The sequence below is a fragment of the Zosterops lateralis genome, assembly GCF_965231275.1.
Source record: "Zosterops lateralis genome assembly, chromosome: 2".
NCBI classification, from domain to species: domain Eukaryota; kingdom Metazoa; phylum Chordata; class Aves; order Passeriformes; family Zosteropidae; genus Zosterops; species Zosterops lateralis.
Genome location: NC_139763.1, coordinates 42,260,106 through 43,171,983, shown reverse-complemented (window position 1 = coordinate 43,171,983; position 911,878 = coordinate 42,260,106). Strand labels below are relative to the sequence as shown.

At 37.6% G+C, this 911,878-nt stretch overlaps 2 protein-coding genes and 1 long non-coding RNA gene across 3 annotated transcripts; 2 read left to right on the top strand and 1 right to left on the bottom strand.

The window, feature by feature from the left end:
- The first annotated feature begins 42,508 nt into the window (after nucleotides 1-42,508).
- Nucleotides 42,509-43,719, top strand: LOC310906018. Its single transcript, XR_014589328.1, has 3 exons — nucleotides 42,509-42,554; nucleotides 42,794-42,887; nucleotides 43,637-43,719. It is a non-coding gene; the product is annotated as an uncharacterized lncRNA (long non-coding RNA).
- Nucleotides 43,720-131,224: 87,505 nt separating this feature from the next.
- Nucleotides 131,225-859,635, top strand: GPC6 (glypican 6). The gene is made up of 10 exons (XM_083855634.1): nucleotides 131,225-132,160; nucleotides 355,114-355,272; nucleotides 535,123-535,514; nucleotides 667,009-667,174; nucleotides 793,448-793,578; nucleotides 801,273-801,416; nucleotides 805,693-805,722; nucleotides 849,835-849,971; nucleotides 858,810-858,985; nucleotides 859,421-859,635. The coding sequence occupies exons 1-10, from the start codon at nucleotides 131,776-131,778 to the stop codon at nucleotides 859,621-859,623; spliced, it is 1,923 nt and encodes a 640-aa protein (XP_083711760.1). The 5' UTR covers nucleotides 131,225-131,775; the 3' UTR covers nucleotides 859,624-859,635.
- Nucleotides 859,636-883,764: 24,129 nt separating this feature from the next.
- On the bottom strand, nucleotides 883,765-902,160 carry DCT (dopachrome tautomerase). Its single transcript, XM_083854494.1, has 8 exons — nucleotides 901,653-902,160; nucleotides 893,305-893,604; nucleotides 891,807-891,907; nucleotides 890,571-890,737; nucleotides 888,766-888,945; nucleotides 888,525-888,660; nucleotides 886,864-887,065; nucleotides 883,765-884,969 (listed from the first exon to the last, which is right to left on the bottom strand). Exons 1-8 carry the CDS (start codon nucleotides 901,951-901,953, stop codon nucleotides 884,788-884,790), a joined length of 1,569 nt encoding a protein of 522 aa, XP_083710620.1. The 5' UTR covers nucleotides 901,954-902,160; the 3' UTR covers nucleotides 883,765-884,787.
- Nucleotides 902,161-911,878: the final 9,718 nt, after the last annotated feature.

Below are 911,878 nucleotides of genomic sequence, written 5' to 3'. Positions count from 1 at the left end.
ATATGTAACTTGGTGAAAAATTTCAGCATTTCAATAATCTTAATATCATGGGAAAGAGGAAATTACATGTTTTTTATCTTTTTTTTTTTTATAATTTTATATTCAGCCTTCCACTCTTTATATGGGTCCTAAAACTGTTAATTTCAGACTGCAGAAGAGGGGTTATGTTGGGTCATCAGCATCTGGGGTCCTTCAAAGGGCGGAATGTGACATTGATGGTTTATTCTTTCTCACTTTAGGATTGACTTTGACATTACATTTGGTAACATGCTTTTATACCTTTGGTCTTCATTCATCTGTTGCACCAGGTTACATCTAAGTCTAATATATATGGTGCCATTTACATACGTTAGATGTTACCTCTTGGTTCTCTCTGTTGCCCTTACAACCAGTTTTTAGTGCTGCAGAGCTGCATTTCTTCAAAGACCATGGGTTGGTTGTTTATAGCTATGGGGTCTCCAGTACCATCCCTGTTCCCTGTTCTTTGGCATCCCATGTCTGTGCATCCTCTACACCACAACCTGTGTCTGCAGTTCCCTGCTCTTGCCTAAGCCTCTATTACTCTATGTTACATCATTGTCTTAGAGTCATAAATATCTCATTCTACATGGAATAACTGTTGTTACTGCTATCTATATAAAACTATTGTTGTCTCATGGAAAGATAAATGAAAGTAAACCAAATTTGGTATAGTCATTAGGTCAGTCAGGAAAAAACCTTGTCACAGCTAAAGTGAGCAAAACAGTGCTGCAGGCAAATAAAGATGCATTCGGACAGCCAGTCTGAGGAGTGCCACTCTGAAGGGCTTGCAAACTCCATCCAAAGCCAGTAATGGCCACTTTAGCCACGGCAAAGCCATGTTCCAAGGCTACATACTTACACCAGGATGGTCTGAGACACCTACTGCAGCATGGCCAGATCAACGGAGTCACCAGGGTCAAAGCGTCACCTTGGAAGTGAGAAAGATTCCTGAGAAAGGAATCTAGGATCATATAGGTCTCTTATGGTAAAGAAGAAATTAGTTCAAGGATCTCTAATAACTAATATGTGGATTTACAAGGCAGAAAAAAAAAATTATCATGGGATTCAATCCAGTTAAGTCCTTCAACCTTTTCCTTCCAGAACAAAAGTTGAATACTTATCCTAGAAGGACTGGTCCACTACATCCCCTGACACTCAGGCACCATCTGGATCCACAGTATAGACTTCTACAGTAGAATGGGCCTAAAACTCTTTAAAACTTGGAACTAAGTAGCCTTGAAACTAACTTTTTAAAAAAATAGAAGTGTTCATTTCTTTTTAATGTAAGAAAACCAGGGAAAGGCACTCTCTGTGCATTTCTGGAAAACTACTAGAATTTTAAATCATATGTGAGAGTTTATAAACCCATGAACATACTTGCTTATCTAAGCTATGATCAGTTCTTTTTCAAATGTAGATATATAATAACAAAGAAAATAAATCATTCCATAGGCAAGTGAAAATAAATCATACCATAGGCAAGAGAAATTTGCTTGTGTTCTAATAAGATTTTATCTTTGGTTTTATCTTAATGTAATGCAAAAGCTTGAAGTCATATTTCCTGATTGATGATAAATTTACTGATCAATCAATAAAATCATAGCCAAAACCAGAACCAAACCAAACCCAAACCCAGAATCAAAACAACAACAACAACAAAAATCCACCAACATGACATTATTCCAATAGTTAGAAACCTGTGATGGACCTCCTGACAAATCTCATTCCTGTTCCCAAAGTGGTTTCTGCATTTTGGGTGTAATTGTTCCCAGAGAAAATCCTGACACAGTCCAGAGAGAGGATAGTGAGATTTCATGCTCTCTGTGAACAAATTCACTGTCTCTGAGCTCTGATGGTGGAGAAGCTTTTTTATTATTGCCTCTAAAAGCTATTGTTGTCCCTCTAGAATGTATCATGTCTGCTCCTGAGTTGCTACAGCTTACAGCCTAGCAATTTTCAGAAACACATTAGTGTCTAAATTGCTGTGGCAAGGACAAACACTCATATCACTGCTGAAAAGACAGAAATCTCCAGGACAGAAGAACCAATAATTTCTCTGGAGCTAGTGGAAGATCTCTTTTAATGGGAATCAGAGTTCTGAGCATTGAAATTCTAGCCAAGCACTGCTTTCACTTGAAATTAGAGAAGTAAAATTGTGTGATATTCACTTGCCTCTATAAGTAAACAAGCAGATAATGATCAGTAGCACTATATTTTTAGGGTTTTGGGTGGTTTTTTTAACAAATGGTTTCTTTCTTTTGAGTCGTAAGATGATTTTGGAAATGAATCTTTCTGCTTTAGAAACAAAAGGCAACATTTAACTGATTAAACACTCAGGAAAGAAAGATAATAAAAATATTTACTTTTGTATTTTCATGTCTAAAGCAACAGCATACTTCATAGCTATTTTAATCAGGAGCCCATGTACCAATCTTTAACAACAAACATTTCTTATAAGTGCATGAAAACATCTGGTTTCAAAGGCCATCATTTGACTCTGAAAAAGATACAATGTTGTCAATACCCATTGTTCTTATTTTTTCCAGTAAAACTTAAACAACAGTGGATGAAAGTAGTAATTAACATGCAAAACAATGTTACCCTAAATGTTTTTTAAATCCCTGCACAAGTATGAACTCTATCTGTTCTCTGGCAATACAGATGAAAGCACAGATGTATAACCACTAACTGGTATGCTTATAGTTCATCCCAAAACTGCATAAGCATTTTGTTTTCTCTCTCACATTATACCTTATTGTTCTTTTTGCATGCTAATTTTTATTTACTATCCTATATAATTGTCAATTTTAGCACTTTTTTCTAATCTAATTTTAGAATTGCAGAGCAGATCTGTTTCTTTGTAAGTTTGTTCATGGCCTACTAAAGGGGTATTCCAATGTTATTAGGCTTGAAGAGTCTACTTAAAAAATTAATGCTTAAAAATTACTATAATGAGGGAAAGCCAGTCATGACATCAGGTGTGGGATGCTATTGCTAGTATGCAAAATCCAGCATTTGCTTCCATGCAGATATTTTATTTACCATCAACTGGTAATTTTAATTGACTTGAGATGAGAAATTAATCATCTTAATTCAGAGAACTGAGCTTATTCATTGGATTTCCTGATGAGGCAAATGGGAGAACATTAAAACCCCAAATCTAAACATTGAGTTTTTCATATAGACCTGGAATTGTTTAGGAAAGTGATTATATGATTTGGATTGACTCAGCTACTGGGGTACTACATGTCATGGATCAGAGGTCCTTCCCAGTCACAGCTGTTCACAGCTGCTTTCCAACTCCATGATCCAGTACCCAACTTGCAATTCTCCTACAGTGACTGTCAGAGGATATTTTGTTGCTCAAAATGTTTAGAAAATCTGTTATTACATAGGTATCAAACCCTTGAGGATAAGTCAAGTAATGTTATGGAATTTCAAATAGTTCAGAAACTATTCAGTCTCAGAAGGAAAATAACATTTTTTTTCATCCGTTGATAAGTGCTAGATAGGTTACACTCTCCATATAACCATCATATATATTTTTGCAGGCAGTAATGTTTGGCATTTCTGTTTCCATACCCTATCTTCTTCATCACAGTGATCTTTTCCACTTTCACTCTACTTTCATTTATTAATGTGATACCAAGTATTTTATCAGAGACCCTAGCCTCTATCCTATCAGAGACCCTAGAAAAGAAGGACAAATTTAATTCTGTGATATGCCCATCTTTTTCAGGGAATGCTGTCACAGGAGCCAAGGAACTGATAAGGTGATTGAGATTTATTTCAGCTTTAGCATATTTAGACAAATAAGGAGCACCACCATTTGCTTTCTTTGACAGCTTTTTGCTTGACTGCGTTGAAGAACACTGCAGGTTTAGGCACTCTGTGACTAGTACACTGACTGGCAGTTTCAGCAAAGAGGCTGAGGTTTGAACAAACAGCAGCTGAACTGCACCAGCCTCACTCACTGATGCTTTCAGAATGGAGCTGAAGAAAAGTCTTTGACAGGGTAATGTCAGGAAGTCTGCAGTGCTGCGGTAGGTGTTTGTTCAGTATCTAGATAAAAGCCATTAATTCCTGCATTGTTGTTACGGTCCAAATAGAAGAGAAGCCTCTGCACAAGTTAAGGTGCAAACAAGACCATATGCCATAGTCACCAGTACAGATTGTATTTAACAGTAAATGTGAGATGGAGACATAGAAAGAAATAGGAAGGGGGTGAGGAAGAGGGATAGAGAGAGATTAAGTAAATATATCACCACCACAAGCAGCATTCTGCTGGTCCCTGAGTCATTCTTCTGGAGGTACCGTGTTTAGACAGTCCAGATCCTGGGTATCGGTGGGGTGAAGTTGCCATTCCCATAACTAGAGATGGTGTGTGCATAAGCACATTCTTCCTTTCCCAACAGCTTGCCACAGTGGGAATTTTTCGTCTGGATGCTAACCAAACCTTTAAGTGCATTAGGCCTGGAATTAACTCTTTCCTGCTGTGCATTATGTGTTTATTTCAAGTTCCATTGTAGTGGCTCGTATTATGGGGACAGTGTTTTCAGACATGCAATTGCATTCTTTAGTCTCCACAACTGTCAGTCTGACACATTCAGAAAAATGGCTTGTAGAAAAGACCCATAAAGCTATCAAATGGTAAGGGAAAATTAAATTTACATTTCATGAAGGTTAGTAATTATAATTTCTCAAACATTGCTAGATGGTTTAAACAAAATGCTCTTGAGGATTTGTGATCTATAGCACATTGTATTGAAATGGTTTTGCATCAAATCCTGACACTGGCTTTTCACCAAATTATATCTTTGCTATATGATATATGTGCATGAGGACTCTCTCAGATTGTGAGGTTAAAAACAAACTTAGCTCTGCCCTTTATTTCTCTGCCCTTCAGGCTGTATCTCATCTTTTCAAAAAGCTTCAAAACAGTGAGTCTCTGAATGGAATTGAATTTGTCAAATTCAAATATCCCTTTTAATGTCACCCTACCTTTTATGACACAGTAAGTACATTGTGAGATCTTATATTCCCTTTTTTATAAAAAGACTCAACTTGAAATAGAAATTTCACAGTGTAAGCAATAGGTGGTTTCTTGTACTGACAACCTCGAGTAGATAAAAATTCCTGTAAGACTCCCTCTTATCACCTCTAAGAGAAGAAGCTATCTTCTCGCCCTGTTGCCATACAGGCACATGGACCAGGTTTAGATGATGAAAAGGGTAATTTATGAATTGACTCAAATCCAGCATCCAGGAGACTGCAAAGAATGTTATAGCAAATTTTTTTCCACAGGTTGGAAATTATTGTACCCATAACTTACAGTGTGTTCTATGAAGTCTATTAATTTCAAGATGTATGAAGTTACTAAAATGTTATATGTGGGGTCTGTGATTTTACTGATCTGATTAGGTCTTTAAACATACATATGTAGCACTTGGTGGGTCCTCCCATGAAAAGACTGAAGTTATTTAGTATGTGTCTGTGGTGGACATTATATTTAATCCTTAACACAGTGTGCATTTATTTAGTACTCAGGATTTGTACCATACCTCCTGATTTTTTTTATATTTCATGTTTTAATTAAAACTTTGACAACATGCTAAGGTTTCTCTCTACCTCTGAATATCAATTTACATTTATGTTAGGGCATTGTGAATGAGTGAACATTTTAGAGTATCAGAATATTCCCCAACTATACCTAAAACTATACCTACTCCCAACTATACTTAAAAGATTTTTGAGAAATAAAAGTAAGTTTTAAGAAACTTTATCTTCTACTTCCTTTGAAAATAACTTATATTAACAGGATCAGTGTGAAATTCTGGCTCCCAAGCCTATGCACACTAGATCATACACACTAAGTCTTTCTGGTTACCAATCAACTCGGCTTCCCCCAATGCATGAGGTGCAGCCCAACTCACACAGTCTGTTCTAACACCAGTGTATACAAACCTTCAAAGGCATATGACTTTTCATTGCCATATCTAAAAAATGAATGAGTGAGAAGGTCCATAGTTAAAAAACAGAAATGTCATCTTAAATTTTAGTGGCTGTTTCTGCCTTCTTTTTCCCAGAGTGGGAGTAATAGCTTAGCTAACAGTGAAGTTAAGAAGACTTAATTTTGAGTTATTCAATGGATAAAAAATTTGAATTATTGAGCAAGAACTTTGAGAAATCAATTCTAAAAGGAAAATTCATATTTCTTTTCCACCACATATCAAAATATCGGGTATTTGGACTGGTTTTTGTCTTATTCAAAGGAAGCACGCCATTCACAGAAAACTACAATAATAAAATTTGTATTTTTAAATTTTTGAATTAATATCTTGTCAAAGACCTTGCTGGGAATGTAAAATAAATTCAGCTTGTTGGAGAAGATACAGGAGTCATCTCACCTAGGTTCATTCTTCCAAAAAAAAGTATTTGGTCCAAGCTTATCCAAACATTCTCTTAGTTGTCTGTGAAACATTTACAATACATGTCATTTTAATACCACCTTTTATGACAGGAAAAATGAACTGCCTCCTGGAGATGCACATCTTCTTCAACTTTCTCTAAAAAGAACTTAGATGATTAAATTATATAAGGCACTGAAGTTTTTGGATAGTAAATAACAAGACTCTTCCCTACCTCAGGTGTCCAGCAGGAGTGAGAGAAGTAACACTGTCTTAATGACCACAGGGAATTCCAAATATAATTTCAATTATTAAAATTGTTTTTAGAAAGGTGATGATGATGATGTTGATGATGATGATGATTATTATTATGAAAGGAAATTAAGTTAATTATAAATGTTAAAGTTAAAATTTTCCTGCCTTTCCAAAGCCTAGAGGTTAAATAAAAAGCTTTGACCTAACTTCATCTATTAACACAGTTTTCTTCCAATCTGTTGATTAGAGACAACCAACTCTGCAGCTGTATCAGCCCCACAGCAGTAATGACGTAGGAATAGGAGTTTGGATTGGTTATATTCATGAGGCCATGATTGGAACAGGAAAAGAAAAAAAGTTCAGAAACCTGGCCTTCCACCTTCCAACAATTATCTTTGCTACAAACCCAATTTGACAGGAGCACATATAAATTCCACTTTTTGCTACTAACTGTAAACTTAAGAAAAACCCAGACATTTCCAAGAGATATTAATGGAGATGGTCTGGATCTAAAATTAAAGGTTGATGCATTTGCTAATGAAATTAATGAACAAAGCCATAATGTGTAATGGCTTAAATATTACATTAGCAGCCCATTTCCAAAGGATTGATGAGCTTCTTGCTTGTTTCAGACATTATTTACAACTGACAAGTAAGACTGGCTAGCAATCTGAAGATCTGAACATGTCTCATTTTGTTTTCAAAAACATAATATAAAAAGCACCAAATCTACCACAACCAACAAAAACAAAACAGAAATAATAAAAGGTTTTTGCTTGTAAAGTTCTGCTTGAAGCAAGACTACAAAGTAATGCTGCCCCAGGACATGATTCAGTATCATAGATGCTTTATACAAAGGCTAATGAGCCTGTTGCCGGTACTGAAAACACTATTTGCCAGTGGCAAAACTAACAGTAATTCTATATTACTGCTAATTTGCTGGCTATTTTTCTTCATTCAATAGCTCATAAATTCCAACAGTGTTGCTTCTAGGGAAATATCAATTGCTATGAAAACAGCATGTAAAAGTGTCATAACTCTAAGTGCTTTTGTGACAGGATTATTAATATTTGCAATTCATATTTATCATTGAAGATACAAAAGTTAAACTTTTCCAAAATACTGAGTCAAGGAATTCTGTTTGCTTGGATATAAAAATGAAGAATAAAGAAGCTATATGACGATCCAAAACTGTTGCAATATCTTAAAGTGATTTTTAGTTTACTTCTTTGAGAGAAGGAACAAGAGCTAATGGCTTGTCAACTTTAAACACATAAGTGTTCCTGAAAACACCACTATTACAAATATCTTCTCAAAGGGTAAATAAAACATTTATTTCTGTAAGACATATTTTTGTCAGCTATTAATACCCTTATTGAATGAGAATCCCCCTAAAAAAGAATATAAAAGTTGGTGGCAGGAAGGATTTTTTTTTATATCAAGTAACTGCTTTACTAGCACAGAGTGGAAATGAGCAAAGAGAGTTATTTACATTATCCTGTGTTGTATCTCCAAAAAGCTCACTCTGTTAAACAGTCAAAATCAGCTTGTATAACAAACATAATGTGAATTTAATGATACCTACTAAACAATAGATTTTTTATTGGAACAGCTTGTTTTAAGTCTAAATTTAGATACCCATCCTGTCAAAAAGTACAGTTACAATGTGTTTTCTTCCTTACCGTAAAAGTTACCATATCTCCAGGGATTATTTTTTGTGGCATGTATTAATGGCTGTAGACAAATGAGAGAAGTGCAGGAGCAGGAAAAAGAAGGGTGGGAAGGAGAAGATAGAAGGGAATGAGAGAAAGAGAGAGAGAAAAATTGAGAAAATGGATGGGGCAGAGAACAAAATATGTAAAGACAGAAATGGGTGAAATGAAGGAAGGAGGTGAGGTTAGGCAAGGAAAGAAAGGAGGGGAGAGGGGAGGGGAGGGGAGGGGAGGGGAGGGGAGGGGAGGGGAGGGGAGGGGAGAGGAGAGGAGAGGAGAGGAGAGGAGAGGAGAGGAGAGGAGAGGAGAGGAGAGGAGAGGAGAGGAGAGGAGAGGAGAGGAGAGGAGAGGAGAGGAGAGGAGAGGAGAGGAGAGGAGAGGAGAGGAGAGGAGAGGAGAGGAGAGGAGAGGAGAGGAGAGGAGAGGAGAGGAGAGGAGAGGAGAGGAGAGGAGAGGAGAGGAGAGGAGGAGAGGAGAGGGAGGAGAGAGGAGAGGAGGCTCCATGTATCCATATCCAACTGTGGTATGAGAACGATTTAGTTAAGATTTTGCCTTGTTTATTTTGAACAATAAATTCTTGGTTGATAGTGCATTTCAGAGAATTGTAGGCATCAAGTTTCAAAGAGACCTTCAAGATCATCTAGTCCAATCACCTACTTAACTCCACTATTCACCCTAAACCTGATGCCCAAGTGCCACATCCAGACATCTCTTGGACATTTCCAGAAGCAGTGACTCAGTCATGTCCTCAGGCAATTTATTACAATGCCTTACACTCTTTCAGTGATTTTTTTTTCTAATATCTATTCTGAACCTCCCTTAGTGTGACATATGCCATTTCCTCTTGTCCTTTTACTTGAGACATCATAAAGTGGACCAATGCGTACTTTATCAAAATTTTTCCTTGATTTTAAAGCTAAAGACATTTTATAGGCAACAGTAACTTATATTTTCTCTACATATTTACACTGGCAGAGAAGGGAATAAACCTCCATTTTCCTTCCTCTGCTGCCTTTGAAGGCAAGAGAAGCCTATTAATAAGAATTCACTGGCACCTTTTACATTTTTCCCTTTAGGATCTACAGTGGATGGCTAATGTTGCAAGATGTCAGGTAACATGGCACTAAAAGAACATATTGCAATAAAAAAGACATTTAAATAATACAAAATAGAGTCTAACAGCTTTTACAGAGCCGGTAACACTATATTTAATACTTTGAGGATAAATTTAGCATATGTATTATGGTTCATAATCCAAACTCCTATAAAAAGCAACCACAAAATCCTATAGCTCCCCAATGAAAGGGAAGCACAAAATTTTGACAGAAAATGCTGCAATAAAAACATTTATTCTTGGATAATAGGTTAAAAGCCACTTATATTATCTTTTTTTCAAGTAAAATGAAAATTTCTGTTGAGTTCCTCAACACATTAAGCAGTATGTGTTTTGCCTATTTTCTGTTGACTTCATTAAAGGCTTTCAAAATGTTTGTGAATCCTTTTGTTTGTATTTCCTGCATAGAATATATTGAGACAAGCAAGCTGTGTTAGATTGATACCTTAAGATTTAGCTTTCATATTTTCCAGATTCTGTACTCTATCGGTATATAACTCTGAACTTCATATAAAGTGTTAGCAAGTTCTATTCATGGATTGTTAGACAAAACAATCCTTTTCCAGCTTGAGAACCAAGGACATCATTGCAACTTCAGGCCCAAGAAGTATAAACAACAACGAATTGAGGAGAACGGTCTGGAAGGATGGAACTTCACAACCTGAAGCTGTAATTGGACAATTAACCTGAAAATGTAAATGGACCAAAACTTGTAAAAGTGCAGAAACTCATGACAGGTCATCCATTTTGTGTCCACCTTGGGTAGAGCCACAGCCAGGCTCTTGTACTGCCCAAGGTGTATCCTTTGAAGGCCTTTTAATAAAGACCTACATTATTCCTTTAACTCTGTCTAGCCTCTGTTCTAGGTAGACTCCTTAGGCATCAAGATAGCATGGTGAACCCTGTAAGTGCTCTCCATTCTGTGTAACCAAGATGTCTGGAAATTCCTCTAAGCAGCAAGCTAAATGGAGATCACTGATTTGATTGAAAGCATACTTGGCCAAAATGGACTACCTGGAAGTGCATTGCATGTGACACTGGTGAAGAATACTGGAAGCATTTCTTTCTCCAGGGTGGCATCAATTCTTTCACTGCTCAGCACACTTCAGCGCATTCATCCATTGATCTGTGCTCCTTGGAAGATCCAAGTGAGTATATGGCATATTAAAGATCTTGCTAATAAATCTTAGATAAATCTATCTAAGGATATCTTTCTGTCAAGTTATTTGTTTGTTTTCTAATACAGCTTCCTGATTCTGAAAACACCTGGGTCTAACAATGAGGACAGTGTACCTTTTGCAGAGAGAATATTAATCTCTATTATCTGCATAATTTACTTTCAGTCTTACTCTATTTTTCTGCCTATTCTATTTTTCTGCTGATAAATATCTGTCTTTATGAGATCCTGAAAAAATGAAATTTAAAACAAAACGTGGTGTTTGCTAATAATGAAGGTATGTAGCATTTGTGGGCTTTTTTTCCTTTTTGTGTTTGAAATATTTTCTCTTTCAAGTGTCATTTAGAAGGAAAATTTGCATTCTGGTTGTAAAGACAGAAGTTAGAAGCAAGTGGAAAAATACAAAGAAATGTATTATAACACAGGATGTACATTGCCTTCCATCAGAACTAAACAGCTACCACATTTAGGACTTCAAGGACAGCTCCCCTTCCACATAACATATGAAAAATATGACTAAAATATTAAAAATATATATTTTTAATATGACTTCCAATGTGTCAGATATTCAAATTACGTACATTCATCTGCTTCCTAAAAAACTACATGGCATCAAGGCTATTATATATTGTCCATTTTATGTTTAAAAACTATGGATTAACAGCTCTGTCACATAAGTGTTGCTTTAGTAGAAAGCAAATGTTATCAATACAATATGCAAAATTAATATAAAATAGATGTTATCAGTACAATATGCAAAATTAACATAATGCGATTTTATTCTTTAATAGAAGACACAAATCAAGCAAAGCCAATCAAATACAATTGATTTTCAAATAGTAATAAGACATGAGGAAATCAGGTAGTAACAGTTCATGGATCTGGTACAAACACTGGCCTATCTTCATATTCATGAATTCCCCTACATTGCTTCTGGATGCCCCAGTTGCATTGTAAAACAAAATGTCTATTCTCTGCTTTTCCTTTTGTTCACTTATCAGAATATAGCAAGATATGTATTACTGCAGATATGTCTTGACTTCTGATGTACAAACATAAAGAAAATAGATTTTTTTCCTTTTGTTCCTTTTCCTCCGTAAGGTTTCCTCACCAAAAGATTTCAAGTTGTGTCACATTATCTTTTTGCTTTCCTCTATTTGCAGCCATAACAGTTGTTCCTGGTAACTATCCACCCATCATACATGTGCTTCCTTATGTAGTTACTCTTCAATAAAGCATAACACAATTTATTTCTAAATATGTTGTTCAAATACACCAACTTCTGGCATTTGCTTTGCTGTTTTATTTCAGTTGTACTATTTACCTCATTTGCCCTTTTTTTTCTTCTGTACTTGTTCAATGTGATAGAGTGTGATCTGTTCTCTTCCTGTCCCCACTGGCAGTGAGGCTCCCTGAGTGCCTCAAGCCCATGTGGGACAGTGTCCTGTTGAAAGTGCCGACCTCCTCCATATCTCCAACAGCACATTCCCTCTGCCTCCTGCATTTTGGCTAGGCAAGCAGGGAGGCAGGCCAATTTATTGATCCCCTGGAAACTCAACCAGCTAAAAATCAACACTTCATTTTGCTCTCTGTGTAACTTCCTCTGGCACCAACTGCTTGCAGGAACAGCATTTCAGACCTAGAAATGCACAGTACCCCCATCTTAGAATAGGGTAGGTTGGAGCTTGAAAATTTAGGTTAATGAGGACACTCACAGATCTTAAAAGACATGAAATTGGACCCTCATGGTTTGTAGATGTAGGAGTACTTCAGAGATCATTCTAACTGCTTAATTGTCAAGTAAGAGTGAACACATCTGCTGTCACCACAGCCTGTTTAGTCAACTGGTACCCACAGTACTCTTACCATCTCTGGCACTCAAAGAGATAAAAATGTACACACATAAACATGTACACCGACAGCCCTACAGGACACTGGGTGTTCTGATATAGCTCTACGTTCACCTAAAAGGCAGTTTCTTGCACAATGTGTGGAATTTGAGATCTTCATTCATAATAAATAGGGAAATCAGCTACACAACAAAATCTGCAATCTTAAATTTCAGGCCTTATAGAAAACTTTTAAATCCCTATTTGAATATTTTACTCCAAGAATCAAGAACTTGATGTTACCTATAATTTGTTTCATTTGTCATTAATCATATCAGTCCCTTAGTAGAATGTAATACAAATATCTTTTAGAACTCATTCAAAACCAGAGGGAGGAAAATGCGTCACACCTAAAGCTCTGAATGGTGCACCTATTTTCTGTCTTAGAACTGTAATCTTTCCACAAGCATCCATCTTTGGAAGTCTGACATTCTGACAGTAAAATTATCTTCTGTTTTGTCATTCAGAACTTGTTTTTTATATTTTTGGAATATGGTCACTGACTACCCTAATTTAATTTCACATTCACCCTTTTTGAAGCACTCTGTAGAACTCCACATTCTCTGCCATGTCTCATTTTTATTTCTTTCTGTTAAAATCAGAGAATCTTGGTCCTGACACAATCCACCATGCATGTTCTATTAAATAACATTCTGTGTTGCAAGAGCAAGCTGATAATAATCTGCTACGCGACCTTCTCCTTTGTCAAATTGCTCCCTCAACCCCACTTACTCTGTGAGATCTGTTCTTCCTGCTAAGTGTATTGTTATAGGCTTCCATTGTGCATCACTTGCATTCATTGCAATGAATGTACCTTAATGTTCTATACAGCATACTAAAATGACTACATTTTTTGCATGTCTTGGTGCAGAATGTTCACAGAAATCAGGGTGGTGGGTTTTTTTTGTTTGTTTTTTGTTTTTGTTTTTTTCCCCAAGGGATTTCAGTGCTTCAGTGAGAATTAGGACTTTATGTTTACTTTCCATGAACAGCAACTTTGTCTTTTGGATATGACATTTGCATTCAATGTACTATTAGACACTGGGCATGTCACCAGTGTGGTAGGATAGGTCATCTCAGTAGAGAAGAAGGAAAAAGAAGGGAACTGTTCTCTCCATATTTTAGTGAAACCCTGTTAAAGAAATGGATGTACTTACAGGACATTTACAAAGGTCTTAAAGAATAAAAAAAGGGCTGCATGCTTAGTAAACATGGTCACTGAAAAACTTTAACACTACAGCACTTTAGGGCACTGTAGGAGAAAACCATTCTGTAAAAGGTAAGCATCTTATTGATATACCAGTCTGGTACCACTGGGTCTCTTCAGCTGTTCATTAAGTAATGCTGTTAAGTGTTGGTAATGACAGTGTTGCTCTAAGTGCTTCTGTTTGTAATGCTTCCCTCTTAAAATAGAGGTTTTTCATCAGGAAAAACCTGAAAGGAGAAAGAAACAGGAACATTTAATAAAAATGTTAATAAATAATAACCAAATAATTACTTAAATTAGTAATTGCATCATCATCATGATTTTAGCTGTAACAATTCCCACTTACATCATTGAGAATTGTCTAAAAAGTGTAGGGTTGTGCCAGGTATCAATTCCTAACCTATTTCATCCATTTTTAATATTTATTAATGTTTTAAAGTGCATTTTGGGGAAAGGTAAATTTTATATTATGAGTTTACTTGTTTTTCTTACACATATTTTAATAAGGCTTGAGCTGGCATTTGGTAGACCTTCCTTCCTTGAAACTTTTCTTACTAGAATATGTGATTTTGTTTGATGTTTTGTCAGAATGCTGTTTAAAGTAAGCCTCAAAGTGAACTCTATTTAAATTCAGAAATTTAAATTTAAGATCAGGCTTATGCATTAGGTCAATATTTTAGGACAATTTCTTCCTCCTTTACAACAGCTATAATTTATTTAAATTGAGTGTAAAGTAAAATTTATTGTACCCTGTGTGCCTATAAGCAATCTCTAGTGAATATGATTGTTTATTCAAATCACTGTGTTTTCCTTGTCCATTTTATTTTGCACTCTTTTGGAACATTATAGTGGAAAAATTTTCCTGGAGAGAGACCTAGTTAATGTTTTATGAGACGGACAACTTCCAGAATTCCTTCTGAGCTTTGCAAAATTGAACACAGGAAAATAAAGTTGTCAGGTGTAAGAGCAGTGGAGCGTTTTTTCCAGTCTGGTTTGGAGGATGAAACCACATGGTGCTGTTCTGGGAAAACTGATTTTAGTCACTGCAAAGTGCATCATTATTATTCAGTCTGATTGATCAAGGTAAGTATATTCGCTTCATTTAGATCAAATAAAGTCACAACCAAATTATTCTGTACACAGTCAGGTGCATGCCATCTATCTAATCTAAACCAGTCTAATACACTTTTCCATTTTGTTACAGCAAAAAGATAGATGGGTTCCCACAACATAGACGTAGTAAGTGAATGATAAATAACTCAGTGACTTTCAGGCTGTATAAGCAGGAAAAATTAAATAATATGAGAATAAAAAATTGACAACTTGGAAGTCACATGGAAGAAAGGAGGCATTTAATTTGATTTTATTTGAAATATTGCTAGTATCAGGTAAATCAGACTTTTGCCAAAACTTCTGCCAAACTTCCGCCAAACTGTTCACCAAGTTTTGAAAGCAGATGGAATATTTTGGTATTATCAGGATGACTAGCTGTACAATTGGGCTATTTGGAAACAATCCTAATTCATTGCATTATTTTATTAGACAACCTTCAAAGAGACGTTGTATGATTTGGCTCTGGATATGAAGAGAAAATTTCTGGGCTTCTGAGGTGCTGAATTGAGAGACAAGCCTGACAGAGTTCAAGGACTGTCTGGGCAATGGCCTCAGGCACGTGGTTCTTTGGGACTTGCAGGTGTGGTTCTTTGGGACGGTGCTGTGCAGGGTAAGAGTTGGACTCGATGATCCTAGAGGGTCCCTTCTGACTCAGCACATTTTTTGTGGTTCTTTAATTCTGTGATTATGACTCAAACAGTTGAGAGGAAGTGCCAAGTATGATGAAATGCAGGAGTGTGGTGCTTCTCTCGGCCTGTCACCCACGCTTCCTGGCTAGTTCTGGCACCAGCGCCGCAAAAAGGTATGGTCCTGTATTCTGGAACACAGTTCCAATCCTGTAGGTCCTTGCCTCGGCAGAAGCGTGAACAATGCGAGAAATAACGGGATTGAACTCCGGTAGAAATCTTCAACTGGGTTTTTATTAAATGCACACGACTTCCTTTCAGCCAGGAGTCAGCCTGCCAAAGCCCACTGAACTCCCAGGGTTTCACTTTAAACATCGGGGTGGGGGAGCAGCGAGGATAGAACTTGGGACCAATCCAGAATGGGAAAGGAATGACCCTGAACGTAAATGATAATCCAAAGAACGAATCAGGGAACAAAGGGGGAAGGAGAACCAAGTCCTGCAAAATCACTCAACAGCCTCACTAGAACTTTCCAGGCTTCAGGATGGGCTACAGAGTGATGGACAGGACCCAGTGTCACATACATGATGATTGATTAATAACAATAACTGAGGTTAACCATAATGGGGTAAAACATGGGGTATATGGGAAAAACCATTGAGAAACAGTATAAAACAAAGAGACGGATATAGAAAACAGGTCAAACCCCAAAACACACCACTACAGTGACACTCCTGTAGTTGTTTACCCACAATGATGAAATTACTAACATTGCTAACATTGTTTCATGCATTTATGGATGCATGTAGGAGTAAACATACATTTTCTTATGGATATTTAGGGCAAGTAGGGCTTATTTATGCTTCCCAGTTTGGTCTGGTATATTCAATAAATTGTTTTCCTGTTTCCACTGTGAGAAAGATGGTGTGAGTTTGACAGGGAATGGATACAAAGGGGCCAGGAACCAACCTTATAAATGCTAGAGGGTGTAGCTGGTACACTTATTAAAGAAAGTTAAGCAGTTCAGAAAAGTACAACCTCATTTATTCTTACCCAAACCACGGGAAAACAGGGAAGAACAGTCCTTGATACTTTATACCAGCTAGAGAGTAAAGGTAAAAAATATAAATAAAAACTCTACTTGAACAATTAGTTTATGAATCTAGACAAGTGAAGAATAACTGGATGCCAGATTTTATTTAGCTATGTGTCCTGGTGTCAGTATGGATAGAGTTAATTTTCCTCCCAGTAACTTGTAACAGTGCTGCCATGAGAATAATAACACACTGATATTTTAGTTGTTACTACGTATGCTTACTCTAAGCTCTTCATCTTATTATGTTACCCTGCTGGTGAGGAGACTGCTGGCCACAAGAAGATGGGAGGATCCATAGCCAGGACAGCCTCAATGGACAAAAGCAATATTCCCTAGGAATATTTTCCCTAGGAAATGACAGCATATAAACTAGGGGGAAAGTTGGCCTCAAGCTGCTGCTCAGGGTCAGGATGGGCACTGGTCAGCAGGTGGTGAGCAATAGTGTTGTTCATCACTTCTTTGGTATATTATAATTCCTTTGTTGTTGTTTGTTGTCAGGTGGTGGTAGTAGTAGTAGTAGTTATTTTCAGTCCTATTAAACTGTCTATCTCAACCCACAAATCTTACTCTTTTTTTCTGATTCTCTCCCTATATCTCCTTGAGGTCAGAATGTTAGAAAATTAATGTGTGGTGTTTAGCTGCCTGCCATGTGAAAGCATGACATTGGGATATTGATGCTTCCTTCTCCCAATATGGACAACTGGTTGTGATCCTTACACATAATTTTTTTAATCTATGGACATCCTTCAGTATATCTCATCCCTCATTCCATGCAACCTATGTTAAAAGAAAAGAAAAAATAAATAACAAACAAACAATCACAACCAAAAAAAAAAGCCCCCCACAAAAAACTTACAAAAGTAAGTTTGTATAGCCTAAACAACAATATCCAAAATAAGTTTACAAAAGATGATCAATGATACACATGGCTTATGACAGATATTGTTTAAAGATTGACAGTATTTTATATTTAATATTTCACTTAAGCAAGATGAATCCATAAAAGATTTTTTTGAATTATTTAAATTTTCTTGATTTTTTTAGCATGACATGATGATTGTTAGATGTAGAGCTCCTATTAACAGACTTTTTCATCAGGTTTATCATTCTGAACTTGCTGCAGCAACTGCTAGCACTACTAGTGAACAGCGAAATTGAGAAGGATACAGCTGATAGGTTTTCCCTTTATCAGACTCATGCTAATTTAATGCAACACAGAATATTTGCATTACTTCAAAAGTAAAAAGATGTTCCCCATGGGATTACATCATTATTAGACATTTCTTAACTCTATTATGCGGGAGTCAACACAGCATTCAAAACAGGGATTGTACAAACTTCATTTGCGATAATAAACTTAATGAGCAGCACTAAGAAATGTCTGAAGAACTGAATTATGATGACATAGTATTTGCAAAATGGAGCTTAGTGGTTTTTCGTATGTTGTTTTGTTAGAGATGCACCAGCTTTTTTGGCATGAAATGGAAAATAAGAATACCAATGTGCATTTTAAACATCTGTCATGGTAGGCACTGGAAGGGAAACAACCTCTAAAACACATGTAAGATGCAAAATTAGAACACTCAAACTTGTTTCTTGTGAAATAAGATGGTTATAGTGTTTTGTGATGTTTTCTGTTGTCATCAATAAAATTCCTTTGTTCTGCTGTGCATCAATAACAGGGAAAGGGAGGAATAAAATAAATATAGATTTATTTCATTAAGAGATGTAATCATAATAACCCAGTTTATTTAGTACCAAATAGAATGGCTGAAAATGCTGATGCACCAACCAAAGTGAATGGCACCTAACTTGGCGATTATAGAAACAGTCACAGAAAAGCAAAAGAAAATAAAATCTTTTAAAGCTTTATATGTACAGGCTGGATTTTGCCTGGTGCCCCATAATCCTGATGGATCCAGGCCTAACAGGAACCCTATCACATTGAAACTATTTAAAGTTGAAAATTTTAAAATAGTTTTGGTTTTATTTTTCATAAACTGTAACATACTTATTAAAAACAAACAAACAAACAAACAAAAAAACAAACAAAAACAAAAACAAAAACAAAAACAAAAACAAAAACAAAAACAAACAACAACAACAAAAAAAACAACAAAAAAATTAATGTTTGGTTTACAGCATACTTCTGTTTTTGCTTATTGTGTCTGACTGACATTTCATTTTATATTTCGATATTTATAACCACGCTCTCACTGTCCTCATCTTTTTGTTCCCATTTCTGTCAGTCTGCTCCCTACACACATAAGCACATCATCACCTGTTTACTCTGAATGAAAAAACCAGCATGGTGGTCCTTGGGCCTGTCAATAATTCATATTGCACAGCAAAAAGGTTTTGATAAATACTTGTGATCTCTGTAAATCACCTTGGAAACTGATTATATCTAGGATGATAGAGATCGGAATGACCTGTGAAACTGCATTTGGGGACAGAAAGGTGAGAAGAGAGTTTTCCTAGTGTGAAGGACAAACTTCTATTTTTTATTTCTTTTGTAGTAATGCTTGTGCAACTTCACCTGGTATGGTTTTTTCCAATCACTTTCCCCAAACAATATTCTATTACTTCTAAGATAAGTAATTCAGTAAAAAAATCTCAAAACTAATTTTAAAAACCAACCAAACAAGTAACCAGCAGACAAAACCCAAAAAAGCCATAAAATGGAGAACAATTTCAGACTGCATTGTTAGCCTGTGATTTTGTTCCTGGATGTGTACATTGTAATTTTTTTCTAGTTGTGTTAGCTTTGTTTCACAGAATTTTGACAAGGGCGTACGTAAAGGATCAGTGTCTCCGTTCAATATCGAATGCTTCTGAAAATTACTTATTTGTTTTCTGTAATTTTTTTTGATTTGTTGAATCCATTAGTTGATTTGCTTAACACAGATTGGTCAGTGTCGTGTAGAATGAGCTGAAGACAAAGAATTCTTAAGTGGAATGCACGCAAGGTAGTTCTTTTCTACTGAAAGAGCAGAAGATTATAGCAGACACTCAATGGGGAAAATTCCAAAGAAGCAGTTGTGAATTAAGGGAGCTGTGATCTGTGTGATCTATAATGATTGTCTAAAAAAACCAAAAAAATTATGTGTTATAAAGTAACAAACACAGTTGACACTATTGATGGTAATCACAAAAGAAAAGCTAAAAAGATAAACTGTATCAGGGGATCTTTTAAAAATTGTCATCTCTGATTCAAGGCTGAGATCATCCGGCACATGACCCTTGTTATTTGTAACTTAATTACCTCTGCCCACGTTACAGTGGTAAAAGCTTTGATCTACAAATTTTTTATTTAGTTCATCACCAAATTCTGTATCTCTCAAGTAAATAAAAGTTCATACAAAAATATACACTACTGCAAAAGTCAGCTTTTCTCTGGTTCCCATGTCTTGGTGAATGCCCAAGCCATACCCCATCCACATATTAGGACAAGTTATTAGTATGTAAAAGCCTTCTCCTGCACTCCCAGTCACACCAAAGTGGACCTTTGGAGCACAGGAGCCATCACCTGCTAAAGGAGTACAGGCCTGCTTGTCTAGGAGACAAAACTCAACTATGCAACAGTAAAACTGGTGACAGCCACAGAGAGATAAAGACATCGACCAGTGCTGGAAAAAAAGCCAAAGCTTTCTCATTCCTCTGCATACACACTTTGAGTCTACTGTAAGATAAAGTGAGAGCAGGAGCACTTCAGAACTACAGTTTTTATTACTTTCAGCCTGAAAACAAACAAGTAATGGATATAGGGTGGCAAAGAGCAGAAGTCAATCTGTGCTACAACACAGTCAAGAACTGTAGTCCAAGGGCTGTCTCCTATTAATAAACTAATGATTTAGTTTGCTTCAAAAATTTCTGTTATTTCTGCAGTGCAGACTTCCCCAGGGAAGGTCTCCCATATGCATAAAAGTGGAGAAAATTCAGATGCTTTTTATTAAGTAAGAAAACATTTAAAGGAGGACATGCTGTATCAAGGTCATACCTATATCCCTAATTTTGCTATAATGAGATTAGTTGAAAAATAATTGTGTCCAGTCCCAAATTTGTCCTATTCAATGAGGCACAGTTATCATAATTTTTATCCTAATATTTATCTGCTGTTTAATATCAGATGCCAAAACAGTTCTGTTACTTTTTTTGTACTAATATTCCTTTGTTAATAACATGACATTAGATGGTATGGATTATCCCTTGGGTCAGTTGGGGTCAGCTGTCCCAGTTGTTTTCTCTCCCATCTTCTTGTGAACCCCCAGCCTTCTCACTGGCATGGCTGCATGGGAAACAGAAGAGGCCATGACTCTGTATAAGCACTGCTCAGCAATAGCTAGAGCAGAATTGACTTATCAACATTTTTTTTCAGCACAACTCCAAAACAAAGCCCCATACAAGCTACTGTGAAGAAAACTAACTCTAGCCAAACTAGAGTTTGGTGGCCAGCACACCACTGCATAGTATGGACAAATATAACGCTGGAGTAGCAGAATAAATTTTTTTGAGTGTACACCATGCATGGGGATGGTTATCATAGTCTGCCAGTAGCTAAGTATTTCAGACTGATTAAATTCTTTGTTCATCTTCAAACTTGGTTAGGAAAATATAACAAGAGCATCCTTTTTTCTGCTATACAACTGATAATCTCGGGGAGTTTTTCTATATGTCATTAGCATATGTAGAACTATTTAGATAATCCTGACATGAATTTTAAAGTCAAAAATAATGAAACTAATTGCTTCATTCTTGGCTTTTTTGAAATAATAAAAATTATACTGAACAATCTTAATACCTCAATTCATAGGGTTTTGCTTTCCAACACACCAGCCCATATTTTGAAACATGTAAGTATATGAAAACTGAGCTTACACTGCCTCAGTATAATGCAATTCTGGGAAGTCATCCAAATTTGGGAATGCTGTTTTACAACCAGCACACCAAAAATGAACAGATAACTCATCTCATAGTCAACTAGGAAAAGAATATAACCAAGGAGTTTGAAGCTGAGATTTTGTGTTTTATAAAAATGATGCAAGAGACTTTCCTGTTTCCTTAATAATAGTGCCAAAGTTTGTATACTTTGAAAGACCCTTTTCCATTTACAGTTGATTTATTAATAGGCAATACAGTTCAAACAACCTTTTATGCAGCCAAGATTTCTTCTAAGCAAATATTAAAGATTTGTGGACAGAAGCAGCACAAGACAGAGTGGTGTTGTCTACAGTTTCAAATTTACCATAGCAAAACTGCAATTAAACAATGTCTCATTACTTGCAAAATCTTTCCAGTCTAACAGTCTTTCTGCTTCGGTGGTTTACTGATTTCCTCTTCCTGGAATCCAAAGATTATTTGAAAAGAAGCAGACAGACAATTTGTCTTTGCAGGAGGAGTAGATTAGGGAAAGAGTTTAGACTGGATGAACTCTGGAAGTGGCAGATTTGAGTGTCTAAAATAATATTGAAAATTGCTTTCCAGTGATGTTTATGTTCTCTGGCTTCAAGAACATGCAGGGCAAGATGATGAGTGTCAGCAAATAAACATGACAGCTCCAAGAGGGAGTCATGAAATGGCAGTAAAAACACCTGGTAAGTGCAGCAGTACCCTGAAATCCCAGAACTTCCAAATCATAGATTTTTAACAGCTGAGGAAGTAGCAAGATATTGAATGCACAGACATTCTATCACATATTTGTAGCAGGTTACTTATGGGAAATAAGCTGCAAGCCAGTTATTGTTGTATATTCTGCCTTTCTGATATTTGTGCTTGTACGATACCCAAACACAGCCCCACATTTCAGGTTACATTACCATTTCTGGAGCTTTTATCAATGAATCACCTTAAATAATAGACAGCTTTAGGTACAATACACACTGATTGCCAATGGTGATCTTAAAATCTTCTGTTTAACCCTTAAGCTATTTCTTGCAACTGAAAGGGTCATTTCAAGAGTAAGGTTAAGTATTATACAGGTGGAAGAAAATATTTTAATCTTCTCAAGTACAATTTGTTTTGTGCAGATCACCCCTGTCAGGAGATGAAATCTACTACATGGTTTTTATTATTTTTGCTGGCAATTGAATGTTAAAATACAGGTTTTAATCCAGAGAATAAAGTCCTCCAAAAATGTAAAGGGACAAAAGTCACAAGCCCTCTATACCTAAACATTTTGGAACAATATACCGAACATAATACACACTAAATTCAAAACTCAGTAACCTCCAATAAAGATAAAATCTAAAGTTTTTTTTTTGTTTTGTTTTTTTTTTTTTTTTTTTTTTTGAGATGTTTAATAGAATGGAAAAGAAAAAAAACCAGTTGGATGAACTTGATTCAAAACATCATTCATTTCTTGTCACGGAGTTTAAATTAAATTCAAATAAATTTCTGATCTCATCTTCCCATCACATTCTGTGAGGGCATTTTGAACCTGAGGCGAAAATTGATGGAACCAACAATTTGTAGAACAACTTGCGTTACCTTTAAGAAGGCTCATGCATATCAAAACAATCAAAAGATAAAGGGCTAGGGACAGAAACAGACAGGAGAAAAATGTAATAGGACAAAAAGCTGTGTATTGTCTCTTCTTTGGTAAAGCAGTTTTTAAGTTACATTTCACCTTCCAAAAATAGATGTCTTTTAAAATATTGAAATGATGGACAAGTAATGAGAACCTGTGCCCTGGGAATATGACTAAAGCAAGAAGCAAGATGGGGCAAGACAAAGAGAGGAAAAGAAGAGAGGGAGATGGGAGAGGGAGTGTGAGAAGGGAGGTGGAGGGGAGGGAAGAAGGAGGGGAAAAAGAGGAAAGGGAAGGATTCTTTCTAATTCTGCTTTCTAATTCAGTTTCTAATTCTACAATTTATTAGCATACATGTAACAATGTTTTTTCATGTACTGTTTGTGACCATAGAAGACATTGACCTCATTACAGAGGAAGATCAGGAATAAAATATCTGTATGGTGCATTTCAAGGTTAAGAAAACTGTAACAGATGCTATACAGCAAAACATGGATGGAATATCATTTTAGCAATATAATTCAAATTGCAGGCATTATAGTCAAATGGGAAGTGTATGCCAGTTACAGTTTGAAAGGGACAGAAAGAAGCTGAACTTGAAGACTTTATTTCCACATTAATTTCTGAGGAGTTATCTATACACTGCAGCAACTGTATATGAATACAGGATTCTGAATCCAACGTTATGAATCATTGAATGTTCTGATAAGCAAGGTAGAGGTGGTGACTAATTATATACAGATGCATATGCCTTTTTATTAATTAAAAACTTAGAAAATGCATTTGTCAATGAAAATAGATGTCATGTGGAAGATATTTACACCACTAAAGACAATTTATAGTGAAAGTTACAGTGCAGAAGGAAAACATGACAAGGTATGTGTATCTCAGAAATGCACTGTAGAATGAAATAAGGAAGATAGCAAGTAAACTGTATTTCTTAATGGTATAGAATATAAGTGACATCCCAGGTGCTATTTTACATCAGGACTCTTCTTTCTCTCTCACAAAGTTTTCTTTAAAACCATTCATATGTACAGTTTAAGACGATGAAAGAGGAGTTGCAAACTTTTCTTCTGGAAAGGACTTCAAGATGCAATTACAGTAGTCAAGATTATTAATTTGTGTAGACTACTCATTTTTCCTGAAAACAAAACATTTTTTTGTGTACTGTGTTCTTTGCCCTTCTTCAGAAATGTTGTTTTTATGTTAAATTTTATCTCCCAGAAATGCCATTCACACTATTAATGTAGTAAACAAGCAAAGAGAAACTCTTCCATTTAAATGGGCAATATGGCAAATGCAAAAGAGTTAAGGTCTCTTTTGGAAATTTGGTTGATTTACTGTGCCTGAGTATCTGATCCAATACAGATTCTTTTGTTTCTTTGATTTTGCATTTACTTTTGCCATGAAGAAGAAAACATATGGGGGAAAAAAAATCAGAAGTCACTCAGAATCTCGTTTTATTCAGATGTTGCTCAGGAATGCAGAATAAAAAGAGAAAGAAATGGCTTCTTAGCAATAGGGAAATAATTTACAGAAAAAAAAAAGCCAAACCCACTATTCCCATGAAACCCTGCTGCAGAAGTTTGGCCTGGATACAAACTTCTGGGTAATTTGAGATTGAACAGTAACTTCAGAAACACATAAATAAACATCAAAGTATACTTTAGGCCATGGTGTTAATCACACTACCAATCTCATTTATTTTTTTTTTCTGTTGAAAAAGTTGAATGGGAGTGAAGTTGCTATATTCTAGGAGACACATTTTAGGCAGTAGATTCAAAGGCAGCTGAGCTTACTCAAAATCAGAAAAATGTTTTTTTGCTTTTTTTCTGAAAGAAGATGGATTCAAAGGGTGTACTGTTCCCATGTCTTGCAAAGTTTTGCAATAACTACTGCTAGAAGACAGGAGGAAATGTGGCTATGGGCAGAAAAATCTTACACAGGAAAAATTCATAGTAGAAGCAATGTCCCAGTCAGTACAACCTGTAAAACCAAACTCTAAAACTAGTAGAAAGAACTATCTTAAGAAAGTTCTTAAAATTACCTAATAACTATGAATGAAACTTACCTCATTCAGCTTTTACACAGGATTACCTGAGCTAAATTTAGGATTCAACCTCAAAATCAAGACTTAAAGACATGATTTGCAACTGAGTTCTGTATTTACTCTTTCTGTCCAGTAGAATCTGTAGATTTCTGTGCAGGCCATAGGTAAAAATGTCCCTCATTGAATCATTCTTTTTCTGCTTATAAGAATGGGGCAAGATGATGAAAACTTCATGCAGTCCATTTTATGTTCCTAAATTAGCATATTTATTAGCATATTTGAAAATCTCATGTTAATGTGAGCCATGGCAATTCTGCTAAGCTGACTCTTCTGCTTAGGTTTTTCATAAAGTCAAATGGAGAAAAAATAGCTTTGATGTTTGAATGTTTTGGAGTTAAGAACCTAAATTAGATTACTCAAATGGAAAAATCTGGGCAAACACCTCTACGAAATTAAAATTCAGAAATCCCAGAAATTATTAGATCTCAAACTGAAATAATATATTTGGGGGAAAAAGGTTTGTTTGCTTCTTTATGGTTGTAAAAGAGATTCTTTCGTATTGCTTAGGAGTTAAGGCATCAGCAAGGGATATGTTAGTCCTTCATCAAGGTCTGCATCTTGGTCTCTTCTTGATACTGCAAGTTCTGTGTTGTGGGAGGTACAGGTGTGCTGCTTCAGTGCATGGCATGTAAGGGATACTCTGTTAATTCCATTGTTTACAGACTGTTAGTGATGTCATCACCTCAAAAAAATCTATGCTTCACTTTACTTGAGCACTTCTTAAAATACTTGCAGCAATGAGAGAATTTTAAAGGCTCAAGGGTAGACAGTCTGCTGTTACTAGGGCTGAACCTTCTGCATGTGACCTCAGTGCAGTCAGAACTATTTTGTCTCGATCTAGCCTACTGGAATTAATCCATTTGTTAGCAAAGCAATTGAGAGTTCAGAATTCTTCTGCTAATCTGGAGTTGCTCTGAACCTTTTTTAAGATCCTCAGCAATTTATATGGAATCTGATTTGTATTGTTTACATTTTGAGAGACTGGAAGCATATACAAAAGAGTAGTCAGTCTCATTTTTGGCCTGATGCTTCTATGGTTGTTTTCCTTATCTGAGGCAACAGGAAAGGGAATAAAATTAAAATCTCCCATGTTTCTCAAAGATTCTTCTTACATGGAAGAGGAAATCACACTCATACAGGTGAGAAAAGATCTCAGAGGTCATGTAGTCCAATCTCTTACTCAGAGTACATCCAGCAGACCATGTTCGGTTGATTTTTAAATATCTCTGAAGATGCAGGTTCCACAGTCTCTCTGGGAAGCCTGTTACAGTTTTTGACCACTTTCACAGCATTTTTTTCTTATATAGAAAGATTTTATTTCACTTGCTTATGCTATATTCCAGGTTGTGTCCATTTTCTCCCACTTTCCATCCGCACAGCTGAAAAGTTTGAGTCTGTCTTCCCTAGTTTCTTGCCTGAGGTGCCTCTAGATCCCCTCCCTAGTCTCTCTTCTCCAGGATCAACACTCTCCATTCTTTCAGCATTTTCCCTCATGGTGCATGGATCAACCTCCTCAACAATCTTGGTATCTCCTCCCTGATCTTGCTCCAAAATGTCTCCACTTTATGTCTTGGTCTATTCTGTGTAGGTATGAATGCATCTGCAGTTCTTAATTCAAATAAAAAAAAATCAGTCTTTCATCTAAGTCTTAGATTATTTACCAAAAAGATATTCTGCTCACCACTCCCTCTAATGAACAAGGGTTAAGCATGCTTGATTATTGCACAATGAACATATGTCACAGAAACTCTTGGAGAAATTGTTTCACAAAGTATTTTGAACAAATTATGCTGAGTTAGCAACTCCTTGGAATATTGTATACTTTTATTCTTCTGATTGCTATGTAGATAGAGCAGAATTAAAGATTCCCTACAAACATACATATATGAACAACTTTAAGTTGAATTTTCCTTTAATTTCACTGCAAGTAAGCTAGAATAGCTCAGACTCCTTGGAGCCAAAGTCTAATGAAGTGCTATAGCTTAGGCTAGTTTCATTATTTCTAAATTTAGCTCTAGTATTAAACACTGAAGCAATGGGGTTTTTTAAATAGCATTATATCTTAACTATTACTAAATAAATTATTTGAACTAGTCCAAACAGAATGCAAAACAGAAAACAACTGAAAAAGGCTCCCTGTTACAAATCAGAATTAATTTTAATAATCACATTTCTTTAAATCAAGAGTACTCCCATCTTGTAAGATTTCTGGATAGTGAATGTTTGGTGTATTTTATGAGGTATGAAACTTCATAAATTTTAGAATGGAATCATATAATCACAGAATGATTTGTGTTGGAGAAGACCTTAAATATTGTCTGTTTCAAGCCCCCTGCTATGAACAGGGACACCTTTTAGCAACGTGGTTTGGCGGAAGGTGTCCCTGTCCATGGAAGAGGAGTGGTAAAAAGATTGGTCTGTAAGGCTGCCTCTAATCCAGGACATTCTATGATCTCTTGTTCTTGCGACAACCTAAGTGAGCCATATACTTATACAGTTAAAAAATCAGTCTGGTCATCTAGTATTCCTGTAGGATTTGTATAACTTTCCTGTGAACAGTATCACAGTTACTCCATTACACCAGAGAAATGCAGCAAGAAATCAAGGGGTTTATAAAATAATTTACTGTTATTTTATAAAATCATATCTAGACTGCAGATCTTCATAATCATAGTAATCTACAGTACAGTTTCTGTTGTCTTAGTTAACCGACTCCTTCTGTAATTATTACCTCCATTAAAGTAAAATTTTAAAATATAAACCCCCCAATATTTTGGCAAAAACTGCTAGCAGTTCTATATCCCAGAGGATACTCCAGTTTGAACCGTGGTTACAATGCAAACCACTAAGTGTTGACTCTGAACTAAGTGTTATATTGATAATATTAAATATATAATCTATCACATCAGAAGACCTGCAAAGAGCTCAGAAAACTGCAGAAAATTAAAAAGTTTGATTTAGATCCTAATATTACTTGAGGGTACGAGATTTTACTCTTCAGTAATAGGTAAAAAAATGTCTCATCAACAAAACAAAATATTACAAAATTTAACAATGCTGACAACATTGTTTACTACATCTGATTCCTACCAAAAATATTTGTATATTTGATCAAGATTTGTATAATCTCTAATTGCAAAATTTCTTTTTTCCTATGTTACATTCTTTACTGGACAGAAACTCAAGGCATTGCCAGGTGATAACTTGGTCATTTTGAGCAAATGAAATTCTATCCAGTCATTTCAGATGGCTAGGCAGAGAATTTTGGGCAGATGCTCAAGGTGTTCCTTCTTTAGCTGATGATGATTCTTTCCAAGACTATGCCTGAAGGGAACACCAACCTCATGCTAAGAGAAAATATTGCCTTTCGCTCTTTCTCAGGTGTCTGTACAGAAATGGGAAGCCTAGAACACTAAATGGCATGATCTATAGGCAAGGTTTGGCCGAGAGAGCTCAAGAGAGCTCAATTTCTAGGAGATTTGGGAAACCAATATGAAGTGAAAAAATAAATAAAATCTAAGTTTCCTGGTGCAAGAGCTTGATGAACTTGAATATTAAAGGACAACTCAACTTTTCTTCAAACAATTGTTTCAAGAGTGTAGTTCATATAGGAAAATCATGCATCTTCAAATGTTCTGCTGGCTGTTAAGGTTAAAATAAAAAGCTCTAACTCAAAGACAAACCAGTATTTCATAAGACCAAGAAATTAAAGAAGGCGTAATAAATAATGGAAACATTTGGTTACACAGCAGTTTCAAAACAGTAATTCTCAGACATGAGTCAGAAATCCTTGGAGAGAAACTTCATTTTTTAAATCACCTGTTTCTTCATCTCAGGTTTTGAAAGGACAGGTCATTCAGTACAGAAGGAAGACATTGCATTGCAGCTATTCCATAGGGATTACATTGCTGCCACTCCCACCAAGAAACAGCTAAAGCTAGTTGCACTGTAAAGCTCAATATCTAATCTTTGAAGACCTCAGTTATTTGAAGTCAATGAAGAAGGTGAATGCTAAATAATGAGTTAATGATTTATGGTTGAATATATATATTTAATTAAATAAATGTTATGCTCTATACATCATACCTATTAAAACTGTGATAACTGTTGCTATGAAGGTGCTTAAATAATTTTCATACTGAAATTATAATTTATATATCTAATTACTAATGAAAGATAGCCAAAAACCATTCAAATAATCAAACTGCTTTATTTATGAAAAAACCCTGTGCTCTTTTCTCTGCCACTCTGTTTCAGACGTTTCATAGCATTTCAATGTTTTTTCTTTTATTGACAGGTGTATTTTGAGATATAATAGTAAAAAGTAAAGTAAAGCATTTAAAATTACTAGTGTTCTATGGAATATTTAATTGAGTTTACGATAATTATGTCAATTTTATTTAATGCAACATTAGACTACTTTTCTTTTTATTCTGCAGAAACTGACATATTATTTTTTTCAGGGAAAACATAAGTCAAGAGAGATTAGTACTAAGAAGGAAATTTGTAAAAAGTAATTAGACAAACGAAGTAGTTGTTTGGATTTTATTCCTGTTTCTGTTTCTATAAATATCTGTGTTTTTCAGAGCATTCTATCTCACTACACTACCTGTTTGCTCTTGCTTTTCTCAGTCTTAGACTGAAGCAGACAAAAAGGACTGAAATCTTTTATTTGAGCTGCTGCCATGTCATAGTCTACTGCAGACTGCAAATAGCACTGGTTAAAATCCCAGGGTTTTGGGAGGAACGAGAAGGCAGCTTCCAGAATTATCATATTATCTTCCCTTTCTCAGGGTTTGCATGAGGGTCTCTAAGCAAGTGTCTCTTATTGGAATATTGAAAGCTTGCAAAATAAATCTCTCTGCAACTGAACATAGTATAAACTCAAAGATCATGATTTCAAATTAAATTAATTCAATTTAATTCTAGGTTAATTAGTTCAAATCAGTATTAGTCTATAGTTTCCAACTGAACAGACCCTTTCAAAAAATTGAGCCTCAGTGGCCAGGTTTTGGCAGAAATGTCACTAATAGAATTTTTTTTCCCTTTAAAAATAATGCAAGTAGTTCAGATAACACTGCATCCTTTTATCCATTTGAATACACATACTAATCTCAGTTTTATGATTATGTACAACTGTATGTGCTGAGACAAGTCCTGTTGATTACAACTTGTTCTATTTAAAGCATGTGACTTAGGTGCGAATGAATATATGCAGCAGCAATTTATTTTACAAATGAATTCAGTTTCAAGTGGAATTCAGAAGTTTTCTTCCTACAGCTGTTTTCAGAAAACACATATGAAGTTTTGTGAGAAATGGCTGATAAGGAAACCAGAGGCCAATACAGAACTATCAATTGCATTGAAGTATTAAAAATCATTAAAAATAATATATGCATTATGTGTTCTTCATATATTTTCCCATCTTCAATATTGTAAGCATCCAAAGAAACCTATCATTCAATCAAATATTTGGAGACAATGTTATAGTTACCTTTCCTCTCCTTCTCTTCAAATATTGGCAGTTCTTCAGTTACTGCAGTGCTCACGGCAATGAGCATTCTGAACTTTTATTCATAACCCTATGCTGGTGCCCTGAGCTGCTTTACCAGCCAGCTTGCCCTCTGACCAGCATATAAGGAAGGTTTGGTGGGTCTGAACCTCAGGCTGGAGCGTGGTCGACATTGTGGAAGAAAAGAGTGGACTCCTCACGTGGGTTTCAGCAGGCTTTATTCCACCCAGGAGCTGCCCAGGTGCAGAAATGAGCTCTGGGCCTCGGTTCTCACCTTAAGTACCTGGGGGGTCCCCGAGGAGGGGAGAACCCAGAACCAATGGAAGAGGGGGAGGGTGTGACCCAGAACAGGAAAACTTAACAGAACAATGAAGAAAGGTGGTACCTGAGTACCTTGCTGAATCACAGGGCATTTTCACTAGAATCTTCCAGATCTTTACAAGGTGATTGACAAGGTCTATCACCAGGGAAAGACCATCAAGGGGTTTGGGGATGGGGGTGTCAGAACAAACCATGATAAACCAATAACAAAAACATACACAATTATTGAAAACCCAAAATGTACACTGCAACATAACCCTGATTGCCCTTCTTACAAGTTATCATTGTGATATCTACAGAAAAAAACTTGCAGTTTCATGCAAGATGAGTCTAAGACACAGATTTATCTTTTAAAAGCAAAACTCTAACAATCTAAGGCATTCAAAAGCAGAAACATCAGTGATGTCTGCCTTTCCTGTCTGGAAAAAAAAAAAAAAGGCAGACATCACTCACACTACTTTTTAAGGCAGAGAAAAAGGCTGACTCACTTCAAGACCAGGAAAGGTTATGGGCTAAATTCTCTAGGAAACCTTGGCAAGCCATACGAAGAGCAAGGTATCAGGAACAACAACTCATGTGGCTTTGCCATGGGCAAACCGTGCCAAGTGTCTGTTTGACAGGGGTGTGACCAGGAAAAACTCTGTACCTCCTACCACGCCCCTTCAAACAAGGTGAAAATGGCTGTGTGAGAACCTTCTGAGGGGCTAAGGTGAAAGCCAATTGCCTTTTATTATAGGCAAAATAATTTAACTTTCAGCGTAATATCGTATGTTACCATGAGAGAAAGAAAACAGAAACTTGATTTGCAAGTTTATATTTCTGGTTTACAAGACCCAGCAACCACAGAGGTCATATTTAAGCTATTTGAGAATGTATACGGGAAGACCCCAGTCCCTTAAATTGATCTCTGCACTGATACAATGAAGTTCTCCTTTATTAAAACCTGCTAAAATTCAGGAGTTATTTCAGATTCAGGAACAAAGTCCTATCAAAAACTTTTTCAAGCTAAAAAATGATGAAATATAAAAGCTTGATTTCCCTCTCTTTTTTACTGAAGTAGATAGTAAAGCTGAAAGAAAAGCCTATCTTTTTCTGCTTCTTGTTACAAAGCCTCCTAAAATATGCTAGTCTTGATGAAAACCTCTTATGCAGAAACGTTTTGTGGAAAAGTGCAAAAGAAACTTTTTTTCATCTTTCAGGATTAAGCATGGGTTTGAACTAGAATTAAAATGGAGAAAATTCTTATCAGTGGGCATCCTTAACTTCTTGATTTCATCATTAGTCCCTGTAGTTTATAGGTTTCAATACAGCAGGAATTCCTGACACATTTTGTCTGATCTTCAGAGCCACTGCAAAAACGAAACCAGGATTTCAAAAACTTCCACTTTTTTCTGTGAATGAGCCTTTTCAGATAACTTTGGAACACATGATTAGAGCATAAGACAATTAAATTCTGTTCATTGTATGCTGTGAGTAACTAAAAAAAATTGAAATATTGGTAAGAAAAGATAGCCTTATCTGAGAAGGTTTTTTTCTAATGGACTTTTGGAATACAATCATCAGTAGAAGATATATCAATACGTCAGCTCTTTCAAGAACCTCCTTACCTCCAGAATAAAGCAATCTAGGAGAAATCTCTTTCATATTTTTACTTTCTAAGGAGCTTCACTAAAATGTTTATACTTATGTAATAATTTACCAAGTTTTATATAGAATCTGCATAATGCATTAAAGAAAAACAATTTTTTTAACCGTATATAACTCAGCAATGCACTCATGTATAGACTTAACTTTCAAGAACGTGGCATTAAATATAGACTTTGTCTTCTGTCAATATATTTGACTTTTTTGCACTTTATTCATCTAAGTGCCAAAAAAATATTTACTTTGATTATACATCTCAGTGTATTTCAGATGTCAAAAATGTTGTGTCTTGTAGCAACTCCACTGCTAGGTTTTCCCTTCTGCACATTTTTTAGGTTGGAAAATAAAGTTGACTTACTTCATGCAGACAGAACATCTCAAGTTAGAAACTGGAGGCAAAGTTATACCTAAAGGTTTCCACCGTATTTTAGCCCCTCTAGATGCACCTGTGACCAATGGCAAAGGCCGACATTCCCCCAAAGTGTCACAAAGTTCCTGGGGCCCTTTTCCCACGGCTGATTTATGCAGTTTTTCATCCCTTTTTTGCACCTGCACAGCTCGGCCAGCCTTCACCTTGCAAAAGAACTGTGATTATAAAAAATTATAAACTGAAAGTGACCACGGCCAAGTTAAAAAATAAAAGAAACACGGTGATATTGTTTATTTGGGCAAATTGATGTCCCCTCTGCAGCTCCGGCAATGGGCAGCGTGTGGGTGGGTGAGAGGCTGGACACGAGCCCAAAGGTGCCCCGGGCTGACCCCGGCGTGGGCAGCAGCTCCAGGGGGACTGTGCCCCTGGGCCCCGCTCAGGTCAGACCCCACCTGCAGAGCTGGGACCCCACCTGCAGGGGGGGAGCTGCTGGGGCAGCCCAGAGGAACTGGAGCCGCTCTGGAGCCATGCTGGGAGAGCTGGGAATGTTCGCCTGGAGAAGGGAAGGGTCCAGGGAGAGCTCAGAGCCCCTGGAAGGGCCTGAAGGGGCTCCAGGAGAGCTGGAGAGGGACCGGGAGCCCCTGGAGCTGCTGCCAAAGTCCCGGTGTGACCCCGGCCCCTCCCCCATCCCCAGCCCTCACAGCTACCCCCCCCAGCCCGGGCCTAAGCCCCGCCCCTTTTTGACACACACCACCCCCCCACCTCCTGACCAATCAGATCGCTCAGTCACGTTCTGGTCACACCCCCTCTGTGTGCTCACAATGTGGAACGTTCTGTGCTCTGCCCCTCAGGCTGTTTCTCGATGCCCATTGGCTGTTGCCAAGGGCAGCGGGGCCCAGTCAACGTTTGCAAAGCGCCGTGAGCAGCAGCTCAACGCAGCGGGCAGAAACCCATGGAGCTCTGAGCAGCTCCGAGCAGCTCCAGAGAGCTCTGCTGAGCTCCTCTGCATCCAGCTCCTCTCCTCTCCCCTCTACCCTGCGCAGATCCACTCCTGTCCTCTTGTACCCCGTCCCCTCCCCTCTCCTCTCTCCTACCCTACCCTACCCTGCCCACCTCCCCTCCTCTCCTCTCTTGTACCCTACCCTACCCTACCCTACCCTACCCTACCCTAACCTAACCTACCCTACCCTACCCACCTCCACTCCTCTCCTCTCTCCTATTCTACCCTACCCTACCCTGCCCTACCCTACCATACCCTACCCTACCCTACCCTACCCTACCCTACCCTACCCTGCCCTGCCCTGCCCTACCCTACTCTACCTACCCTACCCTACCCTACCCTACCCTACCCTACCCTACTCTACCCTACCCCTACCCTACCCTACCCTACCCTACCCTACCCTACTCTACCCTACCCTACCCTACCCTACCCTACCCTACTCTACCTACCCTACCCTACCCTAACCCTACCCTACCCACCTCCACTCCTCTCCCCTCCCCTCCCTTCCCCTCCCCTTCCCTCCCCTCCCCTCCCCTCCCCTTCCCTTCCCTTCCCTTCCCTTCCCTTCCCTTCCCTTCCCTTCCCTTCCCTTCCTCCCTTCCCTTCCCTTCCCTTCCCTTCCCTTCCCTTCCCTTCCCTTCCCTTCCCTTCCCTTCCCTTCCCTTCCCTTCCCTTCCTTCCCTTCCCTTCCCTTCCCTTCCCTTCCCTTCCCTTCCCTTCCCTTCCCTTCCCTTCCCTTCCCTTCCTTCCCTTCCTTCCCTTCCCTTCCCTTCCCTTCCCTTCCCTTCCCCTTCCCCTTCCCCTTCCTCCCTTCCCTTCCCTTCCTTCCCTTCCCTTCCCTTCCCTTCCCTTCCTTCCCTTCCCTTCCCTTCCCTTCCCTTCCCTTCCCTCCCCTCCCCTCCCCCTTCCCCTTCCCCTTCCCCTTCCCCTTCCCCTTCCCCTTCCCTTTCCCCCTTTCCCCCTTTCCCCCTTTCCCCCTTTCCCCCTTTCCCCCTTTCCCCCTTTCCCCCTTTCCCCCTTTCCCCTCCCCTCCCCTTCCCTTCCCTTCCCTTCCCTTCCCTTCCCTTCCCTTCCCTTCCCTTCCCTTCCCTTCCCTTCCCTTCCCTTCCCTTCCCTTCCCTTCCCTTCCTTCCCTTCCCTTCCCTTCCCTTCCCTTCCCTTCCCTTCCCTTCCCTTCCCTTCCCTTCCCTTCCCTTCCCTTCCCTTCCCTTCCCTTCCTTCCCTTCCTTCCCTTCCCTTCCCTCCCCTCCCCTCCCCTCCCCTCCCCTCCCCCTCCCCCTCCCCCTTCCCCTTCCCCTTCCCCTTCCCCTTCCCCTTCCCTTTCCCCCTTTCCCCTTTCCCCCTTTCCCCCTTTCCCCCTTTCCCCTCCCCTTCCCTTCCCTTCCCTTCCCTTCCCTTCCCTTCCCTTCCCTTCCCTTCCCTTCCCTTCCCTTCCCCTTCCCCTTCCCCTTCCCCTTCCCCTTCCCCTCCCCTTCCCCCTTACCCCTTCCCTTTCCCCTTCCCCCTTCCCCTTCCCCTTCCCCTTCCCCTTCCCCTTCCCCTTCCCCTTTCCCCTTCCCCTTCCCCTTCCCCTTCCCCTTCCCCTTCCCCTTCCCTTTCCCCCTTTCCCCCTTTCCCCCTTTCCCCTCCCCTCCCCTTCCCCTCCCCTTCCCTTCCCTTCCCTTCCCTTCCCTTCCCTTCCCTTCCCTTCCCTTCCCTTCCCTTCCCTTCCCTTCCCTTCCCTTCCCTTCCCTTCCCTTCCCTTCCCTTCCCTTCCCTTCCCTTCCCTTCCCTTCCCTTTCCCCTTCCCCTCCCCTTTCCCCTTCCCCCTTCCCCCTTCCCCTTCCCCTTCCCCTTCCCCTTCCCCTTCCCCTTCCCCTTCCCCTTCCCCCTTCCCCCTTCCCCCTTCCCCTTCCCCTTCCCTTCCCCTTCCCCTTCCCCTTCCCCTTCCCCTTTCCCCTTCCCCTTCCCATTCCCCTTCCCCTTCCCCTTCCCCTTCCCTCTTCCCTTCTCCCTCCCCCTCCTCTCCCCTCTCTGCTCCACTCTGCTCTGTGCAGCTGCACTCCTGTCCTGTCCTGTCCTGTCCTGTCCTGTCCTGTCCTGTCCTGTCCTCTCCTCTCCTCTCCTCTCCTCTCCTCTCCTCTCCCCTTTGCTCCTCTCCACTCTGTGCAGCTCCACTCCTCCAGTGTCCTCGCCTCACCTCACAGCTTCACTCCACTCTTGTCCTCTTGTGTCCTCTCCTCTCCACTCTGCTCTGTGCAGCTGTGCTCCTGTCCTGTTCTGTCCTGTCCTCTCCTGTGCTGTCCTGTCCTTTCCTGTCCTGTCCTCACCTCTCTGCTCCTCTTCTGTCCTCTCCTCTCGTCTCCATTCTGCACAGCTCCGCTCCTCTCCAATCCTCTCTGCTTCGCTCCTCTCCTCTTCGCTCCTGTCCCCTCCTGTCACGTCCTCTCCTCTTCACTGAGTTTCTCTCCACTCTGTGCAGCTCTGGACAGCTGCACTCTGCTCCTGTCCTCTTATGTCCTCTCCTGTTCTCTCCTCTCCTCTTCTCTCCTCTCTGCGCAGCTGCGCTCCTGTCCTGTCCTGTCCTGTCCTGTCCTGTCCTGTCCTGTCCTGTCCTGTCCTGTCCTGTCCTTTCCTCTCTGCTTCGCTCCCCTTTGCTTTGCTTCTCTCCGCTCTGTGCAGCTCTTTGCCTCCCCTGGCCTCTCCTCTCCTCTCTTCCCCTCCCCTCCCTTTCCCCTCCCTTCCTATCCTTCCCCCCTGTCCCTCTCCCCTCCCCTCTTCCCCTCCCATCTCTGTCCACTTCTCTCCTCTCCTGCCCTTCCCTCCCTGATTCCTCCTCTCATCCCCTCCCCTCAACTCTTACCCCCCCTGCACTGTCCCCTCCCCCCCTCCCCCTCCCCCTCCCCCTGCCCCTCCCCTCCCCTCCGCTCCCCTCCCCTCCCCTCCTGTTATTTCCTCTCCGCGCAGCTGCGTTCCTGTCCTGTCCTGTCCTCTCCGCTCTGCTTTGCTTTGCTTCTCTCAGCTCTGCACAGCTTCTCCCCTCCCCTCCCCTCCCCTCCCGTCCCCTCCCCTCCCCTCCCCTCCCCTCCCCTCCCCTCCCCTCCCCTCCCCTCCCCCCCTTCCCCTCCCCTCCCCTCCCCTCCCCACTTACTCTCCCTTCCCCTCTCCTCCCCTCCCTTTCCCCTCCCCTCCCCTTCCCCTCCCCCCCCTCCCCTGCCCTCCCCTCCCCACTTACTCTCCCCTCCCCTCCCCTCCCCCTCTCCCCTTCCCCTCCCTTTCCCCTCCCCCCCTCCTCTTCCCCTCCCCTCCCCTCCCCTCCCCTCCTCTACCCTCCCCTCCCCTCTTACTCTCCCCTCCCCTCCCCTTCCCTCCCCACTTACTCTCCCTTCCCCTCCCCTCTTACTCTCCCCTCCCCTCCCCTTCCTGTCCCCTCTTACCCTCCCCTTGCTATCTCCTCCCCTTCCATCCCCTCCCTGTACCCTCTTACCCTCCCCTCCCTGTCCCCTCTCCTCTCCTCCTACCCTTCCCTCCCTGACCCCTCTCACCCCCCTCCCATTCCTGTCTTCCACGTCCAATCCCCCTCCCCTTCTACCCACCCCTTCCCTCCCCAACTTCTCTCCCCTCTCTGTCCTCTCCACTCTACTCCTACCCTTCCCTCCCATCCCCTCCCCTCCCCTCCCTGCCTACCCTCCCCTCCTTTCCTTTCCCTTCCCTTCCCTTCCCCACCCCTCCCCTCCCAAACTCTGTCCCCTCCTCTCCCCTCCTCTCCTCTCCTCTCCTCTCTTCCTATCCCCTCCCCTCCCCTCCTTGTCCCCTCACCTCCACTTCTACTCTTCCCTCCCCAACCCTGCTCACCCCACCTCTCCTCCCTCCTCTCTTTCCCTCACATCCCCACTCCTCCCCTCCTCTCTTCCCCTCCTCTCCCTTCATCTCTCCTCCTCTTTTACCTTCCCCTCCCCACTTTTCTCCTCTCCTCATACATTCCCTCCCTGTCCCCTCCTCTTTTACACTTCTATTCCCTTCCCCTTCCCTGCTACCCTCTGCTCCTTCATTCCTCCTAAACCCCATCCTCGCCTCATCCTCGCCTCATCCTCTCCTCCCAGCTTTGCCCTGCTCCCTCTTGCTCCATGTTTTCTAAAGGGCAACAGGGAATGCAGAGACCCCACCAGAGACTCCGCTCCACAAAGACCACCTCCAGCCCACCATGAGGGTGGGCACCCCCAGCAAGGGGAGGAGGATGGACATGACCTGCCCCCCCTGCCTGCACCCCCCCCTCCCTTTTTTTCCCACAGAAAACCCTGATCCTAGCCGAAGACCTGCAGCAAGGGATGCGGAGACCCCACCAGAAACTCCGCTCCACAGAGACCACCTCCAGCCCCACCACCAAGGTGAGCATGAATGGAGATGATCGGGGTCCCATCGTAAGGGGAGGAGGATGGACATGACCTGCCGCCTTTTGTCCCACAGAAAACCTTGATCCTAGCCGAAAAGCAACATCAAAGGGTGCGGAGCCCTCAAAAAGAAACTCCGCTCCACAAAGTCCTCTATCCTCAAAACTAAGGTAAGCAGCAAAAGAAACCACCCAGTCCTCATACATTGTGGAGGAAGAGGATGGACATGACCTGACTCCCCTAATTCCCACAGAAATACATGTTCCTAGCTAAAGAGGAACAATGAGGAGCACGGAGACCCCAACAAAATCTCCACTCCTCAGAGTCCACCCCTACCCCACGCAAAGGTAAGCACCAACAGAACAACCCAGCTCCATCCATTGCACAGAAGGAGAATGGATACAAGCTGACCCCACCCACCAATTCTCACAGAATACCTTGCTCCTAGTTGAAAAGCAAAAACTAGGGATGCAGAGGCCCCACAGAGGACTCTGTTCCACAAAGACCACCTCCAGCCCACCATAAGGGTGAGCATCCCCAGTAAGGGGAGGAGGATGGACATGACCTGTCCCCACTTTTTTCCCACAGAAAACCTTGATCCTTGCCAAACAGCACAATGAAAGGATGCGGAGGCCCCAAACAAAAATTCCGCTCCATAATGTCCCCAGTCTCTGAAATTAAGGTAAGCAGCAACAGAAACCACCCAGTTCCCTTCCATTGCAGAGGAGGAGGATGGACATGACCTGACTCCCCTAATTCCCACAGAAACACATATTCCTAGCTAAAAAGGAATAATGAGGACTGCAGAGACCCCAAAAATAACTCTGCTCCTCAGAGTCCACCCCTAACCCACACTAAGGTAAGCACTAACAGAACAACCCAGCTCCATCCATTGGAAGAAGGAGAACGGATACAAGCTGACCTCACCAACAAATTCTCACAGAACACTTTGATCCCAGTTGAAAAGCAAAAACTAGGGATGCAGAGGCCTCACAGAGGACTCTGCTCCACCAAGACCACCTCCAGCCCACCATAGGGGTGAGCACCCCCAGTAAGGGGAGGAGGATGGACATGACCTGACTCCTCTAATTCCCACAGAAAAACATCTTCCTAGCCAAAGAGGAACAATGAGAGGTGCAGAGACCCCAACAAAATCTGCACTCCTCAGAGTCCACCCTTAATCCACACTAAGGTAAGCACCAACAGAACAACCCAGCTCCATCCATTGCAGGGAAGGAGAATGGATACAAGCTGACCCTCCCCTAATTGCACAGAACACTTTGATCCTAGTTGAAAAGCAAAAACGAGGGATGCAGAGGCCCCACAGAGGACTCTGCTCCACCAAGACCACCTCCAGCCCACCATAGGGGTGAGCACCCCCAGTAAGGGGAGGAGGATGGACATGACCTGACTCCTCTAATTCCCACAGAAAAACATGTTCCAAGCCAAAGAGGAACATCAAAGGGTGCGGAGGCCCCAACCAGAAACTCCGCTCCACAAAGTCCCCCGTCCCCAAAACTAAAGTAAGCAGCAAAAGAAACCACCCAGTACCCTTCCATTGCGGAGGAGGAGGATGGACATGACCTGACTTCCCTAATTCCCACAGAAAAACATCTTCCTAGCCAAAGAGGAACAATGAGAGGTGCAGAGACCCCAACAAAATCTGCACTCCTCAGAGTCCACCCCTAATCCACACTAAGGTAAGCACCAAAAGAACAACCCGGCTTCATCCATTGTGGAGAAGGAGAACGGATACAAGCTGACGTCCCCCACAATTCCCACAGAATACCTTGCTCCTAGTTGATAAGCAAAAACTCTGGTTGCAGAGACCCCACAGAGGACTCTGCTCCACAAAGACCTCCTCCAGCCCACCATAAGGGTGGGCACCCTCAGTAAGGGGAAGAGGATGGACATTACCTTACTACCCTAATTCCCACAGAAAAACATGTTCCTAGCCAAAGTGGTACAATGAGAGGTGCAGAGACTCCATCAACATCTCCACTCCTCAGAGTCCACCCCTAACCCACACTAAGGTAAGCACCAACAGAACAACCCAGCTCCATCCATTGCCCAGAAGGAGAACGGATACAAGCTTACCCTCCCCTAATTCCCACAGAACACTTTGCTCCTAGTTGAAAAGCAAAAACTAGGGATGCAGCGACCCCATAGAGGACTCTGCCCCACCAAGACCACCTCCAGCCCACCATAAGAGTGAGCACCCCCAGTAAGGGGAGGAGGATGGACATGACGTGTCCCCCCATTTTTCCCACAGAAAACCTTGATCCTTGCCAAAGAGCAACATCAAAGGGTGCGGAGACCCCAGCCAGAAACTCCGCTCCACAAAGTCCCCCGTCCCCAAAATTAAGGTAAGCAGAAAGAGAAACCACCCAATCCCCAACCATTGCGGAGGAGGAGGATGGACATGACCTGACTCCCCTAATTCCCACAGAAAAACATCTTCCTAGCTAAAGAGGAACAATGAGGAGTGCGGAGACCCCAACAATAACTCTGCTCCTCAGAGTCCACCCCTAATCCACACTAAGGTAAGCACCCGTAGAAAAACCCAGCTCCCTCCATTGCAGAGGAGAATGGATACAAGCTTACCCTCCCCTAATTCCCAAAGAACACTTTGATCCTAGTTGAAAAGCAAAAACTAGGGATGCAGAGGCCCCACAGAGGACTCTGCTCCACCAAGACCACCTCCAGCCCACCATAGGGGTGAGCATCCCCAGTAAGGGGAGGAGGATGGACATGACCTGACTCCTCTAATTCCCACAGAAAAACATGTTCCAAGCCAAAGAGGAACATCAAAGGGTGCGGAGACCCCAGCCAGAAACTCCGCTCCACAAAGTCCCCCGTCCCCAAAACTAAAGTAAGCAGCAAAAGAAACCACCCAGTTCCCTTCCATTGCGGAGGAGGAGTATGAACATGACCTGACTCCCCTAATTCCTACAGAAAAACATGTTCCTAGCCAAAGAGAAACAATGAGAGGTGCAGAGACGCCAACAAAAACTCTGCTCCTCAGAGTCCACCCCTAACCCACACTAAGGTAAGCACCAACAGAATAACCCAGCTCCATCCATTGCAGAGAAGGAGAATGGATACAAGCTGACCCCACCCACCAATTCTCACAGAATACCTTGCTCCTAGTTGAAAAGCAAAAACTAGGGATGCAGAGACCCCACAGAGGACTCTGCTCCACCAAGACCACCTCCAGCCCACCATAAGAGTGAGCACCCCCAGTAAGGGGAGGAGAATGGACATGACCTGTCACCTCTTTTTTCCTACAGAAAATCTTGATCCTTGCCAAAGAGCAAGATCAAAGGGTGCGGAGGCCCCAGCCAGAAACTCCGCTCCACAAAGTCCCCCGTCCCCAAAACTAAGGTAAGTAGCAACAGAAACCACCCAGTCCCCATCCATTGTGGAGGAGGAGGATGGACATGACCTGACTCCCCTAATTCCCACAGAAAAACATCTTCCTAGCCAAAGAGGAACAATGAGAGGTGCAGAGACCCCAACAAAATCTGCACTCCTCAGAGTCCACCTCTAACCCAGACTAAGGTAAGCACCAACAGAATAACCCAGCTCCATCCATTGCAGAGAAGAAGAACGGATACAAGCTGACCCCCCCCTAATTCCCACAGAATTCTTTGATCCTAGTTGAAAAGCAAAAACGAGGGATGAAGAGACCCCACCAGAGACTCCGCTCCACAAAGACCACCTCCAGCCCACCATGAAGGTGAGCACCCCCAGTAAGGGGAGGAGAATGGACATGACGTGCCCCCCGCCCCTCCCCCCTCTTTTTTCCTACAGGAAACCCTGATCCTAGCCGAAGACCTGCAGAAAGGGATACGGAGACCCCGCCAGAAACTCCACTCCACAGAGACCACCTCCAGCCCAACACCAAGGTGAGCATGAATGGAGACAATCTGGGTCCCATCGTAAGGGGAGGAGGATGGACATGACCTGCTCCCCTTATCCCCGCAGAATTCCTTGATCCTAGCCAAAGAGCAACACCAAAGGGTGCGGAGGCCCCAGCCAGAAACTCCGCTCCACAAAGTCCTCCATCCCCAAAACTAAGGTAAGCACCAACAGAACAACCCAGCTCCATGCATTGCAGAGAAGGAGAACGGATACAAGCTGACCATCCCCCAATTCCCACAGAACACTTTCATCCTAGTTGAAAAGCAAAAACTCTGGATGCAGAAGCCCCACAGAGGACTCTGCTCCAGAGAGACCACCTCCAGCCCACCATAAGGGTGAGCATCCCCAGTAAGGGGAGGAGGATGGACATGACCTGTGTCTGCTTTTTTCCCACAGAAAACCTTGATCCTTGCCAAAGAGCAACATCAAAGGGTGCGGAGACCCCAGCCAGAAACTCCGCTCCACAAAGTCCCCCATCCCCAAAACTAAAGTAAGCAGCAAAAGAAACCACCCAGTACCCTTCCATTGTGGAGGAGGAGGATGGACATGACCTGACTCCTCTAATTCCCACAGAAAAACATCTTCCTAGCCAAAGAGGAACAATGAGAGGTGCAGAGACCCCAACAAAATCTGCACTCCTCAGAGTCCACCCCTAATCCACACTAAGGTAAGCACCAACAGAACAACCCGGCTTCATCCATTGTGGAGAAGGAGAACGGATACAAGCTGACGTCCCCCACAATTCCCACAGAATACCTTGATCCTAGTTGATAAGCAAAAACTCTGGTTGCAGAGACCCCACAGAGGACTCTGCTCCACAAAGACCTCCTCCAGCCCACCATAAGGGTGGGCACCCTCAGTAAGGGGAAGAGGATGGACATTACCTTACTACCCTAATTCCCACAGAAAAACATGTTCCTAGCCAAAGTGGAACAATGAGAGGTGCAGAGACTCCATCAACATCTCCACTCCTCAGAGTCCACCCCTAATCCACACTAAGGTAAGCACCAACAGAACAACCCAGCTCCATCCATTGCACAGAAGGAGAACGGATACAAGCTTACCCTCCCCTAATTCCCACAGAACACTTTGCTCCTAGTTGAAAAGCAAAAACGAGGGATGCAGCGGCCCCATAGAGGACTCTGCCCCACCAAGACCACCTCCAGCCCACCATAAGAGTGAGCACCCCCAGTAAGGGGAGGAGGATGGACATGACGTGTCCCCCCATTTTTCCCACAGAAAACCTTGATCCTTGCCAAAGAGCAACATCAAAGGGTGCGGAGACCCCAGCCAGAAACTCCGCTCCACAAAGTCCCCCGTCCCCAAAATTAAGGTAAGCAGAAAGAGAAACCACCCAATCCCCAACCATTGCGGAGGAGGAGGATGGACATGACCTGACTCCCCTAATTCCCACAGAAAAACATCTTCCTAGCTAAAGAGGAACAATGAGGAGTGCGGAGACCCCAACAATAACTCTGCTCCTCAGAGTCCACCCCTAATCCACACTAAGGTAAGCACCCGTAGAAAAACCCAGCTCCCTCCATTGCAGAGGAGAATGGATACAAGCTTACCCTCCCCTAATTCCCAAAGAACACTTTGATCCTAGTTGAAAAGCAAAAACTAGGGATGCAGAGGCCCCACAGAGGACTCTGCTCCACCAAGACCACCTCCAGCCCACCATAGGGGTGAGCACCCCCAGTAAGGGGAGGAGGATGGACATGACCTGACTCCTCTAATTCCCACAGAAAAACATGTTCCAAGCCAAAGAGGAACATCAAAGGGTGCGGAGACCCCAACCAGAAACTCCGCTCCACAAAGTCCCCCGTCCCCAAAACTAAAGTAAGCAGCAAAAGAAACCACCCAGTTCCCTTCCATTGCGGAGGAGGAGTATGAACATGACCTGACTCCCCTAATTCCTACAGAAAAACATGTTCCTAGCCAAAGAGAAACAATGAGAGGTGCAGAGACGCCAACAAAAACTCTGCTCCTCAGAGTCCACCCCTAACCCAGACTAAGGTAAGCACTAACAGAACAACCCAGCTCCATCCATTGCAGAGAAGGAGAATGGATACAAGCTGACCCCACCCACCAATTCTCACAGAATACCTTGCTCCTAGTTGAAAAGCAAAAACTAGGGATGCAGAGACCCCACAGAGGACTCTGCTCCACCAAGACCACCTCCAGCCCACCATAAGAGTGAGCACCCCCAGTAAGGGGAGGAGAATGGACATGACCTTTCACCTCTTTTTTCCCACAGAAAATCTTGATCCTTGCCAAAGAGCAAGATCAAAGGGTGCGGAGGCCCCAACCAGAAACTCCGCTCCACAAAGTCCCCCATCCCCAAAACTAAGGTAAGTAGCAACAGAAACCACCCAGTCCCCATCCATTGCGGAGGAGGAGGATGGACATGACCTGACTCCCCTAATTCCCACAGAAAAACATCTTCCTAGCCAAAGAGGAACAATGAGAGGTGCAGAGACCCCAACAAAATCTGCACTCCTCAGAGTCCACCTCTAACCCAGACTAAGGTAAGCACCAACAGAATAACCCAGCTCCATCCATTGCAGAGAAGAAGAACGGATACAAGCTGACCCCCCCCTAATTCCCACAGAATTCTTTGATCCTAGTTGAAAAGCAAAAACGAGGGATGAAGAGACCTCACCAGAGACTCCGTTCCACAAAGACCACCTCCAGCCCACCATGAAGGTGAGCACCCCCAGTAAGGGGAGGAGAATGGACATGACGTGCCCCCCGCCCCTCCCCCCCTTTTTATCCTACAGGAAACCCTGATCCTAGCCGAAGACCTGCAGCAAGGGATACGGAGACCCCGCCAGAAACTCCACTCCACAGAGACCACCTCCAGCCCAACACCAAGGTGAGCATGAATGGAGACAATCTGGGTCCCATTGTAAGGGGAGGAGGATGGACATGACCTGCCCCCTTTATCCCCGCAGAATTCCTTGATCCTAGCCAAAGAGCAACACCAAAGGGTGCGGAGGCCCCAGCCAGAAACTCCGCTCCACAAAGTCCTCCATCCCCAAAACTAAGGTAAGCACCAACAGAACAACCCAGCTCCATGCATTGCAGAGAAGGAGAACGGATACAAGCTGACCATCCCCCAGTTCCCACAGAACACTTTCATCCTAGTTGAAAAGCAAAAACTCTGGATGCAGAAGCCCCACAGAGGACTCTGCTCCAGAGAGACCACCTCCAGCCCACCATAAGGGTGAGCACCCCCAGTAAGGGGAGGAGGATGGACATGACCTGTCACCTCTTTTTTCCCACAGAAAACCTTGATCCTTGCCAAAGAGCAACATCAAAGGGTGCGGAGACCCCAGCCAGAAACTCCGCTCCACAAAGTCCCCCGTCCTCAAAACTAAGGTAAGCACCAACAGAACAACCCAGCTCCATCCATTGCACAGAAGGAGAACGGATACTAGCAGACACCCTCTCTAATTCCCAGAGAATACCTTGCTCCTAGTTGAAAAGCAAAAACTAGGGATGCAGAGACCCCACAGAGGACTCTGCTCCACAAAGACCATCTCCGGCCCACCATAAGAGTGAGCACCCATAGTAAGGGGAGGAGGATGGACATGACCTCTCCCCCCTTTTTGCTCACAGAAAAACATGTTCCTAGCCAAAGAGCAACATCAAAGGGTGCGGAGGCCCCAGCCAGAAACTCCGCTCCAGAAAGTCCCCCGTCCCCAAAACTAAGGTAAGCAGAAAGAGAAACCACCCAGTCCCCATCCATTGTAGAGGAGGAGTATGGACATGATCTGACTCCCCTAATTCCCACAGAAAAACTTGTTCCTAGCCAAAGAGGAACAATGAGGAGTGTGGAGACCCCTGCGGAGACTGCACTCTGAGGAGAGCACTCCCAGCCCCCAATAAGGTAAGCAGGAGCAGAGATGGTCCAGCTTCCTCCAGTGTCCCCAGGAAAGGGAGCAGGGCAGGGATGACCTGATCCTGTCATCCCCACGGGGATTGAGGATAGAGACGCTCTGGCCCCTCCATCACAGAGGAGGAGCGAGGCAGCCCAGCCACCATCCTATAGGGGTGGAGGCTTGGAGTAGAGGCAGCACCTCCTTAGTGGGAGGATGGGGAGGAGCCCAGAGCCCCCCCCCGATGACAGGGCTGAGGATGGCATGGCCCGGCCTACACCAGATAGGGGTGCCAGGTGGGAGTAAAGACCGAGCCCTCCGTAGCTGGAGCAGGGAAAAGAAAAGGATCACCCAGCATGGTGAAGAGGATGAAGAAGACCCACTCCCTCCAGAGCAGAGGATGGAGATGAACCCGGCCCCCCTGAGTAAGTTGAGGAGGACAGAGACCATCTGGTGCCCCAAATAGAAAGATGGAGACCCCAGAAGAGGAGACAGACAGAGACCCCCATCCCCTGTATATGGCACGAGGACCCAGACGCCCCAACAGTCTTCCAGGGCGAGAAGGACGGAGACTTCCCCGATCCTTTCCCAGGATGAGAGGGACAGGGAAACTTCCTCAGAGCCCCTCCAGGCATCCCCTGGGCCGAGAGGGACAGAGACCTGTTGAGCTTCCCCCACACTCCGGGCAAGGTAAATTTGGCAGAAATCCAATTTTACAACACATGAAATGCAATGGCTGATATTGACTTTCCCAAGGAGTCACCTGAGACAAAAACGCAAACAAATAACAACCCCGCTGTGGACCCAATAATTTCTGAGCCTGAGAATTGCTAGCTCTTCCCAAAGGAAACTTTTCAACAGTTTTCTTTTTCCTATAACAACCTTGCGCAGACAATATTCTTTTCCCATAATAACAGGTGTTGTTTGCTATTTCTGTTACTTAACCGCTTGGGGAGGTGTCAGTCCTATGGACCAATGACGTGTCTTCTTAGTGTAGCATACTATAAAAGAGCTAAATGAATTGTAAATAAAGCCTTCTGATTTTTACTGCCTTCTGACCAGAATCAAGCATCTTTATTTTGTGTCCTACTGCGACATCCCCCAGCCCTCCCTTGGGGTGAGGAGCAGGGACAGCCTGGGGTTGTTTTCAATTGTTGAATCATTCCATGGGTTTAGAGGCACAGGGACACTCCCCGAGGGTTTAGGGGCACAGGGACACCCACCACCCCACCCCCCCACCCCGAGTCCTTCTCAAATGTCCCCCACTGTGAGACGGATAGAGACCCCTTGAGCGTTCCCCGGGCTCCAGATGAAATAAAGCTGACCATAATCTGCCAAGGCATAACAGGCTTGGACTGATTATTTTTTCAAGAGTGAACAAAGTCAAATCTACCATCAGTGGTCTGGGTGTTGTTGAATGGTAAATATCATGTAGAGGGAGACAGAAAGAAAAAGGGGCGGGGGGGGGGGGGGGGGGGGAAGCAAGAGAGTGGCAGAGAGATGAAGTAGAAAAATCCAGGGATGATTCTCAGCACAGCTCTGGCCTTGGCTTTTTGGATTCATTCTTCTCCCTCAGCCTTGTTTCCTTGTCCCTAGACCTGGGATCACTGGATGTAGAGAATAAATTATTGCAAAGTTGATACAAAGTTATATTCTAAGTTAATGAGGATGGTGGGTTGTTGATTGGGTGAGTTGTTGTGTAAATTCCCGTACTGTCGAGTATGGCCCCGCTGCTCCCATCCCCTCCCAGACAGTGAATCACCCGAGACCATGAGGAGGAGGATGACATCACCGAGGATTCAAATGTCAGATTCCCATGGGACTTAGGGGAGACTGAATTTGTCCAGTGGGGACCCCTAAAAACAATGAGCCACGACCCCATGCAGGTAAAGAGCTGAAGTAACACTCCTAACCAGAAGTGACATTGGATGACATCAAGGCTCTAGTCAGGACTCCTCACCTTTGTCACCCTTGCCAAAGTGAACCAGGAGTGACACGGGGACCCTGAACCTGAAACCAGCAGGCGTCTTCTTGGGGACTCCCGTGAGGAAGGAAGATCCAGATCTGCCAGATGACAGAGCTGACATCCTCCTCCTCCTCCACGTATCGGGAGCAGTGGTGGTGTGCACACACCCCACGGGCCCCCCTTCCCAGAGTGTTGCCAATAAAGCTGAAATCACTAAGGAGCTGGTCTCCTAGCATTCATAACACTGGACAGTGGTGTCACCTGAGCCTCATCTCAAGGTTCCTTAGCTCAACTCACAGCCCAAATTCCCCTCAGGAGCCACACTGATGCAACGGGCCGGGGGGCCTTGGGTGGTCTCACCTTTCTGCACTTGTGCCAGATTGGGCAAAAGGTCCTTCCTGGCAATGGCCCAGGATTTGGGAAGGGGCTGGAACTGGGGCTGGCGTGGAGCTTAGAGTTGGAACTGGGGATGGGTGTAAGGTCAGGGTTAAAGGTGGGATTGGGTTTAGGGCTGCGGGTTTAGGAAGGGGCTGGAATTGGGGCTGGATTTGAGGTCAGGGTTAACCCTAAGCCAGCCCCATTTCTGGGCTGCCCAGGCCCATGGGGAGGCCTCTGTCAGTTGGGAAGAGGGATCCTCGGGAATTCTGGGCCTCTCTCAGTGCCATGGGGTGCTGAGCTCTGGCAATTTGATACTGTCCTGGTTTAGGGCAAATTTGGGGGGAAATCCCTGAAATAGGGTTCCTCTGGAGAGCAAACCCCAATGGCCCCTCCCCATAGCCGGTCCATGAAAAGAACTTCCTCAGAGAAAAGTGGAAAAAACGATTTATTCAACAAACAAAGTGTCCACAAGCATAAAGAATGACTAGTATGAAACAATAAAACCTGTTCTTCTAGAGTGAGATGGCAAATTGAAGAGTCCCTGCTGTGGGTGTAGCCCAACTCAGTCAGTCCCTTCTCTGTCCCTCTGGACGTCCAGGCCCTGGTGGGTGGCAGGTGCCAGCTGCCTGGGGCTCCTCTGGGTTTTTCTGTTCAGAGCAGGTATAAACAGTCCCAAGAAAAAGGATAAAAACAGCCCAGGAAGCATCTCTGCCTCAGCTAGCTAAACTAACTAAAAGCAAAAACAGACTTCTGTCCTGCTGCTGTCCGCGCCTCAGACGAACAACACCGTCCTGAGAAAGAAAAAATGCAGAGGAGTGAATACTGTTTTCCAAACAAACTGCTTGCCTCTTCTTTCTCTGGTTCGCTCTTAGGACCAGTCTGTTATTGTATCGGAGTGTAGTTAAGACCTCTCTAGATCCCAGTCAGCCTCTCCAGTAGAGAAAGTGCTTGAGAAGAATTCAGGCAGCAATTCAAGCTCACACATCCACATACATTACAAGGCTGGCCCAGCAGAGAGGCAGAAGGCTCCCAGCCCCAGATCAATTTCCAGCAAGTGTTTATTCCGTGTGCCAAAGGTGAATCTGGAGCCCAAGAGAGAACAGGTGTTTTTTCTCCATTATACAGGGTCTCAGGTTCATGGGTGGTACAAGGGGCAGGGCAGGGAGCAAGTGACCATAGGGAAGAGAGGAACAGGACAGCCAGCCCCATAGCCAATGGGGAAATAGGGAAAGGGGGTGGGGGCGGAGGGGTCTCCACCTCTTTTTCCTTCTGGGCTCCAAGGTGTAGGTTCTATATTAAAACTGTAGGACTGTGTCCCATGAGGATTAAGAGTACCTTTTTGTCTTTTATCTTGGTCCTAGTCCACATCTCCCCCCCGAGGTCTGTTGCTAGCCAGGGCTGGACCGCAGGGGTGAGGGAATTTGTTCAGATCAGTGCCCAAGAGTGAGGGCCTCCCAAAAAGGTCTGAGAGCCCATGTAATTAGCTGGATTTCCACTCCAAACCTGTGAATTTCACAAGCTTTGGGCTGTCAATTACCTAAACTGGAAGTGCTGTTTTTTGCACAGTGCTCTGGCTCGGGACACACAACAGGTTTCCAATGTTTCCTGCCTTCAGACTCTGCTTGGTATGTGGTACTCTGAACATCTGGCACATCCCAATCTGACATTTCATAAGGTAGCTGGACATCAGCAGCAAACTCTTATGCTGCCAATTCTCATCAACTTCAGGGCCACGCAGAGCCTTCTGGTGCACGTGGAGTTACTGAGGTCCTTGGCCTGTCATTGTTCCCTCACTCCTCACCAGGCCTTGGTGACTGTGCTGATACCACAACCAAACATAGTCCAAGCAGAATCCAAATTCTAAAACTTGGAAGATTACTTGGTCACGTTGGAGGCACAGGGCACTCAGGATACTGAGGAATATTCTTAGGAGGCTTGGGAGCAGGAAAGGCCAGTGCTTCACCTGTGAGGTAGGAGCAATTCCCATGAAGAAATGCTTATCTCATTTTAGAAAGGACCTAAAAGGAAAAGAATTGAAGCAAAGTGCTCTGAACCAAGGCACTCAGGGAATGAGGATGGTTTCCTGAGGTACGTGATTAAGGTGACAGATTGCCACAGCTGGTACAACTCTCTGGAAGGAGCCATCTACTCATTTTTTACCCTAGACCTCAGTCTAAAAACTGGAAACAAAAATATTGCAGTATAAAGACTCGAAAAGTGCACAATATCTGATAGATACTTGGAAATTGGGCCACTATTGTAACAAAAGAAGAAAGTGTTTCTAATGGTGAACATTAGAAACAATGTTTCCTTAACTGGGTTGTCACAGCTATTTAAGTCTCAGGTACACTGAGTCCTGTGTCTCCTTCTCTGTCTGCATGTTTGGTTTCCATGTGAAAAACAGCAGGAGACAGTGGAGTTTTGGTAAATATATATGTCCACTCAGAAGGTCAATGGTTTTCCATTTTCTCCACAGAGAACTTGCAATGCTCTATTCAGGAGCTTAGACCACTCTTGTACAAGTAATCATATAGCTCAGCTTTGAGATATTTTGAGGAGAAAGTCATAGCCATAGTAAGGCTGGGCTCCACAATTTACTTTTTTCCCCCCCAGCTAGTACAAAAGAAAGGATAGAAAGCAAAATAATCTTTAACACAAATCTTGAAACACCAAGACTTTCAAAGGAACTATGACAAATTTGTGTTCTGAAATTGATGTGTTCTGAGAACACACAGATTTATTTCAATGACTCACTTCCTAGCACTCTGAAAGAAAATATTTCCTGTCAGGAAAGATCAAACAACTTTTTATAGAGAACTACAGAAGGCAAATACAAAAAAAAAAAAAATTGCCTTAACAAAATAGTGTGTCAGGGTGTTCCTCTCCCCATAGTAGTTAGAAAAGCACTGCAGGAGCCAGGAAGCAAGCACCTTCTGTAGGAAAAAAAAAAAATCCAAACAAACAAACTTTTTTTTTTTTTTTTTTAATATAATTACATAATTAAGACATAATTATTTCATTTAAAATATCATGTTACCAGTGGATATTTCCCACATACTACACTAGATTTATGAGAAGCAGCTGATGTCTGGGTTAATATAGCAAATATCAACTCAATGACATAGAAGTTCCTTCTTTGTGTCTTATAGAAGTACTGTACATTGTAACATCTGAAAGAAATATCAAACATGGAATTAGTAACAAACTCTCACATGAAATTTTTCAATTTAGAAAGTCATGATTTATGGAAACAAACTCTTAGTAAAATTAACACTAAATTTTCTGGGTAAAAATAAATTTATGACTGTTAAAATTTTATAGCTTTTCAAAATCGGTTTTCTGGTCTTCAGAAGAAAAATACTTTTAATATCAAAACATAGATGAATTTATAACAGGAGAAATAAATGCCAAAATTGAGAAGAAATGTTTTAGAAATGACTGAAGCAGAATGTTTTTATTAATTGTTACAGATGTTTTTCTTTTTTGCACTTCCTTTATGACATTTTTCTCATATATTCAGTGTTTATTTCCAGCTTAGAAAAAAAAAATGGTTTTTTTATGAGTAGGCGACTAATGTCGTTATAGATTCTCTAATATTTTTCCAGATAGTTGCGTGTAGATAGAATCATTTAAGGAAAGAAGCAGCAGATGGGTATTTGAAAGAGCTCTGTAAGTCTACATTTAGGAAATTGAATCCAGCTTTTTGAGATCCTGTACAACAACATTACTTTATGAACATATGTAAACACATTTTTACATTCAACTATGCCACTTCTGACTTTTGTTTTCTTCTTCTCAGAAACCAAGTGTAAAGCTCCACTCTCCTTAAGTGTAATGCTAAATAAACAAGGGAATTTGCATAAAGAGTACCTATTTCTATTCTGATGAAGCTACAAGAATGTTTCAGCTGTTTAATTGTTTTTAAATACTTCATTATATTGATCTCAGGTTTTGATGGGTAGGACATGCAAATGGAAACTTTAACATCATGCAAATGGAAACTTTAACATCATAAAGTATTATTCTTTACAAAGTAAGAGGAAAAGAATGAACAGGAATTAAGGAGAAAAGCTAAATGCTTTGGAAGAGAGTTGATCTGAATTTAGATGTCATATCTATCCATAATTTGATATTATTAAATAAAAAATTTGAATACGCAAGGAAATCAGCTATTGGACTCTTCTTTTATATTTATAGGAAGAAAAAGAAGGAAAAATATTTGCACTAAATCAAGTAAAAAAACCCCAAAACCAAACAACTAGCATTTTTGTGCTTAGTGGTTTGTGTTCTGATTCTCAATTCATAATGTTTTCCTCATGACTGTTATGAGTCCTGATCCCGGGGTCGAGGCTGTCCTTTTATCGTGGCTTTCCAAATTTATTGTTATGTGAAAATAAACTTTGGGGTTTTTATTTTATTTTTCAAATCTGGCTGTTTCATTTATAACATGAGTATCCAAAATTAAAATTGGAAGAGTTTTAAAAAATATTTTATGCTTACATCAGTGCTTGATACAAATCAAGACTGCCTGAGAGAAATATTCATATTTCAGCCATAGCAAAGTAGAACGAAATACAAATAAAACATTAACTATAGAAACTTGTTTTCATTTTATCCTTAAAGCTATTTTGTTTCTAGTAGCTTTTCTTTTTAAGGATTTGTCTAACCTCAATTTTAAACAGACTCTTTCTTGGCTATATATGTTAAAAATGGGCGGAGATAATATTTTTCTCCTTAAAATGCCTTTATTAATCAGCTCTTAAAAGGGTGGCTTGAGGGATGGGCAGCCCTTCTGGGTTCACCCTGAGGAGGAGGGTCTTGTTCAGCTTTGCAGTCTTAAGTTCCTGCAGAGCTGGGAACTCTTCCTTGTCGGGGGTCCGAGGAGTTCTAGTTTTCTTTGGGTTGGTCTGGAGTCCTGCTTCTTCTTGGGTACTTTTTAGGTTACAGCGAGTTACAAAAAATTGTTCATTAATACTTGAGGGTATACACGGTTTAGTACTGTCTTTTGTGGGTTCAAATTTTACATTGATTAATTTTGGTAGGGTTTTTTTTTTTGTTTTAAACAGGTCCCAGGATACACTAGGGATTTTTAATTTGCATGTTGGTGGCTGGGGTCATTTAGGGGGGTTGTGTAATCGCCGAGGTGTGGCAGCCTCATGGCGGGAATTTTATGGCAGCGGCTGTGCGCGGGGGAATAGGGACGGTTGTGCCGCGGTAACAGGGATGGCCACACCGCTTTCACTTTTGTTTTTTTTCCAGCAGCTGGGGCACCTGCGGCAGGAGCCGGGAGCTGTTCCGCAGCGGGGGAACAGGGATGGCCACGCCAGGCCGCCCCGAAGCGAGCGAGCCACCTGGGGAGGGGAGGGGGAAGCGGCAGCCATGACGGCCGGGAGCAGGCTCCGCGAGTGGGCTGGCGGCGATTCGCGGCTTTGGGAGCGGCAGTGCCCCGGCGCTGGCAGCTGTTCTGCGGTGGGGGAGCGGGGACCGCAGGGGTTTGGGCCGGCTTTCGAGCCGGCATCTCGGGGAGGGAGGGGCGGCACCAGTGGCGGTTGCTGCGTGGGCTCCCCCGTGGGCTCGGTGGTGGGGACACAGGTCCGGCGGCGGTGGTGGGCAGCCCCCTGCCCCCCTTGGCCCTGACGGCGGGCGAGCCCACTCCAGCATCGGCGGGGGGGAGGCTGTGGGCGGCCTCTAGCAACCAAACTGCGCTCCCCCCCCCAGCTTTCCAGGGGGACTACGGAGGTGGGTCTTCACTGTTACATTACAATTTAAAATTATAAACATTTAAAATATTAATACACTTATTATACAATAACCAAGGGTTTTAACACTCTAAATTTTAGGAGTTCTATCATTTTCATTCTTCTCAATATATGCCTCAAATGCAGGTATGGACACACATATACTGAATCAGCAAAGCATCTACTGCCAGTGCAATCAGAAAGAGTTAGAAGAGTATCCTCACAACAACTGGATCACTCAAGAGAATAATGTAATTGCAGAAATCAGCATTATAGTTCCACAGAGCTTGAGAAAATATGAAAACCATGAGCAAAATATGAAGAATTCATTAATTTTTTTTGTCCTCATTCCTTGGGAAGAAAAATTTTGCACCTTTAAATTTTTTTCTTGAACAGTTTGAGAAGATCCAGTGAATTATCCACTAAAAAATTAAGTACATCCTCCGCATTTGTTTCATTCAAATTAATGTCTGCTCTGAATCAAAATCCCAGCTATTAATATATATTTATCTTCACTTTACATATAATTGCAACTTGACAATGTAGTTTCTAATCTCTATCACAGGCCAACCCACAATTCTGTGTCTCAGCTTTTAGCAGCTTTGGACAACTGAGAACACAGCATGACTTTTTGGGGCTAACTTCTTTTGCAAACTGCAAAACTGATACATTCAGATACCTTCACTAGTTTAGAACTTATAACAAAATGAGACATGTATTTCCAAACAAACAATTTTATTTTGTAAATACAGCGCCTTTTCAGTCAGAAAAGCAAAGTTCCAAGCCTACTAGTATTTATGACAGGTTTGACAGAAATAAAAATAACAAAAATTCTTGACTGTGTTTAATAAAAGGATAAATGCTTGACAGTATGCACCATTATATCTATAATGACAAACAAATGCTTCTAAAAATGTACTGGAACTGAAACAACATTGAAGAATTTGAAGGTCAGTTTGAGACAAGGGACTTGGTAAATGAAAGCAGTCACATCGCCCACAGAGTTGCCCTGTCATAAGAAGTACGACATTCCAGCACTCAAACACTTCTTTTCCAACAGAATGCATCCTTGATTTGTCAGGAATGTGACACAAGCTGTTAGAAGAGGGTACTGGTAAGTGTCTTCACAGAGCAAGTTCTGCTGAGCAGCCTGCAGAAGTGTCACATTTTGTTAGAATTACTACCCTGTCCTCACGTCTCATTATGCATGGAACACTATACTGGAGGGTATCACTTAATGCAATTAATGCTGAAAATGAAACAAAACCCGAGATGATTGCATGACAATGACACAATACATCTGCCCACTTGAGAACATGCTACAAAGGAAAGGTACAACTCTCACTTCAGCTGGCTTCATTGTATTATAATTGTTTTTGATGCACTTGCAAATCACTACGGAAGAAACATTTTACTTTTGTTGTTGAATTTACACAAATGTGTCTGAATTTACTATTTTCCTTTCCCTCTCCTTTATATTTCTCTGTCTTTTTAACCTCCTATTGTGACTTGTTGGACAAAGGCTTCTTCCAGTATTTGCATTCCTTAACTTGTCTATGCTGGCTTGAATAATGAGTCTAAAATGCTTCCAAACTCCCTGCTACTACTCACAATATATTAAAAGGTAACAACTGAAAACAAATATTCGACCTGAATATTCTATGTGGCTGTTTCTGAGTTTTTAATTCTTGAAAGAAGGATCTGTCAGAGAGGTGTCTGTTAGATCACATCTAAAACAACATTCAGGCTGGCTTTAATAAAGTCAGGGTGTTACTAGAGCTCCTGAACAAAGTGGCCTCCATCGATAACAGCTACTCTTTGCAGCAATTAGGCATGGAAATGTTCTCCAGCACCTTTAAGGCAACAGAAGGATCCTGGGGGAGTACAAGAGAATCACTAGTTGCACAAAATGGGCTGATTTGTACAGTCTTTCTGAATGACAACTCTACTGCCCTTGCATTAAAACACATGGCAGAATGAACCATTGGTTTGACTTGAGAGAGGATTTCTTGTGTTCTTGTGGAACCCAAATTCACCCAAGTGATGTCCTCTTTCCTCTACCCCACACTCAAATTGAAAGATGTAAAGGAAGGGCAAGCATAGAGAAGACTTCCTATTGAAAAAGCAGCATTCAAATGCTAATCAGAAGAGATTTGCAAGATAAGAGGAATCTCCTGTTCACAGGGTAGTGCTTAAAACACTTTGCCAGGTGTGGAGTCCTGGATTATGCTCCCTGTTTTGTGTTCTACATTTAAAAGTCATTGATTTTAAAACACCCATAGTAGTTTAAAGGAGTGTCTCCCATCTGGATTTCGAAGCCACTAGGATAGTTAATAATGCGTTGGGGCCTTTAGTTATGAAAAGGGGCAACGAAGTATTCTGGGACTGTTGTTAAATAACAATATAAATTCTTTAGGTTTTAAACTTGGATCCTATGTGGCTCAGTCCTACTGAGATTATAATTCATGACAGTCATAATCTTTGTTATCATCATGCAATTCATTTTGTTTTCCCCTTAGCTCAGCACTCATGATTATAACTTTTGTAAAGTAATTTTAGTCAGGATTCTGCAGGACCTTGATTCACAAGGGCATACAGAATGGGGAAGAGGATGTAATATAATACATAAAAATTCCAGCTATATTTTCCTTGGTTGTTTAGCTCACTTCCTTTTCTACTCAGTCAAGATATGTAGTCTGCTGGATGTTTTTTCTCTCTTTATCTTGGGTAACATGGGAGGAAAGTAATTTCACAGTGTACAGCATATTTTCATCTGTTGTTTCTCAGTAATGAATGAAGTTATGCACACTTGGCATTTATTCAGCCTGCTTATATGTGTTAGATTGTACTCTTTGAATAATTCAGTATCCTTACACTCCTGTAGACAAATCAGAGTAGGTAAGGAAGTCTGCAGAAAGACATGCAACTGTCGATGAGTCGCTATCATCCGAGCAGAAGTTATGAACAAAACGGAACCTCTAGTAAACTAAACATGCAAAAATGGTGCAGAAGTGCAAGATCTTTCCTATAAAAGCTTTACATCAGGGATTCATGATATGAAAATTTCATGATGCAATTCTCTCAACAGAAAGGTCATATGAGATTAGAAGATGGTACTACAGAAACACTACACTACAATTGTTAGACCAGTGCCTCTCTAGCACAGATGTTTTTAATCAGAAAGCTAACTACTGTTCTAAAAATACAGAAATTATCTTGTGCAATGTTGGAAAAATGTTTTTATCTACATCATATGAAAAAAAAAAACAATTTAATATGGGATGCTCAAATTTTATTTTTGAATTTTTCATTTCAATTGTTTCATTACTTGTTTCATGATCCTAAAATCACTGATAATAGAGAGACCATGAGTTGAGAAATAGCCTTAGATTGGCTACTCCTCATTTTATTAGTCCTACTCAGATGAAGTGTCACAAGTAACATTGACTGCTATAAACCTATAGGACTTATTCTGTGTGGAGGACTGTACTCCCAAACAGGACACTGACAGAGTGGTGCACCCAGCCCTCCCTTGGAGGGATACAAAGGTTTGAAAGAGTTTATGTTAATTTCTGTTCTGTGATTGGTTGTTATGGTTCTGCAGTTCTCCCTTTCTATTGGTTCAGTTTCGATCCCCTAATTTGTTTATCAGCCTCCCCCCTGATTGGCCAAAAGTTTTGATTCTCAACCCTATTTGTTAAAAAGTTTCCCAACTGTACCCGATTGGTTGTCATGTAAAACCCCGCCCCCTCCCTGGGAGCATAAAATCCCTGCAGTTGGCCCCATTCGGGGTCTTCGAGTCTTCAAGCCCTCGAATAAAGAAGATCTTTGGAGATCATCCCTGGCTCCTGTCTTTCTTCGGTGCTGCCTGAGACCTGCCTAAAGGAGCTGCATCAGCAGCAAAGCCTGGAAAGAGCTGCCAGGCTTTTTCCTCACAAAAGAGCAATCACTCTCCAAGGTGCCTGTGCCACCTGGGCTGAGGCTGCCCTGCTAAGGGCGGCTCGCCGGGGAAGGTCGCGGCCCTTGAAGACCCAGCGAGGGACTGGTGCGGGTAGTGACAATTCTGGTTTTTTGCTAGAAGCTATCTGATGAAGCAAGGGACCAAGATCAGTGTTCTGCTAAATTGTTATTGTATACTGCTCATACAGATACACAAATACACATGCAGACATTTCACAATATTTTCTCTGGAGGTTTGACGGAAGATGATCAGTTAAATAGGTGCTCTTGTGACTTGGTCCTAAGATATTAATGGTCTCGTTGAGGGTGCTAAAGCTTTAAAAAATGCATTCATATTGTATCGCAGCTGATCCCATGTTTAGAAGTGTATTTCTGCAACCATGAAATCTGTGATTTTTCTTACAGACTTCATGGAAACTGAGCTGTATTCTTATATCAAAGTAAGGAAGGTTAGCAGAAAGATTGACATTCATGTGAATTCATAGATGACTGGAAACTAATAATTATTTTATTCTATACTCAATATATTATGAGATAGACTTTTGTACAGTTTTAACCATTGTTCAAGAAATAGAATGACATGAGGGAAATATTCCCTGTTAAAATCCCCATAGAGCTCATTATAAAGATGAAGTGATTACAATACTGAAAAAAGAATGAAAAATTAGTCTGAAAACAAAAATTAATATCACATAGGGTTTGGCCTTATGTTCTAGGACTTCTTTTCAGTATGCTTTTGTTCATTGTATTTTGAAATTTTTGTTACTTGATCATCACTAAAAATTTATATGTGGTGTCAGAGAACATTTAGAAACCACTAGAAAGGCTGAGAGAAATGTTATAGAACTCAAAGAGTTGAACAGATGTTTTGGAGGAAACTGGATTTTCATGTTGTTCTTCTTCTTGAAACTTTTATTTGGTAATTCTATAAAACATGATCCTTACTGCAGTCACACTGTCAAAATATGAGAAACAAAATAAGAAAAATAAAATAAAAGTCCTACAGAATTTTCCAAGCACTGCTGAGGTGTCTTTCTCTGCCTTGGCTAGCCCTGACACCTCAACAGTAAAGGGTACAGCTTGGTAGCTGGATGAACCTCACCGACCCCATGAGTTCTTGTCTTGCTTGAAGGAGTGAAGCAACGATGGCAGGAAAAAAGAGGAGGCTGTTCTGGGTTAACTGCTGGCTTTATTCATCAGGGTATCTGCCCCAGCAGACACCCCTCAGCAGAAGCAGCGGGGGAAAAACGAGGGAAAAGAATCTCCTTGAACCCCCCCAATGCAGCACCTTTTATTGGGGGGAGGAACTCAGGGATGGGTCTAACTGGGGACAAATCAGGGGCCAAAGGGGCAAGGCTCTCTGGATAAATGACATACATAGTAACAAATTAATAACTCAGGTGGGGAGACAGCTGAAGTCTTGTCCAATCACTTGGGGTTTTTCCTGGAACTTCCCAGACTTTTGGGAGAGACCCCAAAGTGACAGACAAGGCCCAGGGGCTGGATAACTTCTGATTGACATATAACTGGGGTTGAGATGAAACCAATGAGGGTGGAACATGGGTGCATGAGGCAAACCATTATAACTTATAAAAATGAACTTAATACAAGGAACAAATACATACATAAAACTGATAAAACCAAAACCACACCACTACAAAGCACAAAATTAGATCTCAGGTGGTAAGGGCAAAGTATTTATAAGATTTTTATTTCTGTTTGTGAGTTTGGTTATGAAGTCTTGGACAATTGGCTCTAAGTGACCCTGATTGAGCAGGGCGGTTACACAAGGTCACATTCAGAGGCCCCTTGCAACCTCAATATTTCTGTGATTCTGTGGTTAAGAACATTAACCACATTTGTGTTTGACACAAGTCAATGAACTATAGATTTTATTATTATTATTATTATTATTATTTCTCTTTAGCTAACTGTACGGGCAATTCAGAGGGAAGTCAAATTTGTGTCATTCACTCTGTTTATTCAGAAAAATGTGAGTTGCTGGGGAGTGTAGCTGGACTCACTGTGAAGATGCCTTTCAATTCCATAAGAAATAGAGTTTGATATGATATAAAAAAAAATTTCACCTCAGCAAAATAGTGAAGTAATGTTCAGTGAAGTGAAACGGTTATGAAGTCCAGAATTTTCCTGTCAGGTTCCCTTACTCCAAACCCTTATAATGACTTTTACATAAAGTGATTCCTGAATTGCTGCAATGTAGGGGAGAGGAAAAACAGGCTTACAATCCATTCATAAGATCTTTGGAAGGCAACCATGACACTCATCTGCCTTCATCTATATTAATAGACTAGTAGGCCAAATGAATTCACATACTGTTATCATAATGATTTTTTAAGATATTTTCATAATGAATATATTTATATAAATATGGGGAAAAGTTAAAAACATTTTGACATAAATTGTCAACTGTGAGAATATATTGCTCATTTTCAAATGCTTTTATTAATTTCATTTGAAATTCTGTGTATTACATTGCACTACACTCAGCTATGAATGAAGATTTTATTATGCTTAGTCATATCTATATCAAAGGCGTTTTAAAATTTCCCATCAAAATTAATTCCATTTAATCAGTATGGAAAACTATCATAAATAAGGTCAATTTGTATTAACATATTAAGAATATATTCTGTGTAATGCAGTAGCATATTCAGGTACAGCATCGCCAGCCTGTTGAAGGAGGTGATTGTCCCAGTCTGCTCTGCCCTGGTATAGCCTCACCTTGAATATTGTTTTGGGCACCACAATGTAAAAAAGACATTAAGCTCTTGGATAGTGTCCAAAGGAGGGCAACAAAGATGGTGAAGGGCCTGGAGAGGAAGCTGTATGAGGAGTGGCGGAGGTCACCTGGTCTGTTCAGCCTGGAGGAGACTGAGGGGAGACATTGCAGTCACAACTTCCTTGGGTGGGGAAGAGGAGGGACAGACACTGATCTCTTCTCTGTGGTGACCAGTGACAGGGCTGAGGAAATGGCCTGAAGCTGAGTCAGGGGAGGTTTAGGTTGGATATTAGAAAACGTTTTCCACCCAGAGGTAGGTTTGTTGGGCACTGGCACAGCTCCCCACAGCTGTGGTCACAGCACCAGCCTGACAGAGTCCAAGCAGTCTTTAGATAATGTTCTCAGGCACATGGTGTGACTCTTGGGGATGGTGATGTGCAGGGCCTGGAGTTCGAGTCGATAATCCTTGTATGTCCCTTTGAATTCAGCAGATTCTGTGATATTAACTCCAAAATACAAGTATTGAAAGATTTTATGTAAATGTAAACCATATATTTTTAGGGTAGGATTCAGCTGATCAACCAGACTTCAAGTGCCATTTGAGCTTCTTCAGGATAGTTCTCCTGGTCTACAGATACTTCTTTGAAAGTGCATGAGCTATCCATAGATCTCATATCAGCTAGCCCTGTGTAGATAGCTGAAAGGCCCATGAATATTCAAAATGGTACTTGGTGTCTGTGCACAGCACTCAAATCTTAAGCTAAAGTTATTATTCACTTAAGCACCTACCTTTCCAGTACAGAAGGAGCTGGTATCATTTCATCAGTTGGATCTGTAGACTATTGGCTGTAAAGTAGTTGAAAAGTCAGTGACGACTGACACCATTTGAAATACCATACTCTTTCTATTCATCCTTTACTCCTACAGAGGACATGGGACTTCTGCAGACCTTGTAGATTTGTCAGTGTGTGTGACATCTCAAAAGGCACTGAGAGCCTTTGAGTGGGCATCTGAATCAAAACTAAAATCTTCTAAAAATACAGCGGTGTCTTGGATACTAGCTTGCAAATAGACACTTAAATGTAGGTGTCTAAATCTTTGCAGCATGTCCACATTGGGAGTTGTCTTATTTTCTTTATAAAGGTGAACACAAAACAGCTGTTTTAAAATTGAAGACATTACATTTAATGTCCCTACAGTGCACAGTGTTTGTGCTACTGTTGTGCAGTCATTGGCTAGCAAGTCCCTATGAATTGAAAACAGAAGATCAGCTCACACTACACAAAAATATCCTTAAGACAAAAATTATAGTAGAATGAAAAATAGAACATAAGCAAAACTGTTATTAAAACTATCTCTTATGCAGAAAAAAGCTTCCTTGAAATGCAATCTAAATTGAGATACTCTTAATTACAGATCCAAGATTACAAGACACATTAAACATGGAGACCTTCTCAATTACTTTACATTAAACTTCTCAATCACTTTGCCTAGAACTCTTTACTTGTATCTTCTAGCATTTGTGCTTAACAGCATCTTGTATCTGTTGGATTAAAAGAAAAAATAGTTATTTCCTTTTTTATTTTAAATAATCAAAATATGAACTTTAATTTATTAATTCATATTTTGAATTTTGTGTGCAATTTGAAGTAGATAGGAAAGTGAATCTTTTATTCATCATGCTAGATAGTCATCACTTTATATGCACCACAACTAAAGTATAGTAAGTACCTGCAGCTGTTTTGTAGCAGATGGTTATAGTCAGCATCTGATTATTTTACTGCTAGCAAGTGCACAGCACTTGGTTCAATGGCCCAATTTAAAAAACAAAAAAACAAAAAACAAAAACAACAACAACAACAACAAAAAAACCGCTCACCACAGACGGTTTTAGAAGATACAGTTTGTTTTTTCTCTTCTTTCTCCTTATAGTTTCCCTATAGCTTCATTGTATTATTTCCTCATCTGAGTTAAGATTTTTTGGCACTGGTATTTTTCAAGACTCCCACTTGATAGTTTTTAAATAAGCATTGTATGTGCCTCCTGAAGACATTCTCTCCTCTGAAGGGAATTTATGCTGATATTCTTAAGACTTCATTTCACAGCTTGAAAAAGCTTACAGACTTTTCAATCTTGTTTGGAGAAGAGCTGGAATCAGAAGGTAATAATCATGTTAGATTTTTTTCCAAGCATACTATAAACCTAAAAATGATCCCTTTTCTCTGAAACACTGGAAAATTAGTCCAAGCTACCTCACGCAACTTCAACCCCATTCCACTTGCAAGGAAGGTGGGCCTCAGATTTTGAGAGGTTGCTCTACAGCCTTCTTAAAAATAGTCTGTAGTCAGCAGTAGATTGGTAATGAGAATTAAAGTTGATCAAAATTATTTTGCTGTCCTCATAACAGCTTTTTTAAAAAAAGGTTTTATACACAACTGCCTATAAATTTGTATATCATAATTGTATCTCTCTAGTTTCAACAGCATTTTTAATAATGGTTTTAAAGTTATTTGAGAATACAGTTATTCATCCCCTTCCCACAGCAGATGAACTAACCTAACACAGAAAGAAATCAAAATCAGAATTCCATTATGGAAGCTGCCATAATAAATTTGGGAAGAGCTACTTTAAAAAACAGTTATCTTACTATCATTTGGGAAAATGTGGTCCATCTTTGAGCTGGATTTTTGAGAAAATGACCTCCAGAGGTCCTTTCCAAGTAAGTAATCTTGTGAATCTGTGACTCTAAACCCTGTTTTATCTTTCAAGGAGTTTGTGGCTTAATTGAACACAAATCACAAGGGCCCACCCTGGAAATAAAGTAAGGATCAGAGCAAAACAAGACAAATTACATTGTGCAATGGTCCTCACATGCAAATCAGGGAGAATGATTGCAAGGAAAGTGAGCTATAAGACTAATTTGTTCAACTGGAAAATTATATCAATAACTGTTCCCTGCTTAGTTCAGGGCTTATGCACAATTGAAAGAAGGGCAGACTCAAGTGCAAAGTCATGTGACAGGACTACTGAGAGCTTCCAGACTTGCAATTTCACTGACAGACCCACTGAAACTCAAGACTACTACTTCCAAGTATGTAAGTACCCTGGCAGGCACTACTGCACTGGCTGGATTTAATACAGGCTTTGAGTACCTCCTTTAATGTTGTGTGAGTTAGAAACTGGACATAATAAAGGGAGATTATTTTCCCTACTCTTCATAGCATTCTTTTGTTTTCTTTAATGAAAAGTGGACAGTTCAAAAATCCTTCAGACTCAGAAAGTAAGACCTAGGTTTAAATTTAATCTGCCCTTGGAATTTCAAAACATTATTAATGTGATAAAAATATTTTTTCCTTTAAAGCACCTATCATTTTTATGCTATTCTGATGTACAGGACATAGTTTACTATCTTGGACAACAATACTAAACCCCATTGATCTGCTTGCATTGTATCTTCCCATCACTATCTAGTTAAGAGTAAACCAAATAATTTCATTCAGTAGGAGCAGACTTACTTGAACATGCTTCTCTGAAATTGTTATGGGTGCTTGAGTGATAACGATTGGATGATCTACCTACACTCTAATAATGAACAGACTATAGGAAGTAATACAGCATATTAAATTGAGGATATAAATCTCTTTCTACTACTACTGTCTTCCTCAACACTAATGGAAAGTTCAGGTTTTTATGGCAGCTTAAATAAGAACTGGAAAATGATGGAGCAGGCAGGATTAATTGAATGCCCAGGACATATGGCTGTTGCTGGTCTACCTCCTCCTGTTGGTCTCCTGGGCTCACCTTACAGTACATCTGTGCATTCACCCTTTATTTAAGTTGCATATTTGTGGAGATTTGGATTAAGGCTTTTATGCCTTTTTTGACAAGAATAATCTACAAACTTCAGGGCCCATTCTTTTGCTAACATTGCATACTTATGTGTAAAACTCAGAATTTCCATTTAGAATACTTCCTCACTCTGTAACTATGAAAATCAGCAATGTCAGACCAAAGGTTTTGCTTCTGAAAAAAAGGTTGTGGCAGTTCTGAGTCCACTACAAAATTGTGCCTCAAACTTTTTCTTTAACCTCAGATGCATAAACTCTCATCAAAACCTAATGTTCTCACATTTACACTGAATAATATTCAATCTGATGTACATATAAATTAACTCTTCAAAAATATCAATTTGTGAAGTTTAAAAGAAACTATATTCAATGCTGTCAGTTTACTGTTTTATAGAAGTCTTTCTGATCTTTTTCCCCCCCTGCATTTATTTGGCATTGGTAATAAAAAAGAAAGTTTTTTGTTGCTGTATTAAGCTCTTTTGTTGTAGTATATTGACTTAAGGTTTCACATCAACAGTCAAGGTAAAAGTTAATTACTATTCAGTACCTTTAATTGCAAGCTACAGTTCAAATACTTCAGGACAAGGTAAAGCAAATAACACTTGTCACCAGTAATTACAGGCAGTGTTCACCACCCTGCCTTAAAGGCACCAAGCTGCTGCTTTCCTAAGAGGTCACAAAAAATAAATGACTGAAAAGATAAATGACCGAAAAGATCACGCTTCTCAAACATCCAAATAATACTTCACTTTGATAATCTTTTCTTTATCTGCAATTTTGCTTGTGTTCACCATTAAAATTAAGACCAGAAATAAATGCCTTTCTATTCTTCTGTTGCTGTGCATTCCAGGAAGTCTCCAAATAATTCAGTTTTGCTTACTGTGTAATAATCACATACCTCACCAAAGTCTGAGTTTAGGAAGAAGTTGGTGGTTGTGATTTTTTTCTTTTTAACAAACTACCATAAAGTCCTAGTAGGTAAAGTACACCCTTATAAGAAAAATACACAAGAGAAAAATAAACAGAAAGCTGTATAAAATTAAATAGTCAAAGCCAGACGCATAGTTTCTAAAATTCACAGATACCTCTTTTTTTCCTATACAGCATATGTGAAAAACATAAGCAAGTAAATGGAAGAAGAAAATTTACATCAAGCTGTTTCTTAATTGAGCTCTAATGAATCCCCTTTGAGACTCATCATAACAGAGAAATTCATATGTAGTCTGATTTGCATCTGTGCATTGAACCCGCTCACAGGTGTTTACCTTTGCTGTCTAGCAAAAACAGACAGTTTTTAGGACTGGCTTGCAATCTAAATCTTCCTCTCATCTCATCTAAGCAACACAGCCCAAAGCTTCAAAAATAAGTTTGTTGATTGCTCTCTGTGAAACATATTTCCCTTTATTATCTGCACCTAAGAAGTACAGTTTTTAACCTTTCCTCACAGAGTATCTGTGATGTATAGCTGAGTTGGATACTTAAGAGTAGAAAACAGAAAACAACAACAACAAAAAAAATCTGTAAAAGAGTCCCATCAACAACAGCCTTATCTGCTTACTAGTGATTATAAATTGTCACTGATGGAATTGAGTGTGTGGTTTCAAGGCCAGTGTCCAGTGAAATAGAGAACATTGTAAATTCATGTTTGCAATGTATTTGTCATTTTGTTGCATGTGCAGATGTTTCCATTGCACATACAGCAATGTAAGTGGTTCTTGAAATAGACTGATCTGAAAAATGTTCATCCTGTTGAGAGATGAAATACTGCAAAAGGCAGAGCTGGTATTGTCATTGAAATCACTCTGTGTCTAAGGAGAATACTTCTGTGTGCTGAACTTCCCTCACCAAATGACCACAAACTGCATGAACTGTCTGGAATTATCGAACCTTCCCATGAGGTTCTTAGTTGACTTTGTTCCAATTTAAGTAAGCTATGGTCCACTAGGACAAACTCTTAAATGCTGCTGTGTGTAAAAGGAAACCTACCTAGCTTTTGCACTGGTAAGTGCTCATTCTCCTGGGTCATTTCTTTCCCTTGAACTTTCACTGGCCCCTACTGCTCAGCTGTACTGAGAGAGGAGTTAGTAGCAAGCCGGTTTAAAAGGAGTAGCAGAACACACTGGCAGCTTTAGAAACAAAATGTCCTCTTCTTATATGAGGTCTTTTGAGGGCTTTTCTTCAAGCTTCATCATCTAACTTCATTTTGAGATGATTTAGGTACCTGAGAGGTTCAAATCTACAGTTAATATTTTATTTGAAAGGAACTAATTTCAGACAATTAAATAATCCCTATGGAAGTCTTTTCAATGCAAACATAAATTGAATGTTCAGAAGAATTGCTACACTTAAATTTATTTCATATATGTAGGACTAACAGTGCTTTGAAGTTGTGAAGTTCATCAAATATGTATATATATATATATATATATATATATATAATCTTATAACATGTCATATCTGTATATTCCTTTGATTTTCTCAAGGTTTTCCATCAAAAAAAGAAAAATTATGCAGAATTGTCTGGAGTCAGATTCCTGGGGAAGAACATACGTGAAAGTGTGGAGAGAAAGGGAATGCCTGTTTGTCTAGGCATTTCAACTGTATCTTTGTTAAAGATGCAGAAGATGCTTTTATGTCAAGCCAGAAGTATTTTAGTTAATCAGTTTATTGAAAGAGTTTTCTTCTAATGAATTGTCAAAAGCAAAAATAATATATTTTAACTGCAGTGGACAACTAGCAGTCATAGTTTCCTGAGAGGTCTGGGAGGGAAGCCCAAGTATTAAATCCCATGAATAATTTTCATTTAAGTAAAAAGTCAATCACAGAAATGGAGATGGAAGCCAGAAGTTTGAAACTAAATTACATGACTGCAAGAATTTTGAGAACTTGTTTTCAGAACAAATAAATTAAGGTTCTGAAGGTGCTAGCCCCAAGTCCTGGCAGTAATCAAAGTAGAATGTGTTTCAGGTACTACTAAGGATGTATTATAATGCCTGTGCCAATTCAATCCTTAGATAAAAGATACCACGTTCATTGTTTTTTTAGTGACTAAAGTACATAAAAAAAGACAACTTTCACTTTCAATAATCTGTACCATGAACATGTTTTTGGAGACCTAAATTAATCTTGTTTCTCTTTCATCTTCCTCGCTTTTTATATAGTGACAATCATGCATTAATTGTCCAAAGACTAGAAGAATAGAGATCCTTGGAAAACACCAGGATTTAGGATGGCAAGCTACTCTCAGACTATGTCTTAATTTTTATATACTGTGAGTTTCTATGCTTCACCTTTGCTGTGTGAGTCTCTTCAGCACCTACAGCAGGTTAAAACTTACATGCTGCTTGTTGGGTGTTAGGTTTGCTCCTTTTTTAAGTCAAAGAATTTTTTCCCCATGAGTTACCAAGGAGACTAAATGATGGATATTTAAGGGTACTTGACCAAAACAAAGGGCTAGCCAAAGGTTTTGTTTTTCTTATCTGTTGTAACTCCAGAAGGGAGGGGGTAACTGCCTTCCCCATAACAAGCCAGCTGTTAAAAACCGGGTGGGGTATTGTTCTTTATCGCTGCTCAGTCTTTCACTATTCCCATGGGAATATCTTTTGTTAACGCACATCAAAGCTTACCAATGGCATGACACATTTCATCATCCTATTGTGAGATGCTCTACTAGAAAGCAGAAGAGCAATCATTTCCACCTAGATAAAAAAGAGCCACAGGTATCACCAGGCACTCCAGTGTTTCCCACAGGACTCCCAAAGGAAGACTGGACCCATTTCAGGACCCCTGGCTCCACAGGACCATTATCTCTGCTTCCAATAGGACAACATCTGCCACTCCAGGAGGGCTGACTTTGGACTGTTTCCAACGCCCTGACTAACAGGGCATCAGGTTGTATTTTTCTGACTCTGTCAGAGGTTTTGTTTGTTTTTGTTTGGTTGGGTTTTTGTTTTGTTTTGGTTTTTTTTCTGGAATTCCTTGTTTGTTTGTGTGCTTATTATTTTGTACTATAACATTTGTATTTTTAATATCTCTAGTAAAGAACTGCTATACGTATTCCCAAAATCTTTGCCTGACAGCCTTTTAATTGCAAATTTATAATAATTTGAAAAAGGGAGGGGAGGTCTTGCATTCCAAGGGAGGCTCCAGTCTTCCTTGGCAGATACCTGTCCATTCAAACCAAGACACTGCTGACTGTACATCAAATGTGAGCAGAGGAGAGATACTGACAAATCTGAGCTGATGCCTTCAATCACTGTTTTGGTGACACCAAGTGCTTTGTCAGCAGAGCCCCCAGAGTACACGCAGAGCATAGCAGCAGAAAGTGCTCTTCTGCCATCACAGTCTCACTAATCCTCTCAATGACACAAACTAAGTATGACAAAGACTCTGTCAGCATAGATATCTCTGCATAAGGTATTTTTTTAATATAACAGTGTCAGTGAGGAGTGAGATTTTTTTCACAACCTCAGCTATGAAAGCTCTACTGATTAAAATTTTGAGTGTAATTTTGGCTGAGACTCAAGACTAAGAAATCAACCTTAAAATGCCTAAGAGCCCTTTCTCCCTTCCATCTGCCTGAAAAAAAAAGCTCAGATGGCAGGAGCAGGATTTGTGAGCCACAGAAGGATCAAGTTGAATTTCTTGTGAGGCTGTAAAAATTACATGATCAAGTCACCCTCATTCAAAGATGATGTCATAGAGTTTGGGGAGAATTAAGTAGTATTTGGTTACTGTAGTAGTGTTAATCTGTGATGTGGTTGTCAAGATGCCCCTTTCTGTACCTTGATATATTGGAAACTTGTTTTTAGGAAATTGTCTGTATAATGTAAGCACTTTTCCATTGCTTTCTATAGGAAACCGCCAGGCCTGTTGCCATTGCTCTAAGTACACTGTCAGTAACAGTGCTCTGTAGTATAAACTGAATTTATTATGAGGAGTAATAAATTATTATAATGAATGATATAAGAAATTATAATATTTCATATCTTTCCATTCTCAGTTACCAGAGTGTGTACTTTATTGGGTACATGACAATAGAGGCAAATAATGTGCATGATATAACATGCATGCTGGTACATAGAGACCTACACACACTACATACTTCTATATTATATATAGTATATGTAAAGATGTATATATGTATATATATATATACCATGCCTTGACATGCTAAGATTTAGATGAATTTTTAGACTAATTCAGGTAAGCATAAAATGCAATTTTGCTGGAAAATCGCTCATATTCTACTCCATTAAGTGACAGATTCTGATGCCATTAGAGATATTCTAAGGTCTGATCCACAAAATTTGCATGTCAGTTAGTGAAGTGTTTGCTTATAACTACTATTTTATATATATATATATATTCTATATATTATATATACAGCCAAGAGAGTACAATTTCTTCACAAACAGCTTTTTCCCATATGCTACATTTAATTTTAAGCCTGTGAAGTATCTTGCTAAGGTGCAGTTGAGAGATACCTCTGCCCAAATTAAGGGATAAACAAGGCCATATGCTGAAGCTAATAGCGTGGATTTTATTTAACAGTAAATATGAGGTAGAGAGAAAGAAAAATAAAGTAGAGGGGGTGGGTGGGGAGAAAGACAGAGAGAGGGGGAGAGAGAGAGATATCAAGGAGAAGATGGTTGGCTATTCTTAACCCTGGGCTTCCTGGTGGCAGTGGTCCTAAGGTTGTCCAAAACTTTTCACTATTTATGCATTTTTGAAAAAAAAGGAATTAGTGGCCAAAATTTTCTCTTATTCTGTTGACTGAATGATTCCCTCACTTCTATTGCTAATTAATTCCCATGCTCAATTTTTCTCTTCTTGTGAGTCAGTGAGTTTCTGAGTCAGTGGGTCTGTGCTCTGTGGTAGCTGGTGAATTACCTTTTACCCAGTCTAAGCTCATTTCAGCACTCAGTTGCTGAGTCCGCTTTCCTTGTGGCCCATAAATTCTGCATTCTTTATGTCCATTGTCAGTGATACAATCTTCTCTCCTAGATCTGGCAATCTTCCCCTAGATCTGAGATAAAACTTGGACAATAGTACCACCTTTTTCTTATCTTAAGTTCCTGTCATGGTGTCTGAACTGACAGCCCAAGTTCCAGGCATCCATGAAGGCATATTCATGGTGGGGAGGCTTCAGTGGCTGCAGATGCCATCTGTCCCATAACTTGGTGTAATCTTTGTTTAGCTGGTGATATGCGTGTGAGCAGTTGCTGCTTTACACGTTTTTTTATAGTAGAAATTTTTGCCAGGATGCACTTACCCAGGATGTGCCAGCCAGACCTTGCCTCAACCAGGCCCGGAGTTAGTGCCATCCAGTCACTCCACTCTGTCCTTGTCTCATGGCAAGGTCCTCCTCTGGTAATAGTTTGAGACAGGAAACTGTGGTCTTTAAGTCTTTACTTATCCCTGGAATAATTCTAGCAAAGTTCAAGCATTTTGCCCTCATTGTCTACAATTACAGTTCACGTTCAATGGTTCTATTAAAAGGGATTGCTTCATTCCTTCCGATTCATTGCTTTATTCACTCCAATTTTCAATTTTCTGCCTGTTTGCCTTTGACTCCAGGTGTTTTGTGTTAACTATTTGAATTTATTTAGCTTGGCATGGCTGTTTTATCTGCAATTCATATACACTTAATTACTGCAATTAGGTGATTGAACTTACAAACTTGAATATATGGCATGGATAGCAAGTAACAGATTTTCTATCTTGAATGTTTTTTTTATTTGAGTATTTTCTTCTAGACCGTATATTTATTGCCTGAGTAGTTGTTATATTTGTTGCTATTTTATTGAGTGTTTTCTGACACTACTGCCACAGATTCACTCACATGCAGATCTGGCTTCTGATGCCTGTTCACTAAGGACTCTGTTTCAGACAGTGTCAAGTAGTATAGAAGTTGTTTTTACACTCAGCCTCTACAACCAGTTATTCTCTCCTTGCTGCTCATCTCTGGCTCAATGTCTCTTGTATCGGAGGTTACAGAGGCAAAGAGGTTTTCAAAAGTAGAACGGGAAAGTTCAGTCTTCAAAATACTCTGTTACTTAGGGTACTGCCTTAGGAGGGAAAAAAAGACTGAGACTTCTCCAGGGAAAGCTGATATACCAAGTGTGGAAACTTAGAACGTTTGTGAATTATTTCAGACACTTACTCATTCTCTAGAGCATAAATAGTAGAGACTAGACTAGACTAGACTAGACTAGACTAGACAAAGCTAGAATGGAAATAGAACAGGTTGGTCAGAAGAAACCTTAAGATCATTTAACTTAACACTCCCACCATCAGCAGGGACACCTTTCTCTAGACTAAATTGCTCAAAGCTCCATCCAGCCTGGCCGTGATCACTGCCAGGGGTGGGACATCCACACCTTCTCTGGGCAATCTGTTCCAGGGCTTCACCACTCTCATACTTGATCTGGGATCAGTCAGTCCTTTCTGTCGAGTGTGGAAGGTCCTTCCTCAGCTGGAGGATTTGCAGCATTCTCCAGAGGAAGCTACCTGATCTCTCCTTGGTCTAAACCAAACCTCTGAGGTCTAAATCATCACCTAGTGACATATATCTCATGAATGTGTCTAGTTAGATGAATGAATCTCACCTTTGGCTGATAGAATATACAATAGACTGTCATTTTATGAGGCACTTAACTGTAGTATTAATCTAGTTAAATTAATATATGTTGTCAAGAAATTATTGCCTTTAAGGAGAAATGTATGGTCTTGAATACAATACATAGAAGTCTTTGGTAAAAAATTTATTTTACTGTTGCAAATATTCAATCCATAACTTCTCTTACATTTTTTTCATGTTGTCTTTCTAGATTGAAAAATGGGGCTTTTTTAGTTCTCCTCTATACTTAACTAGTATAGTAGTTCAGATAATACTGCTTTTATTGTTAATATATAATTATGGAATGCTTATCAGCACTCTTTAAATCCGCAAAGGCTTAGAACTTACAAAGTTCAAATCTTTCTTCAGGGATGCCTAGGTGCTTTCTTTTCATTAAGTTTTTCAATGATTTTAACATCAATGAAATCTCAAGTGCACCAAGATTTACACACAGCTTCTGCGCCCTGTATTTCAGGTCCAGATTTGAAATTACAGAAAAGACAAGGGCTGAGTTAGTTTAGAACCTAGGGACAAAAGGAAAAGGGAAGGGCTGTCCTTAGATTAGCCACTCTTGGTGTTTGAAGCCTGTGTAAACTCCTGCTACAGCTTTAAAGCACATGAGCACAAAGAGCACAAAAAGCACATACTATACATTATTCATGCTCTGAAACAGAGCTGACCAGAAGTGTCCTCCTGAAGAGCTCCTCACATGAGAATGCTGTATTTGCACAGCACAGCATAGTACAATGCCAGGCAGAGGCAATGTCCCAGCTAGTTCTGAAACTGGAGACACCTTTGTGCTGTGCCTGTGCCTGCCAGGGGTTACCTTAGTGTACTTATGTTCCTTCCAAGGCCGAACGTAGCATAAATCTGCATTCAGAGTGTGGCACTGCACTGTGCAGTCACATTGCATCATTTAGAGCTAGCTGAGGTGTTCACACCACTGTGGTATTACTTCTTGTAAGCTTGTCTTTAAAGCCCTGGAAGCTTGGACTGAAGTCAATTCATCTGAGATACTTGACACCTCTATTGGCTACAATGACCATGTTATGCCATAGAGTGATAGTATTCCTGAATGCAATTTCTTCCTAGAAAGTAGAAATGTCAATTCTGTGGATGGACATTGCTCTTGGATCCCTAATGTGCCCCATTAAGGAAAATCTTGAGAATCAAGGACTGTTACTGCAAGTTTGGTTTCCAGACTGTGCAATAAGAATTTGAAAAGAAAAACTCTTCTAATAGCTTTCCTATGAATACAATCAAGCATATTTTTTATTATGCTTCAGTAATTTCTCAATAATATGTAGATTGTTTCTTTTTCATGTGCCTATATCTGTAAGATCACCATTCCATCAGCATGTTTTATATTTTATTTATTAGCATGTTTTATATTTTATTTATTTGACCTTATTAGACTCCATTATCTGTCTGTTTTGACCAGATACAATGCCAGCCTTGCATGAGTGTTTTGATTTGTATCTTCTAATCACAGTTTTCTGGATAGTGTCCTTGTTACAACCTCTGTATGTGAGATAGCCAGTATTTTCTTGAATTGCAACAGTAAAATTTCACAATTCACTTTCAACACTTTGTCTCTCATTTCTTAAAACAATTAGTTAACTAAATAGTCTATTTCTAGACTCAGCTGTGGCTTTTTGATTTATTTTCATCCTGACAGAATATTTTCCTCATTCCACTGGTGTTGGAATCATAGGTCTTAGCTTTTTACTCCAGACACTGGAATTCTTACAGATAATATAAAAATGTGATACTCATGATCATGTAATAGATTTTTTGCATGCATAATTTCAGGCAACAAATAGCTTAGCAGCTACTGAAACCTTTATAAAAATTTTCCAATTGTTTCTTGCAGTATCCCTTTTAAGATAGTATTTTTCAGGAACCTGAATCTCTATCAGTATGTCTAAATATCAACAACTGCTATCACTTGAGACTACATGGAACATTTGTTTAGCGCTGGTAGAAAAATATGAAGGTAGAGGATGTGTGCAGGACTGTGCTCTTGGAGTGGCAACAACAAGCTGGACATCTGATTATAAAAATGATTATAAAAATGACATACCTTCAAGCATCTGAAGCAATCCCTAGCTGCTGTTTTACCATGCACTTAAAATAGTTGAATAACTGTAGCTCCAAAAAAAGATTTAATAGTTTAAATCCTTTACAATTTCATATATTGAAAAGTATTACCATAAAAGAATTTTTAGGGGCATTTTAAATTAAACTTTTTTTTTTCCCCTGCAGATTTCATTCAAATATCCAGGGCAATGTGTAGCAGCGTCTTGTGTAAGTATATGCATTAGCAACTTCATGGAAAAACATGCACAGATTATTCCTGCAGTAAAAAAATTTACACATCTGAAAAATATAATGTATTCACCTTCGAAAATTAGAGACAAAATTATGTATCAAGCAGTAACCATTTAAGCCTGTGCAATTCCACTTGTACAGGGACAACTGAGAACAAAGTATTTCTTGTGAATATTTTTCGGAAGGTGATGAGATGCGTTATGGATTAAATAATTATAATTAACTTCTCCCAGCAATTTAAGATATCCTCAGAACAACAACAAAAAATTCTTTACTATAATAAATTCAGTATTTGATCTTGATGTCCCAATTCTGCACTGAATTAAATTTATCCTTCACTTATCACTTCTGAAATGATCCATTTATACCAGCAACAATGGTCTGTAATTAAACTATTCCATGATCTCTACTATCTGCCTTACAGAAAGGTTCAGGAGAGTAATTAACGTTCTTCACAACAGCAAAAAGAGTTATTAATCAACACTAAAATAAACACACAGAAACAATTGTAAATTAATAACTTTATAAATTAATAGGTTTGTAACATGAAGACCAGTAAAATTTAGAAGCTGTTAGAGACTTTACTGTAAAAACAATGCAGTATTTTTACATTCCTAATAGCAAAAATAGACTTAATTAGTAAAGGCAATCCTAATAGCAAAATCATACCTAATAGACAAGGGTGTTGTCTTAGGTAGCTAAAGAAACATTTCTGACTTAAAATGTAAACATAAAGCTGAATATCTGGTTTGATAGCATTATCTCAGCCGTTTTATTCATTAATACAAATTATAATTTTGAATGGGTTATATACCCCTCAGTAGTTATGTGGGATTTAGAATATTTTTCAATCAGCCTGTAGATACAACTGTAGGCAAAATTAACATATCTGAGAGCCCAAATTTGTACTTGACATGTCTAATTTATATTATAAAATTTAATTTTTCTAGGTTTTTGTGTAAGGTCATGGTATTTTTAATCTAAATTTTGAGTGGATTTTTTTTCTGAGCTCTTTGCTTGGATTTTCTTAGCGATTTCATAGAATGAGAGCAGAAGGTATGTACTGCCTACTTACTGTAGCTAAGTGCCCTTCCTGTGCTTTAATTCTACCCTGAGTTCATTGCCCCTGCCAAGAACATGAGCTATTGTTTCATTAATGGCCTTATTGGGAAAAGGCCAAGGTCAGCATCAAGGGGCTGGATTTGCACAGGGCCTCCACAACCCCTTTCCTTTCTAGAGGTCAGGCTGGCTGTCCTCACAGCCAGTCTTGACGTGGGGCAGCTGCCTAATCTTTCGACAACTCATGGGGAGAGGACTTTGGGTGGCAGAAGGACCTCACAGAGCCTTGCAGGAGGCCTCTACCCTATGGCAGTGGAGCTGCAGCCCTGCTCACACCCACAGTCCCGGCCTCTGCCTGAGCAGCCCTTAGCTATGGCCATGCAAACTTCATGGATCCACTTCAGACTGCACTCCTGCAGACATCACCGTGACTGACGTCGTTGTCTGACTGTGGGGACAATCAGTGGTCCTGCTCTGCTCTTTTTGCTCACATACAGCTAGGCACTTTCCTCCCTGGCAGCAGCCCATTGCTCTGTCCACCTCTTTTTGGATTTGGCACTAATGCAGGGGGCAGAGGCAATAACATTCAGAGGAGCCATTGCTTCTGCTCTCACCACTCCTCTCCTGGACGGGGAGGTTTTCCTTGCACAAGTGAAGAAGGGCAAGGGTTTAAATGCAGCTCCTGAACAATGAAATGAGGAGTGCTCACTGGACTACCTGGTAGGCAGGGAAATCACTTGTCCAAAACTGCAGACCACCTTTCTCTCCCTGATGATTTACCAGAACTACTACTTTTTCCTTTCACCCTTTATTCAAGATCTGTGCTTGTTTTCTCAGCTCAGGATAAAACAACTTGTTACTGTTGTTGGTATGATGTCATTCTCTGGCATTTAAAAATCACTCTGAATCAAAAGGTAAAAGCAACTCTGTAGGCTGCTTCTGCCTTCAGTCTTCTTGATTTGTGTAAAAGCTTTTCTATCCAGTAATTTTTTAATTTCATGGGGTTTTGCCTGTTTTTGATTAGAAGATCACATTCTTAGGTAATAATACAAAAGTGAGAACATAGGAAATGAAAATAATTGATTATATGAAATCTGGTGAGTCTGAGTAATGGACTTTGTTGGTGTAGCAAGTTTGGAAAAATGCTTTACCAAGAATTATACAATGCTCCCCCATCTCCTCTATGTCATATTAACATTAATTTTAATTTCTATGGAAAAAAATCTTTCATTGAAGTACCTGTCTCTCCTATGCCCTGGCATTCAGCTCACACAAGAGTTGATACAGTAAATGATTCTATATTTCTCTGAAATTATTTGAAGACCAAATCAGCTGAGTAGACAATGTTTATGTAGACCAGCTGATGATGTTGGTACAAGGGAGCCTAATTTTGCCTTCAACCTCACCTCACATGTGAGTTAGCAGCAGCTTTGCCAGTCAAGGCAAATGTCTTGGAAAAAGGTGTAAAATTGGCAGTTTGTACAACAAAAGTTGCATTTTAAATGTCTGTCTGTAAGTAAGAGAAGATATACACAGAAATTAGATGTTAAATAGGTTCCATTACATTTTTTAAGCATGCAATGTATCAGTTTTATCTCCCTGGAGCAGTATAAAATGAAAACATTAAATGGTTTTAAAACTTGGATAAACATTCTAGATATAATTACTCAAATTTGTGAACAATTATTATCCATTATGAACATGGTATCCTGAGCAAAGCTTTCAACCTTTTTTTGTTGGTTTGGGTTTTCTTTTACAATAAAGGGATATATTTAACACATAGGTTCATGTTCTAATTGTGCTTTTATGAACAAATAAATAGTTAAACATTTACCTAATCACAAACAACTAGGAAAATTAATAGGATGTCTCCCACAATGTCTAGAAACATCTTCCTTCCTCATATTTTATTTTTAGCAGTAACTTTACTCCAGTGTCCTGGGATGCTTTGAGAGATCTTGGTCTGAATGTTCAGGGCACACGGGGGACTCACCAAGTGCACATGTAGCAGGGACAGGACTGAGAACAGAGGAACTTCCCATCATGAATCACTGGTGCAACCATTTTTGCCATGCCCTTGTCACCTATGGGGTGTTTCTTTGTTACATAATCCAAAGTAGCTGAATATCAGAGTTATTTATAAAATGCTATCTTTTGTTTTAATTTATAGAATTTTACTTTTTTTTTCTATACTGTATTTTAAACCTCATTTGGTTTTCTAGGAATTACCTAAAAGCAAGATAATACTAATGTAGAAGTACAATTGGGAAATTACGGGAATATTTATTTCATTTGATTAATTCTTGAACTCTTTTTTTCCTAATACAAGTACAGCCAATGATTAGGCTGTAATGAGTGCAATCTGATTTAAATATGAATGAGAAAGATTTTGGCACTGTAACTTTTAAAAATATAATCTGTGTGACGAATATTTCTAATTTTTGTTGATCTCTTTAATTTATTTCTATTACCAGAGAAGATACTCTGTTACAATTAAAAAAAAAAAAAAAAAGTTTAGAGATAATTTAATCTCTTCTTTTACTTGGATATCTTTAATGATTTACGTCCTTGAAAAACAATGGATGACAGTAGATACAAATAATTAAAATCATTAATCTCTGTATAATACATGTTGAGTTTGGAATGTAACAGGAAATGCCTTACTTAAATATACTGGTCAAGAAAAAAATCTTTGAGAATTACTCTTACTGAGGTTTGAATACAATAAAATAAGAAGCAAATGTCCTCTTTCTACAAGTTACCAGAGAAGATACATCTTTCCAAAATCTTCATGTCTAAATTCAGGTTTAAGATATATTGATATCTTCCCACTTTCCCCTATTTATCCTACTTTCCATAAAAAAATGGATAGCTAAACAGTTAACGTTAGAAGCAACCAAGATCAAAACATTTACAGCAGATGCAATAATGCTCATTGTTGCAAAAAGTCATCATCTGGATGATTTTATTGAGATTTCTCTATTTCCTGCATGCTACATAAGTCCATTGAATAGGCCTACACTTGAATACACTGTTTGTGGGGATTTTGGGATTAGGTTTTTTGATTTGTTTTCTAGGTTGTTTTGTTTGTTAGCTTTTTGTTTGGGATTGGTAATTTTTTTCCTAATTTTTAAATTTTTTCTACTTATTTATCTCCTAACTCTGTAGATCAATGTGTTTCCAAATATGTCACATATTTATCTTATAGATACTTGATTTTCAGGCTCCCATGACAAAAATGATCAAGTGTTTCTGACTTACATCTTTGGCTTTGACTTTGTGCATGGACATTCATATTTCCATCTGCCGTTTTATGCTGTCTTCCTGAGGGAAAATGCAGGGGGCAAGTATACGGGCTTTGGTGCAGTGCTAATGCAGTTGGACTGTTTGTGGTGTATGAGGTAGGTCTTTCAAGTTTTTCTTTTCTTTTCTTTTCTTTTCTTTTCTTTTCTTTTCTTTTCTTTTCTTTTCTTTTCATTCATGGATGTTCATAAAACTAAAATGGCCTTGGGATTTTGTTCTTATTCCATTTGCAGAAGTCTAACTTGGACTTACAGCAGAAAATTTATACCTACACGTACCACTTTTCTTTCCTAGCTAGTGCTTTTTTCATTTCTCCTTCCAAGTGTCCTCCTGACAGCCTTACAGTCGATCTTTCAGTGAGGAAAGGCCATAATGCCTTGCCACAACATTTTTCAAAGATTCTGATCATTTTTGAATGTGAAGGAGTCCCAGAGTTTCTGTGAATCGATGCGCTTTGCTCCTCTATTATCATCACTAATTCCCTAAAGTCACTGAAATCTGACCACTTCAAACCAAAACCTTTGGTAACATTTATAGAACTCCTTTTTTATTTGTATAATTAATTTAAAAATATTTTTTAAAGGTTATTCTCTATTAAATTTTTACACGGATATCCAGATCAGTATAAATGTAGCACTGTTGATTTTTAATGACTTAGCAATGAAATCTGCCAGCTGTCAGAAATCTGAATAGCCAAGGCTATTCAATACTAATACCATTATCAGTTGCATTTGTTCTCCAACACTGTATTTAGAAAGTTAAATACTTCTGTAATCATACTGTTCCCAATTCACCATCTGTTGAATGATGATAGGTCTTTATAGAACACTTAGAGCAAAATTAATATTGAAGTCTTCTATGGTGATTAAAAAATTGCTGTTTCTTGAATCATCAGCTATAGAGTTTCACAAACATGTCTTTAGAAAGATAAGAGCAAGAAAACAGCCTAAAACATTTGAGAAGATTTTAAACAAATCAGACACTACTGTAGAAAATGTAAATCAGGAAATGCTGGTGGAAAAAGCTAGAAGACACAGCCTGAAAAATAAAGAAACTTACTAGGGTTGTCCAAAAGCCCAGTAACAGAGAAGTAGGAATCGAATTCTTGTAACAGCAAGTAGGATACTTCAGGATATGTTAGAATATGTTCAGCAATATGTTAGAAAGAAAATGAGAGACAGCACACATTCCTAAATTAGCTAAAAGACACTGGGGAACTTCAGGAAGTACTTCAAGAATTATCTGCTTTTTTGCTTTTTTTTTTCACTTTATTGCCTTAAAATTTCTTCTGTAACATTTTCTTTAACATAATGGTATTTTTTATTTTTAATCTCTGTCAGGCACAGAGTCATTTTTTTGAGATCTCACAACATCATATGGCTAAAAGAACAGTGGCGGGGTAAGCAGTGAACTCATTCTCCAGCTGAGGACTGATACACTGCTCAAGAGTCTTAGCCTAAATAATTTCTTTGTATCTTCTCAGGCTTGTATGAGAAAGGAATGTTCTAGAGACCCAGCACATCTGCATCCAGTTAAAAAGGATCATTTTGGTGTGGGACTTCCCAAATGTCTAAGCTGTCGAAGGCTTTTAAATTTTGTTTTGACAGAGTGTCTCAAAATGACTGTAATGTATCCAGATCAATGGACAAGAGCAGACTCACACCACAATACAAAACACTAAAATCTCCTTCAGTATTTTTTATTCTTTTGTCCTCAAGATTGCCCAATATTCTCATATTCTGTGTGCTGATGCTTCTAGGGCAAGTAGGATTCTTGCAAGAGAGTTTCTGATAGAAGGAAATGTTTAACAGAAGCATCAATTGGAATGTGTGATAAAGGAACAACCATATTTTCAAGAGCTAAATCTTTTGAGATCAAAATTCCTGAAACAAGCTAATTTGTCTTCAAAATATGCATAAAACATAAGCCTGTACTATTTTCAGGACTCAACCTCTGTGTCAGACATAGATTTCCTAACCTGCTGTGATAAAGCAATTACCTCAGGCTTTGAAGTCAGCTATGAGAAATTTTTTAAGGATTCCATAGTCTGGTGGAGACATCTGGCTGGAAAAAAGAAATTAGTGTGAATTTATTTCACTAACCTAAGAAATATTTGAACCAACAGCCTCAACAAAACAACTGATATTTTTAAGGCTAAAAACACATTTTAGAAAATAGAATGTCCATAAATACAGGAGATGTTTAGACTCTAAATATAAATGAAGTTATTCACTTCTTTTGAATTGTCTAAACCACCTTCCGTTAGGCAACAAAGCCACCAAGAATAACACTTCAGTAAAATGTAAATATTATTTTTTCAATTTATCTTTTACCTGTTGTATGGGGTCTGACAGATGGAGTTAATTTTCCCATAGCAGCCCATACCCTGCTGTGCTTTGGAGAGGTAGTTGGAAAGGTGTTGGTAACACACACCAGAGTTTTGATTTTGGTTGAGCAGTGCTTGCATAGACAGCATCAAGGCTGTATCTCCAACCTTACTCTCTCTCCATGAGGCTGGGACTGGGCAAGATCTTAGAAGAGGACACAGACAGGACATCTGATCCCAACTAGACAAAGAATATTTTATACCATATGGTGTCTGCTCAGCAATAAAAACTAGAAGGAGAAAAACTGGTAGGCAGGAGTGTTGGGAAGGATGGGACAGGAAGGACTTATAGATATGATTGTCTGGTAAGAAATACTGCAGATGTAAAACCTGTGAATGAAATAGAAATGAAGGCCAGCTTTGAGATATAGGCACGGGAGGCAGGAAAATGGTGATTAGCTGGAGATGGGTTGAAGGACAGGAAAACAAAAGGACTCAGGAATATAGCCTTTCCACTCTGCCAAGGCATCAGGGAGAAAGCAGATAAGAAAGTAGTCTCTAGAGTTTAGAATATAAAATGACATGGTAATATAGTAGTTCTTATAGGCTGCATGCAAAGTTTGTAGGTTTTGTGTCTTGCACCGGTTGGTCACTGTAAATTAGAATATTCAACACAAAAAGAGATATAATATATTGTAACAAAATGCTCTCTCTCTTGCCCTCTCTTGCTCTTGCCTCCATGCTCTTGCTTTTTCCTCTTGCTCTTTCCGCCCTGCTCTTTCTGCCCTCTTTTCCCTGCTCTCTTACTCTCTTACCCCACTTCTACCCCTTAGATCTACCCTATCTCCCGCCTCACTTTCTGTCTTTTGGGGCTTTGCTTCAGCTGTGGCTGGTGGCAGAAAGCAGGCCCTCTTTACCCACGACCCTTGTAATAAAACCACGTGTTTCTAGAATATCTCAGGTCTGTAGAGTTCCTTGTCCCTGCCATCCACGGATGCTACTACAAGGAGGAGTGTCATTTGCTATTACGACAATTGACTTCCAGGAGAAATGTCATGTACACTGAAGCGTTGCTTCCAGACACGTGGCTGGACATTACCTGCTGTTGGGAAGTAGAGAATAAATCATTTAAGCGTTGGGGTTTTTTTGCTTCTACACACAGTCTTTCATTTTTCTTTATTAATTTGCCTTTTTCTTGAACTATGAGATATTTCCCATGTTTTCTCCTCTGCCCTGCCCTGATGAGGAAGGCAATGATAGTGACTATTAGGGGTCCAGCCAAAATCAACATAGCACTGTCCTTTTTGGCTCACAAACAGGGACATGAGGAATTTGAGATAAGGAAGTGGCAAAGGGTGGAATGTATCTGGGTTTTGTGGCAGAGTTTTGGTATCTTCTGCGAGAAGCTGCTTGAAGCTTCCCCTACGTTTGACAGAACCAATGTCATCTAGCTCCAAGACAGACCCACTGCTGGCCAAGGCTGAGCCCATCAGCTGTGCAGGGATGACATATCTAAGAAGGGGAAAAGCCCAGTGCAATTCAGCCAGAGGAGTGAGAACATGTGAGAGCAACAGCCCTGCAGCCACCAAGGTCAGAGAAAGAGGTGGGGCAGGAGGTGCTCCAGGTGCTGGAGCTGATTCCCCCACAGCCCCTGGTGCAGACCATGATGAAGTGGCTGTGCCCCAGCAGCCCATTTCATTCTCATACTCTGATTTAATTGACAGTAAATTAAGATATTTTCTCCAACTCTTCTTTGTCTGTGACAGTAACTGGTAAGTGATCTCTCCTTGTTCTTTTCTCAGTCCGTGAGCTTTGTGTTATGTTTTCTTTACCATTTCCAGTTGAGATGGGGAGTGATAGAGCCACTTTGGTGAGCACCTGGCATCCAGACACCTGAAATCATTCTTTCTTTATATTTATTAAAAGCAGACCCAATATATTCATAACAGCATGAAAATCATCCTGATTCAATGATTTTCAAATACACTAGGTGGGATACATAAATATGGATGATCTCTCTGTGTCTCGCTTATGAAGTTAAGCCTTCATATACAGTTTAAAATAAATAAACCCCCATTTTCAGGGGATTAAAACTTAGTGAGACAGATTTCACCTTTACTAATTAATTTGATATTTGTAAATTTTTCCAATTTTTCTTTTACATTTCTGTCAACATTTTGTCATTGTGCTTAAAACAATGCATCATGATTTCTTTCTTTCAAAAAAAAACAAGGGTCAGATGATGCCATCTGTAGAAGGCAATTTTCATAATCTGTAACCCCCTTACTACTAAAATATATTCAAAACTATGCAAAGGCACCAGAAAAAAAAACCCACCAAACAAAAAAAAAAAAAAAAAAAAAAAAAAAAAAAAAAAAAAAAAAAAAAAAAAAACCACGAACACAATACAAAACTCTACATAAACCCAAAGCAAAACAAAAATAAAAGCCTGTAACTATTTTTTTAATCTGCAAATTCACTTGTATGGAAAACAGAAAGGTTTTCCTCTCTTCACTAACATAGAAATCAACCATTTTATCTGAGCAAATGTATGGGAAAGATGAGATCACAGATGTAATCTAAAAGATTTCCTCTTTACCTTCAGATTTTAAACCTTCTTCAATTCCTGGCTTAATCCTAAAACTATATCCTTTTAACATTCATTTTCCATATATTTTTAACTTGACCCAATTTTTTTGCACCATGAATGAATCATAAAATAAATGTTACTATTTTTCTTTTACATTATCTAACCCATTTCCCTTCTTAAAAGTTCTACTGACACTCAGTAATTGTGATAGGACTATACTAGAGCCATCAAAGAGATTATTTTCTTTGGGTGGCTACCTCTTCAGAAGCAGAATAGCTTAATCTTTACTTTTTAATTTAGTGATTATCTAAATAAGAGAGAAGTTGTTTTAAAGGTTGATTCGAAGTCTTGGAGCAGGTTCTGTTTCCAGCAAAAAAATTGTTTCATTGAACAATAAATTACCAAATCACACAGTTTTCAGTTTTGATGGAAAGTATATTTTTCTTAGGGAAAAAAACCCTAGTAATTTAATTAAACAATAATATTCGTAAGATGCTTGTTTAAAATCTATATTTGGTGTGATATGCCAGTTACGTGAGACTGGCATATCACACTAAATGTTATGTGTGCTTCTTTCTTTCAGATAAAAACTGTTCAATGAACTTCTCTAGTGGAACTTTAAATCATCTATTTTTCCTTTAATCTCTGTTTACACAGTCTCTGCTGGCAGAGAGAGTTGATATGCAATTAGCTGTTCACTTAGAGCACCTTTGAACTTATCACCTTGTTATCTTAAGAAAAACAACATGATAATAAAAAATTGTCATTTTTTTCATGCTGTGCATAACTGTAGTTACAAGAAAGGTGCACAGGCTAACAACTCTGAAAGAATCTGTATTTTTGAAGTGACTCTGTTGACCTTGGAACATGGCGAACTATTTCTAAAAAGAAGCATTATGGACACTTAAAATAAATGTTAATCACTTCTGAAAAAATCTTTGCCTTATTTTGAAGTGACTAATGTGTTTCCTTGAAATTAAAACTTTTAACTCTCTGTGTCTTTAATTTCTAACTGTGTATGTATACTATGTCGGCTTTTAGTCTAAGTGATTCAAATGCTACTACCAGGCTGAAAAATACAAATAATCTAATATAATTTGATCTTTTAAAAGCACCATTCGTTTTTAGATTAAAAAAAGAGTTAGGCATTATTATCAGTTGTAGAGACAGAATGTTAGAATCTTCTGACATTTGTAAAAAAATTGTATTCCTCTGATTATTGGGAAGATCAGAAATAATAAAAAAATGTGGCTAAGTACTTTGGGGCTAAGGAATTGACATCTGGTTTTAACTAAACCATATGTTTTGACTGTAGTAATTTTTAAGGAGAAATTGTATCGAAGTACTCTGCTTTTAGACTTGCCAAAAAAAAAAAAAAAAAAAAAAAAAAAAAGAAGAGAAGGAAGATAAACAACATGGACAAGGAGATGAACCCAAGATGGTTTAGTAATACAAGCTTGCTTACATGGTTAGCTGGTCCTACTGTATGAAAATCCTTTTGCCACTACAAGAGAGGAGTGAGATAAGATAGTTGATAATTTTCAAGTAATCACTGATTCTTTTGCTCCCTTAAGTGATGTTTTTTTCCCTTAACTGCCCTAAATTTCAATAATTCTCTCCAGTAAAAAGTTGACACCTATTTGTACTAAAAGACTGAATATGTACAGTGATGATACAAACAACTTTTATTTTGTTATTGGAGGTAATATCTCACAGAATAAGAGGTGAAGAGAGAAAAGCTTAAAGTGTACATAAAGACTGGAATCAGGGGAAGGTTTTTGACAAGTCCCTTACATATTTTATTGTGTGTTCACTTTTGTTAAAAGGCAAATCTTCAGGGAATATCTCAGTAGTGCTAACGAAGTCCAGTCCCTTGTATAATTGATTGAGAGAAGGACAGGATCCTGCTTTGAACCATCCTCTGGAAGAACCCAACTTTATAGAGTAAATTAGCAGCTGAGAAGCCTTTGTCTTTCTTCATTGACTATTAAAGAAGAAATGAAGATCAGAGTCTCTAAGCACAAATTAATCCTTAAGAAGACCTTTCACTTAATTGAATCATGCCTCTAGATGATGTCACATTGCAGGATGGTTCTTCAGTGGTTTCTTAATGCAGACAGCCCTGTGTGACAGCTGGTTCTAGGGACAGAGCTGCAAAGGGAGGAGTAAAGAGAAAGGTAGCAGGCTACATCATGGACTGAAAGGAAAGGATAAACCCAGGGTATTTCAAAATTATGAGAACAGAGTGCTTTGGAACACAGGACTCATTCAGAATCATGGAATTTTCTTGCTTCAGATTGTCAAGCCTTTCTGCAATTTTATTCCAGTCATGTAGAGAGAAACAGGGCTGTGAACATATTTTTTCCAAATAACCAATATTGTACTGAAAAAATACACAGCTTCCATTTCCAGAAGATCCAATCAAGTGTAAATTAATTGCATATGCTTATGGCAAATATTTTCAAGACAGCTGATAATCTAAAATTTCTGTTCAACATGATTTTATGAACTTGGAGCTGCATTGAATGTTTTCCTTTATGATTGGAAATATTGAAAAGATCTGCTTTGGATGTTGTTTTCTTCTGAGACAGTGGGAATAAGATGCATTTCTAGTCAGTGATACAGGTATTTGGGACTGCACTGAATATGCATTCCATTGCACATAGAGAGGTGAAGGCTGCTTTCAGATGGAAGTGATTTTTCTCCAGTAGCACTCAATTCTGCATTTATATGAAAATACAGGGGTGAACGTATGATTTGTAGAAGCAGTCTTAATAATCCATGTCTCTGATACAGATATAAAGCTTTTTATACATATTTTTCCTTGCTAGTATATCCTATCAAGACACTCACTAATTACTTTCAGAAAATAAGCATTTCACTAACAGCAAGGTCACTTTCATAGAATTTTTCACTTTTGGTTATATCTGTGCTCCTGCAGGCAAGCTATAATACATGACAAATTCACCAGGTCACTGTATCCATGATTCACCAACCGAAATACCTGTTCTATGGAACTGTATCATTACTGGGAAAATTTGGGACGTTTCGCTTGCCAGAAAGGCACCCTAACCAGACAGGTTATAATCATGTGTCCCACCACATCAAGCTATGGCTTCCAGCCACCTGCTGTGGGAAGCATAAGCAAAATGTCAAACCTGCAGCAGTCAAGGACTTAGCTTTAAGCTCTTGGTTCTGCATCAACTAGGACTCCCTGCTGCCCAGAAGTGAGCTTCTCTTTCTGACTGGAAACAGGATTTCATTCTGACATCCTGAAGTGTTCCTACTGCACATTTTTGCTCAGCTCTATTTAGCAAGGTCATTTTGTGCCAACAGAATAAACTTACAATATAAATTATATTCTATTTAGAATATTTAAACTTCATTGCACAGGAAATAATATACATTACAAAATTATGATCCTTTTGATATCATCTAATAAAATATCAAGTAAATTACACTTCAGTCTTAAGAGATGTAAAGGATATAATTAATGGTGCTAAAAGTTAATTACAACTATTTCATTGGTGCAGGACTTCTTATATTAACCAGCTCTTTATGCTCCTCAATTTGTTTGTAATAGGATGTTTGCACCTCTACCAGTAGGGGAACATTTTAGTAGGCAACAAAACCATGTTTTTAAAATGAATTTTTTTTGTCAGGAATACTAAGACGGACATCATTCTGTTCTAACACAGTTCTTTAAATGATGTGTGTATGTGTGTGTGTATGTGTGTGTGTGAGCGTGTGTCTGTGTGTCTGTGTTACTTAGTCCAACAGTAAACATGTTCTTATAAAGAATCTCAAGTGAAAATTTCAGTTATTAGAAATGCTTATATTTTATGGCAGTATTTTTAACTTTATTAATGCCTCAATTTGACTGGAGTTGATCTGTTAATCTGAGTGTGTAACAATGGATAATACTGGGAAGCCTTGCATGTCAAAAAATAGTCTTTCTCTAAAGAGATAATGCGCATGAGTAACTAAGGTCAATTAATTGAAATGTAGCACAATGACATTTTCTCTGTTTATTAATGAACATTGATTTGTTTAGTGGCTTCAAACATCTAATGCCCAGGGATTTTCTAAGTAATTAAACAGCATTTGAATAAAGGAAGGAATTTTTAGACTATGTAAAGAAACAATGGACTAAATTCTCTGCATATGTTTGTATGACTAATTGGGAAAAAATAAGACAATGAAGTTAGGAATAATGTATATTAAAGGAGAAATATAATATGAAATATGATTCTTATCTGTTTTATCAGCTATATCCCCTAAGTCAAAATATGAGCTGTGAAAATGAACATATTATAAGTAGCAATCTGTCCCATTTGTAAATTCCTATGTTACCATTTATATTAGAGACAATCGCTTTACTTCTAAATATTAAATTTTAACAAACTTTAAAAAGACTATATATCAAAGCTCTTTCTGGACTACCTTTGCTTTTCACTGCAGCCAAAAGGCACACTTTTTAAGAATATATCAGCAGAATAGAAAATAAATATAATAAAACCTGAGTATGTCTCAGTGGAGATGAGTAAAAGTTAAGTTAATACAACAAACATTACATTGAAGTCAGTCCAAATTCAAGTCATTGCATGCTGGAAACACTTAAAAATATGCATGAGAAGCACTGAATTACCTCCATGTTTCTGCCTCTTTGAACTGCCTGTGACAAATGGTGGAGACAATGTCTCAAATGTGGGCAGCACCATTTCACCCGCCAAGGAGAGGTATTTCTATTTTTCATTCTAGTTGGCACAAAGCTGGGTGGTAACCAACAAATGGCTAACTCACCTATCACCAAAATCTTACACTATTTATACACTTTAATAGACAAATGCATTGGCATTTATTGGTTGCAGGGTGCATAGCTGTTGTTAGTGAGTACTCAAACCTCTATTTGCCAGCCTTATCTTTCACTTCTCATGCCAATTAGTTGTCATGTGCAGTTCTTTCTTCTATTTGAGTCTGGGGTCCATTTTGAGTTGTCAGTCAGTAAGTCAGTGGCTGCAAACTCACCCTTCCAAGCTTACCTTTCCCCCAGCTACTGATCAGTTCTGCTCCACACTGCACCACACATTTCTGGTGGCTCTCATCCAGACAGCCCATTCATCTTGGGATTGTCTTCACTCTTCCTTAAATCAAAAGATTAGCTGAGCATACAGTGTTCTCAGTGCAATTGCTTTATCATAGCTGTTCATCTATTGCTACTGATTAACAACTAAAATAAAACCTGCAAAGTTTGATCCAAATCTTTAGGGGCTCAAATCTTGGGGAGCTCAATATCAAAAATACTCCCTTTGGTACTGCTGCTGGGTATCAATTCTCAAACAATTGAAGTCAAAATAATCAGAACTGTTGCTACCCTGAAGATAAACACCTTGCAAGCAACCATTGCAGTGCACATCAAATAAGGTTCTTATAAGGGAAGACAATAAATTGGCACATATCTCTCTGTTCTCATCTCTATGCTCTGATTCAATTCATCGTATATAAGTGTCAAAACCAGATTAATTCTTCCTAAAAGTGTTCAGATTGAATTTAGACATCTAAAATTAAGAATTATATATCTCATCCTGAGTGAGTTTGAAAGAAGTTCTGTTTAGGCTGTTCCTCTTGCTGAGTATCTACCAACAAGGAAGCTTTTTTCAGTAGTGGAACATTTTGTCCAATGGTGGGTAGGATACGTCTCACTTAAGTTTAGACAACTAAAATTGAAGTAGTTTGCAATGCTTACTTAAGAGTTAATAGAGATAAATAGGCATCTTGAATCAGACTCATTGCCTATGAAGACAGTCTGGACAAATAATCAAATCTAGACATCCTAATTCACTTATTTGGATTTGAAATACGTTCCTGATTGCAGATACAATGTTTGCAGTGACAAATAAAGGCGTCTCTCTTTTCTTTTTCTCTCTCTTCACAAATTCTTATTCCTCACTATATTATGAAGATACTTTGCAGTCCTATTAAGAGTGATTAAATACTAGTTTAAGTAGATAATCAATGTCTGCTGAGACAGATTACCTTATTAAAAAGAAATTTAATTTTAGCCGTCTCCAAAAACTGGGACATGGTATAGAATAATAACCCAGGGCAGTCATCAAGGTCACAGTCAGAATGAAATGCATCAGTTCAAGCATAAGCAGAAATAACTACACACAAACAGCCCAAGTAAAAGTAAAAAGCACAGACATAGGGGTAATTTATGTCTCAACACAGGCAGAGCAGGACTATGTTTTATGAATCTCTTGCTTAACTTTAAGTGACCTCTTCGCTCTGCAATTAAATTATGCAGAAAGGAAGAACATTTAATTCATTTTTTCGTTATGCTAATGACAAGGCTTGTACTGAGACATAATCAGTTACTTCAGCTGACTACTTAAATTCCAAGTATTTTCTTACTCTCTGACTAATGGAAGTTACGTTTTTCTTTTTGATTTTTTTTTTAATGTCCTCAGACATCATCTGATACATTTCTTTAATTATGCCAAATTTGTATGAAATTTTTCTCCCTCTGACATACAGGTGGCTCCCAAAGAAAACTTTTTAATGAACCCTATTTTGTGCTTAAAGAGCAAACACCAAATTATGGGTAAGAATTAGTGCACCACGAAACTGGACAAAACCTGTTACTTTCTTTTTTCATAATCCTTTTGTGGATCCAGTATCAACAATACCTTGATAAGGGCTGAAGGTGGGAGCTAACATGAAAGTCATAGCTGCCCAGACAGAATCCTCCTTGATTCTAATGGTCCAAAGGAAAGGATTGGATCACAGAGGATGCACCAGAAATTCAAATCCCAGCTGATCAGCTGGGGGTCATTGGCAGGTCTTTGCCTCTTAGCCTGTCTGAGCCCCCCTCAAGGGATGAGAACTTCTGCAGAGAGAAGATACAAAATCATAGAATCACAGAATCATAGATTTATACAATCATGGAATCATTTATATTGAAAAGGACCAGCAAGATCAAGTCCAGCTGTTAACATAACTGCCAAGTTTACCATGAAACCATGTCTCTAAGTGCCACATCTCCATGTCTTTTAAATACCTCCAGGAATGGTGGCCTCCCTGAGCAGCCTGTTCCAACGCTTGTCAAACCTTTCAGAGAAGAAGTTTTTCCTAATATACAGTCTAAATCTCCCCTGGTGCAACCTGGGGCTGTTTCCTCTCATTCTATCACTTGAGGCTTGGGAGAAGAGACTGACATCCATATCACTATATAACTTCCTTTCAGGTTGTTGTAAAGATCAGTAAGGTCTCCCCTGAGCCTTTTTCTCCAGGGAATTTTTGGAATTCCTCATGACTCTGCATTCAGTATCTCAAAATTTCACTTCCCCAAATTCAGATCTCCTGCATACCTCACAGCCTTGTAACTTCTACATCTGCAAATGGGTGTGGCAGCAAAGAAAGAAACAAAAATCAGGAAAAGTATCTGTACATTCCACCCGTACACCACCTGAGATTCTCATGTCTTTAAAGCTTTCCAAAGAGAGTGTTCAAGGGTAGTTGGAGAAGGGAACACATCTCACGGGACAGGATGATATCATTGCTAAACAACTGGCTTCTATAGGCTACCTGCAAACTGATACTGCTTTAAATTTAGAAATAAGATGGATGTTTTTCTTAAGACAAGGGATGACATATGTGACCAAAACTTTTAGTCCACAGCTTCCCCATATATTTTGGCATAGATCACCACAGCCTCTGACACTTTTCAATGAACTAAGGCAACATTACAAAAAAACACCTTTTGTCTCTGATCTTTGTACAATCAGTGTCAATCTAGAACACGGGTAAAGACTTTTAAAGGCTGACATATAGAAGAGATGCAATGTTTTGTACCTGTCTTCTACTCCTATCACTTATTTCTATAGTGAGATGTATGCTATAGAATTTTGGGAACATGCCTCCTTCCACGGAACTACCACTTTTACACTGATTTCTGTGATAGAGAACTCTGATAATTGGCAGATCCATTTCCCTTCAATTATGTGTACAGATGGGACAGAAACTCTTTATTTGTAGGTTTAATACTTGGAATAATAATATATTATTTGAATCATAGCAGTTCAACAGAATAATATGGCTACATCTGCACTAGAGTACTGATATCTCCTTCTACTCCTTCTCCCTTATACCCAGTATCTCCTAATTTATCCTTTTTTTTTTTTTTTTTAATATACTTTAGTTATGTTGTTAAGAAGATGTAGACTGTGTCTGCTTTTATTAGGCAGAGGATGGGAGAGGAGGAAAAGACTATTTCTACAACAAACACGCACGCAGAATGATTTTTCATTAAGTTATCGAAAGGAAATATTTGAACAGATTTTGGTATCATCTATGAGTAAAAGCATGTTGAGCAATAGACAACTGGGATCTGTTGTCCAACAAGTGAATAAAATAGAGGCAGATGGCAATGCATTAACTCTAACGTGTTTGTTCCAAGGCGCCCAGTGCCAGCTGCGCTCACCAGAACTTCCCACTATTATCTTCCTTCTCCCTCCCTCATTTCCACGTGCCACCTAGTGACTCAACACTGAACCACAGCGCCAAAACCACCAGCGCTGAGAACCGCAGCGAGCCACGGGACAGGTGCTTGCTTCTGAGTGCTTTAGGATGGAATACTGGCCGTGGAAACAGCTAAATGCAGAGCATGAAACACAGCTTTACTCAGAGGGCAATTTCTCTCCCAGATCCGCAAAGACAAAGAAGCAGAACAGAAATATTCGGTGTACCTGAATGATGCAGATTTTTGTCTTCCAAAAGGACAAAATCTGAGGCAGATTTTTGTCTGCCTGTGGAGCCCTAAAACAGAGATCAAGCCATTCAGACATTAAAATAACAACAACAAAAAAAGCAAGACAGCATATCTAAAACAACAAGGAATAAATTCAGTCAGTGTCTAAAAATAACAAACATTCCTTTCTGACTTGGACTTCCTAAACATTTTACCTCCTTATTTATCTCCATATATTTTAAACTTTTAAAAGTCATGGTTTTGATCATATCAGTTCTGGGCATGTTTATTTTTTTTTATTTTTACATCCCCAGAGAACACAAAAAATGGTGAAGAGCACCTCTTCCTGATTATAATCTAAGGCCACGTTACAAATATGCTTTGCTTTTCGAACACATCATCACATTTCTTGCAATAAATAGTGAGAGTATGTTTTCAGTTGGATAAAATTAGAAATGTTTAAATAGTTATTTTAACAGCTTTACCAGTAATTGTAGCCCTAGAAACTCACTTAATAATTTCATTGTAATAGCTTTAAAATCAAAACTCTCGTGCTTGAGCAGGTAGTTCTAGGAAGAGATATGGTGATCTCTGGATTCTTCCTGCTTAGCAAAGAAAAACCCCAAACAAAATAACACTATAGGGTATTTGTGATGCTTATCAAAATACTGTGTCTGCTTTCTCTTGAGTGTATTTTGATTGAACACTGTCTGAGAGGTTCTTCATTACACAGGCAGTCCAGACATTAGAGATTCAGCATGACTTTATGTAATGTAGATCAGAAAGCATTTGATGGCAACTTAATATTTGAAATGCAATGAATAATTCACTATGTGGATCCAGAACACCATTTTCTAACTTGCTACGTTAATAAAATTAAACTGCAAAGAATTATCATCTCAAGACAAAACAGTATACCAGACCAAATCAAAATGACATTTATCATACATGACTGTGAAAAGATCTTGTAAATGAATACTGCAATATATTCTCCTTGGAGGGCGTGTTACTCTGTGACTGGTAACATAATAATTATGCCATGTTTGTGTATAATATTTTTTTCATCTGACAACTCCTCGCCTGCTACCCTAGAAGAAACTTCCCTAATCAGCATCAGGGAAGCTGAGGTCGAAAGAAACAAAGAACCTGTTAATTATTTCCCTCTTGCCTGATTCACCTGCAACTGCATAATATTCAAACCAGCCTGTATTACAAGAAGATTTAGAAATTCAAATCTGAAATATTTTTCCCTGCTCTGTGGATTTTCTTTGAAGTTTCATACATACCATGACTCCACAGATTTAATGACATGAGATATTTCCTTGCCAAGCAGTTGAATGCTCACAGATGTGCCAGGCAGTGCTCTGTGAGCAGCAGTAACCATAATCTTATGTCCTGTCAAGATCTAGTGTAACTGCATTCTAGAATTTGATCACTTGGTCTTATATTTGCACAGGGTAAGACCGACCAAAATTCCTTTCATTACAATATTTAAGCTCAAGTCTTGCTCATCTATGAAGTCTAAGGTTTACAAAAGTACCAAAAACATGTAATTCTGAGAGTAAATAAAAAATTCTGAAATATCTAAACAGAAAGCAATTTTGTAACACTGAAAACAAACCTGGACTGGTGCTACAGACCTAGGCTGGTGCTTTATCAGTATTGACAAAAGAAAGAGTGGGGGAAAGTCAGTTTTCTGAAGCTTAAGCACGGGTAGAAAACTTTCAAAATGCTTGTTTAATTCCTGGGCTAAACATTCTCTCACAACTGTTGTTCTCCTTCAGCCTGTCATGGGTATCAGTCTTGATAAATGGGAGGATAGGAGTGATTCATCCTTCCTAATGCTGTGCTCTACAGCTGACCTCAGCCTCTCCTGAGAGTTCCCAGAGTCTGCTGAATTTACTGGTATTACCTATGCTTCATAACTAAAATTTCAAAATCATTTTCACTGCAACTTAAATATATTATATACATGTATCTCAGTAAAGCGATATCAGAGAGGGTAATGAGGGCAACGAACACTGTGCTGTGAAAGGAATCTGCCTTTGAAAGGTTATTTGTTCATTTGGTGTTCAAAAACCATCTGTTTTACAGGAGAAGGCAGCAGCACACAGTGTAATACACCACAGCCTGTCAGGTCTGTATTTACTAGACAAGGACAATGCCAGTCTAATTTTAATGATAAGCTATTCTGGTTGGAGCTAGGCAGAACAGCTTCCTTCAGTTTCTTCCCAGGTGTGGCAGTTTGGAGAAAATCTCCCAGTGTTTGACAAAGTAACAGAGTTGTTAATAACGTGTTCCAGAAACCTCACAGAGATAAAGAAGAAGAAAGAGATGAAGGAGAAAGAGGAAGAGAGAGGCTTTGTGATTTCATTACCAGCTCTGGCAGGAAAATAGGATCCTTGAATTGAGATCCTTGAGCTCCTTGAATTCTATTTATTAAATATTGGAGAGTTTTACCAAATGGTAAACAAACTGTGGCAACCCATTCTTGGGATCTGTTAATTTTTAGTTCATGGCAGCAGCATTGTGTCTCACTTATGCCCTCTGAGGGATGACGGTAATAATCTCTGTAACAGTGTGAAAGGGAATGTCAAAGCTACCAAAGAATAATTATATTTGCCTAAAAAGGCAAAGTTCAGGCCTTTTTACAAATAGGTAGTAGGTTAATTCAGGCTACGCATTTTTTCCTGAATCCTAAAAAATAACTACATGTTGTCTACATTGGAAAGTACAAGAGACTGGGGAACAAACTCAGGCACCCACTCTTGATTATCCCACCATATAATCAAAACACCCCACTAGCTCACTAATGAACTGTACAGCCAGTTTTTTTCCATGATTAAACCTGAGCTGGAGGAGGGATATAGTCAATTCCCAAAAACACAAGGACAAACCTATTCTAGGATTGCTTTCCTCCCCTCTTCACATCCTCCAACACAATCCAAGGACACCTTGCAGTCTCAAACATACATGAAAGCCCTTATCCCTTCCCCAAGGCATGCAACCAACACCTTTAGTTTCTCACTAAAACATCACTCTGATGAGCTTTATCACAGCCCTATATTAATTCAGACACTCCTGGTGGAAACAGAGGTGTGGGCAGTGCAGACTATGTAAACTCTGTAGGACCATATCTTGTAGGTCTGTCCAGTCCTCCCTTTCATAATACTACTCATGTCCAGGACATTTAAAACAAACTAATCATGCTGCACTTAAAGAAAATGATCTTGCTTGAGCTATGTTACAGTCCAGTGATGGAAGTTGTGGAGCCTAGATTGCTTTTTAGCCTCTGATACTTAGGGTAAAACTGGCAGGCTCAAAAGAAGTTCACACAAAGTCTAACAGCCAGGCAGCAGAAAATACACAAGTGACACCAAGTAAACAGCATCAGAGCAGTGTAAAGAAGGCATGTCTTAAAGATCTAAACTTTGTTCAGGCAGCAAGCTTGGAGTTAAGAAATAATGCACCCTACCACTGGTGACTAGTTATATAAAACTTATTTGTGAAACTTTACCAGGCTGTGTGCTAAAAAAAGTATAAAATGAAAATGTGGGTCATCTACAATGTAAAGAGTGTTAAATTAACTACTTGTAGGCTGACTCATTATTAATAGTCAAAGTTATATCAACACAATGTGTAACTGTACATACACATTAATAATCTAACACTGAACAAAATAATAATAATCAGTTAAGAATTTTAAATGAAATCAGCATAACTCAGCCATGACTATGAGTGGGGTTTATTTTAAATGCAGTAGTTTAATGCAGTTCAGGCAGAGAAAATTGAACAGTAAAACATAGCAGGGAAACAGTGTATTAATTATGCATTTACTACCTATAATGTTTACTATATCAAAACTGCAGATTTCAAGGCACAGTAAAGGCCTTATATAAATGAACAAGTTGTGGTGCAAGAGTTTCACTCATCTCACCTGATTTGTGGTAGCTGCTTGTATAGAGGCTCTTAGCTTATGCTGAAGTAACTCCAGATAGCTTAGCCTTGTTTCATTAACTTTGTACACAGTGGGAACTTTTTTCATGTACTTCAATATTTCCCTGACATCTAACTTTCAGATTAATGCATAGCACTGAAACATCACAGCCAGAGAGTTAAAAAAGCCTACCCAGATCTTAAAACATGAACATTATTTTAACCTATACTGATGGAAGAAAACTCATGGGATCACACAATTTTCTGTTTATCTGCGGAACATAACCAAACTCTATGACAAAGAAAGTGAAAAAAAAATCCAAAGTGAAAATATTCTGCACATATTTTACTAAACCAAGGGATATCTATCTATCTATCTATCTATCTATCTATCTATCTATCTATCTATCTATCTAATCATCTCTATATATATATCTAATAATGCTCTTTTACACTATTAAAACTCCTTCACCTTATGAAGCTGTCCTCAAGGACACAACAGAAGGACAGGATGCCATCTAGAGGGACAAACTTGAGAGGTGAACCCACTAGAATTTCATGAAGCTCAATGTATCTAAATACAAGATGCTGCACCTGGATTGGCATAGTCCCAGATAGGAGTACAGATTGGGAAAATAAGTGATTGAGAGTAGCCTGGAAAAATAAGTGATTGAGAGCAGCCCTGTGGAGAAGGTTTTGGGGCTTGTCATGGACAAAAAGCTGAACATGAGCCGACAGTGTTCACAGCCCAGAAGACAAATCACAACCTGGGCTGCATTAAAAGAAGTGTGGGCATTGGGTTGAGCAAGGGGATTTTCCCCCTGCTTTGCTCTTGTGACAACATACTGTGTACAGTTCTGGGGTCAGCAGCAAAGGAAAGATGTGGACCCATTATTGCAGGTTCAGGGAAGGGCCATGAACTTGATCAGAGGGATGAAGCACCTCTTATTAACACAGATTGAGAAAGTTATGGTTGTTCAACCTGAAGAAAAGGAAGGAGATACCTCATTGCTGCCTCCCGGTACCTTAAGGGGTCTTCAGGGGTAAGTACTCTGTGATGTATATGGTTTCTATACTTTAAATAGCCATTGTTTTTATAATTTTTTTATATAATTTATTTAGACAAGTCAGCCAGTTACCTTTTATACTGACCTCTATAGCTTCTCTTTCTTCTCCCATAAATGCAGTCACTTTTACTTTTTTCTGCCAAATTACTGCATCTGAAAATTTCCAATGTATGGCACCTTCCTCTTAGTATAGCTCAATCAAGATGCAAACTATCTTCAGATCATATTCAGGGCATTCTCTCTGCAATAATCCTTAACTGGCATCTATTAACTACTCAGAGAAGTTTTGAGTTTTCCCAACAAAGCTAAACTATTAAAAGATGTGATTTAAGACTAAGCTAACTATAGTTTAAATATGTATTATTTAAACTACTACCTGTTATGATATCAAAAATAATTTTAGGAGACAACTGCACTTCAGTGTTACCTCTGTAGAAATTTCTATAGCTGTTCCTTTAAGTAAAATGGACATGGACCAAATTAAAATATTTATGTCTAAGCAGAACCTTGCAAAAATATGTTATATATGGCTAGGAAAGGAAAAATGAGCAGGGCTTGGAAGAATAACAGCAACAAGAGATATCACTATCAGAAATAAAATTAAATGTAGACAGGAACATCAAACAAGAATGTTGTATTATAAATAACCATGTCCCTAACTGAATTCATAAATCAGACTTTACTTATCTTTAATCTCTCTCTTGAGCATTGTAGATGTAGCTTCAGCTGCCTAACTACAGCCCTGACTGGCATTTGATCCCTGGGACAGTCCGGTCGGCCTTGAAGCAATGCATTCTTCCTCACATTAATCCACGCCCTGGACCAGATTTAGGCTTCATTTCTACTCTAAGCCATATCTCTTCCCAGGCTGCTTTTAAATGACTTTCCTGGTTCACCTCGAGGAAAATTCTGAGGCTGTGCATTCTGCACGGTTCCTCGGCAATTGTCATGCGGCCGGCGCAGTCCACCCTGGCACCGGCCCATTAAGGCTCCAGTCGTGCCTCCAAGGTCTGCCCCTGTCGGCATTTCATCTCCAGCTCCCACTTCAGCCCAACTGCCTCTGCCAGTTCCATGAGCCTTGAAGGTCACTTGGTCAATAAAAAGATCAGAAGTGAATAATGAAACCTAAGTGTACAAAAAGGCAGCGGAAGAAAGCAATACAATTGTATGACAGGAAGTAACTGACACAACTTTTGCCAGAGAAGTGGATATAATGTCAGATATAGCTAATAAATAGACAGCTGACTTTATTACTTACAGATTTCTTATACATAATGTTTCTTAGCTGATGCCTTTCTTATTTATCTGCAAAAGAAAACAAGTAAACAACTTGATATCTTTTTTTTTTTATCTCTCACTTCCATTAATGATTTTTTTGCCTTGAAAATGGCAGGATTGGCCAAAAATGTTCATTCTAAATGCTCTTGCAAATTCTCTACTTCTCTGAGTTCCTTATCAGACTGCCCATTCTTAGCTCAAATAGAAGCTATTTGTCTTTAAGAGGAATTATATATGTACATTGAACTGCATTTTGTGCTATCTTGAATACCTACCCATCAATGCATTCAGGCAACCCCCACTAAACTATTCAAAACATTTCTGTTTCTTAGCATTGCTAGGAATGTTTGTTTCAAATTGCCAGTACTGTTAATTATTGTTGAAATAAAGTTAATTCAAAATGAATGATAGAAATAAAAGAAAGCTGGTGCACAACAGAGCGGAAGAAAAATCAAACTCAGAGATTTGTCTCCTGTTGTGCATTATCTATTTTAAAAACGAACAACTCTGACATGCCAGCTTTACATTGAAAATAGCCTTTAGTGTAAAATTATTTGTACTAATTGCACTACAACTTTAATAATACTACACCTATAAAAACCGACATTAAAATTACATTATATTAAATATGAAAAATAATCTAATTTATTAAGTCTCTAATTAGTGAACTGCTATAAAGTCATAGAATAGAAGCAATGATCAAGCTAATAAGTAAAAATGAAGTGTGGAAAAGAAAGAAATATAAGATGAAAAAAAAGATTAAATATACTACATCTAGGTTCATTAGTTCTTAATTTAAATTGATAAATGCAAAATGTGAAGATCTAAAACAATAATTTCCCCCAGTATAACAAAAAACCTGAGTGCAAAAGCTCTACACCTCTATCCTTTTTTAAAGACTCCTCTCTACAGTCGTGCCTAATCTGCAAACTCATTGGAATGGAACTTCAAATAATACAAGGAACTCCTGGAGCAGGAGGCCACAAAGATGCTGAGAGGTCTAGAGCATGTTTCTTACGAGGAGACACTGCTGAATGTGGGGCTGTTTAGTCTAGAGAAGACTGACAGGGGATCTCATCAATGCACGTAAATATCTCAAAAGTGTGTGCCAAAAGGATGGTGCTAGACTGTTTTCAGTGGTGCCTGGTGACAGGAGGAGGAGCAATGGCCATAAACTAAAACACAAGAAGTTTCACCTCAAATGAGGAAGAACTTCTTTACACTGAGGGTGGCAGAGCACTGGAATAACCTGCCAAAGGGGGCTGGGGTGTCACAGAGACCCTCTCTGAAGACATTCAAAACCCATCTGGACATGTTCCTGTGCAACCTGTTCTAGGTGACCCTGCCTTGGCAGAGGGATTGGTCTAGATGATCTCCAGAAGTCCTTTTCAACACTAAAAATTCTGTGCTTTTGTGATTCTGTGAATGAGGCAACAAAAGGTAATAAATATTAAATTGAGGTATTAGGTTTTGAGGAATGTTTTCAGCAGCAGTCATATGAAGAGTATGACATGTCAATGGAAGAATTTCAGAAACAAATGTAAAGAAGAGTAGCAGCTCTGTCATCAAATCTTAAAATGTTGCGGATTGAAGAAAAAAGGGATATATATACAACAACACTTAAAATCTCTTAGTTTTTTCAAATCAAGTGCAAATGAGAAAAACACAAACCATAATAGATGCATACTTCAGCTACATGTATCAAGAAAGAAATCCAGCATCAGGATTCCCCTGTGGATTAGCACATTCTATGACTTTTGGGTATTCCATGAATTTTTGGGATTCTATTTAATTTTATTCCAAAGTTAACTTTGCCATTTGCTTTCCTAAATGAAGTTGTACCTGAGTTTTGTGTATCTTCCACATAAGAGAAGACAAAGATGCATGTTCCCAGTGTGTTTCATTATTATTGACAAACATATTTGTGATCAGTTTGTTATTAACAAATATATTCAGTGATTAGTTTTCTGCATTTTTCCTAAAGCAATGTAATGAGAAAGGCTGCCAGCAATTAAAGTACTTCATCATTAATAGCTGGTTTTAAATAAATGAACACACAAATACGAATAAGCTCTTGATGCTATTGAATACTTAGGGCTGGACACAATCTCAAAGTGAAGTGGAAGAATTATTTCAGGAAGTTAAGTGTCCATTAGGGACATTTTGACAGCAAGAATGTAGATATTTGCTAAATATGTAAAATTAATCTTCACTTGTCTCACATCCTATGCAACAGATGACTTTGTTCTGAAAGACTGTATATTATGTCAGTGAAAATAAAACAGACTGCAGCTATATTCCTATCTTTTGCAAAATATTTTTCTGCCTAAACACAAATAGAAAAATTGAATATTTTTTTAAAACTTTACCTTATTATTGGAAAGTCTTGAATTGCTAATTGAGACAACAAACATCAAGAATGTGTGAACCAAACAAACTGCCATATCAGAGAACTGCAAGAGTTAATCCCATAACGAAAATATGTATGTGCACCAAGTTATTTGACAAATGAACAAGAGTCAACTCCTGAACTTTGAACTGGAGTATTATATTTTCTGTCTGGGCCTTAACATCCATGACCGCTGAGTTCTCATTCAGTTAATTTCAGAAAATTCATGACAAAAGACTAATTCAGTTCTCTTACAATTCCTTCTAATGGATGAATAGGTTTTATTCTGACATAGCCATTAAAAACAACTTGTCAAATTTTAAAAAAGTGCTTTTGACTGTCATATAGACAGTTGTTCCCTGATAACTCCAATTCCAATATGCAAACATCTTTATTGCAGACCTTCACATTCCTTGCCATTTTATATTGAAGATTAATTAACAAACACACATAATAAGTGCATAATTAACAAATGCTTTTGCTTTTATGTTACTGTAGATATGAAACTTGAGGATAAAACCATAAGCTTATTGTAAATGTTACGGAACAAAAGGGTAAGCGCATTCTTAAATGTCAAAAATTATTCTCAGTATGTCTCAAGGCAGTTTTAAATGCCTGGCTTTGTTAATGTGATTAAATGTGCTACATTTGAAAAGATATTCACAGATAAAAAGTGTGGCAATAAATTTGGTTACAAGTATCTAGAAATATTTCTGGGTTTGTTCTTGATTTCCATTAAAATAAGAAGTTTCCATAAACCCTACCTAAAATCCCTGACCAATATGTCCTTTAAAAGTTCCAGAATGCAGATTCTGTAGTTTCCTCAGTGTTTAAATTGGGACATTTTCATATTGTAAAGTAAATCCCCGAAATTAAAATTAAACCCCACGCAGTGTGTGTACAAAACAGATGGAAAATGTTTTTCTTCACATCCAGGACTCACAATTCTACCTTAGCATGCTTGCGCTGCATTACGGGAGCATTTCATTAAAGGTGTAATACAACTGCAGCCTTCTGGACTCTCTGGAGAGCATTTCTGCCACAACCACATAGAAAAGAGCTCTACCAAAAAAGCAAAAAGGAGTACATCTTGTTCCATTGAGACAGTTTTCCTGTTTATATTTCCTGATAATAACCATAATTACACTTTTTGCAATTGCATTAAGTTAGTCACTATTGTTTAGCTTCAACCCTAATATATTTTTGCATAATACTACCAAAGCTATCATTCTTATTTTTGTGAAGTAGTGCAGAATTTGGAGAACAATGCCCTATTTGAATTCAGGATCAGTTTCCAGGTTATTATGCAGTTTATCAAGAAAATTATGAATTTAAATCTTATCCAACAGTGTGCTTTGAGAAACTCCTAGGTGATGAAGATATATTCTCTTCCATCATGAAGTGTTTCAAGACATTCAAATTTAAATACTTAAACAAGAATTTATTTTTCCAAAATTAAATATTTAGACAATATTCAAAATAACAGAGATAGAAAAGAACTTCCCTGAAATATTGAATGAATATGTTGGTAAATGATCAATGTCAGTGCTCAATACTTAATTGGGCAAGAAGTGACATTTTGGAGTAGTCAAAATAATTTGCTAATTTAGACCAATTTAAATAAAAACATTGAAAGATACATTTTCAGAATGACTTATTCTGTCTTCAAACCAAATAATAATTTATATGTCATATTTTAAATTAAGAATTTCAACATATTGTTTCTTTTAAATATTTATCTCTATTAAAATCAGAAAGAGCTCAGTAACTTGAAAATTAAACTAATATATTCATATGACAAAAAGAAAGTGTAGATTAGTCAGATTAGCAGAGTTATCATGTTTCAAAAAGAAAAGAGAGGAGGCACAGCAGTTTGACCCATGAGAAACATATTTCCCACAGCTATTTGGAGAAACATTTAGTATTAAACAAACATTTTAAAAATTATATCCTATTTATTTTAGCTATTATATTTTCATTGTCACATCATAGTGTCAAAATCAGAAATTTTCCATTCACATTTTTAAAATACTGTTAACTGTAAAGTTAGTGTTTTAAGAGTTTTATACTTGGTCAGAAACCATGTCAGATATTTTAAATAGTATTTTTAATAATATAGATCAATTCTAGGAGCAAAGATTAAGGCAGACATAATTAAGATAATCCTTCATTTTCTTATTCTTTGTTCTCCCAATAAATATTCTGCTACTGCTACCTCAGGATAAATGTCATAGTTAATCAAATAAATGTATAAGTGATTTTATTGCAATAAATTGTAAAACAATACAATAAAATCAGCCCAGTATGCAAACACTGCTGCCCCTTTTGTGACAAGTCTTATTTAATTATGGACTGACTCTTCAATTTGGGATAGCAATAAACAACAACCAATTCACCACAGCAGTACCTAATTCCTCATCACCTGTTCCTTCCATTTGCTTCGGTCTGAGAACTCACCTGGACCCCCAAGCGAATATCTCTCCTTCCACTCTCACCACTAGAGCAGCAAAGGCTCTTTGGCAAATGGCAACAGAACTTCTCCCTCCCACAAGGCCAGTCAGGGAATGCAGGTGGCAGTCCTCCTGTGAGACTCAGGAGTCCAGCGTCTCCCAGCTCCATGTCTGGGAAAGCGTTAGGCATGGCCCTCATGGCCCTTACCATTGCCATTGGGCAATACCATTGTCATTGGGCAACCATCTTTTGCTATCACAGGTGCAAAAAAGGAGATTTTGGTGTGTTCTAGCAGTCCTTTTGATGAGAGACTAGGACTGCAAAATGACCCAGGGAGCTACACATAGTTCAAAAGCAGTCACAGACAAGGCAGTCAATGCATTAATTTATGCATTTTAGTTTTATAATTTCAAGATAGCATTGTGAACTGGCAGCAAATTTTTTCTGCATTTAATAGACTCAGATGTTTGCAAGATGACTGCAGTCATCTTGTTACAGTGAAGAGAAGAGGACAGCAGGAGCACTAGCCAGTCGTATAACAATTATCTAGAACTGAAATATTTGCCACAATTAGCAGTGTGGTAAGAGCAGATATTTATCAATATTTTAAGGGACAAATGTTAACATAAAAAACCCCAAAACTTGAGTACAGGTTTTCACCATAACAACAAAGGCTTAGTCATGACCTGGAACTGTACATTTACTGTATAATAGACAGTTAATACGTAGGTATTCTTGAGAGGAGCAATCTGGGAACTTAGAAACACACTGCACCTCTGTGTGGCAATAACTGGCTAGAGTCTTGTTGAATTGATGTGTTGTTCTTTCCTGAGTATTGCTGATACTGACTGCTTTGAGTTGTTCTAAGGAAAAGACAAAGGATCATTTAGAGTTAACCACCTATGGAAATGAACACAGTGAAATCATGAATTTAACTGCTGAATTTCTACATTTCATTTCTTAGATTTCAACAGCACCTTCTCTTGAAGATACCATGAGCTAGTAAGAATTTGTGGCTATCATCAACAGATCTTATTCCCATATAAAAGCAGAGCTATTTCCCATTATGATTTCCTCCTGGAAATGCTCCCTGCAGGAGGATAAACATATGGTAAATGTGAAAAAGTTAATTGCCTATATATTGGCTGTAAAAGTTAATTAGCTGCATAGTCTTCCATATATTGGTATTTTAACAATTTACCTTCAGATGTCAAAACTGAATGCTTTCATTTTCCTAGGTCTGTTACCTCAAAATTAGCTTTCAAGAAAGTTCGAGGCAATAAACAGATCTTTCTGTCCAGAGACTACATGCACCTTACTGAGCAGTTATACTCTTTTTGTCAGTCATCCCAGTGAAAAGAAGTTCATCTCTGAGATTCCTGCCATCTGATTACGAATGGTCAGTCAAAAGCTAACCTGGAAAAAAATATTTTTTAAGCCAAGTCTGTTGCCTGAAGAAATTGCTTGTCTGGCCATATAACCATAAAAGCTCAAGAAAAAAAGGGACAAAAATACAAACATGATTTGTGTGGCCTTCATCTGCCAAGAAGCCACAACTTAGTTCTTATATTCTGTTGTTATGACTACCTGACCTCAATTTTAAATTAGTCTCATATCCAGGCTTTGAGCGAGCACCAAAACATGGTGTGTGGGAGAGAGGAGAATTTCAGCTCCAAAGACACTTTAGGACAGTGCATCAAAGACTAAAAAGAGACATGCAGACACCTGGTAAGGGTCACAGCCACACTCATTTTCTCCAATTCTCATGCTGTCTACAAATACAACACATGGATAAAAAGTATGACTCTTCTTTATTACAGGCCAAGTAGGAAAAATAAGAATTTTGAAATTCTGGATAACTAAACAGAAACTATCTGTAGCCCCATGCCCTTTGAGAATCCTTTAGTTATGCTTCTGGGAAGGGTTGCTTATGTGGATCCCACTGAAATGCCAGATACTTGAAAATATAGTGCTAAATTATTTAACACTTCTTTTGATACAAGGTTGATGATTTAAGTTTGGCACCATTCTGAATGTCACATGAGTTAAAATTCTGGGCAATGCCAACAAACACTGCCAGGACAGAACTTATAACTTAACCCTTGATCATATGTGGCACTTATGTTTTAAACCATTCCTCCATGTCTTTTATGGACTGCTCCAGCTAGCTGTTTCCAAGAAAAAACTGCTGTAGAGACAGCTAGATTCGAGCAGTCTGGAGGCAAGACAGTCTGCATCACTTGGCTCTGATGTTCTCTTTAAATTTTATAACTTATAACAGTTATATATAACAGTTATATAACTTATATATATATATATATATATATAAGTGTTATAACACTTATAATAGTATAATAATCAATTGTTTCTCTCTTACTTACTGGAGCCTCTGGACTTGTCAGTGAGACCCATGAGATCTTTAATTAGCAAGAAATGCACAGCCTAGACAAAGCCTGGTAAAATTTGGTCTATGGGAAAGTTCTTCACTTCTCTCTCTTTTGGGAAAAGGAAAGGTGGAAAGGGGACTATACTTTGAAAAAAGGAAATTAGTTTTGCATTTACAGTGTTTATTATGTGAGCACCTTACAGTAGTAAGGTTTATGAATTTCATGTACACATTCAACTTACAAGTGGAGGTTCACACTTCCTTTGTGGCTGTGGGCTTAGAAGACGTTCGTTGTCAATGGCAGAACATGTATTAGATCACCACACACTCTCCCTGATGCCAGTCAAGTAATTATTTCAGATGGAATAAAAAACACTGGAAGATACAAGTTCTTGATTTGGACTTGATCTCAACTTTCATCAAAGATGGAACTTCATTTTTGATAAAACTTGTAAGTTAGTAGGAATTACCCTCAAGATTTCTTCAACTTTATGTGTATGATTTTTTATATTATTGATAAATGCTTCTGAAGTCAGTTTTCAAATAAAAGCTTTTTTCCCATCAGAATCTGAAAACTCAAAGACTAAGCATCTTTTCCATTCCATTTGATGCCTTACTTATCATGAAACTGGGAAAAACAAATGACTATCAGTAAATGACTGTCACTGACTACCCATTTCTTAACACCACTGCCTCTAGTCTGACTTAACTGGCTAGCAATTGTTGAGCACTTTCTGCAGATTTTAATTCCTTCTTTCTATGCAGATTATTCCCAAAGAAACAGTAAAATATTCTAAAGAACGTTAACTCTGTTATTTCTGCATATTTGAAACAATTCTCATTGGATCTTATATGCAATTCCAGTAAGCTTTTAAGGAATTTACATACCTGAGAAAATCTTCCTTTTTTACTGCTCCTTTGGCAAATCTGGAGTAGTGTAAAATGATCTTGTGATAGTCAAATAAAGCACTGACCTATTTGTTCCATATGTGTTTGTCTTTGACAAAGACGTGCTGGACAAGAAACAGTTGAGTAAGAAAAAAAATCTGAACCAGCATCAAGAAAGGTTTATTCTTCTTCGATAAGGCAAATTTAAATGCCCAGGTGCAAAATTAAGAGTTGTCCACCTCTACAAGCATTTACAGCTGGGCACTACTCTACTTTGTCTACAAAGAGCAGCAGCAGCACTTCAGATCCCTGCAAGCCTGATAAAGAAGTTGTGCTTTAAACATGTCTTGTACACAGATCTCACCAAAGGCAAATTATTTTCTTCTAAAAATTCTAAGGATGAATACACCTACTAGCTTACCAAACAGATGTAGGTGATCTAGTTTCGTGTTCCTCCTTCAAAATAAGAAGTGATAAATCCACATCTTAAAGCTACTATTAAAGCATCAAGACAGAAACTAGTTTCCATTCTATACAATGAGGCTGAGGCAGTATGGAATATAAAGTTGAAGGGGCTGTGGCAGTTGAAGAACATAAAGTTTCAGGGGCCAGAAAACAAGTTAATCAATGTATTCACTGTGAGATGATGCTCTGATTTCATTTAATCTGAGCAGGGAATAGAATCCAGTTTTTTTTTTATTTTGTGATTGAATGGTTTAATTATTTTGTGAATAAAAGTCCTGAAAAGTGGAAAATGTGTCACTGCCATGTTCTCCTCATCCTTCATCAGCTCACTGGAGTCTTTCAGTCTGACAAGAAGAAGTCTAGTTAGGATGTTTACAAAAAACAGTAAAAAATTAAACCGAAACAAAAAAATCCAACCAACAATGAAAAATGCAAGTCCCTATACCCTGAGATGCTGTATGTAAATACGAAGCCCTTAACTTTCAGTAAAAGCTACCTGTCCTGCAGATAGACTGAGAGAACCTGTACGTCATTCTCTTATGAGTTGCTCCTCACAAACGCACTTGGAGGAGCCTCCAAAACACTAAAACCACAATGCTTAGGTTATCTTGCATTTTTTTTTGTGTTAATGCTTTTTTAAAGAAACAGGGTCTGATTCTATTTTTCCCATGAATGATGTAAAAGATCTTGCAGGTTTGTCAAGTCAATCTGGCCTTCCAGCAGAAGGAAGGTTCTCCTTCTACTGCTCGGATGAAGTCCTCAGGTACTATCAGTTGTAGAGATTTGTGACAAATGTCAGGGTCTCAATAGAAGCTTTTTAGCACCTCACATGAGAAGATCAGTTTTATCAATCTCTTCTCAGCTGGTACACATTTAGAGAGGGCTACTGGGCCTCTTTACCAAATCAGGCAGGCAGACAGGGCTGGCAGCCTCATGACTATCTAAAAGCCCACTATCAAAAATCATAGAGGATACTAGACTGGGCAGAGTGGGAGAGAGATGCAGATCAGAAATGTTGCCTGAAGAAACCAGAAGCTGCATCATAAGGGAGTTATTAGTAAGCATTTCTACTTTTTTGATTTCCTGGACCATAACTGAAGTTAGCAATATTGGATACAGCTGATCTAGGGCTTGGACACTTTGACACTGTGAACTTCAGAAAGCTGCCAGTGGACTCTAAGTCTGGTATTTATTTCCATGCCTCTGAATCTAAGTACAATGGAGCTATTGATTCTTGCTAGTTTCACATATTATGGATAAATATGATTTTATTATAAACTGTGGTTCATTTGGTTTAGCTGTCTTTCCAGAGTGGGGGCTGATCTTTGCTTTTGATAGGCTTTCCCTCTTTATACTTTGACATGCTATGTGAATTGGACAGTATGACTGTAGAGTACTTGAGTTATGGAAAGGCAGTCAAATACTCTCATCCTAAGTCACCCACCTGTAAATCTGAAAATATAATGTGTATTTATGTTGAGAAAAACTTGCATATTCTTACATCTGAGAGCTTTAATTGCTGTAGTATTATTACTTGCCATGTTGTCTTTTTAACTCTTATTTGTTGTTTTAATGGTAGAGAGTAGTGAAATGGTTAGCATCATTGAACAGAAGTTTCTAATGCTTGCATCCCATAATCACCAAAGGAAACCTATTTAAATCTCTCGTCTTTATTCTCTTTTTGCCTATTGTATCTTTCAAAGCAGCTATGTTTTCCAAAGACATATGTAAATATAATGGCAGTAATATTGATCCTCTCTTCCAAAATCTTAAGTACCATAATCATTCTAGGAAACATGTTTAGATAGGAAAAGATCTCTGCCACCCCCAGTTTGTTTTGGGGCAGGTAGTCTGGGATTGTTTCGCAGTTCAAGATGAAAAAAACTGATATCTGAAATAGCAACATTTCATGGATGTCTAAATAAAACACTCTTGTTCTAAAAATAGAATGCGCATATGCAGACTGCACCAAAAAAAATTAAAGAAAAACATGATTTCAATTCTTGTTAGGTTGACAAACTGAAAATAAGTCACTCTCCAGCTAAAATTTTTAAAGTATTAGTTAGGGGTAAAATCAATACTGGACTGTGAGTAGCAAACCCCAGAAACTCAGAACTAATTTGTTTTCCAGAGCTGAGGAAACTGAAATAAGGTGTAGCTTATCATAGGTACAAATCTGCTTTTAATTTTTTTTATTATTTTCCTTTTACTGAGATGCACAACTTTTCCACTCTAAACCCGCTAACCTTAGAAGCTTGCAGAATTATTACAGCAAACTACATTTTTTAAAAAAACTTTTTGAAGTAACTTTTTAAACAAGAAAGTGGTATCCATTGATACCACTAGGGTTCTATTTGGTAATACAAAACTGTCAGATATAGGAACAACCTTCTTGTTGGTGTACTAGTTTATCATTCCTTCTATTTATAGCTTTGTGAAAAACTCATTATATTTTCTCTTAGAAAAATCAAAATAAAATTCCTAGGTTGCATCTATGAGATTACCCATTTGACATGAAGGGGATCAAGCTGTGCTTCGCACTTTTGCTGTTGAAGAGTTTTGGCAGTTCTCACAGTTAGAATCAATAACTTTTCCAAAACTAACTACTGGCGCTCAGATTGGATTTCACAATTCATTGTGGTACACTGCTGATACAAGTTTGCATGGCTCTTTGATTGTTCCCTTTGTAAACATACTTGGTCATGCTCATTTTTTCCCAGCTCCTTCAAATCAGGACGTGATATTTATTCTTTTTTATTTTATGAATTATGAGGAATAAGGAATTTATAAAACTAAAATAATAGGCATAGGAAAACAGAAAAGTAAGTTTGACTTTGAAGGTCAATAGTATAGTCATTTCAGTTTTCAATAATGTTGAAGGAACCTCTTGATTTTGAGGTTTTGATTCAAATCTTGAAAGGAATGAAGATTTTGTACTGATTTCTGAAGGGCAGTCAAGTGTATACGAAGTTCAAGGTTCAGCAGCAAGACCATTACTCTTTACACAATTTAACACATACACACAAAAATTCATGGTTGAGTAAAAATGTAATATCCCTGTTTTTCTGCACTTCTGCCTAAAGGCAATGAATGAGTAAATAAGGTGACACTTCTGTAAATAATTCCTGATGAGTTTGTTCTGTTAAACCATAGAATTATTCCAATACAGATATTTTTTTCATGTTTTTCTTCAGAAAGGAGGATATTACTACATACTGAACTCAGAATTCAGATGACTTCTAGCTGCTGTAAAGATTTGTTTTGTTTTATTTTATTTAAAGAGTAAACTGTGCTTGTCCTTTGGAAGACAGGTTTTGTCAAAGAATTTCCAAGGATCCAAAATCAATTCCAAACGGGAGAAAAACAAAGATTTAGAATTATGTTAAGATTAATTTTCTGTCCCCAAATATTACAAGAAAAAAAGATTATATATTTTTAATATAGAGTGAATGTTTTAATGATGTTTTCTGCTTTCTAAAGATAGAATCAGGCTAATCAGCTTGCTGAAGTTTGATTTATAATCTGGTGATGTCCATTTTGCATATTTGGATCCTATTTGCATAAACAATGTAGCTCCTATTACCAGCTTTCCCCAAAAGATTACAAAAATACTAATTAATCTAATTTCTATGAGGATAAAGATAGTTACCTGACCGTATTTTCTGGTTTTTTTTCCATTTTTTAACCATAGTAAAATGCCTTTTTTGTTTTTAAGATTCACACTGTACCCTTACAGAATTGTGTTCTAATAAGCGTTGTTGTTTGAAGTTTTCAAAGATAAGGCTCAATTCCCTTGAAATGGATTATTCTGTGCTTATATTCCCTGGATATTGACTGATATGAGGCACCCATTCAAATGAAAATGAAATCTTGGAGTCCCGAGCACTCTCGGCACTATAAATAGCCTCCTTTTGGTCTTATATTCTCACATGCTCATAAATGAGAAATCTGTGGAACAGGTTAACCCCACTGCTGCCTTTGAAATCTGAATTTCTCCTTTTTTCCCCCCTACTTTTGTGCTTCTGGATATCTCTATATTCATGTTTTTCAAAAAGGAAGTGCAAGGCTATATTAAAATTTACGTGAGTGAAAAAGTGGGGTTTGATAGATTTAAATCCTTGGGTGATTGACAGGTACCTTCTTCACATTCGGTATCACTGCAGTCAATGAGCTAGAGGGTTTCAGAGAGAGTGAAAACAAAGATCATACCCAAAGGATTGCTTCTCCCAGTACTAGCAATAATAACCCTGAGTTTTGTCTTCAGGCAACACACATGAAAACAAAAACAAAAATAAAAATAAAAAGGAGTACATAAATTATTTACAACTATTAAACATTAAAACAGCAAAGAGTTTTTTTCAGGGGATTTGATGTGTCAATAAAATAACAAAAAAGGAGTAACAGCCTACTTTGCTGTGTTCTCCTATTGACATCCAAACTGAAAGAAAAATGGCAAGGACAAAATTTCTATAGATTGCCTATGTGTAGTTACTTGAGTTAAAAATGGGGATGCAAGTTAATATAACTCAATTCCTCTGTTACATGTGGTGCAACCTTTTTCCATTGGTACACAGGTCACATTGTCTTGTGGGTTTATGGGATCTCTCACTGCTTTCCCAGGAATAATAGAATCACTCTGTCTGAATAAGTAACTTTTTCTGATTTTTGGCTATTGCTGCATCTCACAGATGCAAAGCAACTAGCAATTTTATCCTGCTGGACAGATGGAACAGTTAGTTGCACAGGGCTAAGATGTATCCAGTACTGTTTGCAGTGGCACCAGGTATACATCCCTTAGTGTAAAGTTTCCTGGTTTTGTCTACCCAGACAAGATCTCACAGCTCTGTTATTTTTGTGTCAGGCCTTCTCGACTGTCTCTTGTAGATGTACTGTACATTCTCGAGGTTACCTTGATGGTCTGAGTCTGGCCCCTGAGATTCTACAAGGATGCTGGAGGAGACTGATGAGACCACTTTCCTAATGGCAGCAGAAACAAGGTTTTCTAAGGATGTGAAAAGAAGGCAAACGTGCATGCCTACCTTATTTTTCCTTATAGTAAACTTATTCTTTAGACAATGTACATTTTTTTGCCCAGTCTAATTCATATGGCATTCTGGACATTTAAACATGAATCATCTCAGTCTTCGACTTTCTTCTTGCCTTTAAAAACACCAAAAGTGCTTTTCTGTACACCTTTTTTCAACCTGCAGTTTATAATTCCTGTTGCTTTCCTGAAAATTCCATAGGTTCCCTCCAATACAACATACAGTACCATGGCATTTTAGTCTTGGTCCTTCAGAGGAGCTGAGCTCTTCTGCCTATTTTTACTTCCCTTGCCCCAAATTTTCCCAGACTGCTTCCTTGTGCTGGCTGTTTTTTCAGACAAGTTTTCAGCAGGAATAGGTCCCTGAATTAATAGGTATGCTGCATTGTTTCTGATGGACTAATACTCAGAGGGGTAGAACGTGATGGAAGAATGATCAAGTTTTGGCAATTATGTTGCAAATAAACTAGTTTTCTAGTTAATAATTTTTCCACGTGGAATTGTGGAATAGCTCCATGTTTATAAAGAAGCTATTATCTTGTCTTATCGGTATAATTTACTAATGATTTTTCATTTAGTTTAATGTTGAATGAAAAAAGCTAAAATTGCTTTGGTTTAAAATAAATGGAGATTGTTTTATTGGAATAAAATTGCAGCAAGGATTTTAAGATGTCCTAAGACTGGCTTTATTAATAAGCAATGCCTTCCCATGAAGCAGATATATTTTACATTCATCTGTTGTGTAAAGACTTATCTCCACAAAATTGTCTCAGCTTGCTTATTGGTCTGCCACTTGTCTCATGTCTTAAGTAATGTCCTGATTTCAGCCAAGGACATAGTGAATTTTTTGCAGTAGCTGTGAGGGGGTCATGTGGGAATGGCCTAGACCCTACCATTATTTGGTATCACCTTGTGCCATTGCCAGGGGCTGGGGGATGGCACTCTCTCTCCCTTCCAAGAAGAAAAGCATTTCTTCCTGGTGAAGCAAGTAGGCTGAACAGGCTGATGGTGTAACACTGGTCCTGCCTGGAGAGAGTGGTTTGGGTGGTGTGGCAGTGGTAGGGTCAAGCTACACAATTTTTGTTTTGTACACTGTTGCTGTTACTATTTGTTTTCCTATCTTATGGCCATTTCCAGTAAACTCTTCTTATTTCAACCTGTGATCTTTTCCTTTTTGCTTCCAACTGGAGCAGGAGATGAAGCAAGTAGTGGCATGAGGGTGTTTTTTCCAGCAGGACTACTAAGTAGGAGAATGCCATTCCTAACCCACAAGTACCTCTGTGAAGCTTCATCCTGGACTACAAGGAAAAAAACCAAAACATTTGAAGTCACAACAAGAAGATGAATAGTATATTGTCAAATACCAACAGGGCAGAATAAAATTCATCTCCAGTAAGATTAATCTTTTCCTGTTACTTTTAACTGTAGCTTTAGTCATGACTTAGTTTATTAGAAATTTAAGTTTCTGGTCCTTTTCTACATTAGATGCTAAAATAAAGCACCAAAAGGAAGAATCCTACATTTGTCATGATTTTTAAACAATATTACTTGAAAAAAGAAAAAAACAACCAACAAAAAAAACCCCCAATGACAATATCCAACCAAATCACAGTCCCATGACTCCTTGGAGGAACTACAAATGTCTTAGTCATGTAGTTTTTGGGCTTTTTTTAATGCTAAATTATAATGCTTTCTGAGTTTTGCCCTGTTTCCATCCTTAAGGTTGCTGCAGGATAATACATAGCAGCACAGTAACCAAGGCAGGTTAGGCCTTCAGTCAGTTCTATAAAACTCTCCCTGACAATCCTGACGATGCCAGACATTTCTGGAACTCGTCATTACTTGTGTAAACAGCCCTCTTGTTATAGGGTAGAAATGAGCTGAGACACAGACTTCTTGTTTATCACAGCATGAAAATGGCCCTGGTTTATTCCTCCTTACAGCTCAGCCATCCTGACTCCAACTGTTCACTGACTCTGGCTGCAGCAAGCTCCTACTGCAGGTTTCCCTTGCAGGCTCTGACTGCTGGGTATTTCCTGCTAAACTATGACTGGAGGTATTAGTTTGCAGACTGACTGCAGGCTTTTACCTGGCTAGACTGTGACTGCAGGTTCCAACAACACTGCAGACCCAGACTGACCTCACAGCAGTGATCGCTCACCTCGGGATCCTTCTTCTTCATGATTCCCATATTCCCTCTTCCTCAAAGTTCCTCCTCCTTCATACATTCCTCACTAGCTAACCCACTCCCTTTTATCACACTTATCTTTATTGGATGTAGCTGTGACTCATCAGGGAAAGGGTGTGTTGGGTAATTAACACAGCTATTACTTATCAGGGCAAGGGGTCACCTGTATTCCCTTCTCCTACAATTACAGATGCCGGTTGGACTGCAAATGCTCTCAAGAACCAAATCCATTATGCCAGCAAATAATGCTCTGCATTTGAGTGTGGACAGTAGAGTCATGAGCCTTCTTGAGCACTAGCTGCAAGGAAAATTTCTAGAAGGCTTTGAGATACTGAAATTTCTAGGGATGAAACAGGAACTATGTGTTTGAAAGCCAGAAAAAGTGCTTTGGTCCTTGAATGAGAAGCATGAGTCAAAAATAATAAAGCAGGAACAAGAGTGTTAATTTCCCATTTTATACTGCTTTAGTTTTCATTTGCTCAGAAGAAAAAAACAAACAAACAAACAAGTGAGAAAATTCAAATGAATTATATGTAACTTGAAGACCATGAGAAATAATGTACATGTAAGCTTTTCAAACACATGTTAAGTATTCTCTCAAGAGAAAAAGATAAAATAAATGCAAAATTATTTTTTTGAATAGTCTTCTAATCTTAAAAGCATGAGACACCCATTAGTGACTAATTTCCTTATTTCGGTGTGATAATTTCATGCATGCACTGTGTGGCTTGTACACATGAACTTATTTGGAATTTAGGCAGAAATGATGTTGTCAACTTGTTGATAAGTTATTTCCTATGACTTGGTATATATATATTGGGGAGGCTGCAAGTATGGCAGCCAGAGTGAACCTTTTTTAGAATTTTAGAAAAATCATCAGTATGTTTGATTTACAAAGTTTGAGAGGCTTTCCTTTGTGTAATGAGATTATTTAATAATGTATGTTTGCAATTACAAGCATGAAAAACATAACTTGGTGTTTCCAGGTTTCCTACCTCTACCAATGAAAAATCAAGTCCTTGGTTTTACTCATTACAGATCCTGTGTATTTTTACAGAATTTGCATTATGCAAGTAGGTCACCAATAACTGCAAAGTTTCTGTGCTGTTTGAGTCCTGTTGTGTGAATGGAAAATGGAAATTCATTTGAAGATATGTGATTTGCTAAAGGAGTTTGGAAAAATCATGAAATTATGCTAAAGTTTTGTGCTGTACTGCATCCTTTTTAATTTTTTTCTCTCCTTTACTGAAATAAGCTTGAATGGTCAGCATGGTAAATTACCTGAATCAGCTAATATTAAATTTCTGTTAATTAACCTACTTCATAACTTCACCTACAGATTTTTATTAAGGTCAGCTCATAGTTTTTGTTGTTGCTTGATTAACATTCTATCTCCCCATTTACTACATCAACTCTGAACTGTTAGTAAAAGGAAGTATTTCAAAGTATCCTGGTTATAGCTCTTAAATCCCTCCAGTCTATTTAACTGAATCCACAACGTATTTTATGTCAATAAGTGACAGTCTTTACAACCTCACAATACAGTCAAGGATAAAAAGTTACATGGATATGAAATAAATTGATTTGAAATATTGTTCTGTTATGGCAAGAATGAGTTACTGATGTTTCTCTCAAGGGTTTACTGCTGTGTGTTGTCTTATGCTACCAATGTATTTTTACATTATGTACTGCCCAGTGAGTTGACCCTTTTCTGTTATCTTCTTTTTAATGACTGAAACATAGCAAGTACTGAGTCAAAATTTTGTCATGTCATGTTCCAGATAAGTGAATAGTCTCTTTGTTGTTTTTGTTGTACTGACCACAAATTTGAATCCCAAATTGTAAGTACAGGATAAAGAAATCCCACTCCCAAAAAGTATTGAATATTGTGTGGGAAAAGTATTGTCTCAAAAAGCAGAGAACCTGAGGCTGACCAGGTGGTTCAAGTCTGTATCCTCTCAACAGACAAAAAGGACATGTTACTGTTTGGGATAATAAGCAGTAGGTGTAGAAAGACATATAACAAGTTCTCTTTTTGGGATCACTGATCTCTCTAAAAATCTTTCCTATAAATTTTTAATGCCCTGATTATCACACTTCAGCTACTGGAATGCTTTGTAAAACCATATTTCATAAACTGATTAATCTGATATAATCTGTTTTGTAAAGCGTTAGTACTCTATCTTTTAGCCTATTTTAACTATTATCTTTAACTCCGAAAAGGTTAGTACGTTAGTTAGTATGTGACACATTAATACAATCTGCAAGCTGCAGCCACTGAGGTTACAGCAGATCCTGCCTTGTGGGGAAAAGGTTAGGGAGGGAGTGTCAAGAAGATGCTCCCCTTGCCAGACTACCCAGGGCAGGAGAAGAAAACATGGTACAGAGCTGGGTGGGAAGAGGAATTGTTCCCTCTCCCATTATAATGGCTACTGGCTGTCACATTTTGCTACTGCTTGGTACTTGTTGACAAAAGAGGAGCTTGGAATTGCTGCTGAGTGTGGAAATCCAGTTTACCTTAATTAAGATACATTCCCTCCGGTGGGGTGTATGCGTGAGTGTATTTTCACCCATGTTTTCCTGGGTAGAAAAATGGGATACAGGCCCACCACCTGCTGTCTTAGTAGCCCTTTTCCTTGTCTTTACATTGCTGGGTTGCCACCACTTCTTTTTTTCCAAAGCATGATCAAAATTTATTCTGTGACATTATGGAACTGGAGAGGGACATCAGCTGAGAGAGCAACATATGCTGGTGATCCACAGAGTGGAAAGAGCATGAAAGTAAAGGGAGTGGAAGTAATGACAACACCTTTGATTAATCTTCACCTTGAGGTAGAGTGAGATATATGATTACATCCTCAGGAAGGATGAAAAAGAGATGTTCAGAAAGATTTAAATATCTAAAAAGCCATACCTAACAGAATTTGTCCAAGTTCTCTAAAGTGTACGCAGTATGAAGAAAATAAAAACCACCTCTTGTAAAAGACATTAAAAAGTGGGACACGTTCCAGAATAAACCATAGTATGTCTGCCAGGCATACTGGACATTGAACTCGTTTTTTGCATGACAATCATTTGGATTGAACAGGCACAAAAAAAAATGCCAGGGGTGTTCTGCTGCTGGGGTAATGTTTCAGTCACTGATGCTCTCACCTGCTCGCTGCTCGCATGTCAGAAGACGTCACTGCATCGGAGACAGAGAAGGGGTTTACATCCACCCTGATAAATCACATGTATATGAGAAATTCTGTTTTCTGTCTGTAAAGAGGATTACTACCACTGGCGGTTTCTGCCACAGCTCAGTTATATGCAAATAAAGGCTTAAAAAAGTGAAAGCAGGAAGAGTGTTGCCAGTGTAAAATTTACATTCTGTATCTCCTGTATCAGAGATGGGATGTAATCATTGACACTTGTTCCTGTGTTGGAACTGTGAATGATTTGTAAGTTGGGATTTGGTGTACTAAACCACCTCAGATGAGTAATAAAATTGAGATGATTTAATACTATGTACTTTTGTTGGCTGCTTTAAATAGGTAAATATTTGTCAGTAAAACTGTCCTTTTCCAGCATCTGCAGAAATATGCTGTGACTCAAATGGCATTATTCTACCACCCACAGAATGTTTTTTCTCAGAGATCACAGAGATTAAGATGATAAAAACATATTCTAGTAATAAATATGATAGAGGAACACTTCTATTGCCAGGATGCTAAAAGTTGAATCAAAAGAACATCTAGCTTAAGAACTTTTTTCCCATATAAAATAATCTCCTTTTTTTTTTTTTTTTTTTTTTTTTTTTTTTTTTTTTTTTTTTTAATGAAAGTCTAGTAAACAAAAGAATTTATTCATCCTGTATAATATAACTTCTGAGGAATAAATATTTTTTCTCCATTTCCCTCCTATTATCCAAGGTTTTGGTCTCTTGCTGTGAATATTCATTTTTATATAGTTTCAACTGTAATATTAAATGAATTTTTTTATTACTCTGTCAACATTTCATTTCATCAGCATACTCCTTAGTGAGAAGTAGCATCTTGAGTGAATTTAAGACAGTTAGTTTTAAAAGGATTTTTTCTTCCTGAAAAGAAAAGCTATTTTTTTTTAAGCTGATGTTGATGAAACAGGTGTGCTCTGTACCTTATGCTTTGTGGCATTCACAGAATACCAAATATAAGAAATCCAGAAAAGGAGATAACTCTGATATGATGAAGGGTGGCCCCCATGAGGAATATTTGTTCCACATACATTACATGCAGTCTTTTCCTTCACAAAGCACAACAGATACAATGGATAACAGATACTGGGAGCTTTATACAATCAAAGACTTACCAGTTTTATATTTTGTGGGATGATTTAGGTGAAAATGTCTGGCCTCACTCATCAGCTAAAATCACTAACATTCTGGATTTGATCATTTGGAGATTAAGATGTATTCTGTGACTTAACAGGTATGGTTAAGTGGAAATATATAGGGTCACAGTGTGGGGTTGTAGAATATGTCACTAAAGTTTCACTAGCAATCACTTGAACTGAGGTCCCTGTCTTCCTATTTAGATACTTTGTAAACATCATCCTCCCCTATTGAGCCTAGATATCCTAGTTCCTTTGGAAAGTAACTATCCTGTAAAATTCCCAAATGCTAATTCTTCAGCCAAGATTTGCTAGCTGCAGAACATCTCACCTAGTGCTAAACTAATACCTTCATAAATATTTCCTGGTACAGGGCTGATAGTTATTTTACACTGAGAATATTTTTGCAGTGATCACTGTCAGGAGAGATAGGGTCTGATTAACACTGGTCACCTTTGCCAGCTGGATCTTTAATCACAGACTCTGCAATAAACAGAGAAATGTAATCAATAAAATTGCAGATACTATGAAGAAATATAGGTGGAGACTAAAAGTCTATTGATAAAATCTGGCGATTATTTCTCATCAAGACTTTAGGCTGTTATCTTCTTTACCTGCAGCACTACCCAGCAGAACTGACTGGCCAATTATTAATAAACATTGCCAAGGAAAAAATCTAATGAAATAGATCCTCTAAGCTATGTGTCTTAAAACTGACTTTTATTTACTTGATGTATCTTTTTTCTGTATGTATTCCTTCTACTTCTTACCATGGGATCATTTGGCAGACAAATGACTTACACACACTAATTTGAAGTTTGCACCATTCCTCACTATAAATTTATTGTAATTTAACATTTCAGATAACCACATAACTTAAAGCCTTTCTAGAAAGTGACCAATTACTTTCATTTAACAAAGTTATTGCATATTTGTTTTGTTTTTCAATTAATAAGATTTTTTTTATCCTGTTACAGTACATAAACTTTATATAAAACCATAATTACCCACAATTTTTTAAACCATCTAATTTCCTTACGTATTCTTAACCTTAAGATTTCTTTTTCCTCCCTCATGGTTTTGTAAATCTAAGAGAAAAGAAACCTCAGCCCCAAACAACAAGAACAAAATCATATAAAACTCCCATGTATTAAATGTGGTAAATGATGTTTTGACTCACAACTCTTGTTTCTTTTCATAAAAGTTGCATGAAACTGTCAAGGATTTTCAGAGAAAGAAAAATGGATATATGTCTTAAGTTTGACTTCTTTATTAGCCAAAAATTTAGTAATAAATCTCTCTATGCAACAAATGCCCAAACTCAGATCATAATACAAAGTATACATGCATCATGCATAAAATACATGTTTGAAAACTCTAAACCTAAAGCATCATTTTAAAGAGGTGAGTTTATAATTCGAATCACCTTTGAAACCAAGGCAACATTTCTCTTGATGATTTGGATCATAATTTCTTAAATTTTTTTAATCAAATAGAATAAAAATGATAAATAAGTCTATAGCTTCATAAATTCATGGTAAACTGTCATTCTTTCCTGAAAACAATTTATCATCAATAATCTAAGCTAGCAATTTGAGCATAAAATTCTTAGGGATGAGCGTAGTTTCTATAAAGAGAGTTACAGGCATATTTGCAGTATTCAAGGCAGTATTCAATATTTTGTCATTAATTATCTTTGAAACAATATCTTATATATTTTAATATTCAGAAACCTTACACTATCTCTGTAGGTGCAAAGCAGAATACTTTCTTATGTTTTCTGTGCTTACTTCCACATATACTTAAAAAAAAAGAAGCAAGTTGTGGTTTTCAAATTCAGATGATCTGCCACTTTTATGAGAGCACATAAACATATTTCTAGAAGCTCTGCAAAGGTATTTCAGGGATGAATTCAGGATGACAATGGAGTTAGTGACTGAAATCTTTCTTACCCACCACAGCAGAAAATGTACACTGCATGGTATTCATCATGCTCATTTTCACTCCAGTAATCACCTTGTATTTCAAAATGCCAGTGTAACTTTATTACCAACTGACAAAAAAATGAGAAGATCATGTGGTGGACAGATAGCATAAGAGGTATGGAAATGTGCTCTTCAGCTAAATATTTGCATGTGCCTTACACATCCCAGGTGTTATTAAGTCTCTTGCTTAATCCCTGCATTTTTGCAAGATGTGTGTGGTTTGGTATTCAAGTGATGTTCAGACTTGTAGATTACAGATATAATGCAGCGAGGCTCTGCTCTAAGCTTCTCTGACAAGATGGTATGAAGTTTTTAGGTTGCATGCAGATTTAGTCCTTGAGTTGATGCACAGAGGGGAATTACTAGAACTCAAACAGGACACAACTTTAGGGGCTCCTCAAAGCTCTTGGCTGTAGCCCTGGGGATTAGGGGCATGACACTTCTTCCCTACCAGAAACAAAGGCAGGACTGGTTTGGAACACTGGTTTCAAATAATCTGAAAGAGTGCACTGACTCATAAGAAAGAGGAATATGCAAATTCTAGCAATAACAAGGAATCTTTTTGCATTTTCGTTCATTTTTATTCTCCACATATTTTGTTCTATTGTCTGGTTAGATATTGAAGGTGCATTAGTCCATTCTATATGGGTCAATTGTTCTAGTTGTTACTATCCATTGTTTGGCAATATGTTTTTGCCTGTTATTACTTATCTGAGTTTTTTTCTCTGGCTATTGATCTGGAATTTTTCAGCAGCCAGAGTCATAAGACTTCAGTAAATCTGAAATCCAGACCAAAGGACTCTGCATGTGTATGGTTTATGTACGCCCAAATAGGATCTACTGCACATGGACAGACTAACTATGCAACATTTAACATATTCATTTAAACATATGCAATTTGCACACATCTAGTAAATTACAAGCAGGGACAGTATCTGAGAGGAAATCAATTGCCTTAGTTCTACTGAGATTAGAGTATTTTGATTTTTTTTTTTTAACTCATGGTTTCTGGAAGAGCTTTGCTTGGTTTTTCAAGCTTTGCTTGTTTTTGGGGTTATTTTTTGAACTTTGCATTTAAGAAAAAGGTACACGATGTAGGAAAAGCATAATAAGATTATTCCATAACTCTTCTCTGGAAATAACAAATTTACAAAAGGATCTGCATATTGTATGTGCCAAGATACCAAGGCTCACTTAAACTGACATTAAGATACCTGTGGTTTCTAAGGAGGTCTCCAAAGGCACTCTTAAGAATTGTGAGTTTTGTCAGCTGTATATTTTGCAAATATTTATTGTGGTAGGATTTATACTCATTTTAACTTGAAAGCAATCAGCATGAAGCCTTTTTAAGTAGACAGAAGAACATTCTTATCAAGCAAGCATAAGAAGGATATGAGCTAATGCTTTTTCTTGAATTGAGAAGAGTCCAGTCACTACATGTGCACTGAAAGACAACAGGATCCAATAAAAAAGTCCAAAAATAAAATTAAAAAATAAAAAAAAAACAACACCAACAAAAAAAACCCTCAAAACCCAGAAGACTGGGTTCTAGGTGTAGAAACCACTACACTGCTCTTCTGCTCAACCTGAAGAAAGATATACACTAGATTCAGCCATCCCAAGCCAATTTCATTGTCCCAGTTTCACAAGCCACAAGAAAGGAGCCATTGCTGTAACACTCATAACTCCTACGGCCAAGACCTGTCCTATGGAAGAACAAAGAAATATGGAGCTGGGTGCCAAGTTCCTTTTGGAAATTTTCAGAATTTTTTTATTATTATTATTATTTCTTACTCAAGAATTAGAATATCACATTGAAGACTTGGAGTTATGGAATAATATATATTACAAGGGACCTCAGAAAGTCGTCTGACCCCAACCCCACTGAAAACAGCAATAATAAAGTGTAAGAATTCCAAATATTTTTCCAACAATCATGGAAAACAATACAAATAGGCTTAATGACTTTCTGCATATTCATCAATCTTCATACACAAAACTCCCACTGGAATTGCAGATAACACAGAAAAATCTCTTTTACATTTTTTTCTGATTCTTCTTAAAGGAATTGATACCTGACTTTCTAACTGCAGAGAACCTTATCTTCAAAGATTTGAGGCTGCAAGTGACTCCACAGACATGAGTTTCCAGGCTCTCTCTCCAGCACCCTATCTTTACTAGGGAAGGAAGGCTGGAAAACTCTCTTGCCTTCACAAAGACAGAACCCTTAGACTTTGTCAGATAACTGGAGTGTGTTAGTCAATTATCTGTGCCTTGTCAGGTTAGGCAAATGGTCTTTCAAAGGCTGCCTAGAGGCAACTAGCCACCTGTCATGCTGCCTTACATGCTCACGGGGTCTTCTGCTCCTTTAGGTGTCACTGGGGAACAAACCATCCATAAGAATCTTTGATGAAGATTGATGGCTCTTATACAAATATTCATGCCTTTATCTACTGGGTTCCCACAATCTCTCTACTGTGTTTCATCTGCTTTGGAACTGATGTATTTTTAAGCGTCACAATTTTGTACCTGCTGCAGAGGAAACTGCAGTGGGAAATCAAAGTGTCCCTTTTTTTTTTTTTTTTTTTTTTTTTTTTTAAGTCTTAACATTAAGAGTCTAAACTCTGGGAAAGAAAAATAATATTGTGATATGGTTATACTAATGATAATTTTGCTGACAGAAGTAAAAATTATCAAAGGAAGATAAGATGTAACATTTTGATGAAGAGTTCATGTGAGGATAATGGAAATAATCTCCAGAGAAAAAGGCATTCTCCTAAAACCTGTGAGCCTGGCAATAAGAATAAAGCATCTGAGTTGTTTAAGAAATACACATTTTATAATTAAAGCCAGCTACTATCTGAAGATTGGAGGGAGGCTGAATACAATATCTAAGTTTCACAGAAGAGCTAAAAGTAATGCTGGGAACTACAAAGCAACACTGTAGCAGTACAGGAAAACCTAGCTGCCACTAAATTAACCAACAAAGAATTGAATCAGGACAGATCAATACCAATAACTGATTTTTCTGTATCAGAATTGTAAATCAGCAGAACTCCCTGAACATGAGCATTGTTAAGAGAATACACTCCTTTTCTTTGCAATATCTGCAAAAAGTTTTCTGAAGGAAGTGGGGTAAACTTTGCATTAATTTTTTCCCCTCCCTAAGACTGGATTTGTACCTTGCAGAACAGGAACATAAGGTTATTTATCTGAACAGTGTGCAGGTAAATATAAAAGAGAGGTTTTGTGAGCTTTCCTTAGGAGAAGCAATTTTTTTATTTAATAGCATATGTGAGATTTAGTGTCCTGAGGACAGAAAACCCACAAAACTACAACTTTTACACTGATATTAATAAAACCTTCTGAGTTTTGCCATTTAAAGGTCAAATAGAACTGTGAACTGTGTTGAACCAAACTACAAAATACTTTTGGGACTTAGGAAAGTTTCCTTTTGATGGAATACTACTCAGTAACAAGTCAGAGGGACTTGAAAAGAGGGTTGAGATGTGCTTTCCCATGATGCAAACATACTTTAAGAAGGAAGTGACTGTATTTTTTGAGCCAGTGATCTTGTAGAATATGGTAATTCCTGTGAACTGCCCTGACTGTGGGAAGTGGAAAAAAAGGTTTTGACAATTTCTGTAACACTTGCAGGGTGTAGTTGGTAAACTGGAGGTTTATGAGGGATTTACAAGGCATGCGCATTCATTGGAGCTCTGCACTGCTTCCTGCTGGAGGTCTGAATTCATTGAAGGCACTTTATAAGCTGATACATTTTTCCAGATCAAAATATATAAGCAGTTACTTTCTATTTAGGTTGTCTTCTGTTGTAGGCTCCTGAGATCAAAATCAAATTAAAAATTTAACATCTGAATGGTTGTATTTGCTCTGACCAGAGGGTAGACCTAACAGGCTGTTTTCTCCAACAGTGGCCCAAAGCACATGCCAATGGAAAGTACAGGAAAGGACAAATTTCTATAGATAATCTCTCATTTTGACTATTTGGTTGCTCAAGTTATTCCTGAGCCAGAAGTTGGCTGTGTATTTAGCAATTCTTAGATAATTTCATTTCCACTGCTTTGTCTAATCTCCCCATGAACCCATGTAAATCTGCATTAAACATGCACAGGACAGATATTATGGTAGCAACTAATTTACATACTTTACAATACTCTATTTTGATTATGGCTTGTCACACCCACCGCGTGACAACAAGGTGATGACATAATTCCATTTAGAGTACCAAGGAAAGTGATATTATATTACCGTGTCTGAGGTGTATCTTCCTTTAATCCTCAGGTTTCTTGCCTGTCTTTACCTAAGAATGTGTCTTTTCTTCTCTTACAGCCTTCCAGAATGTGTGTGTGTACAGGAATGAATGTGCCATTGCAACCTCCTCCCACCTTTCACTTGCTGATATTCCTAAAATATATTTTGGTTTAGAAAACTAAAAAACCCAAGAAGACTGACAAGGTAAGCATGCCAAGAAATAAGGGAAAATTTACTCTCCAGTGAAACTGCAGCTATTATCATAATGCATATTCCAAGTCAAGTCTAAGATGTCCCGTATTTTTGCTGAATGTATCAGCTTGTGTGACTCGTTAGGCTCCCATTCATTATGGAAATAGACCAGTAAATTACAGCTTTTGCAAATGCAATCATTATAGCTGTAACTTACAAAATATATTGAGCCCTTTGATCTTTGTCGGAGAACATATCATATACTTTTAAACACATTGCTCGGAAATGGTAATTTAAAAACTATAAACCTTACATTCACAGCTTTAATGCATATATTATGCTGTACATTTATATCAGAAATAATGTCCATATTCTGTCTATTGCAAATCATTGCCTTAAATTTCAGCTGAACAGAAAAAAAAAAAAAAAAAAAGATACTGCAAATTGATAAAAAATGAATGAAAATTGTCACCATTGAATACCTGTGGGTTTTTGCATTACTCAGGACTATGATTTAAATAAAGCTAGTTTTTTTTCTAGTAATAAGGTATTGCAAATTAAATGTTGTTAACTCAGTGATTTTGCTTCAGTGTACTTTGTGTTTCAGTACTTTATATATCCAGGTTTAGGCAGATTAAATGGCACTACCTTAAATAAATAGATAGAAAAAAAAATTTAAAAAAATATTATTATGAATGACAGCCCTGGATTGTTTGCTGTAATCCCCACCTGAAAGGTACTATGGTTCTGCCCAGATATTTTGATTTCCCCATTCAGTTGCTGTGCATAAACTTCTAGTATTTGTTCACAAAAGGTTTCATAAAATGAACAGCTAATATAAAAAGCTGCTATTTGCCCAAAATAGCATAGCCTGCAGATTTCAAGAGCAACCACTACTCTTATTGCTTGTAATTAATATGACATCACTGATTACCACTTATAAACCTTTTTTATGGGAGCTTAAACCTCCTATATTATGCATAACTGAACATATGGAATCTTAGATCATTTTTTTGCCTTCTGTCTCTGAAAATATTCAGAAGAAAGAAAGCTAGTCATATTTCATTATTCTTTATATTTAGCAGGTCTGTTTTCTTGGCCAGGAATCTGAAAACCTTTTCTAAGAGGACTTACCTAGCAGCTGTGTTGACAATTCTATTTTTGAGTGCAACTTCTAGAGCAAGATGAGTTTTTCACACCTGTGCCTCTGGAGCTCACTTTTTGGAAAGAACTGGGCTTTGCATTAATTTTGCAGAAAATACCATTCAGTACAAAGAAAAAAACCCAAAGTTTTCCCTTCTAGCAAGGACTGATAAGGAAGGGCATTCTGTGCTATGTGGAGAAAGTTCTTCTATGAAGGTTCTGGACAGAACATGAAAAATCATTTAAAAGGCACCTTTTGATGCTGCAATATATGCCTTCATTGAACTGCTCTTTGGAAAGTTCCATTGGGACAAACTCATAGCTCAGTTTCAGTCAAAGTGTTACCTCATTACCACACAGTTAACTATTTCTGGACTTTTCAAGAACAACATCTGCCTGGAGTATGCACTGTAGACCTAAAAAAAGAACAAGTGTCTCCTTTCTACAGTAAAAGGAGCGTCTTTGGATTTCCCCTGTGGTGTGCAGGGCCTGGAGTGTGAGTGACTTGGTCCTCAATATCAAGGACATGTACTGTACTCTAAATACTTTGACAACCTGTGTGTGGATGGATCTTTCCCTAAAATTAAGGCAAGATCCTAGAAGCCCTCCAACCCCCAGAGCTTCTGCAGTGGTGCAGGGGCTGGTGGTGTGTTCAGAGGCAGTTATCTGCCTGCAGAAATAGCTGGAACATCAGAGCCACTTCACCAACAGAAATTCTATCGGACAGGTGAGAACCTTAGTGATTATTTCCTCAACCAGTGAAACATTCTTGCTAGAAATCCATCATACGAAAGCTGCAAATCTATGGAGTGCATAGGTTTAATGGAGAATCGAGAAGTCAGCTTCTCTTTTTTGTGAAGCTGAGTTATGGAGCATTTTGACATTTGCCAAATCTTTATTGTCAAGTCAGGTGAAAGATGCTTTTGTCTATGCAGTCCCCTTAATACCCATGACAACAAGGAGAGTTTTTTGATAACACCTGAAAATAAATCAGTGTATCTTTCAAAGTAACACCATTTATCCTGTTTCTAAAGGGAAATAACTCATAAACATGAAAAAAGGAGCAAAAATTCCTTGTACAATCTCAATCTCATGCCTATGTACCACACACTATAAGTTTAAGATCTATAATCATGTTTTTCCACCATGGCCTTAAATCAATCAGAGCTCAAGATCATGGTTGTTTTGCAAATGATGCAGCTATTCAATACTTATTTTTTTCCTTATTGTTTAGAGATTCCATAAGTCCTTTACTGCACACCATAAAACTCTCTCAGCCATATGAAGCAGAGTATTCCAGTGGATGAAGGAATAATGCTGGCCACAGCTCCACTTTCTATTGATGTTTTTTATTATGATTAATTTTAATTCATTTTTTAATAGAAGTATTTTGGAAACAAATGTTAAAAATCACGTTTTCTACATTTTTTGCAGATCTTTAGGAAAAAAAAATTGCAAAAAATTTCGGTAGAACTTGAAAAGAATGAACACCTATTTGGCATAACTTGAGGGAAAAAAGCCCACTTTTTTGGTAAACCCAGCCAGCAGATGCATTGTAAAGTCTTCATTCTGAGCAATCATCTATGTAACCACATTGAATGTGTTTGATGAAGGGAGCTCTCTAAGAGGCTAAAAGATTGATTTTCAATCTGACTGCCAAGTGTGAAAACCATTTAAAAATATTTTTAAGTGCTATTATATCTTTCCAGAGAAATACAAAAGACAGAAAAGCTTTCCAAGGTGATCAAAATATTCCATGTAACTAAAATAAAATGTTTCATTTTCATGCTTATGCAAATGAATTGAGTTGTTGAAAAGTGTTCCTACTTGAAATTAATGAAAGAAAAGCCAGCGTTTTACCCAACAACTTAGTGGTCTAAGCTCCCTCACCAGTGCACACCAACTCAAAATCAAGTCCATCTCTGCCAGAGAATGCTTTAAGTTGGAAGACAGTTATCACCATGTCAAGGAGAAGGAAGGAAGACTAAAACAAAATTAGAAGTCTTGTCATGAGTTGTGAAACATACCAGTTTTATGGTTTTATTTACAAGGTTCAGCTGGAAAAGGATGGGTACGATGTGACCACCTCAAACAGCCTCATAGTGTGAGCCCTGAAATAGGAGAGCTTTTAGCCTATTATGTGCCTGGCAGAAGGTGTTATGTTTCCAAGGGATTGCTAAACCCACTGGCTTAGAGTGCATTCCGACCTGGGCTTTCTTTGGAGCTCTTCCACTTTGTAGAAAATTAATTACATGCATACTGAGAACACACAATGATTCTCCCATGTGATGAGTAGGAGACGTGTTGAAGCCATAGAAATACCTGTGTTTAAATGTGAGCTCCTGGGAGATTCCTTCAGGCATTTCAGGATTCCTTCCACATTCAGGACCACAACACAACTGGCTGCCTAGTCCACTTGCATCTGAGGCAGGATTCAAAGGTGGAATCTGACTTTCAAAGGAGCCTGACTTTCCCATAGCAAATTTCCCATGTTATATAAAGGTTATATCATGCTGTCATTGTCTTATGTAAAAGTGCTAATTATACTAACAATACTATGAATTCAAGTGGTATTTGCAAAAAAATGCAGGGGTGAACATGCTCCATTTTTTTTTCCTCTGGCAAATTTACATTTTTCTTAAAATATAATTACCTAGAGGCACCCCTGAATTAATCACAGGATCTCTTTTGCTCTTTTACGATGATTTGTGCACTTCAAAACAGTTTGCTGATTTTCTTATTTGCATATTTGAATCTGTGTCAACTGACTTTCCTATGGGTTGGAGAAATGATGAACATTGGATTGTGGGGGAGTGTGTCATGCTCAGTATGTGGTAAACTAATGCCCGGCTTTGACCACAGCATAGAAGACAGTTGGAGCAATCCAGAAGAAATGAGATATATGTAACATTTGTAACACTCTGATCCTCTCTAGGGGTGAACTGAGTGTATCTTTCATGTATCTCACACACCCTGAGATCTTACATACAGATCTGTCAAAACTTTTCCTCACAGTAAAAATACAAACCTTGTCTAACTTTTCACAAATACAGAGCACTAACACATACTAACAGCTTGTTATTTGTAGTGGGTTGGTAAGACACTGAGTTCTTTATTTGTAGGTTGTTATAGAGGCGTCTGTAGCAACCCATCCTCAGGCGGAGGGGCTGGGTGATAGCACTTGACACTGTTACAGTGCACACAAACACTGCTCACCTGCTGTGTGCACAAGCAGTGTCAGAGCATCATCACTCGGTCAGGGGTCGGGGGGGGAAAGGAGAGGGAAGAAGGAGGATTGACAATGATGACAATGTGGAAGAAGTAAAACAGGAAAGGGGGCTAGAGGAACACAGGGAGCCTGGTTCGACCAGGCTGTGTATACTGGTCCAGAACCAGAACTAACACAGCAGCTAATGTGACACCACAGCAGTATTAGCACTTAATAATTTCTGTCTAAATTTGAAAGTATCTTGAATTATGATAGTGTCATGATACTGCTCCGTGTCTCCTCACTGATAAGTCAGTCTTCAAGTTCATGATCTTTTATTTTATCAGTTGAGCTTTCTTCACTTCATCCTGTGTCTGACATCTCTCCTGCTATACTTTGGACAAGCTATCACACTTCTCTACAGGACTCATAAAAAGCACTCATAAAAATCTTTAAAACTGTAAGTTTGGATTTTGCTATCAAATACTTTACAGAATATTTTTCTCTCTCCCTAACTCAAGACCAATTCACCTTGCAGGAATTTTCTTCACTTCCTCCATTCAGTTTTTTTGCAGTTGCTCATTTGCAGAGAAGAAATTTATGGTTTTGTTCCCCTGCTCTCCTCTCCTAGGTTGCCAGAAATTACCCAGGTCAAGGACTATCTTTCTTGTTTTCTCATTCTTTGTGTGATGCACAGAAACATTTTTCCTTTTCTCTTTCCTTCAGATGATGGACTAATCCTCATTCTAGCTTGTCAGCTCAGGTATTTATGTGTGCAACAAATAATAATTATTGGGGGAAAAGTATTTAAGGGGCCCAGTCCAACCCTGGTACTAGACAGCAATACTGCCAAGGAGTAGTACCCTCTTGACGCCTCGCTAGCAGGCAATTTGTAATTTTGGGTCTAGGAGCAGCTGCATTTGTGGTGAGGAAGTTTTTGGGGCTGAGGGTGCTTTTCCTTCCTTCTGCCAGCAAACAGCGATCCACGCCAGGATTTGCTTTCTGCTCCTGTATTCAGTATTTCGGCGATGCAATGTGTAGCACGTTTCTGTGTGTGTATGTGTGTGTGTGTGTGTGTGTGTGTGCCTGTGTGCATGTGCGGCTCTCCCCGGCTGTGTCTTGTCTCCAGGATTTCTCCCTGCCTGGCTCCGGAGGCTGCTCCAGCGCCGCGCGGAGCAGAGCTTTCCCCGGCTCCCGTAAATCCAGACAGGCACACGCATCCAGTGCAGCACCCGCACGCACAGCACAGCACACACACACACACACACACACACAGAGGCACACAGGCACGCTCCGAGCCGCTGGCCAGTCCATCCCCACGCCGGCTGCTTTCCCCACCGCCTCCCTTCAGGCCGGCAGAGGCGGCGGGCGCAGCTCCGCGGCGGATCGCGCTGCCGCTGCCCCGGGACTCCGCTCGCAGCAACGCGCCCGCGCCTCCAAATCTTCACAAGCTACAGACAGATTTTTACCCTCTTTTTTCCTTTGCCTTTTTTATTTTTTCTTTTGGTTGCGGGGTCTCTACTTGTGGTTTTGGGTTTTTTTAATTTTATTTTTTTTTTTTTCTTTTGGCGTGGAGCGAGCGCTCTGCGTTTGGAGAAGGAGCCGGAGGGACGAGGCTACGGCTGTGCTGCCCCCGCCGTGCGCGCATGTGTGTGTGTGCGCGCCCATCTCCCCCCCGCCCCGCAAAAGTTTGCCTGGGCGGCCGGGGGGCTCCCGGCCCGCCGCCCCCGCACTCGAGGGGCGCGGCGGGGGCGCGGCGGGGCGGCGGAGGCGGCGGCGCGGGACTTGCGCGCCGCGCGGGAGTTGCGCTCCGCGCCATGCGGGGGGCTGCGCGGCGCTGCGCCCTGCCGGGGCCGCTGCCGCTGCCGGGGCCGCCGCCGCCGCTGCTGCCGCTGCTGGTGCTGCTGCTGGTGCCGGTGCTGCCGCCGGCCGCGGGGAGCGAGGGCAAGGCGCGGAGCTGCGGCGAGGTGCGGCAGGCGTACAGCGCCAAGGGCTTCAGCCTGGCCAGCGTGCCCTACCAGGAGATCGCAGGTAAGGACGGGGCTGGGCACGGAGCGGGGCGGGCAGGGGCCGCCGAGCGGGGCCGGAGCTGCTGCCGCCGCCGGGCTGCGCGCTCGCCCCACCGGAGCGGGGCCGGCATCGCCGCACTGTGTGCGCTGTGCGCGCTGTGTGCGCTGTGTGCGCTGTGTGCGCTGTATGCGCTGTGCGCGCTGTATGCGCTGTGCGCGCTGTATGCGCTGTGTGCGCTGTGTGCGCTGTGTGCGCTGTGTGCGCTGTGTGCGCCGTGGGGACTGTGGGCACTGTGTGCGCCGTGTGCGCGGAGCTGTGCCGGCCCCGGTGGCACCCGGGGGCTTCCCCGAGGAGCGTGTGTGTGCGTGTAGATAAAGATTAAATAAATACAGAAACTAAGGGGGCGGGGGGTGCCAAAAAAAAAAAAAAAAAAAAAAAAAAAAAAAAAAAAAAAAGGGGTGAGCATGACGGGGACGCAGGCAGGCTCAGGGCTCAGCAGCGTTTCTGTTCGCTGCCTGAAACTTCTTGAGAGTTGCAGCCGAGCGGCGAGAGGCGCGGGCAGGTCCGCAGTGGCGCCTGTCCTCGCTGCCGCTCTCTGCGAGGGAAAAACTTTGCCTTCTGCTCACGGGCACAGGGCGGGAAGGAGGGCGAGGAGGGCGAAGAGGGCGAGGAGGGCGAGGAGGGCGAGGAGGGCGAGGAGGGCGAGGAGGGCAGTCCTGCTCCCCTCCGCGGCCCCGGCCGGGCCGGTCGCCCCTTGGAGGCCGCAGCAGGGAGCGAGCAGAGGCACCGGCTGCCGGGGAGAGGCACCCACTCACATCCCTCCACACACATCCCTCCACACACATCCCTCCACAGCCCGCCCGGCAGCCTGGTACTCGGCTCTGCCGTCTGCTCAAACATGCCCACAACAGGTTATATCGCAAGCCGCCTACGAAGGTGCTGGGAACGGTTTTTTGTTGTAATTCTGTTTCCCTGCTTTTCCATACAACATTATCAGTATTGCATCTTTAAGACTGAATGAATAAAAATAACGTTTGAAGCTGAAACTCACTCAGCGATCAGAGAGCACCACATAAAGAGAGCTGTGTTACGTGAAGATATGAGCCGGGGCTGCTTAAATCGGACTCTGCTTGAGCCCTCAGAAAAGGTTTCTGCTTGGCCACTGGCACTTTGCTGTTAGCTCCTGCTATTTCTAGAGTGAATTAGGTGCTCCTCGGTTTGCTCGCTTCCTCTTGAAAGTTGGAAGCAGTAGATTTATCTTCCTTGAGGTGAAATAATGCCACAGTTATTCACTGTGCAACATTTAGCACTTTACATGAGGAATGATAAATGTGGAAAATCTCAGGACAGCGAGGCTGTAGTTCACAAAGATATGGGGAAGGTTGTTCCATGTTGCACCTTCATCCCTCAGGCTTCCTGATCCTCTGGTCTTTCTGTGCTTTTCCCTGTAATTTATATTCAGGTTGCTCATCAGTTATATGAAATCATGAAATCTCTCCTGTGAGCCACAGGAGATCCTTTGAATATGCAGTTATGCTTTCCCTTTGCTCACTGTTACACCAGCTGCTTTCAGACAGAATGGTAGGATATCCTCTGCTCCATTAAAAAAAGAAATTCCAGTAAATTTCAGACTTCTAATAACTTTGGGCAAACACTTGTTGCTTTCAGCTCGCAGAGGAGTTTTATTGTTTCATGTATTTTGTCAACGTACATTGCAAAGTCAACATGCAATTTTCAAGTCAGCACAGTATTTACGAGTTTCTGTTGACATGTATCAGTACAGAAAGACTCAGAGTAATTAAATATTTAATAGTAGCTCAATCCAAAATTACTCCACAGTTTCATAAGTAAATCTGCTTTTATGATTAAGCACATGATTTATGGGGTTATGGGTTATTTCCTCTGGGCTTCCTGTTGAAGTAGTTTGGGTTTTTTGTGGTTTATCTTCCTTTTTGCTAGCTGGTGTATCAACTTTTGAGAAGTTCTGTTTGTAGCTGTTCAAGTGAGTTGTTGAAAGACTAGAATGGCTTTAAAGCATGTTTCTGAGTGTGCTGTTCTTGTAAAGTGCTGCAAGGTGGGGTAATAGCTGTTCATGCAGCATGGGCTTTTGTTAATGTTCAAGCTCTGTGTTTGCTACCTGGTGCGATGTTGGAAGTGTAGTTAAAGCAATCAATGTACAGGTTTGAGAAGCGATTTTTTTATTTTTAAATTCTGTTTTTTTCCATCATTCTGACTTGCTTAAGGGAGCGATTTGTTAGTGTTTCAGAAGTGTGGTCTGTCAAACGGCTTATGTTTTAAGGAGTTCAAAGAACTTTGTTACAGTCACATTTCTGAACAAACATGTTTTTAAAAGATTTTGCATCAAAGTCTTAATAATATGGTGATAAATAGTAATGCACAGTGTGGTTTATGTGTTTTGATTTAACAGTAGTCATGTTTTTTGTTGTCATTTGTTTAAAAGCTGTTTTCTAGCTATGACTGTTGAAATGGATAAACTGAAGACTGTATGTACTGAGGCAAAGTGTGTATGTACTGATGTAAAGAGCTGTGAAGAATCTGTTTAAATTATAGAAGCTATGGACATAGAGGCATCTCTCTGTTGAGTGGAACTGCAATGCGAGACTTTTTAGATAACTTCTGTAACGTTATTTATGCTGTCACTTTTGCACAGAGAAGGTAGAAGTTACAGATTTAAAAAGTTGACAGTTTTTGCTCTGTCAGGGAGAGTTTTCCTACAGTATGTTGTTGCACATGAAATACGTTGAAGTTGGCAGTAATGTGACTACAGTTGTTCACCGTACTTTTACAACAATGCTAAATTATTCTATGTGATTGTATAGAACATATTTGTAATCCCCCTTCTGTGTCTGACATCTTGTCTGATCACCACATTCTGGTGCTGTGACCTTCACTGAATTACAACACAAAAGTAGTTTTCTTACATAGTTTAGCAAAGTAAGTCCTCAATAAAGGAACTTTACCTGGGAATGGGGGACAGAAAAAGAAAATTTGATGTATACTTGATATGCTGCTGCAAGCTTAATTCTGTGCATCAGTCACATGCAGGTTGGGGGAAGCAGGAGCTTGCAGTGTGTGCTGGGATGTCCTTGTAAAGGGCTCCTCCCTGAGAGCTGCTGTGGAGTATCCTGTATGTTAAAAAAGAGTTCTGCTGTGAGACTCTGGTTGCCGTGACCCAGCATTCATGAGTGTTAGTGGAGCTTTGAGGACTTTGCAGGAAGTGTTTTGCTGTAGGAAAATCTGTCATTTGAAAGTCAACACACAAGAGAAAAATCATAGAATATATCTTTTGGCAATACTTATTTAACTCCAAACATGCCTTCAGTAGCTTACATTGTCTAGAGAAAGCCATGAAAATGAAATGTCAAAGTTAAAGTTGGATTATGCCTTTGCCTCAGAGTTTTCTGAATGAAAGTGAATGTCTGGCGGTTTAAAGTAGTGGATGTGTCTGCTTTGTGCCTTTCCACTTCCAAGATGAAGGGTGTGGAGGTTTTTTGCGTTGTGGTTTTGCTTGGGATTTGTTTTTTTTTGTTCTGTTTGGGGGTGTTTTACTATTTGCCGAATAATAGTTTATTTAGATAAAGACTAGAACTGTTCTGGTAAAACATCCAACAGTAACAATGTTGAATTCTAAATGCTGCACAAGAAGTATGTGAACTTTGTTCTCCTGCACAGATGATGGACGAGGTGAGAATCTGGCAGCAGAGTCACCATAGTCAAAGTAACTGAAATGAAAGCAGAAGTGAACCCCTAATTTTGAAGGTCAGGAGTCACTTAAAATTGTGCTTTAATGAATAGGCTTTCTACTGGCATAGTACAGAGGCGCTGACTGAAGCGAGCAAGTGTAGAGCTGCTTGTAGCTCTTAAGTGGTAATAATAACAATGATAATGATAATAATAATAATAGCAATAATAATAATACCTCAGTAGTCACCCATGCAGTTGAGCTATTAGTCCATATCAGATGTTCCCAAGATACTCTTTCTGCATATTATGCTTTTGTACTCCAGAATGCAGTAGTGGATTGACAGAATAGGGAAAATCCTCCTGACCGAGTCTGTATCCAAGTACTTGTTCGTTTATAACTTCTTTTACTGTTTCTCTGCTGCTGTCACTGAGAGCTGTGTGAAGTGCTTGTAGACCAGGAGGTAGATGGGGATTCACATACACCTTACGTGGTTGCCTCAGCAGTTAAAAGAGAAATAGCCTTACTAAAATAAATACTACATTCAATGTGAATTTATGAAATCTGTTTTGGGCCATTAGACATTAGTTCACTCCTGATCTCCATGATGGCAGTGAAGATGGACATGGAATTTCATGTAAACTTTATACTTCCTTTTTATTTTAGTTCTGTTGTATCCTCCACATCCTCTCTCACCTGTGTTTGCAGTTTTAGTAATTGCAGCATCAAGAGTCTCTCTGGTCACCTCTCCTTATGGCCTCCCTTATTTTCCAGTTGTGGGTGCATGGTGCATGCTGATAAATTGGCATGTGAGTGTAGGTAGAAGGAAGTTCAGCATTCCTAAGACCTGTCTTTGCTGTCACTTCTGTACGTATTTATTGATTTATATGTGACTGATGCCATAAAGGGAATACAACTTCCATATGTACATCTAAAACCTAAAGGTGATGTTTGTAAGATCAGGGCCTTTGAGAAGAAATAGCATGTTTTTAATGCCTATAAATAATTGATTTTTGAATGAGAATTTTAAATCTCAGCATCTGGAGTTTCCCAGTGTGACTTTATGTGGGAGTGTCTTGGAAAGAAGAACTTTAAAATAGAAAAGGCAATGCTTTAATAATTAATGCAATGATGAACTTCAGTGTACTGTCTCTAATAATCTCTTTTCTTTCTGTTGTCAGTCTGATTTATAATCAAAATCATACCTAAAGCTATAATATTTTCTACACTTCTAAGTGCTAATGTGATAAACTGTTCTAAAGCTGTATTAGTACTTTTTTCATCAGATGCTGTTGTGAAATCCTCCTGAGATTAGGTGGTGTTCAGACACCAGAGGTCAAGCACTATGTTAAAAGCCCAGGCCATTCTTTTTTATATTACTGCAATAAAGAATATATTCATTTCATTTATATTACCACTTGGCTCTCATAAAAGGTCAGTTTCAGCTGAATGTACAATTACTCGCAAATGGCAAATCTTATAACAAGCGATCAACAATAAAAGCTTTTCTGGGTAATTTGTCTTTAAAACTACTACCTGCCATTTCTTTTGAATGACTTGAGCATCTTGCAGTATCACTTGGAGATCTCTGTCTTATTCCCCATGATACATGTAAGAAAACTGTGCATACTAATCTTCCTTTCTGCTTAGTAAAGTAAAAATGCATAATTACATTAAAATTCCTAGTTGAAATAACAGGCTTGGTGCTTAAAACTCCATTATAGTATCAAAGTATCAGCACACCCATTACTACCAAAATGAAATTACTTTTCTAGTGAACTATGACTATATGCCCTGTTTTGTACCTGGTTAATGGGTGCTATCTCTCTGTGAAGGGAACCCACATTTTGTGGTTTTGACTGTTCATGCTACCAGGCATAATTATTTTAGCAGCTTAAATATGTGTAAAAGAATTAACACTTCTTCAGAAATTCCTAAGAAGAGCATATAAAGGTTGGTGTTTAAAGGCAAAATTGTTATTATGCTAAAGAGAGAGAATACATTATAAGATAAAAAAGGAATTTAAAATATGTTGCAGATGGCAAGAAAACATATGCTGGTAAAATTCATAGCACTTTATTCCTCTGTATGTAAAAAAGGCCTAAAAACCTACTGAAATCAAGATTGGTTTTCTTCACTACTTATTTCTCTAGAGCTCCAGCACTCATCCAAAAAAAATGTGCTTCCCTAATAAGAACATTTCTAGCTCTTGCTATAGGAGGCTGTCACAAAGACCACCAGCTCTCTCCGACGAGTTTCTTTCGGCTAACATGACCTTTTCCTTCCAGCAAAGTGGAACAGCAGCACTTTATTCTGTTGAGTGATTGTGGAACACAGAAGACACGTGGCATTTGGAGGCAGATGCTGCCAAAGATGTGCTGGAAGAGGTTCCTTCTGACTGCACAGGTGACAGCAATTTGGGTCCTACTGTGACACCTGCCTGGCAGAGCCAGTCTCTGTGGGCAAAGTCCAGGGTTGCGGGTAGTGCTGGGGGGGCTGCTGTCCCCTCCACCCACTGTGAAACCTGAATGTGCAGAGAGAGGCTCTGCAGCACAACCCCAGCCCTGAGATGGGATGGAGACCTGCTGGCCATCCGTCCTGATCCTGATTTTCAGGGTTGGGTACAGGAGCTGCTTTTGGTGCATCAGAAGAAGCAGCCAGGGCTGATACTCCTAATGCAAACAGCAAATTGCTCTCCAGCTCATCTGACCTGTGAGGTCTGTCACCTTGTGCTTCTAATGGCCTTTTAACTGTGTCTCCAGCTGAGCAGCAGATGTAAAGGCTACCGAGCATCTCGAGCTGGTTTTTTTTTTTTTTTTTTCCCTTCTGAAAGAAGCATTTCTACTGATGCTCGACAAACAGTGGAGCTTTGAACCTGCTCACTGACCTGTTGGGTTTAAAATAGCAGGGCAAATCTCCCCAGAATAAGTGGAAGTGTCGACTATTTTCAACAGGTGCTGTGTAGTGGCATTAAATAAGTTTGCTAACAGAGTAACACATAGTATCTGTGTATCTGCTTCTGTGTGCATGCAGTGGTAAAGTTAAGGCTTTTACCTGGAGTGGCTTCAAAGTCACATTTCAGGACTGAAGGAACTAGAGAAGTTGCAAATCACCAGAGCAAGTGCTTGCAAACCAGGCTGAAACTTTGTTTTATGGGCCCATCTGACCAACACATGAATGCAAACATGTGTGCTATAAAAAACTACACAGGACTCACTTCATATATGTCAGAAAGATCAAAGGTTAAGTCAGCCATGCTAATCCTACTGTTTGGGAAGTCCATTTAGTTCAAGCTTGATGCTTGACTAAGCAGTAGGCCCTGTAACCTGCCCTGTAACTCAAAAGCTAGCCTTCTTTGTTGCCAGGAACAGTTTCTTTGCCAGTCTGTGCAGCTCTTGATGTGTTTATAATGATAGCAACATATTTATCTGATGTTTTTAGCCATGTCCGTCTGGCTCATGTGTTGAGTTTCTGACATGCTAGAGACTGCAGGAGCATCTTTCTAGAATTTGGATGAGTTGGCCTTGGAGGGAAGTCAATGCATGGGGTGAGGCTTTTGTACTTCTCAGTGTTAGATTGTCATGTGCTCTAGTGGGAGGATGCATGTGGGTACTGCTGTGGCTGGAGAGCTGTGGAGGCATGTGGAAGTACTCCACAGCTGGCAAAATACAGTCTGTAAATGCCTCACCATGGTTTTCATATCAAATGTTTGTGGATGGCTTTTGAGTTATTGTTGGTATCCCTTATGACCTTGGAGTTTATCTTTGAGAGCATTAATTACTACAGGAAACTAAAATGACTTTCTTAAACAGAATTTATGTTTTAAGAAGTGAAGCATAACAGTGGGGAACAGATCTTTATGTGCAGTTATCCTACCAAAAGTATGACAGTGGTGACTGATGGTCACATGGCCAAGGAGGCTCTTGTCAGATCCTGTGTACATTTCCTGTAAGTTCTTTTAAGTTCAGGAGTCAAGTTTCCTATCTTCAGGAAATGTTTCCTTGAGAAGCTGACCTGAACTAGAAAACTGATCTGATAGCAACTCCACCAAAAACGATCTTGAAGCTGCTCAAGATGATATGTGGGCATGTGTACCTGAAGTCGTGGTGAGAACATGGGGCTCTGATGGTGTCTTTCAGGTAGATGTCTTACAATTCTGTTGAAAGTGCTAGAGAAAGATTGTCCATCTTTTCTTGTGTGTCACTGTGTAAGAGCATCCGTGGACGGCAGGGAGAAGGAACTCTGCAGACCTGTGATATTCTAGAAACACGTGGTTTTATTGCAAGGGTCGTGGGTAAAAAGGGCTTTGCCTTCATCCACCAGCCTCGGCTGAAGGGATGCCCCAAAGAAGGAGGTGGAGAGAGAGAAGGTGTTAGGTAAGAGAGGTAAAAGAGCTAAGACAGCTAAGAGGGGTAAGAGAGGTACGAGTAAGAGAGAGCAAGGACCTTATTACAATACATTATATCTCCTTTTGTGTTGAATATTCTAATTTACAGTGACAAACTGGTGCAAGATACAAAAGCTACAGACTTTGCATGCAGCCTATGAGAACTACTGTATTACCATATCATCCTATATTCTAAACTCTAAAGACTACTTTTTCTTATCTAACTTTTCCCTGATACCTTGGCAGGGTGGAGAGGGGCTACATTCTTGGGTCCTTTTGTTTTCTGTCCTTCAACCTATCTCCAGCTGATCACTGTCTTCATGCCTGCCATAATCACAACTCAAAGCTGGCCTTCATTTCTATTTCACTCACAAGTTTTACATCTCCAGTATTTCTTACGAGGCAATTATATCCGCAAGCCCTTCCTGTCCCATCTTTCCCAACATCACTGAAATGCAGCATGGTAGTAGTATAGTGTTATTAGCAGTATAGTTCAGGAGAAACTATTAGCAGCTGAACGTTCTGGGCTATTATCCCCTCTTCTGTGCTTGGCTTTCTAACTGCATCACCGTCAACTTTACAAGCCATACTAGCAAAGTCATCTGTTCTCCAAAACTGATGGAGCCGAACACTTGTCTGGGATGAGGAAAAGTACTGAGAGGACTTTACTACCTTAGGGAAACTCTTTGTTTGTTACCGTGTCAGTGTGTGATAGCTAATGTGGTCAGTTTAGTGGATGTCTGCTGATTTTATGGCATGTTCTATTTGGGGATTAGGAGGCAAATGGATGAGGTTGTTAAACCTCATGTTTGTATACTGTTATTTATTGCTGTTTTCATGTTTCAAATCTTTTCTATACCTGAGGGTGCTCATTCCCAACTCTGTGCACCTTTGACCTTAGAGCTGTGCTCACAGTAGCACCAAGATAGAGATTATTAAAAGCAGTGGCAAAATGCTTCCTTGTATGTCCTAAGAATCCAGTTGTCAGCTGTCAGACTTCAGATGTTAAACAATTTCTAAATGTTTCTAAGTACCCTTGTTTTCAAATGAGTGCTTGTCCTTAAGAAGCTTAAACAATGCAGTGACAAATCAAAGGCAAGGGCTGATGAACAGCAGCATCCAGTGGCTCAACCTGATCTGTTTTCTATCTTTTCTCTTAAACTGATGCAGTGTTTCAGAGAGAAAGGAGCTGTAAATGCAAATAGCAACTTCATCTTCTTTAGTTACACAAAATTGATTCACAGCATAAACACAAAATATGCATATTTTGATATTAGCTTTTGGCTTTACAACTTTAACATATAAGTTAATACGGCATATGAGCAATTTAGGCTCCTTGGATGAGAATAGCTATATATCATTTAATCTGTCAGCACTATCTTTGTTGTAGAGAAATGGTAAATACCTCTTGAACAGTTTGTCACTCAGGCCATTTTCCCTTTAACCAGTTTTTATTTTGTGAAGTAGTCTATCCTTGGCTAGCAGTCCTGTTGCAGAATAAAGCAGGGAAGGCAGATAATGCAAATCAAAATTGCAAAGTAAGTCATGTTGGCTCAACAGAGGTTCAAGTGGTTTTGAGAAGAAAGTCAAAATCTAATTTAAAAATGAAGGTATTTAAAGAATAGCATGTTCATTTATTGAATCAGTGACAACCAGGAGCAATATTACTTGACCATTGCTATTCCAAGAGATGGTCTTTGTGCTGACCATGGCCTGGCAATAAGCACTGTTAATAGAATACCTGGAACATAACTAATATTCACTGATTAAAGACAAACACCTGTCTTTGCCATATAGCATGGCTGATGAAGTGGAAAGACTCCCAGAAAGGACTTCCTGAAACTGAATGCTGAAACAGTGATTAGCTTGTTCTTAAAGCTGATCTTCAGAAGTCTTGTACTGTTCTTTGAATGAGAACTCCAAAGCCTCTTTCTTCTTTAACTACAGAGACAGCATACTAAAAGCCATGTGTGAATTGATTGTAGTCAGATTGGCTCTGAGGCACGTGCACACTTCTGTTATTAGTTTTTTGAGTTTAGGACCCCCTCACCCCCAACCTGATTTTTTGCCTTTCTCCAGTGAATGTAGCCAGTGGAGGAATTAGATTGAGAATTAATTGCAGGATTTTTTATTTTTTTTTTTTTTACAAAAATAAATAGAGCAATAAATGATCAAGATTCAAAATTGCAATTTAATTGTGAGAAGCATTGAAGAAATGCAAGAAAGGAATAGTCCTATCTGCAGAGAGGTTCCATTTTACATTTATGTCAGTATTTCTTCATGAGATTTACAAAATCATAATGCCATAGTTATGAACGTACTCTTTAAAGCTTTCTTGTTACATAGACATCAAACATAACACAAAAAAATCTGCTGCTTAATTTTTTAGTTGCCCTTCTAAAAGATGCCAGCTTCATATCCTGGTGAGGGTCAACAGTAATTGATGGATCATTTGTGGATCCATTTTTGTACCTTGTTAATTAGTAATTTAGAGTTTGAGTTTGCTTTTTAAAGCAGCTCCAGCTGGACACTGTAAATCATTGTCTAGAGCACAGTCTATGCTCACTACAGAAACTGGCCAAACCACAAAATCCTCGTATACCAAAATCTGGTTGCTGGCAAATACTTAAACACATAAATACAGATCACTGCTGAAGTAAAGCTTTTCCATATCTGAATAGAGTATTTAAATTGCTCCTCTTGCAGTCTGCCCAATAGACAATTGTCTCTCTTCAGCCTAGAGGAATACATGGAAGTATTGATTCCCCAGTGTATGGACATATGTATATATATATTCATAAACCTCTACTTAAAGAGCTCCGTACATTCAAAAAGCCCGCTGAGATTGTATCATATTCCAAGGTATACGTAACACTGTGGATAATGAGTGGATTACATATTTGGATTATAATTGTCTTTTTAATAGCTGCATAGTTTTCCTGTCATTGTTAGTTTTTTTCTTCTCTGAGTATTCTAGAATAATTTCCATTTTTCAGTGACAGGATGGTCACAGCCATTACTGCCATGCCTAATGGACTGCCAGCTATACCTGGTTTTGACCAAAGAGGAAACCCTACAGAAGTTCTTGTCCTTTTCAACTGCAAGAAGAGCAGAAAGCCAATCGAGATGAAGCAAATTCTACACTTAAGAATGGATTCATCCAGATTTTATTCTGTAATGCCAAACAAATCTGATGTCAGTCTATAAACTTCAGTTGGGTAAAAGAATCAGGTGTGTCACTTTGCTATTGATTTATAAACTTTTAGGTTATTTTTATAGTCCTTTCACCATCATTATTACATTTATTGTACAACACAGACAATAAACCTTTCTAGAAAGAGTAATGGCATTGGAAAATTAGGATCATCATCATTTTAATGGCTATAACCTAAGTGCTCATCTTTTTGTTCCATTCTGTGGCTTGCCTGATGTTTGGAGCCAACCAACCTGTTGCACCGAGTGACTCTCCAAAAGAGTAATAGGAAAAGGACTGATGTAGCAAAATAAAACTTCTCAAAATGGATCTTAAGGTTTCTATACCTTTACGTTAATCCAATATAGAGATATGAAGGCAAAATCTTAATTAATTAAAATGGGCAAATACGACATGAGCTGTTTAAAATTTTTGACAATAAGCATTTTGGGAAGTTGATACTAGCTGCTAGCAGACACATTTTCTGATTAATACATATTTGTATTTTTGACATACTCATATGAAAGGCAAATTTGTAAACATTACCAATATTTATTCCACAAATATTTGTCTCATTTTTATTTCACCCTGCTGAGAACTGCAAGTGCTAATCATTGGAACCCTTTGGAGCAAAGGTACTTACTGAGTTGCATTAGATATGAAAGGAACAAAATATTCAAACAATTTTTTGTTGAAAAAGTGTCTTGGTTGATCTAATTTTACAAGTGAGCTGCAGGCATGTCTTTCAACAGTGCGGAGTTAATTTGCAAAGGCAGTTATAGAATATATTCTGAACATTTTCTCAGTTCCTTAAGGGGAACTTTTCTAACTCATTCTTTTCCATTCCATCCAGAACACTTGTTTATGCTACACAGATACATACATACATGCCCATTTCAAAATAAGAAAAAATAACAGATAGTTCAGTTTTTAAAGTTACTGAAATAGATTGCTGAAATAGTTACTGCTTCCACAGAAAGTTAGGCCATCACTGTTATACCAATACAGTCCCTTATTTTCGGCAGCTTCCTGCCTTGCAGGGTAGTTTTTCATACAGGTGCTTAAGGCTACAGGATACAATGCATGATGGAAGTTAGTCAGAACAACTGAGTGATCAGCCAGTGAATGTGATGTAGGAGAAAAACCCTGTCTGTGATGCTTGCTGATGAGTGAAGGAGTTGAGTTCTCCTTCCATCTTTTGAGACAACATCTTCAAGGCCCTTTTTTGATGAGATGCATGTGATCTCTCCTTTTGAAGCAATTCCACTGTGCCATAAATAGTACCACATAATAACAAGAAATAAAGGGGGAGTGGAGAGGGACCACGTTTTACAATATGCATGCAGTGATAGGACAAGGGGCAATGGCTTTAAGGTGGAAGAGGATAGGTTTAGATTAGATATTAGAAAGAAATTCCTTACTGTGAGGGTGGTGAGGCACTGAAAAATGTAGTCCAGGAGAGTTGCCTGTGCTCCATCCCTGTGAGTGCTCATGGCCTGGCTGTATGGGACTTTGAGTAACCTGGTTTAGTGAAGTGTCCCCTACCCATGGCAGGGGGCTCGGAATGAAATAATTTTCAAGGTCCCTTCCAACCCAAATAATCCCATGATTCTGTGTTCATTGAGACAGAGAGGATGTTTTGTGCCTGTTTTTTAGCGCATCAGTGATAACTATTGGAAGTGCACGTGATTATTGTTGAAGTTGAGTTTTGGGTAGTCTGTAGTTTCAAAAATGCTTTGCTCAATCCTCAAACACATGCATGAAACAGAAAACATTCTTGGAAGATGTTTTTATTTTCTAGTTAGTGGGAGTGGGTAGTGGTGCAGAATGGTTCCTTATATATCCTGATAAGGGATTCAACATTTTGTGTTCTATAAATATATATATTTTTAATAATAATAATATTTGAAGAGTAATACTGTAAAAACAAACAAAAATATTCCATGGAGAGTCAGGAACAGAAATCTTGGTGTTATCTGCTGAAGATGAAGCTGTTCTCCTAAGGTTTTCCACTGAGGTTAAGGTACAAGAGATAGGTCTTGAACATCCCATGGGTTCTGTCTGTTTCCACTACAAGTTTTATTTTCTTTATGAGCCTAGATATAAACTTGGTACTGGGAAAAGTAGCAACTTTAAAACTTTCTCCTGAGGAAATTGTTTGACTTTTGAAGCACCTTAGAAGGTTGCAAAGGTATTGCTGGCCAACAGGCACAAAATAATTTGATATAAAGCTGAGCTCTAGGTTGCTGTTGGAAACCACTGAGATAATGAGTCAATTTTAGAAAAAAACAGGTTCATTATTTTTTAATTGGGCTGCTCATCAAAAATGCAAGAGGTGTTCCAAATATCATGAAGTTTAAAGAAATTAAGTTCTGATGAATTCTATATACATAACATGATGAATCTATTGATTATACACTACTGACCCTCACAAGTGAGTTCTTCCTCCTTTTTAAATGTCTTCTCAGGTGAAAAACAACACAAGCATTAATTTAAGTGGCATATAAATACGAACTGAAGTAAGTATGTAAGTGCTTAAAATGAAACTTTAACAAGACCAAAAGCATTTTGGCAAGATTATTTCAGGGAACAGTTAAAATAAATGAGAACAGCTTTCCTTTGTGATTAACACCATTATATTCTCATTCATTTATGACATTATATTAATTCAGGATATTATATTCATTCAAGACTTACACAGCAATTTTCAGAGGAGCTGTGTAACAACAAAATGAGAAAAGCAATAAAAGACATAAAACTAATAATATATTTGATATTGAGAGAAAGGAGGATGCAGAGTGGGCTGGGAAAATTAGGGCATATCTACATTCAGCTTGCTGCAGAACTCTGATGTAGGAAGATGTAGGAACTAAAGAAGCATTTTTTGTGCCGTTACATAGACATAACCGTGACAGAGGAGGTGGATATTTGGTAGAATGCTGATGAGTGGACTTACATGGCTTTCTGAGATTAGTTTTTCGCTTTCACTTTCAGTATAAATTCTCTCCTTGTTGCCATCAATCCCAAAAATAAAACCAGGATCAAAACTCTCTTTCTAAGAATTTTGTAGTCATTTTTAGAGGCTTAGTTAGCACTGAACTCAAAAGTGAGACACTTCTAACACTTATCTGACTGTGTGTTCCTGAGTGACTAACAACTGCACCAGTCTTGTGTGATGTCTTTCTGAAAGTCCCTCCCCTCAGTCTCTTGCCTTTCTCTTCCTTTGGTGCTTCTCTGAACATCCCCTAGGTTTTCAGCATCTCTGCAGCCCCCCTTTAGCACATCTCAAAAAGCTTTAGCACAGTCTCAAATTCTCTTTCCTCTGCATCCATCCTGCCTGCAGTCCTTTGCCTCTGTACACAATTACCCTGTTCCATGTGCACAGCATGCTGGGGGAGAGTTTCTTTCTTTGACATCCTTTTTGTTTCATACCAGATACAACAATCTCATCAAGAAATCATTCTCCTTGGGCACTCATGAGCTAACTCAATTGTCCTCTAGTTTTCACGGACTAGATTACTAGAATTCTTCCACTTTTATTGTTTCTTTGGTCCTTGCCAGGACTTAGTATTTAGTTTCTGTTGCCTTTATTATAAAGATAACCTGACAGTAAATTTCCAACAAGCTTCACTCCATGTTACTTTTTTTTCCAGTAGCCAGTTGCCTAAAAGAAGATATCATTTAGTGTGGTCTTCTTATATTTATGATTTAGCCTCTTTTCAGTGAATTTTCTGTCAGCCTTTTCTTGGAGCACTTTCTGACTAAAGCCTGTCAAAACTGTTGGATTTTAGAAGGGCCAGGACTTTTTTCTTTGCCCAGAATCTTATTTCCTGAATTATTTATTTTGGAAGATCATTTTCTTGAAAGTTAAACCATATGTAAGAAACTCATGGGGCTATGGAGAGGAGTCCAGTCAGTTCAATCTTTGAGAAGGAAAAAAGCAGTGGGGAACAAAAGCATGAGGCACACAAGTCTGCTTCTGCAGAGCTATGTAGAAGTAAAGAAACACAGGCTGAGTTTAGCAATATCTGCTGCAACAAAAGACTAAATAACTAAAGTAATCTTTGTAATTTTTGTGTATATTAATGCAGCAATTTTTCTTAAATTTGGACAGTATCAGAATCTTGTTTACAAACTCTAATTTTACAGCCCATCTGTAATTAGTATTTTATTCTTAGACTGTGGAAGTTAAACCCAGGAGTTTCTTTTTAAAAAGGGAAAGCCACTAGCTGTCCATCCATATTCCTGCCACAGTGGAGGCCCCAGGAGTTTTCTACTAAAATTCCCATATACTCACGAGAGCTGCAGAGGCATCCTTTGTGAGCCAGCAGATGGGGCATCTCTGGGAGGGCTTCAGGTGGGAGGTGGCAGCAGCTTCACAGTGGTCCCCCTCGCTCTGCCGTGAGGTGAGCAATTAAAAAAATCATGGAATGTTTTGTGTTTGAAGGCAGCATAAAAATCATTTAGTTCCAGCCTGCCTTTCTTGGGCTGGGGCACCTTCCAGTAGACCAGGTTGCTCAGAGCCCAAACTAAACTGGCCTTGAACAGTTTGAGGGATGGGGCAGTCACAGTTTCTCTGGGTGACCTGTTCCAGTGTCTCACCACCCTCACAATGAAGAATGTCTTCTTAATACCTAATCTAATGATAGATTTGATTAGATATTTTGGTTTAAAGCCCTATTGCTACACGTCACTAGGCCCTCTCTAGCTCTTCTATAGGCCCTCTTTAGGTACCAGAAGGCTGCTATATGTTTTCATGAGGCCTTCTCTTCTTCAGACTGAACAACCCCAAGTCTCTCAGCCTGTCTTCACAGGCTCCAGCCCTGTGATTATTTTCATGGTTGTCTTCTGGACGTGCTCCAGCAAATCCATGTCCTTCTTATGAGTCATTACTGTAGTGACCTTCCCTGGCATCTTGAGTCTAGGTGGCTGCACTGCAGGCACTAGTGCCTTGCAGCCCACCTACAAATGATGGGGTGTGGTCCAGGTGGGTCAGGATGTCCTGCCTGACCTGACTTACATCGAGTAGTAGTACCTGTTGAGTTATGGAGTAATTTGGTACTGTGTGGAGTGGAAGAAAGTATTAGATTGGTTTGGATTTGGGTGTAGGACATGACCTCAAATAAAGATGTTAGGAGTGAGAGGCTTATTGCATTTTTTCTTCCTCACTTTTGGGGGAGGGAGAAATATTAATAGCAAACAGCAGTATAGATGTATTTTTGCTTCTCAATCATCAGCACTTTGGGAAGAATAGAGGCAAAGGACAAAACAAGAAAAAAGAAGCCACAAGATAGAAGTGGTGGGATGTGCTGAGAAGCACTGCCTTTGCCATTCTGCTACAGTCAGAAAAGTCAAAATCCACATCAGAATACAGGAATGAAAAATGACAGTCTTCTAGACTGAAGCCTGACAGAATTGCAGTGCATATAAGCTGGCTCCAAGCAAAGTACTGCTTATCTACCATTTACCATGATGTTGACTCTTACAATGAAAAGTGTGATACTGTATTTGGGGAGTGGAAAATTAATTTTTTTCATTAGCATGGCAATTTTTAATGTCATCATTTCATAATTACTCCACAAAGTTTAGAGACATTTAGCATTGCCAGCAGCTTTTTCATCTTATTGAACAGCACTGAAAAGGAATCAACATAATTAAACCCAAATGCAAAATTAATATGAAATTGCCAAAGATTTGGCTTTTTTTGTTTGTTTTGTTTTGATTCAAACAGATACACAGGCTTTGAGAAAAAAAGGGATTTTAATTAAAAAAAAAAGTTTAAAAAAGGTTACAGTTTCAACGTAATACATGGAATAAGTTGCTGCTACCTGAAAGTCTGGAACACCAGAGGTAAATGCAACTTCAGTGTAAACCAGGACTGAGGAAGCACATAGTGTGTGGCACCACAGGGTAACTAATATATTTACTGCTGCTTTAATCTCCTTTACCAGCCTGCACATGGCCAACAGGCACAAACCTTGTTTGTTGACATTTTTATGTTAACTGTGCTTTTAGTAGCAGCGAATAAATCCAAAATTAGGAAAGAAGCACCAAAACAGGTTTTTTTGGCAGTGTAAATAAAATGTAATTTAACATGGTAGTATATTGTGACTATAACCTGATGTGAAAAGTAATTATATCAGCAAAATTATTCTTATGTTATATTCTGGGGTTAACATTATATAGTGGTAAGGATTCAAGGACTAAAATTGTGAAATATAAATTGTTCATGATCCCATATGTAGATAATGATGGTACTCCCTGCTACTGTTTTTATCCATGACTACTTTGCCTGTATAATCATGATATAAAAACTCCACATGGTCAAGCTATTTTAGTAACTCAGGTAGGCAGAACAGGCTGGAGTTTTTTTCTTTGGCATCGTGCTGTAGAGCAAGGAAATAGGTTTATTAGAAATGAAGAAAATCCAGTCATTCTTTACAGAAAGTTGGTAGTTACCAGTGATGCAGATTCTGGACATAAATGAAACAAATACACTTAACAAACAAGGTATTGGATGGCTGTTGCTTAAAACTTATTTCTTACACTATAATTCATGAGCAGATACTGGTAGAAAAAAGCTTTACTTTGAACAGAACCAGAGGTGGATAAAAACCCAGGAGAGAGAAGTCTGTGAATATGGGCTGAGATGTTGGTTTGATAAAACCAGAGATTACTTTGTAGTTTTGTATAATGCTAGGGACAAGTAAAAGGGATGGATCCAGAAAGAAATGTACTTGAAAGCCCATTGGTGATAAGATCAAAAGGAAAGCAAATGGGAAATAAAGAGGAGAGTGAGGGAATAAAGAGGTGCTCCATAACAATGTGTGGCAGCCTGTGGAGGGAAGTGGAGGTGGAGAAAATGTCATGTGGTAGCTTCCCTTCAGATGTGAGTCTTTAATCTTTTTTTGCATGTTTTGCACATGAATTCTGTAGAATTTTATTTGCTTTCAAAATTTCATCAGGCACAAGTACTTGTTGGAGTATTTCTGACAGGATTCCTAGTGTTTGAACTTCATAGTTGTCATTAGTTCCTTCAATAAATATTCCCTGCTGTTGCTTTGATTTTCATAATTAGTCACTCTCAATCAAGTATATTTCTCAAGGACTGAAATTATGAAATTTAAATTCTTCATGATCCCATAATGAAAAGACAATTCTAAAGGCTTTGATTCACAATCTATGTTCTAGCTAAGAAAAGAATGTGACTACGTGAGAAAGAACAAAGAGCCAGGATCCAAGATACTTCCATTTTAGGATAGTTTAGGGAATATTTTTATACCTTCTTAAGGTATTAAGATACCAAATCCTTGAAAAACTTGGAATTGATTAATGAAAGATACAAGTCTGTAACTTATTTGTGAGGTGCATATCTATCTATATCTATCTATCTATCTATCTATCTATCTATCTATATCTATCTATCTATCTATCTATCTATCTATCTATCTATCTATCCCTCAATCTATCTATCCATTTATCTATCTAGAGGTGATTAAAGCAAAGCTGTTAATTTGCTGTCATTTGTGAAACAATTTTTTTTACTATATATGTGACTTCAGAGGTCTCAGCATAGGAAGGGATGTGTGATTCTAGCAAACAGAGAAGCAAGTGAAGTGAAAGGTGTTGTTCTACTCAGAAGTGAAGGCTATATTGCAACTATTTTATTGCATGCAAATCCAGAAATTATGAATATGCCGATCTCCAAAAGGTCCTAGAAGGATTTTATGAAGGATTCAAATACTAAAATCTTAGGGAGAAGTTTGAGGCAGTGTCTTCTTAAAAACCCCAAGAGCTCTGTAAAAAACCCATAAAAAACAGCTTCCCTGCCCCAAGCAGTTGTATTGGCTTATTGGCTGTTTTGGGGCAGAAACTTAAACTTGCTAGCTATGAGAGAGAAGTACTATTCTCCTGTATATGTTCATCACCCAAAAAGAAGTCTTTGGAAGTTTGAATCCAGCTGGATTTAGGTGTCTGCTTAATCAGGTTTATGAGCCTGGTATTCTGGTGTATGGATACCCCACAGTTTCCCTTGGAAATATATAGATCTCTATGGTCTTTGTGTTTTCTTTTTTCTTGTTTAGTACATGACAAGAAAATAGATGGTGGTGTGGTGTGGTGTTTTTTTTTTTTTTTTTTTTTTTTTTTTTTTTTTTTTTCTCCTTCTGTTGTAGTTACTTGTAGTAAATGGAGAAGGGAAGACTTCTAATTAAGATGTTCTACATCCTTCCCTGGAAGCATTCAGGGAACATACCTGCATTAGCATTTTGGTATGCATTAGGAACGTGCTTTTGAAGTAAAGCTCCTCATTGTCTCTACTTGCTGTGCTTGGATTCACATAATAAAGTGGTCTTGGAAAACACAAGATGGACTTTTCTGAGAGTAACCAGACAATATGCTCCAACCACTTCCAGATAATCAAATTCCTAGTCCCGGATCAAAATAAATCCAAACCCTTTAATAAGTATAGTGTGGTTGTCAGTTTCACATCAGCCATGCATTACCCTAAGGAGTTGCTTCTATTGAACTCCTCTGCTTGCTTCTGTAGGTGCAAGCATGAATTTCTTCAAAGCTTTCTCTCTTTTAGCTACAGGGTGAGTCTGGGTCCTCAGCAGAGGCAGTCAGAATCACTCTGCTGCAGGAAAGTGCCTAAATTTGAGGCACTGAAAGCTCATATTAGGTGTCTAAAAGTAGGTGATATAAATACTCTTCATAGTGTTTATATCATAAAATAGTGCAGGCAGCAGCTGTGCATCACTTCTTACTTCAGTCCCCTCCGGTGAGTTATTGTCCCTTGGGTAGGATGTGATGAGGATTGCACCCCATCTATGCTAATCCAGCTCTTCACTGTTTGTTGTTTTAGTGAGACAGGATAATATTACAAAAAATGAAACAATAGAAAATAGGCAAAACACTCCTTTTTTTTTTATTTTTAATTTGAAACACACTTCTCCACACTTGCATTCAGCTGTTTGTAATTACTAGGCTAGTGCAAGATCTTGTACTAGGATTACTAAGTAAACCAGCTAAATTGTAGCTGGCATTAACTCTCATTTTCTAGCATGTTCTCTCAAAAACTGTTTTTTAAATCTTGTTTCACTGTCATTGTAGATATTGTTTCTCCCTCCCAGAAAACACAGACCTCTCAGTTCATTCAAATAATACTTTATTGTCAAGGTCATAATAAATCAAGTATGGACTGGTGCAGACTTTAGTCATGTACTTTTCTATAACTTTCTGATTCTCACATAATTTGTAGCATATATTTCTACTCAAAACACCAAAAAATACTAGCTCATAGCTAAGATCAAGAAAAAAACCAAAAAGACCATATGCTAGTGTAGTATTAGAAATTTAGAATTGCAACATCAAACATTAAAAATCCAGGTAGTTATGATTGTTGCAGGAGCTTTGTTTGGCTCCCTCATATCTATGAGTAAAGATAGTCCTAGAAATATACTCATGCACAAGTCGTGATTCATGATCACTTATTGTACTTAGATAATTAATTATTTTCTCTGTCTTATACTAGATCTTATTCAAATTCTGTTCTGCAAATAAACTATAAATATTCTTATAGCCTCTTCTCTTACAACTACTATATCTAGAAACTTAATTAAATCATTCTATTATCATAATTTGTTCTGAGCTATTATTTTTCCTTTTACATGTGAGAAATAAATACATTTTTAAAGATTCAGAAGCACAGTTTGTATTGTAAAAGTTCACTGTGTAAAAGCACTTTGTATTTTTTGAGTGTCATTAACTGGCTTTAGCTGTGGTCTCCAAGCAGATCTGCATAACAGGCTCTCTTGTGTCTGTTTTTTGGACACCAGAAAGTGATTAATGTAAATGGAGAATCATTTGAGAAAGTCTGGCTGAGATACAGGAACCTATAGGAGGAAGAAAGCTGCTAAGCAGCTCTCCATGGAAATGCTCTTGCCATGATACTCGTGAGATTATTCTTTCTCTAGATGCTACTCTCATCTCCATTCACAAAACACTTTCCCAGTTTGGCAAAAAGAAAAAAACTTTTATTCTACAGACTGAACACTACCCATTCTTGCTCTTACTAAACCTATGCCATCCACCATTGTGATGCAAATGCATGCAAGACAGTAGGTATGATTTTATTGTATGAATGTTTCCTTTTCTTTCTTCATGATCTTTAAACAAGACTCTTTAGATGTGTATATAAAAGTTACAGTGCAGGCACCTGAATTTACTTTCTTATTGCCATGTCAGCTTTTTGTATAAAATTCACTCTGCATCTGTTTCCCTGTGGTCTTTGTTCTGCTCAAACCACATCTTGTTTTCTTTCAAAAAAAGTCCTTTATGGACCTTTCGTAATGTGATGAATTTTCCTGGTATTCATATAGTAGCAGCTTAATGAAACTGTATTAAAATGGACAGGAGATATGATGGCATTAATTGAAAAATGTGAGATCAGATGCACACTTAAATGTTCTGTGACTTTGACTGGTTGATAGGATTGGAGGATGTGCTTCAAATGATACCCAGGACAGCACTACTGGATACACTAAGGCACTCTTGCCCTAGCAAGGTTAGGAGGAGCCCTAGAAGGACATTTACAGGAAAAAAAAAACCCAAACACCTGGTGTAGAGTTTGATTGTCTTGAGCATATGACTTGGATTCAGGTCCATAAATGCACAAAGAGGATGGTTAGGGATTTGACTCACATGTCCTCTTCTTCATGAATCCTACTCTGCTGCAAGTGTTTGTCACTGAGGGCCCAAGAGACAACTAATGTGAACACAGAGTTTGCATGTGGAGTGGACTTGTCAGCAGAAAGACTAGGCAAGGCACGGTTGAAAAGCGAATGTTTGGTTTATATCTGAGCTCTTCCAAAGAGGGGAAAACCACAGTTTGCTCAGATCAAGTGGCAGCTGCCGAAGTACTGCTGTAAGTGTATTCAAGTGCCAGGTTCATATGGGACACAGACTAATTTTAAACACTTCATGAAAATGAGAACAGTTCTTCAAAGTTGAAAGCTAAAGCGTTCATTTATTTCAAATGTTTCTCTTGGAATGATTTAGTAGACTAGACTCTTGGTTTACTATTGAGTAGTTTATTATTGTTTCTGTTTCCTTCTGAGGGTTGCTTTGGATATTGTACTGCAAAGTTCAGAACTTCCTTGAAAATTTCAAGAGAGAGAAGCCTGGCTTATCTCCTCCTTGCTGTTCAGTGAGGTTGCAACTATGACAATTACATGAGATGAGCAATTGGCAAGGTTTAGGAGACATACCATATTGTGATCCCCCTCACCTAATACCTTTGACTTAGTACAAAACTCTTCTGTATTACTGATTACTACTTTTCCTATTTCACATATCTGCTTAAGAAGATTTTTTTTCCTATTATTTTTTCAGCCTTGTTAAGTTTTTGTTTTCAATGTTCTCGGGAACATTTTTTCATTACAGTGAAGTTTGCAGCATGTAATTCTGCTTCTATCTGTAGTACCATGACCTTGCACCAGCCAACGTGCTGCCAGTAACAGGTGTCACTCATTGACAACAGATGCTCCTCCCTCATAATTTACCTGTCTCCACAGAAACTGATAGCTCAGATGGATTTCCCAGAAGCAGAGCTTTCGTGTTGAAGGCTTAATTTCAAATTATAATTCAAAAATGTGCACACTGCCCACATCTAATTCCATTTGTGCCTTCCCTGCGTGCTGAAAAAATTTCATCTTCTGTCTTCTCCCTCCCCTGTCTTGTGACATAATTGTAGTAGCTGCTGCCCCAGCAGATTTCAAGGAGCATACTAGAGGCAATAAAGCAAACAAAGAAACAGAGCAAAACAAAATAAAAAAACATCCTAATATATTTTTCCCCCTTTAGCTTCCATCCTAATCCCTATAATCACATACAACTGAATATAGGCAGAGATATTCTGAAAAGGCAGAACTAAATCAGAGCTAGATGGTTTACCCTAAGACATGCATGCAACAGACAGTATTCCTAAAATAAAATATAAAGCTATCTGTTTTTTTTTTCTTTTAATTCAAGTTTCTTAACCTATTTAATCTTTTCAAAGTTGAAGTTAATTCATTGTGATCTTTTCTATACCTTTGCTAAGTATACTATCCTGTTGAAATTGTGCAGAAGTTTTGTATTGTAAGGTTACCTAGGAAGCTGTAAGGTTACCTGGTCTTGTATCTGTTTGCTTAATAATTCCTAAAATTATATTTTGTTTTTAACAGCTACTGGGCATGAAGAGCAGTAATCAAAGGGTTTAAATTGACTATTAATACTAATCAAAGTTACAGCAGTCCATGACTGTCTGTGGTTAGGACTGTCCTTTCTTCCCCTACATATGCAGTACTTCACAAGTAACTACTTTGAATTTCATCTGTAATTTCTTTGCCAAGTGATTGAGTATTATAAGATCCTCATACAGCTCTTCAAAGGTAGTTTTATTTACTCTCGTTCTGGTCGATTCTTTACTGTCAGACTTTCTCTTTGCTTACCATTCTCATTTCTCAAATGCAAAAAAAAATCAAGTTCAGTGTTATGAGACCTGAGAGAAGTTGATGGAAATGCTTCCTTCTGTGTTGTGAATACTGACCACTTTATTCCTATCATGCTTCCTTGTCTGCTAGCCAGTTGCCAGGCCAGAAGACACCTGCCTCTCCTCCCTCGATAGTCAGGTCTAAGGCTCTTTTAAGTATGCTGTCTGAAAGAAGGCTTTTGGAAATTCAGCTGCTTTTTGCAAATCATTTGCATCTTATACAAACTTTATTTACTCTTCCAGAGAAGTAGTAACTTGTGAGATAGGACTTACTATCATTTATTCAATCATTTTCTGTTCATTTGGTTCATTAGGCAGACTTCTGTTGGTATATCTGCTACAGAGGTTGGATCCTCTTTTAGTGTTTCTTACTGAGGGAGATGAAAAAGCCACCTCTCCAACATCTGCAGTGTAGCTCTGACACAGAGCTTTATTTTACTGACAAATCCAGTTGTATTACGTGCTTTCACATGTTCTAGACTAGTTTGGAGTGCAGTCCAAGTTATAGGAGAGAGAATCAGAGATGTCTGAAGAATTAGGAAATCACTGTTTTGTGGACTAACTGAGGTTTCATTCTTCATTCAGAGGAAAGTTATGTCAAACAGGAAGCTGAACTCATCCTAATCATGATTAGGCATAAGCAATGCACCTCTTTTTAGAAAAGCCAGAACCGTGCACTAATCACCATGAAAAATAAACAGAAACATAGTTTTTAGAAGACCAGTGGGAAGGGCTTGTTGTAGCTGTATGAGTTAGCATAGGAGTTGTAAGTGAAATTGCCACCCTGTCTCCCAAGCGTATTCAGAAAGGTTTTTTTTCTTAGAACTACCAATATTAAGTTTAATCTTAGGGTTGCTTCTTTCTTTTCCAACTAAAAGAGTTAAAAACTTGAAACATTATTCTTATAGACCCATGAAGAGCAGAGTAAACTTTCCAGAGAAGCCACTGTAAGGAGGTCCCTTTGTGTAGAAAAGTATGGGCACGGTCTTCAAAGAAACATATTTTTAAAAGATAGAAGATAGAAGCATTTACAAAAAAAAAAAAAAAAAAAAAAAAAAAAAAAAAAAAAAAAAAAAAAATCATGTTTTTAATTCAGATGAATACTTGCTATAATTAATTTGACATTTCTTTTCAAAGTACATCCAAATAGCTTTCTTTTCAGGTAAGCATCAGAGCTTTTGTAACAGCACCATCAATCTGAGGCAGAGGAGTCATGACTTCTATTTGGAGATCAATGGGAGTGAATACATGGCTGCCAGTACAGCAATTTTCTGTTCTGCTATTGGTCATACCGGGCAGAGGAAAATAGAAATTGTGTATTATATAGAAAGTTTGTTTCAAATTTTCATACTAGAGTAGGAACTTGCTTTCCAAGCAAGATAAATCTTTCCAAGCTCATAACTGTGAAAAATTGCTCCACAGTTGATTTATGGACCATAGTGTGATGGAAGGTAGAAGCGTATAACTGTGCTTACTTGGAGATTTCCTTTCTTCAGCAACAAATGTCCTCAGATCAGAATATTCTAGAATTGCTGTGTAGAAATACAGAGATTTGTGTTCTGAAGTATTAGAAATATTTTCCTTTTTCCTCAGTTCTTTTGTTACTTAGTAGCATTGAATTAACTTAGCTGTGAAAGTGCTGATACTGGGCAAAACTTCAGGGAGCGAGACATGGTATCACTTGTTTGATTTTAGCCTCTAGTTGTAGGGACCAATCTGTGTCAGTCTTTAGAGGCTTGTGAATTTCTAAGAAAGGGAAATTTCACTGGTTTTCTGTGACTTAAGGTTTCCATACTTTAACCTGTTAATTAAAAAACCCCCGCAGGTATGTGAGGCCCATTGAATAGCCCTACATCACTCTGATTCTTTTAAAGTGTCTGAAATGTTGGCATATGTTAGAAGACATATGTAACTTTCAAATGTATGAAACTTATGTATCTGCTTTCTCAGTTTCTGGGGGAATTGTATGACAATATCCAACTGTGGTATGTTTGCTCTGGTGAAGTTTTTATTACATGTTTTGCATGTATGGCATTTTTTCCCCTGGACTTCCACCTTCCATCCTTTCTCAATAATGTTAAGATGGGAATTGCGTTAGCCAGCATTAATGGTAATCTGCTTTCAGTGTGTTTTTATGTGGCCACATCTGAAGTGCTGATAAAAAGTTACGAGTTCCACAAGGTGAGGACATAAAAGATGCAAAATTCAATCCTCTACTTCCTAGTCTTTTAACCACAATATTATCTGAACCAAGTGTGCCATAAGACCCAGTATTTTTAAAGAGTATTTCCCAAAGTAATTCTGACATATTTGATAGATGTAATTTTTTTACCTGGTCATCACCTACCAGAGGTTTTTAAATACTTATGTATGTGATAAGACATAGTAAAGGAGTAAAAGGGACACCCAGCTCTGTAGGTACTACAACAACTATTGTGGTGATCTGGGCTCTAGGTGAGACTTTCTCAGGATTACTGCAGCAGAAACCGGTTAAAAAGCTACCATTTCTACCAGAGATTACTGAAAAGCAGTTGCTGTGCCCTGCCTGTATCCTAGTGCAACAGTCAGGATGTGTCTTAGCCTAACCCAGAAAGGTTTGTCATGAAGAAGTCTAGTTAAGGCAGTTTAAAATAGTCTTGGAGCAAAATGCTATTTAAGCACTGTATAATTGGTGCTTTGCTTCATTACATAGCCCTCTATTTTATTTTTTAAATTATTTCATTTTATTTTGCTATAAATACTAAATCTCAAATAAATAGAGAACACTGCTAGGTGATTTAGTGGCCCTAAATCTTTTCCCCTAGCACCAGCACTGAAATTTATCCTCCTTCCTCAACATTGTGATAGTGCTCCCTCTCTCCCCCTTTGCTTTGACATCAGCTGAATGTTCCTTCCCTCTCAGGAGGAAATACCTCTCCTTGGTGTCATTTTTTTTTCTATTTTTTTTTTCTGTTGTTTTTTTCTTTTTTTTTTTTTTTTTTTTTTTTTTTTTTTTTTGTTTTGTTTTGTTTTGTTTTGTTTTGTTTTGTTTTTAATTTATTTTTCTGTCACTAGTAACACTCCTCCTGCAGTCTCTCCTTTCTTGGGTGTCTTTTCTGCTTTTCTGCCCTCCAGTAAATATAACCTTGATCAACATCCAATCAGTTCATTTCCAAAGAGACTTCCTTAATACCAGCTCATGAAAACAGCTCATCGTCCTTGTTCATAGTTTAAAATAGTTTTAAAATCATTCTTCAGGCACTGTGGAACAGTTAACCTCATTTTCCCCATATTTATGAGCGTAAAAGGGGCCATAGAGTGGGACCAGATATCCTTAGTGGGTGGAATCTTCACACTCATCCCCAATTTGTAGGGTCTTGGGACCACTAGACAGCCCTTGTATAAACACTTGTCCTGAACTAAAATATGCTAGCCCTAGTCCTGGCCAGCAGGACCACACAAGTCTCCGGTTCAAATACTTTGACCTGGTCACTGAAACTTAGGAATAGATACCTATAGGTTTGCATATGAATATATACATACATACATACATATATGTATGTATTCATATGTGTGTGTATATATATGTATCTACATATACCCATATCTCTAAGTGTGTATAGAATCATAGAATCATACCTCTTCTATAAAGACAGTCTGAGCAAATTGGGGTTCAGCCTGAAGAAGAAAAGGCTCTGGGAAGACCCTAAAGCAGTGTTCCATTACCTAAAGGGGGGGGCACAGGAAAGCTGGAAAGGGACTTCTTACCAGGGCATGTAGTGATAGGGCAAGGGGAGTGGCTTTAAGCTGAAAATGGGTATATTCAGTTCATCTATCAGGAAGAAATTCATTGCTCTGAGGCTAGTGAGACAGTGGAAATGGTTGCCCAGAGAAACTGTGGATGTCCTGTTGTCACCGAAAACTGGAAAATAGACTCTCCAACGAGACTGTTAGGTTAAAGAGCTGACATTACTTTATTCAGAACTGAGGTACATGGGGATTGCTCCACCCAGTTTTCAAAAGTTTTAATTATTTATACATTTTAGCAAACAAAGGAATTAGTGTTCACTGGAATTAATATTTGCTGCATACAAGTTACGAGTTCTCTTGCTACTTAGTATCCTATCTTCTATTGCTTAATAATTCTCTTACTTCTCATGCTAATTAGTTTGCATGCTCAATTTCTCTTTTCTTTTGGGTTGGTGGGCTTCCTGGCTCAGTGGTCTGTTGATTGGTGGTTGCAAATCCCCCCTGCCAGAATTACCTTTTACCCACTTGGAGCTGATTTCAGATGAGTTTCTTCCTTATTTTGGGAGTCCTGCCAAATGTCCTTGTTGCCTGTAAATTCACCATTCTTTGTGTCCATTGCATCCTTCTTCCTAAGTTGCATCCAACTCCTAAGAAGGAGTTGCATCCTTCTTCCTAAACTATGTTAACCTCCTCCCCCAAGTCTCAGATCACTGGAGCATGTCAAGTCCTAAAATTTAATTTGTTTTTGTAAGACATGGACATAACTTCAAGGTTGCTTTGTTAGCTGCTGTTAGTTTCATGGACTAAATCTGCCTCCTTGTTGGTTAGGTCCCAGCATTTTACCCAAGTGCTGCATGGGCTCTTTTTTAAAAGAAATACAACTTGTTCAGCAACACCATCCCTGGGAGTGTTGAAGACCATGCTGGATGGACCTTTGAACAGTCTGGTCTTGTGGAAGATGTCTCAGTCCATGGCAGGAGGGATTGGAACTAAATGGTCTTTAAGGTTCCTTCCAACCCAAACCATTCCTATATTTCTGTGATGTATACATCATCAAAGGATAGTGTTTTCACCTGGGATGCCTCTGGCCACATATCGGGCACATTAGGAAGGGCTTCACTCACCAGGCTGAAAAAGTAAATGGCTAAAGCCCCTTTTCTTGAGGTGGAAAATATATCTGAGAAACTCCTCATTCTTTCCTTCTTTCTCCTAACAAAACTTTTTTTACAAAGAAATCTTCTCTGCCTCTTTCTCTGATGCTGGTCCCTTGCAGTTTTCTTAGCAGGTAGTCAGAGTTCCTTGCTGATTCCTGAAACCAGCAAAGGGTTTGCTGTAGGATCAAAGCTGGCTCTTTTCCAAGCTTCTTTGAGGGACACAGGTGCAGTGCTTCACTGACCATTACTGAAAGCAAGTTAACTGTGGAGGATGGATCTTTTTTAGTAATGAAATTACCAATTTTCAAGTACATAAATTCTTTGAGAAGAAATGGTTTTTAGCTGCAATGAAGTTGTGAGCAGCAAAATGCATATCTGTGATAGGGGGACTGTGCAGGCAGAGTACAGTGATGTGTTGTGTTCTCAGTGTGATAGTGTTTCATACACTGGAGCAGCAGGATGGATGCTATGGCTGGTGACTGCAGAAGAGTGTGAGGTTAAAAACTGAGTGAAATGTTTGGGGTCAGGTAATGGGACTGAGATCAGAAAAAATTAATCTAGTTAGACCAGTTTCTTGCTAAAAGGCTGGACAGGATTTGAATTCTTGGGAAGTAGGGGGGCAGTGGAAGTTTCAGAATTTTATTAGCTTATTTTGAATTTTCTGTCATATGCCAGCTCAGCTTTTAAGTATGTTCTCTATTTCTGTGCAATGTACTGGAGAAATTTTTCTCCCTGATGACAGGAAACTATTGGAAAATGTTTCTTCTTTCTTTCCTGTTTGAGTTTCTTTTGTGCTGATTCTTAAAATATCCTATTCTAAAAAAATATTTTTTTTTAATTCCCCGGGTGCTCTTGAAATAGTCCATTGTGGGGCTGGACTCTCTTAAGTGTTTCAGTATACGTGTACCATGTTCTTTCATCAGCAGTTTCTTGTTTGTCAGGTCACCCAGACAGTGTTTCTGCTTCAAGGACTAAATAGAATGTCTTTAAAATATAAATTTGCAGAAATTGGATCTAAATACAGAATGATACATTAATTATATTCAGAATTAAGACTACGCCTAATGAGAGCAATCTTTCTTGCCTGTTACAGCCTCTCTGAAGATTCTATTGCTCTTGCTTTTTGTCAATACAGACTCTCCCTCTATGAATTGAAGCTTACCTGCAGGCCCTTTATAGTTTGCTTACATGGAAGAAATTGTCTCCAAGTAAAAGCTACTTTCCTCCTCTGCTGTCTGCTTACTTCAGGGTTGTGAACAGATCAGTGCCTGATGGAGAAATGTGTGCTTAATTCATAACAGAACCATTGCTAAGACAATTTATAGGGATTTTCCTGGGGTTAGTGGACTTAATAGTGTGCCTCTCATTCACAGAAAAGTGAATTTTGTGCCTTTTGTATGAAGAATATAATGACTCAACAGAGGTTTTAAGCATTGGCATAATACGTGGGTTTGGTGTTTCTTTAGGTCTTTAAGACTGTATAGCATTAGCGTTTATGCACTGTAGAAAACAAAATGTTAAAGCAAGTGCAAAATCTCAGACTGGAAAAATTTAAAAAAAATGTAACAGCAAAACCAAGAAAGTTTGAAGGTGTAAAGATTTGTGATATGTACATAAATGTGGAAAGAAAAAATTATTCTTGATTAACTATCAGTGTTGTATCTTTCTATATTTTATATCTGAGTATTGATAAATCATTTTAACAATTGGGAACCCTCACCTTCAGCCACTGTTTTGCTTCTGTATATTTCTTGGGAGTGGTTCCATAAATTAGGTCATAAAAATTCATCCATTTTTGTCTGGTAACTCTTCAAAACCAGATAGTCCAGGAATAGATGAGGAAGACAGACCCTTATCACTGAGTCCATCAAGTCAGTGCATGTCATAATAAAGCATTGGGAAACACACCTTGCATCCCCTTTGTATTTATTTAAGTTAGGCAGATGCTGGTACAGTTCAGCTGATTGCAGTAGATGGAGAATAATTGCATGACTGTTGTAAAGGCTTTGATTTCACCCAGTGGGTCTTTCAAAATGGCAACATCAACGGACAAGCAATATTAAAACAGGGCAAAGCAAAGCAAACTTCCTTCTCGACCAGCAGGAACCATCTAGGAACAAAGGTTTCTCACAAAATTGAAGTGATGATCTAATGGCAGTTTTTGCAGCAAGACAGGGGATAAAACATACCCTAGATCTACCTTTAGATCCCTTTCAAAACCACTAGAGAATATATGTAATTTCAACAGCATTTTCTGCGATTGCTCGCTGTGAGTAGACTGCACTGCTTTTAAATGGGAAAAAACTCTGTCCCTTCATATACATGTGTAGTTCTCAAAAAAAGCAATGTCTCTATATAAAGTAGTTTCTTGAAAAGGTTTTCAGGTGCTGAGAGGCTTTGAAAGAAATGGCTGATGAACCATTACTGGTGACCTAAAAGCTGTGCTGTCAGGATGGAGTTTTCAAAAGCTCTTATTGGGCACCTCCATAAAACTTGTGGGAAAAAAAATAATTCTCTTTTGTAAATCTGCCCTAAACATGTGAGCTTTCCAGGTGCTATGGAAGAAGGTGCTTGGGCTGTCTTTTGCCCAAGAAAAGCCTGTGTGAGCTCTACTGATATACCCTTACTCTGTTGTGGAGCATATCTGCATTCTGCAAGCAGTGCAGAAATGGAAGTTGCCACAGCATTCAAGGACCATCATAAAATTAAAAATTAGCAATTGAACTCATGTGGAATCAACTCAGTTTTGAGTTGTCTGCTTCTGTCTAACAAGCAAAGCGTGTTATTCCTTCGTGAAAATGAATTTCTAATGTAATTGCTTTAATTAACTGGTACTAGATTACTAGCCATATAGAATAAAGCTACTGCCATATTAGACATTCAGTAGCAAACAGACATTCAAAAGAGCCCTGGGCGGAAGTTGAAATTGTGGTCTTTTCTGAATTTGTGTTTATTATTAGCATTATTGCACAAAGCTCACTGTGCCTCCTCAAAATATTGCAAACTGTCATTTCTTCTTCCTGAGCCTCATCTCTTGGGTAGCCCTGGCCTATATTTATGATTTCTTTTAAAATTCTGGTTTGATTGTTTTTATTTGCTTTTGTTTGTTCATTTGTGATACTTTTTTTTTTTTTTCCTATTTAAAATTCTAAGTATCCTTTTACTAACTTGAAATGTGGTCATTGCTGTAGAGGCAGGGGAGTGCATAGTGGAATTGCCACTTGTGGTTGGGTTTAATAATATCTGGGAGGACAGTGTGAGGTCCATTTATAAATTATAGCAGCTTGAGAATCTTTGTGTGTGATAGCTTAGGAAATACAGCAGATGCATTGCCCAAGTTCAAGAGCACTTGATTAAAATACTATCAAGAGAAACATACTTACCAGAGTGCAGTAACTCTTGAGTCAGTGCTTAAATTCCATTTTCCTGGCTGCTGGATCCAACTGTTGTCTCTTATTTTCTATATGCATCATAAAAGCTGCATGAATGTGTTGCTGTTTCTCCCAGCCTGATAAAAGCTGGAGCCTTGATCACTAAGTTTCATCAAGTTCTAGATAATAAATGCATCACACAATGAAAGGAGCAGTCAGTACCTGTTACATAGAGTTTGTAGTGATGGCATCTTTCATCACTACACTCTGCTTTCTATTTATCTTTTAATTCCTTCTCACACTATCTGAAGTATTTTATCTCCTACATTATATATTTGGTTTAAAACACTATATTAAGAAGTTTTTAAATATTTCATAAACATACAAGCTTTCTAGTTAATATTTCTAATGTTGTTCATGCTCTTTCTGCTTATTTGCTCTTTCTAGACTGGAGAACACTCTAACTCTGAGGATTAGACACATGGGCTCCAGTGGGATCCACAAAGTGCAGAGGGGGTTCTGTGGATCTCAGTAAACCTGTTGTTTAATCATGGGGGAATGATGCTGACTGTGGACTGCACATCAGCACCCATCTCTCACCTAACCTTCCTTTCTAAGTGTAAGGTCAACTCAAGTACGCAGAAAGTTGATCACAGTATCCTACAGGCCCCAGTGTCTGTGAAAACCCTGCCTACAGATCTCTCTTTCAAGTGCCACTGGCAATGCCACTGCTTTTATTCCCAGCAAATATGTATTTTATTCCAAGCCTTCTGTACTTCTCATGAGTGCTAATTTTGTCTCTTTATAATGTTGTTATGTCATCTATTTCTTTGGATGGCTTTTTTAAGGAGGCTGGAAATAAAGTTGCCTTTGCCGTCATGAGAAGAATTAAAAAAAACTAAGAAACCAAAACACCCACAAATGAAAGGAGGATTTGGCTACTGGATGCTGAGCATAGCCACTGACTAATATTTAAATGTCAAGATTAGAAATTTTGTTAGCAGCTCTCTTTATCTTATACTTGAGAAAGTATAGGCTGCAAGGGTGAGAACTGAGTGCAAGACTGCTGAGGGGCAAACACAGAGCTGAGGACTTTAAAGCTTCCTCTAGGATCTGTCTAGTTCCTTATGCTAACCAATTACTGAATACATTTCATCAACAGTTATTGCAGCAGAAGGATCTGCAGCATACTTCTCTCTCACACAGCTGCTCTACCCTCAAAGCTACAGAATCATGCTCTTTTTTCTTTCTCTTCTTGACTAAGGAAAGGCTGGAGGGGGCTCTTTCCCAGCCAGAATAATGTACAACCCATTTGTGAGGACACTTTCCAGGGAAATTAGATGTTGCAGATAAAGCTTCAGCTCTCCCACCTAAAAGAAGCAGTGAATCCATTAGACAAGTATATGTAGGGGACCTGAAAACATCAGTTGGATTTTTACCAGTGCTGCCTGAAGGAAAAGAATGATCCCAAGCACATTTTTAAAAAAAGGAGTTTCTTCATTTTAGGAAAGTTGCTTTTATATCTCTGTAGAGATCTAGAGAGAGATAACACTTAAGATCTATATGGGTGTCCTTTGCTAATTGCTGGCTACTTTTAGGCTACTTCAGCACAATTCTGTGAGGTTGATTGGATCCTTCATCAGCCTGGACTGAGTATATACTTCTGTCATAATACAGCATACAGTGTAAGCAGCTGTGTGTCCCATACCTGATTTCTCTCTCAGGTCACATAGCCTGATGCTTTGCATAACCTGCAGAGTAGTAGGAGGCAGAGGCTTGAATTTCAGTAGCCAAAGAAAGGAGCTGAACTGTTATGTCTGAAAATATCCTGAATATATCCTTGAATCAGAGTATATCCACTGAATAAAAATTCAGAATTTTTAAAAAATGCTTTTCTGGCTGAGATGTATATCCATCCATAGCAAACTTAAGTCTTATTGATGATTGGGATGCTCTTAGTTATTCTTTATGGATTACACCAAGACAGTCTGTTCTTGTATAATGCCTACAGACTACAAATTGAAAATAGGCTCAGCTACATTGAGCTACTAAAAAAAAAGGGAACCAGCACTTTGTGTTACATTTTAAAAGTGTTGGTTAACAGTGTACTTCAGATGTGCTTCATCATGATCCAGTGTGTCGTAAAAATATCTAATGAATTCAGTTTTTCATGGAAGGTAGGCAGGAGATTATGAACTTGATTTTTATGTTTCATTATAGCTAAATGCTGGCTTCTCAGCATTCCCAAACCTGGAAGATATTTGTGGATGTATTAAAGGGACATTTCAGGCACCCAGGAACTTTCAAATAGTAAAAGTAGATTGCTTGAGTAAACTTTCATCTGAGTTCAGATCTTCTTCTGGATTACTTTCTTGACTAATGGCAACTCTGTGTTTTTACTGAGGCTAATTTAAGTGCTTGATATCCTTCTTCACTTCTTTTAGTTTTTTTTCCATTTGGAGTGACATGAATTAACCTTAGAGCGTGCCTACAAATGAGTGATTTAATACCTAGACTATGCTGCTAATGGTGTTGCATTTACTGCTGAACTAGGAAGGAGAATTAGGTACCTTAGTGTCTGGCTGTCTGTGATCTAGCAGCCAGCTTAATTGGACAGCAGCAGCTCCTTGAATTAACAAGTCCTGCTGGCAGCAAGCACCTGATTCCCAGCATGAGCAGAGGGGATGCAAGGGAAAAGAGATCTGACAAAAAAAAAAAAAAAAAAAAAAAAAAAAAAAAAAAAAAAAAAAAAAGTGGCTGCAAAAATGAAGGTCATTTTTTTCCATTCTTTAATTTTTTCCCCATGATAATTATTAGAGAGTGATCAAACATTAGCTATATTTCAGGAGCTGCTAGCTGAGAAATACTTTCTAGATTTCGAAAATTTTTGGCAGAAAGCTCAGAATTTGTATTTTTCTTGTGAAATCTTGGAACAGAACAGCCTTATTTATAGTAAATACTGACAGAACATGGGATATATAATGAAAAATTATGCTACTTTGTGTAACAAATAACTTTTCATACCACTTTCTCTAGTCAATACATGGATTTTGACAGTGAATCAGTGAGTATTTGTGGTGGCTTTTGAAGTATTTCTGACACAGGCAAAGAGAAATTATGGCATAGATAATTATGCTAGACCATCTTAAACTAATTACTCAAGAGCTGCAAAAATGGTTTTGGTGGGGGAGTCCCAGTTCTTTAACCATTATGTGTTTCCTTGGCTGTGGAATATAGAAAATGAAAAGGATTTTCAGCCTTATGTCATTTTTATCTGCATGAAAAAGCTGAATCATTCAATATGTTAGTTAATTGCAGCTAAATGTGATGCTCATAATCTCCTTCCTGTATCTGTGTTTGTCTCTGTGTGTGTGTGTATGTGTAGAATTTCTGAACCTGGTAAAATTTTAAGTGTAGTTAAATGTAGGACATAACCTTAAAAGCTGTCCATCCTTATAATATAGTAACTGCAACTATTCCACCTATTCACTCTTCTCTTATGCTACAGTATGGATTTTGTATGCTTTTGGTTTTCATTTAAATTCTTCCTCCTTTTTGTTTAATTTTTCCCCCTCATCAGCCTGGTATCTTGGCTGTCTACTTAAAAAAAGGCCTAAAAAACCCAAAACTGAAGAGGACCAGTTTCTTGTGGATTTATGTCCCTTGGTTAATAATTGAATTATAGAGGTCTTCTTTTATCTCTGAATATGCATATATTCTGGTGATGGTATGCTGGCTGCCACACTTGACAGCAGAAGTGGGCTGATAAGATTGTTAGCACCCTGCATGTTAATACAAGGATCCTGGTCTCTCTTCTCTCCAGCAGCTGCTGCTTTCAAAATTTATAAGAATGTAACTATCTTTGAGATTTCTATCTCCTCAGTCACTTTCATTTAGTTGAATTCAGACTACTTAGTTCAGAAATTACAAGGAGAGGACACACAGACTGTGTTATATTGTTGCTCAGTCTTGTTTCCATAGGAAACCAGGGTAAAAACAGCCTAAAAAGTCAGCTTTATCTTTTGCTAAAAAAAAAAAAAAATCCCCTCCCAATTTTAATGCTGTAGATAGATCATAAGATAGTTGAAGATACCCAGGAGAAATTACTTTAAGGTAAATCACTTTTATTGTATGCCTAATCACACATCACCTTCTGTTGGAAAGAAGCTTTTCACCTGACCAGGGTAGGTAGGAGTAATCCAGCTATGGGAGAGCCTTTACTGCCTAAACCTTTCCATGCTGTCTCCTATGGATGAAGGCTGACATCTTGTTATATGCATCTATGAGGAGGAAAAGTAGATGAAGGAAGGGGGAAGAGGACTACAGAAAGGTAAAATATAGTTTCTTCCCTACCTGCTGTTGAAGATACAGAAAAGGCTTTTCTTCTGCCTGTACTCTGCCTCTTTTCAAAGCTCAATTTCTCTACAGGTGTGCAGGGAACATTATTAAACTAATTGGAAGTACACGAGGAAAGAAATGGAAGGTACAACCTTCCAGTTTTATACTGCAGCAAGAAGAACCCTTGGTTGTAGAATTTAATATGATACACATGTCAAAATGAAAGAAGGAATATTAGCCTAATCATAAAAGACCTTTCAAAACTCAGCGTCCCATAGAGATGCATGATTCGGGAAACAGAACTTCTAAGAATAGTTTCACCTCAAAATAGTATTTCATACAAAACAGTGTTGAATTGTTTAATAACATGACTTTGGACATCTCACATCATATTTTCAGGAAAAAAATTAGCACTGTTTTAATGGTAAAAAGGAAACTGAATTAAAAAACAGCCGAAGTCCATTTGCCAAGTACAAATAAATCAATAAATGAAAAAATAACTTGAATACTGCAAAATTTGAAGACTTTTGGCTTGGCAGGCTGATGGAAACTTGTCTAAGTACTAATTGGTTCTGTATTTCTTTCTGGGTAAAACATCTTTTTTCTGGTCTGGTAATGAATTATTGAGTCTTTGGGGTAAGTATTGGCCATTCGGGTCTCACAAAAATAACACACATTTTATGTCCAGTACATGTAACAGGCAAGCTGTACGTAGACGAGCTTACTACCCACAGATACGTGCAAACTAAAGGCTTAGTAAACTGAAATGATCCCTTTATTTTCAGAAATTCAAATAATGATTGTTTATATAGTAATATATTCAGAAGTATAAAGTTCTGAAAATGACTTAGTACATGTAAGTGAAAACTCTGTTAAATTGAATGCAGCCATAGATAATCCACCTAATTGGTATTGAATGTTTGTTTAAGGGTTGTATAAGGGTTAAGCATCAAGCTTTAAGTGAGTTACAATTACCTCAGTTCCTTCTGTAGGCAGTGGAAAGAAAGGGGCATCTCCAGAGTGTGGCTCATCCTGTGCCAAGTGTGTGACAGGCATGAATGTGGAGAAAAGTGAAAAAGAGAGATAATCTCATTCAGAAGATAAGGAGTATTTTAAACATTTGTCACTGATCTTAAAGCACATGTTTCACCTTCAGAGCTGGACTTCAGACACATGTTGAGTATCCTTGAGACATTTGCAGCATGTCACATAAAAGCACATTAAGATATGTTTAGGCAGTGGCATAGGAACTGTGTCAGGTAAGGGGTTTTTTTTCTACAGCATTTTGCAAATGGACCAAGGTTATGACAAGATGCGGGTAGGATATAGCTTTCTCCCCAGTTTGCTCAGAGATAGTTTGATTGGCTTATTGAGTTCTAAAAAGCCTTTTTCTCTATTATTATTTAATCAAGCTTAGTACTAGCAAATATATTCAATAGCAGTTTTACCATCTGAGGAGCAGACTCTGATTGCTGATTCCCACAGTAATGTATCCAAGAGATGATGTTATGACATACGCCATTTTTATTTCATTGATTGAGGACAGTAATGAGGTCAAAATCATATATCTAAAACTGGTTCATTTAAGCCTCTAATGAGCTGTGTGATATGAAAGCTTTTTCCATGTCTTACAGTATAGACACTGTGCAGTAGGAAAAATACAGATAAGCAAAACATCTGAAAGAACTACATAATTTTTATAGGCTACAGAAGTAGTAATGTTTTGAATTTTTTAACCGTTCTAGTAAATCTGTGGTAGATCGAGGACTCGTGCAGTAATATGAGACTGCAATGCCACGCTGGCTTGCATCCAGAAATTATTTGCCATTCTCATCCGAGGAAGGTATGTGTTTATGGAGTTTGTTGGTGCCTACTGGTTGCACTCTGTATGGTCAGGAGTCCACAGTTTGGAGAGCTGGGAGATGCTGATCAGAAAGCAATGCTGTTTACATCGCAGTCTAATTTAAGATGTGATTAAAGAGGTAGGAAATGCTCCTAGGAGGAAAACAGAGGGCAGGAGGCTTCCAGTACCAGGGAAACAAAGCCATGAAAACCAGTGCTGTGCGGAAGTATCACATGCATCTTTTTATTCATTTACTTATCTGTGTGCCATTTTTAATTATTTTTCAAATTTTACCATAAGATTACAGGCCCTTGCTTATTTGTATCCATTAAGAGACAAGTGTGTTCATCTGCCAAATCAATATGTATGTAATTTTTCAGGTTTATCACTCAGCTCTTATGGGATTGCATTCCCTTGGTGTGCAGTTTCAAACTTGCTGGCATGCCATTTATTGATACTGAACCAAAATACATAAACTTTAGTATATTGCAGTAGAACTGCAGATGTGTATTACTGTCCTAAGAGCTTGTCCTGAAACAACCCTTCCCTTGGTTTCTTGCTTCTTGAATTTATGGGGTGTAAAACAGTTGGTGGAATTAATCACAGCTAAAAGAATTGCAGTTCAGCTGTATTGTGTAGGCTAAAACTGCATTTATTCATGCAATATAGCAGCTACCCAGGAAGTCTGCTCTGCTAGTCCCAACATACTGATGGGTTCATTCAAATGTTCCAAATCCCATGAAGAAAAAGACCAGAAATTAGTTTTAGTTAGTTAACGGTATTTTATCTTAAAAGTAAGAACATACGGAAAGATCAGTATCTTTCCAGTCTTAATAGTTATAATAAGAATAATTTAAAAAGCCCCAAACCAAAGCAAAACCAACCACCAAACCCACAGGCTTGAAATTTCTTCAAGTAGTGACACTGTCAATATCACGTCTGCCCTGTTTGTCTATAAAATTATTTCATGTATTTTTAACCACGGTATTTTATTCTTTATTCTCTTTCCTTCCTGTCACTGTTTTTCCCTGTCTTCTAAGGAGATCTCAATCTTCTTATCCAGACTTTTTTTCTATCAGTTCAACCTGACATTTTTCTTTTTCTCAATAATTCATCTTTATTTTTTTAAAATGAGTTTCAGATAGATATTCTTGACACATGTTGTTTTCCTCTCAAATGCCAGTTGTAGTGTGGAGAACAAATTAAAAACCATTTAAATTCATGTTGATAAATGAAGGTCAACAACTGTTTCCCTCACCTATTTTCTTTGGATGATAGACTGTAATGCAGAATATATTAACTGTTTCAGCACTGGGTTTCAAAACAATTGCATTATGTTCCAATCTCGAAACCTGCTTTTTGCATTTTAAAAAAATCCCATTGAATCAGTGCCGAGTTGACTGTATTTAAATCTTTGAAGAGGTCTTCTGAAAGACTGCCTTGCAGTGTAGAGTCAGGCTGCCCCTGCTGTTTGTGTTATACATGCCTCACTGATCTTTGTGGGACCACAAGGCACTAGAAGATTTCTGTCCTTAGGCAGAATACCAACTATTATTACAAGACCATTCTGTTTATTTCAACCTCTTCCAGTGCTTTCTGTGTTCCTGTTACCAGCCTGCCCTGCCACAGAGGCCAAGCAGAACTCATCCCCTCTCCTCAGCAGGGCCTGGATATGGGGCAGAAGAAAAGGAAGTAGCCAGTACCATTGTGACAGAAAGCTGCAAGACCAGAAAAAGCCTTGCATTTCTGTGGTGACACTCTTTCCCCATCCCCAATTTTTCTTTTTGAAAATTCATTAATATTTTAAATTCATTTGCATCTTCATCCTTGGCTCTTCACACCTGGAAGAGGTGTAGGAAAATTATGACCATTTTGAGCCAAGCTCTCTCCAGGCCTGAGGAGAGGTCCAGAATGATTATGGATGAAGGTGGATGTGTTGGCTATGGATGTAGATAGCCTGACTGTTCCCAGGTGTGGGCGATCCACCATTTCTCTGGGTAGCCTGTTTGAGTCTTCACTGCCTCATTATCATTTATTTTTTTTCTTCTGTCTAGTTTGAATCAACTCCCTTTTAATTTAAAACTTTTGCTCCTTGTTCTATTGTTACAGGTCTACTAATGTCCTGATTAACCACAGTGGCTTTGAACGAGGGCACATTCAGGCACTGAGGGACTTCTTGGAGCATCTAGTTGTCAAATCCATCTCCACAGTGTGTGTCAGGAGAGAAATCTTCCAGAAGAGTTTGTGTTTTGTTCAGAGGCAGTAGGTTTTTTTTCCTAGAGACCACAAAAAGCAGCTTTGTTGACACATTTCAGTTTGCTGCTGCTCCAGAGTTTGAAGTGACATATTATCTGATGAGACCAGAGAAGAAATTCGTAAAGCTATTGCATTGCAAATCTTTTCTGCCTTTTCTTATCTGATTTCAGTCTGGAGTGGAATATCTGAAAAATTGTTGCATATTTAAACAACAGACCTCAACCAGATATTAGGTTAAAGATTTTTTTGTTGAAAATTTATTGCCAAAATTTGAAATTCCTGAAAATAAAGAATGCCATAGAAAATTTTGAGCACTACAAAGGCTGAAACTTCCATCGCCATTAAATAGCTCTATGAATTTGCTTTTAGCAGTGTCTCTAGAAATAATGAGAAATAGCACAGAAGATTAATGACGGTGCCATTATCATAGTGCTGATTATAATTGGATACACATTAGAATAGCTTCACATTGTGGTTAGCTGTTCAGATTAGGATTATTATAGGTTTAAAGTTTTTGAATTTTAAAAAGGTTTACCATGGTAATTAGTTGCTTTCTGTGACATATTTATCATAGGTTTACCAAGATTTAACAGAGAGAAGTGAAAAAAAAAATGTTCTTCCTTTATGTAGACTGCTGTAATTTAATTTTCTGTTTATAAAAGTGTCAGAGTAGTACCCCAATAAAAAATGGTTTTGTATCTTACACGTTAAAGACATTTGTAAAATTACTGCATGCCAAATCACTCTTAGTAACCAGCTGTAACAAGATTATTACAAGGCTTCTGTTAATGATTAGTCCACTTTCCAGCTCCTTTGAACTTGCTTTTAACATGTGGATATGCACATATAAATTGGTATTAGTAAAATCTTTCCTGGTTTCTAAGATTTGCTGGAGAGAGAAAGTAAAAGAAACAGGTGGCTCTAATATTGCACAGTTTGTATTTGATAGTCGCATGTCCTCCAGCACTGATCTAGGATATAATTTTTTAATGTATTCAGCATAAGACAGGGTAGATGTTTTTAATAAACATGGAAATGCTTTTCTCAGATGTTTCCTTGCAGAATTTTAATTTAGTTGTTAGTAATTCCCCGAATCCTTTAGAAACCAGTATTTTTTAGCTACCATTAATCTCTACTACTCTGTCTTCAAACTCCTCTTTTCCAGGGGGAGTTCAGAAACCCAGCAGAAAGTTTTAACAGCCTTATTGAAAACCTAGTACTGAGTAATACAATAATTTTTACCTATCCCCACCAAAGTGATACTTCATATGAAAAGGTATAATAAACTGGTAATTCTTTAGTGAAAAGACACTATTTTTCTCAGGCAAACCTGCTTTTAAATGGCAATGTAGTCCTTCAAAGCATTTTTGTTAATAGTTTATTGCTATTTAGAGAAATATAGGGAATGCATATGAGGAACAAATTTTAGGCATTTATTAAAACACTCATTAAGCATGTCCAGTATCTATCACAGTAGAAAGACTTTGCATTCCCTTTTGTAAATATTCCATCATATTTTCAGAATAATGAGCATATTTTGTCCATTTGCATTTTTTTATCCTTCATGCTTACTCCATTATCATGGTTTAAGAATGACACTCCAAGACACAAGCTGCTCCTCCTCCTCCCTCCTGTAGGAGACAAAAGGCAGAGATTATGGGTTGAGATAAGACAAATTTACTGGAAGCAGCAATGAGATAAGAAAAAGAACAGTAATAGCAGCAATATTACAACAAAAGTATACAAGGAGAGGGTGATTTACATGCAAAAAATGCTCACCAAGCCTGGGACAATGAAAAACAGGGGTTGGACAGGCTCTCTACATGATCAGTTGTAAGCCATGCAGCTTCTTCTTGGAAGTGGGAGAGTCCCTTTCTCCCGCCCATGACACAAGATGCACCCAGATAACACAGTATCTTGGCCCACAGGGCTCCATTATGGCCCCTCACCCTGTCCATGGCTGAAATGAAGACATTAATTCAACCCATGTGGCTCTCAGGCAGAAGTATTCCAAATAGGATGCATTACTGAAAAGTCCAGACTCTTCAATTTGATTTCTGATCCAGGTACTCCTAAGGTACTTCTAGCTTTTGTTTGACCACCTGTTTTTCTTTTGCTTCACGATCATGTTGCCATTTCCTAATCTTCTGGGCTGGATTTCCTTATGAGTCACCCAAAAGGTGAACATCCTCTCTGAAACAGTAGTTGAAGTGGAGAAGAAAAGACGGACATCTAGTATGCGTGATTCATCCCACCTCAGATTTCAGTTTTAGTTCAGTATGAATCATGAGCTAAAGATACTCTCCACTAAATGCAGAGAAATCCTTCATGACTGGCTGAGGCTAGACATCTTTTAGATGTCTGAACTGGATCAGTTATATGTGATGGTCTGTGATCACTTCAACACAAAGGTTTCTTCTTGCTTCCCTTGGTCACAAAGAGAGCTTGCTTGTGCAAGGCAATAAAGACACCTGTGCAAAGTATTCTGCCAAGAAAAAAAGTTATGCAAGAGCCAGAGCATCATTGCCTTTATTCTTGCATCTTTATTCCCTCTTCTCAAGGCCATGCAGCACCAGCAATGCTGGAATTAAGTGTCAGTCTACTGAAAACATGATTACTGTCAGATTTTGAAATAGCACACCACTCTTCTAATAAAATAAATTTTTCTGTATATAGAGTTTCCCTCCAAGATTAGTCTTGGGATAAAGTGGTGGATTTAACTTAACATGACAGTCTGCAAAGGGATACATGGGAAGATAGAATACTGCTATCATACTGAATAACTGAATTTAATACAAAGAATCTGCATCCAGAACTCTCTGATGGTTTTCACAGTTTTCAAAATTTCAGTCTTAGTGTTGCAGAAACATTTATGAGTTTTCCCTAATGCTTAATATATTATTACCAACCTAAAATATACTCTTTTAAACTTAAATAATTGTTAGGCTGTGTAAAATAAAATTTTAACATCGGCAAATATTGAATAAGTTACTGAATTTTATTTTTTTTTTAACTCTTGGAGAGCTCATTCTTGTCTTTATGACCCTGGAAGCTTGTTTAAACACTGCCAGATGATTAACTAACTTCCCAATTAAAATCATCACTTGATAGTTGAATGCTGATTTAAAATTGATAACCAGTTATGATGTGAAATGACCTTGCAGGTTCTATACATAGAACAGTCTTCTTTGTACTTGATGATGACATTATAAAGTATTGCTGTTTTAGAATTTGCTATTAGAAGCAAGAATTTTTATCTCAATATTGAAGTGTTCATTAGATATAGGAAAAATTTCCTATAGAAATATAATATTGCATATAAAAACTGTAAGTACTTTAGAATTTGAATAGAGAATTAGATTCTTTTAGGAATATTATGTCTAGGTTGTCTGAAAGTTGTACATATACAAACAAGTACATCTTAAATATAAATTAGTCTTATAGAAGCTCATGACAAGGTAACTTTAGAAATCAGCTCTTACAAGAATAAACTTATTTCTTATATAGCATCCAAAAATAAGCCCTATCTTCCAGTAACAAGAAATAATGTTGTGCTGGTGTTTCCCTTTAATCTGGTAAATGCTGTTATTCCCACATTAAGATGGTCTCTTATCTATACTATTCTAATTTTGTACTTGTTCGCAAATACTTGAAGACAAGCACATTGTTAAAAAATCTGTAGCTGTGTTTCTTGAAGCTTTTGTGCCCAGATGATGGCAGAGGATTAAGACACCAAAGCTTTGTGACTCCTGCCTGTCAAGTGAGCTGTGGGAAATCATGATGTCTCTGTAACCACAGTCATCTGCACTTGTGAAGTAAAAGACAAAACTTTAAACCAGGGGTACTCGACCTTTCTAACTAGGCAGACAATGCTTATTATTGGGCCCTCATGACTCCTGTCAAGAAATGCCCATTAGGTGAACAACATTAGTAGAAACTAGGACAGAAGAAGAAGGCTGAAGAGCTGGAGATGTTCCAATGGCCATAAAATACGGTAAATTTTTCATTATTCAGGTGTTTGCTTAAACCCTTTTGGAATAAGTGATGTCAATTTTAGCTTTTAAGTTTGACACCTGAGTAAAGTTGGGTTTTTTTCTGACTCTCCATCACTTTGCACGTGCCAGCATCTGGTGCCAGGCATTTTTGTGTGGTGTCTTGTGCAGTTCACTCATAGAATATCCTGAGTTGGAAAGGACCCACAAGGATCATCAAAGTCCAACTCCTGGCTTTACACAAGACCACCCACAAATAAACAGCAAAAAAATTCACACAAACCTTAGTCTTTTTATTATATGTTAAATGTGTTGGCATGAGATTTAATGTGAGCTTTGTGAGGTCAGTGGGATCTCTGCCTTCTGGGCTTTCCTGGCAGTGCTGATCTCGTGGTTATAATTTCTTCACTACTGTTGCTACAGGGTCACCTGGATTAAAGGTAATGTGAGCATTCCTATCCCAATTGTAAGGAGAGCAGTGTACACTGTGTACGAATGCTCTGTTCCCAGTCATGGGTTGTCAGCTTGTCTTTCATAGTGGTGGGGAGTATTGTTTTTGTTGGTGGATAGTTGGTATTCATAGGAGGTGATCAAAAACAGTTCTGCAGTTTCTGTATGAGAAATTATTTTTTTAAGTTTTACACAAGTTTAGAATTTTTCTGTTGTAACTGACCTTTGTTATGTGCAATTAAAAAGCTGTGCCTATACCAGGGTATGGTTTTTAAAATTTCTTTTGAAAGTCCTAATTCTTTTCATGCTTTGAAAAGAGAACTGGTATGTTCTATGTACTAACTCTCTTTTTCATAATTTTCATAATCTTTAAAATTTTCATTTTAGATCATGTGCATAACATATATTCTGTACTGCTGCTTCATGGAAATATGAGAGTACTTGTTCTTGTTTTAATCAGCTATTCAGTCATCACTTATAATTATGCACAGTAAAATAACTTCATGCATTTGCCTCTGCTTTTTTTTTTTTTTTTTTTTTTTTTATTTTTTTTTTTTTTTTTATTTTTTTTTTTTTTTTTTAATCCATTTGAGCCCCAGGGTGAAGCTGGAGTCTCCATAAAGATATGTTGCATGTCTTTTTAGGAAGAATATTTAAGTTATGTTTAGTTTTGGGGTTTTTTTAGAGAGAAAAGTGTAAATATAGCCATGCAGATAGAACCACTTTTTTTTTTTTCTTTTCTTAAAAAAGTTGAAGTATTGCATGTTTTGGGTAATCCAGAGTGTGTGTCCAGGTGACTAAGAGTATTCTCAAGAGACCTGTTAGAAACAGTTTAAAAGCCTAACGAAGATGAATACTGTATTGACACAGAAAGGTATAGAAACCATGGACCTCACCACAAGCTTTTCCAGAGCAAAGTAATTGAGTGATGTAAATTAGGCACATATGCTTAATTTACTGAGGTGCTTTAAAAAAAAGCAGATACGTCTTTCACTACTCTGGGCAGAGATAAACTGATACAGGACTGTTAATGTATTGAGGTTTGCATCAGCAATGACAGAGAGGAATGCAGGAGTAGAATGCTAATAGTTTAGCTGTCTACACGAGAAAAGTATTTGGAAATAGTTTTTGTTTCAATTTTTGCAGTTACTTCTGGTAATATAATTCTCATGATTTGGGATGTAAAATGTATGTAAAAGTTGGTGGAGATAAGAGTTGAAGGAGTGTTCTCTTCTGTCTTCATAGGTAGTTTACTGGCCATCCATGGTTTCAGATTATAGTGAGATTCAAATATAGCAGATATTTTTGGTCCTGTAGTCAAAACAGCAGTGGCTTCAGTGTTGTTGAAGAAGAGATTGATGAAGGAGGTCACAGTTCCTGCAGTACAAAGGTCTGTGTGCAGGGCTCTTCTACCCTTCCTGTAATTGCATATGGGTGTCATGGAGAATGTTGCTGAGATGCCTTCTTCATTCAATTCATGGCAGAAAAGCTTGTTGAAACAAATCCTACCTAGGAGGTCACAAAAATTATGTTTCTCAGTCTTATACCCTATGTTATTCACAAGGTTGGACTTGAAATTCTGTGAGGGTTTTCCCAGCCTTAATATTTCTGTAATTATATGATTCTGTGATTAGGTTTGTGATGGTTTAAAAAAAACAAATGGTAATTAAATCCACATAAGCTGTTTCCCTTCCCCGCATCTCTCTCTGGTGAGAGAGGGACAAAGGCAGAGGCTACAGGTTGAGATAACCATTTACTGAAAACAAACAGCAATGGGTTGAGAAACACACAGTATCAGCAATAATATTAATAACAGTATACAAAAGAGAAGGTGCTTTATGAACAAAAGGTGTTCACCATCTCAACTTAGTTCACGACCAAGACAAAGACATGATGGTGGATGCCCTCCATGGCTCGTGTTCCCTGTCCCTGAGCCTGAGACAATGAAAAACAATGATGAACAAACTTCCCAAAAGGCATTTGTCCGTGCTGCACCACCTGCTCCTGGTCTCCTGGGCTTGGCTGTGGTTGGCAGTATTTGTCCTGGCTCCTCTCCACTCACCTTGGGCTCGGCTGGTCTTGGGTTTGTCTCCCCTGGCTGTTTGCTGCATTGATACCCCAGCGCTCCCCTGTGCTCAGCTGTGTTTGCCACTTAGAGTTGTGTTCTTCCCGAGGGAAGGGAAAGGATGGGCAGCAGTGGGAAAAGGAGGGAGGGTGCAGGGCTGGTCCTGGCAACTTCCCCTCTGAAGAAAATGGAATAAAATGGTGCCCCTTCCAGGTGTGCTCACCTTTACTTCCCCCTGAAGCTATGCCCCAGGGATGAGTGGGTGGTACTGAATTGCAATATAGCTGCACCCACGCAGTTCTAGGTTGTGCCCCTTTTCAGGGCCTGCAAGCAAAAGTAGGACAGGTTTTTATCACACCTGATCTGGGATTAATCTTGGCAAACCCTAATGATTGTTCTTGTATTTCCAGTACTCATCTGTACTGTTAGCTGTATTAACCTTTATTCAAATGCAGTATTCTCTTCTTGTGTGTTTGTTCCTCCAGAACAGTATCTATCAGGAAAAAAAAAATCTTTAAACCATCCTTTGCACTTCAAATTATTGTCTTTAAATTAATTACAAGATTTGTAAAATCTTTCATTCAACATTAATCATTTCATGGTTTCTTCTTTCTGATCTATTCTTTTTACATTTTTTGTATTTTCTTTGATTGTATTTTTTTGGGGGATGAAATAATACAAATGAAAGTTAAAAATCAGAATGTCCTAGTAATGAAATTGTACTAAAACTTCTATTGCATATGAGGCATAGTAAAAGAAAGACCATGTTTTTGTCTGTTAAGGAGAGGACTGTTGATCTGTTGGCACCAAAGGCCAGTATTTTCTTAAATGCTCCTTTGTTTCCTATGTCTACTTTTATAGTAATGAATAAATAAATACATTCACTTTTGATAATAGAAAAGGGAGAAGCCAAGGTAAAATTTTAAATTGGTTATTTTACGGTATACCATCATGAATTTAGTTTCAACAAATTACTATGAGTGGTTTTACGTAGGCATAGATTTCATAGCTGCTAAAATGTACTCTAGTTATATGCTGGTCTAGATTTTGCTGGGATTTTGGGTTTTTTTAAATAAATACTGCTATTTATAGAATTGTATTACTCTGTTGCTTTATTTTCATTTACATTTGATTTATTGCGTTTACTCAAACTGACGAGGTACTTTAAACATGTAATTAAACAGAATCCTCTGCTGTGTGCAATTTAAGCAAAAAAGAAATTGAATTATTTCCAATCTTCTTTGGTAAATGTGTGTGAGTATTATTTTTCAAAGTGTTAAGTACCAACCCTGAAAAAATATTTTTTAAAAATATTTAAAACTTGATATTATGTAGATGTTACTGCTTTAAATGATATCTCTGAAAGGTGAACAAGTAAAATGCAGCAAATCTAGTTTCAAGACTGATGCCTTATATTTATATTTTTGTGATTCTTTCTGTTCAATTATATCAAACCCAGACTTTTCTTGTAGATTCTACTGATTTTCCAGGAATTTAGATTACATTGTTTAAGAACCAATTACTCTGAAAGTATTGACCCATTGCACTGACCCATCCCTTGCTGCCCCTTCTACTTATTTTTACCTCAGACTCAATTTGACCTGTACAACACAAAACAGATTTTATAACATGATTAAGAGGAAATGACATTGGGGAAGGGGGAGGATTGTATTACCTGAAGTGGTAGCAGAGTAAATAAATACACTGCTGATATCTCCTGCTAGCTTTCAGTTCTTCATGATTTGTGTCTTATGGCTTCAAAGAAAAAAAGCAACAACAAAAGGCACAAAAAATGCCCCCTAGCAAGGCAAATTAAAAAAGCCTATAACTGCAAGTTCAGTTTAGTTACTTTCATTGTGTAGTACAATAGCAGTAGTTGTTGGTTGCAGTTAATGCTCTTAGGCAGGAAACACTGATCTGCCAGCATCTCTGTTGGTTTGATGTAAGGCTGAGAGCACAACTGTTACTTCCAGTAACTGGAGGGAAGTTAAAATTCATAATTTCAATTCCTATGAACTTACAGAAGGAATTTAACCTCTCAAATCCCCCTTGTTGGGTTTCGCTGTATAAAAATAAAACAAACACTGGTTTTCTTGAATTGATTAGAGTTGTTGCAGGTTTTTCTTTTTCCCCACCTGCAATGAAACACACTTGTTGAAATGGACATTTGACGTGTGTGTGGGATTTAAAGCCATCATGCTTAGCCAAATGGTGCACCAAAATGCAGGACTAGGATGATGTTTTGATGGCTGTTCCCTGAAGCTGGTATGGCTGTGCCTTATAAAAGATAGTAAAGCCCACTAGAGGACTCAGTATGTGAAGACACTCAACTTTCCTATCAAGTCAACAGCTTTCCTGTACTTCCTTGCAGAATCTGACTGAGCTGGGAAAGAACCCACTAGCACCTGGAATATAGGCATAGTGAGTACAAGTAGAGAGCTCTAAAATTGTTTTAAGGAGTACTATCGACTACAAATCCCCACTACTTTGGTGTGTGTACCAGGCCTCTGCAGTACCCTTGTACATTCTGCATGCACTGGGGCATATGGCATTTTCCCTTGCCAGGAGCAGTTCAGTTTTCTGCTCTGCCTCTTAGGATTGAAAATTCAATAAAGACTTTATTCAGCTTCAGAACAGAAATCTGAGTGTGAACCAGCGGTCCAGGCTTCTTGTATAGAAAGCACAGTTTTAGGCAAACCAGTCAGCATGGCTGGGAGCACTAATTGGGCCACAGGTAATACACTGAATATGATTCACTTGGCTGCAGTGGTCCCATTTGAGATGCCCAGATGGTTTACAGATGCTAGGTTAGCAGGTTATGTGTGTCCTACCTGCATCAGCTGCATTAGGGTGGTTTGGATTGCTATAAAACCTTAGAACAAAACTCCAGAGGAGGCAGGTAAAGCAATTGGCTTTGGTCACCTGAGTAACTCCTAGGGTTGGGTTACAAATTTCTGAACATTCTGAGTAGTAGAGTATCTATCTCAGCATGCATCCAGTTTTTAAGTAAAACTAAAGCAGTATCTTATAATTTGTTTCTACTCCTCTGCTGCTGTCCACCAAGAATAAATAAATTATGCACATGCTTAGTTTATAAGTATGTTTGGTATAATTCAGTCTTTGTTTATTATCAAAGCAAAAATTGCTGCTGGTACAGTGAGAAGACTGGAGCTCCTTATCCCAGCTATTCTGGGCTATCTTCCCTGCAACCAGGATGAAGAAAAGCAGTTCTTTGGAGAAGACATCCTGTTTCATTCAGGATGGCTATATGCCAAACAGGTGCAGTGGGCTCATCAGGACTGATATACAATACAAATACCGTTGTATTGTATATCAACGTAGTTTGGCTCACTTGACAAAGAAAGAGCATCTTTTGTAGCCGTAAAAGCCCTGCATATCCTTTGAATAACATTATTTTGAAGCCAGTATTACCAGAATAATTCCAAGCCCCTCTGCTTCTATCTGAAAATTGAAGTATGAGTGTGCGGAAAAATCTATAGACGTCGATAAGTATCTAAACATACATATATATATATATATGCATAATCTCATATGGAAAAACACTTCAAATATCAAAGTAAGACACAAAGAGCCATGGTTAGTTTGTTCCAATTTATACTAATGATACTATTTTCATTGTTAATGCTTTTTCTTTATAAGTGGCTACTGTGTACTTAAAAAGGAACAAAACTTATCTTAAATATCTTCTAAACAATTTCCACTTGAAGAAGAAAAGGATTTCTAAGCTCTGAAAAAAGCATTTGGAAGCACATGAATGAAGAACCAGAATAAAGTCAGGATAATCCTCTGTCCTTTATTATGCAGCAGGTCAGATTAGAGGATCACTGAGATCTTTGTGGTTTTATAATCTATGATTAACATTAATTTTTAACTGTGTGCTTTGGATCAGTTCTTTGCAACAATGCATATAAGCATGTCTTTATTTGGAGCAGGTGGAGCCAAAGAAAGGGGTTAAAATTAGGCAGATGTTGAAGTGCTTTGCCACTGGAACTTGACTCCTGGCATCCTGAACTCTCTTAGTCTTAGTTTGCACTGAAGTATATTTTCATTTGAGTGGTGTATTCTTGCCTTTCACTTTATTTAGAAAAGTAGGCTTTAAGGTTTTAGTACTTTTCCTTTGTTTAAAGAAACACTTTTATGAATTAAGAAATATATTAAATAAGTTTTATTTAGGTGGAATAATTTTTTTCCCTAAGTTCAGGGTTTTTTAAAGTTTTTTATGTTTTCATAGAATTGTAGAATAACAGAATACAGGTTGGAAGGAACTTCATGGATCATCTGGTCCAAGCTTTCTTGGCAAAAGCACAGTCTAGACCAGATGGCCCAGCACCCTGCTCAGCTGGAACTTGGAAGTGCTCAGTGTTGGGGAATCCCCCAGTTCCCTGGAGAAATTATTCCAATGTCTGACTATTCTAAGTGTAAAACTGTTGGGCAGTATTGTCAGGGCCCTTCAATTTGTAGGGGACAAGCTTCCACAGCAGTTCACAAATGAACTCTTCATTCACAATGGTGAGTCTGTGTTTGTTTGTGTCATCCTGGATTTTTGGTCCCAAGGTCTGGGGCCCAACAGAGACAGAAGCGAAGAAAGTGTTGAGAATCTCTACCTTTTCAGCATTGTTGGTGATTAATTCACCTCTCTTGTTTAACAGTGGGTCAATATTTCCCTTCCATTTTCCATTTTCCTTCATTTTCAGAAAAAGAAAATAGATATATCACTAGTAGAAATATTCTAAAAGTTCCATTTTTCTTGTGGGGATACACTAAGGGAATGTGAATGATGGAAAAATAATATCAATCTGAATTCTGTATTTCAGGATCTAAATTAAATGTATAAACAGTAACAGCACAACTAAATAATAGATCTTCATGTTTTTAATAACTTGTTAAGGTTTTAAAAAGTAGTAAACCTCAGGATGTTATCTTACTGTAATTCTTAATTAATTAATTAAAAAGTAATATTTAACTGAAATACACTGACCCCTGAAAAATACACCTTTGACAGCTGCAGCATGTGAGTTTTAAATACCTCCCTGAAGGTATTAAAAGACATGTAGATGTGGCACATAGGGGTAGTTTAGTGATAGACTTGGCAGTACTGGGTTAACATTTCGATTCAGTGATCTTAAAGGTCTTTTCCAACCTAAATGATTCTATGACTGTATGACTAATTCTCCAGATGTGTGTTGGGGTTATTGCTTCCATTGCAAAGTCCCCATACAGTTAAAATCAGTAAATTCATAGCAGCATGATGCACCTTGAAAAGGATCAAGAAGAAATAATAAATACATAGGCCAATAATTAAAAGGACCTACATCTTTCTATAAGAAGGATTCGTCTCTATATCTTTCATCCCTGCTCGCTTTGGTTCTGTAGTTTACTTTTCTCAGAATGTTTCTATTACAAGTAGAGTTATAAATGTAATTCATAGGCAGTGATATGATCAACAAATTGCTTTGCATTTGCTAAGTTTCTGTCAAGATTTCTGGCACTATCTTGTTATTCGTACACCCAGTACTTCCACGTAACTTTTTATGTGCTGTTGTCATCTGTCTACAAGAATCTTGGATGAACTTGGATTACTCTCAGCCATTTTTTGGCTGCCATTCTAGCCATTGCCAGTGTTTTCAGTTACCCAGATGCTATGAGTAGGATAGCTGCATCTATTCTGGTGAAATACACACTTTCTGACAAACTTTGTCATTTGTGCCATCACAGAGTTCTCTCACAGTTTTGTTTCATTTCCATTGGTCTCCTTTCCTGCCATGTCTCATCTTTCTCCCAGTTCTCACTGTACTTTATCCCTTGTGTCTGCACTTCCACTTGCCACAGCCTTTTTCCTGAAACTTTGTTTTCCTGCCTGCTTCTTAGATAGTTTTGCATCTGTGTACCATTTTGCTCTCTGCATAGCTAGCTCTAACTGTTGACCAAAAACATGCTGACTAAAAACTAAACCACCAGATAATGAGCAAGAGAATGAGCAGAATTTATATAAAAATGTAGGTGATTCCAGATGGTTGGCTCATTTGTAAAATCATCCTGTGAGTGTCTTAAGACGTTATGGTAATGAATAGTTTTTGAGGTCTTGTTTCTCCCTGTGTGAACATGTTCTGGGTTTTGAGCTGGTGAGCTGTATGGTTGTCAACTGAGATGTTATTTAGGACTGTGCACAGACAGCAGTGAGAAAAAAGAAAAAACAAACATAGAAGCAGCAAGAGAGTTTGTCCTGCATGCCTCTACCTTTTGGCAAAATTGCACTTTTACAGTGCTGGTGTTGATTTGTGATTCTTAGCAAGTCTACATTAGCAGTCCAAAAGTCTGCTCTGGAGTTAAGGTTGCCAAGGGCACTTTCAGCTTTTGTGTTCAATTACTTTAAACTCTCATACAATATAGTAGTGTATTTTATAACACCAGAAAATGATGAATTAAAGTAATGTTGACTTCAGCTTATGAAAAGCACTTGCAGGTATGCCCCAAAATAGTCCAAAGCTGCCCTCCTGAAAAGACAGGTAGTTACTGGAAAAAGCAGTAGTTGTACAATGGTACACCTTAACAGCAATGGAATTACATGTGTTGTATGTCAGGTTTTTCAGTTCAGCATATGCCTTGTTTGTTATCCAACTTCCATCACAGCATTGAGTTCAAATGTACTGAAGAGTGCGGGATGGGTTGAAGGAGCTTTGTCAGTGTTGTGAATGAATGTGGAAGCCTGAGGCTTCAAGTTATTGTCACCTAGATATGAGTGTCTGCAAGTGAGCTTTGCAAGCAAGGGTAGAATTGGATCAGCTGCCTCAGTTTAGGTGTTCAATATTATTTGAACTGTCCTGCCATATTTGAGGCAGGAATGTAGGGCTAGTGAATGTGACAAGGCCCAGATGGAGACTGGAGTAGTGGAACCGTGCTTTCCTCTGTGTCTTCAAGAACATTTAGAGCAGAATTTTTATTGTGAGTCGTAGTCGAGGTAGCCCAGTTTATACCAATGTAGGAATCTAATAAATACTAATGAAGCATACGTGTCTTTGCAGAGCATGTGTTTTGTCATCTCTGTGCATGTGTTAAGGGTGCCACACAGCTTCTCAAATTATTTAAGGTGCCTGCATTGAAGTATTCAATTCTATTCATAACTGTTTATAATGGTGGGAACTTGTCCATATTTAGACACTTAAATGTACATCAGTGAAGAACTGCGTATGTCTCACTTTCAGTACTAAGATTCTGTGTCGCTGATATAAGTAGAGTGGCATGTATAAACTGGGATGGAAAACAAAGTAGTAATATGAATGATTCCGATCTCTGCAATAACATAGAGGCAGTTAAGGAAAATATTCTTGAGCAAAGGAGAGGTGATGAAGTTTGCAAGGGCTGTTTGATAAAGTATTAGATTCAGAGTGGAAATCATATGTAAGGGAGTGGCTTTCTTTTCGAAATGCACTCCTCTTGGTTTCACGTAATGATTTATTTTCCCATGATTTTTCTAAACCATTCTTCAGCATCTGTAGTGGGAATGTTCTGACCTCATTATTAAAGAGGGCAGAATTGAGGTTAACATTGTGTAAATATTCTTTCTTTGATTTTTCTAGAGGCTTCAGGATATTTTAGTTCAGATTGTGACATTATCAGGTGACCCTGACTATGCATGAGCTGGTGGGTTAACTTTAGCCGGCAGTCAGATGCCCACCCTGTTCTCTTGCCACAGAGTTCAATCCCCTGCAGCCTCTCAGATCTACACAAGCCTTGGGACCTACACCAGTACAGTCAGAAATAGCATATTCGTTTTTGTGCTGATGCAGGAAATACCTGTTCTTCCCTCTGTTTGCTGTAGTTATTTGAAAGTTGTTCTGATGACCAGAATTAACCCTTTCTCTGCTTACTCTTTTATCTCTTTTGACCTTCCTCTTTTGAGGTGGGGAAGTAGTGTGAATATGTAGTGTTTGCTGAACTAAAGAAAAGAGACAATGAAATTACTGAGTGAGATGAGGGGTGACATAGTATGTTCAAGAGTGGAAGGGAAAGGGAAATTGTCATGACAGGTACATCCTACATGTCCAGACTTACTCTCCTCTTCTTACTGTCCTGTGTTGTGCTGGGCATAACCATATTCCATGAAGCAATTAGAAGAAAAAGGGAAATTTGGGAAAATTGGGGATGTTTCCTCTAATCACAGAGCAACAAGTGACTCTCACAAGAGATGCCGAAACCGATGCTGAAATTTAAAAAAAGAAAAAAATACAGACAAATAGTATTTCTAAACTTTTATCCATTAACAGTCTTTTCTGTTTCTCAATATTTGTAGATTTTCTCTGGTAGAATTACCAGAAAGCAAAGGCTAGTTTTGATGGGCCTTAGATACAGAGTATTTTTGAAAATCTACTTCATCATGACAGTAACCATATTGGATTTTGAGCCCTGCCTTGCAGTGTTGTGAGGAGTCCTAAGTCAGGTTCACATTGATAGAAGAGTATGATGGTGCTTTGTCAGTATGGCAGTGGAAAATTATTATTAATGATCTCTTTTGGAGGTGCTTGTGTATAATTTAGGTGTATTTCTTCAAAGCATGTTGCTATATTTATGTAGTTTCTGTGTGGAGGATTTTGTATTTACATACAAAATATCTTTTGAGAAAAAAAGAATCATAAGACAAAGCTGGATTTTTTAAATCCTCTGTTTAAAACTTTAAATTTCAGATTCTTGAATATATGTGCAGTACTGAGTACTAGAATAGTTTGCATGTTTAATCATCTTCTTTATTGCATTAAGTTGGCTTGCTGAGAACGATAGTTTGTTTATGTACATGTGGGAAAAGGTATAAAACTCTTCAATTTTAATCTAGAGGGGGAAAAAACTCCAAAGCAACCATCTGAATAGAGCTATAACATATTTTCTCGTTGTGCTTCAAAATACATATTTTCATCTTGCACTAGGGTATTTCAGCATCAATAATATAGTTGTTCATATCAGGATACAGCTCATGGTCTCAAATGATAGCTGGCATTTTCTCTATTCTCTCAAGAGGTAATAGAGAGAACTTTGGTCATTTACTTTCCACACAAACAAGATTTTCCCATCAGTAGCTTTACAAGGTTATCTGTTTATAATCCCTCCTCACTTCTTGAACATAATTTTGCTCTTAATGATAATGCTGAATCTTCTTCTAAGGATTGTTTTCAGCTTTTGTTACAGGGGCTTTAAGTAGGGTAATAAAATCTAGTGATGTGGTCATTGTCCTATACTAAAAGCCTAGAGTACGACAACTTCTGACAGAAGTAAAATTGGAAGCATTATCAATGATGATGTTTTGTAAGATAAGATGGGTTTAATTATGTTTTATAAGCACAGATGAGGAAAAAGTGTACTTGTTAACTACCATTTCATTCCATTTATTCACTACACTTCCTCCAGTGTATTGTATATGTTTCACAGGAAGCTCTCCACAGACAATATTTTGAAATTAATTATTGTTATGGCTTAGGCTTTTTGCTTTTTAAGAAATAACACTTCAGAGAATCCTTGGATTTTCCAAGGGCACTGCACTGTGAGGCCCTATGATGCAAGGAAGTTTGCAGGACAGTAAGAATGCAGATTGTGCTTTTTCCTGTTTACAGACCCTTTAGAAAGTGAAACTATTGCTTAGCATCTGTTTGCTGACCTGTCTAAATTGTGCCCCATGGGGGTAATTCCTATTACTCCTTGTCAGTAAAGAACTACTTTGTTGAATTTGATTTTTCTGAGTTGGTGATGCACTTTTTGGTTTACCTATTTTCCTTTTCCGCCCTGAAAATACTAGATCTATTAACTGTTTTTCAGTGAATACCTTTGTTACCTGTTATATGTTCTACATTGTAAAGCTTGCAACAAAAGTTCTAAAATTCTCAGAAAATATAAACATTTTTAGGAGGGATGAAAGTCTACTAGGAACTGACAGTCAGTTGAAGCCGTGATTTTTCTTCTTATAGTTCGATAAGTGGGTAAAATTTTCAATTCTATCTTCACAAAGTATTTCCAGTTTATTAGTTTATGCAGTGCTCTTCAGATGAACACTGCCTTTGCCAGAAGTTCAGTTTCTGTTGGCTGAGCAGTAATGGTGACAAAGTAGAAGGAACCCAAAAAGAACTCTTTTCACTTTACTTTAGGTGGTTGCATCAGAGATTAACTGTAAATGACAAGGAATGGAAAGAAATAAACACCTCTCATTTTTAGAAGCATTCCAGATTGCTCCCGTTGATTTCTGCTGATCTGGTCAGCATTAGGATGCCTTTTTCTCTTCTGTGGCTGGAAAAAGTGCCTATGGTGAATTCCTTAGAGGCAGATGTGTATGGCATAAATGTTGGGGCAAATACATTCCTATTCCAAACTTCATGACACTTCATTAATGCTAAATTATATTTTGCATAAATAGAGGCAAATAGACATACATAACCTATATTTTTGTGTAATTTAGGAGATATTTTTCTTCTTACTAAAAATTCTATTTAAAGATGAGTGCTTCTGAAAATCAGTTTTCAGCTTGTTTATGGGAGGATTGATTGAGTTGAGCAGATTCTGCATTTAATGACAGAATAACGTAAAGTTGTAATATTTTAATTCCAACCTAAGCCTACTTCATAAAATACTTTAAATATGATTGGAATGGAAAAGGAAGTTATTATTAAATGAAATGGAAGTGTTTTAGTGACACAGAAGCACTAGAGAGTAAGTGACAGAGTATGGATAGGAAACTAAATCAAGATCCAAACTGTTTTCCAGAATACGTAAAAGATTACAAGCTCCTGATTTTCAAAAATGTATGCATCAAGTTAAATGCAGTATGAATGTAAACAAATTAACAAAGTTTATATTACTTGCATCTTCTGAAAACTTATGGCCATGTGTCAAAATATATGTGGAGAAAATGACATGTTTAGCTTTGAATTTGAAAATTTTAATTTTTATTTTAAATTACTTTTCTTTTTCCATACTTTTTTGAGATAAAGAAGTAGTTTTTATATGGAATATTTTAGATTAGAATGTTTGACTCAAATGCAACAAAATGAATTCTGTGATACTATCTCATATTACAGGAGGTAGTAATCATACTCTTCAATCAGGGACTGTGAACCAAAACATGTTTTAGGAAAGCTCTTAAGCTTATTGGCAAAGCCATTCATGTAGATACAAGAAAGACCATGTTTTTAAAGTAAATTTAGTTTAGTAGATATGTCTAACAATTTGAAATTTCTTCAACAAGTTGTTGAGTTTAATTTTGTTTTCCCAGTTGACAAATTCCAGGAGCAGCAATTTTCAAAATGTCTTCTTGCTAAGTGTGAAGCTATGGTAAAGCCTCATATATCAATGATTAAGAGTTCTTTATAGAATATTTCTCATCTATCAGGAATCATATGAACCCCTTTTGCAGGGAAAAAAAAACCACATAGCTTCTTCCTGGTCTTCCTGGATGTCCAGGATAAACAAGGTATGAGCTAAAACCCATGGAAGTTATCAGAAGGATTCTCTTGTACCTCATCACCTTGGATTTGGCTTGCTGCCTCTTGACTCATCAGAACTAGCTGCATGTTTATAATAAGGTTTATTCAATGGCATGAGGCCTTTCTGTGCAATGAAGAAGAGAAAGTAGCAGCATTACTTCTTCAGCATGGCCTGCTTTTCTGTCCAAATCATGCTGTGCTTTTCATCTTCCAGGAGCTATTTCCATGCCAAGCAAAATGGTCGTAATGCTGATGGAGGCATTGCTTTTCTCATCAGACTGGGATGTGACAACTTTTGGAAAAAGGAATAGATGAATGTGGAGTCTTACTTCTCTACTTCATTTGGACATTCCTTCTGGTTGCCATATGAAAAGCTTCTGGGTTGGGAAGGAGCTTAAGTATCTAAATCAAACCTGACATTAATGGTTCATGTTTGATTTTGTCTCTTAAATCACAGAATAATACAACAGCATAGGTTGAAAGGGGCCTCAAAAGACCATTTGGTCCAATTTTTAGCAGAATCACAGATTGCTCCACTTGATATCTGTAGACCTGTAATATTGATCCTTATCGTGAACACTTCTATTGACTGATTTTTAACTACCACTTGTTGAAAAGACTGAGTCTGCTCTCTGGGGCAGCATTGAGGATCTTTTACAGTCACAGAATCCCAGAATGGTGATTTTCCACAAGAACCTGACCCAGCAGGAGTTGGTAGCATTGTACAAGATTGTATAGCAGCACATAGCCATGCTACCATCAATCTGAAGCCTTCATTGGGTCAGTTTTGTGCCCCAGGTGATAAGCTTTAGTTCTCCATTGCTGGTCTCCCCAGGCAGATTGTTGCAGTTGCAGCACTGTGGTGGTAAAGCCATTCTACTTCTGGCACTGTACCTTGTGTGACTCATGTAGCACCTGGCTTGAGCCAGTCATTGCATCTTCCCTGATACTGGTACCTTTAGCTCGTATCTTTCTAGAGCTCCTAAGAGATTTGCTCATTTGAGGTGTGCTCAAGCATCTGTCTCTATCTGTCCATCTGTCTATTTGCGTGTTGCTTTTACTGCTGATGGATGTATCATCTTCTAAGCCACTATTACTTTCATTAGCAATTATGTACTGTAAACTGACAATTTTACATAAATTGTAACATATATAAATGATATACATAAATTTATTCCATGAATTATGACACTGTGGCTATTTGACTGTTCTATATCTAGGATCCAGTTAACATAGGAAACATTTATAATGCATCTCAGAGAAGTTTTTGGTTGAAGTAAAAGACCAGATAAAAACTAACAAATCTGAAATCCCTTACAGTATATATATTTGAAAATAGATATAAAACCAGTTTGTGGCTAACTATTCCTTTACAACAAATGAATGTTGAAATAGGAAATAACACACTAGTAACAAAGAAAGCTGTATAAGAGAAAGCCAATTATTAAGTTTATGTTTACCATAAAATACAGGATTTTGATCCAGCAAGGCAAACTCTAAAGAGTAAACAATGGTATCTAATAATGTGGTTTCTTGTGATTAGTGTGACACTTTGGTGGCTGTAATATGCTCCATACCTAGTTTTGGGGAATACTTGCATAGAATATGTAAAATACAAAACAATATTGTATGGAAGTAGCTTTCAGAGGTTATTCAGATCCTCTTTCTTGCATGCCATTTATTTTTGTGTGCTTTTATTCATTGTGTAACCATAAATTTGATCAATATTTCTTTAAATGAATTACAGAATAATGACAATTTTTTAATGGTAGCTAATCTATGAATAAGAAAGATTGATTTATTGAATTGGGTTGCAAATTGAACAATTATTTTAGATTATGAAAAATACTATGTTTTATCAGTGTTGTTTACTGAGAAATCATTGTGGAACACTTATGCCTGCTAAATAGAACATTCTCCAAATCCCTAATACAAACAAAAATATTCAGCACAAAACTCTTTGGGAACTGAAATGAGAAGACTGGTTCTCTCTGATGGAGAAAAAAAAATTATAGCATATTAAATATATGTTTACTTGTGATTTTATTTCTTGATTATGTCATTAATGAGCAGGATACAAATAAATTTTTCTTCATGCAGTCTGGGCTACTGAATGGAAAATGTACCTGCTGAGAGATCATTCTCATCCCCTCTCCCAACATCAATCAAAGGCGAAACATTTTTTATAGAATCAGATGTGCTTCCTAATAACCGTTAGCATGTAACTGTGCACTTCTTCACTTGATTTGTGTGAAGGTTCAAGCATGGATCTTGTTCATATGTGCCCTGATGATAAATTGGGTTAAAGATTGAAAGGAGCATCTGATCTCATTGATAAAAGCTTGTTGGTTTTATTAACAGCTGAATATTTCCGCTGCTTCGGATGAACGCTGCCTTAATTCTCAGGCCATTTTACTGAAATGAATAGGCTTTCCTCCTGAAAGAAGATGACAAATATGGTAGAAACCAGACCTTAATTTTGCATGATAAGATGAAAATATATAATTTATTTTATACTTATTACTCTAATTCTCCAAATGGTTTGGGAAATAGCAATAAACCATACATCCTTTAACAGATTTTACTGGTGTGTATATATGCTTTGCATGTATATTTGTGCAATTAGCTGCTGGCAGTGGGCAGTAAAATGGCTATTACGTACTCTCCTTTCCATATGGGTATGAATTTCAGAATTAAATTTTGGTTATTGCAGAGGAAATGTGCTGATCCACTGGCAGAAGAATGTCATCTATACCAATGACTGTTGGCTCCTCAGCAGAGCAGGAGCAGTGGTAGTGCCTGGACAGCAGCAACACCTGAGAAGCACAGGAGCACTGGCAGGAGAAAAAGAGAGGTGACTCAGAAACAGTACTTATTCCCAGAGAGAAAGATAAGAGATTTTAACATGGCTTTTTTCGTTATTGTTATTTCTCTTCTGAGATCATGCATGAGAAGAGTTAAAACATACTCAGCCCTGAAGCAGAAGACAAAGAGAGTCTACTTAGATGGCACCGTCTACAACAGGATTAGAAGATGTCCTAGGACAGAGAGGAGAACCTGATGATGGCATGTACACATCCAGCCTCTGGTACAATGCAGGTCTCTAGTTCAGTGAAATGAAAACCAATTCTTATCCTTTATATTGATTTAGCCTATACTGTGTAGGTCTTGGCCTTCAAAAGCTTTTTATGCTTTTTTTTAATCTGAACCTACTCTGCTCTCTTTTGTGGAAAAAACATGCCAGTCAACACTACACCTCATTTATGCAAGTAACTCCTGAAAAACTCTCCTTCTTTAGGAGTTCTCAAGATGCTAACCTCAGCTGCTGTGCCCACTAAATTAAGGAAACTGCAGTACTCTAAATCCCCCATCATCTCTCTCTCAGAGGAATAGGAAAATGTATGAGTTTTATTTGATACTGCTCTAATATTTAAGATACTTCTGTGGAAATTCCACCTTGGACAAAAACTTACCACAATAATAAACAAACGAAAGAAAGCACATCGGAAATTACATGCAGCTCCAATGAAGGGGATGATTGTTTATCCCCATCCACACACATTGTTAGACTTCCATAATAAACTTCATAGTGATGTTACTTTTAAAATTGTGAGTTGAACATTTGTGATGAAAGTACTTAGAGTATTTGTCAACAGGAATCCTGCTTTGATGCCTCCAGACTGGCAGGAGGTGGAAGGGCTCACAGGAGTAGAAATGGGATAAAGAGCAGTAAGCTTTGCATTCATAATTCAGAAATGTTGTGTTATTAGTAGCTCTTGTGGTATCATATAATTTGGGGTTTTGGCTAATTTGCTGTAGAAGCTATTGTTTGTAAGCAAATATTCTTAAATTGCAACTCATACATTTCTCATGCAGCTGAGATCATTAAATCACAGGAATCTAAAGCTCAAACTGTCTTGAAGAAATCATCTAATTCATCACCTCTACTGAAAGCAGGATCAAGTACATCCATATGTGACAGGTGCTGGTGTATATTCTGTTCTTAAAGTGAGAAAGCTTTTCTTGAGATCAAACATAAATCTTCTTTGCTGCAAATTAAGATATTCTCTTGTTATCTGCCATGGTCACAAGGAACAATTGATCACTGTGTTTTTTACTCCAGCTTCTGCCTGCTTTACTCAAACCCTTCTCCCCTTGCTCCTTCCTGCTGCCACTTTCTTTCAGCTGCACCTTGTGGGCTTCATTTGGTATTCCTTCATTAAAATTGCAGGTTTTGGTCTTTTAGTATCTTCTTTTGGGCTCTTCATTTGGGCTCTTCAATTTATCTAGGCTAACTTGCCCCAAAACACTGACAGTTCTCTGGAAAAAAATCCACCAGTGATAAGTAAAAGAAAGTAAGTATTTCCAGTGTGTCATATGAAATACTTGTTACTTAACAAAGCCAAAGTGACCCTGCTTTTGTTCAGCAGCAGTGGCATGTACAAGTAGTGATATCTCATATATTTAGGGAGCCGTTTTAAATCTCCCTACCCTTCCTATCATACTGCTGAGTGTTCGGGCTGTTGTCATTTAATCATTTGGTATTATACTTGACACCTTGCCCCTAACCCTCTTTTCTTTAGTCACACCTGGGGCTATGGCAGTAGATTTACTAGGTTCACCAGGTTCATGTGGCATACTGGTTGTCCGCACAATTTTGTAGAACCTTCCCCAGAGTCATGTGAGCACTGTAAGCCCAGCCTCCTCTGCACCACTACTGACTGAAGTTGGGTCTGGGGCAGACTTGGGTAGTTATGTTTGCCCATTGACCACAGCTCAATAAAGGAACATGAGAGACATTTCGTGTGTCGTTTTTCAATGTGTTTTGAAACATATTGTGATCTGGGGCTACACTCACTTGTACCATTTAGATATTTCATCTGTTTGAGATGTCCTGTGTTTTCTGCCTGGCTTCCAAATGCTAGATCTTGTGGCTGAGCAGGATAGGCTGCTCCTAGTAGTTCTGCATCATATTTGCAAGCCTTGTCTTGTGTCTGGAAACTTAACATGTGGCAGGATACCTGACCTTATTTAAAAACAATTAATATTTGCCATGAACGGACTTTGTTTTCTCACAGTGTCAAAATGTAAATATGTATAATTAGAGAGATCTGGCATGTTTTCTTATTTTCCTCAAAAGCAGATAAAAAAGCCTTCACTCCAGATTTCTTTTCTTACATGTTTTGCTAAGATCAAGTGGTAAATATTTTCTATTATTCTGTTAATTTCTTAGAGTCGCATTACTTAAAAATAAAAATTATTTGGCCTAGATATTTGAAATACCCTTTGTATTTTATCTCCTCATCTGTATAGGGAAATCGTTGTGTACAAAACATGTAAGTAACTTAACTGAATTATTGTTTGACTTCCGTGTTTTATGTGCAGGGTTGTCACACAGAAGTAAAAGATTGAAATAATTAATACAAGATAAATTTGTATTTTTCTGACTTTAATTATTCTTTACCCTTACAAAGGATTAAGTGCTTTCAGAAGAGATCCTTTCAAACTATGTATAATCCCTGTGTTGTAAAGACAGTCAGCAAAGTTGATAAGGATAATTTTAGAAGTGAAGCTGAGTGGCTCAGTTTTTGCTGTGAAAGAGATGTAACTTCAATAAATGAGAAAATTTATATGTGTCTTGTAGGAAGAACCTTTTGATTTAGTTGAGGCAGTTGTTGCTGATCTTACAGTTTAATTTCTTAATATAAATTGAAATATTTCCAGTAATTATGTGTATGTCGATATTAAACCTTTCACAGAAGATAGTAATCATTCAGATATAAATACATTGCACAGGGATAGTAATACTTGAAGTAGCTTATTTTATTTTAATCCAAAATGAATAGCTAGAAATAAGTTGAAAAACACTCATTTTTAATGTTATTTGAAATAATAGAGATTGTTTGAACCTTTTTTATCAGTATGGCTCCAGAATACATGCATTAAAATCCTTTTGGCAATGATTGCTACAGGAAATTAGCCTTTATTATTGCATTGGCCTTAAGCAGCTGAATAAAGCTTGAAGAAACAAAGATCAAAAAAGAAAAAAAGTACTTTTCCTACTACACTTTCATTTTCTTCTCGTTTTTTTTTTTAATGGAAATAATTGGTTTAGTTCTGGTGAAATTGCTTCCTTCTGACTGAGCAGTGTTGTTAAAGTATATTTAGGATTAAATGAGTTACCTATAGATTGGGTAGATACTGCTGAGCGTTAGAAGTTGGCTTCTTTTAAACATTTGAATGAGCTCCTATTATTGAACCTGAGAAAGCTGTGTCAAAATCAGGAGTTACCATCTGTGTAAAGAAATTTTTACCTCCTCAAACCACTTTTGGTTTCAAGAGTTAAACCTCCATGTAAACTAAGAAAGAAAATAGCAGAGGGACATCTGAAGGTAAAGTCACACTGTGCTACTTGGTATGTTTTAAAGTATGGCTGAATTTTTATTTGCATTGTCTTTATTGTTTCTCCTGAGAAATTAATGTTAACAGACATTTTAAAGCACCTGTACAGCAGACACAAACCAAAACAAACTGTTGTCCTTTAGCAAATTCTGAGGACCTTTCTGGAATGTGCTGGGGAAGCATTCATGAAAAAAAGAGAGAGATCAAATGTAGTTCAAAGGATATTTTCTGGCTGCCTTGGTGTGCTCCAGTCCAGATTTGTATTCTGTGGACTGTAGTGGAAAAGTGTGACTTAGGGCTGATAAAGTGGATTAATGTTGCCGTGTTCAGAGGTTTTAAAAATCATTTTGTCTGTGGAGTCGGGCAGTTGGTGGTGGTGGTAGGGTAGCGAGCCCTCTGGGATGCACCATATCCAGACAAAATAAAAAAACATGAAAAGCTGTCTTTGGGTTGCTGGGTCCAGCCTCACCCCATCATTTGTTTTGACTTCCATTATTTACTCATTTCCAGTGGTTGGAAAAATCTTTGCAAAGTACTTGAAGTTGTACATGGATGAGGAAAAAATAACCTTCATGTGATGCTTCCTAAAAAATCCCGAGTTATATCATGGCCTTACAGACCCTTACTATTGGTTCTAGTGCAGAAGTAAATATTTGGTTTTACAAAGAAACAAAACTCCATCTTTTTATTGCAAAGAAAATAAAGTATCTTTTTATTGCAGAGGTAGTTACGTATTTTAGATTCGTATGCCTCAGTTTTACATCCTTCATGTAGGATTATGCCATAAGAGGTTATGTTCTAACAAAGATATTTCAGTAATGAAGTTTTCTTTCTTTCTTTCTTACTTTTCTGTTGGTTTAGGTAGAAAGTTAAGTTTCTCTTTGCCATAACAGGAATATTTTAATTATGGATCCTAAACATGTTAGCCCCTGGCAGGTATTGCAATTGCCTGGAGGAAATTTTTAAAGTGTTTCAAAGTTTTAAAGCTGGGGGTAGATGGTTTGCAGTATCTCCGTTTCTCTTTTAAGCTTGCCTCCAAAATGTACAACATTCAATGTTTGTGCACAACAATAAATGTTAGTTTACCTGCCAAGCAACTGATGGAAGCCAGTTAAGCAAGTGAAGGAAAGGCAGGTTACAGGCTGGGGGGCATGGCCACATTGAGGAGGGCTTTCACTAGACTGGGTTGCTCAAGTGTCCCTGCCCATTGACAGGGGGCTGGAACTAGATGATCTTTAAGGTGCCTTCCAACACAAACCATTCTGATATCTATGATTCTGGGATGCAACTGCAGTTTGCTGCTACCTGTAGGAGTACATTACAGAGAAAACAGACTTTCAGCAGTGTGTAATGGAAGGACAAAAAGCAGCTGTCACAAACTGCAATGCAAGAGATTTCAGCTGAGTATTAGGAATAACAATAATTTAGAGCAGAAGTGGTTTACAGTGAGAAATAAAACTATACAGGGAGGTGGTGAAATCAACTTCAGTCTATTCCTTGGAGAATTTCAAGTCTGCTGACTTGAGGCACTGAGCAATCTCATCCAGTTTTTCCATTAAGTGCTGTTTTGAGCAGAGGCTTGGGACTAATCCCTTCCAGAGGTCCCTACCAGCCTCCATCTCTCTATGGTTCTTTGAAGGCAGCTAGCAGGAAGCCTCTAGAAAATGTAGCTGAAAATATGAAGGGGGTTTGCTCTCACTTTCCTTAACCTGCTTAGGGAGGACATAACATGATTTATTACATCAAGAAACAGAAAGTGCAGATCATAATAAAACCAATAAATTATAACAGAACAAACTAGTAGGGCTGATGAGTCAGATCTCATTGCAAATAAATCTAAGAGAAAAACATTTATAAGCACTGGCAGTTCCCCCTAGAAATTATATTTAAGGGAGAAGCACAAACAATCTCAATACTTGTGAAGCCTAAGAAGTAGCTCCCATAAGTAAGCCTTGACTGCAGTGGCCTAAGGCCCAGGAAAAAAAGAAGCCTTCAGAAAATGGAAAGTAGGTCAAATTACCAAATTAGTGTAGATAAAATAGCACTAATAGGAAGGGTGACAAAACTGGAAAGGCCAAGACACAGAATTATGCATAAGAAATAGGACATAAAAGGCAACTAAGTAATTTTATAAACATATGAACAATCACAGCAAAGTAAATAAAAACATTGATATGATATCAAACAGGGAAGGAAATAAATTGAAAAATGGTATTAAACCTAAACAAATGTTTAATATCTTTTTCACTTTTCCTTAATTGGGACTACTGTGCATTAATACGACTATTAAGCCTATAAAAGGGCTAAGATGTGAGATTGGAATGATAAAAGAGCTTCCTTGAAGGATATATAGAACAATTACATATTTGAAAATAATCCAGGTTTAATAAAGTTTATCGTACAATATTTAAGTAACTAGATGAAGCTTTCTCAAGATCCATTTGCAATTCTCTGTTGTGAAGAATGGAGAAAGTTTCAGATAATTCAAGAAGAGCTGACTCAGTGCCTGCCTTTTTAAAGGAGAGGAAGGAAGAGCTGTGGAATTACAGACCCATCAGCATAATTTAAATATCATTAAAAAAAAAAAACAACAAACAACTGGAACAAATAAATCAAATGAACTGTAAGCACCTGCAGAGTAGTGGAGAGATAAGTTATAGCCAAAATGAATTTATCAAGGAGAAATTGTGTAATACCAGTCCCATATCCTTTTGTGATAGAATAACAGTTCTTAAGAAAGTGATGAACCAGGAGATGTCATCTGTCTTGACAAGTAAATCTTCTGACATTATTTCACATGACATTTTCATAAGAAAGCATTAAAAAAAAAAAAAGAAATTACATTCTAGTATGTGATCACATAATTAGTAAGGAAGCTGTGCAGAGTGTATTGTTCCCTGTCAAGCTGATGTGTGTCCTCTAGGAATATGCCCTCAATCTTGTACTATTGCACATTTTTAGTAATGGTAGGGACAGTGAAATAAAGACTACTCTAGTGAAATTTCTGCCAAAATCAGTGGGAGAGAAGGATCAACTGAATCAGCAACCCGGATGAGAATTCATAAATTTATAAATTTTAAAAAACACCAAACCACTAAACCACCACAATTTTGTGATGGCAAAGGCAAGTTCTTATTTTAAGTGAAAAAAATCCTGATGGAAATACAAACACACACGTGTTTAGAGTTGAACTTTAGATGACCTGGGTTTCTCTCTTAGAGTCATTAACTTTATCTCCATGATTGTAATGATAACTGTTCATTTCATTTTTTAAGAAAAGTTACAAGTAATGTAAATGAATACTTTTACAGTACATAATTCATTATGAAGGTAAATAGGGGAAAATTACATATAGATCTTCCAATTTCCTTAATTTTGATAGTATTACAAGTTGTTGGTATAAGAGAGGTAGAGCTTAAGCACTTGAATTTTGGCAAAACATGCTTTGACTTTTTTCCAAAACTTATAATCCAGTACATTTTCATCCTACCCTCATAACATTTTGATTTCTGTATTATAATAATATTTCCCATGCTCCTCTTGAACAATTATGCCTGGTTTATAGTTGTTGAGTTCAGACTACAGCATCATAATATTTTTAGTTACGAACAACAACAAAAAAAGTTCAACTTTCATAATGTTTTTAGTGAAGAGTTTTCTAAAATATATTCCTGAGGAACATTAAGGGCCCAGAATTTTCATCAAATCTTAGATAGCCTAAAAATTCTCTCTGGTGAATGCAAACCCAAATTTTTGAGCATGAATTTTCACCATCAGTAAAAGACTGTAATGACCTTCTATAGCATTACAGTCTTTTACTAATTGAATCAGTAATTCTGTTAAAATGATATTTCTATATGTGTGGTTATTATAGACTATTGTTTACATTTTTCCACTTCTATACATATAATATAGTTGCATTTTTTGTCATATTTTCATACTACAGCCAGCTTCAACAAAGTGAATTTCCAAGAGATGTCAGATATACAATACAAAAGTGAAAGTAAAAAAATGCATATTAAGCTCACCTAGACTAAAAAAGATGCATCAAATGAAGTGATACAATTTGTTGGTGCTCTTAAATTTCATTGAGGCTTAAGTAACTGTACTATAACAGCAGTTAACTAAGAAAATTGTCAACTGAAGAATTCTGCAGTCTCTGTTCAAAATAAACAATAAATTTAGAAAAGACGCATTATCTCTGATTCATATTTATTGGTTAAATATCACCATGTTCTCTAAGAGGAGACATAGCATTCAGTCCTAATTCCTCCATATTTGAAGCCAGGAGAGGGGAAAAAAAGGTGAGTCAAGGCACTTCCCTTTTACTTCCTATTCTGGAATGTATGCACATGCAGACAGGTGAACATTTAAAAAAAAAAAAAATATTTGAGCAGGATATGCAGAGAACCAGAAAGGGAAGCAAAAAGCTCACTGGTACAGTCAAGAAGAATTTTGTCAGGTTAGTGACATTCGGGTTGGACTCTGGGGCCTGGATTTACATCACTGAATTTTTGACATCAAGGTATCACACCTCATTTAAGTCAGGCTGGCCACTGTCTCTAAAAAAATTTTTCAAAGGTGCAGTATAGAGACCAGGCGCCCCCACAAAAATACATAAAAATAACAGTGTTGCTCTACAATAAAAAATTAATCATTGACAATTCCTTTGGAATTTGTTTTAATAAAATTAATCGTGAAGTACTCAGTTGGGATTAATATGGATGAAGTACTTAAAGGATTTCAGTGTTAATTGACCATTATATTGAAATGTCCCTACATAAATTTTGAGCTTGGGAGCATCACAGTAATGATGACTTGGTTGTAAGTTAGCTCTAGAACCACAGAGGTATGAGCATGCAATTTAGATCTGGGCATGGTTCTACATCCTTACTGCACAAATTGAAATCCACATGTAACGTCCTTTTTGGTTTGCTTTGGAACTTAATTGAAGTTGCTGGATCAATTAATGTAGATCTGTTTAAGTCAGTGAGTGCCTGTGCATAAAGAGATGGTAAGTTTAACCAGCAGGAGTGAGGCATTTACAGTTAAAATGACCACATTTTGCAGAAGTTATCAACCATGGGCTTTTGAATGTTGCTTTGCTTTGAATACCTTTGTCTCAAAACTCAGCCACATAGGGTCAATATGGATGTTTAAACTGTGAAAATTGTCCTTTTGATTCAGGGTCAGCTTCTTTCAAACTGAGCACCTGTCAATGGGCAGTAGAGTCAGATCATCTGAAATCAAAAGGAACAGTGTTGGTAGTAGATGCAAGTGGTTATCTTTATGGTTGCAGGTTGGTTTTATATCTGCTTCCTTCTTTTGATTATCTCATTCTCACATCTTACTGAAAAGACCATCTCTTGGATTGTGAAAATTAAGCCTTTGTGAATATACGTTTTCAATTTCTGTTTTGGAAAATCTTCAGTGAAGTTTGAGATCTTCCTGTGTATTGACACCTTTTACTCTAAGATCATCATCTTCTGTCTTTTACAATTTCTAGAGAATTGGGAAGTGTATGCATTTGTCTGAATTCTATTCATTTTTATAGACTAGCTAAAGGTAGATGTACTCTGTGCAACAGAATACAGAAGAAAGATTACTAACCTTAATCTGACTTGCATCAACCACATGTCACAGTGCAGTACTCTACAGAGACACCAGCTGGTAATCCCAAAATGCATAATATTAACTGCAATTGCTAAAATAGCCACCATTTCTAACAGAGGTATTGAAAGAGAAATGTGTTTTCCAGAACTGAGGGTGAGAAGGGGAGGAAAAATATAAAAATAATCAACTCAAAATTCATGTTTGGCAAGTCATTAAGGGGATTTTTGGAGGTACTAGAGAAGCAAAAAGAAGTTGTCAGCCGTTTTGCCCAGAAAACAGAAAGATTATAATTTTTTTCTCTACAGTATTTGAAAGGAAGTCTACAGTTTGTGTGTGCACAAGAATATTCATGGTGATCTGTGCTTTGGGGCTGAAATAGTGGAATCTGGCTTTTGCAATTGAAAAAGTTGGAAAGCAGACTAAACCCATAAAGCATTAGCATTGCTTTGTTTTAAAACCTTTTGCTTTTAATTGTGCAATTGTCAATCTTATGTGATCGACAGCTGAGAAGAAACATGAGCAAAATTCAGTGCTTGCAATGTTGTAATAAAAAAAAAAAAAAGCGGAAGGTTAAGATTATACTTTTTAAAATTTTTCTCAGTTATTGAAGTCCATGGGCTGAGCAGACTGAGCTGTCCATTTCATCAATAGATTCAAAAATCAGTACAAGTCTAGTCCAGAGTGACTAACTGGAGTTTAGAAATTTTAGACAATTAATTCTGGTCACATCTGGTATAGTGTGAGATATAATTTAGGAAAGCAGAGAGCACTATTTATAGTTTTCCAGGTTCCCTACTTTACTCATTTTGCCAAACTCCTTCTCTACTGTAACATGGAGCAATAAATGTTTCAGGGTAGACTTTATGAAGAAATGAAGCGGTAAATTGCATTATGTTTTGTATTATCTCTGTCTGCCACTAAACAATGCAGCATCAAATTGAGCTCATGTGTACAACAGCATTTACTAGAAAAAAACATCAGTTCTGATAAACTCATTCAGGAAATGGCAAGTTTTCTGCCTCATGCAATCTCAAGCTGTTTTTTGCTAAACTTTGTGAGCGTGTTGCACAGGATTGTCAGCCCAGGTTCATTAGTTTTTGAGGTCTGTGAAGACATTTCATTTTGGGCATCTAACCAGTCAGTCCTCCAGTTCCTGGGAGCTGCTTGAGATGAGGAGGGAGGATGCTGTGGCCCAGGTGAATCATGCTTGCTGTAGCATTCCATTGAATGCCCTCCTATATTATGTGCCCTCACTGCTCATATGTGCTCTGGGCAGCATACATACACATATATATATATATATGTACACTCAGTACCAGTATCACTGCTAACAGCTACAATGCTGGATGTCTGCTGGATCCTCCATCATGTGTCAGGAAAGGGGCTGCAACCCACCATCCTCAGGTGCTGCTAAGGAACCATGTGACTGTGAAAGTCAAAGCAGCTGAACCAAGAGTAAGAATTTAAAATGCATTAGTTGGGCGATGCTAAGTTCCTGTTTGTTAAATTAAGTAGTCTTTCTTCTGAAGAAACTGGTCTATATCTGTCTGGTTGCATGCACATATGTATTCAATATATGTTAATGTTAATTTTTCTAGATCAGCTTCATGTCTGATCTAGAAAAAGAATATTTGCTGTGGAAAAAAAATAAATGGTATTAAGACCAGGCTGCTCAGTGCTTTGACTAAGCCCCCACAAATGTCAGAGCAATCATACAGCTGTTGTCTGGAGTTACTCCTTTATCTGCCTTTAAGCAGGTCAGTCTCCCCAAGCTGCAAGAAGAACAGGACGTACTCTAGGCAAATAAATAAGAGGAGCTGGAATAAAACCCCTGACTGTGATGAACTGTTTAATATACACTCTGTCCATGATGACTCACAGGCTAGAGATGACCAATTCCAGTCATCACAGAGTACATTATTCTTCATTACCACCCATTTAAAGATCATTACAGTGTAAGTAAAAAGGACTTCTGGAAAGAAAGAGAGATGGCTGAAACTTAAAACTGCAAGCACCCAGAGGTTTTTATGTTTCCTTGATCTGTGACACTTTTTTGTGGCCCTTAGGACACTTTTTCTTTCATTAAGCAAATCACTTGCAAAAATTTGCTACATCTTTCACCTCTGAAAATGAAGATGCAATGCTCTGTATCTCAGCTCACAAAAAAAGGACCTTGAAAGCTTTTGCTTGACCAAATCCTTTCAACCTGTGGGAGAGGAAGAGATGAAAATAAATTAAATTGGTCTTCTATCTTTTCTTGTTTTCAGTTATTTCACTGGTAAAGAAACCTATTAAGAGCAAAAATATAAGCCAGTCATTCCACAGATATTATTAGAAACTAAAAATTTGGGTTTTATAAGTAAAAAGCCCTCTAGCAAAATCATGCTCCAGAACCTGTGGTACTTGAGCAAAAAACCTCTACTGATGGAAACAATTTAACTATGAAACAGCTGTGTGCACTGATGGCTGAAGAAATTCCCATTTTAGTGTAATGGCTCATATTGTTGAAAAACTCCACTAAAGATGATGAAAAAAAGAACAGTAAATGGTTTTTTTTTATTATAATATATGATTAACTTTTCACATGATTGGGCCATATGAAAGAGATGGAAGAGGAAAAGGTAATTTAGAAAATAATTAAAATTGATATTTGCAAAAGGTTTATTACCTTGATTTTTAATAAGGTTTTGTACTAGCTGCTCTGCTGCCTGCTGTTCCAGATTTTTCTGCTAGAAATCAGTCATAGATTTTAACAGTAATTCACCTGTCACCAGGAATTTTAATCGTCAGTATGATCATTTATTTAAAACCAGAGGTTGATCTGCCTTCTGCTATGCAGGGTGCATGTCCATAGATTCAAATTGTGCAAGCATGTCTTACACAATAGAAATAACCCTGCAGGAAGAGAAACTGCTGCATATAGATAATTCTCTAGTGCCAGTCATGCTGAAGGTGGAGATACCAGTGAGGTACTATACACTGCCTTGGAGGAACTTCTTTTGTGCCCCTAGGGATATTTGAAAAGGCTTTTCACTGGAGGAGACTATGCACTAAGGAAAAAAGGGACTTTTAAGGAAACTGCCCTTTACCCCAGCTCTGGTCAAGGCAGCAATGGGGCAGGATTTGGATGGAGACATTCCCCATAAGTAGTAAATATTTGGGTTTGGGGTTTGAAATCTACAATCTGGTCAAAGAGACCACATGGTTAAATGTATATGGATTATCACTGATAAAGGCTGGAACTAAGTTATTTTTTATAGCAATGGAAAAAAAAAAGACATATAGTGCATAGTAAATCAAGAAAATATGTTCCTATAAATAGTAAATAAGAATTACTATTTAATAGTAAATAGTAATAGTAGATTACTATTTAGTAATTTATGAATTAGTAAATTGAGTAGTTAATAGTGATTGAAGAGTAAATCAAGATCCTTCATTTTCTGGTCTTCTTTAATCATGAAAAAATACTATTTCACCTTTTACTATATAAATTAATATTTAAAATATAATTTTAGTACCAAACATGCATGTATGAAGAAACAGACTCTTAACTCTTGCCAACACAGGCCATTCTCATCCTTAACTTCACTTAAGGCATCTGCTTGAGTCACTATCTCTGGAAGGGTACTTTGCTGTGAGCTCTCTACCATTAGATGAGAGAATTACAGCCTGAGATGCTCTGAGGAAGATGTGTATATCCATCTTCACTGGCCCTAGAAAGAGCTTCAGGTCATTAAGATTCAAACTTAGATGGCTCAGGTTTTTTAAATGTTGGTCATTGTAGCCACGTTTGAGGCAGGCACTGGACTCTGTGGCTCTGTATTGAAACTTTTATTCTCTGCATTTTCCACCTCTTTCCTATAAGTTCTCCTCTGTGATGACAGGAACAAGAAAGAGAGAATATGCAATTATATAGGTGAAATATTTTTTACCAGTCCCAAGACTATATACCTTTATACACAGTGATGACTAAACGAAAATTGTGCAAGTAGTCTTGAATGCAGAGTATCTCTTTGCTCCCTAATGAATGGAGAAACCAGCATGCACATCCAGCCATGCAAAGACTAGGATTGGCCCTGAAGCTTGTTAATTTATGGAGATTGCTGATCTCTCTTTCACATTCTCATTACAGCACCCTTACACTGATTTGATTCTGCTAAATCAAGTGGAATCACTGAAGTTAAACTGCATCAGCCCAGGTGGAATCCAACACAGTCCTTGGAAATCACACAAAGATATTAATTAAAACAGATAACTTCATATTAAACATGAAAATGATCAGGCACTATTATTTAGTGACCAAGAGTGGCATAATTCCCTGTACCTGCAGATGTTGTAACTTTCTGTAGAAAAGGCTTCCTTTCATTGTGGACTTGTTGGAGTCCTTTCTAGAACGAGAAATCTGCACTATAATAGAAAGAGGATATTGAATGCAAAGGATTAAAGCACTCCTGACAAGTTCTCATGAAATGTGTGTGCAAAGGACAAATAATAGCCAAGCCAACATCTAGGAGAGCTGGTTATTCAATGTCTTTTACCAGGAACTTCTTTTTTGAGGTTTCCTTTCACCAGAGATCCCTCACCTGTAGCAGAGGGGATTATTTAGACACTAAAATACAACTGCCCTATGAAAGAGAGTAAAACTCATCTCATGTCCTGAATTTACCAGGTTTTGTCTAGTAGGATATTTAAACTGCAGAGTTTAAAACATCCCTCCAGCAGAGTTTTATGTTAGACTGGCAATGTCGAAACCCAAATAAAAAATACTACTCTGATGTATCGAGCCTGCAGAATACAGAATGAGTTCAAAAAGCCACTTCTCTCTTCACCTTTGGACACTAACCAGGTTTATGTTTCCCTCTCTGTTAGTGGACACTCCTTTTTGTTGTTCTTTTTTATTCTTCTATGCTTCAGTAGGTTTTTCTTGCAATATACACTGAAGCCAGGTTCACACACACTTGAGTGACTTCCAGAAATTCAGAATTTCACTTAAGCACCAAAACTTAATCTTGTTCTGATCAGGAAAATATTTTATTCATGGAAGTGTTAGTGTGGTAAATTCTAAGAGGTAGTATTTATTAAACCCTCTCCCTTTCAAAGTCTTGGTTTAAATTAAAACCAAAGGATTATGTACTCTATTTTATTATTTGTATGGAACATCGCTTCAGTTAAAATTAAAAGGAAATGCCATTAAATTAAGCAGCAGTCTAAGTCATTTTTATATGACTCCTAGCTCTTAATAAAAACATAGCTGTTCGTGTAATTCACTGTGATGTTGGATAGCAATAAAATGCCTTCCTCATTACAATCAATATCTATGAATAGCAAAGACCTGCAGCGTGCCATGGCCTTTCTCAACAGGCAGCCTCACTTGGTGGTAAGGAAAATTGCTATTGTCTTATATGAAACCATTTTAACATCACCCTGAGCTTAATAGAGCAGTCTTTCATTGCCTGTTAACAAGCTGAGCTATTGCCAGGAAGTGTTTAAACTGACAAATGTTGTCAACGCTCTTTCCTTGCAAAGATTAATCTTTTTGGGGTGTGTAGTGTGTTAACATTAGTTTGATTTCTATCAAAACATATTATTTTGTTGATTATTTTATTTGACAAACCAGTCTGTTAGTTCAGGAGGACACAGGTCTCTCAGTATCAACAGACAGGTGTGAGCACACTGATGATAAGTGGAAGTCCCTGTGTTTGTGCTTACATTCATCATAATTTCAAGTGCATTAAAATACGGCGCAGATGCAAACATTAAGGGCTGCATTGTGCAGCCAAGCCCTGTGCTCAGTAGTCACAAGTTGTTCTGTGCAATATACAAGACTTTGCTGGTACAGTGACAAGCCACATATATCAAATGTGATGGAGTGACAAACGTCTCGTAAAGGCCAGACGTGCTGACATTATACAGGCATTTATAGTCCTATATGTACTTGCAGCTGCACAAAATGCATACTGATAATAGCAGACATAAAACGGGACAAATGAAGGTACACGATATTTATAGAGGTTTGGTGTAAGGTGAATGGTCACATAAAGAAATTCAAGAGAAGGATCCTTGCATTATTCTGTATTCTGGAAAGGAAAAGATCAATCCTAAAAGAATTGTTAACAGGAGAAAAACGAAACGTAGGCTTTTTGGGAACATACATCAATTTTATGAATTCAGCAGTAGGGGTTGTAATACGGATGTGTTTCAAAATCTTCCAAATTCCACAAAGGGTCAAGCAGACTTTGCCCATCTGCCTTCCATTTTTGTAAAGCTTTCACAGGCAGTTAGAGACAGTAAGAGGCAAAAAGAAATACTGAAGAATAATATGGGCTGGTGTGTGCTGCTGTAGGCACCTTTCTTCCTGTTTTATTTTATTGCAACCATAATTTATCACAAGGTAACCCCTTTCAACCCTCATGGCACAAAGCTGTGCTGTACTTATTCTGCTACCTCTTTTGCTGAGTGTTCTTCAGGTAAACCCAGTGGATGATACTTACTATTTTTTGAGTGTCATAGAACTAGTAGTGATTTGGCTTCTAAATCTTACAGTTAGGATTTTAGTTTTCAGTAAAATCAAATGGAGTTGGATGTGAAGGGGAAGGATGGTACAATTAGTTGTCTGGACATTTTAATTTCAACTGGTTTTCATGAAATAATTAGCAATTTCACAATGTCTCGATTTGAGCTGGAACAGTTATCAGGCTCTTCAAATAGAATCTTCTATTTTCTTGAAAACCAGAAGCAACAAAACCCCCCCTTGAAATAAAGTAAGAATCTGTCCTTGAGTGTTACTTTTCCATTCTGTTTTCCAATATAAACTTAAGCTGTAGCTTTTCTGCAACATGTAGTTAGTGTGCGGGGAAAAACTACTTTTAAAATATAATTGTTTTTCTTTATGCTCTCAGGAATGGTTAGAATACTACAGTGACTAAAAAGCAAGAAAAAGAATTAATAATTTTCTTATGCCAGCTGTGTGTTCGAATCCATATTTCTTGCTACTTTTCTCAAGATATCCAGGCCTAGAAATAAGGTTTCAGAGTAAGAAAAAGAGCAAAAATATAAAGAAATACAGAACCTCACAAAGGAGGGGATTGTCTTCTTTTTTACTTGAAAAATCTCATGGAATCAAAAGGAGGACAGAGCAGTGCTCTACAGTGCGCTGAAAAACAGTCCCCCTCTATATCCTGGAGAGGGAGGATTTTGCATCAAAATCAGGCTCATGCTACAGTAAGTCTCAATACAAGCACTGTATTAGTTGAGACATGGGGAAAATGAGAGGAGGGAGCAATCAGAAGAGAAACATACAGGAAACTCCCACTTAATTTAAAACACTTCCAAATCACTTGGTTCCTGAAATAACATTTGAGACACTCTGAAATTTCATGCATTTTAATTACATACTGCAAAATAAAATAAAGATTTTTTCAAGAATCTGTTCTTGATTTTCCCTTTCCCTGTCTGTGAAATGCCAGTAATCATTGAATGTACTGCCCTCTAGATCAGGAGACCAAGTTAAATTGAGTGCTGTCACTGCATAATAACAATGTTCTTCCTCATAAAGTGCTTGTGATTTTGTGGGCCAAAGGTTTCCTGTTTCCCCAAGCTGTGGGATTTAGCACAGTTGTGTTAGTTCTGAGAATTTTATGCAAGAGCTGGTGGTCATGCTCCTGATATCACAGAGATATCAGAAGGTTTAACTAGCTATGCTTTGGGCAGCTTGTAAGACAAATTTGGGCACACGTAATTTGATTTCTAGTTCTTTATAGGCAGGATTTGAAAGATGCTTTTCAAAATGCCAAGCTGATTTGTTTATTGGATATGAAACATATTTTTGCTAGTTTATAACTTTTTACATGAGATACCTTATTTTGAATGTGTAAATGAGAAATAGCCCAAACCAAATGATAAAAAAATAGTGCCTTGGGTACACCATGCAGATAGAACGTACAAGGGTAGTATATTCTAAAATGTTTGCATATCACTGGGGATGAGACCAGTGTTTTTGTCATCTGGTCCTCATGACTGTTTAAAAAAATTCAGAAGGCGTTTCTATGCAATGTACCATAAACTAGTTTGGAAGCAGAAATCTTTTTTGTTCATAATCACATAATTGTACTTCTGTTCCAAAATATGTTTATCCATGCACTGAAGTTTTGGAGTTTAGCTTATTATAAGTTCTGGACTTCTAAACATTTAAACTTACTTTAAACAGATTTTAATTTCTGTTCAAGATTCTAAATGCTGAACAGAAGCATTTTCACTGAAGATTTGCATTTGCTATAAAGGAACAGCAAATGGGTGTTAATATCAGTGAAGATATTTACACATGGAGACTTTTCTTGGATTTTTTGTTAAGTTTGCAAAATGTCTCTGGAACATTTTTCTCCTTATCTTCCTGCACCAATATATTAAAGCCTTCCAGAACAGCAGGGATGCTGTATTAGCATTTGCATTGTGTTCAGAAAATTATCATCAGGTTCCTTTTGTTCAAGTAGATATCATATGATCTTTCTGAATAGCTGAAGAAATAAAATCAGCTTGCTGGCTGCAAAAGGGAAAGATTTGCTGGGAATCAGAGGGTGGCCCTAGCAAAAGAGTAGTGCTAGGGAGTTTGAGTCCAGATCAAATAACAATCTCAGAAGTGTGGGGAACATGGACAAACACAGGAACTCTGTCTTCTGAGAACTGGACTGAATCCCTTTATTGAAATCTGCTGTGCTAATTGCTTAAGAAATCTCTTTTAGATTGCTTTTGACTGCATGCACGTGAAGCTTCATTAATAAAAAAAAAAAAGAAAAAAAAATCCCATTGTAGTTTCAAGTACTTTGTGGTCAGTCTGTGGTTTAGCTTTATGCATTAATCTGTAAGCAATGTAGCTGGCTAAACAAAGGGATATGCAAAAAATCCTATGGCTTGGAAGCAGATAGCTGAAACAATATACATTTATTTTCCCGCTTCAGTCATTTAGTATTGTTTGGAGAAATAATTTAACAGGGCAATCAAAAGAAAATATATGCATATTTTAATGTGTGTAACCAAGGTAATGCTGAGGTCTGCTAGGAAGGAAGAGGATTTATTTTGGAGCTTGTTTATAAAAATGTGTATTAATTGGTATCTCAGGATTGTGACTGAAATTCAGTTTCCAGTTTTGACTTCCAGTTTCACAGAATCTGCCTGTGTGAGAGCTGAATCTCTCAAAAATGCTGACATTAATTTTTAGGCTTTGAATCCAATTTTGAAGGAAGCTTTTACTTCAGGGAGTTGAATTAGGGCCTATAAACTGTACAGTCTGTTTGACACACAGAAATAGTGTGGTAGCTTTTTATAATAAGAGCTTGTGTTTTCAAATACTTGACACTTTCTGAAACTTAATAAATGTAGTTTCTCTTTCAATTGTCCTCTGAATTCTTGCTGCCCGGTGCAAACTTTGCCTGGATTTTAAAAAAAAAAAAAAAAAAAAAATAAAAAAAAAAAAAAAAAAAAAAAAAAAAAAAAAAAAAAAAAATTCTGATCCTCTCTTTCCATCTGGAAATATTGAGTGGAAACTTAAGACTGTTTTACTTGTAGATAAGTGTCCAGGCTTTCAGAACAGGTTTCAGGGAGAAGTTTAAGGCCCAGCCTTGCCATGACAGGTTGAATTTAGTGTTGTCAAAAAACATGCTATCCTTTTGCAGTGCATTTAGGGATGGGGGTTGCACTGATAAGTTCCAAAATGCCTGCTAGTTTTCTGCTCATTTTCATTTAAGGAGTGTTTATCATGGCTGACTCAAAATCCAAAGCTTGTGGGTCTCAAGCGGACTTTTGCCTTTCCTATAGTCTTCTGTTTAATTCTGATAGTATATGTATCAGTTTAGTAGTAAGAATACAACAGTGGCAGTGGTCATGCTGGAAGTCCTTGGTGGAAGTGTGCAACTGCATGGCATCCGAAATTGCTGTCTAAAATCAGGAATTCACGTCTAATGTTTTCAAGGTCAACCATCTGAAGCAATTACATCATTTTGCATTGATGAAATATTGCATTAGTAGTATATAAATGTTGATGAAGTGTTATTGACAGTCATTGATAGCTTGCTTTTGCTGCTACTGCTAAAAACCGTATATTTCTACAGACTTCTTACAGCACAAGTAAACAGTTTTACTTGTGCTTTGAATAAAATTCAGTGATCACATAGAAGGCTGCTTACAAATATGTTAACTAATGATTCAATTTTGTCTCATTTATAAAATATGAGAAGCAGGGTTGTTGTTTTTTTTTTTTTGTTTCTTTTTTTTTTTTTTTTGTGTTGTGAGATTAATTCTCTTTTTTTAGGGATTTGTGGAAATGAATTCACAATACTCAGTTCACTAAACATACTGAGACATCAATATAATTTTATTTCAAGCACAAAATGAGTTGTCCACTTGGATGGGACTTTGAATGACCAGGTCTGGTGGGAGGTGACTGTGCCTCCATCAGGGCAGTTGGAACTGGATGATCTTTAAGGTCCTTTCCAACCCATTCTATGACTCTGTGATTATTAAACCCATGATTATAGAAATGCAGTGAGCAGATCTTAATTCATCTATTAAGAAAGAGGTCCAAGACCAGCTCCTTGGACTGCTTTGTGTTCCCCAGTGTAAATCTCTGTTTTATAATCACTGAAAGACACATCGTCATCCCTCAACTCGACTGCTGGAAGCTCTGAAGCTGGTCTAGGTATTTGGTATGGAGAGACTTTTTTGTTGTACTTTAGATATTATGAAATTGTGTGGAAGAGATAAAGCATTTGTTAGCATGTCACAATATCCACTTATAAATCTGCTAAGCAGTCCTGGATGAAAAATCCTGGCAAGCATGCCTAGCTCAAATCTGTGTAAATTAAAAATGTTTTTTTTAAAAAAAAAAAGTTGGTTTCCATGCTGTCTATTTTGCATGTTGTAAATGTTTCTAAAAACTGATCAGTAACTGAAAGAAAAGAAAAAAGCTTTGTTTTTTGATAACCAACATTGAAACTGAGAGATGTCTCTACGTCTGTATGCTTTATACATGCCATTCAGGTTCCTTTTGGGAGACAACTGCTTCCTAGCAGTTTTATAGCTAATCTTTCTTGAATGTCAGTAAGCATCTGGATAGATTAACTTGTTCTCCTTCAGTTCATTCTGCCTTATTAACTTCTACTTTTGTTAGGACCTAGTTTTACTCTTCCTCCAACTGAAACAGACATTTCCTCAAGGGAGCAAAAATTACCTTGATGAGTCAGGTATCAATTCCTGTGTTTGATGGTCACCTCTGAGTGAATGAAGTGGGCTCTTGCACTGCCCTCCTGTCTGGTGACCTGCTGAAAGGTGTCTCCAGCCAACAGACTTAATGTCTTCTATGTCCACTTATGTCATCTGTGAGTCTGTGTACTAGGAAGGCAATTGTTGCAAACATGTATGAGAAATAGTATGTGTAATCATTACTGAGTCATGATGGTTCCTAGACTATCTCCACCCTATTTTTTCTAAATAAAACATTTTGAATCCCATAACCCAGTAATGAATCTAAAATCTAGAGATAGCTCTAAGGGTCGTAATACTGGAATGTGTGGTAAGACAACATGTTGCAGTTTTCATACTCTGATGTGAATAACCATAATTCAATCATAAGGTGTCGCAAATGTTTAGACATGAAATAAAGCCGTAGTTTAACTTAAGTAGTAAGAGAGTGAAGGAGAGGGCTAGGTTGTCTCGACAAGACAAATGAGGGAGAGTATTGCTGAATGACAGCACTACAGTAAGATTCAGCTGGAAAGTGAAAGAGATTACAGCACTTTTATTTTTTTTCTACTGTGCCTGCTTGCCTTTTTGCCTTTTCCTCAGCCAGACAAGTAAAACGTGAGGATCATGTAGTGCACTGTGCAGCCCTGGGGCCCACCTCATGAAGCTGATTAAGGGATCCCATTGGTGCCCGTTTGTCACATTGTCCCATCACTCAGTGCTGGCGAGCCTGGTTTTGTCCCTTTCCCTCTTCCAAGCTAGTTTGAAGCTCTGTCAGTGAGCCACACCTAGCTCCTGTGCTAGAGCTCTTTTACCCCACTGAGACATGTGCATCAGCTGTCCATAGACCAAGTGTTGAGTAGGTCATGCCATGGATATTTATCCTATTTGAAAAGTTAGATTATAAATTTAACTACATTTTTTTCAAAGAATGCTCTCCTGTACCCCTTTTTAAGTAGCATATGAGATTTTAATTTAGGTTTGCTGAGGACAATTTGGTTATTAGCTATGGGGATTGCAGTCAAAGATCATGCCTGACTACAAGTGTGGGAAGATACTTTTTGGTTTTGCTATACCAAGAAAGCTGGGAAATGAATGAGCTACCCTAGAACTAGTTGGAAATATGATTGCTTCATATTTATACATGAAGAGAGCAAGAAAGGAGTACTTCTGGTGATCTGAGGGGGAAAAAGTTCACTAAATTCTTAAACTTACTTTGAATTCTCATGAATGCCATCAGGTACCCAAGTTTTTAAATTGCATACTTTGGAAATCCAGTCAATCATATTCTAGTAGTACTTTCTATCTGTACTTTTCACTTTATGCTCTTAGTAGAGGAATGAATTTGTACTTAAAGGAAGACTATAAACATTCTGATTGCCTGTAATGGGAGTGATAGATTTTATGTTGTATATTTTTTCAGACAGTTTTCACGGGGACACTTCCCCTCTGGAGTATTTTAGGATTTTATGGATTGATTACTAAAGCTAAAAAAAAAAAAAATAAAATAAAATAAATCTGTTTCAAGACCATTTCCGCTACATCTTGCCCTTCTGTCAAACTGATATATGGGCTTTAGGACTTTAGTGGAACGGACTTTGAGATACACGAAAATGGACTGTTCAAACTCTTCCATCCTAGTGTAAAGTGAATGTAATTATTTTAATGAATTTCTGATTTTTACAGTGAAAAGAGTTATATTTTAGAGAGGTGAATAAGCAGGTGAAACAGCACTTACAGAAGATGAAGAAAAAGAAGTTGCACCAGTGAAGGCACAGGGTCAGAATCTGAGGAATTCACGTGTTGTGTATTTGGATGGGAAGGGCCACATCTCTTAAAGATTCTGATGAAATAGCCTGCAAGGTGAAGATATATCCTGAGTGTAAGGAACTAGACACACTGTGTAAGATAAGTCATAGGCTTTATATCTGAGGACGATGGTGTTATTCACAGATACAAAGAAAAGAAAGTAAAGATCTCTCAGGCCAGAAATAGTTCACTTTTGAGCCATTATTATCTTAAGCCAATAGTTAAGACCTTCTTGAAATATATTGGTGTTTTGTTAAAGCAAAATTAAAAAAGTAGGAATAAAACCTGAAAGGAGTGATCCCAAAAGCTGCAACATGACTGTATTTCAAGAAAAAAAATTACACCAGAAGAATTTGAAGATTAGGAACATGAAAATTAGGCTTTGATGTTGCTTTTGGCTAAGAAAAACCATGAAGAATCTTCCTGAGAAAGTTGTGTCCGTGGAATATAAGGACAGAACTTATGCTGAAGTAGAGAAGCTACAGACACTAAGTGTAATTAGAGAAAAATAGGAACTCAGAGATAACTGTAAGAAAATATTTAAGGTGCTGGCATCAGCAAATGTAGGTGGTTGATTAGGATTTGTTTCTGTTGTGTTTTTTATCAAACTGAAATGACTGAGCATTTGGACACATAGGCTCTGCCTAAAGAGGTTACCATATTGGTCTTTTGTCTTCAAATGCTATGAGGAGGACTGGAAAATAGCTTAAGCAAGCCTTAGTTTTCTTCATGTAACTACTGCAGCTCTAGGATCCAGAGCAGTAGTAAGTACACTACTACTACTACTATTATTAATAATAATGATGATAATAATAACAATAATAGCAACAACTATCAGCAGTGAGAACATATGATAGCACTGGATCAGTCTGAAGAGACATTTTATGATAATACTGTACATCTGAGAGCCATCACTATGGAATACTGAAGGAAAAGTAGTTGTTCTAGGGAGCATACAATGATGTTTGCATAGTTGCTCAGCCTCCAGCCACTTGTAAGTCTTGGGGTTTTATTTTTGGTATTTTATTAATATTTCTTAAATTAATTTCTTCTGTGTTTTAGGCAGTTTTACATTTCACATTTCAGTAAATTTGATGATGAGCATTGCCTGACATAGCCAGTAATTTTTCTGTGGAAATTATAGCTACAGGTAGAATCTGACATTGACTTCACTTGTGGTCTTCCCTAACTTCTCCTTGCAGCAGAGAACTTACTTTTAATGGTGTTGACTCAGTCCATTTATCTTTGCCTGATTTCTTTGTATAAAGTATCGTTCTTTTTCACTTACTATGATTTGCCATGTTCAGAAGAGGCAGGAGAGACAACAAGATTTCAAAGGGTGACAAAAGATAAGGGTATTGTGACTTTCTTCTGTGAAAGACGAGAAAGTAAGAGATAGTTCATATGGAAAAGATTGTGTCACTGCATGTTTTTCATATCTTTGTAGATTTGGACTTTAATAACTGTGGTTACACAGCTAAATTCCTGTCAGATTTCAAGGATTTGGTCTGAGAATCAATATTTTAGTGTCGGGCTTTAAATCTATTCCTCAAATCTCAGATCTTAGAATAAATCCTCTGAACAGTTCAATGATGTAAGACACATCATACTGCTTCGGTCTGAAAATAGAATGAATCTCCTTTTTTTTTTTTTTTTTTTTTTTAAAGAGAGATTCTGAATGTGTTATTTTAAGTAGCTTTAGTTTTACTTAGATAGTTTTATTTTTTAAAAATCTGGTAGAACTTAAGCTGAGTCATTTCTCAGGAGTAACTTTCTGAGTGCTTTTTTTCAAAAGCAAGCTTATTGCTTTTTCTTAAACCAACTGGCTTTCAAGTCTATTCTACTGCCTAATATTCTACAGTGAAAAGCATCTAATGTGCTTTCTGAGCACATGGTACTTGAATATCATGTAATAGCAAATTTTTCCTTCTATCTTATTTTGGTGGAGTTGATTTTTTTTTTTTTTTTTGACAGGGAAGCTTGAGGTATTCCATTAAAAGTTTTAAAGTATTACATGAAAACTTTGAGAGGTGAAGAGTGATGTGTGCTTTTGGAACTCTGCTGTGCCATCTTTGTTTAAACATAACAAATACCTATCCAATGCTCCCAAAGTCAGGATATACTCACAGTCCGACATAATATCTTAAGAATTGCTTAGGATCTTCTGCATTTTTTCAGTGAATGTTGTAGTGAGCTAAATTTAAAGAAGCTAAGTCCATAAGACCAATCCCTTTTGAGCAAGATGTGACAGAAAGAGCACTAATCTGCATTGATAGCAGATAGGTCTGTAATTGAGTGAAGTTACCAAAATCATTCAGTACTGATCACATTGATTATGAAATGTTTTTGAAACCATACACTCCCAACTTTGTTCCCACCTCTTCAAAGAACTAATATGGCTAATGCAGTCAGAAGTCTGGTTTGGTTTGGGTTTGGTTTGATGATTTGATTGATATGAATATATACCATAAATACTAATTCAGTCATGAAATAAGAGGGCTGACTTTAGCTGAGTTATATCCACATATATAACATTAGGCCTAAGTAAGCTGATACAGGGAAATACCATTTTGAACAGTAAATGGGTTTGAAAAATACCTCTCCCACCAATGGCCAGACTGCCAACTTTAATGTGTTACTGGGAATCAGAATGAGAGACACAAATATAGTAGGACACAAAAAGCTTGAAAGGCTATGGGATTAATTAATTCTTATAGAAATTCAAACCTTCTTTTTGTAATTTCACTGTAAGAATCTTTTTTTTTTATGAACAGTAACAGTAGGAGTAAGGAGAAAAAGCAGATATAGTGGGACTAAGCACATATATAGGGACAAAAGATTATTATATGAATAACATGACCTTCTTTGATCATGAAAAATACAACTGCCAAATTTTTTATTCATTTGAATGCAAAGCAAGTTATGTAGCTGGAAAAGTACATTGCCAGTAGCAGAAACAAAAATCGGTGCTGAAATGTAGCAGGCATTGCAAAGTAATTCCTGAAGCTGTCACAAACAAAGGATGGATAATTTCAACCTCGTGTATAAGTTACTTGAAGAGCCTCTAGTAGATGTTTGTACATTCAAGAAAATTGGTATTTGGATCCATTTATTTCCATGTGTCTTAAGGTCATTCTTTGGAGATACTGAATCATTTTCATTGTATTCAGCCTGGTTTAGGGTATTTTTATGTTAGCTGCCAGACAACACTTAAAATTAGTTTAAGCAAGTTGATAAAATTTGATTGTATTTTATTCACAGAATATGCTTGATTTATAACTAGCTGTTTTATTGACACCATGGCAGTTATAGCCTGTTTGCTTGGAGAGCTTTGGAGTTGTGTAAAGCAATTATTTTACTTTGCTATATACAGAATCTGTAAAACTGCTAACCTACAATTTGAGGAAATCCTGAAATCACTTGGAAATTCCTTATAGGCAGCAAAGAACCTGCCAAAGCCTGTGAAGATTCTTACCACACATGTAAGTTGTTTCCTCAAGGCAGGCAGCTTTCCAGTTTTGTGGAATAATCTGAAACTGTAATTCTGGGGGATTTTGTGTTTGCTTATGCCCTTTTTGCATTATTTTATAACCTGCGGTGGTCTGTAGGAGGATATTAAGGCCCCTGGCTGATGTTCACAGATAGTTTTCAGGATGACTAAAAGTGTTTATTTCTTCCTTTGTTGCCATACCTAACACTCAGCTTTAGTAATGTAAAGTGTTATTGCTATTAACTTAGAAGATAGTCCTGTGAACTTAGTTCACAGGACTGTGAACACTGGTGGAGTAGGAAGGTTCCCTTTCTGCTCTTCCCTGTGTAACTTCCAGCTGTGAGAGGAGTGTACAGGCAGGACAGTCCCTGCTTCAGCCTTTTCAGCACATCTCATTTGCAAACATTCCCCATGCAAGCCTGAGTCCTCGTGTTTAACCCCCTGAAGCACTGCTTTGGTTTTGAAGGGTGCTGAATTCTCAGGCTCTGTCTACTCTATGACACCGTAATCATGGCTATCATAAGCAATTCTCTGTTTCTTTCATTAATGAAACTTAGCTTTTCAATACAAAAAAGTCTTCTAAGTGGTGAGTTTAGTTGCTTCTGCAGATTTTCTGAAAAGCATAAAATCACATTATGAAAGAGTCATCCAGGGGTGGAAGTACTTGATATTGCTTATATTTTTATGTCTCCATCTTAAAACAAAAGATAAGCTTTGAGAATATTGTCTGCCACCTTATTGTTCCTTTTTGAAATTGTAGGATGTGGCTTAAATATATAGGCGTATATGGATGAAGCACTTAAAACACTGCAAATGGATCTAGACAAGCCAAATTAATTTGTCTTGCAGTTGCAAAAACTATCAAGTGCTATTAAAACCAATGACCTGAAAAAAAACCCCAACCAAAACCAGATATAGGTCATGAGACAAGGCAGTAAAATTTTCTTCTGAGGTAACTTAGTTGTGTTGCAATTTCCATCAAGAAAACTGAATGATTTTTTGATTTCTGCATATTCAGGAGTCAGTAAATACTAACTTATTCTTTTTTTCCCTAGTGCCATGAAAGAATACCCTTTTAAAAATATTTTATGCGTACCCTCTTGTATGATTTTTTTGATTTTTTTTTTCTGGACTGATGCTTTTAAGTAGAATAAATCAGAACTTATAATGAAAAGTAAAATAGTACTGCAATGGATTGCATGATAAAATAGTTCTGCAGTTGTTTAATAACAAGAATAGAAAAAGAAGTTATTCTACTCTGAATGTGCTGAAAAAAGAGTCTACTTTTACAATACTGCATATATTTTTCCAATATCTGCATATATTCAGATTATATGAATATTTAAAACACATATATTTCTGGGAATTGCTTTATAGTTCAGTACAATTAGATGTTTCAAAATGAAATGTACTGGTGTAAAATATTTACATCAGACATGAGGATAAACCAACCTCTAAAATTGCCTCAAAACGTTATGGTGCCTACAGTTTATATTTATGGTGCTGTGAGAATCACTGCAGGTTCATTGTTGGCCATGGGCTTAAATGTTGTTTCCAGTATTGCTGTTTTCTGATCTGACATATATAACACAACCTTAAGATCACATTTCTACATGAGAGCACATTTAACATTTTTGTACATACCTTGTGAAGGAGATGATATTTTCAGTAAGTTGTTCTAGAAGGACATGCTTTGCATTGTCACTTAAAGTAATCAAGTGTCTTGTTTTCTAGTCATATCCTGTTGGAATTTTTTTTCACCCTTTTGTTCTTGGGATCTCAACTATATGTTTTGCAGCTCAGAGATCATAATACAGTTTTTTGTTTCCTTAAGTAACTTTGATATTTTTTATTTATATACTCATGTTTTAGTGAGCACTTGATGGTTGAATTCCTACAACTTTTCTTTTTGAGTAATTTTGAGTAATTTTTTATTCCATCCTTTTTATAATCAAAAATATGAGAGATTATGAGAGATACTTGAAAATAATTTATTCCTTAGCAGAATTTTGAAGAAATACTATGAATTAATTTCACATCTTTTAAACATATTGTTCAAGTGAGTAGCATGATAAAATCAGCTTTATTGCTGACCTCAAAATGTGACTTTTAGGTGAAAGAGCAGCAACCTGTCTCATGTGGAAAGGTTAAGCAGTTAAGGCTATACAATAGGGTGATTGAGAAAGGGACACTATCTGGGTGCTTTAGCAGAATATGAATTTATTTCTGTACTTGAAAAAAAAAAATCTGAAAAAATATAAGTTAGTGTCCTGGCCTGGTTGTGCTCTGGTTGTGAAGTCCATTTACTTGCCTCCCACTACATGGAATGAACCCATGGACCAAATGGATCTCAACCTTCAGGATCTATTACCAGCAGCAATAGCCTAGCACGCTTGTTACTGCTTCCAACCAGACGTTACGTGCCCTTTCCAGCTGCTTTATTCAGAATTGCAGGTTTCAAGCTCAGTGCCATCCTCCCTAATAAGGAGGCCCTGAAGATCTTAGCCTGAGGGTTGTTCAAGCAAAAGCTATTCTCCAGCACAAACATATTTTTATCTCCAATACAAGTCTGCTTTCAGGGTCTAACTGCAGTTAGTTATTACAGTCATACACATTTAGCTTTGGGCAAACACTGTGAGCAGCATTTGTATTCAAGACAATAGCCACTCATCAGTGTAAATTCCTGTCTCCTATGCAAGGTGCATCTTTTGATCTTTTAGAAAGAGCTGGAAAATTGGATGGTATTTGCAAAAGTCTTTCAGCAGAGCAATGTCAATAAAATAATCATGTTGAGACCAGAACGTGGAATCGACTTCTTGGAGGGGCCACAAGGATGGTTATAGGTGCAGGAATGAGTTGTGTAGCTTTTGATTACCTGGTCCGAAGTTCATAGATGAGAAATTGTGCAAAGGCTCAGCATCTCCAGGCTGTATCAGTCACTCATTTGACATGGGAAATTGAAGGTTTTCCCACTTTTTTTTTTTTTTTTTTTTTTTTTTTTTTTTTTTTTTTTAAATACAATGCATTTGGAAACACTTCGTAAATACTTTGCCTTTAGCACAATAATAAATACATAAAGTCAACAATGAAATGCAATTGCACTGCTATGGATGGTGCATGTTAACAAATGGGAGTAAATGTGAAGCTTAATTTCTTACTGAAACGTTCTTTTACAGCCTGGCTACCCACGAACACTTCCTATGCAGAGTTTTGCAAATCTGCAGTGTTTAATATATCTCTCTACAGGTCACTTGTCCCTAACCACACTACTCCCATAAATAAATAGAATTATTATTATTATTAATCTATTTCAGGTGTTTGTTGTTAATCCATTAGCTTGGACCTATTGCAGTTGTGGTTTTTGATTTTTTTTAAAATATATCTGGAAGGAGCACTCTAATGAGTATATGTAAATCTTTTCTTCCTCCTAAGCATCACTACTTTGAATGTAGCCTTATTCAAAGTTTATTTTTTTAAGAACCCTATAAAGATGTCAGGATGTTTGTGAAGTAGAAATGCAAGTGCTGTACTAAGAGTGATATTGCAGGGTTGCCAGGTTGCAACTCTGATGGTTCATTAAAAAGCTGGTTTTAATATGGGAGAGAAGTAATGAAGAAGCAGAAATGAGAAAGTAATCCAAATGAAAAAAACAGGGCAAGGAAAAAAAGAAAAATACTTGGAACATATAATATCATTGCTTTCTTTTTGGAAGGTGAGCATATTAAATATAGGAAGAAGAAAGCTGTAAATTAGTGATTTCACTGCTAGAAATACAAAATGCTGGGTTTTCTGATATCAAATTAGGATATTCAGTTTTACTGATATGAGTCTTCTTTGTTGTACCTTGTGTAGGAATTTAACAATCAATACTTAAGCTGCAGAGAAGTTCTTAAAAATAAACCCTCTTTTGTTTGCATGGTATTATGTTTCTGTAATTTTCAGTATTTTTCAGGAAAAGGCTTCTTGTTTAGTGACTGTAGAGGAGAGAAGCTGCTGCTGCTGCAACAGCTACTGGAAATACAGGTTTAAAAATATGACATCTGATGCTTGAGACTGCTTTGGTTTGGATTTCAGGGTGTTTTTTGTGAGTTTTGTTTGTTTGTTTGCTTGGTTTTTGTTTCAGTGTATCTGTTTAGTTTTAGGATGTATCCATTATCCCTTTGAGATTTTCACATGTGAGTCCCAGAGAAATAGTTCATATTTTTATTTTGTTTCTGTGTGTATTAGGCAAAGATAATGATTCAAAAATAGCAAAACCCAGGAGACAGATAGTTTTAAAATGCTTGGAGATTTTAAAGCACAGGACAGTATCATAAAAACATATTCAGGTGCATATCAGATTAGACCTAATATTCAGTCAATTCTGACCGTGAATAAACGGATTAGTAATAGGATATTGACAAACCGAGGAAGAGTCTACAGAAAATTTTCCAGAGCTTCCTGAGCCATAATGGTAGGTTTGTATTTAATGATTTCCAACCGAACATTTTTGTCCATTAATTTTTCCTGCCAATTTTGAAATGTTGAAAAAATTTACAAGTACTTTCTCAACTTAATTTGTTGTGTGATACAAGTTATGTTTGTTTTCCTTCCTTGCTTTTTCTGGGGTTGTGTTTTTTGGTGGTTGGTTGTTTTGGTAGTAAGTCATTCCCTTACACCCTATATGAGAAAAAAAGAATGAACAGTCTGTATGCCCCTTCTTCAAACTGCTGAGAATTTAAGAGAGCTCTATTATATCTCTCTCCTCTATTTATCTCTCATCCAGACTGAAGCATCATTGACTGTTTGATAATTCCAGGTACAAAAAGGCATAAAGAAGACTGATATGTTAGGTGAAATATAATAATCCAAAGAGGCAAAGTTGCATATTTTAAGCAGCTGATTTAAAGAAATCTGTTGGTTTCTAGAGTTCTCCCAATCGTTATCTGGTATTGCTTGTTGGAAATTTACTCAATACTGCAGTGCTCATTTAGGAAGTGCCAACATCTGTAAGTCTGTTCTTTATATTTCTTCCTAAGAAGTATAGATTTGATAGTAAGACATAGCAGATCTCTATGATTCAAACGTGGTCTCTGTGATAATTCAAAATTAAAAAGATATCAGAGAGTCCCTTAACTTTTGCCTTTGACATGCATGTACCTAAATAGGGCAAGATTACCTTACATACACCAGAATTTATTAACTGACATGGTGTATTAACAGTGACACTTCCAAACTTGATGTGACTGACGGGCTTTGTTACTTAATTCAATTGTTCAGATTTCATATTTTGGCAACATTTGCCTGATGATTCCTGTGAAATGTAGTTGGAAATTAACAATGAGAGTAGAAGGACTAAAAAAAGAAAAGAACTTTATTGGATTTTAAGGTTTGGGGGTTTTTAACAATACAGAGTAAAGCAGAATTAGGGAGATTATGTTTGTTGGCAGATGTCATGCAGGATTTGCAATTTCCCTATTCCTAGCTTTGTGCTGAATCTTGTTTAACAAATACTACTAAGCTCTTAGTTTCCAAATTTGAGCTGGATTTCAAATACAATGTTGCCTACTCTTTCTGTATATAATCTTACAGTTTCATGAATTCTGTGGAAACACAAACTATGGGAAGGTGAGAAACAGGGTTAGTCATTCCACAGTTCCCATCTTGCTGTGACTCCTTACTACAACACATCCTTCTTGGGTGTGCAGTGAGAGAAATAATGTTAACACTCTCCCCCAGCTCTTTGGAGAGTTTAGCAAGATCCACACCTTCTCTGAATGACTGTGCTTTGATGCTAAGTATTGTGACATGTATAATGGACAGAATAATTATTTAAAAAACCTCAAAACAACAAAACCCAACACCAAATATTAACTGTGGCATTCTGTAATACTTGCATTAAGAATTAAATCACCCAAAAGAACTGGTCTGGGTGGAAATGGGAGTCTGATATGGTCAGCTTGGACAAACCACTCTTCTGCTGGCTTGTGGTGCTACTTGGCAACCCCAGTGCATGCATGGTACATTTTCAGGAGCTATCTCAAATGACATAGAAAACATCTTCCAACTGCTGCAAAAGTATGTGCAAAAGACTGTCCTCCATGGACATTTCTGTGTCTGCAGCAAATTTCTACAGGCTGTTTTCACATGGCTTACCTACAGATGATTGGGTTAATTCCCCAGTAGGATCTGACTGGGACACTATACTCAGGATGTTAATCAAGATATTTAAGCTCACAAATTGAATGAAGCACTGAAGGAATTGCCTGGGGGAATCTCTACATCCCTTTAAAATTCCCCTATGGACAGCTTAGGTATCTGCAGTTCTTCAGTCAAATAATTAATTGTGACAGAAGGTGGCTTGAAGATCAGTCATTTGCTTAGCTGGAAGTCAGTCCCTTGTCTCCAGCCAGTCCATTACCTCATCCGTGTAGGAGACTGGTCTTGGAAGTCCTGGGCTTCTCAGGGAATTCATTGCTGAGTGTGAATGAAGGCACAGCTGTGACATCCAGCTGCACCAATGTTGCAGCGGTGGACAAACTTGAACTTCATACTGGGAGTTAAAATTCCATAGCTTGTGCCCCAGAAGAACAACAGGGGAGATGGCTCAACAGGAAGGGACATGGAAATGTAACAGTCAGGGCTTTCTACTCCTTCAAATCTCCTGCAGAGTGTTACCTAATATCTGCAATCAAATGTCTGGTCCTTCTGCAAACCTAAAATACTTCAGCTTCTTCCATTCTATTCACTAATATGACAGTGTTTCTATTTTCAGTGGCTGTAGAAAGAGTCAATATCCCATCAAATTCTTTCCTCAGGACTGTCTGGTTTAAGGGAAAATTCTGGATTTCTCTTAATCATAAAATGGCTGGGCTTGAAAGGAGCATTAAAGCTCATCTCGTTCCAATCTCCCAGCCATGAGAAGGAACACCTTTCCTAATAGTTGTGTGGCGTTATTGGAGGTCTATCTTCAGCTTTAAGGGATTAATTAGATAATGGCTGGAAGTTCTTTTTTCTAAATTAAGTGAGTTTTGCCAGTTATCAGCCTAGTGGGTGCAAGAAACTGTGAGTATGAGAAACAGCAGTGAAGTCTTTTAGGGCTGTTACATCACTGAGAGCATGTCTCCTTGTTTTTCTTGAATATCAACTTTGGAATAAAATATCTACTCTTTATGCTGGTTTTGGCTGGGGTAGAATTACATTTTTTCACTCTAACACAGGTATGGGTCTGTGTTTTGGATTTGTGACCAAAATAGTGTTGTGATCACAAAAAACAGAGGTGTACTTTAGCTGTTGCTGAGCAGCACTTACACAGAGCCAAAGCCTTTTCTGCCTGTCACCACACCCCCACCAGTGAGCAGGCTAGGGCTGTGCAAGGAGCTGGGAGGAGACACAGCTGGGACAGCTGACCCCAGCTGACACAGGGGATATTCCCTACCATATGGCATCCTGCTCAGCATGTGAGTCTGAGGGAAGAGAGAGGAAATTGGGGACATTTGGAGAGATGGCCTTTTCTCATTCTAATAATCTGTTACATGTGATGGAGCCTGGCTTTCCTGGAGATGGCCAAACACCTGGCTGCCCATGGGAAGTGGTGAATGAGTTCCTTGGTTTGCTTTGTTTCTCTGCATGGCTTTTGCTTTACCTATTAAACTGCCTTTTATCTTAATGCATGAGTTTTCTCAAATTTACACTTCCAGTTCTCTCTCCCATCCTGACATAATGGCTGCATGGGATTTAGTTGCTAGCTGGGGTTAAACCACAAGATTATTTCAGGCAATTGCCTTCCTACTGAAATTGGACCCACGTTTTATACAGGATTTTATGAAAACCTAAAAACTCCCATTTGCTTGAGGTTGCTGCTTAAAATTATGGTTCTTTAACTGTTAGATTGGTGACAAGATGCCACATATAGAATATTTGTTATCTCAAAAAGTATCTTGAAAGCCTTGTATTCCTCTGGGAATGTGAGCTCCTATTTACTACACTGAGCTTCAGAAACAGGCTTGTAACATGCCACAGCTGAATTATCCTCAGACAGGAATGTTGGTTAAGTGCATGCCTTCCTGTCAACAATTTTAGTTGACACAGTAGCATTTTTTTTAATCTGAACAAAATTTAAGTTTAACATAACCTGGAAAGTTGACCTCTTCCTAATTGGCTGATATGCCTGGGAAATGCAGTAGCTTGTATGCCAGAGAAAGAACACAAAGTCTGCCAATGAATATAAGTTGATAGGAATTACCACACGTTTGCTTATATTAAGAGTGTGTCTGTGATATATTTAAGCAATTAGCTGTGTCTGTATTTCTGGTCCAATGGCCTCTATAACTTCATAATTTTTTTTGTTTGTTTTTCTTTGTGTTGTTTTGGGTGACCAATCTCCTAGTAATTTTTTTATTTTTATTTTTATTTTTATTTTTAAATAGATGATTCCAGTCTTGCTGCTGTGTCACCAATTAGTTTTGTTGCTGAAGTAGCATGATCTAAGATAAAACATTCTGTACTTGAAACAAGGACCTCTCACATATGCTTCACTATTACTAGGGACATACTGCTGTACATTTTTAATACCTGTACAAACCCTTCCTTTAATTGCCAAAATCTTTTGAATTAAGGGAGAACATATTTACTGGTCTGTGAGGCTTTTTTCATGATTGATTTTTTGTATAGGTACTTCTAATGATTGGTGGTGTAGTAATAGTAAATCTTGGTGGCCTAGTTATGCAACATTTTATACAAAATGTTTCCAGAGCGTCCCACATTTCCTCTTGGATAATAACTTCTCATAAGCAGTTTCAAATTCGCAGCTTGCAGCCAGAACTCCTTGCATTCATTTTTTCCCCTCCTCCTTCCCTCTTTCATATGGTTGGGGTCCTCATGTGCCACCCCTCCAACTCACCACCATGTTTTATCCTGCTGAAGTCCAGCATCTCCTGATTTCCTCCCTCTTCCTCCTCCATTCCCACCTGTCTCTCCCTTGGTGGTCCCACCACCAAGGCAAGGAGCTCCTTGTATGAATCCTTCTTCCCAATGCTGTTTAAACCCCTCCCCTTCTATTTTCAACCTTTCCATCTCTTTTCAGGGGTCCTTTTTTTCCCCCTGTTGGGATGTCCAAACCCTCAGCTGTACCCCCATACAACAACTTTCCCTGACACAGATTCCTGAGTCTCCCTCCCTTGGGTCATGTGGAAATCTATTCCCCACCTCCTTAGTGAAGGAGTCCACACAGAGTATTCTCTAAAGTTTCATTCAACTAATTTTGTGTGATAAAATGTTTTCTTTGGACAACTTCTTTTCTGACACAGTTTCTCCCCCTTTTTACTACTGGGAAGGGGAGACCAAAGTCTGTGTTTGTTCCTTCTAGTTTTACCTAAGACAGTTTTCCTTATTGAACAGAACTTTTTTCTCTAAACAAAGATCATCAAAAATATTCACATTATAGGCATTAAATTTGAATTATAACTGCTGAATCTGTATAGTAAGTTCTTAAAAGTCATGAAAATTTTGGAAATAGGAGCAAAAATGAGGTTTTTTTTATTTTCTGTCTGTGTATATTTTGGTAAAGCTGTTTTCACTGAATAACATCATGAGAGTAATAATATTTGAATGAAATTGCAGGGCTTTTTTTATAAAGAAACAGAGGAAATATGGTCTGGATTGAACAGCCAGAAGAAGACACTGAGTAGATTAAAACTGCATAAAGCAGAAATCCATGTAAGGTGATAGGAATTGATCTGACACTTATTGCCGGAAACATAAACATGAAAATGCCTCCCACAAACACATCCATACTTGCAAATACACCAAAGCAAACATGTCAGCATATAAAACAGAAGAAACTGGGTTTTTTAATTGATGGTAGGGCAGTTGCTCAGAATACAGATTATCGTAAGTGCAATAAAGACATTTTTCCAAGCCTACTCTAATCTTGCATTGACAGCACTGTGCAACTACACTGCATAATGGTAGCCACTGCAGAAATGCTGAAGCTGGCAACATCTAACACCAGCTCTGGAGTCGTGGGATATAACATACAAGTGAGTAATTTAAAAGCTATGCTACTGAACTTGTATGATGCCACATCAAACCTGTTTTCCTGCTGAGAAATCTTCTATCTTAGGGGTAATGTTACATTTTTGTTAAGATGTGCACCATGCTGAGCTGCCTCGTGCAGATACAGGAGCTTGGTCAGCATTAGCTTCAGGACCTCAATGATTTGCAGTGTGGTGGAAGGATGCCCTGTGGAGTCCCTTGCTTATGCATTACAGTGCTTTCTCTGACTCTTCAAAAAAAGATGTGTTTATTGAGTGTGCCACTGAGAAGTCAGCATGATAATACTTCCCTTTACTTTCATGTTTATGATAAATTATAAGTTATCAATATTCTCAACAGTTAATTGCTGTTAAGAGTCTCTGAGTCATATAAATCTAAAAAGAAACTTATTTTCTGTTCTCCAGCAGAGCATTCATCTTTGCTCAACTGCATTTTGACAAGACCTCTGCAGTATTTTTCACTTTCACAGGACAGTGTCCCACTGGGAGACATCAGCAACATAAATACTGTACTGAGAAAAAAATAAAGCTAAATTGTTTCTCCTTATGTTGATATCATGCTTTGCATTTATCTTCTCCCCTCTAATCCTCTAATTCAGATTTCTGTGTCTGTCATCAAGCATACAATATACAGAATCTTGCAACACAGTGAACTGGTATGTGACTTGAGTTGTGCAGAGAGCCAGGCTTTTGTGATGGGAGAGTGGTTCCTGAAGGACATAGTGATCTGTGCATTGTGTTTGTATGTAATTCTGCTGTGACTAGACAGATGGGTGGCTATAAATGAAGTATCTTCCTATTCCCTCTGAGATGTGTGTGGTAATGTCCTTCTTTAGATGTTCTGTCATGGCAGTGCACACAATTAGCTACAGAATATTAGTTACTCTGCAGGATGCAAATCAACATCTTTCTGTAAGTGTGGTAAAGGCACAAACCTATCAAATGGTATCAAGCTTGTATTAGTGATTTGGTTGCTCATCAGCTGAGTCAGGGGAAGAGAGTATAACAAATGGACAGTCTTATGTTTGTTTGTAATGAACCTCAATTTAATGTTTTCATCTCCTTGCCCATTTAAATGCAAAAGAGAACATTTCCTTTGCAATATTCCACATACACTGATGTACAGCTTCAGTGAAATATCAGTTGTTCCAAAGCTTCTCATTGAGATGTAATAGCATCATGCAGAGAATGACATTGTGGTTAAACATCAGTGAGGATCTAAGTCAGAAATAAGCTCTTCTTTAATGTTCTTTATATAAAGAGAAATACATTTTCCTGTTAACTTTAATATTTTTTCAACTGGGAGGATTTCCCTGAAATTCTTTGTGATATGAGCTACACCAATAGGTGTTTGACTGTTAGGAGGTACCTGGGCAGATTTTTGTTATTGAAAAATAGATGAGTTTGAATAAACACCTTAATATGATATATGCATATGATGATCTGATCTCTGCCAAAGATCATCAACAGACTGTGGATCTGTCACTTTGTTCTTAGACAAGAAGTCTTAACTCATTTATGTTGTTAAATCTGAATCTGAATTTCAATTTAAATGCCCAGTGGCATTGCATTCCTGAGAATTAAACTCAACTGGGACTTGAAACCCAGGATATTGTCTAATTTTTGAAAGCACAGAAGGCCTTTGATGGCCTCTGTAAAGTTCCTGTTTTCTCAGTCATTGTGAAAATTTAGCAATTCTGTTCACACTTCATTTATTGTGAGCCATGTTGTAGAAAGATCTAAATCACTCTTCTTCCATCAGTTCTGTCTTAAATTGTTAAGTCATCTCACATTTCTCAGACAAAATAAAATTAATAACCCTCTGGAGGAGCTAATTTATCTCTATTGATTATAAGGTAGCATAGGGATGACAGGCTAGACGAAAGTGTCTGAAAGCTTGTTGTATGAATTAGTGTTTAATAACATTGAATGCAGCAAAATCTTTAGTGATAACAGTCTGTGTCTTCATAATCAACTTTCTGTTAGCATTTCACGCAGCAGAAAAATGTGTTTATCTTAAAGCCTGAGTATGTCTTTTGGAAGGACTAAGTCACAAACAATTCTTAAATCATAATACAAGTTCGTAACTTTCTTTGTTCAAAACCATTTTTTCATTGCATATGGCAGTACCCATAGCCCTAAACAAAGCCTCCTCTCACCTGCTCCTAGATAAGACTTCTGAATATTTACTTCTGCTTTAAGCTTTCTCCTGATGTGTCAGGAATCGTGAAAACTTTGCATCCAAATATTACAATTTATCTCATATTAAGCCCTTGCCCTTAAAAAACATGGACAATATTATGTTGTTAACAACCCACTTTTTTATTATTTCTGCAAGAACTTGCTGATGAGTCTTGATAACATTGTAAAAGTCAGAGAGAGAAAATACTTTCATAGCATTTAAAATTAAAAGGACTTTGAGAAATTGAATCTTCAGCATGTTATACCAAGAAGGATCTTGAGCATTTACTCAGTACTTCTGGAAAGCCAGAAAACTGCTCTCCATGTGAAAGTTAGATAGAGACTTTTTACAGCAATGCAAGACAAATTTTAAGACACTTTGGGGAGTCTAAGAGTGGATTAAGCAGTTCATTTAAAGTTCCCTAGTACACTTCCCTTTCCCTGTTTGAAATTTTGATTGTCTTATTCCTGGTAGATTAGAGTCACTGTATTTCCTAAGCATTTCTCTCTTTTTTTTTTTTTTTTTTTTTTTTTTTTTTAATATTTACTAACATCTATCAAAGTTCTGAGGTTTTGGTTGGTTGGTTTGGTCTATTTGTCTCTTGCATGCTTCTTTTGCAGTATACTTGCATTTGTTTTGGAAGAAAATTCTGTTCTGTGATAGTTGAGACAAGTATCCAAGTATACGTGTTTACAGAGGCAAAAAGTGTTCCTTCCAATGATGAATTATTTTTTATTCTACTTATAGTAATATTTGTGATTGTCCAGTGGGTAAAGAATGCTTTAGCATTACTTTACTTAGTTACATTAATGCAGAACTGGAAAAATTCTGCTAAGTTTCTTCTAAGATTCTTCAGTCAAGAGAGTTCTTGAAAAGTAATAGAGCTCACCATGGCCCCAAGATTCTCCCACTGAAAGCAGTGAAGCAGTGTATTAACTTAAGCATTATTAACTTCAGCATTACCATCATCTTCTGTTGGATTTTCCTCTCAAAAAAAGAAAAACTCCCCAAAAAAATCCCCAAAACAATAATAAAAATTCTCCACACAAAACAAAAAAAATCTACACTCAAATCTAATCACTGCTTTCCTGTGCTCTTTTTCATTTTCTAGAGCATTTGTTCAGCTCTAGAAAGGTCTCAAAAGCAGGAATGCTGAAACAGAAGCACCTGCAAGAGTTGTCTTCAGGAATTATTTTTTTCTGCTCGTAACAGTAGTGGTTTCTCATGCAGTCTGTGCTGAAATTGATGCAAGTATGGCAAACTCAAATCTATGCTAGTAAGACTAGAATATGTAAAGCTCTTCATTTCTGCATGGATACACTGAATCTAGTAATTTTGTACCACCTCAATGTTCTTTTTTTGTAAGGGTGAAGTCAGTGTGAATCACTACTTCGAAACAAACTGAGTCTATTTCCATTCACTTTGAAGATGGGTAAATAGCCTCACATAATTTTTAAATATGCTTCTAGTATAGATAGTGTACATAAGCTTTGTCTAGGCATTACTAACCAGGCTAAAAGTAGCAAGTCATCCAGTGAGTCTTCATTGAATTCTTTGAGTGCACATAGTCTGAGTATGCCATGCTGAATTTGTCAGTACAGCCTTCGCATTCATTTCTCTTGCCTGACAGCAGCTTCATTCTCTTGCTTGGTCTTTGGCCAATTCAAATTAACTACTTAGACTGAGGCATCTATTACAAGGATTGTGCCAGATCTGCATAGTATTGGCAAAATTTTGGAGACCGCCTTGTGCCCTAGAGGTCTAACATGTTTAGCTGATTAAGAGTGACTGTTAGGAACCCCATTCCTGATCCTTACAACCATTTGTTCTGGCTGTAATTCAAAGAAAGCTCTTCCTCTGGCAAAAGAAAAAAATGAAAAGAAAAAAAAAATGTTTCAGTTGGAACAGCCTCATGTCTCTTCCTTTGAGTGTCAGTATATTATGAATAGATGTCTTTTATAAATATAAAAATCTGTTAAAGAACTATGGCAAGCTCAATTTTGTATCCAGATGACTGACTTACACTGTATTCATGAAACATGATTTCTGAGCTTTGAAGTTCAAGTTATAGGTCGCTTCCATTAGCAAATTCAGAACAAAAGTTTGACTGGCATTGGTTACTTCACAGAAAACTTTTTAAGTTCTGACAGGCAGTCTGTTGGTCACTTCATCAGTTCTTCTGAAGCTTTTCTACTGATGCCTTTGATAACAGCTAATCCAACAAAGGTTTAACGCTGTTTTTAAAGTCAGCTTCTCTTTTTCTCAGAAATCACCAGATGCTGCTTTGATCCCCTTTTGCACCTCTTGTCTTTTAGTCTTATTTAAAATTACTGTGTCTGTTTTGGAGTTTTTTAAACATGCTGGCATCTGCTCTTTTGTGGTTCATCAGAAAAACCTGCTCACAATTTTATCTTCTTAAAAATAAATTCTATGTCTCCTACCAGCATTTCCCTTTCTTGATGTGAGAAGTTAGCTACTAATTAGAGTCCCGAGGATCCTTTGTGTTAGAGGAGAAAATGACAATGAGGTTGAATCTCTCTTTGTACTTCCTTTGTGAAATAAATAGGGTTGTGTCAAAGTACTGTTCCTGAAGCACAGTGTGTAAGGAGATGTGCTTTTATTCGTGGATTCCATTCTTCCACCTGGCTGCTTTGTTGCCTGCTGCGTCTGCTTCAGTCTGCATTTTTTTAATCACCCCACCTCAGAGATGGGAAGGCCTTCATACCATCCAGCAGAGCTGTTGAAGCACAGTGTCCATCTCTGCCTGGCACCTGCCTTTGGGCAAGGAAGTGGCCTGGGTTTGTTCTGCCCTGAATCTCCTGTTTCAGCACTCTCCTTCTCAGAAACTGCTCAGGACCTGTCCCAGCTGTCAGGGAAACAGAGCTTTGAGAACAGCTCTCCATTCCCAAGTCATTTCACCAAAGCATAACCTACCTGAGAACCTATTTTGGGCAAGATGACCTGCAAAGGTCCCTTCCAACCTCAACCAATCTCTAACTAATTCTGGAATTGGGATCAAACACTGTAGAGAAGTGGGAAATGTGGCTCTCAGTTACCCCCATAGAAAGTGGAATCAGGTACACATCTCCAGACGATGACCTACTGAAGATTTAATTGCTCTTAGCAAAACACTGCCTTCCTCCTTGTTGACAGCAGTGGAAATGTCCCAACTCTCTGTCAGCACTTTGTTTAGGTTGTATGACTCTCCCTTGATCTCCAGGTATAAATGAAGGTTTTGGAGTAGTATATCTTCATGAATTTGAGGGGGCATTTGATTTTAAGAGACATGTTTGAATGGTTCCAATTACATTATGAAACAGTGGACCTAGGAGGTTTCTATATTAATTTATCTTCTCATCTGGTCTGATGACTAAATAAATATGTCTTCATCCCCTCCTTCATACCTGAACTTACACCTTTTCTGCTAGAGTATTTGTTTTCTTTTTTGGTATTCTGCACGTCATTTGGTATTAAGACATTGTCTTGGTTTGAGTACAAAATAAAAAGCAAATACTAAATAATCTAATAGCTAATACTAAATACTAATAATCTAATAACCTAATTAGCAAATACTAAATAATGTTAGAATAAAGATATGCTTTATCTTTAATAGGCAATTTAGAGCATAAACTTACATATTTTAGAATAATATTCATAGCATGAATTTCTTTTTCATAATACCTTATCTTGGTAATTTGAGAACAAAAAGCAGATTGTAAGTTATATAAATTTTTCTGTATCTGTAAATCATTTTTAAGTCTTGAAAGCAAAGCAAGGAAGAAAGGAAGTTTGGACTCCTAAGACACTTTGGTATTTCAAAGCTTTTCCCAGTACCACACTGTAGTAAAACTAATATCTTCGGAATGAAAACAAGAGTATGAAGGTGAAGTTATAGGTCTGAATCAGGGAGAGCAGCAGTATCAGCCTGTCTCAAACATCATGTATGAGCTCAGTGACCAGTTGCTTACTGGCTGTAGGTCTGTGTGTGCTCCCTTTCACAGGCCATTGTAACTTCACTAAAAGCAGCACCTCATCTCTCTGGAAAGTTTTGGTTCTGCAAGCCAAATGAGAACTGAATTTTGATTGAAAATTCCAACTCCTTTCATCCGCAGTATCTTCCTTTGAAATGCCAGCCTAATTTATCATAGAAAAATGGACATCCATGCTTTTATCTTTTGCCGCTTTTAAATACATTTTAAGTATCAGTTTCACATGCTACTACCTGAAAGAAAGACAAAACCATAAGCTGCTCCTTCAAATTCCCTTTTGTAGCTTCTCTCTAGTCTTTAACTGGTTTTAGTCAGTTGTTCTGTTTCCATGGAGCTGTATGTATTAGTAGACATCTGGGTAGGGAAACAAGAAAAGAGGTACAAAACCAGAGCACATATCTTATCTGACATTTTCAGACGAAAAACACTGTGTTTCCTTTCACTATCAGGAGTGTAAAAATGGGCACATCTTGAGTGTTTTGAAAGTTTCAGTTACTCTTCAGGCAGAAGGATCATTACAGGAGCACTTCAGCACAGCTCTTTTCTCCCTGTTGAATCGTAAGCGCTCAGCAGATTATGGCAGCTGCAAACAGGGTCTAGATTTCATCCCTTTTGTTGAGAGCAAAATAGTTCCCTTTCAGCAAAAATAGCATTAACAATACTTCTCTATGTTTGTGATACTTCTATAATCTCTTTGTTGTTGAGGACACTTTGTCACACAAGAGTTTCCTTGTCATTCAGGTATGCTGTGGCATGATCACAGTAGAAGGATTCATCAGTCAATCAATCAATCAATCAATCAATCCATCTCTGTATGCCTAATGCAGTGACTCATCAGTTAATCAGTGTGCTTATTTAATTGCTACTTGCCCTTTATCAGGTTAGTAAAAATGCCATTGTGGGCCCCATAAATTAAAGATAGTATTGTACTAATGTAACAGCAGTTGCGATTAACTATTCATAAATTCTTATTTATGTGATTATTCTTTTGACTGTGATGTAAATGATATTTAAACCCTAGGATCTATTTTTGGGAAACTTAATGACAAAGAAAGAACTTCAGTTTAATCTGAGGTGAATTGAATCTCCAAAGAATAAAGAGAGAAAAATAAAAGGAACCTTGATCCACATGCTATTCTTTTCTTCAACTCCATGGACCATTACATAGTGAAAAGGTTAACAACTTACCTCTAGAATAACAAGCTTCAGATTTTTCTGCTTTAAAAATGCATTTGTTCTCTTCTCGAGTACTTGAAACTACACAGATGACTTTTATGTCCTTATAGCCCTCAAATAATGCAGACACCTACACAGAAAGCAAAAGGGTGGGAGTTGTACCCATTAAAAATAATTCAGGACAGAAATACCTAAGTAGAGGTGACAAAGTAAGACTCTCTGTCTGTATATATTTGTGCTTTTCAGTGATTTTTCTGCTGATTCTAGTAGGAATTATCTCTTCTAGCAATGTTGGGCTCTCCCTGCTACCCTGACACTTCCACCCATGGAAGATGTAAAGAAACCTGGAGTATTTTGTTGCTGATAGATATATGAAGGTAGTGTACACAATCTCTCTGTATTTTTGGAATTTGGAATAATACCATCTGGAGCACTAGAAGGTACTAGATTTTATTCAGGATGAAAACTGACCCAGGTCCTTTATTCATGTGGACAGTGTGAATAATTTCTTCAGCAGCATTAAGGTGCCTTTCAGGCCAGGGCACCTTGACCTTGAATCCAGAGCCGTGGCGTAACTTTGCCTTCCAATTCCATTCTCCTTTTTCTTTATATTCCTCAAAGAAAAACAACCAAAGTTTTGCTGAAAAATGTGTCAGCTGCTCAAAGTGGCATATTTTAATTGCACTCACTTCTTAGCTCTCGGTAGTTCCTGGAGAATTGTATCAGAACTCAAGGTTGGTGGAAAGCACAAAGTGCCTTGGAAGAAGTGTTGAGAAATGCCACACACAGTAAAGAAAAGTAGCCTTAAACAATAGCCCTAAAAGGAGCTGAACAAAGGAAGATTTCCATCTGCTACTCAAATTTAGTTTTGCCAGCTCTTTTAGGGTGACTATCCACAGTATTTTCACTACATTAAAAGCAGTGAAGACCTGAACCCCAGGAATTTACTTCTTCTAAGAGCTGGCAAATACTTTAACTATACAGTAAAATTAAATCTTTTCTGCAGGAATTATCAGACCTGTTTTTGGGGTACATGATTTTTATGAAGAGTCTGCAAAATCTTAGCTGCTTCTTCTGCTTTGGGTTGCTATGATAAATGCATGATGCTTTTCTAAAATAAATGAATAATATAGCTATATTATAGGACAAAAAAAATAGATTTTCTCTTCTCGATTAAAAGCAGCACCTCGCACTTGTCCTGCACTGCCCAAAGTGCAATTGTAGGTCCTTCATAAACTCTTCTTTTGAATTAGAAGCACTACATCCTTTCCAATTAGCAGCATGAGAACAGTGGGGTTTGGCTTTTTCTCCCTATCAGCATTAGAAAGAACATGGACTCTTTTTCTCCAGCTGCAATTTAAGGGAAAAAAAATGGAGATATAATGTAATTACCAGTGCTGGAATCTTGCCAGGATTCCTGGCCTTTATTTCCTTGAATTCCTCAAAAAAAGTGTTCTAGGACCGTCTAATTATAAGCAACCATGACCACAGTTCCATATCTGACATGAAGGATTCTGCCTCTAGCAACAGAGAACATCAGTTTGGGCATTTCCTCAGAACTGACTCAAAAATGCCGCCTAATGACTCATATTCTCTGTTGGTTTTGTTTGTTTGAAGGTTTTTTAAATAAATTTTGTGATGTATCTAGAGCTTGTCAAAATATCTTAATAACCAACATATGTACATTTTACAACACCCTGTTTTCCAGTCAGTAAAACAAGATCAGCCAGTACATATAATCCAGCCTGTACTCCTTAACACCATTAAGGAGTGTACTTACTCCTAGAGTGTGGAAAATTTAGGACAATATTCTTTTATTTGTTCATGCAAGTTCATGTGATTGAAAGTAGAATGAAAATGGTAGTTTTAATTGCAAGGAGTTTTAAAGACATTCATGTTTGATGAACAGCTACGGAAAAGAACTGTAAATTAGAAACAAATGTTCCATCATATTATCCTGGCTATAAAATGTGTCAGAGACTCTGTTTTAAAAAATATGGAGAAAAGCTATATCCATGCTCCAATGACAAAGCTGATCAGCATCTACCAATAAAAAATATTCTCCTGTGAAATTTGAATCTCCTTACAAGCTTGGTATAGCAAGCCCTGTTACTCTTGTGCAGAAAAGACTCTGGTATTTCAGAGAGGAGGACAACAAAAACAAACAACCAGCCAAACAAAAAAATCCAACAAAAATCTTAAACAAAACGAAACAACGAAAGGAAGTGAAAAAGGAAATTGAGTGGTCTTGCTCTCAGAATTATTTTTACAGCATATGTCAAATAGTTGACAAAACAGAATAAATAAAACATGGTTCATATGTCAGTTCAATGAAATACCTTTGTAAATCTGTGAGTTGAGGTGTCTGTGTGGAAGGAAGCATATATACATGAAAATCTTCCCATCCTGAACTATAAACAGGTCTAGTTTTTAGCCACAAAAGGGATCACTGGTAATAGAATATTAATTGCAGAAAGCCTAAAAAATTACTTTATTCAGGTATTAACTAATTGGAGGAAAACACAAAAGTTATTAGCTAGAACAAGTACTTATAATTGATCGCATTGCCATTAATATGCAGAGGATGTGGTGAAATCAATGATCTATGTGGGTAAATGAAATCAACATCATCATGCTGACTTCATCAACATGAGAACAAAATCAGTATCAGCAAGGGCTTAGTGAAATTTGATTTCTCAGGTTCTTTGCCATTTTAGAAATCATGCAACGTTGGTTCTCCTTCTCTAAATGTCCTATCGAGCTGTTAACTACATAAAATAGAAAAATCCCAGTTAGTGGATGCCTGGAGAGAAGGAGGTGGATGTCTCCATTATGTTCCTGTGTCAAGGAGTGTGCATAAGGAGATTCCTTTCTTCATATGAGGAGTCTGTAATGATTTTAACTCTCTATTTATTCTACTTCCCTGACTATTGACTTCAGCCTAATTTTGGGTTGGTTTTGGCTTACAGTAAGTCACCTTCTATATATGTAAGGCAATAACAATATACAATTGTGCAATAACCATTTTAAACAGGAGTTTCATCGCTTTTGTAAAACTGATTTAAGACAGCTGTGGCAAGAATATTGTGTTCAGTGAGATTAGAGGCTGTGTGGTTGCCTTCAATGTCTCTTGAGTTTTCGGCTGGTGCTCAGTGCATTGAGAGCCTTTTTTGAAGTGATGTTAAAGTACAGTGGACATCAGTACCCTTAAAAACTGGTCACTTCATCTTTGACTTCAGAATTTAGAAGGATCAGATCCCCAGCTTATACTCAAAGTCCTTTAAAGAAGCTTGCATATATGAAAATAGAACAAAATAAGATAGTATTTAATCTAAATTTAATAGTTATTTTTGGCAGAAATTCGCTGTAGCAGTGTAGTTATCCAGGCAAATTCTTGTTTGTTTGTATCAAATAAATTTAGATTATATTCCTCTTAGTGGGGATGTCAAGCTGAAAGCAGGTCAGAACATGTATTCACAGATGTAATTCTCAAATTTTAAGGATGTATGTAGGTGGCCTCCTATGAGGGGGACCAAAATTTAACAAACTAATAACAGATGAATAAGGAAAGTGGCATTCAGCAGAAATGCAATTATATGTTGTGTAAAAATTTTAATAATCTGGAAAAAGAAGCCTGACAGCATGATGTTATAGGGATAATAATACCAAGTGCCTCCATATGTTTAGTTGAAGTAAGGGTTGTTATTACTACTTTGCTGACTTTTAATCAAATTATAACCTAGATTTGGAGCATTACCACAGCGATGCTCCACAGAGGGATTTAACTGGAATAAAGATATATTAGGCCATTAATTGTTACTGATTTAGTTGTACTTATGAAATACTACTTCACTGGATGAATGAAAGAAAAGGGCAAGTTATGAAAGATGGGCTTTGATGAGAGGACCCACCTCCCCATTTAGTCAGCCAAGGGTTGTTATCCCTTTATTACCCTGTAACTTGAGGGTAAGTTCAGTGAACAACTGTGGAGACCATTAGGAGCTGTCATGGAGAATTTATTTACCTTTGAATAGAAGGTGGGCGCAGTGTGGTAGAGGCTGTGTGCTTCAAAGTGGGTAATTCTCCTTTTGCAAGCTTTTTAATACTATGTTTATTGTTTCCTAGTACATCTCCCTAGACTGTTTTTTGTTGCGTTTGCTCCTCTTGTCAGGAATAAAATTTATAGAAGTGTGGCCCAGGAGAACCAAGCTTATTTTGTGTAGTGACTATGCTAGCAGCCCACAGAGTCTTACTGGAGACTTGCAGAAAACAGTAAAATCTACACCTCTTCAAAAGCTAAAGGTCTGGTGACATTTTTTCCTTCATTACTGTAAAATACAGATTGTTGTGGTAAAATAGACTCTATCTTCCAGTGTTTTAACTCCAAAGCAAACCTCGTAAAATTTTGTAGAAGCCAATTAGTCAGCTATGTTGTTGTATCCCAGTTTGACACTGCAAGCTTCTGACTTTGTAGGAAGCAGTTGTTGCTCATACATTTCCTGAAGTGTAATAGACATATTGAACACAAAAGAAAAGCTTTGGTCCTTGCTTTGAATAATGCATTATGTGAATTTAAAAAGCAGGAGAAGATATGATAAGTTAGAAATGAGACTGACAGCAATACATTCATCCAGTTGCGAATGTAGGGGACATTTATCCTGAAAGAACCAGTGCTGCTCAAAAAGTGGAAACAAGAGTTTTACTCAGTGTTTTGAAGGCAGGCATGGGAGAGAGGGAGATCCTTTTTTAGGAGATATTTATATTGAATGTGAAAGATGCCTCTAAGTAAAGACACAATTTCTAAAGCTCATGTCACCAGTATTCTTATGTAATTCACATATCCTGTGGATGTGTTGTGATACAGGAGTGTTTGAGGAATGTATTTTATTTATTCTAAGTGAAATTAATCCTTGAATTTTGATCCGCTTTATAGGCATGCAATTTCCTTACCAGGAAATGCAAATGTCTCAGAGAAAGAAAATTAAAATGCACAGATGAATATGAAAGTATCTGAAAAAAACAAAATGGTTTTCAGATACAAGCTTCAGATGCAAAGCTACTGGTTTCAAATGGTCATCTAGAGCTAGGCCTGAGTTGTGTATTTCTCTTGATATTACTGTGGTTATCACTCAGTAGTCTAAATATATGGGATTTTATTGTGACATTGATACTATTTACACAAGTAAATATAAATTGGCAGTTGCAGTACAATTGTGTGCACTTATACCTTCTAATCCATTCCTCCTAATATTTATCAAAAGAGGGAATTTTTTAAATAAATGGCTGTTTATTCACTATAAGGTTTACTCTCAGAATTCAAATACTGCTTTCCTTCCTGAAAAGTGTAGCATTGTTGAAATATTGCTAAATGAATCTGAATTCTAAAAAATTCTAGTTAAGTAAGTCTCCGCTGGCATTCACCTGGGAAAAAAAAAAGTTTCCAGATACACAAAATATCATAGATATTTTTCATAGATATATTTCCTGCTCAGCAATGCTCCATAGTTATAACATGAACTCTTAATGAGGTTGATATACCAAATCTTCTAGTCCAGACAGAAGTACACAGTACCAAGCATTTTATTGAATGGTCAGCTGCATCCAGTTGATTACAAAGATTATGACACAATTTTTTTTCTCTTAGTTGGTTTATAAAGAAGAAAGAAATAATATCAACATTTCAATTGGATATTTCCACAAGGCCTGCACTTATTTCTTTTATAAATGCCTAGACATTGTTTAAAACATTTCTTTCACCCACTAGTTTTAAGGCATTGTTCTGGTTTGGGTTGAATTAGGGGAAAACCTTCAAGGAATCCCCTAATAACAAAACCTCTACCACCCCTCCCCCCAACCCTGGGTTTGGGAAGGAATCTCTTGAACACAAAGTGGAAAAAACCGGTTTATTAACAAATGAATAAACACCCCCCGACACAAGGGAAAAAAAAAAAAAGAACAGAAAAAAAGCTCAGGTTACTGTGAGGGGAGGGGCGCGCAGCGTCTTTTACAAGCCCCGGCGATCCTCCTCGGACTCCTCCAGCCAGATCAGCTCCGGGTGCCGGTCCTAAATCTTAAAGGGGGGGGGGGGGGGGGGGGGGGAAAGAGGAAAAGGGAAAAAAACAAACAGAGCACAGAGGCGGCAGAAAGAAAGGAAGAAAAAACAAAAGAACGAAAGGGCGAGAAACTAGCAGAAAAATTTGCGATACAGCGAGCGACTAGAAGCGACTAGAAGCAGGGAAGCCAAAAGCCAAAGTGGAGCCAGCCAGCAGGCCAGTGCCCGCCCCCCCCTAAAGGGGACGGAACACCTCTCTTAGACATAACAAGGGTGTCCACGATATGGGATTATGGGATAGAGAGCACTGTCAACCCAGGACAGGCATACATTTCCATTCTGCTTTTCTTCTAGTTTTCCTTTCTTCTTTCATCTGCAGGGTTTTAAACAATTTCTAGCAGCGGTAGCAGAGGTTTCTTGTGATGTTACAGATAGCCTAGAGGGCAGTTTATGGAACACCAATAAGGGTATAGTCAAAGGTAGAATGATACCTATTTTAAAATTTAAATTACTTGATCTTCCAAAGGACAAGCAACTCATTTGCTAACCATGAATTATCAGTGGAAAGGTTATTCTGGTGGTTTTTAAGTCTATCCCAAACTCTCTTTGGCAAACAGTTGCCAAAAGGTATCTATGAAGCTGTTATCCTCTGTGTTCAGTTCTGGTGAAGAAGAGCAATTCCTCAGCGAGCAATGTGCTCACCTAGTGGCAAATGATCAAATCAGTAAGGCAGAAGAAAAGAGAAACCCCTGAACATATGATCAGGCATTATCTGACACTCCCAAGTCATCATGAGTCTGAGCTTACCTTTCACTTATTCATTTGTTCAGCTGTTTGGGCTACATCTGCAAGGGTAACATGTTCCTGAAGCATTCCCAGTTCCTCAGAGGAGGAATGCAGGGTGGTCTGGCCCATGCCAGTCATGGCTGGGGTCCATGGAAGGAGAGTGGTGATATCGTGTGAAACAGTGCTTAGCTGTGGGGGCTGTCTGAGCCCTGCATGGTGCCCCATGATCCTGCTAACATTACACTTATTTGCATGTGTATAAGCATGTGTGTATGTGGGAGGCAAAAACTCTTTTCAGTTTCAAGTATTGTTTTGCATTGCTGTGTTTTTATAGCAACATGTAGAAGGTACCACGCTAAAAGCCTGGAAATCCTCTTGTCCCCTATCTTCAAAGTAGAATCCAGTTGCTCATGTGCTACTGTGCATAACCCCTGCTAGAGGCACTAAGTTGCTATCCTGGTACTTATGTTTTAAAGTAAACAGCAGTGGACTGCTGGTATTCATGCTCGTATTTCCCAGGTAGGCTGCTCCTTTACATACTTTACATATATTCACTCCCACAGGGTGTGATTAAGGGCAACTTGAGATGGCATTTCCCCAGTAAGAGTTTGAGCAGTGTTGTAGCCGTTGGGTAAAGCTCATTGCCATCATTACCAGCAAACACAATTTTCCTACCACAGCACCATTCCCCTGCTGCTGTCGCTGACCTTGGTTGTGAAACCCTCTGCTGCTACCCTCACGTTTTACAGAGGTGCTGGCAGAACAGATGCATTACTTGCACATCTGGTTCCTGCTTCAGTGGAAAAGGATGCCTTGTATGTGTTGGCATTGTCAAATAAATCAAATGCTTCTTTGTGAAGTGGTGATGTGTTACTTGATTCTTAGGCTCTCTGGTGAAGCAAATCAAAGTCTTTCCTCCCTCCAAGGTGAGCCCAGGTGCAGTTCAGGAGATGTTTCTTCCTGAGGACATATCATTCCTCATCTAGGACCATGCCAGGTTTAGTTTCTTCTGCCCTACACAGCCCTCTGTGCCATCCCAATGGGCCATGTACTTTGAAACACACCATATGTTCTGATGCCATATCCTTCATTCCCTTAGCAGCATGCTGTGTACACACCATTCTGTGCTGACAGATTGCACGACAAGCCTTCCTGTTATTTCAGGTATTCCAACTGAAACATCTTAAAACACAAACAATTATTTCTGAGACACAGAAAGACGGCATGAGCAAGTAGAACTGGAGTGTGGGCTGTCGTACTTCCAGCCCAACCAAGAAGTTTATTCACTGCATGGCCTGGGGCACAGGGATGTTTAGCAGAATAGATGTAGTTTTGTCCCTAACTGGCAGATGCAATTAATCTATCTGCTGCAGGATATTTACTTGCACAGTGTTGCTCTGTTAGCAGAATGATGTGAAAAATTGTATCATGTATCAGAGGAGGAATAATAGCCTTACAGTGGCTCCTTTTTTTCAGCTGTCCACATTCCAGTGTAGGTGGCCAGTATTAGAAAGATCTTCTTAGACCTCCTCACCTCCCTTATATCAGTGGGAAGAAGTAGGGCTTGCAATCAAGACCTGAAAGAATAGCTGCTTTGAAGTCATGCTCACACATTATGCCTTTTAATTGCCTGATTTTCACAGAATGGGTTGCTCTTGCATGTCCACAGGGCATACCAGTGTCACTTTATGGTGCATCATAGCCCCATAGTGCACTCAGAGGGAAAACCACTCATTAAAAAGATGAACACTGCCTGCTTTTCAGCACCTATTACTATCAAGATGTCTGAAATATGCAATGCACATTCTTAATGGGTACTGACAAAGTACTTTAAAGCACATTGATGTTTTAAATGTATATTTAGACTAATGAACAAGATGTAGCTGAAGATTAACCTTTTGAGTCTATCAAATCAGTGGTATAGCCCCCCTTGCTCCTGAATCCCACTGTTTTTTTTTTTTCTTAATGATTTATCCAAACAGTGATACGTTAAGGAGATAGTAAGGGTACAGCTCTCTATGAAACATCCCAGATTATAGAGAGAAAAAAATGTTAATTTACTGGGATAAAAGAGAAGCTGCATAATAATAACATAAAGGACAGATTATTGAAATTATGATTTTGACCTTGGCAGTGACTTTGCAAGAATGTCATTGTAGACCTCCATATTTCATGTGTCTCCCAGATTTTTCAGCTAAAACTTGCTTAGCTGGAGTGGAAGAAATCTTACTCTTCTAGACCTGCCAGTCCTACTAATGCTGCCCCAGCTCTGGTGTCCCAGAGGGGCTCTCTATGGCAGAAGCCTCCTTAGCAGTAAGAGCACTTAACCACCTACTGCTTACCACCCCTATTTACCACCACCCAGCTGTGTGTAACCTTCACCCAAGGGTTTGTTTTCTGCAGTTCCTGTAAAAGCCCACTGCAGGGTTACTCAGGTTCTCACTGCACTTGATGGATGGGCATAAGAACAATAGGCTTTAGTCATGCCTTCAGTAGGACTAGCAGGCTCCGAGAAGGTACAGTTAGAAGGGCAGGTGATATTGATGGCAAGGCATGATGTAAGCAATCTGTCTGGGATTTTTCTGTCTTTGTGGGAGAGACTGAGGGCACAGTTTGTCCTGGCATGCAACCCACATCACCTATTTAGATAGAACAGAGAAAAGAACTTCAATTGCTTGACACTAAAAATGGAAAGAGAGACTGTTCAGTCTGAAGTACTGTTGGATGTATCAGTCCAAAGTAAGAGTTCCATGTTAGAGTCATTTTGTCTAAATATGAGTCTGGGGGAAGAATCCTCTAGCTTCCCTAATTTCTTGAATGTTCAATTGTTCTCTCAAATTTCTAGACCCTGCTTTCTGATACAGTTCACATTTTCTTGTGCTACTGTGTGTTTGCAACATGCCATGTTGGGACTTCTGGGCAACAGGTTCTGAGTCCTTGGATCACCTGTCATAAATGCATGATCACCCACCAAGATAACCATGATGTGGAAGACTACCTAGATAATCAGTGATATTAGAGTTCAGACTACTTGGAGATAAGCTTTGAAAATATGTGACTTGGTTTACTTAGCTTTCTCCTCTATTTGTTATCTTACTAGAACTTTTCATCACACCTGGCTTGAAGAACATTTTTGATATTCTCAAATGAGGAGCTTATCTGCCCTAGGCCTGCTAAGTAATAGCTGACAGAGACAGTCATTTTTAACAGACAAGACATTTCGTGCTTAAATGTAAACATTAAATTTTGTATTTTCTTTATCACTGCAGAGGAAAAATAGAAGTGTTTTTAGAATAGGCGTTATTAAAACATGTGCCCCAGGGACTCTCATGCTAAGGCTCGCTGTGGTGGATCATCTGTATGTTTGAATTCTCAAAGATAAAGAAGTAGGAGTCTTGTGATCTAGATGGATGACTCTGAATATTAGTAAAATAACTCACAATATATTAATAACTCCTTTAACAATATGGGAATTTTATATTTGTTGTGATAATAAAGCATGAACATTCTAATTAAGTATCTAAACTCTTATATAAGTGTATATGTAATGTTATTGTCCATTTTTTTTTTAAAGCAGGGAACAGGAGAGACTTCAGTAGTATTGCATTCACTGGTTATTTGAGAGCTACATTTACAATATTGGTGTTTATTTCCAGGCTCTCACATCCTTAATGAATAGTTTTCCTTTATGCAAATTTTTCTCCTAACCATTTTCTTAATAAAATGAAGAAAATATATGGGATTTTTTTTCAATCCCATTTGTGTTATCTTGCGTCTTTATATGTATAAGAACTAAAGCTACAGATAAAAGGGCCTCAGACCATGCAAATTTCATTGCAAAAAAATCCTATTGCAAGCAATCCAATTGCAAGCAATATCAGTGAAAGACTATAACTCATTAAAAATTGAAACAAAAATAAATATGAAATTTGGGTCTTTCAAAGTCATCTATACATTTTTTTAAAAATGTTGGAAATCTGAAATTGCACTGGAGTTTTGTAAAATAGTCATACTGATACAGTTTAATTCCACAAAATATACTTTTTTTAAACTTAGACATGTTGTTTACTGATAAGTTTAATGTAATTTCTAGATAAATGTCATATCTCAAGCTAGAAGTATTAAACATTTTTTCCTGATAGAAATGATCATTTACTTTACGAGAAATTGGTGTTTCTCATTTAGTCTCCCATCTTGTGCAAATCTGTGTGAAGTTATTTATGATCTTCCATACTTCATTAACTGAAATGATTACCTGCAGGCTTCAACTATTTAGTCAACTTTCTCTCGCACTACACTAATGAATAGATCTACTTAGCATATTGACATTAACTGTCTTTTTCAGAAGAACTGTCTTTATTAAATACCACTGGTTTTAATTTTTTTTTATTTACTTGATAAGTTACTTTCTCACAAGATTATGATTTTTAATACTCTTTTGCATACTAGGCCATATTTTGTTTGCATCTTTTTCTAAAAAGAAGCAGGCACTTAATTGTTGACTCTGTAATCTACTGTACAGTATATACTCATTGCAAAGGAAAAATAATTTTTCCTTGTGCTGAATAGATAGACAAAAATGACTTTTAATGAAATAGGGCCCTTAATCCATGATAGTTTTATGACTCAAGAAATATGGTTTTGGTTTGGTTTGATTTTGGGTTTTTTGCAACTGTAAATGCAAGGACTGCTCTAATTTGTTCCTGTGTCCTGTCTTAGGAACCATGAGTACTTCTCCTTTTTAATGATGTTGCCCTTATATTCCTCCCATGATTTGTGGCTTCATGGCATAACCAAATCTGTAGTGAATAATCTTTTAACAGAGCTATCCAAGTATCTGATCTGTACTCAGTGATTTGCTGCACTTAAGATTCTCCCTAGGGATTTCAGCTTCTAAGGATCAGTTCCTGAAAAATATCTTTGAGAGGGCATACAACTCCTCTCCCATTGTTGAAGACTGACAGGGAAAAAAAAGCCACTGTTCTTGTTAACCATCTCTTTTAGATAAGTATTTCTTTATTTGAATGTCACTTACTGTATTTTCCCACTTGTATTTAAACGACTCTAAAACTTACTTTGCCACTAGTTTTGTCTTATTGTTTGTCTTAGTAAATACAGTAGTCTGTGACATCCATTTTCTGTGATCTTCATTGCTCTTGATGAATCCATGTGTCGGCACAGTTTTGCTTTCTCCTTTCCACTCCAGGGCTCATTAAGGATTTCAGCCTGCACAATGATTTTAAGGTGAAGGAAATAGGAAGAGAGGCCAGTTGTTTCAGTGCTCGGCAGCAAACTCCTTACTAAGGGAGGAACAGAGTAAGAGTTGCTGTCATCATACTTCCATCTTTCACTTTTTAAGTTATCAGTTCATTTCAGATATAATTTCCTCTCATTGGAACAGTACCTTCTCTTACAGTGGGAGCAACTCTGGATGTGCAGTTTGTTAACATTAACTTCCTAATGGTCACTCAAAACCAGGCATCATCAGAAATGTTCAGAAGGAAATTGCAAGCCACTTGCCTAAATGATATGAAACTAATGTGAGAATTATTCTACTCAGAGCTCCATTTTTTTTTTTTTTTGGTTTACATTTTCTACTTAAAGGTGTCCTAATTGGGATGCATAAAGGGGGGAAACTGTATGAAAAATAACTGGACAGTTTAATACCTTAACCAGTTTTTTATTTCCTTACCTCATGCCAGTGTATGGCTGATCTGATCTGAGTCGTGACATTTACACGTATTGAATCGATGAGAGTAGTGTAGGTTGCACTAATATTTCTAAGGCACACACACAGTTGGATTTCATGATCTTGGAGGCCTTTTCCAACCTAAAATGGTTATGTATTTCTGTGATTCTATAACATAGATGTGGTGATTATATCCTGCAAGCAGATAAAGGAAAATTTGCAGAGTGTGCCTTAGAATATTAGTGCAACCTACACTACTCCCATCAATTCAATACAGGAGAGGAACCTTAAAACCCACCTGGGATCCCACAGGGATGTATCATATATATGGAAGAGGCAGGAGGTTGAACCTTTCCTACTAACTCTGGTTCAGACTGTTTTTGGGCCTGAATTAGTCAGTAATGGGGCTCCTGTGCCTACACCTTGCACTTGCTCACTCTGTAAGAGAACTTTCGGCAGAGCTCCTGCTGACAGGGGCCTTTGTTCTGATGTCACTGAGATTGAAACCTGCCTATAAACGTGACAAATGTCTCCCAGGCGTCATTCCCCTGGCTTCAATAGAGTTACAGAAGGGATGATTTTGGACATTTTCAGCAGTACTTTGTGATTTTAGTACCTGTATGCATACTGTTTGGAGCACATATTTAATCTGCACAATCAATTTGATAGGTGTCCCAGAAAGATGTCACCTTTCCTCAGAATTATTGCTCTGTATATTCCACAGTCAAGAGACTATTAAATCATTTTCTCTAAAAGCTTAACATTCTCCAACTTTGAGACTTTGCTTCTTTCAAGGAAATATAATGCCTAGTCCAGTATATTGTAATTTTTTTCCTCCTGTTTTTAATAAATTCTTGAGGAACTAAATAATGCTGTAGTTGGTTTAGGACCTAAGGCAAATACAGTTTATTAGGCCAAAGACCAGAAATGCAAAAGTTCTTTTTTTCTTGGAGTGCTGTATTTCAGGGTATTCGTTGGACTCTTGTCTGATATCCACTGGTTTTGTGACTAAACCCGGTTGCTGTATCAAGTGCTCTGTATGCGACCAGAGCCAGGAGTGAACTAACAATTAAGTGGGGATTGAGAGTTCCTGTGGCTGAGCTTTCTCCTTGCCCTCTCATAGTTTGCAATATGAATGTACTCAATTATTCAATCACAAAAGCTTTTAAGCTAACTGTGTCTGGATACAGTATGCATTTTTAAGTCTATCAAGCCAAGTCTCAGGTTCAGAAATCATTACAGTGTCCCCTTCTATCACTGAATAGCACTGCCTCAGCTCTGAAAAATAATTTCTGATACTTCTTGGTCCTCCTGGGGATTGCAGCCAGGTTCATGAAACTATGGAAATTCAGCCTGATTTTTATTAACATAAAGATGACAGGCAGCAAAATACGGCTCAGCAAAGGCTTGTTTACTGGTACTTTGCCCTTAAAAAATTAAGGCATCCCATATCCTTCTGTTGCTGGCCCTTCAGTGAGTTTGGACATAGGAGACACCAACCAGTCCTTGCTTCCATTGACAGCTGTTGGGCAGCCAAGAATGCTTGGACATGCCTTTAGAGAAGATATCTTTCTTTATTACCAGCACCTTTAAATTTGGGAATGTGCCAAGCAGTCCTATTCATAATATTCCACACACAGCCATCTATATAGCAGATGCTTTTTTGTTGTGTTTTGTATTGTTTTGTTTTTATTTTTTCCTTTTTCCTGGGAAATTTAGTAGGGAAAGAGCAGCAGTAGCTTTTAGGCTATTTTGTAGCCTTTTCATCAAGGACCAGTGTGATTTCCAGGGTAGAAAAGGTGCTTAATGTGTTTTCAAGGTTGTATAGGCCTGTAGAGTCACAGTGTGCCAACACTCCCACACTCAGACTCACAAGATGCAACACATATGAGGGCGATCTGTGCTGTAACACTTGTTTCCCTTCCTATCAGTGTTACAGCCTCTAAATCACTCTGAGCTGGCTGAAAAGTGGATGTACTTCATCCAGGTTCAGGTTGTGACAAGGCAAAAAATATATTGCTTTTAGTGTTTTTTTTGTTGGAAAACTGCAAAGGAACAGTGCTAGAAATGTGATAAAGCACTTAATGTGCCGTATGCATAAGAAGGCAAAGCTGCTGGAGCAGAAGTAAAGGTTTTGTGACCATTAGCAGCAGCAATGCTGACTATTCATTAGGATTCTCCAGCTCACTGGTACACTGCATGGGAACAGTTTATTTTGTATTCTGGGTTTAATTACCGCATTAGACCTTAGACCTCTCAGCAAATGAAAGCTTCCTGCCATTCTGACAGCTTATTTGATAGCAACGATTGTTAACCTTGAAGGCACCTTAAATGACATTTGAATAGTGTTTATGGATTTGTGCTGCTCATCGTGCTGTTTTGCTCACTCTCCATTAAACCAAATGAGACACCTCCAGAAGCCTCTATTGATTCTTGACCACAGATCCTGGCTCTGCAGGATACCAGTCTATTCTTCAGAAAGGTCATGCTCTCTCAGAAGTCTTTTTTTGCAGAAAACACACATTGCACTGCAGCCAACAGCTATGCAGATGACCACATAACCCAGTTTTAATGAAGGTTACTGTCCTTCTGCTCCTACTACATCAATAGTGCAACACCTCTTAAAAAATGTATGCATACAGGATTTTTTCAAATTCAGCTTTATTAGTCTAACAAGTAGCAGACATATTAAACTGCTTGTCATTTTGTACATGCTTCAGTGATTTCTACCTGAATTTTAGGAATAGAAACGTCTCACTTGAAGCTTTTTTTTCTGTTGCCCTTTAGCTCTGCCAGGCAACACTTCCTCCTATGTCTGTAATCTTTTCCTGTTTATGTTCTATTTCTTTTCCCTTGAAAGAAAATACTGAGAGAAGCCACTACTCTGATAACTTTTGACTCAACTTACAAAGGAGAAGTGTACCTTTTTAAATCTTCTGTACTTTGGAGAGGTTTGAAGATTTTTCTGCATTAAATGTGCCCTATAGACATTTGCATCTAGACTTTCTTTACAATTAGGAGCTCCATGTTCAAATAATTGGTTTGTGGAACATATGTCACCATACAGCAACACATAAAAGCAAACAAAATAGAAGAAAACAGACAATCATATTAATGATAAATACTTTCCTGGATATATAGATATAGATATATTATTTCTCTGTTTCAAACTACAGGCATTTCAGTTTTGTATCCTCAGCTTTTTCTTCCTGTTAGAGGCGCTGCATCACCCATTCAGACAGCTCCTAATATATCCCATCCAGTATAAATTTAACCTCTCATTTTCACAAAAAAGACGTGATTTAAATTCCACTGTAAACTATCCAGACACTTCTGATGGACATTTCAAAACACAGGTACATTTTTGGCTTTCTAGGCTATACATACCAGTCATGAAAATGAACCCTTCACTTGTAAGGCACAGATGTCTTGATAATTGTCAAATTATGTGTCCAGTTCTTCAAATCAGGAAGGACATTGGAAGTGCTGGAGTGAGTCCAGAGAAGGGAAACAAAGCTGGTGAAGGGTCTGGAGAGTAAGTCCTGTGAGGAGTGACTGAGGGAGTGGGGTTGTTTATCCTGGAGAAAAGGAGGGTCAGGGGAGACCTTACCACATTCTACAACTACCTGGTTGTAGCCAGATGAGGGTCAGCCTCTTCTCCCAGGCAATCAATGACAAGAGGAGAGGACATAGACTCAAGCTGTGCTAGGGGAGGGTTATGCTGGATATCAGGAAAAATTTCTTCACAGAAAGGGTGATTGGAATGGGCTGCCCAGAGAAGTGGCAGAGTCATTGTCCTTGAAGGTATTCAAGAAATGACTGGACATGGCATTTAATGCCACGGTCTAGTTGACAAGATGGTGTTTGATTGTAGGTTGGACTCGACAATCTCAAACTTCTTTTCCAACCTAATTAATTCTGTAAATCTGTGATGCTACCATTTGCTAAATTATTTTATAATCCCATTCCACTACACTAACACAACCTTGCAATATTCTGTCAAAACCAAATTTAGTTTTCAAAAGAACATGCTAGTCTTTAAATGACTTGTCCCAATTGACTATTCAAGTTGGTGATGCCAGTTTAACTATTTGCAGTTAATGGAATATTATCTAAGAGACTGGAATTAGATGTTGTTACAGGAACAACATAATCTACAGAGACTCATAATCTCCAAAGATTAATGAGAAATGGACTGATTTTTGGTTGCAACTGCAAGAAGAAAAAAAGCCACTGACTCTTAAAGCAGCAGTCACTGCTGCTTAAAATAGTATCAGAGAATGAGTAGCAGTATTCAGAATTCTGAAGTTTGATCTTCAGAATGACTGCCATCTCTTTACTTCTGCCAATGCTTTTTACCATGCATTATCAGTATTTTTAATTATTATATTATAATACTAAACTACTTTTGAAACACTTTATTTTCTTACAGATGTACTAGCAGGTTTTCAACTACTGTGCAGCAGTGGGCTATGAGTTGGTCTGCTAAAATTTTCTTAAATCTGCTTAAAATTGTTACTAAAGCAGTATCTTGGAAAAGATCTTCTATGGATGGTGAGACGTGTTTAATGTAGCATTTTAGAGCCACCATGGGCATATTGCAGTTCCCTCTAGCAATCAGGGACCTCTGTGACCTTTTAGTAGTGTTTATCAAGCTTAGTCCTGGAGTTTTGGTGTAAAGCAGGTATCAAGAATGAAGGCAATGAGCAGAAGTGTGTGGGTGTTGATGTGTAAAAAGAAAAAAATTGTCTCCTAGGCAAAAAGGAAACAGAAAAGCATTTTCTAGAACGTGTTCAGGTTAGTTTTCTTATTTTGATGTTGTAGTCAAACAAAGGAACTTAAAAAAAAGAGCTGCTTCAACTCTGAATACACAAGTTCATGCAGTTTGATGGAACACAAAGCAAGAAACTAGAAGGTTTCTAAAGTTCTTTCTTCTTTAAAAAGTTATTCCAAAGAAAATTATTTTTGAACTGCAGACTATATTTTGCATCTGCTATCTATATAAATATGTATTCATTTGCCTTGATCCTAATGACATCATTTCCCTATTTATAATAATCTAATGTGATATGTGAATCATGAATTTTATTTCCCCAAGCTCTGGAGTCCTTTGTATGTAAACTGAAGCAGTTGCTGATATAAACAGAATTATCAAAGCTACTAAGCTAAACATCAGGTCTGAATTAAGGCTATTAAGTAAAACAATGACATTAGAGAGCTAAACTATAATTTACTTTAAATTAAATTAAATTGAAAATGTTAGCATTATTATGCTGTGAGAAAATAAATACTTCTACCTTCTAGATATGTACAAATGCTAGTGAATTTTCATAATTGTTTTTTATTGTTATTGTTCTTGGAAAAAATGCAGTGCAAGACAGGTTTCAAAAAGCAGACATTATAAGTGATTCCTGCCCATTGAATCATACTATTATAAAAAGATGTAAAAAATGGGGAGTAGTTATAGATTGCAAATTGCTTAAATCATATATTCTTAGAGGAAAAATATAGTTGTTTTCTGTTTCTACATAGTGGTACTTATTATGGCCTAAAGTTAACCAGATATGGTTTAAAAATTCCCAATTTTATTTTTATAAATAAAATTAGTTCATTAGAAAATGCTGCATTTACCTATGAAAGATAATTGAGAAAAAAAAGTTGGTAATTCTTGCTTGATTTGGTAAATGAAAATCTTCTCTTTCACTTTTAAATAATAAAAATATAAATTAATAAATAATTATTAAGTATAGGGACATATTTCTCTTTTCTTTAACAGTTATTTGTCTAACCAAGAATCCCAAGCATTTTTCAACCACGCTTCTCAGAATTTTCAAGAAAATTTATGAAAATTTTAAAATTTCTCAAATATTTGTTTGGGTTCTTTTATACTTCTGGGTACAGGTAACTATCTAATTTTAACAGTAGTGACTGGCTATTTGGAAAAAGAATGGAGGAAGGGAGGGAGGGAGGGAGGGAGGGAGGGAGGGAGGGAGGAAGGAAGGAAGGAAGGAAGGAAGGAAGGAAGGAAGGAAGGAAGGAAGGAAGGAAGGAAGGAAGGAAGGAAGGAAGGAAGGAAGGAAGGAAGGAAGGAAGGAAGGGAGGGAGGGAGGGAGGGAGGGAGGGAGGGAGGGAGGGAAGGGAGGGAGGGAGGGAGGGAGGGAGGGAGGGAGGGAGGGAAGGAAGGAAGGAAGGAAGGAAGGAAGGAAGGAAGGAAGGAAGGAAGGAAGGAAGGAAGGAAGGAAGGAAGGAAGGAAGGAAGGAAGGAAGAAAGAAAGAAAGAAAGAAAGAAAGAAAGAAAGAAAGAAAGAAAGAAAGAAAGAAAGAAAGAAAGAAAGAAAGAAAGAAAGAAAGAAAGAAAGAAAGAAAGAAAGAAAGAAAGAAAGAAAGATTATTTATATGTAGAATTCAGAAACAGCTGCTTTGCTACTAATCCTTCCCAGGTTGTCCCTAGGGATAATGCCGGTGTAAACAACCTTCTCCACCATCACCTCGGTGCTTAGAAAAAACAGTGAAACCTCTTTGAGGAGGATTGATCCTTCTGCTCAGTATTTGGCCATGGTGCAGACAAAATGTTTATGTGAATTGGGGACAAAAATCTGTGGAGATCACAGGTTGAGACAAAGGGACTCTTCAACTGCTATCACAGCCTCCTTCTGCTTTTCCTTATGACATAGTTGTTTGTTTGAGGCATCCAGCGCTTTATAAAATTCCTCTGGTGTCTCCTTGACTCTTCACAATCCTTTCCAAAAACATGTGCAGGCTCACTTACACACTGGAGACATGTCTGAGAATTACAAAAATAAATATCCTTATTCAATGAAAGCCACCTCTGTTCATGGCACCTGTGATAACACATAGAGGCTTGCACGTGGCTTGGTTAAATGGCAAATTACATGGACAACAAAGACACAGATTTTTCTTATGTTGCTACCCCTACTGCAGTTTACATTGTGAATCTGCTTCCAGTGCTGCAAATAAAACTAACATCACCAGATTAAAAGTAGAGGTAATATTTAACTGGAAACACTGCACAAATATTCCTGAAAGTGCTGAGTTAACAGTTGGACTTCATGATCTTGGAGGCCTTTTCCAACCTAAAATGATTATGTATTTCTGTGATTCTATAATATAGATGTGGTGATTATATCCTGCAAGCAGATAAAGGCAAATTTGCAGAGTTGAGACAATAGCTCACTATTAATAAATGCTTTACTCAGTTCAATCTCAGTAAGCGTGTTTGCTCCTTTGTATGAGGAAGGCAATTATAATCAGTTAAGAAGGCATTGACTTTTAATATTGAAACTACCATGCATTGTATGCAATTAGTAATAAACATAATAGATAGAAATATATACATAAGAAGTAAAAAAGAAGAAGAAAAAATTGAATAAATGATGAGAATAATTAATAGAAGTATCCTCTTCTAATAATTATTTACTTACGGATTATTATGGTACGAGTTTCTCAGAAGAAACAATTTGTCTGGCCAAATAGAAATTAGTCTTCTCATGAAAAAAAAAAAAAAAAACCAACAAAAGAAAACAAAAAACACCTTATCTCCTTATCTCAAAGAACATTTCATCTGTGTATTTATTCATTGCACTTTTTATTAGTCTTTCAGATGAGAGAGGCACACAGGGTCATGATGCTCTCTGCCTGCTGTTTCTACACACACCTTGCACATAAAGCAACCCAGACGCACTAGAGTCTGTGTGCAGCACTTTGTAGTCCTGTCGGTTCAACTTTGACATTTAGGAGAGCTGCTGGTGACATTTAGGAGACACAGTTTTCTGGGGTCAGCAGCAGGAGGCCATGAGGGTTTGGTTCCCTGGGACATGCACCAGACACATATATGCAAGGAAGTGAATTGAACTCTTGATTAATACCGAGGAAAAAGAGCAACCCTTGAGGTCCAGGAGTGTTCAGTTTGCAGCTAACGCTGCTTTGGGCAGGTGGTTGGACAGATCTTTAATGTTCCCTTCCAAACTGAATTATCATGGGATCCTATGTAAAGGAGTTAAATTCTGCTTTTGCACTGGTTTCTGATTACAGAATATCTAGGGTGTAGAGATGTTCCTGAGATTTGGGTATTAACGTAGAGTTTAATTTCCTAGAGGAGACTGTCCTTCAAGTCTGCCTGTCCTATTTTAGTACTCATGTTTATGCATAAGTGAAATTAGTGACTCTGAGATTATGCACGGATTCTACATCACTCTTGTCCCCTCTGCTGGGATACTGAAATGAATGGTTTGTGCTTTTCCACTGAGACCAGAATTATGTGTTAGAGTCCTTCCAGTCTCTGTTGGCAAGTCCACCCAGGCACTGCAGAAAACACAAGCAAGGCCTGCCACTGGTCAGCAGTAATGGTTTCCTCTCACTGCTGCAGAAAGTTATCTCAGATAAACAGCTTGCTAACTCTATTTCTTTTAAGTGCTTAGAGGAGGATTGCTGTCATACAGCTGAAAAACTTCTTGGAAGGAAACAACAATAAACTAAATTGAACTGTGCTCCTATCATGAAAATACAGCCAATATGAGCAGTCAGATATGCTTAGTTAATTAATCACTGCTTGATGAATGACATCCTTCTGTTAATTTCTTTTTAGCTGAGCAATAACTTGGTCAAGAGTGGATTGATATTTTCAAAGACACACACCTGAATTTTCTAATGTCTGTAATTGACTTGCGACTAAAGTGTAAACTTATTTCTGTAAAAAAAAAATAAATCACCTCATATCTTTGCAAATAATTGAGCCAATAAAAGCAACAAGAATACTGCAACTGTAAAAGGTTGAAACGCAGGGTAGTTCATTGTGCAAGAAGGGAGTAAAATGTCAGCAGAAACAAATAGTGCATACTTAAGTATTTACAAAATAGAGGTGTCTCACACTCCTGGTCATTTCTGATGTCAGCAATTCTGCCAAGATGTGCACAGAGGGGCTATGTAGGGATTGCCATGCAGAGGTCTTGGGAGGCCAAGAAGATAAGCTAGGTCATTTTAATGCCATGCCTACTGTCTTCAGAGATTCTTTCTCATCATTAGAGAATGGTGGCTTATGAAAGATGTAGTTGTCATCACCATTAAAAAAGCAAATTTCAAAATGGTGCTATGGAAATCTGTGTTTAGTAGTTAATTAATCATATAGGGGAATATCAAGGGAAAAAAGCCCCTCTAAACTACTAGTTGTTATATATGAGATTATAGACCTTGCTGAAATCTTCATCATAACTCAAGAGAAAAGCTTAAAATAGTTATTTATTTAAATAGACTCAGTTTTCAAATATTTTAGAGATTAATATTCCTTTTTACTGATAATTTTTAAGGGAAATGTTATAAGAATTTTTATTTTCACAATGATGCCAGAACTCTCTGTCCGGGATCATATGGTTTTACTGCTGTGGGGTAGAAATTTAAGATACGAGTGCGATATGATTCTTGAATAATTTTATTTGCTGTTCTAGGAAAATTTATAAAGTGATTTAAACCAGATATATTTATGAATAACATTGCTGTTTGAACACTCTTACAAAAGTACAGAGGTAACATGCCCATTCGAGCAAATAACGACAATTATTATTGACACTTTTTTATTTATCAGACAATTTTGAGTTGGTTTTTTTTTAACAAGTAAGCATTCTCATAACATTAGCGATAAAGTTATATCTTTTATTAATTTGAAATAAATATTTTTTAATATAAGTATGTTCTGGTGTGCTTCTGGGTTTTGCTATAACATGAAAATATATGGAAAGAGAAAACTATTTAATCACTATTTAATCAGATATTTAATAATATCTGTAACTAAACCAAACTTAATGGGATGTTAATTTTTATTTTTTTTAAATAGGCATTTTGAGCTCAGTGAAAGAATTCATGAATATGGGTCAAAACTGGTGAGCATTTTCCCCAAGACATAAAAAAATTAAAATCCCCTCATTTTTTAAACGCATCTTGAAGTTCCATATCAAAGTATTTTTAGCCACTAACTAATGAACTAACTAGTTTACTTCATTAAAAATTTGTACACAAAAGTTTTTAGGGAAATCAGTTATACCAGATGTTGATTGGAAATGAAGAATGTGGAAAAGGATTTTAGTCATGAAACTATCATCATACTGCAATGAAAATTAAGCAGTGCTTGTTTTTTTCCTAGTTTTAGATTCACAATACTTAATACATGGAGCTCTTACCCAGAATGTTCAATTAGCAGATCTCAATGCATCTGGTGAGGATTTAATTTCAATTACATTAATTCCACCAAAGACCTCTTAAAATAACCAAGTATTAAAAATCTAAAAACACAAAAGAAATCAAGGAAATCTCTAGTGAGACATTATGTCTACCTCCTGAGGGCAGTTTCTGCCTGGGACAATTTCTGTGCAGAGGTTTTTTCCAAACTCTCAGAAGCAGGGGAAAAAACCTCATGTTTTGTCTTTTGAAAACCTACTTTGTCAGTGTGTTCAGGCAAAGGCATGCACATTAAAAAAAAAAAAAAAAAAAAAAAAAAAAAAAAAAAAAAAAAAAAAATCTGTGACCAGACATTTGGTCTTTAAGGCACTAATCAGAAGTTACATATGTAAAAAAGTAACTGACTGCCCGCATTGCACTGTTGAACATTCTCTCTTCTCTCTATTATTTTCTATACTCATTATTCATCTTATTTACCAATTATGCTTGATGCTTGCAAATAAAAGCTGTAATTTATCTTACCAGTAATACAGGTATTATGCTTGACTGTGTGATCTCTTAGCACACAATGTTGGCAAAGGCAGGAGAGAAAAGTGGGTCCAAGAGTACAAGAGTACAACACATACAAAATATAGCTGCAGAGTTATAGAACTTGTAAATTATGTTCTACTGTGAGAATTAAGGAAATTAATTAATTACTGTGTTTAATTAAGGAAACCTTATTTTTGTGTGTGAATGTTGTTTGTAAAGATATTCCATCCAGCTGCCGTATGAGGGACAAAACAACTAAATCATGTCCTCTGCTGTCATATTCTGGACTTTGGTAGTGTGTGAAGACTAAGGCAAATAAGGTAATGGGAAAATTCAGTTTATGCCTAACATTTATTTTTCTTTTAGGCTACTGAAAGGCTAATTTGTCTTTGTTCTTAAAGCTTTTTCAGAGCCATATCTTTAAGTAAGATCCACACTGCACTATTTAGCTGTTCAGAATAACTCTCTGATGCAATTACATCTCAGCTTTTGCTTCACTACAAATAACAAAAAACCCCATTGCAAAACAATATCTAGGCAGAGAGTCTTCCACAATATTCTTGGGATATTAGTAGCAACAGTATTTTTTGTGTCTGTTAGAAGCTTCAGGCACCTTCAAAAATCTGACTTGATAATGCATTTGTTGCTTCATTGCAAGAAAATCTTGGGTTTCAGATGATAACCCTGATTTTAGAGATCTCTGGAAGGAGGTTTATGCAGTCACAGAGTTTTCACACTTGTATCAGAAGTGTACTTGCTAATTTCCATGAGTTTAAAGTATAGCAGAACTCTCAATCAAATTCACAAATTTGGGGGGAAATTCAGTGGTAGACAATAAGGGATAATGGAAAATTTATTACATTGGTGCAATATGGAAGATAATTCAGCCTGGCACTGTCTGGCTGTGCAGTTTTGCCAATCTCCACAGCACACCAGTGGACATAGAGAAGGAGGTAAAGCTTGCTGTGCTGAAGGAGAAAAAGACAAATATTCTGTAGTTCCTACTGCATGCAAACAACATGTTACTTTTCTGTACTGTTTTTCCAGAGGTGCCACAGAGGTGCACCTGGCTCTAGTATTTATACGGAGTCTATCCATTGGAGTGTTAACTAATATGGGCATAAGAGCACTCCCATTGAAGAGTGAAGAGGCAGAAGTTTATTAATTCAGGTGTGGGCAATTCAGGGAGATCAATAGGTTCCTGACCACATAATTGATTGTGGGAGCACCAAAACACTCTGCTCAAATACTATTTTTGTTACCTCTACCAATTTTAACAGATTCTCTGGGTAATCAGCTGAAAGCCTCTTTAAAAATAATGTATAGGTTACATTCTGTAGGTCTTCCACAGGTGACCACTATTTGAAATCCAGAGTGAGACCAGAAATAAATTTCCTACAAGTAAAAAAAAAAATAAGACTAATAAAGAAATAAGCAAGAAAAGAAAGGTCTTTTTTTCACACTGATATTTTATACACAATAAAAACTGTGGCATGGTTAGGGGTGAAACAACCTTTATACACTATTTGTATGTATATTTCATACAATATTTCCCCAATTGTTCTGATAGCTAGTTCATGCCATTTAACAGAAGTAAGAAGCCAATGAAAAAATGCCTATGCTTCTGTCATTTATTGGAGATCTACCTATTGTGCTATTCATAAAGCAAGCTTTATGGGTGAAAGAGGTACTTACATATTAGGGAGCTCATAGCCCAAAGACCTGGTGTAGAACTGTAATTAAAGTGAATACTAAATGGAGTTCGTTCAGCTTACTTCATACACTATGGCAATGATTGATTTTCACACTCGGCCTAATAGAACAGTTTTCATCAGTCCTGCTATTACATTATTGTTAGAGCATTCTTAGACTTTTTTTTCTCTTCTGATACTATGGATTTAATAGACTTTCTGAGTCTCTTTTGTTGCTTGTAAATTTCAATTTAATTGGATCATGAGATGTCAATATTGAAAATTTAACCTTTATTCTTTGGAAGTAGAACTGTTTTTTTGTATTCCCACCTCCTCAACTGACTGACCTCGAAATGCTTTCATGATGGGAGATATTTCAAAAATTAAAAATGACTTAAATGCAGTAATATAATTCACTTGTGCTTTATGAAGATTAAAAAAAACATGCTCTCTGTCTTGAACTAAATTAAAAGTTTACATGTTTGTGACTCAGTTTATAATGAGAAGATATTTTGTCATGTTATTTAAGTGAACCTCAGACATTGAACAAGTTGTATTTATTTTTAACAGTTCTCTTGAAAATATGCCTTTTTTTTTTCCCTAATATCACAGATGAAACTGGTCCATAACAGAAAGATTTCAGTCCGAAGAAAAATTATTTATTTCAGACTGATTAAAAAATTAGCAATGGTACATGAGATGTTGTTGGCTCTGAAAAATCAACAGAGCTGACTGATCAATCATGTTGCATTGTCAGGTATATATGGATGGACAGCCTGCATATTTATTTACTGAAAAAGTATCAGGAAAAAATCCTGTTGTTGCATTGCCATGTTATAGATTGTATTCTTGTTAAGTGTCACTCAGTGCTGATATGTTTTAATACAAAGCATTAAAAGCAAGAGTTCTCATAGAGTTGCATAGTAATTAATTCACTGAAATAATGTTGAAATAGTATTTTGATTTTTTTTTTGAAGCATAGGCATCATGAAGCAAAGACAGATTTAGAAGTGCTACCTGCAATGTCATCACAATCCAAAGCAGAGTTGGAACACCCTGCATGGTGACAAAACAGTGTCTCCTTTGGAGTCACTTGATCTCAGTGGTTTATAAACCATGAAAGCTGAGAAAGTGCTGAATGAGAGGGGAATGTGAGTAGGCATTGAAGATAAATTCTTCAAAGGGAATACAGATTATGGACTAGCTTGTCTAAAAAGTACAAATGATCACTGACAAAAAGATTTTCATATACTAAAGGAAAAGACTTTTGTGCTTCAGTCTAATGACTCTGGCACAAATAAAAAGTTTAAAAAAACCCTTAAAAATATAATGGCTCGCATGGTAATTTTTACAAGACCTGGGAGTAGGTTCTGTTTTCTTTTCAGATAGGTGGAGAGAAATGGGTCTCAATATAATTTTAAGATGAAGCCATGTAAATACACTGGGGATAGTTTGTATCATGTGCCTGGTGCAATAAACCAATAATCAGCTGTACATTTGCCAGAGGAAGTAGCATGACCTTTTCAAAAAAGTATTTGGGTCTTCTCCCCAGCTGCTGAATCTCTCAAGACTATCTTTGTGTGTGTGTTCAGACTATTAGAAGGTGTTCAAAATTACAAAGAAATCATTGCTTTGAAAAATAAGGCAAAGGAATTTAATCTTATTATGTAGAAAGTTGCATCTACATGATGCAATTCCAGAAGTTGTAATGTAAATGGAAATACTGAAAGCAAAAAAGCCAACTTTTTTAGTGATCGTGTGTCAAAACTGGAAATTATTTGGGTTCCTGGTCCAAGAAATAGCTGTAAAATCATACAAGAAAGCACAGCAGTTCAAGGTGATCAGTAAAAGAGAGAACCTTTATTAGCCTGTTTTTTACTTTCTCTGAGTTCTCCCGTAGCCATCTCTCAATTTCCACAGCTCTCTGCATCTTTGTTCTTTAGCCAAGGGATAGAGGGAGCCTTTGTGTGCCCACTGAGTTTGACCAGGAGGACTGTGTTAGTGCTGCAGAAGTGCCATCTTTGCCCTGGGACCTGTGTACTTGGGTGCAATGACTGTTTCATGGACATTTCTTGAAGTCCCTGAAATAAAGTGAAGGCCTAATTGCAGCTCAGCAAAGTGCTGTTTTCTTAGTGGAATGGTCAGTGCTGCCTCGCCTGTTTTGGGATGTGTTCTGAGAAGGGCATTGGCTCAAGGTCTGGTGGTAAAATGTCGTGCAGTGGATAGAGCGAGGGAGACACATCTACAATCCCAGTCGTCTGTCCTCCAGGACTGGAGAAGGGGAGATCCCATTGACTTCACTGATAAAAAGGAAGTTAAAGATTCAAAAAAACCCCAAAAACCCCCCAAAAAACCAAAACAAAACACCCCCCCCCCCAAAAAAAAAAAAAAAAAAAAAGAAAAAAACCAACAAAACAAAACAAAACAAAAAAACACCCCAAAACAAAATAAAACAAACCACAAAACCCGACAAAACCACAAACAAACAAACAAAAACATCACCATAAACCCACAAAACTCTGTTACCTTACAGACTGTAAAACTGTTTGCCATGGGCCATTATGGATACCAAGACTGTGCAAGAGTGCAAGGGACAGTTTCATTAAAAAGTTGATGAAATGTATTTCATCAAGAGTTTCTAAATACAGAGGTGTCATCCCAGAATAGGGAAACTTGTGTGCTGCAGAAACAGGACTGACTGAGTGTTACGAGTGTCCCCCTGTGTGCTTACCTGAGCCATCCAATTTGATTTTGGACATTGCTGGATACAGCTTTTAGGGCTAAATAGAATGGCTTATGTTGCTATGCTCAACTGTGTCAAGGTTTCCTCCTGTGTCTTTTGGTTCTTCAGGCTGAAGTGACCTTTGTTACCTGTGTTTGTTTTTTGCTGAATTTAGAAGGGAATTCCTTATCTGCATGATCCAGAGGAAGATACCACAGTAATTATTTAGGAAGAAGGGCAAACCTGAGGGCTGTAGTGAAAAGGCTACAGAATTTTGAAACTGTATTTCTCAGTTTTCTCTGGGAACAGAGGGGTGTTTAAATTAGTCAAAAAAAGACGTCCCTGTGGGGACTTAAATGAGGAGCAGACACTGGGAAAGCAACAATTGGTCAGTAACAACTCTAGTATGCCCTTGGGCAACAAAAGTGAAAATCTGGTTTCCAGAAGATATAAAATGTGTTTAAGAAGAGGAAAGGTAAAGGGATTTTATGGAACATGGAAGAGCTAATAATCTTATTCTTGGGATTGAATTTCAGGAAAAGATTTCTCTGTATGTCTTTTGCTTTAAATCAAGTATCTCAGTTATAATGTGGAAAATACAGAGCATCCTTTAACTCAAAATATTTGTTAACAAACTTTTAAATACATTCATTGTGGTAGCAGTTGTAGATTTAAATAATACTTAAAGTTTTATGTAATGTTCATTATTGATTAAAATATAAAAGTGAAATTAGTTTACAGCAAAGGCCAGCTTGCAGACCTTTCCATCCCAAAAGATGAAAAAAGAATAAAGCAAAGTTCCTTATATTCATGAATTCTGAAATATCCTGAATGATTATTTGTCATAACATTATGGGAATAATATGTATGTACTGCACATATGAAAATCAAGTGTCTTACTGACGACATAATTGCTTTGTATTTTTTCAGTAGAGGACATGTGCACTAACTTCAGAAAGACTGGTAAAAAAATCTTGTTCAATGTTTTCCTCAGTAGTTAGGCATCTAGATGTGTTTTTATAGTTGCCACTTCAGGACCAACAAAATAATCATAAGCCTTCTAAGGCTCTTAAGTATTAGAGTACTTAATCATAAGTACTCTAAAGTACTCTTGAGAGTTAAAGAAGGCGTGATGTACATGTAAACTAATCCATAAAGCCATGGTACAAGCATTTTCAACAAATTGTGGTAACAATTGACATTTTATGTGTCCACCACTAATATATCTGGACTTGCTTTCAGAAGACCTGAACTAATGTGGTAGTCATGGGAGCTGTGAAAAAAAAAAATGGAAAAAAAAAGAGAGAAAGAAACTTTCAGATTAGAATTCTAAAAACTTATTTCATGCAATGAAGGTTTCTGAGAAAGTTTGTTCACTAGAAACTGGAAGATGATTGCAGCAGACAAGAAGATGGATAGATACAATTAGCCATGGATCGAGGAGATGGTAAATGAAGGTATATCTGTAGTTTCCAGAGCACAACACTAAACATGGAGTATGCTGTCAGGGAGACTACCTGCTCTAAAAAACACCAACTGAGAAGGGCTGGAGCTAACTTTAATTTGCTGCCTCATAAGATGAGCTGCTGCTCTGCTTTTAATATTAGAGGATGTAGCTGTAGCTTGCTTTAGTTTATGCAGATGTTCAGATAAGTTAATATAAGTACAGTGAAGACTTACTGAAATAAAAAAATCCATGTGCTTTTGAAGTAGCCATTTATTTGTGTATTTAAAAAGAAAACATGGATGCATAAGGAGCAATAGATTGTCATGTAATTTTAATATAATTATACATGTGTATTTGCAAGAAACCATTACAAAAAAAAGGAGGGGGGTGGGGAGAAAAACAGGTTTTTGAGAATACAAATGTGAGTATGAGGCAGGAAGGCTCTTTGGAAGTAACTGTGCCAATCCAGGCAAAGCTGTGTTTTTAATTTTTAATGTTTTATTTTTCCTGTAAAAGTCAAAAAATATACATTTGAAATTTAGAAAATAAAGAAAAAGAAAGATGCTCTCAGGCAGTGGGTCAGAGAACCAAATCTGGCTGTAAAGTATTTGCTATGCTGTCAAGTTTAACTGGTCATTGAAGCAATTTATCTAAGGTTGTTTTCATGTTTCCATATTACTTTATTTTGAGTAATACAATTTAAAATCCATCCAGATAGTTTTTCTCTGACATCAGAGGAAGAAAGGCTAGGTAAACATTTCATATCCTAGAGGCTGGTATCATAAATTACAAGTTGTAGCAAGGTCCAATAAAACCATTCATATTCAGACCCTGGTTCTGCATCTTCTTTCCAACACTGCAATGTTGATGAGTTTGGAAAGTGCCTGCCTGAAAAATGCACAGAAGTTAGTTTACGTGAAACGTCCATTTGTTTTCATATCACGTTAAATCCTCTCTTGGTGTCTCCCCAGTCCGTGATCTTCAAACTCTGTTTTATGAGGGCTCAGAAGGAGAAGGGTATTTGCTGGGATGCCAAAGATCTCACAGTGTCAATGCCTTAAAGTGTAGGTATCGTCTACCTTTGCTTTGGAATTCTCATCTCTCTTATATCCTGGCAGATTAAATATTTTAAGTCAAAATGCATTTAGTGTTTCAAGGTAGTTAAGGAGGTTTCTTTCCTTGTTCAGCAAATATTTGTTCAAATGCTTATTCAAAAATATTGTTTTGTGGAAATTATTACCCCCTTTTAAAACCACTTTTTTCCTTTTTTAAAACCCGTTTGGAACCTAACCTCATTCTCTACGACTATTTAGTATACTAAATTTGTTTCTTATTTTTGGAGTGTTTAATAGCATGAGCTGAGCATCACGATCCAATTTTATTTGGTGCTGTAAAAACACAGATGGAAAAAGCAGGTCCCCAAAATATGCAGAAGACAACTACCAGATGGACAAATTTCAGTTGAGGAATACAAGGACAGAATTAGCCAATGCAAGTGCATATTGCTGTCAGAGGTTTCAGTGCAGGCTTGGGTTAGACACTGACTTCAAATGAAAGGTTGATTCTAATCTCAAAGTGCAGTTGTAGGGTATTTGGTGAATCTGAGGGTTAGGACAGTGAATCTGGGTGCAATTTCACTGCTCAAATATTATACCTCTGTGCAGTTTTAAAATTTCTTCTTTCTAGGTTTCTGTGGTCTTTCTGAATGTTTTTAATGGTTTCCTTGCTCAAGTTTTGTATTCAGATTACGACGTGTCAAGAATTAGTAGCAAAAAGAAGAAACGTGCAGGTTGCCTGAGTATTCTGAAGGCAAAATGAAGTAGAAAATTAAAGATATTTATCTCCATTATTCTGTTTTAAACATATTATTAACAAATCTGAAAGTACAAAGAAATTGATAAGTTATTATTCAGACTGTGAGAGCAATATATATTTTAATGGGAAGAAAAAAATACCCTACTGCTTGCATATTGTGATCCTTTCTGCTTTTTTTTCTGGGATAAATGAGACTGCAGCTGTTCTGTGCACATCCCTGCCTATTCCAAGCAGTTGCTAGATGCTGTGATGTGTTTTCATAGCAGACGGTACCAGCTGATTCCAGGAGAGAGGTCAGTAATAACCAAAGAAGATTTCCAGTGACAAGGAAACATGAATAGTCTCACAAGCTCAAACCATTAATGGCATTAAGCCATGAATTTTTCAAATATCTGTAAATATTTGAAAATATTTACAAATAATTTTTACAGGTAAATTCACAGGTAAATTTTAAAGGAAAAAAAACAGAGATACTGTAAAAATTATATTTCTGAATATGTGGTGTGTGGGATGGCATTCTTGTATTCAGTGCTGCTTCCCTTGCAAGCTTGACTCGGTGAAGAGCTTTTTATAAGTTGGCAGCTTTTTCCCTGCCTCAGAAGGGAAGCTGTAGACTGTTTCCTTGCTACTGGAATCTCTAAATCACGCTTACTGGGTAGGTTTACAAACACAGTTCAGCAGCCAGCACACCAGACTATCTCCAAGTGCTGGTTCCTCTGCTGTTCTGGTGGGACCCCCAGAGCCCTGGGAATGCCTCAGGTCCTGCAGGCAGCTCAGAGGGAGCTGGGTATTTACCAAGTCTCCGGGACATGAAACCAAGGTCTCTCAAATCTGCTCTTTTGCTTGCTGATTCCCTGTTTTCCTCAGTGAGTATTTGGTTCCTCAGTAAAGGGAGGATACTAGTCATGTGGATTAGAAATGCTTTGAGCTCCCTGGGCTCACAACCACCCAAAACTTTCCTGTCTCTCTAGGCTCCACACTGCTCCAAAGGCAGAAACATAGACCATTGTCATAAATAACTGGCAAGTCGTTCCATGTTTTACTAGAGCATTAGTACTCATTTCTCTTCTTTCAGAGAATTAATTAGTAGCAGTTGTGCTTAAAATAAACCTGCTTGTTGTCAATTCGGCCATCTCAGCTGGTGTCTTCTTATCAGTGATCAGTGTACGTCAACTGCCCAGCTGCAAACAAGCTTTTTTTGGTCAAAACAGCTATAAGAGTAATCCCTGAAAATTGTTCCAGCTCATATTGTACTGATTCAATTGCTGCATATTGTACTTCTAAATGTAATTTGTAAACCTCAGCTGTAATGTTCCATATTAATACTTTAAAAATACTCTAGACAAATTGGTTGGTTGTCGAGGAACATTGGACTATCAGGTAATCCTGATGGATTAATGTGTTTGTTATAAGCGTAATGAAGCATATTTTACCTGAAAAGGTTTTAATTAGGAAAGCATCAGAGGTTTGTATAATGCAAACCCATTAATCTGAAATGAAATATAACAGAACCATATGAACACACCTCAGCAACTAAAACCGAATTTGCTGTAATTATAGAAAATTACATAGTCTGTTTAATACATAAATAACAAGATAATTAAATTAGGGGTCATATCTTTGAATAACAGTGATTGTTTTTGGAGAAAAGGGCACTAGCACACATAATGGAGTGGAAAGGGGGTTATGATAAAAGCTTATCAAAGAGTTTGTGCTGATCCTTGTAAGCTGAAAAAGACAAATGTGATCTTGAAGAATATTTCTAGAAAGACATTAAATCAGAATAATTGTAGAACATACTGCTGTGCTTGCAGCATGTTAGATTTAAGAAATTTTGGTAACTCTAAGAGAAAGATGTTTTATAAAAGGTCTCAAAGCTCATATTTTGAAAATGGTTTTGCTTTATTCTAATGTTTTTCATTCATAAAATGTACAATAGAAGGACAAAAATTTTGCTAATGGAAGGACTGACTTAGTGACAAAAGTAGCTCTATAAGTAACTGACTTTCAAAGAGAAAGGCTAAATGTGTTAATGATAACAGTTAAAAGTGTGTTTGTTCTGTAAACTCATTACTGTTTACTTACTTAATGAAAATCCTGTCTTTGAATATCCAATTAGGTCGCAAAATAATTACTGTTATGTATAACCAAGAGAGTTCAAAAGACCTAACATAATTTGTAGTTTTGGTTTGTTTTTAATTATCAGGGCTTGACTATTCACAGAATTTTTTCTGTAGCTTCCATACATCTTGTCTAGGGTTTGGAAATGCTGGTGTGTTTTTCTCTGAAGCATAGATCTTTGAAAAGTAATAAAACATTTTGTCACTTTTGCCCAGGTACAGTGACCTAGGTAAGACAAGTGATACTGTACGTGTCCTCATACAAGGTTTTGGGACTTACTGTGATTCTGATGCAGAGCCAGATTCTGAGTTACTATTTCCTTTCTGCATTAGCCCAATGGTCAGTGCCCGAGTCCAGATGTTCTACAGCTTTATCTCTACTGCTAACATAAGTAGGTTTGTATTTTATTTTGGAGGAGAATTGTAAAATATAGTATCTATCCCAGTGGACTAGCTATTATCAACATTGTCTAAACTTGGCAGTTTATTAAAAACCTTGGCATAAACAAAGATATTTGATAAGTTTTGACCACATTCATGACAAATTGGCACTGAAGCTGTGTCAGTAGCTGTAATTCAGCTACACAGTAAAGAAATGTGCTACGTATTTAAAATAATCAAATGTGTAATAGCGATTATCAGATTCCTTTTCTAAGTTGTAAAGTGATAGCATAACTAGAGGCACAACAAGCAAATCCTTGAAAAGAATGAAAATGTCTTAAAAGGCCTGGGTTTGCTTTCATGTTATAGCACATTGGTGGATCACCTTCTCAAAGTACACATTGTTCATCAGAAAGAAAAAGAAGCAATATGATATCAGAATTCAATCTTTATACATAATTTTCCCTACTTTTAAAATGTGTGTGTATATATATACACACACATTTATAATGTATATTATAGACCCATTTCTTGCCCACTACAAATATGTATATACTTCAACATACTTTACTAAATCAAGAAGTAAAACCCATAAAATGGAAGGTGACATGTTTTGAGATTACAACTTACTGATCAGAAGAAATACAAGCATGAAATCAAGAGACATTAAGAAGTATTCTAAACTATATAGTCTGATTCTAAAGACATCACAGCAGTTACACAAACATAATTGTATTAAAATGCCTTGAGACAAAAATGCTATCTCAGCATATTACTTTCTGAAGGCCTCTTGCCTTGTAATATTGTTACAGAACTGCCAATGCAGTAAGTTCTTTGAAAAATCATCCTTCAATATTTTGTATGCCTCAGTGGTTCATATGCCAAATGAAATTACCATACATGCTGTAACAGAGCAGCAAATATTTTATTCATTGAAATTTTTATGACAGTACTGAATGGTATTTATTTTCAGCTGCTAATTTTTTTTACTTTCCCTTATTCCATTAAAACAAATCATTCAAGCTTATTTAACTTAGATAAAATGACTAATGGAAATGAAAGGTAAAATACTTAGGTATATTAATAAAATGTGTACATTCTGTAATATGTTTAAAATGTATGCATAGACACATGTATAAAATATGTATAAAATTACACACATATACAATGTATGTGTGTAAGATGTCTCCTCTGAATATGCTGGTCAGCCAGTCAAATATGCTGTCTAATGCCATTTCAGTGTCCTGGAACATCCTAGCTGGTCTCCAGCTGCCAGTCTAGAAAGTCTTGGTGCTCACCTTATACCTCTGTGGTATCTGTGCCTGGCTCGGGTATTCCAGGACCTCTCAAGCAGGGCTACGTGCCTGATTAATCCAGTGCTGGAGTTTGTAAGCTGGAGTTGAATTGCACCCGAAGTGACATTATTTTTGATACATATTGCATTACTCTTTACCAGGAGCAGATCTGTGGTCAGGCTTTCTGATCACAGATGCATCTAGTTGATTTTGGGGTGCTCTGTATTGTTTGAATTGGTTTTATACAGCACACTTTTTCTCACAGTGATAGGCATGATGGAAGAACTTAAGCAGATAAGGAAAAGGAATACAGTTACGTCATGCTTGGGAAAACTAAGAAAATTGTCAGGCACCTAAATTACAGAAATATTGGATAGACACAACTGCTTTGAAAAGGACTGAGGTTTCTTGTACATTTGTTCAGGTTGCCTGCTTTAGGCCTATAGCATTTATAACTGGTTTAGATTATTTCATCCTGATGAGCTTAGATTTTATATATAAGCAGTAATATTTTTTCCCTTTTTGTACAGCACCTGAGAGATAGAGATGTTCAGCCTCAAAATCATGATTTGGGAAGAATTTTGGTTCTTCCTGTCATTAATGGAAATATCAAAGAACCCCAAACAATGCTGATAAATGATCCAGAATATCCAGTTGCTGCCTTTTTTTTTTTTTTTTTTTTCTTTTGTCTGTTCAGGGAAATCAGGTACCTTTTTATAGTGATTCATTTCTCTTGAGTACCAAAAAAATGGGTCAGCTAAGGTCATACAGAAAAAGTTCAAACACGTATTAGTAAGGAAGAGAGATGGAAGTGATATTTAAATTATGCGAGTTACCATGTGAATGTAAATTATTAGATTTGCTACTAGTATTTTTCCTTCCTTATAAGAAATTGCCTCAGTTTAGAGAAAAGTTTAGAAGCAAAACACTCTGGAATGAGTATTTCCTCTAAAAAATGTTTCTAACAATCCCTTTCCACCAATAAGGAATGAATACTAGTGGATGAAAGTGAAAAAAATCGCAACTGTTTATTGACAAATAGAGTGCCCACACGGCATGGGAAATAAGTAAATAAAAGCTAGTTAGTGAACTGTCAGAACCTTCACACACACACACACCAGAAAAAAACCCCCAAATGCCAGGGATAAATGGCTGCTGAAGACCCCCAAGACTCCCCCTGCACCCACCCTAAAGATACAGCAACCATTTTTGGGCATAAAGCAGACAATCAGGGAATACACTATCGTTAAATCACCCCAAGACAGAAATGTCATAAATATTATAATAAATCTTAAGTGCAGAGAGCTGCTTTAGAACTTCATCACGTGCATATTTGTCCCTGATGCCTTCAGGACAAAGTGTTAATCAAATGTATTAATGTTTATTGCTGCTTTAGTTGTTTTTTTCTTCTCTCATTTGCGTAAGGAGATGTCTGCTGCACACTTATTTAGTCTAGTTCCTCTAGGCTAGTGACATGTTAGAGTTGCTACAGAAGGGTAATAAAACATATGGGTTTACTCTGCATAGTATTAAATTGATTTTTTTTTCTTTCAAATCAACCAGGGGATATTTATTTCATTATCTTCCCTTGAAAGTTACATAAACAGATATTCTCAGTCTCAGGTCTACAAGATGGTCTGTTCTTTTTTTCCCTAACTTACTTTAATTCAGTCTAGACTGTAATAAAAAAAGTTTATTTGGAAAAAATTCTGTCTTGCTAGATGGTAGCTCTACGTGCCACATCTTTAAATTAAAAATTTATTTTCTCTTTAGATTAAAAATTTATTTTCTATTCCAGTGTATTTCTAATGTTAACTTTTCCATTAGAAGTAGGATTTTAGGTTAATGTTAAAGAAGACAATATATCATGAATAATTTTAAAGCTGTTGGGTCATCTTAATCTTGTCCTTAGCAATAAAGAGCTTAGCACAGGTTGTAAAACATGGCTAAGAAGCAGATGGACTCTTCATAATGCACTGTGCGTCATCTTGTGTCATCATGGCCTGAGCTGAATGCAATTGTAAAACTACATCTTGGGCTGCAAACCATACAGTTATATTTTTATTTTTACTCTTCCTTTAAATTCTGTTTTCAGCCATCTGGAACTGTGTATAAATTCATATCCATTCTGAGTTAAAATTTCACAGAAAACATTGACTCTCTTGAATGTTTTGTGTACTAGGATCTGTTCCTCAATTAGCCTTCTGTACACCAGTTTCCTCCGCTAATTCATTAAGGGTTTGCATATGCAAATGTCAGGTTCCTGTAACGTCTACAAAAAAGCTGTGCACAGGTCAACCAGGGATGCATGCTTAGCCTTCCCTGTCAATCAAACATGGATAACTGGAACCTCCAAGTGCCTCATGGACACCAGTATTGGTTCATACCCTTTCTACGATGATGTAAGCTTGCCTTCACAACAGTAATGGAAAACATGTCCCACGAACAGGAGCTAAAAAGAGCTGCATATAAAAATAGCAACACTTTAGAGTTTCCTCTCAAACCAAAATACTCTCATGTCTTTAATCTTCCCCAAATGACCTTCTCCCTTTCCCTCTTCATGACAGTTTAAGAAAGAGAGTCAGACAAAAAAAACAAAAAAACCCCCAAAAAAACCAACAACAACAACAACTGTGTTCAAGGTCTTCAAATTTAAACCATTTGTGAATCTACATACAGAAAACTTCATAGCAAATATAAAGAGTCTAAAACACAGAACTGTATTATAATTAATCTAACTGTGGTAGATATTGGAGAAAGTCAGGAATTTATGGTCCATTTGAGGTAATATTAGAATACACCTCAATTGCAGTGAAGCAGTCAGTCAACTGTAATTAAAGTGTGTTCTAAACAGCACAGTTCTTTGAGCACTCCAGAATTTCACAGTACACACCAAAATGTGATACCCATCATCATTCAGATTGTTGTGTTTGTTTGTTTGTATTGTTGTATTGATTGACATGGTTAAAAAACAGAAAGAAAGAGATAATATTGACAAACAAAATTATTTCTGGTTATTTCAGTGAGTAAAATATAAATAACATGTCCAGCAATCCTTCTAAACTGAAGTCTATTCATATATGAAAAAACTTTACATAATGATGTAAAAGTCTTTTGCATAATGATTAAAACATTTTATTTTATAGAAACTTTATACTAAATACACTAAGATACTACCATTAGAGGAATGTAATGTTTGGAAGAAATGTCACAGAATGGTTCTGTATATTATTAGTTGTAGGAGAAGGGAATACAGGAGACCTTACCCCTGATAAGTAACAGCTGTGTTAATTACCCAATACAGCCTTGCCCCTGGTGAGTCACAGCTACAGCCAATAAAGATAAGTGTGATAAAACGAACTGGGTTTGCTGGTGAGGGGAAAATCAGGGAGAAGGAAGGTCCTGGGGAGAGGGAATCACTGCTGTGAGGTCAGTCTGGGTCTGCAGTCAGAGCCTGTTGTTGGAACCTGCAGTCACAGTCTAGCCAGGTAAAAACCTGCAGTCAGAGTCTGCAAACCAATACCAGCAGTCATAGCTTAGCCAGAAATACCCAGCAGTCAGAGGCTGCAAGGGAAACCTACAGCAGGAGCTTGCTGCAGCCAGAGTCAGTGAATAGTTGGGGTCAGGATAGATGAGCTGTAAAGAGGAATAAACCAGGACCCTTTTCATGCTGTGATAAATGTAAGTCTGTGTCTTGGCTCATTTCTACCCTCTAACAAGAGGGCTGCTGCAACAACTAGTAGTGAAATAAAAAATATTCAGAATGAGAAGACAAGGCTGAAAGAGGAAAACTTGTGTGCAGTGTAGTAGGCAAAAAATGTGAGTTGTCATAATTTTTTTTTTTTCCCTGATATTTTTTATTGAAGAACAGTTCTAAGATGCCTGAAATCTTGTCAAATGTAACTCACAAGGTCTGAAAGCTTCACCACATGCTATATTTTTATGTTATTTCTTGTAGCTTCAGAAAACACTATGGATGCCTGTAGACAACCATCATTTAGTTCTCCTGGGAGAGTAGCAAGAGTAGATCACATGTAGTCATAATGATGCTTTGTTGCCAAAGGAAAGCATGTAGACAGACTTTACAGTCTCCTGGATCTCAGCAGTAAAAATATCTTTCATGATCTGTGTCAGGCCTCTCACACTATCCTGATTGTTCCAGATGAACTGAGAAGATACTTGGATTTCATGCTTTAACTGGGAGAGGCATTTTTAACTTTTTTTTTCCTAGCACATTACTGAGGTTATTTGTGTACTCACCTGGGGAAGTTCTCAAACCTGTCACTCATGAGACTCTACTTGGAAGACATGATTAGATAGCCCCTAGAAATGAAAGATGTAAACAGTGTCATGAATAATTACTATCTCTTCAGACATCCTCATTTTGCCAGAGGAGTAGAATGTTGCAGCTGGACAAGTGCAGCCTCATTCTTGATTTCAACTGTGATGACTTGCAAATAGAGGAAATAGGTAAACATGCTGTGGCCAGAGGGCACATAAATATGACCTAGTCATAATAAGCAGCAAATCTCATTCACTATACCTCAGAAATAGTTTTTCTTTATAAAAATTCAAGGTGAAATAACAAGTGGCAAAATGCCTGTAGCATGCTTTAGGATGGTACAGTGTTTTCCATATTTTCATTTGCTGGGTGTCTATCAGACACCCAGCAAATGAAAATTTACAGATTTGCTGTGTCTTCAGTCAAAATTACGGATTATGGCCTGTTAACTCTGATAGCTATTAATAGATTTAATAGTTTTCTTTTTTCCCTTCATTTCTCAACATTGTCATTTAAGTGGTATATCTTTAGTTTTCTAAAATAAATGTAATTGCTAAAGATAAAGGATAAAATCCTGGCCAACAGAGTTATCTGTGACTGTAGTGAACCTAGGATGTACATTGAGTTGCTGAGTCTTCCTTTAAGGACAAAATTACTGATTCTGAAGCAGTTCAGAGAGCAACACTAGGTATTTAAAAAGATGTTTTTTATTATTAGCAGCAAAATTCAATGTAGAGTTGTGGAATGCACCAAATGCATCAAAGAGAAAAATCACTCAAACTTTTAGACTTCCTCAGCCTTATCACTCTAGGTGATTTGGAGCATGGAGTTCTTTTCATCTTAGATTAATTTTTGGTTTAATTTCAGCCTTTTATCTGAGTGTGTTCAGCAGGTTTTCAAGATTCCAGAGTGTACAGTCAGTCCAAAGATCATAAGTGCAGCTGTTGTATTCAGCACCTGAAAGGAAGATTTTTTTCATAGACTCATAGAATGCATTGGAAAGGACCTTGAAGATCATCCAATACCAGCCTCTCTGCTGTGTGGGAAGTGACATCTTTTACTAGAGAAGATTGCTCAAGACCCCATCCAAACTGGGGTTGACCACTTCCAGAGATTAGGCATCCACAGCTTCTCTGGGAAACCTGCTTCAGTGCCTCACCACCCTTACAGTAAAGAATTTCTGCCTAATATCAAGTCTAAACCTACTCTCAGCTTAAAGCCATTCTCCCTTGTCCTTGTAAGAACCTCTCCAGCTTTCCTGTAGGGGTCCTTTAGGAAGTGTAAGGCCACTGAAAAGTCTCTGGGGAAGCTTGTCTTCTCCTTGATGATCAACCCCAACTCTCCCAACCTGCCTGGCCAGGTTATCCAGCCCTATGATCATCTTAGTGGCCTTCTCTTGGACTCATTCCAAGAATTCCACATCTTTCTTTTGTTGGGCAAATTTTAATGCCATCCAGATAAAATGGAAATGCAAGCAAATTTATAGTTTTCTAGTAATATTCCTAGAAAATCTGACATCAAAAAAGCTGACTAGGAAAAAGAAAGATTAACAGATAGAGAAAATGTCTTGACAAAACATGAGTAAGAATCAACACAGCCTTAAGCATAATTAATTAGTTTAAATCTGTAGGAAAAAAAGGGGGTTCTGGAATTTATTTTGCACTTTCATGATTCATTAAAAAAAACTCAACTTGGTTTCCTGTAGAAATATATGTGAAAAGATGAACAGCAGAATTATAGCGCTGTTCAGATTTTTATAATTTTGGCTTCATAATGTGAGGGCAGTGTGTGTGTGAGTCAGCACATACAGGTAGCCAAGGCAACCACCAAGCCAGAGCTAAAATGTGAGGAGTAGATTTATTTCATTACCCTGCTAACAACTCTGGGCAGCAGAGACACATGGGGACACAGGCTCCTTTTGTCTTAGTTCATCCTAGCAGCAAGCAGTGGTGAGAGGGAGGCCTTGATGACTGCCCCAAGATAAGAAAAGGCTTCCACATGTCTGTGAGAATCTGTTATCTCTCCTCAAGAATTCTGCTTCTCAAAACAGGCAGAGGAGAAACCACATTAGGCATAAAAAATGAAGTTTTCCCATGTCGGCATTTTTATTTATAGCAATTTTTAGCATTCCCAGCTGCAAGGTCAGTTTGAGTGAAACTACTCCCTTCTCACCAAATCATCCGGTTTTAACCCTTTTCTCCCAACAATGGGGTTGAACATCACAAAGTTTTTGGATTTTCTGGTTTTATGTTTGCTATTGTCATTGCATTTAATTTTTCTGAATTTGATAGATTAATAAATGACACAGTCTTTAGGTGATCTTTTCAAATCTACCCACCAGCGTTAAGAGTGTTCCCACTGTTCTGATCTGTTTTGGGCAAAGATTGGCTGCTGGAGTGCTAATTTGTGGTCTGTGAAACTTGAAGCAACCAGAGCAACATCAAATTCTCCTTTACCCTTTTCCTTAGGGCTTAAACTTCACATCCAGAAGTGGTATTGTCACTCTGCAAGTCTCAGTTATAATGTCACAAGGCCAAAGGTGGAGACTGCATTTCCTAATATCTGGATCCTCCTATGGAAGTTTAAGCTTTATACTGGTTTTCACTCATCCAAAGAAATAAATGGCCAAAATGTTTTTTTGAGTTAATGGTGGGTAGAAAGAGATCTAAGAAGATCTACACATTTATACTGTACATGTAAGTGTTCTCATGATAGTTACAGATATCAAAAGGTTCTTAGAGTTTTAGTGTGGGGGTGGGAAATCACTGTAATTCCCTTACAGTTGTGTACAGATAAAGAAATGTCAAAAAATACAACATTATATGCAGGAGAAAAATTATTCAGGACACTATCAGCACACAAAAATGAGCAAGACAAGGCTATTTACTCTCTGAAATCAAGCGTAAGGTTTTTATTCAGTAGCTTCCAACCCTTCTCTTGAACTGAATTACTCAACAATATTGTGGGTTCCCATTTATTCTGTCCTCCTTTCTGTTTTTGTTCACTACTGAGAACAGAAAAGAACTATGGAGCAGTTATTTTCATGACACTGAACAGTTGATTTTTGTTTCTTTTTTCTACTATATTGACCACTATAGTGATATATAAATAAAAATACTCTTCTCTAGAAAAACCAGAATTTAAGAAAACAGTAGAGCCCCTTTGTTCAAATGAATGATGAAAATGTCCTTTTTGTCTGGAGATTTTAATGGTAAATCTTCTTTCTCTTCTTCTTTCTCTGTTCTTTGACATTTAGCTGCTAAATTCAATAGCTTTCATTAGGAAGAAGGTACTATTTCAGAAGAAGAATGTGACTCTTACTTTCCTTTTGCCTTAAGATTTGGCACTGGTATTATTTATACTTTTATCCAATAAAGAGAAGCTTTCTGGAAAGTGATTCATATTCTGTCTGTTTAAAGAATGCAGTGGCATATACTCCCCTCTAAGGGAAAAAAAAGAAGGATTTTCAGGCTTTTTTATATCATGTCTCTCCTCTTTATATCATTTTAATGGTTCCTTCAGTTTTTATGAAATGGAGGCTTTATTGACTAGTCAGCCTAAAAGACAGTGCTAAATATTATATATGAGCTAAATAAGTTGATTGTTATTTTGCCAACTATATGTCTGAAAAATATGAAACTCCCCATTGCGTTCATCTAAGGAGAATACTTATTTAGTCTCTGAACAATCTATAGCAATGCTACATTTTGGTTTTGTTTCCATTTATTGCCAGAAGTGAACTGAAATACGAAAAAATTAGGGGAGAAAAAGCAATATTTTAGGAAAATAATTTTTTCTTTAATTGAAATAATAGTTAATTTCTTCAATTTTGGGGTTTTTTTTTTAGATGGACCTTCCTTCTCCAGAATAAACAGTGGGTTGCAGAGGAAAAATCCATTCTTCCTTCATACATATGCTCATAGTATAGCAAGAATTAATGTTGGCTATTTGCCTGCTGTTTTTCTTTTCCAAAAGCACCCCTTAAACTTGCTAGTTCCTTGCAAATAGTAAGGAAATAACAGAAGCCTCCAGACACACAACATGCTGAGCTGATTCTAATGCTTGAGCTACCATATTTTTAGTGTAACAACTATAGTAGTCCTTAGGACAGTAAAGAAAGGGAAAAAATTTCCAGCCAAGGAGAGAAAACTCATGCTAAAAGGCTAAAGGCTACTCCTCTAAATGAACTTATTTGCAGATGGAACTTAGATGTTCCTTGTTGCAGAGAGGTTTTTTAAGGTCTCAGTGGAAGAGTTAACAGCTACAGGGTTCCAGTGTTGGTGAAGCTGAGTATTTAGTTTGTGTCTCCAGAATCAGGCTACCAGTCAACTGGAACAACTTTAAAAAAGTTATACTGTTAAGAGAAATATTTCCTTTTTAGGGAATTAAAATGCAAAATATCAAGTTTTGTATACAACTGAGTTGATAGATCTTTTCTTCAAAGAAAACCACAGGGATTATGTAATCGTGTGACTGCAGATGCCAGTGGCTCTAAGAAAAACATTCAGTACTATAAACTCCTGATAAACACACAGGAATGGCTGCCCTACAGCAGAGACTGTGAGGCCTCCGTTGCATCAACTGAAAACAGGAATTATCAATCAAAATCATTTCCTGAGCACAAACATGCCTTATTCTGCTGAAGAATGAAAATTCACACCTTTTTGCATGAGAACAGGAATGGAGGAAAAGAGAAAAGGCCAAAGTTCACATGAATCCTAGAAGGTTCTTCAGGAAATCACAGAATATTTGAAGTTCAAAGGTGCTGCTGGAGATCAGTTACACCAACTCTACTTCTCAAACCAAGGTCATCTACAGCACATAGCTCATGTTGAATTCTGAGGAACTCTGAAAACAGAGACTCCACAAAATCACTGGGCAACGTGTGCCAGTGCTCTGTCACCCTCACAGTGACAAAGTCATTCCTAATGTCCAGAGAGAACCTCCTATGCTTCAGGGTTTGCCCATTGCCTCTGGTTCCATCATTGGCCACCACTGAGCAGAGCCTGGCTCTGTCCTCTACATTCTCCCTTCTAGTATTTCCATACATTGATGATATCCTCCTGAGCCTTCTCTTCTTCAACAGTCTAATCTCTCACAGCCTTTACTTACATGAGACATGCTCCAAAACCTTGGCCATTTTTGGGCCTCATAGCTTTCAAACTGGTAGGTTTTTTTTCAAGAATGTACGTACAGATAATAGTCAAAGCCACTCTATAAAGCTTCCCATAAGAGAAGTAAGGCAAATTACAAATGCTTGCTTTTTCAAGAATCAAATTATATCTTCATTAAGTTTTAAAGTACAGAAAGACTTTGGGTGCTGTTAACCAGTCTTGTCACTTGGAAAGCCAAAAGAATTGCAGGGTGAAATTGGTGAGAGAATCTTTTTGTGTCTGGGAGGAAGCAAAGGAAAAAAATTAATTCATAAAGAAGGTTTGAGCCCAGATATAGCACCTTTGAAGCTCTTTCAAACTATTTCTTAATTCCTTTTCAAGCAGTACTAAGTTTCAGAATGAACTGCGAAGGGTTCGTGTGTGGAGATGTGCAAGACTCATATCAAGAGAAATGTTCATAGCTTCTTGCATCTTTAACAGGTTCTTGCTTAGAGTGTTTATTTAAAAGGGGCTTAAGGTACTACTTTCCCCCTAGGTGAATACACAGGAAAAACACAACAATGTTCTTAGAAGACTAAAAAGCAACCTTTAGTGGCAAACTTTAGAAGGTCAGGAAGTCGGTGAAATTTAAAGCAAACATTCAATCAAAACAAAGCATTTCACAAAGCATTGACTTAGCAAACTCTAACCCATCCAGCCTTAAGAATAAATAAGAGCAGAAAAGTACAGAAGTGGAGAAAGAGAGAAAAGCGAGATACAGCTACTGCCTCTTGGATCCTAGCATGGACCATGGAAACAGTGCTGGATTGTAGAAAGTGAAGGATTTTTGGATGCAGCTTATCCAGATGTTTCTTTGCAAATCCAATGTGTGCCACAAGAATGAACTAGAATGAATGTGTAGTAAAAGCTTCCAAAAGCTCAACAGAAAGTGCTTTGCTCTTTGGAACACCTTGTTGCAGTGCACTGAATTGCTAATAGAAAAGACAGCCCACAATGTGCTCACACATGCCCAGGAACTAATTTTCTTTGTCATTCATGGACAGACCATTTAAAGGTGGAAAGCCCCATCTTTTTAAGAGAGAAAGTGGTAAGGTGATGGATCATTAGTAGTAGCAAATGCTTTGTAGCTAAAACTATACAAAGTGTTCAGAAGAAGCTTGCAGGTTACAATTCAGTTAGTGCAGAAGTTGACTTCACAACATTTGGGCCACTGGTTGATTTCCTTCAATACTGGTGGTCTACATCTGGGGATATGTTTTGTTTTCTTTGCAAATGTTGACACTGTTAAACGAATGATCTGAGCAAACTTAACATATTTGTGTGAATGAGTAAATATTCGCACACATACAATAGGCACGTGCATACCAAACATGCTGTGGTGTTCATAAAGCCCTCTACTCCACCTTTCTTCAAGTGTTTTGTTCTCGGGTTGGTTTTCTCACCCGAGATTCAAGTTGTTTAAAGTCCTTGGCCCTCTAAAAGCCCCGAGTCATGTTGGTACAAAGAAGCGGAGTCTTCAAGCCCTTGCTTTCTGGTTTCTCGAGTTGTTTATTATTTGATATCACAGAGTTTTTCTCTGCTCCCAGCCGAGGTCCGGACAGCGGCTGGGACACGAGGCGACTGCCCCCCAATGGGACGTCACCCTACATTTGTAGAGATAATTACGTGTAGGTTATTTACTATTTCACACCAATGCCTAGTGCTTACACCAAAAGGGTCACTTCTGCTTTGACCCAATCCACTCTAACTACCTTATTTCATCACCACCCCAGAAGATGGAGGACAAGGAAGAAGAAGAAGAGGGACACGAGGTACCACCCAAATTCCATCATCTTGTCCCCCATTTACCTCTATTCTAAGAATCCTAAAGCTACTGAATTTTGTATGTTCTACTGTGCTAAACTACTATTTTCACTTCCTGGTGATTTGCAATTCCTCTCCTAATGCTGGAAGTTTCTACCATGGGCTAATATCAAACTCAATGTCTTCCTGGGCTCTGTGCCAAGGTTTCCAACCCCCCTGGACCGGTTCCACACCCCCCTGTCCAGAGCTCAAATTCTCTTTCCCAGGTCCCAGGTCATCCAAAGGGATGTCCTGGACTTCACCATTTTGTCTCAGAAATCTTGCTGAAGGAACTTTTGCTAGCACATGTGAAAAAAATCAATATGTCCTCAACAGGTGTTTCTATGTAAAATACATTAATGTAGTTAATTAGTATTGACCTTTTAGAATATTCATCATGCCATTGCTTCATTATCCTGAAAGTTCACTTTAAAGGAGGTTTAGCTGGTCCTGCAGGGAGAGACTGAAAGAAAACACAGTTGGGTTTTAATTTTATGCTAAAGTAACCGGTTTCTGCTGGATAGCATTAATTTGCATCATCATTATACATACCATATTTATTTTGTGCTGCTGTAAACTTTCTTGGATTATATTATTCTTTAGATGGTTACTTTGGTAGAACATGAAAATTGCTTTTACTGAAATTGCTTAATAGTCATACTTTAGCATATTTCCATGCAAAACCAAATGTTTTCATCCAAGTAAGCAAAGCAATAAAGACTCCTCAAATACCATCACCTGTCCATTGAAGAATAAACATTGGGATTACTATTAAGGGTCTATTTAATATCCTATGTGAATAATATTTTATGAGTGTTCTGTCACTTTGTGTAAAGATGCGTAATGTTATCCTTGTTGCTTACTTAAGTTTCCGTTTTCTGTTAATATTTTTCTGGGGCTCTGCTGCGCAGGCTTCAGCTGCTGTTTTAGAAAGAAACTCAATCATGATTATGTAATAGTAAGCCTATCAAAATAAGAGCTGATGTAGCTTCATGGATATTTTTGTATCCCCCTATTTAGACTTTCCACATGAAAATATAAAATCTTTGATAAACTCTTTCTATATCCAAGTTAGAAACAAGAGGTCCAGACAAATGACTGAAAATCTACATGGATTCTTATATACATAGTGTTCTTTTTCAGGGTTTTCAGAATGCTTCCCACTATATTGGAGGCTTGCACCTTGCAATATGCTAGTTTGGATTTCTGCAGTTTTCAAATTATTACTGCTGTATTTGAGTTATTCCAGTGCGTCTTGCCTAACTAGCTGGTAGCATTACTAAACTTTCCAGTTTATAAGTTACTAACTACCAAAGACAGGTTTAAGGGACAGTCAGTCCAAAACAACAGCCATCTCAGCAGGATGCATTTGAGTTTGATTTTTATCTATAAGATCATGTAGTGAAATAAACACATTTGTCTTGTTTTCATATTTGTATGAAGTGTGTTTGATAGTCTTCAGGTTACCATTAAAAAAATAATCTGATTTTATAAATGTAAACAGAGTCAATGAAATTTCTACTCTGGCATTTTTACACAGGCTGGAAAAGGAATTATTCATAAGTCAAAAGGCTTGTAGTGGGTCATGTAAGTGCAGGAAGCGACAGTGTTCTGCCACACCATTGTTTCCCTCTCTATGGCAACAGCAGGACAAAATTCCTTTGGATGGGAGGGCTGTCTTAATCATCTTTCCAATAAGACAAGGAGGTAAATGAGTTTGGGAATTGGGAAGAAGTGGATGTGTATATAACTCCAAGAGAGCACACAGAGAAATAGTCTATAAACCCAGTGTGTTTAAGTAGGAACAGATGCTCATTAAGGACATGCAGTGGGAATGGAGGACAGCAGGATTCCTGAGACTCTATCTGGGAGCAGGATATACAGAGAAATCTGTTAGATTGGGTGTTCACTCATATTGCTTAAATATAGATTACTGTAAATGTTTGCAACTGTTTTCTATTTTACATTTGCTTTAAAGTTTGTATTTTTACTTTTTTTTTTTAAATTCTACCCTAACTTGAGTTAAAGAAAATGTTGAGATGCGTCAAAATGCTTCTCAATCATCTGGGGGAGAAGGAAGGCTTGAACACAAAACCTGGACTGCTGGAGACACTTTTTATGATAACCTACTTTTGCAACAAGTTATTTTCAGGCTTGACACATAGGCATAACTTGTCCCAGTCTGAAAATTAGCCAGGAAGCCAGGAAAGGGACTTTCTCACTCAGAGATGGGTGTCAGTTGGGAAGGTTCTTTTAATGTGAAAGTAAAACAGAGTTCACATGAATGTCCCAAATCGCAAAGGTCCTATCAGTTGTTCATACTTGAAAATAGAAATACAGCCCTTTACTAAGTGTATTTTCAAAACTTTCCACAGACAGGCCACACTTTTCCCTGAATCTCTGTGTGCTGCAGTTCTACTGTACAAAACCATTTTGACTGAGTCATATTAGAGTAGAATTTGGGCAGAGTTAGGCTGATGAATTCTCAAGGATGCATGGAGATACCCGTATTCTCCTGAAAACTAGAACAAAACTAGTTTGTTCTTCAATGTGTGGTTTAGGTTCCAGCATCAGGCATCAAATAAAACATAATTAAAACTCCTAAACTGATTTTACCACTGCTGTTGTTTCTGCTGCTGCCATTCATATTGTCAATGGATAATTAATCTCATTGACCAAATGAAAGTACTTTTTAGGGGGATGGAAAGTCAATGCATCTTACTCAGCACTTGGTCTGTCATAAAAGTAAGCAATCTCTGACTGTATGTGAAGACTTTACACTTCCCATGGGCAGTAAAGAAGTGAATTTTTAACCAGTGTCATGCTTCTTTCTATACCTGATGATTAATGTGCTGGTAAAAACTTCATGCACACTTAATCATTCATAACCAAATATAACTGATTCTGTGCTGCTAAAAGCTTCAGCATTTATAATTAAATGACAACAGTGGAAAGAAACCTGCAAAATCTGGAACTAGACAGTTTGAAAGCTTAATAATAATGTTTAAATCTTCCTTTATATTGCACAGTGGTATTTAAGGGAAATCTTGGTGGGTTTTTTAATGAGGGAGGGGCAGCCCCATCACAGTATTTTCTTGGGTACACTATGCTTCCTTGACTAGGGATTGAAAAAAATGGGGCAGTGCAAGAGCTGCCTAAACATCTTTACAGAAATACATATTTCAAAGTGTGTTTGAAGACATGAGCATTAATTTTCAGTATGTAAGTTTGAAGAAAATGCTCAAGAAGACAACTTGTTGGCTGTGAAGATTGTAAAGGGGAGGGGAGGGGCAGTCTTGAGATTTTGCTTTCTCATCTAGGAACTCTCTTTTACTAAATTAGGGTCTTTGTTAATCAGAAATAAATTATTGCCAACATTACAAGATAGTCCTATCAGTTCTTCCTTCACTTGCCTCACCTTAAAAGAGAAGGAAATTTAACTTTCATCTCCCAGCATGTAAGAGATGCTTCAGATAATGAAGGACTGGATAGAAACACGTGCATGTTCTCAGGTCACAGCCTGAGTACAAGTTTGGATTAAAAAAAAGGCAGTTCATGAATTTTGGCTAAATTTAGATTGACCTGCTATTTCTCATAAATTCAAGAATATGGACTCATTATTTTTCAAAATGTTCCTTCCTGTAACTTTTATGATTTAGCATAAGTCATCAAAAGTTATCTTAGATAAATACTGAGCATTACCTAAAACATATATATGTATTTAAGACAATTTGCCTATGGATATAAACAGTTTTCTGAGAATATTTGGCATTTTACTTTTAGTATTTTCATGTAATCCAATAAAAGAAATAATTAAACTTTTAAATTCATGTCTTTAAACAGACTTTTTACTGTTTCACTCAGCTGGGAAGATGTCAAGCAGCAGTAGAAGGGAATAAATTACAAGATGTTTCCACCCTCTGGGTTTTTTTTTTTTTTTTCCTTTTTTTTGTGTTCCCCCAAAGCAGGTGTAATAGATGGATCAGTGGTCTAATTTATTAATTCCCTGAAGCTTGAAAGTGATATCTTAGGGCAAAAAAAGTGGAAGCTATCCAAAGCAATGCAGTATTCAATTATTTATTTGCCTGTCCTTAAAAACTGCTCCAGTTCCAGATCTTCCCATTTCTCTTGTATAATTGATGGGGGTATAAAATACAGCTCAGAGAAACTTGGCTAGATTTGAAAGCATGTGTGCTTTTTGTTCACCATAGAAAGTATATAGGCATATGGACACCAGCTTCTGCTTGTTTGGTCAGCAAATACTTGACGTATGTCGTGTGTTTCACTGTGTCCTGAAAGCGAAGACACTTGTTTCACCAAACACATTAATTGTAAGTGCAATTCACAGGAACGTGTCTGCAGAGATGTATAAAATATATGCATAAATTTGGAACTGGGTATATTTGTAACATCCTTTTTAGGCCTAAAGTGTTATTTTAACTTAGTCATACTGACATAGACCTGAGAAGGTGACGTATTCCTATCAGTTTAGTCACCATAGGCAATGTTTTGCAAAGGGAACAGAAATCTTCCCTCCAAAATAGAGAATGGATGATGACATGTTCTTGGAAAGTAAAAGAATTAGGTATATTCTTCTGGCTGAAGAGAGTGTTAAACCCAGATCTTCCATTTAAGGGGTAGACTAGAAGGTGAGAACCACCACTGCATTCATCAGGTGCTTCTTTGCTTATCTTTCTTGAAAAAAGATTAATAAATCAACTGATTGCCTCAAATAAAATATGTAAAATCATTGCAGAAATTCCAGGTTGTTCATCCCACCACTTCATACATCCCCAAATAGATTCCAGATCCCATTTCTCTTCTGCTTTTGTTTTTTCTTTTTAGCTTGCCATAATCAACAATCAGTAGATGCCTTATTCCTTGACACTCTCTTTTCCTCACCAATGGGAAGGCCCAGTTTGGAAAAGGTAGCTACAAACTCACACAACCCATGCTCTGAAACAACTTGGCATCAGACTTGTGAAATGAAAACTCAAAATTCAGTGGCTAGACTTTTGAAAGCATGTATGTGCCAAAGATTATTTTAAATATCAGGCTTTGTACAGGGGAGGATACAAATATCACAAATTTCAGCTGAGGATAGCACTGTTTGATACCTGTAGAACTTTGGCTCCTAAAGACATTGGGGACTTTGAAAGATATTGACTTGTGCATCTATTCACAACAGTAAATTGTGGATATTTGTTGTATTATAATAAAAATAAGCCTGATGTCAAGTAAGATTTAAAAAATATAGCAAATGCTTGTGGGCTTTGGTGTTTGGTTTTGGGTCTTTTGTTGTTGTTGTTGTTGCTTTAAAACTGATGTTGGAGACAGATAAATGTGATAAAGAATATTGAGAATATTGTTATTAGATTAGTCATGGGTGTCACATATGTTATTACACATATTGAGAAAAGTGTGTGCTTATGAAATTAATTAACTGATTTCTAGACTAAGAGTTTTCTAAGAAATATAAAAAACTAAGTTAATATGGTTGAACAGAGAATGCCTTTTGTATTTGGATTCTCAGTGTAGTTTAAAGATAATTAAAATAAAATAGATATAACATTTCACTACTGATTAAGTTTTCAGTTTCTAGAAATCGCCCATCTCCAGTAACTGAAGACTGACCAGTCCAGCTGAGGACACTTGTATACACTGTTTGCCACTAAAAATATTTTAAGATGCAGTGCATGCTTTTTTGTTCTATCTAGAAACCTCTGATATAAGAAAATGTGCCCATGGATAAATGCATTCTGTTTCAGAGCATCCCTCTCCCAGGTTTGCTAAACTGATCTGCATAACTCACAAGATTCTCTGTAAGGATACAAATGTTCTATTGAGGTCACAAGGACTACTGTTTCCTTTAAATTCAGGTCCTGTTTCACACTGTGATTTACTAATCTGAGTCTTTCAGCAGGAGAAAATGGATGCAAAAATCATCCTTTTAAGTATGGTAAATATAGTAATTTATAGGATTCAGCCCTGGTAAGTTTCCCATACAGAGGTTAACAAAATTATTTATTTCTCTGTGTCGGGGGCTGTTTTAGTACTAGAAACACCAATGTAAATACAGTTTGCCCTTGAAAAGCGCTATGGTTTTGGAATGTGAGGCAGTATCTTTATTTTGAAAACTGCGTGAACACTGTGGATAACAGGTTTCTCAATTTGCACACATTAAGTAGAACTTTCATTTTATTTTTAATGTTTAGTTTACAGTACCCCAGGTCATGATGTGTGACTCTGGAAGCAGAGTAAATGAAAGCACAACTTTTCCTTCCCTTTTGTGAGAAACGAAAGAGCAGGGAGGAGGGTAAGTGTCTTAGCAGCTGTCATTGCCAAAGATTATTTAAAAGCTGTAAAAGCCTTCATTTGCCTTCAGGAGTTGTGACATATGGTCAGAAATGGTTTGAAGATTTATTGTCATCTTTGTTGGATGAGATTCAAAGTGTTCTTTAACAAGGATCTTGTCCCTCATCATCCTTGGAAAAATCCTTCAGAAATTGTAAAGCATACAGAAAACAGACAGAGCATCAGAGTTTTTAATGATTTTTTTTTTCTTTTTTTTCAAGGGAGGCATTAAGCAGGGCTTCCAGATGAAAGAAAGGAATTATTCATGGCAAAAAATGAACCTTATTTTTCTCTTGCAGTCCTTTTTTTGTTGTTGTTTTTTAATGTGAGACCATTGCATCACATGCATTAATGACAGATTGTTCCTTATGTAGTTAATTAAAATTTCAGGTGCAAACTGTGCACGCTACATGTCACAAAGCCATCCAGTTGTGATTTGAAGGCATAAAGCTTCTCCATGCAATTACAGCTATCCATTTTATCTGGGCCTTCCTCCCCCAATAGTTAGCAGATGTGGATTTCACATTTCGAAGGCATGATGAGACCTTTCTGCCCATAAAAGCCCATCAAAACTTGTGAGGCCAAGAAAGCAACAGGAAGGTACCAAATGACAGGCTGCCTGATCAAGCAGAGTAAAGGCTAATAGCAAAGGGAAGACAATTGCCTGAGCACAAAAATACTTAGAACCAAAAATAGCTGCAATTGCAGGTCTGCAAATGGTAATGGACAAATCATCTCTAACTTAATTTTCCAAGCTGAAGGTACGTGGAACAGTACTGTGCCTGCTCTCACTCCCACTGCCTGCTGCACCTGTGGGGATTTAGAATAAAGCCTGACACAATGAATATTGAAAGGCACATTGATCTCAAGGTATATGAGGTACCAGTGAGATATGGCAAAGGGCACCTTTCTCATCCCTCTCAAATTTTGCATAAGTCAGACTGATTTAAGCTTTAGCTGAATAAAATCCTCCAATCTTAGTAGGCTTGACAAGAATTTATTGTGTTCCAGCAAGAGAATAACATGGAAACATAATACTGCAATCATATTTTTAAAGGTAACTTCACAGTATAAAGTTATGGTGCTTGCATGGTAGAATTATAGTTACTTTCAGATTCAGTGTCCTTAGCTGTTTTCTGAATAACAATAATATATCACATAAGTGGGAAGTGACTGTTTACGTATGTAAAGCTTCTCACTGTCTCCTAAATCCAGAGTGCTGCCACGTTACTGCTCACGGTGGGAGGATGTGAAAGGCACCATGCAAGCCTTTCACACTTCCATGACGACTGTGTGAGGACCACGAGGAAACTGATCTGGTAGTAGTGACAGCCAGAGAAGCTGAGTAAATTCATTTTCACCAGGGCTTCTTGAAGCACTTGTAAAAATGAAGATCAGTAAGGAGAAGACAGACTTGATCTAACTCTTGAACAGGGAGTTTTATCACTCCTTTGATTGTGTTGCTGTTGTCACTGAAGTTTTCCTGTCCTTTTGGTAAGAAGGAAGATATCTAACTTCTTATCATGCTCTTTGCTGTGTTTCCAGGTAGACTGAAATCTCAGTCAGAGTTGCATAAAAATAAAACCACTCATTCTAACATACATTCATCATCCAGGACAAAAGGAAAAAAGTTTAAACAAAAACTATTTCATCTAATCTTTTAGGTCCTGGCTACATAAGTGATGACAAATTAGGTGTATCTGGAGTTGTCTCTGGAGGGGGGTCATCACACCTCTATATTCAGCTCTCTGCCTCAAGGTGTTGCTTCACACAACATGCTCATGGGTGCAGTGGCTGCCCTGTGGCACTCCTAACTCCTTTTTTTCCATACATCCCACTACAGAAAGGAAAATGGTCCATAAGTCTCTTGCTTTGGGCTTTGGGGTTCTTCCGTGTTTTTACCCATTTTATTCTTTCTTCAAGTGCCCCAAACTTTCTACAGAGCTTCATTCTTCCTGGCAGGAGCTATATTTTCCTGGCAGCAAGACCTTCCTAACCCTTAGACTGTATTTTTTTAGTCTTGATTTGCATAAATTTGCAGAAATCCACCAATATAGGGCTTCCCATCTGCTTGCACTATTATCACTGAGTGGAAGGAATAACACAAATGCTCAAAACAGAGCTGCCAGACCTGCCTGAGATACTCTCCTCTCTCATGCACGGACTGCTGCAGTGCAGCAAGTTGAAACCAGGCTTTCAGGCATGAATGCCACTCACCACTGTGAAAAATGCCCCCTTCCATCCCATCCAAGGGTTCAAACTGACAAATGTGTTTCTAGAGGAGCACAAATGCTGTGGGAATGTCACCTTTGAGGAGAAGGCAGGCAGTGTAGGTCCTCAAAGAGTGTTGTGGTACTCCTGATTGTGCTGGCAGGGAATTCCCTGCTGTCAGAGAGGCATGGCTGTGCCAAATACCTGATTGGCAAGGGCACTGCTGCACCCCCGAAGAGGGCTGGCTTCCCAGTGCCCATCCCCACGTCAGAACTATGGGATGCAAATCAGGAAGGAGTACATAGTAACAGAGATGTTTGCTGCAGTGTGGGAGGGGAACCAGCCTTGATAAGGAGCAAAATAAATCCTTTTCTTTCCACACCTACATATTGAATAACTAGGATGAGCCATCCAAGGTGGCAGGGTAGCAAAGCAGCCTCCACTGCTGCTTTTCTTTGACATCAGAAAGATGAATCAATGCAGGCCCATGTATGGTGCCTCAGAAATTGCTCCAACAGGATATGCCTCACGGTTTCTGAGATGCAGAACTAAGCCCTAACAGTTTTCTGAATCACTTGAGATTTGTTCCTTATTAATGCTAATTTAAATTTTCTCGGGAACATTGGTAGCGAGTCTGTCACAGGCAGAAAGTCATCCTTTTTATCCTTTTTTATTTTTAAGGATGGAAAGATTATACTTGGAAGGAAATCTTAGTCCTTTTCGTTTGATTTTTACATTCATCACTCAGGTACCACTCCATGATTTAAATTAACCTTGTTGCTACAGTTACATAGATATTCGTGCTCTCTGATGACTTTTAATTCCTAGCCTATCTTCAAACACCTGTTTTTGAACACAGAGTCAAGGCATATAGATGACATATACCAGCTCAAATGTATTACTGGGAACTTCTAATAACCTGTCCCATGGATACTTATTGTCTCATTAAATAACTTATGAAAAGGAGTTTGAATTATCCACATTAAATGATAGCTAGGAGACCTGCATAATGAATTTATAAGTTTATCCTAATCAAATGCTGTTTTCCAGACATAATTTCTTGACTGAGCCTTGGGCTAAGGACAGCTCAGTAGGGGTCTAATTATAGTGATGCTTCTAGTATGAGAAATTGTTGCTTTCCCTTATGGGAAAGTTTCTGTAGACTACTAGGTCAAGATAATGAAGCAGTGTTTGTAAGTCTGGAAAACTGCAAGTAATAGCTGCATTTCTTAGAAGCTGATGTAGATGGTTTTGAGGAAGTTTGTGAAGTACTGTGAAATACTTGTCATTTCTTCCAGAAAGTAATTCCAGGGAGTAGTATGAATAGGCTACTGTACTTTATTTAATATACTGCATTAGAAATGTCAGCATGCATACGAATAACAGATCATGTGGGTGAAGAAACTTATTGCTTCTAAAAGAAAATCAATATATAACCATTAAAATAATGCCTCTTTTCAGTATAATGGGGGACAACATTTTCAAAGAGCCTACAATGTGCCTACAAAGAACATTCACTCCAAGAATAGGTGCTATAACTGATCTTGCCATTCATACACCATAAAACCCTTTTGTCTCTTACATTTTGGGTTTACACAGTGAGCTGTAGGTCTGTAAATACAAAGGAAAATGGAAAATTCTTTGTAGCTGTACAAAAATAGTAATTAATTCCATTTTTGTGCATACATTTTAAGAAATGAGCAGAATAATAGAGTTAGACTCTCTGTGGCATTAGGCATTCTGAAGAAAGCTGAATTATGTGGATTACAGAACATTAGGAAAATCTTTTGTCTTAGGCCTTTGACTTAGGCCTTAACTGCTGCACAGCTATCAGCACATATGCATACCCAGGTCAGGGAAGATTTTGGTTTTTTTATTCTGATGTGAAGACACGTTGTCTCAGAAGAAAAAAGACAGGCAGATCTATGCTTGAATCCTTAGGTATTGATTTGAGGCAGGGTTTGGCAATTATTTTGCATAGTTTTTGTTGCCACTGTACCTATTCTCTTTTAGTTTTAGTTTAGGGAATAGCTTAATATATTGCTATAAGTGGATATCATTTCTTTCCTATTAAACCCTGCCATAATTTGCAGAACAGAGTTCTTGAAAGTTTTTGAAAAGAATACTAGTATGTGGTTTTCACCACATCACCTACAACATCACCTATGGTTGATTATAGGTTTCCTAAGAAAGTTAGGAAGTCGGTCAGAAATGATGAGAAAACAACACGATCTTCCCAATACATAAAAAAAGTGTCAGGAAATTTGTTTCTTACTATTGATTTGGCTCTGATAGAATCTCCCATATTTTTTCTCACATCTCTTGTCATTGAGAACTATTTCTTAGAATAGGTTTTAGGTAAGTTGTCTGACTAAATTCTTCTAATTGTTAGAGAATGATGGAGTAATGTTGACTTTTGTCTAAGAAAATATTACAAAATTGTACCTTTAAGATGTATGGACTTCAGAAAAAAGACTGATAACACACAGGGCCATTAGCAGGTTGGAATTAAGGGCTGCTTGCCAGATCTTAATACATAACTTGAAGTGAATATGAGGAGAAGAAATGTAAAAATAGGAAACCACATAAATATAGTACAAAATATATGATTATACTCCCAGAATTCCTGTTTTACCTTAGGAATTACATGAATGGTCATTTTTGATTCTGTTTTATAATCAATGAAAAATGTACTTGAAAGAGACAGACAAAAACTCCAAGAAAAGGAAAGCGGAAATACGGGAAATGAAGTCACTTATGTTAGAGATGAGGATAAAATAAAGAGAGACTTGATCTTTGTTTTGGCATTTTTGATAGTCTTCCTAGGACTTCACTGCACAACTCTGAGGGTTTCTTTGCTGCAAAATTTAGACCACATGTAATTTTGAAGAATTGATACAGCTCACTCCTCACTGGATTTGAATGCTAGTCAGAGCAGTGGTGACTTAGCATTTGACAGTTTAGTTTAAAGACATTTGAAGGTAATAAATGTATGTTTTTCCCCTTGGTGCCCAGGCATAACTGTGATGAGCTTTGGAGATACTGAGTTTTGAAGCAAACCTATTTTCTTTCAACAGTATGAAAAACAAACTGAGGTGTAGGTTTCTACAGTACAGGCAAGGTATGAGTAACCCTGTCAGATTTACTCTTTGAGCATTCAGCAGACTACTTAAGGAAAGATATTAATTCATTTTTAATGTTAGGAAAATACAGTCATTAAAAAGTAGATAACATAAAATGCCAGAAATGCTTTTAACATTACACGAAGTGCACTACTTGCCTAAATAGCTTGCTACTTTTGGAGATCTAGATATGCTGAGGTATTAAATATTAAAATAGAGGTTGCTTTTTAAAATGCAGTGTTTCTTATCAGAAAAACAGTTTGAACAAGCAGTGCTGTTGTATAATGCATGATGTTGCTAATAAGAGAGTCTTGGAAAATAATTTTTCATGCTGTAAGAGTGACTAGTGTTCTGAATAAGAAAGATCCTTTCTCTGTTCGTGTTCTCTTAACATATATGTACAATAGTACTGTCAAGCTGCATGCAATTATAAATTTACAACAAAGTCTGAGTCACATAAGGTCCATTCTGGGCTTTTATCCTATTTTTGTTTATTTACTGGTTATCAGCTCTGTTATCCAGCTGTACATAACCTTGATTGGAAAGTCATTCTCAATGAGTCGTTATCAGCACTTCAGTGGTGGTTTATATGAATGTGTTGGAAGGGTTCTGCAGCGTCTGTACTATGTCTGGTGTTATTTAATATTCATGGTATTGATTTGGGTGAGACAATAGGAGCAATACTTATTCAGTTTTCCAATGATACCAACCTGTAATCAGTTGAGCCTTCAACATCAAAGGAAAGGATTGTGAAATGGTTGTGGAAACGGTTAGGAAAAAATGAAGGAATATAAATGAAAAAAGATAATCTAGAAAAAAGAGCATAGGTGCAAGTATGGGCTAGGGAAAGGTTGATTATGTAACATTTTAAAGACAAATATTTTTTTATAACAAAATTAGCAAAACTCAAAAGTGTCGTGATATTGCCAAAAAAATCCCAATGTATATTGTGAGATAGATGGATGGATGGATGGATGGATGGATGGATGGATGGATGGAAATACTTCTAGAAAGATACATACATATATACATATTTATATGTATCCCTTGCACTGTGAGGAAGGGGCATTTTGTCCAGATTTGAATGCAACCAAGAAAGAGCAATTGCAGATAAAAAAAAGGTGAAGGAAACTTAAGTTTCTCAGTTAAGAGAAAGTAAAATGTAAATGATTAAAAAGTAAAAATGTAAGATGTAAAAAAAATGTAAAAATGTAAATGCAAAAATGTAAATATAATGTAAAATGTAAAAAAAGTATTTAATAAAATCAAATAAGTTTGCAAAATTTATGAAATAAAAATTAAATACGCTTTCAGAATCACATTTCTTTAATATGAAGCATTGGAGTAAGAATTCATGAGCCGATTAGACAAAAATCTTTCAATGAAGGCACATACACCGAGAAATGAGAGATGGATGAGAGTGATGTATTTGGTTCTGAGAGAGAATTCATTGTCAGTAAGAGCACTTCTTGTCCACCCCAGATACCATTTTTCTTCTTGCAAAAGACAGTAAGCCACAGTCTCACTTTAGGATGGACTTGGGACTGATTAGAGTGCCCAAACCTTTGACCTCATAAATCAGTGATATTTAAACTCTACTGTGATTCTTTCTTGGTAGAAATATGTGTTAGTAAGAGCTAAGTAGTGTAGCTATGTGGGCTTTTTGGGTGTGAGTTTGAATTTGTATTCAGATGGGGAGACGAACATACTTTTTATCTGTTCACGTATTCTTTTAAGCAAATTCCCAAGGCATTGGAAAATTTTCAGACAAAATAATAAGGCACGTGAAGCAGATGGGAATAATGCATTAGTTACTGTGGAAGTCTATGTGAAAGATTTGTTTGTTTGTTTGTTTGTTTGTTTGTGTGGTTTGTTTTTTCTTGGTGACAGCACAGTGAAATGGCTTGAGAAAAAGTACAGTGACATTTTCACTCCACATTGACAAATAAAGGATCACTATCATAGGAAACTAAGAGGCTTCAAATATCTCCATGTTATCATGGAGCTAAATGACTTGGGAGGAAGGGACATCAGACTGAAAGGATCTGGGTATTTTTTTTGGCCTTGACTTCTTTGGCCTTGCCACTGACTTTGAGCAAATTTTTTTGCCTAGCCTAATTCTTTAGAAAATAGTGCAATGAGTGCCTCTCACTACATGTTTAACAACATAATAACCACCCTTGTTCCACTGGATATTTTAGGGAACTATTATTATTTAATAACAAAAACAATAAGGCAGAAAAGGAAAGGTTGTAAGGTCCATATGCACAGTACACATATAGTCTGGTTAAACATGAGGGGTCTTGCAGTGAAAGATTAGTACTATTCAGCTAGAATCTGTTTTTTGCTTATTCCCTTTAAAATATTAATATTCTTCATTTGCAGTATTATGCACAGCAACAACAATAAAAAGGAACTGAATAAGAAATTTTTGTAATACTGACTCTAGCATTGTGCACCTATTTCTTGTGCAATCCAAGCCCTGTTATCTTTCATCTCTTCTGGTATTATAAAACTCTTTTTCAGTATGTGCTTCAATTGACATGCAAACTTAATGCTTTAACTGTTAACATTGGACATTGTGTGATAGCTCGAAGAAGGCAGACATATTATCCCTAGACCATTTTATGCATATAGGTTTATATTTACATTTTGCATGCATTTTTGTTCAGAGTCATGAGGTTTTGTTCTGATGTAGTTTTATAACATGTTGGTTTTAAAGTCTGTAATTCATAGTAAATGTAAACTTTCCAGTGATCCATTATTTGCAAGCACTGTAAGGGAAAGATTGCCTGCACATGAAAGGGATTAAATCCCTCAAGACAATTTTTGGGTAACAAAGTTCCCTCAGTAAAATATTCAGGTAGAACAGCTTTTCTGAATTATTTCAATAGACTAATGCTTCCAACCTAATCAGTTTTGCTGACGTAAGTGGCCCACTTGGGAGCCTATTGTGAGTCACAATAAGGATTTTCAGATAGGACAACATGTAGGACGTTCTAGGAATCAAAAATATTCTGGATTCTGGTGCATTCTTGACCAGCACCTTAACTGTAAAGCATTAGAATTAACTATTCCAGAAGAATATTAAAACTTATAAGATTGTATTAACCTTCTGTGAAAAGAATTCTAATTGGATCTGAACTATAATAAAAAGAATTAAATAAGTATCTTGGTTTTTATATAGCACATAGCATTTAGAGGGGAGAGAAGGAATTCCAGAAGAATAAATTGCAATTATTCAGTCTATTTTCATTTGTTTCTTTTCAAAAATTAGTAATATTGATACATGGGATGGAGATGAATAGAAAGCCTGAGATCTTTACTAATGGTTGTTGGAATATTTACTACTGCCAGTATGTCAGCACAGGGAGATCTAATATCCTGCCTAGTCCAGTTTTCTGCTGCACCTTCAGTCTGCTCACGATTTTTCATGAAGAAGACAGGGACTTACCTCCAAGTTCGATTTCAGCCTTAGAGTGATGTTGCTGAATTGAATGAAAAAACAATGACTGACAAAAACTGGACTTGGCCACACTGAGATACTGAGGAGTTGAGTGTTCTCTAAGTAGGTCCATTGACACTGCATTCAGTAGAACTATATCAAAGTGGTAATGGAGCAACAAGGTTTTCAGATCATACTCAGACTAAAGTCTTCAAAAACTGACAGATTTCTTAGGGGAAAATATATTTCTTTTTTAATATTTTGATACTGCTTTTAAAATTTGGATGATACTGATACATAAGTCTTTGTACAACAGGCTCACTCTTTCAACCATTTATAATTCAAATTGCTATCAAACTTTTTAATATATAATAAAATTTCTCTCAAGATTAATGTTTACTTTCTGTGATAGCCACATACTATAAACTATGCATCTTGGTGCTTTTACATTCACATCAAGTGCCAGTTGTTTGAACAGTCTTGTATCTTGCACTCACCATGAATAACTTTGCACCATAATTTAGGCAATTGTAATTTTAGTGTCCAAGCTTGAACTCCCAGCTTCCCTTTACAGTCAAGGAAGAGGTATTTCTGGAGAGTAATTTATCTCATCCAGAAACAGGTATCTGTGGGGGTTGAACGAATTTCCTTCAGGTGAAGGCTAGTTTTCTTCATTGTTGTATGTATCCAAACTCTCAAATGTGGACATTTAACTTTTAGATGTCTGAAATTAGAAGAGGTAAAACTTATCCCTTTGGACAATCTGTACAGCACAGAGAAAATTATTTATTTATTTAATAGAAAAGCCTTACCTAAAATTTCAACTGTTTTTCTGGGTGAACTCCATTACTCATTGGTTGAATTTCAGATGAGATCATATGTTGTACTGAGAACAGCATGCAGTATTCAACAGCTGAGGAGCATTCTGATTTTCTGCTCTGAACTATTGGAAGTCACTTATTCCCAAGATGATATTGGATCCCTGTGTTGCTGAAAATTATACACACATTTTTCATGGCCAGTTTCCAAAGATGGGAAAGTCATGTTTTTGTTTTGTATCAACAAAGGAAGTAGGATTTGATTTTCTACTCTTTCAATTGGTAGTCATTTACATGTGTGCCAAGAACAGAACTTTAGCAAGTCAAAATAGTTGGCTTTATGCTGCTCAGATCTGTCAAATCTCACATACTGAAAGTGAGAGTCCTGCCCTTCTGTTTTGATTTGGGTTTTTTTGTGTTTCTTTACCACAACACCTGTACTTTTGTCATGTGGTGCCATTGTGTCTCTCCTACTCCATGAATCCCTGCACAGCTGCTGTGCTTCCTGGTCAGGGATCTACTGACCAGCTGCATATACAATATGGGTCAATAAGGAAATAAATTACTATGAAATACCATACTGCTGCCAGGGCATTCCTTGTATCCTGCTTTTGCTTCAAGGGACCGACAAAAAGGCACTTTCTCTTTTTAGAGCCCTGTGTGCAGTCATGTAGATGTTGTGATAACATACAGAACATAAATAATTTGCTATAATATTGTAGGAAAAAGCTAAGAAAAGCGTACATTTGTCTTGACTGCAGAGATGAAAATGGCAACTAAAGGTATAACAAAGACTCTAGTGACTCAGATCCAAACAATTTTCTGAGATTTTATGGCAATACAGATATAAAACAAATATGAAACAAAAGTCTTTGATTCTCTGTGAAACAGCACATTCACGATGTTTTCTCATATCTAGGTAGCAGTATGTAGCTAAAAGAAGCAATGAGACGTATGAAAATACAGCAAAAAGAAATGGGTAAAGGAAAGAGAAACTGAGGGAAGCCTCAATCTAAAGCAAAACTACTGCATAATCACCCAAGACCCAAAAGGAAAACTATTCAAAAGAGAAATCAGGGAAGCCACTGCTTTCAAAGGGGTGAAATCTACCCACAAGAAACATTTCTTCTGTGCATGAAAAAGAAATAAATGGAATGTTCAAATAATGGAAGAATCTACATATTCATCACTTATATGGAAATGAAATTTGCTATGCAGCCATGATAAGACCTGTATTTCAGTAGCATTGATAAGCGAATGTCAAAGTATACATTTTTAGGAGACAATCTGGTTACTTTGGCAACTCAAGCAGTATTAGTCACTTCTGATAAAGCATCCTTCTTTCATTACCACCTGTGGCCTTTGTCACTCTGTTTCCTAGTAACATCAAGTTGTTTTGATAAAAAGTAATTAACATATTCAGTTGTAACAAGACTGTACATAAATTTGATCGTTCTTTATTTTTTCTTTTCAAGGCAGCATAATGAAATTGAAAAGTAAGCTTTGTTTCCTTTTCTTTTTCCTAACCAAGCTGAGTGAATTACTCTAAGTTACTGAAGCATCTATATATCAAAGCCCATTAAAATAATATAATTAGGTTTAAAAATGCTAGTTAGGATTGCTGCTTTAGATCAGGGGATATTTGATTAACAAAGAGAAAAAGTAGGCTTGAGGTTTAATGAAATAAGAAATGATTATTTTGCATCTTTGAGAAAATTGCAACAATTCAGAGATGCAGAAAATATTTAAAAGTCCTTTCAAAATGAAATTTTGAATGATTTCTGATGTAAATTAACTTGATTCTTTTTAACCACTTCCTAAAGTCCTGATAGTCCTAGGTCATGAAAAATGTTAACTTTTTAAAATCTTTATACAAGAAATATTGTTAGATTTTATTCAGATGATTACTCGTGTTGAGACAGAAAAAAAATCGCACATGTTATTGTGCATGTATGCTTGTGCTAAGGGCTCTTTCAGATGTAAGGTTCTTTTCTTGCTGGCGAAAAAGTCAAGCTAGAGAAACTATACCTCTGGTGGCAGCAACAATTCCCTGCATTAAATTAGTTATGGTTTCCATAAGTTACAGAATTCCAGAAGGGCTGAAGTTGGACAGAGTCTCTGAAGACCATCTAGTCCAATGCCTCAGCTTCAAAACAGAGTCAACTAGAGCAAGTTGCCAAGGAGGGAGTCCAGCTGGGCTTTGGGTAATGTCAAAGCTGGAGTCTCCACAACCTCTCTGGGCAACTTCTTCCAATCACTTTCAGCACAAGTTTTTTCAACTATTTAAAATGTATCAGGTTGCGTTCTTTGCCTCTTTTTCTACAATTGGACACCACTGAAAAGTGTTTGGCTCACTCGTTACTCCCATCAAATCCTCACTGAGAAGATCACCCTGAACCTTCCTTTTCCCATTAAACAGTTGTTGCTCTCTCAGCCTCTCCTCGTATGACAGATGCTCCAATTCCTTGATCATCTTTGTGGGTGTTTGGTGTACTCCCTCTTGTGTTTTCATCTTCCTCTTGTGCTGGATAATCAGAACTCAACACAGCACTCCAGGTTGGACTCACCAGGGCTGGGCTGATGGCAAGGTCATTTTCCCTCAAGTTGCTGGCAGCACTCATAATAATGCCCTGGGAAGCAGTTGGGGTTTATTTTTGCTGCAGTGGCACACTGCTGGTTCTTATTCAACTTATTGTTTGTCAAGTCCTTGTCTGAAAAATCTTCTGGCCCAGTCCATACTGTGCGTGGAGTTATTCCTGTCCATATACAGGACTTTATTTCCCTTTGATGAACTTCATGAGGTTCCTGTTAGTCCATTTCTTCATCATGTTGAAGTCCCTCTGGATGGCAGCACAACCATCTGGTGTAGGAGATATTCCTCTTAGGTTCATATAATCTGCAAATTTCCTAAGGATACAGTCTGTCCCATCATCCAGGTCATGTCTTTGCTGAAGTTAAGATCAAATACATCACTCTTCTTCCTTCATCCAGAGTTCTAGTCCTTTCAACTGCAGAAAGTGATTGGTTTGATCAAGCATGCTTTCCCCCCATAAATCTATGCTGACTATACCCAGTTACCTTCTTGTTCTTCCTGTGTTTAGAAAAGGCTTTCAAGATTGTTTTATCACCTGCCCAGATACTGAGGAGAGACTGGCAGTTCCCTGGGTCTTCCTTCTTCCACTTCTTGAGGGTGGAAATGACATTTGCTTTTGTCCATGCCTCAGAAACCCCCCTGTGTTGCCCTAACCTTGTAAATATATTTGAGAGAGGTTTTGAATGGTGGCAGCCATCTCCCTCTGCAGTCATGGCTGTATCCCATCCAGATAGAGTTTGTCTCTGTCCATTCAGTTGAAATGTTCCCTGGCTTGATCCTCCTTCAGCAACTCTTTAATCTTCCTTGTCTTTCATAGGTCTCAGGGCAGGGATTAATGAAGACTGGTCTTGTGAAATCCACCTTGTCAAGGTTAGGAAGGTGCTGAACACCTCAGCCTTTGCCATGTCCTGTGTCACAAGGTATCCATTCCCATTTGGCAGCAGGCCCACGCTTTTCATTTACTGTTGGTACAACTCCAGAAGTCTTTGCGGCCTTTCCTGCAGGTTTTCAGATTCAGCTTCAGATGGGGTCTTGACTTTCCCATAAAACCGTGCCTTTATTTGAAAACAGCCGAAATCTTTAAAAGAAAAAATTATGTAAAATGTTAGTGTATATGTTGGTGTATATTTATGCATATTAGTGTATGCATATGCATATGCATCTGTATATATTTATGTTGGTGAATTCTAGTGACTATTTAAATATTAAAATAAGTGTTGTCCAATTCCATATATATCACAGATTTCAGGGGCCTAAAAGAAACTCTAAAAATTAGTGCAGATAGAATAACTGAGTTTTGACTGGCTGCCAGATTTCTAGTGTAGCAGAAGTTACTACTCCATGTCCTTGAAGTGTGACCTTCCTGCTCTAGAAAAATAGGTATCATGAAGGGATTTACCCACAGAATTAATTTGAAATTTAGATAAGTGTAATTCAATTTGTAATGTGGAAACAGCAACTCAACAACTAATTAGTCAACACATTATACATTTAGGTACTATATTAATGGAACACACAAAATAGAGAGTTTGTGTCCCTATATGAGTAGGATTTTGCACTCTAGAGTGTATTAGTGTTGCCAATATATATTCCATTGATTATAACCCAGTAGCATATATTAATCATGTTGAGAGTTGAGTTATTTTTATTTTGCATTTTTAGATATATTAAATGTTTTCAGTTTGCCAGTATTTTGTTTTGAGAAAGATGAGAAAATCTGAGTATGTTTATTCATAAAATAAAGCACTCTATTAAAAGATTGTCAAAATATTTACCATTTTATGACGTTGCATAATTTTTTTTTTGAAAGCTGTCATACACATTTGTTTTCTTTCCTTTTTTCTTTTTTAAAATTTATTAGTTGCTGTAAAGTCCTGCGCATTGTGATTGTGGCATCTTCTGATCAATGTCCTTTATGAAGATTCCATGATTTTAAGTGCTCAGAAATTTTTCAGTACATTCTTATGAGAATCAGCACTTGCTGGATATTGATACCAATTGTGCTGGCATTTTTTGGTCTGCAATTGAGTTCTCAAAGACTGGAAAATATTAAAAAACAAGGAAACCTGTGAATAGGCTACATGAAATTTAGTCTTCTGTTAAGTTCTCTGTACAAAGGCAAGGGGTAGAATTAGAATTTTTTTTATATTGCCGTGTAATATTGTTCATTTTTAAATACAATTTATTACTACACTTCCATGATTAAATAGTTTCCAGAACTCTGATTATGAGTTTCCATGTCTTTGTGCTACTTTTTCTTATTACTCTGGGAAACAAAAGTCTCTATATTCTTTGGAAGAATGAAAGGAAACAGGTCATTTTATGTTATAGAAGCAAGGTAATTGCTTGCCATTATCACTTTTATTTCTTATTGTTAATAATTGGAAACATAATGGTATACGTAGCAATTATTTAGTTCCTTTAAAAAAAAAGACAAAACCAGAAACATTTTTTCTAACTAGATATTTCTCATTTTGAACTATTGCTGCAACTGAACTGCAAAGAGGTGTAATGCAATTTGTGAATTGTGTATAAATGTTACACATTATTTCCAGAAAGGGAAATGCTGCAATTTTAATTTTTCACAAGTTATTTCCTTCACTCATAAAATATAATGTCAATTTCTAATCAAAATTTGTTCAAAACAGAAATACTAAAATATCAAATCAGTCATAAATTTTTCAGAAGACAACAAGAAATGTATTATGAACTTTCTGTACCACAGACTTTATTGTTATAGCTCAGACTTATAGAAGAGTATGAAGCCTTCATGACCAGAGAAAAGAACAAAATTAATCAAATAAATTGTTCATTAAAAGTTATTGCTAATCTATAGTGAAATCATAGAGAATAATTCTTTTTATTCTTCAGGCCAAACTAAATACAGTGCATTAATATTTGAATTTTATATTCTGAATTAATTGAGTCATCATTAAGAAGGTCAATGGAAAAAAACAGTTTAAAACCTTGATTCTGGTAGCTCGTACTGAAAGTGTCTTGAATGCTTTAAACTAGATTCTTCCCAATCTAAGTCACTACAGGAAAAGTTGGTGAAAATTGAGAGTAATGTTGCAGCGGTGATAAAACATGGGAACAATTTCTACACAGCAGTCAAATCCAAAATTATTATTTTACATAGCAAAAACCACTGGTTCGAATACGACTGAGATCAGCAGAGGCCCTTACTGTCTGTGGAAGTATTGACTTTGAGCCTGAAGCAGTTAGGAATGATGGAAATGCACACCAGCATATGTTCAAAAAGACTTTTTTTTTTTTTATCTTATCTAGACCTGAGCACTGTGCTTCAGTTCATCTAATCTCTAATTCATTTAAATTACTCATTTTGTCTAAACTGTCAGCTATGTTTGTGTTGGTAGGGGAGACAGTCAGGAACTTCTAAAAGTAACTAAGTTATCTCCATTAACTACAGAGAAACGACAGTGATGGATGCATGTATATCTATAAATCTGGTAGAAGAGACCCAAATGATGCTCTACTGGGTTTGTATGGGCGGGTACTACAGGGGTGGCTTCTGTGAGAAGCTGTCAGGAACTTCCCCCACGTCTGAGGAAACCCCATTGGCAGAGCCAATGCCAGCCAGAAATATAATATGGTTATTATATAAGATATAATTATGTTTCAGGACTTATAATTGGAAGCAAAAAATCAAACAAACTTGTCATCCTCAAGCCAACCAATCTTGAAAAGATGCTTCAGGGGAATTCCATCCCTTTAGATTGAGAGAAGTTTGAAAAATATTTTTCCAACAACTACAGTTTTATGGCAATAATTTCAGGTACAATTTTAATTCAGAAAATAAGTTACTTTGATAAGATAGCAACTTAAAGGGTAGTACTTGCAGTACTTCCCTTTCCAAAGAGTAAGAGGATGGGGGAAGAATTGAATATTTATGTATTTGAGAGGGAATGTTTATTAATATCCCATAATTTAATATGTCAAAGTTAATAATTCCTATGTTTATCCATTTGAAAATTATAATTTCTACACGTGTTCCTATAGAGGGCTGATTAACTTACCTCATATATTTGGAGGTCTTATTTCATTAAAAGGAATCCATTCAAATGTCACTCTGTGCTGAAGCAGAGATTTGATTTAAAAGCTACACGTACACTAACAGTGTTCAGGTTTTCTGTAGTTAAAATCAAAAAGAATATTTGCGCTTTGAAATGTTTTTCTTTCTCGGTAACAAGATTATTTTTGGTTGGTTTGAATTTAGCTTAAATAAGTGAAAGTATCTCATGGACAACATTTACACAAGGAGAACTGAAGACAGGAGAAAACAGCTGAATAGTTAATGCAGCAACATCACCTTGAGATTGGGAGGCTGTCTTCAGGGGCAGCAGGGTATTAGGAAATCTGAACTGTGACTATAAGTAGTTGTTTAGAAAGAATAAGGAGTCTGGTAGGTAAACAGATACTGAGCTTTATTCTCCTGTGTCCCCAGGAGTTGATGTAGTGGAACAGAGTACTCTCTGCTGGGATCAAGGAGAGATGACATGGCTATCATCAGTAAGATGAGATCCAGCTGACTCAAGAAATTTCCTTTACAAAAAAATCAGTCTTCCAGGCTAAGAAAATAATTTTTCAAATACTCTGTCACTGCAAGAACACAATGCTCCTGCCTCATCTGTGGGTATGGCCAAACTCTTTGATGGGCAGTAAGCTCATTTATTAACTAATAAATAGAGATTACCAGCTTTAGGAGGCCCAAGTGACGAAAAAGAGCAAAGAATGATTTTGGGTGCCCCATCCCTGGCAGTGTTCAAGGCCAGATTGGGTGGGACTTTGAGCAACCTGGTCTTGTGAAAGGTGTCCCTGTCTATGGCTAGGAGATTGAAACAAGATGATCTTTAAGGTGTCTACCAACCCAAACCATTCAATGGTTCTATGAAGCAAACAAGAAATAAAAGATGAATAAATTTTTGTTAAGAATTAGGTATACTACAGTTTTACTAATTCCTGTTAGGTTCTGCTTTGGAATATTTCTCTGCACACTTTTGAAAAACATGCCAGAGGAAAATAAAACAAAAAGCGAGAAAATCTGAATTGCAGTTGAGTGGTGCCAGAACACCAGTTCATGGCTAAATGACTTTCCTTACTGTTTAATTCTACTCTTTTTCTTTTCTTGAGATGGAGTTAGAAAGAACTGCCTTAACTTTACATGCTAGCAAAAAGTACTGTTAAAAACTAATAGGAATTGTATACTCTCCTGGTTACATTTCCCCAGTTCCAGAGTAATGGGAGATGACAACTGGAAAATGATTGTTTAGAGATGACCTTAAATGGCTGAGGTGATTACAAACCTGTTAGTTTGACTTCACTACTCAAAGGGAAGTTATAAAAATATGTATCATCATCATAGAGAATTGTTCATATTTTGTTTATGGAAGATAAAAGAAGGTGTATTTATAAAGGTGTCAAATATACTTGGTTTTCAATAAGAAAATTTCTCTCAGTCCTTATCAGGTATTCTAGGTGAGTAATAACTATTTAAAGGATAGGAGACTAAAGTTGGGAATAAATGGTCAGTTTCTCCAAGGGAGATGAAATTTATGAAACTTGTGCTTTTTAACTTCTCCATGATTGACAAAAAAAAAAAAAAAAAAAAAAAAAAAAAAAAAAAAAATTAAAAAAGGTAGCAGAAGGCAGATAAGACTAAAGTGATTAAGTTGTCGATCCTTTCAAATGAAGGGTGATGGAATTAAAATAATCTTAATTAATCTATATTTTACTTGAAACATTATATAGTAATAAGAACGTAGGAACACAATGATCTATAGGAATCTATAGAAAACTTTTCTTTTCAGGAAAGAGTTTATTAGAGGACAGTTATTAAATCTCACTTCTCAGCTGTTAAAAAGACATAACCTATGGGATTTTTAAGAATGGCCAGTCAAAAAATAGCATCACTAGACTAGTATCCAAACAGATGTTTTGTCTTCATTTTGAATATTCCATTTAATTCTGCTCATATCTAAGTAAAAAAAAAAGCAAAAACCACCATACACACAAAAAACCCCCAAACAAACGAAAAACCCACCCCAAAATAAAAAGAAACCCACTGCGACAACATCCAAAAAACCCCCAAACCAAAAACAAACATGAAAAAAACCACCCCTTAAGATCTTGTAAGTTTACAAAGGTGCTTGGAAAAAGATCATTAGAAATACAGACTTCCATGCAACCCAGATTATTAAATAAAGTAAGGGTATTCAACATTGCAAGGAAATGATTGATTCATGTCAGAGGAGATACTGGAGATCTCTGTAAGATATGCAGAAAATCGCCAGGTCATTGTATGTCATCATGTTTTATTGTACAAAAGAAAGTTTTTGACATTCAACTAAATTGTTGGGCACAAAGTTGTAGAGAAACACAAGTACATTTCTCACAGTTGGAAAAGTGTTGAGAAAAGTATGGCTGTACATTGTCCCTGCTCTTATAACTTTTTTAGGTATCTGTTGTTTACTCTTATGGCCTAAGGCTCTGAAGGTTAAGTAGCTCATAGACTGGCTCCTGTCCATTTTTGCACTACTCCTTCCAGAGCAGAGTGACTAAGTCTCTTCTCAGCCCTGTGTGGTGCTCCTGTGGCCCTAGCAAGCGATTCTTATTTTGTGTCTGTGTGCATGCTTGTGCATGCTTTATGGAGTGTCTGAAATGACATGAAGGCTGTGGTGTAACCTGATAGAACAAGCTTTTCAGGTATACTGTGGAGAATATGGGTTGCATGGCATCAGGTATAGAAAATAATTATTTCCTGTACTCTGCAATCATACTCTGCAACATTTTATCCACTTTTAGGTTACCCAGTGCAAAACAGATATTGTCATGGGTATGTCATCTACCAGGACCCTGACGCCATCTTCAGAGCTGCTGCAGTTGCATGTTGTTGTTGCACCCCAAGGTGTATGAGCTTGCTATTTATCTTTGCTGAATTTCATGAAGTTTATGATCGCCCTCTCTCCATCTCTCTTTCTGAATAGTAGCTCTGACCTCAAAAAGTCAGATGTTGCCACGCCTATCATTTTTAACATACTGGAGGTTTGTTCTGAACAATCATTCACATCACTGACAGAAATTCATTGATTCATTCAGTTGATTCATTAGCCTTAGAATCGTCTCCTGAGAAACAGTACCCCAAACTGGTTGCCTGTTAGACTTTGAACTACTAGCCTTGATTCTAATTTGCACAGCCAGTTTTTCATCCACCCTGCAGTTCACACATCCAGCCCATCTGCACCCAATTTGGCTACAAGGAGACTTTGTCAAAAGCTCTACCAAAATAAAAAAAAATTTCTTCCAGTGCTTCCTCCCCACCAGCTCCATGATCCACAGAGGCTGTTTAGTCCTCACAGAAAGAAATCAGGTTGGTCAAGTGCAGTTTGCTCTTTGTAGTTCTGTGATGGCTGTTCACTGTCCCTTGTTGTCCTTAATGTGCTTGGAAATGGATCTGTGGGGACTTGTTCCATAAACTTCACAAGGCTTTCATATTTTCAGATTAAATGTAAATGAAAGAAAAAATTCTCTTCTAAAAGCTCTTCTTTCATCCAGGTGGCACTGCTTCAGATTTATTCTAGTCTGCATTCATCTTTTTCATTTTGTAAATGATGAATTATGCATAGAGTACTCTATATAAGGTTAAATATTCTTCTTTACAAAGTTGCAGTAATACTTCCCTTCAATTCTGCAAGTACATAGTGTGACACATAACATATGCATGTTGTAGCCTGTATTACGCTGGCCTTTTTCAGTTATCCTCTCTTCCTTGAGTAAACCTAGTTCTGTCATATCTTTTTCTATTCCTCTCAGTAACATTATTTCCTAATTGTGTTACCTTTTTTCCTAATTCTATTATTCCTCAAATTTACGTTTCACTCTATGATATTCATATCTTCCTGTTCTGTTTCCGGAAAAACATTCTTTAGTGTATTTCTGCTCTTTTTGCCAAAACCACTATTTAAAATATTCTTAAGGAACTTATGAGTAACTTCCTTCCAGCAAAATATGTTGCTTTCCTTCCTTGAACTAGTTTTGCCTCCATCTCAATTATTGTAGTAATAGCATTAAACATTTTTATATAAACTAACAATTTTTAAAGTGTTATCATATCTAATGCTTAGGGAAGTCTGAAAAAATATATCCATATTTTCCAAAATATATTAATGTTCTCTAAATAATTTATTTTCTAGATTTAAAGCCAGACTGGCATCTATTCTTAGACCATATATTTTATAATCTTTTTTCTTTGAAGCATTCTTTTAAAATGTTATTTCCTTCAAAAATTACTGTAAAACATTTTTTTAACATTCATCTTCACAGCATATACATCCTTATAAGTCTTTTTTTTCTCTTTCTCATAGGTTTTATGATGTTTAGTCATATGAGACACTGTGCAAGATACTGATATTCCTTGCTAGACTAGATCATCACAAAAAAGCAAGAGAGAGAAATACAAAGTTTCTTCCTGAAAGAAAATGGGATTGGATAGGAGAAATCAGTGGGGTAGCTTGGTCTGGAGAGCATTGGCAAGAGGAGGCAAATCTGCTCATAGTCAACAGACAAGTCAGATCTGTTCAGGAACTTGGCTTGTTTTCACTTACCTTGAAAGACTGAGAACTGCTCTAACTTCTTTGAACCGGCATGATTGGATGCACCTATTTGTCTGACCCCAGAGGAGATATAGGGGATGGAGAAAGTGTGCGTGAGTGTCAAGCTTTTCTTACTGATGCCTGAAAATGTAGCACAGTAGTGTGCTGTAACTGTAGTGACACAGATGCTGGGTACAAACTGTGACTCTACCCAGTACCAAGATAGGACTGGTATATCTGCCCTCCCAGGGCAGGGAGGAACACAGGGGTGAAGAGACATGCTGTATTGCAGATCTCAGGTCTGTAGGGATGCCTGGGATATCTCACTGAAGAGCAACACCGGAAACTTAACAGGATCTTGATCCACACTTACCAAACTATCTACATTACTTGGCATCCCACGGCTATAGTAGCAATAAAACAATGATGCAGGCATACCAGCAATAGCATTTTGCCTTTGATCAATTCAGAATGAGTTTCACCATTTAATTCAGAAGCTGAGACACATCATGATTTTGAAGAACTCACCTGGCATTCAGATATTTACACTTTTATTTTCTGGAATTATTAATCAAGAATAACATGTAAATGATATTAAACAGAAAATATGTTAGAGAATTGCCTTGACTACACTTCCCAGATGTCATTTTCACATCTAAAGAAATCCTGAAAAAAAATCAAAACATTTCCTTTTGGCTAAAACAATATTATCTTGCCAGCCTTTCTGACAAAAAACTACCTTATCACATTTACATTCAAACAGTGTTCAGATCAGTGAAGTGGAAGTAAAAGTAACAGGGTTATTGGGTTCTTTTATAATTGTGTGAAAGGAGCAATCACGTCACTTTATGAACAGCAAGTTCTTAGGTCAGGGAGCATTCGGAGACAAGCCATAAAATAAAGAGCAATATAGTGAGGATTTCAGTGAAATAGTAGAATCAGCACTTCTTACTCTATTTAACTGGAAAGGGATGAGGCCTGCCTTGGGAGCTAATGCTTCTTAACAGTATTTGGGCAGAGAGCCAAGAGGAAAATGCATTTCAGAAAGAAAAAGACAGACCAGTAGTCAGTAGGATAGGTAATCATGGCAAGCCACCCTAAAGCACCTAAATCTGGGATTTTAAATTGAGCATGAATAGACTTTCAAGTCCTTTAGCTGAAACTAGAAATCAGTAGTGTATTTATCAGATTACTAGTAAAATAGAAGCTTGAATTTTAGAGATTCACTTACTCTACAATGCAAAATTGAATTTATGTAAGTAACCTAACTGGTTAAATAGAAGTGTGTTTGTAAAAATACTGGCTTTGATATTCAGTTAGATCTGCATGAGCTTTGCAAGATGTGTCAGGAAGGTATATTGCTTCAAAGATGTGCTCATCCCTGTACAATGCAAGCAGAGTTCAGAAAATCTAATTTGTCAGTGTGTTCCGGCCTCATTTCATTGTGTAGTTTCTTTATTTGAAATTTATTATAAAGAGTAATCCATTAAAATAGCCTAAGTGTAAATGCAGATTAATACTCCTTCATAATTTTCTTCCTCAAGTTATTTTCAACTTTAATCCAAGATTATAAGTGCTTTCATTATAAGCAGCAAACATAACTCTTTAGGCATACTTTAGGGATTTTTTTTTTCTCAAAATAACCTAATTTCCAAGTTCAAACACATATGAAGAGGTGTTGAAACAGAAATCTGTGTTCATGCTGATGAAAATCTTGCTGTAATAGCAGTAAGTGCTCTTACGATACATAAATAGCAAAGGTAACACCTGAAAACTGATGGTTTTAGGAGGAGTGATAATTGAGGAAGAAGATAATATTAGAATATTTATTTCCTTTTAAGAAATATTTGCCATTGCTTTTGGCTCCCTAATTAATTTTGAAGCCAAGACTAATTTTGGTTCTTACATGTTAGTCTTTTTAAATAGATTATGTTTTTGTTTGTCTTTATTCATATGCCTATAAGCAGCGTACACAGGAAGAAATCCAAGCATTTCCAGTCTAAATCCATCCTTAGATGCCATGAATGTTGAAAACTATTTTAGCTTTCATACCTTTCTGTCAACTAACAAGTCCCCCTAATCTGTTGCTTTTTTCCTTTTAGAAAGAGAGTCTAATGTGAATATAGAAGTACATGGTTTTGCTGTTTTGATATAGAGTATTTACCTCACCATTGAAAAACTATGCATTTTTAAGATAAGACTTTCTAGGCATTCAGTTTGTATTAATTTATCTTAAAACCACCTTATTTTCTTCTACAGCAAAGTCAAAATAGTCCTTCGGTCTGCTACCAATAGTTTTGTTTATAGAGAGAGACTGTTTCAGAGAGAAAAATCTTGAATTCTACGTATTCTCCAAAGCACCATGTTACCTCCTTAATACCTCAAACTGCATTGTATCTTATTCACACTTTCCCTGAGAGAACAACATTGGATTATACAAACTATGATGCAATTTCTCGTTTGGAAGAGATGAAAAGAAAAAGCAGCAGCCAACAATGAAAGTTTTGCAGCATCTATAATTTTTCTTCTGCATGAAGGTGCAGTTTTCCTTGTCATTGAACATGATCATATAAACATAGTTGTCACAAAAAATAGAAATAAATAGGAATATCTGTCATTAGTTGATCTTCAGAGTTGAAAGACTCACAATACTCTAAATTAATAGTGATACTTTTAAATGTTATTATTGAGATTGTATTTTAGAACTTGTCATCTGTTTATTTAAATTCATATCCAAAGATAACAAAAAATAATGCAAGGAGAGTTTCTTTTAAAATAAATAATAATGTGGGTTCATTTTATTCTCTTATGATAGTAATTTTCAAACTTAAGTATATAATCTATTTTCATTTTTTTGGAACTTAGTATCTACCTTACTCAAATCTAAACACTGGTTCTTTGATTTCACTCATTTGTGTAAATCTGCACAAGCACAGGCAGAAGCTAAGACACAACTGTATCAAATACATGTAGAAGGTAATGGTGAAATCATTAAATTTCCTATGGTTTTCTCTTAGGAATGGTGCAGGCATTGCACTCTGTTTTTTCTACAAGAAACCAAATAGAAAGGCAAGTACCTAGAAATTTTCAAGGCAGGTACTGACTCTAATGTTAGTGTAGATAATTATCCTGGGATTTTTGTCCCTCTGCCCTCACTAAAAGAATACTGTGTATTTTCTAGAGAAATATTCTGAAGGATTGATATGATTTTTAAGCGTGTTATCCTCATATTCACTTTTATTTGTCTCATGGCTTATGAAGACTAGCAAGACTTGAACTGTGCTTCCTTATGGGAAAAGTATCAAAAGCTACTAATCCAGATCTTAGTAGAGGTCTTAAGGGATAAATGTACTTACCTCTCCTGATTGGTATCATAAGTAGGCTACAACCTTTCTGCTGACATCAGCTGCTTTACAGGTTCATCTTTCGTTATCTTCCTAAGTAAACCATTCATGAAGAAATTGATTATGAAAGATTGTATAAACATTTAAATTTTGAATTTTTTTGCTACTGCTTCAGATGATCTGTATGTATTATGCTGCCAGTACAACTGTGGAAAAGAATGGGGTTTAACAACCCTTTTTACTAACTTGATTCAAAAACAATATCAAAATGAGTTATGTGGCTTTATTTTTTTATGGTTCTTTTGCTTTGCAGTTATTTTAAAGGATATTTGGTAGACACAGAAATAGCATGCAAAAATAGTCATGTGTAAACAGTAAAAATTAGTTTCACAGCAGTCCTTTTTATGTACTTGTAGGAGAAATAAAACAATACTTCGAGCATGAGAAAAAAAATTACAAGTATTTCCCATAAACACTTACTTAAACATAAGCTCTAATTTTCTAAAATTGTCTAAATATTTTCAAATCAGTGGCCTTTTATCCCTAGGATTTCCTGTGTATTATAAACCCTGGTGCAGCACAAATGCTTGAATGCTGTTTTTATTTGTCTTACATAAGATATTTTATATATTCTACATGTCTTACATATGTCAAGCTGTTCCAGAGAAGATAGTTTTAGGAGGAGAAACTGATAGAGAACCAGCCTTTGGCACTAAATATCCTGCCTGGAATTCAACTCACAAAACTTTAGGCAATGAACTGCCATTAAAGATTTCAGCAGTAATTTAGTTAATAGAAAGAGTTAGCTGATGACAAAGAAATAGAAATAGCATAAGTTAAAGGACTCCATGCTAAAGTTGTCAGCGAGAATAGATTGCTGTTGTAGGTGTTGACATTGACAATTAATAACTAATGTTTGTACAGCTGAATATAGGTGAGATGTATCCAGAATGGATAATATGGGTACCAGAAGAATTTGGATCAGGTTCCCTCAGGCAGAGGTAGAGAACTGAAATTCTCTTTCATCTGGAGTAACTATCCGGTTAAATACTGAAAAAGAAGCATCTCTTGAAGCACATAATCACTTTAGCCATTTAAGGAACGTGAGGGGAGGAATACTGAGTTTGTGAGCCCAGCAGTGGTTATCCCTGTGTCAGAGACCTGCCTGCCTGCTTTGTTCAGAACCTGCAGTCCACCAGTGCTCAGAATGGGAGGCTGAGCAGCTGGAAACACAAATGTGGTACTTCAGAGCCCTGGGGAAGTCATGTACTGCTGGTGTTAGGCAACATTGCTCTCTGGGTTTTGAGGAGCTTAGTTTTCAATTTAGGCATTTCAGAAAATGGCACCCAAACGCTTATGTCCCATTTGGGACTTCTGTGTTAATGAACTAAATCTGTTCTAGCTCTTTCCTAAATCAAGTGAGCATAAAAAATCCGTGTTTGACATGTTATTTCTGATGTATTTGGGGTGGGATTCTTGCCATGCCTTACTGTATTCCCAAAGGATTATCATAAGAAACCATATTCTTTAGTTCCTATGAAAAAGAACTGCTTTTATTTTGGTTTTTTTTGGGGGAGGTTGTTTGTTTGTTTGCTGTGGTTTTGTTTGTTTGGGCACCTTTTTTGGGTTTGGGTTGGGTTGGAGTTTTTGGTGGGTTTTTTGTTTGCTTCTTCACTTGTTTCTTTTGGGGATTTTTGTTGTTTTGGAGTTTTTGTGGTTTTTTGGGAGGCTGGTTTTTTTTTTGTTGGGGTTTTTGGAGGTTTTTTGTTTGTTTGTTTGTTTTGTTAAGGAAGTATATCCAGAGACTGTGAGTATATTTGAATATGTCTTTAATAAAGAAATACGCAATGGGACAGCTCTTTGCTTTGGCCATGAAAATCAATGATTGTGGTTTAGTCATTGAAATTGTGTTAATATACTTCTTATCCTGTAGACTTCTGTGTACTTTATGCAGTTACCTTTACGCTCTGAGTTCAGGAAGCCTAATGGGCTAATTTTGGATGGTGCACTTGAATTAGTCACTTGAAACTAGGAACATATCATGTTAATGCTTCAAATTTCATCTCTTATTCTTCAGTCTTCAGTGATGGTTTTGGAGAAGGGTCTTGGGAGGCTGGGAACTGTCACTTAACATAACTCCCATTTTGACATTTGCAGAATATTGTAACAGCCACATTAATGATCCATACCTTTTCTTTCCTCAACTCATTTCATACTGAGTATTCAGAAGGATATCAATTCTCCAGCTAATCCTGTTCTCTGACATTAATTTTGATCTCTGCTGCCAAGCCAAGGACTATTTTCCTTGGCTACATTTTCTTTAGTACTAGACCCTTGTAACCAATAACAATAAAAAAATAAGTATGGGAAGGTGAATGATAAAGAACAAAATAGCATACAGAAAACTAATATCTAGTGGAGCAGTTCAGATGTCAATATTTGATGTCATTATCTTCTCTCTCAGATCATTAAACAGCTGATGATACTGAAATGGAGCAAAGAACTGCTTTGACAGTATTTTGTCTGTAACTATTATGTTTCCCTTCCTAGACCATTTGCAGAAACATTGGGTGGAGTTCTTTCTCGCCCCAAGGAAAACTTCCTTTACCAATTAATAAATAGCTATTAAATACCCAATGATTTTCAAACTTTCTGGATACTTATGGGCTGTCACTCTACCCAAAGCTTTACAAATGTACAGACATTTGAATGAAAGACAACTTGTTTTTTTTCCATCTTCTAGAGGAGACAGTATATAAGAAGCAACAAATAGAAATTTAATAAATCACGTGAATTATAACATCAAACTGGGTAATGTGAAAACACTGAAGTAAAATGGTAACAAAGTAACAAGAAAGGTAACATTATTCTTATTAACCACAATGGTACTGTAACTAATGGAAACTCAGTCTGTAAAGCTGTAATTTTATAAATAAAGTAAAAACTTTAATATGGGCTTTCAAAGGAGACCTGAGATTTGCAATAAATATATGTTTAGGAGCCTGGATGTTCCAGAAGGAGGAAGCGCCTGGAAAGAACAATTATGCCAGGAATTTCAGTAAAATGCCAGTACCTTTTGGGGCTGGATTTAAAACCACTGCTGGAGTGCATTTTAGGTATGCAGCAAAGTTTTAGAATAGAAGTTTGTGCAGTGAATAATTATAGGATTCCTGACATATAAACATGGCGTTGTCATCTAAATTTCTCAAACTGTCAGTGGGAGCGCAATGTTGTGTCCTTCTCATTCTCATGTGCCCTTCTCATTTTCAGTGAATGAATACAACTCCATCAAATTCTGCTCATCTCTCTGTCCCATAAGATGTTTAGGAAAATCTGGTTTGTTTCTAACAGGTCTTTTAGTCTAATGCAAGTTACAGGTGATGCACTAGACACTCTTCTACGGCTTTATGAATGTACCAAAATTATGATACAAGGAAGAAATTAAATAATAATAAACTGACCTACTAGATAAAATTTGGAATAGACAAAATTCATCCTCAAATTCAAGGTAAGGAACTAAGATTATAAAGTGCAGTATCTTGCTTTAGAGCTGTTGAGCTGATAAGATAAATATCAAGAGTCCCTCCTCCAGAAACCCCAGCCTCCTTGAAGGAACTTAAAAGATTCATGTTCCCTATTTTGATCCAACAGAGTCCTATACTTGTAAAACTGTATGTCTAACCTTTTATGATTTCACAATTTCCACAGACAATCTATTCCTATATTCAAATAGGCTTACTCTTAGAGAATATTCATATTTCTTAACTAATTTTTTCTTGCTGGAGTGTAGTACCATTTTTTCTTTTCTTATATACTGAGGACATGGAAAGTAGCATATTTCCTTTCTCTTTATATTTGCTTCTTAATACTGGAGATCATTCTTATATTCCAGCTTCAGTATTTTTTCTTCTATGAACAATAAATCTAGTTGTTTCTGTAGGTTATGGTTATTAGACATCTGGGTGCTACCCTGTAGGATCTCTCTAAGTGGCCAATTTTTTTCTGAAATACAAGGCCCAAAACTAGACTCAGTAGAGAGAACAGGCTTTGCCAATCCAAAAGAATTATCCCATGTGGCTTGCAAAGATGTTTACCTTTATATGTCTCAGTATGATAGCCTTTTACCAGTCAGCTGGCATTGACAGCTTAGTGTCACCTGAGAATTCATTATATGCCTTTGATTTTTCCTTTTACAGCTGCCACTCTGCCACTTGTTTCCCATCTAGTATTTTTGCAACTGTTTATTCTGCCTCACTGAAGAACATTGCATAAAGTTTTGTTTTTTCCATAATGAATCCGTTCCTGTTTCATTCAGACCACTTTGTCAATTCTTTGGTTTTGTTTTCTAAACCATTTTTTTCATTTTGATGCCTGTAAATTCAATAGATATATTCCCTGCTATGTCACCATGTTGTCAATGAAGTATGAAGACTATTGATGTAGTGTTTTATCTATATCTGTTGATTGTCATAGTCCAGTCCTACAATGAACTATTGATAACTGCTCCCTGAGTGCAGTTCTGAAACTGATATTGAACGGCTCTTGAATAGCTATGTCTGTAAACATTCTTTGCTTATCAAAATGTCTCTTGAAGCAATGCCAAAAGTATTTTTTAAGTTAGAGTATTTTCTGCTATTTTGTGTTTTATAAGGTCTTATTCTTAGAAGGAAAATTGAATTGGATTTGTTCTTGATAAATATATGTTGGCTGCTGTTCATCTTCATGTTATCTTTCAAGTTTCTAAAATTCTTAATTCCTTCCAGTATTGTTTCAGGTACTGAACATACACTGAGTAGTTAGTTTATAATTCCCTGTCTCTTCCTTTTGCCACTTTCTAGAGATAAAGGTTGTGCTTGACCTTTTAAAATCTTCTGAAATGCCATTGTCCTCTCAAAATTCTGAAAGGTAACTACAAGTGCTTCTGACATAGTTGTAGTCAGTGTTTCATGTACTCTGAGGCAAATTTCCTGAGATTCAGTCAATTTGACTACATCTAATTAAGCCAGATATTCCCTCCTCAGTTTTTCCTCTGTTCTCACCTGATTACTTGTCCCTCTGTTAAAGATGTTAGCTGCCTGATATGTATCTGCTAGATGCAGTAACCCCTTCTGATTTCTCCAGTACCGATGAGATAGGTTGGCGATTAGGAAATCAATACAGACTGATTCTCAGTGTTCTTGTATCTCCTTAATCCAAATCTGAATCCCTGCTTACAGATGCTTTTCATGCTCAGATAGGACTAATCTCTCTCCAGAGAGCCATCAAAATTTTTTTTAAAAGCAGGCAGAAACTTCCTCAAGGTCCTTGATAAAGCATTGTTGGTTTCATTTTGTTGATATTTTGTTGTTAATCGGTTTGTTGGGGATTTTTGTTTGGTTGGGGGTTTTTTACTGAAGTTCAGTCACTGAAACAAAGTATGTCTCTAAGTTTCTAAATTGTCAGTAAAGGTAGGAACAAGACTGTGGTTCTAGCACCTCCTTGTAGGGGCTCAATCCATCTGCCTACCATAAATGCTCAGGTTTTACTGATTCATAGTACGACATCTGGAACACCCTTTTAACACAGGACTTTGGTCTTTGAGTGTCCAGTTCAGGCACCTCATACCAGCTGAAATGTCCTACTACATCCTGCTTGACTTCAGCTGCAAATTCGAAAGGTTACACATCTCTTCTGTGTCTTCTCTCTTGTTTGGTAGCTCATGCAGATATCCCAGGCATGGCAAGATGTCTCATATGCAGCCTGGCACCTACATTTAGACAGCAGATTTCCCCCAATACACACCTTGCGCCCCCCCCCCCCCCCACCATCCCCATAGCCTGCATGTTAGGTGTCTGATGTATACATTAAATCTCACTCTAGATTTCATAATGATAGAATTATTCCTAGTTGGAAGTAATCCTACTTCTCATGAAAAGTGCTTGCATACCTTTTCTTCAGAAACTGTTTTATGATTGTACATATTTGATTATTTTCCTGCATTCTTTAGTACTAGAGAAATTAAATAAGAGCACCCCTCCTCCAAGCTGTTTTTAAAACTTAATCTTCTGGCTGCTCTTTTGTATACTGAAGTCATAATCTTTAGTTTGTGACAGCTAAACTGGTTGCTGTGGAAATAATTACACTGGCGCAAACCTGATTAAGAGTTCAGGTACAGAAGCCACTGGAGAAGCAAACGAATTCTTGGAAATAAATATTCTACCTTACCATTAATATCCTTGGTAAGGAATACAGTATTAAAGCACAATTGTTTCTAAAAAGGATGTCTTTTTCCAAATTTCTCCAAGATGTAGAACTCTGTTTTTTGGACATCATCAAACTCTTTTCCCCCCCATAATTTTATGTAAGTATCTTTAATAAGATAAAAAGAAACAAAACAGAGAATATCTGTAATACAATGAACAAAAGAGTTTCTAATATATATTCTGAAGTGGTAGGAAAAAATCCCTGAGCTATGGTTGCTGCTGGCATGAATTATTTCTCTCCTCTTGCTGCAGATTAAAACATCCAAAAGTATTTTTCTCTTAATCCCCTTTTTCAGGTTAGTGACTTTTTCTTTTTCTTTTTTTTGAGAAAGCATATGGTTCTCTTCATGTGTGATAAGCCTAAAATTAATATGAAAAAAAAATTTAAAAAGAAGCAAAGTAAAACTAGAACACTCTAATAGAAAACCGCAATAGGGAAAAAAAATTCTTAATTAGCATCCCAAAAGCACTTCTTACTTTAGGTTAAAATGGGTAATGTTACTCATTTATCATCGTATGTAAATAATATTGGCAGGCCTATCTCTTGTATGCTGAGAGCACCACTGAACATTCAGTCACAGAGCTTTACACTAAAACACTTTGACAGCTTGCAGACACTTTAACCCAGAAACAAGTATCTCTGTGTGACCACTAATGATTCTGATGCATGGAAAAGCAGCAATTGAGCTGAAACAGTAAGAGAAGTAGATAAAGCTACTAAAATAGAACTAGCAATCAGATTCTTGAAAGCATCACTTACAGTTTCTCTGTAGTAGGTGCACATGCTAATTGTGAAGCCTGAGAGCCAGACTCTCAAGTTCATATGATTTATTTGTACTTAAAAAGTAAATAATGTTGATGTCCTGTGCATTACTGTGGCTAAATGGGTATGTCAAGAGGAGATGAAGTCTGAGGTTTGGTTTGATGAGGTGAGCTTAGCAAACAAATATTAGGAAATTAGAGTTTTCAGTAACAGTCTTTAATACTTAACTGAACTGGCTGATCGAGTATAATTAACGTATCTTGTGTCATGGATGGAATCCAGCTTTAAATATACTGCATCCTCCAATTGTAAAGGAATATTACATTTGCTGTTTAAGAATGAACCATATTCAGCACTCCACTGAACAGTAAAGGAACCTCTTCCCAACATGGAGGAATTTACATTGCAGTCAGGTTAACTTGTTCTTGCTTCTTTGTTCCTTTTGGTTGTCAGTATCTTTGCTCCTCTGCACCCCTGTTAAATTCTTGCTCTTATGTCAGTACAGCTTCAGCTCCAGTTGTAGGAGATGTTTTGCAGACATGCACAAAGAATGAGTCCCAGGGATCCCAGAATACAAAGACAAAGCGAAACGTGGAGGCTGGGAAGAGACAGAATCTAAAAAATGTGGGAGAAAGTCATGAATCATCTGTGTTTCATCTCTGCAAATTTATATTCTGAACCAGGCATTAAAGACAAATTTTCAAAAATCATAGCAGTTTAGGCTGTGCTAGACTCCCTCCCCTGTTGCTGGCCACAGCACAAGGCTGTATTTCTAGTTTGCGTAGCAGCACCTAATGACTATAAATCTGCATCTTTCAGACTGGATGTCATGGTTTGAAAGCAAAACGAGTGAGAGGCTCCAAGTCAGAAATACAATTTAATAAGAAGAAAGGGAAAAAGTAAAATAAAATAAAATAAATGCAGTAATACAAAAGACCACTGACAGAGTCAGAATACAGCCTGAGCAGGGTGATGGAAGCAGTCCAGATGAGGTGGTCTTCCTGAAGCAGTGATCCTGTCGAAAGGTCTGGTAGCTCTGGTCCTCTGGGCATCCAGTAGGTAAGGGCTGCTTACACTGCCCCAAATCTCAGATTATATCCAGGTGAGAATGCTTGGCTCCTCCCCCTGAGTGGAGCATCTCACAATGGGGTGATGAGTTGTGAAGTGGGTCCTTGATGGCCCATTAAACAGAGATAACCCCTGGAGGGAGTTACCTGTGACTCATGGGCAAGGCATTGATGGGCCATTAGCAGAAGGCAGCCCAAAGGAAGGGGACCTGAGAAGAACACTGCTCCACCTGGTTTCAACAGTTCATTAAGATGGTGATAGAATAAATACTTTGCATACATCCTACACTACAACCCAGGACACTGAACTGGCTTTAAAAAATCTCTCCAAGTTTCCATGTAAATTACAAGACTGGAAGATTTGTTTAAGAGGAACAAACTTTAGCATTCCTACTCATGCATATAGGCAATGTAAAATCTCTAATACTCATGGAGCAACAGTGACCAGTCTCCTTTCCTCAAATTTTAACAGATTTCTTTCATGAAATCTGTGTGTAATTGACCAAGGAAGCTAAAATGTGGAACAAATTTCAGCTTATTGACTGCATTGGCAGTCACGTAATATTGCCACACCTTTACTAGGAGCATGTTTGACTGTGGAGCACTTACAGAGAAGTAATAACTGAGCTTCTTTTGATTTGAAAACTATAAAATCCTGAATATGTGGTAGATCTTGATTTCTCAGTTCCTGGTGTAACAACATGAAAAGATGAGGCCAAACCTTAACATATATTAAATTTAATTAAATTTAATTAGGTTGATTTTGTATAGATAAAATATATTCTCTCTTAAGTTGTATACCAAATTTTGATTCAAGTTTAGGAAATGTTTGGTCCTTGCAACCAGCTTGTTCACATAAGCCTTAATTGCTCCCATGGAATCATGTCTGTAATTTGTAATTGTTGGCCCTGGTTGTCAGTGGTGCCTTTTAAATTTGTGACTTCTAGCATTGCCAAGAGAGCATTCATCATTAACTTGCCTATCGCTGCTTTCGTTTGGAGCCTTCTGTTGTTTTTTCTTTTTTCTTTCATTTAATTTTATCAAAGTCAAAATGAAACAAAACAGCTCATTATTGGTTAGCATGAAGTGCAGTCCAGTAGGAGTGTATCTGTAGAGTGCAAGAGCTGCTGCTGAGGACCTAATGTCTACATTATATGCATTTTCAGGGTGTTTATTTTACTTGGGCTGTAAGATTCTGTGGACTGTATTTGTCTTAGATACTTAAGGAAAAGTCTTGGTGTGCAAATTTTCACTTGCTGCAGTTTAATTGGAATGAAATGCAAGTTGTGCCTGCTGTCTGATACATGACATGAACCAAAGCATCACAGGTGCAGAGACTGCAATATTCTCTTCAAAAATCTCCCTCCCAATCCAAAACAAAATGCTAAAGTAGTACACCTACGGATTAAACATGTATAGGACCTCAATACGGCAAAAATACCTGGTGAAAAAAGATCTCATGATTGTTGATAAAAGCATAGCAAGTCCAAAATGTTATCCTGGGTTCAGGGAGCTGTTCAGCTGAGTGTAGAGTCATGCAACAGCACTGAAAAACTTGCTTAACTCTGTACTTGGTGGATGGTGTTTTGCTCTGCCTTGAGAGTGATAGGAAATGTTTGCTAGGGCCCATTGGAAAGCCGTCTTGCAAGTTGTGGTCACTAAGCAAATCAAGTAGCTAGAGAACTCTGAATCTCCCAGATCTATTGAAACTGAATTCAGGGTACTCATCTTGAAAGAGAAAAGAACTTAGTACTTGACAAAAATGGTATAGTAATGTGACAAGCATGGAATAACCTGTCCACTGGTTTGATTTGCTGATAATCTGAATCTGGGTGCTTTCTGAGCAGGAAATTGCATCTGTGTCAATATGTTCTGCAGGCATCTTACTTGTCCAATAACTCCTAATCCCTTATAAAATTCTGCAACCCAAATGAAATGTACCAATGAGCCAAATACAGAATATTTGCTTTTAAAAGTCACTGCTTGATTTGATGCTTTCTGGTTTTGCAATGTAGGATACACATTCCCTAACAAGTAGTACAGTGGAATGAAAGTGAATATGTAGAATGAAATGATTCGTGCTGATGACCTGATAGCCTACAATATGCATTTGAAGAGATTTTACATCAAGCTAAGAGTAGTCTAGTTACATGCACACTTGTTAGTGGCTGACTCATTTTAGGTGAGTATGTGGAGTGCATCTTTCCTTTTAAAGGAATCTATTTAATGTTCATTGAAGCTTCTCTGTAGTGTGAACCAAAGAGGATAGTTGGTTCAAGTGCTCTCCAGATCAAAACAAAACACTGATGTGGATTCACATTGCTAGTAAGAGTTCCCTACTCTTCTCTGCTATTTGTCATCTTCCAGATCTGCCTCACAATCTCTTTTCCTAGCTGAAGAGCCCTAGTTTATCTATTTCCTCCTTGTGTGAAAATATTCCATTCCTTTTAACATTTTTGTTGCCTTCTTAAATTTATTGTCTCCTTGGGAGCTGAACTGCAAAAGTCAAATCCTTCACCACTACAAGACCTCTCTGACCGTGCTGCAGTAGGGTTGAATGAGTGAATTGCCCTGCCCCATTTGTGGGACCAAGGAGTCAGTCCCTGGAAATGAAAGTTTATCCTGTTCTTGTTCCTTAGCTTGGTGTCTGGTCAGTGTGGAATAGAAGCCTCATTCAACTACCAGGACAAAGTGGAGGGGAAGTGGAAGGAGGCATTCAGGTAACTGGCAATTTGCAAGACTAAAGAAATTGCAAAAATGACAAGGGGATATTTGAGTACGTTAAAGGTAAGGGAAATGGAAAGGAGAGAGCAGGGAGGTCTAAAGTCACATATATTCTTCGGAATGTGGAAGAAAAAAACAGTATTCCTCTCCAAAATATCTGTCAAGCAGACTTACAAAATAGCATCCTGCTTGCACAATTGGTTCTTTCAGGTTGTGCCTATGTACTACTTGCTTTGAGGCAGAGCTGAAATTATGTGCAGAGCTCACAGGTCATCCCCACGTGTTGTACATCAGAGAGCTGTGTCACAGATCTGTTTGTATTTTCAGAGGAAAGCAATAAAACCTTCAAAGCATACCCCCTTCATAAATTCTGACTCAGGTGGATAGAGTCCACCCCTTTTTGGAGGGTAAGGGTTGTTACCAATGACCGGTCAGTCCTTCAGATCAGTCAGTTCCCATGTCCTTGGTGCAAGCACTCAGTCCAGAGAACTGGATTAGTCTCATCTGAGGTAAAACTCCTGTACCAGATATATCATTGCAGAGGCCACAGTGCCATCTGTTTTGATTAGCTGATCCTCTTTTGTTGCTCCAATTTACTTGTTAACATATATGTACCCTGCAAAAACCAACTGATAATTAGCTTGAACGTCCAGTGGATCTAACATTTAGTACAGAGCTCATTATGGTTTCACAAAGCATATGTGACATTTACTTTCCTTTGTTAGTATACAGCAAAAAAAGTGACTTTTAAAAGAGCATTAGGCTCCTGTAAACAAGGTCTGGAAAGGCTGGAAAGCCACATGCTCAAATGTTAGGAAATGTCAGCATTATGCCTGCAGAAGTGCCCAGCAGTCACAGCTGCAAGTCAAGTCAATTAGAGCAATACAACACATATTAACTGTTAATGCTCTTAAAACTCAGGTGCTTCATGGCTTTAAGAAAAAATGTAGTGTATAATCTGGATGGTTTTCCTTTCTCTTTAGCAAAGTGCTAATTACTGTTAGTTCTCTAGCACTTTCAGAACAAGTCTTGTGTCAGGGAAGTGAGTGTATATTGTGATGTAGGCGTAAACAGATAGCTCTGTGAGTTTTACCTTCTCGGTCATGGGATAATCTATACCAAATGGCAATCAGAGCACTTTTGAATTACAGCCAAGCTATTGCCGGAGTGAGACTAGCCCTAAATAAAAACCAAGTTGTTCTGCTGTGCTGCTATGATCGTCCCTGCCCTCCTGATGGAATGGTGCACTAATGCTGTGAGGGCACTACTACTGGATCATGGTTTGATTTTTTTTTGCCCCAGACACAGACTCCACTGGCACTTCTCATCCTAAACCTGTCATTTCTTTCTCAGTAAAAAATACCTTTTATTATGACTCCCAAAGTTTGCCCGTTGTGTCCATGCTTAAACATGTAATCTTCCCATGGTAGTTTATATTCTAGCTAAGATGAGGGGAAGAGAAGAGAGAAACAGGCAAGAAAATTATGTTCTCAGATTCTCCCTTATGTTCTGATATTTTTTGCAGCACTAACATTATCTGAATTGGCGGTATCATCATGTCAATTTTTCAATCTCTGTTTACAGACATACTGTGGAATTCATAATTTTGCCTAGCAGTGAGATTAAGCATGGCAAAGTGAGCCAAGAATGTTGGCTTGCAGTTCTCCTACTGTCTGTAATTTGCAATTTTCATTAATGTTCCCAAGATGGCCTTTGCTGTAGTGGACACAAATTAAAAATATACACACACAAATTTATCTAAGTATTATTTGGGTCTAATGGGGTTTTTGGGGATAGTAATATGCAGTGTACGTCAGATTATGAAGAGGTCTTCAATGATGAATTTTAAACAGGAAACAGAAACATAATGTGCTTTTTCCGAGAGATACTTCAAAAAAAGATGTTTAAATTAGTCTTTTATGTAGTTTCAGAATAGAATTATAAATCAAATTGTTCTGAATACTTTTGTAAGTCAATTAGAAGACATCTAGATTTTTTTTGTGTGTGTGGAGACGATATTTCTGTGATCTCATTTTAATTTGCTGTAGTAAATTGACTCCTTTTTATTTGCTTCTGGTTTGCGTAATAGTTACTTCTGCTTGAACTGTTATCATGTTCTAAAGGAGCGTTTGCAGATGGTATAAGCACATTGATTTTTTTCATGACAAATTGACTTAAATGCTTTCATAAGGTAGCTTAAAGATAACATTTTGGTAAGCACACTCATGCCAAAGTATCGGGGTGTTTTTTTAAGATGTAAAAGTCATAATTGCTCTTTCACTGTGAATACTCAGCTATAATTATAAAGAGACCCATATTTTGATTTTGTGTGCTTTCTTCTCATTTTAATCCACTATGTGAACAATTTCAGCAATCCATGTTGAAAGGAAGTCAACTTTGTGGGAAAATATATGTTATACCCATTCATCTAACAATATATAATTCAAAGTGCCAGACAGTATTGTAGTAAGATGCTACAAGAAGTTAACTCTAATAAGAAATACTTCTTATGTCAGGCATCATACAAATTTTCTTGAACAGCTCTTTTCTATCTTCTGTTTTTTTCTTTATGTGTCTTTTATTTGTTAAAAAAATCTGATTAATAAACCTGCAATGTGAAATTCCCATTTAAATCTGCTTTGTTAAAGCACATGCTTTTTTAATTACATGCCTCTGTTCTTCACAGTCTCCTGACAGTTTGACTTTCACACAAATCTCAAGCCATGCCACCCCAGTTTCATCAGTGATGTCAGTCCTAAAGCCCAGCTGCTCTTCTGTCACTTCTGTTGTGTCTTTGCATGCCTCTGCAATGCACTGATTATGTTCCCAATGAAACACATCAAGAACAGCCATCTGCTTATGCAAACACAACAGGAAAACCTCTCTCATCTTCTTGTCGCTTGAAGCAATTCTACTACCATGCCTCTGCTTCCTTGTTTGTGCAAAAAAGTGACTTGAAAAGGAACAAAATATCCCCAAGTTATTTCCTCAAAGTGTTTTACAAGCTTGTCCCTTCTTGATCCAAAGTTTTCATAATCTGAACGTGGCTAGTCTGCCTCTCACCAGGGGCTGCACTGCCACATGAACAGGAATTTATTATTCCCTCAAGTGACTGCAATTTGTGTCATTCTAAATCAATCTCTTCATCTTCACAACAACTGTATATGCAAAAGTTTACCAACACACCTTGATACATATGATTATACCATCCCAGCCATATCATATTTTGGCTTGTATTGCTTTTTCTGATACAACCAACGTCAATAAAATAAGTAATGTACCTTAATACTGTGGACAGAATCACCTGTATTTATGTTTAAATGATTCTGTAGTTTTCTGGTCAGTTGAGTGGAGAACTGCTATTATCTGAGACTGGAAAACATACCCAAAACAGAAAATCAGGACATCAAGTTAGGCCCAAATACATTGCTATTCTGCAAGAGAGTGGTACACCTGATCTCAGCAGGTAGACCTCATTTGTTTTCTGAAAAGTGGCTATAGAACTTCTAAAAAAAGTGTGTGCAGGAAGAAAGGAGTGAGAAAATTTAGATTTGAGGGAGCAGTAGGAGTAGATAGATGTCTGAGAGAAGATCCACATAGGCATCAGCTACACTGCTACCATAGAGACATCCACAGCTGTCACCACTTCAGGATATAAAATAGTTCATCCTTAGGGAAAGAAAGAACCCTTCCTTAATAGACACATGCTCACTGTCCAAAAGTGAGAACATAGAGGAGCAGTGTTTGCTGTCACAGCACAAAAATGTCCATGCAAGAGAGTTATGTGGAGACGTGAAATCCCTGTCACAAGGGGGCCTGTGGGCAACAGCTGTCTTTCTTCCCCAACACTTCAAATGAAAAAAATGTACTTGAAATAGTCAGGCTATCGTCTTAGATAGCTCAAGCAAGCATTTTGAGGAACAGGGTATGGCAAAAGAGAAGGGGGTCAGTGAGGGCATATCCTAATTTCACCTGCTAATAAGAAAAGTTCATGATTTGATAAAAGAATTATCTCAGTGTACAAAGACTTTAAATACAAGCTTCAACATGCAATCAATGCAAATCTTAGAGTAACCACTGAAACTCTTCTTTTTTAAAAAACAGTGTAGTTTCAGGTATGGGGGTTTTTAAAATCTGCTTCTCAACACTAATCTTTCCTTCTGTTTCTTTTATTTTATATAATCAATTATATTACATCTAATTATGCGTTAAGTGTAAGTACAAGTCATCAGAGGAGTAGACCTTTTAATTACAAAATAATTATGAAGTTATTGTGCTGTAGAATTACATTCATCCTCATTAAGGATACCACATGGTGTATGCATAAGCAAAATTTCTTTTGAAATTCAGTATTTTCATAATTTCAAAATGTCAAGAATAATTCATCTAAATTATATTTTTCCTTTCCTTACTTATACAGAATGCTTACAAAATCTCAACATGAGACTGTATAGCTGAGTTTCATTTTAATTTTCTACCAAGCAAAAAAAAAAAGACCTTGACACAAGAGTCAGAACTTTTTGCCTTTTCAAATGTTTGGTTTTATATAATTATTTTCAAAACCTCTTTCAGGGGGATCAAGTTTGTAGCAAAACTGAAGCATGGCTAGCACTCAAGATCATGAAATAGTGCACAGCTGTTATATTGTAATTGTAGCATTTTATTGAGAAAACCGGTGGCACAGAGCTGCAGGACCAATCGGGGCAATGCGTGTCTGTTCTTTCAGCCCTGCTTTGAAATGCAGCCATTTACAGCCACGCACTGCAATTCTCAGAGCAGTCATAACCAGGGGTACTCCTCAGCAGATTCAGAGTGCAGATCCAAACCAGCTCACCAGCAGATGGGTTTGCTGACTTGATGTGCAGAAGATCCCCAAACCCCTGCAGTCACAATTTGTTTTGTTCCTACCGACTACTATATTTCAGACCATGCTCAAGGTTGACAAAAAACTTACAGCAAGTGAATAGTGTTGATTGATGTTTCCTATGCTTAATACTTTGTTGCACAGCCTTATTACATCTCCATTAGGGTGATTCAAGCAAACTATTTAGCTTAAGATTTGAAAGAAAATTATTTGGATTGAAATCCCCATTTTGTAATATATATGAGTTTTGAAATATGTGAGGTTGTAGCTTTGTTCTAAATGTGGGAGCAGCAGGAATTGAAAGTTTAACGATAATTGCTGTCTTAAAGATCTATAATCTAAGCAATAACTTGAAAGGTTTCAAATCATAATACAAATGGCCAAAAAATAGTTGTAATAGTAATATTTTTAATTGTTACACTAATTTATCTGTGATGAAAACTGCAGTCTTTATTGATAGTGATTTTCAGAATAGTAGCCTTCAGCTATCGTTTTGAAAGAACATTTCAGTACAAACTTCAAGGAGTAATCTCATTCTTTGACTCTTTCAGAGAGAGTTAACTTGTTTGGCATATTGTGCAGAGAGATAAAGCCCCTCATTAAGGAAAATAAACCAAATTACCATATTCCTATTTCTCTATATACCAATACAAACCTTTCACATAGGACACAGGGCAAGAGCATTATCATTTGCAGATATCAAGAGAAGAGTTGCTAACAAATTGTTGGTCACTGGAAATTAAGAAATTCTTGATTTTCGATGCATTCTTATGTGGTGTCTAAAAATTACCACAATATTATTGTGGCTGAGCAACTGTATTTCCAGTTTTTTATGGCAAAGAATAAGAAATTAAATGTTCAAAAATGCCAAAGGTTCACTGAAAGAAGCTGGATAACAATCTGCACAACACCTGAAGTATGATTTCAGTTATGATTATGATTATGATTATGACTGTTGCTGTCAAACATTTACTTCAGTAAAAATAGGTATGTAGGTCAGTGAAAACTGCATGACAGATTTGATCTAACCTGAGAATCACTCAAGCTATGCAAAAAAGCCCACCAGAGAAATGAAATGAATGAATGAAGGAAGGAAAACTATTATTTCTCTTGTTCAGTTGCCAAATAAAGAAATACAGTGTTCCTGCATTAAAGCATGATCTTTGATATATTTCATATTCTGTAGACACCCTACAGAAAAAGTGGTATACTCTCAACAAATGTTTTTTTTTTTCCATTTAAATGGAATCTAGACTAGTTGGGAACTTGCCCTGAAGGTTAACATAGTGCTAATAAGAAGGGGAGAATTTTGCATAACATGCTTTTCTCTAGAGGGAAAAGCTGTTTTTTTCAGTGATCTCACAAGGGAAGTTCAGAGAACTATGAAGGAGAGAAAAAGTGAAATCAAATCCATAAAGTGAAAAAAAAAAGCCCCAAACAACTCTTAACAAAAGTCTTCAGAGCAGTTTGCTGGAGCTGTCAGTTGAGAACTGTAAAAGAAACCAATCATCTGCACTAATTGTTTTGCACTGCTTGAAAAATACATTATTTGTTGGAAAAAAGCCACAATGTACAAAATCACAGTAGTGAGAGATACATTTGGTACCTTGGGAAATTCGTTTTTCTGTAGAAAATGTTGAAGATGAGGGATGTATTTTTGAATTAGCAAACACCTTTTTTTTGTTTTATTTTAGCTGAGATCCTTTTAAAATTTAAGGTAATTGAATCTTACTGAAGAAACCCCAAACCTGAAAGCTTTAATCAGTCTTTTGAAAGGTAAACCCTATTTCAGTAGTATGAAATCTGGGTTTTATTTACTTTAACCAGGCCTACTGGCAGCTACAGTTGGTCAGTTAAAGTGTTTATGTAATTCAAATTTCCAATTTAAGCTGAATACTAAAAGGCTCCCAGTAGAATTTTCTTTTTGGTACAGAAAACTGTTTTTGGTAATGAGCAATCAAACTTTAAAAAATATAAATATATTTAATATAATTCTTTTTGTTTCTTGAGTGCTTTTGAGTCTCTAATACTAAATCTTTTTGAGAGTCAAAATTCTGTTACTCAACTTGACGTGTGACAGTATTAATACAGAAAAATGATTGGCAATGTGCTTAAATCTGTCATGGAATAATTGTTCTTTTAGTAATGAATGAAAAGCATGTAATAAGCAAGTATGTTTCAATGTGCTTATTATTGCCCTAATTAAATCTAAAAACTTTTAATAGTGGTAATGAGAAATTGATGATATGGTGAACTGATTATCTTCTGCAAACAGTGCTTAATGGACCAGATTTGCTTCAGTTTTCTGCCTCCTTCTACTAGGAAACTTATTAATTTCAGGCTGCTTTAAAAACTTTGATTATAGAATGATAGAATTACCACAAACTTACACATGAAATTTAGTTTAATTAAAGACTATACACATATACATGGTTAAAGACACATAGACATACAGGCTCACACATATATGTATGCATCCATGCACCCCTCAAGAAACACATATTTCTGTAATCAGAGGTATTTAGATTACATCTATGATATCATCTTCATGTGAAGTTGAAGATTATAATGAAGGACTGCATGCAAAGAAAATAGTGCTTGTAATATCCAGACTGGTTTGGATATTGATGAAATCAAAATCCTCATAGTTCAGAAGTGCACTTATTGAGGGGAAGAGTTAAATGACTGTGCAAATCTCTTTGGTTTAGTTCAGCATCCCCAAAGCAGGAAGATGCATGTAGAAAAATTCTCTTGGACAAATTATAAATAAAGAAAGAACATTAATGTTACAGTATCTCAAATCCCTGAAATCCATCTGAGGCACTCCGAACTGGGATGTGCTGTACAGTTCAAAGATGCTATAAAGTTTGAACACCATTAGCTCAACCTCTACCAAACACCCCCAAAACCTAATATTCCTCCTCTGCTTGTACTAGTGTGGCAGACAGTGATATTCCATAAATAAGGACTGTTCTTTTGCAATGGGGAATAAGTTACATGGTACAATATCTTTATTAACTATATTTTTGAAAAGCTAAAAACACTGTGCAAGATCTCTTCATAGACCAGTCCAGAGTATGTGTGCAGCTCAGGATGAAAACTAGATGAGAATTTCCCGAGTATAAATCAAAACAATAAATCAAGTTGAAGTCTACTGTGTTTGTGTCAGTGGAGAGTATACACATCAGAGGTAGAGAGCAATCCATGTAAAAATGCATTTGAGCCTGCCCATTTCTTTTGGCTTCTCCTTGACCTCTTCACCCCACAAGTGATATGCATGTTAAAAACAACAATTTGCTGTTTAATTCACAACAGCAAATATGCAGCTTTGTGGATTTCTGAAGAGTGGAGATGAGAGCAGGAGGCTTGCAACTAGATTTCAGTTCTCCTGTTCCTGGACCAATGTCTTTGTTCAAGGTATGAACGAAGCATATGAGAGAAGTAGTAGCTGTATACAAGTCCAACCAAAAAAATACAGAGAGGCCTCTTTTGGATGCATACTCTGATTCTGCAATAATAAGGACATCTGCACAGATGATTTTTGTAGAAAAAGATTTTTTTTCTTCATGTATTTAGAACTGGGTCAGGAAAACAGTATTTTACAATTTTGTAGATTTTTTTGTTTGTTTGTTTCTAATGCCTTCATATGAAACTAATGGCACTGTTTACTGGGGAGCTCTAGACGCTGTAAAAAATTGGTCAAAGTGCCAGATAGAGGATTCAACTTCTAAGCCTGTGGAACACTCTCTTTTACCTGAATAATCAAAGCACAAACCTGAGAAATGTAAAAATGTGCTTTCTATATTTATGCTGCATAAAAGGACACTTTTTTTCTTAGTTATACTTTTTAAGACAATGTAGAAGCATGCTTCATAAAGAGAAAACACCATATTGCAAAGTATTGAATATGCAGGTTCCCAGAGACTGTGCAGTAAAAGAAATATTTTATTCCATAAAAAACAGTGCCCCTTCACAACATATGTACTAAAATGTGTAAACCCACAATTTACTGTATTATCCAAAGCCCTTTTTTCCCTCCTCCAGTGGAGATTTTTTGGAACTCTTTTATCATATACGATATGTCCTGATTTCTTTGTAACTAACAATCAATAATCAAGAACAACACTGTTACACAATACCTTTGGCTAACATGGATAGCATTTTATTTCTTGGCAGGCAGAGGAAAAGAAAGTTTTAGAAGGTAACTGATAGCTATATAAAATTAGTTTTAGAATGTGTGTGTCATTTTTAATTTCAAAATATTGTTGCAGTAATCTTAATATTTCAATTTTTTATCGAAAAGTCCTAAATATTCAGAGGTTATTTATACAATTAGTTGTAAATTTAAAAAATATTCTATAAAAAAAATTGTTCCTCCATCATTTTGCAGTGTGGCTGTAAAGCTCCATCATCAACAATCAAATCAAAGTCCTAATCTATAACTCTTTTGTTGGGATAGTACAAATTTGTGGATAAGAACATTTAACTTTCAGTCAAGTGTTATATGCAGACTGCTCTGCACTGATCTACTGTAAGAAGGTCTAATATTAGAAAATACTGTTTTAGTTCTATATTTAAACAGTGTTGGCAATGAGATGTACTTACAAGCAATGAGATAGACTTTTAGCATATTATCGTACATATTATTTCAAAACAGGGCTTAAAATTAATTATTCATGGGGCTGTCTTTTTCTGTGTAATACTGTCAGTGAATGTCTGTAATTTACCATGTCTTGCATAAAGTAAAATGAAATTGTTAAAATTTTTAAAATTAAATAGAATGTTCAATGGGAAAAATGGCCATGGAGCAATAAATTACAAAATATAAATAATTTCAAATTGTTCTTAAAAGTTGCTTTAAGTTACACTGCAACTCTTATTTTTAATGTTGGGAGTTTGTGCTGAAGTACCACTGATTTTAATGGAAGCAAAGTTGGCTTCACATCTGTTAAGAAAATGCAAGTTAAGTAAAATAAATTAAACAATATCAAGAGATCTGACTTGGGAGTAGTGCACCAAGCAGAAGAACTTTTCCTATTAAAAAAAAAAAAGGAAACACAAAAATTTTGGGGTTTATAAAATATCAGAGAGACAACCTGTGAAACTGTCTTAATTGACTTATTTAAATTTTTAACTTAAAATTTAAAAAATTATTTATAGTGAACCTTATAGCAGATGAGTGAAGACAAAATATTATTCTTAATTTTTTATGACTACCCAAATATAATTTCATATAGGTCTCAAAAGAGATTTTTATGTTTTCATTGGATTAGCACACAGTAAGTAGCATCTACCTTAAATTTATTTCTTTCGGAGGAATGATTTTTTATCATTTTTCCCTTATGTCTTGCTTTCTTTTCAGCATTTTTATTTATACAATTCGTCCTATATTGTCAAAACAGTGAGTACATCCTTCAATTCCAGTAGAGTGCTGTTCATTGCCACAAATACATTTGCCTTATGGTGTTGTCTCTTTTCTTTGTTATCATCTACTGAATAGACAGGTTTTTGGTCTTCACTGTTTCATTCTGTACTGTTAGATGACAAGCCAGCTATGCACCACTGTGCCTAGGAAATGCCAACAGTTTACCATGGATAGAACTTTCTGTTCTTCTGAGAATATCCAGGTTTGCATGTAAACACTTATGAACCGAAAGAAGAACATATGTAGGTTTCTCTCAGCTGCCAGTACTTTGCATTTGTAGTGCAAATCTGCTCACATTAGTTTTTGACATTTGTAATTCTGTATTCTTACCATGCCAATGTAAATAAATACATGAACCTAATTCCTGAGAATGAGCAACTTCTCAGAAAATAAATTTTCTTATTCCTGTGTAACTCTAAAAGCAAGTTTCCACTTTTCTGCTAAGCTTTATATCAAGGCTAACACATAAATTACAGGGAGAAATAAATGAAATGAAAAATTTTGCCTAGCTTTGAGATTTTTTTACAGAACTGGTTGACAAAATGACAACACAAATGTATTTTTTCTCTGTAGTGACTGAGACATAATTTAGTAGTTCTGGTGATACAGCAAGATTCCCAATTCAGGAAAGGAATGTCAAGGAAGCTTTGGGAACTTCTCAAACTGTGTGGGGTTCCCCACAGTACTTTTGCACTATAGCTGGGGAGATGTTCTTCTCCTAACTAGCAGGTCTTCCATATGTTTGAGTGTTTGTTGAGAGTGTTCACAGAGAAAATACGTAATTGAGAACACAATCACAAATTGTATGGGCTCACAAACCAGCATGAAATGAAATCATTACCTTCTTGAGTGCTGTATATCCAAGCTGGGTAATGTAAGTTTCTTTTTAGATATGTTTTAAGAGAATATATAGACATATAGTCTCTCATTGACTTCCTTGTTGATAGCGTGTTTTATGATTTTAAATTTTAATTTTAATATATTTAGATGCTCTTTTTTTTTTCTCTACCATTTATTTTTTTCCTGGATGCCTATCAAAGTCCTCCTCCCAGTGAAGGGATTTGCAGTAAATACAAAATTAATAGACTTTATCATAACACATTTCAGTGCCTGAAGAAAATTATTTTGAAAAATTATGTGGGTTTTTGTTTTCTATTTTACAATTAAAAATAATTTAAATACCCATTTTAATACACTGAAAATATCTTCAACTTTCTTTTTTTTTTAATAACTTTGGACTAATATTGGATTATACTTCCTTGTTCTTGTATGCTTGACAAAAATGCTTTGATATTAATCTTTGCACTTTTCTCTGGGAAGATTCAAGTTCTCATAGATATAAGTTTACAGTTTAAGACACTGTTTCCAAAAATCCTAACTAATCTTTCATTAGAGAATTACCTGTCAATTAAATTGAAATAATCCAGGTCCTCTAATGTGTGGTGAATGCAATACTTTAGGTAGACAATATGTGAAAACATCTTTGCAAGTATGATGCACTCTTTTGTTTCAAGGACAGTGAGATAACACGAAAACAGTAAAATAATTTTCAACATCAAAACAAGTTTCTGAATATTTATGAGACACATAGCATGGATAGAGGTGAGCCCAGTAGACTACCACTTTAATAGACAGCTCATTTTAGTCAGATGTAGAAAAGTTTAAAAAGAATTGAAAATGTTCAGATCTGCCTATTATTTAAATGTATTGCTTAGAATGAGTTGCAGACCAGTCCCAAGTGAATATACAAACTGTTGGTGTTTTCTGAAAGAAAAATGAAAACAGCACCATGAGTCAGAAAGGTAGCTTTTCCAAGGTGGCATAAGAAGCGAAATGCATATGGAAAATATTTATGCTGAAGGGGTTTCATAATGTTGCAGATCTTGAAAACTGTTAAGAGAAAAAGGTTTTCAGTCTTTCAGGCCTTTCAGGTTTTTAAGTGAGTCCGGCCAATTGTTATATCTGAAGCCTGTTCTACAGAATTGAAGATACAGACCAGAAAACTCTTTTCTTTCTATTTGCATTAAATATTACTCAATAAAAAAAGTTAGTGTACTGAGAAGAAAAATATCCCTATATTTTCTTCCATCAATTCTTGGTGAAGCTTAAAAGTGTTTAAATTTAGTTTGTGAGTGAAGCATCTTAGGCAACATTGTCCCCTGAAGGTTTCTGCAACAACATGATTCCAAAACCAGGACAACAGCATCTTTGTATGTTGTTAAGACACTAATCTTACCATGGCTGACAATAAAAACTCCTGCCTTTGTTTTAATTTCTTAGAGATATAAGATTATGATCATGGAAAAGCAATTTTAGTTTGCAGCAGTATTTAAGTGTGTTATTTTAAAATACTGCATGATGAACTGTAGTGTTTTTACCCACAGCTTTTGTGAAGACCTAGTTGCTTCAACTGTAGTTTAGCAGCTCAGTTGCTTGGGGGGTGTGTGGAGATGCATTTTTTTTTTTTTTTTGAGTGTCTGTCTAAAATAGAGCTTTATTCATATTTTTAATGTTTCAGCTTGCTACCCATATGTAACTTATAATTTTAAAACACTAATTGTCCTTGAACTTAGCCCATGTGGCATATTTCAGTGAAACTGAATAGTCAGTTTTGAAGATTGAAGGCATATGTATGTAGGACAACATGAATAAGGAAGACTGTATATAAAGATTTTAACATATATTTGAAGTTGTATGTATTTGGTTTTGTTATTGTGGTGCACTGATAAACAGCAATACAGATTTAAGTGTAACTGAAGGCACAAGCATCAGTCAGTAAAGTCAAAATATCTGAATGAGATTGTTTAAATGAATTCTAGAAATCTGGAATGCTACACATTACATCTAGAAAAATATCACCACATTTTTTACTTTTCATTGTTTCAATTTTGTATGAAGAGTTATCTGCTAGCTCTTCTTCAATGATTTCACTTCTCTTTTTCACACTCCATATGTCTGGTTTGTCACCCGTACGCAGCTATACAAGCTCGCTGTTATCCTCTTTTGGCTGGGTTTTGGCATGAAAAAAAATGCTAATTGACATAACCTCTTCAAAGTTGCTGTAGAAGCAAGGGTTCTGTGGAAAAATACTAATGTATTGCATTCACAGCAAAGCTGTGCTACATTGGGCAAAATCTTGAAAGCATAACTATCAGCTAACAGCGTGTTTGTGGGTGTGGGTGTTGCAGAGTGAACCTGCGGGAAGGACAACTGTTGCTTCCTGGAGATCTCCAATGGTAAAAAGCTTCTTTAAGATCCAAACCCTTCCTCCTGGATGGATCTTACTTTCTTAAGAACCATGTCTGAATCAGGAAGTTGTAGAAGACCAGGAGATATTCTCTGCTTGCCTGCCTGGCTTAACTAGGAAACTGCTAACCAAAGGGGCTGATCTGCAGCCCCAAAGCATGTGGCATAGTCAAGCTCATACTCGCGTTACTCTGCCTCTTTGGGAGCAGTAGCTGCCTACTTGATCCCAAACTTCATATTCCTTAACCTTCATTCTTCTGTGGTCCCATAATAGGGTAACACTGTGGCATTATTGGTGTGTTAATTCAGGTGACATTATTTCAGTTCAAAGTATCTGAAATAATGTGAGGTTTTGTTCTGTCTAAATAATTAGTGTGATTTGCTTTTATATTCTATTTTAGTTGAGAGCTTATGAAAATTAAAATAGCAATGATATGATTCTTTCTGGACAAATGTTACATTATTTATGCCCTCATTATTAATACACTTTCACTGTCTCTCTTTTCATTTCCCTTTCTTTCAGTCCCCATTTCCTTCTCATATTTCAAAAGCACTAGACCTTTGTTTGACAATTTAATTACACTATCCAAAATCAAACTGAGACAATCTAAGGGTTTCAGTCCAGTCCTGGGTCACAGATGAGCCTCATAGTTATGCAAACTGGCGCATTGAGTAAGTGGGTAAGTAAAGAAAGCATGATAAGTTTACCTGCCCTTTTTTTTTTTTTTTTTTTTTTTTTTTTTTTTTTTTTTTTTTTTTTTAGGATTGTGGGATCATTCAAACTTGCAAAAGGGCAATTTAGGCAGATCTGAACTGGAGATTATATTAGCTTGACTCTGTGAAGCAAAATGGGTGAACTTTGTTAGGTTTCGAGCAGCAGAAATAAAGCACAAAAATGATCATGCCATGCTACAGGAACATTTAATAAAATAGGATGAAGTCACTCAGGGACGTCATGATGCCACTGTGTTTCTTTGATCAACCCCACTTTCACCGGTGTGGATGTCGTTCCCTGTAGTACTTCTACTTTTCATCTAATTAATCTGTTCTGATGATACAGCCCCTTGTAAAGGATATCCTGCAACATTCAGAGACCTGATTTGCTCATAAAATAACTGACACAATTTCAGTTTGATCATTTTGTATTTTGAGTGTGTCTTGTCAAACAAGTCTTAGATGCTTCTCAACTCTGAATGTTGTATCAAATTAGCATTAAATCACTGTGTGCTGATTCTCTTTGCAGTCTGTACTCACAGATCTTCAGCTTGACATGAAGTATGCAGCAACTACCTTTAAAAATGCAAGGAGCTCAGTTCTTATCTTCACTCTAGAATTCATTCCTGAAGGAGACAGATTGGTTGAAGCTTTGAACCTACTTTTATATTACTTATTTTGTCTTCATAGATCTACTCTATTGCAAATCAGCTTAGAATTATTGTGGGACCTTACAAGATTCTGTCACTAGCATATATGCCTAAGTCTTTATTATTATAAGGCTACCATTTTTTAAATCTTTTTAACAGAATTTTATGTTAGTAGCAATAGTAATAATAGTTTCAGATTGTTATGGAAACTTCAGCAGGAAGCTGATCAAACAGGATTTCTAGTTTCTTGCTCTGGAAGCCATAAGCATCACTTGAATGAAGAAGACAGTGAAGGTGCTTAATTTGCTGTTTTCTTAGGTGTCTTAGATATCAATACATTGAGGTTGTCTCAACTGAATTTATCATCTGATTATGAGTAAGTAGTCACACATTTATAGGTTCTAATAGACAAAGATTGCATCAAGGAACTGTGATCATTTGATACATGAATCATACTACTTCATTGTATACCAAATACAACTTTAACTATAAGCCAGCATGTTTAGATCCTCTTTATCCAAATCATGAGTGTGGAGCTCGTGATCATACTCAAATTGTCCTGTATTTTTGGAGCTGTATAAAAGGAAAATCAATAATTAAATAATCAATGAGTAATAATACAATTATACATTTAAACTCCAAATATCAACAAAAAATACTTTTTCCAGCAGCTTGTCCTAATAAATTTTAATTCTGGCAGTTTTTATGGATAAAGGACTTCAGGTGTGTAAGTTATCACATAGAGTTTAGTGGTACTTTCAGATGCAAAAGTTATTGCAGAATTTATCACTGTCATCATCATCATCACTTAAGAGTTTATGTTGGATGTTGTGGGTAGCTTTCATTTTTTAGGAAGTAATGTTATTCTGTGTTACTTTAGTACTTTATGAGTTGTAAAATTGTAGTGAATTATTAAATGAGAGCAAGGAGTAGCCTAGATAGCTGTTTTGTGACTTGCTTTTAATTGGTTTTTGTCTAGTTTTAGAACTAGACAAAACCCTAATGCAGCATTAATTTTGTATGATAACTCCATTAAGATAGAATTTATCTTTTGTGTTGGGTTTGCTCGAGCAGGTTTTGGTAGCAGGGGTGCTGCAGGGGTGGTTCTTGTGAGAAGTTGCCCAAAGCTTCCCCCATCCAGCAGAGCCAGTACCAGCTGGCTCCAAGGCAGACCTGCTGCTGGCCAAGACTGTCAGTCAGGAATGGTCGTAGCACCTCTGTGGTAACATGTTGAAGAAGGGGGAAAAAAGTCATTGTGCAGTTGTAATGGGTGCCAGAGAATAGCAAAGTGGGAATATGTGACAGGAACAGCCCTGCGGACACCAAGGTCAGTGCAGAAGGATGGGCAGGAGTTGCTGCAGGCACCGGAGCTGAGATTCCCCTGCAGCCCCTGGTGCAGCCCATGGTGAGGCAGCTGTGTCCCTGCATCCCATGAAGGTGCATGGAGACACAGAGATACACCCTCAGCCCATGGGGGACACCCACATGGAATGCCCAAAAGATGCCCATGGCTGCCGAAAATAAGGTTGTAAACCTGTGGGAGGCCAGTGCTGGAGTAGGGTCCTGGGCAGGGATCGCTGGACCTATCTCTTTGCTCTGCTGATGGGAGGAGGTAGAGCTGGGAAGGAGGGAGAGGTTAGGGGAAAGTATGTTTTTGATATATTTTACTTCTCATTAACCTGGTCTGATTTTGTTAGTGATAAATTCAGTTAATATCCCCAAGCTGAGTCTGTTTTGCCCATACTGGCAATCAGTGAATTGTATCCTTATCTCAACTCATAAACCCTCCCTTGTCCACTTGTAGAGAGGAGTGATAGGGCAGATTTGGTGAGTGTCTGGCATCCAGCCAGGGTCAACCCAACACAGATCTAGATATTTTGTAACCATATTGTGAGGAAGGCTAAATCTATTTAAATGTGCAATATAGATTTTAAAAAGCATTCTGTTCCGTGGAAGGGGATTTAGAGTGTTCCTAAAGTGATTTAGAGTGTTCCTAAAGTGATGTTAAAAGAATGCTAGTAGTAATCTGATTCTCCCTTTAGGACATTAAACTTTTAACAGTAGTATCAGCTAAGATTGGCATTGATAATTCAATCATTCAAGTAGTTGAATTTGCATTTGGCGGAAAATGGTTGGAAACGTGCAACAAGTGCTCAAAACTGCTCTTGCAGTTGAACAACTGCTGTCACTGAATGGACATAGAAAATAGCCATAAATTTTAAAAGAATATTCATTAAACATAGTACTCATGAGGCAATTTGTGAACTGTAATTTGTGAATTAATTACACTGCTTAGAAATTGCCTTGAAATAGGGACTTTCTTCCTTAGAAAACAGTAGACAAGAAAAGACTTTAACAAAAGCTTTGGTATTTTCTGTTTAATCAAGATGTAAAGGATTTGCTTTTCCTTTTTTGCATGTAGCTTGTAGTGAAGTTCATAGCACCTGCATTATATTGTTCCTCATTATAAACCTATAAATCTCCTTCAGAAACATAAAATGCTGTGAAACCTGTCAACCGGTAGTATATTGTATTTATTAGGATCATGAATTCCTAATTTGTAATTTAGAAAAGTGCCAGCTCAGTGAAGAGGTTATTTACTGGCAGGTGTGTATATTTTGTATATGACTTTTTCATAAACCATTCTGACTTGTTTGCTGATGACTTCTTTAGCAGAACGTAATTTTTTGCCTTATCTCATAAGTCCCCTATAAGCAGACTGATCTTGATAGTTTTTGTCACAGAAGCAGCCAAACCACTCCATTTTTTCAGAGAATGGCTTTCAACAGTTTCACAAGAAAAAAACCTATATTTGTCACTCTGTGCTTTTAATTGCATGTACAGCGTTGTGCAAATGTTCATAACTTGTCCATACTATTTCCCATTTCATTGTGTAAATCACCACCTCAGAGCAAAGTTCTATCTCCTGGGTCTCCTTATTGCCCATGAATCAAACCAGAAAAGAGAGACTTTGCAGGTTGATATTCAAGAATTGTGACACAGTTGTACAGTAACTTAAAACAATGTAGAAATGACAGTGAGTGCAGATCTTTTAGATGCTTTGCACGTTATACCACATAACTTTTTCTCCTTGTTAATTGCAGACATTGCCTTTACTTGCAGGCATTTGCTCTGTGAAGGCTGGGAAAGACAATCTGATGTTTTTTCCACATATCGCTTACTTCATGTCTTCCTTAAATGAAATTTGTCAGTCATCATTTATAACTCCATTTGTGATATACAAAGAAAATAAAGTATATATTACTTACTTTTGATAATCAATAAAGACAGAGATTAGGAAAAGGATTATGTGAGTTTTATTAGGACATTTTTATGTTTTAAATAGTTGTAAGGACAGTAAAAGTCAATACTATTGCTGAAAATGCCAATTTTATAGACCTTAGAAATTACTAGTAACTAATATTTAAAGAAATAGATATTGCCAGAACTATTTTCTTCTTTACAAATTTTGCGAAGGTGAAAAAAACCAAAATATTCCAGGCCCAAGGTTTTAGGTATATATTAATCCAACAGAGCACCACAAAGTGCTGTAATATATTTATTACTGCTGCTGTTGAGCCCAGGGTTGAAATATAGCTCACAGTTTATTTAAAAAAATAAACAAAAAAAATATTACTCTTTCCTAAATATACATGATTCATATTGGAATTATGTGCATGTTGACCTAGCTTTTATTTTACAGTTTCCAAAGAAGAGGAGAAGGGAGAAAGAGAGTAAAAAAAGCAAATTCAAACTGTTTAACCCAAGGCACCCAGGGAAAGCCATTTAACCCTTCCAAAGGGAATGAGAAATCCTTATATTTAGACCATCAGAGATAAAAATAAAACCTGGAAACATCATATCTACATCTGCAATGTTGGCTTACATGGATTTATGTATTTTATAGAGTTTTTTTAACAGTTGTTGGGATAAAGTGGGCAGTCATTTGAGGTTCGTACAGATAACCTCAGAGACTTCCTTACATTTTTGCCTGTCATTACTGTGATACCTTACTTTCCATCCATGCATCAGAGGCCAGGGAATACTTTATTCTGAGTAGCTTCTGAGAGAAGGAACTAAGACAGGAATGTGCTCAAGGTGAATTGACTTTAGACGGATACCTTACAGTCTTATTTATATTAAAGGCAAAAAAGCACAAAGGACATTGACATTGTCTTTGCCAGCTTTCTTTCTTGCTCAATCGGCAATAGATCTGCAAAAAGTTTTCTCCAAGAGACAAGTACTCACTTTGGATAGTATCTGTCCGTGTTAAGTCAGCCAAAGTGCACTAGTACCAAAGAGTGCCTAGTGTTCTTTATAGGAAATAGCCCATTTAATCATAATGAAGAAGAATTATTAAGCTTCTTCAAGGAAAATACAATGCCTATTAAACCCTGAAGATGATGTTCTTTTAATAAATATTTTTTTAAAAAAGTTTGGTTGCTGTTTCAGGAGTTTTGGCCTTTTTTAAGTGTGACTTGTAAAATAACCACAAATTAATGGGAGGCTGGTCACTGTTGTAAGCTGCCAGTCAAAAGCTGTGATTATACTGAAGAAATGGGCCCAAAAAAGGTTTATGAAGAAGGTAAAAGTAATTCTCTAAAGGACTCATAGAACGAGTATAGCTTGTCACTTTATTCTTCTATATTTAATGCTTTGATTAAATCTATAAAAGTGCACCAAAGCCTTTTAATTTACACAGTCAAATATGTCCATTCAAAAATGTGATTACATAAGAGAAGACTTCAGACACAGATAGGGATTTCCTTTCAAGATGATCTTTAATCATAAAGGTCAAACCTTCAAAATTAAAACACCTGAAGAGCAAGAAACATTCAGTTATTGATTTTAAAGACCCTGACCCTTACCAGGTATCACAGTCCATAGAGGATGTCGACAGAAGTACAATAATAAAAGAAAGCTAGAAAGAAATTGTTCAGACTTTTTTTGCATCTAAATACAGGGAAAAAAAATCAAAACAAAAAGTCCCACATGAACAAAAAAACAAAATGCCCACTCTGTAGAGCTAACAATAGATTAGATCTCAAAACCTGCTGGGAATAGTAGAAAAGGGAAATTGTTGTGGCTAAGCTGCTATCCTCTAAAAAGCTGTCTTTTTCCTTTTGGCAGTGACTCCTGTGGCTGGATGATATTATGGAAGCATAGTTTCTGTTAATTAGAGTGAGCTAGAAGTTTTTTCAGAGCAAGTGGTGTTCTACTGGAAAATATTCATTGAAAAAACACCATGACATAGTAGACAGGTTTCTCTATTACACTGCAGGACTGCCTACCTTCCCAAGCTTGCAGCATCAGCAGTGCAGGATGCACCTGCCCTGTATCCTCCTTCAAGCTGGGAAACCACTTCAAGTCAAGGACAATGTCATACCTGCTCTGCCAGGACCTCTGAAGTACCCTTCTCAAATTCATTGCTAGAATTATAGAATCATTATGTTGGAAAAGACCATGAAGAGAGACCAACTGATAACTCAGCACTGTGAAGGCCACCAATAAACCATGTCCCTAAGAGCCACATCTGCACATCTCTTAAATATCTCCAGGGTCGGCCACTCTAGAATTACCCAGGGCAGCCTGTTACAGGGCTTGACAAGACCTTCCATGAAGGAATTTTTCCTAATATCCAGTCTAAACCCACCCTGGCACAACTTGAGGCCATTTCCTTTTGTCCTGTCACTTGTGACCTGGAGGAGACACCAACCTCCAGCTTGTTATACCCTCCTTTGAGGCAGTTGTAGAGAGTCTACCCTGAGCCTCTTTTTCTCCAGGCTAAAATGCCCCAGCTCCTTCAGCAGCTCCTCACAGGACTTGTGCTCCAGAGCCTTCACCAGTTCTGTTGCCCTTCTCTGGACATGCTCCAGGATCTCAAAGTCTCTCTCACAGTGAGGGGCCCAGGACTGGACACAATACCTGGACACTTCACCAGTGCTGAAGTACAATCCGTGCCCTGTCCTGCTGGCTATTGCTGATACAGGCCAGGATGCCCTCGGCCTTCTTGGCCACCTGGGCATACACTAGCTCATGTACGTGTGCCAGTCAACATGACTATCGACCAGCACCCCCAGGCCCTTTTCCAATGGGCAGCTTTTTGGCTGCTCTGCCCCTAGCCTGTAGCAGTGAGTGAGGTTGTTGGGACCCAGGTGCAGGACCCAGAACTTTGCCTTGCTGAACCTCATATCATTGGCCTTTCCCATCGATCCAGCCTGTCCAGATCCCACTCTGAAGCAGAGAATCCTAAAGTCAAGCAAAGCAACAATCTTTCCTGTCAGGATCTTTGTTTGAAAATGGGCTAAGAAATTAGCTCAAGCCTTCATTCAAAATTTTTAGGTTCCACCCTGTCTCTTTTTGCCTCATTCAGCTACCTTGCTCAAAGATTCATTGCATAAAAGAGGATTTTCCCTGTGAAGCATGGGTGCAAGCTCCACTAACCATATATATCAGTGGTTTGCTCCTTTTTGTCGAGGATACATATGGAAAGGGACAGAAACTTGAGAACTTGACCTGAACCAGTAGCTAAGAGAATTTCTACTTCCTATAACATGGAAACCTCAGAGGTTATCTCCTATAACATGGACACCTCAGAGGTTATCAAAAATGCCAAGCACTGGGCCTGTAATAGGAAAGAAACCATCTAGTCCATGCTCAGGAACCCTTCAAAATTTTCCAAGTTCTGCTGAAGAGTGACAGCACTGTTTTCTGAACCATCTTCAGTCCAACCCCCACCCCCAGGCAACTTTAGGCACACAGAGTATCTGCCTCCCTCTTCAGAGGATGCCCATGAGTCCACCTTGTCTGAAAGATGGGAGGACGTGGACACCCCAGCCCAGGTTTTATGAGATATGACAGCTGGTTATTGAAACTGAGAATCTGAAAGCAGTAATGAACAGGATTTCAAGAATGTCAGTCCTCACTGCTGAACCCTGGGATTCCTGAGTAAATATAACTTATTGAAAATGATTCCGAATTTCTTGCATATCCATCAAAAGTTTGCCTATCCATGGTTTTATTAATATAGAATTTCTATTTGCACAATATAGTTGACAGTATCAAGTAAGAAACCTTTGTTTCATATTGATAATTAGAAGCTTTGTAATTCAAAGTATTTTTATGCAAGCTTAACACATGAGTATTTTCAGTTCCGTTAAGTTATATTTGTCACATGAGTGAATCAAAACAGTTTAAAAGTAGTCAGTCAATAGAGAAAAAAGTCTTCCATGAGAGGACTTTCTACTGACACATTTTCAGTGGGTATGTGTACCGTACTTCCTCCTGTGTCAGCTGGCATCCCCTCTAATTGAAAGAAAGACTTTTCAGCATTGTTGATTTTTGTAGAGTGGGCAGAAAAAGGTCTGTGTTCCTTACTTTCATAAGATTTACTGTGGGAAGTCATAGAACATTCTCTTCTCCACCTTTAGGAAAGACCAAAATACTTATTTCTGAAGTTCTGAGATCCTCCCACCTGGAGGAGATACCACTTGCAGAAAAAGGCATCCACCTACTGTAGCATCTTCTACTTGCCCATCATGAGGAGCAGCTGGGAAGTTTTTCCCATGACCCCTGGGAGTCAAGGCTCCCAGAGTCACCACAGAGCACATCCAACTAGAACCATTGAGCTATGAGGCTGAGCAATAGAATGGTTACCATCACTGATAAGTCACCTGATAATTCTCAGGTGTTCATGCAGTCATCAGTTAGGTCAGGAATGAGCTGATTTTCCTTGTTTCTTCATTGCCACCCTCCAGTTTGTCATGTTTTTCCTGTAGGGTTTTACACTTTGTCATGCCAGTAGTTTTCTTCTTGAATCTCCCACAATTTTGTCTGTGCTTTGTGTCCAGTACCTTATTTGGTTTTAGCATGGATATGTTCACATTGTAACAGCGATTGGATCTGCAGAACCAAGCCAGGGACAAATAAACTTGCACCAAATTTGGCTTGCAGACCACAGGACTCCTGCAAGGGGGTAACAGGTAATTTTCTGCAGCATTTGGCCTCTCTTGCATTGAGTGACTTCTCTGGCCATCATACTTGTTGACTTGTTAACTTGTTGACTTGTATTCTTAGCATGCTTCTCAGGAGGAAAAGAAAAAGGAAAAAGAAAATGTTTTCCCCCCTCCTGTATAAAGTCAAAGATACACCAGCTTGGAGAAAATGCTTTGCTTCTTGCCTTACAACTTGTGTCACAGTAAGGTTAATACTTAAGAACTGTTTCAGGCATTTTGATTTTTACAGTAGCTGGTTCCAAACAGAAATTAAAGGACAAATGCCAGTATTTCTGGCCCTGAAATTTTATGGGTGGACCTTGAGTCACTATGATAACAGGACTCTCAGATCTTTACAAATTGTAGCCTCCCTTTTTGTACTGTCCTTTTCCTGAGGAACTAACAAAGAGATTAGGCTGAAAATATTTCAATAAAGAGCTTATGGCAGAGACACCAAAGTCTTACCACTGGCATATCCATTACAGCCTATGACTTATGACCAACTCAGCATTTATCATGTTTGTCTTCCTGAGTTATTTCTGTGACTGGCATTGCAGGAAAGCATGTCATCATTAATCAGAAGACAAAAACATAGATTAGTCTGTTTAATGGTAGCACAAAAAGGTTTCATTGGGGTGATTGAATCCATGTGAATAAGTGGAGAGTACCTTGATTAATGAACTTTTAAACAGTTGTTGTTAAGTTTAGTGTTTTAGAAACTTGGATTTTATGCATGACAATACAGTTATTAGCAAGGGATCTGCGCAGTTTTAAAATACACTTGTCAGTTCAACCAAATGGCATGACTGTATCTCATTCAGCTTTAACCTTTGATGTATATATATTAGTAATGGTATAACTATCTTAAGGACTGGTTTGGGCAGAACAGCATACCCAGTTAGTCCCAGGAAGCTAAGTCCAGCATGCTCTCCTACTGCAACAGTATTTTGGTAGGTGTATGACATAAGTGGTGTAAATCTGTCTCTGATACACCATGTGCTGCAATCACAACTTTGGGTTTCAGTTTTACATGAAGAATGTTGATTAAAATCTTTAAAAGTACATGAATGTGTACAATCTCATCCTGCTATCTTAATCATAAAATTGTTTTGAGGGTGGATTAAATTTAAAGCCTGCCTTGCATTGTGTTTTATGGTCATGGTAAAGCAATGTGCTGCTTGTATTCTACTTCTCACTATAATGCTCTATAAGATATTTCTGCTATTATAGTAGGGGACATAATAAACAGCAAAAATCAATTGAGGGGGAGGGGGAGTTGGCCACTGTTCCCAGGTGGGAGCATGCTTTGAAATCAGAAAATTGCAGCCATGTAGCCAGTGAGATGATGAAACTATCGGTGCTGAATCACAGCCCTGCCGTTTACTGTCCACAAGGCACTGAGCACAAAGTCAGTAATACACTCTCCAAGAGGTAACTAAAGATTCTTCTCACAAACTGTGCTATCAAAAAAACAATTTGTCTAACTGTGTATGCTTGGAAAATAAAATGATCTTGAGTGTAGGAGTAGTGGTACTGCCTCTAGTAGTTTAGTTAGGAATCCTCGAGGGACTTCAGTTCTTTCTTTAGCATCTGTATAGTCTTAGTCTGAACAAGTTTGCCTTGGCCTCGGCTTCGGTAACTTATTACTGAAATCTTCTCAAGGACAACAGGGTCAGGGCTTCTTGTAAATGAATGTTCCCTCTGGGACCTGTAATGAAGAGACTGTTAACTAATTATCAGTCCGTTTGGAAGGCATTCATTTTTTAATTGACCTCAAACAATTCAAGGAACAAAAGGAATCTGAGCAAAGATGATTTGAGTCCGAGGCAAACAAATGAGTCAGTTTCTTTCTTGGGGTAGTTGCACAGATTTATTGGAGTCCACCAGATATAAAACGTTTTCAAGTTCAATATTCCTTTGATTAAAATTAGGAGAGCTGTGTCTGATGGCATGATCTGTGTGTTAAAGACAGGTTTCCCTCCCTTCCTCCAGCTGTCATTTTCTGTGCAAATATTGCTCCTGTCATCACTTGTCGGGCCAATATTACGATGGAATTAATTTAAAACATAATCTGTTTCCTCTTAGTTTGAGTAGGAAAGTTCAATCTGTGACTTGAATGTCAGGTGCAGTTTTACAGAGACTGCTTGCAGGGCTGTTATACCCCACAGAGAAGATAATTACAAAGTCAGAAGGAGCCTTAGGACTTTTTGGTTAGAGAACAGGGTTTTGTCCAACAAAATGATATTTTAATTTTTGCTATTTGAATATTGCCTGAAATGCTAAAACTCATGTTTCTGATATATTTTTAACTGCAAAACAAGTTAATGCAGAAAACATGATAGTACTTCTTGGGTTTTTTTCAAATTAAAGATGATTGTTAGTTAAATTCTTCTACAGCACTATTTCCTCTTAGCAGATGTGTGACAGAATGGTGTAAGTGTATTGGAAAAGTATAGCTTTCTCTAACAGAAAATTAATAATGTGATCATTAAGAGTTTTCTATGCTTCTGATTTCACCAGAGAGCTTAAACTGAAAACTTCAAAAAGTAGGTATTCAGAAACTTCATCACCCATACTGAAAATGATCCAAATCTCAAAATAGTGGGCAAGGGTTAAAGTTGAATGAGGATTTTCTTTTAACTCCATTCATCATGGCTTTTAAATAATCTTTAAAAATAATAAAAAATACAGAAAATTGGGTGGGAAATGTTCACTTAGAAACAGAAGCCAAGGGGTTCCAGCCCTTTAAATTCTGAGAGGCAGGAAGTTCTGAAGTGCCTAATCACAGAACCACAGAAGAGCCCACTTTGAATGGAATGCTGGCATATTATCTGGTCTCAGGTACTGAGGGAAAGGAAGCCCAGATGGGGTTAACTGACAACCTGTCCAATCAAACCTTGAAAAATTCCTGCAGTGAGGCATCCACTACATCCCTGGGTTGTCCCAGTGATTGATAGTTCTCACTTTAAGTAATTTCTTTCTTATGCCAAGGTGAAACTTCTCCTGGTACAATTTATATCTTTTGCCCCTTGTCTTCTCCATGTGGGTCCTTGTGAAGAGAGAGGTCCCATCCTCTTCGTACTTTCCCTTTAAGTACTGCAATATCTTGATTGGGTCTCTCCTGAGCCTTCTCTTCCTTCAGGGGAAAAAATCCCTGACTCTTTCAGTCTTTCCTTACACAGCACGTTCTCCAGTCTTTTGATCTTCATGATGTTCCTTTGGACCCTCTCCAGTCTGCATCTTTCTTGACCTGTGGGGCCCGGAACGGGGAATGGTGCTCCAGGTGCAGCCTGATAGCGATTGTGTATAGTGGGATGGTCATGTCTCTGCCTCTGCTTGTAATTCCCCTGGAGATGCAACCCAGCATCAGATTTTCATCTGCTGCTGCAGGGTTTTGTTGACTTGTGTTGGCTGGATGTCCACTAGGAGCCCCCATCCTTTTCAGCAAGGCAGCTCCCCAGCCACACAGGTGTCGACATGTACTGGGCTCTTTGGCTATTCTGTTCCAGGTGCAGGACTAGATACTTGTCTTTGTTAAAGTTCATACTGTTAATAAATTCCACTACTTTCTCCACAAGTGGCTGAACATGAGCAGGTCTGAAGCAAGCATTTCAAGTTTCAAAGAGCACAGCAAATGACAAAGCCATATCACATCAATGTAACCTGTGAGATGAAGAATGTAGAACTGTCTTTTCCTCTTTTAGGCTCTCTTGATTTATACAAGGTGATCAAGTTTGAAAGCACACCTTTAATTTACCCCTTTTATTTAATAATTTTTGTTCATTGCTGGATTTATGAAGCAGGATGGTGACTGTTTCTATTCTCCCCAGTCATACAGTTAGCCCTACAATTCTGTGAACAGACCACTATCAGGGTTTTAAATTTATGATTAGGATAGGAACTATAAAATTTTGACTGCCTGAGAAAGAATTGCTTCCAAAATTGCTAAACTTGCAACATGACCCATAAAAAATTCTGCCTGATGTTAAATATGTTATGTCATAACACTTCCAGTTCTAATAATGTAACCAAGGTGTTCAGGAAGTCTGGTGGTTAAATTGTTAACAGTAATGTTATATTCCATAGGGTTTACTGATCCTTCAGACTGTATCTTCTGCAAGTAGCTACCACACTCAGATCAGTTCTGGCATTTTGATACGCAGTAAAAGCATTTATTCAGCTTGAGAGCTGTAAGTTGCAATTTTTTAAAGACTTCTGAGTTTTGTAGCACATTTTAAGGACACCAAACAGCAATACATCTGAATATAAAACAAGTGCCTTATAAATTGCTTTATCACACTTCAAAGCAGCATTGCTAGCGGGATTGCCAAATTCAACTGCAAAACTTGCCAATTTGGATCATGTGAAGGCAGGTGTGAGATTACAGCTGTAATAAAACTGAAATTGAATACTGGTAGCTGAATTTGTAGTAGGCAATTGATTTGATTTATATAACATAAGCCACATGAGGAGAGTTATGTAGGTCAGCATCTTCAGCTGGAAACAGTAGTTAGAAGAGTTGTGGTAGGTCGCTGGGAATATTGAGTTAATAGCTGTTCAGCCTGGCACAATGCTGGTGCAGTGTAACTACATTCATGTCAAACTTGTTTGGGGAGACACCATTTCCAACAAGGAAAAACTAGTCAGTAATAACCAATGTAAACCACTTGTGCCATAAAAATCGTTGCTAAAATTAGCATAAGAACCTACACCATATGGAGTTTCCCAGGGCAAGAACTGGTACATTAGTTATGAGCACATTTTCAGCCTGCAAAATACTTGAGGTATGTAAATACACAAATTAGTGATTAAATTCTTTCTTTATGGTAATAGAACAATGTTTTACAAAATGCAAATTGTAAATTATCCAATTCAAAAAATCAGAGGAAGCACAATCAAATTAACCTGCAGAGTTGTTTTCAATCCAAACAGCTTCTTAGGTCACAGATTTGCACAAAAGAAAAAAAGTCCAAAATAAAGCACACACCCCTTACTTAAAAATGTCTAAACTAGCTAATAACAACAAAAACAACAAGAACAACAAAACAAAACAAAACACACACACACACACACACAAAAAAAAAAACAAAAAAAAAAAAACCACAAACAAAACAAACCACAAAAAAAAAAACCATTACCCTCCAGCAAAAAAAACAATAGAAAAACCCCAACAACCCCCCTTCTTTTATGCTTAGAAAAGTGTGTCTTTTTTTTTTTTTTTTTTTTTTTTGACAAGGAATGAACTAATGGCCTGGCAATTCTAACATTAGTTGGAGATTTGATAAGAACAAGCACAGAATGAGACTCATGCCTTTAGAAGGAAAAAGAAAATTCAACACACAGAAATTACTTTGTCAGAGAGTTTCCATTTGCCATTCTCAGGAAAGCAGATGAGCTTTTGTCCAAGCTATGAAATTCTGGAAAGTGCATTCATGATCAGTATAAACATTGCAGGGTTATGAGCAAAAATTTCTAAAACTTTTATTTTTACAAAATTAACTTAGAACATTTTAGGCATGCAAAGACTCCATTGTGTGAACCAATGGAAAATGCTTTTCCTTTTGCTTTATCTGTAGTCTGGCCTGATCCTCCAGGGAGGAAAGAGAAGGAAGCAAAAATCTCAAAAGAGAATATGAAGAGTAGCACAATATTTCCATTATAATTTCTTTCTACAGAAATGCAGGGAAAATATGGACAAGGAGGAGAGAAGAACTAGAAATGTGTTTTGAGAAAAGTTCATTATTGTACAGCAAATTTTTTGTGATGATGGTGGGTAGCTAGTATAGATGATTTAGAAAGACATATTATTGGGAGAAAAAGGCAATGAGGTAATGTAGAAGTTGTGAGTGTTTCTGATAAATGTGAGTTTCTCTAGTCAAATGCTTCATGAATGAAGGAATAACCAGTGAATTAAAAGGAAGAAACTTCATTATAATACATGTATAAGAAAACAACACAGTAGGAATCTGAATGAGTTTGTAGCAGCCAAAGTGAGAAATAGTTTTTGTAGCAAAGCAAAACTAAGACTAAATATGAGGAAGAAAAAATTACTATTTCTCCAAAAATGACTGTTCAATAGAATTTAATTTTTCTTAATACTCAGGATAATACAGTCTCTTAAAAAACAGACTCATGGCTGTTACTTACTAAGCATAGTGCCATGATGATAACCATTAGTCCAGCTTAGAGCCTGACAATTCTAAAATACAAATGGAGCCAGACAAAAGAGAATAAGAACTTCAGATGAAGAAAGGAAAGAAAAGTGAATTTTATAAAAATTCTTGGTTGCAAAGGCACTAGAGGACATTATTGTAATAAAAAGTATAAACTACCACTTTGACTGGAACTGGAAAGTAGGTATTTTCAATAAGGAAAAAAACCTGGATGTATTGGAGAACGGGGGTTGCAGACATGGGGTATTTATTTATTTAATCAAGCACACAGCACTGCTTCTAATGACACAATATTTCAGCTTTACTTGTCTTTCTGACATCTAATAAAAACTCACATTACTGTTACTGAAATAACCTTTATTGTTTCATATTATGGTACCTCCCTTACCTGTTGAATAGTTGCAGTTTAATGTGACAGAGATGTAGAGGGTGAGGCAAACATTAGTTTGCCACTATCTTTTATGTTTGACAGCAGCTGGCTCACCAGTCCCTGTACGTGTTGTTTATGGCTTAGATGTGTGACTTTGCGGATGGAGAGGAATTAATTTCATGTGGTGGGAGGGTATAGCAGACATGGGAAGCGATCCTTACACTATTTTGATGGTCATGGGATATAATTTTTTTCCCAGGTTTATACATGGTTTATCATGGTTCATTTGGACATGACTGGGACTTGTAGGTAGTACTGCCAAACAGTAACTGACAATAATAAAATGCTCCTTTCTGAAGATATATAGCTGTGATCTTTTAAAAAGTCTTGAGATTACTAAAAGAAACTTCATGATGTTATAATTCATATATTATGAATTCTTGCAGAAAAAACAAATTAAGATGGGTTGAGGAGTCAGGGTTGAGAAATTACTAAATTTCAAATTAAAAGACTTCATTCGAGAGCTGAAACATAAATTGAAATAAGGTGAGGGCAAACACAAGACAGTGTTTATTCTAAGCATGTGCAAACCTCTTTTTGATGCTGTCTTCAAAATGATGCAGCAACTAAATGTATTATACCCCTGGGATGCATAAAACTTAGGTCCTGGTTCTCCTCACTACATAATAAGAATGGTGAAAAGCAGCCTTAAAGTAGGTATAAATTGCATTTAAGTCTTCTTTATGGCTCAGCAGTGGTAGAAAGGAGCCTCAATATAAATGAGAATCAGATCCCCAGTATTTATTTAACCCTTGGGCTTTGTATATCATTTTATTTGCACCTTTAAGAGATTTGCAGAGGGATTTTTAATCAGGATTTGGTATACAGAAAGCTAAATGTTTTCATTGCCTTACAAGTAACTTTAATCATACAGGCAGATCATTCTTTTTATTTCTCAAGAGGAAATGATAGAATTTTCTGCCTTTGTACAAACCAAGCTAAATGTTTCTGACACCCTTAGTACAGTGTCAATTGGAAATTCACATTTCTTGTAATAACAGACCATTTTAATTTCATGAGCTGAAGAACTGGTTTCCACGTGCAAATTGTACTGAAGAAAGCAATATTGTCAGAAGAACTGGCAGAGTGCTTCAAGAGATAAATCTATTGAATTAAATAAGAGGCTTTCATTACCTTTTACGTTGCATTTCCATATAACATAAGCATTAATTAAACTCTTCATTGCTTTCTCCTATTCAATAGACTACTTGCTCAGTCTGACAAGAAATGCTGCCCAAGAAAACCTGTGACACCCAAACATAATCATTAAAATGCACTTAAGCTGAAGGGAAGGAAGGGGAGAAGGGAAGAATGTTTTGGTGCACTTGGGCAAGCAGGACCTGTCTACAGAAATGCATAATTTCTGTTCTTTAGGTTTTGACAACAAATGCATAATTTCTGTTTTGCAATTTTCACTTCACTTTTCACTTTCACTAGGTCATGTCACTTCGTATTTCCCCAGCCAATTTAAATACAAACAGCAAGCAATTGTTTTTCAAATTTTAAGTATGCTTCAGTAAATGTGGAAGGCTTCTTCAGAGTGGGAGAACACTTTTAGAGTGAGATGGTTTTACTTCTTGAAATATCAAAACAACTGCAGAGTGTGCCTACTCTCCCCTGTGAGGAATACCCAGCTATAGCAAAGTCGTTGATACAAATTCAAGATGTTTCCTGTCAAGCTCTTTAAGTCAAACCTTAAAGCCCTCCCTAGGTAGCCCACCCAAACTGAAGAGCCATCACGGATTTTTAGTTCTGGCAAATTTCTATCTACGTTCAAATGTTTCTAATTCCTTCTTTTCTTGTGATTCCAGGGGAACATTTGAGAATTTGCCCTCAGGAATATACATGCTGCACCTCAGAAATGGAGGACAAGTTAAGCCAACAGAGCAAACTGGAGTTTGAAAACTTAGTGGAGGAGACAAGTCACTTTGTACGCACGACTTTTGTATCCCGGCACAAGAAGTTTGATGGTAGGCTGGATATAATTTACTTATTTTCAAGGTTATGAGATTTAAAAGGCATAATATCCATAATAAATTCCAATGTTCTTTTCTTTACAATTAGATATCGCATTTGCAGTTGTCAGTTTGGCTAAGATAAGGGTTAATATACAGCTGGTATGCTTATCAGCCTTGTGAGTATTGCCTTTAATTACAATGACATCAAGAATCAGACTGTTGAGTGCCTGCAGGCTTGGCTAATGTTGAAGAAAGAGATTAGATATGCATAGAGAGGTTTATAATTTTTGTCTCCTAGTTTCAAATGCAAAATTTAGGTTTGTAATTATGTTCACTGTTGCAAGATGAACTTTGGATCTCCCATGATTTTTGTTATTGCAGAGCAGTATTAGCGTCGTCTGCCTTTTTATAGCCTTAAGGCTATTGTTTTTTTCTGTATGATTTTCTTGTGGTATACAGAGGCTCTAAGAGGGCTTCTGGCTTCCAAACACTAAGGCCTCAAGTTGTGTTTGAGAGAGATTATCCTACAAACCACTTAAGCAGTATTGAACACATCTTTTCTACCTAGAAAGAACAGAAAAGAACAGTTTGAGGGTTTTATTTCCTTGTGATCAGCTTTTATAAGATCTTTTCAAGATCAAGGTTACAGTGGCACAATTTGCTAAGTTTGTCTTTAAAAATGAACATTAAGCTGTCTTTATGATTGTGTCTATATTTTCAAATCATGGCTTTTTTAAAATCTAAATATGAAATCTATATTTGTGTTGAAAGTATCACCCTGAGCATTTCTGCATATGTGTAAGTTGAAAAGGGTCTGGCATTGAGAGGTGTAAATCAGCATTGCAAAGAGAATTGCAGAGTTGCACGTAGGTGAAAAGCCTGCAAATAGGTGGGTAAAGCTGGCTAACCCCAGGTGATGGATCTTCTGCACACTTTTAGGAGAATGGTGGAAGTGTTATCTCTGAAGTTGGAAGCTTGCTTCAAAACTCTTTGGTCCCATTCAGAAAGAAGTGAATATGTCTCTAACTCCTTAGGGTAATTCTGTATTATTATCCAATTAAAGGCTTTTTTCTAATATTGATTCTCTCAATGTGACACAGAAGAAAAAATGAATTATAAAAAAAAAGGAAATGGAAGAAGTGTAATATGAGAATGAGCTGGAGGAAAGTCCCCAGCAGCAGATCAGATGCTAATGTAATTTAGAGAATGTCCTTGGAAGGTGGGGATGCCTGAACTGCTCTGAATTGTGATGACTTCCCTTTTTAATATGAAAGTGTAATTTTTTTTTATGTAGTGGATTTTTAAAAAAATGTACTTGTCTTGAAAGGATCTAAAAAAAAATCTAGAAGTTGTGTGTAGTATTATAAGATGAGTGTGCAAGCAGAACAGACATTTCAAACCATCTATGGCATGCACAGGGCTTTTTTGTTTTCTAGAAGGAAACTGGGGTGATTGCTGGTTTTCAGTGACCATGCAGCACACTGAAAACACAGGGCTCATTGACCACAGAGCTCAGACAGCACTTTGCTAATTCTTTGTCAACTTCAGGCCTTTCTGTGTTGCATTGAATTTAAGGAGATTACAGCTTTTTCAGTAATCTGAAGTTTTGTGTGGCATGGTATGGTGGTATAGTATAGCTAAACATTCCTGATTGGGTGTAAATGCTCCTCTCTGGGATCTGCTCCACAGAAACTTGGAATAAAAGACTAAGTTGCTTCTTCTATCTTATTATTGATGTTTTAAAGGGAATTTGCAATGTAATGTCTTATCAGAAGAGCATTTGAACTTGGTGTATGCTTTCAGGATTTCAATGCTACTCTAAAGCTATTCAAAATTTGTTCACTTGTATGGAAAGACAAAAACTGCTTCTTTCCAGAAGGGCAAAGACATTAATGGAGAAATATAATCAGCTAGATTTCTTGCAGTTTAAAATATGATTATGCTTTTCAATATAAAGCAATATTAAGATTGATAGCTAAGATCTGTGTTTTAACTGTTCAAGTATAATCCATTTTTTCATTGTTGTTTTCTAATTTGGTACTGTGATTGCACAAAGCAATTCTGATGCGTGATTCTGCCATTTAATGCTAGTACACCACAAACAGCAAAACAGATACAGCCAATTGTGATGATTTTATGGAAGTTTTGCACAGTACCTGTGTTTGTCAAGAACAGCACATGTAAGCACTAAAAGAATATATAAATATCTAAGTAATGTTGAGATAGATATCAGTGTTGCTCCCTTGAGGAGTTAATTTCAGCTATAGTTGCTGCTAAGCTCTTTTTTGTTCAGACATTGATATAATTTTGAGAACTCTTGAAAGGACATCAAAAAGAAAACCTTGTAGATTTTTCTGGGTTTTTTAAATGGTGTAACATCTTAAAGTAAAGTTTTGCAACATAAGCCTTTTTAGAGGTATGTGAACTCTTTTGAATTATGATCTGACCTCCATAAGCCTTGTCTTTCTTAATTTGTTTTCTGCCCCACAACCATACACTTAAGCATAGAGAGATGTTATGATTTCCATTTTGAGAGGCAATTTGAGATTTGGTTTTCTTTTTCAGGACTTTTTCCCATATTCTTATTCATAATCTAATCTAAAAGGAAACTCAGTCTGCTATAACTTGAACATTGTCTCTTTAGCCTCTGATGAGACAAACATTCTTACAGGGAATCAAAGAATCCGAGCATGGCTGAGGTGTGATGGGGGTGGCTTTGTCACCCTTCCTGCTCCAAGCAGGCTCAGCTATCACAGGTCACCCAGAATCATGTGCAGCCATATTTCTAATATCACTATGGATAGAGACTGCACAGCATCTTTGAGCAACTTGTGACAGTGTTTGACCATCCTCACAACAAAGTGTTTTCTTGTGTTTACATGGAATTTCCTGATTTGTATGTTTTTCTTAGAGTGTCCCCATTGTTGTCAGTGGGCTGTATATCCCTCCACTAGATATTTATGCATGTTGATGAGATCCCCTGTGCCTTCTCTTCTCTGGGCTGAACAGTCCCAACTCTCTCTGCCTCTGCTTTTAGAATAGGTAGTCAAGTCTCCTCATCATCTTTGCTGGGATTGCACCACTTTGTCCATATCCTGTACTGGGGAGTACAGATGCCCTTCCCTCAGCCTGCTGGCAGTGTTCCTATATAATTTTTGTGTCACTTTCATATTTTGTTTCACCTGAAATGTGGTGCTTCCAAATCTCTACAAGAAAAAAATTTCTGTAATAATTAAAGGGAATAGAAGCTAAAGATGAAATTTATAACAGAGAACTTTAGAAATTACTAAGCGATTTGGAACCATGTATGAGGAGAAAAATTATACCTTTCTTTTAACTGCCAATCAGTTCTTGCATCCTAAAGCCCTTTATTAGCTTTCATTTCTTATTCATTTGAACTCCACAATCCTAAGGGGCTGACACTGTATTGGGACTTTTGACTGTTCTGTTCTTCTAGACTCATTTATTCCCCATAGTATATGAGGTTCAAAGATGTCTCAGAACCAAAGATCTGACACTATAATTTTTCATTCAGTTTCCATGTTCTAGACAGGGAGTGTGGGTTAACATAAGCCACTACACAACATAATGCCAGCTGCCAGTTGTTTTTTGGCTGAGCCTTATATGCAGATGTTTACATCTGTATTACCACCATCTGCATATGTGTCATTACATTGATATACTGGATGGTTGTTTCAAGCAAAATCAGTATCTGGAATTTCACTAATAGGTGTGTGAGGATCCATAGAATCTTCTCCTAAGAATCTTGCCAAATAAATAAACCCTTGAAATGAGTAAAGTTCCTATGAAACAAGTGTTCAATGGTCTGGCTAAGAGTGCTGTTTTGGCAATGGGACACACATACCCTTCCAAACACTAGGAAAAGAAACAAAAGCCTTTCCAGCAGATAGGAAACACACAGGAAGTGAAGAATTCCAGCAGATATGAATTTTTCTCTTACCTCAAGGCTGTGTAAGACTAACCCATATAAGCAGACACGTAATCATCAGCTGTTTCCTATTCCTAACAACAGACAAGTAATCATGCTCCACTTCTTGGACCTCTACTGTATACCTCAAAGCAGCTTAAAATATATTATGCTTCCAGTGTAGCTGTAATAGTATCATCTTATTATCACCAATTCCCTTGCATAGTGACATTGCTGAGCAGCTGTTTCACACACAAGCCAATTTCTTTTAAGTATTGCTCCATCAGCAACTGAAACCAGCCCGGCCGGAAGGTTTTGTCATGAATGTTAATGAGGAGACAAGTAGCTGTTCAGTGACATTTTCTCACTGATCCTTTGAACAAGAATAGGGAAAAATATAACAAAGAGTTTTAATTTAAGCTAAATAGATCTGAACCTGATAAAAGACACACTGTCTCCTCATTCTCATTAAAAATTACACTAGCAGTCCTAGCAATGGTGTTAAAAATGAAGGAATGTTGAAGAATAGCTATCATGAACTTGAGTGGATATGGATAGCCTTCAGCAGAATGTGTGAGGCATGATGCCTTTTAAGGAAAATAACCTGAATAGCCTAAGGACCAATCTGCAGCTGCATTGATCTATCATACAGTGCCATCATTCCCCGTGCTCCTTTTCTTTGCAGTCTAGGAGAACAGTGATCCATACCCATTAGTGCTGCTCATATATATCTTACAGTCATTACCAGCAGTAGTGGTGTAAATTACAGGGCAGCAAAGAAAGTTTCACAGATGATCTCCCATAATAATACCTACAAGAATAGCTAACGTCCCAGACACCCTGTATTCCCTTTTCTTGCACACTTTATGAAAGGAGTTGTAGAAAAATAGCAGGTTTGAATCTTTCCTTGATACTAGAGCTGAAAAAAAAGTTTTGTGAAGTTGGTTTCCAACAAAGTAAGAACTTTTCAAGGGGTTGAACTATTATAGCCAGGTATAACTGTCTCATTAAACTTTGCAAAAAAAAAAAAAAAAAAAAAAAAAAGGAAGTGTGAAAAGTGAAATAAAGGAGATTCTTGAAGCTGGAATATACTGAAGTTCAGTTGCATGACCAGTGTAAGACTCCTGCCCTCTGTTCTCCCTTCTTCCTACACTTGCTGCCCAGCCTGCCAGCCTACAGCTCATGCCTATAGGCTCACTGACCTCTGGATTTCTGCAGGGGAAGGGGAATACAGCAACACAGAAGGCCACTTGTACACTAGTGCTGTCGTAGTCAGCAGACAAAGGATGGATCTCCAGCAGGATATTTTTAATGCTTTGCTTTGCATGCATCCAAAGTGAAAGGGCATGATTTCGACATAAAAGTTTTTGGCTTGGCTGTTTGTTTTTTGGAAGCAGGAAGTCATAAAGGACTGCCTTTTCCACAGATCTGTTTGGGAGGCAGGAGGCTTCTCTGCAGTGTGGGAAAGTCAAATGAATATATACTTATATTTTTCCAGTGCTGCCATGTCTGAGGCAGCATGTAGGCTACGCCATTCCAAAACTGGATTACCAGATATTTTTGGGGCTTCCTTCTGGGCAAGATGGTGGTGGTTTGTTTGTCTGTTTGTTTGTTTGTATTTACTTTGTTTCTTTTACAATATTTCAGTGTTGCTTTGCAACATGTTTCACATCAAATGCAAAACCCACTGCAGGACAGGTGGATTTTTAAAATCCACAACTGCTTGGCTGTAACAGTGCTAGCAGGGCCACTGTTTACATATAATTCATCTAGTGGTTTAACACACTCCATAACTTCTGTGTTTGCCAAAATTTAGACCTTAGAGCAAATGGAAGGCTTAAAGAAATGCAACATCTGTTGACTTGTAGCATGAAATGGCTTGCAAGCCTTCATTGGACATCTGGCACAAGTTTTAATGTGCAAGTATTAAAGAGATTCTTAGTAAGAGATCCCATATCTTAAATTTGACACAAATTTGGAAATAAAATATTCTACACCTGATGAAAATCCTATCAGAGCTGATAACAGCCTAAGAGAAACCCCTATTGCCTGGAAGCAGTTTTAGGCTCTGATTTTGTAAGATTTGCCCTGAGATTACTGTTTATCAATTTCACATGTCAAAATTTGTCAACTACATTAAAGCAAATTTTTTGTTTATTTAATTAACCAAAATAGAAGAGATGGCAAGCCTATAAAACTTGGATAGGAATGATTTGCTTAGTAATAAGAACAGTTTCCAGTCAGGAATGCTAATTCCTGTAACCTGGCCAAGTCCAGTACTGAAAGGCAGCATTCTGAGATTGGATGTCTTCCACACACTCCCTGCAGTTGGAAATGCACTTTGTGCATTTGCATGGGCTCTGCTTTTCCTCAGTTTCATTTCCTAAGTGCAGCTGGTCAGAGGAACAGTAATATCTAACCAGCTGCATCAAATTTATGAGGCTGCAAAGCAAAGAATAAGCTGTTACCCTGAGCTGGAGTAGGTGGGCATCAGCCACTCTCAAATAGATCTTATTAGAAAGCATGTTGTCCAGGTGTAGCCAAATTGAAACAGGCTTTGAGAGGGCAGGAATATGTTTTTTTTTCCCATGCAACAGAAAGCAGAATTTGCCTTGCTGATTATTAGATATCCATGATATAGAGTGTTCCTGTAGGTTCCTTCAGTAGTCAACAGGAATGAGAGGTGCAAGTCACATTAGTGTAAAGTTTACACCTCAAATACATTCGTGTAAAGTTTACACCTCAAATAGATCTGGAAAAATCTTTCCCTGGAGTACATATTTCTCTATATGGATTAGAAAGGGGATTTAGTTATGACATAGATGCCTATACTTTGGACTCACTTATAAATTTGTCCAGATAAATTCTACCCCAAGGAACAGAATAAAGGAGGAAAACATCTAAAACACTTCTGAGGCTCTCTTCTGTGCTTTTTTTACCTCTTTTGCAGAAGTCATCCTCTTGGTTTTTTTTTTTGTTTGTTTGTTTGTTTGTTTGTTTTGTTTTTGTTTTTTTTTAGGGAAAAAGACATTTGCAATACTGAGACAGGTAGGCACTATAGAGGTCAGTCATTATCTTATGCTGGTTGAAAAAAACACTATCTGTTGGATTCAAATGGCATTTAATCTTCAGTGAAGCTCTGAGCAGTGTATGTTTTTAATATTTTATGATGAAAATTGTTTTCTAAGTGTCCAATCCTTTAAAACATCAACCCATAAGTAAAATTACTGTTTTATAAATACTAAATCCCCTGCCATTAAAGATGCTTCAGATGCATGTGGACAAGAATAGAATTAATAATGGACTCAGCCTCAAGTCCATAATACTGATGTCTTCTTGCAGTTGCCCAATGGAGAATCTCTTACCCCCATGCAATTCTTACTCTGATGGCAGGTGCTTACCTGTCACACAGCAAGGACAAAAACCATGCTGTGAGAATCAAAAATAGCCACTGTACGTAAAACCCAAGGTATGAAAAAAGGGTATTCATACATATTGTCAGCACTTTGGATAATAGGATCTGTAGCCTTATAATTTCTCATTTGTTGTCCTCAACCCTCATTAAATGCAGGAATAGTATTTTTTAGATTAATCTCTTGGCTGTAATAACAGGCATTGTTATCTTTTTGCTGACCTTCTTTCCCTAATTCTTTTGCCCGTGTGTTCAAACAACTGGGAAATTGAAAAGAAACCTTGTGTATCATGAAAAGGTTCCTGTATACTGAAAAATTATTTAATGACTCTCTGTTTCTCTGCTTACCTATGAGATTTTTTTAGAGTTTCTTTTAAATTAAAGTTCCCTTTCTTTTTACTTTTTTAACTTTTTTTCTTCCCCCCCCCCTTTTTTCCCCTTTATTTTCCTTTTTTCATTTTTATTTTTCCTCTGCTCTATGATTTACCAGAAAAAAATAGAAGTGTATTTTTTTCTGTCACTTTTTCTGGGAGGATTATTTCTGGGAGGACAGTCACTTTCAGAAGGAAGATAGGGACAGAAGGGAGCTATATGCCCAAATGTCTATGTGCCATAGGAATAGAGATAACTTAAAAACAGGCATATGAAGATCCACTCGTGCTATACCTAGTGGAAACTATAAAAATTGCATATCTAAATCAGAGCTACCAGAATTCATGAAAGAGATGGGAAAGGTGTGGCAAAGAGGTATTGCTTCTCAAGTCTTCCCTGCTTGCTCTACATTAGTTTTCATTCTATACCAACAGCTGAGAGGTAAAAATAAACATATTCTGCCTATACTCCCAGGGTGTAATCTTTCTTGTCTGTCTGGGTGCTGGTAGAAAGTAGCAGCCATGGTTCTCTGCATGGGCAGCCCCAGTGGGTGCTGGTGGGGGCTGACAAAGCTGGTTAGTGTCACACCACAGCCACCACCGAGCTGGTCTTAAATGTGACACCACCATAAGGAGTGCAGTTTCTGCTATGGGTAAAATAAACAGACCACAAAGACACAAACCCCATAGATTATCCATATTGGCGTGTTTCTTGCTTGGTTTACTGTGCATGGAGATTCAGGTGTTGTTTCTGAAAACTTTGAACTTAAAACAATGCATGGCACCTATATTATTGAAATATTCCAGTTTTCCTAAATACCTTGAAACTCCAAATTTCACTGATTCTCCATGATGGGTTTTTTGTAGATTGTTTTTCTGAATATTTCTGATACAGTTCCCACTCATTTACATCTTACGATTTTTACATAAGTAGGAATCTTTATTTTCAGCTTTTCCATTTTTTCAAAGTTATACTGAAACGGTTTTGCCTAATGTGTTTCTTGTATATGCATCACATGTTTACTCTGGAATATGTATATATTGGTTTGCAAGCTTTACCAGAAATAAAGTTTTTAATTTTCTTCTAGTTGTAACCCATGTGCTTTATGCATTCAGAATAAGACAGCACTAAAATGTCAAGTGTTTCAGCAGTGCACAGGTCAGCTACCTCTCCTTAACAGCAGATATTGGAAGGGCAAAGCATAGAGCAGGAGGTGAACTGGCCGAGGGTGGTGGGAAGGGGGACAGAGAGAGAGGACCAAAAATACCGTGTCATGAACTATCTGTTAAACTGTAATCATGTTAAGAACAGTATATGGCTTACAGGAACAATCTGAGAGGGGTAACAATGCAGCTTCTGTGGGAGAATCTTTACACTGGTGGAGAGACAGATGGTGGACACCATTGCTGCTTGAAGTCTGCTTTGAACCTATACCAAGACTTTTAATAAAAAGAAAACCAAACCTTAAGGCCTGAAATATATCTTCTTTGATATATGGCAGGTTCTTAATTTAGTATTCCTGGGTGAAATTGATAATTCCTTTGTGTTATTATGGGAGCATCTAGAAGCCATTCACTATTCCTGAGCTAGGAAATTCATCAACTCACAGCTAAAAGACTGTCCTTGCTCTTGAAGAGCTATACTCAGTGAAAATGTTAGACATATGTAAAACAGGAAGGAGGTGAAAACAACTAATTTCAGAAATGTAGGACTTCTTCAGTCAATGAAACCTCATCAAGATCATGCCCAGGAAAAAGCAACAGCAGGTAACTTGTTGAATGCTAACATAAGTGAGTGGGTACAACGTATGGAAATTAATTTTCACCCTGATTAGAGCAACTAACTGGTTTGCACAGGTGCTAGAACTGTGCTGAGGAAATCAATTCTGTTGTTATCTCCTTTTTTCCTTCTGACATTAAAGTAGTTTTACAGGGATATGCAGCTTAAGGAAGGCATCATATTATACAAGCTTGTTGTATAAAAGTTGAACCAAAGTTTGGTGGGTGGAAGACAAGGGGATTTCTGCTTGATGTAAACTAGTTTTTGGAGCAAAATCTCTGAAGGGGAAAAATGCAACAAGCTTTCAAAGCATAACAAGAAATGAATGCTTTGTGAAGGTATGCAGACTAGGAAGTCTACTGTAGCTATTGGGGCTAAGCAAATATAGACAATCTGGGTTGATTAATTTTCAAAAACTGGAAACAATTTTTGAAAAAAACCACCTTGTTTCAATCACCACAAAGGAAGAAACAAGATTTAGAGCTGAAATATATATTTCATGTCAACAAAATACTATACAGATTTAGTTTTGAATTTCATTAAAATCAGGTATTTTCAAAGATTTCAAATGAATGCTAAAGATAAAAAACTGAACAGGTTGCCATTAAAAATGAAGAAACAAATTATTATCAAATCTTTTCCAATAATGTATTTTGTGGTACAATGAAGTTCTTTGAGTTTGTGAAAAACATCAGGACAGTATTTTTAATTTTTACAAGTTTCTAATGTTAACACTTGGTCAGCTTGCAATCTTTGCTTGATTAACAAGCAAATCTGAAACACCCCCAAGAAAGCAGTGGTTTCTTCAGCATCAGCTGTTGTATGTATCTCCATAACTTTCCTGGTACTCCTACAAGTAAATAACAAATTAATTTGATCTCTCATTAAATAACTTGCAGAGGGAACCTTGTCTCGCCTTCTAGAGTGTATAATGAAGTTTCAGTACAGGCCATGAGCTGAAGATGCTTTTTGGCTGTGAGGAATGGATCCCAGAGGCTCAGACATCTCAGGATCATTTTTGGGCTCTACTCAAACACAGCTAGCTGGGATCTGCTGCATAGTGAGCTACAACTAGTGGAGAGCTACAGCTTTTAAATTACTCTCCTTCTTAGTTCAATGCCCAGAGACATCCTTTTCCTACGTGTTTGGAATTCAGCTTCCTGTTTTCGTACTAAAGCACACATGATACAACATTTTAAAAGGCCACTGTGTACTTGCAAGCATATTGGTATTCAGCTTCTCAAAGTTGTGATTTATTTATTCATACATTGAATTTTAAGTCTAAATAAAGGTGTAGAGGCTGAACCATTCTAGTCTAACTGTATATCAATGAGAAGTTAAATATCAAGTGAACATTAAGGAAATTTAAATTAAGTACTTATACAGCTTAGATTAGAAATTATTCTACAACAGACTTTTCTATCCTCCACATTTATAGCATCACACTCTTTGAGTAAATATGTGCATATCTTTAATATTTTTAGCAGTCTCAGTGTCACAGATTCCCCATACATATGAGATCACTGGATTGGGACCTGTCTGCATGCCCTTGTATAACAACTCCTTTTTATGCCAAAACAAAATATGATGAAAATAAGAGAGATTTTTGAAAATGAAAGAGAACTAGAAAGAAGTTTCTTAATGGCTCATGAGCAGTGCTCATTGGGGAGGTAAGGAAGGCACTACTGGTCTCAGAAATCTAAGTGTACCTGCATTCCCTTTTTCTTTGATTTTACATAATTCTTTGATAAGAAAGAAATATTGCTATTTGTTCCAAGTAATAATCAACCAGTTCTAACAACAGACCAAAGAGACAATAATGTACGTGCCAGCATAATATCATGCTCAACTGTTCAAAAGGAACTCTAAAAGCATAGTGATTTATTTGGATTTTCTGTCATCTTACATTCCTACATTCTCTTCCTTAATGTGACTGGCTTTTTGAACTGCCTACTTTCATATGCATGGAAATCCACGTCTACATAAAACTAGAGAAATCCTTGTTCTGCTCTTAGCCCAAGGATAAGCTTGGGCTGGGCCTAAGTATATGGAGGCTTAATGCCAGGACTTTGCATGGGGATCAACTGCATTTTCAGCTAATGCATAAAATAAAATGCAACAAGCCAAAGCAATGTTGTGCCCACCTTTCACAAAAAAAGCCCTTTGAAATGAAACTCCTTATCCTCACCTTCACCTGGGCTATGTTTGTGATTTATGTAGCTGTGTTGCTGAGAGATGCATTTCTCAAGCGTGATCTGGTTTTCTACTTACGCATCAGTAAGTTGCTGCTGAAACTTTATCACTGTTGTAGTGCTTTGCCTAGGAGGAAATGGTTTTGTTCATGTGTTTCTAAAGAGGTGCATGGAAGAAGATGATGCAGAAGAGGAAGGGAAGTTCAGAGGTGAGAAAAGGACAGATGAGACATGACTGTAATTTTAGGGTGGCCTTAGTCCCATGAAAGGATGGGTAAATATTGAAGCCTGAAGGCCACCTCAGCAAATGTCTCTCACTGGGCAATCCACAGGGCTTTACTGCCCTTGCAGCCTGGGGATTTATTTGTTTAAAGTGTCAGGATCAGGTGAATTGTCTAAAGGTATGAACAGGAGTAGGCAGCTGTTGCCTGAGGATTGTTTACCAGCAGGGAGTTGTAGTTGTTATGGAATATTATCTAGGACATAAATCTGCCCCCCTCCTGGCACCTGCTTTTCCTATTCAACTCTGAAGAGACTGCAGAATGTGAGTATCTGTAATTAGGCCTTCAAATGCACAGCTTGAAAGGAAACAATCTTAGCACAGCAGAAAGACAATAGCACTTCCCTGGTTTGACTAAAATTTCTAAATGTCTTAATGTCCTTCATTTGCATCTCTAATGACGCTTTTTGCAAATTCCCTAAATAGAAACTGTGTTAATTTGCAGACTGACAATGCCCTTATTGATACTCTGTATTGTATTTATTTATTTTTTGATATTTTAAACAGAGTCAAGAAAGCTATAATCCATATTTAGTTTTGGAATAGCAGTGATGTGAGAGGCTTTTTAAGTAATCTCTGGAATAAAAACATATACAACATTGAAGGGAAAAAGGACAGAACCAGTGACCATTTACAGGGATGGTCTGTGCATCCCTAGTGCAGAGGTGAAGTTGTGGAAAACAAAGTATCCTGGACAAGGGATTTGCAGTTCTCAAATTAAGACTCAGGTCTTATATTGCTTGTGAGTTTGTGCAGTGCTGTTAATTTTACATAAGGAGATAGCTATTGATCTTTCATTTTAATTGTTGCATCATTACTAGACCTACAGGTAATAAGATAATTGTCTAATGGCTAAAGGCTGCACTGATAAAAGGAAAAAAACAAGTCATTTTGTAACAAGTACATTTTAAGATCAAAATATTAGAAGTTATTTAAAATAACAAACTTCTAATGAAAAAGGAAAAATTAAAATTATTTTTGCTTGCAAAGATTTATAAGATATTGCCTGAAGTTACTCTTGTTTGAACCAATGACCTTTGTTTTCCTTGCCTAAAACTTGTGTAGAGTTTTTGGAAATTCTATGTAACATCTCCTCTTGCTACTCAAACCTGATATTGTCCCTACTTGAAATTTCCTTCATTAATATGATAAACTTAGGTAGTCTGGTTATAGTTAAACTTCTGTTGTTCAAGACTTGCAGATGCTGAAGCTTAGGGTCAACCACAAAGCCACCTTACTGTGGTGGTCGTGCATACTACAAGCCAACTTTAAACCAATTAAACTGGCTTAGCTTGTAAAATCAGCAAAAATGTGCTATGGTTCCTTCAGATAAAAGCAAGGGGTGGAAGAGATAAAAAGACAGTGGTGAAAGTTGAGTGATCTGTCCATGTAGCATGGCAAGTAACTCTTGAAGATGAGAACAAAACACTGTCAAGGGAGTAACAAAATTAGGAGGTTGAAATTTTGAGGAGGGAGTCAATAAGTCAGTGCTTATGCTTAGCTGTGACATAGAAACATCAAAGTGCTAATGTAGATTTCAAGCTCCTAAGAAAGGGCCAGACACTGCTCTCACCAATGCCTTAGCACTTAGTCTGTTTAAAAGACTTCGTTAGGCTACCCGGAAAAACAGCACACTATCAAATTCTCTAATAGACCATCTGTGAACAACTGCAGCAAGCTCTTCAACAGCTAAAAGGTTTCTTCTCAGCTTCTGTTTGCAAAACATGTGTGAGTTAATGGAGTATCACATTCACATGGCGCTGGGGCATTGACCTGAAGTCTCTTCAGGAAACAGATCTAGGTTTTACATAGATATACTGTGCTTTACAATGGGAGCAGCCCACATTTTCTAATAAGACAATAGTGTTATTTGTTATACTTATTATATTTGTTATGCTGTATGTTACTATGCTGTTCTTTCTTGGAGGACAGTTATCTTTCAAATAAGTTTAATTTCTCTTTGTTTGGTAACTTAAGTATCAAGTAAACCAGGGCCCAGGCAGCTCAAAGTTTGGAGTAATGATGCCAGTTTGTGTGACTAGGGGAAAGAAAATAATCTAATTTGTTTCTGGAGAGTTCAGTGTCATTTGGGAAGGAATTTAGAGATTAGTTTAGAAATGTCTAGACAGTAGAGCACTTCCAAGGCCACATTCCTTCTGAAAGCATACTTCTGAGATTAGTCACACAGATAGTGAAGACTGAACTATTTTTGATGCTGCTGTAAATCTATCTGTAATACTTTAACTGTTGAGTATGGAACATGCTTACGGATTGTCAGGATTTCCTGTTTCTGCCTTCTTCTCTTCTTTGGTGAGAAACGAAGAAAGGATGAAAACAAGTTTAGCAATTATAATTCAGTAGCTAAATAAATGTGCTCTGAAAATTACTACCCCCTACATATCCACTATCAAAAAAGACCATTATGAATTGTATATCCATTCTCTGAACAAGAGAGCTTCCTTTCAACTCTGCATCTGGTTCAACCTTTCTGAAATTAGACTCAAAACACTATGCTGAAAAGAAAATTTGTAGTCAGATTTTGCAGAGCTGTGCTGCATTGTCATATTTTAGCCAAATCCATATTTCTCTTTAGTCACATAGAAAGACTTCATATGGATTATTCACAGAGGTCTGAATATGCAAAAGATCATTTTCCCAGATTGACGGAGATGGAAATCATAGGTGTTAAATGAGAATGTAAATCACAGATCTCTAAATCTTTGAACCACGAGGATGCTAACTTTCAAACAGTTAAACCTACTCAGATCTTGACAGTTCTTTTGTATATAAAATTATCTCAGACATATTTTTTCAATCCATTTATTTCCATTCTAATATTTACGTTTTTTCTTATGTAATTTTTTTTTCAAAATAATCTAAATCAAGATCAGTTAATAATTAAAGACTTCTAATTTCTCTGTGAAATGGAAAAAAATCTTATAATGTTCATATAATTATAGAGGTGATAAAGAAACTGAGGCACCTAAAGGCAATCTTATTTGCTGATGTCACAAAAGCTGGTAGTGACAAAATTGCAAATGGAACAAAGTCTAGTTTTCATCTGCATTTTCTCAGGCTTTATATATATCCCAACCTTCTTGATGGTAATGACATAAAAATTTTAGAGAAAAACATAATTTTTCTTAATTTTCATTGATCCAAGCTTTTGCTGTAAGCAAACATTCTTTTTTATTCTAAGTTTGAATTTGTTTCATGGGCTTTTTTATTACTTTTTAGTAAATTCCTTTCAGTTCAGATTTTTTGCTGTAGAAATGTCCAGACCTAAACACAATATTCAGTGAGTTCACCATATTGCCATAAAAGAGTTTTCTTCTGTGCAATATCTTTTACTTTATGAAATGAAACTGATTTTTCCCATGCTGCAACAGTGTTACACTTTCACATTACATTTAGGTAATTTTCCCACAGGTATTCCTGTTGAATTTTTTTCTCATTAGTCTTTAAGGCACTCACTTGCATTTTTCCAGTTAGAACCTACTTCACTATGACTGCCAGTTTTTATTTTCGGTCATTACAGGCTTTTTGTTTTCCCACTATGTAAGTTGTTGTAACACTCCTTATTTTGAAACAATCTACAAATTTAATTACTGTGCTGCTTAGTCCTTCATCCAGGTGATTATTAGTGATTAATTTGCAAAAAAAAAAACCCAAACCCAACAACAACAAACTATTCTTTATCTGACACAAGCTCTTTGGGATATAATACTAACATCTCTAATTAGGTTGCTGAAATTCTGCCATAACCTCCTCTCATCATTGATCTTTCAAAAGAACACTGCTCTCATATCAAATTCTGCTCTGAAACTTCATGACAGCTTCCCACAGCTGAAGTGGATCATTGAACCCCAGTTATTTATCAAACAAAGCAAGCTTTTTTTTTTTTTTTCAGATTTGTTATCAAATTGCAGTAGTCTTGCAGCTTTTTTAGATTCAGTTCTCATGAAAACATTTAAGGTTGTCTGTCACTAAAAATGTTTTCATGAGTACCATTACTGCATTGACCACTCTATTTTCTGGTTATTAAAGTGCCTAGTATATCTCTAAAACAGTAAAAGGCTACTCATACTTGATTTCCTCAAACTTTCTTCAAAATGAACAAATAAATGCATTACTTCACTAGGACTGCCTGGGTTTTGATTTTAGCCAGTGAATTCTGCCCAAGCCACCAAGACACCATTCTGTAGTGAGTTAACTGTAAATTAGGAATATGGAAGTTAAGCATATTTTTCAGCACTTATCTGCTAGGCAGAGTCTCCTGACTATAAGTTCTGTAGATAAGGACTTCAAATACAGTTTCTCTTTTAGAAATTTTGCTCAGGTGACAAATTCTTTGTCAACTTCGTCTATGACAAATTTACCATATTATTATATAGAATTGGAAAACCAATGTTATCTTTATCAACAGCGAAAATTCAGATCAATGGTACCTAATTATTACTCCTCTTAAGATTGTCTTTTTCATAAAGGCAAGAGAGAGCTGGCTTTGAAGATGGAGAGAGATTTTATGCTGCTATCTTCTGGTAGGTGCATGATTTCAAAGATCCAGCTTTGCCCATAAATTTCAGAGGTGGAAGGAGGGTATTGCTTATCAACACATGCATTTAGTAAAGAGCAGATTCAGGCTTTTATTCTTTCTCCCTCCTCTCCAATTATGTTATTTGACAAGTAAAAAACATGTTATCTGTCCTCTAGGAATATGTTTGCATACCACGGGTACTGAAAAATGGCAGCTGTTGCTTAATAATGTTTTTTGAATGATAAGGACACTATCTGAGGGAATTAACTATTACATTAATTGTTTTACTGCCATGAAATAAATAGTTGTGAATGCATACTCAGGGTGTTCACGTGCCTATAAAAAAAACCAGACAAAGCGGCAAACAAAAATATTTAAAGAAAGAAAGAATAGAAAAGGAAAAACCAACCATTTCATTTATTTAGGACCACAAGTGAGTCCAGAGGCAAAATGGCAAGGTGTACTTCACAAAGCACAGGTGACCTAGTCCTATGGTCAGAAATGTTTAAGGAAAATAAATACAAAGAAACAGAAATATGGAAAAATACATGCATTCCATGTCTTCAGCAGATGAAGATGATAGGAAATTTGTTTGCAGATACTACAAATACACCTAAATGTCTGTTCCTTTGACTGACACCATGAAATATGTGTTATTAGTTTTCTGGCTGGCCTAACATCTGCCTGTTACAGCACTTAGCTCTGAGCTATCCAGCATCTTAAAGCCCTGTCCTCAGAGGACTGATGGGAATCGTATGTCATTTTCAGCCTTTTCTCTTGAAATGTCTCGCAGAAAATACAAAGCTAAATGTTTTTCTATTCCTTGTACAGCTTGAAGATGGCTTATTAGTGAAATGATTGATTTATGCTTTGACCTTTACTGTTCTGTTACTGATCTGTTTCTCTTTGCCTCTGAAAGACAGAAATGCATGTCTTACAAGGTAGCCCTGACATAATTTCAAAACATGCTATTTTAAATGGAAACAATGAAACCTGGTATTTGAAAATGCTCCGTGAAGGATATCTTAATAAAAGTGATTAAGGCATTAACAAAAATACCAACAGTAATTACTTGGATATATCTTTATGTGACCTGGAAAACTGTCCCAGATGTAAATGCATTGCATATAGCTGTACAGTTTTGTAAATATGAATGGTTGTTATCATTCACAGAAAATTACAGTAAGAAATGCCTTTAATCAGACATAACTAATATTTAGAATATCTGAATGACTCTAAAAACACTTTCTGTCTTTTTTACTGAGTAGTTTCAAGTTAGTTTTATTTAGTTTTAAGATTTTATTTTGGAAATAAAAAGACACTCCCAAACAATGAGATGTGGAAATATTAAAGAATTTAGTATTTATTTTTCTGTATGTTAATTTGCGAGTATGATTTTCAGAGTCTTTTGCTATCCCTAGAAACAGCACTCGGAAAAAAAAAAAAAAAATACACATCTAGGATGTTCTGAAGTGCAGCACGTGTTGGCTCTGTCATTTCAACATCAGTTTGGGGTTCAACAGCCTTGCAGGACTGAGATTGTCAGTTTGCAGGTGTTAAATTTAAAAGACTGTGAGGCCAGCTGCATTCAGGCACTGTGAGTGTTCACGGCAGGCATTCAAGGGCAAATCATGCTTGAGCAACCTGATTGCCTCTACAGCTAAATGACTGGCTCTGCAGATGAGAAAAGAGCCGTGGAGGTAATATACCTTGACTTTGGTAAGGTTTTTGACACTATCTCCCACAGTGTTCTCATTTGATAGCCGAGGAGACCCTAGCTGCCTAATCTGATTGCTCTGTGAGTAGAAAATCGTCTGGGCTCTCAGGCTCAAAGAACAGTGATCAGTGGCTCAGTGGCCAGCAGGCAGCTGCTGAAGAGAGGGTACCCAACACTCTGGGAGAGGAGTGCTGGGACCCTTAGTGATCATCTGTGACCTCAGTGGTGGCACAGAACAAACTTTTTACATGGCATGAAGTTAAGGGAAATGGCTGTCGTTAGGAGTTTGAACTTCGGTCCAAAGGCTTGTCATGGCAAACCTGTCCATACTTTTCCCAGAAGCAGTTCAAACACACTGGTCTATCACTTTCTATTAAGGTATTTATGTGGGTGGCTGTTGTTGCCCCTTCCTGATGATTCTCTTTCTTCATTACATGGGATTTAAATGTTAAAGGTTAGTGTTAGGATCCAATTATTAAAATTATTAGAGAGATGTTTCTGCACAAATTAAGGGACAAATGAGACCATATGCCAAAGTATTGACTTTTATTTAACTGTAAATATGAGGTAGAGAGATAGATGGGGAAAAGAGACAAGAACTGAGAAAGAGAGTGACAGCGAAACAGATCAAGTGGAAAAGAAAAATCACCACTCCATAAATTCTGACAACATCGCATTGGTCCTTTTCTAATCTTCTCAGTGTTTGCAGACTGAGCATGAAATGGTAGAAGGACAGTCCACCCAACACCAGGTCCATAGGGTTTATATTATGCTTAGGGTAGGTGGAAAATGTCCCCATGGGTCTTAGAGCCTTGCTAAGATGTTGCAGCCGTCTCTTTTGTCAGTGTAGTTGAGTCGATGATGGCCCATTTTACCCCACCAGCTGAGATGAATACCCTCATCCTACGTGTGAATGCCCCTGTACTTGGGAGAGGAGTAACCTGGGTGGTTACTACAAGTAGTCAAATGTTTGAGTCATTAATCACTAGCAGTCCAGTGTCTCACAGTCACCCTTCTGGCATGAGACCTCTTCCATTTAACTTAGCTTCTTGTCCTCTGTACCTTTGGTTCATCTCATTCTCCCTCCCTTTCTCCCTCTCTCTCTTTTTTTTTTTTTTTTTTTTTCTTTTTTTTTCATGAATGGTGATGACAGACAGTGTGTGGATGACTTCATCTGAGTAAATTGTCTCAACTCCCTTGATAGTCAATGGAGAGAAATAAGAACTCTCGGGGTACAGCATATTTCCTAATTTAGAACAGGTTAGATGAATACATCTTACAAGTGGCTCCTTTTCTTTATTGACTGTACAAGAAATGAAGATGAAGCCTCTCTGATGCATGTCACAGGTATCTAAAGTTAGGTACAGTGATATCACAATATATCAGAGTGATCACAACCAGAAAGAATGATGTTGCCACTATCCCATGATAATAGAAGCTATTTCTTCTTCATGTTTAAGGACATGTCATTTCTTCCATGTTCAGAGTCCTCTATCTAAATTTCTGTGCTGGCTTTTGTTTTTCATTTGTTTTGCTTGGTTTTTCTTGTCTGTTTGTTTGTTTTAATTTATTAACGCTGTATGGGGACATTACTCTGCTTCTATTTGTGCATTTATCAGGAGATTTCAGGTCCTGAATTGCTTCTCATACTCACAGAAATGGTTGAAGGATCACAGTACTGGGTATCTCACTTCTGGATTTCCAGATGCAAATTTCACTTAACGGAAACAGAATAGATTAAATACTAATTTTCTGGTTATTTTCTTAGAGTCTTTTACCTTCCAGTTAACGCATTAGCCTCTGTTATGTTGAATACTATCAATGCTCCCCAGTCTGAGGGATATTATAATGTATTTGGCTGGTACAAAATGCTTCTGCTGTGTTTTAAGTATAACATTATGCAGCCAATGAGATTTTAATGGCTCTTTATCACAGCTGGACTCCAGCAATAAATGCATCAAGACTTCAGACACATTCTCCTTATATGTGACTGAGGACAATGAAGGAACCCAAATAGATGGGATTTATAATAAAATTATTCTGATCTACTATAGAATAGCCAATGCTAAAAGCACGATTTTCAAACTCCTCAGATTTAATCTTGACTCACTTCAGATTTTCATACAACACAAAATTGATATTAGGCTAATTTTATAGATATAGCAGCAAACCTTCAATTCTTTTCTTTCCAGATATTCATGAAATCTCTGATAATTGAGCTTTTTCCATCACAAATGATAATGAAGCCATCTGCTTTAGAGATGTAAGAGATCATCAGGTATCAGGTTTCCTATTCTTTCAGATTTCATTAGAACTGTGATTTAAAAGAGGAGAGGTTGACCTACAATTTGTTTATTAATTTGGTGGCCAACTTTTTTTTGTCTTTTTTTTTATTGCAGGCATGTTTTTACCCTTTTAAAATCGTCCTTACTGCATAAAAGATAGCTCAAGTGATTTGCATGCATGTGTGAGCAGAAACTTAGGTCTATTGTGAAAGAACATTGTACAAATGTGAACACATTTGTCTTTCACTTTTATTGACGAGTATGGAATTGAAAAGCTAAACTTAGAGCAAATCTTTGCCTGAAAGTTATTGCATGCTTTAGATCATTGAAATAAAAGCCATTGTCAATGTCAGTGTAAACAATTTAAATGTGAAAGACCAACTCTTAGCTCTTTTCACACTGCATTTTACAAAGCAGCTTGATAAAAGCAGTTTTGTTCTGCCTTTTATGAATTTCGTCTAAGCGACACATGCAGAGATTATTGCAAGTCACAGAAAATACAAGAAAATCTCTCATAAAGGAAAATTTCTCATCTCTTTCAGTAAACAGTAATAACATTGCCTCTGAGACAACACTATTCTCAATGTCTCATTCCCACTCAACTCATTGAGATATTAAAACTAAAGGCTACGAGTGTCTCTGTTTTGCATTTGGCTTCTTGGTAAAATGTTTGAGTGTGACAGTAGAAGGAATGTAATGCTGTAATGCTGCTGTAGAGTCATGTTGGATGCTACACTGTGGGTACTTATCTTTATCTTTCTTATAAACAAAGGTGCAGGTGTGTATTTGGGCTAGCCCCATGTTTTGGATGCTGAGAAAGTGTCTACATTCATGCTGACTTAGATTTTCACTACAGAGAAAAATCTCTTTTCACTTACTCCTCTTTGCAGCATGCATATATGAATCTATGTTTATCTCTTGTGCATAGCAGTGTTTTCTGGGTGAATAATTTCTGAGTTTTGTGGTTTGTTTTTTAGATTTTTTTTCATGTTCAACTGGTTCTGTAAAATGCATAGAATAAGTCTTTTCTATAGTTATATTAATGTTTCTACTTTCAGCCAAATGTGATGCCCCCAAGCAGTGCTGGTGGCAAGTATTGAGGAGTTTAAACATTACTGTTTTGGCTTCTCTAGCTCATTCTGCCAGGAAAATTCCACTCTTCCTGAGCAAGAAAAGGCCCTTTTTCATTGTAAGGGTGGTCTGCCATGTGGGAATGGCAGAAGAATCCTGCACAAGCCTTGTGCTCCAGAATGGACACTGAATATTTTGAAGTCCATACTATAATTGACATAATGATAAGTGAGTATTTCATGAGAGACAAGGTGGTCAGTCAGGGTTTATAACAGTGGTTTTATGACTTAAGTTAACCAAGCTTCTGCTTCCTTATCACTTTTAAAATGTCTAGGGTGCTTTATTTGACTAATGCCCCAGTCTGAAACCCATTTTCCCTTCCCTTTCTGACTGTTACATGTTGTAGGTAGTTTGACTGGAAGTTATTTCTTAACCAGTTGTATTGATTGCTTAACCACCAGAAAGGTGTTCCTCTGCAGCACATACAAGCAGGGAGGTTAGCATATTTTTGAAAATGGTACTTTAATCTCTTACCCCTGGAAAGCATAATGTAAAAAGCAAGAAACTCTGTCCTGGCTGGAACTATCTGTGGTCATTGTTCACAGTACTTATGGAATACAGTGGCAGTGTCATTCAGCAATAAATATTATAAAATTCAACCTTACAGACCCTTCTCACACAAATATCAAATTCCCTTGAGGTACTTACACATCATGTTTCACCATCCCTCTACATTACGCATCATCATGAATAGTGTGGAATGTGGGGGGAAATGACCCAGTTTTTGGGGAAATTCTTGCTCCACTGGTTTGGAAGTGCATCCCTGAACAATGACAAGACTGTCAAAGTGATGGAATATTTACAAGGATATTTGCATTTTGGCCTTAAAGGAAAGTTCTTGGATTTTTTTAAATGAAAATTTGGATTTAGGAAAGTACACCGTAATTAAATTGTCTTGTTATCTTCTGTTTGATGTTATGCTAAATGGTTATCAAAGTTAATCAAATATGTTTGAACTATTTTCTTGAGAAAGAAGTGCCCATGGTTAGCTTTTATTCTTTCAGGTTCCCTGTTATTTCCCCTCCAGTCTGCACACACTGAATTATAAGGGGGAATTCACTCACCTGAGAATAGACATGTGCACCATTTGAGATGTTTCAACATTCCCAAGACAAATGCAGAGGTTAGGCAAATGCAATACAGTCAGAAGGACCAATCTCACAGTGTTCAAAATAATAGCATATCTTTTATATTTCAGCAACTGATTCATATGCTGAATGTCTGCTTATGAGAAACATTTTTTGATAAATACTCCTCATGCCCTATGAAACACCACCAGATATTCCTCCTGACCTTCAGATGGCTCTTCAAAAGGGCATGGTTGAGACAGAGGTTGCATGTAAGCCTCATTATCTCTGTGGGGCCACTTGCATGTGCTAAAACACCTCAAATGGCACCAGACTCCTCCACATCGATAACTGAAGTGAGCCATCACGTTTTTCAAGTGCAGAATAAGAGATATGAACTGAAAACCTAGGAATGATGGTTATCTTCAGATGGTTAGCTTCAGTTTCTCTGTGATCAAATGGCAAAAGAAAGGACACCATCTCAAAACACAGTGGACAGAGGTTTTAAGTGTCTGTGGAGCAGTCAGGTGTGTCAGGTGGCTTTACCAGCACATGGCAGACACAGCACAGTAGAAATCGATTGACATTTCTGGTTTGGGTTGGTGAGTGTGAAAGGTGTAAAAGTGTGGAATAATTATATGAATACCAAGGAGTCCCATAATGAGGATGCTGCAGTGAATCCAAGCTGGAATTGCCTAGGCTACATTCCAGAGCTGCAACATCCAGGGACATTTATCTTCATGCCTTTCTTCATGTGGTAGAAGATGGAAAGGCGGAAGTTAAATACTACTTTTAAACCAAGAGAGAGTAAAGTATGATCTCAGAGGCCTGAGCTGTGGAGGTCAGGAGGATTAATAACTTAGAGCAATAAGCAGTAAGGATGAGGCGGAGGGAAATTAATGAGAAGAAGACAAATTGGATGTTTTGAGGAATTTTTGCCTGCCACTAAAAAAATAGCAATAAAATAAATCCTCTTGAGAATGTGGGGTTGCTCATCAGTAGGAAGCTAATTTATGTTTGATTATACCTGACATTTCTTCTTCCTGAGTTTTTTGGAGGGATTTTTTTTTTTTAAACAATGTTTATTTTCCTGCTCCTATTTGAAATAATGCATTTTCACTGATGTAAAAGCCAGAATCTGCATATAAATGGCAGTTCTTCAAAATCACCACAGGAAAATTTCATTTTCTCATCGAAGGATGATATTATTGCATGCACTTAATACTGAATGAAGTGTAAGCCAGAATATTTTATTTAAATGCAAATTTTGAAAAATGACCCCAAGAGTATCTCCAAGTTCATTCGGTATCAAAATGCTGTTATTGGGTAAAATGGATAAACACTTCACCAAACAATAATTCAGCTTCGCTATATATTTATCTTTTAACATAAATTTTTTGAACTAGTCTAAAAGCTAAGTTGCTCAAAACATCTTTATTTATGAGAAGCAATTTTTGAACAGAACATAACTCTGTAATTCTTTAGTGTCATTTTGGATCCTGTTTGGGAAATATAGGTATGAATGTTCAGCGTCCTTGTTATGTAAGATATTTATCAAGGAAATTGCCATTGGTGTGTTTACCAGTATGGTGCAAGGATGCTGCTTGTCTTAATCCCAATTTCTCTCCAATTAATTATTACTACTTATTAAATATTACTACATAAATATTACTACAGATGTTCTAGACATCTGATATTGTTTACTTGATGGAGTCAATACACTGAGCTAGAAAACCTTTTTTTTGTTTGTAGGTTGATTTTGTGGGTTTTTCCATGCATTTTTATTTAAAGAAAGAAGTGCTTTGACTTTTTGAACCCAAAAGAGGACTCATCCAGGAGCAAGAAAATGGTAGTGCTTCACTCTCTTTCTAATTTCCTTTTGCTATAAAAAAAGATGTTTCAGTGATATTTTCTGGTATATTGAAATTAAAGTAACGTACCATTTTCAGTACTCTTTTCTTGCATCCAAAGAGGAGCAACAAAACTGGTGAAGGGTCTGGAGCACAAGTCTTATGAGGATTGGCTGAGCGAGCTGGAGGTGTTTAGCCTGGAGAAAAGGAGGGTAGAGAGAGACCCTTGCAACTTTTACAACTATCTGAAAAAAGGCTGTAACAGGGTGGGTAGGTCTTTTCTCCCAGGTAACAAATGGCAGGATAAGAAGAAATGGCCTTAAGTTGTGCCAGGGTACGTTTACATTGGATATTAGAAAAAAATCTTCATAAAAAGGGTTGTCAAGCCTTTTCCTTTTTTCCAGTCTGCCCAGGGAAATGCTAGAGTCACCATCCCTGGAGCTATTTATCAGATATGCAGATGTGGCTCTTAGGGACATGGCTTACTGATGAGCTTGGCAGTGCTGAGTTGATGGTTGGTGTCTTTTCCAATATCATGATTCTGTGGTTCTGTTCTTAGTTGTGGTGGGTGTACTCAGTCATACCTGGCATTTTCTATTTGTCATTTTTAAATTGGGGTGGTATTTAGTAACTTCATTAAATTCATGATACACCTGGGCTGAAAGAGACTGCAAAGTGCTGCCAATATCTTTTTCCTGTCTTCAACGATTCAAGAACCACTTTTTGGTACTAAAAAGAACGAAGTTGCTAAAATTTGATGCTTTGCATCTGTAAACAGTAATTAAACATCTGTGAATAATTGTACATTGACAGACTAGCATTGAATTAAAAAAAAAATAGAACAGTGTCATTAAAACACAAAGTTTAGTGATGCACAACTATAAAATTCTTCACTGTTGTAAAATAACAATCACAAAAACCAGCTGGCTTTCAGAGGGATTAGTGTTGATGTCATTAGAGCTTTCTCACTTTCTCTGTTTTGCAGTGACATATGATTGTCTATTCCCTTGAACTCTTCATCTGGCATCAGTACTGGATCTGTCATATGCCAAGCCTCATAAATGCACATCCTTTTAATGTAAAATCAATAAATCACTGGGTCAACCACCCATTCCTGCTAGTAGAGACACATTTTATTTAGAAAGCAAAGTCTTCAGTAGATGGCTTTGAGAGCCTTTGTAAGAGTATCCTCCATTTCTTTTGAATTCTTCAAGGATGGGTGGATCAGCATCTGGCTCCATTAGATGAGAGAGTCCATGACTTATGCAAGAAAGATAAATAAATATCTCATTGGACCATGAGGGAAGTTTAAAAAAAAAAAAAAAAAAAAAAAAAAAAAAAAAAAAAAAAACACCAAGCAAACAAATTTTAAAAATAAAGCTAGACCAAGAGTGTCTTAATGAATATTGTGGCACAAATATTCTTCTTTGTTCTAGCAGTCTTTTGGGGAACTTCAGTATATATGATTATCTCCAGTTTGTATGTAATTTTTTCCTTTACTTTTCCCTTATTCCTTTAGAAAATCTAAACCAGTGTTTGGATCAAATAATAAATGAATATATTTGAATAGCATCATCTGCCTGACTGCAGTTTTCAAGTGTCAGGTAACCTTGACACATTACCTTTCTTAGAAGTCTATTGCAACACAAGGAGTAAGCAGAAGCAAACAGAAATAAAAATTATGCAGTGAAAAGTTATAAAAAATGGCATTAATGGATCTCTTTGGGCTGAATAGCCTTTTCCTTGAGAATTTGAGTCCAATCTTCTTACCATTTACAGGAGTCTGTATACTTACAGCTTTGAATTATTTCTTGCTATACAGGTAGGAGGAGACAATATTAAGGATACCTGTGCTTAGAAAGGGACCTTTCAAATCCACAGGTTTTGCTTTCAGTTTATTAGGATAACACAGATTAATGTTTGAGCCAATTGTAAGCTGCTAACAGCATCCATATTATAGAAAGTTCTGCAACTTATCGAAAAACTTCAAGCTTCATAAGCTCTACTTAATGAGCTCCTGTTCTGTTATAAATTACCAACTCCAGTATTATTGCAAATCCAAATAAACTCCCTGGTGATTACAGATTACAGTCACAAATCCAAAAGGTACAGCAGAATATACTTTTCTTAGCTAAATTAATTATTTCAGTTCTGGGCAACTCAATAGTGAGAACTGAACCACCAGCTGGCTAATATGTACAGTCAAAACATTTAGCAGCAGGTTTTTACATTAGTAACAGCAAGAATCCATTTCACGGAAGACAACAGAGAATAAATGATTCTCATTTTAAGAGTCCTTAAGGCTAAAGTGCTCTATCCTCCATAAATGTTCTGACTAACTAGCACCACATGATGTCATCAAGATTAATTTTTTGTAGGTAGTTTCTTCTGCAGAAATACTGTAGAAATGTGTACAAGACTGTGGGAAGTAAGAAAGATGGAAGAGAGCAATTCATGCAAAATAAAATTATCCGGCTTTTTAACCAAGCCTTACTAGTCTTTGTTCTCTTTGGAGTGTGAAGAAATCCCTCCTTTTTCTAGTTGCTGATGTTGTGATTGTAAGCACAAAGATCAAAGGAACTAAACTCTTTCCTATTCTCAGAAGTTTTGTTTTCTATGAGTCAGTATATAGGCTAGACTTTTTTTAGAGAGGAATTTGCAAAGAAATGATGCAACATTTTTTTAGAAAGCATACAAAAGACAGAATGTCTAGGAATGTGCAGTGTTGGTTTTCTATTCAACTGGGCCATCAAAATACTTGGCAGGTTGGATTATGGTGGAGCTTTTTGGTTTTGTCCTACCCTCACCCTCCCCACATCCCTGGAAATACCCTTTATTACAGAATTTGAGGGAACTACATTAATTGTAAAAAATTCTTTTTATTTAATGGTACAACCAGTAGTCCTTTAGCTATCTGAACTTCCAATAAAGTCAAAGGAGGCACAGATCTGTTATATAAGGATCAGTGTCCAGTTTCATTGGGAAAAGAAACCCTCCAGAATACCCAAAATTTATCTCTAAGAAAGCTTGTTAGAGACATTGATGAGTCTGATTTGTCTCATGTTGGTCTGTTTCATGAGATCACCAATCCAAGCTTGTTGCAATTGGCAGAATTGGTCCATTAATTGTGATGGAAAGATATGACACTAGACATTTTGGAGACTCACATTCTTCTGGCATGACAGTTTGAGGCTGGGAAGATTACAGTAATGCATTTCAAATGACAGTAGTTGCCTGTGATAAAGAAATTGAACTGAGTGCTTGCAATTTAGCCAAAATCATCAGTGGATGTTGTCATTTTTTCAGCTATACAGTGGGATTAACTGAGTAGCTCTCTGGACCCACTGCTTTATTTGCCTGGGCATAACTTACCTGAACACAAGTAGAAATATTGGACAGTCATCTACCTGCCTGTGCAAATTCTGTGTGAGATGGCCTGGGTATTCCAGGATTCATTCTCCAATACCTCAATGGTTTTAGTAACTGGTTTTCAGCAATTAAATTCAGACCCATAAACTTGCCAGATCTTCATTTAATGTAACAGGATGTTTCCACATTTCCAGATGATGTCACAGATTTGTTGGGGCATTTTGAATTAGACTCTTTATTAGACACTTGCTGGGAAGGCATCTACATTTATATTTTTCTTGTCTGAAGCTAATCTTCATGTGGGCACCAAGAGATGCATGTGGTGATTTAATATAATTTATGCAGGACTTGACATTCCCTAAAACTCAACATAGTCAATCTTCCAAGGAGAATTTCAGAGTAGAAATATTAAATAAATACTTTTTGCAGCTTATGCAGGTAACCTGGAGCTAAGATGGGCAGAATTGTCAGTTGTCCAGTTGGAGTATTTGCAATTCTCTAGATTATATGTCACATCATTATAGGACTGACAGATAAACCCCAGGTACAGTGGAAATCTACAGTTTCTGACATGGTAACTGAAAACTAGGCTCAAAATTTTGAGGGATGTCAGGAGGCACTAGACAGACACTATGTCCAGGCATTCTTTCCTCTTATATAGACAAATTTTCCCTTCCAACCCAAGCCTTTCTGTGATTCTGTGAAATTCTGCTCTACCCAAAGAGACACACCAAAGAATGATACACATAATTTATGAGTGCAAAGCAGTTATTTACTGCACACACAGATAACTGGGACTAATGAGCTACTAGGCTAGACATTAACATGATCCTGCAATGAGATACCCCAAACTGGGTATCTCATCTGGGTGACCACTCAGCATTTAGATGGGGGACAGGTTGATGCTCAGCATTGCTGGGTTACCATTTCTGCTTTTTGGCTTTGTGATTTATACCTTCCTATGTCAGATTTTATTCTTCTCAAGTCCTTCATCTGCTAAGCAATAGCTTAGCAATTGCTCAGCTGTTTCTGGTTTTGCTTTCCTTATATTGCATGTTCTAGCTAATGAACTTTTCTCCATCAGGCTGAGGCAAACCAGTCTTGTCTCCTAGAGAGCAAACTGCCTGGGCTCAGGGTTACAGAAGTGGGTAAAAGGTCCCTGGGAGAGTTGCCTTTTTCTGGGAAGGTAGCTGGAGGCCAGGAAGAATACCACACTGCCTGAAATAATGCTGAGTTTGGGCAACTAGGTCCTCTAGGTCAATAGGACCTCTAGGTCAATATTCTTCCATATGCTAGTTCTTTGATGAGTGCAGTTCTATTGAAGTCACTAGAACTTTGTTCAGCCTATAACTGAAACTCTGACAAACTGTGTTTAGAAATCCTCATTTTGGAACAAGATTGATACATTAATTGTACAGTTGTGCTTATTGAAAATAGTGGCTGGAATGAGTAAAGATTTTTCCTTTTTTTTTTTTTTTTTTTTCCCTGAAGAACACTGCATGTGTCGTGTGTCTTGGTTTTAAAACCAAGACATGTCACAGTGAGAAACACTGACAAAGAAAAAAATTAAAATATTTATGTGTGACAAAAATGCACGGGCAAATCTAACAAAATATGTTCAAAATACTATTTTCAGAATGTAACTGCTACTTGACATAGCCCACATTCCTCTAACCATCCATGAAATATCTCTACAGACATTTTTTCTAGACAGAGGGGCTCTACTTTGTCCTTCAAAAGAAGGGTCTGGGAATATGGCACCAAATGCCAGTGATTATGATTACATTTTCACTGGGAATAACAATAATTAATATATTATCTGTTTATTTTTTTATAAACTTGCCTGTGTAATACCCAAATATGTGCAGATTAAAATACTGCCAAATCAATTTTTCCCACAATTAACCCACTGCCTATGAAATTGTGATAAATAAATGTATTAAATAACGTTTTTTACAGAAAATTTGAAGAATTAGACTCTGATGGAAGCATTTATTAAAATATTTTTCTGGCTTCCTCTTTGAATATGTTGATGGCCTGATTTTTATTTTCATCACCAGGAGAGGACATTCTTCCATTCCATGAAGAATTGAATGGAAATCAATGGAAATTTTGTATTTTTCCATGGTATTTTTACCAGGAATATTTTTAATGTTGTCATAATGATGTTGATAATATTATGATCTTTTCCTTATATTCTGTTCTAATCCATATATTAAAAATATGTTATATAGACCCCCAGACAGCTTTCAAAGCTGAGGGAATGATGATGCTTAAAGGTGTTTTGATTTGTGCAGGGACAAAAAGATCTAGGACAGGATACTGTGTTGTTTAAGCATGCACTTTTATCTCACAGGAATCAGTGGGCAATGGAAAGGTGATTAAAGTTACAGTATTGCTTGCATGCATTCCTTGAAGATGAAAGGTGTAATTCTGGCCTAGTCTGTCCTGTCCTATTCTAATCACTTTTATAGTTTTCCCTTTATTTGAAAGCTGATTAGACAAAATATATGAGGAGAGGATGTATCAGTTGAACAGTGCATTTTTTTCTGTAAATATTTAATGACTTTGAAAATTGATAGCTTCAAAATGAAAATTTTGAATTCAACATTCTGTGGGGAATTTGATTATTTAAAAATGTTTAAAATAATTTTTTGATAAATGGCAAAGCACAAAATAATCTCAACTTTAAATAAAAATGTATCACTTTATTTTGTTTTTTTTTTTCTTTTCTTTCTGAGTAAAATAATTTACTTTGCCTGAAATTCAAAGAATGCTTTTCTTTTAGTAAAGCCTATATTTTTGACAAAAGAAAGCTGAATCCAGTGCTTACATTTGGCCACTTTTAGCAGGCTGAGCTAGTTTGTCAATTTGATGGATCAGTGTTTCAAAATTTTCAAATATGTCAGAGATTGAATCCCAAAGTCAATTTTCCAGATATTTGGGCAATAAGACATTGGAAGGAAATTTAGAGCTTCTCTGGGAAGGATAAAAAATCTGAAAATTAGTGTTGTCATCAAATGTAAAATATTTCCAAATATTGAAATAGAAGACAGATGAACAGCAGGTGCAGAAAATCATAGTAGAAAGATGTTTAGAGCAAGAAAATATGTGAAGGAGCTGGAAAGAGACTGTGGAAGGATGCTCTGTCTACTTAAAAACCTATGTGGTCAACTTTATTCTTACAGCCTTTCAAAGAAAGGCAGCTTATAGCTTTTACTCCCTTTAAACGGATTCAGTGTTTCATGCAAAATTGTGTTATGGGCAAACCTACACCTTTCATACCAAGCCAAAAATATATTGTGAGTATGGTGCAAAGGTTACCAGTTAACCAAATAATTGTTGTTCTTCCAGGGACAGAAAAGAGCACAATCATAGAAAAATAACCCAATACTGATATGATTTGAAATGTTACACTCCCAGTATGGGTTTGTGTGTAAATGTGCCTCTTTTCCCTGGGGTTATGCTTAACCTTCCTTTGCCTCTCTGGTTCTAAGAGCAATCAGCACTCATCTTCCTCAAGAGTGATGTCAACATTACAGCTTAGTACTAGCAGAAGGCCACTGCTGGTGCTAGGCAGTGCTTCCTCCACGCTCCTGTGTTTTCTTGGAAGGATATTTGCTTGCAAGTTTTCCTAAATCTTATGTTGAGTTTGCTTGCTTTTTCTTCCTTCACTAGCTCCCAAAATAAATCTCTATATAAGATTCTACATAGGTATTCCTGACCTTTGCTCATTGTTGCCCTTGAACTGAAGTCAGATTTACCCAGCTCCTAGGACTGTATCCCTGTAGTGACCAGGAACAAACCATTAGTGATTTATTTGTAAATCTAGGGCCTCTCTTATCCTCCTCATATAACAGCACCTTCACAGTCTATTCCACCATCCTATGCTTGCACCACTGTACATAACACTTTATTCAAGAGTCAAAGATACTTCAGTCTGTGCCATTTATGTTTTAAAACCATGGATATTGTTCATTCAATACAGAATTAACTGTTTGCTGTTACTATCCTTTAATTACATGTATGTGTGTGTGTATATGAGTCAACATTATGAAAAATACTTCTGTGCCACCATAGATCTAAAGCTGGTTAGAGATAAACCAGAACAAGGTCAAGGCTGGAAAGGTAATGCCCCATCAAATAGAATAATTTTACAATCACTTTGCTAAATGAAGAAATTAAAATGTTAATCGTATTCTAATCCTGGGCTTTCAGATAAACAGGATAAGAGACTCTTGTCCAGTTTGACTCCTCTGAAGAGGAATGTATCTCATTTTTGTATTTTTGGTATCAGTACAGAGAGATGGAAAAAGATTTTTAAAAATTGCACTAATAAATGTCAAATTAGCAGATGCTTAATGGGCAACTAACAGCAGATGTTGGAAAAATGCTTTCAGAGATACAGAGAGGTCTGGAGATCAAAGCAGTGAAATCAGATCATGGAGTTAGATTGTTCTAAGGAAGATTTGAAAGAATATAACGATTTAGCACACCACTAATATAAATATTGAAGATTTGTAGTATGGCTTCTTTCTCCTTCTTACAACTGGATGCAAGTGTGTTACGTGATGGATATGTAAATTTTTTTTATTGTCGTATGGGATTATATGACATAATAAAATGATGGCCACTTGGCCTCATACAGAAAGCAAAAAATAAAATCGAAAATTTACAGATGTGGAGTAGTTTTAAATATATCACATTGCTTTATTGAGAAAAAGCTTTTTTTCTTTAGAAAAAGGTTTAAGTCAAAATGAAAAAAGCAAAGATTTATGCTATTGCACATATGGGATTTTGGTTCCTTTTCCATTGCTTAACTCAAGTTTTTCATTATATAGGTTCGTATTTAGACAGTCTCACCTTTGGATAAGAGTAGGGAGAAGGCATGGATTTGATATTGAAGGAAGAAATTTCACAAACATAGAAAGTTTACAAAGTAAAATCCCTTAAGCCGTTTCAAAGGGCCATAGTACCTTAAACTCCAAGAAGTTTAAGCTTTCTGATAGTTTTGACCTTTTGGTTGTATTTCTCCAGAGTGTTATCCCACTGTAATTTGTTTTAGAAGGATAAAGAAAAACAGGAATCTCATGCAGTTCAACAAACACAGGTGTAAAGCCCTGTGCCTGGGGAAAAACAGCACTATGGACAAGTACAGGCTGAGGAAGGACTGGAGGGAAATCAACTTTGCAGAAAAGCCCCTGGGGGTGTAAGACACGACTATACTGGAGCAAGTCCAGTGAAGAATCACTAGGATGATTAAAAGGCTGGAGCATGGGAGATGTGGGAAGAAGCAGAGAGAGCTGGGACTGTTTTGTCATGGAGCAGAGAAGGTTGGGTCCAGGAGGAGGATCGTATCAACTTGTGCAAAGTTGAAGGGATGGTACAAAGAGGATGAAGGCAAATTCCTCTTAGCAGCAGGACTAGAGGCAATGGGGTCAAACTGAAAGAGAAGAGGTTGCCTGTGGATATAAGGAAACACTTTTTGTCTGTGAGGGTAACCAAGCACTGCCACTGGGTTCCCATGGAGGTGGTAGAGTGTCTGTGATTGGAGATACTTAAAACCTGTCTGGACACAGTCATGGGTAACCTGCTCCAGATGGCCCCACTTGAATAAGAAGGTTGGTCTAGTTGCTCTCCATCACTCCATTTAAACCTCAGCTATTCTCTAATGTTGTGATCATGGTGCCTAAATGTTGATGATTTGTGCAACTGTCTCTCATGTCATGGGAGGAGTACAATTTCTGAAGAGTTTTTTAAAAGCTTTTTGTAAGAACCTTAGCCAACTATAGACACTTGAATAAAATTTCCACAACACAAGAAGAAACTGGAAAGTATTTCATTGTGAAGGAACTTTAAATGTAAAATACTATTATCTCCACTAATGCTTGTTTTTGGCTGTTGCTCACTAAAATGTTCTGTGATAGTGAAGGTACAAAATGAAGTTGCTATAAGAGATCCAGAATTCCAAGTATAGATGTACGTAGATGGAAGTGTGTAGTCATCTAGTGATCTTTCAGTACTTACATACTACTTTCAGACTGTGTATGACTTCCATCAGCATTTTCAGTTTGGACAAACAGCTTCAGAAAATGCAGTTTTGTGGACAGCCATGAAGATTTCTCAGCAGTATTTTGTAGTACAAATGTCATTTTGTACTGTTGTTTTCTATATAGCTGAGATTTTTGTCTGATTAATTTGAATGAAACAGCTGTTTCCTGGGTCAGAACAAGCAAAGTCAGAAATTGAACCAAGTCCCGTCCATCACACTGTGAAATACAAGTATTCTTTTTCATCGTATAATTTAAATTCTTGTGAGAAAAGTTCCAGGGAAGTAAGAAAAAGATGTACTTGTATAGAAGTACAAAGTAGGTACATTTAACATTGAATGTCATGCAGCAAAAATGCTTTCCAGTGTGTCTTTCAATTCATGCCAATTTGCATTAGAAAAGTGTCTAAGTAGTTAACTTATTTAAATAAGAGCTTTGAAGAGAGGATCAAAATTCTGCATAAAATATAGGTATTCAGCAGTGTTTACTGAATTAAAGAAAGTGTCTTTCAAGAAGAAAATTTATTTCTTCACATATATGCCTGAAGATTTTTTTATAGGCACACTATGCTGAATAGTTGAATTTGAGTTGATAGTTTACAAAGACAAACATTATAAAAGTAATTTTTAAAAAGCCATGTAATTAAGCACGTCAAAAGCAGCCCCAGTAGTACTGGCTTTATATCTGTAACCTTGTTTATTCACAGAAATAAAGGTTGTTGAGAGACCACAAGATTTTAAATTTAGATTTTTAAATATTTTTTTAAAAAAGTAATAGATTTTTAAATTTAATTATTATTAATCTGGCCATTGTTGAAAGTGTCTCTCTGAGAAACCAACTTGTATTTCAAAATGATAATTAGCAGAGCTCCATCAGTGTATATTAAATATTTAAATATTTTTGTTAGAACATCCACTTCAAACCTAAATACTGTTTTGAAGAAAAGCTTGCACACTGTGAGTAGATGATATACACATTTGATTGTATCCTGTTGACCCCATTTTGACGGGACATTAACTTCTATTATGCAGTTCACTTGTGTTTCACCTGATATGTCAGCTGCAGTCCGTAGTAAAGAGTCAAAGCTTCACAGAGCATTCAGATAATATAGCCAAGATTTGCAGGGAGATCAAGACGAAGTATTTTCTCTGAAGCACAAAACAGAATGGTTTTAGTGTAAATAAAGTTGTGCATGGAAGCGTGAAATTGAGAAAGTTCTTGAAGCCTCTGGGAATGGAGAGAGCTAGTGCTTCTGCCACATTTGACACCCTTGGTTGGGTGATTTCTCTTCAAAATGGGATGAAATAGGATAAGAAATCAAGAAGTGCCCATTATGCAGACCCTTTAATTTCTTAGAAGGTTATAACATTGAGAGCCAGTAAAATGCATGACCAAGGGAAAAACTATTCTATCAGTAAAATGTTACAGTGATATGAAGTGAGTGTATCAAAAACTTCACCACAGTTTAGTTTTAGCTGGTAGATGGTTTATGGTTTATTACGGGTTTTTAAACAGAATATATTTTATTACTAGCAAAATTCTTCATTATTATTAGTACTCTTTTGCTTTAATTCTCTAAGCAGTTCAAAAGTAGTACTTATAAATTGTTTCACAGAGCTTTGAATGGGCTCCTTCTTGACTAGGCGTGTCCTTGCAGCTTAGCTAGAGCATGCAAGAAACTAATTAACCGATGTTTTCCAAAAGAGACAATTTTAGAGTGTCTGAACAAAATGCATCTGTGTAAAGTGATACAAGATAGCAAATGGGCAGGGTGTTAGAGAGCATTTATCCAATTGTAGATTTAATCTCAAGAGATGTTTGAGATCCTAACATGTCATTCAGAATGGATAACTAATTCTCAATCAATTCATAATAAATGGAAAAATTCGAAGTTCTATTTCTTGTATTTTAATAAATTGAGCTTATATTCTTAATAGCTTTGTTTGGAAGTCAGGATAAATATAAATTTATTTGCTGGCCTTATGTATAGGCTTTCTGTCTTTATTTTGGAACATTTCACTTCTTGGCATCTAGTCATGCATGATTTTTAGGGGCTTCTAATCTAAAATTTATGTGATCATGCTGAAAAATAAAATTTAGGTAGCTTAATTAAATAACCTATATATAGTCACCTACTACCATTTGAAATACCATAGGATAGATACCTTTTCCAGCTTCCAGCTGTTACTTCAGAAAAGCATAGGCCTCGGTATAATCCATGACATAATGTCTCATGTCTTGACTATCATTCCAAATAACACTAGACATCTTTTTTTAGTCACCTGAATTGACACCGAACTTATATCACACTCTTGGAGAAGGATAGAGTTGCTTATGTTTAGGGAATGCTATTCTTAGGATGGGACTCAGTTGCAAACTAGAATGCTCAAATTTAGTTGTGTACTACACAGGTGTTTACAAGCAAGCCAAGGGTCTGATTTCCCATCCCAGTCAAAAGACCTCTAGAAATACAGACAATACAGTCCAACAACTTATTTATTGATATCAAATCAATGTCCATACTTAACATCTCAAAAGGCATTAGACACTGCTTTTGTAATTGAACCAACATCAGGAATTAGTTCTCAAGGCCCTGACTGAATTGGCCAAGGACACCTTCTGGTTCCTGCTCATGGGTATTTGGTGTTGCTTAAGCCACTGTAGGCTTTCTGGGACATTTTTCCAGGGCTGCCAGATATAAGAGAGCATTTACGTCACTTCTGGAGTAGCAGCTGAAGGGTAGGTGGGGTACATTACCAAATTTCAAATGGCGCTCAATACTCAGGTTCAGGCAACTTAATTAAAATTTTCCTCCCTGATGATGATAGTGAGAGCCAGGGCATTTGAATAAATATGGGTATCTTTATATGAGAGTTGAATCTTATCTTTCATGTCTGGGATTTTTTGCCTTATGAGAGTCCCTGTCCTTAAGTTGCCAGCCCAGGAGTACATGAATCTCTCAGAGAACCTGCATCACTTCAACCAGGATCGTGCCAATATCTCAGATAAAGGGGCGTAGTGAAGGGCCCTAGACACTTTAGAAAACTGTGGGAAATCTTTAAATATATATGTCAATGAAAGGATAACATTTTAAGAGCTTCACAATCTGAAAGTGACCTTGAATTGAAATATAATGGCAAGTAGTTTGTAAGTATAAATAAGTTTGTTAAGTCCTCAGGGTATTTAGAAACAGGAGGAGAAAAAAAAATTGGTGTTACATACCCACATTTAAAAAATAGTAATTACAATTCTTAAAAGTGCTATCCTTTCAAGAAATTAAATAGGTCAGGTGTCCCCTAAGTAGAATTTACCAAGATTTTCACAACAGAAATAGGCAAACCATCATACAAAATGTATGTGAAATTCATGTATTTATTTACTGTGTAGACAACCCAAGATTCTATTATCTGAGAAATAATCAAAACACTAAATCCCTGAAAGGAAAGGGACTACTATTCATTACAGATATGTTACTATTTAAAAAGTTGAATGATAATCTGGAATAGTTAAAGAGCACAAAGTGAGGAGTGGAAGGAGAGGTAATTGTTTTCCCACCAAATGAGGTGTTCAATGCTTCCAGCTTCACTCTTGGCTGTATTTGCTGTAGCATTCTCTGTCAAAGTACTTAAGCAAAGATTTGAATCTTCTCTGGGAACATATGAGAAATGAACCTTGACTTTCTAGGTATGGGAAAGAAAGAGCACTGATACCAATGATTTTTATAGAGAGAAGAAAAGAATTTGTGTTTGAACAAAATGTTGATAACTGGATACACTGTTTAGTGCACATGTTGTTTTCTCATGTTTCCTGATAGAGTTGGGGCTTTTTAGTAGCATTTTCGGTGGCATGGTGTCAACTAAATGAGAATAATGTTTTTTCCTAGTTAGGGACTTGAAAAGTTGAAATAAAGATAGAGCATTTGTGAAAGGACAAAACAAAAATCAGATACAGATATGCAAAAAAATAAATTTGAGTATAAGGGCATTGCTTTTTGGGGGTTCAGACGTCTGTATCTTTTACTTCACAGATACTTGCTGCCATAAGGAACTGTCAAAATTTCAAGTCTCTGGCATCATGAATTCTAACCTCAGACGTTCCTTTCCTTTTGCTGCTACTTGGAATAGTCTATGGTTTTGTTACATTCCAGCACAGAGCAACTGGAATTCATTTATAACCCATCCATTACTCGTCATTTCAAATTGCTGCCTATTTCACTGCAGTGAGCCTGGCACAAAGTGCCTTAGATTCTTGACAGTCCCTTGCCTTTCCCATATTTATTGGCTCTGATTGATTGGCTAAGCGTTTTCCATGCTCCCATGTCCCTGTTGGTTTTGTTCCTTTGAGTCTGTCATGATCTCACAGACGGACTTTGTAGTAACAATTTGGACTTGATATCTTTCCTGTGTGTCCTGAGGTTTCTGGCACTCAGCATTTAGCGTGGTGCAAAGGTTTGGTTCCTAACAGCAGCTCCCTCCATTGTTGCACAGATGGGACTCAGCTATACTTAGCTGCTTATCTGTAGGTGACTTTAGACTCGGACTGGCATTTGTAATAAACTGCATGATTTACAAACTGTACATCTGTCTTTAGACAAAAAGTACCATTTTTATAATTAGACTGCAACTTATTTTCATTACTTATGGCAAAGTTTTTATTGTAAAAATGAGGAAAAATAAATCCTCTGTTTGACTACAGAGAGACTAAAATAAATCCGTTGTTTGGCTCTGATCTGATAATTTTCCATTTCTGTTTTGTTTTTCTTCCCTTAAATTGGCTCTGTTTAATACTGAATTAATGGACTGTCTCTCCCTTGGTCCTAATTTCTGCATCAAAAATTCTGTTTCTAATGCCACACATTGTTGTATTTCCAAACTCCTGCTATTCTGGCAGATGTGATTTGATACCATGTGTGAAGGACTTGGATCAAAGTAGACTTTTGTTTGTACAAGGCGGGGAGACTATATCCAGTGAGACTCAGCGGCTTATCCTTACTCATTTAGTTTTAGTTTAATAATTATGCTTTGATACACAGTCTTTAAACCTCTTTATTCTTAAGTGGGAATTTAGAATAGCATACCTAAGCAACTTAGCAGCATGTATGCACATTTTCTGCTTTTTCTTTGCCTGTTCTGCTTAGGAACAACCTATAGCCCAGTTACCTGTGGCTGGAGTCTCATTGTTTTGAGACTTCTGCTACAGAAAGCCTGACTCCTCTGGCAGCTCACTTTCCACTACAGGGATTCTCAGGAAATTCTCAGCATTGATTATACTAAGCCTTCTTGATCTCTTTGATAGCAGGGGATGACTAAACAAAAGGGTATGTGAGCACCATGAGATGTAAAATACATGTAAGCCCTTCCAGAAGCTTTAACTCTGTGGTGATGCTCTAGAGTTACTGCTGAAAAGAGTCTGGGGTGTCCTCTGCAAGTTCTGCATCGAGTGCACCAGTCTAAAATTTGTGAGTGTATGGCGATATCTGTTGTCAGCTGTAACAAACTTAAAATGTCATCTCTAATCTTGTGCAATTGTTTTGTTCTGCTGTGTGTTGCTTTGCTTTGAATGGTATTTTTTAATGCAACGCAACCTGAATTGCTTTCAAGGTAGAGAGACACAGATGGCTGTGAACTGATCTTGTTAGACTTTGTAAAAATAAAATGACAGATGTACTTTAGAAATTGAATACAGGTGCTGCAAAGAGAAAGTTATTACTTTGTATCTGACTTTGTCTGGAGACAGCTGGTGCTACAACTTTTGGTGGGTTTTTTTTGATAATGGGTATTCAGACATTTTATTTATTTTTGTCTGATATGTCACTTTTAAAACATAGTTAAATTACTCTGAAGATGTTATCAAGTGTAATAAATAAAAAAGGATTTGATTCTCAGAGTTGCCAAGTATTGTAGAGTTGCAGAATCCTACATAGCATGTTTTAGGTTGAAAGGAACCTTAAATACCATCTAGTTCTGCCCACCCTTGCTGTGGATAGGGTCACCTTCCATTGGACCAGGTGGCTCGATAGCTTTGCCTTGAACACTTCTACAACTCCCAGGGATTTCTGTATGGTTTTTTTTTTTAGGGTTTTTTTTAGTGTGTCAAACAAATAAAAAAATAAAGTGAAAGCATTTTGTTCCAAGTTCCATTTTGTTCCAAGTATTTTTCTGTATTTGCACCTGAGTCTGGGCTAATCAATATAAACATACCTAGGCATGATGTCTATATATATTTTGCAAGGGAGATTTTTTTTTTTTTTTTGTATATTGAAATACTGAAAATTAAATTCTTCTGTACATCCTTCATGGTACTTCATATCATATCTTCAACTTCCATTTAACTTTTTTGCCCTGAACAGAGCTAACTGCAAATTAATACCTTTTATTAAATCAATCAGGAAGATGTTATGGGACTGTGTGCCCATATATAATCACAATTTATTCAGAAAAAAAAAAAATTTGGTAATTGGAATTTGGTAATCAGGAATTAGTTTTCAAGGCCCTGACTGAATTGGCCAAGGACACCTTCTGGTTCCTGCACATGGGTGTTTGGTGTTGCTTAAGTCACTGTAGGCTGACTTAGCTGAATTGGGGACTAAAATATGTTTACATGTGAACCAGAAAGAGAAAAGTGAAAAATTAGCTACCGGTTAGAAGCAGTTGTGTTTGGTTGTGTCATTCTGCTGATCCATAAAGCAATTTGAGAGAAAAGGGTTTATGGTAGTTGATGAAAAAGGGGAGGTTATTAAAACAGAGGTGGGAAGATCATTATTCTACACGGAACTGACAGAAGCAGGTGGTGAATGCCTATGCAACATTCAGGACTAGTTGGCAGAGTGTCACTGGGGAAAATGGAATGTGCAATTTCTTTATTCAGTCCATAACTTTTACTGTCCAGTATAATAATGGGTTTTAGCTTCCAGGCTCATATGTTGAAGGTATTTTATAGGTCTCATTTAAGGGACAGAGAGAACAGTGGTAGACTGTTCCATAAAAAAAATGGACGACAACTGGATGTTTCTGTCCTCTGCCAGTTGGCTTTTCTCTTTGAGACGTAGCATTCATTTGGTTTCACCTGTATGGCTTCTACAATGGCATTCTGTGCAGTGACTGAATTGTTTTACAGTCTGAGATGGATGGCTGTAGGGCATGTAGTTTCTGATGACTCAGTTGTCCAACTATTTAAATGTTAGCTTAGAATGTAAATTGAAAAGTTTTACTTCATAATGGTCTCATGTCATTAATATTTGTCAGTTTTCGGCAATTATCCCTCTAATCCTGTTGGGTAAAGTTGGAAGATGCTTTCTAGTCTAGGAAAAGGCAGAGTGAAGGAAATTTTCTTGTGATACATGAACTTATTTTCTGGATCAGTTGCTACAGCTTAATTACTTTCTTTAAAATAGATTTCAGAAAGGAGTGATAGGTAACATGGAAAATGTCAATTAAACTTGGTTGGGAGGCTTTTCATGGCAGAGGGCAGTTGTAAAGGCTATATAGAATTACTGTATAACTTAGGTCTGTTTTGAGATACAAACCTGTGTTACCAGGGGAGTACTGATTGGAGGTCATCTTGTAGTTATTAGAATAGTGGAATCATAGAATGGCTTGAGTTAGACAGGACCTTAAAGACTATTTAGTTCCAATCACCCTGCCATGGACAGGGACACTAAATCAGGTTGCTCAAAGCCCCATCCAACCTGGCCTTGAATCCTTTCAGAAGACGGCCTCCCCATCTTCTCTGGACAATGTGTTCTAGTGCCTCACCACCCTCACAGGAAAGAATAGCTTCCTGATACCTAATCTAAACCTACAATTTAAGCCCTTTAAGGCTTTACAGAAATCCAGGTAAATTACTTCTGTAGCCCTTCCCTTGTGTAATGGAGTGATCACTCCATTATAGAAGGCCACTGGCTTGGTTAAGCAGAACTTGCCCTTGGGGAAGCCATGCTGGCTGTCTCAAATCACCTCCTTGTCCTCCATGTATCCAGGCACAGCTTCTAGGAGGATCTGGTTTATGACCTTCTCAAGCACAGAGATGAGGATGACAGGTCGATAATTCCCCAAATCCTCTTCTGTTCTAGTAAGGTATTGTTTTTATGAAATCAAATGCTCTTACGTTTGAGAACCTAATTGTATGTCACTTTTTCTTGGTTTTGTTAGTGTGGTCGCTGGTACTATAATTGCATAATACTCCAAGAGAGGCTTCCAGGCATTCAGCTGGGCACTGCATTTAAGAAATATCTATTAATGCTGCAGAAAGACCTTGTGGCAAATACTAAACTAGTTGAAATAAAGGCATCTAAAATGATCAGTCCTCTTTGAAACATATCAGCTTAGTAATCATTAATGCACTGAAGTTTATTTAGAAATTAGTATATAGAAATACATTGTGAAATTCTTATTTTGTGTTCTAAATTTGCTTATATTTCATCATTCAGTAGAAATTAACATCACTTGCATTAAAAATTTAAATTTTCTTTGTGTGAAATGCTGGAAGTTTTGAAACAGTAGTAAAAATATTCTGGCTACTGAATTATCTCTGATAATGATGCTGGCAGATCTGGGTAAAATAATACTTTTGGGATAGTGCTATGTCCCACTGAGTGTTTTAATTAACCACTGGAATTAGTGGAGCTCTTTGAAGCACTGGTAATGCAATGCCTGTATTCATATAGCACAATAGATAAAAAGATCACAGAAGTTATATTCAGTTTTCTACCTAGGTTTGGTGTAAGTGCTACAGATGAAGGAATACTGTAATGGAAGGGAGCTTATCAGAAGCTTAATTTCTATTTATTTTTTAAAAAAATTCATGATGATGCATTGGTGGTACCCAAAGTCTGTAATTGTTAGACATAAATAAATGGGTTGTGGCTTATTATTTAGTTTAATTGTATTTTTCAATCCTGATTCATAGTTTTTATGCTGGGAATAATATTTCCAACTAGAATGAGGCAAAAGTTTGCTTTTAAGCCTGTTCATTAGTCACTTTGAATATTCTTTTTCCAGTTTCTAAAATGACAGCATAAAATCTGTTTCCTGTAAGGATTTTAAGTATAAAGAGTGAAGCTGATTTTTCAGTAATCTCACACAGTTCTTAGTATGCGTCTGAATTGCACTGTACCCAGCAGCGTGAGACTTGTTCTTTCCAGTTGTTGTTCTTTCCCATTACCCATAATTGCTTTAAAGGATTTAAGGGAATTAATATTAGTAATAAAATCATGAAAAGTAGTTTACTTGTTAAAAGCAATAGTTGTAAAACCCACCATTCATTTGAACCCTAAAATTACCAAAATGAATATTTAAATACTACAAATCTACTGTGATGAAGGTTCTGGATATTAAGAGAGGCAATGCAGTGCTCAAAAGTAACTGAATGAATGAGGAGCTTCAAGGCAAGCTCAAGGAGGTTACAGAGATGCATGTTTAGTAACTACAACTAGTACACTTCAAACTCTGTATCTCTGTAAATGATTATAGTGGTGATAAAGTCCTGATACACGCCTTTGAAGTTATAATGATAATAACCTTTTAAATATCATAGATAAATGGCTAGGGAAAAAGCAAGAAAAAAGTACCTTGTATTTTTTGAGTCTCTTCACTCCATTCTTTTATATATCTATATCTATATCTATATCTATATCTATATCTATATCTATATCTATCTGATGGCTGGGAAAAATTGTTAGCATTTGAACTGAAGGTCAATAGCACTGATTCACTCATTCTTGTCCCAGAAAAGCTTAGCCAACTGGAACAGAATTCACACCTTCCCTTCCCCTTTATTTGTTCTAGTACAAGGATGAGTTTAACACTGTATTTTTGCCTCAATAATTTCATTAAAAACAAGAGATTCTGAAACCAGAGTAGAGTTGCCCATAGCATTGAGATTATGCCAGTATCATTGTAAAAGTTTATTGTCTGTATCCTCTTTTGTATGAACACAACTCTTCTTGTTGGGAAAGTCCCTTAAATTCCTTAATAACGAAGGTCTTCTGGGACTCTGGTTTCAGGACTCACGAGGATGCTCCTTCATATGCTTTGGAGTCCTCTCAAGTTACTAGAAGCCCATTGCCTTGAGTGCAATTTCCATTCGACTCATATGCTGTTATAAACCCTTGTGTAAAGAAATTGGAACAAACAGTTATTTGTCATTTTTTCAAGTGTGATGACTGTTGGCAAACTCAGTTTCAATTAAAAGGAAGACTGTTTTGGGAGAGATTTGAGAAAGCCAGATGGACTTAGGTATTGGCAAGGAGAAGTGGTCTTGAACCTTGTTCTTTTCCTTCTTTAACTCAGCCAGGATTATTTACCATCTACTGCTCTTGCCTTTCTAGAATATGATACCGTGACCAAACTGCCAAGAGGCTGCATGCATACCGTTCTAGACCGTGACTGTTGGCAAATACGTCTTGCTTTTGTGGAATTTGAAGATTACTTTGGAGGCAAATGTGTCTTTACTCATATTTTTCAAAGGGTTTTCCTATTTCTTTTTTACTTTACCTTTTTCTTCCTCTGCTCTGTTATGCAGAGCCAGGAAATTTTCTTTGGTACCTTCATATTTCATTAATTGTGACAGTGTGCCTCGGGAGACTGCGTCACTCCAGATAATTTCATCAGTGTCAAAATAGATGTTAGCCAGTGGCCTTGACACTGCAAGTTAATCTTTTATGAAAGATTTGAACAGACAACAATAAGGCATGGGGTGGTACCTTTGTACTTGACTGGGGAGAATTCAAATGTCAAAAGAATACAGCATTCTCTTTAGAGTTTTTCAAATATTCTTGAATTTCATTTGCAACAAGAAACATACTTTGAAAAATCAAAGCTGTAGTGGTAATTTTCAATGAGTTGTCAAATTTACATTTCAGAATCTCTCTTTCTTGCCTCTTGCTTGGATGTAATAAAATGCCACAAAGTCTGACAGTCACCCATACATACTAATATATTAAGTGCCAGAGAATAAACCCACAAATTTTAAAGTGCTGACTTTCATTTCTGCAAGTGCTGTGTAGTAATCACACAAATGCAGTATTTTGTTTATATAGTAAAAAACTTAACTTAGTACATGAAATGCGACAATATGGAAAACAATTCTGAGTCTTTACAATATTTTAAATGAAATGTCATTATATATTACTTTACTTATGTCATTAATAAAAAAGACAAAGATTTTTACAACTGAGATGCCTGTGATGTGTGTTGCTGGAATTTTGTATGTCACTTTCTCCATTTTGTAATCAAAATGCATCCAAAATGTGCCTTTACTATGTAAAATTTCAGAACATTTTCAGTAATAGTCTGCTCTTTTTTGTATTTCCTGGTAATTCTTTAGATAAACAAAGAAACAAGTGATCTCAAGTTATATAAACAATCAGAGGAGTTTTTTTATTACACTTGGGTAATTTTGTTTCATTTATTAAGTTTGTTTTCCATAATAATTTTCACAAAGTCCATTAATGATAAATGAGCTGGGTGTGCAAATAAGGAGTTACACAAGTTTATCTGGTTACAGAATGGAATTACAATCATTTTTGTAAAGAAACTCAATGTAGAAGTGTTAGTTTGCTTCTTTCTAGGCATCAATAAATGCTGGATGTGCAGCCCTACCTGATTAAAGCTGTAGATGCAAAAATATAAAAAGTTAATATAAGATAAGATTTTGTTTAAGAAACAGATGTGGGTTTTCCGTCTCATAACTAGGTTCTGTTTGTGTAACTTAACATTATATCAAGAATTGTGTAAGATTTGAAATAATAATTATGAATTATCAAATAATAGAAAAGCAGTCCAGATAAACATTAGTTATGTTATTTAGACAATTGGCTTCCAGGGAGATCTCAGAAGATGAGACAGAATGGTGACTGGAGGAGCACTTTATCCAAAGTATCATCTTTTGTATCTGCTGTCTTACTTTATGTTTTGCCAACTTGATTTACATACTTAAAAAGAATTTTCTTTTCATCAGTTTTGATTGTGAGACTAACTTTAATATGGGGTCCCTGTTTTTGAGGAGTTAATAAGCCTCCATCTGTTAGAACTATTACTGGTACATTAGTTGGTTGCCATGGAAAAATTGTCCACAGTCTGTCTAGGCCTAAAGAGTGGTATGTACCCGTTGCTGATCTCAAGTGATACCTTCTTTTATTTATTACCTATAGCATTCAATAGCAAGAGCATTGACATCTTCTATTTAAATCTGGGTTTTGGTTATTTATCCAGGAATTCTGTAGTCCCCTGTTGCACCTTCAAATACAGTTATGCTACAATTATATCTTTACTTTTATTACTTCAACATAATCTTTAGATAATTTTATCAGTGTAACGAGATAGTTTTATCAGTATAAAGTACAGTAATGACTATCTCTTGTAAAAGAAGAGAGATTTTGTTTTGATGGTCACAAAACAAACATGAGAGCTTTAATGTATGCTGTATCTATTTTGAAAAGCAGTATGTATTTGTAGTTAGTCTTTCCAACAAAGTGACATGTACCAGAAGTGTGGTTGGATACAGAACGTGGCAATTCAGGCTGAAACCCTCATCCAACTCACCCATTGAGCTGTAGAGCCTGTTGACTGACAGATGAGTGACAGCAGTGAGCAGGGAGCTTTTGTGTTATCAGGCCATTGCTGGGGCATTCTTTTCCTTCGTAAGTCTGTTTTATTACTAGATTTGCAAAAGAAGATGTTATTGCAAATCTTTCTTCCTTGGAATTATTTACTTCCAAATGTAGGCAGGGGAACACTACTTGTTAGTATGTGATATGTGTGCATTTGCAGGCTGCTTCGCCATTTTCTGGGTGAAAGATATCCCAGTTAAATCTTCATCTGTTTAAGTTAGAATAATATCAAGGATATATTAAAAATTACTTACAAATAAAAACAAGAAAGAAATTATAATTTCAAGCAGAGTGGAGATAACCCCTTACTATGAAGCTTCTGATTCAGGTATTGCTGACACCATGCAAATCACATTCTGCCTTCCCGTGATGAGTTCCAGGCTTATCAAGAGACAGCTGTAAAAGGAGTTTTCTCTCTCCAATCTTCTTCTTCTGAGCTCTTTCCTATTCTGAGCTCTTAAATTTTCATTGTTGTGGTTTATCCTTTTGACATATTTATGTGTGAAAATAGTACTTTTTTCTCTCAGCTACTGGAATTATACTTAAAATTTATGTATATTTTTTAATGATGAAAAGAAAGCCATGGCAAAACAGAGTTGTTCCAGAGATCAGGAAAAATTAATAGGTGTTTCACTTGTTTCTAAGGGTGTATAGAATTTAATAGCAAGAATGGAAATACTTCCACATGTTTTAAACACAAAGTCAGGGGAGGAAAAACCCAAAAACAAGAAAACAAAAGACTTTGAAAGAGAAATTAATCTGCCCAGACTTGACAACACCCAAAGTATAGATGTGTAAATATCATCCAGTTTCCATGGTTTCTTTTAAAGTCAGCAGAGATAAACATTCCAGAGAGTAATTTATCTTAGTCTTCTTAGATGCCTTTCTAACTTGAGATTAATTTCCCTTTGTTGTTGATTGCAAAGTGAGACTAGAAGGACTTGTTGAGACTTAAAAGCCCAATCTGGAGATATCTAAACTAGGGCTAACTAATATATTCCATCATTTAAAGCAGAGGGTAGTGTTAGACAGCTTAATCTGAATTTCTACATATTGCATTTCACTCAGTAACTGAATCCGGCAACTTCAGATTAAAGCTGACATAAAGCTGAGCCAATAATAAGGCCAGCTTTAGCTCATTTATTGCAAAGGGTCTTGTCATCATGTACCAATCTGAATTCCAAAATCTGTATTATAATATGTGCTTCCACAGGAAATGTATGGGTGAACTTACAGACTTCTATTTTTCTATCTCTAATCCTGAGCTATGACATAATCTGTCTCCTGTGCAAGTGATCTGGGTTTTCTGATTGTAAGTGATGAGTGCAGCTGCTAGCATCTTCTTTCATTCTAGCTGTTTGTCTTGCATGCCTGTCATCTGGTTCCAGATTTGAAATAGTTGTTGGAAATCATTGCTCTGCTTCAAACAGCTTTTTGTCCAGTGTATATGCAGCAGCTTTGTTCACTCCCAGCCAATAACTTTCAATATCCTCTCAATATACTATTTCCATGTATTAGATGTGAAAAATTCCCTCTGAAAGCTATGGGGTTTAATCTATCTTTGAGAATCTAGTGCTTGGTGTATCTTAAGTTTCATTTTCTCACCTTCAAAATATTGCCATATTGAGAATCAATTAATAACAAATGTAGCAGCTTAAATCCTGTCTTATTCATCTGTCTCATTTCATTACACCTGTTCAGGAAATCTCTGCATTAGCTTTCTGTAAAGTTTCTTACAGACTTAAAAGTAATTCTTTTTCCCACCCTTACAAATGTTTCCACAATAGTGCTCCAGGTACGCTGTGAAAAAAGCCCTTGAAGTCTGTGATTTTAGTACTGAGAACACCTAAGATTCAATGTATGATGGTTATGATGTAATAGTAAGCATTAATCAGACAAAATCATATACCATATTTTGGGTTGGTTCTTAAAACACATACAGTTTGACTGGTACAGTCTGACAGACTTCGCCTGGTTTCTGACATACAGGGAATTGAAAAGATTGACTGATAATTTGGTAATATTGTTTCAAAATTAGGGCAATTTAAAATATGCAACAGTTACAATGATGTGAAGGTGTTTCCCAGCTGGATAGTTGATGAGCTTCCTATGTCTTTTTTTTTCTGACTCCTCCAAACAGAGTTTCAGCAGCAGAATGGGCACAAGTTGCCTGTAGACATCTATGCCAATCTCAAACATGCCATTCTGGCTTTGCTTAACTAAGATATGATTAACAAGATAACTTGCTCTTGTTCAGCTTCCTCTTCATCCTCTGGCTTGCTCAGCTTTCACAGAGCAACATGGTCTTTCTCCGCCTCATCAGCCATTACTGTCACATGTATACAAAGCAATGCAGTGGTATTTCCGGCCCTTTCACCCCTGGCTGCTATCCCACTTGAAAAATATCAACAACTATACACACTTGGAGTCATGGAGTTCATCATGGCTCAGTTTTCTGCCAAAGTTGAGCCCTGCAGATCGTGACTATTATGTGACTAATAATATTATGTGACTATTGTGGGACACAGAAGGGAAATATTTAATGAAAAAAATTTCTTCCTCTTTAACCTTTACAGTATCTTAATTACTGTTTTCCCTTCTTTCTCTTTTCCTCAAGCTCTGATCTATTTATTCTGACATAGAAGAAGAATTGCATCTGTCAAAAAGCAGTCACACTAGCAGCCTGTGACATGGAGGGAAAGGGAATTTCCTGTAGCACCTGGTAGTAGAAAGCCTTCGCTTTGAAGACAACAGCTTTTCCTTCCCACTGCCAGTGGCTGGGGCACTGGTGGGAAAAGGAGATGCACACTTACAGAGAAAAAACAAGAATCTACATATGACTAAATGAGAAATGTAGAAGTTTGAATCTATCGAGTCTGTGTACCTTCAAAGGTCTAAGAAATCCAGACAGTCACATATAAAGCAAAATCACAAGTGTTGGGGGGAAGTTGGTGGTGGGCAATTATAACAGGTGGTGGGTAGCAAATAACATAAATTCAGGAGAAAGTTAACAGGAGGTTGGCTGTCAGCTGGTCTGGTTAGTTCTTATACAGGAATACAAGTACCTGCTACATGTAGGAAGTTAGATTGTTTGCTCTGATACAGCAGTTCCCTCTTTCTACCTATCAGTGTATTCTGACTTCATTTTTAACTTAATTAATTTGTTATTTATTTATTTATTTATTAATTCAAAAGACAATGTGTTTCATACTAGCCAATAAGAATGCTAATACCAAAATATCTATTTCAATATATTTCCAGGTGATTCAGTGAGATGTGCTTATGTTCACAGGGAGCCAATATAAACACACAAATGAGAGTATATGTGTCTTAATACTTTGTGATACATATATTTTACATATAAATGTGAAAAAGCTTTAATAAAACTATAGCAGTGGACATTACTGGATTTTTATTTGGAATTAGGTTTTAGAATCCCTAGCAATAGGCAATGCTAAAATTAAGGCCTGCACACATGAATGATAATAGTGTCTTTTATGCTTTTATGATCATGTACATTTTTAACAGAAGTCTTTATCCAACGCCTTGTTCTCTCAGGCTGCATTAAAAGAAAATTCTGTCTGTAGGATGTCTGATTCATTTATTTCTGGTTAGAAGAAGATGTGTAGCACTAGAGATGGAACTGATGACTGTGAAACAGAATGATACCATCATTAATGCAGCCGTGTTTCAAGTAGTATCTCTATAAGTGGAAAAATCAGACAAGCTTTCAGGAAGATATGCCCTTTTTCCATTTTTAAGTTGAAGCAGAAGGTTTTAAAGTTGAATACTCCTGTCGAATTTGTACTATTTGTACAATTTTTTAGAATGTATAATTTTTCAGCTATCTCTGACCATCTCTGTAGGAAGAGGAGGCCTGCAGAACAGAGCCACAAGAGGTGGTAAACTAGTTGTCTCTTAGAGGAAAGAGAGAAAGATGTAAAGCATGGCAGACTTTGGAGGGAAGAAAAAGGAAATTCCTGGAACCTACACCTAAATTTCAAAAATATATATTTCATCTTAAGAGTGATGTTTCCATCTTTCTGGGTACACCATGAAAAATATGGGGTGAGATTTGAAGAACCATTGTGTTTCCAGTTGTAAATAAAGTCAGTTACAACTGCTGTGAATGATGACATTGTTATAAATTAGTGTATGAAGAAGTCAGGTCTCAAGTGATCAAAACTATATACCCAAACCTAGTAGGCATCTTAATACAACTGTTAATTTTCAAGCTGAAAAATGGCTGTAATAAATTGAATCTTAGGAATTTCTAGGTATGGAGTTCTCATTCACCATTCATTCTCTATAGCTAACCCACCATGGAAACACTCCTGAAGGAAATAATTTTACTTTCAATTCAAGCTTTGAATAATGTGTGCTAAATAAGGTATGGGGTCAAACAAAAACCAAATAAAGAAAAGAACAAAAAATACTACCTTGAATAGCCATAAATACAACTAAAGATTTAGAGGAAGAAATATAATGAATCATGTAACTAAAATATTATGATGGATGTGTCAAAGAGGCTATAAAGTTGCATATGCAAAGGCAATTTTTCTGACAAACTTCTGAGTGCTTGAATACATAACTATGACATTCTGATCACAAAGGGGTGTGCATACTGCAGATTAATAGAATTCTGCATATTTCTAACTTCTTAGAAAACAATCTGCCATCTGATCAGCTATAACTATGTTGGTAATGAATTAGGATCATCAGCATTTTTCCAATCAGTGACACAAACTGCTTCAGCTTCAGGCAGTAGAGTAAGAAGTAGCTGTAGTAGACTATGCCTCATCTATGTACCAGCTGAATGGATAAATGTGGCATAAGGAATCCAAAGTATAAAGATAATAATGATCTTTGAAGTTCAGTTAAAATTTCCTTAAGGAAATGTACCTTACTGATTAGGGGCACTTCTGCCCATATAATGTTTTTTATGCATTTCATGCCTCTTGTCAATCAAAACCAGATACTTCATCTGATTAATCCTGTGTCCTGTGATGAGCATTCATTGTGCTTAAAATCTCACTCAAAAGCTCTGATCTTTGACTCTTGATTACAGGTTGTATTAGAATGTTTCTTTCAAAAGTCTTGGAAAACTGGACACTCTATTTTACATTAGGTTTGGTACTAGTCCGTTGTTCTGGGAAATTTTTTTCCCTCTTTAATCATATAATCAATCCATCTCTCTCGCCCCTCTTAATGGGTGAGATAAATGTAGATTAATCAGTATTTTATTTAGGTTATTTTATGGAAGGAGGGAAGTCTCTTCCCACTCCCTTTAAATCCCATTTGTATTCGTTTTACATTGCTATATGTAAGCAGGAAATTTGTTAATGCATTTATTATTTTGTGTGCTATATACCCTGTATGTTGAAATGTAAGTCAGGATGCAATAAGACAGAGTTTAATTCAGAGAATTATTAAATAAATTAAATGCCTCAAGTAATATTAAAATCTTTGTCATGTTTGAGTTTCATCTTCTTCAGTGATATAGTCGTGTTTCGAACAATATTATAAAAAAGGGGAAGTAACCAACAGGAATATGTTACCTGTAGAAAATATTGTATTGAAATTTAAAAAAAACCCACATTAATTAATAAACAGAGTAACCATTATGTTACAAATCCACTCTTAAATGAACTGTTATTTCTTTCATTAAGAAGGCAACATACAGATATTATTTAAAGGCTGCGTAACTGACTCCTAAGTAAGTCTGTTTCCATCAGCTTAGCCAAGTGCCACGAATTCCTGAAGTTACTGACCATGAAGCAAGAGAGTCATCTCTATTATGGAATAGAGATATGCTGCTAGCATCAAATGTGTAAGTTTTGGTGGAAAGAGAGGTGGTAACTATTACCTGGTACACCACAGTGTATCTACTAAAGTATCACACAGCTTAAACCCACAAAATTCAATTAAATATCCAATCTGGCCTTTAGGTCTCTCTCTAGGCAATATCTGAGCCTTCAGTAGACCTCAAGACCTCAAATGCAGTGCAAATATTCATCTATAAAGATGTATGTGACTCTGTAAGACCTGTGTAAGACATTAGTTGTATAGAAACACTCAGGAGACTAGGCAGCATGCCAAAGGAAGAAAACAGTGTTCAGTCAGAAGTGCATCAGAGGAGGATTATTTAGATGAGATGGGCAAGATTTCATTGTGGCAAATACTGCCTTTTGGAAGAAAAGCACAGGAAAAAAAAAAATCCAGATTCTTTGCCTAGAAAGAGGAAGAGATTCCTTTCAGATCTCAAATCAGCAACCAGTACAATCTTGATTTTTTGGGGCGCATTTATATGAACTGTCAAGCACCCTAGTTATGATAAGCCAACAATACTGAATGGAAAAAATCTTCTGGCAATTGCTGGTAACAGCTACCCAATATTTTCAAAAAGAACCTGAGGTGGACTCATGGTTCCCTCTGTGTATCTAGCATGTATCTAGCATATCTATCTTGTGGTAGCAAGATACTGCAAATATAAATAAAAAAGGGAATGTGAGTTGAAGACATGCCTTAAATCTGCATGCTCTTTCCTGTCCTCCATTTGCACTCCTTTTCATGTTCCATGGTGTTCTGCTGGATGAAATTAATCTTGTTGGGGATCATAGTTACTCAATAAGAGAGGGAATTTTAAAAATGCTGCTCCAAATTTGAAAGTAGCTCTTCAGGGAACTTGTGTGTGATGGAGAATTAAGCAAAGGTTACAAATGTGATGATTTAACACAGCTCTTCAGTACTTTTATGAACCTTTCGCGTTTTCATTTCATTTCAGAACTGTAAAGTTGGGTAAGTTTGATGAGGTTTCAGGAAGATTTCCAAACCCCTGACATTTATTGCTATGGTCTCTGAATCCAGGTGTAAATGTGCAGTGTATGTTGGCTTATCCAGACTTTGGACAATGTCTGGGATTAGTTCAGTTCCTCCTTCTGTGTGTATTCTGGCAATGCCAGCAGGCTGGGGAGCCATATGCTCCTACATTAATTTTGGCAAGGCTAGTGTTGCTTCAGTGCAAATTCCACCACACATTCATAACGTAGAACCCACTGATGTCACAGTGGTGCTGCTGGTGACATTACTTTGAAATCCTAGAGGTAAGGCAATAGGGGATTTTTTTAAGGTTGTTGGAAGGGTAAGTATGTTTTCTCTTTTTGTTGTTTTTGTTTTGATTTGGTTTGGGGGTTTTTGCTACTTATTTCTACAGAAACATGATAACTAAAACCTTAGTTTTGCCTTTGGATATGAATCATATGAGAAGTCAGTGCAGCTGAAACTATACCTTGTCTGTGTGAGCCAGTAATGTTAATAAATTTCCTGGGGTTTAAGATAGAAATGGCTTAGAGTTTTACTGCACGTCCTTGTTCCTATTAAAAGCAAACCTCTTTCTTAAATACCCTTTCACACAAAATAGGCTCTGTCCATGCCATTTTGCTAGCTGAACTGCATTAACTGTTGTTCACATGAAATTTTACAAATCAATCCAGAAAACGAATTATTTTAACAGTATTTCACAACTGAAGAGCTATCTAAAGAGGTCACATGCATCAAAATAAAATTTTAATTGATGAAAAGCCACTATATAACTATATTCAGAAAGATTCCTCATCAAATAATGACGAAAATTGATACTTTTTGTAAAATAATAATGATTTCTGAATGCAAGTTATACAGCAGAGTAGGGAAAAATATAATGGACTAAACTGTTCTTGCAGATTTCATCTTTTACTGAACAATGCTGAACATAAAAGCAAAATCAGATTGACTGTGAGAACTGTGTTTTATGACTTGGTCTCTAGGTGTTCATAGAAAGTGTTTTAAGAGAGCACTTTATTTTAAAGGCATTTCATTCTTAGCATATCTCCTTACAAGGTAGTTTTTATTTAAATAAGAACTGTCCATTTTATTTTATTGTACATGTAGTTAAGAAAAAGGTAGCATTTTAATGCTGTATGAAAAATAATGCTTCTGAGAAGCTGAACATATGCTTGAAAAAAACTAGAAAAATCTAGTTACTGAAGCATAATCATTTTACTTCTTGGTTTGGCTTTTGCCAGAATGTGGAGAAACCAGCAGTGCATCTTAAAACACGATGGAGCAGTAAGGGAGATCTTGGAAGTTACTCTTCTCTACAGAATCTCATTCTTTGCCAGATTTATATAACATTAATGTAAATATTTTTCTGGCCACCTGATTCACTTCTTTCTTGGTAATTGAAGGTACAGACTGTAGCAATTAACTTGGTCAGAAGAATGACCACTGAGGAAAAGAGTAGACCATAGCAAAGAAAAAACATATTCTTTCTGTTGGAAGAAAGATATTCAATTGCATGGTTTAGTATCCGTGGTAATGAATATTTAAAAGATCTTTCTGAAGTTTCAGAAAGGAAAAAACTCCACACTGTATTTTTTAAATGCTCTTTGTTTATTTGTTCAACACAAAACATTTGCTTTTAACTTATGCATAGTATCATGGAAGGAAATTCACTCATCAATCCTCTCTTGAAGTTGATCCAATTTGCTTCATTTGTGGAATGGCTTGGAGAGGTAAATCTACCTGACATTTGTCTCTGCAAATTAATGCAAGTTTTACTGTAGTTAGATAAAATCCAATTTCCATATATGCTTTATTAAACTAAGAGGAACTGTAGAACTGTATTTTCACAAGTGTAAAAATGCCAAAGCAAAAGTGTGCAATCATTCAGAGGAGAAGAATATATAGGTCTGTCATCCATGAGAAATAACTGGGGTAAGAATATTATATTGACCTTCCTTCTCTGATAGGATTTAGCACCACAGACTTCCAGCTGACATTTTCTTATATTTCTTGTATTTAAGCTCTTGCTGTTAAATGGCTCAAGACCTCCTAGGAGTAAGGCTGTGAGAGTCATTGAATCTTCCATTTTAGGCACAACAGCTAGAGAAGTATGTGTAGTCTTGCTATCTTCCCTCCATTCCATAAGCCCACTTACTTTAGTCATTTTTATTTTCCAGCAAGTGGCAATGACAAGGACTAATGAGAAATTCATCCAGGGATATATGCTAGGGTGACTGAATATTTGAAAGATGCTTTGGAACTACAACTGAACCAGTAATTTCCTATTAAGTTTGAATTTTGATTTGTATTATGAAATAAATCTTGCCACTGAGCATTGAAAATAAGGTTTCACAGGAAGATATTTACTAAGATATATGTCTATTTTCACTAGTGCAGAGAGCAAAAATAGGCAAAACACATTCTCTGTGGCTGGGTAGCACTGTCCAATATAAATGAGTTTGCAAAGCCATGACACTGAGGAATAAGGAAATATAAAATAGCTTATCACAAACCAAATGGAGTTCATCGAAGAGAGGACAGACTCCACAGTATTTTGTGACTTCACAGGGTGGAAAGGCAATGGCTAGGTGACAGTTTCTTATCTGTAAGGTTACAGATTCAGAATAGGAGAGTACTCTTCAAACTGTGCTGGATATCTAGTGTGAAGCTTATGAAGAGCAAAATTCCCCACAGTCAGGTTTCTTGCATATTCATTTAAGGTTATTGTTCGATTGCCTAATTCCCAGTAGTGAAGCAATTTAAAAGGGAGCCTATTAGGTGCAACATTCCCTTGACATTTTCTTTCTCCTTGGTTCTGTCCTTATAATGCTACTCTTGATGTTCCTTCTCTGACATTTATTTTATTCTCTTTGGTAGTTTCATACTTTTGTGAAGAAAATAACAGGTTAACAGGTTGCCCCTCTTAGTTCCATGCAGTATTTTGATTTATTAGCAGCACTGCTTATTATTTGGATGAAAGACATTTATCTTGCTTCCTGCCCAGAAAGTAAGTGTTAGTTAAATGATGGAAACCCAGTGGGATAAGCTAGTCTAATTCTCAAATGTTTATATTAATCCAAACAGGTAAATTTGCTTAACCACACTGATGCATCCACAGCCTCAAGTCAGGAGGAATTGGGACCTTTCTCTAATTAACAATGACCTTAAAAGTCTTTATGTTTAAAAATGGATTAAAGATAATGCACTGCTACACTCAGTAAGACAGATTCTGTTCATGGCAACTCAGAATAAAAATGGGATGATGCATTATACATTTTTTTTCTTTAGTTGTTTTAATAACATTGAACATACAGCCTTCAAAACTTAATTGGGAGATTTGGAGGAGCACAAGGACGTTTTTATTTCCAGCAGTTTGATTAAATTAGATTACCTTTTTATTTTTTATCTTTAAATTGTCTGTATGATTCCATATAGACTGCCCTGTGAGCTTTTAATTAAAAACAAAACAAAACAAAGAAAAAAAATACACAACCAAGCAAAAACAAACAAAAAACCCCACCAAAATCCAACCATTTTGTTTTCTCTATTTAATTTTCCTATGCTTTAGTCTTAACACTGTATTTTGGAAGTCATAATTTTGACTTCCAAACCTCAGAAGGCATAATATTCTGTTGAAATACTGTATTTTCCCAAACATCTTAGGTAGTTCGATTTCTCAAAGCTTTTCAAGTCCCATGAGTTTGATTTTTTTGTTTGTGAGGGCAGTGAAATATCTGTTTTCTTCTACAGACAATAAGGTAAGGGAAGGGGAAAAGAAAGAGGAAGGAAAAGAGGGAGAAGAAGGGGAAGAGGGAAGGGGAAAGGGAAGGGGAAAGGGAAGGGAATTTTCAAAGAAAAATATCCCTCTATTTTATGTGTTTGGCATCTCATTTCTTTTCCCAAAGATTATAAAATATTTGGAAACTCAACATTCTTTTCATTAAAAAAAACTACTAGAGGTACCTCTGTGCATTGCATTTTACAGTTAAATGGCATCTTCACTCAAAGATAAAGATTCTAAATATAATTTTGAGGAATGAATGTTGATCAGTATCTGCATCTTTCCTATCTATATCTATTTAAAAGAATAGGCATTAGCAGTCCATTTATCCAAAATTTTATTTACTCTCCTTTAATGTGTAGAACCCATTGCTCAGCTGCACCATAAATGTGTTGGGAATTAGCTTCTGAAATGAACTACTGCACTTATTGACCCTAACATACAGATATTCTAGTATTTGAAACTAAGTTCAATAAAATATTTTTTATTTATGGTCTGTTTTCTCCTTTTCTTAATACATAAATACATCACTGAAAAGATTTGTTTTTCTCCAGTCACCCTAAAAGTACAGAAAGTTATACTTCCTATATTTTCAAAAGGAAGATGAGTTATTGGAAGATTTATTGAGTAATTTTCTGAGCTCTGGCTTCCTGAGAGGTTCAGTTGTTGTTGGTATTTTAGGCACAGGGGAGGGCTACGAACCACATGCAGCAAGTTGAAGGAATCTCAGTGTCAGGGAGCAGAGAGCCTTCTTTCAACTGGCTCCCTAGTCTGAAACTGTTCAGTCTGTTTTAGTTTCTTACAGTGTGTGCAGAGCAGGATCGTTATAGGCACATATCTCCTCCATATTTATACTCCATAAGTATACCTCGGTGTCTGATTAGAAACAAAATATTTTCCAGAGACTCTATGCTTTTTCTACCCTTAGAAATTCTCAGAATGTGTTTCAAACATGGACAAGTATTATTGTTGATACATATATGTGTGCCAGCACCTTTTATATAACAGTGAAGCTTAGTAGGAATGAGGGTGTCAGAAGAGGGAACAAAAGACGACTGAGATGTAGGCAGGGTGTGGAAAAGTTTCACTCCTTCTTTCAGAGTACTTTCATTGTTAAAAAAAATAAATTCTCCAAGTGCTGTTAAGCTAAAGAAAGAATATAAAAGGAAAATGAAGCTGTGACACAGTGATTAAGGAAAGACTCTATGATAAAGGATTCTTAGTGGTGCTTGATGCAAGAATTAACTTTTGTGTACTACATAAAACAGTCCTGGAAGAAAATACAGAAGTCAGTAACCATTTCTAACCAGTTTAAAGGAAAAATAAGTTTTCTGAAAGGTCCGCCAAGGATATATTTTTGTGCTGGTGGAAGCGAACGAACAGAGATTTTTTCCCAAAGTCCAGAGTATCGTATCCATACAAGTTCCATACAAGGATGAGAAAGTACTGCAGAGATACCCACTGCACAGTGTTTTCCATAACCTGGCTCAGACTGAGCTTCAGCATGTTGGTTGGCTTGGATGTCCTTGTCTTTTAATATTCTAATAACAGGAATTAAAGCTCATAAAATTGTCCTTAGGAAATAATACATACTTTAATATACAGGTACCAAAATTTTCTGTAAGGCTGTCATCTTAATGTTGTTTGATAGGCTGCATTTTCTAGAGCAGGTGACATATCTGAAAACCTATGCCTACAAACATAATTATTTCTTTTATTTCCCTTTGTGAAAGGCTCTTCAAAAATGTTGAGGTCAGGGGATTAAAAAAATAAACAACCACAAAAAAAAAAAAAAAAAAAAAAAAAAAAAAAAAAAAAATATATATATATATATATATATAAAAAGAGTGGAATTGGACCATAAACCTGCAGTCATATTTTCATGGCTACACAGATGCCCCTATAGAGATCCTGCTATACAAATGGCAATTTGTCATGGTACTACTGTAAAAGGCATCAGGGTTTTTTTTTAAATCTTTCTTCCTTATTAGACAAAGCAATTGAATAGAACAAAATGCATTGTAATGCCATTGAGATGACTATTACAGAAATTGAACAAAAATAATAAATGAAGATAGTTATATAAAAACTGGAATGTTGCCCAGTTCTTTAAATACCTGAAGTCAGTCATACTCTGTATAGGCACAGGCTTAGTTCCTGTAGGAGGAAATTATTGATATTTCAACCAGATTAATTGCAGACTGGACTGGTGTACTTAGTAAATTACAGTCATTTTGAATCTTATTGTCATCCTTATCTGGTCTCTCAAGTACCTCTCAATCCACTGTGTAGGAAAAATTTATTATTTCATTGAATTTTGGGGCAAGGGATGTGCTTCTAAACTTGTCTTGCTCAGACAGTATAGGGGATTGGGGTTGCTGTGGCTTGTGACTTATCTACAAGAGAAAAGAAGGTATTGCAGCAGCAGGAGGGTTTCAGAGGAAAGGTTGCTTTGACAAAGAAAAAGCATGGATTCCAAGAAGTGATCCTCCTAAAAATGCAGTTTATTTTTAAAAACCCAACATTTTATTGTACTAATAAATTCTGAAATAGCATTTGGATGACTTAGGTGTTACAAGAGTGGTGTATTATAAAATGGGGCATGTGATTCTACATTATTCAGTACCTTTTCCTAACCTGGGAGAAAATGAAACAGGAAAAAAAAATACAAAATAAAGAGAAGAACTAACCATGGAATGATCAGTTATCTTTGATCTTAGAACTGCAGTTTTATTTGAGGAGTATCTGCTATAGTGCAGCTAAATATATTTTTTAAATTGCTTAAAATTAAATGTTGTTTCTGCTAGATGTATCTTTGTATGTAATGACACTGAAAAGGATCTTGAGATCAGCCTTGAAAATTAATTACCAGTGTAGGACTACATAAGCAGTATTACTTAGCATTCAGCATCAGTGACATTGTTGGTAAAGTATACTACATTCAGTTATGGTGATGATGCTGTAAAAGCTGTTGATGGAGATGAATTATGAGAAAATTAAAAAAATGGTTAAATTCAGATTTATCTCTCATATTACAAATTTTAAATAGCTCTCTAGTTTAACAAATAGAAAGTGAAGGGTGTATCATTCTAAGGCTCCGAAAGAATTTGATGCAAATTTTTTTCAGGCAATAAACAGCTCTGTAATATAGAAGAAGTAAAAATAGCATGTACATGGAAACTGAAACTTTGATTAAAAAAATCAGTCTAGATAAAGGCAATATACTTTCACATGAAGTCTCTGGGAAAATGTGTTCAGCAATATGGTAGTAACACCATGACTTCAAATTCAAGCCACGACATTTCTCTCAGACACATACAATAACCCTAAGGAATGAAGCCCTTAATTCCTGAATTACTGCATGACTTTTTTATAGCCTGTGTTATGAAAAGAACAGATGACTATAAGAGTTCCTTCTGGCCTTTAAATCTTAAACCTCTGTGAAGAGGACACTGAAAGGAGAGTTCACACATTTTTGAGCTGACATGGGAATCTAAACCCAGTGAAAGAAAAATGAATGAAATATTGGTCTGCTGAAGAAGACAAAAATTCCCTTGTATTTGCTAATTTCATCCCACATGCCTTTTTAATTATAGACCAAATACATAGAAAAGAAGGCTTTTTTCTGCTCAGCAGTGCTCAGCAGTATGTAATGTTGTCATCTAATTAAATCTTCTAGATCTGCCTTTATTACTTGTGTTAGTTAAAAACAAAATGGATTCATATTTGTAAGAAAATATCACAATTATCAAATGTCAGGGGTTTTTTTTAGTTGAATTAAATAATTTCATGTTGAAAATTTCCTAGAAAGATGAGCTGAGACGTTTGAAGATTTTGTCAGGAAGCTGAAACTGTTCAAACTTGCACTTTTCAGATGGTCTTGCTGCTGTGTTTAGCCACGGTTCATACAGGAAAAATAGCTAAATTTTTATTATGCTGTTCATGATCCATCCAGCATGAGTTTAGATGCTATGAATTGATATTTCTTCCATAAAACCAGACAGGTTCAGTAATGTTTATTTTCATAATTTCTATATTTGAATAAACCACATAAATACTTAAAGAATTAAGTGAGCCTTATGAAGATGAGCTGTAGTTTCTCCAGTAGCATCATAAGTACTGATGCAAACTGGGAAAGAGACTCCCATTTTATGCTAACTAAAAATCACCTTGACAACTTAAGAAATCTCTTTATAAACTTAGAATTCATTTACATGTAATTAATCAAAATGTTATTTGAGAAGACATAAATTAATTTCAAGGAAACATACAAGTATTATTTCCTCTTTTAAAAGTATGTTTGAAGCATTGTATGAAATGCAAATTTTTTGCTAGTGACGCAGGTTTCCAAAACTTTTTTTCTGTAAGCAAATGAAAAGGCAGTGGGATGTTTTTTGCCAATGATATTTTAAAAGTATTTTTAATTAATAGCTATTTTTTCTCTTATGGAATACTTTTAGCATATTTAATGACAGAATACACAGGATCATTCTAAAGATCGTGCTCTTCAAATGAGCATATTTTTAAAAAATAATTAAAACATTTATTTCCTACAACAGGAATTGCATTCTGTGCTGCTTGTTCACTTTCCACAAGCCCACAGTCCACAAGATTGAAAAATCTATTGAAAGTCACATGTGAGTGAACCCACTAGCCTTTAATGTGTGAGAATACTCCCCAATCGTTTCTTTATCCCTTATTTGTTCTGGTTTTACCAACTAGGAGTGAGTGCTGCTTGAGTATTGTTATACACAGGATTACCTGTTTCAGTGGCTGAGCCCCTCAGAGTTAGTACTGCTGTATGACAGCCATGCAATGCACACCCTTCTGTAGTTTTGCAGCTTTGCATGTTCAAAGTAATGCCTGCCCATCCCAGCTTAATTATTTGTGTGATAATCTAAGACTTTTTCATAAAGCCTAATTAATTTTATGGTCGGATATAGAATTAGTCTTTTGTTGTTTTGTAGAAGCAAGGCAGGCTTCACGGTGTCAGAAACAGTTTGAAAGTCTAAATCAGGTGTAATATAAACAAATAAGATGAGTCAAGAAAGTGGAACTAAAGCTTATTGGAGAGAATATAATTTCACACTCTCTTTAATGTGTCAAAAGCTTTATTGTGTCAAAAGAAAGAACTACATAGCTTTCACGAATTGGGCATTCATGGAAGAATATAAATTGTTATATATTCTTTTATATTAAGCTTTTTTAATACTTCACATTGTTTCCCAACAACCCTCTGATCCTGATTATCAGGTACTACATAAGAGGAGGGTATTGTCTTTGCATTAAGTCACTTAGTAGATTTTTATTTCTTCTCATAGGGTTCTTCTTGATGATAGGTAAAATTAGGTCAACAGGTTCTAAAGAAGTGCAAATGAAAGAGAGGGACCTACCAAGTAAAGGAAGCAGAATATAGGGAAACTGTTTTAAAAGTTTTCCCTTTTTTCCCTTTCCTCACACAACACTAGTGAGCTTTTAAAATAAACTAAACATACAAATATGAAAACTAAATATATTCATCTATTGTACCTTCACTGAAATGTGGCTATCCCAGCACCTTATGTCATCACTAGGAAAAGATTGCCTTTAAATTAAAACATGTAGTATAGTTATATTTAAGCAAGCTTGGCCAGGTCTGAAATCTGAAATAAGATGTCCCCCACATCACCATCCTGATGCTGCTTCCTGCGTCTGACAGGTGTTTTATCACAACAGAGGAGAAGCCGTAGAACTGAGCACAGAGGTCTGTCTAGCCCAGAATTTGTCTTGACAGTTGCCAGTAATGGATGATTACAAGTGTGGGGCAAAGAGTGATCACTCACTGCCGTGTTTAGGTTTTAGCCCACCACAGAAAATAGCTGTACTGCAGACTAACATGCTGCATTTTGACATATTTTAAAGCTAGAGCTTCAGAAACCACAGGTACCACTTCAGCTGTTTTCTTGAGCAGTAGGAATGCTGACAGCAGCTGTACACTGAAACCTGATCTAACCACTGTACATTCCCCCTATTTGGCAAAGTGTTAGCTGATGGTATTTAGGGAGTCCTCATTTCTATTTATTTTTTATTTGATCTGCCTTTGTAAGTGGGCTAGGCTCTACACCAAGTAATTTTCCCCCCACAGCTTCTAGTGATAAACACCAGCTGTCAACAGTGAATGCAGTGACATGAGAAGCATACAATGATTTTCAAGACAAGGTCAAATGACAGGTAGTTAAATAATGTAGAAAGGATAATCTTCTGAACAAGCAAAAATCTGAGGCTGGCGCAGTGTTTTTCACAAAATTTGCAATCACCAGATGGCAATGCAGAGGTCAGGCTCCCAGACACAATATATCATGTAGCTGAATAAATAATTTGTGTATTAATGATACTCTATGAAAACTAATGTTTGCTATTGAGATACCTTCCTGACCTTGTAATGTTACTGTTAACACTCTTTAAATTGTTGTCTGAGTTGCTTTATAAGGAACTACTTGAAATCATATGTTGCTACTAAAGTCAAAAATTATACTGTTATACACATATAAAGATCTCATAATTTTCAAACCTAAGGCTTTATTTCTGTGCTGGTGTATGTACTTAAAAGTGTCTTATGATGGGAACATGACAAAAATCAAATTCTGGAGAATTTAAGCAAAACTTAGCGGCCTCTGGGTTTTTATCTGGCCAGTCTAATGCCTTTCCTTGCAGATTCCTTTTTCACTTATGCCTTGCTTCCTGTGTTTCATAGTGTCTCTTGAGAGGTATTCCTTTACATTGTCCAAAAGCCTACATTTAACTGGCTAATAAAATTAGCAAAATGTTTTATACCACTTCAGAGCCTAATTTCAATTTTCCCTTAAGCATGAGATTCTTTAAATTTCGGTAAATTAAAAGCACCACACTTATTATGCAAAAGTTTAATTGAATTCAGTAAATATCTTTTCATTACCCCTTTAGAGCAAAAACAAATTATTGTTTTTCTAAAGTGAACCTCTAATGTATGTTAAAAAAACATGCAGTAAAGTGATAATCTAAAATCAGTATGTAACCATAGAACCCACAGTGAGCTGTCATAGACATAATAATATAACACTAGAAGATTTTTAAATGGAAATGTCAAATACAATTGTGTTAATAGGAAGTTAGCTCCCTATGACGATGGAGGTATAATTTAATTTTTTGTTGGGATGTTGAAAGATTCCTTTCCCTTTATATATTATGTTTTAATAAAGGAAATTAAAATATCAATCAAAATCTATGCTGAAATCATGTTGAAGGTTTTGAGGACTTAGGCAATGTAGGAAAATTCACAGATAAGGCTGCCACAATATCCAGAGATTAAAAGCAGTGAAACAACCCCCAGGAATTGCTTGCCTTCCATGAATTGTCAGTTGATGATGAGAGATGAGGTGATAGTAATGTGAAATATTTCTTCCCAGTGAGCTGAAGGTGTGATATTGACTTTTGAAGGTGCAAAGATAACTTGATTAGACTGAATTTATTCTGAATTTGCTTTCTAGTTTTAAAGAGACAATCTCCCTTTGAGTTAATGGCATACTAGTAAGCAGCATCTCATACATTATATTGTTTTCTACACCCAGAAAATTCTCCAAAAGTAAGGAAGGATTAACAAATTAGTGCCACTACACTGATTTCAAAGATTACAAAAATGTCTCTGTCACCCTGACAGAGAAGATGGTTTTGAAGATGGGCTTCATACCAACTTACTGTTCTGATAATAATTTTATGACCTTGCTTTTGAAAAGAAAGTATGAAAAAGTAGTAGAATTTTTCTCAGTAGCCAAAAAAAATAAATGATACTGCATTCTTTCTCTGCAGTCTTTTTGTACTAGTCATATTCCTTCTTTTAGCCAGAAAGTATAAATAAACTGTAGGATTCACATCCAGAAAAAAAAAAAAATTGAAATAATTGAAATTACTGAAAGCTTGGAAATTATAAGAAGCACTGGCTATGAAGGTCAAGCATTTAGGTAATTTTGAGGAAACTTGTTGCAAAAATGACATTTTACTCCTGTTCTAAAACAACTATTTGCATTACCAATGTCAGTAGCTACAACTTGTTCAAATGCAATTCATTATTATTTTCCTTTTTGTAACATTGAAATAGGAAGAGCAAGATTCATCTCACTAAAATAACAAGTATGAATTATATTGTAATATTATATACACCAAGAGAAGCATAGAAGGTGTCATCAGGGTCTAATATTACTATTTCTGGCATTTGAGGATGACCTCTGGTAGTTTAGCATAAGATATTTTTATGAACATTGCTAGCTGGAAGCAGAGAAAAATTTTAATATATTTCTCTCTCTGCTGAAAAGGTTTGAGACTTTGAATTGGTTTTTATTTTATAATATATACTTTTTTTGTCATTGAACTTGTTGCACTATTCAACCTAGCAGTATAATAATAACTTGGTACTGGACAAATTATTGTTTCTTTCTACTGCTACCATCAACACTTTTAAAGGATCTACTTATTAGCATAGACTGGAAATTATTGAAAATCATAGCTGTTGTAAGGAAAAGGGAGTTCTTGTAAGCAGTACTTCTCTTTGCATACTTTCTCTTTTATGATCTTAGTTGCTGACTGACACAACTTGTGTGTCACTAACAGTCCTGAGCTGGTAAAAAGCAACTGGGACCGGAACAAAGGGGTTCAACTTGTGAATTCTGTATCTGGATTTTCTGATTAGAAGACAGTTTTAAACAATTGTATTTCCTCCATTGATACATAAAATACATGCAGATCACATTTTAAGCTCTAGTAGAAGTAAGGAATCATTATCTTCCTATTTATTTTTTTTAAATTCTATGTCTTCATATCTATTTTTCAACTGAAATTGGCAATGATTATTGAAAAAAGATGAGCAATTGTAGCCTCATTAGAAGTAAAATTCATAGTTAATTTAATTACTCTGTATTTTTTCCCCATTTACAATTTCAATGAACCTTATGCTCCTGAGACCTCAAATAATAGTCCTAAAGAATGAAGTCTTCTATGTAACTACAGAATACTTAAGAGTGCAGAAGCAAAAATGCAATGATTGAAATTACTTTCTCTCCTTCGTAGTACCTGCTAAGAGCAACAGAAGGAAAGTTTAACCCAGCAGTGCATTGTGGTTAGTGTGGCTGTGGATAGTTAGAGCCTGATGGAGTGCTTGCTTTCAGGAGTTGTTAGCTTTTGCAAACCTTCCTTCTATAGAATTGTGGTGAGGGGGACATTTATCCTAAATTTTGCAGATTAAGTTTTATACAATAAACATTTTCGCATTAGGTTGCCATAGACATCTAATCAAGTAAGTCCATAGGAGACGATCAAGAGAACACTGTGATCAGATGTCAAGGAATTCTTTGAATCTATTGCCTTGAAAAAGAGCACTAAACATTGTTCAAGCCTTTCTGCTCCTCCAAAGCAGATCCTTTAATATTGCCAATAGTGTAAAATTGCTCTGGAGGTGTCAGTCATTCTCTCTTCACTCAACATCGAGCCTGCATGATCAGTTTTGTATAACTACCATCAGTTACAGGAAAAGTATGATTAGCAAAGATTAGTCCAAATCTGTGTTGTTAATCAAAGTGCACCTATGCAATTTTTTTGAAACATGAATCTCACATAGGAATGATGTTTTCAAAAGAGTGATTTGTATCCATACATGACAGCTTTGCTTAAGTTACTATTAGAATACTTTACAGCACTGTTTTTAATTATATTCATCTCCCAACATTTATGATAATGTCAACATTTGACTTTCACTGAGATTCTTTTCAGAAGATTTTTTTTTTCCTTTCATGGAGTCATACATTAACTTTAGATGTAATAGTTCATTATCATGCTGGAAATTAAAGAAGTAGCCTTCCAATATTGTAGAAGAGGTTTTACATCTTGTAAAAGAAAAACATAAGGGCAATAAAAAGTCTTTACTGTCACATGGTGAGTTTAATTGTTATATGAATTCCTGAATGTTTAAAAAAATACAGAAATTTAAGGTCCCACCTGCAATATAAAAGGTCAATCTACAAAGAGATAATTATCAGTTCAGAAAGACAAAATGACGAACAATTGTGAAGTCAGACTGATTAAAAAGGTTAAGAATAATCAAAATTAAAGTAGTAGTTTTGTATGAAAAATGCCACATGAATAGCGAGTTGGTAGGCAAAAGTTTTGCATTTCTAGATGTGCTTATTAAAAAAAATACTTTGCAAAATGAAATTTAAGAAGAAAAATATTTTTATGGCTTTTGTTTCTTTCAATCACCACTTATTCAAATAAACAATAAAAATTAACTTGAAAGCAACTGAAAACCAACAACAAAGAAACACAAACAAAAACTTTAAAAAATATAACAGAATCAAACAGTTTGTAAACAAAATCACAACACCATTTTGTAATCCTGTAATGAAGCAGAGATGAACAAACCTAGTGACATCATACTGAAGTTTCTGAGGAATGCTTAGTTCAGACTAGAATACAGTTAATTATATGCTGGGAATCATCAGGAAAAGACATATTTTTACCATTTTCATAATATAGCTCATATATGCTCCATTTATGATGATTTACAGGGTAGGATGTTTCAGGAACAGCGGTCCTGTCCAACTGACATTTCATGTGTCAGAAATGTTTGCTCTGTGTGGTGGAGGGGATGTGGTTTTTGCTGCATAAAAATCATGCTTTTCCCTATTTCCCACATTTTCCTCTGTGGTAAAATCCTGACTAAAACACGGCTAGTATTTTACTTTATCTGTCACTCTGGGACCACTATCTGGAGTGTAGGAGAAAGAGAAGTATGTAATTTGTGATGGTTATGATTCTGTATTTCAAGGTAGTCTGTAAGGACACATGAAAGGATGCAAGGAGGAAGTCTGAACTCATTTCATACACTAAGCCCTGTATTCACAATTTTTCAGAAGCAAAAAGTTTCTATCTGCGTATATACCTTTAACACCAGTGGCTAAACGGGCTAAAATTTTAACACATGCAGGGTCTCACCTCTAACTGAATACATTCTGTTTGGCAAGCTGCCTTCACATCCTGTACAGTCACATTTTTCCTATGGTTTGAGTGTTTTTAGTTGTGCATGGAGAACATTTATGTACAAAAATATCCTTGTAAAATGGGTAGTGTTCTCTTCTATTTTTATTCCTTTAAGACATGCTAAATATAAATGCACAAAAAAATAGAAATAAAAAGGCACAAGGAAATAGAAAGCAAGTTAAAAATACTTCATCAGCAAAGAAGATACTGAGTCAGAAAAGTGGAAATTATACTCCTTGTCATACGTCACTTTGAATCTGTGGAGAATACTTAGATAACATTGTGATGGGCATTAGCCTAAGAATACAAATGTAATCGCTATTAAAATCCATCAGTGTGGGAAGGACTCCACTTCCTTTATATAAGATTAATAGTTTCTGGCTAATAAGTAAATAAAAGAAAAGAGAAAATTATTTTTCTTCAGTCAGCATCGTAGTTGGGGAACTGAGCAAAGATGCACATTTGTTCCTATTGTCATTTGTAAATATGTAATTACCGAATCTTTATATTGTAGTTATTGGTATATCCAAGTAGTTAAATGGTGTTAGTATCTCAGAAAATCAGAGGATCCAAGGGTGTTCTAATTAAACAGTTCAGAGATTTGAGGGCGCAGATCCAGGACATGATGCAGGTAAAATTTATAAGGAAAGCACATAATTACATGCTTGGGATCCAAAACAAAGTAATCATCATCACATATATAGATTTCTTTTTCTGATTTTTATGTGTTCATATGGGCTGTGTGCAACTGGTGAAAGCTATATACTTCCTTGTTGATTTGAAACAATGAGTTAGTCTGAAACTGAATCACCACACCTGGTGCATTTATACTTCCCAAAGCAGCATTTACAGGAAAAACTGCAAACTTTATCTGGGCCACTGTCAGTAAGTGATGAATGAGGTCAGTGGTGGTGTAACCCCAATTCTCTTCCCATGGGTGCAATTGGCTCCCTTGGAAACATTTGCTAGCTGGACTCAGAATATGCAAGGGTTCCTACCAAATATCTGTAGACTAATAGCTTTTGCAGGGATTCTGTGATGTTGTCTTGTCAACACTGTATTGGGAATGTTTGGAACATTGAAGGCAGCAGTGTACTACTTTCAAGATGCTATACAGTACTTTATATTGTTAATAGAGGTTGAGAATATTGCTTGTTAATATATGAACATGTAAAAATCCCCTCTCCTACCCACTTTTAAAACTAGCATCTGCATTACACTAAATCAGAAATTTGACATTTGAATAATTTTAAAGCAGTCTGCTAGCTGCCTCTCATGACTTTTTGAAATACCAACTTTATGTTATAGTCAACGGAGGTGTGATAAAAATTGCACAGACTAACTGATATAGCAAATTTTCCATAAAATTAAGTAATGTACATTTTTCTCAGCTGTGAAAAGTAGCAATTAACTATCCAATGTTATATATGATTTGTGAGTTCCCTTTTGGTAGCAGGAGGCTATATTTGTGCAGTAGCATAAATGAAGTACAGACTAATACAAAATGGAGCTTTAGTTTGCATTTTGCCTATAGTCAGATCAGAGTTTAAAAGAGCTTGAGTTCAAAATATTTTAGCACCTTAAGAACTTAACTATAATGTTCCTTTGCTCTGTTGATTTCAGATCAGTGTGATTCTCTCAGTGAAATGGGTGTTTATTTCCAGAACAAAAGAAGATAAAATACTGTGTTCTCTGAGAAGTCCTATGCTGTAATAATATATTTCAAGTTCATATAATTTAGTTACACGTAATGTGTCTAAAAGCATCAGTAGTGTAAATAAATATATGGAAAATAAGTGATGTAGATCTATGTTTATGTGTAGCAAACAAATTTAAATCCTTGTGATAATCAGTTTCGTATTTACCAATGAATAGCCATGCTCTCTAACTGTGCTCTTCTGCTAGGAATGTTTTTATCATTGCCAAAACCATAGCTTTACAAGAAGAAAAAAAAAATCAGATTATGAAAAATTAATGCATTCATATAGTGGCCCTTTTTCTCCCTACTGAAGAAATCAAGTACCTGTTAGTAGTATTTAGACAGGAAGAGGGAGAAAATGTAATTTCACTGCACTATCCATTAGCAGGAGTTTTTAAATCATCAGCAGAAAGATGACAGTATCCTTTGATTTCTTCCATGCCTGTGGAGGAAACAAGAGAAATTTACAGTGAAATCAATATCTCTGTTTATATGGTGATAATATAGTTTTTTAAAAGCATATACCCTTATCATCTTCATTCCAAATTAGAAAAAAAGCAGTGCAAACGAAGCCAAATCAAACAAAATAGATAAATCAAAATAAAAAAAAAAACAAGTACTGATTTTTAACAGACTGATGAGGGCAAGAGTTGCTCTAAAGTTACCTCAAAAGGCACATGACATTTTAGCTCCCACCCTCTGTTTTGTAAGATTCTTGACATTTAGAAAAGAATGAAAAAATAAGAAAGAGAAGAAAGAAGGCAGACATGACTGAATGGAGGTCTGGGCTATGGACTGCGTTTTCAAAGCCCTTCTGACTGATTCTGCCAATTAGTGATGTGCAGTCTCTATCCAGGTAACAGCTGATCTGCAGCAGTCACCAAAATCACATACTCTGGTACTGTTGTGCTCTGTAATGCATGAGGGCAAGTATGATTATGTTGTTATCAGTGTCAGCAGATTTAGATGTTAACTGATAGAAATACAGTGAAATATTACTTTCCATGGAAAAATAACAACGGGTAGAAGCATCCTTTAGTGATGCTGAAAATTGCATCTTTCCACCAACTTTTAATAAATTCAGCATCACTGACACCTTTTTGTTGCTGAACCTAACTTCTGTTGGTCATATTCTCTTCTGTGAAAATGTAGTAACACCCTACACTCTCTTCACAGGAAGTTTGTATGTTTTGGCAGTGTAAAAACCCTTCCTTTGCCCCCCACCCCCCAGAGGCATAGAGCTTTGCTTCATCATCACAACTCTTCAAAATATGGTCACTGGGAAATGTTTGGCTTAGTTTTCAGGCTCCTCACTTTTTACTCAGTTCTGAGCGGTAGTAGTAGCAGTAAATATTGATGGCAAATAGATTTGCTGTTTACTCTATACAAAAATAAAGTTCATAGTCTCAGTTTATGTGCTGTTTTACCTACGAGAAAAAGCTCACACTTTTGTGCTGTTTGTGTAAGCATAGACATGTATGGTCAGAAGGAAAGTACAGAGCTGAAAGTCCTTGTTCAATCAAATGATACTGAAGATTAATGAAGAGTCCACTGTTCATGTTCATTTGTGTTATAAAAGATCCTAAAATTACATATTCTGACATCTAGAAGGATTTTTAGTTCTATTTTTTATTGAAGATGAGACCTCATAATTTTAAAATCATTCTTACCATTTATCCTATTTTAACTTGCCCTTCTGTATGCATCTATTTCTTCCTGTACTCAGCCCTTTTGTCACACTAGTCCCTTGAGTCAAAAAGAAGCAACATGACCTTGAACACATATCAAAGCAGATGTAGTAAATTTACATAGTATCATGCAGTTTTCCTTGAAAATACATCACCTAGAGGAAAATGGGGACATACTTATGCCCAGACAACATGAAATGAAGGATAGCTTTGGCCGGAGGTATTTGACATATTAAACTGCTCTTCATGAGAAATTACAACTTTTTGTGCAACTTTTTTTTCCCCCTGAAACTAAAGTCACTGGACTGGTGTACTGAAAATGTGGTGCTAAATGAGACTTATTCACACAAGGAAGAATTACACAAAACCACATTTTGCAAATCTGTGTGCTATCTGACCTCAGATTTAAAAATCAAATTACTTAAAGCAGTCCCTTTTTCCAATTCCTTCCCCTTTGCCCTTAGTGCAACATGCACACATCAGTATACAAAATTGTATTTTACATTTATTTTCATGTTCTCTTTAATTAAATGCAACTGTGAGCTTATATTTTTTTCCTGGTGACCAAGGACAGCAGCAGCAGACTGACATCATGACATGTGCTGATGCTGATGCTGAGTGATATCAGGCCTTGTCAAGTAAGTTAGGAAAAACCCTACATACTTTCTGTGTTAACCTCACTACACCACATGTCCTATTATACAGTAGTCAGTAGCTGGAATCTTTCTGGTGTCAGAAAAATAGGAATAAAACGCGTCTCTTGTGGCTACGCATGGTGTCTCAGAAGTACCTCTGAAATCCACTTGTGTTTTGAAGGTTCAGATAGCTCCAGCTGGCTCAAGTCATTCTGTTATTAATATTATTAGTAGAAAGTGATCTCCCACTTGGTCTGATCCCCATAGTTCATAGAATGGAGAGAAGAAGAAAATTTGACCATGTCAAGAGGAAGAGGATTAGATGCAGTTGAGTCAATTCAATGAAGAATGCTAGCTTTGACACAGTGCAGCTGTGTGTTACATCAATGCAATGCCTCAGTCAGTCAAAAGCATAGTTGACAGAAGATAACAGAATCAAATATCTACACCAGAGTTTTTATTTATGTGCTTTGGCTGTAGTGATGAGAAAACAGAAATAGATATTCAGTAGCTGAATTGTGTGCATGCAGAGCTACAGAGTTAAGCACTGACCTTCAATTTGGGTAACTGTCATTTTTTCCCCTGTGGGCTGACTAGAGCTTATCATTTTGCAAAAGGGAGTGTGGAAACTGCTCTTTACACTTCAGGTCTTAAAAAGTGAAAAGCTGATATATTAATGTTATAGGTCAGTGGAAGCTGTCAAGATCTGTGACAGCCAGTACCATTTACAGATGTCTTGCTTCTGTCTTTGCTGTTGTTTTATACTATATTCCTGAAATAGTAGGCAACCAAACAGAGTAGAGAACTCAGACTTTCAGCCAATGGAGTTGTATTTGTCCAGCAAGTACACTGAGCTGTAGCTGGTTATTCTTTCAGGATGTAAGGGGGGGTAAAATTAGTGTTCCTCTTGAAGTAGATTGATACAGATGTTTCTGTGTTATAGCTACTTTAAAACACCAAATTCCAAACTCCTTTGAAACCAACAATGCTTGTTGTTGAAATTCTACAATAAGCAAATTGTGTACAGATAGTAGGAACATGGCAAGAAACCGAGGATGATTAGCATATATGAACAAATAATTTCTTGTTTCAACATACTTTACTATGATGTGTTTTCATGGGCAGTTTTTGAAGTAGATCAGAACAGATCAGTAGATTCTGAAAAGATGGTGACTTTAAAAATGCATTTAAATTTTTATGCAGGTTAATGTTAACAGGCAATTGAAAACAGAGAATAAATTGGTGCTGACTAATCAGATATGTCTATGTATCAGGCCTATGTTTCTTTTAAACATGTAATCCCATGGATTTTTGTTTGTTGTTTTTTTTTTTTTTAATCTGGTACTTTAAAATGGTTAGTTCTGGCAACAGTATTGGATTGTCTTTGTTCTTTAAGGATCTGGTCCAATACCCAGTAAAGAGTAGAATGAGATGATAGAAAACTGGCTAGCTCCCCCAAGACTTCATTTCTATAAGTAGCATCTGAAGAAATGAACCTGAGTTTATATTAATGGGTTTAAGGGGGGAAAAAAGTGCTTGGAAATTAAAAAAGAAGGAAAAAAAAAGAAAATTTAATTTGTGTCTTTGAATTTTCTAACAGAAAGGACTCAGAAATTCCTACCAGTTGAAAGATTTGCTAACTTCATAGAGATATTGGAAACTACTGCTGTTTAACAGTGTCACAAATTTTCATGTTAATTAGTTCCTGGGATATATTCCTTTTCATGAGTTACTCTTCACATAACTATTTTTCTGGTTTATCTGCCAGCTGTTATTTTTATTATGGTCACAGGTTTCCAAGGAGCTGAACTTCTATGGTAAACTAAGCTGTCACAGAGGCAATATACTTTTATATTTATCTTTTCTTTTATTATTTCATCCATGTAAAGCAACTTTACCCCCAGTATAAGTGTTCTCCACTCCTAACTAGAGAAACCTTTAAGACAGATTTTTCTGGCCAGAGAATTGTGGCTGGTTTTGACTTAAAAGAAGATTGGTCATTTAGACAAAATTCCTTAGGAGAGACATGAAGATAGATATGATACTTTGCTTATTTCAGGGAATGAATGTGTGAAAAACTCTGAATTTCATTGCTGTTAGTGGGAGAGATGAGAAGGAGGAGGAAGAGCAATTTCAGCATCTTTGTTCATTGATTTCCAGCAGTGAATCATGTGTTCCCTCACAAGCTGTTTAGAAACTTAAGGAATCCTGGACTAGATGCCTTCTTAAAACTGTGAAATGACAACCCCATGAGCAGTTGATCAACTGCTTCAAAGAGAATAGAATTTAGTCAAATGCTATCCAAGTCACACTGAGGCCTTTCTTTATCAGGTTTATGGACAGAACAACATCAGGGCCAGAGTATGACGAGTGGTGGAGTGCTGAGAAATGATGGGAATGGGCCATCCTGGGCCATCCTGGCCTGGAGGAGAGCAGGGTTGTGCCTTACAGAAAGACCAAGAAGTCTGAATCAAAGAGAAGCACTTCTTGTCTCTGAGAACGAGTGACATGGACTGCCTCACAGCTATACTGCCTATGACTTCACTACCTCCCGCACCATTCCCTTCTTGCAAAAAACTGTTTTGAACAGTCCAAAATGGAATCAGAAAGTACATTAATAGCACCAAGACAATTTGATGTCTGACGACATGACTTCCTTGACCCTTTAATTATGCCCTTCCACCTGGCCTCAGAGGGACCCTAATGTTTATATCAGCAGCTGCAGCTGGCTCATTTCTTCAGGCCTTCCCAGAACCTCTTCTTCTTCCTAGGTAGCCTGTTTGCCAGTCACATCATTTGATGGTGCACATCTCTACCTCAAGTAGTTGGACATGTTTCAATAAAAGAAGTTTGGCTGTTGCTACTGTGACAGCTTGACTCCATACCAACTGTGATTTCATTTTGTGAGGCTCCCTAATATCTGGATGTATTTCACCCTCTGTACTTCTGTGCATAACTGTGCTGGTGTGCAATTTGCATGTTACACTTTGGGCTATGATGCCTTAAGGACTGTCTTTATAGAATCTGGAGTATACTTCATCACGTTAGAAAACTGGCTAGATTTGGTAATCTACTAAGCCTTTCCCATCTCTCTTATTAAAAAGAAAATCACCATTTTCTGCAGCTACAAGTCTGTGTTGACCTCTGTTGAGAATGGAGACCTGTGTGAGCACCTTTCTTTGTCTTGTTATTCAATCTTCAATGACAAAACTATTGTAATTAAAGGTCAGGGCAGAACCAGGTGTTTCCATCTGGAAGAAATCTTGTTATGTAGCTCTGCCTGCAAAAGGACCTTCTACGTCTTCAATAGCAGCACTAGCCTCATAACCTGCAGCCACACTAATGTAAAGAAAAATTTCTTCCTCTGCTACATCTCTTCCTTTGCTACAGGAAATTAACTTTTAAGCTTTAAACATTGACATTTCCCTTTAGTCTTTTGTGTTGCTAACATACTCATCATAGCAAGTGCCATGTACTGTGTTTGGAACAGCACACACTCTTGGAAATTTTCTTCTGGGTAGCAAAACTATACTTGATCTCTCCTCTGTAGCCCAGGACAAAAATGTTACGGTACAGTTGATTAATCTGCAGGGTTTAGAGTATCTCTTATGCACAGCTCTGTCACCCTGAATGACAGTAAGACCTGCTAGATGTGGCCAATGTAGAGCTTTTATGGGAAATCACAGCTGTGCACTCAGAAAACTGGGCAGCACTCTTCCTGCCTGTGGGGTAGTGGTGACATGTAGACCATTTTGTATACCCAAAGACAGCCAAGTTTCAGAATCTTCCTCTGAAGAGTCATCAGTTTCATAAGGATTTCCACAACTCAAGAGTTTAAGGAACACTGTTAAATTACTTTTAAGGGTACTGTAGCCAATTTGTGCTGGCCAGTAAATCAAGAAACCCAGCAGTTCTCTCTTACTTCCACCCATACTATTTTCCAGCACTGAGTTCTTGTAGCAGGAAAATCTATCACCCACCAAATATGAACAAGTACAGCTGTTTGCTTTTTTTTTTTCTTGAGAGAACTCAGTGAAGGCATACTGAATGTTTTTAGACACACATAATAATGAGTATATGTAGAAATTAATTAAATTATCTTTCTGAATAAGGATACTAGCAGATTAAAACATAATTATGAAGTCAAATATAATTTTCAGTATATAGATCAATTTTTAATTGCTAGACTAATTACAGAAAGACAAGAGACCTTTGAAATCATTTGACTGAACAATTAATCAAATGCAGGGTTTGCATTTTTCCACTCTGGTCCCTGTTCCTTTGCAATTAATACCAGTCTTCCCATAGTCATATAATAGAAGCTTTTGATTTAGTCATTTAGAAGTTTAACTTCTTGAATAAGACCAATGAACCATTGCATTAATATGCTAATTGATACTGTAAGGGGTCTGGAAATTATTAAAGTCTTAAAATATTTATTGCTGTTTTGCTTTCAGCCAATGTAGGAAGTGAGCACAGAGTCTAAGATTAAAGACTTGTTTGTGAAAAGATTTTAAAATGGGAAGAACTTTTATAGTATTACAAAAAACATTTCTAATTTGGATATTTCAGCCACTTGAATATTTTTGACTGAAATAAGACATTCCCTGTTGGGTATAATTTCATTCCTTTGGGATGTTTTTGCTAATTAAACCAGCTGAAATGTGAGACAGTGTCATGCAGCAGCTCAGACATTTTCTCTAACTGTGAAAAATAACACAAAATGTTAAGGAATTACATGATCTATTGTAGTGACAGACTTTCCCATCAGTCCATAAATGAGAGTCTATGGGACTCTGCCATAACTCATGAACATCATAGGGTACCAACATTACACAGAAGGAGTTATAATTAAATCACAGAGATAAGTTTGAACATAAAATATTTTACAGCTATGGGAAAAGTAGCTGTCCTATGAAAATCAGGATTAGATTCAGTTTTGAATTTCTTTTAAAAAGTGAAAATAGGATTTTATTTTCTGATAATAGATTTTCAATAATCTGTGACTTAATAATCAGTTCCCTTAAACAGCAAATAAGTACTTAAAATAGGCACTGTAGGATTCATTTCCATTAAAAGGTACAGTGTAAGGTCCCTTAATCTGGTTACATAATTCTGTCCCTACATAAATGTGTCCTTTTTGAACCTGTTTGAAACTGTATGCTTAATATCCAAGGAGCATGCTGCAGCTCTTGGTGGTTTGTTAAAGGTGGTGCATTTTTTCTGAGGGAGATGCAGGTGTGCTGATTTTCAGATTACAGAGAGGGAAATACAAGAGACAGCTGTTGACTATGATAAGGAGATGATGATGTATATATTATTAATATATCACTAAGTATGTTTTGGGACAGTCTGTATGACCTCTTTATTCAGATTAAAGGCATGTGCTCTAAATAACAGTAGGCTTTTAATTTAATCAGTGTTTGTCTTTATACTGCCAGGACTCAAATGAAAATGTCATGGGCATTTAGTTTGATGGGACCTTGCAGCTACTACATCATTCTTGTTATGAACAGTAAATGACTAGATATTTGACCTTTCCAGCTATATCCAGTTACACTGTAGATAGAAAAATTATAGGGGTTTAAATATTGTCATTATGTGCTTTGATAATACAAATCAAATCCTATTTTGTGGATATCAACTTCATTTTATTCTTGAATGCTATCATTTGTTATTCACATGAAATCATAGACCACCCCGCTTTCATGAGATTAAATTTAAATGTATATGAAGAATACACTGTTTAACATAAGTGCTGCATGTCATTTATGAGTGAAGCCAGGTATCAGAGAGTTGATGTCCCGATACCAGATTGCTCATAAACCCAGAAGAAATTCCATGTCTTGGAAATTAATTTCCATGTCTATTAATTAAAGTCCTGACTTTTATTGAAACCATACATAAAAATAAATTACAAATATAAGACTTCTTCTTACTTCAAAATGCATATAAGAGCATTTTGTACATGACAAAATTTTGGGATTTGTGTTTTTTATTCCTAGATCATTCAAGATCTATCTTGATAAACAGGAAAACTGCATTCACCTTTGTTATACATTCTGAGAGTTATATCATGATGTATACATAATGCAAGCAAACACCCTATTTTTTAGGGGCTAAATATACTGATAGAGTTCTGGTGCTCTAGTAGAAACCATCTATGTGTGCACCTCTATGACAATGCAACCTGCTTCTGAAAACCTAAATGCCAGCTTCTGCAGTCTTGTAATGCATCACTACCTTGGATAAATGGAGGTGTCTAAAGGTAAATGCACACTCTTCAATTAAGTCAAATCTAAATTGTGTCATAGTTAATCAAAGTCCAGGAACAGTTCAGTTACCTAACCACAAGATCAAATGCCACATGATCAGTTCTTTGATACCTGTTCTCACACCAGATATTTCTCCAGGGTGTTTTTATAGATCTTGAACCATAGTCTCATGTGACTATGCAGGATATGGCAGGGGCTCTCAAGTGGCATTGGAACTCTGCCTTTATAATGAAGAGAGTGACTCGTCTACTTGGTTGTGGGAGAAAGGATCTCTAGAAATGATTCCAAGGCAGTTGCAAGAAATGGGTAACATGTGTGACAAAACTATACAGGGACCTACATTCTAGAGAAAATTTCAGGGGGGATAATCTATACCTTCTACTTTTTTTCTCTGCTTTTAACAGAAAACAACACGCCACTGATCTAATAATTTGTTTTCCAACCCAAATTATAGAAAACATTATGATTCTTGAAAGAACTGACTTCATACCAAGTGGGGTTTTTGCACAATGAAGTTTTTCTTATTTGCCATCAAATTTCTTTAAAAAAAAAGATCTTATGCAAATCACTTTTACTTTGTATCTACTTTCATCTGCATGGCTTTCATTTGAAACCCTAATGCAGATAAAGAAATATTTCAATCATGATGCACTGTGTGAAATTTCAATAAGAAAAAGAAGTCAAAGGGAATTTAAAATTGGACCACCAATCATAAGACATTAGCTACTGAAAATGAAAATGCAGTGATCACAGAGAGGGAGAATGGGACAAATCACTTTTCTGAGCTGAGAGTTCTCAGAGGTAAAAACAGATAGGAGGTTTTCCATAGCCTTTCTGCAGATAAAGATTTTTCTTATATATGTAAAGCATGCAATTTTAACACTCAATCCATTTTTTCCAAAATAGGGTCTTTTGAAATACTTCTGGGTTTCCTTTTATCTTGAGATGATGTACAAAATCACTATGGGTAAAGGGGCTGCCAAGACACTGTGTTTGCCAGAAGTGTAGGAAGAGACTAAATCATGAAATATCTGAATATATTTAATAAAGTTTTCAAGAGACCAGAGAATATACTAGAAATAATTGAAGTCTTTAAACAGTCTTATAATTAACTTCATGCAAGCTTTAATTATACAATCCTTCTATGAGCATTTTCAGGCTAACTACTACAGTAGGAGGTGGATTTGGGATTTGGGTTGGTTTTTTTTGGTTTTGTTTTTGTTGTCCTTTTTTTTCCTGTAATTAAAAAAACCAACTATTTAATAAAATATAAAAGCATGAGTTTATGAATTTCAATTAATTTCTACCAGACAGAATTGTTTTGTGTTATTTATTCTGAGAAAGTAGTTTTCCTAATTGCTCAGATGTATACACTTAATGCAAGTTTGAAGAGCACAGGCCTCTCAAAATCTGCTTATATGGATTTCACTCTTCAAATTAAATTTGGTCTTGCATAATATAGACAAAACTTCTGAGGTCTTTTCAAAATACAATAGAACAGATGCAAGTTAGATCTACTGAAAATCATGAACATACTCTAAAAAGACAAATACCATATGTCTGTATCAGCAGTTTTAACTGAAGCTATTCCTTTTAAAAGTTCTCCTTATAACAACATCTTTAATTTTATTACTATTTTAAAAGTTTATTTTTTTGTTTACTGAGGGAAACCTCATAGTTTCTTTCCTCCCATGCTTTTGAGTTTTGATAAAAATGAGCATAAGTATGTGTCTGTGTTGGTTTCAGGCAATTTAAAGAGGTGGACACTCTATAAGGAGTTACTTTCCCTTAGTTTCAGCCAATCCCTTTTCACCAATAAGGAATGAATACAAGCACACATAAGTGAGAAAATATTAGTTTCCTAACATGCAAAAGAGCAATAGACAAATAAAAAGCAGCAAATAATTGCTAGATGCAAAACTGTTAAATCCCATGAAGTCCATGTGAACAAAGAGACATAAAATGGCAGAAACACCCTTTCCAAAAAGGCAGCCCCCACTGCTGACTGTGTGCAGGGAGACAAAGGGGAAATGGCATCAGAATAAGAGATAGGTCAGACTTAGCAGTGATGTCTGGCTTATGCATCCTGTACCCATGTAAATGCAGAGTGCATACCTACCTTCATAACGAAGTGAAGAGCAGATCAGAGTTGCTATATCATTTTCTGGTACTCAAACCATTCCCTTTCTCTCTTCTCTGGCATCATCCTAGCTGACCCTGTATGCTCCATCTATTGGTTTTTACAATTGATAGCCTCATAAATTTCTCTCCCTTTTGGTTAACTTTCTTCAGACAGATCTTGATTCACAGCAATATGAATTTTCCAGCTGAAGAACTTACAGCTGAAAGTGCATTTTATGTTTTCCAAGATGAAATAAATATTGGAGAAATAAAAGTAGAGGTCTCGAATGTGCTAGTTTTTAGTTTAGGAGTGTAGAAGGATTTGATGAACACAGACTGTATCATCTGAAGTATTTGTCTCTTGCTAGGTTTTGGTGCAGTGGGATGTTTTGCTGTGCTTGTTGCTAAGCTTTCTTCTGCCATACAATTAATTATGGAGCAGGGAACTTCAATACAGAACTGACTGAACTTGTTCCACAACTGGAAGCAATACAGTTGTGCTGGTATAGAACTGAATCCAAACTCATTGAAACTCCTTCTAGACAGCAAAGTTAATTAGGACCCTGCTAATGAAATTAGAGTGCTTTTGGGACTTCAGGTGCTCCAATTTTATTTTTTTTATTATTTTAATTTTTTTTAGCTGGTGCTGCAGCAGCTTCATTTAAACTGTCTCCTTTAAGGGTGTTTTGTATGCATCTGTACTGTAATCCATTTAAAAATACAGATATGCTGTAAGGAAAGGAAATGGGATAAATTGAGTGCTCACAAATATGTTTGTCATAGATTAGGATATCAATGCATGATGAAATACTGCTTTAAGAAAAATAAACAGGGGTTTTCTGTTCATTAATTAAGAGATGAAATGTTTTTGGCTAATTTATGCAGCTCTGGAATAACACCCAGATGTGTAAATGGGTATGTGCACTACTTGTGGATGAATTCATGTAGCTGAACAGAGATATCTATAGATGTCTGTATCTGAGTTAATCATGCTTACTTCCTCTCATAATCTGTGGAGAACAACAGAACTTCTCAAGTGTGATTCACTGCATCCTAAAATAGTCTTCTAAATCTGACTATGGGATTACACTGCCTGTTTCTTCCCATAAACCATATGAGAATCCTACAGCGACTAGCACAGATATAAATTACACTGCACATATCTTAGGTCAGAAATCCCATCCTAAATCACCAAAATAGATTCCCTCTTAGCACATATTATAAAGATCTGAGTTTCCCTGGATATAACGTGATAACCAATAATCAGTGTAGGTATCAAAATATCTAATTAACTCTATAACGATAACATGCCTCCGGTGTGTTTGCCAAAATGCTTATAAAAATGATAAATACTTTTAACATTTTCATAAAATGTATGTTAGATTTTCTTCAAATTGTATTAAGAAGTTTTCAAAGCAAAATATCTTTACCACATTGTGTCAATGTGATATTGCTTTCAAACAATTCAGGTGGGTCAGCTTGAGTGAATCTGTGTGTCTGCAATCATAATAATAATAATATTAAAAAGCAATAAAATGTAGGAAAATTGGAGGAATTGTTATAAAAATGTGGTATTTTCACCTTCTGTCTGGATTAAAGGATGACTTCTCTGTTAACCAAGATTTCTGGCTATGCTAAAGTAACCTAGGACTAGGCCACTTCCTTTACTTTCCATGTTCTCACACATACTTCCCAGGGCTGAAGTACTTGATTCAGGGATGGGATCATCTTTATGAAGAGCAGCATGCTTTTATCAGAAGAGACTGAGGAAGACTCTTTCCAGATCACCTAACAGTACTTATGAGTGTATTGATAATTTATTTGAGTATGCAGGATTATATGATTTAGAGGTGTTATTCCAAATTTATAGGAGGTAATCAGGTAAAGAATTAAAGGCAAGTATGTCTAAAAGTCTTTCCCTATTTGAACCCTTATTTTAGAATAAATTGATTTCCTTTTAGATCAATCTATATGTCTGCAGAGTGTATGAGGAGAGTTTAAGTTGCTAGTTTTAAGTCAGTAGCATACGTGTCCCTGTTCACTGCAAATAGCATGCCCAAGGCATAATTTAGGTGCCTTAAGGCCATTCAAATGAATAGGAGTCAGCTCCACACTAATCTTCATATTTTATCATCACTTTTGTTTCCAAACCTGAGTTAGGCAACCTTGAAAATTATGCCAAGAGAGAAGTGATCAGACTTAGAGAATTTAGGGTTATAAATTATCCAGAATGGGGCATGGACTACCCCTTAAGGCAATTGTTTATATTAAAGATTTTCTTGTGCTCCTCCATCATAGGATGGAGGCATTCTTCTTTCTTTTTCCTTTACTGTGCTCTTTCCAAGTTTATCCACCTACATCTCACTGTGAGCTGCTTTGCTTTTCTTTTGCTGAGTGTAGTTAACATAATTTCCTGGGGTCCTTTTCTGTAAAGGGAAACATTACTGTTCTAGATACAGTCCAGCAGTGATTTTGTGCACTTGAATTCACGTCTCAATATCTTGTATCAGTGTCTGTTTTGAGGAGTTTTAGGGTTTTTGGGGGGGTTTATTGGTTTTTGGTTTTGGTGTGGTTTTTTTGTTTGTTTGTTTGTTTTTTGTTTTTGTTTTTGTGGGGTTTTTTTCAGAAAACATAAATGGCCATTTTAGACATAGCTTGTCATACTGGAAAAATTAACATGATAATACAAACAAGCTGTCTTTCTGGGGAGTGTAAATCTCAGGGGGTTGAACTAAAACTATGATGTGTTATCAAAATCATTCCATAAAAGAGAACAATGACAATGATGATAAAAGAAGCCTTGGGAATAAATGATAGCTAAAATGATTTTAATCTCTGATGCTAAGTATTCTCTCAACACCCCAATTTAACATTCTTTCTCATAAATCCTATACACTAGTTTGGTGCAATGAGGTAAGAGCATTATTAAAAAGAAAAATGTCTTTGGCTGTAACTGATAATAAACAATGACGGAGATTGTGTCTTGTCCAGTCTTAAGATCTAAGGTTTATATTGCTTAGTGCCCAAGCAGAGGGCATGTCAGCTGAGTGAATCTTCGGCAGAAATCAATAGCTGCTTTGTATACAGAGGTAAATATAAAAAGGATTGCAAATAAATAAAATGAGTACTAGAAATTATACGGTTCTGGCTGAATTTGTTGTAGTCAGAGCTGACAGTGCTAAAGTTTCCTGTTACAATCAGTGTCTTCAGTAAGTTGAGTAGTTGTGAGACAGATAAGGCCTTTAAAATGTTTTATCAAACTTTGTTTATAGCCCTTTCCATGCTTTGCATTCTTGAATTTGAAGTATTACTCTCCTTATGAGAAGGATGAAGATTTTCTTATTTATTATTTTAATAGCAGCAAAATTCAATAAATGGGAAAATACCTTATTATAGATAATAATCAAAATATGTGCAGTGTTTGCTATGCACTTTCCTACTGAAATGCTTAAAAACCATGAACATTTGATTTCAAAAGAAAAAAAATGTAAATATGTTGTTATGAAGAAATTTATAGTGTCAGAATATTTTGCTAGATTCTTTCCTGAAAACTTGTAACATAATTTACACACAACCAAATTTTCACTTTTTTTACTGAAACCACTTAATACACTTTACCCCTCTTTTGCACTCTCTTTTTAAATGCTTATCTTCAGTAAATAGATTCTATAGAATTATTTAGTTTTGCCTCCATTTATCAGGTGCTATCCTTGCAGCTTGAAAGGATGACCTTTCCAGCCCCGTTGTGCGTTCCTTCTGCTACTCACACCTCTGGAAACCTTCTCTAATAAAGAATTTTCATTATTTGTTGTAGATGATATTTCACTGCATAATGTTGCAGTAATAGAGATGCATAAATAGGAAGATCTCTTTGCCTGGTAGCAGATGAAAATATTAAAAGTAAGGCTTGCCTTTTGTGTTAAAATAAAACACCTTGTTGCTTAATAAAAGCTTCTGTAATTGTCATATGTGGTAGTATTTGAAGGATGAGAAGACATTTCATCTGGATATGCTATCAAAGGGACTTTACTGATACTGTAAGTGAAAAGGGAAAAATACAGTGAACTATTAAGAATGCTAAAAGTCTTCTGAGAAACCAGCTTACTCATCTAATGATACATGTGGTTAACTTTGGAAAGAGAAATTAACAAATACCAAATTATTCTGTAAAATTAACTGGCCCAGAAAGAAATGCTTTCTTGTGGATAGTTCTCATTCTTTTAATAGGAAGGGAGAGACATCTCATTCTGTGGTGTAGGGATGCCTTTTCTGACCAAGTGGTCAGAGTGTTGTGTTCCTCTCATTGACTCTTGCCACTTCAGGTGTACTGTCTGCACAAGGGACAGAATGTCAGGTAACCTGTTTTCCCAATTTCATTTGTTCTTCTGTTGCTGTTGTGATGTCCTACCTGATTTTGGTGGTCATGGTAAATACTGGGTTTTTTTAAAGGATGAAGGAAAAATTCAACAAACAGATTATCTTCTTATACCAGCCACAGGCAAGCCAGACTATAATATGAAGTTTTTTATGTAGCACTAAATTGAAACTGTCTTCACTAAAATACAATCAAATGACAGTGCACAGGCATGCTTTATTTTAGTTCATTTCCAGTCTGTCAGAAAAAATTGGGGATATCAGTCCTCCTCTCTTTTTGATTATTCCATTATCAAAAGAATGGGGAGTGCCAGAAACATACATGTTGATTTAGTGTTGCACTGATGAAACCATTGTGTTTTTGTGATGTGTCATTTTTCATTGCTTTCTTATCAAGGTGTTTCAGCTGCACCCATCCCAGGTCTTGTAATTGCTTCAGTTGCTTGTGGCAAAGTTATGTCAATGTCAATTGCAAAATAACTCTTGACTGCTCCATGTTGGGTCTGTTAAGAGAGAAAGATAGTGCAGGATGGAGTTTTACATGCTGATGGTTTCATTCTGGATTGCAAATGAAGGCTTTCTACCAAAGAACGTGACTGCTAGTAAACATATCAAATGTAAAATATTAAACATGAAACCCTGGTAGAATGTTTATTGGAGTGAAAAAATACCTTTTATGTTAGAAAGAGCTATGAAGTCATGTGGGAGTCAGATGACGCATCTGTAGAATATCAAGTGGAAATCAGAAGGCAAACCTTGTTACCCATACTAGGTAAAACTCCTGAATTTTAGCAGACGATATGTCCCCAGTGAAGACCTAGTGGACCCATCAATGGTTCCCCCAAAGGCACAGATGACTCCCATTTGAGTCCTGTCCACAGCCATTCCTGCATTGCTTTGAAATGAGGTGGCAGTGCCATAGGATAGGGCTGTGCATCTGTGGTAATTAGCAGTTACTGGAATGTGGAAGCTTGTTCTTCCTGCTGTGTGGACAGCTGCTGAAACAGATTTAGGAAGACATCACAATTTTTCCTGAAGTCCATTAGGGTACAGATTTCAGATTCTTGTATGAGCCATACATTATTTTAAAATCATATATCAAAATTAAAATGAAGAAAGTCTGAAAATGAAATGTGTCCTGTGTCAGGCAAATTAATACAACATAGTATTTCTCTCTTAAAATACTCATATTAAGTATTTAACGTATGAAAGCACAAGGTCATATGTGTACTTGTAATATATGGGAAAAAGAGAGGCTTGCTACATGACAAGTTTAGAACTAACAAGTTGACCATAAATTCTCAGCTTACATTTTTCAGTGACTTTATGTCAGAAAACCAACTGGAACATGTTACCAAAAACAGCCATTTTTGTACCACTCTGACTTTTTTCGTGCCTATGACATTCAGAAATTGCTACAGCTCAGGTAAGACTAAGCTCAACATGATTATGTTCAGAAGCCAAGGAGCTCTGACATGCCAAGAACTGGGGTCCCAAGCTGTTGTGAAAACATGCAGCAGAGGCAGATATGGGAAATCTGTGGAAAGGCAGAGGAAAAAAAAGAGTAAGGGACAATATAAAGCCAGTGTTCAATATCTGCCTGTGCTTTGAAGGTGTGCTTTGGAGGTACAGGGAGCGCTCTGAAGTGAGAAAGAGAACAGATTTATTGAGACCACCACCACTGGTGTGACCATCTAGCACCAGTCAGTGACTTTTGCCAGCAACTGTTCAGATTTTCTCTATATTCTGGGTTTGGCATAGCTTAGGACTGAAAGCTGCTCAGTTTTTGCTTCAGAGAACCTGAAGACCATGAAAGATGAATCTTTGAGTTGCCAGGCTGATCTCAAAATAAAAATAATAAACAGTCAATACCACAGAATTTCCAGCTGTCTCTGCACCCTTGTTTGAGCAGGAGTGTGCTCCTGTGTGATGGAACCTACAGGGCTTGCTAAATATCACTCTTACTTGTTTTCTTCACATCCAGTGGGAGACACTACACTTACAAAGTAGCTCTTGTGTCCTTACACTTACTGTGAAATTTGGGACTGATTAAAAATTATGTTCCCAGGCCATCCAGGGGCTCTGTCACTATGACAGTATTACCTTCTGTGTTTGTAATTAGCAACCCACTGCTGCTGCTGCACTGAGTAGGACAAATGATCTGATTTCAATTTCCTGGTGACAACAGAAACATATTCTTCTTAATTTCTCCAAAACAATTATGCATCTTCCAGGATCCACTAGTTTTTATGTGACCCACCCAGAGACCTATTTGGGTTTTTGCTGTTGTGGTAAATTATTATTGCATATATGTGGAGCATATGTTATCCCCTAAAGTAAAATCAGTAAGCCCACTGAAGGTAATAATGACAGACATAGGCTGTATTAAGACCTCTGAGTAAGGATCCATGTTTGTGCCCTTTTGAAACAAAAAGGAACTGTTCCAACTTCTCCACCCTGGAACAACATTCAGGATTTGGTTGCTGTAATAAATAGTGCTATTTCCTACTTAGATCGTTTATATTTCCCCAAATTAACATGAAAAAGGCCAATAGTTTCTGTTGCCAATTTGGCAGAAAGTTAATTTAAACTTTAATTACAGGAAAACATTTTAAAATTCCTTTAAAACTTTTTTTTTTAAATTGTTCTGAATTATAGGCTTGTCATATTCATTCCAGACGTGGTTTTAGAAAGGATATTCTTCAGGTTTTAACTGAACAGAAAATAAGTATTTCAGTCTGTCTTCTTTGGCAGGATTTCATTTTTGATTGTTCATTTAGCATTTCTTCTTAAGTCTTCAAAAGTTCCTCATTTCTGATCCATGAGATACCTACAGAAACAAAGCAAGCTATGTCAGTCGGATCAATGCAATACAATTTTTCCTTTTTTTATTGTGTTGTTTTCAAATTTTTCTTAAATATCTATATTCTTTAAGTCCCAGAGTTCTATGAAACTGTACTTTTCAAATTTGAGAGCACTTAACTTTCCCATACATTGATAGTCTATGTGTGCTTCAATGACTTCAAGACTAATTTTGTGTGCTCCATTTTCTTTTGATTGCTTCTGATACCTTTTTATTCACTTAAATCCATTTAATAGCATTGATTTTTTGTGTGTGTGTGTCAATAGTCTTAGAAGGACACATTTTCAGTTCTTTGCTTGAATAAACATATTTTTTTCCTGGTGATTTTTAAATGCCATCTTTACTTTGATGTGCAGAAATTTGTACGTGCTCCAAGATGTCTATAAAGATGTTGGAGATGAAGAGAAAATGAGAGATTTAAATATCTCTTTCTAATCTACATCTGCTTTTAAGCTAAAGAAGCTGTCAGGACAATTAATCATATATTTCATATATTTTGTTTCTTAGACACATTTCATTCTGCATTATCAATAGTCTACATACAAACAGCAAAAACACTTCAAAATTTCACAAACACTGAAAATATTTCATTTTAGTTGCCTTTTACTTAATATGAATGTCTCAGCTCTTCAGAGTGGTTGATAGCTATTTCTACAGCAGAGGACTAAATTACTCCACAGGTCCAGTTTCCCATTATCCTGCTTTTGAGAGGCAAGCACTTAAAAAGGTGTAAAATGCTGACAAGATGAAGGCATTGATGTGCTTTTGATAACCATAACTGAATGAATAAAACTTTGCTATAATTTAAATATTAACCTTCATGCATAAGATTAATAAATATCAAATATTGTTATAATTTTATTCATAACACCCTATTTTTAAAAGATGAGTAGCAAATTTTTAGATATTCTGTAAATTGCATAGGGGAAGATCCTGTAATTGTTCCAAATAGCAAGAAAATTATAGACAAATACATATTTTATTGCATGTTCTAATGAAGTCTTGAGGATGACTTTATAGGATTTTAATTATGATTGGAGTCACACATTTTAGCCTTCCTTCAAGATCAGGCAGGAGGGATGTGCGACAGGAGGAATCAATTATGCCAGTGCTATGGATTTATGCTGCTGTCACAGAAGCTGCATCTACACTGTCAGTTTGAATCATTCAATTTTTCAAGCCAGAAACCTGTTCTTCCTGATTGTTCACACTTCATGCATGCAGAATCACTCCTGGAATGCCTTTTAGACTGGACCAACTGTGTCTATGTGCAGATAAGCATCAGCAAGGTCTCTCTGCAGGCTGGACCAAGGATGGCTCCAGCCGGCCAGGAAGGTTGCCATGCTTTTTGGTATACAGCAGTTACTTTCAACTTCCAGACATCAAATCAAAAACTTGACAGGTACCAAAGAAGCCATTTATTATGTCCATTGCAATAGAAACATTAATTTTTAACGAATTGTAAAAATACTGCTACAATGCCTCATACCCTAAAATTAAATTGACCTCACATAAGTCCTTTATGACAGCTGGTGTCACACAGCAAGAGAAATGCTATTACTCAGTGTGCTGAGTATCTTGAAAAGGCTTATGAAATACCTATTACAGCCAAATTATATATAGCCTGAAGATGCAAGGAGACTAATTCAGAAGGAGCAGGATGGGCTTGAATCATTCAGGACTCATTTGGTTAGGGGAAGGGTCACTCCCTGGAGCATATCACAGAAATCACATGACCCAAAAGTGCACATATATCTATTTATATGGATAGGCTTATAGACAGAAATGCAAAGCTTGGTTTTAAAATTCTAGAAATGTGGCAGGCATGAAGAACTGGTTCTTTTTCTTGCAGTAAGACTGAAATGTCAGTTTCATGGACAACTAAAAAATTCATAATAATATAAATGTGACTCATATTTTTAGAGAAATTTTAGATGTTTTCTCTTCCACCTGTGATTTCGCTGTTAGTAATGTTCATTTGCTTATCAAAGGTAACAATGAAAGTTTCACCAGATTCATTAACTTATGATGATGCACTTATTTTATTTATGGAAGCTGGACCAGAATCAACTCTTAGACATCTAGACAGAAAATCATCTCTCTGGAAGTAAGAACATTGGTCTCATCACTGGATCGAGAATGGCAGGTTTTTGGCAAAAGCTTCAAAATTCATGTAAAAATATATACTTCTTTTTAACTACATAGGGCTAACATTAGGCAGTTAATCTTAGCAGGCTATTAATACTGCTCCTTAAACACAGCGCTAAGCAACAGCACTATATATCACCACCAGTTACCATAAAACTGCTTTAAAATTCTGTACTAACGAATTAAAAACATTGTGTAGAAAAGCTTTTGATTAGAAGGCAAACAATGAGGAGCAGGCTGCATAGACCTTTCTTTTGAACATATCTAGGGTGGTGCCTGCTTGTTCTGATTGTTGAGTGATAGAATTTTCAGATGTCACTCTTTTGCTTCATAATTTTATGTTACTGAATATATACTTATGCATAGCTTAGTGCCTTGACTTATTTATCAATAAATTCCACTAGACAAAGCATGAATTCACAAAATAACTTCCCAACCTAACTATAACACAGTATATTCTCTTTTTTTCTGTTTCACGTGTATGTAGATTCTCTCTATAGTAAAAAAGAGTTATTTCATAAAATATATGAAAGTTGTAATTTTTTTCTGGTAACAAATTAGTGAATCTTAATTAAGCACTATTCAAATAGTTGAAATGTTAATGGAGAGTGAAATTATGAAAAATATAAGCATTATACTGCAGAGTGCTATTTGTAGTGCTGGAGAAAAACAAAATCAAATAGTCTCATATTGCTTGTTTATAAACATTTAAGAGATTAAAGTGGTGGATGAGGAGAAACTTGATGGCATAATCCATTTTCACTTGGAAAGAGATTCCAGTGAGATCCTTTGTAAGTGGCTGTTAGCAGTAGGATGTCAAGCACGAGATTCAGAAATAACCTCAGTGATATCTGACTAGTAATTCAGAAGAAAGATTTCCATACTTGAAGGTGATACAGAGTTATTCAGGCTATGTTAGGGGGAAAAAAAAAAAAAAAAAAAAAAAAAAAAAAAAAAAAAAAAGAAAAGAAAAGTAGAACCTCAAAGAAGTTAGAAAGATTAAGGAAATGGGATCATGGTTTCAGATAAGTTCACTGAGAAATGCTAGGGAATCTACTTAAAGAATATGTTATAGAATATGTGAGGTGTTTAACTGGCTCAAACTTAATTGCTTAGATTCAGGAAAAAGAGGACACCAAAAGACCTAATGACTTCTGTTGAAAAAATCAGAGAGAATAATGGAATGGCTAGAGCTGATAAAGCTATTAAAATTAAAAATTAAAATAAAAAGAGCTACTCCCTTGAAACATAAAAATGAAAGGATTAAAACTCTGCAAAGGGAGAGGAAGAAGTGATAAAGACAGGTAAAATACAGGAATACAGAAATTTTCAGAAACTGTCGATAAGACACAATGATCGGTCCTATACTTTAAAAGTCACAAGCTTAAAAAAATAGTAACATTTGGTTGAAGCAAAGAAATTTTGTCTCAACCTAGAAACTATATAGGTACATTTTCTTTCAAGTTGTCCCAGGGCAATTTAATTTAGAACCGCAAAAAATGTGTGTATTTGCTTGCAGAAATCTTCACACCCACAGTGGTTTACCCAAATTATTCTTCTCTCTGTCTCTTTTGTTTACCAGCCTGGGAACTGTAGCAATATCTTGTGGTGTTCATCATCACACAGGTAGAAAGAGCAGCACACTTTTGTTGCATGCCACAGAATAAAGGTCATAATCTAATAGGCAGAGTTATTTTTTTCCATAAATGTCCACACATATACTTATGTCAGCTTAAAACTATGGACTTTATTTGCAGATAAATGAAAAATGAAAGAGAAGTTAAATTTATTCAATAAATGTTTCATTTTAAATGAGAATGCTTCAAGAGTAGATCACCTTTATTCACTGAAGTTGTGTGTGAACTGAAAATATTTTATGAGTGGGAAACTGATAAAATTTCCTGCTTCATAGTTACAGTTTTTATGTCTGTGCATTTACATACTATTTTCTTCTTCTCTTTCTTTCTTTCCACATTCACAAAGGAAAAATGCTTGGGCTCATCATCAGTAGATGTGGAATGTTGCAATATTTTCCATCCTTATTTAATAACTCTTTCAAAAAGAAAAGCCAAAAAACCAAACCCAAACCCAAATCATGGCTGGTGGTTCTTTGAATAGTCCTTGGGTTTTGAAATCTTAAGAGAAAACCTTATGTACAAGAGCATAATGTATTATAAATATATAAAAAATAAAAGAGGCACTTGCATAAATCTGTATATCAGTTTATACTCATTGATTTATCTTTATGTTTTCACAGGGGCTTTAACAATAATCAGAAAAATAAAGGAAAGCAAATAGCTGAGTCCCCAGCTTTGCTCGTTGCTGCCTACTTCAATTATGCCAGAGTTGAATTGGTTTCTTATTTCTGTTTTAGGAAAATTTTTCTGGTCTCCATGTGATTGGTACAGAAAAAAAGACCTTATTTTGAAAATTTGAGTTAGGAGTTATTTTAAAATTAGGTTTATTCTGTCTGTGAACCCCAAAACATTTATAGCAATAAATACTTTCATCAGGTTGTGTTGTAAGTTATTTGCTTCTATTTCTTTTACCCATAAACATAAAAACTGTTGCCAGGTTGCACTCATTCTTCCTGTTGTCATCATTGTAAATCACTATGGACTATGCATGAGAATGTACTCGTGAAGAAATATGCTCTCCATCATTTATTATTTGTAGGGAAGTGTAGATTTGCTTTTCTCTTAAACACCTAGGAGCCTGAAGGGAAGGCCTGGGATTCTGTTTGCCCTGGTAGCCTCGGGACTGTGCACCCTCATCTTTGCTTTCAAAGGTGGCATTTGCCTCCTTTGCTCCTCCTTGACACACCCTGCACAAGCACAGACCCCCCCAGGCAGGGCATCTGCAGCACCTTCAGCTGGGTCTCACAGCACCTCAGCCTGGATTTGCACCACCAGAGGAAACACATGAAGAAATCATTTTTGTGTGCAAGAATGGACTGCAAGGTTATAGACCAGCTGTAGGTACATTGGAAATTTTTACCAGAAAGGAACCTTTTGTGTGCCTGCTTTGTTATCTCTAAAAATACAACTCTGGAAGCAGAGTCCTTTAGATAGTCCAGGTAACAATCTTTTTATTATTATTGTTTACTAGGTCAGTCATCTGTAGGCACACTACAATACAATTAAAGTTCTTTTAATATTTATTACATTTTTGTTTTCTTAATGCTGTAGATATTGGTGGATTTGGAAACTGTTTTACTAAAAGGACAAGTTTAAGAAAAAAAGCCTAATTTGTTGCTTCGCGTATCTGTCTCTCAGGTCAGCTCAGCGCCAGCTGGGCCGCCCTGCTAGCTGTGATACACCCAACAGTACCTTCGCGTGGGTTTTTGGCTCCGCAGCCTTTTGCCTTAACTGTCTCGGCCGTGGCTAGAAAGAGGGGACACTCCAGGCTCAGGGAGAAAAGGTTTTATTCGGGTAACTCAGGGGAAGTCCCTGGTTCCAGACCTGTGCCTCTGGGGAGTGACCCCGGGCCTCGGTTACAGGGGGTTTTTGTTCCCCCAAATCTCAGGGGTGGACACCAGTTACAAGACCAATCACACAAAGCCAGGTGGGTAAGGTCAAAATGCAATACACAACATTAACAAATCAGGTGGATTTGGGATGTGGCCCTGGGAGGCTCACCAATCCCTGTCAGACACCTCTCCTGAAGGTCTGGGGTCTGGGGGGTGGTGGACATGTGGGGGAGAAGTACAATGGGATGGGGGAAAACACAATAGGACGATCGAAACCCAGGGCAGAGGATTAGAGTTGTCTTGGCAACTCTTATCAACCTCTGATAAGCACATTCCAAGACAGTAGCTTTACCTGGCTAGGGTTAAAGTCCAATTCACATCAAACCTACAACTAAGAAACTTATGATACTATTCCAGCACCCCCACACCTCCCCCTTTTTCTTTTATTTGTGTCACTGGTCTGGAGTGTATATATCTGATTCACACTCGCTGCTGGAGTCAGAGTCCGGTGGGAATTCGATGGCAGGTGTCACTGAATGCACTGAGGGGGCAGTAGTGGGGAAAATTGCATTCATGATCAGGCTTTTGACCAAACCAGAAGCAATGGCTACAATTAAGATGATGAACAGAAACAACAGTCCGGTTTTGATCCACGAGCTGGCGATGTTAGAGAGTCCAACACCTTTAAAGAGGTTGTCAAACCAGTCCCCTGTTTCTTGTTTGATGGACTCGACCATTCCTCGCAGCTGCTGGATTGATTTTTTGACGCTTTCAGCCTTAGATGATAGAACTCAGAAAACAAAGGTTTAGTTATACAACCAACGAAAACACTCCTCTGGGGGAAACAGCTCTTCTGCTTCCCTTTCATGACAGAAAACCCAGGAGGGAAGAGTAATTGGGCTGGGAGGACTTGCCTCTGGGCCCGCATCTTCTTCCTCCTTTTTCCTCCTTCTCCAGGAGGCCACAGTGACCTGGGGTACTTTCATTTCCGAAGCCTTTGGAACATAGGGTCTCACATTTCTGGAGGGGATCCACCGCAAACCGGTGGGAGTGGAGACGCAGGCGTATCCACGTCCCCAGGTTACTAAATCATGGGGACCCTGTATCCTCAAGGTCTCTGGATCCTTGACAAGGACCTTTGGCCTTTCCCGGGGCTCCAACTGTGAGCTCCCACGGAAATGCCTTGTCACCGGCGGGTTCATGGTTTCAAAGGAACAGTTAAGAAAGTTCAACGTGAACAAGGCACGGGCTAATCTTACAGACGGTGGCTCAATCTTGAGAATCGGTTGCTGCTGGCTGAGGACTCTTTTGAGGTTCTGGTGAGTCCTTTCTACAATCGCCTGACCTGTCGGAGAGTGGGGGATCCCAGTTTTGTGTTCCACTCCCCATTGTTGCAGAAAACTGCAGAATTCTTTGGACCTGTATGCTGGACCATTGTCTGTTTTCAGGGACTTTGGGATGCCCAGGACAGAGAAAGCCTGGATGAGATGCTTGATAGCATCCCCAGCCTTCTCCCCTGTGTGGGCAGAAGCAAAAACCGCTCCTGAGAATGTGTCCACAGAGACGTGCACGTATTTCTGCCTCCCAAAGGGGGCAAAGTGCGTGACGTCTGTCTGCCACACTTCACAACTGGACAAACCACGGGGATTCACGCCTGTGGGCATGGATGGGATGGCATACCTGTGACATTGCGGACAGCCAGTCACAATCGCTTTGGCCTGGTCACGGGTTAAGTTAAACTGCCTGACCAGACCTGGCGCGTTTTGATGGTGAAGCTGATGACTGATTCTGGCTTGCTCAAAACGGTTTGGCAGAGGGGCTACCTCCACAGGGGCAGCGAGAGCATCGGCTCTCCTGTTCCCCTCTGCTATGAAACCTGGGAGCTCTGTATGCGACCTGGTGTGCATCACATAAAAGGGTTGCTTTCTGTGGGAAATCAGTTTGACTAGCTTGGAAAGCAACTTAAATAGAGTGACATTGGAAACCTCCTGCAGCACAGAATGTTCTGCTCTAGAAACTATCCCTGCAACATAACTTGAATCTGTTACCAAATTGAAAGGTCCAGGGAACGTCTCAAATGCTCTAACGACTGCGGCCAGCTCGGCAACCTGAGGTGATCCTTCCACCTCAACCACCTCTGATTCCCACCTCTGGGTGAGGGGGTCCCGCCAAGTCATAACTGATTTGTGGGACTTTCCGGACGCGTCAGTGAAGACGGTTAGAGCCTTAAGAGGCTCCTTGCTTTGGACACTTTTTAATTCCAATCGAAATTGGGCATCCGAATTGAAAATTTTGTGGGCAGGCCGATGAATAGAAATTTGACCAGGGTAGTTATCTAGGGCAAACTGCAGCGCTTCGTTCTCTTGAAGCAGATGCTCTAGCATAGCTTTTGTAATTTGACCAGATTTCAATTTGATTGGCATGTGAATGCACTCGAAGTCACAACCAGCCAGTTCCCTAAGGCGCATTCTGGCTTTCCTAATCAGGTCAGCCATCAATTCTTGTGGCTTTGTCATTCTTTTGGTCCTGTGGTGGCTCAGAAAGACCCACTCTATAATAGAGAGAGGATCTTCTTTGCCTTGGACCTCCCTTGATTTTTTGAGGGTTTTGTTGTTCCACTGAAAGATCATCCCATGGAGATGTGGCAGCTTTCCTAAGATGATGAAACGAAAAGGCAGGTCAGGTTTGCATCTGTTGGCCTGTCTGGTGGACAATGCATGTTGAATGTTATCCAGTGCAATTTTTGCCTCTGGGGTGAGGGCCCTGGGTGAACTCAGTTCAGCTCCCCCTTTTAACAAATTGAAAAGGGGGGCCAGGTCTTCGGTAGAGAGACCTAGCCAGGGTCTCACCCAATTCAGAGTTCCACACAGCTGATGGACATCTGCAAGGGTCTGAATTTGGGTTTTGATTTCCAATTTTTGAGGAACAATAGTCCTCTTCCCAATTTCCAGCCCTAGGTATTTCCAGGGTGGCATCTTTTGAATTTTGGATTCCTGTAGTTCAAAACCTGCATCAACTAGTGCAGCCACGGTGAGGTCAAGGGCATGTGCCAACAGGTCATCTGTTGGTGCAGAAATCAACACGTCATCGAAGTAATGTTGGATTATCACTTGGGGCACCGCTGCACGCACAGGTGCGAGCAGGGAAGCAACATACCTTTGACAGATCACTGGCGAAACTTTTAGACCCTGCGGAAGGACTCTCCACTGATACCTCTTTCGTGGAGCTTCTCGGTTCAAGGTGGGCACTGAGAATGCAAACCTTGGGGCATCATCAGGATGGAGGGGAATGTGAAAGAAACAGTCCTTTATGTCAATTACAGTCAAACTCCAGTTTTCGGGGAGCATGCTTGGGGCAGGCATCCCTGGTTGCAGGGATCCCATGTCCTCAATTACCTCATTAATTTTGCGGAGGTCATGGAGGAGCCTCCACCTGGTCTTATCTGCTTTCTGAATGACAAACACTGGAGAGTTCCACGGTGAAGTGGTCTCTTCAATGTGGCCCTTTTTCAGCTGTTCTTCCACAAGCTCATTGAGCGCCTTTAACTTTTGTTTAGAAAGTGGCCACTGCTCTATCCAGATTGGTTCATCTGACAGCCAATTCAGTTTCTGTATAGGGCGCTCCTCAGTGACCACTGCTTGAAAAACCTTTGGAGGGTCAGGAATGTTAATCGTGACTCCCCATTGGGACATCAAATCTCTTCCCCACAGAGGTTCATCAAAATCCAAAACAAATGGGCGTAGCGTGGCTATTTGCCCGTTTGGCCCTTCAATTGTCACTGCCTTTTTTGACTGCTTGGCTAGTTGCAAGCCTCCAATACCATTTACATGTTTGGCAATGTCCTGCAGTTCCCAATGTGATGGCCACATCCTTTCTGGGACGACCGTCACATCAGCAGCTGTGTCCCAAGCTCCTTTAAGGAGTTTGGATTCCCCACTCATAGAAAGCTTACAGAAATCTTTTGGCCTGTTTGAGCCTATCTTTTTTACCACAGCGACAGTGGTGTCTTTGTCGCTTTCTCCTTTGCCACTCTCTGTGGCACTTTCCTCTGGACTAGTCTTTACTACAAGTCCTTGCACTGCAGGGATGGCCTGGGCAATAATTTGCCCTTTTGGTAGGAAGGTGGGTGGGTTTTCACTGCGGAGCCACACAACAAATCGCTCTGGGTCAGTTGTGATTGTCCCAGGGGCGATCTGTATGTCTGAGGGGGTGAACTTACAGTCCCCAATGACCACAAATTTTGTCTCCACCATGTGCCACGTGCCGGGTTCCTTTGAGACTATGGCTGTTTGCCACTGACTGTCCCGCAGGTGAAGAGGCTCAGCCAACTGGAGCCTAAATGGCCCATACCTGTCCGCTGTTGTCAAGGATCCTGATGGCTCAGGCAACACTATGTGCCTCGGTTTCCCTTGTTTTGTCAGGTCCTGTGAAGAGAGAGACAAATCTGATTTAGGTGACCTTTTTTCTTTTTGGGTTGTTTGGGCTGCCCGATTGGGATCGTCACGCTGGGCAGTTCCGCGCTCTCGAATCAGTTTTTTGACACCCTGGTGTTCTTTTTGTTCTCCCTCCCCTCATGTTCCCTTTCCTGTTTTAAGAAATTGTCAAATTGTCCCTTCAATGGACACTGATTGATCCAGTGACCGCTTTTTCCACACAGAAAACACTGGCTGTTAGCACGTGCAGGAGCGTTCTTCTTGTGTGGTTCTGGTGTTTTAGGTGTTTCCACAGCCGCAGCGGTGATTTTATGGTGCGTTTTCCCCTCTTTAAGGGCTGGTTTCCTGCAGCGTGGGACGACGGCACTGACGGCTTGTAGCATCTCCTTGAGAGGAGGTGTCGAGCCTGGTTCTCTGGGTATCAGATTTATTGCAGCAGTGCACTCCTCGTTCGCATGAGAGAAAGCCAACTGCTGAATCACTTGTTTCTGTGCCTCCTCTCCATTAAATTGCTGTTCCACAGCTGAAGCAAGTCGCTCCACAAATTTGACATAGGGTTCTTGTGGTTCCTGAAAAATGTCTAAGTAATATTGTGAGGGGCCATCGGGCCGCATTTTCAGAAAGGCTTTGCATGCTTGATTAGCTACAAACTCAAGGACATTTTGGGGAATGTTGGTAGCTTGGTCTGCGGCTGCTTTCCAATCCCCTTCCCCTAACAGGTGGTTTAGGGTAATAGGATTGCCTGCATTATCAGTTGCTGTGGTTGGGTCCTCTAGCAAACCTGGCAATGCAGCTTTCAGCAGTTTTTTCCAAGTGACCTCCCATAGCTCAAATTCCATTTTGCTTGAGAGGCACTTGAAAATCTGCTTCAAATCAAAGGGTACAACTGTGATTCCACCAAAAGAAGTAAACAACAAGCCTTCGAAATAAGGACTATGTCTGCCATACTCCTTTAATGCCTTCATGAGGTCTTTAACAAGCGTCTGTGACAACGCTTTCCAGGTGGCTACCGTGGTTCCCTGCCCCCTGCTTCTTCGGTATGTCACCGGAGTAACTGTGGGTACCCCATCTGCATTGGCATTCCCGAGCTCCTGCTTCCCTCCCTCCCGGACCCCAGCCGCTGCCTCAGGTTCCCAGTTGTAAGCTGGGGGCTGCTCCCAGCCTGCCTGTGGCACGGGCGGCTGTGGCCGTTGAAAGCTTGGAAAAGCATTTCCCGAAAAAGGTGCAGTCGGGGACACCGTGTTCCCGAGTGGGGGGTAGGGCGGGGGCGGTGCCGGTGGGGCTCCCCCTGTGGGAGGTGGCTGCGGGGGGGCGGGCTGGGGCAGGGGCGGCGCCTCGCTCACGCCGTGGGGGGGAGGGAAGGGGCTCCACGGCGCTGTGGGGTGCTGCTGCGGCGGGGGGAGAAAGGGAGGGGGGGCCACGGAGTCCGGTCTTTTCAGCCACTGTCCCGGGAACCCGGCAAAAGCGGCTGCAGCGCCGGCATTCGGTGGGGGGAGGGGAACGGGCGGCTGCGGTTCCGGGAAGGGCGCCGGCAGCCCGGGCAGGGGAGGGGCAGTCGGCAGCCCCGACGGGGGAGGGGGGGCCGGCAGTGCCGGCGGGGGAGGGGCAGCCGACAGCCCCGGGGGCAGCGGCGAGCCCCACGCTGTTGAGGTCGCGCCATGATCCCTTCCCGGTCCCAGGGGCAGGGGTGGGGGAGGTGGGGGGTGCAGGGCTTTTTCGGGACCACAAGGCTCGGGATAAATCGGTTCCGGAAAAGCAGGCTGGGGAAAAAGGGGGTGGGGTGGATAAGGAGTCTTCCCGGAGGAAGGAACCGCCCACTCCGGGGGCGGGGCGGGCAGGGGGAAGGTTCTGGGCGGAGTTGGGGCGGTGCCCTCACAGTAGGAGTGGGGTAAACCCCACCCCTGGCTCTGAGGGGGCGTGGGAAGGGGCGGGGGAAGGGGCGGGGGAAGGGGCGGGGGAAGGGGCGGGGGAAGGCCTTGTGAGGAAAAAGGGGGCGGGTACAGGGAGGGGCCAGTAGGAGGGGGCTGAAAGGGATTCTGGGAACAAGAAGGGGGAAGGGCACCAAGAGGCTGCACCTCGTGGCTGCCGCCATTATGGAGGCCTTTTCCTTTGTTCTCTGGGGAGGGGGGGGTCTCCGGGTCTCCCTTCGGGGGTTTCTCACAGCCGTTTTCGCTGCCGGACCCACCCGGGCTAGTTGGAGACTGGCGGTTTTCCTCGGCGAATGAGAAACGGACTCTGGGTTTGTTGGCTGGGGAAATCGGGGGGGTAGTGGGGGGGGTTTGGGCGTTCTGGCCAGCCAGACTGCCCCGGGAGCCCCGAACAGCCCGGCCGTGGCTGCGGGGCGCGGGGGACCCAGGAATTCTCAAAATGCCTGGCGAGGGGGAACCGTGGGGGGCCGGAGCATTTTTTAAAATACCTGGGGGGGTTTTGGGGGTTTTAGGGGACTTAGGGGGCTTGGGTTCTCTGGGGGAGGGAAAAAGGGGAGACCTGGGGGGTTTGGGAGATTTCGGGGAGGCCGGGGAATGGGACCGGGGGGGCTGGGGGGACTCGGGAGAGGCAGGGGGAGGAGGATGGGGGGAAGGGACTGAGAGAACGCTCTGAGAGAATGCAACTTTGTTATCTTGCATTCCTGTGATCTCTTCTAAGGCAGCTTTTATTTGCCACGGCCAAAATGCAAATTTTGCAGCCAGGACGTCTCCTGACTTCCCTAATTTTTCCAACTTTTTAGAAGCATTTTCCCAGAACCAAATGCTGTTCACTTGGTCCGAATTAACATTCGGAAAATGCAAAAACAAATACCTAATAAACTTTTTCAGTTCCTTTTTTGAGTATTTAATTTTGGCAACAATTAAAACTCCAATTAAACTTTTAAAAACCTCTTTCTGGGTGGTGTTTAGTCCGTTTCCCATTCCAACTAGCTGTTATCCTTTTCCACCACCCCTTCCCAGCAAAACCACCCCCCAAATCCCTGTGGGCGTCCTTTCCTAGGGGTAAGGGCTTCCTTCGGGTGGACCCCCGGTCCCCCCCTGTCCCGTCCCTCCTAGGGTTCCCTGAGGCTTCCCAAGCCTCTGTGGTGGGTATCCTTCCCTCCCTTAGAGGAAATATACTCACCAAGCCCTCGGGACACTGGAGACGTTGCTGGGGCAACCACACGCCGGAAGGGACTCCTCTGGGCAGGAGCTGTTCCCTTCTTCCACCAGGGGTGCTTTTTTAGCAACCCCAGTGGCTCCGTGAAATGCTGAAGACCTCGGGACACGACAAGGCGACGTCCTCTCAGAAGGTCTCTGGGTCACAGGGTCCGAGTCTTCCTCAGGCCTCCGTGTCAGCTCCCACGGTACAGCGGGTCAAAAGGCGTCTGCAGGCCCCACAGTTGGCGCGCCAATCTGTTGCTTCGCGTATCTGTCTCTCAGGTCAGCTCAGCGCCAGCTGGGCCGCCCTGCTAGCTGTGATACACCCAACAGTACCTTCGCGTGGGTTTTTGGCTCCGCAGCCTTTTGCCTTAACTGTCTCGGCCGTGGCTAGAAAGAGGGGACACTCCAGGCTCAGGGAGAAAAGGTTTTATTCGGGTAACTCAGGGGAAGTCCCTGGTTCCAGACCTGTGCCTCTGGGGAGTGACCCCGGGCCTCGGTTACAGGGGGTTTTTGTTCCCCCAAATCTCAGGGGTGGACACCAGTTACAAGACCAATCACACAAAGCCAGGTGGGTAAGGTCAAAATGCAATACACAACATTAACAAATCAGGTGGATTTGGGATGTGGCCCTGGGAGGCTCACCAATCCCTGTCAGACACCTCTCCTGAAGGTCTGGGGTCTGGGGGGTGGTGGACATGTGGGGGAGAAGTACAATGGGATGGGGGAAAACACAATAGGACGATCGAAACCCAGGGCAGAGGATTAGAGTTGTCTTGGCAACTCTTATCAACCTCTGATAAGCACATTCCAAGACAGTAGCTTTACCTGGCTAGGGTTAAAGTCCAATTCACATCAAACCTACAACTAAGAAACTTATGATACTATTCCAGCACCCCCACACTAATTATTAAAATTTATATTAAAAATGTTAATCTCATGCTGTTAATATTCCAATAGCTGAGGGTGAGATATTTTTGTCTGTGAAAATGTATTCAAAAGCATGCAGCAGTTTGCTGCTAGGCTTAAGATGTAAAAGTTTCTGAACAGTCTGTAATGAACATGTAATCCAGGGAAATTACTCATTCTTAAGCATAGGTTCTTTAATACAGTTTTGTAACCTCCTGAATAAGGTGAGTGTACTTGGAAGGACAGAAATCATTATTTCCCAGAGACATAAATGTTTCTCTTGCTGAGACTTGGAAAACTTTGAATAATTGGGGATTAATGGAATAGATGGTAAAGTCATAAACTCTTCCTTTACACACCGCTTAACTCATTGAACATGTTTATTAACTACCTTGAATGACTTTGTGGAAAGGACACATTTTTAGGAGTTAGAAGTTTAAATTAAGATGACCACTTAACATATGAGCTTGAAACACAGTATTTATAAATATCCTGATTTAGAAAGATATTTCCACTGAAGAAAACATATGCAAAGGTGCTTAAAGTAAAGCTGACTTGAAGTTCAGTTAGAAGTAACTTAAGAGAAAGCATGCCAGTAAACTCCTCTCTGGTTTAGGGAAGCTTTACACTCAAGTACACATTAAGTTTTTTCCCAAATAGGATATGTGAATCATCACATGCTTAAACTAGGGGCTGCTGTCCATGCTGCACCATTTTTTATGGCCTTATACACATGAATAAACTAAATTTATTTTGATGTTTTTTAGGGACTGACACCATGCATGAAAAGGAATTAACTTTCCAAAAATGTGTGAAGCTCTCAGATGAGACTTTCAACTGGGTAGCACTAAACTCAGTTCCAAACCATGTTTTGCCATTGGAAGCCATTTTATGATTTAAGAAGAGTTTTTCTTTTCCTTGATAAACCTTGTTCCATTTCCCTTTCCCATCCTGATGCTTGCCAAATTCTTCATGCAGGATTAGTCAATCCTACAGAACAGATGTTACTACCTTATGAATTCTGGAGGTTCACTTGACTTCAATAAATTTTTATACCTGCCAATATTACTCCCAAATAGTAGCTGGCTTGAGAGCCCTGAAAAATTTTTGATATATGTGATGGGACAAGTAATCCTCAGTTAAAGAGAAGACTTTTTTTCTTAGACTAGCTTTGAAGGTTACTAAATAAACAAATTTTTGAAAGGTGAAATCTGTACTTATCAAGACAACATGTTCAGAAAGTGACATACACTCCCTTTGACTGCGCTCCTCAGATGACTTACCCCTTTGCTGCTGCATCAATACCGAGTGGCATTTGGGAGGCTTCTGGATCCATTTCTCCTTTGTCATTTCGAACTTGAATTGAATTTAACTATGCATTGTTTTGAAAATAGCAATCAAGACCTCAAGTATGAGGATGTCATAAAAGAGGGTTGTTAACATTTAATAGAGAGCATTTAAGGTTTCTGAAGTGCCACTACAAAGTCTTCTAGAAATTGATCTACCACCATGATACCAGCACTATAAAACTAATAAATAAAAACAAAATTTAAGGAATGATTGGGGAGAGTTGAGCAAGTCTGGTAATGGATAGATGACAGACAGTCTGGCAGAGAGATGTGTATACATGTGCATAAACATATGAGCTAGGTGTCCTTTTGTGCATTTCACTGTTGCAGTCTGTGCATGTCTTTCACTCCTCTTTCTGACTGGAGCTTTTGAAGAGATTAACTGCATAGAGACTACAGAAGCATCAGTATTTCCTGTTAAAATAAAATAAACAAATAAATACAAATAACAAGCAAACCACCAAGTTTTTAAGCTGCTCTTATCTTGATAATTTGTGCTTTATAATTTTTATTGGGATTTAAATGCAAAGGGGACTGCAAGACTGCTGTATGCCAGTCTATAATGGCAATTGAGAAGAGGAGTGATTAGAAAACAGTCAGCAATGCTTAAAACTGAAAATAAAAGTAACCCATAATTTTTTATTCACTTGCATATTTTGGATTTTGTCTTGTTTCTTCATATTTGAAAATGTGCATTTAGTTGTGTTCCAACTACAAGATTCTCACTACTATTTGAACCAGAAAAAATCAAATTAAACCAAAAATAATAAAAATTTTTTAAAATTTAAAAAAAAGAGAGATAATTATATCTAGGAGGATTTTCTTTTAAAAAGGAAAAAGGGGCAATAGTCTGTAATCTCTTATCAGTTTCCAAAATTTTCAGACTCTAGAACAGGAAAACATTGATACCAGCCTTAACTTAAACTAATGTCTTCAAACAACTGAGGATAGGACAGACGAAGTATGTATAAAAAATAACAAGGTCTGAGCCAAACAATTGTCTGCATTTCTAAACATCACAAAATGCTAGTAATAGTGCACATGTGGACCTTGTGTCATTTTCAAGTAAAGGGCTTAGTTGCCCTTTATTATGTATTGCACATGTGAGACTCTCAGAGAAGACATAAATTGATTTGGAGAGTCTGATTAATGTTGGGAGTTGATTTATTGGCTTTGCATATGTTTCCCTAAGTGTCTGTGTCTTTTTATTTCACTCTATTTCTTCAAGCATCCCATATCTACTTCTTGCTTAGAAAAGTTCTAACTTCGTTCTGCCTCTGTTTTTCATTGATTTACCCGTCAGATTTACCCAAGTATCTACTTTTGACTAGTGACTATGTCCATATAAAGCATAGCCTTAGGGTGGATGTGAGAATTGGAGTGCTGCTCATCTTTACCACACATTCCTGGCATGATTTGTGCCCATACCACCTAGTGTGTCTTTGCAAGACAGTCCCCCCGAGCTGTTTGTGGAGAATGCCTAGGGGGCAGTTCCCAGTGCACGGTAGGAGAAGGACTGCAGCACTCCTGGCTTTGGTACACAGTTTGTGAGTCCCACAGCAACACCAGCAGTGTCTCACCTGTCCTCATGTTGCCCTCTGGCACTTGGAAAACAAATCAGAAACAGAATGGTTAAGTTGGAAGGGACACTACTGATCATCTAGTTCCAACCCACCTGATGTGGACCAGGACACCTTCCACTAGACAGTCCTCAGTTTCATTCTTTGCTATAAAAGAATGTCACTCTAGCTGATGGCACATCAATGCTATATCACACAGTATGAAATTAACCCCCACCCCCACCCCTACAAATGGCAGTGTAATGTAAAAGGAACAGCAGCTGGATGACAACCAGTAGATGGGGTTATGCAATATGTCAGCTTATGCCACTTGTCCTTAAGGGCAGAGGACTCTCTTGTGACCTTGTTTTACGCAGCAGTGTAGGTATTGTCTCTTTGCAGTCAGTGGAATTAATCCTATTGTACTGTAAAAGCCTAATTTAGATTAGCAGAATTCTGCTGCGGGGAAGGCTATTAGCTGGGTTTAGCTGAGGTCAGTCCCACTTCAGGTGCTCCGGTTCTCTTGCTATGTTTTTGTGTGTTTTTTTGTTTTGTATGGGGGTGGGATTCCTAAGAGCTTTTACACAGTCCTTTACAATAGCTCTTTGGATTTCTCCTGTTGGGAGAAGCTGTGCTGTTTCAAAAATGTTCCTTTGGAAGGTACATTATACGCTGGGAGTCTGTTATTAACTGCTGTATTTCTATGTTTGTGCAGAAGAGAGTTTGCCCTTGCTTGAGAATGGGAAATTAAAAAAGCATATTTCCAATTGCACTGTCTCAGGTGTTGAATCTTATCTTATTGGAACAAATGTACAGATAAACCCCTATGGTGTGGTCTCAGGTTCAACAAACAGCTTAGTTATTAAGGTTAAGCAGTGCTCCTGAGAGATATGCTAATGTCCACCTCATTTTTAACAAACAGTTTGAACAGTTTTGCAGTCTGAAGACACACTGGGTTAGAATGGCTTACACAGAGATGATTACCAGTTGGAACTAGCACTTGAAAGTGCAAGGGTCTTTTGAAAATTATTTTTAAGAAAGAGGTTTATGTAGTACATATCCTTTAAGCAAAAATGCTAAAAATCTTCAGATTTATTTACTATATATCTTTACATACATATAATATTTTTACTATGTTTTTCCTATTATACTTTCCTTTTGTATAGTGTGTATATTTTTAAGTATTTGACTTAGTAATTAAAATATCTTGTGTTCTCTTCTTAGTCCAAATGAATACTGAAGAATATACAGCTTGATTGTGAAATTTAAATTATGCAAGGATTTCAATACTGACTATAGTGCAAAAAGTAAAAGATTTTTTAATACTCATGCTATGTCAGTGGTGGTATGTAAATCCAGAACAAAAATATTGCAGCAGGTAAAAGATAAGTTTTAAAGCTTTAACATCATGTTACTGTGTGCCTTATTATAGAAAACATAACTACAGTCTAGCAAATATTGATAACCTCAATTCTTAAATAACATCTGAGTAATAAATCTTTCTTTAAAATATTCCTGGCTAAAGGGAATTATGTGGCAAATTTCTGATATCCAATAAAGCAAGACATCCTTCTTGCCTGGAGAAATGACAGCATAAACTGCTGAAGAGCGATCAGATCTTCAATTTTGTAAAGACTGGATATAGATTGAACAGTAGTTTGCAAAAAAATGCATAAGAGGCTTAAGAAGTTGTCATGTCTGTTTGGTTCTTTTAGACAAGTTGGTCTTTTGCATAAAAAAGAGGTGATTTTTTAATTGTCAAAGCTGCAGAATCATGTCAGTCTCCGGTCATCAAAATAAATTGTTTTCCTGCCATGCACCTGTTGCCAGAAGGCAGCTGAGCAGTTGCACTGGTTTTGTTTTCAACCTCTGCAACTGTTGTATATCAGGATTATATATCAGTAGTGTGTATTATCACTCGAATGTAACAGAGCAACACAAATTTTGTAGGCATAAACTACCACTCTTTGATTCTTGATGGACTTGCTTTAATGACAGAGGCTCCTTTGTCTACAAAGATATTGCTTTATTACAGTGGAGAGATAATTTTAGAACAAACAGATGATGTCAGATCATCATCTATCAAGAACAGAATACATTCCTCTCATGCAGATGATATTTTCATTAATTTTTTTTTACCAATGAGCAGACTTAGTTTTCCTAAACTGTTAACCAGTTTTGGACATTTGCTTCAAAGAAAGGCAAGAATTCTGCAGCTAATTTCTCCCTGCATTTTTCCTTAGCACATTCCTCACTGTATGTATATCATACTTTTCATGTTAACATGACCTTTTCCTGGGTGTTTTTTATTTATTTATTTATTTCTGTTCCATAAGAAAGGGGGAATGAACTTGTGGAAGAAGGCTTTAAACTAAAAGTACAGTTTCTTCTTCCCTGAAGAAGTATACTACTCCTTAATTTTGTAAATTATTTATCTGTGTGCTTAGCTGCGCACTGAGAAAACCATCCATTTTATTGATGCACCTTTTAGGAATGTTTAAGAACAGCTGCAATATATCTGCAGAAGGAGTACACAAGTTTCAGAACAATATCTTAATATTGTATGCCTTGGGATGTTGGAAGGAACGCCTGAGTGGGGAAAGCAGTTAGCTTCTTCAAGAGGGCAGCCATATTTCCTCCTTATTTTATCAAAGGAGAACTCTCATGCAGGCAAAGCTTAGAAGAAGCATTTGTAGAAGATCAGTCAATAGCACTGATTGGAATTTAAAAGAAGGAACAGATGGTCTTTATGTGAATGGAAGTAGCAGGATAAAAATTAGCTCTTGTTTGCTAAGACAGCTCAGAGTCAAGAAAACACACCTGTTTATTTTTCTGATAACAAAAATATTGTTCATACAATTTTTATTTACAATTATCTTTGCAGTTAAATTACTCTGCAGCATTTTAGTCTCTTTTGTAATCAGACAGATAATCAGCTTTAAACTACTTAATATTATTCATATAAGTGTTTTTCCCCATGGGTCCAATAACATTAGTCATAACATCAGAATAGCAAGGTGATCTTTCCAGTTTCTTTAATCCTATTTACACCATATGGCAAACACAGTCTGACTACAAAGACAACAAATGCTCTATCTTCACAACTGGAAAACAGAGTTTCTTCCAAGCAATAGCAAATGAAATTCCACTTTTCTCTGGAAGGTATTGATGGTAGATCCTCATATTGTTTAGCTTCCTAATAAAAATTCCCTAAACACAAAAGAATAGGCATTAGATAGCTTTCCTCACCTAAGCCAATACACAAGTGGTGCTCTGACAAGAGGGTTCACCATGTACCACCTTCTGACTGCTCTTTCCAAAAAGGCATCAAGGGATTTGCTATGGCAAGGCCTCAAACCAGTTCTTGGAGTTTAGTGGAAAGCAAGACCCATTTCCAGGGACTTCTAAGCTTATTTTGAGTTTCAGAAACCTGAGAAGTGTGGCTGCAGCATGGTTTTATTTGGAAACAGATTGCCTCGTATGTTCAAATGGCCTTGTATGCTAAAGTGAGTGAAAACAACTTGACTATACAATAAATACTATAGTATTTAACTTCTAGCTTTGAAAGAGAATTTCAAAAAGGAAGATAAAATAGCATGAATTTCTGTGTGCCTTGCTGAACTCACTGAAGGTCTTCCTTTGTTGCTTTCACGCTTATGGAAATTTTGAGGGAATTGGAATTGTTACTACAGAGTTTTCTGAAACTGCACTTTCTTACCACAATTGTTCAGGGTATAAAACTCCTCTCACTCATGGCTTTTAAGAAGTTTCTTCTAGTTCATATTTATTCTATAATTCAATCAGAATTTAACATTACTAGACCATACCTCTTAAATAACTATAATTCAAAGTTTTCCTGAGCTCTGGTTCTTTTGGCATTGGTCTATAAGACGGAAAATGCACATGCATCATCCTTCTTTGACTAAGGAACTTCAAGGAAGTTCTTTTTTTTAAGCATATTTCTTAGCCTTTGCATACTTAACTTTGTTCATACTACTCAAGGCATTTTCAAATGTAATAAGCAGCAAATAATAGTAAATCCTATGTAACAATAATAAAAATTCATAAATAGATTGTATCTTTTAATGAGAGTTGTCTTCCATACTTGATAATAAAATAAAGTTCTAGTCATTAATGACTATAATTATATGAAGATGATATCAGTTAGCCATAGAATTAACTGATTAGGCATAAGAGCATGCTTTTCCTTTATGTGATTTCCTACATTTCTTTTACCAGTGTCATGGTCTAACTCCAGCTGTCTGCATTCTGAGGTCTCATATACCTTTCACTGAATGAAAAAAACTTGATTCTAAATTCTAAATACAAGTATTATTTCTAAGATGCTGTATGTTTTAAAAAAACTTAAGAAAACCCAGTACTTTCAAGCTCATAGAAATTCCTCAGTAAGAAAACAGTTAAAGGTAACTTATAATTAGATCAGTATCTGTTAGCATGGCAAAACTTCATGGTTCTTTGAATCATTGGTCCCATTACAGGCTAACAGTTCAGAAATCAGGTCAGGAGCAAATCAAAAATACATATCATGCCTTCAAGCCAGGAAATATGTTTGCTATATCATTTACTAAACTTCATTATGTTAATTACGACCATGGCTAGGAAATTGTAGGGGAAAAAAAAAAACCCAAAAAAACCCCCACCAAAACACATAGAATAGAACAAAAGTAATTAGAAGACACTTTAGCCCTGTATATGCCCCACAGAGCTTAGCAGTTGGAGAGCAGCCCACACTGTGAGTGAATCTCATTTAAGCTTCCTTATCTTGTTCTGGAAATTAGAGAGCGAAAAAAATATACCTTGTTAATAGACATCCGACTACATTTCACCCCACTGAAAATTTTCCTTATCATATGCTAAATCTTATTATCCATATGGTTGTCATTTAGGCCATGGCTAACCCATTTATTGTTTATTGTTCTTTAATTTTGTCCATACATAACAGAATTTCAGAAAACTTAATTCTTGTCATCTATCACTACAAGTAACAAGCATAAAATTAACTAAAGAAAACTGTAGCTTTGCACAGATGGCCAAGTGCTGTCGGATAATGGTTCACATGTTGTCTTCCATCACCACCTGGATATATATTGCCTCTTAAGTAAAACATAAATACATATGTACAAGTACATAAATACTGAAATGCTCTCATCTGCCTGGCATGAAACCTGATTATACTATCCAGATCAGCTTCCTTTTTTTATCCACCCTCCATCTACAGTTCTACAAAACACTTAAGTCAGGGATGAAATTAAGAATGATTCTATGGAATTACACATAGGATAGAGGCAAAATATATTCTGAAATGGAAGCTTTCCTTTGAAAGTGTTTTGATCCTAATGTTAAAAATGCCTTAAGTGTTCTATTGAATCAGAACTGCTAGGGAGAATTTCGGAAGACAAAGAAGTGATTACCTCCTTCTTCTAAATTTGATACTGTACCATTTGGTTCTACACAGCAATTGTGATGGCTTGCAGGAATTCTTGACAGATAGATAACCCATTCAATCAATTAAGTAATCATCATCTCATCACTCTTTGTTTCACTTATAGCTCATTTTCAAAAAGAAGTTTATATTTTCAGTCTCTTTAAATGCTTTTAGAAGTGCTGAAAAGATGTTCTCAGCAATTGCCCATGGGATTAATATGTGCTTTATGTATTATTTCCATGGTAACTTGAGATAACAGGAACAGAGGTTTATGCTATGTTGCATCCATCTTAATTTAGTTTAGGACATTTTGTTTTTAGGCGCTTTTTTTTTTCCCTAGGGTCAGTTTTGATTTAACAAAATATTATACAGCCTGTAAAATGAAGATTGAAAAGGCAAATGTCCTTCAATATACTACTGTACTGAAGTCCTTTTTCACAGTACATTTGCTTTGATCTTAGAATAAAATAATAGGAATCTTTTTATTATTCTTATTTCTAGCAAAGCAGAGACTCATACCTTTTGTAAATGTTCTGTGATGATTTGAAATTTATCCTGAATATCTTGGAAACTTGCTCCTTGACCTTTTTCTTGTGCTATTAATAGTTAATGAAAGTACTACTCATGGACAGAGGAGACTTTTACTAAGTGAATCCAAAGAGCTGATTGGATTGACAGATTTTTAGGAGACATCTTTAGGAGCTTCTTTTGAAATTGTGTTTGCCTCTTTTGAAATTGTGTTTGCTTCTTTTGAAATTACAGCATTGATGCAGTTTTCTCTTTTCTATCTGGCTATATTTTGTTTCCCAATTCTACATATAATTACACATATATATTTGTGTGTGTCTGTGTATCTAAATGAGACTCTCTATTCAATTACTATTGTTACATAGTATTTTTGAACAGGTAATGTAATATTCTCCAGAATCAGACTTTTTATTGGTCGCTTCATATTTGTATCCTTTGGTCAAATATGTATTCATTTCTAAGTAGATTCCACATGAAGTACTGACATAATGAAGAATCTATAATAATGGAAGCTACAAGAAATGAAACCAACAAGTACTACTGTTGGAGGTAGTGGCGTGCTAGCAAGAGACATTCATTAAAAGATTAGGTTTCATTTCGCTGTTTGTGTGTGTCGCCTCGTAAACATTAAGAAATACTATGTCAGACACCATACAACTTCATCATGAAGCTGTCAGGTGAAAAAGCACACGTTGCAGGTCCAGAAATATACTGCATGGAAGGCATTTTTACAAAATATCAATAGAAAATATACTTCAGGGAACAGTTGTGCTGTGTAGAGACAGAATTACATTATAGTCGTCTCCATTAAGTTGTCAGCAGTCACCCATTGATTCCATGAAGTCATTTCCTGTTTGCAACTGGGGCAAGAGCAATCAGTTGTATGATGGAAACAACTGCATTTAGTTGTACATAATGTTAACTTAACAGCAGTTTAATGCCAATCGCCGTATCTCAAGTAAAACTTTAGTACAACTTTATAAATTTGCATATTTACTTTACAGTGGGGCCACTTTTCACTAGAAAGTCTTGTTGAGTATAAAATAAAATAACTCTTCATTTTGAAATTCTGAGTTATTTAGAATTTAGGCTGGAATTTTTCAAGAAGGGCAAATGAGTTAAAATTGAAATTTTTTTTTAACAAAGCATTTCAAACCTGAACATTTCTATTTCGCTTCTCTTATTGTTCTAATTTCTGTAGGAGGAATAAACTTGAAAATCCTGGTTTGTTAATTCTTCTTTTTTCCATCTTTGAAATGTTCCTATATGTTTCTTACTCACTACTGTTGTAGAATGCATTGATTTTAGCACATGGTTTCAAGCCTGGGAAAAACAAATGTGGTTTTGGCTGAAACAGGGAAACGTGAAGATAGCACTTTGTAGGAAGTGTTTTCTGTAGCAGGTGACACCTTCATCTGTAATGATACTTCTGGCTTTCCTCATCTCCCTTCTCTTACTCCTTGCATCCTCCTCTCAATTCTTGCCCGCACAGTTTCCTCCACTCGATGCCTAAAAGAAGGCAACGGAAAGGCTTGAGTATATTTTTTCTTATTTTGTGCCTTTTATTATGTATTTCCTTCTCATGCTGTATTTGGGGTTAAATAACAGACAGAAAAATAGAGCTAACATACAGGCTCACTTTTCTATGGAAAACTACGCTCTCATGAGTAGCTTTCAAAGAAGGCAAAGTCAGGAGCTGAACTTCAATGATCCCTTCCACCTCAGGATATTCAGGGCATTGAAAGCAGGGTTATTACCTGTCCATGATTGTGGTTTTGGAAAAGTAGAGGAAAGAATCAAGATACTCAAGATAATTATCAGTGGAGGCACCACATTCACATATTGCATATCTCATAGGATCCACAAGGTCTGGATATCATGGTAAAGCAAAAAATACTAGTATCAAACAGTGGAACAGATTATCAGAGATTTTTATTTTCTTTCCGAATCATTGTGAATAGGTTTACTGCCTATCCAGAACTTCAACATGAGACCAAAATTAACAGAAACATAATATTTTGTCCTTTTAAATGTTTGATTTAGCTGTTTCTTAGAAATTCATGTTTTCTTGTTCATGTGCAGGCAGACTGAGAATCTATTTTATCTTTCCTCAGCTTTATGAAATGTAATTTTTGTTTGTCCTGAGTTTTTTATAAAATCATAGTTAGATGATAATTATTAACTTTTAACTGAGGTGGCACTAAAACAACATGTGGGATTACATTTTCTTTGAAGTGCATGCAAACTGACTATAAATATCTTCCAAAGATCACAGGCTTGAAATAATTTGATTTGACATAATCTATGCCTTTCAAAAGGACTGCCTCATTCTTTTCTTAGAAAAAGCCATTATGTCAGAAGTGGTGTCTGATGTCTTTTATCATAGAATCATAGGAGCGTTTGGGTTGGAAAAAATCCTTAAGATCATTAAGTCCAAAAATCTAGCATTTCGGGTGTATGATGGAAAGTGGCAGACCTGGATCCTCTGACCTGCATATTCTATGAGAATTTAATTTCATATTTCCCAGGTCTGGAGTAAAATCTTCTTGAAGCTGAGTCTTGTATTATCCGAAATATAAAGCATATGGGGCGATGAAGTAATGTCTCCAGAAGTCTGACTTGGTAGCACTGTATGCAGATAGCAAGGTTGCCTTTCAGTTCCTGAACCCTCAGAACAAAGAGCAGTGGATATCTGCAGTGCAGATCATAATAAAGAATGGCATTTCTCCATGGGACCCTTTCATATCTTATCCTTTTTGGTGCAAGGGTTGTGTGAAATACAGTGTGCTTGCATGTTTAATGATTACTGTAAAGGGAAAAAAAACTTAGCCAATTTAACCTATCTAAATTTTTACCTACTGAACCAATCCTAACCAATTTACTTCCTGCTGTAGAGCATTGCACAAAGGAAACTTCCAAAGTCACCCACATCTACCCACAGCAACCCCAAACTTCAGCTGGAAGTTTAAGTTGAAGAATTCCTGAGGAACTCTGCATTGTGCCATGCCCATATAATCAAATATCCTGAGAATTTAGGAGTCAAGAATCTAAGCATCTACTAAGTGTACAAAAAAAAAAAAAAAAAAAAAAAAAAAAAAAAAAAAAAAAAAAAAAAAAAATTCAGAGCCCTGTAATTTCTATTGAATGTGGGCAAATCTTTGTTAGCAGTGACAGAAATTCCTCACTGGCACAGGGGCTATGCAGGTTCTATTCCATGTCCTTGCACTAGACTTGAAGTGGGATCTGTGTTTCCAGTTTCAACTTTTCTTCTAACTTCTAAAATTATTTTGTCTTCTATATCATCTTTTGGGGCCATTCTTACCTGCAGTGCAGGGTCTGTCTGCCAACTCTCATTAAGATATATTTACTATCATTTGCAAAAGTAAAACTGTGCCATTAATCCTCCCTTACAGTGTGACCTCATTTGTATATTGAAATGGTGCTGCTGCTGTTGTCAGTACCAGTGCTTTCCTCCTGAAAGTGACAAAATGCCTTGATGATGCTAATGAAGTGCAAGTCCCAACACCCCTGCATGATAATGAGATAACTTAATTCTGCAGTATTGATGGAAGAAGTTCAGGTGCAGAGGGGCCTGGTGATTGTCTCCAAAGGGCATAATATTTTTAAATGTAATAACTTATAGGGCAAGATTTGAACAAAGACTTCTATGTAGCACTGTTCACTCCTATCATAAAAAGATACTGCTGTGGCCCATTTTAGACATGAGAATGTTTGTTTTCTGCTTTTCCAATCATCTTCTCTAAATTCCAATGTACATCAATATGCTTTGAATTACCAAAATATTAAACTTGTTTACCTAATTCTTCTTCAGTCTAACATAAAAGAAATTACATAAATCTTGGTGGCATCTCCATCTGTGGAGATTTTCAAAACCTGGGTAAAGACTGGATAAAGCCCAGAGCCCAGAACCTTGCCTGACCTCGTGGCTGACCTTACTTTGAGTAGGAAATTAGACCAGAGAACTGAATCTCCCTATGTACCAATGTTTTTGTGTTGTTTACTACTAGGAGTTGCATGCCTATGACAATTACATACACCTATTATTAGCATAATATTGTGTGTAGGAAATGAATATTTAAAATAGGGTAATGGAGAATGCATTCTATTTATGGTTATATAATACCATAACACTAGAACTTCTTTGCCTTATTGTAGAACCTCTCCTGCATTAAATAAGCATATGATTTAATTATAACTAAAATGCTTCCTAATGAAAACAGAAAATTATTATGAAAGCTGAAACTAGAGGGTAGATCGGAAACTATTCTTGGTACCTGTAGTGCATACTTTCAAGCTGATTTTAAAAAGTTTAGAAAATGAAAATGGAATTATAATTCACGGATTGCTTCCATAATAATTGTAAAATATGTTTTATCTGTGAAGTTCCAAGAAGATATGAACAACATTTTTTTAATGAGTGTAGATGAGTTTACATTGGGTATAAATTTATCATTAGCTTGCATCATCCAAACCCTAGAAGCCTAGAGACTTCAGCCTAAATACCATATCCTTTCTGCAGATTAATGCATTAATTGGCACACAGTGTACATAAGCTTATTTATTTAATGAAGTCTGTGATGGTCTCTGTGGGTGAATGCTTACATTAAAATATTGCAAAACGCGCCTAATACTTTTATTCCTTAAATTCATAGAACTTTTTTTGTGTTAATTCTTGATTATTTTCTGAACTGTTCAAGCTTAAGGCAGGGCTAATCCATAATAAGGGAAATCCAGGGAACCTCTGGAGTCAAGGCTGTGCTCTTTGTTTCTGAGCTTGACTTGCACTGTGTCAATAGGGAACTGAGAAGAAACTCCCGTGACACTCTGTGAAGTTTCAGCAGATGAGGATGCTGCCCTTTGTATTTAAAAGATTATTTCACCTACTGCCTGCGTAGGCAAGCCAGCTTAAACGTCGGCTGTTTGAGGGTGAATAACTAGATCCAGGCTCTTTTCAAGGTCTTTTCACAGACAGGAAGACAAAGACAAAGACCTAGTGCCCCCATTTGAACGTGCAGTTCACAGTGCAAAGCTGCAGCCTGTCAATCTAGTGAGAAAATTCTGCTGGTGAAGGTTGCTACAGAAATCAGTATAAAGAGATTGCCAGTATAGTAGCCTACTCCAGAAAGTAAAATAAAGGAAAAGTTAAAGGAACAAAAATGTTTTACCAGGACAAATATATGTTGCCAATTGCTGTAGTGTGTTACTTGCAAAACTTTATCCAGAGTTCGAACTTGTTTAGTGGTGACTACCTCTATGTAATAGCAGGATGTTTGTTCTTCGGTGAAGATCTGTAAAGCACAGCATCTAAGAAGATACCAGGGAAAAAAATAGGCTGACTCTGATATATCTCAACTTTATCATCCATCCTCAGATGTCCAAGTAAAAGCAGAGAGCATTATCTGATTTTTTTAATACCAGAGAGTATATTTAGAAGAGCTAAAAGAGAAAAATTGAATGCAACACGGTTGCCTCCTTTGATTTTACTTACATGAAATATTTATAACTTGCATTCACTTTGTGATTTCCACTCATGTTGAAAGCATACAACTTAATACTGATGTGAAAAGCATAGATGTTAGTATTTATCATCTTGTGAATGGACCACAGTAACTATCTGAAATCTGACCTCCTGTCTGTTGTCTGGTTTCTTAAGTGGAACTGCTGTGGGACAACCCTGCATACAGAAAACTAGTTTAAATACTCTAATTTTAAGCATGTCTTATGTATATTTGATATTTCAATATTACTGACAGGATTGTAAACACAGTGGATAAGCACAGTCCAGATCAGCTGTGGCCAGCTGGAAGCTTCTTTTTCCTAAAGGGAGATATTTGGATGCTGTAGCTCCCCCAGTCAGAGTGTGCTCCATGACAGACGGTCCATGCCATGCTCAGGCAATATATTGACTGCCCAGCTTGGGTATCCTATCCTGTTCATTAGATATTCTATGAGTACATCAAGACAATATGTCTGCAAAGAACACATGCCTGTTTTACACTTAACAGACTTTCAGGGTCAGGTCCAATTAACTTAAAACCCTGGTGGCAGCTAGCAAGAAACCTGTGTTGGGGCATTGACCTTGAAGAGGTTGGCTTCACAGCAAGATTTAATGATTTTTTTTTTTCCACAATGAAGAGCAAGATAACAGGAGGTGAATAAAATTAATGACAAAATTAATCTTCAGCACAGATTTTCTTTAATGTTTCTTCTGACACAGCTGCACCAGCCCAAACAAGGTTTTCTTCTACCGCCTCTAGTTTTCTTCATTTTCCCTGCACATCTCTGGCAACTGTGTTCTTCTACCTTTCCCAGCTTCTCTCTTTTGCCTTCCCCTGCACAAGGGAAAGAGGCATAGTGACTTTCATTGGAAGCCCTCTGGATTTATAATATGCATTCTGAGCAGCCTCCTAACTCCTGGTCATTTGGAAGATCTTCAGAGGGCAGACCAAGAAAGAACAACAGGCAACAGAAACCACTGGTCTCCACACTCCCTTCATGTGAGGTATTTGGTCCCCAGCTCAGACTTGGGGATTAGAGGGTTTTGTTGGCATAGGAATGACTTGAAAAAGTCCCTTCATGGATCTGATATGAAGGCTGTGCAGTCACACATAAGGATCCTGTGGTGGTGCATGAATCTCTCTTACATTTTTCCTGTAGCAGCCAGCACTTACAATACAGATCAATAAATTTCAATTAGCTACAGGGGCTTAAAATAACCAGGCTTAAAATGTGTAGAGCAGCTTTTAGCACTTCCCTTTGCCATTTTTTATCTTAAAAAAACTTAGCAAAACTGAGGTAAAAAGTATTAATATAATGCAGTTAGATGAAAAAAAATCTTAATTTGGTTTCTTTCAGTCTTTTTCACTAGTATGATTTTGGTTTAACAAGACACCCACTGTGTATCTGTAGAAAACCAGCATGCAACAAGCAAGCTGTTCTTTGCAACCAGCTGGGCTTGGTGGATGCATTTCTGTTTTCTAATGGAATTTGACCAGAGATCAGACTACACATGGGCTAAGGTGAGGTTTTATACACAATACTGTTGGACTTTCTGCCATATCAAATAAAGCTGATATGAAAGGTTTAGCAGTGACATTCTTTATGCGTTTCTGTGAGAAGAGGTTATTAGAGGTAAAGAATAGGAGAAATAACCAAAATCCAACAGTTACTGAAATGGTGGGGGACTCAAACTCAAATCTTTTATTTCACTGCTGGGAAGCTTGCATTTATATCCTGGTCATACCTCTGACTTTATGGACATTCTTATGAAAAACTTTAGAATTTATCTTTTGAAAATTGATGCATGTATTAATTTTGTTCTATTTTTTAGAGCACCAACTTTATAGCTGGGCAACCTGCTCTTCTTCAGTTTTCCATAGTCTTATGGATCTGGGCATCTAGACACTTTCAATGGAAATATGTTTCAGCACAAAGGAGAAGGAGAACTGGTGGTGTGGGGAGTTGTTTTTTTTTCTTTTTCTTAGAATGTGAAAATTTTTCTTCTCAGGATTTATCTTCAGTGGGATCTTTCTCATTGCTGAATATCCCACTTCGGTTAAAAAGGCAGAAGCTTAAATAACCTATATATAGTAACAACACTATTACTTAATGTTGTTTCTATTCTTTCCAATTGAATGTATTTCAAAATTCATATAAGTTTACCATATGTCTAAGTAAACTTTGGCATATAGAACAGTAGATCAGATCCTACCCCTTCTGAGTTCCTATCATCATCCTGTAAATTTCAAATGATCCTTTGTTCTTAACAGGGCTTTTTTGAAAACAAAAAATAGGCAATAATTCGTTTACGTGGATGGAGTACATTACATTGATGAAATATCCATTTTATCTGGAAAAACCAATATCAACAAGTTACACATCCATTCTAATCTGAGATGGTGGTGGGAATAAGAGTGACATGGTGTCCTTTACTATCCTTACCCGAAATGCATTCCTCACATATTTTCAATGTGTGTCTATTGATATTTACAGTTGTTGCACAGTTTCCAAAACACTGGTCTCAGTACACTGCTTTCCATTTTTAATAACCCACAGTTAACTGAATCATCAATCTATCTTCTAATGTTCCCTTATCTTTGTTAAAAACATGCATATTTATATGTTATTTGTAGTATGGCAAATATGCTGTTTCTGAGATGCTTTAATTTGCCATACTGGGTGAAACACCCCTTGTTTAGAAAACAGGCTCTGCTTCCTATTGCAAAAAAGACAGTTACACAAAGAATTGCCTGCAATGTGTGGATAGAGGGTCAGTGATCAGCCAAACTATACTTCAAATTTATGTCTCAGAAACTTTACTATTAATAATTTTTACTGTCAACTTTTAATATCAAAGAAGAAAGTACAGCACAGTGTTTTAACACCCTCCAGAACACTTTATTAAATAGCATGGCAGTATGCTGTTGTAAATTGAGGTCAGGATGAAGGGTAGCAGTACTTTACAGGCTTAGGAACTCAGTATTGCAGTATACTGCTGGGATAAGAGTCTCTTTTCCAGGAGTGTTTGCAGCTGGCAGTGTGTTGTAGCTTAACCCCAGCCTGCAACTAAGCCCCTGAGAGCCACTCACTCACTCCCCCACCAGTGGGATGGAGAAGGCAATCAGCAGGGTCAAAGTGAGAAAACTCATGGAGTGAGACAAAGACAGTTTTATAGGTAAAGCAAAAGCTGTGAACAAGCAAAGAAAAAACACCACTTTCACCACTTCCCATGCACAGGCAGGTGATCAGCCATGTCCAGGAAAGCAGAGTTCCATCACAGCTCATGATGAATTGGGAAGACAAACTCCACTACTTCAAACATCCCCCATTCCTTCTTCTTCCCCCAGCTTTATATGCTGAATATGATGACATATGGTGTGGGATTTCCCTTTGGTCATTTGGGGTCATCTGTCCCAGCTGTGTTGTCTCCCAGATCCTTATGCACCCTCAGCCTCCTCATGGGTGGGATCAGGAGAGAAAAGGCCTTGACTTTGTGCAAATATTGCTCAGTAATAACTAAAGCAACCCCTTGTTACCAAAAGTTTCCAGCACAAATCCAAAACACAGCCTCATACAAGCAACTGTGAAAAAAAATCAACTCTGTCCCAGTCAAAACTAGCTCACACTGCAATCAAAAACTCCAGCTCATTATGACAATGATAATAATAACAATAATAACAAAACTTTAAAAAGAATAAAAAAAATTAAAAAACAAAAAGAAGTATTTATCAGAGATATATGTAAAAACAATGATTTTGTTTATCTCAAGCAATAACGGCAGCCAAAAGGGATCCCTGGGACACCTGAGGGAAGAAACTCTAATGCTAATTGGCATGATTTAAAAAGATGACTCTGTTATTGCCAACAGTCTAATTAAGTCATTATCTCCCCAATGTTGAGGCAATCACACCAGTTATAATTTTAATAGATGGATAACAAGGTATGCCTCAGTGTACAGACATATATACAAGAAGATGGGCTAGAAGAAAGTGTAATCAGTACATTTTGTCTATCTTTTTATGAAACACCACTCCTTAATGTTATTTGTCTGGTGAATGAGCTTCATTATATTTTATGCAAATATGTAGTAGCAATTTGTCATGAGGCCACAGAAAACCGGCAAGAGGAAACAAAACTATCTACATATTCTTAATTTCACTATTTCTCAATTTAAAAAAAATATATTTTTAGAGAAAACAAGTAGTTGTTAAAGGGAAATAGTTTTGTGACTTTTTTCCTCCCTGTACTGTATATTTGCTTTTCACCAAATGCCCCTATATTAAAGAGGTCTCTCTAGTGTTCACTCAGAAGTTGTCAAGGCTGTAAGAATTAAAAAGCAGATGTATTTACTCAAATATTTACTGCAATGCTTTCCTTACATCTGTTCTGAGTACACTTCCCACTTGGAAAATATCCTATCAGTATCAGGCAGTTTTATTTAACCATTTAACAATGCCCTGTAATGTGTTATCCCTGCTTTTACCAGCCTTTTTGCTAAATCATTTGTGCTTCAAATGGAGAGTGAAGGAATGGAGAAAAGACTATATATAAAAAAAAATTGCTGCAGCTTGAAATACTCATTGTCATAAGGATTGGCTTTGAGAGAGGAGAGAGCCTTCAGCTTTGGTGAGTCTTGGAGTGCACTTTGCTCATGCAACACCGTGATGCTGAAAGTAGCAGTAACTTTATTCTCATTAAAGAACAGAGTTCTGACCTTGAAATGGGATTTTCTTCTTTGCAAGAGTTGTTCATGTCTTGTGTGGTCCTTCTGCTGCATACTTTGCTTGACATTTGTCAGGAAGGGGGAAATACAGGCCCCAATACCCCAATGCCACCCCAAAAGAGAGTATTTCAGCAGGGTTTATTTTTTTGACAAAAATGTTGATGCTTTGAAATCAAGACTCTGTCTCCTTGTGTAACTCAAGGAACAAATATCTAATTGAAAAGAGAAGTAGCCAAAAGCTCCAATGACAAGGTGTTCTTACTCCATGTAGAGATCAGAGGTTCAGTCTTTACTTTGATTTAAGCAAGGTACAAACAGAAAGGTGTACTGCTATAAATATATAATGTTCCTGTTTCCAGATTTTTAGATGTAAAATTCTGAGAGGTCAATTAAAAGATTCTAAGTGGTCTTATTCAAAAAAGAGAAAAAAAAAAGTGGCACCCTCAAAAAGACTGAAGTTTAAATGTTAATTCTAATACCCAGTTATTTTTGTTTACATTTTATTTTGAGCAGAATAAAATAAAGTTACTAAAGATGAGCTTTTGAAAGACATCTCGTGTTTGCTTAGCTGTTAGCTGCCAAGAGATCTGGCAAATTTGATAGAATTGATTCAATTCCATGACATTACTACAATTTATCCCTGGATGGGATAAATGGGCTTTAGAAAATGACACTGCCAGGAATGGATTAAGACAATTAACTTGCATAAGGAGTCAAATCACTGACCTCTACTTTGCTTCACCTCTCACGATTGCCACAATCCACTGGTAGAGAGATGGAAGTGATAGCCTTTACAGAGTAGAGCAGATGAGTGCTCTTGTGCAGAGAACAGCTTTTGAGGAGTTGGATTTCATGTGGGTCACTCCAGTCGCAATTTACTGCTGTCTACTGCTACAGCAATTTGCATAGAGGAGATTTTTATACAGCTTGTTAAAACAAGTGTAAGGGAATCACTGTCAGACAGGAGACTACACAATGGGAATGTTAACAAGCCAGCAATCTGTCATTTGCTCTCTGATAAATTTTCTTAGTAATCTTAAAGCATAAACTAGTTATAACCTACTATGTAGAGAATAAACAAGCACCACATTATCCTTTATTCTACACAAATGCCTCCAGCTCTGGAACAGTAGCATTACTGTAAAAAGGAGCCAGTAAGGCAGAAGCCATGCCCATGCATGTCACTGAAAAATTTGCCAATGTGCTTTGCTGGTGCCTTCAAAAGGAAAAGGATAAATAGTAAGGACAAGAGAGTTCTGCAACTGCAAACACAGTCCTAAGTCAGGGTTGAATTTCCATGAGGCTCGCAGTTCTAGAAGTGTAAAAACATGCACATTGTGAATGAAATAATAGTCATTTTAGCATGAATTTAAAAAAATAAATCACGTCTGGATGTCAGAAAATCATTTTTAACACTTGATGTTAGCATTTTCCCTGTAGATAGTGCATGTGTAACAGAGGGATGCAAAAAATTACATGCTTTCTGATATTGGAACCATGGAATGCGGTGGCTGATTAAGGAAACATATCTGTACGCCATGTAAGGGGAATTTGTAAAGATTTCTTTTTGGCTCTTGTGTAAGGCTGTAAATAATTCTTTTTAGTTTAGAGAAGAGATTGAGCTATGACTTGAATCTAAGAGTTCTGATACTTGTAGTTGTATATCTTGACGACTGCTGAATTTTGACTCCAGGAAACAGTTTCTCTGTTTATTGAGAATGTGTCTGTTCTGCTGACAGGAAAATTCCATTCTTTGGGCAAAGGAATGCCTCAGCCTTGCTGCAAGTTCCCTGCCTAGCGGGCCCTCAGTAGCTCTAGAGCACACCTGTCCTGTAATAGTTTTGCTAATGCAACTGCTTTGTCCTAAAATGCAGTTTCTTTGGTGAGCTTGTTACTTTATTCATCTACTCAGCTAAGAGCCATCCTCCACATTAGTGCTGTCATTGCTCACTTGCCCTATGACTGGTGTTCCCACTTCTAATCTCCAGCTAGAGCAATGCACACCTTGTGGTGTGCTGCCTGAACCAGTAAGCATTTAGTATGAGTGGCCATAATATAGAAACAAAATACTTCCCTACACCAAAAAAAAAACTTCTAACTTGTCATTGAAATTTAAACCATGGCTTCTTTCACTTATTTTATGGTACCTTCCATAGATCAAAAATCTTGGAATTGAGAAAGGAAGAATATGCAATCATGTTAATTTCTAACCATGAACAATTCCCTGCAGCACCTGTACTCTGCAGAGTTTCACTCATCTCACTGATCTCCTAGATGACCCACTCACTGCACTGCCTGGGTGCACTGCAGCTTTGTCTTTTCCTAATCACACTTTTGGATTTAAATATGATGTGCAAACATGGGGAATGGGTCACTTATTCACTTTTCAGAAGTGGTCTAATCCAATATAGCCACCTTAATGAAATGGCAGGTGCTCTGGTCCTGTCCACAGAGTTAGGAAATTGTAGGAAAACATGACCTTCTATAAAAAGCTGCCTAAATTATGTTCCTGGAACTGGTATGGTATTACTGATGATTAAAAAGACAAAGAAGTATTTTAAAAGCTCATTTTTTTCATAAAATTTCTTAATTGGGAAAGAATTAGAGCTCATGCTTGTATTATTCTTTGTTCAGTAAAGCCTGTAAGAAGTCACTCTTACTCTAGATTATTATTTTGGAGGACCAAATTTCCACAAAATTGCACTTCAGAAAACAGTTTTTCTGGACTACCGTTAAACAATAAAAATACATACTGCCTGTTTTTGATAAGAGCGCATACTTTAGCCTCTACCTAAAAGACATTATTAGCATAATACCTTCAAAATATGTAAAGGGTTGTATAGGCATGCAATAATTTTTCTGCCTTGGAAACTTAGAAATCGGCTTGGTTGCCAACAAATAAGGGTCAGAGCAATACACTGTTCTCAAGGACATGTATTTATATATATACATTTGCATTTTAAAGTTACAAAAACTTTCATACACTTGAAAGATCCATAACACACATCTAAATTTATATTTTTTGAGTATATAAGGTAGTGCAATTTAATTGCTACAGTTAAAATACAGGCTTCTTTCTGTAAGAAAGGGGGATGCCAATAGTTGAGAAAACAAAAATTAAGTTGCACTGGGGAAGGTTTAGACTGAATGTTAAAAAAAAAATTCTTCAAGAGTTGTTGAGCACTGGAACAGACTGCCCAGGGAACTGGTTGAGTCACCATTTCTGGAGGTGTTTAAAAGATGTGTGGATGTGGCACTTGTGGACATGGTTTAGTGGTGGACTTGTTAACTCTGGTTAACAGTTGGACTAAATTATCCTAAAGGTCTTTTCCAACCAAAATGATACTATGATTTTACTAATATTTCAGTTGTCACCATTTGTACAATGTCTGTAATAGTCAGGGCCCCTACTCTGGATGTATTTAAGCACCAGGAGAATTTATATAGTTATTCATGGTAGTTATAGAAGATGTATGCTTAAGAAAACACGGTGCAACTATTGCACAGCACATGACCAGGGCACTGCCAGTGGTAAAACAGCAACAAACAAACGGGGCAACAGCCTTGTTTTAATGTACTACATTATGAGATGTGAAAGATAAGCCTGAGTGCAAGTAGATAAACAATCCAATACTCCACTGGGATGTTGTTCATCAGAGACAAAGTGCAGAGCAGATCCTTCGAGATAAGAGTCATCATATTTCTCAAGTCTCAGCAGAAAATGAAGAGCAGTACGTTTAAGCACGCAGATAGATAAGCTGAATTTAGAAGCTGTGTTGAATGTCAGCAAGAAGTGGGTAAGGTAGAAATAGGAAAGTAGGGAGAACATGATATTCTGATGTTCTCCATGCACTAAGGTAAAAGGAAATCTTACTCTATGGCAATGTTCACCTGAGAAATGTATTTATTATGATTAAATGCAATCTTTCATATATGTGAAAACCTCCAGATATTCACAGACCAACTGCACCATTTCGGTGTATGGTAGATTAAACCATATATTTAGTAATATTTTTTTTTCACATTTTATTTAAACAATAATTACATCACCATTTTTGAGATATATTTGGGAAAAAAAAAGAGCAAACCTACGAGTTATACTTTGAATTTTCAGCCTCTGAATTTTTAGATGATCTTTTTTGCAATCCAGTACAACTTCAGAATATTTTAATGGTTTCAAGAAATGCAGGGATAAATGAAACAAGAAAATAGTGACACTTCTTCACATTTTCCGTGTCATTTCCTCCATAAGAAGAAATTCAAGACCATTAACTGTTAAAGTGACCTGCATATGATAGAATCATTGAATGGCTTGGGTTAGAAGGGACCTTAAAGATCTTTTTAGATCATCATATCCATAGGACCTGATACTTATTTCCAGTAAGACACTGCAGATTTTTTTCACATAAAAGGTTAAACTTGTGCATAAGCATTTGCAGGAAGAAGGTATTAAAATGTGCACTTCATGAACTCTGGTAGCAAGCCTTGAAGAAAAATGAGACAGAAGAATTACATTCTTTAGACCTTGCTGCTTATCTGGCAATTTTTAGCTGTCAGCTCAAACAGCCAGTCTGGAGAAACATCATCAAATAAAGGGAGAGAAATCAGCATTATAATTATTCGGAATATTTCTTATCAAAACTTATAAAATTACAAAGAAACAATCAGGACCAATGTGTCACTGCTGATACATGGGTTGGCTCTTCAAGGCTGAATGCACTTTACTCTCAGTGATATCAGAAGAAGGATACTGAATTACCTGCTTTTTGCCATAGGTTTGGGGAACAGTTGCTGTGCATCAGCTAACACACTGTTGATATTCTTGTTTGCTAAAACCTGCAGATACTGTTTTCAACCCACTGTCCAGCAGAAGTGATCACACAGTCCATTCTCACCTGCAACTAGCAGTTTCCTCATCTTAATTTCCCTCTTAAAATGCCTTACAATCCCCAAATCCACCAAGCTATTTAAAATACCTTTACATTTTATTTTGAAAATAAGTAGAGGAATTCAAAAGCATGTGTAGAAGCATGAGCTGCAAAACCTCATCACAGATTGCCTCTGGTTCTAGCAGGTATGATAGGATTTTATGTTAGTGTAAATATTTTTAATGCTTTTCTTATAATCAGATCACAAGTGGAAGTTGGATCCTACCTCTAAAATTTCTGCCTTTGGAGTTCTCATCTGAAGAACACCACAACAACAAAACACAGTAGTATATGTCAGGCTAAAATGTTTGATTTCTTAATTGCTGTGAAGGACCTGTCTCTCTTAGTACATTGTACAGAAAGCATTCCAGCCTTTGAGTATTTTCCAGCTATATCAGTGTCCTAGTTTTATTGCTTTGTTTGATCTGGCTTGGCATTGAAATCAGTCTTATGAAATATTATTTTTTCCCAAATTAGGCTATGACTTTCTCTTTCCACATCTACTTGACAGAAAAAGTTGAGAACATTGGTTGATCTGTCTAATGAAATATGTAATGTTTCATTACATTGTGCAGATCTTTCAAACACCTCTTGTGAATCTGCATTTGCCAGATGAGGTTTGCTTTCCCTTTGGGTGCACTACCTGAGCCACCACAAATACAGGAGCATGACTCAACTGCAGGCACAAACTAGTCTGTGTAAGGCTGCAGGGTCTTAACATAAAATGACTAAACCCAGTGCAGCTGGTGGAGATTTTCCTAAGGCATTTACAGCCCTCATCATGCTAATATATTGCAAAACACTTAACAGCTTTATAGGCAGCACACTTGTTAGACACAGAGCAGAAGTCCCCAGTATATGGGAAGATGCCATATAGTTTGTGATAGCAGGAATGGGCTCAGCATCAAACCACTTTTCACACAGCTGTGCCCACACAAATGAGCAGCTACACCCAAGTTCAGATTCAAATACCAAGACCCAAGTCTCTTGTGATAAGCTGCCATCACAGAAACCACCTTTCCCCTTTAATTAAATATGAAAAAAAGAAAAAAATATCCGAAGTCTTGCAATTCTGGTGTCCTACAGATTTTCTAGAATAAAAAAATCCTTTCTACTCCACATTTTTTAGGTAGTAATGTTGATAGTCATAACTGTAAAAGGTTACCTTAGAAGGACAGCAACATTCACTACTCCAGTTCTGTCTAGTTTCCTAGAAGACAAAATAAATCAAACAGATGCAGAAGTGAGAGAAACAGAGCAGAAAATACAGCATCATTGGTGAGGGCTGAATTGCACATCATTGCTTTTCAAAGAAAGACAGGTATTACACACAATCTAGTCAGCTAGTCTGACACTTGACAAACTTGTGGTAGTGTCAAACTCTCTGAGATATTACCATTAGCTGCCTTTCTAGTGATAAGCTTATTGCAATAGAACAAAAATAGAACATTTTGAAAGGCTAAGGCTAGCAGACTAACAATGAAACAGATTAGAACCCATAATCTGCTATACACATCTGTTTTGACATTGCTTGTTAATAAAGTGTGACCACTCAGCATGTAGCTCTGGTAGGTGAAAAAGAGATATTTCAGCCATTAGCAAGAAACAAAACCCAGTATGCTGGGTGTTTCTAGCCCCCAAGTCTATGAAGAAAATCCCTACTCATTTAGTATTGTATTGTTCATCACATCAATAATTCAGTGAGTTGGTGAATGCAGTTGTAAAGAGCTCTGGTCAACTCTTTCTCCCTTCTTGTTTTACTTGCACATAATTTTACATGTGTTTTCCACTGCAGTGCTTTTCATGCTGATAGAATACATATTCAGGGTTGCTGGTGTGGCTCTGCAGCTGGAAAGGTTTAAAGATGAGAAATATGAAGGAAATATGAAAAGGATATAGGAGAGCAAGTGAAGTTAGGAACCTAATGTCACATTTCAAATAAAGCTGGACTGAGGCAGGGAAAGAGAAGCAGTCCTCAATGTGCCTTTTTGGTTTTGATGTCATCAGGTCATTTCTAAGTGTGAGGGTGAGGAAGAGCAATGTTAGGTTGGGTAGGAGAAAAGGGAGGAGAAGAGACTCTGGGAGGTGACAAGATCTCTGGGTAATTCTCATTTCTTTACTGTCAGATTGTAAACCTGATGACTGGTACACTCCCTCTTCCTTTGTTCACTTGTTAGATCCTATATTTTATATCAATTTAAAGTAACCCATTTCATAGCTATTTGGCAATAGATATTAAAAATTTAGCTTTGGTTTCATATTGTAATTGCTAACTGATTTTATAAAATACTTCATGCAAGTAGATGAGTTGGGGATTTTTGTTATTTTGGACAACTAAAATAATATTTTTTCAAAAATATGGCCTCCTTTAGTTCTCTGCTGTGAATTTCTCTACAGCTTCATTTGAATAAAGTTAGACTAGACACCCTTTCCTCTGTAGTCTCTCTGAAAGACTGTAAAATAATCCAACCAAATGCAAGATAAAACTACTGAACAAAAAATAAGCTCAAGTTTAGCATTATAATTAGGTCAATGTAAAATTGACACAAACCCAGCATAATGACAGCCCCTAGGTATTGGATTCAAGACAGAAAAGTATGGCAACAGAAGAATGCTTGCTAAAACTGAGAGGGAGGGGAGAAGACACCTAGAAGAATATTCTGCCTGTACTCTTAAGCACTCTTAAGCCACCAAGTCCTGCAAGAGGTCTTGCTGCCTTGACAGGTGAAAAGTCCAGGAAAAATTATTGCCGTTATAATCCCTCTGCTGAAAATAGCAGGGAATTCTCATCAAATAATGTGAAAGAAGCCCTGTTTTTTTCAACTGGAGACAGAAGTAGACCACTAGAAAATGTTTTTAGCTACTTTATATGATACACTCCACAGGTCCCTGGAGAGGTTATTTGCATGCAAGTCCTGAGTACTTGCTGAAATGCAGAGAAGGGATAGACTACTATTTGCAGAGAAAAAAAAAGTTAATAGAAACCTGCAAGAGTTACAAAGAAACTATCAGAGGGAGGATTGAAATTGTATGGAGAAGAAATGTTTTAATTGTTATTCCCCTCCGACTACCAGTCAGTGAGAGAGTCTGAAATTGAACGTCAACATCCTTTATTTATTTTTATTTTAATTATTTTGGCATTTGGAATTCTTGTTTCTATTACTTGTACACATTTTATGCAATGGGTCTTGGGTGTATATATAATACTCCTCATCGTTGTGTTAGTGCATGTAATATTATTAAAACAATACAAAAGAAAAAAGTCAATTATTTCTGGAAAGGATGTCTCATGACCATTTTAAGAACCTCTTAAGACTAAGACTCTGCTGGGCTTAAATGTAGCTTTTAGCTCTTCGCCAAACACACCCTAGGCCTGTTATGTTTGAAACCTTGGTTGATCAAATTCCTCTCTACCCAAGCCTGAGACTTGCTTAAGAATTCACTTGGTCTTTCTGCTCTCCTTGATATTATGTCTCCAGCTTCAAGTAGTGTTAAATTCCCTTTGTAAAATCAATAATGATAAAGGAAGCATGCAAAGATGCATCATCCATGTTTCACTCCAGTGAAGCACCCTGCCCTTCTATTTTCCTGTGCACCACTGCCTTAAATCTCAACAACTTGAAGTGCTAGGTCATTAAGGTATCAATCTAGACTCCTTCTGTTTTATGGAGACATGTAAGATTTGTGGACAATAAGGCAAAATCTATAAGCAGAGATTCATGGTGAAGTCCAAGGATAAATAAAGATTTCTAACTAGAGTTTTTTTAAGAATTGATTTTGAGGGAGAAAACAATCTCTATTTAAATAATAAATGAATAAGTAAATAAATAAATAAATAAATAGATTGAGAATGCCCAGGGTCAAAAATTAAAGAGACAGAAGTCAGGTCATAAAGAAAAAGGTTTATCCTTAAAGTAAATAGTAATTCCAAAATTTCTGGCTTCTGAGAAATGAATTAAATAATTGAATCTCTGACTCACTACAAGATTTATTACCCCAGTAAGCATAGAAACATATTTTGGGGAAAAAAGTAAAAATCAGTAATAGCTTATTCCTGTTTCTGTAAGAGCCACTGGAAAAGCTGTCTATTCTGTGTCTATTAGTGAATGGAATGTATAATTAATTTGCTCTTTTAGCTTGGAAGAGATTACCTCTTTCTGTGACAGTTTTGATCGAAACAAACCATCACACCACTAACAACCTCCTGCAGTGAATGATTAACACTCAAAATTATAACAAAGCAAAAAAAATCAGCGTGTTTTTCAGAGCTTTAGCGTTGTAGCCTTAGCTTATGTCTTCTTTCATAGTAGGGCTTTATTTTTGTACTTGTAAATGCCTCACAATTTTGACAGAATCATAACAACCATAATGCATAATTTACTTTTCATTATAAATTTTAAAAACTTTTCAAAGGTGTCAAAAATTTTATTGGATGCTTTTTCAGTGTTATAAATAGATGGAAGACAAACTTCAACATTTTTAATACTTCTGTTATTTCTTTGAAACAATTGTGTTGTGCACAACATGTAGGGCAGTATCTCTTCACAGATTTCAGTATAAATTCATGCTAGTTGTATTAATGTGCAGCTGCTCAGAGCTAAAAATATACTTCTTTGCTTTTTGTTGTTGGTTTGGTTTGGTTTTGGTTTTGTTGAAGGACAGTATCTTGGTGTTGACGTTGTATTATGCATACCATAACAGGCTAGAGACAGAAATAATGTAAAAAAACTCTGATATAAGAGTATTGTCCATGTTCAACACACTGAAAAAATAATCTGTCAAATAATGCATTTTAGTAGTATTGTGTAATTAATGTGTTATGTATCAGTAATTTATGAACACTCGCATATTTGTGAAACATGAAATTATTTTCAGCTGGAAACATCAGAACTGTGTTATTCTGCATCACTTTAGCATCTAGACCAGTATTATCACCTGTAAAATTCATTTAAATATTTTGTGGCATTAAAAATTGCACACATTTTGCCACTTAGTTAAACCAAGGCAGATATGTGTATTAAGAGAAACTGAGTCCCAGTAGAATCTATCCATATTGTTTCACTAATTGCATAAAGTATTAAACATTACAAATTGTAATGGATTTTAAAAGCTACCCTAAAATAGCAGTATTATATTGCAAATGGTGACATCTGTCCTTCAGACTTCAATGTGTGAAATCTCAAATGCCTGAAAATTTAATTGAATTCAGCTCAGCAACTCACACATACAAATTCTGTATTGGCTGAAGTATTTGCTAGATCAAACCATTGTTTGGCTTGAATTTTACATCCAAATATTTGTCATTTTGTTGCCAATTTGTTTTCCTGAGTTCCTACTGAGCTATACCCCAGAAATACTGACCATATTATCGGGCCTCATGCCATTTTGTCCTTTTCACATCAAATCAAATGTCATTTCTGTAAGTTTAAAATATTTACACTTCTTGAAATTGAATTTCACTGTATGATGTGACTCTGTAGATCCTTATGCAATGAATAAAATTGCAATGTTCAAAGTTAAAATTACATACATAAGTTTACTCATAGCATGAGGCTTGGTGTTTGTCCTTGTGGAGGAATAACAGTAATTCTGTTTCTTGACTTGTGTTTGAGTCACTGCTGTGCCTGTCAATAGGGAGCTTGTCTAATTATTCTCTTATTGACATGAGGCTTGGGTTTCCATTATACAGCTGATAGAAATTCACCACAGCAATATTGTAAAATAGAGGCACTATTTCTAGTAATTAGTTCCAATCAAATGGTCGTTCCCTAAACCACACATACCTGCTTCTTACAATCTAGCATTCCAGTTGCCAAAGGACAGAATTCTGTTTGCTTTTTATTTGTTTACCTGGTCCCATCACAACTGATAATTGTAAATATTTGTGAATCAATGGATTCCTTGTTTACAAGCTCTTCCACTGAGCTTGAGTGTAAATCTTCTTATGTGATTCTTGGGCAAATTATTGCACATTATAAGCCTAAAGAATTGACTATTGTTCATTTACACTGCACTCATCTTACAATCTATTAGACATGTCTTAAAAATCTCACTTGGGCTCTCTGTGGGAAAGTCGAGGTTGTAAGGTCACAGATTTCATGTTGAACAAACCCCACATTAGTTACTAAAGAGAGAGCCTGTAGCTGTCCAAGATCTTGAGTTTGGGGTTTTTTTGAGGAGATCAGCCATTACCATATAGCATTTGCATCTTGAAACTTCATTTTAGTATGGTATGTTAAGGTTAATCTGTACAGAAACTGAGCTTTCTCCAGCTAATTGTTATTTTTTTTGCCCTGACTTGCACTGCTGAAGAATCCTTACCCAAGTAGATATCACATTCCAAGTCTGGATGTGAGAAAAACTAATTAGGTTCGAAAAGGAATTTTAGGTGGTTTTCCTTCTCTTCTCAGGACCCAGAATAGGAAAATAGACTATTTCCAATCTCATCAAGGACTGTGGCAATTACTGCCAAGATAGAAAGTTGCAGTGACACAGTTATTAGGTAATGTTACATTATGACTGGGCAACGAACCTTTCAAACCTGCTACAGAAATTTGTGAATTAATGCTCAAATCAATGCAGTAAACTCTAATACATTAATTTGTATCTATATTGAATTGTTTTGTGCATACTAGAAGGAACTTGATGACAAAGTTTGTTTGTTTATTTTAGCTGGAACATTCAATTAATCAAAACAGAAACTCGTTATTGGTTTGTGCCATTATAAAAAGGCTTTTGCTGGGACAGCCTTCTCAGCTCCCACACTGGAGTTCCTGGTCAAAACCAGTAGTAAGAGAGAAACCAAATTTCATGTGTGGTATTGTGGTCTCCAGCATGAGAAGAGAGTGCCATGGTGAACAGGTTATTAATTATTCTGGATTAGTTTTTCCAGGTTTTTCTGCTGGAACTGGTCCACTTCACGTGCCTAATCAGGTATTATTTTTTTAATCGGAATCATCAATGTCCCGAGTCACTCCCCTGCCTACTGAATTTATCCTTAATAAGTTTATCCAAAGTAGACATTCTTCAAAAGGGGATAGACATAATAAACAAATAAATACGACAGGTCCAAATCCAGTTACTTCATCAAATGGAGTATCTCTGAATGGGAAAACAAAACTGGACTTGAGCCAGCCAGAGGCTACAGGAAACATTGGTAGTATTCAAATAATATTGATGGCTGGAAACGGCACATTCTGCAGTCATCAGAGCAATAATGGCAGTAGGAGTGGAGATGTTAACTCATGTCGAGATAATACTGTATGATACCTGAGATAGCAAAAATTAAACTCAACTTAATTTGACTCTGTTCAAATTTAGTCCATTTAATCAGGATTCCTACGCAATGCCTTTTCAGCCTTCAGCAATGACTGCTCTAATAAGGATTGCTGGTGCATATTATGCCCCCAACTTTATTTCTCCTCCTTCCTTTCTTAGTAGTTTGAGGCATTTTTGCTGACACCCATTGATCAAGATTTTTACTCTGCTCTCACGCAACAAAACATGAAAGAACTTGAATTTGGGGAGCTAAAGCTCGAGGTAATCCACTAAGTGGGTTTAGAAGACTGACTGCTGGATCCTGGCTGACCTGCTTCCCCGAATAATGACTATAGATTAAATGTCATAATAACAGCTGTCAACAAGCAGTGTGCAAAAGAGGGGTTTTTGAAGTCACAATTACTCAACAACCTCTGCTCAGTTCGCATACCAGAGACGCATTTGATGTGCTGTCTGTTGCCCTCCCACCCAGCAGTGCCACTGCTCTGGGCAGAACACATTGCAGGATGAGTCATGCAGCTCAGCAAAGCATATTCTTCAGCTCTGGAAATGAATAAAAGTGATACCAGCGTGCTGGCTGGGATGTACTAAGACTAGAGTTTATTCAGTTCAGCAGGAAGCTGATTTCCTTTGCATTTGGGATTGGTGTTGGCAGGAGGTTGGAAGTGACCACTCCATGATAGCTTTTGTCTGTAATTGGCCTTTGCTATCCTGACATAGTTGATCTCAGTGGGGATAATTAATCTTTCACCCACTTAGGATATTGTCTGGGTAGTTGAGCTTAGAAACATCATCTACAATTGCTCTGAGTCACAAAAAATTGGCACAGGGAGAGGTGAAATGAGAAAGGATAGAGGTCTTCCACAGTCATCAATGCAAGACCATGCAGGGAAAGAAAACAGAGCATTCCTCTGCTTTCCTTACAGAATAGCTGAACAAAGTGTTTTCTAAATAACAGAGTAAAATGTTGGGTTGATTAAGATCTAGGATATGGAGAAAAAAATATTTGCTCTGTTAACAAGGTAGATGTGTAATACTGAAAAGGGAAACATGATTTTCCTGGCTTAAAAAATGATGAGAGAGTTACCTAAAAATAGGTTGCCATAAGATGATTTTTAAAGAAAAATACACAAAACTTGTTACAGCTCCAGTAATGTACTTTCTTGCTGTTGTTGTCTCTCTGCATTTAAATTCCATCATTTCAAGTTTCTAAAATGACATATAAATCGAGAAATCCAGTATTCTAAGAATGCTTAATGTGCATGAGGATACACATTTTGACAGTGCAGTAAGCAGTATTGATTCAGCCAATTCTCAAAAAGGCAAATGGAAGAGGAAAAGTCTCTCAAGTGTTGTTTCTTGTGCTCCCCATGTTCCAGTCTTACACGAGGAAATCCATTTGCAGGTGTGGGCATTACTGTTTTGAACCCCTGTTTTGTTTCCTCAGGTGCTGTAAGCAGCCACAGGTGACTAAGAAGGGAAAAGATGTGTTTTTAACCTTTAGCTATTGTTGAGTCCCAAGGATGAGGCTACCCATCATCACAGGGAGTGGCAGATCCTTTCTACTGTCTGAAAATCTTAGCAGGGCTTTGGAAATCAGAGCCACTGTCCTTCAGCCTGAGTGGATCAGGGCACGTTGTACTGATTGCCTTATGTTAAAATTCTTTTTAACTCTTCCTAAGCTATTGGGACTTCCTTACAGATCTAAAAGCAAGAAGAAAAATAGGAGAGGTTGAGTTAATTAAGAGTTTAGCTACCTTCTACTCTTGTAAAATTTGAATGCATCCAGAAATCCTCCTTGTACCTATGGGAATTTGGATGAGAATTTAATCAAAATTTTCTAAACTAACCTTCCTGTCTGAGTAAATAGGATTTTCTATATGCAGAGTTTCGGGAAAAGCATCTTAACAAATAAAATAAAACAAAATAAAACTAGATTTTTAAATGAATTATCGTTTAGCTTAAGTATACATGACAGAATGGATTTGGCTTAGTTCTCTTCTTTACAGATAATACACCATTTAGTTAACTTAGAATTTGGGGTTGATCCTGAATTGAAAATTTTTGTTTTGAATTGTTTTCAGTCTTTATTCCAAGATAATTTTTCATTTAAATTTCTTTCCTTTTTATTAACTGAAAATAATTTTTTAATTAGATCTTACTTTCAACATAAAGTATATTTTTCTCTGATTAAAAATTAATGAAATATTCAATACAAATACATTTTTCATTTTTTGATGCAAATTGCCAGCAAAGCACAAAGGTATTTTTTCCCAAGCTCCAGTCACAAAATATTTAATGGATCCTACAGTAATAATACAACATGATTTTTTACATTTTTTGTAAGTTTGATTCTGAATGCATTAATCTTTATATTTCCAAGCAAACTCCAAGAGCTTAAGTGCATGTAAAATACTATTAATATGAGTAGATATTTTTGTCCTTGATTTCCTTCATTTAAATATCATGGTCCTGCTAGCTGTACTAATGCTAACAAATTAACAAACACTGATAGGTTTGGCTTGGGGAGGGTTGTGGGAAAGAGGAAAGGTTTTATTCTCAGACTTTATACATACATTTAATTTTTTTTTTAAATTTATTTTAAACAATTAAAAGACTCCTGTCACAGGAATGATGAAATGGTTAAACCTTCTGGATTAATTCTTTCAACTCGTCAAGTACGCATAACATAGGGGTTGTTGCATGGTGGATTCATGTATTTGGTATGTGAAAGCCTTACAGTCTTCATAAAGTAATAGATAATCATAGCAGGAAGATAGCTGAAAAAGATCAACTACTACAGTAACAATAAAAGAACATACAGGGCTATACAGAATTCAGTTATTTCAATTTATAGCATGTTCTGTTCTACTTCCATTTCTCTAAGTTCTGATTAATAGAATGTTAAAAAATATTAGTCTTTTTAAAGTTGCCCAATTAAATAAAGGTTTTTTTGTTGAGAACTCAAGAATTTGGCCAGGTTATCCAGGGTTCAGATGTAGCTTATGAAAATGGAACTTTACCTCTGATATTTTTTTAAAGTCTTAGCAACATTGATTCTTACCTTTTTGTCTAAGCTTCCTTGGAGATCTTGTTAAAGTTTCACAACTTGTTTCTTCCTCCCTGCTGAGGTTTGTTGTTTCTCTGTGGTTTTAACAAATAAGGTCTTGAAACTTTGAGGTTTGGGATTTCTCTAGGGTATGAATTAAGGAATTCATGTTTCTTTCCAAAAATCTTCTCCATGGACTTCTAGCAACTTGTTGCTACTGCAGCTTCACCTCTTCCTTTACTTTAAAAAGCAAGAATTTACTTTTATAGTTGAACACTATTAAAGTAAAGAAAAAAACGTGCTAGAAGATGAAAGTTAGAAACCAAGTATGCCCTCTGGCCATGTCACATCTATTAAATCTTCATCATAAAACTAATCTTTTGCTATTTTTCCCCTGAAGCTATAGAGTGTGATCTCATTGTGTTCTATAAACTAAGAAAGGTCAGGCCAGCCTCCCCAGTCTTTGGATGAATGAAATCCTGAGAACTCATCTGTGCTTAGGATGATGCTGATTAATTTAGTGCAGGAACAAACAAGATCTAGCTAGAACAGTTTGAATTTACTTTTCACAGGTGTTTATTGCTGCTTCTCTTCTTCTATTACAGCCTCCGCGGCTGAGGCCCCATAACAGCTTGCGGGAGCCCTCCCACTCTGTTTCAGGGCAAACCAGCTCCATTAACTCAAGTCACTGTGGAAGATGGCTTGGGCTAGCCCAAACAGTGACTCACTGGTGCAGCTCAGTGTGGGGGTAATGAGGAGCAACTGCTACTCCAGAGAGCTCCTAGTGCTCCCTTCCAAGGAGAGAGCTTCATCGTTCTTGAAGCTACAACTGCTACCAAAAAGTAATGGCTGGAAGTCCTACAACATCCCAGGTTGTACTGGGAGATGTGATTCTGGTTATTAAGAGCTTTGGCCCTTTAAACAGGAAACTGAAGATTTCTATGTACTTAATAGTGTTAGATGTCATAGTGGGTCATATAGTATAGTGCTTTTCTTTTGGTTAAAAGAGTGGGCCCTCTCTTTTTCTCAACTTAAAAAAAAAAAAAAAAAAAAAAAAAAAAAGAATTGAAAGAGAAAGCATTATAAATAATGTGAAAATTTCTTAATTTATGTTACTTTGGTTTTATAATTATTTCTCTCCCTGCAAACGAAAATTAATGTTGTTTAACAAAAAGAATAAATTGAGCACATTCCTTTAAAATCAATTCTATTTTACCTATTTTTTGTCCTTGTGTAATGCTAATTTTCTGATCAAATTTGGACTGAAATACAATCAATTTTTTTGTTTGTTTGAGAAATACCCAAGTTTACATAAATGGAAAAATACTTTTTCTTTTTCACAGTACTGCATACTGTTGTTGAATGCTATTAGATATAGCCTTCACTGTCAAAGACATCTATATTTCCAAATAAAAGAAACCTAGGAAATCATCTTGAGTATTCATTTATTTTTAGGGCAGTCTCCTGATCTCTTTATGACCTTTTTAACTTGCTCTCTCTGGTAATCTTAGGTGTTGTGACCACAAGACTTAAGAACAGCAACTGGGGTTTTTTTTCTTTCCTCATTAAACAGTGATATTTTAGTATAAGCAAATGACAGAAGCTATGCAATCAGTTTATTAGACTACTTGTGCATCTGTTTATTAAAGTTCAGCTATGCCCTGTCATAGAGTGTCTAATAATCTTTTTATTGATGTTTCCTGAAAATCATCTCTTTCTTGTGCCATCCATTGCCTCTCTACATGTGAAATCATTACTTAGAGAGAACAAGAAGGAGGAGGTGAAGCTTTTCCTTAGATCATTTATGTGGAGCCAGGGACAGATGATAGCTCTTTTTACTCTCACAAATGAAGAAATATATGCAATCCTTGCAGTAATATCATTACTTATAATTTATTATGTGAGAGAGACACCACGCCTCTGGCAAATGACAGATTGAGTGGCTGCCAGTACTCTTTCCTCTGGCCATTGCTGAAGGGCACATATTTATTTCCTCCCAGGCTATTTTTGTCACTGCTTCCTATGCAAGGAAACTAGTAAAAGATATCTGATAAGTCTCTCCTGTGTGATCTCAAAGAACACTACAAGGAGGATTTCTTAATTCCATTTATAATACTGAATTGCAATTTCTTAATTACTAAATGGTGCATATACGTACATATTTGTGTGCAGATATATATATGCAAACACGTATCAATATCCATGCATTTATCTGAGAAGTTACGTTGACATCAGGGAAATAAATGTTTGGTAATAGGTACCGTCCCTTTTCTCCTAAACAATTTTTTTAAAAATTCAACAGTAATGTGTTAATGCTGATATTCAATTAATGATGTAGTCCAGAGTCTAGATTTCATCTAAAATTCTGGTAATTTATTCTTATTTCTCTCAGACGTAGGAGAGGTCCTGCAATACTCTGTGGATCATTTTGTTCCTTTATTTTGTGGCACTGATGAACAGCAGCTCCATGATCCACCTGTGTGGAAGGGTTCATACCAATTGTGATTCATAAATGTTATCCTCCGTTGTGCTATTTTAGAGCAATACTCAATCCAGGTAATTACGCTCCATTGCCTCTGCTGCAAGCAGACACTCTATAAATCCTTCAGCCAAGGTGGGCTTGTCAGGCTGAGAATAATGTGCAGATCCTCAGAAAGGATTTATATTCAAGGTCCATTTGATAGGTGTGTTTTCCAGTTTTTCATTTCTCAGAACTGATGACAAACCAAACTATTTGGTTATTCCCTACTGACGCTGCTGCAGAGATGGGATGATCGAAAATCTGTGATTAATTTAGAGTCACTTGTGTGCTACCACTGGGCAATTTTGGCAGCCTTACTTCAGTATCGATTTCTTGTATAATTTACAAAAGAGGGACATACCAGAGACGATGATGCTTTGAAAGCTGTTTGCATTCTTCTTGTAGACACACACCTTTCCACTGCATCAGAAAAATCCCCATGATATAAAATACATTTGAATCAAATAGTCTTACCCCTGCTCCTCTGTCTTTCACTGATGACAGATTTAAGTCTAAAAATAAATTAAAACAATCTTTCAGCACTGTATTAACAAGAGTATGTCCCAGGAAGTTATTGTACTAGGGGTATGATGGTTTTATAAGACCTCACAGTCTCAAAGTCTGAGAGATCAAGGGATGATTTTCTTTTTTTATACATTCGAACAAAAGACCTTTTTGGTCAGCATAACTAAGGAAGAACATAATCCCACTTAACAAATAAACACACATTATGGTCATATTTTAGAAATAGAAATTTTAGCAATTTTTTCTTTCCTAGAAAAATATTAGTGTTTAATTCATATTTCTGTTTTAAAAAGTGCAGTTTCTTTTGAAATCCTTGCCATTACTATGGTGAGTAAAAGATATATTAGTATTATATGAGAGTGTATTGCTGGAATACATGAAAATTCATCTGATGGGAATGAAGGATTCCAAAAATTATAGTGGCAAATACAGGATATAATTTTAGATAATACCTTCTCTTTGGAAGTACCAGAAAAACAGTGTGGAAGGTTTAGTGAGGCCTGAGGAGAACAGCCATCAGTACATGGAAAAAAATAATGAGTCAGTTATAGCAAGGAAATGTTCCTCTCTAGTAATTGTGATAAATGGGGTGGGTTAATCTTCCCTGACATCTTCAAAACTGTGAATTTTTTAAGCAAATAGAAGAGATTAGTTCTGAAAATGAAACTAATTCACTTCCCTTTCTTATTACTGAAATCATCAAAATATGTAATGTATAATTCACTTCCCTTTCTTATTACTGAAATCATCAAAATATGTATGATATGTAAGATATGTTAATCATTTTGCAAAATAATTCTCTTTTGGGAAATTTGCTAAAATGTTTTTATTTAGGTTTTTTTTGTTTGTTTTAATTTGAATTATGAAATTATTTACATGAATCTAGATAATAACAAAAACAAAAAGACCTGCAACATTATATGAAACAAATGGATGCTGTTTTAACTGAAAATGAAACATATGTGCTGCTGCTGATATTAAAAACAATGAGCTCATTTTCTATTCTGATTTGTGCAGTTTTTTAGATTCTCAAACTGCCCTGTGGGACATGAAAGGAATACAGGAATAAGGTAGTTTGGAGTGGTCTGATTGTTTGTTTGTTTCTTTGATTTTTTTTTAATTTCTTTTTTCATCAGATATTAAGCCAAAAATATATTAGTACCTATATCCTGCTGTTTTGCTAATATGCATCAAACTGTATTCCATGTAGTAAAATACACAGCATCACACAAACAGCAGATAAATATACAGCTGTATATACAAAATGAAATCAGACTGCAATCTGCAATTTTGGATGGCTTGATCTGCAATCAAGCCATCCAAACCCATTGAGAATTGGGATATATTTAATGTGATCTGTAAAGCTGGCATTTTCAGCAAGAAAAAATGATACATTTTCAGCAAAGGTGAAATATATGCAAAAACAACCATCTCATGGTGGACTTACCTTGTGGCTGGTTTTGATGAAATTTTATTTTACGTATTCTTGACCAAAGTGAAGGCATCAGCCACTCAGCAGATGAGGACTGTCCTCAGTGAGGAGTGCTGCCTACTACAAAAGCTGTGTTCAAGTTTTGTTGCTGCAGGTAAGGGAAGGTCCCAGATCAGGAGCCAATGGCAGGACAGTGGTAACAGTATTTGTGATCATGGCTTTCAACAGTACAACAGTTTCTTTAGCTTCTTTCCTAAGTGTGGATTTACCTGCTGCTTTCACAATCGTGCATGTCCTGCTCTACTCCATGCTCATGCACCCTCACCTTGAGTCCTCTGTGCAGTTTTGGACACCACTATGTAAAAAATGATATAAGGCAGATACAGAGCATCCAAAGAAGGATCTATGAAGATAGTGAACAGTCCAAAGGAAACCTTACAAGGAATGTCTGAGGTCACTCGGCTTGTTCAGCCTGGAGAAGAACAGACTGAGGGAAAATCATATTGTGATCTTCAATAACCTCACAAGGGGAAGCAGAGGGACAGGAAGAGCTCTCTTCTCACTTGTGACCAGTGTTAGAGGACCCAAGTGAATGTCATGAAGCTGTGTCAGGGAAGATTTAGATTAGATACTAAGAAATGTCTGTGCACTGGAACAGCAGGAAGCAGTCCTGGCACAAAGCCTGACAAAATTCAAGAATTGTTTGGAAAACTCACATGGTATGATTCTTGGGGTTGTCTTGTGCAGGGCCAGGAGCTGGCATTCGATCATCCTAGTGGTTTCCTTCCCAATCAGGATATTTTGTCACTCTGTGATTTCAAGTGGCCAAGGCTGCACCTTTTGTGTGACACAACGAGAGCACAGACTAAAATATTGCTCACTTTATTTGAAAAATTTGTGACAAAATTCTTGTGTTACAATGATAAAGAAGGTTCTACTTTATCTATATTTTGTTGTTCATTATCTATGATATCAAGTATGATCCTCTGATAACACCACCATTTGTTTTCTGGCATGATCATAAAGAGAACAGCACTGCACAGTATGTAAACACTTACTACATTAATGTTATATCTATTTTAGAAGGAATTTACTCATAGGAATCCTTATTATCTTCATTGATGCACTGGAGTCTAGATCAATTTAAAGTAATTTAGACATCTTTCCAGTATATGGAAGTCAGAAAACCTTTTCCCCAGAACCCCACAACGTCAATGAGGAGAAAGAGGTGCACTTACAGAGATTCAGATCTTATATTTCAGCAGATTGCAAAAGGTCTATATTGTAAAAGAAGCCTACAGAAGTTATGTTCTTCATTTAAACTCCTGAAAGGAGGGTGCCCCTGGTAAATCTGGTACCACTGTATAATGATGCATTTTAAAGACCCATACTTGTATAATTATAGTAACTGAAATAATTTGTGGGACTCGACTGAAGGTACTCTCAGTAACACTGCCCATAAGATTTGTGTCAAAATTCTGAAGCAGGCATATCTCTATGTCTCACAAATTTCACTGAAGAAATTTGTGTGTATATTCAGTCAACCAACGTATGGTGGCCTTGGAAGTGTCACAACTGACTGGATCACTAACAGAAAGGTCTGTTTAAAAATGTGTATGTCAAACTTTTCAGAACAAGTGACTTAAACTATCAATGGAATTGTACTTTGTGTTGTAGTGGGATTCATGGAATTAATGAAGAAATGAGCAACTTGATTGTTGATTTTCAAGACAGAACTGATACTTTTCTAGTCTATCTAGCAGCTGCCTTTCTTTTGTATCACAGCCTACTTTTGAGTGCTGGGCAGCTGGGTAAGGGATTTGCACAGACATAGGAAAAGGGAAGTTAGGGGTTATGACAGAAGTGACCACAGCAGCATGAACATCCCAGGCAGGGAATTTCATTACAACATAAGCTCATAATTAGTGCTGTTCCAGAATGTTTTTATTTTAGTTTTTCTGACACTTTTTTAATATTAAAGCAAAGGAAAGCATAAGGTTTTAGCATTTTTTTTCTTTATTTCTTTTTAAGTCTGAAAAAAAAGGTGAAAGGGAAATGACAACATTTAAAAGGAAGATGGGACTGGCAGGAAGGTTAAGGAGGCTTTTTTCTTCAACACAAGTACAGCAGCCAAGATATTTAACACATTTACCAGGGTATGCGAGTAGAAGTCCATCTGATGGCCCAATAATGAAATGACATGCAATACTCTGTGATTGCCCTCAATTACCCTATGCAAAGCAAGAATTAATTACTAGCATTGAAAAAATTCACCTTTGTCCCTCATTTCAGGCTCTCATTTATAGTGAGTGTTTCTCAGATTGTATTAATAGAGGTCCAGGTACTTGATAGCTGGGTTTTTTTCCTTCTTTTTCCTTGTAAAGAAGTAATTCCTCTTACATGATAACTATACTCTAATCAATCAGTGGCTGAAGTAAACACTAAAGCACATACAAAACATTTTAAAAGTGCTGAACCCACCCATGTACTGCTTGGCACTTTGTTGTCCAGTGTTGTAGTACACAGGAGAGTTAATTTGATCCATTTGTTTTGCAACAAAGACTGCCACCAAGTTATTTGAATGTAATGATATAAATCAATTTGAAGGCTGCATAAAAAAATAAATAAGCCAAATAAAACCAACAGAGAGATTTATCACATTTTGTCTGTTTTCCCTTGTTGAATCAAGAGATGCATTTCTAAACGAAAAGCAACACTAAATGATCATTACCCAAGATTCCCTTTCATTCCCAAGTTGCCAGTATAGTATTATATTGGTGGAAGGAACTGTCTGCTCGCATGTGATTTTAAAATATGTTCTGTCTGTACATATTTAGTACAAGCCTACTCATAAATGCAGAGCCAGAACCAGAAATTTAAAGAGAAATTACTCAAAGAAAATTAATGAGAATAATATTTCTCCATTTCATATTTATTTTATAATTAGTTTTAGTCTTTATTCAGGCTTAATTGAACTGGTAGAAGCGATGCTGTAGTAATAAAAGAGAATGTAATGATACAGAAGAATGGAGACTACCATCTTTATTTGGTTGTAGACATTTTCTTCCAAATAAAAAAGGCTTAGAAGGTGTGTATACATACAGTTATAGATGATTCTGAGTTACACTAAGATTTTTTTGCATACTCTGGTATAACAGTGAGGTGCATGCTAAGACTGAAGACAAGTGCACAAAGAGTAGAGGTAGCAGATGAGAAATCAGCTCCAGAGAGTCAGCAGCTGAAATTTCCAGTCCTCAGTGTCAGCTGGAGAGTGCTAGTAGTGAACTGCTGGTGAAGTGAAAGCAGCTTCCGAAATCAGTTGTTCAAATTAACCTGCTTGACTCTACTGTGAAAGGCACTGTAAATACTCATTCACTCAAGGAAGTGTAGGAGGAAATTTCAAAAGCTCTCTTTTCTGTTTCAACAAAAATCCATGGAAAGAGGTCTCTCATCCACGTAGACACCTCTAATGTGTTGGCAGTATCTGAAGTAGTCATTCAAGGTCCCTTTATAGAAAAAGAATAGGTACTTCTAGAGTGCTATTCCTCTCCTTCTTAGGTAGAGATCTGGTACAAAGCACTTTAATAGCTCTATAAAAGTTCCTACTTCTCACTAACACAAAAAAAGGAGGTCTGGAAAACTAAATTTGTTGTAGATGTCTACAGTGGTCTATAGGTAGATGAGATATGTCCCATCTCCATGACTTAAGAGTGTTTCAATCCCATTTGTTGCTAAGTTATTTTGAGTTATAACTGGAGATTTAGGGGACTGATCGTAGCCATTTCTAACATTTAGAAGATTTTAGCCAAAAAGAATTTAAAATAAGCTGTTCACCTTTGCACTGAAAGAGAATGAAATCTATCACACACCGGCTACATTTCCCATCAAGAAAGCTGTGTTTTTCTGTAACAGACTGGGTGGGCATCAATGTCAATTTGCCATATTAACCCAATATATTGTGAATGAGTTCAGGACAGACAGCCAACTCACCTAATCCTGTAAGGGTATTTTTAATTTCTTCCTAAACAAATGGCCACAACAAAGGTGCTTCAGCACCACAAAATCACAGACACCAGTCGCAATGAAGACTCCCTTGCTGAAAGTTCACTTCATTTTATGTATATACTGCATTTTGTCTCTTTTTTAGCATTTTTTAGATTAATATTAGTGAAAGAGACCATAAAATGTTGAGAAAAAATTTAGATTTTTTCTTTTTCTAAAGCATCTGTATTTTCATCAAATTCTATCACCACACTTTCTTACATTTCAAGTTATGTAACTCTTTTCAGGATTTTTTTTCCTGCTGAAGGGAAATACTATTTTCTTTTTTAAAAAGTAGAAGTATATAAACCCAAAGGATTATAGAAGTTAGGCCACAAGTCTGGAATTCAGGTTCTGTTTTCATGGAAAGGAGGATTAAAAGCCTTCTCTTTCACACATTACAAATTGAAGTAAGTTTCTAACCTAAACTGCAACCTTCACAGAAACAGGGTATAGCTGTGGAAAAAGACAAGCTCAGTAGCAGTGTGTTGGGGTTTTGTTGTAGTTGTTGTCTCCCCTTTTTTCTACATATACTATTATTAAGCTAAATGGAAACAATATATGTCTGAGACTGTAATTTGTTTTCATGAGTTGTGACCTCTGCAGGAGCTGCACTGACCAGCTTCACAGATAGACACACTAAGAGCTTTGCTGGTCTGAGGCATTTTTAACAGAAACACTTACCCAGAAAAGTAAATATATAAGTAGAAAGAACTTAAATCCTTAGATTTTGTATGCCTGTGGCAGAATATTCCCAACACAGTAAATTGTTATACTATACAAGAAAATCACTGGTCTAAGTTTTTTTCCTGACTTGACTTAATAAAGAAAAGCATTGGGCTTGGTGAGAGAACCAGGCTGGCACACTGGTTGATGTAAGGTTATATATAGGAGTAGTGCTAACAGAGACCTCTGAGAGAGGAGGTACAGTGGGTATCAGCAGAGGATCATGTCAGAACACTGAACGAGTCAAAACCACAGTGCTTTCTCCCTGGGCAATCCATGGTGTTAAAAGCTTCTCTTTAAGGAAGAGTGGGAGAAAGGAATGAAAGGGGAGCACGTGCCACAAAAGCACGTGGCTTAGTGTGGTAGGTCAGTGGAAGCATTTCACTTGTTCTCACCCTAGAAATATAAAAATTTTGAGGTCAGTAGAGATCTTCACTGAAAATCTGATTATCTTAGTCTTTGAATTGCTCCTTTTTTTAAGACAGTATATGGTGGTAAAAGCTGGAGGCTTTATAGGATTCAGATGATAAATAAATGTTTGTAAATTGTTGATTATGAGATCACTATGGTTTACAGGATAGAGAACAAATTTGAAGCATGGTCCTGAAAAAGCAGTAAGTATTTATCTGCCCTTCAGGGTGAGGCTAAGATGAAACTAAGGAGAAATTAAATGTATCATTACAACAGTGTTAATATCTGACTATATTTCACCTGTAAATGAATAGGCTTCTACATAGACAACTAGTAAGAATGTAAATTGGAGAAAGAATAGATTTGTTTTCCGTAAGTTTACAGGAATCTTTATATTCAGTGAAACATCCCTAATTAATGTTCAATCTGAACACAAAACAGTTAAATGAGTGAAAGTTCACAGTAGTAAATTGTGGGCTACATTGATTTTCTGACCTGCATACACAGTAAATTTTTCACATTGAGGCTACCCACAAAGTCTTTTGTTTTCCACTTCTCAGATTTCAGTTTGAAATCACTAAGAGAGTGCTTTCAGAATCTCTTTTCAGAGCCATCTTTTGGAGGTGACCTTTGACTTGAAAGCAGGACTTCAAATATCAGAAAATTACATAATTTTCAGGGATTTTTTACTGTTTGACCCAGTAGCTGAGATGGTGAAAATAGACTATTAAAATTAAAAACTGCCTGGGAAATCAGTAATTACTTGGTTTTAAGATTTCTTGGACAATGATTGAGGAAGAAATTAAAAATTCAACCTTCTCATGGAAAAGTCAGGATGCTTCCAGTTATTTTGCTTTCATAATCTGTGTGTCATTGACACAAGGGTCCTGTACATAAAGGTTTTGATCAGGATGTAGAGAAGAATGTAACAAAAATAGATGTCAAGGCAGAAAGCAAAATTTTGTATAAATGCTTAATTTTTCAAGAGAGGCAGCTACGTGCCATCCAAAATAGCAGGGTTTTAGTTTTGTAGTTTGTTAATAGTCCTCTCTGAGGGATTCCATCCCATGAAAGCTTATAGGAAGGGAGAAAGCATTTGGTCTTCATACTGCAAATAACCAATTTTAATGCCACTGTTTAGATCCAGCTCTTTTGCTGTTTAAGTTTTGGGAAAACAGCCTGTCATCTGCATTGCTGACCTAAGATGAGAGTTTTGAATATTGAAATATTCAATATTCAAAAATTGCATGTTTTCAATATTTTTCTGTATTCACTTTTCATCATAGGAAACTACTCTTCAGGAATTTTTGAAAAAGTAGAGAAAAGGAAAAAATAGAACTAAAACTGAATATTGAGTGCTTTACCTCTGTGAGAAAACTCTTTCCTGTTCTGTAAAAACGGGTGATTATTGAGACAGCACATTTTCATGCGTGTACACTGTTTTGGTAGAAGAGGACAGTTTTAGGGCTATTCTCATAATTAGTTTCTTTCGAGCAGAGATTGTAAATATAATTTAGGGCTTCACTGTCAAAAGCTGGGTTGTTATCATGGGGTAACTATCACATATCAGATGCAAAGGATAATATTAAGGTGAAAATAAGCCAGTGTCATTTAGTTCAGAACTAAATTAAGTGAGTGCTGTAAATTACTAATAATTAAAAAGAACTGGAATTTAGTTCTATGAGGAAGGCAAAGTCAGCAAGTGGGGAGTAGTATGTGAGCAGTCCCACAGTAGGGAAAAACAAAATCTTTATTTTATCTAAAAGACAGGACTAAAATTTATTTTATTGTTGTTGTTTTGTTTTGTTTTCCTTTAGTGATGCTGTGCCTATACTGACATTCATAGCAAAGAAGTTCAAGTTTTGGTTAGTTTCTCAAAGTGCTTTCCATTCTGTAAGTGAAATTTTCCACTGAATTAAGAGGAAGAGGCTTCTTGCAGCTATGCAAACATTGCATTTGGATTAGATGATCATTATAGGCCCCTTCCAATTGAAATAGTCTAAGCTATTCTATTTACTAGGGAATTAATCTTTTTTTCTCGTGGCCACATTCTAAGGTGCTTGAAACCTGTGACCTGAAATAAAGTCTGCATCCTCCAGGAAACAGCTGCTAGCAGGATGATCCCTTCCCTTTACCACTCCCAGTTCTGGTGGAAGATTCTTACAGAGCCCTGCTCCTTGGTTGCATTTACTGTTAACTGATTTTTTGTTTCCAGATCCATATATATCCAGTTGCTACTCTCCTGGGTTTGCATCTATATGGATGAAATAATTCTTTTCCATCTCTTTCTAAAAGTATAGAGCCATATACTGTAAATATATTACATAGATAGTATTTATGTGTAATATAAAGAACAAAAATACAAAAATATTTCTCAGTAGGGGGTTTAAAGCTTGCATAGTATTTGCGCTTTTTTTTTTTTTTTTTTACTATGAATCATAGCTAGGAATTAATCTTCAGCTACTAATCAACTGTTAACTGGTGAAAGAGTTTATGCAGCAGGGAATCCCATGTGTGCTTGTTGTTCATGAATGGCACTTCAAAACTACTTATTGTGCAGAAACACAGTGTTGCTTTTGTCCTGGTTAACTTCTGAAATGTGTGTCTTCTCTGGCTCTGATATGCCTCTGAGCCATTTGGACTAAGTCCAGGTAAAATATTTTCAATTCAACAAATCAGCTTCCAGCTGTTGTACATTGCTAGGAAGTACTGAAAGGTGCTCTCATACTTGTAAATAACAACTGATCATATAAAAATTACTCATCTATAATAGAAGACTTCACATAAACCGAAGTATTCATTTCAATCTTTGCATACACATGGTGAGAATTCAAGCATTTAGACCATAGAGGTATGAAATTCTATGGATTGTATCTTTAAATGTAAAGGTCACTAGATCTTAATTTTATACTAAAAAATTGTCTGAACTTCCATGATGAAAGTGTTATTTCAGGAATAGCAGGCAAAATATGTCTAGAGACATTCCAAAAGACAAAAAGGAAGATGCTGGAGTTTGGCAGCAGAGTTTTGAAATAAAAAACTGTAGTCTTTTACTGATATTTCCAGTGACTGTACTGCAGGTCAAGAAGGTCTCAGAGGCTTTAAGAGCTCCAAAATTTTGATAAAAAAATTTATAATTATGAGGAACAGTTTATGCCTTTTGAACTTCCACAGTACTCTTTTAAACTAGTCCTTTTTTACATTAGTCCTTTTTTAAATTGATCGTGTCATATAAAACAAGTAAAGCAAAACAAAGTGATTTTCCCTTGAAGATACCAGCTCACTGGTGGAAGTGCACTGTAGCACACTTATAAAATATATTAATAGTCCCAGCCCTCAGATGCACCATCTTGAAAGGTAGGTTGTTTGGTTTTTTTTAAACCAAGATCCAGTAAAAGGATTTGAGAGCCTTTAAACATGTGCGTTTGAAATTGTGATTCTGAGGTTTTACATGATTTTTCTGCCCTACTTGGAGAAATAGAGCTTCCATCACATACACCTTACTTTCTGACCTTCAACTTTTGCACTTCCACACCCCTCAAAACAGCACAGACCAAATCAGAATCACAAAACATAGGTATTCCTACAAATCACCAGAAGTTGCAGATAATGGTTAATTGTGGAGCATTCCTAATGCAACCAGAGGATGTGGGTCCCCCAAAAAGGCCATGGTCATTTCTGCTTCATATTGCAATGCTTCTGCTGTAACTGTTGATAGTTGCAGAATTTTCCTAAAAAAACCTACCTTCTGCACCTATTTGGCATACATAGGTACAGCTCTGTATCGCTCAGGTCCTGAGGATATTGGTGTTCCAACACCAGTGGACTGGTGTTTCTTCCCTGGTTGTACAGGGAAATGAGAGAGGGAATATATGTATAGGAAAATGGTGTAAGAAAGGACTGACATTTCAGCCTCCTTTCATTCTTCAACATCATTACTGTGGGAAACATTTTCCTAACTATAGGGTTCTCATGTAATGTTTAATGGTGTCGGAAATCCCGCTTCCTATTTCTTGTACTCAATCTTCTGGCCTCGGCTCAGGTGTCTCAAAAGACAGATGAATACTGCCCATTGGGCTTGCCATTGATTAACCTGCTGCTGAGTAAGGTAATTGGGATATGTGTTTTGCATATCATTTACCAGAGGTGTCACTTCTCCCACTGTGAGTAGCTGGATTTCAGATCTCTCCACAAACTTTCACAAGACCCAGCCTTTAAAAACCCCCTAATGCAGTCTGTATTCCATAGGGCTGAAAAACAGAAGTGCCCACTATTACGGCAATTTGTCTGCATTTTGGATTTTCTTTAAGGGTATTTTCTCATACTTGGTACATTTTGAAGGTAATTACATTTTAGCCTGAACAGTTGACATTATTTTCAAGTAAAATGCTAGAAATAAACATAATTTGTGTTGAGAGGGACTTGACCACACTCTAACCAAAAAGTAGAATTTAGCACCCTTTTTTATCTTTTAAAAATGTTTTGCTATGATAAGCATTCAGCAGGTATTCTTTAATGCGGATGCTCTTCCTGGGTATATCAGTCAGCTGTGACTTTATAGTGTATATTTATTAAGACATGGAAACACTACTAAAATTAATTTTTTTCCTATCTTGCCCACTCTACTGATGAGAATATGAAAATCTCTGCTCACTTGGAGCCATTCTGCTGATTGCTTAGGTATTGAAACATAGAGGTCATTCAGTGTTACTTTTGAAGGTAGATCAAACTAGCTTTTGTGAAGAATCACTTATCAGGAAGACAGTACAAAGAAATGTTTCCAGGTAAAACAACTTCTTTTTGTTTTTAAGTAGGTTACCTCTTCAAAGTTAGTGTCATTGCTCTTCTTACCCCCTTAAATGTATTTTAAGGGAATTAATATGAAATGAAGAGGCAGACTGAAAAAGGCCACTGCCAAGCACTTTCTCTTATCATGTTCTTTTAGAATAGTTGGTTTGAACCCTGAAAAGAAGAAATACTGCTCTATGCCTTTATCGTTTGATGCTGTAGATGTTTTATAATATTGCCAACCACATATCAAGAAAGAATATTTAAGTTATTTGAATACTCTAGGGCAGACAAACATATTGACATCCAAGACTGAATCCATTAGATTAATGTACTTAAAATACTGTATCACATAACAGTAATATAATAGAAATGGTTGTTGCTCTCGCAGCCCATATCAGTTCTTGTCTATATCAAGCATCTTGGATCTCTCTCTGCTGAGACTTGATTCAAAGCAGTGAGGGAAACTTTCAGACTGATGAGTACCTCCCTAAAACATCGCCTTGCACCATAAACTTTCCTTGGTGACAAGTTGTCATAGTTTTAATCCCAACTGGAGATGAAACACCATGCAACCACTCACTTAGCCCCCCTTTATCTGCCCCCTTCCCCCATCTTGGTGGAGTTGAGAGAAGAATCAAAATAAAACTTGCGTGAGAGCCAAACATGTCCTGGGCTGCAGCACTGGAAGTGTGGCCAGCAGGGTGACAGAGAAGCACTTTTCTTCACAGTAAAGAAGAAAGCATCTCTGAATGCACTGCTATGGGACCTCATTTCAGGGTTACTTGGTTAGATGGTTTGCTATCAAGCTTGATTGTCATCTAGGATTTGATATAGGATGTGGTGTCCAACTGGGGATCCTTTTGTGCTTTCTATTTCATAGGATTCTAGTATCAATAGCTACTTTGGGGGCTTAGTGTCCATTTCACTTCTCCCTGTACATCTATTTCAGCAGTATTTACATTAAAGAAAAAAATAGAATGTTTTGTTGGGTGGGTTTTTTGATTTTTTCCTTGTTAATTTTGCTGGTTTCCCTGACTCAGGAATTCTTAGTGAAAGAAAGAAAAGTGGAATTAACGAAACCAATGCACTCTCAGTGGGTTCAAGTATACTGAGAATCTGTGCTGAAAAGGTTTGCATGGAGAAATATTTAGGGCTATAGAAAGATGTGTGATAATTTACATATAAATTGATCTTTTTTAAAGGAAAATGTTAACTTTCAGGAATTTGAGGGAAGAGTCATAATACAAATTATATTTTGTTGACTGCTGAACAAGCTCAGAAATTAAATCAGAAAAGATGAAATTATAAAAAACTGAAGACATTTGGGAAAACATATTTACACAAAATACACAAAAATTAGTTGTTAAAACAATAGGCCTTAAGTTTCAGAACTTTGACAAAAGTAGAATTTCAAAGTTCTTCATGCCTGTAAGGTTTCAGAAACTGTGAGGGGAATATTCTAATACTGGTGAAATGTGCAGTGAATAGCATTTTATTTTCTGTGAAGTGTTAAGTATCTTTTTAATAATATATGATGTTTAATACAAGTGTTCTGGATATGGAGCCAACTCTAACACAAAGCTCTCAGACTCATTTTGGGAATTTGGAGGCTTGTTTTGGTTCTGGGTTTGGTGTTTCGTTTTGCTTGGGGTTCTTTTGGGTGGTTTTGGTTTTGGCTTTTTGTTTGGTTAGTTGGGGTTTCCTCTTGTTGTTGTCTTATAATGATTTGGGGGTTTTTCTTGGTGTTTTCCATTACATTTCGTTATTTAGGGGTGTTGATTATGTTTCTGTGAAATAGCACCTTGCAAAGTATAGAAGATTGTTCAGAGGTTATGATATAGAAAAACTGATATCTCAGCACCAGACCAGTGTTCTTTGAGAAATGAAATAAAGAAGCAATATCCAACAGACTAGCAACCCCTTTATTTCCCATACTGAAGGACATAATATTTTCCTAGTCTCACTTCAAGAATCTGTGCCAAATCATGGTACCTATTCCTGTACTACGCTGTAGATTTACTATGATTAAAAGAGCTAAGAAATGTTATGTAACTAAAAAAAAATCCAGCTAATCAGGGATTTAGGGCATATTTTGAAAGCACTTTTAATATTTTGCAAGTCTTTGTTTCTAGGTTTTAATTTCCTGTAATTCTTTCTTTTTGTTGGTTTCTTCTTACTTACTTACTTACTTACACTTCCAAATCTCTCCTGTCTTCTCTCCCACTGTCTGCCTCTCTCCCTTCTATTTTTTTTTTTTTCTTAGCCCTCATACAAAGCCTTCAGGGTAAGGTTTGATGTCTCTGCATTGTAACTGGAGAACCTGAACAAGCAGCCAAAGTCAGACACTGAAATGGGAATGTGACTAGTTTTCCTAGGCAACATCCATGTGAAAAGTCAGCTCTTGCTGCCTTCTGCAACCCACCACCATGACCAGAGAAGGAGAACACTGCTCTTTGCTGCTGCTAGCCTGGTTTTCACCTTCTCACATCAATGGCTGGCCAGCAGGTCCCAGAGAAGCTTTTATCTTTTCTATGACTAACCTAATTCCACATTGAAAGCCATGCAATTGTTGCTAAGGGTTGTTAATAATATCAACAACAACCATCAGATGTTTTTTGTGATAGCTCTGGAGCTAAACTCCCTAGCTCACCCCTTAAAACTTCACAAGTTCTTTCAACTTGTGAGATTTTAAGAATATTCTACTGAAATTTACCTGGGGTAGGTCCTTAGCCATTATGTATACTCCCAAGTCAGAAGGGGGGATTGACATTATGCCAAGAGTTAGTGTTGGAGTTGCACATAACGGGGAATGTGCCTGGGATTAGTTACCAGCTTAAACTTTGCAGTGGAAATAGGAATGCCCATTTTATGGGCTACCAGAGCTGCTTGCAATATGATGCTTTTCAGAGGGTTCGGGTAATCTTCATAGGACAGTGATACTAACTTGGGAAAATTACCTATTTTAAAAGATTCACTCAGGAAACATGGCACTAGAAGTTGCAGAGAAGAATCTCTAATACAGTCCAAATTAAAATCTGGAAAAGAAGTTTTCTGGTGGAGATGATGACTGGATAAAGACAACTAGCTTTGTAAGCAAAGTGACTTTTGGTGCTTTTTGAGCCTTGTGGTTCTTGCAAAAGCTCCTGCTTTTTTGATAAATAAAAGAACTCTTGAAAGAAGCCCATACCATTGTAGCTTTTTATTGCTAATGCTAACAATTTCCCCCCATGTTGGAGTACAGTTAACCCCTTTTAATAAGAGTAAAAGTCCTCAATAACCACTTTTAGCTTCTGGTTTCTGAGTAATGTAAAAGAAGATTACTATCAGGGCAGGGTCATTATTTCCCCACAGTAATTTTAAGCAGCATTTCAGAAAAATTGTGCACTAAGTATTCTATGTGATTCTTTCTGTTTTCCAACCTGAGCTCTGTGTGTTATTGCTGTATACATCTAATTTCAATTAGGACAGTCAAAGTTCCTAGTTACCCGTTCAATTCTCAGTTTTCAATTACCCAAACAGCATGTCATGTTTCCCAGTGTGTAGCCATATAGGTCTTTCTGAACATGACAGGAATGAATACTCACTGAGGATTCTAATCTCAACAACTATGCAGCAGATCTTATTTTCTCTTCCTCCCTCAAAGCTTTGAAGTTTAGAATCACTATTAAGGATAACAGGTTTGAGTTTTAAATCCTTTAAAATCAGTTCAAGGAACCAACACCTTGTAAAACCAAGATTAAAGAGCAAGTGATAATGTTTAATCCAATTCTGTTAGCTTTTACAACAGAAGAAACACATAAGCAGTGGTGCTGCATTTTATTCCAAGGCCCAAATTTGTTTGCTGTTCCCTCCCCAAGCTACATTAAAAATATTAAAGCTTGGCTGCAGTAAATGTTTGTATAGTGCTTAACTTTTAACTACCTGGAGTGTACTTTATGATTTCTGTCGCTATAATATACAAGTACTTCACAGACTGGTTGGCTACATTGTTAAAGCTTTCAAATCCTCTCCGAGGCACATACAGTCTGGTTAGCCCCATTATGCTGATGAGGATCTAAGCATTAAGTTATGTATAGATCTTCTGCAAGCAGACATCCCACTCTGCTGGGCCAACAAATGGCCTCCTCAGCTGGATCTTTAGGAAAAGTCAATGTACTTCAACACCTTGGCAACTGCTGAAGCAGAATGCAGACAGACACTGCTTGTCTCTGTTTGCAAGAGGCTGTGTGCTAAGCTGCAGAGAAAATCAAAGTAAGAACTAGGATTTCAGCACTGGACACCTACATCTGAGGATACATGAGTGCCTGACATTCTTTTTCTCTGGTGTTGTGTAAAATGAGACAGGAGTACTTGCTTGCCACAGGCAGCAATAAAAATAGTCGTGTAGTACTGAAGGGCAGCAATATGAAATGCTGCATATAATGGGATTTTCATACCTACATGCATTAAAGGCATGAGTTGTCACCTTTTATGGTCAATAAATGCTCTGGCAGTGTACAGAAACATCCTGTTCCTCTCTGGTTACTGTGATTTCACTCACTTTTTTTATGTATGGTAGCAAGTCACTACCTGCTCCAAAGATAGTGACCCAGTGGTAATTGAAACAACATATGGAATCTCATCATAAAAGGACTTTCCATAGTTACAGCTTATTTCTGAGACAAAATCACCACTCATCACCATTTCCTTAAATTTTAAGCCATCATAGCCTACATGGGCTGCCTAAGTGCTTCTGGTTTTAGCCACACAGTCAGAGATCCGGGTCTTTTGGTTTCTCATGACAGTGTATCAGACACACTTAGTAATGATAAGTAGGTAAATCTGTACCATGCATCACCAAGCTAAAAAAATATTTTTTAAAAAGAAAAAATTTGCATAGGATTAGACATTTATTATGCTAAGTTTTGACTTTGTGCTAGACAAGAAAAAGAAAACCCGACCAAACGTAAAAACAAACAAACAAACAAATATAGAATTCAGGAGCTAATACACATCTCTTTTCCTCCTTGTGCGTTACTATTCTGTCTACATTTTAGTTCTTAGTAGCTTTTGTTTTGGGGAGTATGTCTTTGGAAGAACCAGATGTTGCATCACAATTGCTGTTGATTTCTCATAGGGTATCACACTGTTGTAAAATTCCTAATTACATATGTTTTTCACAGTTCCTGAAGCTAAATGATGATTTTTGCCACTGCAACTTCTTTGTTTCTTTCTTTCTTGCATATTGTGGGAACTTTACATCTTCCGGCAAAAATGTACTTGAAATACACAAATTCAGTCACATAGCTAAAGAAAAGTAAAAGGCTGTTTTCTTGGCTAAGATCCAGTTACCAGCTGGAGCAGGTTAGTTCTGCTCACAGAGAATATCTTCTGGTTTGCTCTTATTTCAAAGGACTCTAGTTGCACAGTCAGGGAAGGCCATCCTGCCGTGTGAAAGAAAATGTAGGTATCTGTATTGAAAGAATATGCCTGATCCAAAATAAAATATCTAAGGTAGGTCTCCTCCAAAATGTAGACAGTAGTGTCCCCAGACATAAGCTTCCTTCTTCTGGAATCTACTAGATTATCACAAATATTAACTCTTAAAGGTAGTGCTATTTTGGGATGGATGGGAAAGTGAGATCCCAACATCACCTATGAGGTATAGAAGAGACCACTTGGGCATGCCATCAATATGCTATGGCAGAAAGTGTCTTAAGTAAATACTGTAAGGCAGGAAAGCTTGAATCTCATATGCAAAAGAGATTACAAAAATATGGCAATGTGCAATGCAACCTGACTGAAAAACTAGTCGGTACTTGGACAGAATATTTTCTGAAATGGTAAATTTTCTAAAATATATTTTGCCTCAGTTATACATACAAACATGTGGAACTTTTTCTTGTAGTTTTTTTGTCTCTGAACCAAATATGTGAAAAGTGTTATGTAAAATAAGGACAATTATCAGTGTAAACAAAGTCTGTCTTAACATCATAACTAATAGGTTAGAAAACTGGCTCCATTTTAGTTAGAAAACTTGCTTAATTTTATTCTATGCATATTTCTTGTTGTCATAGGCAAATCATTTATCTTGAAAATAGTTATAAATATTTACAGGAATAAACAAAATATTTCATCCATTACAATTTAATGAGTAAAAAAATCTGGTTTTGTCTACTAAGGGATCATTATCTTCTCCTAAGTCAAGGAAAGGTAACTAGGCAGAAAAATAGTCTTTCTTTTACGTGTGTTATATGGTGTTGCCAGTGTTTTCCAATCAACACTATATAAGTGGGGAAGGATAATTTATTTCTTTTAGCCATTTGTAATGGAATATTTTGTATAGACAATACTCATCACTTTTCAGTGTAAATCAAAATACCATAGGCCATCCATATCTACAGGACAAACTTCCCTTCTTCCTCAGCTTTATTGTCCAGTTGTTTTTATTGGAAATTTTGTGCAGAAGCTTTCTATTCTGTTTAATATCAATAATCTAATTCATAGACAAGTTGTATTAATGACCTTTTGTTATTATGCCTGTTTTATCCATTATCTTAAATAGCTCTATTTTCTCCCTGGTGTTTAACACTCATATGTACTGGAGCGTAATCACATCTGGCCCTGACCAAACCTTCATAATGTTAGGTTAAGCATGGCATGCTCTTCTATGCTATGCTCTTCCTGTGCTATGACAGATTCTCTGTTCTTTTGCTTATCCCAATGATCACATGAAAATGACCAATGAATCCCTTGCTGATAATTTTAATTTGTTATTATATTTCTTTCCAAAGTGTTGAGAAGACAACCACAGATAAATTAAATCCATTCATTGCCCATTCCTTTCAACTGACCTTTCTGCCTGTCCTTATTTCAATAGAAAACCAGATTCCCTAACTAGCAAATAACCCCTGCACAATTATGACATTCATAAGCTGTGGTTATAATCAAATGAACATCAGGAGGCAGCTGTGATTCACCAGCTTGTTGCTGCCTACTGGGACTCTTTTCTCTTTATCAGCCATCAAATCAGCAACTGCTGGAGCCTTTCACACAAATGTAACTCCAGTACAACAAGTTTCACTTTATTTTAATCCAGCTCCAGCACAACAATTCCTTGACAGTTTGTTTCCCAAACTGCTAACACCTACTATATTTTCCAGCTACAGGTCAACCAGGTCTGTTTCTTGGAAAATCCCAAAACTAATAGTTAGCCTGAAGTTAGAAACAATGTTTCTGTTTCCTGCAGGGGATGGTGGGTATCACAAAAGGAGATTTGCTGGTCAGTCAAGTCAATTAGCACATACCTACATGCCTTTCCCGTCCTCTAGGATTTGCAGTGTCCTGTCATCTTGAGACATACTTCCAAGACTGTGATTGTCATTTTTCAGAAACACTGACCAGTTAGTGTAGAGCTAATGTTTTGGTTTGGTTTGAGTTTTTGTTTTGGTTTGGTTTTTTTTTTTTTTTTTTTTTTTTTTTTTTTTTTTTTTTTTTTTTTGCTTTATAGAAAGGCTTCAGAAGCTCCCAGAGCTTAAAATATCTTCTAATATACTTGAATGCCTTTGGAAGGGAAACTTTGGGAACATTTAACTTGGACTCTTAACATCAGACCAAGTTTTATCTGCGCATTTTGGATAGATCAAGTAAATAAAAGGGCTGAAGACGGACAGATTATCACAACCCTAGTTTTCAAATAGGAAGAGCAAACACTGTGTGGGATTCACATGACCATGTACATTGTGGACACCTGCACTGCTCACTCTTGGTATTTTTACAGTCAATTAAGATAAATAGGCACTTCAGGGTGCAGTTTCTATGTCACTAAATTGCATTCCACATCTGCATTCTAAGAAGCACTAACTAAACTCACTAACTAAATAGGGGCTCTAGTGTGACCAATTTGGATACAGGTATCAGCACTAACAGCATGCCAAGTTAGGTGATGTGAAACCAATCTTTTAAATAATTAAGTCACAAATCAAACCTTTTCCCAAACTCACTCTTTACCTTGCAGTATAAACACAGACTTGTTGAAATGAATGCTACATTAATACATCTGTGCTCCTGTATCATGAATTGTGACAAAGTAATGGAAATAGGGATTTTGTATCAGAGAGCAAGTATGTCTTTACTGAACCATGCAGAATTAGCACAAGCTTCACCCACCTTTATACCTTGTCAGTGAAAGTGGGCACACATGCACATTTCTTCCCCATGCAGCACAGTTTACTTTAGCTAAATACAGAGTCATAGAACAGTTAGGGTTGAAAGGGATCTTAAAGATGATCTAATTCCAATGCCCTTGCCACAGGCAGGGACACTTTCCACTAGACCAGGTTGTTCCAAGCCACATCCAGCCTGCCCTTGAACACTTCCAGGGATAGGGCTTCTCTGAGCAATCTATTCCAGTGCCTCACCACTTCACAGTGAAGAGTTTCTTGCTAATATTGTGCCTAAATCTACCAACTTTATGGGTAAGTTCTAACATGAAAGGGGACTGTAAAGGAAGATTTGGGCATTATTTTCTAGTTTCATCAGTAAAACCAAAAATATTTTTACTAGCTTTCACCTCTACTAATTTTATCATTGTTTCCTTTCTTGTTTACAAGCTGATGATTGTAAACAGGATTCTTTGTAGCTATAATAGATAAGCACATAGAGAAATGCTATTCTCTATCACTCTCATTTGGTATTTCACCAGAGATAGTTTAGAAGTCCTGTATTAGGGAAATAAACATTCAGAACAAAAAAGGAAAGGGGAGTCATAAGAGGTTAAGAACCCAATGAAAATTTAACATTCAGTCACTGACTATAAAGATGTAAAGTATTATTGATGGTAATGAATGAAGAAAAATGGCAATCTAGAAATAACAAATCAGTCAAAAAATCTGATGATGTATTTGTAAAAATAAACATTGTCTTATCATTTAGGCACTTTTATGGAAAGGAATTAATTTTAAAATTTTGTAGTCTATACAGTTAAAAGAGGCCTAGAATGCACGTTACACCAGGATGGTCAGTTTAAAATTTTTATCGCTGCTTTTATTTTGACATGAACAGGTATGCACTAAAAGTTTACAAGTGTGGATCTCAAGGTACAGTAGTCTTAAAATGTCAGTGAGTTGGTAATCATGTATATTTTTACCAGTCATAGGTTTATTAATTTCTGAGGTTTTATGAAAAATATGAAGAAATATTCTTGTTGATGCACTGTTCTATATTTTTATGCTCACTTACTGAAGATTTCTGTGGTTAAGTACATTAATGTTTATAAAAATGTACAATGCTAATTTTAAACATGATGTCTCTAGCATACACATAAACATCCACACATGGGTGCATAGCATGGAAGATACACAATAATGTTAGGCTGATCAGTAGAATATTATCTGTTTTACCCAAAGTTTGAGAGCCACATAATCTTGTACCACTGACTTCACTGGGGTGAGTTATTTGTTAGGAGTCATACTGAGTGGGAAATGAGAAAGAATCAATTGCTTTGATTCTGTGATTCTCCACAGTTCAGGTTGATTTGAGCCTCTTCCTCAGTTCCTGGGTTCCTGGTGTTTATTTGTTTGTTTGTGGCACAGGTTTTTGTGGAGGTTATTTTTCCTGTGTGGAAAGGGTCAGTTGCAAGCTTAGTAAAAACTAATCATAATTCTTTCTAATTGATGGTGGTTTTCACTGATTTGGATGGTGATGAGTATAATCTTTCCTTTAAGGCTCCAGACTTCCAGCTCCAAAAGAACTGTATGAATGATATTATTTCTATAATTTAGTATAAACATCTTATCTTATTTTCAAAATGCTTTTCTTTTTCCTTTTATTTGTGCACATCATGAATTATGAACATTTTTAGCAAACTTTCATGGGAAAAAACCCTGTATGCTTTACTCGAAATTTATACTATATGATCCCCCAGGGCAGGGGGATTGGAACTACATGATCTCTAAGGTCTCTTCCAACTGAACCATTCTACAATTCAGTGATTCTCTATGTGTATGTGAGTTATTATGCTGAGGTAGCCCTTAGTCCAAAAACCACACATATTAACTCCATCATTTCATTAAGAGACACGGTGAAGTGAAACTCTATCTTTTCAGTTATATGGAGCATAAATCTTGCAATGTTGGTCTGCAATGGTCGCTTTGTGTCCACATGGTGAAGTGAAGAGACATTGGAAGCTTTGGCTCATACTGCTGACCTTGTAGCGCATCTATTACCAAATTCAGGTTACAGAACTTGATGTGCAAATGAGAAGCAGCAAGAAACAGCAAATGAGTAAAAGATCTGACAGCTTTAAAAGGTAGGAAACAGCTCTGGCACTTCAGAGGACCAACATCTTCCTTTTTCCCTTCTCTGATCTTCCTTTCCCTCACCAAGATGATCCCCAAGCTGCATAAGAGACAGTCTCACACATCACATCATTAAAACATCCTTAGGAATTTAAAAGCATGTCATTAGCAGTTTCCTGAAATAATGGATAAAAAATAAAACAAAAATCAATTCAAATGCCAAGATCAATATGTTCTTAGACAAGGTAGGAATCAAAAAAGGAATTGTTTTCAGATCGGTTTTTGGTTTCCTTCAGAAATGGTAGGGTAATTTACAACAGTGAAAGCACATACACAGTTTGTTTTCTGAGCTTTAAACCTGTGTTTCAAATCCTCTTTAATAACAACTGCTAAAATTATTTGTTATCATAGTGAATTTTTGTCATTTTGTAGTTCAGTCTAGGATAAATCATTTGAGGGGGAGAAATTTATCATCAAATCCCTATATGTTCATTTGTTTGTTTATTTTCTGAAATTATGAGGTTATTAGTTGAAGAAATATGATTGGAGTTCTTTGGTTTGGGTTGGGGTTTTTTTCTTCTGTTGATGTTATTTGACCAAAGTTTTACCAGACATGTGAGCCTAAGATGATAGGTTCCTTAAGCACAAGTTTACCAGCAGTGTGCATTTTGGTTCTGCATAACTTTTTCAGCATTTGCTCAAATGCTTGTGGCCAAACAAAAAAATTGATCTCGGAATATTGTGCTAACAAGAAGCATTGCCAAATGATAAAATATTAATTCTTTTATTTTACATGCAGATATGAGAGAAGCAGCAATTACCCCTACTTTAATTGTTTCATAGATTAGTACAATTATTATGTTATTCATTCCATTTGCAGACTGAATGTAAAAACTAACATCAACATCATATAGTCAGACAGTTCATTCTAAAGTAAACCTTACCAATGTTAGATATATTAAAGCAATAAACCAAGAGATTAAACTTTCATAAACTGTAAGAGCTCATTGTTTTGTAAATGGATGTATAACGTGTTTGTAGCTCAAATGAAACTGTAAAACTGAGTGGGTGCTTTAGTCTTTCTGCAAACTTTTGATTTATCTTTTTAATCACTTGTTAGTTTTTTTTAATGGCAATTAAACACTGGAAATGGCTTCAGTCTTCATGCCGCTTTACTCTTCTCTCATTGAACTGCTGTCATTTCTTTATGATGACAAGAAATTTAATGGTTCAAAAGCAAGCCAGTTAAAGTGTATGTGGCTCCTGCTGCTACAGGTGTTTGTTACTAATGAATGAAGTGATAGCTGTTGTTGGAATGTGAGATTTATCTTTTTTTGTGACTTTTGCAGCAGAGAGGAGAATGGGTTACCTTTTAAAAGCTGGTATGAACAGTCCACAGTCACAGAAAGGCTGTAGCTAGACTTTATATCTGTAATACCAGAGTAGATGTTAGGAAGTATTAAATAAAATTTGTTAGCTAGATTGCAATTTTGAACCTTACTATAGCTACAAATAAAAGAATGCAACACAATAGGCATTAAGGTCCATCCATATCAGGTATCTGCTAATGTTCCAAACAGGATTTCTAAAAACGCATCTAATACTTAGATACATAATTAAGAAAATGAAATATGATGAATGATGAAGTCCATAACTGCTCCAAAATAAATAAACATTCTGTAAAACTGCTTGCACAGATACAATGTTATAATTGCACAGGTAATGTTATACACGTTGCTAGCAGTAGCTAGCATTGGGAAGCAGTTCCTGGGAATTCCCATAGTTTTCCAGCTATGTCTTAAAATCAACCATCTCTTTTCTTCTTTTCTTTTCTTTTCTTTTCTTTTCTTTTCTTTTCTTTTCTTTTCTTTTCTTTTCTTTTCTTTTCTTTTCTTTTCTTTTCTTTTTGGAGGGAGTGAGTGAGTGTTCATGCCTAACAAAAGTTACTAGTACATCCTTTGCCCCCTCTGTCCTGTTATTGCTGCAGGGCTAACAGGACTAAAGAGTGCTAAGAACATATTTTGTCATTGTACAAATCTGTTGACTCAAACTGCCATTTTTTTTGGTGACTTCTAAGAGTCGAACAGCACCCTAGAGAAAACTACTCTCTGGAAGAAGAAAAGTAACAACAGCAGCAGAATTTCACTTCTCATTTCCCACTGCCATCCCGTTACATAAAAATATTTTGTATCTGTACCCAGTCCACATTGAGGAAAGAATTTTAACCCAGGAATATTTCACTGCTGATAGGATTGAGTCTTTCATATTTTTAAATGCTAAATTCCCACAGTGACTTTTTGTTTCTTCATTTGCTGTGAATGCCCAGTATTTGTTTCCATTTCTTTTTTTATTAACCTATTTCTTGAATTTCACATTCATGTATTTCAAAAGCATTATTTTAATATATCAAGTGGATTATTATCTGCATCCATTAATGATTTTTTTTTCTGCCAAATATAATCAGCCTGGCTCTGCAAAATAAGCATGACCTAAAAATAAACCAGAGAATTTACGTCTAGATATCATGGAAGAAGGCAGTAAATCCTGAAATAGCATCAGCTTCAAATTCTTCTTCTTTAGATGACTTTCCATCCACAATTTGCATCAGTCAGTCTGTGTGTTGCTAGGACATCCCTACCGCCTGGTATTAATTTTAGTAATTTTAGTGCTTATATAAAATAGAGTGAATAAAGGACAATTTTAGGGATGAGTCTGAGTTTTTGGCTTTCATTTGTTTTAGCTGCAGACACTATTTGCATGTAGCTTTTGTGGTATAATTGTTTTTAGTTCTGCTGACATTGTGGCAGGATAGCAGCCTAGATAATAACAGATGATGTTTCCTTTTGTGGAAGTTAAGAACAAGCTGATTAATTGTTATTATGTTACACTCTAGAGGAAACATTGTAATTAAACCACAAAAAGCTACATTAACATAATGGTAGGGGTCTGACTTAATCCCACTAAAGCAAGAAAATTCAAAGTTAACGATGAAGAGGGTAATGTTATGTGTTTTAGGCCAAGTGCTGTTCTTTGGAAAAAAGCTTAGTCTGGCTATTTCTAACTATCGTGGTTGTTTCTCTGTGATTAGGGCAGCTGCATTTAAATCAAATTAAGTCCTTTGACTTTTCTTTGTGCGTGCTTGCAGATCAGGCTTTATAAAAAATGATTATTGAACAGTCAGCTCAGCAGTTATCTTTGGAACTAGGTCTGATGTTAGATTTCATGCTTCCAGGCAGCTGGTCCTGGCTTTGAACCAAAGGATGAGCTCCTCAGTAATTTTTTTATTTGCAGGTATCCTATATTTCCTGACAGCCTGCCAGACTAGTATTGATACTTTTATGTGGAGTATTTTGATTTGCAGTAAAATGCTATTTCTTTATGTGTAAAACTTGGAAGAAGAAACACGTGGTTTATTTGAATGACTGCTTTTCTGAAAGCTAAAATCTTCCAAGTTTTAATACACACTCTATTCAAGACATAATTTAAAATTATTTCCACAGTCACACTTCCCTGTCCAGCTTTATGTGTCTTCAGCTTTTTTATCTCTCCCACATAGACTGTCTGGAGATTTCAAAGCCTTTAGTATGCAGACATGCTATCAGGATGAAACATACAAGTAAAAATCCCACAATTAAAAGTTTGAGGCAAGACAGGGATTAGTCTGAGAGGCTGATCACAGTGACTGCTTCCCCATCTCTCCCCAGCCCCTCACTGATGGAGAGTTACAGCATCTGCCTGCAGTCTGAGTTGTTAGTCGTCACACGCATCTCCACGGCAGCTGATTGGGAGCCTTGATGCCCCTGAAAGGTCTTGATTTGATGTAGTCCTTTTTTTTGCGTGAACAATTCAGGTAACACAGAACTTAATTCTCTATTCTCTGGTCTGTATGATCCTATGGCAATTTAATAGCCCATTTTGCATCTATTATGGGTAGAAAATTGCATACAGGTTGATAGAGTTGGTAGTGAAGTGGCAAAGACAGATGATTACCTGAAAAATTCATATCCTCTAACTAAAAGACTTCAATCCTCAAGTATGAATTCTACCTTGCATGCCTAAAGATTACTTTTGCATATATTTCCAGAAAATTAATGCCTAACTCCTAGTACTGGGGCAAGAGAAAGAAACACATAAATGCATAAGTTCCTGAATCGATCATGGGGTTCATATGTAGTCAGTTATTTCTGGAATTTTTAAAAACATATATTATAAATTTAGTTTCAAGAGCTTCTTACTATAAAGGACAACAATGACAAGTGAACAGTCTCTATGAAAACTTAATGAAAACAGAAACAGTTTTGAAATATTAAGAACTCACTCAATTATGAAATTTAAACATTGTAAATGGACTCTGGAGATATGATCGCAATTCTAGGAATAGACTAGTTTATGAGCTGTCACACCTAAAATATCCAAAATGAGAATAGTTTTTCATGTAATCCTAATGCTTTAAAACCAGTAAAAAAAAAAAATAAAAAAATCTTGAACTTTATTTTCCAGTTTCCAGATTTCAGAGTTAGTCCAGTACACATTTTAGATGCATATGCCATGAAATCTGTCCTACTTAGTTATCATGCAAGCTCATCAGCCACTGAATTTTAAATAGTGTAGTCATCCTTTTTTTGGGAAACTAAAAGCACGCAATCTTGCTTCCAAAGGGTTTGTTGTTCTAAACTCTCACCCCTATAAAAAATATGCAAGAAGCAAGTTCTGTAGAAAGAGAAAGACAGGATTTAATATTTTTTGAACATTTTTTTTTTCCCCTAGAGCATTCTCTTTTTCAGTGCTGTCCTGGATTGGAGCCTCTGACTTTCTGTGCGCTGTTCATCATTTTCTTCATGTGTACTTATGATGCTTTTTCTCCTCTCTCTCTCTCTCTCTCTCTCTCTCTCTCTCTCTCTCTCTCTCTCTCCTGGAGAGAAGTCCCGTTGCTAGCATCTCTGCACACAAATCAGCCTCCAAATTCCTGGCTAACTGACTGATGTGCTATAGTTTGTGTGCAATTTATATGCCTGCAGCTTTAGCTGTCTGGTTTATATGGGTCTTTTAATTGTTTTTATCCTTTTCCTCAATGAAGGCCAGACATTATGCTCATTGGCTTCAAAAATATTAGTTCTCTAAGCAATCTATTTGTAATAATTTAATTTTGCTTTATTAAACCACAGAGCTAGGTCAATTGGTATATTTAACAGAGACAAGTTATGACTATAAAAGTTGTAGCAAATTTCACCTATTTTTCCTTCATGGAATCCTAATTCCTGTAAGTAACATCACAGCTGTCACCTGGAGGAATCTTTTTTTAGCACCTGTAAGAGCCTTATCTTCATGCCTGTAGATACTTGACTAAAATATTTGATTTGTAAACAGTTTTGCATGGAAAGGTTTGACAAGCACATTAAAAATGGTTACTCACAAGCTACAAATCTCTTAAGTTACAGCTACTGCATATATTGCACAGCTGGCTGTCATGATGCTAGAAAGATTTTTTACTCTTTGATCTAACACGAGTTTAAAATTCAAAGTGTTCAAGATGCTTATCATGATTGTCATTTCTCTGCATTCCTGAAAATGCTAAGAAAACCTTTCCCACCATCCAAGCACCTTCCTCAGAAGATGAACTTTCAGTAAAGTTGCCAGCTCCATGCAGAATGAGTTCCTCGCTGTTTTTGCTAAAGCCAGACCTTTGCAGAACTCTACCTGTTGGTGCCCACTTAATATGAAATAGTTGGAGCGCTGCACAGAAGCCAGATGCAGAAGGACACAAAAACTACATTGGCAAATGATCTGTCAAGTGACCCATGAACAAAATCGAGATTGAGTTGCCCTTTGAAATAAACCTATTTGAATTTTATTATCTCTAGAGCACCTTGTGTCTCTAATCTTGTGAAAGGTTAGTATTCCATCCATCAGAGCGAGATTAGAGCTCTAGTTGATGCCTGTGCTTGACGATAACTGAATGCAGCAGTTGGGGCTGGAGGAAGGAGATTCATTACCATCAGCAGCTCAAAGAAATATTGGGTAAGCATGCTCAGGGAAGCAGGTTCGTGTTATAGACCACATATAATCCAGATCAGGATAGCAGAAATAAAGGAACAGGATATCAGCAAAGATTTAAACCTATTAACAATAAATGAAGCAATATTACCTTATTCCCATCCTTTTATTTCATGTCACAGATTAGCAGACCCAAATGGCTGCTGCCTATTACGGTGCAATGTTAGTCACTTGTTCTGTTTTTAGTAATTCAGAAGTTCTCCCTCTCCTACATCTCTTAAAAAAAATATTTCTCTACTTTTATGTATTTTAAAGCTCACCTGACATTTTGGAAAAAGCTTTAGTGAAAAGGCATCTTTTTTCCATGTCCTTGTTTGCCTGAACTTTCTAAATTTTATATTATGTTCTGAATTATATATGTGATTAAGTTAATAACAGTGATGACCTTACTTCTTGTATTAAAAAAAGAAAAATTCTTCATTGTCAAGTCCAGGCTTATACATTGCTTCAAGAATATAGAAGTAATTCAAAGGATTGAAATGTGTATATTTTTCTAATCCTTTAGTTCCTCTTGGTAGGTCTGGATTTGTGCCTCTGGCTTTTCTATCCGTGCAGAGCAGACCATGTATTTATGTTCTCACATTTGGCTTTGAAGGATAACAAGAGGCCCTTTGGACCTGATGCCAATGTATCAGCCAGCAGCAAAACAACGTGAGACTGAATTTTTTATTTCCTGTCAAACTTCATAACATCACAAAGGAAAAAGAAATAGAGGGTAGGTCTGAGATTTTCCAGAAACAGACGTATGCTTAAGCAGTAGAAATAGTTGCTTTGCAAAGTAGGAACCTGTTTAGTTCTTAGGTAGTACCCACAGTGTAGTAAATTAAAAAACAAATAAACAAACACACCTCCCCGAAAATCAACAAAGCAAAGTAAAATAATACCGATATAAATTTACATTTTTTATAAGCTCTGTTGATGCTCAGAGTATAAGAAATTGTGAGTTTCACCTTGATTAGAGTTACTCAGTGCCTGAGGCAGGTATACAGACTTTGATGGTTCCTCAGAATAAGTAAAAATGTTTAGAGGAGGCCAATTTTAAAGTAAAACCAGGTAGTAGCAACAAGAAGAAAAAAAAATGCAGGGTAATCATAAAATATTTCAGTATAAGTCTTGATTCCAGAGACAGAAGCTCCTGTTTCTGCGTAATCAGCAAAAAAAAAATTTTCAATACCCTCTACAGTTACATTTTCAGCTATTTAATTGAGTTTTACTGTATTAAGGGACTTACAGTATAAACTATACCTAATACATTATATTAATTAATGTTCTTAATGAATAAATATGTATTAGGTAGGCAGTATGACACATATTGCAGTTACTGTGACATTAAAACACAAAAAAATCAATTAAACTGTATTATATATGCACATATTATGGGCAAGTCTGAGTGAACATATGGTCTTTGCAAGAGAGGAACGTGTGACTAATAAAATAATGCTTCTTCAGTGGAAATGGAGAATATTTTCTAGATAATGGGTATACAATTTAATGCTGACCCCTAATATAAAAGTCACCTATTGGAAACACATTTCTAATTATATGGTTTGTAAATGTGGAAGCACTTAAAATATAAGGTCATCCAGGCTACATAAAATTGTAATGTACTTATGAAGTTTATTATTATGGCAGAGGAGCAGGGTAATTAGTTTCACCTAACATGTAACATACCTACCATTTACATTTTTCAGAAGTTACTGGTGTTTTATTGTGAGTTTGAAAGTCTTTCCACAATTATTAAGGTCCTCATTAAAGAATGTTGAATGGTACCTCAACTGAAAAACAAAAAGCATGTGCTCTCTTATGTCCTTTTCCAAGGAATCCTTATTTCTTCAAGCTCTACCGTTTGACCCTTGTTCTGTCCAGTGTCTGAATGTTTCTCCCAAATGACTAAACATATATACATTAGGGAAACTAATAATGAAATAAGTTGTTGGGTAAAATATTTTACAACAATTTCTTAAAATAAGCTTTCATTTTGCTTCTGTATCTCACCAGACCACTAAAAACTTCAGTCTTTCACATAATGCAGTAATGGAAGACCTAAAATCACATTATCAAGCAATAAAACATATATTTGTACATGCATTAAATGAAAATACTGGCCCTAATCCAATGGTGTTAATATAAAGGTCAGACTTTTTCAGTACTTGGAGCCCTCAGTTTGAAGCCCAAGCCAGACTTCTGATCTAAATCCTTCTTTCTCTCCCCATGGAGAACATAAAGGCAGAACTGGAGCAAGGCTTCATGACAACATTCCTTGGTTGGGTATCTGAAGCAAATCAATGTGTAGCCTGGACATTCAATTTTTGAGATCCTTGTTCTGCCTGTGTGTTCAAGGGTGGTGGTTTTGGCAGTATTGATAGATTGTGTCTGAGAAACATCTGGAAAACCAAGGTTGAGATCTCTTCTTATCACTGTCTATTCCATTCAGTTTCCATTTCCCTGTTTCTCTAGCTTCTCTCAAACTATTATTTTCCTCTCTAATTTTGCTTTCCTGTTTCACCTGTACTGCCTCATTTGTGCTTATCCTCCCATATTTTAAGGTTTCTGCAGTAGTGAAGTGCAGGAAAACAAGTACAAGGCCTTTAGTCAGTGCAGTCACCCTGGGCCCTTTACTGCCTGCTGCCCAACAGGATTGATCAGCTTTTCAACTTGTTCTTCGAATCTCATCTCACAGGGCTATAATTCTCTCAACTGGCAAAATTTATCTGAGAAAAGTAGTTTGTGGGGTTTTCATCCCAAATGTTTTCCCGCCACAGCATTAATGGTGTGGCCAAACAAGCTGGAGTAACACCCAAATATTACACAAGGAAATAGTGTCCAGCAACAGTTCTAAGGACTGAGTGAAAAGACCTTGCCACCAGAAGTGACACAGAGTCTCCACTTCCAACTCAGGAGGAAGCATTGGACATGGCTCATGCCTATGCTTCCCCATCAAGCTTTCAGGTTGCAAAAACAGTATAATGTGAGAACTACATATGTCTGAGAGAGAAGAATGAGGACTGTATAGCAAAGAAGGTAGACAGTAAGGTCTCAAGATTGCAGAGAAGATGGAAAAAGCAGTAAATGGCAGAAGGCCTGGAATTTCAGTGACTTTTGCACAAAAAAATCCTACCAACAGACAAATAAAGACCCTATACAAAAATCCAGAAATAGTTTCTAAACCTCCTACCTCCCACTGAGCCACCCTATTTCTTACAAAACCCTAGGAAGTGGTCAAGTATATCATTTGTTTGCTTAGAGAGTCAACAGCTTGTGGGTTCATTGAAATATTCTTGTCAATATGTTAAATATGTTCAGCAATTTACCAGCACAACAGCAGCAGAAGCACAAAATTTTGGTGTCACTACATGGACACGTCTATTTAGGTGGAAACGTATGCAACACAGCAGCTAATAAATGGAAACAATTCCTCAAATAAACTTGGCGCAGGAGTTTCAAGGCCAGTCTTGTGTAATTCAATCAAATAAAAAGTAGATTATATTGTTTGAAATCTATCATAACCTTAAATATATACTAATCTTGTAAAGCTGGGTCTTCAGTTCATTTTGCCGTATCTTAGATATAAGTTTCCTTCTGACTGAAAGCCTTTCCCACTAGACAGCCTTGAAAGAGAAAAAAAACATTATGTTGAGAAGGTAGGTCAGATAAAAATCAATCATGCTGCATCTTGATCCAGTGAACTGATGTCTGTAGATGAAGATTTGTGTTGGCTTTAAAGCTATTCAAATACTGACTTTGTTTTTTAATCCCTGATCTTTAAAACATCCAGGTAGGAAAGTTTATTGACTTCACAGAGCTCCTTAAGGGACCCAAGGTCTTTCTACCAGCACATGAATGCAGATGCAGAATCTGGAAGACTGTTTTCTACTAAAAGTAATATTACGTTTATAGCTTACATTTGTAGCTTATTTGAGGCCAACTCTGTTATCCTTAACCTTAATCCTTAACCTTATTCTTAATCTGGGATTTTATTTATTTCCTTGTTTTAAGTCACTGCTCAAAGCTGATCTCTAGGACCATTGCTGGTCCTTAACTTTCCTACTATTGCCTTGGAAAAATAAGGAAAATCATCCCTCTAACAAACTGAGAACATCTAAGTTAACTTAATTTGCTGTCATAAAACTAAAAGGAAGTTTGTTGCTTCAGTGAAGTTTGAATATGTAGCACAATTTACAAACAAGAAATTCAATCGCATCGACATTATGTCAGTAATAAATAGTAATGTTCTCTGTGTCCAAATAGTCAAGAAAAAACTGGGAAACCAGCTGGGATTTAATACTGCTTGGCCTTAATGGTACCTGGGGTTCCTTTGAGTGTAGGTGTAGAAAAATTGGATAAACACAAAAATAGTTATATTTTCTTGGAGGTAGTTTTATGTTTTTTGTTAGTAGTGCTAAACCATAACAGAACTTATTAGCTGCATTCAGATGTGTCTGGAAAAACCATCAACATGGCTTCATTACTTCTTAGGCTACAGACTTATATACAAAATTGATTTTATGTACATAATAATTTCTATGAGAAGTCAAACTTCAATCTGTTCTTACAGCAGGCTTCTGCTGGTTAGCTCAAATAGAAGTCCTTGCAGTTATTTCAGTAGTATCTGTCTCTGGTCAAACATCTAAAGAGTTTAGGGGTTTTTTGGAATAAACTGATTTCTTTCTAAATACTAAAATGAGCCATCTTCAAAAAGGGGAAAAGGTGAAATGAGATTGAAAGGCAAACTGCAACGGATTTACAGCAGTTACATTATATAAATACAACTGTGCAAATATGTTTTAGCTCTCTACATTTACAATTGTGACATGAAAGAAGCTGCAGTTCTAATTTTAAACATACTGTGGTGCAGCCAATTTGACCTGTTTAAGCCCCATCTTTCCACACTGGGATTCAGACCTGCACTTTCTACTGAGTACTTCTCTGAATGGATCTAATCCACTAGATTTTTCAGAAAACACCTTTTTCTTGAAGCTGAGTAAGGCTCAAGAAATTGCTTTCAGATACCTCAATGACAGTTCTGCACAGTAGTATTTTGTTTAGAGTGGGAGGAAGAAAACCAAGAAGACACTGTGCTAAAAGAGGTGCGCAAGCCCTCTTCAATCCCACACATGCCTAAACTCAGGCTGAGATTTCTGCCTCCAAATCCCAGTGCCACTGCTGTCAAATCGTGGCTGATCACCCCACCATAAATAAAAGTCTACGAAGGTTTCAGTGTTTTGTTCTGGCCAGCCAGAGACTCCTTTCTCGTGTGTGCCTCCTTCCTGCAGTCAGTTCAAGTTCTCTACTCTGAGAACAGGTGGGAAGGCACACAGTGACTTCAGGGCCACATTCCTCCCCAGCGCAACCCCTGTGACCTCTGAACAGCACAGGAGTGAGTCTGGTGATAGCAAATGCTGCCCGTGGTTTTGTTTGTTTGTTTGGTTGGTTGGTTGGTTGGTTGGTTGGTTGTGTTGTTTTGTTTTGTTTTGTTTTGTTTTGTTTTGTTTTTGCAGAATTATCCTGAATTAAATGTTATCTAGACTGTAGCAAGGCAATTTGTTGTTATTTTCCCCTATGTCTTCTGGTCCACCTTACACTTCCTAGAATTAAGAGTCAACAAACTTTAAATATGTTCAGAAGATGGTTGTAGATTATAGGCATAGCAAGGAATTTTCATACAAAATTTTAGACGGTAAATTTCTTTAACAATCAAACTGGGTGTTTAATAGCCTCTAGTGATATGTAGCGAAAAATGGTACAGTCTCTATATTTTAAAACAATTGTTGCACTGAGTCCCATAGTTTATATATTGTTAATATTTTCATGAAAGCTTTAAATGTTTTTCAGAAGAAACGGTGGTGACTCGTGAATCTTTCATGAGATGTTATGCATTTTTATGAACATATGATGTAAAATTCATCATTCTGAAATTCACAGATATCCATGAAGTGCTACATCTCTCTCTTTGGTCATGGATATTCATGACAATACTGCTTCTGGAAGCATTTAAATGCCCATTCATAAATATTCTGGAATGTAACCTTCTGACGCCATGTAACATTTTGCTTACATTTTATGGGTACTTCACTTGGGCATTTTCCACTTGATAATGAAAGCAGAACCTTCAGGGACAGTTATTGGTGTATATATAAATTGTGTGTAAAACTATCTCATTGCTTTGTTTTTATTCCTAGCATTTTCTTTCTTTGTTATTGCTCCAAGTTCAATGAATTCTTTGAGGGCATCTTGGGAATTTCGGGTTTTGTATTTGTAGCCAAGGATATATTATCAGTATAAAGTACCACATGCAACAGAATTGAGATTCTAGAGTGCAGTAAAGACTTTAAAAAGTGTATGTTATGTCTAATATTCCTTGTGTGAAACTTACGTGTTTCAGCTAGTTGCAAGAGCGCCTGTATAGAATTATTGGCAGGGTGAAGTCTCCCTTTCATGCATACTCAAGTGTTGGCAAATGACCTTTTTGCAGTGAAAAAACCAGTAGATTTTGCATTTGAAGGTTGCACCTGCATCCCCTGAAGTTGTTGATAATCTTCTTATTGATTTCGGCATTGCAGAATAAAGTCTTATAAGCCTTTATCAATGCGTGTAATCAGCTTTGAGGACATGACAGATCCTTTAACTCTGTACTAATGTTCATTTGTACAATAGATCCTTTGTGTTTTGGCAGTAAATAATGCCTTAAATTCTTTGTCAAATTAGGTTCCCATTGTAATAATGGCATTTGATGTATAAAAAGCAGCATAAACTTTTTTCCATTTTCCTGGACTGGATCCACCCTGTCTAATCCAGCCCATCATAGATGTGTTTGTGTTTCTTCCTCATCCTCATGTCTCTCATTTTTGCTTAGGGTAGTCCTGTTTGCATTGTCTCTGTGCTCCACAGTGGGGAGTGGTTAAGGATGAAGCCTCAGTGGTTTCCTCTCCCCCTGTATCTCATTCTTTTCTTGCAATATCCTGACCTGTGAGGGGGAAGAAGTCACAGACTCTGGATAGGAGTCATGGATAGAAGATCACAGTGAATTATCTGCTGTTACCAAGTCTTGCAGCAGTCTGAGAAATGGAGGGATTAAAGAGGGAAGAAACTCATCTTTACTCACAACCTGCACCGGTTTCTAAGCAATTTAGTAGCATCCAAAAGATTTTTTAATATCATGATATTTAAAGGTCTGAGACAGTCTAGAAAGCTATTCATTAACAGCTAGGTAATTTCACACATACCAAACCATAACTGGAGAATATAAATCACCTATTCTGAAATTTGCAATTATAGGGCACATATAATTATTGAACTTGTATTTCTTGGCTTTAAAAGCAATGTGTGTATATATATATTCAAAATGAGTTTAAAAAGAAGAGAAGTTTTCAACAAATCTTATCATACTGCAGCTTTTGTTTTTTCTAATGGGAGATGAAATTTGTTTCCCAGTTGTGACTGTTGAGTGTTTTTAAAGGTCAAAGCTATAAGGGAATTTTAAAATTAGTTATTCAGGCTGACTAAAAAGTAATACCAGTGCACTGGTAGCCTTATGCAAGCAATTTGTTTGCTCTTGAATATAAAATAAATGTAATGTCAAAACTAGGGGAGAAAAATCATCTGCTGTAAATATTCTCCTACAGCAACTTTTTTCTCAATCAGGAAGTTAAATTGAGTTCTTTTTGCTTTGTAAGGTTAGTTATTGTTTAAAGAAAGTCTCCAGAAACCTAAAGCAGATGGAAAATGAAAAGACATAAAACCCACAGAGGTTAATTTCACATGAATTTCCTTGAGATAAATCACAACTTTCTCTAATTGATGCCATTGTGGAATATCTTTAAAGAAATAGAAAAGAAAAGAAAAAAGCCTTTGCAGCAAAAAAGGTGAAGATTTCACCAAATTTTTTTTTTTTTTTCATTAATGACTTCCTGAACAAAGACAGACAGAAATAGGATGCGGGAAAAGGCTGACATTGATATTTGTAATGAATGCAAGTATCTTTATGTAAAGAACCCCCAAAGAATCTTTCTCTCAAGAAGCACAGTCTGTTTATACGAATTCTGATATTCTCTTACCATCAGCCTTATTAGGACTGAGAAGTTCAATGATTTGCAATAAATGAAGTACGCCAAGACTGCATAGGGTGTAAATACATGCACATCTTCACAGTTGATGATACATCATGGTAGAACGGTAAAGACTGGTAGAATTTACATATCTAAATCCTTAGAGCTTTTGGAAAAGCAATGACCCCACAAGAAGAACAAGGCTATGGTGGGAACTGCCAGTAGGGTTTGGGTTTTAGTCAGTGATAGATAAATCAGGATGTCACCCTGAGCACCCTTTTATATGAAGGCCCATGTAAAATCAGGCATATATCACTGTCCAGAGCTCTGTGCAGCTGAGCTGTTTTTTTTCTCAGCTAACAGTGAGACAGCTTGACCAGTGTATCAGGTGCACCATAGTATGGCTTCAGGTCTCAAGTTCAGCTAAAAAGGAAAGTTGTGCAGAATATGTGATAATTAAATGAAATTATTTTTTTGTCTTTTTGGTCTTAGAGGTCATGAATATATTTTTGGTTTTAGGAATTAGAAAACAAACTGTTTCTAACTTTGCATGTTTTCCTAGAGTCAGACATTAGGAAAGTACAGTCCTTTTGCTTAAATTACAGAGGAAAAGAAAAAACAGGGGAACTTATCACGCTGGGAATGATCATAGAATGTTCACTCCAACGTAATACAAATCTCTGTCTGTAAAAATTGCCTCTAGGTATTTGTGCAAATATTTTGTTATAAGCAATTATTACATCGGCCATGCTGCAATATTATCCCTAATTTTGATCCACTGACTTAGGGTGACAACTAGTTATCACTTTGGAAATAGACCAGCTCCCGTGTTGAATTGCATTATGACGCTAGTTTACCTACATCAAAATAGAGTGAGAATGTCAACCTGCAGTAGGCAAAGAACTTTGAGAGCTAACAAGACATTATTTTTAATCTACAAGCTGCTCCTACCTTTCAGTAATGGACTCTAGCAATTCTGCCCTTTCACATTGTGACTGAGTTGTCTTATCATGGCCAAAATATTTTGAAACTATTTTGACTTCATCTGCAGACTGTTACTATCTATCTTGCATCCTAAGGTTACAAATAATGTTTGAAAATGAAAACTAGCTGAAGTGTGATCCATGGACTGGAAACCCGCCATTTAAGCCTATACAGAGCATGTAATGGCTTTTAATAGCAATCTTCTCTCCATCTTTTCAGTATCTCAGTGTGCCTTAGACCTTATTCTTTTCAACTACCTCATAGAAGTGAACAGGCTTCCTGAGACCCTCTGGTTAATAAATGAAATCTGTATAAAAATGTGCTGGCAACAAAAGACATACCCAGGACATATACTGTCATATAAATGAATCATCACTTTAAATTAGGAAAATTTTTTTCCAGCATTAACACTAGTCATGATAACCTATTTTGGCAGAAAAAAAAAAAAAATCACAAGATATATATTTTAAAACATTGCACAGCTCTGTCTGATATAGATTCTCTTCTCCCACCCTAGTACTTGAGTGCCTTCCAGAAGCACATTAAGCAATATGACTAATGTCTGTCTCATCTTCATTCTTTTACTTGAAGCTGAAAAATTACATTATTTTTCAAAAACTACCTGCAAGTTGATGAAATATCATCTTTGCAATGAACATAAAATTTTTATATAGCTGTGAAGACCATGGCAAAATTCAAACTTTGCAGAGGCACATACATTTTCTACTGATGTAAGTGAACAAGTGCTCTTTTATGCCAGGGCACAGTTTCTATACATAAGCATTGCAAAGCAGACTACCTTCTTGATATATGAGAGATTTACGGGCTAAAACAGCAAACAATCCTTCACAGCAGCATTCATTTTGCTGGATGAGAGTTGATTGAGAAATTAGCACAACATGGGAGATCTCTTTCTGTCTGGAACTAAAAAGGTACCCAATTTTGTAGTTGCTGTTGATTTATTATTCTGATCCTGTATGGGGTTACTGATGCAGATAGCTCTCTTAACTAACTGTCTTTTGTGTCGAAGTGTACAAAAGACAAATGCTGCAACTTTTTAATGGCATAATTTACCTTTAGCAGTAGCTCTCAAAGACTAGAGACCTGTAAGAAGACTAAAAATAAAATAAATATGCTGCTGTTTAGAGGACATTAGCTTTCTTACAGAACTAATATGTATGGCATCACATATGGGGCTAGCATGAAATTTAAGCTTGTAGAGTTACTGGAAATGTTTGTACCACAGTATAAATAAACATTGTGACCAGCATAGACCACATCATGCTGGATGCTATACAAGCAGAGAATAAATATCTATCTACCCCTCCCTGAAAAGTTTGGTTGGCTTCCAAGAAACTGACTGTGAGACTTCTAAATAATGCACCCACACAAAGAAAGAGTAAGCTAATAATCTCAGACAAGAGGAGCTGTCAGCAAACTCAGTTAAGCTTTGCTGTGACTGACTTATTCAGTGGCATGATCCTTTAGGATAAAGAGTGGGACTCCCAGTATAGCTATGGATTGTGAGGAGCCAGCATGTGAGTTGTTTATAGCAGCCTCCCAGCATATATAGGCTTATAGGGAAGAATTTGAGGGGCCTGGATTCGCTGGTTTGTGACTGTCTTTCCCTGTTGTCATTCGATTGCCCTGGTGGGAAAGCCTGGCTCCAGCCTTAAAACAAATTTTAATTTGAGCCCCAGGTTCTCTGCCATGTTTTTGCTTTCTGGATTGTGTAACTAGAGAATTAGAAGTATTCAGCAGTGCAGTCAGTGTACATTATTTCTAGAAGAAGAAATGCTGAAAGTACAAAATAGTAATCGTGGTGATTTAGATGTCAAAGACACCACTAGATCAGGGCTAGCAGTGAAAAACAGCTTTGTTTCACTTTTCTCTCAAACAGAAGCCTATGTGTTGTGGACATCAAATTATTATATTTGACAACAAAATTTTTATTGTGGGTGGGTTTTTTCCTTCCCCCCCCCTTTTTTTTTTCTTTTCTCTACATAAACTATTTGGCAAAAACATATCCTTTTACAAATGTAATTTATTCCTTATGAAGAGCTGCAGTTTTAATGACAGTTTAGACATTGATATAATTATTAGACTATATTTTCCCTTTAATAAATGCTTTGATGTAGCAAGTATGTTCTCAGTGTTCTGTGTATACGTTTCCATAATAACCCCTTTCCAGTTATCAGGGAGATCAAAGGCTGCAGCTCTGCACAACTTCCACCAAAAATAAGAGATTCTTTTCTTACTGAGTCGTTGTAGGCTGGCCCAGAGTGTTGGGTGGATTCTGCTTTCATCTGATCACAGTTGCAAACCCTCAAATTTAGTGTAGATTTTTTTCTTACTTAGTCTTAGCTTCTGCCCTTTCTTTAGTGTTGCAGTGGTTCTACATTTTCATAAGTCACAATACCCATAGCAGGGCCCTGTGTTAAAACACTATTCACATCATTAGCATTAGCCAGGAGTGTGAAAAGTCAGCACATCCTTTAGCACACACAGATATGTTTATAGCAGTGACCACAAATTAAGAATCTGGTAAGCCAGACTTGGTGTGTGATGAATCCTGCTTCACTGCAAATCATTTAATTGCAGCAATACAAGTTTTGCCAAAGGCTTTGCCATCTCTGCCTTGCTGTCTGCAATGCCTCATTTACAAGCCACAACAGTTGCAGGACAATTCTCCAAAGGTGGTTTAAGAAGGTTGACAGCAAGCCCTGTAAAAAGATGGGATCTTCTGAAAGCCAGGAGATAATATGCCTGCTTTGGTCAGCTGGGTTTAGGGAATAGTTGTATATGCTCAGTGAATTTTTTGGGAAATTCTAAGTACCATACTACAATTAAAAAATCTGAACAGAAGAAATGATTACATATTTCTACTCTATCCCATAGACTCAGTTTCCAGTAAGAATGATTTCCACAAGCCAAAATTTAGAAATAGCTTATGGTTTAGGCCTCAGTAGATAAAAGGCAGCTGTCTGAAGCCCTTTCAATAAAACTTTAATGCCTGCATGTCCAAAATAAACAACTAGCATACACCAGAATTAGTAGGATGGTTGCGGCATGACTGGTAGAGGGTTCAAGCACTGCCCTTTAGTAGAGTAAAAAAATATTGAAAATACTAATATTTTAATATATTTTTACCATTTTACAATATTTTTTACCATTACCTAGACATGTGACACTTTTAAGAAGCATTCTCATTTCCACTCAAGTCTTTTTCAAGTTCTCTTCAAGAATACACACAAATAAGTATTCAGATTTGTTTCCATGGTTTGGTTCTTCATTGTAAAGACTTGATCAAAATGGAATCTGAATTCTGAAATCATTAATTTTCAGTTAAATCAACATATTAGTGACTTTACTTTTAGCTTAGAAGATTTAGTATAATGACTGTGGAGGGACAGGGATTGTGATGTTCAGATAGTACATAAAGAAGTGGAACTATCCTCACTGAAGTTCTTTTAAATGGGTTTTTCTCCTCAGTGTTTTAGGTTCTACATCTTTCAACCTTGATAGGGAATTCAGTTTATACTGTATTTTGCTTTACTTCTAAATAAAGCTCTCCAAATGATGAATTACACTAGTAAAGTGCTGTGGTAACAACCTATTAAGACAAATTATGATGAGTTAGGAAGGCAACAAGAAGACCCTTCATACCTTACTATTATGGCCATTAACCCCAGCTTGTTTTCCCTGCAGAGTTTTTCCGAGAACTGCTGGAGAATGCGGAGCGATCCCTGAACGACATGTTTGTCCGGACGTATGGCATGCTGTACATGCAGAACTCAGAGGTGTTCCAGGACCTCTTCACAGAGCTGAAACGTTATTACACAGGAGGCAATGTGAACTTGGAGGAAATGCTGAACGACTTCTGGGCTCGGCTGCTGGAGCGCATGTTCCAGCTTATAAACCCGCAGTACCATTTCAGTGAGGACTACCTGGAGTGTGTCAGCAAGTACACAGACCAGCTGAAGCCGTTTGGAGATGTTCCCAGGAAACTGAAGGTTCAAGTCACTAGAGCTTTCATTGCTGCACGGACCTTTGTTCAGGGGCTGACAGTAGGCAGAGAGGTTGCGAACAGAGTATCCAAGGTAATCTAAAAACAGGGTGGGACTTTTTTGGCTTGACATTGTTCTCAACTTGCCAGACAATTGAAATCTGTCTGTGTGCTTTGGGTTTTTTTTCAGTATAAGGAAGTGTGTTTGGTTATGTGTGGTACGTTTGGTTGTGTGTGTGTGGGTATACCTACCAATATAGCCATCCTAAGCTCATAAATGAGGGCAACAGTAGTTTCAGTTCCTTCTGGGGATATTAAAGCAATACTAACTGGAAAGCATTTCTCTGTGCTCAGGACACAGTGAAATACCAATATATGTCAATGTTATAACGCGGTAGTGATTGTCGCTTGTAATTCAAAACTGGCTACATATGTAAAAGATGGGGATTAGATCAGAACTCAAATGTTTTGAGCACATTTATTCTGCTGTTCATTAGGAAAGTACAGCCCTCACAGCATTCATTCATCATGCAGCTGGGTGATGGATTTTGTTAGAAACGTCTAGTCATGTTTCTGATAAGAAAATAGACAAACAGTGACACCTCTGGAGCTTGAGCTTTCCCAAAGGATGGTTTGATTCACATTTATTTTAATTTTAATTATTTACCTATGCAAATATTAATGACAATTATAATCCTTGAGGGTTTCACATAGTTAAAGAAAAAAAATGGGCAAAAATAACCCATGTTGTTACCATAAATGTGCCCAAATGGCTTTCTCTTATACAGTATTTCAAAAACAGGTATATTTTTCTGAATTGGTGTTCCAGCTAGGTATCTGCTCTGTGATGTCACTTTTTTACAGTCCTCGTAGTGTGTTTGGACCTTGAATTCTGAAATACTCTCATGAGATCCACTGTGAAATGCTCAAATACTCACTTCTGAACAGTAAGTATGTGAGTGATTTGGATGGTTGGCACATCCAATACTTTCCCACATTTGCAAGTCTAGGTCACTCCTCTGCCTCAAGAAGACTGTCTCATTTAAATCACAGTCAGATGGGGTAGAGCCCATACATTGTTCAGTAGACTGCAACTCAAGCACTCAACAAGATGGGGCTTTTAAACTTTTCTTTATCTGTATTATGTGACATTTTGCAAATACAAGTTGAGAAGCCATGGAGCCAGAAATGTAGTCAGGAAGGGAGAGTCTGATTTTATGTCTAGGAGACTGCATGGGAGAAAAAGGTCATTTTGCACTTAAAATCGAGTGGATGAGATATGTGATCCTTGTTGGTCAGCTAGAACCGCAGTCTCTTCCTCCAAAGTCCTTCCTGACCTTCAGGGTTGCCTTTATTTGATTCCTGGCACTGTCAGTTCTTGCACTATTTCTGAATAGTGGTAGGGTATCATCATGAAACTCCAGGCTGCCTAGTCTAGCTGGGGGCAGATGCAGCTTTTTAGGCTCCAAATGTGCAGAATGCATGTATCTGCATCCCCAGATTTCCTCTGAAGAGCAATGATGTCCCCATGGGTCAGGTTTCAAGTGAAAGTACAGAGCTCTGATGTCACTGTTGTCAGCAGGCATTAAATCTTACTGGATCAGACTGTAGAGAGTAAGCTATGTAATTCATGTAATAGATGCATAATTTGAGAATCCCTCACAGAATAAGGTCTGAATTGTCTGCTGTCACTTTCCCTGTGTCTATACATGACTGTACAGAATGTGCAGGTGTCTCCTCTCACAATTCCAGGAAATGTTTTCTTCTCAGCCTCTGGGCTTTAGGTACATGAACTCTTTCAAGAAAAGGGTTTATAAAAAGATGACTAGATGATCCTGTGATCCTCTAATGAGAACTGCTAGCCCTGCAATCATACAGTGGGTCTTTTCGTAGTGTCACTTGAAGATGGCAACAGTAGCTCAATAATGCTTCTGTTGTGGGTTGTTTTTTTCTTTTAACATGAAAGAAACACTTGAAATCATCATTAAAAGGGTTTGGTGGATGGTGCAAGACACAATACAGATAGTGTGCTCTATAGACACAGAGTGATACTCCATTAGACTACATCTAGAACACTGTGCTCAGTTTTTGACCCTTCCCATACAAAAACCACATTGATAAATTGAAACAAGTTCAGCGGAGGCCACCGTCATGATCTGGACTGGATTATTTGTCCTGAGAGGAGAGCCCATGGGACTGGGGCTTCTTCATTCTGGAGAAGAGGCTACTTCAAGGTCACTTAGCAGTTGCTCATGGTGCCTCTAGGGAGGTCATTAAAGAAATGCAGCCAAGCTCTTCACAGCGAGGTGTGGTGTGATGTGATAGGCATGACTTGAAGCACTTCCTCTTGTCCTATCATAGCAGGCCCTAAAAATCCCATCCCCACCTTTCTTATAAATACCATCTAAGTACTAGAAGGTTTCTAATAAGATCTGCTTGGAACTTCTCTTCTTCAAGCTGAACAACCCCAAATCCCTCATATCTTCATAGGAGAGGTGCTCCAGCCCTCTGGCCATTTTTGTGGCCCTCCTCTGGACTCTGGTCCATGTCTTTCCTGTGATGCTGAGAATTCCAGAGCTGGATTTATTAATCCAGGTGGTGTCTTCTGACAGCAGAGTACAGGTGACCTGCTGGTCACATTTCTTCAAGATCACTATCCTAAGATCCTGTTAAAAAATTGTAAAATCTACATTTTTTCTTAAATGTAGAATATGCTTTGATTGCATGATTATCTTTGGTATTAAAATCTTGGTGGCTGTATTCATACCCACAGCATATGCAAAACAATTGCTAACCTTAGGGACCTTGTATTACATGCAACCTGGTCAGGCAGATATGAAGAACCTCAAGTGGCACCAAATATTCAAGATTAATAATTGTCCTGTGGAAAGGCTGTGATTACTCTGAGAGTGAATATTTCATTGTCATATCATAACTGTGGACTTTTATGCTGGTTTATCTACTGTAGAAAATGACAAATCCCTTTTTTTAAACATAATTTTAAAAGACTACAACCATTTCTTAGAGTTAGCACACAACTGCAGCCAAAAGTAAGGCAGGTAAACATCTTTTCTTGCTATTTTGAAAGTCATCCAGATTCAGCACAGATTTCTTTCTCATTGTACTCTAATATTGAGAGATTCTTTGATAAGGATGCCACATCTGGGTAAGTCAAGAGAAATGAATAAAGACAGAAAATGAAAGGAAGAACTGTTGCAGTTCTTCTATAAAAGCCTTTGTCCATTCTCTGTGCTGGCTGGGAACAGAGGGGGATCTTCTACCTGCAACATCACAAGCTTAAAAGATTTTTTGCTTTCTATTTGTGGACCCATTATTTCACTGACATAAAAAAATGTTGAGCCTACACCATAAACACCATGAGAAAGAGAGTGACTAATGAGAAAGTTGGTAACAACCTCTCCTTTGGGCCTTTGCTGTCTCATCGTCTTCCGGACTGTTTCTGTAGAGGAGGTGGTGGGTCACACACGAAGGATTTGTTCCCTCTCTAATGTCAGGGATTTGTCCTTTCTAAAGATTTTTCCTCAGAGAGGTTGTAATGTCTGAAAACAATGCAGTCCTTGTATTCCTTGCAAAGGAGCTACACTTCCTTTTTTTTGATGAAGTGTGCACTCAAGCACACTCAAAGTAGGCGACACGGATCGCAAACATTTTCCTCTTACAATAGGATTTTGCAGTTTAGCAATTTGTTTATCAGTGAGATTATAATTCAGTAAGTCACACTTAGATAAATGGTGAGGGAGGATGGTTAGGACATCTTATTTTTGTAATTTTTGTGATGTTATATTTCAGTTGCAAGCAGACATAGTTGCTTCCATTTGCCTGAAGTTTTATTATGCTGTTTTAGTTGAACAGTATTTTCATGATCTCTAAGTCTAATTACAGTTTTTAATCTTCAGAGATTTTTAAATCTTTTTATTTCTCATTCTAATGCATTAAATTTGTCAGTGCCATGTTGCTATGCTGCTTAAATCTCCACTCAGTGCAGTATATTTCCACTGACTCAAATGGAGCAGCTTGCTAAATTCTATATATATATTCTAGAAAGTTGTATAGGCATATGAGCAAAAAATTAATTATTTATTAAAGTGAGAAAATTAATTCTTGATTTAAATCAATTTATTCATTAATATAGAAGAATTCCTAAAATATCTCAAGTGGGAAGGGGCCTGTAAAGATCGCTGAATCCAACTCCCTGCTCCTTGCAGACCTAACTAAAAATAAACCATATGACTAAAAGCTTTATCTAAATGCTCCTTGAACTCTGACAGGCTTGGTTCCATGACATCTTTCCTGGGGAAACTATTCCAGTTACCAGCCACCCTCTCAGTGAAGAACCTTTTCCTACTGCCCAATTCGAACTTGCGCTGATGCAGCTTCAATAGATAATATTCAATATGCAACATCAGAACTGCCATTTTGGGTATGTCAAAGGTCTGTTCAGTTGATTTTACCTCGGTGGCAGTACTTTAAAGGTCAGTATAAGAGCAGAGCTTCTCAACTAGTGTACTTTTTTAAGATGTAGGTAGTAGATGTTTATGGACATTTTGAACTACAATTTCAGAAATAATTAGTTGATTTTTCTACTTTCTGTTTTTGCAGTACTTTTTTAGATTCTAAAAACCTGGCTTTTCTGTTTTGATATTGTTTGGTAAAAAAAATTAGTTCTGGCCTTCCCTATTCTTCTGTAAAAATACAGCATATTAACATGTTACTGTTATTAAATTTATTTGTTATCCTAGATGACTTTTTTCCTAGATAAGATAAATAAAATAAACAAAACCAAAAACCAAAATACCAAGCCTTCCTGACAACTGTGATTTAGTATCTAATGTTAAACTGGAGAAGCTGTTAAAAATATTTCTGAAGTTGCTCTTAGCTGTGGTTACCAATAATGTGATAGAAAAGACATATGCATAGTTTTCATGTTCATGTTTTACTGTGTCTGAGCTCTGGACACTTTGTGAGAAAATAATGCTAAGTTATTATCTCTGACTCTAAACAAAGCATTCTCAGTTATTGTAATTAGCTCTTTGAACTGTCACTGAGTGACAGGGAAGTGTAAGCAGAAAAACACATGGGGAATTAAAATTAAATTTTTGAACAGGAGGATCTAGGATTTCCAGAAGCATGTTATTCCTGAAATACTTTTCCCAGATATATTAAAAGCTGAATTACAACAATTTTTTCGTGTTTCATGAGCCTAATGTCTGAGTTCTGACTTGTGCTGATTTCATGTGTTAAACTGGGTGAATTCACATTGAGAATATGTGAGCTTGGTAGGAAAACATGAGTGGTGGAGTACAAGAGGTTGGTCCTGTCCAAAAGTACAGCCATTACCCCACTGCTGCCCAGAGCTCTGGCTCCATCCCAGGCAGGTTACATCTCCATTGGCTTTTGCACTAAAGCTGTCTCACTAAGAACAGCAAGTGAGTGGAGAATACTTTTATTTACAGAGATCGAGGGGTTTAGTTATTGTTTGCTAGTTTTGCTTTTCTCCATGTTTGGCCATTCTTTGGGGTTTTTTGTCTGAATTTAAACACTTTCTTCCTATTGTCTACTGGGATAAGGACAAGAAGAATTGTTCTGAGTTTGGCTTTGACTTTCACACTTGAAAATTCATGCTACCAGCAACCAAAGTAGTTTTTATACCAGGAGTAAAGTGGAGCTTAGCTCAGGGGCATCATTAAGAGCAGTTAGTGATTTTGTTAGTGGCATAAACATCAAAGATTTGTGACCCAGCCACTAAGAACTTATTTCATTAATGCATTTAAATATTAATTATCATTTATTACAAAATAAAAAGAGGCTGTTACAATTCTTTTCTCATTGTATGGCATAGGCTATATATCTCCTTCTTTTTAAACCAATTAAAGCCATTCATCCCCTGAATATTATTAAATTATGTTAATATCAGACTTCTTATTAGGAACCTGGTGATATATGAGCAAAGTGAAATAAATACAGTAATACAATTATAAGGTTAAACCCAAGATTAGTAGTGAAAAGCAGTCTCTAGTAATTGCCTGTGATTACTTCTACTTGCAGAATGCCAGACCACTGCTTTTCTAATATGCTGAATCAATATTCTTACAAACTGTGCTTTTCATGGTTTATAAATAAACATTCAAGATTTTGTGAGAGGCATAAATAAAGGCCAATATTGAATGACACAGTGATTCAGAATGTAATTATGGCAGGGGGGAGGGAATATGACATGGTGATAAGTCAGGTAATTAAAAGCCAAAACAAATTGTACTTTAAGCCTGGAAAATGTGATTTGCAGGGTGTGACAGATAAAGAACTATGTGTCCTGTATATTTTAACTTCATTGGCTGAAGAGATTTGGCTTGTTAAAGCCACAGAGGAAAAGGAGATCTAAAAGGACTATGGTTTCTAGCAAACTTTAATCCTCAGTTCAAACTGTTGCTTTAGGAACAGCCCAGCTGAGCAAGCATAGCTTTTATGATTGTGTCTCTGCCTGTTGTTTTAAGGGTTTTTGGGTCATTAATTCTGTGAGTTTTCGTTGAGTTAACATATATTTACAAGAGTTGGACCACACTGTGACATGAATGAGGCCACATCCTTGTTTCCTCTTCCTCTCCCTTGGTGATCCTCTGGTGGGGAGTCAAAGGATTATCCAGCCAGAGGAGTTTCAGAGCTCTAATGTGTCTGTGGCACAAAAACAGGAGTGAATTGTATCCACACTTGAGTTCTTTCTGGGAAGTATCCTTTGAATTGAGGTTCTTCAGCTGTGCTGAATGTCTTTCCTTCTTTTTTGGAAAGAAAAGGCACATAAACTGATCTAGTTAATTGCACATGTTTCATGGAGAAATAAAACAGATGCCTTCCAGACATCCCAGACATACTGCAGGTGCACTGATCTATTTTCCACTTTGTGTGCACTGGAAACATCAGATGTTCCAGAAGAGCAGTTCAAGAGAAAAGGCCTAAAATGAAACAGCAGCTTCAACAAAAGGAAGAAGACAGTAGGAGGTCTACAAAAGCTGTGTTCTCTGTCCTACCTATGAGAATTGCCAAATATAATCCAGCCTGGCCTCTCCATTTCACAGGTCTTTAAATATCATTCAGCTACCTTGGTATTGAACTTAATAACCCAAGTTTAACCGAGTCACGTTGCTTAGAAGACAGTCAGTCTTGCTGAGTATCCCTCTAGGTAGGTCTGCTGTTTGGGTTTATTCCTACTGTGTGCCACATCACATCTCAGAATCCAAAGCAGTCCTGTCTTTTTGGATTTTTTTGTATCATTCACAAACAGAGATCTTTCGCTCAGTTTGTGTTTTGGGTTTTGCTCAATGCCTACTGCATAGCAAATACCCTTTAGTTCAGCTTTGCATCAAAATTCTAACTATAAATTAAGAATTGTAATGAGATTATTTTAGTTTAACAACATTATTAAACACTGTCATGACTCATTAGAAAATAAATTATTTTAATCAAGGTTTTGTGCAGGATTGCTGAAATGCACATTTTACACACAATCCAAAATTCTCACATCAGATGTATATATCACCTACAAAAAATGCTGATATGGCACCTGAATAAAATATATTAAGAAAAAATTTTGAACTTTTTCAGAGGCATTCCTAGAAAAAAAGGATGTATCCTAATGCATATCATGATACATGGTCAAGTCATGATAAAAATAAAGGTGAAGAAACAAAGCTCGTCTAGGAGCTTGGTGACCTCACTATATTTAGATATTGTGTAATTAATCTTACAGCAGATTTTACAGTTTTGCTCTTTTAGCATAGGAGAGTGAAAGAAAATTCAGAGGAATCAAATGGAAATAAGAAGGAGATTAAAAAGTCCGAAGGTTAAGCAATGCAAGATCTAGACCCTCTTACAACTTGCTGACTTTTTAGAGTTACTCTTTTTACAGATTGCCTTAATTCTGTTTTGAAGACAGCTTATGGAAGCAATGTTTTTCAATCATGATTTGAGAAAAGCAATTAATTTTATTTCTCATGTGAGCCAGAAGCAGAAAAAAATCCTAATAGGTTATTTGGCCTTCAGCTTTCTATCAAAAACAATAGCCAAGAAACTATCTGATTTACCTAAAATGCATGAGGAATACTAACTGGAATTTAAATTCGTATCTGCTTAAGTGTTGTAGTCAACAAAGTCATCAGCAAAATAGTGAATGAGTCAAATTTCTTTGAGACTTTCAGATAATTAAGTCTGAAATCAACAATGTGGATCTAAGTTCAATTCCCAGTTATTCAGGAGTCATTTACAATTGGCTTCATTGTCTGCTTAAGTCTTGCATCTCAAAATATATCTCAGAAAAAAAAAAAAAAAAAAAAGAAGGTGTGAATGTAGGAATACAAAATGAAGAACTTAATTGTCAGGAAAATAATTCTGGTCATCTGTGAAATTTTAAACTTATCCACATACTCCAGTGTCTGCTTCTTATGGGTGATTTTATGATGCAAGCTTGCTCAGTTTTTTCCATAATCTTTTCTGGAAAAGAAAAAATGTCACTTTCATTCAGTCCACATGTTTAAGAATGTCATTGCTCTTGCTTCTTCTTCTCTTTTCCTCCCTCTCCTTTTGTTTTATTTTTAACTCTTTATGCAGAATTGAGTTCTTAAGTAAAAATTAAATGCAACAGACCAAACTGGGGAAAAAAAAGAGCTATGAGTAAGATAGGAGGATTTAGCTGACCTCAGATGAATATCTTCACCTTTAAGTGGCCAAGAGCAGAAATTAAGAATATAGAGTGAGGATTTTAATGCAAGACATGCCTGCTTGTCCTTCATAATGCTTTGGCATCCATTGGCCACTGTCATAAAAGACTTCGCAGTCATCCAACACCTCAGTGCAGTTTTTGCCTGCAAACATCTTCTCCATTCTTGGAAATGGTTTTTCTTTTAAAACTGCCAGAGATGTTTTGATATTCTGGACTGTTCCAATACTATGCAAGTCTGACTTCTGGTCTTTGCTTTTAGAAGGTTTAGCAATTTTATATGAATACACCAGTGAAGAAATTGCTGGATTTCTTCAGGAAGCACATATAGACTCTCCACTTAACCCCCACTAATGTGATCTTCAGTATCATCAAGCAACAGAGTTGCATCTACACTTGCCTGTTGTGTTCTTCATCCTGCAGTTCTTTCTTTCATGTTGATGTGTTGGCATTATCTGTGGATCCAGAAGCAAGTGTGTATTAGGCAATCTCTGGCAAGCTGACAAAGCTGAGCAGGGCTAGTGCACTCTAACTCGTGTTTCCTCAGTGTGCTCTCTGCACACTGAGTTGCTACACAGAGCCATCAGCAGCTCTCTCCACAGAGAAGACACCTATCCAATTGTCCTTTTTCAAATGGAGGTTTTACGGTTTTATGTATCTAATTGGTAGAGAAAAGCCTGAGCAGCCAAAGATATTATCTGAATTTCACAAAAGTAGCCTGAAGTGTTTAAGTACCAGAAAGCGAGAAATGACAAACTGTGTTCTTCTTCCCTCCAGCAATTTGCTGATTCAGGAGTATCACCACTCTCTATAGATGTTATGAGACACCAAGTGAGCTGTTATGAATCCTGTTTTTCAGACATGTCCCAAAACAAGTGAATGCATATGGATCTAAATGCTCGGTCATCTCTGTCTGGGGAATGCAGTAATTGACCCACTTTGGTCTGTGGGATCCAAGCTGCATTAACTCACACCAGTTCAAGCCTAGGAGCCATGGAAACTTATATGGAAAAGCTGCTCAGCTCAACAGCCATCTTCTTTCAGGTCTAAGGTCTTCTATGGGAATTAGGTTGGATCTGGCCACAATGCCTTAAACCAGTCTATTTCATAGTCAATGAAAGAATTATTAGAGGTATTTCTTTGTCTGATTTCTTCAGGCTAAATCTATATTTTGTTGTTGCTGGCTTTACCTGATTATATTAATATTAGAGTACCATTCAATCCATTGTTTATTTGAGACAACTATTTAATTTTGTATGCTACTGTGCAAAGGATAGCATGAATGGGGAAAAAAATAAGTTTTCCTCCAAACTGAGTGTTAGTTTTGAATTTACACTGACATTTTCTTTGACTTAGTGGTGGCTATTTTAACACTAAGCTTGAAATCCAGCAGAGAGACTGCTCACGGCACATTGCTGCCTTTGGTCCTCGAGATCTTAAGGTAAACTTCAAGGTAAACTGGTACCACATAGAGTATAGGAAGACAGAAGCAAAACATGTTCAGAAAGAACCTGGAAACTTACCTGTCATGAGTAAGGTGTAGTTTTATAGGCAAAAATAAGCCACTGTGTATCTTTCGTCATCACGCATCTGTTTGTAAGTAACAATGCACATCTGCTTTTCAAGGACATTGTACAGAAAACAGAACACAAGACAAACTGCTGTCAGAAACTTTCACAATGGTCCTCAAAACTGAAATTCTTTTGTGAGCCCTCTGAATGTTTCCTGGCCATAAGTGCAAGGTTAAAGAAATCTCTTAATGCAACATTTTTATTGTTACATAGTTTTTTATATATCATCAACATTTAAAACTATGATAAAATATGCCAAATGGAAATTAATACAATTCCATTTTTTACTTAAATGAGAGTTAATCTACCACTATGCAAATACCTTTTCTTTCATATAGTTACAGAAATATATTAACAAATGTTAGGAGTATGAAATAATAATTTTTACAATAAGTTTTTTTTTTTCAAAATAAGAAAAGAGGAAGAGGAGTAGGGACCCAGACAGTGAAATGTTAATACCAAAATGGTTCAACAGTCTTACTGTTATCTTGACCCCAAAGAAAGCATCCTATGGCCATGCAATATTTTCAGTCTGATTCCCTAAAACTGCTTTTGAGAGAAATGTCTTCTACACCTAGACTACTACTGAAGAACAGTGAATTTACATATATTCCTACGATGCATATTTTTGTATGTAAAAGCCTATTCTCTATTTAGGATTCAGTGTGAGGAGGGTGTAGCCAGGTGAAGGTGCTTCTTTCCAAGTAAGAAGCAATGGGATGAGAGGAAGTGTCCTCAACTTGCACAAGGGAAAGTTTAGGTTGGATATTAGGGAACACTTCTTAGTGGAGAGGGTTGTCAAGCATTGAGACAGGCTGCCTAGGGAAGTGGTTCAGTCACCATGGGTAGGTGTGGCATTCAGGTACATGGTTTACTGGTAGATTTGGCAGAGTTAATTTAATAGTTGGAGTCAATGATGTTAAAGATCTTTTCCAAGCTAAACAATTCTATGATTCTATCATTCTATACACATACACACACAAAAAAATATTTAGCCTTGACAGATAGATTGTATTACTAGTGCTGATGTTTGAGGTAGAACTTATGCAGTAAAGTATGTAAAGCACTAAGTTATCCTTGCTGCTAAGATATGACATGGAAGAGCTTGTTACCTAGTGGGAGAAAGAAACATGTTAGCTAAATATATTGATTATTTTCTTTTTTTACTACCAAAATTATTTTCCTTGTGGCTGTGTATTGGTCCTTAGTCGAAGGAGTAAGTACCTATCAAGGAATGATTAGATTTTTATGGAGTAGTTGAGCTTACTGCTTAATCAAGTGATAATCCATTTCAACACTTCTTTCTCTTGTCATCTTCACATTCCTGCATGCACACACACACACTCACATACACATACATACAAATTCCCAGGTTACATGTTGGCAGCTAAAGCAGTGGGAAAACTTGCTGTGTTGTAGGAGAGGTGAACTGGACGATCTTCCTTTGCACAAACTCATAGCTGTTGAGGTTCACTCACCTGTGCTTATGATCCAATGTATTTCAAAACACTAATAGAAAGAGGGGACAAAGTGTATATAAGCCTATGAGCACCCAAATTAACTGCAGGTAATGGTATACAAATGTTGCTATTTGAGCTTGTAATGGCTGTGTTATTATCACCTAACAGGTATTTATGTATATATCATGAAATGTTGATATATTTATACATAGATCACAGAAAGCACTACTCGGTCCAGTATTTTTGAAGGCAGTCTTAATACGGAGGAAAAAAATACAGTCAATAAGTACAGAAAATTACTTTAGATTTTCTGTACTATGTAGATTTTGGGTTTTGTAGCTTTATTTTTTGCCTTTTTGGGTCAAAGCTGAAGCATTGTTCAGTCACATTTTCTTGCTCATTTTTATCAGTGACTCAATTCTACTTTGCTGTCAAGATGACATCCTATAAAAACAGTGTGAATAAACAAATGTATTCTAATGGAACCATTTTTCAGTATTATCTTTTCACCTAAATATATCTGCAGCATGATCCAAAAAGCCTCAGAAGTAAAATGTTTCATAAATGTTCTAACATACTCAAATATAATGCTATGTTTAATATGAAAGTGGGAAATGGACAGAGGTTGAGAAGAATGGAAGTTTTGGCAGATGAAAAGGCTTATAAATATGTTTATTAGCAAGAAAAGTTAAAGGCTTTTAATTCAGAGAGTATTATATGAGTCAAGAAGTTGCTAAGAAGCATAAAGCTTGATGGGGGAAAAGTAGAGAAAAGATGTTCTTGGAAGCTAAGATCAAGCACAATATTTAATAGCCAGAAATTCATATCACCTAGAGTTGGCACTTATCTGAGCAACTAAGTTAAAAATAGAGTGATGCAATACTGTTTCTATGATCACTGCAGAAAATTAGGCATCTCCAGGAGAAAATCACATCTTGTGCATGCTCAATCATGTTCTAGAGTGGACATTCTCTCAGCAGTAAAGGAGAGGGAACAGAGAGCCTCTAGGGGCTATTTAATGCTGGACTGGCCTTTAACTAGTCCAAGGTGAAGCTGCCCAGTGATGTGGACACCCCGTGAACTTAACAAAACTTCCTCTAAATGCAAAGATGAGAATTGCCTAAGGTGTTTTCCATTTAGGACAGAAGTCCTAAATTCTTTCCTTTCGTTTTGCACAACTGTAGAAAACACACCTGTGCACTTTACTTGTGATTTTTTTTAATGGACTTCTAGTTCATGTTTTTAAATTACTCTGTAAGTTGATATTTATTTGTTATGCTTAGGATTTCATTAGAGGTGTCAAGAATAGTCTTCACACACTTCTTAAAAGCCTCAGATGGTTAGTTTCTGCCTGACATATAGAAGTTATTCTTAACAAAAAAATATATGATTCAAAACAAAATTATAATTTCTTTTTTTATAAACCCTATTCATCCAAGTATTCAATATCTCAGTGATCAGAAGTTAACTTTGCAGATGATGGATAGAGATTAAATAAGGCAGAATCGAACTTAATTTTTTTATATGTAAAATATTGTGCTTCATAATTAACTTAGAAAGTGGGACTGCTGTTGAAATGAAATGGAAAATGTCCTCTTTAATCTGTTGCTCCAGGTGTATGTAGATTATTCATTACTGGAATAAGGAGACTTTGTAACTTAAAATATAGGTGGCATGACAAAAGAGGAGAGGAAGTGTATGGTTTATAGAGTTCAGCTGCTATGCATACTTGGGACAGAATTGCAATTTGATTTTCTTAGTAATCACTAGAGAAAAGAATTTCTGAACTGATGACATTAAGACATAATTACAGATGTAATTGGCAAAAAGCTTACAACTGTCGGTTTGTACCTTTGGAGATAAGCAATGCCTGATTATAAAATTCTTTTCAACTTTAATATTATTGTCTTATTCTTTTCCTAAAATAGTAATCTATATCCTAGGACACGACTAATTTTGGTCTGATTGCTATCAAAAATATTTTCTGATGTTTTGGCATGTGTTAAAGAGAGGATTTTTAAGCCATCACCTCAATTTTGTAGTGGTGGCAAGAGCAGGAAAAGGTAACAGCAGGAAAAACTGAAAATCTCACTTCCTCATCTCTTTACTGTGAATGAAGTGGGTCAGAAATAGACTTTGGCACGTATCAGCCATAAAGCAGCCAAGAACTGCCCTTATAAATATTCAAATGGTAGTGTTTGCTGCTGGTAGGATCTGAATACAGGTGTAATTTGAACTATTTGTAAGAGCAATTTTTTTCTAAAGGTAAGATTCTTTAAAGCAGATATACACACACACACACACACAAAATTGTGCAGATAAACTGTGCAGCTAAATAAATTACTTGAATATCTGTACATTTCTGCCTTGGTGTTTTGCCTTTTCCAAATATCTTTACTCCATTTTCCCAGGTAAATTTGCCTTTGAATATTATTCACTTTGAGAAGAGTGATTGTTTTTCACCCTGAGATCATAATTTCCTTTTGGAGTTTCTTTTGCTTCTTTATTTACTTTGGTTTTGGGTTGGGACTTCTGTTTGTTTGTTAGTTAGTTCATTTGTTTGTTTGTTTGAGCTTTTTATAAGAATTGATAGCTTGCTGGGTTTTTCTTTTTTACAGGACATGAAATGAACCTGGCAGAGGAGTTAATGCCTCAGTAAATATGAAAGCCATTTTTGGGATGTGCTTGGAAATTTTAATGGGTCTCATCTCAAAGCATGTGGTTCAGCTAATGAGAGAATTGACTTCAGATTGTTCCATAAATTGTATTCTGGCTTAGTGAGAAAGGTGTAAACTGATTTACTGTGAGAGAAGCCTCTTTTGCCTCAGGAAGCTGTGGAGATTGTAGCCTGTGGAATATCAGCCACCATTTCCTGGTGTTCAAAACAGAGCTGTAGTTGGAGGTAACAGCCTACCCTGGCTTGGCCATACTGTGAGAGGGAAGAATCTGTTTGATCATGTGGTCTCATCTCCACACCTTATCAGTCATACTCCTTCATAATGTAGTAGACTAAAAAGTACTCAGAAAATGTTTCATTGGTCTGATAATATTGTATGTGTCCAGTAATATAGTTTGAATCATTTATTCAATGGACTAAAACTTTACATTGCACCAAAACTTATTTTCTGTGCTAGAGGTTAATTACACAAATTGAAAGATTTCTTACATCTTTGTTTCTATAACAGGGAAAAAATTAATTCCTATTTCCCTTATACAGGTTTTATATGCTTTATTCTAGTTTTAGTGCATATTTTTCATCACAGAAAAAAAAAAAAGTCAGTGACCTTACTAAACTAAGGAAAAAAACCCTTGTAGTTGAATCCTGACCTTATTTATTTTTGTAGAGATTTATTCAGAATCCCATTTTTCAAACCTGGAGGCCCTCTGGTTGGCCCAGCTAGTCTTACTCATTAAGCCAAAGTATATTACCTTATGTCACAGAATTTCAGATGATCCTTACTTTTGGTGAAGCAAGATACTTTGGTACCAACATGCCGAGGTATGTTTGGAGTGTATTTGTCATAGGCTTCTTCAAATAAGCAGTGAGAAGAGTCAAGCATCTCCAAAAAGAAGTTCTCATCTCCGGTCACATTGATTAATTTTAGGATGTTGCCCTCTTTCTTTGCCAACTACAGAGAAGAAAATAACTCTTCTTTACATTCTTTATCTATATTCATGGCCTTAGATGGGGAAAAAATCCAATCTGTTGATATTAATGTGCAATATAGTATTTTGTAGCTGTTAAATTAGATATTGTTAGGATTTTATCATAGATACTCACATTAAAGCTGCTCCTTCTTAATTAAATTACTTAAATACAATTTTAATGACATTTTATTCAGCATTTATTGGTTAGTCATTGTGGAAATTATTCTGAAATGAGAACAGACCAAGGTAATGATTTTTTGTAGAAATCGGCTACTTTAAAGGCAACAAATCTACAGTTTTAATGAAGTTTAGTCTTTTGTTGTATTAATATAGTTGACTGAATAATAAAAAATAGATTGTTGAATATGTTTGAGTAAAAGTAGACCAATTTTCCTTTATGTAAATTAGTATTTCTAAAAATGCTCAGTTTTGTAAATTGTAAATGAGTTAATCATAGTATTTATGTGAGGAACCTGCTGTTAGTTGGTCAGCAGCTGAAGAATTTTGCTTTGACATAAGAGATCTAAATACATGGCTAACTAGTCAGGCATAAAATTATCTAATTAAAATACACAGTTGGTAAATAAGTCAATTGTAAACATAATTTCCTAAATTCTAGTCGCAAATACTACTGAAAAATGAGGACATCAACACAAATAGAAAATTAGCAGCATTAGAAAAACCTCCTGAATCTTGTAACCTGTACAACTCGCAATAGTATTTCATCACATATCCTGATTAGGGCTATGACATAGAGTTTGTATGTGGTTCTAGCCATGAAAGTTGTTTAGTAATATATTTTCTGTGTTCATCCTAGTCTGTAACTCACATTCTCCCTATTGCTCTTCCATATACTAGATGACTCACACAGTAATGAAGTTGCTTTACTTAATTTTTTTTTTTTAAGAAAGGGCCTGATAAATCAAACAAATTTAGATAGCTTTTTGACTGGAAACTCAGTTACTCAGTCAGGAGTATGGATATAAATCACGTGTAGCAATGCTGCAGGTAAGTCATGAAATAGATCAAGCTCAAGACATGAGTTTCATGCAGTACTGCTGCAGTACCTCACTTGTTGATCACATTGGGTGTGCTTAGTTTTTATTCATCTTTTTACTGCTGGTTTTGCTGTGGTTAACACTGCAATTTACACAGAGGTCTTTGTAGCACTTACATTAAAAGCATAACATTAGCATGAGTGTTAAGTGTCCTGGGAATATGTCTGTACAACTAAAGAATTTATATTGCTGGAAAGGTTTTTAAAATCCAACTTTAAAGAGTTATGTAAAAAGTTATGTAAGTACATAATTGCATAACTGCATAACTTTGGTTGGCAGAAAAAGTCATGACCAATAGGAACTGGAAAAATAACTAAGGCGAGAATATTGTATCAACTGAAGTCTTTTTTTGATACCTAATATCCCATAATCAGTCACAGCATGTGTTTAGAAATTTTTCTCAAGCAGATGTGATCTGTGAATCCTGTGTTCTTTTACTATAGCATATCAGTGCTTGAGACAGTTTTGTCCCATAAATATACATGTATGAGGGCTTGAAGATTGTGCCTTTTGCTGGGTATGCTGGACACCAGTGTTCTTCATAGGCTGCTGAAATACCTACTGTATTTCACCCTCTGGCAGAGTGAAGTGCCTGAAACCACCACATCATCCTCTCTTCTATTGTTCCTGTATCTCATTTTGGCTTGGGCACTTGGCACTGGCATGCCACTCTCTGAGAAAACAATGTTCTTCCTACAGATGGGATGGCCTTGGCAGCGCAATATACTCTCACCACCTCAACCCACAGTTGACTGGCAGCTGTGTCCTGGAAAACTGGCATATTACCTTGCAAGGGGCACATTGCCATCCATAGACAATCAGGCACCTCGGCAGCAAAATGATCACAAATGAATATCAGCTGTTAACGTTCAAGGACTGATTCCAAGTCATTTGGGTTGGCTAGAAACATGAAGTCTTTATTCTCTTTATTGCTACATGCAGAAGTCTCTATGCACACTGCCTGCTGTCTTTCCCATAAATAAGTCTAAATTGAAGAGTAATTCTCCATGCAATATTTACAGCACAGATATCTGTGCTCTTTCATGAATACATGGAGATAGGCAGTTTTCAGGAATATTTTGAATTGAAAAATCAGAAAATATACTGAACATTTTTGGCTCTGCTATCATATCTTACCCATGCTCTGAGAAGCATGTGGTTAGTAGTGAACTAGACTGTTCTCAAAGTTAATAAAGGAATGTTTCATACCACTGTGTTTTCAGAACAAAAGGTAGGACAGAAATGAATGATCCGACTCTTGCCCATTGTCATGAGTGCAGGCCATACCTTTCTTAACCAGGAAATCAGATAGTCCAATGAAATAATGCAATGAAAAGCATTTATTAGAAAAACTTAGCTACCATTTAAAAATGTGATTTTGATCTTAAAAATGTGTCAGGAGACATTTTGAGTTAATTTTTCTTCATAGATTTTTTGTCATATTTCAACATATTTCCTAAAATGAAATAGAAGGAGCTTTGAATTAGCAAACCTGAATGTTAAAATAAGCCTAGTTTGGCTCATATGTAGATTTACTGAGCCATGGTCCCTACATAGTTCTGTCTTGTCTCCAGCTGAATGAGACATTTGCAAAAAAGATTAGGATGCTACACTGAACAGTTCTGGACACCTAAAAGCAAGAATAAAATTGAAATAATTCTCTTATATTTCCGTGCAGTTTTTAGAACTAAGAGTGAAAAAGACTGATCTTTGATTTTTCTTGCCAGACACTGGATGCATATAGCTGGCTGGAATGCTAATACCATGATGACATTTTTGCATACTGTATTCTCAGACTAGAAATGAATTCTGATTTATCACACAGCTTTTAAGGCAATTTTATTTGACCTTTTCTAAATACTACCTCCATTTATCCCTGGGCAGCTGACAAAGTCTCTTTTCCCTGTGACATGGTATTTGTTAGAAAATATGAAAGTTGAGGTTGGTTTTAAATTACTGGCTTCACATAGTTTTATTATGAAAAAGGCTAATAAAGTGCCCTCCCCACCCCAATTGTTCAATATTGTTGGAACATTTTAATTGTGGGTTTTTTTCATTGCCTCATTTTTTCCCAGGTACTTTTAGCCAAGGTACATGGATAAATAAAAAGGGATGGGGGAGTGAACCCTGCCTTCAAAGTGGCACAAATTAACTCACATTAGCAGACCCCTGTCACCATGTGGAGTGAACAATGTCATACACATTTATGCACAAAGTAGATTTCTTTTTTTTTAATAGGGATAAGTAACCTTGGATCCTTGGGGGTGAAAGAAAAAGGTGGGAGGGAATGGTATGTGCCAGTTTTCAGCACCTCTATGTCCTTTCACAGCAAAATGTTTTCAGGATCATCATGCTGAATTTCGGCTGGGGTTTCTGTTGTAACTGCCAGCAAAGTAGTGATACACAATAAGCTGGCTGCCAGCTGGGCTGAGAAAACTCACAGCAGGGTGGGCAAGTACATGAGAACCCCATGTGGAAGGACACATCCAAAATACAGTTCTCATCCAGCCGCTCCGAGGATCTCTGGAGTGCAGTCTCTCCAGCTGCAGGTTTCTCACAAACACAGTGCAAACAGTATGAAATCTTTGGGCATTTCAGTAAGCAACAGATTTACAAAGGGGAAAGAATATGCTGTCAGCACTTTGCTCACAGTGCATTGTAAGGTTATGAGAAATCAGGCTTAAAAACCACAGGACTGTAATTTTTTTGAAAATAACTGAAATCTCAGTAGGTGGAGGTGTTCAGGTTTATATCCCTTTGTTTTATAAAGTCAGCCCACATTACTAAGCTCACAAGGTGAACTCACTGTGAGAATTAGCATTCACTGTTTGCCAAGATTTCTAGGCCTTTATTTCAGGGAGTGGAGATGGTGCTAATTGCAGGGAGTGGGGCTGTGCACCCAAGGAGATATGGGAGTGATATTGTGTGAAGGTACATATTCCACATTCTAATCAAGGTTAAACATTCTCTGCTCCCATCATGATAAATCCTTGTCTGTCTGGACCACTGAACTGCTCCTCCAAGAGAGACATCACGCCTATGAATAATTCTGGCAACATTTTAAAGCAAATTAGAGTATGGCTTTATGGCATTTTCCACACTATCCTCAAACAGAAAAGATTATAGATGTCAATTATTTTATCTTTTAAAGAGAGAGCTGAGATTCTCTGTACATTTCTTGATCCACTGCATAGATGGCAATGCTGTTATGATGAGTTTACAAAACCTCTAAGGCTGATTAATTGCACATAAAATACTAGTATCAGAGAATCCTGTTAAGAACAAAGAAACTATAAAATGATCCAGATGCAGCTGCATCTCAGCATTACTTCATATGCTGGCTGTTAAACATCTTGCAAATGCTGTTGACTCCTCTTGAATGCAGTTCTTGTTAACTGTACACTAATCCTATTTATATTCAGTGGCTATGTAAATTTTTTTTTGTATGGTTTTGGGGTTTTTTTTATTTCCCTGGAAAATTGCACTTGTATACAAGAGATCCTGATGATGTTATTCATATGAGGAATATATTACACACTGAGAGGCATGACAATCAATGCAAAACAGTATTATGAATCTCAGGTGGATGTCTGAGATGATCTTATAGCTTAAAAGAAACACAATAATCTCTTAATAAACTTATTCCCTGAATATAACATTCAAAATGTATTTTACTTCTCTATCCAATGAACATTCTGTGGTATCTTGTATTTGCTGTTCTGTTACTGATTGTGATGTGTCAGTACGTCGACTTCCTACAGTAGTTCTGACCTGGCAAAAGACCTAAAAACATACTCATCTTTAAATCTGATATACTAATTCAAAACTAAGAGCATCAGTTAAATAACTCTCTAAATCAGAGCCAGAGTGTCCACAAATAAAATGTAATATGAATATTGAATTTACAGAAATAGATTGTTCCTTTTTAAGGTGAATAAGATTTATTAGTTTTACACTGTGTTTTTGGAGTGTTTCACTACTATTTAGTGGAAAACACATAGAATAAGTATTTTTTCTACAATCAGTGATTCATGGCTTTTAGTATGCCAGTGCAAGATGGCATTGTTATCAAAAGTTGTGTTAAATAATTAGTACTCAGAGAGTGCTGTCATGCTTATTGTTATGGCAGATTAGCAAAGATTAGAGATAAAATGTATTTTTTTTATTATACAGATATAAAGAAAAAAAATTACCATGTCTAAATTCCCTCCTATTTTAAACTATAATGTTTATTTTTGAAGCTACTGTGCTCAAGAATTGGGACCACTATAATACCTACAGTAAAATGATTGAAAATATACATGATTGAATTATGTAACCTGATGTTTTGTTAAAAATGAGATTTTTCTGGAGTTTGAGAGAAGCCTGCATCTCTCTCTAATACTAGGTTTTGCTCCTTCATTGTGGCATGGTTTAGGAATGGTGTTCTCCAATTTAGTGCTCCCACCAAAACCATGGTGCTGCTTTCTCCCTCTCCTTGTCCCCCCTTCCCACTGCAAGTGGCTGAAGAAGAGAATTGGAGGCACAAACGGTAAAGATCATGAGTTGAGATTAAAACAATTTACTGGAAATAGCAATGAGGTAAGAAAACCTCATATAGAATAATAACAGCAACAATACTAGTAACAGAAGTGTACAAAAGAGAGAGAGTGATTGACATGCAAAATGCTCACCTCGGAGCCCAACTCAGCCACACTACCCTGACTAGGAGAGACCCCTTCTCCTGGGAAGAGGCTCCCTTCGCCCCACCCCACCTGAGGTGGAGTAGAATAACCTCTGTGTCATAGCCATGTCCCCTCCTGGCTATTGCAAAAAATTAACTCTTGGTTGGAGTTGTCTTGGTTGGAGCCAGGACACATTGCAATCACAAAACTAAGATTCACTTTTGGATATTACAAAGATGACATTAAGGCTAAGAATATTAAAACAGGTAGAGATTTGGGTGGTTCGGTTTGAGACACCACTGAAGTGGATTTCCCTGCATTCTGAAACTAGTTTCTAAAAGTTTCTAAAAATTAGGACACTGAAGTGTTCATTGTCTGGGCATCTGGATCTTCTAATTGCACTAAATTACTGTCTGGAGACAGATTTATTTTCTTTTTTTTCTAGAATAACTAAACTTTACTTTAGGAAATTCCAAACTATCTAGAATACAGCCATGCTTCTGATCTATATTTATTTCATTAGGGCTTGCAAGCTGACTTGTTGCTTTGGGAAGTTCTCTTTCCCCTTGTTTTGAAATTATTTGTGTATTTACACCTAACAGTCTCAGAGCACTCTTCTCTCAGAACAGTTAGGTAACATGATCACCATACTGGGCTGATTTGAGAACCAGCAGCCTGGTGATTAGAGGGGGAGGATCTTAGAATAAAGCTAGTTTTGACTGATATGTCCACTCTGAATTCTTCCTTGTTTTGTTTCTCCTGCATCACGCCAAGCTAAAACCATAGGATTCTTATTGATGAATTATGAATTGTTCCATCTATAAAAATTGGTCTGCTGCCCTTAGAAGAACAGAGTTGGATCTCTAAGAGAGAAACCTTATGACAGCATGGGTGTAGTGAAAGAAATCCAGCTTTTCAAATGATTATCTGTAAAATACAGAGAAAATTTGAGAAGCATAGGGCACTCCCTATGTGGAAAGCGCAGAAATTAGAATTCTATTTCTGAAGAATAGTGACTAGCAACTTCCTTAATCAGAAAGATTGCTCTAGATGAAAAAGGATTGAGTATTGACAAATAAACATTAATTGATCGTAAGATGAAAGGATAAAATTGCTTAGATGTGAGTTGGTGTAACTGGGTTGTATTTAGTCCAGTCTGAAAAAGATTTGAGCATGTCCTACATTGATTTAAAAAAGTGTTCCCACTTTCCATGTGTCCACAATCCATGAAAGATACTGAGAGAGTGATGAAGAATGTCATAATAATATTTAGAAGTAATTAAAATACGTCCCATAGGAAGGGAGTGAAGGAGTGAAGTCTATTTCTTTCAGAAAAAAAAAATGCATAAAAGGTGGCTTAATAATGGATTTTACACATACAAGTGTGGAACAGCATTTTGATGATGGAAGAGACTTTCTCTTAATTGACTAAGACACATAAAGATCCTCTGGCTGGAAGCTGAAACTACGCAAATTCAGGCTCTATTCACTACACACATTTTTAATTGCGGGGGTAATTATCCATAGAAACAGCTATTCAAAGGCTATGATGGCCTCCCTAGCACTTGAAGTTTTGAATATTAAATTGGATATTTTTTGAAATAGCTTTCTCAAAAAGCTCTGCTGTGTTTTTAACCTAGTTATTTTTTGGCTGTGTTTTGCTAGTCTTGACATCAGATGGCTGCAATGACCCCTTCTGGGTTTAAAATTCTACATAAAATTTATAAAGGGAAAATTGTTGAACTTTAATAAGTGAAAACTTAGTCTGATCAAACTAATTTGCTGAATAGTATGGTCCCACTTGGAGCACCTAAATAAGACAGCACAGAATAGGTTCAGTGAGGGAGATTTTTCTTGAAGTAATTTTTGTAGCATTTTGACCCTATACTCAAGAGAACTGAAAGATCCTCCCAGAATAATTTAACATGTAATACAGTAGAAGGTATGTAAGCTGTGTAGACTGCTTGATATTATCATTAATCATAGAAACACATAATGTGTTGGGTTGAAAGTGACCCAAAAGATGATGTAGTTTCAATACCCCCAACATAGGCAGGTCTAATAGACACTTTCTATTAGACCAAGGTGCTCAAAGCCCCATCCAGCCTGGCCTTGAACACTTCCAGGCACTGGGCATCCACAGTTCTGAGCAACCAGTACCTCATCACCCTTACAATAAAGAATTTCTTCCTAATATCTAATATAGCCCTACTTTTGTTCAGTTTAAAGCCTTTGGCCCTTGTCCTATCACTACTTGGCCATATGAGAAGTGCTTCTTCATATTTCTTTTAAGTCCCCTTTGGGTACTGGAAGGCTGCCTTAAGATCTTTCCAAAGCCTTTTCTTCTCCTATCTGAACAATCCTAACTCTCTCAACTCTATTAATGCTGATAATCTGTAATTTTGTAACACGGATAAGACCTCAGTTCTAGACTATAGACCCCATGTGTTGGGTACTATACAAATACAGATTTTTGTTTCACAAACTCTATGTGTGGAGGTACAAATCTCCATCCATGCATCTGCATACCTATACCAGGAAAAAACATGTCTCTTCAAACCAAAGCCTATGCCTCATGTTGTTTCTAATTCAGGGATATTGTTTTCCATTCAGGCTAAGTGAGTTTTAACAGCTGTGCCCATGACCCATGAAATAAAAAATCCCTTCCCATTGTTTTTAATTTCATAATGCAAAATAGTTCTTTATATCATGGAGAACATAATCTCCAAGACCTCATCCCCAGGGTAAGCCTGGTGGTAAGATGTAGGGCCTTCCTGTTTACTGAACAGGAGCTGTGGAGCTGTATCGCAGAGTATAACCTGGATTTACACAGCAGAATACCCTGCTGAGAGCTTCAAAGCATACACAAGTTTGGAAAGTGCACTGCATTCTCAAAGAAAGCATTAGAACAATAAAAACTTTTTGATATAACTTTTTCTTGAATGAAAAGAAAGAGCAATAAATCCTCTTTCAGTACAGTTAAACCTTTCCAACAGTTCAGTCAAATGGGAAATGTCTTTATTCAAATTCTTCCCCTTTACAAGGAGGCTGGTTAAAAAACTTTTTTTATTGGAAAAATCACCTTGATACTTGAGAAACCCCTGTGCTATCTAAGGTATACATTGTTCTTGTTCAGTGAGTCAGTTCTTGCAGTGTTAGGTGCCCAAGCTGCATGCTGGAGTTAAAAGAGTAGGATGATTATGGAGTCAACTGATCTAGAAAGATGCCTCCATGGAAGACAGATTAGTTTAAAAGATGCTTTGAATATGCATTTAGCACTGGTGACTAGTCAAGCATGGGTATTTGAATCAGAGGAACAATTTGTTATTTATGAATGTCAGATTACAAAAATAATTTGAATTTATGACACTAAGGTTTAAACAAACACCAACCTAAATGTATGCCTGAAAGTCCTTATGAGCATTTAAATAAATGACGCCATTCTTGGTACTTCAGAAAACCAGGTCACTTATTTTTGCACCAGTAATGATATAGGAGATTTGAATGAGACTTTTTTTTTTTATTAAAAAGCTTGCATAGAGTATTAAAATTACTTATGTAAATGGCATTTGCAAATACACAGAACCACAGAATGGTTTCAGTTGGAAGGGACATTAAAGATCATCTAGTTTATTAAAAGTAAATGTAATCCATACTGCAATGTGTGATACTATATCAAGTTGAACATCTTGCTGCATTTGCCTGTGTTGGAAGCATGGAAAACTTTGTCTCTTTGCTTATCCTTTTTAGAACAAAAAGTACATCATTAAAAAAAAAGTAGTATTTGTATTGTTTGCTGAGAAACAGCATGGATTTTTTATTTTAAGTTGAAAGCAAGACAGAGACAGGGTTCTGTGGGAGAATGTAGACACTGAATTATCATATATTTGGAAAAACTCAATAATCAGTTGTGTGCAGACTTCTCTAAAGCTTTTGTGAAGGCTCTAGGTGCAACACCAAACATAATTTTCAGTCCTCTGCTCATTATAAAAGAAAATAAAGTATTGAAATTATTGAAAAATATGGAGTTGGCTTCAAAACAGTTACTCTTCAATGCATTTAAAAGACAAGTATTTGAAATGTCATTAAATATTAGCAAAGTAAAAGACCAGTTGTTCCTTACAGGGTGTTTCTTAAATAATCAACACAAGGTAGGAAGAAAGGCAAATAGGCAACTGTCTTAAAATACTCAGATAATGTAATTTCAGAAACATTTATGATCATTACATATTTGTTTATTTTCTTCTGCATTCGTAAGTTTGAAACGTAGTTCTACTGAAATAAATGTTAATGTAGGGAAGAGATGCTGGGGGATTTGATGTAAATCCCTCCAAATATATAAATAAAGCTTAAAACTTTGGTCTGTACTAGTCACAGAGCTTGTAGGTGCTTATTTTCAACACCAGCACCTTAAAAAGCAGAATTGCCATATGCTGTCACCTTGTCCACCACACGACATGAAAACAGAACCAGGTAACCCTTAATACTGCAAGATGTGATTGTAGTCGACCTTAATGAGGTTCAAGCTGAACTTTCTTATATAACCTTGGGACCCTTCACTCCCAAGCTGTCTCTGGACAGAAGCACTAATTTTGTTTCATTATTCTAATATGTGGCTCTGTTTACATCCTGCTTTTCAGCAAAAGTTCAGCTGTGGGCTATGGCCCTACCAGGTGGAAATGCATCCTAAGTCAGCAGGGAGGCAGATGGCAGCAGATTCCCTGGGTTGTGGCAACCATTAGTAACTGTCACTTTTCAGCTCAGACCTGCATAGTTTTCTGTTTCCAGATGGCTCTGTTAAACCATTTGGGTTTTGTGGGTGCTGTTTCAGGCCCACACAGAGGATAGCAGGCAGCAGCAGGTCAGACATGGAAACCTTCTTCATTTTCTGACTCCATCAACTTATATACACTTTATACAAACACCAAGGATTGGCCAAGAAGGTTGTGACCTGATGGACCTCATTGGTCACTATTACCATCAATCAAGTTCTCCTCTCAGAGGAGAACTATGCAAACCCATTGATAATTTCTAAAAATACATATAGTTTACAGGAAGCAGTGTGAGAATCAGGCTGCAAAGATTCAAACACTTGAAAGCAAGACAATTCAGGGCAACAGGGTTTGTTGCTGGTTAGTTCAGGAGCAGTGTGGGAACAAAACCTTTGCACAATGAGGCTGAGGGATCAGCCTGGGTGCTGTAAAATTAGCTCTCTTCCAGGACAGGAGCCTGATGACACTCTTCCTCTGCTCTGTTAGTAATTATCTCCCATGAATGGAAATACTCCTGTAGCTGTGTCCTTTTCTTTGTTGGGAAAAGATGGATAAGAGCTGAGGTCAGGTGGGAGATGAGACTTTGCATCTACTTTGTGTATTATAGCTTGACTGGGTGACAGGTTTGCCTTGTTGTCTCCAGATATTACAACATAGATGCTTAAGCAATCAAATGGTTTGCACTCTTAACAAATTAAGATCTAAGCCCAAACTGTGCCCACTGTAAATATATTATACTGTGATAAATATTATAAAACTATAAATGTATATAAATAGTTATCTAAATTATAACACTGCAACAGTCAGATAGCCTTTAGTTCTCAATCAGGGCATTTCTCCTAACATATTTTTTTCTTGTATCCTCCACCCCCTTGCTCTTTTGTATTCTTGCATGTGAATTTTCTTGCACATTGAGTCCTCTGAGAATATCCTTTTCATTGCCCATTTCATTAGCTGCACTCCCAGCCTTATCTCCAGCCTCTTTTATTTTCTCTGTCACTGTATTGCCTCTTGCCCTTGACTGCAAACCTCCGTTTGCAGCTGAAGAGTAGTTTGGAAAGTATCTTTCACAGTGTGGATAAGCTGTATTAAAAACATTATTTTTCCAACATAATGTCCCTTGAATAATAATATATGTTCCTAGAACACTTTCTTGACTTTCCCTTTGTTTCCTTTCTGCCATCCCTCTTTAATTAAGACTTTTCGCACTCTCTCCAGTTTGTTTCTTTTGATCTGGTAATTGATCATTATTACATTTATCTAATTAAATATCAGAGTGACTTTTATGACAAGTGGGACATCCTGAAGTCAGTAACAGATTCTCTGATTTCTGTTCTTCCAGTGTCTATACTATCAACATCATCTTTAAGTCAATTTTTTCCTAATCACTTTTTGAATTATGAACATTATTATTTTCTTGTTTTCTACATATATTTTCACTTAGAGAAGTTTGACTTTTTAAATTCCTTTCTTGTGGACTTTTCACAAATTAACCTCACTCTCAAGTGGTGAATTCTCCTCTTAGTTTCAAGCGCCAAATATCACTTCGGAGTTTAAATCAGTATCACTATTTTGTGCTACAGAAAGAAATCAGAAGGCATTGCTATTATCCATAGATAAACTGTGGACTTTGCTTCTCTGAATTTCATCTGGTCAATTGGCAATAGATCCTCTTTCCAGAAAACTAATCCTACTGTCCTCACTGATCATTTAGTACAAATGTTTTGAGAGGGACTATTCTTCGTGGTTATCCTGTGCTGAAAACCAGTGCTATTTACAGGTTCCTTCCTGGTGCTTTTCTTAAGGTTAACAAATTGAAGCTACTTCATTTCAGTCAAAAGAATAGTGAAGATAATCTTTCTTAACTTCGAGATAAAACTATTTTTACAGTATCAGTGTGAAACACTTTTGGTCTTACTTCATCATTTTTTGCCTTTCTGCACAAGGAGAAAGGGCAGCTAATGTAGTATTGCAATCCTGTTATTCCTTCCTCCTACAAAACATCTATTTCTACTGGAGGTGGCAGTTAACATTGTTTGTCCCACTTTACCTCGATTAAAGTAGCGGGAGGAAATCATGTGTCCTGGGGAGCTGCTCTTTCTCTATTAAGCAAGTGAGTGGGTTGCACCTGGAGTTATAACAGGCTTTCTTTCTTCCTCTTCAAGGTCAATGGGACTGCCTGATTGATAAATAATATCTTTGTTCACTGCTGTCATGCAGTTCAAAATGCAACTTCTCAGAGGAGATGAAAATCAGGAGCAAATTGAGTCTGCTTGTCTTTTTTTTCTTTTTTTCCCATGAAGCACAGTAAATTATTATAGTAACATTATATGACCATTTGTTATATTAGTGCTACTTGCAATGCCGATTTCCTCAACAGGAATGGCAGAATGTGATATATAATTTGAGGAATGGGAAATACATCATGGTCATTACAACTCTGTTGAAACAAACCTTCTAGTAAGTAATAAAAGATACACAATGAAATTATTAAAGGATCTTACTCAGGGAAATAATCAGAGAGATGGAGCACCTCTCCTATCAGGAAAGGCTGAGAGAGTTGTGTTTTTCCAGTCTGGTGATGACAAAGCTCTGAAGAGACTTTATTGAGACTTTTAGGTATTGAAAGGGGGCTTCTAAGAAAGATAAGGTCAAACATTTTAGTAGGGATTGTAGAGACAGGACAAGAGGTGATGGTTTTTAACTAGCAGAGGGTAGGTTCAGAGGAGACAGTAGAAAGGAATTTTTGTTATGAGAGTGGTGAAATGCTGAAACAGGTTGCCTAGAGAGATGGTAGATGCCTCATCCCTGGAAGCATTCAAGGTCAGGTTGGATGAGGCTCTGAGCAGCCTGGTTTACTTGAAGATGCCTCTCCTCATTGCGGGGAAGTTGGACTAGATGACACCTTCCACTAGACCAGGTTGCTTTAAGCCCCAATCAACCTGGCCTTGAACACTTTCATCCACAACTTCTCTGGGCAACCTATTCCAGTGCCTCATTACCCTCACAGTAAAGTTCTTCCTAAAATCTAATCTGAATCTGCCATCTTTTAGTTTAAAATCATTAATCCTTGTCCTATCATTACACCTCCTCATAAAGAGCCCCTCCCATCTTTCCTGTAGGCTCCCTTTGGGTACTAGAATGCTGCTTTAAGGCCTCCCTGGAGCCTTCTCTTCCCCAGGCTGAACAACCCCAATTCTGCCAGCCTAGCTTCGTAGGAGAGGTGCTCCAGCCCTCTGATCATCTTCATGACCCTTCTCTGGACTCATTGCAACAGGTCTTTCTTATGCTGACAATCTCAGAGCTGGATGCAGTACTCCAGGTGGAGTCTAATGAAAGCAGGGTAGGGAGAGATATTCTCCTCCCTTGACCTGCTGGTCACTATTCTTTTGATGCAGCCTGGGGGCTGATTCACTTTCTGGGCAGCAAGCACACATTGCTGGGTCAATTTTTCATCCACCAACACACCAAAGTCCCTCTCTGCAGAGCTGTTCTCAATCTGCCCATCACCCAGCTTGTGTCCATGTTTGGGTTTACCACAACCCAGCACCTTACATTTGGCCTTGTTGAAATTCATGAGTGAAGTTCACCTTTACTCTTGAAATTCACCTGTCCAGGTGTCCTGTCAAAGCTGCCAAGCTACCAAGGTTGTCTGGAATGCATTCCTTCACCCTGGAGTATGAACCACACCACACAGGTGTCATCTGCAAACCTCACTGAGGGTGGTCTCAGTCCCACTGTCCATGTCACCGACATATTAACAGCTCTGTTCCCAGTAGTGACCTCTAAGGCACGTCACTCCTCACTGGGCTCCATCCTGGCACCAAGTCATCCATTAAATCCATGTCTCTCCATCTTAGAGAAAAGAATGTTGTGCAGAGAAATGTCAAATGCTTTACACAACTCCAGGGAGATGGTATCAGTCACTCTTCCATTATCCACCAGTGCTGTAACACTGTCATTGAAATTTGCCACGGAATTTGTCAAACACGATTTGCCCTTGGTGAAGCCATGTTGGCTGTCACCAATCTGTCATCTCTGTTTTCCTTGTGCCTTACCATCATTCCAGGGAGTTCTGCTCCTTGGGCTCGCCAGGCACAGAGCTGAGACTGATTGACCTGTACTTTTTTCCTTTAAAAAAATGGGGTTATATTTTTCTCCTTTCCCATCAGGGGAACTCCACCAGCAAGGCATGACTTCTCAAGTGTGGCTAATGGCTTAGCAGCTTCATTACAAGTTCCCTCAGGATCCTCGGATGCATCTCACCAGGTCCCATTGACTTGTACATATTCAGGTTCCTTAGATGGTCTAGATCTTGATCTTCTTCTATGGTGAGCAGTGATTAATTCTGCCAGTCTCTGAATTGGGTGACATGGCAAGGGCATGTGCCAGTAAAGAGTAAAGGGAAAATAATTTTTGAGTCTGCAAGGTTTATGCTTGCAATTGATAATAAACAATTCCAGTGATGGTTTCTTTTAACATATGTGTATTGTCAGTCATATGTCTGCTCACTGAATGTCAAACTTCAGCAGTCTGAAGGGGGATCTCACCAACTTAGAAATAATTTTTTGCAAACTTTATCTATTTTATCTGTTGATTGGATCCCGTGCTATGACATCTGTAACACTAACCCCAGCTATCTTTCGAGTCAGTGCCCACATGGCATCAAAATTAAGGAAAAACAAGCTTATTCATTTACATATTTTGCATATTTATAAACCCACCATTTTTCTCTATCAGTAAAAACTGGGTGCAGAGACAAATGAGCCTGGCTCCTTTGATTTTAAAGGACCTGACACAACTGACACCAGCAGAGATTTTGGCCTGCTGTGTTAAGCTCTGGTTTACACTAAGTCACATAAAGCCAGGAAACATGATGTTGCAAGTGCTTAAAAGTGTTTTAAATCTTCTTTTGAGAAGCTTCTGTGCAACAGTGCTAGTTTCAAGTCTGTGCAACTTTACAGGCAAAAGAACTGGGATCAAGCAAAAGCAGCACTGGACATATGAAATAACCCTGAAAATTATTTCTAGCAGAGAGTATTGGGACGTAGCTAGTAAAAACTGACACAGGATCTGAAGTTACTCTGCTGTGGCCACTGCATAGGTGGAATGGGACCTCCAAGATACATTTATGCTGGAATATTATTTCTTGATTTATTTTTCATCTTCCCCTGCAGCTGGAGACTCTCCCTCAGCTTTAATGAAAATAAAAACACAGCTGGGTAGGAACATGATCTCCTGGAAAACAATGAATTCTTCACACTTCATGGAATAACATAAGTAAAAAGAACCCACAGTAGGGTATCAAAGATTACACAGAGGAGTCAGTGACTGACAGAAATAAAGTAAGGAGCTCTGGCTGAAAGCACAAGCTTGGGGAAACACAGTCTCACAGGAGGTTTTTCTGAGAAATAATGAGGGTGGCTCCAAGCATGGTTTCCTGGGGAGGGGGTGAGGTGAAGTGTATAATTGCAAGTGCACTGATGTGCAGGCTTACGTTGCTCTGGTCATCTGCCAAAGCCAGGACACCCCTGAAACATGTGATGAGGGATTCAGGAATGATAGCTGTTGGCAACCAAAGAACTGATCCTCATGGACTTTTCTGGAGATGATTCCATGTGCATGCACATGAATGTATGTGTTCATTATGTATAAACATGCACACATGTGTCTATTTTTTGTATGACTATCAAAGGTTTAACAGTGTAATTACATAGGAGGAAGTGCTGTGTTACTGATGTGAGTGCTTTATGCATTAATAGATTTAAGCATTGTCTTTGAGGACATAATCAACTTGAAATCTCACCCGCATCTCAAAATATTTTTTCTATTTAAAGGCATACATTAAGATATGATAGCTATAAGGTAATAGAGCTTGAAATATTTCACCTGTTGTTCTGTTCATTTAGCATGTGTGACAGCATTTCATGTATAGTGGGTTTCCCCAGCTACTCAGTGTCCCCTTTAGTTGTAGATATATTGTTCAAAAGAAAGAGGAAAAACAATCTCAAGGGGAAAATTTTTGTGTCTTTCTCTCTTTAATACCTGTCCTTGATCTAGATTTATTTTAAAACCTGTCTCTAAATGTAAGCATAAAAAGACCTGAGGAAAATTATATTATTTGCATGCTCCAAAAAATAACATTTCTGTATATAGTTCTCCTCTATATCAGGCCCATTGCCAGGGTATTTAATGGGCAGATGTAGTCCTTGAACTACTTTTAACTCATCTCTTGAAACTGATTCAATTTTAATTTGATGATCTCCCTTTAATGGTGCTTACTGTACAGTCAGTGCTAGTTAATAGGAGTGTTCCCTTCTTTGCCAGGAAGTGGTTTCATATAAGGTATTTAGGGATATCGCAGACCTCCTGTCAGATATTATGATACCTGTGATTTTATTACCTTCTTAAATGCAGTAGTCCCTTGAATAAAATCTTTGAAATTCGAAAAAAAATATGTTGCATTATTTTTCGAATATGTGGATATATCACAGAAGGAAATAGCATTATTATTACACATTTAGCAATGCAGCTCACCTGTCTTCCATTTTTCCAGCTGAAAATGAGCCTTTTTCTATGATTATGATATCTTCTGATCCTTTTTATGTGACAAAAGGGCATATTTAAATTTTATCCATCATGATTAACTAAAGCCAAGCCTCAGGAAATGCTTGCTTGTGCTAGAGGTGACCTTTTGTTTTACATCAGGAAGAAACTACAGCTTTGGTTCTCCAAGGGTGGATTGCCTTCTGGAAGCAGAGCTGACTCCATACAGCTGTGTTTAAGATCTGATTTGAGTGTGGTAATGATTCAAAAATGTAGAGGAAAGGAGGCAAGTGATTCTGAGAAGGAAATGGACTGAAGTTTATTTTTTTCTTGAAACACTGTGAGATTTGGCTCTGCTCTGTACCTCCACAACAGAACCTTTATTATACTCTCAGGAATGGTGGTTTTACTGTCAACTTCCCAGACAGTTTTTCAGCAACACCTCTGGTTAGTTTTTCTCTTCCTTCTCATTTTTGATGACTCTTTAAAAGAAGACTACTAACATTCTTAGCCATATTTAAAATTCTCAGGTCAAAGAATTAGAAGAAATAAGTTATTTTATTTTCCCCTAATTATATCCCTTATATTGAATTTTCTGGCTCAATTTAGGCAAAGCCCTCCCCAAATTATGGAACGTTACAGTGTTATTTGTAAATGGAGCAATTGTAGTTTGTCAACCGATTTGTTGCAAGCAACTTGTTCAGTAAGACTGTGGGAGGAATGACTGCAGAGTAAATGAGCTACATGGAAGAGAGTAATGAGAACAGACTATGAATTACTTTGCTGTGAACAGAAAAGCTTCTGTTAATCTCCTCAGAAAAAAAAAAATAAAATAAACAGCAGTCTGTCTACTTTCTACATGGTTTATTTCCTTTTTATTTAAGTTGTAGTTCACATCTCAGAGACCATTTGCCCTCCTGGCTTTAGTTAATGTCTCTATTTTATCTCTGTATTTAAATAATTGACAAATCTCCAGAGATCAGGGTAGTTAGGAAGGGTCTTGAACTCCTGCTTCAGCTTGTCTTCAAAATAATAATATTAGAAAAGTGCAGTGTTTCATCACATAGCAGTCAAACTACTGTCAGTCAGACAAAATATGAATTTCGTGTTCCAGGTTCAATTTACATAACAAAAAAGAGGTATAGAACAAGAAATAATTTTTTAAATTATATTTTTATTTAAATGGTACATCTAAAAAGGCTGTCTGCTTCAGCAGATTCAAAATATAATTTATACATTTTATTTCTTTTATAGCATTAGGCTGCCCACAGCAGTAACAGCCAACAGCTGAACTAAAATGTGTTGTCAAGCAAATAGTGAAAGAGGGAATTAAAGGGAACACCTGTGTCTTCTTGTTAGAAATCATATCCATGCTGGACTTGTAATATCCTAAATAATACTAATTTAGCTAGAAGTAACAAAGCAGATGGAAACATCTATATATTGTATGCAATGACAGTTACTGGTAGTGTCTGGCCCTGTTTTTTCTCTTAGTAAACATTATTTGCATAGTAGTTTTCATCCTTTGCATTCTTAACTCCTGAAAAGAAATTGATGTCTGATGAGGACAGAATAGTTTATATTAGAACATTAATACAGGGAGACAGTCTGGTCCTGATACAAATACACAGGTACGGAGTACAGATGTAAGTCTTGTAAACGTCCAGTACAGACCTACAATGAACATTCTAATGGACATAAATGGAAAATATTTAAACTTTCTTGAATGTACTACTTTCTCACTAAGTAAAAATCTTACAAGGAAGTGTTACAATGCCAAGGATTGCTGATATGTTAAAGAGCACATCAAATGCAGCCACGTTGCCACGTCACCATAAGTGAAAGTCAAAGACATTTATTCTCCCTAACATCAAGTGTCTGCAGGGGAGGCACAGACCATGCAATCAAACTGTCCCATTCTACTCTGCAGGCAAAGGAATGGGACAGCCATTCAACTGGGCATGTGTCAGTGTCTGTTTCAGTGTGGGCTCAATATGTCTGCAGCCACCATCAACTGCAGGGTTGACTAGATCCTCCTCTGGCTGTTACGGGAGCTTGTGCAGACTTCACTTACAGACACATAGGTGGTAAGATATTTTAAGCTGAATGTCTGAACCCCAAAGCTGAATCTTACTTTTGTAATTCCTTTACACACAGATTCAGTTCCCAATATGACAGCATTTGCAGTACAATGCCACCATAACTCTATCTTAACTTTTAAGAGAGCTCATATGTCACCTGTCTATGGTTGGAAAAGATTTTTTTCTGCTAGTCATTTTTGTACCTACACATTCTTTTACTTTCTTTTTTTTTTTAATCTTCTCCAGCCAAGCTTTCCTTAGAGAATGGAAAGAAACCCAAAAGCAACAGTAAAAACAGATTATATGCAAAGGGAGAAACATACAGGACCTTTAAATTAAATTTATGGCTCTTTGTAAAATCAATTTGAGTGAAAATTCTGCAAAGGAGAATTCTGTAAAAGTCTCCCCTTTTTATAAAATAGTGAAAGAAATCCAGTGCAATGAAAGTCTTAGACCCTGCTTTTCTTTTTCATCCTTTTAGGATGTATCATAAATATGAATTCTTTTTTTCATTTGGAAGTTGTTCTATCATCAGGCTGAGGTGGTTGGACACTGGGTACATTGGGCCCATATATCTCTAAGATGCTACAATGGTAGATGCTAAACCAAACTTTGAGATAGATGAAGTTAACTATATATGGAATTATGATAACATACTTTTCTGTGAGTGCTTGATGACAGATATTGTGCTTTTTGGGACGTGAAATTTTTCCAAGATGATGTATTTAGAGTGTGACTCAGTACTGACTTCTTGCCTATATGGACAAGCGAAGCTTTTAAATTGCTCTTCTTCACGCTAGGTGGTTTACACCTTACGCTTCCAAAGAAAATGTTGCCTAATGCACCTATCCAGTTGTGGAACTTCTGGCAAAATAATTTCTTCCTCAGATCATCCATGCAATCCATTATTGCTTCATCTTTCTGAATTAATTTCTGTAGCTTTTTGAGTAAGTGTGATGTTTTCAGAACTTACTGCTGTGTCTCTAAATACCAAATCCTTTATAAATTGTCCCAGTGTAGTTTTCTCAACAACTTCTTAAAGATTCTCTACAAGATTCTCTTTTGCTTAATTTGATGCTTCCGGTTGCTAGCTGGGGATATCTTTGGCTAAGCACACTCACTGTTAAGAGATTCTTGTGATGCAAGAAGAACAGCCATTGAAATTGCAGAAACAGTAATTTATTTTTCTATAGCTTTTCCCTTAATTCTGCTCACTTTATTAGTAAGATTGTCATGTATTCCTCTATTCTTCATCCAGCTATTGAGCATGTTATATAATATTAAAAAAACCCCATTCTACTAATGAAATTACATTTCTTAATGCATTATTCACCAACCTCTAGGGTTTTAATGCTATTTTGTATTGCTAAACACTTACTATATTCATTATTTAACATGCAACAAAAATGCAGATAAACCAGGCCATTTGGGTGGTCAATCAGAAGGCAGGGAATGTGAATTAGGCAAGGAATGTCTTTTCATATCAAACCTTACTATGATCTCTCACCAAATTTTCAGAAACTCTGCAAAGACAAAGTCTCTGTTTAAAATAAAATGAAAAAGCCTTGTATCTGTTGTATTCTCCCCCATTTAGCTTCTTCCTCATTTGGAGGGTAGCCATGACTCTCTCCCATCATTAGCTTCAGGGACTACCTCTTTACTCTGCGTTTCCAAGACACTAAACACCTTCATAGATCTCTTATTCCCTGCATATATGTTGCTCATATATATCAATGACAGTTGTCAATAGATTCTGCCTGTAAGCCTCTGAATATCTTTTTTAAATCCTTGGTGGCAAAAAAAAAAACTGGTAAAGCAATTAGGCAGGAAAACTATAGAATAGGAAGAAGAATTAAGAGGGGGAAAAAAGTAGTACTTTCTCTAATCCAGTGAAGGTTACTATTGGAAAGGGGAAAATTTATGTCTCCAGTGTTTTGTATCACTTGTGTATTGTAGAAACTATGATTCATACATCACATGGTGCCTAAATGTCTGCAATAATGACACTATCCGGTTATACTTTTTGTGGAAACTTAGGGTTTCATCCAGACACTGTACTATTGGTTGTGGATGGGTGATGCTCACTTACAGCTTGAATAACCAATCTTTATTTTTCAATTAGGGTGTAACACTCCTCTAAGGACTTCAGTCTCCTAAAGCTTAAATATTTTGAGATGGCTTTTGTCCTAGACACTGGTGTGCAGTTTTTTATCTAGTTAAGAAACAAACTTCCAAGATATTTCTTTATTAAATCACTATAAAACCTAAAACTCTTTCCACTTGAAGACTTTTTTCACATGAGATGGTATGTTTGAGGCTGTCATGTTCCTTTTTATTCAGAAAATCTCAGGGTAGAATGCCATGCCATTCCTGTACATGGGTCCTTTCTGCCTTAGCTTGTCCCACCATTATTTCATGGAATCATAGAATATGCTGATTTGGAAGGGATCTATCAGCATAATTGAGTCCAACTCCTGGCCCTGCAGAGGACACCTCGGGAGTCATACCATGTGCCAGAGAGTTTTGTCCAAATGCTTACTGAACACAGACAGGCTTGGTGCTCTGAACATTTCTTTGGGGAACCAGTTACAATGCTCAGCCACCTCTTAAGAGAAAAACCTTTACCTGATATCCAGCCTATACTTACCCCAACTGAGCTTCATGTCATTTCCTTGAATCTTGTCACTGGTGACAGGACTGAAGAGATCAGGGTCTGCCCCTCCACTTCCCTGGATGAGGATATTGAAGACTACAATGAGGCCTTCTGTCAGTCTCCTCTTCTCCAGGCTGAGCAGACCAACTGACCTCAGCCACTCCTCATATGGCTTCACCTCCAGACCCTTCACCATATCTGCTGCCCTCCTTTTGTGGCAAAACAAACTGCCCCCAGCACTCAAGGTGAGGCTGCTCCAGTGCAGAGCAGAGCAGGATAATCCCCTCCCTTGTCCAGCTGATGATGCTGTGCCTGATGCCCCTCAGGACACATTTGTCCCTCCTGGCTGCCAGAGAACTGCTGACTCACGTTTGTCTTGACATTAACCATGACCCCAAGTCCCTTTCGAAAGTGCTGCACTCTAGCCTCTGGTTTCCTGGTCCATACACACAACCTGAGTTGCCCCAGCACAGGTGCAGAATCCAGCACTTGTCCTTGTTAAATTTCATGCTGTTGGTGATTTTCCAGCTGTCTAATTTGTTGAGATCTCTCTGCAGTGCCTCTGTGCCCTTGAAGGTGTCAACTACTCCTCCTACTAGTGTTGTCAGAAAACTTGCTTAGTATCCCTTTGAGTCCTGCACTCAGGTCATTACTCAATATTTTGAAGAGCACAGGGCCTAAGATGGAGCCTTGAGGAATCCCACTATTGACAGACTAGTGACAGGTCACCTGTCTGATGTCACCCCATTCACTGCAACCCTTTGTGCCCAACCCATGAACGAGCCACTCACCCATCTCATGATGTGTTTATCCAGCTGTGTGCTGGACATTTTGTCCAGGAGGATCCTATGAGACAGAATATCAAAAGCTTTGCTGAAGTCCAAAAAGATTGTATTTACTGGCTTTCCTTGGTCAGTTAAATGGGTTATCCTGCCATAGAAGGAAGTCAGGTTCAACAAACAGGAAGCCTCACCAAGTGTGATGGATGACTGTGTTGCCCTCCAGGTGTTTTTCAACACCCCCCAGAATAATCTTTTCTGTGATTTTACTGGGCACTGAAGTAAGACTCATGGACCTATAGTTTCCAGGATGCACCTTCTTGAACTTCTTGGAAATTGGGACAACATTTACCAGCTTCCAGTCAGATGGGACCTCTCTGGATTCCAAAGACTGCTGAAAAATCATCAAAGTCTTTGCAATATCAGCCAGCTCTTTTGGGATTCTCCAGTGAACCCATCAGACCTCAGAGATTTCTAGGGAGCCAGCTGGAGCAGTAAATCCCACATAAATTCAGGAACAGCTGAGAGTTTATCTTTCTTGCAGGCATGGTCATCCATCTCAGCAGAGCAGAGACCTGCCTCTGTCATCAGTGGTGAAGATGGAGGCGAAGAATGCACTAAACACTTCTACCTTGTCTTTGTCCCTGTTTGCAAGGACACCTCATCCTGTATTGACCTAATGTTATTTCCACACTGCCTTTCACCATTAATGCATTTGAAAAAACTATTTGTTATATTTTTGTTCCTGTAGTGCTCTGAATTATATTTTATTCCTCTGTGTGCCCTTTTCTGCCCTTGGTGTATTTTTTAAAAATCCACTCTTTGTTGACCTGTGTCAGATCTTTAGCTTTCACCTGAAAATATTTTTTTAACCTTTGTAATTAATGGGGGAAGGTGAGGAGGAAATAACCTCAAACCACAAGTTGTGGCCCCTCTAAGACCCAGAGATTCCAAAAATCAAAGAGGAATACCCCCAAATCCAACAGTCTCACACAAGTGTAATACAAAAAGCTGTTGAATAAAAATGAGCCTGATTGTGGGGGAACTGACTCACAATTGCTGAAGGTTCCTGGTTGTCAAGACATCAGTGAGAGCACCTGCAGTGGAGCCCCTGCTGTGCAGTTAACCTACTGCCACTTCTTTTCCCCCTGTAGTGGTACCAGCAGAACCTACAAATGCTCCACTGGGATCCCTGCTAGGTAAGTGTTGATGTATTTCATTTTTCAGGTGAGCTCCAGAGCAAATTATGTTAACAAGGATTCCCAAAATGGGTATTTGGGAAGGACAGCATTAGAGCATAATGATGGATACTGCAATGGATATGCTAATACTTAATTAGATAGCCTACTTATAGATATTTCTATAGCACTCATTACCAGAACCAGCTGTGATGTGATTATATCAGCAATCTGAACTTTATCAAATCATTAACTTATGGTATTAGTAATTTCAAAAGAGAACCACAAAAAGGCTGATACTGCTGTTATTGTAATACATGACATAGCAGAGTTTCAACTGGTAATTAACCATGTGATCAATCCATATTAGGACTAACACCTGTACTGACACGTTTGTCAACCATGGAGCATTATAGCTTTAAATACCTCAACATCTAGGACTTGATACTCTGGCTGAAATATAATCTCTTGGGAAGAAGCTTTAGAACTGTGAATAACCCTCTTTGGGAGGCAAAGTGCACTGAATGGGTTACCATGTACCTTGTGATGTAGTTGCAGGTGGTACATGAAATAACAGGGCCCCTGTTTGACAATATCACCTGGAATAGGTGCCAGAAAAGCGTGTGCTTAGCAGTCTGTGAAAGAACTCACACAAACCTGGGGGGGATTCATGTGTTCCACAAAACATCTAAAAAGTGTCTGACATTGCTTTAATTTAGGAAATCTGGAAGGATGTGGATTGGAAAGCACACTTCTTTTCACTTTCTGTCAGGAGTGAAGAAGTTGTGTTTTGCTGTGCTGATGGATAGTGCACTGGACTGGCACTTAAAAAAATTCTCATTAGTAGCTACTGGCATCAGGTCCGGAGGGCAGCACTCAGGTAGGGCTGCAATCTGGTGTTTGTTTCTCAAAATCCATTGTGTGGTTATTCAATAACATTCTTTTCTCCCTCACTAGAACTGAATTGCATCATTTAAGGTTACAGATTGAGTCAGCTTTCTGTTAACATTCCCTGAGTGAAATGTAGCACTTCTGAAAGAGTGTTAGACTAACAGCAGTAGAACATGAAGTCATTTGCTTATCAACAAAATTTTCTGTAGAATCAGTGTCACCACATTTGCTAGCATGTGTCTAGTATTGGTTTGATGTTTCATTTTTATACTTGAAAACACAATGTCTAAAGTGCAGCTTAATGACCCGTGACCTGCTGGTAATTCAACTTCAAGTCTACAGCAAGCTGCACCTGTTGGTTTTTTCTTTTGAGTGAAACAAAAGAAGCTGATATTGAATTGAGACTATCAAATAATTTTATGTATGTTCCCAAACATGCTTTGCTTTCAAATATCATTAGAGAATTAACCTTGTGAAGGATAGGTTGCCAGATTATTTACTGCCCTACTTCAGCAGATCCAATGTTTTTCATGTTATCCTTTTTTTAGCCTTTCTAAAAGAAGAATCTGAAAAGGACAGCATGATTGTTAGCATATTCCCATTCTACATCCTCATTCAGCCCTTCTTCATTTAATCTTTAATATCTATTCTTTTAATCCAGAAAGAGACTTTCTTTCCTGTCTGCACTCCCTGAAAGATATTAATTCAAAATCACATTAAGGCAAAAAGCCCAGGTAACTAAACAGGAATAAAGTTATGAATTTCCACTAATCACTTTCTCTCTTCCCAGCACTGTGGTTCCCCAGTGAAATGAAAAGAACCAGACATCCCACTGGGTCTTTTGTAAAACTGTGCTAACATTACATAATCCCAAAGGCACAGGAAAATGTGATAAAACTGTAAGATAAAGCCTATATTTTATCTGTTCATGAGAAACCCATAGGTGCCTGTGACACTCAGGCTTTTCTCTAATGCTTGAAATTCCTTCTGTCCTTGGAATTTAGCAGAAAATTTCTGACCATCATTTTAACACCTCAGTGTCCAACTGAAAAGATTACTTCCTTACACATCTCAGGCTGGCAGAGCTTGTTTTTGGTTGACTGTGCAAAAGTGCCATCATTTGTAAATTTCCTATCTCATGCAATAAATGGGGGTGTCTTGCAATTCTGTTATTTTTAGTGAGTATTTTGTGAAGGTTCTTCAATTTAAATGAACCAAAGGCAGTCACTGCTCAGTGGATGTTGTAGTGCTTGCAATGATGCTGGCAGGTTTTTGTGGCTGGGTGGCATAAACATTCATATTAAAGAACCTCTTAATGGCCCTGAGCCATTAAAATGTTAATAGTAGTCTAATAGTAAGAGCCAAAATTGTCTTAGTGATTTCAATAAGATAATGCAACAATTAATTGTTTTATGGACTGAGACTAGAGAGGATTGCTGCATATAGATTGGACTGAAATGTGTTCTCCATAGTTAATATTTTTATTTTTTTTAACTATCAACTCATTTTGTGTACATTTCTTGGGAGTGGAGAACATTTCTAATGCCTATGCAAACATTTTATTTTGCCTAATATATTTTCTAAGAAAGGAAGAAAGATCAAAACTACCACATCCAAATTAAATTTGCAGTTACTATTTAAAAAATGCAAAAGGATGATTTTTGTGCTTTTACCACTCAACTAAAAGGTAATCCCTCTTGCCAATGAACAACTATTATCTCTTCCTGTGGAACAGGTGACTAAAGCCATGAAGTTTGAGGGAACCTACTTAAAAAAAAAAAAAAAAAAAAAAAAAAAAAAAAAAAAAAAAAGGATAGTAGATTGCCTGAGTACCAGAGTCATAATGCCATTCAGGTACCATAAAGAAAAAGAGAAAGACTATTTATGATCAGGCAGAATATCTCTCAGTTTACACTCCTGAAACTAAGACCAGTTCCTCTTCAAATTTCATTTAAACAAACAAACAAAAAACCCAAACAGTGAAAGTCATCCTTTAGCATTACTAGGGACAAAGTGTTTTGGTTTTGCAATGATGTCCAACTGCAAGAATGCTCCTTCCAGGGAGTACTTTGTGCATACAGTTATTCCCATTAGCAGAATTAAACAAGGTCCTTAAGTTCACCAGCTTAATACTCTGCTAAACATTTTATTGCTTTGAATCAAAATCGAGAGTGTTGGAGAAACTCCTGAACAGGATATGGGAAAGTTTTAAAGTTACCTTGCATCCCATGAATGTTCTTCTAAAGATGGCCCCCGGATCTCTAAGGGACATTGTAGAAAAAATAAGCATCCTAGGTGTGTTTGAGTACTGATGTGAGGGGTGTGCATGGACTCTCAGCCCCTTCACACTGATCAGCTTCAAATTGTCTCTGCTTTACAGCTATAATAGGAAATAAGTTCACCACATACAACTGCAGCAACTGATTGGCTCTTTCTTTATTCCAAAGAAGAAAAATTAATCATCTTGGAGTAAAAATGACAGTTGAGGGTGTGAGTTCTCTTTAAAGATGTCCAGACACAAGAAATGCTGTGCACCATTACTTTGCAGCAGGCTTTGTGGGTTTTTTCCCTTCTAGCATTTGTATTTTTCTTGTTAGTCTGCCATCCATCCCAGGTGCCATTGCAGAAATGAGCAGTTTGTGAGTGAGGAAAAAAGAGAAGTTATCATCAGGGAGATGGCACAGAAATCCAAAAATATGGAATGGAATAAATGGCAAAATCTTCTTTTTGTTTACAAGCCAAATTCTAACTAAGAAAATCAACTGCAGCTTGAAGAGATTTCTGCCAGAAATTTTCTGCAATCAAATCAATATTCAAACCTTGTCTTGGAGACCCTGTGATTTTATTGCCACTCATGTGCATCCCAAGTAAGCCACCAGTGTCTAAACATTTCATACACCTGGCAATTTGTCAGATTCTGAAGATGACACCATAATTCCAATAGCATATTTTTTGTACTTTGTGATATTTCTGCACCTCATTCAGTAATGTGTGTTCTGCATACAAGTTACCTCTAACATTAAATGCTTTGGTTAAGTGCTTTTCACCTTATTTGTAAATAACTTCAGAACAATAGGGACAGATGTGAGGGAGTAAGGGAAGGAGCCAGTAAGTAACATGAAAAAATGCAATAATCTCCTGTCTTTCTGCAGACAAACAAATTTCCTTTCATGTTCTCTGAATACCAGCTTCGAGCAATACTGGTACTGGGACAAGCAAGGCAGAGCAGAAGACCCCAAATAGTAGATAGGAGGGGACAGCCTCTCAAAACTTCATGAGAAGTGGTTTTCCATATGGAGGAGGAAGGGATGCATGTTAAACATCATAGAAGTGCTATGTGTTCCTTCCTTTACCTGATTTTCAAGTTTTCAGTCAGTTGAATTATGGTCTTAAGACAGCTCAACATTCATGTGAATGGAATATAATTAAAGCACATTTTGTAGTCTGTTGCAGATATCTTTTGGTTTTGGGGGAGTTTATATTGCTCAAATTAGGAGCCAAGTTTTAGAAGTACAAGGAGAGTTGCATTAACATGTCTACTTTTGTAATGAGTTTCTCCAATCTTTCAAAGGATGTCATAAATGTGAGTTACCTCTGTTAAAGTGTTACAATTAAATTATTTAGGCTCACGACTGACCCACAAGAAGTGTCTTTGCATTTTATTGTGTTTCCAGCAATTTACCCTTCCATCTTGAAGTGGCACAGTTGTAGGACATGGGCACATCTTCTTTTTCCTTCCTTTAAGTAGAGTAAAAGTCATAATTGTTTCAGGTAATTGAATTAAATAAAGAAATTATTCTTTCAGTTGTGGCAATATTTTCGTGCAAGACTACAATAAAGGAAACTACGTAGTCTTCTGAAGTTTAAAAAATTGCTACATTAACTGAATCTATTCAGATTATCCTAAGCAAAATTGTTTTCCCATATTCTAATATCAGAAACAATGATAAATTGTAGTTACTAGGACCATACACATGTACATATAGTGTTCTAACAGAATTTAGTTGTTTTAAGAAAGGGAACATCACATCGTTAGGTATTTCATATGATACAGGTGGCAGCCATCTTAAAATCTTTTGCATTCCTTCAAAAATATGTGGTAGGTTTGGAAACAAGTCTGCTCAAAACTTTGCACATGTAAGTAGAAATTAAAACCAAAGTACTTACAGTAAAGTACACTGTGCAGAGCTGAAAAACAAAAGGTTACTCTTGTTTGCGTAAGAGAGCTTTAAAAATCTCTGATGTTCGTTTGACCAAAAATGTTCCCATTTTGTTAACCTGTATATTTTAACACCAAATAAAAACCTCCTCTAAGGACTGCAGTTTTGTAAATTGTAATGAAAATATTCATAATGAGAATTAATGTAGTATATGTTACTATGGAGAGCATTTGAGAATAGAGGCGTTAAAGTATAGTTTGCTTTCTTCCAGGAATTGAAACAAATGAAAAGCTTTAAAGGAATTAGTTCAACTGCAGTACTTGAAAGATTAATGTAATATAATACATGTATCTACTTATTCACAGAATTCACAAAGTGAGGAGATCTTGGTGATAGAATTATGGTTTTGGTGGTGGGGAAAGTAGGCATCTTTTATTTGTCTACCTAAAAGTGATGGAAGACATTGTTAGTCCACAGGAGTGGAGTATTCGGAAACAGTTCATAGGGAGAGGTTTGACAATCCAAATAATGCTTATAGGAAATTGTATCTGGGACTATTTTCAAAGCTCATTTGCTGGATATGTATGACTGCTATATGTGCTCTGAGAAATTCCTCTAAATGGATAAAACTCAACAGTTGGAAGAAAAAAGTAGATAAACATTTTTTAAGGGCCCTCTAAAAATATATTTTGTATGCTTAGCATGTCCTTATTCAGTGGCATAAGATGTTGCAAGTAGCATAGTATGTCATTTTACATTTTTGGTTTTTTTCATTAGGCTTGATAGAGAAATATCCCAGTGTTCACTGGGAACACAGTGTGGGAACCAGTAAGTAGTGTAGGGAAGGAATATGTATCTGAAACCAACACATACTGTTATGAAATGCAATGGTGTGAGAAGGAAATTTGGATGAAAAATATAAGTTAAAAAAAAAAAGGGAAAGTTGTAAAAAAATGTGACAGTGAAAGTAAAAGAAAGCAAAGGAAAAGGAAGATGGAAGATAAAGTTTTATTGAAAGCTATTTCAAATCTTCACTTCTTCAATGGTAATTTCTAGTCCTCATCTGGTTTTGATTCTTTTTTCAATGGACTTTCTCTGTGCCATTTCTCTCTTTTGGCTGTTCAAATAGCACAGATATGCTTCTCTCCTTTTTTCTTATTATGTTTTCTTCACATTTGTCATCTTTTCTCTGAAGAAAAGATGTGGCTCCTGAGGGTATTTCTTCACTTGTTTTTTTAGGATTCTGCTAATGAAAGGGTGGTTTCTCAGTAATGAAAGCGTGGTTTCTTGGGAGCTCTGATAACCAAACCTGATTGTTCCTCTGCCAAGTTTTCCACCTGATTTTCAACATACTTTCACTCAGAAGTTTTTTTTGGATGTCTATTTCTGTTATTGAGTGTATGAGACTGTATTTTTTGTTCAGGCTAGTCTAGCATCTTTCCGGTGCTACAGTCTTAGTAATTTTGAAGAGGACCTCATTAAGAGTGCTAACCTTCCTTATTTGAAAGCCACATACTGAAAATTTTAAGCTTGTCTTCAGGTTCAGACATTGTTAAAGGCCAGGGGCACAGCCCACTTGGGGCAGGGAAAATAAATCTCCACAAGGATTTCCAAGCTAGAGAGAACAATGATTATCATGTTATCATACCAGAACACTGCAACAGGGGCTAAGGATTAGGCAGGGGTTATTTGGGTCCCAGGGTGACTGTCTCGTGTCCTCCTGCAGGTATAGGAATGACTTTATGCAGAAGCGCATTGTATTAAAAAGGCATGGGAAAGTGTGCAAAGTGAAAAAGACCACATACAAAAGTCTGAAGTTTTATCAGGCATATTTTGGCTGAAGTCTCATCAGTTCAGATACTTTTTTGCCCACTTGGTAGATCAGCTGAGCTGAACTGACCTTTAGTCAAACCAAGTCATATAGTTTTGTATATGCTACAGAGCAAGAGTATGCACACATGTGCACAGAGTGATAATGACAGCTGAAACAGCAATATAGCTTTACTTAGGTTAAATGTAATTTATTTTGCATTAACTTCAACATTTCCCATGTCATAAATGGAAACAAATTCAGTTTAAGCCACAAGACACCACTTTAGTTACTTGGGTCATTAAATTTAGTCCTGCAGCTTCTTTAGTTTTAATCTTAAACTAGGGTAGCTCAGCATTCTTTTGAGAACAAAATGGTAGTCAAGAAGAGAATGAATTGTGAGGTACTTGAGAGGGAAATAACTGAAACTATCTATTGAAAGCACAGAAAAGGAAATGCAGCACAGATGAGTGTGAGGTACTTTACATTCAAAGCAGAGATGAAAGCATTGTGAATTTAAATTAGTGTAATGACCTACAGAAACTACGTCAAGGTCCCTGGAATTATTGAGCCCTGGCAACCAGAAGGTGTTCAGATTTTATTTTATCTAGAGTTCAAATTAAGCCCAAGCATTTGTAGCAGTCATTTCACCCTTTGCATGGAGGGAGCATTGTGGAGAACTTTATATATCTGAGTAGAGCCTGTCATGGTGCTGCACTTTGTGCTATTGGAAAAATGTACTGCTCTTTCCCCTTTTTTTTATTTTTTCTCTTTTCCACTGTATTTTTTCCTCTCTTTTCCATTATTCTTTCCTAGAATCATGGAATCAATCACAGAAAACCCCATGTTGAAAGGGCCCCCCAGTAGGTCATTTGGTCCAAAAATCTGTGGGAAAGGGAGCCTAGGTGGGATTAATTAGCACCTGGTGCAATTAGATCTTGAAAACCTTCAGCAATGGGGCCTCCACCATGTCCCTGGTGAGGATGTTCCATTGACTGACTCTTCTCACTGTAAAAATTTCTTTCTTGTGTCTCTCGGGTTTAGGTTTCTCTCACCTGAGATTTCAGGCTGGTGGTTCTGGTGGTTCTTTTTCCACCCTCTGCCCTCTGAAGGCTGTGTCTGTGCTTGGCATGAGAATGAAGCAGAGTCTCAAGGTCTTGTTTTTTCTCTGGTTTCTTGTGTTGTTTGTTAATTCTTATCTTACAAGTTCTTTGCCCGGCCAAGGTGTTCACAGCAGCTCAGACACGATGTGACTCCCCTCACATTGGGAGGTCGCTTTGCTTTTATACAGAAAACTACATACTTATTATTTACAATTTCATACCAATGCCTAGCACCTATACTAACAGGGTCATTTCTATTTTGACCCAATCCACTCAAACTACCTTGTGCCCACATCACTGCAGAAAATGGGTACCAAGGGAGAAGGAGAAGAACCCAGGGCACCGCCCTAAAATCTCCATCTTGTTCCCCAGTCAGCTCCATTCTTAAAACCCAAAACTACAAAACTTTCCACCTGGTGATAAACTACACTACAGTCTGTTACACATTTGTGACTTGTAATTTCTCTCCATGTTGGAAGATTTCCCATGGATTGAAATCAAAGACAAATCTTTGATTTGAAATCAAAGTCTTCCTGGGCTCTGTGCCAGGCACCCCCTGCACAGACCCCAGACCCTCTTTCTTGCATCCCAGGCCTCTCTACCGAGGTCTGTGACCTTCCAGGGTGCCCAGAGGGATGCCCTGGACTCCGACAATGTCAATATGAAACTTTCCCTGGTTCAACTTCTGCCTGTTCCCCCATGTTTTCTCCAGGTGGCTCCTTGTGGAGAGAGGGCCTCTGCCCTCTTTGGCCTTTAATGCTAGAAGACTGTGATGAGGTCCTGACTTATATTTCATTTCTTCACGGGGGAAAGGCCTAACTCCTTCGAGTCTTTCTTCATATGGAAGGTTCTGCAGTGCTTTGATGATCTTCATGGCCCTTCTGGATCAGTGCTCCATGGGTAATCCCCTTTCTTCTTTCTCCTTTCCTCTTTCTTCTTTCCCTTCATTATTACTGAAATGGAGAGCTGTGCTTGACTATTATTCTTCAGTTTTATCTTTTCTGAGGGATAACTCAGACTTTTAAATATCAGAAGGTGGATAAATAAGGCCATCCACTCATTATTTCAGTAGTTCGTTGAACTCTTGTTAAAAGTCTTGGGGTTTTTTTATGTGGGTTGCAGGTCTCTGGAGCCTAGTTCAAAAAGTTTAAATGAATAAGGTTGGCAATACTGGGAATCAAGCTTTTGAAATGTTTCAAAGAGGATGATTTGTCATTTCTTATGGTCTATCATTGAAGAAATATGAGAGATGTTCCTTTTAAAAATAAAGCAAAATATATCAGGCTGTTATGATAAAATAATTATACTTTCTTTTAAGCCTAAAAAGTGCAAGTTTTGCATTGAAATCAAAAAAGACATCTTGGTTGGGAAAAATTTTAGAACTTAAATATGCTATTTTCACAAGAAGATGTATGCCTGCAGAGCCAACTTGTAATTAGCAGCATTAAGGGGCATAGTACCCAAATCAGTACATAGGAGCTGTTTGGGAAAGACATCTACACTTGTTTGTACATGTGATTAAGTTCTGAATTAGCTGTAATCTCGCAGGGAAAAAAAACATAAAATGTCACCATGGACAGTTCAGTGAAGACATCTGTTCAATGCACACCTGCAGCCAAAGGAGAAATATTCTGTGCCTTTTATTTCAGTGGAAGACTTGCAGATGAGATAATGACAGGAGCAGGCTCGGGGTGCTGAACACCTGCTTAAGAGGTCTTGTCTTTGCTCTGGTAAAAGACAGGATATGAGACTATGTGACCCATTGTTTTGTCCCAGGATGGCAATTTCTATGTTCCCATAATGAAAGGAACAAAATCTTCTGTGCACGAAAATGCAAAGAGATCTGTAGATAATAGCCAATTAGTGGTTCAAAGGCTAATTAGCTAAGTTCTCAAATAAAGTTTTGAAGGTGATACAGTCAGCTAAGCAGGGAATTATCATCGGAGAGGATAATGATGCTCTCTGAACAGCTCAGGAAAGGACAATCAAATATCCTCAGTGATGCCTGAAATGGTAAGAAAAAGAAATATGCTTAAATAAATATACAAAAAAAATTCCTTAAATTAATAGTTCTAGGAGTCACTGGTGGAATTATGACCAAATGAAGGATGAGACTGATATATTTGACTTAAAAATAACTCATATTCTGTTGCTTATTTCTTGATTGATTTGAGATTAATCAGCAAACAGTGGAACATGAGCTATTTTTCAATTGTAAATATATACAGAGACAGACATGCATGCACTGATGCACACACACACTTACATACACACCTTACCTGTAGCTATTCTGAAGTTTATTTTTTGAGACTGAAGTCCTAAGGCTTAGTTCACCCCTGCATTAATAGCTAGATGATTGGGTAACATTTAGAGAGATGTTCCACTCAAACAGGAAGGTAACTTGCAGATTGATTTATTTAACTTTTACAGAATCTTACTACTTTAATGATGGTATATCTTCTGGAGGGTGTGAATTTTGAGTGGAAAGAGGGTTATTCTGTTTGCAACTGCAAATAGTAAATACCAGACACTTGTTAGAGGCAAGTAGTGCCTAAGCCAACAACAAAGCTATAGAAAGAACTCCTGCATTGATGCATTGCCTGCCCTCACCTACATGAGCACACCTTCTCCCAGCAGGGGTGTGCCTCTGTGGTGAGAGCCAGTGCTCACTGTGCCCCTCAGGGCTGGCTGGACCAGCCTGTGGTGGCTCAGAGCCTGTGGCCCCATGGTGGCACTGCTGGCACTTTGCTGTGTGCCAAGGCGGGGAGCATTCCCACTTGGAAACCCAGCTTTTCTGAGATTTTCCTCAGGGCTGCTTTTCAGGAAGAGTAGTTCTGAGGTCATACAATCATGCCAGGACAAAAGATATGATGGGAAACATCCACCAAGTCAGGGCTCTTGCTTTCTGCCTGGGTATGAATTGCCTTCAGCAAAGCATGAAATATCACCTTTATGTGTTCTTCCTTCTTTAGCCTCCCAAATTTACAAACTTGTGTCCTTTGCATACTCTTGATTCCTTTCCCCTACATGCAGCCAATATTTGGGTTTTCATATGATAATCCCCTCTATAAGAAGCAAATAATGGAATATATAATATTTATGAGGTTTTATAGTCTGGCTCCAAAAGTCACCATGTGAATTAATGTCCTCTGTGGTTCAGTGCTACAGCATGAACTATCAAATTGTTAAGATGCTAACATACATCAGCTTCCATCAAGCTAATGACGAGATAACAAGAGAGCTAAATTACACTCAAACATGCTGAATGTTTCACTCACTGGGACTTTTAAAAACTAAGTCTTTTCAAAACTCTAGATGTTCTAAAACTTTGCAAAATTGGATTTGTTAATTTTGTCTTTGTTGCTGTGTTTGTTATTCACATCATTACTAAGTTCATTCCTTATTAAAGAGTGTGTTATATTGCAGAGTGTGTGGGATCAGTATTCTTTCTAACCAAGGCAAAGACAGTAACATGATCCCAGGTTCAGCAAGGATAGACAGTGCTTTTAAGATGTGGCCTCCTGCATCTTGCCTAAAGGTCCTTGTCACTGTCAAGGATAACTGCTAGACTGAGTTTTGTTTTGTTTGGGTTTTTTTTTGTCACATTCATTCAAACATAAGAATATATTTGGCATTAGAGAAAACTTACTGCCTGAGCTCTGTGCTTGTTCATGAGCTTGCTTGACATGCTCAAAAATATACCTATCACCCACAATATGTTTATTTTTTATTTTTTATTTAAAATACATAGTGTGTCTGTTTTAGGGTTACTTTCTTGAAATCTGGGTCCCTAAAAGTGGAGTTTAGGAAAAATTTATGGTCTGAATGTCATCAATGCAGAAATTCTTTCCATAAAAATTCATCCTGCAAATTGCTTGTGAACATAGTAAGTACATATTCAGATGATGTTTTCCAATGTATATGAGCAAAGTTATTCATGTAACAGGAAGCTTAAATGTGTTTATTGCTTTTCATTCTTTATGTGCTAAGAAACCCCCTAACATCTGTTATGAACTGTTTAATGGAAATTATAACACCTGCATAAGTTCAATGGTTCTAGCCTCATCCAGTAATACTACAAATTATTTGTTCACCCCCTCAGAATTACAACAGGTGCACTGAATGTGTAATCTATTTTTCAAGGCCCTGCACAAACTTTTAAAAGTGAATTTGTGCACTCTTGAAGGTGATACAATTGTGTGCACTGAGGATGTGCCATAAAAGTTGCCATTATCCTTCAAAGTTAGATGTATTTTCTTGTCATAAGGAAAAGAGATACGTGGCATTTTTAATATGTGGCTCAATTCCAGTGATTTTATGGAGCATTGCAACTGTTTCAGTGTAGTGCCGTTCCATTCTGAAATATTGTTTTCTTCTTTATAAATACCCCACTGGTGGCCTTTCCACTGCCACCCTCTTTTCTGGACCAGTCATTATTACACCTCTCTTATATGGAATGATTGCAACTATTACTGAGATATTTATGTAAGCTCTTTCTCTTTTTTTTAACCAAACTTTTAAACTTCCTACTTTTATGTGCATTATTTGAGCAAAAATAGGGGAGTGACAGCTCTTATTATAAAAACTTTCTTTTTAAAGTGTTCTTTTCCTGAGTTCAAACTTAAGCAACTTCATCTAAAAAGCAGATCAGAAACATAAACCTTGAAATTGAAGTCAATATTTAAGCAGCTCAAGATATAAGGCAAAACTGAAGAATAGAAGGCATTCTTTCTGTTTTAATTGCTGGACACTAACTGAATTTTTAGAGATATAGTGTAATACCATACTAAGTTAATGTAGCAAAAAAAATACTTTTAATTTAGTTAATGAGACAATGTGTTTTTCAGTTTTCTATTTAAAAGAAAAACTAAAGTGGGATCAAAAATGTAATTGCTTTTGATTTTTATTTCAAATAAGACTATAAAGCCTGTTGTAAAGTACTGTTGGTACAAGGAAAAAAATTTAAAAATAATCAGTTGTTTCTTAAGACAGGAGGATATTTAAGTGAAAAGAAGGAGAACAAGGTAATTTTGAATCAGTTTTGGAGAAAAATCAATGATGTGGTTTAGGTCAGTGTAACATTACATATAGGCTAATGATCTGGATGAGAGAGTAGGCAATGAGGTGGATATTTGCTAATAACAGTCTTTAAGGTTTTTTACCTAATTAGCATGATTTGGCAATTAAAATCCAGAGCTATGCAGATGCAGACACCCTGCCCCTGAGCAGCATGATGCCTATGAAATTCAACCGAATATGAGGTTCATGGGTGAAAATAACTGAAAATAACTGATCTTTTGTAGGTTTGTTATGTAGGGTTTGGTTTTTTACTTTTTTAATCTGAAAGATGAGAAACCATGAAAGGATAGAGAGAATGGCTTTTCTAGAGAAAAAGCTTTTGTGGGATTTTTCTGCTTGACATTACCTATGCTGTTTGCGACAGTTTAGCTAAAAACATAAAAACTCACGGAGGATTTTCTCAAACAAGAAAATAAATTTTAAAAAAGACGGAAAGTGATAAAGTCAATGATGACATTGTGAATGAAATAATATTACTCTCTTGCTTCATTATATCTTATAACTTCAGTCCTATGATTTTAAGGCAAATGGTGCTGTGACTGAAACAATTGTCTCACAGAGATGATATGAAAAAAATAGTATCACCCAGGAATGCCTTAGTCTAATAAGGAGTTAATTATATACCTAAAAAAAAAAAAAAAAAAAAAAGTAAAGAAAAGAAAACCATACCAAGACTAAAAATCAAATAAACAGAAAATCAAATAAAAAATATCCCCCACATTATTAATGCAGTCAGAGTTATGGAAAATGACAGGGAGAAAAATGAATCATTTATATTCTTGGTTGGGAAGTGGGGCTGTTACCCTACCAAAAGAAGAAGAAAGCCTTTGGTAAACTTGACGAGGACACGGTGAAGGCTACAGAAGAAGGCACAGATGACAGTTTGCCACAGACTGTCCTCAGATCCTGCACGCATTGATATGAGTGGTTTTGATTTCTGTGAATTTATGCATGAGCCACTTCGAAACACTTGTTTCCACATCAGGAAGGGAGAATCAGGTTGAATAAAGAGCATGTCTCTAGTTTTACATATAAGAATTTCTGACTTGATATCTATTACTTCCTTAGTTAAAGAAGCAAAAGCATGGTCATAATAAAATCTTAAGCTTCAGGGGAATAATCCATCACCTACAGAAGCCAGGAAGGAATTTTCCCTCTGCTACAAAGAATTTTGCCTTGGGTACACCAGGCATACTTCATCTTGCTCAAGAGCATGAAGCGTTTGATCATTGCCAGTGGCAGGCAGGGCACTGTGATAGACCAGTTGTCTGATCCAGTCTGACAAATGCTGTGTTCTAGGTTTAATTTATTCAGGTTTAAAGTTTGCTTATGAAGTTGATAGGGGCATAGCAACTAGCGGGACAATATCGTTTAACTTGTCCTGGAGAAACCGTTACAGCTTCAGAACACACAGACTCTAATTAGAGTAAATTGCTCCTGACGGAATAAGCAATCTGAGAAAAGGAAGAAGAAAAACTGAGTGTAATTTCTAATGCCACAGGGAGGTCTTGACTGTACAAAACCTGTCTTTAAATCTTAGGAGCTTTGCTTTGAAGTAATAGCTAATAGTGCAAGTCAAGGAATAAGCCTGATTGACATTTTATTAGTAACTTTACCCACAAAAAATAGACTTTCAACAATAGCCAAGACTTACAATCTTCAACTGAACTTGACATTTATATAAGAAAAAAAGTAAATTGAAGCCACTAAAATGACATTAAATAAATTAGGGTGTTCATTCTGTACAATGCTTATCATTTTCTCATTTAAAATAATGTGTTTGGAGATTGCCAGATCTAACTAAAGAGGAGGAGTTTCCAATGGCTTAAACAGGTTGTGACACAGTTATATATATATATGATATTCACCAGTTAATTCATATCACAACAATCTCTGCTGCACTTAAATACAGCAAATCAATCAGCAGTATCTACAATAAAAAGGCTGGAAGAGATGTATTAGGTCTATTGCAAACAATTTACATCTGTAACCCTAAGACCTTATTCCATAGGATTGGTTTGAATTCATTGCAGTGCACAAAGCAGTAGATATGATTTTTTCTGCCCTACAGAATAATTCAGTGTAAAGCTTGGATAGACCACATATTTTTCTGTTTGGAATTGCATGGTACCACTACAGCACATAATTGTGACTGGAGTTTTGAGGGAAAAGAGGTTTTCTTCTTGTTGTTGAGCTAGATTTTGGTTTTCATGTTTTTAATGAGAGCATTTTGAAGCAATTGCTCTTCTGTTTGAATTTTTTGTTGTTTTTCAATATCTTTTAGCTTAATTTTGCATGGAACACAGAAGACAATAAGAGAAGTGACACAACAATGAAGAGAAACAATATCTGCAAATGGAAGAGAATAGTCCCTTCAAAATGTGTAATCAGTATATATCCAAAAGGCATAAGCTTCTTGCGAGAATACTGATTAGTTTTAGGCATGAGGTTTCAGACATTTGGGAAAGAAAAAAAAGATTTAGAGAGGCAAACTTTAAGAATATACTTTTTAGACTTTTGTAGACAACTCATTTTCCTGTACTGGAAATTTTAAAAAGCTAGAAAAATAAAATAGAAGGTTGAAATAGGTGGAAAGGAATGGAAGTAAAAACTGTGGAGTTGGATGAACACTAAGGTATTCATCAGCGTGAGGTTTTCTTCCTGGGGGTTGTTTTTTTCCTTAGGTTTTTTTTCAGCTTTACATATGTATATTAGCATATGAACTTCTCCAGGAACTTCTTTCCTAGGACTCGCTGTGTTTCAGGTGTGCAGTATGCTGACTCTGTTCAAGGCCCCAGAGACTGGTTTGTTTAACCTAATCCTCCCATGCTCAAATATGAGCTCTTCTAGCCAGATGTTTAAATCTGTGGCTTGAAACATTTAATAGGACCTTAGAAACTTTTTTTCCCCCAAGTATTAGCATTCCTTTTACTTAAAATTGGTGTCGGGGGGTTTGTAAAGACACTGACTACTTCTGTTTCAAGTTATTAATTATTCAAATTTCCTTCATTTACTTTATATTTCAGTCTGAAGGAATTCTGACTTTCTCATGAATAAAGGGATGACACAAAAAAAAAAAAAAAAAAAAAAAAAAAAAAAAAAAAAAAAAACCACACCAACCCAGAACTGTTGGAATAAAACCAGTACATTTAGTACTCAGGACTGCAATCCATTCAGAGAGGTGGGTGCAACTCTGCCACCTTCTTCTTCTGAAAAGAATTCACAAAGCATACAGCTAGTTAACTGCTGAAATTTAATTTTTTCTGATACAGTGTTTTTCAGCTCTGAATAAATGATGTTCAGAAAGTGCATATGGGAATATGATCATTAGCTTGCATGTGTACAGTATATGTTTGCTGCCCTAAGGCTGGTGAAACTTTGGTCTGAGTCCCACAAGGACACTTTTAAACAAACTTTCCAAGTGGTCTCTAGTCTCAATCAACATCAGTTTTGCTCTTATATTAAGAATTATCATTATAAATAAAGGTTTGCTCTACTTTCATGTATCCTTATTTAAAAGATTGATGTTGAGCTGGAAAGCCAATAAAATTGGGTTGTTTTGACTTGGTCACACAGACTGTAGATTATACCTGCAGACACAGACCAAAGGCTGTTTTCTCTAGTTTTAGATCTAACCTGACATATCACTGCCTTGCCAAAAACAGCATTCTAATTTGTCAATATGTGAAGTTTCACACAGTGATATATGCAAGACTCTCTGTGTGCAGACTCTAAAGGCTCAATGATTATATTAATTTCTTAAGGGGAAACAAGTCATATTCAGATGGTTATCCTCAAGTAGTGCGTTTTGTGTTGTGAAACAATGCAGTAATTCTGTATTCTGTCCTTGTCTTTCTCAGTTGAAATGAGATGCTTGAAGGGAATAAGATTTTTCCTTCTGACATTTCTTCTTTTATCTACAGATTTTGTGAAGTATTTTTTCCTCTGTATATTTTGCCTTTTGCTGCCAGCTCAGTTATAAAAAGAAAGTTGGACTATGACTGCAAACAGGCAAACCTGACACAAAATCTTCAAGAATGCTTTAAGCATTATGTTGCAGAATACCTGTAGCCTAACTTGAGGCTAAAACCTGTCCTGGATGAGATGATAGGCTCTCCTTCTACCAGGGAGAAGGGAGGATACAGCATCTGCAGATAATGACCCCTACATTGACACTGTTTATTGCAAAGATTCTTTTTCTCTGCCCCTAGTCCGTAGACCATAGATCTCAGGGCAGGCTAATTCACACATTTCCTTCCTGGATCTCTGTACCTTAGGGCATGGAAATGTATATCCACTTCAGGCAAAATATATATATTTTGCACTATCCTACCCATAAAGGAAGAAGCCCCTCAAAAGAGGGAGTGTGCAGATGCAAGCTCAGCATTAAACTGCAGCATTTAAATTAATACCTGGTGTTATCACTGAATTAGTGATTCTCTCAATACTTATAAATGCTCAGACAAGAGCATTCCTATTTGGGGATATTTGTAGATACCTTGAATCATGAATGCTGGAAGTCTCTTACACCAGTCCTAACTTGCAGTTACTCTCTCAGATCAGATGTGCCCTGGGGTCAAAGTAGAGTGAAAGGAATGTTTTATTCCAACATTTCAGAAAACTAGGAGTTGGATGTGTTTCTGAGTTTGACCTTTCAGAAAAAGGAATTGGCTGTCCTCATTACTGACTGTAGGATTTTCTTAACAACATGGATCGGTTGGGTCAAAAGGTGAGAGCTACCTAGGCATACAGAACATAGATGAAAATCAAATATCATCATTGGCTGCTTCTTTCTGTTCTATTGCCTTGAAAAAAGAAATAAGTCAGGAGAGAGTCTATACAGCACACAGAGCTACCAAATTCTGGGGCTATGCTCTTTTTATTAAACCAAGTGTGGGAAGTATGAGAGAATGGGGAATCCAGAATCACTTCAGTTGCCATCTTAGACATGGTAGTGTCACCTAATCTATGCCTTACATAGTTTAGCCACCCTGTTGTATCTGCTTGGATGGTCCATCACATTCCCAGATGAGCTGAGATGATTTTTCCCATATATTAAAGCCAATATATCTTTTCTTGTATACTATAAATGCACTCTAGGATTGGGATTACACTGTAAATTGTCGGGATTAGTTATTTGAGTAAGGCAAGAAACCATAAAGACAAGGTGTTAAGCTTGCATTGGATGATGAGTCCTGGTGCAGAGATCTCTAGAGCCAGGAGCAGCACGGGTGTAGCTGCACCACACTCTGAGGCAATTAATCTATGGAAAGGAGAACTTCTTTCAAAGGAAGCCGTAATATCAATTAGAGAAACACTGCTGGGTTTGTTTCTTTTGCTGGATCTTCTATATATAATTATATACATATATAAAACATTGAATTTTTTTAAGTTAGGCAGACACTACCTGTTAGTGCTTATATATGCAGTTCCACATGGGCTGGAGTTGATTCCCCATTGTATTCTCTATATCATAACTCTGCTAAAAGGTTTGTAAAAGCTTTTGTCTTCTGTTTGCCTCTCTTGGTGTTAATAGGATCGATCTTTTCCTTGCTGTCATTGCATTTTGGACATTCAGTGAGCAGCACTAAAATCAGGGAGAGAAAGAGGAGAGTGTTAAAGACATGAATCATTTCCTTCCTATGCCTATGGACAGACAAGCATTCTCTTGATGATCTGGAAGGTCTAATTACACTGGAGTACAGTGAAAAATGTACTCTGCTGAGGATACTAGTCCTCTCTGGAAAAACCAATAAGAGTTAAGAATTGTCCTTAACACTCTCTCACACAGAAAAAAAAAATTATCTTAAAAAAGTAGGAGTCCCCATACCAAAATGTCCCTTCCCTCTCCAATCACAAGGAAATAAGTGATACATTTTTCACTGGAAGTGGGGGGTTGACAAATCCAGACCATGGAAGTGACAAGCAGATTTCAAAGAAGTCCAGCAGAAAGCCTTCTATAACTCCTGTCAGTGAACTATAATTTTACTTTTGTAAGAATCTGTTTATGAAACAGTTTATTTTTGTGAACATTTGTGCAAAACTGTGTGATAGTGAATGTGTTATGCATAAAGAGCAAAATAGGACAAAGATTAAATAATGATAATACTAGTTGTGTATGAGTGAAGATCAAGGAACCTTCCATAAAGGCTGCTATTTGCAGGTTTCCACTTGTAAACCTCAACTCACAGATAACAAAATGAATTAAGCAATACCTAACAGAATTTTCAATTTTTAGTTTAGAATTCTCTACTTAAATTGCTGAACAGGTTTTTTCTAGATTCATGTTTTTTCTGTGTTCATCTCCCTCTCTGTGCTTTTCAGTTAATCAGATATTTATATTTCTGTCTTAATAGTATTTTCTATAATCTCTATGTTTTATTTTTCTTTCTCATAGTTCATCCTAAAAGGAATTCTTTGCACTGCAGTTTAGTTTGGATGATCAGTTATTTCTCTTCTCTTGTTGACATATGTCCACTGAGGAGATGCTATTTATGCTAGAGATAATTTAGCCCCCTAACCAGATATAACACAAGTCCAAGAGGGGTACCAAAGTTTTATTTCCTTCATGAAGAAGCACATGGGGGAGAACAGAATTCTTTCTGGTATTAGTCCTAGCCTGTGTGTGATGCTCCTGTGGGAAGCTTCTAACTGGCTAACAATCCATCTATTAAGCCTCACATCTGATCATGTCAGTGCTGACTTATATGTATCCAGTAAAAGTGTACCACCTGACAGGTTGCTCTGAGTGGGGGAAAAAAAGCAACCAAATAAAAATAAATAATGTGTTTTAAAAATTTCATTATCTCCCTTGATGCAGCACTGGTATGATCAATGACTAGACCTTAGACCTAGGAGTTTAAAATAAAATACTCTCAGTGCCTTTAAACTACTCAAAATATTTTAGAGTGACAATTAAAAAAGAAATTTTTCTTTTTTTTACTATTGCAGTTTGTCCTCACAAAGTAGAACCTATGAGGAGTAAAATGACTTAATCTACAAGCAGTATGGAGTTTACAAGATTAGTTGACTAAATAATTTCCACTTATTTTTTGTAGTTTTTCTTCTTCACTATTAAAAATTGAAATGCACTTTGCTTAGAAGACAAACTTGATTCTGCAAATGTGCATGGTTATCTATTTTCTGGGCACAGTCTTTTATTCACTGGGAACAGTAGTTTTCCAGCTGGTCACTTGTTAATCCAAGAGTGCTAAAATAAATAAATATTTCATTAGCTTTTTTATTTGTCTGTTTCAGCCACAATGTTTGTTGATATGATGGAGAGAAGGATGTTTGTTCAATCTTGAGAAGAGAGGGCTTTCCAGGGATTCTCTTGTTGGCTGTCAATACTCAATTGGTGGCTGCAGGAGGGAGCTAAATGCTTCTTAAAGGGGCACAGTAGAGCAAAAGTCAAAAAACCCAGTTGCAACACTGTAAATTTTTCTTATGCATTAGAAATTTTTCTTTTCATAATGGAGGTCAGCTCCAGATAAGGTGTTCTTGAGAGGCTGTGGAATCTCTGTCCTTAGAAATGTTCAAAAGAAATAAATATTTTTTAAATTATCTCAATTGTGTAATAATATGTCACCCTTAGTGACGTAAGAGCAGTATCTTCAGTTCTACAGGCAATATTTTTAGGAGTTTGTTTTACAAGATAGTTAGAGCAGCTGGATTTCAAAATTATGATTTTATTAGTAAAACTGAGCTAGCAGGCTTTGTTTAGAGGTTGAAGTTCATCGATTACTGCTCAGTAACTATCTTTAGGTCACTGTAAATAAATGAACAGTACAGTGTGAGTAAATCGTACTTTTCATCTATTATCGCCTTTAAACTTTAAGTACTTAATTTATAGAAAAGACAAGGGATTGTAACTTGACAGCAAAATCAGGAGTCACAAAGCATGCTGAGCACCTTTGCACACCAGTAGCAGACCTACTGCAATACAAGGCAGTCACCACTAGTGAGATTTCTCTAGAGCCATGATGGCAATTCTAAGGAATTTCATAACTTCATCTACAAAAGGAAGAGAGTGGTAACTCTTCAAGTGAAACAGAAGTGAGTTTAAGAATTGAGATTTTTTCTTTTTGTGCCTTTGACTACTGCCTATTTTAAAACTGTGCTTGACTTAACCAAGAAGGGTTGATTTTGTTGGTTTTTTCTGTGGTGCCAATTTTACTTGTCTCAATCTTTGAGACACCAAACCTGCTTGCACTGGTCAAGCCTGATGCAAGATGGTCCCAGTGTGTTTATGCTTGTCCTGAGCATGTTGCACTGATTCTGCATCAATACTGAGCACAGGGTGAGGCACTGGCTGTAATGAAGCCTTGCAAATCCTTCCTTTTCTTTCCCATGCTGTCTGTATAATCCTGATGTAAGCAGCTCAAACTGAAAAATATGAGATACTGCAGAGGTGCCTTGGACCTTCCATTCACCAGACCAGACGCAGGCATTTACACTGGAGAATCAGAAATGAGGAACAATAGGTCTGGCACTGAAGTTAAATAAATAGATAAAAGTTTGATCACCCCTAGAAACAGCAGGCAAATTGTGTCAAGCAGACTGTTTTGCTCCATAAAGCAAACCAAAAATAGGTTGGAGGGAAAGGACAGAAGTAGGGAAGAATGGAATTAAAACTATGGGAACAATCAGTACAAAGTAATATATATCACAAGCTCCACAAAAGAATAAAAAGGAAAAAAAATAAGCTAAAAGAAGACTCAGCTTAGATTTATATTTTACAGCGCAAGGAAATATAAGCAGGCCATAGAGCTGTTCAGTACAAAGCTCCATAGCTGTCTCATATATTTTAATCATACCTCATTTTGGAAAATATTATGTCTCATATCCAAATAAAACTAACATGTTATTTTAATTAGCTACAACAACTGTAATTGAATGAGAACAGGAAGAACACAAGATGACTGCTGAAATGAATCAGTCAAGTCGAATTTGGCTGGTACTTTGCCACCAGTGTGCTTCATTCAAAAGGCAGTCTGCAACTAGGCAGGGGCTGTCCCTAACGACAGGGTTTTTTCATCACCAGGGCAGAAAGCCCTGTAACATTCACCACATTTCAGGCAGTTATGGAGAGGAAAGAGAGTATCAGAAGAATTGGTACAAATTGTTATGTTCATGTAAAGCAGGCAGAAGCAAAAGTGGCCTTTTAGCTGCACTTTGGTTGTGATCCAGGGAGACTGAGGTCCTGAGTGCCTGCGCCCTGAACTGAAACTGTAAAAGTCATCCTTGAACATTTAGTCCTTAAGTGTCCTTTCATTTCAGCCAGACTCCTTTTCTTGAAATGGTCTTTATGCATTATACATCATGAGTACTATTTTTGTTTAGACACATCAGGAATCATCCCACAGCGATTAAAAATCATTATTCCATTAACTTTCCTGCACAGAAAAAATTAATGACTCCATGAATCATAATTAAAGCTTCCACTTCTTTCAGCAAGCAGAAAGCCAGACATTCAACAGACCTTCTTATCTATTTTGGCTGTTCTAATGCTTCATTTTTCATCTTGCTTTCATGCTAACAGAGATCTCCGTGCTTTCCCTTCATGTTTGTTTCTGTTACGTGGCTGTGAAGTTTGTTGAGCTGCAGAGCACAACTGATGAAGGAAAAGATGGCTGTATGGATAATAGGCAAGGTGCTTTGCGTATTTTTCTAGTATTTTGCTAAGTATGAGAGATGGGGTTTTTGGTGTTTGGGGTTTTTTTAAACTTTGTTTAATTTTATTTAATATTTAAATAATATAATAATAAGATTGAAATATTTTTGCTGTATTTTACCTGAGGAACAGGATGCTAATTCATCTTACTCTTGTCCTGCTGTTTTTCCCCAGCAGTCAGTGTTTTATCAAATACATTTGTCAGCAAGGTCATAGTTATATCTAATGAAAGCATGTGCTACCACCATTTGCATATGAGCAGGTAACCAGCAGCCTTAAAAAAAGTATTCAAAGTTACTGATTTAAAATATTTGCAGGTATTTGTAAAATATATCTAAATTAATTAGAGGAATCATCAACTAAATATTAATCAAAAATTTCTTCAAAGTATTTTGAGGAAAATTAGCTGTGGTCCAATGCATTGACAAGTTTTGAAGTTCAGAGGGAAAAGCATGTATATTCATTTTTTTAAAAAAGCAAAGGGATATGTGTCTTTATCATACCAATCTAGGGAAAAGTATAATAAATTCTTATCTATATAATCCTTGAATTTTCCACAAATCAGATATTCTTGAGAAACAAGCTCTAGCAAATTGTTGGCCCTTGGCTATAATCTGTACAATGATCCTTTCCTCTTGAAACCTTCTTCCCTCTCCACTTACTTCTCTGTTTACCTTCTGCATCTTCCACTATTTCCTGGTAGTCCTGTGAGTCCAGCTGCCTCAGCCTGCTTTGGGGGAGTCACTGGTGAAAGTCAAGCACTAGTAATGTAGCACCCAGCATGATGAAGGCCAGGACCTGGAGTTACTTGTAAGTAGTAGTGCTGTGCTTCTGAAATAGCAGTAAAAGCCGTGGTGCCTGGAACTGATGGACCTGCCCTGCTGAGGAGGCATCAGGCTGTTACCTGCTAAAGGTCAACTTCCAATTGCTATTATTGTGTTTTTAAGTTGCAGTGTAGGGCTATTTTTCCCCATCAAATATTATTATTACAATGCATATGTGTATATAATTACAATTATGATTATGGAATTTTTACACAAACTAATTAACTATAATAAGGCATTGGTAATACTGGCAGAGATGGGATCTTTTCCTCGAAGCGTTTTTCATTATGAATGGCGGGAATCACCCGTTTATCTCAATTACCACCTTCTTACTGCATTGTTTTCCCCAGTGTAGCAATTCAAGCCTAGTTACGTGGCAGATGTATGACACTACCCTCTGCTAATTGTCTACTTCTTTCTCTTTTTCATCTTCATATCTAAGACATTTGCAGGTTTTTTCAAACTAGCAACAGAAAGCATTCTGTGAAGATACTTCCCTCTACTGAAGAGGAGGACCTCCCTCATATGCTCTGCTGCTACAAATCCTTTTAAAATATTAATTCCAAAGAAGGTGACTGCTGAAGAACTGTGCTTTAAAGAGTGGTTCTTTTTCATCATTGTTTTAGGTGGTGGTGATGCAGGCTTTTTTCCTGCAGTGCTCTCAGATGTGAATACAAATTATCTGTGTTCTTTTTCCCAGATGCCTGTTGAATCTACAGTAACAAACTCATTTTGTCTAGTCCACCAGGAATTTACAGACCTACCTCTGTAGCACTATAGTGAGAGCTGTCTATGTCCAGGGTGATGTCCATAATTCTTCTCTGGTTGAGGAGTTTTACAGAGACATTCAATGTGTCATCCATAAGTCTTAGCTCCTGAGTGACAAAGCAGAAAGAAGAGTTTGATTCACTTACCATCTGGCATTACTTTTTATTGACAAGCTAAACAAGTGTTGCCAACATATATAAGAGATCAAACCACTCCAGTGTCTCAGTGAAGGTACTGTCTGGTGACAATACAGTTTCCTGGGATGCTTGGAGTTTTTCCATCTCCATTGGGATCTATTACCATTTTAGTGGAAACCTGACACAAGGTTTGGCCTCTTCATTCCCCTTCCTGTTCTCAGAATTATAAACACTGTTTAGTTCAGTGAAAATCTAGTCTCAACATTTTCTGTAGATTTAAAAAGAGAAATCTAAATTCATCAGAGATAAAACCCAGTAATTTATTATGTCAAGTGTGCAAGTTAGCTGCTACCATAGTCAAATACCTTTTCTATCATCTAGAGATGTCACTCAGAGAACTTTATTCAGCAATAACTTGAATAAGTATTATGAGCTGCCAGTTACACTTTCTTTCCCTTCAGGACACAAAAATCTGGTAAAAAAATTACTATACATATTCCTATAAGCTTCTTAATTCTGAAGGGAGCAATATACTCTAAATTCTTTGGAAGATACAACAATGGCACAAAATAAAAATTAATAGGAGAACATTAAAAGATCCCCCATCTCCTGCCTTTTCTTCCTCCCCCAGTAAAACTGAACATTTTCTAACTTTCATCACAGCAGCTTTCAGCAGTGATGATTTCTTGCCCAAAGGCACAGGAAGATTAACCAACTGTATCCAACTGCTCAACCAATAACTCATCTGAAAAGGAGTGTAAAGAGCATATTGTAAGCTTCACAAATGCAATCAGTTTATCAAGGTCAGATAAGGACAAGAGCCTGAAAAGATATGATTCAGGATAAAAACTGAACAGATACTGATACTCTGCAATTAGAACCCAAATGAGGCTACCTGCTGAATCGCAGGGGTGAAATACCACTTTCTGCAAAAATTCACTGTCAGTAGAACATACACAGCCTGAAATCCCTGCTGATGAGGAGAAATTAACTTTGTAGTCAACAAATTTATTGATGCTTTCCTTTTACAACTGTACAGTGGAATTGGTGAGATTAGGAGGGAATTTGTAATGCATAAATGAAGAGCTTTTATGCACATTTTTTATCACATCAGTGAAATGGCACTATGTCTCTGACAGTGACCTCTGGTATAATCATCATTAGTGATGGAGCAAGATGGCATCTGCTGAGAGGCTGACACCTGACAGGTGAAATGTATGTTTTTTTTATGAAATTGAGGGCAACATTTTAATGGCAAAAATGCTGCATAGATAAAGTCAGAAAATCAAATTGCTGTACAATCTTGAATGTGTAAAACTGGGAGAGAAGTAACCTGTTGTTTGGAAGGTATGAGGCAAGAAGGAAGGACAGGAGAGAAGAAAACCTAGAGACAAAAGAATGTATCATGACCAATGTGCCATTCAGCAACTGTAGAAAGCAACAAACAGGCAAAGGAAAGTTAAAAATATTTCTGATCTTTACAAATCTCTTTTGTAAAAATCAACCTCTTTATTTTTGTGGTCACTTTTTAATTCACAAGAACAGATGGCTTGGTGTGTCCTAAATAAAGGTCCTTATCTTTAGATATTTTTGCTGTAGAATTGATTGTCCCTTGGGATAGTTGCAAATGAACATGCAAGCTGTCAATTTGCTGTGGTGCTGTGCTCATATATGAGTCACTAGAACTTCAGGATTCAAACTGCACTTTACTTATGGTCACAAAAAAAATAAAATATCCCAATGAATCTTTCCCTGAGGCTTTTTGTCTTTTTGAGCATGTGGGTGTATTGTACCAGTGCATAAGAGAAGCTGACTCAACATTTGGATCAACATTGTCTTTCTTCCACCCAGCTGCCTGGGTGCATAACCACCTGTATTCCCCAAAGCATTTCATGATTTGGCAGAAAAACACAGCTAAAGTCACCTTTACGTGGTGTCATAAAGATCTGTTCTCTGGAGATGTGTGACTCTGACCCTGCTGAGATTGCTGTGAAAGAAACTCCTCTTCAGTCTGCTGTTTGGTTAAAGCTTACAGGGTTTTAGAAAGTAAAGGTGAGGTTAAAGAGGCTCACTAGTGCCTCTTACAGTTGTGTCATAAAAGTGTGTATATGGATAAAAACTTACCATCTAAAGACTGGCTTAAAATAATTTGATTTGTTCTTACTACTTGTTATAAATGCAAAGGCAAATATCGGATAAATAAAAGACAATTTATTAATAACAAAGTATCGAGCACAAGAAAAATGAGAAAGCCACAAAAATAGGAAATGGTCAGCGCCGCGCTGGGTGGATAGGGGTCCGCACCGGGGTACAAGACTCCCCAATCCATGCTGATGCAGCTTTCAGTCCAGCATTTTATAGGGTTTTTCTGCCCTTAGGCAGTCCAGGTGTCCAGGATGGGCTGGATAGTCCAAATTTCTTTTCGATGGCCTTCCCGGATCTCGTCAGGTCTCATTGTCTCATTCCGGGAAAAACTCTTTCTTATGTCAATTTCATGTGTTAGTCTTATGCTGATTTCATTTTGCTTGTTGCGCCGGAGAGCTGATGGGATAGCCAGCAGGTTGATGAGATTGGTATCGTTGTCACGAAGGAATTTCTTCCTTGCATTGGCAAGGAAGTGATTCTTATCGAGGTTGGCCAGTGTCTTTGTCTAGCTTGATGAGGTTCATCCTGTCTTTGCAACTGAGACTGGCAGGCTGGGGGGGAAACGATTAGCCCTATACTGGATTTTACAATTTTATTAACCTTATTCCTTATTATACATCAGGTTATTATTTTATACCGGAATTTTTACCCAAAATTTATCACACTACTTAATCTTGTAGGCCAGCCATCAGTGAGTAGGCATTGAGTATAATCAACACCTTTTTTATTGCTTACCTACTAAGTTTCCTTAGTTTTCTGGAAGTTACTGATAGTAACCCTGTGGTCTTCTGTTATAAGTTTCATCTTTACACAATGTGTTCTCAGTCTCTCAAAGACAAACTTGCCACAGTTTTGTGTGTGCATACACATCATACATGCAGTACAGTGAGGCTGAGATTAGTCAGAGATTAATTTGGCAAGAGCTTGTTGAAATCAGAGGCATAGAGGGAAAGTATTTGCTTTCCACTATTGTTTGGTTCAGATGCTCAATTTCCTTTCCCTGTCAGTAAAACCCAGGCTGTTACAACGTTTTAGAAAATAATGCTGTTTCCATTTATATATCAGCTGCACAAAATTTGATAGTTCTTCATTCAAAATGAAGCTCTTACAAAAACAACAGAAACCTGTGTGAAATATGTTGTTATTGTGACATTGAAAGTGTATTTGTAGACACAGAAGACAAAATCTGAAATTTGGATTATATTGTTGAAAGAAAAAATTACGTTAGGAGAACGCCATGTATGGTCCTTCCGAGTTTGTCTTCCTGGCTAGCTCTGCTCTTCAGATACCATACAATCGAGTTAATCCTTTGGGTCCAGATTTCAGAAAGAGACGTGACCTTGCTTGGAGGAAAGGAGCGGCTCACACTTGGTGTTACTTAGGAAGGTGTTTATTCAGAGCGAAGGCCCAGGTGGTCAAAGCGTGAGAGTGAGTGTGAACGAATCTTTTTGGCTCTTACTTGCTTTTATGAACAGGGGCGTTACTGATGGAAATGAGGGGGAGGGCTTTAGGTACAGGGGGGTTTGACATTGCCATTTAGGGGTAAAAGGGGTGTGGAGATACTTGAGGCCTTGGCCAAGCCACCTGGCTTAGCTAGGGCCATCAAATACCAGGGAGTACCTATAGATAAGATACAATAGGTATACAATGGACTGGGCCAGGGCTATTAAGGAGATACAATGGAGGGAGGGAAGTCTATTATGTGGCTTAACGACAGGTATTTGGGAAAGGGGATGGGAGTAGATGAACACTTACAGAAACTGAGATACAAAAATTATACAGAAATTTAGAAAACCCAAAATGCACACTGCAACAGCCATGATAAAGAACTGCATATGGAATTTAAAAGCCAGAAATTGAGATTCTCTACACCTGTACCAAAAGGTACAGTCATAATGAGAAAGACGTTCTTAACTGTAAAGGCTGCATAGTTCAGTGAGAGGTTTGAAGATGTATTTCAGGTACATTTTTATAGCCTTCATGCTTCAAACTAGTGATGCTCTGAAAATTTTCATAGAAACAAAGTTGTTTCAAAACTTGATAACATAAAGTGATATCAATGAGTAGGTGCATCAGTGAGACCTACCACTGTTATTAAGTTTTTATAGATTCACATAATTCACTTTCTGACAAAACTTGATTTCTGGAAAAATACAAAGGCAATGGTTTCTTGCTCACTGGATTCAACTAATTGCAAGCATGTATGGAAACTGTTGTAACCTTAAGTAAAATAAATTTTTGTTTAATTTAGTTTTGAAAAATCTATATTTTCTAAGAGAAGCAAAAAGAAAAGTTTAGTTGAATGAAGATCTGGTGCCATTAACAAAATAATAGGAATGTATTAGACCCCAAAACCCAAATATTTTGGAGTAAACACATACTGCTTAGAAAACCCCTAGCTTTAAAAAAACTGCAAATCTTTGAATCTCTTCTAATTGTCATGTGGACAGCACCAGAGCTATGAGAGGGACACTGAAGCTTAGCAACATCCAGAGCCTTTTTCTTTCTTTTTTGTACAGGTGCAGATCAGGCAGAGATAAAAGCAAAGCAGATATGACAGTTTCAGTTAATAATAGAAGTTGATGCTTTGCGCAGTGGACCGATGCTGATATGATGGTACTCAGGTGTGAGACTTGTGCTGTGCTAGGAAAATCACTGCTATGCAGTTAAAATCCTTGCAGTTCTGTACAAAAATGGTATATAATGAAAAAATAATGTAGGAAACGGCCCCTTAAGTGCTCATAAAATTTTCAGACACTGCAACAGCTACTGTTCAGTGTGTTGTGCACAGCGAGGGTGCTTTGGTGTCCAAAATGGATCAGCTCAGGGCACCCAAAGCAGACCTGGGTGAATTTTGCAACAGCAGGTGGTCAGATAGTTTTAAAAGTAAAAGATAGTAATAGCTTAATGTGCACATTGTTACAAATTCTCTTTTATTATTATCACTGTTTTTGAGGATTAAAGATTTTTTTCTTGTGCACAACAGGTGCATCCCTCTGCCCTATAGCCACTCCTTATATGAAGAGGAAAGGCAGGAAAAAATATTAGGAGAGGCAGACCAGGGATATAGAAACAAATAATATAGCTATTGAAACATGTGCTTAAGTTGGTGAAAAAAAAATTCTAATACTGGAAAAGAATTCAAACTCCTTAGTCCACTTCCCATAGACATTATAGTCAAAGCCAAGTCATGGAATAATGTGGAACAGAACAATAACCTGAAGCCAGATTTATGTAGATCTTTGTGGTAGGATTTCTGCCTTAATTTGTGCATATAATTGTTCTTTGTCTATGTTCCACTTCAAGTCAATTGAAGCTCCTTCCAGAGTGTTATTCATTATCTCTTAAAATAGATCTGATGAATTATCTAGAAAGAGAGCCTAAGGTAAGTCGCTCACAATTAGATGTCTAATTTTTGAGCAGCTGAATCTCACTTAATGCTGACAGTAAAGTAAGATCACAGAGTACATGCATGGCAATTGCCTTGTTCTCTCCTGTAACCTCTATCCCACTCTAATGAAACAGCCCTCATGAGAATGATTTTTCAAGCTGAATTATGCTATAAGGATTAGATTTTACCTCCTATCTTTCCCTCACTCTTAGCACTTCTATCTTCTTCTTCTTCTTGAAATCTTTTCAATCTCTGCTACCAAATGTCTGTTCTTTTGTTATACTTTGCTTCTTTATTTCCCTTCCAATATACTCGTTTTAGCTGAAGGTCCTCTAGGGTCTGTAGAGTCTGTCCATTCCTCCCTCCATTATGCCATACTTCAGGGTAATCTCATCTAACAGCAATCTAATGTACCATTTCTTTTTCTACTGGGAAGGCATGTAATTTACTATCAATACCAATCCTGTTTCCTTCCACTCAAGTAAAACTTTGTTTCTCTGATACCTCCAGGTAAGAACATTATCTGTTCTTAAGTTTACCTGCATTACCTGCAGCATCATCTCTCCTTTTAGAAGGTGTTGCGTGAACTGCAGATATCAGTCTCTGTTTGCAATTTTCTCCAGACTACATCCAAATATTTTAAATTAATTGTACATTATACCAAATTAACCCCTTTTTCTTGCATTGACATAATTTTATCCACACTCCCAGCATCATGTGTTATCCTTTTCTGGCCTTAACCTCTACAGACTTCCTTCTGCTCCACAGTCTTGCTAATGTTTTCAGAATGCTATAAAGATTGTTTTTCCTCTGTTTTGGAGGTTTTTAAATTTCCCTTTGCAGCTATACTTTGGATCTCCCTTTTCATTAAATTAAAATAACTGTTAACTTCATAGCTTATCCCTTCTTCTCATCATTCTCTGTTGTCATTTCAAACACAAAACTGTCTGACAACCAGCCTCCATCATTGTTCTTGATCTTAATTCTTATTAGGAGCATCCTAACGCAAACCTCTTTCATAATTTTGCTGAAATTATGTCCACAAAGAAACAGCAAAATTATCATCATCTGTGCTATTCATGTGCTACATATTTCTATCATCTATTATTCTTCCCAATTTTAGTTTCTCTTTTTTAAACAACAGCTTGTCTCCATTCTCCTATAATGCTAAATCTGTATAATTTTTCCTCTTTTGTTTCTCCCTGTTGGTTTGTTTTTGGTTTTTTTTTTTGTTTTTTTTTTTTTTTTTGTGTTTTTTTTTTTTTTTTTTTTTTTTTGTTTTTGTTTTTGTTTTTGTTTTGTTTTTGTTTTTGTTTTTTTTTGTTTTTTGTTTTTTGTTGTTTTTTTTTTTACAGTGGGATCCTGATTTATGGTTAGAGTTCATGGTAGTAATAGTAAAAGAAAGAAAAATAAGGAGCAACTGCAGGATTTGGTGTAATATAAATTGATACACTGTTAAGAAAGTGGGACTAGAAATGAATTTGTAGTTATTTTACATAAAACTTACAATTATTTACCTTTGATGGCCAAGGAATATTTAAATGATGTTGCAATATTGTAGTTTTGTTTTTCTCTATGACAAATTCTGTTGAAAAAATTTACTGTCAGAAAGAATAGAATAAAAAAAGGAGTGTAAGCAGATTCATTATCTTGAAAATGAAAATGGAAGGTTAAAAGTGATCATATGTTTATTTCAACATCACAAATTTGTCCCAACCCTCATAGTTCCTGAAGTGGCAGTATCCACTCTGGCTGGTTGACAGTGGATTCAGAATATTATTCTATACAGCTCAGCCGTGTTGTGTTGTATTATTGTAACTTGAATCTTTTTGATTTCTGTGTGCATTGCTATATAGTGCAGCAAGAACTCCTCCAGTCAAAAAAAAGAGTTATTTCTGAATTACCATTCTTCAATAACAGGATTCAGCAACCATGCTTATTAAATCAAAACTTCGGAAAAGGAAACATAAACCCAATAGTCCATATAGATGAGAAATATGTTTCTCAATATTTGAATTGCTCAGATGTGAAAATCAGTGCAAGCTATACAATCACTCTTATATTGTGCTTATTAAGGGATTTTTATAACAGTGCAATCTTACCAATTGCATGGTTTATTTCTTCAGGATAACAGTACGGACTAATTTCAAATTATTTGTATAAGGTGAAGAAATAAATCAGAAAATCTTATATCCTATGAAGCACGGGAAAGGGTTGTTAATAATTGAAGCTGCTGTTCAGCAATGGGCTACTCCATCAAATTAGAGAGGATTTTTCACCCCCAAAATTTTGAAGAAAGCTGTCAAAACAATTTGAAGTTTTGGCACATAAAGCTGTGAGAGTTAGATTCTCTGATCATAGTTTGATCAATGGAATGGACAAAGACTTTTTCTCTATATCTGATTTAAAAGTATAATTCAACTTCCATTTTTCTTTCTTTGAAAAGCCACTTTGTATTGGAGTCCAGTTGTCAAACAACAGAATTTGGAGGGCCTTGGAAGAAGGCAAAACAAGCTCATTTATTTCATATACTGCCTATGAACAATAATTCTAGCACATGCAGACTGAAGGCAGACAATTCTCCAAATCTAGGAAAAACGTAACTGACTTACTCATGGCCTAAATTAAATTTTATAAACTATTTTAGCTCTTTTTATATATAGCATTTATTCTGTAGGCTTGTGTACATAAACTCATATCTCACAATCAGAATATTGCAATGTCTAGTTTAGTGTCTTAAATTAGAGATGTCATTTGAATAACTCTTGTCATCTCCTTACTGCACTGTTTGGTTAGTTAAATTTTTGGCTATAATCATTTTGCTTGCCCGTCTAAAGATTTCTTTGCACTCACCCCTTTCTTAAATCTGAGGATTCCTTACCAAAACAGAACCAACCTCCACCCAAAAAGAAAAAGAAAACAAACCAACAAACAAACAAACAAAACAAAGAAGCAGCAACAAAACCCCCACATGTACGGCTACATTCTCTAGGAGGAAAATTGTGTTTAAAATTCATGTGCTAAAATTTAAAGGTTCTCATTGGTAGTGTACGCCCAATGCATGACTCTAGATAAGCATTTTCTAATGTATCTTGCCAATAGAAGTGCTTTATAGCAATTGCAGTTGCTCAACCAGCTAAATGTTCACAATGAGCTAGCACCAAAATGCAAAGGAACAGTGGGTGTGGTAAAGACTATGTTCCTGCAGACACCCTATTCCAGTATTTCCCTCCTGACTTCCCTAGCTCCATGCTCTCAGTTTCCCCAGCTGCAGGCTGGTCTGCAAAAGCTACTCATCCTAAGTAAAGTTCTTGTCAGTGACCTGGGAAGGCAGCTGAAGTCACAAGCCTTGTGGAACATCAATCCCTAGTCCTCTTTTGTTTCACAAACCAGAGAGCTCAGGTGGCTGCCTTTCTGCGCCTGTAGTACAGCTGACCAGCTCTGCTGGAAGAGGGAAACATTTTCAGGGAGTGTCGTGGTATAAGATGGAAATAGGGATAGCAAATGAAGTGTGAAGAACTGCAGGGATAGCAGTTTTGCACTTTTGATGCATAAACAATTTAGGAGGCTTTGCGTATACTTCGTATTTTTCTACTGCTCTGGGCCTGTGAAACACCAGGACTATGACCTGTCTTCTGACTGACAGGTTAGCTCATTGCAAACGTTACAAGCAAATGTGTTGGGAGGACTATTCCAAGCAAACACAAAAACAGAGTACTTAACTTTGGGCTAGGATGATCGCTTTAGAGAAGCTTCAGGTTTAATTAATTGCAATACCCTGAAAGCAAGCAGGAAATCACAAAACATTGACTTTGGTATATTTTGTGTGTTTAGTTTTCCTGAGTCTTATGCCTGTGGTTTTTAAAGATGCACGGAAATGTTAAACCACAAACTAGCCAAAGCAGAGAAAAAGTCATTCTGAGGAATGGATGTGCTCTGTCCTTTTCTTTCCCAAAGAGTCTCCCAAACATTTTTAGATTGAGTGGCCCATACTTGAGTTCTGCCATTTGTACTGTAATAGCTAACTACTCCTAGCAACACTGAATATTCAAGGACATTTCTCTGCTTTGTGGACTAGGTTGGGTAGTTTTAAGCTTATATTGTTCATATTTATAGACCAAATGTTGTAGGGAAAAAAATTAACCCACTGAGCCAAAAGAAAATACACTCAGTTTTAATTCAAACTGATTCTTCTTATTAATTCCTTTCAGAGTTTGTTGGTTTTTTGTTGTTTTTTTTTTTTTTTTTTTTTTTTTTTTAAAAAAGTTTTAATTAAAAGTATTTATTTTTCAATTAATTTAAAACTAGTTTCTAAACAAAATAAAAAACAACTCACAAAAACCCCTGTGCTAAGATGCAGAAGGAACCATTTATTTTCTACACAAGAATTTTCTAAATTCTTTTCATAATGTACTTGGATTATTGGTACTATTTATCAAATAACATGCATAGAAATTAGGAATCCATTGAAATTATTTGCAGACATATCTCCTAATGAAAAAGTTACTTTTGGAATTTAGTGCAAGCATATAGGAGGCTAATGTAATGTTTCTGTCAGCTATCTTGCCCAGGGATCAAGCAATCATGGGAACTGAAACCATTTTAAGGAGAAATTATCACAGTTGCTATACCCTCCATAAGAATAAAGACAACTCTCCCTTTCTGACATTACCCTGCTGGGTGATGGAGTATTATAAGGTCCTGAAATGCTGTGACTATTAAACTCTACAATCTGATTCTTACAGGTCACCGAAAACAGTTTGAAATGCTTTTTTATAGCTCAGCCACAGATAAATGAAGCAGAAAATGTCTGCATTACAGACTTGTCAATTAAAGAAGAAAAAAAAAAATCTTTGCTTTTTCTGCCCTTGTTTTGACAGATTTATTTTTATTTCTCTAGTGGAGGGTGGTTTTTTTTTGGTTTTTTTTTGTTTTTTTTTTTTTTTTAGAATTTAAAAGACTGAAGCTTATATGTGGAAATGAAGCCTTCAGTTTTGAACAAGGGAATAGAATTTCTGCATAGTACAAGCATGTGAGATTTGCTAAAATATTTTGCAGTCCTCTCAGTGGTAGTGTTTTACCTCTAAATTGTGTTGCCTGATGCATTAAGGATTAAGGTACATGTGTTCTGTGCAGTTGCTTTGAATCTTTGACATACAAGTGAGTATTTTTAAAAATGTACCTTGGGCCAGTGTCTTTTGGGACATGCACAGGACTAAACTACAATCCACACATGAACTGCAAAGGAAAAATGTTTCTACAGATAAAGATAACCCTCTCCTCTCCTCTCCTCTCCTCTCCTCTCCTCTCCTCTCCTCTCCTCTCCTCTCCTCTCCTCTCCTCTCCTCTCCTCTCCTCTCCTCTCCTCTCCTCTCCTCTCCTCTCCTCTCCTCTCCTCTCCTCTCCATTTTCAAACCTTCTGTTTCACTAATTTATAGGACATTATAAATTCATTTTAGTAAAAACACTAACAAAACAGGTATTGCTGGTGTAAATCATCCCCATGAACTGTACAAGTATTTCTCAACTCATTATTTATGCTCTCTTGTTAATATGGAAACCCCTACACTTTCCAGCTTGAGTGCATGGACTTGGACCTTGGGACCTTATGATTGAGGTTGGAGTACAGCTTCCTTCCTGATTATGAGCATGAATTGAAAATGTTCTGCATGGAATGATCTTTACACCAGATTGACTAATTTATCAGTTCCCTTTACTGTGAAGAGGATTTTTAGGCCCAAGTTCATGGTAATTGTCCATGTCTAAAAAGTAATATTACTGGAAAGTCTATTCTACTACTTCTAAATCATATTCTGCTAGATAACATGGCAGTCAGAAGTCCATATATGAGAAATTTCTTTTTCAAATTAAGGCTTGAGGGATACACAAAACAGTTACTGCAAGGTCAGGTTTCTGTAGTTTCCTGTCTGCTTCCCTTCTACAGTGTGTCCTATGTACCAGTGCAGTAAAACTCTGTCTAACAGGAGGTTTCATTAAGAAAAAAAAATATTCCTTTCCATGTCTGATCATGTGTATTTTCTCATACGTTTGAAGATCCTGTGATACTTGACAGGATTTAGATATTAAAGTCTCACTAGAGTAGTTCCACTGAAAACATGAAGGACAAGTGACAGATTTTAGCCAGTTTTCAAAAAACAGAAGCTAACTATAGACAGGATTTACATACACAGTTTACTCTGTTTTCTTTCAAAGGCTGGAAACCAAGAGAGACAGACAGAAACCAAGTTTCTTGCAACAGACAACTATCTGTTTCTCCTCACTTCAGCCCATTTCTATCCCACTGAGGTTATGTGGGTGCATTATCTATATATATTCTGTATTAAGATATCTGTGTTCTGCATGTTTCTCTATCAAAGAGTGAGGAAATCATTTAATAATACTGCCTAGAGCTTTCCATTTAAATTTTCATTGCATCTGGGAAAGCTGCTAAGTGAACAAGCATTGACTTTCTGAGATAAAAATAAACCCACAGTGCTTTAATTTTTTTTGGCAAAGAACCAGCATTTCATAATTTCATCCTTTTGGTTTGTTATGGGCTATAACTCAACTTTAATGATCTGATTCAGTGAAGTAATAAAATCCCAGCTTCACTTCAGCTTTTTTTTCTTTTTAATAGCCAGATTTATTGGTTCATACATGGTTTTTAACATCTGCAGGTCAAAAACTGTCAAATTGCTTAGACGAAGGTATGGGTTTGTTACTTGGGCACAAGTGAACACAGATTTCTGTATCAGAATTATCGAAAGACTGATGATTGTATCACTACTGATGTATGACTCCATGGTTCTCTGCCAGATTTTTTTATTTACTTCTTACTGTCACTCATATTTTAGCACAGAAGAAAACAATATAATCAGAACCAAAAAGATGAAGAGTGTTTGAGGAACTGATAAACATTTATACATATGTGAGGAAGGTGAAGGAGATAATACATTGAATATTGTTGTTTAAATTATGCTTGTTTAGGAAATGTGATAGAAATAAGAAAAATGTCTAATATTTCAGTCAGATATAAAAAATAGATGAGATGAAGGCACAGAATAAACTGGTTTACAATCAAATTTGAGAGGGAAAGTGTAGTTGCCAATATTTGCTTCCCTCAACTAATTTTTTTGTTTTGTTTTCATCAAATTAGGGATAGACAGCTATGGTAGAATTAGAGAGGAAAGGGTCATGTCCCTTGCCCTGCTGGCAACGATTTTCCTAATGAAGCCTAGAATTCTGCTGGCCATCTTTGCCCCAGGGGCACATTATTGTCTCATATCCAGCTTGGTCCACAGGGCCTTTGCAAAGCTGCTTTCCGCCTGTTAGTCCCCAGTGTATCCTGGTGCATGAGGTTATTCCTTCTTACAGGCAGGACTTTGCACGTAGCAAGAAGGTGGTCACACCTGGAACCAGAGGTTTCCTAGAGAGCTGTTCAATGCCCCAAACCTGTCAATGGTTAAGAGACATCTGGACAAGGGCAAATGTTACTTTAACTTTTAGTCAGCCTGAGGTGGTCAGGCAGTTGTACTAGCTGATTCTCTCTTCCAGCTGAGATGGGGAAACAGTAGCAGAGTATGAGAAAAAGGCTGGAGTACTTAATACCTTCTTTGCCTCAGTCTTTAATAGTAAGACCAGTTGTTCTCAGGGTACCAAGCCTCCTGAGCTGGGAGACAGGGGTGAGGAGAAGAATGATGCCCCCCATAATCCAAGGGTAAATGGTCAGCAACCTGCTACACCACTCAGACACACAAAAGTCTGTGGGGCTGGGTGGGATCCACCTGGGTGTACTGAGGGAGCTGGCAGAGGGACTCACTGGGCTATTTTCCATCATATACTGGCAATCCAATCTAACCAGGGAGGCCCCAGTTGACTGGAGGTTAGTTAATGTAACATCCATCTGCAGGAAGGGTTGTAAGGAGGATCCGGGGATACACAGGTTTGTCTGTCTGACCTAAGTGCCAGGGAAGGTCATGGAGCAGATCATCTTGAGTGCCAACAGGCAGAATGTGCAAAACAATCAAGGGATCAGGCCCAGCCACCCTGGATTTGTGGAAGGCAGGGCCTGCTTGACCAATCTGATATCCTTTTATGACGAGGTGATCCACTAATCAGATGAGGGAGAGGTTGTTAATGTTGTCTACCTGGACTTCAGGAAAGCCTCTGACTGTTTCATTCACTGAATGACAACATTCTCCCAGAGAAACTGACTGCTCATTACTGAACGGGTGCAGTTTTTGCTGGATATAAATTTGGCTGGATGTCTGAGCCCAGAGAATGATGGTGAATGTAGTTACATCCAGCTGGTAGACAATCATAAGTGGTGTTCCCCAGGGCTTTGCATTGGGGCCAGTCATGTTTAATATTTTTACTGACCACCTGGATGAGTGCAGCCTCAGTCAGTTGCATGACCTTCCCAAGTTGGGTGGGAGTGTTGATCTGCTGCAGGGTAGGAAGGTTCAGCAGAGGGATCTGGGCATTATTGGATCCATGGCCTCAGACCAAAGGTATGAGGTTCAACAAGGCCGACTGCTGGGTCCTGCCCTTGGGTCACAACAACCCCATGTAGCACTACAAGGCTGGGGGCAGAGCGGCTGGAGAGCTGCCGGGTGGAAAAGGACCTGAGGGTGCTGGTTGGCAGCCACTGAACATGAGCAGGGGTAGGATACCCTGAAGTCTGCCAAATCAACTAAGACTGTGGTCAGGAAGAGGTTTATAGTGGTTTCCAGTGGCCTACAGCATGAGTATGCTTTGCCTCTCTGAGTGGAGAGATGTCCACAGTATACCTTTCTGGATATTTTTCCACATTAAGCCAAATAAGCAGCATGATTTGACAACTGTTAGAGCCTGTAGGATTCAGTGGACTTCTCTATGCAAGGGGTTTCTCCAACATCAGTCAGCTGGAACTGGCTTTGGTGGTCTCAAAGGCATGGGGGCAGATGGGGAATTTTTTAAATAATTAGGCAAGAATGTGGTTAGTTTTTTGGCTCATGCCTGATCCAAACGTATTTCATACTGCTCTTGTGATTCAGCAATGCTTAGACTTGGTATTAATGTGCATGGAACCATAATCTTAGCCTCATCAAGGCTTCCCCTGACCCTTTCCAGCAGGAAAAGCAGCTTTCCTGGAGCTCTAAAGGCTAAAAATATTTTCTCCTAAACATTTGAAAGTACTGTCCAGAGAAGTGGTCCCTGGAAGTATTGAAGAAATGACTTAATGTGGCACTTATTGCACTGATCTAGTTGATATGGTGGTATTCAATCAAAGGCTGGACTCAATGGTATTTTAAGTATTTTCTAACCAAAATGATTCTGTGATTCTGTGATCATATGTCAAGAGATGAAATCATACCTACATTCCCAAGGAAAAAAAATATTAAAGGGAAAGTTTAATGAAACATGTCATAATCATATCGTCAGTCTGAAGAGGGGCTATGTTGTCTCTGTTCTTTTAATGAAGCAGTTCACTCCCCTGTAATTTCTGCTTCACAATATCCAGTTGCTAAAAACATAATAAGCATGGGCTGGGGGGGTTTTGTCTTGACTTGTAAACAACATTTGACCAATGAGTTTGTATGCAGGAGCAAGGTTGTATGCACCACTGATTGCATTTGATGTTCAGATGGCAGAATTAAATCCTAAAATCCATTTTCCTGCAGCTAGTAAAAATCATGTGCTCAGCTCCTACAGTCAGCACCTGCATTTCCAAAATTAGCAAACATTTTGAGATAGCTACACAGATATTGACTAATTGTGTGTCTAATATCTGTCTTTCATTGAGCAGTATTTTATTTTTAGCAGGCTATTCTTTTCTCTTTTCAAAAACAGAATTTCAACACAGAAGTCATAAACACTCCCTGTCTGATGGGGGCAGACACCTGTGCACTTATGCAGGCATGCATATATGCATTTAACACCCAGGAGTCACACTGCATACAATTTTTTGTCATTCAAATAAGCAACAGAAAAGAACATCAGGAGGGATGCCGTTCAGTAATTACCTATTGTTGAACACAGCATTAGTCTTTTCCCAGAACTTGCTTATGGATAATTCTCATCTACTCTGCAAGTGTGTGAGTTCTTCAATAATTTCCTTCTATGTTTTTGTGCACATCATTCTTTTAATGGGGGTAGAAACAGGCATTTTGGAAGTCTATGTTGGGGTCCATTTAACAGATTCATATTTCAGGAATCAAAGGTGTGTAAGGTTCAATTTCCATTTAAAATTCAAAGTCAGTTTCACTCTTATAAGTATTGATTTTCTGCAGAGAAATGCTAATCAGGAAGCTCCTGAAAAAGGAAAGGAAATTGAGTGTAGAAGAAAGGCACTGTGAAAAAAGACAGGAAATTGAGTGCCTTCTTTTTTTCTGAAGGGAATATTCTTCTCGAAGCTTTGAGCTTGATATCCAAGATTCTCTGCAAAGCAAAGTCTATGAAAATAAATACTGAAATTTCAGACACTTTTTTTGATATCATGCTTTTGTTGTAGTGACATACTTCAGACTGCAGGGATTATTGTAGCTATTGAAATTATGAATGCTTTCATGAGACTTAAGACCAATCCTTAAATCTAGTCTCCTTTCTCCAGGAGCTTTGCCTAGGACCTGGAAAATATTAAGAACTCAATTCTAATTCAAGAAGATACAGGCACAGAGGTCAGAGTGAGAAGGAACCACTGAGATCAATGGGCATTGGTCCTGGAGCCAAGCTTCTGTAGAACTTACATCTTGTGATGGATAGAGTCCTGTTCAGCCTCTCTCTTGTACATAGAGCAGGGCATTTTTTTTAAGATTACCTTCCGGAGGTCTCTCCATACCTAATTTTTTCCTTGATTGCTATGGTTATCAGTGAAAAAAAAAGCTAGAGGACAAAACTCAGCAGCTACCAACTCTGCACACCTAGTCTGCATCCCAGCTCCACGTCAAGTTAAATTTTGAAATGCTTCCCTCTATCCTCCACTTCCTACCTTTCTGGTTTCCACTTGTAAAGACCCAGTGAAAGCATCAGTGTGATCCAACAAGTTCCATCTTCACAGGAGCTGGTTTTCTTTAGCAGAACTAGGTCTGTCTGTTGACTGTTGCCTTAATGTAATGTATTTGAGCTACTTTATCTAAAAAAAATCACTTTCCCAGTGGCTGTAGAGACACAGTGTTTGTAATCACGATCAGCAGCAAGGAAGTTAAAAGACCAGAAAAATGCAAACTGTCGCTCCACCTCCCCCGCCACCAGCAGGCTTTATGAATGGTCTTTTATGAATGTTGTTAGCTTTCCAGCTACAAGACATTTTAAATGATGGATGAACAAAGGCATCATCTGTGCAAACACTGGGATGTTTGAACCCAGAGGAAGGTTCAATAATTAGTCATGCAGAATATTTGTAACGCCCTTTGGTCATATTCCAAGTTCCTCCTGGATTACAACACAATGTCACAAATCATCAGCTGCTGCAACTGGTGTTTTCACAAAGGAAAAGCTTCCTGAGGGTAATACTGAACCAAGGAATAATATTTAACTCTGCATCTTTCCTAAAAACTTGTAGTGTGAAGGGACCATTTCATTCTACAAAGAGCTTTTTCTGGTTATACTTCTGGAAAATTGACTATTTTTTTTAATCATCTTTCCTTTCCAATCCTGTCATCCCTACAGAACTGAATGTGTTCAGCAGTAGAAAGTTTTCTACAGTTTCCTACCATTTATATCTTCAGCATAACTATGAACAGTCAAATATGCAGCATCCTCTCTGTTATAGCTTCAAACAAGTACTAAGAAGTACCTTTCCAGGCCCACTGTGGGCCCTAGGCTACCTGGAGGGAGGTAAATGGGGGCAGGACTTGAAAGGAATGCTTCATCTTTCACAGTTGTACTGGAAGGAAACATTTTCTGAAAACCCCAGCAGTAGTGTTTTCAGATTGTATTGTGCATATAAGAAACAACATAGTTTGCTTTCCACACTGCTGGAAGGTTTGCAGAATAGATGAATAGAAAAGAATGGCATTTTAGTCAGCAAGCTAAGAAAATTTTATCTGGAAATCATTGGGCTATAACAAATAGGTAACTTTATGCTAACATTTTTTGCAAAAGCACTTTTAAAGTAGGACTGTACTTTAAATCATTCAATGTCGAATAGAACTAGACTGTAGGGACAGTATGGAGATAGAGATTATGTAAAGAGCAATAAGGAAAGTTAAAATGCCTTCCTCTTCAGCTCCAAGGTTCTCCAGCTCATAGCAGATATCACAGTCACTATTATTGGCAGCAAAGGCCCATATGGTGTTAAAGATAGCCATACAGTGCTGCACATTACTAAAAAAAATATCCTATTCACATAGCATTCTACCTTTATACTGGATCATTGTGCACTTAGTATCACTTCAAGATAAAAAGAAAGCAGTTTGGGCAGGCAGATTTAAAATGGAACTCAGTCAAGCACACTTTCCTGGATGAATCAGGCTAACTTCAATGTGCAGTAGCTGAAACCTCCTGTGATTAAATACTGGGTTTGTACAGCAAGGCATTCTGGCTGTGACTTCAATTGTCTGTTTTAAAACACAAGCCTCCTGCAGAAAAAATTATTTAGTTAGCTAAATAAAGTGCTTGTTGAAAATCCAAAGAAATCATTTGTGTGATAAATAAGGTTGCTTATTACCAAGCTAGGATGATTATAGCTATTTTATGAAATTTTAATTACATTATGTGGCTGTTCAAATATTGGTTTTGAACATTAATCAAGTTACTTGGGAAGCATTTCACGGAAGGGAAAATAAAAATGAAATGGCTTATTTACTTACCCCAATGTATTAAGAAAAAAATTCTGTGGGGAAATCATGAAAAAGCCATCAGGGAGAAAGCACTGCCTAGAGTCTTCACAGTCAATAGAAGTCTGGAAAAAATTTTCACTTGAATGATCCTCCAGTGCTGTCTCAGTAGTATCTCCATGCTCCAGACAACATGCTGTACTTAAAAAGCCACACGTATAATTTTATGGGTAACTTTACAGCCAAAAGCATTAAGATTTTTCACATATTTAGGAAACCATAAGATATTCTCATGTTACTAGATAAACAAGATGTCTACCAACTTTGCTTTCAAAATATGAAGCTTTTTATGGGCTCTGAAAAATTCATAAAAATTCTTCAACAGAAAGAAAGTTTGCAGCGAAGAATAGAGAATATAAGCCTGAATTAATTAGACAGATATGGATTGATGCTGAACTGATGTGACGACTGCCCATGTTTTGCCACTGCATATGTTTTCTGTCTCAGTGATTTATTTCCTGTGGTAAATTACACAGGACAGAGATGTCACCTGAAGTCTGCTGAATTATTTCATTTTACATTTTTATTACCCTTTAGAAACATTCCAGATTTGTATTAACATTGGCATCTTGAATAGCAATTCAAGGGCGTTATCTGTGCATGCAGTTTTACTAAGTACGTATCAGCATTGATGGTGCTTCATCATAGACATCCACAAACTCAGTTATATCCAACAGAGCCCTTTACATAGAGATTCAGGAGAGCATCTCTTCTGTAATGCATGACCTAGTACTGCTTTTCCCTCATCCACAATTGGAGTGATGTGGGGAAAAAAAAAGAAGCCTTTTCCCTTCATTTTCTCCCTTGCAGAAACTGAATAAAAAGGCCCAGCATACTTCTGCTCTGTCAGCCCAGGAGATGCAGCTTATTGTTTCCTCAAGTCCAGAAGGAAGAGGGGAAGGACAAACAAGGCAGCAGATGCTGTTTTGCATTTCTGTCCAGGTGTATGAATAAAACATGCCTTGGATCTTGAAGCTGGTGCAATAGTACATGTGCTCTTTACTCACCAGGAGCCCCAAAAGCTGTTGCTTCATTCAATTACCTTCACATCAGACCCTTGAACATCCTTTTCCAGCCAAGGGCTCCTTTAGAAACCCTACAATAGGATACTGTTTGTACTAAAGGGATGGGACAGGATGCAGTCAGAAACACAGCTAGTTAATTTACAGTGCTTTGACTTCCACTTTAAAGAGCAGTCTTGAGCTTTCCTGTGTAAATAGCTCTGCAAAGGTGATTGGTCTCATCAACAAAAGTGATGAGAAAATGACATTAAGGAAAGTATCATAAATTTTCTCACATGATAAAATCTAAACTATATCAAGGTTATTTTTTAAGGCATCTCTGTAGTTTTATTTCATTCTAGTTGGTATTTTAATACAGATATTATGTTTTAATGAAGAAATAATAGCACGACATTAGATTTTCGGCAATGAGAATTCCCCATTGTTACAAGCCGTGTTCTCAGACCTTTTAAATGTAGGTTAATATTCTTCCCAAAACATTTCATTTGTATTGTGCAATACATACCTTAGCAAGATAAAATATTTCTATGTATTGCTAATGACTTCAATAGCAATGTCTGATATAATTTATGGCATTGCTTTTCTCTTTGGACAAGACAGAATACCTGAGAAGAGAAAAAATAAAGTGGAACAATCTGGGGTCCAGATAATCAGATAAAAGTTTGAGTCTGAATATTTTTGTTGCAGCAGAGGTTGAGATAGCATGCAAACCCAAAAGACAACTTAGGTATTCTCAGCATGTTTTATATAAATATTAAATCCAGAAAGCTCTGACTATTTAATCTCTATGCAAGATAGAGCTTCCTGACTGTCAGCTTCCTGTATAGATCAAAATATTATCCAGATGACTTCTAAATTGTTGCCCATTTCATGTTGCATTTTCATTAAATATCAGCTCAGGTCTTTTCTACTCTTAAAAATGGTGGTATTCAGGATTGAACGCTTGTATCACTAGAGCATGAATATGGTCTAAGTGTACAGGGGGGATAGTGTATCTTTGAGTGTCCAAAGACATGCAGTCATTTTACTTCTAAGTTATACAAATTGCCTTAAACTGACTTAGTAATCAAAGATCCTTTTAGGTCTCTTCCAGCTCAGCATATTCTGTGATTCTGTGAAATATTCATCTTTCTTAAGAAGCCTTACATAGATATAACCATACAAAAAAAAAAAAAAAAAAAAAAAAAAAAAAAAAAAAAAAAAAAAAAAAAAATTGTTCCCATCTGTGTAAGCTTGTCCCCTTAGTGGACTTTTAATTCCCAACATAAAAATTTTGATTCTGTGACATCTAGTTAAAATTTTCTTGCTTTTGTTGACTTCTTTTTAGTCTAAATTGTTTACTTGGGTATGTCAAGCAAACTCCACATACTTGCCTGGATTATTACCATCGAACATTCTGATTGCAAGTGGTACAAAACTTTTGAGCACTTCTGTGTATGGGTGTTTCAGCTCTTCATATACCTATTTAGGCAAAGCCAAGCATGATAAATCTTACAAAGAACAGTAAAATAGATTTGCTGAAGACTGCTGAGGGCTATGCAGCATTTCATAACTTTCAAAGACACCTTTAGGGATAGTACTTGTTCCATTGCTTTTCAGCAGGGTATGTCTTAAATTAACTTTGAATAGAGGGACATTGAGGGGAAAGGAAGACCTTCAAAGAAAATTAAATTTTCAATGCAAGGACCATCCAGGTCCAAGGACATCCACATTTCTGTCCTTTGCACTTTTCAAAGTTCAATTGAATAAGAATTGAGTAAGAGTATTTTATGTTCAGATAATTATGTAATTATTTTGTTTTATAATACCTTTCATTCTACAGAATCCCATGAAATTTCAATATCCCTACAAAAGAACTGGGAGATATTTTGCTGAAGCATAACAGAGTATAGCTGGAGAACAAATAGCTTTCTGCCAAGTCAAAGTTTCAAGATGTAAAAAACTTTCTCCAGTCCTATCCTCTGATTAGATTAGTGACCAGTGAACTTATATGAATGAGAGACTGATTTGTAGTCCATGTACTTTAGCCTACGCCTTCTTCATTCCAAATGAAATGCATAACCAGGGAGAAAAGGAAATTGAAATCTCTCCCATTGGAACTATTCCACCTTGGATAAGTAATGAACCCTTTCCTTGAAAAGGCATTTGAGCCTTTACTTCCACAATTCAAGATAACTTTCTAGCTTCTGCGAGTTAGAATTAATTTATCCTATGTTTTCTCTGCACTAATGAGTGTTTAGCTGAAGATATTAACTAGAAGAAAAAACAGCAAGAGAGAGATTGTCAGAACTGACTGGAAAAGGAATAACCCCTTGCTTTTATTTTAGTACAAAACCTAATCTTTGCCTTTAAAATGTTCTTGCTATAACCATTTTATCAGTGTGGTGGGTTAACCCTGGCCATTAACTCACCATCCACTCAGTCACTCATCCACTAGTCCTCAATCAGAATGGGGACAACAGTTTGAAGAGCGAAAGCAATAATGCATTTGGGTCAAGACAAAGACAGTTGAATAAGTGATGGAAATATTAAAAAAAAAAAAAAAAAAAGACCAAACATAAAGATTGAAAAGACAATCACTTCCCCTGCCATAGGCGAACTGATACACAGCCAGTCTCCAAATATCTCTGAGGTCAGCTGTCCTGGCTGTGTCCTTTCCCAGCCTCTTGCCTGCACCTGGGATAATTGATGGTGAGGCAACATGAGAAACAAAAGATGTCTCAGTGATGTGTATGCAGTGCTCAGCAATAGCTGAAACTGGTTTATTATCTGTATTATCTGTAACAGTGTAGACCATTTTAGTCTCAAATCCAAAATACAGCACTACATGGGCCACCGTGAAGAATTTCAGCTCCATCCCAGCCAGATCCAGTACAATCACCTAAACCAAGAGATCTCAATTTTGATAACTCAGCATTTCCCAATGGAAGAGTTAGTTTACTAGAAAAATCTCAAATTTTAGCAAGATCTCCAAACATTCCCCAACAACTTGGTAAGGTCTCAGACCAACTGAAATCCAGTAGAAAGTAAGCACATCCATATTTAAGATACTTCTCTATCTAAAGCTATGTTTAAGTGATGTTCTCTTTTAGGCTATTTTCCAAAATAGTGAGGTGCCTCTGAGATGGGAGATCTGTGATCCATGATGACTTCCTTCCCAGGCTGGATTTTTATCATTAGGCAAATGGAATATACTAACACAACAATAAAAATTAAGATATGTTTTCAAATACTTTTAAGTCCTAAAACATAGAGCCGAACAAATTGCTAATCTGAAATAGTGTTTTTAGCCTGGAGAAGATTCTTGAGATTTTCTCTGTTAATTTAGATGTCCTAATACCCGACTGATATATCAAACCTGGACTTGTCCATCTCTCTCATTTGACATTTAGACAGTTTCAGGTGCCTGAATTAACACTTAGAATTCTGGTGCAGTATCAGCACACTGATTTTGCAAAGCGAAATTTAGATTGCTTTCACTTTGTTGTCCCATGAAGTAGCTCATTTCCATTTTAAGCTGTCTACCCTGAAATACTATTATCTATTTCAACATCTCCTTCAGCTTGTTTTTTGAAAATAATCATTGTGTTTCCTTGACTAAATGTCAAAAGGAAATGCTTTTTAAATTCTTCTTGATTAGTGTGTGAAACTTTGTTGGCAAAAAGAAACATTAATACAGTGTGCCTAAGACACTCGGTGTGGGGAATATTTTAGCTGAAAACAGAGAAATTTGAAGAGTGAAAGAGATAATATGTGGGAAAAGGAGACATGCAAGATATGAGAGGATTAATCAAGATTCACATTAAAGCTAGTGTTGTCCAATTTACTAATTCCGTTCCAAGTTGTGATTGTTGAAGAATGACATTTTTCATCTGTCCTTGTATTTTCTTCATTCATCTGAACAAGACAGTGGAAAGAAAATAAGATTTTAGCTTATGATAAAGCAGAAAAAAATCCAATACCGTTGTGCTTGTTCAGGTGTTAAAGATTCATATTTGATCCTGCAATTTAGGTGGAGTGTGACAGTTATTAGACAACCTTATTTCAAGAAAATTGGAAAAAAAGTTGAACAAAATGGTCTTAATAGCTTTTTATGCTACCTTAACTTCTAAACCTCTTCCAAATATCCTATCAGGGTGAGTTCTTATGCCTTCAAATTTGAAGGGGCTGCACTCGCTGCCTTTTGAATTTCCTTGCATGACCTAATGAAAGATGAGGCAGCTACTAGTCCAATACATCGTATTTATTGGAGTAATGGACAGTTTTCTGGCAGCACTGCTTTATTTGGTCTCTAGAGCAGTAGTCATTCTCCTTGTAGAAAAGAAAGAGAAAATACTATTCCTGCTCACTCAGATGAAAAGGGAACTTCCTAATTTTATTTCTTTAGGCAGCATGGGGTAGATACACACATTGTAACTTAGTCAGAAAGAGCAAACAGTATCAGTGATTCAGCATATGCTTCTTCCTAATAATGTAATTTATTCCTCTTGTAGTAATTACATTTTAAACCAGCTTCACTTCCTGATCCTCAAGGACAATACAAAGTTTTATCCCTTTAGATGTATTGCTTATATTATATTCCTATATTGAAAGGACACCTATTTTCTGTGCAAGAATGATTTTTTTTCAAAATCATGAGAATTTCTAGGTTGAGCTCCTATATTACATGCACATTTGCTTTTGATATATAGTCATGTGCTGTATCTCTTCTGAGGGCAGTTGATTTAATAAACTTACTTTTATTTTCTGAAGAAAACACCTTATCAAACCAGGAAAATCAAAGCCTTTGAAAGAGTTACTTAGTTTTCTGCAGCATGTCATAGGAGGAGAATGCCAGGCCATCTATCACTCCTACCAACTCGACTGGATCAAACCAGTGTGGGCAAGGATTCAATACTTAGCAGAATCACTTTGGCAGGTGCTGATTGGAGCTGTTGATACTCCTTTTGCTGAGAAAATCAGTAGGAACAGAACACATAGTATAGGGAAGTAAAAGGTCAGATTGCATGTGGCTGTCTCTGCCATTTCAATTGGTTTTATTGCAATTCAGTCTAAATCACATGCTTTTTTCCACACTCCTTGCTATTTCATTTTTCATTGTGTTCTCTGTTGTAATTTGTAAGGTGTTTTACTGATATTAAAGACCTATTCCATATAGATCTAATTCATGAACCAATTCAGTGTTACTTAGTCAATTATCAATGTAACAAAAATTAGAGATTCTTGGCCTATACAATAACAACTTGCTTACACTTTTTCCAGAATAAGATTTACTGTGAAGGTAAAGGATTTATTACACTAGAATTTTTATAGAAACAGTGTTTCAGCAGATTTTCCACATAGTAAGGGTTTTCTTTGTTTCCCTACACTCCCATTTTTTCTCTTACAGGCTCTTTAATTTTTCTTCTATCACAACTTCACTCATTCTTACAGCTCAGTTCAGGGTTGTCTTCAATATTTATGGCTATATTTCATATTGCGTGTTAAATTTAAATGTATTTTCTATAAATTCCAAAACCCTGTATAGGTTTGTTCAGATTACTTATATTCTTTCCTGGACAGTCTTCTTACTTTTTGCAGGACTTACATTTATATGAGTGATAAAATTATATGAACAGACTTTCAAAGATGCTGAACAGCCGAAGTTTCTATTGTCTTCAATAGCAGCTTTGTGCAGGTTCTTCAAAAAACCTGTCAGTTGGGTCCTAGTTGAAGAATGTTTTACTACAAGTTATTAAAATTTTCAAGACCATACAGATGTAGTATTTGAATGTTAAGATCCTCAAATAGGTGATTCTTGTAGTTTGAGAAGGAGGGTGAAGCAGTACATGTCTTCAGCAACCACAGTAACCACCAGAAATGAAATGGTGTTTTATTTACGTGAAATTGGAAGCTGGATGGGGTTTTACTGTGTATGTGTAAAATAAGTTAGTGTTATTGATAGACCTATTTTTGACATCTTTTTGTTGTTCATCTTGCTCCTCTCCATTTTGTGGCAGCCTTTGACAAACAAAATTGGTTTTACTTCATCCATCCTTCATATCAGAGAAATGAAATAGCAAGTACTGACATGTCCAAGACAAGTTTATCTATGTGATATCACTTCTCTTTCATTTTGATCTGAAGCTTTGTTTTCATTCCACTCTCATCTTAACTCTCAATGAAGAGACAGACATAATGCCATAGTTCTGATGATTGAATACAAAAAACTAAATTCTGTCATCAGTTATGCGTCATCTAGTTCCAATGATGAAATACATTTGAAAACATGATTTGTGTTCCATTTTAAAATATGGAGTTTTTCTAAATGTGTTTCTTTTCCAGTATGCTTACTTAAAGACTACACTTTGATGGGGTTTTGCCTTTGATGTTGGTCTGTTTATGGCAGGTAAATGTTAAAGTTGTAGCCTATTGTTGAAGTAATTGTATATATGTGAAAGTCATTGTATATATATGAAGGAATTGTCATATGCTTCATCATATCTATGACTATTTCTTCTTTATACCTAGACTCTTTAGGGCTGAATTTTCAAAACAGAACATGTTTGTGTAACTGCATGTTTGTGTCTGTGTGACATTCAGAAAAAGATAGAAACTGAGCTAGTATGCACTATCTGACTGATGATAAATACTGCTAGGTTTCTCATTAGTGAAGATCTTTTTCTTTTAGGACACTAACCTTTCCACAATCACAAATATTTTCTATAACAACCTTTGCATAGAATTCAGCAAGAATGAGTGGGGCTTAGGTACCATTAGCTACCATAGACAGGCTTAAATTTTCCTATGTGTTCATAATACATAGTTCACAGTACATCTGTTCAGAGTCAGACTCAAAGGGATTGTTTTTTCTTTTTCTTTTTATTAATGTGGAGAAATTTTATTTGATCTTAATAAAATCATCAGGTGTAGTCACAAAAATTAAATTGCATTAATATCAATCATCAGTAATCAATCTCTTTATGAGTGAAAATCATTATGGTAGATGTAAAAGGACTAGTTTATGGCATTGTATTTTGTTAGCAATTGCTATCATATATCAGGAAGGTTATATCAGGAAGAGTGTCCATCCAGGAAAAAAAATTAAAGTTTCATCAGAAGTTACTGAAAGAGAAATTGACCAACTTGCAATATAAGTAGGACACACAGTCAGAAAATCCCTTTGCAACAAGTTGAGGTTCTGAGTGGTTTTAGTTTGGTTTTTGGCGGATTGTTGTTTGGTTTTTTGGGGTTTTTTTGGGGGGGGAGGGGTGGGGTAGGTCAATGAAGTTCAGCTGTACGCTATATGCCCATGTGAGCACTTATGTTTATATTTCAATTTATATCCAAATGAAGGCAAGTATAATTTTTCCAATTCTATGCCACAGGTCACTTGAAGACCAGAAGAAAGACAGGTAGAAAAACTGGCATATATTTTAGACAATTTTAGCAAAAAACAGTAGCATTTATTTCCTGCTGTATTAGACAATCACCACAGTGCAGGGAACCACAGTAAATATTTAGATAAAAGTTTGTTAGATCTGGTCTTGCTCATATCTAAGCCTTTTGCTTAAGCACAAAGCAGAGGTTAAATGAGTAAAAATATTTACAATTATTGTATTGTCATTAAATCACTCTTCCAGGGATTCTTGCTTTTGGAGGAACTCCTTTTGGCTGTACAGGTGCATTCCCCAAGTCACTTACGTAGGAGGAGGGAACACAGGTGAGCTTGTCCCTGATAAGTAAAAGCTGTGTTAACTACCCGATACAGCCTCACCCCTGACGAGTCGCAGCTATAGCCAATAAAGATAAGTGTGATAAAAGGGACTGGGCTTGCTGGTGAAGGAGAATGATGAAGAAGAAGGATGCTGGGGAGAAGGAGTTACTGCTGTGAGGTCAGTCTGAGTCTGCAGCCTGTTGTTGGAACCTACAGCCATAGTCTGACTAGGTGAAAGCCTGCAGTCGTAGTTTAGCAGGAAATACCCAGCAGTCAGAGGCTGCAAGGGAAACCTACAGTAGGAGCTTGCTGCAGGCAGAGTCAGTGAATAGTTTGGGTCAGGATAGATGAGCTGTAAAGAGGAATAAACCAGGACCCTTTTCATGCTGTTATGAACAAGAAGTCTGTGTCTCAGCTCATTTCTGCCTTCTAACAAGAGGGCTGCTGCAATAATTTAAACTGTATTTTAACTTCTAAAGGAAGGCAAAAAACAGGTATGAAACACATACTTTAGTCCGAGAAGGTAGATTACTGCAGCTCTTCTGGAATTACTTCAAGAGGTCCATTGTGGTAATTTATTACAGATAGTAGATTATGTGCTAAAACAGTGCATTATTTGTTGCCTTATGACCACTATTTTTTATCATGCTATTTTTAAAAGATCTGGATTGTATAAATGAAAGAAAAATAATTTTAAGCTTCTATCTAAACTTGTATTGCTATTCATTCATTGCATAATTAAATTTGTTTTAAACAGGACTAAGGGATCTATATTGGTAATCTATATTTTTACCTCTTTAGTAATAATCTTTTCCTTGTCAATATTTTCATGATTTGTAATGCAAATGTTTCCTTGAACTTTACTTTGCATGTTTGGAAACTCTTATTGACTTTTTTTCCTAATTTATTCCTTGTCATTTTTAATTTAGAAAATGCATCAGAAATGTTTTTTCTGTCACTCTAGAACCACACTGATCAAAACTTAATGTTTTTGGACTTTCATTTTTTCTTCCAGGACTGGCAAAGAGAACTAGATTTTCTTAACAGTTTACTTTCAAATGCAACAAGAACTTCCATATCCATAGTAAGGGAAAAAGGAAAAGAATATAAAGTCATCTTAGTAAATACTATTGCGCATCCTGTAGTCTGTTAGCCCTGTGGAGGAGTTCCTGGCAAGGCAGATCTACGCATTGTGCCTGTATTTGTTAAAAGTACTTTGAAAGAAATGGGAGCATTCTCAATATTAAAGCCTAACTTCTGCAAGCACCAGGTGTGACAGGCACCATGTGATGAAAAACATATCCCATATTTCCAAATGTCATGAGCTCTCATGATACAAAGTTCAAGTAATATCATATGTGGCTTTAGCTGACGATAGAAATCTATACAGGAAATTTTGTAATTGCTACTAACTTGGTGTTTTGATAGCATTGCAAGAATTGCTGCAATAGATGCAAAACCACACGCTTGTGTTTGTATGTGTTTATATTTTTTTATGCTGATGAATTTTATGTTTAGGAAGATACATGTTTACTCTTGGATCATCTCCCTTAACCAGATGGTATCTTTGTGATTGTTGTGACACTTCATTGTTGCTGCTGGCTGGATGACTCACTGAAGGAAAATCCCAGCACACCCAGTAGGAGAAAATAAGGCTGCTTGGTGTTCTTTGCTACATCTAATTTTCTAACAGAATTTCGACAGATGTGACAATTTTGCTGAAATGTTGTCAAAATAATAGCAACAAGTTGACAAATCAAATCTGGCTCATGTTCAGTCCCCTGGTATTATTCTGGTTCATCTGCAATAACAAGGGAATTTATATCAGTGTCATCCTTGACAACTTGATCATTTTAGATGGCATGTTATCAATTTTTCATCCTTCTCTATGCCTTGTGGTTTTTGGTTTTATTTTGGGTTTTTTTTCTGTATGCGACTCTCTCTGGTAATTTTTGCAAATAATTATTACCAGGTGTTTTCTGATCCCCAATTGGAAGTAAAGAAATACAATAAGGAAATCATAAGCATAAGAACTTGAAATCTGACATTGAAAATGTGAAGGAAGCTAAGCTTTAGTAGAGAACTTTCCTCTGTTTTGCTGTTACCAAAAGTAAAACTGGGAACTGCAAGACAAATATACCCAACACATGCACAGTGGTGGAATTCCACACTTGAAAAATGCCAGAATGATCTCTAGGAATGGAGTTTGGCTATGGTCAAGCTGTGCATCTAGTGAAATGCAGTAAATATACTTTGTGAGAGAAGCTGTTTTGCTCACTCCAAGAGTATTTCTATGTAAAAGTATTTTTGTGTGTCCATAATGAGAATATTTTTGTGCCTCTGTTTCTTCGTTTTCCCTAAAGAAACTGATTTTGACAAAGGTTTTGCTGAAATAATACAAGGTAAGGCATAGAAACCAAAAGGATGCGTGACTTCTTTGAAGAATAAGTAACTTTGAAGAATAACGCAGATCCCTGCTGTGTCTGAATCTGAACTCAGAGGCACCAAAATTTCACTGCCCAAATAAGAGATTTACAATACATTCACTGCTTCTTAGCTTTGTAGCTGTTCTATTTTGTAAGGAAGATAAAGTCATTGGCAGAGGGAAAAAACCCTTACTTCATAAAACTGACGGTCATGTGGGATTTTCACCTTAGCCTTTCAGGCTCTGTATCTCAGGGAGCTCTTCAGTTTCTTACAGTCTTAGCTATTCTGTCTTGTGTTGCACAACTGCTGAATTCTCCAGGTCTTTTTTATGGTGAGATCAAGAATCATAAATGTTCTGTGTGAATGTGCAAATTCAGAACAGCATCTTTAAGCGACAGAAAAGATATAAATCAACTAACACCTCTCCCCCTCTCCCAAATAAAGTACCATAAATTTATCAATAAGCCGTTCCAAAGTATGAATTGGGATCCATATACTGAAAAGACAACAGAGCTTTTTTCTTTTTTTTTTTCATCCACCCATGTTGTATTAAGTTTTCAGGGTGGTGGGTAAAATAAACCAAACAACAGCCTGAAGCGTTGCTTGGATTCTTTAACTAATGCAATTTACTTTTGAAAAGAGACCGCTGCATTTACAATCATATATTTTTAAATTTATTAAAGACAGTATTTCTATGAATCCATTCTGGTAAGCTATAGCTAGTCTACTGTCCATCAAGGCCTCAGTGCATAAACACCAAGATCAGAAGTTACACCAATAGGTACATTTGTTGTCACATTCTACAAACAGGTTAAGGGCTGAATTACCATTTCTATTTCACAGCCATAGTAGTAGCCTGTTCTTCGATGTCTTTTGACTGATACATCTTTTTGCAGCAGTGAACAGTGAACGTGAATTTTTAGAGAAAACAAAAAATTATGCTGAAAAATTTGACTGAAGCAAAAAGTATGCTGTGGAGAAGCTAGTGGGTTTTAGTGTCAGTGTTTTGCACTCAGATGATGTAAAAAGGGAATCTGAAAAAAATATAGGTATTTAGAGAAATTGACATCTGCATTAGGAGTAAAAATTAGTATGAACTTTTTTAATATGTGGTATAATTTCTGTAACCAAAAAGCTAGTCTTCACAGCTTACAATTTATTGCTATATAAAACAATGGTTTTATACATAAAATGCAAATGGAGATTTAAAACAGATCTGATACTTGCCTTTTTACAGCACAGGGGGTAGCATCAAAAAGTATCCTTTGCATTGGTCTGGCATCTCTAAATATCATTACAGTGTACCATTTTCTGTACAATATCTTCTGATAACTGAAGTGAATGTGATCATGACTAGATCATGTGATGACAGCCAGCTAGGGGCAGCATACCAACAAAATATGGGGGGGAAAGAAAGGATTAAATTAGGAAAAATTAATCTGAAATATTTATTGTGACCCAAATTAAGGGTCTTAACTCTTTACATATACAGCATCCTTTCTTCTTTTTATAATATTAATTGGAAAATGGAATTTTAAACATGTCAGAAATACTGATTAAAATGAATTTTTTTTTTTACTTACAAAAGAACAGGTGTGGGTTAAAATGAGTCTTGAATTTATGTCAGAATTACTCTTTTAGTAGAGTCACAGGTGGCACTGTATGCAGCATTATTAGCCCCATCTCCAAGAACTTCCAAAAGCTGAAAGAAGGGGGCAGGCCCAGCACTGGAGTTTCATGCTCTCTGTGCTGTGTTTCACCACTAGCTCTATGGAGAATCCAGCAATAGCCTGGTGCATTTGGACATTGAATAAAATTTCCGGAAGTGTTGCAGTCACTTGAAACTTAATCTCTCAAAATTGAATGAGTTTTAGGTTCCTAAATGACTTTGACTTAGAATCTTCTGAATGATTTTGTAAAAATTTTCATTGGATATTTTCACACATTTTCTCCCTTTTTTTATTTCTTGTGCATCACCCTCTTGGTCCACGCAGACAGAAACATCCCGGACAGGCCATTAATAACAACTTAATAACAATTGCAGTAAGGGTGGAGCCTTGCAGGAGCTCAAGGACTAGAACTACATTTTGTGGCATTTTGAAAGCTTTAACCAGTGCTAGAAACAGAGAAAGATTTGTGAATCACTGTGACTCACAAAACCTGCTGTTCTGGTCTCACAAAGCACAGAGAGAAGTCTGTGGGTTTTTTTATCTACAAAAAAATAAGTACTTTATTTTTAACATCAGTCTTTTAAAATCTGCAGGAAATCATCAGGCTTCATTTATAAATTTTCTTTTTCCTTTTCATTATTCTCTTCATCAGAAAAGAACAGTTCTTGACCATATTTGTGTTTATAGCTTTTGAATGACTTTTTTTTAAACTCCATCTTGTATGTTCTTCATGATTGTAATCATTTAATTGCAAGGCAATGCAATATGGCAGAAGATAATAGAAAAATAAGAGTTAAGGCAAACATCATGCTTGGTCTCTTGAATTTCATTTATATTGGAAGTTAAATCTTCATAATAAAGGTGGTGGTCTGAAACCAGCTGAGGATGCTTTTTCCCTGTGTGATAGAGCTGGGAAGAGGAAAATGACTGGATCATGACCTCTCCTCCTTGGGGTGCTGACTGTGTGAAATTAGAAGTCCTCCCTTGTTGGTTAATCCTTGAAGCAACTGTCATTGCTCAGAACAAAGTGAAATAGGTCAAAGCATTGGTGGCATAGAGGGGAGAACTTTTACTGACTCCTGATTGACCTTTGGGCCCCACCACAGACAGAGGCTCAAGTCTGACCTGTAGCATTTCCATCTTTTGCTGTATGCCTACAACACGAGTTTGCTCTGTAAAGATAACATTTCCCTTAATGGATGTACCAAAGGGATGTATTTGCCAATGCCAGGGGCAGTGAACTTATCTGCCTTTTTCTAGTTCTTTCTAATCTGTATTTATGTAGTCAGGGCAGGCAAATCTTTTGAGACCTGCAGACTCATTTGCAGAATAACCATGTCAGCAGCATCATTGCATCTCAAATCTGAAAATTTAGAAGAAATGCAGATAGAGATGTGTTAAAGGAAAATATACAAAATACAGTTTTGCACCATCTGAGAACTTGAAATAAAATAGAATTTCAACACAGAATGCTAGTTATTGCAGTTACTATTATTTTTGCAGGGTATGTGATATGCCAGACACTTCGCTGTCCTCATGGTTATAATCCCTGGTCCTGTATAACTACGAAACAAATTTCAGCTATTACTCAGTAAAAAAAAAAAAAATAAAAGGAATGAAGTCAAAATAGGTAGGCAGAAGTGTGACAGTAAGGGATGTAAAGGAAACAAGGTTGCATCAGTCTGTATTTTTTCCAAAGCCTTAACTTAATATTGGTAGTCTTAAAAAAGCAGGAAGTCCTAAAAAAGGCATGACTGATTTAAAAATAGCTGCCTTAGTGACTCAATATTTCTGTGCATAATCTCACTCATAAAACTGAATATCTAAAAAGAGAGGTATCCCAGTTCTACATTTCTTACATTGTAGGTGTATGTAAATATGGTGCAGGAAGCTCCTCAATACATTACATCTTATTTGGTTTTTGTCCTTAAGTGGGAATTAAGTGCTACTGTGGGAGTGCTGCATGAGCTGTTTCTTCTGGTTTGGTGTCACCTGAAGCCACCTGGTACACTTATAACAAAAGGTTATTTAGCTGAGGTGACAGCATTATGCTCCCAGTTCCAGAGTTTTTCTTCTAGCTGAAGAGTCCCTCGGTCCATGGCAAGTTGATTATGAGTCAGCAGTGCCCTGGTAGCCAGGGGGGCCTGAGAAATTCCTGGTGTATATCACTAGAATGATTTCACTAAAACATGAGCCATGCTGTGGGTTTCAATGTATCACAACATCTTTCTCCTCTTTGTTAATTCTTTTGCTGCCAAAATGTATTTACTTTTCAGCTGTGTATGAAGGTGACTTGTGTTTGATCCTAAATGGTAATAAAAGCATGTAAGAAATTAGTCAGAATGAGAGAGAAGGTAGAGTGGAGCATGCCAATATTCTGATTTGTTAAAATCTACGTGCACCTGAAAGGAGCAAGAATTATCATTTTTAGTCAATAATGACCTTGTTTGAGTAACCTTTAAGGCAAACTGGTGTTTCTCAAAGCACCATTACCATCTCTCTGCCTCTTTTCTGTTTTTGTGGGTTTGTTTTTTTTTTTTTTTTTTAATTGACCTCTAGCAGCAAAAAAGTGACTGAACACTGCTCAGAAACTTCCCAGTGCAAGAGATCCATAAAATTCTGACAGCTGCAGGTGACACCAAATCAGAGGAAACAGCTCATGGAGCACTTGCCCAGTAACACCTATGTTCCCTCAAGAGAACAGACATCAATACATTCCCAAAACCCCCAGAAAAGGTGCATTGACAGGAAACCAGGCACCTGCTGGTGCCTAGAGTTGGGATCTGTCAGTACCAGGAACTGCCTCAGGCAGGCCAAGCCTGCTCCCGACAGCCAGGAGTGGCCTCCTGGGTGTCAAGTTTTGGAAAGAAGCAGCTGTTTCCCTTACCATGCTTGAGCTTGGTCCAGCAGGTAGAGCTAAGCTCCTTGATTTAAGTGTGTGGTGTTGCAGAATTTGCTTCCCTTATTGGGGGGCAGGCCATTCAGGTAGTTTGCAAAGATCTAGAAATGCTCTTTTTTCCTTTTAATTTTTTGGGGGAGGTTATAAACCAAGGAAGTTGGTTATGATAAAATATTGTTTCAGTGAGACTGACTGCACAAATAGGCTCAGAATAAGGGAGCCAGGATCTGGCCATCTGGTGTTATGGCAGGTGAAGCGTGCTCATGCTGTTGGAGAGGTGTAAACAGCTTGAACAAGTGTCATGTTTTGAAAGTAGAATTTCAAAATGTTTGGAAAGTGGAGGGAACAAGTTTGGTTTTCATTTGACATTAATATAGAGATAACAAAGATCTGGAAAAAGAATAAGCTGCATACTCCAGGATTAAAATTCTGACCTTTCACTTCTGGAACCTCTTTCAAGGGGACACAGTCTGCTGTCACAACAAGTTAGGTAAGATAATTGGCAAAAATGCTTTGGAAGTTTTTCATCAAAATGCCTCATCCATATACAAGTAATATGCTGTGTTAGACAGTGTCACCTGACCTTGTTATATCTTATTCATTCCTAATTAGAAATGAGGCATCCAGATGTGAAAGGTCATTATACTAGTTTCTATGACACCTATCATGGCATATTTCTGTCACCTAGATTTTTATTAGGAATGCACTGAACAAGCCCAGCTCTCTCTGCCATATGTTTATTGCCATGTTCAAGGACCCGCAGGTAAAAAGAATATTTTGTCTTCCCAGATGGTTATTGCCACATTTGCTTTTAAACTTCCGCAGCATCTCATAGTGCTAATTGGTTCACCCTCTGATGCCAGTTTACAGAGATGTTATTTTTGGTAATAACACCATTGACAGCAATTCCTCTGCAAGAAACATCTCTTTAAGGAATAGAAAAAAAAAAAAAAATCAGGGACTTTCCCAGCCAAAAGCAAAGTTTTTTGGTTGTTTTTTTTTTTTTTTTTTTAATGCTGATTCATATGAAGTATATTTTAAGTGTACCCTCATTTAAGACTACGTATTGCAGAATTTGGTTTTTACATTTTTTCCCCTGTTGTAGCTGTTGTCATTTCATCCATGTTTATTGAAATGCTCAAAAGAAATAAAGCAACAAAATTACTGAAAGACTACTTTTAAAAAAAGTGTATTTGTCTTTACACAAAAGCATTTATATGTTTTTTTAAACCTTCATTTTGTATTTCAGCATATATGGAATGTCTAGTAGTCATCAATTTTTTTTGTTTGCTTTCAGTTGTGGAAGGTGACTTCTGATATCCCATTTAGTCTGAAGAGCCTCTTATTTGGCAACTAATACCATTAAAATCAATTGCACCCTTTGCTAAAAAAGGCACCTGCATCCAGGGTAACAGAATCTGGCTCAGAACTGGCTCAGAACTGATACTGTCAAAAATGATTGATTTTGCTTTTGTCTCAAACTCACTGGAATACCAAAAAAAATAAAGAATCAGAGGCTTTTCAAAGTTGAACATCAATATACATCAGCAAGTCAGCAAATTACTTATCCAATGCTAATAGGAGTTTTTTTATTATGATCTCCCTTTTTCTTAAAAGAAAGGTAGAGTCTGTTATCTGTAGGAATACTGTATATCCATCTATTTTTTCCAAAGTAACAGAATGTGATTTATGACTAAATTTTCAGGTAATTTTCAAATACGTCTGCTTCATTTTCTTAAGGTTTCAGTATGTGATAAAATTATGGTGTATATCAATCCTTATTACAGTACAGCAGAGAGTTTTGGAACGGACATCCAGAAATATGTTTACAATGCCAAGGGTGGGTAACCTCAACAGGAAGTCATTTGACTGAATAAGTGATAGGGATGTCACCAATAGATATTTGTGATATTAATGGTCAAATAATGCATCAAAGAAAAAGTTCTAGATTTTTCTTTCCAAACCAATGTACAGCACAGTAAGTTGAGAGCACTTTTATGGGTCTGTAACTAAATGAACCCATATACATGAAAACCGAGGGGAAAAGGTGATATAAATCTTAAGGATATAATTTAAAAATAAAACCAGATATGACAAGGCAGAAACTCTCCAGCACTGTAAAGGCCACATGACCTTAGCTTGATGACTGTCTTATGAAAAATCAACTATTTCTTACCCATATGAATTGAAATTTTAAAATATAAAACCTTTAGCCATGTATTTTATTGTTATCTACAGAAAATGGTCAGCTGTAGGTGAAACCTTGCGGGGTTTCAGTATTTGCTCTCTTCAAGACTGCCTTTCAAGAAAAACTGAATATTAAACTTAAATTTTACTTACCACAGATAGTTTGGTCTGAATGAGCAATTTAACTGAAAAGAAGTTTTATTAGGTCTTCAAATAATGAAAATTTTCATGAACATTATGCTATGTAGGCAGTCTGTGAGAAAGCACATTTTACGACAAATGTGAAAGGTAGTTATTTCTCTGAGCACACACTATTTGCATGTCTAATTTCCAAATTTGAGGATTTTTTCAAATTTCTTGGTGTTTATTTTAAACTACTCATGTATTTTTAACAAAACCTGTTTAAGAAATCTCTCAGATGTGTGAAGAACTCCTGTACAAATTTTGAGTTATTGACTAGAGCAGCTTCAGGGTTTTTTTCAAATTTACTTTCAAACATCAGTTGGGTTTTCTAAGGACATCAAAATGTTGATCATTCTGACTGAAGTTTTCTTTTGCATTTCCTATTTCCTTGGGTTTTGGGGAGAAAAAAAATAAAAGGAAATGTGGTGTGAATTTTTATATTACATAGTATTGCCATAAGGATCATAATTTGTGGAGACTTACATAGTACTTCTGAGTAGTCAATGGGTTATAATCACAGGTCAGATTTTTGTGGGTAGGATGTGGATCAGAAGGTTGTTATTTATTAGTAAAAGTGGAAGGGGGAGAGGAACTACTGGGTCATTTGTTGGCTTGGAGATTGTGAAACAAATTATGAAAAAAAAAGCTTTTTTTTTTTTCTTTTTTTTTTTTTTTTTTTTTCCCTCCTGTTAGTAAGTGAATAATCTATATAGCAGATATTTCCTGTGGTGGGGGTCAGTTTGCTCTAAGATCAGAGTGACAAGGCAGAATGAAGTCAATATTTTTCCAAGATATATGGCAGCCTGGATTCACTTAAAAGGAAAATTGTAGTTCTTTCCTAGCTCCATTCATCTTCACTTAAGAGAATGTTGTGTTAGTATTGGAACTGGAACATAGTCAAAATACTGGATTTAGAAGCAAACAGGAATTCTAGATCTTGATGTCAGCAAATCTGTGACTTGAGCCAGAAGAAAATATTTCTTTTAAAACAAGTTTAGCAGCCTCTAAATTATCATATTTTGTATGAAATGTACGTGTGTACTTTTCCTCCCAGACTTGAAAGCTGAGACATAAGAAATAACTTGCTCCCTTTCCCATCATCCGCCTCCTCAGCAGCATTATGACAACAGTCAGGGTGACACTGGTTATGTCAAACGGCACAAGATTCACCATCAGCTAGCTCTGCAAAGCTTGTTAGGCTGTATATGGAGACCTTAACATTTCCAGAAATTGGCACCTTTTCAGGCTCCTTGCTTTTAGAAGTTAATTATTTTGATTGGATTTTCCATGAAGAGTGAGCAGTTCTCAGTGCCCTAGAAAAATGGGAATCCGTAGAGCTCATGCAAGATTTTCTGCCTCAGTCTACTTGAATTAATCTTTTGTTTCCGTATATTCTGCTTAGAGATTCTTGAAGTAACTCTTGTAAAGCTCTGCCCATAAATTGTACAAAATGCCATTTTTGTGATATTTTTCCAGAAACAATTTCTACAGTGATAGAAATGCTAAAACTGAAGGTGATTAAAATCCTTTCAGTTATCCATAGATGAGACTAGTACTACAAAGTATTTGGTAAGGGTGAACAAGAAGGGATTTAATGTTAAGAGACATGTCAGTGTCTCTGGGCTTTTCATTATTAATCATTATTAAATTGTTTTATACATGGTCATATTTTAACTCCAACTCTAAAATGAGACAGCTTTCCTACCTTGCTCCATAACTCCTAGTCAGCTAGCCTAAATATGTTGGCTTAGTGTGTCTAAATCCTTTCCCATTAAATCTCTACCAACCTGAAATAAAAAATTGATTGAAATACATTATAGGAAACTTAGCATGTCCAACAGGTCTTCAGCTGCTCTCTTTGAAAACATTAGCATATGACATAATGCACCTTATTTCACTTAAGATTTAGCCAAGTTACTGATTAAAGGTGGTGTCAGGTGGCAGTAATACCACCTGAGGTGGCATAACTGCTGGTGTAGGACGTTAGAGTCTGGCAAACAGATGAGAAAATTGAATACAGAAATTGTTACAAGAGTGGAAGGAAAATATGTTGTAAAATCTTGGCTAATATTTTATCTCATTTTCTTTTCTGGTTGCACACTTTGTAGTAGTTACAGCAACCATAGTTTTTTGTCCAGGTTCAAATGTTGAAAGATAAGATGGGGTGGGGAGGAAGGGTTTGTCTCTTATTGCACAAATGATATTTCATCTCTCTTTGTAAATAACATTACCAAGTGTTTCAGATCGTTTTAGAAGTAGATCAATGGCATTTCTGTTTTGTTAGATCTTGATTATTATTACTGATTGGATGTCAGGTGAAGAAATTGTATTTTGATGGCAGTCACTCACACTGGTTCATGTCTGATTAAAAGATGTATTATATGAAATTTATCTACTGATTCACAAAAATTTACCAGTGTAGGTTCATTTTTCTCTGTTCCCAAGTTTAATCACTTTTATACCATGTTGGAAGTTGGAAATTCTTGAGGAAGCAAGCAACAGACCCATTTTTAACCGTGGACCAAGACTTCCTATTGTCCATCTGCACAGAATAGAAACTCTGTGTCACTGTAGCCAAAGTTAGAAGTATATGTAGAAGAAAGAAATATATAAAGAAATACCATACTGTTAATGTTCAGCAGTTTTCCCATGTTGTATCCTTCTCCTTTTTACATTTGAAACTCTGTGTTGGTGTCCATTATTTAATGAAATTGTCTCCTATCACCAAAATTTGAAATTTTGAGCTTTTGAGCTGATACACAGCAAACTTGAATATTTAGAATATTTATCTAGCACTTCGTAATTTCTTGGAGTTTTGCTTCAAATATTTGTCAAGTACTTCTGTACAATGGTAGATGCTACGGAACTGGGGCCAAGGCTAAGGAATGACAATCTTTGACATGCTTTATGGATTATTATTCCTAGTTATATTCATATCCCATCAGTTTTGATTTAGGACTGCATTAAACTGAATGAATTTGCTTTTAAGTTTCTACCTAGTTTAAGTAATAAGCGGACTTCATTTTTCTTTCTGTGTTTAAATTAGCTGATATACATTTGTATATGCAAATAAATGTCTTTGCAAATGAATGGTTTCTGAAATCCTATGAGCAAGTATTAAAACCAGAATTAGGATCCCAAAGAGGCTGTGGCAATCTTAATTAGTTTTATGGACTGAAGCCAATTATTCTTTATTGGAAACCATGCTGTGTAATTCCAGTGCTTGCTCTTGGTAAAGAATTTACTTCAAGTATAACAAAAAAAGTAAGTACTTGCGAGAGGTTATCGAAATATTCTTTCTACAACTGGAGAACTGTTTTCATGCATGTGATGCCTGTCATTTTGACAGAATGCCAGGGACCTCCAGGACTGAAAACCATAAACTGAGACAGTTTGAGAGGAAGAGCCAGTGTTATAACACTGAGGACAGTCACACTCTGTATCTCATGCAGACCAACCTGCCGTGGCAGGGTGCGCTCTGCAGTGGGGTCACCTCTTTTGCTACTCAGGAAGTGCTTTCTCAACCTTTAGGACCTACTGCTCACGTAATCCCAGGTGATCTCCCAGTCAAGAGACTCCCTGATGGCCAGCACTAGGGGCTGAGGCACAGATCTCCAATGCTAGTAGTACAGGTCACTCACTGCTCGTGGGTGTAAAATGTGCTGAGGGTAGGAACGGGTGAGGGTTAGTATGAGCTCTGGCCACCTTTTGAATGGCAACAACTCCTCTCGCCTGTTGCAAAGCAAAACCAGTGGTTTATATTGAAGTTTTCAATTCTAATGAAAAAGGTATGATTGCATGCAATTTAGCAGAGACCTGATGAGCTTTGTTGTCCCTGAGTAGTGAGAATTCAATCTTTAGCTATTCAAATACTAATTAAAAAAAGTTTTCCACTGATTCTACTGATAATAAATTCACTATATCTCTTTTCTTTACAGGGCTGAGTGCCTTAACATTTAATTACTGTTAACAAGACCTTTATGGGAAGAATAGAAAATTTCATGTACTGTAATAGCATTAGCATATTAAATGTAACCATCAGGTGGCCCTCTTAGGATTACTGCTTCTGATTGAAGCCTATTCAGTTTTTCTTCATTGTCATTTAAACTTCATTAAGTATAGAAATTCATTTACTCCTTTCCATGGCAGCCTTGCAGTCCAAGTTCTGTAAGCTGACAATTCATTTGGTTTGATCAATAGAAATTTGATCTGATTGCATCCTGATTTGGAATGGTCTGTAGGTGAGTTGGATTTTTCAAAGACAAAATAAGATAGAAATTTTTCTATGTAGAAACAAACAAATTAGAAACTATTAGATTGTTTTTCTTTCAAGGTATTTGTAGAATTTGTTTATAAATTCTGCCCTTAAGTGCACCATGTTTAATATTGCTTAACTTTTCTTATAATCTGATTCTGTTTTGGAAGGGCAACCCTGATTGGAAAAGGAAGCAAAATTTTTAAAAATCATTCTTAAGGTCATAAAGCATGACCAAAGTTAAGGTCCTGCACAATCAAAGTTTCTAAGTAAACATATTTCAACCTTCCACATACAGTGTAGTGGTTAATTTCACTGCTTCTGTGATTAAAATAGAAAAAAATAAGATGAGAAATTGTTTTCTTAAAACCAGCATGTAATATTCTCCATGCTGCAGTACTGTCAAGAAGCTTCTGACCCTTGGAAGAAGAGAACAAAACATCAATAACACCGACCTTTATAACAAGAGGTTACTTTTCAGTTCTTCTGCTGCTTATTAGTATCAACATCTAAACATTACTTTGCATTGTTTTAATTGGCAGTTCTACTGTGATTAGCACAAAAAGCAGGTGATATTGTCATGCATAGCTGCTTTGCTATTATTTATGCCAGTCTCATTTGCTTTGCCAAACAAAAACACACAGGTTTCCTTGTCCTGTGATGCAAGCCCAGAAATTCACATTTCAGGTGGCAGAACAAGTTCCAGTTTAGACCAATGAAAAATATACACATTTTTCAATGTCTGATTTGATTTTCACAGCTCATGATGTTCCTTAAAGAAGCAGTGAATGCTTTGCTTTCAGGAGATGGCAGCTTTGGAGCACAAGGCCATGGTTTTATCAGGGAAGCATTGATATGGGCTAGCGATGATGTACCAGTTTGCAAAAGCATTGTGTGCACAGGCAAAATGTCTTGATTTCAGTGTCATAAAAAGAGAGCCCAAGGTGCTGCGACAAATGTTAATATTTGAGAAAAATAAAACTTCCTTTTTTTCCCCTTCAATTTAATTATTTTTTATTTAGTTTGGTTCAATTAGGGCTTGGTTTGGAGGTTTTTTTGCAAAGAAGGCTTTTCTTTCTGCAATGCAATCTGACTTTGCCATTTGTAGCTTTGCACTGTAAAGAAGAAACATTTTTTAATACAGATGTATATATTTTATTTTGCAGACAGCAGCAGCTGATTATTCTTTCCTGCAATTCTTATTTAAACTTTTTCAGGTATGTCGGTTTGAGTAAAAATGACAAAGACTGATGGATAAAACAAGTTATCTTAATTGCATAGCTAGTGTTCTATTCCAATAAAATATGGTTAAATAAGAAGAAAACAAAGATTGCCACAAAAACACTGATTTATTTCATCTGGAAAAGGTAGTGATTATTATCTAGTTTTACATTACATGCCATCAAAACATCTCAGAGTTCTTTCCCACTGTATGTGCTGGTGCCTGTGGATTGGCTGGGCATTCATGAACATCAGACAGACTTTTTCCAATATTCCAGAGCTGTCCCTGCAGCCTTGGCATGGACACCATGGTGGATGTAGCATTTCACATTTTCATCGTGGCCACTAAACTTGGTGAAAGGGAAATTATTTACCTGAAACTAGCAATTTGGATTCTTTTTGCCTAAGCTAGGGGCATTAATCATAACAGTGATAAGATCCGCTGGCCCATAGTGCAACAGCCTGTGTCTTGGAAACACCCAAAGTCTTTGGGGATTCATTTTGTCTCTTTTTTTTTCATAGGTAGTGAGTAAAACTTACTGAAGTGCTGTTGTCTGAAAACAGAATGGACACAAATACCCTCACAATGACAGCAAAGAAAAAATGTCCCAAATGCTGATGTCTGCTTGAAAAAACAATGAAATTTGCTTCCCCTCTTTCACTGTAGAAGGAAAGGAGGAATTTGCCTATAGGGATCATACTGGAAACTTCCTTATCTCTAGGCTCCTAAAACAAGGCTTCCAATTAATTTCGTTAGTAGGAACTGTAAAAGTTCAAGGGACATGAACACCAGCAACATAATATTGTGTTCTCCTGAAAGAGCACAGGAAATAGGAGGAGCAAATTCAGGTAAAAACATTCATGTTTCAGAAGACACTATTATGATAACCCAGTCAATTCTATTACAAAAGTATCTCAGAAACAAGTTGACACTTACTGAAATGTAGAGATGTCTTAGTATGGGAGAAAGGCTGAGAAATAATTAGAGCTAATAGAAAGAGATTGAAAACATAGTCAAAAAGTCCGTTTCCAAGGGTTCATAAGGAAAATGAGCAATCACACAAACAAATAAATCAAAGTCCCAGGCAAAAATGTTGAAATTAATGCTATTTCATGAACAATAAAATTATATAAATTAATATATATTAAGAAAAAAGAACAAGCTAAATGAACATGAGTTTACTAGCTATGTTAGACAGAAATGTCTGATGTAAAGAGCTACATTTCATGAGAAAGATGAGTTATTTAGTAATCATCAAAAGGGTTTAAAAACTATGTAGGAAACATAACTGGGAAGAGAAAACTTTTTTTAAACTAAAACTTCCTATTTAGCTTTATGCTAACCTTCTGAACATGGTGAAAAATTAACTTCTTCCTGCAGGAGAGTCATGAAATGGATTAGGACTGAGAAAAAAAAAATCTGGATTCTCAAGAGCATGGGCTAGATAGCCAAGGGTTTTTGGTCTTTGGCTTTAGAAGTTTTCTTGAAAAATATATATTTTCAATAAATTATCCTAAATATATATTGAGTAATTTGTAATCTGAAAATTAGAAAACAACCATCTATCTGTAAATCTCTACTTCACAGAGAAGGTTGATCTGTAGTTTATTTTATCCTATTTTATGGTTATTGTAAAAAAACTATCCAGAAACTTCAAAGCAAGAAAGATTCATTTCACCATCCCAGAGTTCTTTGGTATTTTATCCCGACAAATTGAGTTGTAAGTAATTTTCAGGTGGTTTCTCTGATAAGCTTAGGCAAGTGTAATTTCATACAGTGCAATTCAGACTCACATTCCTGCTGTGGAAGAGGGCTCATCGGTCTGTCTTCTTGGACAGAAAGGCAAAACCCTTCAGAATTACTTAGTGTCAGCTATATTTTCTTTGCAGTGCAACATAAGTCTTCCCTAGGAATGGAATATACTTTGTGTTTGTTTCCATTTGTGGCTAAGATCAGCCACTGTGATTTTAACAAGGCTTTTTATAAGCATGCCTTTAGAGAATTACATATTTACAAATAGTGCCAATATTAATATCACAGTGAAGTAAAATACTCTGTTTAGCCAAAGAATGAAGGCAGCAGTGAAAATTTTTGTGTCTGTCAGTCTGGGCTTTTTTTCCTGCAGATGGGCATGGGTAACAAACAGATTCAACATCCACAATAGGACTTTTAAGGTTAGTTTGCCAGCCAGAACACCACTTAATGCAAAACGTGGTGGTGGTGTGATGAATAGAGCTCACTAACTTGTCTGCTTGTCTCACACTGGCCACCAAACAGCCATTAGACAGTGTGAGCATGAGCCAGGATCCTGCAGTGATGTCTGCATGGAGAAAATGTTTAACAGGACCAGGACCATAATATGGCCATTATTAGTCTGCCTTCCCACTGGAGACTGAAAATGAGATAATATTTATTTTCTTACCCAAGATGTCAGGGCTGCTTCTAGGAAGATTTTGTTTGCTTCTTGTAAATCAAATAAGAATGAGAGAAAAAAAAAAACATGTTGATCTCTGGAGTTGATCTCTCTCTAAAATGGTCAATGTCTGGAGAATTTTGTCAAGCTGATAATCCTCTTTTGTTAAGAAGGGGTATCAACTATGACATACCAGTCTTTGGTAACTTATATAAAAGGGAAAGAGAGAGTTCATTCCATATTATTTTTAAATTGTTACCTTATTTTATATTATTTTTATTATTAATCTTATTCTAATTTTGTTTAATTACTTCATCTTTTATTCTAAAATCTTCACTTTTAGAGGAAGGATAATAAAATCATAGAACTTTAGGGCAGAAGACAAGAATAAGAAATTATGGCAGAGTATTTTTATTTTATGTTTCAATATTATTTTGATTATCATGTGACATATATGAAGTTACTTGCAGTTATTTGAAGATTAATTGCTTTTCAGCCAATAGCCTTGTAAAGATACAGGGGAAGAAAAAATGATGTTGTGGATCAACTACTCTACTTTTTTCCTCAAACTAATAATAACATCATGTTATGATGTATGTTGAGCGCATTATCACAGATATTTTCAGTATCAAATTAAAAAATTAAATTGTAGTTTATGGGAACTGCATTAATATAAGAGAAATACATGTTAAAAATTGAATTCTTTGAAGTTAAGAAATTTGATTAAGTGGCTTATTTGCATGAGGTATTGGCAGAAATGAGGAAAGTCTAAAAAGGGTAGAAAAATCATGAAACAAAAGGAAAGATACAAGGTAAACAGAGATAAGAGAAGCTTGGTAGGAGAAATTGTGGCATCACAGGATGGATTCAAAACATGAAGAAAACTATTTGCAATAATTTTGTCACGTGGGTTTAATTTATTTGTGCTTGGGAAAACGGTTATTATACACTGATTTTAGCTGTTTGAAAATAATTCTAAAAATGTTTATAGATAAAGGCCTGGTGCCTAAGGGGCCCACTGCCACCTTAAAACACAAAGACCACTAACCTTCCTATGCCTCACCCCAAAAGCTTCTTATGTGTGAACCAGATGTGTGAAAACAGCAAGGAAAGAGTACTCAAAAAAGCATTTGGAAGTCTTGGTTCTGCTGGAGAACCTGAGGAGGGCTTTTCACAGGAGATCTCCTTGGTTTCAGGGCCTTGAGCAGGCAAGAGGGGAGGGGTTCTTTAATTTGGACAAAAAGAGGTGAAAGAGGTTCTAGACAAAAAAAGCCACCTCCATAAGCCTGCACGCACTGCAGCCATACCACTCACCCTACAACACTGTAACAGTTTCACTTCTCTGAAAACTACCTTTTTCCTTCTTGTGACATAACCATACTACTGTCACTCATCACTTACCCCCTATATATGCAATCACTTCTACTGCTGTATTTCTCTCATTTTTCAGGGATTTTTATGAAATTTGTGGCATCATAAATGGTTGTATCACTCAAAAACATCTTACCTGTGTGCATTATAGTAGCCTGTTTTATATTACAGTTCATTGCACTCTAAAAGCATAAAAGCTTTCAAGGCTGTTGATTCTGTTAATGATTCTGCATTTGCCTATTGCACTGGACACTGTACACTTACAGGACAAAACAGCAGAGAATCATTTAGACTAAAGTAGTCTTTCTCTATGTGATACTTAATATGAAGTATTTTCTCAGTTGTCATGGGGGGTTTCCATGTGTCATTCTTTGTTTTGATTTCCTCACATATTTAAATGATAGTCCTGTTTTGAGTTCTATAAACCAGTCAATGTCTTTTCCAATGGATAAAAATTGCTTACTGGTAAACGTTGGGGTTGTTGGTGTGTTTCCTGTTTTATTATACAAGACTGATGGTCTTAACCACAAATTTGGATTCCTACGTTTAGTTACCTAGATTTCAGAAAGAGTAAGCAGTCTGTTCTATGCTACTTAGTAAGATTTGTTAGATGCCTGGTCAGTTTGAAATTAGTGAAAGACTCAACTTTGTGGCAACTTCTTAGTTATTTAACTGGGGTTTTTTAAAAATCTTGGTCTACATACCTTCCTCATTTTTTTGCATACATTAGGAGCTGCAATTTTCTGGATAGCTTGTAAATTATCATCTGTTCTTCTTAACACCCACCTTGTCCTCATTATTTACAGATAATCAAAAAAGCACAAAACTTGGCATCAAGTGTAAAGAAAATCAAATTTAAATGAAATAATATTAGAGGGGAACTGCTATCATGCCAGAGAACTAAAAAAAAATTGGGCCTGTTAAATGAGAAGAACTAAATATATACAGTAGCACCCTCCAGACAAAGTGCAAAATTTGCAAATCCTTTTTCTCTTCTTTGAAATGTAAGTGTATTTCACTTCAACAAAGAGATGTGCCTTTTTATCTTCTTTATTAGGTGTCATATGCATTGTCTAATGTAAATGAAAAATTGTACTATGTGGGCTCGAAATTCCTTTTTCTTTCATGCACATGACATCTTCCCTTCTGAAATCTAATGCAAATAAATCATTATGTCAATGAAAACCAGTAATCTGTGCTAAGAAACAAAAAAAAAAAAAGGAGTGGTGGGGGTGGTGTAGGTGGTTAGAGTGCAACTTCATATCTTCATGAGTTTAAGAAATAACAGCACTGCTTTTTTCAGTACTCAGGATCTATTCCCATTTGACTCAGGAGGGACTTCTGCTTTAATTATTTAACTGCAGAGCTCTTTTTTAACAGCTTAGGTGAATTTCCAAATGGACCTGGTAGTCTGTCTGTCACCTGGCCCATGAGGCCACGTGATGTCTTCCTCTCAAATCCACATGAGTCAGGATTTCATTCTTAGAAACTTGCTGTTGCTTTTCGTGGTTTACATCTTCTGTCGGTGTGAGGACTTCCTGTTATACCTGTAGCCTGTGAGTGTTACCAGGAGAGATGCAGTTCTCTTTCAAAACCTGCATCTCCTTTCATTACAGCTGTTTCTGTTCTGCACAGAATGCTTATGAGATGTAATTTTTGTTATGTGTGTATAGCATAGCTGTTATGTTTAGTGGCTTGGAAGATATTGTCACTTGGGATTCTAAGACTCCTAGTCCTCAGAAATTCTGGGTGGACCATTCGTTAGGCATTTTTCTAATTCTTCTCTTAGCATTTCTCAATTATTTTTGCAATTGCTTCCAGGTTGCTTATCTCTGAATCAAGAAATATTACTGCATGTTGAAGGTGTGATTTCAATCACATCTTTATTTTCCAGACCAAATGAAGATGGTTGCATCACCACCACTCTTGCCATTAACTTCTAGGTATGTTCAACCTCAAGCTTTCAGCAATAGGTCATGTCATCCTAGGGAAAGGGGTCCCCCAAAACAGTAGTCCATTGACATAGAGCAAACTGCTGACAATTCCACAGTGAGACCTCAGTCAGGGCAGATTGTTCTGAGCACAACTGGTTCACTGTCTGGAATCTCCCTAAGCACAAATGGAATATTGACTTGTATTAAGAATTAGCCTTATTTATTTTTTTTATTCAGGTGTGAGAAGTCCAGGCTTGTTGCTGGTCTTATTTGAGCATGGCCATCGAATTTGTGCCATAAACCAGACACTGGCTGCTGCATACAAAGTGAGCCGGCTGTGCATTTGGGGCATTTCAGTGTCTAGCAGCGTTTGCCTTAGGTTTTCTGTCATGGGCTTGCAGCTTTTTTAAATCAGCTGTTGTGTTGAGTTAGCCTGCTTCTACAGCTACTGTATTTGCTTCATAGGAAAAGCTTGCCTTAAGTAGCTTCCAGGCACTGGAAACTGCATGTTAGCTTGCAGGAGGGCTCTAGCTCTCATAAGGGGCCCCAGAGGTATATAAGCCCTGTGAAGAGGCCAGTACAACTATTTCAGAAACTGATCTTCAGATCACAAGGAAAAAGGCATTGCAGGAAGGAGAGCTTATGCAAGACTGGAAATTAGGCCCTTCCTTTATGTCTCCTGATAAAGGGCAGATTTGCACCATATTGTTTTCAGTGAGTAGTTCAGTTTTGTATCTGCCAAACAAGGATAATGGAGATAAGAATGTGAATTTTAAAATAGAGTTTATGAAGCATAAGTTATTGTGCTCAGTTTCACATAAATGCTCAGACTAAAAATAAAAGCATGTTGCAAAAACTTTAAACTTCTGCATATGACAATCAGAAAGTTATTGTAGTCAGGTGTCTGTAGTTCATCCTTTTAAAAATATTTTGTTAACCGAAAGATTATAGCAAAAGAATTATTATATATTTAGAAAAGCTTGTTTGATATGAAATCTTTATTGTGAGCATAAATCTTCTCTATAAAACCAAAGTCAAACAACATATCAGTTTCACAGGTTTTCCTATTATAATTGCCTTTTTTTGCCTTTTTGCCTTTCACATAACAATGGAGAAATGACTCTGGCAGTGTCAGTGGCAGAAGAAATGCATTTAAAGGGCACAATAATGAGGATTCATAAGGAGCTGAAGTAACACATTTGGTATAAGTGATCTTTCCTCAAGTTTTCTGCTTCTTGCTGAATAGCAGCCACTGGCTGCCACACGTCTGACTTCATGAGCAGTTCTAGGAGGGTTTGATTCATTGTTGTGACTTTATTAATACAAAATCATGAACCTGAATTAACCAACCAATTTAGATAAGACCATCTGTTGTCTAATAAGATGTGACTGTAATTTGAATAGTGGTTTTATAATAACTGTATTATGGAATGAAGGACAAGCAGATATTAGCTCTGTCTCATTAGCTTACAGAAAAAAAAAAAAAAGGTAGTTAGTTTGCCACTATGGAACATGGAATATTTTTTATAAGTCTTAGTGCAGTTCTGTGTATAAGTATACAGCCCCCATCTGTATCTCCTCTACCATACAATCATGTCAAAACTAAAAAGAAAATGGGATTCAATGCACTTCTTGGAATACTCTTGTGGTACCTCTTTAGGGGAAATAAATCCATTTTGTTCTTGCTTGGTTCTTCTGGTGTTACTGGATACCCTGGTCTGCTGTGAAGATGAAAACGCAGGCAATCTAGTTTATCAACATTATGTCAATGTCATCTGGTTTTGCTTTATTTAGTTGCCCTGTCTGGTCTATTACAAGGACAGAATATCAGCTAAGTACTGAGAAAACCTGTCCTTCTATGTTTGGATGTCTGGAAATGGGAAAATGGACAAAGCATATTGTAAAGCTGACTTGTCAACTCAAACTCTCCCTAAAGCTTTCTTATGTTTTTATATGGATGTTAGATAATACTGTGGAGTAGATTAAGCTTTACTACTCACTATCATGCTTTTATTGAACCTCTAAAACTGAATTTTATAGAACCATTGTCCAGTTAAGTAACAAAGATAAACCTTTTCTTTGGTCATAAAAACCCAGGCATTAATCCATATGAATGAAGATTAGGACAGAAATAAGTGCAGATTTGTCTGGCAGCAATTTTCTAAAAAAAGAAGAATGTTGTGCATTTTGTAGAGTTTCTGGTTGAGCTGTTGGTTCCTCTCATATCTGAGTGATCTTGAATTCAGAAAAGCAAAACATATAATTAACAAGGAATATAATCCTACTAATTGTTGTATTAAAACACCAGACTGAGTGGTACAGCCAGTGTGCTGAAGGAAAAGAATGCCATTCAGATGGACCTTGACAGGTTTGAGAAGTGAGCCTGTGTGAACTTTGTGAAGTTCAGTATGGCCAAGTTAAAGGTCCTGCACCTGGGTTGGGGCAATCCCATGCACAAATACAGGCTGGGCAGAGAATACATCTAGAACAGCCCTGCTGAGAAGAACACAGAGTGTTTGTGGAGAAGATCAACATGAGCCAGCAATATGCGTTCACAGACCAGAAAGCTGAACGCATTCTGGGCTGTATCAAAAGAATCAAATGAAAAACCTTTTCCTAATATCCAACGCAAACCTCCCCTGAGAGAGTTTAATGGCATTTCCTCAGGTCTGTCACTTCTCACCAGAGGCAAGAGATCAGCAGATTAAGTGAGGTCATTTCCCCTTCCACTCTACTTCTGTGAGATCCCACCTGGCGTACTGTGTCCAGTTTTGAGGTTGCTAACACAGGAAGGATGTGGACCTGGTCAAACAAGTCCAGAGGAGGGCCAGGTCAATGATCAGAGAGCTGGAGCATTTCCCATGTGAGAATAGGTTGAGAAATTTGAGGTTGCTCACTCTAGAGAAGAGAAGACTCCAAGAGAACTTAGGGCAACCTTCCAGTACTGAAAAGGGACCGACAGAAAAGCTGGAAAGAGCCTTTTTCCAAGGGCCTGTGACAGCACAAGGGAATTTGCTTTAAACTGAAAAAGGGTAGGTTTAGGTTACACCTAAGGAAGAGCTACTTTACTGTGCAGGTGGTGAGTCAGTGGAACGGAGAACTTGCCAGAGAACTTCTGGGTGCTGCATCACTGAAAGTGTTCAAGGCAAGCCTGGACTGGGCTTTAAACAACACAATGTAGTGGAAGGTGTCCTGCCCATGGCATGGAGTTTGGAAATAGATGATCCAATCCAAAGGTCCCACCCAAACCAATCCATTGAAAAAAACTGATGAGTTCCTTGATATGGATATTATGATGTGAAAAATTACATCAACAGGTTTTGCACTTACATTTTTCACAGCATGTAGATACAGGAACATAAAAGAGCAATTAAATATAAAGATCTTAAATTTCCTGTCATCTCTGCTCTGTTGCTACTGCCTTCACAGTCTGAATGCTGAGCTTCAGGGACCATGCTGAGTCTGAAAACTAAGGCACCTTTTTGGTAGTCAGCTGGCTGTGCCATTGCTTAGTCCAAGACAGAGAACAATCCAGTATCTTAGAGAGAACAGTTCTGGCACCAGGCTGAAGGTGAGCTGTAATGTGCAGATAAGACTCTCCTTGGATATTGGACCAAGAAGGCAGCAAGGGCACATTGAGCTTCAGAAGCCAGAGTGCTTTAATCCTCCAGGAAAGCAAAGAATTTGAAACTGATTCTTTTTATGAAATGATCCAGTTATTGTATTGACTTTTTCAGAAGGCAGACAATGAGTTTTCTGTACAATTTAATGAAGCATCACCAGAGAAGAAGTTACATAATATGAAAGCTTTAGACAAGATTGAAAGAGCACATTTCGTATTTCCAGGATGGTATGGATTCACTGCAGCTTCACATTTCCTAACAAACCCTGAAGTGAAAATGATGTCTCTCCATAAATCCTACTGTATCATTTGCACAGGGAGCTGCTTTATGTTTGCATTCATATGGTTTTAAAGCCATAGAATAGTATCCACAAAAATTTCTAAAGCATTTCATTTTTTTAATTAATCTGTAAAGAGTTGTAAGGAGTGGGAAGCCTTTTGTATTTGCAAGAGCAGAGAGTCCCAGGCAGCAGATACAATCTAAGTACAAGGAAAATGTATTGCAGGTGCTGATCATTGACTTGAAGATCAGAAGGTTCTTTGCACATGAAAAAAATACATGTGGCAAGGCCACAAGTTTGAAAGTAATATTGCAGCATATTAGTCATGTTCAGTTTATTTTCTCTGTGTGTCTGTATTTTTTTTAATAGCACTTTTTTGGATTTATGACTGAAATCAAAAGGCAGTATTTACTTCCAAGGAGTATGCAAGGCTTAAAGTAACAGGAAGTTGTTCTCCAGCAAAGGCTTGGATAAGTTAAACATGTAAGAGTTTCATTTAATGGTTCTATGTGGAAGATACTTTTGGGCAAGGCTTGTTACACCTGTTACACCTTTTAAAATGGAATAACATGTCTTGTATATGTGAATTCTGTTGAATACCATTAATGCCAGGAAGCAGCCATTGAAGCCTTTGGAAAGGGGAAGGTAAAAAAAAAAGCTTCTATTTTAAAGGGAAGGTTATAGTCGAGGTTAATTCAGGGTGTCATGAAAGTGTGGCTGTGACAAGATTTAGTGACAATGTAAGGCCAAATTAATGCAAGATCAGTGGCCTGCCTATTGATTCTTATCATGGGATCCTGCTGGAATGAAGTCATTATTTAATTATACCTTTACTTACAAAATAAATGGTTCCCAGAATAGACTGCACTTGATTTTGATGTCTGCAGCTCCCTCTTCACTTTTCTTTTGTGCCCATAAATGAGTAGGGAATGAATATAAGCAGTCCACAAAATTTTCATTTATTGTACTTCACATGCTGTCATTTTCCCAATGTTTTGATTCTTCCAATTAGAACAGTTTGCTATCAAATCATTCTGGGTACAGAAGCCTCTGAAGATTGTGAAGCCAAAATTTGTCCAGATTTGATATCAAAAGCATTGTTTGAATGGTTTTCCTTTTCCTCTTGAGTGATTTAAAATACTTTCTTTTACTATCTCTAGAAATAGACTAAACTTACTGTTCATGCTAAAAGAAGTAACTTAACTGGGACCTAGAAGAAGCTGATAAGTCCTTTATTGGGACTTAAGATACAGCAACAAGGACTTTGCAACAGAAATCTATATGGGAAAGCTCAAGCACCTACAAAATATCAGGAACATTCACTGAAGTAAAAATTGCATTGCTTCTCAATTTTATATTATCAATTATCAATACCAAATATTTATATTCAGTTCTCTTGGTTCTGAATCAGATCTGTTTGGCTAATTTGTGACTAATAAAAACTTGTAATTAATTCAGGTTTAATTTTTCTTGTGGACCAAGCCCCACATTTTTATCAAATTACACAGATTTCAAGACCCAACAATTGAGAAAAATAATTGCGGTGGTTCTGTGGTAGTAGCTGGACTCTTAGACATTTTTTCCAACCTTATGATGCCATGAAAATGTGACTGGTTGTCATTGTAATGCTACTGTTTGAAAATCAGCATGTAAAAATGGGCAGGATTCACATTTTATATGCAGGATTATGTTTGTCATTTTTAGAACATGGAAGTATCTACTTCTGTGCTTGTATAATCCAGTAAAAACACAGTCTTGCTCAAAAATAATCTTGAATAAATAGAAATTTTATTGAGGAAAAAAAGCCTCAGGTCAGTGGAAGAAACTTTCATAAAAAGCTAGTGAGAGATTTAGAACCATGGAATATGTTGAGTTGAAAGTGACCCACAAGGATCATCCCATCCAGCTCTTGGTTTCACATAGGACCACCCCAGGAATAACACCATGTGCCTGAGAGCATTGTCCAAAAGCTTATTGGGCTCTGTCAGGCTGGTGCTGTGACCACTGCCCCGGGGAGCTGTGCCAGTGCTTCGCTACCCTCTGGATGAAGTGGGCTCACCTTTTTCTAATATCCAACCTAAACCACCCCCAACACAGCTTCAGGCCATTCCCTCAGTCCAGTCACTGGTCACTGCAGAGAAGAGATCAGTGTCTGTTCCTCCTCTTCCCCTCATGAGGGAGTTGTGACTTCAATGAGGTCCCCCCTCAGTCTCCTCCAGGCTGAACAGACCAAGTGACCTGAGCCACTCCTCATACAGCTTCCTCTCCAGACCCTGTCACCACCTGTTCACCATCCTCTGGACATTCTCTAATAACTTTATATCTTTCTTATTTTGCATTGCCCAACACTGCACACAGGAGTCAAAGTGAGGCCACGACAGTGCAGAGTGGAGCAGGACAATCCTCTTCCTTGATCAGATGGTGATTCCAATTAATCAGATAAAGGGAGCAAAATTAACTTTTCCAGTTTTGATCAAAGCAATGAGTAAAATCAATCTGCAGCATTTAAGCTGATTTTTATTGTATCCCACCTTATTTACAAAAGTCTCATCTCCACAACTTTTTTGTTTTGTATGCTGTATTTTTTCCTTTTTAAATAAAAGAAAATAAAACTGTTTCATTTACAGAGCAAAAAGGATAAACATGTAATGAAACACAGCCTTTGTAAGACTGTACTGTATTCTAAGTAAGATATCCAACTTTTGCTTAGCTCATATTATGGACTTTTCTCCTTGGAACATTATTTTCATTTTAAAACTTGTATGAGAGAGAAAGAGAAAAATCAACTTATTAGGTGAGTAAGTAATGAAATAGCTTCCTTTAATAACCATCTCTAGTTGTCACTTGGTATTTAGGCATTCAAAAAATAAACAAATAAAATGCAGTGCATAAGGGGTTTGCTTGCTCATTCAGTAGTATGTGATTAGCCATTAAATGATAATATAGCAAGATCATTATGGTAAACCCATAATATTGAAGAAATTTCTTTTCTCTTGTACACCTATGTCCATAAGTAATAGTGTTAAAATTTTCACATTTTCAACTACTACAGAGGGAATATATACATTTAAATGGGAGCGATAATATGTAAAGCATTTTGTTAATGCTTTTCCTCTGAATGAAGAAATCTAGTGATAGTGAAATTCTTTCTGGTTCAGCTTGTCTTTCAGTGCCCTTGACAACTGTAAGGTGAGAGAGAGGAGGGGGAAGAGGGGCTGATTCCTGTGCTTCAGAATTTCAGTCTTGGCTAAGTGAGTTTTCTTTGTAATTTTTTTTTTTCATTTCTTCACCTTTTTCTTATCATAATAGGTGCCCAGCAGTTATTTTTGTTCCATCTCTAGCAGCAGCAATGTCACTGATCTCACCATTTGTAAGTGGGTCCACACAGCCAGTCAGGAGTCCTATAGGTAGAACAAGATATAGGAATGGGAACAAGATGGATGGGTTGTAAAGGGCTCATTATAATAAAGAACCCACTTCCTGGAGTCATCTTGTACAAAGGAGTATTTCTGCAGCATTGTTTTGTACATTTTTTGTACAAGCTTGCCAAGGCTGTCTTTTTAAAGCAGTGCTGAATTCACACTGGTATTCCAGTTGTCTTCTTCACTCAAGGTGAATAATATTGTTGCATAGAGGACACATCTCCCATCTGGTGAAAGACCTGTGTGTTTTGGATACAACAGACTTTCCTTACTTTTAAAAGGTTTGGAAAGAGGTTGTGGTAGAGTAGTTGACAGTTCATCCATACCGGAGATGCTAAGGATGAGACATCGTTCTGCAGGCATTATAAATGGATATCTGGCACTGAGAGTGCCTTTATGGTTTGAGAGTGTTTATCCTTGCGGTTCTGGAAACCAGACCACTAGGTGGATTATATTGCTGTACATAAATTGTATTCCAGCATGTTTTATAAATCAGGTGGCTTGATCAAATAAAGACAAATGGCAATGGAATAACTTAAATACGAATTTACTGCCAGGTAGCCATTAAAAAGCATTATATATATTTTCCTTTTACTGAATTTTCTGACTTAGCCAGCAATAACTTCAGTCATTTTTCACTTAGAGACAAGGGTCATATTGTCATTCAGTCCAATCTGTGTGGTCTTTTGAGGTTCATGATGAATGTTTGTTGTTTTTATTTTTCATCCAGAAAGGACTGACATCTTATTTTACAAGCTGTAGAGCTTCTTTCATTTGCTTAAAGGCGAACTTGGTGTGCTGAGGGAGAACTACAAAAATCCTTTCCTTGGTCTAGTTGCAAGTGTGTTCAGGATCAGTGCGGTCAACAGTACAATCAAGATTGCCCTATTTTTTTTTTAGAAAGACTGTGACAGTCAATTGGAACAAATGATACCAGCAGGTACAAGAGCAGTCCTGGTTACAAACCTGCCCCCATATGCCCTGTGACTCAGACTGAGACTTCAGGAGTTGTCCATGGAGAGCATGGCTGCATCAGGCCCTCAGCTGAGTGGTGGTATTGATTGACTGCATCACCAGAAGATCTGTGGGAGCATGACTGATCCAGAGTCCACCTGAAAAAAGACAAAAGCACACAGGGTGGTTTTATGCACAGATATCACATTCTGACATGCAGTCACGATGTGACCATAATAGCTGGAAGCACTGCACTTTTGGGTTGATGCATGGAGTGGATGGAGGGAATGATTACTCCTTCCCATTCCTTCCAAATCCATTTAATATGAAATCTTTAAACTGAGGATGTATCAGACAATAAAGTGATAAGAAAAGATCATGCACTTGATCTTAGCCAACAGCTGGGAAGTGTGCATCAGGGACAGGGGCTTTAGTGCATACTGCAGAGCACTTCTGCCCACTGAGGATGATATAGGATCAGCACTTTCAAGGGCTGTTGACAGCTCTAAAAGATGACACATAAAAGAATGATTTCTTTACTTGAGAAAGTAAGAACTGTAAATCAATACAATTACAGTAGTTCATAGAGATAACTGAAATTGCTGGGGTTTAAATTACTCTGGCAAAATTTTGGAGCAAAAGAAAATAATATTAGACTATATTGTTTACTTTGTTAATATCTTCTTTTATTTTTTCTCATTTATAGACCTGCTGTGTCTTAGATACTAGTCAGCCTTACACAAAATGAATTTTCTTGCTCAGTTTTGGGTAAACAAAAAAAATAATCTGAATAACATCTTACCTGCTGAGAATTTATGAGGAACAAGTTATTAAAAATATTTCCATATGGTTGTAGACAGTATTTCTGGTTTGAACATCAACCTAAAATTCATGGTAAGTTAAATGAAGATTTAATAGCAAATTTCACATACAGTCTATCTCTAAATGAAAGAAAAAGTAAATCTGATAGTCAGAAATATTTTAATAGATTAGGTTTGATCTGCTTCCTGCAGGCGTGAACAAATAACCAGCTTACACTTGACAAATTGTCTTTTATTTGGCACTTGCTTCTTTCATACCAATGCTACAATGTCCTTACTTTCCACTGGAATTATTTTCTAAAAATTACAGTACCTAAAGTATAATATTACAATAGTAAGTGTCATAAAGGCAATTTGCTGCTGCAGTTCATCCTTCTATCAGGGAAAAGACAATGTGTCTAATTTTAGATCTTTCATACAAATTTCAGATTTTCTCATGTTTACGTGGATCTGAGTGTGAAGAAGGAAGAAAGCTGACTCTTTTACACAGGACTAGTCTGTTTTAATAAGTAAAGCATTCTCTCAGAAATTATATACTTGACTTCATATCATGTAGTCTTCCAGTGCTAGTACTTTGGACCATGTTTTCCTTTAGTGCACAACTCAGAGACAAAATGTTGAGAAGAATCCTTGTTCATAGAAACATTAATTCCCCTAACTGTTTTTATTTTAATCACTTCACTATGTTTCTCTTGTAGTGTCTTGGAAGTAGGACATACAGACATTAGTGAGGATCCCTCTGTTTTTATGTTTTGTGTCTATAAGTAGGGACTTATGAGGAAGAGATTAAAAGGGAAATAAAATAAAATTATGAATATTTACTCTCAGCTACGCAGTTCTAAAAACTGCAAGTGCAATACTCAGCAGAAATGTGGGTACACATCCCATAAACAGGTCATTCCAGACCATAGTCATCATCCCAAGGTGCACTTGAGCATCTGTTAAATATTTTATATATGGTACTTATATTTACAAGTAGCTCTCTGAAAACCTAACAAGAGTATTTGAAAGACCAGAAAGGAGGAAATGTAACATGGAGCTGTAGGGTGATCTCACATGACTTGGGCCCACATAATGTGGTGGGAATTTATGGATCCTATAAATAGATGGTGAACTATTTTTAAAGTATCACTCTGCTTCTGTGCTACACTGAATATATCACCAAGACATTGTGGTTGATTATTGAAACCCAGCAATGTGTCAGACTAGATCCTTGCTGGGATACCATAAAGATCTGATATCCTTCTTCCCTTTAGAACTCAAAGAAATAGTTAAATATATTTCCTTTCAATCTCCATACTTGCATATGGTTCATACAGAATTAATTTTACTGTCTGTTGTGGTCCATCTTGTGCTTAATTCACATCATGACATTAAAAAGGAGAATAAGCAAAATTATATTATATTATATTATATTATATTATATTATATTATATTATATCCTAGAAAATTAACATCTTGCTTTGTACTGGGCTGCAGGGTCATCAGAAAACAGCCCCTCTTTAAAGCAGGCTTTACATTCCTCAGTGCCTTGATGACTGTATTTTGTCAGCTGTCTCTGACATGGTGCTACCAGCTTATTGCAAATAATCAGAGTCAATGTTTTGTTTCAAAACCCAGCACTTTTTATTTGGTCTTTTGATTTTCATGGAGAAGGCCCAAGAACATGAGCAACCTGAAAAATCTTGTTTCATTTCTAAGGATATTCCTTAGCATTTTTTCCCAACAGCCGAGGCTAGTAATGAAATTCTACCATTGGAATTTACCTGAAAAATGTTTAATATAGGAATATGATGAGGCTTAACAAGTAGGCAAAGCCATCAAACTTGGGCTTTCCTGCTTCATTAATCCTACAATTTTATTTCTTTCTCTAGTAAAAATGCCCTCCTTTTAGTACTAATCTACCTAGTTCCTACCCTTTTGTCACTGTGAATATGCAGCCCAGACAATTCATCAGTTACATGGGAAAACAGCTGGGAGGAATCTATATATCCTTGCCTGCTGTTTCTGGGAGATTGCCATTATCAACTAATTCAGATAATGATCACATTTAGTGACCACCTTACTATAAACTTCAGAGTGTCTTTTGCATCTTGACTCCAGGTTTCTTAGAGGAACAGGAACAAGCTGGGTCAATCTGTTGTCACTTGTCACCTCGAATTATTGCATAACTTATCATCAACCAAGACAACCAATATTATGTATGCATTTATTTCTTTCTCATGAGTGTGTTGTTGCTGACACCGCACAAATAAGACATCCCACAGCCCTTTCCACCACTCTGATTCATGCCCTTTTTAAGTCAGTGAAACAATTCACACACCAGTAGACAGTGAAGGAGAGGTACTTGTGAGTGATCAGAGCAGTTTTGCTGCTCTCTCTCTCTCTAAGAGAACTGCTTTTCTTCTCAGGTGCTTTTTTGGTCGGCATGGTGAATCATAGGCAATCAGCAAGAATGCTCTCAGGTATATAGTCTGCATTTCAAACTTCGTGGGTGTTGCAAGTAGGACTGACTTTGACCATTCTTCACATCACTTTCTTATCCAGATACTGCTGCACAAAACGTCTACGTGCACGATTTGGTCATTATCTCCTGCTGTGGCAGGTCTCTTTCTCTCAGAGTTTTTCCTTCTGCTTGTCTGGGGGTTTGATTTCCAGATTATCAAGGACTCCCCTTTCTATTTATGATTTGTAGCTGGGCAATACTGAACCCACTTCTCTACAGCAGCTTTTTTTCCTCACAGGGAGCACGAGGCTGAAAGAAATGAGCACACACTCTTTAAAGTGAGAGGCAGTTTAGATTTTTTTCTCTGGGAAGAAAGGAGAGTAGCTACTTTTTATTAAGAGTGTCTTAAAGTTTACATTCCAGACAAAGTGGTGGTGTTTGAAGGCCTAACAGCTGTGACATTCCTTCTTTGTTTCTGTGTAATAGAAAACTTTTCATGTTCTGGGAGCGGATGGAAAAAATTATTTTAGAGATTCTTCACCTTAGTGTTAGTCCTTGAAATGCTAGGAAAGTAACAGATGGAATCTGTACCTCAAATTCTGTTTAATGTGGGATAACTCTAAAAACAGACGAGAAAGATAAATATTCTTCCCCAAACTTTGCAGGGCAGATTTTTCAGCTCAGTAATATCACATGGGATGTAAATCCTCATATCCTGGAGTATTTTCTCAGCTTGCACGATTTTAAGTCAAATAAATTTTCATTTCCACCCAGCTTGTTTGAATTTAATTATGTTTCTGACAGGTAAAACAGGATTTAAGAACATTTAAATATTTATATCTGAGTGTTCAAACATTTTATTTTGTAAAAAAAAAATCTTTTAAGTGTCATTCAGAAGTGAATCAAGAGATTACAAAATAAGCTTTACACAAAATATCTTGTGATTGCCACTTTACAAGTGGTTTTCTAAATTTAGTTTTTCTGTATTCAGATCATCTGATAACTAATTTTCCTGGTTTCCTAAATATAGGAGAGGCTATTCTTTTCCTCTGTAAATAGAGCTTCAGTCTCACCCAAGTAAACAGCTGAACATTTTGTCCTTGTCTTTTTTTGCTCTTGACTTCTGTAGGGAAACTGTGAAATTCCCCAAATCACCTCTCCAACAGTTATTTATTATTTGATGTGCGACCTCCTGCTGTAATCTCTTACAGACTTCCAGTCATTATTTTCATATGGCCACTTTCACAATTACATGTTGTGTAACTTAGGCAAATTATAGATAAGAGTAATGTCCATAGGCAGTGTTCAAAAATCCTGATGCTTAACTTTTAGGGGTTTATATACTTTAATTCCTTTATAAATGGCTTGTAATATTTCCTGGTTTCTCATCTGCTAAATAGAGGGCCAATATTAGTACACCTTCCAGAATTATGCATATACTGGAAAACAACTGATAATTAAATTAGTAAGAAAAATGCCTCAAATTCTAGTAGGCATTAAAAAGAAAGGTACTTGCCATGTTTCTCATTTTTCAAAGTCAGGGATACTGGAAAAGGACATCTCAGTGGGGCAAGAACAATAGCTAAAATTTCCTCTTCTTTCTTAGTGCTGCACAGTTTGTTATCAGATAGTAAATGTGTCCTTTTTTTTGTTACATTATAAAACTTACCTAGGGTTCAACGATATTGCCCTAATTTTTTTCTAATTATTTAATTAACATCTTGAACTATGCATTGTAATTGCTAGAAAAATATTTTCTGGGATATGAATATATTAAATTTAAAATGACCATGTTTTGTCTCATCATATTAATGAGATATACTATCCCAGGTTTGTGGGAATCTTGGAGTTGCTTAAAGGGATGTAGTTTTTTTAATTTTAGTTTGATATAATTCAAGCACAAAGTCAAAGCCACTAGTACAAAGCTATAGTACTTTTGGTTGATATAAGCAAATATTCCCAAATTGACCTTCTATAACATAAATTCCCAACTGAGTATGGCTGATGAAGTACTTCCATTTTTATATCAGATTGTGCTATAAAAGCAGAGAACTGAGCTCTTAGCTTCGATGAGCCAGTTTGAAGCAATGAGAAGTACTTCAATAGAGCATTCAAAATCTTGTGAATATTTCTATGTAGTTCTAATTGGATACATACAGACATAATTTCAGTTGAAATCTACTGAAAAGAACTTTCTTGATACCCTGATTATTAAAGTAAATCAGCAATAGCACAACGTTCATGAAAACAGTCAAAATATGGAGAAAAAGAAAATTTAATTACTTGGATCAAACAGTGAGCAGATTTTTGAAGAAAAGCAAGAGCAAAAGGAACAAAACCATCATTACCAGCTAAGCTCTACCCGCTTTTCCCAGTAATAAAAACAAACAACAAAAAAATCAATAGGGAGTAATTTTAACATGTGGAGAAGATAATGTCAAAGGCATATGGCAAAAAATAGTCACTGATTGGGCTGAAGTTTAGTCATTGTCCTGAAGTTAATTAAAGATGAAAATAAAGAAAAAGCTCTTTGGATGTGTGATCCAAAGGTATCTAATAATCTTGTGTGCCCTATGTAGTGTGCTTTGTGATACATCTCAGTCTGATCCTGGTTGCATCACTGTTATGATGGGTGATCAGAAATTATGAGTTTTGTGCTTAGGAGAAATTTCCTCAGTACTAGCACATTGAACACAATTCTTAATTAAAGGTTTTTCTTCTTCCTTTGCTTCTGAAATCACAAGCATGAACAACTAATCCTTATGTGCCTTTTGATTTTTAAATAGAATATTTGATAGAAATGCTAGAATTAAACTGTGGAGGATTTTGGGACAGGAATCCCTAGAATTGTACCATGGAGTTCTCCACAGATTAGCTTTCTGGTAAAAGAATGTAGGGATACATCCTGAAGTTAGTCAAGATACTCTAATTATGCAAGTTAAAACTCTGACCTGACCCCATACATAAGCATTTTATTACACAAGAATGGTGAAGGGCCTGGAGAGGAAGCTGTATGAGGAGCAACTGAGGTCACTTGGTCTGTTCAGCCTGGAGGAGACTGAGGGGGGACCTCATTGCAGTCACAACTTCCTCATGAGGGGAAGAGGAGGAACAGACACTGATTTCTTCCCTGTGGTGACCAGTGACAGGACTGAGGGAATGGCCTGAAGCTGTGTCAGGGGAGGTTTGGGTTGGATATGGGGAAAAGGTTCTTCATCCAGAGGCTGGCTGGGCCCTGGCACAGCTCCCCAGGGCAGTGGTCACAGCACCGGCCTGAGAGAGCCCAAGAAGCTTTTGGAAAATGCTCTCAGGCACACGGTGTGACTCTTGGGGATGCCCTGTGCAGGGCCGGGAGCTGGACTCAATGATCCTGAGGGGTCCTTTCCAACTTTTTATGTATTCCATGATTCTGTGATCCTAGTCCTACGTAAACTCTTGAGATAATTAGGCTATGAATAAAATTATGCTTGGTAAACTTAATAATTTTTCTGTCATTAGGTAGACGGACTGCACAGAGATCCAGAAAATAATTTAAGGATGCCAGTACCTCAGTTTCTCAGACAGTGCACCATTCCTTTGCTGAGCACACGTTAGCTTTCTGAGTGGAAAGCTGGATGATGTAGCCAATACTCAAGAGTTAAATACAGGGATTCCTTTCAAAATTCTCTCCAATCATGGACTATTTACAGGATTGCAAGGATATACCTCACCCTCATCTTGAACACCAAATGGGAAGGAAGTAGAAATTTCCATTTTTAATCCAGCAGGTTGATTGTTAGTGCATTTGTAAAGCTTGTGAAAAATAAAATATAATCCTCTTCTTCTTCCAACTATGGGCTGTTCTAGTGTAACAGCATTTTTAAAGAGCATGCTTCCTTGGCCAATTGGCTAAGTTGGTTGGTTCCTCCTGGCAGTTTCTCCCACAAAATCTTCATGCTAAGGAATGACTCCATGGTTTTAAATGGGAGGAGTTCCTTTGGATCCACAGGAAACGTGGAAAGTATGTGTGTTCCCTGATGTGGTCTCAGTAGTGATTCATTCTGCTCATATTTGACAAATTTTATTTTATGCCAAGAAATGACAGGATCTGGACCTATGTATGGTGTATGGACTTACTCTGTGAGTTTAGGAACATTCAATATAACTTTGGAAGAACACTCTTACATTATTACCAGACCATGTATATCAGCTACTTTGGTAAGAAATCCCCTATAAATAAAAGAGAAACCGTGTCTCAACATATTCAATCCTTCTAAGGATGACCAGTTGTTTAAACAGTTTCTCTGATTTTTTTGCATCAGAAAGAAAATATTTACACTTGTATACTTGACAAAGCCAAGGATTTTGATTATAAAAACAGGTCAAATACATAAAACAGTTTTCAAATGCAGTGTTACAAGAAAGTAAAATTTCCTGGCTTTTACCCAAAGAAGTTCTCTCCTCAATTATTTATATTTGCAAGTTCACCATTGCAAAATCTGCCTTCTAGATGAAATATTATTCCTCCTAGACTTTCTGAAGGGGGAAAACAAGTGTTCAGTAATGAAGCCCTTAAGAATATTGCTTTTGGGGGTTTTTGCATGTATGCAAAAACACGCATTTAGGTAAAGCTGAAGCTGTCAGAAAACGTTACAAAATGCAGTAATGTAATATGTCCTGAAGCTACTAGGCTCAATCAAAGCTCAAAAAGGCACTTTTCTGATGTGCTGTATTCCACGTACGCTTACGCTAAAATGAAGCTGTCCTAGTCAGTCAGGGAGACAGCATGCTATAATTAATGACTCCTCTATAGCAGTTTCCCCAGTTATGTCATTCAGGGTGATCTGACTGATTTGTATGATTTACATATGAACCAGTTATTTCTAAACTTTGAAGTCTATGCAAATTTCTGTGCTGTGATTATTGTAGAGCCAATTGCAATGTGTTTGAAAAGACAAAAAAGAAAAAAATCAAGCTGTACCCATCCACAAGTATTGCTTACAGAAAAACCATTGAAACTCCTGAGCTGAGGAGCAACTCTCCTCAGCAAATGCAGATTTTGAGGTTTCAAATACCTGTGAATTAAATTAATGTCTGCTTTTTGGCTGGTCTGCAGAAAAGTACTTAGGTGTGAGAGACTCTGAATTTTTATTTATTTTTTTTAAGATGAAAATGAGTAATTTGCTTTCAAAAGGCATTTCATAGCACTATCCAGCAGCAAGAAGGTGTTTGAAAATCAACTTCCTGTGATAATATTCAGATTTCATGAGTTCATTGCTTTTTGAAATACTCACACTCTAAGCTGGATATATATTTTGTTCTTACCAAGATTTCTGAATCTTAGAGCAAAATTTTACTTTTTTCTGCATGAAAAATAATTCAGCTGCTGTTGAAGAAAGAAAAAGACCTGACTATATTCTTTGAAAATAAAAGTACAGAAAAATCAGCTGACGCTGAGAACTGAAACCTGGCTGCTCACTGAAGACTAGGTTCAGAAAGGCACTTAACTGCTGTAATGCAGCATTTAACTTTTAGCCTTCAGAATTCTAAAGTAGCTGTGCTATTGGTAATATTTCCCTGAGCCACGGTTTGGATACCTAAAGGTACCATCAGTTCTGCTGAGTGACACTTCAATATGGAGCAGGATTTAGAATGGGACTCATCCCTTGCTCTGGTCACAGCTTAAGTGTTTGCCCCTTTTCATAGATATGTTTTGGACCTCTCCTACTGTCTCTCCATGCAATACACTTTTGGCAGAACAGACAACTGCCTCCAGAGACCTGCATGAAGCTATTAGTCTTCTTGCGGCCTCCTCCCTTCTTTCAATGTTAAGCAGAGTATAGTCTAAACACTATGAAATCTCCAGTCTCACTTCAAACACACATTATATTTAGCTTCCTTTTGCTCCCATTGCCTGCACTACTAACTCCTATATTCTGAACACTTTGAGCTGAAAAATAACCACACAAAATAATTGTGTGTTTTAGTCGCTCAGACACTAAGTGGAACCCAGACATAGTGCCAATACAATGTGGTAGTGTGGGATGCGGCCAGCTTGGAGCAGGAGGTGGGAGCAGTAAGCAAAGTGAATGCCAGCCAGCAGGCACAGCAATTCATCTATGTTTGTATTTTATGTCACCAGTGTAGCATGTTCTGAAACCAAGTTCTGCAGCATCCAGCTTGATCAGCAAGGATCTGCTTGTGTTAATCTTTGTCAGAAGATGATGTAGGTAAGTCAGATGCAGATATAAAGGGCCTCTGTAGGAACTTTTTCTATCTGCCCTTTGCTTGCTTATTCTGTTAAAAAACATATTACTTCACTCCTAACATAAGCAGAACAGCTTTCTTTCTTGTAAAATGCTGTTAATGATGCCACCATTTTGTATGAGAGATATTAAGACACTCAGAAAAGATATTAGACACCCGGGTCCTGCTCATTCTTTTTGAGTGGTTGGACGTTATCCTGATTACTTCACGGTAGAGTGTGACCAGAAGTACTCTGTTAAAACAGTTGTGTAGTGTGGCAAGGATTCAAGATTCACAGAGTCTGTGTAAATAGATACTCTAACTGGCCTTTAGCAGATCTGAGACATGATCTGGATCTCTGGCAGAGTAAAGCACAATAGCTAGTTTCCTCTCAGATTGCTCTTGTTATAAAATAAGGCTCACATAAATATTGATAGTATTTGCTTTATATAAGGACAATGTAAGAAAGGTAATGTATAATGTAAGACAGGGACTGTCTTTTCTCTTTTAGATATGCATTTTAAGAATTAGATTGACAAGAAGTTTTTGTGTAAGATCAAGATCTTATAGGTATATGTCAGCACGAGTACCAAACTGGGTTCGGGAAGGAGTGGATGGGAAAGCATGTGGATTCCAGCTGAATTTAGGGGTCAACCAGGTGCTGATAACTTGATATTGACAGACTACTGGAACTGGGAAGAAGGATAACTTTAATCATGAAAAGAACCTAGCTGATAAAACTCTCAATACTCACAGATGGAAATACCTCTGGCTTTAAGAAGCAATTTCAATGTAAATTTGAATATTCTGTTGTTGACCATAAATATATGTATTCTGCTTACTTCCTTCTTTGGTGCTAGTCTTTTTTGTAAAAATTTACCTGTTCTAGGTTTGGAGGCATACAGCAGTTAGATAAGTGACTTTAAAAAAGAATTCTGAGCAGTGAAAATAATAAAGTCCACCTTTTTTTGAATTTGGATTTTCTGCTGTCCAATAAGGTGGAAGTTTTCTCTTGTGCTTTTCCTAACCAATGAGTTATTCATAGCATCATTTGCAATGTGAATTCTTTGATATCTATGAGGAACTGACCTCATGTTTCACCCTTTTCCACAGAGCCTTCTCTTCTCTTTTTCTCTCAGCTGCCTATTTAAAAGAAAAAATATGTAGGATCTTAATATGCTGAGACCTGAAGTGCTCAGTTAAATTTGGTTGAAACTGGCTGATGGTTTAAAAGCTATTGGAAAAGGACGGATAAATATACCTTCACACACACCATCAATGTTCTGCTGGTAAAGTGCATTTCCTTAGGAAACTGAAACAAAATCCCTTCTGAGCATATTCAGAAGCATGTGCTATAGCTCAGATCCATTTTAATTTAAAAATGTCCTGTGTAAAAACTATGTTCTGTATAGTTCTCTAAAAACCAATGATTTATTGTCAAAAAGGGAGAAACAAATTCCAGAGAAAAAGAAAAGAAACACAATTTTAGTACAATCCTGATGATACAAATGACATCAATCAGTTCAGCCTGTACCCACTATAGTGCAAAGTTAGATTCATGCTTTCAGCAGAAGTTACCATGATTATGGAAAAATAGTTTAATCCCTTCAAATTAATATCAATAGTGTTGCATTTATTCATAAACCAAGAAGTTGAGTGAAAGGAGTGCCATTGCATTGCAATCTCCTGGCCAGGAATTTTGAAATCACTGATGAACCTGCAGCTCTTTGTCATTGCTCTAGATTGTCACTACAGCATGAGATATTTGTGCTCCACTGCACTGTGACAAGATGCTAATGTGAGTAGTACCTAATGTGCACTTTTAATTCAAGTTAGAAACTCTGGCATGAAAATGTATACTTCACTAGTACATATGGCTTCTAAAGTCTGAGATTAGACAATTAAATACAGAAGAGAAGCTCACATGTGCAGACATGTGCCATGCTGATGTGAAAATTGAAATGCATTAGATTCTCTATAATGCTTTTTGTCATTTGAGATGTTGAAAGCATAGCAAAATAATAAAAACCCCAAACAAACCCTGTCTGATCTCTTTATGAATTTGTCTAAGAAGAAATAAGGGTTTTTTTGTCTGAAAACAGAATGATATCCCTTTGTCATCGTGTAGTTCTGAATAAATTTATAGAAACCGTCAGGATTATCCTGGATTTACTGTGCTTTAATAAAGAGGAGATTTTAATCCAGTGCCACTGTGACTGACAGCGTACAAAGGAAGAGTGAGAAGTGTCCTCAGGATCCTCCGTGCTAGGATCAGTCAATTACTACCCACCTGATTCCCTGGATGTTTTTCCTTCGCTTTTCCAGGAGACTGTGTGTGGGAGGGCTGGGGAGGCAAGCACTGCTATCAGTAGGGGAGTGTTGATTTTTGCATTCCTGAAAGCTGCTGCTGTGCTAAATGAAGATAATTGGCAGGAATTGATTAGTTTTATAGGAGGGTGTTATTAAGGGTTGAGCTCTTTTCACAAATTGCCCCTTCTGCACTTACTGCTTAAGAGGCACAATCTCAACCGTCCCGAAATTCACGGAACAGGAGATTGATTTCCTCCTTTTTCTTTTTCTTTCCCTGCTTAAACTCTGCAGGTCAGTCCCACCCCAGGGTGCATCCGGGCGTTAATGAAGATGTTGTACTGCCCTTACTGCAGAGGACTTCCCACTGTGAAACCTTGCAACAACTATTGCCTCAATGTAATGAAGGGCTGCCTAGCAAATCAGGCTGATTTGGATACTGAGTGGAATCTGTTCATAGGTAAGAAGAGTTTAAATATTAGTGGAAGGAAACTGGTAATATTGAATCTCTGCAGGGCTCTGTGAGGTTAGAAGACACTGTTGGTCAATATTCAAAATGAAGCAACTGCAGATGCAGCTCACTTTCTAATTGAACTTCATGGCTTGCAGTGAGAAATGACTGCTCACTCTGCCTTAAGCCAGTCACGTTTCACATTTCATATTTCCAAAGGAATGGTGTGGTGTTACAGCTCCTGACCTGAATTATTACATGCTATGTGAAATGTTAAGATTTGGTTGAGGATTTGATAACAAGCTTAACATGGCAGAAATAGTATGTCTTACAACTGAAAACTAGGCTCTTGCAAGCTGAGAAGATAATAATATTGTATAACATCAAATCGACATAAATCACAACAGCTGCTGTTCTTAATTCTGGTAGTATATAGTCAAAAAGCTTCAAAAGTTACATATATGAAAAATTATGAATTCCTCATTTGCTACAATCTTGTAGCAAAACAAATCAAAAAACAACAACAACCACCAAAACAAAACCAAAAAAAGCCCAAAACCAAAAAAAACCTCCCAAAAAAGTAATATATAACAAGAAATGCTTCTTTTCAGTTGCTTTTGGTGATAGGATGACAATTAGACAAGGTTGATGATAATATGGAAGGAATAGAACAGCTAGTTAGCCTAGACACTAAGGAGAGTCATAGTCTAGACTGAATTTCAGAAAAAATAAATGCAGCTGGAAAAAATGTGATGAAACTTCCTTTATTGCAGCTGAAGAAAGGAAATTTATTTTCTATTTTTGGAAAGATAAAACATAAGCAATCTCATTCTGCTTAATTTCAAACCCCACTGACCAATGTGACTTTGAAAATTTGACTCTGACTCATTAATGGATTTTTGCTTTACTCAGCAGTGCAAGATGGATAGGGAGAAGAAAACAGGATGAAAAATGAATCAGAGTATGAAAAGTGAAAACAAGCATTGAGTGTGCTATAAAAAGAATATGCAAACAATAATATTAAACAAATGATGCAGATACACTTGCCTTCCCAGTCTCTTGTACTGGTTAAAGGAGTTGACATCAGAAGCAGTGCTGTATGGAGGTATACCCATGGGATTACTGGAGTAAAAAGGAGAGTCTGATCATCATCAGAAAGCTAAGTAGAAGCTGGTGGGAAAATAATGCTTATTTGTTAAGGACATTGCATAAGCTACTTTCCTTGTCATTGAATAATAAGCAAACTTATTCTGATTAAAAAAAAAAAAAAGTAGGCTTTTAAGAAAAAAAAAAAAAACAAACCAAAACATTTGAACTAAAATAAAATCCAGAGCTTTTATTAAGGCAAGCACCTGTTTAAATCAAAAGATAGAAGTTAAGGTTTGAGGTGTTAAGAGAAGATTTTCTTTTCTGGTGCTTTAAATTCAGTGAGAGTCCTGGGCATGGTGAGACGTGTTGGAAAATGTGGAAATGCTTACAGATTCAGACTTTCAGAGTCTTTGCTGCAAAGCCTTTGTCTTCATCAATGTCATTCTGGTTTTGATTTTTCTTGCTCTCAGATAATAAAAACTGCATGAAAGCTTGTATGTTATGTTAAAGCATAAGTGCTAATTTATTAAATACCATGTCAGGCCAGCTACTATACAATTATCCCTGCAGGTCAGTGATGACAAGACAGTATACGGTACAAATACATCAAATCATACTTCCTCTTTCTTCTAACTGTACAACTTCCCCTCTGTAACTTTATGGAGAAGAAAATAGAGAAGATACAGAGATTTTCATGTGTTTGGAAAAGGTATTCTGTTTTATCCCATTTTTCAGGCCTGTGACAGCTTTGCTGAAGATGAGGACCCTTCCTTTATGAAAGACTGAAATGAGGCAAGTTGTCTCTGTCTCTGACAGCTGTCAGAGGCTTTCTAATAACACATGCAATTCCCTTAGTGGTAAACACAACAAAACTTCTACTCACTGAATTAAAACGAACAGCAACATTTTACAGCACCGCTGAGCTATGAAAGATTGGAAATTACGCATGAACAGTTTTTATCCCTGTGCCAGTACTAGGAACCATTTTTCACTTTTTTTTTTTAGTGAAAGAAAAAAAAAAAAAAGATAATTTTGTGCATTAACAGTCTCTGCCTAGGCAGGAATCCCAAATGTTAGTGCATATTCATACACAAGATAGTTTTGCTTAGCTCATAATCTGTGCATTGCAAAATAGTTTTGCTTAGTTCATAATCTGTGCATTGCAAGGTTGTTTTGACAAAAGGGCATACTAGGAGAAAACGCTCCGATACATTTATGAGTAACTAAGTAAATCCTGTGGTTTGGACTGCCTGTCCTGATATTGTTCTGTAGTTACAACAATGGTCCAGCAACAGGCAAGATCTGCTTGTGAGGAGGAGCAGAGGAGAGTAAATGGGCTGTTTGACAACAGGATGTGTTGCATGTTTCACCTAGTTTATAAATATGGAAGTCAGGACTACAATCACATATATATAGCACTAATAAATCTTGCCTCTACTTTCAAAGCTAGGGAGAGTGGGAGAACTTCCCCTAAACATCTGGTGCTTTCCAAGATTTTATAGACTGTGAAAATTGGTAAGAAGTGAAACAGCTGGAGCAGCGTGACACATGGCTTATTATATATTTCCTGGTTTTGTCACCTTAAAGTCTGTGTCCTTTTTTGTGTAACATTTCATTATAGGCTTTTTGTATTTTGTTGCCTATATTATTGTGTGATAAAAGCCAAATGTAGCACATCTTATTCTAGCAGATCGTCTGCAACTCAGAATTTTGCCTGAGAGAGGAAGAGTCTTCAATATCATATTATAATTATAAAATTGTACTGAAAAAACGCTCCTTCCAGATATCTATATAAAATATTTAAGAGATATTTAAAAGTAAACCCGCCACACTGCCTTTAAAAATATGTATTTTGCAAAGCTTGCTTCTGATGTTTTGTCTGTCAGTTACCCATCATAATCTCCTTTGCACCCGTCTCAAGCAAAATTAGCAAATGCGAGATAAAAAGCATAAGCACAGGAACTGTACTGCTGAGGAAGGAGATTGCCTGAGGGAGGAGCTGGCTGATTCTGTGGAGTGGGGGAAAGGGGATTTTCTCTGTCTCATGGCTCAACAGATATAGTAAAAAATTATACTTCTCTCCATGGAGCTATACCAATTAACAGCAATAAGAATCAGGCATCCCACTGTTCATTCTGTCACAGAAACAGAAGACACGGATAAAATTATTCCCAGTAACAAAACTTTAAAGTCCCTGTATCTTAGAGAATGGCATTTAATTTTAGCAATACTGTTTCTCCTCTTTGTCATAATAACCTGTATTTAAGTCCATGTTCCTATCTTAGGATTGTTTGACTTTCCCTAGCCTTAGCTGTCCTTATAATGGGTCATTTCTTTCCCTTCAACTGCTTTTTTTATCAAGCAAGAATGTCAGCTGAGGAATGAGCCCACCTCAGTGGACACCATACTTTCTCTTGGTATCTTCATTCAGCTTCAGAATCCACAGCTGTAAAAAGATTATTTCCATGGAAGCAAGTGAATCTCATTCTGACAGCTGCCTTAATCACAGGTTCAGGATGGCAAAGTGGCCATAACCCATTTGATTTTTGGAGGATTCCTTTCACAAATTAGCATTATAGTTAAGTTTCTTCTGTCTTGAGACAAAAACAGATACTAAACCTGAAAATCTAGCGAGACTGTGGGCCAAATATGACAATCCTTTATTCAGCACAACAGAAGAGTGAAATCCAGGTAGTTGTTTTAATCATAGCAATTACTGTATCTGAGCTTTTTTTTTGTGGAAATCTAGAGCAATTGATAAATGCTTTTTTGCTGTTGTTAGTGACGAAGTGTAATGCCTACTACATTGTAGTACTGCATCAAACGTAATCCATGGAGGTTTAACACTGCATGGCTATTTAAAATGGCAGAAATTAAAAGTCTATTTTTTTTTCCCACAAATTATTCAATGATAAATCAGAATCATCTCGACCTTACCCCCATGTTTTAGTAGGCAGGAGATTGTGGGCAACACTTCAGAAGTTGTGCAGTAGTAGAGATTGCCTGTCTGTGAAAAGGAGCCAAGAGTTTATGTCCACAGCCACTGTTCTGCTTAGAGTAGAGAGCAAGTGGCTTTGCTCTGAGCGTATTCGATATTTGACAAGCTCTGCTGTGTAGTTAGGCAGATCAGCTCGCAGTGTGTTCACACGGCAGGATTCAAGGCCTGCAAAGCTGAGAGCCAGACACCTCATACTGCTACCATCCCACCAGGCTTCAACAGAGCAGAAAATCGTATCTGCAAGGCTTCAGCAAAAGAGTCTCCTTCCAGAGTTAAAATTATTTCTCTTATTGTCATTACAATGGCTCTGCATTACTAATCATCTTTCTTCTTGTTGTGCTTTAAGAATCCCTTTTTTCTTCCCATCAGTATGACACAGACACTTACCTTAGGAGTTCTCCTGAGGTAGAGTATACCGTGCAGTCTCACTTAGAGCAACTAGATCATTTTCAGAACTCTACCCAACAAAACCTTAACTACTTACTCATAATGAAAGTTTTAATGATGAAAACATGCAATTAGCTTCATTTACTGCTTACAAAAGTCCTCAGGTCTCTCTGCTTTCTCTGTTCCATGTGCAAGTACAAGGATAAACATTTTCCTTTTAATGCTTCAAGACGCCACCCTGATTTGATTTTTTAAATGGCTTATTACAAGAATAACTGTGTCTTCGAGATTCACTTTGGTTCAGAGAAAAATCAGTCTATAATAATAGTAATCCTCTACTATTCACTCGTGATTTTTATGAGGTCTCAAAGCAACCTTCTCTTCTCCAGGCTGAACAGCCCCAACTTACTCAGTCTGTCCTTGCAGGGAAGGTTCTCCAGTCTTCTTATGAACTCTGTGTTCCTCTCAATTTGCTCCAAATATTCCATGTCCTTATGTTGGGGACACCAGAGCTGGAGGCAGCACTCTGGGTGGGGTCTCAGAAGAGCAGAGTGAAGGGGCAGAATCCCCTCCCTTGCCATGCTGGCCATGCTGCTTTCAATGCAGTCCAGGGTTCCACTGGCTCATGTTGAGTTTTTCATCAACAAGCACATCCAAGTCTTTCTCTGCAGGGCTGCTGTCAATCACTTCTCCAGCCAGCCTGTATGTGTGTCTGGGATTGCCACGATCCAGATGCAGAGCCTGGCACTTGGCTTTGCTGAATTTCATGAAGTTCACACAGACCCACTTTTCAAACTTGTCAAGGCCCCTCTGAACCCCTGGATGACACACCCCTTTCCTCCAGCATGCTGACCACACTACACTGGTGTGATCCTGGAATTGTCACGCACAGAAGCTTGGTGCCATCAGCAAACTTGCTGCGGGGGAGGGCACTCAGTCCCATTGTGCCTGTCACCAACAAAGAAATTGAACAGTATCAGCCCCAGTACTCACCCCTGAGAGACACCACTCATCACTGGGCTCCACGTGGACAATGAGGCATTGACCGCAACTCTGTGTGGCACCATCCAGCCAGTTCCTTTTCCACCAAGGGTCCATCCATGGGACCCAATTTGGAGACAAGGATGTCACCCAGGACAATGTCAAACCCTTTGCATGAGTCCATGTAGATGAGGTCAGTTGCTCTGCTCTATCCACCAATGCTGTAGCCTCATCATAGAAGGTTGCCAATTTATCAGGCATGATTTCCCCTTCATAAAGCAATACTGGCTGTCACCAATTACCTCTTTGTTTTTCATGTGTTTCAACATAGTTTCCAGGAGAATCCGCTCCATCTTTTCTTTTATATATCTTTGCATACTACAGAGTGAAGGCTGGCAGTCTGTTGTAATGCTCAGTAGGCAAAAGTCTTGTTCTGGCTTAATCATGGTAAGTAAGAGCTAAATTAGAGGTTTTGCAACTTTAGTTACCTGGAAGTTGAATATCTTCTCTTGACCACCCTCTTCCTTCATCAGTATATGAAATTATACTGTGTTATTTATATATGTTAACCTTTCACAATGACTCTGGGGGGAAAAATGTTCTATTATTTTCTCCATGGAGAGGCACTGAAAGATTCCTGCAGCCCTGGGATGCCATTACTCCAAATTCAGAATTTCTGGTAGAAGTTCATCAATTTTGGTTTGATGAGCATAGAATGGACACTTGAATACAAACACTAAAAGTTCCTAATTTGAAACTTGTGCTGATATAAAAACTGATAGAATTCATGGTCAAGATGGCCTAAAACTCAAACCCAGAATATAAAGCCTTATTTTCAATTGTTGTATTCTTAAAAAGTACTTAAAATTTTAGGCTAAAATCATCTCTTCTTGCTTTCTTCTGGAGCCAAAATTATCATGATGCCTCAAGTGAAACCACCTGTGCCAACCATCACAATGAAAATAGGAAAAATTGTCTTAATGCCTTTCATCTTTTCTACTTACTTTTGAAAACAACTTTAGTGCCTGCAGAGTCTGCAGAAGTAATATTTTCTTTAAGTGTCTTCTCTGTACAGACTATAGTAGCTATTATACACCAATATCTATTCTCTTAGTTGAAGTATCAGGGTTTGGTGGATGGTTCTAAGGGTATGAAGCCACATTGTGATTATATATGAAAAAATGGAATCCCTAGTTCAGAATCTTTTTTCCCTACTTTAGATTATTTTTACAAAAACATGGGAAAATTAGTAGAATACTCTGATATGTAATACAACTGTAAATCTGGTTGCTCAGAGGTTGAGAACAAGACTTACAGAGGTAAATCTAATCTTTTTTATGAAAAACTTTAGTGTGCTTCAGGCCCATTAGTGTTCATAATGCATAGGTAGCAACACGAAGAAATTTGCAGTGCTATTAAAAACACAGACTTAATATCTGTTAACAATTATGTCAGTTCAGGTTAAAGATACGTAATTGTACAAATGAAAAGTGAATTCAACTTGACAATGCCTAATTAAAAGATTACAGTATTACAATTTTTTAATTCTCTGGTAAGCAGTAACCTCCATGATCCAATATTTTCCTCTTGTTTTCCAGAAATAGTATAATCACTGCCTACAATTTAAATACAGTACCAAGATCTGATGGTTTAGAGTACATAGGAGCACCCCTGAAATAAAGGGAACATCACCATCCAGTAAGGTAAATAATGTGTAAGAGAAGGGAACAGTATTTGTTATTTCCCACTGCTTTTCTTACCTCAGAAGTATAAAGGATAGGTAACCTGGGTGTGTAATTCCTTGGGTGGAAATGAATTCAGCCTGAGAGAAGCTCTCTGAAGTTCCAGGACTGCCAGCAGAATGCAAATAGCACCAGCACTTGCCTGCTGCTTAAACTCTACCTACCCTGCCAAATCTCTATGCTCTCCCTGGAGCAATATAGATTCTTACAAGCAACTCACAGCATCCATTGCCCAGTATGTTTGCTTTAGGATTTGTCACAGAAGAAAGAGATTCCTGCCTGTAGAACTGTGGGGATTGTGCTCCTGTTACTGGATCAAAAGAGCTGGGACTCATCTGGCCAGATCTTGCCAGTGACACCACTGATAGCTTGTTACTTGGGGGTGCATCCTGGAAGGGTGCTAATGGCTTCACTCAGAGTACTCTTGAAGACTGCAGCTCCTAAAGAGGGACTGTGGATTTCTGAAAATGCAGATGTTTAGTGGAATGATAGCAGCAGACCTCTTGGGACTGTAAGCTTTGACATGTCTTGTGGAAATTGCATATGAAAATTAACTATGTCATTCTCTTTAAGGCACAAAAGAGATTAGTGTCCATCACCCATCATCATGTCATATGACAGCTACAAATACAGGATCAAATTCAGCCATTCTAGAATTCTGCTTTTGGCATACGAGCACAATGGTCTTGAACTGTATGATTTCTGTATATGCAGGAAAAAGCTTCTCAAAACTTGAAGTAATATGAGAGTCACATATTCAGCATTTTCATCAGGCCCTATGTTGACTTCAGCACTTAGATGCTACAGCTTCTTTTGAAAATAGCAAGATTGATCAGCATTGTCAAAAAGTTTAAAAGTTTAAAAGATTTTATAATGAAACCATTGCACTCAAATGATGACTTGTTAGTTCCATTTTCATTCCTCATCTCCAAGTCCTTCATATTATTTCACATCAAAGGGAATGTCTGTCTAGTACACATGAGTGCAGTTTGGAAGTTGCAGAGAACAGCAAATTTCTCTCTGTTTAGATTCAGAGGAAGTGCTGGGGAAGCTGTTTTGCCACTGCCCTTAAAATGCTATGAATTAACCCAGGGATGTTACATAAGATATCTCTAGAAACAGGAAGTATGTTCATTATTTATTGCTCAAATACTCTGTGGTTCTGGGACTATCATTTTGTACTTTTCCAAGTCCATAGCCGTGCCTTCTCAAAGGATGCCTTGCTTCCAGGAGAGTAGTAAACAATGTTATTATTTCTGTCCCAGGTTACCATGTATATTAGCACCTCAAAAGAGTTTTTTCTTCAATGGAGGATTTGTTGTCTCAATTAATTGCATTTATGTAGGGCTAAATCCCTGTTTACATGCCAGGATATCCCTCAGGCCCTTCACTGTGCTGATCTCCCTGTTTCACAGGTGAGGGATCAGCTAGAGAATATTGTGCCTCTTACCTGATCTGGTTTCCCTTCTGGTTTGGGGAATTTGGGGCAGGAGGTCTCTCTGGCATATGAATGTGAATGAAGCACATACTCAGACTACTGAACTTGGCTGTGCTTTTACAGATCAGTTACCTGAAAGAGCTACAACTCTGTGCAGTTGTGGGTTTGTTTTTTGGGGTTTTTTTAAGGATTACAAATCAAAATGAAGGACATGTGAGTTTAATTTTACCCAAAGCAGGTAGGATTAAATATATTTTTAATTGGTTTGAACTTACTATTTGGCTGTGCTTAATTGAGGCAATGCTGTTATTACACTAAGGATGAAAATTATCTTATTTCTAAAAACATAAGTTAAATCATCATTTGACTTGGTCAGTATTGATACACTTGAGATAATCTGAATTCTATGTTTGGCAAACACTCCTATTTTTAAAGGAAAAAAATAATCGTGCAATAAGTAGAATGTTGGCCAGAGTAGTACTGACAGTTTTGTTTCAACTTTAGTTGAAATAAAATTTATCTCTCTGTCCATTGTTTTGCAGTTTGTTTCTGCTTGTATTCCACTGCATTTAAAACTTTATATCTGAGGAAAGTGTTGGTTGCACCATGACACCATTTTATATATTTCAAGTATTTTATCTTGGAATCTGCATCCATTTTAGAAAACTGCATAAATAAGAAACCGTTTTCATGTGCTGAAAATAAACTCGAAACTATGTGATATCTTGAATGTGTTTTTTCTGATAAATTGATTTCCTACCTATTTCAGATTCTCTAAACTTCGTATTAGAAACAAACGTCAAATTATGTTCTCCATTATTCAGACAAATGTAATGGAGAGATAAATATAACTCAGGGCAAATTTGTTCTACAAGTAACTATCAAAACACTTGGTTATATCTGAAAATACTTTGCTGAATCTATTATACAGTATCAATGAAAGGTGATCCCTTACCACAATGATGTCAAAGCAAAACTGGCATTAATATGCTTTGTATTATGATTTTAAACCATTGCTTGATGAGGGCTAATCTGTTTATTATTTTATGTATATCATTTGTTGAGAATCACAGATTTCTTTTTGAAATACAGAAACAAAGTCATATTGGCAAGTAGCCTTAATTTCTCCTTACAAATAAACCCTAAAGCTGCAAATGAACAGTACACACACAAACACAAAAAATATTTTTTATTATAATTACCATGCCAGATTTCATTAATGACAAGTTTGGGGAGATCTTAGTATTGGTCCCTTATGTTTTTTTAGTTCTTGAATTTCAGAGAAAGTTTCAATTTCACATTTCTCGAAGATGAAAAATCTACACAAGATTTAACTCATTAAAAGAATTTGAATATGTAGACACCCTCAGTCTAAATAATTGAATTTGCTTTTACTTTTTGACTGCTTATTTGGGTCTTTTTTGAGCTATACAAATATTATCCTATTATGCTGCCTAAAGCTTCAAACATTATTAGCAATGTGGCAAAATCTGCTCAAATGTATAATCTTGTATTAATATTAAATATATTGTAATATATATATATGATATATATTGCACATATGTATGTATATATATGTATGATAATAATAGATTGATATATATTATAATATGTAATGTTAATACAATTTTAATGTTCTTAATGTAAAAAAAAGTTCTATTTTTTTTTCTAATGAAGCCACACAGATATAAAAGAGCATAGATTAGACTCAGTCACTTTACTTGTTTTGGATAGACTCTAAAGATAAGCTAATAGAAGAAGGTGAAGAGTGTTTTGCTGAGCTCTAAAATTCTCATGATTTGACAAAGAGACTGTGACAAAGATCCCAAGGTAGTAGCCCATATTCATGCCAGATTCAGTGGAGCAAATATTTGAAACCATTAGAGAGACTAGAAATTTTAGTAAAACAGAAGATTCAAGTAATTATTTCTTTCTGATAAGGGTCCAATGGATTCCTTTCTCGTAATATGTCAACCCTCCATTTTTTTCTTGTGAAGAATGTTTTATCAGAAGCAGGAAATACTAGGAGAAAGTAGATCTTTTTCCTCCTCCATTGTCTCTGCCTTATCAGCAGAATATCTTACCACTTCTAGTCGAGAGAACTAGTTTGATGCAGAGTGCTATGACAGAGCTGGTATGGCCAAAATTCATTGAGTATTTTTGCAAGAGTGGAATCCAAAAGTGTTCTGATGCATTTGGGAAATGTCTATGTGTTTAGAAGGTAATGTGAAAAACTCTGCTCATATATTTCTTATTTCTCCATGTTATTCAGTGTCACCTGCCCTGTAATATAACATTCAACATCCCTTTATGTCATTTATATTGCAAGTTAACCTATGGGAATTTAAACTCCCATAACATGTATTTTTCATTTAGCCACCATAACTTTCCATGTCAATAGGAACTCTCCTTCATAATATCAGACTTCAATTTGCAGCAGGAAAATGCCTTTTTATCTGTCTTGTCTTGTTAACTCTTAAAATACATTTAACTATGAAGGAGAAAGTAGCAGCTTGAAGAATAAAGAACACAATTTTGGTTCTGATGGATATTTGTTGCTGACATCAGAAGACAGTCCAGTTTTTCAACTAAGCAATGCATCTTACTGTAATGTGATTAAGGTCAGTCTTTGCTCTCAGTGTACAGGTTACAACAGCATCTTGCATTTAATTCAACTTAGAATAAGATGAAAAACATCACTAAAACAAATGAGGGACCGTGGAGAATGGACAGTGCCAAAAAGGCAAGAAGTTATCCTGAGCATGAGACAATAAAACATTGAGCACTCACAAGATTCTAGCTTGGATTTCACAGATGAAATTATACAAAAGGCCTTCCAGTAGATTTAGCTCTTTTAATAAAACATGTAGGATCAGATCCAGTGGCTTTTAGTTATACTTCAGTTTCCTTATTTTTGTATATCAATGAAAAGAAGGAAATGAACAGGATATAAACTCTTCTACTTTAGGAATAGGAGTGACAGTTCTGGCCACACATAGCTACAGTTTGTGATTTGTGTTTCATTTGTACACTCAAAAGAAGGGGGTTATGTATTTCTTATGACAGACTAAAAATTAATCCATGAATATTTTGTCAGTTGAAATTTTGCCAATAGCTGCAGTGGCTGACAACATACTTTAAATCAGGTTCTCCACTTTGTACTGCATTTACTATTTGGTTAGCTTTTCATAAAAAATTAAGAAATGAAATATTTGTGTTTCCTTTCTACTTTTTCCTGGGAGACTTTCTGTCAGGAAAGTATTTCCATGGAAGTAATAAGAGATGGCTGCTCCAAGTTACTCTGATAGCTAAAACCACATTTCAGTAATATGGAAATTTTCTATTCCAGATAATAATGACTGATATTCTCATTTTAGCACATTGACTGCACCCAGATAAATCACTTTTAAATTATTAGACAGTTTTGATGCATCTCATAATATTTAGTTTGATTTTCTTCTCCATATACTATTAATATATTCTTACAGAATCTTTCAATCTTTAATTGATACAAGTGTATATTTGGTGGTTTGGGTTTTTTTTCTAATGCAACAACTAGAAAAATACATACAGAGCCTAGTTGTCCAACTGATGTGTTCTTTGAAGAGTGTAAATATAAATTAATATTTTAAAACTTTTAAATTGGCAAGATTATGGTAATATGGTCATTTTAAGAAGCCTTAGAAATTCCCATTCTGATCAAACTTTTCTATAAAAGCATGATAAAAAGATTATAAATTACTCAGGCTGAAATCAGGATGGAGAGCATGGCAGAACTTTAACTGATGAAAATAATTTGCTAATGTTAGTATGTCAGTGAAAAATACATGGAGATCTAATTCCACTTATACTGAATGTATCTGTAAAAACATAATTCTGAAATTACTTTGTTTTGTCAAGCTACTTGTTACTGAGATGAGGAAAGCAAGTACTTATTTTCCTTTGTGTAAAAGCACCTCCAAGCTCCTCAGAAAGTATGTCAATTTCAAGACGTGGAAGAATTCTCTCCCCTTACAAAAATAAATTTGATAGTTAGAATATTAAGTTATATAGACCATGAATTCTAAAGCAGAATCACTGAATAAAGTCCAATGCCTAGGGTAAGAGTAGTCTTCTATAATGTTTCAAGTTGGATTCACATTGGTTTGAAATTTGGCAATGTTAAACCCAAGCATGAATCCAGACGGAGCTGATGTGGAGATACTTCTCTTCCAATCTGCCTTGTTGCTTGTCCAAGCAGAACAGGCTACAGGGCCCAACCAATAGACAGCTACTCTTTACAGGGAGAGAAACCATCAAATCAGTGTAACTTGCACTCTTTGGAGAATAAACATCTCGGAGGGAAGCAACCATTTACAAATAGCTTTTTCCAAAGTGTTTGACACTGAATTTTTGTTCTCTTGTCTTATTTGGTCCAAATGGTCCAAATTGTGTGGCTTTATTGTGCTCTGTAAGTGACAAGAATGCAGACCTTTCCAGCTGATGCCAGGATATGCAGTTTTATTGATGTTTGTGGGGGGGTGGTTTTCCACTTTTGTTTACTTCTTCATTTTTTTAGTGTACTAAATAAATATGCAAAGCAGGTTGCACACAGGATTCTTGTAGTATAACTTAATCAACATTGTAGGAAATGTGTTTCTACTTGCCACAATTCATTGCTATTTTTCTAAAAGCATTCTATTTTATTGTCACTTTCACCTCTATGGACTTCTGAAACAAATGTTTAAACTGAAAAACATTGCATTTGTTATGCATGAAAATAATAAGAATTTATGAGGATGGGTAATACATCTTTCAGCTTTTAAGTTGGTCACAAAACCCATCAGAAGTCTTTCTTGTTCAAATTTTTTGAATGCCTCCCCATAAATCCACACCCAAGTTTGTGAGATCTGGGAATACCATACAAAATAAATTGTTCCATCTAAAATGAGTCTTCATTTATCTCATGTATTATTTTGGTATTCCAGTTCAGTTTATTTGCTGATATATTTTTCTTGGAAACTGATTCTCAATATATCCTACACATATGTGCTGAGCTGTTATAAAAGAGACAAAAGACACTCAGATCTCTGACTTACTGTGTTTAAGGAGAGGATTTTTTGAGGGGAAGAGGGTAGATTTTTCTGAAAAATTTCCCTTCAATTCAGAATATTTCTCAGGGTAGACTGAACGACCTTCAGGCATAAAAGTATTATTCCAAGCATTGAAGATACCTAATACGAATATGAAAAAACTAATTAGCTTTTCCTGTAGACCAAATTGCTTTTCAATCCTTGTAAAAATATTAAGGGTAAAATAAAAATTAAAAATGGTATTGAATTAGTAGGCACTGAATGTGCAGTCTCTGCTTTTCATTACTTTATATTGAAATTCTATTGAAATTAATAGAATAAATAACTATTATATTGCTATAGAACACCTTGCAGAACAGTCAGGATTCAAGACAAATAGGTTAGTTATGAAATATCAATATTTTCAATGGAAAGTGGTTAGCTCTTGAAATTCCTTCGAGCCTGAATTCCATAGCTACTCAATGCTTTGGTTATCTGTCAGATTCCTCTAATTTAAAAAGATATAGATAAGATAGAAAATTTATTTTGTTTGATTTCTATTGGATGATTGAATATTTCTCTGAAGCATTTAAACAAAATCACCAAATTCAAATAATTGCAGGTGACCCCACTCTAAAATAAATAGGAGAATTTATGTAATGTTTATGAAAGGTAATAAGAAAAGTGCAGAGTTGAGCTATTCCACCTTATATACATGGATGTATTTAATTTATACTTCTTATTTAGTGAATGAAAGGATATGAGAGCTGAGTGAGCTCCCAGAAGTGCATTTCACAACATTTTAAATAACAAAATTTTAAAATGTTAAAATGTTCTTATGTTAAAAAAGCTGTATTTCAGCAGAGACAGCAAGCTGATACTTGAAGAATAGCAGAAGTAGTTTCTTTATTTGGGGGAAATGGGGCACATGCCTTCATAAGTTTTAGAGAAGTGCCAAGAATGTGAATAGGCATCATTCTAACCAAAACATCTTTCTACAAAACTATTGTTTGAAAGAAAGAATTGATCAACACTGCAAGTACTATGTACAACTACTAGCTTTTAGTGAGTCAAGGAAATGGAGATGGATGAAAAAAACAGGCCTTTAGGAAGCAAGGTTTCTTCTTTAATTGATCATAGGCTAGTAAAACAACAGGTTTTATCCTGTTTTTCTAATGTGTAAACTAGAAAATTTTCATGGCATTCATAGAGTCATCTGGGTGATCAGACCAAATGCTTGGATTAACAAAATATTTTCTAACTATTGCAGCAAATTGTGAAGTGAATTGCTGTTATTTGGAAATGTCATGATGACCCACACATCTCTTCCTACTATTTGAACATTAAGTGGAAGATTGTTTGCCTAGTGACAATGGCACCTTGTTTTATCAACATATGTCAATTCCCAAAAAAGCTTGCTGAAAAAGAGGAGTTTGCATGGGTTGAAAATTCAGGACACATCAAAAAATGCTTTATTGCTAAAAGTAAACACAGATATCAATAGGATGCTTTGTCACATGTTTTTACTGCAATTAAGGTGCCAGTTGAGTCTTATTTTGTTTAGGTACTGAAACTTGGTTTAGGTATTACTTATGTTCTATGTTTATTGTAACTACAATATAAAATAGTAGCACAGATTTGAGCCTAAGCTTGCTATCTGTATTTATTTCCCTGAGCTCCTAGGTGGGGCCTGTAACCAGAGTTCACTGATCGTCCAGCCACGTCTATTATCTGTAAAGCTGAAATGGATATTTCCAAGCTGAATACCATCTTCCCTCTTCCTAGAGAGACTGACATTTTTAAGGAAAGAAACACACAGCAAGAAGAGACGTTGAATAACCATCTTAATCTGTTTGATATCCAATATGTACAATTCTTTCATGTATAAACCTGAAAAGAGAAAAGTATCACAGTTTAGGGCTTATGTTCTCATAGACTGCTACTAAGGAATCTCAAGATTCCCAGAATGATTCAGACTCTGTCTCTACATCGCTGACTTTCAATCTGAAAAGGCTTATTCAATTCCTATTTTTAAAGGCCGTAATTTTGAGATTTCCATGTGCACTCAGAGAAATTATCATGACTATCTGAACTTTCTAATCACTGTGGGTAATTTTGTCTTTAAGAAGCTGTCACCTGAGACAGCTGAATTACCTTTTTTCTCTGCAGAAACTCACTGTGTACATGATATCTGTTGCAGTGATCCAAAGGAGCACAGGAAGCAAACAATACAGATCTCATGGGGTCTGAGCAGCTGCTTACCAATGAAGATTGCGCCCAAACATTGGAGTAGATGTGCATTTTTACATGCTTTTTATGCAAAATTCTGAATGTTTCCTGAACTGTGGCTTCATTACTAGCTGACCTAATGATGCTGCTTCAGAAATTAGTGATGACAGAGTCTTCCCTGCACTTTCCTGTGTTCCAGTCCCAGCACTGGAGGCCAGAGGGCTGATCTCTATAAAAAGACATATACTTTCTTTTCTACTTTCTCAGCAAGTGTGCTTAGCTGAGTTTGTTCTCTGGTTTGTCTCACTCTGTGACCCAGTGGGTTCTAGCACCATGGAAAGGGAGGGGATGTGTGGTGAGCTAGGAGACATCAAAAAACACTAAAACAACACCCTAAGATGTTCTATGTTCTCAATTCTTTGCATTAGTTATCTTCATTTAAACCCAAAACTCCCCTACTTTACTTCTAAGATTTTTACTTTAAAACTTTTAATGCTTTTTCCTCACAACAGCCAGACCCTCCTCAGGGATTCACTAGGATGAGATGTAGTTGTAGTCTGGTCACCTTTTGATACTCAGGAATCAACGCAATGCCTGAAAACTATCTAAGCTCCCTCAGAGGAGACAAGGAGAGCCTGAAAGCCTCCATCTGTGGGTCCTGCTGGGTGAAGGAACAAGGAGCTGCCACTGCTGTTACTACTGTCTTGTATGGGAGGGGAGATTGGGGCTGGTGCCATGTTTTCTGCAAAGCATATGGTCTGGCACGGAGTGGGAAGGTGTGATAGAAAACACCTCTAGTCCTGTGAAGGCAGTGTGTGAGCCAGCTACATTTGGGCACTGCTATCTGGTCATGCTTTCACATTTGGCACCCTCTCTACTTCAGCCAGCTGAGGCAGTCCCCAAATGGCTGTGTTTGTACCATTGTGCCATCACGGTGCCCTGACCATGAGATCCTCTACAGAAACAAACAGCTCTGCCAGCACACAGCAGGGACAGGCAGTGTGGTGGGAATGAGCTGGAGGGAGGAGAGTATGAGGGAGAGAAAAATAGCTCCCTAGGCCAGTGATGTCAATTGAAGTATCAGCCAGGTTGTGATTTAAGAGATTAGTTTGATGTTACAGAGATATGAAAATATGGGCAGCTGCCATGAACAGGTCAGTCACATTTCTGTCCCTGCCATGGGTTTTGCTGTGCCTTTTCCAGCAGCAGTGGGGCCGCCAGCCTGGGGAGAGCTGACTGGGACCAGGATCAGCAGGAAGCTAACCCAGCTACAAAATTAGGATAGGCTTTCAACTGGGATAGGCCTCAGCTACCTGATGTAGCTCACATGCCACTATACCAACTTACAGCAGAAAGAAATAATTCAAAACAAGAAGTGGAATGCTGATTTCATCTTCATCAGTAAATCTTTAGGTGCATTTTGAAGTAACATCCTTAAGGTGAAGGGTCCTGATGAGCCAGTCTAAGAGCTGGAAGCTGTTGAAATCAAAGAACTTATTCTGAGCCTTGTGTTCCTTCTCCTTCCATTCTGCTGACCTGCTTCCTGAGCTTTCTTCAGCTTACTAACCTTGTAGAAAATGAACCATGAGGGGAAAGATTGTTTGCAGTTCTCAGCCAGGGCAGCATCCATTCAAGTCATGGACAACTCAAGTAGAAATGCAAATCCTAACTTTATATGAGATGACTGTGGTCACCATAGCTGAAAAAGTGTCTTGTAATTTATTTCTTCTCCATCCTTTTGACCCCATATGGCTGAATATTTGCACTGATTCCTTTGCACTCACTCAGATACTGATAAGGTGTTTTTCTGAACAGGACCATTGCCCAAGCATAAAATAATCACGCCTGCCACATTTTCTTTTTTTTTTTTTTTTTTTTTTTTTTTTTTTTTTTTTTTTTTTTTTTTTTTTTTTTTTTTTTCCTGTTTGGTTTTTTTGGATTTTTTAAATCAGTTTTGTTTTCAGTGTGCTCACTGAATTGTCTTGCCTTATTGACCCCTTGGATCACCATCCAAGGCATGGTAGGGCCAAAGTAAAAGCTGTGGGTGCTCTTAGCAGGGAAGATAAATGAGGTGTCGGGTAAGAGAGTAGGATGTCCTTCTAGTCTTTCACTATCAGGTAGTAAAAGCTCTTAACTGTTGATCATCTTAAGGGTTTGCTTTTAGTTCTTCATTATATTATAATGATGATGAAAAAACTTTCATCTCCTTAGAGAAAATAAACTGTCAAATACTTTAAATGTTCACTATATATACTACTTCATTATTCTAGTTTTAATAATTGTTAGATAACTAGTTCACAAGTTTCCTTATAAAAAGGAGAAAATTAGTTATGTATAAATTTCTGCTTTTGCATTTCTGTCATTTATTGTTTCACGCCCTACTATGAAGAAATTGTGATTTTGGTTTTTTTTAATTTTTAAGTGATCTCATTAAAGACTTCTCACTGTACTGAAAGACGCAAATGTGTTGTATACTACATCCTCTTACATGTTATGAACAAAAATAGTTTAAAGACTTTAATTAAAAAATCTTAAAGGCCTAACCATGTTTATGAACTGGAAATAATTAAGAAATAAGTAAGAAAAAGAGCAATTAAAATAAGGGAAAATGATACCAAAAAAAGTTTTCTTGTGGGATATAGAACAGTGGCTGATAAGCAGGGATGTGTAGGAAAGCTGACAGAGATGGCAAAATCTCTGTTTAAGAAGGCTCCTGCATGAATAACAAAATGAAAAGAAAAAAAAGAAAGCAGAGAATAAAAAGGTATTAGACAGAAGGAATGGTGAAATATGATGCACAAAGTCTGTGTGTTTCTTGCAGTAAATTTGTCAGTTTATTACACAAGGTCAGCTTTAATCTGGATCCTGAAATTAATGCCATTTTTAATATATTTTCTTTTCATTGTATCCATGAAAGAATAGCATAGTAGTTGTGAATATCAGTCAACAGTGCAGAAAGCTCTATGAATTGCAACTTCAGCCCATCTCAGAACTGCAGACAATCCTTTTTCCTTGTGTTTTTGAGGTGTTTTGGTAAGGAATTCAGAACCCTAATAGCAGGTTTGGATGATTGGTGCTGACAGCAAAACTGAATGAAGGTGTTGCTAAAGGAGCTGAAAATGAAAACTGTAATTAAATGCACAAGAGAAAAGGATATAACTTTCAAAGAAGTTGTCCTCTCCATCTTCTATAATATTACTATTTTCGGTAATGAAATGTTATTTCCTCATAGGTATGCTTTAAACAACTGAGTTGCTCTTTGCATAGATATTAGGGAGAACTAGAACACAATGACAAGAGTCTGTGCACATGAGGAAATACCACTTTCAATGAAACTTACCCAAGAAGAATAAAGCACATTTACTTGTCAAAATAGACAATGAGCATTCCTGAGTAGTTACATTAACAATCTCTCCAGAGATGATTAAGCAGGAAATGGAGATTTCCCATATTCTGTAGGAAAGATCTAGACTATATTGATGGCTTTTTTTTCCCCTCCTACTGTTAGCATATTTTCTCTTCATTTTTAAAAGCCACTATTTCAGCCTGGTTTTTAATAGGAAAAAATTTAACATTTCAAGGTTTCATTGAGCCATAGACTGTCTTTAAAAGCTTTCTATATAACTGGTATGATGCTAAAGCATTTTAAATTGCAGTAATATCACATTACGTTAACTACAGAGAGCTTCCCAATTAGATATTTTAGTTTACAGAGTGTTCTGTGTTACCTCCTAAATAAACATGAGGTCTTCTGTTACCAGAATGTTGAACTGTAGCACAGTTCTGAGATAAGAGTGAGCACAAGGAGGACTGTAATTACAGCAATTATGGAAAAGTAATTTACTAGTTGTGTAAACTGAACAGCTTTGAAAGAGAGTGGATCGACCATAAAAAGAAGTTCCATATTGAAAATAAATATTTTTGGATCTCTGAAATGGTTGTAATGTGGATAAGCAAACTGCAAACATTTTACCTAAAGTGATATATTTTCATTTTAAAGGCCTTTAAAAATATAACTTTGTGTTTTTATAAAAAGACTTAAAGATGTCAGAATTACGCATGGATATGCAGATCTGTCATTTCACATCTGGTATACACTCAGAGTTTACTAAAGAAACAAATAAATACAGCTGAATTGACATGTCTTTGGAGAAAAGAATGAAACCCAAACTTCCACATTTTGAAACAGGTAAAATGATAATTTTTTTAAAAGGAAATGTAGGTTAATGCCAAAGGATGCAGTAATGAATAGAATTATCTAGAGAGACATTTGATCAAAAATGTCTTCCAATTTGGTTCAGAAGCCAAATTGATACGTAAACAGTTATGGTTTAGCCCAAGAATATTCATACTTAGTTTTTCAATGCTTGGTCAGCAATAGGGCTTTGTCAGCTGCTATGGAAGACTCCATAAAATGTGGTTAAGGAAAGCAAGACCATATATCCCATATGAAGTTTCTAAAGAGTTTTGCCCCTCCATCAAATGTCTTAAATAAATTTTAAAGAGGATATAAATAGAAGGATGAAAACAATCTACTACCTGAAGTTTTTTTATCAAATCAGGCCCATTTTTGCTGTGACAAAAGCTAGGGCCGTGCTGTGAGTAGCTGGGCTCTGCAGTACACCTCTGTACTCTGCCTCCTGCCAAGGTGCCAGAATATATCTTTGTGCCTTCATCCTTCCTAAGAAAGTCAGCCTTTACATCTCCAGTCCGTCCCAGACAGAGATGGTGCATAGACTGGATGCGTACCCAGGGCTGCAGGGACTCTCCAGCATCTCATGCTTAAGCAATATACTTGCAGTTGAAATGGCAGCATTTAGATCTCACTTGCCTGTCAAGCCAGAGCAGCTCAAAATCTAATGTAATTGATTGGATAATAATAGTAATATTTCTTTGATCTGATTCCTGAGAATGGATGTTCTGACTATCAGTTATTACCTGCACTTTGTGATTTTACATTCACATTTGTCTCTGAATAATAGCCTACATTACAAGCATTGGCCGTATTCCACAGACAAATTAAACCACATGGCAATTGCATGTTCCATTACTTTGTAGTAAGTCACAGCATTTAATTGCATTTTCACAATACTAAGTCATTACAAGCAAGTCAGAAGCAAATAAAAAGGTCTGAAGAAGTATTTATAGCCATTCAATCTTCGAGGACTGTTACATGAGAAACTGTCACTTATGCTTTGCAGGGAGAAAGTTAAGACTTCTGTCTATGAGTTAAATGCTTGAAAACTAAAGGGCTGGGCCAAAACCATTATAGAAAATAAACTGCTTCTGTAACAACTGTGCTGCTGTAAATGCTTCTTTTTATATGAGGCATTTGACTTAAATGGATTGCAGTTACTCTTGACACTATGAAAGAGGGTACCCTAAAACATTTTAAAAAGCTCTTGTATTCCACCTTTAAAGCTTTGGTGTATTAACTTGGCAGAGAATGGCTTATAAGAAAACCTAACTTACATGAATGACAAAGCTGATGAGTGAGGTCTGTATGCTGGGGAAAGAATACATCACATTGTCAGTGGGAAAGAACACAGGTAGCAGCTGGGGCTTATAAAACGAAGACAGAGGATGCAAAAGGATAAAATACCATAACCCTTGGTCTTTTATTTTGTAACATGTCCAGAATTTTTTCACTCCTGTTTATAACACATGTTTTTTAATATAATGAAGCTGTGAAAAAAGGAAAAGGAGTAAAAAGTGTACCTATTTGTACTTGGCTAACAATTCTCATTCAATACATCTGATTTCTTAATTGCTTCTTTTTGTAGCAATAGGTTTGGAAGTACTAAGCAAGGCTCTATAGAAATCTAGCAGACATTTGTATGCCATACTGAGAGATCCTGCTTACTGAGATCTGCAATATAATGTTGCTGGCTTTAATTGGTGTTAAATTCTACATCATAAAAGGTAAAAATGCAGTTATAAAGTATACAGGATCACTCAAAGCATTTACAATTATCACAGAATGGAAATTCCTGTGTTGTGTTTATCGTATGTGTGTCTTATTTAGATTATTTGCTTTGAACTAACTTCATTCATATAAAAAACTACTACAAAAATAGTTATCTAATTAAACTTAAGTAAAAATATACACCAGGAAGATAAGCCCAGCTCTATAGTAGAAATAATCTCAAGCTTTTATAAAAACACATAACCATAAACAAATCTCATTCGGTATCCCAAAATTTTATTATTATATTCAGAATACCCTCCCTCAGTATTCTTTACTTAGGGAATAAATAAATATTTGATTTTTTTCCAGATGTCTGGGGCTCAAGAGGCCAAAGGTATCCATAATAAAATAGAACTTGTAGAACTTGTAAAACAATCCCATTATTGGTGGCCTCTTCTAATGTTTAATGAGTTTTTATTAATAGTTTTCTGTGAATGAAGCAAGTGAAAAGGATTTCTGTGTGTTGTTTTTGTAGACAATGTTTTTGCATAAACTTCTGATGTATTTTAAGTCAACTGAAAAATAAGACACAAGTTCTTGCAGTGGAGAATTAGAAAATATTTTCATTTTTTTATTTCTTCTTTAAGCAGGAGATTCATTCTGTAAAATCTTATTAAAAGAACTACTAAAATAAAGATAATTTTCATGTTTAATTTGTTGTAGAAAGTACAAACTGTAATATGTGTATCATTTTACATTCAACTTTTTCCAAAACATTTATTTTCTTAACAATGCTGCAGTGTATGTACCAAAAGTTGGAGGAAGCTGTTGCAAGGTTAGTTTGAGGGTGATTAAACAAACATTCATTCGTAGGATAAATTATAACGAATAAATTGAGTCAGGTTATTAGGAGGCATATATGAAGGTGAAAAAATTCTGGTGAGGTTTAGAAAGGCATAAAGTTGATGAGATGGAAAAAAGCAGAATGATCTGGTAAATGCTAGCAGGCAGGGATGAGGACAGACTGTTAATGTTGGTGTAAAGTGAAAGAAATACAGTCTGATTTGGATAATAGAAGAAAAAAAGAAATCAAAAGCAAATATTTTATCTTAGTGTTGAATAACTTGTCACCATGATGAGAAAATCTTTAAAAGAGTAGCTGTGATTCTGAAAGTCAGTTCATCTGGGATAAAGGAACTCACTGCTTTGTTTGGAATGAAGTCTGATTTTTTCCATCACTTTTAGGCTGGACAAGTTACTTATGTTCCTTCTCCCAGACAGATTTTCAAGAGCCAAAATTCAGCTGCTTTCTTTTCTGCATAGGAAAGACTACCAAATGACAATGTTCCAGCAGCCAGGGAGGCAGGTCAGAGCTCTGCGTGGCTCTGGGGGTGAGGAGGGGGCAATGATGCAAGCCCAGGTTACCTCCCATCCCTGTCTGGCAAGTTAAGTCACACACCTTCAGATGGAAAGGATTTCTAGTCCAGCAATATAGACCATACAGGGCAGGACATGTAAAAAACTCAAAATGTGGAGGAGATCAAGGCTTTTACAGAATTTGGGGATGACCCAAGTCAAAAAAAAGTCCGTCTGTATACTGAAAACATGATCAGATTAAGTTACATGAGGGGGATGATACCCAGGTGATGCAGTAAAGAGGCAAATTAGAGGCAGAATAGTATTTCTAAACTATTTATACAGTAAATGCATTGGGGGAAATATTGTGCTTTCTAATGCATTTATGAATTATCTTCCCTGTCATCAAATTATCTGCTTGTGGAATTTATTTTTTTTTAATGAATAATAAGAACACCAGCATTTACAGAATGATTAAAGCACTCCTGAGGCATAAAAACAATCATTCCAAAGCCTTTATTTCTATAGAGTCAAGGTAGAAAATTTGGATCTAGGAAACTCATGGTGGTTGAAAAGAGATTTCTTATACATTTCAGACTTGGCCAAGTTCATAAGAGTCACAAGCAGTTTCCTCAAGGGCTTATTCTCTCTAATGGAATTTTACTGAAGATTGATTACACTACCTTAATAATTAGAAGGTCTTAATAAGCGGTTTACCTTTGATAAATAGAATTGTTAGAAACTACCATACTCTTGTAGTAAGCTAATAAGGTTGAGGTGTCAGATTTTAGAATGCATTTTAATCTTAGTGTTACATGGTAATTAAAGGTAATTAATAATCCAGAAATAATCAGCAGCGAAAACTTCACTCTCTTTTCCTTGTTTAAGAAATTCTTTATAGAGGGTAGGTGAAGAAAAGACAGTTTCCCTCATTTTTAATCAGCCTCTGGGGGGTGAAAATGAGCAATAAGACAATGACCAAGGGCTCAACAGAGAAAGCTCTCTGGAGGAGCAGGGAGTGCAGGGAGACCCTGCAGCAGGCCTTGGGCTGAATCCACAGACTCACACATTTCAGAGATGTGGTGCCCTGAACCACCTCCACTTCTACAAAACAGCTGAGCTGCTACCAGGATGAAACACCATACCTGATGTGCAGTTTGTGCCACAGCTTCCTAAAGTGATATATCTGCCTTTCTGATTTTGAATAGGTAGAAGAAAAAGTTCATCATCCTGTAGCTGTGTGAAATACAAGTAGTCCCCTTCCTCATAGCCACACCAGGTCTCTTGGTGCGGTTCATAAAGCAGGTAGTCACCTTTTGCAGTAATACAATATGTCTTAAATATTTAGTGAAAAAAAATCCATTACAGGATAATTAAATATGCTAATTCCCCTCAGGGTCCCAAAGGGATTGATTATGCCTCTTAAGTGGGCAAATTTCATTTGCTTTATTTAAAAACAGATGCAGTATAATCAATGCTAAATTTCCTGATTAACCATAAAAGCCCTGTTTGAATAAGTGACCCTTGGCATTTTAATAGGTTTTGATATAACTACAGTGTGTAAGCAGAGTTTATTAATACCATAGGACTGGAAACATAGTGTGATATGGGTAGAAATGGTTCCTGTTTTGTAAAAATGTTAATATCCTGTGTAGATGACCTTGCACCTCCTTTCACATATATTTCAGCTCAAGGCAGCAAGTGAAATTTAAAGCCTAACTGCAAATAACAGTGTGGCAGAAAAAGTAATGTTGATTTGTGAGGAATCAAAGTAAGATTTTATGTCATTATGAGCATGGATATATAATTACACATCTTAAAAGCTAAACTGTGCAACAAAGATAAGGTAGCAAACATAAAAAGAAGTAGACAGCATTATAGTTTCACTAAATATGTGCACTAAATATGTGCATAGCCTAACCCAGGCAAAGAATTCCTTAAATCTTTGGGATTTGTGGGCAAGCAAGGCAACTCACTTTGTAGGTGGAGGGTCACATAAAAGCAGTTTCAATAACAGCATTTTATTTTAAAAGCTTGCTAAATTTTTTTTCTTTAATGCTGCTGAGATACGCTCTGTGTGGCATGACTGAAACATACCAGCGCACGTTGCTGTAAAAGTTGTTTTGATACTTGTTTGGGATGACCTACATAACTCACAAGTGACGTAGTGGCAATAAAACCCTTATGGCTCTGCACGATTACTGACTCCAGCCGTCTGTTGGTACTTGCACTTGTGTGCACTGTAAAGCACAGGCCTTGCATAACCTTAACAAGACAAATGTCAGTGGAACTTAACAATGGCAAAAAAACTTCACCAACATAAAACCTGCAAACTTCAGTTTCACAGTATAAAGTCAGCTAGAAGAGGATATGAGTATCAGGCAAGATCAGTCTGGCCCTTGCATGCAGTGAAATGTTTAGGTAGGCTGTCTTAAGAAGCATTTTATCTGTTCTTGCTTCTCCTGCAAACCCTTCATGGCATTTGTAATGGGTTGAGTGCCCACTAGGATTTTTTGCTCTTTTTCTTTTTTCTGCTGTGAGATAGGATTAGCAGAAAAGCAAAGTATGCTCAAATTTTACAGGGTATAAAGAAAGCTTTATTAATGAAACTACAAGAGAGAAAAAAACGAATAAGAATCAGAATAAAACCCTCAAAACACCTCTCCTCCCCCCACAACTTTTCTTTCCCTTCTCACTGACAACATATAGAGGCAAAACTTGGAACCCAAGGCAGCTTACCACCTCTAAAGTAGTCTTTCATCAGTTATTTCAAACAGAAAAGTCTCTTTTTCCATGCAAACTTCTCCACAAGAAAAACAGATCTTTATCTTCACCTCATCTCTCTCTGTTCAAGTTTCTCATAAGATCACAGCTACTTCAACATTTACTTTTAACACAAATGCCTTTGCTCATGTCTGCAATTAGAACACTCTTCATCTCCTGATACATGTTTTCCACAAATTAAAGGGATATTCTAGTATATCACAGTCCATCACCATGGCCTTACAAAAGAATTTCAGCCTAAGACCAGGAATCTCCTCATTCTCCTCTCATCTAGGACTTAACTGCTCCTTCACTGACCTTGATGTCTTCATGTTGTCTCTCTACGTGTCTTCACTCTGTCCTTTTCTCTCACTCAGAGAGGATTCAATGTTTTGCAACTTTCATCTGTGCAAGGCAAGAGTTACTCTCTCTCTCAAGGCCTGCAGAGGTCACAATGGTCAGTGGTAGATTCAGGCCATGCTGGGCTGTGCCAGCTCCAGCTCCATCCAATTCCGGCTGCGGAACCACCCCTGGATCAGCCGCAGGATCTCTCGCCCGGCTGGGCCCCCAGGCAGCCACTTGGCCACGCTGAATGGGGAAGTGGCTTGGCAGCGGGATGTCCACAGCCACCAGAGCCCAATCCAGCTGGGACAGGACTGGTGGGCTCCCCGGGAAGGGCCCAGCCCCATGGCAGGACCTGCCCAGCCCGGCCAAGGGGGAGCTGTGCCCGCTTGTTACCTCTCCCCAGGCTGGAAGGAAAGAGAGCTCTTCCCGGGGTTCCTTCAGTTTTTAACGTGTGTGTTCACAGAGGTATGTTCAACTTGCTAGTGGCCTAACAATGTGTCAGTATTCAAAACTAGTCACTGATTGGTTTTGTTACAGCTTTTCTTAAAAAAATCTCTTCCATGGGTGGCTTCTCTCCTCACCAAGTGTCAATCAATGCAAAACCAACACATATTGCAGATAGATTACGTATTTTAAAATAAAATATTTCAAATGTTAGCAGTCCTATTTCCATTCTCACAGCAAAACTGATCCTGGGAAAATGAGTCATTAGAAGTGCTGACCTGAAGCTTGGCCTATGGAAATCCTGAGGAGCAAGGATCTCTGATTCTCCATCCTCAGCACAGAAGTGACTGCAGGAAGAAAACTTGCCTTCCCTAGAAAGTGAATCTGTCGTGGTGTAGAACACATGCAGTTCCATCTTGTCCACCATAGCATCCCTCAGCCTCATTTACCACTAGAGAGAGAATTGGATGGAATTACTTTTATTGTTTTTGTAGTAGATGTATATTAGTTCATTAAAACTGAAATGTTTTCTGGGAAGATGCAGTTTTTGCTTTAAACTGTACCAGTGTGTGTTCTCTTAGGAGCACTTACATCAGCTATGAGGGACTGAAGTCAGTCCCAAGACTTGTGGGAGGCACTTAATAACATGGTGGTTTTGTTCTTTTTCTTTCTTGGTGAAAAGTGACATGAAGTTTCAGGACATGGAATGATGAAACTTTTGCAATCATTAAATTTTAAACATGATGAGGAATTGATTTTCTATACATTTCTAGTTACCTCTCCTCAAATTGTCCCAGGAAGAACTGATTAATAAGGATAGAGTTTTCACAATGAGGATTTCCTTGCCAGTAACATGATGATGAATGATCCTTATAAGTGGATGCATCTTTACTTAAAAGCAAATAAGTGAAGAAAATAACCATTTCTGGAGCTCATAAAAAGGCCTGTTTAAATATTCGTGTGTTTATACCATAAGGCATCTTAGCTACTGCTGTCACTTGTTACTCAGTACATACTTATTGAGACAGGCAATCAGAGGTATGTAGCAGCAGCAAAATGTTTCATCAAGGCTATCAAGAAAAGTTAAGGAAATGAAACATGACTAAATTGTGCATTGGTTAACACACCACAGTTCCAAAGATTCTATGCCTTTTATCTTGTATAAATATTGGTAGAAGAACATGTATCATTACTAAAGGGAATACAGACACAGCTGATTTGGAAACCTGGAGAGCAGCAGTGACCTAGACTATAGCTAGGGTCTTGTTTCAGCCTTTCGGCATTTTTGATTTAAGTTTGTGGTTACATTAGGGAACCTTGTTGTCCTAGTGGCTCAGTCTTAGTTATTTAGAGAGCATCTGATTTCAAGGCCAGCATGTAATCTAAGTAGAATGTGCCCAACTATGTGACAAACTCATTTATTTCTTCTTCTCCTAGCATGCATATGTACTAGTAGTCAGAATCACGTTTTTCAAGAAAAGTGAAACACTAAGGAACTGACAAAGTCAGTCTTCTAGCTTTATGGTTTTGTCCACACCCATATCGCATCTTTGGTCTGTGGCATATCTCATGTTCAGTGGGATATCACAAAAATAGGTTTAATGAAAAATAATGCCTTAGCAGAAGTAAAGAATTTCCTAATTGTATTTCCTAATTGTAGTTGAATCATAAATAATGGTGAAATTATTTAGTGCATGCCTTAATTTTAGGCACAGAGTTTTTCTTTTCAGAAAAATTATGCAAATACTTTTCATAAAATGCATGCTGGTGTGCCTCCTCTTCCCCATTTACTACTTGATATCATTCCTGCTAAGGTTAGGGACTGTGGTGGGTTAACCTCAGCCAGCAGCCAGACCCCCACCTCACTCTTTCTCACTCCTCCTCCTTGTCAGGACTGAAGAGAAGTAATGCAAAAGATGATGGGTCAAGATAAAGATGGAGAAATTGCTTTCCATCCAATTACCATCATAGGCAAAACTTAAATGTGAAAAATTAATTTAACTTACTGACAAAATAGATTTGAATAGAAAGAATCATAGAGAAACACTGAAACAACAAATTTCTTTCCCCTTTCCCTATATTCAGCTTCAGACTCTAAACTCCTCTAATTTTTGTGGAATAGCACAGCAGGAGTGAGGAGGGGCTATGGTCCATGTACAAGTTTTGATCTCTACCTATACCTCCTTCTCATGTATTTACCTGCTCCAGTGTGGAATCTTCATGAGCTGCAGTCCTTCAAAAAAAAAGCCTTCTCCAGTGTGGATCCCCCATGGGCTGCAGGGAACTTTATTCCAGTGCCTGGAGCACATTTTTCCATTCTTCTTTCCTGGCCTTGGCATCTGCAGAGCTGCTTTTCCCTTTGCCTGACTGGCATTTTTAGCCCTCCATAATCTGCTTTAGCCGAGGTTCAGCAATCATTGCTGAGGGGTCCAGCTGTGCCCTGCAGTGGGCTGGTTGAAGGCAGCTGTGTCTGGCATGGGGCAGCCCCTGGACACTTGCCACAGAAGCCACCCCTGTCACCACCACCACCAGTACAACCTCAACACCTACAGCCAATGTAGTAGGAGTCTATTTTAGCATGTAGTTTTCCTCAGTGTTCTTTATAATCAAGGGAGACAGATGGGCATCTCCGAGGAGTAATTCAAGTCTTGGGGAATCACACACCAGAGGTGTGCATCTCTCCTCTTTTTCTATATACTGCAATCATTTCTTTTAAATTGAACAAAGTAGATCTCCAGAGCAGAGTACACAACACCTTCTGAGACCTATTTATCCCTTGTATATATTCAGTGAAACCAAAAAACAAAGAATTATAGACACTGAACTAGTTGACACAAATATACCACCAAGCTACCTTATCAAACATAATTATATCTTTTTATTTGCTTTAAATTTGCCTAAAGGTGCAATAAAACAAAAACATGTATGCTGTGAAGGCCATTTGTAATACTAGCAGGGATGGCAAGTGGGCTGTAAAAAAAATATAATAGTTTTCAAAGCACTGAACCAGATTAGCATGGATTACCGCATTTGTTTGTAAACCCATGGCAGGAACAATTATAAGTGTTTGGTACATCACCCCTTATTACATTGTTTATTTTTTCAGCTGTACAAAGTAAGCATTGCACAAAAATAAAAACAATTCATTGCATATTTCAGCTTCCCACAAAAGGAAACCGTGAAACAAGATGAGGAGGTCATTGCATGCAATACTGAAAATACAATAGTGGCATGTCCACAGTTTGCAGTCTAGGTGCTTTTTTGTGAGCACACTATGGAATCCTGTTGTGGTTGAACAGAAGGAGTTTGCATTCATGGGGTTTTTTTCCATCTTATTTGAAAAAGAAACAACTAAATATAAAAACACAATGGATATTTAGAAAGTTGCAAAATGAGAATCAAGCCACTTGTCATCAGAATATAAATTATTCATACCATCTGATTTTTCCCACCATTTTTCATCACAAACTTCTTTCCATGCTGCTCAGAGTATGGGAGCCAATATGACTAGGGACAGCCTGTAGCAGCCCTCCCTCATTTGCTTTAGCATTTAAAAAAGTTCAATATAAATCTTGGTAAGCAATTTAAAGGAAAGAAACTCTTTGAGTAGGTGTGCTAAGTATGTTAATGTTGCAATAATTGCATTAATTTACGCATTTTGGTGCATTAGAGCTGTTCTGATAGGATTTAACCAGCCAAGCTCAAATGCAGTAGTTGTGTTCAATTAATAACAGTAATTTGCATTCAGTAAAGTTGTGTCCAGGCTAATAATCCCAACAAAAAGCATGGTCTGATACTGAATGAATATTAATATCTAGCATCCAGGCTCAAACTGACCTCAGGGTCCCAGATAAAGAGGCACCAAATGGCAGAAAGCAGTAACAGCAAACAAAAAATTAAGGGTATGTTCTAGGTTGATCCCCTTTTAAGTGTTTCTTTCTATACCAGTAACTTTATCTGTCTTTTCCCTCTGCAAGCTGCCAGAACAGTAAATCAAATGTCTGATTTAAAAAATATTCAGCACCCATAGTTTTGTGGTGAATACAGATTTTTGATCTCAGTTTCACCCATTCAGCTCTGAAAGCTCACTGAAAATTTTCATTTATCTGCAGGTGGCAATTTCCCCATCATCCTGTCCCAAAATTCTGTAAACCAGCATTTTTTTCAGGCTTCCACATTTTGTCCTCAGATCCCAGGTGCTTATTTTGATGTGTCCAGACTTTTGCAACAGGAATAAAGAGCATACACAAATTCAGCTTGCTTTACTAGGATGTGAGGTATTGTATGTTATCAAAAAGCACCAGGATCAATTCATAGAAGAAAACTGATGGCCATTAAATAAAAAATCCCATCACTTTTGTATAAGGAATTCTCAGAGTCAGACATCACTCAAGACTGAAATATTCATCAGGAAATATTATGATATTTACAAAGACTATGTATTTATATCACAACAGGCTTTGCCTGTCCTTACAGACTGTCCTATTGGCTCCCCAAGGTCAGAGACATGATGCAAGCTTACAGTTTGATCTGAGCATCCTTCTGTTCATCACATTGGAAAGAAATGTGTCATGTCACAACACGTCTGGCAGTCAGGTGGTCCTAAATTATAACACTTCATTTACTGCTGAGCCCATATGTTGCCCACAAAAGACTTTGTTTCTGTTACTCCAGCTGTGAAATACATAATGTCATATTGGAGATGAAATGATTGGTCACAGAGTTCCAGGTTCTTGAGTGATGGGCTGAAAAGCTTGTAAAGAGTGACTTATGATTTCACAAAAATATTAAACCACTTCCTGAGAGAGTATCTTGAGCAATATCCATTGTGCACATTAGATGAAACAGGTCTGTTTGGGGAAAAATATTGTGTGGGTATGGCATTAAAAATGGTCATACCACGTGTGCACAGGGGCAGCAGAAGATTTAAACTTTTATGTGACTTTAATTATAAAATTTCCTGCTTTTAAGTTTTTGCCTTTGCAGCTTTAAAACTTTATAACATATTCTTACAAAAGCAGAAAATTAACACATGCCTTTGGAGTGTTGCAGAGAGATTTTAGAATCAACAAATCTAAATGCAGGGAGAATAACCATTTTTTTCAAGCATGGTAGCATGGGTCAGTACAGCACACTTAGGCCAATGGTGTACTTCCATTTATCCTTTTCAGCCATTCGTGTGACAGCTACAAATATATCTTATATCTTGCAGATGCTTGATACTGCCCCCTGAATAAAGAAGGAAATGTAAAATTAAATTATGGCATAAGCAAAATCTTACTCCAGGCTGTTTTCTCTGACAGTATAGACCTGAGCAGTAAACAAATGTATTTCTAGCAAGGTCACAAAGCTGGCCTTTATGTTTAAAACTAAGGAAATGTGTTTTTTTAGTTCAGCCTGCTCTTTTCTTTAAACAGAACCTCTCCAACTCACTTGTCTTCATTCCTTTGGAAAGCTGTAAAGCCTGCTTTCAGTGCTGCCCATGTTGCATACCTCCTTTGTACCACTACTAGTGCTCTATTTGTTATCCTATGCAGAATGGTTGCTTTCTCTCTTTTTCCCCTTTCTTCACTTTGCTTACAGATTTTATACAACAGTCTCCATGTACATCTTTCTTATCTGTAATATGTGTAAAATGAATTTCAAATACAATTCCAGAAAGGACCACTAGATTTTGGAACCACTCTCCTAAAATCTCTGGCAAACATTTCCTGTCCTAGTCACAGAAATTTACAGCACTGTCCAAGATAAGTTCTTGGACTGTCTCAGTACGGTAAAACTAAAGAAAGAAAAGCTTTTTGGTGGAAAATTCCACCTATCCTCATTCTGTCTGTACACTCATGGTTTTCCAAGTGATGCACTTGGAATAGTTTTCTAATATTTAGTTGCTTAAATGCAACCATTGTGATAGACCTGTATCTTAATCAAGGTAGGTCCAAAGAATGTTTTCTTCAGTTGCAAACATCTGTATAAAGACATTACAGATTAAAATGGGCATTTGTTTGCAGTTGAAAGTGGATTAATAATGTATGTTAACAAAATTTTACTGTTGGAGGAGGGAGCCCTGACACTTGTAGGTTTTCTGAAAGCAAACCATGTTCCTATACTTAGAAAAGGGGCTGATATGCCAAGCACTACTTTCATTAAACCAAGTTGTAGCTGACCATGCACATTATTTTAAAGTGCCAGTAGTCATAAATGTTTTTGTGTCACTGGGAAAAGCAGGAGTACTGGCAACAACAAATGTGTATCTTGACAAGCTGTTGAAATCAAAATCAAAGCTCTGGTAACATCTGGTGCTTCACTACTGTAAACTAGCACTTGCTCAGGGCCTCCTACCAACATGGAGAACCTTGTTTAAAAGCACAGGCCAAAATTTTTAAAAGTTCTGCAATGTTTATAGAGTTCCTGGTAACATGAGACCAACTCATAACACTAGAAACTGTAGTACTTATTTTTCCAGCAAGAATTCACTAACTCTAGCGCCAAGAAGTGGACTAAAGGGAGCAGAGCTCTTAGGTTACTATAATTGCAACACAGTGTAGCTTTGGCAACACTTGTCTTTCCATCCCTCATGCCCTTTCCTTAGTTCTAATACATATTTTTCCTTTCACCTGTAAATTAATCCTTTTCAAAGGCATATTGTTAGCACTTCATTAATTCTTCCCTGTAGGGCTTTTATTTAATGTAGAAATGCCCATTTTAATTTTTAAAAAGTGGGTTCAGAGATCCTGTATTGCAAGTTGTAAATAGTTTGTCAAACTGAACTTGAACTTATAATTTCCTTTACTGTTCTCAAGATGAAGTTTTAACTATATTTATTTTACTGCTAGAGTCCTAAAATTTACAGGTCAAATGTATTTGAAAAAAAAAAAAAAAAAAAAAAAAGAGATATGCCTTAAGAAATTTTGTGATTCCATTTAGAATGGCAATTTTTATTTATTGGATCCCTAGTTTAATATTAAATTATGTTGTCATTTGATCTCAGACAGCTAAGCATCCAGGTAGCAGCTCATTCTCTTTCCCATAGTCAGACAGGAGAGAGAATCAGAAGAGGAAAAGGGAGAAAATTTAGGGTTAAAATTAAAGACAAGTAAAGGGAAGAGGAAAAAATCCACCACAATCGTTGCAATGACAATCGGTCACCACTTCCCACGGGCAGCCCGGTGCCAGGCAGTGTCCAAGCAATGGCCACTCTGGCAGACAAGCACACTCAGTTTTATTGCTGAGCACAATTAATATGGAATGGGCTATCCCAATGGCCTGTATTGCCTCCTGGCCTCTTGCTCACCCCCAGCCTCCTCCCTGAGGGGCAGACTGAGCCATGGAGAAAGCCTCACACTGTGCAGGCGCTGTTCAGCCACAGCCAAAACTGTGCTTTGTGATCAGCACTGCTGTAGTCCCAAATCTGGAATGCAGCACCATAAAGACTGCTACCAAGAAAGTTAACTCCATCCTAGCCAGACCCAGAATATTTATCTATTTAAATACATTAGAAATGTATTTACTACGATTTCCTGATGGTACTTGGGCACTTTAACTCCTACTTTGCTTTTTTTTTTTTCCTTTGAAAAGCTCTCTTTTTCTGAGACTAATTGGTAGCAGACTATATTACTAATCTGTTTAAACAGCCAGAACTGTGTACCTGCAATCCCATCTGCAGCCTCAGCAATGGAAAGGAAATCTGTATGCAGCAATATAAATATTACATTGCGTATGCATTGATTGTATATAATTTCATGTCCATGCTTTACTTGCAGAAGTAAAACACATATCTTTAAGAAATTTGGAAAATCTTACAATAATTTAAAGAAATGAGACAGCAAAACAACCAAAGGTGGCTTTTTTCTAGCACAGGCCCTCTTTATATTTTTTTACAGGTTTGTGTTAATTGAGGAAAAAAAGGTACACTGGAGCCCTCATGCAAAAATGCAAATTTTTCGTATCTTTGATGCTGTTCTGGTATGACTGGTAGAAATGAAAGGAAAACCCAGAAGCAGAACAGCAAAAGAGCAAATACTCAGACAAAGCAAAGCACCAGGAAAGCACAAAGCACTGGAGGGTTTTTTAAGTAACTGAGCAATCTAAACCTGTGGTAGTACAAGATTTTACAGATGAATTACTGAAGACAAAATTCCATCACAAAGATTGCTTCTATTACTAGTTGTGATACTTGCCTCTTATTCATTTTTTCTTCTAAATTGTGGCAATATTCTTAGCAACAATAAAGACAACAAAGAGCACTGAATTGTACGAAAGTTGAACCAGCTCATATACAATAAGCTATTCTAACCGTTTTCCAGATGTAGCATTTGAATGGATTTTACTTCATTTGAGGAGGCTTTAGGGAGCTGAGAAAGCAAGTTAAGGCACTCATTCTCTGGGAACTCAGGAAATCTAGTATAATTTTCTTGCTTCAGGGTTAGTGAATTCATCTAAATCCATCCTTCATGATGCTTTCAACAGTGCTTTGGCAGTTGCCACTTGTCCTTGTCCTTGCAATCTAAGCAAACTTCCATGACATCCATTTGCAGTGAATCATGGAATCACAGAACCATAGACGTGTAGAATGTCCTGAATTGGAAGGGACCCACAAGGATCATCAAAGTCCAACTCCTGACCCAGCACAGGTCAGGCCCCAGAATCACACAACATGCCTGAAAGCATTGTCCAAATACTTTTTGAACAGGATTGGTGCTGTTACTACTTTCCTGGGGAGCCTGTTCCAGTGCCCAGCCACCCTCTGGATGAAAAACCTTTTCCTATTATGCAATCTAAACCTCCCCTGACAAAATTTCAGGCCATTCCCTTGGGTTCTGTCACTGGTCACCACAGAGAGGAGATCTGTGCCTGCCCCTCTGCTCCCCTTGCAAGGAGGATATAGACAGCTATGATGTCTCCCCTCAGTCTTCCAGAAGATCTCTTGATGGGAGTGGGATACTGCCACTCAGCCCACAAATTGCATTTCCTTGGCTACAACAGTGAGGGTTAACTGTGTTGGCTGGGACATACTTACGCAGTTCGCCCAGGTTTTACTTATGTCAGACTGGCAGGTTGTCTTTCTGCATTCTTAATTATCTACTCATTTTTGCATGAGTCTTAACATTTTGGAAGCTATGCAGAGTGAGCAGAACAAATGCCCTGCACATGTCAAAGAGAATTAGAAAAATGCCTCATGTTAAGTATTTTGATGAAATATTGGACACATGTCTGCATTTTTCTTCTCGGTGGAAAACTTCTTTGTAAATGAAAAAAAAAATGGAAGGAATGGATATGGAAAATTTCTAGTGCATGCAAAAGTACCTCTGAATGATAAGCAATAAGAAAATAACACTTTTTCGTGCATAACTCCACAAATACTGTCTGGACTAATGGTGTCTAAAATTGCATTGAATACATTGTAACTTTTAATTCAGTTTTAAATCACTGTTACTATAAAAACTTCTTGGACCATGGCAGTTACCTGAAAATGGACACTTTTTTTCTCTAATTTTTTTCCCAGAGAGATTTTGCCATCAAACAGCATGGAAGTACTATAAATTCTCACATGTTCTCCCTGTTTTTAATAGCATTTTAAGCTTTACATATCATAACAATTTGAATCACAAAGCAAATATAAAGAGGTAAAGAGGTATTTAGAACAGTCCCAGCCTTGTTAAAATGTACAAAGAAATGGCCTGATTTTTGGCAATACTCCACAAGCAATTTTTAATAGTCTTTTTAAGATTTGCAGGACGTGTGAAATTAAATTATAGGAAATCGAGAGGTGATGAGTTCATGTGGATGGAAGGGCTGGGCAAATTTTGGTGCTTGCTTAGCTACCAAAGCATGCATCCACTACCTATATCAACAGCCTGATTTTCCACAAAGACCAATATCCATGGCCTCTGTCAGGTCCATCTGACAGCTTTCAGACAGCTTCCCACTTTTGTGCATCACAGAAGTGGCATTGGTCAGAGGAGCCTTTCTCTTTTTACCATCTGTAAATGGCATGTGTTTATCCATTCAAACTTTTCCATTTTCTTCCCCTCCCCTTCAAATCAAGCAATCAGCTGGTAGGATTTTATCTGGGATATAGTGCTTAATCAATGTACCGAATATGGGTCTCACACCAGACAGCAAAGGAGGTATCTTTGTTCTTAATCCAAACTCCAGCCTGATGAATGAGCATTTTGTAGTGTGTTTTATTTTTCTCAATACAAAGTATCAGTACAGTGTGATCATCATGTAACAGAAGAACAGGAGGAACAAAACAATATGGGTATTGGAAAAAAGTTTTTTTAGAATAGATTATTTCAAAGTGTGGCACACTTTTACTATAAAAACACTATATAAAATTCTTCTCATTAGATAATCATGGATTAATCAGAATCTGTACTATTTTTCTTCTTTTAAAAAAATGAAATAATAAAAAAATATATTCTTTTCGTGCTAGATGCTGCTCCTGTAAATGGAGCTTCATCACATTGGTATACACATACTATTGCTAATCTGTCTTGAAAACCAAAGAAGAGGACCTTGCATACAAGCCTAATTATAACAAGAGCAGTCAATGACACCAGAGTAATCTTGAACAGAACACTCACAAAAAAGTGGAGGTGTTCTTCTGGGAACTTCGATGGTATTAATAAGAGCTTCATCAAATCAAGAGATCTTATTAAAGAGATGTGCTGTATATATCTTAATGACAGACTATTTAGGAGCTTATCAGGATCCCAAATGAGAACAGTAATTGCTTAATGGGCTGTTGATTCTTTCCAGACACAGGACACTAGCTGTTGGAAGTAATGTCTTTGTCTCTTAGTTTCTTTACTTTCTGTAATAAAATAAGAAATGCAATTCCTGTTACTATAAAAATAAAAATAATTGATCCTTTAAAGTTTAATCATTACAGTGCTCCATTAAAATATCTGACCTAAACTACTATTTGCCTTTTTTATTTAGTCTGAGTTGAGTTTAAATAGAATTTATTGGGTAGGATATGCTACTAAATTGGTAGGGACCAAGGCTATTGCTTGTGTTTTGTTTAAATTTTCTCAATTTTCTTAGAAGGACTGTCTTCTGCAGTAAAGAAAATTCCAGTTTTATTCCAGGACTATAATTTTTTCCAATTATGTATAATGTATATGGTGAAATTTAGATTATTTGAGGAAGTGTCAACCAAACCTGTGCTAGAGAGATAGTATATGGATATTTGCAGAAAAGGATATACAAAGAGGAAGATAATGCTTTTTGAAGTCCAGTTCACTAGAGCAATCTTTTCCTCTGATTTATTGTTTGTTGAAGTTATTACAGTTTTCCCAGTATTCAATGAGCTTTAAAAAAATCCTGTACAATACCATGATTGTGTTTGGGACAAAGGAGGAAAATATTACAATTGCTGTTGTAACAGTAAATACACACCTACTCTGTTAAGACTATGTGTATACACGATATCTTCATGTCTAATCCTTAGTTCTGAAAATGTACTGATTTTCCCATTCTTCTTCATTATTTCTGAAGGCCTAAAAATGAGGGGAAAGGGCAGAAGTAGATGAGCACTTGAACTAAGCTGTGTTTTGCTCTAAAGGATCTTCATCTTCTGCTGACAGATGAGAAGATCAAAAAAAGTTTCCTTTACATAGCCCTGCATAACAGTGCAGTATCTGAGATGGAAAAAATAAGCTGGTCTCAAAATACTTGTGCTAAAGGCTATGTAACTACTAATTCAAAAATGCATGAGGTGAAGATGCAGCATCATTTTAACTGACCCCAAAAATACCCTCATTTAGTTTAAACCAAATATTAGAAGTCGAGGAATTCATTCTTTTTTCCCATGTCCATGTAGTTATTGACCTGTGACATGGTTTTTATTAGAACATCATTTACATTTCATCCTGAAAATTTCATGCAGTCATTACTCATTAAAATATGAAAGAAAAAATGATGATCATAAGAGGGAAGAGCATGTGTCTACTCCAGGTATTGATGAGATGAGGTGAACTGAGATCCTTTTCTCCTGATCTCAGTGCTGTCAGCTTCTGTGAGGAGTCACTGAATTTCTAAGTTCGTGAAACAAAGCACACGTCCTTTAAAAAATATCTTTGGCAGAGAAATGTTCAAGGCTGCAAAGAAAAGTGCCATTTGCTCAAGGTGGCATTACCTCTGCACTGCTGTCCTTGTAGGGCATTCTTGGGCTTACTTCTCACTCTTAAATTGTCACTCAGTCCCAGGAAGTAAAAACTGAGATGATAAAACAGTGTGAGGTCCCCAGCTTCTTCAGTTTCCTCCTTTACACTGCTAGAGCTCTGCTTCCCTTTTCCCTCATCATTTTTCTCAGGAAGTTTTATGGATCGTGTACTTTTTTATCAGCTTCTTACTTGATGTCACCAGCTTTACTGTTTTGTAGTGTGGTGTGATATCTTTTTTTTTCTGGAGTCACTGTGCATTTATTTTGAAGCAGTGCAGAAAATTGGTGTGAATGATTTTCCTTTACTCTCCTCTCAGTTAAGGCACATGTATATTGATAATGATGGAAAAAATGGATACTGTCTGAGTTGCGAGGTTGGTTGGTTTGTTCATGTATTTGGTTTTCTGATGCAACAGACTTCAGTGTTTTGATGTCACAGTTTTGCTCAAACCTTGTACAGTCAGTAGTGCAGGCAAGACTACACAGGGGGGGTTTGCATTCAGATAACCTATTGAGCTAGGCACTTCTTACATGGCCAACAGACAGAAGTTATATTCTGGAAGCTACTTGTTTTGTTGTTGAGTTGTTTTGGTTGGGTTTTTTTGTTGTTGTTGTTTTTTGGTGGTTTTTTTTTTTTTTTTTTTTTTTTTTTTTTTTTTTTTGCAGTTTTGAACCATTTATTAAATGGGCAGAAGTAATTGGATGAATAGATAATTATCAGTAAAATGTCCCCAGCTTCTTTCCCTCATCTGACAACAAGAAGGCAAGAATCAATCATTCTGACACTGAGCAATGATTAATCAAGCCAAAAGAAGCATCTACCGCAAACAAGACATCCCAAAAATCTGGCTGGAATATGTTACTGGTACTAGGACAGGTTTATGTTCAGTGCTTGATCAGGCAGAAATGCACAATTCCTAGCCAGAATTACTGTTTCTCTATCTTGCACAGATTGGGGATTTTTGCATTATTTTTACCCACAGTTTTGTGAGGGGGATATTTTGTTCAGTGAAGGCCCCTTTGACTTCACATGATTCATATGGTACCAAGAGCCATCATTTTTCTTAACAAAAAGCTACCATTAAGAGATTCTGAAACATGGAAAAGAAAACTTGGTTGTATTAATCTGTGACATGTTTGGTTCTTCATCTTTATTTTGACCCTCTTAAGAACTGCTAGGCTTTCCTGAATTAGATTTTTGCTTATCTGCATTGGAGGATACAATTACAGAGCAATTTAGTTCTTAGGCAGCAGAAAGATGTGGTGTAAGCAGAAGGTAACGACAGCTGAAGGTTTTTATGTGGTTCTGTAATTCACTAATTAAGAAAGATCATTCTAGCAAACAGAACTGCCTCTTGAGATAATGCTTAATGAACATTTCAGTGACTGGATACCTTTAAACTCCGGTCAAGATTGCTACAGCTCATAAGATTGCATTCAAGAAGACTGAATGATATAGCACACAAATTAGTTTTAGCTTTCATCAAAGAATTTTGAACTGCTTAGCATATTTATATCTCTTTTATTTACATTTGCTGAAAAAAAAAAAGTGAATTTATAACGACTGAAAGCCCAGGCAGACCTCCTTAACGGTGTGTATTGATTTTTACACAATGTCAGTTTTACCTCATTAATAATCGAGTCTTTTGACATAATGCTCCGTATAGATACTGTCTGTCATTCTTTTGGGAATCTGCTGTTTTGGAAGATATACCCAGGACATCTTACAGTGTGACATGTACAGTGCCAATGACTGAATCTTAATAAAATCAGCTTTCTATAAGAGCAACCAGCACCTTTGGGAAGACTCCGTACAGAAAATGCCTGGGAGGGTTTGATGAGGTTAAAAAAAGCCTTCTCACAAGCACTCATGAAGATGACTGAACTTTTTTGATGATTTTTGTAGATTCTTCTGTTTCTTGGAGGGGAATTAAGAACAATATGCTGCCTAAATTAAAAACAGAACGATATAATGCCAGTGGCCATTAAAGTGCCAAAGCAGCTGTTCTTCTCATCTTCTGGGATGCAGTCTGGGACTCAGCAGCTAATTGCTGATACCGTGCCACTACCAGAAAGAGCAAGGGATTTCTGTTTGTTCAGATTATAGAATTCCTATTTAGGACACAATGATCTTTAGCATTGAGGAGCTGAGGATTTTCACGCATCAGGGACTGGTAGTTGTTGCCACAGTGGAGTCTCACCACATGCTCCGCCTTAGCAACAGGCCATGTAGGATGATGCATATAGCAAACCTCCAGTGAAACAATTATGGTGTGATTTACGCTTCATCAAGGGGGTTGCAAAAAAAAAAAAAAAAAAAAAAAAAAAAAAACACCACGAGCTTATTAGGCAAAATATATGTAGAAATTTGTCAGATCAGAAGTGACTGAAGATAGCTGTTATGGAAATAATATGATATTAATGTAGTTGTTCTTTCTTTTACTGTCAGGATAATTGGAATACTTTAAAGAAAAAACAATCTCATGGGTAGGAAAGCAATACTCCAATTTTAACACTCTATTATGCTTAGTCTATTTCTTTTTTCTTTTTCCAGAGCTTCTTATGTCTGTGCCTAGAAGGATTGATACAAACTTTGTATTCAGTCAGGAAAGTAGCACATTTGAGATAATTTCCTTTCTAATTAATTTTGTATTAATTTTCATCATAAAGATTGCCTTACTCCTGCAGTTTTTAAATAATGGTTCTTCCCATTCATGGAAGAAGTGTACTAAAGGACCATAATTCCCATATTTTGCAGTGAGTCTCACAAAGCATACAGGTCAGGATTCTCAGTGTTTTTCACTCAACCATATGAATTTTAAGTTGCACAATTACCTTCAGTGCAGGGAGTATCATTATATCTGATTTTCAGGTGTCTGGTTCCCAGGATGCCACTACCTATACAGAGAATATAGGAAAAGAGACATGGAAAAATATTCCTCATCAGCCAATGTGCTTGATGTCTGAACTGCCTGAGATGCCTCTCTCTATGGATAGTGCTTCTACATTGCATGAGGTTTGAGATTCCTTCTCCCTCCAATTTAAATGGATCATTAATTTCAATTGGATATGGGCATCTCAGTATCATTTTTGGATTTAGGCCTAAGTGGAGAGAGTTTTTTTGTACTGCATGTTTTGCTAGATGTAAAGCAATGGCAGCACAAAAACTATTTGCCTTTGCAGTTTGTCTTTGATGGCAATATGGACCTAACATTTGGGTTTGAAGCTCCCATTTGTTCTGGCAGGGCTTTTTTGTTTTTCTTTCCTGTCAAATAACATTAAATCACACTCACTTAGCTTTTTCTGCTTTTCTCTTTTCCTTATCCATGTATTCTCCACATAAATATTTAATAAAGAAATGCCAATTCCAGGCTTAAAAAAACCAAATTTAGGGTAAAAGTTAAGATTTCCTTACTTTCACACAGGCTGTTAATTCATAATTGTTTTACCATGAATAATTTCAACAGAGCTGGAGATTAAATAGAAAAAATTATTAATTAAAATGGTATCAAGTATAAATGCATAATGTGCCTTTATGAAATAAAAAGGATGAAATAGTAATGAAAAGTAATAATTGGAAATTATTCTTGTGTCTGCCATATGAAATTAGTTCATTTTAATCAAGCCAGGATGGAAACAGCAGGAAACTATGTGAAGCAGTGAGCAGCACTAGGAACTTCTACAGAAGTGTGTGCACTGTTGGTGCTGCTTTTTGTTTCTCAGCTTGCAGATTAGATATTATCTTAGGCAGTGATTTCTTAATTGGGTGGGGTAGTCTGCTTTTCACCCAAAGATGGAGCTGACTAATTTAAATTGGAGGCTGAAATAAAAAGGGACAGGAACCACCCTTATGACTGCACTTTAGGAGGGCACAGAGCCCGATTTTCTGCCCTTGTTTTCAGACTGACACTTGACACATGGGCAAAGCACATTGAAATCCAGTGCACATGGTTTTATATGTCTTTACCTCTTGCTTTACATAGCTGACCACTCATAGATCAGTGCGCATTCAGGTCTGGTTTTCACATGACAGGGTCAGTGATAAAAAAGCCTGGATGCAGTAAGAAACTTTGCTTGTGTTTTGCTGTCTGGGCTCAGGTGCTGTGTTCCCTGTGCTGCCTCCGAGCATCTTCCCCAGGGCCTCCACAGGCCAGAGGCTTTCCAAGGCTGAGGCATGTGGACGATGAAGCACAGATTCTCCACTCTTGCCAGAAGCCTCCTTTTTTTTTTTTTTTCTTTTTCGTCTGTGAATATTGTCAATTTCCCTACTATGTTGCTTTATTTTGCTGCCTCAAAAAGAAAGTTTGGGGGTTTTACCTTTTGTTCCCTTTTATAGAACTGGAGAAGGGGGAAAAAATACTCTTCTACCTTTAACTGGCCTCCTGATCTTGCCTTCTGTGTAGACAGGGTGATCATTAAGGTTAATGATTCATCCTTGTGCCTAATCTGGTGAGTGATACGGAACTTTTCAGAAAATGACAAAATTCTACATTCATAGATTGAAATAGAAAAAAACACAGACTTTTTACAATAATTTTAAACAATTGACTAGATCTCATAACTTGTATATTGCCAGAATCCCAAATCATCAAAGCAAAGAAATTGGAAAGCATTTATCCAAGATAAAAGGATGCAAGTGCTTTCTGCACTTCAGTTCTACAGGGTATTTGGGTCACTGGCCATTTCTAGTGTTTCCTGCTGCCTTTTCTAGATATTGTATCTCTAAAATACCACAAAACATATTTTGTGTGCTGAGCATAAAGTGGTGTAGTTAACAGAATATGGCTGGGCTGATTCTCTTTTGTGGCAGGGTGCTGAATATAATTATGTACAGTGAACTTGAATTCAGCATATATAAATTAGGAGACTGAGATTCAGTTTAAACCTACAGGGTCTGGAGGGACTGAAAAGCACTTGTCAGTCTCACATCTGCAGCAAGGATGCCTGAGCAGAAGGGCAAATTACCTTATCTTCTGGCAGTGTGAATCTATCTGAGTAGCTGAAGAAGTATTGTGTTAAGAAATGCCTAATAAAACTCAAACTAAATTTGTGTAATCTGTTAATCTTCAGAATTTGACTTACTTAGGTCAGGATGAGCCCTCAATGTGCTGAATAAAAGTTTAGTGCCTGCCTTTGACTTGAAATTATGTGCCAGTGACCCAAGTCAAACAAATTAAGAAAGGCCTTAGTGAGCAGTGCCTGAAGATAAGCAGTTTGGATTCTGCTTAGAATTTGGCAGCTTTCAAAGTTCAGATCCTTTGCTGTTTGGAACAAAATATAAATGCTGCCATTTGAGCTTTAAAAAAAAAATCTCATAAGCGAGAACTGCAGGCGCTGCAAGACAGTCAGATTGATTGCTCGCACTTGTCAGAGGCGAGTGTGTGGGATCCTTGCCCTGGCTGCTGCTCCAGGGAAATAAGCCAGGAGGAGGGATTGGTCTAACACCAGGGGCTGTCAGTGAGGCAGCTCCTGGTGAGTCTGTCGTGGTCAGCCCACCTGATGCTACCTTTTGCTGGGACTGCCATGTGCAGCAGTCCGGGAGACATGGACAAACTGGAGCAAAGGGATGCCAAGATGGTGAAGTGTCTGGAGCATATCATATGAGGAGGGGCTGAGAGAACTGGGACTGTTTGACCTGTCGAAGAGAAAGCTCAGGGGAGAACTCATCAGTGTATGCAAATCCCTAAAGTAGGGGAAGTGAAGAAATTTGAGCTGGGCTCTTCCCTCTGGTGCCGAGTCATTTAAGAATAAGAAAATAGTTTACTATGACCATGGTAAAACACTGGTACAGGTCATCCAAAGAGACAGTCTCTACCTATGGATATATATTCAAAACTCATCAGGGCAAGGTGCTGGTCAGCCTGCTGCAGCTGACCCTGCTCTGAGCCAGGTGCTGGATGAGGGCATGTCCAGAGGTGCTTGCCCATCTGAGCAATCCTCTGGGTTCCACCTGAGGGATTCCGTTGGGAAGCACACATGACTTCAAACACAGGTCCTCTGCAGGAAGGTGGCCAGTCTCCCCCTCTGTGATGTTACAGACAGGCTTCAGTCAAAGGGGCAGAATAAACAATAGCAGGTAGGAAAGAAAGGTGCACAGGCACATATCCCCCAGGGGTTGCAAGTGCAGTGGTTTGAGCTAAAAAGCAAGACCTGTGGACATATTTTGAGAAAGCACCAAAAAACAGCACTTCTGTTTCCTAGAGAAGGGCTGTTGCTCTACACAGAACCAGTCTGTAAATATTTCATGCTAGGAAGAAAGCAGTGAGTTCCTTCTCTCTACTGCAAATCTCTGGCCCAGAAGAAAAACACTACATGTGTAGGTGTTCTGCACATGCATACATTTTTCAAGTTGTAAAAAGTAAACACATTTTTGTTACAGCAAGAAGGTAATGGTGAAATCTGTAAGAAATTACTTCTTAGAGAGAGAAATGGCACAGCAGGATCCAGCAAAATCCTAAAAGGATAATTCAGCAATAAACATCCTGGGGCATGAGAGTTATTTAATTTTTAAATTGCTATTGCAACTTTTTTGAACGAAAAAAAGCTTTTATATTTTCAAGCATGTTAAATAAATCTTTCCTGTGTCTCAGTTATATGTGCTGGAAGTGCTTGGGAAGTTTTTCAAAGGTTCCTTATAGATTTACCTGTTCCCTGATAGAAATCTCAGTGATAGGATGCTGAAACCCTTTCCCACAGAAGCTGTCATATTGCTAGCAGCAGAGCTATCTATGTGTCAAAGGCATTGTGCTGAGGTAAGGGATTGCAGAACAAGGCCTCCCTAGACCCATGAAAAGTGATCCATTAAAAATGATCTACAGAAAATTTCTTGGCAGGTCTGGGGAATGCAGGTTGTGATCAGCTCATCACATATTGTCTCTGCTGCTCTTTTGTCCCCAGGGGGAGGGCTCCTTCCACTCTTTCACTGCTCCAGCATGGAGTCTCTCTCACAGGAGACAATCCTGCACAAGCCACTTCAACACATTTATTTGCCCCCCAAAATGAGCCTTCTTCCTTCTGCTTCCTTCTTCATGATTTATCCCTTACTTCTTGCTGCAAAGGAAATGCTTCCCACTGCTCTTTTTGTCCCAGAGCAGAAGCACACATAACAGCACATTAAAAAGCAGATATGTGGCAGTGTCATGAAATAATGTGAACATCATTTGCAGACAAATTGTGAGTAAAATCCTAAAACTTCTGGATGAAAGGAACTTTTCCCTTTGACTTCAGCTGAGCCAAGACTGTAGACCAGGTGCTCCCATATCCATTGGTTATTTTCATTACTTGCAGAGAGCCACAACCATTTAAATCCATTTTAAAAAATGAGGGATTGACTATAATACGAAATACAAAGCTAGAACATAATAGAAAATGTTGATGGAATTGCTGGACTTTTATACTCTCAACAGGGTTCTTAGACCATTTTCTTTTTGTGAGTGTTAGTTTGAAAGAAAGTGTTAAAATAGTCCAGCTTCTGGCACTCTAATTTCTTTATGCTTTTGATTATGCAGGCCTACATACATAATGCTATTAGGCAATAGGTCTCAAGGTACAGCAACAGGACCTATTTACACAGGATGCTTTTGCATAAAAGAATGTAACATTGCAAAAGGAAAGTTAAAAGATACATTCTTTTTGTACAGTATGTTGAAGCATTGTAGTTTTTTTATAATTAATCATATTTCACTTTGGTCTGTGGATTCTGAATATCATTACTGAATACAGAAGTCTTGTAGATTTACAATCCTGCCCAGAAATAACCCAAATTTAAAAAGTAATAGTTTCTCCCCTGTTCTCCCCAGCTAAAGGGGAAAATATACTCTTAAGAGTGTGCTATTATCTAGCTTTAGTATAAATAATATTACACACATAGTTAATTACAGTTCTCAATCTCGTTTTTAAGAGCATCTTTTCCTCACTCCAATAGACTGTGCTCAAATGTCATTTGGTTTTGAAGTTTTTTTTCCCTATCAGTTAGTGTATCCAACTGGAGAACCTCTGTACTCAGAAATGATGTTTTATATACTGTTTTTCTACTTACAATAAGTAGACTATTGCAGTGATCTGACATTTGAATTTGGACAAATTGTGCTAAATAACAAATACAGCAATTAATCAGAGACTTCCTTAGGAAGCAAAAATTGAGGATAATTAATCTTCAAACATTCTACCTTACCTTGCACTTTTCCAGTTTTGTTCAGCAAACGCACTGCAAACCCCTGTTGTGCATAGCAAATCTGTATTTCCAAAGCTGTCTAGCAGAAATCAGACAAAATCTCAAAGATACATATTTATTTTTGCATAATTCAACACCTGTTGAGGCTTCTGAATGGAGACCCAGGAGTCTTTTCTAAATGTGAGTCACCTCTAGAGAGAGATGTGTTTCTAGGCTATATTCCTAAATTCAGTAGGTTCCTACAAACCTGCAAATTTACCAACTACAATTCACTCCATAAATTTAGTTGCAATAAACTTGGGACTATCTTAAATTGTTTCTGCAAATCCCAACTAGTCTCTGAGTTTCAGAAAGTCACCTTAAAATTAAAAAACACTAGAGACTGACCTGACTGTAGATCTCTATACCTTTATTAAACTTTGGACTACCTTTCTTAAATGAGACTCAAACATCCAAAATTGCCACAGCTCGCACTTCTGTTCTGGACTTTAGTTTTTACTTGGAAGTTGTGTAAATTGAAGCAACATGTTTAAGAAAAATACTTCATCATGATGTAAAAATTCATCCAAAAAACGACTTGTGAGACAGAAACTTATGGAAGTGTCTCCAGTGAGAGGACTGGAGGAAATGGCCTTAAGCCAAGACAGGGGACATTCAGATTAGATATTAGAAAAAAAAATTCACTGTTATGGTGGTCAGGCATAGGAATATGTTACCCAGGAAGGTTGTGGAATCACCATCCCTGGAGGTGGCTGGGTCTGGTACTGGGTGGTATCACTTACTGCTTTAGATGTCACAGAGGTAGTGTTGGGTTCATGGTAAGCCTTGATGATCTTAAAGGTCTCTCCCAACTTTGGTGATCATATGATTCTATAAAATGTTTATAAAATAACTAATTTAAATGTACCCAGTTACTCAAATATGATTCATGCTTTACATTTTCTAATTTGCATATTACCCTTTTTCAAACCATGTTTACATTCTAGGAATTGCATCAGATTCCAGAAGAAAATTGATATTACTAATGTAGTATTTAACAACCTTACCATTCTTTCCTTTAATTAAAGTACCAAGATAATAATGATTCTCTTTTCAGGCAGCTGTAACTTCAGGTTTTGTTAGCACTGTGTGATTTCACTGAAATTGAATTGAATCTTTGACAGTAAATAATGACCTTCAGTCAAGAACATTCCAAAGTCTTTGCTAATGAGGATGTACAACTTATTCCTCATGTTAATTGTCCAATTTAGTGTCTTTATTTTCCATGCCCCACAGTTCTCTTTCTTAACTTGTGAGGTATTGTGCTTTTTTGTCATAAAATTTTTGGGGTTGTTTTCTACCACTAGCTTTTGCTCTGATATCCGTGAGATATAGTTTATCAAAAGATATTTTAAATAAAAGCCACAAAACAGAAGCACTTCTACTTTTTTGCTCGGAAAACAATATATCCAAGAGCTATATTGATTATTCATTGCTTCATGCCATGCAGTTTAATGTTGTAATTCACAGTTACTGGTGTAACTGAGATTGGGAACCCATTGAGTACATATTTATACTTTTTTTTAATGCAGGATATGTCAATGCCACTAAATATATTATTATTTGGCAATGCACAAAGTAATGATTATTCATACTTTTAATAATTTGTTATTCTGTTTTCAGTATTTCAACTACATGGACAATGTTTCTCCTATGTAAGTAAATAGCATAAAAAAATCTAAAAATATTTCACATTTTTCTAAAATGCTTCCAATTTTAAAATGAAGCATTTCTAAAATGCTTTCCAACACTAAAATAAATGTTAGGGGTTTGTACATCACAGATGATGTAATAAGGAATATAAGAAGCTGTGACAGAGAGGAGGGCAAAGGAACAGAACTCAAAATAACCAGGTAGGTCAGAGAGTTAACCTGAGACTACCAGAGCCTGTCAGTTTGCTGTATTGTCCAAAATACTAGCTGTCTTTTCCTCTGGTGTTAGAGAAAAAAAAAGAAGAAAGAAAAAAAAAAAAAAAAAAAAAAAAAAAAAATCACTTGAATGAATTTGCTCAAACAGGAATTTTTTTGGGGAGGCCACATTTTTTGATGTAAGACAGTGAAAAAGTTAAAAAAAGCCCTGGTTGCTCCACATGGGGTATAAAAGAGAAGAATAAAGGAGGGAAATCACCTTCCTTAACCCGCTAGCCACAATTTTTATGCAAGTTTTTCTGGGTTGCAGGTGCATATTGCTGACTCATGTCAAATTTTTCACCCACCATATGCACAAGTCCTTCTTCAGAGGGCTACTTCTTACACTTTAGTTTGACCAGGAGATCCTTAGTCAGCCCTGCTGATCTCCTGCCTTCTTTTTCTGATTTCCTCCATTTGGGAATTGAGAGCTCTAAGAAAAATGTCCTTAGAGATCTGACAGCTCTGTTCATCTCCTTTATTCTGCAGGCAGATTCCCAGGAGGGTCCATCCACTAATTACTTTAACAACTTAAAGTTCAGTCTCCTAAACATCAAAGTTCTGACTCTACTCTTCATCTAGCCCATATTCCTCAAGATTTGGATCCCTCCACCCCAGGTTGCCACCTATCTTAACATTTTTATTTAGTTCAACCATGTTGGCAAGCAACTGCTTTCCTCTCCAGCAAAGTCTTTATGGGGCAAAGATGTTATGATCCAGGGACTGAGAACTGAACCCAGAAAAGCATATTAAGACACCTAGAAATACTTTCCTGCTTGTATTTTCTGCATCTGCCCTGGGCTACATTACAATGCACACCAGAAAAGCCTGGTCTCAGAGCTGTGTCACTGCACCCTCCACCACTGGGAGAAGATGGGGCCTGTTCAGTGTACCAGGCACAGAAAAATGGCACATAGAATGTATGACTGTTTTCTGCTGAGAGGCGGTTTTTAGTCAACCTCCTGCATTAGGTGTTTATCTCCATTTCTCTTCAGCTTTCCCTCAGTCTTTTCTCATTGGATTAATTTCTTTTTTTTAACACTTCACACTCTCTCTGTATCTGAAGCCCACTCATTAAATAATCTTTTTTTAAAAAAATTAATAACCTCAATGTTCCTTTCAAAATACTACATATAGTTGGACTGCATGACTTGTCTCTTCCTACCTTCACCAACATTTTCTTTATAAATCCTTTTAGAGAAGGTAGCCAAGAAAGACATGTTGACACTTTTTCCCTATTTTTTCTTTGCATCGTGTAGTGTTGAAGTTGTTATTATTATTATTAATTTATTGCATATTTTTTAATTTGTTTGCAATTGCTGGCATTCATATTAGTTCCATTATAATATTATTAAAAATAAAAGAATTTTAAGTCATTCATTGGAATTCAATGACAGAAGTCTGATTTAAAGAGAGATTTTCCTTCAACTTGCAAACAAAATAAAAACTATGCAATAAATTATTAATCATAACTGCAAACATTTAAAAATAACCTTCAACTAAAATCTTCACCTAAAGAGCATGGATGCTTTCTCTTCATGAGTAGCCACATGGAGGAGAAAAGAAGCAGTGGGTACAAGTTGAACTAGAAGAGGTTTTATCTTGGTGTAAGAATGAAATTTTTATGCTGAGAGCAGTCAATCATTGAACCAACCTTACCAGGGAGGTTTTTAAGACGTTTTTGGAAATACTGCTAGATAATCTTATCTAGGCTCCATTTCCCATGAAAGATTGGGCCAGAGGATCTTTCAAGGTCTCTTTCAGCCTGGGCTGTTGTGTGGTTCTGTCATTTGATTCTTACTTTCTACTTTATTTAATTATTTTCCTTACATAATTAAAACTTTTAAAAACCTACAAACTTTGGATAACTTAATGATGTCTTTTTCTCTTGAGGGCTCTTCCTGGGATATTGTCAGATCAGAGTCAGCCTTCAGCAGTATCTGGATGGAATATCCATCAACCATTCCAATTCAGTAGACAGGTAGTGGTGGGAATAGAGAGACAGAGACTGAGGGTGTGGAACAAGCACAAGGCACCCTGGTGTGTAAAGAAATGACAGACAGTATCTGATAGACACATTGACCTTATTAGTTCTGCTACTCATTGAAACAACTGTTGATAGCTGATATTTCATAGGCATGTATTGCTGTGGAGTTAAAGAACTAAACAAGAATCTCCTTGTTTGTTTTGAATTATATACAGAATTAATGACTTGCAAATTGTAAAACAACCCAGCAACCCAGCTTCAATAAATATCACTATGAGCAGCACCAGGTTTACCTACTCAAATATTCAAAGCAAAGTTGTTCCATGACTACAATAAGATTTAGAGCAGTTACGCTCCCTAAAATATAAGTACTTAAGGAGAAGCTTACCATGTGTTTCAAATTATCTGCAGTTGCATTTGAGATCTGTGATAACAATGCATATATTTTCTGGATTGTAGCACTTTAGAGATTTTCTATTTTATTTTTATAGTATTAGTATAAAACTCACCTCTAGCAATTTATAGTAAGGCTTTAAAAATTCAAATAATAGAGAGCTTCTTTCTATGGCTGTGAGTAGTAATTTAACTATACATTAAAATGTTCACTACAAAGAAGCCAAACACAGCTATTTTTGGTGAGTTTTGTAAATTGTATTTGTGCTTCAGTGCCATGCTAAATTCCAACTAGTGCATCCTGTTCTAGGATTATCAACGGTGTTTTTAAATATGGTGCATTTATGATAATATGTCTACTCACGCACAAGGTGACTTTATCTTCTTCTCTGAAATCAACAGAGTATTGTAATGTACTGGTAATCTGCACTTTCTAACTTCTCCAAACAAGCTGGGCCTCTTCATAGTGTGGTATGACTCTCCTTCTCTTTTCTCTGGTAACTCTGCACAGAAGTGGAGGTCAGCAAACATTTCCACATGAACTAAATTACTTGCAAGTGCTTCTACTCCACAGAAAGACAGCTATTGCCAGAGAGAAAAATCATCCATCTATCCAGATTTAGCAGGGCAATGGAAAATTTACATCAATGCTCCTCGACTCAATCCACAAGCCGACCGTCTCATAAAGCTCAGAGGCAAGCAGGCAGTTCCTTGACCTGACTCCATCAGCATTTGCCATGCTCAGTGGGCTGTTCACTGCGGCACCACCTGAGCCTTGAAGCCAGAGAAGCCTCTCAGTGAGAGAACAAGACTCAGGAAAGTAAACTGTGCTGTACAAAGATCATTTGCTTAGCAAAAATAAGGTAGAAAATTACTTTTTATTCTTCTTTATTTTTCCCTTTTTTTTTAATAGCTTCAGTTCCAGTCTACATTGTAGACATGTACTTATCTGTTAATTCCACCTAAGGCATTCAAGTGTGTGCCTGGGTGGTGCAGACTAAGAATATAAGGAAAAGTATCGTCAATGAGAGATCTGCCATGTTTACCAGTCTGGTTTCCATACTGCCTGCTTCAGATCTAGTCAGCTTGAAACCATTCAGGGAAGATTCTGATAATTTAAAAATAAGAATATGCAATATTTGGGGAATGCAAAACCATAGATTCTAGATTTGCTACTTTTTCACTTACAAAAATTACCATTTTTGTTTGTATTGATAAGAGCATGATTTTTAAATAATGTATTCTTTTCTGCCATTGATTCATAGGTTGCTAGGTTGAAAATGGCACTCTATCTTCTGACTGAAAAAAGAGAAGGATATTTCTGATAAAGCATGAAATCTCTTTAAAACTCAGTTTTCTTCTGTAAAATATCCAACCATGTGTGATGAACTGATATGGGAGGAAACTTTTATACTTACTTGTTTGAGATGATGAGTTTACAATGTTTTCCTGAATTTCCCCTGAGGAACCCATTGATCAGGCCATTATAATTGAGAGATTACGTTTATATTCTATGGTATATCTTTTAGTCTATTGCTACTGAGCAAAGAGACATGGAGATTAGATATGTATTTATAGGCACACCTTTATGTTCAAGGGAAAATACTTCTTAATTCTTGTACAGGCAGACAGGGATTCTTTCTTCAGTAGTTAAATAGCTTTATATAAAGTAAAGGTTAATTATGTTGTCATTACTAATTAATAAGGTTATAAAAACATAACTGTCCACCTATGGAACAGTCTGTCTTCTATGCTTTTCATCATCCCCAAAATCGTTCAGCATCTACCTGGGAATTTTCCCCTGGAGTATATGATTAAAAAGGACAGTATTCTGCCAAACTGTTATTTATATTGTCTGTTTCAACTTTATTGTGTGATATCAAACAAGTTCAGAAATCTTTAACATCCAGTTAAAACATTTATAATTGTTCTCTATGAGTTTGAGTAGTTCTATAGTTCTCTTCACATGAATTCTTCAGACATCCCAAGGGCCAGATTAACCCATGTATCGATAGAAGTCTTCACCTGCCATAGTGTTTAATAGTGCCTCATCAAAGTCAGAATGTGTAGTGGGATATTTAGGAGACTATAAAACTTTATGCCCTTAGGATAAAACACTCAGTCTATCTTTGATTATACCTATTATGTCCCTTCCTCATCTCGGCTACCTAATTCCATCTTGTGAGCAATGTTTTTCTGATATTTTTCTTGGAACCATGCTAGTTACAAAGTCTAGATTTGCAAAATGCTTTAATTGTACTTCAAATCTAACAAATCAGTATTTGTCCTTTGTTTATTTTTATATCCCCTCCTACTTTATTCTTCATTTCAGAGGACTCTTACACATAAGAAATTATGCTGGTTCCTAAAAGGCTAGATGACTTCTGTGAAGTAATTTTCATTAAAATGTTTGTGCCTTCCAGCTCCTACAATAAATGCAAAGTACAGAGAGGTATATTCATTTTCTGATGAACAAATACTTTTTAATGTAAAAAAATCAGACAGTGCTGAAAAAAAAGCTTCATTCTCAATCCTTGGTGAATCAAAGTAGATATAACTGTTTTACTGTTCTGAAGACAGGGTCCTGGTCTTGAGTTACATTAAATTTCTGCTGCTTTAGTGGATTAAGATATGTGTAAAGGCAGATATTTGAGTCAGCACAGTTCTGTTGGTGTGTGTAACTGCCACATGCATCATGGTCCTGAGCTGGCTGACTAAATTAAATCAGGTCCAAAGTGACTTTATTCCCCGAAATAAGTGTTGAAATTGGAAAAATCACCCAGGAGCCTTACCTTAAAACCCTCTGATAGTTTTTGCTATTGTTTTGCAGGATGTAAATAGCAGATTTTATTTGTTTGTCAGCTTTTGTACCATCCTGCACTCTTCTTCCCTGAAGAATATGAAAGCTCAGATGTATATCCACATTCTTCATTGTCTGAAATTAAGAGAAGTTTTTCTCTTAGCATCACTGAGACTTGGCCTTTGCTTTGAGACATCCAGATTTGGGAAAATCGTTGAAACATTGTTCTGTTTTTCTGCATTGATGATCCCCTTTTTCACCAGTGCTGATTGCAGGCTATTTTAGTGGCATTTCATTACACAGTCAGAAGGATTTTGTATCTAAGAGGCTTTTTTTGTGTATTTTTTTGTTCCACAGTAGACAGTGTGAAGATAAAAGGGCTGAATGTTAGCTTGAAGTGAATATTCCTGAAAGTCACATCCACCCTTGCCCAAACTGAGACAATGTCCTGGTTTCAGCTGCAGTAGAGCTAATCTTTTTCCTAGCAGCTGGTGTAGTGCTGTGTTTTGGATTTAGGATGGAAATGATGTTGATAACACAGGGATATATTGTTGGTTGCTGAGCAGTGCTTATACAGAGTGTAGGACTTGAGTTTCCCACCCCACTGCACCAGGGGGAGGGCTGGGGGTGCGCAGGAAGCTGGGAAGGGTCACGGCCAGGACATCTGACCAAAACTTGCCAAAGAGATACCCCATGCACATGGCATCATTATCAGTACGTGACCTTGGGGAAAGCAGGTCAGTGGCAGCTGCTCAGGACCTGGCTGGGCACGGGTCATCAGGTGGTGAGTTCTCTTCACAGAAATTCTTCAGGCAATGCACTTGCATTGTGCATCACTTATTTTGTAGTATTAGTGCAAATGTTCATATTATTTTCCCCTCACGTTTCTATATTATAAAACTGTCTTTATCTCATCCTGAAGATTTTACTTTGTTGTTGTTGTTATCCCCATTCTCTACCCTGTCCTACTTGGGGGCAGAAGTGAGTGAATGACTGTGTGCTGTTTAACCATTCACCCAGTTAAGCCATGACACCCAAACATCTTATTTTCAAGAAAAAAAAAATGCTCTTAGAACTTAAGACTGGTATTGATAATGAAGGGGAAAAAGACCCTGAAGGAAAATGTGAATGCATTAACATAAGGAACATATGGAACATATGGAAGGAATGCTGCAAACTGTAGCTAGACAATACTCTCAAAAGCAAGCTAACGTGTTTGGACAGTCACAGCAGGTAAGAAGTCTGGTGAAGAAGTCACTTTTATGGTTCCTCTTAGTTGTCCTTTGAGAAGTCATTATGTAAGACTTGCTTCATACTCTTTTTCTACTCCTTTTTCAGCCAAAATGTCATGCTGACATCTTTTCTACTTATACTTTTTTATTATTTATTTATACTTAGATGAGCAGCTCTTCTGGTTTTCTTAAATTCTTTTTCCCAGGCACATGAGTATCTGGACAGAATGCAAGGGACAAGGTTTAACTGGATCACAACATTGCTACTTAATTAATTTGCAGTCTGTCAAGCAATGAAGTTTCCAGTGCACTTCCTTTCTGACTGGCTTCCAGCTGGTGTAGCTCATCTGTCTGCTCACAGCCCACTGCCCTGTGTCCTTTCACAGCTAGCCTGGTCTGAAGCCACCTTACCTTATTTCCAATTTTAAGGTTAACAGACTGAGGAAAGAAGATTATATCAGACAATGAGAACTCATCTCCTTTCTTTGCCTTCTCTAGGGGATGCATTATCCCAAATCCACTGCTGTCAGCTAACAAAGTGTCTCAAACTGAAGGCCTCTCAGACGTGGGTGATGACCTTGAGTTCCCCGATGGCTCATTATAGCTTGTGGCTTCTGCTGTCTCCTACTGTATAGATTTATAGATTTATAATAGGGTGTTTGGAAGGGTTGTGTTATTGTGGTTTGGAAGGTAAATGGAGTTGATGTTATATTTCAGCATTATCTTAATCAAGGCTGGGGGAGCACAGGACAACAGGAAAGGATTCAGTGGCCCGAGAAATGCTTTTCCAGCTGAATACACTTCTATCAGATAAATGCCTATCATGAGCAATAACACAGCCAGGACAACAGGGATCTCGATTTAAGTTACCACAGTTTAGCTGCTCTTCAGAGCTTATTATAGAGTGATGTAATGGAAAAATGTATTCTTTATTATCAGGAAAATCTGTTGCAATCACTAAAATGTACTGCAACCAGTAACGTCCCTTAGGATAATAAATACTTCATTGTACAGAATAATGAGAGACTTGTTAGAGTGTATGATCTGCTTTGACATCCTCATGCTTTTTTAAGTGTAATTTATAAAATGTAGAGGTTTTCACAGGGAAGATCTTATCATTCTACATAAAAGATGCCTTAATTCAGTCAAATGTCTCTAAGTCAGCTCACAGCTTCTGGTCTACAGCTGAATCACAAGAACACAGAATCATAAAATAATACCCATACATAAATTGGTACAAATAGTACCAATACTTGGACTGTTTTCTACTGGCTCTGATAATTATGCTCAAAATATAGAACATTGGACTTAATGATTGGTGAATACTAAATATCATTCCTAGTTTTCACCTTTGGAAAGCAGAAATTATTCACTTAGTCAGATACAAAACTATGCTATCTCAGAAATCCCCTGGCTGATGTGTTCCGAGCAAAAGCTGCTTTATCCCAGATGTTACAGAACATATGTGTATATGCACAGTGCAGCAGAGAAGATTTGTACAATATGCCACAAATTACCAGTGAAGACTTAAAATGTTATTGCAGCATATCCTTTGACCTTTCTGATTTCATCATTAAATTGTTTTAAGTGTTTTAAATTGTTATAACCTTAGAAGATTTTTTTATACAAAGTCAACCCAGATAATTTATTTTGAGTTTATGCCTGTAACTCAATATTTGATAAAAAGCCCTTTTTAAAAAAAAAAATTATAAATGCTACTAGAAATGTTAAAACTCAACGGTATTGTAACAGACTTCCCTCACACATTAGGGCTCTGTTTATTGTCACTATGTGTTCATGGAACATTTAGACTAATGGTTTTGGACCAGGTGATTTGGCAAAAGAATTCCGGGGGTATTTGCTTACCTACAAGCCTACATATGTGTAATTCTGCAGTCTTAGCATTTTTGGCCAGGTTTCCATCCCATTCACCATCTGTGTCTAGTCCAACTCTGCAGACACCTATACATTAAGGAAAATTCCCACTCCTATCATTCACTGCTACCAGCCTCCCTGGGCAGTCACAGCCCCCAAGGGTAGACCTCCACTGCAGGGAGTGAAGCCCCTTCCCAGCAGGCAGCTCCAGTGACCTGATGGGAGCCTTGCTTGGCTCCCCACTCACCCAGTCAGAGCAGGTTTCCTCCAGCACAGTCTCAGATGCCTTGTTCCACTGGCACACTAGCATAGAAACAGACCAAGTTGGTGCCTCCAAAAAGGGACCTCAGGCAGGAACCTCCTGGGGTTTTGTCCCCTCCAAGTCCAAGCACACAAGACTCTCGTTCATCTTCCTGAGTCTTTGGCTCCTGCTGTGCCTCTCAGTATCTGTTCACCTAGCTGGCAGCACCCATCTTCATGCCTTTTGTTACCTCAAAGGTTGGCAGCTCCCAGCTTCTTGTCTCAGGCTCCCACCCAGAACTCAATCTGCATCTCAGGTCTCAATGTGCAGTTTGCAAGGCCAACTACCTGCACCAGCTGTATTCCTCAACATATACGCCCTTTCCACTAGGCATCAACAAGTAATTAAAATAGTGCCTGAAAGATGCATCTTCAAACAAGGCAGTAGGTGATTCTGAAAGAGAATTTTTCATACATGAATCAGTCACCCTTTCCCCACACCCAGCCAAAACAGATGTATCTCTAATCTGGAAAAGCCTAATTTCCTCCAGCGTCTTCTCATTTTCTCTGTCCTTGCCAATCAGCTCCCAATGACGACAACAACTGCCTTGTTCCCAAGTCTCTGTAGGAAGTTTAGTTTTAAGATCTCCTACTTTGTCCTAAGAGTGGACTAGATGAAAATAAATGGTTTCCTAAATTAACAGAAAAAAATTTGTATTGTTTCTTCAAAAATTAATTCCTTTTTTTTTATTTTCTTACTTGTTATTTCAGAAAACACTGTGATCTAAGTAGGGGCATTCATCCTAGAAGGTGCAGCATAGATAAATTGGAACATTTATGACAATAATTAAAAGATCATAACCCTATTCTATATTTTTGTAGAGAAAAAAGCAATTCAGTACATCCAAGTCTAGATATTTTATAGTTTTCTTACTATGTAAATTATTCAATTGTTCGTGAGCCTATTCCTTGAAAATTAGCAAGTGAAATACACGTATTTCTGAATCTGATTTTGATCCCATATTTATGGGCCAGAAGTGAGTCTACTGAAGTCAGTGAAGAGTTATAAAAAGTGTAGATTAAATCAGTTACATGTTGGTCGCCAGTTCTCTACATTCACTTTATAATCGGTTAAAACTAAATTGCATCAGTTTATCCACACAAGATAAACTTGTAATTTGAGAAAAGGAAGCTTCCTTAATACTGTCAGGAAATGTTTAATATCTCTTTTTGTCTGAATGAAAAAGTAAAACTTCATATAAAGCAGTTTAGCCCATCTGAGTAGAATTGTGGCTGAAGCTCCCAGAGTGAAACACATTATTCTATGAACATGAACTTGAAAGAGTTTTCCCTAATTACAGCATATATTGACAGCTACTGTGTATTGGCCACTGTCCAAACATCCTAATACATACATTTGAAGGCTTTTTTTTTCTTTCTAATGGTATAGAAATTTCTCTAAATTTATTTTTGTGGACCAGAGTCTACATTATGTTTCATATAGAATCTGACTTTCTTAGAGCAGCTACTGACATATGCAAGAAATAGGCTTAATTTCAGCAATTAAATCAGTCATATTTCAAATATGTTCACTGGCCACTACCACAAATTACCTTGGACTGGGTACATTTACATAATAGATTTTTTTGGCCAGGAGAATCCAAGAAATGTCTTGTTTACTGGGCTATTTAGAGTAGGAAAAAACAGCATAAAAATGATATTTTATATAAAACAAGTGAAATCCAGTTAATATAACTTGGTGACCATTCTCTGAGGACCAATAAAACAATATTTTGTGCGTGTGCTTTTACTCAGGGCTGTTGAGTGCACAGCCGTGAGTTGGAATTCAGTAATCCTTGTGGATCCCTTCCAACTCAGGATACTCTGTGATTCTATAATTCTAATAGAGCTGTAACATGCAAACTAGTCACAATCCTAGTCTGAATCCAGTTGCAGCAAGTTCAGTGATTACTCATGCAAGATGATTAGAAAATTGTCCACTGAACTGAAGAGGTCAATAAGAAATGCTGTGAAATTTGATTCTTAGCAGATTGTTCTAGATTTAGATCTGCTGTACAAATATATTTTAAAGACTATTATATTATTAATCTTCCAGTAATGCTATGTTTCTACAGGTTTTAATGAATCTTCTTATTAATGGCAGAATTTTGGAGAACTAAACCTAAGCAGATAAAAAAGGTGTGAATTTACCAACAGACTTCTCAAATGATGCCAAGCAAAATGCCCTAATAAACGATACAAACCATGGAACTGCTCCAGCATCAGCCAGAGCCACTGGGAACATTTCCATTCAATTTAAGGGGTGTTGGAATCAAGCTCATTTGCAATTTAGGAGCAATATTAGACAGTAGCAATGTTAAATGAGTCAAGGCAGTTAACCAAATTTTACTAAGCCAGTCAGACCCCTTGGATGATAAAAAAATCAGCAAAAAACAAACAAAGAAACCATTAAAATAGATCTGATTGTTGATCTCAGTGTGCCTTTCTTTTTATGTGAAAATTTTATTTCATTCACATCTCAAAATTCTTATAATTCACTCTTTTTTTGGAAGCTTATGTGGACTAGCTAATAGAACATACTAATTCTTCCTTACCAATACTTTTCAGGGTTTCTCTCACTTTCAGATTCTTATTCAACCATATAGTATAAAATGCTTGGCCTGACCTGCTCTTTTCTTGTCTAGAATATAATATGTTATAGGGCATTAACTTGTCTTTCTTCCTACATGATTAAGTAGCATAATTTGAAATACTTTGAGGTCATGACACATTATTGGAAAGATTAAAATGTAGTATTATTAATTAATAACATAGCTATAAAAATTAGCTTAGTTTTACTCTTTTTTTTGACCAAAACTATAAATCATAACATTTTGGCAGAGCTAGCATAGCTATACTAATTTAATTAGTAATTGCTGTATTTCAATTATACTTGTGGAGAGAGATACGTAACAAAAAATGTTTCCTTTCCGTGAAGGACAGAATGGTGTTAGAGCATAACAACTTCATTCTTGTGACTAATCAATTCTATGAAAATTTATAGACCTAATGTAATAAAAGACCAAAGGTAAGAAAAAAGATCATAAACTAATGAAACTAATAATATTAACAAAGTATTAAGGCAATCAATTACTAAAGAGACGTAAAGGTTAACTGCCCATGAAATGAACATACTAATTCAATGTTATTATATGATGTACTTACAACTTGTTTCTAAATTTACTTCAGTGGCTCAGGAGAAAATTTACTTACTCTTACTTGGGTCACATTAAAAATACTCACCTTCAGTTCAGATCTATGGTAAGCAGATATGCTGATGATTGTGACAGCACCTTCTGTCAGGATAGAAGTATGTCCATATTGCTACCCCAGGCTAAGCTGCTTCCCAATCCCTTTGATATCCAGGCAGCCAAACTCAATTTTCTTTTAATTAGGTACCTAACTTTGTGTGAGGTGGATGCAGGCCCAAGCTCTAAAAGCTTCCAACACCTCCACCTATAAGCCATGTTCCCAGAAAGTTGATCACCTTCCTCACAGCAGTAAACAGACTGAGATACTTGTAAATACAAAAAAAAAAAAAAAAAGCGTCCGTAAGTAAATTTATCCTCCCGCATGAAAACTGAAATCACTTACAAAACTATCCACCCAAGTTAATTTTATTTCTGTTTGAGACCAGAACAATGACACGTTTGATTGCCCAAGTGCGGTTTTGCTGATTTTCACTGGAGATGGTGCTATCTCAGGTTTGTGAAGGTTGATTGAAAGACAGGCAATGACAACATAGTAAAACTGAAAAGCAGAAATTATAATCTATCCTTGCCAAACTAATGAGATATTGAAAGAAAGATAAGAGTGACTCTACTGTGTCTGGCTGGTTTCACGGCATTACCCAGGCTGGGAAGGACCTCAAGAGGTCTTGCCCAGACTCCTGCTCTAAGCATGGCCAGCTGTGAGATTACACCGGATTGATTTGGGCTGTAAAGGTCTCTCATATGTGTGCAACATACCAAACTTTTCTGTCTCTCAAATGCACTTTAGCTGTGAATCCACTTCTTTAAAAAGTAATGTGTTATAAAATTAGTATGTTCCAGATCCATAAATAAAAATAAGTCGGTGTGCATTATTATGTAGTTACATGGATAGATACATACATACATGTATGCTAAATCAATGCAGTAGGTTTTAAGTTTGATCCATAGTCAACTGCCCTTATCCTGCAGCCTGGCACTGCACAAGTTTCTCTGCTGAGGATGATGTATGGCTGTCAGTGCTGCTTGAAGGAAAAGAGTCTGTGCAGGGCAGGTGGGTACACATTTAATGGACCGTGGCAGATAATAGGATGCAAAAAGGTAGGAACAGTTGCTAAGTTCAGTGTGAAAGGCAAGACTGTCATCCCTAACCAAGGAAAATGTTTACCCACTGCACCTTCTCTGTTATCTGAGGGTCATTTAGCTGGGCACTTAAGAAAATTAAGGCTTCCTGCATCTGTTTTCCCCAAAGATCTACAGTGCTACATTTTTCGATAGCTTAGATCCAATCTTTTTTTGTCTCAAAAATATCTCAAAAATGAGACAAATACTGCCAAGGATGGTGATTAGAGAGGACCCAAGTGACTAGTGTACCTCTGCCATATAATAACCTAAATTATTGCTTTGGCTCGCCTGGGTTTTTTTTAGGTACTTGAGAAAGAGAAAACCAATGCATGCTTGTGTCTTGGGGCTGAGCAGAGCAAAAATAGTACAGATAAGTGACAACTCTGGGGGGCCCATATAATTGCAAGTGGACTCAGTTTTTGAGTATCACCCATTAACAGCAGCACACATATGTAGGTACTGTTGGTTTCATTTGCTATTTCATTACAAGCAGTGGCCAAGAAGTGCACCTCCCAATGGCCACAGGTCTGGCAGCACCACCATTTTGATTGTTTTTCCTCTCATTCTACATCTTACGTATTAGTACAAATTTCCAGCCTGCACATTTAGGAAACAGCCTGTTTCCATTCTTTGTCTCATTCCCATCCCTCCATAACAGAGGCAGCTTGATTCCAATCTCCCTCAGGTGATGTCTGCTCAGCATTTGTTTTTTCCTTTCTCTCTCCATTCTTGTTGAGAAGGATTGGACCTGGAAACTAGCTCATGTCTTAGTTCATCCACCACTTTGCTTCCTGATGTGGGAGCATTTTCTCACTCAGGTCTGGCCGCAAGAGAGACTTGTCCATCTGAGGGGAGAGCCTCAGCCCATCCCTGAACTGTTCCTGCAGTTAAATGGCAGGGCACTTGCCTCAGAGGGAAGTTATGCCTCACCAGCTCCCTGCTGTCAAAAATCACTCGATTTGTATCCTGTCATGGGATAGCTCCACTACTACAAGCTATTTATCACCCCTTCAGTGTCATTTTGTTTCCTGAGGCAATTGCCACAGAAGGTGTTTCTGCCTTCATTTCTCTCCCTCCCCAGCTCTCATTATTCATTTGGCCCAAACCACATTCCTGAATTGCCCTACTTCACCAGGGAAAGAGAAAAAAGGACAAAAAAATGTGGTTTGCGGAGTATGTAAAATAAGGATAGTCCAGTTTCTGGCCCAAACCAGCCTGCATCTCTTGTGCTGCTGTCTGAGCTGTACTAATGCCTGCATAACTCCCTTCCTACTAAGTGTAGATACCACCAGGTCTTTGGAAGCCAATATAGCATGATTTTCAAGATATCATATTCACTCAGTTGCCTCCCTACTGGTCATTATTTGAAAATAGATATGCAAATCTGATAATTATACCCTTTCCCAATTACAGTAGGAGACCAGAACTGGATCTTTTCTTTCTACACCTTTTACATTCTCACCTGCCAAAGAACTTTGCAGAAGATTCTCTCCTGCAAGTACACAGAGGGCAGTGAGTACTTTTCCTCAAAATGGCTTGCAAATTTACTTTCTTATGACTGAACTATATATTTTTTACTGTACCAGTAGACCTGCTAGAGCCAAAGTCAACTCAATTAGTACATTTCATCAGAGGTTGCATTTCCAATGCAAAAGCTCCTAGGTCTGGTAGTTTTCCCCATTATCCTTGTTTCTGCAGCAGAGACAGGTGGATTGCACAGGCACAGATGTCTGGCATCTGGCTTTAAATGTGCTCATCTATTCACATCTGAGTAAGCAATGCATCCCAATGAATTGGCTTCAAAAAGAGCAACTCTACACAGAAAGATTGACATTTCTTCCCATTTCATAACGCCATTGTCTACTGCAGTGATCACTGATTTGTACCTAACACCAAGGAGTTGCCAGAGGCAGGTTCTGGATGGTGGAGTTTGGAGTTACAGCCTACTGAACAAAACTTGGGACAGAAAAGCAGTGAGTCTCTTCAAGGTCCCCAGTTCAGCAAAAACAGAATAGGTTAATGCCCGGAGAATAGATCCTTTGAAAGAAAGCACCACTTCAGCCCCCAGTTAATAAATCTCTGATATAATCTGGCATTTGGTCTCTGAAAGATTGTCAGCTGTCAGTCTTCTTGGGTTACCTGTGGAAGTTGCTTATTTTTTCCAGTAACTTAGGGGGTTGGTTGTTTGGGCAGTTTTTTGTACTAAGGAAAGCCTCTTCATTTGAAGTCAGGGGTTTCTATAAAAAGCCTGAAATTATTTCTTTCCAACAGGTTTTTGACCTGTTCAATCAAAAAGCCCTTCAATGACAAGAAAAAGCTTGCTCAAAATGAAGGAATTTCACTGTCATTGAAGTATCTCAGAGGAGAAAAATAAAACTTACCCCTATCTTTTCTGTTTGTTTACTCCACACAGTGTTTAAACTGTCCAGTGGGCTCTTTCTTTAAGAAGCTATGGCATAGGCCTTTTGTAGGCATTTCAGAAAGAAATGCACAGAGGTCTGCTTAATTTCTATCTGATAAAAAGGTATAGTTGCTTTAACAGTGAAGAGCAACTGCAAAACCAGAAATGATAGTTCTTTCATGATAGTCAGCAGGTATTAGTTTACACTTCATAGCAGGATTTTTTAATCAAACAAGCGAAGAAAATGTCTAATGCAGTTCCTTCTGAAGAACAAACTAATACAAGATAGTAGATTCAAGTAGTTTCAGGTATCACTGGCTAAGTTAGTTACCTTCACAGGTCAGTCACTGTGTATTTCCCACATACCTTGTAAGAAGCAACTCAGATTAATTATGTGAAAAAGAACACAGGCACAGGCACTGCAGCTGCACAGTGGCTATGGAAGAGAACCTTACCTTTGAGATGGTGCATAGCACCTTTTGTAGAGCCAGCCAGTGGTCTGACTTTTGCTCTAGTCCAGGAACTCTTGGGGACAATAAATATCCCAAGAGGAAAATCTCTGACCTTTATCTAACCCACTGTTTGAATGGCAGATTCTAGTTTCTTTATCCTATGCCCTAGATCTGAACAAAGGCTAGGACCACCTAGAGAGGGATTCAGCTCCTTAAATTTCTTCACCCATCTAAAACCTGAAGATTTAATCTAACGTGTCCACACTGGATGCCTACACAGTAAATGGAGATAGATGGGTAAGACTGATGAGATGTGTCTGCCTCTGGAACTACCTGCTCCTCTGTTCCATTCTCCATTTTTTGCAGAGGATGGTGTTTTTATATCAGACACAAATTTCAGACTATTAAAGTTAATCTTTCCAGAAAAAGTAAACAGTTAATATGCACATCAAATGGACAGTTTTTATAACCAAGATTCTTTTTTTAGTATTGCAATATAAGATTGCCCTAAAAAAATCTTTCTGAATATCCTTTGCTGTTGGAGCCAGGGGAGGTTTATGTGACAGCTATGTTTTGTATTTTCCTATAATAAGAAGAGTTTATACATGCCAACATTCTAATGAAAAAAAATGGTAGGAATCCAAAGTGTCCATAAAACCATCTGTGCATGTGCTGTCAGTCTGGTCTACCCTGAATGTGCACAGATCAGCCCATGCCTGAAAGTCCCAAATGAAACCAGTCTCATGTGGGCGGGTATGAGATATCTGCACTGAATTCACAGTGTCCAGGTTGTGCTTGATTTGGTACACAGACAACACAGACAACATGGATGTAGTTTGGGTGCAGATAGAGACCCCTCATTTTAAATTCCTGGACAACCAGACACCCAGTGCATGGCACAGTCACAAGCCTGGTAGTTTGTTGCTGAAAGTCATCAGATGGTACGTTATTGCTAAATGTAGTAAAACTGACAGTATATATGGAAGATAAATTTCTATCATCAAATGATAAGACTGAGTAAGAAAAAAAAAAAACAAAACCTATGAAAAGCAAGCACTTTGCAGCAGTAAGGTCCTGCAAAAAAAATAATTTCAGCTGTGTACTGAAAGTGTGTACAGTCTGTGAAGGGCTGCAAGGAATAACATGAAGAATAGGGACTCTGAACTTCGGTGGGCTTTTATGAATCCAAGTGGAACAAATACACAACACGTACCAGGAGGAATAAAAATTTGAGTGAAGTTTAGGTGCCAGTTAGTGCAGTGGTTCGGCTTTCCAATGGGTGCAGTTCCAGCCAGCCCTGCCGCCACTACATCCAGGGGCCACTTTGCCAGAGGCGTGGGCAAACTCGACCACGGTGCGGATAGTGCGCAGAAAGGCGGGACTCTCAGGGTGTGCAACCAAGGGGTGCGTGGTCCCAAGGCAGCGCTCCGAGGAGAGACGCTGGCCTCGAAATGGCACGGCTCTTTATTGAGTGGGTTACAGGGGTGGGATTGCGTGGGACCAATCACAACCTTTTGCCAACGTATAATGAGGGAATGCACAACTTTTGGACCAATAATAGGTAACTTGGGGAGGAGGAATACATGATGGGGGGGTGGGGAAGTTATATAACTTAAAGATTGACACTTAACAGAAAGGTGGTAAACAACTATTATGGGATAGGGTTACCAGGACAACCAAGGTTTTGGCGGGAAAGTCTGGGGGAAGGGGAGAAGGGGAGAAGGAGAGGGAAGGAGAGAAGGAGAGGGAAGGAGAGGCCATCTTAAACAATAGTAATAATTACAGAATTATAAAACACAAATTATAAAACCAAACTGGAGCAATGAAAACCCAATTGGAATTGAATTTAAGCACCACCACAAGTTAGGCAGAAAATAAAATCTATGATGTTATTTTCTGCCTAAATATGATGTTATTTTCCAAAAGTTTTCTTGATGTTAAGTCAGTTCAAGTCTAGCATATCAAAACCAAAGTAAGGCCTCTTATTAACACAGCATGAAGTGCACAGTGCCTAAGTCAGTACATTACCTTCTTTACTAAATAAACCAATTTTAGTTAGTTACACCTCTTCAGTTCATAGCAAATCTCAGAAGTGACGACTTGTCCTAAAATAATTACTCTAAATGACTCAGTGGTCACTGCTAGGATTCACCAGTGGACTGCAGCCATCTGAGGCAATTTGTTTTGCTGAGATGGGAGAGCATATTGAAAAGAGAAGCTAAAACATACTTATGCAGTGCAGTTCAGTGTGCTAGCCTGCTATATGCCCAACATGTCTCATGGAGCAGATCAGGAGTGCAAAGCAGATGGCATGGGCAGCTACAATGGACTGGACCTCTGCACTCAACAGATGGCATCAACAGGATACAAGAAAATCATTGGTGTCCTTGCGGACCTAGGAACACAACAGGACTGGTTTTAAGTGAAGCACCAGTTAAACTTTTCTGAAAATACATTCTGAGATCATCTCATTGTGATTTGTGGGAGGGAGTGAAAAGAGAGATAATAAATAAAGTAATGAGAAATTAACTAAATGCAAATTATTTTATAAAAACATGGTGTTCTAATTACAAAGATTTTAATTGCAAGTGTTGGTAACAAGAAAAATAATTAGTGGTGGAATTATGCCTGAGGATAGTAGTCAGAAGTTATCTCATGATGCTATCAGTTCACAAGATAAGATTTAGGATAAATGTTGGATGCTCGCTACTTTTTTGCTTACCCTGCTTGTGAGGTTTTAAAACAACCATATTTGCAATCAGACCATACAGCATCTACTCATACAATTTCATATGCAGATCAAGAGGATAAAGATACAATCCATGCCTCAATAAATATAAGATCTACATTCCAGGTGCGTAGCAAGTAGAAGGGTGTGAGGCTTTGTGTGCTTGGTAAATACTTTGAAATTACTTTTTGGGCACACTTTTATGTGCATAACAAAGTCCTGAAATACATTTTCATAGATACACACTCACGGCTCCTCCCATTTAAAAGTTTGGTAGGATGCGTGGGTGTTTTTGGTAAAGGCAATTTGGATCCTTGCCTTGTAAACTCTGCATAGATAGATCTTATTTCAGTTTTTATGTTCTTGTGGCAAATTCTTTTTATGACAAAGTGCTCACAAGTCACTTAGCAATGTGAGACAGTGTAGTCTCACATTGAACCAATGTATGAACACTATAACATCAGGAACAATTTATGCAGAGAGTCAAATACCTGCTGTTCACTGAAAAATTTCAGGGTTGAATTCAACTCAAGCCTAAGAGGGCCTTTGGTTCCCCCTAGAGCAAAGCCAGTGAGAGGAGCTGTACATAGGAGCCCTTCAGGAAATCTTGGAGTCATGACTCTGCTCTTGGAAGTCTGCTGTTCTCTCACTCTGTGACCAGTTTCAGGTGGATAATGTCAATGTGGGCTAGCAGTGGAGTAGGTTTATAATAAATACTAAGAGTAGTAAATAAGAAGTAAAATTAAGAGTAAAAACGAAGTTGTCTTTCCTGCAGCCTGGAAAAATGTTGTGGTACTGTAATGAAGGATACAAAAGAAGAATATAAATTTTCATGGTTGATCTGTGAAAATGGGGTGTCCTCAGTCATTCCACGACATTGGAAAGTGTCACCCCAGTCACTACAATAACACTATTGACACTACGGCAGTTGAGACCTGTCAGTCAGGTTGTTACCAGTGGCCTAGTGTTCAGAGGGGAAAGCAGAGTGGTGAGATGCTGGTTTTAGTACTCCCTGCTCAGGTCTTGTTTTTCTCTGAAGTTCATTCTGAAATGCAAGACGCATCATCAGGTTTATGATTTTTACAACATCTGCCTTGACAAAAATATGATTGAAATGAGAATAATATGGTTATGGTGCCAGAACAGTAAGAACAGTAATAATAATAACCTCTCTGTTCATTATGATCATCATTTTATTCTCACTATTACACCAAATAGTATAATTTATTGCAGTAATATGGCCTGGCTATGAGTGATTATATAAATACATATGTTATCTTTTTCAGGGGTTTTACATATTCATGATTTCCTGATGAAAATATGTTATTTACCAACAAGGAGAAGGTCTTAGATGAGAAAGAAAGCAAATTTATTCTCTTTGGCAGCTATCCATTTCAGATCCAGGCAGGGTATGAGAAATGCATGCAAATGTGACAGCTGCCTGTTGATACTAGGATTCCTGTGGATCATCTATTAAAGCAGCACTTTGTTATCATCTTCTGCATTCTGATCCTGAACTGTGTGAATTTACACTTCATAATAAATGAATCTAACTTTAAAATATATCCAGCTGATAAAGACAGAAAATAATCCCTCAGGTAATGCATCTCAAATATTCAGAGGAAAAAGAACCGATGTTGATTTACCATCTAAATAGACTCTAAAACACTGAATTCTTAATGGTATTTCTTAGAGTTTGGGGATTTTCTTTTTCTAAAGAAAGTCAGCAGTTGAAAAAAAAATTTAATTTGTAACTGAAATATATCTTCATATAGCAATCTCTGCTTGGTCTCCATTTCACTAGAGATGATCTTGAGGATATTTGAGCATCCAAGTAATTCTAGTCAATGTCAAACTGTCTGCAATACTCAGTGATTTTACTCATATATGTCAGAAGCAAGAATTTTCACTTGATCAAGAACCTTAGGATCAAAGTGCCTAAACTGCAAAACACCTTACTATTGTAGAGGTTTTAATTTTGTCTTTTGGAAGAAGTCAATTCTGATATTGTTTTGTAGAGCCGAATTTTACAAATTCATTTTCCATTAAGAAAATAAATTTAAATTTTAGCTTTGCAGAGCCTTTATCTATTGTGTGAACATTAAAATGAAGAATTAGATACATGGTGACTTCAGTCAAAATTCCTGTTAATGCAGCACATACTGTAAGCTCTTTAATTATGTGAAACATCACATTTCTTGGGCACATAGCATCTGGCATCCAAAAGGCAAATTCTAAATATTTTGAAAGCTATTTAGAACCTAGTTATACCTGATAAAAATGTATCAATTTATTATAAGTAATATTTGGAAAGCTGCTGTAACACAGTTCTAAATTAAAAGTAAACTATCAATAATAAAGCTATTAAGCAAGCTTCTAAGTAAATATTGAGCTTAAACAAAAATTAATGTTTTATATATATATGACTGCTGAATTTTGCTTGATTAATTTCACAGTTACATCTGTCAGTCTGGCAAAGCATGTCTATATCATTCCTAAAAGAGAATTGGTAGTCACAGTTTTGTTTGATTTTGTGGGCTTGTTTTGTTTTAAATTTTTAATCCTCAGAATAAAATTATGAACTTCTTGCAAGTAATACAGCTTTGCTGCAGTCATAATTTTCAGGCATACTCATCTAACTTTAACCTGACCATGCTCTATTGTTGAGAATTGTAAAGCTTTCACTGCAGCAGAGCTGTGTTAGCCCTGTGAACAATTGAGATATCACCTGAGAGCTGTTTGCCACTGAAAAAGATCAGTCTCCAAGTGATGAAAGAGATCAGCTACTTTCATAGTTGACCTGAAGTACTTCTTGACGGCCTGGTGATAAGAGAATAAAGGGATGTGGCCCATATGTTAATTAGTTAATACTTTTCTCTTAATTACACTGATTTCACAGTGTCCCAGAGTGATCAGGGCGGTGAGTGAGTAGCATCTGATCCCTGCAGAGCATCCAGAGGCAGACAGCATGGCTAGAACAGGCAGTTTGACTTTCCGGACAGATCAGAATCTTTCTTGGCTACCACAGACAGTGAGGGAAGGTTTAACACATCTTTTATGCTATTGTAAAGTGGAACTGAAGTGTTTATAGCGACAGTGATGTTTCCAATAGTGGTCTCTGCTCTGTTTTCAGTTACAAACTGCTTCTCTTACAGTATTCCTGACAAATTGTCTGTTGGGGATGAATAAGTCCCCTAATGACTTCCTAAACACTGGAAAGGGAATAGTGACTGTAGCAATTTGGAAAGAAAAGAAAGTCATACACATTAATTGATATCTCTTTGATTTTGAACACTCAAAGGTACTTCCAGCTGCAACTTTCATCAGGCCTCCTTTTTGGTCTTTAACTTTCCATAATTTATTGACTTAGTTTAAATAATAAAAAAGTCTTACAAGATAGAGAACATTATTGATTGTGTTGAGATTAAAGGAAATTTGAAAAACAGAAGAATCTGAAAAAACGGCACTTACAATGCTTTCTCATTACAGATGTCATGGGGGGTTTTGAGAACTTTGCATAATGCTGAAAAAATAAAACTATGACATGCTGAACACTTGTTTTAAATATTGATATTCACATAAACTGAACTTTACAGATTTATAGTCATAGCCTTAGGATTTATTTCTATGTAATCACACAACTGCAAATATCAGAAAATTAAAAAACACAGAAGTAATGTTCTGTCATAAACACTTATATAGGCCATTATACTATTTAGAATACATCTGCATTTGAAATTAAGTAGACTGCTGTCATAGAGAAAAGCTATATATCCTTTCCCTTCTATTTTAGGCCAATGCTGCTGCTCATTCTAATTCTTCTTCTGTAGGGGAAAGATGTTGGGAAAGGAAAAACAATATTCTAGCCTCCCAAGAAATGTAGAGGAAACACAAATACTTTTCATTTAAACTGTGTCTTTTAGGAACTTTTCCTTGGTTCTAGCTGTAGGTTTACACCCTAACTGTGTAGATCAGGAAGAAAAATATTTTTCCCCTTTTGCTGCTTGGCTCTTAGTGCAGGGAAAGGCTCTCCAGGTGACAGAGCAGGTCCTTGGCCTTGGGAGGTTAAGACTGCAGGATGTGCTACAGCTTGTCCTGCCCTGTGGCTCTCACTTCAGTGACAAGCGCCAGATTGCTTCATCTGGAAGTTAGCCTTCCCCCTTTTTAGCATTCACCCCAGCTCTGGTCTTCCTCCCACAAGACCAGTAATAATTTTAAAGCTTCTTAAAGATCTTGGATAAATACATGATGCATCCAAGTGCCAAGAAACAGTCCCTAAGTGAGTTCAGTGAAAGGATTTGATGATGAATAAGAATGATTTCAATTTACATTGACATTTTGAGACCTGTCATTTAGCCATCTTTAATAATTTTAAAATAGCCCTTGCAGAGATTTGAAATAATTTTTTAATTAAAGTGTCATGCAACATCATGTCAAATGCATCCATAAGTTTAATTCAAGTTTACCATATTCACTGATCTTATGACTCGTGAAGAAAATATTTAAATTTGATCTCTATAAATGCACTGACTGAACAACTATAGTTCCATCTTTTAGCTCTTTATTTACTAGGTTTGCAGCACCCACATAATTATTTTGTCTGAAGAATTTCTCAAACTATCTTTCTTTGTATGTTTTGTCTTATTTGAAAACTGCTTAAATTTAAGTAGAAGTGTCTGAATTGCTTCTCTACTTCTTTCCCCTCTTCCTTTATTATTCTTTTTATAACCTTATTTATTTTATATTTCTAGTTCAATTTTTTTTAATTTCTTAATAAAAATTAATTTTAAAGTATCTATAAAATTAGGCAAAATATGTTGTAGTATTGCAATTATTAAACATCAATTGTGAAAACCACAAATGTTTTCTAGTTAGAAACTGGATAAACAAAATTTCAACTTTTCAGATTGGTTGTGACCCTTTAATCAATATAATCAAGCAGTTGCTCTTTTTAAAGATAGAATCGCTCTGAAAAACCTTAAAACAAGTCTTCATAGAACAGAAATGAAGTTATGTGTGCTCTCTATACTTCGTACAGGATGAGGTTGAGTTATGTGGGCTCTTACCAGTGCAAGAAAATCTTTTCATTGCCAAAAATGCACAGCCTTGAAGACATATCTAGATTTACATTTGACATCAAGTTTGAAAAATTGCAGCTCTTTGAATGAATTACCACCAGCTTTGTAATCTATGATGTGCTGTGAATTTACCTTCTTGGACAGAGATCATAACTGAAGTTATGTCTTGAGGCACCTGAATTTTAAATCTGGAGATTAATATATGGCACCACGAATATTTATTTTTAAAATGTGTTCTCATCTATTTTAATTTATAGCTGTTTTTAGCAGCAATAGGAGCTTAATTTTCACACTGAAAATAGAAGATATCATGTGGGTTTAGTTCTGACTGTGTGCAAACAGAAAAGACTAAACTATTAGTAGGTAATGAATATCACTAAGAAGGGAAAAAACCCCAAAGCTTTCTTGTATCCTAATTAATTTTACATTTAAACCAGTGTATTGATTTTCCTACTGTTTTTGTTTTAGTGCTACAAAACCTTGATTTAAAACATCTAGTGTACAACAACACAAACCTTTCAACTTTAGAGCTGTCCATGGGTAGAGTGAAGCAATATAAGATACTGTTCTATCCAGCCACCCAAACACTGTCAAGTGAATGAAAATTTCATAGCAGGACTAAATTTCGGCATTTCATAAAATGACTTCTCCATCACTGTCATTTCCAGGTGACTTACATGCACCAACTTTGGCATTACAGGTTTTGCAAAGATGTCAGGTCAGGATTTGTCATAGCACTTCTAAGGAAGAAAAATATGTTATTTGAGAAGTGGCATATGAAATTTTAGGGGATGTTACAATCAAATGTAAAAAATGAAAACAACTTTGCTTAGAAAAACAGCTCTATATTATTTGTAAAGTGGTTACCTATGGTTCAGGGTTGATTTTCAAAAGGTGTCTTAGAAAATAAGACTACAGATAGGGTAAAGAAATGCTCTTTCAAATTCACTATTTAAACTGTAGATAAAAGACCATCCATCAACATCAGCTCAAAAAAAAAAATCTTACCATATGCTTAGGTATTCTAGTAATAATTAGAAGAAAATTTTGAAGATTGTGTACCCTTTTACTAAAGCATAAGTAAATTACATTTTAGGACATGAAACACACAGAAACGAAAGCAATATTAAGAGAGGCAAAATTATTCTTGCAACTAATACGTCTCCTAACATACCAAGGCTAGGCAAATCGGTTTCCCTTTCACGTAAATTGTGAATTTTCTTCACCAAAGTCTTAAAAGGCACATTAATAGATCAGCTTTAGTGCCCATGATCTGAAACTTTGTTCCCCCTAACTGTAGGCCCCTAAGTAGAGAATCTAACAATTCAAGGCATACTGTGGGTACTTCCAGTGGGCAGTCCAGACCTTGGCATTTTCTCTGCAAGGATAACTTCTATTCCCTCTATCAACTGCTCCTCTAAAGGAATCCAGCTTACAAAATGCTCCATCACTGGAAGTGTTCAAGGCCAGGTAGATGGGGCTCTGAGCAAGCTGGTCTAGTCAAAAAATGTCCCTGCCCATGGTGGGGAGGTTGGAACTCGATGATTTTTGGGGGCCCTTCCAACCCAAACTATTCAGTGATTCTACAGTTCTAAAATCAATGGAAAGGCAGGGGAGGGTTTGAATTTTCGAACATTTTTATCTGCAAATGATTTCCTAGCAACTGATTCTGGTCAGAATAGGGAACAGATGATGGCAGACTGCTGAGGCACTCTTCAGACACCCTGAGGCTTCTCCCTAAGGAATCTAACTGACACACCAATGTTGGAAAAAGAATTTTAAAAACACACTGGGAGATGAAAAGAGAGGATAAAAGCTGAGAAAAGAGTGGGAAAGAGAATATTGATGATTTTCCTGCATTGCCTTGATCTCAGTTGCATAACTATCACTGCCCAGCATGACTTTGGTTCTTTAGTGGAATTTGGGCATCTTTGTGTACAGGTACTGTGGTTGCATATTACATAGACATAACTTTAGTGATGGCTGCAGACTTTCGTAAAACAGGGATTTTAGAGGAACAGGCCTAATAGCATTGAGAAAAGGGAGCTCTTTGGCTAATCAGCAGATATCCTCTTGTGGACCCCTTGCTATCATTGGGTTAATTAGAAAACAGCTGGCACTGACTGGGGGAAGAGGGAGGTATAGGCTGATAGAGTTTGTAGAATCCCTATAATGCTTTATTATCTTTCTCTAACCTTTTAGCCTTAATTGCCATTTTAGGAACTTAATGAGATGCACGTTTTCAGAGCTATATCCCTCAACTGGTGGGAAATGGGTTTGCTTGGGTAAGTGTGTTTAATCCTCTGGGGTTTCCTTCAAACTATTCAATTTAATTGGATTACACCAGGGGTCTGACTGGGTGTGATGAGAGCCCTTTTTGCAAGCCCTTGATTGCTTCATATTGTGTTCATCCTCTTTTACTTCAACCTGGTGAGCTGTAAAATGTGACAAACTATATATCTTTAGGCTTAGAAAAATGTAAAGTTTGCAACTAGGGCAGGTTATGCTGATTTCTAAAGGAAGAAGAAAAGAGAAATATGGATACATAGGGTATCTACATTAACTGGAGTATCTGACAGGAGTATAGTTTTTTGAGCTTGTGAACTGAGTTATCATATTCCCTGGTGCCTAGAACAAGTATTTCATAGCAAGGATATCTGGAAAAAATGAGCTCAGTAAGAATAAGATCAAGAGTACATGGGTTTAGGGGTAGTAAGAAGGGACAGAACAAGAGAAAAAGAGAGAACATGCTGAGGAAAGATCTTAATAGATACCAAGCTCCACAGAAACTTTCAACTCCCTGTCAGTGTGATGGTTGAAGAGGTGCTTTGCTGGGAATGAAAACTGAAGAGGTAAAGAATTAAAACCTAGAAATAAGCACAACTGTATACAAGAAGAAACATTATGCAGACCACAAATTCATGCCTAAAATACCTGCAGGTTACGTGGCTGTTAACCTAACTCACTTGCAATTATAAGATATAAATGTGTGCAGAACATGGTGCAGAAACAGCTGCATTGAGGCATTGAGAACATAAAAGAAGAGAGCTGATGTGGTTTAGACAGACAATACATCCAAATTTTGTGAGCAGGATTTCAAGGAGGTAGTCACACATGTATATAACAGCTTTCTTCCCTCTTCACCTCCCAGAGTTACTCCACTCTCCTGGGAGACATCACAGCATGAGTAGTCATAGTCACAACACATGCAAGCCCAGTCCTACTGCAGAAGTTAAAGGGAAATAAAGACAACAAGGCTGTCACTGAAAAGTGAAAATATTAATATTTTACTGCAGGACTGGATTGGTTCTTACAATGAAGAGACTACAAGATTTCAAATCATTCTTAGTATTTTCTGAGCCTCAATACAAAGTTGTTGAAAGTAAAGTTGGCAATGAAGTTTCAGGTGAACTGTTTTGGAGTTACTGTATCATTAACTGAGAGGTAACAACTGGTATCCGTGGGAAGAAGGTAATCCAATCATTTATCTCAATCTGCAGGTCTTGGTGACTGAAAGGTAACCTGAAGAAAAATGCAATAGGATAATTTTCTAACAAACAGGATCATTTTCTGGACATACAGTCATAACTATGATGGAGATACAAAATTAGAAAATATTCAGTCTCTTTAAATCCTTTCTGGCCTTCAAAGACCAGTAATAGGTGAAAGAACTGACAACCAAGTGGTTAAAGTGCATTAACCTGAAATAACTGAAGGAAGGAGCTGAATGGCAAGAACAGTCTGCTTGTGGAACCCTTGCCATGAGCAAGGGAAAGTTGCTTAAACGAGGAGGCAGAAACAAATATGAAGACAAAAAAAAAAAAAAAAAAAAAAAAAAAAACACCAAACACACTGTGGGGTTTTGGAGTTGTTTTTTTCACTGTAGCTGTGTATAACTAGATGATCTTTAAGGTCCCTTCCAGCCCAAATCATTCTATGCTTCTATGATAAATTTGCATAGAAGCATCAAGTGTTTGGATTTGTCTACTGGTATGGTGGCATAAATGACTGCAATTTAAATAGTCATTACTTTAAAGCCATACAATACCCCAGAATATTTCTGAAAATTTTTAACTTTGCCTGTACACAGCAATAACAGTGACATTGTCACCATGGCAAAGACTTTCAGGCGCATACAGATAAAAAGGCATGTGATAAAATTAGTTAAAGATTGATCAGATGGATGCTGTGAAAGTTTACAAAGGATTGACATAAAAAATTGAGATAAATTAGGAAAGGAGGATGACAGGAGAAAAATTTCATGCAAGTGTCATTTGGAACAAGGAACAGATTTTTAATAACCACATAAGACAAATTTTAAAATTCTCCAAAAACTAGAGATATTTTAAGGGAGATACAGTTGTAATATTTTTCTTAATAAAAGTGCAAACATACTTTATGTTTGAAAAGGTCACAGTAGAAGTAATTTATTAGATTTTACAATGAAACCAGAGGAAAAAAATTAAGAAAAACTAGACAAATTTATAGTTGTCATTTGAAAAAAAAAACATAAAGCCATGCATAGGAGTTGAAAACACAACATTATCTACAACAAAGTCCTGAAGTTATGAATTAGTATATTCAAGCTCATTACATAAGATAAATAAATCAAGAGATGTTTAATTATGTGGTTAAAGCACAGAACTATACTATACATGCAGTAGGGAAAAAGGAATAATTTAGAAGAAAAAAAATCAATCTTTGGCTAAATCTGTGTGTGGTAAATATAAAAAGATTGCAGAAGTGCAAGGGCTCTTAGCAATTGTGTTCATAACCTAATTAGGGTGGTAATTAGGACACAGGTAAAACCACAAAAGGAAAAAAAAGGAGGATGTTAAATTTCAAAGAGTGAGTTTCAGGAAAATGTAAAAGCACAGGATGAAATCAAGTAGGATAAATCAATAGAGATGAAGGACACAGAGGGAAATGGAAAACATTCAAAGATAAATTAATGTATGCCCAAGGGTTGTGCATGTAATCTAGCTAAAAATACACCAGAAATAAAGAAGGCTAATGTTGATGAACAAAGAAGCCTAAACCTGAAAATATACACTCTTGCAATAGCCAAGGGACTTCTTGAAATGAATATATCTGAAAAACAGAAGGTCAGAGATGAAGCTCATAGCACATTTAACAAATTTTAAGAGTACATTTTTCTATTTAAAATTATATAGAAGTCTCAAGAAAAAGAAAAACAATTCTTGAATTTGGAAGTAATTAGAAGATAAAGAACAAAATAATTACTGTAAGAGATATATTAAGTGCAAGATGCTGAAAGGAGGAACAAAAACTGTCAAATATGCCTTGGATTCAAAGCAGAAATTGTCATGCTAGAGGACTCTGATGTTTGCTTTTTACAATAGCTTATTAGCATATTGCAAGGGACTGTATGAATCCTAAAATTAATTCTAAGTTTCTCTTGTAAAATCAGCAATTTAAGCAGCCAATTTGTGGGTAGATTTATAGGTAGCAGATACATTATTAGGAGATTGACCTCTTGCTATTATTGATTTCTATCCTGGTTTTAGGCCCAACATCCTCATAAAAATAACATTAGAAAATTACACAGTTGAATAACACAAATCCTCAGAGTTCCACTGTATATCTACTTTCTATGTAACTTTGACTAACATTAGAAGTTGTGAAAGCTTGAAGTCTTCCAAAGTTTCAACCCAGAAAATAGAGTAAAACTAAAAAAAATTAAAAATTTCAAGAAGTGTCAGATTTGTCAGTACTGGAATTCAAACCAGTGAATCAGTTAAGTCTCTCTTCGGTAATGACCATGGCCAAAACCAAACCTGCCTGATTTACATTTTTCATGGAGGTCTCCTATTGTCCAAATTCCCCTGACAGCGCCATTTCTTCTTCCCCCAAGTGTAAAGGGAAGATCTTTACTGAGAAGACCAAATGGGATCACAGCTTACACACTTATTTGAGAGCCTAAAGGAGTGGGAGGTTAAATCAGATCTAAATATAGTTTTATTACCATAATTACAAAAAACAATTGCTCTCTATACAGAATAATGAAATGAGAAAACCAAATGACTAACTGCCTGAATTAAGTTGATAAATGCACTACAATATAGTAGGTAGAATGGATCCAGTGAGATAGCTGTTTGAAAATGAGTAATTGATAATCATTTTACACCAGTAGTTCTTACTTGCTACAGCCCATAAACTGTCTTTCTGTAATTTTCCCAAGTATATGACCTTTTTTTTTTTTAACCAAGTAAGAAAATATCTTGGCTTGACAGAAATTCTGTTCATCCCTGATAAAAAGTAATTAAAAAGCTAAAGTAGAGGGCAAGAAAAATTTGTGTCCCAGGAAGTAAGAACTCAAATCTTCCTAGCTGGAAGAAGAAGGAGAGGGAATCAAGTTTGGTTTCATTTTGAATCTGGTCGTCTCAGTCCTTTCGTTACCGTTTCATGTTGATGTGTCCAAAAAATCAGATTGATGCTCAGATATGAAAACACCCCAAATTAAGCATATTAAACCATCCAATAAAAACTAGAAAAAAAAACCAAGGTGGAAATGGAGGCTATTCATAAAAACCTTCCCAAGTGGCAAAATAAACCAAAAGAACTATTCATATTACCTAATATTAAAAACTCCAGATTCAGAAAACTGAAGTTAAATGTCTATGATACAAGTGTCTACATCTAGATATCTCTGAATTTTGAGCTGAACCAAGGTTTTATCTTGGAACTGAAGTAACCTTGTATGCCTAAAAAAAAAACCAAACAACAGGCAGCTTTAATCACTTACATTAGGTGAGATGAACTCTGCCTTAGCAGTGCCTGTCTTCCTCTATGGACTAAGGGAGGGAAAGGATTTTCACTAGGAAAAATAATTAAATAAAAGAAAGAAAGAAATGCAGTTTGTCATCAGGAAAAAGGGCCCAAAATGGAATATTCTCCCAGTGGAGAATGGTTGAATATGTTCCAGCTTTAAGAACAGTTACAAAAATAAAGCCTAGAAGAGAGTAAAAAAATTTCTTTTGTTGTCTGTGTTGGTACTTGGATGACCTTGGCCAACAGCTGAGCACCCATCCAGTCATTCACAGAAAGAGAATTGGAAAGAAAGCTGAAAAACTGTGGGTGAAGCTAAAAACAGTTTAATAGATGAAGCAAAGTTGCATGAGAAGCAATGCAAAATAAGTTATTCATTCTCTACTCCCCACCAGTAGGAAGATGACATAGGAGGCACAACTGAAAACAAAGGAGACTTTAAACATCAGCACCCTGTTATCTAAAAGTCTCTTATACCTTCTCTATGTAGTAATCCTATGGGCAGCTCCAGCTCTCCTTCTTCTCTCTTCCTTCTGCAGTTCCAGCTCCCTGCTTCCTGTCCCCAGCATGGCCACCTAACCCTGTCTGTCCCTCACACAGTGGCTGACCTTACCTGTCCTATCTGTCCCTTCCTCCTCACAGCACGGCCAGCAGACCCCAAATGACTCTCTACTACCTAACTCACTCTTTTATCACACCCAGCTGTGAGGGCAAGGCTGTTCCCACTCTGGTGATTAACACAGCTGCAATGTATCAGGGGCAAGATTGCCCTTAGCACTATCTCTATCTGTCTTCCCCCAGGAAAGTGGTTACTCACTTCCAGAAAACCTGACCCTCAGCATAGGTAGTGGTTACTTGTGAAGACAAAAGGCATAACTGTGAATGTCTTTTTCTTCTTGTTTCCATGAGCTTTTATTGCCAAGTGCTACATTATAGGGCCTGGAATATCCATCTGGTCAGTTGGGGTCAGATGTCCCAGCTGTGTCTGATCCCGGCCCACTCACTGGGGAGGCAGTGTGAGAAACTGAGAAAGCCCAAATGCCATGCAGGCACTGTTCAGCAATAGCCAAAACACTGGTGTGTAATCAGCACTGTATTTAGTCTCAAATCAAAAACAAATCACTATATGGGCCACTTTGAGGAACATTAATTTCATCCCAGCCAGACCCAACCAATATATAATCTGTTTATAATCTATATAAACAAGAATGAGGAAAGAAAATAGAAATTTAAGTTGGAGGATAATGGCATAATATTTCTTTCTTGGACTTAAAGAAAGACTATAAAAATAGAGCAATGAGATTCTGGAATTCCTCTTCATTCAAATATGGAGGACAAAATTAATTTCTTTGAAGATCCAGCCTTATAATTTTATGAAAAATTTTATATTCCAAGAGTGTTGCAATACCAGTTTTCAGTGACCCACATCTCTTCCAGTCCATTGTTGTTTCTTGTTTGGAGAATGCTTAAAAATATATATATTTACATTAATAAATGTAAATCCCTTTTCTTTTCAAGAATGATAAACAAACAGTAAATCTGAAGCACAGTCTGCAGGGAATTTAGAATTAACTAAGCTATTTGACATCTATTTTCTCAGACACTGATAGCTGTCTAGCTGAGTTAGCCCAGATAGGAACAGCCTGGGAAAAGCCACCCATCAAGAAAAGTAAAATATTCTGTCAGCATGTTCTCGGCTCCCTGCTGCTGTGGACTGCCACTAATTTAAAATATTTTAAGTGTATGTGCAATGACTGCAGGTGAGATATAACCTAAAGGCAAAAGAGCAAAGGTACTTCCTTCCCAGCCAGAGTGTGACCAAAGCCCTCTTCCAGGCAGCTGAGGATAAGCAGCATGCAGCAAGAAGCTCCTTGAGATAGCACACCCTGGCACATCTCCTCATTGATCCCCAAAGTGGGGATGGAAACTTGCTTCTTTAATCTTCTGAAACGTGCAATTTGTCACCAGTCATTCTAGGGAACTCCATTCTGTGCACTCAATCTATTTACAGTAGTTTGAATAGGCTAAAGCAATTTAGAGTCTCTGTGGAAGATGGAAATTCCTATTCCTCACTGCAGAGAGAAACACTTCTGAACTACTCCTTAAGCTCTCTGACAGCCTTCTCACTGCTCCCCATTTTCTCAACCACATCATTTATAAGTTGTTCTTATGGGGTATCACACTGTTTTTAAGAGGAGATTTGGAGAAAGAGAAATCATTAGGGCTGCCTTGTGAGTGAAACCTGACAGCCAATCTGAACTAACTCCACACATGGAAGAGGGTTGGGGTGTTTTTTCATATTTGTCCTGCTCTTATATTTTTAGAAAGCAAAACTTAACAATAAAACTTTACAAAGTACAAAAGGTTATATAGCTCTTCATCCTCTTGTTTTTGAGAGTTGAATTAAAGTGAGGTGGGAATTTCCTATTAAGTCTGTCTTCTATGGAAGGACTTCATTAACATGCCTCAGATAAAGTTTACCGCTGCTTTCTTAGAAAAGGGCATTGTAATATGAGGAGAAAATATATTATTACCATATTCACAAACAGAAAATAAGATTGTCATTCTGATTGAAAATGAATACAACAGTCTTTTCCCTTGGATTCTCTTCTAGATGATAAGCACTCACAAAATATATTTGGGGAAAAACAAAAAGCTCTCTGAATTACTTTGAATTTCTTTCCCCTAGCAGCTTTCCATGTATAAATACTTTTCTCCTCTAAGGTGCTATATGTCTTCATAGCTTTGGAAAACCAGTCCCAAAAGAATGAGAGATTCTGGAATTTATGCCCTGGCACTCTTCTAGAGATGTTGGTACTCCTTTTGCAGTGCACAAAGACTGGCCAAAGCTTCAGACAAAAGAATCCTCTTTATTAGGAGTACCTTTAACAGATATTCCCTTTGATGTTGCTAGTTCTTCACAGTCAGCATGAGGATTATGTGCTGAGAAGGGATAAATAATCAGTTTTTGTTGATAGCTGGAAGAACAAGGCTGAAAAATCAATCACAAAGGCATTTCTTATTTTGGGTTTTCCCTGATTTTCTTTTACTCTGGAATAGATAATTCTAGATACCTGATTCAATGGAAGTGGATAATGGTTCTAGAAGTCTTTTCTTTGCAACAGAATACATAAGTTTCAAGGGGTATAAGTTTTACTCCAAATTTAGGATATACCCACAGGAAGGAAAAAGAAAAAATCCTTCTATATATCATGAACATATGCATTAGAAAGTTTTTAAAATAAATTTGAAATATAAGGGATCATCTTAGAGAGGTATTTTCTAAGGTCACATATGTCATACAAAGAGGAAGAATGTCATGCAGCACATTAGAGATGTCAGATCTCTCAAGATATATGTAGAGATCAGTGTTGCAGAAATACCTAAAATTCAACATTATAGTATAAGATTTCCAAAGCTACTTGTTCCCCTGGGTATGCATGTGATACATACTCTGGCCTGTATTACAGTAAAGTAACATTTAAATTAATGTTAAGCTCTGTTTCATGTAAACTTTCATTTGTGTCATTTAGCTTTTTCATTAGCTTTTTCCTACTTATGCAGGACCCATCACTCACTGACTGAATTTTGCGAACCTAGTTTTGAATAAACTAGAGTTTTTTAATTCTCTCTCAACATTTTAGTGCACCAAAGACTATCAGAAAAGTGACATTAGAAAAGTGAGGAATGAGAAGAAGTTTCCCAGCACAAATGTTTGAGTTAACATACAGCTGCTGATGTGGAGTTTGATAAAAGAGTTTCATGCAGTAAGATGTAACCTTTAAGATTCTTTTCAAGTACATGTAGTTAATAATTTAGTTTGTCTTTTGTTCTTGTACTACTAAACGGGCAGTAATGCTCATTGGCAGTCAGCAAGCAGCAGGTTGTAGTCTACTTTCTCTGGGTCTGCTTTGGCACGACCCATTTATCTCCTGGAACACTATAAAGACTTCCTGTCATATGCTCCTTTTCAAAAACATTTTAAACTTATTTTCAAAAACTAACAGTATAATGTAGTGATGTTTTAATGGCTCTTGAGCAGCCTTCAGATACATATTTGGGGTAGAGGAATGCAGGCTGCTCTCTATGGAGCTGGGAATAAGGAGGTTCCCTTTGTAGACTCCAGACCAGTAATGAGTAGCTCCCCTGAAGCCACATATTTTATGCAATCGTCCTCAAGTTACCCCTGTGCTAGACAGCTATTCCCAGGCAAGAAATATTACTGCCTATTGCACTAAGTCTGGATCCCTTTGGTCTGTGGTAACAAGCAGTCTCCCATTAAATTCACTGGCACTATTTGGCTGTCAGGCTCCACAGATTTTTCCCAATTTGCAGAAAAGCACAAAGGAAACCTTTGAAGTAGCCCTTACTGTGCTGGCTGGTCCCATTTACTGCGCTGGCTGGTCCCACTTACTGCTGTTTCAATGTCCTAGAAACTGGAAAATTGGAGTTTTTACTCTGAAAAAGCATTTCTTCCCCAAACATTAGTTGCTAAGTATCCCCAAAACCCAGCCTTGTTTCAGAAAGCAATTTATCATCAGCTGACCACAAGTAAAGAGGATGAGGTTACCTGAGATATACAAAAGAAATGAACAAGTGTGAGATAAAAGAGTCACTGTCATGTCTGGTGTAGCCAACAAGGCAGGTAGATCAGAAGTGACTTCAGCAGAGCCCTTCAGGTATCTCTGTCCCAGACTCCCACTCCAGCAAGTGTGTACTCTTTCAGGCACAGAGATCCATGCTGGCTCTCTACAGCAGTTCCACTCTCCATCTTAGCTCCTTGGACCTTGAGCACAGCTGGAAAGCAGCACAGGGGCAGGGAGAAAGAAAGCTCTATGAGCTATAATGCAGTGCCCATCAAACTCTACATCCTCTCCAAGTCAGCCATGCCAGGTTTGGACCAGCTCCAGGCAGAGTGCTTTGGTTGACTCTGCATCATGAAGGGAGGCCAAGTGATTTTAGTTTACACTCTGTAAACTGGTTCTGGGCCAACCTGACCCTGCAAACTGTAAAGCCACCATCCCACAGCACTCTATAGTACCATACAATTCTTGCCAGACCAGACTTGTCTCTGCAAGAAGCCAGCTCAGTGTCTCTGCATCTGCAGTTCAACTAACCCACAACTTGTAAACCACTCACAAATAGTTGAGAGTTGATGGAGTAGAATTCATTTCATCCATGTAAATTCTCATTAATCTGCAATTTCTAAGCAGGAAACTGGGGGGAGGGAGGATAAAGGACATTTTACTGAAGTGAATCCAAGTGAGACATTAAGAAAGTCATTACATTAAATTGCAGGAATAATACATGAAGCAGGATGGGTTTGGAAATTAAACAAGCCTCTGCTCTCATAGGCTGTGGTATGAGTTATATCTGGTCATTTTCTGTGTGGCTTCTTGGGTTGGGATAAGTGGAAGAAACTTGCTATAAGGACTGGAACAAAATGGCTTCTTTATCACAACTGTCAAACCAAAAACAATCTGGCCAAATGCTGCCACTCATTTAACAACCGAAGTTCTGAAAATAATTCTTGGATTTATTATTGAACAGCCTTTTCTGCTCAGCAGAACTGCTTTACACAATCACTCACTTAGGTAATTTCTGCATGTGTATGAAAATAACCATTCACTCCTCAGTGGTCCCATTTATTCTCAGCAGTGTATTTAAGTGCTTTGCAATGTCTTTCATCTCAGAACAGGGAACATGCACACTTTTCATAGTACCTACTGACAATCCCTACTTGGTGTGGGATTGCCAACTAGCCAACTGGTTTTTAAGATGTGGTGGTTGGGCAACTGTTCTCAAAAACAGTCAATAAATGACAGTGTAATTTCTGTTTTCATGGGAATATGACACCAAAATTTAAAAAATTATCTCAAATTTGTCAAGAAACAGACCTCAAAGGGAACAGAACAGCTGTTCATGTAGAATAGGATTGACTGGAAAGGTAAAGCTGCTAATTACAAATAAGAAAAAAATTCTTAGATTCACTGATCCCTTATGAGAAATGGCTCTGTGGATAAGAATATATCTGACATTTCATAGGACCTTGGTCTGTTTATTCAGCATAAAAGGCAACAAATGTTATTTATACTTAAAAGCGTCCAAATGGCAGCATCTTTGTGCTCTAAATAAATTTTGGAGAAACTAAAGAAAACAAATATATTCCTCTTCTCATTTTTTCATGCTGGTTAAAAATGTCAGTGCTGAAAAGAAGGGATAAAGTTGCAACAAACATTCAACTCTAGTAAATTCCTGGACAGTATCCATTCTAACAACAAGCCAGTCTTATCAAGAGGGAGAGGAGCTGGATATATTCTTATGTCAAGGTGTTGTCCTGTGAAGGTGCCAATAAAAAGAAAAAAAGAAAAAAAAAAAAAAAAAAAAAAAAAAAAAAAAAAAAAGTAGAGCTTTGCCACTACATATGGTGTAAGTTGGAAGAGCAGCCTTCAAAGTTTATTTTTGACATGTCTGCAGGACAGACTACTCATGTTAAAGTAAATCAAATCCTTAAGAGATCCCCTAAAAATAAATTACTGATTTATGTTCCAATATTTCTATTCCCAGTGAAGTCAATGATCAGGCAGAAGATAATCTAAGCATATTTGTGAAGAAAAAGGATAGGTATATTAGAAATTATTTTAGAAATAGCTACAGAACTACAGATACCTCTCTCGATATCTTTGAAGGGATGAGACCTCCTGCTGTGGATTATTTGTGGGGTACTCATTTTCCTCTCTTTCCCAGAGGAAGTCTGCTGACATAGGGCTTGAGTGCTAATGAGTTCCTGCAATTCCCATAACTGGTATAACAGATGCAAAATCCCATCCGAATCAAACGTTTGGCTACAGGAGGAGCAGGAAGAAGCAGAAGGTTTTTGGCAAATGAAGCACTGCTCAGCATTTCAGTGCAATGGGTGAAAAACCCCAATGAAACCCTAGCTTAAGGTACACTTTCATATTCAGCATTAATGTACAAAGAGGTAGTTATTTTAAAGCAATAATAAGCAAAGCCACATACCTTAAGAAATATCACTCAATGCAACTGTGAAAATCCTCCTTCTCATGCATGCTGACACTAAAAGCAAAACCTTTGGATTCTTTGTACAAGACACCAGGATGATGCAGCTTCATGTTTAGACAATGCTGCTACTGACTGAGAATATTTCTGTGAAAACAAACAAAATTAGGTGAAGGGGTAATAAGAAAAAAAAACCTTTTGACTCATCAGACAGTTGTTTTTCAGGAAGAGTATGACAACCAGGGAAGGACTGTTTTTTAACCTAGCAGTTCCTCTATCAGAGATGTCATGACTTTCATATGAGCTCTGGGAAATGTATCATTTATATATAGCCCTTAGCACTTTTTCACTCACTGGCAATACTGTTACTGATATCCTGGTGATCTAGAAGAACAGAACACCATGCAACCTTGATTTACTATAAATTCAGCTCTGATGAATTTCTTCACTACCATATGACACTTACAACACAATCCGTGCCAGTGTGGCATTTCACTTGATCAGAAAAAGAGCTTAAAATGAGACATATGAAGGCAAGTGTCTTCTAAAGAGTTCTTAGGTTTGCATTACAAGAAAGGATTTGAAAAATAAATCTGTGGCTGCAGCCTTAATATTTGATTGTAAGAACTTTACTGGCTTCTTGAATAGTTTTGCTAAACCTTTATTGAGTTCAGTTGCTGCAACTTTTTTTCCAAATTCCTTTAGGGTTTTGAATTCCTACTGCTTCAAACAGAAACCTGTATGATTTTCAGTTCAGACTGGATATTCATTTTGTCATTTGCTATCCACTTGCTGGTGATTCTGCGCAACCCAATATGCTTTAGTAATATTCACAGCACACACATTCCTGTGTAATGGGGATCACTGGCTCTAGCATAGACAGGACTGTCCTGCCTAATCACCACAAAGCTGTTACTGCTCAAACTGCTTCCTATGAGCTGAAAGGAGAGGGGGAATGATGCACATGGACATCTACCACTATTTGGTGTCCTTATTTAACTCTTCTGAAAGGGGCAGTTACAAGGTTCAGTTGTCTTAATGAGGGCCAAATTCTATTGGTTTGATTTGTTTGCTGGTGATACTACCCACCCCAGAACACCCATGCCTAACTGCCCTAATCTTCCCTTCTGAATATATAGTGGAAGGCAATGAACCATTCTACCACGGAGGATGAAGATATGACTGTATAGGACCCACTAGCTTGGCTATAGCTTTGATGATACTGCAAAACCCTTTTCTGCTACTGAATTATATATATATACATATATATAAATATACATACATACATATATACATACATACATATATATATTGCTTTTGCAGAATTTCCGCAACTCTATTCTGACTACTAGTCATAGTTTGGAATCATCCATAATATATATAATAGAAAGTGCATGTTTGTGTGTCTCATGCCTTTATTTTTCCAGCAATAAAGACTTGTGAGTGAGGTGGCAGTTCAAGGGCATGCAGTATTACAATGGAGGGGAAGGGAAATGAGAAATAAATTTCATTGGTTAATTAATTCAGTCAGTGGTTTTATTTTTACAGTGTCTCTAATTTCTTTGAGGCTGTTCCAGGTATGCAGCTATGCCACAATTCCTCATTCTTTCCTCTCCTTTCACTTGCAATGCATTCTTTGTCTGTGAAATAAAGATCAAATATAGCAACAGCAGTAGGTTTAAAACTGAACTGGGGATATCAGACTCTATCTGCCTGAACTTTTAGCTATCACTAGCTGCTTGTCAATTAGGCATAACTGAGAACCCTTAACACCCATTATTTTAGTAAAATGATCAAAAAAGGACTAGCATCTCTTGTCCTCAGGTTTCTTTAAGCAATTTTTTTTTCTTTTTTGTCTCTTTTTCCTTTAAAGAGTAGAACTGAAAAAGATAATTATATTATCACATTGAATCAAATTAAGTAGCTTACTAAACTATGCCAAAGAAATATTAACAGATTGTTGGGTTTTTGTATAGGTGGTGTACATACATGCTTCCTCACCTTCTTTCTCATGTTGAATGCTGCCTTATCAAATGAAGGGCGGCAGAGTATTGTTGCTAACAGAAGTCTTACCACTGTTTCCACACATTTTGTAATGTTTGCAGATGCAGTAGACTTTTTACTTGAACAGATGTCCCAGACAGGCTATTCACAACTCAATTGGACTTGGCCCTTAAGCAACCTGAGTGGGTGTGTTTCAGTTTTATGGTTTTGAACAATATGATCTGTGGGCTGTACCTTTTCGTGCAATTCAAGGTGAGATGCTGTCAAGGGAGACTTGAAAAGCTCTCTATCTTATCTGTTCCTTTGTGCAGTTCTTTAAGATACATAACCTGTGGCCTTTTTCACTCCTTAAACTTTGTTTTAAGAAGAGGAATTGATCAAATTAGATGTGGATTACTACATATCTAAACTAGGCACATTATGCTTATTTTTAGTATTTATATTATGATATAGCTCATTCTGGTAGAGATGGCTAAAATAAGTCAAAATAATTGTGCTTTCAAAATGCTTATTTCTCTCAAATGATAGCTAGACACTGCCTAGATTAAGAGTTTAGCTTAGCTCTAAACATCTACATTACAGGTTCCTGAAGTTAGGAGAGACGGATTTCATCTAAGATTCTGGGTAAGGGTTAGAATGATACAGCTTGATAGAATACATATTCTATGGACATTTCTAAGCCCTGTTGCTTAGTTTTTTGTAACTGTCAAGGTGATTCATTTTCAGTTCAGGAAGTCTTTGCGTAATTTTGCTAGAAAATTCTATTTTCCATTCCCTCCCCTGCTGCATATGGACTGTTGCGTGTTTTGGGGAAAGGACTTGATTTAGAGTTGATGAAAACTGCATGCAATACTGAAGAAAGAGTTATATGTTTGGGAGGGTGAGGGGGGTGGTTATTTAAAGGAAAAAGTATTCTGCATTCTGCATTCCAGGCTTCTGATGAAGTTTTCAACTAGAATTCAGGAAAATATTCTCTTTTGACCACTTTTGTTATATCTGCTATGTGCTAGAAAATAAGATGTCCAGGTATGGATTGCCTTATCATCATCCACACAGTCATATCATCCACAAGATTTCTTATGAGAATCTTAATGTGGTAGAGAAGGACTTAGAAACTGGCTGTCTTCCAAAATGGTACTGTCTCTGGCTTGTTTTTGATCCCACTCTCAGATACATCCACTGCCTTTTCCACTATCAGCCTTAGACAGTAGTTGTAATTTCTATAAATGTGAATAGAAACTCCTGGATGCAGGAAAGCAGGTCTTACTGTCTTTTGGGGAGGTGGAAGGATACTTAATTCATCTGAAGAGGGTTGTTCCTTCATTTTAGCTTTGCTCCCCTTTTAGATTTCGTTATGTCCCTGTTCTATTTCTTTGCTTTTTACAAGCAGCCAGGACTGAAGCTGTGCAAATTCTTCACTGTAAAATGGAATAAATGAAAATTTGCTTGCTTCAAATTTCCTTATATTACTGAAAATTGAACCCAGATAAATCAAAATAAATTAATCTCCTTTCTCAGTAAGGATTTAGTTTGAAAATCAGTGCAACAGTACATAGATGGAAGAAGAAAACAAACTTGCTCCTTTCACTCAGCTCGATATTAAAAAGAAAAATTTGTGTGATGCCTCTGTTCAGGAATGCAGAATGAAACAAAGCAACTGTCTACCTTACTGGAAACTGAATCCACTGACTGTTAGAATGCTCTAATAGTCATCCCCCTGCATCTCAGCTGCTCACCAATTTTATGTTTTTTTACCAAGAAATGTATAAACAGTGGAAGAGAAACATTTCATTTATGATTTTCAATGCTAGATAAATTTGCATTTACTTCACTTCTTCACTTTTTGTCTCGCTTCAGTTTTCTCTGTTGTGACAGTAACAGCAGTAACATTAATACATAATTAGATGGGTAGGAATGTGCTCAAATCAATAGTTTGTAATAGCTCCTTTGGAGCCATAGTAAAGTATCTCCTATAGCAAATACATAGTTATGGACTTGTTAAAACAGACATTAGTTATCCAGTAGTCCATTATGGCTCCTTGTAGTCTACTATTTGAGTAGCTCTATATTTAGAGTCATATTGATCAGTAATTAAGAGATAGCATGGTGGCAAAATAGAAATATGTGATAAATAATCTTAAAGAAAAAAATATAAAATGGTAGAATCATCAGGATCTGGAAAACATCTTTTATATTATGTTAGTTTTTTATATAGAAACCAATAAACTCAATAAAATTATAAATGATATTGTGAGATTCCCTTGTGTAGGCTAAGAATCTTACTTCACCTAGAATTAATTTTTAAAACAGATCTACCAAAACTAGGAAGGAGTCAGGCAGGTCATCGCCATGTATGCAGTCTTCTATCTCATTGTAAAAATTAACAGTAGTGAATGTAAGCACTAATAAAGGGAATTCAGCCACTTTTAATTCATCTGGAGCTTTCCCATCTCTCATTAGTCTGTAATACCATATTGGTGAGTTTATCCAATTTTCTATTTTACAACTGTATTCACTGAAATGCAATTATAATAATCAACTAGTTACAAATAGTTAAGTCTCTATTAGAATATTCCTTGAATATATGTTCAGACATGATAATCTTTTAAACTACTCAAAGTGCCACAGTAGTACTAATCCCTTAAGGTTTTCCCGTGATACTCAGGATATTGGGACACAATTACATATAAACTCAGAAAGAACAGCTATTCCTTACTTGTTTTACATTTCCCTCCACGAGGGAACTACAATATTATTACTTGTGTTGTGTGTAATGGAATTGTTTAATTCACAATAGCTCTTGCAAATGTGAAGATCTAGTTACCATGCTTGTACTAACTGAGCAAAAGAGGGAGTTTCTGCTGTGAACCTATTCTTCTAATTGTTCCAATCCTTGCATTAACATTAATTAGCAAATTTGTCTTTCAGTCTCTCCCACATGAGGCATGTTCAGTCAGGGCTGGGTCAGTAGGGAATTTAATTAATTTATCAGCAAATTGGATATTTTCACCAGGTGTCCTTGCTTTGGCTTTCTTTTGATTGTTTTTTTGTTGGTGTTTTTTTTTTACCCAGAAATTTTTGATGGTTTATAAAACTATAGGGTTTTTTTTCATGCACAATTCTCTAATACAGGGGTTGTTAATGGAATGATATTGAATAGAAATGCTGCATTTGTAAAGTGTATCAAAAGAGAGGTGCTGTCTGCCTCACTGGTAATTTGAAAGCAGGTAGTTCTGCTATAGCAAACTTTTTCCCATGTAGACTTTCAGTCTAGTGGGAATATTACTTTACAGTAAACCTGCCAATACCTGGATGTATAATGCCTGATATTTATGGCTTAAGCAGAAAGAGTATCAGTGTGTGAGAATTCAATTCAACAAGGCTAATCTCAAATGCAATTAATGTTCACATTCTTTATGTGCCCCTATGGTAGACCGTTTGCCCAAGGAATTTATTGGAAGTGATACATTTAATTAAACTTCTTGAAACACTTGGGCAATGATATCATTTGTGCGATAAGGCACCACTTTTGGAAAATGGAAAGAGGAACACCACAATTGTTATGTACAATCTATACTGCTTTACATTTAACACAATGTACACATGTGTGTTCATGGGGGTTGCATGACAAGTGCTGCTCAGAAAAGGTGATTTCCTCATGTTCTACCAAATGCTAAATACAAGTCAGCAATGTTTTGATCTTGTGTCCATTTTCATTCAGCTATATTTACTGTGTGAACAAAGCAAGGAAATTTGCTTAACTGCTTGTTTTTGTACATAAACAAAAAATGTGGAAAAAAATGTGGCTTTCTGGGATTTCATTGGGATTATAACGTTACTAATATGAAAGCAAATTTTCTGCCTACTTAGCATCTATTTAACTTGTTAACCATGACATTGCAACCATAACATAGCCAGTGCCAGGGATGATCATGGAGCAGATCGTCCTAAGTGCTGTCACATGGCACATGCAGAACAACCATAAATAATGAAATTTTATATTAAGCATGGTAAACCCTTCAAATGGCAACAGGGACAACAAACAATGCCAAAGCACAGCTAAATATGCACTGTCTCTTCAAGTCTGTCCAGGCTCAGCTGGAGAAGAAAGTAGATGCTTCTTGAATAATATGAAAGCACTCTCTTCTTTGGCCTATGTGCTTTCACTGTTTCCATGATGCAAAATACCATGGAGATCTTACTTTTGTTTTAGAAATGGCATATTTCTCCTGCAACTCAACACAAGTTACTGTTGGGAGTTATTCTTGTCTGCAGGGAAATAAACAGACAGAAAATTTGCATCTTTGAGAAAGTCTCCTAATACTTGATGTAAAAAAAAATTTAAAAAAAAAAGGAGATTAAAGAGACAATAACAAATGAGAATATGTGTGCTAATTGCATCTCAGCATGAGTCCATGCATCTTACCAGGTGTGAGTGTGCCAGTCTGAATTCAATCTGCAGAGCTTCACTGATAATGAGGTTGTAAGGTATCCTTCTGTCTGGTTAGTTAGACTGTTCACCATGGGGAGATGATGGATGCTGAATTCAAATGAAAGATTTCAGACACCCAAATAGGGTCTGCTGAAATTACATTGACAGCATTTGTTCTTAAGTATTACTTTTATCTATGCAAAATCCTGAAAATTTGCAAAACATAACAATCAGTCAGCCAGATTTACCATTACTTCTTTTTCAAGGAGCTAGGTCATAGTCTGGACCTCTATTAGAACCACCTTCGGGCCTTCTTTGTTGTATTCCCAGCCCAAGTGTGATTCAGAGATACTTAAGACTCCCAAACATTTCACAAATTCTCGGTGATTTATGTAAACATGGGACAGAAAAAACTTATCTTTCACTGATGTGGACTTTTCATTTAATACAGAGTCTTAGGAAGGACAAGGATAATTACATCATCTTCTACTATGGTACTCTGGAAGAGCTGCTTAAAGTCCTTTGTTCAATTTGCATAGTCACTGAAGTGGTAAAAGAGTGCTATATTACACAAAAGAGACAAGTCTGAAAAGTTTTATTGTTTTTTCTTTTTTTCTTAGATAAATACAGATACATCTCACTGCCTCTTAAAAATTCATGCAGAGACAATATCACTTACTTATCGGCGACTTTTAATGAAGCTTAATATTTGCTTCCTTGGTGAAATGTAGAAACATAATTATCCTGCCATTGTAGAAAGAGCATAACTCACCAGGCGAGAGAAATTCAGATATTACCCAAAAATAAGAGCATCCAAGAAAAGAAAAGTATTGGTAACATTATCCTAGTAAATATCATCAGAATGACAAGACATCCTGTCATGGAGGCAGGAGGCAGGAATTTCATTTTCAAGGGAGTAACCTGATAATTTGGAGATAAGTCTGATTCATGATTCAAGTACTCCTTAACACAGTCCAGCTGAGTCCAGTATCTGAATATTGCACTTTGTGATGGCCTCTGCTAATGACTAGTTCTTCAAAACAGGATGAGAAACAGCTATTATGAGAATTAAATTGTACTGGTAGATAAACTAGAGGAACATAAGTTTATATTCTAACTTTTCTGTAGCTCAATGCTAAGAACAAGTAGATAAATGCTCAATTTAAGTAAATAAATATGGTAATGTGAAGCATTAGAATCTGAGGAACTTGAGTGGTTAATCATTCTCAGTTAATCATAATTGTGTCTGTTACCACTGAGCATCATTTCATGGTATTTTAAGATTTCATTTTATATGAATAATAAATAGGAATTTAAGATGCATATGCATATTGAAAAAATATATACTTTGAAAATTCACTGCTGCTTTTTTATTACATGGCAATTTTGGAGTAGAATCTCTAAAGTAGACAAACTTTTTTTTTTTTTAGCAGATATGAGTATCAAAGGTGTTCATCATTGCTATTGTTAGTCTAACTTCAGGTAATAAAAATAGTTGCTACCTGTTTCTTCAGTCAGTTCAAGGGCTAGAACATTGGTCACCTTGGCTATGGCATGCATCCCCCTTATTCCTCCTCCCCACATAAGCAGGCTGAACCTCTTTTGTGTTTAATCGTTGCTGTGCTTTCCAGTGCTTTCAGATCAGCTGAAACAACTAGAAATGTGTGCTGAGCACGACACCACTCCCTGGTATTTAAATCAAGGGGTTTTCAGTCTAAATGGTCTACCTGTTCTCACAACTGTACTAGTCCCTAGGAGAAGAGGGCACACAAGGTGTGAATGCGTGAGACTGAAACATGTACACATCAAAATCAGTTTCAACAGGAGGCTCCTGTAACTGGAGAGAAAGTGGTGTATTTTACACCTGCTGAATACCACTCCTGAAGAATGGAAGATCATTTACATTTCCATGGAAGAGGTGAGCCTGCATATGCTGTTTTTATCAGACCCAGACAATTTTGTGTTTTGGTCTCCTCCAGTGCAGTCTCAAGTTGGTCTTGCAGGTGAAGTGAGACAAGCTCTGATCAAAGGAAATCTTAAGGTGTAACATAAAGTAGCATATCACTTGCAAAACAATCTCTCAGCATCTCACTGTAGAAAATAAGATTTCATATGCCATGAGAAGCTATTTATTCAAATTGATGGTATTCTTGCTGTCACTGGGATTGTTTAGAGCATTCAAGCTAACTGTCCCTAAATTTAAATACCAGAGAGAATCAAATATAGTTGTGTCTTTTTCACCTTTCTGTGTTCAAGAATGACCCCAAAAAATGAGATGTGTTTTCCAATGTCACATGGGAGATCATCTGAAAGTAAATCCTGAGTAATAGCCATACGTTTCCTGAACTAGTCTGTCACCTCCCTCCTATGAACTCAAACAACACTGCCTTTTCAGAGTATAAACAGACAGTGCTAAGAGTTCTTCCACACAGGAGAAAGTCTTTTAGATAATATATAGTTAAATAAAACATTGACAGTATAAAATATGAAGGTGTGATATGTTTTATGAAACATATAATTCGGGCAGCAAAAAGCTTTAGCTGCAGCTGCTCACATAAATCGGCCCTGAGGTCTATAAGGCTGGCAAAATTTAAAAAATAAAAATTACACTGTGTCTCTATACATTCTATTCTAAAGCAGATACTTGTTCAGAAGCATCTAAGTTATCACTCAGCTTTGCATCTAAGCTGAAATACTAGCTGATGTTAAATATTCTGTGAAACTTTGGCTTCCCCATCTTGAAAAAGCTTCAGTAAAACTAAATATAATACAGAACACAGCAAAGAGAAGTAGGAATTCTTCCATGCTAGGAATCACTCTGCTCTGTGGACCAACACATTTCATCTTGGAATAGAAAAATCTCCAGGGAGATACTGCAGTGACCTATAAAACCCCAAGAAGCAAGGGAGAATGTGCACAAAATTATCTCCTGTCTCTCATAGTACAAGAGGTGATAAATATCTAGTAAAATCAACAGATATCAGATTGCAAATCAGCAGAAGGAAGTACTTGTCCACATGTGTCATGGCTGCACCTCAGACCTTAGTGCCAGATGGTGGTGTGGTTCCCAGAGTTTACATGAGTTTAGAAAAGAGGTTAAGCGGACACATTAAAGTAAATCAGATAAGGGCTTTGAAATAAAAAGATGCTCTCAGTCTAACCCGCTCTTCCATGCTTTCCTAGACATCTGCTGCTACTCACTGTCAGAGTTTAGTAAATTATGTAAACCTTTGTCTGACCTGATACAGCCATTTAGAGCCCCTAAAACTATCTTAAGCATCCATAAAACTTAAACCGCCTGCTAATGTATTTAATGCTACATAAATCAGTGTAACAATTATGTAGGTGTTATATACAGTGAGAAGCAGTATTTTCATATCAGCTTTCATTTGTGTGAAACTTGAAAACTCTCCATTATATCCCATCCTGTTTTTTATTTCTATATTATTTCAATAGAAGTGATTTCTTCCATTAATAATAGTGGGAGACAGCAATGTAAATCCTTGTGTAAAGGTACAGAATAGACCCCCGCAGCCTATTCCTTTGAAGAATAATATGGCATTAGCAAACTGTGAAGTAAACCTATAAAATATTAATTACAGATTGATTTAGTCTGGCTGAAATTCAGCATTAATGGTTTCACTTGGCATTACCTAGATTTTCAAAATTATGTCAGAAGGACAGTGTAGGAAGACACAAATGGAGATGAGGAATGTGTTTTAAGTCTTCATCTCAAGAAACCTGAGGTCAAAACCCCATGGTTCCGTGTAGACATGACAGTAGTGTCAACCTGTGCTTTTGTGAATGTTAGAGTGGAGCATAAAACACAAGGATACAAGTGAAGAATGAAGTCTGCTGTGGGTCAAGAGTGCAGTGCACTGAGGAGAGCTTTTAAATTATCTATTTTATGAGTGATTCTCAAATTTGAGCCTGAAAACTGAGAGCTCGTCTATGCGGCAAAAGTGAAGCAAAATACCAACTTTGTCAGCATCCCCTGTTGTTATACTGGAGAATTTCCAGAGCAATTAAGCAATACAGAACTTGATATATTTCTGTTGTTTCTTTCCAGTACTTTGTGCCATGAGATGGACATCCATGTTAGTCCTAAAACATCGTAGTTCCATTAGCAACTGTTGAAATAAATTAAATGTTCAAGTCCCATTTTCTAGGCATTGGGCTGAAATATGTTTTGGAGAATAGACGTCCTCCCTCGTTCTCTCTAAGGACTTGCTCAGTAGTTTCAGTGGCACGCAGCACAGCAGCTTCACATTGTGGGTCAGCCCTTCAGCAAATCCAGACCATACCATTGCAAACAGATGGCTCAGATTTTTGTCATCCAGACCGAGGACCTGTGGCAACACACCACAAGTGTCATTTGACCATATCTTTGCTTTCCCTTCCATGTAAACCAGGGAATAGAATGGGGCCAAATGCAAGCTTGAGATTTACCTTGGGTTAAATGGGATTCAATCCCAAACTTACAGAAGCAAGATACAAAACCTGGGAAACATTTTGACTTTGTGCCAGGCTTATTTTTCAGTCATAAAAATTAGAAATTTGTGAGTTTTTGAATGGTCTCTGAAAAACAGCCAGGACGCACAAGCATACATGACCTTCATTTTCATGGGCACCAGGAATGAAAGACCTGATTTTTTTTCATACTATTATGCAGGTTAAACAGGATTTTTGTTTATTTGTTTGTTTGTGGGTTGTTTGCTTTGTTTTGTTTTTTTTGGCAATGTCTTTAATACCCACGTAAGGACCACACCACTTTGGTCAGTATAAATTTAAGCACATTAGACAGGATTTAGGCTGAGAAGTTAGGAAAGACACTAAATAAAGAGTTATAAATCTCACATTATGAAATTTATATGTTCGTTTTGCAGATCTTATTCTTTGTCAATTTAGTTCATAATTTTACTGTATATGTAAAACATTTGGGTTTCTAATATCGGCAATATTTTTAAATGTGGGTTTGTTGGGGTTTTTTGGTACAGAAGTAAAATGCTCTAAAATGCAGATCTGATTTACAGCCAATGGAAGAAAGATTTTGTCCATTCCTCAGCTAAATTTACTGTATTGTCTTTAAAATCTTTTTTCCATGGTCAAAAAGACCAGCTTTATAAAACAGTTAAAGCATTTGCATAAGGAAAGATTTGATGAGGAGTTTGTGGAACCAAGTTGTCTCAAGTGTTCTTGTAGGAAGGCAAGCTCTGTAACAACTAAGACCGTGTCTGAGGACATTTTTTTAAGATGGCCATATTTCATTTGCCGTTTAACATAACATGTGCAAAGAAAATACGAAAGAGGAGGTATCCCCAGCTGGCCAAGCAGGCTGACACAGGAATGTGAATTATTTCCTCAAAGAAAACGTATCTTTATCTTATGTAAAAGTTTAGTTTAGCCAGCCTATCTATGACATTTATTGGACATTTAACTTTCAGTTGCCTAGATGCTATTAAAATCAAATTTGTTTTCTTCTTCTCTCCTATAATTAGCATAAGTCTCCTCTGAATGTAACAGCTATCTTCCAGTCAAATATGAAGAAGCCAATAGTTGAGGCAGGTAGCTTCAATAGTAGTAGTCTAAGACTTTTAAAATTTGCATAAATTAGTTGACAATTTAAGAGACAGAGAAACAAGATTTAAAAAAAAAAAAAAAAAAACTAACAATTTTTCAAGTACTAATGTACAAATCCTTTGCTTCAGTTTTACCATTAAAAAAGAACATTTCAAAAAGCTTTTAAGCCCACATCTTGTAAGAAATATACGAATGTGTTAATATTATTTTAATATATATGAGTCTATAGAATTTTTCCTTCAACCTAAAATATTGTTGGGTTTTTATAAATCATAGAAAAAAATTATGTGGAAGGAAGTTATATGAGCAATACATTTAAATGTATTGTATGCAATGAATTTTTTAATCTTAGTTTTTGATTTGTTTGTGTTATGAACTTTCCATTCAAGAAACAAAGGACAGTTTAAAAGACATTTGGTAATTAAAAAGCTGTACTCAGTGTCATCATTTATCTTTGGGTTTTGCTTATCTTGCTCTTATAAAATGCATACTGTTATGTTGCTTAACACTTGTAGTGGAAGGATTTTTAAATAGCTTTTGATAATTAAACTGCAAGATAAATAAAATATATTATTTTAGCTAGTAGTTTTTAATCTCATAAACCAAGAAGGGGCTGCAGGACAAAGATCATTCTAGTTTACTTTTGTTTTTATAAATATATTTTATGAGTTATCTTCAATTGTCTGGCATACAACACAGAATGACAAAATAAGTAAGAATAGTCCTGTGAAGTTAATTGTGATCTATGGATAACAATCTCTTTATTTTTATTGCACATGTATATTATCCAGAAATGAAACACCAGCTTTCTTGAAAACAACAGAAGTTTAGCTCTTTGTTTCAAAAGAGGCAGATTTAATTCTGGAGGTATATCTATAGTTGTAGCTGCTTTGTTTATGATGTAAAGGTATACAGGTTAGGGCACTGACCCCTGAAAATTTTTTCTGTTCTTGCTTTACTACCTGTCACAGTCACAAGTGAGAAGTGACTCCCACCAAATCTCTCCTTAGAATTGTTTTCCTTGTTTTCACACCCTAGGAAGTCCCATCCAAGCTATCTTAACTACTCATTAGATCCACAACCAATATTATGACCTCTTTTCACACAGCCTGCCTGGGACAGTTGTGAGAATGCTCTATTTTTCCTCTCCAGCCATGCAGAATAGCCCTTTGCTTCACCTCCTTTCACCATGTTTCTGATATTAGTTCAAAACTTGTCTCTTCTCCTGTGCTCTTGGTGTTATCTGATTGTGATTCTTGTCATTTTGACACTTTATAAGAGATCAGTTATGCCAAAGAAAATGTCACTATTTACTATTATAAATTCACCATTATTTTTTCAAGTAAAGTTGGCCCATCCTTTTCACAAAGTGCTCATTCTAACAAGTCTTGCTAGCTTCTTTCCATTAAAGAAGAACTTTTAAAAGTGTTCTTCAAAGTGAAAGAGTCAAAACAATTTACGTGCAAATATTTCAGTAGAAAAATATGATTACATGCATATAAAAATTATTATTTTTTACTTAAGAGTGAGTACACAGGGAGGAACTAGAGCTAAGCAGTTCAAATAAGTCTGCGCAGAAGAACTTCAAACAGCATCATTTTAGAGACAGAAAAATATCTCTAGTGCAGGCAGATTCCTTTGGATGGATAGACCAGCTTTTTTTCAAATTAGTCTCTTTTTTATAGAGGACTGACTACTCCATTCATCCTTCAAACACCTCTTTCATAAGAAAATGTTTAGTTTAGACCTCAATTTAAACTATAACAGGAACCAGCAAAATTTCTCCCTATTTATTTTGTTGCATTCCAACTAAAATAAAATAAGTTTCCAACCTAAGTGTTGTATTTGCACACAAACACGCCACCAATTCCCATCACATCATCCAATATAAATCTACATTTACAATCTCTGTCCTAGAAATCAGTGCTATGAGTCTCTAAATACGTTGTCATTGGCATTAAGATTAACAACAGGACTTCTTCCAGCAATGGTAGCCTCAAAGAGCTTTTAAAGCTTTTTTTTTTTTTTATGACACAAAAATCCATATTTTGCAGAAAAATAGCCCTGTTTTTAACATTTTTATACACTTCCAGCTTATAAGAGTCCAAAGACCACTAGTGCAATGTATTCAAATAACCAGCATGAAATGAATCAGATTCAAACATAACAAATAGTACTTTTTTTTTTCTCTTAAAAAGCAAATTTTAAGTGCTCACAGGTTATTTTTCATCAGAAATACTTTAATTACAAAATGAAAAATGAAAATAATAGTATATAACCACCTATTTTAAAGATTTAAATTTTAAGTTGAAAAACTACTTCTGCTGAAGACCTCAAAAGAACTTGCAGCAAGATTAAAGTGTGGTCTCAGCTGCTTGATAGGTGTATGGTCAGTATTATTATAAATTATTAAGAGCACATCTGAATCAAATTCCAAAATTGGCATCATATATATTTTCAAAATCTGAACTGAGTCTGGATATGTATTGAATGAAGAGTTTTGGCAATGTACACTTTGCTAATATGCTCAATAAAAAGCTCAGAAAACAAATATATAACATTAGTTTCCTCATTTTAGGAGAGGTTACAGTAATAGGATCCCATATATTTTTCCCCATGAAAGGAGAAAACCAGCATCAGCATGAAAAGCCCACAAGAGTTCAGAAACTGTTTCACCCAAAACTTTAAAAGGATAAAAATTAGTTTATTCAGCTCCTAATGCTATGCTCAAAGCAGTCCTTTAAAAAGGTTGTTTCCATTTGCCTCTGTGCTGAAATAAGGGTTTGCTGAGAAGTTGTTTGCGGAAAATAACAATCATCCTTTCCCTTCATAAGTACATGTTGTTGATGAACTTCCACAGACAGTTAATGGAAAATACAAATTAAAGTAACATTTGAGTTGACCATGGGAAAAAATACTGACTTCATTTATTGTAGTCATGATTTCTTTTTACATGTCCTATTTTCACTCTCACAGTGAATTGTTCAAATTCTCCAGGTTTTTAGGGGAATGTCCATCTGGTATTGTATAGAGAAAAGAGAGACTAAATTACTTTCAGGGCAGCTCCTCAGATTAGAACCAACAAAGAGATACAGTTAGTGTTTATGAAGAAAAGAAACAGGTCTTTGATCATTTATTACAATTAATCATTTTTTATTGAAATGCCAGGAGCTTAAGAGTTGGCTTCCAAGGCCCCATCATTCTTTGACAGAAGATCAACAGATCTGCACCCCAAAGATTCACCAACTTGAAAAACTTTTCAATATGCAGAATAAAAGGTCACCATCTCTTGATGAACAGGCTGAGGTAGAGAGAGTGTCCCTTTCAGCCAATATTTATTTTCTTTGATCATGTATAAACACCATTTGGCTGCACATTGTTTTTTCATTGCAAGGTTTCCCTGGTTAACTACACTTGTCATCCTAGAACAATAATTATGATTTAGGCTTTGCGTAGGTAACTCACTTCAGTACTTGGAGGTAAATCCTACAGCTTTGAGTGCCTGCTTTGATGTTAATGGAATTATTTTATGAGCATAAGTTAGGGAATAATATGATCCATTCTGTTTCATCTTCTGCCTTTTTAAGTGGATAGCAACTTTACCAGACCATCTGTTTTCCATAAAATATTTATATGTACATAAGAGAGAGAGAGGGAGAGAGAGAGAGAGAGAGAGAGAGGGAGAGAGAGGGGGAGAGAGGGAAGTAGGACACCACAGAAATAGAAAAGTATCTGAGGACAGCTTTAAAAATGCAGCATATATAGAACTTTTTTTGATAAAGCATAAATATGAATTAAAAGTAAGATGTGAAACCCTCTGAAAAGAGGTTTATTTTATGATCATCAATACATGCTAAAGGAAGTTCTAGTTCATGAGTTTTTCTTTAGAAAGCAGAAGAATCTAACTTGTATGATTGATCTGTTGTGCCCAAAAGAAAAGTTAGTAGGCAAATGAACACACTAATTTTTTTTAAAATTTTCATGTCTGCTCAAAATAATTAATTGATTAAAGGGAGCTCAAAAGCAAAGCTGCCACCACTCAGTGTGTAAGGAAGCTGAATTCCACTTCATTGCAACTTGCACCCAAACTTTAGGTATTGATTTAGCTCCAGGCATAAACAGTTATATTCCTGATCTAGACAGTGAAAAACATGATTCTGAAAACATCCCAGGAGAAATCTTGCGAGACTGGTTGTAGTATCTGGGTTTAGGCAGGCGGAGATCTCCTTCCAGAGGCCTCTGCTGACACATCTCATCCTTGACTGAAGATCAAATTCTGTGTACAGAATGTTCATTCTATATCAGCCAGAAGTGTGGACCAGTAGAAGGTGATTTGCAAAGCAATTGGTGCAGAGAGCCTGACATTCACATTCAAAGCACACACATTTCAAAGCTGTGCCCTGGTCCCAAGCACCAGTGTCCAGTGACGCTGGGAATGCAGGGAATGTGATTCTGAAGTACATCTTCCCATCCTGCTTCGTCTCAAAGGCATCCAAAGGTGCAGTGCTTCCATCTCAAAGGTGTCCTGAGCCCACCCTGCAAAGTGAACCAAAGCCCTCTAAGCAAGGACAGGCAAGGAATGTACTTCAATGGAGTCATCTTGATCTGAACCAAAATGCCAGAATAAATGTACCCACTGAATGTGAACTGTTTCACTGGACAACAAAACTTTTTATTCAAACTGGATACATAAATTAGGATAGCATTTCATGTATATATTCAAAACTAAAATTGTTGCAGTTTAATATTCAAATACTAAAAAGAGCTGAAGAGATTTGACTTCTTACTTTTTTTTTTCCTAGAATATAATCTTATGTCTTTTTGTAGCATTTTTCATATGCCTTTATTTCATTGCCTAAGAAAAGGAGTATCAAAATTGCATGTAGTAAGTATGATCAAACAAAATTTCTTTCAGACAGCAATGGAACAATTTCCATTCCTATTTTACAGCAAATGAAATGAATAACAAAGCTTGCTGCTGCACATTCTGGAGCTTTGTTCTTGGGTACCTTGGATAAAGCCCTTAGAGCCCTGACTATCTCTTTCCTCTATATTTCAGTGTGGAGCAAATTTAAGACTCTTCAAAGGGCTACTGAGTGGGTTTATGTATTTTTTTTAGAAAATGCGTCCTACAATTTGCACCCATTTTGAAAAGAAACCTCCTTGTACTATATTCACTTGCAGCCCCTCCATTTTTTCTAGTCAAAGCCTATGCTTCTCATATCCTCCTTCAAAACCAATCATTCTAATAACATATCCAAGAAAGGCCAATTTTACTTTTATAAGTAATCATATGTGATGTTTGTTCTCGTGGTGGGGACAATCACAAAAAACCCAGAGGCTTCATCTCTTTCAAAGTGTTTCAGGAGGCAGCTGAATCTATAGCAGAAAAGCAAGGAGGTACATAAAAATTAGTTTGCAACATTTTTTTCTTTATTCTCAACCTAGCCTATGTTTAAGTAACAGATCATAGAAGCAGGGAAAAAGGAAGAGAGTTAAAACTGAAGTTATTGGGAACCCACTGTCTGCAGCTCTTCCACAGAAACAGTTGTTTCTTCAAACAAAAAAAAAAAAAAAAAAAAAAAAAAAAAAAAAAAAAAAAAAAAAAAAAGGCAGAACATTTTTTTAAGCAGAAAATTAGCTGATGAAAGGAGAAGGGCACATGTTATCTTCAAACTCAGGTTTCACCTGACAATTTGTATAATAGATTAACCTATGAGTAAAGAGACCATTTAACAGAGAAAATATCAAGAAGGCAGCTGAATTTCTGCTTGCCACTGCCTTGCTGAGCAGCCCATTCTCACAGCAGTCTTCTGCACTTCTATCAGCTAACTTAGCTCAAGTAGGCATAGCACTTGATTTATCTGTACAGTCAAGCATGAGTGCCAAATGATGACCACCAAAATAAAAGGAAAATAGCCACATGCAGTCATTGGTGTCAGTGATTTTTTAATACATGTGCTGATTTAGTCCAGTTTTAAACCCACGTACTTCAGTTCAGTGCCTAAGCTTAAGCAGGATGAATCAAAGCAGAAGAGAAAGGCAGAGATGACAGGAAGAGGTGTAAGAGGTTTGGGCTCAGCAGGCGTGTGCAGAAAGGCACTGAACAGCAGCCATCCTGGAATGGGGACTTGCAGAGGCTGGCCACAACCTCTCTGATGCTGTTTTACACTACAACGACACATTCTCTGAGATTCAGAAGGCTGAAAATGACTCCTTTATTTTTGGGATGTGTCTCCCTTTTATACTATTTTACACAGACCAATTTGATTGGTGAAACAAAGGAAAACCTCTTCAATCACATTGGTCAGACCAAAGGAACATCAAAAAGTCCCTCCTAGGAAAAGGAATGAATAACATAGGTACAGTTACAAAAATGTTTCTCCTGTTTACAGAAAATTCTCTGGGAAAAGAATTTCAGAAAACCAAAATATTTCAAGCATAGAACCAAGACTACAACCTCTCCTTGCTGGCTGTGGAGCGATGGCCCCAGGGCTGCTCCGAGTTACAGCTTCACACAAAAAAGGGTCACTCCAGTCATGTGGGAAGCTGGGCTTGAGCTGCTGGGGCTCAGCCATGCATGAGGAGCATGAGGAACACTAAGAAATTCCTGAGCACTTGCTGGATAAGAGCTGGGTTCTCACTGCAGCTGGTGCTCAGGGGAGTCGCAGTACTGCTCACAGCTCTGATGCACTTTGGGAGAGCAGGGAGGGAGAAAAGGCCATGAAGAAATGTCTAACTTTATGCACAACATTTCCCACTGCCAGCAGGAAGCCACTTGCTATTCCAATCAGTGGGTGTCAATAGTCAGACACAGCTAATGCCCAGGGCTCCTGCCTTTTGGATACCCCTCTGGAGCTTGGCCCTGAGGGTAATGCATCAAAGAGAAACATCCAGCAGTAGCTTGTACTGCCCTAAGACTCTAATTCTCATTTCATTGGTAAAGAAACCTACTTATTCTGTGCCTATGCCATCACAGTTGTGGAAGAAAATTGATATTTATATAATACCAGCGACTTTAAAGTGCAAATAGAATAAATCTCTTATTACCAATGAACCAGTTTGACATTTGTATTGGTTACACAGTTTTACTTTTGACTTCACAGAATCACTTAGGTTGGAAAATATCATTATAAAGTTTAACTCTTGCTTTCCATTGTACATGGATCAAAATTCCAGTTCCTGCTTGCATTGTCTTCTGTCTGCAGTTGGGAAAGTGTTGCAGAGTAAGCATTTAATTCATTTTGATCAAAGTCTGCACCTTGTATCTTCAATCAAAGTGAAAGTACTTATCCAGATGCAGTGTTCAGTAATCAGTAGGGATAATGCACAGGCAATCCATCAGTGCTTAAAGCTATTCTCTATGAGCCCTTTCATGGCCCTAAATTGTTTTTCACAGGCAAATTGATGCATTACATTTTGCCCCCAACATTTCTAAAAAATAATGGAGTAATTTCTGGAATTATTCCAATATACCAGAATTGTACCTAGTTTTGAATCAAGGTGGTAGCGTATAGTTAGGGTTCTAATATTCTGCTATCACATAAAACAACCTCTGCATCCCCTCTGCAGCCTTGGTGGGAGACAAATGCACACTCATTTGTCCAAGGTTCTGCATGCATGGACACACACTGGAGCTCAGCCGCAAGGGCTGTCATTGCTCAGCTCACCCCTTACATTGCAGTGGTTTTTAACACTGAAAACCCACTGAAGGGGAAAAAATGCAGAACTCTACATTCTGTAAACCTCTGTGAGCAGGAGAAGTTAGGTGAGGACTTCTTCTTCCTTCCCTGCCAGTATGGCTATTAATTAACATCCATAATGACTTAATGGCTTCATTTTTACACACACTTGGACATGGTCTCTTGAGAGCTATACACTGGGCAGGAGAAGGTTGTTCAGCTCCCAACTGGACTGAATAACAAAAAGGCTGGCAAAAATAGCCTTTATAGCAAACACTAGTTTGTCAATTAAAAAAAAAAATAAATAAGCAGATGTTCCACATACGGGAAGCCTGCTATATGAGAAAAGCCTTAGAGAACTGGGTTTGCTCAGCCTTGAGAAAAGAAGGCTTAGAGGAGACCTTTTCACAATGTTCCAATATTTACAGGATGGTTACAAAGAAGATGGACTCTCTTTTTACAAAACATGGAAAGGACAAGGAATAATGGGTACAAATTTCTCCTGGGGAAATTCTGAGGGAACACAAGAGGACAGTTTTTCACTATGAGAACAATCAGCCATAGGAGTAATCTCCATAGGGGAGTGGTGGATTTCCCAACATTGGATACTTCTAAGAGGATGCTGGGCCATCTGGTTTAGATTCTGCTAATGCCAAGAAAGGTTAGACCTGATGATCCTTGAGGTCCCTATCCTATGATTCTGTGATTTCATCTCCATTTTAGAGCTTAAACAATTTGAATGTTGATCTGCTTCATTCTGTGGGACTCTGCTTTATGTGTGCAGGACTGTGTTCCTATACACACAAAAATATATGCACACATATGCACGTTTGCTCGAGTGAACATTAATCTCACATGGATTATTTGGCTCAACCCTGGCATGCAAGACTACCTACATGGAGATCCTAATGCTACTGCAGCTTTTGCATCTTCTTAGGACCAGGCGGCTCATGATCTCCCAGCTCTAGGCAGGGGATTTGATAAGATATGGCTTCTCCATTATGAGACAGGAAATATTCTGCCATCCAACTGGAGAGATTTCCCACTGCCCCATTCTGTAATATGTGGAACTAGAGTAGATAATTGCTCCATTTTGCAAATTATGAAGCTGAAACCATTAAATAATTTATCTTGTTATTTTCTGTAGTGTTTTCCCTTTTCTGTGGGTAGTAGTTCTTAATCATAATAATGTACAAGCCAAAAGTACATTTCCAAAATTCTTGAATTATCAAAGTATGAAAACACAGCTGTCTGCTCAGTTTCATTGCTGGACTCATGTGCTGGTCAGTTTTAAGCAGCATAAATAATCAGACCCTGCAAACATACAAAATATGCCAATAACATTTAAGGTGGATAAATGTGTCTTATCTTGTCCTTCATCTATTATAAATTTAACAAAATAATGGAAAAATATTTCCCCGATTAAAATAAATCCAAGCCAAACTGAATAGCAATAAAAAGTACTAAGTAGGTTTTTAAGCTTGTATTTTTACAGAGCTGGAAGTTTCTGTGAAAATTCATAAATATACTGTAGCTTTTGAGTTTATTTGCTGTAGCTTGGTACTAGCAACTAGCAAACAGATACTGGGTTTTGCAGGCAGATATTCATCTGTGTGTCTAAAGGGTTTATTTACATGCACTTTTAATTCTGAAATTCATATGCACATGTTGGCAGATGTACGTGTGTGTGTACATGAATTTGTAAACAGTTGTACACTTATAAAGCACAGCCCTACAAAATGCAGGTATATCTACATCCAAATGGGTAAAGCTCCAATCTTCTTTATAGAAATACTGTAAACAGCCAAATCCTCAGTACTCTAAATGATGAAAATAGGACTCACCAAAGTCAATATGAAGAAGAAATTATTTTATCACCCTTCGCTGCACACTTTAAATAACAGATGAATCAGAGCAGACATTGCAACTGTAATTCTTTTTCTTTAAAACAAATGATGACAGCTGAAGGCAAGATCTCATGACATGCCATTAACAGTGCATTATGGACAGCATGAAACATGAAATAAGAAAAGCATTAAAACAAAGTTGTTAAGTTTTTAAAACTGTTACAAGAAGATATTACTTGGGGAAAGCCCTCTGTTCTACAGTTCTGTGCTGCAGAATTCACCAGCTGTGGCTAGAGAGATGGTTTACTTAACAGCTACAAGACATTTATCCCCAAACACAGCCTTAATCCATGTTCTCTGCAGTTCTCTGCAGTCTGCTGCATTTTCCAGTAGCCCCCTGGGTACTTTGCTGGTATGACTAACAGGAGTGGAATAACTCTTTTCTGGGAGATGAAGCATCAGCTTCATGTCAATGTGGTTCTTTGGGTGGCCCTCCCTCCCTGTCTTGGATGAACTTTTCTCTTGGTTTATCTGCAGCAGAGAAAGATTTGCTATCCACATGCCTTGTGGTGCACTGTAGAGAAGCACTTTATTGAAAGCTTAAGGACTGGAAGACACCTGTCTTTTGCTAGGAAAACAAACATTTTCACCCAGTAATTCAGTAGCCTTGGATATGTGGCCTCATACTTCTCTCCCACCTGGAAAAAAAAGTGTCTATTTATTCTCTTGCCTCAAACTCAGATAAACTCTTGTTAAACAAAATGTCTTTTTGGTGACCTCATCCAATTAGTACATAATATCTAGGGGAAAATGGGATGTGAAGGAAATTGCTGTTAATTTTTGAAACAAAATTAAATGCACTTCCAGTAATATCCAGTCATGCACTTACAGTAAAACTTCCAGTAATATCTAGGATTTTTTTCAATGTATGACCCAAGATTTAAAAATGCAATTGCCATCAGATACCTTTTTTCCCCCTAGATTATGTGTGCAGTGCTTGCTGCAGGAAACCAGTAGGAACAGACAAGGTGCTGTACACTTCAGACTGGGCTCTCATTATCTTATTTCCCATGCCATCAGGCAGTGTTTTGGGTAAGATGGAATTGCAGATTGATGCCAGGTACTTTTGAGAGAAAGGAAAGAAATGCAAAGCACACAAAGACCCATGGGGTGTTTGTTTTTTTTATTAACGACTTATGTAAGAGTTCAGGGACGAGGTGAGGAAGTGATTGGTATAGACTGGTTAGCTGATTCTAAAACAATGAAGCTGAATGTGAACAAGGGTATTTTATCTGATTCTCAAACACATGCACAACACAGTGCACTCTCTTTGGTAAGCAAATCATGAAACAACTAATCAAGGAGTATGCCCCAATGGCAAAGGGATAAATAACTGCATAATGGCAGTATTTATCTTAGAAATTAGATTCTCTCAAACAGCATAAAGAAAAGCAATCACATATCTGAAACCCTTAGATGTATCATAAGTGACAATAAAGATAAAAATGCATCTTTACTGAAAAAAAAAAAAAACCAAACAAAACAAAAAAAAATTTAAACAAGTCCAGAATAAATTTGGCTTTAATGGTCTGCATCTCCATGAATAAATAATTGTTTTGTTCTTTAGTGTGGACAGGATTGAGATTCCTCCAATCGTCCCCTGTGTTGCACTTTTTTTTTTTTTAGTCATCTAGAAGAAACCATCAATCTACTATCAAAACCTGCTCACCACTTTCTCAAGCAAACAAAGTTAGGGAGCTGAAAAGAACACAAGACAGTACATAACTCGTTATGCTCTTTCCAATCAGCATTTATTGTTACACTTTTTTGCTTCTTCAGAACTAAAAATCATTGACTCTTTAAACCAAGAAAGATTTATGGGCATGTTTTTGTTTTAAAAACAAATCATTTTTACATCCAGCATTCACTGAAAGGCATATATTTGTCTTAATGCAACTAGATGTCATTTTGATGTTGAAATTTTCTTTTTAAATTGTTCTGTGGAGGCATTCAAAACTTCCTAAGCATTTTCAAAGCACATGGCAGTTACCATGGAATAATAGCAGATGAGCAGAAGGGCCTAGCTGAGGAGAAACGGGTTAGAACTTTTTCTTGAAACTTTTCACAGTGCCCTAGTGCCATTCTGTCAACCCTCTGCTGCAGCTGGTTCACATTCCCATAACAGTTCTGGCTTTGTCTACTGTTTCCAGCACCATGACAATCCTCTGTATTGGAACTCCAGCAAAGCAGCCTCTCTCCAGTATGCTGTTCCCATTGCATCCTCCTGGAAATGTTTCTCCCTGCAGTGTGCACTTCCTTTTCCAGGGCTGTGCTTGGTGCTACAGAGGGAGTCAGGAGCACTCACATGGTCAGAGCCTTCCAGCCCACCCAGCTTCCTGCTGGGTCACCCATGGTCCAGGCCTGAGGGCACCTCTTCCTGCAGACACCTGGGCTGCTGGGAGCCACTTGGGAACCTGACAGAGATGGCAACACCACTTTGAACACAGTAAAAGCCACTCTAATGCAAGCTGCCTTTTGTAAGGCAAGCTTCTTCCCATTCCCATCATCTTTTTGTCTTCTCTGAGGCGGATCACATTGTGCTGAAAATGAAGCAAAGATTGTTTCCAACCACCTCCATTCCTCCTTGAATCAGTCTCTCTATTCAGTGCTGGCACAGAGCAGGATGAAATTTTGTCCTCTGTGGTGTGGAGGAGAACAAGCCTTTTTTTCAGTTGACTTAAGTAGGTTTTGTGACTGTATCCTGAGCTGAGCAGCACAGTTGGCCTGTCTTGTGACATGGCTTTCTCATTTTTGGACTCTCTTGGAAGTTATCCTCCTCCATGCATACCATCCAAGTCCTCTTTTTCACTGCACCATGTAGATATGCAGACTTTTTCATGCATCCAGGATAGCAGAAGGACAGGAGAAAGTGCCAGAGGAGACCCATGAACACTCCTGTGTTGTTCGTTGTTCCTTCGGGCAGCTGTCCAGAAGTATGCATCACATCGTGACTGCAATCTTTATTCACTACTTTCACAGCTTTTATAAACAGAAGAGAATTTTTAGTTCTACTGAACCATTTACACTAAAGGAAACCAAAAGTATGAGTTATAGACAATATGGCATGCCTTTTCTTTTTTTTTTTTTATTTGGTAACTGGCCACTTAGTTCACAGCAAAGGTATTTCCAGTCCTTGATTAGATATTCTAGCCTTCCAGTAGGAATAAAGGAAGGAAAAACCTTGTAGTAAGAGGTGTAATAGAGGTATGGGAATTTATCATATTCTTTCCTTGCTGGACCCTTTTCCATTTTAAATTAGTGAGTTTTGTTCTTATCAAACAGGCAAAAAAAAATACTGCCTTCTCATATATTGTCTTTTTTACATCTAAGTGACTGATGCTTTCAGTAAATTTTTTCTCTCTCTTATTTCCATAAAGAAACTGTGATCTTGACCATGTGACAAACTCATCTGAGCCACAGACGCAATATTTTGTTCATGAATGGAAACATCTCCACAGATATTTGTGTAAACTAACATTAAATACACAAATATTTGCAGGAAAAATAAACAAATGAAAAAAGTTAAGCAATACACTTAGGGCAAGGGGTAAGTTGAATTTATTGGCTGTTATGTTTCCATAGAGAGAGAGAGAAATATTTGAAATAATCGAAGTAAATATTTCTATTCCATAGTTTGAGTAAATATCACCAAAAGGACAGGTTTGTTCTAGTTCAATTCACTTTCAAAATGGGAAGTTGTCTAACTTTACCGAAAGCAAATGTTGTAGAATAATAGAATGGTTTGTTTTGGAAGGGACCTTAAAGACCACTTAGTTCCAATGTTCCTGCCATGGGCAGGGACACCTTACACTAAACCAGGGTGTTTAGGGCCCCAGTCCAACCTGCCCTTGAACACTTCCAGGGATGGGACATCCACAACTTCTCTGGGCAAACTTCCAGTGCCTCACCACCCTTTTTTCCTAATTGGAAAAATTTCTTCCTAATATCTATTCTAAACCAACTCTTGTTCAGTTTAAAGCCATGACCCCTTGTCCTATCATGACATCCCTTTGTGAAAATTTCCTATCCAGCTTTCTTGCAGACCCCTTCAGGTACTGGAAAGCTGCTCTAAGGTCTAACTGGAAGCTTCTCTTTCCCAAGATGAATCTTAACTTCATGGCTCTCATCTGGACCCATACAGACACGTCCATGCCTTCCTTATGTTGGGAGCCCCAGAGCTGGATGCAGGGCTCCAGGCTGGGTCTCACAAGTTCAGAGAGCCCACCTGAGGGTGGGATATATAAATGGTATCTGTCTGCTTTAGGTGAAAAAATGTTGCTAGGCTGGTGTAAGTATTATAAAATCCTTTAAGTTTTCCTTCCTGGTTGGTAGAGGAACATGATACTACCAAGTTAATCACCATTATTTATATTGTTAATTCTTATCTTTCTGTATAGAGAATGTAGGAAATAGGACAAAAAAGTACATCTTAAATTTTCCTTTAACTGAAGCAGAACACACTTGACTTGGAAGGCCTTTTTTAGTTACTGAATATCAGCAATGTTAAGTGTCTGTGAAAAGATTTCCCCACAGAGCAGATAGAATCAAATGTACAGTGCAGCATAAATCACTGTCAGATGATGTCATTTTTCCTAATTTTTCCTTGAAAAATATGATACCTGTAAACAGGATTTTAAGAAAGCAGTCATTTCTGAATCAACTTTTAGAATAGTGTTTGCTATTCTTTTTTCTGTCTTCTCACATTTTTTCTCTTCTGAAAAGAAGAGAAAGAATGGAAAACAATTTGCTCCATAGATACAGTCCTATTCTATTTGACAAACATCAATTTTTTTTTCACCCATATTTTTAACAGGGCCAAAACTGGAATGGGTTATTGTGTTTAATAGGAAAAAAATCATCGACTTTATTACCACCTAGTCTTGTCATGCCAAAACATGCTGATTTCTGTATAGTACTGTCTACAGATATCAGTGCAGAAATGGGAATAATAGTTATTTCCTTCCATACACTCAACCAACTGGAAAAAAATTGGTTTTTTTCAGAAAAATCTGAGACCAGGAATGAACAGTCTTCTCCAAAATAAATTGTTGAAAAGATGCTTTGTGACCTTATTAGGCCTTGGGTCATGTCCTAGTCTTGGCAGATATAAGTGTTAATAATAAACTTAATTTCTTCTTTAAAATGTATAGCATTTAGAGGTTACATGTTTGAGTTTACACTATTGTATTCAGAAAATCTAAAGTCAGTGTTACTTTTTTACAGCAATAAACTGTGGGTACAACAGCACAGGACAGAGCCTAACATTTCTTCCTTAATGTGCTTCTGGGTCTGCACTCTGTTCTTGCTTATGTCTGGAAGGAGCAAGAAGAGATGCCATGAAATCAGTATTCCTATCCCAGGGCTACAGCTGGGTTACTGATGGTGGAATTTCATTAACATTTGTTATTCTAGCAAGAAAAGGAGCTGGATTCCATGGATGCACACAAAGATCAGGAATTTCTTTAAGCCTGGTCTCCAGCAGAGACCAGTGACAGAGGAGCTCAGCTGGATTTGGAGGGTGGGATAGAGCTGTGCAGAGGCTTGAATGACAAAGCTGCTGCTCTAGCCAGGCAGCTCCTAAAGAGAGTTGCAGTATGAGTAAGTTCACAGCAAACTTTACCCCTAAATAAACTGGTAGGATGGAATATCTCTCCAGAGGTCTCCGGAGCTGATGACATCTCCACATTTAGTGTTCAGGGAGCCAGGAGGACTGTTCTACTAAGTGCTTAGAATAGAAAGAACAGGTTAAATCTCAAAGTTATAGAAAGTTGATCCCAAAACATCCCCATATCTCCCTAGATTGCCTAGTCCATTTTTATGACATTCAGCAGTCTTATGGGGAAATAGAGTTAATTATTATTCATAAATCCCCATTGGATGAAACATGAGCTGTTGGTTGAATTTTTTGTTGGTGATGTTTTCTTTTGGAAAATGTTAATTTCAGATAATCAAAAATTTTAGAGGGAAAATTAATGCAATTGTTCCCTGGACACTGGCCTGGAAGTCTCAGCAATGAGCAGCTAGACAGCAATCTTTCTGTGGAAGATGTTCCATTTTTTAATTTTTCACCCTCTATTAAAAGCATTTTTTTCCTTCTGTGAAAATTGTAGTGGGAACAAACTTTTTATTTTCTGCAAAACACTGCTGTATGTTAATATTTATGATGATTATAGAACATCAGACAAGTGGCCTCATGTGATGGACATTAACTTTTTATAGTACTTTGACCTTCTCTAGACTGAACAAACATTTTTGCTCTTGATCTCTCAATCATTTAAAGGAGCAGGACACAGATAATTTGGAAGGATTAAGGAGCTCATGTGTAGGATTTTTACAATGTTGCCCCTATCCCGTTTATTAGTTCTGTTTCATCCCAATAATATAGTTAGTGCAGCTAGGCAAACATAGAGAAATTGCTCTTTCCTTCCAAGAGGAATGTCAAAACAATAAATAGATTTGTCATGCCAACAGCATTGATTTGTGACAGCCTTGATGTATGCATTCATTTGGGATTCAAACATTTATCAGTGGGGGAAAAAAACACCGTTTTTATTTGCTGCATTGAGACTTGCTGGGAGAAAATGCTATTAGGCATCTCAAAATTCTCTGCATAGTGTCAGGCTTTTAAATGCAATGAGATATCCGCAGTACATTTCCATATTAATCAATAAAATGAAAGGCAAAAATCAATTTTGTCTGTGCAACTGTGTGTGACACCTCCCTAAGAGCTGCTCCATTGGGATGGATTCATACCAGCAAAGATGGTGATAGGTTGATTGTTTATTTATGGCAAGGAAAGGCATAAAGTCATCTTACTGACAAAGTAGCAGGAAAGATGTTACTCGTAGGATGTCTATTCAAAAACCTGGCACTGGTACCTGGGAAGTTTTTATTTCAGACCTTAACAGCAACTGTGGTTTCCCACATGAAACACAGACAATGATTTTCTTTGATTCAGAGGAAATAAAGGTTGAATTTACCAAAGAAGCTGAGAATCATCTCTGAAAAGATGACAACACTGAGGAATTTGCCATATATATTTGGAATTAACAAATTATCATCATTGTAACTTAAAGAAAGTAATAAAATGTAATCTGCTGGTTTCATAATCTACATCTTTCCTGTACTGGAATAAGCAGTGAACCTTAAGACATCCCAATGTCACCCACAATTTGGATGGCCACTGTTGCATCCTCTGGTATTCTTTTAATTCAGGATTATATGATATTAGATTATGGTTTGTGTCATATTTTAAAGCTTTCATTTATCACTTCTTCTGCAAAATGCTATCTGTGATGCTATTTTACTGTAGATTTATTTGTAACTATAAACATATTTTCTTTGGTGCTCTTTTCCTTCTCTTAGTATTCCAGATACTCAGTGTGAGGTTTTCTGATCATTGCTAAGCCAGTATTATGGTAGCATGAACTGAAGAGCTTAGTTTTGAGTGGCAACGGTCACTTCAAAACCTTTGATGCCTAAAAGATATTAAAGTTTTTTTTGTTTGTTTGTTTTCTTATACTCGTCACTTCATTCCATTTTATTGCTCAGTCATTCAGTATCATGAGGTCCTTCTCAGATTTTCTAGGTCAGATTTACTCTCCTGACCAGTAACACTAGTGTCCATTTTCACCTTACTATTTACTCCCAATCCCAGTTTATTATAAAGATAAAAACAGCAAAGTCTTGGGTTAGGTTCCTGTGGAGTCTGTTAAAAATATCTCTGGAGCAAAAGTTATTTCTAATATTTTCATCATCTAAGTGGGCATCCACTGGATCCTTTTAACCCAAAGAATGGCTAAAAATTAATTGATAATGCAGTAATGAGGATGCATTACATCTAATGGCATAAAGAGACTATGAAGCAGAAAAAATTATTCACAGAAAAGAAGAAAACAGAATGATTACCAAGGTCCTTCCATAAGGCAGTAAACTGCCAATAAGAATGTTAGTCTGTTAGGTTCAAACTAGGTTTTTGCAGAAGACATTAAAGTCATAGATACCACCACATTAAGTAGAAAGATTACCAAAGGTGGAGAAAAACTTTTTACAGGAGCATGTAGTGGCAGAACAAGGGGGAGTGGCTTCAAACTGAGAGAAAGTAGATTTAGATTAGATATTAGGAAAAAACTCTTTACTGTGAGGGTGGTGAGGCACTAGAACAGGTTGCCCAAAGAAATGGTGGATGTCCCACCCCTGGAAGTGTTCAAGGCCAGACTAGATGGGGCTCCAAGGAACCTGGTCATGTTCCCTGCCCATGGCAGGGAGTTGGAACTTGATGATTTTTAAGGTCTTTTCCAATCCAATCTGTGCAATGATAAGATGCTAAGATAAGATTCTATGCTATTTGTAGATTAGATACTGCTAAAGGATGAAGTTATTCTTGAAATAACTGAAAGTTTTTTGAAACAAACTTCTTATAAAAGTAAAATATGTGTCAATTTTCCAGAAGAGATATTGGACAGGTCATCATTATGTGTTAAAAAAGGTACTAGAAAAAAAGGTACTAAAAATTCTGTCAAGGTTGGAAAATGCTCTACTGCACAAAATCTAGAATTAGAAGTGGAGAAGAAAATAAAAAACTGTGTAGAAATTATATACACTGTAAATTCTGAATATAAGGAGACATCTGAAAAATGTGTCAGGACTGACATGGGAAGTATGAATTATAAATCAGTTGTGATAAAGAGGATAAGGAAATCAGATACATCAGGGGAATCATGGAGGTTTTCTGAGTCAGATATATGGAACAAAAAGGACCTCTGCAAAACAACATCAATGAGATACAACTCTAAAAGTTTAATTAGTTCTAGGCACCATAAAACTAGAGAATTCTTTTAAAGGAAATAAAGAAAACAGGAAAAGTCCTGAGGAAATCACTTACAAAAACAGAATAAGAAAATTAACACGGAAAGTATGACCAAGCACAAACTAAAAGACATGATAAATGTCTACATATATCTGAGAGATGTGAAAAACAAGAAATAATAGAACTTTTTAAGATTGTATGAAGCAGCTTTTTAGAAATAGTTGAGTTAAGCAGCAGAAAAAATACACCACATAGCTGGAAAAATATTCTAATAGGGATGTATGGCTGACAGTGAAATAGCTTTCATAAAAAAAGTCAGAAGAATGTAGTGAAGCTATTTTAAAAATTTTCTGTACAGATCTCAAGGGAGTTTGTACCTAGGAATTTATATCTAGGGTTGTAACTCTGCATGGGCTTTGGAATGGTTGAAAAGATCTTTGAGGTTCTAATGTCTTTGACTGTATAAAGATAATGCAAACTATATACCCAGGAGATTTTTACTAAGGATATGTTTAAATGTAATAGGAAATTTTAGGCTATGATTTGTTCTTTTCAACCATTTCAGCCTATCTCACGGAGGAAGAGTCAGAAAGATGGATTTTTTTCAGTGTTCCAAACTCCACTTATCTTAAAATAATTATGCACACTAGTCTGTGTTAATACGAATCTAAATCAGCTATGGAAGGTGGCATACAGGCATGCATCAATGGGGGTTCTTTTATTTACTAACATTCCCTGTGACTGACAATGAGACCATTTAAACCTCTCTTGGCATATAGGAAAAGCAACAAGACAAATATTTTAGAAATGTATTATGTTTTATTAACTGATGCATGTCAAACATTCAGACAGAATCCTCGACATTTAGCAATAACGTTAGCTAAAAATCCAGTTCAGAAGAACATCTTGCATGCAGCCATTGCAAGCAGAGGAAGAGTTAGAATAGTAGACAAGGATTACCATTTTGCCCAGTCTTTTCTATTTTCTTTTGGCATACATGAACAAAGAAAAAGATGTGATCTAGTAACAGTGTATAAATTATTTAGAATTCCTCAAAGTTATAGAAAGACATAGAAGCAGAATAATTTTATATTGCCATTTTTTCAATACATGGAGGAAAAATGTATGCTCTGTGAATGTATGTGAAACACTCAAAAAAAATCTAGTGAAACTGCAGTTCGCCCAACAAAACTCATTTTGTTTCTATCAGATGCAAAAAGATGACGATTGCGTGTCAAAAACTTTTCAGACATAATCATAATTTCTTGAGCTGCTCTACATAAGAGACAGTTAGATACAAACCCAATAGGAGTAATAAAAAAATCTTTTCATTTATTCATACTGTTGACAATCCTTTTCTTCCTTTTTATTTTGAGGGAAGAATAAGGGATACTGTCAAGAGCCAACATGGCTACGTAGCTGATCAGAAATATCAAAAATGATATTTTAATTTTTAAATCTGTACATTCTTTTAATTGAAACAGATGATAAAAAAGTAGATCTGATTATCTACACTCATTTTTAAAGTTTGCCTTTTAATTAGCTGGTAATATACCTGGCAGGCACAATTCTGGATTCCAGTGCCTCCTGAAAGAACTTGTGATACAATTTCATTACATCATCCTTCAGACATCAGCTCTTCAAGCATAAGCCAGAAAACTGGATTCACCCCTTCTTAACTATGTACTTTAAATACCAATATTTCTGTCCAGAATAGCTAAGTATTCCATAGAAGCAGCTTTTAAAGGAGAGCTATTGAGAACTTTAGAATAGCAGAGGTGGTTAAGATGTTTTTCCAGCAAGTAAAATTTTGAGCCTGCTCACAACAGGAAAAGAAATTGAAATGGAGTTTTCTGTGTCTTGGTGTACTGTGTACAGTTTGGCACCTTCAGGAGTTCATCCTTCTGCACCACCCCTTTGAAGAACTCTGTGCTCAAAGATGACGTGCAGAAATGATGGGCTCAGAAGGGACAAGGGGGTGATGGATCCCTGTCAGACTGCCCCTGTGGCAGTTCATTTGGGAGCTGCAAGCAGACCCTTTACTCATACACACACACACACATCTTGAACCAGCTCCCTTGAACCATAGCCTGGACCCCAAGACCGACGAGACTCTGCACCCAGACTAAACCAAATGCCCAGCAGAAACCCCAGGTCTTTCCTGCTGCTGGTCTCCTACTCACAGGATCGTTGGCTTGAAGCTTGATAGCAACATGTTACACACACACACACACACACAGAGAATGTTCTGCACAGCCATGCTGTGATTTCTCAATCAGAAAATGGTTAAGAATGGATTTTAATAAGGACATAGAGCAAACTGTGGTGATCAGGCAGCTGACAAGTTTGCTGACCAGTGGTTTTTCCAGATGGCCTCTTTCATATGCCCTCTTACACCTATTTTCCCATGCTTGTTCCTTAGCTCACCTTAATCCATCTTTCTTTGCCCTTGTTTTCTCCCATGTAAACAGCCCAGCCCACACATGTTTTCCCCATTGCTCCCTGTTTTGTTCAGCTGCATATGCTGATAATTTTTACCTCCAGAAAAATCTTACCCCACATGCTGCAGTTTCTCATGTTTTGCTCAGGCAAGGACAGGCAATTCATTTGCCTGCATAACTCCAGAGAAGCTTAACTGGTTATGGTTAACTGAATATCCAAATAAAAATATTGAGTTCCCATTTGTACAAGTGCAACGTGAATTTTAAGAAAAAATGCCTTCTCCCATGAAACAAAATAAAACAAAAAAACAAAACCAAACTAACAAACAAAAACAAAACAAACAAACAAACCACAAAACCAAACCAAAACAAAAAAAAATATATAAAATGAAGCAGGAGGTAGAAAATTATAATGTCATTATGCCATAGTATAAAATGTATGTGGAGTTTAATGATACTCAGGAAATCTGTAAGGTGTCAGTTTGGCCTCAGCAGGATAGAACCATACAGAGTTCTAATATGAATAATAATTTGAAAAAGGGACCATGGACCCTAAGGAAAACAGCAGTTTTGTCATCACTGTCATGATTTATTCTATTCTCCTGAGAAGAGTTCTTATCACTTCCTTTAAATGTGACGTAGAGGTTTACTTTCCTCTTCTTGAATTTTTTAGTAAATCATAATCTAGCAGTAAAAGTTTTGGCAGAGTATTACAGCAATATATTTCCACTGATACTGTATTTGTAAAAAGTCAATATGTACCCATATTTCACTTTTCAATTTTTAGTTTTTAATTTGTTTCATTAGTTTACCATCTAACGCTCTAAAGATTTTTATGAGCACTATTTATATTTAGTGTCATGATGGAAAACTCACTGAGTTTTACCTACACGACCTACTAAATACAATCCAGACTCCTGCCTCCCCTTGCCCTTGGTCAGAAGGTTGGGAAGCTACTAAATGATCCCTGCCTTGCAGCCCAGCATATCAACAGTTATATCCTTTTCCAAAGTAGTCATTTCCACTCTCAAGGTCATAGTCAACTGCAACAGGTTGCTCACTCTGTTTACAACTATTTAATCAGCAATCCCTTGTCTTGTCCATAGACAAATCCTTTGAAGTTTCACAAATAAAATCTTACCCTTACTTTTTTCACCAGCAGCTTTAGGAATAAGCATGTTGCAGCTCTCCATAGTGAAAGACCACATACCTAGAAAAAAATAGAGAATTCTTAATTGGGAATTTAAAATAAGAACTGCCTCCTTTTTTTTTTCCGAAACAAAATATACCATACAGTTTTGTGAAGGACATGAAATTTAGTATCTTACCATTTTTTGTTTCCATGAAGAAACAACATTTACAGACTTCATCCATAGATTCTGTTTTTTGGATTCCCCTGGGGGAAGGTCAGCCGCTGCTGGAATCTCACTGATAATTTTGAAGTAGAAGAACAACTATGTGCATGAAAGGAAAAACTGATGTCACAGCCAAATTAACAGAGACCTTAAAAATGCCTTTCCTTATCAGCCTCCTGAATTTTCCCTATCAGACCCTCCTTGCATTTTCTTGATGATAGAAAGGGGACAAGAAAAAGGAGGCACTGATTGTTCTTGCAAGAACTTCGTATTTCAGCCTAGTTTGGAGGGGGGAGTTGGCTTGCCAGAAGTCTCATAAGTCAGTGTCATTGTCCCTGCTCTTTTTATTTCAATCTGGAATTCACTAGGAAGTTTTCTGGGAAACTGCCCTGAAAGAAGTACAACACAAACAGGAACACATCACTTTTGGTATCAAGATAATAAGAGGGTGGCTTGATGCATTTCCAAGGAGACAGTGGCAAATTCTTGTCTACTTGTATTGTCTATCCATTATTTTGTCTGGAGATGCCTAGGGCTCATAAACTATTTCCATATCTTGAAATTCACACCTGGTATTCTGAATGTTTAAGTTATACAATAAATCACTAAGCATGATGACCAGTTTTCTCTTGTGCTTCTCATTAAAATGGCACCTATAAAACCTAAAAAAAAACCCAAAAACAACTATGAAGTAAACCCAAAATTTCTCTTTATTATATACTGCTTCAAATAAAACAACGTCCTTCTAAAAGCCACTGACAAATACCTGGGGTATTTCTCAATATGAACAACAGAATATAAAGCAGTTAAAGAGAGCTGCTGTGCTCAGCTGGCAGAGACATGTTGGGGGCCCTTGGACTACACCCTAGGCCTTCAGTAATTTGGCTGGATTACTGCATCAGGAAGGTCCCCACTTCTGTCCTCAGCATCCAGGGGAGGCTGAGGGCAGCAGCACTGATGGTGACCTTGGTGTGCCATATGCTCTGCACTGTCTTGGGACCATTGGCATCCCTGTGTCCTCAAGTCAGCAATGAGTCATGTCTATTGTTCCCAAGTCCTTGACAAACCCACAGAACAAGAATGACTTATCTAAACAGAGTTCCTGATCCACTCACCCCAGCTGGCAGCTGGATGCCAGCTTTTTGCCAGATGCTGTGGTATATGAAGAAAGAACACATACTGAACCTAAGAAAGCAGATTTGGAAAAATACAAAAGAGGGGAAAATAAAGAACATATGAAATTGAATGATACAGTCCAAGTATATTAACAATATAAAAATCAGGTGAGTCAATCACCCAGTTTTTAGATTTTTTTGTAGCACAAGCAATAATTAAGTTCCCAATATCTACTGTTAGAGGTGACTGAGAAATTACTAAGCCCACTCAGATTTACAGTGAACTCAACTAGGATTTTGTCCAGTTCAAGGATCTGTTCTTGAGAATTAGGATTTCAAGACTAAATCATCTAGATTTTCTGAACTTCATTTTGAAGACTTTCCAGCTTCTCATGTAATAATATTCACAACACTTTTAGAAAGAAAAAAAAAAATTACTTGGGACTTCAGTGTTGTGTTTGTTGATACACAATTACATAATTATAGATTTGAAGAGCTTCAGTCTGGTGAGGACCATTATAACATTTTGACTGTCCTGTAATAAACCTCAGCTTCTTACATTTCATCTGATTTTCACTATATTCAACCTAACAGCTTCTATTTCACTCATTTCCAGCACAGGGTAGATGGTATGTATGTGCTCATATGGAACTGTACAAGTGAATAATAAACCTTATCACTGTAGTGAGAGTTAGGGTTGGCAAAAAAGAGAATTCAAGCTAATGACCTGAGGAAGTATTTTCCAAGAGAGCAATTCACCTTAAACACAGTACAGTGTTTCTTCCTTGAAATCAATGTTATGGATGAAAAATTCAGTCTTACTTTAAATCAGAGGCATAACTCAAAAAATGTATAGTATCAAGCTAGTTAAATACTAAAGTGAGTTTGTTCCCAAGGGGCCTGAACATTCACAATGATAAGCCTGGACTTCTTCCAGGCTTCTCACAGTCTATGGCTGTCAGGTATCATCTAGATATGTTTTATTTAGTTAGGAACAGCATGATGGTTAGAAAAAGGGTAGAAGAAAGAGCCCAGTCAGACACAGGCTAAGAAAATCTTTTTGGCATTCATAGAAATGGCACTTGTTCATCCTCTTTTGCTGGACTGAGCTTGTACCAGAAGGAGACAAGAATAACCCAGCAGCCTGGTCACTGCTAAGTCAGCCATGGCCCCACAAAGCTGCTGAAACTGAGGTAAAAAATGACTCCTCAAACATTAATTTTCCATTTGTGCAAGAACTCATCTGAACTGTGCAATTGTCCAAGACTTCTAGTCTGAGCTGATTCCTAAAATGGGCCTTAACTGGAAGTACAACCCAAAACCTCAGAAATAATGTTGAAGGAGGTACCTGTTTTACTTTAGCCCTTCAAACATCTCTTGTCACAGCATTTAATCCGTTTCTCAGACTCCTCCTCTTTAAATATGTCCCTGTATAGACCTCTGTTTCAGCATTAGTCCTATCCTACATCCTAACCCCAAAACATAAAACCAAATTGCTGATACAAGCATGTGCCTGTCATCAATAAAGGTGTGGATATTTCAAATTATATTTTTCCCTTAACCCCTTACTCCCCAGGCATATCCTTAAGATCTAAACTAAATAAAAGATGACAAGGCTCTAATATCAGGTGTCACTGTTGGCTCATAGCCTCTCACTGCTTCAGGGTAGCTTCTCCACAGACTTAAGTTATTAATATCTGCCTGGAGTAGTCCAGATTTATTCCAAGTCAGAGAAGGAGCTAGAAATTAAAGAAAATGGACAAGCAGGGATTTTCTGTTTGGTTTTTCTCTCTTTCTTTGTTTTCTTTTATTTTCTCTTGTTTTCTTCATTTCCTTTACATAAAGAAATAGCATAAAGCTCATGTGATTGAAATATAAACTTGACTCTAACTTAACTTGAACCCTGATTCTTGAAAGCATCATCAGACTTATACCATAGTATATCAAGGAAGCTCAACATAACAAAAAGTTCACCATTGACAGCCAGGAATTATCCACATTCCTCAGCCTTTGCCCACTCCATTAACAATGGCTAATAGATACACATGTAGATATAGATAGATATAGATATAGACAGATATAGATGTATATATAAATACTAAGTCTATAGATAGGCTTAAGGTTCAGAAAACAGAAGCTGATTAGCTAAATGGTATCTTTCTAAAGATACTAACTGTCTAAGCCAGGAACAGATTTTGTTTGCATCTCCTAGAGCTATTCATTTTGGAGTTGAAGGCACTTTGCTAGAGGAAAGGCTGTTCTTAAATTAAAACTGTGGTTCTTATTCAATTAAAGGTGATGCACTTTTCTGCCACATAGCTGAGATTTCACTTTAAGATTTAATTCAGAACTAGCACTCCATGTCATCAGAATAAGCAGCAAGTAGACTTGAGCCACTACTCATTCTCACAAGAGATATATTCAGCAATTATGTATTTACTGAACTCTGATTCAGCACAGTCCCTGAACACGTACTAGGGCTTAGCACTAGACTTTTCCAACCTTCTAGTTGCCAAAATAAAGTTGACTCATACAAAGAGGCACTTGCCCTTAACTAAAATGTAGTCCACTCCAACCAAAAAAAAAAAAAAAAAAAAAATCAAATCAAAACAAAACAAAAACAAAAACAAAAAACTCACAAATCTACCTTTTGACTTTTTCATGCAGTAACTCTAATCTTAACCCTATTCCTGAAATAAACTACCAAAATCCAGCCCCTAAAACCTTTGCCCTAACAGTGCCTAGTACTGGTTGTGGCACATAGGATTTAAGCTGATCACATTGCTCACAAATTACTAAAGCATAAATGTCTTATACAAGTCATTCAGAACACGAGGAACAAAATACTTCATAGGAGTCCACATTTACAAATTCTCTTTGTAATTTTTTTTGAATGTGGAAAAACTGCTAACTTATTGCAGTAATCTCTAAGTGTATGTGTGTGCATGTGTATATGTATGTGTGTGTCTTTGTGTGTATGAAAACTGTTTTCTGTATCAGAAGTAGTTCCCATTTTCACCATTTCCTCCTGGAAAGGGTATAAATGAAAGAATTTTAAAATAATGTGCAGGCAAAATAACACCTCTGCTTGAAATCAATTTCCTATCATCTCACCATATCTCACAGTAAGCAACAAGTGCTACACACCTCACTCCAAATAACTGGCATTACACTCTTTCCAGTCTAAAAGTACTGTGAAATATTAGATGTAAATTTGCAGAAGTGCTTAGGTGATACATGCCAAGCAATTTCAGTAGGATTTCTGGGCATGCACTGACAGCATATAAACAACATAATGCAGTCCTCAGGTGAGGCTGTGTGTGGAGGTGTGTCTTAACTGCTGCAGTGAGACACCAGCCACTTCTTCCCATACCTCCAAACACTTGTGCTTTTATGGGGAAGGAGAAGATGTCCATGCTGGAACAAACCTCTGTGACTTGCAGCCAAGTTTGAAGCTAACAAGCACTGCTGTCAAATCTATGGGGAGCGCCACACCATGCCTTCTCCACACAGCTGCTGTGGGACTGGTGCTTACAACAGCAAAGCAGGCATGGCTCTGTTTCAGAAGAAAGTTTGCTTGGTACTTTCTGGAGCTTAAGTCTGATGTATAAAGAAGAGAGCATGTGAAGAATTTTGTTTATCATGTTTAAGTTACAAACATCATCTGCTTAAAGCTAATTAGTTGCTGAAAACTTTAAATCTAACGCAGGAGACAAGGATCAAGTATGATATTCAAAGGACATACTGTAAACCCAGTTTATCACATGGCTATAGCCACATCAATTATGATAAATTTGTGTCTGTGTATAGACAAATATATCTGATTTGTGGCAAAACCTTTTTTTATTGCCATCAATTTCTGTTAGTTGCTTGTTTTTCTACTTGTTAATGAACATCAAAAGGTTAAATTATTTTGCAGAGGGGCTGCAATGGAAGTTAAGTAAAGTTTTTTGTTTTTCTCCAAAACATACAAATATATTTTTCTGCATACAACTTACAACCATGTTTTGAAACTGCAGCAAGGCAAACATGGTTTATACCTATATACTGTGGCAGAAATCCAATATTCATCTGCTGTTCATATTGCAAGAAAATGAGATCATTAAGGTCAGAAAGAACAGCTGCTTTAATTATAACACCCTGATATATCATATCAAAATTTTCATCATATCACACAAACTCTAAGAACATACCCCAGGGATTAATTTCTATCATCCTGCTTTTGCTTGGGAAGGAGATTACATAAGTACACTCCAGAGCACTGGCTGCTTCAAGAAGCTGCGTAAAATAATTTTACCCCAAGCTCAATAATGCTATGGCAACAAATATTAATCTAACTTTTAAAGTCCTTATTCCTCTTTTTGTGGTGGCAGCAGTAGGGGAAGATATTTTTGACAGCTGCAGGTTTCACAGTGCTGCTGCCACACGTCCCCCCAGACTCCTGCTGAGGAGTGCTCGGTACGCACAGCTACAGCTGGCAATGCTGGTCTGCCTGAGGAACCCAAAGGTGTCCCTTCTTTAAGGGAATGGCTGCTTTGTGTTTTAACAGATGCTATGCTTCTGGTAGCGGAGAGATTAGAGGGACCATTCAACATTGAATCAGTCATGGATCCCATTGATGTCAAGATTTCTGAAGCCATCATGAACATGCAAGAAAACAGCATGCAGGTGTCAGCAAAGGTACTGTGTGAGTCGTGCCTTCTCTGTTGTTGAATGTCACGAGTGGGGGGAAAAACATCTCCACCAACTTTTCTGTCTAGACTTAAAGAAAGGTTGTCCAGACCACCAGAAATTACTTTTGCTTGTTCAACAGTTCACCAGACTGCCTTTGAATTCCTCACCTAGTTAAACAAGCTTGACTTTTTTAAAAGGAAATGGAAGGAAGAAAGCTACAATTTATTAAACTTCAAATTATTAGCTGTAAGAAATTTAAGGAAAATGGAGAGTGCTGAAAACCAGCAGTAACTCTGTAAGCAATATCCTACAGAGTACACTTGGTAACTTCCACTCATGTCTCATCTGTGATTCTACATATTTACTTCCAAACACATTTTGATTTATCTAGGTCAGACTGAAGCACAATGTGCTTGAGGTGAATACACAAAATGTTCCATTTAACCTCCTTTAATAGCCACTCTAGGGAAATACTACATTGGCCAGTCTCTGATTACCAGACCTCAGTTTGATAGAGTTTTGTCTGGATTCTGACACAAAGATAAACAGAGCCAATGATACCAGTTCCTCCTTTCCATTTTTAATGCATGTGTGTATGCACAGATCACCATCACCTCTGAACCCCATGTTAATAAGATCCTTCTATTCAGTAGCAGGTGCTGTTGAGCCAATAGTCAACAATTAATGGCTTTGCCTTAATATTCATCAGTGCACTCTGGCTGAAATTCTAAAGTCAACAGTTTGCCAAGTTATCTGCATTAGGAGCTTCTATCTCCCATTTAACTCCCAGTAGTCAGTTAGGTGCTGGCCAGACTGCCATCTAAGTCAGTGATTTTCCAGTGCTTGGAAGGAAGCTGCTGTAGCTGGGAAAAAAAAGTGGGGACAAAAAGCAGGAGCTTGAGGTTTACATTCTTCCTGTCAACCCAAATTTAGATGCTTTTTATGGCCCCAGTGCTGCAGGTTGCTAAGAGTTTCCTTCAATACGCCTTTTGCTTTCAACCTGCAGGACGTTCCTTGGATTTTAAAAGCAGTCTACATCCTGCAGGATGAGACTTTGTTCTGGCACCAGTGTCAAGGTGTTTAACAGCCAAATTCTCTCAGATATTTTGGGAATTAAAGGCTAGCTTCCGCAAACTCAGCCCTTAGCTCAAAAAAGAAACAAAAAGTCTTTTCACTTAAAACTCACCCCAGGCCCAGGTGTATTTCATTTTCCTTTTTACTTGTTTGGTTTTCACAGTTTGGTTTTCCATTAACTGGAAAGCTGAATCCCCTGCCAGAGTCCAATGATGCTTTGGCATGAGTTTATCTCACTACTTGTTTGTAGCAGAGCTACAGAGCTGTTTCTCCTGTCCCTCAAAAATATTTTATTTGCTGTAAAGATTAATAGCAATGCCATTTGCAATGCAAAAGTTTTTCCTCTAAGAGAAACCTTAGACAATATTTTTTTTGATCTTGCAGAACAGAAGATAAATTATATCAGCAAAATCTATTTCATTATGTTTTCATAGATAACAGAGCTGTCTATGTTTAAGGGAACTTTGTATATTCTCTGTGGACCCTATTCTCCTGAAATATGATTTCCTTGATCTCCTAAGTTATATCCATCTTTTTTCATGTAACATGGAAATGCTTTACACTTAAGAAAAAAAAGGCAAAGGCTTTTTGGGGTAGTGCTGCCCTCTTTTATGCCAGGTCAGACCTGCAGAGATTATATACAGACTTTGAATCCATTCTCTGTCGTCTAATTTTTCCCCCTTATACATATTGACCACTTAGAGCCTCAGTGGAAGCGACAGGTACCTCATCAGATGTAATGGGGTGCATGGAATGCAATTGCAGACCTAATGTGGGAGAAAAGCCACTCTCGTCAATTATTCTGAGATGCCACTCGGAAAGCTTCAAGCAGGGTGTTGAAATCATGATCTTTTCTATTTTCGCATTCTTCAGACAATTTTGCATCTTTTATTTGACTGTACCTATTGAAAAATGTGGTGACTAGGAATCATTGCTATTTTTCTACAAGTCAGTCAGTGCCTTTTTGCAGTGGAAAAATGATGATGCACTAATAATGTTATGCCTGTAACACCCACATACACATAGATTGTTTTTCACCACTGACATGCAGCCTTTTCTACCTAAAAATCTGGTTGATGTCTGGGAGAAGGCACTATCCTCTATTCAGTAGAATTTTTGGCCATGTTATATAATGTTGTTTTTCTTTTAAAAGGAGTGGAAAAATGAAAAGGTTTATTCCTCAAGAAGCTCTCACTTACTTCATCCTCTTTGTAGGCAAAAGACTCAGATCTTATTTAATCCAAAATCCAGGACTCCTGTTTCAAATAGTTCTATAAAATTGCCCTATTCCAAAAGTCCAAGAAAAACCAATGACTAAACAATTAATCAGTGCAGACAGTCAAGGCTTATTGCTTGAGTTCACTCCTTGTCTTTCATTTCCTTAGCAGACACAAACCCTCTGTCTTCCTCTTTTGATGGCTGCACGTCCATACTGAGACAGAGAATTATAGAGATACCACAGGTACCTCTTCTATCTTTGTCCTGCTGACAAGGACATGCAGACTCAGATACATCCCAGTACCTCTCAATGCATAAAATGGAGCATCTCTGTTCCTAGGCCATTAACTTTTCTTGTTTGTTTGATGATCATAGTCAATTCTTCTAGCACAGTTCACACTAAACATGTGCTAGTATTATGGTAAGATCCTCCAATTCGTGTTGAGGCTGCAATCTTTCTCTGTTCTCTTGGTATTTCTCAGCAGTTTATATTCAGCACTAGCTCTGGAGGTCTAGGAGGTTTGACCACGAATCTCTAGGCTTCTTGGCTGCTCACCTTGCACAACTCTCATGTTCTTTAATGACAACCACACCAGGTCCATATTTTGCCTCAGGGAAAGTCCCATTCCTGACAGCTGTGACAACTGGAAATGGTTGTCAAAAAAGAGGGACGGTGTAGAATGTCACACCCCAAAGCCCAAGGCCTTTCTGCTGGAGGGATCTATGTGCTCTGAACACATCCAAAGTAGATTCACCATCTAACACCTGCAGCCATTCTTACAGGGTACCTTCCACAAACCAAACCACAGAGAGTGCAAAACAATCAGCCTGGGCTGAGATGCCTGAGATGCCTCCCAAGACATCAGTACCTTTTAAGAATAAGCCTTGCAGCCTGGGTCTACCCAGACCACAGTGATGTACCCTGAAGGTTGCCTCTGGCAGAATTCAGGGTGCAGTAGATCTGCCTTGGATTTCTGCTTATAACAGCTGAGACAAGATATCCTCTTTATTGAAATCTCTTTGTTATTCTCCAGTGACATCATTTTGGTATTTGAACAATATAATGCCAAATTCAGTGCTCAGCAACATGTTGATTATTTCTCAGGCAAAATTTTTACATATTGTGCATTTTTTCCCAAGGTTCAGCTCATAGCCAAGACTTAGTCAGAGCATACATTTACCTCATTCTCTTTCATTCTCATTTTCCCTGAGATAATTCAGGTAGTTGTATTCAGAGTCGGAGCATATAAATGCTCATTTCAATCTTGGCCAAAACAAGCATGTTTTGAGAGCCTTCACAATTTTCCCAAAAGGCTGTTAGTACCAACACCTTTGATTCCTGCTTCAAATCAAAAAGTAAAAGCTACATCTGCTCCATTTTAAAAACATGAATGTTTACAAGTTGATATCCACAGAGATTGCTCATTCACAAGTGGAGGAAAACTCAGAAAACACAAAAGATGTTATAACATCCATTTTTTTTCAAAATCGAGAAAATTCCTAATCTGGTTGGATCAGCATAATCATTTCTCCATTTCCTCTCAAAACACAACATATTGAACTATTTTCTGCAACAGTCTGGTCCTACACAGGTATGTTAGACTGCTGTAGGAGTCATTTGGCTGTCACGATCAGATTTTTCCAGACTTTTGTATAGTCTATCCCATAACTGAGTTTCCCCTTAGTAAGTCTTAAATCTGCTTTTATCTGAGTTGATGGATGTGCCATTTTAACCTATAAATATATGTTGCTTCTCAGCAATTACTTCACCTAAATGGATGAATGAGCTCCATGACATAGCAGACTACCTATGCATTATTTATAAGGAGGATATCTTCACAGAACTGCATCCAAGGTCCTTCTTAAAATAGTCCACAAGTTTCATATTAAGGAAACCTCTTCATTTATCTGTGTTCTTTCCAGAGCTCTGTGCAGGAAAAATATAATGGCATTTCAGGTAAAAAATCAATGCTATTCTATCTGAAGAGTCAATGGAGCAGAATCACATAGACACACTCAACTGGAAACACTGAGCACTAGCACATGGCTAAATAACAGCATGACCCAAGGCTTCACAGAGAACAAACTATGTCTTCTGTAAAAATTCAAAACTTCAAATTCTCCTGGGAAAAGGGCTTTTTTTTCTACAATATCTGCATCCTGGTCCTGAAGTAGATACTTCCATTTAGTCAGCTCAAGAGATTTAATCCTTCACTGGTTATGTTGACTTGTTCTAAAGGCTTGGTTCATATCCCTGACCATAGAGATTTGGTCCATTTGAGCTTTAACTGCAGTTCAGTGGGGAATAGTTTCGTGTTATAAAATCTTAACAGGTATCTCAGATATCCCAGAACATCCCAAACTACTGTAAATGCTGATGAGAGAGAAACAGAAAGAAGCTTTTGATCTCCCCTAACTTAGATGTATAGCTTAAATGTAGACACATACACGATGACAACTAAATTTAACTTTCTTAATTTCAAATGGAGTCTGTTCTCTAAATTTAGATGAAATAGACTGCACCAATTATATATAAAATACAATCTTTTAGAGAATTGGTTTATGCTACCAGTTCATAGCATGTGTAATGAAACACCTGAATATTTTTCCAGAAATTGTTCTATACCTCTGAGTAACATTGTAAAGAAAGTAATCATGTGCTTCTTTTTAAGAAACATTTGTTAACATCAGTTATCATCTTTACATTTTGTGTTCTGTCACTTAATACCAGTATGCAAATTTAAAAATGTCGCTTTTGCACTCAAAACTAAGTTACTTAATATTACATCCTTACTGCATTTCTCTTAGGTCATTTAAAAAGCAAGTTATTTCTTTTTCTGTGATGTAAATATTACTGCCTAGTTTCCATCTCTATCATTGTCTGACTGTATGTAAATTTGTTTGTATAAAACCACTTGCTGCAGCTATTTTTATGAAGATAAATGCCACAAAGACTATGTTGTTTTTTTTTTTTTTTTCAGTACATCATAAGAAAGATGAAATCTAAATTATGTAGACTTGCAGTTGCACCACATGGTCATACAAGTAGCTTAACAATCACACACTGGGACATTTAAGGAGACATGCTCTGACTTTCCTTTCTCCTGAGAATCTAGTTGTCTGCTTTCAATAATTTTTGCTTGCTTTGTAGGCAAATACCCAGTTGCTTAATTGAGTAAATGGAATTTCATCAATATCTAAATAAACAATTATGTTTTCAGTGCATAACTTATCTTGAGTCAGAAGAAACTTAAGTAAACATTTTTAAGTATAATTCATGCTCTTAACATATAGATTTCACCCTTTAAATTGTATAGTATCATACACACTCATGTACAAATCTTGAATACTAATCTTAGCTGAATTTTCTTCACAGAGGAAAAATCAGATTCTTTCCTGATGAAAGGTTTAGAGCTTTATAAGTTAAAATCATTTTTCTTGGTTGATTAAATTAATTTATTTTCCAATAGTCCTCAGTACTAGGGAGGCTTGAAACTCTTAAAACAGATATTCTCAAACCAGACCAAACAGTATTCAACTTATAAATTAAAAATCCCAATGGCCATACAACAGCTGACTTGCTGGACTTCGAGCCAAAGCAGACCTGATGACTGGATAAATATTTAGCATGAGTCAGCTTCTTTCAGCAAATTTTGAATCATTTGGGGCCTCTAAATTACCATCAGGAAACCTAACTGAGAGCCAATTTAATGTACCCTGAGAGAAATAGAAGTTGCACCATAGACTTGGGTCACTCTTCCATGGGGTGCAGTCCTTCAGGCACAGCCTGCTCCAGTGTGGGTCCCCCACAGGGTCACAAGTCCTACCAGGAACCTGCTCCAGATTGGGCTCCTCTCTCCACAGGTCTGCAGGTCCCTGCCAGGACCCTGCTCCAGCACAGGCCTCCCACGGGGTCACAGCCTCCTCTCAGGCACCCACCTGCTCTGCTGTGGGTGTCCCCCATGGGCTGAGGGTGGATCTCTGTGTCCCCATGGACCTCCGTGGGCTGCAGGGGCACAGCTGCCTCACCATGGGCTGCACCAGGGGCTGCAGGGCAATCTCAGCTCTGGTGCCTGCAGCAGCTCCTGCTCTTCCTTTTGCATGGACCTTGGTGTCTGCAGGGCTCTTCCTGTCACATGTTCTCACCCCACTCTTCTCTGGCCACAATTACATCTACACAATGACTTTTTTTTCTTTCATAAATATGTTATCACAAAGGCATAACTATAATTTCTGATTGCTCCAGCCTTGGCCAGCAGAGTATCTGTCCTGGAGTCAGCTGGCATTGGCTCTGCCAGACATGGGGGAAGCTGCTGGCAGCTTCTCACAGAAGCCACCCCTGTAGCCCCCTGCTACCAAAACCTGGCCACAGGAACCAACATAGCCACACAAAAAGGAGTAATTTGGTCTTACAATCAAAACACAGCATCATTTAAACAATCCATGTATGACATTAGGGCTTTGTATAATATAGCTTACAAGAAATTCTCACATTTAATTTTTTTCTTTTGAATAGAGGCAAAATGTTGAAATGGTCACAAAACCAGAAGGATGATTCTAAAACTGAAAAATTTGAAATTAGGGCAAACACTAGGATTCTAGTGAATTCTAGTGCTTCATGAGAGCAGTTGAAAATTTTAACTCCGTGGATATTCTACCTCTTTTCAGATGTGCAGCCTGTGCGAAAATGCCTCTGGGAAATATCCAGTAGTCAAGAGTGTCCTCTGTGTCCTTTAGTACCTACCAGATACACAATACTGAAACTTTTTTCCAATTGGAAGTATATGAAAAATTTCATAACCTCAAACATTATTTTCTATACCCAGAAAACAAACACACTAGCAGAAAATAATTATCACTGTTGCCCATTCTGTCTGCCTCACCTCTCTTCTGGGGAGAGATTGGTAGAGAATAACAAAGTTATCCAGTTACAAGACTATTTCATCATTGACCTTTTCTCTAAGACAAAAATAAGATTGTAAGGTAGAAGGAGCTGTAGGTGGGGATTATGGATGACCTGTGATTCTGGGTAAATACCACATTTTAACAAAACTGAAAACAGTTATCAACTATGTCCTGCCACAAAAGACATCATTTTGTGCATTTTTCTTCCTGGAAAGACAGCAGTTAAGATGCTTTCAGATATTAATATCTCATAATAATCACCTTCTTAAATTGAGGGCGTTTTAAGGTCCCTATATGTTTCTATACCTTCACCAAGTGATTAATAATTCTGAATTATTAATCTGAATTTTAATGCAGGCCAAGCGCTCAATTCACTGGTATAAAAATGTCAATCAAATCTTGTTTCAAGTATACAAAAGAGAATAAAGAGGCTACAAAATACCAGCTTTCCTTTCTTTATGATTTCCATATAACCAACATATAACCAAGAATGCCTTTTTCAGGTTTTCCAAGGATGTGGCCAACCTAAACCAGCACCTGCCCTGAGATCTTCCCGTTCTGTCCCTGAAAACTTCAATACCCGGTTCAGACCATATAACCCAGAGGAGCGACCTACAACTGCTGCTGGCACAAGTTTGGATAGGCTGGTAAGGCAAAATATATTCCATTTTCAGATTAGTACAAAAGGTTTGGCTATATACTAGAAGGTGATCATCTCCTGATTTAATAATTTTATAGTCACTCTTTATAGTTGCTTTGCCAGCAGTTCCAGCATTCAGTAAAGCTTTTTTCCTCCATTGGAAACGGTATAGAATTTCCTTGTAGGAGAGAAGTATGGCTCAGTTTTTATGTATTAGACTTGTTAGAAGGGAATAAACTCTTTCCTAGAGGCTAAAAACCACATAAGCCTTTGCAGCCTTGTGGGTACTTGGCAGTATAAATTATGTATCAAAAGTGATATTTTATATTTTTTATAACTTTATAAAAAGTTATATATTAAGGCCATTTTTATCACCTGGTTCTTTAACTTACACCCTTGCAAAGGCACCTCAATTTGTTTCACTTCTTTACTTAATTATAAAATTGCCACTGCTTTATTTCCATCCATCTCAACAATTGACCTTAATCAGCTAAAACTTTAGCAATCATTAATCTTGCTTTACTTATTCAATCATTTTGGAAAAAAAAAAAACTTTAACATAAGATTATTTTCTTTACTACCAATCATTGGATTCACATTCCAGACTTCAATATTCCTGCTATTTATACATCTATAGATTTATAGAGGGCTAATTGCTACAGCTGTTAGTACCATCCCAGCAATCATCTGTAGGTAAAATCGATGAGCAAAACTGAAGAGATTCTGATTTTAAAAAGGCTGTATCACATGCCCTCAGCTTACTGCTGCACACTTGCAGAGCACTGGTCTGTCTTGCCAAAGAGAGTACCCAAATATACCAATGCAGATGAGGACCCAGGTATCTTCTTGATGCCATCATTCATCAAATTCATGTGATGGTCACAGCAGTTTTTCACAGTGACAAGTCTTTCCAATCACTTCTGTCTATACTGTACTCTATGTACTCTATTCTGTCAATTTTCATGGCAACTCAATAGGAAAATAACATGGCATTTCTAGTCAAGACATGGGATTACCCTGCAGCAAAAAGCAATATTTGTTAGTTCTTTGTACTTCTGGAAGTAGTGTAGCCTGATTATCCTAAAAGGAGAAGCAGAGAAGATGCTTACCTCCATTGTAGATCCTACCAAAGCAGGATCATAGTGCAGTGCAACATCTCAGGCTAAAAATCTGACTAGCAATACTCAATATATATTTGATGGGAACTTAATTTTACCCTTTCAGTTAAGATTCAGAGAACCACTCCTTCTGCATTGCTCTGAGCAGAGGCCTGGATCTTAATGTAGAATTGGCCAAGGTGAAGTGAAAGGTCACCAAAGCCTTTACGTTTCAATCATGCCTTGTCGAATCTAAAGGTTGCAAACAGCTGAAATGGGAGGAAGAGCATAAAAAGGAAGGGGGTGGAAGCACAGCTCAGCTTGCATTAGTCTGATGATGTAAGAACAGTTCAAGCATTTTTGTAATAAAAAAGGAAGTTTTATGATACATTACATATTGACATAAGAAGAATACTTCTTATGAACACATTAATATCCTTTTAAAAATTCTAACTTGCAAAATACTAAGCAGCACACTGAATAAAGCAGAGATGTGTCCTATGCTCCAGCCTTTAAAGGCTGAAACTAATGAAATTTGCCAATGTAGATAATTCTTTATAATTTCTAGACTTGAAAAGGGGAACTTATCTCCACATGATTTAACTGGTTTTGTTCATGCATTATTTCAGGAAAAAAACAAGGAGTTTAGTATTGCTGCTGTTAATTTAAAAAATGTTCAAATCAAATTCTTATTTCCTGTTCTTGCTGATGGTATTTAAAATAATTACTATTTATGGTCTGTTAATGATGAGTGTTGGTATCAAATCCATCTTCAAATGGCAGTGATGAATGTTTTGTCTCCTTCTGGGCTGGGACCAACCATCTCTCAATTCAGAGATGGCTGCTGATCTCAGTGGAGCTAGGAAAGGTAGTTTATGTGGATTAGAGCAGACGGCCTTACTTCAGAGCTGTAATCCCTTAGCAGCTCTTGGGAAAGGTCACTGCCTGCATCTCACACCATCTTGGGTAATTTTATCCAGAAGGATATAAATGCTACACTCCTGCCTCACAGAAACAGTGTTTAACCTATGTTAGAACCTCAGCTTTCCATTCACTGAATCATTCCCTGAGTGATGTATCTCTCTTCATTAACTATAGCCAGAGCCTGGAGGACCAGCTTCATTTGGATACTCCTAACCCTTGCATTGCTAACAGGATGTAAGAAGGACCCCATGCACAGCAGTTTTCTTGTCTACTGATCATTTTCTGTGGCTTACTTCATATAAATACAATGCAATATTAGAAATTTTTTTTTTGTATTTTTCAAACACTTAAAGACCATTTTGATTATTATAGATATAAGAAACAAGTCTTTTCTTGTGATTCAGATGACTGTTCGGTGTTATGTTAATGCTTTTAAAAGTCTATTCTGGAGTTTGTGTTCATGAAACACTGTCAGACCATTTGCCTTTAAACTGTCACCACAAAGTCCAAAAACACAGTTACAAAAACCTCAAAAGAAGTGACAAACCATTCTGCTTTTATCTGTCTTTGACAGCAGAAGAAACCAAGTTTAGAAAATATTTCTTCTGCATCTCAGTGCTATACAAAAATTCAGCACATCTGAACCCAATTCTGTTTTAGTTCTGCTCATATCCCCACTTATAAGCTTAATTCAGTTGGGCATATTTTATCAGTATGTTGCACAAAGCAGCCCTCATAAGAAATCTATGCTGAAATCACCAGGTACTGAACCCATGTGAGAAAGTGCTCCTTCATCCTTGCCTGAGCTTATGTGATTAATCCAGCTAGTCCATTTCAAAAGGAGGGAAAGTGATTTCTCTGTGCTATTGTCATAGCTGTAACAAATAAAGCTTAACAAATAAGAAATAGATCAAAATTAATTATAAGAAATGTGGAAAAATATAAATTTTCCCCAAAAGCTGTGTTATATGTGGTTTTAAAGTATCTGATGTATTTAGGAAGTTATGTAGAGCCTGAGAGACTTGTCTAAGCATGGATGAAAAGCATCATCTGAGCCATCCTAGGGTATCTGAAATATAGGACCAGCAGAGGACTAAAAGAGACCAGTAACTTCTAGAGCAGAAGAGGGAAGCTGTCTTGAATACACTTCAGAAGCTCAAGTAATTTAAAATACTTTTGCTCAGACAAATCAGTGACATCTTCACAGCACTGGGCCCAAAAGTCAGGCTCTTTCTCAAGTCAATGGAGAGAGACACACATCTTTGGAGAGCGATTAACCCCATCTGTCACAGACATCTCTCAAAGACTGGGAAATAAATGACTCAGTTGGAATATCCACATGTAGATAGACAACCCTGAAATGCCTCAGAGTATTCAAGTCATTTAACTGAGCTGGAAGATAGAACAGTACTTTGAGATGCTTATGCTCCCCTGGACTGGCAGCTGAAGTTTGGATAGAAAATCCTAGAGGACATTCACTATGAGACATCCAAGTGGAGAACAGAACTGAGCCCCCCTTGTTCTCTGCAGGTTGCATTAATGTGAAAATGGGGTACATAAATACAGTCACCTAATGCTCTTTGAGATGCCTGTGCTCTTCAAGATGTCCAAAGGTGAAGGTTGCAGGAGATCTGGTTGCAAGTAAGATGAAATGTCTCAGAGCTACTAAATTCACTTGCTCTGCCTACATTTAGATAACTGTATTCCACCTTATACTGACTGTAACAGTAGCAAAAATGAGGACTTTTTTGATTGGGTATAGAAATCCATAGTGCAGATACCTAGAACCAGCTACCTTGATTTGAGTCCAAATGACTATCACTTTTACTGTTAACAGAGAGGAATAAAGGCCTTTGTTCAGTTGTCTAAGCATGGGTTTAGGCAACTGATTTAAGATCACATATTTCTAAAGCACAATTCATCTCATCCTAAAGTATACATTTGAACAGCTTAGAGAAATCTTTCCATATCCTTCTACTACAAAGAACCAAATAATGACAGACAATCTTAGTCCAGGCATCTAGCAAATACACTTGAAGATCAGTAAATTTAAAAATTGTAAAAAGTTAAATAATTTTAACCACTGAGCACATCTGCTTCTGTAGAGCAATATCTAAAGTTTCTCATTTAAAATCAACTGCTTATAAAGACTCCTTATCTTTTCTGTGGTTGCCTGTTTGGTATAACCTGTGGTTTATTTTGTTTTGTTTTGTTTTGTTTTGTTTTTCTGTTCCCTGAATCTGTTTCCCTCTTGCTTCCCAGAGGACTATCTGGAGGACAATGCAACATGGTGTAAGCTTTGGTATTCTTATTCTTCACTTCATTTCCATTTGTCTTTGTACAATGCTAGACAAAACAGTTGTTTAAGTTTCATCTTCACCATCTTTATTTTATATGTGTGTGTTGTAGGCTAAAATACTAGCAACTCTTTCTGTAATTTTGCATTCTAATTTCCTTTTTCCAAGAGAAATTACCCAGAGCTGCTGTTGCCTTCCAGTGTTTTTTTTTTCTCACCTCAAGGATGATGCCTCATCCCCAGAAAGTAGCTATGTATTCCTCCAGTGAACTAAAAACTGGTGTAAGCATCCCCAAAGTCTCAAACCCCACAAGGGCATGTGGAGCAATGCAGACACTTGCAGTAGCATTCAGCTCTGAGTCCTGTGCCTGGAGCAATGGAAATGAGCTCCCAGGCCTTCCTGGACTCCCTCTTAAAACTATCCCTGTCTTGCTGGCCAATCTCCTTATGCTTTACAGCTTCATAAGTTTTTGTAGCTGTTACAGATTCCTGGTTCCATACAGAAAAGCCTTCCTCAACAGACCTCATTCAGCACAGCCCAAGGGAAAGGCAGATTTGTATTTAGCATGGACTTAATAGTCCAGCTTCTTAGCAGGACTAATTAGTCTACAGAGAGCACCATGCTGATACAACCATGCCGCTCCCTGTGTTTGAGCTGCCCCAAGTACCTCTGTACCCACCACATCACTGTACAGCAGTGCTGTCTTAATTCAGCTGGAATTTCTCCTGAGAACATACTGCAGCCTGACCTGGCTGGACGTGTATAAAATAATTCCACATTTTCTTTCAGGAGGACATGGAAGTTTTCTTGATTTTTCACCAGGGAGCCGATGCACTATTAAACATATAATCCAAAATGCACATGCATACTATGGAGACAGGCAACTGAGAAATTTGCCGTGGCATTCATGGGTGATTTGCATTCACATACAGTACAGAGGCTGCAAAGATTAGTGGATGAGCATGCACCCTGTCTGAGAAAGAACATTTTTATGCTCTTTACCCTGGGGACGGGAATATACTGTGTCACACTTTGTGGGAAAATGTTCTTTTAACATCCCTTCTGACTTCCTTAAAGTAAAAGTAGATAGAGTCTCAATTTCCATGAGGAAAATAGCCTGAACTACCCTTTTTAGGAATAAATTCTGTTGTACGTCAAGTACAACTTTTTAACTTTTTTATTCCACTACGCTATGGTTTTTGTTACACTAAAGAAATGTGATGGTAACCTAACAAATCAGGTGGGAGCAGCTTTTTTCCCAGTGCTCCAAAACTACATGAAATAGAAAATATGACTTAAAAAATATAATCTGCTTTGCATTTTAGCTATAAAAGACTAAAAGTAACAGGACTATATTCAAACATTGATCTGAAATGGCCAAGGAATACCCTGGGGCACTGCTAAAAGTGAAGTTTTCATTTCAGTTTTCTGAGACTTCATTTGGTCCACAATCCTGAACTGTGAAATCCATGCCACGATAGCACAATTTTCCTGGGATAGGATGTTTATCCTCAAGATTTTTTTTTTCCTCAAGAGTCTCCAGAATAAAATCCAGAAGGTACAAATCTTACAGGGTTTAAAGTTCTGGGATTAATTTTCCAAATATCTTATGCATACTGAGGCCACAAGATAAGATACAAACAATGAGCTTGTAAAATACTTCATAACTCTACAGTTTTGGGTCTCGCTCGTAATGCTGAAGATGACAGGCTTGCACAAGTGTTTTAGAAGCCCACTGGCTTCCCACAAGCTACTACTACGCCAAAACCCTTAGATGCTGTGCTGTTGGATTTGATAACCCCGTGTGATGTTAATCAGCAGATGATTCCTGAAATGTACAGCTCCTCTAGTTTTATGTTTTGCATGTTTAGACAAAGTCCTGCTTCTTATTAGCTGTTTGGATGCAATGTGCAAAATGAATAAATGTGTTTTACCACATTCATTGTGGTCATTTGGTGTTAGATTTAGGCTTTGATTAGTTCTCCAAAACTAAGAGTTTGCTAAGTATCAAATTTTTTTTAGTCTCAGTTTCTATCTCACACCAATATCCAAGTTTAAGTCTGTGCGATCATTTTTTCCCACATGGTTAATACCAGTTTCAGGTGGCAAAGGTGGATGAATGATGGTGGCTGTCAGAACCCTCCTGGGAGACCTGACAGAGTCCTGTTTTTAAAAATGGTGATATTATTCCATCCCCCAGGTGAATGGTTGTGCATGCTGCTGTATCTGATGCATTACGTTCCCAATGTGCGTGAGGTGGTTGCTAATACAGAGCTTTTTTACAGTGGTTGCCTCTGTCTTCAAGTGGAATGGGTCTGCCTGCTGCTCAGACCCTGACTAGCGTGGGCAAGGAAAGGCCATCCCCCAACAGTGACAGGAACCACAGACCTTTACATTAATTAGTTGTCAAAGAAGATACACAAATCTTGACTGCCATGCAGTTTCTGCCTTGTCTGAAGAGTGATGTCTCATGGAACATGGTCCCTGCTTGATCATCTTCTAAAATGGACTTTTTAATACTAGCTGAACTTCCTTTACCTGATGGGTGTGAAGACCCACTAAGAGTCATCATCTCATTTCCAGGAAGGTCTTAGGGGTGTGAATAGTACTATGGATCACTGTTAGAGTAGTGGGGAATACAAAACCTGCAGATAGAATCCACTCCTAATCACCAGACTTTCAGCAAACAGTTAGATGAAGAAACGGCACAGTCATGGGTCTTCACTTGGTGTACATTGAAAAATTATGTGATTGCTGAACTTGGCTGTTAGAGTAAAGAAAAGTAAGATATCTAGGCTAAAGTTAGCACATCTGTGCCCTATCAAACCAGATAAACATGAAGTGGGATTTGTCTTAGCTTTTCATGTTTCTAGTGTTGCAATCAAAGTCTGAGCTATCATTTCTTTCTTTTACTAATAGATGGAGATAGTACCTCCAGAGCTTGCTTCAAATAATCATTTAGAGAAGACAAGAATCTGAATTACCACCTTCTCCCCCCTGAGAATGAATAGAATCTGGATGATTAATGCAGAGATCCAATTTGTAAATGTCTAAATGTAACCATAACTCTTGGCATTGGAACTAGGCTCTATGAATCAGATGCGAACAAAGGAGGTTTTGGTCTATTAGATATATTGATATATAATCCTTATCATACTGCTAATTATATTCATTGATATGGTATCATCAGGTACCTATAAGGATAGCAAGACTCAAACAAAGATTGTTAATTTGAAGGCTGCACAACTTCTATTCAATGGAAATTTCACCTTGTAAGTCTGGATTAAAATCTACTTCCTTCTGTTTGATGTTTTAGCTTCTGCTCAATAAAAACTAGAGGTTTTTTCCAATATACAGAAAGTTTATATTACCAGCCTCTGGAAGATTAATCTAAGAAGGAAATACATTCACATTGCTCTTTCAGCAGGAAGATAGATCACATTTCATTTCATATGTCTGCGCATGAATCTGTGCAGAAGGAAAAGTCAATTCTTGATGTTCTTGTTCATGATAAAGAAAGGTAGTAACTATATATACATCTTCTACATTTAGTGTATTGATATCATCATAGGCAAAAAAAAAAAAAAAATTGGTTTAAAAATTAGTGGCAGGGCTTGTGTTGCCACTTGCAGTGCATAAACCCTGCTCATTTAGATGCTTCCAAGTAATACAACAGTAACAGCGACCACTGTTAGGTGTTACACTGTCTGGAAGGTGATAAATTCTTGCATTGTTAAGGTGAGTGCAGCCAACAAGTTCTAAGTTTTAACAAAAAATGGATTTGTGATATATTATCTGTTCATCTACCACTACAGAATTAGAGGGTCCTATTTTGTGCAAGTGACTACAGAACATAAAATGTCTTTCCACAACAAAGTCAGTTGTGTACAAATATAGATGCCAAGAGGGAAATTAGTTGCAAATAGTGAATCTCACTCTCCAAAGAAAAAAATGTTTTATTATTTACTGGCAATTCATTTTCTCTGCCCTTTGCAGATTTTTGTTTTGTTTCGTTTTGGGGGTTTTTTGTTGTTGTTGGTTGGGGTTTTTTTGTTTGGGTTTTTGTTTGTTTGTTTTTGTTAGACTGCAACACATGGATATATTGTGAACTCGTAACAGGAGTGTGCAGTGCTGGACTCCACTTAGAACAAATAGTAGATTACATTAGACTGAAACTGATTTCCCAAACTAAACATCTCATAAGTTTTTCGTTGATTGTAATACACAGAAAATAGCACTTTATAGACATTTATGTGTATTACAGTGGCTAAAGAGAGGTAAAATACAAGGAATAAAGAAGGTTTATCTTCATTACAAATGGTGACCCTTTTGTGACTCTTCTTTAGTCAAAACCAAATATTTTTACATTAGGAAAGATTTCCTGTATTTTTTTTTTTCTGTTCTTATCATCCTTCAATCTTTTCCATTCCTCAGTCATATCAATGTATCAATCTAGGTTGTTGGGATAGCAATACAGGATGCTTCTACAATGCAGAGCTGCATGTAAACAGCAAATCATGGGTTACTGATTACAGATGTTCCATGGGAAAGCCAAGATGATTAGTAATACTGGGGAAGGGAAAAGCATGGATTCACCACATCAGATTGTATCCATCATTAACAGAGGACAGGCCTAAGACTGTGCATCTCTGACCAAACCCAACAGCAAGACACCTCAACAGATCCCGTTCTGCACACTGACAAGTACTGAGGTACAAAGTAGCAGAGAATTCTGCCTACAGGATTAGGATTGAGTAGTATGGACTCCTTGCACAGATGGTTAAGAAAACAGGCATTTTTAAAAGGGTGATTCCCAGTCTAATCTAGATATCTGCCAGAAGTACTAATGTTTCTCTGTCAGCTATGAAGAACTATAGGCCTGACAAGATATTTAGGTTATAGAGGGCTAGAGCTGACTCCATCTGGGCAGTCAATACCTGACTTCTCCCCAAAGAGGTCTACCAAAGCAAAAGTGACTAAGACTATTAGAATTAAGGACTCTGATGTAGTCAACTGGGGACTGAGTAGAGCTCACAATTTCTCTGTGTTCCAGTGGCTTTGTGATCTCCGGTGGCAGCAATCATAAAGTACCATTGTGTACATGTCTTTGTTGGTTTTCTTGGGTCTTGCTACTTCTGTACTGAATGTATGTCATGTAAATGCTATTTCTGGTACAAAAGAAATGAAATTCACTCTGTCTGATTCAGTGTCTCTAATATAGATGCTCTGTGGAGTTGGATTTGTTAATCTTCTGTGGTAGCAGTGGAGAGCTAGTCAAAGGGACCAGTTACAGACAGAAATCATGTGCTGAAACACAAGTGTCATGATAAGTGTCATGACCTGAACAATCTGGGCATCTGCAAAGAGCTAAGAGATGTGATAAAGGCCTAACAGAAGTTCTTCCATCTTCTGGATGCTCTAGAGGACTCCAACATGGCATTAAACTCACTTGTATCTATATTGAATGAGGGGGCTGGGAGCTACTCATGAGAGCTTAAATTAGACCAAAATGGGACAGCTGGCAAACTGAATCACTGTCTAGATGCCACAGACTAAGAGGTCACAGCCTTTCCAGAGAGAGACTTCACGTGAGGTTCTCAGGTATGACCCTCTGTTTGACATCTGTTCTGGAAGAGAAGGAAGGTGTCCAAAGGCAGTGGATATCTGTCTGCAGGCAGCTGAGCCTCACTCCATGTCTCCACTGTCTGTGGTGGGTTCTTAGACACCCAGCTGATGGATCAACACTGATAGATTTAAATTCAGGTAAGACTAATGCACTGCCAGATCCTGATGGACAGCTGACATTACTGTTCATTTGTATAGGAGCAAATTATGCTGCTGATACTCAACCAGCTCTTAACAGTCCCTAAGATAATTGCCTTTGCTTTAAAGTGCTAAGAATTTTCCTTTTCTATTATATATTTGGACAGCATAAATACTATATAGGAACTCAAATGAAAACAGACCAGAATGAAAGTTGTTTTTCTCTTGAAACATTCAAGGCCATAAAAATATCTAGTACATAATAATAACTGTGTTACCTAAGTAACTGCTAGAGAAAGTAAAGTAAAAAGCTAATTGCTTAAAGTGCATTGTGTTTTTAATACAACATACCTACAGTGCTCCTATATTAAAGCGTGATATATATGGAAAAATAACAGGAATGTGAGTAATGTATTTCTTCTGCTGAAAAAAAGCATCAGTCATTTAGAGGAAAAAAAATCACTGCATGATAAATGAACCTGTGATAAACTTCTTTTTCTGTGATGTCACAATGAATGCTAATGGGCTTTAAAAAATCGGGGAACATTTATAATATTAGAAATAATTTGTACATAAAAATCTTTTCAACTCTTACTCCCTCTTCAGACAAAATCCAGTTGACCAGATAGGAGTATGTAATCCCAGAGCCAGACAGATAATGTATCCTTTGGTGTCAGCTGAGAGAAATAGGCACTTTCTGGTCACAGTTGACCTGAGCTACTTTAAAAATCTTGGTTGGATTAAGTTGCACTTTTACTCATTCAGTTCCTGCTTCTCACCATTGTGTGCAGAAGAAGAGTTTGTGGCTCAGACAGGAACACTGACATCATGTGAGATGAATTTCATTCAGAAAGTCTTCTTTCTGAAGCTCATGATCTGGATAAACTAGGATATTACTATCATACACCTTAATGGTATTTCTACTTGATTTGGTTTGACAACAAGGGGTCACACTGTACATTTAACACATTTTAAAACTCTGTTCCTGTCTTCAACATCTTAATGAGCTCTATCTTTCAGACCTTTTCTTTTGAAGTAGAAGGTGCAGGATTCCCAGTCATTGCTCATTGCCTCTGTATGTTTTTCTTACCGTATTTGCACTATGGGAATGGAGTGATCCAGAAAAACAAACTTGGAACATCTGTTCATGTAAAGTGTGATATTCGTAATTCCCAAGTTAACAAAATCTGAATAGTAACCTGTTTGCCTCACAAGAGAAAGAGGAGAAAGTTTACATAGTCTTCCCCTTGTCACTTATGCTCAGGCAATTCAGATTACATCTCCAAGTGCAGAGCAGTAGAGATGGAATACTGTCCAGGGTGCAAGACTCCCAGAGACTGGGAATATCCTCCTCTTTGTCAGGTACAAAGCATTTTCATGTAGTGGTGGGACTGGAAAACCATGATTGTTTTTATCTGCAACCCATGTCTCCCAGATTATAATGCTTACATTGTTGGGAAAGAAAAGAGAACAGCTCCCATCCACATCCCTATCAATACCATCCCTATTCTTATTCCCAGTCTAACTTTAGTTCTCCTAGGTAAAGACCTTTATCATTAAATGAAAAATGGATAACTCAGCTCTTTTCTGCCTGCAGGGAGAGGTCTAGATTCATCATACTTTTGTTAAGTCACCCCTTGCTTGATAAAAATCAATGTGGCAAAATCAGATCCCTTAAAAATCTCTTTTATCATGAAATCAGCCAGATACAGACATATAGGGGAAAGATGGATTGGAGAAAAAGTACTACTTGTAAAACATGCAGCTCACTTGGGAATGTGACTAGCTGAAAATTGACTTGGTAATGTTCTGGGACAAAACCCGTGGAATTCTCAAGCTAGTTGTGGAAGTACTTTTAAGAAATCCTATTTTCCACAGGTTGTAATGTTGATTTATTTCTGTGCTAAAATGTGAAATAATATGGCTGGCAAACACGCTTTCAGAAATCTAGAAAATAGTTAGTGATATATAGGGACATATTCTTCAATGTCATTTGTTCCTTAATGTGTCCCCATGGCAAAGGCACTATAATCACTTCAAGGCTACTCATTCCCATGATATAACAGTCTCTCTGCTCTCAGCCATTTGCTTCATCAGAGAGGAAACAGAGATTAGATGCGTATCATTGTAAAAAGGAAGATCTGAGCAAAATATTTCTGTCGTATTACCACACAAAATTTGACACTGGCCTCCCAGGCCAGGGTGACCAAAGCCAGACTCTCACTGCAGGGTATGAGCCACACTCGAGGTACTCAGTGGACGCTAAGAGCACAAGGCAGTTGCTGAACTTTGCATCCAGAAAAGGGCTCACATACATTCTGGAAGCTCTCCAACAAATGCAAGTGAACTTACCAGGCTTTCAGGAAGGACTCCGATGCTGACTGGTGATCACACAGCTGAGTTTAGACGCACACCTAAATATTTTTTTCCCCATTTGAAGCGCTAGAATGTCTGATGCTTAGAACCTCCAAATTTGTTTTGCACTTATCCAGGTATCCATTCCCTAAATGAACTGGGAGTATTTTGTCCTTTTCTACTATTAGTAGTGACACATAACAGGACTAACATTAAGGTTCTCTTTAGGATTTATTGCACTTCTAAATGTAATGATACCTGATTTTGAGACCTTACTCCTCTAGCTGTTGGCTTGCTGAAGTGATTTCTAACAAAGAAAGTAATACTCGCATTATAATCCAGACCAATGACTAATTTCCAGCAAGGTTCAGACTTCATTTCACAATTCACTATTTAGTTTTAATGGATTAAATTGCATGATTGGGGGAAAACAGCAATGATAAGAGCATACCTGTGAATACTCCATTCTTGCTGCAGTGGTAGAAGTTGCCATAGTAACTTATCAGGATAAGTTAATCAAGCTTTGCCAGATGGAGCAAAGACTCCAAACTGTGGATCTTTAGGCAGTTATGAAAAGTCAGATTGATGTTCAGCTAGAGGTAAATAGGGCAAGGGTGCAAGGGTCTGTCAAATAGAAATTGTAGGGATAATATATTGGTATAAAGGAATTACAGAGGAAAATGGGGTTATGAGGCACAGCAAAAAGTGTTTTAAATTTATATTCATAATATTCAAATATTATTCTGGTTCAGAAAGTATGTTTATTTAAATAAGGTTCTGATATTCCATATGGTTTGCTCCATCTCTTATATGACTAATGTCATATTTACTTAGTCATAGCTATTTGTCTTCTCCACTTGGTCTTCCAGAGGTGAGCCCAACAAAAGAAAATCAAATTGTCCCAGTTGTCTTTCATATGCCATCATTTATAACCTGAAGGAACCTACCTGTTTTTCTTTTACAGTATCTGTTTATGCCTGGGGATTCATTTGTGAAGGAGAAAAGCAATATGATTTTCATGAGCCAATGTGGAGATCTAAACTTGTTTCATGGACTATGACAACCGAGAAAGCTGCTGCATTTTCCACTAAGGGTGCACTGGAGAGAGGAGGGGGACACTAGGGAGAAGCCTGTTTCTCCTTGTGTGAACATGCAGGCCAAGAGGTTCAAGATGGCCAGGAATTTCAGTTCTGGGAATAAGCTGTATGCTCAGATACAGGTTCATGGAACACTAAAACTCTTGAGACCTTTGCTTGGAAACACAATGTTCTCTCCTATTCCCAGCAGCCAAAGAGGGCAAGCAGTTTTTACTTTTTCCCTGTAAACAGAATTTTTAATTTTCCTCTAAGCTTCAGATAAGAAAGGCCATGACAGTGTGGGCAGCACAAGATGATGCTTAGTGCCCTGCACCTGTGGGTCTATAGCATGAGGGATGGCAGCATAAGCACTGGAGCCTGGTAAACATATCCCACAATTTTAAGTGTGGAGCACACCATGCTGGCTGCTAGCAGGGCAGAAAGCTGTTACCCTGCACTGCAAATTCAAGGGAGGAAGGTCAAAATCATGAGCCTTGTGTAGGCTTATCAATGTAGAAGAAAAGCCAAGCAGTGCTTTTCACCAGCACAGTCACCAGCTTTTAGCCTTTGGGGTGCATAGTACAAGACAGCTTGAGATAACTTTGCTCTTCATCAGAAGAGGTACTAGTCCTGAAAGGATGCACAGGCATCAAATGAATTTGAATTTCAACGAGCTAATCAGAAAATCCAATGTTAGCCTGGCTTGGAAAGGTACTAAGCATCCATCTAGTTTCCATGAAGAGCACTCATCTGCGTATTTTCCTTTTGATAGTTTGCCAGGTTTTCCTAAGCAGGAAAATAAATGAGATAAAATTGCTAAAGCCACCTTGAAAGGAAGTGTAAACATCACAGAGATTTGGCTTGCATAGTACATTTCTTAAAGGGCTGGAAGCCATCTGTGGGATGTTGTGAGGCAAGTTATATCTTCTGAAAATAATTGAACCCAAGAAGCATAAGAGCATACAAGGAGGATGGGTAATCCAGTTCAGATAAAATGAAAAGTGATTCTACCTTTTCTCCCACACCTCATTGAGTTAAACCATTTTGTACATTAAAAAACAATGCACTACTTTTTTTTTTTTTTTTTTTTTTTTTAAATAGATACAATTCTTTTTAGGATTCCTGACAAGAAAAAGGGTGTATTATCTAAGAGTTGTACAAACATACAGCTTTGGCACCAAGAACTTGAGTCAGAAATTAATGCAGATCCCAACAACCCTGACCCTCAGCTATCAAACCACATTTTCTTTGAAAAACGGGCAGGGGATATGAGTAAGGCAGACAATTCTTTCTTGTTTCCTGTTTATCTGGGTTTGGTCAGGACTAGAAACAAATAAGCAAATAAATGCAGTAAAGCAAGTTTCCGGCGTAGTCTGCTGTCTGGGGTTGAAGTAGAATTGCAGCTATATTTTACAGATTTCAGAGATTCAGAAACATGAAGTGCTCTGGTTTTGGACTGGTTCTTTAAAGCGCACCTTTAAAAAATAATCATTATGGGGTATCTCTTTGCTGTGGTGCATAGCAAGCTGGACTGTAGGTCTGCATAGTTCAATCAAGAGTCCTGGAGAACGTCATTCCCATTTAGAGACCAACTGCAGGATTGCTCTGAGGCCAGTCCACTGATTGCTGTATTACTTTGCACCTCTCTGGTTCTTCTCTATTTCTGCTGTTTTTCAGATTGTCTGCTTGCATATTGTAAGCCAATTCTTAAAGAAGTTGTATTCAGAATAATAAAATTCCCCTGGATTTTAATGATTTAACCTATAGGCTCCTTCAGGGATTTTATTGCTGGATTGGGTTTGGTTTTTTGGGTTTTTTTGGTGGTTTTTTGTTTTGTTTTTTGTGGGGTTTTTTTGTTTGTTTGTTTGTTTGTTTGTTTTGTTGTTGGGTTTTTTGGGGGGTGTTTGTTTGTTTGTTTGTTTGTAACTCTTTTGACACACATATGCTTTCCTCTTGAACCTACAGTGGAGTTCTAGCCCTTTGCCTTTTCCATCACAGGATGAAGTCATGCATACAGTAGCTGAGTTATAAATTCAGCCTCAAGAGCAGTTGTACTGTAGAATAAAAAAAGACAGGCAAAGCATCTGTAAGAAACAAAACTTGTTTAGATGTAAGGGGCTTTGATCAGCAAATGTGGCAAGGCCATGAGGAAAATAAATAGGTTTGTCTTAAAATAGTACATAGTTAAAAGTCATTCCCAGTGTGAAAGTATTCTCTTTGCACAGCTGAAATATAAATAATGTAAGATCAATGTTAGATGTTGGCTGGTCTATTTTGAAAACAAGACTGTAGAAACTGAAAACCAACCACCACCAATAAGTTTGCTTTGCTGTATGCCTCAAGACAGAGAAATTGAAAAAGCATGTAAAACTAGGCATGAGTTGATGGAGAAATTAGACTACAAAGTGACAGGAAGACAGGAGATGTAATGACCAGCATAGGCTGGTTTGACTGGTTGCTTGAATTAAAATAATTACATATGCAGCCTCAGGAAATAAAAGCTCCCATTCCATTCAACACAGTTTATAAAGTTTTGCTCTAGTAATGAAAAATTGAAATTAGCCTCTCTAATGAATTATAGCAATTATCTCTCTGCTGGGGCAAGACAACTCTGAATCCACTCATATTACCTCAAGAAAAGAAGCACCCCACACCTCGAGAAATTCAACAACATTTACTTGTTATTGTTTTTCTGAAGCACGAGGGCTTCTCAGCTGCCAGCTCATGACGGTTCTGGATTTCACACTGTGAGTAGCCTTCACTTACTGGAGTATGTTTGCACAGGGAGCTCTCTGTGTATAAACAGCAGGCTGACAGAGAATTAAGTTGATTTCTTACACTGCTATGTGGCAGTAACATTTTCATGCATTGTGAATCTGGATAAAATAAAATCCAAGTAGTTTCTCATTTACAGAACTTAGCTGATTTGTGCAAAGGAAAAATTGTGCAAATCTTATTTTAAACAAAAACATTTCTGTATCAGCTGCCATGGAAGAAAAGCACTGCTGGTATTTCCATTTTTAGTAGAACTTGATTCCTGATTGGCATGTGATGTGTCAAGGTAAAAGGACTAAGATTACTAAAAGTACTATGATTAAATTCAACTGTACTTCATTTTACCACACATGTACATTTTATCACACTCAAAACATTTACATTCAAACTGGCTCAAATACATTTTTGTTCAAAACTATTGTCTAAAAATTGGGGATTTTTCCCAGGAAATTACACTTGAATTGGGCAAAAAGTGAACTATTATGGGTAAATAACATTTATTGCAAGTCAGAAAGCTTGTTATCTCTTGGACATTTGTTTCCAAAGAAAGAGCATATTCAATGTGTCCCCTCCTATAGAATTAAGTTGGTGTCTACTTAAATGAATAAAAGCTGGAATTTTTTAGTGAGATCACTATTGAGAGAATTATACAAGCTGTTCATTGGCAATGCATCACAGCTAGGCTGGAACATTATTTTTAGGAAAGATATTAGGTTAAATCCAAGGCATTGGGAGCATCTGGGAAGTCTTTATCTGAATATTTTCATGTGATAAAAGCATAGATATATCTGTATCATATAAGAACAACATATGTTCATATAGCTGAGTTTTTCAGACTTGTGGACTGAAAACTTCACTGTCTAAACAGAGAAGTCTTGAGCACCCAGGAAAGAAATTTTTTAACATCCCATGCCTTTACCTCTATTCAACTGAGAACAACCTCTGTAATTAACTGTTTAAAATGGACAGAGCCTGTTTTCTCTTTCTTTTGACAGTGACAGATTCTTTGCATCATGAACAGCCCTAGCCATAAATCTCACTTAAGGCCAAAGCTGTGCATCATCTCATTGTCAGCATTCAGCCGCAGCACGCCGCATTCGCAGGCTCCGAGCTCGAGCCTCAGAATTCACAGTCATTCATAAAAACTGCATCAGGAGCTTTTGCCTCGACACACCAGGATGACCCTGGTTTCTGGAGGCAAGCAGGTGTCATCCTTCAGGATGAGTGTTCCCAAATGGTGGCTGGGGGAGCCTGTGGCCACCAGCTGATCAAGAGGCTTACAATGCCAGGGAGAAAAATAAAACAAGCAGGAGAGTTGTGTGCCTCAGGGGTTTGCACAGCACTTTGTACTGTAAAACAGGGAGAGCTGGGAAGAATGAAACTGGCTAATTTCCAGTACATGTGCATGATACTATATTGAAATGAAAATAGACCTGAACAGTGTAGAAGAGGGGCAGAAGCCTGAGGTTTCATCTTGAGAAAGCAGAGTCTTTCTGTGACAAGACTTCTTTCTGTGACAAGACTTCATCCTGTGGCTGCTGTTTTATGCCTGTGGGTCCACTTGTTATTACTGTCCATGAGTAACCCATTGGCAAGTTGCCAACTCTTTCAAGTCCCTTTTTTTTTTTTTCCCTTATGCAAAAACTTTAATGGTTTCTGATCTCTCAGGGAGATATCGCTGCTCTTTTCCCTCCCATTTTGAACTTTACAAGTAAAAATGTGTTACAGGTCAGCTCTGTGCTCTGCAGTAACACAGCCTAAAAAGTCAGAGGCCAGCTCTGGGTGAGCTGGTATAACCCTGCCACTCATCATGCCACAGCATGGGAAGCTGCCAGCGCACATCCTGGAAGCAGTAAAGATATTTTAGCACTATTCTGCAGCTCTTGACCTGCCTCTCCATAGGACTAATTAGTTCAATTGACATGTCTCTGCCATCCAAGCACCAGGTCTATAATGAGCCTGGTTGGGGTGATCTCAAAGATCTCTGACTGCCATGATGTAGCTGTGCTCCTTGTCCGTCCTTCTTCCCATTAGTACCTATCCAAATAAGGCAGGACTTTCTGTATCAATTTTTTCTCTTTAATAGCTTTTGTGTCTCCTAGAGGAACACACTTCATGCTGCACAGAACTGCTGCACCCAAGTATGTATTGTGCAGGGACTGGTTTTGATGTGTCCAGGTGATGTGTGAATTGCAAATTAGCTTAGGTAACTTGCCCATGGTATGGACATCACCAGCAGGGTGGCTCTTTCCATAGCCTGAAATGGAATCACAGAGTTCTTGACTCAGGAAGAACCCAGTAGAAATGTTATGAGCTGAGAACTTGGAACAATCATGGTGTTAAATCTCACCAAGCTTGGTGGCCTCATGAAAACTGTTTCTGAGCATGATGCCTCATGAAAACTGTTTCTGAGCATGATGCAACAATTCCCAAATCATGTCAAAAAATTGGTCTGGAAAACTGGCCCATGCCAAAATTGTCCCTGTGACTGATCTCACACTTTATCTGCATGGACAGTCAATCTTCAGTGTCTCAGAGATGTTCCTGGCACTCTTAACTTACTGAAGAAAAAACTACCAGGCTAGGCCCTAGAGTGTAGTAGTGGTAAAAAGTTTTATTTGATCCCTCATGACCAAGTGATTCTTTCTCTGTCCCCTGTATTTCTTTTCATTAAAAAAACAAACAAGCAAGTAAAAAATATCCAACCAAACAACTATCTGTAGATGAAGACAGTCTCTAGAGATCTTAGTCCACAGATGCAATGAAATGGGGAGAGTGCAGAAATGAACTCTCTAGTGAGGATGATGTAGTATTCATTAGAAAATAAAATTGCAGAGGAACAAAAATGCAGATATCTGGTGATTTTGAAAAAGCAGATTTAGGCCAGTTATACAAAAGGACTGAAGAGCATACAGTAGGTCATCAGATAATGAGTGAGAAAAGTAAATATATGGTGAGCTTCTATGGTACATAAATATGTGGTGAGAAAGTACAGTAAAATTTTCTTCCAAGGTAAGGTAGACTACTAAAAGCTTTGGCTGCTAAAATAATAAATAAAATTAAATAATTTTTGAAAAGATAGTTCAATTATGTAAATCAAAATAACATTGACGTGGAAGAGAAATTAAAATTACAATATCAAGCATATAAAATTAGCAACTCAAAAGGGTTATTGACAGAAGCTGATTTGACATTAAAATATATACTAGAAATTACTGTTCCACTAGAAATCACTTCAGAAAAAGAAGTATGGCAACAGTGTGACACCATTTCTTTTAAGCTGCTTACATAGTCAGAATCCCTATATAGAACTTAATGGTTCAAGAGCAGTCTTGTAGAAAATGCAAAAATCTCGTGCAACTGTCTACAAAAAAAAACCCAAAACCTGAGAACGATGCTGTGAAGACAATGGTTTGCAGATGACAACTCAGAACATCTCCGTCTGCTCTTGTTTTTCACAAAGATCAGTTCTGTAATCTATCTTAGTAATGCATCCCTGTTATTTTAAGTGACAACATACAGTACTCTGCTTTAAAATCTTCCTTTACAAAACATGGAGAACACATATATTAAAAGTGTCAAGAATGGATTTTTCAAAATGTATAAGCACTTCCTGTAATTTCAAAAATAAGTATCTGGACTGAGTAGCTGGCTTACTGATCTGAGCAAATAGAGGGAATCACCATTTTTCCAAGCAACCGTGTTCTTCTGTATAACCATGCGTTCCTGTGGAACTCTCTGAAAACCAGTTATAGAACTTGTAGCATTTAGTGTTTATGCTGGTAAAATTCAGTATGAGCTTTGCAGGTAGCACAGTCTGGTTCCATAATAGATATTTGATAGAAGAGGACAGACCAAGAGAGTGATCTTAATCACCTATGATTTTAGCCCATTAAGATAAAACATATTTTGGTAGAGCCAGATACAAGGTCGTGTTATGGGAACAATGAATACCTGCCAGACCTAAAAAATGTGAGACTATCTTGCAAAGGAGAGGCTTAAGAAAGCTGAGGAGATAGCAGGAAAAAGCAAGGTAGAAATTTCCAACTGCTGTTGCTGGAAAGATTAGCCATCACACACACAATCATGAGGTGTAACTGAGGATTTTTGTCTTTGTCTGAATATGGAACTGATGGGTCTACTTGGATCCCTAAATAAAAAAAGGCTGGATATTACCAAGTATCGCTCACTGTGCTTATGTGGCTGATTCATTCCCCATCACAGTCTTGGCCCAGGACATGGACATAGGTTGAAGGATATCAGGAACCATTCCCCAAAGCCAGCAGATGGGGCACAAAGTCAAACTACCTTTGACCTCCCTCCCAACTTTCCCAACATCTTATCATCTGCTGTCCCAGTATTACCCTCAGAATACTTTGCCCAGATACCTGGCACTCCTTGGTCTATGCAACATTCAGGCCATGGGAATCCCTGCACCAAGTGCTGCAAAAAACAGATACAGGGAGTCTCTGCCACTTGCATCAGAGCCAAACCCTTGAGATTTTTCTAGAAAGAGTCATATTCTCCCTCTGTCATTTTCTAGCCTTTTTTCGTCTCTAGAAAAACCCAGGGCAATGAGGGAAAGTTTGTTTGCAAGAGGTTAAGACTGTGTTCTGTCTGTCTGTAACATCAACAAATACAGGGCCGTTAATTCAGAAAAGAAAGAATATTCGTTCCAGCAAAATGGATAAAATTTGGAATAGATCTTGGTAAAAGGTTCACTGCTAATATATTAGTACAGCAAACCCCAAAGCAATGTGTAATGCATTCTTGGCATAGACTTCAGCTTAGTAAGCAGTGAGGCTGTGGTAATATTCCATGCTTACTTCATTTTTCAAGTGAATTCCATATTTCACTCTAAATAGAGTACACTACAATAATCCAGTCTTGAGCTGACAAAGGTACGTGGTGAGTTTTATTGAGGTGGAGAGGTTGTGTTTGCCTTTGCAGGAAAATATGGTTATATTATTTGGGGCTGTAATTGCAAGCTAGGCATGTAGGAGGTTCTTAAGGCCTTATATCACACCTGAATGGCCACCTGCCACCTCCCAGAGCACAGTCACACTCATTCAGTTTTGATGCTGATCTAATATTTGATCAGCATCTCACCTGAACTTTACAGTTCACCCAAGTTGTCTCAGGTGATGTGTAACACATCTGCAGGCAGCTAATTGTCTTCAGCAGCCTTGCTCATGGGGTGCTCTGTTAGTTAGCCCATTGCACCAGCTGGAGCCAATGGGACAGATACAGAAAGTTTCATCAACATGCTGTGAGCAGGCACCAACTCCCCCAGTTCCATTTTGAGCTAGCTCAGTTGTTTCTTTATTGTGCCTGTAATGCAATTCATTCAGAGCAGGAAATAATCCCCAAGTTAGAAATAAAGTGCTTGACTTTCATGTTTCAAGGGAGGACTGCTAATTAGCTAAAAATCTCACACCATTTTATTTATATAGAAAGCAAATTTGATTTTGAAACCACTGAGAAGCAATAACCACAGAACTTTATGATGTCACTATTAAAGAGATGTTTTTTCAGGTTTTATTTATGACCTAATTTTATACAAAGCGCCTGCAGTGTTGTGGGCATATAGGAATACCAACTAAGTGCAGGGAAATCAGAGGCCTTTTGAAAAAGTCATTTGCTCAGTGATCCCCATGAGCTGATTCCAGTAGAGGGTTCAGGTACTTGTAAATTCTATCACAGAAACACCAAACTTTCGAGCAGCTGGATCCCAGTGATGAGTCAAGAAAAAAAAAATAAAAAGGAGGCAAAGCCAAAGAAACTTAGAAGTATGATTTAAATATATGCTCTGAGTAAGTGGTGAAGGTGCATTAACAGGTGACCTGATCTGGCCAAAGGGCTATTCTATACCACAGAACATCATGTTCAGGATGTTAACTGGGGGGAGTTGGCTGGAAGGGGCTGATCACTGCTCAGGGATGAGTGGGTGGTGCACAATTGCACTGTACATCGGTTATTTCTCTCAGGTTTTCTTTCTCTCTTTCCTTTTCTTTTTCATCATCACAATTTTTAAAATTATTATTATTATTATTACTCACTTATTAAACTGTTCTTATCTCAAACCATGGGCTTCACCTTTTCCAATTTTCTCTCCCATCCCACCAGGAAGAGGGCAGAGGGGAAGTGAGCGAGCAGCTGCGTGGTACTTAGTTGCCAGCTGAGATTAAATCATGGCAGTAGCCAAATTGCCTTCTGAGGAGAGAAATATGCACTTGAGTCCACTGTTTGTGCTTGAATAAAAGTGCCACCTTGCCATAGGAACTACACACCTCAGTATATAATACATACTAACAACAGCTATAAATATATTAGCAATAGTTCAACCACTGCCTTGCAAAGTGGGGTACATACCCACTGTGCCCACATTTCTAGCTGGCTAGGTTCAAGGGGCTCCACCTTCCACAGTGGATTTTAGGATAGTCTTTGAGACACACCTGGCTTTGCTGAGCTGTGTATACTCCAACCAGTCCATCTCTCACTCGCCTTCTGAAGTGCCACACTTTGTAATGCTACACTAGAAACAGCTACACCAGTTCTCATGGTGCTTGTAAAAGCTCTTCTGGGGTGACTATGTATCTTTTCAAGCAGGTCTTGGATTATTTCTTATTTTAGAAAAAAAGAGGGAGAACAATTCTTTACATGTTTACAAGGGGGGAACAGTTTTAAATTAAAGTAGGAGAAACTTAGATTGGATGTTAAGAAAAAATTCTCCACTGTGAGGTGATGAAACATTGGAAGAGGTTGCCCAGAGAAGCTGTGGACATCCCATCCCTGGAAGTGTCCAAGGCTGGGGGGGAGGAGGGTTTGGGCAGTCTGGTCTAGTGGAAGGTGTCCCTGACAAAGGCAGAAGGTTGGACCAAGATGATCTTTAAGGTCCCTTTCAACTCAAACCACTCCATGATTCTATGATACTATTATTTCTGGATACTGTACTAAGTAATAGAAGAGAGATTAGTATCTTGATGAAGGTTACTCTCCCTCACACCCTAACTCCAGGCCCAGGACTCACTTTCCATTCAGCCATTAGCAGCAGAGAGGATGTAAATGCAAAACATACAGCTCTGCAGGGTGGCTGTACCACATCTCACAGCTTATTTTGGCTATGAGTAGCCTGTATGTCACACAGACTCCACGGAGTCAGCTTTTCTCTGTGTAAAGTCTAAAACAGAGAACCTCTGGGAAGTGAGGTAAATTTCTCCCAAGTACGGCATACTCGGAACCATGCAAAACCGCCTCTTGATTTTTCAAAGACTTACTGTTGAAGCCATTTGGGTCATTTGGAGCCTAAAAAGTAAACAGTCTCCACACACTTCTCTTCTGGAAAGGCTTAAAATCCCCTGTCCCAGGAGGGAGTACAAGTCATCCCCCCATCTCCACTCAAGGCAGTGTTCAAAAGTTGTATTTATATATACATCAGCTTAAATCTGAGCTTCAAGTGGTATGACCCCGCTGCAAAAGCTGCCAAGTCCCAGATGTTTTTTGTCTCCAGCTGTATACTTATCTCTCAGAAGACTACCCTGGGTCAGGGGATGGCAGTGATTATCCATATTTCTTTCCTACATCCAAAGCAATCATTTTAAAGCTGCACAGTCTTTCTCACAAGCCCTTGTCTGGGTCTTGTCTAGGTCATATATTACTACTCCCTATGAAAACTGCAGAGTCTTGCTAGATTGACTATAAAATATCCTCAGGTTGCTGCAGGTTTTTGATTTGTTGCACAGTACTTGATGAAATTCCTTTCAGCTAAATATGAATGAAGATTCGAGGTTTATACAGCAGCCTTGCAAGAAGAGAAGGTCATCATAACTCTGTCTTCTGAAAAGAAAATGAGGGCTAAAGGAGTGTAATTAAGATTTTTTTTCTGCAAGCAGAGTAAGCTCTGTATTCAAACGGTTTGAGGTAGTGATGGCAACCACTGATACTTATCACACATTTGCTGTTGACAGGTATTTGGGGTTGTCCCAGCAGTAATTTTTAATTAAAAAAAAAAAAATTGACACTAGCTGACTACAAAGATCCATTATTAGTGCTTTAAGAGAAAGGGAATGGACTGCAAATCTTTATCACTGTAAACCTGAGTGAGACTCTGTGATCTTCCTTTTGAGGATTTGTCATCAAAACCAAGCACAATGCTTAATGTCATGAAAAACACCAAGCAATGTGTGAAGATCCATCACGCCAGTAACATACACAGGTAACCAGGGCAAAGTTACTCCTTCCCAGGTAGGCTGGCAGCATGTTTCAGGAGAGGCAGGAGGACTCCAATCCAGCTGCAATCCAACCAACCCCATGCAGAGACTGGAGGGTTTCAGGAGGCTTCTGCCTGAGCTGCTCCTCAGGACCCATGGCACCAAGGCTTCTGCATGGACACATGGATTTCTCCTGCCAGAGATATTTTTTCCCAGTTCTTTACCCCCTCCTTGTCCTAACACTCTTCTCACACAGACAGACAATCTCAGATACATCACAGAAGAATAAATATTGCCAATTAGAGCTGGATTTATTTTTTATAGCTCCTGTCACCAGCTGTGTTTGCTGTAAATCTGCTGGCCACAGCCACCACCCTGCTGAGCTACCTCTGCCCACCAGCTCCCCCACAGGACTTCAGTTCTTTTAGAATGGAATCATTTGCAACTGGATTTTCATAGAAGCTTTGCAACAAAGGAGAAATTTCCCTTGTCCTTCTTAACAAAAATAAAAAAGCACCAAACTGTGAACCCTTCTAACAAGGACAGTCTCATCCTACTGATCAGTGCAAAGTATGGCAGATATTAAGGTGTATTTGTCTTGGCCTGACTGCCAATGTTTCTAAATACATGGGAGGTGGCTCTCTTTCATCCCCTAAATACCTCAATTGTCACTAAAGCACTAACACACCTTGTCTATTTAGAAGCCCACAGACACACTAACACTGCTCAGAAAACATTCTACAACCCCTGAAAGAAATGCTGCCACTTTTTCACTCTTCACTCTTCCAAGGCCTCCAAGAAGTAGCTTACACAGGGAATAGAAAATTGTCAACTTTTCATGTCAATCTTTCATGTAGTATCTATTCTTTTCATTTTTCTATGGCCATTTTAGGACATGGAGATTGTGGTCTTTCCTCTAAAAGGATATAATGGAACTATATCCTTCTCATCTGGTCCTGGTAATAATCCTATCCAATATTCTTCTCCACAGAAAAAAAGAGAGGAGTCTATTTTACTTTTCAGACACTAAGTACTTTGATTAACTGTTTGAGATTATGACTAAGCACTAAGTAATTCTTCTATTAGGTTAGGAAGTTTAGTTTAGAGGTTTTGTCCTCAAAGATACACATTTTCAGATAGATAGAAATGGTTTTGGCATTATTTGTGTAAACATCTACTCTTGTATCAGCTGGTGCTTGTGGCTCACCTGTATTTCCTAAGACTTGGAATTGGTTTACTCTGTAAAAGAGTCATTGTAAGGACCATTAGCAATCAACAAACAGATTCTTTCAAACTTTTCCCTCATGGTAAGTGAAAAGTGTGCAAAAATCTAAAAGGCATTGGAGCAAAGCTTAATCCTTGGACACTATGCATATATTAACCTCTACAAAGACTTTGATCAAATCCTTAAATGTCATCAGCCCCCTTTCTGTTTCTTCCGGGCCATATAACATCACACACATCACGAGAATTGACCTTTATTGTTTGCAGGCATGCCCGAGGATATTTACATCAGCCACACACAGCCCAGAGATACCAGTCTCTGCTCCTTACAAGATCTTGTAAGGAACAAGATCTAAATAATTGACAGTGCATGGAAAGCAGAATTGCATACCCATACAATAATTTAGATTAGAAGGAACTCCTGGAGGTCATCTGGTTCATGCCTGCCACTTCTTCTTCACATCCTCATTTGGTTCAAAGCAGAGACAACTTCAAAGATGGGTCTATCTTCAAGTCAGATCAGGTTGCTCAGAGCCTTGCCTACATCAGGTTTTGAATCTCTCCAAAGAGGGAGGTACACCACACTCTCTCAACAGTCTGTTCTGATACTCGGTCGCCTTCACTGCACAAAAAATTTTTCCTGAAATCTAATTGGATTTTCCTGTACTGCTGCTTGTGTCCACTCCCTCTCATTCTTTGGCCATGGAGCTACAATGAGAATATGGCTCCATATTCTTTGTAACCTTTCATGAGGTAGTTGAAGGCAGCAATAAGATTCCATCTTTGCTTTCACCTCTTCAGCCTGAGCAGTGCTTCTCTCCTTTCCTTGTATTGCCATGTGCTCCAGCCCCTTGACTACCTTGCAGCTAGAATTAGTTGGAGGTTTGTATGGGAACTCTCCTCTTTCCTATGGCGGTGAATGGATTGCTGATTGGATAGAGAACCCATTTGGTTGGACATGTGAGAGACTTATTCTTTGTATTTGCCCTCCTTTTAGTTATAAGGAAAGGCATTACTGTAAAGAATTTTGTGTGTGCATATGTGAAAGAAGCTAGAAAATAAGACACTCTGAGGAATGGCTTAATTTCAAACAAAGCCAGCCTCAAATTGCATTCCCTAGCTTTTCATAAAACTAGTCTTCAAACTAAACAGGTAATCATTGGTTTGAAATACAGCTTTATTTTTTTGGATAACAGAAAAGGATGTAAACCAATGATATTCACAATCTTGCCGGCTACTTTACATAAAACCATAAAACATAAATATTGAAAAGATGTTTTATATATATATATAAAATACCTGGGTCTAAGTCTTTTTGTTGCACTGGAAAAATATATATGAGGATCAAGCATTAAAGCCCAGTGTGGTCATCCATATGTAGACATATCTTTTTCATATTTAGACTATTCATTGAAAGCTTTAAAAATAGTATTTTGCTGTTCAGACATGACCTCTCCCCACCCCAGGCAGTAATGTTAGAGTCAGGTGAAGATGAAATGGTAACAAAGACAGCTAACACCTTTTTCTGAATATTTTGTGCCTGATGCTTGTGTCCTTTTGTGAAGAAGCAAGAGGCTGAGAAAAGAGCTCCTCTGCCACCTTTCATGTCAGTATGAAAAGCAATAAAATCGAAGTGATAGCTAATGGTCAAATTCCTTTAAATAGCTCTGTCAGGCGTGCTTGAGCTATCTGACTGGTTTTTATTTTGGCTTTTTGATTCATTTGTCCTTAATGGTTTGCTTTTGCATCCAGGAGGAATGTGATGCTCAATTAGGCCTCAGTCATGTGCTGCACTGAGAGGAAAGTTACTTATGTGTTCAGTAATTGGAGGTCTTTCATATGTGTTACCTCTGTGTGCATTGTGCTCAGCATGGAGGATGCAAATGCACTTGCCCATGGGAGATGTGTCCCAGCTGCGCCTGCTGGGCAGGGGAGAGTGACAGCAGTGTCATCTACAAAGAGCAGTGAGTGAAGGAGGTTCCTTGTTCCTTTTAAGACAGAACAATTTGAATGGGAATTGGCTCCCTTGCATTCTCACTTGGAAGCAGAGAAGGTGTATTTTGAGGCCCCATACAACTCACTGAAGGGTCAGGCACTTTGTAGGCTACACAATGGAGGAACTAGCTGTTTTCTCCCCTATTTTTTCTCAGAGTCTTCAGCAGCATGAAAACCACCGGGGATGCAGAAATGAATTGACCTGGCCATTTGTTACAAAGGCATTCTGTCTCTGATGCCCCCTGAGCAAAATCTGACACATCTTGCTTGTGCTGTCTACTGAGGGGTTCATGGGTAGGCACCCCCATCTTTGAAAAAAAGGAACAGAATAATCAAACTTCAGGGCTTCCATTCATGCCCTGTGGAGAAAATGCTTTTGGATATTTCCAGCTGCTGTTGTCTGCGGGCAGCATGGCCATGACTGATAGAGTGCTCTTAGAGCATATACTGCCATCAAAGCACTGGCTTTGGCGTGAAAATAAGGAGACGGGTTTTTGGGTGTGCTTTTGTGTGTGATTGTGTTGTTTTTGATGGATGAGTTGGGAAAGCTGCTTGTGCTAGATATTGAAATGCTCCTGTGGGGAATTTGTGCTTTTTCACATGTACAACCAGCTGGGTTCTCTATCATGGTAGCAACTGACCTGATGTAGGCAAGGCTCTGAGCAACCTGATCTGACTTGAAGATAGACCCATCTTTGAAGTTGTCTCTGCTTTGAACCAAATGAGGATGTGAAGAAGAAGTGGCAGGCATGAACCAGATGACCTCCAGGAGTTCCTTCTAATCTAAATTATTGTATGGGTATGCAATTCTGCTTTCCATGCACTGTCAATTATTTAGATCTTGTTCCTTACAAGATCTTGTAAGGAGCAGAGACTGGTATCTCTGGGCTGTGTGTGGCTGATGTAAATATCCTCGGGCATGCCTGCAAACAATAAAGGTCAATTCTCGTGATGTGTGTGATGTTATATGGCCCGGAAGAAACAGAAAGGGGGCTGATGACATTTAAGGATTTGATCAAAGTCTTTGTAGAGGTTAATATATGCATAGTGTCCAAGGATTAAGCTTTGCTCCAATGCCTTTTAGAGATTTTAACAACAAATCACTTCCCTTATTTGACTCTTGGCTGAAACTCCTCTTTTACTGAGGTTATGTCCTTTCTCTCTCTCAATTTATATTCTTTCTTTTCTTCTCAAACGAAGAGGTATTAAAGTCTTCATTTTCAAAAAATAAATGTTTATCCTTTTTGTAATTTAGCTTATCAGGACTGTTCAATGGAAACACCAGTGATACAACTTGAATGACATTTTTGGGGGTGCTGTGTCTGTCTGTTCATTAGGACATGGCCCAGTGCCAATAGCAATCTGCCAGTGCATTTTGAATCAGATCTCGTAGAGCTAGATGCAAAATAGTGGACACACTGAATGAGTCCAGAGCTGAATTCAAATCTTTAAATCAGCCATTAGAATTACTTACATCTGGGGACAGATTTGTGCCTCATTATGACATGTGACACAAGTTCCAGTACTTAAACAGTCTGCAAGCTTGGTCTCAGAAACATATAAAACAATTCCATTAAGAATTTTTTCAGTAATGTGCTTCTAAGGTAGAAAAATTACCCAAGGGAAATTAAACTTTAGCAGTGATTTGTTGGCTGAAAATATCTGGGAGCCACTAGCTAGAAATAGCCAGTCATTGCTTAGGGCAGGCTAGTATTTTAGATCTTGACTTCTTTGACATATTTGGTATTTTACTCATCAGCACCAGGAAGCACCTCCACATATAACCTGGATCATTTACTTACATATCTTCACCATAGCATCACCTTGAACCACTAGCAGAGGTTGTTCTCCAAAATGGACATCAAGCATGACAAAGCTCATTATGACAGCATTCACAGGCACATGGAAAGTCTAGGTTTAATTCCTTTCCCCAGCTGGTGAGACTGCAACCTCCCAGCTTCCCAGAAATGGGCTTATCCATCACCTGTCATCCATCCTAATACAAGAACATCCTCCTTGATGTACTCTGTAGAGTGAAGGAAATGCATTGAAATGTCTTGAGAAAAAGTCTGTGAGTGTGAATGAACCTGGCTGTGATTAGAGATCTCCCATCCCTCCCAGTTAGTTAGCATTTAGGGTGACTTACCCTGCTTTCAGTTTCCAGCTGTTCTTCTGTTGTTGGTCTCTGTCCCAACAGTTTGATTTGCACTTGATGTAAGAATTGAGAGCTTAAGCACTTGGACAATCCTTGAAAACAAATTCCACATACTTTACTATCAACCCTTTTACATGTAGTATGGACAAATACAGCACAGCAAGAGATAAAAACTCAAGTTTCTTTTACTGCTTACCAGAGGAACACTGATTTTTTTCAGTGTTGTAATTAAAAGATATTAAATGTACCAATAAAGTTTCTTATTTGTTTGAGCTTAGAAGGCAGATGAAATACGTTATTAAGTTTTGAATACATCATCAGTGTTGTCTATTCTATTAGAACTAATGATAGGCAGAAAATATATAAAAGTGTGGCATAAAAATTATATTGTCTGTTTTTGACAAATTGTAGTTTTATGGTACCTGTCATTTTGGAATGCCTTCAGTTTTGAGGAACACTAAGATGAGGTCATTTAGATATTATTGACTCTGCTATTATGGTATCAGCCATAAGTATTTAAAGCATTTAACCCTCTATGAGAAGCTTTGAACTATAAATGGCATTCTGTAATAAGGACAGCCTGCTGTTTTGTAACAGTGGAACCAGATGTGTGGTCTCTTTCACAGCTGCCTGGTTCTTATGGTTCTTGGAGCAGCACTTTCATTGAAGACAATTAAACTATAGCCAATATTAGGGTATAGCAAGCATCTTTTTATTTGCCTATATATTTGAACTCATTCTAGCTAGATTGGCCTGTCTTTTCTGGAGTGATGTTAATGGAGTTTGGAATCAGTGAGCAAACTAAAAAACAAACTCTTGTTCCAGGTAAACAGGAGATGCAGAATACACATTAATACAAGGCACCACATTCCCTTACTAGAGCCCACAATTAGGCTAATAACACTATACTCAGCTTTTTCAGCAAATGGCCTTGTTTTTCAGCAGGCCTGAGCACTGATTTCTACAGTGATTTTGCAGGAAGCCTCTGCTCACTCATCCAAACCATGCAAATGTGGACACAGCACATTAACTCAGACACCTTCTTAAAACAAACTGGGGCATCATGTTCACAAATCAAACTACACATAGAAAAAGGAACCTAGAGCCTAATATTAAGTTCAGTGAGGTCAATATAAACTTTCCATTCATTTTCTTAGGTTTTGGGCAAGTCACAGTGAAGACTCAGTAGGTGTTCAGAGCATGAAGTCACAGTTCGGAATTTCTTGTGGTCCAAGTGTGAACCCCAAAGCACAAACAAAAATGCTAAATACATCCAGTTCACAGAGATAGTTTTTCCTACCACTAGCCTTTACAATTTAAAATATACCAGCAATTAAGTTTTCATCTCAGTTTGCCTTAAGTAAGCATGATTTTTTTACCATTTTCGATTTCCAATTCTCTGTGAACTTCATAGTTCCAGCTTTCCTAATTGTGTCCATCTGTAGTCTGTACCCAGCCCACAGACCATCTCTTTTGAGATACTGGCAAAGAAGCAGTTCCCAGATGCTGTTCATCAATGTCAGACAAGCACAAGATACATAGGTATCAGATATCTGAGCATTTAAAACGCACCTAACTTTTTCACTCTTCACACAGAGCTCAATGCATTTGCTTAAATATGGTACCTATGCCATTTGAAATCATGTAGACCATGTGAGACACCTGCACATAGCACAAGGTGTGTGTCACAGCAGTGCTTCAGCGTGATAGCAGTCATGCACTCTTCTGAAACCACAGCTGACATCCAGGTAGTGTTCTCTGGGGCATCTCCAACAGTAATGGCGACATTTGGGCAACTGGATCACATCCACCAAATTAGGCAAAGGAGTTTCCATATGTATTACAAATATCAACCTGCACTGCTTATAACAGTATATTGATGCCACTAAACAGAGAACAGGCTAGGATATGATCCTGGCATTTTGAGGCCATGCAGTGTAAACTGCCTTGTTCACACTGATGAGGACTCATCTCCACAGAAGCAAACTGCCTGCACCCACAGACCACACCTCTTGGTCCTGGGCCTCCTGCGGGTCACACATTGTGCTGCTGTAGTCTTAGAGAATACTGATTTTGTGTGTGTGTTTGCAGTTCAAACAATCAGAAATAATGTGAGAGCTGTGCGTGATCCATCCGTGTGGCAGCACTGAACTGAGCATACGTGTCACTGAGCCCTTGAATGTGGCAGGTAAGATGTATGGTTGTGCAAGAGAAGACAAAGCCTGCCAGGATAGCATTAGAGAGCTGTACAGAGCATAGGGTATCATAAATATGCAGTCTCATGTGCCTTGCCTGCTGGGAGCCATCTCTGGAATGAACTCTGCACCAAGCCATGGCAGGACATTGCAGTGGAGAAAGCACTTGGGGTGATTGAGCACAGTTCCAGGGAACATGCTAACAATTTAGCACCATGAACCACCTCAGGTCCCATGCTTGTGCCATTTCCTATTTTAATGAAGTAATGTAGATCTATCTTCAGTATCTACTGGTTAGTATTATTGATACTAGTGTTAAAAATGTATGCTTATACAAACATACTTACATTTATAACTTTTCAAATATAAGAGAAATATCAATTAGAGTGTGCTTGAAATTTTGTGCTTGAAATTATTTTATCCTGGTCTGTGTCCAGTTTCAATAGAAGGACTGTGGTGAGCAATTCTGCTCAGCCTTCCTGGAACTCAGCATGCCAACTCCCTTAGCAGACCATATAAAGCATCATGTTCAACAGCACTCCTGCCTAAGATGTGTGAGATCGGTGTAGTCATTGATGTAACCTGCATCTCATGGAGATTAGATAGTCTGTGGACAATGTGTACACCCCCTAAAAACAAGAGTCAGTGAGAATTAAGCACTTAATACAGGCTAAAATCTGTTCCTGGCTCCAGTAAAGCTAATCTAAATGAATATTATGATGCACTACTACTTTAATTTTCAGCAGCCTTCCTGTTGTGGGAGTGAGAGTGCTCTGGGGAAGCAAATCATCAGACATTGATTTAATATCAGTTTTGATTTAAGTTTTTTGCAACATAGTGGGTTATGCTGAGTCTCAGCCTGTGTACGTTGTTATTTGGATTCTGGATAAACAAAGCAGTGCTCATTAGAAAGACATTAATACTTTTGTTTTGACTTCTCAGGGCAGGAGGAAGGGGAAATATGCCTTACATTTGCTATAATTTTTAAAATTTTAAACACTGAAAATCATAGCTAATTTATGTGTGATATATTTCCATATTATCTCAAAATACACTTTTACTGCTGGTAGAGGAGCCATGCTTTCATATGGCTTTGCTGTTAATAGACAAGTTTTCTTTTTACAAGTGAACACACACATAATTTTTTGACTACGGTACTGCAAGCTTCCTGCAAACCTGAGTATTTGTGCCTCTCACAGTATCATTACTTTTCCATGATAAGCATCTCATCCACACATGTCAGGATGTCAGTATGAATTGTGAGTATTTTGCTTGATATGAGGAATTATCTCTTGGATTTTCTAGGATGCTTTAGTCCCCAAGTATGGATTACTACTAATTTTTTGAATAGTACTTTTTCTTTGCTGAAGTAAACACCTAGAAATCATCTGTCTGCTGAAAGAAAGTAGCTTAGCTTGTTGTCCCTAAGGACTTCAACTAGAGATATCTGCTCCCAGTATTGTATTGGGAAAATTCTGTTTGTGATGAAAATAACATTGCTCTGAGCTGTAATACAGGCTATCACTCATCATATTCAAACATGACCAACTCTTGGAATTTGGAGTCAAATTAATGCAAAATTAATTGCAGCATGCTCTGAATTTAGTCTGCACAGAATAATTTTGTTCTTCATTGTATAGGATTGCATGAATCCATTGTACATTCATCAAAAGGAATTTTTAGTTCTATTCCTAGAGTTATCAGGCATGTCTTTCTTTCTGTAATTGAATTTATTTACAGTTTGCCTTCTGGGCTCACTTAAGCTGGCCCTGTGCATTGTTTGACCCATTCCTATTATTATAACATCTTGTTTATCTTTTTTGGTAAGAATAATCTGTGGATTTTTCATAAATCTGTGCTATCCTTATGGGACATTGTTCAATCTGTTTTTTTCTGGGTTTTTTGTAATGTTTTCTACTTAATGTTTTCTACTTCCTTTTGAATTTCAGAGAAAAATAAAGATCCTAGCACAGATACCTGGCTGTTGTATGATTCAGAAGGAAAAATTAAATAATCTACAAACTGTCCCAAGAATCTGAATACAACCCAGGCAGCATCACTGAATCTAGCTTGTCAAGTCTTTAAAAAATATTAAAGTATAGAGCTTTCATTTAGCATTTTTTTTCTAGTGGAGATGTTTCTGAGAAAGTCATTTCAAAGTAGCAACTGTGACCAACACACTGTTTTGGAAAAGCGGTTAACAGAAATATCACCAAGATTACTCTGCTCTGAAATTCTTGTTCAACTACTTTTTTCATGATTACAGCATGATCATCCAATGGATTGATATGAAAAGAGACACTTAGAAAATGTATTTTGTGCGCTAAGGTTTGTGTTGCTCCTGAAAGAGTTTAAAAGTAGGATTTTCAGTGCCTGTAGCTTCCAGCCATATTCAAGGGCACCTTGATTTAACTGTAAGCAGTGCCCCAGTGTATAGTCATAGGGTTATCTCTGTTCTTTGGGGAGAAAATCAGGCTGCAAATGCACACATCTTTCATGGCAGAATATCTGTCTAGAGAGAGGAAAGCAGATATATGTATAAGGGTAAAAATCCCAAATATAGCCTCTAATAGGTGTGATAATTATTTTCAGGAAAAAGTGGTAAGATGCAGTTTAAATCCATGGGGCACATTGTTCCAATGAATGTGCAGTGTATTTATTAGGGTACTCAAAGGATTTATAGCTGCTCCAAAGATGTACATCTGCTCTATGACTACAGGCAACTTTAGTTTCTAGGGAAAGTTTCTTGAAACTTTTTTTAATATTCTTTAACCTCTTGCATGCTGACTTGACATACCAAAAAGTGAGTTTCCTCACACAGACTTCACAGGAAAAGGCTAAATGACGGTATCCATCTGCTGTGGATGCTCTGACTAAGGGTATACCTCTGGTTTGGCACCAGCTCCAGACTGTCAAGACTTAAGTACATACCTCCCAAAACTTTTGTAATTCCTGGTTTCTGGGAAAGGAAATCAGGGTATAAAGACTGGATGTAATTACAGTTTTTCCTGTAGTATCTGACTTAGATGATTTTGGCATGAAGTAGCACATAAGAATAGGGGACTATATGCCTATGTACACATATGGAATGATCTACTGGTCCTGAAAAATGGATATGCTTGGCAAAATAGCCCAAAAAAAGCCCATGTCTACATTGCACAGCCCTACATGCTTTGACCCAACAAATTTCCTGCCCTTTAGCTATGCTCACACTGTCAGGCTTATAGTGTGAGGTGCCAAGGAAGAGTTTCTTAAGGAACCTCCCATCTCTGCACGCCTGCAAGGGTTCACTCATGTTTCCCCTCAGGTGTTCACAGACCAAAGCTAGAGCTATCACAACCCTGGGAGCTGGTTACCAGACCACAACCTCCTGGTTTCCCCCACCATACAGGACAGACAGAGTCAACTGAGACAGCAGAAGAAAGAGATACTGTGCTGCACAAAGGAAGAAGAAAATGAGATAGAGATAAAATTGAAAAATAAAAGGGAAAAAAAAAAACCAGTAAAATAAAAAGTAATGAATTTTTCATTATATTCCAATGCAAATTATTACCACTGTGACAAAAAAAAAATTTGAACCTCAGCACCTCTTCCCATAGCTGCTGAATAACTTGTCTTCCTTATATGTGCTCATTTGTGGCTCAAGTTGTGAACCAGAGAGAATGAAACTGCTTGCTTGATATTTAGGGGAAGGTAGTCAACAACAGTTTGCTCTGCTGGCAAATGACCCATAGGTCAGGCCATTGCTCAGAAATATCACAGAAGGATGTTGCCGTTCAGAGTGCTGACTCAGGGAAAGCAGAAATGCCAAATGAATGAACAATCATCTTGGTATTTTGATTAGCATGAAAAGCTCAATTAGAATTCTGTACTTCTCCTGCTTCTTGTTCTTCCTTGTGGCAATCTTTTTACACAACAGCAAGATGTTAACAGTGCAGAATAAAAGGCATGCTAATAAGTATAATTTCCCTTTTTTTTTTTTTCCCTGAACACCGCATTTGCTTCATGTTCTTTATGTCATTGTACATAGCAATTAAATAAAGAAAAACTGGTGCTGGGCTGTTTCTTTCTACAGGGATTTTAAATTTTTCAAGCCACTCCTCTCTGAGCATTTGTACATTTGAGAGCAATTGTACATTTGCTCCCTTTCCTCCACAAACACCAGGCCCTCTCTAAGAACTGCTGTTCTTGTATGCAAAGATGTAGAGCAGTGAATAGTGGTGGAGCACTCTGTCTGAAACCTATTTTCATCTGTTTGTTTTCTTTTTTACCCCAGCAGTTATCTTATTCATTATAAAATATTTCTGTTCCTCTGTTGGGTTTTTTTTATCTTTTATTTCAAATTCCCTGTGTCTACTGTTATTGGCTTTGATGGACAGATGATATATGATAGCCTGAGACACATTTGACAGAATATGACTTTGGCCTGCATAAATTACTGCCAGGGAATTTTCAAGGAAGTACTGAAATAAATTTGCAGTGACTCAAAAATGTGTTATAAATTATAACATTTAATAATATAACGCTGCTGAATGATTTGATGCACAATTAAGTGAGTTTTTACTTCAGCTGAATCCTCATAATTTTTCCTTATACTTTAACTTCTCAAACTGCTCTGAGCCCCTTGGAGGAAAATATTTTAGAAGGGAAATTTTCCCTCTCCATTGCCATAAAACTTATTTCTTTTCTGTCAAGCTTGTGTCTCTACTCTCACAGGTAGTTCAGAGATGGCAGGGTTTGGTCTTTCCTCACATACTTGTACCAATTCCTACAGGGGGTAACTAGGATCCCTCTACATCATTCCACTACCTTCCTGATTCTTTTCTACTCCAAGTCACCAAATCTCAGCTTTTCAAATGACACTCTTGAAATACTCCAATTAAGAGGATAAGAAATGAAAGAGTTTGTGAAGCTCAGGATCCTTATGGGATCTTGAAAATATTCTTCAGGCAGTGGCCTATATTTTATGCATTCAGTATCAATGGTAGCTTTGACTCAGTGAGAGTAATCTCTTCTGTCTGCTGAAGAGCTCCTGACTGGAAAATAACTAAAATAGACAGAAAATGTGGATGTTTCTATTATTATCTTTAGCTCCTTTATGACACTACCCTTTGTGAGGCTGCATATTCTTTTTTTTCCATTTTGAGTTTTTTTTCTACACTGTCAAGAACTCTGGGGATATTTTCATAGACAAAACTGCAAATTTTCTAGATTCTTCACTCTCAATCTTCTGAAACTGCTTTTCTTAAAATCTGCATTCTCCACTTTTATTTTAAAACAAATCAAATTTTCCAGTTTTTGTGACTATTACTAAATCCCCTGAAACATGAATTTCAGGGCTTCTAGATTTTGGAGGCAAATAAACTGCAGGGCTCATTACTTTTATAATACCATTATTTTTATGATAGACTCCTGACCATGGGAGTACAACCTGTGATCACCAAATACCTGGTGTGGCTGAAAAGCATCAGCAGACAAAGGTGGGGTAGGCACTTTGAAAAAAAAAAAGCCAAACAAATAACTAGTGCACAGCTGCCTCCACAATGAGGGGGCTGGCACAGGAGCTGGGCTGCTTTTAAGCTCCTGCATGCAAGGAGCAAGCATCGATCTTCTGTCCAACTACTTGCTTCCATCAAGAGGGGTAACTGGCAGGAGGCTGCCTGCCAGCTACAGGCAGCTCTGCAGCTCAGAGGCTGTACCTGTTTGTTCTCAGAGACAGCTGTGAAGAGCAGGCAGGATTGCCCGGGCTTCGAGGGAAGAATGAGACAAAAATATTTTACTGTTCTTTGTGAGGTGACCCATTGCAAATTGATTGCTTTGAGTCTTGTAGCTTTTCTTTTACCACCCACCCTGCCCTAACAGCCCACAGCAGAAGATGCAGAACAGATGCATTCCCATATTCCATTTGTATTTGGAAATATCCCAGTGACAGTATCCTTGTCCTGGCAGAACCACGCATCCTGTCCTTCCCGTACAGCCTTGGTGATTCCAGGGTCTCTTGCATTAGTGCAAAGGGAAGGGGAAAGTGCAAACACAGAAAGAAGGTCAGTACCTCTGGAGAAAAATAAAGAAGTGGAAAAAAAAAAAAAAAAAAAAAAAAAAAAAAAAAAAAAAAAAAAGAGAGAGAGAGACAAAATCAAGTTTACAAATTTACATACACACCTTCTTCTTGACTCAGGGCCTCTTTCCATGGCAGCATCCAGAAGGTGGTCTGTCCCCCTCAGCAGTATGGTGGCATAGAGTTCCCAGATGCCAGCAGCATGCCTGTGGTGGCAGGGAGATGGATGGCAAGCTGCAAAGCCTGCCCAAGAGCCACAACAAATACTCAAGCTGTAACACCAAGCCTAGTTGCATCCTGTGCTTACCTGATTGCTTTAAATATAGTTTGAATTGTGCTATATTATCACTACTGTTAGGTAGATATGTTTGGGCAAGTGAGGAGACTTTTTGCCTGATGCAGTATTCAAGAAGGGAAAATAGAGTTTTCATTCTAAGGAAGGTACTAGAAATGTAGGGGAATGTTTTGCTTAACCAATGACTCTCTGATTTCCGGTAATTCACTTGGTATATGATTATTTTTCATCTATATGGGGTATTCCTTTCTTCTCTTCATTTTTCTATTTGGAATAAAAACTCTTTATGAGAGAGAGCTCATTCAAATTCACACAGTATGCCCCAAGTGCTGGAAACTGTGCTCATTCTTATCCATCAGTGTTTGCTCTTTAAATTGTCCAGATTAGATTTCACAAATCGTTTTGCAGTGTATTGAGTTTATGGCAGAGGTGAGCTGTGCACCTTGAATTCATACTGCTCACCAAGTCACAGGGCTCAGACTGAGGACTCCACATACACACATCTGCTTCTGAGAGAACCAAAGAAGAGGCCCATTTCCTGATTCAGGATTAGATTGAGCACCAATTTTGAAAGAATATCTAAATTCATGACTTTCCACCCAGCCATGGCAAAAAACAGGGAATCGATTAGTCGCATTAGATTTTTGCTGCTTTATGATAAAATCTTATGAGAACACCCCACTACTTTGCTATACTTCAATCTGGACTTAAATTTCACCCCTCTTTTAGAGTGATTCTTAAACACCTGCAGTAGCTGGACCCATGCCCAACCTCTACAACTCCTGTCTGCATCTGCCTGAGTCCCTGGCACCCTGAGGAAGCTGTGCACAGTGGTTCTGTGAGGATCCAGTAATTGGGGCACCTAACCCTATAGTGAAAGGACAAGAGAGTGCAGCTCCACCTCAGCTACCCTGCTTAGTGAGAAGGCAATGAAAGCCATTAGTATATTGACATAGCAGATTGACACTCTCTGACTCCGATTATTTTCCTGATAAGCATTTTCCCTGCAGAGCCTACTCACCCTGCCAGAAATGTCTTTTTATGTAACTTTGTGTCTCTGAAAACATTACCTTTTTCAGTATCAATATTTTGTGATTTTCACTTAGAACTTAGATGTTTTAACAATTTATATTTCCATGTGATTTAACACCAATTTGTTGATAACTTCTCATCTCCAAAACAACTCTGAAAACTAAATTGTCGCATCTTCCTTGAAGAGTCTGGAAAGAAAATCTGGCAAAAAAAAAACCCCAAAACTACACATCACTACAATGAACATATGCAATGTCACAGAGCCTCTATGACTTTTTTTTTTTTTTACTGACTGTATATATTCACCACAAATGCGGATTTGTATGTATTTGGATTGAAGTAATCCAGAAGGAAAACAACTAGGCCATTGAAACCAAGCTCCAGCTCCAGAAGAGAATGATTTGCAGCCAGAAGCATTAGTGGAGGGAAATCTAGCAGGCATTAATTTTGGATGGAATAAATTGCGATGTTAGAACAAGCAGGAGTTTGCGTGGTACAGCTGCAAGTTTGGGGTGTTCCCACAGAATATTTATAATGGGAACATTATTAATCTAGATTATGATGTGGAGAAGAGCACTCTACCGTTGTAATTTCTTGCTCTCTGCAACTGCTCTCCCTTGGGCTGAGTCTGTGGGACCTGGGGATCCCCTGGGATAAGAGGGCCTGAAAAGTTTGGCTTTGAATCATTGAGAGTCCACTGAGAACTTTTCCAGTTTGGAAAGCAAAGGAGCTATGTCAAGAAGTAACTACTAGAAGAAGTGAAGTTAAATGTAAGGCTACTTCAAGTATGAAGTACAATTATCCTTGCTCTGTTATGAAAGGACATATCCTGGCTCTTGCTGCCCTTTGAAACCATACACTTCTCATGCTCTTGGGAGGCTTCAGCTATTTTTCTGCTGTAAAACATGCAGGTCCTTTTAAATCCTTGAGTTTAAGAGAAGAAACAGGCAGTTCACTACGGGTACCAGATGAACATTTCCAGGACAAAGGAAAGTCTATGTAAGCTTGAAAGACTCTACTAGTAATTGTTTACGTTAGCTATTAACATTTTTTGCTTGGAGAGATGAAGGACTGTTCAGAAAGAATCAGTGCTTAACAGCTTAGCCTTGCCACAGAAAAGCCTCTGGCATTTTATCTTTAAGATTCCAACATATTTCTGTTGCTACTTTTATACTTATCTGCAATAAAAAGCTGATTCCTCCGAGTGCTTTGGATTTGCTTGAACCAGATTTATAGACCAGCTTTTTAGCACTGCTCCTAGCTAGGTATTGCAGGGAAGGGGGAAGCTGCTTCAGGTCATACAGATTTCCATTTCAAGGGCACTGATGTTTCTGTACCTTCTACCTTCTAAAAGCAAAGTTTTTATTTACTGGAGGTCAAAGTGTAGAGTTTAAATGGATACATTTATGGAAGGGAGGACATATTTATGGAAAGGACATTTTGGCCAGGTTGCTCCACCATTGGACAGACTTCAGCCCTTCGTCTCTCCCCAGCCAAAATGAATGTTGAATGTGGGAGGAGTTTTATGTCAGGCTCTACTTGCCTGTAAGCAAAAGGGCTGTGGAGGCTGCTGAAGGTAAGATCTCCAGGTGAGGGTAAAGCCACAGAAAGGGAGTAATGCCAAAGGCAGATCCTGCTTTGCTTGTACTCCTTTGGGGCACAAGGGTGTCAGCTCTGAGTAGTGGCTGTCTAGTCCCTACAGGAGGAATGGCACCTGCCCCTGGAGGCAGCAAACATGGGATGTGACACCAGCATTTCTGGGCCACAGATGGCAAGGATCCTTCTGCAAGGTCACGTCAGCCCTCATGCAGACCCACAAATTATTTTCCTGCAAAACATGCACTAGGCAACCTGGATTGTTTCAAAATGCCTGTTTCAGGTCAAAGCTCAATGAAACACAATTCAAGTAGGTCATCCAAGACAGCACCCTGGGAGGTCACATATAAATCACAAATTACAAGACTTTCCCAGATCACTACAGGTGTCTCAAATGGCACTCGAAACTTAAGTAAGCCAGTGTTGGGTTTCTGAGGACTGTGATGTGAATGTAGATACTTAAGTGTAGGAGTATTAGTGTGGAAGCTGAATGCACCCTAGCTCTTTGAACTTATATATGTGTTATTCTGAGAATTTAGGTAAGGTTAATAGCCATTCTTTACTGTTATTAAAGGCCTTAACTTTTTCTTGTCAAAGAGGTGATAGCTCTCAGAGACAATGACAGCAAAAAATTCTTTAATTTTACTTTAAAATACTCTGATGAGAAAAGTCTTGCTTTGTAAAGTCACTTGGCTCATTTTTTTTTTATTTCACAAACTACCCAGGTACTCATTTGTACTTTATAACTGGGATTCTGCATTAGTTCCTGATTAGAAGAGCTGTCATCTGCTTTTCTGCAGATTCAGAAACATGAGCAGGCAGTTACTGGTAAAGCTCCAGACCATTTAAAATCACAAAGCCAGGGAAAAAAAATAAATAAAAAAAAAAGGTGGAAAACCAAAAAGCATTTGTTGAGCAAGACCTGGGTGAAATTCTCAGAACTTCTCTGCCCTGAGAAAGTATCAATAACCATAAAATTTCACAGCCCCCTTTTTAGAACCGCAGCCTTAATGTTTTGTAGGGAAAATAAAGCTTTGGTTAACCTTGGCACTGGCAGACCTCATTAAAATAACAGCCTGTCACTTTCGAGTTTAAAATAACAGGGTTGTCAGTTTTATATTCAGCAGCACAATCTACGGTCTTGTTCTCTGGGAAACACAGCGGGTGTGCTGAGGGGGGCTGGCAGCAGAGTAAAGACTGAGCAACACTGCCATCTCGAGGGGCCCCCAAATCCAGGGAGCTCCTGGCAGCTGGGGCAACACCATGCTCAAATGGCACACACTTCACTTTTTAAACAGCTGAAAATAATCCGCCGGCAAGGGCATGGTGCTTTGGCAACTGCTTGGCATTTAAATTTATTTTGTGAGAAAGTGTGGAAATGTAAAATGTATGGGAAGAAAAATTTCCATGTAGAGCAGATAAAGTTGTGCCTCATTTGTTTTATAATCAAAGCAAGTCACCCTCACTGAGGTACCTAGAGTGCATTGAAATTTTGGGCACCTAATGAGCCATTCTAAACAAAAATGTGTGCCTAAGCTCCCTACATCTAATCAGTGGAGAAATGAAGGTGCCTTTAAAGAAACTTCTAAGAGAGAACCTCTTAAGCTAAATAACTGGATGAGACAGTTCAGTCACTTATTCATAAATGCCTAGTGCCTCCGAGATATCTATATGAAGATAAGAGAAGTAACAAACGACACACAGGAGACACATCTTTCTTAGGGGACAGCCCCTAAAACTTAGTTAACTGCTTTTCATTAAGCCCATTTTACAAGGAAAACTGTGTGTCAATTAAAATACCCAGCTGTCCTATACTAAGCTGTTTGTGACATGATTCTTGCTCTGTGACACACACGTGTAGCAGACATATAAACATAACAACTTAGTTAGAAACAGTATATAATATGTGCTTGCTAACCTAGTCCTTTTAAACAAATTGTTGGTTGTTAGTCTTAGAATGCTTTCAGATGAAATCCCTAATGGACATAAATCGATGTATGAAAGTCTGGCGCAGTTTTCTGCTGGTACGGCAGAACACAAATCAGATGGTGGTGAACTGTTTGTTCCTCCTATCTGGCCATGCCCATGATGAAGGGCATGCCTCTCACAATTCCACATGCAGCTCAGGTACTCAAGGATCATATCCACAAATCCATTATCCAGCTGCCCACCATTATACAAGGACTAAATTATTTTTAATAAAGACTACAAGGGTGCTGAGTGCATGGCTGTGTGTCTTAGACACTTCTAGGGCAAAGCAAGCAGCAGGCAAACAAAAAACCTGCCTGGTTTTTCACTGGAAAATAATGTAGAATGATGAAGTGGCATTAGTTAAATGTTGCTTGTGAATGAAAGGGCAAAGGAAAGGAGTCTGTGACTAAAGAAACCACACAGATACGAACATGACTCGTGATGGCTGTTCTCATGTCCGTTCTCTGAGGCAAAATGTCAGACCTCTTTCCACTCGCTGTCTTTAGCTGTTCTGTCAGTGCAACACACTGGCAGGATACACTTTACATACACGGCCTGAAGTCCCTGAAATTACAGCACCCCATCACAAGCAGCCACTTGAAACATCTGCCAAATGTCTTTGCTGCCACATACAACCCACAGTACAGCATCTGGGGTTGCACCCTGGTACCCCAGAGAAGCCACTTCCAGTGAACAGCCAGAAACATTTGTACATTTTTCCAGGTCATAAAGAATTAATTCTCAATGGACTCTGCATCAAGACATCTCTGAGCATCCACAAGGAGAAGGTGTTGACAAAAAGGCAAGCTGAATATTCTGCTTTCACTTCAAAAGCAAAAAGTTTCCAAATTGCAGAACAAACAAGAAAAAAATGAAATTCAAAAACATCAGGTAGAAGAAAGAGAGGTTAATGGGAAACATTTCTTCTTAGCATAAATATTCCATATTATTTGATTTCATTTATTGCATTGAACCTATGTCAGTTTTGTGCTGTTTCACCATCTTTGAACACAATTTTAGCATATTCTGATAGTCTTTTATCTTTGAAAGTAGGAATTATAGGTGGGGATGATAAATCTGGAAGCAATATGAAATGGTCTTGAGAGGATTTGGCAGAGCAGGATGAAAAGAAAAAAAAAGCAATTTACTAAAAAATTACTCATTTAAAAAAAACTGTTTAGGGACTCCACATTTAAAATTTGCTTTTTGTCCCCAATTGCTTCTGAGCCCAGTTTATAACACTGTCAAAGAAGCATTCTTCCATAGGAAATTAAGCCAAAGTGATTCCATTGGCAATTGTCTACCTGCTCCACGAGCAAGGGTCTGTCTGCAGTCTTTCATGCCTTATGAAACTGGTATTCAGCACACTTTTATTTTTACATAGTATATTCAAAACTTACTTTGAATTCTCATTGTATCCAAATGTCCTGAAATAAAGCAAGGAATTCTAGGGTCTGATTCTTACTTAAGTGATGGGCTTGCTTTAACTCGCTTCAAGACTTTGGCATGCAAGGTGAATTAAGACAGAAACGTGGGTCAGCTTTATTTATTTATCTTATAACTGAGCCTGTGCTGGTAGGCCTGGAACTGAGCTCAGGGTTACCCTTCCAAGTTCTGCTGAGGAATTGCATGACATATGTGACTGACTTGGTTGCAAGAGAAGCCAGTGGCAAAAATACAAAATTTCCCAATGTAGGGTGTGTAGCTATACCATTCCTATAACTCTGGATATGAGTTTCTCTTTGCAAATTATGCAAATATTTAACTTTTCTCACTTACACAGTAATGCCTTTCTTCTGTTAGCAGTTATAGATCAAGAAAAGGCTATATTAATATCCATTTTTTAATGCCCCTGATAGATTAGAAATTTAACTCTTTGCATGGTTCTTGCTGTGTCTTTTTTTCTTAGGAGAAAGTATTTTGATTCAGAACAAGTTTCATACCTTCAAAGTAGCTGAAAAAAGGGTGTTTCAATATAATATCAAGGCCATGTCAGGACGACAACTAGGGAAAATCAGGCTAGCTACAGCCAAAGATATCCAGCCATCTTAATCCCTATAAATCTCTGCTACAGCAAGTGGAAGGCAAATATGTAAAATATCAAAACTGCATATGTCTCATATTTAAATGTTTCCACAGAAGCCTAACCAAGCTTGAAAGTTAATCTTTAATTCAAAGAATAGGAAATACCAAGGAATCATTTACAAGGCCACAGGTCACTAGGGAATACAGTAGTCTGACTTCATAAATCACAAGCAAGCAATGTAACTGAGTCCTTAGTGGGTTTTGTCTCACTTCAAGGGTGTGTACATCTGTTACAGAGTTTTTAAATGCTGGTGGCAATTAAAGCAATGTACAGAGGAACACGTGTAACCATGGGGACAAATAAGAGAATTTCTGTGGTCATGCTTGACAAGATGCCAGAACAGAAGCCTCTGAAATCCACAAGCAAAAGTTTAACATGTCATGGCAGGCATTATATCTCCTAATTCTATTCTACATTTAAAGTTACATTAAAAGTACTCCAAAGTCATTGCCTGCCCAAACATTCATATCACAAAAGTGGCCATCAGGCTACTCCCTAAAAGAGGAGGTGAATCAATCAGTGCTCAGAATTCCTTTAGCAAAGCCATCATCAGACGCCACACTGCACTTCCAGAAAGTTTCAGGATGAGGTTCGAGGAACCAGTTAGACAGACATGTAAACTCCAGTGCTAAAAACTGAGGGTTAACAAAGCTCTGGTCAGACAGCAGGAAAGGGCAAGACTTCAGAGACTGAGTCCACACAAGTTGTATAAAGCTCCATGGTGAAATAATGCAATAGGAAGGTGTGAGGTGGGAGATAGCTGTGAAGGGAAATACCTGAAGAACATGAAAAATTTATAATGCACCTGAATCAAAGGCATCTCGAGTAAATGGTAACCTTTCCCTAAACTGTAGTCATTTTTACTATTGCTGCCTTTTGTGAGTCATGCAAATGTCTGCTTCCCCCAGGGCTCTAAAATGGGAATAACACCTCAGGAGGATGCCTCTGAGATTTAATTAGTTGCCATTTACCAACGACCCTTAGTAAAATAAAGCCATCTTACTTTATCAGATGTACTTCCCTGACACAAATTTTTAAAAAGATTCTTTTTAAAATAAATTTTATTTCAATAAATTAGTTAAATAAATAAATAAATAAATAATCTTATTTAAATAAATTAGGAAATTTAATGATTTGTTATCTAATGTAGAGAATGCAGACACCATTTAATATCTTCAGAAGAGACTGGGGAATGGGAGTCCCCATTTTTATTTTCAGGGAGTATCTGGAGAGCACGTGCAGCATGCGAGCTGTGAGAATCTCTCTCCATTCTTTTACTGGCTTCTATAAAAATAAAAGGCTTGTACTCCAAATTACAGCCCTTAGAAAGACTGAGGGGAAAATCCCTTTCCAATAGGTGTTGAATCACTTGTTGAAAACAGAAGTCTGCAAGTCCTAGAGCACCAGCTCTAATTTGAATATGGGCAAAATCTGAATGTAACTCTAAGTATCTGAGTTCTGAATAGCTTTACATAACTTCCAGCAAGCAATGAAGGTATTGCTCTGAAAGCTTATTACTCACCACCAATATCAATCAGATTACGTGTGTAAATAGTTATCCAGGCACAAGCAATAATAAGAAAATCTATTCCTTTGACTTTCATGTTCACCAAACTTACATTACTGGGTCCTCCACCATATAATCTCTCTTCCTTACACTTTCTAGAGAACTTCTCTATTCTCACTGTGTCCTAGGAGGAATTTACACACTATGAACAAAGGGCAGTTTAACTGAGTAACTTGTGCTGGTTAGCTGTAGGAGAGGTCTCTCTCCCAGTAGAGACCTTGGGGTTTTTACTCTCAGCATGGGCAGAAAGGGAAGAAGAGGGATTGCTGTCTCCCCAGAAACCCTGGTCCCATGGACCAAAGACATGAGAAAGGGCAGGCATCCTGAGACTATCTCCACTTCTGCCAAAGCCTTGCTCACAGCCTGTAAACTGGATTTTATTTTTTGGTTTGACAGGGCTCCCCTATTGAGACTTTAAAGGCTTGCAAATGCCACTAGTATCTCATGTGAAAACAAAGCAGCTAGAGCTTGGCAAAGGGTGTGGAGGAGATTTATAAGGTGTCTATCATGGCAAGAAACACTGTCAACAACACATACAGAAAAATACTGCCCTACTTATTTCTTGTGGATGAAAATTCAAACAGTGCTTCTGAAATAACAACCTCAGCTATTTCTCTCTCCTGGCTTATAAAGTGACATTCCACAGAGTTTAAGCATGGCAAAGCTGTATAGGCCATTTGCGAGGAGAGCTATCACATCCTGAGAAAAAAAGATAAAAGAGATAAATAGCTGAGTACAATATTGTACCTCAACAACCTAAAAGACAATCTCAAAACTGAATGGAGGAATGGAGAGCTTTTATTTCTTGGTTTTTTAAAGAACAAAGCTTAGCGATTTCCTTTAAAAGCTATTCAACAAGCTCCCCTAAATCCTATTACAACTTAATGTGAAATGCATCTGTTTCCATAAGAACAACAGTGGCAGCATTCATCCTTTGTAGTCTGTCCTTTGTTGTCTTTCTATCTATTCTTGTAGATTTCTCCACTCTAGTCTACCATACACAAAACAAGAACTGATAAAACTTTAGTTGGAGCATTTATTTATTAGTTGATGCTGTAATATCAGTTTGTTCCTGTTTGCCACCTGATTTATGCCAAATTAAATTATTGTTCAAAGAATTTATAAGGTAAAGAAACTGTTTCAATACTGTCCCAACATTTCTTGCATGTGGATTCTGTATTCAGCTACAGATATTTATCTACACATAATAACAAAAATGAATGTAGTCTCTGCATGACTTCTCACTGTAACTGAGATCCAAATGTACTGCAGTGTATTCAGCCCCTGTATCTCAAATCAGTTCAACATCAGCTCAGCACTGCACCATTTTTTTTAGAACCTGTACAAGTAGCTGTCTACATAATATTTTTCTAAGACACGACCAAGCTGGCAGGTTTATCTGACGTACACTGTTTAACTGAATTCACATTCCGCAGACTGTGAGGCATATTAATTCTTGAAAAGGTGTATATTTAGAAAACCTTAGACAAATCGAGACTAGGAAGCACAAGATGCAACATGCTTTTATTAATGTCTTGCCCATGGAAAAAGGTGACTTTGATTGTTTGTATGTTCTAAACTCAAATGCTGGGTGTCTTGCTTTTAAACACAGGAAATTAAGTTTTAGCACCTTTAAGCTTTTTTATGCTTCACCATCATCACCATTACAAATTTAAACAATGTATTGTTTAACATTATAATTAGTATGGCTGATGTTTTGTAATCTGATTTCCCTCTCCTTGTCTCTTAATCAGGTAACAGACATTAAAGAAAAGTTAAAGCTCTCTAAAAAGTTCTGGTCAACACTGCCCTATACAATCTGCAAGGACGAGCGGGTGACAGCCGGTCCGTCAGTCGAGGAGGACTGCTGGAATGGCCACACCAAGGCGAGGTGAGGTGGACCCCTCTCCACCCTACCCTGTCCAAAACCCCATCTGGCCTGAAGCAATCATGAAACTGAGGGTATTTCACAAAACTCGTTCTGAGGGTGAAACAGAAATTGGAGAACAAGTCATTGTCCACATGCAGCTTGTAGCCAAGATTACTTATTGTCAAAGTGCCATTAAAGGCAGAGTGTGAGTCAGAGTAAATGTGCACAGAGTGTCAGCATGTGAAGGCAGAAAATGTGCATTGGTTCAGCTCCAGAAGGATAATTTATACTGAGATTTGAAAGAGCTCTTTAGGTCCATTTAGCATCCCAGTGTTAGGACTGACAGCTTGTGAAGCAATTGCACTCTCGGGATATCATACTGGGATGAAACAGAAATTGGAATTTCAACTCTGCTTGCTATTGGCTGGCAAAGCTTAAAGCTATTTACTAAGGGGGGGCAAAAAATGAAAAATAACTACCAGAGAATAAATATAGCACTCCTACTTATCTTGTGTAGAAGATCTGACCTTATGTTACTTCTTCAGAGATAATTGTGGTCATCTGCCCTTGTTTGTGATGAGTTTTCTGTGAGTTTTAATTTTGAAGTTTACTTGGCCCAGGCTGTGGCAGAGCAGGAGCCAGCAGATGAGCAGGTGTCTCCAAAAGTCCCAGTGTGGATTCATCAGCTGACAGAGGAGAAGATCTGATTATCCCTGCTGAGAGGGGGAGAAACTGGCTCAAGGACCATGCCAGGGGCTTGGTTTCAGGTGCACAGCAGTATCCTGTGCTTTTGGGTACACATGAGGAGTGGAGAGCTTTGAGTGTCTGGTGACAGCTGAATCTCAAGAGAAGTGACAATTTCTGGCACTCAGGAACTAGAATTTTTATTTTTCTTTTACCTGAGGATATATATGAAGACAGAATATAAAAATGAGCCAAAAAGAAAAAACAACCAACCAATCAAACAAACAAACCATTGAAAAAAATAAGTGAGACAAGCAGTAAAATATAAAATCAGTGAAAATAAGACAATGTAGGAAAAAAACCTTAGAAATGTGCTTAGTCTCATTTTACATGGATGTATGGATGGACAGATGCATATGTGGATTGCACCCACCCCAACATCTCATCATCTGATCATTTTGATAAGGAGCACACCATTTTTTCCTAGCCTTACTACATACCTTTCAAAGGAATTCATTTTACAACAAGAGGAGGAGGATGTTTGGGATACTGCTAGCCCCTTGAATCCACTTTTGAATGCATGTGAACAAATCTGTCCAAAAGCACGAGCCACGGCTTTGTTGCTAAGTCCCAGATCCAGAGAAAGCCCTGGGGATTCAGAGAAATACTAGGAGGAGCATCTGGCTATTACAGGATTTATAATAAAAGAACAGTGTGAAGAGAGAAATAAAAATGTGTGGTTTCTCTTTCTCTATTTTATCCTTTCTTGTTATTGAGCTTTAAAAGACATGAACCCAGCCCAGTGCACTGCCAGTAGTTAAACAGAGTTTCAAGGCATCCCAGGTAAATGCCATGAGCCACATCAGGATGCATGCATCAGTTAAAGATATATATGTTACTCTTTCTACAAAAGAGCAGTCAAATCCCTTAATATCTATCTATTCCTCCTGGTTTCCATGACCAACACTAGTGTGTGCACCACATCTGGCAAATACTTGGCATCTCTCTTCTGCTCTTGCACTGAAGGGTTTGGCACAGCTTCCACATTTGTTGGGAGTTAAGGAGGTACATTTTATGCACACAGTTTTTCACCCTTCTTTTGCAGAATTTATCTTATGAGAAGCCTGGGTTTTTTCCTGATGCCTTCTGAGATTAATGTTCTGAAGAGAGAAGAGCAGTCCTCTGTTAATAATCTCCTTGGTAATTGAACACAGACATTTCACTGCACGTAGAGTGGCAGCTTCAAAATATCACCTGAAGATACGATTTCAGCAGGTCCAGCCACTGCTCCTCTGCCCACTTTCTGTTTAATATCCATTCACAAAGGAAATATGTCATCATAGTCTTAGTAACAGAATTCAATAAATGCTTCAGGTGGAGGCAATAGTAATAAATCAGAGAAACACCACAGAATGCCACAGCTGTATATGAAATAGTATTAAAAACAATATTGAAAATAACTAGCTCTAAATGCAAAATTGCCTCTTGGCTGCTGGACAAAGACTTTTACTGCAGCATTAAAAAAATAAAGGTTTCCATGATCAGACTGATTAGTATCTGATATCAAATACTAGCTCACAAGAACAAGCATAGCAAAATCTGGCCTGTGTTCATATATAGATATAGATATAGATATAGATATAGATATCTGTGTTCACTGTGTCAGCTGTCATAAGCACCTCCTGTGCTATATGAGGAGCTGCATGTTGAATTCCAGAGAATATGACAAAAACCTGTGATAGAAAATAAAGGGAAATTTAGCCACCTCCTGTTTTCCTAGACATTAATACTGTAAGTAAGAAGACAACATGCTGTTGGCTACCGTTGAGAAAAGAAATTATTGCTGGGGTTTTTATCACATCCTGTTTTGAAATAAAGAATTAGAAACTTCAAATTGCCAGATAGACATTATGCCTTATGTTTCACTTTACACATCACCTTTTGATGCTGCTTTTACAGGGGAAAAGAGTTACAAACCTGAGATCACAGAGAATGAGCTTGGCTTTCTCCTGAGAGAGGCATTACACCAAGGTCATTTGTGGTTATTACACTCCCTAAATATCACTTTGCTGCCATGATTAATTTACAGTGACACCAGGTCACCAGCTGAAGGTCACCAATTCACAAGTAATCATGGGGTAACAGAGTCATCCATTTGGTGTTCTGGAAGGGTGCACTTGGCCCTCTGCTGATCCTGTATGAAGAACGGTTTTAATCAGGTCACATCACATAGAAACCAAGTGCTGAGGAAATGAGAAAATATTTATTAGATGGATGAATGTCTTTTTTTGAAAAATCCATATTAAAGGTAATAATAATAGCTACTTCAGACAAAGTGCCTTTTAGAGAGATGCCCAGCAGGATCTCTCCATCATATTTGTATTCACGAAAGAAAATGAATGTAATTTTATGTTTAAAGAATTAACATCTTCTGCCAGATGTGCAGAGACAGATTTCTGGAAGCTATTTAGAATCTAAAAAACAACATTAAGATCAAACTTTGAAAATTTACCTCCCTCCCTACATGCAATTAAATTCTTAACAATCGCTGATGGCATCTACACTAACAGGTATTCTTCAGGAGTTAAGAAATTTTCCCAAGAATGACAGAAAATCAGGCTTTCGGACTTAAACCAAGTCCAAAGTATTAGTTCTTGAATATATGACTTTTACTGAAGTAAGAACAGCAACCAAATCTGGATTCCTCTGATGTTCAGGAGAATAACCTTGAACCGCTCCAACCAATTCAGCCAGCTCATTCCAACCAAAGCATCTGAGAGATTGTGTTCATGCTCACCAGGGCTATAGATTTATTAATATGTCTTAGCTCTGAAAATCTATAATCCATGGAATAAATGAGACCTGCATTCCTTTCCACAAGGAACCTCTCACTCCTCCAAACAGAAGAAGAAATAGAATGATATATGAGGCAAAAAAATAAAACAACACAAAAACATAGAGAAAGGTAATGAATTAAAGGAAAAATTAACACTGTAATTTTCAGTATCTAGCTCAAAACTACAAGGTATGTCACCAAAGCAAACACAGGATAGATTCTCAGCTGTCCTGACAGTATCTTCTTCTCCTGCCTCACATGTGGGATCCAGATCAGTTTTTGCCCTGAGAAAACTACTCACTGCTGTCCAGCAAAGCTTGCAGTGACAATGATTTGAGTGTCCTTTAGCTGGAGGTAGGCACAGAAAACCATTTAGCACCACTGCTGAGGGTGGGAATAAACCATTTCTCAGTAAGTGTGAAAAGTGCCTATTCTTAATTGATGGCTCTAGTTTATTTTTGGATCTTCCAACAAACTGGCAGTGAGGCATTTTCTCCCTCTCCTCGTGTCTCCTCAAGCTTTTCTCTAAGATGGAGGAAAAAAAAAACAAACGGAAAATATCCTATGGGGATTACCTCCTGAGCAAACAGAATCAGATGAGGTGTTCTAGTTAGCCAAAGAAGCCAATTTTCCACTGCACTTATCTTTCTGGACCAGATGTGATTGTCTAAACCCAGCCCAGCCTGAGTAAGCCTGCACTGTGTTTTGTACTCTATTGCCTACAATTCTGTGCACCTGGAATAACTCCAGGACTGCCTAGGTGGCATGCCCCAGTTATACTGTAAGCAGCTGCTGTGCCAGCAAAAATGTGGAGAATGTTGTCCTTTAAGAGAGATCCTTTTTAAAAATCAGAAGATTCCTCCTTTTGTTTTGGGTTTGTTTTTTTTTTAAATCTGTGGGTGGTGTCAACTCTACAGGCTTTATATATATGACCTGAAAGATTCATCCATCATTTTTAGACTTGAAAAGGAAGTAGACACCGTGGAACATTAATGGATAATTAAAAAAAAAAAAAAAAAAAAAAAAAAAAAAAAAAAAAAAAAGAAGTGAGGGGGAAAAGAGAAGTGGTTTTAAATAGGCTTTGTGGTACTTGGCTATTATGTGCCAAAAGACATCTTTGCTGTGTCTGCTGAGACAAGCAAGAACTGTGGAAAGACTAAGAGGAACAGAAAGCATTAATATTTTAGAAAACAACATAAATTACACTAAAATCCTGACATAGCTGAACAAGGAACAAGCACCAGAAACAAACAATATTGTTCAGCTTCTCTATACTCAGAGGGCTAAGAAAGCTTGCTTCTCTTTTTTTTTTTCTCTTTGCTAGGAGGATGCAAAGAACAGACACTGATTCAGGTTGGCATTTCTCTTCATTTATAATGGACGTACAGTTCTTGTAATGACCAGGCCTACAAATAGATCATTAAGGGGAGCAGAAGCAGTAGCAAAGCTTAAAATTCACGAGGGTGTCTCAACTTATGGAACTGCAGCAAAAGCAGCTGTGTTCAGCAACTTTGCCCGGCCAGCAACAAATCTTCTGTCAAGTCATGGTCCCAGGACATGACTTCCTATTCAGTGTGACTTAACCCTACCCACACACATCAAGATGCTTTTGTCAGAACAGGTGGCAGGCTGCCTCTCCAAGGCTGTCACTCATGGAACACCTTGGGCTGCATGTACTCATATCTGCATCAGTCCTTTAAAGAAAGGAAAACTATCCAAAGATATTTCATTCAATACAAACTTTTCTGATTTCTTCCCCTCCTCCCTCCCAAAGAAGCAGGTGAACTAGTTCAAAAATGAGGGCAGAATCCAGCTACGCATTCAAATATGTACATTCAGGTACTTAAATATGGGGTGAGACAATAAGCAGTGTGCTGCCCATGTAGTTGTAGTATCATTGGAGACTCTCTAGGCCACCTGGGATGAGTGTGACACAGGACAGTGCCTCCCCTCTGGACCAGAGCCTGGGCTAAAACTCCTTGAGCATTTTTAAAAGCATCAATGTTAAGGTACCTGAAAAGAGCCCCAATATCCTGTCAGTCTACTCAAAGAGGCAGTTTTCAACTGCCTGAACACACTTACCTACTGCTATGTAAGATGGTCTAAGTAGTCAAGACACCTTAATGGAACTGGGAAATTAGATCCTTGAATATCTATGGGATATTTAAACCCTATTGGAGTGGCAGCATGAAGCCAAACAGCCTACAACCCTGTGGCTAAAGAGGCATTCAAGACCCAATTCAGCTGCCTAAAGAAAGACATGCACTATAACTTTCGATGGCCCAGATGTCCAGGACCTCCCTCTCAAGCCTATCTCAAGCAGATATGATTCAGAAAGCCTCACCTTTCAGAGCTCACCTTTCAGAGCTAGTGACAAGAAGAGGAGGAATAACTAAGAGCATTCAAATGGCACCAGCTGTCTATGTTTATGCAAGGAAATCCCAGCAGATGAAACATAATGAACTAGTCATTTGGCCAAAGGCACATGGGACTCTAACAGCTGTGCCTGCTCCACTGATGAATAAACTCCTGACTAGCTGTGACTGGATCTGGTGGTGGCTAGGTCTGGTGAAAGTGGGACTCTGCTTATGTGCAGACACTTGGATTTGAACATGCAGGATTTGGGATGTGTGTAAACCTAAAGATTAATTTTCAGCCTTTCTAATTCTTTGGTATTATGTTCTAAATGCCAAGGGAATTTAAGTATCCAGCTAACTCTTAGGCAGCATTAAGGCCATGGTTTTCTTGTGACCTACATCAAGTATATATCCCTTACACATCTAAGTGAGGTACACTTCCCAGGAATGCTTTGGGGATCACAGATCCTAGGCAAATAAAGCAGGGTGGCAAAATCACTGAACAGGCTGCCCCATTTAAAGTTAGATGGTTCTGAGAAGGGCATCAGATGCACACTAGTCACAGTGCAAAATAAGAACCTTCATGAAATGCACACACCAAAGCACTTCTAATTGCTTTAAGTCAGTATATTCCTCTTCTCTTATTGATGGTAAGACAAAATGAAACCAAACAGAAATCAGTCAAAGAAAGTCTGTGAGCTGCCCTTCAGAACTATCCTTAGCTTCTCATGGACAGCTTGCAATAAAGAGCTGCTAACCCTTCATAAACAAGGAAAGCAATCCACACAAATATTTAGCAATTTCAGTTCACTTGTAGCACTAACAGCTATGGCCATTGTCATGGACAGGATATGGAGCAAGACAGTCATCCTCTGAGCCAGTAGTTAAATTCTTACATTCTTGCTTTTTTTAATCAACTGCACCTTGAAATCGCTGATTTACTACGAGGCTGAGTAATTTATCTACAGCAGCCCTTTCATTTGTAGAGACGTGTGACAGATGGAGATGCTGTTCCTTTGCAGTCCAGAGTATCCCTGCCTGCCAAGGTCTCCATCCTACTGCCTCTAGGCAGCTTTGCAGAATTATTTCCTATTCTGTCTTCAGTGATTCATAACATCATGGTCTGCAGTCTTCCATACTCTGGGGGAGGTAGCTCTGTGTTCTCACCATAGTAAATCTGACTGCAGGAGTCTGGATGGGATCCCCACAGCAATGTTATTTCTCATCATGGTACTAGTGAAACAACAGGACATGCAGCTTGAGGCTGGGTATTTTGGCAAGCATGTTTGGTTCTTAGATGTCCACACACCCCCAGAATTATTTTCATGTAAGCCTTCAAAGGCCACTGCTGGCAAATGAGTCTCATCTTGCAAGACAAGGACCCATTACGCTGAGACTAAGCCCTTCCTTGGTGCAGCAAAGCAAATCTGTTGTCTTGTAAACCTCCAGAAGCAATGCAGAGTTTATTTTCCCTTCACCATGACTTCAGCAAAGAAAGTCCTTTTATCTCCCTTTCTTTCACATTTATTTTTCAGAGATATTTATTTTTCCAATATTCATCTTTTTCCAATATGAACAATGCTGTCAACACCAAATTTCAGTGCTGGTAGAGAATTTGGCACGCACAAGTGAGAATGACATGAAATACTCCCAATCTATATTTGGTACCAGGCATCCTGAAAGTTTGTCATTAGTAGGCTAGACTGTGCTATCGTTACTTATTGTCTGAGCACATACCCGCACAAGGAGTCCCAAAAACATCAGCAGGACAGCCTGGTGTGCAAACTAATTACAAAATAGATCATATCCTTATAAAGAATGCAAACAAAGGGTAGATCTTCCCCAAATCCCTTGCAGCCTAAATATGAGACAAAGATAGTAGGTAAGGACAGACAAGAGGGAAGCTGTGATACACTATTTTCTCAGTGTAACATGCCAGCACAGAGAAATAATCTCAACTCTTTTTCAGCCTGGCAGCTGTAAAATGCAGAGATAATTTTTAACAAAAATTTGAAGCAGGAACAAATGTAGCTTTGCAAATGCCTACAAGGAGAGCTTCCCGAGGACAAAGAGCAGCAGGGGACAAAGAGAGCGTCTTTAACAAAGGGTAATGGAGATTTTTACTGTAGGATGATTGGAGACATGGGCTGCTTTTTGTAGGGGAAAGATGTGCAAAAGCACGCTTGCTGCCAGTGAGCAGCCTAAGACTGCATTACTCAAGGTCAAAGAAAGGAATGATACAATAATCAAGGAATTATAAGGTAAGAGTCTGAATAAAAGATTCAGCTTTGTGGATGGATAGGAAATGCCATACCTTAAATGTTAGGCACAAAATACATGCAAGCATAACCTGGTTTAAAGGAAAAATGACCAAATCAAAGAGGTTTCTGGAGTTTGGTAAAATTATAATGCTTTTTGTGGGCCTGGATGTCATGTAGGCTGGAGATGTTGTTCAATGGTGGTCTGAAAAAGAGATGCAAGGAAGAATTGGAGAAGAAAATTACGTGCTCTTTTAAACTAGGAAAGCCTCAAGATAGGCTTCTAAACTGTCTCAGAACAACAAATATGCTATGTACAACAAAGGACTTCATAAATTTTAAGCAGAAAGAAATAAAAACAGCAGAATGCACTGTTAGATGCTTAATTTAGTGTGCAGCCATTCATGTCAGCAGAGGATGTGAATATGTGGTGACTTACTGCTGGCTTGCGAACCTTTTCCATAGTTCACACAGTCATTGCTCTTGCTGGGGAGTATATGGAGAGTTAGGAGGTTGAAAAACTTAAATCCTTTCTGCTTCCCATGCAGCTGTGCTATTAAAGAGATCTTTTGGGGTCAGTAAAATTTAAAACTATATTTTTAAAACAGTTTTAATGGATCTGTTTAAGAACTGCACATTGAATTTCTTAGCACATCATTTACTGCACAGTGTTTTATTTCTGGAATTACTGTGTCTCAAGCTAATCTTTCATTCTGCTGTATAGATACTTGCCTGAGATTATGAACGATGGCTTGACCAACCAGATCAACAATCCAGAAGTAGATGTGGACATCACAAGGCCAGACACCTTCATTCGACAACAAATCATGGCCTTACGTGTCATGACGAACAAACTGAAGAACGCATACAATGGGAATGATGTCAACTTCCAGGATACAAGTAAGAAACCATTAACTGTCATTACATAACTGTAATTTTGGAACACATTTATAAATTGGCTCTGTTGCAATGACTTTCTCTGGTCTTTGTGCTCTGCGCTGCTCACAACATAAGAAGTCTTTTTCTGTTCCATGAAATTCCAGTTATATAATTGTTTCTTTTACTTCTCTTCCTTATCTTCATGTTTAATGCATCCAGACACTGAAGGCTTTCCATAATGCCAGCAGTCTGATCCTTTTTCAGAAGAGCATTTAATCACCTAATTAAGTAACAGTGGGTTTAATTTGGAAGCTTTACTGAATGAAATTTAGCACCACCAACACTTCTTCATTCCCAGTGTGTTCATCCCCACTGGGGTGCCAAGTGGAAGGGAGAAAAGGTATGAAAGCTGTAACCTATAGCACTCACGCTGTTTCCCTCACTCCTTGGTGCCAGGTGACGAAACCAGCGGCTCAGGCAGTGGGAGTGGCTGCACAGATGACATCTGTCCCACCGAGTTTGATTTCATCACCACCGAAGCACCGCCTGTCGACTCAGACCGGAGGGAGGTGGAGGCTTCAGCCACACAGCCCAGGTGGTCACTGCAGACATTGCTCATCATCTTCCTCAGTCTCGTACTGCAGAGACAGTGGAGATAATCCTGGATCTCATCAGAGAAACTGTGTTTTAGCTACAGAAACAGCCAACTTTCTTCTTTTCTTACACTCTTGGACAATGGACCATGCCACAAACACTTGCCGTTTTCTACAAGACAGCAGTATTGCAACCTGCTTCCCATTTTAGTTTTCCCAAAGAGTACCAGGTGCCAGACTGAACTGCTTCCTGCTTTTTTCAGATATCTCTGAAGACAATATCCACTCTTGAGAGAATTCTTTCTCAATTCTTTATTATAGGAGACTTTCTGAGCTTCATTTCCTTTTATGCTGCAAAAGGGAAAAAGGATCTTACAGGATGTGTTTTTCCCCAGTGAGAAAAAAAGACAGGGGAAGAAACCAAGAAAGTTTTCTTTCTGAATCAAGCCTGACTCAAGGCTGCTGCATTTCAACAGAATATCAACAAAACAAAACAAAACAAAAAAAGACAAGAAAGGAACAAAAAAATGCAACCGTCCTTCACTGACAGCCAGGTTTCCTTTAGGAACTTTTATTGGATGATTCAGGTCATCAGAATGATCACTGTTAAAGGGAGGAAGGCTGAATTTTTTTCCCCAACACTAAAAAAGTATGTCTCAGAAATGAATGTCTTGCACTCCATCTGCCAACCACATCAGATTGGTATGAAGGTAGAGAAGCTGAAAAATAAGTTTATCTTTTAGTATGGTAGTATCTCCACTAGCTTCTGAATGTCATGTTACAGTTGCTTAGGATTTGAATCTTAATGCCCAGTAAAAATATGAGTAGTAGCACGATTTCACCTAGTTTCTTTTAGGATTTATCCATGTTATAGAATTGTCACAGTTTTCCACTTAGCTCACCACTGTGAGCTCACCAGCCATGATGGTAATGTTAAACAATGCTCTTGACCCCTCAGGGGTTCAGACAGAAAATAATCTCTTGTGATGTAATCTTTTTTATTTTGTTACTGTTCTGACATCAATTAGAACTTTTTGTTCTATGTCCATTACCCTACCAAGACAGCAATTCTCTAATAGACTAACAGCAACCGGATCAAACACCTAACCACATCTTTCATATCAGTTAATTTCAGTGTCACAAAGATTTCTTCTACAAAATTTCAGATCAAACAAATATATAGTACTGACATGGAGATTTCTTTCACTTTTTTAGTCTTAGTATGATCATCTATTTTTATATATATAAATATATATAAATCACAGATTTTAACTTCTTAATTACAAGCTCAGGGTTGACACTTCTTTATAAGAAAAAAAATGTTTGGTCAACCAACTCTTCTTTTTTTTGCTGCTCTGAAAAGTAACCCTTTAATGACTGGTGAGCATGAAAATCAAAGAAGAGTATTTTTTACATATCCAGTTGTCCATTTCCTAGCAAGTTTGCAGGTTGGTGGAGAAAATCTCTCTCATATGTGTGTATCTGGTGGAGGGAGGGGGCATGTGAGTTTGTATGATAGGCCTAGAGGACATGGATGTTAATTGTGATGGTAATTGTACTTCAGATTCTTCAAGGATACATTGCTTTAATAATCATTGTCTAAATGGTTATGGTCTGGGATAGTTTCCCTAATTTGCATCTGGTCATAAACCCAAGATGGAAGCTGTTTAAATCCTGGACAAATGTGTGTCAACAATTAGACATCAAAATCTTCCTTCTTCTATCAACCACAAACAAAGGATTTTTGGGGCAATTCTGCATGGTGTTGAAAACATTTGTCAGAAATTTATTTCCTGATTCTTACGTTGATTCTGGAAATGATATACACAAATTGCGGTAACACTGTAAAGCCAGCCAACCACATTCCAATTTAACAGCAGAGCAGGTAGATCGTATCCATTGCAATTGCTTTTTCTTGTCAAATTATAATTAGCTATTGATTTAGGCATGAAATTAAAATAGAAAACACACAGCACGTTAGAATAAAGTATACTTAAGCACTTTTACCAAAAAGTATTTACAATCTATTTATATAATATGTCTAATAACAAAAAGCATAAGTTTTGAGCCACTTGTATTCAGTTCCTTTTCTTCCCCCTTTGTTTACTTTGGAATATAATGATAGATAGCGTCATGGAATCATAGAATCACAGAATGGTCTGCATTGGAAGGCACCTTAATGATCATCTAGCTCCATCCACTCTGCCATGGGCAGGGATGCCATTCACTAGATAAAGTTGCTCAGGGCCCCATCCAGCCTGGCCCTGACTAGTGGTCTGTTCTTCTGGGCCCAGATTAGTATGTCACTGTCTAAGTGTACAGATCACATGGGTCTTACATGGCCATGCCAATGCTTCCTGCTTCTCAAAAGGTTCCCCCTGGAGCAGGTCTTCTGATTGAGCGTTTACCACCTCCAGGAAGTTTAAGCCAATTCCCATAGGCTTTTTATTTTGCCCTGGTAAAGCAAGTATCAAGCAGAAGGTCTTTGCTTTTATGTTTTTTTTTTCTGAACTTGTGCATGCAGCTTCCTACAAGGGAACCCTTTAAAAATCTCCCCTGATCCATCTCTTTCTACCCATATCCACATCCTCTCTACATCCTCAGCAACTTTCTTTCAGGAAGTTTGATTTTGATTTCTCTGGTTGTGTGTTTATTCGATGGTAACTGATTCTATTATTCTGGATCTGAAATCTTATTGACAAGCAAAAATGTCCAAGCCCTCTGATGCAAATCCTCTGTTGTACTTGCTCCACACTGCAAGTGAAGGAGCTGACGGATTCATCAGGTTTTTGTGTTAGCCTCTGTCCACATGTAGGTGATCTAATGACTGTTTTCAGCTGGTGCAGCCAAGGTGTGTGTTCAGGGTGCTCTCATTTATTTGCAGAACTACATGGACTTTTGGACAAGGAGTAAGAGGGAACCCTAAAAACTGAAGGTGCTCATCACTGGAGGAGCTTACCCTGCTCCTCTTGAATTGGATCTTATAAACTGCCCCTCAAACAGCACACCAGCTTAATCTTTGCCAAAATGTGATTCTTGAGGAGTTCTGAGAGAAATTTATGTCTTCCACATTATTATTTCTCCTCTTATTTTCCTACTATGCATAGTGATATTTTGTCAGGAGACGGAGTTGCCTTTGCATGAAGTACTGTGTATACATTTCTTTAATAGTCCCTAAAGGTTGAATACACTCTTCATTCATTGCATCTTTCTGAGATTAAGAGAGCTATTAAATCTACAGAGAAAATGAAATTGGGAATGAAGGAGAGAAAAGAAAAAGCGTTCATGTTCATAGATGCGAGAATCTACATAATTTCCAATGATTCTATTTGCACATCTTTTGCATCCAAAAGCTCTTCCTCTAAGGTAATTTTCTGGTGTGCCACAATTTAAATATTTCTCTTCTATTAGCAGCAGATAAATTAAGAAATTATAAAGAAGACAATTACATGTTCAAGAAAAAGGAGCTAAATCCTAAGGAAAAGTCCTCTGATTGTGTAAACCCTCTATGCTGCGCAATCTAGAAGTTCTTCACAATACAATGTTCTTTTAAAGTGGAGGCTAATAAAAAATTAGATGCAATTAATTACATAACCATTGCTGTAGACCCCGTGAGATTTTTTTCTTTTCAATATTAATTGATTTCAATATTGCTTTTGCATCATCCACAAATTTTGTATGTTTATTGTACTGCAGATTTTTCTACTGATGACTCAGTACTGTAGTACTGAATACAGTACGTAGTACTGTAAATGCAGTGCAGACTACCTGAACTCTGGCCAAACTTAGGCATTTCAAAAAAAAGAAAATCAGGAAAAAAATGAAAAAAAGGGATAGAGATTTCCTGCAAAAGAGGACGAGGAAAGGAAACTGTGCCTCTGTGTTCTGGTAAGCATTGGTTTCCTAAGAGGCATCATAGACCTCTGTCCATGGAAAGCTCCGAAAATCTGAGTCTCAGATGCACAAATTATCCCAGTTCTATGGAATTTTTAGGAAGAATGATTCCCACAGATGTGTGAACCAGTTTAACTGCTTCCATGCAAAATGGCTCTACTGTGCAATTGACTGAGCAGTGGCACAGATTGCTCAGAGAGGCTGTGGAGTCTCCCTCACTGGAGATATTCAAGAACCATCTGGACACAATCCTGTGCCACGTGCTCTGGGATGACCCTGCTTGAGAAGGGAGGTTGGACCAGATGACCCACTGGTCCCTTCCAGCCTGACCCATTCTGGGATTCTGTGATTCTGTGAGCTGGAGCTGTTCTTGGGAGGTGGACTCTGTGTGCAGCATCTCAGCAGGCAGCAGTTGCCTTCAGTTTACTAACTGATTCTGAATCATTATCAAATGTAACTATACTTATTCACTGAAACTTTTATTACTTCAACATAAAAAATAAATTACAGCACTGATGCAAGTTGTGGTTTTTGTTTTTAATTTGCTTCCAAAGATAACCCACTCAAACTGAATACAGAAAATTTTAGAATGACTATGCAGGTTTCTACAGATTTCATTATGGATATGAAGAAGAAAGCCACATTTCAGAGACCCCAAAACAATGTTTACTGTATTAACCCACAAATGCTCAAACCTGCTAGAGAAGAATGGATAGAGTTAACAATAGTGGAATAATATAAGCCATAATTTTAAAGGGAAATTCAGCAGTCAAAGGCTAAGTCTTAGTGTCAGTACTGAGATTATGTTGTCAAAACATAATAGACTCAGCAATGCCTACTTTCAAGAAAAGTAGGGCAGGTGATGCACTGAGCATTGCAATGTTTTCATTACAACTACTCAGATGGACTGTGAGGATCATATTAACATGTGTAATTATGACCCTTTTTGGATAAAATAATGATAAAGATCAGAGTACCATGGTAATAAGGTATGTGAAGGATAAATGTTATGATAGTAACAATTTGCTCCTCTGTTAAACAGTATAGGACACATAATGGAGAATGAAAAACTTTCATTTTTAAAAGAAGTTCTAACATCGGACAAGAGTGATGGCCTCAAATTAATTTAGTCTGAACATTTTGCAACAGTCTGTCCTATTCAAATCTGCTGACCAATGCAACCAACTAATCACTTGAGGGTAATTTGGCAAAGTAACATGAAGTTTTCACTTACAGTATCTATTTACTTTTTCCTATTAAATTGAATATATAGTTTCTGATTCTGATTGTGCATCATATGAGATCATAAATGCATTGCACCTGTGTGAAATTCTGGTGCCATGACAAAGCAAATGAGAGCTTTATCATTAACAAAGATTTTGACTGCGAGAACCAGGAGAGAAAAAAATAAGCGCCCTTTTTTTCTGGCAGCTATTAATGTGTGGTTTATTTCTGACTCTTAACAAAACAACACATTGTCCATGAAAGAAGTGACGTTAGCATTGTCACCTGCAAGTTTTGAATCTTTATTCCAAAGCAGTTGCAGTCTTTCTGCCTGGTTTCCCCACAGCCAAGGTCTCTAGACTGTCCAGAAGTTCAAGAAAGTCATATGTGTTTGTCCAAGTCTACACAGTTAAATCTAGTAATTTCAATAAAATGGGTGCGTATTTCAGTCAGCTCTTATTTCATCCTTATATTTAATTATGTAGCATTGATAATTAACAATATAACACATATGAAAGGCTTTTGTTTCACACTGATGAAAAAAACCCATTCTTCCTTTTCCTCCTTTATCCTGGCACCAAGAAATCTGTGCAGCTCAATACTTAAAGCAGTTGGCAGCATCTGGTATGCAGTTTGTTTATTAAACTCAGAACAGCTGCATTACTGAGAGAAGTTGTCTTTTTCTTGAGAGGGAATGGGGAGGGAATGTGTCCATTTATCATTAACAAAAAAGATGTACAGAATGTCGACTATTTATCTTAGATGTAGCGGAGGTCCATCTGTCAGCATTTCTAAAGATGTTTTAAAGTCAAATTTCCAGGGAAGACAAATCTACTCACACTAAAACATAAATCAGTATAATTTTCTTCCATGAAAATAATACAGAATATGTGGCTTTCAGTTCTAAGCATTGAGGAAGTTTTTAGAAAGAATTTTGACTTCTTCAAAGTGAGAAGCTAGCCATTTAGACAACTCTCCTTCTCTCCCCTCCTGAAGGTCTTTTGCAGCTCTCCAGGGCTTTCTTGAGCCCCCACACAGATTCCCTGAAGCAAGGAGCCTCCTAAGTAAGCAAGCTGTCCCCGCCAACAATGGAGTTTGTTTTTCTAAGATAAATGGATAGACAGCTGAGGAATGAGTCAGGGCAGAGTGACTTCACCAGTGAGACCCACCAGATATATATGACTGTGGGGGATTAACAATAAGATGAGGTGAGGGACAGCTGGAGCTCCTCACACCTGTCCAGCTCTTCTTTTCAACCTACTGCCTGTGAATTTTCACCGTAGTCTGATTATAACCATCTACTCATGGACATAGAAAAGGCAAAATATTGCTTCACAAGTCAGCAGTGCTTTCGCAGTCTGCTGCAAAGTTTCTCTCTCTCTCTTCTCATTTTCCTGGTAGACTGTCTAATTCTGTATCTTTCTGAGTCTGAGGAAGAGCTTACTACCTAAAACAGATTTCTCTGTGTCAATAGTCCATTTTTCATTTTTAAAAATGTTATTTAGGCACAAAAGTTGTTCACATGTCTCATAAAAATTACTCAATTTCACTATGTATCTAGTGAGGTTTTTTCTCCAGCCTGAAAATGACACTCAGAGGAGGCTTTGGAAAAAGCCCATACTCCATAAACACTCTAAGTTTCTTAGAGGTCTCCCATGTTCCACTAAATACCCCAAATACCAGGTTACAGGTAGACAGTGCTCCTTCTCATCCCTCCTCTCCTCACTCCTCATTTCCAAGTATCATCCTGGCCTTGAAAATCTTTCAAAATAAGTTTTTTATCATTTCAGCTAGTCCATTTTAAATAAATGCCGTATCTGTGTTTCCTGATGGTAAATAATACTAACTAATGCTTCCTGTGAGCCACATGTCCTATCTGTCTTTGAGTCACCAGTGTGGCTATGACAATTTTCTTCCCCAGGCTGCACTCTTTTCTGTCATTTTTAGCTCACTAGATTTTCTATCTCCCTTCATCAGATTTCTGTGCCTTTGGTAGAAACTAAAGCTTCTATTTTCAGACACAGGAAGTAGCAATAGGGAGATTTGGTTCATTTATTTGGGAGGTTTCTATTGGGCTTTATCAAACGTCACCTTTAGCTTTTATTCTCTATTCTAAACATGCTTGTTTGGGTATTTGTTCTTGATTATCTGACATAAATCCTGCTGACTCTTTTTTCCATCTATAACTAGAGCTTATAGACTGGTTTTGGTTATTCATTTAGTTGTGGCAAAATTCTACTTCTTTATTATAACTATAGCCTGAAATTTCTGCTTTGTTATTGTGTAGTATTCTGATGAGCCAGCAAGGCCAACACCAAAGAACTTCTGGATTTTCTATAGCAAGATTAACTGAATGGGCAACAACTTCTGAAAACAATTCATATTGCTTCTGTAATTGATTATTTTGAGGCCTAATGTTGGGTATTTTTTATTTCATTTTATTTTATTTTAATGTTGTGAGCTTAATTTCATTTACTTCACACATCGTCTACATGTATATATTACATTGTGTGCATGTAATGTAACTACAGATAAATTGTTTCAGTCTTTAGATCATACTGAAGGTTTTTAAGCAGTTAGGGGGGTTTTTTTACTAGTTACAAAGTGATGATCAGTCTCAAAAAATTGCTCAGAATAGTCAGATGACTTCAAATTTCAGCTTCATGCTATTAGTTGAGTTTCAGGCTCCAAGAATAATTTGTGAATATGTGTGTGTGTACCTGAGCGGGGAGAAAACATTTCCATCTCTGAAATACTCTGATGCTTCTTTTCAACTTCTGCTTAATCTGAACACAAATCTACAAATGAGGAATTCGCATTCAGATGTTCAGGGAAGTCAAACTAAATAAATTGATGGACATTTATAGACAGACTCCCCCCAGGCTACTTTTTTTTGCTGATGAGCAACATCATTTAATTTCCACTAATACTGTTGTTAAATTTATCAAATTCAAAGAAAGGGTGTTGTTTAAATTGGTCAGATTTCTTGATTTGGGTATTAACTGACATTTATACATGTTTGTTAAACTTTTATGACTCCAGAAATATGAACCCTGCTTGAAAGCATGCAAACTGTTAGCTCTGGTTTTTATGCTATATTTCTAGATTAGTATTTAACATAGCTAAATGTGAATTTATAAGGATGATATCTGAATGCAAATCAAGTTTAGAATAAAATTAGTTTTAGACAGAAATGGGGTTGGGTTAAAAGAATATTATTAAACTTTAAACCTGCTTTTTTACTTAGCTGGTTCTAACATTTCAGCTTAATCTGGTGCAACAAAAACCCAAACCAGTTTATAGCTCATACCTGAAATTAAATGGTAGTTTCAAATTTGGGGGGCTCCAATAAAAATGGAAGTGAGAGAAAAACCCCAAGTTCTCCCATCTCCAAGCACTACTTACAAAGATAGAATATTTAGCAGCATATGGCAGTGTGTATATATATATATATATATATATAGCAGTATATCAAGGCAGAGTTTGAACTTTTAAGGGAAAGATTCTTTATGGTTTTGTATCTTCAGAGAAGTACTGTACCACAGAAATAGACAGAAATAGAAAAATATATACAATTGTTTTGATACATTTGTGAAATAGGTTTCACAGAACCTGATATTTTTTGTGTGAGATGCCTTAAATCACTTTCTGTAGGGCTAATGCAATTGAATTTATTTCTGTATATAGCCTTTTATAGTAAATACTTCGGATGCAACACTAGATTTTTCTTTCCACTGCAGTCATATACAGCCTTATGATTACTGACTATAACACAGAGACAATGAAAGCTCTGCTTTATTAGCTGTGAATGCACTTTCAGTCCACTTGTAGACTGAGAGCTTGGAAGCAAGAAGTGGTGACAGTGCCAAAAGCACCAAGACCTTCCTGATGGGCAATGCCTACATCCTCTCAGTCCTTTGCAACTGACCCTGTTTCCTCTCATGTCATCTGATGAAAATCAGCTGTGACTTAGGGCCTCGGATCATCCCATCAAGCACTTCAGGGAGCACATTGTCTTTGTAGATCTCTACAGTCAGTCAGCAGAGATGGGCACTCCATACCTGGGAAGGGGCTCACCTCCCTTCCCAGCACAGGCTGCCTGGGACGACAAGGTTTGTCATGTAGAAATCTCACTTAAGTGCCTGGAGATAGATGCCACCAGTGAGACAAGAGATCCAAACCCGACCCAGACTCTCTCTTGTGCTTTTGTTGTTGTTGTTGTTGTTGGCCCAATGATGCCTCTTCTTCATGCTAGAGCTGGAGTGAGGAGGCTGGAGGGGAATTCCACCTGGAGAAGTCACAATACAATGGATTTGTTTCTGGGCCAAACCAACCCTGGTGTAACCAGACATACAACCAACATGTATTCGTTGTTCTGAATGCTGCCTGATGCTGCAGTCTTTGTATTCTTACTCATAAGGCATTGGAAGCAGTCAAATATCCTCATTTCAAACAGGAAAGGAGACTGCCTTCAATGCACATATGCACAAGGGATGGAATTCAAACAGGTCTTTTCTGAAATCCCAGATGTCTTTGCAAGGCAGGTAAAAGCAGTGCACAGGGTTAAAACCAGCTCAGACAGTTAGCAAGGATTATGATGCACATGGCCAAAGGACAGAAAGCAAATTAATGCAGTGCCTCAAAGAGTGAGGAACTGTGATAAAGATACCCTTTGGGTTTAATCATTAATGCACTTAGTTGTTTGTCAGTCTCAGCCTTTACTGCATCAGTGAAAAGAGGTCGGTAGAGAAAGCAAGGTTAATACCTACAGGTTAATGCTGACAAACCACTAACATACCTCTTAAAAAATAGCTGACTGGTATGACAGAAATAACTGGTTAAAAGCTGAACGATAAATAAGAACAGCTTCATCTGTATCCCCCTCCATCTCTTGAGACTCCATAATGAGGAAATTCTTTTTTGTTCCCAAGAATACTTCTTGGGGGGTTGGTACTTGAAATGTGGCAGAAACCAAAATCCCTAGCTGTGAATTTCAGCACCCATTTCAGTCCAATATTCTAGGCCTCCTGCTCTTCCACTTTGTTCTCCTTTTGCATTTCTGAGAATGGCATATGCACAGTGAAGATGCATCTCTCTCTCTGTATGCACATTTATGTATGCATATACACACATATATGTATCTCTACAAATAAAGTAAATTTCAGGCACGTATGCTATAGGAGAGTTTTGGAAAGGCTCCATTTACCACAAGTCTTGACACAGACCTAATGACAAGAGTCCCAGGCAGGGACTTGTGCTTTAAGTATGTTTATACCTTGTGTTTCTATAAGTATTGTTGAAATTTTCTGAAATAACTGGAAAAGAGTGAGCCTGCAGAACTTGATTTGGCAACATCTGCTGCTACTAGTAAGGAATACAAAAAAAACAGAACTTTCCAGGTAAAAACAGCAACCTAGATGGTATTTTAGGGCTTTACTGATATAAATTTCATTATTCCTTGGTTTCTATTTGTGCACAAAGAAACCCTTTAGAAGCTCACCAAGCTTACTTCCTTCCTTTCAGGCTACAGTAATGGTTAAGTGATGGCTTCTCTACATTTATGGAAGTAGGTTCTTTAAAAATGAGTTGGATAAAATACTGGTGATCAAAACCATCCTCCTAGTTGGTGGAGTTTTTTAAAAAGTAAATTCATAATGCATGGAAAGTGGCTCTTACTTCTAATGTTATCATCTGCCCCCCCCCTTAACTGAATTAGAGCCACTGTCCATCACCCAAGAATGGCATGACACAATACCCAACGGATTACCCCTGCAGCAATTCGGTCTTTTTCATTTCTTTCCTCTCCACATACTTTCCTCCAGGAAGTTTTGATTAGTAGAAATGCATTCAGATTTCCCTGTGGATAAAACGAAGGGAAGTACTTGACATTTTCCAGGCAATCTCAGACAGTACTGCTCAGCCCATTGCTTTTCAATTTCCCCCTGAGTTTTTACTAAGTCCAGTGCACAACAGCTAATGGGGTTTTCACAAAACAATGATCAGTAATGTAAATACCATTTCTTCCCTCAAGATTCATAATGAATTGTGTGTTTCTTCAGCTTGTTTCTCTCATAGTTTTTCATGTAAAAGATGATATTTGGAAATCACAGAACAGTTAAAATGTAAACCGTTGTGCTTCTGTTCATTAGTAAGAAAAGTTTGACTGCAGGGATATTTTGTTGGCAGGGTTGTATTAACAGTCATTTATATGCATATATATATGTGTATATATATGTAGAGCTGCACCTGCTTCTTTCACATACCTTTAAATTACTAGCAAATAATGAATGTCCTCCTATTAAACTAATTTTTTGTGTTGCACCTTCCTGAAATATAGACATTAGAAGACCTTGCTGCTCAGCCAAGGCAATTTCGCCTGGTGCAATATTATGTTAGTAGACAAAGGCATTTGAAAAAAGCCATACATTTTATTTTCCAAATCAATACTTCTTTTGCTGTCTACTGAAAAATCCTTTTTTTAGTGCTTACAACATATCTGAGAGCTAGAATAGGATTGTAATGTTCAGTAACAGACTGAAACAATAACTAGCATTCTTAAAGATTAATTTTATTTGCCCTGCCTTTTGCCTGCAAACATTATCCACATAATGCTTTTCAGACAGATTGTATCTTGTTAGTTTCCCTGCTTCATAGTATACATATATTAATGAATATGTATTTCCACTGGCAACAGTGTAAGGCAAGTTATTTCTCTCGTAGTGTTATTCAACTGTTTATTCATGTGCATATTTTAAATTTGCTATGGTTTCTTGGAAAGTCTAATTGATTGTCACTGACTACTAGCCAGAGTTTTCTTTTGTTAAGACACAATTACATAAAATTCTGATCATTACATGAAGTTCACTTCTGATTGTTAGATCTAAATTATATTATTTTCAAAATCGCAGAACTCCTTATCAATGAATCTCCACAAAAACATTGTGTTCAAAATGTCAGAAAACACAATTTTTCCAGTTATTTTCATAATAAGAAATAAATAGATTTTCTGAGTTAAACAAGATATATTGACCTTTATATGAATCTTGCCATAATTGGCAAAACATTAGAATATAGAACCCAAAATTCACTAACTCTCTGTGCAGAGAGAGCAATAGCTCAGCTAAAAAATACCAGATTGCTCGTCAGGGAAGTCTTATCGATGCAACACACAAAGTCACTTGCAGACCATCTACTATAGGTATCCATTTGCAGCAACTACTGTGAGATGTGACATCAAGAAAGCAGAGTGAAACTCTGCTTCCCAGTGCCATGAGATTTCAACTGTCTATACAAACAGACAGAAACAGGGAAACACATTCTTTCCACCGGCTGTAGCTACATACAGTCTATGTTGCTCTGATTTCTCTCTGTTGATAGTGAAGAGTACTCTTGGTCTGGCATCATGGCATGACAAGCTCTGTGAATGATTCATTACCATCTTCAGCTTAGAAATCTTTAAATACATGCACAATGCCATAGTAGGTGGTTTGCATTCAGCCCATTAATCCAAGTATTAGAGATAGGTGATCAGAAGTTGTTATTTTTGGTGAGGTAATGAAGTGAATGGATTAAGGTTTCCCAATATAACTCATTTAAATTCAAAGTTTAGAAGTGTTCCAGCAACTTGGACAATGTAATTTATGCTGTGTGAGGACTATGCAATGGAGGATCAGAAACACCTTCCCCAGCCTCTCTGGTCCTCCTCCCCGTGAAGCTAGTGAGAGTTTGCCATTGGCTCCAGTACCAGGAAAAACACATTTAACAAGTTTGATACTAACCATTTAAATCTATATTTATATCTCGGTGTTTATCTCTCAAACAGCACTGGTGACACTTACTAGTTCATAATTACAACAGAAATATAGTGTGGGACTATCTTTAACACTGTTACTTAATATTCAGTACTGTATGTATATATCTAATTGACACCTCAGTGAAGACTTTGACATGCCTTATTCATTCTAGTTATTTTTATGGTATTGGTTTTGTTTGATTGCTTTCCCATATAAAGAATAAAACTATAACTGTTCTGACTTAAAATTGTCCAAATCATTTTTATCCAAGTTTTGTTAAATCTAAATCATGTTCATCTGTTCTTTCATTCCTATCACCCTTCACTCACACTAGGAAGGCAATGTATATTGGTGGTTTAAAACAGGTATTTGATATTCTCTGATGGACTACAATAAATATCTGACGTAAGTACCTGCCTCATGTCTTGTGGTTTCTTGTCTGCAGAACAAAAAGTGCTCTCTGCAGACCAGCAGTGTTAATCCTATGATTGCCAACTACTAGAGAATCATGAGGTAAAATGAATCTTTAAAATAACTTATGAGGACTTCATTCTACAACATTCTTTTTTCAGCTACATTTATGTGCCAGCCATGTTCCCCTAAAATCTCTCAGAGAAGTGAAAAACATCATGGTCACATCCAAAGTCATGACATCTAAGAATAAATTTCAAGCAGGAGTCCTTTATTCTTTTGCAAAAGGGGAGACCTTTCTATGTCTATACATAAAATGCTTCTAAAAATTATACTTAATTGTTATTTTACTTATTTATTAGTTCTAAGTCAATCATATTAGGAGCTAATTTAATGGTAGTATTTTATTGAAATGGTTGAACACCTTTTTGGGGATTTTTTTGGGTTTTTTGTTTGGGTGGGTTGTTTTGGGGGTATTTGGGGATTTGTTTGTTTGTTTGTTTGTTTGTGTGGTTGTTTGTTTGTTTGTTTGTTTGCTTGCTTCTTGCATAAGACTGCCTATGATCCAGAAGTCTTAAAATGTAAATCAATCTTGGTCTTTAAGAAATGTGAGATCTGGAAAATTAAAGGGGTCTCTTTCTCCTTTTTAGTTTGGCTTATTCTAATTCCTTCAGTGGAGTCTAAGATTTCATACTACATTTTCAAACTGTCAGTCCAGCCTCCTTAAAATGCTTCTGTTGATTTGGTTTCAAGTTTAAGAGGTTTGTTCAGATGCCTACATATTGCTGTCTGGCATCACTTGAAACAGTTTAAGTCAGCCAAGGCATCTGCCCAGAGCCAGCAGACATGACACAGGATCTGCACAGCCCTGCACCCTTCCAGACTGGCAATTAGTTGTCCAGATGGGATGGTCTCAAAAACTTTGAAACAAACTAAAGGTCTAAGTTTAAGCAAGAGAGCCAATTTCCTAAATTCAGGTGAGCTGAGTCCCACTCTAACCTCGTACAAACCTAGATTTGGTTTGTAAATCTCACTAAATCTCACTCTGACAAGGGGTTTAGTTGCCTAAATAGAGGCAATGCTGCCATTCTGGGTATGTCAGGGTTTGGTTCAGCTGCCTGTGTTTACATCTTCTAGTCCCACTGCCTAGGGTTTTCTAGGATATATCGAAGAGCACTGGACACTTTTGTGAGGCTCACTGAGTCATAGCTTGCATTGCATCCAAGATATCTGTGTGTAGCTGGCAAATATGCAGACCAGCAGGAAATCCATGGCTTTCTGGGACAGTGGCTGGAGCCAGGGCATGGCACACTGAGCATCTCCAGAGGTACCACATTGCCTGCCTCTGGCTGCCCACACCAGCTCTCCAAGACAGAGGAAGCCTGACACCTTCTGGGCGTGTCTATCATTGAACTGAGAGAAATCACCTCATTTTTAAAATGATTCCGTGAAGAAATTGTTTGGGTAGGGTTGGGAAATGTACTCCTTTCTTTAGAGTGGACTGCTGTGTTCCCCATCCTAGACCAAAACACCGAGTTTTCACAGAAAAAAAAAAAAAATACTTTATGGTGTTCAGCTTCTGAAGAAGGCTGAAGAATGATTTCCAGCTTCTAATAATTTTGTAGAATTCTTTATCTTATTAACACAGGACAAACCTTGCTGTGCATGTTTCCTGATGTAAAAACAATTAGTGAAATCGACAATTTAAAATTCTGGTACTACCTTGAAGAGACATTACCTGAAGAAGTGCATAGAGTCTTCTGTGAATCATGGAAAATCTATCTAACAACTAATAAATTCTTTTTCATTATTATTCCTTTTCTGTGCACCTATGAGAAGATTCTGCTAATTAATAGTACCTTGCCTTAAATCCTGCTGGAACAGAATGAAAATGTAAATTTCTAGGGATTTGATTCTGTTAAGTGTCAAAAATTTACCTGCCTATTCAAACACCACTGCATCCTTTAGTCTAGAAATACTATCACAACCATTTTCTCTGGAAAACTTCTGATATTTGTTTCATGACTGCATGAAACATTGCAAGTTTATTTTGATTCATTTGTCTCATCAGAATGCAAATAAAATTCAAGGAGAATAGAATGTGAGAAAGTATCTCAAAAAGTGAAAATACAACTATCTAACCCTTTGAAAACAACAGACACTTTTATTTGAATGTCAAGTAAAAGTTCTGGTCGATTCTCTTACAATTTAGAGATGATACTTGAACACCAGCCTTAGCACTGAAATTATATTGAAATACTAAATTCTGAGGCTTTGCTGAATTTATTAGCAGTTTCTAAACTCTCAGGTTTAATACACTATTGAACCTAATAGTACATTTGCATCTGTGAAATGCATATCCATGTTTGGGTAGTGTCTATAGCAAACATTAATAAATCCAAACAACTGCTGATGTTAATCCAGGGGAAACTGTGGCCTAAGAAAATGTTTTCTGATGCATTGCTGAGCTCAGGCATACCAGAGAGCCATCAGATACAGATTCCCAGAGAATATGAAGAACGTGCAGGTGTTGAGTACTTGCGATATGATGTAAAGGGAAAATCCCTCCCCTGGGATTTGGATCGGCACAAGGAATGATGTTTTATAAAGAGAGACGATGCCCAATTTTGAGCAGCTCATGTGAAGAGTGATGCTCACTCCTGCCATCAGGTCCACCTGTCCAAGCCCAGCCCATGGCAGGGAGTTCAGGGCAGCTCATGCAGCCAGAAGCTCCGGGGACAGGGCAGTGAGGGAGTATGAGGGATAGGAGAGGCTTGGAAGAGACACCAGCCTACTGCAATAAGACATCTTTGATACTCATAATTACTTCAAATAAATTATTTTACGTGATAAGAAGTATGGGAGAAAGAGGAGAGTAAAATGAAAGAAGTCCAAGTGCTATAGAATAATGGAATTAGGAGGAAAGATTTGAGCTGAATATCAGTAAAAATATCCTTAAAGTGAAACAGATAAAGATGCCTAGTCTTGGCTCCTGATTTTAATTTTTGTGATGAAGTTTCTCTTTTTTCTGGTTAATGATTTTCTTCAATAATGCATTTATTTTGATAGAGATATTGATTAGTTCACAACAATCAATAAAATTATAAATACAGAAACTCTTCACGCACTCTTTATTAGATGTTAAAAACTTCCATCTTTTAACTGTAACCTTGACTATACTTAAAACAGCAGAGTATACAAGATACAAATGGTTAGTACACGGGACAACTATTTGTGCTACTTAATTTATGTGGCTTCTTTACAATACAGCCTAGGTTTAAGCATCATTCTACTTTCCCCCACTGGAATGAATATTAATAGATAAGTTAGAGGAATAATTTATAATAGATAACTTAGAGGAGGGTGAAATAGATATATTTGACAAGCAAGGTAGAAAGAGCCAAAAGGATGAGGCAAGCAATGTGGAAGAGAGGAGAGAGACTGGAGAAGATCTAGAGGAACAAACAAGTGAAATCTCGGGGCACCTCCCAGGAGAAAACAGAACTGAGACAATCCTGCACTGCAATGCAAACATGCTAGAAATTCAGACTGGGTATTTTTTTCTTTCCCCAACTGTTGTTCCCTGAAACACTGAAATATTTGAGGGGTTCCTCCCTGAAACAGTTTCAAAGATCCTTAACAATGCCACAGGCATAACTGAAAACTAAGGGATTCTATTCTAGGGCAAGCAGCTCCACTGCACATTCCATGAAATGTGGAAGGAAAAAAGTCTGAGATTCCCTGGCTGCAAATTGAATTTACTGACACTTTTCAGGCAAAGGCAATATTCCAAGTAGTCATTTTGTTGCTCGATAAATTCCCGTTCCCGTTCACTTTGCTCTGTAAAACCTGCCCCTACCTTGCTTCCAAATGAAATAAATCATGGAATATTAGAGAAAAGAAGAGAGAGCAATTTTGTGAAGTGCTACTAGAGATGTGTTTTCCAGATAAAAACCATAGCAACATTGAGAGACTGACAGCAACTAAAGCAAAAATGAGCATGAGACAGGCTGTTGTGATGAGCTGACACAAATTCATCTGTCTGAATAACACAATTAAGTATACATCACAAAAACACAACTAGCAATCCCCAGACCAAGCTAAAAAATTTAGATATAGGCAAGACTGAAACGAAAAGTACCACTTTTTTTCCTCCCTTTTCAATTTTAAGTAGAAATATACCTTTTATCTTTATGTTTGTCTGTCCTAGCACAGCCACCAGGGTATACTTCTTTCTTACCAGACAGACACAGTGTAAATGAGCACAGAGCTCTGTAATCTCTATGTACCATATTCCTGATCAAATATTTTTATTTGGGGGGTTAGTTTAAAAACAACAAATTCTATTTTAAAGCAAATGCTCTCACTGTTTTTGCAAAATCAACTTATCCTAAAATTACATGTGGAAAATGCTTTTCCTTCTGTTAAAAAATTCCAGCTTTCTCTTTCCTCAGGAAGAATTGTGCTTTGCCTTCACAAGTGGTATTTCTCAAAGCTCTGAGCTGAATTCTAAATCCGCGGTGTTTGGCACAGGGTGTGCACATCTGCAGGAGAATCGGGCTTTCCGCAGCTCAGCGAGGCTCCCGGCTCCGGGCGTAGAGAGGAGGCACGGCCGCCTTGGGATGTGACTCGCATCCCAACAGCCTCGGAGCGGCTCTCAATGGAGCTGTTTGTTCCCCGCTCTGCCGGACAGCCCTGCCAAGGGAGCAGCGAGAGCAGGAGCGCATCTGCTGGCCACGAACGCACCTGCTGGCCATGGACACACCTGCTGGCCATGGACACACCTGCTGGCCATGGACACACCTGCTGGCCATGAGCGCACCTGCTGGCCATGGACACACCTGCTGGCCATGAGCACACCTGCTGGCCATGAGCGCACCTGCTGGCCATGAGCACACCTGCTGGCCATGGACGCACCTGCTGGCCATGAACGCGGCTCTTGGGTCGGTCCCGAGGGCTGCGGGTGGATGTGCGGTGCCCCTGCAGGGCTGAGCACAGCTCAGTGCCCGCCCTGCACAGTCTGCCCTGCCCCGCGGGAAGGAGCAGCCCCAGGGCAAGGTCTCATCCGGAGCAGCTACTGACCGCGGGATGGCAGCGTGAAAGAGAGTGATGTGGGGATGCTGGAATTGTTTTATAGGTTTTTAGTTATAAGTTTGGTATGGCTTGGACTTTGGCCCCAGCTAGGTAAAGCTCCTGTCCTGAAATGTTCTTATCAGAAGTTGATAAGAGTTTCCAAGACAACCTAAGTCTCTGCCTGGAGACTGATTTTCCCATTGTCTTTTCCCCCATCCCAATGTATCTTCTCCCCACTCTTGTCATCAATCTACCAGGCCCAAGACCTCCTGAGAGGTGTCGGACAGTGGTTGGTGGATCCCCCAGAGACCCCACCCCAATTTACCTGATTTGTTGATGTGTGTGTATTGCAGTTGGCATTAGCCACCTTGCTTTGTTTCATTGGTTTTACAACTTGTGCCCACCCCTGAGACTTCTGGTGAACAAAAACCCCCTGCAAACCAGGTCCTGGGTCACTCTCCAGAGGCACAGGCCTGGGACCAGGGATTGCCCCTGTGATCCCCGAATAAAACCTTTGTTCCCCGAGCCTGGAGTGTCCCCTCTTTTGAACCACGGCCGTGACAGCCAAGGGAAAGAGGCTGCGGAGCCAAAGACCCACGCAAAGGTACTGTTGGGTGTATCAGAGCTAGCAGGGTGGTCCAGCCGAACGCTGGGCTGGCCTGAGAGATAGATACACGAAGCAACAGAGTGAAAAGCATTTGCTTGGACAAACCGGGCTGGAGTTTGGAAGTGTCTGGTAAAAATGAAAAAATAAACCCATTGAAGAAGGTTTAATAAGCACTTCAGGCTCTATCTGGGGTTGGTGGCCGCTTGCCCCAGCAAAGTCAGTCACCAGCCTTATTGCTGACAAGAACAGCTTCTGAGCATTTAATGTGTTTAGCAGCTTTTCAGTTAACTCAAAAAGAGGAGGCAACTGTGAAACTCTTACAGATACTTGAACAATAAGGCCTTCACATAAATATAAAGCCACTGAAAGATATTTTCAAGTAGAAAGCATCTCGGGGGAAGTGGGGAGAGAATGAAGGAAACCTCAGGAGACCTTCTTCTAAGTCAGAAATAAAAAAAAGTCTGGTAAGAGTAGACCGAACAGAGATGGATGGCAGGGAAATGGGCCTGGAAGCAGCCTGGATGCAGCAATGAAATCACCCAGTGAAGGAAGCTGCAAGGGAGATTTTGTGGCCTTACCACTGACCATTTAAGCATTTGTCTCCCAGTCATAAATCCATGTAATACAACTCACCATTTCCAGAACAGACAGCTGAGCTCTCTGCTACACAGCCACAGAAAATCAGGAGCCACAGAAGGAGATCCATGACAAGCAAAACAATGGTGCTGGAAAGGATCTTTTTAATCTAGTCTGTGAGAAAGCCTGAGGACAGAGATAAGGGCTGGAGACTCCGTGACTGCCTCCTTTATTCAGGCACTTGGAGGTGCTGCCAAGGGCAATGGCTGTAGTCCACCCATACTTTCTTTCCCTCCTGTCTGTTGAAGTTGCTCCAGGGTTCATCAGTTTGTCAACAGGCCAGAGAGAACAAGGCAGTGGAGGGAGGAAAGACAAACAGGGATGTGACGTGGAAGAGACCTGACTGCTTCTTTGGTCTCTACTGAAAAGCTTGGTGTGTTGAGGTTTCTCACTCTCACAGTCACATTTACTAGCTTTGTTACTATCCTGCAAAACCCATCTGTCCTGCCCAAGGAAAAATGAGACCTTTGAAGTGGGAACACATGGCAAGGGTAACATCATCCTAAGTGCAGACAGGATTCATGAAGAAGATCAGGACCAACAAAATAACCTGCAGATTCTGCAGTTAGGTGGATGCCTAGAGCTTTCTTTCCATATTTCATCCGTACCCTGCTGGTCTTGGAGCATGGTTTTGGATCCATACAGTGCAATGCTTTAAATATTGTCTTAATTCGAAGCTCAGTGTAGAGGTACTTTTGCTGTCCATGGTCGTTCAGCCTATAGAAGAGAAGGCGAATGCCTCTCCACAAGAAGGAACTGGTATGTAAAAAAGATGGGCAGCAGTGGTACTATTTTGTCTGGCCACCCAGGTCTTGGAAAGCCTAGTTTCAGTAAAAAGCTCTGGATAATGAACATCTGCTGTCTCTCAACTGCAGGAGGACTGAACCAGAGAAGGATCATAGGCACAGCTTTGTTCATAAAGTGACTTAGTGCAGGCACCTGTGTGCAGGGCATGTCACTGGCTGCATGCACTGCACAACAGGGCACAGACGGAATTTCAGAAAAAATTTCCTTCTTGGTAGCTATCAGCCTACATGCCTAGTTCTGAAAGTGTATACCTTCTTTACTAAATTTAGCTGACACTCTTTTAATCTGCTTTTCTTTCTCTTTTCGAGCATTACAAGCATAGGCATGAGTCTGCCTCAAAAGAAAGTCGGTAATGGTACTGCAACTTAAAATTTTACAATAATAGCCATGAGACGTGAGCTTTACGTCACTTCTTTCTTAAATCAGGGCAAAATTGGAACAAATTCCATTTCAAGCATTTAGCAAACAGACAGCAATGAGATTTAATTTAATTCAGAAACCAGGTTCTCACTAATTCCTTAAGATTGTTTCTGTGATAATCATTTTCACAAGAGCACAGGCCATGACTGACAGATGATGTGGCTTTCGTCAGTTTACTGCAGTGTCAAAATTTAGGCACCTAATCTACTGAGTGACTCAGAAAGAGTCATTAGCATTAGCTTCCCACAGATCCAGTACAGCCAGGTGAGAGAACAATTGACTAGTGACCAGAGAGCGTTTAACTCCTCAGAAAGATGATCCATTCAGAAGCCCTACACCCAAAACTGAAAACTGCATGGGTCTAGGCAACAAAAAAGGCTGAGGAAGGGATATTTTTGAGTACTTCTTCTCTGGAGCGCAAACATCTCATTTGTAGCTCCTGTTTGCATTTTCTCAGAAGAAAGCAGCAATTCAGTAGAATTATTTTAAAGGGGAGCAGGGGTGGTGATTACACCCATCTCAGCTTAAAGCCATTCAGCAGTGCACCTCCCATCTGTCAGCAAAGTGCCTTGAGCAAAAAGCACACAAAGACAAACGTGCTGATCCTTCATCTTTCCTCGCTGGACTGGGTGGCTGTTTAATTATCAGTGTGGAGGGGAAAAATGAAAGGCAGAGGTGGCCCATGGGCACCAGCTGAGGTTATGCTTCGCACTGATTTGTAGGATGAAAATCCCAGGGTGTACTGGGCTATGTGGAGACTGGGGATAACGTGCTCTCAGCATTCTTTTGCTCAGTTTAGGTGTCTGTGGGAGCCTTTGAGCATCCCTCTTCATCCCACCCCAGCACCCTCAGGACAACTTATGAAACAAGAGATGGTAGGTATTTATTAACACCTGCACAAAACAGCAACAAAAAAAAGCATCTTGTGTTGTTTGGGATGAACAGAATTTCAAAACATGCAAAACCAACCTTTACAATCAGACTTGTTGCAGGATTTCCTCCATCTGTTCTTTAAAGTGCCCGTGTTTGACTTTCTTTTTAACCATTTCACACAAAGTTGATCTGTGCCTCTTGCCTTCACCAAGGACTCAACTTTTCTTGGTTGCTAGAACAATTCTGTACTTTTTTAAGAGGGAGAAAACGAGGGAGTTTCTGGTGTCACCAGTAATATTCCAGGAAGCCACGAGAGGGCAGGTTGTGCTCTCAATACAGCTGCAGATTTTTACAAGCAGCTGTTAAGTCCACTCACAGTTTTAAAGCCCTAATTACCAAACTAAGCTCCAGCCAGTGAAAAGAGGAATGCATGGGTCTTTGACCCGAGTACTTATTATGTGCATACCATCAATCTAATGCCCTCATTGCTTTTCCTCTGGAAAGGAAAATACCTTTCTACTCAGTTTACATTTAAAACAGAACAACTCTCTTTTGCTTTACCCACAGGCTCTTAGGCAAAATCTATTCTAACAAGTTAGCTCCTGTGCTACATTTTTTGCATTTCTTCCTCTTTCTTTCCCTCCTCTACCCCACTGCCACTCTTACTTGCCCATAACCAAGGCAGCTTGCAGAGCAAACCCTTGGGACCGCAGCATCCAAACCTCCAAGCTGATTAAGCTAGTTGGGAACCCTATGACCCCAAGGAAACAGCAGTTTAGAGTGCCTCCTAAATTTTGGTATCCAGATCCCATGAAGGACAAAATATGTGTCCATCTTTATCCAACAGCAGCTCTCTAAATTAGTGTTTAGCATGAACTGGTGCATGTTCTTCTAGGTTGTTCAGCCTGAAGAAGAGAAGGCTCCAGGGACACCTTGTTGCAGTCCCTCAATACTCAAATGTGGCTTATAAGAAAGATGGGCACAAAAATTTTAGGAGAGCCTGTTGTATTAGGACAAGGGATAATGGTTTCAAACTAAAAGAGGGTAGATTTAGACTAGACATAAAGAATAAATTTATTGCAATGAGGATGGTGAAACACTGTCACAGGTTGCCCTGAGAGGTGGTGGGTGCCCCATCCCTGCAAACAGGGCTCTGAGCAACCAATTCTAAAGGTGTTCCTGCTCATTGCAGAGGAGCTGGACTAGATGATCTGGACCTGACCTCTTCTGTGATTCTGTATGAAGACCTTTTGTGGTGTCAGCATTCTCCTGCCTTGGCCAGCCCTGGCACCACGGCAAGTAGGGCACAGTTCAGTGTACTATGACCCCTTCCGGATCCCGTGGGACTTGGCTAGTTTTCAGGCAGAGATAGCAGGGAAATGAAGGAAGGCCTCTGCGGAGGTGCCACAGCTGAGTTTATTGGAGCCTCAGGTGACAACAACCTCAACCCAGGGTCTGTCTCAGCAGAGCACAGAGCACCTCTGAGCTGCAACCTTTATTGGGGGGAGGAACAAGGGGATGGGTTCAGCATAGGGCCAGCCAGGGCAAACATAGGAGTGGCTCTGCATATGACTGACATTCACAGGGACAAACCAAGGGGTGGCAGGAGGCAAAAGCTGAGATCCTGTGCAATCACTCGATGCCTTCCCTAGAACTTTCCAGGTGCAGGGAGAGGCCTCGAAGTGACAGACAGGACCCGAGGGTTATATGACATGTGATTGACATTTACCTAAAACTGGGGTAAACCACATGGGGAGGAACAAAGGGGGTACATGGAACAAACCATTGTGGTGTACAGAAAACAGAATAAGAATACAATCATGGAACAAGTAAAACTAAAACCCCCACCACTACAAAGACCCATAGTCTTGTCGTGCTGGAAAACGTCTGAAAACTCCTTGAGAAAGGCACATGGAGATCTCAGACCTAGCTACCTTCTGACACAGATCAGGGTCAGCTAATGTGACGTGTAAGCTAGATCTCTGGAGACCTCATCTATTGTCTTCAGCACCAGATAATAATGGTCCCTAAATAACTAAACTCTCAAAAAGCAGCCTGAGTTGGGAACTAAAGTACAGAACTGAGCTGCTGTACAAAAAGTGCTTCTACCTTTGACATCTTGGCCACAATCCAGGAATAAGTGCGCTGGGATCTCCCAAAGGCACCACAAAACAGCAGAAATGGCAGCAGACTGCTGTCCACCTAGTGCAGCAAAGGCTATCTGAGTGTATGGTGAGCAAATCACAACTTTGTTTGACCCAAAAAGTCCATATTTTAGAGGTAAGTTTTGTGAGTTACACATATTCAAAACTAAGTATGTGTGGAAATCATCTTTTTTCTAGTCCACATAGGTGGTATTGAGCAGGTCAAAAAGAAATGCCACAAACTATTACTAACTCAATTTTTTATTCAAGGCTACAAAAGCAAAGGTTTTATAAGACTCAAGACCCCACAATACACAAAGTCTGAATACTCCATTAATGTAATAGATCAAGCACCAAAGCAGACAGGATCTGTTCAAGATGTCATTTGCTAAGTTAAAATAACTGTTCCAAGATAACACAGAAGAACCACACAAATAGGTTTCAAATCTCTGTCTAAATGAAGAAATATATAGGAAATGTATAAAGGAATGTTTGGAATGGGGTCTAGCAACTGCCACATCCAAACCTGATTCCCCATCTGCACACCTGAGTAATGCAAGGTATCTTAGTCTTGTTACCTTGAGTCCTGCATCCTAGACTTTGGAAATTTGGAAGTTTAAGTCAAGATTCATAGAACAGCACATCAGAGACAAAAAAGTTAAGTCCCACTTTCAACTTCTGTCCAAGGTCCCTAACACAGAGGTAAAACACAACTGTATATCTGGGTGTCATGAAACTGATCTTAAATTTTAGGAGTTGGAGTTTGAGAGTTTACCTATTGCTAACATCAGCTTTATCAGAAATAACACTCAGAATTGATCATGTTTCTGAAATAAACTGTAACTAGGGCATTCCTATAGTATTTTGTCAAACTGCATGAAAAATTTTGAACCTCAAAATAAGACTATGTTATTCAGAATATTTATTGATAACTGTAAAACAATGTATTATTCAAATACACTCATAGAATTAATAACTTTCGGCACATCTTAATGCTGCTAAATTAAATCAAGAACATACTGAGGTGAAAAATTATCTTGTTTATTCAAGTTGGTTTTCTCCTATGTGGACTCTCAGCTGTCTTGATCTAAATCTATAGAGGATGATTTACATGTGTCACACACTCCAGATAACATTTAGTAATGGGAAAAATCTAGCCTCACTTGGGTTTTGCTCATATGTACCCAGAGACTTCACACATTACAATTCACAAGATAACGGGAAAAACCTGAATGAGAACAATTTATTCAGCTGCCAAAGGAGTGTGTGATAAAGTCTCAGCTAATATACCAGAAAGGCAATCAAGGCCCCTTCCTACAAGAGCAAGAAAAGAAAGAAAATGAGGCCACTAGGCCTCTCCCATGTACTTTTTGGGGCTGAAGCTCACATTCATCAGTGGTTCAAAACCTCTTCTGTGCTTTCGGTGCTGGAAAAGGACAAGCAGCAGAACAAGCACGGCCAGAGCTATAAGTGCTCCTCCAATTGTGGATCCAACCATGACAGCCCATGCTTGGGTTTCTTCAAGGGAACCTGGAAATGTGAAATGACTGAAGTGAGGGCAGCCCATAATTCAATTTTGCAAATTACACAGAAGACGTAATATTTCCTACATGCTGATAAGTACGACTACTTGTGCAGCTCAGTGACCTACTGGCCACAGGCAAAATTCATAACACACCACGTAACTGACACACATACCAGAGCTGGAGATGCTTCCTGCCAGAGAAGTCTACGGCTGAATTTAAACTTCAACAATTCCTACAAATTGAAGTGCTGGGAATGGGAAAGATTAACACTGACAAGAAAAAAAGACCATTCTTTCATCTAATTGGGCCCAAATTATGAATGATCTAAGCAATTCTTTCTACATAGACATTTCAAGGCAGCTGCTTCCAAGCTATTTTGGTCAACAGAAAACCCTCAAATTTTCCTAAAGACCACAAAGCAGCCTATTGTCAAACTTTTAACTGAAAACACTACTTAGTGTGGTTCTGCTGACCAGTTCCAGATCCCATCTGCTGATTTTGAACCACTTCTGAAGAACCACTGTCCTCAAAGATAATATTGCTTATTCCTATAATAACATTGCTCCACTTAACTGAACTTTTGTATTTTCATCTGTGCTTTCAGAAGTAAAAAATGCCTGCTCTCCTTTTCTGAAGAATGCTACATATACTGAGATGGCAATAATCATGTTTGACTAAACAATCACCAAAAAAAAACTCTTGAGAAAACTGCACATATTTAAAAGTTATCTGGATGTATGGGTTAGAGGAGACAGATGGCTAAGGGAGATGTCACACTGACTATAAAAGCAACTAAAAGTCTTGTGCCCTAATCTGCAGTCTTCAAAAAGGTTGAGTACAATCATTCCAAAAATTAGTGAAGTCCCAAAATTAATTGTTTACTGCTTTACCACCCTTCAAGTAAGAATCAGCAGTGTATTAATATATTTATTTCTAATGTTATTACCTGAAGTACAATTAGCAAGTTATTCTTGAACTTGAACCCAAAGAGAAGGGACGTAAGAGCTGTATTGTCTGAACACAGGCCATGCAGGCAGGGATAGATACACTCCTTCTGAGAGAGCTAAAAATTTATTTAGGTGTGACTCAGAAGCAACAGAATCACAAGCTACCCATGTTCCTGTCTGGGTTCCTCATTCCAAAGAGGCACCCACATTTGCAAAGCAGGGGGGGAGGACAGTAATCCAAAGGGAGGAAAACTTTAACTCCATAAGAGGAGAGGTTTAAATTTTCAGGGAAAATTCTGGGGATGTCCCTGAGAAAAGCAGTGCAGAAGCAGCTAGCATGCCTCCACAAAACAGGGCTCCCCTGCATGGATGCAACCTGAGAACAAGGGTTTCAATATTTTGCAGTCTATAGACCTTTAAACGGTCTCTACAGATTAAAACTAGAGATATACAGTAAGCATTTAGAAGAAATCCCTGCCCACACAGGTTAAATAAGCACCTTATGCCTCTGAAAGTAATACAGAAATGGAGAAAGAAACTACTCAGATTTAATCTTCGGAAAAGCAGATGAAGCATGGTTCTCACGCAGGTCTCACTCTTCTGCCTTTTACAAATATTTTAATATCTTGTTGCAAAATTTGAATTTTGTGCATAAAAACTTTGCTTTCTTGCTATTTTGTCATTGTCTGATTTGTGTCAAAGGTAATTTTGAATGAATAGACAAATACTAAGGCACATCCCAGCTACGGACATGGGAAATCTTTAAAATTGGGGGTTTAAAACAAAAAGCAGCTGGGTACATTTCTCCAGATACCCAAATATTAATGGTGGGAAGTGAGCAGGTGAATAGATCTGTGTGTTTTGTGAAAGGTTCCTTATTTATATATGTCTGTGCCATGGAAAATGTGAGCTATCTCATGACTTGGTCAGGAACAGTATCCTGGGACACACCTGGCAGGTCGATGGCATAGGTGTAGCCAAGTTGCTCTGCAGTCTGGAAGAGCTCCTCGTTGGTGACCGGCGGGAAAAAAGGGACCATGTTGTACAGCCGGTTGTGCCCGATGGGCGCCAGCTCCTCAGGCCAAGCATTGCCAGGTGGCTTGAAACGCTTCATCCACTCATCAAAGATGGCATCAGTGAAGGAGTGAAGAACCTGCAAATCCAGGCATGGGCATGCACATTTAATTAAGCTCTTTCAGAAATCAACCCCCTTAAAAACACTCAACAAACGTGCAAGGAGGCTGGAGTTTCTGAAAGAGAGAAAAGAGTGTAATCTAATTTAGATGGGATTTACAGAATAGGAAATCAGGAAAGCTCATGAGAAGACTAAGCTGATCTTCCACATGGGACATTTTGCTTTATACACCCTTGTTGCTGTTTGTTCACAGTAAGATCTTTCTCCAGACAGTTTAACATCAGCTGACATCAGAAGGGCAGGTGAATCACTGCAAGTGAGGAGCCACTGAGCTCATTCAAGTGAATGTGCTTTTCAAAATTATTTTAATCTTTCTCTGTCTCTGAACAAGTATGGAAATTTGACTCCACCATGCTCATTTTAGAGCATGTGCCATCAGCTCCACAGCTCCACATGCCCATGACTTTGATCAGGTGAGTTTATAGATCTAAAATTAACTAATGCAGGAAAGTTGTTTCAGACAGCTATTACAAATGTCTGAAACTAATTTCTGATGTACTCATGTCTTTTAATTACAACCCTGGAAAAAACTTGAAAAATATCCTATAGAAAATAATCTTTCGTACAAAATTACAGCATAATGAAATGAGTTTCACTATGTAAGAAAAAAACTAATGCAAGAATTAAAGAATTATTAAGGAAACACTCTGAAGGACCACTACATAGGTATTCGGACTAATTTCTCAAAAAAAAAAAAAAAAGTTGAAAATTTAAAATAAAGATAAGAAAGAAATGTATCTCCATTATATATATTATATATATTTATATATGTAATGTACACATTGTGGTTTAATCTAACAAAGAGGAGAATAAATTTGCACAAATTTACTAGGGGAGAAAGATGTATAAGTAGAGTCAGCTACTGGCTTTTTATTTGAACAATGCAATGCAAATAAACAGTGCATAATAATGCACAAACAGTGCTGCTCATGGCAGTGCAGCACTATTCTGATGCACCAGTGAAATCACATTCTTTTGATTTCCCAAAACACTTGACATTAGATGGACTTCCTTTTAGCTTGTAAATCTTGAAACAAAGAAACAAACCACCCAATCTACTGCTTTAAAATAATTATCCCCATTTTCATCTTGCCTTGTTGCTGTAATATTGTGTGATATAAGCCATCAGATTTAGATACCTCCTAATGAAATGATTCAAGGCAGCATGATTTGGAATAGCAGCTCTTCTCCCTAGAATCTTGTTTTATATTTTGCAAATTGCCCTGAGATCTTTTTCTTTTTTATTCAGCATTTATGCGGGTGTGGCAGTGTTCAAGAAAAGATAAAGGATTCCTCCTTTTCTAAATAGTTTTTTTTTAGGGAATTAATTTTGTTTACATTTTTCTGCAAATCTCTTGTGAGGAAGGTGCTTTTGAGCCTCATCCATTGTCAATCAAACTGGGGGTGAAAGACATACCACAAAGATGGGATCATTGGCAGCTGCGTGAGGGAGAGCACTGGTCCCATTCAGGAAAGAGTGAACCAAATTATGAAGGCTCATCATCGGCGAGTCAAGGGCTCCATCTGGTTTATCAAAGCCCTCCAGCGCATTCCTGCAGATGGGTAAAAGCACCATCGAGTAACCACACTTTGCTGATAAACATGCTCACAAAGAAAACCAGTGACCCAGCCAGCTCTAGAAGAGCCAAAGGACAAACCTGAAACTGAAGCTGGAATTGCGGAAAAAAGGGGGTCTGTCGAACTCCTGCAGGGAAAGGCACCTCCTGACATCTTCCACGGTGGGCAGCTGCTCACTGGAGCCCCGGGGCAGCCTCCGCCGCAGCGGCCCCTCAGCAGTGCCATTGCACAGCGTGACCAGGCGGTTGTACTCATCCAAACTGGGAATGGGACACAGAGAAGCACCAGTCAGAAGAAGGCGAACACTCGTTTGTTGGCTTTTTCTCATGCAGTATAAAGAGGCCTCGGCTATACATGTGAGAGAGCAGAGGTTTGTGATGGACACCTCCTGGGGCAGCTCAGTTCATCTCCCACAGCCTGGGAGATGAATTTATTGCAAGACTGTCACCATGACATGGCTTTCTGTGGCCCTGCATCGTCTGTGAACCATCGGTCAATTAGACCAAGAGTTACCAGGTTCATTGTCCACAGAGAGAGAATGCTTTAGAAAAGGCAAGTACAATTCCCATTGTGCCTTCTCCCCTCCCAAGAGCTTTGGAAGGCGTTGTCAGACAATGTAAAACAGAGTTTTCAATTTTGAATTGACAAACTCACTCCTGAGTAAGGACTATTTTTTAAACTCTTAACAAAAAGGGAAAAAATTAAGGGAAATGTGAGGAGAAGAAAATGCAAGAAATGACAGAAAATAGGTTTTCACTTGCCATTCCTCATCCCCTTTAGAAGAAAAGCAAGAGCAATGCATTGCATCCTCTTTTTTCAGGGCCTTCGAGAACAACCTGCTGTTGCAGGGGTTACCCAGTAACTAATGGGGAGCAAATCCTTTATATTAGGGAGAGAAAGAGAGAAGGAGAAAGAGAAAAACAGTGTAACAGTTGTGAAACAAAAAAAATCCGTTCTATTCAGTGTGAAATGAAACAGCATTTTCAGAAACTTTTGAAGCAAACAAAAGATCTTCCCAGTTTAACCTTGGTGATGCAAAAGTTTAGTCACTTCCATTTTCAAGAAGAAAACCAAAGCCCTTTTTATCTTTGAGGAAAAAGTAAGGGCAAGACTTAAAGCCAACTGGTGCCTAAAGCTGGAATTTCAAATATCTCTTTAGGTACCCGGAAAAAGAGACTCTTTTGAAAAACCCTGAGCTTTCAGTACCTCTGTCTGACTGACTGCACACTGCCCCTGAGCTGAGAGAAGAATGATCTATGGGTATTGTAACCAACAGCATTTTATGTCACAGCACCCTGATCCCACATCTGAATCCCCTGTCAAAGCCCTGCTCTCACACGAGTCAGCACATCCCCACAGGGACCTGGCAGCAAGCTCCTGGCTGGCTCTGTGCTGTTTTTCATGTGAAATCTCAGATATTTCAAAGTCAATCCCCAAACTGCATTAAATGTATCAGGGTTAAAGTCTCATCCAAAACAAGGTAGCAGACTTTACAGCCTATCTCTAGCTTCCAGTATGCCAAAATAATTTTCTTTTTCTGCTGCTGAGATCAGATGAGTGTATGTTATAGAGAACCAACACACAGGCATTTCTTTTTTAGAAAGACACTTGCCAATAGGGAAATTCTTCAGACGTTTGGCAGACATAAATTAGCTAAATCAACTAAAATCCTGTACTAGAAGGATCATCTTTAAAAACCACACTTCCACAATATGAGAAAGCTTATGGGGAACCATCCATATAAACTGCTGGCAATTTCCAGTTTTAAAGATGTCTTGGCTCCTTTCCTGCCACTCACTCACACTGAGAGAGCAGCCCACGCTGTCAATGCTGAATGACAGCAGGGTTCTGTCCATGTGTGGGCTTGCCCTGGATATTCTCCTACCTGTTACAAACGACTTGCCAGCGGGAGAACCTGGAGCTCAGGTTGATCAGGGACGGGTCATCGGGCCGTGATGCTCCAAAGAGCTGGTCCGTGCAGACGTCACACTCGTTCCTGCCCCTGGCGAAGTTCCAGTACGGCAGCGCAAAGGACTCATTGCCCATCAGCCGCTGCAATGGACAGAAATGCATTACTTGGGCATCAGCTCCAAAGGAAAGAGAAAGAAAGGGGCTCCTTCCTGTTTGACTGTGTATATTTCAGTGAATATTCGGCTTTTCATTCTGCATTTTAACTACCTGCACTTCGCAGCGCCGTTCCAGCTCCTTCCAAAAGATTGTGGCATTAAATCAGTCTAAGCAAAGACATTGTCACTAGTTTCCCTGCTGAGAGACTGCACTTTTTTTGGCCATGTTAGGCTTTCTGCCAACTCAGAGACCAGGCAGAAGAGCAGGAGCAGAGATGAATTGAGCATTAAGCAAGTAAGAGGCTTTGAGTGATGTAAGTGGGTAATGGGTAAAATTGTGCATGTGGTTGGCTTTCGTTCCAGAAAACTGGCCCTGGGGAGGAATCAGAACTTGTGTTAATAGGGGAGTACAGTGCCTTTGATTGTGCTTGCTTGCCAGATACAATTTCACACAAGCAAAATCCTGCAGATATTTTGATAAGCAACCATTTTCATTAGAGATCTGTAAGGCTGAAATACAGCAACATTGCCAATATAGAAGTCATGCAAATGAAATGAGTCTATGTTTCTGCAATTGACACTCAGGCACGTTAACATATACTTATTTAAAAGGCATATTGCTAAATATATGTATGTATTAAATGTATAATACATCATATTTAAAGGGAATAATATTTAGAGCTGGTTTCATAGGAACAGTATCCTCAACATCAGCCAACAATATCTGTTACCAAATTTTACATTAAGGCATTGCTTCAATCTTATTAATAAAAACTGTTGCTTCGCAGTAACAGTATCCCCTGTTGTGGAGATGAAGAGAAAAAATCTCCATAACCTTCACATCACTGTTCATGGTGAGAAAACATTCAGTCCTCAGCACTCAGAAAGCACTAATTTCACTTAAAACAAAACAAAAATATGATCAATGAGCAGATACTTCTAGGAGTTTGGGTGAGAAAATATCCTCAGAGGTAGCTTACCCTTGGCTGGCTCAACAAAGTGACAGAGAAAAAGGGAGAAGCTGTGCAAGGAAAAGGAAAGGCTGTTTGACTAACCTGCAGTTCCCTCTCCAGCCACAGCAAGTGGTACCTATGCCAAGTAACGAAGGCAGGTCCTTGGTGGGAGAAATCAATACCTTTGAAGGGGCGGCCAGGACCTACAAAGGGAAGATAAAACAAGCATTTAGGCATCAAATGAGGCTGGAGAGAAAGACAGCACCTCCTTTTATTGCCTGGAGTTAAACAAGAACCTTCAGCTCTGCATCTTTGAAAAGAGGGCACACATCAGAAGCTACATCACTTACTAGGGACAAACAAAAGAAACTCCTCTGGATATTTGCTTCAATGCTTATCAAAACTTCATGTTCCCTAAAAAGTTGGATATTGTGAAGATTTCTTCTCACTTTAGTGGATTTTGATTTAAAAAAGCCATTTTACTTTCTAAAACCCTATCTCCTTGCTAATATGTGCATTATCTCATTCTCTTGCTCATCTGCAAGATTCAGACCATGTATCTATCAAGAGAACCTCAGCATTTTCCATGCCAATAGTAAGCTAGAATCCTTTGCCAACTTTCTTCAAATTGTGCTTGTTATTTCTTGTATTGTGCTTTTGCTGGGTGAGAGGTGAGAGGCTTCAAACCACACATGGATTTGTTTATCACTGTAGAAACCTTCAACCCACATATGCATTTAGTTACAATTGCAGCAGCACTAGAAGTTTCCCCTTTCCCTTTCCACATGACTGTCCTGTCCTCTGAAGAGCCTTTGCTCCTGCTAGGCCAGAGGCTGCTTCCTTCAGCCCTGCAAAATGGAACTGTGTCAGAGGGGCAAACTGAATGAAACCCTCTGCAGAGCAGCAGTCGCTCTCCAGCAGGGAGATATAGGCTGTTCAGCTTGCACATGGGACTGCCAGGTAGAAAAGCCACACTGGTTGGTGCTACACCTTCTACAAGAAGTAGACTCTGTGAAATGGGGCTGGTATAGGTACCTCTGTCTAGAAAAGCAATGAGGCCTAGGAATTTGAATTTGGGAGAAAACATGGGGTTAGATACCCAAACCTCTAAGCTAGGTGGGTTTTAAAAGGTGACTGTGGTTAGTCAGGCAAATCCCATCCTTGGTGATTTGTTGAAAGCCAGGGAAAGCAGTAGCACTCTGGTCCTAAATATCTCTGCATGGCCTGTGGCTTCACCACTGCAGAGTCCCTTTCCCACCACCACTGCATCTACCTTGTCCTATGGACTGGGAACATCTGTTTGAAGTCAGTCACTGCATAACCACACTTCAGTTCACTCAAGGAAAGACTGTGCATCGCTCCCTGTAAAACTGAAGATGCACCAGGAGTGCAACTGGTGTGCTCCAGCTGCCCTGGGGTGTTGGGACCAGAGCATAGCAGGTCCAAAGGACATCTCCCTTGAGAACTGATGGCCACCAGCTTCTCACCACCAGCTGTTTCACTCCACAGCTCTGCACCTACTACTGGAACCTTTGTTCAGCAGTAGTACTTTCACCATTTTCTTTACCTGCAGAGCCCCTTGGAAAAGGAAAGCACTAACCCAAGAGCGTGTCTCTGACTGAGTAGTAATGAAGCCAGACAAAGTAGTTGTAAATACTACAGTTGGCAATCTGTGGTTCATCTCCACTCGGACCAAGCAGACTCCTCCAGTGCTGAGTTGCAATGACGTAGTCGGGGTGAATGGTTGTCTTGGCACGGTCTAGAGCATCAAAGAACTGCTCTCTCTCCTCTGGTGTCAGGGAGTGGATGTCCTTCCTGACAACTGCTGGCTTCCTCCTGTTGCATTCGGGGCCGGTCCAGCCAAGCTTGCATTCACCACAGTTGTAGCCACCAAAGTTTCCTGGATCAAGAGGGAACAATCAGTCATGGCATCATGAATCAGGGAAAAATAACAGTGAAATGCAGAAGAATGAAGAACTAGTGCTCTTCTTCCCTGGAGATGCCAGTTCCTGGAAAGGACAGCAGCTGAGCAGACTGGCAGCTTTGCCAATTGACTAACCAGAAGGATGGCTGGCTTGATTCCCAGAGCCACAACAGGGCCAAGAATCACACTCAGCCAGTTGGGGAAGTGCTGGGTAATAGGCTCGATGCCCTGAGGTGCTCAGAGCTCTGCAAAGCCCTCAGGCACGTGAGGATTCTCACTGAACAGAGAGCTGAGCAATTGAGGTTAAGCCGGTGATGAAGTGCTTTGCTCTACTGGCTCTCAAGTACTCCTCTACTTCCAGGATCAAACCCAAAACAGGGCCAGTTCACATGGATCCTTAAGCACAGAAAAAAATCTCTAAACAAAACAATTCTCTTAAGGACAAAACTTATGCGAAACTAGTGCCTTTTAACAGTGTGTCTGGGGCCCAACACAAACCCGGACAAGCACTGGGGTTGCTGCTGGTCACACTTTAAGCATTATTAAATAGAGCTGCAATACCAGCCTGAGAAACACTGCAGTACTATCGTTCCCTGCAGGCATCACTCCTAAGACAAGTAATCAGGTCCGCTCCAGGATATTAGCTCACACTCTCTGATGAGATAGAAGAGCCCAGGAAAGCAGAACTTGCTTTAAGTGTGGTTTCTTGCATGCTGTGGCAGACAGCTAGCAGCAGCAGAAAGGCCCTGCTGCATCTTGCTCCGCGTTCCTGAGGGAGCCAGGGAACAAGCAGCCCTTCCCGCAGTACACACCTGCCCCCTGCCTGCATGCTTGCCAGGCTGCAGCCGTGCAGGACATGGGGCAATGCTGCCAGGGGCAGGGGGAACAGAATGGCAACCAGGGTTCCTCTTGGATCTCCACACTGCTATCGAAAATCTGCACTGACTCCTTAACCTCAACCTTAATCCTCAACCTCCCCTCCAACTCCTCACACACTCATTCCACAACAACAATGCCAATTTTTTTCCAAAATACCACAAATTCTCACTGCTCACCACACATATTGGTGCTGTTAGATCCAGGACTAACATGGGGATGAGGAAATGTCTTATGAAATGTTCCCAGATGGTCAGATGTCACTAGGCTGTAGGCTTGAGCCTGTGACCAGAACAACAGTTAGCATTAAACCAAGATTTCAGATTGTCAGGGGCTGCAGGACTTATTACCAAATTCAGAGACCTCCCAAGGTTACAAGGGCTGTTACCAGCAAGGCTCTGAAGCTTATGTTGAGCTGTTAGGGTAAGGGCTGCTGAACTGTAAACATGTGTGACAGATCTCTGTGAGACCTGCCAAGAAGATATGAGGACTGTTACTGGAGAGTTTGGACCCACTGTAGGTTGGTTAAAGTTGCTTCAGAGCCCCTGAGATCTCTGAGATTACATGGTGTCATGAAGCTGAGGATCAGTGCTAAGTTTAGGGACCACAAGGATGAAGACTTCAATGAGGTTTTGGATCATACACATCCCAATGGCATCCCATGAGCACATTTTCCAGATATGTTGCTTACATTTTGTCATGATGGAAGTAGAAGTAGCTGGGTTCAGCTGCCATGTTCCAGCTATGAGGGAAGGCACTCAAAGCCAGGAGTCTGCCCTGGCTAAAGAGGATGAAGACATACGCCAGAAAAAGCAAGCAGATTATAGCTATATGAAACAAAGCAGATTGTGTGGATTGTATGGATATGGAGGGGGTAAGCAACAGGGAAGGTTTATTCGACCACAGTATCCTCAGGATCCCATCAGAACTGCACAATTACTGTTATCAGTTCAGTGTACTCCAGTATCTGTGTCTTATTCATTCTTCATGACTCAGCCTGGCTATTAGGGCCCATCACATACTCCAGCCTGAACTGACCAGATGACAAATATCAAGAATATCTTGCAACATTGCCTAATTAGGCCATGTATACTGCTCGAGTTTCAGTCAAGGACCATGAACTTCTGGAAAGCATCTGTTGACCCCTCACACTCAGGTACAATCCAGTCCTCAATAGAAGGAAGAAAAAGCAGGAATTAACCATTAAAAGATCTGTCAACAATTACTTTTGAAACTGGCAGTTATTCCTCCAGTCATTTAAGGGATCCCTCTACTCACAGTGCTGGATAAGTATCACACTAAAATATAGCACTAACAGAAACAAAATCAGTGCAAGACCAGGTATATGCTGTCTGGGTTGGTACCAGAACAAGACACTCTTGGTCTCTTGTTGAGGTTCTGATGGTGCCTATTCCTCTCTCAGGAAGGGGCCTTTGAATCTGCAGGTCTTGATGCCTGTAATAATTTTATCAGATTACGATATCTGTATTTTTAGGTATACTCTATGCACCTCCTCAGGCTCTGAGAAGAAATTTGCAAAAGCTTGAAATGATGCATTTTCTTCATGGGGAGAAAGCTTTTCTCCAACTGTATGTATCTGGAGCCAGGTGGACCAATGACTTGTCACCTGTTTCCCTTGGGCAAGTGCTAATTATATCCAGCTGATGCTCTGCAGGTTTTTCTCCCTTAACCACCCTATCTATGAGGGAGTCTGAGGGCTCCATTCTTTCCATCACTTCCCCAGTCACTTTTCAATGGGCCATGAGCTCTTACTAAGTGAGGAGGACTACAGTGGAAACAGGAGACGATTTCCTCTCGCGAAGTGGCAAAGTGGACTTTTCACACTGCAATATTTCTGCTGATTGTGTTGAACATTTTTGTCACATCCTCAGGTTGTTTGACAATGTTCCATTGTCAGAAACACACAGAACAACAACACTTCATGATATCAAAACTTGCTTTTTATCATGTTCTTATTTTCTTTCAACAGACTCCTTGCATCACAGCACTGCTGTTATGCAGCAGCTGAAATGGCAAGAAAATGATGGAGGTTCAAAGAGATTTCAAAGAAAAATTACTGTAGTAATCAGACCCACCTTTTTCATGACCCACTCAAACCACTCTTTCAGCATTTGTTTCTAGAGCACTCTACTAGGCCACTGATCTGGAAATTATGCATTACTGTTCCCAGAAAGTTCATTTACTGCTGTGTGCACTTCCCACATGACAGTCTCTTACAACTTAACCTCTCTGCCTGCTGTGCTAGTGATGGTGGATTTCAATGGTACAGCTCTACAAGAGCAGGACAAATAATCTCATGATAGCAGGATACAGTGCACAGTAGGCGTTTTCTGTAAGGCAGTGAGACCCTTTCAAGATCCTTTTGCACACAGGAACCCTAGGAACATGCAAGGATTCATGCCTTAGCATTTTTTCACTTTCAGTGATTAACACAGAGGAAGTCAGCGTACAACCCTCCTAGGAACATGCAAGGATTCATGCCTTAGCATTTTTTCACTTTCAGTGATTAACACAGAGGAAGTCAGCGTACAACCCTCTGCTAAGGACAACAGAGATTGTTATCTCTTGCGGTTTCCAGAGAATATAGTGTGGGAGGTCATTCTGGTACAGGAAGGAGATCATATCACTGTTGGATGCTCCCAGCTTATTCACTGTTTCCAGGAATGTCTGTTGTACTGCTGCTGGTCAAAAAAATCGTCTGCATATTCTCCATTGACCCTTCTGTCTTGAGATGGGATCACATGCCTTGGGAACTGTCTTCTTCTGCACTTAAAGGTGCTCTTTCTCAGTCAAGTTGAGCAAATCTGGATGTTTCTGTAGGCACTATGGCCATGCCACTTCTCCCAGTGGGTCAATCCATGGGCATGGTACTGAGAAAAATACACTTCTTGTGGACTGACACTCGGTATGTGCTCATACACGTCACTGGCATATGCCAACACCAATCATCTCACATCACTGCAGCTGCTTCTCAAACCTGAGGTTGCCTGAACTCATGGATTTTCTTACCTCTTACTGGTCATAACGTGGTTGGCCTTCAGTCACCAGATCTAACACAAATTACTAACTCCATCAACTTAGTGTCTTTTTGTCAGTAAAAATGAACTCACTGAACACTTACTGTCTTCTGCCCTGTTTTAGTGTACAAGATGAAAGCCAAGCAGCTGCCATGCCTCTTCCTTCTATAGAGACCAGTTTAATGCCCATCATTTATTGGATGGGGAGAAAAGACTCCTTTTCAGACTTCTTTAGCTATTGCATTAAAACAGGAGTTACATTAGATTTGAAACACCTGCATAACTGCAATTTCTCAAGGTTGGGACCAGGACTGCTACCATGTGGGACAAATGGTTGGCTCTTCCCTCTTTTCTAGCTCTTCATTTGGACATGCTCTCAGGCTGTAGGATGTGGAAGATCTGTACCTACACTGGATTTAATAGGATCATCAAGGTATGGTAAAATTCAGTATTATCCCACAGACACACTACCTTACAACAAGTAAATGAAGCATGTTTTATAACCACTTCAAAAGTCCAATTTTTATCTCATGGGGTAGCCACCATATCAGCTACACAGCTAAACTGACAGTTCAATTATTGCTAAAGAATAGATGTTAAATCATCTGTCCCCAGCTTGAATATATCGCATAGGAATTCAAAAGGATTTAATTTTTTTTTCTCAAAAAACTTCTATTAAAAAATATTGTAATGTTCAGCACATGCCTATATGTAAGCCTTGGAAAGTGGAAGCAGAAAAAAAAATTATAATTATGTTCAACTCCTCAGTGAACTCAAACTACGTCATTGTTTAATCACTGTCACAATCTGTACCAGCAACCACGAGTGACTGCAGTGTTTTTTCACAATAGTCTTCTGTACTGAGTTTTTAAAATGCTATACCAGATTTGTATCACTGCAGTACAAATGTTATCGTTTAGAACTCAAAATAGCATTTAGTTCTTCCAAAATAGTTTTTTTCTGAACTAAATGTAACTATATCACTGAAATACTGCTTTGCTGTGTAAACAGCTACAAGTCTCAATATTCAAGGCTGGACTCACATATCCATCACTTGGTCTAATTCAATATGTACACCTTCTTGAAAAACAAATTAGCACATTCCCCTTCACACCTTCTGCACACTGTCGGGATCTGTCATCAGGTAGTTTCATTTAATAATTTATACAAATTGAATAATAAGCGGGGCACCCAAACCAATGGTAGAACACATTCAATGGATTCAAAGCTGAAATTAGTCAAGAACTAAAAACTCTTTGCTACCTTCCAACTACATTCATGCCATAACCCCATATTTTTTACAGAGATATTTTTGCTGCAACCAACAAATTGAGTGAAACGTGCAGCATCCTGACAACAAACCTGCAATTGCTTATTGACCATGGCTCTTGGCACAAAAAGTGGGAAGCAAAGCTGGATCTTTCTTGTTTTCTAATCTTGTTCTATTTGTTCTCAGTTAAAGAAAAACTAATGCATATTATCTGCTGAAGCCTAGAAATGGAAAAAAATTAATCTGATACCACTATAGCCATTCATCCATATTTACATTTGAGATTTTCTTTTTTTCCTTTTGGTTTGTTAGGTTGTTTGCGGGGGTGCTGGGGGGGGAAGGGTGGGCAGACCTGGATAGATATGATTTTAAGGTATTTTTTCCTCAGTGAATGGCTTTAACAAATGGAAAAATTTTCAGAGATTCTTTTCTCCTTAGATACTAAGCTTTTAGCAAAAAAGCTAAATTTATTGTGAAAATTCCAGAATCCCACCTTTGGAAAATCTCGGCCCGTTTCTCAGAGTTGCTCCAGTTTCCTACCATATAGCCATCAGCTATGTGACACATTCAGTTGGCACTGTCTAACCAAATAATCAGCTACATGCTTGTTGGAGTTCCCATAGCTTATCATGCACACCATTTCTAAACTATAAATTAAACAGTGACAAGATGGAACACAACTGTATATTTGTTAAAGTGCTAGAAAGAGCCTTGATAGGGTTGGAGTTTGCACAATCCAGGAACCATTCCAAACAGGCAGTTTGCACATAACATTCACTTGGAAAATAAGACATCTTAATAGCAGAGATGTGTGCTGTTCCATGTCCCTTTGAATGGGCATATTTAACTTCTGTTACCATATGTTACCTACCATTATGTTACACAGGTAGCATAGCTCTAGATGCCCAAAAAATACCACATGTCATACCATTTACAGCTGGTGTGCAGACAACCAAACAGTGTATTAAACCAAGTGGAAAAAATGACACAAAAAAACCTCAATAGACATGGAGCCATGATCACCAGCATTGTAAAAACATCAGATCTAATTCAAATCCCACACAGCTGTGAACTTCTTAGCATTCTCCCAGAAACGGTTTTGCATACAGCATCAAGCAGAGTAGAGCCCAGGAAAACTTTCTGAAAATCATGCTTAAGGATATGCTTCGCTTACTGTTTTTATCACTGGTATATTTAGATTCTAAAAACTGCAAGGAGAAAGAGGAATGCAAGAGATTTAAAGAGACAAGGAAGGCAGCCAGGTCAGAAGTAAAGCTGAAGGAAAGGACACTACATTCTTCTCATGTAACTTGGGATTCAATCCTGCAAATATCAAATTCTATCACATTGCTCTACTTGGACAAGCAAATTAACATCAGCCTATGCAGAGCCTGTGTGTCTCCATTGCTCTCCCATTTACTCCCAGGTTTTGATGCTTTAATTACTTTAACTGTGTCAATATTGGTGCATGCCCATATGTTCTTCTGACCTAGGACCTGTGTATGTGATACCCAACTTAAGTTTCAGAGGTATATAAGAACCTTTAAGAAAACGTATGCATCCAATTTCTTTTTTTTTTTTTTTAGACTACCTGGAAAAGTCTCTTCACACAAGCATTTGAAATCCAGTCAAAGGAAAAGATAAAAATTGATAAAGTTTATTGTTATTATTTTGAGGAGTTTCAGTAACACCATGTATCCGTTTAAGTCATCTGCCACTACCTCTCTATCACCAGTTGATAACTGCACTGGGAAATTTAACCTCTTTGGCTGAAATTCTCTGCAGTGCTGCCTTTCCAGATTGATCTGGGCTTTCTTGGTAGTGCAAGCCAAGGTATACATTTTAGACAAAACAGTTCAGGCTAAGAATCAGGCTGAAGCAAAGCAGTTTATTCCTCTTATGTTAGAAAACTCAAACACCTTGCTGTTTTCAACAGGATATCCCAGGTTTCATTTGAAATGTGCCTACAAAGAGATTTCAGTGCCTGGGTTGTGCCTTTTGCCCTACTGGTGGTGCCATCTCCTGCTGGCCCTGCACAGAAGTCTGGGCTGAGGCTGCAGTTCCTGCTCATTTTAACCCCCCTTCAGCCAAGGCTGTTGCTGAGAAAGGGTCCTGTCACCTTATTCTGCCCTGAGCTCACCTTCCTGCTCACTGCCTCCTGCCAGCATTAGGGAAGTGGTCTCATTACAATCTTATCCCTTTGGCCAGGTTAGCCTTCAAGCACATCTCCTCCCAGACCCATTTCACTTCCAGCATGCAAACTCAGGAGCCCATGTAAAGTCACAGGCAGAAGCAGCAGCTGGAGATGAGGAGGAAAAGGATGGCATGGCCTCTTTGGTGGTTGTACAGACACATTTTGGATCAGTGTGAGATGTAAATTTAGTTTACAAACTAAATGTGTTGGGAAACACCCTGGCCTGACATTGGGAGATTTTCAGTGCACAGGGCTGTGTCATGTTGCAAAGTACTAGTCCATGAGGAACAAATCCTGAAACAATGCACACTGATCCAGGTTCAGTGCACCATGAGTAGCAGTGATTAGAGGTCTGAAAGCAGCACTGAAAGATCCAAAACCCTGTGGAGAAAGGGGATCACTGGCTATGGGGACAACTCCATGGGCAAAGAGGAAAACACAGAAGTTCACATGAGAAAAAAACACTTCTTTGACCCTGCTGTTCTGAAAAAGTACTAACAGTATCATGAATATGGAAGAACTTTTAGGATAATAATAATATTTGAAGCCTTCTGGATGCCTTATACCACCAGGACTGTCTCTGGCCTTTGGAGCAAGGCTAACAGACCCTTCCATCCCCATCCCCTGCCCCCAGCACCCATCTCACCTGTGCACCGACAGCTGTGGTTGAAGAACTTGAGGGGCCACCGTTCCCGGTCATCCACATTTTGGAGAGTGTAGGGGCCACTCCAGGGCTGAGTGTCTGCCTGCACCCCCTCACACTGTCCCCTGCCCTGCAGGGACCCGCAGATATTGCCTGGCTCTGTCCCCAAGGCTGGGCAGCAGCGCTTCAGGCGAAGGGCTTCCACCGTCATGCAGACACGGGGAAATTGTGCCTGTGCCTGTGGGGGACAGCAGCAGCTCAGGTAGCCCAGCCCAGCCCAGAAGAGCCACCTCAGGGCTCCCATTATGGCCAGGTGCAGGCTGTGCCTCCCTGCTGGACCTGACTGCACAGAGCAGGGAGGTGTATACTGTGGGACAACGTGACCTCACCACAGCCCCATGCCCCAGCTGACCCGGATAATAATTCTTGCTGCTGAGGATGCTGGTATCGGGTGTTTGTTTAATCCCAACCTTTAATTGCCTTGAATGCAGCTCAAAAGACGGGTGCTTTGACTCTGTGGTGCCTGTCCAGCAGCCACGGCTTTGAGCAGGGTTTATATAGAGGCTGGGAGAAGGCCTCATTAGAGGGATTAGCACGGCACAAATCCTCGTGTTTTGCACATGACATCAAGGGCAGAAAAAATGCCAGTGTGAAAGCAAGTTCTGCAGGCTCTGGCAGCTTGTCAGGAGAGTGAATGCCTCAGATTTATTTCTCCAAGTCTTTTATGAGCTTTGAGAAACTGAAGGTTTTGTTTTAGCTGAGGTGGCTGGAGAAACACATTTATTCTTTTAATCAAAACACTGTAAACAGATGATAAATAGAACAGGAAACCTCTTCTCTTTTAATTCATTCACTGTAAGATAATATTTTCCATTAAAACAGTAGCAGTGGAAAACTAACTGGAAGTGCAGAGGATAGAGATGCACCATTAACAAAAATTAATAAATGTGGTAGTATAAATTTGGGATGGAGATTCCACCTGCCAACTGCTGAACTTCAGTACTTGCACTGAAAACAGCTGAGTGGCAAGTGGGGAAGGATTTCCTTCCTAATAGCCTTTCTGCATGTAAAATAAATTATTTAATTATTTTTAAAGAGTGAATGGTCTTTATTTGCTTTGTAAGCCTTTCCCCATCATTACGCCAGAGGTTGTTGTAGAAGTGGTCTGGCTGTTAGACTTTCAAAACTGTCCCAGCTGAGCATTTATTACCCACCTGTCAGGAGACAGTCTATGAGATCAATACACACACCAGACATGCACTTAAGTGGTTGTGTTCAGTACACTGACAAAAATATCTTTGAAAAGCTCCTACTATGCAGCAGTTCTTGCCCTCAATGCAACTCCTAGAGCAATAAAATTAATAAACAAAAATAAAAGTCATGATATGATTCTGTGAGTCTGAAACAATAGCTATTAGTTCAGGTCCACCATACTAAAAAAACTGGCAACTCCCCCTGGTTCACTGAAAGCTTTCACTACCTTCCCACTCCACCTTCCCCAGCTTTGTTGTGTAGCCATTTTTATAAGCATGTATAATGAAAAAAGCCACAGTTGCATCCAGTATTGTGCTATTCAATATTCCATGGATGTTCAACCTCACCATTCTGCCACAATAAGTTTTTGATCTATGCAGCAAATTATTGCCATCATGTAGCTAAAGAGTTCATACACACTGTGGACACTGTTATCAGCATTTTTAGGTTCTCAGATCTTTATATCAAAAACTTGTTGTTTGACAGACAAACTGAAATATGATTCTACCTCATTTATGGAGTTATAAAGCATATTAGCAATACAATGTTTTCTGAAATGGGTTTCAACTCACCTTACTTTGGATTCAACTTACTTGGAATTGGCTTTTGTCTACTGCTCTTGACACAACGTGCGAATAAGACAGAAAGTGTGAGTAGTTGCTGAAAATATGCTGAAGAAGCTCAGCAGTTATAAATGGAAGCACTGGCCCAAAAATCCCCTGAAAAACACTCCTCCTCATTCTATGCAGCACCCAAATGCATCCCTTTGGCGTGTGAAGGATATGTCTTTGAATCTATGTTAGACAATGTCTTGTACCAAAGTTACTCACATATTATCTGAAAGCAATTAAAGTGAACACTCACTTATCAGCAACACCAAAATTAAATCAAAATAGGCAGATAGGATTCAGCTAACCAATCAAACCCCTGAACTAATGGGCTTATGCAAAATATGTGTCCAAACAGCCATTTTAAACAAAGATGGCTCAATTCTGACACTGATAGGAAGGTTTCTATGGCTATTTGAAACCCTATATGAGACAGAAAGAGTAAGCAAAGAGAAAGGTGAGGTACTAGGGCAGGCAAGATAAGGTAAGGCAAGAAAATAGGCTTCTAATGTAGTATGCGAAGAAGGAGAAACCTGCTGTTTTCAGAGAAGCTGGAGTGTGGAGAAAAGGAATAGCAGGTAGAGGATGGCATGGAAATTACTTAGTGTGCGGGGAAAATAAAACTGTGAGTAGAAGAGTGGCACACGTGTAGCTTTTATTATGATTACTTCTCTCCATCACAACTAAGTAATTCTACAATGCTGGGAGCACACTACAGCATGCAGTCCTGGCACAGATGTAGCACTAGTCCTTGTCCTCAGCAATACAATAGCATTTTAGGAGTGCCTTCCCTAGCTGAGGAGGAGCACCCAGACAAACAGAAAAAGGATGCACAGATCCCACATCCTGGCGTCACTGTGTCGCCAGCAATGGTGGTTGTCTGCTGCTGCATGACAGGCCATGAGGAATACACTGAACAAAATTACAAAAAGACAGTTGTATTTCAGTTAGCCATTGGGAAAACAGCAGGCACTGTCCATTCCTTAGTGTGTCACTATTGAGAAGTTCCTCCATTTTTCCCACGCAACCACACTTAAATAAAGGAGCTGTTGTTAGGGCTGCACAGAATCAGCACTATACCAGTTTACAAATTAGCATCCTGAATGACTTTCTATTTACTACAGAGTTTTATTGTGTCTCGAAAAACGGGTAGTGCTGTGTGTCAGTACTACTGACCTGAACCATCAAAGGGCTTTTCGGGCAGCAAATCTGAGCACATGAGCCATGCCAATGATCAAGACTGCAATTGCACTGCCTTATCCACATGCACTGGGCTTGCATGCCACAGTTTGGCCAATGGGGAGCTACAGGGGTGGGTTCTGTGAGAAGCTGCTAGAAATTTCCCCCATGTCCAAGACAGCCAAAGCCAGCTGGCTCCAAGATGGACCCACCACTGGCGAAGGCCGAGCCCATCAGCGAAGGTGGCAGCACTTTAGAGATAACAGATTTAAAAGGGGAAAATAAATGACTGCATAATGGCAAATGCAGACAGAGAGAGGAGAGAAAATATGTGAGAAGCACAGCCCTGCAGACATTAAGGTCAGAGAAGAAGGAGGGGCAGGAGGTGCTTCAGGTGCCAGAGCAGAGATTCCCCTGCAGCCCCTGGTGCAGCCCATGGTGAGGCAGCTGGGACCCTGCAGCACATGGAGGTCTTCGGGGGACCAGAGACCACTGTCAGCCTGGGGAGAACTCCACACCAGAGCAGGTGGATGCCTGAAGGAGGCTGTGACCCTTTGGGCAGTAGGCTCCTGGCAGGACATGTGGGGAGAGGAGCCTGTGTGTAGGAGGGCAGCTGGCAGGACCTGTGACCCTACAGGGACCCACACTGGAGCAGTCTGTTCCTGCATGACTGCACCTGTGGGAAGGACTAATACTGGAGAAATTCATGGAGGACTACCTCCTGTGGGAGGCACCCCAGGCAGAAGCAGGGGCAGACTGTGAAGAGTCCTCCCCCTGAGGAAGAAGTAACAGAAGTGATGTGATAGAGTAACCACAGCTCCCATTGACTGTCTCCCTGCACTGCTGGTGGGGGGAACATAGAGAAATTGGGAATGAAGTTAAGCCCAGGAAGGGGGGAGATATGAGGGGAAGGTGCTTTCAAGATTTTCTTTTATTTCCCATTGCTCCAATCTGATTTGACTGGTAATAAATTATACTAATTTTCCTGAGTCTGTTGTAGTAATATGATAGTAATGGGTGAATGATCTCTGCCTGCCCTTATCTCAACCCACAAACCTTTCTCTATATTTTCTCTTCCCTATCCAGCTGAGGAGGGCAGTGATAGAGTGGCTTTGGAGGGTACCTGGCATCCAGAGAGGGTCAACCCAGCATACCACACATCTGAGCTACTGGATCAGGCTACCACACCTGAAATTGTGCTCAATTTTTAATTACAATATTTAGGATTTATACTGAAATTACAGGAAAACAGTATTTCAGCTACCTTGTAGTCTGGATTCATGCATGGGGTGACCCCCTACAGAAAACTTCTCAGCCTGTCATCAAAGTTTGGCAAAGAGGTATATCCACATGCCAACACATTTTTGGGATAACTACATTCACATATTTTTGTGCAAGTGAGGAAATAAAGAAAAAGAATACTCAAAGGTACAGGCAAAGAAATCACTAAACACAATTCACACAAGTAATACAGAATTCCTGAGTAGTAAGTAGGCAGCAAGTTCACATTTTTTTTCTCAATAACATTATTGTTTCTCAGGCGCCTTCTACTGTACTCAAGCACAGATTAGTATCAAGCCAGAAAAGTATTTAGCCTTTGGAATTTTGGAAAGAATTTTGGTCAAAATGTTTTATTTAAAACATATTTATTATTTACATATAAACTGGTGTGGAAACCAATATATCAACAGAAGAATAAATAAATTACACAATAATTCATAATGACTCTAGAGAGAACAAGATCATTTTATAAGGAAACTTGCAGCAGGGATTTTCAGACAACTGTACATGTTCTGGGTTTCCTGAATCTCCTAGCAAATTTATGTCTTTGGGACCTCTCAACACAAGCTTACTGCCCTGTCACCACCTTACCCTTTGTCTCCCTGTCCAGTATGTGGGAGAATGAGGCCGAAGTCTGGGAAGGTCAGAGTAGCTCTGAATATCTCATGATCCTGCCATTGCACAAAAACCCTCTTCATATGAACAGTCTCATCATCTCCCGGCTTCTCATATTTAAGTTATTTATCCAGTCCTTTTTTAATGCATAGCATTATTTTCCTGAAAACCAATTTATATGCTTCAACATGTTCACACATTGTTAGAAGAGCAACTCAGAAAAAAACAATCTGCTCAGTTCTCATGGAAAATTCACCAGATGAATGCAGCCAGGAATTAAACCTAAGTTAAAGACAGTTTCATGGTCTTCCATGAGTTTTCTTCCCATAAGAACCAGAAGGCTGCTGTAATCGTACCCTGTCAGTTTGGATGCAGGATTACACAAGCTTTCCATTCCTCATAACTCCAGGGGGGAGGGGTTAGGTGTCTTCTGTTAATGGTCCAGCTGTTAAAACCTGGTGGAGCTCTGCTCCTTATCTCTTCCGCAACCCATCCTCCCTCCAGGGGGATATCTGCTGTAAATGGGTCATTAAGGCTCACCACATGACTGATAACATTACCTCATCCTATTGTGAGATGCTCCACCCAGTGGGAGGAGCCAGCCACTCCTACCTGGATAAAACCTGACAGTCAGAACACCAGGACAGCCTGTTTTCCACTGGATTTCCCAGGGGAAGATCAGACCCATCTTGCCACCACTGGACCCTTCTACAGGATCACCTCTACTCCAACAGAATCACATCTGTCACTCCAGGAGGATTTCCTTGGGACTGCTTCCAACACCCTGACCAGGTGTCAGGTCATATTCTGACTTTGTCACTGTTTCTAGGATATTTTCTTGTTTGCTCATTTGTTTGGGTTTTTTTGTACTACTACATCTGTATTTTTTAATATTCCCAATAAAGAACTGTTATTCCTATTCCCATATCTTTGCCTGAAAGCCCCCTTAATTGCAAAATTATAATAATTTGGAGGGAGGTGGTTTACATTCTCCATTCCAAGGGAAGCTGCAACTTTCCCTGGCAGATACCTCTCTTTCCAAACCAAGATACACCAATCTCACATGTCATCATTTTGTGGATTAACCTGTAGGCCCCGTTGTGACAGAGAATGAAATTTACCTCACCTGATGTTAGACATCTCCTGATTACTGATATCTACACTTAACTGGTCACTCAGGGTTTCCTTTGTAGGATGCTCTCTTAATGGAGCAAAATACCTGGGTTAAGGGTGTAATTCACTTCACCTGTCTTCTGTACTCACATTAAGAAGAACTGCACCACACAAGGCCTAGCCTCAATTTATTTATTTATTGTAAAGGGAGTCTTGGTAGGTACCCAATTTGCATGAGAGGTCTACATTTAAACAGCTGAATCCCTCCAGATTCTTCATGGATTCCTCACCAGGCCTTGTGGTCCAGCTGAACTTGCCTCCCAGAAGTCCAAAGCTGACTGCAGTGGGAATTCCTCACTACTTAAAGACACACACATGTCCAAAGCTCTGAATTTCCTGGCACTTTGCTTCTCCCCTCCTCAAGGACACGTGCTAGCTGAAGCATGTACTAGGAAGGTTCTACACTCTTACACTGCTTTGGTACAGCACATGCCTTTGTAAACTCTGCCAGATCTTTCCACAGCCTTAAATAAACATTATTTGCAGACACATTTTTACACTTTTAAGTCAGGTGTTGCCTTACTGTGGTTTTATTCATTTCTGCCTGAGATAATGATTGAGCACGTCCATTTCTTTTGTAAGGTCTTTCTTTCATCCTACTCCCTCATTCAAGATGTCTGAGAAACTTCTTCAGTGATCATGACTGAATATCATCATTTGGTTTATGAGACTCAGTACTCTGTCATTTTCCAACTAAACAAGCACACTTTTTCCAGTGTCCTTATTATGCAGGAATGTGGATATAAGCTTAAGCCATTTATAATTTAGATAAACACAATGCTGACTGGCAGACTAAAGTGCTGCTGTGGTGACCACCTACCCAAAGACAGTTTTATCTTCAGAATTATTTCATCAGCTTGTAGCCTGGGCTTACTATAAAGGCAGTCACAGACTATAAATTATTATTCACTTAAAGAGTCCAGAATCTGGAAGGTAAGAGAATTAAATCTCAGTTACCCTGGTGTTCACTAGTACTCTATGAAGGGAAAGGAGCAGCTGCAGGGAACAACACACCCCTATCCCAGACAGGCATCTCAGCAAGGTCTTCTCTCTTAATTTCTCTACCTTGTCTTAAAAGAGGTGAGGGTAACTAGTTTGACATCAGAAAAACACTGAAAGTCTAAATGTCACTGGTATTAAATCAGTGTCACTAAATGGCTATGGTAGGGGAAGGCCTGATCTGTATAGAGTAGATTTTTGCTAGTTTACAAAATGTGGAGTGCAATAGGTAGGACAGAGTCTCTCCTCTCAACAATTCAGTTATGCAACAAATTGCCCCTGTCACAGGAGAAGAAATATGAAGAAGGAAATCCAGATCTGTCTGTGTACCACATTAAAAAAAATCTGAAAGAGAGGACAAGTGTTTGAAATAGTATCTGAAATTACATAGTCACAGTGTAGTTTGGTTTGGAGCCTTACATTCAACTTTCCAGAGCCTGTTCCAGAAGACATTCTTGTCTCACAATTTTTATTCAAAATACTGATGCTACTACTTATCCCAATAGAAAATAGGAAATGGAACAAAATGTATTCATCTCTCATGTCATGTGGTCTGAATTCCAAGAACACTGTTGGACAAAGTAATGAATGATCCCTTGCTTTAAGCAAGAGGATGTACATTTAAACAAAAAAATACAATGTTTCCCTGGGGTTCACTAAGGAATAAAAACAGCATTGACGACCATAGCAAGGCTGAAGTCTAACTGCCCCAAAGGTAACTGTGCCATAAATTCTCTAGTTCTATATTACATTGGAATATGAGTCCTATATTACTAGAAAAGCATAAAGTAGGAGGTCTGGGGGAAAAAAAAAAAAAAAAAAAAAAAAAAAAGGAGAATGGGAAAAAACCAACCACAACCCAAAACTCCGAAAGAATGGGATCAGAAAAAGGCTCCTTTAAATGAGGTTCCTGAACAGGACTCAAACATGATAAAGCTCTCCTAAATTGCTTACTCTGGGGGGCAGGGGAAAGAAAAGGCTTGAATGTAAACTATTGGATTCTAGAAATGCATTACCAGCTGAAAAATTTTGTTGTCTTTTCAACTGTATTTATTTCCCAGAAAATGGAAGAATAGCATTCTAGTTCTTCTACAGGATCAAAAACCAAATAGACCACAACCAAGATTTCTTATGAAAAACATAAAAAAACCTAAATCTGACCCCTGACTCATGTTTTCTAAATCCCTTGTATCTGTCACACTACATAACCAAATGAGATTTACAAGATGTCTGTAAACAGTGAAGGAGACAAAGTCAGAAATCTTTTTGTCAGGAGACAGAAACAAACCTTTTCTATCAAGCAAACCAAATTTTCAATCCAAAGAGAAGGAAATTTTACTGCTGAGAGGTAGACAAGACAGTAACAAATACCAGGTGCAGAAATTCCTTCAGGGACCAGGAGGAGACTTTTTAAATTAGGTAGATGTGCAGCTCGGGGAACATAGAGGAAAAGGAGGAGCACTTTGCATGAAGAACACCTGAACTCGAGCTTACAGAAAACACCAAGCACAGCAACTTCGTCCCACCACTGTCAGAAATTCCTGATAGAGGTATTTCACAGTAAAGCTTTAAGCTTCTTCCTTATTTGTCATGTTCTGCGACTGCAAGTTGTTGCAGCCTGCAGCAGAGCCAGGATGTGGGGTATGCCTCTGTCTGATCCTCTCCTTCTGCCCCAGTTTTCATTCACTTAAAACAGGAGCCAAGGATGGCCATGGAAAAAGCATGTGAGCCAAATACACCAGATTTTGAATCTTTGCCTAAGGCTGAAAACACATGATAAGGCTTTTTCCCATCTGAATCCCTGTGAGGTATCAACTTCAGTATTTGATGGACATTTTAAGAAGCATATGCAATTATATCTGTAGTAGCAGAGAAGCTTCCCAGCTGCAGAGAAGGAACTTTGTGACTAAATCATAAAGGCCTAGTTAGACAGCTTGTATTTGTGTTCTAGCAGGGGGTTCATCTTGAGGGAAGAAGCTGATAGAAAAATAAATGGAAATGTTTGCTGGCAAGAAGAGGCCTAGAGTGCAAAAAAAGATTGTGTAAAGAAGGTACAGCTGAACAAAGAAGTGCCTGAATATTCTGTGACAAGCAATAAAGCAGCAACACTTCAGGTTATTTTCACAGGACCTGCCGAATCAATTAGAAATCTGCATCAAGCCCGCAAAATCAAACAGACAGGAGTTTAAAAATTCCAGAATTGAGGTTATCTCTGAATTTTAATGAGATTTTCTCCTCACTGTCCCCATGGCTATCACTGTTCATATTTCGGTGCTCCACAAAATTTCTGTTTACCATCACAAAAGCTCTGAGAACAGAATTGTCATTACGGGTATTATCTTTATCTATAAAATAGAAATTTCAGACACTACCACAGCACATATTTGTCATAGATCCATGTGCCTGGGTACTCCTGCTAAAATTCAGACACTTTGAGGGGCTGAGGGTGATGCACACCCATCCTGGCCCACAAGGAACTCAGAGGGGACCAAACCCCAGGGCAGGACTGGGGGGGTATAGCCAGACCACTGCATAAAAGCAGCCTTGGGGCCACATCCAGCCCCCCAGGCTGAGCAGCACCAGCTGTCTGCTGTCTCCACTGTGTCCTGCTCTTCCCTCCAGAGCAAACGACCTCGGGCAGAGCTGTTTCTCAGCTTGCACAAGCCAAGCAGAGTCAGAAGTCCAGCACCCAAGCTTGCACCACGATTCTTTTATTCAGCAGTGTGGAAAAGGCTGAAAAGTAAACAGCCATTCTCTGGTTTTGCTTCTTTGTTCACTTATCGGCAGGAAATTAATACCTCCCGTAAAAGTCTTGGATGAATAATTGAACACTTTTGGCAAAGAAAGAAGTATTTTTCATATCACACTCAGAGAAGATGCAAGTGATCATTTTAACTTTTCCTTCTGTCCCTGAGTACTCGAGTGTGCAGTCTTAATGTTATTTCAAAACCTTAAAAAATCCTCAGGAAAAATAGCAATTATACTACCCCTTATGTCGTATCAGTAAGGATCTAAGTAAGGCTACCCTTGCTTTGTACCAGTAAGATATTCATCTGTAGTGAGTGCTCCTTGTATTGGACAAGTAATTCAACATCACTGCTCATTGTGATGCTGTGATTA

Bases quoted from the DNA above. Each gene is read 5' to 3' on its own strand.
- GPC6 (XM_083855634.1), top strand. From the start codon at position 131,776: ATGTGTGTGTGTGCGCGCCCATCTCCCCCCCGCCCCGCAAAAGTTTGC. The intron at 132,161-355,113 runs GTAAGGACGGGG...TTGTGATTCCAG, and splicing joins GCCCTACCAGGAGATCGCAG to GGGAACATTTGAGAATTTGC. The intron at 355,273-535,122 runs GTAGGCTGGATA...TTTTCCCTGCAG, and splicing joins CCGGCACAAGAAGTTTGATG to AGTTTTTCCGAGAACTGCTG.
- DCT (XM_083854494.1), bottom strand. From the start codon at position 901,953: ATGGGAGCCCTGAGGTGGCTCTTCTGGGCTGGGCTGGGCTACCTGAGC. The intron at 890,738-891,806 runs GTTAGTCAAACA...TGTCCATTGCAG, and splicing joins GGCTGGAGAGGGAACTGCAG to CGGCTGATGGGCAATGAGTC. The intron at 884,970-886,863 runs GTGTGTCCCAGG...TCACATTTCCAG, and splicing joins CTATGCCATCGACCTGCCAG to GTTCCCTTGAAGAAACCCAA.